This window comes from Natator depressus, chromosome 16 (assembly GCF_965152275.1).
Source record: "Natator depressus isolate rNatDep1 chromosome 16, rNatDep2.hap1, whole genome shotgun sequence".
NCBI lineage: Eukaryota > Metazoa > Chordata > Testudines > Cheloniidae > Natator > Natator depressus.
In genome coordinates, this window is record NC_134249.1 from 14,590,491 (window position 1) to 15,613,087 (window position 1,022,597).

At 47.8% G+C, this 1,022,597-nt stretch overlaps 15 protein-coding genes, 1 long non-coding RNA gene and 2 pseudogenes across 69 annotated transcripts; 11 read left to right on the plus strand and 7 right to left on the minus strand.

Moving 5' to 3' along the window:
* The first annotated feature begins 356 nt into the window (after positions 1–356).
* NTMT1 (N-terminal Xaa-Pro-Lys N-methyltransferase 1) lies at positions 357–124,264 on the plus strand. 6 transcript variants are annotated; one of them, XM_074973791.1, is made up of 5 exons: positions 357–468; positions 112,544–112,684; positions 122,285–122,485; positions 123,173–123,425; positions 123,804–124,264. In XM_074973791.1, exons 3-5 carry the CDS (start codon positions 122,324–122,326, stop codon positions 124,058–124,060), a joined length of 672 nt encoding a protein of 223 aa, XP_074829892.1. In that variant the 5' UTR covers positions 357–468; positions 112,544–112,684; positions 122,285–122,323; the 3' UTR covers positions 124,061–124,264. The 6 variants fall into 6 exon arrangements, with proteins under 6 accessions (XP_074829892.1, XP_074829893.1, XP_074829891.1 ...); XM_074973792.1 differs by lacking the exon at positions 357–468 and adding an exon at positions 111,928–112,065 and having other exon boundaries at positions 122,279–122,485; XM_074973790.1 differs by lacking the exon at positions 357–468 and adding an exon at positions 111,928–112,065.
* A 2,455-nt stretch (positions 124,265–126,719) lies between these two features.
* Positions 126,720–138,300, minus strand: ASB6 (ankyrin repeat and SOCS box containing 6). Of its 3 annotated transcripts, none has more exons than XM_074973787.1 (7): positions 138,202–138,300; positions 135,297–135,483; positions 133,781–133,962; positions 131,829–131,935; positions 131,284–131,392; positions 129,804–129,890; positions 126,720–129,338 (listed from the first exon to the last, which is right to left on the minus strand). In XM_074973787.1, exons 2-7 carry the CDS (start codon positions 135,407–135,409, stop codon positions 128,662–128,664), a joined length of 1,275 nt encoding a protein of 424 aa, XP_074829888.1. In that variant the 5' UTR covers positions 135,410–135,483; positions 138,202–138,300; the 3' UTR covers positions 126,720–128,661. The 3 variants fall into 3 exon arrangements, with proteins under 3 accessions (XP_074829888.1, XP_074829887.1, XP_074829889.1); XM_074973786.1 differs by lacking the exon at positions 138,202–138,300 and adding an exon at positions 137,265–137,817; XM_074973788.1 differs by lacking the exons at positions 133,781–133,962; positions 135,297–135,483; positions 138,202–138,300 and adding an exon at positions 133,490–133,769.
* An 18,726-nt stretch (positions 138,301–157,026) lies between these two features.
* PRRX2 (paired related homeobox 2) lies at positions 157,027–225,867 on the plus strand. The gene is made up of 4 exons (XM_074973470.1): positions 157,027–157,270; positions 218,112–218,296; positions 218,669–218,847; positions 221,939–225,867. Exons 1-4 carry the CDS (start codon positions 157,027–157,029, stop codon positions 222,072–222,074), a joined length of 744 nt encoding a protein of 247 aa, XP_074829571.1. The 3' UTR covers positions 222,075–225,867.
* Positions 225,868–234,196: 8,329 nt separating this feature from the next.
* Positions 234,197–249,639, minus strand: PTGES (prostaglandin E synthase). The gene is made up of 4 exons (XM_074973980.1): positions 249,432–249,639; positions 248,841–249,026; positions 245,604–245,686; positions 234,197–236,468 (listed from the first exon to the last, which is right to left on the minus strand). Exons 2-4 carry the CDS (start codon positions 248,946–248,948, stop codon positions 236,219–236,221), a joined length of 441 nt encoding a protein of 146 aa, XP_074830081.1. The 5' UTR covers positions 248,949–249,026; positions 249,432–249,639; the 3' UTR covers positions 234,197–236,218.
* Positions 238,083–239,641, minus strand: LOC141999748 (large ribosomal subunit protein eL42-like; annotated as a pseudogene).
* Positions 249,640–275,837: 26,198 nt separating the features above from the next.
* Positions 275,838–278,019, minus strand: LOC141999952 (uncharacterized). Its single transcript, XR_012642124.1, has 3 exons — positions 277,849–278,019; positions 277,555–277,706; positions 275,838–275,872 (listed from the first exon to the last, which is right to left on the minus strand). It is a non-coding gene; the product is annotated as an uncharacterized LOC141999952 (long non-coding RNA).
* A 5,908-nt stretch (positions 278,020–283,927) lies between these two features.
* TOR1A (torsin family 1 member A) lies at positions 283,928–314,193 on the minus strand. 7 transcript variants are annotated; one of them, XR_012642121.1, is made up of 7 exons: positions 313,977–314,178; positions 313,060–313,325; positions 311,111–311,286; positions 310,893–311,020; positions 296,466–296,529; positions 293,122–293,234; positions 291,846–292,585 (listed from the first exon to the last, which is right to left on the minus strand). XR_012642121.1 is itself a non-coding variant. In XM_074973865.1 (5 exons), the coding sequence occupies exons 1-5, from the start codon at positions 314,176–314,178 to the stop codon at positions 299,765–299,767; spliced, it is 795 nt and encodes a 264-aa protein (XP_074829966.1). In that variant the 3' UTR covers positions 299,377–299,764. The 7 variants fall into 7 exon arrangements, 2 of the variants coding, with proteins under 2 accessions (XP_074829966.1, XP_074829967.1); XR_012642120.1 differs by having other exon boundaries at positions 293,122–293,431; XR_012642119.1 differs by having other exon boundaries at positions 293,122–293,474.
* LOC141999949 (torsin-1A-like) lies at positions 289,549–293,933 on the plus strand. The gene is made up of 5 exons (XM_074973864.1): positions 289,549–289,735; positions 291,309–291,577; positions 292,415–292,590; positions 293,242–293,369; positions 293,667–293,933. The coding sequence occupies exons 1-5, from the start codon at positions 289,549–289,551 to the stop codon at positions 293,909–293,911; spliced, it is 1,005 nt and encodes a 334-aa protein (XP_074829965.1). The 3' UTR covers positions 293,912–293,933.
* Positions 297,291–304,499, plus strand: LOC141999948 (torsin-1A-like). The gene is made up of 5 exons (XM_074973863.1): positions 297,291–297,539; positions 298,275–298,540; positions 299,468–299,643; positions 300,308–300,435; positions 302,317–304,499. The coding sequence occupies exons 1-5, from the start codon at positions 297,359–297,361 to the stop codon at positions 302,568–302,570; spliced, it is 1,005 nt and encodes a 334-aa protein (XP_074829964.1). The 5' UTR covers positions 297,291–297,358; the 3' UTR covers positions 302,571–304,499.
* A 3,041-nt stretch (positions 314,194–317,234) lies between the features above and the next one.
* On the minus strand, positions 317,235–326,660 carry C16H9orf78 (chromosome 16 C9orf78 homolog). The gene is made up of 9 exons (XM_074973862.1): positions 326,497–326,660; positions 323,463–323,522; positions 321,966–322,017; positions 321,641–321,711; positions 321,349–321,426; positions 320,689–320,886; positions 320,002–320,138; positions 318,889–318,987; positions 317,235–318,230 (listed from the first exon to the last, which is right to left on the minus strand). The coding sequence occupies exons 1-9, from the start codon at positions 326,577–326,579 to the stop codon at positions 318,139–318,141; spliced, it is 870 nt and encodes a 289-aa protein (XP_074829963.1). The 5' UTR covers positions 326,580–326,660; the 3' UTR covers positions 317,235–318,138.
* An 83-nt stretch (positions 326,661–326,743) lies between these two features.
* On the plus strand, positions 326,744–364,667 carry USP20 (ubiquitin specific peptidase 20). 7 transcript variants are annotated; one of them, XR_012642118.1, is made up of 27 exons: positions 326,744–326,880; positions 337,523–337,626; positions 338,617–338,713; positions 339,466–339,519; positions 341,655–341,717; positions 341,950–342,081; positions 342,669–342,765; positions 343,010–343,079; positions 343,708–343,821; positions 345,219–345,297; positions 346,756–347,191; positions 349,413–349,550; positions 350,800–350,939; positions 351,549–351,721; positions 352,601–352,695; positions 354,021–354,054; positions 354,501–354,546; positions 354,862–355,042; positions 355,883–356,009; positions 356,112–356,281; positions 357,098–357,179; positions 357,726–357,834; positions 358,233–358,335; positions 360,506–360,577; positions 362,317–362,501; positions 362,892–362,985; positions 363,117–364,666. XR_012642118.1 is itself a non-coding variant. In XM_074973860.1 (26 exons), the coding sequence occupies exons 3-25, from the start codon at positions 338,633–338,635 to the stop codon at positions 362,475–362,477; spliced, it is 2,757 nt and encodes a 918-aa protein (XP_074829961.1). In that variant the 5' UTR covers positions 326,744–326,880; positions 337,523–337,626; positions 338,617–338,632; the 3' UTR covers positions 362,478–362,501; positions 362,892–364,666. The 7 variants fall into 7 exon arrangements, 5 of the variants coding, with proteins under 5 accessions (XP_074829961.1, XP_074829957.1, XP_074829962.1 ...); XR_012642117.1 differs by having other exon boundaries at positions 362,317–362,985; positions 363,117–364,667; XM_074973860.1 differs by having other exon boundaries at positions 362,892–364,666.
* A 6,135-nt stretch (positions 364,668–370,802) lies between these two features.
* On the minus strand, positions 370,803–519,180 carry FNBP1 (formin binding protein 1). Of its 21 annotated transcripts, XM_074973955.1 has the most exons (19): positions 519,083–519,177; positions 518,876–518,927; positions 469,145–469,260; positions 455,963–456,019; positions 453,016–453,163; positions 436,405–436,467; positions 435,564–435,668; positions 417,108–417,236; positions 412,465–412,611; positions 403,692–403,889; positions 402,119–402,301; positions 396,513–396,596; positions 392,925–392,939; positions 387,791–387,900; positions 383,480–383,612; positions 382,019–382,140; positions 380,623–380,762; positions 379,579–379,737; positions 370,803–374,262 (listed from the first exon to the last, which is right to left on the minus strand). In XM_074973955.1, the coding sequence occupies exons 2-19, from the start codon at positions 518,897–518,899 to the stop codon at positions 374,255–374,257; spliced, it is 1,941 nt and encodes a 646-aa protein (XP_074830056.1). In that variant the 5' UTR covers positions 518,900–518,927; positions 519,083–519,177; the 3' UTR covers positions 370,803–374,254. The 21 variants fall into 21 exon arrangements, with proteins under 21 accessions (XP_074830056.1, XP_074830054.1, XP_074830060.1 ...); XM_074973953.1 differs by lacking the exon at positions 370,803–374,262 and having other exon boundaries at positions 379,559–379,737; positions 519,083–519,178; XM_074973959.1 differs by lacking the exon at positions 370,803–374,262 and having other exon boundaries at positions 379,559–379,737; positions 402,119–402,214.
* Positions 519,181–526,060: 6,880 nt separating this feature from the next.
* On the plus strand, positions 526,061–544,545 carry LOC142000014 (protein GPR107-like; annotated as a pseudogene).
* On the plus strand, positions 544,490–554,280 carry LOC141999997 (protein GPR107-like; the record flags this gene model as incomplete). Its single annotated transcript, XM_074973981.1, is given in 7 exon segments — positions 544,490–544,539; positions 545,399–545,489; positions 546,859–546,992; positions 547,968–547,982; positions 547,984–548,041; positions 552,942–553,016; positions 554,219–554,280. Coding segments are annotated over 6 exon segments (354 nt in total), but the record flags the coding sequence as incomplete, so codon positions are not given.
* Positions 554,281–554,288: 8 nt separating this feature from the next.
* On the plus strand, positions 554,289–709,274 carry NCS1 (neuronal calcium sensor 1). 4 transcript variants are annotated; one of them, XM_074973976.1, is made up of 13 exons: positions 554,289–554,337; positions 557,319–557,362; positions 568,260–568,306; positions 570,805–570,836; positions 598,613–598,703; positions 609,323–610,746; positions 654,838–654,862; positions 693,678–693,816; positions 695,715–695,793; positions 696,739–696,827; positions 697,509–697,586; positions 698,647–698,766; positions 702,231–709,274. In XM_074973976.1, the coding sequence occupies exons 6-12, from the start codon at positions 610,683–610,685 to the stop codon at positions 698,743–698,745; spliced, it is 573 nt and encodes a 190-aa protein (XP_074830077.1). In that variant the 5' UTR covers positions 554,289–554,337; positions 557,319–557,362; positions 568,260–568,306; positions 570,805–570,836; positions 598,613–598,703; positions 609,323–610,682; the 3' UTR covers positions 698,746–698,766; positions 702,231–709,274. The 4 variants fall into 4 exon arrangements, with proteins under 4 accessions (XP_074830077.1, XP_074830079.1, XP_074830076.1 ...); XM_074973978.1 differs by lacking the exons at positions 554,289–554,337; positions 557,319–557,362; positions 568,260–568,306; positions 570,805–570,836 and adding an exon at positions 592,579–592,597; XM_074973975.1 differs by lacking the exons at positions 554,289–554,337; positions 557,319–557,362; positions 568,260–568,306; positions 570,805–570,836; positions 702,231–709,274 and adding an exon at positions 700,034–700,053 and having other exon boundaries at positions 598,607–598,703.
* Positions 709,275–712,904: 3,630 nt separating this feature from the next.
* HMCN2 (hemicentin 2) lies at positions 712,905–832,764 on the plus strand. The gene is made up of 98 exons (XM_074973993.1): positions 712,905–712,926; positions 722,514–722,918; positions 727,328–727,398; positions 729,775–729,933; positions 730,318–730,440; positions 733,477–733,648; positions 734,921–735,027; positions 736,012–736,132; positions 736,687–736,950; positions 737,911–738,055; positions 739,190–739,311; positions 739,551–739,823; positions 741,052–741,193; positions 742,486–742,613; positions 746,242–746,355; positions 746,837–746,986; positions 752,785–752,979; positions 755,015–755,142; positions 755,839–755,983; positions 756,856–756,968; positions 757,438–757,597; positions 758,384–758,549; positions 763,688–763,815; positions 766,675–766,947; positions 767,674–767,757; positions 770,249–770,440; positions 771,547–771,677; positions 771,844–771,991; positions 773,167–773,293; positions 774,065–774,219; positions 775,723–776,001; positions 776,516–776,797; positions 777,271–777,379; positions 778,143–778,312; positions 778,878–779,032; positions 779,690–779,786; positions 780,351–780,446; positions 781,366–781,542; positions 782,318–782,472; positions 782,869–782,992; positions 783,629–783,804; positions 784,264–784,360; positions 785,864–785,983; positions 786,370–786,531; positions 787,126–787,407; positions 788,009–788,176; positions 789,656–789,769; positions 790,084–790,170; positions 791,047–791,238; positions 791,807–791,980; positions 792,505–792,618; positions 794,365–794,507; positions 795,248–795,398; positions 795,916–796,134; positions 796,998–797,111; positions 797,993–798,180; positions 798,342–798,438; positions 799,851–800,012; positions 800,585–800,698; positions 801,502–801,704; positions 801,797–801,878; positions 803,527–803,658; positions 804,634–804,777; positions 804,911–805,070; positions 805,934–806,058; positions 806,163–806,346; positions 806,731–806,828; positions 807,485–807,763; positions 808,103–808,293; positions 808,382–808,463; positions 809,191–809,327; positions 809,735–809,876; positions 810,697–810,844; positions 811,383–811,510; positions 811,820–811,976; positions 812,236–812,357; positions 812,747–812,911; positions 813,034–813,141; positions 813,400–813,534; positions 814,207–814,341; positions 815,193–815,383; positions 816,091–816,304; positions 817,097–817,231; positions 817,441–817,631; positions 817,808–817,889; positions 818,595–818,864; positions 820,795–820,944; positions 822,740–822,877; positions 824,115–824,236; positions 824,426–824,663; positions 824,926–824,988; positions 825,773–825,895; positions 826,539–826,673; positions 827,811–827,939; positions 828,720–829,040; positions 829,732–829,851; positions 830,630–830,756; positions 831,171–832,764. Exons 1-98 carry the CDS (start codon positions 712,905–712,907, stop codon positions 831,505–831,507), a joined length of 15,324 nt encoding a protein of 5,107 aa, XP_074830094.1. The 3' UTR covers positions 831,508–832,764.
* A 5,557-nt stretch (positions 832,765–838,321) lies between these two features.
* Positions 838,322–917,707, plus strand: ASS1 (argininosuccinate synthase 1). Of its 2 annotated transcripts, none has more exons than XM_074974200.1 (16): positions 838,322–838,398; positions 846,932–846,982; positions 848,930–849,042; positions 852,278–852,346; positions 853,445–853,633; positions 859,656–859,712; positions 862,948–863,022; positions 870,359–870,429; positions 871,557–871,587; positions 879,519–879,609; positions 882,208–882,292; positions 886,397–886,461; positions 898,206–898,337; positions 909,455–909,611; positions 915,450–915,515; positions 917,283–917,707. In XM_074974200.1, exons 3-16 carry the CDS (start codon positions 848,935–848,937, stop codon positions 917,335–917,337), a joined length of 1,251 nt encoding a protein of 416 aa, XP_074830301.1. In that variant the 5' UTR covers positions 838,322–838,398; positions 846,932–846,982; positions 848,930–848,934; the 3' UTR covers positions 917,338–917,707. The 2 variants fall into 2 exon arrangements, with proteins under 2 accessions (XP_074830301.1, XP_074830300.1); XM_074974199.1 differs by lacking the exon at positions 838,322–838,398 and adding an exon at positions 839,033–839,179.
* A 31,856-nt stretch (positions 917,708–949,563) lies between these two features.
* On the plus strand, positions 949,564–1,006,066 carry FUBP3 (far upstream element binding protein 3). 11 transcript variants are annotated; one of them, XM_074973343.1, is made up of 20 exons: positions 949,564–949,712; positions 956,949–957,054; positions 970,917–970,967; positions 971,408–971,441; positions 973,350–973,399; positions 975,239–975,310; positions 976,562–976,619; positions 979,286–979,448; positions 980,462–980,560; positions 982,495–982,599; positions 983,058–983,160; positions 984,089–984,189; positions 988,217–988,358; positions 994,533–994,693; positions 995,617–995,690; positions 996,208–996,284; positions 999,211–999,279; positions 1,001,450–1,001,521; positions 1,002,290–1,002,417; positions 1,004,405–1,006,066. In XM_074973343.1, the coding sequence occupies exons 1-20, from the start codon at positions 949,626–949,628 to the stop codon at positions 1,004,411–1,004,413; spliced, it is 1,761 nt and encodes a 586-aa protein (XP_074829444.1). In that variant the 5' UTR covers positions 949,564–949,625; the 3' UTR covers positions 1,004,414–1,006,066. The 11 variants fall into 11 exon arrangements, with proteins under 11 accessions (XP_074829444.1, XP_074829445.1, XP_074829449.1 ...); XM_074973344.1 differs by having other exon boundaries at positions 971,411–971,441; XM_074973348.1 differs by lacking the exon at positions 1,001,450–1,001,521.
* The last annotated feature ends 16,531 nt before the right edge of the window (positions 1,006,067–1,022,597 follow it).

Below are 1,022,597 nucleotides of genomic sequence, written 5' to 3' on the forward strand. Positions count from 1 at the left end.
GCGCTGCCGCCAGCAGCAGCGCAGAAGTAAGGGTAGCAGAACCGCAACCCCCCCTACAATCACCTTGTGTCCCCCCCCCCCCGACACACACACAACTCCGTGTTGGGTCAGGACTCCTACACTTAAAACACTGTGAAATTTCAAATTTAAAGAGCTGAAATCATGACATTTATGATTTTTAAAATCCTATGACTGTGAAATTGACCAAAATGGACCGTGAATTGGGTAGGGCCTTAGATATAAGTGATGGGTATTACATCAGCTTTTGGGGGATTGCTTTATGTGTGGATTGGTATATATCTGAGTGGACAATGTAAATGATGGTATCACTTGAATTTGGGTTTCCCCCTAGGATAAAATGGAGAAGAGAAACCTGCATGTACTCCTGAATCTGGAGAGTAAACTTTCCCCATAGAAGATGGGATAAGGAGGATGACCACAGGCTGCTAGTCTCAGGTATCAGCAGAGGTAAGTGAGTACTCCATCATGTCAATGTAGCTCTTTAAGAAACTAGTGCTGTCTCATACTTTTGATTCGCCTTCTTGGAAGAAATATGGACTTGGGCATTATGGTGGATGAGATGGGTGATGATCGCTAGTGGATCAGGCAGTGATGCTATCACTACCACTGTTATTACTATATGCTACGTACTTTGCAGAACTTAACTGGTCAGACCGTCAGCTGGTGTCTAATTGGCATAGGTCCCCTGATTTCAATAGTCATTTTACACCAGCTGAGGATCTGACCCATAGACAATGCTGCTCCTGTGAGAGGTGAGGCATGACAAATGAACACAAGCAAAACCCAGCGGAGAGGGGACAGCACAAGCAACAGGAACGTGTGGCTGTTTAGAAAGTTTTGCACCCATTGTAGGTTTTTTTATTTTTATATTAACTTTCTTTGTACTAAATGTTGTGCTCTGGTAATAGAGGCAACTTCGCAAACTGCTGACTTTTATTAAGGGTTGAATCCAACGGAGGAAGGTGATGGGCCAACTCCAGCTCATGTTGATTTCAGTGGAACTCCAGCCACTAACCTCCCCACACCTGTTGCACATGCACACAACTGATGCAAGGCTGGATAGAATCAAGGAGGAATGGCTATTGCCATGATGGTACTGGGCCTGAACTGCAAAACCTGGATTGGTACCAAAAAGGCTTTCTGGATCTGGGTTCAGTTCAAAGACCAGGGCCATTTAAATTAAGACCTGGGCTTAGATTTCAAATGCTGCCAAAGCCCAGAGCAAACCTGTAGAGTGTCGGTCTCCTACACCCCAGCTGCCTGGGTATATTGAAGGGGACCTAGAGGGGATGGACTATCTCGGTTTCCAATAGTTTGACTCCTGCACTAATGCTCTGTAAATTGTTCCCCTGCATGGGGACAGAACTCTCTCTTTGCCCCCATGCCCTTCTCTTTTAGAGAAACTTTCCAACCAGTATGGCTCAGAGGAGGCTGTTTATCTCCAGCTTGCCTGTTCCTCCCCTCCTCCCCTGCCCTGTCTCCCCTACTTCCTCATTCCCACCACAGCAGGGTTGAGCAAGAGCCGGATGGAGCCCTCCTCTGGCTCCGGGTGAGGCTGAGGGGGCCTTGGAATCCAAGTTCCGTTTTTCATACACACAAACAGGCTGTGATGAAACTCCTTCTCTGGGGCTGTTTAGTTGCAGCATCCACACGCAGGGCACGCTGGAATTAATCATCCTCGCTGGAGACCTGCTGCAGAAAGCTTTAACTGTGGAAAGGGCTTTTTGAAATGTTTGGTTGAAATCTCAAAGCAGTGAAGATCCCCGTAAGGGCGTGATCCAAAACCCAAGGAAAGATACCTAATGACTTCAGTGGGCTTTGGTTCAGACCCTAGGGCTGGGATTTTTGGGAGGTCCCAGGCCCTGTAAAAAGGGGGCCAGATTTTCTGTAGAGCTCAGTACATAGGGTCATATTTCAAAGGATCTCCGTGTAAGTGGTCTCGGTGCCACTAGATGGGACAGAACACCACGCCCAGGAGGTGTGTGCGTTACATCAGCACCCATCATGCACTGAACGTGCCTCAAAGGGAGCTACTTCGTGCTGAGCAAGTCTGCAGACCTGGCAGTTATTTGGGTTCCTGAATGGGAACATGAACGCTTTTGTAATCCTGGCCAAACGTTTTCTAGCAGCAATAACTAGCTCGTGTCCTGGTGAAATATCTACTAGTAACGTTTCCCATCTTTTTGTTTCAATGGGTAGAAAGCAGAGAAATAGCCTGAAGCAGGAGGGCTGGACCTGGATCCAGATCCTGAAGTTTTAGTGCTTTGATCCAGGATTTTGCTTTGATCCATCAAGAGAAAAGGATCAATTGCAAACTTTGGATTGGGTCCAAAATTCCCCAAAGTTTGGAGAGGTTCAGATCTAGTAATCTGTGACTCCAAGTACTGATGTGGGACCCATCACTGTAGTTATCTGAGTGCTTAGGGGGTCGGTTCTGGCCCATCTCTAACAGAAAGCGGCATGGCAAGAAAAGATCAGCAATTTTCCCAGGTTGCCATAATAAGCGTGTCTCTCCCCTGCTTATATTTTCCCTGGTGGATCTGGTACATCCCTCTAGTGGATGTGGCATATTCCTTAGTTTTCCAAACGGCTTCTCGTTGTTGTTGTGTATTTGCATGGCGGTAGTGCACGAGGTGCTGAACAAACACGGTAATGTTGATGCAGGGCTTTTGAGCTCTAAAACACAAACACTCAATATTATGAGCCAGTTTCTGCTTTCCTTTCTCCCCCGCAAATTTGGAGTGAGCTCACCGGAGCCACGTCCTGTTCCCAACCAAATCCAGGACAAAACTGCCATCATCTTCACTGCCGCCTAGAGGTGGCCTTTTTCTCCAGCTTGCCTGCCAAGTTGGAAGACGCTTACGCAATGTCACTGTTAAGACTGGGTCAACTGTTGTTCTTCAGTCTGAAAACTCCCAGTCCTTACGGACCCCTGTGCTATCATAGTGCTTCTACATCCTCTGATCTCGTTCACTTGCTCTTACGCCTGTTCCAACCTGAGCGCATGCGTGCACACACGCTCGCTCTCTCTCTCCCCCCTGTGCCACCCCCATGTATTATTAACGGTTGTTGAAAGCACGAGGCCAAATTCTGCCTCCAGTTGCACCTGTGCAATCCGTCTGGACTCGGTGAGGTTTCGCAGGGTGAATCTGGAGCCAGAGTTTAGCCCTGGACCCCAGAGTTAGTGCAATTGTTACAATCCATCCCTTGGGGATCATGCAGTGTGTTGCTAGCATGGCATTGTCCCTCCCGTTGGACCTGGTCAAGGGAAGGAAGGGCCAAGGGAAGGAAGAAGGCCTATTTCAGCCAGAGCTGTTCTCCGCTCCCCACCCTGCAAGGGCAGGATGCCATGGTGGTTTCTCTTTCAAAGGATTTTTTTTTTTCCTTTTTTGCTCCTAACTGTGAGCCTGCCCTGGGTACATCTTATAAAAGTGAATCAGTTCTGGGCTGCCTAGTTAGCCAACAGAAATGTGACTGACAGTCTGGGGGGAGTGCTCGAGCCGGTTAGCTAATGTAGCTAGCAGCACAGACACTGTACCCAGACTCCTCAATGGCAGACAGTCATTTGGGATCTGATCCAAAGCCCAATGGGTGTGTTGGTCTTGTTCCCTGTATAGCAGGCCCCATATGGTTTGTGCTCTCTGCCTGGTTGCGGACCCCAGAGGTGGCTGCCTTTCTTTCGGTGTTCTGCGGGCAGAGTTTCTGACGTGCTTTGGGACCTTTCGGGTTATTCTTGAGCTGAGTCCAGAGAGATGCTGAGCGCCACCATTTCCCGTTGAGTTCAGTGGGAGCTGCACGCAGGCAGCAGGTGTGCAGCACCATTCGGGATATGGCTCATTCTTCAATTATTTTGCACTTTCTTTCTGCCTAGTCCGTTTCTCCCTCCCCTTCCTCTCTCTCGGTGTTCCCTGCCCAACGTTCCCTCTTTGCTCCTGTCTCTTTTTGGTGTTTTCTTTTCTCCTCTTTCCCTTGTTTTTCATGTCTTCTCTCTGCTTTATTCTGCTCAGAGCACAATGTAACCCCAGTGTACGTTCGCCCCTTTATCCATTTGTGGAATAGCCACAAACCCATCGCAATTTCCTCAAACTTCCTCGCTGTTCAGAATTATTCAGTACGTTATTTTATTAATCTTTGTAGCTCTCCAGACTGGTCACCCACAGATCTCTGCCATTGGCTCTCTGAGCTGGGTTGGTGAGTTGTGATTGGTCTCAGAAAGGTCACCTGGGACTGTTTGCGTTCCGATTGGGTGGGTGCCCAAGCACTTTTGGCATGTGCATTATAATGAAAAATTCACAGCTCCACTGCATAAGCCTTACTCGGTTGGGGAGCAGCAGTCCCTTTTGACACCAATGGATCTACTCATGTGAGTAAGAGCTGGCTAACATGAGTAAGAGGAGCACAATCTAGACCTCAGTTCCCATGCATAAGCAAGTCTACAACCTTGAAATTTGCTATCTGCAAGTGGTTGTGTCTGCAAAACCTGGATCTCCCGAGCGTTCCTCGGAAGCCTCAATGAACCCGCTAGAAAATTGGAGAGAATATGCACAGGGCGGCACTTGCATTATTTGTTCTGTTCCAGAGAAAGAGCCTGACTCAACCCTGGTGTAACTCTGCTGAGGTCAATAGTTAGAGCTAGAGTCATCCCAGCGAAGTGGGGGGAATTAGGGTCACCGTCCTCCCTGGTGTAACTGAGTCAATGGAGTTAGGGACAGATCCATCCAGGGTGACACATGGTGAGCTCGGGCCAAATCCTGACTCTGGCCCATTGAGTACCAGTTGGGAGGTGGCGGTGGGGGGGGATGATTGAATCCCAGCTCCAGAGCCCCCTGCCTTGGATGGAAATGGCCCCGGCAAGACTTCTTAGGGCTCAGTGGCCGATGGCGTCGTCCCCTCTGTGGCGACCTCTGGCCGCACGTCTAGAAGATTTGAGGTTGGGGGGGGCAGGCTCTCACTAGCTGGCAGGCAAGATTGCATGCGGCTGCTTTTAACGACTCTGGAAACCTTCAGCACCTGTCCTGCCCCACCCCCAGTTCTTGCAAGCCCCCCAAAATGCATTCTTCTTCGCAGTTGCTTTTATTTGTAACCTCCACTCGCCTCGCCTCTCTCCAGCTCCCTCCCTCCCTCCCTCTCTCTGGGGGGAAAAAAGGTCATTGCGCAAATGATTAGTCAGAGCTCAGTTGCTGTAGCAACCAGCTGCTGTAACTGGGACAGGCATGCATCGAGGACAACAGAGAGGTCGACCATCAGCGAGTGCTGGGGAGCTGAAAGCCTTTGTATTTGCTTTCAAGAGCCAGGCAGCGCAGAGCCCCCGCTCCACGCTGTGCGCAGGGATGCTCCTTGGGCCTGGAGCGTCACAGAGAAGCCTTGGCAGCCTGATTAATTTTAAAATAATAATAATTAATAAAATAATTCTCTTTTCTCCCCCCCCCCCCCCTTTGCTTCAGTCTCTGTGTTTCCAAAGGAGCCATTGCGACCCTGATGTTCTCCCACTTCCGTGGGCTCCGCCGGCTTTGTCTTCCCAACCCCGACCTTCACTAGTGGTGCTTTCTCTTTCCCCGTCCTCCTCCTCCTGGATTGGCGCAAGCTGCCTTGTGCCCACAGCTTGTCTTGTCCAGGAGGGAATCTCTTCCCCGTGCAGATCAGTGGACGCGGATGGAATCTGGGACTCCTTCCCCCTCCATGCTCCCTGATGCAGTGTGGGCCTCTGCTTTGGGTGATTGGTTTTTTTCCTTCCTGCAGCTTTCTGAGTTGGTGATCTGCGAACATCTCTCGAAGGAGGGGCGTGGGGAATCAGTGTCCTCTCTCAGCATCTTCCTTATGCAGTGTGAACTCCAGGTCCTCCGGATCTTGGCAGAGTAACGGGTGCTTACCCTCCTGGCCTGGTTAATTTCCATCTCCGGCCTGACACCTTATATGTTCCCCCAGCAGTTTCAGCTTGGATGTGATTCTTCTTTACTTCCTGTCCTAAACCCTTTTGTGGGCGTTGCTGTGCAGCGTGAGCTGCTGCCTGCTACCACAGGGGTGGTGGCTTTACATTGGTGGGTGGTGCAGTGTCTCTTAGTTAAGAAGGGACGAGGGGTGGTTGTAATGGCTGTGGAGGTGGATTCTTTGTCCAGGAGGCTGGTGGATGCAAACCGACCCTGTGGTTCGCTCTAACTGCCCGACTAATCCAGTCTGTGCTGCCTGGCCTCCCGAAGTCAGAGCCGGAACTAAGCAGGCAAGGAAGGCACTACATTACATGGCTAAGTACCAACAGCTCCCACTGGCTTCAAATGGAGCTGTGGGTGCCCCACGTCTCTGAAAATCAGGTCCTGTGTAAAGTGATTCCCTCCCTCACAGGCCCCTGAAGTTACACCGTTAAAGTCAATGAGGGCTTTGCCACTGGCTTTAATGGGCTGTGGGTCAGACCCATGTTGCTCCGGGATCCTTTTGGATGAAAGGAGTTCCATAGACTGCACTGATTTATCGTAGCTATTGGAGGGGTTCTGCCTGGAAAGGCTGCAGCAGGGTTTGTTGATGTGTTTGAAAGATGCCTGCGCCAGCTGGACAGGGTGTCAGGGATCTTGCTCCACTCCAAACCCTGCCATTTGCTGTCTCTCTTCTGCAGTCCCCCAAGGATCCTTCTGCAGTCCCCCAAGGATTGCTGCATGGGGAGATTTTTCCCTAGGAGAGCCAGTCACTAACTCTCTGTGCCATCTCTCCCTGCAGGTTAAACTGCTCCCATCAGACATGCTGTCACAAATGTCTAAGGGTCCCCTGTTGTGTTCAGGCAGCATCAGACTAGCGTCCACCAAAACGTCTGGGCCAGAGGGGCTGTGGGCCCAGTGCTGACCCAGAGCAGTGATATAGGAAGGGTTGAGTAGGGAAAAGGCCAACCTGACGATTGAGTGCCCCACACCCTACAGGATCAGACCCCACGTCAGCCAGCCCTACATTGGGTTGAAGGAGCCAATCCCCAGGGTAAAGATTTAAGAAACCGTTCTCTAAGGGGGAAAGATGTGGTGGGCATTGAAACTGTGGTGTTGGACTGGCATCTGCTGTGGCAGTCCAGAGCGCAGATGCTAAGGTGAGGACAGCCACATGGCCTGCCTCTTACTCTCCATGTACAGCACTTGGCCCAATGCAGCCCTAATGGCATTTGGGGCATCTAGGCCCGTCTGTTATACAAATAATAGTAATACCTAGATGGAGAAATCCTATAATCTTTGGATTGTAAAGGTTTTATCTATGGGACCTAAGCATTCAAGATGATCCTATGGGTCTTAATCCCAGCTTTGCCCCTGATGTGCCACATGTGCCCTTGAACAGGTAACTTAACCCCCCAGAGCCTCAGTTTCCCTATGTGTGTCATGGGGATTATACTTACCTACCTCCAGAGCAGGGTTGGGAGGATGAGTTCACTGATGTTTGCAAAGTGTTGAGATCCTTGGAAGGAGGGTGCTAGAGAAGAGCAAAGTGTTATGTTACCTCAGTATGATGATGCTGTGAATACTGTTAGGGAGAAGGCCAACTGAACATGTGTGGAGTTGGGATAGGTGAGTAGCTTCAGGTTGGGTTTCCCGGGGTCTCGCTGCTCTAGACCGACATCTGAACACTCATCTGGGAAGCTGGAGGCCTAGGTTCCTAGCCACAGGAAATGATTTAACTGGAGCTCTGTGGGAGCAATAAGATCAGACTGTTCTGTTTTGGTGAGAAAATGTCCCAAGTGCCCTGCAAATGGAATATCCCGTAAATGTCAGAAGAAGGGAGAGATCACTATGATATAACAGAAGCATGTTTCGTCCCCGTATTGTAGCCACTAAGGTAGAAGGGAGTGTTTAGTGTGACTGAAAAGTTCTAACTTCTTTATTATGGTAGTTTTATTTGATTTATTATTATATTGATGATCATTACAGTGTTGCCAACTCTTATGATTTATATCGTGAGTCACACAATATTCGATGCTTTTCTTAAAGCCACAGCTCCGGGAGTCATGTGATTAGGTGAAAATCTCAGCTTTCATTTAAAAAAAGATTACATTTCTAGATCTCATGGTTGTGGAGAAAAGCTTGAAAGCATGGCCTGAGTGTCGCCTAAAGGCTTAAAAGCCAGAAGGCAAATGCAAAATAACCCAATATTTATTATTTTTTAAATTCTTATGATTTGGGGTAGTGGGGGCGGGGTTGGCTCATGGTTTCTGAATGCTCAGGGCTGGCCATACCGTTGTTACTTATTTACATTGATTAAAATTGTGTGTTCCTTCATATGCACTCAGGAAAACAAGCCGTTTCAGATTAGGTAGCTGACTAATAATATTTCAGGCTAAAGCAAATGACAAAGCACGAGTGAATATCAGGTCTCCACAAGAGAGAAGAAAACCCACAATGACTCACCCTGAAACAATGTGAAACACAAAATGGTGCTCTCCTCCGAGCTTCGCCCAGCAAACCGAATGACCTCTCCTTTCTGTTACATTGCTTCACACACCACAATGTATGTATTATTCATTCTGCTGTTCTACCTTTCTCTACGCCGCCCCCCACCGGAGAAGGATTCCCCAAGTGCTTTACAAGCTACCAATCGGTACATGTGGGTCCTCTGACATGCAGCCAACTCTGCGGTGGAGCACAGCTATCATAAAATGCATACCAGGCTGCATGAGAGCAACGGGGAGGATTGGAAATTTTGACCAAAGGCACTGGGGCAAACCCTGGCTCTCGTAGGAAGAGTGGTCTGGGAGTTCTGCTCTCCATACAGAGCAGACCGGCATTCTCTTTTTAAGGTCGGAGCTGAAAGGCCCTTCGCTGTCCAGTAAACTGCATGGAAGGTGATGCCTCTAGCTCAGGGACACAAAGAGATGCAGCAGCCATGTTAGGATTTGACCCTGTGGGCTCCAGGGAATGTCATAATTTCAAACCTCAGACCTAGCCCGTGCAGCTATCCCCTCCATCAATGAGATACAGCATATTTCCAGCCAGCCATCTTTCATACGCTGCTCAGCCTTAAGCAGCACTGCTAAATGCCTCGGAGGCCAGGCCCTTGGGAGCGACCATCTCGAAAGTTTGCCTGGCCAGATCCCCTGCAATAGGGTTGCCAATTTTGCATGGGCGTATTCCTGGAGGTTTTATCGCATGACATAATCTTGAATTGAAGATTAATCTTTGATTCCTGGAGACTCGAGGACAATCCTGGAAGGTTGGCAACCCTACCCTGTAAGCACACCTATTGGGCACAGTGAGTAGACACACTTGGAACAGGAAAAATAGATCAGGCCAGCCCCGCAAATCCAGTAAACTCAGCCCATTCCCAGCCCAAGCAGACGTGGTGATGAACAGTTCCGGGGCGAGAGGAGGTTCAGGCAGTGCTAGAAGTGGAGGGTTGGTTTTTATTACAAACCGCAGTCAGTAAAGACTAAGGGGGAGATGAGCCAGCTGTGACAGTCTGGGGGATATGCCCGCATCTGCGCACAAGTTCCATTGTTTAGTGACCACCATGTTGTATTTCATTCTCAGTTTTGAATGTAGCCTATAGTGTGGCTTTGAGCCTTCATTTTATAGCTGGAACTTGACGCTTACTGGAGAGACTAGCTAAGGTGTGTCTTCACTGCGCATTTAACTCAGGCCCTTACCTGGGTGTTAGCCCATCCCCCTACCATCCACAGAGAAAAACCTTTTACCTGGTTCTTGGAGGTGCTTTAAGCTCAGGCTAGCTGGCCTGGCTGAGGGGGTGGGTAAGAGTCCAGGCTGCCCTTTAACTTGGGCTGGAACCTTCTCATGTTGCAGTGAGAACACAGGCTAAATCACGCAAGTGCTGATTTGTCCTCCAGTGACTTCTCACAATTTCCCCCTAAAGAACAGAGAAGTTCTCCCACAATTATCAGGAAAGAATCCTAGAGCATCTCAGCCTAAAGAACCATGGGATTATGTCACCAAACACGCGTGCGTGAGTGCAGAACTGGGGAGGACACAGTAGTGTGGGTATGGCTTTGCAGTAGGACTCCCACACCCAGGTGAGACTGACCGGGGTGCTCAGACCCAAGTACTGATTATCTGTCTAACTCGGCAGGGAAGATCCCATGAGTGATCAAAGGCCATCAGTGTTGAATGGCTGTACCCCAGTAGGCAATGGGTTTGCTACCGGCAGAGCCATTGACTTGGAAGGACTCTGCCCGATGCTGGTTGGAGTCTGGAAATTCCACAGTGGAAGTGCAGGGACAGGAAAGGTGTCAGAGGTTGTTTCAAAGAGGAATGCTCTCTAAGCAAAGGGGAAGCCATTCTGCTGCAGGACTCGGACCAAACCCAGGGTGAGGGCACGGAGGGGAAGGTGTGCTGGAGCCTGCTGTTTTCCTAAGGTCTGTAACTGGTGCTGTTCAAGAGGAAGTGTGTTCACAGGTGCTGGGGGTGCTGCTGCACCCCCTGGCTTGAAGTGGTTTCCATTGTATACAGGATTTACAGTTTTGGTTGAATGGCTCTCACACCTCCACTACAAAAATTGTTCCAGCAGCCTGAGTGTGTTTGTGGTTAAGAAATTGCTTTGTTAGAGTCAGGTGAGATTTAGGGGTTGGATCTGGTCCCAACAGTCTGGGGTCTGCCCAGAGAGTAGGATGAGGGTAGTTTTGGGGACGGTCCATGATTCCGACATACACAGCACACCCAGAAAGGGAACCCGGTTCTCTCCCTCTCTGTTTATTGCATAGTTGAATAGAGCAACATGTTCCCAGCCTAGAGGACTGTAAGTAGAATGTGTTTTGTGCACTGAGCAGACCCTTTGCAATACTAGTGTGCCTGCTTACCTGGCTAAATTTTTCTGCTTCTTCCCAGAGCAGTGGCATCTGAAAGAGTGGGATGCATACCCATCTATCTGTGTGTGCTTACACTTCATGCTTTACTCTTTCCCATCCAGTAATGGTCCAGACTGGATGCTGTCTAGACACAACATGAAGCCTCTTAGCCTTTCCAAAGGCTCTTCATTTCCCAGTGTGGCTCCCCACAGCAGACATGCACTGATTTGATTCCATTCTGGGCGCAATGCAGGATGACACTGTTGATTCAGGAAGCCCTATCCAGTTGGGGTCCTGTGCACCTCTCTCCTTGGCTTTTACCCCAGCCATTGACATGAATTGGGGCCACTAAGGCTTTCAGTCCCGACATCTAAGTGCTGGGGATGGAGTTTTTTCAGTGCTGGCTCTGAAATAACATTTCTTAGTGTGGCCGAGCCTCCCTTTGCCAACCTTCATGGGACACGGAAAAGATTCTCAGGAGTCTGCAGAGGGCGAGAGTTTGTTGGGCACACGGAGATGGTCTTGTCGGACTTTAAAAGAAGTGTTCTCATGCAAGCATCTGGTGCATTAGGTAGATGCGTCATGTAAATTACAGTAAACAAACCACACCAGCCTGAGGCCTTCCTTTTAAAATTCCCCCATTAACTAGTCTGCATTCCCCAGAAGAACCCCACTTGTGAATATCTGACAGTAATTCACATCGAAACCAGAAAGTGAGCTTTCGCCTGGGGGTCTGGTTCCATCCTACAAGGCTTTCCAGCCCGAAGAGAAAAGCATAAGACCTTTCTCTACCCTTTAAAGCCTCCCTTAGCTGGCCCCATCCCGGTGTTTAAAATTTCATCTTGCTGCGCTGGTTCTGCTCTGAACGTCAGTAGGGTTTCTGGCAGGAGCTGGTGGCTGCATCGCTAATGGCTCACGTGGAGCTGGTGTGACACCTTTATAAATGCTATGGTTTTGGAGAACAGGAACTGACCTCCTGCAACCTCTTGCACGTTACAGATTAATTGCCGCATTCGCAGTCATGTGCCACCTCCCTTAGGCTTGGATTGAGGGGCCTTCCGGCTGCTACTTTGCTCTGGCTGGGATCAGATGATTCCCTTAGCTGACGTGCGTCAAGGGAAATCCACCACAGAATGAATGTGGGAGCCAGTCTCAGAATAAGGACTCTTGTTACCGTTGCTAAGGGTTTTGGCTTAGCTCCCATCTTAGCCGTAAGGCTATGAGCATCCGCCCAACAACCAGGGTGAAGTTTATCAAAAACATTCTACCGCCACAGCAAGATGGTGTAAATGGGGGTGATTCCCCCTTAGAAAACGTCTTCGGAGAGCGAAGAAGGAGGGCCATTCAGACATTCCACTGGCCAGAGGCCATAGTCACGCTTATCCGGATGAGTTCCCCATCAGAGACTTTGTGGAAGAAGCCCATGCTTACAGGGGGTCCCAAAGGGAAAGAGTTCACCTTCTCTGCAAACTGGGGATGCCACTGGAAGGCTGGTGGGGACCACTGGAAAACAAGGAAGATGAATCCTTATGGAGACCTGTTTGTGCTTTCCTAATATATTGGTGATTGGGTGCCTAAGTCTTACCAGAAATGCCTGGAGTGAAATCCTGACCCCACTTAAGTCAATGGGCTTTTTGCCACTGACTTCAATAGAGCCAGGATTTCACCCCTGCTGTCTCAGCAGAGAGCGAGCTTGCAGTCCAGTTGGCCCTAAAATGAAGCTGGTGTTACCACAGGGCTTGAGCTTACAAGCCAAATGCTCTCTTGTAGAGGTGTAACCCCATTGTGTTGCTAGGGGTGCACTAACATAACTGAGAACAGAATTTGGCCCTGTCTCGGGGACTAGGGCTATGCTGAGAAGGCTGGTTTCTGGAGAAGTAAGAACATGACCCTGTCCACACTGGACTATATCCTGTCTGCAGTGGAGTTTGTTTGAGTACAAAATTAAAACTAAGTAAATGCTGCATAAGGGCTTCAGGGTTCAGCCATTTCTGTTAGTCTTCTTTAAAGAAAACCTTTCTGTTTTATATGGAGTTTGCCTCTTCCTGGCTTCTCATTTTTTATGATTTTTCCCACTTGTGCCATTTAAAGACTTCTTATTGGGTCTCGGCATGAACTCAGCGGCCAGGCTTGCTTTGGTTAATTTCAAATGTTGCCTACATAAATTGGTGAAGGAACTATTTGTTTTATAGACGTAAGAATGAGAAACCAAGGGAGTGATCTAGCTTTCACAGCCCTTTCTGGGCCTAAACTGTTGCGTAGGGCTCCTTTGTGCCATCAGACAGTTGCCGTGTGATGGTTAAAATAATTTCTGTTGTAAAGCATGTTTGGATCCTTAAGGTTGAAGATGCCATTTGGGATTAGACCAAGTCTCTAGGACACAGGCCATAGTATGGGGTAAGGCGTTGCTGGAAGCATCCCAAGCTGACAGCTGGCGTGGGTAGGTATAACTCCCCTGCGAGGGCTGTACCTGATTACGCGAGTGGTGAATTCGACCCAGATCTCTAACAATAGCAAGGGGGGTGGTGGTGGAATCAAGCATCAAAATGGCATGAGGGGAATGACGCAAGGAAGGTGAAATATCAAAGGGAGAGAGGAAGTGCATAGCAGGAGAAAGGGAAACAGATGAGAGAACAGCAGGAAGTGACCTCACGGAGCCGGGAGGGGGTGGAGAATCCAACAGCGGAGATGAAAGGGAAATAGGAACAGGATACAGATGGGACAGGCAGTGCTGGGGGTGTCGGCTAACGAGTGCTGCTGCCCTCATGTTCCAGCTGTCTAGGCTTGCAACGGCGTTTGGGTCCTGCTGTTATACTCACACGCAGGCTCAGCGCTGTCCTTATATCTTGCAAACAATAGGCTGGATTGAGCCCAGGGCGATGCCCGCTCCTGCCAACGTAACCTCAGGTGCAGGGCTCCCGTCCATGGTAAGGCTGCCTGTTGGGGAGGCCATGGCAGCCGCAAACACCCCTGCTTGGGAATGGACTGATGCAGTTCATCACCTCCGCAATGGGACCCCTGCTGTGGCTCTGCTTCCTCTCCCCTGAAGTTTCTATCTGTCGCCCTCCCTCTGAGTGATTCCGTCCTAGAGGACATGGGGCCAGGTTGGTGCAGGGGCTCCTTGCCCCAGCCAGCAAGAGTGGATCTGACCCTATCGTTTTCCGGCTTCCAGACTCCCTTGGGCTCTTTCTCGGTTCTAACGCTGACTATGGGAGCTAGCTGAGCCTGTGTCCCCTTCTTGCCATCTTCTGGATGAGAACTATCCAGAGCTGACTTTAATGCGTAATGAGCAGAGTTCTAACTGGGACCCCAGGTGATTGTCAGGTGTCAAAGGCATTGGAGAAAATGCATTGGATGGAGCAGAGATGCGTGTGGAACAGGCCATCCTAACCCCCTTGAAAGTGACATCTGGAACAATCACACCTGAGGAGAAGACTGGGCTGCTGCCTCTTTCCTGCCATCAGTTTTCCTTGCCGATCCAATAGCCCATGAGGAACTAAGCCTGATGTGGTTATCGGCAGCTCAGGTTCACTGCAGATCAGACATTTCTGCTGACAATTTGTGCATTATAGAACCATCTTCCCAGCGCCGGGGTGGGGGTGGGGGGGTGTTTAAAGAAAGCTTGGGGGGACGCGGTACTTAAAACCTTCCATTGCACAGAGCAAGGACTAATAGGATTCGTGTCCTGAAAACTGAAGCTTCCTATTGAAAGGAGGCACAACTGAATCCAGCTGGAGATGCTTCCCTGAAGTGCTCTTACCTCAGCCCATGGAAGAGAGACTCCCCTAAGTTGATGGACTTTTATTCCCATGAAGAGGTGTTTTTAGTTGAAAACCAGCCTTTTAAAAAACAAAAACCAACAAAACTTTTCATGAAAAATTCTCAGCAGCATGGAGTTTTTCTACTTTTTCACAAAACAGCCCATGATCTTTTTAAATCAATATATTTTTTTCCAAATTTTATGGGCATTTTTTATTTCCCCAAAAAGCCCCTGCAAAAATAGAAACCACTAGTTTTCAAAATTATTTCCCTGTTTTCCAGCCACCTCAGGTTTGCACTGAGCGTTTGATGCAAGAGAGCTTTGAAAACAGGGGTCTTTCTCTCCAAAGGGAAAGATTTTTCATTTCCAATATTGAGTTCACAAGATCATCTTTCCCATTCGGAGCTCTGAGGTCTCACGAAAATGTTTCCATCCAAAAGCCAATGCCTGCAGGGGCTCCTGGTGCCTTCTCCAGCAATGGACCGGGACTGGGAGAATATTCAGAAATAGTCCCTTAGGCTTCACCTGAACCTGTGCCCAAACAGAGATGAATATAGGCGTGTACAAGCATGGGTGTTGATCCATGTATGGGACACGGTGGTAAGGTTGGCAGTTTTTCTAGTGGTTTGAGCAGGGAACTAGAATTCACTGCTCCTGGATTCTGTTCACAGCTCTACCACAGCCTTGGTGTGTGTCATAGAATATCAGGGTTGGAAGGGACCTCAGGAGGTCATCTAGTCCAACCCCCTGCTCAAAGCAGAACCGATCCCCAGCTAAATCATCCCAGCCAGGGCTTTGTCAAGCCTGACCTTAAAAACTTCTAAGGAAAGAGATTCCACCACCTCCCTAGGTAACGCATTCCAGTGTTTCACCACCCTCCTAGTGAAAAAGTTTTTCCTAATATCCAACCTAAATCTCCCCCACTGCAACTTGAGACTATTACTCCTTGTCCTGTCATCTGCTACCACTGAGAATAGTCTAGATCCATCCTCTTTGGAACCCCCTTTCAGGTAGTTGAAAGCAGCTATCAAATCCCCCCTCATTCTTCTCTTCCGTAGACTAAACATCCCCAGTTCCCTCAACCTCTCCTCATAACTCATGTGTTCCAGTCCCCTAATCATTTTTGTTGCCCTCCGCTGGACTCTTTCCAATTTTTCCACATCCTTCTTGTAGGGTGGGGCCCAAAACTGGACACAGTACTCCAGATGAGGCCTCACCAGTGTCGAATAGAGGGGAACGATCACATCCCTCGATCTGCTGGCAATGCCCCTACATATACATCCCAAAATGCCATGTCCTTGGGTGAGGCATTTAAGATCGTTGTGCCACCATTAGCCCATTGGGATAAAGGGATCATCCTCACCTACCTCTCCAGGCTTAATTAATGAGTGTCTTTAGAGTCCTTGGAGAGCCTCCGTGAAGCTGTGAGGGTATGATTCACCACTGGAAGTCACTTTATCGATCTAAGGGGCAGTTGTTTCCTCTATAAACTAAAAAGACCCCAGTCACTCTGGCCAATGTTTTCAAAAGCGGGCACTGGTTTATAGGTGCTGGGTGCCTACACCAGCTGAAGTCAATGGAAGCTGGGGGTGCTCCGGTCCAGTTAGACGCCGAGTGTCCTAAATTGAGGACCCAAAATCAGGGGCCACTTTTGAAAATGTTGGCCAACCTTTACACTTTTCGCCCTAATGTGCTGCAGGAGCAGAGTCATCCTGTACTGGATTTTCTAATTTTAAGCCCCAGCTTCAGATGCAGCTTTCTCATCCAAAAGCCAGTAGTAGCAGCAAGCCAATAGCTTTTGGTGCCAAAGACGGGCAATCAGTTATGGAGGCGTTAAAACAGAATGATTTCAGGATCGAGGCTGAGAATAGCTCCTTTCATCCTGAAGAACTGCACTCCACTGGGCTTTGCAGATTTTGGCCCCAAACCTGAAAGCCAAGTTATAGTCTTTCCAATGAGCTCCTGTTAGAGTTGATGGGGCTATGCCGCCATTTACAGCCACTCATATTGACTTCGGTGGGAGCTCCTTGCACTGGGAGGCTTGTAGGCCCTGTGTTTGTATGTGTATCTGTAGTTATAGCGCATAGAAGCTACTGTATCGATCCCTCTTCCAAAACCATACTATAAATACCACTGTGTGATATACATTTACTTTGTGCTGCCCATGTGGATGCCTTTCTAGCTCCACCCATACAAATCAGGACAAAGCAGAAAAAGTGAACCAACAATAACAACCCAAAAATGGCCTGAACAAAGTATGTGCTGGAGTGGGGAGTTTATTGTCTCAGCTGTATGGTGTGTTACTTAGCTGTGACTCCACTAGTGAGTAATAAAATCACCCCAGACTCATTGCTCCCCGCCCCCCCCCAAATCTCTGTACCACATCTACCTCCTCTCACACTCGGGCTGAACATACTCTCATGTCATCCGCCACTGAACTGCAGCTACCTCTGGGGTGGGACACAGCAGTTGCCTGACAGTGCACAGCAACAGCTTAAGACTTGGAGTAAAGAACATTCGAAATCCATTTGAAATCACATTTCCAAGCTGGAATTTGGCCAGAGAGCCGTGGTTAGCATCTTTATTTTGCAAACAGTGTCAGGGGGCTTTAAAATACCCGGTGTGATCAGGAGCCCAGGTTGATATTAATCCAAAAGCATGCAGCAGAGTGCCCCCTATTCTGTGCTAGGGGATTGGTTCAGTTCTGAATCCAAGAGAAGAGTGCTACCTATGCTACTTTCCATCTGCTACTGGCCTAGCTTGGCCCTCTGCGGGGGGACAAACAAGACTGTAGCCCATGGCGTTATGATGCTTGTATAAGGTGTGTGGGGTGGAGTGCTTGTGATTATGGAGATTGGATTATGGAGCAAACCCCAGATCCAAGCCCCCCTGGACTTGGGCTGTTTGAAGTCTGTGAGTTGTGCGGCTTGGGGCTCTCTCTGCTCTGACTCATTTGAAGTTCACCTATTGTGTTTTATGTCTGTTTCTTTCCTGCCCGTCCCGTCCTCTGGCTGGGACTGTCCTTCCCCTGGGCCCTGCCTCATCAGTCAGCCCTGCCTTCTCTCCAACTCTTCCTGGGCTCTTGGATTTCAGTGTGGCGAGTTCTGCTTAAGGGACAATACAAAGGGAAGAGGAGGTGCCTAATCTCTGTGATGTTGCAATGAGCCAACTTTACGTGATGACCTCATGATGTAAACCACGTGACTTTATGGGGCCCCCTCTCATAGGACAAATGCTCAAAGGCATCCACTCTAAGCCTCAGCAGCTCCTGCGCTGGTCAGCTCTTTCTTCCCTGTCATGGGTGGCTACCCGGCTTCAACGCCCCGCCTCACCTGTGTCCCAGGCACTTGTATGTGACCACATGAAACTCAGAAGGCCGTGTCTGCTCCCCTGCGCCAAGCTTGACTCAATGGGCTGGATTGAATCCTCCCTCTAGGAGGCTAAATGCCACCAGGGGCTGAAGACACCTCCATTGTACCACACAAAGCCCATACCAAAGCCTGGCATGCCCCGCCTGGCTCTCTGAGTCCATGCTGGCTTGGCTGTTTTCACCCTGTGCACGCCCATGGAGAGGGCTGGGATTTACCCCAGGGACTTACCCCCGGGGGACGAGAGCCGCTCCTGGGGGGGATGGGCCAGCACTTTGTTTTGCTGAACCCATGGCAGGTGTTATGAGAACACGCACTGAGGATTTTAGTTCAGTAGAGTTTGTGCCCCTCCGGCGATGAAGAAACTCAAGAGGCATTTCCCCCCACTACTACTTCTTCTGTGGAGTCAGGGCACTGGTGGTGTGGTCCAGGGAGGAGCCTGCTTCCTGAATTGTCTTTATAAAAGCTTCCTCTGTGACTCAGAGGCCTTCCAGCCCGCTTTCCCCACCCCTTGCCAGCTATGGAGCCTTAAATAATTGATACACTGATAAATAATAGAACTTGTATTTGCTCCTTCTCTTTTCTCTGCCTCTTCCTGTGCTCTGTGTGTGTGTGTGTGTGTGTGTGTGTTTCCAGCCTGACTGTGCTGTGTGTGTGTGTGTGTGTGTGTGTTTCACCAGCTCGGCTGTGCTGTGTGTGTGTTTTACCAGCCTGGGTTTGTGTGTTTCCAGCCCGGCTGTGCTCTGTGTGTGTGTGTGTGTGTGTGTGTGTGTGTGTGTTCCAGCCCGGCTGTGCTCTGTGTGTGTGTGTGTTTCCAGCCCGGCTCTGCTGTGTGTGTGTGTGTGTGTGTGTGTGTGTTTCCAGCCCGGCTCTGCTGTGTGTGTGTGTGTGTGTGTGTGTGTTTCCAGCCCGGCTCTGCTCTGTGTGTGTGTTTCCAGCCCGGTGCTGTGCTGTGCGTGCGTGCGTGTTTCCAGCCCGGCTGTGCTGTGTGTGTGTGTGTGTGTGTGTGTGTTTCCAGCCCGGCTCTGCTGTGCTGTGCGTGCGTGCGTGTTTCCAGCCCGGCTGTGTTGTGTGTGTGTGTGTGTGTGTGTGTGTGTGTGTGTGTGTGTTTCACCAGCTCGGCTGTGCTGTGTGTGTGTTTTACCAGCCTGGGTTTGTGTGTTTCCAGCCCGGCTGTGCTCTGTGTGTGTGTGTGTGTGTGTGTGTGTGTGTGTGTGTTTCCAGCCCGGCTGTGCTCTGTGTGTGTGTGTGTTTCCAGCCCGGCTCTGCTGTGTGTGTGTGTGTGTGTGTGTGTGTTTCCAGCCCGGCTCTGCTGTGTGTGTGTGTGTGTGTGTGTGTGTTTCCAGCCCGGCTCTGCTCTGTGTGTGTGTGTGTGTGTTTCCAGCCCGGCTCTGCTCTATGTGTGTGTGTGTGTGTGTTTCCAGCCCGGCTCTGCTCTGTGTGTGTGTGTGTTTCCAGCCCGGCTGTGCTGTGCTGTGCGTGCGTGCGTGTTTCCAGCCCGGCTGTGCTGTGTGTGTGTGTGTGTGTGTTTCACCAGCTCGGCTGTGCTGTGTGTGTGTTTTACCAGCCTGGGTTTGTGTGTTTCCAGCCCGGCTGTGCTCTGTGTGTGTGTGTGTTTCCAGCCCGGCACTACTCTGTGTGTGTGTGTGTGTGTGTGTGTGTGTGTTTCCAGCCCGGCTCTGCTCTGTGTGTGTGTGCGTGCGTGTGTGTGTTTCCAGCCCGGCTCTGCTGTTTGTGTGTGTGTGTGTGTGTGTGTTTCCAGCCCAGCTGTGCTGTGCTGTGTGTATGTGTGTGTGTTTCCAGCCCGGCTCTGCTGTGTGTGTGTGTGTGTGTGTGTGTGTGTGTGTTTCCAGCCCAGCTGTGCTGTGCTTTGTATGTGTGTGTGTGTGTGTGTTTCCAGCCCGGCTCTGCTCTGTGTGTGTCTGTGTCTGTGTATGTGTGTGTGTGTTTCCAGCCCGGCTCGGCTCTGTGTGTATGTGTGTGTGTGTGTGTTTCCATCCCGGCTCTGCTGTGTGTTTGTGTGTGTGTGTGTGTTTCCAGCCCGGCTCTGCTCTGCTCTGTGTGTGTGTGTGTGTGTGTGTGTTTCCAGCCCGGCTCTGCTCTGTGTGTGTGTGTGTGTGTGTGTGTGTGTGTGTGTTTCCAGCCCGGCTCTGCTGTGCTGTGTGTGTGTGTGTGTGTGTTTCCAGCCCGGCTCTGCTCTGTGTGTGTGTGTGTGTGTGTGTGTGTGTGTTTCCAGCCCGGCTCTGCTCTGTGTGTGTGTGTGTGTGTGTGTGTGTGTGTGTGTTTCCAGCCCGGCTCTGCTGTGTGTGTGTGTGTGTGTGTTTCCAGCCCGGCTGTGCTGTGCTGTGTGTGTGTGTGTGTGTTTCCAGCCCAGCTGTGCTCTGTGTGTGTGAGTCTGTGTGTGTGTGTGTGTGTGTGTGTTTCCAGCCCGGCTCTGCTCTGTGTGTGTGTGTGTGTGTGTGTGTGTGTGTGTTTCCAGCCCGGCTCTGCTGTGCTGTGTGTGTGTGTGTGTGTGTGTTTCCAGCCCGGCTGTGCTCTGTGTGTGTGTGTGTGTGTGTGTGTGTGTGTGTTTCCAGCCCGGCTCTGCTCTGTGTCTGTGTGTGTCTGTGTGTGTGTGTTTCCAGCCCGGCTCTGCTGTGCTGTGTCTGTGTGTGTGTGTGTTTCCAGCCCGGCTCTGCTCTGTGTGTGTGTGTGTGTGTGTGTGTGTGTGTGTGTGTGTTTCCAGCTCGGCTCTGCTGTGCTGTGTGTGTGTGTGTGTGTTTCCAGCCCGGCTGTGCTCTGTGTGTGTGTGTGTGTGTGTGTGTGTTTCCAGCCCGGCTGTGCTCTGTGTGTGTGTGTGTGTGTGTGTGTGTGTGTGTGTGTGTTTCCAGCCCGGCTGTGCTCTGTGTCTGTGTGTGTTTCCAGCCCGGCTGTGCTCTGTGTCTGTGTGTGTCTGTGTGTGTGTGTTTCCAGCCCGGCTCTGCTCTGTGTCTGTGTGTGTCTGTGTGTGTGTGTTTCCAGCCCGGCTCTGCTGTGCTGTGTCTGTGTGTGTGTGTGTTTCCAGCCCGGCTCTGCTGTGCTGTGTGTGTGTGTGTTTCCAGCCCGGCTGTGCTCTATGTGTGTGTGTTTCCAGCCCGGCTGTGCTGCATTAGGGTTAGAGTGATGCTGGCTGGCTGCGTGGAGTGCTGTGTGTCTTTGTGTGTGTGTTTCACCAGCCCGGCTGGGCTCTGTGTGTGTGTGTGTGTGTGTGTGTTTCACCAGCCCGGCTGGGCTCTGTGTGTGTGTGTGTGTGTGTGTGTGTTTCACCAGCCCGGCTGGGCTGGGCTGTGTGTGTGTGTGTGTGTGTGTGTGTTTCCAGCCCGGCTCTGCTCTGCTCTGTGTGTGTGTGTGTGTGTGTGTGTGTGTGTGTGTTTCCAGCCCGGCTCTGCTCTGCTCTGTGTGTGTGTGTGTGTGTGTGTGTGTGTGTGTTTCCAGCCCGGCTCTGCTGTGCTGTGTGTGTGTGTTTCCAGCCCGGCTCTGCTCTGTGTGTGTGTGTGTGTGTGTGTGTGTGTGTGTGTGTGTTTCCAGCCCGGCTCTGCTCTGTGTGTGTGTGTGTGTGTTTCCAGCCCGGCTGTGCTGTGTGTGTGTGTGTGTGTGTGTGTGTGTGTTTCCAGCCCGGCTGGGCTCTGTGTGTGTGTGTGTGTGTGTGTGTGTTTCCAGCCTGGCTGTGCTGTGTGTGTGTGTGTGTGTGTGTGTGTGTGTGTGTGTGTGTTTCCAGCCCGGCTCTGCTCTGTGTGTGTGTGTGTGTGTTTCCAGCCGTGCTGTGCTCTGTGTGTGTGTGTGTGTGTGTGTTTCCAGCCCGGCTGTGCTGTGTGTGTGTGTGTTTCCAGCCCGGCTGGGCTCTGTGTGTGTGTGTGTGTGTTTCCAGCCTGGCTGTGCTGTGTGTGTGTGTGTGTTTCCAGCCCGGCTCTGCTCTGTGTGTGTGTGTGTGTGTGTTTCCAGCCCGGCTCTGCTCTGTGTGTGTGTGTTTCCAACCTGGCTGTGCTGCATTAGGGTTAGAGTGATTCTGGCTGGCTGCGTGGAGTGCTGTGTGTCTTTGTGTGTGTGTTTCCAGCCCGGCTGGGCTCTGTGTGTGTGTGTGTGTGTGTGTGTGTGTTTCCAGCCCGGCTGTGGGGCATCAGGGTGAGAGCGATGCTGGCTGTGTCGGGGGGGGGGGGAGCTGGGGCAGGCAGGGAGGGCAGAGCGCTGCAGAGGCAGAGAGGGAACATTCCGGGGAGATAAAGGGCCGGTTTGATGTGTGTTCATGTGGAGGGGCTGTTTTGCCTCACATGCCTTTCTCTCTTGCTTTATTTTTTTTCCTGGAGTGAAGCCTGGCGCCAGCAGTCTGGAACCAGCCTGACAAGCTTTTGAGTTATGGAAAGGGGGAGGGGGGAGGAGAGAGGCGGAGGGTGAAGCGGGGGGGGGGGGGGGAGAGAGGCAGCTGGGATGTGGATTATTACAGCAGAACAAGAATACACACCAGGGGCTGGGGGGTTCAGGGGCTTGGGGGATGGAACCAGCTTCTAGCAAATGTTTCAAAGGGCATTTTGGTATTGGGAGAGGGGGGGAATTGAGTCATTCTGGGCATCAAGCGCGACACTCGCCACCGTGGGGAACAAGAACATTTTTTTTAAGCTCCAGTTAAAAGGCTTGGAGAGGTTTGGGGTTTTCAGCAGTGCTTGGAGGGGCCCCTGGCTGGTGCTCAGCCTCTGTGCCCCATCAGGTCATTCCTTTCTGCTGAATGCTGCCGCTCCGGTCCCGCTCCTCCTCCTCTTCCAGGCTGCCCTGGAGTCCTTTCCCCCCTCCTGAATGGGAACCATCCTGCATTGCCCCCCTCCCGCCCACAACCCCCCAGCTCCACTGGGCACTTTGATCCCCGGCTGCTGATAGAGAGAGTGAGTAGACAGTGGCGCTTTAGAGCCCAGTTGGCGAGAAGTTGGGTGTCTAGGTGGCCGGAAGGGGGCCTGACGGGCACTGACCTGTTAGAGCTCCCACTGACCAGCCCTGCTGGGTGTGGCCTATGGTGGCTGCTGTTCGAGCCGCCCGGCACCACCAAAGTGTGTCTGAGCTACCTCGCCTTCCCCCTGGGCTTACGCTAGGAGATCGCTCTGGCAAAGGTTGGCTTTGCCAAGGCGACTGCTGTCGGGTGCCGATAGCTGAGATGGACGGGCGCGTTGCCTGGCGGTGTCCCCCTCAGGGATGCATGCATCTCCAAACAAAAGGGTACCAGCGGCCCGAGCAGGTGGGGCTCCAGCAAGTACTTAGCAGCAAGGTGGGCGCTTGGGATGGTGTTTTAGAGGCACCATTGTGGCTGGGGCTGCGTGTGTCAGAAAATGCAACCGCTATGCAGAGTCCATCTGTGCAGGCTGCCTTATGTGGGCTGGTCCCAGGATTTTCCATGGCCCATGAGGATAGGTAGCTAGAGTCCCTGGGGCCATAAACATCCCCGTTAATGAGACACACACCTTTTGAGCATTGCTCTAGCCCCAGTAAGTCTCCTCAGTGCACTCCCTCTACCTCCCAGGTGCGCTCGCTCATGCGCGCACACGCACTCTTTCCTACGCGTGTGCTCTCGCTCTCATGCACACACGTGCTCTCACATTGCTCCAGTGGGAGTCCTTCACTTCAGTCCTCTGTGTCCCAGCGTCCCTGGGAAGGCAGTAGCCGGTGTGACACTAGTGAAATGATGTCACCAGAGTCTAGAGAGTGAAGGTTGAGCACTGGAGGGGAAGGCCATTTTGGTGCAGCTGTTTATTGCTCTTTGGTTTTTGTTTGATTTTCTTAAGGCCTATTTAACTCCAACTCCTGATGAACGCTTTGGAGAAATCTCATCTTTGTTAAAGATTCAACACCCCAGCCCCTTACATGAAGGTGTGCAAGCTGACAATGTATATCCTCCCAGAACCCCCAGAAGACCTCCAGCAAGTCAGGGAAGGCAGGATTTGACATTCCTGTTATTTCTAAGGTAAAAAACAGAAGGAAATATATTTAAAAAAACCCCTAAGACTGTTCAGGTTTTCTTCATCTGTCCCGCAGAGCCAAAAAGGCTCAAGCTCAATTTTTTAAACCTCATTTGTAGGTTATCTGTAAGCTGCAGCTCTCAGCAGAAATGTTTCCAAACCTACTTTCCTCTTTGCTTCCATCCAGCAAAACGATGCCCTGCCATGTTTGTTGCATTTCTGGAATACAGGTCCTGCTGTACTGCAGCAAACTTGGTGGTTCAGCAAGTCCACTATCTTGTCTCTGTCAGTGGCCAATGCTGGGTGATTTAGAAAATGCAGGCTGATAATGCCTAGGTATTGTAGTCGCAGTGCTCTAGAGAGACTTAAGGTAGATACCGTACTGTGCCTAACTGTGCCATGTTGTACAGGGTGTGGGGAAATGTCTTCCAGACCCCAGTTAGTGATCTGCTTAAAGCTTGAACCATGAAGATGAGTGTTAGATCATGTCATTGTATCTTTGTAGCGGGTGTAACTGGGTGTCAGTCTGATTCATGTGGATTTTAAAAGACCTTACTAAGCTAATTGCTTTAAAAAATACTGCAGCACTGAGTTCCACAGCTTAATAGCACATGGTGTTAAAATAATCGTTTGCCCTACTCTATTTTAAATTGGTTGCTGTTCAGATTTTTTTCAGTATTTGTCCAAAACAAATAGGTATAAAAATATGCTCAAGCATTCCAAGGATGGACAAACTGTAAAAACATTAGATTGCTAGACCACATTAATAGGCCCAAGAAAGTGCTTAAGCACATGTTTAACTTTTAATCATAATACCTAACTCTTATCTCAAAGCAGTAGCTTTTCATCCCTATTTTGTAGAGGAGGAAGCAGTAGCTCATAAGGTCTGTCTACACGGCAATCAAATACCCGTAGCTGGCCCATGTTGGCTGAGTTAAGCTCAAGGGATTCAGGCTGCGGGGCTATACAATGTGGGGGGAGATCTCAGAGTCCAGGCTCTAGCCTGAGCCCAGAGGTCTGCATTGCAATTTTATAGCTCCGCAAGCCTGAGTCAGCCGCCATGGGCCGGTCGCGGGTGTTTTGTTGCCGCGTAGGCATCCTCACAGAGGCTTGCCCAAGGTGACAGAATGAGTCAGTGACTGAGCCCGGCCTAGTGCCCAGCTAACGCCACACTGAAACAAACCAGCAGGAGAGAGAGTCAAACGGCACGATCCTCCGGAGCCAGTAGGCGGAAATCAAATGTGGTTCTGGGCTGCTGGGGCGAGAGAGAGGCATCTTGGGGAGGCCCCTCTTCCTGCAGCCAGCCTAGTCACCTTTCATATTCTAATGCCTTCCCTTTGCCTGATTTGTGAGCTCTCCGAGGCTCCTGCTGGGAATTCTCTCTAACAGAGGCACACGCTGCCGTCCGTCCCTCAGTAAATTACACAGAGATATAATGAAGGAGGAGAAATCAGTTACTCTGTGACTGAGACTCCCCGGGGGACCTTAATTCAAATATTTGTGGAGCTTAGCAAGTGGGGCGTTAGGGAGCCTTTGAGTTGGAGCGTCTCCTGACAGGTCTCTCGCAGGTGCGTGGTGGAGGGGAGGAGAAAGGGAGATGTAGCGCTGGCGAGCCGCAGGAGGAACCACAGGCCAGAGTTTTCCCGGCTCTAACCCAGCTGGCCCTGCATGTGGGCAGCACGGAGTGGTCCATGTGTCCAGTTCAGTCCCGCGCTGAGCGTGCTCCTGGACTGGCTGGCTCCTGCCAGTGTGCTGGATGTGGTGATAGAAGGTTGGTATCTTCAGGGCACTTGGTGCTACTTGGCGTGATGTCCTGCATGGAGTGAGTTGGTGCCATTAACCCTGATTGCACAGGATTAGAAGGCCCATCGCTTCGGTGGGGACTCAGTTCTTCCTTGCCCTGTACCTTGTGCAGTCCTGTACCCCAAAGCAACACTGCCACTCCAATTAGTTAGTGTTTACACCCACTTTCCACTGGTGCAGATGGCTACACAAGGTGCTAGGGGATGAAGAATTGGCCCTAGCTATCTGCAGTGGACAGGGCCCAGTGCCTGCAGGGAAGTTCATGGGCGTGCTGCAATCTCTTTGGCTGGGAGTCTATAGTGGCATCCAGAGGGGGAAGAGGAGAAGCAGCAGAGAATCGGAGGATGGCATTAATGTACTGTCTATGTCTTTGTTTCCTCCTTGCTCCTTTCTTACAGCTAGAAAAGAGCTCAGCTGGTTCAGGAGTAGGATCTCCAACTATGAGGGGAGGAGGGGCTCCCTGCCACCATTCCCCTCCCACAGGGATCCTACCTGAGCTGCCCAGTGCCTCAACCAAGGACACTGCAGCACTGGGGACACTGGTAGGAAGTGGCAGAGTAAGACTGGTTGCCTGGAGCGTCGGCCTCTAGGCCCTGGAGTTAAGCAGGGTCCTCGACCTTTGGGACCACAGAGCGCTGGTCTCCAAGAATACCCCACCCTTGGTGCGGAAGCAGCTTCTCACACTATGGATTTAAGCAAACTGGTTGGTGCCAGCTCCTTCTGCCCGAGAACAGGCTCTGGGAGCTATGTGCTGCTCAGCAAGCTCGACATAAAGGGCCAGTGGCATTTCGGAGCCTCCCACCCATGCAGGAGGTTGGAACCTCAGTGGATCCAGGCCCCGTTACGTTGTCATCCACCCTACTGGCAAGGTGGCACCATCTACCCAAGGGCACATTGCCTACACCTGCCTGCAGCAGTGGTTTTGAGCTCGCTCCGGTGCGTGCACTGATCGTTTGATCTTTGCCAAACTGGTCCCCATTTGGAATGGTGGGTGGTGCAGGACCCCCTTGTCCCCAGGTACAGCAGGTCAGAAGACCTAAGGAACAGATAAAGCAGAGGAGAGGGTGTGTTAGCTGGGAGCAGCCTGGGTTTACAGGCACCGAGAAGTCGGTCAGTGCCTGTGAGCCGGCAGGGTCACTGCTCATTTGATTTGTGCTCGTTTGCGGTAGGGTTCCACACTGTTATTTGAGTCCAGGAAAATATAGTAGTTACAGAGAGTTGCACCACAGGCTGCGGACACACGCATCTCGCACACACATGGAACATACACACATCTCACACACTCGCTTTTCACTGTCATGGATGCTAACTCTTGCACACTGGTTTTCTTGCACACTTGCTCCCAGGTACTCACGCCTGGACACGCGCACAGGCATGCATGGCATAAACACACATGTGGGAATCACATTTGCATGCCCGCATACTTGTCCAAGGGGCCAACAAACCAGATCCATGCATTACGTCCATGCACCATGTGCGCCCACATGTATCTGCTGCCACAATCACACCCCCGCCCATCACGCACACAGGCATCATACCTGCAAACACAGATGCATCAGACGCGTGCAGATCACGCACATCTCCCATGCAAACATACACGACTACATACATCGACACAGAGTGCATGCAGCTAAATATGCACACACAGACTCATACAGAATCTGCAGTATGCCAACTGTTTGGAAAGAGAGGGAGGGGAAAAAACCCTCAGATTCAGCCCAGAGAGATGGGGCGGGGAGGGGGTGAAGGGAGAGGAGAGAATGACAGACTGCAATCCCCCTTGAGTGCCTGTCCTCATGAATATTAATAAGGTGGTAATTAAAATGCAGGGACACAGCAGGATGGATGCAGGCACTGCCTTCGGAGCGCTGGGAATGGGGGGAGTGCATCTTTCCAGGCAGGTTTTGATTCCGTTCTCTGATGAAAAGAAGAAAACGGAGCCTTCAACTTTAATCAGTTTAGAGTTTTTTTGACACGACATATCTTTAATTGCTGATATTTCTGCTCTCCCGAAATCCGGCTGTACCGTCTCCAGTCTAACTGGAGATAATGAACCACAACACAGCGCCATGGCTTCGTGCCGTTTTTCTTTCTCTAACTTGTTTGTGAGTTTCCTGGTGTTTCGCTTCTCGGCCTGAGGTCATAGGGCAGGGTCCCACTGTTGACTGACCCTGCCTTTGGGGAATTGGGAAATGGAAGGTGCCTTTGAGCCTCTCTTTACAGCACCTCCCTCCAGTCCCAATGTTAAGGAAACTTGGCTTTTCTGGGTGCTGAGATGACAAACCTTCCCCATCTGTCTTGCCCTGCAGCCATGGAGATCAGAGGGGCCTAAATAAGGACCTAAGCCTTCATGTCATGAGTTTGGCATTCTCAGCTCAGTCCTTTTTGATAGCTCATGTGCACTGTAGAAGGCAATGATTGGGGGCGAACAGACACAAAAAAGGAAGTCACCTCTCCCTCCCAGTACAGAGCGGACTCTTCAGGCCAAGGGGTGGGGGGATCTGTTGGTGGGGCAGGACAGGACTGAGTCAATATGGAGAGGAAATCCTCTTTCATGGCATGGAGGGTGGTTCCTCCAGGGCAGGGATGGGGGTAGCACTACAGGGATAACCCAGGACTAGAGGAATAAAGAGGTTTAAGTCTCGCCTAGCCACTGGGCTTTCTAGGTCATGTTTGGGTTGCCTGGAGAAGTCTAAGGCAAGGATGCTCAGGATTCTTTGAACAAGGAGAATGCTTGCTGACTCTCTCCCTTTGCAAGAGGGTGGTCGGTTTGGATCAGAGGTGGGGTCTGTTAACGGAGAAGCCTAACCGAGGCCAAGACTGGATGGAACATGGAAGTTAAATTCCCCCCTTCACCCACGGGGGCAAGGGCTGGGGTTCCATCATGGAGCTGTGAGGAGAGTTGTAGGAAGACTGAACACCTCAGTCACCCCAGGAGAGGGGGACAATTCTGGGCAAGGGAAGGAGAACAAAGGTTCTTCATCCTGTGCCTTTGAGAGCTTCCATCAGATAAAGAGTTGGGTCCAGAATCTTTCAGGTGGTTCCTGTGCAAAGTGACTGTTGTCCTTTGTTGTCGGCAGCTGTGCTGCTGGGTTGCTGAGTCCTTGAGACCTTCAGTGTAGGTTCCATGGAGCCCCCATGTAAGGGCCTGTTGCAGGCTCCTGAGAAGCTCTGGACCTAGAGTGAAGAGAGACGTCTCGTGTTCTGTTCATCCTCGGGGGAACTGCAACGTTCTTGAGTGATACCCTGTTTGCCAGCGTATGGACCTGCCTTACCTTCATGCCCAGGGAAGGTCTGAGATCTTGCATCCTTACTTCCCATACGGCCCTGGGGGTTTCTTTCCTCCTAATCTGTGCCTGTGGCTTCCTGACCTGAGCAATGTCATCTCCCTGACTGGCAGCGAGAAGCAGAAAAGCATAGCCATCTCCAGCTGGCGCTCACTTGAGTGCTCATCCCTTGGTCCCCATGTCTGTGGGGCTCTGTGCGAGGTGTGTTAGGGCCGCTCTGTCATTTGCTCATGGGGAGAACAAATACTTGAATGAGGGAGCTTGGAGACCCAAAGGCAGGGCCTCTCTGGGCTCCTGTTTGTGGGTAGGTAGGGCCCCTGCCACCAATTCTCTTAGTGTATTTGAAAGGGGTGGCATGCAGCAGGGAGAGCAGGTTGGAGGGGAGGAAGGAGAACTGGGCTTTCCAGCCCCATCTCTCTGCCACTCCTCCATTTTTAGGAGGGGGACACCATTGTATTTATAACCCAAGACTAGGAGGCCTTGGTTCTGTTCCTGGTTCTGCCCCAGACTCACTGTGTGGAGAAGGGCAATTTGCTTTATCCCCGCGTCTCTTCAGTTTTCCCCTTCTGGGAAACCAATGATATACCCGAGATACATCAATGAGATTCATCTTCTGGACAGATGGCTTAAACCCCCTCATACATTTCCACCACAACTTCAACAGCCGCCACCCATCCACTAAACTCTCTCTGGAACACTCCCACACTAACCTCAACTTCCTGAACACCACCGTCAGCTTCAGCAGTGGAATCCCAGAGACAACTATAAAGAAGAAACCCCACGGATCACCATACCTACCTTCATAGATCCAGTAACCACCCCAAACACACCAAGAAATGTTTTATCTACAGCCAGGCACTCAGGTACCACGGAATATGCTCCGAGGCAAAAGTCCAGGATATACACCTTAACACACTTAAAACCGCTTTCACCAAATAAGACACTCCACCAGAGAAGCAGTCATCATGGAACAGGCCACCCAAATACCCTGAGAGAACTTGCTTCAGTACAGAAATAAAACCTTCTCCAACTGCACACCCCTAGCTCTCGCCTAACACCCCGCACTGGAACCCTTACGGGGTATCATTAAATAACTACAACCCATACTCCATGGGGACACCGTCCAGAAAGAAATCTTTCCTGAACCCCCACTTGTGGTCTTCAGACAACCCCCCAACCTCCTCAAGCTATCATCAGAAGCAAGCTCCCTACAGACCAGGACACACCAACTCAAAGCAGCACCAGACCCTGCCAGAACAACAGATGCAAAATCTGCAGACATCTCTCCATTTCTACAGTGATCAACACCCTCCACAGCACACCTTTCAAGATCCCTGGATCCTACACATGCCTATCACAACATGTGGTGTACCTCATCCAATGCACTAAATGTCCCAGGAACAACTATGTGGGTGAAACCAGATAATCACTGTGCTTTTGAATGAACTCCCATAGGGCAATGATAAAACACAAAAACACCCTATCACCTGTGGGTGAACACTCTTCACAAAGCGATCACTCTATATCTGACCTCTCAGTCCTCATCCTCAAAAGAAACCTGCACAACACTTTCAAAAGACGAGCCTGGGAGCTTAAACTCTGCTAGACACTAAAAATCATGGTCTGAACAAAGACACTGGATTTATGGCTTATTACAACAAACACTAGCCCCCTCTCTTTTTGTCCTATGGCTGCAAAGGTATTAATAGGCCACTCTGCCTTGAATGGTCCCTTACAATATGTGCTAACTACTTATGCTAAACAATCTGTTCCACCTTGTGTTTTGCTGTGGTGCTGGGAGTACCTTTCCCAGACCTGAGGAAGAGCTCTGTGTGGCTCGAAAGCTTGTCTCTCTCATCGACGGAAGTTGATCCAATAAAAGATATCACCTCCCACACCTTGTCTCTATAAAATCTTTGGCTGGAGGGTGCTGCAGCTGTGCAAAGTGTTATTACTGTGGTTTACCAAGACCCACCACTAGCCGCCTCTGGTATCAGGAAGGTTCGAAAGGCGCAGATAGCCACAGGCAAGAGAGAGGGCAGAAACAAGAACAAGGCTTGGGGAGGTGAAGCCTTCTTAAGATGTGGCCTAATAAGGATTGACCACAAGAGAACATCAAAGCAATTGGTGCAGAACCCACGGGGAAGCTGCCTGCACTGTCACTCCTTCTCCTCAAGGCACCCAGTCCTGTCTATGGAAAGCCAATTATTCTGCAGACCTACACCCTCCTTCCAACACCCCTGCTCCATAACCGGAGCATCTCCCTCACAGCTACGAGGTGGGCATGATTGTCTGTGCTCCTGATTGCAGGCCTGTGTGTGCCAGCTCCTAGTCCACCGTCACTGGGAAGGAGCTGTTAACCTCCAGTTTGGCGCATGGCAGCTATGTTAGGTTTGGCAGAACGTTGCTTTGCCCTCATAAAGGCCTCTGGGGAGGAACAACGGGGAAGGAGCGGAGAAAAGGCAAGGAATATTTTAAGTGTAACGCTGGTGCATTTGCTATGGAAAGAAAATTCTGTTCAGTGAATGTTTTAAAGCACTTCTCCATCCCACGTTCATCACCACACTGATGAGTGCCTAGATGTGACATTTCTCCTGGATAGGTTGAGCTAGGGTGACTAAATGTCCCGATTTTTATATGCACAGTGCCAATATTCAGGCTTTGTCTTATACAGGTGCCTTTTCCCCCCACCCCGTCCCGATTTTTCACATTTGCTATCTGGTCCCCCTAGGTTGAGCATCCAGCTTTGGATTCGCTGGGCTCTATTAAGAGGCCAGAAACAAGGTACAGAAGTGGAGGAGGAGGAGCTGCGCCCTGTGATTAGCGGCACCTGAAGGCGTTGTAGCTGCATATATTCTAATGCTGCCAAGCACGCTCTGGGGAAGCTCGCTGAGCAGTGGCACTTGCAGGCCTGAGATAACAGCTGTAGCTTGGGCTCATTTGCAAGGGTTGGACGATGACCATTACCATCGTCCTGTCCAGACATGCCCCCTTTGAGGCAGTCAGTACCGCTTGTGCAAACCAAATGGTGCCCTTTAGCGACACTTACGCAACCCCATTGCTTCTAATGATGCCGTATTTGAATGGAACTTAGTAAACAATTCTGTCGGTGGCGCACAAGGTGGAGAAGAGTCCAGCTCCCTCTCCCTGAGCTGGGTTAGCACTGCAGGGCTGACGGGAGTAAAAAGGGCTACATTTATTTTGTCATTTAAGTGATTGGTTGTGACCTTGCATTTACATAGGTCTGTCAAGGCCAGCTCCTAAACTAGTGTAGATTGGCATAGTACCACTGAAATCAATGAAGCTACGCCAGTTTACATCAACTGAGGATCTACCATGTTGCTAAAGCGTTCTGCCTTTTAGCATCACTGGGAGTGTGTTCTCTGAACCTCTCCATTTAATAGACAGGCTCTGAGTTTCCGTTTAGGTTTGGGTCTCTCCACAGAGCATGTATTCCCTCAGCTGAGCCGGTTCTATTTCCGGAGCAGCTTTGATGGGGCCTGTGCTGTGCTATGGAAATGTGGTGAGCTGGCAGGCCTGCATCCCAGTCCTGCAGGGGTGAGGGAGACACAAGTCAGTGCCTGCTATAGTAGCCATGGGACACGTGGAAAATGGGAATTGAGATAGAGCTCGGAAACGGGGAGGAAGCTGCAGCATAAGGCTGCTGGGTGTCTAGACAAAACCAGTGCAGCTGTTTGAAAAGTAAAGTGTGTTGTGAAAACCTTGGAAGTTTTCTGATTTTTGGATGGAAACATGGGTAGGTGTTTAATTTTGTTTTGTTTTTCTTCCTTTCCCCCCCCCCCTCTTTTTAATTTTTTTTTCCCGTTTTGCCGCTGAGAAAGGTGTGCACAGAGCAGGAACGAAGGGAGAGAAAGGAGGAAATAACCAAAACCCGGGGCGGGGAAGGAAGACTTTTATTTTATTTTTAAGATTTTTGGCTTTGTTTCAGAGTAACAGCCGTGTTAGTCTGTATTCGCAAAAAGAAAAGGAGTACTTGTGGCACCTTAGAGACTAACCAATTTATTTGAGCATAAGCTTTCGTGAGCTACAGCTCACTTGAAGTGAGCTGTAGGTCACGAAAGCTTATGCTCAAATAAATTGGTTAGTCTCTAAGGTGCCACAAGTCCTCCTTTTCTTTTGGTTTGTTTGTTTTTTCTGTTGAAAAATCGGAAAAATACCAGCTCTTGCATGGAAAAACGTTAGCTTAAAAAAATGGGCGTTTAGAATAAAAAAAAAATCAACCAGTTCTTAAAACCAGCTATCTAGAGAAGCCTGTTCGGAACCTCACAGTGCTCCTCTATTAGCCTGGTAAATAGTCAGATACTGCAGTGATGGGCTCAGTAGCAACTTGGATGGAACTCGGCAGGAGGAGCACAAGCTACAGGAGGGAAGAGTTTGGAGGAGGCACCAGGGAGTCAGCCTGTGTGCCCGTGGCTGCAATGCTAGCTACAGTTACAAGCATTTCTGTAAATAATTCTCTTAGCAAAGAGCCAGTTCAGTTTTAGAAACACGGAATCATCCTCATATTATTACCCAACTTGTGGTCCATGAAACAGGACCCCGATACCACTGAAACCCTAACATGGATAGCGATGACAGACTCTTAACTGGGAGTTAATTGGTCCAAAATGATGCTATAATAGCCTAGGTTTTGAAATGAAAATGTGACTGTCCATGGCAGCCTTGTGATGTTAATACCTAACGTTCACCCGATGTTTAGTGTGGTCGCTCTCAAATCACCTGATTGCATGTCTTTGGTTGCTTAGGTTGGTGTATAAGAAACTGGTGTGCCTCCTTTTGTACACTCGTACCCGCACACCCGTTCTGGGCCATGCACATTCCAAGAACTGGTGCTTCTAGGTCCCAGTTTTAGCCAAGGATCTGTAACCCTCCTAAGCTATCCGTGTGCTCGTTAATTATGGACACATTTGAAAGTGCCTCGCTCTCTCCTCTGCTGTGGCTGCTTGACTGTTCAGTGAGGTCTTCCTGGGCCGGTGGGTTCCCCTTCTGGAATGTGACCCTTGCAGTGTGAAGCTGCCCCCACCTGCGAATGTGGGAGATGTGAGCAGCGTGTAGAATCAGAATGGAGGGATGTGGATGTGACCATGATTATAGTTTTGGCCGAGTGTGGCAAAGTGCCAGGTGCCTTCCAAGGGCAGACCCACCACTGTCTGTACCATGTTTCGTACACAGTCCTAGAGCCTTTACATTCAATCCGCCTGGCAGGGTGAACACCACTGAACGAACACTGAGTTCCCATGAAGTTCCAGGTCTCTAGATTTCGCAACCCCTATCCCTGTGTCTGTCACTGCCAAAAGCCGAGTCGGGTTCATTTTGTGGCATCGGCCCATGGCATCGGCCTCATCCTTTAGTCACATCCGTCTCCCATGGCAGTCATGTCTCATCCCATTGCCTAGCATTTCCCAATGCCTCTCTTGGCTGCCAGGCAGCTTTGGGTGCTGAGGTTTTTGCTTTAGTAATCAAAGGCCTGATGATTAAGCTTTGGGAGAGATTCATGAGTCCCTTGGAAACTTGGGATCGCCGAGCAAATGCTTTCTAGTAAGACATTTGCTTTAAAGAGAACTTGTTTGTACACCTGTGGATCTCCCTGTATTCATCCCCTCTCCTGGGGGTGCTTTAAACGAGATGCCTTATGATGGTGGTTGTAGCATGATAGGTGCTTTGTAAATAGGAGTGAACACAAGGGCCGTGCCCTGAACAGGTTGTACTGCCAATAAAATACCAATTCTCACATGGCCTCCCATCGCCTTAGTACCTGAGCAGCTCACGCACGCTAGTAAATTCATCCCCAACATTCCTGTGAGATAGGGATGGTTCATCCCCATTTTATAGATGGGAAACTGCGGCATAGACAGACCAAGGGCTTGTTCCAAAACCTACTGGAGTCATTCTGTTCACTTCAGATCAGGATCTGTGTGACTTGTCACAGGAAGCCTGAAGCAGAGGCAAAAATTAAACCCAGCTCTCCTGAGTCCCAGTCCAGTGCGTTAATCACCAGACCATCCTTCTCCTTACATGCTGGGCAGGGAATAAGATGAAATTAGAAGCAAAGGAATTCAGCGGGGAAGTTTCACGTGGATCATGTTCGGGCAATGATTTTTGGTTGGATGGCTTTATTTGTAATGCTCTGGTTTGTGTTCTCTGCTGTGGGAGCATGGGGGGGATGCAGGCATCTTGGAAGGAGAAATTTGAAGAGGGAGACATGGCAGACCGGGTCAGGGAAGGGGGATTCAGACATTAGGCACCTGCAAGGAAGAAGGGCCGGAGATGAAGGTGGGAAGACTACAGGGAGTGGGATACAGCATTGTCAGGGTCTGTCCTTTACAGTGTGTTTGTACAGCAGCGAGCTCAATGGGGCCCTGGCCTGCCTGGCTTCTAGACATTACTGCAGAATAAATGTTTAATAATCGGTGATAACTGGGTTGGGTGGAACTCCCCCATAGCAGCCTGGGTATTTGGAAAGTCGCTTGGTATTAGGAATTCTCATTGTTTCCTTGCTCTCCGCCATGGGTCTGTAGACATCTGTTGTCTCTTGTTTTTTACTTAGACTGCAAGCTCTTTTGGGCAGGGACTATCTTTTTGTTCTGTGTTGTATACTTCACCTAGGACAGAGAGGTCCTGGGCCATGACTGTGGCTTCTAGGTGCTACAGCAACACAAATAATAAATCACATACTATCAACCCCTACAGTACATTTTCCGCACCAGATCAAACCACGGATCCCTACACCCTGGCTTTCACACTGTGTCATCAATGCACACCTTATCCAGAACAGATGCTCTGGGCAGCACAAGTCAAACTGCATTCTGCCCCTTTTCGGAAGCTGACACACTTGCTGAAACAGTGCTGAGCGTGGTTTGCCTTTGTCTATGTCATGTTCATCTGCTCCCACTGCTGACACCCATTGTCAGCAAAGGCTAAGTTTCCTTGTGCAGATAAAATTTCAGAGAGAGCATGCTGGAGTTTGTTCTTTCAGGTGAATCATCAACAGGATCGTTTACTCAATTCCCATCCCATCCACTTACACCTGTGCAAACCCATGTGAGGCAATGGGGTTGTACAGATGTCACTGGGTGCATCATCTGAAGATGATGAGGTTGCAGAGGTGACACTGAGGGCCACATTTGGATTGCAGAACCTGGTGAGATTGTCAAATGGAAGAAGAGCCCAGACTGAGTCTAAAATCCCAGGTTGAGTTTGTAGTTGAGTTGCTCTTGAGTCCTGTAAAGAGAACAAACCCTGATCCCTATGATGCCATTTTCCAGAGCAGAACTGCTCTTTAAGGAGGGATTTGAAGGTGAGAGATCCCTGCAGACTTCAGGTTCCTTTCTGATCTGTCTCTCTTGATCTGTTTACTTCCTAAAGCATGAACGTTATTGTTATTACCTTAGTTACATAGCTACTGATGTTATTTGTGGTCATGACTTTATCCAGACACAGCATTTGTCTTTAAGACCTCCTGCAACAGTGAGTTCCACAGGTTGAGTGTGAAGCAGTGATCTCACAGAACTTCTAGCCCACTGTGTTGCATGCCCTCTTGCATATCCACCAATTGGCTACTTGGAGCACCCCAGGAGGTAAAGAATACTCTCCTGGAAGGACCACTCCTATGCCCCTGTGGACATCTGCTTTGTACCTTTTCATCTTCCATACCCCACTTTACTGCTACTGCCCCTTTGGCTTTGAGAAAGAGAAATTTTCAGTTTGCACTGCTCCCCCAGTTCCCTGGCCAGCATACAAATATGGTCACCACGTACTCCCGTGTCTGCCTAGCGTATGTTGGCAAGTTGTCATGATGGCAATAAGGTCAACTCAATCAGACCACGTGGGTTGGGATGCAAAGAAGTGAAATGCAAAGGACATCCCAGCACAATACAATGGGCCAGTGGGTGCTGCGGGCTGGACATAATGAGCCTGACCCTTGCAGTCCTTTCTTGGGCAAAAGTGCCATCAGTTTCAATGTGAGTTTTGCCAAAGCTTGGCGCAAGGATGGACTAGTGGTTAAGACACTGAATTGGGATGCTGATTTAGGTTTGGTTCCTGGCTCTGCCACAGATCATCTTGGGTGACCTCAACCAAGTCACTTAATCTACTCTGTGCCTCAGTCCTCAGCTTTAAATGGGGGATGATATGTCACTATCTCACAGGGCTGTTGTGAGGATAAATCCAGTAGTGAGGTGCTCAGGTGCTCCAATAGTGGGGGGCCATATAAGTACCTGCTTGGATAGACAGTTGGGCCCAATGACTGGGAACGAGTGGGAGAGGCGTTCTCCTCCCATGTCCCCTGGTGGTTTTACCCAGCCTTGACGTTCGGTGTGCTCCTTGCTTCTTACCCACTGTACTTGAGGAGACTGCTAATTTGCCAGCAACTCAGAAGGCATTCCTGTGCTGTCTCCTGCCAGCACTGCACTGAAGTTCTCTGCCATGTTCTCTGAGCCAGTGGTTCTCCAGCCTTTTTAAAGCTACGGCCCTCTTTGTAAGGGAGTGACCCTCATGTGGGCCCGACAGCTTGGTATTAAAAAAAATATCCTGGTGCAGACACCAGAGAAGAATCTGCGGGGCCCTGATGACAATGGGGCCATAGCTAGGGAACTCTGCTCTCCACTCTCTCTCTGCCAAGGTGATTTGAATTCTCATCAGCCGAGCTGACTGCCTGGCGCTCTAGGTTTCTTTCCCCTTGCTTCCTAATGGAGTTACAGGGATGCTTCTGTGGCTCTGTATTTGCTGGATGGTACAGATGGAGAGACCGCCCATCACCAGGGCAGAGGGGACACTTCCGGGGATGATGAATTCATGCACCCCACCGTCCGTGGGGGTGGGCAGGCGAGCCCATGGAATCCATATGGCTAGAGAGTGAGGCTCAGGTGTGAGATGAGGGGGAGCTCCCAGGGGTGACGGATCTGGCTCTGTGTGAGCGCTGTCCACTCTCAGCCCTAGAGGCAGCTGGAGTCTCCGCTGGAAGAGAGACGAGGCTTTTTGACGTTAGGGAATTTGGGGGTGGCGGGCGGGGGAAGGTTACTCTGCTCCCTCGCTCTCCCACTCATGGGAAGGTCTCTGCTTTCCCTCTCTCCTGGCGTGAAATGGTTAAATTCCTTTCCAGCTGAGCTGGCAAACGGAGCCCAGGCATATTAGTCAGATCACAGTGGGGGGGAGGAGAGAGGAGTGGCTGGGGTTGAGAACTGCAGAGCGCTAGTCTCAGGGGCTCTGAAGTGCAGGGAGGGAGGCTCGGCAGGAGTTGCTGCTTCCCAGAAACTTGATTATTTTTAACCCAGGAAGACGGTGGGGGGGGGGGGTGTAGCATAGCTGGAGGACTGGCAAACACGTTGTTGGGGTTGAAGAAGCTTCGGGGAAGGCAAGGAGGCACCTTTGGAAGGAGAGAGCTGCCCATGATAGGTGCAGTTCTGCTGAAGACCCATGCCAGAGCTGCCTGCCCTGCCCTGCTAACCAGGGGCGCTTCCCTGGCCTGGCAAACGCTTGACTCCCTGGTGGTGGGCAGAGAGTGCTCCAGCAGATCTGGTGGGAAATGCCCCGTGCTCCCCTTCGTGCAGTGGGAGAATTGCTGCTCTCCAGCTCTGGATGGGACTGGGACACAGATTCCCTGATGGACCGAGAGAGACTTCAGGAGGTTCTCCGTCCCCAGCATGTTATACTTTTCCTCCAGACCGGCCTTGGAGAGGAGCCGGGGCAGGGCAGGGCACACCCCCACCAACAAGAAGCTGGCTCTGAACCCTGAAAGCACCTGTCTTTTGTATCCCCCTCACTTGGGAAAGCCTTTCCCAGGGAGCAGCCGCTTTCTGAAAGCCCATGGGGCCTGTGTTTGGAGGCCCAGGCCCCATTTCATGCAAAACACCTGCTGATAATTGGGCTAAAGCAGAGCCTCTTCCCTCTCCCTTTTGGGACATGGAAGCTCCCTTTACACCACATGTGATCTCATGCTGTCCCAGCCCTGTGCATCGTATATCACCAGCCTACTCCCAAATGTGCCCTGGAAGCCAGTGCTTATGTCCTCAGGGAAGAAGCGTGGTGCAGCAGAGTGGATCTCACAGGGTGGTGGAAGTAGGAAGTTTCTTTGTACTGACTAGAAGGAAGAAGGGTGGCAGAGATGCTAGCCAGGGCATATTTGTAAAGAACCTTCCATTCCCACCGGCTGGGGCAGAAGGGCAGCTGTATTCGGTTCTAGATATAAAGTCTTCTAGCCTGAAATTCTCATGAGGTGTGGAGGACCATCATGGAGGCTGCAGGCTCGTAGGGCGTGTCCCTAGGGGACCCCGACTTCATGTTTGCCTGGCCCACGAGCCCCTGAGAGATGAGTTACCAGCTGTACTAAACAGCTGATGGATTTGCCCGCCCCAGAGATTCACATCTGAGTACGTAGGGCCTGATGCAAAGCCCAGTGCAGGGAATGAAGAGATTCCTGTTGACTTCAGTGGGCTTTGGATCAGGCCCTAAGTTTAGAAAGCCACAAACACCTGCCAATTCATTGTCCATCAAACTTGTAACATCAGTTTCGAATGCTACAAGCCGTGACTCCCCTCAAACATCTCTTCCCTTCATCAGAAAACCCCCTATTCACTAAGCTTTCCTGAGCTGTTTTTTCCAGACCTGACCTATTTACAAGACTTGCAGCTGCCGTGGGGGGGAAATCGGGTTGGGAACTGACTCATTCTCCCTGGTCCTGCTGAGCTGCCCCATAAATTGCTGAGTCTGGGGTGGGGCCCCAAGCAGCTACTTGTGCTGCAGGCTGGATCTGCATTCCTCCCCACCGCCCTGCTTGTTGTCTTGATCGCTTTGCACCTGAATGCCCAAGAGGTGACACCGGAGTCATTTACACTAGGAGTCTGGAGTAGTTCTGGGAAAAGTCAGGTCACTGTTTCAGCTGTGATTCAACCCGAGCGCCCATGAGATGGAAATATGGCTAAGGTACTCAAAGTATACGAGGGAAGGTTAAGCCAGCAGTAGGTTGCCATTATCCAAGTGCTCCAGGGCTGCTGGGAATGGGAATCTTGGCTCTTCTGGGTTTTACATTGCAGAGCTCAGTGGACTCCAGCAGGCTCTGTAGTACAATGGATAGCACTTTGGACTTCTAGATCGATGACAGGTGAAGTCATTCAAAGGTTGTGGGTTCGAGTCCTAACAGAGTCATATTTTGGGAGGTTGTGAAATCTCCATCATTGGAGATTTTTAAGAGCGGGTTAGACAAACAACTGTCAGGGATGGTCTAGACAATACTTAGTCCTGCCAGGAGTGCTAGGGACTGGACTAGATGATCTTTCGAGCTCCCTTCCAGTCCTATGATTCTATGAAAGTGGTCTGTTGAGTCAGCGAGTAAGATGCAGGTTTAGGTGGAGAGCAGTCTGGAATAAGAAGCAATGTGCCACTAATCTGGAGAAGATTTTGGGAGTGTCTCAAGATGAGGGCAGGGCTCCCCGCCACCCCCATTGAGTTACACCTTGGGTCTCTGCTTGGGCTAGAAACAAGTATTATTGCCAATGGTGAAGGAAGTTACGTTTACCAGGACAAAAATTTACATGGGCCATAAACTTTCAAGTTTAAGGGCATAAACCAGTCACCAGCTCCCTAGGATTAAGGAGATATTTCCTCCTTGGGTAGATTATTCTTCAAAATCCATTATGGGTTGATTTGCACCTTCCTCTGTATTGGTCGCGATCAGAGCCAGGATTCTGGATTTGATGGGAGCACTGGTCTGACCCAACACAGCAGTTCATTTGTTCCAAAGAAATATTCCCATGTTTGCACAGTTCTCAGGGGGAAAATGCTCTCCATGGGTGTGTCCCTCTGCCCAAGTGAGTGTTACATTGATCACGGACAGAGCTGGTCTAGAAATGGGTTTTTGTTCCTATGAAAGGTTTTGCTGGAAATGTGGGAGGGGAATCTATTCTGTGTCTGAAATATTTTCATTCTGGAAAAAAAAACACCCAATTTTTGACAGAAACCCAGAATTCTTTTTGTCAAAAATGGACATTTCCATTTTGACCCAAAAGCCAATTTTCATAGGAAAACTAAACGATTTCTATCCGCTGTAATCAGGGCCCGTTTTGGAGTCTACATCACTTTTACCTACTGGAGTGCAGTGAGTGACACCAGCTCTTTAAAATGTCCCCAAAATGATCCGTGTGAAGAGGAGGGATAGCTCAGTGGTTTGAGCATTGGCCTGCTAAACCCAGGGTTGTGAGTTTGATCCTTGAGGGGGCCATTTAGGGATCTGAGGCAGAAATTGGGGATTGGTCCTGCTTCAAGCAGGGGGTTGGACTAGATGACCTCCTGAGGTCCCTTCCAATCCTAACCTTCTATGATCAGTTCTATGATAAAGAAGAAGCAAGAGGAAGAGCACCGGGGCGGGGGCTCATCAGTGAGGGGGGGCCAACACTGAACAGCAGGTGGTGAGGGAGAAGCCCCTGAGGGCCGGCTCACATAGGCCCTGCAGAGTGAAACGAGGCCGAGTCTGGGCAGGCTTCACCCCAGTTTGGCCACTTCCTGCTTTACAATATGAGTGGCTGGGCGTCACCGTGGCTGTATCCCTCTCCTGTAGGCAGATGCAGCAGGCAGGCAGGGGAGAATTTCCATTCGGTCCCAGAGCCTCCTGTAGCTGCTTTACCTCCAGCAGAGAACGCTAGGAAATTCAGACCAGGGCAGCACCATCCCCACTAGAGTGTGTCCCCCAGCTGTCAGGTGTCTCCCCTTCTCCGCAAGTCTCAGACACTCTTATCAGAGTGAGTTCACTTTTTGGTCACCAGCCCAGCTGCTCGGAGGAGAAGATGAATTCCCTTTTAGGACTGCACTAGGCAGCTGATGATACTCTGTCCCCATGTGACGCTCAGAGCCATTTCATCCTGTTCTCTGTCTCCTCCCCTTATCTCAGCGGTCTCTGCTTCATTTCCCAACTGCTCATCATGAGTCGCTGGGATCTGAATTCTTAATGGACGTGCAAGCCTGCCTCAAGGTCATAGGAAGGGGTCCACCTTCAGGGATGGCCCCTCCCTCTGTCGCACCAATTGCTTCAACTTGTAGGGCACCTGCCTGATGGTCCCCCAAATGTTTCTACATCATGTTTGGGGAGGCAGGTCCTCTTTCTGCCCCTTTGTCATATTCTCTGCCCCGCCGCGCTTCACAGGATTACTGAAGCTGCTAGTAGCTGCTTGCAGAGGCAGTGGTAGCGATCATGTTTCGCATCCATCTGGGTCGCTTGTGTCTACGGACAGAGACGGACTCCATTGGGAAGCCCCCACGGTGACATCAGTGCAGTAAGGACTGCACAGCAAAAATCTTTTGGCCATCCTCTCTAGGAGGTACTGGCAGTTGGTTCCCACCAGGACAGCTAGACTGGGATTTCTGGTAGAGGGGTGGCATTCCTGTGACTCTCAGCCTGTTCTTTGCTTTAAATCCCTCCCTGGGGCCTTGCACATTCCAGACCTATGGAGAGCAGAGATGGGGTGGGGGGGAAAGGCCCTTGAGGCAGAAGGCCTGAAAGGGGAAGGTCTGAAAACTCTTCTGAGACAAACTAAGAGTGGAAAGGAGGACAGAGAAGAGAAAGGGGAGGTTGGAAGGGAGCAGGGAGGAGAGGTAAGGAGGAGTGGGGGAATGGGGTCTGTCGTCTCCTACTCTCTTTTCCTCCATTCTCTTCTTTCTTAACAACTCTCTCCTCTTTATCTTTGCTCCTTTTGCCCTCCCACTCCTCACGGCTTCCCTTGAGCAGTCTTATTCCTTCCCTTCTCTGGGTGGCTGGTATTTTACAGACAGGATAGCCCCTTCCATCCAGAGCTCAAGAAGGAGGCTGGAGGGGAAGCAGGCTGCCCACAGGAGAAACTTGACCTCTGGGTCAAGTAGGGGAGAGAGGTTCTGGGGCTGACTAGCTGTGTCCCTCAGTATGAAATCCTAAATCTTGCCTGGGGCTGACAGTGGTGCTGCGACTAGTACAGGGTACCTGGTTTGCAGGGAAAAGTGTCTGTTACAGTGTCTAGTTATAGGGGCAGGGGACTGGGCACTATATACCTCGGATTGTGAGTCTTCCTGACTCTGTCACTTATTCCTTATGTGGCCTCAGTTTTTCCATCTGTAAAAAGGGGTTAAAACTACCTACTACCTGTCTGCCAAGAGTGCTGTGAGGCCTTCAGATGAAAGACCACCACAGTGCCCAGTGTCGCTGTTCTTTGTCTCCTTGGTGGGTTGCGTGGAGCCTCAGGTTGCCATAAGGACACCAGGGCTGAGTTTGGCCAGACCACTGGGATTGTCGTTGGGAAGAAGCTGACCTGGCCCTTGTTCTCAGGTGGCCATGGTTCTGAGCCTCCCCTGCTCTCGCCCTGCCCTGTGCCCAATGCAGCACATCAGCATCAGTCCCCTTCTCCACCGCCTCTGCACACCTCCTTCCTTAGCCCCCAGTATTGCCACTGCTCCAACTGGTTCCCCCACTGCTGGGGCTGGCCAGGGGGAATTACAGGGAAGTGGCTGAACACTACCCTGGCAAATGGGGCTTTACCCCACACTCCTGGACAGCCCCCCGCCCCCCTTTTCAGCCCAGCCCAGCAATCACCTTGGTCGGGCTCCAAGCTCTTCTGCATATGCTCTACTGTCTACTGCGTATTTTGCTTGCCCACTCCACGGGGTAAGTTGTGCTGGTATTTGCCTGGAGGGCTGGGGGAGGCAGAGGGCGGCTGAGAGAGACCCTGGCGCTGGCAGGAGACTAGCTCTCTGCTGGTAGGGTATTTTTTTCTTTCGTTTTTTTCTCTTTGTTAAGCTCCCTTTCAGCTGCAATGGCAATGCCTGGGTGTTCTGAGCTGACAATAATTGCTGCAGTCTAGACAGTGTCTGGTATGAGGCACACGGAATCAAAGAGGCCCCTTCTCTCGCTGTGACTTTCACACATGCTCCCTTGGTTGGTCTCCTTCTTTCTCATATGTTTCCTTGGTCTCTCTCGGTCTCTCTCTCTCTCTCTGTTGTTTTTGTTTTTGCCCCCCTCTATCTGCCTCTCACATAGGCAGAGGAGAGAATGCAGCAGTGTCTCTTGCCCTCCCCCCTCTGTCTGTCTCTCCTGTGTTCCCTTCTTTTTGTCCTCTTGCACGCTCTCTCTTTCTCGTATACCCTCCTCTCTCTCTTTCCTCCACCCTTTGCTTCACATTCTTCACTCCCAAACCTAGGTGGAGAAGCTGATTCACTCTGTAGGAGGACAAGAGTGAGCGGGTCAGGCTCTCCCTTTTGGAAGGGATGTAACTCTTTCTTTGCCTGCTCAATTTTCCCTCTCTTTATCCTCCACTGCCTGACTCCCCCGACTTGAGCCTGAGCACAATTTGTTGCTTGGCACAATTGTCCAAAAGCTGCCAGGTCCATTATTTGCAGCAGGCAGAGCCAGCACTCGGTGCACAAGACCTGGCCATTAAGCTCTCCACTCTGCCAGCTCCCACCCGGGCTGGGTTATTCTCTCTTCCTTCAGACCAGTGGTTCCCACCTGGTATTGCTATTGTAATAAGACTGTGGGAGGAGATAGAGCCATCCAGGGACCTTTAGCCCGATGGCAGGGTGCCCAAAAAAGCGGCAAATGGTGCACAAAGCTAATCAGCTGCAGGGGTTTATATCTGTTGAGTTCAAATGACTAGCGGGTTCTGTAGGTCCAGGCAAATCTTAGCACCAGGTGTATTTAACTTTGTTAGAAATACTGATGCCTGTGTAGCTGCATGTTCGGAGTGGCTGTGACACCCTGCCAAGTGGCCAATGAGGACCTCGTCACCACAAATATTGGGCACCCCAAGCTTAATCGGGATGGCCACCCATCCTGTATTTCAAGAGACGTTCCTCATTTGGTGCCTAATGTTCCATGACCCTATTGGACAAACAAAGTATATTCCCAAGCAGCAATCGTACACAGGTCATATGATGTGCCATTGTGGGGCGCTGTCCCTGAGAAATAAACTTTTGCCCTGTCTTTTTCGTATCCTTATTCTTCATCTCCTTGACACATAGGTAGTTACCCTAGGCCTATTGGATACCCATCTGTGGTTCCCAGTACCTGGGATTCTACTCGGATCCCTGCCTGCTCTTCTAAATGAACCTGGAGTTCCCACAGATTGCTACAGGATGGCTTCTGATACGGGTGTTGGGCCATTGGTGTTTTACCTTTCTGACTGCAGTGAGAATATTACAAGCTAAGTAGCAAAGATTAAGAGAGTCTATTTGCTGCCTCCCCTTCAGATGCATGTGACTGCTGCAGGTCGTCTTCTTGACAGAGCCCTTGGTTAAAGAGAATAAACCCTCGTGAACAGTTTGACATCCATTCCCAGACTGCAGCTGGCTCGGGACAGGATCGCCCATGCTCCAGCACGCTTGCCTCATGCCAGCACTTCCCTTCTCCAAGCCCACCCTGCATGGGCCACAGCAATCATTGTGCAGCATCTTTTGGAGCCCAGTGCACAACCCCAGGCAAGCATGCAGCTCCTCTGCTATAAAGCCCGTCATGTGCCTGCTGACGTAATGTTAATCATATACTACAAAAAGCAAATCTCTTTCTGGGGTGTATTTACCGGCGTGTCGTGTGTAGGACACGAGAAGTAATTGCCCCACTCTAGTTGGCGGTGGGAAGGGCTCAACTGAAGCACTCCATCCAGTTCTGGGTGCTGTACTTTGGGAAAGATGTGGACAAATTGGAGACAGTCCAGAGGAGAGCACCAGAAACGATAAACGGTTTAGAAAACCTGACCTATGAGAAGAGGTTAAAGAAACGGGGCATGTTTAGTCAAGATTGAGGGGGGACCTGAGGACAATCTTCCAATATATTAGGGAGTGTTATAAAAAGTCTAGTGATCAATTGCTCTCTGTAGCCATTAAAGGTAGGACAAGAAGTAATGGGCTTAATTTTCAACATGGGAAATTTAGGTTAGATATTAGGAGAAACTTTTGAACTCTAAGGGTAGTTAAGCTCTGGAATAGGTTTCCAAGGGTGGATGTGGAATCTCCCTCATTAAGGGTTTTTAACACCCATCAGGGATGATCTAGGTTTACATGGTCCTGCCTCAGCACAGGAGCTTGGAGAGGTGACCTCTCAAGGTCCCTTCCAGCCCTACAATTTCTATGATTCGATCCCACATTAGGAATTGAATGTGGGGGAAACACCTCCCTAGCATTCATAGAATCCACCCTCTAAAGGCTTCACTCAGGGACTCTGTTCGTCCATTCCAGCTTTCTAGCCAATCAGAGGGATTATAATTCCCTGGCCATCCACCCAGTGACATGTCTGGGCTTTGCGCCAGGGTTCTGTGGCACACGTGACGCTCACGAAAGTGTTAATTTGTATGAGGCAGCTGCTTGCACAAGCAGCCTGCCCTGTGCCCTGGGGGGTAAGATCAGCCAGTTAGAATGTGATCCGATGAAGTAATGCTTGTAACTTGAGATCCTGCTGGGGCGAGTCGGTAGGTGGAGTTACTGTGGAACCCGATAGAACTGGAATTCGCCTTCTGCAGCCTGCTTGGGCAGTTTCAATGAAGCTCAGTGGAATTTGACTCTCTCATTCAATGCAATCAGCTGATGTTTTCCTAGCTTGACAATGGACTTCTAATATCCACTGATCTCTGGCCAAAAGGCCCTTTCCCCATAAGGCTCTAATGATAATTAATAGCTCTTCTATAGCGCGTTTCAGACTGATCAAAATCCCGGTACATCACGGAGATCCGCATTGACAAACAAAACACTCCTGACTCCCAATTTAATAACATTATCTCCTGTAACAGCAGTACTCCTTCTCCTGCTCGGCCCCAGCCACTCCAATCCCTTTCTCGGGTCTCTCTTGCTTTGGATTGGGAGAAATCGATATGTTCTGTGGTCTATGGGTTGGCGTGGTGTGCTAGTCCTGCCCCCAGCAGCAGAGGGCAGGCATGGGCATACATCGGCCCCTGGGGCTCACTCACTCACAAGCTGCTGCGGCCGGGTGGGGGAAGAGGATGTCGACAGACTCCACGGTGGTTCCAGGCATCTCTGTAGCTCTAGGCTGGGAGCGTGGCTGCTGAGCACATCCAGCAGAGACGCCTCAGGGAGGTGGTGGCATGTGCCCCTGACCAACCCCAGAGCTCCCGGAAATGAATTGGAACATGTCGGTAGCTATGGCGCTTTTCACCAGTACATTGCAAAGTGCTTGGCCAAGGGCGTCAGTATCGTTATCCCCGTCATACAGATGAGGGACGCAGAGGCCCAGGGAGGTGAAACGACTTGCCCAAGATCACCCAGCAGGGCCACAGCAGAACTAGGATTAGAACCTAGGTCTTCTGAGTCCCAACCCAGCGCTCTGTCCACTCAACCAGTTTGCTTCCCCCACCCCCCTTGTTTCTAGGGAAACAAGGATTTGAGTGGGGTGTAATGCCCCTGGGGGTTCTCAAACAGGGATCACCCCTTCATACAGCGAGTGTTTCCTGGACGCCTCTCTTTCCATTCATGATCATGCGGAGCATCTCGTGATGCTTCAGCCCACCATGCCATCACATAATGTCCTTTTGGCAACTGTAGCACTGGCTTACACACACTAGTCACGTTAGGAAGGTATGTCATGTATTTTAATTGTCTGTAAGGCAATTTAGCAACTGGAAACAAGGAGGAAAGCCAGCTCTATGTGACCTGCTAGTGCTCCATAGACATGGCTGGGTCCTGGGAATTCTCTTTCTCGAGGGCATGGCTGGCGGGCCTTGCTCATTGCTCCGGGTCTAACTGATTGCCATATACGGGATGAAGAAGGAATCCCCCCACCCCAGTCAGGTTGGCAATGACCCAGGGAGGCGGGGTTCATCTCCCTCTGCAGCATGGAGTGCGGGGTCACTTGCTACGATCACTCAATATCTCCGACCATTTCCTGCCATTGCACTGGCCTCGAGCAGTGGTGCACCTCCATCCCTCCTGTTCTCTGCCTGTGACATGCAGTAGTTTAGTGTCCTCAGGACTGTAACACTTGGTCTAATTCTGGTTGTTGACTTTGTTTGGAGGTGGCTGGGTGGTATTTGGTGGCCTATGATATATAGGAGGTCTGATTAGATGATCTGGTGGCATGGGCAGCAGGTGAACCTTCGCTTTGGAGAGCTGGCCTGCCGGCCCCGTCCCTTCTGCCTGCCGGCCCCATCCCCCAGACGCCGGAGCCCCGAAACCCGGCCCCCATAACAGGAGGAGCCCTGAATCTCCCCCCGCCACAACCAAAGGAGCCCAGGCTCGCCCCCGCAGCTCCCCCCAGGCCAGCCCCCACAGCCCCTGCGCTGGGCTGAGTTGAACCTCCCCCCTGAGCACTGGATCGAGCTACTCTTGCCCAAGTACCCCGCCCGAGCTCTGAGCGGAGCCGCTCCTCCCCGGTTGAGTGCCAGGCAGAGCTGACAGCCCCAGTGCCGGTCAAGCTACCTCACTTCCCCGCCAGACCCCCATGCCCACAGCATCCTTTCTCACTCCCCTGCCCCCGAGGAGAAGTGACGCATCGAGCAGCAGGGACCAGAGCTGGAGATGGAGTGCAGGTAGGCACTGGCAGGCGGCAGCAGCAGGCGGTGGGTGGGTGGGGCCTCAGGGAAGGGGCAGGGCCACCGCAGCCCAGATGTCCCTTGTGGGCGGCTGTGCCAGGGAAGGCTCTGCCCTTCCTGGCCTATTATACCAGCCACCCATTTCTGGTGTCCCTTCTTTGACTCTCTGACTCTGTTATACTGATATGATTAGAGACCTCGAGCTGCGAGAGTGCAGCAAACAGCCTTGTATCCGAGACAGCTTTCTAACAGACGCTGTATGAAGTAAAAGAACAACAGTCCTTGACTGGATCACAGAAATAGGGCTAAAGAACCCAGCAGTGTCAGACATGACAAAATCACCCCCTAAGGCCATTGCATTACTTATACCTGTAAATACCTCTTATGAAAATCTGCCCCCATGTCTACATTTTGAAAGGCGGGCACCTGCTGTGCCTGCAAAGGCCTCGCTCTGCGCACAAAATGGGCAACTGTGCACCTGAGATCTCACTGGCAAGTGCATTTTCCCAGTCTGTGCATTGGAAAATCTGTTTCCACATGTAGCTGCAGGGCGGTGGACGGGATGGATGTGGGTGCAAATTTTGCCAGCCCAAGCAAATGTAGCTGGTAACATTTCACCACAGTGAGAGATGCAACCAGCAGCCCCTCTCTTGAATTTTTCTTGTGCTCCTCAGCCATTTCCAGAGAGCCAATCATTGCTTCTGTTGGAGCCCTTGAAGTTAGAGATTGTCATCATCATGTGCTCATCCCGGATCCTAAGTGCTGAACTGAATCCCTCCTTCTATGAGCCAAGGGTTGAAATGGGTGGCAGAGGACAGAGGGATGCCTAAGATGTGCTAATAGTCACCTGGGATTTCATACCCACCATTCTTATTTAATGCACTTCTGGGAGCTGCTCAGATACTGCAGTGAGTAGAATTCTTGGGCATGTGCTCATCTTGCTGTTAAAGGATCCCTCCTGCAAGACCCTGAATTTGTGGTTCACTGGGAGGGTATTGCAGGTGAAATCACTGGGTATTGTTTCCTTTGTGAGTTGCATGGAGTTCAGCTGGGTTTACCCATGTAAATACCATGTTGTTGGCACTTTACTCCAATAACTGCTTAGCTGGCAATTTGCATCTCCTTACCCAATATGCTTTGCATCCCAGTTCTGCTCTGCATGATTAGTTCTCGAGAACAGCCTGATTTACTGAATATTCTGTGCCAGGATTGTTGCTAACGGGAGAGATCCAAGATGAGAAGTTTCAGGGTGAAAGAAATCCAGTGATCAAAATGTAATAAAAACAGGGTTCTACGTGCTTTGAAAAATTCTCCATTTTGTGGGGGAGCCATACAGTCCAATCAAAGACGTAAGTAAATGTAGATGGTCATAAATGTATTATTCTGCATTTCCCTCTGGTGGCTAGTGCACAAAGAAGGTAACAGCTTACTACTGCTGTCTTGGAATTACTCCTTCAGTTCAAGTGGCAGAGGACTAGTTGGCCATTTGGGCTAAGCCTGACCAAACAAAATAGGTCCTTCCTGGCATGTTAGTGCAATATGTGCTTGTTTCACAGGAGACATTAAACCCAAAGGCTGACAACTTACCATCATTACAGCTCTCATGGTACTTCTCCAGGAGATTAGGGAGTGTTGACCCAGGTGTCTAAATTGCGCTGGGCTGTTCAGGGTTTCTTCTTCACTTGGTGGCCTAACCCACTGTATGGCGCAGCTGCACAGCTCTTAAACAGCTGCCGTGTCTCGCCCCAGAGTTGCCTGTCTTTCAGAGATGGGATGCAATGATCCTTACATCTCCCCTGTCTATTTCACAAGGATTGTTGTGTGGCTTCTATCTTGTAATGTGCTTTGAGATCCTTGGGGGAGGAAGTGGAACTTTTTGCAATTTTGAGTTGTTTTATTTTGGTATTGCCGTGTCGGTGGGGGCAGGAGATCTTAACATTCAGTTTCCGGTAGCATGCCATTAAAATAACCCAGTCCTAATGGGGATTCTTCGCAGTGATCAGGCTGAGCTTGCTAGGAAAGTGGGATTGGGTGGGGGGTTTTCATGCATGCTTAGGACATCTGGAGTAATCTTGGGAAAATCGGCTGCAATCGGGTTTCAGCTCTGTCCCTCCTGTCACTCCACCATGTCCTCTAGGTCTAGGGAAAATTTGAAAAAAAAAATGTCTAATCAGCCCCATCTCAGGGGAAAAACCCTCTGGGGAAAGGTGTCTGAGTTACCTTTTTTTTTTTTTTAACAGCTAAATGTTGGGGCGGGAAGCAGGGCACTGGAGGTTTATATATTCAGCACTTTGTGCACACGCTATGCAAACAGAACAGTGCACCTCTAGTTCCCAGCAGCAGCAGACAGCTCAGCTTCTTGTAAATCAGCTGCTGAGTGAAGCAGCGGTGGTCCTGGAGTTTGTGGGGGGCAAAGAGCAGGACTGGGACCTGGCAGTGCTGTGCTTTCTCTGCAGACACCTATTGAACTGGTTGGATGCTCAGGCTTGCTGTTATTGCCTTCCCTTTCCTGTTTACCTCTCCCCCACACCTCCCCCCATTTTGGGCTGCTGTAGTGCGAACTCCCAACAGAATACGGCCTCCACTGTATTTTGGTGTTTGCTAACTGAGGGGAGCGGCGGGGTTATTGATGTCTCGAGGATGCAGATCTCCCTCTCCCTCTGCAGCCCCGTCAGCTGGTGGAATCACTGCCCCGCGCGCATTGGTGGGACTTGGTTCCAGGTTGCACCAGGTGTTCGCCCAGAGCCATTCCATCCCTGGGGTTAGGCAGGCCAGGCCCCCGAGGCGCTGCTGTGTTTGTGCTTGCATATAAATGAGAATGATGGGGCTGGAGAGCCCAGCGCGCTCACTGCTGCTCTGAGAGCCGTTGCTGCTTTCGTTGCCGAGTCCACTGCTTACTTTCCCTTGTCTTTGTGTGTTCGCATGGCAGTTAAGGCAGACCCTCCCTCCAAATGGGACCTGCCAGACGGCCTGTCTGGCTGGGGTCTGGTGCCGTCCGGTGCTCTGACTACTTGGCAACATGGGGCGGCTGGCTTGGCGAAGGCCAGTCAGCTAAGCTAGTCCTCATTTCCCTAACATACGCCCTGTACATTGCAGATCGTTGGCTAGGTGTGGAATGGCTCCATCCGAGCTCCAGGAAGCAAGGTTTTGAGCTTAGAGCAGGACACCGGGAGCCAGGATTTCTGGTTTCTGTCCCTGGCACTGACTTGCCCTGTGACCTGGTACAAGTCACTTTTAAAAGTATTGCTATTTGGAAAAGGTTGTTTTTAAGACTATAATGGGGCAAAGTCAACCTTGATGTCACCTCGGTGACTCCAGTGGAGTGAGACCAGGGATAAATTTGGCCCAGTATTATACATATTATTATTAATTTGTATGATGGTAGCACCTAGAGGCCCTAAATGAAATCGGGGTCCTGTTGTGTTCGGTGTTGTACAGACACACAGTAAGGGACACAGTGCCTAGCACAATGTGGCCCTAATCTCTAGGTGTTACCACAATACAAATAAATACAAATACTTAATAAAGAGCTAATCTAAATAGACAAGCCAGACAAAGGGTTGGAGGGGAAATGGGCAAAGAGAGGGGACGTGACTTGCCCAAGGTCACGCTGCAGCTCAGTGGCAGAGCCAGGAACAGAACCCAGGTGTCTGGAGTCCTAGTCCAGTGCCCGAGATGCATAGTGATTTCCATCTATTACTAAAAATAGTTGTTCGGTTGCTCTTAATGTATCTTATGTGACCTTCTACAAAACACTGATTTGTCCAGTTCTTTCTGTACATTCCTGATAAACATGGGAAATTACTGAACAAAAGCGCAGCACAAAGGAATACTAGTAACTAAGCCCTGGTCTACACTGGGGAGGGCGGGGGGGGATCAATCTAAGTTACGCAACGTCAGTTACGTGAATAACATAGCCGAAGTCGACGTACTTAGATCGACTTACCGTGGTGTCTTCACCGCGGTGAGTCGACTGCTGCCGCTCCCCCATTGACTCTGCCTGCACCTCTTGCCGAGCTGGAGTACAGGAGTCGACGTGACAGCGCTCGGGGGTCGATTTATCATGTCTAGACTAGATGCGATAAATCGATCCCCACTGGATCGATCGCTGCCTGCCGATCTGGTGGGTAGTGTAGACATACCCTTAGGGACTAGATTTTCTTTGCTGGCTCCACTTCCCTGCCATGGGTTGTGGGTACTGAGTTAATACCTCGCCACATGACAGGAGTCGCTCCCCACTCTATTTGTTATTATTTTATGTGAGCTTCTTTATCACCTAAAATGAAAATCAAAATATCCAAAACTCACAGGCAAATCCTGATGTTTGACTTGGACTTTCCAAGATGCAAGTCTGAGTTCAGCTACCCACTGGTCCTACATACAGGGCCTGGCTTCTCACTCTTCCTCTCTGATTCTATGATCATTGTCCCTGTGGTACCTGAGCGCCTCACAGTCAGTGCTGAATTTATCCTCACAGCTCCCTGCGAGGCAGGGCAGTGCTGATATCCCCACTGTATAGATGGGAACCTGAGGTACTTAATAGATCAAGGGTAACATTTCCAACGCGCCTATTTGATTTGGGGCCTGAAATCCCATAGACTTTAGGCTCCTAAGTCACTTAAGTGCTTTTGAAAACGTTACCCTAATTCCCATTGACAGTTAGTGAAGCAAGTGGAGATACAAGAGTGGGGAAAAAGCCAAAGACAGCAAGTTGATAAATTCGAGTTGGAAGAGGAGAGGGGTCCAGTGGAGGTTTCAAAGAGGGGCTCGGAGCAGCTAACAAAGAAGAAGGTTTTGGTAGCAGGGATCTGGACAGGTTGCAGAGACGCAATATGGGAATCAGGAGAGTTTGCAACGTCTAGAGGAGAGATAGCTGGAGTGTGGGCAAGGGTTATAAGGCAGAAGGACAGAGAGTACAGGAGATTTTGGAGATGTTGTACAGAAAGAAGCGACTGTGTTTGGTAATCGCCTGAATGTGGAAAAGGAGAGATGTCAGAAGTCGGTGGAGCCAGGAACCTTGCAAGGGAAACAAGGAAAGATCTAGAAATAACCCGACATTACTACCACGTCCAGAAAAAAATAAACAATAGAGGAAAAAGCCAGACAAGACTTGAACCTCTGGCTTTAACACTCACAAACAAGTCAATTAAATCGTGAGCTGTCTGGGACAGGGACCGTCGCTCGCCATGTGTCTGTGCCTACCAACCCAGGAGGCTGGCGTCTCTGAACACTGCCACATTGACTGTTAGTGTGATTATAAAAGAGGAAAAGACACAAAGTGGTGACAAGATTTGAACTTTAAAATAAACATCTTAGTATGATGTCTCTTGTCACGTATACGTTGGGTGCTGTCAGTGTGCTTGGGGCTGTACAAAATGTACAGGAAAACACAGTCTCAGTAAACACCCAACCAAATCCTGAAATTCTTGCTCCATTTGTACTAGGACCTTGTTTGGACAGATTTCCCATTGAAGGCCAGCAGGCCAGTTCCAGGGGTCACTCAGCATTTGCTCAACCCTTACTCAAGAAACCATCTCTGAAATATAATGGGAATTTGCTTAAGGGGAGAGTACATAGTGATGGTGTGACTGGGCTACCCTCATTCCTGCTGGTTAGCACTCAGACAAGCAGCTCCATTGACGGTCATGTGAGGAAGTGCCCACTGCGGTGAGGCAGAATTGCACAGTCTAGCCATGAGTAAGGACTTCGGGATTTGACCCTGAGGCAATGGATGAAATTTTCAGTGGTGTTTAAAGGAATTGGGCACCCAACTTCCACTGATTTTCAGTGAGTTGGGCATCTAAATCCCTTAGGTGCTTTGGAACCACCCACTAAGAACAAGGATGACAGAGGTGATCAGTAAGGGGAACCAGACCCAGCATGAAAGAAATTGCTTGGAAACAGAGAGAAGGGAGATACAGAAAAACAACAGTTCCCTGCAGTGCTGGACAACAAGGACAAAGAAATTACTGCCAAGCCAGAGGGCATCATGAAACTCAAGAGCTTTAAGCAAAGCTCTTCTCCAGTGTCAGTTTCATTCTCCAACTTTTATTCACATGACATCTTTTATTCACACCAATGTGATTTTACCTTATGTGGGGAAAAACCGATGATATTTTATCACATAACCGTCTATGACATGACCTACTTGAAGTCATGGTAGCAACAGCTGCATGGGTGTCCTGAGACCAAGGAAAAGCTGGAGGTTCAATAGATGGGATAATAGATGGTGAATAAGGAAGGGACTTCCTGTTTTGTCCACAAGGCCACTGTAGTAAAGGAAGGTGCCATCTAGCTAGCAATATGCCACAGAGCTGGTAACTTCATAATTATTTAATAGCGTATTCATTTTTTTACAATTGTGTGTTGCACTGACTGTTGCCTCCGGGTGCATTTGCAGTAAAAATTAATACACAAAAGATCTCCAGAACAACAGTCTGTTGTCAATGTTATAACATAATCTATTATCGTACTTTGTACTTCTAATCTGGCCTCTCATCTGAGGATTGCAAAACGAAACACAAACATTAATTAATCTTCCCAACCTGCCTGCAAGTTAGGTGATATTATCCTGGACTGGGCAAACTCTGGCACAGAGGAAGCCAGGTAGCTTACAGCGAGACAGGAGGATGGCTGGGTGTAGAACACAAAAACATGACTTTCAGGCTACTGCTCCAAACACTACATCACATGCCCCCAAAGAACGTAGAGAAGAAGAAAATCACGTGCAACTTTGGACTTCAGTCAACCACTGAAATTGAGAGTGTTTTCCATTTGTCTGCTAGGGCTGGCTGGAGAAACTGGATCCTGGATAAGGACTATTGTGTGTGGTATTCATAGACAACGGCACAGCGAGAGGTGGAATAATATGAAATGAATATACGGATGCAGGGGCAAGAATACTGTACATAAGGCCTTGAGTTAAACCATTTCCAGCAAAACTGTGGGGTCAAATCTTGAGGTTCTTCCTTCCTTTTTAATCAGGCATTGCTGAGCCAGATCCCACTGAAGTCAAGGACTGAATAAATAATAACAGAATAAGGAGCTCAGGAGATGGTCCATTGTGAATAAAAATATCCCTTGATCATATGGTTTGACGATCTCTGGTCCATCCCTTCCATTCTCCATGGCGACCGTACAACAGGAGAGCTTTGTGAATTGCGGTGAAGTCAGTATGATAGCAGAGCTGTAGCATGCAGGAGCCATGAGTTAGGGGTAATGCCTTTGCAAGTCGAATGCCTGTAGTACAATCCATGGATGCAGGGAAGGAAAGGAAGGGGGATGGGCCTGATCTGGCAGAGCGCTGAGCCCCTCCAAAGAGGAGCAAGTGCTAGGAACATGCTCTAGCCAGTGGCTCCCACACAGTACAGCTGTATGTCTTTTGCTGTTGAATGCAGACCCCCCCCACCCTCCCCCAGGTTATATCTTGCATCAAAGCTGTGTCCATTGCGATGCATGCAGAGGGGGTCAGCTGGCATTCTCTTCACTCCAGCTCTTCCAGATAATCCACTCTGGGTCTCTCCCCCGTCTGTGAACTCTGAGGGCCTGATTTGAACACATGGCCTTCCTCTTTTGTGGGCACAATTTTGCACCTGCAAATAATGGCACCCACATTTTGCACCGGCTATTCACCGCCAGGGAAAAATGCAGGGGCATTTACCTGCAGCTGCAAAAATGTGCAAGAACAGAGAGTGAGCTGATATCTGGTGCTAAGTCGCCAGCATCGCAGTGGTACATGGAAACCAGCAGCATTGGCTTCCCGTTCCAGAGCAGCATTGCTCTATGGGCACAGAGTTCTGCCACTAAGGATGTGCTATGCATGAGGCTATGACTGTGCACCTGTTCGGGAGGTGGAGGCAGTTCTCCCACGAGCTACTGTTTGGCAGAAAAAACATCTGGGACGATGACGCTTGGTGAGCCAAACGCTGCTTTTGAAACTTTGTTATGGGACAAATTCTGCTGTCAGTCACCCTGGTGTCAACCCAGCGTAAGGCCATTAGCTTTGGAGGAGTTACTCTGGTTTACATGGGACATGAATTATGTTTGGTAACTAATAAATGATTAAGGAGAGGGTTTGCAAAGGAGACTCTGGGAGTTGGGTACCTAAATCATATTATGAGTCAATGGCAGTTGGCCTGCTAAAGCCCATGGTCTCCTTTGGAAAATCCCACTAGCAAATTCCACTAAACTTTATGCCAAGTGTCAGCCAGAGAGAATTTGAAATGGATGGGAAAGTTTATACATCCCGTCTCCCACAAAAATTGGGTTCTTTCTTTATGTGGAAAACAGTCAATGCCCCCAACAGTCCAGCAGGGCTGTCAAGTTGTAACAGTTTTAATGAAGGAGATTTCAAAAACCAGCCAGGTAGATTTGCAGTAGCTTTGCATTGCAAAATCGTTCACTGCAAGGGAAGAGGTACTTTGAAAGATGGCCCAAAGCAGGGTGGTCTCCCTGGCAGTGAATAAAACGTGGTAGGTCTGGGGGTTCTCTTGCAAAGAGCATGCTGCATCACAAACTGCTGCTTCGGTAGCAAATCAGGCCATGACTGCAGGACCCTGCCCTGTTTCTGTGTAAAACCGATGGTGGAAAAAGTGACTGAAGCTCTTTAACTGAAGCAGCGGGGCTGGGCGCTGATATCATGAGCTAGTAGATATTGGAGTAGCTGGACTTTCCTGGCACAGTGTCTTCCACCAGCATTGCAGGCATTGGTGCAAGAAGAGAAAAGGTTTGTTTCTTCAAGATCTTTGTTTAATATTCCCTAACCAAAAATTTACATTCAACTGGGGTTAAGGTGGAGGACGATCTAGCAGTAATTAAGGATAAAAAGCATGGTGGGGTTTTGTAACTATCTCCAAACCAAGCATCATAAACCCAGAAACTTCAGCGAGAAGGTTAAGCTTAATCGAAACCCAGCCATGTCAAGATACAGAAATGCACCCACACACCCTCAACGCTGTCCCTCATGCAGTAGCTGTGTGGTCCTGACTAATGCATCTTAGTGTTTGTGCTCCCAGAAAGGAGGAAACTCAATTTTAAAGATGCAAGTGGAGGGCGGGGTTCATTTTTTTCTGTTGGTGTCACTGCAGGGCAGAGTTAAGGTTGTTTGGGTGCCTCACTTTCTCTCTCTCTCTCCCCTCTCTCATAGAGTCGTAGTCATACAGTGATAGAGTTTGAGGCCAGAAGGGACTTCCAGCTGACCTGGTCTGACCTCCTGTATATCACAGGCCACCAACACCACCCGGCACCTGCTCATCAAACCCAGCCACCGAAATTAGACCAAAGTATTACAACCCACAGCCCATCTCTCTCCCTTTGCCCACTCATCTCCTGCTGTCCCCACTCACTCCCCCTATCTGCCTGTTCCCTCCCTCCCCTTTTTCCTCTGCACCCTCCCACCCCGCCAGCTTGCAGACCCCTGGCACCCCTGGCTGGGCAGCCGCTCTCTCTTCCCGCTCTCTCAGCAGAACCAGCTGCTTGGAAGCGGGCATGGTGCTGGTTGAGTGTAACTTGATATTTTCCTGCGCGTCCCCCCGAGGGTTTTTTCCATTACACAGGCACAGCAGAATGGAGCTGCCTTCTCTCGTGCTCGCTCGCCCTCCCCCGCCCGCAACCCCTGGCACGGCTTTCCAGAGGCACATTGTGCAAATGTAACCTTTCAGCAAGCCCCACCCACGTCAGGAAGCCCGGGGAGGGGGGGGCTTTTTTTGCCAGGAACGCAGCCGGTTTGGAGCTGGAAGGCAGCCTGTTAATCAGAGACGGCTGACAGCAAAGCACACATCCTGGGCAACAGATTTCTGCTCACACTTGCGCTCCTGCTCCCTCGCTCTCCTCTGCTTCCATTTCTTCCTGTCACCATCTCCCTTTCGCTTCTCTCTTTCCATCCCTCGCTCCAGTTCCTCTGCTTCTCTCCCTCCTCCTTTCGCTGTCTGCCTGCCTGGGTTTGCTGCTCGGGCCTTTCCCCAGACACTTTCTCTTTGCAGCATTCCTCGCTGGGTGTTGCAAATTATTACCCTGCTTCCCCGGCTCCACGGGGCCAACATGCCGCGAAACGGCTGCTACGGGGCTTCGCCTGGCTGGAAGGGCACAGCAGCCTGAATCCACTGCAGCACTGGGCCTCCCCACCAGAGAAGTGGTGCAGCACGGCTCGGGGGGAGGGCAGTTGCTATGGCATGGAATCATGGCGATAACGGGCCAGGCATCAAAGCCGATGGGGACGGGGTACTGCAGCATGAGGGGTGCCGTGCCACGGTGCTCCCTGTAGTGGGGAGTCACAGGGCATGAGGGATACTATGCCAAGGGGATACCATGAAGCCACAGCATATAGGCTTATGATGGCGTGGGTGCTCACTGCAGGTTGGAGCCTCAGCTCCTGAGGATCCTGGCCTCACCGAGCTGCTGGAGCTGCAGCACTGTGGTGTTCCCTGCCGTAGGATGGACTCATCACCGTGACATGGGGGCTGCTGCAGAATAACACCCCCTGGGGTCACTGTATTAAGGGGTCCTTGAGTCCCAGCATTTTGCCATCACCTGTCTTTCTCTCTCTCTCTTTTTAATTCCACCCTGTTCGCTAAGAGCGTTATAACAGCAGGTGCATTGGAGTAAACTTGGTCGGGCAATAGACATGTTAGAGAGAATCCCACCCCATGGGTACTCTGTTGTCTTCCACCATGGAGCCATTTGGCCTGATAAGTTTGCTACAGTATCTTGATTCCTGTAGATCCTGTAAAATCCAAACACTGGTAGCTACATTGCTAACCAGGGCATGTACTGCCTTTTTTACACACACAGCACAGGAGCCAGCAGAGGCATCACGTCTCGGGAAGGGAAAACTCCAGCCTGATAATAGCTATTGGAGACTGATTCCTTCCGTCCATTATAGTAATGAAGGCCGCTCACTGAGCCATGCCGTGTCCATGGAAAACCCTTCATTTAGAAAAAATGGGCCAGATTCATCCCTGGTGCAACTCCAGTGGACCCCATGGGGGGCTCAAGGGTGGAGAATCCCCTGAGAATGCAGTGGATCCCTGGGTAGGACTAGGGACCTTTGGTCTCCCATATAGGGAACACCATCATGAGGTTTCCCAGCCTAGGGGCTCTGAGGTGTATTGGGGATGGGAGGTGCTGGTTTGGGATTGAAGCTGCTATTCATCGCCATGTTGGCTAAAGCACATGGATCATACAATTGTCTAGAGGATGTAACTGGGCGGGAGGGAAGAACTGGACTTGCTCCCATAGTTCAAACCGTAAGCTGGCCTGTTTCTGAGGTTCGAAAAAGCCACTGCTGCCTGAAGTAAGGATTGATCTGTATTGGGAAGTTCTGTACTGAGTAAATGTGTTGCACTGGTGTTAGACTGGCTATTACCCTGTGCAAGCCCCATTTTGCATCAGCACAGCATGGGTACATTAGGGGTTGGCACAGATGTAGCTCCTTGTTACACCAGAGACAATTTCCATAGTTTAGACAGGACTTTAAGCACTTAAAGAAGTGGCCTGATTTTTAGGGGTGCTGAGTGGTCCATTGGGGTTGTGGGTGATAAAATTGTTGTTAATGAGGCAGAAAAGCCAAAAAGGTTCGATACATATTTTTGCATTTGGAAAGAAGTAGGATGATGTATTTATATCACATGAGGGTGATGAAGAACTTTCCAGCTCACTAACTACGGAGAATGTTAAAAAACATCTATTACTGATAAACATTTATAAGTCAGCAGGCCTGGATAGCTTGCACCCAAGAGTCCTAAAAGAGTTTGCTGAGGAGATCGCAGGTAAATCTTGGAGTACCAGGGAAATTCCAAAAGAGTAGAAGAGGGTTAATGTTGTGCCAATATTCAAAAAGGGCAAGTGGGAAGACCACACTCACGTACAGGCCAATTACCCTGACATCAGTCCTGGACAAAATAATGGAAAAGCTGGTACAGGATTCAACTGATAAAAAATTAATGGATAGGAATATAATGCTGGTCAACACGGTTTTTAAGGAAAATATCTTCTCAAACGAACTGGATTTCATTCTTTGTTGAGATTACGAGTTTGGTTAATAAAGGTAACTGCATTGGTGTGACATGCGCTGCCTTTTGTAAGGCATTTGACTGAGTACCGCACAACATTCTGCTTTAAAACATTAGCACTATACAGTATCAATACAGCACACGGTAAATTGATTAAAAACCTCTGGCAAATCTCAAAAAGTAGTTGTCAGTGGGGAATCATCATTGAATGGGTGTGTTTCTAGTGGGGTTTCGAGGCGATTGGTACTAGGTCACATGCTATTCAGCATTTTCATCCATGATCTAGCAGTAAATAGAAAATCACTGCTAAAATGTGTGGGTGACACAAAGGATGCTGGAATGCTAAATATTGAGGAACAAGGAGCGCAAGCCATGACTACAGAATGGGGGCAGGGGGCAGTATCCTGGAAAGCAGTGACTCTGCAAAGGATTTCGGGGCCCTAATGGACAAGCTACTGAACATGAGTTCCCAGAGCGATGCCGTGGCAAAAAGGGCTCGTGTGATCCTTGGCTGTATAAACACGGAGGAGGGGGTAGGGAGGGGATTTTACTGCTGTATACAGCGTGTGAGATTGATACTGGAATACTGTGTCCAGCTCTGGGGCTCAAGTTTCAAAAAGGATGTTGAAATACTGGAGAGGGTGCAGACAAGAGCCACAAACTAAGCTTTGAGAGCTGGAGAAAATGCCTGACAGTGAGAGACTTCAAAGGTATGTCTACACAGCCTGTTTCAGCAAGCCTCCCAGCCCAGGGCCGACACGCTTGGGCTGTGTAGACGTTCAAATCAAAGCCAGACAAATCAAAATGAGAAATTAGGCACAGTTTTTTAAAACAGTGAAGGTGATTAACCGGCGGAGCAAACTCCCAGGTGGATTCTCCAGGTCTTAACATCTTCAAATCAAGACTGGATGCCTTTCCTAGAAGATCAGCTTTAGTCAAACACAAGTGATTGGGCGCAACGCAGGGGTAACTGGGGCAAATGTAATGGCTTGTGGTAGACACTAGATCATCTAATATCTCTTCTGGCTTTAAACTCTATGAATTAGTGCTTCTGAAAATGTCTCCTTGGCGTTAGGTGCCCAGATATGGATTTAGGTGCCCATGTTTGAAATTGTTGACCTTAGTTTTTCATTTATGCAGCAGCATCTCTTGGTTTCCTCCTAAGTCTTTGAGCAAGGTGTGCTCAAATGCAAGGTGTGCCCTGTTTTCATGGTGTTTCTAGCTGGAAGCAGGAAGCACCGGAAATCTCACATCTCACAAGAGAGCAAGCCCTATCTAGGGAGGTTTTGTTTTTCTGCCACATTTAGTAGAATTGAGAGGTTTAGAGAGTTTTGAGGAGCAGCTGAGCTTCTGGGTGCTTACCCAAAATATACCTCTAGACTTTGTAAGGTTCGCTCGTCACAGATCATCCTATCCCATTCAAATCACCTCCAAAGCACGGTACAAGCCGTGACGCAGTGCTGAGTGCCAGAGCTGGGCAAATAATGCATTTGTTGAACTTCACCTCTTCCTCTGGTTGCAAATTGTCCTTGAGCAGATGGTGATTTTCTCAAGTGCTCCATTATTCGAAACGACTCACTGAATCAGGAACGGTTCAAACAACTTTGAGGCCCCTTAAAAAGTCGTCAATTGGCCGTTCCAGCTGCCCAGCTCAGTGTTCAATGTATGGTGTACTTCAAACAGCTCCGTGGAGCTAGACGGGGAAGGTTTGGGAACTATAGATTGGGGTCAGTAGGGAATGGGCCCAAAGCTGGTATGAGAACTCTCCCTGGTTTATCTCCACAGAGTGCTCAGTCAGCATAAAGCAGCTTGTGCCCCATGGCAGGAATTATGAGTGGTAAATGTCCCACTCTCCTTTCCACCTGTCCCTTGTGAGTTGGGTCCCCACTGACATGGGAGCCCCTTGCAGGTATGGCAGCACTGAGCTCGCCCTGCTGTGACTCATTCTGGATCCATTCATTGTTCCCGGATAGATCGTTATGAGTATCTGGTATTCAGCATGTGAGGTCTGTTGGTATTTTTTTATTGGTCAGGTAGATCACATGGAATGTTTCTGTGTCCCTGAGTGGTGAACGTAACTCTTGGACTCAGGTTTCCACTGAGGATACTCGCGATCATGAATTAGAAGTTCACTTCCTGTGAACAGTCACCAATGTTTGTTTAAAATTCATGGTGGTCTGTGAACATTCTCATGCATAGGCTGGAATATTCGTGGAAAAGGGATGTGAACACGACATTGGGAATTCGTTTAAATGCCAAACAGATATCCCCAGAAATCTTTTTACATCGTTCATCTGGCTCTACTTACATCAGCGCCTGTGAAATAGGCAACTATTATCCCCATGTTACAGATGGGGAAACTGAGGCACAGAGTTAGGTTTTTTTTTAAATGACATGCCTGGGGTCATGCAGCAAGCCAGGTTTGGACTTGGTCATTCTCTCATGTGAATACAGTGGGCCTGAGTCTCCATTGCCCAGCACTTTGTGCCCTCATTTACGCTAGTGCAAAGTGGGAGCAAAGCACTGCTGTGCTAACTTACACCTCCTTTGCCTCCACTAGTCGTTGGGGTGTGTGACAACATAAGGTGCACGGGACTGGAGAATTAGGCCCTGTAACCTGCTGTATGGCTAACAGATTTCAGGATCTGTGATGTGATCTGTCTGTTCGCTCATCCAGACAGGCAGCCCCTGCCCCGACTATTCAAGTCCTGGATCCCACCTGCAGTCCCTGGGCCCCCCGGGGCACACAGCCCTGGCAATGCACAGCCGCTGTGACCTGTGCTGCCTGCTTCTCTAGCCACGTCCTTTTCAGAAGGCTAACGTTTGGAAATGGATCCAACAAACAGGTTAAAAAAATGAAACCACAATGTTCAAGCCTCGTTCCCCAGGGGAGACAAATACACAGCAGTACGCCGACTCCCTAATGACTCCCTAAAGTTGTGCCGTGAAGTCCTTCCGTACTTTCGCGTTATGGATAAGCCCTGATAACAGAATTAATCTTTTCTCTCTCTCCCTCCTACAGCTAGTGGTTTTCCGTGTCTCTGCCCTGGGAGAGGCCAGCAGTATGGTGGGGGGTGGCAGTGGGGAATTCAGTGTCCCCCCAGGGTGAACTTAGCTTGGAAGGAACAGGCTGCTCTGAGCTTCTTGGAAGGCAGCTCTGTAACAGGAGCCGCTCTTGAAGCCTTGATTCCTCCCTGGCCAGGACCCCCCTGTGAGTCTGTGTATGTGGAATGCATTGGGGGGGGGAGGACTGAGAAGGGTTAACAAAGGGTGAAATACTTTGAAAGTCGGTTTCCTCTCCTCCTCCTCCCTTCCACAGGCTAAACAAATACTCACCCGGCCCTGTTCCCCTGAGATGGCTCCCCCTCCTACCCAGCAGCCCATTGTTCCACGGGCCTTTTGTTGGCGTCAGGACAAGGGGAAGGCCAGGCTCCAGGACTGGTCAGGTGGCTGTTACCGAGCTTGTCCATCCGCCTCCAGCCGCTGCTGCAGCCCTGGGGAGCGCGCCCCTCCAACCGCCTGCTCGAGCTGCCAAGTTGTGGGGTGGGGTGGGTCTCTGTCTCCGCTCCAGGGCCAGCCTCGCCCGTTGGGCCGCCCCATCTGCCAGAGCGGAACTGGGCCGAGAGTGGCTCTGCCTCTGGTCTCACTGCTAGAGGTGAGAGTGGCTGTGGGAGACTGGCTCAGCCTGTGAACCACCCGTGTGCTGGGGACCCAGCCCCAAGCGGTCCCTTGTGGGGGCTCGCGCGTGAGCGATGTGGTGCCTGCGTGGAGATCTCTCTCCGTATTCACCACTCACGTTCTCCAGGCTTCTCTCCCAGGCTGGGATCACTCTGCGCCCAATTCCTCCTCTCCATGGCCTGCTCTGCCGTAGGGACTCATGGCCAGGGGCATGAGGGCAGATGGTAGATGGAAGAGGAGGGTGGGAACTCCCCAGCAAATGAGGTAAGCCCAAGCCAAGAAGTACCGAGGTGACAGATTTGAGGCTCGGGGTCAGGCCCGTCATACACAGAGGCCCTGGCTGTGAAGTTCCAACCTGGATCTGAATTTAGGAAGGCGTTGGGTTTTACAGAGCTGGGATTCTGGTTCCAGCCCCTCTGCTCTGCAGCGTCCCACAGACCTTCCATTATGTATCATGGCCATGCTGGGGCCTCAGGCTCTCCGCATTCATTCCCAGGCCCTGTTTCTCAGCCGTCCCTGACACGACTCCTTCCAGGGCCATTGGGTTGGAATTTGGGTCAAATTCCCAGCATTTCAGTGTGGGCAGATGCGTGTGGCATTCGAACAAAGTGAGACGAGAACTGTCGGGAGTTCCTGGAGCACTGCAGGGGAGGCCTGAGCCGGGGAGCAATTTCTAGCTGACACGTAGGGTATGTCTGACTGAGCTGGAAGTGTAATTCCCAGCACGTGCTTGCTCTGCTCAAGCTAGTGTGCTAAAAATAGCCGTAGGGCTGCGGCGATGTCGGCTGGCCACCTGAACACATCCTCACGGGGATGGTATTGGGCGGCTAGTCTGAGCCACTGCCCGTGGCCATACTGCTATTTTTAGCGTGCTAGCCCAAGCAGAGTAACGCATGTCTGTCTTCCTGGTCAAGTTTGCAGATGACCCACAAATTGGGGGAGTGGTAAATAATGAGGAGGACAGAGTGATCTGGATCCCTTGGTAAACCAGGCGCAAGCAAACAATGTGAGTGTTAATACAGCTAAATGTAAATGTGTACATCTGGGAACAAAGAATGTAGGCCACACTTACAGAATGGGGACACTATCCTGGGAAGCAGTGAATTCTGAAAAAGATTTGGGAGCACAGGCACCAACTTTCCAAAGTGCCAGTGGGGTGCTTGACCCCTGGCTCTGCCCCAGGCCCCACCCCAACTCCACCCCTTCCTCCAAGACCCCACCCTGCCCCGCCTCTTCCTGCCCCCGCTCCACCCCACCCTGCCTCTTCCCGCCAAGTTTCGCTCCCTACCCTGAGCGTATCACATCCTCGCTCCTCCCTCTCCCTCCCAGAGCCTCCAGCAAGCCGCAAAACAGCTGATTGAGGCAGGCGCGGGGAGGGAGGGGGAGACGCTGATCCGTGGGGCCTGCCAGCAGGTGGGAGGCATTGGGGGGTGCTTGGGGAACTGATAGGGGGCTGCTGAGCATCCACCATTTTTTCCCTGTTGGTGCTCCAGCCCCGGAGCACCCACGGAGTCGGTGCCTATGTTTGGGGATCATGGTAGATAATCAGCAAAGCATGTGACGCTGTGGCCAAAAGAGCTAATGTGATTGTGGGATGCATAAATAAGGGAATCCGGAGAAGGAGCAGAATGGTTATTTTCCCTCTCTGGTTGATGCTGGTGCAACTGCTGCTGGAATACTCTGTCCATTTTTGGTGTGCACAGTTCAAGAAGGATGTTGATAAATGGGAGAGGGTACAGAGAAGAGCCAGGAGAATGATTAAAGGATTAGGAAACAAGCCCTATAGTGACAGACTCAAAGAGCTCAATCTATGTAGCATAACAAAGAGAAGGTTAATGGGTGACTGGATTACAGTCTGTAAGTATCTACATGGGTAGGGTGACCAGATGTCCCACTTTTAAAGGGACAGTCCCATTTTTTTGGGACTTTTTCTTATACAGGTGCCTATTACCCCCACCCCCCACCCCCTGTCCTGTTTTTTCACAGTTGCTATCTGGTAACCCTGTACTTGGGGAACAAATATTTAATAATGGGCTCTTCCATCTATCAGAGGAAGGTCTAACGTGATCCAGTGGCTGGAAGTTGAAACACATTCAGATGGGAAATAAGGTGTACATTTTTAAAGGTGAGAGTAATTTAACCATTGGAGCAATTTACTGAGGGTCATGGTGGGTTCTCCATCAGTGGCAATTTTTAAATCAAGATTGGATGTTTCTCCAAAATATCTGCTCAAGGAATTATTTCGGGGAAGTTCTGTGGCCTGTGCGATGAGGAGCTCAGACTAGATGTTCACCATGGTCCCTTCTGGCCTTGAACTCCATGAATATTTGAGCTGAGAATTCTACCTCCCAAGTGCAGTACCATAAAAGAGACTCTGAACCCCTGTAAGTACCCTGTTGGTTTGATATGACCACCAAAGGGAAGTATGTTTTCACCCACATGTTTCCTGTCTCCATGCCAAGGCGGAGAGTTTCAATCCATCGCAGTTTAGTACAAGACCTTGACTGTGTCCAAATGGTTCTGCTACCAAGGCTCTTGGCCATTTCACCCGGGGGACGGATGGATAGCAATATGCAAATTCCCCTCCTTGTAACGTTCCCCCAATCAGTTCTTTCATCCATTCCTCTGTGCTTCTCCACAGAGTTTTACCTTCTCCATGGTGGAGGGAGGAGCTTTTCCTCCCTTGTACCTCCAGGAGTGGGAGATGGTGATGCCCTATTCCCAGCAGGCTCTGAGGAGATTTCAGTCTGCCCAACTGAGTGTGTGAAAGGAAGGGTCCTCGTGAGGTGAGGGAAAAGGTTCCATATTTCTTAGAGGCAAGGAGCCCCTCCCTATGTGAATAGAGCTGGTCAGGAATTTATTGACAAAACGACAGGTTTCAGAGTAGCAGCCGTGTTAGTCTGTATCCGCAAAAAGAAAAGGAGTACTTGTGGCACCTTAGAGACAAACCAATTTATTTGAGCATAAGCTTTCGTGAGCTACAGCATCACTTCATCAGTTGCATCTGATGAAGTGAGCTGTAGCTCACGAAAGCCTATGCTCAAATAAATTGGTTAGTCTCTAAGGTGCCACAAGTACTCCTTTTCTTTTTATTGACAAAACGGTTTTTCATCCGAAAATGCCAGTTTGTCAAAACCAAAACTTTTCAAGGGAACGGTCGGTTTGGACACAAATTCCTGTTTCAACAAATTGTTTAAAAAAAAAAGTTAAAAATGGTTGAAATGTCCCGTGTTGACATTTTCTAAATGAAAACTTTTGTTTTTTTGGTTCAAAACAACTTTTCACTTTGAAATCGATGTTAGCCTTTGGTTAAAAAAACATCAAAAGGTCAACATTGAAACAAATTTTTTTGAAGTTATCGAATCGAAGCATTGCAAATGACACAAACTTAAAAAACATATTTTTTTGCATGTTTGATTTCCAAAGTTTTTTGAGATTTTGACTTTTTGTCCTATTTCAGGCTGGGGAAAATTGTTGGAATCTTGAAAATTTTCTGAGGATAGAAAAACCATTCCCTGCCCAACCCTACCTGTCATCCCCTGTCTTCTGTAATTGTCTCCTTTGGCCTCAGCCGGGCCAGCCCCAGGACTATAAAATCCAGTGTTAAAATCCAGCTCCTTCCCACACGGCTGTTGCTGCTGGGAGAAAACTGACAGTGGGGAGGGGACCCCCCAGCCAGCCTGACCCTGGTGAGCTTGAGGGAGAGTGTTTACATTTCAGGCAGTGAGGAACAAAGCTCCCTTCCCACAGATTCCCCCTGCAGCAGCCCACCCTGTGATGTAAAGAGCCCTTTTCAGGACAACAAAAGGCCCTTAGATTGCCTGATTTCCTGCTGTTATCTGTGCACATACCCTGGGCTCTCCAGGCAGAGCCGGACCATTTATCCAGAGGTGAAAAGAGCCTCAGGAAAGACCCTACTGTGTTCCCACTCCCACAACAGTTTGGAGACCAAACGGTGATGGGCTGTGGAAATGCACGCGTGCACACGAACAAATGGGGGATTTGCGTACACACACACACACACACGCACACACACACAATTTGCTTGTGCATGCAGTACTGCAGCATGATCAGGGCCATATTCACAAGCTGGCCCACAGGGCTCTGGCCGGTTCTGGAGGTAGCCCAGTGAGTGGGTAGAGCAAGTGAGGGATGCTATGTGGGTAGCCGGCTGGCAGACATTAAGCAGCTGTGCTGTGCCAGCCAGCCTAGGGGGTAGCTGCAACCACATGCCAGCCTGTGGGCAGGAGGGAGGGGAGGAGTGGAGAAGGGGGCATTAGACACAACTCGGGGGCGGGGGGACAAAAGCACTCTAGCAGCTTGGGAGTGAGCGCCATATGGGCGCCGATCCTGAGACACGCTGAGCACCTTCCCCACCCGCTGACGTCAGCAGGACTTGAGGGCACAGAATCAGGCCCTCGAGCATTGCTTTGGTGGTGATCTGCTGGGGTGAGCAGTTCGGAATAGGCTGCCGGGGGGAGGCTGCTCCAGCCCTGCTTACGGCACAGGTCTCTTCCAGTGCAGACCTCAGGCCCCAGGCTTGCTCTGGCATAGCCGGATTCTCTGACTGGCTCCTGTTTCTCTTACCTGCCCCCTTCTTCCCCTCTCCTGCACTCACGCAGAGAAGGGTCATGCCTTCCCTAGGACACAGCCTTCCATTTACGGCTGGGCTCCTGATGTGTGTGTGTGGGGGGGGGGTGGTTATCAGGGGCTCCCCAGCCTTGTGTGCTGAACTCCGTTCCCTCCAGGCCTCTCATACCACTGGAAATCTCCAGCTGAATTACAGTGCCCCATGGATCCTGCCCCCACAACGTCGGAGGGGCAGGGAGAGGGAGGCTGGTGGGATTTGGGCTGCTTAGCGTACAGCACCAGAGCAGCGGGGAGGTGCTGCAGTGGCAGCAGCAGAGAGAGGAGAGCGAGCCTCGTCACCCAGACAAGAGATCAATAACTAATTTCACTGCAGCAGCAGCAGAGGGTTCTTTCCAATAATTGTAAGCTAGCAGCTGGGAATGAGGCTCTCGCCACCGCTCCACAGTAACTTGCACCCGATCAATCGACAACGCCACTGGGGCAGCGGGAAAACTCATTTTTCTCCTTTTCTTTCCTCTCCTCCTCCGCCCTGCCTCCTCCTGTGTTTGCTTTTTTCGGAAAGTTCTTCTCTCCTGAGCATACGGTCAGCGAGTCCCAACCCTCAGGTCAGGAGATGGGATAGGAGCTCCCAAACCACCGTCCAGCAGTGCGGAGTCCACCCTACATTTTTGGGGACTGGGGGTTCTTCCTTTAGATACGCTTCTTATTTTGCATCTGTGGTCTGTTATAGGGAATCAGCACTCCTGGGTTTCTCTGAGGGCTGTGCCATTGAATACCTCCGGGTCCTTGGCCCCACTCTGCCTCGGTTTCCCCATTAGTATGTGGATATAATAATTAGAGATGGGTCTGAATCAAAACTCTGGACCTGAGCCTCCCACCTCAAGCCTGGGTCTGAATTTCAGTACCAGTCACCTTAACGTACTGAACCAAAACCTTGGATCCGAACTCTGGCAAACTGTGGCATGCTTGAAATCTGGATCCAAATTTTGCAGGTTTGTCCCACCTCCAGCAACAATATCTCCCTCCTTCCGAGAATGCTCCACTGTCTTTCATAAAACCTGTACTGATAAGAGCGAACGGCAATTTGCCTTCATCTCATGCAACGGGGAGAGGAGAGTCTGAATTCGCTTCCAGCTGGTGCTATGGAACAACCCTCAGGAAGTTCCTGGGGAGCTGTGGATTTGATAACATTTATAGACTTGTTGACTGGATCCTTCTGAGTCGGGTTCTCTGTTGCTTTGGGTTTTTAGCCCTTTTGGCAGCACTCAGCACCGCTGACTGTGTGACCCGTTTGCAGTGTGTTCCTGGGCTGTCACGACAGCTTTGGCTTTGTTTACAACATCGATCAGCAACAGCTCTCATTGGTCCGTTTTTAACTGAGCTTTCAGCTTTGCGCATTGCCCTGCATTAGGGCTCAGTGGTAGGATCCTTTAGCTTGCTCTTCTGGCCATTCATCCCCCAGAGCTACATACCCTGGGCTGTGATTTCTCCTCCAGTTGCTTACTCCACATCCTTACAGGTCACATGATTTAGTTAGATCTTGTCTTCACTGGGTGAGCAGTGCTAACCCCTAGAGCCAGATTTCCCAAGATGCTCAGCACCCACCACCAAAGCCAGATTTCCAGACACACTGGGAGATGACCACTTTTGAAAGTCCGGCTCCAGTTGTGGGTGCCAAGCTGTTGAAAATCAGACCCTGAACACTTTTGAAAATCTGGTCTTTGGTGTGGACACAATTTACACACAGTTTGCACTGGTGCAGTTTACCCCAGTTTCAAAGTGGTGCTGCTATGCTGGTGGCTGGAATCCCAGGGTAGACAAGGTCTTTGCTTAAATCCCACTCATACAGACATCTTGCTAATGGCTCATGTGCTTCTTCAACCAGCTTGGTAATTCCTGTTGATGCTATTTTCCTGCGCCTGTGTGCTGTACAGTAGTGTTTATTGTTCATCTAGCACCATTGATGCACATGGCATTTACAGACATGTAAGAAGACAAGAGCTCTGCTGTATGCATATTCTTGTAGCTGTGTTGGTCGCAGGATGTTAGAGATGAGGTTGGGGAGGTACTATCTTTTATTGGACCAACTTCTGTTGGTGAGAGAGACAAGCTTTCGAGCTTACACAGAGCTGCTCTTCAGGTGTGGGAAAGGTACTAAAAGTGTCACAGCTCCATATGAGGGCAAACGGATAGTTGAACATGAGTAGTTAGCTCATTGAAGTCAATGGACTTTGGATCAAGCCTATAGTTTGGGCATTGTCAATGGATCTGTCATTAGAACACCTTCCATCTCCAGAACATACAGGCTGAGACTGTTGCTTAATAAGAAGGAAGGCTTGGAATCACTGGTCAAAGCTACCATTTCCCCAAGGCTTGGCTACTGGTATTCTTTGTTTGCTGATGCTCCCGATGACCGTCACTGAAGAATGCTGCAGCCCTTGTTGTAAACTTTGTCCCTAATTTAAGATCCCCTTTCACTGGTTTCCCATGAGCTTCCATATTAATTCAACTCCACTCTAACTATGGACTCCTGCATAATTTCTAAGTGTTATTGCTCACCTTTAAGGCACTTAATGACTGTGGTCCTCTACATGTCCTGGACCATCAAAGAAGGTTGGAATCTCAGGCCATTTGGTTTGTCCAAATTACTTCTTAAAATATCTGTGACAAAGGGTCGTTAATAACTGCTCCATGACTGCAGAACTCACTTTAGCTTGCAGTTCTCTTCATAGGAGGCAGTTCTGAACAATAAAAGAGGTCTCATCAGTGCAGGGGTCTTTTCTCTTGATTGGCCTATAAAGTGTTTGTAGTCGCTTTAGATCACTTTTAAACGTTTGATTCTCCATGATTGGCCTAATTTTCACTTGGGCTTTACATTCGCCAAGACTAAGCCAATTTCTCGGGCATCATTTTATACTTGGGCAGAATTTTCCTGGAACGTTTGAGTCAAATGAGGAGAATTCACAAGGTAATTCCACTTCTTGAATCTTTTCTTGAGTCGTCATGGCAGTAGCTCTAAGGTGAATGTAAAGAAATCCCCCCGTTATGGTATGACTTGATTTGACTTTTGACTTGATACAACTCAAAATCAGCTCTACGTCTGGGGCATCTGGTACGCTCACGGGATTTTGTGTTTGCACAAAACCTCCATTGAAGGAGTAGCAGCACATGAATTCATAGGAATCGCACAATTTGGCAGCAGAAAAGGGGACTAAATGTCACAATTTCTGCACTGCAAATAGTCTGTCCAGCTCTAACGAGAACTCAGAAAGAGTTTGGGTTAGGTATCACAAACAGGAAGTTATTTAATGGTTTCTGAGTTTATTGCCAAAGAATGTCCCAGCGTCTGTGTGAAGTGTGAACCCTTTACACTAGTAAGCAGTTCTACTCACTAGTTGTTCTGTTGGAGTCAACAGAACTACTTCCGTGAGTAACTATTCACCAGCATGAGTAAAAAGTTCACAATCCAGCATTTACACACTTACCCTCTAGAACAATTTCTTGCCCTAGGCTAACGGCTTCAGGTTCAACACGCCCAGCTACGTTGGGCCAATACCTGTAGATTGCTGGCTTAACTTCTGCAATAGCTAATTGTTGAAGGAATTGAAATATGAGCTTTCGTGTTTTAGTCCAGAGCACGTGTTTGTATGTTATAATCACAATTAATTACATCCCAAATCTCTCTTCATTACAAAGCTCTTTATAAACTTTGTCCACCACTGAAATGCAGCCACTTCTTGGTTGGGACACAACAGCTGTATAAGAGCATACAGCCAAACTAGACATGAGCTGAAGACAGAAGGTGCTGTCTCCAGTTGAAAGTGCAGGGGGGATTGAGGCTGGCAGTTTGTAATTGCCCAAATTGGCATTTGGCCAGGGCATCAAGACTAATTACACTATACTTGTGAAAAAGGGTGGTGAGGCCTAAAGGCCACAGGTTTTCTGAGTCTCTGAAAGATGGCACCTCCTGCAGCACAGCACCCCCTAGCACTGGGCTGGGTCATTGATTCATGACTACACAGAGGACGGAGAGCCATCTACCTGAATCCCCAGCACACCTCTTTGCTGTTTTGGTCTGGTGTTGTTTGTAGGAGTGTGAAGGTAGGTTAGTTGTGTGTGTGACTGTGCGTACTGAGCTCTGTGCCTTTGCGTGTGTGTGTGAGAACGCACTCTTAGTTTGAGCGTGTGGATATTTGTGTGAACACACTAGCTGCCCTATGAGCATGTTTGTGGCGAGCTGGACGTGCTAGAGGAGGGAGGGGTTTGCACGTTGAGGGGAAGGGAGACTTCTCCCCTCTAGGTGTGGCTGAAGTTCAAAACTATCCAGAAGTTGCCAGTGCCTGCAAGTCTATGATTCGCAGATAAGGCTTGGAAGTGGAATCTTCCTTTGAAGCGAAGGGCCCTGCTCTACCCGTAATCTCTGTGCAGAGCTCCCATTGATGGAGCTGCTGTTGCTCAGGCTGAGTGAATTGTGCTACTTGAATCTGATCACTAGCCCATTAGAAAGCAGATCCCCACCCCGGCCTTCTAGGTCAAAGGCTTTAAAATGTGCAGGACTTAAATGGGGACTGAAGTCCAGTAAAGGGAGGGAGGCGGAGGTGCCAGATAGAGAGGCAAGAAACCACATCCATCTACTGTGCTACCCAGTCTGAAACATAGCAGCCACTGATGGGAATGACCAGTCCATAACTCTGGCAACCAATGCCCATGCTTGGAGCGAGCGCTCTCATTGGCTCGCAGAACTTTCAGCCAGCTGCCCACGTCCTCCCCCATTTGCTGCCAGAGTTGTGTGCCCCCTTGCTAGCCCCCACCCCACCCACAAAGGGTCCTGGCCCAATGGAGCATGGCCCCTTGCTGTGGCTGACAGCAGGAGAACACAAATCGCCCCAGTGACAGCTGACCATGCGGCTCCTTTAAGAAACCCACCACCAGCTCCAGCAATCAGCTCAAGGTCACAGCAGGAAACCTGCAGACTTGGCAGCATGGAAAGGAGGGAGGGAGGGTGAGAAAAGAGAGAGAGTTGGTTTGAGATGAGAAAGAAAGAAGGATAGTGAAAGGGCGAGCTAAGGAAGGATAATAGGGAGGGGGAGGGAACAAAGGGAAGAAAGAGAGAGAGAGGTGGAGGAGCGGGGAAAAAAGGATGGAGATCCTGCAACGTAGGAAGCAGGTTTGGTACCAGCGTGTAACAAATATAGACAATAAACTGTTCATAGTGTCATTCTGTCTGAGCCTTGAGACTGTGCCTGCTTCCCCTTCAGAGCCTGCACCCTTCCAGTTGAGCTGGGGGGCCTGACCCCTAGTATAGCAGTTCTTTAAAACAGAGAAGGAGACCTGCATTGGCATATCTCCACCTTCTCCCCAGGCCAGATTCTGCTTCTAAACCAGGATTTAGCAAAGCACTGAAGCATGTGCCGATGTCCATAAGCACGGGCCCAGATTTTTAAAGGTACGTAGGTGTTGCTGCGTTTGCTCAGCATTGCAACTCCTGACCACTAGGAGTCTAAGTCTCATTTTCAAAAGGGATTTAGGCATTTATGAGCCAAAACCCCATTGACTGTCATGAGATTTTGGCTTCTAAGTTTTAATTTGTAGAACTAAAATGAGTTATTTTTCTCTCTCCCTTCCCTCTCTGTTTTTTTGTGGAATTTGCTCATTTCTCCAAGGAGCTAAAAAAAAAAACCATTAAAATTCACTCCTGACTCTAGTGAGTTGAGGTGCATTATCAATTGCATTTTTGCTTCAGCCCCCAACTAAAACCCCTCCAATGCATTATTAAGGATCTACAACCTATCCTGAAGGATGACCCAACACTCTCACAAATCTTGGGAGACAGGCCAGTCCTTGCCTACAGACAGCCCCCCAACCTGAAGCGAATACTCACCAACAACCACATACCACACAACAAAACCACTAACCCAGGAACCTATCCTTGCAACAAAGCCCGTTGCCAACTGTGCCCACATATCTATTCAGGGGACACCATCACAGGGCCTAATAACATCAGCCACACTATCAGAGGCTCGTTCACCTGCACATCCACCAATGTGATATATGCCATCATGTGCCAGCAATGCCCCTCTGCCATGTACATTGGTCAAACTGGACAGTCTCTACGTAAAAGAATAAATGGACACAAATCAGATGTCAAGAATTATAACATTCATAAACCAGTCGGAGAACACTTCAATCTCTCTGGTCACACAATCAGAGACATGAAGGTCGCTATCTTAGAACAAAAAAACTTCAAATCCAGAGTCCAGCGAGAAACTGCTGAATTGGAATTCATTTGCAAATTGGATACTATTAATTTAGGCTTAAATAGAGACTGGGAGTGGCTAAGTCATTATGCAAGGTAGCCTATTTCCCCTTGTTTTTTCCTACACCCCCCCCCCAGACGTTCTAGTTAAACTTGGATTTATGCTGGAAGTGGCCCACCTTGATTGTCATGCACATTGTGGGGAGAGTGGTCAGTTTGGATGAGCTATTGCCAGCAGGAGAGTGAGTTTGTGTGTGTGTGTGGGGGGGAGGGTGAGAAAACCTGGATTTGTGCTGGAAATGGCCCACCTTGATTTTCATGCAGGTTGTAAGGAGAGTGGTCACTTTGGATAGGCTGTTACCAGCAGGAGAGTGAGTTTGTGTGTGTGGTTTTCGGAGGGGGGTGAGGGGGTGAGAGAACCTGGATTTCTGCAGGAAATGGCCCACCTTGATTATCATACACATTGTGAAGAGAGTGGTCACTTTGGATGGGCTATTACCAGCAAGAGAGTGAGTTTGTCTGTGGGGGGGGCGGAGGGTGAGAAAACCTGGATTTGTGCTGGAAATGGCCCAACTTGATGATCACTTTAGATAAGCTATTACCAGCAGGAGAGTGGGGTGGGAGGAGGTATTGTTTCATGGTGTCTGTGTATATAATGTCTTCTGCAATTTCCACAGTATGCATCCGATGAAGTGAGCTGTAGCTCACGAAAGCTCATGCTCAAATAAATTGGTTAGTCTCTAAGGTGCCACAAGTACTCCTTTTCTTTTTGCGAATACAGACTAACACGGCTGTTACTCTGAAACCTGTCATTTTTGCTATGGGTTCCATTGTGTTGCTTCATAGAATATCAGGGTTGGAAGGGACCTCAGGAGGTCATCTAGTCCAACCCCCTGCTCAAAGCAGGACCAATCCACAACTAAATCATCCCAGCCAGGGCTTTGTCAATCCTGACCTTAAAAATTTCTAAGGAAGGAGATTCCACCACCTCCCTAGGTAACGCATTCCAGTGTTTCACCACCCTCCTAGTGAAAAAGTTTTTCCTAATATCCAACCTAAACCTCCCCCACTGCAACTTGAGACCATTACTCCTTGTTCTGTCATCTGGTACCACTGAGAACAGTCTAGGTCCATCCTCTTTGGAACCCCCTTTCAGGTAGTTGAAAGCAGCTATCAAATCCCCCCTCATTCTTCTCTTTCGCAGACTAAACAATCCCAGTTCCCTCAGCCTCTCCTCATAACTCATGTGTTTCAGTCCCCTAATCATTTTTGTTGCCCTCTGCTGGACGTTTTCCAATTTTTCCACATCCTTCTTGTAGTGCGGGGCCCAAAACTGGACACAGTACTCCAGATGAGGCCTCACCAATGTCGAATAGAGGGGAATGATCACGTCCCTCGATCTGGTGGCAATGCCCCTACTTATACATCCCAAAATGCCACTGGCCTTCTTGGTAACAACGGCACACTGTTGACTCATATCCAGCTTCTCGTCCACTGTAACCCCTAGGTCTTTTTCTGCAGAACTGCTGCCTAGCCATTCGGTCCCTAGTCTGTAGCGGTGCATGGGATTCTTCCGTCCTAAGTGCAGGACTCTGCACTTGTCCTTGTTGAACCTCATCAGATTTCTTTTGGCCCAATCCTCTAATTTGTCTAGGCCCTCTGTATCCTATCCCTACCCTCCAGCCTGTATCCTATCCCTACCCTCCTCCCAGTTTAGTGTCATCTGCAGACTTGCTGAGGGTGCAATCCATACCATCCTCCAGATCATTTATGAAGATATTGAACAAAACCGGCCCCAGGACCGACCCTTGGGGCACTCCACTTGATACCGGCTGCCAACTAGACACGGAGCCATTGATCACTACCTGTTGAGCCTGACAATCTAGCCAACTTTCTATCCACCTTATATTCCATTCATCCAGCCCATACTTCTTTAACTTGCTGGCAAGAATACTGTGGGAGACCGGGTCAAAAGCTTTGCTAAAGTCAAGGAACAACACGTCCACTGCTTTCCCCTCCTCCACAGAGCCAGTTATCTCTTCATAGAGATATGAATGAGGATCCAAGTCACTTTTCAAACAGGGCTTGTGTACAATGGCAGGTGCCCACTGCCATGGCAGTGGGTGCTCGGTGGCCCGCGGGAGGCAACTGATTTGCAAGCAGGCTGACAATATTAAAAACTTGAGCCACTGGCCTCCTAATTGGCGAGCAGTCCATAGTCATCAATACACTGCTGAACTACAGTGGCCATGTGGAAGTATTTTTTAAAGTCACATTTTTTTCTTTCTGTAATCCTAATTTTGACATTTTGGGGGGTGGGGGAGAGAAATTAGGGTTCTTCAGTCTTCCTTTACTTTAATGTCTTGCACGGCATCTAGCAATTGTCAGCACTGAATACATAGGAACAATACTATAAAAAAAATCCCTTCCTTTATGAGCATAGAGTCTATTCTCACTTCCATGGGAATAACTCAGGCAGAGAAGAGGGAAGCCAGTGAGTTGAAAAGTTGCTGAGTTTCCTATTCATTCTTCCATTAGGTACAAGGTTTGCCAAATTCCAAATAGCCTCCTGCAAAAGAAGCCAGGAGTCCCATGCCCTTAACCCAGGGATCCCCTAGATTTTGGGACATCTGTAGAAGACCCATCTGAATGGATGCCCTTTGCCACCACTCTGCTGAACTAGTCCCATGGTCTCCCACTGGACCCTGGATAGCAAGAGCTGATCTTCCAGCCATGTCCCCCTCCTCATGGATTTGCCTTATGCTTTTTGAGTCCTCACGATTCCCATTTTCAAGCTTTTCTCCATAACCAAGAAGACTAGAAGCTTACTTTAAGCTGAGGTTCTCCAGCAATAGCAGGGACTGGTGCTTTAAGAGAACACGGACTATCATGAGGCTTGTGACAAAATCACAAGTGCTGAATGTTGGCAGCACTGGGATTTGTTTGTTATAAATCTGCAGCCTTAACTTTACCATAATGAAACTTTTTGAATTTAATTTCCCACCTTTTTATTTTTTTAATGAAAAGACAACAGTACTGCAGCACGTCGGGATCATGCAGTTTTGCACGGTTTCCCAGGCAAGAGGTTCTTGCTGATATTCATCCTACATGTTCTCTTTCTTAATCTCATCCCTTTATTCCTAGTTCCACCTTTTTTTTTTAAACACCCTAAACATTCCTCCCCCTCACTGGTGTCTGTACTGTTCAAAGACATATAGACAGTAACATCCTGCTGCAAGTTGCACCAAAATAGTTATATTAACAGACCTGATTGCCTTATGGCTTGCTCCCACTGAAGTCAATGGGAGTTTTGCAGCTGACTTCCACACTTACTGGGTCAGGCCCTTAACAGGCATCTGGTGAAAAGGCCTTGGCCACCAAGGAAATATACTGTGGTGAATCTGCTGAGAGGCAGATGCGCTCGTTTTCTATCTCCACCCCAGGGAGTGATAGATCAGCAAGAGAGGGAAGAGCAGAACCGGCCCCTTAATTTTCATCTTGGAACTAGGTAGCAGGGTGAATGAGTAAACTTTGCCTGGCAAAAAGTAACTCGGTGGTTCAATAACTGGTATATCCCCTTATTCATTGTAACTCAACTCTTTTTGAACCATTGTGTGTGAAAGGGATATTGATGCTCTCTGGCATTTCGTGGTTAAGCAAAAGTTGGATAAATACAAATTTTGTTGAAAGATATGTGTCAGATGTATAAACCAGAAGGGATTCAGCTTAACAGATCTGACTTCTATTGGGTCAGTTTTCGCTTTCTTTTGATCGTTACTTGCATGGGGAGTTTATTCCTTCATTCTGGTCCTCATCCAGAGTCCACTGAAATCTATGGGAATCTTGCAGTTGACTTCGTTGGGTTTCGATCAGGCCAAATTTTCAAAAGAGTTTTACACTCAAAATTGGGGCCAGATTTTCAACAGAGCTCAGCATGTTGGGTGCACGTCGGTTGCTAAGCTCCTCGGAAAAACTGGACCTCTGTGTCACCCTGGGAGCTGCAAACTTGAAAATCTGTCCCTAAATTTCCCCAGGGAAGTCCAGCTCTCAGGCTGCTTTGTGCACCTGGTCTAGCAGACCAGATGCTCTTGGATTTAGAGCTCCTGGTTCAGTGTGTGTGATCTTGGATAAGTTAATCTAACCTCTCTGTGCTTCAGTTTAGCCCTCTGTGAAATAGGCCTCATGGTATTTATCCACCTCCCAGGGGGCAGTGAGGCTAATTCATTCGTATTTATGAAGTGCTTTGAGATTATCACCCAAAAGATGTGACATAAGAATGAAGCACGGTGGTAAAAATCTTCAAACTTGGGTGCCTAAAATTAGGTACCATGTTTAGGCACCTAAATAAGCCTCCTGCTTTTCACTGATTTCCCGGGTAGGTGTGGGTGGCGAGACCTATTGAGACATCACCCCCCCAGATACTTTCCCAGCGCTGCAGCAGGAAACAACCCACTCTTTTGGGTCTCCTCCTGTTCCCCAGGACAGGCAATGTCTCTCATGCTGATAAAAACTTTCACACCGGCAGAAACATTTGAAGTCCAACCCACCCTTGTGCCCAGTGCTGTTTCCGCCTAAAGAGGCCAATGATATTTTAGGGTCGATACCAGTAAATCTCTCCTTGCTGAGGTGTTGGTTTCTAGGCGAGCAGAGGAGCTCTCGCTTCCCCTCTGGAGGAGATTTCCCAAGTGGAAAGTGTCTTGCGATAAATCCTGAGTCGCCTCCTGGCCTGCGCTCCCTCTATTGACACAGCTGTATATCTCACAGCTGTATCCATAACCCCCAAGAGGCAGCTTTCTCTCTCTCTCTCTCTCTCTCTCTCTGCAGCGCGGTGCTTACGGATCAGGACTCCTGTCCAAGGTGGCTAATCAATACAGGGGAAGAGGAGGCTGTCGAGATTATGGATAGCAGTGAGAGAGAGAGCGAGCGAGAGCGAGAGGGAGAAGAGCCCAGCCTGCAGTAGGGAAGGTTCAGAGCAGCCTGCGAGGCGTCTGCCCTCCCCTAACAATAAGCAGCAGGCTTGTCAGCAGAGGCTTGGAGAACACAGTCAGCACAATTTTATCTAACCTACCGTGGTGAGCCAAGGAACTCTGCAAGTCCAGGCTCCGGGTTTGGAGTCTTTAAGAAGCAGGTTTCATGGATGCAGTTCCTCAGACAAACAATCGGGGAGCTGGCAAGCTCTTGTGGGAGCTCTGATTGTATCTTTTTTTTTTTTTTTTTTTTTTTGCACACATGCACTGCATAGCTAGAGAGAGATGTCTATCCTCCAGAAAGACGCATAGTCAAGATGATAGAGCTCCTACAGTGGTGTGCCAAGACGAGTCGTTCTTTGCTTATTCGAGTCTTACTGGGGGCTCAGGGTCAATGACATTTAGGAAAAGAACAGAATTAGAACCATTTATCCCTCCCCACTCACAAACGTGTGTGTGTGTGTGTCTGGAGCCCAAACTTCCACAGAGCTCATGATTGGAGCTAAAAGACTTGGGATTAATCTCCTAGTCATTGCCCCGTGGCAGTAGTGGCTGAGATCCCCGTGGTCCTGATATGCTGTGGTTTGCTTCTACCCTCAGACAGGGCCTCATCTAAAGCACATTGAAGTCAGTGGTTGATTTCAGTGGGTTTTGAGCCAGGCCTATAAAGAATAAATGAAAACAGGATTCCCCCTGGGAAAAGACCCCAGCTGATGTAGGGTAATTTCCAATACCTTTTACTCCCCTTCTATGCATTTATCTTCCTCACATCTCCAAGAATAGCTACACACATGCTAACCAAAATGGTGCCCTGAGTAGCAGTCACCGTTTCAATTAAAGGGACGCTTCAGGGTAAAGTAGACCAAAATTTAGGGTTGGAGCAGCAACGGGCTTTCACAGTGACTAATATCACTCAAATGTTTTTGCTAATTTAAACAAAAATTAATAGAAGCATTACACACACACACACACACACACACACACACACACACACACACACACAATTTAAACACATTCCTAGTGGAAATCTAGCACTACTACAGTGCTGCATTGTCTGGGTTTCCAGTGTATGAAAGGAAATTGCTTATAAATGGGAAGTGAAACTAAGTCCAAGCCAAGTGAAAAGCAAAGAAACAATTTAGGTGGTGAAAAACAAATGAGATTTTAAAAATTCTTGCAACTTTGGTAATCCAAAATCATCTCATTCAGAGTGAAATCCATTGCTCTGCACAGAGCCAGCGCATGTGTCCCCTATATGGTGCATAAGTCTTTGCCGGCTCTCTGCACAGGGATAGATTTCAACTTATGGCTGATTCTCATTATACTAAGGCTCCTTTACACCACTCTGGCTGTATAAAGAGGTTTTAGATTTGGTGTAAATATTCTTTACTCCCACTCCAAAGTCCTTTTACATTGCCAGATCAACTTCAAGGTGGTCTCAGTGTAAATGAGAACTGGTCTTTGAATTTTTAGTAAAGTTTTAATGTGTGTTAATAAGACGGTAAATTCTAGTGTCAACACTACACAAATGTGTGTTGCAGGAGACAAATGTTTGTGTCCTGTCTTACAATTGCATTAGTTAACAGGTGTTAAAACGTCTAAAAATACAAGTGTAATCAAACCCTAATAGAACATCAAGTGTCCTCAGTTAAGAACTTTAAAGTTTGGAAATGCTCGCACTCACCTAATTCTGCCCCTGTGCATTGAGATGCAGTCTTTGTTTGACCTTGTACCATCTTCTCAAATAATATGGTGTGACTTCAACTCTCTACCCCCAGCTGTTTCTTCTGCAGAGGCAAGCAAACAAAATTCACAAGATGTTCCTTCCCCATGAAGGAAGCGCTGTTTTGTTTTCCCCTCGCCTTGTTCTCCAAACCGGCTGAATGGTTTAGGCTCCAACTTTCCAGACAAATTCATCTGCAGGCAGAGGCCAAAGCCTGGGAAATTTCAGCCCTCCAAAGTGAACATTTCAGAAGTGACTGAAAACAATCGGTTTTTAAAGCATCAGTTGGGAGTTCAAATGGACCCAGGAGCAAGGAAGCTGCTAACAGTCAGGGGATTAGAATGGAAATTGCAGAAGTAACTTTGGGGAAAGAGCAGTATTGTCAGCTGAGAGGGGAATGGTCTGGGATGTCAAAGTCCTGGCTTCTATTCCTGGCTCTGCCATTCACCTGCTCTGTGACACTGGTCAAGTCACTTTGCCTCTCTTTCCCCTACAAGCTTCTGTCTGCTTATGAATTATTTTCGCTATTTATTTGTATTGGGGTGGCTCCTAGAGCTCCAGGCATGGGCCAGGCCTCTCTTGTGCAGGCCACTGTACAAACACAGAACAAACTGATGGGTGCCCTGCCCCAGAGAGCTTCCAGTCTAAGGATCAGACGAGAGCCAACAAATCGGTAGAGACAGATTAGGGAGCACAATGAAACTATGAGACAATATTGGTTGGCAGGATGGGCTGTGCTCAGTGCCCCAGCTTCCTAGCCAGTGTCAAGTTTTTTTGTAGGCATCGCGGCAAAGGGGAGGTTTAGCTGTATTAATACTTAGAAGGTAAACTCTTCACTGTGTGTATGTCCAGCACCCTGATCTTGGTTGGGATCTCTAGGTGCTAATGTAAAAGTAATAATAACTGGACTATAGCAGTCATGCCTGCTGCCGTTCTAACGAGCAATGCATATAAGGAGTTCTTATTTACATTTATGGGGCTAAATTGTGGTGTTATTTACACCTGTTTAATCTCCAATGGTACACTGGGGATTGTGTGGCTGTAACTGAGAGCAGAATTTGACCCGTAATTTTTATGCTGACTGTGCCCCTTTAACATAATGCAGAAGATTGTTCTGCAGTAAAGGATGGCAGGTGTTGCCCTCCTAAAATAGATATGGGGAAACAACGCCAAGTACCAAGGGAGAAAGGATGGGCTGTAACTCAAATCGTTATCTTGGGTTTGATTATGAAATAACCTTGAGCTACAGGTGTTAGGTCCTGGATTAACAGGGATTATTTGAAGTTGGAAGCTCAGGGCAGAGACATTTTGGCAAATTCATTCTGAATCAGGTTTGCTCCACCAACGTCACCCACCTGGTGATGATTCTGACTATAGAGAGCCTGAAGAAAGGCTAGAAAGTCAATCTCTTACTCACTGCCACTTTACCGTGACAAATGTAACCATAGAGATCCTTTAAGAGAGGCTAGAAAGTAAACAGCCTTGTTGAATTTGGCAGAAGATAGTTTGCTGTTTGAGGGGAGGTGAGTCAAAGAAGAAAAAATGTTCATCTATTTTTTTTTCTTCATGAGACTTTGGTCCTGAATTGCCATATGCAAGTTTCTTCCCAGTGTGGTTATTAGTGGTGTAAGCATAGTCAAGATTTCTGTTCGTAAGACCCATCTCCACTATGGATGACCGTCCCCCTTCCCATATACACAGGCCATGGCAAGCTACTCTTTTCCCCATCAGCAACCCTTGCCTCTGTGTTTGAGCTCATTCACTGCTGTGAAGGCTGTTATAATTATCATCACCCTGGAAAGAAAGGATAACAAGAGAAGGAGGAGAGGAGGGAGAAGAAAGGAAGAGAGCAGAGAACCAAGAACATAAAAAGGAGGAGTAAAGGGGGGGAACTGTGGAGGAGAGAGGGAAGGAAATGAAGTGGGGTTGTGGAGAAGGTGAGACAAGATGGGAAAGGGAGAAGGTGGCAGAAGAGAGGGAAAGGAGGTGTAGAGAGAGAAAGAAGCATGGAGCAGATGGCTGGATTATTACTCTGTTGTTATTACCAGGCACATGTAACCAATACACCACAGGAGACATTTCTGTAGCTAGCAGCTGGGTGGTTTGCAGGAAGGTCTGTGCCCAGCTGGGTACCACTGTCTGTCCTGCTGGACAAGAGCTTTTGGAGTCTTGTGTCCTGAGACGTGCCCACATACCCATTCACACTGCACACCCCTTCTGCACAGATCCTCCCCAGCTCACGTACTTAACCCATTCATGCGTCTCCTTCTCCCTCACTCCACATGGTCAAGTATATGCACATCCCCCATGCACCCAACTCCCCTCTGTCCGGCCTCCTGACAGCTCCCCTCCTTCATGGCCAGCCCACAGAGCAGGAAGCCTCCTGCCCCAGCTTGGAAAGTCACTATCTTCTGAAGGCTCTGTGGGCCCTCTGCAGCATGTGAAATGAGTTTGGTGGGTCTTGATCCAGTTTCCAGTGAAAGAGCACGCACCTCCCTCTCCCCCCGCATCCCCCCCTCCAAACCAAGAAGCATAACCACCACTGGCAATAATTGGCTCCTTGTTGGCAGGTGCTAAAGACAGAAATGGCCCTGGAGGTTGTGGTTTCCTCTCGGCCAGAGTGCCTGTCCCGCCAAGGGAGGGCAGGGGGACGTTGGCCAAGAGGTACAGGGAAGCTGGGACTGTTGTCTCCTTGCGCCCCGCTTGCTCTGTGGACAGAGGACTTCCCTTGCCGGGGCACACTAGCTGGCAGCTTCCAACGGCACTGATGCTCTCGGTCATACTCAGAGCTGGAGAGTGGTGGAGAGCAGAGTGGGGAATGAGCCTGGGGCCTGTTACTAACCAGGGCCAGACTCCTCTCTGGTGTAAGTCCTTTGGCTTTATTTGAATTACACCAAGCTTTACTCTGGCCCTGGGGCTCTCCGGGTCGCTGCAAAGCCGTGGCATGCACGGTGGAGAAGGAAGGTGGCCCACTCCCTGGACAAGAAAGGCCAACTGCTACAGAAGACAGAGGAGAAGTGGGATGCAGACCCCGCCGCACTCCTGCCTCCTATAACGGGAGCCTGCCGCTTGCCCAAAGCAGGAGAAAGTGCCTAGCCCGTACGGGGCTGGGCAGCGTCTGTGGATTACAAAACGACTGGAGCAAGGATTGAGGCTTTGCTTGTGACCTAGAAAAACGAGGCTTCTTGCGCTGACTCAGTCGGGACTTGGGCCGGAGCCAAAGCCTTTCTGGAGCTCAGCTTGAGTCACCAGGTGCTGTCGTAACATTCTGTCCTGCTGCTGCATAGACAGCTGGGGAACGGCCCAGCCCCTCACTGTGTGTGTGTGTGTGTGTATGTTTGTGTGTGTGTGGGGTGCCGGGGTCAGCATTCAAGGGCAGCCACTCACTTCCTGTTTGGCTGAAACGAGTGGAGGGAGACAGTGAGGGTCACCTGCCTCTCCCCCATCCGGGCCAGGGCTAAAGCCAGAGTAGGTGACTTGCCCATGGACACCCACGTCTGCTAAGCTCTCAGCTCTGGCAGAGGACGAATGGCAGCTCATTTCCTCCCATTTAAGCTTGGATAGAGACAGATCTTTTAATCTCACCGCTGACCTAATGGGGCTGCCGGGCTTTTTAAAAGCAATCACCAGTGGGAAGGGTGCCAGCAGAAAACGAGACTCCCCCTCAGCCCTTGACAGCTTCTCCGTAGTGTGTTGACAAAGAGAGATGCTGGACATTTGTCTCCACTCTGGGTGCTGGAGAGTTCAGAGGTTCAGGCTATAATGTTGGGGGCTCAGCTGTGAGATCTCTCAGGAAAAGACTTAGATATTTATAGGGGACTGGATTGCATGCAGAGTGCAGCCCGGCATCACATGGCAGGGCCTGAGCTGTAAACAAGCAGGCTGGAGAGCAAACGAATGGGTTAACCCTTTCCTAGACGGTATGCATGTCTTTTTAATCAGGGAGGTGTAGGCAGTGCAGGAGATTGTGTGTGTGTGTTCTGTCCCTCAATTGCAAATGCCTTATATGCGCAAATGCAAACACTGTATTATAGAGAGATTGATGGTTGACACCACATGACACAACCTACAACAAAGGTCAAAGGTAAACTGCCCCTCTCCCTGGACAGCTGCAGCCCTTCACAGTTGGGGATGAAAGCTGCAAAGTCCAGGGTCAGTGGGTGCTGCCCTAGTTGTGCCAAGGTCTTGCACGTTTAACCCTCAATGGTGAGTTCCCTGGCTCAGACTCTGATGGCTGTGGGGGTCGAATGTTTGCAAGGCAATTCGAGCTATTTGGAAGGGACTGGAGGTGGGAGATTACAGAGTTGAGCCAGAGGGTCTCTTGTTCACTCCAGTGGGCATTGGATCGGTCCCTCATTGGTCCTTTGCAAACGTATGAAATGGGCGGGCGCTGAAATCAAAGGAATTGGCACCTGCGCATCTCAGGGCAGAGCTTGGCCAAGGATCTCTGCCCCAAGGAGCTTCCAGGCTAGCTCACTGGGACCCAGTGAAAATGGCAAGGGTAGGAGAAGTGCCTGGAGAGACAAATGAGAAGATGGGGACTGGAAGAGGGATTGGCACGTACTTTGCCAAGAGCATGCCAGTATTGGGATCTGTATTTTTTGTGATATTCTTTGATTCATTGTTTCCTGCACGTTTTCCTTGGATTGTCATTTCTTGACGTAACTTGCTGTAATTGACCAAACTGTTTGGTGACCCTTGAGAGAAGAATCTGGGAGAAGAACGAAAAGGGGACGATAGTGGCAGAGCACAGCTTTAACATAGCCTTGCAGCCAGATTTACACCTGTTGGCTCAGACGGCCCCTTAATGAGGCATAAATCAATGCAAAATTTGGTCTCTATGTTTCAAGAGTTCTCTGTCCTTTATACTTCTCTGGGGCCTGATCCTGAGTGGCCTCCACTCCTTCATTCGCTGAGAGTCGAGGGTGCTGAGCTGCAAAGAGTTTTGTCAGATTTTTCAGGAAAGGGACAAATCCAGCACTCTGGATCGGAGAGCACGAGAGTCAGCTCCTAAAGCACAGAGCATAAGACAGTGAGAGGGGAGAGTGGGAGAAAGAAGAGTGCATTAGTGTGGGGCGGTTAATCTAGGCTGCAATACGGTTCCATAAACCTGTGGTTTCAAGTAAACTCTGGACTGTTTTGCACAGCACGGTGAGCCTGGACCCTGGGTAGCTGTAGAGTTCTGTCATCTCAAAGACCCAGCATGTCTTCATGTTAATCACCCCCTTTTCCGCTTCTCACCTGCACATACTAATTCAGACAGCCCTCTCTTTCGAGCCCTGTTGAAGAGAGCGGGTGCTAGGACCAAGGGAAGCTTTCAGGACTCATGTTTAAACTTCTCAGCTGAGGCTTTCAGCTGTGTTCCTTCTTGGGAGCCAGGAGTCAGCCAGACTCGATTCCAGTCCAGGTTTTCCTCCCACTTTCTCCTCTAAAATGCAATCCTGAAAGAGTCCTCTACCTGTCTGACTTGAGTGCACTGCAGACTCCTTCTGCAAACCCTGCTCACCTGGGACAGTGGCAGAGAAATCTCAGGCTGGATTCCGTGCCCAGTCTGGAGTGGATTGTGCATACGCCCCTTGCTGGGAACCATGGAAACTGCTTAGCAAACACACTGTAGCCTTGTAAGCCATGTATGAGGGAATAGATGGGGAACTGTCAGAACCGTTAAGCAGCGGACAGGAAAGCAGTTCTCAATTCTCTGTACCAGACAGATTTCCCTTTTAGGAGAGGGCGGGGAGGATTTGGGAGTTGGTGATTTATCGGATATAAAAGGAAGGGATGAGAACACCGCAGAATATAAGAACAAATGAGTGTGTGTTTCTTTCTCTTGCCTGTTACCTGAAATAGGGTGCTCCACTGGGTGAGCACAGGACCGGGAGCCAGGACTCCTGAGTACTAGCCCCCAGTTTTGCCACTGACTTGCTGTGAAGCCAGCAGAGCTATGTTTTCAAACGTGGCTACTCATTTTGAGCGCTCAGGTTTTTGGGGCACTCCGCTTGAGACACCCGGGGCCTAATTTTTAGAAGCTGCCCAGCTGCCCTACCACCAGTTAAAGTCAAGGGGAGCTGAGGTTGCTTTGAAAATCAGTCCCAATGTGCCTCAAGTTGGGCACCTGAAAACAGGGGCATCCAAAATGTAAACGTGTTTGAAAAAGTAAGCCTACCCTTTCTGGGCCTCGGTTTCCCTATCTGAGCTGGCCCCGGAATCCAGAGGATGCAAAAGTGGCTTCAAGTCACCTTCCCTCTCCCTCTTGCCTTCTAACCTAGGTTGCACTTCCTGAAGCACAGCTCAGCATGGGCAGTGAGTGACAGACAAACACACTGAACAGCCATGATAACCACACACACGCACGCATGCACACAGAGCCAACCATGAAACATCCCCCTCAATGGGTCATGCACCAGACAATGAGAAAACAGACACACATACACCAAACAATGAAGCATACCAAACAATCCGTTAACACAGACAGACACCAAACAAAGAGAGACGCAAAACAATGGGAGAACACACACACTAGACAATGGCAGAACACAGACATACCAAACAATGAGACTCGCATAATGCACCGAGCAATCTCAGAACACACCAACACTCCAGACATGAGAGAGAGAGAGAGAGAGAGAAAGACACGCACAAACACACAAACCCCTAACGTTGGGAGAACATGCAGGCTAAGCGATGAGAGAGACACACACTGAGGCCATTGTTGTATTTTTATGTGTTCTGTGCGATAGTCTCATGAGTTGCACATCTCATTAATGGGAGACCTGCAATACACTGGCATCCCCCTTGTCTCCTAGTGCGTGTGCACACGCGCGCGCACACACACACACACACAGGGAAAGACAATGTCATGCTCACTGCTCCCTCTCTCCACGCCCTGGTATTTGCCCCTGGAGGTGGAGAACAGGTTGAGCGAGTCTGACTGAACCTGGGAGCCGAAATGCCAGGTGCAGCTACTCCTCCACCCTCCCTCCCCTGGCCTCTGCCTAGCGGAGAACGAGACTGCTGAGGCCGTAGGGGAGGAGGAATAGCCAGCTCTTAGTTATCACCAGGTTACTCCTTGCTCTGGTATGTTACTGCTTCTGCGGGGAGGAGATTCTTCAGGGAAAAGAAGGAATGAAATCACCCAGGGCCCAATCCGGTGAGGTGCTGAACCTTCCTCAACCTCCGCTGAACTCGGACACAAGGTGCTCAGTAGCTCCTAGAGTTAGGCCTGTGTCATTGTAATCTCTGAGAGCTGGAGCACTCTGAGCAATGGATTGTCTCACAGATATGGTGTGCTTAGAAATAGATATGTCCCTAATAACAGGGCATGGTACTTATGGTAGCGTCTTCCAACCAAGGATCTGTAACTGCTCTGCTAACGTTAATTAATGAAGACTTACAACCCCACTGTGTGTCAGAGAAATATTTATGGTGGGGAAACTGAGGCACGTAGCAGCTAAGACTTATGTTTTCTGAGGGGCCCAGCACTCTCAGTTGCGCCCAGATTTTCAGACGAGTTCAACTCCTATTTAGGCACCTGAATAAATTGCCAGATTTTCAGAAGAGCTTAGTACTTTGTGTCCTGGGCTCTGTTGCCAATCTGGCCCAAGGTCACATAGCAAACCATTGACAGAGCTTTCAATAACATCCTAAAGTTCTTGCTCCAACTTCCCTGCTGTAACCACTAGACAACATGGCCTAACTCTAAGATCGCCTCCCCGTAGCCCTCTCCGTCGCCACTGTGACCAAACCTGCTCTCTTTGCCGTTAAATTTTTGCGATAATCATTTGGAGGGAAAACATGGCCTGAGTTGTTTTAACTGTGTAAAATTTCCCGTGTAACAATCATTGGCTTGGGTTGGTTCCCCAAACGTTGCATTAAGGAGAAGTTGATCTTTAGCGGTTTGGTTAATATCATGGAATTTTAATGTAGTTAGTTGAGTTCTTTTAATAATGTGAACTTGTTAAGTGCTTTGCATAGTTATACTCCTGAGTAACATTTATCAAACAGAAAGCCCAATTAATCAAATATGGAAGCTTTTATAATTCAGAGTATTTTGTATTCTTTCTCCTCTCTCTCTCTCCTATGAACCCTCCTCTGCATTTCTTCCTCCTCCCTCTCTTTCCCATTCAGTCTCTCCACATTCCTCCACCATTCTGATCTCCCTCACTGTATATCGGCTTTGCGCCATTTAAGTCAATGGAGCAATTCAAGTCAATGGAGCTATGCTAATTTACATCAGCTGAGGGTCCGGTCCATAGTTGTTGGCCTTCCAGAGACCAAATGTGGGACGTGCAGGTTGTCAGGTAAAGAGCTAATGTATTTTCTAAGAGTGATTGGGGAGGAAATGGGTTTATCTCTGTTGGTACTGTGGTCACACCCAAAGACCCTAATTTGGGATTCGAGCCCCTTTGCACTCGGGGCTGGCCATCCACTTCCGGTGGGAAAGTGCCTGGGGCAAAAGCAGAATCCTCACTCCACGTTGACTGTATTGCCCTCCAGCAGGCATGAGTCAACCGTAATAAATGGTGGACAGGCTTCAATTTGTGTTTATAGATACTCGGCAGTTGGGGGGGGGGGGGCAACTGCATGGACCCACAAGATGGGTTTGCCTGAGGTTTGCGAAGGTGGTAGGATGGGAGCTTGCTAAGCTTTAGTCTGAAATGGATCCAAGTCGGTCTGTATCCGACATCACTGTGAATTTACTGTGTGACAAGAGGAAATACTTTAGTGCTGCACCACTGTGACTGTTAATATGATGCCTTCCCCTTTAAATATCCGTTTCTTGTAAAGAGACGCGATCAAATTTAAGAATTATGGGACCAACCCTGTGAGGAGGTGCATCTCGTTTAAACCACCGAGGGTACTCAACACCACACAGGGAGGGCACACTGTCTTAAAGGTTTGGGCCACTAGAAGTTAATGGGTTTTTTGTAATTGACTGGTGATAGCAGGATGAGGCCCTATATCTCTGTAGATATATAGATCTATACATACACACTCACACATATGACTCCTCAGATTATTAAAAGTCAGGGAGAAATACAAAAACTAAAATTTCTTTTTACCATGTCACTCAGCATTTTACCACGAGTCTCATGGTGTATGGTAAGTTTGTTAAAGCCCCAGCTCCTGGAGTCATGTGAATACAGCAGAATCTCAGCTTTCAATTAAAAAAACAACCCCAAACAGTAGGTTTCTAGTCCTTGCGATCATGGAAGAAAGCAAAAACACAAACTGTAAAGCCCTCAAAACTAGAAGGCAAATAAAAAGAACCCAACATTTTACTTTTTCAAATCTCATGATTTTTAAGCCTCCACTAGCAAAACTATCCAAGGCTAACAACAAATGTCAGCAGACTCTGTGCTGAATACAGAGCACAGCTTCTACACCAGCACTGAGCAGGGACTGTCCTTGGCTGGGCTTGCCATTAAATCTCACTAAGATGCAAAGGGTTTTACTGTTCTCTCCACAGACAAACAGTGTAACTCTGTGTCAGTCATTGCTGTCAATGGAGCTGTGCCAAACTGCATTAGCTGAGGATCAGTTGCACCCATTGCCACAAAAGTAATGTTCATGGAGACCAGGGAACGGGGAATGATCCCACCGGCTGATTTTGAGGAGCCCCTGATCAGCCTGGTCATGACTGATTAGCAATACAATACAATACAATATTTTGTAAATCAGATGCCCAGTGCATCCCTAGCAGCCATCTAGGAAGAGGAGCAACACTTACACACCTGTCTGGATATTAACCATTACTCTGATAGTCCCTGCTCCAGCTATGTTCCCAGGTTGGAGTATGTATGATTGCTGGTTGCCTTTTCCAGAATTTCTAACAAAGCATTGGGCCAGATGCTCAGTCAATGGCGCTATGCCAGTTTAAACTAGCTGAGTTACTGACCTGTTTGTTAATATAACAAAATCTTCGAATCTTTAAGTATATTAGGAGCAGGAAGCCTGTGAAAGAATCAGGGGGTCCACTGGATCACCAAAGGAATAAAGAGCAGCAGTTAAGGATGATAAGGACATTGCTGAGATGCTAAATGATTTCTCTGTGTAAATCCTCACTGCTAAGGATGTTGAAGAAGTACTTACCCCGGCCCTGCTTTTCCCTGGTAATAACGGTGAGGTACAATAAGAGACTGAGGTGTCAGAAGAAGAATCTGCTGCAGCAAATTGATCATTTAAACTGCAGTAAGTTGCCAGGCTGAGATGGTCCATCCAAGAATTCTCAAGGATCTTAAGTATGAAGGAGCTGAGCTGCTAACAGAATACGCAGTCTCTCATTTAAAAAGTCACTGTTCCAGAGGGTTGGAGGGTAGCAAATGCTGAACCTGTATTTAAAAAAGGCTCAAGGGTGATCCGGACCAGTAAGCCATATATCTGTCCCTGGCAAATTGGTAATGAAGCAGCAATTAAAAAACGGAACACCTAAAACTGAGCACCTATGTATGATAGTGTCGAACCAGCACCGTTTCTGCAAAGGAAAATTGTGTCTTCTTATCTCTTAGAATTCTTTGGAAATGTCCATAAAGTAGTGGATAAAGGAGAACTAGTTGAACTAATGTATTTAGACTTCCAAAAGGCCTTCGACAACGTTCTACACAAGAGGCTCCTCAAGAAGTTAAGTAGGTCTGGAGTGAGAGTCAAAGTATTCTCATGGAGCAAAACTTTGCTAGGATATAGCAATCAAAAAGTAGGATTAAATGATCAATTTTCATAATGGAAAAGGGGTACTGATGGCGTCTCGAGGATCCATATTAGGTTCCATGTTGTTAATATATTGAACTGCAAAGTAGGGTGAGCAGAGAGAGCAAAATTTGCAGATGCGAGGAAGTTATTTAGGTAGGTCAGGACCAGAGAGGAGTGTGAGGAACTTCAGAGAGACCTAAAGAAGCTAAGTAAGTGGGCAACACAGTGGCAAAGGAAATTCAAAGTTGATAAATGCAAAGTAATGCACATTGGAGGGAAAATTTTAAACGACTCCTACACCTTAGAGAGTTCTAAATTAACTGAATCGACCCAGGAAAGGGACCTGGGTATCGCTGTAGACAGCTCCGTGGAGACCTCTGCTCAACGAGCAGCTGCGGTCAGAAAAGCTAACATAAGGAAAGGAATGGTGAATAACACATAGACTATTGTAATGCCTCTCTATAAATCAGTGGTGCAGCCTCCTCTAGGAGACTGCATGCTGCACTGGGCACCCCACCACAGAAAGGATATTGCAGAATTAATGTGGGTTCAGGGAAGGGCTATGAGAATGACTAGAGGCCTGGAAAAGCTCTCCTCTGAAGAGAAATTGAAAAGATTGGGATCGGTACCTTAGAAAGGAGACAAATAAGAGGGGAGATAATCAAAAAATGAATGGTCTAAAGAAGGTAAGTCAGGAGCTTCTGTTCAGCCCGTCTCATAACACCAGAATAAAGGGACATTCAATAAGAACGTAAGAACAGTCATACTGGGTCAGACCAATGTCCATCTAGCCCAGTATCCTGTCTTCTGACAGTGCCAGGTGCTTCAGAAGGAAAGAACAGAACAGCACAATTATCAAGTGAACCATCATCCCCTGTCATCCAGTCCCAGCTTCTGGCAGTCAGAGGTTTAGGGACACCCAGAGCATGGCATTGCATCTCTGACCATCTTGGCTAATAGCCATTGATGGACCTATCCTCCATGAATTTATCTAATTCTTTTTTGAACTCAGTTATACTTTTTGGCCTTCACCACATTCCTTGGCAACTGTGAGTTGTATGACAAAAAATTTCCTTCTGCTTGTTTTCAGCCTGCTGCCTATTGATTTAATTGGGTGGTCCCTGGTTTTTTTGTTATGTGAAGAGGTAAATAACACTTCCCTATTCATCTTCTCCACACCAGTCATGATTTTATAGATCTCTATCATATACCCCCTTAGTCATCTCTTTTCTAAGCTGAACAGTGCCAGACTTTTTAATTTCTCCTCATATGGAAGCTGTTCCATACCCCTAATCATTTTTGTTGCCCTTTTGTATACAGTTTCCAGTTCTAATATATCTTTGTAGAGATGTGGCACCAGAACTGCCCGCAGAATTTGAGGTGTGGGAGTACCATGGATTTATATAGCAGCGTGATATTTTCTGTGTTACTCTCTATCCTTTTCCGAATGGTTCTGAACATTCTGGCAGCTTTTTTGGCTGCTGCTGCACATTCAACAGTTGTTTTTAGAGAACTAGCTGCGATGACCCCAAGATTGCTTTCTTGAGTGGTAACAGCTAATTTAAACCCCATAATTTTGTATGTAGAGTTGGGATTATGTTTCCAATGTGCATTACTTTGCACTTATCAACGTATAATTTCATCTGCCATTTTGTTGCTCAGTCACCCAGTTTAGCGAGATCCCTTTGTAGCTCTTCACAGTCAGCTTTGAAATTAAAAGATGGCAAATTCAAAAGCAATACAAGGAAATACTTTTTCACACAACACATAATTAGAGTGTGGAACTCCCTGCCGCAAGAGGTTGCTGAGACCAAGGACTTAAGATTTAAAAAATGTTTGGACATAATTAATGATAACTAATTTTGTGGAAGGGATATTAAACCTTATGTGTCAGAGCTGTAGCCAGTCTCTGACTGTTAGATACCAGGATGAGACCTAACATGAGGAAAGATTATCCCATGCCTGCTACTGCAGGGTTCTCCCACCATCCTCCGAAACGTTATCTGGTGCTGGCCACTGTCAGAGACAGGTTACTGAGCTAGATGGACTTTGGATATGATCCTGTCTGGCAATCTGTATGTTCCTCTGTCAGTGAGGCTTTGGGTTTTTTTTGGCAGATTTTGTTCCTGCATGAAGATGATATGGCTCAGAAAGAAAATACCAGATTTATTATTTTGCAAATTTGCTGCAGGCTTTTATTAAATCACAAGTGGCAGAACCATGAGTCAGGTCATGGCTAGGGAGTAGAAATATAACAAAAAGCCAGTGGGTTTTTTCACTTGATGAAGGCCCTTTTTCAGCCAAAATGTCAACACTTTTTGCTGTGCTGCCTATGGTTATGTAAGAGAAAGTTAAGTAATGTCTGCATGAGTCTGAACAAGTTGATCTTTCAAGAGGAGGGGTCTGTGTGCTCAGGAATTCAAATAAAACATACATTTTCAGTTACCTTTTGTTGATGGCAAGGATGGCCTTGCGGTTAAGGGACTGGCTGGGGACTCAAAGGCTGGGTTTGGCTCTCCTAAAAGCTTCTTAGGTGAGGTGGGGCAAGCAACTTAGGCTGGGATTTTCCGGAAAGCGTGAGAGAGTTTCAGTGTGAATTGGGCATATTACTACCTTAGTCTCCGAAAATCCCAGCATTCCTCTCTTTGTGCCTAAGTTTCCCATATGCATAATAAGTCTGAGTTGTCTGTTTGGATTGTAAGCTCTGTGGGGCAGGGACTCTTTCTTGCTTTGTTTGTATAGCACCTACCACAATGGAGCCTCTAGGTGCTACTGTGAAAAAAATAACAACAAAGACCAAATTATAAAATCAGTTAATTGTTGTTTATTTAGGTTAACTTGTGCTGGCCTTTCTCTGATTCTTCTAACATATTTAATAACTGTTGGGATGCAATTGTGATGTTTCCAGCCTTAAAAGTAATTCATTTATTTAGAGGGCTGGATAAGCCTTAAGTGACGGAGCCAGATACCGTTGCTGGCTTTAAACAAGGGCGGAGTGACGTTATGACATTTGAATATATTCTAGCTAAACAAGCTAAGGTAACGGGCAATCAGCTCTCCCGGTTCAGGGCACAAGCTGATGGCTTACAGGGGTCAGGTGGTAATGCTGTGTCGTCCCCCCCCCCCCCCCAGCATGTGCAGCATTAGAGAATTAGTAGTCGTCCAAGGGAAGAGTGAGTGCCTCGTTTGAGACATCATGAGATGGGCCATGATGATACTTGATAATCTGATCCATTATGGCAAATCCTGTGTTCCTAGTAAGATGACTGGCAAATATCAAAACATGCAGATAGTTCAGAGGCCTAAGCCTGAGATTGTCATTCGGTGTTTCCCAAGGTCAAACTCCCATTGACTTTGGAGTTTGGCCTGAGTACGTTCTGAGAGACAAATTCCGTTCCCATTTCCCAGTGTAACATCTGGAGTAACTCCGATCAGGATGATCATTCTGTATTTGTATTACTGTAGGACCACTGGGCCAGGCACTGTACAAACCAGAAATATACTGGAGCCTCTGAGAGCAGAGTGTATGAGGAAGCCAAACAAGAGAAACCATTCTTTTCCTTTTCATTCCTGGGAACTATTTTTCCTGGCGTAGTGATATGTAGACCATTTCTATTTCAGAGCAGGGACTGTCTTCCTATCTGTCTGTCCAGAACCCAGCACTTTGGGGCCACTGGATGTTACTGCAGTTTAGATATGAAATAATCATCTGCAGACTACTAACATTTTGGATCAAATTATTTTTATTTCTGTTAATATTAATCTACAATATATTGATGGAATTCCAGGTTTGAAAGCACTGCTGAAGACCATCCATCTCCCCACCATCCCATGCTGAAGGCTAACACACTCCCTGTGTCAGGACCTCACAGGTCAATATTTCTACTCATGGGGCCAGATTTTCAAAAGCTCTAAGCTCCCATTTACGCAAAGAAGGGCCAGACTTTCAAAACTGTTCAGCACCCAATGCTCACAAGGCGTGCCATGCTCTTTGGAGAATCTGGCCCCCAGATGTGTGTGCTAGGACTTTGTCAAAATTCCAGCCATATTGAACCATTCCTTTAGGGCCTAACATCTTGTTACATTTTAATGAAATGGAATCTTGGCCTCTCGGAGGCTCCTGTTACTTGGAATGTCTCATTGTCAGATTCCCAGAATCTCTCCTTCCCCTGAAACTGGGAGCGTAACCCCCTGGGGTCGTGCTTTGCTCCTGTCTGCATCTCTTTCAGTGCCTTGTGTCCTCCAGGGCTGGGTCTGCCTCTTCTACTTCTGTGTAACATGCGTGTGACTGAGTGTGGGGTGTGGCTCTCTAGGGCCTGACCTGCAGAGGGGATAGGAAACCCACTGCTAATGCTAGATAAAGGCCAGCTTGGGAGCTGAAGGAGCAGGATTCTTGTGCTGTCTCTTCTTGTGGCTGTGATTTATATAACAACGATGTCTATTGCCTGCAGCACATCTGGACATACGGCTGCTGATGCCTTGGGGGTGACCTCCAGTCTCCCACATGGGGGGGTTACAGGGAAAGGAGAGGGATGGGTCGGTGGCTCTCCATATTGCCACAACATTAGGTGAAGCAGCAGCTTCTCCTTTGACCCCCCATCACACTTTGATTTCAAGCAGATTGGTGGAGATCTCCTCCACTTAGATCCCCAAAACATCTCTCCCCCATCCCTTTCACCGCCTGCGTTGTTCTTTTCCCTGTTAAGGTTCATTTCTTTCCAGCGCCCTATCAACACCCTCTCCTTCTTCTTCTTGCCTGCAACCTTATCGCCTTCCCACACCGCTCTGCGTCGGACACTGGAAGGAGGTGGGTGTGCTTGGGGTTGAGGAAAGCACAGCTGGGAACCAGAGACCAGAGAGGTGGCTGCAAAGCTCATCCCCAGTTGATGTGCCCAGCACAATAAGCCATTTGGCCTTGTCCCAGTTCTCTGGGTTCAGCTGGTGAGTGGGGGGCGTGGGTGCTTATCCTTTGATGTTTGCCTCATTGTCTCCTTAGCTCCTTTGGAGTGGGGATGAGCAGCCTTTCTCTCCTTTAACATCAAAGGGCTGGTTGCCTTGAGTGAGATCCGGTTGCTGGAAGAGGGAGGTGATGTGATCTGTGAGGGGAGACAAGTTTCAGCAGATTCCCTTTCATCCCGCGATGCTTTGACGTGTCAAATACCTCTGGAGGCCCTGGCAAGTTCAAGCACATTGGCCACTAAGCTTAGCAGTGATAGCCCTGTGGTACATGCTCCGACATTGCCTGCTAGTGACTCTAAGGGTGTCCAGAAAAGCAGAGATGGGGCTATCGTTGTGCAAGTATTTTGGTATGGCACAGTGCTGGCTCTCATGACTGGCCCCTTGCACCATCCCAGAGGCAGAGATGGGCCTGCTCAGAATCCTGCATCCAAACATTCCTTGACTCTGCGGGTGGTCAGATCCGTACTTGGCCCTGGACTCTACCTCTACACAGATTGGATCAAAGGCCGGTATCCAGGTAGCCCTGGGCTTTGGGGAGGTTCAGCTCCACCTCCTTACTACATGACTCAGGCGCATCTGGACTCACACCAATCAGCAGCACCTTACGTAGCCAGTGACTAAGGCTGCATTCACATTGCCTCCCCTTAGGAGTGCTGTAATGGTCCCCCAATGAAACCTGTTGCAGAGGGATGTCACAGCGGTTCCATTAAAGCAAGAGCACTGAGCCTCATTCCTCACATTCAAAGATGCTCCAGAGACAGAGGCTAGAATGCTGATTCCTACTACTAAGTACAGTCATCACCCCTGGTATTGCACGAAGAAAGCAGAGATCTCATCGTCACCCAATCGGTACTGCCACAGGAACCCCATTGGGAAAGATCAGGCTTGGGAAGGGGTAACAGAGCGGTATGGAAGAACCCATGCACCAAATCTGTCTCCAGCCAGGGTGGCACTCCCTCAATTTTCTATGCATCAAATTCACCCCAATTTATCAAAGTTAAGGTTTGTGGATTTCCTGACCCAACAGGAGGTGGCTGCTTAGTTGGGGGATTGGATTGATTGGGGGGATGGAGGAAATAGAGAGCCTTCCAGTAGTTAAAATCTAATCCAGGTTTGCTGTGGCCAAAATGTCCTGTATCTCTTGATATCTCTTCAGGTGTCCATGAGAACAAGCTGGGGACCTCAGTCCAGTTCTTAGCAGACAGGTCTCTACATAATAAAAGCCACCATAGCAGTTGAGACTGGTAAGCTCATTGCTGGCAGTCACAGCAGAGGCTCTGGCTAGGCTGGACCATAAGGAGTCACCTGCTCACTCTTGCCTAGAAGAAGACCCTTGAGAACACATGCCCTGTGCATTTGCAGTAAGCTCAACCTAAGCTCTCTTGGTTTCTGTAGCTGGATGGGAATATTGCCACAGCTTCCAGCTGTTTGTCGTCTGTGTGTGTGTGTGTGTGTGTGTATTTGGAAGGGGGATTGCTGGATTAAATACAGAAGTGAATAGGGCACATTCTTTTTGGGTAATTTATATGGAGATTAAAATCACTTTATTTTACTCTGCTCCTACATTGTCACTTTGCCACATGCTACAAAGTACTGACCAAGCAAAACTGCATCACAGAAGCTGTAGGGGGTGAGCTCAGGTTTGGGCTGTTGGGGATTGAGGGTGACTGGACATTTCTGCTACAAGTACCATCAGTGAAACAGTTAATAGGGCTGACATTTAATCTGTCATCATTAGGTTTCAGAAGCCACAGCCCAGTTTGACAATGGAGCAGGTCATACCTGTCTCAGAACTATTGCTTCAAGCTGTCTTCAAACTCAGGCAGACGTATTGGTCCATGCTCAGGTCACATTGGAAAGGTTTTCTTTGTAACTAGGAAGGCTAGAAGCTTTTTCTTTTTTTTTTAATGAAAGATTTGATTCTGGAGTCATAGGGGTGGATTCTGCAGTTAATTTTGTAGTCAGCATATACAGCCCTCTGTAGGTAAGGTAAGGCGTGCAGGTGTCAGGGGAAGGTAGTACTGTCTTCGCTTGCATAGCACTGGTTATGGCACCTGTTTCTGGCAATTCACCTAGAGATATGATGGCTGCCAACTTCCCCACGGTTGTGTGTATTCCGGAAGATTTAGCTGGATGGCAAATGTTGGGATATGTGCGCTGATGGGAATCTGTGTGTAATTCAAGGGGACAGATGAAGAGAAAGAGGTCCCTTGGTCCCAGTTAAGGAATGGAGACCAAGGGAAATATGGAAACATGATTTTATTTTTAATTTTAAAGCATGTTCTGTTGAGCTAATAATAATCAAAAGGAAGATCAAGGGGGGAATCTGCAAGATAGATTTACTGTCAGTTCAATTAACATCCCCCCCCCCAAATCCACAGTAAAGCAGCATTAAGGGTCTAACTTAAAACCATAGAGCCCAAGGAAATTGAGAATTAAGGAGGTCACTCCATCTGTAAGCTCCCCACTCTTCCTGGGGATCCAAGGACTCTCCAGGCCGTGGGGTTCCTACTGACCCAACCAAGACAGTAGGGGTGGAGCAGCAGCTCTCTTAAAGCTCTTTGCATAAAATTTCCTGGTGTTTGATTTTTAAAAATCTTCCACCAAGAATGGAAAAATGCTTTTAAGCATGGATGGGGTGGATCTGTCCAACTGCTGGGCAGGCAGAATGAGGCAGAAGCTCTCAGGGTCCATCTACGCTGCAATAAAAATCCCACCACACCAAGTCACAGAGCATGGACTTGGACTCATGGGGCTCAGGCTGTGGGGCTAAAAATAGCAATGTTGACATTTGGGCTCAGACTGGAACCTGGGCTCTTAGATCCCTCCCTGTTCCCAGAGTCTCAGAGCCCAGGCTCCTGACTGACCCCAAATGTCTACACTGCAATTTTATACCCCCCGCAGCCCGAGCCCCACATGCTTGAGTCAGCTGACCCGAGGCAGCCATGGCCATGCCATGGATCTTTGATTGCAGTGTAGACATACCCTAATTCAGGGGTAGTCAATAGGCGGACTGTGGGCCCAATCCGGACTGCCAGATGCTTTTGAACAGACTGCGAAATCTTTTTATTTACTTATTATTATCATTTTTAAATTATTTTCTCTGGAATCTGGACCTTGACTATACCTTGGCCAAGAAATTTGGACTTTGACAGAAAATAATTAACTACCCCTGCCTAAGTGTTGGTCTGACTCTGTTCCCATTGAAGTCAACGGGAATTTACCCTTAGGGCCAGTCGAAATATTTTTGTCAAAATAATGTTTTTAAGCAAAATGATGTGGGTTTTGGTTTTCTAGCACTGGGAGAGATTTCCTGCACACCGTTTTCACACCGTTTTCCTCCTTTGGCTTTTCGTTGAAAAGATCCAAACATTTACTTGGGGAAATTTGCGAGGGGGGGGGAAGGGAGGGAGGGAGTTTTGAAATCTCCTGCAAACTAACTGGCCTTTTTCAGCCAGCTCTTTTTACCATTGACACCAGTGAGACAACAGGTAGGCCAGGGCAGAGCACTTTGGAAAACCCCACCTTTACTCCACAGGATCCCAGCAGCAGAGCATGAAGTGTCCAGGGTATTAAGATAACTGAGTGTTGCCAAGATGCACCATGCCGATTCTGCTCCTGTGACCCATGACACACTCCGTGGCCCTGATGCGTGGCCAATCAGCAACATGAACCATTTCCATGTAGTGTGCAACATCTGGTGAGGAGGAGCATGCTGGGAAGCAGGTACTAGGAGTGCCCTCCTCTGGGACTGTATCTTTCATGTCTAAGGGTGCAGCTGCAAACTGAGTCTAAGTGGTTCGGGGTGGGGTGTGGGGGGGTTCCTCACAACAAAAGAGAGATTGTCTGGGAGGATCAGTGAAGAAATTGCAGCACTCCCACCCAGTGGGGGTGTGGTGTAGGGGCTAGATGGTAGCATAGTCCACCAGGCAGACCACGGGACTAGGAGTTAACAGACCTAGATTCTGTTCTTGGCTCTGCCTCTGCCCTTGGGCAAGTCTCTTTTCTACCGATATTTACCCTCCGTTGTAAAGTGAGTTGAGAACTATGGAGCCAAATACTATTATTGGACAGTTTTATTCTCTGCTCTGTCACTGACCCACAATATGTACTTGGGCAGACGACCTGCCTGATTACATCCCTGAACTCCAGCTTCCCCGTCAGGTGAAATGCCATTATTAATATTGACCTACATCATAGGGATGTTGTGACAATTAATTCATGGCTGGCAAATGCTGGGTGCCTGTTAGACCAAAGGCACTGTACAAATGCAAAGCGTTCTCATTATAATAGTGGGAGTCCTGCCTCTGCGTGGGCTTTGGGATCAAGCCCCATAAATAATTTTCTTTGAATGCAGGCCTAACATGGTCGGTGATGTTAATAATGAATAGCGCTGGGCCGGGGCCATGAGTGGGATCTAGAGCTGAGGGGCCAGGTCGCGTGTGCTTCATTTCAAGGTATTCTGGGGTTCGTCCCTTTGCATCCGTGTGATCAGTTTGTGATCTTTTTCAATTGGCTTTGAAACCAGGGATCACAGGGGGGAGGTTTTCAAAAGCACAGTTGGGAGCAGTGCCCAGGTCCCACTGCTCTTTGCATCCGTACAAGTCCCCCCCTGTCTTTATGAACAATGCTGGCCTGCACTGCCAAAGATGAACAAGGCCCCATCCTCAGCAACTCTGGAAAAGGGGGCTCTAGTAATTTGATGGGAGCTGCACACTTCTCCTCCCCTGAGGAGATATGTGGACCACCCCTGACAACCTTAATCCTGCCTCAGTGCAGGAGGCTGGACTACATGACCTCTTAGGGCCCTTCCAGCCCTACCTTCTATGGGTGCGCTCAGTGAGCCAAAGACCCTGCAGTGCGCCAGGCCCCTGAGCAGGGGTTGGAAGGAACGGGAGATCCTTGGACTTTCTCGTCCCCTTCTCTTGTGCCCCTGGCTTGTAGGCGTCTTTTTCCGTCTCAATTGTTATATCAAGTCCATAATAATGATTCTGCCTTACAGTGCCTCTCATCCCAATATACTTCCCAATTAGCACTTTAAAATTTCCCAGTAGAAAGGGAGCATCAGTGGAATTCGACCCACGGGGTAGGAAATACCCTGCACAAGTGGAATTTTAAAGGGCCAGGAAGTTATCCACATGCAGTGCCGCTAAAATGCAGCCACCTCTGGGGAGGAGGTCAGCAGCCAGCCGGCGTGGTGGTGAAGGTGGTGGAAGGAGCTATTGTTGCTTATGGCAAAGCCTTTCTCTTGCAGACAAATCACAGGTCCTCAGCATCTAAGGGTCACCCCAAACACGTCCCCCACACAAAATGAAGTCCATGGATTGCATGCCTGAGGATGATGAAGGGACCTTGCTGTGATTGGAACTTGGGTTTACAGTGAATCTGGGTGTTTAGTGCACTAAGCCACCCCCTCTAGTTAACATGGTTCTTTGCAATAGTTCACAACATTGCTGGGAGCGGCAGGAGCAGAGAGCAAACCAACTGAGCCAGGCAATAAAGAGACCTTTGGACTGGGAATTCTGCTGAATGGGGGCTGGGAATCCACCTCCACCCCAAATTCTCACTGAGATCAGGCTGGCGTTAGAACATAAATGGGAGACCAGAGTTTCCACCCTATCCCCTTTCTGTCCTCCCCCAGAGGTAGGACAGGAGATCAGACAGGTGAGGGATAGCAGTGCTCAGAGGCCTGGCCTGAACTCCCTGCTCTTCCCGCTCTGTCCAACAAGGTACTGAGTGGGGCAGGCAAGGGGTGCCCAGTGGGTCTTCAGCTGCCCTGGAGCTCTGGCTCTCTGCAGCGTTGCCTGCGAGCTGCCTGTAGCCCAGCCGGCGTTCACATCACATTTTCCCATGAAGCCCTCTGAAAGGAGCTTGGCTCCCGTCCAGCCATTAGAAATGGAAATGCACCGTCTCCCGGAAAGAGCTGGCCAGCCGGGCTTTTATGTCTGTCTCTCCCCGCACCATCAGGGGACTCGCTCCAGTGTTCGACAGCAGGTCTTCCAGTGATGCAGAAACCCAGCCCAGTGGGCTCCTCCACCCCATCCTTCTAGCCCATCTGTTCCAGTGGCCACTCCCAGATCCATCCCATTCAGGAGACCTGGAGTCTGCATTCGTCTCCCCAGTGACTGATTGGCTCGGAGGTAGCCACAACCCCAAGGCTGCTGCTCAGCCTGCAGTCTCCTGAGTCACCCGGCCTAGCAATGGGGCAGCCTCTCCGCCGCCTGGCCAGTGACCAAGCCCTGCCTTGCTTCATGTGCAGATGGTTTCGCTGTCCAGGGGAATGAGGAGGAAGACTAGAACCAGTCCATGTGTGAGAAGACTGGGGTGGTAGGGTGGGAAAATGTGGGTGTGGAGTGATTTTATACCACTGAGGATTCCTGTCCTTCACCTGTCTCCTCCCACTGTGACAAAGAAAGGTGGAAAGTGACCTGGGATGAGGGAACCTTGTGGTATTCAAGGCTTGGTGAACCTCAAGCTGGTTAGAGTGTCTACTTCTCAGGAGAGGGAGAATTTGTTCTGTGTTTGTGCAATGCCTAGCACAGTGGAGCCCTGAGCTGCGACTGGGGCTCGTAGGTGCTCCCACAATGTAAATAATTAATCATCTTGCACCTTCCCCATCCTTGTAATTTAAGCTCGAGATGGAGCCGAGCAGCAGGGGGAGACTTGGACTGGGATCCCGACTCTCCTGAGGCTAGGAGTACTCAGTTTACATTCCCATTGAGGCCACTCTAGAGAGAGGCCCGGCATTCGGATCAGGATCCCAACTTCCCCAGGTCTCAGCGGTGGCTGGATCTAGTGCTCTGGGTTTGGTCCTACTGGAAACTCGTTGCTTTTCAAGGGGGGGGTTCCGTTTTTAGAAAACCTACATTTGTTGTAGGTCAAGGGCAGCGGTGATCCCAGGCAGGAACGACTGGACAAGTTCCCCCGAGTTGGAGTGGGGCAAAGGGGCTGTCTTGTATGAACTATGTAGGTGGAAAGTCTGTTTCCAGTGGACTTAATCTCTGCTCTTCTCCTTGCTTCCCAAATCTCTGTGTCTGTTTTTCCACGTGGCTCACAATCTGCCATTTCTCACGCTGTCATTGACATTGGCACCTTCTCTCTGTCCCCTTCTCCACTCCCTCATTTCTCTCTGTAGCGGAAGGGGAACTGAATGGCGCTGGAGTTTGAGACAGAGCTACCGTGTGGGAGTGGATTCAAAATTGGGCAGAACAAATCCTCCTCTCCCTGAAAGTAGTCTAGGGATTGCAGCGGCACCGGGGCATTCTTAGCTCAAGGGAGCAGGTGGCTTTTGGAGCGGGTAGGCAGCATTCATCCAAACTTGGGTATTCTGCTTACCTCTGTGCCCCCCACAGCAGAGCTCAGCAGAAGGTAGCCAGGCAAGGGCAGGCTCCTGGGGGGACAGACCCTGCTGTCCTGTTTGGGTGTTGGGCACAGTCCTTGCACATGCAGCTCAACAAGGAGAGGTTGCCAGTGAGACACCAGCTCCCCCAGCTTCCTTTGCTGGCAGAGGAGCAAGGCAGAGAGGAGGCTGGAGTGTTTGCACAGTGCACCCCCTTGCTGAATGCACCAGAGAGGGGTGCAAAGCACAGTCCCTGGCTAACACATTGGGGAGGGGAGGGAGAATCCTCCCCCCCCCCATCCCACCCCCCGCCAGGGGTCCAAAGCTCAGCAGCTCTTCAGGAGTCAGGTTGCCTTAAGCTTAGGAGCAGGATTCCTGCTTTCCTCTGCGGATTTCGGGCCGGGCTGGCCAGTCCCTTTGACCTCCAGTGCTGCTGTGCAAATGCAGCCTGCAGAGCTGATTGCTATGAGCGTGCTAGTTCTCAGCCCCTCAGCCGCATAAGCCTAGCATGGCTCCCTGCCAGAGCCAGCAGCCTCCGGCTGGAGGGAGACAGGCTGGGAGATGTTGCCTCTGGGATCCGGTGGGACTGGCTACACCGTGACTGACCCGGGCGGGAGATGTAAATGGGGGGGTTTAAATCCCCAGCCCTGTTCCTTCAGCACCCCGGGCAGGGTGAGCGAAGAGTGCATGGGATAAAGCGACGAAGGAGGGGTGGAGGTGCTGAGATGCGGTGGTGGTGGTGATGATGGGGGAGACCCAGCTCTCCAGAGTAGCTCCTGTTTGCAGAGTGCTTTGAGATCCTCTGACTAAAGGCGCTGGAGATTGGCCCTGGGGATTTGCTTAGTGCTGTCCTGTAAACGAAGGGATGGGGTGGGGGGGAGCAGACAGGAGAGAGAGAGAGGCTGGGAACTGGACCCATTCTCCCCGCTGCCCTGTGTCCCAAGGTTCATTCGTGACTCAGTTTCCAGCACTGTTGCAACCCTGGCAGGATTCCTCCACACACACATTTATTTAACTTTTAAAGCCCCTCCTCTTCCCTTGCAGGGGACGTGGAGGTAGAGGGGACAAGAGAGGGGCTAGCCTGGTATTATCACCGGCAGCACTGGGGGTGGGTGAGGCACTTCCCAACCCATTAGCAAGAAGGTGCGAAGTTTAGCCCAGCTTCAATGTAGGGGGGAAAAACCCAAGGCTCATCAAAGGAAAGCCAACACTGCCCCCATGTGCCAGTGCAGGGGTACTGCAGGAGCCAGCGGAGGCTACCTGCGCTCTGGTGGTTCCGTGGCGGGGGTCGGGGTTCTGCTGGAAGTGGCAGTGTCAGGGGGTCCGTCTGAGGGCCCAGCTGTGCAGCTGCTGTCCGGTGGGAAGAGGCAGACCGGCTAACGGGGCTATGCAGTGGTGCTGGGTAGGGCATTAGCCTGTCACCTCTTGGGAGCTCTGCATTCAAATTCTGCCGCTGGTCGCCCTCCTGTTAGTTGGATGGCCTGGTCTCAGGCCCCGTTTGCCTATGTCACTAAAGCACCAGACAGTTCTCCGGATGCTGGAGGGAGTCCAGGGCCGGCAGCAGCAGCAGGGAATGCTGCAGGTCGTGACTGAGGGGCCTTGGCAAAGCTAGTAATCCTCGGTGAAAGGAACGTTGCCGCTGTGACTGGCCTGCAGAGATCCCGCAGAGGAACGGTGTGTCTGGGAGCCCAGGACAGGCGCGGCATGGGGCTGCAGCAGAGCCGGAGCGGGAGGAATTGGCAGAGCTGCAGGGTGGGGGAGTCTAGCTGCTGCTGCGGCTGCGTTAGTCCTTCACTTTGTTATTCCTCTTACCCAGCCCCACCTCACTGTGTGTCCCTGCGATGTCTGGCCAGGAAGGGCCCTTTGGCTCCATGCACTGCAGGGGTAAATGGGTGCAACTGCACCCACGTCGGGGAGAGTCCCCTTTCCATGTCAGTGGGGAACCAGGCTCATTATAGACACTTACGACTCTACTGGGGAGAGCTCTGGACGTGGGCACTTTACTGCCCCCCCCCCACACACACACATTTGCAGGCCTAGTTGGAAGACTCACAAGCCCACCCTCTTTGACTCCCCAGTGCCCAGCAGGTGCCGTTCTGGACTCCCCCTGCAGAGAAAGTCAGGCCCCGTGCCCCTGAATTCGGGACAGAGCTGGCGGGGGTGGCGCTACCGCATGGGTATTAGTGGTAGGAGTCTAGAGATGCCTGTGACTGATAACACCGGGTGCCAGGCCCATGTGTGCTCGGTGCAGTGCAGTCCATGCCAGTCCCCTCATCAGCATGCCAAAGGCAGTGGCCACATCCCCGCTCCCGGTATTCCAAGTGCCGTGCCACCTGCCCTCCTCCCTGTTTGCCTGGTGCAGCAGGGCAGGCCGAGCCCCATGCCCCCGCAGGCTAGGTGCAATGCTTGCATGTCAGCACCCCTATGACCCCATGCACAACAGCCAAATGTCAGCTCCTTGAATACCAGTTGCAGCAGCCATATGCCACCCTCCCTTTCATGAGCAGTAGCCCATGCCAGGCCTCCATATACCAGCCCTAGAATCAAATGACAGCAGCTCTTTTATGATAGATGTGGCAGCTCCATGCCCTCCTCTCGTATGCCAGTTGCAGCAGCTACATGCCAGGCTCTTGAATGCCAGACACAGGGATTGCACAGCAGCACCTCCTTCCTGACAGGTGTGGCAGCGATCCGCCAGTCCTGTTGGTGTGCCAATGCGCAGTTGACCCCCATGCTGCTTGGACGTACTGATGAGCCCCGGAGAAAGGGCACTAGCCATGGGCAGTCAGTCCAGAAACATGGTAGCCTCAAATCCCCATAGAGTTTAGATGACACAGTGAATGTTAATGAAACAGCATCTGACTGTATGGTTTATTTGTAAGGCTCAGCCTTCGTAAATGCAGAGGGTGCGCACAGTCCACTCAGATGCACATGTATACACACCCACTCTCTCTCTCCATGCAAGTGTGTGTGTGTGTACACTCTCACTTATATGCATGGACACACACACACACCTTCCTGATGCATGTACACACACTTGATTTATACATTCACACACACCTTCCTGATGCATGTACACACACTTGATTTATACATTCACCCAGATGTATACCAGGATGTAGACAGAGAGATTCAGGTGTGTGCGCGCGTGCCCGCACACACACACACTCTCTCTCTCTCTCTCCTATGCAGACCGAGGTAAAGAGACACATACACACACACACTCTCTCCTAAGCAGACAGAGGTAAAGACACACACACACACTCTCTCTGTCTCCCCCCCCCAAGCAGACAGAGGTAAAGACACACGCACACTCTCCTAAGCAGACAGAAGTAAAGAGCAGTAGTGGAATCTCTCTGGGTTGTGTTACTCCCCTTGGGTGTGTTTTATCGGTCTCTTTCTAAGCGTCTCACAGTGTCCGTGCCATCCCTCTGGCAAGGGCTGCTCTGCCTGGTGAGCGATTGTTCCTTCCAGTGGGCTGTCTCCAGCCCGGCCCTTTGGTTCCAGGACTGGGTGTTGTGATGTTTCTGTTGCTAGGAAGGCGGTTGTTAGCGGACGGCTGCGGAGTCCTGTCCTGTGCCTGGGCAGGGCTCTGAAGAACTTTCCTAGGCGCTGCCCTTCACCCAGCCCCATGCCCCTTGCCTGCACAGCTGCCTGCCACTCAGGTTGCCTGGTAACTGGAGTCAGCAGTGGAGTTGGAGGCTTAGGCATGGTTGTGTTGGGTGGCTGTGCGGAGCCTGTGCTCTGGAGCCCTGCGGGGTTTGGTTCCCTCCTGTGTCTGCAGAGAAGGGAAGTTGAAAGGTACCAGGACCCACGTACCTCGGGGCTCAGCCCCACCCTGTCACAGCAACCGACTTCTGGCTCTGGCAGATGCAAGGCTGTGCTTCCCCACTGGACCTCGGCAGTGCAGGGCCTGCTCCTGCTCCCTCCAAAGTCTGGGGGTATCTTGCCATTGAGTTTGGTGGTTTTAGCCCAGGGTGTCCTCCCTCTGCCTCATCTCCACAAGAAGAGCTGAAAGGGCTGTTGCTAGGGTTGGAGGGCCTGGTGTCCTGTTTTCAACCAGGAAGTCCGGTTGAAAAGGGGACCTGACGATGTCCAGTCAGGTCTACTGACTGGACACCCAAAGTCTGGTTACTGCGGGTGGGGGAGGAAGGGAGGCACCAGGTCATCACCAGCGGCAGCCCCTACCTGTTTCTGATCACACTCGCATCAGTGTAAACCAAGAATAACTCCACCCTTAAACGCAGGGTAAGATCAGAATCAGGCAGAGCTGCTGTCCCAGGTCTCCATCAGTATCACCCTGCTGCGCTGCCCGTGCTCCGCCAAATCTGGTCGGTCAGACGCACATCCAGGAAGCTTTTCATGCTCCCCAGTGTCACAGTTTCATCCTCTTGGTCTTACACCCCCTCATGGCATCCTAAGCAACCCTCCTCCCCCCACCCCACATGTATGTTTTCACCCTACAGACATTTGCAGGCACTTACCAGACCCCAGGGCAGCCGAGGTTTAGCCAAGCTCTGCATGTTTAATTCTTTGGATCTTTTCTGCACCAGTTTGCCCTGCTCGTCTCTGAAGTTCCTCCAGTTCAGCTGGATCTTAGGTGGCCAGATCTGAGCAGAGCATGCCAGGGGCAACCTTACTCCAGCTCGATAAAGAGACTAACTCCTCCATGCACCATCAGGAGATACCTTGGTGTTAGCAGCCCAGAATGATATTGGCTTTGATTGCGTTGCTGCATCACACTGCAAGTTGTTATCTGTATTGTAGTGGTGCCTATGTGCCCCAGTCCTGGACCCATTGCACGAGGTGCTGTACAAACATAGAACGAAAAGAAAATCCCTGCCCCAGTGAGCTTATAATTAGGCTTGGCAGGGTCAGATTTTGATTGGTAAATGTCGGTAAACGTCGATTTTACCGCATACACACAAACCAACGAAAAAATATATCCATCAATGAAACCGAAATTTACAAATAGGGAAAGTAAGAAAAATGCAGCTTGAGAACTTATAGAAGTTTGATTTAAGGATATTTACTTTGTCTATTTTGACATGTGCCATTGACAATTTGTGTTTTAACCGTTATAGAGCTTCAACTTTGTACAGCTCCGTGTCTACCATCATTACATAATTATTGTCTGACCCTCCCCTTGTCCGACCCCCATAATTTTCCCGCAACTGTGAAAATGTAAAGCGATAAAATCAGAAAAAATGCTTAATTTTGCGCAACTGTGAAAATTTAAAACAATTAAAAATGCTTAAAAATAAATGTTGATATCATCTGCCAAAATTATAAAAAAGTAACTATCAAATTCTGCCAAGCCCACTTAAAATCTTACAAGAGGTAATAGATGGAGACAGACACCCCGACGGGGAGCACAGGGAAATACTCGTTGGACATGATGGGCAGTGATTCCAGCATGCCAGGTGCCTTTCTGTTGTCAAGTTTTTTGTAGGTATCCTGGCAAAGGAAAGTTGTAAGGGGGGATTTGCAGGATAGAGAGGTGGCTTTGCAGATCTTTATAGGGAGCTCCTCCCAAGCGTGAGGGGCAGCTTGGGAGAAATCATGCCGGTGCTTGTTTGACAAGGTAATAAGTGGGTGACAGAGGCTGGTCAGTGGCCGATCAGCAGGAGTTGACATCTTGACAGCGTATGACATTCATACCTAGTTCATTGTCCAGTATGACCCTAATGTTGCTGTCACTGTTACTGCTCTGCAAGGGTCTCCTTCCTATTAAATAGCAGTGATTTTAGCTTCTATTGTCCAGTCTAGCTCTGCCCATATTTCTAACCTCTCTAGCTCCCTTTTTTTTGTGTGTGTGTTGTGGGAAAGGGTAAATAACACTTTTTCCCCACACCAGTTATGATTTTATAGCCCTTGATCATATCACCCCTTAATCGTCTCTTTTCTAAGGTAAACAGCCATAATCTTTTTAGTCTCTCCTTGTATAGAAGCCATTCCATATCCTTGGTCACCTTTGTTACCCTTCTCTGAACCTTTTCCTGTTCCACTATATCCTTTCTGATATGGGACAACCAGATCTGGACACTGTATTCAAGATGTGGGTGCACCATTGATTTATATAGTGGCATTATGATGTTTTCTGTCTTATTTTCTATCCTAACAGTTTCTAACATACCATTAACCTTTTTGACTGCTGCTGTGCATTCAGTGGGAAGTTTTCAGAGAACTATACACGGTGACTCCAAGATCTCTTTCTTGGGTGGTAATAGCTAATTTAGAGCCCATCATTATATATGTATAGTTGGGATGATTTTTCCAATGTGCATTACTTTGCACTTATCTATGTTGAATTTTGTCTGCCATTTTGTTGCCCAGTCCTCACTTTTGAGAGATCCCGCTGTAACTTCTCGCAGTCTGCTTTGGACTACCTTGAATAATTTTGTACAGATTGCAAACTTTGCCACTACACTGTTCACCCCCTCTTCCAGATCATTCATGAATATATTAAACAATGCAGATCGTTGAGGGGGACCCTGCTGTTCTTGTCTCTCCATTGTGAAAACTGATCATTTATTCCTACCTTTGTTTCCTTTCTTTCAACTAGTTACTGATCCATGAGAGGATCTTCCCTCTTATCCCATGGCTACTTAGTTTCCTTAAGAGCCTTTGATGAAGGACCCTGTCAAAGCCTTTCTGAAACTCCAAGTACACTCTATCAACTGGATCACCCTTATCCACATGCTTGTTGACTCCCTCAAAGAATTCTTATAGACTGGTGAGGCATGATTTCCCTTTACCAAAGCTGTGTGACTCTTCCCCAACAAATTATGTTTATCTATGGGTCTGATAATTCCTTTCTTTACTATAGTTTCTACCAGTTTGCCCAGTACTGAAGTTAGGCTTACCAACCTGTAGTTGCCAGGATCTCCTCTGGAGCCCTTTTTAAAAACCAGCATTACATTAGCTACCTTCCAGTCATTTGGTACAGAGGCTGATTTCAGTGATAGGTTACATACCACAGTTAGTAGTTCTGCAATTTCATATTTGAGTTCCTTCAGAACACGGAATATACCTGGCATGATTTGTTCATTAGAAACCCATTTCGTTATCCACTAGATGTGCTTACAGATTTCTTTTCTCTTAATATTTGGTCCCTGAAAGTTTGAAATTAGACTTAAAAGATGATAATTGCCAGAATCATTCTGTTTTCCTATTTTGAAGGTTGGTACCACATTTGTTTTTCTCCAACATCCTGTTATCTCCTCAGTTCCCTGCTTCAGAGAAAAGTGCAAGAATCCAGAGGTGGGAAGTTATGGATTAACCTGTCCATGAAGGAATTTTCTTCCTAATCCTCTCAGTTAGAGGTGTGAAAATGTGCTTACGTGTTTGTGCAACAGTGTGGGGAGTGCAACTGTGTGTGCTTGCGGTAGGGCATGTGAGTATGTTTATATGTATTGAACATATGAACAATTTAAAGCATATTTTCTCATTCCTTAGAGATGAGATCTGAGGTTTCGGCCTAACATTTCCCCCACAAGTCTGGCTCTGAATCCAGATTTTATGGCTCGGGTCCGAACTCTGGATCCCAATACCCCTGAACTTTGGAATCCTGGACCATAACTTAGTGGACGTAGCTTTTCCTGAGTTTACTGAGCCCGTGTCTGAGGTGACTGACTCCACCTTGGTATGTTGTGGGTTGTTGTCCTTATTTTGGGGATCGCAAGCTGTGCTTCTTTTATCAGCAGTGGACCCTGCAGGGAATGGCCCTGGGCCTGCTGGTGTTTCCCCACACCACACTCTGGTTTGCACATGGCCACAAGGGCCTTTCTGTTTTGGTGCAAAACAAGCATTTTTTGGAGTGTAGCCTTGCTGATGAAAAAAGAAAATGATGTACTTTTTTTTTTTTTTTAAAGACACACCCTACGGAACACTGAGGCTGAAGTGCTGCTTTCCTATTGGTTACTGAACCTGCCAGTGATTCCCAGGGAGAAATGAATACTGGTAACAGAACCCTGTATCCACGGTAACATGTGACTGAAACTTTCCAGCAGAAGGTAATTTCTTTGATTTTTTTTTTTTTAATCCTTTGATGTATTTCCCTGGAATGACCCATGGCACAGCCACTCAATGACTGGCAGGGAGGGAGGCTGGTCAGGGCTCAAGCCTGGCACCTGGAAGACCTGAGTTCAATTCCCTGCCCATGTGGGACCTGGGGTGTTGTCTCTTACGTGCCTAAGTCCCAGGTTTAGGCTCCACCGTGATCCACAAAACTGCTGCAGGCACCTGCATTCCTGCCTCTAGACAGGTGCACTGCTGCCTCCTTCTGAGCCTCTGGACACCTGGCTTCGGCCCAAGCTAGGGGACGATAGGCAGGGCCCAGGCTGATAGGCGTGCTCAGAGGCTGCCTGCCAGATCGGGTCCCATTCAAAATCTGAAACCCTTCTCAGTTTCAGCCCAGTGGTTACTGTGCTCATTTCGGATGTGGGAGGTTCAATTCCTCCCCTCTGCCTGAGGGGGAGAAAGGCTTTGAACAGGGATCTCCCCCTTTCAGGAAAGCGCTCTAACCACTGAGCTAGGGGATATTCTGATGTGGGGCTCTCTCTTTCCCGTTGAAGCTGCTTCACTGGGGATAACGAGTGATTGGAGCAGGCGGACTGGACCCTGGGTCTCCCGCCTCCTGGGGGGCTGCCCTCACCACCAGGCTCGAGTCATTCTCTCTGTCGCTCTCTGGCCCAATGACTGTTCTACCGTGGATAAATACGTACATGGTCATGGAAGAGGGGAGAGCTTTAACCACTGGGCACCTCCTGTGTAGAACAAGGCAGGTGCCTAACTCATTCCCACAAGAAACTACTTAGGCTCCTAAACTGCCTGACTCCCGGCGATGGGTTCCCATTCCTGGATCGCTAAGCAGAGATAGGCACCTCCCTGCCACCTCCTCTTGGGAGCCTTCCTCCAGGAGATGGGCAGGGCTTAGTGCACACCCCTCTCGTCAGCATCTCCCCAGGGCTAGTGTAGGCCACCCCCCACCTAGCGAGGGTGACCAGACGTCCCAGTAAAATCGGGACTGTCTCGATTTTTACATCTTTGTCCGATACACGGTCCGGACGCCATTTGTCCCGATATTGCAGCTTTGGCTGCTCCGGTGTGTTTGTTTTTATTTATTTTTATTTTGCTTCGGCAACTCTGGCCGCTTTTTTTTTTCCTTCCCCCATGTGCCCCGATATTTTCTCCATTAAATCTGGTCATCCTACCATTTAGCAGGCTGGCTTTTGTGGATCATGTTCTAAGGCCTCCCTCCCCATACATTATACGGGGCACCGAGGTGCTGAACTCGGGCTTTGTGAATCACAGTTCCTGGGATTTTCTGGGCTCCTCAGCATGGCAACACCTCAAGCCCTTTGTGAATCCGGGCCTTGGTCTCTCTGCCTCAGTTCCCCAACCGTGCAATGACCCTCCCCTACCTCACAGGGACCGTGTGAGCTGCTCAGATACATGGCCCCTATGACCACAGCAAGTACCTGTGATAGAGTGACAGCTCACCCTGGGCCATCGCTCACCTACCTGGTAGAGAAGCATTAAAACCCCCTCCCTACTAGTCAATATTGAAAAAAACAAACACCCCAAGCAGCTTCACAGAATGGCAACATGTGAAAATGACCAGGTGTGGCATTGTGGGGCTCCATTGGAAATGTCAGCCTGGACAGGGAATCCTCCGCCTGTTGACGCCATTACTGAAATGCAGCCACCTCTGGGAATGAAGCTGTCTTTGGTGCTGTCTCCTCTACTTGTCCGTGACCTGGCTCCAGCCCTCCAGCAGGGGCAGGCGCATGCCAGGTGTTAAGCATGTTCTAAGTATACCTGTGGGATCGAGCCCAGCTTGTGAGAAAGGTGTTCCCCTGCCTGGTTTGAGAATCCTGCTTCAGGGCTCTGCAGTTTGGCCTGAGTCCGAGGAGCTCAATTACTGTCAATACTCAATTCTGAAAGTGGAGAAACTTGGCTCAGAGCTGTGACATGAGGTGATGTGACTTGCCAGAGGTCACACAGTCAGTGGCAGAGCTAAGGGCAGAAGCCAGCCCGGCCAGGACCATACCCCCTGCTCCAAGATACCTCCCCTCCTAAGAACAGGAAGTTTGCCCTGATGCCCTTCACCCAAATTTTCCCTTCCTCGCCCTCTTTGTTCATTGATGAGCACCAATTGGCCGCCACTCTCCACCCCATAGGCAGCTGCGTTTCAGCGGTGCCATACAGAGAGAGACCCAGGGGCCAGATGAGCTTTACTAGCTTGGGCAGCACTAGTAAAGCTCACCGCGCCAATCGAACGGTGGCTTGCCCGGGCATGGGCTGCAAACCCCCTTAAGGCGGGGGAGTGAGACAGACCCTGCCAGGCAAAGGGACCCACGTTTCCAGGGGCGCTGAGCCCCCGCACCGGCCTCAGTCTGAGCTGGGCGTGCTCTGACAACAGGCCCTAACTCTCCAGCCATCCTCAAGCTGCCTGGGTTCAAGGGTGCTGTTTCCTAAAAGCCCTCCTGCCCTGGTGGCTCTGCCTTGCTCTCCCGAGGGAGGAGGAGGAGGCCGAGCCCAGCAGGGGAGCTCGAACAGCAGCGAAAGGCCAGAGACTCTCTGACTCCCCTGCCTTTCTCCCTTCCCCTGGTAGGTGGCTCCCTGTTGTAACCTGGAGTAAATCTCTCGCCCTGGCCCTGGTGGGAGGGATTTTCACTCTGAACTATTTAAGGAAATTACGCTCGAGCGGAGGAGGAGCAGGCAGGCCAGCGTGCAGCAGCTGCTGCAGCGGGGGGGGATCCAGGGGGTACGTCGCTGCCGCCGGGACGGGAGGAGACCCCCCCGCTCCTCCCCCACGCAGCGCAGCGTCAGGCGCTGCAGACCCGGGGTGAGTTCGCACCGCGGGTTGGGGGGGGGGGGGGGAAGCGGGGCCTGCCCCAGGCCAGTTCCCCCGGCTCGGCCCGGCCGCGGCCCACGTGGCACGGGAGCGGAGGGGCAGGCCCGCCGGCTCGGATCCCGGGGCTGCTCCAGGGCGGGGTGACCCGGGGGCAGCTCCTCCGCGCCGGGCCTGGAGAGACGAGCCCCGTCCGCTGCAGCAGCCTCCCACCCCAGTGCTCCCTGCCTCTCCCCATCAACCAGGACCCCCGCCCAACCAGGCTCCCGGGCCCAGGTTCCCCCAGATTCCCCATGCACCAGCGGCCCCAGTGCCCCCCAGGCAGCCGGACCTCTGCACGGGCGCCAGCTCCTCCAAGCAGGAGACCCTGGCACGTGGGGAAGGCTTTGGTCCTTGGCTGCTGATGGCAGGGTGATATTCTCAGGGCCCTGGCCACAGATACCGGTTCGCCTTACACGCAGCAGGTTAAAATCTAGGGAGAGAGAGTTCAGTTCCCCTGGTCAACCTTCCGGATTTGGGGGGAACCTCCAGGTGTGTGTGTGTGTGTGTGTCAAGAGGTCTGGCTGAGCTTATTTGTAAGGGGAGGTGGGAATCTGGGAACTGCCCACCCCAAAGCTCAAAACATGGCTTTCCTCCTGGCTCTGTACATGGTCACTAAGGTCACGCCAGGTGTGTGTGTGCACCCCATAGTCACGGGGTGTGTGCACACGCATGCTCGCACATGCGTGCACACCCCCCCCCCCCCGGTGTGGCTTGCATTATGTGTAATCTCATTACTTTGAGCTCCTCAGATGAAAGGTGTTCTGTAGGTGCAAAGTATTATTTCTTAACCATACTGCCATGCCCTGTTTACCTGGGTCTGTGGCTCGTTCCCCTGTCTTTAGAAATCTCACTACTACGTTGCTGAGTTGAGCATTTAGGCCACGTCTGCAGGTACCAGCTTACAATCGCACGGCTGTACCGATACCGAGCTGCGTTATGCCAACGTCGACATGAAACCAGCTCAGTGAGTGGCGGTTGCTATATTGGCTGGAGAGCATCTCCTGCGGACGTAGCGCTGTCCACACGAGCACTTATGCCGGCAAAAATTATATCGCTCAGGAGGGTGGGTTCCCCCCGAGCGACAAAGTTTTGCTGACATAAGTGCAGGTGTAGACGTGGCCTTAGAGTCCATGTTGTGCCCTTCTGCTGAGAAACAGGTGGAGTAGACCAATTCCACTGAGGATTTGCTTTCCCTGAGCCATCTTGCCAGGAGGGTGGGGTGGGGGGTAGGCCTGGTTTGTCCTTCCACAGAGCAGGCAGGAGGTTCAGCCTTCTTAGTCCACTGATACCCCAAGATCTGCAGAGAAATTGCCACCCACCTGGGGCCTCCACACTGCTCCCCATTTCTCCCTCTCCCCTATGGCAGCATGGCTCCCCTGTGCTTGCTGCTGATGCCTGCCTGTGAATGCCTTTGTGAGAAGGGGGCATCACTGCACGGAGGGGGTTGCCGATGGGTTCAGCGTTATCTTGCATGGGGCGGTCCCTGTGCGCTTGCAGGGGATGGGGTTGGAGGGTAAGCGGGGAAGGATGTTGGAAAGCTGCTGTGAATGGGGACTTACTCCTGGGAGGTTTGGATCCCCACTGTGCCTGGAAATAGAGCAGCATTTCCTCCCATCTCTGGAGGAGTTGTCTTGGCCTCTGGCATTTGCTTCGTGAGCTGAGTTGTGCATCTTCTGGTTGTTACTCTCGTGCCCCAGGGGTCTTTAACTGGCAAGGAGAGGGGGTGTTAAATAAACCTCCCAACCATCTACATAGCCACGTCTTTCTGCTCTGTGCGCTGGAGGGGGGGATGAGGGTTGGGCATTGCAGTCGTCTTCTGCTCCCTGCATGAGGGTGCCTGAAGGTGCATGTGGGATTTCTGCCTCTGAGGCATGTTCACTTCTGGCTTCCCCAGCTGGGCAGTGCCAGGCTCTCCTGATGAGCAGCCACACCACATGCTGGGGAATGCTGTGTGCGGCTATTCACCGGGGCCAGTTTTCAGACTCGGTGTGTGAATTTAGGCACCTAAATAAAAGCAGCTGGATTCACACTGCTTTAGTAGGGGCTGTGGGTGCCCAGCACCACTGATAGTTGGGCCGTGTATATAGGGGTCTAAGCATGGACCCAAGTTTGAAAATGTGGGGCCGGATTGAGGAGATGGGGGGGGGGGGGACCGTCACTGAAAAGGCCCAGTTGTCTGCATCGCTGCAGTGCCCTGAACCTGTTCGTTGTTGTCGCAAGGGACGAAAAGCTTGACTAGCCGTAGCTTTGTCCACAGCTTTGGGGCTGGTGTCTCCAGTGCCGTGTAGTGTTCTGGGGTTGCCTTTCCCATGAGGAGGATGTGGTTGGAGCCAGAATTTATTTCCACCTGCTGGGTCTATCGAAGTATGGATCTGTACTTCTCCACCCATGTGGCTCCAGTAATGGGGAACCCAGTGATGGGCCCTGGGCGTGGGTGGCTGTCCTTACCACTGCACCTGGCGGTACAACATCCTGGGTGCTGTTTACTCTATAGCTCCCTCTGCTGGTCCAGCTGCCCTCAGGGAGAGTTACATTTCCCCATGTAGTTGTAGTGTAGCCAAGGCCTCTGACTGCAAGTAAAAGAGTGCCTGAGGCCAACCAACTTACCCTCCAGAAGAGAGTGGTTCAAGGGGGTTCAGTGTAATTGCTCCTGTTTCAATCTGGCTCCAGCCTGACTCTTACTGTGGTAAGAAGGTAAAACAAATCAGACCTGTCCTGAGAAAGTGCAGTGACTCTTCCGACCGGTGATGGGCATGGGCACGTAACAAAACAGCATCATGCAAATGCCTCTGGCATGCCAAGTCAGGCGCTTCTTCGGGTGAAGCCCTACGTGGCTGGCCTTTTTGAGAGCTACGTACTGAAACCTTGAACTCTTGGGCCTTGCCTAGGCTGGGATTTTAGCCAGCAGGGTAGCTGCAAGAGTGCAAGCCCCTAGGGCAGACATGGGTCCACTTGGCCAGACCCTGCCCGGACTTACACCCTGTTGTAGGTAGGATTTTGACCAGTAGCAGGGAAGATGTGGTTCCATGTTCTCTGCCCTGGGATTGCTGGCACCGTCTGGGTATACAGGATACTCGGTGCTCTCCTGCGCTTGTCTGGTTGGAAACATGGAACTATCCTAGCATGCGAAGAGGCAGCAGATGTATATTTAGCTGACTCTGTCATGCTCCTGCATGCTCATGTGACTAGAGTGCTGGCTGCTGGGGTGGATGCAGAGTGCATTCTTCGGCCTGACAGCTGGAGATAGGGGCCCTGGAGATAGGAGCCAGGCTGCAGGACCCAACCTTTGGCTTTGGGCAGCCAGTTTCATATGACAGCACCAGAGCAGCATCCCAGGAGGAAGCTGTTGGCTGCCACAGTTGTTCAGTGTCACCTGCGCCCATGGCGCTCTCAGGTGTCCCACATGCTTGTGAAATGTCTGCGTGGATGCCAAGAGGCGGGGACATCCTTAGGAGGAGGGTTTGTTGTGGGAGCTCACTGGAGACTGGGGCATCTTTCTTCTTTTGGCAGTCAGACACAGGCCTCCAAACACTGACGCTCCCTCTTCCCATCAGCCTGAGCAAGGAGGCACGCAGAGAGGGGCCCCAATCCCTGCAGTGAGTCGGGGGCAGATCTGAGCAGTGGATTCTAAACCCCCCCCCACACACACACACACACATTCTCCTCTTTTTACAGTTTAACACCAGTATCTCTGAGTTGTGCTTAAGTGTCTTTGTTTCCCTACATACCTGATGTATTTAATTTCACCTGGAGCAGGGTAAGGCCCGAACATACCAAGGGCACAATGAACTCCCAGTGCTTCCTCTGTGGACCTGGTACCTTCTCCTAGGCCTGGTCCACGGTACAAAGTTTTGCCAGTGTAGTTATGTTGGCTAGGAGTGTGGGAAAAACGATCATGCCCCCTGCCTGACATAGCTGTGCTGGCAAAAGCCCTAGTGTATGTGCGAGGAGTCCCTTTGTCAGTAGAAGCTGCATCTCCATTAGAGGGCTTTGCTGGCATGAGCTTTTGGTCACTAGCAACCCAAGCTAGATTTGCAGGCGTTACCAGCACAGCCTTTGTAGTGTAGACAAGCCCTTAAAGTGCCGATGTCCCACTGGAATATTGCCGCCCCCTCTGGGAAGGGTTGACACAACCGATTCTTTTCCTGTCCGTAAGAACGCAAGAATGGCTGTAAGGGGGCAGGTCATGGGTCCATCTAGCCCAGTGTCCTGTCTTCCTACAGTGGCTAATGCCAGATGCTTCAGAGGGAATGAACAGAACAGGGCAATTATCAAGTGATCCATCCCCTGTCATCCAGTCCCAGCATCTGGCAGTCAGAGGCTTAGGGACACCTAGAGCGTGGGATTGTGTCCCTGTCCGGGGCAGTGAAATCTGTCACAATTCAAGTCCCCAAAGGAGGGTTTAAATTGTGGCATAGAACCCAGTACTCGTGTGTCCCCCCCCCGTCCCCCCCCCGGTGATCAGGGAACAAGTGTGAGTATTTTGTTGCATTGCATCCTAAGTGTCTGTGAAGGGAATTTACTGCTGATGGAAGGTGCGGGGCTGACGGCTCTATTCTATAGGTTCTTACATTGCCCTCAGCCCCACAGTATGTGAGCCCCTTCCAGTTGTGCCGTGGGGGACATAGCTAACATCTGTCCCGTGTGACTGCCCTGATGACTGACACCCTCTGAGATCCCCACAACAGGAACAGTGCAGGCATCAAGATCCCAAACCTGAAGGTGCCTCAGCATGGCCATGCAGGAGCCCCCTGCAGGTTAGAGAGATTCCAATTCAGCAGTCTCGCGCTGGAGTCTGTTGCATCCGATGAAGTGAGCGGTAGCCCACGAAAGCTTATGCTCCAATAAATTGGTTAGTCTCTAAGGTGCCACAGGTCCTCCTTTTCTTTCAGTCTCTCTGGTCCATTGAGTCCATGGTTCCTTGCTGAGATGGTAGCTAATCGGTTACACTTGCGGTATTGAATTGCGTGTGCGCTATAGCCATTGGACGGGCACCTAGCCATTTATTTCCACACAGGCCATAGAACAGGGATCTGCTTTTCGTCATTAGCAACCCAAGCTGGATTCAAGCTGGTGATCAAGGTGAGACTGCCCATAACCTGTTACCATCTCCCTGAGCTATTAGTCTCTGGGTACTTTTTATTTTGTTCACTCTCTATTGCTCTTTAAAATCATGCCAGGGTATTGGAAGCTCTTAAGGCTTCCCTGGAAAAGATTTTTATATTTCGCAGGAAATTTAGTCCATGAAATCATCTGTTTCTTTCGCTGTAAAGGTGTTTGAAGTCCTTGAATTTACCCTTTGGCCACATTAAATTTAGATTTTAATCCTCAGCACCCTGAATCAAGTCCTCAGTGGTTTGAATTATGAGCTGTCTTTAGGAATTTACAGCTTGTATTCCTGATTATACCTTGACTTTATTATATTGCTAAGCATCCAACTTATGGTCATGACTGAAATTTACAGTCTTTAGGTAGGTGCTTAGAATAACTTTTGGCGACCCTGGATGTAATTGGGGGTGATTGATGGGGTGTCAACCTAGATAAACATGTAATCTATAAAATGGTAACTCTCATAAGGCTTTCAAGCAGTGGTAGGAAGGGAAGGGTGAGTGAAAATGAGTTCAGCCTCCGAAAATGCACATCATGGAGCAAGGTTATGACCGTCTGGTTATGGTGTGACTGCACCTCGGATACTGCGTCCAGTTCTGGGCACATCACTGCCAGATGGATAAAGTGGGTGAAGTCGTCATCCCCGCTCCTGCCTCTTTATGCTGCATAAAAGGGCCAGATTGGCATTGAAAGGTCCTAAAAGTCTGTATCTGGCTGGGGGGAGACATCCGTCAGTGCAGGCCCAGCAGAAATCAGCTTTAAAGGCCTCCTTGCACGGACTCCCTCACAAGCCCTGCAGCTGGGCATGGGAGGGGGCGTGTTGGGGGCTGCAGAGGTTCTGTGCCGTGCTGTGGCTCATTGGACGGCCCTGTGAAAAGCCCAGAATTGGAAGGATGCAAAAGTGGCTTAAAGCCCCAAGATGTTGCCCAGAATCTCACCCTGTCAACGACAGGGAGTTGAGAAGGGCAGGAAGGGTTGACTTGGAGGAAAGGTTAGCAGAGCTCAGTATGTATAGTCTGGCTGCAGTGGATTTGCAAACACTTGTCAAAGCTCCAAGAACAGAGGGCAAACCCATGTATAAATCTGAAGAGAGCAGATGCCAGGAAGGGGGAGAAGTTGTCAGGGCTTGTGGGATGGGAGAAGCTGTTTGCGGGTGGTTCGTCGGAAACCTTCCTTAATGGGGGCGGTGTCCCAGGCATCAACTTTCATTGGCGGGGGGGGGGTAAATCTTGGCCTGATAGCTGCACAGGGGAAGACTGCAGCTTGCAAGCCAGTGCAGCACTTGTATCCGGAGCTTGCAGGTTGCGCCGCTGCTTTTGCCACTGCCCAAAACTTTCTCAAGTATCTGTAAAGTGAAATTAACCAGGCCCTCCTGCCGCTCCTGCAAGTGAGAACACTATGGACAAGATGGTGGTTAAACTGCTATCTAACCCTGTTCGGAATGGGCCCAGGTTGTCTGAACGCTGGTGGCTTGCAGACAGGGCCTGACAATATGTTGCCCTGCTTGGTCTCCATGATTTGTGCTGCTCTTGGTGCAAAGTGACTTTTTTTTGGTTCTGGCAGGTTGACGTACCTTTGTTTTCTTTTCCTCTCTTTGGAGGAGCAGGGTAAGTCCCTAACCCAGGGGGCAATTCCACTCAGCAGCATGACAAGCGAGGTGGTGGAGGATGAGATGGAATTTTATTCCAAGGCTGAGAAATACTGGAAGGACGTGCCGCCCACGGTGGATGGGATGCTGGGTGGGTACGGCCACATCTCCAGCATTGACATCAACAGCTCCAAAAAATTCCTGCTTAAGTTCCTTCGGGTAGGTGGTCTGGATCCATCTGGGGAGGGGCGGAGGCGTCCTACAGCTTGTCCTTTAACTGTGAGTGGATGTCTAAACACCTGCTGAGTGGCTCTCTCCCTCCCCACAGCTTTCCAAAGCGCTCTAGAGACCTGACCGCTGTCTCTTTCCTTTGGCCCCTTGTGTGTGTTGGCTGTCCAGTGCCACGAGGCTGGTTGTCTATGAATGATCTCCTTCAAAGCCTAGCTGGTCATCCACACCCACTGTTAAAGGGGGATTTGTGAGCGGTCCTGATGTCTGGCTAATCGCGCCACATGAAGCCAACCCGACTGGGAAATGATCTCCGTTCAAATCCTGTAGCAACCAGGTGTTCATGCAGCCCAAACAAGTCTCACTGTGAATGTAGGGGGCAGGGAACTCCCTTGTTGGTGTCTCAGCTGAGAGGCCACCGATAGACTAACCCGTGGAGACTGAGCCCCCCACTCCCTATTGGAGTGGATCTCCTCTCTGCCGGGCAACATGAGGGCAGCTTGTAGTGCCCCTGACAGTGCTGTTCTTTGGAGAAAGAGGCCCTCAGGCCCCAGCTGGCATTGCCAAGGTCCAGTTCCCAGCACCAATTGCCACGCCCCTCTGTTATAGCTTGTGAGCTTTAGGTTCCTCTTGGCAGAGTTATGTCTCTCCTGTCCCTCATTTTCACTTTCATTTCAGGATGGTCCTAACAGGACGGGAACCACCTGTGCCCTGGACTGTGGGGCTGGGATCGGCAGGATCACCAAGAGGCTGCTGTTGCCTCTCTTCAAAGCAGTGGACATGGTGGATGTGACTGAGGACTTCCTGACCAAGGCGAGGACCTACCTGGGAGAAGAGGGCAGGCGAGTGAGGAACTACTTCTGCTGCGGCCTGCAGGACTTCAGCCCCGAGCCCAACTCTTATGACGTCATCTGGATCCAGTGGGTAATAGGTGAGAGAACCCCTCCCTCTGCCATATGGAAAAGGCCCCTTCAGTTCTGCTGTCCCCAGCCTACTTCTCTTCCCTTGTACGGAGGATACACACTGGCTGGTGTGGGATTTACCCAAGGAGGGCGGGTAGAACAGCTTGCCTTACTCCATTAGGTGATGCCATGATCTGCAGAACAGACCCACGCACCTGTCTAGGGGTGGATCAACAGAGCACCAGCTGTTCCCCACACAGATACAGCAGTACTCTGCCCGTCTGTGCTGCTCCATTCCACCCCCGCAGTTGGAGTAGGTCAGGGAATCTTGCTGGTCCAGTGCTCATGGCTGGTCTGTGTTTCTACATGCTCCCTGCTAACGCTCGTGTGCTTCTCCCTCTTGCCAGGACACCTGACTGACGACCACCTGTCTGACTTCCTGAAGAGATGCAAGGTTGGCCTGCGCCCCAATGGCATCGTTGTCATCAAGGACAACATGGCCCAGGAGGGAGTCATCATGGACGATGTGGACAGCAGCGTGTGCCGGGACCTGGACGTGGTGCGGATGATCGTCCGGCGTGCAGGCCTCAACCTCCTGGCTGAAGAAAGGCAAGAGAACTTCCCTGACGAAATCTACCACGTCTATACATTTGCCATGAGATGAACCCGGGCTGGGAGAGGCTGTTTACCAAGAGGTACCACTGTGCCAGCTCAGAGCAAAGGACCAGCCCAGCAGGCCCTTTCTGGGGGGACCAGGAGGACACCTATCGTGCAGTCCAGACACTTCACGGTTAAAATTTGGGGTGGGGTGGGGTGTCCTAAATAACCCTGCTGGGGCTGGCTGGAAAGATCGGGGCGGGTCTTCTGCATTGCTGCTATTTGTGAGAAAAGACAGCTGCCAAATACACTCTCCTGCTGTTGCACCTCTGTACACGGACTCTGCTTAAACACCCCCACGCCACCCACCCAGGCTGGCTCTGTAGAGAGGAAAAGCCTTGATGCTGCACCAAGTGGGGGTATGAGAGGCAGAGTAAGAACTCCTGCAACTGCCCTGCCTTGGTGTGTGCCTGCCGCCAGACAACGCTGCGTGCGCGATGCCTGAATGCCGCTCAGTTCAGGGCGTGCGGAGGAGGCTGACGCACTAGCTCTCCCTGCTGCAGGGGGTAGAACTCACTAGCTCCTGCTCCAGCTCCCTACTTCGCTGTTCCTAACCCTCCTCTGAGTGCCTGAACTGGGGTCGGTTCAGCTAGGCGTTTCTTGCTGCCTTCCCGAAACCAGTCTGAGGCAGGAGGTTGTACGTTCCTGGGACGTGAAATCTGTCGCAAAGGCAGAGGGGTAGATATTCGGGCTCTCTCACAGTGATGGAAAAGGGGTGATTTTGTTTGTTTGTCTGAAGATCTCTGCCATTTCCTTGGGATGGAGCAGATCTGTCCAAGGGGAGGAAGAAAAGAGGCCCTGGGGCTGTCATGGGGTTTTATATGGCTGCCCATCACCACTGTATCTTCCACGCAAAATCAGTAGCAATAGCAAAATCGTTAGTGTCTTCATGGAATCTCGGGGAGTTTTTCAATGCAAAAACTTTTTCAAGATTTGATCAAATCCATATTTATCTGTGTGGGGGCAGGTGGCGTAGAGGTTGAGAACTTGTGGGGCCAGTGCTCCCTCCCCAGGGGCACAGCAGAGTTGGGTAATACCCAACCTCAGCCGGGGACAGCTTGCCTGCTGTACCTGTTCGACAGTTGTGAGTCAAAAGGGGGGAGTCAAGCTGCCCACGGCTTGCTGGGGATGTGCTCTCCTGTTCCCTCCCTCCCAGTCCAGGAGAAGGGAAATCTCTCACCCTAAAGGATTTTTAAAATAATGTTGCTGTGGCCAACTACACATTAAGAGAGACTCCAAATAGAGCCCTGGCACCTCGCCCAGAGTGGGGGTTGTGAGGGTAGGCCGGGCCCTTGCTGCTGACACGGGGCAGTGGCTCTGGTGCCATTGTATAATTACGGGCAAGGCAGTATTTGCCACTTCCTGAATGAGCCTGTTCCAAGCAAGCACTGACACCTGCCACCCGCTGCAGAATAAAGAGCCTGGCCCAGGGTAGGGCTAGAACCTGGCTCTGAACTGCTGCGTCCCTCTCCCTCCAGGCAGGCACACCATGGTACATGGCGGTTCCAGCATTTCAGAGAGGGAGCCTGCACCCAGCCTGTCAAACCACCCCCCGCTGTAGCAACTTCCCATCTGTTGCCACTCGTCTCGTGATCACTGAGCAGCAACCCGAAAGGAAACGCTGACTGGTGGGGTGGGTTTAAGGGCTTGTTTGCACAGTGACTTAGTGCAAATCAGGCTGTGACTCCGGCGCTCGCTAGCTTTCGATTCGCGCCTGGGCAGCTCACACTTGGCTCCCGCCATTTAACAAGGGGCAAGCCTGCAGTGATAGCCCCTTGGACCTGATGCTAAGTCGGCCTGTGTTGTAAAGAGCAACCATGTTACTTAGGCAGGAATTAAGATCCAAAGGGGCACCCTCCCTTATTTCAGAGCCCCTCTTGGGCTAATAAAGAGGGCAGCTAATTTCCAAAGAGGGAGAGAGCAGGCCCAGTGGCTGCCCTGTTTGGGGTAGGGCCATGTACCAACAGTCTTTGGCGGCTGACTTCGCTGCTTGACAGTGTCTTACCAGGTATCGTCTAGTACCTTTTTATCCACAACCTTTACTGAGCTGCAAGTCCCCCGCTGGCTGGGAGGAGGGAAATATCCCTCTCGTGCAAACAGCCTGCAGTTAAGTGATTTGATCAAGTGCCCAGTACAGAACTGGGAATAAAATCTTGGCGTCCTGCCTGCAGGACCAGGCTTTGACAATGCGAAGGCTCTTTTCCCCCCTGGCTCTGGATAACTTAGATGTTTTCATTCTCTCCGCCCTGTAAACAAATAGCTGAGCCTGACTTCTGTCAGTCTAGTGTAAATCTGGCATCTCGGTGCTGCTGCTGGCAGTGTAAATCCTGTGAGTTAGCATCATTTTGGGTTATGCCAGTTTTATACTCGTTTCATCAAGATCAAAACTGAGTCCTGCACCTAGTCCCACTGTCAGAGATGCGTGCCGGCAATCACTGCCTCGTTTGTTTAATCTCTCACTGAAAATAAGGAATGAGTCCACGGTGCCTGGCCCATCCGTGTTACCCACTTACTGACAGCGGGGTGACTAGCCTCCCACACACTAAAGAGTGCTGCAGTTAAGTCTTCGTCTCCCTACGGGACAGGTAGGTCCCACCTGCTGAGCCCCTGGGGAACACCCCCTCTGCCCCAAAGGAAACAAACATCCATTTTCTATTACAACAGGTCATGTTTAATGGCTTGATCTCAGCAAGACACTGGCACAGTGTTCCATTTTACACCCATTTGTCAGTCAGCTGCTTCTGTGAAGTGTTGGGGGTAGGGGTGGAGGGGCGAAGACATCGGGTGGATGGATTTTGGCAGGAGAGTGAATTGCATATTCTTGCCCTGCCGTGAGTGTTAACAAATGGGTGGAAGTGATGGCCCGGGAGGAACAGCCTCATGTTGTACCCAGCTGAAACGTTAGCCACAATTACTTCAAGGCTTTTCATGCCTAGCTGGTAATTATAGGCGAATCACAGTGGATTTCCTCACTGGAGCCTTTGCTTTTTCTCCCAGGGGGTGAGAATGGCTTAGCAGCTGTTTGGCTTTGGCACTTAGAGAAATTAACACACTGGAAGGAAACCTGCCCTGAGTGGATGGTGCTGTGACTCAGCCTTTCATCTCTGCAGCCCCAGGGCTGAGATCACACCTAGGGTTTAGCAGGGCACAAACCAAAGAAAACGAGAGCCCTACCCTTTGTCGCCAGGGCTTAAAGTGCTCCTTTGGCCAAGGTGCGTGGCCTCCAGGAGGAGGCACCTCCAGCCCAAGACACGGCCTCACGGGGAGGGTCAGTGGAGCCTCGGCTGGAAACAAGCTTAGAGGCTCCTCTGCTCCAGTAGACTTGGCTACCACACCCAAGACACAGAGTGGAGAGCTGCACTAGAACCCTCCGAACTGTAGGAGCCGGGCAGAACATGCCACTAGACTAAGCCGAAAGGACTGCCTGGCCTGGGAATCCACAACCAGGCCCCGTGTTAGCACTGTTCCTACAGTCTCCTCCTTGCCCCTGAGCACGTCCTTTCACAAGCCCATCATTTCCGGGTGCCACCCTCCACTTGCAATATCAGTAGCTTGCAAAGCCCTGAGCTAGAGAGTCAGATGCTGCCCCCAGCCCTGCCGCTTCCCTCTCCTTTGTAAAGGTTTCGCTGAGCCCAAGGCCCCCCCAGATCACCGGGGCACCGGCCTTCGCCCCCACCGCTTGGCAGATGCCTGGGGAAAAGAGAGCGAACGCTAACCTCTCCCTGCTCTTCGTTTAGTCCCGGCAGGTGGTACAAGTGGACAAGCTGTTGCGAGAGGAGCGTGACTATGGCCCTTGGAAATCCTGGGTGAAGTTAGTTGCTCCTGTGGCCCAGGCTGCCAAGCGCCACGTCTCCTGCTTTCCAAGCGTCGGGAGAGCCGAGCCTGCTCCAGGCTCTGCACAGAGGGATCTGGCAAAAGGCCATCAATCCCTCAGACAGCACCGCCCGCGCTTGGGCCTGGCCCGAGGGGAAACCGCCCGCATAGCTTATCGAGGAGGCACTCGCTGAACAATTTCTCTAGCAGGTCGAGGTTTCTTCCTGCCCCGGGCTGTGCTCCCAGGAGACAGCAGCGTTGGAAGCCGCCGTTCGCCTGAGGCACCACTTCAGCCCTTCCTGCGTGGTGGGCGGAGAAGGGAGAGGAGGAATGTTTGTTCCTCGGCCTTATTCAAACAAGACGGCACACGCAGTCACGCAACCTGTGGGGTGCATCGCCTGAATCTCTGCTCCTCAGACCGGGCCCATGATCCCAAATCCAGGCAGGCATTTCTTGTACGTCCCTGTGAAGCAGCCTTCTTACCAATGCTCATCGCTCGTAAAGGCACAAAGTCCAGATGACCAGCCCAACCCACTTACCCCTCTGCCCTCCCACCCCGAATCACACTTCATGGGGATTCAGGTTAACATGCCGTTGAGGGTATCCCTTCCCAGAGAAGCCAGGCCCCGGTATTTGTGGACAGTGTGGCGTGATCAAACAAAGCACTGGCTGGCAGTGGAGGAAGCTGGTCTGGACCATAAGGAACCTCTTGCTCTTCCAGGTGGGGAAACCAAGTCACCGGAGTGTTTGGGGGAGGGACTGGAGTGAGGATTCCAGGTCTGCCCCCTGCCTGGCTCAGATGTCCTCCTCACCGGCACTGCCGTGGTCTATGAGGAGATACCACTTTAGCCTGTCGGGAAGTGGAAGGGCCTTGATCTTCACATCCACTGGCCACGGTTTGAGGCGCTGCCGGATATACACCCTGCAGAGATGTTTCAGGGCCTGTGGCGCGTGCTGCAGCTGCTTCAGGGAGTAGAAAAGGGCCTTGATCTTCTCCCCATGGAACCTGCAGCTGGTGGAGTTGATGTCAAAGTTGCTGGGCAGTTTGGGGATCTGCGAGCTGGCCACCATGAGCTCTAGGACAGTTTCTGCTTTTTTCAGGAGGTCAGCGGAGAAGCTGTCGTCTTCCGAGCTGCTCAGGTGGGAGCACAGTCTCTCAAAGACCACGTGAAAGCCTGACCAGCATGAGGGGCCATGGAGGGAGCAGTTGTAGGAGGCCCCCGACTCCAGCAGGAAGCGTAGGAGCAGGAAGTGGAGCTTGAAGCTCTTGAGGCAGATGTGCATGAGGGACTCACGGGCTGGGCACTCACTGGGGTCAGCGCCGTGGGCCATCAGCAGCTGGGTGACCCGGAAGCAGAAGCGGTTGATCATTCGCGCCTCCTCTTTGTCCCCGCCCACCGTCTCGGCAAGCAGGAAGATGATGCAGGTGAAGACAGTGTCGCCGTCTTTCGTGGTGGCCTTCACGTCTGCTCCTGAAGCCAGAGAGAAAAGGGGGAGCCATAGTCAGACGCCGCAATGGACACCGACTCCCTGGAACGGGGGGCTGACACCGAAGAGCAGGTGCAGGTATGTGTCGCACCCCAGCACGTGGTACCTCTCCTCTGAACTGCAGCCCCAAGCCCCTGATCGTTGTCACCCACCTCCAGCCCTCTTCTGCCTGCCATTTAGGGAGTAGACGGGGCTTTGATGGAGCGCACAGTAGCGACTGTTTCACCTAGAGAGACAGTATCTCTCTGCACCAACCTGTGCTGCCAGTTAAAACAATCTTCACAGAGGCCAAATGTTATGTTATTTGTTTGTATTGTGGTAGCACCTAGGAACCCCTGGCATAGACCATGGTGCTAGGTGCTGTACAAACACAGAACAGACGGGCCCTGCCAAAAAGAACACTTGGTTTTTACCGGGAAATGAGCTGACAGCTGCTCGGCTGCCCTCACCTCCTTCCAACAGGAGCCGGATGTTTTCGGTGTTGTGGATCTGAACTCCATCGCTGCTGGCCAGTGCATGCAGTAAGGCTGTCTTTCCTGTGGATAAGAGTATAAACCGGGGAGTGGGAGCATTACGTCAGAGTGACTTCTAGGAAGGGTCCCTTTTGTGCCTGCCCCCTCCACGAACCATGACGGTATGGAGGGGACACTCTGCATATAGCTCTGAAAAATAATGAACCCCCTTAATGAGCTATTCAGACCGCACAAGGATGCAGCAGAGGGAGCATACACAGCCTTGGGGATAGGGCTGCCAACTATCTAATCACACAAACCCAAACATCCTTGCCCTGCCCCTTCCCTGAAGCCCCGCCCTGCTCACTCCATCTGCTCTCTCCTATCCTCACTCACTTTCACCGGGCAGGGGCCAAGAGGTTCGGAGTATGGGAGGGGGCTCTGGGCTGAGCCTGGGGTAGGGGTGCAGGTGCAAGCTCTGGGAGGGAGTTGAAGTGCAGGAGGGGGCTCAGGGCTGGGGCAGCGGGTTGGAAGGGGGTGAGGGATGCGGGCTCTGGCCAGGAGGTGCTTACCTCGGGCCACTCCCAGGCAGTGGTGCAGCAGTGCTAAGGCAGGCTCTCTGCCTGTCCCGGCCCCGTGCCGCTTCCGGAAGTGACTGGCACGTCCCTGGGGAGAATGGGAGGGGGTCACTACGTGCTGCCCCCGCCCTCCCCCGGGGGCCACAGGGACATGCCAACCGCTTCCAGGAGCAGCACGGGGCCAGTGCAGGCAGAGAGCCTGCCTTAGCACTGCTGGACTTCTAGCAGCGTAAAATCTCCCAGTTTGGCTTCAGTGGCCTCCAGGAGATAAAGGCCGATTCCAGGAGACGCCCGGTGAAACTGGGAGGCTTGGCAACCCCACTTGGGGCTAGTGCGTGTTAGCACAATACTGCTTTAGAGTCACCAGAGGGAGCACCAGACATTGTGGCTCTTCCATTAGCCCCTGAGCATCCCAGGGCAACTGCAAGCATGTTACAGCATGAGTGTCACAGCACAGAGTGTGATCTCCCCAACTGGTGTGGGCAGGAATTAAGTGTCCTAGCCAGAAGTGCCAGGTAGTCTGAGCACGGCATGTTCGACTGTGGTTAAATCCCTGCCTGTCCTAGAGATACCAATAGCCCTGGGGCAAATGCCCCTGAACCCTGGTCGGGTTTGAAGGTCTTAACCTGGATCTGAATTTCCACAGGTAGTTCCTGCTTCTAAAATGGGCTAAACACTGGGCAACTCAGAAATCCAGAACCAAACTAACAGCCTAGGTAAAAGAACCCAGGTGTCCTGCCTCCCAGTCCCCTGCTCTAACTAGACCGTGCTGTCTGCCCATTCTCTTTGCTACGCATACCAATGGTTGCTTTCTGTGGGAACCAAGTGCCCCAGGAGTTAGGGTGGGGCAGGAGGCCAGAGGGAAATTCACTCCCTGTATGATGGAAAGGGGCACAGACCATTTTTGTCAGCCGCATTGACATCAGCACTGAGTTCCAGGAGACGCTGCAAACATGGCAGCCGCTCGGGCTCCTCACTGGCAAGATCCAGGGGGCTGCTCTCGTGAATCTGTGGGGAGGAAAGGCAACAGCAACTGGAAAAAGCCCATGATCTTCCGCTTTAGCACTTCGCTGTGGAGGCTGATCATACAGAACAATCCACAGTCAGACAATGGGGTGAAAAGCAGGGCTCGTATGGCCGGAAGGGAAGAGTGTAAGTTAGTCCCTTCAGCATTAGCGCTATGGGGCAGGGCAAGCAAAGGACTGACTGCAGCCTGTGCAAACTACAAGTCCCAGCATGCAATGCTCCACCAGGACCTGAGCAGCCCAACACATTAAAGATAAAGGGAGATGAGTTAAGCAGGCATCACTCTGGATCCCTCTCAGCGAGTGCTCTCTGCAAAGGAATTCACAGGCCCAGATCTCCCAGGAGGCGTTATCAGTACTATATATCTAGGAGAGGTCAGATCCTTTAGCCCTGTGTCTAAGGTGGGTGCTTTCCATACCCGATCTCTCCGGTTAATGTCCGCCCCACGGTGCACTAGCAGCTCCACCATGTCCGGCTGGTTTCGGAGAACAGCGATGTGCAGAGCTGTGTAATAGGTGACAGGATCTAGAGCCAGAACCGAATGACAAGTCAGGGAGTTTCAGAACTAAAGACGCCCTCCAAAAATATGAAACGGTCCAAGATAAAGCAGAATAACCCAAACCAGCTGGGTTCAGAGAGTCCAGCTCCCCAGACGGGGCTAAGAGCGTGGGAAGGGGATGGGATCCTGCTTGGCTTGGAGGAATTACAGGGAGGGCTGGCCTGAAGCAAAGCAATTGACTGCCCAGGCTCTGCTGTTGTGGGGGCCTCGTCTCTAGGACAATGAACAAGCTGGCCCTAAGCCCCCAGCAGCCGGATCAGAAGAGCCAACTCCATCCCAGCCCCTTTCTGGCAGGCTGCAGCCCTGCTTTTGTGACAGTGGGGCAGCCCACAGCCCCTACATGCTCTGCGACCCACAGGGGGGCCCCAACCGCCTCCCTGACAGCAATGGACGGACAAGAGACTCACCACTTGTCACTGCTACCCTGCTGCATCTGGGCCTGCAAGGGAAGCAATTCATGGCCCAATACCCCCATCCCCACCCCCTTCCCAACAGCTGGATGCTCCACAGATCACGGGGCCGGCTCCGTTTAAACCCAGCCACCCTGCAGGAGCCCGGCCAGGATTCCAGGTGTGATGTCACAAACGCCCAGCCACTGCCAGAGCGGGAGGGTTTCTCTGACCACGGGCTGAACAGAAGAGTCAGTGTTGGTTTCTGCAGCTTTTTAAACCCTTCACCCTATTAAACAGGCCCATGTGCTGACGCACAAGGCTAATGCAAGGAGCGTTGCTGAGAGAGGCCGGATGTACAGCCCTGAAGTTCTCTAGCCATCCACAGCCCCGGGATAGCGTTGCCATGGTTAGGGCAAGCTAGTCAGCACAGACCTGCCAGCATGCCTCAATCCTGATCTGAAGGGGTGGTTTAATCCCGGGGGCTCGCATCCTTGTGCTCGCTGCTGGGACTGGCAACACGGGTGTCTGCTGTGGCCACTAAACTGGCTTGAACCCCACCTTGCTCTATTCAACAAACAGCCGGCAGTCGGTAACAGCTTTTCGTTGCTGTTGGTGGATTTGAACCGTGAACCTAAAGGCGAGGGGTACAGGGATTGCCAGACAAACCACTGCACTAGCCCGTCGCCTGCCCCACGAGTTGACACCACTTGGATTTTACCATCAGACTCTGGCCTAATATGTTCCTGTTTCCCTGGAACCACGCTGGTGCTTGCGCCCTGGGAAGCCAGCACGTTCCGACTTACGATTTAAACCTAAAGGCACTCACCAGCTTCCTGCGATGCCCAGAACATGAGCACAATGCATTTCCAAGTTGGCTCAGAGAAAAGCACCAAGGAATGGTGGGAGAGACCAGGCCCAGTGCCAGCAATTGCATTTTCATTAACGTTAATTAAAAAAAAAGGCAACACAGCATCCTCTCCCTGGCTTGAGTTCAGAGAAAAGAAAAAAAATCAATCCATTGTGAGGGATAGGGGCATGGAAGGTCTTAGGAGACAGATCGCAAAGGACCGATTTTATTACCCACTGAAGGGGGTTTGGAGGGGAAAGTGGAATATCCTATGATCCTACCCAGCTCACTGATCTTCCCTCTGGTGGAAGGGGGTTGGGCGTTGGCTTCTTCCAAAACCCATAACACATCGAACACTGCTCCACGCATTAGACAGGTTAACTTGGGAATGACCAACCCAATGAGGAAGGGGCAGGGCTTGGGACCTCAGTTCAGATCCAGGACACCTCGTCGTGGCTCCAATCCACCGGCCAGCCCACAAATGGACCTTTCCTCCCTCTCTGCCGCCTGCAAAGCCTGTTTGCATCAGGAACAGGGGTGCGCTTAGAACACATCATCTCCCCCAGATTTACCTTCAAAGATAAGATTGGCCCCATTCTGCAGGAGGATTTCAGCTGCATTCACCAGCCCAAGTTCAGCTACCTTCAGCAAGGAGTAGCTCACTCCTTCTTGGTAGAATGGGGAGTGGGTCTCTCTCTCCAACAGCTTGTTGAGGACCAAGAATTTGCTGCTGTCTTCAGCTGGGCAGCTGGGGCTTGAGACACAGAAAAGTGGCCCATTGTTAGAGCTCCATGCATTTCTCCTGGGATGTGCGTTGGAAAAGGGAATGAGGGAGGCCTAAAATTGACAATGATATTATCTGCACGTAGGGCCTGATCCACGCTGATTGAAATCAACGGAAAGACGCCCACCAGCGTTTGGATCAGGCGCTGAGACAGCACCTTTCCTCAGAGGATCTCCAAGTATGTTGCTAGGGTAGGAAAGTCTCAACTCCACTTTGCAGAGGAGAAAAAAATAATAATAGAGGCACAGAGAGCATGAGGGACTTGCCTATAACCACATGGCACATCTGAGGGCGTGCTAGGAACAGGGCCCCGCACACCAACCTCTCAGACCTGCACTGCAACCGCTAGATGACTCTCCCTTCTCACCAGGGTTGCAAGGAGCACAGCTGCGATCGAGGTGCCCAAGATATTTTGACTTTAGATGGGATTTGGGCACCTGACTCTGTTGGGCTCTTTCACAAAGCCCAGCCCAATAACGGTCTCTGCAGGTATCTTACCCTCCTTCGTTCCAGTCTTGTGTTGTGGGAGCCAGCCGCACCTCGGTGCATTGCACCCTGCTTTCGCTGCTGCTCTCGTTTTAGGGTCTGACTGCCGTGGGATGTTTTATTTTGCTCAGAATTAAGTGTCAGCTGCCTGAGAGAACTCCACTTAGTTCCTATCGCAAGAGTTTGCTCCAGGTCAACAGACTCTAACAGGGAAGGGCTCTCTAAAGGGTTAAACAGCTCCTCTCTGCAGGTTTTGGGGAACACCGTAATCTGCCTTTTAACCCCTGTGTAAACAATTGGCTCCACTATTAAAGGGCTCCCCAAATCTTCTTGGCACCCACATCCATCCAACGTTAGCATCCAGCTTTCCTACAGCAAAGCCCTCTGATTGTACAGTCAGTGATTCAAGGATAGCGCACCAGTTAGCCCACTGGTGGAGACTTAGGACACTTGGGTTCTCGTCCCAGCTCTGCCACTGGACCTGCCAGGTGACCTCGGGCAAGTCATTTCACCTCCCTGCTTCCTCGTCCACTTCTTGTATGTCTTGTCTATTTAGACTGTAAACTCACTGGGGCAGGGACCACCTTTTACAACATGCCTATACAACAGTGGGACCCTGATTTCAGGTGTGACCTCCACATGCTACTGTAATAACAATAACTTAGAGTGTTAATTAGATACCACACAGCTATTCAGAGGAACTTCTGTGGAGAGAAGCTTAGAGTAACCCACAACCACTTATTTAATCCTTCATTCAGTTACTTAAAAAATAAACTAAGTCACAGAGTAAAGGCCACCAGAGTTTTGAAATTTGTTACCTCTCTAGAGTTTCCTGCTTTTCAGGATCCTGTATCCCCAGACATCCCAAGATCTCATCTACCAATGGCTGATACTCAAAAATGATCCTGCGGAAGCCATGCAAGAAAGGCATTGTGCTCTTCTATTCAAAGATCATCCAGAATATCCTTTTGGCTCAAGCACAAGAGATGGATTCTTCTTTTCTCCCTGAAATCAGAGGGACGTTCAAACAGGGATCAGTTACAGGTTTCTGGAAGGGGAGCATCAGATACAGAGCTGGGCAAAAAATGAGGATTTGGTGACACCAAAACATTTAGCAAATTTGTGTTGGTTTCATCCGATTGTTTTGGGTTGGAAAAAAAACATTAAACAATTCTGGAAAAAATCAAAACTTTTGTTTCAATGTTTTTAAAATGTTTTGATTGTTCAGTTTGAAACAACTTTGTGTTTCAAAATGTCCTTTGATTTTATTCAAAACAATGTTTCAGTTTTATCGAAACAAAATGATCTGTTTGTTTCAGGTCAAATTTATTTTACTTTTCAATTTGCTGAAAATGTTTCCAGTTTGACCCAACACAATTTAAAAAAAACAAACTGCCAGTGAACTGAAAAATCCTTTATTCACACAAAACTAGCGAGAAGGTCTCACTAAGGGGAGACTAGGAGAAATAAGGGGAGCTGAGGGTTAACCATGACCACCTAACATGGTTTTAAACACGAGTTGTCCTGTCTACGCTAGGACCACAGCCCTGTTTAAAATTCAAATTAGTTAAAACACATTGACTAACATTTTTCCTAGCTTAGATGTGGCCTAATTTTAAACAATAGGATAGTTAGAAACAATGATGATGGAGTCTTGGTTCTGTTTCTTAAGAAGGGTTCTCAACACCCGCTATAAACAGAAACACTCCATAGGTGTTTTAAAAAACCATTAACTACACTGAACTTAAAAGATCATAATGGTGCAAACAATACACTTTTTGCTGTGTTACTAGTAACACATTAGGTGCTCTGATGTCATAGTGACGAGCAGGATTTTAGAACCTAAACAGAGTAAGATTATTAAAAATGAAAGGATTGTAAGGATCTTATTTCAGTCATCACTATTTAGTTCCTTTGTTTACTTTTTGCATTTCTCCCAGTGTAGACAATGGGAATCAACACAGTCACCTCTACTGTTGTTTAGTCAATTTCACTTTCAGGTTCTCTGTGTGGCAGAGAAATATCTAGTTGTTTAGAAGCACCTGTTTTCACTGGATTTTTTCCCTTTTAATTTGTACAAGCCATGTTGGTCTTAGATTTTTAGAAAAGCTGGAGGGCTTCCCCCACACCTTACACATTTTAAAAATTTGGGCCCCTATCTAGGTCATGCCCCTTTAAATTCAAACAAATTTTTTTAATTAAAAAACATTCCCTGCATTGTTTCATGTGTTAATACAGAAGAACCAAAACATTAAAGCAGCTAGTCCATTTTCACTGTCCAAATACAAAATGTAAAAATAACCAAAACCATAGACAGAAGTAAATTAGATTTTTTTTCGGTTTCAATCATTTTAAGTGTCAGTAGTAACCAGAGGAAAGAACTCCTCGCTCAGTTTCTTCGCAATATGATTTTAGCCTGACAGTGCGTTGCTTTCAGCAAAGATTTAATTTCTGACTCTTCTACTGCTATGGCCCTGACCCTACTAAGACCTAGGCATGTGCTTAACTTTAAGCATTGCAAGTAATTCCATTGACTATTCACAGTGCATAAAGCACAGACAAAAATCTTCAGAGTATTGGGGTGTAATACTGTAAGTTCTTTAGGACAGGGGCTATCTTTTGTGTGTGTGGCTGTGCAAGGCCTGGCACACTGGGGCCCTGATCCTGACTGGAGCCTCTGGTTGCCACCACAATAAAAATAATAAATGAATACCACCACCTGCGGGAATAACAAAACATCAAGCTACCCCAAGGTTACCGCAGCAGTCACACGGTGCTTAATTCACCTGATGCAAATGATGAACTTGTAAGAGCGGAATCAAGCAGTTAACACCTCCCTCCACTTGAAACAGGACCAGGCACAGCCCAAGGCTAAGGGCACGCAGCTGGCTGGGAAATTTCACAAATATACTATAAACAAGCAACGCTGTTTACATGCACGCACGCACACATATGTATGTTTCCCAACCAGCTCAACCAGATCATGAGTCCTCACACAGTGGGTCCCAGGGTACGGGCCAGGTGACTCAGTGACCACTTGCCATTGGTAGGGGCATGTACTTCTTTCTGGAGGCAGGGTGGCTCCCTGTGGGATCTCTCACTGAAAGAAGCAGCTTGCCTTTAAGTGGTCAGGGCCACCAGCAGCACCTGCCACAGTGGCAGCTACCAGGCATTGCAATAGGGGATGTGACCATCACACCACAAAGCTAGTCATGCCCCTGCCAAGTACCCGACACTGCAGTCAGCAACAGCACGCACCTGTATGCCATTGCACCCTGCTGCACCCACACATGCTATGTGCAGACACACCCGCCATTGCACCCTGCTGCACCCACACATGCTATGTGCAGACACACCCGCCATTGCACCCTGCTGCACCCACACATGCTATGTGCGCACACACTCATACCTGCAATTGCACACTGCTGCACCCACACATGCTATGTGCACACACACACACCCACACACGCCCGCCATTGCACAGTGCCGCACCCACACACGCCCGCCATTGCACGCTGCTGCACCAGAGAGGGCCAAGAGTCCTGCCTAAACCCGAAGTAGGGCCTGAGAACCCCCCCCCCGCTCCCCCGGGGGGGGCAGGCAGGGCTCAGTTCCCTTCCCCAGCGCCGCTTCCCCCGTAGTGCCCGGGGCCGGGCAGTCAGCCTCCCCCCGCCCCGTGCTGGGTTCCCCGCGCCAGCCTGGGCCCGTGGCACGCGCTCCTACCTGCCCGGGAGCCTCCTGGCGGGCAGCGCACGGGAAACGGAAACCGCTTCCGCAGGCTGCAGCGCACCGTCCCTCTAGCGGCCGAAGGCGGGTGCTGCAGGGCGGCTGGCTCAGCAGAGGGCAGCCGCCTACAGGGAAAGGGGAGCCAGGCAATGTCTGCACGTTGCAACCTGGGCTGGCCGCAGGGCACGTGCTTTGCAGGGGCTCCTTCTCCCCTGACGGCACCCTCCCCCCACTGTAGCTCGGGGGCTGGGTATGTCACCCCCCCACCCCCAGCCCCAAAGCCTGAAGGCCATCAGCGATGGCAACCGTCCAGGCTTGCGCCCTGCACTGTCAGGCAGGCTAGATGCTCGTCCTCAAACTTGGTCGGGCTCGGGGTTCACGCGAAAGGTTTGCAAATGTAGCCACAACCCTTTGGGCCAAAATTCAGGCCCCTCCTTCCCCCCGCAAGCGTGGCACACAGTGCGAGCGTGCACCTTAAGTCTGTGCACGGCTAACCCATGTGGACAACTCGTCCATCTGCTGTTAACCAGCGTTTAAAGTACCTAACAGGGCCAGCTCGGCTTGCCATGGGCTAGTGCGCAAAAAAGGAAATTACATGGGTGTGTGAGCTTCAGGGCCAGGCATTGCATTTTTAAAAGGACTTTTTTTACCTTTTGGGATCACAGCTCCAGACAAATGGAACACACACTCTGTCCCATTAACAGCGCCAGCCTAACTGATTGCTCAGCTTTTGTTGTACGTGATGGCCCTTATTTGGTGCTTGCTGGCCCATTACTGTATCATGGCCCTAGAGGATGCAAGGTGTTCTATATTTCAGTAACAAAAGGCACACGAAGTCTCATACGCTGTGATACAAATGTTTGATTATTTCTGGACCATCGCTGGCCTGGTCCCATCAATAGAACATTGTGGGGTGCTCTACCTTAGCAAGAAGCTTTGTCTTGCATAGTTCATGTCCTGGTCCTTTGTTTCCTTGGAACGCAGCTCCACCTGGCGTGACTGATATTTTTGACACGTATCTAAGGGAGCCCTTGCCAATGGAAAAAAACCTGAAATGGTGACTGTTTGGTATCGTTTGCTGGCCCATCCAAAGTGTCCTATATCATATTGCTCGTCTATGCTTCTGAATCCTTCCTTGGGGCCTGCCCCTTGACACGGTGGGAAGGCTTATGTGGCCCAATGACCCCCATGAGCTGTAATTTATGGGACTTAACAACATAGAGGACATGCCAGCAGCAACCCAGGCTAGGCAGCAATGTTCCCTCTAATTTTTGACGGGCCGTGTGCACAAAAAATGTCTTCTGTGCAAATGTTTGTGCGTGCGGTATTTCACCATGTGCGTGGGGTTTAGGATCACGCGCACAGCTTAGAGGGAACAGTGCTAGGCAGAGATGGTAGCACCTTTTCGTGCCCTAGGCACCGTCTGATGGTGCAGGAAGGTTTTGGATTCAGAGGCCTCTGAACAACACAGGGGGTTGTCTGTATGCCTGCTTGGCTCCTTGGGCGAGTCATGAAGCAAGGTTTGTTTTTTTGTGAGGTGCTCCTGGAGAGCAAACACTTTAAATAAACACATACTTCACATAAGCTATGTGCCACTTAGAAACTTTGGTGATAGCGGCCTTAGAAATACCCAAGATACCAAGATAAATAAGATAAGAAAACTACTTAAGTTATTGCAACTGCAACAACCATAAACCAAACTAAGGTACTGCTTATTTAGTTTTTACGGCTCACTCAGTTGGACAGTGAAAATAGGCAGTTCATTTTCTTTTTTGTTATGGTCAATAGCTCTTTTGGGTTCTCCAAGGCTAGGACAATATCACCACTTGGATTTACAAAACCCAAAGGATTAGTCACGTTTTAAAAATGGTTTTCAGTGATTTGTTTTTTCATGTGTAACCATTTCTGCTGCTATGAAGTTTTGCAAAACCCCTTTTATTTGACACGGAGAGAAACCTGGTCTAAGCAAAAGAGGGTGAGCCCAGCAGTCCAGCATTCTAATCCCGTCTTTGACACGGGCTTCGTCTGTCACAGAACAAATCTTATCGGGTGAAATTCTGGCATTTTGCCATTGACATCAATGGGGCCAAAATTTCACTCTTAGGCTCTCAGCCTTGCTCTCCCCACTTGTAAGTAGGGGAAAGCGCTTGTAATTACATCATGCCCCTTATAGCACCCACCAAGTGACCCTCACAGAAGCTGCAGCATCCCATTCGGTCCTCGAAGACTGGTGCAGTCTCTTGGGACCTGAGGCAAGGGTGGGCTAAGAAGGGTTAGCTTTTAATCAGTAACCTTTGATTTCACCAGTCCATTAGTCACACTGCTTTAGTCAGAGAGATAATCTGTCTACCAAAAATCAAACTTCACAGCTAGGCAAAGTAAGAAAAAAGCTGCTTGACAACTTCTTATTAGCATTTGAGTTAAGGATTTTTTTCACTTTGTACATTTTGCTGTGATGCTCACAATTTGTGTGCACAATGGTTTAACTTTTTGAATCGAAGCGCGTTTACTGTCATTAAATAATTACTGTCTGACCCTCGTTGTCTGATCCCCGTCCCCATCATTTCATGCAAGTGTGGAAATTTAAATAGCTAAACATAGACAAAAATGCTTAAAATACACATCAATATGATTGATTAAAATTATACCCAACAAACTGGCTTCTGCCACATCTCGATATAGAGCATTGTGCACTCTGCTCTGGGGACACTGAAACCAGAGTTACGGATCTGTTTTTTCACAGGGACTCCAGGCTAGCCCTTTGCCCATGTTAATCCTGTCACCCTCTGCCTTGTATCAGAGTCAGAAGTACAGTACATGTGGCATGGCACATGCAGTCCTAGGGGAGAAACAGAGCAAAGATTCAGAGGCAGAGCTGGGCACTTCCCCCGCCCCAAATAGGGCAGATTCAGTGACATTTTGCAAATTTGTGTCATTTCCACTGAATTGTTTTAGTCAAAACCAACCAAACAAACAAAAAACCCAACCCGAATAGCCTCCCCCCCGCAACATTCCAACAATCAAAACCTTTAGATTTTCCAATTGAAAATGACTTTTTGTTTCAAAAAACCCTTTAATTTTACATTTAAAAAAAATAAGATGTTTTATGATGCTCAAAACGCAACCGGAAATATTTTGTTTTAACTGAGACAATTTTTTTTGACTTTTCAATTCACCAAAAAACATTTTTAAAAGTTGTTTTCCATTCAGTCCAAAACCATTTTGCGCCCCCCCCCACCCCTCAAACGGCCAGCAAACCGAAGAGTCCATTAGTCACACTGCTTTAGTCAGAGGGATAATGTAGGTCCTTCCAGGGCCCACATCGTTGTAGGGCCTGAGCCCCATATGCCAGACACTGATGAAGCAAAAGATTTTTTAACAGGGGCAAGGCCAATGGCTAGTCACCACGACCAGCGGGCTCTTCCTCTCTGCACTGGTGCTGGCCCAATTTTGAAACTGAGGACTTTGAGTACACTCAAAGAAGTTGGATACCCCCGCAGGTCACAATGTCAGGCTCCTGTCTTTAGAAATTCATCTGCCTGTTAACCTTTCTGTTAATAAAAAATGCCTTGTTTACTACCCAGCTCCATCAGCTGCTAGTTAATACCCCGCTTCTCATAGCTTCGGCCTGCTTTATGAGTATGCCTCTCCTCCCTCACCCACCCCGTGTTTTTTCGCCATGGACATTGTATCATCCTGCTGGTCTCTTGATGCATGGTGCAGTTTGGTTTGCAGGCTGGCTTTCCCAGGGCTGTATTACTGCTGGGGGGGGGGGGGGGGGCTGTGTTTCTTAGGGCCGTGATCACAGTGGGGGGCTGGGGGAGTAGTGATGAGGGTCCTTCGTATTTTCTGAGCTATGGCCATACTCGTGAAGGGATGGAGGCACCCAGGGCCCTGCGATTCCTCGGGGCCATGAATCTGACCTGCAGCTGGAAAAAGCCGTGTCTGGTTCCCAGATCTGTACGTGGCCCATGCCCACTGTGGAGGGGTGTGAACAGGAGCGTGTCTGAGTGGGCAATGAAGAGTGAGGTTGTGGCCGCAAGCAGCTCAGCTCTGAGGAGACAGCGTGCCGCGTGCTGAAGCCATCTCTGCAGGGAGCGGAAGGAGGGAGGCCGAGAGTTGGAGAGGAGCAGGGTTGCATGGAGAGTCTGTGAAGACAATCCTGGGGTAGGGAGCAGCCTTTCCTGCACTGTATGGCAGGAACAAATTCTCTACCTTCCATAGCCAAGGATTTTCTCCAGTGCCCTTCACTGTATTGTGTAAACACGATAGGATCCAAGACAGAGTCATTGATTAGAGGGGTGAAGCCTGGGCTTGCTAGTTCTAAGAACTTGATCGTCCTCTCTTGTAGACAAGGAATGAAGCCACAAAAATCCAGGGATTTACACTAGTGCAAGTGAGAGGAGACTCCGGCCTTTAAGTTTTAGCAAAGCCCCCAAGTCAGCTGTGAAGCTGAGACTTTCCCAGCTCCTTCTACCCCTGTATTCTGGCCAGCTGTTAGATGTTTGCCATGGTCTCCTTGTAGGCCGTGCAAAACCAAAGGCAAAGGGAACTCCGGCCAGGTGCCACTCACATGCAGCCAGCACGTCCCAGCCTTTCCGAGTGTCTGCCTTTCCGCTCGTGATCCAGGAGCATGACAGCACTTTGAAACATTTCCTTGAGCCTCGGTTGGGAAGTGCTGAGGGCATCACAGCTGGGTGTTTGCTAGCCCCCTAGGGAGAAAATGAACCCTGACAACTGCCCCACCTTGATGGGTAGGTCAGAACCCTGCGTTCAGAAGGCTGTGAGGCCAAGCCAGTAAGCCACCGGCTGGCTTCCGCTCTGTCACCAATTAATCAGCAGTTTGTAATCTGGGGAAGAGGCGCACTCCCTTGCCACTATTCCTGCCCTGGAATGGGTGTGAAACTCACTCAATCTTTCATCAGAGTTTTCCTGGGAAAACTCTCCAGGCTCTTAGACAGCCAGACCTGTCAGACCTGAGGCCTAGCACCTGGAAGTTGGAGATGCAAACAAGAGGAAAATCTGCTGGCAGAGCAGATCGGTTACAGCTATTTCCAAAGGAGTTCTTCAGATGCAGCTTCCAGCTACTTTCCCTTCTCTGGGCTGATTTCATGTTGGTTTTCCTCCACCCTTTCTTTGGCCTACAGATGCCAAGGCCTGACAGCTCCATTGTGATCATCTCGTCTCACTTTCTTTCTTGCTTTTGCTACTTTAATTTCCCCATATACTGAGATACTGGAAGAAGGACTTGTTCAGAGCCGTCCCCTCCCCCGGACTTTTCCTCACTGTCCGGTTGCTGACTGTCCTGCCGTAGAAGAATCGAGGCAGGCATTTTGGAGACACTGGGAGCTGCAGCCTGTCAGGGTACTCAGAGACTAGTAAAGAGTGCAGCTGGCCTAACCCAATAGCCTAGGATCTTTATATCCATCCAGTTTGCACTGGTGTAAATGGCTACAAAAAGTGCAGGGCATCTGAGAATCAGTCGCACAATCTGCAAAACACTTCACCCCAAGGGAGGGTCAAGATGCTACAGAAATCCAAAAATAGCATCATCCCAGGGTACGGAAATCCCAGTGTGGCGGGACTGTTGCTACCTACCGTCTCCCAAAAAACCCCTCTCCCCCTGTGCCCACTCACAACTGCAGGGCCCAGCACCAGGTCTGTTCCTTCACTCACATGCCTGGCCCAGATTAACAGTACTTTCTGCAGGGAAGAGCTCAGCTGCGTGCGTGCTTGCAAGGCTGATGTTAGCTTTCTCCTCCATCTGCAGCAGGCCCTGGCCTGCTCCCCTCTTGCATTGCAGCCCCGGGAGATGACTTCCTGAGCCCAAGCTCTCCAGCCAAATGAATCCAGTGAGCCTACAGCCAACATCTCCCCTGCCCCTCTCTCAAGGCTGACACAGCTGGGTGGGCTGGAGGGGGAGGGTGGTGTTATCCCAGGATTTTGATTTTGTCTTAGCAATGCTATTAGCATTTCCAGACATTTGGATCTTTGAAAAGTTAACAATAAGTGAAGGAGGGCTGGTGATGGGGTTTTTTTTTAATGGAATCAATCCAAATTTCAACACACAGTTGCATCCCGGGGAGGGACGGGGGGGCCAGAGAAGGCATGCAGCCCAAATAATTTGGCATTTTTCTGACATGTAGTCACGAAATGCTCCCTCCTTTATCCTCCTCTTTGGGTCTCCTGTAGGAGGCAGAGCAAAAGGGTGGGGTTATAGCACTTGCCCGAGAGCCTCTCCCCCACAGAATAAGTATAACAGCCCCTCGCTTGAGCTACCGCTGAGGTTTGCACTTGTGACTGCCAGGGCTAAAAGCATGCACCGCTGCCATTTTAACCAATGGATTAATGCCATTGTCTCGCAGCAGTAGTGGACTCTTATCTTCTGTGTCTCAGCCTCCAGTTCACCTTCTATGGGTTATGACGAGTTCCCTCACCTTGCCCCCTGCCAGTGCGCCTCAGCTCAGCCCAGGCGTTACCTGTCTCCCTCTAGTGGTGAGAAGGGAGATCAGATTCCACAGTCAATTCTTGGCTTCCCTGCTGAGACCACCAAGAAAGTGTGGAGGGGTGGAGGGGGGGTGTAAATGCCAATCTTGGTGAGCGTTACTGGAAGGCAGACAGCTCTCCCTGGGGCCTAGACTGATCTTCTGAACTCAGTTCCTGCAGCCCAGCGTAGTCAGTTAGTTAGTGTTAGTAGCCTAGTGCCTATGAGCCCCAGTTGTGGATGCGCCCCTTCCCCCTCATGTGCTAGGCACTGTACACACAGAACAAAAAGGCAGTCCCTGCCCCAAAGCGCTTATGATTTAAGTGTGACGAGAGCCAACAGCTGGATACAGTCAGACTGGGATGACTGGCTTCCGAGTGCTGTTGACCTGAAGCAGACGTGACTGGCGATGAACGGGACGTAGCCTTGTACCAGTCCTACGTGATTCAATCCCATCCCCCCACCCCAGCAGTTTTAAACTGGAGCCGAGGTGCAACTGTGGGGAGGCACTTTAACTCCACTAGGTTCCTCAGCAGGACACAGCGGTCCCCAGGAACGCAGATTCATAGCAGTGCTGCCATCCTAGCTTGAACCAGAGCCCAAAATGGCCGGGAGTGCATAGGTGTGCAGGGGGCACGTTTGTACAATGGCGCCAATCAGTTGTCCCCCATCAGGGCACAGCACACAAACCTCTGAAGGAGAGGAAGCAATGGAAGCTACCGCTATGCAGAGCCTTACCTCTCCCGCCCATTGAGTGCGCCTGTTCCCAAACCCCGGCGCTGCCGGGCATAAATCCTTCAGGGCTAGTGATCGATGGTACTTAGCAAGTCCCCCTTGCTGGAGTATCTGAGCACCCCATGAGCTATAATAGATTTAGCCTCACCACGCCCTGTGAGGTGGGGCGAGGCTATTAGCCTCATGTTACAGATGGGGAACCGAGCTGCTAAGTGACTTGCCCAAGGGCATACAGGAAGGCTGCGGTGAGGTCCATAAAGAACCATCTGCCCCAGTTCACTCACCACCCAGCTTGCAATTGTTCCTTTCTTTCCCAGAGCACGGGCTTCTGCAGGCTGTCTGGCACTGAACCTGTGGGCCAACAAAGGGCCTGCCCCAAAGCATTGGCTTCAGTGGGCTTTGGCTCCGGAAAGTCTCCTGTTGTCTAAAATGGGCTTTGCCTCATAGACTCTAAGGGCAGAAGGGACCATCGTGATCAGCTACTCTGACCTCCTGCACGCCACAGACTCTCACCCGCTCCTGACATAGACCCCCTAACCTCTGGCTGAGTTACGGCAGGCCTCAAATCATGGTTTCAAGGCACCACAGGCTACCCCATCTCCTACATGAGTGTAGCCCCTGGGCGGCTGAGTCCCTGAGTGTAAGTATTCAGTTGTGGCAGTGGGCTAGCAGGGGCTTCCATCGCTGCTGGGGCTAGCAAGCAGCAGTGGCTGAGACTCCTGGGTTCGTTGCTGCACAGGGACACGTTAACAATAGTTTGCTCCTCAGAAGGGGCGCTCCAAGCACTTTGCAGACATTAGTGCATTCGGGTGGGGGTGGAGGGGGGCATTGTGTGTCATCGCCAGGCGCTGTGGTTTCCTACATGCACCACTCTGGACGGGGGAAATGAACGTGTCTTATAGCCCCATGCAAGGAAAATAGAAAAAAAAAATCCCTCGTGCTACCAAACACATTAATTGTTCGGAAGCGTTTACCAACATTTTCCTCTTCATCTATTAAGGGGCTTAGAAACAGCTTAAAGACTGTACGTGTTCATGAGCTATGTTGTGAAACTGAGGCTAATTCCTCCTACTGCATTTCTACCGCCCTGATCATAGAGCCTAGTTATATCCCCATGCCCCCTGGGGACACGTCCGCCCCTTGGGGTTTGAGCCAGACCATCGAAGTCAATGGACATTTTGCCATTGCCATTAATGAGAGCAGGAGCAAGCACCTGATGCCCGCCTCTGCAGTGTGGGCTACTGGTTAGAGCAGTGAGGCTGGGTTTCAGGACTCCAGGGGTCCATTTCCAGTTCTGCCACTGTCTTGCTGTGCCATCATGTGGAAGTCACTGAACCCCTCTTAGGTCACTGTTTTCCCATCTGTCAATCGAGGGTACTCAGCTGAAAGGCAGTGCTAGATAAGCATGAGGTCTTATCATCATCATCCTTCAGGCCTGGCTCTCACACGCTCCACCACCTTTCCGGGGGAGGGGTGGTACCCAGTGAACAGGATTTTCAGCCCTTTCTCATAAGACCATTAGAAGGGCCAGACTGGGTCAGACCAATGGTCCATCTAGCCCAGTAACCTGTCTTCCAATAGTGACTGGGGCCAGATGCGTCAGAGGGAATGAACAGAACAGGGCAATTATCAAAGGATCCATCTCCTGTTGTCCAGTCCCAGCTTCTGGCAATCAGAGGCTAAGGACACCTAGGGCATGGGGTTGCATCTCTGTCTAATCGCCACTGACGGGCCTATCCTCCAGGAACTTAGCTAAATCTTTTTTTCTCCCATCAAAGGTCGATTGCTGGCCATAAGACAAGCAGAGCCGGCTGCAAAAATGGCCCTGTCAGCCTAGTAGAGTTTCTCATTAACCATATTTAAAGGACTCCGGCCTTTGCCCCATCATGGCCCATTGTAGCCCCGAGCCGTGAAATGCCATTGGCACGGTGCAGGGCTACAGCAGTCTGTGGATCCGGCCAGGCAGGCCCTCCCCCACCTCTGAATAGCCCCTGCTGGTCAGAAATTAGTTTAGAGGGGTCCATGCTCGGTGCCAAAGGCAGATCAAAAACAGCCTTGGGAGGCGTAATGGCCAGAGGGACGCAATGGGTCAAGCCCCGCCTTATTAATGAATATTTATGACTCCCAAAGCATAGGTGAGTGCCTCTTTATTGTCCCTCGTCCCGATGAGGGAGAACGGGGCCAAAGTATCCATGTGTATAACATCCCTCTTCAAATCTCTCCCACTCTAGATATCCAGCTCCAAGCCCTGCAAGCCAAGCCTTCCCAGTGGGGAAGTGACTCTAGATTCCAGAGCTGGAAGAAGTGCATTTTTATGGGAAACAAGCAGCGATTGCCTTGCGAATAAAAGCTTCTCTGGCCACCGCCAGCCACAAGCATTCTGTGCCCTGCTAGAATAACAGAGGTGGGACCTGCCCCCTTTCCAGATCGCTTTGGCTGGGCTGATTGCAGGAAGAATGCAGTTGGCTATCCATCAGGGAGACAGAGCAAGGGAGAGAGAGAGAGAGAGGGCATTTTAGGAGGAGAGCCAGGGAAATTTGATCATTAAGAAACCCTCCTGGCTGTCTGGGGGAATTTAATTAAATTGCTGGAGAGGGCTGTATACAAGGGAGCACATCTGGATCCAATATGTGCAGCTTTGATTTTTTCTTTTTTCCTTTTTTTCTTTTTAGTTCAGTCTTTTCCCATCTCGCTGCTGAGTGGTGGTGGTGGTGGGGGGGAGAACGGGAAATAGCAGAGCCACGGAGCATTGGTTCATCTGGGACCAGAATTCCTGGCACAGAAAGAAAGCGAGAGAGAGAGAGAGAAGAGACAGAAATAGAGGGAATAAGAAATCTGGGAGAAGGGCTTTAACAAGAGCATGGAACAGGGCACTTTGGAACAATGTGGACAAGTAGCTAAATCAAGCTGTGTGTGTGGGTGTGTTGGGTAACCCAAAAGAGACAGGGAGAGGATCTAAATTCCAGTGAATTGCACCTTCTGGAAATTAAGGAGATGGAGGGAGAAATAGGAATGGATCAGTGAATAAAGAAATACCATTAATAATTAGGCAGATAGAAAAGATGGAACCACCTCCTTTGCCAATCCTCTATGTCCTGCCTCCCCCCACAATAGAGTTCCTTTCCGAATAGATTTGCACCGCACTCCACTCAGCCCCACAGCTAAGCCTCTCTCTCTCTCATATAGTATAATCCCTCCTCCACCACACACACACTCGGAGTTTAGATTTCTTCTCAGCTCTCTGCAACCCTCCAGCAGTCTCTCTCCTATCGACCTGTAGTCCTTGCGAAACTGCTAATGTGGAAAACAACCCAACCAGCCCACAGAAGGCCCCATACCACCATTCTTTGGTTGACTTCAGTGGAGTTACTCCTGATTTACACCAATCTAAGCAAGAGGAAGATAAGTTCAGACACTTCAGCAACAGGGTTGAGGAAAAGCCGTCTGCTCAAAAACCTAGCATCCCCCTTTGACATCCAGCTATTGAGAGCTCACTATGCCTAAACATGCTTAGTCAGCAGAATCTGGCTGGAAGAGGGGTCAGACATATGAAAATGGGTATTTTTAGTGACGGGAGGGAATTATTATCACTGCAGTGTAAAGCGTTGCCACTGGCAGGCGAGAATATACCCCTGTTGGTCACCTGTTGACCGGGCAGGAGATTAGATTGTTACTGTTGAACCTCAGACTCCAGCCCAGATGTCCATAAGGGCCCACCACCCAAAAAAGAACTAGAAAAGTTCGTGGAGGATAGATCCATCAATGGCTATTAGCCAGGATGAGCAGGGATGGTGTTCCTAGCCTCTGTTTGCCAGAAGCTGGGAATGGTGACAGGGGATGGATCACTTGATGATAACCTGTCTGTTCATTCCCTTTGGGGCACCTGGCATTGGCCACTGTCAGAGACAGGATACTGGGCTAGATGGACCTTTGGACTGACCCAGTATGGCCGTTTTTATGTTCTTATGTTCCATAGGGTTGAGGACTCCTGGCTTAGAGACATTTTCTTAGGCTCCTGTTCCGGGCCCTCCACCCAAGCCCAAAGCTTGAGGCAACCATCTGGGCTTCCCAGCTTTGCAACCAGGCCCCTGTTGCAGGTACGTGATGGCCATAAGGGCTCGGACCAATGGCCTTCCTAGCCTGTGATGGTGCCACCCGGAGCACAGCAGGGACTGGGAGTCAAGCTGGAAGGAGGAACTGTCTTGCAGGTAGAGGGAGAGCACCAAGGGAAGTAATCCGCAGGGGCAGTGGGTGCAGGGGCAGGGACTCCAAAGTAGGTGGCTTTGAAGCTGGCACGCAGGTGAGTGAGACAAGACATCCTGGCCAGCAGTCAAGCACTTGGTTGAAAACCTGGCCCGGCAAACTCCCACTGATGTCGGTGGGGCAGGATTTCACCTTTGGTGTTTACTGTATCTAACATCACAGGGGAGCTGGAGTTTCCTAACACTCTTGGTTTCCTCATCATGCCCTGTGCCATATGCCGTCACATGCACTTGATTATGACGCGTCAGAGCCCTAGGGCAGCACACTGGGAAAGGGGCTCATTGCAAACAGGCGTTAGGAACACACACACACAGACACATGTGGGCAGAGACATGGCTACATCAGTCCACACTGGAGTCCCAGAGGCAATGTCTAAGCCACCGGGGGGCAAAGCTCAGCAGGTGTGTAGTTGCTAGGACCTCTGATTAGCGACCTTTGAGCAAACCCCACAACAACTCCTGCTTAATTCTGTCTCCTCCCACTCCAGCCCCTGCCGCCCTCCTAAGCCCCTGCAGCCTGGTGCTCACTCCCTCTAAAAAATAAATAAAGAAAAGCTCTTAAGCAGCCAGCAGCACATCTTTGCCCTTGAGCTTCTGTGCCGGCTTGAATCTGGCCATTCGTTTATGTCACTCCTGGGAGCTCCATGGATTTGGTGCTCAGTTTGTGTGTTTAAACCTGCAAACTACATATCATAGAATCACAGAAGATCAGGGTTGGAAGAGACCTCAGGAGGTCATCTAGTCCAACCCCCTGCTCAAAGCAGGACCAACGCCAACATATATGGCCTTGTGATCGCATTCGTATCCGGCTAGTTGCCCAGTGAAAAAACTCCTTCCCTGCTGGATCCGTCGGGGTGCGGAGGATGTCAGGCGAAAGCTTGGGATCTGTAGACGGCCAATCTGGCAGGTCTCCTGGATTTCCTACCAGGCCGGCTGCTTGTTTACTTCGCACAGTTCACCTGAACACCACTCTCCTCCGCACAGCCAGAGAGGGGGCAGAGAGGGTGGTTAGCAATTGCAGGTTTCTGTCAGCTTCCCTCCATTCCATTTCCTTCTGATTTCCTCACAGCTCCCATGAGCTGAGAACAGCGCTGCAGAGGAGGTGGAAACACCACCAAAACCCAGACAATACCACCAACACCCGAAGGCTCTGTAACGTTCTGGGCCCTGCGCTGCAGCGAACCTGCAACGCACAGGGATATACCCCACCAGCAGCCCCTCTGCTATGATATCAGGTGCCTTCTACACTCAGCTAGACCATCTGTAGCTCTTCCATATGGTGGAGATGACAATTCTGGCAGGTGCTCAGGTATCGCGGGTAGGAGTCCAAAAGCTTAGACAGATATTCTAGAGCCTGAAGACTTTAATCCTTACTTAATAATCCTTGTCTGAAGCCAATGGGAGCTGTGTCTGAATAAGAACCAAGGGCAAGGTAAGACTTTGGCTCTTATCCAGCAAAGCATTTAAACACATGAGGTCCCTTGGCTGCAACCGGACCACTCCTGTGCTTAAAGTTAAGCACGTGTCTAAGTGTTTTGCTGGATCAGGTCCTTAACGACACACACATGGAGAATAGCAATATTCTGCTTTTGTTACAAGAGGTGAAACTAGATAAAATTCTCGCTGAGATTCCCTCTCTGGAGTTACTGTTTCGGTGCCTGATGTTTTGAAAGCAGTTGCGAGTCGGGAGACACACGTGTTGTAAATGGCTTCCTAACTTGTAGGGTAAATAAGGAAAATTTATTGGTTTGACCTTTTGGATCATCTCCTCTATGAGCGTAAAGGGGGAGAGAGCCCAGCAAATGAAACAGAAAGGTCAAAAGTGTACATGGCTAGGAATTATCACAGCGTAAAGATTGACTGCAAAGACAGGTTTTGCTGCTCAGGGAGAAGAGGAGCCAGGGTTTGCATGAGAGCTGTTAGAGAGTGCAGGAAGGTTTCAAGGAAGATGCAGATGCAAAAGGTGGAGAAACTCTAATGGGGTAGTCCAGTACTGATGCAACAGTAAACACTACACGAGTAAAAAACTGCCACTTCCACTGAAAACCCCTGTGAACCCAGGTAATTGCCTTCGGCCTATACACTGTAGACTTCCTCTGCAGTTTCAGACAGAAAATATGGGCCACATCTCAGCTGGTGTTAGTTCTAGCGAGATGCTTATGCCATTCTCATCACTGTAGTATGCGAGTGTGTTAGAGAAGCACCAGCCCCATACGTACAAGCTACTTTCCAGACCTAAAGTGTTGTGTAGTGTTGCTGTTGAAGAGCTGCAGCGTTCCACCCCAGAGGCAGCTGTATTTCAGGGATGAGGAAAAGGATTGTGTTTGTAAAACATATGAGGATCCTTTGTGTTGGAAGGCGCTACATAAATGTAAGAGATAATCTGAAAGAAAACCCGAGGACACTCAATGAGATTACGGGGAAAAAAAAAAAAGTGTTTAGGAAAAAAAAACGAAGGAAATAGGACACGGCAATGAAAAGTCCATCCATCAAACTGCAGACTTCGCAAACATTGACTACACGAGGGGCTAGATCCATAGCAGGGGTAAACTGGCATTGCTCCATTGACTTCAATGGAACTGTGCCACATTTACACCACAACTCATTGAATCACATGCTTTAAGCTATTCAGCAAAACACACATGCTTAACTTTAAGCATGCGCTAAAATCCCATTGAGCACGTGCTTAAATGTGTTGCTGAACAAGGATGAGGGATGGATTGCTGAATTGGGGCCCCGCTGAGATCTGGGTTCGGTAATTTAAAACAAATGAAAATTTAAAAAAAACATTAGGATCCCATCCGGAGGAGCCAGCACAGCGAGGAGATAGGTGTTTTTAAATAAATGTCTCTAACTCTAGATGCATCGTATGGCTGGAGGGGGGTGGGGGGGAATGATGCTTTTAAAAAAAAATCACTCCAGCTGAAAAGGAAATTGCATTAATACAGATTGTTTTATTTAAAAAAAGCAAACCCTGACCTCTACTTCAAAAAAGTCATTAGACATTCCCCTTCTGAAAGGCCGACAGGGGATATTATTGAAAGGCCAGTTAATTTCTCAATGACTTACTGTTCTTGCTCTGCTCCTGGAAATGTGTAAAGAGTTGGAGGGTAATTTAAGGCACCCCGCAGAAAGGTGTGTAAATCTTTGCATGTCTAAAGAAACTTTACCAGACCGCTAGGATTGGGAAGAAGAAAACTCTCTGCCTTTTTTTCTTTCCTTTGGAACTCTGATCCCCTTTGATCGTAAAAAAGGCCATATTTCACCCAAAAAAATATCAGCAATCACAGGGGCTGAGGAAGTGCGAGCCCAAGGGGGTTTCCCTGCCGATTAGTCCCTCCATTGAATTATTTAACACCCTGAACTGAGCAAAACTCTCCTCTGAAAGAAACAAGCTGGCCTGGGTTCAAGAATAGGGTCTAAATAATAACAATGATGCTGATGATAATTATAATCCCGATTAAATAGGGTAGGAGCGAGACAAGGCTAAACCATTCAGCTTCCCCCTCCCCCATGGCCTGAAAATGAATAGCCCTTGCAGATCTCCAGCGCTCCGCAACATAATCACAGCAAGATGTTACCCAGCTAAAAGAAGGCCTCTGGGTCTGAGCAATTAGAAGGCTTGTGGGAAGGTCAGGGGCCAGTCCCTAGCCTTCAGGACCTATCCTCTAGCCGCAAACCCTCAATCCCTAACCAGCAGATACCAGCCCTTGGCTGCCAGCACTTGAACCCTGGTTGCCAGTATTAAGCTACTAGCTTTCCGCCAGTCCCACTGTGTTGCCTCTGATGCCCTAAAATAGTTTGTTGTGAGAGGTGCCCAGCAGCGCTGGCCACTGTCCAGCTGTGGGAGGTAGATCTCCATCCACCAAGCAGAAAGGGGCAGCCTGGTTGATCCTTCAGTGTTCACAACTTGGTCTGATACTTATAGGACTTCATTGTAAATTACAGTAACTGCAAGGCATAACTGAGTCATATCGGTCTCACGGCGTTTATGACCTCCCTGGTGTATAATAATGGATGCAGAGAGCAGATTCTTGGGCAAACCCAATCTTCTTTCAAAGATACATTTCTAGCCACAGCTGCCAAAATATCTGCCAGGCAGTTGCTTGATCTACTGTCATGAGAAAAATCAAGTCTGGTGTGCTTCAGGATTAATCCCAGTAATCTCTGTCTTGATCGTCCCCCTGGGAAGAGTTCACCCAAGTTAGGAATTGACAAGAGGGAACAAACACAGCTGGGCAAACCTCTGGTAGCAAAACCTGAAAGCAAGCAAAACTTGGTTCACGTTTGCCAAATGGCAGCATGGCTTAGTGAACTGCGTTTGGAGCCGGGAGCCAGGTGTTCGAGGGCTCCTACCCTGACTATGCCAATGACTCTCAGGGTAACTTTTGGCAACCCTTGGGGCTCAACACTTCATGCACTAAGGACAATGACTAGAGCAGCAGGCCTTTTACTCTGAGCCTCAGTTCCCCCATCTTTAAAATGGGGGTGATAATCCTCACCTACCTCCCAAGAGGGTTGGTTTTGTGTGCAGAGCTGCTTGAAATTTGAACAACATTTTGAAAATTCAATCAATAAAATCTAGGCAGGGGAACATTTTGATGAAACTCCCCCCACCCCCCTCCATTTTTAGCCAGCTATAGAGCTGGTCAAAATAGAATGAATCTCAAACTTCCGTAACTAAAAATAAAAACAGAAACATTTGAAAAAAAGGCACCATGTTTGTTTTCTTATCTGACCTGCTCTGTTGGGAAGTATTAATTCTTACTAAAGTACTTCAGAAATGGAAACTGCTGCATAAATGGTAAGTATTACTGGAAAGTTTGCTGATGAGCCACTCTGCGCCCAGTTTCAGGCCTTCTTTATGGTTCCTGGTGGAAACCAGGCCAAATGTGATGGTTTCACACTGAGATTTTGGATTACGGTAATTCAGACCTGAAATGGAAGGGATGCAATCCATTCCATCTGGAAGCCACCCACCACTGTTTCTCTGGTGCTACCAGGAACACAATCCTTCCCCACACAACACACACCAGCACGAGGCGAAGGACAGAAATGGGTCCAAACCAAAAGCTCAGCTCCAATATCTGCAAACCTTGAGAAAGTTTGAATCCAAATCTGACCCAGGTGACTTTTCATAAGGACAGCATTCCTGGCTCCAGCTGCTGACTCCTCTAGGAAAACTGAAAAATGTTGAAATCCGGACAGTCATTCTGTTTATACCAAGGATGGGCCAGCATAGTCCAAATTTAGATTTGATTTAAGCTCTGATTCATGGACGAGGTCAAGTCAGTATAAGGCTTTCAAGTTCGGATTTGGTGGTGATGCTATCTCACCAGCTGTTCTCATGAGATTTCACCAGCATCAGAACGACAAAACAGGCCCCTCCTGGGTTTGGATAAAAAATGTAACCAAAGGGCTCAGACCAAGAGATTAGATTCCAGACCATCTAAGAATCAAAGGAGGTCTGATTCTAGGGCTTAGCCTAGGCCTGTTTCTCGTTTCTGCATTCTGTCTTGCTCTCTATTTGTTCTTTAGTGCTCTACAGACATTTATATGACAACAAAATCTTTACTCCTTCAGACTCCATCCACTCCTGCTCATTACCCATCCGAGGACATAATTTACTCTTTGTGACATGAGCACCGTGGAGATGAGGATTAGGTCACAGAAGATATTAAATGAGCTAAATTGTTTGAGCAAATCAGATTAAACAAGACCAGAACACACTCAACTCTCATCCATAGACATGGACCCTGCAGCTCAGTTGAGGAGCTGATTGGTGACAGAGCATGATGGGAAACCTGTCATGCTTCTTCCCATGATTTAACTTTCCTTTGGTCAGAGACTCTTGGGTTGACAGCCCATCTCCAAATTCATGCAACGTCATATTTTGAAAAAGGAAAACAGTTTGGATTGGCTTCTGTATCAGACCAAATCGCCTCACTCCAATTCAGTGGGATCCGTGCTCTGATTTCAGGTACACCTATCTAAATCTGGAGTCTCTCTGCTGACTTCAGTGAAGTTACTCCCAGTTCACACCAGGGCTAAGAAGATCAGAATTGGCAACATTTAATTCTAATGAACAAAGCTGGAGTCCTGTTTTGGAAGTTTAAAAAACAGCCTCTGAACCCAGCCACCCTTGCTCTTGTTTTAAAATAGGCAGGTTTGTTGCCGAAAAACAGAATGCACAAGTAAAACTTGCTACAAATTTTAACTTGATTCAGTCAGTGAGCTCCCTAGCTGAGATGTTTTAGGACACGTTAGAGTTCAGGAGTAGATTTTTATGAGCTAGGAGTTTGAATCGCCAATACAGATCCCATAGCTGTACACACACAAAATCACACACATGTGCCTTCAAAAACAAGTGCACACACTGCACTGAGGAAGAATCGTGATAAGCACAGATACATCAAAAGGAAGAAAATCTCTTCTCTTATTGTCCTGACTGCAGCCCCTCACCAGACACTAATAACAAGTCCCTGCCTCACTTTTCAAAGCTTGCTCTTTTTAAAAATATTTTTAAAGAGGAAAAACTCATTTTTCCTCTCTCAGTGGCTGCTTTTCATTAGGGAGGCTCCATAGCAATCCCTAGGGAAGCAGCCTATGAGTTTTTAACTGTGGTGCAGGGCATAATTATCTCGTTAAGGCAGGAGAGCTGGGTTTTTCCCAAGAGAAGTGACCTTGATCTGAGGCTGAGGGAGGCAGTGGGGGGCTATCCAGAGATTTTGACGCGGGGGTGTGTGTGTGTTGTATATATGAAAGGGGGGGGTTACATTTATGTGCGTGTGAGCTTGATTTTATGAGGTCCCTTCTGCGAAACCATGGGTCAGATCTTTCTCCAGTGGAATTTGTACATGTGAAAAAGCCCTTCCCTGTAGAAGCTCTGCTGAGCACATTCACTTTACACTTGTTGATAGAAGCACTTAACTTTCTCAGGCACAGGCGGGGGAACAAACATGCGCGAGGGGTAAGAGAGAAAGCGAAGTGGTTTCTCTCTCTTGCTCTTTTTAGAAAATCTCTGCCGCAGAAAAGAGGGGGCAGAAAAGTCGAGGGAGGGCCGTGGGGGCTGTTCGCGTCAGTTCCAAAGAAGGGGCGTTGTGTGTGGACACGTTTGTCTGAACCACTCCAGAGCGAAGGGGAGAGGAAAGTTTGGGGTTTTTTGTTGGGGTTTTGTTTTTTTCCCTTCCCCTCCCCAGACGTCAGCACACGGCGGAACAGCGCTCGGGACGGGAGAGGGAGACCGAGGGGCTGGCTGGCTGGGGCAGGGGGGCTGCCTGGCCGCTCGGGGCACGGGGGCGTGGGGCGGGCTGGGGGGCACGGGGGGCGCCGGAGCGAGCCATGGACAGCGCGGCAGCCTTCGGCATGGACAAGCAGTTCGGCCCCAGCCCCGGCCGGATCCTGGAGCCGCCTGACAACCCGCAGGGCAGGAAAAACTTCAGTGTCAGCCACCTCCTGGACCTGGAGGAAGTGGCGGCCGGCATGAACGGGGGCAAGGAGCCCGGCCCGGAGGCGAGGGACGGCGCCAAGGGGCTGCAGGAGCCGTCCGGCGGCAGCAGCGGGAGCGAGGCGGCCCCCCAGGACAGTGAGTACCTCCGGCCGGGGGGGCGGGGGGGTCACTGCTGGGGCAGGGGGAGAGGCGCCCCCAGAACCGGCCCGGGAGGGGGTGGGGGGTGGGGGGCAGAATCTGAGCATCCCTGAGAGGCACAAGGCGAGCAGCCGCTGGGGAGGGACACAGCTGAGCATGGGTGAGAAGGGAGGGGGGCAGTGCTTAAGTAGGGCCAGGGGCACCCCTGGGGGCCTGGCCGCCCCTAGCCCCGGCGCCCCTGGGGGCCTGGCCGCCCCTAGCCCCGGCGCCCCTGGGGGCCTGGCCGTCCCTAGCCCTGGCACCGCTGCGCTTGCCACATCAGTTATGAATGTCAAAATATTGCTCGAGCCTGGGCACCTCTTTCACTACAAATTAAGCACTGGGTGGGGGGCACAAATCCAGGGTATCAACAGTGCTTCCGAGCACCTGATTTCATAGGGGCAGACCCTCAGCGTCAGCTGGGATGGGACAAAGGCCCCCAGCTCCGGTTTTAACTTATTTCTCCTGCTAATTTTGAAACTCACCTGAATGGACTCAGCCAAGACATTTGTGCTGCGGGTGGGGATAAGAATGGGACCCCCCCCCACACACACACACACATCCCCAAATGGGCAGCTAGCATCTCTATACTGATTGCGGATGGGACAGGGCCACTGGTTGCCCATTACAAACTGTGACAGAAAGAGAGTTGTCAGTGGGCCACCGGCACCAAATAAAGGCCAGATCAAGTGGGCATAGACATGCGAGATTGGGCTGGTGGCTGGTTGGAGACCCAGGTCTGAGGGCTGGGAGAAGAGGATGGGAGACAGAAAAGTGCCTGGGAGTGAGTGAGGGGGAGAGGGAGAGCATCATCAGTGTTCAAGGAGAGCTGTATTGATGCCCTGGGTTCGGGCAGCGTGATTTGCTGGTTCTATTTGGGAGTTCCATTAACAGGCCTGTGGACAGACCTTGTGTTCTGAATACTGTGACTTTAAATGCACGAACGCAGCAAAGGGATTATCCGATTGAAATAAAATCATTCCACTCAGCCAGGAAATGCTACAGGCCAAATACTCCCCTGACCAAGATGTTCAAAAGTAACTAGGAGTTCTGGGTGTCTTAATTTTGGGTTCCCTAACTCAAGGCATCTGAACGGTGCCCAATTTTCAGAGAGCAAAGGCTCAGCGTTTCTGACAATCAGGCTGCTTTTAGGTGTCTTGAGCTGGATATCCAAAAATCACTAGTCACTCTTGAAAATCTGGACCATTATTTTATTTTCCAGAACAGATAATACTGAACAATTCTGTCTCAAGCGAGTGCCCATCTTTATTTTAAAAAATAAAATAAAACAAGCACATATTTGATTTTTAAAGGGTTAGATTTTGCCCCTCTTCACTCAGATTAAGCAGTCCCTTGCTCCACAAGTCATAGCAATGAGACCTGTTGGACCACTCACACAGCAAGGTACTGCTCAGTGTAAGTCAGAGGGGCAGAATCCGGCCTCTGGTTTAAAATTAACTGAGCGCTGTGTGAGGTTTGCAAGGAAGCTTCTAAAATCACCAAGGTAAAATATTATATTGATATTTTGCTGGGTCTGCTGCAATAATATCACAGGTCTGAACCAAACAAAGCAAACTTCAAAGTGCCAGAAGTATTTTTTAATGCCATAAACACTCAAGTTTGGTTCCTAGCTGTCCAATAACTTGGGTAACCAAAAAAGATCAATTATTTGATCTCTCTTTGGAAAATTCACAATAGGTCTCTACCCATCCTAAATTTATGGATCAAAAATTACTCCCCGTCCCCCCCTTTTTTTTTAAGTAAGGAAAATAATTTGGTTTAGGTTTTTAATCTGAGCTTCAATAGCCACTTTTTCCTCTCAGCCGAAGGCAAACTGGGACGTAGGCATCCCAGCTCCTTCTAAACTCATAAAGAAAATGAAAAGAAACCCCTTGAAGAAGTGGAGCAGAGCACTTGTAAACACCCGTAAGGAGCACACTCCAAAGAGCCGATGCACTAAAACTGAGGCAGAACGAGCATTTTTCTTGTTTTCAGTCTGGTAGCGACGTCTTGTCGAGTGACTAGCATCTATCTGAATGCAACACTGAAGCTGCTTAATCCCATTCCTTATCATTAGAGTCTCCATGTACGGTCTCTTTTTCACATCACCATTCTTGCCAGGAAGTTGGGCTAGCTATTGCATCTATAAAATGACTAATACGTTCGCCAGTCAATGCAAAAACACGGCTGCCTCCTCGCTTCACCAGTCTGGAAAGATTCTTGGGGGGTTTGCAGGATATTGGTTTTTTGCCCCCAAGAAAAAAATATTAGTAAATTTTTTTAAAAGTTCTTCCTACTGATTTCTAGCAAATATTGAGAGAGAAGCTGGAAAGCAAATCGGCTACAGTTCTGCACTGATCTCTCTGAAAAAGGAAAGACCAAAACCACTCAGGTTTCTCTCTGTCTCTCTTTTATTTTTGTGGCTGGTCTTATCTGTTATTGTTACTGAATCAGAGAGGAGGAAAGACACTCTCCTTCAAAGGAGCATATATACACAAACACACCATCTGCAACAGAAAACCTCCAGCACTTAAATTCACAAATCACGGAGAGTGGACACATAACTTTTGAATATAGACTCTGATACGTCTTAATTTTGTATTGTGTTTAAGATACCAGCATAATAGGTGCCTTCAAAGTACGATAGATAGATAGATAGATAGATAGATAGATAGATAGATAGATAGATAGATGCCAAAGGAAAGCAAATACAATGGAGAGAAAGAAAAGAAAACGATTATAGGAAAGCAAACCAAGGAACTTTACTTTGGAACACACATTACAAAACTTTTTCAAAGCACATTTTCTCTGATGAGTAGAGAGTAAAATACTATGGGAAGCTTCTTACACAAAGAAACGTCATCTGCTTTCCAGCAAAACAAAGTAGCAATTGCAAAGTTTCTAAGCGATGAAGTATACACAATGCAATTCTGGTTATAGGTTTCAGAGTAGCAGCCGTGTTAGTCTGTATTCGCAAAAAGAAAAGGAGGACTTGTGGCACCTTAGAGACTAACCAATTTATTTGAGCATTAGAGACTAACCAATTTATTTGAGCATTAGTCTCTAAGGTGCCACAAGTACTCCGTTTCATTCTGGTTATAGTGAACCTCTGCAGAATGAGGGGGGCAAATACTATCAAATCACTTCCTACAAGATTACTTTGTAGGAAAAAAATATCGATCAAATAATAATCCCGTTTTTCCCACCAAATGACACTGGGTTTCGTCGATAAAATATTTGATACACGAGAAAAAAAATGGATACAGGGAAAATAAACACAATTTTAAAAGAGGAAAATTGCTAAATCTCAACAAGTGGAACCCATCTATGTGGTGTTTATATCCAAAATGGTTAGAACATTACAGTCCTCTACACTAGTATTCCCCCACTCTAAACAATGCCCAAGAGACATGGGTTGAGAATTAGGGCTAAATCCTGAAAAACCCTTTTGGAAACAGTCCTTATGGGAGTGGACAACACTGGAACTACTCATGTGAGTAAGGGCTTGCTGCAGTGATCCCTTCATTATCATAATCTTAAATGCTACCCATGTGATGATAACATATAGTGCCCTCAATGGATTGCAGAGCAACAGGAAAAGGGATGCTGGGGAAAATATGTACACAGACAAACTTTGCCACCGATTCAAAGGTGACTCATGTGAGTTGAGCAGTTTTAGCTCCCTATAAAAGTGAGTTTCTGAGGATCCGGCTGGCCTGCATAGGTTCGATACGTTGCTGTATTTGCCTGGAAGGCTAGAAAATGCCAGTTTTGTAAGGCTTAATAGCTGTCTAGGCCCACCAATCAGGCAGGCTAGTTTAAATGACACTAGCCATTTCTACCGATGAGACAGATGGCAACATTTTCAAAAGCACCTAAATGACTTAGGAGCCTTCAGTCCCACTGATTTTTCACTGAGACTCAGGCATCACCGTGACTTTTAAAGGCTCCTAAATCACTTAGGCAAATGGGGGGGGTTGTACTCAGAAAAACTAAGATTCCTCGTTCCACCGCTCAAGACTGGGAGAACTCGGGCAGTGTTATCAGTTTATCAGCTAACGATGTTATCTGAAAAAAGAAAAGGAGGACTTGTGGCACCTTAGAGACTAACCAATTTATTTGAGCATAAGCTTTCGTGAGCTACAGCTCACTTCATCGGATGCATCCGATGAAGTGAGCTGTAGCTCACGAAAGCTTATGCTCAAATAAATTGGTTAGTCTCTAAGGTGCCACTAGTCCTCCTTTTCTTTTTGCGAATACAGACTAACACGGCTGCTACTCTGAAACCTGATGTTATCTGAAGCTCATTCATTAAACCTTTCCACCATGGCACACTGAGCTCAGCTGCAGGGAGCCTGATTCGAGCAGAGAGCACAGGGTTTCGTTTTTAAAACTATTATTCCTTCCTCTTACTTTTTTTGGGGGGGGGGCAGGAGGGGATCAGCTTTTTTGATTTATAAACATGTTCACAGCAACTCTGTTGCTGTCAGCACATTGCTCTGGAGGGTCCTCTAGGAAGAACGGCATCGGCAAGTATCAGGTCTCAAGGCTGATGTAACTGATTGCTAGAGAAAACCAAGGGCCCTTCAAACCCTTTTCGAAGTCACTGCACGTAGGGAAGGGAATTACTGGAAAGTGTTGGTCCCAGACCAGCACCAGGGGAGCTGCAAGTTAAAACTGTCACTGTAGTGAGCCACCCCATGCAGCAGATGGAGAGACCCCAGAGCACCTCCACCTAACTCTAGCCTGCACGTCTGTCCATCAGAGGCCTGCTGGTTTAACCAGTGTCCCCGCTGTGGTCAGGTCAGTGGCAGGCTGCAATACAAAGTCACTCCCAGGCATGGCTCTTAACTGGGACTGATTGCAAAGTTGCTGATTTTATTTCTGACCGCGTCCGTTTCCTCGTGGTCCTGCCCTGAAAGAGGAATGGCTGCTTTGCGAAAACAAGGGCCCAATCCTGCAGCCCTTACTTGGGCGAGAGAGGACCTGACGCATACAAGTTGTCCCACTGAAGTCCCAGGGACAGCTCTACTCGCTCGTGTGCGAAAGGGCTGCAGGATTACCCCTTTCGATAGGAGGACAAGTTTTGTGTATGTTAAAGAAATGAATACCTCCTCACTTCCAGAGGCCTCCTTTGCTGGTTTTCGTCCTGCCATGGAGTTCATTCTGGGTCTGTGTTGCACATGGGAAGCCTGGGAAAGCCGAGAGCAATAGCCTTGTCGATGGCCGCCGCAGTCAGGCCCCCGTGGTCCGATGCCTAGCCGACTTCTTTCTAATATTCGCTGGGTCCACAGCCTTTTAAGCAGGGAGCCCGCTCCTAAAGCCCCCAGACACCTTTGTGAAGCTAATAGATCCACAGCTTCCCAGGCCTGAAGGAACCCTGGTGGATATCTAGCCTGACCTGCCGTAACACGCAGGCCGGACAACTTCCCCAAAATAATTCCTAGAGCAGATCCTTTAGAAACACGTCCGGCCCTTTGTGATGCTCTGGGGCTGTACAGGAGAAAGAGAGAAAAATGTGCCTCCATAGCGCCAATAAATATAGAATAATAGCAACAAATAAAAAATTAGCAGAGGAGTGGTTAGAAGGGACTGAGCTGAAGTCCTGCACTTAACAATCTTTCTGTCACTTTCATGAAACTGCAGAGTCATATGTCCTCAGCTAGCATAACTCGAAGCAGCTCCATTGAGCTATGCTGAGTTACACCAGTTTGTTGTTTGGCCCAGATTGCTCCTTTATTGCCAAGGAACCGTTTCCTAAGTGCTTACTCCAGTTTTGCTCACTCCTTACTTAGGTAAACTGAAGTTTTATGGGAGCAGGAGCTTGCCGGAGTGAGAACAGAGGCAAGACCTTAGGAGATGACCCTTAAAAAAAAAAAAGATTTACAAAGAGAAGACAACATTGCAAAGAGGCTGCCACAAAAAAAGCCGTGCCTTGGTCTCCCTAAGTCAGACTCTGAGGTGTGAATTAGGAGTATTAAAATAAATCAAGCACATGCAGAAATTAGACGTTTGGGCCACATCCTTAGACGGGGTAATTTGGCCTCAGTGGAGCTATGCAGCTGGACACCAGTGAAGCGTTTGGATGCTTCATTTTTAATCCACGGTAAATTACAGCAAAGAAATAAAATCAGTGCTGAAATTTTCTCCCCACTGGATAGAGAAGGAGCTACTAACAGACAGCCACTGCAACTGAAATAAACCTACATAGCAAAGGGACTGGTTAAACTTCCCTGCCATGTGGAATTATTTTATCCTTTCCAATTTTTTCGCTCTGCACGTTCAAAAAAAATAATCTAAATCCCAAGTTTTTGTTTCTTAACGAGCATAAGACAAATTTTTTAAAAAAGCAAATAAATTTCCCCCTTGAATGTAAAACATGTAATTCTTCTCCTGATATGATTACAAGAAATGGACAGGGAGGGTTTGATTTCAGCAGCTATAAATCAGTCGCAGGCTCTCGCAGATCGAGGGCACCACAGAAGGTTTTATTCGGATCCTGTGAGAAGCCAGTGATTAGTTCCCAACCCAACTTCCACCGCACCTCCCTGTTTGCCTGGTGTATAGTGTGTGTGTGTGGTGGGGGAGATAATGGGAAATTGCAAAGAGATATACAGAAATAAATCAGGGTATCTCAGGGGGCTTCACTTGGGGAGACAGCTCAGGGGGATACGGGTAAGAAGGAATAGTTCCCCCCTGAGCTGAGGGGCGTCTGTAATCAATTAGTGCCATGGGGGAGTGAGCTGGATTTCCAAGTTTAATGTTGACCCTTTTTTGTAACTTGCTTGGAAACTTTGCTGCTAGTGAACCCATGTAATGTTACATTTCCTATGTGCTCATATCAGAAAACTAAAGAGGACCAGAGAGACAGAAAAGCCTTTTTAATCAACCAGCCAGTGCAGGACAGAAACAAAAGTAACTTTTCCAGCTGCCTTTGTTTCTTCTGACCAGGATCTCACCATTCAACCTAAGGGATCCCTAAGCCCTAATGTCTAAGTAAAGCTTATGACGGGAAAAACTCTCTCCACTGATATGTTCAGAAGTTCTCCATTACTGTGTGTGATAGGATGTTCATTCGGTGCAATTCTACGTGCCCAAGACACTTACCAGAGCAGGAATGTAAGGGGTTAATCATGGATTTTACCCCAGCAGTCTGTCCCATCTTATCTACAGGGGAGCCCAGAGCAGCATAACGAACTTGTGGGTAGTAGAAGTGCTTTGCAAAGGGAAAGCTAGAAAAACCAGTACGAGATAGAGCGTACTCCCAACAATCCACTGCACACGCAATGTCCACACAGGAGGAAAGCAGGAGGATTTATCGACCACACAGGGAGGGGAATGAAACTGTTCAACAGGGGAAAAGGGAAGATGAAGAGCGGCCGGCTCCTTTGAAGATCTCAGGCACGCTCTCTTAATCTTGGAAAGTCCTGGCTGGGTAACACAGGCCTGGTTTAGCCACATCTGGCTTTCTGATGGGCTGGGGCTAAGAGCACTGCAATAGCCGCTATGTAGCACTTATTAATTGGAGGGCTGGTTGCTGTTTTTCATAGCTCACAGTTCCCGGAGGTGGGGGAAAATCTGGTGTTCACCAAAGTCCTGCTCTTCTACCCGATTTTACAGGTGGGCTGATAGACCAAGGCGGGCAGTGGCCCAGCTCGGATTCGAACCCAGGATAACCCTGGCTTCCAAGCCTGCTGTTAGCACTAGATCATACATCCCTGGTTCCTTACTTGGGGCCAGAGGCTGCTGTGAAAGCGATGCCACACGCCTTTGGTAGCGGCCTGATGGTGGTTATGGGGCTCAGGCTCTGCAAGCCGCGGCAGCGGTCTGCTTGCCAGAATCTTGTTCTGCAGCCTCGACATGTTGTTACCATTCGTAGGTCACCCAAAGTGGGGTGTTGCGGAGCAGGGATTGAATAAAGGGGAAAGTGAAGAGACCAAAAACTGTTGCCCCCATAAAGTACTGGGGAAAATGAAGCTACAGTAGACCCCTCCCATGAGTAACTGGCACTCCATAGGTCCTTTCAATGGAGATGTGGAAATACAAGGAGTGTAGGATAAATAGAGGGAGCTGTATAAACACAGGGAGCATAGGAATTGCCGGATCAGATCAGACCAGTGGCCCATCTACTTGGTATCCTGTTCCCCACAGTGGCCAGTACAAGATACTTCAGAGGAAGGGGCAATAAACCCTGATGAGGGCAGTTCTGGGATAAACTGCCCGTAAGGAAAGTTTCTTCCTAACTCTTATCCCCGTCAGTTACTGGTTGGTTCATGCCCTGCCTAGTGTAGCTGGGGCTGTTCTCATTATCTATGTAAAAGTCTAATCCTTTTTATAATCCTTCTGCATTCTCAGTCCCAATGATATCTTGTGGCAATAAGTTCCACAGGCTAACCGGGTGAAAAAACATTACTTGGTATCGGTTTTGAATGTGCTGCCTTTCAGTTTCATCGTCTGTCCCTTGCTCATGTAAATCACAAGCAGGTGAATAGGAGCATCTAATTATCTTCTCTGTACCTGTCATTACGCTGTACACTTCCCTCGGGTCTCCTCTTCTTCATCCCCCCTAAACGGCCTCACTCTTTTCGATCTCTTGTCCTATGGAAACCCCTCCGGGGTGCTGGTCCTTTTCATCACCCTTCTCTTTCCGCTGTGTCCTTTTTGAGATGGGGTGGCCAGAACTGAACACAGTGTTCCAGATGAGGCTGCGCCATTGATTTATGTAATAGCGTTGGAATATTTTCCGTATTATTTTGTACCCCATTCCCTGTTCCAGCGAACATTTTGTTTGCTTTGTTGATTGCTGTTGTGCCCGGAACAGAGATTTGCACACAATGGCACGCAGGTCTTTTGGCTGAATGGCTCCAGGCTGTAGTCCTGACTTCTATGCACTGTCTAACCGAAGTCACTATGTGAAATCCTGGCCTTATGGAAGTCAGTGGCAAAACTTCTATTGACTTCAGGAGGGCCAGGATTTCACCCAGTATTGACATAAGGGATACAGGATCACAGGGTCCAATTCTGCATTCCTTGTTTGTGCATTGGATTCAATGGGCCCACAATTTTATCACGTATACGACTGCTATTTCAGGGTCCTGACCTTTCACCTGTAGTTAAGGGGTCTGCTGCTATTGATTTCAGCAAGATTAGGATCAGGGCCTTAAAGTTTCCACGTTAACACACAAGTTACTTGTAATGTCGACCTTCCTATTCACTTACCTGGCATTTCCACGTTAGCAGTGGGAATGACAGGAAACATCGAAGCGCAAGTAGAATTTCAGCATCTCTTCCAAACCAAAGCAGAACTCCAAAAGGAATATTGCCTTTAAAAAAGAAGGCAGATGGGATGGGAGGGGTTGTAAATGTTTGCTTTCTAATATTTGGTAGATTGTATTTGTAGCATTTGCTAGACTAAAATTCTTTCCCAAATGCCAGACATTAAACCTTCCCAGCTAAGCACAAGTGGCTGGGGGAAGAGACCAGCATTTTGTTCTGTTTGTACGACCAGCATCTAGCACGGTGGGCTCCTGGGCCACGCAGGGACTCCTAGGTGCTACCACTGCCCAAATAAATACTGATAGTGCCCTGATAGTGCTATGCAAATAGTAATTACAAAACGTAAGGGTCATACCCCACCTTGCCAAATTAACCAAAACCTATTAACACAGGCCCTGATTCAGCAAGGGTCTTAAGCAGCTGCCTAACTTTAAGCATGTGAATAGGCTGACTGACTTCAATTAAACTACTCACATGCTTAAACTTAAGCACATACTTAAGTGCCTTGTTGATCCAGGGCTATGAAGAGTAGCAGCTAGCTCCACATCTGGGGCTAATGATGTGTGGGCCACAGACCATATGTAGGGGGAATGCCAATTTCCTCTGTCCGATCATAAACCTCATCCACCAATGTGGGTCTCTGCGTTGGGAGAGAAGTACATGCTGGCTGAGAGCAGCAAGGCAAGGATTCCTCTCTCCCCTGCCCTCCCCTGTGCTGTATTGAATGGCAGCCATGTAGATCTGAGAGATGGCAACATTTGATCCATAGGGACTAAATCTGATCTCTGCAACGCTGGTGTCAATCTGGAGCAACGTCATTGACTTCAGCAGAGTTACTTCAGGTTTACACCTGTTTTACAAAGAGCAGAATTTGGCCCTTAGTTTCCTGAACTGATATTATTTTCATAAAGGGTGTTTCCTAACTAATTCTCATTGCACGTACTTTAGCACCACATGTCCAAACTGCTAACTGAGGTCTGATCCTGCAAACGCTTACTGCCAGGCATAGTCCTTACTAGCACAAGTAGTCCTCTTGAAGTCAACGAGTCTCCATGCAGGAGTAAGCATCATGCCCCGTAAGTGTCTGCAGGATTGGGCCCTACTGTTTTCTAATGGTTGGACCACAGGTCTGGGATCAGGCCTCCTGGTTTCTATTGCTGGTTCTCCCACTGATTCAGTGTGTGACCTTTGGCAAATAACGTCACCTCTCCCTTCCTCAGTGTCCCTATCTGTAAAATGGGGATAAATTATATTTACACACCTCGGGAAGGTGTTTGAGCTTCTCTGAGGAAAGACACCATGGAAGTGAAGTGTTTCTGATTCCCACCCGCCACCTGAATATCTAGGTAATTCGGTGATGGGAAAATTGGGAGCTAAAACTTACTAATCAGAAGCTGAATAAAAATGGGGCGGACTGGGGGGGGGGGGGGGGAATTGTCCAACCATGTAAGTGTCAAGTGTTGAGCCAATACTCCGCAGAGCTCCCTTTAAACTGAGGACTGGCTTCCTAAGCCATGTCTGAACTCAGAATCCAAATACAGACCAGGTGAACCTACTAGCATGTCCTCCCTTTGCAGCCAGTCTCACCCTCACTGCACATCTGGGATGCTTTCCCTTATGGAGGGGAGACAATGTGATGACAGGAGAGGGGTCGCATGATAACCTTATCTTTTATTGTCATCCTAAACTGAAACAGGCCCTCGACATTATGCCTCATTTCTTTTTATGGCCATCGCTCCTTCTCCTAGATGCAGTTTTGTTGGCTGACAGCACAGACTGTGGCAACAAGTTTATTAACATTAAAAGTAAAATGAAGCATTTCCATGAAGGACCTGAGGCCCAGAGTCCAACATCCTTGTGGCCCCTCCAGGACGCGAGGTCTCTGGAATGGTATCATTCAGTGGGTCCCAAGGGTGGGAATGCCATTCTCGCCATGTGTCCTGAACACAAACACATTGAACGAAGAACTGCATCATGTCTCCACGCCAACTCTTTCCCCCCACCCCCTTATACATACCGAAAGGCCACTGCTGTGAGGAATCAGGGAGGCCCAACACACAGAATAGCTATGGTGACTTCCAGTACCCTGGGTTTTATTCCTGACTCTACTGCCCATCCTCTTTGTGACTTAGGGCAAGTCGCTTCCCCTCTCTGGGTCCCTGTTTTCCTCCCATCCATAAAGACATGTTCCCTACCTTATCGGCTCCTGTGAGGATTAACAGCACTTTGAGATCCTTGCAGAGAGACCCAAAAGATTATTCCCTTGGCCAGCAGAAAGCCCTATGCAGGCATTGCCCCTCTTCCTTGTTCTTGGAATATCAGGACTGCACCTCCCACAGCTAGCATAGCAAATTCATCTTCATTCTTGGCCCCACACACCCTTCATTCTCCAGCAATGGCATCGCAAAGCCACCACCATAGACGTCCATGTACTGACACTGTCTTCTCCTCCAAGTGGCTCTTGGCAAACAGCCATCACCATCTCTTGCTTCTCATCTGCATGGTCATCACCACCCCCTCTTCACATGTAGCATTTGCTTTATGGATAATTTGCTTTCTTCCTTGCTAGAACACAGGTACGGCTAGCCAGTTCAGTCTCCAACTACTACCAAAAGTATCCATCTATTTGTTGATGTTCAGCTGTGCACATGAATACACATTGTGCAGTACTTATTAAATGGGACATTTAACTAGATCAAAAATTACAACGCAGAATGATTGAAAACAACAAAATCAAAGGAAGAAATGCCAAGTGAATTGGCAAGGATCTCTTTTCTCTACCAGAGCAATGCAATAATCTCTCATATAAAACTGTACGCAGAACTTTTGAGGTCTTGAAAGCTTGTTCACCTCCTTTCATTAGACTAACAAATAACGTCTAACGCAAAACATCTGTTAACAACAGCCCTTAATGTTCTCAAGATGATAAAGCAGAAGGATAATTTTAGCCAGCAGGCCTTGACTGATGCCTTTTCAAACAGTACAGTTACTTTTGGTGTTTCTTGGAGATGGGGGGAAATTGTGAAACGCAGAGTTGGTTTGGTTGGTTTGTTTCTCGCTGGCTAAAGCTACAAACCTTTAGGAACTATCCATTTTGTCAGGGTTCCTAGAGATATTTCTGTAAGTTCAGATGTCCATTGCAAGGGCTCGCCGCACCAAAGTTAAATACGGTCACTCAGGAGAAACACTTGCCCGTTGCAGACTTTTCAAAGGCACCTGGAGGTCCCAGCTCCCAGAAAAAAAGAGACAATTCATACAGCATGGCTAGAGAAAGCCTTCTCAGATAGGACCAGTCCATGTGCAACACCCAGTTCATGGGAGAGCCCAGTGATTTACTGAGAATATTTCATCCCCCTCATAGTCTTGGACACCAGAATGGACTGATTTCAAGCCAGTTTGTCATTATTATTATTATTTATATTACCGTAGTGCTTTGGAGCAGTAGTCCTGGAGCAGGACCCCAGTGTGCTAGGTGCTGACTCCTTTTGATAAGGAGTCAGCCCCAAATGTTAAGAGTTAGCCATCAGAATGGGGAAGTTTGCTCTTGTTGTATGTGAAGCAGCTGTAAATGAAGAAAGGAACAGAGACACATACAAGATGGCAGCTGGGACCAGTGATCCTAGAGTGATTTTTTAATGTAAATTAGTGTGAATATAAACAACAACCAGGACAATAAGAGCAATAATATTTCACGTACCTATATGTAGACACAGTATATGGGGTCTTTAACCAGTTGAAAGAATCATAGGTCCCTATGATTCTTCCCTCTTCTAGAGCTAAGTGACTGATTAGATCCCCTCATTGACACAACCCTGCTTCTGGGCGGGACTTAGCCTTTAAGGGAAAACATCCTCTGTTGCATTCAAGACACACACACACACAAAGTTAAATAAAAACAGAAATACTCTTGCTGGGAGGTTGTAACATAACAACATTATTTCTTCGAATTCACCATGTTAACACACAAGAGCCCAAACCAGACAGAGAGAGACAAAGCAGGCTGCTCCCTAAAAGAGAGTGACACAATTCACCCCACCTTACTGTAGGCTAGCTGTCTCTAGACTAATTGGGATCTCTTGCTTTCCTACAGAGCCCCCTAGCCTGCAAGCAGGAACAGCAACCCCCTTACAAATTAAAGTGACAACCTACACAATTCCAACACAGTTTTCAAATGCACCATTTTAATGCTTTTCTCCAGACAAGCCCATCTCCTGGTGCAGGAAAGTAAATAATTTTAAACCAAAGAGAGAAGGTGGGGGGCAGGGAAAGAAAGCATAGAGAAAGGGAAGATTAAGGAGATAAGTGGTGGAGCAGAATGTCCTCTGCCTGAAATTAAAAAGGAAAGTAGGAGAAGAAACAACTCACTTTATTCCTTGGAGCTTTCTGGGTCAAGGGCATTTCAGGCCTTTCCTCTGTCCCAGCAGGAGAACCAAGAAGTGAAACTGATGACAAACAGGAAGTGAAACCAACCAGTCTCAAGCAAAATGCAAATAGTAAACAGCAAAAAGGAGGCAAAATACAGTGATAAAGCTGGTCAGAAAATTGGTGGGGGAGGAGGATCTCATGGAAAAATTACATTTTTTATCAAAAACCTGAAAATCCTTCAGGTTTTTGGTTTATTGACAAAAAGTTGCATTTTTTCCCCACAGAAAGTAGATGCTTTTCATGAAAAAAATTCTTTTAGTCAAAAATTCAATTCTTCATCCTAAAAAGTTTACAGTGGAAACTTTTTGACTAGCTGTGTACATTGGGTTTTAAAAACTCTTTCAGATGTAGTGAGCTGAAGGTGCTGCAAACAGCACAGATAAGAGGAAATATGTAAGAACTGGTCAAAAAATGGTAAAGAGAACATTTCAAAATAAGGTTCACTTTGTGGGTTTTGAAAAGAAACAATTTTTTATTTATTTGAAATTTGTCACAAAAATTTTGGTTTAGATAATTTCCTAGTTTTTTGGGTCTCAGGCCCACCTCCCTTCTTTTCCTTGCCCCCCTTTTCTCTTCTTTTCCCATTTTGCCACTGAAAAACACGGTGGGGGGAAATTAAAAACAACATTTTGGGGGGATTCACTGAAAATATTTTTGCACTAAACTTTCTGATTTTGAAAAAAAAGGCCATTTTCAATGGGGAAAAATGCAGAACATTTCAAGCAGTTCTAAAATATATAAATAGGGTTGGTTTTTATCTTGACAGTGCCCCTTTAATGAGGGGGTTACAGTGCTGGATGGTGAGTTGCATTCTGAGTTTGGGGATTCAATGATTTTTTGTCAGATTTTTCTAGGCCTGCAGTTTTCCACAGCTCTCCATGGGCTGCTACATGAGTTTTTAAATTAATTATTAGTCTTACTATTGACTAACCACAGAGGGCTACATTTTAAGTTTCTATAGAGGCAGAGAGGACACCTGTATAACCTGACTGTCTGTGGCTGTGGCTAGTTTTATAATCTCTGTCAGGTGATGGAATGGTATTTTGGAGGACACATGGATGATGGATTAGCTCCCTCCCTCAAGATCTGTCCCTTCAGAACCTGCCTTGGAAGTTCTGATGAAAAGGACATTGGATCGGGCAAAATTGAATTTTTGTATTTATCATTCCCAGGGTCATTTCTAGGTCTGTCTCGATTCAGCTAATTCAGTTTCTCTCTCTCCTGTCGACCCTTTGTCCTCTCAGTTCACCTCTTGCACAGGACAAGGCAAATTGGGAAGGTGTCATGATTCATTCTCCCCAACCTGATCTCCAGAGTCCAGCTCTCTATCCCAATCATGTACAAACATGCTGGTGTCAACCAAAGGCAAAGAACCAGAAGCCCAGCAGTTCTACCAGCCACTGGATTCTCCTGCTGTGGGATCAGACAATCCAGGTTTCCTCTGAATGGGCCGATCCAAAACCTATCGGGTGATAAATCCTTAATCTCACCCCAGGATGACCCAGCAACCCGCCAAAGGAATCGCAGTCACTCCCAAAACAATATATGGTGTGAGCTCCCGTTAAGAGCCAAATCCTTGCACAGAGCACACAGCCCAAGTAAAAGAGAAGTGCACCTGGGGATGCATGTAACCAGGGCTAAGGGGTGGAATCCCTGGCTCCAAGCTCAACAGCTGGTGTGGAGTCACTCTGCTGGCACTTCTGCAGGCCACAGAGTGGAGGAGAGGATGGAGCCTGCTGCTATCCCCTCTCCCGCCAACCAAAGTCTGGGTCTATGTGCCAGTCACAGGCCCCTTTGCACGCCTCTCTAGGGCAGTCTGCTGCTCAGCAGCGCACAGATGGGGACTGTGAGTGGGCCTGGTGAGCAGTGGAGTTGGGTCTGTACATAGCATGTATGTACTGGCCTGAAATCCTGAGTAGTGGCTAGGGGAACAGTGGGCACAGCCAGACAATGGACCTCTGGGGCAAGATTCACCAAGCTACTGAGGGAATAAGGGATTGGGAACTGGAAGTGAAATCCTGGCTCCATTGAAATGAATGGCAAAACCACCATTGACTTCAGTGGGGCCAGGATTACACCCTGGATGTCTAAATCCCATCGGCAGCATTGAAAAAATGTCACCGTCAATGTCCAGTCTCAATGGGTTCTTGATGACTCTCCAGCCAGGCAATGGGTCCTTAGCTCACTGTTGAGCCGAGGTCCTAATAAAATGAATTTCCTAGTTATAGTGGCCTGGTGGGGCCAGCAGGCAGCTGAGAAACCTCTCCCGACCCTTTCCAATTGCCTTTTGATCACAGGTTTCATAATGCTCAGAATTATTTATTTCTCATGATTTAACAAGCAAGTCCTTCCAATGAGGGGAGAAGTGGATGGCTTTCCCTTCCACAATGGGATAAAAATATACTAAGATGCAGGGGGAAGGAAGTTTGGTCTTATGGTTAGAGCAGGGAAGCAGGAGAGAGGATTCCTGGGCTGTATTCCCAGCTTAACAATTGACTATTCGTTATGGGCCCAATCCATTTAAGGCAATGGAAAGACACCCAATGGGCTGTAGCTCGGAACTTGTGTCATCTTGGGTAAGTTCACTTAACCTAGACATGTGCCTCTGTTTCCCCATGGGTGAAATGAGGCTAATCATGTAGGGCTGATGTGAAGCTTAATCAACATCTGTAAAGCCCTTTGAGCTGCTCAGACGCACGGTGCGATAAATATGCTTCCCCTGCTTCAACTGTCTCAATCAGTCACAGGAGGAATCACAAAGCATAGTTACAATCCAGACGGCATCCCTTTGGCAGAGGTCTGGCACTGGGCTCTCTACCACTGGACACCATCCTTCGCTAGCGCACTTGAGTCCAAGCCTATCTGTTCAGCAGGCCCTTTATTTTCCATAACACATGCGGCGTCCATGCAGCTGCTACGTAATTACATGACAAAGGCAGTCTACATACCCAGGGATTTAGGAGGGGTTTTACTATATTTGAAATTAACAGGGAATTCAGTTCCAAGTTTAATTGCTGTGTCACTTGCAATATTTAGATCCCGGGAGAGAAGGTTTTGTGTTTAGAGCAAAAAAATAATTACAGGTTTACCCTGGGGATAGCCTGGGCAGGAGTTACAATACAGTCCCAGAGTAGAGTCGTTGGTTGGTCCATAAACCAGAGTGATACAAATCTAAGGGCAATATTAACCATTCCAATGCTTCCATGTAAACACTGCACACGGTTTCTATTTGATCCCTGCAAATAAAAGGACAGCTCTTGCTCTCATTTACTCTTGGGCAACCTTTCTCTACACCAGGGCAGTGTTTGGCCCACAAGGTTGAATAAAGGGGACATACTGCAGTTAGGAAAGTGGAGCAGAAGGAACTCGGGGGTAGAGTCTGCATATTCCAGACAGAAGTGGTGCTGGCCTTACTAACAAACATGGCACCTAGATGCTACAGCGTGAGTACATTAGACACATGCAAATAGGTCGATACAGTTTTAATCGCTATTTTTGCCCTTGTGGATGATCTCTGCAGAGACGCCCAGGAATAAACGGGGCAGGGAACCTGAGTTCCTATCTCAGTCCTAGGGAGGATTCCTCTAGGTCAGGGTTAAGATAGGAAGACAGGGTGGGGAAATCTGTCCTCAGGCAGCAAATGCTGTAGAGAAGAAGGCTGGCCCCATGATTAAGTGTCAGGACTGGGACTCAGGGGACCTGGGGGGTTCAGCTCCTGGCTTTGCCATAGACCCCATGTGTGACCCTTGGCCAGTGACTCGGGCGATCTGTGTTTGTATTCCTGCAGCCCTCTGCTCGGAGCACCTCACAACACCCCCCTGAGCTAAGGAACTGCTACCCTCATTGTAAGATGGGAAACTGAGACCCAGAGAAACTAAGTCCCAGCTCACCAAAGGCATTTAGGCGCCTAACTCCTATTGGAGTTAGGAACCTAAATATCTTTGAGGATCTGGGCCCAAGTGACTTTCCCAAGGTCACATAGGAAATTTGCAATTGAGGCAGGAATTGAACAGAGGTCTTTTGAGGACCAGTTGTGTACCCTATCTCCTAGACCACCCTTTCTATTGCAGCTCCCCAGCTGCCCAATGGGGATAATAATGCTCCCATTCTCCCACCCTCCGTCTTGTCTATTTCGATTGTAAACTCTCCAGGGCATGGATTGTTTCCCACCATGTGGTGTACGGCACCTAGCACAAGGAGGCCCAGATCTTGAGTGTAACAATAATACAAATAATTCATAATCATTATCTGCAGTCTAAGGCTGTCCGTCCAGGCCTTTTCAACAGCACTGCCAACATTAAAAAATAGACGTGAATGAACGTTTCGTATTGATGTAGTGCTTGCGATTTGTGAGGAAAGACAAAATGATAGCCATGCTGAGCTGTGACCGCTCAAACCAACCGCGTGAGAATCTGGGGGCGCTGCTGGAAAATCTGCAAAAGCTGCCTCTACTGCCCTGCCACAGTGTGAGTTTTTCCAACCACAAGAAGCAGTCTGAAGAAGGTTAGGAGGCCATTCCCCATCAAGCCAATGGGGTTTGCCAATGCACCTCCTGGAGAGAGTTAGAATCCCCATCTGGTTGCAACACTTGCACTTCATTAGCCGGTTATTACAGCTTTTTGTGCTGACACTGGGAAAAGAATACGATTCATCAGGCACCTTAAATCTTCCAGCCCCATTGCACAGAGACTGTGTATATAGGATGCAGATCGCTGTAGCTGGCAGGGAAGGATTAAAGGCAGAATCCAAGGGACTCCTCAGCTGCAGAGGGCCCATTGCAGCAGTGCAGCCGTGAGCAATCAGTGGCAATGCACACAGCTGACTGCTGCTGACACAGGCCCCAAATAGGAAGAGACACACCCCGGGCCAAAGGTGCCTCTCACCTGACTCCAACTTGAATGGCAGCAGCACATGCTGCCGAGAGAGAGAGAGAGAGAGAGAGAGAGAGAGAGAGTCTGTGTCGGGGGAGGAGGAAGATTTTTGTGGGGAGAGGCCAATATTTGAGAGGTTCTAGTGCCGGTCCATACCCTTGACTTAGCCCCAAAAGCTGGAGATGGAAGAGACCAAGTTCAGCTACAGGCTGAAGTTTTCCCCCCAAGAAGAGACTATATCAGCGATATGCATTATACTTAGCAGCGCAATAACTGTGTGAAAGTGGGCAGACTGCTGTATTGTAACCTATACAGTGCTCTCAGGGAGCCAGGCTTCTTTAGACGTATAGGGTCCACCTAGTCAACTATCCAGTCTCCAACGGTAGCCAGTACTAGATGCTAAGAGGGCAAATGTAAGAAACCCACAGTGGGCAAGTGTAACACGCTCTGGAGCTCCCTGCAGGACCAGGGCCTACAAGGAGACAAGGTCGTTGTGTTAAAGAACGTAGGCCCCCATGGATCCACAAAGGTACTTCAGCGCCTGACTGCCGTTGAAATCAGTGGACATTAGGCGCCTAAATCTTTTTGAGGATCCAGGCCTTCCAGTTTAAACCGATGGGCATGGATGGGGAATGAGATGCAGGGAAGGACGGCGAGTGAGCAGCGATGTACATTATGGGGTTGGTTAGTTCTGTGATTTTATATTTTGGCAGCACGTTTGTTGGTGGGGGAACTAGAGGTTCGGAGCCTCGCGGAAGAAGCACGCTTCAAAGGGTCTACAAGTTATTTTTAAACATCGTAAAAATACCCTCTTGTGAAATTAGCTTAGAAAAATAAGCAGGGAACCGTTACATTTGGTCTGTATGGAGAGCACTTGCTGCGGATCTCAGATCTAACCGCAACAAAACTGATTTATTTGTACAAGTTAGCAGTGGCCCTCCTAACATCAGGAGCTCTGCAGCACAGTTCATGTCATACTCCAGAATAAACACCAGACATGATCTCCCAGGTGTGGGGGAAAAAACAACATTCCCGTCTTCAACCTGAATGGGCCTTCCCACAAGTTACCTGCTCTTCTTCTTTGTGCATATAAACGTCACCTCAGACCCATGTATGCTTTCAAGTGCTCGGAACACAGGCAAGGCGATGGAGTTTTAAGTGAGTTCAGGCACTCAGACACTATGATGAGCAGGCCCAGTGCTACCAGGAAGAGAGGCGGTAAAGGGGACATTTTCCCCCCTCCCCCTCCCCGCCCAATAATCTGCAAAGGGCGGAAAGTTACTGTCAGAAAGCCCACCATATGTACAGGTATCCAGTGCTAAGCAGTGGAAGTGACAATGACAAAATACTGACATCAGCTGAATTTTACTTTTTCAAACCCTTAAAATCTAAGGTTTTCCAGGGGTCTAAGCAGCCCCGGACCCCTGGGTGCTTGTTTGTTTTTAAACAGCATCATCCAGGAGCCCCAAAATGCCCACTTGCCCCTCTGCCCAATAATGGACCCTAGAATCGGTCCTGATGGTGAGTATGGTGTCAGATCCTAGACAGAATAGAATAGGTTAAAGCTTATACTAAGGCTTTGCCTACCCTTGGTTTTGTTGCACCCCTGTAACTACATTGATCTAGTGTAGATGTGCTGCCCTATTGGGTCTTACACCTTAAGCGGAGAAAGGCCGTGCAGGTGCCAGTGACACCATCCACCAGAGTAGTGCACGCACAGCCAGCGTGTGCCGCCGTGGAGCTTGTCCACGCAGGGTGTTTACTACGCACTAACCGGTGTGCAGTACACAGGCCACAGGAATAGTGTCCACACGGACAATGGTGCCCTGTTTCGGTCTGTAGATTGTGGCCACACAACATTACTCACTAACATTCTGGGTGGCTATGCCAAGGTCCTTTGCTTCACTACTGAGCTGTGTGCATTCTGGGATTTTTCTGATTGTACGTGGTGGGATACATAGTGAAAGCCAGGGGAATTCTAGGACTTAGGGTCAAACTCCAAAAGTCCCATGCAACTAGACTAGTGCAAAAAAATTAACCCAGCCTAGGCAAAGCTAACATCACCCAGTTGCAACACGTAGGACTCTAAAAACAGGGCGTGATGCTCCTACATGTTTTGCCCAATACTCAGGGACATTAAAGGGGGAATGAATGATGGAGCACCCTCCAAAAAATTGCATTGGCTTGAACCACATATATTATATACATAATGCAATCTCAGTTCCCCAAATGACCTGATAGAGAAAAGCTAGACATGTGGATAATTGAGGTTTCAGAAAATTGAGGGCATTTGCAATGTCATTAATAGTTTTTTTGTGGTTGAACATATGATCCAGTGTCATATAACAAGATGTTTCAGATCACAGATGTTGGAGTTTATGTTATCTATCTCCCCTCTTCTCTCCCAAACATGGCATCAGTTGGAGACACCTTGGCAGAGGATCTCATGTCTGAACTGATTCCTTCTGGAGCCATTATAACTGTCAAGCTTCAGACAAACCTTTCAAGGATCATTCTAATATTTTTAGGTCTGACGCCCTTTTGTTTCGCACAGAGGGAAGAGCAACAAACGCCAGAAATGGTATGAGGCATTAGAAGGGAATCTCTCCAACGTCCGTTGAGAAATGTGAACCAGGAGCATGTGTTAGATCAGTCTAGTTTGTTTCAGTCCTTGTAAGGCCGCTGCAGCCAGCGCTGGTGGTTAAAACATGCATTAAGGATCCATAACAATACCGAGGGCCATACGATACCCCTTCATAGGAATAAGCCTTGAAGGAGCCAAAATCCGCTGGCAAAAAATATATGAATAATAAGCACTGAGAACATGGCACCGAAGCCATGTGCAAAGCAGTTGGATGCAAACTTCGTGGAGCAGTGGGAAAAACAAGTACAGAGCCAAAATCCATGTTGGAAAACAGGTTTAGGATTGTGTTCAAGCTCACTCGCCTCTCGCTGGCACAGAGGTAGGGCGTTGTAAGTCCATGCTATCCTCACTGGATAGAGGTGGCTCTTGGATGCCTCGGGGCGTGTATTTTTCTTTAGCCATTGAGATGCATTGCCATATGATTGCGAGTTATTTCTGGTAACTCTCAATCCTTTCTACCCATTAATTCACCTTCTTTTACACAGATGGCATGCAGCGTAACTTCCTTTAGCAACAGCAGCGCCTCTGTCAGGTTTTCAAGGCATTGGGCAAACATCAATCAATCAGTAAAGATCTACCAATTAATCAAGCTTGTCTGTTGCCCCTTTGCACCTCCTCCCTCCCAGAACCTTTCTCTATTTGTTTGTACTTAATGGCGGCTGGTGACATCTGAGAATGGATCAGGGAAACAGCCGAGTCGTGGTGTCTGGGAGCTAATTTTCAGCAGCGGGTAAAGATCCGACTCCATCCACGTCAAAAGATTACAGGGAAAGCCTCCTCTCCCTCCCCCCAGCGTGTTCCATGCTGCATTATTCTCACCCCAAGGTGCAGCTGCATAGAATTGTTTCTGAGACTTGGGTGGGCATCACCCCAGGAAGTGTAACTTCCCCGCACAAGCATGCTGCAGCCACTTCCCTAGCGTACTCTGCATTGTCCTCCCCTCCACGCTGGGCCTCACAGGGGGAGCAGAGAGCCCCAAATCCATACTGTAAAAAGCAGCGTGAAGATGCACAACCACCTTTCCAGCATACGTTCCCTGAGCCAGAGGAAGCCATTTCCACCCTTGCTTACAGATCAGTGCAGCTCCATTGAATTCATAGCATTCTCTCCTTACATACCAAATGGGCCTGATCCACAGCATGCAACAATGAATAGCAATGTGTCGTTAAATGCTAGCCGTTTTAAATGCAAAGGGAGGGGGAGCTGCCTTGTATGGGTACCCATCGCACATAACACCTCTGCAGAGAGATGGAGCTCTCCTTGAGCACATGTTAAGGCAAGCAGAGCAGACAAGTCCTACATGGTCTCGTCTCATCCAAAAGACCCCCATGCTGTTCGCTGCATACTTAATTTAGCTGAGCCAGCCCTGCAGGGACCCAGTTCACAGTTCCAAGGAGTCCAGGCTCGTCTAAAACAGCAGTGACATAAACCACTGGATGAGACAGTGTGGTCTACTGGTTAGAACAGAGGGCTGGGAGCCTGGAGAGGGAAGGTTCTTTTCTCACTGACTTGGGCAATTCACTTAGGATTTCTCTATGCAAAGTTGCATCCCTTTAACTTAAATCAGGTTTAAAAGTATGTAATTAAATTGGTGCAAACCTCTGTGTGGACACACTTAGATCAGCTTAAAACTGGTTACACTGGTTTAGTTTGTGCCTGGAAATTTCCTGGTGCAAGCTAAACCAATATAAGCCAGGTTTAAATCCATGTAAACATGTCCATCAGCAAAGTTGCACTGGTTTAATTGAAATTTAAATCAGGCCTTTAGTTAAACTGGTGCAACTCTGTATCTAGAATGGGTTGAGTTAAAGTAAGGAAAGGAAATGGTTTCCAGGTAATCAACATAGATTGGATGTGCATGATGAGGATATGTTGATGTCTTAAAGGCAAAATCTTTCACTCTTAACTAAAACTTAGCTCAAGTCCTCATTCTTCTTGGAGGAATTTTTACTTATGGCTGGCAGAATTTAGCAGTGGCATCTTTAAACAGAGAGGCCAGGTTTATGTAACTTTCTGTGTGTCTCTGCCTCTCTCCATGACTTCCGGAAAACTCAATTTCTTATTAGAAACCTTGTGTGCTTTCAAAGACAAACTGTTCACTTTTAAACTTCACTTTCAGGGAATAGCTTTATTGACAGAGACCTATCTTTTGGGACTCAAGTAACTTTTTGTTTGTTTTGTTTGAGGGGGGTGCTGGGTGGATTGATTTTAAATCAAGGTGATTTCTATAATTATTTAAATCTGCAAGCAGGAAACTTTGATTAAAATAATGGATTTTTAATCTTGTTTTGCATTTGTACTTTTCAGTTCTTTTCCTAAAGAAAAAAAAGTGATTCTTGTTGATTGGTATAACCATTAAAACATGGTGGTTTGCAAAAAACAAAAACAAAAACAAAAACAAAAAAACTCTGTGGGTAGACCAGGCCTGTTGTGGCCTGATCTAAAAGTTATCGACGTCAATGGGGAAACTGCCACTGGCTTCAATGGCCTTTGGTTTGGGCCCTTAATCTCAGCCTCTGCTACCCCACCTTTGGTGCAGCACACTGAGCCCCTTGGCTGAAGGTGCAATAATCGTACAAAATGTTATGAAATGGCCCGTGGCCACAAGCTAGACACTGGATGTCACTAGGGGAGGTGGGTAAAGTCAGAAATCTGTTTTTAAAAAGCCCAGCGCTAAGTGGGGCAGTTCTACCTTTCTCCCTAAGCATTTGATGGGCTCTCTCCTAGTCACACAATTGACATTTACAACATCCATTGTCCAGATGAGGTTCCTTTCCTTCCCCTCCCCTGGACATACTCATTTTGCAACACTGGGGGAATACTCCTCTTCCCTCCTCTGGCTGTAGAAACCATGCAGATCCTACCCTGCCTGAAAAATCAGACCTTTGATTCTCTGCAAACCTCCTGCAAGCTGAGGCAAGGGGAAATGGCATTGAACCCAGGAGCCAGGGAAAACAGAGCCCAGTCTATAAGAATATAACCATAAGGCACGTTTAGAGGGTTTCTTGGTAGGAGAGCGTACTGCAAACTTTGCTCAACCGGGGCCCAATCCAAAGCCTACTGAAGGCATGGAAAGATTTCCACTGACGTCAGTACTCTTTGCATTAGGCCATATTCAGAAGGTCTGAAGCTGTGGTCAATATGGGACCGGATCTCTCTCTTTCTCTCTTGCTGTAATGTGACTGTAAAACACACAGAGGGGGCTGACAGAAAACAGATTTCCAGTGGATTAAAGCTATGATCACGCATTGAGCGTATTTTAGTTGTCAATTGCACAGCCATGGAGAAAAGAGAAAGTGCTTTACAAACAGACAAATGGAAGGAGAAGAAGGAAGCAAGAAGTATTAATTCCTCTGGCTCATTGGCTTCCTAGTTTCCAGGGTTCTGGAGGGAAGAGAGCAAGTTTTGTTCTGGGAAAAATAAACGAGGAAAAAAGTTTCCGTGGTTTTTTTTTTCTCTCCTGCATGGCGGATAGAAATTCCTGCTTCTCCTCTACCAGACTTTCTTTTATTTGCGTCATTCAAGGGCTCACATTTATGCGGCTGCTTTGGGAGCCAGAGTTGTCGTTGCCGTTATTTTGCGGCCAGGCTAAATATATAAACACCTCTACCAAACTCGCAACTTCAGGTGTACAGTTTTGCGTTGAGGTCTTGGCTTTCACCCTCACCAGTGTGCGGCGGAGGTGGGACCGCGTTTGTGTCTCTAGAAACACACAAATACCCAGGCTGCTGGAAGTGTTTGTTTTTTTACCAGTGACAATAATTGGGAAGGGAGACGCTGTAACACAACAAACACACGCCGCCAGATAACACAAGACCCACGCCAAAGGGAATCATTTCTTTCCACCTGAGTCTTAATAAATCCCCCCCGCTCTAGAATTCCAGAACCAAAATGTTTTCAACCTAAACAGATCTGGGTCCAATAACAAATAAATACACACAGCCTAACCCACTGCTCAGCCTTGTTAGGGCAGGTGGGGCGTGTCAGGAAAATCTGGCTGGACTCTGTGCATCTTACCTGTCTGTGGAGCTCAAGGGGAGTTTGCTGCCGGAGTGGTATTTAGAGAGTTTGATTTTCAGACACATGAGCTGGGTGGCACCCACGCTCATCGCTGGGCAGGAACAGACACACGCTGCTCTGTTCTTTTTGTGCCCCTTAAGGTGATTGTGTTGGAAAGAGGAATGGGGTCAGGTGTTTTGCAGGGTCTGGCCTGGTTTCTCAGCGAAGGGGTCCATGCATAGGACTGGGTGCTAGAATCAGCATCCTTGACGCTTTCAAAAGACGCTCCCCGTTCCTGTTTTGAGGGCAGGCTATTCCAAACAGCCTTAAATCAAGGGGCGGGGGGTGGGGGGGAATGTTAAAAGATCATTTTTTCCTACGGTAATCGGTTCTGTTTATTTTCCCCTAAAAACGGATCCAAGGCTTTTTGTTTAAATGAGCCAAATGAAAATTTGCTGGAAAACCCCAAGCTCTTGAAGGGGGGGCTGTTTTATCAGACAAGCTCTGTGCAGAGTTTGTACGGGGGTTATTGTCAAAAAGAAAACAGGACCAAAAGGGTTGGTGTCCCCCTCCCGTCCATCAGGCAGGAAACGCAGCTGTTTTAATTGGACATTTATGTGGGGTCTGATTTCTCTTACCTATCCCCCCTCGTCTCTCCAAACTCGTCCTAGAGACAAATTCATTCTTGCTATAGCGAAAAAAAAAAAGTTCTCTTAGCAAATCTGTCTCTGTTACCAGGTTATTTCTTGCAATGAAACCTCTCGGGCCAGATAGTAAATCGCCCCCCTGCTCTAACGAGACCCCAGCAAGTTCAGCCTTGTCCCTTTACTGGTCAGATTTCGTGGCGTTTCTCCCCGGAGAGAAAATAGTTTTTTCCGCATGAAGCATCATCCTAGCTCTCCTTTGCTTTCTGCATTGCACCCCCCTGCCCTGCACACGGCCCGGGGCTGAGCTCCCACGGCCCCCAGCGAACGAATTATGTTGCAAATCACCCCGCTGGGAGCGGGGGAGGGAATAGGGGGCAAGGTGTGGGTCGCCTTGGAGGGGCTGCACGTTTATTGGCGGGAGGGGTCGAGGGAGCCCCGGGGAGGAAAGACACCCCCCCCTTCCAGGACTGGAGAGAGGAGGAGAAAAGCGCCCAGGAAGGGCTCTTCTGGGCAGGCACCGATCCGCTTTCCGAGCGCCCCGGGGCGGCCGCTGGCTCTAGCCGGGCAGGTGGCTGCAGGTACGTGGTCCGGGCTCCTTTCCGCGTCTCGGCTCTGTCCTGCCCCCGCCGGGGCGCTGGGCTACGCGCGACGGGCTTTGCCGCATCCCCAGGGGCCCGGCGGCGCTCAGCGGCTCCCCTGCCGCTCCTCCTCGGCGAGCAGAGCCGGCCCCGGCGCCCTAGGGGTGCGAAGCGTCTCCCGGCCAGCCCCTCCCTTAAGGGCCAGGCACCCCGCCCTTCATTAGTGATAGTTAGCGGCACGTTTCCAATCGCCCCCACAGATGAGTTCCCCCCTCCCTTCTCCATCCTACCGCCGTGTGAACGGGACTGAGACCGGAGTGACAGGCCGAGCCAGGGGGACATGATTCCTCCAGAGCGACTCTCAGTTTACACTGTAATTTTCAATCACTTTGCGGGGGGGGGGGTGTTGGATTAATCACCTCTCCCTCCCCCCTAAAGCTCGCGGCGTCGAGCTAAATCAGGACCCAAAAGGAGATGCGAGCGGCGCCGTGGAGGATCATTTCGATCTTCCCTGGCGCGGTTCGTGTGGAGAGCGGGTCTGATTCACGGCGAAAACATGAATCGTAAACCCTCGGCAGCCAAGAGGGGCGAATTGCACCGAATCAGCATTTCCAGGGAGACGGGGCGTGTGCCTCCAGACCGCCGGTTGTCGACATGACTGAATCCTGGTTCGAAATCTTCCCTGCCCTGAGTGATATTGACACGAGTCGCGTTATCCCACAAATGCTAAAGCGGTCTGGAGGGCCAAGGGGGCTGTGTGTCAGGGAAGGGTCCTCCAGCCCCCAGTTAGTGCCCTAAAAATATGATCAAATGGATTTTACCACCTAATTCTAGCCATAAACTTCAGAAGGAAAGTCTGGACCGTGTAAAACTTTTATTCAATACCTTTGCCTTTTCACGGAGCGCTTATTAGAAAGACACTTTTTACAGCTTCAGTACTGGAGTATCACAGACCCCCGCGTGTCTGTTTAGAGCCAGGAACATTCACACACGTTTCTGTGTAGACAATGTCCACGTAATTTGCTCTTGGGGAGTGTCACACACCTGTATGTATGCCTTTAGAGTGTGCATATGCCATATAAATATGAATTGTACATTATATATTAATTGATCACATCGAGGTATATTGATTCTATTTGTTTTTATTTTGTAATCCTTTGCTCTATTTTTTGTCAACCATTTAGACTTTGAGAGAGAAGCACTCTATAAATAATAATTATATATAAACAAGCTTCACTCAACAGCTTTACATAAATTGCTTCTAGCTATGAAGAGCTGGCTTTGCCTGCTAAGACTAAGGTCTGGCAAATGAAACTGAAGGCAGGTCCTACAAAGTTTTAACAACAAATAGTAGAGGATTTAAGCAGGGCAGCTGATTAAATCCTAATATCATTTGTCTCCTGGAGACTGACGACTGGGAGTTGAGGTCACAATTAATGGAATCTGATGATCTGAATCGAGTTCTCAGTGGCTCGGATTTGACATCCCCAGATCTCCATAATTTTACATGGTTGACAATCTCTTACGAATAAAAGAGCTGGGTGTCAGGACTAAGATACATTAGCAGAGCGAGGGCAGCATGCAGAAGGCCTGGTTACACCAGTGCAAATCCAGAGTAACAACCCTGACTTCAGGTTTCAGAGTAGCAGCCGTGTTAGTCTGTATTCGCAAAAAGAACAGGAGGACTTGTGGCACCTTAGAGACTAACCAATTTATTTGAGCATAAGCTTTCGTGAGCTACAGCTCCCTTCATCGGATACATTCAGTGGAAATGGTAACACCCATTGTTTCATGTTCTCTATGTATATAAATCTCCCCACTGTATTTTCCACTGAATGCATCCGATGAAGTGAGCTGTAGCTCACGAAAGCTTATGCTCAAATAAATTGGTTAGTCTCTAAGGTGCCACAAGTCCTCCTGTTCTTTTTGCGAACACTGACTTCAGGGGCTTTATTCCTGGGTCACACTTAATCAGAATCTGGCCCATTGTGTTGAAGCACAAAATACTATTGCCAACTGCATTGACATAATGGGTTCCTAGGGGCAGTGATTAAAACCCTCCCCAGGCAATGTTTTCCCATTATAGGTCTGAACTCCAGCCAATATTTTATGCCTTTATACCATCTACACACTACAATGCATCCTTAAACTTGGTGTACTGTAGTAGTCCTTCACCAGCCTTGAAAGCTGTAAATAATTGAGTTGAAAGGGCTGGGTTTGAAGTGGAACTGGGTTTAGTTAACTTCCTGTGGTTAAGCCCCCAGACTGGTTTACACAGGCAATGTTTGGACTTACAAGGGCCAGCACTCCCCCTCCCCTGTGGAGTTTAACAGCCTGCAGCATAAACTCCAATAACGCAGCCCACAGATGGAACAAGTTAACCAGGAAGGAGAAATAAGGCATGGAACTGCATCATTTCGGGCAGGACAGAAATGGAGGCTAAAGGCATCCCAAATACTTAAAGTCTGCAGTGGAAGAGGAGCAAATGGTCAACGGTTTGTCTTTGGGATGGGCAATACGATAGGCCATGCATTGTACAGAGAGGTGATCAGTTCTGTTGAATGGGCAGAGTGGAAGAGAACATGCTTCCTCTCCCTCCCTCCGCTATATAGAGATCTTAGTCCCAAACACCAATGTTTGCTTCCTTTCAGGTTTCCCTCCGGCTAATCTGAGCCATTCTGCAGCCTAGTGATTGTGGTTTTGCTGCTCCTTAGACCCAAGTTTCTGTTTTGGAGACCGATATTGTTCCTGGCTGCAGTATGGAAAGGAGGTGTGGGGGAAATGGAGATAAATTACAAAGCCAAGACAAGGGAATAATTTATCAGTAGCCTTAGTTATAAAAAAAATCTCTTGTAGTTAAAAGTACAATGGAAGGGGTTCCAGAGGAAACTGACAGGAAGACGTTTATGCTAGAGACTTACTTTGTATGACAATCAGTTGGGCTCAGTAGGACAATTTATAGCATTATTCGTAGATGGAGACATCAAAAGCTTTGGTTTAGAAGAAGTGTAGCCCTAGTTTTCCAAATGTGACCAGTGAGTTTGGAGGCACAAATTGGGACATCTTAAAGGGTCCTGATCGTCAAAAGGAGCCAAGCTCCCACCCTTAAAAACCAGGCCATTTTAACTAGTCTTAAATTGGGGCCCCAAAAATCACTAGTTACTTTTGAAAATCTTGGTCTTAAACTTTTGAAGAAACCATATTAGTAACAGAATCCTCAGTTCAGTGCATCTGACGTTGTCTGGTAGGGGATTTGTGTTGGCTAGCTGTAATTTATTATGTAAAATAAGACTTTATGAGGTAAGAAGTCGGCCTATACGGTGGCTTTTAATGTTCACTGATCACAGTGCATTTTCGTATTAAAAATTCAGTTCTTTCACTCCATAAGGGAGGTAAAAGATTGTCTTTTCAAACTTTACACAGTATAATCTAACCCTCCATCATGCAAAACATTTGCCACCAGGGCAACAATTATGGGGCAGACATCAGAAAGGGGGAGCAATGAGGTGAACTCTGTCTCTTTGTTCTTCATCCCTCTTCTCCTCTTATGGGTGTCATGACTAGTTCTTTGCAGGTTTCCTTGCTCCAGTCAATGCTTAACCACTATAACACGTATAAAGTCACTTAGCTCATACGAACTTCCAGGGGCACTATCTCAAGTAGAGACCTGTAGTTTATATCCAGCATTCAGACCCAGAGAGGGAGGTTTTAAATCCTAGCCTGTAAGAGGAGGGTGGTGTGACTTCTATGAGCTGTAAGCTTGATTTCTTTAAGAGGAAAAAATAGGGGAAAATATATTCCTAGAGCACGGGAAGATACTCGGATGTAAGGAAAGGATGAGACACATGGAAATAAGCTTTGGAACCTTTGGAATGGCATACATGTCTAATTGTTTACATAATCCAAGGTACACCACACACTTCCATGCAGCAAAGGGAAAAGTGGGATCTTTCAGGGGCACTTAGACAGCTTCAGCCGCTCTTCAGATTTTATTAGTCTTGTAAGTGAACAGCAACTAGGGGAAATGTCCTTTCCCGGAAGCCACTTCTTCCTTACTTGTTACAAGTGTAATATGGCTGGCATGTCCCTTTTTTCATCTGCAGTCCTTTTAGCAGTGGACTTTAGAATCCAACGTCTTTTCCATCCCTAACTACTAGGACCCTAGATATAATGTTCATGATGTTTTAATTGGTACAAACACTCTACACAGTACCTTCACAAAAAATAAATGTATTTTAAACTTTGGGGGAGGGGGGAAAAATCAGTTCTGCTTTCACTTACCTTCTAAGATATTAACTTGGGATTCCTTGTTTCCCGAGTAGTATCACAGACATTCATGAAACATGTCCCTGATACTTATTTGGGTACCATCAAACACCAAATCCTGAACGCCGGACTGGGCAAGTCTGTGAAGGAAGTGAACAGCTTTTCAAATATATTGCTCTCTTACAAGTGTATTTGCACCTTTGAAGTCTTACTTTATATTATAGTTAATAGTCTGGGACTTCTTTAGAGAAACTGCATTTCAGATTTTGATCTTCAAACTTTAGTAAACTTTACTAGAGGTATTCCTGTGGCCCCCAGAGAAGTTAGGACGCTGGGCCTTAAGTTCACCTGGTGGCTGAACTTTATAGAAATTAAAGAAGCACCCAGACCAAACCCCAGGATTCAGCTTTTCTCTCCAGACTTTGCAGAGTTCAAATCTAGATTTTGCAGCTGGCCCTTTTAGCTTTGCAATGGGCTGAGCCGCAGATGAACACTCCTAAACTTTAAATGAGCTGAATTTCACAGTCATGCCTATTCCTCAGAGAAAGGCCAGGGCAAGGAGGAGGAGGCAGGGACCTCTGGATTCACACCCCTCTCACTGGAGAGGGGAGAGAGTTGCAAATGCAGGCTCTGAACGGCTTTTTCAAGAACTACCATGTTTCCGGGAAGCTCAAAACCAGGGCCTTGTGAGATGCAATGGATTAGCCCAGTTATTAAATGGGGAACCTGCAGCTACAATAAAGGCAGGGGGTAGGCAAGCCACAAATCAGTCTATCTAGGTATTTATACTGTCTAGGGCCTTATGCACCCCCCGCCCTCTTTCCCATGAGTGCCTGGCAGGCATTTAACACAGAAGTAATCACTATGGTATGGAGGCAGACACTGTACTAACAGTTTGCAACCCACAGTTAAGACACTACACTGCACACAGCCCAGCAGAGGGGTGGTTTTTTTTTTTTTTTTAAACACAACAGCTGCATTGGGGGCAGTGAGTCCTACATAGCCCGGGGGTGTGCGGCTCGCTCTCTGCAGGGCCAGGTGTTAATTCAGCAGGGAGTTATCAGTGGTTGGAGGCGCCGGCTCTGGGGACGTGTCTTGCGTGTGGACGCGTGTCTGCACCGCTGGAGCAATACCCATGTTGCCAAGGGCTGCTGATCCCAGGGGGCGTGCGGAGCCTGCCCTGAAGTTAATCCCCAGACCCCGGCTCTCTTCCCTTCTGGTGCGCGGTGCGCGGCTCGGCTTTCCCTGGGGACGGCGGGACCCGGGCGATAACGCCCTTTGCCAGCCCCGAGAGAGAGCCGAGACGGGTGCCCGGCCTGCAGAAATGCCAGCCCGCCCTCCCCTTCGGAGCGCGGCTAATAAAGCAGCTTTTCAGCTGCGGCTGCAGTGACAGATCAGGAAGAATTGCATGAGTCCATTAAAGGCTGTGTGTCTCCGAGTGAAGTCTGTGGCTAAGCCAGGCGCCAGGCTCTCACATTGAACCAGATGTGGAGAGGCGCCATCCCTTCCAGCCACTGAATCCGAGAGGCTGCAGCCCTCACACGCAAGGAAACTGGCGCGCACATGGCAGGGGAGCCAGGGGATTGCTGCGGCGAGCACATGGCGCGGGGCTGCAGCGAGAGGACGCGCAACCCTCCTCCGGGCAAACGAGGAGCTGCCGGGGGCGCCGGGGGGCGCATGCACGATACAAGCCGGGGATGCGCGCGAGGCATTGCATTGCCCTAGCCAGCCAGCCGGCTCCTGGCCAGGCTGCACCGAGCCTGTCTGGCTAGCGGGGTATCCAAACACTGCACGCGCAGCCCTGCCAGGGGGCCAGGCTGCTCCGCTCCAGTCTGCCGCGCCGTGCACGGCGTTGCAAGAGCTGAGGGGGACGGGGGTCCTGCTGCAGGCACTGCGCCGCCTTCCCTAAACCGAGCCCCGCCGCTGGGCATTGCTCGGGTCACTGCTACCCTGGGCAATTCCCCGCGGCCCCCCCCCAGCGTCCGCCTCCTGTCACCCCCGCGGCTGGCCGAGCCGGGGCGGGGGGCGCAGGCGTCTGGCCCTGGGATCAAGGCGGGCCGCGGGGGGCTGGCTGCGCAAAAGCAAGGCGAGGCGCCCAGCTGTGCGGCGAGCAGCCCCCGGGAGAACGAGCCCAGCCCAGCCCCCTTGCCCGGGGCGCGCGGCCACGGCTGGGTCTCACTGCTGATAAATAAGGGGGGAGAACTCAGCCCCTCACCCTGACGGGCAGACCCGCCGCGAGCCCTGTTTTCCTTGCCCGAGATGGAACACCTGGTCCCGGAGACGTCCCTCGCCTACCCCCGCCCTTTGATTTTTGGTACGAACTGCAGCGGCGATCGGCCCGTTTGCAGAACTTGCGTTCAATACCTGGCTCTCGGTCCCTTTCATACCGTTTTTTCCTCCCAAAGAAAGACGGGGGGGAGAAATAAACCACCAGAGCTTCAGTTGCATGTGATGACTTGGCTTAATATTTAAGGAAATGCTCCAGAGAGAGAGAGATGCAGAGGGCCTCTTTTAATTACTTGCAATAATTAAAAAACAAACAAACAGGGACTGAGGGAGTAAAGATGGATCGTTTATAACACACCTGCAAACAGGGTTCACTAGGAATTAGTCTGATCCGTCACTGTTTTGTTACTTACTTCTCTGCAAGCTAAGGATCTTTGTACAGTTCTTAAAAAAAACAACAACTTGGGAGGGTCTTGGAATGCATGATTGCCTCTCCATCTAGGTAGAGAGAAGGAGCTGCATTGGGTTGCTTCCATTTTGCTTTTATTTTCCTGTTTATTCAGCAACCAGAGTGCTCAACAAATCAACCCTAAGCTTTTAAGGTGTCTTCATTGGTATTAAATCTGCAAAAGGTGGAGGAATACATCTTCCAATTATCTTTTTATAGTTCCTTCTCTTTAAAAATACTCTCCAGAGAAGCTCCAAAATACACCCACAACTCACAATAAAAAATACACCTAGCCTTGGGGTCATAACTGTAGAGTTGCGTATTTATGGCTGGAGTTTGCAAAGAATAGAGTTTAGTCCTTTGAATGTCAATAAGCAACATGTAGGCATCATGTGTTATAGATTAGCTTAAAATGACTTGAGCATTGATTTTAAACAGGCAGTTAAGACCATATTAACTACACCAACTTTCTTACAAGCCTTATTAATAAAACCTCAGATTATTAAAAATACAGGAATTAGATAATATATTGTCTTGCTCAGATCCTGGGCCATTTGTTGCCATTTATGTTCTTTGTTTGCATTTCCTGCACTTCCTTCACAGAGTCAGTTTCAGCTTGGTTTCTGGTTATTTTGTTTCTGGTTCTTTATGGGTTAGCTCATGTCCAAGTTTTGGGATTGTAAATACTGCAGGGAAATTTTTTAATTAAAAAAATAACTGTTTCAATTGAAATGGAAAGACACTGAACCATTTATCTGAGTTTTAGGGGGCTTATAAAACATAAAACAAATGTTGAAATTAAACTACCAGACAATGTCCTTTTAATGAAGCAAATAACCACTAAATGTGATCCATTTAGTGAACATTTTTTGACAAGCTTTTTGTCATTGTCATTTTATTTATTTATTTATTTATTTATTTATTTTTAGGAAAAAGCAGCTCATTTATAGTTATAGATCTTGGGCCGATTCCCACAAATCCTTACTCACACACAATCCTGACAAACACAAATAATCCAGTTCAAGTCAATGGGGCTATACACATAAACAAAGCTTCTGCAGACTCAGGCCCATAATCCTGCATTCGACAAGTTTACAATGTTATAACCCTTGGGGCCCAATCCTGCACAGAGCTGAAGGCTCCTTCTGCAAGATGCAGATGGGCACCTATCTGCATCTTTAGACTCCTAAATAGCATTGGAAATCTGGCTCCAAGCACCCTCTGCTCCTGTGAACTTCAATGAGAATTGAAGGTGCTCAGCACCTCACAGAATCGAGCCCTCTGCTAGCAGTCACAACATGTGGGCTGCAAAATGTGCTTATGCCAATTGCATTGTTGGCTCAGGGAGGAGATGGCAAGAGAGAGAACGCAAATGTAACTACAGTTATCTACCACAGTTGTCAAAGCTAGCCTAGGGAATCAAAACCAGGTTGTTGATTAAATTCAACCCTCATTAGACAACTTGTCCCAAGGGTGAAAAATGTTTTAAAACGCTTTGTCTATTTCAGGTAAGCCCCGGCCCCCAACCCTTTTCCTGTGGGGCTACATGCAAAGAGCTTTGGCTCCCTCCCAGTTGCACTCTGACAGTCTGAATGGACACAAACGAAAATTGATACTCCAATAAATGTTTTCATATGGGGCACATCAGAAGAAGGAGGTCACCTTGTGTTTACTTTGTCAGTGGTTTTTCCCTTGCAAGATTTGGTACTTTGGCCTCTTACTTTTCCCTTTGGAGGAAAAAAAAAAGAGAAATTGTAACAATTATCCCAGTTTGATATTAAAAAGCCCTCTTCCATTTGTGTAGGTTATATACACTGATAGGGAATTCTGGCTGCATGTCCTGTCTGTATGGCTTTTTCTTGGGACCCAGGGGTTTCTGTTATACCAGGTGTATATAAAGGAGGAATGTTTCTGGTAAGTGTGTATGGCAAAAAGCTATTTATTTAAATTAACACAATATAAGTTTAACACTCTGCTTCTGGGAGTAAAATGTCCAAGGCTTTGGGACCTTTGGTAGTACAGTGGGAGAGAGAATTAGCACATTCCTTAATGCCTTTCACTCTGGAGAACCAGGTTCAAAGGTGAATTAGGTCACCAAACACAAATAAATTATAGTTGTGAGTCTCCAGTGAATCTTTGGTCTCATCTGCAGACACGGCAGTCTCCCAGGCCTGGCTGAGCAGAAGGTGCTGCAGGTAGCAAAGTAGTGAATAATGAGATGAGGTGGCTGAGTAGCAATGGCCTGCTAATCCAGTGTGCTCTGCACATCTGGGTTTGAATCCCACCTTTGGTGAATCTGGTTCTCAGATAAGATGATCTCATGGTCCCTTCTGGCCTTTTGAAGTCAAGGTGAATTGGCAGAGCTGTGAGGAGGAGCGGGTCTGGAATCGCAGAGGACATTGCAGGTCAGGTCTCAGGGGCTTTGGTAGAGTTGTGCATAGTGGAAATTTGCCAACACTGCTTGTGCCTTTAGCCAGTGTTCCCAGCCCTTCTCTTTCCCGGAGCACTGTGTTCACTCTCTGTTGTCCTGGGGAACAAGTGAATCCTCAGCATCTCTGCAAGTGGTGGACAGGCCATAACTAAGCACAGACACTCAAGAGCAGCCTCTGGGAGCCACATGGGCCTTACAATCACTCCTCTTAGGAGTCCCAGGAACATAGGCTAAAACTGTTGAAGCTTCAGAGGGAAAGCCATTCTCATGGTGCACAGTCCCCAAGGCGGAGCACTCGCTCTGTCCTTCAATCGTATGGAGAAGACACATGAGATGGGTCAATCCTAGGCCCCTTTCTGCTGTTCTCATAGGCCATTCTTGCCTTTTCTCATCTTCCCAACAGTAAAGCAGGGGCCGTGCGAGGAACTTAGGAAGGGAAGGCCAGCCGACTCTTGTTACTTCAGAATCTATTCTGAGAGCTACTCACTGTGTTTCCAGTTCCAGGGGTGGGTTAAGCTGACTCGGTGCTAGGAGGTCAGAACCACCAGAGCCCATGGCAAGATTGGGACCATCTAGTCCCCTGCCTTCATTTTGTGTCCCCATGAGTTGCTTGGACTGCCCCGCGGTCGGTTGGGCTTCCTAAGAGCTTCCCTGTCCACCACGACCGCAATGTCACAGCACCCCTTGCTGCTCAGCTTTTTGCTCACCTGCTGCCTCAGGGAGCGTGAGCAGGGTGGGCCGGAGTCACTCACATGGCCAGCTGCCCCTGCCCACATGAGCCAGACAGACTGAAGGCCAGCAACATGGTTGCTGTTTCATCTTCGCCCAGCAGCCATGCAGCCTGGGGAACATCACGTGTCCTGGTGGGGTAGGAGGGGGTGAGAAGGGCAGGGGCACATTCACTCTTGTCCCCACCACCACCAGCATCTTGTGTCGGTCCCTGACTTTGCCCCATGGCTGTCTACACACCGGCACTTTCTGGGAAATTGCACGTCTATCCTAGCACCAGTGCAATTGACGTAGACCAGCCATTCTCACTGGCACATCAGCTGGACCTGCTCGGTGCCTGAGCGAGTGGCCAATGGTTGCAGAGGGAGCCTGTGTCAATTCCTGGCTCCCAGTCCTCTGCTCATACCTCTAGGCAACACCTCTGGTGGTGGAGTTTCCATCACTGGCCGTTTTTTAAACGAAGAGTAGATGTTTTTTTCTAAAAAAACTGCTCTGGTTCAAACAGGAATTATTGGGGGGACGTCCTGAATTACGCAGGAGGTCAGACTAGGTTACCACAGGGGTCCCTCCTGGCCTTGGAATCTGTGAATTCAATCTCTCTACATCATAGATTTATAATTATCCTGGGAGAAATTCTGCTCCTACTGACCTCAGTGGCAAAAATCCCATTGACTTGAATGGGGCCAGGATGTCCCCTGCATTGAGGGGCCATGTGGCTTCAGGGGGAACGGCGGTATAAACCCCAGTGAACTCCTGCAGTTTGGGGTTGGTCTGAAAAATAACACGGTGCCTGTTTCCTTGCCCCACCCCCATTTGATATAATCTGATGCTCTTCCAGTTTGCAGTAAGCACCAGTGGGTGTGCTGGTGGTCTGCTTTCCAAACACCTGCCCCCTAAAGCGCTGTTTCCCCCTGTAACCACTATCTTCCTTTTGTGGATTCCTTATCGTAAGCTAAACAAGGCTTTGGTTTAACCTAGAAACAGTTAAAGGGGCTGGGTTTTGAAGAGATACGAGCCCACTTATTAAAATGAATGTTTTACAATAAATTTGGCAAGAGGCCACCGACCTCAAATGAAAACCAGATTGAAGGACAGCGACTCCGTGCGCAGAGCGAGGGTTTTCAGAATGCGTGTTTGCGCCCACCGAGTTGTCCTCACAGACCGTGCGGGCCGGATGACTCCCAGGCATGGAAATGTGCTGGCCCCTCCCCCATGGTCTTCTCTACGTCCCCGGCCAAGATTTTCAAAAGCGAGTTCAGGCACCTCCGCTTTTGGGGGGGTGGGGGGGGAGCTTGACTTGAGACACCCAAAAGGGGCCTGAGTCGCAGAGGGTGGGATGCTCAGGACGTTCTGAACGTCAGGGGCCTCTAAGGCGTCTCAGGTTACACGCCAAAAATCCCTGAAAATCTTGGCCTTTAACCGGACAAGCACGGTCATGGCGCTAGGCGGTGAGGCTCACGCTATGCAAACTGCAGTGGCAGTAAGAGACTCCAGGAAACTACCCTAGAAGAAGGGAGTATATGTTAGTACCTGGATGGCAGTTTGTTCTTGGCAGTCTCCCTAATGCAATTAGGTCTCTTCTTTAACCTGGAGGGGCAGTGTTGGATTTCAGTGCCAGATGCCATTCTGGCCTGGTTTGCTGTGGGCTTCTCCCTGTAATGCCTATTAAATTTCAAGAGACCATGTTTTGGGAGGGGTGGGAGCACTGTGCCAGGGGTCCCTGGTTGGAAGCCAGGGCTTTGCATAATAGTCTTACTATGCAACACATACTGGATTTATTTTTGGTATGCAAAATCTCTGCCAACTATTGACATCCTACTGGGGTGAGGGACCCACCGATCTCTATACTGTCAATAGCAATGTGTTCTGGGGTGGCTAGTTATACTGCTCGTCTATTCAAATGTGAAACAAGAAGAAGTTAAATACAAAAAGTGACATTAAAACATACTGTAGCCGATGGCAGTGTGACCTAATGGATAGAGCAGCAGATTGGGACTCAGGAGAGCTGGGTATGCACTGAATTGCATGATCACATGGTCAACAGGTTCAAACCAGGGTGCTTGGCAGTAGGCACCGAGATCTGTATTTAGGTCTCAGTCCTGCAATGGCCTAAGTGTTAGCAGATCCTGGCACCCATGTGGTGTTCCATTAGACAGCAGGTGCAGAATTAGGCCTTCATGGAGCTCATGGCAGTTTGGAGGTGTTGGCCAAGATCTACAAAGGGATTTAGGCTCCTCCAGCATTGAAATCAATGAGAGTTAGGCACCCTTTGAGCACCTGGGCCTTCAGTTACCTACATTTAATTGACTTTGGGGCAGGGGGTATGCGTGCTTGGCCCCTCTAAAAGTCAGACTACTTAGTTAAGGGCCTCAATATGGACGGGGGGGGAGCATAAATGTAGACACCTGAGTTTGTAAACGTTGCCATTGACCAGCGTCTCAGTTCCTCCAGGAAGTACATTTCTTAGCCACTTACGGAAAAGAGCTTTCCAGTAAAATAACCGAAAGATTTCAATGGAGCATGTCCGCAAAACAGCAAAGGCTTCCATTTTCAGTGATTCAGCGGGGGAGATCCTTCTTAACAGTCATTAATGCCTCAGTTCATTCCCCACACACCACAGGTCACCCCTCATGTCAGGGGATCACCAGAAGGATGTTAGTACCTCTGCAGTTTTGCAGGGAGACCCGCAAGGTCACAGGTCAGGCTACAGTGGCCTAGCTCTGAAGCACCCATGCTAATGATCAGACGATAAGGGCAGACTTTGGCTGTGATCCTACGTGCACTGGGATTCTGTACGGGTCGGAATGTTGTCAAGAATGAAAGCAGGCCGACTGGGTCCTATTCCCACTTTGCTCCTTGTCTTATTAGGCAAGTCACTTCTCTTCTTTGTGCCTCGATCTCTCCACCTGTGACGTGGGGACAAGAACACAACACCCACCCCGCGGAGCTGCAGGGCTAATCCAATGCAGAGAGGTTGTGAGGTTGAGCTGTAAAATGTCTTGAGATCCTTGAAATAGTAGCTGCAGGGGTAGTACAACGTACCATGGTTATGTACACACACGCACAGGGTGGCGATGGATAGCATCGGCTCTGAGACAGAGCTGCAACCAGGCCTCCTTTATTAAGAGTCAGAATCGATCATACTTACTCACAGCAGAAGCCATTCGCACATCTGTTAACTATCACCAGCATTGTCATTCTCTCACTCTGCTATTTTTTTCCCTTACTAATTTTAAAACTTAAGAAGCAAGACATAATGCACCGCATAAAATGTGTTAGCAAGACAAGGAGACTAAATTAGACCCAGGTGGGTCAGTGTGGGGCTGTTTCCAGGGGCCCAGTTTTAGCAGCAAGGCATCCCTGTAAGTAACGCACGGAGCTGACAGGGTGCAGGAGAGACCAAGAGTCGGTTCCCTTCTACCATGAGATTGTCTCCTGGCCTGGAGACTAAGGAGAAACACATCAGCAAGTTGCTCTGCGCCCTGTGAGCGTTCATTTTAGAAGGGGTGCGTGGATGCCCTTTTGGTGGTCCAGCGTGCTTTGCAGAGGGGCTGGTAATTACTCTGGACAACTAAACTGAAGTTCCTGACCACATCCACCCACCATTTTGTACTTGGGCTGATCTGACCTTTCACACTGTCCCTCAGTGCCTTGGTCAAGGTGACAGTGGCCAGTGCCGCCCTACAGAAATGGAGGCTCCTTTCGGAGGACTTGTTCCAGTTTGGTCAGCAACAGGCAGTAGCTGTTTTGGGTTTCTTTATTAATCTTCCATCTCCAGCAAGAAGAGCTAAAAAGGGGCACAAAGGCCTAGTGAACATAGGAGGGGTCCGGAGGGCTCGATTCTCTTTCAACCTCTATCACTGACTTCCTCTGTGACCGTGGGCAAGTCAGAGAATCGTAGGACTGGAAGGGACCTTGAGAGGTCACTAGTCCAGTCCCCTGCACTCATGGCAGGACTAAGTATTATCTAGACCATCCCTGACAGGTGATTGTCTAACTTTCTCTTAAAAATCCTCAATGATGGAGATTCCACAACCTCCCTTGGCAATTTATTCCAGTGCTTAACCACCCTGACAGTTAGGAAGTTTTTCCTAATGTCCAACCTAAACCGCCCTTGCTGCAATTTAAGCCCATTGCTTCTTGTCCTATCCTCAGAGGTTAAGGAGAATAATTTTTCTCCTTCCTCCTTGTAACAACCTTTGATATACTTGAAAACTGTTATCATGTCCCCTTTCAGTCTTCTCTTCTCCAGACTAAGCAAACCCAGTTTTTTCAATCTGCCCTTATAGGTCGTGGTTTCTAGAGCTTTAATTATTTTTCTTGCTCTTCTCTGGACTTTCTCCAGTTTGTCCACATCTTTCCTGAAATGTGGCACCCAGAACTGGACACAATATTCCAGTTGACGCCTAATCAGTGCGGAGTAGAGCGGAAGAATTACTTCTCGTGTCTTGCTTACAACACTTCTGCTAATACATTCGAGAATGATGTTGGCTTTTTTTGCAATGGTGTTACACGGTTGACTCACATTTACCTTGTGATCCACTATGACCCCCAGATCCCTTTCCACAGTGCTCCTTCCAAGGCAGTCATTTCCCATTTTTCATGTGTGCAATTGATTGTTCCTTCCTAAGTGGAGTACTTTGCCTTTGTCCTTATTGAATTTCATCCTATTTTCTTCAGACCATTTTTCCATTTTGTCCAGATCATTTTAATTTTAATCCTATTCTCCAAAGCATTTATACCCCTTCCCAGCTTGGTATTGTCCACAAACCTTATAAGTGCACTCTCTATGCCACTGTCTAAATCATTGATGAAGATATTGAACAGAACCGGACCCAGAACTGATCCCTGCAGGACCCCGCTCAATATGCCCTTCCAGCTTGACTGTGAACCACTGATAACTACTCTCTGGGAACAGTTTTCCAACCAGTTGTGCACTCACCTTATAGTAGCTCCATCTAGATTGCATTTTTTTTAGTTTGTTTATGAGAAGGTCATGCGAGACAGTATCAAAAGCCTTACTAAAGTCAAGATATAGCACGTCTACCACTTCCCCCCATCCACAAGGCTTGCTACCCTGGCAAAGAAAGCTATTAGGCTGGTTTGACAGGATTCATTCTTGACAAATCCATGCTGATTGTTACTTATCACCTCATTATCTTCTAGTGTTTGCCAATTGATTGCTTAATTATTTGCTCCATTATCTTTCTGGGTACTGAAGTTAAGCTGATTGGTCTGTAATTCCTCAGGTTGTTCTTATTTTCCTTTTTATAGATAGGCACTATATTTGCCCTTTTCCAGTCCTCTAGAATCTCTTCCATCTTCTGTGACTTTTCGAAGATAATTGCTAATGGCTCAAATACCTCCTCAGTCAGCTCTTTGATGTATTTCATCATGCCCTGGTGACTTGAAGACATCTAACTTGTCTAAATAATCTTTAACTTGTTCTTTCCCTCTTTTAGCCTCTGATCCTAGCTCATTTTCACTGGCATTCACTGTGTTAGACGTCCGATCGCTACTAACCTTTTAGGTGAAAAGTGAAACAAAAAAGTCACTTAACACTTCCGCCATTTCCACATTTTCTGTTATTGCTCTCTCCCCTCCCCCCCCGGCACATTGAGTAATGGGCCTACCCTGTCCTTGGTCTTCCTCTTGCATCTAATGTATTTGTAGGAAGTTTTCTTGCTACCCTTTATGTCTCTACCTCGCTTAATCTTCTTTTGTGCCTTGGCGTTTCTAATTTTGTCCCTACATACCTGTGAATCCTGGGGCTCACCAGAATGAACAGTCAGCCTCCCTCCGATGAGGGAGCGGGCCACAGGCCCAGGAATGAACTAAAGACAGAGGACAACAAATGAAAATACAGGGACAGGAGTGAAGGGAATAGGTACAAAATGATGGACTCAGAAGTGACCACAGAGCTTCTCTCCTGAGGCTGCCAACAAAGGGGCCAAATAATGTCCGCTGCAGTCGTGAGTTAGCGAGGTGCTAGACTGAGATCACCAGGCCATTCATGGAGGAGCTACAGATTGCTATCAGCCTGCACCCGGATTCGAACAGGCAACCTAGTACTGAAAAGCCTTATAGCACATTAACCGCAGTGACCCTCCAAGGGTTCCCCTTTGTAAAATGGGGACGATACCTCCCAGTTTAAGTAGTTAACACTGGGGAAGGGCTTTGAAGATGAGGAGCACGTTAAAATTGCTTTTGTGCTGCTGGCATAACACCACCGCATACAGGATTATTTATTATATATTTCGACTACAGTAGTGTCTAGAGCCCCAACCAAGGCTTGTGTCTTTGTCTTGATTAGTTTATAGTCTAAATAAACAAGCATTCCCCCACCCCTGCTGTTTTACAGATGTGGAGCTGAGGCACTGCAAGCTTAAGTGACTTGCCAAAGTCACACACACAGTGCGTAGCAAAGCCAAGAACTGCATGCAGATCTCCCACGTCCTAGGCCAGTGCCTTAACCGCAAGACCATCACTCCTCCCCTATAAGGAGCATAATAAAAGCACACAAATAACCACCCAGCATTACAGTGCCCTTAAGGTCCCCTGAATGGAGCACATTCAACCAGGAGAGCTAGAGTGAAGATCTCTCTCTCACCCACCCACACCCACACCCCTCCTTCCCTCTCTTGCAATTAATTCACGAAGCTGCCGAGAGGACAGAAATCCCCCTCGGGTGAGCTAAGGACAACTTGAATTTTGACTCTCCCTTCTTGTGTGGGTGAAAGCCAGATCCTCAGTGCAACTTTAACGTCGTTTCTTTTGTGGTTTAATTTCCGCTGTAGCTCCATCTGTCTTAAAACTGTAGGAGCTTCGACACAATAGACCCAAGAGGCTGCTTTAGAGCCATCACCGTCTATTGTGCAAGTGTGTAATTACAGACTCTTTCGCATGCACATGATTCCCTTGGCAGCTTATGAAAGCTCTCCTCGGGGTTGTACTGACCCGCATAGTGCTGGCCGCAGGAGGGAGTTTTAGTTTGCAGATCACTGGCTAAGAGAGCAGACTTTAACTATGGGCAGACAGGCCAAAAGCTAGAAATCTTTATGCAGCAGTCATTGTCACAGATCACGGCTCGTGTGCTCTCGCCTGTTGTTATAAATGCAGTAACAGAGGCCTGGTTTACAATGGGGAGTTGCTCTAGTTCCAGTTAAACCTGCTTGAAAGCTACAATTTGCACCAGTGACTCTTACTCCCACTCTGCTGGTACAAACCGTAGCTTTGTGCCCACGAGGGGTCCGTGCTGGTGCAGCTCCAGCAGTGTCTTAGGATGGACGGCACGTTCCCCGGTGGACAAGGCCTCAGCCTCTCCCAAAGCTCTTTTCAGAGTCCCGAACTCGTTAACATCATGGCCAAGTCACATTCAACCTTTCATTTGGGCAAAACAACAGGTTGCTTCTCGGGCCTCTGTTCAAATCCCGTCCTGATCGGCAGGGACAGGACGTTGCTAGGTGATGACTCTTCAGTGGCTTGCGTGAAATGTGCTTGTCTCAGCTGAGATCCCAGTGAGCAAGTGGCTGCAGCGCACACGCACACGCACGCACACACACACACACACACACACACACTCTCTCTCTCCCTCTCCCTCCCCCCCCCCCCCCCCCCGAACTGGCTTGCTGATTGGCAGTTTCAGCAAGGACTGGATGGGCTGAGAAGATAGAATGATCATCTCGCCCTTGAGAGTCAGCCTGCCCGGGCAGTGTGGGAGAACTTTGCCCTGTGCGATACCTGTCCTGTGGGAGGACTTTTTCCCTCCATAGCTGTCATTCCAGTTCCTTCCCCTCCTGAACACCATGTCCTCCTCCACGGAGGACTCATTGAAGAGGGGCCCAAACCAAAACCCCAGGCCCACATGTCCCCAGGCCAGGTGGGAGGGGCGACCAAACCTTATTTCAATATTCCACCCTCCTTGAACCTTTCCCCACCCACTGAGGCCCTGGCAGCCACTCAAGTTGAGGACCATTCTCCCTTACTATTAATTATGGAAAAAGAACAGGAGGACTTGTGGCACCTTAGAGACTAACCAATTTATTTGAGCATAAGCTTTCGTGAGCTACAGCCACTTTTATGCATCCGATGAAGTGAGCTGTAGCTCACGAAAGCTCATGCTCAAATAAATTGGTTAGTCTCTAAGGTGCCACAAGTACTCCTTTTCTTTTTGCGAATACAGACTAACACGGCTGCTACTCTGAAACCTATTAATTATGGGTTATTTACATTGAGGTAATGCCTAGGAGTGCTTGTCATAGACCAGGAGCCCATTGTGCTAGGTGCCATACGAACACTGAACACAGAGATGGCCCCCGCCCCAGAAAGCTCGGGAACCCTGTTGACTCTACATCCTGTTCACTTGTGGGGTTTGCCCCTGGACAAGGCAGGGCATTCTCTCCCCAGCTCAAAGCATCCAGGGTAACATTTTTTAAAACGTCTAAGGTGCAGGGCTTCAAAGATATTTAGGAATCCAACGCCTCGTGAAAGTCAGACATGGGCTCCTAAGTCTCTTCAACACTTTTGATCCTCCCCACATCTCATTGCCTCCTCCCCAGCTCTCCAAGCCCAGGGCAGCTCCGGGCAGCAGAGAGAAGAGTCCCTCTGGCTATTCAGGGTGCTAACCCTGCAGCTCCATGCCCAGTCCTTGGTATTTATTGATTATCCTCTCCCTTGTTGAGCAGACCCTCCTAGAAACTTGAACAGGAACACATTATTCCCTGTTAACTCGCCTTCCCCATTGTGTAGGCGTGGGAGAGAAATGCAACAACTTCCGCTGACGTACGCGCCTTGCCCCGCCCAAACGCCTTTGTTTGTGCCCTGGCCTCATCTAGATCAACACAGCTCTGGGGCAAGTGTCTTTTTGAGTCTAAGTGCTCCTGTGGAGACAGCTCAAACCCTTGCAATTTTGTCGGTCCTGCCTAGAGTTAATGTTAAAAAGAATATCAGCAGTATTGCAACTTAACAGTTAGGGGCTAGATCCTCACCTGGTGTCAATCAGTGTAGCTCCATTGACTTTGGGAGAGCTACGCTGATTGACACCAGCTGTTGTTCTTTATTATTTATATTGCGATAATGCCTAGGAGCCCAGTCACGGAACAGGGCTCTGCGGTGCAAGGTGCTGTACAAACCCATAACAAAAAGACGGTCCTTTCTCCAAAGGGTTTACAGCCTAAATAATTTCTGTTCTTAGGCCCCAACCCATCTGCCTTTATTCACTCAAGCAGCCCCACTGAATTACTCACATGAATTGGGCTTATTCCCAATTCATGTGAGTAAGGGTGGCAGGTTCAGAGTCTTTTAGTTACACTGGTATAAATCCAAAATAGGTCCATTTAAGTCAGTGGAATTGCTCTGACTTTACACCATGTTACTTACAGCAAGATTTGGTCCCTAGACGCCAGAGCCCATCCTCCAGCTGTGAGCCGGGGCACTCTGCACTGGGTAAGTCCCTCTCGTAGCAGGTTTTCAAGCCCGCTTGCGGGATGAAATAAGAGCTGGGAAGAGACAGCCAGTCCCTTCTCCTGGCTAACGCTGGATCATTCTGGAAATCATAATGTTCCAGACAACGGAGCTTCTGCCGCTGCCCTGGGCTCACACACATCTCCTGACTTTTCAACATACATTGACCCTGCCTTAACTTCTTCCTAAACCGGACACCTCTCGCCACCAGTCCTCTTTGGTGTTTGTGCCCTTCAAATATGTTACCCTGTTACCTATCATCTAGGTGTGGAACCCTACCTACTGCTGCTGCTGTCCCACTTTGGTCTATTAGACCCATCTAGTGCAGACATCTTTGTGGCCAGGATTCGCAGGATGGTGGCACAAATCGCAGGAGAGATGGTCCTTCCCTTCCAGAGTGATTCTGGCCCCTGGCACCCATATAAACATCTGATCTGCCCCACCAGCGCGATGGGCCTGAACCAAACTCCTCGGTGTGAATGTTTTGCCAAAATGGGCAATCGTGCACCACATGCACACGTACGGATCTGCATGAGCATCTTTTGGGGGGCACAGTTCTGGGGGTTCCTTTGAAGCCCATTGATTTGGGGGGATACACATAACATCCAAATATCTACATAGGCTTTTGGGCATCCCCACTGGAGAAGCAGCTCTGGGTAGGGCCCCTGCCTCCCGGCCCACAGAACGGGGTGCTTGCGCATTTCCCCGACACCACAGCAAGGTCTGTGGCAGCGCAGGGCGGGGGCTGGTGGTTTCTGACGGGTGCAGACTGTAGCTTCATACTCTGCTGCTGCCTGTCAGTGACTGGAAGGGAAAGACCCTCATGGGACAGTTTTGGCCTCCTCTTTGGTCCCGGCTTTCGCTGCTCTTTTTAAACAGTCACTTTCCCCCAGCAAAACTGGCAGCCTGTAAAAATGTGTCAGTGTTTCAGTTTTTTCACAGTTAATGAGGTGAAACATCCTCGGAAACATTCGGCTGTAACGTTGCTACAGTAGCGAAGACCTGCTTCCCCCTGCGCGCCCCCCCCCCAATTTTTTTTTTCCATGTACTCTACTTATGCTGGAGAAGTTTCCGTAGGATTCAGCAATTCTTCAGCCTCTCCCCCTTCCACACGCACTTCGCTTGGCTCCATTCTGAGCCTGGGCCCTTCCACAATGAGCTCGTGCGTTGCTCTTTGTTCGAAATCTCACCACAGAGTGGAAAAAGCCAGAGCGGCAAGCGGGCTGGTTATTGATATGGGAGCCAAGTCTCGGGGCTTCTTGCATATTTCCTTCTGTCGGGTGGTTTTGCTTCATTTCTTAACAGTGCCACATGCCTTCAACCCGACGCCACTGTTGATGGCCAAAGCTTCTCCCTAGTAGATGTTGACCGTCAGCGCCAACGGTACACCTATTGGGATGATTATTCCCCCACCCCCATCCCAGGTGATGGCAAGGGGGAGTGACCCGTTGCATCCAGCCGTGGAGCTCCAGAGCCAGTGTTTGTGGCTTGGCAACGCCGCACAGAGCTGTGCACACGTGATCCTGGCAGGATGCAATCAGCCAGAATATTCCACGTATGATTTATGCAACCAGCACAGTGATCACTGCTATGAAAGCTCCCCCCTTAATCCACAAACGCATTTCTGGAGACGGAGTAGCCCATGAGGGACGGGGCTGATTGGGGGTTGGCTTTTGGCAGGTGGGGTGGAAAAGAGGCGAGGATAAGCATTCATTTGATAGCTAAACATTTTTTTCCTGCCCGGCCTCGGGAGAGGTCTAAAGCCAGAACTCTGCAGAAGGAAGGTGTGTGTGTGTGTGTGGGGGGTGCAATTCCTGCGGTCGCATGACGACTCTATCGGCTGAGGGTTTAGCTTTCTCTCCACTTCTTACACATGCCCAGAAGTGAGCTTACTGTATGTCTACACTGGAGCTGCGGTAGACATACCCATCCTACCTGCAATCACTTAGTGTAGCCACGGCTGCATGGGCAGTGAGATGGGCTAGCTGCCCCGTCTGAAGCCCTTGGAACATACTTGGGGCAACCAGCCCACCCTGCCACCCACGCAGCTGTGGCTACATTCACTCGATCGGAGCAAGCAAGGGCACGTGTGCCCAAACTGCAGATTACATCTGCTTGCAGAGAACATCCCTTTCCATGGCAAATGGCTCCTGGGGAATGTGGGATGATTCATTAAAAGAGAGTTCATCGCAATAGGCCTGGGAGAGCCATGTCTTACTTTTGTGAATGTCCCCGGGGGCTTAACTGTGAGAGGCAGGTTCAGTATAGAACTGCACATGCATCCCTGGCACATCCACAAAAACTAAGCTTGGCCCACGGATGCTGGCCAAATGGCACAGCTCAAGGGGTTGGCATCACCCTATATTGCACCTGGCTACATTAGAGGTGGTTCCCTTCTTTGCAACAGCTGAGTTGCTGGTATTCTTTAGTTCTGAGCCTTCATGAGGACTCAAGACAGTGTCAGTAGCAGGTTCTTGCTTTTGGGGATGGCCCACCAGAGCTTTTCTTTCTCAGCCATCAGAGCATTTGGCTCACTGCCCGATGGGTCCAGATTGAACCACTCCCTTCCTTTTCTGGATGGGTAGACGAGGTTTCATATTGCTGATGAAATGCCCTATAACTTATTAAATATGTGTCTAACCATATTTAGAGTTGCCAATTAGGGGCACAGTCCGGCACCACTGAAGTGAATAGGAACTTTGTGTTGGCATCAGGGGGCACAAAAATCAAGCCCTAATTGCCCAGGGCAGCTTGCTTGCGCAAAATGCAAACTCCGTGGTGCACCTGCTCTAGTCCTCACCCAAAGCCATGGAAGTCAGTGGAATGATTCCCATTGACTTGACTGGGCTTTGGGTCAAGACCCATGGCCTTGTCTGAAAACTTGTTGCGTAACTTTGCAGCAGGAGAATACTCAGTGGACCTCAGGGAACACTGCTTGGGTCAGTTCATTTCACGCCAAGAAAGCTTCTTCAATTCCGGGATCAAGAAGTGACTTCAAACCCTGAGGCAAAACAAAAAGTGACAGCTGGGTTCCATAGAAAAGATCATTCTCCTCTTTCTCTTAGGGAAGGCAGCGTGACCTAGTGGATAAAGCACTGGACTGGGCCCCACGAGACGTGTGGTTCTAGTCCCAGCCCTGTCTCTGACCAGCTGTGTGATGCTGAGCACCTGCACCTGTCATGTCTATCTAGATTATAAGGTCTGTGGGCAAGGGCTGTCTCTCACTGTATGTACAGTCCCTGGCACAATGGGGCCCTGATCTCAGCTGGAGCCTCTAGGTGTTACAGCCACACAAATAATTAAAAAAATCTCACTCCCTTGGCCTACTCTTGCTCCCACTGAAGTTAACCAGAGTATTGCTTTGACCTGAATGGGGCAGGTTTGGACCTCATCCTGCAAAGTGCTGAGCAAAGTCAATGGGAGTGGAGGGTGCACAGAACCTTATGGGAAGCACTCAGCACCTTGCAGGATCCAGCCTAGTGTCAGCAAACTGATGCATCTTAATTGTTTCCCACCCCTCACCAAATCCTTCTGTGGCAGACAGTTTTGCATTCCCGGGCTGGGGGTGGCGGGGGCGCAGATATTTCCTCAGTTGAATTTTTCAGTCTAGAAGATGGAAAGCAGGTCCCAGCCCAGATAGCCAGTTTGGTTATACAAATGCAGTCAGCTTTCCAAACTAGCAGACAGCTCAAAGCACAGACACCAGCATAGTCCACAGACGCTGACCTTGGGTGTCAGCCTGCCTATACTTTTGCAATCTTGCATCTGTATTGTGTAACGCAGGCCAAATTCAATAAAAGGAATAATTGAAAACAACATCACAGGGGCAAGCAAACACTTTCAAAAGTCAGGGCTTTCAATTACCTCTCAGGCATAATAGCTTTCATAACATAATTTTTAGAGATTAAATGTTTTTGTAGAGTATTTGGTTCCAACCATTTCCATAACTGTCAAATGGGAAATTCAGTGCAGCCTAGTGGTTAGACCAGGGGACTGAGCATCTGGATGCCTGGGTCCTATTCCCAGACGACTCATGCTGTGACCTTCAGCAAGTCTCTCTCTGCCTCACTTTCCCCCCTTCTGTGGGACCCAATTCAAGAAAGCACATGAGTTAAGTCCGTTCCTATTCAAGAGAGCACCATAGCATGTGTTTGGTTTTAAACACAGCAGGTTTCAAGTTAAACAAGTGCTTCAGCGCTGTCCTGAACAGGAATACTTTCCTGAGCCATAATCTAAAATGGGGATGACACTGTTTAGGAAATTTGGAGTTACCTAGTGGTTAGAGATGGTGACTTGGAGTCAGAACTCCAGATTCTGTTCCCAGCTGATTTGAAATGTGACTTGCAACAAATGACCTTACTTCTTTGTGCTCAGTTCCCCCCTTTACCTCCCTTCTGGGGAGGAATTATGATGAATTAACATCTGTAAAGGGCTTTGAGTTCCTCAGATGAAAAGTGCTGGCAAGAGAGACAATTATTATTGTTCAAGGGTTGGGGCAAAAGGACACAGAAAAACAACTCTCCAGCCCCTGGATCATTTACTCCACAGATTAATCCAAAGGGAAACATTTAAAATAGATTTCATGATTTAAGGAACAAGTTAAACAATTGCACATGAAATCTATGCGGATGTCATTGCTGTAGTTCTTTTGGTTTCCCAGAAGTATATAATGGCAGTCCACATGTGTACTGAGAAAGACCATGGGAGAAATGAAAGACATTGTTTTTCCAAAGGATTTCTTGGCTGTAAACGCCCCCCGCTGCCCTGCGGCTTCCCTGATTAAGGCCCAGTGTTAATTTGTTAAATCCACATCAAATGCCCGGAGAACCAGTTGTTTATTTTTGCTAATTCAGCTGTCTGAGATGAAATTGGGGTTTTATTTGTTAAGGATAAACGTTAATTAATAAAAGCTATTTATTTGGTTAGAGATGGCCGCAGCCTTGGGGTCATATACGCCGTGATCATTATTTCAAACAAAACAAACCCAAAACGTCTCTCAACAGTTTGAAAATGGCACAAACTTAGAGGGTTGAATTTATTTGTCTTAGGAAGAATTTACAGTTAATTCCCTCCAGGCTATTTAAAACCTTAAATTATATGGAATTGGGGGCGGGGGGGGGGGAAGGCTGGGATGGGAGGGAGCGAAGTGGGAGGAAGAAAGGGAGGGGAAGTGACTGTAAAGGAGATTTGATCATTTGGCTGGGTGAAAAAAATAAAACTGAAAAAGGTCTTTGGCAAACTGTCCACAACTAAATGGAATGTGTGAAATAATTGAATGGCAGAAACCTGTGCTCTGCTCGGGGTTCTACATTGCAACGCAACCGGGCGAGATGTAACTTTAGCTTTTAGAGATGTGGGTCTGACATCCCCCCTCCCTCCCAACCAGGCCAGAGATGCAGGAGGAGGAGTGTTGTGTGTTCACCACCAAATCAGAATGGTGTCAGGGTGGAAGCTGCTGTACCGGGAATGGGCTGCACATAGCGAGGAAGGGGACGTGTGGTTAAAGCCGTCTGAGAGCATGTGGCCAGAAGGGACCACCCGACCATCTAAGTCTGACTTCCTGTGTGTCACAGACCACGAGCACCACCCAGCGCCCGCACCCCAAGCGGAACTGAGATTGAAATAGGAACGGAGGGAGCTCTCCCGGCACCAGCCAGTGTCTCTCGCACTGCTCCCCAAAGCCAGGGGACGAGGGGCACCCTCCTGCTCCCCCCACTCTGCCTTATTTTAACCCCCAGGCTCATTTCTACCCCTAGCCCACAGCTGTAGAACCATTCGACAGGCACTACACTAGCACTGGGGCTGACAATTTCGGCCTCCGCCCCCTCCACCCCCGATAGGGGTTCCCAAAACCTTCCCAAAGCAGTCGGGCACCAGGAGCTGAGCTTAGCAGCCTACAGGGATCAGAACCCCTGCATTCAGGGCCTTGCCTGAGTGGCAGGATTAGGCCTTAAATAAACACGGATGGCCTAGATATCCATCCCCTGTTGACTTAAGGTAGCTCAGCCCCTGAGAAATCAGGCCATTCCCCCTTAGATTCATCTCAAAGCAAGAACTAGGGGAGGCAGTTTCCACTTGGAAGGTGCAGAAAAGCACTGAGGGCCGTAAATTCCATTATAAAAATCTCCCCTTTCCACACAAGGTGACGATGGCCAGGTGCCCGGTTTTCAACTGAAAAGTCCGGTCAAAAAGGGGACCTGACAGTGTCCGGTCAGCTCTTCTGACCGGACACCTAAAGTCTGGTTACTGTGGGTGGGGAAGGTGCTGGGTCATTACCCGTGCCAGTCCCTACTCAGCCAGGGCCACCTCCTGCCTGTGTCGGGCGGCTGCAGTTCCCAGCCCCAGCAAAGCAGGTGAGTACCTTCTGACTTGGGCAGGGGAGTTGGAAGGGAAAAGCAGCGAGCTAAGAGGTGTGAATGGGGAAAGGACCTCGGGGGTGAAGAGCAGGACAGGGGAGGTTCCGGCACTCCTGCTGCAGTGTCCGTTTTTTAAATATGACCAAGTTGGCAACCCTAGTGAGGCCTACAGGAATAGTACACTTGCCTGAATGAAAGGGAATTGCCACCTCTCCCCGAATACGGGCACAACTCTCCCATGGAGCAGGGAAAGTCCATGTAGATAAGGCACATGTAGAAATTGAGACATTCCACTCATTGAGTTCCCACATGTAAACGGATGTAATTTTAATGCAAATCTAAATAAATAATAATAATAGATTCAGATTGCCTCTATCATGGCTGCATTGAGTTCATTAATCCCTTGTGAACAGCGGTCATAAATCAAATCTGAAACCGTGGTGGAAATGTAGGGAAAATTCCCTTTCTGATGGTACATAGTGCAACTTTCTACTACTAATAGCCTAGGAGGAGTTCCAGGGTTAAAATCCCTCACTACATATATATTTAACCATGACCCAGATTTGCTATAATACCTGGTTTTCTAGTCTCAACTCAGCAAATAATTATGAAAGAAAACTGCGAGGAGCACAGAGGAGAGGTGCAAACTCAGCAGAGCAGCCTTGAGCTGCTTAGAAAATGAACATCACAATACCGCCTTAGGGCCTGATCCTGCAGGCTCAGTGACTCCAAACTGGCATGTTACCCGGGTAAGGAACGCAGGATCAGGCCTGTATCTTGACAGAGCAGTTTTCCTACAAGCCACAGGTCCGAACCTGCTCTCACTGAAGCTAAACGACAAAACTTGCATAGATGCGGCGGGACAAGGATCGGACTGTCTGACATGCTTTATGGGGTTGCCTGATAGCATAGCAGTGTTAAGTAAAGAACGGCCAGGACGAGGACAAAGGGAGAAGAGGCAAAGGAGAAAAGTGAGGCTATCCAATGGGATGATCAAGATTAATTTAAGAAGAGGACCATAAGGGCTGTGATTTGCAAAGGAGCCTTAGAGGGTTAAGCCCCAAAGTAAAATGTTCAGAAGCGCCTGATGTCTACACAGCATATCGTAGCGTGGGTAGGGCGCAGCCATTCTAGCTTTAATCTAGCTAGTGTGGGTAACAAGAGCCAGGCAGACGTGGTGGCACGGGCTTCAGCACAGTCTCGCACCCAGACCACAAACCTGTCAGGGAGCATGGGGACACACATTGGTTGCTAACCATACTGAAGCCTGTTTCACCATGTCTACGCGGCCACTGTTACCAGTGCAGTGGTACGTCTCCCATGCTACAGTCACACGTTCCCTTGCAGCATAGCTGTACCCTAAGAGACTTAGAAGCCTGCCTGAGGCACTTGGGAAGCTAAGTCCCATTGACTTTCCAATTAAACTTTGGCTCCTAAGTGTCTAAGTCCCTTTTTGAAAAATGGGACTTAGGCTCCTAAATCACTTAGGTGACTTTGAACATTTTATCCCACAAGCTTGAAAATCCCAGCTCAAGTCTTTTGGAATGATTTACTATTTGGATGAGATTTTCAAAACCCTCTAAGTGACTCAGGAATACAAGTTCTACTGAAAGCCAATGTCCATTGGGCACTTTTGGAAATTCCAGCCTTTATTGTTAACACTCCCCCGCGATGAGTGGGCTAGATTTAGTGTTAAACAGAAACAAGTTTCTAGTTTGTGCAATGTCTGAGACACACACACAAACTTGTTACAAAACGACAGCTTAATTCCATGTCTCGTATATTCCATTTAACGCGATTTCCCCTGGGGAATATGGTTTTCATCTCAGCGTTACTGAGCAGTCTCACTTTCCCTTTTTATCCTTGCAATGTCATCTTTCATTATTCGGTAATATTATCCCTCCTTCCCCTCTTTATTTTTTCCCCTCAGAGGAAATTGTAATCAGCAGAAAATAAATACACCATACAAAAAGTGGCCACAGGAAGTGGGAATGTTCACATGTCTCCTCTGACCTCTAGGTTGGACAATCAACCCAGTCAGTATCTCCAAGTGAGCCAGACAGTAACCGAAAAAAGACAAATGCAAACTTGCAAATTCTGTCCATCATTTCAACCCCTCCTTACCCCCTAATACGAGGCCTACGAAGTCCTTCAGGAGGGAAAGAAATCCAGTGCCGAGCTATTTCTGCCATTCCATAATTAACAAGTCTTATTCTTGGAAGAGCGTCAGGATGGGAACACACGTTCTAATTCCTTGGTGAAAATCACAGAGAAGCCAGTTAAATCACTTTTCCTCCTGTGCGTCTAAAGCTCAGAAGCGAATAGGGTTATCTTATGGCACAGCGGCCTTTGGCATGAGAAAGTAATGGCTGGATGGTCAGAGTTAGCTGTGGATTTCATGTAGGATTTGTGACTGCAGATGGAAATAGGATCTAGTAGGTTTATCCCCCTACCCCACCCCGCGAAAGGCACAAAAATGGAATGTTTAATGACATTCATTTTTTAATGTTGATTTCAGCTCTATCTTTTTATAGAACGGGTGATCGCTCCCAACCTTGCACACCATAAACCTGTCAGACACATGCCATCAGCAATTAGAGTGGCATTTATCTGGTCCTACAGCTCTGGAGTATGGGCAGGGCTCCAAAGCATGAGCTAATTGAGAAAAGATGTTGATTCATTATGGAGCAGGAGAACCCTGTCTCTGGGCTAATTAGAGGAATCAGACAGGTACATTTGGACCATGAGCGGCCTCGTGTGCAATCAACGGATGGGATTTTCTTTTTTTAAAGAGGGAAAAACCATCACTTAATGGAGAATTGATCTGGAAGCAGAAGGACCTATGTAGCATTCAGGAACAATCTTTCAAGGGAAGGTTTGATTAGGTGAGGAAAGGCTTTCACCAGCTAACAATAGCTTTTAAGGATTTGCCTGAAATGTGCTGCATGGTTTTGTGGCTCAGGAGAAGATCTCACTTGCACATGGTTTAGGGACACATTTAAACTAGCAGAGGGGCCTGAACATAAAAACTAGACCCGTGCGCCCCCAGACTTTACAGCTCTTTAAAAGCCCCGACACAAAATGGTCCACCCCATTCCAAACACGGAAGGGGGGGAGGGTGTAATCCATATCGGAATCTTGCAGCTTGGGCCCATCTCCGATGCAAATCCTGCAGGGAAATCGTTTTACACAGTGGGTCTGTGGTAGCGCCTGACCCCATTTCCATTGAATTCCATGTGAGGCTTTGTGTTGATTTCAGTGGGAGACAGATCAGGAGTCCTGCTTTGCTAGGAGGGAAAGAGGGCAGACAGGCTGGGTGCTGCTGAGAGCACATTCTCCGCATGCCATTTGAAGAGTTAAATCTATAGGTACTGCTCCCTCAGTCTTTCAGCAGAGCAACCGGGAAGCTATCGCTCATGGGAAAGCCCTACAGGCAGATTTTAATAAGGATCAACCCAGCTGGGTTCTATAGAAATCACCATAAAACCCTATACCATTTAACAGAGAATGAGATCCTCTTTCTATAATTTGTCCATTAAACCCTATCGGGTGGTTGATAAATCCCATAGGGAGCTTATTTCTCCCTATTAAATTCTGTAGGGCTTTTCCATCAGGGATGGTTCCTGCATGCTGGCCCCTGTCAATCCCAGGTTCTGAGAGGAAGCTGGGATGGCAGTGATCTGCCATATTTTTTTAAATTCTGAGGCTCAATAGTTTGCTGTATGAAAACAAAACCAAAAAAGGAGTTAAACTAAAAGGGGCAACTGTAAAATAGAGATTGGCAGCGAATTTGAGGCTCTCGACAGAACCAAGGGCTGGAGGGAATTCTCGGAATTTTATTTGGGATGCAGAGCTCAGTGGAGCCTAGACTGTGGTCTCCTGGGCGGGGCGAAGAGTGTCTTTCTCTCTCCGCTTTTGGACTCAACTTGTGTTTATTTCAGATTGAACCAAACACGTGTCACCTTTCATAACATTCTCCCCTGCCCCCATCCTGGAGCGTCCCAAACACAGCCGTGCTCAGCTTCTACCAGCCCCAGGGTCCCTCTGTCCTCAGAGGGGTTTACAGGGGCAAACAAAGGATGAAACTTACCTGGCATGCAAAGATGTGTGACTTAAATGATCAGAAAGTGGCAGAACATAAGGAACTCCCCCCCCTCTATTCAGACAACTACACCTCAGGCCCATGGTAGCTGAGGTCACCTTTCTTTCTACAGCCCATCAAGGGAGTTCCCATCTCACCATCCAGTCATGGGGAGGGTGGTCTCAATGGACAGCTCCCTTCCACTATCCCCTGGACACCTACTTGTTTTGGCTTTCACAGAGGGATGAGTCTACCCTGACACAACACAAGACCTATTTAGTCACGCGTGTGGTGGAGCTGCACCAATAATAGGCTGGGGAGTAGGGTACGTGCTGGGTTTTGAGCCTGGGCTGTGGACTGTGAGAGGCCATTCCTACAAGGTGCAGAGCGTTCTCACTGCCTGTAATGTGTAGTGGTTCCTAATGATGGACGGCGTCCAGGGGTCTCAAGCCTCAATGTGCATTGGAAAGAAAGCACCAAAGCCTCATCTTACACCAGGCCGTTGTCAGCACCAGCCACAAACCTAACCCCTCATTCTTGGCGATTTCAATTGCCACTTAGAATCATAGAATATCAGGGTTGGAAGGGACCTCAGGAGGTCATCTAGTCCAACCCCCTGCTCAAAGCAGGACCAATCCCCAATTCTTTTTGCCCCAGATCCCTAAATGGCCCCCCTCAAGGATTGAGCTCACAACACCCTGGGTTTAGTAGGCCAATGCTCAAACCACTGAGCTATCCCTCCCCACTTCCCCAGGGTAACCACCGCATGGTTGTCAGGATTCCTGCCTTGAGCCAGGGAGAGCTGCCTCTGGAATTATGAACTAAATTAGGGTTGCCAACCCTCCAGGATAGTCCTGGAGTCCCCAGGGATTAAAAGATTAATCTTTAATTAAAGATTAGGTCATGCAATGAAACCTCTAGGAATACGGCCAACCAGAATTGGGAACCCTGGACCTGATAGCAGTGGCGGCTTCAGTGGAGGTCCATGGCTGCAACTGCACCCACAGAAATCGGGCCCAGATTAACCAGCGTGCAATGGGTGCACTTGCACAGGGGCCCCATCTCAGGTTTGGGCCTGGCCGCCCCTCCAGAGGCAGCTGGGCCAAACCTAAGTGGCAGTGCTGTGGCCCTGTGCACCAAGTCACAATGCCTGGAGAGGGGCAGCTGAGCCCGGCCCCGTGCGAAAGGAGTCACAACCGCTGAGTGAGTCACTCTCCATGCCCCTGGGGCCTCCCCTCCGTGCTCGGCCAGGATTAGGGTTGTGATGCTGGGATGGAGGTGCTGCTGCGGGTGGTCGGTGCCCCCTTGGAGGAGGTGCTCATTGAATGGGGAGGCTACATCCGCGCCGGCTTGATAGCCACAGGCAGAGCAGGGCTGAAGTAGGCTAGGCTTGGTCTATTCATTATTAAAATGGGAATGTCCCCAAAGTCTCTATCCGACCACATCAGTGATCCTCAGTGCTCCAGGCTATGGAGAGAGACTCTCAAATACAAAGGACAGCAAAGAAAGGGTCTACCCAGAAATTAGCAGCACAGATGCCTACTCTCGGTTTCCTTAACTGATAAAGCAGACAGCACAGACCAGTAATTAGGACAAGGGCTCAGGAATCTTAGGACACGTCTACACAGCAGAAGAAACCCCCCAAACCAACCAACCCACTGCAGCGAGTCTCAGAGCCCGGGTCAGCTGGCTTGGGCTTGTGGGGCTAAAAATAGCAGCGTAGATGTTTGGGCTTGGACTGGAGGCTGGACTCTGAAACCTGGCAAAGCAGGGAGGGTCTCAGAGTCCCACACACTGAGCCAGTTGACCCAGGGTCAGACTCACTGCCACATGTCTTTTTCTGCGGTGTAGGCAGACCCTCAGGTTCTAGTCCCAACTTTGTTACAGACTCACTGTGTGACCTTGGTCAACTCACTTCACCTTTGTGTGCTTCACTTGGCCCCTTTGTAACACAGGGGTAATGCCTACCTTTGTAATGTGCTTTGAGATGCTGGAGCACCACAAAGGGTTATAACAGCCATGCACATTTCTACCACCCCACTCACCTGAGATTAGGGTTTTGGGGGGGGGCGTTGATGGTCATCCAAATTATCTTTAGTTTGCCATCAGCATGGTAAAAGTAGGAATCAAATCAAATTGGATTACGTTGCCACATTGGATCATATTCATGGTGCATCTACTCCAGTATCCTCTTACTGACAATGGCCAGCACCCGATGTTTCAGAGAAAGGTGCAAGAAACCTTGCAGTAGCAATGGAGTAAGGCACACAAGTTTCCATCTAGCCCTCAGTAGTTAGAGGGTGGCATGAGGGTTTATATTCCTTCCAGGAGATTTGGTGCCCGGGGTGGTACCATCTCATGACAATTTTGCAAAGCTGCATTAGAAGCCTTTTAGCAAGAGGCAACAATTTCTCACATCATAGGCTCTAACTTTGACATAAAGCAGAGAAATCCAATGCAACTCTGCTGTAAATCCACGGGATGTCATAAAACTAGTAACATTTCAAAACTTTCAAAAATACTTTCCCGCCATTGGTACAAATTGAACCCAGATGCTCTGCTAATGGAAAGAATAACGGAACAATACTCTGCTAAAGAATTAAAAACAACAACATACTTTCCCCACTGGGCCTCTGCAGGCAACTGACTGTGTCCTCCAGGACCTGTCTCCATCAGCTTGCCCCATCTCATGTGATGCTGGCGACAAAGAATGAATGAAAGTTACACTGGATGAAGGCCCAAGATGCGCCATACTCAGGCCTGGATCTGGGCCAAAAAGGCAAACAGACGGACCAGTGGCAGGCTTAAGGTTCAAAATTTCATGAGCCACAAAGATGGAAACAAATGCTGGGTGTGAGTAGAAATCTCAGAGGCTTGGTAACATTTGTTTCTAGCACTGGCTGGCCATGAGATCGTTCACCTTAAAAATCACGTCCTTCTAATTACCCTCCTGTTCCTTCCCACGTCGCAGACAGATGTAGCTGCTGCTATTTGAGGAACTGCTGGCAGGGGAGCTGGAACCATTTTTATAGGGAGAGTGCTGAAAGCCATTGGACAAAATGGTCTAATATATCATTGCTATTATTACTTCAAGCCAGGGAGTGCGGCTGCATCCCCAGCACGACTAGCTCCTGCACCCCTGATGGCTGGTGTTAAGAGACTAAGACCCACATTTGCAGAAGTGGCCACGGATTTTGGGTGCTTCCATTTTTGGGTGCCCAACTTGAGACATCCTGGGGCCTGATTTGCTACTGTGCCGAGCTCCCACAGCTCGCATTGACTTCAGCAGGACTTGCTGGCACTTGTCACCTCTGAAAATCAGGCCCCAAGCATCTGATGTGGGGCTTCCAAAACTTTAAGCATCTGAAATTGGTGGCCACTTTGGGGAATGTTAAGCATCGTACTTACACAGCACTTGGCATTCGTTAACTAGTTAAACCCTTTCCCTATTCATCCCCCACAAGGTAAGTATTACCCCCGTTTCACCCCTGAGAGAAACTGAGGCACAGAGAGGGGATGAGACATGTCCAGTGTGCCATGAGACACAGCCAGTGGCCGAGCTCCGACTGGAACCGAAGAACTGCTTCTCCTTCCCTTCCAGTGGCCCATGCTACTTCCCCTCGAGGTAGGCTTAGCAGGTTAGATTCTTATCGGTAAATGTCGGCAAACATTGATTTCACCACACACTCACAGACTGAAGAAAAAATATTTCCATCAATGATCAGCAAAATTTACAGACAAAGTAAGAAAAATACTGCTTGAGAACTGATTCCAGTTTGATTTCAGGGTATTTACTTTGTATATTTTGACAGGGGATGTTGACAATTTGAATTTTAATAGTTATAAAGCTTTAGCTTTTTGACTCGCAACGTCTGTTGTCAAACAATTACTCTCCCCGTCATCTGACCTCTCCCCCATAATTTCGTATCACTGAACATTTAAACTGGCAACATCAGGAGAAAATGCTTTCAAATAAACACTGATGTTATCCATCAAAATTATAAATGAGTTGAATTCTGCCATGCTTGGCTCTAGGGCTTTCAATGAAGGACAGGTTATGTTCCTCTGCTGAATTACAGACATCTGCACTTAGCAATGTCATCCCCCAGGCCCAGCAATGAAATCCTCTCTAAGAAGGTCAGTCACAGGCTTTGTTCACCCCTTGAAAAGAGACATAGGGCACTGCCCCTGCTGCACCCTGTCTACCACACCCCCCTCACCAGTGTGTGTGTGTGTGTGTGTGTGTGTGTGTGTGTGTGTGTGTGTGTGTGTCTGGCCGGCCGGCCAGGGAGAGGTGGGCTGGTTCCATGGTCACTTGTACCCAGCCCTCCTGGGATTGTCTCCTTTGTGCTCCCCCTAGGTGAGAGTCTGAGTCCGAGCCGGGGGGCTGCCAAGCGGAAGAAGAAGCAGAGGAGGAACCGCACCACATTCAACAGCAGCCAGCTCCAGGCTCTGGAGAGAGTCTTCGAGAGGACGCATTACCCCGATGCTTTTGTGCGAGAGGAGCTAGCGCGGAGGGTGAACCTCAGTGAGGCCAGAGTCCAGGTGAGCAAAGGGGTGGGGAGAAACTAGGTCTCTGCCTCCTGGCTCTAGGCAAGGATGCTGGCTTCCCCGCTCCTGTGGCCAGCTAGAACTCATGCCTCCCTAGAGTTCAGAATGACCAGGGCAGCGCACCCTCCAGACCATCACAGCTCATCCTGGCCCACTGTGCCATGACAGGAAGAGCAGAGGGGTCAGCGCCAGGCTGCCAGCCTGAGATCTGCCAGAATTAAGTAGGCCCCCTGCTCAGTGCAATCAGCCTGCTGCACTCTGCGTTGGGGGAGAGTGGGGCAGCTCTCCCTCTCCCTCCCACCTGCCTTGTCTGTGCCCCGGGTTAAGTGCGGCTCAGGTGACCAGTGCTGCCTCTCCTCCCGCTAGGTGTGGTTCCAGAACCGAAGGGCCAAATTCCGCCGCAATGAGCGGGCGATGCTAGCCAACAGGTCCGCATCGCTCCTCAAATCCTACAGCCAAGATGCCGCCATTGAACAGCCCATGGCCCCCAGGCCGACTGCCTTGAGCCCAGAGTATCTCTCCTGGACCACCACATCCCCATACAGGTAAGTCCAGGCAGCCTCACCATTATCTTTCCCATCAATTCCCAAACTGAGTGATCACTGCTGCCTTTCGGGAGGTGCTGGAGAGCCAGCCAAGGTCACCCGACCAGGCCTGCTCCTAGTGGGCCGAAAAGACTGTGAAGGGCGGGTGGCTGAGAGGCTGATTAGAAAACTGCTCCCCTGTCAAGGGAGAGAATTAAACAAACAGGAAATGGAGAAGGCACAAAGGCCACAGTGAAGTCACAGGGAGTCTTTCCATTGGCTTAAACGGGAGTTGGGATGGGCCCTAAGGCCCCAAGTAGGAAGGAGAAGTTAGAATTGAACAAACTGCAGGCCCATTGGGCAAGATGTTGGCCTGCCGCTAGGACAAACACAGCCAGCATATGGGATGGAGGCAATGATGTGTTGAGTTGAATGCAATGTTGTGGGAGCTGTGTCTGTCCCAGGTTATTAGGAGCCAAGGTGGGTGAGGGAATATCTGTTACTGGACCAACTTCTGTTGGTGAGAGAGACAAGCTTTCAAGCTTACACAGAGCTCTTTCTGAGGTCTGGGAAAGGTACTCCCAGTGCCACAGCTAAATACAAGGTTGAACAGATAGACTATGTGCTAACTCCTTATGCTAGACTAAGGGACCATTCAAGGTGAAGTGGCCCATTAACACCACTGTAGTCATCGGACAAAAAAGGGGGGGTTAGCGGTTGTCTAGTTTCACCACAGGCGCCAACTTTCCAATGTGCCAGGAGGTGCTCGACCCCCAGCTCTATCCCAGGCCCCACGCCCACTCCCCTTTCCCCCAAGTCCCCAACCCCACCCCGCCTCTTCCCACCCCGGCCCCATTCCACCCCTCTCCCGAGCACGCCTCATCCACGCTCCTCCCCCTCCCCCAAAGAGCCTCCTGCACGCCGCAAAACAGCTGATCGCTGCAGGCGGGCAGCATGGGGAGGGAGGGGGAGGCGCTGATCGGTGGGGCCCACCAGTGGGCAGGAGGTGCTGCAGGAGGGAAGGGGGGCTGGGAGGGGGGCTGCCGCTGCATTTTTTCCCTGTGTGCTCTCCAGCCCTGGAGCACCCACAGAGGTGGTGCCTATGGGTTTCACTCACATAGTTGTTGTTAGGTCATTTAGTGCCCTGGATGAGGTACACGACACCACATGTTGCGATAGGCATATGCAGGACCCATGGATCAGACTCCTCCTCAAAGGACACTGGACAACACCACGTTCAAAAGACGAGTCTGGGAGCTGAAATTCATAATTTTGCAAGAGGCTAAAAATCATGGTCTTAATAAAGACACTGGATTTATGGCTTATTACAACAATCTGTAACCCACTAACCCCCCTTTTTGTCCTGTGACTACAGGGGTGACTTCCCCTTGAATGGTCCCTTGGAACACGCGCTAACTACTTATGCTAAACTATCTGTCCCACCTTGTATTTAGCTGCCTTTCCCAGACCTGAAGAAGAGCTGTGTGTGGCTTGAAAACTTGTCTCTCTCACCAACAGAAGTTGATCCAATAACAGAGATTACCTCACTCACCTTCTCTTTTAATGTTGAGTTTAAATATTTATAAGAGTGAAACTTGAGTGAGGACAATTAATATTCTAAGTGTCAGAGGCCCATGGCGCTCCCCATGGGCCACGAGAACCAACAGAGTTTTTTAGCAGCCTGAGCACTAATGACACCCCTCTCCCTCCCGCCTTCCCCCCCCCGCCACGAGGGTAAAAGCAAAGCCCAGAAAGCTTTACAAGAGAGGGTTTTTTCAGTGGTTTAGGAATCCTCTAAACTATGGACAGACAAACTCAACAGGGTCAAATTCCTTTCTGGGGTAACTCCAGCAATTGCACCAGGGATGAATTTGGCCTGTTTTATCTAATCCAAAACCCACTTGGAAATGTAAACTCATGTTCTGCTTGGGAGAGCATCAAAATAAAGGCTGGAGAGGGAGAGGAAGAGGGGAGGAGGGAAGAAATTCTAATGAATAAATAATTACAAGCAAGGGGGTGGGTACAAGATAGACTCTCCCACCACCTTGGTTTCAGGTCAAGGGGCTCTTCTCCCTCAAATACACTGCACAGGCTTTGCTTCAGCTAGGAAGAAGCTTCTTTTCACTTTTAAATAGAATTTCCTTTGGAAAAGCCATTCCAGGGAAGAAAGGGATTGCAAATTCACACCCATTTGTTGAACCCTGTAACCAGAGAGAGTCATAAAAACTGCACTGGGAGTGTCCATCCTTGAAAGCTTGACTCTTCTGTACAGACTGTGGAACTGAGAAATTGTAATGGGTGGGGGAAACATCAGCCATCCCAGTCCTGGGTTCTCTCCTAGACCCAAGGGTGATCTGAATAGAGTCAGCTCGGGATACTTGCAGTAACGAATACCTTTCCCTAAGTGCTTTGAGAGCCTTGGAGGAAGAGCTTTGCAAAAAGGACCTAGAATTTCAGTTTCTAAGAGCCACAAGGGCAGAATATTGGTATGGAGACAGACGTTTGCTCCAGCATAATCCCCACCTGATTTGCTTCTGTATCTAACGTCTGTTTCATTCTTCAGCCCTTGAGTGACAGACATCATTCTCCTCTTGTCATTGAGTGCTCAGATAGTGGGTTTTTCCTGTGCTACAGAGCTTGGAGCCAGATCTGGACTTCAGGACATGTTCCTCTCTGGGTTTTTGACTCAATCCATTGCCAATCCTAGAGATCAAGTGTACAGACTGGAGCGAAATTCCCATATAATGTTCAGAGTGGGTAGGGAAGGGGTCTAGATCCAGGGTTTTGCCCTGGACCCATCTCAAACGTATTCAGTTTAAAAGCTAGAGGCAGGGACTTTAATCTCATTTAAAAGTGATTTGCACAAACTGCCTGCCTTCACTGAGCAGCATAAAACCATCCAGACCCTTACTATTGGCCTCAGCCGATTGTTTCCGAGAAGCTGGTGAAAGGAGCCAACTGCCTGACAACTTAAAACCAAATGAATCAAATAGAGAGGTGCTCTTCCACTAAAGTATTGCAGCGTCAGCGTCTAAGGCTTGCCCTGGGCTGTGCCGGAGTCTCAAACTATTTTCCTTTCCCTTGCTCCCCTCCCCTGCTCCCACCCCTGCAGCACGGTGCCATCCTACAGCTCAAGCGGCACCGCAACGCCTGCCCAGGGGGTGAACATGGCAAACAGTATCGCCAGCTTACGCCTCAAAGCCAAAGAGTTCAGCATGCATCAGAACCAGGTGCCAACTGTGAACTGACTGCCCATCCCCAGAACCGGGACAAAATACCAATGTGCCTGCCCTCGGCGGGAGAGCATCTTCCCCATCACAAGAGGCCAGACTGCCGCTCCTGTCCCAGTCTAAACCCAAACCCTAGTGACTCTCAACCAATGCCGAGTGCATCACCAGCATCCCCTTCTCCTGGTCCCTTTTGAAAGCAGAGCAAGTCACAATCCCCTTTGGAAAGTGGTGTGTAATTGTAGCCACAGACGGAGTGAACTTGGTAAGAAAGTTGCTTTCCCCACACACTCTATAATAAAATATACATACATACATACATACATATATATATATATACACACACACACACACACACACACACACGTCAAGGATAAACAGACTTGCCAAGTTAACATGAATATGATTCCGAACAGGAAAGAATCTTGGACTACAGGATTTGACCAATTTGAATATCTCAGCTGGACAGCCAAAGAGCAACTGAGTATCCTCCTAGGCTGGGGACCCTGGTCTTCGTTGGGAGGATCACTACATTGTATTATGTCCATTATATTGTCCCTTTTTCTTTGGTTGTCACTCAAACGTGACTGGTCAGCCGTTGCGTTTGTAGCCGACTCACATTATACGACAGCATTTCCAAGGCTGACAAATTTGCTCATATATTTTTATGTCACCAGACTGCAATGCTTGAGAGAGAAAGACTTTTGCAAGCGGGACTGCCCACCCCTGCTGTATATATTCATTACCCTAACCCTGCATTGTGCTTTGTACATTTAGAAGTAGCCAGCTGCCCATGCCAATGTAAGATATATGCTACCAACTTTTTTTTTTTAACCATTAGTCAAAGGCGAAGATGATGGTTTGAGTGCCCAGGAGAACTCACTCCAGCTAGCTGATGGGACTTTGCAGCTGTCCAAAAGTTAATGTTTGCTCTGCACTTTGTGGTTAAGTCAATGAATTCACAAGCAAGTCTGAAGGGGCTTGGGTCATTGAACTGTCCTGGGGGAAAAGAAAGTCTGTGGACTTTAGCTGAGTGCATCGTTGTCCAAGCTCTATGCAAATGGCCAGGCAGGCTGCCTCCTTCGGAAACACTGCCTCTCTTACGGAACTGCGTCCCCTGGATGTGGTTGATGGCCTGGGCTTGTAAATTAGATGCCTTCCGCAGCAAGTGGCTGGCTTTCCCCATCACCCCACCTCTTAGCAATCTCTTCCCTGCTGAACAGCTGAAAATCAAAAGCAGGGCTTTCAGTTACAATGCAAGATGTGAACAAGCAGAACCTCAGCTGGAGGCCTCAGGGGTCTTGTTCAGCCAGGGCCTTCTCTGAGCTTTTTATGGTGGGGCTTTAATGAATGGGACTAGAGTAGGGGGCTGGACAGACAGCTCCCCTTAATGTAAGCACAAGTACAGGTATAGCATGGGCAGTACAGGTTTCCCTTGGTACTGCTACACCACTGAGCCTCAACCCTGCTCTCCTGGGGCTCCCAGCCAAGGAGGAGAAGGGAGCTCAGTTTCCAGCCTCCATTCAAGCCTGGCTCTCTGCAGAGCCTGTGAACAATAGGAGCGAACAGTGGCGGGCGTGGTGCTGGTTTTATGATGTGGACAAAGTATCCACTGCAAACTGGGCTGAAACTGTGCCTTAGAAGTAAAAGGGATCCTCTCCCGGTCCCAATCCCCCAGCCCATTCAGTCCCTCTCTCTTTAAGGCCTTTGTCACCTTCCCTCGCAGTAGTCACAGATGCTGACCAGGCTCCAGGACAAAGGCACCTGTGGAGTTTCTGAGGGGATGGCCTAGGTCATCCATAAAGATAACCTACTTCCTCCCCCACTGACTGCTTCCCTTGGGAGCAGCCTTTTCTGGAATGGGTCTTTGGCTGCAGCCTGATATGGTAGCTGGCAGCAGGACTCATGCACGAGACCATCTGCTTCAAAAGACACAAGTCCCCCCAAGCTAGGCAGCCTCACGGTTTGTATCGGCTGTAGCCATGATAGGAGCAGATCCTACTTTCCACCCTGTAGAGCGAAGCAATGCTCTAGCCACTGGGGGACCCTTAGCTGCGGCTATCAAGGTCCGGGAAGACCCAGGCCTCTGGGTGGCACCAGCAGGGCCACACCTGGCCTGGGGAGTCCAGTGTGGAGGATTCTGCCCGATGTACCTTCCCAGCTGCTTCCTGACAGATGAAAGATGTTTCCAAAATCAAGGTGGTGACACCTTGTGCGTGTTTAGCTTAACCGGATAGGGAGTGCAAACTTCTTAAAGAAACCAGCACAGCCAATCCCAAGATCATGGTCAGGCAATAGCACCCACCCCCTTGGAACAGTGCCCGGGCCCGAGATGTTCACAGCCCGGCTTGCTATGGATGTGAATCACAGCACCAGGGGACAGCTCTGAAGCTGTTGCCCTGGCCGCTCCAGCCCCCACCCCTACGCTGGTGATTCTGTACTTAAATCCCAACACTCAATTCATGTGCTGTGGTACCTGAGCCCCTCACAATCTCGACTCCATTTACCCTTCCGACACCCCTGGGAGCTAGGGAAGTGCTATCCTCTCCATTGAAATGATGGGAGCAGAGATACGGGAGGGGGATGGCTTCAGGGGTACCAGTGTAGTTAAAGCAGGAGCTTTTTTGTCTGTAGACAAGCCGGTCACGCAGGAAGTCTGCGGCGCAGCAGTGAAGTGAATCTTGGTCCCCTAAGTCTTCAGGCTGGCACCCTAACCCCTGAACCACCCTCTTTTAAAAAGCAATTCCAGATTTTCCAAACTGGCCAGCATTTTGGGCCCTGAATGCTTTGAAAGTATGGCCCCCGCTGTGGGTGATGGGCATAGACAATCTGGTCCTGATCTCCTAGGAAAAAATCTGTCTCCATGAGACCAAATATACTTGTCAGATCAGGTACCCCACCGATTACCCCCCCGCCCCCCCACACACACATTGCTGTGACTGTAGGGGGCCCTATCTTAAGGGAAGCCTCTTGGCCAGCAAGCACCTGCCAGCATCCTGTTTAACGCAGCATCTTGAAGGTCATCTAACGAGTGCACAGTTTCAAACACTCGGCGAGAGATCATTTCAAGAACATAGAGAACGGTTCTGACACTTCATGCAAAACCGGTGGCAAGTATCATCAAAGCAGGGTTGAGGCTCATTAGCAGGAGCCAAGAGTGCAGAAAACCTTTCCCCAGGAAGGAGCGTGAGCGCAGGCAGAAGGGCCCGAGGCAGGAAAGAGAGACCATGGGCTTGAGCGAAGCTCTGGCTGCACCGATTTCAGTTTAACACCGGGTGGCACTAGCACCGCACCAAACGGCCCGGGATAACCATGCAGGGCAGAAATGTTCTATTTCCCCCAGCGAGAAAAGCCACCAAACAGCGAATTCCACATTTCCAGCCCCAGTGTTTGTTTGGTGCAAAATAAAGCTCTCCAAGCAGCGCGGGATGGAGGTGGCCTTTGAAAGCCAAGACATGCAGCCATGGGTTCACTGAAGACAGAACTCCCACCATGAGAAACTTTGCTTGGGGGTGGGAAGAGGGAAAATCTTGGAGCTTTTATTCCCATGGAAAACATGGGGCTCTTTCCTGTTGTATAAGACAAAACCGCAGAGATATAAATGTCACTCCCTTTTTGAGAGAATTCATGAAAATAAACTGGTTTAATAGTTTGCAGATGCTGTTTCTCTAAAGGTTAAAAAAAAAAGGAATAAATATTTCTTTGCACAATCTCGATTAGAAAACATTTGCTCTTAATTTTACAGCTATCTTGGCAGCCTCCTCCAAATTTGTCAGCTGACATTAAAGCATTACCGAGACAAGATACAAATTGCCCCAGTGGAGTGATATCAAGAACTAGGGATTGTCCTAATCTAAGCTTGCTCTCTTCCTTTTAATTTGTACATTTCAATTACTTGTAACAGGATCTGGGGGGGGGGGGTGTTTGGGTTTGGTTTTGTTTTTTTGCATGTCTGTGTAGGGTTTGGGGTTTTGGTTTGGTTTTTAGGGGGGTTCTTTTTGGGGAGGGGAGTAATTTTTGTAAAAACAACTCATGAAATAACTGAGAAATAAATATTTTACTGAGTAGTTTAGCGTCTAGCTGTATGAATGAGGATTCAGCCTTTCCCTCCTCTGTCACAGCCGATTCTGGGACAATGCCCGACCCACAGCAGGATTGGAGGCTGTACTGCGTTGGAAGATGGCCGGGCAGGGCACTTTGGACTTCTCAGGCCAGGAAGAGTAATGAGATGAAGAACACAAATAGGGCCATTTAGCATCACCCTCTTCCTATTGAGCCGGCGCTCATCTGTTCAAGCCCCACCAAGGGTTTATTTGACTATTGCACCATTATTGTTGAATGCTCGCATAGTTCCTGCCGGTTGAGAATCTCTCCGTGTTTTACAAAAGCGGGGTGGGGAGGGGGGGTGTATTAGTATCTCCAGCTAAGAAGTGGGGAAACAGAGGCTCAGAACAGCAAGTCTGATGCAGCAAGGCTGCAGATCTCGCAAGCCCTGCTCTAACCACTAGATGCGTTGGATTCCTAGTAGGGAATGGTTCCCCTTCCACAGGTGCTTGGTTAATTCCATGCTAGCGCTGCCCCTGGGTCTTTTCCCCAGGGTGCGTGATTCAGGCTGGGGACTGACCCTCTGTATCCCCTCTCAGCCTGGCCTCCAATCCCTTACTGAGTGTGTCAGTTTGGAGGCCTCTGCCACAGCACTGAGGAGACGTCTACATTGCATTGAGGAATGAACCTCCCCGTTGACACCCACAGACATGCGTTGGCGGGCCTTGCACCAGCGCGCTCAAAACAGCCGCGTAGGCATCACAGCCCGAGCCACAGCGGGAAAGCAACGTCTGCGTGGCTATTTTTAGTGCACTTGCATGACATCCCCCCAAGGCTGCAGACGCCAGCTGGAAGGCTTGCTCCGCCTCCCAGATACAGTGTAGACATACTCTGAATGTCTGGTAGGCCCCCCTGTAATAACCAGGCATCGCCGAGCCACGTTTCAAAGGAACGGAAGCATATTGCAGAGACTGGGAGCTGCCCGTGGCCTCCACTAACCCACTGCGGTCTCAGCTACAGTCGAGTGGGCGTGAAAGGAGCCGCAACCGGCCTGCCAATTAGTTTATTGGAATTCTTCAAGCCAGGGTGCTTTCAAGGCCTGGCACAGCGGATGTCCAGAGGGGATGGAAACTTACATCCAGGGGCACAGAAGTGAAGGGCCCAGCATGGCAGGGCTATGCCTAAGCCTAGTGATTTCATTACATTTCATGGGGCAGGAAGTGCTGGTTGGTGGTTGAAGGCCCTGAGTCTTGTCAGAGGGAATAGGATTGGTTCACTGCAGGCAAAGCCATGGCTGCCTTAATACTACGTGAAGGGGGAAACGCCCATAACTATCCCCCATACGGTAATGACTCCTCTCCCCTTGCAAGGGCAACAGCCTCTCACCCCAGCCCTCGGTCTGCCTCAGGAGCTCCTGTTCGGGAGGTCACAGCCGCACTGTGTTCACACGGTTCTAACACGCAGGGAACTGCTCGATGTCTGGCTTCACGCTACTCCGTTGTGCGGGCCCCGGAGACGCAGACCTGACACTTGCTTTCGCCTCACCCCCCCTTTCCCATTTTTTGAGCTATGCCCGGCAGCAGAGAAGGACTCAAGCCACAATTCTCAGGGCCAGATTTTGACTATCCCAGTGCTGGGGGCAGTTTGGATGCAGCGCGGCTGGACTGGGACCATCTCTATCCATGAGGAGGAAACAGGTTTAAAAAATTTCTCTCACCCCTCATGCATTTCACACCTGGCCAAAAAGCTCCTACAGCAGCCGCATGGCTCAGGGAGTCAGTAACAGGCTGTGGACCCTTTTTTCTCTTTACTGCTAAATCACCAGTTCAAATCCTGGCTCCGTCAGGGACTGGGAGAGAGGTTTTGAATAGATGGTGGATACGCCCGGGGCTCAGTGGATGAGTGTCCATGTTACAACTCCACGCGCACAGAACTGGCACTAGCTGGCGATCACCAGCACGGCAGCTCCTGGAGTCTCATCTCACGGTGACCGTCCGTGCTCAGCCGCGGGGAATGTTGGAGGGAGTCACCTGGTTCTGCTGGAGCGGCTCGGGAAACAACCATTCACTCTCGGAGCGAACAGCGTCCATGCGCCACACAGCTTCACGAGTGGGGCGCAGTATCTGTCAAACGTCCCCAGGTAGCTCCAGGGAGGCCGCTGCTGCTGCTCTGCTGAGGTGAAGATTCTGGAATGGCCGCACAGGAACATCAAGTCTGGGTCATACCAACCTCTTCTCAAGTCCTTTCTGGAGAAGCCTGTGCACTGAGGAAAACTTTAGAACAGGAGAGCCAAAGGTCAGGGCCTTTGCACCTTCCAACGGTAAGGTATAACCTAGTTGGCAGGGCAGGGGGACTAGAGAGCACGCACACACACCCCCCACAGGGTGTGGGGTGGAATCTGATGGGGGAAGTGAGCTACATCTACTGCCCACATTCCATTCCTAATAACCCCCAGGTTATACTGTAGCCTGAATTATAAAACTCTGTCCACCATCCCCTGACTTGTGGGTTTGCAGCATTGCTTGACGACATGTCTCCATGAGCTAAGAGGTATGTTGTCCAAAGCAGTCCCTGCCCCATGCCCAGTTTGGCTCTTCCCCAAGGAAGCCAGAGGGTGGCTCATTTGCAGAATCATCCACAGCACTTCATCCCTCTTGGCCTGGAGGACGCAGAGCCTGCCAGACGCTGCCAAACACCCACTGTGCCAATTTCCGTTACCGGTTAGGCACGTATGTACAGATATAGCAGCTGCAGGACAACCTGAATGGCCATGTGTCAGTCAGATCCAACCTTCAATTAACTCACTGGCTATTTCTGCTAAGAGTCTGTGTTGCTTCATTTCTGGGAAACTTTCTGAGAGCACAAACAAGACAATCCCTGCCCAAAGAGCTTGCAATCTAAGCGCAAGACAAGAGACAAACAGGTAGAAACAGACGAGGGGTGTGTGTGTGAGGGGGAGGCTCAAAGAAAGAATGAGACAATTATCAGTCAGCATGACAGGCAGCCGTCTCAGAACACCAGCTGCCTTGTCAAGTTTTTTATAAGTTTCACAGAACCACTTAGTTACTAATCCCTACGTTTAAGGCCAGAAGGACCTGACTTGCCTAACACAAGGCACAGAATTTTGCCCATTAACTCCTGCATCAGGTCCAATAACTTGTGGCTGGATGAGAGCATTGTTTAGAAAGACATCCAGTCTTGACGTGAAGAGATGGAGAATCCAGCACACTCCTGCGCAGACTGTTCCAGCAGGTCACTACTTTCACTGTTAAAAATTTGCACCTTATTTCCAGTTCAAATGTTTCTAGTTTCAGCTTTCGGGCATTGAGTCTGGGGATGCCTTTGTCTGCTAGATGCTACATGGATATTTCTCTAGCAGTGGAATTTTAGTCTGACTGACGGTGACACCTCACCCACCAGGACTGGCCAAACATTTTCTAGTGAAATACTTTTTTTCTGACATTTTTGTTTTTGATAAAACAAAACTTTTCCCAGAAAGTGTCGGCTTTCCCTGGACATGGCTTACTTTCATTAGAAAACGGAATTTTTTCAGGTGAAAATTTAAAGGCTTTCTTTTGTTTGTTTCTGACCAAAAACTGAATTTTGGATATGTAACCGGGGTCCTCGTGGGGAGCCAGCTGTGGTCACTCAATTAGGGTGAACTGCAAAGAATGGGGCAGACAATCCCCATAAAGCTGGTGGCTATTCCAATACCTAGATTCACCAAGCCAGCATAAAACAGCTTCTTTATTACCTTACTGGTTACTCAGAAGTCCAAACAACACAGTTCCCTTGAAGTGATCCCGCCTCAGGCCTCCATCCAGATACCCACATCAAATATGATGAAAATTTCTGTAAATCTTATTTCATCACATAAAAGAAAAGGTTCTACCAATCCCAAAGGACCGGACACGTCACCGCCCAGGTTAGCAAATGTTTCAGATCTTACCCAAAGACACGCTACAGCCAATTCTTATTCACTGAAATCGAAAGGTTTATTTATAAAAAAGAAAGAAAGGTGAGAGTTAAAATTGGTTAAAGGAATCAATTACATGCAGTCATGGCAAAGTTCCTGGTTCAGGCTTGTAGCAGTGATGGAATAAACGGCTGGCTTAAGTCAAGTCTCTGGAGTATATCCACAGCTGGGATGGGTCATTCAGTCCATTGTTCAGAGCTTCAGTTTGTAGCAAAGTTACTCCAGAGGTAAGAAGCAGGACTGAAGACAAAATGGAGAAGATGCAGCTGCCTTTTATAGTCTCTTGCCATGCGGCCTGTGCTTCCTTTGTTTCAAACACAAGCTGCCCAGCACATGGCTTGGAAGCCTTAGAGTTCTCGCCATAGGCATGTCCCTGTCTGCCTTGCTGAGTCATAAGGTGTATCTGCCTTCTCTCAGTGGGTCAGTTGTATAGCTGAGGGTCCTTAATGGGCCATCAAGCAGGCTAGGCTGTGCTGATGCCAAACTCTCTGGGGGTGTCACCCAGAAGCATAGCCCAAGTTTGAAATACAGACATACATACATACCTATAACTCATAATACAAAGGCGATACAAACATATAAACAAGATTATCATATCTGTGAAATTATAACATTTTTGCAGATACCTTACATGACATATCTGGCTGATTATTTCATAGGCGTTACCCCAGGAGCCAACATTTGAAATCCAGGCATAGAGCCAACACTTATAACTTTAAATACAAAAATGATACATGCATACAGATAGCACAATCATAACCTGCCAATCATAACCTTTCTATAGACATCTTACTCGACAACCTTTGTACAATATTGGTTGCAACAATGATCTATATGGTCATATTTCAATCAGATAACATCACAGAGGGGGGTTTTCAGTTTGACCTGCTGACAAGCAGAAATCTTCCACTGAAAATTTGGCTGAAACGAAAGTTTTGTTTTCATCAAAATTTTCTCAGAGGGAATCAACACATCCCAGTTTCCAATCAGCACTGAACAGCAGGGCTGATAGTCTAGCTCAGTGTTTCTCAAATGTGGCCACCGTGGCTGCATGCAGCCATCAGGGGCTTTTCTTGCAGCCATAGCCTCCTGAGTGGTGATCGGGGGGGGGGGGGGGGCAGCAAAGCAGTGGTCGCTCCCCCGGGGCTGCCAGCAGGGGCTGGGCCCTCCCCCCCTCTGGAGCCAGCCGGTATGAGTTCCCCATCTTCCTGAGGGCCGTGGGGCTCAGGTTTCCGGCTTCAACCCTGGGGTAGTGGGTGACAGGCTCCAGCCACATGGCAGCAGACTCCGACCGTGGGGCTTCAGGCTCTGGGCTTTGGCTATGCAGTGGCAGGCTCCGTCCCCCACCCACAGGGCTCACCACCTCTCTTATCATCCCTGGCTCCCGCTGCCTCCTCCGGCTCCTCACCCATCCAGCCCATGACCCTGGGCCCCCACTGCCTCCCTACTCACCTCCCCATCCAAGGCTTAACTTGTCCCCCAGCTTGCGAGGGCTGAGTATGTCTGTTGTGAAAAGTGATATTTTTATGTTTGTTAATATCACTTTTCACTGCCTCCTAGGTAGCTAACAAATCTTCTGCTGTGAAGAGGGATATTAACAAACATACAAATATCACTTTTCACAGAAGCAGACTTATGAGCTAGCAAGTCTAAAAAGAAAACGCAACAACAAAAAGACAAGAACATACAAAGCACCTTATCTGTGTTTCTATTCGGTTTAGTTCCGATGAAGAAATAGAGCCAAGTGTACGTTATTTTTATTATTCAGTCTGTGAAAAACCCCTACAGACATAAATTACTATGATTTGGACATTGCGTGTGCGTGTGTGTGCGTGTCTGGCTGACACCACAGGGGGGTGCTGTACCATCACACAGAGTAAGCCGTCACTAAGGGGTGAGAGTTGACATAGATACGGCAGGGTCTTTGTGAGAAGAAAGAGAAGACACTAAATTCCCATTGATTCCTCCTGGAACAGTCTCCCTACCACCAGGTTACAGTTTCGTGTATCCATGGCTATATTTTGGTCACATTGCTGGGTTGGATTTTCTTCCTCGCCTGGTACCTATTCTAGAGCCCTGCAAGGGACTGTTTTAACCCCACTCTCATCCCTCCCCACAATACCCACTCGGGCATTGTTTCTTGCATTTTTATCCCGTTCCCAACCACAAAAACCTGAGACCCAGCAAATCCCACAAGAGAGAAAGATTCCCCCACGCTACTAGAAAAACCCCAAAACAGTCCGTTAATATATGGATATAACGATATATTATGGATATAAATGGAATTCAGACACAATTTATACCACGAAAGAAATAAAACAAATCTTGCTTAAATCATGTAGAAAAACCACTTTAACTCCAGTTATAATAGATGTCAAATCTCTTTCTGTCCCTTGCTTAAGCAGAAGTATTAAAACCTTTATTTAAAAAGCTATGGTGCCGTCCCACAGATTACTGCTTATTTTTTTGCTACTCTGGTTTTTTTCTTTTCTGGCAGCAGGTTCTGCGATACCCATGGGAGCCCAGTCCCACTGCAGGGCTCTGAGCTGCTCCACCCCTGCATTGGCATTTCCACATTCATCTAGGCAAGGGAACGATCACTGCACTAGACGAAAAACGCCGCAGCGGAAACAAACCCTGTTCTGCCCATGCCAGCACAGCTCCCCTTTTACACTCAACGATCTCAGAGCTAGACTCTAAAGCAAACAGGCAGGTGTTTCTGTGTGGTCACTCCTTATTTGAGGTCAAATTTCCACGATCTCCTTACGTTTACTGACAGAGTAAGAACGGTCTACCAGTAATAATAATGCTATGCCTAGGGAATTTGTGTGTGTGACAAAGAATACTTCACCTTGAAGGGGTCAGGGAGTGGGGGGAAAAATTTTCTTTGCTTTAGCTCATAGTAGAATTTAATTCCTTATGAACCTTCCCCCGTGTCTTTCGTTACATCCCCCCCACCCCCCTTCCTTCCCTGGGGTTTGTTTAAGGAGTCTGCTATAGTGGAGGAAGCAGCAAAGCTACCCATCAGAGTCCTACGCCTTCATCTTGCCCCACCTATATGACTCTCCCTTCAGCGCATGAAGAGGGACCTAGATCTTTCTCTCTCCTTTACACCTGGTAAATCGTTACAGCTCCCACCCCGTGTTTCCTATACCTTGGACGCTCACCAGTCCGGCCCTCTAGCAACCTACGCCCCAACTTCCCCTGGTCGATCCAGGTGTGAAGTGGCAGGAGTTTATACTTATTCCCTGCACAGGGGCATGGTGCACACCTCTGTTTTTAACTATAGCCCCACTTTCCACAGTTCATTCCTAAAGGTAGTCTGGCTTTAGGCCAAGGGGTGTATTTTAGGTATGGCCTTGTGAAGGGACCACAGCTCAGTCCATCTTCCCTCTCCCAGCCCAGCCCTGCCCTAACCCCCTTATTAAAGCCTGCTGTGGAAGAGTCATGCCTAAACCATGGAAGGGAGAGTACAAATATACATGTTCCCTTTGCACTGGGCCAATCCGGGGGGTCCTTAGGATGCTGTTTGCATCTAGCTGGGGTAGAGGACATGGGCAGTGCCATGACTGGCCACAAGCGAGGGCAGCCAGGAGGAAAACAAGAGCTCTGCCTGTTGGTGGAGTGCTTCAGTCAAACAGGTACTGTCTTGGGACAGGTCCAGATAAACCCAAACTCAGCACTGCCAACCCCAAGTCTTTAAAAAAAAAAGTGGGAGTCAGTACCCCCCAAACCCATGATATTTAAAAATCATAATACAAACCTGTTGGGTTTTTTTTAAATTTATTTGCCTTGTGCCCCACCCCCCACCCCCGGGGCCAAGTTTTTACAGTTCACTTTTCCAAGTTTCTCTCTGTAACCCTCATGCCAGGAAATGAACTGTTTGTTTTTTAAAGAAAGCCAAGATTCCTGGAGTCATGTCATCATGATTCCAGGAAAGAGGACTTTATCAGGGACAAACATCACAAGACTCTCAGTGAAAGTCAAGAGCTAGCAGCTCTGCAAACTGGATTTTTCTACCTACCCCCTCCCTCCCCAAAATAGATCCTAGTACCTACTCCCCCCTCTCCCCAAAAGCAACAATGGGTCAGGTCAAGGTCCCATTTTATCCAGCTCTTCCCCTCACGTGCACACACACACACACTTTAAAGACAGAGGCAGGGTTGAAGAGAACAGGAGTCAGATAAATGCATCCAGAGATAGGGCAAAACCCAGGATGGTTTAGAACCTCACCACCTCCCCCTCTTTCTAAAAAAAAAAAAAAGCAGGGGTGGAATAAATACTTTAGCTCATCTTCACTTACAAGGAGGTAACTCCTAACCACAAAATTCAAACTGAACCAGGGAGGCCTGTTGCCACCCCAACCCCCCCATGCAGCGAGTGGAAGCAATCATCCCCTACCTGAACCTCTCTGGCCTTCCAGGCTGCCAACACACCATCTCCAGCTCAGCAGGGGACATAATGGAACATGCGGCAGGGTTCCAGCTCCTGCTCCAATTTGCCCTTCTTGGTCATCTAACATTATTTCCTAGGGTAACATCATCATGCACTTGATGAGAATGACCCATCCTCAGGACCAAGAGAAAACTGAACAGGAGAGGGACTCACCAGCTAGGAAGGAAGGCAGGAGATGCAGCCACTCATCAAACATGGCTGCTTTAGGGCTACAGCTCCTTGGCTCTGCCAAATTTAAAGGGCCAGCTCCAGCAAGGCATGGTGGGAAGAGAGTTCCTTTAAGAAGGCAACCTTGTACCGGGGAAAAGTTAGGAGGGGCCAAGAGGTCACCCAGGAAAGTGCTGATTCTGCAGTGCATGCATCACCTCCGTGTGTTACATGCCTTAATAGCCCTTTTTATCCAAGCACATCAAAGGACTTTGCCTCCAAACAGAGGCATGGGGTGGTATTCTGCCTGGTTCACAGATGTATACACAGAGGCATAAGGAATGGTAGAGAAGAGAAATACATAGTATTTGTTTCACTATGAATATATACTTCATAACGCCAAGGAAGCACAAGAGGGGAACAGCGTAACATACATAGGTTTGCGGTCTTTCATTCAGCCCTACATCTCATATGAAGCTATGTAGAAATGACAGAACATCTAGGTACCTATAGGAAATAGAAAAGGCAAAGATCTGCCAAGTGCTGAGCACCCCGACCTTCTTTTGAGCTCAATGCTCTTTCCAGGATGGAGTCTCAAGATGGCCTGATGTGCCTGGAGCTAACTCCCCCTTCTCACTCCGAAAGCAAATGGAGCTGTCTGCTCTGGAGTTTACAGTCAAGTGAAATCTTGATATCAGGGGCCCAGCGGAGAGCTGCCTCTTTGGAATGATGATGTGATTTGGATTTGGAAGGAGGACCTGCACTAGTTCTGTTTCCCTCTGTGTTTTTATTGCCACCCTCTGAGAGATTTAACCCTTTGGGTTATGCTTCCTAGCAGAGATTTGCCTGGCAGTATCAGATGTTGCACCACCAACTTGTTTCCTTCCTGTCTAGGAGGTTAAAAAACAACAAACAAACAAACGCAAGGAGAGTCAGGTCTCTCTAATCAAAGAGAAAAATGAGGTTTTGGGGGCAGAGGTTTGTTTTCTACAAAGACTCAGTTAGCTTTCTCACTACATCACCGGGTATTCTTGCCGAAGTGAGGAGATGGGACATCATATCTCTTGACAGTACACACTCCCATCAAAGTGAGTTAGGGGGACCAAGTGTCTCCCCCTTTCCTCTCCCCAGAGTGATGGGGCCAGGCTACTTAGAGAGTCTTCACCACTTCCTGGTTTAGTTGTGTTCTTAACTTGGCATCATTCCCTCCCTCCTTCCCTCCCGCAAGAACCCTCCCCGCAGGTCACCAGCGAGAAGACTGGAAGACACCACAGTGCTATTGCTGTGGCACTAATGCTGTGGCAATACTGAGTGCTTAATGCACCAGCACTCAGCTGTGAGGAGCATGTCCTTCCACCTCTGCAGCCTACTCCTGGAAATAGGGCATTGCACACACGCAGAGGAGACTTCCCAGAGCCCTAAGCTCTGGCCAGCTGGGAGATGCCTGCACTAAAGCCACAGCAGAGTGAGTTCTTCTCTTGGGAAAGCAGCAAAGGCGTGTCTTTCTAACCCACGTTGCAGCACTGGTGGGTTATCTTTCATGTCACCAGTGTGTTATGACCGCGAAGAGAATCTGCAGCGCCATGGAGAAGCAAGGCAGCTGTGCCACACTGTAGGCCACCGAGCGTGTGGGAGCTTTCAGCCGCAGGAGGTAGGCCACGGTGTGAACTATCCGCCCCACACAGAAGATCAGGAAGTGGATCCTTGCCACGATGAGATTGGGGTCCAGCAGGGAGTAGATGGCCCCAAGGAAGAGGAAGGGGAAAATGTTCTCCATGTCATTACGATGGGCCCTGGAAATGTGAACAGGACAATTCAGGCTCATGGGGCTGCCTTGGAGTTCATTCCCTCCCACCAATCACTGAGCTGCCCAATTCTTCTTCCCACCCCATCCCCATACACTAGTCAGCCCATATTGCTGCCCCTGCCTTTCTGGACTGGATGGATTCTCCCTTGGCAGCCTATCCGTACAGCGTGAGAATGGGATGGATGGGTTGCTGTTAGGTGGAATGCCACGGACTACTGGTGAGGAGTAAGCAGCAGAAACAAATGAGCGAAGAAATGAAGAGTTGCCAGGATTTTCAAAGGGGCCTGGTACCCAGCTCCAGCTGGATTTCAGTGGGAGTTAGGCACCTAACTTCTTACCCAGGATCTTTTTAAGGCAAGCGTTCTTAGTGATGAAAAACGGGGGGGAGGGGATCTGACTGATTTTAGAGCCTACAGTAAGACGCATTTTTCCCACTAAACTCCCCCTACCCCGCCCCAATGGAAGAGTTTATGAAACAAGGACAAAGCAATGCTTCCCAGAAGCTGGGGAAACCAAAATCCTGGCTGAAACATACTCACTATGTCAGCACACAGACGTGTGTAAATTTTTCCAAATTTCCCATGAGAAGCCAAAAGGAAATTGAAGATCATCCAAGCTTTTACTAATTTTTGGATGCAAGTTTCCCTGGCTCTGCCCATGTACCCCCTCCTTTAGCTGGGGGAGAGTCTAACGGGAAGTGTTGGGCAATCTTAAGTATAGGCAGTGCTACCAGCTATCCCGAATTATACATAAAATAGTTACAGTTAAGATGACGGTCAAATTCATGATGACCTGTCAGGGACCAATCCCACTCCCAGTTGAAGTCCATGGGAGTCTTTCCACTGGACTTAGTGAATACTGGACAGGATCTTTGCACCACATTCTCTCTTTGAGCCCCCCATCCTATAAGGTGCAGAGCGCTCTCAACTCCTATTGAAGTGATAGGAGCTGAGGGTACTCTATACCTGATAGGATTGGGTCTCAAAAAATTAAAATCAGTGCAGGCCCCCTCCCCAAAGCCACTAGAAACGACCCTCCTTCACACTGCAGCTCCCAGCCTAAAGTGTTCGTTCATAGAGACCTTCCCCCACCCCCAACACCCATGCATAGAATAATCTCCACTTCAACTCTGGCTTCTGCTGAATGAATTAGGGCACTCCCCAAGGATGGATCAGCTTTCCCCATGGATCAGCTTTCCCCCTTGTTTTCTGTGTCCTTGTTTATTTAGTCACTCAGTAGGTTCCTCTTTCCAGCCTGCAAAATCCCACTGCATTTGACAGGTAATTCTAACTTAATGCTGCTTTTGTTTGAGCTGAAACTGGTTGTATAAGCAGGGTCAGCAGAAGGAGTGGAGACGGTACAGGAAATAGGAGCAGTTTATTTCTCAAGCCCAGGCTTATACCGCAAGCCACTTACATTTGATACATTCACCTTTAAATGGTTTGTGATAGAGATGACAATGCACTTAGTCACCCACGAGTGGCTCAATATCCATAAGAGACTGGGGCCAGGGGGAAAAAATCCTAACACAAACAGTCACCAGGAATGGAATGCTGGAAATTCAGATGCAGCTCTGAGTTATGAGGCTTGGGCCAGTCTCTACAAAATACCTTGACAGGCAACCTGCAAAAGGAAAGGCTATTGGCTTCTTTGTGATCGGTCTGAGAGGCTGGAGAGGGTTTTGCTTCTATTTTTCTGCTTCCCCTGGTTGTTTTAGCTGGAGGTCTCATTAGGGGACCTAGAGCAATGGGGAGCTTTCTCAGCCCTTATCAGGAGATCATCATCCTTCCTTTCAACGGTCTGGTGGACACAGGTGTTACATCAGTGTTTAAAAGAGGTTTAGGGGTTGTCTATTTTAACAAAAGAGGGGTGTTCTTACTACAGAATAACTAACATGCATTAGCTGTCCTGGTGTAAAAACACAGTGGAGAGCGGGCACTGTGGTTTTACTGAGGATTAAAGTACTGTGGGGGGGTCAGCATGGACAGGGGCTATAGGACTGACCTCACCTAGCCCAGCCAGCCCTACAGCTGGCCTTGTTAGTGAGATAACCCGTGTTTTGTTTTGTTTTTTTCTTTCCAAGTACTTTAATGGATTCCATAACAATGAACAAGGTTGAGTTTAGAACTGGATCACCTGGCCCTTTCTCTTCTTGTCTCCTCCCAGCTCAAAGTGCTTGCACCTCTGAATGGCCAGCACTCTTTTGGACCTGCAGTTGGGCTCCACACACTCAAGCCTCAGCACCATCTTCTTCGTGGTCTTGGCCTTCTTACGGAAGATAGGCTTTGTCTGACCACCATAACCACTCTGCTTCCGATCATATCTCCTCTTTCCCTGAGCATAGAGAGAGTCCTTTCCCTTCTTGTACTGGTCACTTTGTGGGGCTGGTGCTTGCCACATTTCTTGCAGTAAGTCCTGCGGGTTTAGGGGACGTTCATCATCCTGCCAGCACAGCAGCGCCGTGTTAGTTCTCTCCCTGTTAAAACTCTGCCCCCCAAACACCTGCATGTCAATGAGGACAGAGCCTCGAACAGTTTGACCAAAACAAAACCCTTCCTCTCTCAGTCAGGTTTCGCTGGCTTGGTACCTGTGAAGTCAAAAGCCTACTGGGTCTCTAGTTATCCTAGAGTCTTCCAGGAAGGGAGGGTAGACCAGACCCAAATTGCTAGTGTTAAAAATAGTCAGAAAAAAGTTGTCCTTTTTCCCTTCAAAGAAGAAGAGTATAAACCCATTTCCCTGTCCCATTGCATGTCAGCTTTAAAATAACTCCTTCCCCTTATCCCCCAGAGATGACTGGTATTTCAGTGTACAAGCCCTTGTTTAGACTGCAAGCTCTTTGGGGCAGGGACTCTTTTTGTTCTGTGTCTGTATAGCACCTAGCACAATGGGGCCTTGGTCCATGACTGGGACTCCTAGGTGCTACCACGATACAAATGAGCACAGCTGGTCAAATTTGGAGTTTCCATCCCATGGATAATTCCTGGATTTTAAATATGGTTTAATCTCAAATCAGGACAAAAAGTTGAAGTGTGTTGCTTCAGTTTGTATGAGATAGGACATTGTGTCACAATGTAATGGGCTAAAGCATGACATGAGACATGGCACATGGCATATCACCACCACATGGCATGACGGCATCACAGCAGGACCCTGCATCATAGCCTGACATATCACACTCCGACATCATTATGTCACGGTAGGATACGAAGACTCATGATGTTCTGAGCCAAGAGGTGACATTACATCACTACTATAATATTACAACAAAAGTCAAATAAAACATTGATAAATGATCACAAAAACCTACACATTCCCACAAACATTCCGATTCTGTCAAATCAGTATTTTCTAGGGCTCTCAAGCAATTAAAAAAATTAATCGCAATTAATCGTGCGATTAATCACGTTGTTAAACAATAATAGAATACTATTTATATAAATATTTTTGAATGTTTTTCACATTTTCAAATATATTGATTTCAATTACAACACAGAATACAGAGTGTACAGTGCTCACTTTATATTTATTTTTGATTACAAAAATATTTGCACTGTAAAAAAACAAAAGAAATAGTATTTTTCAATTCACCTAATACAAGTACTGTAGTGCAATCTCTTTATCATGAAAGTTGAACTTACAAATGTAGAATTATGTACAAAATATAACTGCGTTCAAAAATAAAACAATGTCAAACTTTAGAGCCTACAAGTCCACTCAGTCCTACTTGTTGTTCAGCCAATCACTCAGACAAACAAGTTTGTTTACATTTGCAGGAGATAATGCTGCCTGCTTCTTGTTTACAATGTCACCTGAAAGTGAGAATATGCATTCGCATGGCACTGTTGTAGCCAGCGTTACAAGACATTTAAGTGCCAGATGTGCTAAAGATTCATATGTCCCTTCATGCTTCAACCACCATTCCAGGGGAAATGCTTACATGCTAATGAGGGGTTCTGCTCGATAACTATCCAAAGCAGTGCGGAGCGACACATGTTCATTTTCATAATTTGAGTCAGGTGCCACCAGCAGAAGATTGATTTTCTTTTTGGGTGGTTTGGGTTCTGTAAAAGAGCATCCGAGTATTGCTCTTTTAAGACTTCTGAAAGCATGTTCCATACCTCGTCCCTCTCAGATTTTGGAAGGCACTTCAGATTCTTTAACCTTGGGTCGAGTGCTGTAGCTACCTTTAGAAATCTCACATTGGTATCTTCTTTGCATTTTGTCAAATCTGCAGTGAAAGAGTTCTTATAACGAACAACATGTGCTGGGTTATCATCAGAAACTGTTATAACATGAAATATATGGCAGAATGCGGGTAAAACACAGAGCAGGAGACATACAATTCTCCCCCAAGGAGTTCAGTCACAAATTTAATTAACGCATTATTATTTTAATACACGTCATCAGCATGGAAGCATGTCCTCTGGAACAGTGGCACGAAGCATGAAGCTGGGCATACAGCTGTTTAGCATATCTGACACGTAAATACCTTGCAACGTCGGCTACAACAGTGCCATGCGAATGCATGTTCTCACTTTCAGGTGACATTGTAAATAAGAAGCGGGCAGCATTATCTCCTGCAAATGTAAACAAACTTGTTTGTCTGAGCGATTGGCTGAACAAGAAGTAGGCATGGGTGGACTTGTAGGCTATAAAGTTTCACATTGATTTGTTTTTGAGTGCAGTTATGTAACAAAACCCCCTACATTTGTAAGTTGTGCTTTCACGATAAAGAGATTGCACTACAGTACTTGTATGAGGTGAACTGAAAAATACTTTCTTTTGTTTATCATTTTACAGTGCAAATATTTGTAATAAAAATAACAGAGTGTATACTGTACTGTATAAAAATAACAGAGAATGTACAGTATTCTGTGTTGTAATTGAAATCAATATATTTGAAAACATAGAAAAACATCCAAAATATTTAACAAATTTCAATTGGTATTCTATTGTTTAACAGTGTGATTAAAACTGCAATGAATCGCGATTAATTTTTTTTGAGTTAATCGCGTGAGTTAACTGCCATTAATCATCAGCCCTAGTATTTTCCCTAACAGAAAACTCTTCTGTTGGAAATTTTTTGACCAGCTCTAGCAATAAGTCTTAAGCAATAAGGCTTTGAAAACCTGGATTTTAGAGGTTTCATCCTAGTCTCTAGTCAATGCTGGCCTTTTCCGTAGCATGGCAAGCCTTAGCAGGAGTGCATCCTACTCATCCGCACCATGCTGCCCTCTGGCCATGTTATTAGCTAACTTGGCATGCCTAGGTCTCCAAGGCAAGGGTGGGGTGAGGACGGACAGTGAGAGCCCGGTACTTTGAGCATCTGCACTGACGCAGAAATGCTGGGAAGAGGGATCTGGATGACAGGCCTCAATGCCTGGCAGCTGCTTCCAATCACCACATCCCCAATTCCGAGGGAGACGGAGCGTGCGCCAAAGCAACCCAGTCACCCTTTCCTGTCTCCCCATCCTCACTCCAGACCCGTAAATGCGGATATTATGTAAACACGGCAACCACAGCCCGTGGCCAACACCTCAATCAAGCCATTTCCTGTCCCGAGCTGTCCAGGCATGGGAAGGCAGCCACTGAGTCTGTTTATTTTTAATGAAGATTTTATCTGCTGACTAAAAGGCCCATCCCTACTCCCCAGTTACCCTCACCTGGGTGACTCTGTGCCAAAATCTCTCGCTTCCTAAGTGCCTTTTGCTCAGTAACTTTCTCCTGGAGCCTGCCTTGGTAGCTGTCAGGGTTCCCTCCCCACTCTGAACTCTGGGGTACAGATGTGGGGACCCACACGAAAGACCCCCTAAGCTTATTTCTACCAGCTTAGGTTAAAAACTTCCCTAAGGCACAAATCCCTTGTCCTTGGATGGACGGTATGCTGCCACCACCAAGTGATTTAGACAAAGATTCAGGGAAAGGCCCACTTGGAGTTCCTATTCCCCCAAAATATCCCCCCAAACCTCTACACCCCTTCCTGGGGAGGCTTGAGAATAATATCCTCACCAATTGGTACAGGTGAGCACAGACCAAACCCCTGGGACACTGAAAATCAATCAAGTTCTTAAAAGAAAAATTTTATTACAAAAAGTAAAAGCATCACCTCTGTAAAATCAAGATGGAAGGCAATTTTACAGGGAAAAATAAAAAGATTTAGGACACAGAGAATTCCCCTCTAGGGTTAGTTTCAAAGTTACAAAAAACAGGAATAAACCTCCCTCTAGCAAAGGGAAAATTCACAAGCTAAAACAAAAGATAACCTAACCCACCTTGCCTGGCTTTACTTACTATTTTTGTAACATTAGGGACTTGTTCAGGATTGTTTGGAGGAAATGGATTTCTGCCTGGCCCTCTCAGTTCCAAGAGAGAACCCCCCTAAACAAAGAGCCCAAACAAAGCTGCCTCCCCCCGACCCCCCGCATTTGAAAGTATCTTCTTTCCCCATTGACTCTTTTGGTCAGGTGCCAACCAGGTTATTTGAGCTTCTTAACCCCTTACAGGTAAGGGGGAATTCTATGCTACTCTTGGCTGTATGGTTCTGACAGTAGCTAAACTCTGTGGGCTAAATTCTTCTCTTGGTTACACCAGTGTAAATCCAGAGCAACACGCCATAGCCTGGGCAGTCAGGCCACGTTGCCACACTGGGTGGTCTCCATGAGAAATGGCAGAGCGGGGGGGCAGTCCTGATTTTTTAAGTGCAGGTACTCCACCCCCACCAGTATGGCTCCACTCCAGAGGCTTGACCCGCCCTGGTGCGTTTCTGTATAAAATGGCATCCTCCATGTGGCATGGCCTTGCATGTTCAGTGTGCGTGAGGTAAAAAGTGTGGTCCCGCCCCATTGTTCCACATGGATGCATACAATTATTCGGTTAAGTCTCTCTTACACACACAAATCTGAAATCACAGACTCCTCAGTGAGCTGGTAGGAATAGCAGGTTTCTTATCCTCCCTGTGGGCAGACACTAGAGGGCAACCTGTTCTCACACAAAAAGCCGCACCATTACGGGGCATTTCCCCACTTCTAGAAGCAACCCATCCCCAGAGCACACAGCTCTGGCTCTGTACTTTTACTGCAGCAGGCCTGAAAGGCAGGCCCCCAAATCCTTTGCTTACAAGTCCTTTCCAGTTCCAGCTGTATATTAGTAAACAACTATAAATCTCCCCACACCCAGCTCACTTCGCCTCTGTTTCTGCGTCATGCAACCAGTTTCTCCTCTGGCATACTGGAGGTCATGGAGAAAGGACGGTTAACAGCACCCAAGCTGCCGAGCCAGCCCTCAGCTCAACAAAAATAAACTCTCAGGCACTAGCCATGCCAGCACATAGCGTCCTCCCAGAGAGACTTCAGCAGGAGAAATGGAAAGAAACAAAGGCAGCTTTTTGGCCAACTCTAATGCCCGGGGCTCCTTATAAGGCTGTGGGATTCCAGACTCTCTGCTTGTTTTCTTTCAGGTCTCGTTGTTGGGCTCTCTCCAGTCCTTTTGTGGTTCACTTTACACAACTCCTAACCACAGCCATCTCCTACTCCCGCGTCATGCTGCTGGGGCTCGAGGGAAAGTCAGGCTTCGTCTTCACTTGGAAAAGAGTTTGTAACATGGGGTTAGTTAACACACAGCAGTTGTCTCGGTAACCCAAGGGAGACTCTAAGCTCTCCTTGGGGTTTACTTTGACCAGCCAGCAAGGGTTAAAATTACTCCTGCCTTGTCTTCACTCGGGCTACGTCTTCACTGCCAACAAAAGGGGATTTTAGCGTTCCCTTCAGTTATCTCACTGAAAATTCCAGTGGAGGCCGTTTCTACTGAGCCTTTTAATGTAGCGAGGTGAAATCAAACCCTGTGCCCCATGGCAGAGCTTGCTTTGACACATCACAATTATAACTACAGAACCTTGTCTGCATTAGCATTTTACAGTGACCTGGCTAACACACACACACACACAAGCTTAGGGCAAGCCTACTCTACAAAATTAAGTTGACCTAAGTTACGTCAACGTACAGCCACTGCAGCAATTAAATCGCATTTGCACGTCCACACTACGCTCCTTGCGTCGGCGGTGCGTGTCCTCACCAAGAGCGCTTGCACCGATTTAAGGTGCGGGGAATTGTGGGACGGCTTCTGAAAGGCAGCCACAGTTGATGTAAGCAACACAGTGTCTGCACTGACACTGCATCCACCTAACTACATCGACTTAAGCTCTTTGCCTCTCGCAGAGGCGGCATTAGTAAGTCGGTGTGACGGGCGAGTTACATCGGTGGGAGCGACATTTTAGTGTAGATGCTTACAGTTAGGTCGCCCATCAGTTATCTCACTGCAAATTCCAGAGGAGGCAACGCTAAGCTGAACCCTAAGCTGCTTTATGTCAACCTAACTCTGTAGCGCAGACTAGGCCTTAGCTATGGTTTCGCTGTCATGTAACACCAAGTTCCTTAATACAGGTTGAAAATTCCTCGTGAAGATACAGCGGCTGTGGGTTAATACACTAGCCTGCCACCTTTTGGAGAGCTGGGTTCAAATCTAGCCAGGAGCACAAGTGAGCTCGGGTTCGGGGTGGGGGGGGTCGGGGTCTCAGCCTCGTTTGTACCCATTAGAGGCAAAACCAACATGCAATGTGACATCACTGACGGTCTCCTCTTAGACCTAGGACTGAAACAGTGACCAAGGTGCACTGGCAGAATTGTGTGGGAGCCCAGAGCATTCCTAGTCATGGACTGAGCTATTGTCAGAGCTGTGCAGGGATTAGTGAAGATTTGAGTCTGGCAGAGCTGGGGCTGTTGGGGGAACCTTAGTGCATTAATTCAAGACATGTCCACAGTCATCTGGGACACTCTGAAAATCTGGACCCTAAGGAACCAGTTATAATGGGACCCTCGGGGTTGATGGATTTAGGACCCCAGGCATAAATCCATCCATGGTTCATGAGCCAGTGCCTCCATTTCATATTTAACTAGCCCCAGCACAAGGAGCTGATGGGATCCCGCTTCAGGCTTCCGTTGATCAATCCATGTAGGTAATTGACAAATTAATGAGCCCTACACTTTGCCTTTCCCATGACACCGAGCAGCTGCTGAGGAGTGTTTCACCGCGTGCTGGCCAATGGAATTCACAGTACAGAACTTGCCTGCGGCATCGCTCCACGTCTGGGTCCTCTCGATAGTACTGCAGCCCTCCGTTCCTCAGGGCGTCCTCTGGATTGGCGAAAGCCTGGAAGAAAGAATTGCCATCTCAGAGGCGTGAGAAGATGCTTCCCACCAAGACTCACGGGAGTCTGAGGTGTAGAGCCCTGCGCAGATACGACATTTGTATCTGCAGCTGATCAGTGGCTAGCCGCGGATTTGCAGGGCTCCAGAGCGAAGACGCTAAGTGCAATCGAGTTTGCTGCACAATGCTAAGGTTGCTCAGCGAAAAGGGAGCCAGGAAACGGGGAGTTAATGTTCCCACGGCAAGGCCAGCTCCCTGTGCTGCGCCTAGCATGTAGGAGGTGATCCCTTTCTGTTCCTCATTAAATGTGCAGCTTTTACGCAGAGTCTTGGGACCCAGTCCTGCCAACTCCCCTGTGCGCGATTAATTCAGTCATATGCTCTGACAAGCGTTCGCAGGATCCGGCTCTTTGGCTGAGACTGTCAAAGCTGCTTAGGGATTTGGAGACCCAGGCCCAGCTCCTCAGAGGTATTTAGGGGCCTCATCTGCCTCTTTGGGCACCACTGACATTTTCAAAACAGCCCTCAGCTGCCACCCAGCCCCATAGGTACCAAGATCCCCATGGTGTTTACGTTTCCACCAATCAGCATTTGAAATGCTGCCTAAGCCGTGATGTTGACCCACAGTGAGCAAGCTGCTCAGAGCCCTTGCTGAAGCCTAAGCCACACAGGGCCAAAACACAGGAATGCCTATCCTGCCAATGGGACCCATCAGCGTGCTCTACCCCCAGACCCGATCCCCGTCAGACCCCATTGCCAGAGGGCTGGATACAGACCGCCAATAGGGATGCGGGGGTGGGGGACAGCACAGCACCCCACAAAGAGACAACTGGGGGCACAGGGAAACTGTGATTTAGTTGAGGATTGATCCCCAACTTGATTTAGTTGGGGATTGGTCCTGCTTTGAGCAGGGGGTTGGACTAGATGACCTCCTGAGGTCGCTTCCAACCCTGATAAGCTATGATTCCATGATTCTACGACAGGAAGAGCATGAGAGAAACACACACGCAGTGTTGGCTTCTAGGGCATGGACTATCTGAGTGGCTAACTTGGCTTTGGAGCCTAGCTCCAGAAGATGGAGGCACCTATCTCTGACCTGTCAGCCAGGGGCACCAGGTCAGCTCTTAAGAGATCTAAGCCCCCTCCTTGGCATTTCACTCCTGTCTAGCTTAGATGAGTTGCGTTAGGCACCTAATGCTCCCCTGCATTGACTGGGGAGCCGAGACACCTTGCTTGGGGCTGAGAATTCCACTGGGCAGCCAGCTGCCTAAGCTCTGCAACGCCGAGCAGAACAATGGTTAAGTACCTTAGTGGGTACTCGTACCGGTACTGGTACTGGGGCCCCGATCTTCAAAAGTCAGTGGGACTTGGGAGAATCTCAGCCCTAGTGTTTATTGCACCCAGCAGAGGCGACAGCTGTTCCTCGGAGTTTCCATTCTCACCCCCTTTTCCAGTTGCTTACAGTATAGTCTGAAGCTTTTGGGGGCTGAAGTTTTCCAGACTTGGGGTGAAATCCTGGCCTCGCTGGAGACAGTGCAAAACTCCCACTGACTCCAGGGAGACCAGGATTTCCCCCTTTTCACTCGTTTGTTCGGCGGTTCAGGGAGGAGGAAGTGATCGTCTCAAAAGGCTGAGCTGTATGCGAGGGTGAGAAGGAACTCACATATTTCTACTGTCAACATATCAACACCACCTTCAAACAGAGCCCAAGCAAGGGAGAGCAAGACAGTTCTGAGCAACCAGGATTGTAATCAAAGTCAAAGGCGACACCTGGGAGGGACAAGAATGATCGGATGCTCCTGGGGGTGGCACATTCAGCAGGGAACCGCAGCGGCAAAAGGAGCAGAACGTGGGGTCGCCCTGCCCCCAGCCCTTCCACGCAGCTACATCTCCTGTCTGGGTCTGTACAGCCCCACCAGAGGACAGGCCTGGAGGCGGCACAGCCCCACCGGAGGACAGAGCTCGGGGCTGGGCTAGGGGTGGGTACAGCCGCACTGGAGGAGTTGCTGGGGGGGAGCCACCTGACAACCCCACATTCTGCTCCTTTCGCTGTTGCGGTTCCCAGGAGAGCCCTGCGGTTCAGGGAAAGGAGCAGAACGTGCCACACCGGCAGCTGTTCCAGCACAGCTGTACCGGTACCAGCCCCAGCCCTGTCCTCCGGCTGCGCTGTACGGACCCCAGACTGGAGATGCAGCTGCGTGGAAGGGCTGCGGGATTTTTGTTTCTTTGTTTTAGAAGTAGAGCTGTAATACAATTTCCTGAACTGGCATTTGGTTAAGTTGCTTGAACTTGCTGTTTGAGCCCAAACCACGTTACATACATCAGAGCTACAGCACAGAAGTGCCAGGTCCTCACCCTAGTTTTCACAGTGAGAAAGAGTCCTAAAAACAGGCCTGTTATTTAACACACACACACACACACCACACACACACACGGCTTGACCAGTTTCCAGTAAAAATTTTACTAACATTTTTGAACTGATTTAAAGCAGACTTCTCTTTGTTGCAGGGCGTTCAGCTGGGATTTTTTTTTTTAAAGGAAAAAGGACAGAATGTCCTAGCAAGAGGAGAAAAAACATGAGCTAATGTTTGATTGACTTCCGTTGACATGTGAGGCCAGCTTTTCTGCATGCACTAGGAGAATATTTCTGTTCTACTTCCCAACCCCAAAACAAGTTCCCTCTAGACTTGTTTACCTCCTAAGAAGTTAGGTCCTCCTGTAGCAAACACAGGTAGGAATCCAGCCTTTAAAATGCCACAAACAGACTCATAGTTCACAGGTTGTTGGGGTTTTTTTTGCTATTCACTTAAACAACTTTTTAAAAATTAGTTTCTTACAGACAAACTGTCAAACTGATAGTTAGCGAATAGGCTGTTTCCAAAAGGAACTCACTTGCATGGCATTTTAGATTTGCAAATTACTGTTTATCTTTTTGAATCCTACTCTAAACATGTTGCAGATGAGAGGGAAATACTCACACACCACCCCAAGCTGATCTACTGCAGCTATAAAATAGTTTCCAACTTGCTTCAAAGCCTCAGTAAAACCAGTCAGCCACTATTTAAAGGAGCAAACTCAATACTAGTAGTTGCAGAAATGCTAACAGAAACCCCAAAGCAGTGCAGGCAGTTCTGGAGCGCAGAAAAGCTGGAACGTACCTTCTTTCTGAGCCTCACTTGTCCTGTAATGATGGCAAGAACATACATTTTTATAATCAAGATCGTGCTGTAGAAAGTAAACGATGCAAAGACTTCGTTTTCCATCATTTTCTGGAAAGGTGGGAGAGGATTTGCGTTTCCTTAAGCAGGCTGCAGCCACTAGCGATCTCAGTTCAGAGATTGATTCTGTGAGAGAGGGGGAAGGATCACTGTTTTACTCAAGTCTAAACATAAACTTGTACACCCACAGACCGCCTCTTGCTTCGTACACCCAGCATTGCAACAGCTATTCAATTCTAAACCACTCAACCATATTTTAATTCCTCAGATCTATAGATACAAAAAATCCACAAGTAACAAAGAAAGACACACACCCCCCGCAAACACACATACTTTGAACCCTAGAACGGACCCATTCCACATTATTTTCACAACATATTGGTGACTCTGTGGATAGTTATAATAGCAAGCCCTAGCTCTTCTTCAGTGCTCCAGCTGGGACATTTTTGACAATATAGGTACATCAATCAGGGGTGTTTGATCCCTGACCCACAGAGTTGTGCGCAGCAGTCTGCTCACATGCTAGCTTACCTGGTGTCGCCCTCTTCCACAGGGGCCCTCTAGGTCCAGTCCTTCAAACCCTGTCAGCAGGGCTTTGCCCTCTCGCTTCCAGCTTCAGGTCAGTGCTTGGATCAAAGTGAGGGTCACTCAGGCAGTTCCTGCTGACCCTTTAGCCACAAAAACTTGTGTAAAAAGAAAAGGAGGACTTGTGGCACCTTAGAGACTAACCAATTTATTTGAGCATAAGCTTTCGTGAGCTACAGCTCACTTCATCGGATGCATACTGTGGAAAGTGTAGAAGATCTTTTTATACACACAAAGCATGAAAAAATACCTCCCCCCACCCCACTCTCCTGCTGGTAATAGCTTATCTAAAGTGACCACTCTCCTTACAATGTGTATGATAATCAAGTTGGGCCATTTCCAACACAAATCCAGGTTTTCTCTCTCCTCCCCCCCCCCAATCCACTCTCCTGTTGGTAATAGCTTATCTAAAGTGACCACTCTCCTTACAATGTGTATGATAATCAAGGTGGGCCATTTCCAGCACAAATCCAGGGTTTAACAAGAACGTCTGGGGGGGGGGGGGGGGGAGGGTAGGAAAAAACAAGGGGAAATAGGTTACCTTGCATAATGACTTAGCCACTCCCAGTCTCTATTCAAGCCTAAATTAATTGTATCCAATTTGCAAATGAATTCCAATTCAGCAGTCTCTCGCTGGAGTCTGGATTTGAAGTTTTTTTGTTGTAATATCGCAACTTTCATGTCTGTAATCGCGTGACCAGAGAGATTGAAGTGTTCTCCGACTGGTTTATGAATGTTATAATTCTTGACATCTGATTTGTGTCCATTTATTCTTTTATGTAGAGACTGTCCAGTTTGACCAATGTACATGGCAGAGGGGCATTGCTGGCACATGATGGCATATATCACATTGGTGGATGTGCAGGTGAACGAGCCTCTGATAGTGTGGCTGATGTTATTAGGCCCTGTGATGGTGTCCCCTGAATAGATATGTGGGCACAGTTGGCAACGGGCTTTGTTGCAAGGATAGGTTCCTGGGTTAGTGGTTCTGTTGTGTGGTATGTGGTTGCTGGTGAGTATTTGCTTCAGGTTGGGGGGGCTGTCTGTAGGCAAGGACTGGCCTGTCTCCCAAGATTTGTGAGAGTGTTGGGTCATCCTTCAGGATAGGTTGTAGATCCTTAATAATGCGTTGGAGGGGTTTTAGTTGGGGGCTGAAGGTGACGGCTAGTGGCGTTCTGTTATTTTCTTTGTTAGGCCTGTCTTGTAGTAGGTGACTTCTGGGAACTCTTCTGGCTCTATCAATCTGTTTCTTCACTTCCGCAGGTAGGTATTGTAGTTGTAAGAATGCTTGATAGAGATCTTGTAGGTGTTTGTCTCTGTCTGAGGGGTTGGAGCAAATGCGGTTGTATCGTAGAGCTTGGCTGTAGACAATGGATCATGTGGTGTGGTCAGGGTAAAAGCTGGAGGCATGTAGGTAGGAGTAGCGGTCAGTAGGTTTCCGGTACAGGGTGATGTTTATGTGACCATCGTTTATTAGCACTGTAGTGTCCAGGAAGTGGATCTCTTGTGTGGACTGGACCAGGCTGAGGTTGATGGTGGGATGGAAATTGTTGAAATCATGGTGGAATTCCTCAAGGGCTTCTTTTCCATGGGTCCAGATGATGAAGATGTCATCAATATAGCGCAAGTAGAGGAGGGGCGCTAGGGGACGAGAGCTGAGGAAGCGTTGTTCTAAGTCAGCCCATAAAAATGTTGGCATACTGTGGGGCCATGCGGATACCCATAGCAGTGCCACTGATTTGAAGGAATACATTGTCCCCAAATGAAGTGAGCTATAGCTCACGAAAGCTTATGCTCAGATAAATTGGTTAGTCTCTAAGGTGCCACAAGTACTCCTTTTCTTTTTGCGAATACAGACTAACACGGCTGTTACCCAAAAACTTGTGTGTCTCCCTGGGCCTCTTGAATCTGCTCTGACCAGTCTGTACAATTCCCCTCAGGGGCTGCCACTTCTCTGGAGTGATTTACCTGTCCTGGGATTTGCAGTAATTAGCCTCCCACTGATATTAATGCCTGGGGGAAACTCAGCTAGAATACAATCCCTCACTCACACAGACACACGGTTTCATAGCAATTCCCTGGGCCCAGGCGTCGGGCACATCTTGCTATAATAGTCTCTTTAAATCTCCACATTTCCAGGGTTTCACCTCTGCCACAAACTTATTTGCTTTTGGAGGGCGGGGGGAGGAGGGGAAGTGGGGGGGTCTCAAATAAGCTATCCTGGTTTTGCTGGTAAACTGTGTCCACAATAAGAGCAGTACGCCAGCATGGTAGACTGGCGTTGCTATCCTGGCGAAGCACGCTTAGTGTACACCTGGCCTGGGCTAGCATTGTAGCTTTAATGTTTTCTTGACATTTTGGGTCCAGTCCTCCCCGTTTGAGGCAATGATAAAACTCCTGTTAAGGTGCATGGTGCAGGATCAGGTGCTATGTTTTCTCACTGTAGCACAGGGGTGGGCAAACTATGGCCTGGGGGCCACATCCTGCCCTTCAGACGTTTTAATCCAGCCCTTGAACTCCCGCCGGGGAGTGGGGTCCGGGGCTTGCCCTGCTCCGCATGGGTCCCGGAAACAGCAGCATGTTCCCTCTCCAGCTCCTATGCATAGGGGCAGGTAGGTGGGTCCACATGCTGCCCCCGCCCCAAGCGCTGCCACCGCAGCTCCCATTGGCCAGGAACCATGGCCAATGGGAGCTGCAGGGGCGGCGCCTGTGGACGGGGCAGCGTGCAGTGCCGCCTGGCCGCTTCTCTGCGTAGGAGCCAGAGGGGGGACATGCCGCTGCTTCTGGGAGCTGCTTGAGGTAAGCACTGCCTGGAGCCTGCACCCCTGACCCCTTCCTGCACCCCAACCCCCTGCCCTAGTCCTGATCCCCCTCCTGCCCTCTGAGCCCCTTGGTCCCAGCTCAGAGCACCCTCCTGCACCCCCAACCCCTCATCCCCAGTCCCACCCCAGAGCCCACACCTCCAGCTGGAGCCCTCACCCCCCCCCCCCCCCCGCACCTCAACCTCCTGCCCCAGTCCGTAGCCCCCTCCCACACCCTGAACTACTCATTTCTGGCCCTACCCCAGAGCCCTCAGCCCCTCCAGCAACCCAGTCCCCAATTTCGTGAGCATTCATGGCCCACCATAAAATTTCCATACCCAGATGTGGCCCGATGGCCAAAAAGTTTGCCCACCCCTGCTGTAGCAAGTACTGATGTGGTCTATAGTAGTACTTGGCTGCATGATGGCTCGGGGCGGGGGAGTGGGAAAGGGCTAAGAAAAGGGCTCCACGGGGCTGGTACCAATCCAAACAGCATCACATTTTTAGAATACACACGCACGACTGCCCTCGTTCGATGAGAAAAAGCAACATGCACCCAACATGCCAGCAAGCAGGAATCAAACCACATCTTGATGGATCTGCAGTGCTTCTCAACCAGGGGTACGCGTACCCCTGGGAGTATGCAGAGGTCTTCCAGTGCATACATCAACTCATCCAGATATTTGCCTAGTTTTACAACAGGCTACATAAAAAACACTAGCAAAGTCAGTTTCCTACAGACAATGACTGGTTTATACTGCTCTATATACTATACACTGAAACGTAAGTACAATATTTATATCCCAGTTGGTGTATTTGATCATCATATAGTAAAAATGAGAAAGTCAGCAATTTTTCAGTAATAGTGTGCAGCGACGCTTTTGTATTTTTATGTCTGATTTTGTAAGCAAGTAGTTTTTAAGTGAGGTGTAACTTGGGGTACACAAGACAAATCAGACTCCTGAAAATAGTCTGGAAAGGCTGAAAGCCACTGATGTATAGTAGCGAAACCAGGTCTGGTCCTGAACCAGAGATTTATTTATGTAGAAATTGGGTAGATTCTTTTCTCTGCTTGGGTCACTAATCCAAGCTTCCTCCCACAGCTGAAGAGTGACCCAAGGACTCTAGCCCATCCCCAGGATATCACCAAGCCTGTTAAAGAGAACAAGGGAAGGGTGGGTTAAGGCAGGATGTCTTGCTTCTCAGCCTCCCATCCCCAAGGAGCCATTAGACCCACAGTCTCACTGAGGTGGGGAAGCGGCCATGTTTGTTCTGTTCCTCAAATGTAACCTTGAAAAACAATGAGTTGCTTAGTGCTTTCCGGCTGAGATTAGAGCTGAGGAAGCCGTTTCTGTCTGAGCAATTCGTCATTCCAGGCCACGCTGCAGCCTTGCACACAAGTTTTATGCTCCGTAGGCCACAGCGAAGCAGAGACTCTTCCCTGCCCCTGTCCAACACGGCCTCCATTGTTGGGGGGTTATCTGTCCTGTGCAGTGCATCTATCTGCTGTCCCCTCCCACGTTCACAGAGTAGGGCTGGATCTATAAAACCCACCAACAGGCCAATCAAGCCCGAGAACGGGAAATTCTCGGCCATTACTTATACATTGGAACTGCAACTGCTCCTCTGGCAGTCAGAACAGCATCACCTCCTGCTGGCTGATCAGTCATTTCAAGGAGGGGCCAAAGGTACCATGCCCAGGGCGGATTTGGTTTTTTTAAGCAATACCTGATACTTGATGCATTTGGAAGGCAAGAAAACCAGGGCTTTTCCCAAGTAGCTTATGGGCCCCAGTTCAAAGATCCCAGGGTGGCAAGCGATCAGGTTGCACACAAAGGGTAGATTTTCAGAAGAGCTCACGGCCAGATTTCCCAGCACCTCCCACTGTGCTGCTTACGGCCAGATTTTCAACAGAGCTCAGCACCCAGCATTCACCAAGCCCATCGAGCTCTGACCCATCTCGTTTGGGAGGGAGGGGGGGCAGGCAGGACACAAGCCAGCAAGGGGCAGCTCGTGAAGAGTGAGTCCCAGCAGCATGTGGTGCTGTGTTTAGTAAAACACCTGCCAGCAGGCCAAGCAACCCATTGGAGGTGGGCAGGAAAGGGGTACATATGTCTCCCAGCCAGCCCCAGAGCCACAGACGTTGGAAGGGTTAATCATTCCCCACTATCACATTTGGGGAGCAGCAGCTTGTCAGCACCCACCCCCAGGTCACAGCCACACTGACTGCAAATGCCAGACTTTCTTTCCCCAGGAGCTCTGCAGCAAGGGGACGGAAAATTCCCTTTGCTGCTGGCCGTTTGCAAGGTGGAGAAACAATCCAGGCCAGGAGCCATAGGCCAGCCTAGGTATCAGCTCCACTTCCCCTGTGCTATTTACAGAAAAGTGGGGGCTAAATGACTTTGACTTCTAATTAGTTGGCAGATCGGAGAAACACACTAGCAAAGCAGAGGAAAGGGGAGCAACAGGAGACGTTCCCTTAGGAGCTCCTAGCCAACACCCACCTGGGATTTTCAAGCCTAGACACAGACGATCAGATCCTCAGATGGTATAAATCAAGGCAACACAGTTAAACTCTGGGGAGTCATGCCAGCTAAGGATCTGACCAGAAATTCTTAGGGACAGTAGCTTCCTAGTCTGTATTCCCATTTCTGCTGCTCCCCCACAGCCCTTCCAAAGTAACCAGGATGTGGCACAAAGCATCAGCAATACCTGTAATCAGGTTCCCACCAGCAGACAAACTAGCTCGTCTCCTTGGCACCAAGGGCGTGGCTAATTTCCTCCTCCTTGGCATTATAAAAGGGTCACCGGGAGGTCACAGGTGCCTTGGCGCCAGGGGCCAATTAACCCAGACAATGCACATAAATCATCCACGTACATTTCAATCAAGTGAAATAAACAGCACACTGAGTTTATTTATGCATGTGTCGATAGGGGTAGATATAGACAGGTGTATATATTTAATGCCACAATCAGGTAGTACACATAACAACCTGTAGTAAGCACATGGTTTTTTCTCTAACGTTACCCCCTATTCCCACCCCATTTTTGATGCTCTCTCACATTGTCTCTTGTCTTCATTTGCTCTCAGTCCAACACTCCTGGAGCTCTGTTGATTTCAATGTGGCTCTGTGCTGGTGCAGAGGGCTGCCTTAGGATCATTATCGGTATTTCACACTTATATTGGAGTAGAGCCCAGAGGCCAAGCAGGTCGGGGCCCAGTTGTGCTAGGGGCTGTGCGAACATACAGAAACAACAGACCCTGCCCCAAAGCACTTACAACTGAAAAGAGCCGCGCCTCTCGTTGCAGGATCACACTCTGCAGGGTCGAGGATTGACCGTGAGCTCTTTGGCCCAGATCCTCAAAGGGTGTGTAGGCTCCTAACTCCCCTGAAAACAATGGAGGTTAAGAACCTAAATACTTTTGAGGACCTGAGCCTTTGGGACTGGGGGCGTCTTCCCAGCTTTCATTTTATTCTCTAAGCTTGCTTACAACTTGCTATTAAAGGAACACTCTGGACACAGCACGTCCCTGTTCCACCTGCCTCCCACCTGGGTGAGGTATGCTGCAGCCTACGGTCCAAGCTCACTCTCAGCAACACTGGTATCAATTCAGAGCAACTCTGCAACTTACATGGAATGACTTTGGACTTACACTGGTGTAACAAAGGGTCTGATCCTGCCATGTTTACTCACATGAGTAGCCCTTACAGGACTAATTCCATTGACATCCAAAGGGCTACTTAAGTGAGTAAAGACTGGTTTCTAAGAACACTATGTAAGAAGTCAGGGACATTTCTTTGTTCTCTGTGTGTGCACAGTGCCTAGCAAAATGGGGTCCATGACTGGGGCTCCTAAGGCTACCTCAATACAGATAACAATAATTCATGCACTGGAACAGGGGCTGTGTCTGATTTACCTGTCCGTAAGGCACTGATACCACAGCCAGAAGTACGCTACAGAAGTAACGATAACGATCCCAGCCGTGCGCGGAAGGAGTTCATGATTAATTCATGAGGTTAGAATGACCCAGAGGATGAGGGGAAGGCGGTTTCAGATAAAAACAAAATAAATGACTGCACTTTGGAAGTGAACTAATTATTCTGGAACACAATCACCTTCGTTCCAGAACACTGTGCACATGGGGAGTTACTTCGCCTGGAGCTATGCTCGGAAATTTCCCCTCCATGCAGACAAGGCTGACAAGAGAGGAGTGACTGGGAAATATATGCCTGGAAACAGAGGTATGCAAGTATGAAATTGAGTGGCATGGCGAAGAGTTAATCTCTCTGCTGCAAAGACCAGCCCAGCAATCAGACATGGAGGAGCTTGCAAGGCAGCTGAGTTTTAATAACCCAGGGTCACCTTAAACCAGCATTTCCGAAACGTTTGGAAAGTAGAGCCCCACTCCAGGAAAACAAAACCCATCTCTCTCTCCTGCAACCCAGCCCTGCATTGTTAACAGCCTCCTCATCTTAATCTATGTTTTTAGGTGTTTGCACCCTGGCCCTTCCACCAGGAAATGGTGGTATAGATCTCCATACAGTCTTTTTCTTACATGTTTTGGTGAGCAGTGAGATAGTTAACAACATTGATAATGAAAGGGTATGTCTACACTACGAAATTACGTTGAATTTATAGAAGTCAATTTTTATAGAAGAGATTTTATACAGTCGATTGTGTGTGTCCCCACTAAGCGCTTTAAGTCGGCGGAGTGCGTCCACAGTACCGTGGCTAGAGTCGACTTTCAGAGCGTTGTACTGTGGGTAGCTAGCCCGCAGTCTCCGCCGCCCATTGGAATTCTGAGTTAAGCTCCCAATGCCTGATGGGGCAAAAACATTGTCGTGTGTGGTTTTGGGTACATATCGTCAGTCGCCCTTCCCTCCATGAAAGCAATGGCAGACAACTGTTTCACGCCTTTTTCCAGTGCGGATGCCACACTGCTTTCAGCAGATGGTGCAGTAGGACTGCAAACCATCGTCATTCACCGCTTCCGCTGCAACTCTGCTCTCCTGCAGACACCATACCACGGCAAGCGTGGAGCCAGGTCAGATCACCGTAGCAGTTATGAGCATTGTAAACACCTTGCGCATTATCCTGCAGTATATGCAGAACCAGAACCTGCAAAAGCAGGCGAGGAGGCGACTGCAGCGCGGTGACGAGAGTGATGAGGACATGGACACAGACTTTAAAATACGGGCTCCGGCAATTTGGACATCCTGGTAGCAATGGGGCAGGCTCAAGCCATGGAACGCCGATTCTGGGCCCAGGAAACAAGCACAGACTGGTGGGACTGCATAGTGGTGCAGGTCTGGGATGATTCCCAATGGCTCCGAAACTTTCGCATGCGTAAGGGCACTTTCATGGAACTTTGTGACTTGCTTTCCCCTGCCCTGAAGCGCAAGAATACCAAGATGAGAGCAGCCCTCACAGTTCACAAGCGAGTGGCGATAGCCCTCTGGAAGCTTGCAACACCAGACAGCTACCGGTCAGTCGGGAATCAATTCAGAGGAGGAAAATCTACTGTGGGGGCTGCTGTGATCCAAGTAGCCAACGCAATCACTGAGCTGCTGCTATCAAGGGTAGTGACTCTGGGAAATGTGCAGGTCATAGTGGATGGCTTTGCTGCAATGGGATTCCCTGTGGTGGGGCGACAGACAGAACGCATATCCCTATCTTGGGACTGGACCACCTTGGCAGCCAGTACATAAACCGCAAGGGGTACTTTTCAATGGTGCTGCAAGCACTGGTGGATCACAACGGAAGTTTCACTGACATCAACGTGGGATGGCTGGGAAAGGTACATGACGCTCACATCTTCATGAACTCTGGTCTGTTTGAACAGCTGCAGGAAGGGACTTACTTCCCAGATCAGAAAATAACCATTGGGGATGTTGAAATGCCTATAGTTATCCTTGGGGACCCAGCCTACCCCTTAATGCCATGGCTCATGAAGCCGTACACAGGCAGCCTGGACAGTAGTAAGGAGCAGTTCAACTACAGGCTGAGCAAGTGCAGAATGGTGGTAGAATGTACATTTGGACGTTTAAAAGTGCGCTGGTGCAGTTTAATGACTCATTTAGACCTCAGTGAAACCAATATTCCCATTGTTATTGCTGCTTGCTGTGTGCTCCACAATATCTGTGAGAGTAAGGGGGAGATGTTTATAGTGGGGTGGGAGGTTGAGGCAAATTGCCTGGCCACTGATTACGTGCAGCCAGACACCAGGGTGGTTAGAAGAGCACAGCAGGGCGCACTGTGCATCAGAGAAGCTTTGAAAACCAGTTTCATGACTGGCCAGGCTACGGTGTGACAGTTCTGTTTGTTTCTCCTTGATGAAACGCCCCCTGCCTTGGTTCACTTTACTCCCCTGTAAGCCAATCGACCTCCCCACTTCAATCACCACTTGCAGAGGGAATAAAATCATTGTTGTTTCAAAATCATGCATTCTTTATTAATTCATCACACAAATAGGGGGATAACTGCCAAGGTAGCCCGGGAGGGGTGGGGAAGGTGGGGAGGAGGGAAGGACAAGGCCACACTGTACTTCAAAACTTACTGAATGCTAGCCTTCTGTTGTTTGGGCAGTCCTCTGGGGTGGAGTGGTTGGGTGCCTGGAGTCCCCCCCCTCCCGTGTTCTTGGGTGTCTGGGTGAGGTGGCTATGGAACTTGGGAAGGAGGGCGGGTGGTTACACAGGGGCTGCAGCGGCAGTCTGTGCTCCTGCTGCCTTTCCTGCAGCTCAACCATACACCGGAGCATATCAGTTTGATCCTCCAGTAGCCTCAGCATTGCATCCTGCCTCCTCTCATCACGCTGCTGCCACCTCTCCTCTTGCTCATCCCTCCTGTCCTCGCGTTAATTTTCTGCTTTCCTGGACTCTGCCATTGTCTGCCTCCACGCATTCTGCTGAGCTCTTTCAGTGCGGGAGGACTGCATGAGCTCAGAGAACATTTCATCTCGAGTGCGTTTTTTTGCCTTCTTATCTGCGCTAGCCTCTGGGACAGAGATGATAGGGGGAGCGTTGAAACATTTGCAGCTGCGGGAGAAAAACAAGGGAGAGTAGTATTTTAAAAGACACATTTTAGAGAACAATGGGTAGACCCTTTCACAGTGAACCAAGCTGTTAACGTTACATAGCACCTTCATAACATGTGGGAATGGTTTCAAACAGCAGCGCCCCCATTTCCCATACCAAGCACCCATTGGGTTGGCCATTTAAAATGGGTTGGCCATTTAAAAGGAGGGGCTGCAGTTTTCGGGTTAACGTGCAGCACAAACCCAACTAACACCTCCCTGCCCCCCACACACCCAATTCTCTGGGATGATCGCTTCACCCCTCCCCCCTCCGCATGGCTAACAGCGGGGATGATTTCTTTTCAGCCACAAGCAAACAGCCCAGCAGGAACGGCCACTTCTGAATGTCCCCTTAATAAAATTCCCCTATTTCAGCCAGGTGACCATGAATGATATCACTCTCCTAAGGATAACACAGAGAGATAAAGAACGGATGTTGCTTGAATGCCAGCAAACACTGGGACCATACGCTGCCATGCTTTGTGCTGCACTGATTCCAGACTACATGCTACTGGCCTGGCGTGGTAAAGTGTCCTGCCATGGAGGACGGAATAAGGCTGCCCTCCCCAGAAACCTTTTGCAAAGGCTTTGGGAGTACCTCCAGGAGAGCTGCATGGAGATGTCCCTGGAGGATTTCTGCTCCATCCCCAGACACATTAACAGACTTTTACAGTAGCTGTACTGGCCACGAATGCATCCCAAGTCTTCAGGGCAAATTAATCATTAAACATGCTTGCTTTGAAACCATGTATTATCTTTACAAAGGTACACTCACCAGAGGTGCCTTCTCTGCCTTCATGGTCCAGGAGTCCGGGTTGGAGAGTATTGGCTCCAGGGTGATAAACAGTTCCTGGCTACCGGGGAGAATGGTTTCATCCTCCGCCTCCTCCTCATCTTCCTCATCCCCAAAATCCTCATCCCTGTTGTGTGAGACTCCCCCCTGGCAGGAGTCCACGTACAGGGTTGGGGCAGTGGTAGGGGCACCCCCTAGAATTGCATGCAGCTCATCATAGAAGCGGCATGTCTGGGGGTCTGACCCGGAGCGGCCATTTGCCTCTTTGGTTTTTTGGTAGGCATGCCTGAGCTCCTTAATTTTCAGGTGGCACTGCTGCGGGTCCCTGTTATAGCCTCTGTCCGTCATGCCCTGGGAGATTTTTTCAAATATTTTGGCATTTTGTCTTTTGGAACAGAGTTTTGATAGCACGGATTCGACTCCCCATACAGCAATCAGATCCAGTGTCTCCCATTCGGTCCATGCTGGAGCTCTTTTGCGATTCTGGGACTGCATGGTCACCTGTGCTGATGAGCTCGTCACGCTGGCCAAACAGGAAATGAAATTCAAAAGTTCCCGGTGCTTTTCCTGTGTGCCTGGCTAGTGCATCTGAGTTGAAAGTGCTGTCCAGAGTGGTCACAGTGGAGCACTCTGGGATAGCTCCCAGAGGCCAATACCGTCAAATTGCGTCCACACTACCCCAAATTCGACCCGGCAATGTCGATTTCAGTGCTAATTCCCTCGTCGGGGAGGAGTACAGAAATCTATTTTAAGAGCCCTTTAAGTCGACAAAAATGGCGTCGTCATGTGGATGGGTGCAGTGTTAAATCGATCTAACGCTGCTAAATTCGACCTAAACTTGTAGTTTAGACCAGGGCTAAGTATCATCATTGGCGCCGGAGTTAGCACCTACTGAAATGAACGGTGCAGTTCACACATGTCAGAGGTCATGTCATGGTGTCAGGTCATGTCAGAGGCTTTCTGAAAACTCAGGCAGACATCAGTTATGCATGGGTCACGTTTTGATGCTTTTCTTTGCAACCATAACACCTAGAGGCTTTTTAAAATGAAAACTTAGACTCCTCATAACATCTGAGAGGTCTGTCCATGTCCCCCAGTTAGTCCTTTGTGCCCCCTGGGCGGCATGCCCCTCACTTGGAGAAACCTGCTTTAACAAGCCAAAATAAACAACCATGTCATTTTCAAGTCTCTGCTCCTCCAGTGTGGCTGGCAGATAGACTGCTAGTTTGCGGAGATGGGGACTATGGAAGGAGCTTCAGTCTCTCTTGTTATGAGCTTCACATGGACTCACTCCACAAACTCTCTCTCAGGGTGAAAGAATTTCTTGGCTAAATCACATGAATGTGTGCCAGGACACAGAACAGCTGCAAAAAATGGGACTGAAGCACGAGGTTTAGTAAAGTCTTATCTCTCCCCTTGCTTTAGCATTTCCTGTAGACACAGCTGGGTTTTAAAACCTGGATCTGAGAGCAAAGCAACACCTGTAATTCTGAGAGAGATATGCACTGGCCCGGGGAGGGAAATCAGGGGACTGCTGGAAGCCAGCCCCCTCCTCTACTTTTACTCGGACATGAATATGGCAACTGCCATCTGGTTCTGTTCCAGAGAACTAGATCACTTCAGGAAATCATTTCTATAACAAATGTAGAATGCATCTCACATCGCTGCCTTGAAAACTGGACTTTTCAGACAAAAATATAACTACCAATGTTTCTAAACTGCTGAAATTTACAAGCATCTCTAATCGTTGACCAGGTAGAACAAACCTCTTCATCTCTGCTTATGCAACCTGAAACTGTCCCCAGGGGGAAAGTACCTTATAGACTGGTGACTATGAGACAATGCCTCCCCCACTATAACAATCTACAAATCTCCTGCCTCTCACTTCATGGCTGATACTGAAGATTCTGCAGTCAGAACTTAGTGGACAACGTTGTACATGATAATAATACCTAGCTCTTATATAGCACTTATCAGTAGATCTCAAAGTGTGTCATGATCTATAATGTATTTATCCTCACAACACTCTTGTGAGGTAGGGCAGTGCTATTACCCTCATGTTACAGATGGGGGACCTGAGGCACTGAGAGGCTAAGTGACTTGCCCACTTAGGTCACACAGAAAACTTGTAGCAGAGCAGGGAATTAGACTCAGGTGTCCCAAATCCTAGGCTATTGACCTAACGATTGGGCTGTCCTTCCCCAGGCAGATCCAGTGTGTTCTCCCATTGTGTAACTGGCTGTGTAGTGCTTGCAGGCAGAAACACTTGTCTTTGTCTGTCAAATCAGCAGCTAGGGACCTGAGACACCCTGATACAAAGGGAAATCAACTGGCGTCTTCCCACTAATTTCAAGCAGCTTTGGATCCGGTCCAGCATCCCTTTCCTTGCCTTCTCGGCCCACACCAGGGAAGAAATAGGTCATGTGGCTTCTTTTCGGACGGGTCAGCAGTGGAACATGCCATGTTGGTATTTCAGGTTTTCAATGGCTGATAGCAAGGTTTTGTGATTACCACAGTCACTTGCCCCATGCAGGAGGAAGAGGAAATCTGATCCCTGGCTCGAATTATAAGCATCGTTCCCGTCTCCCATTCAGTGCCCTCAGTCCTCTCACTTGTTCCCTAAGGGCAGGTCTGCAGTGGCACAGCTACCTCTCTGAGGGGTGTGAAACATCCAGCCCCCGGTGTAGACAGCGCTAGGACAATGGGCAAAACCTACCGTCCCTTGGAGCGGTGATTACCTACGCCAAAGGGAGAACCCCTCCTGTCAGCATCGGTAGTGTCTACACGAACGCGATACAGTGACAGAACTATAGCACTGCAGATGCACTGCTGTATATATATAACTAGCAATGAAGAAGAAAACAAAGAAAGAAGAAGTGGGACCGCTGAACACTGAGGATGGAGTGGAGGTCAAGGATAATCTAGGCATGGCCCAATATCTAAACAAATACTTTGCCTCAGTCTTTAATAAGGCTAAAGAGGATCTTAGGGATAATGGTAGCATGACAAATGGGAATGAGGATATGGAGGTAGATATTACCATATCCGAGGTAGAAGCGAAACTCAAACAGCTTAATGGGACTAAATCGGGGGGCCCAGATAATCTTCATCCAAGAATATTAAAGGAATTGGCACATGAAATTGCAAGCCCATTAGCAAGAATTTTTAATGAATCTGTAAACTCAGGGGTTGTACCGTATGATTGGAGAATTGCTAACATAGTTCCTATTTTTAAGAAAGGGGAAAAAATGTGATCTGGGTAACTATAGGCCTGTTAGTTTGACATCTGTAGTATGCAAGGTCTTGGAAAAAATTTTGAAGGAGAAGGTAGTTAAGGACATTGAAGTCAATGGTAAATGGGACAAAATACAACATGGTTTTACAAAAGGTAGATCGTGCCAAACCAACCTGATCTCCTTCTTTCAGAAAGTAACAGATTTTTTAGACATAGGAAACGCAGTGGATCTAACTTACCTAGATTTCAATAAGGCGTTTGATACCGTGCCACATGGGGAATTATTAGTTAAATTGGAAAAGATGGGGATCAATATGAAAATTGAAAGGTGGATAAGGAATTGGTTAAAAGGGAGACTACAACGGGTCCTACTGAAAGGTGAACTGTCAGGCTGGAGGGAGGTTACTGGTGGAGTTCCTCAAGGATCGGTTTTGGGACCAATCTTATTTAATCTTTTTATTACTGATCTCGGCACAAAAAGTGGGAGTGTGCTAATAAAGTTTGCAGATGATACAAAGCTGGGAGGTATTGCCAATTTAGAGAAGGACAGGGATATCATACAGGAGGATCTGGATGACCTTGTAAACTGGAGTAATAGTAATAGGATGAAATTTAATAGTGAGAAGTGTAAGGTCATGCATTTAGGGATTAATAACAAGAATTTCAGTTACAAGCTGGGGACACATCAATTAGAAGTAACGGAGGAGGAGAAGGACCTTGGAGTATTGATTGATCATAGGATGACTATGAGCCGCCAATGTGATATGGCTGTGAAAAAAGCTAATGCGGTCTTGGGATGCATCAGGAGAGGTATTTCCAGTAGGGATAAGGAGGTTTTAGTACCATTATACAAGGCACTGGTGAGACCTCACCTGGAATACTGTGTGCAGTTCTGGTCTCCCATGTTTAAGAAGGATGAATTCAAACTGGAACAGGTACAGAGAAGGACTACTAGGATGATACGAGGAATGGAAAACTTGTCTTATGACAGGAGACTCAAGGAGCTTCGCTTGTTTAGCCTAACTAAAAGAAGGTTGAGGGGAGATATGATTGCTCTCCATAAATATATCAGAGGGATAAATACTGGAGAGGGAGAGGAATTATTTAAGCTCAGTACCAATGTGGCACAAGAACAAATGGATATAAACTGGCCACCAGGAAGTTTAGACTTGAAATTAGATGAAGGTTTCTAATCATCAGAGGAGTGAAGTTTTGGAATAGCCTTCCAAGGGAAGCAGTGGGGGCAAAAGATCTATCTGGTTTTAAGATTAAACTCGATAAGTTTATGAAGGAGATGGTATGATGGGATAACATGGTTTTGGAAATTAACTATTCATGGTAAATAGGCCGAATGGCCTGTGATGGGCTATTAGATGGGGTGGGATCTGAGTTACCCAGGCAAGAATTTTCTGTAGTATCTGGCTGGTGAGTCTTGCCCATGTGCTCAGGGTTTAGCTGATCGCCATATTTGGTGTCGGGAAGGAATTTTCCTCCACGGCAGATTGGCAGAGGCCCTGGAGGTTTTTCGCCTTCCTCTGTAGCATGGGGCACGGGTCACTTGCTGGAGGATTCTCTGCTCCTTGAAGTCTTTAAACCATGATTTGAGGACTTCAATAGCTCAGACATAGGTGAGAGGTTTTTCGCAGGAGTGGGTGGGTGAAATTCTGTGGCCTGCGTTGTGCAGGAGGTCAGACTAGATGATCATAATGGTCCCTTCTGACCTTAGTATCTATGAATCTATGAAGTGCAGACAAGCCCTGACTCTCAGGCCAGAGTGGTCACGTGCCCCCCCAATTTATGCCAGGGTCTATATTTATTTGCGGGGAGGGGGTTAAAAATATGTGCCCCCCCCATCCCCACTATCAACAGTTACTCGTCACCTTTGTCTGAGCCACCTTCAGATTCTGTTCTCTTCTTCCACTGCAAATGGGGGTTGTTTTAGCTGCATTGTTTGTGGCGCCACCTGCTGGACGCTCCTGTTATAGTTACCACAACTCTTGCTCTTCAAGCCATTTATTCTGGAAAGAAGAAAATTAATACCCTCCTTCTTTTCAAAGCTGGGTTTTACAGGTGCCACCTCTTCAAAACCCAAGAGGTGATGCTGCTGAAATCCTGCCTCCTGCGCAGAGAGACACAGTGGCCCTTCAACCCCACTGTAAATTGCAGTGCCAGCGTACAACTATGGATGTAGTTACAAAGGGCCCAATTCTGATCTCAGTTACACTGGTGTAAATCAGAAGCCAGCACGATTATACAGCCCTCAAGGTAGCACAAGCCAGATCAGAGTCAGGCCCAAAGGCAGCAGAATAGGAGCTAGGCCTGGTCTACACTTAAAAATGAGACTGACATAGCTACAGCGCTGAGGGCTGTGAAACATTTCGCCCCCGGGGCACCGTAGTTAGGTCGAACGAGCCCCTGGTGTCAATGCGGCGAGGTCAACAGAAGGATTCTTCCATCAACCCAGCCACCGCCTCTTGGAGCTACGTTGATGGAAAACCCCCTTGGTCGCCGTAGCGGTACTGCGACAGCTGCTGTAGTGCAGACATGTCCTAAGTGAAAAGAATGAGCATGAAAAGGCTTCTGTCCCCTCCTCGGCTTTCCCTTCCCTTCCCTTCCGGAAAGGTCAGCTATTCAGGGCAGGGTCTGTCTGTGGGCAGGTCTACACTGGGAAAGCCTCAGCTGCACTGCTGTAGCACACTAGCGAGGACGCTACCAGGCCAGTGGAAGAGCGTCTCCCATCAGCATAATGAATCCACCTCTGCGAGAGGCGGTAGCTACGTTGCCAGGAGAAGCTCTCCCGTTGACAGAGCGCTGTCTGCGCTGGTGGATTTCTCCTGAGCGACGTCATTGTACCGACGTACATTTGTAGTGCAGACCTGGCCTCTGTGTCTTGTGCAGCGCCGTGCACGGTGCCTGAGCATAAATAATGTTGAACTACTACATTTTCAAAAACCCTTGGCCAAATGTATCCCCTGGTGTAACTCCAGGGTGTGAATGGGACCCAGATTTGGGGGCTCCCATGTTGAGTGGAGAGACCCCACATTAATGCTTATAGCAAGTAGTAAATCCTTGGACTAGCCATCCCCAGGTCTCTTCTCAATGAGAATGAGCCTGGAGAAAGAATCCTTGCCATTTCTCTTAGAAATCTATGTGGTACCTGTGCAAGGATTACTCTTCTGCTCCTCGGGAGATGCTCGTCTCCATGGCTTGTGCCCAAACATCTCTCACTCCTGAGTGATTATAGAATTTCAGAGCTTGTACCAGGCACTGGGGGTACGCGACTTCTCCAAGATGAAATGTATTCACATCACAAGCGTTAACACAACAACAGAATACCTCTGGTCCAGTCTGACACACGTCTGTTGTTAGTGCAGCCATGTTAGCTGAAGTTAAAAAGAAAATACTGCCCTATTGGTCAGAAGATGTGAATGGAGAGAGAAATGGAAAGGAAGTGTTGGCTAGTGGTCAGAGCTGGGATTCTTGGGTTCAATTACCCGCTTTTCAACCAACCCACTGGGTGACTTTAGGGAATTAACTTAGCTTCTCAGTGCTTCCATTTCCCCATTTATGAAATGTGGATAATAATGCGAATCTGTAACATGCGCTGTTGTGAGGCTCAGTGTGTGTAAAACACTTTAAGCTGCTCAGGTGGCAAGCACGAGAGAAGTGCCAAACATTGTTATCTAGCACCTTTCATGCTCAAGGGATCTCAGAGTGCTTTACGGAGTAATCAGTTAAATAGTAAACTAGTAATTGCCAGATTTGGCTCAGCCCCCAGTGTCCATCTAGCCATGTATCCTGTCTCGGACAGCGGCCAAGACCAGCTGCTTCAGAGGAAGGTGTAAGAACCCCACAATAGCAGATGTGGGACATGAGGTCTCATCTTGATCTCTAATAGTCGGAGATTGGCCTACAGCCTGAAGCAGGAGGTTTGATGAACCTCCCACAAAATCTGTTATGAATTAAAACACTAGATATTCTTGATAGCCATGTAAGTGTCCAAACCATTTTTGAATCTTGTTAAGATCTTGCCCTCAACGACTTCCTGTCACAGTGAGTTCCACAGTCTAATTATATGTGGTGTGAAAAAGTACTTTCTTTTATCAGTTTGATTTTCCCACCTTTCAATTTCACTGCTTGTCCCCTTGTTCATGTGTTACAAGGAGAAGAGAAGCTCCTCATCTACCCTCTCCAGACCCCACATTCTTTGATACACTTGTATCCTGTCCCCTCTTATTCAGCTCTTTTCTTTTCAATCTCTCTCCCCAGAAGAGTTTTTCCAGGCTGTTGATCATTCTCATTACCCTTCTCTGAAATCCCTCTATTTCTGCACTATCCTTTTTGAGATGGGGTGATCAGTACTGCACATGCTATTCCAGATCACTGAGTTCTATAAAAGGTATTATAATATTTTCCATATTGTTCTCCATCCTATTCCTTATGCATCCTAATACCTTTGTTTTTTGACTGCAGCACAATGAGCAGAGGTCTCCACTGAGCTGTCTCCAGTGATGTTTCATTGAGCTGTCTAAATACTCCACAGAAGACGGCTCACTAGATAAAAAAATTCAAACTACATTTCCATTAAGGGAAGCCCATCCCAAGCCTAATTCCACAGCCATTTAGCCACAGATTTGAATATAGTTCACACTGGCTCATAACATCTCGCCTCTTTATTCCTTTGGAACTTTTCCTTATCCATGAATGAGGTCTTCTCCTTGGCTATGAGCACAAGCCTCATAATCTCTCTTTAGAGCAGCTGTAAGCACCTACACCCCTAAATCATTCAGAATTGTCAGCTGCAAAATTCCCATCTCGCTAATGTTCATTTAAAAATAAATGGTGATCAGAACTCTGCACACATCAATCTCTTTGTGATGGGGTAGACTAGTCCCAGAGGCCCCTTGCTCGAGGCCTCAGTGTCCTGCCACACCTGTCCCAAGAAAGGAGTAATAGAGGAGTCGTCCAAGCAGCCTAGGGTGGCTGCAGGGGAAGCAGCCAATCAGAGAGGCTGCAGGAAGCAGCCAACCAGGGCCCAGGAGGGCCACATAAAAGGAGTTGCAGAGCCAAAGACAAGTCAGTTCCTTGCTAGAGCCAGTGGAGTGTAGATGGTGCTCCTGATTGGCTAAAGGGAACTGCAGAACCATGGACAGCTCAGGACTGGCAGGGACTGGGGGAGCGAGGAAGAGCTCCTGGCTGGCTGCTGGGCCTGAACTTGGAAGAGCCCTGAGCTAATAGTGAAGGTTTGCTGAAGTCTGGGGCCACAGGGAAGTGGCCCAGGGAACTGAAGGTGGTTTCATTAAAGGGACACAGTGGCATATGGCTGCTATTCTTAGGGTCCCTGGGCTGGAACCCAGAGTAGTGGGTGGGCCCATGTCCCCCTCATACACTACTGAGGAAGTAGGCCTGCAGTTGAACTGAGATAAACCCCTGGAAGGGGAACTAAACTGCTAAGAGGCCCAGCTGGGGCCAGAACAGACCAGAGAGGGTGAAACCGATACCAAGTGCCGATACCACGGCCGGGACTATTTAAAGACTACAGACACACCCGTACAGAAGGGACACTCAAGAGAGATCAGTGCCACCCCACTCTACTCTTAAAGAGGGACAGAACAATTGCATCTGCCCAGAGAGGCAGTGTTGCATAATGGTGAGATCAAGGGACTGAAAGTCAGAACTCCTGGGTTCTCTTTGGCTCTCTCTCTTCATTGCATGATCTTGGTGAGTCCTTTTCATCTCTCTGTATCTCTCCTTATCCATCTGCACCAGGGGGATAATGATACTCCCCTCGCTGGCAGAGGGGGATGTGAGGCGTAATTAACAGATGCTTGTAAAGCACTTTGAGATACTTGTACAAAAGAAAGGCAATGTTGAAGTGGAACGTATTAATTTTGATTAATACCCTCTGCTCATCTACATACACAGTGAAACAGCTGGACTAACGGAGGAGGTCATATTCAAAACATCACGAACGAAGAAATCTGCATCTCTCCCTCTGTCCCCTAACTAATGAATACATATCACTTGTTTCCAGGGAAGCAGTGCTGGTGCCAGTGGCCCTCCTCCTACACAGATGCTGTCACAATGAAAAGAAAGTGATCAGCTGGGTCTGGAAACTGGACTGATCCAACTCAGAGGAACTTGGAAAGCTTCCTGGGGTGCCATAGGGATGCCTCGGGGCTCAGTTTAAATGGAAGGGGAAGACTGGAGTATGGGAGGTTGCTGAAAAAGTGAATCTGCTCTCAGAAGTTGGAGGGTAAATCAGAATCATGAATCAGCCAATGAGAGTTTGTCCTGATGATGTAATGCTTTTCTTTTGCACCGGATTGCTCGGGTTTGTTTCCATTCAGTGCTCCGCTAGCCAATGGCTGCATCCTCTCCAACTGTGAGGAGGCACCAGCCTTGCTCCTGTACTTGAATTTCACTCTCAATAACAGCAGCTGCTATTTTTCTAACTTGTCTCCAGACTCTTCAATTATTTTACTCCAAACACAGCAAGGACCTGGTGGACATCTAGGGCCTGATTCTGCTCTCACTTACCCCAGTGCAAATCAGGATCAGTCCAGTGAAGTCAATGGAATTACACCTGCGTAAAACCAGTGTGAGATTAGAATCAGGCCCCCACTTGGGCCTGACTTTTCATTGCCCTGGTAGCATTTTACCCTCATTTTGCCCTGATGTAAATAACAGCACACAGTGCAAGGCAGTGGAGAATTAGGCCCGCTCAGAAAGAAGTCTGTGCCAACTGGCTCTGCGGGGGGACCTGTGAATGGAGCACGCTGCCCCAGTCCATGCAAGCCAGTCCCACTGCAGCTTGCTGGCAAGCCCCTTGCGTCTATTTGTCCCCTGCATGAGACTCTTCAGAGACAGCTATTTCTCAGGGCTTCACTCTGTCTCACAACCATTGTCCAGAGTCAGGCTAGCCACGGTGACTTCTTCACAGCTGTCCTCGGCATTGGAGAAGGAAGAAACAGAGTGCAGGGCAGAGATGGGCTGGTAATCCTGGGATTGGGCTTTGGGGAAGACAGAGAGCTCCAGGCAGCTGGTGCCGGGCTGTTTGGTTGTCACATCCCAGATATCCACCAAGGGGGAGCACACAGCACACCCCATGGTCAGCCACTCACGGGGAGAGGAGCTTGGATGGTTTCAAGGCCAAAGTCCGATGCTCTGGGCTGCACAGAAATAGACAGGCTGGTGGTGTTGTTCCACTTCAGTTCAGAGAAGTCTCCATGCTGGGATTCCCCAAAGGGAATGAAATCAAAGCCCTGTGCCTTTCCCAGCCTGGAAGGTATGGCATTCTCCAGGCACAATGCTCTCTACCACTCATGCCCAGGGTTGCTGGCCATTCAGAGCCATTGTGTTCTCTGGTTATCAACCCTTCCAAGGGGCTCTATAACAAAAGCAGCTTTTAGGAGACCATGAACATGGGTTCTTGTCCTCAAGCCTTAGTTCTGATGGGGCAGTGCATCAACGTTCTTCGTTGATCCTTGCTTCTCCCAGGGCCCCTTGCTCAGCTCTCAGCACACAGTCTGCCTCTGAGCAGCCTTCGTTACATTAGGCAGGGAAACAGACTCGGCCTGTCAGAACAAATCAGGGAAACAGTTTCAGGCGGAAGCGCATAGCAGCAGACAGTCACTTCCTCTTGCCTCTTCTGGAAACCCATCTTGCACAGCTAATTAAAACATACAGAGGCATCAACGGCAGTTCTACAAAACTGAGTTCTTAGTGAGCCACATGGACTCTCCCTCGGCAACAAGAGACACACCAAAACCCATGGCATTTAGCCTTGCGCACCCCAAGCCAGGAGCGGTTCTGGTCTGGGGTTCCTCTTTTCAGGTCAAAGGTTCTGGTTCCAAGGTGCTTTAAAAGCATCCATACATTAAATACTGAGGGTGAAATCATGGCCCAATTGAGGTTAATGGCAAAACTCGCATTGACTTCTAGATTTCACCCCATTTCTCTCTCTCTCTCTCTAACAGGACCCTGAGCTATGCAAACAATAAAGCATCTTTATTGAAAGTTATTCTTCTCTTGCTGCTTCTAGGATGGCCAAGAGAATAGAATGTGCCAGGCTTGAGGTCTACCAAAGCCAAATGGAAATGGATTCTCAAGTTTATGATCCTGATCTAGATTTAGAAGCCACAATTTCCAAGCAGGACATAAATTTAGTAGGATCTAAATCCAGTAGTTATCTCCATTTTACAGATAGGAAACCAAGGCATGGACAGCTTAAGTGACTTACCCAAAGTCACTTAGGGTAGTGCACACAAAGCCTGGGCTCTGACTCAGGTTTGCACCCAAGCCCCTCTTATGTCCACAAACAAATCAGTCTGTCTTGGGTCAGCAACCACTCAGGATCCAGGTCCTAGGACCCTGCTAGGGCGGTGGGTCCAAGCCCTATCATTTTGCAGTGTAGACTTAACTCAAGCCACAGACCCAAGTCAGAAGGTCGGCATAGTGCAGTGTGGATGCATTAGCACAGCTGTGAGACCCAGGCCCAGAAACTGTAAACCCAAGTTTACAACACAGCTTGGACGCTCAAGCATCGGCACCGACGCTGTGGGGGGGTCCGGGGCTGGAGCACACACGGGGAAAAAAAAGTGGGTGCTCAGCACCCACCGGTGGGCCCCGCCAATCAGCTTCTCCCCCTATCTCCCAGCGACTCCTGCCTGCCGCGGATCAGCTGTTCAGAGGTGTGCAAGAGGCACTGGAGGTAAGGGGGCAGAGCAAAGGCGGGGCACACTTGGGAGAGGGGACGGAACAGGGTGGGAAGAGGTGGGGCAGGGATGGGGCCATGGGGGACAGAGTGGAGTGGGGGTGGGGTCTGGGGCAGAGTGGAGGTCAAGCACCCTCGGGGAAATGAGAAAGCCGGTGCACATGTGCTCAAGCATGGGCTGGGATACACTGAGTCACAATCCCGGGTCCCAGAGACCCGAGACTACAATGCAGTGTAGACACAGCCTCAGGGAGTGGCAGGAACAGCACAGGAAACAGAGCCCAGGTTTCCAGACTCCCAGCCTCTTTGTCTAACCACTAGACCACAAATGACTTCTGTATCATGGATGCTTAGTTTCCCCGTCCAAACAGAATCTCACTGCTAGCACGGCAGGTGCAACCTGATATTTCATCCTCAAGCTGTGTTGGTTCAGCTTTGAACACCCAGTGCAGAACCTGAAATCACAGCCCAGCTGGAAATTTTGCTGAGGATTATGCATGAGGAAGGAGCAAACCTAGCCGTATTCTGCTGCAACTAGGGGTGAAAGCTCAGGTTGTTAATCCACCACACTCGCTTCCACCTGACCCTGTTGGTGAGTTGGGGTTTTGTTTCAGTTACTGCAGCAGGGGGTATGTTTCATTCAAACACCAGCCAATACAAATGTGCATGGCCTGCCGGTAGCTTCATTATTTATTTGCATCTGGACGCAGATGACACCACTAGATACCTGAGATGCGCCGTATCGCCTTTCCCTGCAATATGAACCACCCTCCTCAGCATCGCACAATTTCTACCTCAACTCATTAACGGGCTCTGCAAAGGCCCCCGAAATGCAAGGGCTGTGGGATGGGTATCCAGGCCAGGCTGGAAGGCATCAATTCCAAAGGAAAGGAAAAGGAATGTGACAGCTTCGCACATGTGGATGGATTCATGCAGCCTCCTTACGCCAACATCTCTCTCACACTGACCCACAAACCCAACCCAGTCATTATTATGATTGGGAGCCGGACAGCCCAATTCCTCCAAGTGGCTTAGAAAATCTCAGACGGTATCTACAACTAATGCCTGTGACAGCAAGGCCCTGCTCTGCCATGGTGTAAACACAATCTGCTGAACAACGTGCTGTAGGCTATTGTGGCAATGTGATCTAGTGGATAGAGCAGCGGCACTTGGAGTCAGTGCTCCTGGTTTCTTTAGCTCTGCCCTACCACTGACTCACTGCATGTGCTTGTGCAAGTTCCCGCCCCCTCTCTGTGCCTTAGTTTCCCTACCTGTCCCGTGGAAGGTCATAATTACTTACCTCCCTCGAAGGGCATTGGGAGGGTGAACTCATTCATGTCTGTAAAGTGCTTTGAGATCCTCAGAAGAAAGGTGATCTAGAAGGGCAAAGCGCTACTGATTTTCATTCATCAAGGAGCTGCACCATGGCTTCCAAAAGCTTCACAAACTTGTGATCAGCAGCAGCTCACTGCGCGTGGCACCACCGTGGGACATACTGAGCCATCTGTGCGCCCACAAATTTCTGCAGGATAAGGGACGCTTTCTGTGGGTGAGGCGTCCATGAAGATAGGCTGGTGTACGGTGGCAGACTGCTGTAAGCTGAGTTGTGTGGCTTGAGCTGCCCTGCGCTTCTCCAGTGATCACATTCCTGCTGACACTGTGGGGTCAAAAGTTGCCAAGCAATAAGGCGCAGAGCCATTTTTCTCCAGTATTTCTTGATGTCAACTCAACAGTTGAGGCAGCTCGTGCCTGGAGTCCTTATCGCAGCCTTTGCAAAGCGGGCTTGGACTCAGCCCTTCCTGAGTCAAGCCCGCCGTGGGAAAGCAAAGAGGAGCATCGGGGAAGGTTCCTGGCTCACAGATGCTTGCTGACGCATGGCTTTGCTTTTATCGCATGTGGCCAGTGGGGCTGGGGATGACAGCCTAAAAAGTAAATTTCCAGGAGCATCTGAGCAGACACAATAACATCCCAGAGCCCAGCTGTGAAGGTAACACAGAGCCTAATTCTGATCCCCCACCGGATTTAAACCTGTCCAACTCCCTTTACTACAGCAGATATTCATGGTGTGCACTGGACTGGGCAAGAGTAACCGGCGGTGTCCCCAGTAATGGAGAGAGGCAGACACCTTTGTGGCTCCAAAAATGGAGGAAGGCTGACCTACCAATGGCCTGAGAGGTGGAGGTTGAGCACCCCCAAAGCCCACTGAAATCCAGAAGGGCTGCAGGAGCTCAGTACCTCCAGAAACCCACCCACAAATCGTTACTCAGCTTGGGCCATTTTTTCCTTTCACTTCTCCCAGTGTCATGCAAATGGGGCTGCGGCACCCATGAGAACTGGGGATGTTTTTTTTAAGAGGCAACAGAGAGCTGGAGTGGCTGAGATTTTGGAGAAATGGTTTCCCCCAGGAACAAAAGAAAAACAGACAATATTTTCCAAGTCACAAAGACCTGGCGTACATGGAGCTGTTCAACAGCCCAGCCTAGAGAAATAACCACACCCAGCCACATAAACACCCCCCACCTCACAGCTACACAAGCACCCCCCACACACAACCACAAATACATATATGCACCCATACCCATCTAGCCACACACACAACCTAGTATCTACAAGTGAACAAAACAACCATACATCTGCATACGCAAAGCCACATGTACACACACATAAACACATAGCCCCACAAACCCACAGATATCAGAATATACGTCACCCACTGACATAGGCAGTCACACGTATACCCCAACATCCAGTCATTGTCCTGCATCCACACATCCCCCAGGCTCAGATACACCGAGTCACATAAACCCACATGCAAATGCACATGCAACCCTCTCTGCGCACACACACACACACACGCACACACACACAACTGCACAAACACCCGCATGCGTGCAGAACTACACAGATATAAGAAAAGGAGGACTTGTGGCACCTTAGAGACTAACAAATTTATTTGAGCATAAGCTTTCGTGAGCTACAGCTCACTTCATCGGATGCACTCAGTGGAAAATACAGATATGCCTCTTTTCTCTTAGGCATAGACATAACAAGTACAGATACATGCATGCATATTTTCCCACACCAACGTATATACCCCTACACTGAACTTCTACTGCTTAGCAGCTGCTTTCCCCTTCCAAATCACACCTGGGGGAAAACAAACTCCCCCTGAACCTCTGGGATTCTGACGTCAAAGACTATGAGAGCCTGGAGATTGTTTATATAGTGGAATTAGGTCTGAGCAAGCAGTGAGCATCCAGCTCCGGATCAAACACTGCTCTCCCTAAAGACAGTCAGAGTCATGGCTCCTGGATTTGAAGACATTTCTTGGATTTCCCCCCACCTCCACCCCCCCCCCCAGCTAAAAAAGCCATTCACCCCTCCTGGAGCTGCAGGTAAAGAACATAGCGGCTGGTGGAAATGACAGACTCCGCGTGACCTAAAATGCCTAGCGGTGTTTGTTCAGCACTTGCAAAATCGCAATGCTGCCTTCTGCACTCATTTCCTGGGTAGGAAGCTCACTGTTTGATGGTGCTGGGTATGGAGATTAAAGGTCAAAACAGGTGCTGTTGGTTGGACTGCTCCAACTAACAGGATTCCACCGAACACAGGGAGCGGAGAAACAAGAAGGGCTGTGACCCCAAGCGCACCCACCCCACCCCTCACCTTGCTCACTTAGCACTCTGCTGCAAAAGGCTTACCTTTCTGGGCTGCTTTGGGAAGAAGCGAGAGGTGCCGGACAGCCGATCCCATTGCCTGTCCAGGTGCTGTTGGAAGGAAATGGCTTCAAACGCACTGAGCCTTCTCTTTCTCATCTTTCACTTCTGCTCACAGCTGAGAAATCCTACCCCAGCTGGAGCAACAGCCTCAGTGATGCTTGGGTGCAGCAGCATGTCTTTCCATCTCAAGACAGCTGGGGAAGGGCTGCATTGCTAGTGGTTAACACCCACAGCCAGAGCCTCCACTGGTGTAAATCAGCTCAGGGGTTTGGAGCTGGGTCATTTACACCAGTTGAGGATCTGGCCCCACCCACCTCCCCCTCTGTAGCTTGTTCGCTCCTGAGGGCAGGGCCTGTCTCTTTGTCCTGCGTTTGCACAGCATCTAGCGCTGGTCTATGACTGTGGCTCCTGGGTGCTACCACAATACAAATAATCGTATTCATTCAGATTGATCCGCAATAACCCATTACGCATTCTGCTAAGCACTCACTCACCTGCGGCTCGTACATTCAAGAGAGCTCCATTTGTCCGGCAGAAGACACGTACATTCCCCCAGACAAACCCCATGCAGCTGTTAATAAAAAGTTGGTGGAAGGGACTGGGTTGCTCAGGGGATTGCTAGCAGGCTGTGGGGACCTATCGCTTCTAGATCACTGGCTAAGATCCAGCCCAGATGGTGGTGGCTGGTGGTCGTCCAGTGACCTGGAATGAGCTAGGCCTAGACAGTATGGTGACTGGTGATCTGTGGGTAAATAGAGATCAGTCCATTTTCTATTATGGAGGTGCCCATGTCACAGAAAACACTGTTGCAGCTGGATGACTTGTTGGCAGCCTCAGCAGGGAGGCCAAAGATGGAACAAGCCATGGAGAATTAGCTCCCCTCCCTGAGAAGTCAGAGTTGAGGCTCATTGGTGAGGGAAGCTAATTAGCTGAACAGCGTGCACGTGAAGTTTGCACTGAGCTGCCTGTCTGGGGCTATAATTAGAGGATTCAGTTTGCAGGACTGCCAGCTCACCAGCATAAAAATTCACTTTAAAAGTAAAGCCAGGAGAAGATCTCCATTGGGTTCACTGGAAAAATTGGGGATTGTTGGCTTGTGCCAAAGATCACAACAATGTGCAGAAAAGGTTTGCCTCATTAGAGAGAGAGAGAGAGAGAGAGAGAGCGCGCGAGCGAGCTGGGTTTGCGAAGCATCCAGGATATCCTGCCTCCAAAAGTGTGGCTGTTCTGGGATCCTCTTTTTATGGCTGGATAATCTGGGGACCTGAGCCTGCCAGTCCAGCTTGTTTCTGACCTGCTGAGTCACTCTGGCCCTGGGGCTTCCAGGCTGCGAAAGTGTAGGGACTACAGTGCCACAGATTGGGTGCCAGCTCCCTTTCAGGTCAGCGCTTTGACAGGTGTTAGGTTGGGTTCACTTTCATATGTTTTGTGACTACAGGAATCCATGTTGGTTCCAAAAGGGAGTTTTATGCCCACGTGAGCTATAGATTAATTTTCCTGCTCTTTTATTTCTCCTGAAGTTGTAAACAACTTCCAGGCAGAACTGGTTTTTCTAAGGGGTTTCCCGGGCAAGTGTATAAAAGACTGCCCCAAACATGGCCTCAGCGCTGTCCGTCTGAGTGGCAGCCAGGGACAGTCACAGGCCATGGGTCTTACCTGCAGGCATTTATCCATCTTAGTGATAAAAGGGCTCGACAAGAGAGAAGGAGAAGATACAGTACAACACTTACCCTTTGTCATCGTCCGCCACTGTTCTCCTGGACGCATCATCTGCTGTATCCCGTGGTCCTGAAGGAACATCAAGGGACTCCTTGGAGCTCCTCTCCAAAGGCTTGCCATTAGCCAGAGGATTGAGGTCCCAAGCACCTGTCATCACTTTGATCTGAGAAAAAGGTTTTTTATATCTGTTTTATAGGGTTGAGTTTGGGGGTAATCACCGTATTGTGCCATTTTGCTGTTTATTCCCCTTCTTATTTGTCCCACTCTTTGTTATAAACCCTTCAATACACTTTATTTGATTTTACCTTACTGATTGACTCCTCATTATTTAGGGTGGGAGGGGTCCTCTTTGCAGGAGAAGGGGCCCTACCAGATGATAGATGCTGGACAGGGAGGCTGAACCTAGGGAGACAGAAAGCATAAGAGTCTCTTGTTTTACCACACACACACTCTCTCTCTCTCTCCTCCTTTGCCTTTCAGTCCTTTCCCCCCTCTAACACAGGCAAGTGGACCATGAAGATGGGCCCAGTTCACGCTACCCTGGAGCCATAGCACAGAGCCATGCTGCCGAGCTCACCGGGAACAAGGGTCTCAGGACACAGCCCCTGCCGAAGGGAAGGGCTGCAGATCAGCATGCCCAATTATTTATTTAACACAAATTCCCCACCCCTTTTTGCTGTTCATCTGTGATCCAGTCCTTATCATTCCTCATCCAGACACTTTCACTGAGTGGGGCAGTTGTGGGACTGCTGTGTATTAGCCCATGAACACAGATGTGTATTAAGAGTCTGACTATTGTGAGTAGCCTGGCCAATACAAGAAAGCCAGTGTAGGATTACTAGGATTTCCTGTATGACTGTATTGATCCAATGTAACAGGGGGCTGTGGGAAGAGCAAACTGGAAAGCAATACAATAGGGAGACCCTAGCACATTCTTGAAAGAAACTGGGGCAAATGGTTAGCTTCCAGGATCCTGTCTCATCTCTCAAGCCTCCTTAAGAGGAGCCTGGTGATCAAAAGAACACGTCAGAGTTTAAAAGTCCTTCTCGGGGGGGAGAAGGGGGTCACTGTCAGAAGCTGTCTAGAGAGACAGGCTGACACAAAGAGAGGGACCCTGTGGAGGGAGTCTAAGCAGTAGGCCCCTCCCAAAGCCAGAGAATAGAAACCCTTTGGAAAAGCGAGCTGTGCCCACAGTCTGTTTTGTTGGTTTTAAGGTCTGTTTTCTCTCAAATACTTTTGTTCTAAATAAATGATGCTTGGCTTGGAGGAAGCTGTTTGGTCACTGATTAGTACAGTCATTGCCCCAGAGGGAACAGACTTGCAGGACATATCACGCTTGCTGTGGTTGTTACTCAGAGGACTTCAACGCTGGGTGATTCTGGCTCGAGACTGATGGCCAGAAGCCTGGAGAGGGTGCACCCGGAGAGATCAGGAGGGAATCGGAGATGCAGTTAGCCTGGTTCCTGGGATAACAGGATTTGATATAACAGATTTCAGCATGCGGGTCAATTGTGAGCCATCCTTTCCGACTTTTCACTCTTCATAACTTGTGGTGAGCGGTCACCTAAGTCACATGGTGTTGTCTCTGCTCCCTGATTGGATGGGTGAAACTTTTGAAACAGCAGAACAACAAATAGCAAACACCAGGGTTGAACGTGAATATGGTGTGGGAGGGAAGTGCAGCCACTTCCCAAACAGTCAGGCAGATGATCTCTTGCCCACACATTAAAGCTGGACCTACAGACCCCCCCATGCTGTGATGGCCCAGAGCCTCCACTGAAACCCTCGCAATGCTCCTCAGCCTTGACCTAAAGCAGCTGAAACTGTCCTAATTCTAGGTTCCCACATAGCTGTGCTGACTCACCCAGTCCTTGGCCTCTCATGCTCAGTGATGCCAGATTATACAGTGGTTTTATGATGCAGATAAATGGTCACTGAGACTAGACTGGAAGCTGCCCAACTCACTCAAAGTTTTTCCCCTTTTGAATTTGAACCCAGGTCTCTAGAGACGATGTGTTGGTGAGTGTACACGAGCCACACTCTTGGTTCCCGGCAGGGATTGAACTGGGGACCTCTGCGGCAAAACACGAGTCACTCCAGCATGAGCTAAAGAGCCGACTTGAGGTGGGCTGTAACAAACTCATATCCTCTCTGGCCTGGGCACACACCACACACAGTGATGTTGCAATAGCACTGCTCCTGCTTCTTATTCCTTCTGATAGGTTGGCCTCTTAGAAACAAATATAAACCCCAGACTGGACCAACGCAGGGCACGCTGCAAAATCTAAAGGCGCCTGTCCTGCTTACAAGGTTAAATGTGACAGCACCTGCTCCCAGGGTGGCCAGAGATATGGGGAGCTCCAGTCACAATGGAGGATAGATAGCCTGGCAGGACAATCAGGATATGAAGCCAATCACTGCTCCTGTCTCAAACATCCAATTACTGTCCGTTCAATTCAGATTTGAAGCCAGCCAGATGGGCTATGGGAGCAGCTTTCACTCCTTCTGCCTGGACTCTGAAAGGCACATTATTCTATTTGTTAAATACTGGAATATGACCGGGGGACAGAGGGGGAGAAAAATGATTGTGTGTGTCATAGACCTGCCCATTCTGCCTATCCATGAGCTCAAGGGGCTCACACAGCCACTAAACAGAAGGGCTGATTCTCAGGTGCACTAAGGAGTCTTTATACCATGCTAGCAGAGTACAGGGTCTTCAAGCAAGTGCAAATGTAATGTACTCATACTTTAAGGCCCCTTTACAGCAGCAGAGCAACGTCAAGCAGCTGTAGTGTAAATAAGAGTCCGGTCCAGAATGTAACAACTAGATAAGAGATCTGGTCCTGCCAACCTTACTCAAGACAGCACGGATGGACCCTAAAATCAGATCCCCTTTCATATTCTTGTATGGTAGGCGGTTCCCCTCACCTGGTTACATTGTCCGGAGACAGCATCTGACCATAAAAACATCCAAGATCTAAAACTTTTCCAGATGTATGAGAAATCACTAGTGACTCCAAAATCCATTCAAAAGTCACACTCGTCCCCCTACAGAGGATTAAGATGTGATCAAAGAAATCACTTGATCCAGGCAGGTTCATCCACAAACCTCTACATTTTTTCCCACCAGGACCCTGTCCCCATCCCTCCCATGCATCACAGGCACATGGACTCCCTCGCTCCTGCCCCCGCGCCCCGCCTGACACAACAAGCAGCACTACACCCGGCAGAGTGGTGTGGGGACTTTGCGGTTCTCATCTACGACCCAGTCCTGCAGTCCTCACCCAGACCAATCTTGGCTGGAGTTTTTGCCTGAGTAAAGGCTGCAGGATTTGGTCTTTGTTGCAAGGAGAGAGAACAGTCTCTCTTCTCCCTGCTATAACTTGGAGATAGAAAAACAGAATAAGGATCTTAGGCAAATCACTTCCCATTTCTGTGCCTCAGTTTCTCCAGCTGTAGCATGGGGATAATGATCCCCACCCCCAACTCACTGGGGTGTTGTGAGGATTAAGCAATGTTTGCACAGTGTTAGGTGTTACTACTACCCACAAATCAGAGAACGGCCAGATATGTCCCAGTGAGTCAGCCCGCCGCACAGTTCCTGATGCATCTGCAAAGCGCAGCCTGGCTCTGTGTTTGGATAAAGCACACTGTTATCCAGCTCCTTCAGAGAGCTGGATGTGCGTCAGAGGTGCAGTCTCTCCCTGCAGCTGCCTCCTCTGTGACTTTAAAGGGGGCTCTAACCTGACCTCCTCTGGGAAGATGCTCTCAAAACAAACAGACATCAGCCTACTCATGAGCTGGCAGGCAAAGAGGGCGGGTGTGTGTGGATGAGTCTGCACGCATGGATGTGTGAGGGGTAACAGTAGAAAGGGGAAACTCTAAACTCCCCTGAAGTCAGGGGCACATTTTAAGGAAAAGGGAGGGGCTGCTTCTGTTTTAACTTGTGGCCAGTTTCATGATGTTGCCAATACATTGTACCAGTGGTGACACAAATAGTGTGCATTTGTCTAGTGCCTCTCACCTCAAAGAAACCGAACATACTTGATAATCTTCAACTAGTGTCCAGCTTTCACAGAGACATCACTTTATCCACCAACTGAAATGCAGCCACTTCTGGGATGAAACACATCAGCTGCTTAATAGCCCACAACACCTCAATGCATTTGGCTGGGAAAAGAATCCTGCTTCAGGCTGAAACTTCATGGGGAGCTGAGGAAGGAAGAGTGCAATTACCAGGCTCTGAATTTGGCCAGGAGAACAGAGGTAAAACACCCACACCCATGAACACCTTTACTTTTGCGAAAAACTCAGGAGTTCTTTAATGAGAACCACAGGACAGTTTAACAGCCAAAAGACAGTCCCTCCAGCACCGTCCTGGGGCACTGGCTCCATGCAGATTAGAAGAAAAGAGTGCCATCATCATTAGTACTGCAATGCCTTGGCGGTTCTTGGGAAGTGTCTCAGACAAGTACTGACCCATCTTGATCCTATTTAGCATGTAAGAGCTAATGGGATAACAGCATAGAACCATTGAGGGGCTGGAAGGCACCTCAAGAGGCCATCCACTCCTTCCCCTCATGCTGAGGCAGGATTGAGTACACCTAGTCCAGCCCTGACAGGTGTTTAACCTGTTCTTAAAAACTTTCAATTACAGAGATTTCACAACCTCCCTTCCAGCACTCAACGATCCTTAGAGTTAGGAAGTTTTTCCTAATATCTAACCTAAATCTCCCTTGCTGCAAACTCAGCTGATTACTTCTTGTCTGGTGGATAGCAGCTGATCACCTTCCTCTTGATAACAACCTTTTACATATTTGAAGACTGTGGTCATTTCCCCCTGCAGCCTTCTCTTCTCTAGACTAAACATGCCCACTTCCTTCAACCTTTCCTCATAGGTCATGTTTTCCAAACCTCTTATCGTTGTTGTTACTCTCCTCTGGACTCTCTCCAATTTGTTCACTTCTCTACTAAAGTGTGATGGCCAAAACTGGGCACAGTACTCCAGAGTACTCCTCACCAGTGCTGAGTGGAGCAGAACTACTATCTTACATATGACACTCCTGTTCACACATCCCAGAATGGCATTTACCTTTTTTTGCAACAGCACCACACTGTTGATTCGGATTCAATTTGTGATCCACTATAAATCCCAGATCGGTTTCTGCAGTACTGCTCCCTAGCCAGTTGTTCCCCATTTTATATTTGTGCATTGGATTTTTCCTTCCTAAGTATAGTACTTTGCATTTGTCTTTATTGAATGTCATCTTATTGATTGCAGACCAATTCTCCAATTTATCAAGATCATTTTGAATTCTAATCCTGTTTTCCACTGTGCTTGCAAGCCCTCCCAGCTTGGTATCATCCACACATTTGATAAGCGCTCTCTCCCCTCTATTATCCAAGTCATTAATGAAAATACTGAGTAGGACCAGACTCAGGACAGACCCCCCACGGGACCCATTAGATGCAACCTCCCTGTTTGACAGTGAGTTATTGATAACTGCTTTTTCAGCATGAAGTATTGCAATTGTGAATCATTTGTACACTCCTCCGGCACATGTTAAGCAGCACACAGCCCAACTCAGTATAGGAAATATATTATTTCCGCCCCCTATGGGAAAGGAGAGTCTATAGACTTTTCCCCCTTTGCGCTCTCCTATGCAAAGCCCAGATGATTCTTCTCCAATGTGCGGTCTATAATATATAGGACTGTATTTCAGGATTATAATTCAATAGTCACAGCCCACTTCAGCCCTGAGGGACCTCAAAGACAGACACAGACTCAGAGAAATGAGTCCTCCACCCGCCTCCCTGCATGTCAAAAACAAGAAGTGGGTTCACACCACTCAGGTCTGGTGGGATGATGAGAAATGTGGATCCCAAACTTTGAGACCTACTCATTTGACAAGAGAGAGCAGCATGCACAACTTTCTACAATGGGGCCATCCAAGACAAACAGTCCACTCCAGAGCCCCTGGGATCCAGCTCAACCTCTACCACAGGAGTGGATAAACCTCACCTGAAGCCTGTGAGCTCTGTAATGGGGCCTCCTTTCTTCTTGAATACAAAGGTTCAGTCCATAGAGTCTACAAGCCCTGGCATAAAATTAGGTTCAAGCTTGCATCTCCATGTGAAAGATGAGAGTGGCTGCAATTCTGTTGCTTTATAACAGTTCTTGGGTTCCTGACACACTGTCCATGTTGCTCGTGGCTTGGCAGCTCCAATGGCTGCACAGCTTGGAATTCCCCTGAATCGTTTCTAACACAAACCAGCAGCTCTGTTTATGTTCACTCCCCTCTTTTCCTTCCATCGTTTGCAAACATGGCATTCATTTTGCAAGGGCTTTTCCACTGCTGTGCCTCCTGGGTCTAGCTCCAAGACCTTGGCTGATGCGCCATCTGGTGTTCATACAAACAAATGCAACGAAGCAGAGGTTAGAGTTGGAGGTACAGTCCTCAGAGTGGCTTAAAACACTCTTCGGCCTATACACAATTTTTGTACAGCTGGAACTATTTTGTATAAGGATGTGATTTTTTTAAACCGATATAATTACACTGGTACAACCCCTGGCGTGGGCAGTTATACCGGTAAGCAGGTGCCTTATACTAGAATCGCTATTCCCCTTCCCATACAGAAATAGCTACACCAGTGTCACAGTTTGATGCAACTGCACCTGTATTTCCCCTCCGTGGGCCAGCAAGGGCACCCACTCTAGGCTCCCAGCTGTTGCTGCTGTTGGGTTGAGGTACACCCCCTTCACCCCCTTGTGAACAGTTCCCTGCTTTCACTGTGTATTTCCCAGCACAAGGACACCTGCTTGCTTCATCTTCAGAGATGGTTAACAGGTTTACTGTAACCTTTGCTACAGATATAACTTACCAGCCAGCACTTTCTATACAAGCCTGCTTTATTCTTAAGGTGAAGAGCACCACAGAGAAAACAGATTGAAAACAATGAAAGAACCTACACGCATGCCCAGAAGCTTACCAGAGATCATCCCAACCCTAACATGGATTCTGACAGGAACTGTCCTTTAAACCCCCACCCAAGGGGGATTCTTTGTGGTTACCAGCTCACCACAGCTTCAACTCAGAACAAGCACCCAGGCTTCTGAGGCCTCAGTAGGTCGATTAGGGCCCTCTGTAGACCAGGGGTCCTGTCTGTTTGCTGGAGCAGGAAGAAGGCCATCAGCCTGTTTAAAACCGGGCTATTTATCCAAAAACCTTTTCTTTGTCTGTTGGCCCCTGGAGAATCCAGTTGGAACCAGTATATGCACATCTCTCCTGGGGAATGGCTTCAAAGGGTTCATAACAGAGGAAGTACATTAGCATCTAGAGAAGGTACATACAATGCCACAATAATACACACTTAATTGCATTTTTAATATAATATACCTCAAAGATATTAACCCTAGTTCAATAAGGTTTAATTTAATTCAATAAAGTTTCTTAATTCCATAAGATTTGTTCAGGATACTACAGGGAATTGTCAGCCTGTCATAACCAGTATAAACGCCTGTATGTCGATATCACTGCCTCCGTGTGTAGACGAGCCCTGAGATGAGCTATAGCCCGATCCTCTCTACTGCCTTGCAACATGTGCACTCATTGACATACCCATGCAAAGTGGGTGTGCAGTGCAACCATCCTGAATTGGTAGCATTTCACAGCCACTTCACACTCACTTTGCACAGGTATAAATTACACCTCCAAGTGCAGGGCAGCAGAGAATGAGGCCTGGGGTGTGAAAAATGATCAGATGGATTTTCTCTCATTGAGCTTTGCCTGCTAATGAGTGGGAAAGTTCCTTTTCGAGCTCTTCTCCTGACAATGATATTAACTATGCCCTTTTGGACCTTAACTTTGTTATTAAGCTAAGGACCATGTGGTGCACTAGTTAAAGCTGGAAATTTGGAAACAGGACTTCTGTGCTAAAAACACTTGTCTACCTCAGAGGTGCACCATGAGGATGAGCTGATAAGTGTTGTGTAAAGCTCTAAGGATGAGAGGCACTCTGAAAGTGGAATCTTGAATCTCTTTTTCATGTCTTATTCCCCCCTGCAAACTGATGTAGAAGCTTGTAGCTGATCTGCAATATAATAAACAATAATACAGAGCTTTTACATAGCACTTTTCATCAGTAGATCTCAAAGCATTTACAAAGGAGGTCAGTATCATTATTTCCATTTTACAGATGGGGAAACTGAGGGCTCATGAACATAAAGTGACCTGTCTGAGGTCATCCAGAAAGCCAGTGGCAGAGCCAGGAACAGAACCCAGGTCTCATGGGTACCAATCCAGGGCTCTGCCAACTAGGCCATGCTGCTTGTCCCATAGTTATGTGTGGATGAATAAAGGCAAAGTAACAAACTTTTGATTGTAAGCTCTTTGGGGTAGAGCTTGTCTCTTACTGTGTATTTGTACAGCACTTAGCCCAATGGAGCCCCAGTCTTGAGTGGGGCCTCCGGCCATTACTGTAATAAAATAAATAATAAAGCACCTCTATTACCTTTTCTCTCCATACAACTTTAATAACTATATGGACCCAGTCTAGCCTCCCTAACTGCTGTCCATTTTCATCTCCAAGCCTGCTTGTAAGTCAGTGGGACTGAGGAGCACATATCAGTTAAACACCAATTACTATATGCTCGTATCATTGATAAAAATATTTTCAGCTTAATCAAATTATACTCCCTTGAGGAGGCAGGGGGCACAGTTTAGAGGCCAGGGCTCTGATTCTTCACAGCCCTGCACCTTGTTTATTCATTTACACCAGCGCAAAGTGAGTGTATCATGCTATTACAGGAGAATGGTAGCACATGCACCGCTTTTGTGACTATACAAGGGAGCACGGTAATGGAGAATTAGACCAAACTAGGCCACGTTCCATTGTATCTAAAACAACTCTTACCTTGTTTCACCAATAGAGCCTAGAGGCCTGTGACTGGGAGAAAGATATATTTCTTAGGAGGTCGAGCACAAAGGAGATGAGGTCTCACCAAATATGTATGTTAAATGCTCACTCTTCCATGGAAGACTAGATGCCACTTTAAACTGTGGGACAGAACACAAGTACAGAGGAGAAGCTTGCTGCAGTCTGAGTCATATGCGTTTGGGTCTCACATTGCTGTGGCTGGAGGTTCTCCTCCCTGGGACAAGATTCTGAACTCCCCTTTCAAATGTGTTAATTGGAAACCCGGAGATGTGCAAAAGAAGGGGAGCTGACCAGGGTGCTGAAGGACAGTATTAATCCAAACCCATCACCCCAAGTGCTGAAAGGTGCTCGTTGGCCAATGGAGTTCCAGCTGAGTGTGGTTGAAAGAAGTGGAGTCTGATAATTATTTGACAATTCAAACATTAACAGATCCAACGCATGGACCCTGGTTTGTACCGGTCAGCAGGAGCACAGATAACAGGGAGTTTGGGCTAAGTTATAAACCAGTTAGGGCACTGGAATACACTAGTTAATCAATATACAAAGCATTCCGGGACTATGAACATTGGGGCTACTCAATAAAAACTTCCAGATAATCAATGAGATTTCTTGGAGAAAATCACAAGCACAAGCCTGAAAGATTCCTGTTGACTCCAGTGCGTTATGGATCTGGTCCTTGGAAAAGAAAGCTTAAAAATCCGGCTTGCTATTTTTTTTTTTCATATCCACCCTTAGTTTTCTGGTTATTTTTTGGTGCCATTACCCTCACACACTCCTGCCTGTTAACTGTTTCTCCAGGACACAGGCACCATGCCTACTTATCCACCCATGTTGCAGTGAACACTCCTCTCCAAGTTCCTGGCAGTGTCTTTTCGGCAATGATGATAACCAGTTCTTATAGAGTGATTTTCATCCAGAGGTCTCAAAGTACTTTACCAAGAGGTCAGCATCATTATCCCCTGAGACAGGCAAAGTGACTTGCCCAAGATCACATAGTAGAGCAGTGGCAGAGCCAGGAACACAAGCTGGATCTTGGGGGCTTGAACCAGGTCTCCACTAGGCCAGCCTGCCCCCCACAGGTTTTTCTGTCTGCCTCTTGTTGCCTTGCTTCTCGGCGCACCTAGCACCCATCACATCAGTACAGGAAATCAAAGGAATGGCTGTACCCATCTTCCCCTTGTTGGCTCAGGTCTCCACTCTGTATGTCTTCCCCTTCCTATCCCCCTCCTCCTTTTTATCCCCTCAACATTTCTATTTCTCCCCTTGGTCTGTTGCATCTCTCTTCCTCTTGCTCTTATCTCTCTTCTCTCCTTTTCTACTGACCTTCTCCCTGACCGTCAGCCCCTACAGGAGAGTAAAAAGGCTATGTCACAGGGTGCACCACTCACTGCTTCTCTGGCAGCTCCTCCTGGTCACTCTGGGGATTAGCTCTCGAGGTCACACCCCTTTCCATGGTTGCACGCTGTCACACCGTCTCAGGTCTGCAGCTCCTCTCTCACTCCAAGAACCATAGCATCCTCTTCATGATTCAGCCCTCTGGCCAGGTCACTCAGCATTCCCCCCTTACAAGATACAGTCCCCCAGAGTCTCTGTCACTCCCCATAGTGACCCAGCCAGTCTTCCAGTTCACTGCCCCTCCAGTGCCACTTCCCCCACGGTGGGTAGGGAAATCCAGGCCTGCCGTCTATTCCAGGTTCCAGTCCAAGGACCCTCCATCTGGCAGTTCTGGGCTCTACTCTTCCAGCCCTCACTGGTCTTTCTCTGGACTGTTTCCTACCTTTCCTGGTTCCCGCCTGCTGGGATATACCAACTCCAAACACTCTTCCCTTTTCCCAGGGAGTGACTGCCCCTTTCCCAGCAGCAGCAGCCCCTGTCTGTTGCCAGTTTCCTGGTCGTATAAGCCCCAACTATTCCTGCACAGCTGAACCTGCTTGCAATCAAGTCCCTGCTCCCTGGCTCTTCCTCCAGGGCAGCCTGTGGAGTTACTAGGCCTGCATGACTAGCTTAGCCCCTTCGAGTCCTGTGTGGGATGGACACCCCATTGCAGGCAACCATCCCCAGCCATCAGCTGGTGAAAGGGAGACACCAAATCTTTAACACAAGTCTTGACTGGTAAATAAAGCTGGCTGGAATTTTTCCAACAAAAAGCTTTTTTAATTGAAAAATCAGATTTAGTCAAAACCAAGAGTAATCACTTCTGTCGGTAACATTGCGGCGGAGGGGTTGTTGAAAAAAAAATCAGCATTTTACAAAACCTGAAATTTTTCCACAGGGGAAAAATCATTTTCCAACCATCTTTACTGGTCATTGCAGAGGAAATGATTTCAAATGTTTGCCCAGAGGATGAATTTGTTTCTGGTTTTCGAGCCTACACACGTCCTGTTCCTGATCTGGGACTTTGCATATCCTCTCCAGTCGACCAAGCCATGCAGGGCATGGAGACTGCAGCTGCTCAGAACGACCCTGAGACACCTTGCCGGGGCCGCGCTGTCAAGGGAACCTGCTCTGTAGAGGGCTTCACTTTAAAAAGGAACAAGATGCTCTCCCCCTGGTATCTGCTGGCGAAAGGTTCAGTCCTGCAAGGTGCTGAGCGCCCTCCACTCCTGCAGAAGTCAGTGGGATTCAAGGAGCTCAGCATCTCATGGGCTCAAGCTGCAAACGTGCAGGGTCTTGAGGGCCTGCTATGCCCAGCAAGGCATGAGCCCACAGTGTGGCAGTAGACACACTAGCAGCTCCCTCTAGAAATCTCGAGGCTGGGATCCTGTTCAGCTGCTGCATGAGAGCATGAAGGAGTGGGCCGAAGAAGCTCGCCACCCCCCCCCCCCCCACACACTCCCCAACAGAGACATAACCCGGCTCAGGATGGGACTTTCCTCTTAGGCTAACACCAAATATAATAATGTGATGATGACTCAACTCTTGTTATTGCATCAGTGGCTTACCCAGGCTAATGGGAACTAGCCTCCAGCTCTCAGAACAGCCTGAGATTGCAGAAACACATCAGGAAGTCACGTTCTGATGCTTTCCCCTTTGCTTTCACTGAGCTGGGCTGGCATTCAACTCCTGCCATGAAGCTTCTGAACGTGGCTGGATTCTTCGCTCTGGTGCCCACTTTGGTGCCAGCTCTGGAGCCCATCACCACCTCACTTGCTTTCTGCGGGGCAGCTGTCATGTGGCAGCTCTTCTCCCCTGCCTCCTGGCTCAAGTGCCGCTTTCTGGAGTGCTGCAACATGAAGGACACCCTGGACATCCCAGGTAATAGCAGCAGAAAGTGATGACTCGGGCGCAGGAATCCGAGGGACCTGCCGACCTCAGGAATGCTATTGCATTCTGGGTGAAGGGATTCTAACGGGGGCAGTGCAGGCTGCCTTCTCATGACCACCCTCCCTCAGTGGCTCTGATGGGAGAGGTCAGCTTTCCTTCCCACCAGAGCTCAAGCTGGCAGAGACTGGCCAGGGAATGGACGACTTCACTGCATGCCCCAGCCGCGTTGGCCATGCCCCTCCTCCCATGCCACAGGTCTTTGCTGGCAGAGAAGAGGTTGCAGACACCTCATGTCACAACAACTTCTCCTTTGATGGACTTTTCCCTTGCCAGGAATCCCCTGCTTTATGCTGGCATAATCCAGGAGTGAATTGAAGGCCGTGAGCTAATTAATCCTCCCAATGCCCCTGCTTCCAGCTGAGCACCCAAACACCTCACAACCAGGAGTGGCAGAAACTTCCTAAAAGTGTGTGTGTGTGGGGGGGGGGGGGAAGGCAGTGGTGCATGAAACGTGGCCCCCCCATGCCACCCTTTTCCCCTGATGCCCCGTCCCTTCCTGCACCGCCTCTCCCCCCAAGACTTCGCCCCCCCGCTTGTTCCTCTCCACCCCCTCGCCCCTGTCACTTGTAAAAAGTGGTGGGGCCATGGCCCCCCTGTGCAGGGCCCAGCATCACTGGTGAGAATGTTGGATGCATGAGTCAGGGCTAGAGGTGGGATTACAGCTCAGGACTGCTAGGTTCAGAGTCCCAGGCTTTCTCCACTAGCCCACCCTGCCTCTGAGCCCTGCAGTCTCTCTGTTTCATTTCTGTGAAGCAAGCAGCCTCCGCAGTGAAAGAGGAAGTTGAACAGCAGCTCTCGCCCTGCCTTCAGGACATTAGTGCCGAGAAGTGGAAACCGAAAGGATCAATAAATGGCCTGTTGGAAACTTTCCATAAACCATGAGCCTCCCAGCCTAGGAAATCCCCTTTCTTGTGTTTTCAGCACCAGTAACACTGGGCCTTTGATTAACCCTTTCCCTGCAGGACTATAATGCAGATTCTGAGCCAGATCCTTTGCTGGTGAAAACTAGCATAGCTCCATTTACTTCAAGGTGCACAGATTTCCTCCAGCCCTCCGCCTATAGGCAGTGTACCTTGAAGTGCTTTTTGCCACTGAAATGTCAGCTCTTCTTTGAGAACGGGGGGAGCAAGGGAGACATGTCTTACCTCACTTATCAGTTACCTTATGTGCCACCAAGATGGTTAAAGAGGATCCAGGAATTTCAACAAACATGTCCCCCTAGAACCACAGGATCACATCCCAGGGCCATGTATGAGGCACCAGCTACAGTGATATTCCTATTGGGAGTCTCCAGGTATCCCGTGCAAGCTGCTTGGCTCCCATGAACAGCCACTGAGGGCCAGATACAGGGTGCAGCTCAGTGCCTACAGCTCCCATTATACAGGGAAATGGCCCCACGATAATACTAACTGGGAATGTTCTCCCCATCTGTGGCTCAGGAGTAGCATGCGGAGGGAGGGTCAATGAAGTGCTTCCTGATGCTGACCTCCCATCATGCCTCCAGCCCTGCAGATGGTTTTGGAACAGAAAGTATTTGGGCAGCACCTAGCCACCCAGGTGGTTCTGAAAGCACTGAGCGTACACTCCAGAGACAAACAGCCCAGGAAGCCCCTGGTGATGTCCTTCCATGGCTGGACTGGCACTGGTAAGTCCTTTGTCAGCAAGATCATTGCACGGAACCTGTACCAGACTCATGAAGCAAGAAGGAGCTTCGTCCATCAGTTTGACGCAGTGTTGCATTTCCCACACGCTGAACATATAAAGCAGTATAAGGTACTTCCTTTGTGACTCTACCTCTTAATGGGGTGGATAGGTCAGGAATCCTGCATGCAGATCACATACGGGGCTGTACGCGAATAACACTGCCCAGGGAATTTCAACATCTCTGCTCCCCATCCTGGACATCACCAGACAGTGCAGAGAGGAGTGAAAAATGATACAAAGTTCGCCAAACTTGTTGAACCTCTCCAAACACTTGGGTTGCTTCAATGTTTGAACTGAGATTCAAGACAGTTCTTGCTTTAGGCACACAGTTTGCCCCAAATTTATTACTGCAGGTCCTACATAAACAGTGCACTCTTTTAGAGGATTTAGACATTCGTCACTAGATAATAACATTTAGGAAGTAGGTCAAATTTGAGACCTATTCTATCCGACTATATCCTGTCAGCGAACAACAGCCCAAGGAATCTATAGGCCTCATATACAGAGACATAGAATTTACCACATCACATCAGATTATTGGTCCATCTTTTCAGTATTTCTGCCTCTCTCCCCCCGGCCCTATTCAACCAAAGCTCCCATTGACTTTAGTGAGTTCAGGATTAGACCCTCTGGCAACGGTTAATACCTAATGTCTCATGGAAGTCAATATCCAGACAAATTCCATGCCGTCACACATGTAGGTACTGAGAGTCTGATCCTGCTCCCATTGAAGTCAATGAGAGACTCTTAACACATGAAATTTGATTACCTTTACGTATCGTTCGCATTACATTAATAGCCCCTCCAAGATAGCGTACCGGTGGAATCCCCCACAAAAAAATAATCCAGCTCCAATCTTGATTTCCAGCTCCCCTTGCTCACCGACCCTCTTGCCCATCCCCACAGGAGCAGCTGCAGAACTGGATTCGAGGGAATGTCAGTGTCTGTCCGAGGTCGCTTTTTATTTTCTCAGAAATGGACCAGATGCCGCATGGTCTGATTGACTCCATCATGCCGTACCTCAGTCATCGCGAGGCTATCAATGGCATCTACTATGGCAAGGCCATCTTCCTCTTCCTGAAGTAAGGAAATCCAATGGTTAGTGAGTAACTGTGACCCGACAGAGTCAGCAAGGGCAAAGGGAGAAGTAGGTACTAATAGGCTTTCACCAGGCTACAGTTTGATTGCACGGGTTCAGGTACCTTGCTGTACACTCTCTCCTTGGTCACCAAGAAGAGACTGTCCATATGTGATAACTGAACCTGTCCTACCCTCATGTCAGCCAGAAGAACTTATGCCTCTACAATTATTCAGAGTGACAGGATCTCCTTCCTTCAGGACTGGTACAAATGTTACTGTTAGCCACTCCGGTACCTTCTCTTTCTCCAATACCATCTTTTATATTTTTCCTAATGCTTTGACAGCACTTGTCCCACCAGATTTTAGCAGCTCAGCTTTATATTGTCTATTCCTGCAGCTTTCCCATTTGTAACTGCTTCACTGCTCTTTCCAGTTCTTCTTCTGATGGATACATATAGAAAGATACATATTGAGAGTCCATAATATTGAACAGAATTCATAAGTTGTGCATAGATTCCCCAAGTCATACTCACCCACTTAGGGTTCCTTCCATGCATGGATCTAGGGGGCACAATCTGGCCCTTTGTGTTGTTCCTGAGATAATACTTTGCTGAGGGTCATTCTGATGATCCAGTTCATTTCTCTCCTAACAGTAACGCAGGAGGGGATAAGATAACAGAGGTGGCGCTCGATCATTGGAGGAGGCAGAAGGGAAGAGAAGAAATTCCCCTGACAGACCTGCAGTCTATGCTATCCGCTGAGATTTTCAATAACAGGAACAGTGAGTACTTCTGAGCTTGTGAGGTCCATGGGATCCCATGTATATTATTCAGCCCCAGTTCTCTGTGGAATGAGCCATGCAGTACTGATATGTAGCAATATATTCCTGCAACATAATTATTTTAAAGAACTCAACTGTAAACCTCCCCACATAGGTAAAATAGTGTTTGTAGGGTGCTTTCAGATCCCCAGATAGCAGGCTTTGTAGAAGAACAAAACATTGTGGTGACATGTGGTTATTCCAGCTATGCATGGACAGACATCTCTCTCTCTTTCCCTCCCACCCCTCCATCCCCAGGTGGTTTTTGGAATAGCAAGCTGATCCAGAAGAACCTGGTGGATTATTTCATCCCTTTCTTGCCCCTGGAATATAAACATGTGAAAGAGTGCATCCAAGAGGAGCTGCGCTACCAAGGGCACCAAGAAGATGAAGACCTCATCATAAAGATTGCCTTAGCAATGTCCGACTATCCCAATGAAGACAGAATCTACTCTAGCAAAGGTTGCAAAACTGTGGCCTCAAAGGTGAACCTGGATACCTAGAAGGACCAAGTGCTCAAGGACAAGGAGGAAAAGAAAGCAAGTCTCTTTTTCCTTCTCCCACCAGTATCTTCTCAAACCGTAAGCTTGTTGGGGCAGGGAACTGCCCTTTAATATATCTAAGCCTGTGGCACACTGTTACTGGAGAGAAAAGATAACTTCCTCATCTCAGCATAATACAGTACATCCTTTCCCTACCTTCAAAACATGCTGCTGTAAGTAAAATAAAATTAATATGGTATTTATTCTTAATTATCTCTCTGGATTCTTGACAAACCTCCCCTATCAAGATCAAAGGGAGGCAGTACAGAGTAGGCAGGGCAGATATGCCTGCCTTGTTTTTCCAGGGATATGAACAAAGGAAAAACAAAAGCAACAGAAGAAAAGGGACCCAATATACAGAACTACTGACTCAGGTTTGCTTGCCCACTTAATTCCTCACCAGTCTCTATTAATGATGATTGTGTGAGCTTTTGATTTTAATAGCAAATCTAGAAAACTCTGGTTATGAACAGAGGTTTGCTAGAGAATAGGCCAGAGGTGCTATGGTTTAGAATGATGCTCTAAAAAGCTTGGAGCTCAAATAAGCCCCCCCCCCCAAGCTTTTTTTAAATCTTCCCTAACATTTTATTACAATATTTTTAAGGATCCTGTTAGGGAGATTCTTGGGGTGGGATAAGGGAGGGGAAGAAGATGAGTTTCTTGATCTCTGCCAAAATACCCATCAACTTAGATCCTTAAACGTACACGCACCAATTATACAGAGTGTTTCCTTGCTGCAATTCACTCTGATGGTATAATGAAGATACCTTAGTCAGTTATGCTTTTGGTGCAAGTCAGTTTAATTTTCTAGCCTCTTCTTGCAATGTTTTGGTTACAAACACACTAGGGGAATGTTTGAATCCCAACAATAAACCCTTTTTTATATTGAGTCAAACAAATCATGAAAGGTTTCTGTCAGTGTCAGGTTTTGAAAAACTACTTTTTACTCCACCTACATTTTTGCCCTGGATTAATACTTGATCATTTCCTTGTAACTCCTCCCTGACAAAGCACCAACGAAGTATTTTTAGCACAAGAAATATGACTCTGATGGAACTGAAAAGAAGGCAAGACAAAAAAGCAAACACCGAGTGTGACGAAGTGGGAATGTTCTTAATGTTTTCTCTGAATACTATGTGGGTGCCTCAGTTTCCCCTATGCATTTCTTAAGTATCTAGGTGGTGAGATAGGGGTGTGTGATTGTTGCAGAGCCTTAGAGGGTCAGTGTGATGCTTTCTGCACATAGAATGGCTGACACCCTGTCTCCTGGCAACTGGTGGCCTGGGGCCCTCCCCTGAAAGTGTCAACTGAAGGTGTTGGAGAACAAAGAGATCAGGTGGCCTCCTGGCCCAGGAAAGAGACAAAGGCCAGAGAAGGGGCTGGAGAGTTTCAGTTTGGAGCTGGTTGGGGAAAGAGAGGGAGGCCCAGACCTGGGATCTGGCCTCCCTGCCCCCAAGATGGACCTGACTTAGGGGTCCTGTTTCTGTACCTACAAGCTCTGTTTCAAACTGTGTTCCTATTATCTAATAAACCTTCTGTTTTACTGGCTGGCTGAGAGTCATGTCTGACTGTGGAATTGGGGTGCAGGGCCCATTGGCTTCCCCAGGAGCCCCGCCTGTGCGGACTTGCTGTGGAAAGTGCACGCTGTGAGAAGGGGATACTGAATGCTCCAACATCAGACCCAGGAAGGTCGAAGCTGTGTAAGCTTCTTGCCCTGGAGACAGTATGCTCACAGAGAGGAGGCATGCTCCCCCAGAGTCCTGACTGGCTTCGTATGGAGTAGTTCCAGAGCATTGCCCGGTGACTCTGTGACACCGAGGTTACTTAAAGACTTGTCTGCTGAGAGGAAATGTACAGCTGAAAAATGCAGAAGCCGCTTAATTTGGACAGTTTGACACCCATTAAAACTTGTAGAAATAAAACTGAGGAAGCAAAAATACAAAATGAAACTTGCTTAGTAAAGGGGAGCAAATGGAAAGCCTGATTCTAATCTCACACCCTTTTACGCTCCACTGATTTAAATGGAGTTACTTGTGATTTACACCAATGTGAATTTCGAAGTAAGCCAAGGGGAGTCTTTTTGCTGATTTCAGTTGGACTTGGATCTAGCTAAATGAGATCAGAATGAGCCCCAGAGTTCTTAAACATACATCAAAGGTGACTGGGGCTAGTGATCTGGGCACAATAGTGACTCAGTTTCACTTCTGCTGAAATCCTCATACATGCTTCCATCTTCACTCGCCTTGTCTATTATAACGCTCTTTTCTATTGTCTTTCAAGCGGTCAGTTCACCAGTTGCTACCTGCTTTCTTAAATGTACAAAGAAACACAATGATGTCACCCCCATCCTCAAACAACTATACTTGCAACTGCTGGAATTTTAAAATGAAATTTTCCCTCAGGCTCTTTTCTCTTGGTGGTTGTAGGATTTAGTGCAGTTTGGAAAGTCCTTTGTGTATTTACCCGTGGCTGGCTCACTGTTTATTCTCTTTTGTAATAGTCTGCAATGATTTACCTCTCCCATCTGTGGGTGTTGGCATGGGACACTCTGCTGCTGCTGCGGATGTGTAGCTTTCAAACTGTAATGGTAAACAAATAAGAGAGAAGCACGGTTCAGACAGGTTCAAACTATTCCAGTGCATGGTGAGGAAAGGTATCCGCGCTGACACTTTACATGAAAAGGAAGGTATCTTCTGGGCTGTGATAGACACATAATGCAGGAGAATGCCTGTGGGATCGGAGAAAGGGTGCGACTCTGCCACCTGCAGAGCTCGTTCCATGGGAGAACGGGGATTGTGGTGAGAACATTTTACTCTGACGTCATCGTGTTGCATCATGATGTGAGAACAGGCTGGCTGGCGTCACAGCCGGGGGGGGGGGGGGGGGACGACACAAGCTTTTCAACTGGTCTCCTGCGCCCCGAGGGGATGCTGCGTCGCAACCTGTGGTGGCACCAGCACCCCCAGAGCTGTGAGGGAAAGAGGCTGTAATACGCACCCCCCTTCCAGGGAGGATGGGAAACAATCAGGGGAAACCAGGCTCCTCAATGGAGCCAGAAGCCAGCGCACCGCCTCACCTAGGCTTGCTCTCGGCAGAACATACGTCCCTATCCCTGTCCCCATCCCTGCCCCCCTCCCTTCCAAGCCGTTGCCTGCATCCGCCCCCTCACAAAGATAGCAGGAGGAAGCGTGTGCGCGCGGGGCGGAAGTAGCTGTCGCCCGAACGCTCCCTCCCGCGCTTTTCCAGCACGGGAATCTACATCACCCCTCACAAAGATGGCGGCGGAGCGCCGTGCGGGGCGGAAGTGCTGGGCGCGGCGCAGGGGCCGCCGGGAGTCGTAGTTTCTACCGGGCCCCGGCGGCGAGCCGCTGCCTCCCTCGCGGACGGGGCCGGCCCGCTGAAGCCGCCATGCAGCTGCTGCTGGGGCTGCTCTGGCTCCTGGCGCCGGGGTCGGCCGCGCTGGAGCCCATCAGCCTGAGCATCGCCATCGGGGCGGCCTCGGTGCTCACCGGCTACCTCTCCTACCCCAGCTTCTACTGCGGCTTCGTGGAGTGCTGCCCCGGGGCGGGGGACCGGCCCAATACCACCGGTACCGGTACCGGGCCAGGGGGGCCGAGCCCTAGCCGGGGGAAGGGGACCGGACCAGGCCGGGGAGCTGGAGCGGGACCGGGGGGAGCCGAGGCGGGGGGCTGGCCCAACGGAACCGGGATCGAACCCCAGGGGACTGGGTCGGTGCTGCCGAGGGCACTAGCTCCAGGCTGGAACCGGGGGGCAGGGACACCAGGGGCAGAGAGCGGGACCCAGCCAGCGAGCCTTGGGGGACCAGCAGCCCCAGGCTGGCGCGGTGGAGGGGACATGGGAGGAGGGAGAGCTGCTTGGGATGGACCCGGGCTTCAAGGGGAAGGAGCCTGGCTTACTGGAAAGGGCGGAGAACTGGGGTCAGCACCCCAGGGTGCTACTCCCAGCCCTGCTACTCATTTGCAATGTGACCTTGAGAAAAGCCCTTGCCTTCTCTGTCTGAAGTTTCCCCATCTGTGAAATGGGGCTGATACTTCAGGTACCCCAGCCGGACATTCTGGGAGCCACATTCATTAGCGTTCTTAAAACACTTCAAGATCCTTGGTGTAAGTGCAAATCAATATCGGGCTCTGTTTTCCTAGCGCAGTTACCGAGGCCCCTCTAATGTTTCCTAGTGTGGGGTAAAGATACCAGACTGCCCAGAGAGAGAAATGGGATTAATGATGCCATTCAATTTGCAAGCCATTTTCTGAAATCTTTGTTCTTCTCAAATGACCTTTTTTCTTTTTCTCCTTGGATTCTTCAGCACTGAAGGAGGATCTGGATAATAAACTCTTTGGACAGCACCTTGCCAAAGACGTGATCCTGAAAGCAGTGACTGGATTCAGAAATAACCCAAATCCCAAAAAGCCACTTGTTCTCTCCCTACACGGCTGGGGAGGCACGGGTAAAAACTTTGTCAGCCAATTCATCGCAAAGAGCATTCACAAAGCGGGACAGAAAAGCAAATTTGTTCATCTCTTTATAGCCACACTACACTTCCCACATGAACATCAGATTCAACTGTATAAGGTAAGAGAGCAAATTTTAACTTCCCCTTGGTGATATTAGTAAATATTAATCATTAAAACGCTACCCTGTGAAATTAGATTGTTCTTGATGTACAAATCCATAGGTGTCTCAAGATCTCAAATAACAAACTCTTGTATCCAGCTAGTGTTTCTGTGTATTTTCAAACATTCACTGATAAGTTTGTGGAGGTGGAATCTAAATATTCCCCTGCAGTGCTAGAAACTGGAACACAACAGCACTGAGTTAAATGCTAAGAAATGGAAAGTGAAACAGACAAGTCTGTTTACTCTTGCTTTTCAGTGTTCCTCAAAGGATTAAAAGTTACTTCCTCGTCTGCCTTCCCCTGGGGTTACCCTTCACGTTTCTTTTTACAGCTTTCGCTGTTGTGAAATGTCCTTTGCTCAAGCTAAATGAGGTGATTGTAAGGAACAGTAATTTCAGAGGCTTATAAGTGACTGATGCTGATCACCTTGTTTATTCCCTGCAATTTCCATGAAAAGGATAGTCACAGACTGAAAGTTACGTACTCAAAGCATCTTTAAATGTTTAAAACTGAACATTTCAGGAATCTATTTTTGATGGTTGTTTGTTTTTTATTATTAGTCAAGTAGATGGTAGAAGTAGTACTGTAGAAGAAATTTCTTCCTTTCCCCTGTATGGTCTTCCATTTGAACCACGATCTTCATGCTTTAACTGTTCAACTGAGCTTGGAAGAAATAATGTGCATTATGGTGACTCTCATCAAATAACTGGAACAGGATTCACATCCTAGCAGCATGTGAAGGTAGTGGTCATATTCCTCCCTTCTGGAAGCTGGATATAATCAGAGCATTGAAAGGATCATTACTCACACCCCCTCCGAGGTGTGTTTTGCGCTTTCTACAAGTGGGACCTAGTTTTTTAATGTGTGTTTCTCGTTTGTTCCAGGATCAATTGCAAACGTGGATTCGGGGTAATGTGAGCGCCTGTGCCAGGTCCGTGTTCATATTTGATGAAATGGATAAACTGCACCCTGGCCTCATTGATGCCATCAAGCCATTCTTAGACTATTATGAGCAGATTGATGGGGTGTCCTACCGGAGAGCCATCTTTATCTTTCTCAGGTTTGTTGTCCGTCTACCATGGCAAATCCAGGGTCACCTGCGCCTTCGCCGTCACTGTGGTATGTGTCTTGGCCACGAAGAACTTCCAAGCATCAGCAGGAATAGAACCCAGATTCTTCTGTCAAAAAGCATGTGCTATCTGAGCTAAAGAAGAATGTCCATTAGCTGTCTGCACGGCAGGGCCTATGATACAGTTGAGCAATTCTGCCTCCATCCAGCAAAGGACTGTAGTGCATAACACCTTAAAGTGGGCCAATCTGATAGTTTAGTCTAGTAATCTAAACAGCAGATTGGAGATCAGATCCTGAATCTGTCCCTCATTCCATGTGCTGGGAGCTTCACTACAGGGTGGTGGAGAGACTACTTTGCATCACTCAGCGGGCCCATCACATGTGCTTAGCTGATGATTTCTTTTGAGAGGGAACTATGTGACCATTTCCTCTGAGCAAGAGGTATTGTGGCTCAGAACCAATGCTGTAGGGACAATGTGGAATTTAGTCCTAAATGACTTTGGCATTGGTTTAAGGTTTTTATTCTGGTGACATAATGCTTGCCATGCAGGCAAACATTAGACCAGACAAGTGTTAAATGTAATCCTGCTAGAGAAGAGATGCTGGACTCTTCCTGTCTTGGGTCTGTACTAAACTCTTTCTCTCATGAACAGTAATGCCGGTGGGGATTTAATTAATAAAGCGGCTCTGGACTTCTGGAGGAGTGGAAAAGACAGGAAGCAGATTCAGCTGAAAGACCTGGAGCCTCTGTTATCTGTAGCAGTCTTCAATAATAAGAATAGTGAGTTACTTTCCCAATGAGTGGGAGGTTCTTTTACTTCATAACTCCACAGAAAATCCTCGCTCGGTGTGTGCTGCTCCAGCTTGCCTCTTTAACTGTGTAATATTGTTGTACTCGCACTCCCACGCACTTAGGCCCAGATACTGCCAGGCTCTGAGCACAACAATTCATTGATTTCACTGGATGCTTGGCACATTTCAGGAGGCACTCTGCAGCTCTCAGGATCGGGTCCTCACCCAACAGAATGTTTGTTTCAGGGAGAAATGATGCCCAATGTTTTTCACCTCTGCGGATTGACCTGAGTTTATAACCTAACTTGGGTCCCAGTGAAAATGATGTTAGATGATCCCAGCCTGGTTCTTAGAAGACAGCTGCCTACCTGATAACTAGGGTCCAACCAAATTCAGGGTTCATTTTGGTCAATTTCATGGTCATGGGATTTTAAAAATCATAAATTTTAATGATTTCAGCTATTTGAATCTGAAATTTCATGGTGTTATAACTGTAAGGGTCCTGACCCAAAAAGGAGTTGTCGGGGGGAGGTTGCAAGGATATCATGGGGAGTGGGTTGAGGTACTGCTACCCTGACTTCTGTGCTGTTGCTCGTGCCAGCGCTGCCTTCAGAGCTGAGCCGCTGGAGAGCGGCGGCTGCTGGCTGGGAGACCAGCTCTGAAGGCAGAGCTGCCGCCAGCAGCAGTGGAAGGAAGGAAGGAAGGATGGCCTGGTATGGTATCGCCACCCTTCCTTCTGCGCTGCTGCCTGCAGAGCTGGGCCCTGAGTAGCAGTAGCAGCTGCCACTGTCCAGTCACCCAGCTCTGAAGGGAGCAGCGCAGAAGTAAGGGTGGCATGGTATGGTATTGCCGCCCTTACTTCTGCGCTGCTGCTGGCAGGGTGCTGCTTTCAGAGCTGGGTGCCTGGTCAACAGCCGCCGCTCTCCAGCCGCCCCGCTCTGAAGGCGGCGCAGAAGGGTGGCAATACCATGACCCTCCCCCCCCCCCCCCAAAATAACCTTGTCCCCCCACGGCAACTCCCTTTTGGGTCAGGACCCCTAATTTGAGAAACACCGGTCTCCCCTGTGAAATCTGTATAGTATAGGGCAGCAGTTCTCAAACTGTGGGTTGGGACCCCAAAGTAGGTTGCAACCCCATTTTAATGGGGTTGCCAGGCCTGGCTTAGACTTTCTGGGACCAAAGCCTGAGCATCTCCATCCAGGGCTTCAGCCCTGGGCATTGGGGCTCGGATTACGGGTCCCCTGCCTGGGACTGAAGCCCTTGGGCTTGACTTTGCCCTCCCCCCAGGTGGCGGAGCTCAGGTGGGCTCAGGCTTCGGTCCCCCCTCCTGGGGTCATGTAGTAATTTTTGTTGTCCGAAGGGGGTCGCAGTGCAATGAAGTTTGAGAACCCCTGGTACAGAGTAAAAGCACACACAAGACCAGATTTCACGGTCTGTGATGCGTTTTTCATGGCTGTGAATTTGGTAGGGCTCCACTGATAACAGTAAAATCAAAGACCTCTGCACAGGGGAAGACCTGTAACTGGACCAGCAGAGGGTACTGCAGATCAGGATTGAAGTGCACTGACAGAGCTGTGTACAGAATATTCCTGCTTTACGCCTGGTGCAAGCTAGTGCCATTATAAGTGACAAATATGAATCAAAGTCTAAATCTTAGATAATGTCCCTAGGGGTGTCAGACCTAGGTGCAGTGCCTGGGCCTTTCATGTTTGGAAGTGGTAGGGGGCTGTTCATCTGTCATTGAGTAAAATCACCTACCTGGAAAACAAGGAGCAAGTATTTATTGACAATGGAGGACAGAACTGTCATTAGGATGTTACAGATGTTCTCCCTGACCATTTAAGCAAACCTCCTGTCTGATGTTTTCTAGGTGGCTTGTGGCACAGCAGCCTGATCGACAGAAACCTCATTGATTACTTTGTCCCCTTCCTGCCCCTGGAGTACAAGCATCTTAAGATGTGCATCAGGGCAGAAATCGAGTCTGGTGGCAAGAAAATCAACGAGGCGATCGTCGATGAGGTGGCCAACGAGATGACATTCTTCCCAAAAGCTGAGAAAATCTACTCTGATAAAGGCTGCAAGCTTGTGCAGCAGAAGCTGTTGTATTACTGGGAGAGGTTATGAGCAATATGGAACTGAGGTGGAACAAGGAACTCTGTGCCCCTTTACCTCGCTGAAGCACTTTTAATGGCATTTTGAAGTCTGTCTTCTTTGCACTTTTAATATTTTGGGACATGTGGCAGGGATCCTAGGAATGACTGATTTTTTTTTTTCTTTTATTTTTTTTAAACCCTAATGCTCTTCCTTAAACATGCAGTACCCAAGTGTTGCCTTTTTAATCTGGGATAGTCTCTAGAAATCTTTGATCGTAGCATTCATCACTGGATACAGCCTTCACTGCATTGTATTTTAACAGCTGAGATTGTTAAAAATTCCATCCTCTCCCTCCAACCCTTGCTACTAGACGACTGGAGTAAAATGAAGGAATCCTTCCATTTGGCCACAGTCCCTTCCTAGCACATGGAAGGTCCACTAGGAGCTTCGGCCTTGACTTCAGCTGGCGTGCCCAGGGTCCATGATAACGGAACTGGTAGAGTCCTTGATGCTTTGCTAATTCAAATGTCACTGTGCTGGAAGGACTCCTTGTGCTCTGCAGAGGGTTGGTAGTGTTGTGCTTAGAGGGTCAGCTCTCCAGGGATGGAAGGGCAGGACCTTGGAGTCATTTCTGACTCCAAACTGTCTTCATGCCTCCTGCTCTGGTGATGTGGAACGTTAAGGTGAACTCAAAGAAATCTGGGGTTGGGGAGAAATTAGTTGCTTCCCTCCATGGTTTCTATCCAAAAGACTCTATTCTTTCTGCTCCTCATATGAAATTTGAATCAAAGGGAGTCCAAGTGGCTGTGTGCTTGGCTGCCAATGGGTATTTCTGCCCCTTTCAGTGTGCGAGGGGAACCGTTCACCAGGGGTTTGACTGCTACAGCACCTCAGGAAAGTGTCTTGTCTTTCGGTGGGGAAACATTCATGAAGGTTTGACTGTTACAACGTGTCAGGTCAATATCTATGCACAGTGGTGGGTGTGAAATCCACAAGGTGTTACATTTCCTCCAAGCCACACCTGTGTAATCCAGCAATACCCCCCTTCCCCTCCCCAGACACACACCTTGCTTGAATGTTACCTTGTAGTAGAAATGATTTTGAATAGTCTATTTTTGATACTATTTTATACTAGATTGTTGAAATGGAAGTACAAAATCTTTTCCTACAGACCTGGGAAGGGAAGGGAAGGGGGGAGTGGGAAATATGGTCAGAGAACAATCTTCCCCCATCGCAGCCTTATTTTTAATAGTTATTAAAGAACCTGTGTCTGGCACAGTCAGTGTGAAACATCTTGTTCCCAGCAGCAAGGTGAAATGGGAACCTGAAGGGTTAGGAAGCTGGGAGAGGATCAACCTTCACTCATCCAGTAAGGGTGGAATTTTCATATTGCAGCTTACTCACCAAAGACTCAACTTTCTAACTCTTTTTCTCCCTCCTACTCTGCCACACATGAGAGCTGGAAGTGCCTTTACATAAATGGAGGATAAGAAAGCTTAACTTACACATTAAGTGAACTATGTAGTATGTGCAGCATAGTATCAGTGCAGCTAAGACTCATGGGAGGAAGTTGATTTTATTATGTAGTTGCTGAATTAACTCCCTCTTATACATTGACACTTGTTTTAAGATGGTTTGGAAAACTGCTTTTTATTAATGTCTCAAATCAAGCCTGTTTTTATTCAAAGTACCAGCAAGAAAGCTTTAAATGTTCACCTTAACCTCTGCAATTGAAGGAGTCAGTTACGCTTTTTTATAACCTTGCAGGCGGTTTTGTCATAACTGTGACAAACTGTTTACTCTGATGCAATCACTTGAAGTGGACACTAGCTATTAACCTTGGGATATTGGACTGTTGCTTTAATGTGCGATGTTTTATCTTTATTGGTAACTCTTCCTCAAAAAGGTTCTAAACACTGCACCCACAAATGTCTAGTAGCTCTGATCTGAATGTAAAGTACTCATGCAGTTTTTAAAACTCTAAAAGGTCATAGCTGCAATAAATGTCTTTTGTCCTTCAGCTGCCTTTTGACTTATTAAAGAACTGCCAGCTGGCAGACACTACCATTCGACTGCTTAACACCTAGGCATTCATCCTGTGGTATCTCAGGTTCCTTCCACTCAAGTCTGGTCTGATGAAGTCGGGCCATCTTTAAGTAACAACTGACTTACAAGGATACCTTGTAGGAAAGAGCAGGTAAGAATAAGCTAGACCTCCCTGTAGCTTTTTGTTGAATACAGCAGAGTGCCCAGTTCAGCCACACCAATGCAATTTGCAAAGGTGCCATTCAGGAGTATAGAGGTGGAAGGCCTTCCTGAGTCAGAGAAGTAATGCTCCTTTCAGGTGATAGACCTGAGGTGGGGATTTAGCTGCATTTTTAGCTGTTTCCACTGGGCAAGAATGGCTGAAAGTTTGCATCATAGAAAAAACTGGCAGGAATGCTGACGTTTTGCTGTGAGAAGAGCAATCTGTAGAACTGTAGCTTGCCACATATCTTCAGCAATAATAGGATGTATTCAAGCAGGATCTCGGTCCTAACTGTCACTCTGACCTGACCAGGTCACTTGATCTCCGTGTCCCAACAAGCAATTTCCCCCACTGTTACAGTGTAAGTACTGTGGTAGTACCCCTGGAGTTCAGCTGCTAGAATTTAAACACTCCATCATCTAGACAGCAGGGTTAAAATGCCAGCAGCCCAGTATAAACATCCTACCATTAGTGGGAAATTAGTGTTCTATGCAAGACAGGGCGAATGCTCTTTCCTCCCTTCCCCACCCAGTGCTCTCATAGATGCTCACAGTAGGAATCTAACAGCATTAAGTGCTTTGAGTTCGCTAATGGATGGAAGTGCAAAGTATTACTTGGCAGAGTTGCGTAATGTTCTTCACTACTGAAATGAGAGGTTCAGGATATTGTGATATAAACAAGAGCAGGATTTCTTGGACAGAAACCACCAGGGACACCAGTGATGGAAGTTTCTTGCTTCCCCTCTCTGCTAATTGCATCATGTCACTATAAGCTTGTAGAATGTAATCCTCATAATTTATTATTTCAGGGAAGCCATCAAATAGTGACTGTTTGGAGCACTACACCCTTATTCCAGCTGGTCTGCCCTGCGAGTTTCAAAAACTCAGGCTCCTGGGGGTTATGAAACCAGCAGGTTAAAGGGAACCTCTGAGAATGAGCTAACAGTTTTAAGTTAATTTACGTTATCCAAATGTAACAAGAACAAACAGGAAAGGCTTGAATCCTGCCGCTTCATTTCTCTACAGAGGTGCAAAAAGCAATGCACACCAAGTGCTGCATTTTAACTGTCCCATGTGGACACTGCTGGAATGAACTAAAAGGTATCTACTTTGCAGAAACATAGTCCTGTTTGAAGAGGACTACATTAATGCAAACTAGGTACAGCATCCACAGCAGTTATAATGCAGCACCCTGGTGCCTGCTGCAATTCACACACCCCTAGTCTGCACTGTGGCACAATGTAGACATAACCACGGCCATCATCACTTACTGTAACTAGTCACCCCCGCTAGTGACATCAATAAGAAGTGGGCATTTTAAGAGGAAGTGGGGTTTTAATCTACTCTAGCAGCTGGACAAATTCAGTCAGTGTTTTAAGCACCTTTAGAATACAGTTGAGACTACAGCATGTGGAAGACTGTTCCTCTTACAAAGAGACAGGAGCCTGGTTTGCACTAGCATAGCTTTAGAAAATTCATGCACAATCCCAAGCAGTCTGCACTAATTACTCGCTTGCTTCACACTGCAAACCATAACAACTTAGCTAATCTTTTTCAGCAATGGCTAAAGAACCATGTCTCTCTCCACTACCTAGCCCCTTTGTAGCCTAGCTGCAAAAAATGAACATGAAAGTTTGTATTCAAGCATAGCAGAATGCCTCTAACCAGAAGGCAGAATAAGCGTAGTAAGATGGTAAATTTACATACAAAGGTAACCATGAGGCAGTCCCTTCAATATATGCAAATAGCAGAGAGGTATCATATACAAATGTTACTGGTGAGAACTTTTATTGAGGGAATTATAAAAATCTTATTTTGAAATTGTAAGATCTAGAAACTGAAATGCAAAAAAAGTTAACAGTGTTGGCAATTATAACTAAAACTGGCAGATGGGCTGCTGTAACTTTAGTTGATGGCATTACAGTTACAATTAAATATTTTCCCAGGTAGTTTTGAAGCTGTCTTCATATCTTTCCACATGGCACTGCCTTGTAAGGCTAGGATCAAAACTAAATCACACAGAGCTTGAAAGGGGTGAAAAATTACCCAGACTGCTACTTTCAGCATTTAGAAAAGTTTGAAACTAAAGAAAATCTTACAGCAGTCACATGGACTGAATAGGATTTAACAGATTCTGCCTTCCAATTACTCTGATTCTATGAAACAAACTCCTAACATTGGATTTTAGTAAACAGCCCTTTTCTTCATTACCACAAAGGAAAAGGAAAGAGACAGTGTCACAGCTACACTTCACAGCAAACAGCCAAAGAAGGAACTAACTCCATTACAGGGATATAGTCAACAACTTTGCTGCAGTTCCTGCTCTTACTCAGCCTTGTTTCACACATTGACCTTCCCTTATCAGAGATGGATTCCACATCACTAATGCAGTCTGGCACCAGAAGGGACAGTTTACACCCTTGTTTTTTATAAGAATGGCACTGCATAATGCTAGGTAAAAGGACATATGGGCTCACTCCCTCACTTTGGTTCCAATAGAGCTGGAAGCACCAAGGCTGGTTGTTTTTAAGAAAAACAAAAACCTGCATATCCACCTCTCAAAGACAGTCTGGGAAATACCCCACCCACAACTCCTAGGAATGGTCTTGCAACTATAAGGGCCTTGATTAAAATATTCTGTATCATCTGGAAACCATTTCTACAAATTAAAACTTAATTAAAACCAGATCAAAACTGCAGGTCTAACATACATATCTGTGTTCCACTGAACAATTGTAACGATCAACCAATCCATGATTTGAGATAAATCATAGGTACTGTTAGACAATGCTCTGGAAGGGGTGACTGCTCCATGCACAGTTCTTCCCTAACTTCATGGCACAGGACTGATGTCTTTTGAAGATATGACTATTACAGGGCTCTCCCAGAATAAAAAGACAAGTGTCTTGCCACTTATTTACATCAGGCAATTAAATGACAATGTTCCTTTTTTTTTAAAAAAGTGCTTGACAAATGAAATGTTTCGGTTTCTCCACTTCGTGATTAGGTTCATTTTTTCCTTTGCAGATCACAGCATCGTAAACATTACAAGTCATAGTAAAAATCCAGCTTGGTGAACACAGTTTTGCATCCTTTATCAGAGTAGATTTTCTCCTCCTTGGGGAAGTAGGTCATCTCATCAGCTACTTTGGTTATGATTTCTTCATCCACCATGTAGCCACGTGATTCAAGTTCAACCCTGACACACATTTTCACGTGTTTGTACTCCAGAGGCAGAAAGGGGACAAAATAATCAATGAGGTTTCTGTCGATCAGGCTGCTGTGCCAAAAGCCGCCTGCAAAAAATACTGTTGGTTAGTGCACCTTTTGTGGAGGCTGACAGCTAGTAGGGAGGGGGATACATTTATCACAACTCCCTGCTACCCACCCTAAAGTTGTTTACTCTTGGTTTGTATTCTTACCACAATCACTTCTTTTTTTATAAGGTCCCACATTGCCATAGTAGGAGAGTGGCTTCACTTTAAGCCAAGCAAGATGGACACAGAAACCTCACATATTGGAGCTGTTGCTGCATGTCAAGGTTTCAAGGCTAGCAGCACCTCTGCCCGCTCTCCAGTCTCAGTGCGGCCCCTCAGGTGTTAGGCTCTAAGCCTTTACCTGGGTCCTGGGGCAGAATCCTACAATTCTCCCACTTTTAGACTGGGACCTGGCCACAGTATCTGGTGGATCAACCTTGCTTACTCTAACAGGTTCAACTGGGTTTGGGTACCTGCAGTTCTTCCCTTCAGGAGCCCATGGCCAGCAGTAAATACAGTGACCAGACAGCCTTTTCAAACCAAAGTATTGTTTAATCTTAGCAGTAGGAATAAAGCATAACAAAGAAGATTTTAAAACAAAGGGCCATGCACATGTCTATCTTACCTATGGCTTACCATCTCCCTGTCTTGGAAGCCTAGGAAGGCCTTTCTGCTTCAGACCCTCCAGCAGGGTCTATGAGTGTTTCAGTTTATTCCCCACAAACAACTACCTGACCTCTTGCCAGACAGTCTTTTAAATTGTCATTTTGATTCCCAGGCTGGGAAAACAAGCTCTGTAATTTGGCTGGAGCCAAGGAAGTAGGTTCCTCACAGCTAATATCCCAGGTATTTTCTCTTAGCCTCCTTCAAGTGTTTACGAGGGCATGTTTTTATTCCCCAACCGCCTGCTGTTAAACTAAAATGCACATAGTAGATATCCCAATATTTAACCCAATGCAGCAGAGTGGGTAGAATTAAATCAAAGTGATTTAAAACCACCAAATTTTAATCAATGCAAATCAGCAAGCAGGAAAACTTGATTAAATAATCAGTTTTAATGGAGTTTTGCATTTATACTTTAGTTACTTTCCTAAAGAAAGGTTGATTCTTATTGGTTGGTAACCATTAAAACAGGTTGGTTGCCAATTGAATAGAGCTTTTACATTAAATTTGGTGCTTTTGTTCGGGGTGGGAGAAGCTAACTAAGAGGATATGCTGTTACCTATACATAGTTAAGCAGTTATATAGCTTGATTTTTATTTTTTATATTTGTTGTTATGCCAGAAATGGTGAATGATAAATTTTTTTTTAGTTAATAAGTATATTTGTGATTTGTATCAAAAAGTTTATCAAAACGTTTTGCATTTAAAACTGATTTCTTAAACAAAGAAAATACTATCTGAGGTTAGTGAATTTAACTGCTTGTTTCACGTCATCATCTCCTTCAGGATTTTAGAACTAGTACACGTCATTCTCTGACGCATAGCTCGGAAGAGGAAAACAAGTTTTCCTGTTTCTTCAACTCCCATTGGTTTCTTTTCGTTGAATGAAAGAGTCATTGAACTGACCTAGCTGAATAAAGTAAAAACCAACCAACCAAAAAAAACCCCAACAACTCTCTCTGCATCTGCTGAAGAGGCTACCGCTGTCAAAAGCTGGTTTAGCGCTTCAACGAACGCTGGTTTGGCCAGTGACTTCCACCAGTTCAGTGGTTTGACTTTCTTTAAAATTTGGCAGCAAACATGTAATGCTTAATATTTTTTATTTAATTTAAATGTTAATAGATTATAGTAAGTTTAGACCTTAGCATAGGTTGTCATAACCAGATGTTTAATTTTAAATAGATTTAAAAAAAAAATGAAAAAATTTAAACAAAGTCAGATTTAAATTTTTTTTAAAAACCATCTATTTATCCATACTTCTCAAGAGCCAGGTCACCTACAATGTTAATAAATTACAGAGCAGTCCCATGTCCTTCACACTGCACCACTCCTCTCCATCTCAAACCAGCAACCAAACAGCATCAGTCTGAATACTTCATGACTATACCATGGCACCTCCCTGCCTGAAAACTGGAGTTCACACGGAGCTGCAACTGCTGCTGCCACACCAGTTCACATCAACTCTAGCCCTGCCATTTTTGTTTCTCTCTCTCTCTCGGTAAATAAACCTGTGTGCACTTTCACCATGGTAAAAGCAGTTTCTCTCTCTCTCTCTCATCCTAAGGCTGCTCAAAAGACCACCACCAACCAACAGATGCAGAATCCATCATTTAACACAACAGTCACTGAGTGCATTTCTTAGTTTGTCATCCTGTAGACTGCTCTGTTGGAGAGCTGTAATAGTCCGGTTCCATTGTTAGAAGGTTTATTTCTAAGCTATTGTTAAAAATAACTTTGTAACTACACAAATATGCCATTATAATTTAAGGAAAACTAACTCAGGCTGGCAATCCATCCACCCTCAATTCTGAAGGGCAAGGAAGGATTGGGGTGTGGCATTTATTGTGGACCTTCCAATTATGAGCCAAATAAAATCTATCTACAGTCTTGGAAAGGGGCATGGAAACCTTCCTCATCAGAGATAGGAGGTCAGTGCCACAGGCAGCAAAAAGATGCATAAAAAAATCTCACTTAAAAATTGCATATAGTCTGTTGAAGAGTCAAACTATGTAAAGAGTGAAATATTATGGCAATCCCATGATTACCACTGGACCATTATAACTGGAACATTTGTTTCTTAGGTGTTCTCCAAAAGGAGAGGCAGTTGACAAATACCAGAAATAGATGCAGAACCACTCTTTCAAAGAGAAAGATTTTTAGCCACGGGAATAACCAATTTTACTCACTATTCTTATTGTTGAAGACAGACAGAGACACTCCAGCTTCCAGGTCTTTGAGTTCCATGGTTTCCCTTTTCTTTCCACTTTTCCAGAAATCTAATGCCACCTCTGTTATCTTTTCAGCCCCCGCATTGCTGTGTGAAGGAGGGAAAGGATTTCAGCTGGATGTGTTTCGCAGAGCATTCAGTTTACAGCATTGCAAATATTTCACAGATGCTCCTTACCTGAGAAAGATGAAGATGGCTCGCCGATAGGACACTCCATCAAGCTGCTCGTAATAATCCAAGAATGGTTTGATGGAATCAATGAGCCCTGCATGCATTTTATCCATTTCATCAAATATAAAGATTGACCTGCCACAGGCGCTCACGTTTCCCCGAATCCATGACTGCAACTGGTCCTATGTTACACAAAATAAAGGAGAACGCAAATTCCCTTTCCATCAATATCACGTTAAAGACATGGGAAATATGTAGATTTTAGATCACCCCTTTCCATTCAAAAGCTGTAACTTCAATTGTGTACCTGTAATTCTGTGAATTTCTTGATCCAAAACTGGTTAAAAGGTCAACAGTAAACAATGATAAAAAGAACAGTAACAGAAATGCATTCTGCTGTTAAAATAACCTTAAGAACTCGGGTGAGTTACCAGAATCTGTCTGCCAGGTATCTATGAAAAAGGACTATACTTCAAGCCAGTGAATGAACATCAATACAAAGCAGTGATCTGGCTTGTAGGACAAAGTGAAGCCCAGTGGGGCAAAACTATTTTCTTTGGTGTTAATACTCTGCAGTCATGTAGCATATTCCATCCTTAGATCTCAAAACATTACCCAACTAATGAATGTTGCACAAACTGAGTCAGCAAGAGATTAAGTGACTTAGCCAAGGTCACATAATAAAATCACAGGAACAGCTAGGAATTGAACCTAGAATCATAACTCCTAGTCCCGTGCTTTAAGCCCTAGTAAATAATCTAACTGGAGGTGATTAAAAACCTTTCAAAAGTGTAGTTTTGTTCAGAAAGGGGGTTAACCTCATTTAAGTATTTTATTGTATGGCACAAGGGTTTACCCACTGTTAAATGTTACGTTTAAGATTAGCAATGAGAAAGAAAAGGAACTGGGACAGTTGATTTAAAACCAACAATGACTCTGCTGATCACCTCCAGTGATCATCATCATTTTACCAGTCTCACTATTATTTGGTTCCTGCACATGGGTGAGGCAGTGCAGGGAAGACAGCACTGCCTGTGCTTTGGATAAAGAGGGCTTTAATTTCTAGCACTGTCCACATGGTAAATTTCACAAGCAGTTTTTCTTTGTAAGTGAACAAAGAGCATAAAGATCCATTTCTCCCACTGCATTTAGGAAAGACTCAGCTGGGGCAGGACAATAGAAAGCTTTACAAGGGGAAATATATAAACTAGAGAAAAAGTAGAATTCTCCATTTTAAAAGCTTATGTATAGACTGTTCCATTCCTTTAAGTCTTCAGTATGCATACATTTTGTGTTTACATGTTCAAAACACTGTACAAACATTCACTAATCAGCACAATACTCCTGTTAGGTAAAAAAGTTTCATCCTCATCTCGCAGACCGCAGAAGAGACTCCCTCACACAACCCAGTGGTAGATTCAGGATTAAAATTCAGGAACACAAACAATGGTATTTCTCTAAACCGTGCTGCCTCACATATCTACCTGCCTGAGGTACTTATATAGCCCCTGTCACTGTGGTATCTCAGCATTTCACAAGCTTTAATGTATCCATGCTCACAACATCCCTGTGAGGGACAAAGTACTACTAGCCCCATTTTTCAATTGGGAAACTGAGGCAGAGAAAGACTAAGTCACATGCCCAAAGTTACACAGGAAGCCTGTGGTGGGATACTTGGGTTCAGTTCTCTGTTCCAAGTCCCATGTTAATGCCCTACCCATGTCCTTTCCCTCTAGATAGAAACATGAGAGGATGCATAAACAATTTTTTTTTACATCCAGGGGAAATCAGTCCCTAAATGTTATGGTTTACACATTTGCACTTCAGACTCGACATACATTGTATTTTACTGTTTCAGATAAAAAGTCTTCACTTGCTAGTACTGCCGATCCCATAACCTTTATAAACTAATACAATCACACTTCCCTATGATGAGCTCCAAAATACACTCTTACCTTGTAGTGGCCAACACTATGTGCATGGGGAAAATGCAGAGTGGACACAAACTGATGGACATAATTGCTGTTCAGGCCTCCTTCATAGATACTCTCGGCAATTATTTTACTGACAAAGTTTTTGCCAGTACCAGTCCATCCATGCAAGGAGAGGGTGAGAGGCTTTTTGGGGTTTGTATTGTTCAAGAAGCCAATCACAGCTTTCACAATCACCTTCTTCACGAGGTGCTGGCCAAACAGTTTCTTGTCCAAATCCTCCTGGAGCGCTGAATGAAGAAGACACCAATCAGACAAGTATAAAAGACGGTGACAAGTTTTAGTGTTTCTAAGCTGCTTCAGTAGAGAGGACCCTTTGATAACATTATCTCAGGGTGCCCAAACTTTGCTCATCCCAGGGCAGCTGCCGGGGGTATCAAAGAGCTCCCCTGACTAGAACAGAGCAACCACTTTTCTCTTTAATATATAGATATGACCAGTGGAGACTACAGACCCTAGCATGTGATGCTCTGGTTCCAGCTGCCAAACACTACGCCATGTTCCTGTGGAGATAATCATACCCCCTTTTACTCCCCCTCCTTCTATCTGGAAGCAGCCACACATCCCTTTAGAAGAAGGCAGAGCCCAGTCCTCCCTTCATCTTCCCTAGAGCCCCCCAAAACAGCCTCCCTGCACCTCCTTGGCATCCAACCTCTAATCGCCTGTCCGTGCTCCTCACCACGTTCCTCTGCCTGCTGCCCCATATCCCTCTCCCCAGCGACCCTGCCCTGACCCCCTTTCTCAGGGTGCATCTTCCTAGGGGCCCCTGATCCTTCCCCCACATAAAGAGCCCTCAAGCTCAACTCCACCCCACCGCGACAACTCTCAAGCCCTCCCCAACCCTGTGCTTACCCCATAACTGTCAACCCCACCCCCCGTACCTGCGCCCGCCCGGGCCCCCTCCCGCTGGAGGCAGCACTCCCTGAAGTAGCAGTAGAGGCGGGGGTAGGAGATGAGGCCGGTGAGCGCTGAGGCGGCGCCAGCCAGCGCCAGCCCGAGGCTGATGGGCTCCACCGTCTGCACCGGGCTCAGCAGCAACACGAGGCCCAGGGCAGCCCCCAGCGGCCCCCGCAGCAGCTTCATACCCCCCTCCGCCAGGCCCCCACAGCCCCGACCCTGCCAGCCGCCACCCCGGCCCAGCCCCGGCGCTTCCGCATCCGGACTAACCGCTTCCGCCGCCGCCGCCATCTTGGTTGTGGGCAGAGGCCTTCGCCAGGGCTGAGGGAGCGGGCGGGAGGAGGCGGCCATTTTGGAAACAGAGGCATTGACTGTCACGTGACCGACCGGTTCCCCTTTGACCCCAGGCCCGCGAGCACGCTGCGCGGCAAGTCACGTGTCACGAGACGCGGTCAAGGCTGCAGTAGCTGCCCGGGCGCAGCAGGCCGAAGCCCCGGGCCGGGCTGCCAGGCAGAGCACCCAGCGCCCTGGGCGGTCCAGCGGCAGATGGCCCCAGAGCCCCTGCTGGAGGGACACCCGGCCCCGGCCCCGGCCCCGGCCCTGCTCTTCACAACCCCCCCGCCAGCCTGAAAGGGAAAGCCCCAAATGTTCTGTTAGAGCTTTGCTGAGAGGCTCCCTGTTCCTCCTGTGTCCTCTGCGGCTAGCAGGGGGGGAGGGACAGCTCAGTGGTTTGAGCATCGGCCTGCTAAACCCAGGGTTGTGAGTTCAATCCTTGAGGGGGCCATTTAGGGATCAGGGCAAAAATCAGGGATTGGTCCTGCTCTGAGCAGGGGGTTGGACTAGATGACCTCCTGAGGTCCCTTCCAGCCCTGATATCCTATGGAAGGAGGTCAGGCCTGGTATACAAACCCTTTAACACGCAGCTCCCTGAAAAGAGTAATTAAGAAAGAATGGTTTTGGTCTGTCTGCTCAGAGTCACTGCTGGTTGATAAAAGCCCATTTCAATCTGCTCCTGCTAAAAAATGAACACAATATTGGCACTGCTTTCAGCCAGACCGTTTCCATTGTGCAGGATCAGGTGTCCCAATTTTATAGGGACAGTCCTGATTTTTGGGTCTTTTTCTTATATAGGCTTCTATTACCCCCCCCAGCCCCGTCCCACTTTTTCACATTTGCTGTCTGGTCACCCTGCATTGTACTTCCTATTATTAACAGTTTTGTCAAGTTGTATAAAATGGTATTTTCATGCTTCCTAAATCAGGTGGTTTTACGTATCAATGCACTGTTGATCCCGAGATTAAAATGGTCTTGAGCATCACTAAAATGAACTGGAAACCTTTGGATTCACACATCTTGTTTATCACATATGATTTACAGCAAATGCAAGAATGTAACTCACTGATAAACCAACTGGTTTTCAGCTATAAATATGAAAAGAGGGTGGTGGCTCTGTAGCCTCACACTTGTGACTGTTAATGAGTTCTGGAGTAATGTTTTTAATTTAACAGTACAACATTTCTTAAGTCATCTTTTGAGGAAAAGATTATTTAAATATTTGAACTCTCCGTGCTGTTTATCCATACTCTAAATGCTAGATGATGCACTTTTGTAATCTCTGTTTATTATAACACCTGTTAAGATATAGACTGGTAGTATTTTTAAATGGTGCAGGAACTAGCCATCTGTGTTGCTTAGGCATAACATTTAGTGCTGTTCTAACAAACAACAATCAACTATTAGATAAAAGGTCAATATACCAAAACACATGACCACAGAACTTTTCACCCCAGGACCAAAATCACTTAAAGAATCATTTTCCCCATTTTACAGATGATGTTAAGCACAGATGAACAGAGACATTAAATAACGTGTTCCAGATTACAGAGAGTATCAGTGGCAGAATCACGAAGCTGGTATCTAGACTCTCAGGGTATGTCTACACCGCAAGTGGCAGCCCTCAGCAGCGAATCTCAGAGCCCAGATTGACAGACTCAGGTTTGCAGAGTTTATGCTACAGCGCTAAACATAGTTGTATAGATGTTTAGGCTCAGGCTGGAGGTTGGGCTCTAAGATCCAGCCTGAGCCCAAACATGTACACAGCTATTTCTATTGCCGTAGTGCAAGCCCGAGTCTGTCAATCCGGGATCTGAGATTTGCTGCCACGGGCTATGTAAATGGACCCTCAGTCAGATGTTCACAGTGCTAGACAATATTGCCTCTTTCAACTATTTTCATAGCTAGCCTTTATGTGTAACAATGTTACAGGAAAAGTCTATTTTTCTCCTCCCATTTTGCATAGATTTTACATTTTTCTTTTTGTGTTAATTTTATTTGAAAGATGTCAGTCCACCAGTAGTGGCAACAGAAATTCTCAGAGGTGAGAAGGCAGTCCAGTCTCAATGCCCCATTCACTCATTGGCTTTTTTTATTGAGATTGTCAATAACCATGCTAACTGTGAGTGGGGGTAATTTCTATGATATGAGCATGTGCCTACTAACAATTGGACCAACACCATCAAACTCATTTGAATGAAGACAAACAGCTATCAGCTAGGAACAACGTTCAAGTACTACTTTGGTTGATGACACCATGAAGATTGGTTTGAGCAGATGAAAGCCTAGATGCCACTATCAAACTCCTGAACCTACCAGTATCTTTAGTATTGTAGACAGGCAGACAAACAAGTCATTTACATTTTCACTGTTGTATATTTCACTCTAAAAATTTGAGTGACTTGATACAGATAGGTTTCAGAGTAGCAGCCGTGTTAGTCTGTATTCGCAAAAAGAAAAGGAGGACTTGTGGCACCTTAGAGAGACTAACAAATTTATCTGAGCATAAGCTTTCGTGAGCTACAGCTCACTTCATCGGATGCATTCAGTGGAATGCATCCGATGAAGTGAGCTGTAGCTCACGAAAGCTTATGCTCAAATAAATTTGTTGATACAGATAATTCATGAACACATCCAACAATGTTGGCTACAATGGGTTACTAAAGCACTGGATGTGAGCTGGCCCATGATCCCAATTCTCACAACAGCTGCTGCTGCTACTTGTTCTGATTTGATAATTTAGTCAATTTCACACAAATTTAGAAATTTTTAGACTAATATTTGTTTAAGTACATCCCGGACTTCATTACAAGCAGCACGGGATGAATCTAGTGTGCACATTACTGAAATAACAGAATCTCACTGATGACAAGTTAAAAGTTTTATTTTTTAAAAGTTCAAACTCCATTTCTCAACTTAAATTTATTTTACAGAGAGTTTCTGGAAATATACAGCTGGTGTTTGCTTCCAATTTGTTTGGCTTTCTGATACAAAATCCTACATCATCCCTATCTCGAAAGGCCTCAAATATTGGAAATGAGATGCCTCCCACTCTCAAAATAGTTACAATCTAATGATTTTTCTCATTCTTGGCGACTGAAATAAAATGAAAAAACCCTCATTGCTATGGAAATAAATCCATAGCGAGGAAAAGATACAAACACAACGGGCACCATTTAAAAATCTCAAAACACCTTCACTGTTCAGGCACCTACAGTAACTGTTGTATTTCCCTACGCCGAAGATAAGAAATCCTGTCCCGCTGCAATCCCTGCAGAGTAGCACGCGTTCAGGATCTTACATGGCACCGACTCTAACTTGGAGAGAAATTGAATACTGCTGTGTGCTGAACAAATTCCTGTATTCTCTCAGACTCACAGACTGTATGCCTTTTTACAAGAAGTGCCTTTTTACGAAGTTGCTTTGGAACCTCAATCTTGCAAACCAGCTTTAAAGCTTCACTACGTTTGCAAGCTGAAAACATTTTTGTCTTTAAAAAGTTTTTTTTAAGGTGAAAATATTTATGAACAAGGTTGACTTTACGCTAAAATAAATGCCAAACAGGAAGCTAACATATTTACAAAAGAAAAAGTTTTATAACAAAATCAGTATATACAAGTCACCACAGGGAAGGGAGATTTCACAATCACTGTGCCCACTGACTCACTACAGGTTTACTGTGAGAAAAATCTTGTGGGTAATACTAAAATCTGTAGGAAGTGATCCCGCCCTCTTCAGGAGTTATTTACACAACATCTTGCACTTAAAAGCTCCAGCAAAATGTTCAGTCCATACTATTCTACTGAGCAGAGTTCAGTATCGTCTGTTCATCTTCTTGAATTTCTCATAGTGGTAGTCATCTGTTGCTTTCTCATTGGGTGGGCGCTTGCGATTCGGAGGGGACCCTTGGAAGGAGAGACAGACATACCTTATTTCCTATTCTTGAATTAATAAAGAGGATAGTGCAGGGAAGCATCCTCCTCCTTCACCTCCTAAAGAGTTAGTCTAATGCCCTTTAAACCACCTGGCCTGCAGCACCCCTGCTATTCTACACTTGGGCCTTCAACAATGCCAATGTTCTTCAGACTTGATTCTTTATTAGTCCAAATCCTTCTCTCACATCCCCCGCATCCAAAACAGGACTGCCCAATGCACTTAAAATCCTGACCTTCAACATCCATCATCACTCCAGCCTTGGGCCTCAGCTGAGCAGAGACTGATAGCAATGGTGTACAGCCAAGCATGGGATGGAGAGCTAAAGTGTGAATGGGTCATTTTCTACATGTAATCCTGACCCTTCACCTATGATGGGAGATAGCGGGAGGCACATTTTCTATCCAGGTTGCTTCATGACTCATCTAGCAGGGAGCACATCAAGAATGGCATAGGCATCACCTTTCCTTTGAAGATCAAAGGCAAACCACTCTACAACACAAGACCTTCCCACCAGCTCAGGACACCATGCCTTAGACGGCTGGAGAAGGTCATATCTGTTCATGGATCTTGGATAATGAAGACTTGATACCTACAACAAGCTGGCCACGCTTTGTGTTTAGTACTCACGCTCGGGTTCTGGCTTCTCCGTATCCCCCACTCTCAGTGGACGGGCTTTTGGTTCTTCTTTATTCCTCCTCACTGGTGCACTCAGCTCCTCATGATAGACTGGAAGAAGAGACACACCAAATGGTGATTTTAGAGAGTAGCATTGTTTAGATGTAGAATCACAGAAATATACAGCTAGAAGGGATCTCAAGAGGTCACCTAGTCCATCTCCCCACACTGAGGCAGGATTAAGTACACCTAGACCATTCCTGGTGGATTGTTTATCACATCTCTCATCTGTTGCGATTAAACTTTAGCAGAAACACAAATGGAAGCCAGGAACAATCACTATGATCAGCCTGTAGCTCTGGATATTGAATGAAAGCAAAGTTATGGGACACTAAAACTTTCAGCAGTTCAGGGGATTTTTTTTTCTGGTTTCTTTCCACCTGTGCATCTGACCTAGCTACTGCTTCGTCATGGTCCTGAGACTCTCCATTGCTTTTGAGTCCCATGGATATTAATCTGAAGGCACCCGTCTGGACATGGTTAGAGACATTAGGAGGTTGCCTTTCCTCCCCGTCCTGTATGAGAGGCAGTCTCCAAAATGAACTCTCTTCTCTTGTTTAGCAATTCTGTCTCACCTGAAACCTGATCTGTTCTAGCATCCCAGAGTGCTCTCTCTAGTCCAGTAAGACAGACTTTGTAACCACAGAATGGTCAGGATTTTCCATTACACATCCAAGGTGTCATTTATGGGCCCCAGTCAACTGGGAGTTCACGAATGGAAAGTATGAGTAACATGCCCTACCTTCAGTCTTGCTGGGGGAAGGGAAAGATTTGCTAGCTCAGATGTTGTCCGTGTGGGAGCCCCAGAAGGAGAAAGTCAAACAGTGCTTGAGGTTGACCATGTGAATTAATAAACTCTGCTTGCATCAGACTTAATTCCACACCTTATTGCCTCTAATTAGTAGAGTAGCCGCCCATATCTGGGACTGGAGAGCTACACAGTTAGACAAACACATGTTAGGGATGGTCCAGGTATACTTGGTCCTGCTTCAGTGCAGGGGCTGGACTAGATGACCTATGAAGGTCCCTTCCAGTCCTACATTTCCATGTGTCCATGATACTCACATCTGTTGTGCTGGACGTAGTTCACAGCCATGTTTGTGGGAACAAAAGAGGTTTCACTGTCTTTCTTTTTGTTTTGCTGCTCTGCCAGCAGCCTTGCCTTGGCGTCCTCAGTAAAGATTATGTTTTTTATTTTTGCGCTGAAGAGAAAAACAAATGAGGAAGAGACTTGTTTAATACGCTGCAGGTAAAAAGAAGCCTGGGTCCCCAAGTACCAAAACACACAGTAGAGCTGTTTTATCTATTAGCTAGTGGATGGACAGTTTCATGTGGGTGTGGCAGCAGTTGCTGTTATCTTTGATTTGCAATCTGTTTATCAGAGAACTGGCAATGCTGTAAAGATGAGTGCTCCCTCCCAAGGATGAAGAGGAACCTCACATCCCTCAACAGCTCACCCTGTGTTAGTGTTTGGCGTGAGCCAATATTACTGGAAGACGCTGCATCACGGACCTGGGGAATGAACTCCTCTATTATTCTGAGTATTACCGCAGTGCTTAAGAGCCTTAGCCATTGACCAGGACCCCACTGTGCTTGGTACAGTACAAACACAGAACAAAGAGAAGGTCACTCCCCTAAGAGCACAGGAAGTGGCAGTATAAGTTACCCTATCAATCAGCTTGCCTCAGCCATGACTTGCGGGGATCACCAGGTTAATTCAAACTATAAATAATTGAACAGTGAACCGCTTACTCTATTCCCAGATCCACTTCAGGAATGCCACTCAGCATCTGATTGGACAACATCTCTTCGGTCTTCTTGGCTGAAGAGACACGGATGCTCTCAGGCAGCTCGTACAGACAGTCCTCAGCATTCTTCAGCTTCACCTTCTGCTCCTCGTTTTCTACAATCCCCTTCCTCTTCTTCAGCTCTGTCTCAATGTACTTCATCCTGAACAGCAGCACAAGAGGACAGCTGGCATTAAGTTCTATTTCTTACACATCCCTCCAATACCACCGCCCACAGCTTGGTCACTATCCCAGCTGGTAGGAGGGAGGAATGAATGATTTCTCTGATGTCACTCAGCCAGCAGGGGGGCACTGAGAAGCACGAGATCTGCTATTTTGTTCAAGAAACTAATCAAATCCTCCCTGCAACAAGCAAGCTCTTTACCAACCCACGGAGCAGGATGCCAATAGCTCACAGTACCAGCAGACCACCTGGCTGGCCAGAAAGTCTAGGCTCTAACCACAAGACACATTGGTTTCTAGAAGGTGAAAGATCAAGCAGAAGTTTCAGTGTAAATTTGGAAGCTATTCTGAAAACTCTTGGTTTTCAGAAAAAGGAGGCCTAGGACACCCAATCCAGCCTCATGAATTGGAGCATACGAACTATAACCAAACAAACACGTACATGTCAGCGTCCTCATCCCGCCTGTTGGTTTCTGCTGAGAAAGAGGTTCCCAGATTGAGGTCCTCCTCTTCGTTAATCCTAAACAGAACAAACATTATTTTAAAGAATTTGACAGCCTAAGGTGTAAGCGACCAGACAGACTGCATTAAATAAAGCCTTCAAAACAACACGAAGCCTGGAACATTTTGCCTGCGTTCTTCAATAATGAAAGCCGCCTTGGTGCTGTTAACTGCTCCAGACTCAGTAACGTTCAAGGGAGTGTTTTTCAGGACTAAGCCTCCTGCACACCCACCTGTCCTTGCCACGTTCTTTCAGCTTCTTCATGTCCACCATCCCACCAGTCTTTATCTTAAAGGGATCATCCTACAAAACAAAAAATAGTTAGAAAGCAGGAAGCTGCTGCCTAGGTTTATGCCATCCTCAGGTTCACTTTCTTGAAAACCCTACACTTCCATCACCTGGGCAAAAATGCCTATGATTTTTCTATAGTAAGAGGCTGCAACCTAACCTGCCTTTTATTAAAGCAAGTCATTTCCTAAAGAGATCTATTGGACTGAGCAGATCCTTTAACACCAATATGAACCAGTAGTGAAGTAATGAAAACATTCAGAACTTACCACCAATGTTGTCTCTTCTTGCAATTTCTCCCCAACAAGCAGGGCTGCAGCACTAGCAAAATACACACAAAATAGGCAAGTTAAATGCATAGAGAATGAGTCCACAACACTGTCAGTGATGATTACCATGCAAGGTAATTTATTAAAAAGAATATAATTCTTCTTTGCCCTTCTCTAACACCTTCTACCTGAGGATCTCAAAGTGCTTTGCTAATACTAAATAATTAATCCTCACATCACCCTTATGCACTATGGAATGATTATCTCCATTTTACAAATGGGGAAACTGAGTCAGAGATCGCTTACCCCAGCTCATGCAGCAAGTCCTCATCAGAGTTAGGAACAGAACGAACCCTGACTCTCAGTCCCCTTTTCTAGTGTTAAGGAAAAGTTAACATATGTGACTCCATTTTGGTTTGGGGCCCACCATTGTCTAAAAGCAAGCACATCATGCACCAAGAGGAGCGTTCCTTAGATAATGCATTCCTGTGAAAACCCTCCCCCTTGTTTCCAGCCTGTCTCGACTCCCGGTTTCTGTTCTTTGTCTGTTCCTAACTCCCTGCCTCCCAGCCTTGATGTGAGCCTCCCATACTGATAAGAAAGGCTATTGATGCATTGCTTTAGGACCATGTAATGTAGCTGAAGTAATGGTCTAGCACGGGGAATATACCTAGCAGGGATAGGTGGTAGATAAGGGAAGGGTTTGTCTATTGGCTAACGTTTCTGATGCACGAGGGCAACATGCTTTGCTAAAAGGTATATAATCTCTGTATAACCTGCATTCGGGGTCCCCTCCTGATTAGCAGGGGGGCACCACACTCAAGCGTAATAAACTTAGTATCTTTGGGAACTCTGCAGTTGTGGACTTTGTTCGTGTGCCTCAGCCTAGACTTGAACTGTGCGTGACCTATCGGGTATAATTCGCAGCAGTTCCTGTGCATGACCTATCGGGTATAATTCGCAGCAGTTCCTGTGCGTGACCTGTCAGGTACAATTCGTAACACTAGCCACTGCACAACACTTCTTTCCATCAAAAAGCTTAAAGGGAGAAAATGAAATTAACAACAGGAGAGACTTGTTTTATAGGTCTCAATTTATAACTATACACCACAACATGGTCTGTAAGATACTGAGTCCTACCCCCACCCCCCAAAACGGTACAACTCTGGGAGATAAAAAAAACTGTCTATGTGGGTGATACGGTTAATTAGCAATATAAGACATATTCATTGTAAAGTATGACCCTTATTCTTATGTTTAGGTTGTAGGTATGCTGGGAACAAGTGCTCCACAATAAAGTCTGTTAAAAATAGCTGCACCTATCCCCAATATCTCCTCTTATCTGTCTTCACATTTTTAATGTACCTGCTCCTCCCCCAGGTCAGATTCTTGTTGCCACTGTGACATATTACCATTTCTGACTGAAGGCGCAAGGGAAGGCAGAAACATGGCCCCTCAAATGAAACACAAACTTGCCTCTTTTACTGCATCACATACCTCACCCCATTGGGCCGTCTTCTGAGACTCTGAACTTCTTTTGCTTCCTCAAGTTTTAATCTGAAGAACGAACATTTAGTTTATTAAGGTTTCAGAGAAACAGCCGTGTTAGTCTGTATTCGCAAAAAGAAAAGGAGTACTTGCGGCACCTTAGAGACTAATCAATTTATTTGAGCATAAGCTTTCGTGAGCTACATCGGATGCATCCGATGAAGTGAGCTGTAGCTCATGAAAGCTTATGCTCAAATAAATTGGTTAGTCTCTAAGGTGCCACAAGTACTCCTTTTCTTTTTAGTTTATTAAGACAGTCTTAATTAAAAAAAAAAAAAAAAGGCAGGCATTTTCTGCACCCATCACTCAACTTTCAGAGCAGACTTTTCACTGACATCTTCAAGCAGGTTTTCTAAGGAGATCTCACTCTTTTTGATAATATCAGACAACTTTCATGTTCTACTTCATGAACCAACAGGGAGAACCTTACAACATCTCTCTGAACACGCCACTTCTGTACAAGCTCCTTCAGCTAAGGAAGGAAGCATCCAAAGATGGCTCCCAAATCCAAGTCTCCCTAGCCGATGGGGCAAAAATGCTGCCTTGGGCAACCAGCCCAACTTCAATTTGTTAAGATGTCCAGCCATGATTGTCTCACAACAAAACAAGGGAGTCCTTGAATCAAATGCATTATCTGTCACTACTTTCTGTCAATAGTTAATGCTATCTAAGAAGATATTTAGGTAAGGCATTTTCATACAAGCGGCAGTGAACTCGTGAAATACCCTACCTAGGCTAGATGTAGCAAGCAATATGGTCAGGTGAACATTATATAACTGAGCTATAATCAAGATATATTGATGCTTGAGTGACAAAGAGAAGAAAATCTTAATATTCATGTAAATAGTAAGTGTGAATATTGAGAGTTATAGACATTCTGAATTTCTTCCAACATTTAGAAATTTCATTACACAATACAAATTGCTTATAATACCTGCCATGAAAAATGCATCTTAAAATAATTTCCAGAGTTAAATTAAAATAAGAGCAGAGAGAGAGAAACTAAAAAGAGTAGTCAAGGGATAAAACATATGATTTAAATGTGGAGATCTGAAAGTAAGATGGCAAGTCAATGAAGTTGGTGGATTTCAAATGACAGGAGTTGTAGACAAGTAAACTGAAAGGACAGAGAGGAGGCTGGTGATAGGCAAACAGAAGGAACTGGGAGGGGAGGGCCTGTGAGAGTCCATGGATAGCAATGAATTTTCCTTTTAAGTAAACAATTTAAAGGTGAGATTACAGGATTAATGGTAAACAGCACAGGTAATACTTTTACTTTGATTATTTATTTGCAACACTGTCATACCAATCCAGTTCTGCAACTGAAATCAATGGCAGTTTTGCCACTGCTGTCAGTGGGAGCATGATCCTGTTTCTTAGTCTCCCATCAACATCAGTGGATTCTGCATGTAAATTTTCTTTTGTGGATAGATGTTCCCTCCTAAAACACATTAATGTTTTGCAATATATTCAGAGGTCAATAAATCCACTCTATCCATGCTGCCTAATCAAGTGGCCAAGATTTTCAAAACTGGGTGTCTAAAATTAGTCCCCTAAATCTATATTTAGGGATTGATTAAACAAACAGTCTGATTTTCAACATGTCAAGCACCCCATAACTCCCAATGACTTCACTAGGAGCTGCTCGGTGCTTAGCACTTTTGAAAATCAAGGCACTACAGACATGAGAAAACAAGGCGCCAGCTCCCATCTTGTTTAACATCCAAAGGGCTGATCCTGCAGTTCTTGTGCACTCAAAATATCCACTGACTTTGTCGAATTTTTGGGCAAACAAGGAATGCGAGAATGGGCCTTAAATTTGCACACACACTGACTGAGCAATTGTTTTTCCATCTTTAGTCATAACAACTTAAATCACGAAGGATCCCAAAGCACTTTGTGAATGTAGCACATTGACATAAGAACCATTCAGGGGTCGCTTCAACCAACCCCAGAAACACTGCCACAATCAAGCTGATGCATGGCAACTGCTTCAACAGTGTTGAATAGCACAGTGCCCATGTCACACACAAAATAATAAGGGGGCACAGTGGGCCCACAGAGGGTTGCCATTCACCCTGGATTTTCCAGGTTCCTCTTCATTTTTTAAGTCAATCCCACAAGCAGGGCTTTAAGGGACAGTCATGGATCTAGAGCAGTGATACTCAGACTGAGGCTCATGAGCTGCAAGTGGCTCTTTAATGTGTCTCCTGTGGCTCTCTGCAGGACATGATAGTGAAACACTGAGTGATTTAATTATTAACCAATCAGGATGCTTTTACTGTGTTGTTAATCAACTGTAGTTGATAAAATAATAACTGGCCAGTCATTTTGCTGTGAGACCACCACACACACATATATATATAAACAGTGAATTCACACTACTGTGGTTCTTCTGGGTAACGTTGATTGCTAATTTTGCTCCTGAACCACTGAGGTCTGAGTATCATTGGCCTAGAACTGTGGTTCTCAACCAGGGGTACGTGTACCTTTGGAGGTATGCAGAGATCTTCCAGGGGGTACATCAACGGATCTAGAGATTTGGCTAGTGTTACAACAGGCTACATAAAAAGCACTAGTGAAGTCAGTACAAACTAAAATTTCAGACAGGGACTGATTTGTTTATACTGCTCTAGGGATGCAGTACACGGACATGCAAGGACGATATTTGTATTCCAATCAATTTACTGTGTAAGTTACGTGGGAACAATGAGAGAGTCAGCCATGTTTCCGTACTAGCGTGGCTGCGACACTGCTGTATTTTACGTCTGTATTTGTAAGCAAGTCGTTTGACAGTGCGGTGAACCTTGCGGGCGCACGGGACAAATCAGACTCCTGAAAGGGGCGCAGCAGCCTGGAAAGGCGGAGAGCGAAGAAGGATCCTGCGCCACGCAGCCCTGTGAGAACCAGGCACAACACTGCCTTGTTCCACGCTGCTCCACGGGACCACGGCCCGTGCTCCCTGGGGGGGTCGCCAACCCACCTGACCTCCTCGGTGACCTGCTCATCCTCCTCCTCTTCCTCGGAGTCCGCTCTCCGCCGGCGGAAAACCTTCCCCGACGGCATCGTCGCCAACCCGAGCGGGCCTCAGTCTCCCTCGACAGCAGCCCAGTCCCGCTTCCGGCGCTCGGTGATAGCGTCACGGCGTCGCGCGGCGCTTACGCGTTCTGCCTCCATTCCAGGGCGGGGGGGCGGGGCTGCGCGGAGCTCGCTCCCGAGGGAGGTGGCTGGGCAAGGGGGCGTGGCTATTACAGGGCTGGGCCAGCTGGGTGTGCACAGCAAGGGGGAAACAGAGAGAGCAAAGCCAGGGGCGTCCATTGCCCAGAGGGAGGAGGAGGAATTTCCTGGCCAGCAGCCTGGGATGGAGGTAGGAACAGGAGTTCATGGTTGGCAAACAGGCTCAGATCAGCTGCATCTCAGGCTTCTGGAAGAATTCAGTCAGCTATTATAGGAAGGGATGTGATCAGCTGCATTCTCTAATTCTAGGAAGGAATCAACTACATTATATATATATAAAATGTATACTGTGTGTGTATATATGTATGTGTGTATATATATATATATATATATACATATACATAGTACAGTAGTGCCTAGGGACCAACTAAGATCAAGACCCCGTCGTGCTTGACAAACGCAAAGTAGTATGTGGTCCCTGTCTCAAAGAGCTTACCTTGTAAATGGACAAGAGAGGCAAAGGGTATGGGAAAGGGCTATAATATACGGACAGGTTTTGGCAAGGATTCAGTTGCATGATACATTTTAGGAAGGGGGGTCATCTGCCGTCTATATTTTAGTAAGGGATGAGTTGCTTTATTGCTAGGGAGAATGTGTTGTATTTGATATTTTAGGAAGAGGTTTTGGTGCTTCAGGAAAGGATTGATTACATTAGGTATATTTTTAGTAATGATTCATACCCATTAGCGATTGGGGGGGGGATATAGTTGATGCTTTTGGGAGGAATCTGTTGCATCTTGTATTTTGGGAAGAGATCAGTTACATTTGATAATTTAGGAAGAAGAAGAGTAAACTCTCATTATATCACTTGGTTGATTCCTCACAGCTAGTCTAGGGTTTCCTCCAGTATATATTTAATGTTTTTGGTCTGCCTAATGTTCTGTGTCCCAAGCAATGGGGGTTTCACTCATTCAATGGGGAGTTTATTTCACAAACTGATAGCTCTCATCATCAGGAATTTTTTCTGGATATGGGCCCTTATTCTGCAATGGGGTCTGCACAGGTGTAAGGGGCTGACTGTGTGGATAACATTGCAGGATTGGGGCAGTGATCCTGAACCATCCTGGTGAATTGGTAAATGACCATCTCAACATACTGTCTCCTGTCAGATTTTATTTGGGGGAGCTGAATTATTTTATTTTTTTTTAAATTAAGAAAAACATTTTTTAGCATTTTTACTGTAATCCTATGAAAATTAAATTTTATGACATTTATCAAAAGATAGACTAGAATAAAATTATACTAAAAAGTGGACTATTTTTACCTGGGTTTAAAAAGAGGTTCAAATTCCTATTGTCCTGTCATAGGGCATGGCTACACTTGCAGATGTAGAGCGCTGGGAGTTAAACCAGCCCTCGGAGAGCATAGGAGGGAAGGTGCTGCAGTGTGTTCACACTGTCAGATTCAAGCGCACTGGTGTGGCCACATTAGCAGCTCTTGCAACGCCACAGAGAGCAGTTCATTGTGGTAGCTATCCCAGGATGCAAGTGGCTGCAACGTGCTTTTCAAATGGGGTGGGATGGAGTGTGACAGGGAGTGTGTTGTGTGTATGTGGGGTGAGAGAGAGTTGGTTTTTGGGGGGCGGAGAGCATGTCAGCATGCTGTCTTGTAAGTTCAGACAGCAGCATACCCCCTTCCCCCCCACCTCTTTCTCTCTCACATACTCACAGCAAGCAACATTCCACACTAATGGTTGCTTTGTCCCGGAGCAGATAAGCAGCCGGATGTCAGAAATGGAGCTTTGAAAGGGCATATCTGCATTCCTGCAGCCGATTCCAAAACAATGACGAGTGGCCACTTGACTTAAGGGGATTATGGGACGTTTCCGGAGGCCGATCAGAGCTCAGTAATGCAACACTGCGTTCACACTGACGCTGGGGCATTTCAGCCGAGGTGCAGCATGCGTTATGCTTCTTGTGGAGGTGGATTACCAGGAGCGCTCCAGCTGCAGAGTCCAGGCGCTCTTGACGGGTCGTGAGTTAGGGTGCCTGGGGCTGCTTTAATGCGCTCTAACTTGCAAGTGTAGCCAAGCCCATAGTCTCTCCAGAGAAGTGATTAAAGTCCCATCACTTGGGGCATTTAAAACTAGACCTGGACACAACAATAGAGAATGCACTGTTGGGAACAATCCTGCATTGGCAGGGAGAGAGACGCTAGCTCACTTAATAGGTCTTTTCTGTCTCTCACTGCTTTGATTCTTCTTATCTTTTAAAATTTAAATTTTACCTCCCAGAAAAAGGAGAGAAAATTACCAACAACTTCTCTTAGATTAATGAGTTAGTGGGGCCTTTCCAAGTCACATGGTTTTTAATGCTGACTATCCAAGCTCCACTCCTCCTTTTACGAAGCAAGTTCAAATCCACCAGGGGTGTCTTGAAGAGATTGCTGCCATGTTTGGCATGATTGTAACTTTCAAGGCTTCTTCCCAGGTTGCAAAATATTTCCCATGGGTACCTCCTGGCTATTAAGAAATGTGGTGGGGCTATTAGAGTATTGAACTGGGAGTCTTGACTCCTGAGTTCTATTCCTAGCTCCTCCACTGGATGATCCTGGCAGTGAGTCTTTCTGTGGCTCAGTTTCATCATTTGTAAAATGGGAATGCAACACATGCAGGAGCTATCACTAAAAGATTTGAGATCCTTAGATGAAAGATCTATACAAGTGCAAGGTCATCTTCCTTTGTGTATTAATCCCATCAAACAAGGGCTGCTCAGTGCAAAGTATTACCAAATCACTCCATTATTTTAAACATATTTTCCCTTGTGCCTGAGTGCTCTAAATTCAGTAAGGGCCAAATTCTGATCTCACTGAAGCCAAAGAAGCTCTGTCACTGATTTCAGTGGGATCAGCATTTCACCCTAAGTGCTGGGAGGCTATGAAGTTGGATGTCGTTGGTGCCCATCCTAGAAGGTACTTTGGGCTACAGTCTCAAACTTCAGCTAAAGAAAAAAAATGTGTACATCATGTTGCTTGCTTCTTGGTGAATTGGCCGTAAGAAAGCAGGATCGTGTATTTTAAAAATATTCCTCATTTAATACCCCTTGAAAGATGGTAACTATCTAGTTTAGGACAGCTTCTTCTTCCCTTTTGGCTTGTGTAGTAGAACTACTGCCTTGGCATTTGATTTTTCAGGGGCAATGATGTTGCAAGCTGTACATTCAGCCACTGGATGGGAGACTCAGCTAACTAGTTGTCTTGTCTGGCTGCTGGTTGGCTGAAACATTTCTGTTTCCGGTATAGATGTATAGAAACTACTTTGATGCAATTGTACCCTGATCCTGTAATGAGATACATACGAGTGGACCCTTGCAAACTTTTTGTTACAAGATCTGGTATTGAGGTAACTTCCTCTGGACCTACGCAATAAACTTGCAATATTAGGTGTATCCAGTTGGTAACAAGGACCCCATGAGTGTGTATGGCTCATTCTGTGAATTAAAATGTTGTGTAAGAGCCGGCCTGGTTAATTTTGATAACATTAATAGTATTCAGCCATTGCAAAGTGACAGCTCAAGAAACCGATTTCCTTCTCCTGGATGGTTTAATGCATAAAGACTATACAGGGTTCTTTCTCTATCTGTGTCCTTTTATACCTGTGATAGAATGCAGTTTTTACTACAGGAGAACAGCCCTGAAGGAGGAAGAGTAAACTAAGGACTATGCAAGGACAAAGAGTCATTGCCTGAAGGGCTGCCAAGTCCTGGAAAAACTCTGCAGCCCTGTCAGAAGTTGGAGCCAAACTGCAGAAATGCTGTACTTGCATTCTGTACCAGGGCATTGACATGCAGCATGCATTCTTCTTCCTTTGCAAGAAACAAAGAGCAAGTAATCTGTTCTTATTGTTATTTGGATTACAGTAGCATCTAGAGCCCTAATTTGGGCCACTTTGTTTTAGATGCTGTATCACAGGTGTAAAGGACACGGGGCTATGTCTACACAGCCCACGGCAGTGAGCCTCCCAGCCCAGGTCAACAGACTTGGGTTGCGGAGCTAGGATTCTAAAAATAGCTGTGTAGACAGTGCTTTGAAGTTGTGGCTCAGGCTGGAGCTTGGGCTCTGAATCCTAAGGATGAGGGTGGTATTTAGACCCACAGCTCCAGCCTGAGCCACCTACGCAGGTTTCAGAGTAGCAGCCGTGTTAGTCTGTATCCGCAAAAAGAACAGGAGGACTTGTGGCACCTTAGAGACTAACCCATTTATTTGAGCAGAAGCTTTTGTGAGCTACAGCTCACTTCATCAGATGCATAGTCTACACAGCTATTTTTAGTGCAGTAGCATGAGCCCAAGTCTGTCAACCTGGCCTGGGAGTGTTGCTTCTGCGGTCTGTGTAGATACACCCAGACAGGGGAAGAAACCGGAATATCTTTACTTTGGAATAAACCTTTCCAGGGGGAAAAAAAAAATCTATACTGTGAGCTGTCATCTGTTTGCTGAATGTGCCATATAACTTCATGGGTTCCCAAGTATTCTGCACTTTATCTTCTAGGGTAGAGTTAGATGGTTTGATGATAACCTGTTCTTGTAAAACCATGTGCTTTCACTATTCCCTATGGATACTGACCTGTCCCTATGGATAATGACCAGTCCATTCCTTATTCTTTTCATGGTATTTCCTCTCACTTATACTAGCTGCTAGTAACCCCTTCGCTGCTTCAATATCTCTATCTTTTGTCTGATCAGCCTGGTATAATGAATTGGCTTGAAAAGCTCAAGAAACTTTTTTTTTGTGGGGGTGGGGGTGATTTCATGCAAAACAGACATTCAGGGTTCTTGTTCTGTGTATGTTCTTTACAAGTGCATTCTGTACATGGTATGTAAGCATGCAATATGTGGCATCTGTATTACTAGCTCTTTGCTATGTGTGTACCACTGTCCTCACCTGGACCTGTTCAGTGTTTCTGTCCCCTCTCCTGGCTGGCTCCTTAACCCTATGCAGGAGAGGTGAGCTGTGGTGTTTCGGTGACAATGTCCTGGGTTCTAATTCCCCATGGTGAGCACGTGTCAGCATATCCATATGACCCCTCTTTATCGGAACTCCTCCCTTACCGGGACTAGCCTGGGATAGTCTCTGCCACCTTTCTGGACCACTCCAGCCCAGTTTCCTCTCCAGGCCACCCCACCCTAATAATCCTCCTCCCCCTTTCACATCAAATGGAGAATCCCCTGCCCTGTGTGGCTCAAAGCCGCTCAGGGTCAGGGGGATCCTGGTGAGTCAGGAGCTTCCCAGATGTTCATCAGCCCAGCATCCAGAGCAGGGTTGGCACCTGTCCAGGCTTTCCTAGGGTCGCCCCTCTTTTGAGGTAGCCGGGTACCCACGGCCAGCTGCCCAGTGCTGTTGGGCCAAGGATCATCCCGGGGTTCTGTCCCTAGGGGGACTCCTGCATTTGGGGAGCCCCCTCCCACTCCTAGCAAACCGGCTCCCTGGAGATCCCGGGGGGAAGGTGACGGAGGACAGAGGGGTCCCCTCTAGCCCAGCCCGTCTGGCCGGGCCTGCCGCCGCCCCTTCTCCCTCCGGGCTCAGCCCGGCCCCCATCCCCTCCTCCCCCGGCCCGGCCCACCGGCCCCTCCCATCCTGCCGGGGTTGTCTGCTGCAGCGCCCGGCCGCTGGCTTCTCCTCCTCCGGCAGCAGGTAACCGGCCTCGCCGCCCCGCCCGGCGCTGGGGTCCCGAGCCCTCTTCCCGGGAGGAGTAGGCGGGTAGGGCCTACCTCGGGGGCCGAAGCACCGGCCTTTCCTAGTCAGGCACGCCGGGAGCGGGGCGCCTCGCCCCGCGTTCCAGAGGCCATGGGGGCGGGGCAGGAAGGGGGTCCCTGTCCGGCTCCCCGGAGCAGCGGCTCCAGACGGGCCGCGGGGTGACTGGGGAAGGCGGCTGTGTAATGCTCCCCCATGCACCCTACCATTAAGTTGGGGTGCCAGAGACTTGACACGTCCCCACCCTGGGAAGAGGGGAGATTCCTTAGACGATGGGGGGATGCGCTCCCTTGTGTCAGTGGGGCCAGGATTGGCCTTCCATTGCCTATGGGACCCCAACAGGCTGGCTCTAGCTTTGTGGGGGCTCTGCGTGAAGTGTGTGGAGCCTTGGGGTGCACAGCGCAGTGGTGGATCCCTGGTGTATCAAGGATGCTTCCCACTGGGGGGGATGTAGGAGAGTTTTAGTATTTGGGGTGTGGGGATTTTGGTGCTTGTCATCACTTGGGGCCAGGGAGGGAGTGGGATCAGCAGGGTTTTATCAGCTAGATGTGGAGGTTAAGGCAGGATTTTAATGAGGATACGTGGGGTTGTTTCTGCACATATGATCTTCACATTGGGATGGGGTGCTGCACAGTGTTAGCAAATAGGGAAGAGTCCGGGGGGTGCTCTGGAAGAGGGTGCTGACAAAACAGCTCTCCCTCCCCAAAATAAAAGTATGGATCCCTGTGTTGTTACTGACTTAGCATGTGCATAGTGCAGGCCCTGGGGTTTCCTTAGTTACTGAAAGTTCCCAAGTTTGCAGATGAGGGAACTGAGATGGCTTGATAATTTCTAGTATATGTAGGATTCCCGCAAAATGCAGGTACCCCCAAATATTGATTGCATTGCTTGTCTTTAAGGTCTTGACACTCATCACTGTGATCTTTGCTGTGAGCTGAGTCCCTTGGCAAGGTAACTGGCATTTATCTTAAAAGAGTATTTTAAGAACCTTGTTTATTATATATTCCTGATCAGTAGGTGGGAGGGGCGACACAGAAGTAGAAAGCTCAGAGACTCAGCCTGTGCAGAAAGGGGATGATGCAGCATTAGCTGTTGGAAAAATGATGCGTAATGCCTTCTGTTCCTCCTAAGAAGGGCAACCCACTGCTTCGTTTGAGCTGCAGTGCTGATACTCTATTATCCCCTGGTCCTTAAAATATTGGTAAGTGTTGCCAAGGCAGCAGTTTGGCTTATTTAGCAGAATTTAAGGAATTTATGTCTTCCCCTAAGCAACAGTGAACACCTGATTCTAAGTATTTGTCCTTTATTAATTATTGCAGAATAATTGTTGAAAAAGGGACCGTGCTGGTATTGGGCTAGTATATTAGCATTAGTTGGGCTGTTTTCTTGTATTTTACCATCTGTTGATTCAGTCTCTTCTCTAGTAGTGGACAGGATCACATTTAACTTTTATTATGATTGAAAATGGTAGCTCACTATTAACAACTACAATGCTGCTGGAAGAGGTAAATGGTTTTCTGGGCCTGTTGTATTTGAAGAGTTGGATTTTTGGAGGCTCTAAATGGCAAATGCTTAAAGATGATAATTTTGCAATCCTAAAACTAAATGTGTGGGCACATCATTTTTAATTACCTCAAATAATAAATGAATATGAAAAATTTTGCTTCCTTTGGTTGTCCTTCAGTAAGGCAAGTAGTACCATCAGGATTTCTAATGTGAGATGTGTTCTGAACTTGGGACTGGGACCAGAAATTTCTGAGTTCTGATTCCATCTCTGACATTGTCTCTCTGTGTTACGCTGGGCAAGTCACTTAATTTTCTGGCCCAATTTCCCCCTGTATAAAATGCAGATAATATTGTATGTATTTATCTTCTGGAGGGGAGAGGGAGGATTAACTAGAAACGTTTGTAAATTATTTTGCAGACGGAAAGCACTAAGTATTTATTACTATTAATAGTCATGTTTACATAGTATGTTGTGTACTAAATGTTTAACTTCTGCAAAAATATTTGCAACTGTCTAGCTTTGGTGTAGGTGCACGTAGTTTCTTTTAGCAAAAGGAGAGAAATATGTTGTTGAGTAGGAAAGCCACCCCTTTTGGCAGCAATTGTCATCTTTTTGTAGGTCAGAGTTACTGTGGAATTGTTCTGACATGTTCATGCTGTTGTTCTGCAGTGCTTGTTGGGAAGGAGACAGACTGGGGAGGACTTGCTTTAAGGTTATTTCCTTTCACTTTAAAACAAAATGTATGAACTTTGATAAATAAAAGGGCGGCTTTAAGAAATGTTTTTATTATTGAATTCCTATTTTCTCAAGCAACAGCAGAGAGAGAACCTGTATGTACGATGTAATTAAGTCGGCCTAAGCCCTAGCGTGGACACTGCTAGATCAACGGAACAATTCTTCTGTTGACTAGGCTACCGCCTCTTGGAGAGGTGGATTTACTACGGCGATGGAAGAACCTCTTCCATCGCTGTAGTGTCTATGCTACAGAAACGCACTGTAGCATTTCTAAGGGCCTGTCTACACGTGAAATGTTACAGCCGCACCACTGTAGAGCTTCACTTCCTAAACTGACAGGAGAGGTTTTCCCATCGACGCAGGTAATCCACCTCCTTAAGAGGTAGTAGCTAGGTCGACAGAAGAATTCTTCTGTTGATTTAGTGCTATCTACACTGGGGGTTAGTTCAGCGTAACTGCATTGCTCAGGGGTGTGGATTTTGTAGTTAAGCCGACTAACCTTTCTAATGAAGACCAGGCCTAGAGTAGATGTACCCTATACTCCAAGAAAATCAAGTTTAACAATGGTTGTTAAACTGACTTACAGCCTAGCTGTGGTCTAATACATTCAACCCGCACTAAGTAGATGGGACTGACCCATTTCCCAGTTGTATTAAAAAAATGAAGTGCTAAGAAGAAGTGGGAAAATCAACTCCCCAATATTGCAAACACTTAACACACATTCAACTTTAAATATGTGAGTAGTCCTTTGGAAATACAGTGGAATCAATGGAATTCAGTGGGACTACTCGACTGTGTAATTTTAAGCATATGTGTAAGTGCTTCTGTGATCAGGACAGGTATTTGTTCATTCAGTTTGTTTTAAAAATAGTTACCATTTAATTTAATGTACATATGTTAAAGATGATAGTGAGATGATAGTTTGTCTTTCCTGCTCCAGGCTGTAAACTGCAGCCCTGTGGGATTGGACAGTTGCTATTTAGCCATCTGCTCCCTGGTTATTAAGCCAAACCTTGAAGTTCCTAGAGCCTCTGGCTACAACCAATGTGTCATTCTCTATTATTTGCAATGAATTTCTTTCCTCCAGGCCTGCAAAATGTTCAGTTCCTAGCTGGTAAAGCCATTTTACAAAATGCCACATTAGGTCTTACTTCTGCCAGGACAGGGCATGGAATTAGGAAGGATTTTCAGCTTTGGGAAAAAACCTTTACTTTAGCTGGAGTGACTTAGCTCTTCATCCTCTTGGGTCCCCCCCCCACCCCCCAAAAAAATGTTTTAGAACCCCTGCTCTAAAACTGGGGGTTGGGACCCATCAGGGGGTCACAAGGTTATTACATGGGGGGGTTGTAAGCTGTCAACCTCCACCCCAAACCCCGCTTTGCCTCCAGCATTTATAATGATGGTAAATATATAAAAAAGTAAAGGAGTACTTGTGGCACCTTAGAGACTAACCAATTTATTTGAGCATGAGCTTTCGTGAGCTACAGCTCACTCCATCGGATGCATACTGTGGAAACTGCAGAAGACATTATGTCTTCTGCAGTTTCCACAGTATGCATCCGATGGAGTGAGCTGTAGCTCACGAAAGCTCATGCTCAAATAAATTGGTTAGTCTCTAAGGTGCCACAAGTACTCCTTTTCTTTTTGCGAATACAGACTAACACGGCTGTTACTCTGAAACATATAAAAAAGTGTTTTAATTTATAAGGGGGTCGCACTCAGAGGCTTGCTATGTGAAAGAGGTCACCAGTAAAAAAAATTTTGAGAGCCACTGTTTTAGAGCATCTTTGAAAATGATGTCTAAGGTGTCAAAGAATGTTAAACTGCAGGAAGCAATGAATATGCTGCTGTATGCGTCATTTAAAACTTTTGGTGAGCTTGAAGCTGACCTTTCTTTACTGGTATAGAGCTTTTACAGCTGGTTGGCCTCTAGCAAGTAGTAATATTATGGAGCAAGTTCTGAACTGTCTGTATTGCTTGCAGAGTTTTTATTTAAGGCCATAGATGCAATTTCCTTAAAATATATTGCTCAGAAGTTGCCTCACTTTGATGCCTTACGTTGTATTCTACGTCTGAGGGCATGTCTGGAGTGTTCCATAGGTAGGCTCCATGATCTCAAATATGGACTACTCCAGAGGGGTTTATTTTGCTTATAAATTATATTGATGTGAAACCCTGGAAATGTTCCTTTATACTGTGTGCGTTTGGATATATTATCCTGAGTGGAACCCCACTTGTCATACTCTGCACAGTGATTTACATATGTTAATGTTGTCGAGCACATAAATATTTAACAGTAAACCCCTCAGAAATGCTGGTGGCTTCCTTGCTTTTGAAGGTGGGTTACTGATATTACAAACCTTCCTACTCTAGTCCCCCCAGCCTCCTTCATTTAAAACAGTGAGTACATTTTTAGTGATTAGGGACTAGCTTCAGCTAGGCCTATAGCATAGGTCCTGTGCCAGCTTCTATACACAACTCTGTTGAAGCAGCTCAAAACTGAGCTGCAGCATCCTTTTGATTTTAGTCTCCGCCTCTGTGAACAAACTGACGAGATTTTATCCTCTCCTGTGGAGCTTTGGTTGTGTTTGACAACAGGAAGTAAGATAAGATAATGAAACTGGTTTTTATTTGTGGCCTGCTGAGCCAGGATGGGAAACTTGGTCTCCTGCAGTAAAAGTCTAGTCCATCAAGCCATCCTTGGCTTAATTAATTAGAATGTATTCATGACATGTAGCTTACATGTTTTTCTAGTTACCTTGTGCGGACTAGGAAGAGGTTGAGTGAAATGATATATGTAAATACATGTATAAAATAATTTTTTTTTTTTAACTGGATTAGTATTCTGTAGCATCCAACGATGCTGTGTGATCCAGATAAGCTGGGACTTTGAGCCTTCAGAAGAGAGTACTCCGTGGTTCATCACATTATCATCTTCCTTTGAGGTATGAACCAAATCAATTTCAGCAAATCCAAATCTTTGGTTAGACCTGTAGTTCTTAACCAGGGGTGTGGGGCCCCCTAGGGGGCCTCCAGCAGGTTTCAGGGAGGCCTCCAAGCAGAGCCAGCATTAGACTTGCTGGGGCCCAGGGCAGAAAGCCAAAGCCCACCGCATGGGGCTGAAGCCCAGGTCCCTGAGCCCCACCACCTGGGGCTGAAGTTGAAGCCTGAGCAATGTAGCTTTGTGGGGGCCTCTGTGGCGTGGGGCCCCAGGCAATTGCCCTGCTTTGCTACCCCCTAATGCCGGCCCTGGCTTTTATATGCAGAAAACCAGTTATTGTGGCACAGGTGGGCCATGGAGTTTTTATAGCCTGTTGTGGGGGGAGAGGGGGCTCAGAAAGAAAAAGGTTGAAAACCTCTGGGTTAGACAGTATAGATAACTGAATTGGCAGTTGTGGCCCTTAAAGTGTGCATGTAGATTTAGTATTTTACTACATTTTTGGAACACAGGTAGCACATTGTACAAATAATAATAATAATTAACTGTGTCTGCTCCCTGCTCCTTTCCATTGCATCGCCCACTTACCTCTGATATCATAATGCCATTACTCAACAATGAGCTCTTCTGTATTAGCACAACGGCAGCATTGAACTGTAGTGTTACCTGACATCAAGATTGGTGCCTTTGGGTGTTGTATCTGGTGCGTGGAGGTTTAATTTAATCTCTGAGATTTACTCATGTAGTCCCCTCATCCTTGCACTGGGACAAATGTACAGTCTGGGAACTGTTTTACCTAATTACAGGGGAGATGTATAATGTCCAATTTAAATTTTTGAGATTATTACCTTATGCTTTTGAGTTGTAAAGATGGATTTTCTTACTCCCTAACATCTTAAAACTGCAGCATATCAGTTTACTTTCCTACTGTCTTTACCATCAAGTCTGACATTTAACCAAATTGAGGAGTCATCCTGCAATTTCTGTACCTCTGTAGGTGAGCTTTAGTGAGAATGGGAGATACAAGAGACGTTTGTCCTCACCTGGATTCCATAGGTGAGGTCACCAAGGATGACCTGCTGCTCAAATCCAAGGTAAAGGAAGCGCTGCTTGCAGTGTGGTTACCTCGTGTGTGTGTGTGGGGGGGGGGCTGCCCTAAGATACAAAGATTGTACAGATCCACAAGTGGGATGTAGAAATTGAACACAAGTGGGATGAACTGAAACTGATATCTTTTTGAGCATGCCTCATAAAATGAGGCATTGTCAGCCATTTGTACTTCAGAAATCCAATTAAATGATGTGAAGAGGCTGTCCTTATGAGATAGCCCAAGGGAAAGCCCATAATTCTGGCATTTACTCTTGAGTGCTGTTGATCTGTCTACCTCGCTCATTAACAAATGAAGTCTTCAAAATCTCTTTCTCTTTGAATGGTTTCATTTGGCAACTAATACATTTTCAAGGCTCATGGGCTTACTTCAGAAAGGGGGTGATGTGAAAGGAAACATCTTAGTGGCTGGAATTTTGGAGTGAGTAGAAGTGGCTGATGGAATTAGATTAAAAACTAACATTTCTGCCATCTGGGCAGTGCTCAAAGCCCTCTTCACTGGTGCATTTCTGAATGACTGTTTACCCTGCTCAAAGATGTCTCTCATCGCAGGTACTTGAAAGTGTAAATTTAGTTTAGGTGGAATTCATAGTACTGGGAAATATGAATTGTGCAGCCAAACAAGGTTTTAATCTCTGCCCCAAAAAGTCAACTCATGCAATAAGCATGGGGTGCTCCCCTCTGAGTCAAGGGCTAGGCTACTAAACTGTAATGACTTTTTCTTTGTGTATGACTGCAGGGAACTTGCCAGTCGTGCAGAGCTGCGGGACCAAACCTCTGGGCTTGCCTGCAGGTAAAAAGAGCCTGCTATCTGTGTGTACTGTATAAAGGGGCTTCCCATTTTTTATTTATACTGTTTCTTAGTACAATGCAGTACTTACTTTCAGGCTGACTTATCGCCTTCAGATATGAAATTAGGTCTGAGATCATAATATCTGGTAAACAAAGAAAGAAGCATTAGAAGAAAGGAAGCCAGTAAAAGTGTCCATCAGCTTTCAATTATATCCCAGAAAAATAGAAGCCAATGATCAAACTCTGATACTGTTTGCCTCACATCTAGGCCTATTTTGTTCACACCTCACAAATGACTTCCTCCTGGAGCCCCAATGGGAATCAACACTGAAGAATGCTACTAACTGCCATCTGTTTTTAAGCACCTGGTGATTGAATGGATCCTTCTGCTTGCAGCTTTTAGGGAGATTTAAAGTCTATGGAGCCAGAGAACTTTAGTGATGTTGTTGAAAGGAGGGGAACAAGGCAGAAGGGAATGAAAAAGAGTTGGCTTAAATATGATCAGAGCTGGAATGGACTCCGGATGTCATCTAATCTGGAACATAGGCCAAATTCAGCCCTGATGTAAGCAGATGCGCCGCAACTGACATTAAAACAAACCAAACTAAAACATTCTATGCAGTGACATCATCATTGACTGGTGGAGCTTCACCCATTTACACCAGCTCTGATCTTGGTCCCTGTCACTTAAAATGATAAATGCTAGGAGTTGTAGAGTAGTGTTTCTCAGTGGGTCACTTCCCCTGGGGGCAGATATCAAAAAGCAATTTGGGCAGGTGGGATGCAAGGCATTGGATATGTTATTACCATCTAAAGCAAGGAAAATCTTGCTTTCCCCACTCTCCCCACACTCTTACTGCTCAAGGTCAAGTATTCTCTGCCAAACCTCTCAAAACACACACACACAAATTTCATAGGCTTTTCATTGTTATCATGGATACATTTACTATAAAAGCAAGAGTGAGTAAAAAAAAAAAAAAAAAGTAAGGAAGTCATGAAAATGTTTGAGTTGAAGTAAGGGCTTGCTTACTTGACAAGGTTGAGAAGTACTGCTCCAGAGAAAGTTGTAAGATTCTCACTGTGCAGCAGTACATCACACCTGTGTGTACCTGTCATACCAATTGTCGATCAGTTGTACTATCAAAAATTATTCCTGGGTAACAAATGCACATGGCATTTTTAAAACACAGGGGAAGTCACAGATCTTGAAGAGCTTATAATGCTTGTCAGTTTCATTCTGTTGCTTTTTCTTGGGAAGTTCTATGCATAGGGGCTGTAGAGGCAGCAGTACTGGTGCTTTGGTAGTGCTGGGACTGCTCTAGGAGGAGCAGAGATAATCTTCTTTTCCATCCATGAACACCCTGAGCAGCAGGCAAGGATTGCCCTGTATTGCCTGGGAATATCAACTTCCATTATGATACTTATGGTTAGTTTGCATCATGGTAGTTCCTAGGCCCTGTTGTGCTGAGCACTGTGTAATCAGAGTAAAAGACAGTCCCTGCCCCGAAGAGCTCTTAGTAGGAGCAATGGAACAAAGCTGAAAAAGATTTTGCCAGATTTTACACTGTTGTTCAGGAAGCTGCAGCATGCCCAGAAGTATCAGACTGATAGATCTTATACCTGTAACTGCAGGGGCAAGTTATTCTTTTTAGATACATTTCTAGTCCTTTCCAAAACATACTTGTAACAGAAGAAAGAAAACAAGGCGTTTGAATGAGGGGACTGATGGGGAAAGACCAAGCAGTGGAAAGAGAAGAGGTGACAGGATGGACATGGACCAACTCTCATCTTAGTATCTGGATTTCATCAGACAAGCAATGTATTTTTACAACAGATTTTCAAATGATCCATCTGTAGATCTATGGACACAGTGTGATCAGAAAAACTAACGCCTGTGATTTGGATTGGAGGTTTCATAGAGTCATGTGAGCAAGGGTGGGCATAGTTTTTTTTCAAGAAGTGCCAAGTCTTTTGTAATGCTGTGACTCAGGTTACAACACATGCTCATGAAGTGCAGAGGGTCAGCGCACATGCGGCTGCTGGCTAGGATGGGGGTCACAAACCCCTTTTTTCATTCTGTTGTGGGTTTATCTTGCCACATCCAAACTGTTCTCCCACTATCTCCTCTCTCTCTAGGTTGCTTGTCCTTATGTTGGGTGTGGGGAATCCTTTGCGGATCATAGCACCCTTCACGCACAGGTGAGCTGTTCTCTATAACCCTCTCTCTCTCGTCAGGACAGACAGAGTTGGATTTCCAAATAAATTAAACTCTGATCCACAAAGCATGGGCGCTTATTGATTATAGCCATTCCCGGCCACCTTTCAAGCCGAGACAACATTTATATAATGACTATGGTGTGTAGGTTCCAAACTCTCTGGCGATTGAGTTACAGTTTGTGGTTCTCAGTATTCTCACTATTTTGGTTTTTAGGCCAAAAAACACAACCTGACAGTGAACCTGACAACATTCCGGGTGTGGTGTTATGCCTGTGAAAAGGAGGTATTCTTGGACCAGAGACTGGCAGCGCATGCTCCATCTCTGTCATCAAAGTTCAGTGAACAGGTGGGTCTTTCACCCCATAAGTCAGGAGGATACTGTTGAATGGGATGGAACGCTTAGCAGGGTTTTTCTTTTTTTTTGTTAGATGACTAGTTTAGGACGCCCCACTATTGGACATGCCATTGTTGCAATGAGAGCTCTCAAACCTGAAGGAAGATGCCTCCCATCAAGATAATCTTGCATTTATTTATCAGCTTTCATCCAGGGGTATTCCTAATGTGCTTTAAAAACTGTGTCCCTCTCTATATAATCGGTCTGTCTTTGGCCGCTTCTGAAGGGTGGCCACGTCTGGGGTGAACTGCAGCAGCATTAACTGCCAAACTAGAAATGTACCCTCTGCAGACACTATTGACTGTTCCTTGGGCCTCTTGTGGTACATCTTGACTTCACTAAGGGTGCTCCTTGGACACCTCGTCATGTTACTGAGGTAATGCCATCAGGAAAGGTAAAGGGGTTAGTGCAGCAGCATATTGCCAGTGCCTGTGTTACTGGGGGACCTTCTTAGTGGGTGGGTGAATAAATGGGTACAGATTGTGTCTCTCTGCAGATCAGACCTGCCACTGATGCTTATTTCTCTGCCTTTAATCTAGGAGTCCCCATTGCCTGCTCACCCCCTGAAGGCAGTTCCAATTGCAGTGGCTGATGAAGGGGAATCGGAATCAGAGGAGGATGATCTGAAACCAAGAGGTAATGCCACATTGAATTATGGGATCAGTTATAACTGCACCTCTGGACTCTAAGGCTTACATTGTGAGGTTCCTGGAGAGCCTTTGTGATTTCAGTAGGACTGGGATGCTGAGCTCGTTTGCGAGGGACGTGCTGGATTCCCTTTCATCTTGTGCGGAATGTAGAAAAGTGGTGCTTCTGAAAAGGAAGGGGTGCTGGAAAGTGACCTTCCTTTCTTGTCTAACGTCTCTTGCATTTTCTCCAGGCCTTACTGGAATGAAAAACCTTGGGAACTCCTGCTACATGAATGCAGCGCTTCAGGCCCTCTCGAACTGGTAGGCGACAGGACCATTCTGCGGTGATGCTCCCTTGAATACTCCCTAAAAATAAACAAGTGCCTGTTCCAATCCGAGACCTCCTTCATGAACGCTGTGTGTGGAAATCAGCTGAGGTGCAGAGTAGGGAGGGAGAAGGGGAAAAAAACAGGATCATGGTGTTTAATGCATAAAAAGCTGCAGAGCAGGAAACTGAGCAAACCAACGGGACACGTACCATTGGGCTGGCGGTGGAAGTACAGGCCTTTAGTTTCCATTGTGATCTTTAAAATAGAGTAAATATAAAATATTTTATAGGTGCATGTGCATGCATTTTCCCTCCCAACTTCTTTTTAATGTTCTCCCTAATGAGGTGGCCTTGAAAACCTCAACCCAAAATAGTTCTCACCATCTGGTCTTGGCAATAAACTCCAGCATCTCTCAGGGGAGGGATCCCAATCATTCAGACCAACGGGAGTGATTTGTGAAGAATCAGAGGGCAGCATTTGCAGCACCATCTCTTTCCCCTTTTTCTAAATGTTAAATTTAAAAAGCAACCTTAGGACATGTCCTCTCTTTCTGTGTGACTTTAAACGTATGCATAGAAGAAATTCCCCTCCACTTATCTCTCCTATCTTTCCTTCTTTAGCCCGCCTCTCACACAGTTTTTTCTGGAGTGTGGCGGGCTGGTACGTACGGACAAGAAGCCCGCATTGTGCAAAAGTTACCAGAAACTGGTCTCTGAGGTTTGGCACAAGAAGCGGTGAGTAATCCCTCCCCAGTCCAAATGGGAAGGTGTATAGCGGTTCATACTTCAGTTACGAACACAGTAAAAATAATGAGAGGTGTGACGCAGTCCCTGAATTCAAGCTTTAGGACTAGCCCTAGAAGATGTGGGGTGTGTTGCTGTGAGCGCCTGGTGTCGTACTCCCGTTCTTCCACCCTGCAGTTAGTGATCAGACAGCCATCTTTTGAGGAACAGGGTCTAGAAACCTCTGAAAATTCATTACACTGAAATCAAAACAGTGAATCAAAGCGTGCATGGTAACGTGAAGTGCTTTAAACAGAGAGCTTAAAAAGGGCTTTTCTTCTCACTGATCTGCTGAAAAGAGAGTGGGGATATATTTGGCTGCTGCAGTGCAAGTGCAGCATTTAGGGGTGTTGCTCTTGATTTACAGAGAAAAAGCAACTCGCATCCGATACTGATATTTACCAATCAGCCTGGAAGGTGTTTTTGATTGTCAGTTGCTGGCTGTTGACTCAGTATGAGAACTAGGAACCCTGGGCCAGATCCTCAGCTGGTGTAAATTGGTGTAGCACCACTGAAATAATTTGGTTTATAGCAGCCGAGGATCTGATTCCCTAACTGCAAATGTAAGTAGTTGCAAGAATCAGATCGGGTATCTAAATTCTGTCCTATGTTTTGTGTTAATTGTTATCATAGTACAAGACAGACAAGGTGGGTGAGGTAATATCTTTTATTGGATCAGTTTTGTTGGTGGAAGAGACAAGCTTTCAAGCTTCACAGAGCTCTTCTTCAGGTCTGGGAAAGGTAATCAGAGTGTCAGCTGTTCTAGCAACAGAAATTGGTCCAGTAAAAGATATTTGCTCACCCACCTTGTCTCTCTCTTATCCTGGGATCAACACAGCTGCAAGAAGACTGCAGACAGAGTATGAGTAAGTTGTGGGTTTGGAATGGATTAAAACTATTTGGAATAAGCGGTGGAGCATGGCAGTAATTTTGAGCAGTGTAATGTAATTTTAATATAACGTAACTCCTGTGAGTTCTGACTGTTTGAGGTGGGCACTGCTCTTTGTCTGTGAAATCAAAATAAATAAGTAGACGAGACCATTCTGGCAATGGAAATGACGGACAGCACCATCACTTGACATTTTAAAAAGTGACACAGCATTGGTGAATGTACAGTAGGGATCAGTCTGTCACTAGTAGGGAAAAGAGATTAAAATACTTGGTAGATAGATACCTGCATCATCTCAAATCTTATGATTTCTAGTTAACAGATACGTTCAGACTTTGTAGCAACATAACTCTTCTTTTTCCCCTTTCCTTTAAACTGACTACCGCTTTTTATTTTGTGCATACTACACAGTTCAGCTCTAGACTCGATATGTGAATTAATGGTCTTTTTTCTTAAACAGCCCAAGCTATGTGGTTCCCAGCAGCTTGTCTCATGGAATTAAACTGGTCAACCCCATGTTCCGGGGCTATGCACAGCAGGTGGGCCATCCAACAAAAACACTAGCCTTTCTAGACCTATGCCTAGGTTGTTCCACATCATGTGATTCTTACTTCTGTAGTGGAGCCCACTTCACGAAGTACCTCATGTAAGAGTAAATGGCCCATATTAACTGGTTGGGTGCTGGGATTGTCCCATTGTTTTGCCTTTGTATTAGAGAATGGCTAGAGCACTTGACTGGGACACAGGAGATCTAGGTTCTATTTCTGGGTCTACGGTGGGACTTTGGGCAAGGCTCGGTACATCTCTGTACCTCAGTTTCCCTGTCTGTAAAACGGGGATAATGATACTGACCTCCTTTGCCAAGCACTTCGAGATCTGATGAAAAATGTCATCTAAGACCTATGTGGTATTATTGTTACTTATATTAAAGAGGAGTCTGGTTACACCTGCACTAAAAGGTTACAAATACCAACTTTTATTACATGCACATCCTTCTCGGCACCCAATTTAAATGAGTCCTTTAAAAAGATCATGTCTTTTGGGGTGGGGGGAAAGAGTACTTCACTGTATTTAAAAAAAAAAAAAGAAAAAAAAATTCACTTATTCTTTAGAATGAAATTTCACCCTCACTGTGTAGTTGGTTAGAAAGCGCACAGCGAGAAGGGACATCCGACAATAGCGTCTTTAAGCCAGGGCACTGGTAGCAAGTGGAAACCGAGATGATGATGATAAAAATACCAGTTGCTGAAATAGAGAGACCAGAGCGGCTATATTTGCCCTTGATGCAAAGCCATTGGATTGGAATTTCAGCTATAAAGAGTTAAAACTGAAGAGATGATGATGTTTTATTATATTTTAAACCAAATCTTCCATAATGTCACAAGTCTTCAAAATGTCACTACCCAGAGCTGTCCCTTATCAGCAATCTCCACTATCTGAGGGGGCCACGTAGGGGGCCTTCACACTGGCTGATTTGTCTTTGATTTCTAGTTCTAATCCCTGGCAGTAAAGGATTTTAATACTATGTTTGCTGTAAGGGATAGGGTTATCATGTGAAGACATCAATGGAGCATGAAGATTGTTTTTGTAGCATAGACTGTACTGTTCTTTGCAGCCCACTGTCTTGATTGTCTTTCTCCTGGTTTCCCACGTTCTTTCAGTGCTGACATCCCAGTAAACAAGATAACTGTCTAAGTTCTGTAGCAGTAGCCCAGTTTGACCATCCTGAGACCTTCCTAAGCGCCTGAGAAAAAGCAGAAATTGAAACAATTAGCTGCAAATTGGGACTGTAATCCCCAGGCGTTAGAGTAGTCAGTGAAATGGGCAGGATCCCTCTGTCCATCTGCTGAATACCATCAACTCCATGTGTTTTCTGAGTGGGACTCCTTGTATTCCCCGAGGGGCTAACTTTTGTGGGCTTTACAGTGGAAACTGGAGTAGCTGTGTTTTGTCCCTAGATGGGCAGTATATAATGTGGGATTGCTCCTGGTTTTCAGGACACCCAAGAGTTTCTGCGATGCTTGATGGACCAGCTTCATGAAGAGCTAAAGGAACCAGTTGTTGCTGAGGCAAGAGACTCTGACTCCAGTGACACGGATGACAAGCGGGAAGGTGACCGTAGCCCCTCAGAGGATGAGTTCCTCTCTTGTGATTCGAGCAGCGACAGGGGTGATATGGATGGGCAAGGCAGGACAGGGGGCATGAGCAGCTCCCTAGCCGAGGCAGAGTTGCTGATCCAGGATGAGGCCGGGAGAGGGATCTCTGAGAAAGAGAGGCTGAAAGACAGGAAATTCTCCTACAGCCACCGGCGGAGCAACTCGGAACAAGTTGATGAGGATGCAGATGTTGATACCACCCTGAGTCCAATTGATGGCAGAGCTTCTCCTGAAACCCTACCTCCTCCCTGCCCTGCCAGCCCATGTAGGACACCAGGTACTAATATAGTGTCCCTATCACACCATACAAGAACCAGTGCCATATTCATGTGTTGGGGCATGCTAATGGGGAGGGGGAAGTCAGACAGATAAGTTGTGTAGACATTCCCACTCCTGGTTTCAGAATGTCTTTGCTTCTAAGACAGGTGACCTGCTTCCTCCAGCTTGCTTCATTTCTACCATAGCAATCCATGGGTAAATCAGCAGAGAAGTACTTCAGTGTGCCCAGATACTGTGGTGATGAACATAGTTTACATGCTGGATAGGCTACTAGTTTGAGCTGCCTCTGCCAAATGTGACCATTAAAAAAACAAAACAAAAAACCTTCTGTTGAGGGAAAGGTGGGTTTTATAATGCCAGACTAGCACTTTAAAGAAGTGAACTGCTGTACGTGCTAATGATAAACCAAATATTAATAATAACACAAGACATACAGGGGGTTGAGCAGGGGGTTGGATTAGATGACCTGCTGAGGTCCCTTCCAACCCTGATATTCTGTGAAACCAAACAACACAGTAACACCTAACAAAGAACAGAGCACAGTTTGAAGGAGCTCCTGGACCTGCACATCTTTTAAAAATTACTTCAGGAAAAATGTGGAATAAGCATGTAAAGCTCTCATTATCCTACAAACTTACCCTGGGAATAGTTGGTTCCGAGAGGTGTAAAGGAAAGGAGGTAATAAGGGGTGTGTGGAAGAGTGGACTCCCAGCCAGTGTCCCACCTCATGGCTAGGTGTGTGGAGTAGCAGCTCTGTCTCTAGCACGCCCTGCCAACTGTCGATCCTGTCCCTTGGTGGTCTGTCTCTTCTCATGACTCAGCCTTCTGGCCAGGTTACATTTAGTCATGTGCCTTTTGGGGTAACAGAAAATCGAACAAATAGTCCAGTGTCCCTACAAAAGGCCTTTGGACCCAGTTCTGGGGCCAACGGTCCAGCTCTCAATCGTTCTTGTCCCCTTCTGAGGGGCCTCATATCACCTTCCCCAGTGGCTGGTAGGGGAACCCAGGCCCTCCCATGACACTGGATTCTATACCCAGCAGCCAAGGTTTGCTCCATCAGACTCCTTGCTGCTGTCTGTCTGGATTTCCTCCTCCTGTAGCCTGTTCAGCTGGCCTCTTCTGCAGTCTCTCTGGGGTCACCTGTCTGTCAGGGCTGGGACTTGCAGGGCTCCCCTGGATTTCCTCAACAAAATCCCAGACTAAAGGTACAAAATGTAAATCCATTTCTGCCCTCTTCAGGCTTGACCTTTCCGTCCCTCTCTGCTCCTCATCCTAGCATCTCCCAGGGCTCTCTCCATGGAAATCCAAATCCCGCCCCATTGTAGCTCCAGAGCCTTCTGCATCCCCAGTGCTGTTGTGTGTAATTCCTGGCCTCCTGCTAGACTTCTCTACTCAGGAGAGGACACCAAGGCCAACTCTCCCCCTAGGCTTCCTCCTCAACCCTCCCAGTCTCTCTGCTCTCTAGTCCCAGAGAGTGACTGCAGAGCTTCTCTCTGCAGCAGACTGTTTATAAAAGCCACCCAGTTCCTCTGGCAGCTGGGACTCATCTTTAATTGGGCATGGCCCAACCTCCAGGTGCGACCAGGTGGGTTGATTGGCCTCCAGGCCCAGATTAACCCTTTCCTTACCTGTGTGGGGCACACACCCCTTCACAGGGAAATAGAGGTATTTGTTAGTGCTGGGCAATGAACATGTAAAAAATATTTTTAAGCCATGGAGAGATGCCATGTGGTTCTGCAGAACAGCTGGCATTTAAAGGCTGTGCTCCAGATGTGACTATTCCTTGTCTTGACCCAAAGATGATGACCCAGCCTACAGCCCTGTGGGCTCCAGAGACAGGAACACTGGCAGATGTTTGTGGGGTGGTTTTGTTTTCTAAGAAACCCAGAGGATTAAACCTCAGCTCTAGGCCTGGGCATTGGGAGCATTTGTCAGTATCCAGTTTATGAGAACAAACTTCTTGATTAGAAACGGACCTAGAGGTGACTTGCATCCTTTTGGTCTGTCTGACAGTGTTTGCCATCTCTCTTGTGGTATCCAATTGAATCCCTCAGGTATCCAGTCCTCAGAGTGGTGGGGCTGGGCTGGGAACTAGATTCCCTGAACATGAAAGACTTTGTTGTGCTAAGATTCAGAGACCAGTATTCTACTGGGGCTGATTTGTGACAGGCTGGGCTGGTACATTTGGTGTTTCACTGGTGGTCTCTCTCCCCACACAGAGCCGGACAACGACGCCTATGTGCGCTGCTCCTCGCGCCCTTGCAGCCCGGTTCACCAGGAGATGCACTCCAAACTGTCTAGCAGCCCCCCTCGCTCCAGTCCTGTGCGCCTGGGACCCTCCTATGTGCTGAAAAAAGGTAGTGTAGACAGGAAGCTCCTGCAGCCAGGAGGCTGAGGGGGGCGTGGAGGCAAAAGGCCACGTCTGCGGGAGGAAGCAGGAGAAGCGGGAGGTACACAAGCCATCATGACCCCATGGCTGATCGTCCTTCAATCTGTTGATGTCTACTAAACCAGTGTTAGGAAACGAATGATAGTGAGTCTCAGCATGGCTGGGCGTTTAGGGCAGAGCGATGCCTGGCTGTCCAAATACAGCCTGAAATCACTTAGAAAGGGTCGTCATTGGCCTTATCTTCTCAGTATCATAATGCTAACTTACTAATCACTGTAAGGAACTCCTGGGCTTCCCTGCACTGAGGGGAGAGTCCAGAACTGGCCTTCAGTCTTACACTTCATAGCATATGTGGGCAAGGGACTGTAGGGCAGCCTTATGGTTAAAGGCCTCCTGACTGTTAAAGGGATGTTGCCATATTTCGTAGGCTCCCCGCAGGATTGAAGTTAAAAGCATTAGTCTAGTGTGGGAGTGTTGCGAGGTTACAAATTGGGCCTCGGTTGCCTGCTGCTTCATCTCAAAGAAATCACAAAACCAAACCCACTCTCCTTCCACAGCCCATAAACACAACAGTTTGTGCCCCCACCCCGGCCCTGCAGCCATTCAATAACAGCATTATTTCCCGAGCTGTGCTGACCTCAGCCAGGAGGGGGTGGGGTGGGCACACAGACGTTCTAGCCTGATAAAAAGCACTCTGTGTAAGTGGGGGTTTTGTTGTTAAACAAAACAACCACGTTCTGCCAGCCGCCACATTCTGTGATGCAAGCCGCAGTGTGAAATGCATGGGGGGAAAACTGGGTGATGGCTAGAAGGAAAAAGACAAAATACCCTGGGGGGGAAAACAATCGGTAAGAGATGAAGACAGTGTTACAGAGATTAAAGCCATCAAGAATGCTATGTGACCCCATCGTGTCCTTCTGAACCAGTTTTGGAGGAGGATGGGGACAAAGACTGTACCGCCAACAGCATTCGGGTGCATTGCATTGGTGCAGATTGTTAGACCCGGCTTCCTGCTGTCACCTGAAACAAGGATGTTCTTAACATAAGCTTAAGTTCAGAACCACTGAAAGCGTCCTGCAGTCTATGTTGAAGCATGTACAAACACACTTGTCTTGTGCTGTACTCTGGGTGAGACGTACCCCTGGCTTGATTGCAGGACTCTGCTGAAGCTATGTAAGAGAGCTTGAAGGTGATGGGGGGTATGTGTGTCTTTTCAGCCCAGGTGCTGGCTTCCGGGAAGAAGAAGAAAGAGCTTCGTTATCGCAGCGTTATTTCTGACATCTTTGATGGCTCCATTCTCAGCCTGGTGCAATGCCTCACCTGCGACAGAGTGCGTCTCCTTACTGCCATTAATCAAGTAATAAAACAGCAGGGCCTGTTTGCTTCAACAAACCTCTCCTTGGGAAACAGAGCTGTTCCCAAATATTCTGGGATGCTAGGGCCCTACTAAAATGATCGCTTGTGTGTGAAGTCTACCAGGCCTAGGAATATTCTGTGTCATTGTTTATGTGCCATACAGAATCTAGATCCTGTGTAGCTCAGTTAGCTTAGCCATTATGCATGTCCTACCATGGAGCTGGTCACAGCAAAGGGGGCATAAGGTGGAGGAGCCAACGAAATAGAGGGCGCTGGACAGGGCTTGGGGGGGCACTCTATGGAGAACTTGGCGCTCTGGCTGTAGGGAACACTAAGCGGTTAGGAAGGGGAGTGATCACACTTCTGTCACCCTGTTTGTGAGTGAGGAATAATCCTAGTGTAGACAAGACAAAACCATTTCAGCGCTGCTTCGGAGAGTGGGGCTGGGGCTGGGCCAGACACTTTTCTGATGGTGCTGAAAATGGCCTATTACTGTCAGCAACGCTTCAGTTTCCTAGTGTAGATGGGCCCAAGTGATGCTAAAAGTTCCGGGCTGAGTATCTGCTCCTTTGCGTACACTAGAAGCCCAGATTTTTTTGCGTGTCCTCAGGTATCCACGACAGTGGAGACGTTCCAGGATCTGTCGCTGCCGATCCCTGGGAAGGAGGACTTGGCCAAGCTGCACTCCGCCATTTACCAAAATGTGCCCGCTAAGACGGGGGCCTGCGGGGACAATTACACCTCGCAAGGCTGGATTGCCTTCATCATGGAGTACATCAGGAGGTGTGTTTCCCTTGCGTCCCCTTATGCAGTTTCTCTCCCTCCTTGGCTTTGCGCTTGTCAGTTACTAGAAGGCAGTTACCCTTAAATGTAACAAGCTGATTGGTTCTTTACCGAAGGGAAATGGAGGAAAGAGAGACAAATATTGGACATACTTGCATAAAAAAATCTCTGTAAAGAATTAAGATCCATAGCCAGGGACCTGTATCTGTAAGATCCATAACCAGGAACAGCTGTGCCAACCTCCTTCCTCGTTTAGTCCAACAAAACATATTTTCAATTGTGTTTAAAAAATAAACCGTGTTCAGTAGTAATGGGCTGACTGTAAAACATCTGTGACTTGAAGGTGCAGGACATTGCAAGTCCTCATTGGTAAATTTCCTTCCAGGTGAGTTGGTTCCTTCAGCCATTTAATAATGTTCCTTTGTGGCTGCATTCTTTCCGGTGGAAGTCTCTGTCCGGGACCTGTCAGTGCCTTTCTTTACTTATCACTCTACAAGAGCGAAGGGTTAAGTCATAGATACTAAGGTCAGAAGGGACCATTATGATCATCTAGTCTGACCTCCTGCACAACGCAGGCCACAGAATTTCACCCACCCACTCCTGCGAAAAACCTCTCACCTATGTCTGAGCTATTGAAGTCCTCTACTCACCCACCACCTTGGCCCTTCTTGGCGTGGGAGGTACCAGTAGCAACTCTAGTTCTGAGAAACAAACAGCACTTCCCATAATGCTGTGGGATGCTGTTACTGTGTTCCTGAGCTGACCTTCCAGGCTCGATTCACATAAAGCAGCACGCCACCGGGGAATTTTAGAAGCCAAAGTGCATAGATCGCCAGTACCATTCACATTTCTTTCTTGCATGACCCCTCCCTTCCGCAGGTTTGTGGTGTCCTGTATCCCCAGCTGGTTTTGGGGTCCCGTGGTCACCCTGGAGGACTGTCTTGCTGCCTTTTTTGCTGCCGATGAGTTGAAAGGTGAGATTGGGGAGGGCTGGCGTATACTGTCTTCTCTGACCGCCCCCAAGGGAAGCTGTCAATAACCGTTCCAGATGCGTTTCTGGAACAAATCCAAGCTTCTGGCTGGGAAGTGCACTCCTTGTTTCAGCTTCCCTTGGGGGCAGGAATGAGCGTTCACCATCTGCTCAGGCAGGGTTTGCAGTTTGGAACCAGGGTGTGGTGGGCTCAGCAAAGAGCAGACGTGATTGTCGTTCTCTTGTGTGTGCAGTGAGAGTCCGTAGCCCAATGTTCGTGCTACACAAGGACCGTCCTGGGCAGGAGGAACAAGTTGGGGTTGCCAGGCTCAGCTGCGCTTGCTTGGGGGTGGGGTTGAGCCACTTGTTTCCTGCATTGCTTGCAGGGTATTGTGGTGTTTTCTAGTAAATCGTCTGGTTGGTTGAATTTGTAACATTTGCCCTGGCTCCTCCTTCTGTTGTATTCAGGAAGGATAAACGGGCCTTTGGCTACTACGCCAGACAGTGAGATGGAGCCAGTCCATATACTGGCTGCAGCACCAGGGAGATCAAAGCAGGGACTGTGCTGTATGCTGGTGCTTTTGGACCCAGTCTGGGTCACATTCATCCTTCCTGCAGGGAGTGCCACTGAACCTGGGCTGGGGACTCCTTAGATGTTTCCCAGGGTCCTGGTCCCAACAGGTTGTTCCCTGGGGGCGCTGCAAGTGGGGGATGAGTTCTACAGGGCAGAAGTGTTCCAAGGAGACTCTCCCACAACTCTGCATGCCCAGCTGAGGAGTCTGGGTAACCTCAGTCCGACCCTTATGCCTAGGAGTGCTAGACTTGCATTTTGTGTTCGTGTAGGAGGTTCCTCACCAAGAGCCCTCACGGAGGGGGCAGAAGGAGGCTGTGTAGTTCTCTCTGCAGAACAGTCTCCTGTGTCATTAGCCTGGGATGGAGAGCAGAGGGACTGAACACATTTTGGCCCTGTCTTAATATGGGGAGTGGAAAGGAGGGTTTTGAGCATGTTTCCTCCCATCCCTGCTTTACCTGGGGAGAAGAGGCTGCTCCAGCCACACACTAACCACTGGTGGGAGGGCTAAGCAGATTCCCTTCCACCTCGGCAGACACCGCCGCGTTGCATGCGTGGTGGCTGGCTGCCGTCTGTGCCATGTCTGTGTTGAGCTGGGGGTGGCAAAGAGAGTCCCGGCTAGGTCTGCTTTACCTCTACTAGGCAGGCACTTTACCCGGCTTCCGCACGTGGGATGAGAGTTTGTTTTCTCATCGGGGCTGGAGCCCCATGGCTCCTGCTGTCAGTAACGTTGCAATGCCTTTCTTTTCCCTCTCCAGGGGACAACATGTACAGCTGTGAACGGTGTAAAAAGTAAGTTTGTGTCCTCTATGTTGTGCTCTTTCCGCTAACCTCTCTCTGCCCAAACTGACTGTCCTCTCCTGCCCCTGGCCGAATGTCCCCTCTGCTACTGGCCTGCTAAACTGGGAGTTGTTGAGTTCTAGGTTTGAAAGTGACCGTGAAAGCCCTGGTTCGGGGCCACTGGAGACCCTGGTGCTAGTGGGAGGAAAAGTGGTGGCTGTGGTAAGGGAAGGGAGTGAATTAGGGGCACTTAGGGGTTACTGAGGAGAATTGTAGGAGAATGGAGAGGTGAGGCCAGTGGCCTACGCTCTGATACGTGGTAGGAGGCTGCTCTCACTAAAGTCCATTCCAGCTTTGCCATGGAGTTCAAAGGATTTGGGCCCAAAACGTGACCTGCCCAGTTAGCCTCGGGTCCCCGTTCTTAGTTCTCATGGGGGACTTGTCTCTTTCTCTCTCAGACTGCGGAATGGCGTGAAATACTGCAAAGTTCTCCGGTTACCTGAGGTGAGTAGAGGCGGCTTGTTTCCCCCGTCTCCTTTGGTTGCCACTGTTAGCTGCGGGGTGGGAAGGGAAGAGTTGCTGAACCAAGAATTGAAAATAGCATTTTTTTGTTTTGCCTTAAGCAAAGTCCTGTTTTATTAGCAGACCAGAAAGGGCCCAGTGACCTTCAATTGATGGGCCATCAACACCTCTGCCGGGTTATAGTGACCACAGCGTGAGGAAATTCATGTAAAGATGAGGGGGTCGAGAGAGGAAACTGTATTTGATTTGGGTATCCATGGAAACATGTTTTTGTGCCCTCTCCCTCTGGTGCTCTAGATCCTGTGCATCCACTTGAAACGGTTCCGACACGAGGTCATGTATTCCTTCAAAATCAACAGCCACGTCTCCTTCCCGCTGGAAGGACTGGACCTTCGCCCCTTCCTGGCCAAGGAATGTGTCTCCCAGATCACCACCTACGATCTCTTGTCTGTCATCTGCCATCAGGGCACAGCAGGCAGTAAGTCCTCCTTTCCTGGCGTGTCTGTCCCTGAAATGTCTGGGAACGAGATGGGTCTGATCCGTGTGTCTGGGAGTAGCCTGGAGCTCTGAGCGCTGTATTCTGCTGCTGGTCTTTGGGCAGGGGCAGGGTATTAGGGTTTCACCGTGACCCTCCTCCCCAGGCGCTGCATGCAACATGCCAAGCCTGTTTTGTAGTGGAGTTGGCTTTGATGCTGTCCAAGCTGCATGTTCCTACAAGGGTTTCCCAGTGAGACTTCGGGATCCTCTTTTTTAAACCTCCTCAGATTTCTTGTTGTCCCAGCCTGGTCCCAATGTCTGCAGTCTCCTCCTCCTTCCCTGTTGCCTACGAAGTAGCCCTTTCCAGGGCAGCCTAGAGCCCCATGCGGGTGCATGCAGCAATATGCAGTAGAAGGCTCACTCCTGCACTGCTAGGCTTCCTCAGGCTCTACCTGTTTCCGGCTGGAGTGGCGGATTTCTCAGCATTCGCAGATCTCCTGTGCCATCATGACAACCCTACTACTGCACTGGTTCAGATCCGTTTCCCAGCGAGGCCCCTGGAAGCATTTCCTCTCATTCAGCAAGGGGAAACCTGTCCAGGAGGGTAGAACTGAATACATGGAAATGGGCGCTGCACCTGCAGCCCCCTTCCAAGCTGACACAGCGCCAGAATCCATCCCTCCTGTCAGGCCTGCCATACTAAAATCTCTGCAACACATGGCTTTTCCCTTTGCTGGGCCAGCAGCCCAGGATTCATCTCCGCTCGGTCGCTGACATCGTTCCAGGCCTGATTCCTCTTTCCGTATTGAGTCCCAGTGCTGTTACATTCCCTCTGTTACAGGTGGGCACTACATCGCGTACTGCCAGAACGTGATCAATGGCCAGTGGTATGAGTTTGACGATCAGTATGTCACTGAGGTCCATGAGACAGTGGTACAGAACGCAGAGGCCTATGTCCTGTTCTACAGGTGAGTGGGTACCCTGGCTGGAGTTGTCTGTCAGTGCTGTTAACATATAAAGGGGTCAGATGCCGGGGATTGCTTCACTTTCTCTCCCCTTTCCTCCTCAAGAAAGAGCAGCGAGGAGGCTGTGCGGGAGAGACAGAAGGTAGTGTCCCTTACCACCATGAAGGAACCCACCTTGCTCCAGTTCTATATCTCTCGAGAGTGGCTCAACAAATTCAACACCTTTGCGGAGCCTGGTCCCATTACTAACCACACGTTCCTGTGCGCACACGGAGGTGAGGGGAAGCGGCCAGGCATTCTGCATTGGGAATAGTAGCATTCACTCAGCAGTGGGAAGTTTCCGGCTGCACCTTTTGCTGGCCCACACATTGACACATCCGGATAAAAGCCCCAGCTCCGTTCCCAGTATAACGTGTACTGCAGTCGAATCTGCCTCATTGGCAGAGTCTTCAGCACGCTCAGGAACGTGACAGTTAGATCACTGTCCCGCTGATCAAGGGCCTGGAGGGATATGCTGTGCTGGGAGACCATCGCTTTCACTTCATCAGTTGTTTTCAAACAAGTATTTGGAAAGCTAATAGGGTGAAGGAGGTGAACTCTTGAGCAATGGGGCAGCTTCCGAAGGGAAGGGAAAGGGTAAATGCAGCTGCGGGAGTGTAACAGGTTACTGGTTCTTTATCTGCACCTACTGCCATTTACTACTGTGTTAGCAGCAAGGCTGGTGTTCAGTGTGTGTTTTGGGAGGGGTGGGGTGGGCTGATACCAGGAACCTTTATAGACTGGTAAAAGCTCACTCTGTCCTTCTCTCTGGGAGCATTTAACCCTCTAGTCAAACCAAGAACTCTCCAAAAGCCAGTGCGGGAGTGGGGCCTGGCCTGAAGGCTTCAGCTGCCTTAGATCAATAATTGAGCTTTCCCCACTGAGAAAGCCCTGCCCCCTCCCCATCGCCTCCTTCCTTTCTTTGCCCCACTCCTCACCCACTGGCGAGAGGAGTGATACCTATCATCAATTTTTGGTCTTCCTCCATTGTTGGGGAAAACACTGCTCCTTACTTAGTACCCAATTTAACTACCCCTCGTTCTGATTTGCAGGGATCCCGCCCAATAAATACCATTACATTGATGACCTGGTGGTGATTCTGCCGCAGACTGTGTGGGAGTATCTGTATAACAGGTGAGGAAAGCTGGCGTACTCCTCATCCCACAGTGCCTTGGAACAACTGAGGCTTTGTCGTGGTTGAGAACAACGTAGACTTGCCAGGCCACATCCATAAGGTGTGGGATCCTGCCTCTGGTATTGGCCAGACATGGTGCTTCCCTCTAATACACCTAAGCAATTGTATATGCTGTTGCAATGCTGTCTATAAGGTGGTGAGGCTATTTCCTGATCTCCAGGGTGATTCTTATGCCCTCAATCCTGAGGGGGGGATTTCCCTTTGGAGAGATGGAGCCTGGTAGTGTGTAATGTGAGAGCCCCTAATCTAGACAGCAAACAAGCTGTATTCTCCATTATCCCAGCAATCACAGAGGTGGGACCGTTCTGATCTACACCATGGAGGGCGGAGGCAAAGGTGTTTATTAAAATAACCAGGCCTAGTCACCTCTGGATATGGAGAGTAGTGTGAGAATCCACCCTATTGACTTGCCGGGCTCAGGGCGGTTAACCTCTTCCTTGCCAACCCAGCTCTCAGTTCCTCTTTCCTTCTCCTCCTGGGCTCAGGTTCGGGGGTGGCCCTGCTGTGAACCATCTGTATGTGTGCTCGGTCTGCCAGGTGGAGATCGAAGCCCTGGCCAAGCGCAGGAGGATTGAGATTGACACCTTCATTAAGGTGCGTGTGGAAAAGAGCTAGAGAAGGGAACCAAGGGCTGGGGTCAGAAGTGGAGACCCCACCACAGATGAGTGGGAGAGATCTCACCCCTCTGACTCCTAGAACAAGAGCTGCACCATGGCAGGGAGATTTAACTCTGGGTTCCCTGTTGCACATGCATCAGTTGGGGCGAGATGCTTTGCATGGGGGCCTGAGGTTTGAGAGCAATCTAAGGACTTCCACATGCTTAGCAAGTGGGAGCAGGTGGATTGCTATGGTAGTGGTGGTGCGATGGGGTGTGTGGTTACAGCTGAGTAATCCTGAAGAGTGGTGAAGTTTTTCCAACCTATACGGGAAAGCCCTATCGCAAACCTCAGCAGTGACGGAATATTTCCCTTCTCCTGTTCCTTGGCCTCCAGCTGAACAAGGCATTCCAGGCAGAGGAGTCTCCAAGTGTCATCTACTGTATCAGCATGCAATGGTTCCGTGAGTGGGAGTCTTTCGTCAAGGGGAAGGACAATGGTAAGGAGCCTGAGGACTCCGGAACCTGTTAGAGGTGGGGTGTATGGTGTACCTAAGCTTGCTTGTTTGTGTGTGTGTCTTCTGTAGGCAACGTACCTACTTAGCCTATAAATGAACCAACCAAAACTAGGCTAGCAAAGACGGGGGAACGGCCTCTTCCCCCCAGCCACATTCAAGCTATTTCCCAGAGAGTCAACAAAAGAGCAATTTACAGGAAAAGAAACTTCAAGGTTGGGGAGTGGGTTGAATCTCAATGAAAATCCAGCCATTGAGATGGTAAGGACGGGACAGGGCATATCGAAATCCCATTTAAGTACAACATGCCACATTATTCAAACGCTTGTGCCTGGTTTCTTAGGGTGGCAAAGTCGAGAGGAAAACAGAGAGGGTATGTCTACACTGCAGTGGGAGCCAAGGTTAGTACAACTTGAGGTAGCAGACCCTGGGGGTTTTAACTTGGGGCTTGAGCGTCCACGCTCCTTTATAACCCCTGGTTAGGAATTGTTGAATCCTGGGTCCCAACCTGGGGCTTCAGTGCCTACACTGCATGATATGGGCCCAAGTCCAACCACTCCTATCCTAGACTTCCTAGTGCCCTCCCAAAATGTGGCCACTCTAGCCCTTTGTTTGTGGTACAGTGCGGGAAAACTTCACAGTCCGGAGGACGAAGGAAGTCTGTGTGAGACTGTGGAATATTTTTGGAAGACTCCTAGAGCATGAGTCCAGTAGGGCTGCTTCTACACTGCAAAGCAACAGGGCTTGAACCCTAGGTCCTGGCTTGACTCAAGCTCAGACCCTCCACCTCTGTTGGGTCCTGGGAACCTGGGTCTGAGCCCTGGGTTAGTGCAATTTGTGTGTAGAAGGAAGGGGGTGAGGTTTGAGCCTGAGTTTGAACCTTGGGGCTTACATTGCAGCGTAGACCTACCCAGTGAGGATCTGGCTTCCTGAAGCTCTTTAAGACTCTTCCAGTCCATGGTTGGAGTTGCATACTGTCACTTGCTGTGAGGGCTAGTGCGATCTTTTGGAGGAATCCAGACTTGAATCTCTCTTTTTGGGGTTAGTAGGGAACACAGCTTGTCTGGGGGAATCCTGTGTTACTCCACAGTTCTAGAATACAGTTCTGCATTTATGATGCTTTTCACCTGAGGCTCAGAAGTGGGCAAGTTACAATCCCCTTTTGATACACAGGGAAATTGAAGCACAGGGAGGATAAGAATTGTCCAAGGCAACACCGGAGTCAGTGGTAGAGTAGAAGAGAATCCAGCAGTTCTGACTCCCAGTCACCGGTTTTGACCATGCTGCCCAAATTCTCACGGTACAATGGCCTCCTTTAGTCCTCAGAGAGCAAGATGTATCAGTGCCACCTCTTAGTCAGCCCGGGGCTCACTGCAAGATGACGTCAAGTGCTGCCTCCCATCCAGGAGTTGACTGTGTTAACTCTGATGCACTGCCTGCCTGGGAGAGCAGGGGTGAGATAGGCCTCAGGAAGGGAACCTGGAAGTCTTGGCCATGGGTTGCGTTTGGCACTGCCATACATCAGATCTCCCTCCATGAACAGCTTGTTACAGCACGTGGGGCCATTTCAGTCTATGTGAGGTAGCTACACTCCACGAGCCCTTCGTCTGTTTTCTCCTGTGGTGAAAGGGCATGTCTCTGTTTTGGGAGGATCTGGAGTGTACCAGCGCAGACCGACCTAGCCCCATGGAGCTGGGGCTTGCCTCTCGTTTCCGACAGCCTTGAGGTCTCCTTGCTTTTCAGAAGTCCAGGCTCCTGCTGCTGAATGAGATGCTGCCTGGGCTGGTGCCAGAATGTTACTGGTCTTTGAGGTTTGGTGTCTCCTAGCTTGTTCTGTGACTAGTGCCTTCTGCAGCAGAGAGCTGAGGAGAAGCTTTGTTTCAGTGCTGTGTATTGGTTGTCAGTGCCCTGCTTTTTAGATCTCTGGAGCTCTCAGACAATCGCTCTCCTGGACGTCAGCTACTGCAGAGTATCTTTGCATTTGATTTCCATCAAACACAACCAAAGCTCTTTGCTATTCTGTTTAGTGTGATCGTTGGGGCAAAATCCTCTTCTCGCTCCTCCCCCAGCCCCAGCTGGGCTTCCAACTGCTCAGACTAGCAGTGGAGGGGGAGAAGCAGGAGTCTGGCTCCCTGATCTACATCCTTTCTTACAGAGCCTCCCGGACCAATTGACAACAGCAGGATTGCACTCACAAAAGGAGGTGGACACGTGCAGGTGAAGCAGGGTAAGGCTCATGCTTGTGTGTGTGTGTGTTGCTGTCCCTTTGGGGGACTGGTCCTGTGGGAAGGGGCTTGGAAACTTCCTTTTTCCATTTGTCATTGATTGTCACTCTGCCTGCGCTCAACACAAAGCCTGATGGTCGGCTGATCTCCTTGTGCTGACTCCCAGATCTGCCTTTCCCTCTCTATTTGGGCTTGCCTCTGCCATCTCCTTCTGTATCTCCCACTGGCTTTTCGGACTCCCTCTTTCCTCTCATTCTCTCTGTCCCCCTAGCCGCCTCCACCATCCTCCCTCGTATCCAGGCTTGCAGCTTCTGTCTCATCTTCCTCATTACTTTCCATTCCCAGCTTCCCTGCCATGGTCCAGGTTCTTGCAAAATCCAGGTGCTTTTCTCCATCTCAGGTGCTAGAAGCTTTGTTCACACCTTGATCATCTCGTGCCTCCACCCTTGCCACTGCCTCTGTCTGCATGTCTTGTCTGGCTCCCTAGTATGTAAAACATATCGCAGCTGAAATCCTCTTCCTCTCTTGCTACCGTGACTGTGTCACCTGCCCCTCTGATTCCCTGCACAGACTCCCCTCGTCTTCTGCATCACCTCCAAGTTTAGAGTTCCTCCACATCTGTGAGCCAGCTTCCATCCCTGCTCTCACTCCTGGGGCCTACATACCTTTACTCAATGTCCTTTTTAGATCCCTGCCTCATCTCTCGGTCTCCTTCCACACTGACCGTGTGCTTAGAACTCCCTTCCTTTCCTGGCTGGCCAAACCTCACTCAATTAACTTCTTCTGACTGCACTTTTCCTCAAGTACAGCTTAAAGTCAGTCTGCACTGAGGGTGGGACCTTCCTCCTGTGCATCAGAGGGGCCTGAATGGGTTTGACTGTGTGTCGTTTCAGACTGATTGCTCATTGGAGTAGGGACCTACCCATTAGCACTGTGCAGACGGACAATGCTCGATACATAACATGATCACTGGTCTGAAAGACAGTCAAAAAGCTCCTGAGGAAGAAATTGTAGCCTGATAAACTTGAAAACCTGCTTAGAGTGCATGGTCCCACTGTCCAGGAAAGCCTAGAGCTGCTGGGGTCAGTGGGTATTTGGTTACCATGTGCTGTGCCCCTTCAGGCCGTCCCTTCCTGGTTGCACATGAGAAAGATGGGCTGATAACGTGGTCCTCTTTGGTGGACATAGATTCAGCGTGAGCCCTGTCACATGTGGGCAGTGCTTTAAGGTGAAGTGGTGAGGTGTGCCCTGCATTGCTTTTCAATTCCTCATGGGAAACAAGAAATGTGGCAACTTCCTGGAGCCACAAAGGGTTTGATGGCTAAGTTCTGTGTCAGGTGAGCTGCCAATGGCTCACTCTTGCCTTCACCAGCAGGTGGCACTACACACCACTGCTCTGGGAGGAGGATATCATGTTGGCTACAAGACACAGAAGTTTATAGCTCCCTCCGTCCATAGTGAACCTTACAGTGAGCGTTCCTTGCCGGGCACTGCCCAGCCATTTGGACAACTGGCCTTCACCCTGGCTTAGTGTATTTGCAAGTACAACTCCTCTCTCACTGAAGGAGTTTTTTAAAGTCACATTTTCACCTGCCTCGCTATCTGAGCAAGGGGAGAGATTCCCTTCCTCGCATAGCTCCCAGCTGCAACACTCTTCCCCACCCCAGCACGGCTTGCTCGGGCTTGAGCAGTAAACGGAGACCCAGTTGCATTTCGTTGTTGCTGCTGCTGTGCTTTTCAGGAGCTGATTATGGGCAGATTTCTGAGGAGACGTGGATTTACTTGAACACGCTGTATGGAGGAGGGCCGGAGATCCCTGTCCGGCAGAACGTCGCGCAGGTGCAGGAACTGGAGAGCCTGCACGGGGAACAGAAGATAGAGGCCGAGACGCGGGCTGTGTGAGCCGCGCTGCACCAAGCGGTAGAGGTATGCGATTGCAGCCCTGTGTGTCTGGAAAAGCGGGGGATCGTTGGACTGAAGAACAAGGGACATAGTCCACCTCAGAGAACTAGAGAGGAGATTTTCCTTCTGGGGGTGGAGGTGCCCCCAGGGGCATAAGCTTGTTCCATTGTCCTTGTATAACAATGTAAAACCTCATGCAGACTCTAGGCTTGGCTATAAGGATGCGGCTGGTCAGAAGAAACGTACCGTAACCCAGCTCCTGCACACCCTCCGTGCATAAGGCTGTGGTGGGGAGACAGTCTCCAAACAAAACTTCCATGGAAAGAAGTTTGGCCTGAACCTCCCGCTGCTTTGGCTGCTCTGAAGAGTAGCCCAAGTCTGCCTTCGGTGAGTTGAATCTCTGCTCCTTTGCAGGTGGCGCTTGGCCCTAACTTGGCTCCTCCGGAGCAGTTCTGAGCACTTTTTTTGGAAGTCAAATGTATAAAGAAGAGACATTGTTTTGTTCACAGTGAGTAACGTTGCGACTAGAGAAACCCAAATTTGTTTGAAGCTGGTTAAAGCCACAAGGGCTTATAGCCTTTGTTTTGTTCTGCTGGTGCACAAGTGACAAGCGTCCTCCACGATTTTCTCTTGTTCTAGTTCTCGCAGCCCCAATTACAGCAGAGAGACCATTTCTCTTCCACTGTCAGCCATGTGTTTGTGACCCCGTGCTGCCTGCATCTGCGTTCAGCTGTTCTGCGTGTTCTTGGTGAACAAGGTGGGAAGACGAGTAGCAGTTCCACACTGGCTTCCCATTGTGCCATTTCCATTTGTGCTAGTTCCCGGTAGCCTTGTAGCTGTGGACAAATACCAGGCCTGCAGGGCTCTGTTACGAGTTGCTTAAAATCAAAGGTGTTAACCAGTCAGACTCCATTCGAGTGGTGGAGGCTGGACAGAGGTCAGTTCTGCAGCAAGTGCCACGGGTCTTGGTTTGGCCTAGATTATGTTCCCCTGCCTCCGTTTCATAGCTACAGAATGTAACATCTCCATATTCTGCTCTCCAAACACCGCTGCCCGGCCCAGCCCTGCACCCATGGGCCTGAGGAGAGGGGAAGGGCCCACTAGGAGTGAGGGAGAACCTCTAAGCCAAGCCATTCACTTGCAAGAAGCCTGGTGTTGACCCACCTGTGCCAAAATGTCCATCTTTTGACTTACACTAAATCTTTTCCAGTCCCACTGGGGAAGGCGCCTGGCTGAACAGTCCCCAGCTGTGGGGGTGGCCTCACTGAACCAAGCTGCCTGCAAACGAGCATCCAGACTCCCACATGCAATGCAGTGCTGAGCTTGCTCTAGCTTTCTAGGGCAGATCTTGTTTGGTATGTACAGTGGCTCATTTAATGAATGGGAATACCTTGCACCCCAACCTCCTGCTGCTAATTCAGCCGCCAAGCAATGGGGTGGGGTGAACAGAGAATGGCAAGCACCATTTTTCATGTCTAAGCTGCTTTTCAAAATGACCGATCTGGATTTAGCAGTTGGCCCCACTGTAAATCAGTCAGGTGGCTGCAAAATCCAGCATGGCTGTGGGAAGGGCTCTGCAAGCCCTTGGGTGAGACACACCGAGTGTAGGGCAGAGCGAGGCTGGCGTGGCTTATCTGGCCAGCTCGAGCGTGCCTGGACCAGCCTCGCAGGGTGTCTCGGAGGAGAGTCACGCTGCATGCTCACAGTGGCGCTGGTGGTGGGAACAGAATGAATTCACCTCATCAGCCCAGGTCCAGCGTGTGACTGTGGCCTTGGGAAGCCCACACGCTCCTAGCATAAAAGATGAACAAAGGTGGAAGGGGGCTGCTGTTTGTCTCACTGCAGGGAAGTGAAACTAGGTGGGGGGGAGGGAGTTCCTGAAATGGGGCCTTCACAGGTTTTTAGACCAAATGTTTGCTGCAAACAGCAAGTTCTTGTTTAAAAATATTTTTTCCTGTAACTGGTTTAATGTGTTTCTTTTACTGTCTTGGTTACCTGGATCCTTGTCTATACCCAGCCAGGCAGCGGGGGGGTCAGAGAATGAGCCACTGTTGGATTCCTCAGTGTTTTAAGCTGTTTTTTGTTAGCTGCTGCAGCCAGCATTGAATCTATTGTGGAGCCTCTAGGGCTGCATGTTGTATCTTGTGTCTGTGTTGTCTAGAGGATGCTGTACAGATTGTAATTACACTCCCGTGCTCAAGTATTACACTTTGTGCTGAGGCTGTGTTACAATAAATACACGTGCATTCAACAAGTTGCATGACTGCTGCCTATGCGTGCGTGAGGCCTGTCTAAGTTGTACACAGCTGATGGTGGTGGTGAGAGTCCAGGTTTCCTGCTGCCAAGGGTCCCTGCCTTGACAAACGCTTCTAAACAGCAGCTGGCTTTAGCAGTGTGATCCACTGAATCGTGATGGCACTTGGATTCTGTCATCTACCAGAATGCTCTTTAGTGGTACTTATTCAAGCAAGGGCACTTGTGTCTTTCAGACTAACTTGGAACTGCTTCTCAGAAAGGCTCTGTGTATTAATGATCTCTCTTTCATGCACCAGTGCACTAAAATAGATCAGGAACACATTCTCAGATACTGGCTTCTTTCTTGGACAGTCTCATTAGCTGGATCTCTGCTGTCCTCTTGGCAGGACAGTGCGTTCCCTGTTCATAATTGCTAAGGGAGTGCTTGCAGAAACTAGCACCACCCCGTGAGTTGATTCCCATTTTGGAGCTAGGGATACAGCTTGGGTGGCTGACCTACCATTGTGACGTGCTTAGAGAGCTATGGCTGAGAAGCAGAATATAAGTGCACCGTGCTCTAAAACACTCCCAGCAGTGTGGGTATAAAGTGAGAGAGAGTGGTCCCAGGACTGCACAGCAGGCCAAGTATTACTCCTTCCAGCCTTTAGACTGAGCACAGAGGGTTCTGTAGAAATGGATCATCTTTTGGAGAAATGCTGTTAACTCTCATTCTGCCCATGTGCTACATCCAGTACAGAGTGGAGCTTTGTCTCCTTGAGCACTACAGAATTCATGTTTAAATTTAAACTCGTAATCCTACAGAACTGCGGAGGGTATTTTCTGGAGTAAAGAGGTGGCGACTGACCCATTGGAGCTGGTGGTATACAGGCTGAGGCTGAAAACACTGTACAGCTGCCTTGCCACTGTGAAAAGTTTGTTTTCAGCTGTGCTCTGCTTGGTATGGCCGCACAGTATTAGAAACAGTTCCAAACAAACTCCAGACTGCCTTAGAGGAAGGCTTAAACTAAGATCCTTCTAGTGCTGGAAAGATCATTACATGAGACTGTACAGGGTAAACTGTAAGTGTCCCAGCAGCAACATTCTGGAAGCCTGCAGACATTGCTTTACTGCTGATAGAAGGGAGCATTTCACAGCCTGAAATATTTAGGAGGAAAATGCTTCTGCAGTTGAAGTAGGCACAAAACTGTAGCTACTTGAAACAAACTGTACAGTACTGGCCAATCCTGGGCTGTAAATGTGACACACAGATAAATGCACTAGGAGTTAATCTTGGCAGATGTGAATGTGAAGTGCACCCCAGTAATGCCAAATAGTCTCATCCTATAGAGAACGGGGCTGTATCTTCTGAGTTAGATTCTTCTTGGCTGGGGCTCACACAGTGCTACAGAGGAGAGGGAGTGCAAGGGTGGCTTTATCATCTTTGTGCTCTTTCAGTCGAGCTTGTTTCCTGGCATCAATTAGAGGAGCCTAAAATTGCACTAAATTTCACCAGCTGCCAGTGGCTCCAAGAATTGATAATGGCAGCTGGGGATTCAGCACCATGAAGAGAAGGCTGGAGCCCATCCCTCCTGCAGATGGTAGCTATAGGGGTTGCACAATTACCGCTCTTTGTGACTGGAGAGCTCTACCCTGGGATAATCCTCCTTCCCACCTCTGTGTTGGTGGCACGGTGCGGCGCAGCCGCCTGGATCTAGTCTACATAAGCATTGTGGTACCGCCAGCCTGTGTCTGCTCGTCTTAGCGGTAAACTTGAATGGCTCAAATATGTTGTTTTCACTTTAGAATAGCACTAATCAAAAGTAAAACTGCTGAACTTGCTTGAGCCAGAAGTGTCCTAATAACTGGATCTAGTGTGTAGCTGGTAAGGAAAAAACACAGCTTTGTGTCTTCTAACTCTCAGCCAGCCTTCCAAAACTCATAACCAGAAAATGAACTTTGTTCTGTAGTTGCTAACATTACTAGACAGTTTGTGACATTCTAAAAGATGTAATCAGGATGTATTTCCCTTTCTCGTGATTAGATTGTTTCTAGACAAACATCTCTATTGTTGCGTGAACAAAACCCTTACACTTCCTACTTATAACAAAACTCAAAGCTACGTTGTGCAGCCATCCTTGACTTTAGACCTGGTGTGTGATCAAAGTTCTGATACTCTTGTAGCAGGTATCTGAAAAATTATTGGGCCAAAGCCGTCACTGCTCCCTGTAGCGGAGCTGTTCTTCAGCGTGACACGCTTTGTCCATATGATCCAAACCACCTCTGACTTTCCTGATGGCCAGTTCCCCCTCTTGCTAGACAGTCTTCCCCGTTTTTTCCTGCCATCCAATTCAGTGCGGCCTGCGCAAGGTGAGGTTAAAGAGAAGGCTCTGTTCATTTACTGTATGGACTAACAGCCCTTCTATTAAAAGCTCTCCAGTGTGCTGATGTGATGTTTCTTCTTTCCTGGCTCTTACCCGCGTGTATTAAACAGGGTAACAAACCCATCCTCTCTGCTGCTAAGTGGCAAGGCTTTCTAGAGGCAGTTTTTAGCCCATCATTAGCAGCTGCAACGCCTCCCCCACACACACGCTCCCTGTCCAATGCCTCCCTGGTGCTATTCAGCCTATGAAAATAAGAGGATCTTTAAATGTGTGACTATTGTTTATTGCTCTGCTTGTAGCTTGGCTTCAGCTCTGTGCCTTTTCAGGTCCTCACTATGACCCTTGCTCCATTTCTCTAATAATGAAGGAGAACAAAGGTGCAGCTCTGACCATTCCTTCCTGCTGCCTTCCACACTCCTGGCTGTAAGAACAGCCGCTGTGGTTTTATGGTCTCTTGTTGACAGCACCTGACCCTATCTACTGGATGATGATAATAAATAAATATCACTGACCTCTGGTTGGCCAGGGCTCCTTGGTGCTGCTGACAAACAGAAACAGCTGAACTTCTAAAAGTAACGGAGGAGTCCAGCTGTAAATAAAGATCTGAACTCTTAAAAAAATAAGTCAACAGCTGGCTGCGTTGGGCAGATGCTATTACTCCCTCCTCCGTTTGCAACGATGAGCCCGATGCTGCTACTCAGCTTCGCTCTGCATGTGAGCTATGTAATAGCAAAGCTCCTTGGCTCCTGGAGGAGGTTGATTTCAGTGCACAGGGGCGAGTGGCAGCGGTAATGGAAAGCCTGCAAGGAGCTACTCAGTTTTATGGTGAATGATGCAGTGAGCAGTAGCAGATTCAAGTTATGAAGAGGAAACAGGAGCAAAGGATGTTTCAGGCTGGTATCCTCAAGCCAAGGAAAATCTTAAAGTAGACAACTTGATCCGGGCTACAGCTGAAAGGCCACTAGCATTGCAAAGTCAGCTGGGGTGGCCTGTATAGCCCAACCTTTAATTCACCAGCAGATGGCAGCATTCACAATTGCCAGAAATACTGCTGCTTTACATCAGGCATAAATATTTGCTACCACATAGTTGTGGGAGATTTCTTCTCTGTCTATTCAGGGGCTAGTCATCCCTGCTCTTACATTCCTTGTACAGAGACCTAGCATGCACTGCCCTGTGTTTTGTACAGTAACAGAGGTTAACATCTTAAATTCAAGGCTGTTTCTCTGAAGCAGTGATAGAGAAACTACTTGCAGAAGGGGGAACCAGCAGTCCAGATGCTAGAAGATCATTTTCTAGTTACCAGCAGCTGAGCTCATCTTCAAAAAGAAGTTAAGAGGGTGGAGTGATCCTACCTTGAACACATTATTGCCGTTTCCACTAGCTCCTTCCATACAAAAGTCATTAAAATGCGAAGTTTGTAAATCAAGAGCTGGTTTGTACTCATGCACCCTTAACTCTGCCCCTGATGTGTATGCATTACAAGACCATTTTCATGTCAGCACAGGCCCCTCTTCCTTATTCAGTGTGACTCATGAATGTGCTCTTAGTGCAGCAGCTTTATTTTAATTTTTTTGGTATTTTTTATCCTCATGTATTGGCCTCCCTTCTCTTCTCTCCTGTGCACCATGCAAGCTCTCAATTCAGTGAGGCAGGGGCCCTGTAGACTCCTGCCACTTAACGCCTCACCTCCATCTCATCCATTATACCCCATTCAAATTCTAGAGTGAATAAGGCAGCACCTTTCTGGACCCAGCTTTATTTACCATCCAACCTGTGCATGGAATGAGGCCAGGGCTTTTATGGGGAAAAATATGCTCTGCTTGTGCAAATGAAGCGTGCACAGCAATGTAGCTGCACAAGTGGGCAGAGTTAAAGATGCACAGGCAGTGTAGAAATATCCAGATTTTTGAGTCACTTTGCAGCCATAACAGGCTTAATGGTTTTTGGATGGAATTTCATTGTTTTTAAAAGGAAAATGATCAAAAATTCCACCATGTGACAGATTGTACCGTACACAAAGAGGCAAGGGCAGCTGGGGCCTGAGATTGGATTCCTGCTTGCGTCCACTTACACCAGTCCAATTTCTATCCCATAAATACTCACATCATAAAACTATTCCACTCACCCTTCTTTCCCACATGTGCAAATTCAGCGCTGAGAGATCCTCCATTCAGTGGCAATGTCCATACAGTTACAGATGCACGGGCTATGGCAGCAGAGCAGTGACAAGTTTAGTTCTGTTGTATATAAACTAGTGTTCATGTGCAAAGTACCTTTTCCAGACCTTCAAAGCAGTTAAATCAACCAGACTTTTCACTGGGCCGCTGAGAGGCACAGCTATGCCTCAGTGCCTATGGGCCAGATTTTTAAAGGTATTCGGGCATGGTCACACCTAACTGCCTCAGGAGTTGAAATTTTGGAAATGAGATGTAGGCTCCTAAATCAGGTAGGTATTGCAAGGCTCAGTGTAGCCACACCTCATACCTTTAAACATCTGTCCCTGTCGAATTTCAAGTATGATGGGATAGCCTAATTTTGCCAATTAATTGATCTTTGACTATTAGCGGTAAATATGCCCAATGACCTGTAATGGGATGCTAGGCTGGGATCTGAGTTACTCCAGAGAATTCTTTCCTGGGTGTCTGGCTGGTGAGTCTTGCCCACATGCTCAGGGTTTAGCTGATCGCCATACTTGGGTCGGGAAGGAATTTTCTTCCAGGGCAGATTGGCAAGAGGCCCTGGGGGTTTTTCGCCTTCCTCTGTAGCGTGGGGCACGGGTCACTTGCTGGAGGATTCTCTGCACCTTGAAGTCTTTAAACCACAATTTGAGGACTTCAGTAGCTCAGACATAGGTCAGGGGTTTGTTACAGGAATGGGTGGGTGAGATTCTGTGGCCTGCATTGTGCAGGAGGTCAGACTAGACGATCATAATGGTCCCTGCTCACCTTAAAGTCTATGAAGTTCTCAGCATCTGCCACTTAAAAAAAAAAAAAAAAAAAAGGAGGTATGCAAACATTTTTCCGACCAGCATAACTGTAGTTTTCCTCTTCTCAAATGACTGAAAGGTTTCTGCAAGCTTCCCAAAATCCCCATTCTAAGACTGATAGCTATACAAATTCCAGCCCAAAAGGTAAAAGTTTGACAAAGTATCAGCTTCTCCAACTGACCCACTGGAGAGAAAACATTTAAGCCATCTTCATCCTAGGCAATGTTCTTCCTGCTATCAGCACAATTAAATGCCAAATGGTGCCTAAAACCCCCCGTGTGATGTAAAAATTCAAGTACCATGAGTAAAAGTGTTCCTTCACCATCCCACGGATTACAGCAACTAGACACAAACATCACACTCAAACAGATTTGTTTCTCCTCATTTGCCAAGACATGTTGCCGTTGAATATAAAAATTAGAAAGCATCCAGCAATTCACTGAGAATGCGGAGGAAGAAGAAATAGGCAGAGTTCCAAGCTTGTGATTTATATTTGGTTACATTGCGAAGTAACACAAAGTGGAGTTCCCATCTGCAGGTGTATGTGGTAATGGCAGATGTGTCACTACAGATAGAATAGCCCGGCCAATTATAGCAGCAGTGAGTGGCCAGGTGGGTATAGATCCTTTTTTGTGAAACAATTAGGACAGCTTTGCTTGCATCCCCTACATGATTAAGAGGGTTAAATGAAATAGCATGTCTGGAATTAAAGGTTTATTTAAATATGTAGATGACTTTTCATTCATGGTTACAAGGTCAATATTCGCTTTCCAATGGAAGCACTTTATTTGCTTGAATTCTGTCTCCAGAAATGAATGGGCAACACCAGAACCTTTTACATTGGCAAGGAAATCACAACACTGAGATGCCACCAAGAGCTAGAATTCAGTGCGCAAACACATACGCACACACACACACACACACAACTTAAAAAAGTGCTCAGCATCATGTTAAAATATACTTTGGCTTCTTTTAAGTCTTTTGACACTTCAAGCAGGAAAAAAAAAGAATCAATATGCATCAAACCAAAAAGAACTTTTGAAAAATACTCAGCATTAAACACAACTTTCAGTATCAGTGGATATGTTTCTTTTCTTCTGTATTTACAGATGTTAAGAAAGGGTATTAGAAACACTTTTGCTGGGGACAACGGTGAGATTCCATTTCACAGAGTGTTCAATCACACTTTTTCTGTGTGAGCTTAGTAAATTCAAGCAAAGTTTTTATAAACCAGTCATGTGTTTAGCAAGACAAGGTGGGTGAGGTAATAGCTTTTATTAGACAGACAAGCTTACATGGAGCTTTTGTTCACCCACCTCTGTCTAATGTCCTGGGACCAACACAGCTACAAGAACACTGTATAAGTCATATGTTTAGTCTGTCTCGTTTGTTTGTTTTTAAAGTTAAACTCTATCCCTTACCTACTTCTAATGCTGAATACACACAGCAGAAGAAAGATCTAAACTATAGTACCTGGCTGGTGGTAATTGTTTCCTTCTCATCAGATCATAGAATATCAGGGTTGGAAGGGACCTCAGGAGGTCATCTAGTCCAACCCCCTGCTCAAAGCAGGACCAATCCCCAATTTTTGCCCCAGATCCCTAAATGGCCCCCTACAAGGATTGAACTCACAACCCTGGGTTTAGCAGTTTTAAGGTCCAGGCTTTCTGAAATGGGGCAGCAGGTTTATAAAAACTCCACAGATGGTCTTCTAATATATCCCTTTCAAAGAAAATCAGTTGGCATGGGCAAAGCTAATGCTCCTTCTAAAGCACTATGTAGCAACACTGACATTGGAATAGTTCAAATGTTCCACAGAGGCTGACAATAATATACTGTCCACCTAGATTAAATATATAAAAGAAAACTCTCATTTTTACATAGATGGCACAAAAAAGGGTGAAAGTCAGCTGATCTAGCTGCTGATTCAACAGTGCATCAGACACAAAGGAATAAATACTGCAGCTAAAAATATTTGTAGATATTTGCACGCCTGTTGGCTGCTTAACCATTTAGATCCCAATAGGAGATATGCTGATCTTGAAAATGCAACAGAATCCTCACACACGTACGTCACAGTTCTGCATATGAAGTTATAAGAGCAAACTGTGTACGTGGTGGATTTTATTCTGGTATCGAAGGCTTGTGGATCTAAAGAACTAAGCGAAGACAGTAACAGCGGTGGTATGGATGGCAGTTTAGCTGATTTTGACCCTTCAGACTGTGATAACAGATTGCAGCTGAAGGACTTCAGAGGTTTCTGAGTTTGTACCATCTGCTTAGACAATGCAGCCTCCTGATCTATGTTAACTTGATTTAAAAAAAAGTGTCTTCTTGCTTGCTGAGGCTTATAGTTATTAAGCATGATGAAGCATTAACAACTGTAGAAGTGAAGGACTCTCTGCTATTAAAAATATAAGTTTTTTTTTATTATTATTTTAAGAGGGACCAAGTTGTGAACACAACATTTAACCTACCTTAAAGACAACGACCTCATCCTAAGATGGGAAGAGCTAGGTGATACCCTACATAAAGAGTGAACAATTCTTGGATGCTATATTTTAATATTGTCCCTGCCCACAAGGACAGGGGACAGCATTACAACACGCACAGGCCTGCCTGCAAACCAAAACCGACAGGCTCATTTTAGAGCCACTAGCCATGATGGCATCCATTTGAATTCTCTCTTATTCTGAGCCTTTTACAAAAAAATCCAGGATATTTCTAAAGAGCTGGGGATTTTCCCCAACTACTCAGACAGGCCTTGGAAAGCTGTTCTTATTACCCACTGGCTGCTGTTAGACAAGGTTTGAGGAGGTATATGATTACTGCACTAGCCTAGTAATGTGAAGATTTTGGGAGGAGGAGCGCGAGAAGCTCATAGTTTTAGGAGCTTAGAAAGCAATCTAACCCCTCTCTAGGGAGTTTAGCTCCAGATCACTTGATATTTGGAAGCAGCATAACTTCCTCTGCACTAGATTGGGGACAAGGTACAGCACCGCCATCAAAATGTTTCTCCTTTAAATAAGATCACAGGACAACAGGATGGTTGATACTTGATGATGGATAAGTCCGAATTCTTGTCTGAAATGCCTGAGCAAAGGTCCAGTCTGTGGCAAGAGGGAGGGGAGGGAAATGCAGGGTTTTTTTTTTTTTTTAAATGCAATTTCTGCTGTTCAAACACACTGATGAGAGTGCACAGGAGCTCATGCAAAAGGAGAAGGCAGGTCTGAAATGCTAAAAAACTGGAAAGAGATTAAGAACAATGAGCTGCAAAGTGATGTGACCGTTAGGAAGGTATGCGCAGGCAAGGCGACAGGGCGAGCATGCAGGCTGAAACAAGATTCAAATGGAGGTCTTGGTGATGGGGGAAAGGTGGCTTCAAACCAAAATGCCTTTGTGTGTGTTTGTGTGTGAAAGTGAGCCGGAAAGCAAGCATACATTCACGAGTTGCTAGGCTGGCAGGACACAGCAAAGCCAATGGGGATTGAACTCTTTGAGGGAGCACCAGCCATTTTTAAAAAGTAAAAAAGCTGATTGACATTTGGGACCTTTTGGGGAAGGTGTAATATTGACTAATGGGTGTGTAAAATTTAACAATCAAATTCAGGGGTCAGTCCAGCTGCTGTCATATTGTTCCTGTAACTGGCTTTCCACTTGTATGTACCTCTTTCCCTAGCTGTCTGATGAGCCTACCTGCAGGATTAGCGCTAAAGGCACCATGTGAAATGCTGATGGACCAGTGCATACAGTCAGATGGACTGAGGGCCACAGGAGGATAGAATCCCAACTGGCACATGCATGGGATTCTCTGGTTACCCTTTGCATCCAAGTGCAGCCAGCCATTTCTGTCTGGTTGTGGGGAAGGTGGTGGTGGTGGGGTGGGTGGGGTTTGTTGTTTATGCTCTACGGAAGAGCAATGCCCAGTTGGCAGAACAATGGGGAACGTCAATAAGTTAGTCTGAGCCACAAGTAACATGCCATAAAAAAGAGCAAGCGGCTGAGTAATGTTGGGATGGAATTTAGATTTCAGTTTTTTCAAGTGCTACCTCCAGACCAGACCAGGAGTCTGTTTATATGGGTGAATTTTAACTGCCTGCGGGGTAAACAGACCATTTGTTTCTCCTTCTGTGACAAGCTCGCCCCAGATTCTTGCACCAGCACAAACACCTTTAGGAATCTAAAACATAAGAGACAAAAAGAAAGAGACTTGGGTTAGAAAGAGGCAGGAGGAAGGGCTCGCCTGAGTGTGGCACTGCTTGGGGGAGGTTAAAGGGGAAAGACAGCACCACGAGCGTTTATCAGACTGCATCATGAAAGGGTTAAGAGCAGTTCTAAGTCAGGGATTCCCTTTGGCCAGAAGCAACCCTCCTTGTTCAGGGTCAGCCACCATGAAGTGTATTTTCTCCTTGAAAATGAAAGTAACTCGGCCCCCGGTGATCCCCACCCTCAGGCAAGAGCTTCACCTTGAGCACAGCTCTCCTCTGGTGACCATGCAGGGTGGAAAATTCAAGAATGGTTCCCCACCAATGGGAATCTGAATTGTTTACACCAGATGAAACAATTAGCTTCTTGTATCTGCAAGGAACCAGTGGGTGGATTTGGTCAGACTACAGCTCCCAGTGACAATGAACTACTGGGGAAGGCTATCAGGGTAAACATTTTTATATCTGGGTAAGGTATTTTGCAGTGATTAGAATACACTCATCCAAAGAAAGCTGATTGTTCATCAAGTAATAAACAATGAAGACCCTTCATCTTGATGGGAAGTCAAGAAAGAAACAGGAGGGATGTAAACATTCCTAGCTCATAAACATATGGGAAGTTACATTCTTGTAAGCACATACTTCTGGCCCAGACCCAAATTGTCCCCAAAGTTCAAGGGTGTTCTGTTCCAGGGTTTTTGGTTTGGCCCATTAGACGGAAGGACAAAGGATGAATTCCCCCATATATGGGAGCACATTTGAATTTGAAATTATGGTTCAGGCCTGTCTCTAATTTTCATAAAGAAAAGGAAAAAGAAGAAGAGAAAGGTAACATATTAACCACACTGCAGTGTGAGCTCTTTCTTAAAATGTAATCACATCCTTACTGTTAATGAAGTGCTTTTCTGAGTCAGCAGTAGACAAAGGGAGGGTTTGGACCATTTGTTTTGCATCAGAGCAGGTAATCCGCTTATGTGAATAATCATTAGAAAACCCCACAAGAATGAGAAAATACGTTTATTAGAGGAAGAGATGATAGTACAGCTAACTACGGGGAGAGACCCTCACCCAGTAGATGAGTTTTCTTTAAAGAATAAGAATAGAAAAGGAACAATCATATTGACCAGATGTAACAAACTTTAACACAGAACAGAAGTTTCTATAAAAGTCCCATCAGAAGCAGGCAGCAGGAAACACACAAAAAAGTTATCGACTTAACAAGATTTTGTCTTACTCAATGGTTATCAAAACAAAGATTGGGTTAAACAATAGAACAGCAAATAAAACCGCTTTTAATATATATATATAAAAATCAAAATTCAAGTACCTTTAGTTATTAAATTACATTATATACAAATTATTCTTTTTATGGGGAGCACTATGGACATATATTTAACAAAAGGAATTAAACTAAAAAAGATGTTATAGTCTGGTTCATAATTACTGTCTCCTAAATATTTTGGCAAGCGTTAAGAAATCATATTGTATAGCCTAGATAAAAAGCGCCTCGGTGTGGTTAAAAAAAAAAAAAAAAAATCAAGAACCTGGGTTACAGTTGTGGTGAACGAACAGCAGAGCTGCAACCAAGCCAGACTCCTAGAGCTGTCGATCGATTTATATACATACAGTGGGGAGAGTGGAACCAACAGTAGCAAGGCGACTGAAATACTAATCAGACTGTGGCCCCAGCATTTGTTTCAAGAAATAAAACCTCTGAAACAGGCTCTGTTCATTGTGCGTCATTCAAACAGCCAATATTTCTAGAGGAAGTGAACAGGGCATGTTTGTTGGGAGCAGCGGGAAATTACTCTAATATTAAGAGGGTAATTTTATGTAACTTCTTTTGATTATCAATCTTTATCTCACAGCATTACTCAGAGAAAGACAGTTTTGCTCCTAAGTGGACTAGGAGGTACAATTTCTAAAAATGCAGGAATTGCCGGACTGGATCAGACCAGAGGTCCTACTAGTCTAGTATCCAATAGTTCCAGATACTTCAGAAGAAGGTGCAAGAAACCGTGCAGCAGGCAGTTACAGGATAACCTTCCAAAAGAGGAATTTTATTCCTGACCCCCCAATAAGAATCCCTGAAACATGGGGGTTTATAGCCAATATATTCAACTCCTAGTTTGCACATCTAAGTATCTAGCATTAACGGAAGCTGCATGTGTGCACCACAAGGAAAATGGATTACTGTGTATCATTCTTTTAAATTATATTACAGAGGGATGGGAATATTGTCTACAACTATTCCACAGAACTGAGCCAAAACCCTCACTGGAAATGATGAGCCTTTAGTTTTAAGGGCTGAATGAACTGCACATAACAAATGGTCATTCATTGACAGGGCACGTGCATTCATCTCTTTTAAAGAAAACCTTCTGAAATACACCTCTTAAAATAACTGAAGAATCAAATCAGCAGAACAAAAGGAGAACAGGCCTATGCAAACCTACTCAGGGATTTTCTGAAGTGGTACACATCTGGAAAAAGCAAACAAGATAAACATGACTGTTCTTTTTGACATAGGGTTTGCTCAACTTTCTTTTGCTGGCTACCATTTTAAACTTAGTAAATAGCCCTTACTCACACAAGCAGTCCCATTGAGTTCAATGGGGCTATTTGTGTAAGGGTCACAGAATTGGGCCTTTTTCAGGTTCCCAGTCTGTTAGCTGTAGGTGTAACAAAATTTACTCATTTGGTGTGAAATCAGCCTAATTTCACTTTGTTTAACTAACATTTAGCGGTATTTGCTACCCATTCGCCTTATGCACAAGAAGAAAAATGCTGCAAAAACTTGTAAGGACTTTAGTTTATGGGTCAGTTGTATTTTTCATTTTAATTCTTCTTCAATGGACAAATGCAAATGCTTCCACTGATATAGTATCAGATCCATATGAGATATTACCCCAAGTCTAGTGGGCCTGCTTTGTTTTTTAAACCTACTGAAAGTTCCTTGAAACACTTAAGTTTGATATCTTAACAACCATTTTTAAGGGAGGTTCTTTTTATAGATTTTAACCAAATCAAGGAAATGAATTAAGCCCAGATCCTCCAAGGTGTTTAGGCTCCTGACTTCCATTGAAACCACTGGATGTTAGAAGCTTAAATGTCTCTGAGGATATGGGCCTTAAATTGTACTTTTACTGCATATTACAGCTTGTTTATCTGCACATGACTTTGTACTGTATTTATTGAAACTGCATGTCTATTTTCTTTACAGAAAACACTCAAAGATCATTAGAAAAAAAAAACAAGGAAACTTAAAAAATTTGAGTCAAACAAATGGCCATGGGATAATTCCTGTGTAGCACACTGCCCACATGATAGGCAAGATGATACAGGGTTATTATTACTATTTGCACAATGCCACCAGTGTACTAGATCCTTTGCTAGGTGCCAACTGTGTCCTAGGACCGGGGGATCCCTTCAATAGCCTCATACATTGGGGTGAGCTAAGGACAAAGTGGCAGCCTTTATTAACAAGGTTCTTCCTTTTGCTGGTTTCAGTCAATATAGGTGTTTCACCCTGTCCTTAGACACATAGTTATGCTCTGAGGCATATCCCACCAAGCCTGCTGCTCTGCTCCTGAGCAGCTGACTTCACAAACTGCTCTGCTGATGTCTACGCATGTCAGAGTATTCAAGGGGAGGGGTGAACAATTGTTATTTCAAGGTGGGTTTTTTAAATGTAGTAACTTATCAGTTTCTGTTGGCCCTGTTGGACAACAGGGAATTTTGCAAAAATTAAGCCTGGACTTGCAACAACCACTGTGCATGGAGCAGGCACTGCTTGCAGGTAGTCTCCATACCAGACAGCACAAGGGTAATGATGGAATATCTGATGCTGAGCTTTCTGCCCTTCCCTATATATGGAATAGGCAGTACTTTCGTTCAGTTGTATACCACTTTACAAGGGTAATGAGAAGATCCAGGATGCTGAGTTTTCCGCACAGACTATCTTGGCGAAGGAAGGGATCCAACTGATCCTATCTTTGCCAGTGCAAACAGAAGACCTCTGGATTATGGCAAGATCAAACAATAATCCAGGCTGTCATTTCAAAAGGACATGCATGGTACTGCATTGCTTAATACTGAACCAAAGAAAAGTGAATTAATAAAGTTGTGTGATTTTGTGCAGGAAGCGTCTCTATTTCTATTGCCTGAAGTCCAGCATGACAGTTACATCTCCCTTTTAAAAGGGACAAAAAGACTTGGTGCACAGAGAATGCTTAGACTCTATGAAAGAAGATGACAACTTACAGGATTAAATGATTGAAAAATCCATGCACTATTTAACAGTGAACTTCAAAATCTTCCTGATTTGAAACAGGATGTCACTCCCGCAGCGATGGAACCTCTTTGTTTGCTCACTGGACTCAATCAACAGGGAGATACTTGCAGGGAGCAGCAGACACATACCCTGATTACATGCACATGCTTTTCACTTACACAACACAGACGCTCAGTCATGAGGGGTAAATAGCAACAAGGGAAACAGAACAACAAAAGGAATGAATCCAGGCTCTGAAATATTCCATTGATTGTACGTGGAGCAGAGGATGAAATAGCTAACTGTGCCGTGCATCGGTAGTAACAACATATGCCTGAAAGAGAATGTTCTGAACTGCAACGATGGAGAGGGGAATTCGAGTGAATACCACCATTCTCTTGATCTACCAAGGATGGTGGGGTATTTTGTGGTTACATTTTCGATAGACACGCTTCTCCTTCCCATAAATACTAACAAACTAAATTATGATCCCTGCCTCCATTTACATGGCCCACAGAGAGTAGATTAGGCTCTGAAAAGCTGCCACATTGAAAGACAAACAGCACCCTAATTATTTTATGTATAACATTTCACAGAGTCAGTTTGCAACAAATAGCATACTCCTGACTATGGCTGAAATGTCACTATGAAGTATCAGCTGGATAGCTAGAGAAGACACACAGTTACTCAGAATGGCCTTATATTCCCCACCTTGAACTGGGTGGTATATCGGCAGGAACTGAGCTCTATCCACGGAAGGCTGGCTCAGCCAGAGAAGGCTGGGTATCCCCCTATTGTAACAGTTTTATCCCACTCAGTATCTTCTTATCGGACCAATCTAAATCACAGTGTATAAAGTCATAGGAGTCTGTTAGTTAAGAGTATGAAATAATGCACTTTGTGGCATTATGTAGTCCTTTAAAAGGCTCCATCTGCATCATAGAACAGTTTCAGGGTGAGATGTCCCTGTGAAAGCAAGCAAAGTAATAAAAAGGATATTAAATGTAAGTCATAGCACCTTTGGCATTTTTGTCCAAATAGACTTCGACATAGGATGTCGGGACATAACCTTCCTCATCTTCATTCCTCCGGATTCGCGTCCACCCATCGCCTTTGTCTTCCTCTATTACATAGAGCATTTCACCTTCTGTTACTGAAATTGTGCCTTCATTCTGACCTGAGATACAGAGTATACAGTAGTTTAGGATTTCCTGTCCACAGGAGAACATACAGACCCGATTGTGGCAAACTCAGCAATGGTACTGAAATATACCCTCCTTTAAGCATGAGCAGCATGAATAAGACAGCAATAATTGGGAGAGAACAGCATGTATTCAAAGAACCAGAAGAATGCGACCCTGACATCAGACCTGTAATAGAAAATTTCAGTACAAATCAACAAGTAGACACAAGTGCGCCATGAAATTGGGCCTCCACTGAATATCTTTTAATTAGTATTGAATATTTAGCCTTTGCTGTTATTGCGCTGAGATGCAGCTGCTAAAGGCCAGTATGTTTATTTACCACACGCAGAGTAAATTTACTAGCCCTTGTGTCTGGCAATGATAGGAGGGTCTGTTCATCTAGTCTACAGCTGAATATGGTACTTGTAAATTAAATAATCCTTGCATAAAATCTATTCCTTGTACGCTGAACAGCTCATTTAATACCACTCTCCCCAACAAACTATCCAGTACTCTGCAAAGAGCTTGGGAAATAATTTGGATCAACTTTTGCAACCATCAAAATTGCTGGAGTCTTAGCTCCAAATCCTAGGACTCTGCTGGAGCCTGCTCACTCCTAGCATTCTCTGCTCCCCCTGAGCATCCCACCTTGCTGCAGCTTCCAGAGGCTCTTTTAGGGGAATCACCTGATCTCTCCAGGCCCTCCAGCTCTGGCAGGACAAGCCACCATGTTACATCCATTTCTGCTCTTCATGACAGGAACTGTCTCTTACTCTATATGTGAACAGTGCATAGCACAACGGGGGCCTCTGGAGGCTACTTGTAATATAAATAAGTAATAGAGAAGAAGTGAAATGGAAGCAGAGGGTTAGTGGTACCTTCAAATGTATAGAGAGCTTTACAGGTTCCTATGGTTGGAAGTGGTTCTTCGTCATCAAACTCGTCATCAAACTCTGTCACTGGCACCTTCATTTCACTCTCCTGACTTTGCTCCTCTGTGTAACTGCCATCTGGGCTGCTCAAGAAAGGAAAATATACGGCAACTATAGCAACCAGCCTCAGGAGCAGCGTGACAAGGAACATGCACCTGCCGGAAATACTCAGCTGCGGAAAGCTGAAGGCCAGTGAGTGGCTGCAGTTAGGGCCAACTTGGTAATTTAGATACATCGTCAGAATGTGCCTTTGTCAGTCACTGCATTTCCAGCACGATAGGGGAAGTCAGTTCAGTCAACTCCTCCTGCCAAGGCCTCTCAAATGCATCTCTCTCACCTACCTTTCACAATGGCCAATGTAGTAGTTCTTTATGCTACTGCAAAAGGGCTTGCTGCATGTTCAGAAGGGCTGTTCCAAAAGAAATACAAGGGGGGTGTATTGCTCAGTATCCTTTGCACACTGGAAGATGGGCCTAGGATTTTGGGCACTCCCAGAGTTTTTGGGCACCTGGATATTTCCCTTTCTAGTTTTCAGGGTTATTTCCATTAGGAGATACCTCTATAGTGGTGTGTAATGTCGAAAACATTATATGCACTGAACAAGTGACATGCAATAGTTCCAGTGCAGCCAGGATTAGAAGTTTCCTGAGACAACCAGCTCACACAAGATTTGCAGTCCAATTTTCCATTCCCAAGAGGTTTGGAGGGGTCTTTACTAGGAAAAGATGGGATTCCATCCAGAGTGTTGCAGCTGGTACCCATCCCACACAATATCTTTGTCTTCTTGCATATAAATCCAGAGGAACCCCATAGAAGTCAGTGGGAGTTCTCTGGATTTGCACTGGCATAACAGTACAGAAAGTGGCCCCAGTCTTCAATCTGCTTTGCAGGGGCGAAATTCACATCTATTCAGAGGGCCAGCATGACACCTACGAATCACTTACATCCCACTTAATGTCCTAAATGAGACATGACTGGTCAACAGGTCTTGTGCTAACTCTGCACAGGAATGAATTTTACCCTGTGTGCATGTTTGCAAGTGACAGAACCAGACAGGGCTTTAGACCTGTTAATATTATTCCTGGAAAACACTCACTCTCTTTGCATTTCCCCAATTTTTGCTGTGGCAAATTAGAATTTTCTGCATCAAAGTAAGGAATTATTTTCTCAGAGTGGCAGCTTGCAGTCTCATCATGGATTAGGCTTGTTGCATGCAAGATTTACACATCTATTGTTGAAGAATGGCAGCACCTTGTAAAGAAGAATTTGCCGCTAATGAAACCAAGGGAGGTGGAACAGTAACTAGCAAGCTAGTCTGGACAGCTCTGTACAGATACTGTACCTCTCCCGGTCCTGTGCACAGTTACTGACGGCTGAAGTGTTCTGGGTGTCATACATTCCACTCTGCCGTCTGGTCTGTTCAGTCCGCACAGGTAGCCTGCCTTCAACTTCAGCCAGCCAACCCTGCAAACAGAAAGCAACGGGTTTCATATGCCTCTTTAATGCACCAGATAGCCAAGGGACAGAGTTTGCTCTTACTTTGCCCCTTGGGAGATATACCTATCACTTGAACCACCAAACTACAGGCAAACTGTCAACTACTATAAACACACTTAAATTTAGCTTCAAACTGCTGTCATCTGAGGTGAAGGGGAGTAGATTCTGCATTCTAAATCTATATTTAAAAATAGTAATGTTGCCAAAAATGTATAGGCTGATTCAAAACACTGCATGAGTCACACCCCTGCTGGCTTAGCAGCAGGAGTTTACTGGAGCTGGGCTGAAGTGCTGCTGGTCTAGGAACAATGAGGTAAACAGAAGGAAGCCATGATAATTTCAGAAACATAGAAGCACCAAAAATAAATCCCTTATTGGCCAAATGGAAAAGCACAATAGTTGGAAGGAAAGGAAAAGCTGTCAGCTTTCAAAGGGGCCTCACAAGCAATGGAGAGTAAGGCAAACAGATGTGACAAGCATCCAGAATTAATTGGCTGTGTGCGTTTAAATCCACAACATAATCTATAGCGCATGGAATGTAGTCCTTCCCTGTCCTTACTTCTGGTGTAATTACAATAGTTTTTGTTTATAATGGGTTCAGTTATTCCAACTATTAGTCATACTTTAGAGTCTTTGTATCTTTAAAATGCTTTCTGTTGACAGCAGAGATTGTTCCTTAAAATGTGCTCATCTCATGGTTTCTGTCCAGCTCTCAGACATTTAGATAGCTCTGTCCATAGATCCTCTTCACATTTACCATAGCAGCTTCTTTAGACAATAATGTGTTTCACAATTGATTTTTTTAATCCTGTTTTGGATTCCCATGAGATCTGGGTGGGGGTTGGCTGGAGATGAAGCTTTTCGTGCCCATCAGTTTTTACCATCAGCAGATATCAGACTGGCAAAACGCACCTTCGGGTGTGAAAAGAATAAAGTGGAGTTTTTCTGAGCTCTCACCTGGTATCTATGTCTTCGGAGAGGCATTTAAAACCTGATATTGTTGCAAATGCAAGAGTACCAGAGCATTTCAGGGCATTCTCCTGCATTCCCCTGATCTACATAAGCCATTTTCTGTGACAAATTACAGAAAAATCTGACAACTGCAGATGAAGGATCCAGGACATATTTATGCTAAAAGGTGGCTGTAAGGCTCCACTTCAACAACATATTTAAATACTGCCTGACTATAGGCACTTACTTAAATCCATCCCTGTTAAGCATGCACTTAAATGTTTTCCTGAATCAGAGCCTATTTATTTAAAGCTACCATCATGAAAGTGCATTAGTACTTAAACCCCTTCCAGACCTCAAATTTCTGGGCCTCTAGTCGCAACTTTTCCATATTTTGTCCCAGTTCAGCTAATTTGTGATCCACACTGGCTGCATCTCCCATCTGCGGGTTCTTGATGTAGACATCTTTCATTTTTGTTAAGGCATCTCTGTGAGAAATAAGGAAAATGCAACACCAGTAAGTCAGGCAGCAGCTGGGTGTGTAAATCCTTCTGGAGAAACCAAAAAGTTCCAGAGCAATCATTCTGTGTTTATGGTTCAAGCACAACGGGCTACAGGTGTAACAAAGTGTGGGGAGAAACTATGCCAGGGCTTTTGTTTTGTTTAGTGCCACCCATTTACTAATTAAAGATCTCTCCTTAATGTATCAAAGTTGTCTGCATGGAAGAGAGTTTATAAACTATCAGGCATTGCAAGACCTGGGAATAGCCTTTAGCAACAATTTGTAAGACTTGAGACATTGCACTGTGTATAAGCGGGATTCTTCCACCCTTAGCCCTGGTCTACCCTAGTGGGGGGGATTGATCTAAGTTACGCAACTTCAGCTACGTGAATAACGTAGCTGAAGTCGACGTACTTAGATCGACTTACCGTGGTGTCTTCACCGTGGTGAGTCGACTGCTACCGCTCCACTGTCGACTCTGCCTGCACCTCTCATGGCGCTGGAGTACAGGAGTCGAAAGGAGAACACTTGGCGGTCGAGTTATCGCGTCTAAGCTAGACCTGATAAATTGATCCCCGCTGGATCGATTGCTGCCCGCCAATCCAGCGGTTAGTGAAGACATACCCGTTGTCATGTTAAGCCTTACTCCACAAATAGCCCATGGGGTTTTTTCAGTGTAACTAAAGTGGCAGAATTAGCTCTACAAGCAAATCATTTCCAAGAGTGGCACAAGAAAGGTACTGAGTCAGTGTAAACAGGCAGGATTAGATTTAGATGAAAATGAATGGGAATTGGGCATCCAACTAATCCGAGGAAAGGTGACTGTATTCTTGGGTTAGGATATAGGGAGAGTCAAGGTGTGGAATTGTCTTTCATTCACACCCACAGCTCTCCACCCCGCTCTCCCCCACAAAGAATGGCCTCTGAACTCGCTAGATTGGGGTGGGCAAACTTTTTGTTCCGAGGGCTACATCTGTGTATGGAAATTGTATGGCGGGCCATGAATGCTCACAAAATTGGGGATTGGGGTGCGGGAGGGGGTAAGGGGTGCAGGCTCTGGGCGGCGCTTACCTCAAGCAGCTCCCGGAAGCAGCAGCAAGTCCCCCCTCTGGCTCCTATGCGGAAGGGCAGCCAGGGGGTGCCGCACGCTGCCCCTGCCTCAAGCGCCGCCCCCGTAGCTCCCATTGGCCCGCAACTGTGGCCAATGGGAGCTGTGGGGGTGGCACTTGGGGTAGGGGCACCATGCAAAGCCCCCTGGCTGCCCCTCCACATAGGAGCCAAAGCGGGGACATGCCACTGCTTCTGGGAGCCGTGCAGAGTAGGGCAAGCCCCTGACCCTGCTCCTCGGCTGGAGTGGGAAAAGTCCTGGACCCCACTGCCCAGTAGGAGCTCAAGGGCCAGATTAGTTTGCCCACCTCGCGCTAGATAAATATCTTCCCAGTCTTATGGACATATTAAAGTGCTTATATCATCTCTCCACATCCTGGGCTGAATGCCATCCTAGAGAATAGGCTAAAGGCTGGGATGTGGGCATTCCAGTACCATAATGGAGTGCTAACCAGAAACTCTCGCTCTGCCTACTGCATTGTGTTCACCTTAAGAATATGCAACATAATTTGCTCCTGATAGCAGGAATCCTTGTTTTCCATGATAAAAACCCCAAAATTCTCTGATAAAAAAAACCCATAAAAATCTGCATTTTTCCACAATTAAAATGAAATCTGTAGCCCAAGCCCTGCCGCCCAAGGCTGGCGGCCCGAGTCCCACTGCCTGGAGCTGAAGCGTCAATTTCCCATATTCCTGCGTGCACGCTGATGGCGTGGGTTTTACTGTATATGTTTTTATTTTTTCCCAAAATGTAAATACTGAAGATTTTTTGTAAAAAGACAACTTCTGCATTTTTTTGCGTTTTTCAGGGGCAAATGGATTTCTAGGATCCCTGCTGATCAGTTTATTTCACATTGCTCCATTGTTCAGACTAAAACTAAATTCAGATCGTTTGGCTTGTTAACAGTGTACAACAGATGGACCTTAGGTCATGATGTGACACTATGTCTAGTTAAGTTATGCCGCATTTTGAGATTGTGTTAAAGGCTACACATTTCATATCAACTCAGGTGCCAAATACCTAGGATCTCAGTGATGGTGCTTTTGAAGCACAATATCAGGAATCTGATCTCACAAAGCCAACATTAACACGCTACACGGCTGTCCTGTGCTCAACTAGAAGGCATGTCCCGCAGAGTCAACTTTCATGGCAATGTGTTGCACCTGACCTGAGGCAGGTTGAGGATGAATTTTAAGAGATTTTCTCTGCAGAACAAGAAACATTTTAGGATTCAGAAATGAGTTGATTTATGAGCCGAGTTCTCATTACTGGTGCGATTCTTCAGCATTGCTTCAGGGATTACTTGAATCAAAGTCCCACGATCCAAGTTATAACTCTTTTTATTTGAGAGGTTCCCACAAAATCTTTGACAATGGCAGCCCTGTGTCTGCTTTTGCTTTGTGCATGGAGAAACTGGGAAAAGGAGTGGGTGGCAAGGAAGTGGGATTGTTCTGTGACTGGAGCCTTAAGGGGCATTATTTCAAATTTTAACTCATGTTTTTTTTATTCATTCTGTGTGTCTCTGACTGTTGCTGTACCTTGCTCACCAATCTTATATCTCTGTCTAATGTAGTCCTCACTCTGCACTGATTTCATGTATGATCTTAATATTAGGTGACACTGAAATCAGTTAAAGAAAATTAAGGGGAAAGGGAAATCTATTCAAGGAGAAAAACTATAGCTACCGTATTATATAAAGGGAACATGTGAAACAAAAGTAAACAGCTACCTATAGGCCTCCTGTCTTATTTCCGATTTCTGATATGAAATAGGAATTAACATCCCCACATAACTTATACAACTAAGATGTGGACTGATTTTTAACAGGGTTATCAGATCAAAGTTAAACACTTTTTTTGTGAAAACAAAAACGACACTGGTTAAAAGGCACAATTAAAGGGCCAATCCTAGCCCAAGATGTGAATGAACATAGGAAGCTGCAAATACAAGCGGCCAGAACCGATCAATATAAATGGAGTCACTTGAAGTGCTTGCTTCTCAAGTAGGATAACAAATGAAGTCTCCTAATAACAAATCTGCAAAAGTGCAAGAATCATTAGCTCTTCTGCTTCCAGGAAATGGACACCGGAGAGCACAGAGACTTTTAAAATGGGCACTGATGAACAATCTCACACTTTTGTCAACACAGCCCTGCGGATAACAGGTTGTGTTATTAGGAATCTCCCTAGTGCATGTGATTCCTAAGCCTAAAAAGTACAAAAGCTTTTGGCTAAGTCTCAAGTGACTATACAGTACTAGGTTAATATTGGATTTTCCCTCTATTGGAGGACTGTATCTTGCATTACAGGGGAACGTGTTTGATAATCTAGGAAGTGTTTTCCATCTCTGTTATAATCCTAAACTCATGAGCAATAACAAGATGCCAGAAATGGAAAGCTTCCAAGGTTGCCGTACACAGGCTTGATAATATTTACAATAAGCCACCTGCTCAGTGCTGAGGGATCTGTGATTTCAGTAGTCCTGAAAGACATGGTGGTTTGGCTAACTGAAGAGAGATGGATCCTGTATTAAAATACTGGGGCTGATTCATAGTCAGAGGCAAATACAAAAGTATCTATGCCTCCAGCCTGGCTCAGAAGTACATGATTGCTCAACTTAAAAAGACTGCCAGAAAGAAAGAAAAACTGTCTGTGGTGGCACCACCTACCCAAGTCACTGAGATTTTTGTGCTTTTGCCTTAGTATCCTGATACAGCAGTGGTGGAATGCACTGCAAAAGTGGGTGGGATAGATAATGAGCAACGCTTCCTTCTGCTCTTTTTGTTTAATTTAGACCTACAGGGAAGGACAATTAACTTCAGAACTTAGACCACAGGGGAATTTTAGCTAGTCTCCTGGCTGTTTTTAGTCATCTAGTGCCCTTTACATCTTCTATTCCAAGAGCATCATATCAAATAGTGATTCACAGGGCATGACTTACTATCTTGTTCTTATTTGTTGCTTGTGAAAGAAACAGCTTACTAGTGATGTTTCAGACACTACTGTTCTGCTAAATGAAAGCCTTTCTCGAATTCTTTATTGTATCGTTAGGCCTACCTTTGATCCATCTCCTTCTGAATGTCTTTGTTTAGCTCATCAACCTTTTGCTGGAGTTTCTTTCTTCTTTGCTCAGGTGGGAGATTGCTGAAGTCCTCTGGTCCTCCCCCCTACACACAGAGTAGGAGGAAAGAAAAAGGCAAATGAGAGACTAAAAAATTCTCGTCCATCCTTCAAAATTCTACTTTGAAAACACCCCACAGGAAAATCTGTGCAAAATCACCATGGTGTGAAGCATTTGCATGCTTTATTTTTAGATCCCTAAAGCCTTGAATAGTTTGGGATGTGGATACTTGAAAAACATCCCAAAACAACAGTTGAAATCAGCTGGGGAACTCTGGTGCCATTGACTAGGGTCAACCTTTCTAGAGCCAGCAGCGGGACACTAAGCACAGAGGTCTTTCTCTCATGAAACTTGCTCCCTTCCTCCTGCTGTTTGCCATGGTCAGAGTTTCACACCCATTAGGACTTCACGCAAGATGCACTTATTCAGCCCAGCCCGTTTCTGACTACAAACGGTCACTGCTGAGCTATTTTTAGCTTGGCAGTTGAGTATCGCTATTGATCTCATGCACGGTGGTTTATTTGGCTGCCACAAGAGGGTAGCTTTTACAGGCCTGTTTAATTTATAGCTCTCTAGTGCCCAGATGCAGTGGGCACTCAGGACATTTTTAAGTGGACAAATAAAAATGAACCTGGAATTTTCCCTAATTAAGATGCAACATAAACATATGTAATTTGCATGAACTTCTTCCATTACTTGTATGTTATTTACATACTAATAGTTTATTGCTTTTATAAGAAAAAAAGATGACTGCACCAATTCTATTAGCTATGTGGAAGTTCACACGGGGCAAAATTTACCCTTCCCAGAGTAACAGTACAAGGCCTTGTCATCACTTAGATCCCTCATGTGCAGCATGGCCCTGGTGCCAGATACTTGCACAGGGTTGAATTTCACCATCAGCGTAAAGCCCTTCTCACCACATGGAATTAGGGGAAATTATCTGAAAAACACCTAACAAGAGTGTCATTCCTGAGCCACAGATGGCACAGCCATAGAAAACAGACAGCAGAAGACTGCCAGCCAAGAAACATGGAAGCCCAGTGCTAGAAGTTGTGAATCTGTTTCCATCCTGATTTAACACCACACTGGATTTTATCTAACAGAGTTCTATTCTCTACGGAGGCCCAATCTTTCCTGCCTTCCCCTGCTGTGCTGCAGATGTCATCCTCACTGGAAGCACTTGCAAGCTTTTACTCTCATGCTGTGGTTCCGTTTCACCTGCGCAACTGTAAACTGCAAACCCACAGCCAGGATATGGCTTCCTCTGGCAACATGGAGATTGTGGGTGCTAGTGCCATAGAAGTAACCTTGATAAAATGGGTAAACCATTTCCCACTCCCTTAGAAGTGCTCTCTGATGTTAAGACTCTCTTGCACTCACTCACACTATAGAAATTTTACCTTTGGGGCTATGCATACAATTTATAACCATACTGTATTCTTTCCAGTGGTTCACGATGGATGCACCATATGTTGAATCCCTGAACCATCCAGCGGGTCTGGTTCTCCTCTCGCTTACACTGGTTTAAATCAGGAGTAATTCCATTAGAGTCACGGAGTTATACTATCAAAAAAACCAGAACAAGAGGGAGGAGAATCAGGCCTCCCATCTCTCATCTGTTTCTGATTTTGTCTGAAACAAAATACCCCGTCTGCCTTCAGACTGCTGCTCCCCTTCCTGGCAGCACAGGATTTATAGAGTAGATAAAACATATGCAGTGAGTTTCCGAGCCTTTATGATTTTTTTTATGGCAGTCCCTGCTTTCTCTGGCAGGGAGATGAGTGGAGGGGTTATGGTGAATGAGGCTGAGGACATCTCAATATTAATAAACTAGCTTTACCCTAATCTAAATTACTAACCTGAATTTATACAGAGGATTTCACAAACGTAATGCCAACAGTTCCTTCATACAAAGGGATATTGGGGTTGGGGGGAGGGAAAGCCGACCATGCAAATGCAAATCCAGACAAAGTTCAGCTGGCCAAGCAGCTTACTGATGGCTTGTGATCGAAGTTGCTAGGTGGATTGTGTTAAAATGCCAAATGCTTTCCTCAGAAGAGTGTGATTCAGCAAATACTTTGCCTCAAAAGCAGCACACGGACCTTTTCAGCTGTGCACTGGCTGGGTTCTCCAAGACAGCCTGCTTTTTCCGAGTTGTAGCGAGTGCTGTGTTCTAGACAGAGCCTGTGTGTGTAGGAAGGGAGCGGAGGGCAGTTATAATGGGTCACCTTGCGCTCCCCCCAGCCCTAGTAGGAGTGGGAGCGTAACATACACTGAACAGGTCATTAAGGAAAACTGGCACAACAGCACTCTCACTTAAAGGGACAATGATCTCCCATATCCCTGGGCTTGGTCTCTTTAGTGGAATTTAAGTCCACTTCAAAAAATATTTCCATTTTATGAAAGGATTAGAAGGCAAAATGAATGTGAATGCAGGAAATAACAATGGTTTTACCAGTTAGCTAAAATATGGTACATTCCAAAATCTCATGCCACACCCTGTAATCCTGGACAGATTTGATTTATTACCTCCACCACATCATTAGACTCTTCATGCTACAGGAGAGGTCTGTTTTCATTTACTCTTGTTCATGCAAATGTCATTTTCTTTAAAATATTCCCCATCCCCGGTACAGGCATTACAAGAGGTCCATGTATTTTGCCAATGGAATAAGATAATTAAAGATGTACATATCTTGGTACATATCAAGCTGAAGAGTCTGGGGTTGTTTGGAGGACGGGAAGGATATGTAGCTACATGAAAGGCTACAAAAACACACTACTTAGAGGATACGCACATGCAACAGACTCCCCCCAATGATACCTTAACTGGAAGTCACAAAAGCACTTAATTGAAAAGGGAAAAGCCCTTTTAACATGGGGGTTTAATTCTGAAACCCTCCTCATCCAGAAACTGAGGCCCACACTTGCAGGATCCAAGCACAGCAGGATTAGCAATACGGTGGGCACTAGTAGACAATATTTCAGACCAATGCATTAATGCGGCATAGAACTGCATCCCTGAGACTCAAAAAGAACCCTCACTGAATTCACTGAGTAACTTCTCATCAAAAAGGAGGCTCCAACTTCTGACCCAAAAGGGTCAAGTCAAGAACCTTTTGCGCAAGTTGGCTATACTTTACAGTACACGCTGCTGCACAGAAAGGTCACACACAATGCATCAGCCGCTTACTAGTAATATGACTAGCAAACAGAATGAGTGGAAGGACTCTGTATAAACATCAATGGCTGCTAGCTCTGTGGCTTGGTGGAGAAACAAGGTGGGTGAGGTCATCTGTTTTCCTGGACCAACTTCTGTTGGTGAGAGAGACAAGCTTTTGAGCTACACAGAGCTAAGGGCAACTGGGTTTGTAAGTAACTGGATCTCTGCCATTTTTCCTTGGGATTGTCATGGGGCTGAAATATTTAGGTTTGGACTGTGTCTGGAAAGATAATGTGTACATTAAGTGATGCTTTGCACTGCATCAGTGGAACAGAAGTGCTTGAAATCCCCATGAAGATGCATAAACCCTGCTGCAGGCATTGCAGTGGAGGTGAGAAACCTTAATGGCATAGGTATTCTTAGAGGAAGCCACCAGTAAGTCTCTCGCCTTGTGACAGAAGTCACCCGTTTTGGGGAGACTTGGCGCAGAATGGTGAACACCAGAATAATGGGATGAAAGAAACTTAAAGACCCTGACTGACCGGAAGAAGGAAACCTCCCAAACTAACATCACTAATGAGCTACTGCAGATCCTTTGAGGCTTCCTAAAACTTAAATCAGTCCTTTGTACCCTCCTACATGTTGGCCTGAAATGATTCAGCAAACTATTTAAATTGAATTCTTCTGGCTGGGATCAGGTGTGGCAAGAAAGCCAAGAGAAGTTATCTAAAACATACCAAGGTTCGGATAACTCTGCCTTAACAGTATGCTGTCTTGGATGTAAAATACAACATCACATCATTTCTTTTCACACGTGCTCTTACCCCTTCCCTTTTCAATTTTGCGATGCATTCTCTTACCGTATTTCAAGCTATCATTCCGGTTGTATCCAAGACTAGATTTACGATTCATATAGACATGCTCATTTGCAAATTTAAATCAATCTGAGTTAACCTTCTTGGTTAAGGTTTATTTCACTTTAATTAATTTCATTGTTAGTTTTTCTGGAGGACTATATAGGGCTGTAAAATGCAGGTAACAATGATTCAGACTTCCAGTGATTATTAGTACCTGAACATGGAAAACATACAATTGATGACCATCTTGCAGTCGGATAAAAGGCTTTTACTTTTCTCTGTATAAAGGGCCACAGCACAGCCACAGTAGAGACACTTATAACATTAATTCTTCCATGTATATTTCAGGTACAGCAATAGAACTGATTGGTGTAATTTTTGCTACACTTTTATAGCCCTAGATCAGCGGTTCTCAAACTGTGGGTTGGGACCCCATTTTAATCGGGTCGCCAGGACTAGCTTAGACTTGCTGGGGCCTGGGGCTGAAGCCCGAGACCCACCGCCCGGGGCCGAAGCTGATGCCCAAGGGCTTCAGCCGTGGTCATTGGGGCTCAGGTTACAGGCCCCCTGCCATGAGCTGAAGCCCTGGGCTTTGGTTTTGCCTCCCCCCTCGCTCCCTGCCCAGGGTGGTGGGGCTCTAGCCTTGGGCTCCCCACCCCACCCAGGGAGGTGGGACTCGGGCGGGCTCAGGCTTTGGTTCCCCCTCCTGAGGTAATGTAGTAATTTTTGTTGTCAGAAGGGGGTCATGGTGTAATGAAGTTTGAGAACCCCTGCCCTAGATTACAAAAAAATAAGGATAAACTACACTATAAATTAGAGTTAATTTTTAGCAGCTTATTAGAAAGATTGAATTCTGATCACCTCTATTAGATTCCAGACCTGCGTATTCAAAGTTATCTGATAAATGTCAAACAAAGCAAACACAAAGAAGAAACAAATTTAAAATTAATTTCAGTCATGTTGTAGGTGTCACAGTGCACACAAAGAAAAACACACACAGAAAACTGTGGTTAAAACACAGGACAAACATGCTATAATTGTGCTTACCAGCTTGAGAGAAAGCTTCATGTAAGAATTGTAGGAGTACAGGAAAAAAGAGAAAAAAAACAAGCGCATCAGTAGAAGAGGAATTTCTTCAGTCCTACTGTTATAATAAAACGACACACGTATTCTCCTCACTGTTGGGATGTGAAAATGGGTAACAGATCTGTGCAAAAGTTCACAAGATGGGCCACACACTACCATTCAGGTGCCATTTCATCAGTGGAAGTGGAAAAGGAAAACATGTTACACCTTTGCATATTTGCTTTGGCAGTGCAGGTGAAAACGTGACCCAGGCTGACTGACTTCAACGCTAAGATAGCAATAGCATATCCCCTTTAAGTTGCACCTTGCACTCAGCAAAACTGGTGCTTTACAGTACTTACATAATTAGGTGGGTTATCACACTCAACGCTGAAGAGGCGCTGAAACACACGTCACCGGTGCCAGCCATGCTATACAACTCTTTAGGGCAGGAAGTGGAAAATAAAAAGGAATTGAAATTCTGCCAGGACATCGGGACTAACCCTTGGACCCCTCCTGTAAAACATGCCATGGGATCTCTAATGATTCCAAGTGGTCAGGGCCTAGATTGCATGTCTCCACCCAAAAGACAGTATTCCCTTACTACCATGCTGGAGCATTAATTAAGAGGGAAGTATCCTCTGTGTAATAACCAACACCACATCTTGCAGCACCTTGTAGGTCTCCCATCCAACTACTAATCAAGCTTGTTTAGATTATAAGGTCTGACAAGATCACAGCAAAGAAAAAAAAATCTCTACCCTTCTTTTTACCCAATTATTTCCATTTAGGATTTTCACTTTTATCTCCATGCCCACGCTATTGACCAATATGCAAGTCCCTTATATGATATATACAATCTCTTTCCTCAAAGGCTGCTATATTTCTTTATGTACAGCCAATACGTTATCATTCAATTAGCCTGGATATTAAGAGCCTGAGTGTTGTGCATTAAAGGCCATATGAGTGTTTTGTCCCTGTCCTACAAAACTTACAAATACAGCTCTCTTAAATGGTGTTGCAGTACCTCGTTACAGTGCTGCAAAGCCACTGTCACAGCTGCAACACAGGGTGCTTTCCAGGAGCTGCACCGAATACGAAGTAGTATTTCAGCACCATTCCATACTGGACTTAGGGGCATGATTTAACTGTAGTTTAATACAAGAAACTGGGTTTTAAAGGTTATTGCTTGGAAGGGAGGGAAGAATCCAACTTTGTTTCCCAAGAGCTCATCCCACCTCATTCTCCGATAACTTGCATTCTGACTGTGTTGCAAGCCTCTCAGGTGTAATGGCTGGGATTCACAAACTATGTAGCAAACCCCTAGAACGTATAAATGCATTGAAATATACTCTGTGCTGAAGCAAAGAAAGTCAGATGGAACGTGGAGGGCAGGCACTCCGCTCACACCATGAGCTAAGCCATCATTTAAGACTTCAGTGCACTTCTGCATTCAAAAGTTGCATGCAATTGAAAACTGGGAAGTTCATTGGTTATTGTGTTCTGATCTTTAATAAGCTAACAGATGTGCCAGTTTTAGGCAAGCACAGTTCTCTAAGACTGGACCTAAAATAATGGTAGGGCAGTGGAAGCACAAGTTAAGCACATCTTTTTTTTGTCATTGCATTTTAACCTTTAGGAAACTCTAAAGGTTATTTACAGTCACTTGGCAGAGTCTAATTTTATATTAAAATAAAAATAAGCCAAGCATTCAAAAAAAATGTGGTCTTAAAACAAATAATGATATATTGCCCATGAATTGATCCATCCTGAATTGCATTTTTGTGATAATGAAACAGGTCAACTAGCTTCCCCTGCAGTTAAGTTAGCCAGTAAATAAAAACATGGCCCTAACCCCAGAGCCTAGAGAAGTCTAACTCAAGAAATGAAGAGGCCTTTGAAATAACCAAACAAAAGTCATCTATTTTTGAAAGAAGAGGAATAATTATACAAATGAAAGGAGGAACTGACTAAATATCTTGCTGAAGAAATTCAAATCTAGGCAGCCCTTATTTTCATAATTGCTTTAGCATTCCTGTGAACTTTAGCATAGACATGATCAGCACAAGTTGAGATCCTTGTACACAAATACACACAACAGTTATGATGCAGAAAAAATATTTACCTACAAAGCACTCTATAATGCACAAATGTTTGCTACATGCGCTACATTGTAAACACTAATCATTCTAAAGACTAAACTATGGCCAAAGAGTCATTAGCATTAAAACTATTCTTTTACTGTAAATTCAGCAAATGTTAAGGAATAATAGACATTGCATGTCTAATTCATATGTTGTTGTTTGTTAAGTATTATGAAAACCAGAAATTTGATAACACCCCCAAAAATGTACAACAGGCATTGTTATGCACAGCATGAATAACAAAGCAGTAGAGATTCTAATAGGTTGTAAATCAAATGAAAACAATGAAATGCTGAATTTAAAAGCAGATTCCAAGTTTTCTGGTTTTGAAAAACATTGACATTATGTGGCAGCAACTCAATTGCTGTACATCTGAGAAGACTGAAAACAAATGTGTATTAAATGTAGTTACTAAATGACTGCTTTTTTGTTTGGCCAATTCTGTTGGGTTTTCACAGTTAGAGATTTGCTCAGTTCATGTGAGAATGGGGACTTTTCTTCAAATGATTAGAGAGTGACATTTCTAGAAAATGTAATGAGCAAATCCCATGCAACTGTTCCTTTAAGACAGGTCTAACTTAGCATTGCAGGGAACAATGAAGAGCCTAAGAGCCACAAGCTTCAATAACACATGAGAGAGCACGAAAGCCAACAAGTCCATGTGTTATTGGACAATCACGGACACTAACCTCACTTACAAAAGACAGGGGATTGAAATAAATCACCGGACATCGGGTTTATCAAAGGCTAAAATGTTTTATCTTTGATCCTGCAACAATCTCCTCTACAGTCTGGCTTCGTGAATCTTGTTTAGAAGTCACAGCTCTCGATCCCATGAACCACAAATGTTACGTGACGTTCAGGGAAGCTGTGGTGGTAGCAGTGCAAGTTAAAGCTCTGTTGAAAAGGTGCAGTATATACCACAGCATGAACGCACTGCCATTCTGCATGGACAGGCTTATATTTACAAAGAACCACAAAAATATTCTTAACAAATAGAGTGGAACCCTCTTAGAATACCTTTACACAGAAAAACCTCACTGTATAGCAGAGGTCAGCCTACAAGTCTAACCAGTCTTGCAATTAGCACACTGCAATGAGTTGAAATAGTCTGGGATTATGCTTTCCTATAGAGGTTTGTGACAGCTAAACTCACTTTAAGCAGGTTCCATTGTGGTCTGAATTTCCCATGTTTAACCATGTTAGTTGTGCCAATTCCAGCTTTTCCAGTACTGACAGCTGCAACCTCTTTCACAGGATCAGTTGTTTCTATCAGTAAGTCATGGCTCTCCTCACAATGAATTTGTAGTTTCCTTATGCCTTCTGCGAACCTCATTTCCACTGAAGCACCCTTTTGCAGTGTTGTAAGTGGGGTTAGTGACTGTGCAGCAACTGTATGGGTTGATCACACCATACACAAACTTACAACATAGTCCCTAGCCTCAACGGCACACGTGGGTTTCCCTAAAGTCCTCTTCATGAGTTCTTTGTGAAAATACAAAGAGTGAGTCTGCCGGTGAGTCAGCAAGAGAAAACACACACTTGTTAAAGAGGAGACTAACAAGGACACCTCAACATTTACTGTTTCTACAGCAAAAAAGACAGCCCTGGGCTTAATTAGCATTTAAGTGTGATGGTGGGAACCTGCAAGATGCCAGATAACTTCTGAGGGATTTTTTCTCTTTTGGTAAATTAACTAAGCATCATATTTTTAAAAACTAGATTAAACATGCCAAATTAGAAACTATTCTTTGTTCAGGCCAGACTAAATTAAGGCTTTTTTAAAAACTGGTCTTGGCACAGGGTATGTATTAAAATAATGAACATTCCCAAGGGCAAGAGATGCAGTTACTTTTCTTGTATGCTGACTCTACATATCACCCAAAATGAAGAAACATTTAGTACAGGCGGACTGATAGTTAAGGTGTCACATTAATGAACAGGATATCACAGAGGCGAGACAAAACAATCAAGGAAACTTATTAACTGGTGCAATGGAAAGAAAAGTTGTAATAAAGTCAACAACTTCCACTAGAAAAGAAACCACAAAATCCCCCTCTCATTTGTACTGGGATGGCCTGGAGAACAGAATGTGGTTGAGCCCAGTAATATATGTAAAATCTGGATTTTTCTGTTTGTTTAAAAGAGTTGCTTTTTAAATGAAAAAACTTGTGTTACTGCCACTCAGCAATTGTAAAATAAAACAACATAAAATTAATATCAAGTAACAAAGAACTGGATTTTTTTATGCTCTTAAAAATGGAATTTGAAAATGTAGAGCAAGCATAAATGAAACTATGACTTATATAAGTGGTTCCTTATTTTCTGCATATGCTTTTTTTGCCCCTCTAACTTCCCTGAAGGGACACAGTCAACTTAAAGACCATAGTTCTGCCTGATTTAAAAAAAAAAACAATATTATTTTTACATATAACATCTAAAATGACTATAATTAAAAGAAAATAGAGAAACACAATCTTTCTCCATTTCTAGTTTGATTACAGCACCTAGTATAAATCAGTTTCACTGTTTCTCCTGTACTATCTGTCAATTTCTTCTATTTGTGTGGGTCTTTCAGAGAAAAAAGGAAGAGAGAAAAATGTTATGGAAAATATTATTCAAAAACCACAGAAATTTGCAGGATGCAGGCACCTGCAACAACTTTTAACTAAATTTTTAAAGACTGACTAGGATTTCAAGTTGCCAGTGACCCTTCATATTGATGCTGACTGAAATCCTTTGAACTAAGCTAATGTCTGCTCTTGATTATTGGATGGACTTCTGCCTCTTCCCAAGGAGAAGGATTCAAGAAATCATCAGTTTGGAGACCTAACTCAAAACAGGTTGAATGTAGGATTGGTATCTCACATAGTTTCTTTGAATATTTGTTAACAGTTTTGTGCTATTTCTTTTTTAAGTTCAGGAATTATTTCTTCACATCCCCGAGCTGCGTAACAACACCCTGTGCTAAATAAAAATTACACATGGAAGTCACTAGAATTTACTAAACAGCCAAATCCATTCTGAATGCCTGGAATTTATGTAGTAATGGTGTGGTTTTCATTTATTTTTGCATAGCAAAGTGCCAATTACCATAGGAATTTCACACCATGTGCAATTTTGCATTTGTTGACCTAAGTTGTTTAGATCCAGATTCTACCAAACTTGCTCAAATTGAATAGTCTCTTACTAAGCAATTACTCCCACTGAAATTAAGGGGAGTATTTATATAGTATGGGTCAGATCCAACTCCCAGTGAAGTCAGTGGTGATCTTTCCACTGATTTTAATGGGAGTTGGATTGGGCCCTAAGGGACCAATATGAGTCAATATGAGTAAAGCTGGCAGAGTACTTGAATACTGTGTGCAGATGTGGTCGCCCCATCTCAAAAAAGATATATTGGAATTGGAAAAGATTCAGAAAAGAGCAACAAAAATTATTAGCGTTATGGAACGGCTGCCATATGAGGAGAGATTAATAAGACTGGGACTTTTCAGCTTGGAAAAGAGACTACTAAGGGGGGGATATGATACAGGTCTATAAAATCATGACTGGTATGGAGAAAGTAAATAAGGAAGCGTTATTTACTCCTTCTCATAACACAAGAACTAGGGGTCACCAAATGAAATTAATAGGCAGCAAGTTTAAAACAAACAAAAGGAAGTATTTCTTCACACAATGCACAGTCAACCTGTGGAACTCCTTGCCAGAGGATGTTGTGAAGGCCAAAACTATAACAGGGTTCAAAAAAGAACTAAATAAGCTCATTGAGGATAGGTCCATCAATGGCTGTTAGCTGGGATGGTGTCCCTAGCCCCTGTTTGCCAGAAGCTGGGAATGGGCGACCGGGAATGGATCGTTTGATGATTACCTGTTCTGTTCATTCCCTCTGGGGCATCTGGCATTGGCCACTGTTGGAAGACAGGATACTGGGCTAGATGGACCTTTGGTCTGACCCAGCAGGGCCGTTCTTATGTTCTTAGAGTCTGTTCCTTATTGATTAGATTAACTAAAGAATCTACAGTAACATTTAGGCATCTATGGAGGCTATTTCTATTGCAAGATATTTTGCTAGGATGGGCATACTGTCTGAGCAAACAGAGGGAGTATATAAACAACAGCAAGTTCTAATGAAACATTTTGGTCAGTTAAACACTTTTGCTTTGCCAAACATCCCCTAAATTGCACTGTCCTATAGGGTTCCTATATTTCTTTTCCACCTGTATTTTCTTTTCTCATCGGTGCAGCAGTAAAAGCTTTCTTCAATATAGGCAGCTTCTCCCAATCTCCTCCTGCCAAATTCCTTCAGTAACACCACTGTCCAATATGTGTAACATCAGAGGTCATCCTCATGTGCCAAATTCAAGTCCTGTTTGATTTGGCAGGAATAGGGGGAGGGCAGGACAGGCATACCTTATAATATCAATACTGTAAAAGCAGCGTTAATCCAGATGCTTACTCTGACATAGCTCTGGCCCCACGCAGATGTTTTTGCCGGGGCTACAATCAACCTGCACTAAACATGAGGGGTTGGGTTAGACCATATCTGCACTAACACATGCCAGCCATATTCCTTTTATATAGATACGATAGGTTCATAGGTTTTTCAGGCCAGAAGGGACCATTATGATTGTCTAGCCTTGACCTCCTGCATAACAATGAGCCATAGAATTTCACCTAGTAACTCTGGCCATCAAAGATCAATGGAACGTGAACTTTATGAGTTTTGTAGACAACCAGAGCAGGCTTCCATAACTTAGTTGCCTCTTTTGCTCTGTACTTGTATATGGAGGAAGTGGCCTCAATTTGCCCCACGGAACAAGGTGTAATGTTCTAAACGTTGGCTTGTGGTATTGGTGAATCAGACAGGGAAAAGTATCTGTTTACACACAAACATCTTGGTAGCTAACGACAAAAGGAAGTGAAATACAGAAAAGCACGTCCAAAGGTTTAACGGGGCTTTAACAAGATATTTTCATTTTTTAAAAAAATGAATGTGTCAGTGGTTAATTAGAGTGATTCTAAAGAAAGCTAGGTGAGCTTTTTACCTTTATAATTTCAGTTTTCCCTCTACTCAGTTAAAAACTATATGGTATACACCATACGCGTGTGAATTTGGCCGAGGGGGCATTAAAGCTTGAATAGAGGCTCTCTTAGTGCTGTCATATGATTAGCGTACAATGAGATTTCATGAACAAAAATGTTTAAAGCGATTAGTCATAATTGCTTAGTTAGCCAAATATTTACTAAATAAGAATATGTACATTGGAAATATACATTTCTGAAGCACCTCAGGGCTTTTGTGTGGTGCAAAATAAAAAAAGACATTTTTACAAGCTAGAAATACCCAACACTGTTTTGGGAACACTGTTCATTGAACCACACTGATGCCTTTCACAAGGCCAGACAGTTATACCCTTGCTCACTCCCATTTAAATCACTTGAGCTAATCCCGGAGGAAGGTGCTACTCAACATGAGCAAGCCTATCAGAATCCAGCTGTCTCAGAGACACCCCTACAAGGAGAGCCTCCAATGTAGAACTGAAAGAATGGGCTTCCCCCTCAGAAGTCATTAGGAAATATTCTTGTGAGGGAAGTTCTGTAATTTTGCACTTATTTTATGACAAACTTTGAAACTTTCAATTTTCCAGTGGCTTTTTGATGAGGAAACTAATTTTTTAGTACTACTTTGAACTGTAAACTTGTCAAGATGGCAGTTCCCAGACAGAGCGTAATGTTGTTTTTTTATATGCTACTTAAGAGAATTTTTTTTAAAACGATTTACTCTTTGTAACCAGATCCAGTGATTAGGATGCGGGTTGCACTGAAGTTCTCCAAACACTTCAACATCATATAATTACAAAGTTCTCTATGCAGATCATTCCCAGTTTTACTGAACTACATCTTCTGGATCAAACTATCAATGGGATTCCCTGTGGAGAGCAGAATTTGGCTCTTTATATCCAGTTTTCTCCTTATTGTGACAGCTCACTTTAAAAAAATTGAAAACTAACAGTTATAGCTGCTTTCCATACTGTTCCATTAGGCTTAAAAAGGAAAATAATCCTTACGAAATTACCAAATAACCAAGGGCTATACTGTGCCATCCACTTCTTAGCATGCTTAAAAATTGATGGCACAACATGGTACAATAACAGACATGTCTTAATTTTCAAAGGAAGAAACATTCTGCCTTAAATGTGAAGTTTTAAAAATTTACAGAAGCTGTGTATACAAAGACTTATAATGAGAATAATTTTTAGCTCAGTATAAGTACCCCAAACATTAATTTACAAATACAGACTCAGGCTCCTGCAAGCAGTCCACTGAAATCATGTGAATAAAGATTACAGACAATGCAACATCTGACACATTCTGTCAGAGCTATTTAAAAGAGATCTTATTTGTGTCCTGTAGCCCCCTGAGTGTAGAAGTATAAAGTTCTTACATACTGCATGGAGTTCTAAATTGTGCACATCGTTTCTCAGTCATGGGGAGCGAAAGTCAGCCCAGAATCCAACAGATTCTGCAGGCTCAATGGGAAACGTCTAGAAGACATACCTAGAAATGCTGTGATACAATTCTTCATGCTCCTGTATCTGCGGGTGTCAGCATGGTCCAACAGAGTGGGAGTCAGGAGAACTGTGTTCTTTCCCAGCTCTTCCACAGGCTGTGAGATCTTGGACAAACTCTCACTTAACTTCTCTATGCCCTAGTGCTACTGGATGAGGTACTTATTTTGTCTCTGTGTGAAGAGTTATTTAATATTACATCTCTCCTTCTACCTTTTGGAAAAGGAAAGTGATCCTCTGTCCAAAAGGAACCGTTCATTTCAAACAGGAATCTGTTTTTGTGGTTTCGTTGTGGGGGTTTTGACTACAAATGACTTTACAGGATTGGATTCCTTGGGTCTGTCTGTATGTTATGGTAAAACACAATGGCTTCATTCACAAAACAAGATTTTACATAACAGAACGTGCAATAAAAGCGCAAGAAAGACAGACAGCAAGCGGTATCCAGAGGAGAACTTACCCCGCGCTTTAGGCTCCTGAAGCAGTGGATTTTGGGTTTGGAGGTCATGAACTCGTTGAAGCGATGGGAGAGGGGTTCCTTTTGCTGCTTGGGAGACTGGGGGCCGTTGGGAACAGCAGAGGGTGAGGCAGAGGCAGGGGGAGGAGGAGGGGGCTGATGGGGGGATGTTAAAAGGGACATAAGCTACGTATAAGAGATGGAGAAGTGATAGAATAAAAAACCAAAATAAAAAGATAAAACACAAAACAAAAATAAGCATCAAAAACAATATTCAAAATCCAGGAAAAGCAATTAAAAACAAATAATTAAATATTTAAAGCCATGGTTCAAAAAAAAAAGGAGGGAGGGAAAATAGTGTTCAAGATTTGTGTTAAAAGAAGAAAGTGATAAAAATGGGAATTGTAGTAAGTAATGCAACAAAAAAAATAAGATGGAATAATTTGACAGAAAGCTCATGCAGACTCTGACATGCAAACTCTATTCCCATAGGTTACTCTTTGCTAGTTCTGTGGGCCGGTCAGAATGATGCACATTAATAGATCTTTCAAACACCTGAATTTACATGAATCGAATTAGGAAGGTACCTTAGTGCCCAGTAGCGTTTCTATTAGCTGGAAGACAACAAGCCTCATTCTTCCTGCTTTCAAGTCACCTTGCTCTATGCACACCACACTTATCTTTTTAAAATTACACTACAAATTTACAAGAGAGAGGTGTTAGGCCAGATTCTGCTGTTGGTTACATGAGTGTAAGCACCAGAGGGCTTGAGTCTCTCTTGCCCTGCGTTTCAGGACATCATTTATATCAGCGACTGTACCATTCTGATTTGTTAGTGCTCTGTACTCACTTTGCAATCGCTGTCAATGGCTAGGGAAGGAGAAGCGCAACAGAGAATGAGGCTACATCAAAGGAGTTCTCTGGTTTTGTGCTGGTGTAACAGAGCAGAATTTGTCTAGTCATCCTGATACACACCGATAATCCCAGATAAATGTTGCCATGCATCATGGTGTAAAATATGACAATGGAGAGAAGAGTTTAATGGATATAAAGGATCATGTGAGTTTAAAAAAAAAAAAAAAAGGTCAGCAACACTGTAGAGGCTCAGTTAGATGTGCTGTGAAAGGGCGAGTTACAGCCATTCCCCACTCCCAGCTTCCCCAACTGCTGTACCCATGGTACAGATCGAAACGATAACGCCAATAAAAAGCTGAGGAGAGTTTGAGAAGTGTCAGAATAGTAACACTGGAGTGACGCTGTTAGTTCGTTAGCATGCACAGCATATGCAATCCCTGATCTGAATTAGAAGCAAATGGACCATGGCAAAGACAACTAAAAGGGTAAATAAACAAAGAGCAACACAATTTAAGAAATTATATAGAAATAAAAATAGCTTAAAAGTAAACAACAAAATAAGACTGTAACAAAACACCATAATAGGACATCAGCTATTAGTTTTCTGAAACTAAAGTTCAGGTTTTTTTTAGTCTTAAATTAATTGCCAGGATTACTAAACAAGAAAGCCATTAAAGGCTACAAACATACGGACACTGAGATGAAGTCTGAAAGTCAGTACCTTATTTTTCTTGATGAATGGCCACAATTTGCCCTTGGATTTGCTGCCAGGCTTGGGCTCAGATTTTCCATCCCATCTGGAATTTGAAAGGCTGGATTCCGAGACAGTGCGTTTCATTGGCTGAGTGAAGTCTTCAAAGTCAATATCTCCTGGTGGTTCAAACCCTGATTTAAAGGCTTCTATTACCAGTTGTGAATCCTGAAATGCCACAAATACAATCTATCTGTAAATATGCTGCAAACCAATAAAAAGAGGGTCTGTAAACGGAACAACAGTGTAAGAGTAGTGGAGGAAAAAGTCTCCTAGTCACAGTGAAGCTTAACAAAACCACCCTAATTGCTATTGGGTTTCTTAGCACCCAGTCCATCATTCCTATGTAAAACATCTGAGTCCAGCATGCAAAGGTCTCATTGAGACCAACTGCTTCTTTAACCACCAATATTTTTAAATGGTCAACGGACTAAGTACCATCTAAAGAAACAAGAAGTATGTAGCACTAACACCAAATGCAATCAGAAATCAAACAGGAAACATGGCTCACTGAGGAAGACATTGAAATGGGAGTCAAGAGATCTGAGTTCTTTTCTCAGATCTCTCACTGAGCTGATATATGACCTTGGGCAAGTCACTTCACTTTTCAGTGCCTCAGTTTCCCAGTTGTAAAATGATGCTTAATCACCTTTATAAAGTGTTTTGAGGTCCATAGATAAAAAGTGCTATGTAAATGCTCATTAGTATTCCTGTTTATTTCCCTTGAAAAAATTAAAACACCAGTGGCTTGAATGGACAGCTTGCATTAGGTGACTCAGAACACCTTTTGCATACACTCAGATTCACTAATGGGCATCCACAAAAAATCTTGTGCAATACAAACCTTCCATTATAGAATTGCTATGCTTCCAATTGCAAGCCAGATATCAAAAGCTCTGATAAATGCTACTGTCTTAAGGAGAACCAACTTAAATGCTAATTGGTCTTCTGCTGCTGTGAAAAGCCATGTACCCTTCTGTCCATATTGAATTTCTGTAGACCAGAGGTTCTCAGACTGTGGGTCGGGACCCCAAAGTGGGTTGCGACCACATTTTAATGGGGTTGCCAGGGCTGGCTTAGACTTGCTAGGGCATGGGGCTGAAGCTGAAGCCCAAGTCCCACCGCCCGGGGCTGAAGCTGACACCCAAGGGCTTCAGCTGTGGGTGTCGGGGCTCAGGTTACAGGCCCCCTGCCTTGGGCTGAAGCCCTGGGGCTTTGGCTTTGCCCACCCCCACCCTGGCCCAGAGGGGCTCGGGCTTTGCCCCCCATACCCCACCTGAGGTGGTGGGACTTGGGCGGGCTTAGGCTTTCATTCCCCCTCCTGGGGTCGTTTAGTAATTTTTGTTTTCAGAAGGGGGTCACGGTGCAATGAAGTTTGAGAACCCCTGCTGTAGACAATTACCTCATTCACAAACTGGCCACATATTGCATGCAATTATTTTACCTATCAGATAATAACTAACCAAAACGGTAATGATAAATAACATTCTTGTGCAGTAGATCTACAAATGCAGCAAATTTTTGGATGCAAACCTTCTAATTGCTAATGTGCGACTCACAGCAATTACAGAAACGCATTTTAATCTAGCGGCTTTTCAAACACACAGGCTGTGATTTTTAAAGGACCCTACTTTTCATAAAGCACATGGGGCCAGATTTTCAAAATTCTCTCAGCACATCCAAATCTGGCCAGAGTGCTCAGCATCCTGTGCGGGACATCCGCTGGCCACTTATTCTGGTGCCTAAATGGAGGCTGAGATGTTCTGTAAATCTGCCCCTACGTCACTTAAACAAAATCTAGCATGTACAAAATATTAATCGCTTGTGCAATGCAAACAAACTTTGGCCGAGACCATCCACCATAATTTTTAAAAAGATGAGCCTCACCCTACGGAATATACGTTTCAAATCTGTAAAGCACAGAAAGAATTTAAAGAATAATAATTTTCTCCTATCATCCTTCCTTAATATATATATAATCTATTAGCTTTTCTAGGGAAGAAGCTCTTCATTTCATACCATATGGATATTTTCTCTCTCTCAGGTCATCAGAGAAATTGCGCCTTAGTCCCTAGAGGGCTCATTAGCCAATGGATATTAAGAATACTGCCATGTCACTGCACTTCCAAGAGAAGGGTGGTGCTTTGATCACCTTTTGTGGCTTTTGTTTGTATTCATTTGAGCATATGGAAGAACCCCAGGATGATATGCACATATCTGACCTGAATTAAGCAAAGACAAGATAAAAGATTTTCATCATCACTTAAGGGGGGTTTAGGAGGAAGGGTCCCATTGAAAGCTAATGAGATCTGTGCTCATAAATCTATTAGGTGCTGTGTAAATCACCCCCATAAACCTTAAAGGCGGTACTGAAGCACTTTCCCTTATTATTCACTAGTTTCACCTTAGCTTGACATTAAAACTCGCCTAATTCTAAAGATGTTTAATTATAAGCATGAAAGCAAGAGCCGGGGGGGTGGCAAGAGATGATAAAAATCAGATTACATTATATACTTGTGCTTTATTCCGTCCTTCTGAACCTTTCATTTCTTCTCTTTTAATTATATAATGTTCCTTCCATGTTGTCAAAACATCCTACCATTACAATGGAGCTAAAAATAACTAGCTCATGCTGCGTATCAGACAGCAAGAATGTCATAACAGGAACTCAGAAGTCCATAACAAATTAATCCCATCTATTGCCAGAGCCTGCAGAGGCAAATTCCACACAGGTTCACTTAACAGTCATTGTGGTTTAGCCTTGCTAATAATGACATCTGCCTTACTAGAGTTACTATGAAAAGGAATGGAAAAAAGCAGCATGCTCCTAATAAGTATATTAAAAATACAGAGACAAATTCTATTCCCAGATAAATCCATGCACCTCCCCATTGATTTTAGCTGGAGTTCTGCAAGCTGAGGAGAAGGCAGAATTTGATTCTTAGCAAGTATACTACTTTTGAACAAGTGGAATAACTAAATAAATTAAGTCTGAAAAACTGGCAGCTTTGGAGGTGGACAAGAGTGTCTTTCAGTTTTCTTTCCAACTAAGGTGTAATGAATATTAAATATATCCAATATATCCTGTCAGTTCTTAACACTGAATAATGAAGTGGAACAAAAATGGTTTTCCAGAACTCTCACAAGGAGAAGTCCCCACATATAAGAAGAGAAATTCATGCACTTTTATTTTATTATGAAGCAGCACCTCTATCACACTTGCTAGAATCCACATGATGAATGGCTTAGCCACTCTGTAACTGAGGTTTCCTTAACGCAAATGTTGATAGCAACATATTTTTAATGTCTCCACTTTGGCAATTCTAGCCCATGATGGCTCTTCATTTTTAATACTTCCCAGTCATCAGTGTGTAGGCAGATGGAAAGGAGATGGGTGTGACATTTTGATGCAGAAAGTAGCATTAGATACAGTAGCATCATTACTGCCACTGTGTGAGCACACACATACCAGAGGAACAGATGGGATCTAACGGAGTATGCACAGAACGGGAAGACTGGGGCTGCCAATCCCCGCTCTCACACAGCTCCCTCAGTGGGCTTCCTCAAGTCATGTCAGGTATGTGCAGACCTCTGAAGATCAAAGGCACAATACAAGCGGTATTACACACCAAGCAATCAAAACTGTGGTGCTTCCTATGGAGTTCACCCAATTATGTTTCCAGCAGAATAAATACATTGCAATGCTGGGTGCCACCTTCTTATTACTACATGTACAGCACAATTTTAGTACTATAAATTGTAGACTTCATAGTTGCTGTATGGAACAGTATTATTTTTATAGATATTTGTAATACTAAATGTACTGAATTAGGTAAAGAGCCAGGAGATCCTCAGATGAAGTTCACCAAAGAAGTACAAAGTATTATTTAATACTCCTAAAATAGCACCAGTCATGGCCTTGCTATCAGCCTTTAACTTTTTAATGCCAAAAAGAGCAAGCATTAAAATCTTAAAGATCCCTACATTATTCAAACGAGAGTTAATTTGAGATACTTTGGTACAAACAGCAGTGTTGATCATGCCTCTGATTTTTTTCATGTGTCTCACAATATTTGGTATTTTACTTAAAGCCCCAATTCCAGGAGTTACGTTATTACACGAGAGTATCAGCTTTCATTTTAAAGAAACAACCACCAAATTTCTAGCCATCAGGGTTATGTAGAAAGCTAAAAGCATGGCTCAAGTGCACCCAGAAGGCTCAAAACCAAAAGCTAAATGAAAAGAACCCCACATTTATTATCTTTAACAATCTCATGATTTTTGAGACCTGTACTTGGGGTTGGGAATACTGTACTAGTGCTTGTGATGAACACAATGCCAAAGTTTCTTGCATCTGAGAACTCCTGTCTAATCTCTGCACTGGTTACATATGAAAGCCCACAGTCTGACTTACACAAAGCAGGGTTGCTCTTTTCTTGCCAGGGCAGGTTTTGAGTCTTGGCTTGTGTTCCTTTAACCACATACTATCAACAGTTCTCCATGCATTCAGCCTTGCCTGAATCTGATCTGTGTTGGCTCATTTTCAAAGCTGAATCCAGCCCAGATCCAGATAGGCTGTCTAACTCCACATTCAGAATTTAGCATTTCCATAATTATGAGAATAATTAAAACAAACAAATTTCTGCAACGTTCAGTATGATTTGTGGTTCTGTTGAAAAGCTAGAGCAAACATTTCTGCCACATAAGGACTGACCACTAAATATCTATCTGTGATAATACCCTTCATCTTCTAATTGATGCTGAAACCTATTTACTAAGGCCTTGTCTACACTAAAGAGTTAAGTTGACGATCATATGCGGCTTTAATTACATCAGTTGTCCACGTCCACAGAACACTCCTTGTGTCAGCGCAGCGCATCCATAGTTGGTGCTCTGGCATTGCATCATGGGTAGCTATCTCACTGTGTAACCAGCCACCCTCTATCACTGGGAGAGCTGGGAACAGATTGCAGTGCATCATGGAGGTATGCTCACCATCTCATGATGCAGTTATTTCCGTCCCATCATTCCATGGGCTTCCGACTTCGTTTCACGCCATTTTTGAATAGCCCCTGTAAACTGTGCCCGTCATCTCTGCCTGAAAGCATGGATCCTGAACTGCTGACTAGTTTGGCGATGAGCATTATGAACACAACGCAGCTGGTCCTGCAGTATTTCATGAGCAGGGATACAAAGTGAATCTGTGGTGCCTACCCTGCTGTGTGCAATGGAAAGAAACAATTCAAGATTACAGCTGGCATTCACGGAGCAGCTGCACAAGGTGGACTATTGGTACTGGGCTTGGGAAACAAGCACTGAGTGATGGTATAGCATCACGATGCATGTATGGGATGACGAGCAGTGGCTTCAGAACTTTCAGATGCGCAGAGCCATCTTCCTGGAACTGTGCGTGGAGCTCGCCCCTGCCCTGTGGCGCAAGGATACCATGAGGAGAGCTGCCCTCACAGCGGAAAAGTGAGTGGCAATCACTGTGTGGATGCTGGCAAATCCAGACTGCTACCAGTCAGTCGCATATCAGTTTGGAGTTGGAATGTTCACCATAGGGGTTGCAGTGGTGCAAGTTGCAGGGCCATTAATTGCCTCCTGCAACAAAGGACTAGACTCTGGGTAACGTGCCAGAAATAACTGATGGCTTTGCAGCAATGGGATTCCTTAACGGCAGTGGGGTGATCGATGGCACGTATATCCTAATTTTGGCCCCAGATCAAACTGACACCAATTTGGGTTGGTCAGGGAAAGTTCATGACATACGCATCTTTAGGAACACTGGACTGTATAGAAATCTGCATACTGGGACTTTCTGTCCAGACCAGAAGATTCCAATGGGGGATGTGCAATGCCCACCCTGCCAACTCCTTGCTCCTGTGGCTCATGAAGCCTTACACGGGGAACCTAGACAGTAGCAAGGAATGCTTCAACAACAGGCTCAGCAGGTGCCAAATGAACACTGAATGTACCTTTGGCAGTTTAAAAGGTTGCTGGTGCTGCCTTTTTGGCAGGTTAGACCTCAATGAGGAAAATATTCCAATGGTCATAGCAGCCTGCTGTGCTCTGCATAACATTTGCAAAACGAAGGGGGAAAACTTTCCCCAAGGGTGGAGTGCTGGGGTGGACTGGCTGGCTGCTGCTTTTGAGCAGTCAGATACCAGGGCAATTAGAGGGGCTCAAGGGGGGGCTATTCGAATCAGGGAGGCTTTGAATGAGCATTTTGACTATGAGGCCCAGTAATGTGTTTTTATCTGATGCATTCAGACAGACAATGTTTACTTGCCGCCTTGAATGACCCCTGTAATGCTTGTTTCCTGAGCTTTAATTGTAGCGAGCAAATGTTCCTGCCTATAGCCACTGTATTTGAATTTTAGCAGCAACTACCATGTGCATGACACAAATAAAGACTCATTTTGTTTCAAAGACTACACTTTAATTAAAGGATAAAACATTATTATTATTTTTTTGGCAAACTGGGGACACGGCAATGAGGAAGTGTCTCTCGGTTAAGCCTCTCCAGTTGTGTGCAACTCCAGCTTTCATCATGAAACCAGGCTCTCGGGGTGGAGTGCAAGGGGTACTGCGACGGAAGGGGAACATACAAGGAATGTGTTGAGGGAGTTTGGGAAGGACATGGAATGGCACTCTGTATTAGCTGCAGAGGGAATCGTGCATGGATGTGCTCAGGCTGCAGCACTATGAGGGACTTGAGCCTCACTATCTGGCCCTCCAGTAGCTTTATAATCCACTCTTGTTCATCTATTATCCGCTCCTGGCCCAGTCTCCTTTCCAGGCTGTCCAGCCTGAGTTTTTCATTAACTGGATGGTTTGTGAAGAGAGAGTCACTACATGCACCTAGGGAGAGTATTCTGAATATTGGCACCTTTTTCCAAAGGCTTGGGTAATCGAACCCGATATCTCACTTCTGAGGGTATCCCAGGCTGCAAGGGTGCATCTCTGCATACGTGCAGTTTCAGACCGGGTCCGTATGCTGCTCACCTATATGCCACTTTGGTCCCTGCAGAAATAATTGCCGGCTGGCACGGCAAAATTTCCTACAGCGGGGGGAGAGACAAGGAAGCTTTGCCAAGGAACCTTCAGCAGAGGATTGCAGAGTACCTACACGAAAGTTTCCTATGGAGGATTCCCAAGACACCCCAGTGTACATTAACAAACTTTTCCGCAGGGCCCCCAATGCATAGCTCCTTAGGCTTTGTTGTTAATTTCTATCCCTTATCCCTTCTCTATCATATAACAAAGTAAATGAGAACTCAATCTCCTATCACTGTGCAGTACCAAAGCAAAAGGTATGCTTACCAAAGCTTGCCTCTCCTGCTTCATGTGAGCCAGAGAGCTGGGTCTGGCTAGACCCCTCCAGAGTCAAAAAATAGATCCTGGCTTGCCATGCCACCGGACAATTCTGTTGCATGTCCCACACACTCCTCCAACTCCACTTCCTCATCCACCACTTCATCTCAGGGTTGACTCCACTGGCTGCTGCCTCCAGCCTGAAGTATCCATAGGGCTCTTGGTGGTGGTGGTGGTGTCGCCACCAAGGATGGCATGCAGCTTCTTGTAGAAGCAGCATGTCTTTGGTGCTGCACCAAAACAACAGCTGGCCTCCCTTGCCTTCTGATATGCCTGCCACAGCTCCTTGATCATAGCATGGCACTGCTGCATGTCCCTTTTGTGTCCCTTGTCCTGCATGCCATGAGCAATCTGCCCATAGATATCAAAGTTCCTATGACTTGAGCAAAACTGCAACTGCACAGCCTCCTCTCCCCACAGATCCAACAGCTCTGGTGTACTCCATGTGGGAGCTCGTCTGTTGCAGAAAACCAGCATGGTCACCTGGGAAGATGCTGTGTGAATAGTCTATGCCATCCAAACAGGAAGTGAAAAGTTCAAAAATTCTCAGGCATTTAAACGGGGGAGCGGCACATGGCTGTGTACCTTCAGGGCAGCGGAGTTCAAACTGCTGACCAGTGCGGTCACGATGTGCATTGTGGGACACTTCCTGGAGGCCAATTAGGGCAACATAAACAAGCGCTGTCTACACTGACGCTGTGTCACTCTAATTATGTTGCAAAAAGCTCTATGCCTCTTATAAAGGTGGTTTTATTTTGTCGGTGTAGCAGGGGAGTTACATCAGTGAGAAGAGCATTTCAGTGTGTACACCTCCACTGCTTTGCTGATGAAAGCTGACTTTTGTCGACAATACTGTCGAGTGTATACAGGCCCTAACAGTCACATCTTTAGAATACAGCATCTTATCTAAATACAGCCAAACCAAACGCTTATGTATAGAATGCATGTTAATGGAGTAAATTTGGTAAAAGAAATGTTTCCTTCTTAAAAGACAAATGACCCTATGGATTAATTTGCTAAACAAATACATCCGTGAGAAGAACAGATTTTTCTCTGTAACAAGACAAAGCAACTATCCTTCATAAAATAAAACATGCACTAAAGCTATCCTTAGTTAACATGTGATAGAGGAACACCTTTTCTGTGCACTAACTGGATTTGGGTGCAAGTTTTGTGTTTCAAATTCTTTCTTAACAGTTTTCAGAGTAAGCAATTTGGGGCAGGGACCATCTTTATGTTCTGTGTCTGTTTAGTGCCTAGCACAATAGGGTTCTAGCTCCTGACTTGCGCTCCTAGGTTTTATTATACAACTAATAAATAATAAAGAACACAGGAGAAAGAAGAAGATACCACATTCAACACTTACATTTTTCTGATCAATTGATTCTGCTGCCTTTGTTATTCCGTCCAGACACTTCCCGATTATGGGGATCACCTGGCGGTCCACTTCTGCATAGGTTTTCATGCATTCGCCTATCCTCACTATCCTCCTTTCCTCCATCTCTTGTATTTTCTGAAACATTACATTTCACTTTGATCAAACATCAAAAGTTATTTCACAGTTTCAATTAATTTCAATTTCTGCAACGAAACAGCTCCTGTTATATCAGTTGTTTAAATAAGACTTTAAACCCAGGCAAATTAAGACAGTTATTCACATGTAATGTATGGTTTAGTGATATCGGCGATCAAAGGACGGCCTCAGAGTAATCTCCATATTACGTAACAATGTTTACATCAGGGCATCTCAATATAGGCGCCTTATTGATCACTGCAGAGAGTGCCAAGGATCTTCAGTTCCATTGACCTCTGGTTTAGGACACAGGAAAACCAGATGTTGCATATTCCTGTTATGATGGATTATAATAGGAGGCACAGTGTGTGTCCAGGTGTCAAAGGTGCATGTTTCATGTTGAAACATAAGACCTGATAGGACACTGACTGCTGAGAACCACCCCCCCAACTCATTTTTTTCCTGTTAAACTGCAACCCAACCACGATCAACAGAAAAATGAAACAATTGCAGGAAAGAACACACTGGTATCATTCTTTTAAAAGTAAAACAGCTCTCTGAATGCTATTTTAACACTTAAAGCAAAGCAAGGGAATTTTCTGGAGCACTGGTAATGCACAAGCACCCAAACTATGCTTAGCCAAGGATGTAAGTTCAATTCAGCGCTTACCAGATCCAAAGTTTTATGGTCTCTAAAGGCCTTGTAAGAAGGGTATACATGGCCTGGGGATGCGGCTTTTTTTTATAACACAAAATACCTTGGAATAATTTATCCTAGACAGTGGCTTGAATGACCATGAATAAAGAGCACAGCAGTTTTAACTTTCTCTCTGCAGTTTTAACTTTCTCTCTGCAATGTCTTTCTTGGCCATCATCTGACATTTTTAGTAAACTTAATCAAACTGTAAGCACTTGCCTCTTTGACATCCATTAAGCTATTGCCCAACATGAACGTGGTATAAATCTAAACATCTTTGAAATCTAGGTATGAAAACAGGTCACAAAGGAGCGTAAGGTTTTATAGATGACAATACTCTCAGTTGATTCGTGCCTCAACAATGCAAGCAATGTTCTCATTCATGGCTAACCTAGTGAGGAGGGCTTTAAACTAGGTTCACCGGGGGAAGGAGACCAAAGCCCTGAGGTAAGTGGGAAAGCGGGATACCGGGAGGAAGCACAGGCAGGAATGTCTGTGAGGAGAGGGCTCCTGCCTCATACTGGGAATGAGGGGCGATCAACAGGTTATCTCAAGTGCTTATATACAAATGCACAAAGCCTTGGAAACAAGCAGGGAGAACTGGAGGTCCTGGTGATGTCAAGGAACTATGACGTGATTGGAATAACAGAGACTTGGTGGGATAACTCACATGACTGGAGTACAGTCATGGATGGTTATAAACTGTTCAGGAAGGACAGGCAGGGCAGAAAAGGTGGGGGAGTAGCACTGTATGTAAGGGAGCAGTATGACTGCTCAGAGCTCCGGTACGAAACTGTGGAAAAACCTGAGTGTCTCTGGATTAAGTTTAGAAGTGTGTGCAACAAGAGTGATGTAGTGGTGGGAGTCTGCTATAGACCACCGGACCAGGGGGATGAGGTGGATTAGGCTTTCTTCTGGCAACTCACGGAAGCTACTAGATCGCATGCCCTGATTCTCATGGGTGACTTTAATTTTCCTGATATCTGCTGGGAGAGCAATACAGCGGTGCATAGACAATCCAGGAAGTTTTTGGAAAGCGTAGGGGACAATTTCCTGGCGCAAGTGCTAGGGGAGCCAACTGGGGGGGCGCTTTTCTTGACCTGCTGCTCACAAACCGGGTAGAATTAGTGGGGGAAGCAAAAGTGGATGGGAATCTGGGAGGCAGTGACCATGAGTTGGTTGAGTTCAGGATCCTGACGCAGGGAAGAAAGGTAAGCAGCAGGATACGGACCCTGGACTTCAGGAAAGCAGACTTCGACTCCCTCAGGGAACAGATGGCCAGGATCCCCTGGGGGACTAACATGAAGGGGAAGGGAGTCCAGGAGAGCTGGCTGTATTTCAAGGAATCCCTGTTGAGGTTACAGGGACAAACCATCCCGATGAGTCGAAAGAATAGTAAATATGGCAGGCGACCAGCTTGGCTTAATGGTGAAATCCTAGCGGATCTTAAACATAAAAAAGAAGCTTACAAGAAGTGGAAGGTTGGACATATGACCAGGGAAGAGTATAAAAATATTGCTCGGGCATGTAGGAAAGATATCAGGAGGGCCAAATCGCACCTGGAGCTGCAGCTAGCAAGAGATGTCAAGAGTAACAAGAAGGGTTTCTTCAGGTATGTTGGCAACAAGAAGAAAGCCAAGGAAAGTGTGGGCCCCTTACTGAATGAGGGAGGCAACCTAGTGACAGAGGATGTGGAAAAAGCTAATGTACTCAATGCTTTTTTTGCCTCTGTTTTCACTAACAAGGTCAGCTCCCAGACTGCTGCGCTGGGCATCACAGAATGGGGAAGAGATGGCCAGCCCTCTGTGGAGATAGAGGTGGTTAGGGACTATTTAGAAAAGCTGGACGTGCACAAGTCCATGGGGCCGGACGAGTTGCATCCGAGAGTGCTGAAGGAATTGGCGGCTGTGATTGCAGAGCCCTTGGCCATTATCTTTGAAAACTCGTGGCGAACGGGGGAAGTCCCGGATGACTAGAAAAAGGCTAATGTAGTGCCAATCTTTAAAAAAGGGAAGAAGGAGGATCCTGGGAACTACAGGCCAGTCAGCCTCACCTCAGTCCCTGGAAAAATCATGGAGCAGGTCCTCAAAGAATCAATCCTGAAGCACTTACATGAGAAGAAAGTGATCAGGAACAGTCAGCATGGATTCACCAAGGGAAGGTCATGCCTGACTAATCTAATCGCCTTTTATGATGAGATTACTGGTTCTGTGGATGAAGGGAAAGCAGTGGATGTATTGTTTCTTGACTTTAGCAAAGCTTTTGACACGGTCTCCCACAGTATTCTTGTCAGCAAGTTAAGGAAGTATGGGCTGGATGAATGCACTATAAGGTGGGTAGAAAGCTGGCTAGATTGTCGGGCTCAACGGGTAGTGGTCAATGGCTCCATGTCTAGTTGGCAGCCGGTGTCAAGTGGAGTGCCCCAGGGGTCGGTCCTGGGGCCGGTTTTGTTCAATATCTTCATAAATGATCTGGAGGATGGTGTGGATTGCACTCTCAGCAAATTTGCGGATGATACTAAACTGGGAGGAGCGGTAGATACGCTGGAGGGGAGGGATAGGATACAGAAGGACCTAGACAAATTGGAGGATTGGGCCAAAAGAAATCTGATGAGGTTCAATAAGGATAAGTGCAGGGTCCTGCACTTAGGATGGAAGAATCCAATGCACCGCTACAGACTAGGGACCGAATGGCTAGGCAGCAGTTCTGCGGAAAAGGACCTAGGGGTGACAGTGGACGAGAAGCTGGATATGAGTCAACAGTGTGCCCTTGTTGCCAAGAAGGCCAATGGCATTTTGGGATGTATAAGTAGGGGCATAGCGAGCAGATCGAGGGACGTGATCGTTCCCCTCTATTCGACACTGGTGAGGCCTCATCTGAAGTACTGTGTCCAGTTTTGGGCCCCACACTACAAGAAGGATGTGGATAAATTGGAGAGAGTCCAGCGAAGGGCAACAAAAATGATTAGGGGTCTAGAGCACATGACTTATGACGAGAGGCTGAGGGAGCTGGGATTGTTTAGTCTGCAGAAGAGAAGAATGAGGGGGGATTTGATAGCTGCTTTCAACTACCTGAAAGGGGGTTCCAAAGAGGATGGCTCTAGACTGTTCTCAATGGTAGCAGATGACAGAACGAGGAGTAATGGTCTCAAGTTGCAATGGGGGAGGTTTAGATTGGATATTAGGAAAAACTTTTTCACTAAGAGGGTGGTGAAACACTGGAATGCGTTACCTAGGGAGGTGGTAGAATCTCCTTCCTTAGAGGTTTTTAAGGTCAGGCTTGACAAAGCCCTGGCTGGGATGATTTAACTGGGAATTGGTCCTGCTTCGAGCAGGGGGTTGGACTAGATGACCTTCTGGGGTCCCTTCCAACCCTGATATTCTATGATTCTATGATTCCCCAGCTGCATGGATGTAGAGTGTAATAAAACAAGACTATGAGTAATGTCATCAGGCATGCCCCTTCCTGCCATAACACCTAGCAGACTCCCACCTCCCACATTATCAATCAGTCTGGTAGCTAGCCCAGAGGTCAGAGGGAGTTTAGTAGACTGAGCTCCATAACATCTCTTTGGATTCATAGGAATTGTTGCTCCCACCAAAGAGAACAACTACTTCTTTTAGAGATCCTGGGTTGCTGCATCATGTCCAGTGTCTGCTAATGTGGTGCTGTGGCTTCTGCAGAGCAGAGAACCGGTATCACAGAATTAAGCTGGCTTACTAAAGCATTGCAATGCATCTAGTCGATGTAGCCACACCAAGAACACAGGCTGCTGTAAGTCAGTACTATGAGATCTCACCTGGAAGATGTTTGGTATGTGTGTGTGATAATGTTCGCGTTGCTCGTGGTTAAATTTCTGAAGAATGGATGAGTATTCTCCTTTGCTGTCTTCTGCCATTTGATGTCGTGTTTGTGCTTGCTGTCTTGCCTGAGGAAAAGCCAAAAGAACATTATAGTTTACACTATTTAGAGGTAAGTTGTACCAGACTAGGACGGTATGGTTTTAGCCACTCCGATTTTATTCCTACTGCATTTACCACTATTCAGCACACACTAAACTTTGGGGGAAACATTAGCAGCTGGATCTTTGCATACTTTCCATTTTTACTGTCTCTCTTTGTTCATTCTCCTCCTCCATTAAATCTTACCTGCTCCAAGTATTTGTTCCAAATTTGCACTGCCAAAACTCATATTCCTTATTTTTCCTTTTCATGTTCTCACTTTTGACGTCCAGGAATTTACTCTGCACTTTGCAGGACCTTGCCTTTTCTAAATACTGTGAATAGTTGGGCCCAATCCCGTGAACCTTCTGTGCTTTGAGATCTCATTGAAATCATGGGAGGTAGGCACTTGGAAAGCTTGCAATACCAGACTCTTTAGAATGGTGTTCTTAGTTTGACTAAGGAGATAATGGTTATTATGGCCTAAACATGCCTTCGGGTCTGACATCTCCACTCATTTTCATTCTTTATTATCTGAGAAAGAAATCTTGTACCATAGCTGTAATTTTACTGCTCAGTTTATTCCTCCAATTCCTATGCTCCAGTTATGTTGGGGCAGCTGATCTCTTCTATTCTCACCAATGTTTCTTTCCATGCACATGTTTGAATTCTGTGATCATCCCCTTATTCCCATAACAAGACTGTCACAGCTGTATCTCATCCAGGACTCTCTTCCTTACCTCTGAACTTCTCTTGACATATATGGCTAGTCTTCCCACTCCACCCCAGGCCTGCTCAGATGTTTTCTGCTCTCCTCTGAACAATCTACTTCCCTGTTGGCCAGCAAAGACTTTTTTGCTTCCCCACCCTAGAACCAATAGCACAATGCTGGAATCCTTTGCGTATGTGATCCCTCCATGCTCTTCCCAGTGCTTCCGCATTCACAGAGATGCACTTCCTTGAGTGACCCCTTCCTTCATATTTGCTGATCTCTCTCTCTCTCTTTTTAGATTCTCCTGCCTGAGGCCTTCTGTCACACTGTCCAATATTATTTTCCTCTCTGTCTACCCCATCTGTTTATTTCAGCTGCCTTTTCCTTCCTCTCTGTTGGCCTTTGCACAGCATCCCTCCCCCTCTCACCCCCCACTCCATATGCCTTTGCCTCCTATCCTGTGTTCACTTGTTCACTCTCCTCCTGGTTTCTATTCTCAGCCAGTGCATTGTTGCCTGTTCTGTTCCGATGTAGCGCACCTCACCTGTATATGCTCCCATCTGTTCCAAAAAGAGTTTCATGTCCCTGGACCAAATGCTGCTCTCAGAAAAGTAGATGGGAGTTTTGTCATCGATTTCAGTGGGATCAGAATTTGGCCATGTACACCTACACCCTCCTGGCTGCACTAGCTCTTCAGGCATCCAGGAGTGCTCCTAATCTGACCCTTTTTATCTAACCCTTGGAGCAGAGCTGAGAATATTTTTGGAGGTTTTGAATTTTAAGATTCATTCCTAAAATACTGCCAGGTTTGATCACTCATTCCCTCCCAAAACAATCCTATTAGAACAGTTCAGAACTGGGTTATCCTGTGAACTGTTCCAGGCAGACAATAGTTTCCTGACAATAAATCCACATAAAATACCAAATCATGAAACATTTTACGCATGATAAATGGAAAGTAACAAATTGTGCCAGAAGGTTTCAGATCTCCTCTTGCAGAGAAATGAACCTGTTCCTCATCTATCTATCCAACTCATAGCTATCACCTAATTATTTATTTCACTCAGTTCTGCAATTTCTTTTGCAAGCACAGTTGATTGTAAAACTTTCCTGGATTCATTTTATCTTAGTTTCATAAAATGATTTAAGAAACCCAGTGAGAACTCATTGGGCATGATGTGCATGCCAAGAGCCAAAACAGTAGCATTTAATGCAAAATACCATAATTAGAAACAGATAAGTGAACTAAATCAAAGAAAACAGCCATATGCGATGCTCCCAAGATTCTTCAACTTTCTGCTAATTATGGTAAGCAAGCATGTATGTCTTCAGGAATTTTATTTATATGCAATGAAATCCCTAGAGGCCAGTTCAGTTGTTTTTCTACACGAGAGCTATATTACTTATTATACACACATATTTGCATTAAATTTGATTAAGGAACAATTATTGCTACATTTTTACACTGAAAAAAATATATAAAAATGAAGTCACCCATACAAAAATCTGCCAGGCTATAACAGTAATGTAAGATTGTCCCTTCCCCTACCTCTTACTCATGGTCCAGCTGCTATAGATCAGTATTCACTTATGAATCCCATTCTGTACAGCCATCTAAGAGCAATCCATTTTTTGAGCTAAGTTCCATGGACAGCCCAGTTCTGTTTACGCAAACTGCCATTATCTCTTGACTTCATCGTTGAAATATAAGACCAGTAATCCATGAATACAGATTTAGGGCCTGATCCTGCAAATCACTCCCAAAAGGAGGCCCATTAGTTTCACATGAATAAAGTATCTCATACCTAAATGTTTGCAGGACAGGACCCATAGTTTTCAACGTGCGTGTAAGTGCCCCAAAATATAAGAACACAGCAGATGAGTAACTAGAACTGGTTACATTCCAAAACAAGAATTCCGATCTGAGAGCCACAATAACGTTATTGTTCCTCTTCACCTTTTTTTTGCATTGGGCAAGCTCAAGACATTTTAAATGTTTTTCCAGTGAGGTATTTTGATCTTAAAATAACATATAAAAATGCCTGGAATTTTTTAAATTATTACTACTAACATCACCACTTTAATATTAACAGAATTATATTTTATAGCTCTGTTCTTGTACTCCGGTGGGAGTTACAGAATAATAAAAATATGAGTTGGGGACATTACATTTCAGATTCAGACTCCTCATGGATGCAGTAGTCTAAAGCTGCAGGCACTGAGTCACACAGGAGAGGGAATCATAGGAGTAATTTAAAGGTGAACTGCACAGGAAATAAAATACAAAACTAATTTTTTTTTTATCCTTTACTGCTCATTTATACATAAAGAAAGCTCCAAAGAGACTGAGTTTTTTCCTCCTCCTTTTTACATTAGAAAGTTCTGGTTTTGGCTTGGCTTTTCCTAGAGGGCAGGCTTTGGAAGACCAGATCCATGACCTCAGAAGTAAGTGTTTGAAACCTGAGCGGCAGCTTTTTCTCCCTTCTCCTTTCAAGTGGGCAGGGTCCATAGAACCAGAGCTCAGGTTTAAACCTCCAGATGTGAAGTCACATTCCAAGTGAAGTCTTCCAAAGACTGACAGAATTCTCCAGAAGAGAAAATATATGTCAAGACTAGATAGTTACAATATAACCAAAGAAGAACAACAAATTAGGTAATCTTTATACATCATAAAGAGCACACGCAGGTTTGTTTTGGTTTTTTTGCTTTGCACCTCACCTGTCATGCTGAAAGCTAATGAGGCCCCCTTCTTCATGGAATCTCTTTTCCAATATTAGTTTATGGGCCCCCAAATAAACATGCATATGAAGCATGCTGCCTACTTCTTAGCTGTCCTTAGTCTGCTTTTGCTAAAGCAATTCTTTCTTAAAGCTCATATGCAACAATAAAACCTAAAGGTCACAGGTGCAGCACTTCTAATTAAGAGAAAATTTCTTAAAAATTGAACTGCAGCCTGATATCTGCTGCATTGTTAGTCTTTTCAGCCCCATATCAGCCAGGACACGATAAAATCCAGATTTCCATCAAAACCACAACTCAGATTTTAGTGTTCATTTATTTCAGAGTCATGCTTTCTATAAATACCTGATTTATGAATGAAGGATGAGGCAGATCTGTAAGTCCAGATCCTCAGCTAGTGTAAACTGCCATAGCTTTATCCGACTTTGACAGAGCTATTCCAATTTACACCAGCCAGGGATTTGGCCCATTAGAACCCTCTCTAGCATAGGAGGTGCACAAAACTACCATTATTTCTGCCTGAATGATGCTTCCTTTCTCAGCTTGCCACACTAGATCTTGATGGTAAGTGGGAAGAACTTAATTGAATGGCATTTCCAGTACTCAGTAAAAAAATACAGCATAAAATGTCCATGTAAGAGGCTGGGTTTATTATGCCATGATGACGCTAAACATTTGTAAAGTTAAAATAAAACAAAGGATTATGTGATGCATTTTAATGGCCTGATTTTTAGAGGTGCTGAATAGCTGCAACCCACATTGACAGCAATTGGAGTTGTGGGTACTCAGCACTTAAAAAAAAAAAAAAAAACAACCAGGCTTACGTACACAGATTTGTCTCTCAAGCTCAAAAACAAACTGAATAGCTGCACAGTTTGGCAATGGTGCTTTTGCCTGTCTCTACCAGCTAGCAGGAAAAAACAAACCCTGTGGTATCAAACTTATTTTTGCCACATTTCCTGCACCAATTTTCTATCTAACCACTGAATTGCATTAACAAGACTTGCACACAGCAGCTACTGGTTGTTCCAGATGCTTGTAATGATCCCAGCAAACCTTTGGAGATGGGAAAAAAGGTGAGCTAAATGGGTGGCATTGGAGCCGAGATCAGTTATGGTCTACAGTCTTTTATGGGTGAAGTACTTCATTCAGAAAAAGATTCCCCCCCACCCCTTTAAATTTAGGAATTAAAAGAATTTCAAACCTGGCAAACATTTTTTTATGATGTAACATGGATTACAGGGCATATCTGAGTCTCACATGAGGCTACTTAGAACAGCTACTTTTAAAAACTATACTCCAAGAATTTTTCAGTTTAGCAACAAAGAGTGCATTCTTGTATTGAATAGACACTGCATATTAGGGCTGGAAAATTTTCCCAGATTTATCAATAATTTTTGCATGCATGCAGTGTAATTTAAGTATCTGACCTCTAACTAAAACATAGTACTTTATAATGGAAGACTCTTTGAATTCCTTTTATTATATCAAGATTTTTTTTCAAATGCTCATGTTGTGAAGGTGAATTGGAAAAGTAAAAAATACTGGTGTAAAGATGTAAATTCCAGGTACTGAGTCTCTTGGAATGAATGCTGAGATGCAACATATGAAATAGGCTAAACTGGAGTTTTTAAACAGGCAGCCAGGGTTTTGTCATACTGTACTTTGTCCAACTCCCATTGAAGACAATGTAACTGACTTCAATGGATTATGGACATAACCCTTTTACTATTAGCATTCAGAAATTCTGTGAGGAACAAGAAGTTATTATTATGTTATCATGCCATTACAATGATGTGTCTTAGAGAAGTTTTTAAAAAATTACATTATTCAGACTATGTCACAACCCCCAATATGGTTCTGTGTTCTAGAAAAACTGTCAATTAGTTTTTTTGAGGAGTGATCAAATTTCTCCTATCCTATTTACTATTTCAGTCTGCAGTAAGGATGAAGAATGAAGCATGTTTTGTTGAGAACAATTCAAGGGAACTTTTCAAAAGACACATTCCAGAAACAGCAAAAGGGTTGATAGATATATTGTCTTTTAGGTTTACACAGGCAAAACATAACTCCCACAGGCTGTCGTCGTAGAAAGCAAATGAATAACTGAAAAAGGAAAAAAAAAAATCTCCCCACAAAAAAAACGGTCTCCAAGGTACAATGAGTGAAACAGTCCAACTTCTCAGCAGTTGGTCTTGTCCAGAAGTGCAGTTTCCAGTTAAAAGTTTGATGGAGTTTTAAAAAAAATTTTGGGCAGACAAGTGCGTAAGATGAAGCAGCGTCAGGTTGCTGCCTGCCAAACAATAGATCTGTCTTTGATAAATATAAGACCAAACTGAAATGCAAATATGAACAAGAAACTTCAAAATAGGTTAATGATACAAGCATGCTAAGAAATACTTCACAATTTCAGGAATGTTTTCAATTGTTCCTATAACATTTCAGACACAGTGCCTGATGCTGCAACGCAAACCATGAGTCACTGCTTATAACTGCAAGTATTCATTACCAGGAAGTGCAATGGGACTTCTTGTGGTAGCAGTATCATCAGTAGAGTTTACAAGACTATAATCCATTTTTAACGTTACAGTTTATGAACAAATAGTCCTATTGACTTCGGTCCCAACTCAACAAGGTGCTTGAGCACATCTCTAAATCAATGGGACCACTCACAACCCTAAAATTAGGCATGCATTTAAGTCCCTTGCGAAAACAATCCATTAAGTGGGACTGAGTGAGTATGAGTTTCATAATTGGGTCCTATGTCACAATACTTTACAAATTATTTTCAAGTAGTATATTATTATCCCATTGTTATTTATTCTTTTTTTTAATTTATGGGACCAATCCTGCAAACACACGAGTATTATTATTATTATTTGTTTTACTGTTGCACCTAGAAGCCCTAGTCATGGCCGAAGACCATCATTCTTAGGCACTATACAAACAAAGAACAAGTTACTTTGCTCACATGATTAGACTCAGCTGGTGAAATCCTGACCTCATTAAAGATAGTGGGCATTTTGCCATTGACTTCAACAGGGCCAGGGTTTCACCCCTTGACTTTCGTGCTGGAAGGATCAGGTCCTATTATTAACTATTATGCCATAAGCATTTTGACCATCTCATCAAGTAAGCAGGAAATTGGTTTTCAACATTTTATTTCCTTGGGGAAAGTAAAAGGAAAACAGATAGTTACTTTCAATCATTAGAAGGAAGAAACCTAACAAGCAGTGAATCCCTGAAAACCCTTGGCTGAATGTAGCCAAATACAAACAAGCAAACAGCTGATAGGGAGGACTAAAGCTTCATTATCAAACCCTAGCAAATGTTATCTAGTGCGTTAGCACTGCATGCAGTTCTGCCAGCTTATCTGAGCACACACTAATGAGAGATATATTAGAACAATAAAATACCAAATAAGGCTCTAATGAGTAAGACAGATCTGATTTATAGAGTTCAGAAAGAACCACCAGCATTACAAAGCTGCAACACAAATCCCAACCCCAGTTCTTTAACTGTTCTGGTCCCAGCTACACTGCAAACAAAAGTTCACGTTCATACACATGCCAGACATGTACAAGCACAGTTAGTCCTAGGACTACCTACCTCCTACTAATTGGGTGGGTAAGTCTGACAATCAGAGAAAGGATGGACTTGTGGTTAAGGCATTGTTCTGGGATTTGGGAGATCTGGTTTCAGTTCCTAGCTCTGCCACAGGCTCCCTTGTGTAACCTTTGGCAAATCTCTCAATGCTTCTATTCCCCACCTACAAATGGGGATAATTATAATTCCTTTCATCCATTTTTTGTCTGTCTTGTCCATTTAGACTGTAAACCCTGCAGGGTAGGTACTGTCTTTCACTAAGTGTCTGTACAGCACTTAGCCCAACAGGACCCCGATATTGTTTGGAACCTGTCAGTGTTACAGTAAAACAAATAATAAAAAACAACAGCAACAACCACCACCCAATGGTAGTAAATATGCACAAAGAAGAGTACCAAGATTCATCCATACTGCTCGGTGGCCTTATTGAGTCAATCACGCCTTGAAACCAGAAGTCCATCTCCTTACAACAGTGGTTCTCAAGCCTCTGTTTATGGAGCATAATAGTCTGCAGAAACATTTCCGGGGGTCTGCAGAGTGAAACACAGGGACAGCTGGGATGTCGAAAGAGAAGTCGATCCAGGCGCATATGAAGTGGCATGCAGCATAAATAATTTGGAGAACCACAGCAACATTATAACACCTATTTGTAGGTCCAATTTATTACAATAAAAACAGGTGTTCCTCTTCCTCATTGTTTGCAAGCATTTGAAGGTTTGGAACTGTGGCTGATAAAACTCAGATATGTGGTGCTCTGTTTAGCTGCAGTAAAATAAGCAAACTAAATTCTGGGCTACATAAATAGAAGTATATAATATAAACAGTGGAAATTATTCCAGCACTGAGGGATGAATTAGATCATATTTGGAGTACTATGCACACTTCTGGTCATCTTACTCTAAGAAGAATTTTACAGACAACATACAACCACAAGGCAGGACCAATGGAAGAAAAGAAATTGCTAGTATGAACTGTTAACCTTGCATTATTTTATATTTATGGCTCAAAATTATTGACTGCAAAATGTTGATTCATAGGCTAGCTTACAAACAATGTGCAAATTCCTGAGCTCTTGACCCCACTTTTATTTAGTCCTTATTCAGGCAAAATACCCACTCAATTCACTCGAAGTGCAACTGAGTAAGAATTATTATTTGTATTAACATAGCTCCTAGGAGCCCAATAAAAATGGAGTAAGATGGTCCCAAGCATCTGACACAAAGTTAATTAGTCTCACATAGTATAATAGTCCATGCCTTATTATTACATCCCTAATGAAAGTTTTTTGCCCCACATTTGATCTTTACTAATTCAGAAGTTTGCAGTTTACATATTTTCCCCCAGTACTGTACTTTGTAATATAAAGTGAGGAAATGTCTAAGGAGGACGCATTTTTATAAGATGCTCAAATGGCCATTTAGTGAAGAACTGTTGTGGTGTACAGCTGCTAACAGAAAGGAGATGACGCCAAATGGATTTGCTGACCTAACATCCAAAAGCATCTGATGTTTCCATTACTTGTTCTCCTCTTAGAAGAGCCAACACAAAATCTGTACACAGTACATGAGGGTATTTACGAAATGCAGCTGCTTCTTCCTGTTAGGGTGACCACATGTCCCGATTTTATACGGACAGTCCCAATATTTGGGGCTTTTTCTTACATAGGTGCCTATTACCGCCCACCCTGTGCTGAGTTTTCACACTTGCTATCTGGTCACCCTACTTCCTGTACTTACCCAGAGACACTGTAGCCATTAACCCTTAGTTGACCAGAAAGCAAAATTCATAAATTAATTATGAGTCAATGTGGAAAAGCAGCTGTTAAAAATCACAAGACTGTCTCTCAGGTAATAAATAAACTGTAAATAGGACTCACCGTTAGAGAACATGCAAAAAACTATCTGGAAAGAATCAATGCTTTCATGTACAGACCTGCCTGTTGGGAAGCAAGCACTCAGAAAGAAGGTGTGTTGGTATAAACTGAGCAATTCACATTAGTCTTAATCCCACAGACCTCATGAAGACATTACCAGGGCAAAATCCCAGTGAAGTCAATGGGAATTTGGCCTGGGTAACAAGTGAGTAAGGATTGCAGAGTTTAGCCCAGCTTCATGTTTAAAGCAAGAAAAAAGCAGCTGCTTATTCACCAAAGGTGAAATTCAGTTTGTACAGAGGACCAGAGGGCAAGCCCAAGTCCTGTGCACCACTTACCTCCCGCATAAGCACTTAAGTGGTGCATAGTCTGTGTGTCTGAGCTGTGTAGGGGTGAATTTCAACCAGATTGTATATTTTGTTTGCATTATTGATTTACTGGTATAAATTCACAGCAGACAAAGGGGTGGGGGGGGGCGAGAAGAGAGAAGCTAGGGGTTTGGGATTATTTAATACAAAGGGTGAAATAATTTTCTCTGTGTTAAACAGATTTTAAATAGTGCAAGATTTTTCCAACTTTTTATAACAATAAAAACAGAACCCTAAATTTTCCAAAGCGACTAGTGATTTTGGTGCTGCATTTCTTAGTGCTCAACTGGAGTTACCTTAAAACAGGCCTGATTTTCAGAGGGCAGATGGCTCAGCATTTTCTGAAAAACAAGGCCCTTTAAAGGTTTGTCTACACTGCTTCTCAAAACCCATCGCAGTGAATCTCAGAGGCTCAGTCTTCAGACTTGGACTCATGTTATGGTGTTCAAAACAGCTGTGTAGACGGTCTGGCTCAGGCTAGAGTGAGGCTCTGGAACCCATTCCCCTCCCCAGCTTCAGAGCCCAAGCTCCAACCTGAGCCCAAATGCACACACAGCTGTTTTTAGTGCCATAGCACGAGCCGGAGTCTGCAGACCCAAGCTCTGAGACTCGCTGCCCTGGGTTTTAAAATGCAATGGAGACATACCCTGAGGAGCCTAAGAACTGGGACACCCAGAATCCCTAGTCACTTTGGAAAATTTAGTCCTGAAGCTCTTGATGGGGCAAAACCTCTGAAATGCACATTACTGCTATTCATCTGCGGCTCTGGAGAAGTTTCCTCTGTGGCTTGTTTGCAAGGTTTTTTTAGCCGGTATACATCTTATCTCACTTTATTATGACTTGACTATTGTTCGGATAATGTGAATTGTAAAATGACAAATGAAGGGAAGCTTTAAACACAGATCAGAAGTCTTTCCATGTCCCTCAGGTCTTCTGTAAAAGCAGCTCTGTATGTACAGGATAATAACAATTTATAAATTCTTAATGAAAAGGGCCCCAGCCCACAGGCTGAGAGAGCAGCTAACACTGCTGGTCCGCCTCCATTTGTAAAGGTAAGAAGAGCTGCTTCTCCCAGGAATCCCTCTAACTGGCAGCCTTTGCAGATCTATGCATAATGGGACTCTGCCAGTGATACACTGACTATTTGATGCAACAATAACGGAGACTCCTCCTCCAAGGAGAAATAACATGGTCAGTTTTAACACAATCAAAAGAGCCTAGGAGCATCTGGAGGGAGCAGGGGGGATGTAAATTTCAGACCCTACTGACAGCATTTTATTGTAATTACTTTTATTGACGAGAAAACAAAATAATATAATGATTTAAATTGTTTTGTGTGCTTTTATCCTTGCAGGCTGACATTAAATCACTCTGAAATATCTTATTTCCCTTGGTTATTTGCAATCAACCCCATTTATTACTGAATAAAAAATGTCAGGGCAATGGCATATAATGACACGTACATATTTGTGCGTATTGGGGCACTGGGCCTGGGGAGGTGGTGGCGGTTGGGAGGATTTATGCAGCTATCCAGCAAAGGATGGATGTGTGGATAAGGCACTGGACTGGGGCTCAGGAGATTTGAATTCTATTTCCAGTTCTATCATGAGTGACTTGGGAAGTCACATAGGGCCTGGTCTGAAATCCACTGAAGTCAATGGAAGTGCTCCCATTGACTTCAGTTAGCTCTGGATCAGGTCCTTACTCTTTCTGTGCCTCAGTGAAATAAGGATAGTAATTCTCAACTTCATATGGTGTTGTGAGGATAAACTCCTCAATGTCTGAGTCACTACAGGGTTAAGGCTATAAAATTAGATCAGTTGTAGGTTTTTATTTAACACTGGGACTGGTGAGGGCAGGAGATGGTAGAAGCATTTTGCACTTTCAGTGGGATTCAATGCAACCCAGGAGCAGACATATAATAAGATCAAGCACCTGCAGGAAGCATCTATAGAGGCAAATGCAAAGAAGAACCCCACAGCACAGAAAGAAAGAGACAGCAGCAGAGCACAGGATGTGAATAAAGCCCTAATGCAAACAAAACCTTTCCGGATGTGGGCTGAAGATTTACGGAAGATGCACTATTTAAAAAAACCCAGAGCTAATTGTGGGGAGTCAGGAACCACTCCTCAATGAAGGTTAAAGTTGAGTTTCCATTATAAGACTCTGACACTTCCCCTCAAATCCTCATAAAAAAAGTCAACTTTCCTGTACAATGTGAACTGTTGAATAGCATTTCTGTAGTCTCTGGATTGAGGAACACGGTGCTGACAGCTCACAAACTCCAGTTTCTCCTGTTAGAAGCTGACGGCGAACATTATCTTATGACGAATTGATCATTATCTAGGATGTAACTATGTGGCTTTCCTGCCTCCCTACTGTGGGCCTTATTCTGCCAGGTGTTGAGCACCTTCTGCAAAGTGCTGATTGCCCTCAGCTGCTATGCAAGTCAGTGAGAGGCAAGGGTGCTCAGCACCTCATGCAACTGGGCCCTAAAGCGCTTCCTCTTTAAAAAGTGATGCTATAAAATGTTACATATAAAAACAGGCCCTTAAGAAAAGCAGGCAGACATTTTTTATTGTACAAAATCTGCAAAGGCACCGCTGGGCACCACACCATCCCATAAAGATGTCAGCTCGTTAGTGATTATAGCACTAAAGAAAAGGAACAAACAACAGAGCGATTCCTTATATGTACGCTGGCTGGACTGCTCATGTGACGACTCATTTCCCCAAATGGTCAAAAAATTAAATGACTGCATGGTGGTTTTTGAAAGAGAGCTACAGCAAACTCCTACATCCCATTGCCATCACAACTCAGCTGCAACCCACAGTGTCACCCACAAGTTTTTCTCAGTGTTAACAGCATCATGTTAGTCCATTTTGAGGATTTCCAAACCAGGTCCCTATAACTGGACTTACTGCAAAGTTTAAGTTTCGTAACCTGAGCTCACTAAGCCAAAAAGCTGAACTGGCAAAACCTTTCATAGGAGAGACACACTTCATGCCAAACTGCAAGTGTGAGTGCACACCGAAATACTGTGTCTGCACACAGCTAATGCTTATAATTTAAAGCCTGATTGTGAATGCAGAAGGGGAGGTAAGTGCAAGGAGCCTAACCCACACTTTGTCTGCATGTGCAGAAGCTGGCCACAACTGCAGATCTCCTGATCACAGGGAGTGGTCCCTGCTACTGCCACCAAAACAGGGGCAGGAAATGAACAAAGCTCTCACCCTGCCACTTGACCCCCGGCACCAGATGCTTCCCCCTCTTAAATGGCACAGTGAGGATGCTTCCCTTGTGCATTGGCAACCACTTGAACCTCTCTGAGGCACAATGCTTCCCAGAGCTCCTCTTGGGTGCATTGAGTAGCTATCATTGTTGTATAAGGATGTAGTTGCAGAGACCAAAGATGATCCTTCTTTTAGAAAGGTGGGGTTCTGGACTCCAGGGGACACACCAGACTGTGGCTCTTACAGAATCTCTCGTAGCTGTATGATGTAGTGTTTAAATAAAAATCATTTAGTTGTAAAGTACAAACTCTCCATGCCTTAATAAAAAGGCTAACACATTGGAATGGTGCATCTCAGCACTACCTCCAAGGGGACCAAGGCATATTGGGTAGAGTCTGTTCTGTAATATTTACACTTTGCAGTCAATTGATCCTGCTTCTTGCCCTTCCTTTAGTTCCTGAGAAGTCTGTCTTTAAACACAACTGAAGCAAAGCAGCCACTTGACACGCTGTTCATCAGAGGGCCTAACATCAGCTGCAAGCTCTGATTGCAGCTCTAGGAAGAGCCTATCTAAAAGGCATGCTCTAGTTCCACCATCACCTGACCCCACTCCCAATAAGGTTTGCAGAGTCCTTTTAGGTGTTGATCACTAGCCACCCGACTGCAGGATTTCCTGCTGCATTTGTCAAAGCTGGTTATTATCTAAGGATTAAGAGGTGGGGGCTGATCAGAGATGCAGAGATTTCCATAGCCTCCTCTTGTTCTCAAATCACAGGATGCATCAGTGAATCACAGCTTAAAAACAAACAACAACTTGCAAATGTAATTGTGATGCACTGCAGAATTTTAATTCCATTTCTCTGCAAAGGCTGATGCAAAAATAGCCTGTACTGTCTCCTCATGTTAGCAGGTATAGGCTAAAGCAACAGAGGCGTTTATCTCAGGCCCCAGAAATGAGGGCAACTAATCACGTTGCTTGGGAGCACCCTTTTCAGCCAGCAGACTGAACATCACTGGCACCAAATGAAGCGAGATTGTCTGCTTTCCTGGCCAGAAAGTTTTTGGGAGTGAAACTGTGGTAGCCAAGTTATGAGAGGCAAACGAAATTAGAGACACTGTAATAAAAGAAGGGCAGAAAATTATCTCATTGCATCACTTGAGACTGAACAGTTTTTGTATCTCTCTGCCACAAGTTAGCTAAAGCTACCCCCAACTGCAGTTCTTGGTTAAACAATATCCTATTTTGCACTTAGGAGTTACGTAAGGGCAGACCCAGTCACACGGGCAGGGTGAAGTAAAGGAAGGCCATTATTCACAGCCTGACATGGATAAATCCAGTTTAACACATGCACTTAGAAAACACTGTCCTCTCTGTTTAGCAATATTATTGCACATTCAATTCGTTTTGATAACCCCTTCCTTCTACATCTACCATGCTGCTGACAGCATAACTGGGGACTTGACAGATGCCTTCTGCAGGGAGCAGTGGACACTCATTGCCATCCCTCCCAATAGATCCTGCCTTTCTATTTATTTATTTATTTATAGCCTTCAAATACATCTGTTTATTGCACTCTGCTTCATTTTGCAATAAGTTTAATTTACAAAATGTGATAATATGGTGGCCAAATTCTAGTTTATAAGTTTAATTTACAAAATGTGATAATATGGTGGCAAATCTCTCCCTCCTTTCTCCCCCATTTCTCTCTTCATTTTACAGGGAAGGAAAATAAAGTTTGCCTTCCAGAAATTGCCTCACATTGTCTTATGCATCATTGATATGTGAATTAGTTATGGTCACAGAGAGGAAATCAGTGTTAGAGCCAGGATTAGAACTCAGGAGTAACTGTTTCCTAACCCCATGCTTAGATAACAAGGTCATGTCTGTGCTTGATCTCAGTCTTGCATAAAATCTTGGGGGTGAAGGGGGGTTCCTAATTTTATAACTAGAAAATGAATTCTATGATTTATTTTTAATAGATAAAGCACAGATAATCTCCTTCTAGCACAGAATATGCATGAAGCATTACATTTTTGACATGCTAGGATATACTGTCACCTGAAAAATACTGTGACAAATCCAGAAAAGTGATAAGGGATTAAATTTGCATGATGAATTTACAATTAATGATAAAATCACAGCGGCCTTTTCTCCTTTGATATGCCAGAATGCTTTGGGGAAATTTTCTGGGCTTATTGTACATTTTGTTGTGCTGCTGCTAACATACGGAGACCGGATGGTATCTACCTACCTCCCAACTTCCATAATGCTGAATGTGCCAGGGATGTTCTAACATCCCATTGATTTCAGTGACATATTAGCGTATGACAGCTTCCCAGCTTCCCAGCATGAAATTAACTGGGAGTGGCATGCAGCAGACTTCCCAATGTGCAAAAACTGCACTGTCAGGGCTTGGCTACACTTGCAAGTTACAGCGCAGTAAAGGAGCCCCGGGCGCACTAGCTCACTACCCGTCCACACTGGCAAGGCACACAGAGCGCTCTGACTCCACGGCTACAGCGTGGCTGGTACTCCACCTCGGCAAGTGGAATAACATTTGCTGCGCCCCTGCTGGAGTGCCGCAGCACTAGTGTAAACGAGGTGTTGCATTACTGCACTCTGATCAGCCTCCAGAAACGTCCCATAATCCCCTTAAGTCAAGTGGCCACACTTGTCATTGTTTTTGAATCGCTACAGGAATGCGGATATGCTCTTTGAAAGCTCCGTTTCTGACAGCTGGCTGCTTATCTGCTCCGAGACAAAGCAAGTCATCAGTTTGGAATGCTGTGTGTGAAAGAGAGAGGCGGGGAGAAGGGGGGTCTGCTGCTGTCTGAACTTACAAGACAGCATGCTGACATGCTCTCAGCACCCCCAAAAACCCACTCTCCCCCCCCACATACACAAAACACACTCCCTGTCACACTCCAGCCCACCTACCCCATTTGAAAAGCACGTTGCAGCCACTTGCATGCTGGGATAGCTGCCCATAATGCACTGCTCCCAATGCTGCTGCAAGTGCTGCAAATGTGGCCACGCCAGTGCGCTTGAAGCTGTCAGTGTGGACAGATTGCAGCGCTTTCCCTACTGCGCTCTCCAAAGGCTGGTTTAACTGAAAGCGCTCTACATCTGCAAGTGTAGCCATGCCTGTATATGTAACTCTTTCGGTATAAATCAATACTCACTTGAAATTTAACAGCTTTAAGAAATCCCCAGAAATTAATTAATTAAGAAATTAATTGCTTGAGGGCTAAGCAGAAAACATGCCTCTAACACTACAGTTTTAACTTCATGCAGGAGGTGACAAACCTTTTCTCCGCTAAGAGTTCAGTGACAATACATCATTTGTGGCATGATTTTCCAGAGGTGCTGACTTCTGTGGGTGCCCTCCACCTCTGGAAGCCAGGGCATTAGATTTTAAATCAATTACATATTGGCTTGCTTCAAAATGCTGGTTATTTTTGGCCCACATGGACTAAACTGTGCCATGCAAGACAAAATTGCCCTTACTAATTTTAGCAATCTAAAAAAAAAAAAAATCTCATACTTCTGCATCTTCCAAACAGATGTACAGTTCCATCAATAATAGAAGTGATTTAGATAAGTCATCTTCCTCCATGTTGCTTTCTTAAATTACAGCAACATCACTGAACTAGATGTATAAACATACTGCATCCTCCTGCATGTACAATTGTGAATGTGGCTAAGGGACGACTTCATATTTCAGGCCCTGATTGCAAAACACTGATACACATTTAAAGTTAAGCATCTGTTTAAGTTCTTTGCTGAATAGGGGCCAACATGCAAAAGCCACAAATAATGTTATAACTTGATGCCAACTGTGATCCAGCAGCACGTTGCTAATCATTGGCATACAACACTGGATTCCAAATTTTATGTGGGGTTTAGACTAAATACATTATAATGTACTCTATGGGATGATAAACCTGATGTTACAGACAGGGTTGGCCCTAAATATTAGCCCAATCCTACAATCCCTACTCACATAAGACATCCCATTGTCTCTAATATGGGTGAGGGTTGAAGGCTCAGGCCCCATCTTAGTACACTGACAACAACGACAAAAGATATCATTTTAGAGCACGCATGTGGCCGATATCATAGAGTCACAATGCTTCTTATTAAGCAAAGTAGCAAATATGGATAACTGCATTAGAACATCATGTATTAAATATCTTTAGTGTATTAATATCATTGATGCATCTAAAAAGAAAAGAAGAAAGAATTCCCTGCATTTGATGGCACTAATAAACCAGAAAAAGACCCCCCAAAATAATACATACTCTGAGGCATCTATCTGGATGAAGTGGTGCTAATCAGTGTCAAGCAAGACCTGCAAGCAGGGCCGGCTCCAGGCACCAGCTTTCCAAGCAGGTGCTTGGGGCGACAATTAGAATGGGGCGGCAGTCCATGTCCTGCAGCGGCAATTCAGCGGCAGCTCCGCTGCTTTTCCCGCCACAGCAGCTTTTGGGCAGCAGCTTCGCCGCTCTTGGCGCGGCGGCAATTCGGCGGCAACTGCTTGGGGCGGCAAAATTGCTAGAGCCGCCCCTACCTGCAAGGATACTTTACAATATGAAAATCTTTTCTGCTATACAGCAAGTCTGTGTGTATCATGAATAACCACCCTGTCTTTGCTGGGATGCAGTCATGCACTAACACTTCATTGTCACCAGTGGGATGTTAGGACATCTCTGCTATATTCAGTAGCATGGAAAGCAGGGAGTTGTGTTCTACCTGCATCACACAGCAACAGTCAACATGTAAATTGTCGTCATCACCAGTCATCCTTGGAAAATTACTATAACCCTGATTCTGCCACCCTTGCTCGTGGTGAGTAGAAAGGATAGCAGAATTGGGCCTTTATTTGTGGATTTCAATGGGCCCACTTGCAGAGTAAGGCACAGAATTTGGCTCTTAATTAATACTGTGCTTTAATAGCCATTCTGCTGATTATTTCTATTTTAAAAAGGGGGGGAAGTCAACAATTATACTGGTTTGCCTTTGAACAAATCATTTAGGTGACCTGAAAAATATTCTGGTCCCTGCCCCTTTGATGCTTACAGTACCGTGCTTTCGGTCCCAAGCACTAGCAGAGTTTGCCCATGCACTTGCCATTGGTAAATCCTCAACACTCAGCCTCTATGGGTTAGATTACTTTTGATGGGCAGCTAAGATTAGCACACAAAGTATCGCCATCCTTGGCTTTGCTGCTGCAAGATCAATATTTAATAATAGTGAAGTCCAAATCTTTCTCCATCTAGTTGTCCTAGAGGTTGAAACCTGGGTGAGCTACGCTGCTGACTGGGAGTTACGAGTTTCTGAGTGGAGCCCAGATCCTCGGCTGCTAGCCAGCGAGGACTGATTTTGAGTTGGGGCAAGATCCTCATCTGATATAAACTGAGTTAACCCCACTGACTTTAATGGAGCCAGGCCCATTTATACCTGCTGAGAATGGAGCCCTCACTTTTTTGGGCAAATGGAGGTGCCCCACTACAGAGAATCCCTTGTTTAGGCCAAGCTATGGACTGACACAGTTAAGATGACACGGTGGATAAAGTAATATCTTTATTGAACCAACTTCTGTTGGTGAACGAGACAAGCTTCCAAACCTTGTTTCTCTAATATCCTGGGACCGATGTGCTGCAACAACACTGCATACAGTTAAGATGGTCAATTCTGGAGTACGTATGTTATTAGTGGGACTGAAGGAGTGACCATTCTAACATATGTATTTACAAATGGAGTGCCTTGCCACCTGGCTTACCTTTTCAACATCTGCTTTCGTAACGTTGATGTCAGCATCCATTTTCTCAAAATACTGCTGTGCTCTATCGGCTTCCTTGCAATCACGTTCAAACCGCCTTTTACTCTGAAAAGGAAAAATGAGCCCATCAGATACTGGAGAGAAACACGATTTGAAATTCAACCTAGTAAGCAACGCTTGCTAACTTCATTTTCTGTAATCACTGTCAAGAGTTTTTGAGAACAGCTCATTTACATCTGCATACATTTCCACACTAAACTGCAAAAGTTATTGGAAAGAAAATATTTGCTCTGATCTTCAGACAGATTGGCTCTGATGGTAACGCCATCTTGATGTCCCATTAGTCTCTCAGCCTCTTTCCATATTCCCCCTACACATGGAACACCACCTTGCTCTGATCTGCCAAATCACTATTCTCTCTGCATTTAAACCCCTCGCTTCTGTGAAGGCCACAATAAATGAGCCAATACTATCTTTGTTATTTTATGTGTGCACATATGACTGAACAACTAAGGTGTGCACATGCATAAGCTGAGTATCCATGGGTAACACTCACCTTTCCTTACACAGTCCCCTCCTGACAGTTTCTCACCTTCCCTCATTGTGTCATATCTATTATTGAGGTCCAGATTCTGCTATACGGATGGCACTTAAAGGGCACTATTTTATGTCTTTATATCTTGACCTTTAGAGTCAAGTTTTCAAATCATGTTCTTTTGGATTTCAGATGTTCTCCTCAAACCATATCATAATCTCTTTTCAAACACAATGTTTAGAAAGATCCCTATGAAGACAGTGTCAATACAGCTATAACATCACTTCTGAAAATGTTTCCACTTACTGCTTCAAGCTGTTTCCAGAAAGTTTCAATGTTTTGTTGTGCCTTTCTGCCATCATGAAAGTGCTGTGGAAAAAAAGCCAAAATATTATAAACAAAAGAAACAACAAACAATTACATTAGAGGAGATATAGAAAAACAAAAAAAATCTTGCATCTATTCTGTGACTCTACCAAGCCACACAGGTGTACGATAGCTATTTTATGTCTCAGCAGGCCACGGATTTACATCGGTAACAATTAAAGAGGTTTCATAGACAAGGTATAATTAATCCCTTTAGCAATTCTACCTCGCATTGTTCACTGTAACCCTTAATTATTGGTTTCCCATTCAACCATCCCCACACTACTCCCATCTGAACAAGATCTCTTTAAATACCAATTGAACACTGCCTCTGAATTAAAATTTTTCTCCATGTGACACTTGCCCAGCCATCTTCACGATACAGAATCATCCTCCTTGATTGGCACATTCTGGTATTGATACTGGTCCTTTATTAACTGATTTTCATTCACATACAATATGAGCATGTTCTTCTTTCCCCCTGTTACAGGCTTAAGACTGTGGGACCAGCTGTCCTCTTCTATTCGGTTTTGAGACGTGTCCAATTACTTTGGATTCCTGCAGAAACCTTATTTTTCATATATTTTCTTGTCTACATTAAGCTGCTATAGAAAATTTGACCTGTGAAATGTCTATTAAGCAGCCATTAAGTAACATATCTTGTTAAAAACAGATTAATCCCCTTACAAGAATAGTAGTGTGAATTTATATTCTTCATATCATACTATAGTCTTAGTAAGAGATGCTTGCTTGAAATTCTCCTTAGAGTCAATTCTAAGCAACAGCTCTCAGCACTTATAGACTGCTCTTCATCAGAGGCTCTAATGTTCTTTACAAAGATGGGTATATCCTCTTTTTACACAGGAGGAAGGTGAAGCACATGGAAGTTAAGTGGCTTGCTCAGAGACACGCACTGACTCAGTGGCACAGCTGTAAATAGAATACAAGAATCCTGACTTGCAGTCCCCTGCTCAACCACTATCGCACAATGCCTCCTGTAATAGCCCCTTGACCAAGAGAAACCCCAACAATAATCCACTAACCGGCACACACATGCCTTTACATTGCATCACTATTTCCATCTGGGAATTAAGCACCATGCAGGGTCAGACCTTATACCTATTTTATGCAAAATGACAACACACACAGTTATGTTAGAAAGGATAAAACCCCATGCTTCACTGTCGGAGCCAGCTACTAATTGGTGGGGTTAGGAAGAAACTACCCCTATAAACAGATTAATCCACAAGTGGCCACTTCAGGGTTTCCTGCACCTTCTTCTGAAGCAGTTGGCCACTGTCTGAGAGACATGATACTGGATTATACGGATCACTGGCTTGATTCAATATGGCACTTCCTATGTGCCTTTCTGATGTCACCAAACAAGCCGGCCATTTCCCATGTGGGGTTTAAAATAAGACTCCAAAGACCATTATCATCACTCCCACAGAACACCTAATAGTATCTAACACAAACTCATTTTAACCTTCAGATGAGGGAAAGAATAAAGACCAGTCTGAGGATTCAAAATACCACAGTATATAATCCCAAATCTCTCCTTTGGCCTGGGTGCTCATCTGCAGCTAAACAAAGCAGTGCTGGACATCATTTCTCTTTAATTTAATTCCCTAGAATTTTCATAGTAGAGAGGAAAAAGAGGGAGACCCAATGTCAGTAACACTTTTAACTACTCTGAAACTTTTAATTATGTAACAATGTCCAAGTCGGATTGTCACAGTCCCATCTATAGAGAACACTTGAACGTGAAGCAGCCAAGCCATAAAAGGCAATGCAGCTGAAAAGCTGGCAATACTACAGCTCTGAAGAACACATCCTTTCCCATTAACTCTGATACTTGTGCTATTCTGACCTTTACCCACCACATTTAACTTCTGTGAAAAAACACACTCACCGCAGTATGACATTACAAAAACATGTCACTGAAAACTCCCTGCTCGAGGGGAAAAAAAACAAACCAAACTCCTCCAAACTGATTTAGAGTTCCTTACCTAGAATCAGATTCACACTAACTCATCCTCTGATGCTCCCTTTAACTCCTCAGGCTACTTTTGAGGCAAGATACAGTTTTCTCCCCAATATGGACTTTGAAATGCTCCTACATTTAACTTAATTTCATAGGTCTGTTCTCCTGAACTCTACTTAAGTAACAACTGCAATTTAACTCTAGTCCTTTTAATTTTCTTTCTGAGCAATATATCTCTGACAAAAAAGATATGGGGAATATTATCTCACTTACACTGAGGCTGCAAACAAGATTGATTTCCTTTCTTCACACTGCATTTCCTGCCTGTAGCTATCCTTCGTAAATGTTTATCGGTTTCCTTGTCTTCTCTACTTGCAGATTTGCTGCCATGCGTGAAGGGAGCTGATTCCTGAGTACTATACCTGCTCAAAGCCCTTAGTGTTACTGTTTAATGTTTCATAAATACATATAGGGGACAGACAGACTCACTCACTCACGAATTAGGATTTAACAGAACATAATTTAGTGGCTGGAGATAATTCTGCAGTCAAAGCAAAACAAGAAGATAAGAGCGAACATGAGATCGTTTATTTTCCACATCTGGTCTCACTGGAATCAACAAAAATGTTTTAAATTTGTACGATCTGTAAATGTTATTTTCAGGTTGATGTTCTCTACAAAACAGAACTCTACAAATTGCTGTAACATACAAGACAGAAGCAGCCAATCACGATCTGAGCAAACAACGGTCTCTTCAGATACTGCTACATGTTAAAAGAAGCTCATTTTATAGAAATGAAGCAATGAGACCATGAAAAGGGTCTTGTCTTATTCTGCAGAGTTAAAGTTTGAATATTTTCTGTATTTCACTGTACAATTGTGTCATCTCAATTTCAAATTCTGCATCTTGGTATTTTTCTTACAGCTATTCTCTAAATTAGTTTGTAAACAAACCAGTTTGGCTTGTAGCATTTATGTCTTTCTCATCAGAGGTATGCCTGAATGTAGTGATAACTGAAAAGCAAGGTGGGTGAGGTACTATCTTTTATTGGGCCAACTTCTGTTGGTGAGAGAGACAAGCTTTCGAGCTTACACAGAGCTCTTCTTCAGATCTAGGAAATGAACTCAGCCCTGGTCTATATTACAAACTTATGTCACTGTAACTATGTCACTCAGAGGTGTGGAAAATCCACTCCCCTGAGCAACACAGTTATGTTAACTTCCGGTGGTTAGTGACAGTGCTAAGTGGACAGGGAGGCTTCTCATATTTCAAGGGACATTCAAGGTGAAGTGGCCCGCTAACACTCCTTCAGTCACAGGAAGGAAAGGGGAGGTGGAAGCAGATGGGAGGGGGCATTGTTAGTGGGTTACAGATTGTTGTAATACACCATAAATCCAGTGTCTCTATTCAGTCCATGATTTTTAGTGTCTAGCAAAGTTACGAGCTCCCAGGCTCGTGTTTTGAAAGTATTCTGCAGGTTTAATTTGAGGGTGAGGATTGATAGGTCAGATATCGCATGATAGCTTTGTGAAGTGTTCACTCACAAGTGATATGGTATTTCTGTCTATCGTTTTCCTGTGAGAGTTCATTTGAGAGCATAGTGATTGTCTGGTTTCACCTACATAGCTGCTATGGGGGCAACAATCTACACAATCTGTTCAAACCTTTAGCAGTGACACTGAGTTAGGCCTTGTCTACACTATCACTTATGATGGCAAAACCTTATGTTGCCCAGGAGTGTGAAAAAGCACCTCCTGGAGCGACATAAGTTTCACCGGCATTAATGGTAGTGTGAACAGGACTATGTCAGAAGGAGAGCTTCTCCTGCCGACATAGCTACCTCTGCTCATTGAAGGTGGTTTAATTATGTTGATGGGAGAGAGTGGCTACATGAGAGATCTTACAGCCGCGCAGCTGCATCAGTACAGCTGTGCCACTGTAAGGTCTCTAGTGTAGACATAACCGTAGTTTCCCAGATCTGAAGAAGAGCTCTCTGTAAGCTTGAAAGTTTGTCTCTCTCTAACCAACAGAAGTTGGTCCAAGAAAAGATATTACCTCACCCACCTTGTCTTGTTAATATTCTGGGACCAACACGGCTACAACAACACTGCATGTAGTGATAAGCGTAAGATACACTAGCAGCGTGAATGATAATACATAGCACTTTTCATCCACAAATCTCAACGCACTTCACCACCCCTGTAAAGTGTGATCATCCCCATTTTACAGATGGGGAAACTGAAGCACTGAGCGATGAAGTGATTTGCCAAATGGCACACAGGAAGTCTGTGGCAGAGCCCAGAACAGAACACAGGTCTCCTGACCTGCATTCCTGTTTTCCATGCACTGCATTAGCCTGACTTCTGCAAATTCTTTTCTTTAACATTATTTTGTAGTCTCTCTCTAAAAGAAAGTATATTTCTTGTTCAATCTTCTGGATTTTGAATTTAAGAAAAAAATAGATTTTAAGACCAGTTTTCCATTCATGAATTTTCAGGGAACATGTTCTAAGATATATATAGTGAGAATGTTTTTAACCAAATCTGATGTCCCCATTAATTAGCTATTCTATCTTTTGCACATACAGCATATGTGAAAATGACAAATAATTCAGGAAACCATGTTGAACATCAGCACTTCTAATTATTCACACAAATGTATGCAGCTGAGTCACAGCAATGTGCTTATTTAAGCAGTTGATCAATAAGGAATATGGCATTCCCTTCGGAGTGTGAATGCTCGAACCCTGACCTGACCAAGCTATTTATTTTAAACATGGAGAGTCAGATGACAGGCAGGATGCAGTTACTGGCATGCCTGGCACGCAATACAGTCAGATATGTGCAGTGGAGTGGCCTGTTGTCTCTGTGCTTCTATTTCCTCTGGACTGTTTCTCTGTCTATACCAACATAACCACACACCCCTAGCGGACACAGTTTCTCTTTCTAGACCAACTCGACCACACAACCTACTTGTCACCTCCCAGCCTACACTGGAGCCCCTATGGGATACCATCAAACAACTACAACCCATGCTGAAAGAAATCTTTCCTGAACCACCTCTTTCAGTCTTTAAACAACCCCCCAACCTCATCATCAGATGCAAGTTCCCCACAGACCAGGAAACACCAACTCAAAGCAGTGCCAGACCCTGCCAGAACAACAGATGAAAATCTGCAGACATATCTTCACTGCTGCAACGAACAACACACTTTTCAAGATACACATGCCGGTGCACCAAATGCCCCAACAACAACTACATGGCTGAAACCAGACAATCACTACACTCTTGAATGAACTAACACAGGAAAATGATAAAAGACAAAAACACCCCATCATCTGCAGGTGAACACTTTTCACAAAGCGATCACTCTACAGCTGACCTATCAGTCCCCCTCTTCAAAGGAAACCTGCATAACACTTTCAAAGGACGAGCCTGGCCGCTTAAATTCATAACTTTGCTAGACACTAAAAAATCATGGACTGAATAGAGATACTGGATTTATGGACTCATACAATTATCTTAACCCACTAACAATGCCCCCACCCCAGCTACTTCCCTCCCCTTTCCTACCTATGACTGGAAGGGTATTAATGGGCTACTTCACCTTGAATGGTCCCTTGAAATATGTGTTAACTACTTATGCTAAACAATCTGCTCCACCTTGTGTTCCGCTGACACACTCTGAGGACAAGTCTACACTACAGATTTACATCAGTATAACTATGGTGCTATGGGGTGTGAAAAATCCACATCCCGGAGCTACACAGTTATAATGACCTAATACTCCCCATCCCCATCCCAGCGTAGACAGCGCTATGTCAGCGTGAGGGCTTCTCCTGTCAACCTAATTAATCCACCTCCAGGAAAGGGGGTACCTTGCTGATGGGAGAAGCTCTCCCGTCAGCGTAGCAACGTCTTCACTGAAGCGCTGCAGCTTCACCACTGCAGCATTTTAAGTATAAACCTGCCCTGAATGAGTTTCCCAGACCTGAAGAAGAGCCCCGGGTAAGCTTGAAAGCTTCTCTCTCTCTCTCACCAACGGAAGTAGGTACTATAAAGTATATACTACACTTTCCCACCTTGTCTCTGTAATATCCTGGGACTGACAGGGCTACTACAACACTGCATATATACTAACACAAAGCATACGTGAAAGAGTAGTACCCAAAACAAGACCATTTAGAGACACTACAGAACTAAGCAAAACAATGCAATGAACTATGGAGAAAAATCCTTTAGCAAAAGAAAATACAGAGAAAACTTACAGGGACAACTTAAAAAGAAAAGTTTCCCTTGTGATGATGTTGGCTATACTATGATACACTGCAGAATTTTCCGATGCTTTGGGTCTTATCTTGCAACTGTTACTCACATGACAAATCAACATGCAGTAACATTGCAGTTAGGCATTTGTATCACAGTAATGTGAATGTTTCCTTCTTAAGTCTCCCCAAACTGCTTTTTAATCTTCACTAAAAGTACTTCACTAATCTCAGTACCCTACTTGGCCAGGTTGCATGCAAAGGTTCCTGCTCTGGGATGAAGTAGCACCCCCAGGGCTTCCTACCTGGAGGCTCTTCGCCTGCCCTTTGGTCCTCGGCTCTCCAGCTGGGTCAATCTCAGTTCTGCCCCCTTCCAAGGGGTGGGGGATAACAGTTCCAAGTACAATCCCTTCCCTGGGCCTGTCTAAACTCCCATCTCCCCTGTGACTTGCAACACATAGGATACAGACTTCAAGAAAAAAAAATTACTATGATCAACAAATACATATCCCTGTTGATGCAAGATTTATTCCCCCTAAGAAAAAATGTTTTAGATATTAAACTGATCGTGTATTTGATCATGGCTGAAAAGTAAAGAAGTGGCTATTCCTGAAAAGCAAAGTAAGATTGGCCTTTATATAGTATTATAAACACAAAACTACATTAAGAGAACATTAAGGTTGCAAAGTCAAGAACTTGAAAGTGAGGGAATGCCACATTTAATGTTCCCAGCGCAACCTTAATTTGCCCCCTTTATCTATAGGCCTTATCAAACAAACAGTCTTTAATTACATCATCACATACTATATTTTCAACAAAAAGAAAAGGAGTACTTGTGGCACCTTAGAGACTAACCAACAGGATCCCTATCTTCATCAGTGCACAGAATGGACAGCACTCACTTAATGAGCAGCTATTTACTATTTTGTTTTCTCTTCATTGTTCAACGTCTGGCCTCGTGCTTTATTTACTCCATACTATTTACAGGCTGCTCTGAAGACAGAATTATTAATTGTCTCATGGGCTTTTCTATGCCATTCATCACTATAGTTTCTGAGTGCTTCACAGACAATTTTATGTGCACAACACAGGGGAAATTTTACCCATAATGCAGAAGATGGGAACAGCAGAAGTGTGTAATATTCTCATACATCTGTATCCAAAAAAAGAGATGGATCTGGTTGGTCTGGTTTTAGACTTACAGGCCTTGACAGTGCCCCTTTAAGTAGTTTATTCTTAATAATCGGAAACCTGAGCCCTTAGGACTCTGTTCCAGCTTTCTTAAACTTAGACATGCATAGCTGCCCATACCCAGAAGGGCATGGGCTGCACTGAATTCTTCTCAAAGAACATCCAAATCATGGGTTTGAGCCTGTTCCAGTTGGAGTATTTCCATTTGGAATTAGGCCCTTTCCTTTTGCACACGAGGTACTGGGCTATGGCATACAGTACTGTATTTTAATTCCTGTGTAAAATATAACGGCTTTTTTTTGGGCACATCACTTTATTTGGGATTCTACCATAAAGGACAAAGAGACTTTCCATCAGTACACAGGAACTTTCACATCACCTCGAATGGATGAGGATTCCAAATATGTATTGCCAAAGCTCCCTCCCTCTCTTCCTTTAAAACAACTTCATCTGTCACTGGAGGTTTCCATAATTAATGGCCACACTCAGCTAGATTGTTCTGTATTATGATTTTTTTGTATTGTGCTTACCGCTACCTTTAAGACTCTAAGCACTTTGGTGCTGAGACCTGTTATTTGTTTGGCACAGTTCACCCAATGTATAGCACTGTGCACACTTGAAGCACAATACAAATAATAAGCACCATGACAAGATTTTTTCTGATGGACCACAGCTATTGACTAACAAATTCAGTTGCTTGGACTTTTAAATATATGGGGAAAGTGCACAAAATCCTAAATGGACACTTTACTTAGGGTTTTACATAAATAAACATAAATAAAATTAAAATAACTATGTTTTAACTAGAAGAGGAAATCAATTTAATTTTTGAAAGGCACACTATCAACTTTTATTCTTTTTTTACATTTAAATTGAATCCTAGGGTAAATGAGCTATTTTAAGCACCATGCTCACTGGAGCTGTATTTGACATGGGGTGAAATTCTGGTCCTATTAGAGTCAATGACAAAATTGCCATTGACTTCTGTGGGGTCAGAAAGCGTAGGACGATGGTTCTCAAACTTTTTTCATTTGTGGTCCCCCTTGGAAATTTCGAATGGAGGTGCGAGCCCCTTTGGAAACCTATTGTCTATATACAGTACACCCTTGCTATAATGCCCTTCAGAATAATGAACCTTTGGCTACGATGAACCCGGTCCCTGGATCCCACCTCCAGGCCCAGAGCTGGAGGAGCTGTCAGCCCCCGCTGCAGAACTCTTTTGCTATGATGAACCCCAATGGCTTGGATCCCAAGGGGTATGTTAAAGTGAGAGTGTACTGTAGAGAGTTGAACCCCAATGGCTTGGATCCCAAAGGGTATATTAAAGCGAGGGTGTACTGTAGAGAGTTGAATTCTGTTCAGTCAGTTTTCAGTCTAAGGCTATGTCTACACTTCCATTTATGTCAGGAAAACGTATGTCGCTGATGGGTGTGAATATTCCACCCCCAAGTGACATAAATTACACCTGCATAAGCACTATTGTGCACAGCACTATGTCAGTGGAAGAGCTTCTCCCACCGACACAGCTACCACTGCTCACTGGGGGTGGATTAATTGTGTCAATGGGAGAGCTCTCCCCCATTGGCATAGAGCAGCTATACTAGAGATCTTACACTGCCGCAAGCTCTCTAGTGTAGACATAGCCTAAGTCTTTCGCGAGCCCCAGACAATAGAACATCAGCAGCAGCCTATTGGCACTACAGCGCTCAGCATTGTTAACGTCAATGCAGCTGAACTGGGGTCAGGGATGGTGGGAAATTTTTGAAAAACTTCCCTAGTGTAGACAAGGCATTACTCTTTCCAGCTGAGCTGGGGTTGCTGGCAGCAGAGCTTGGTGTATGCCATCTCAGTATATCTCACTTAGCCTCTGTATGCCCCTTTGAGGGTGGAAACAAAATGTATTCCAAATTCTCCAAAGGAGAATAATGACATTGTGTGACTGCACTGAGGGAGCCATGGAGGTTTGTGTGTAATTTTAAACTTAAAGGAATCCCTGAGAGACACACAGGACACAAGTTTCAGAGTAGCAGCCATGTTAGTCTGTATTCGCAAAAAGAAAAGGAGGACTTGTGGCACCTTAGAGACTAACCAATTTATTTGAGCATAAGCTTTCGTGAGCTACAGCTCACTTCATCGGATGCATGCAGTAGAAAATACAGTGGGGAGATTTTATATACACAGAGAACATGAACCAATCGGTGTTTATCAGGACACAAGCAAGATCAGATCAGAGCTATCTGTCCGGTATTAAAAATTGCTCATGTGAAACATTTTACTTATGAAAGGTTGTGATGAAACAGCCTTATTTGTCTTGCAGAAACAAACAGTGATTGTCCCCATGGGTTGAGTTTCAGCTTTATGTCACTCTGTTCTATTGATATTGCAGGTACATGGAGAAGTAATATTGCAAAGCAGCACAATTATCTTCGATTAATTTACATGCAGATGGTTCAGCAAAAAGTGTTCTATGCCTGGACATTTCAAAATAGATTGAGTACAAGGGTTTTTCCATTTTCTATCTGACCCCTTTACATAGTCTAACTAAATTATGATATAGTAGAATACATTTTAACCAGCTGCTTTTTTCCTTCTCTGCTTTTCATTGTTTATCGTTCCAAAGGGCATAATATAAGACTGGCACCATAGTGGTTAATATCAAAGAAGCTCTGTCAATTTAACAATTAACCTTTCTATCTAAAAGTTCTCCCTAATATCATTACAAGTTACTCTTAAAATTCTTATTGCTGGAAGAGATTAGAGAAAGTAATAATTTTTCTGTTTACCCACTTTATTTAATTTGTGCCTGTGGCAGCTCTTTGTAGATAGGCCGTTGCAGTTTCTCCCATGTAGGACATAGGAAATATACTGGATCAGATGTGTGATCTATTTAGTCCAGTACTCTGTCTTTGACACTGGCCAGCAAGAGGATTCTCAGAGAGAGGGGAAGATGGGATTTGCCTTACCAAGTGGGGGGGTCAGTATTAATGAGACAATTCAGTTAAAGTGGAAGTGGGCTATTTTCAACAGTAAGGGAACTCCCGTCTTTTCACATACTGTGTATTTATACCTGCCTACTGTATTTTCCACTCCATGCACCTGATGAAGTGGGTTTTAGCCCATGAAAGCTTATGCCCAAATAAATTTGTTAGTCTCTAAGGTACCACAAATACTCCTCGTTGTTTTAGAAGGTGACAGAAGTTGCCTTCCCTCTAGATCAGTTAACCTCAGAGGCAGGAAATGCTGTCTCTTGAGAAGAAATCTTTGCTTCTAAGATCTGGTCTTGAGGTTCTCTCTCTCGTTTGTGACAACAGTCATGTAACCAAAGTTTAGCGCTGTGAACAGTGTCATGAAATACATGAGTATCTTTACATGTGTGTATTTATTTATTTAGTGTTTTTCAGATGTGCAATTTAACCTTGGTCTTTTAGATAATCTTTAAATTCGACAGTTGCGGTGTAACGGAAGGTGCATTGTGGTCCTGGTAGCACGAGAGCTGCTGCAGGAGGAGGAGGTGCAATAGTGATGGCTATAGGGATCCCAGGAGCTTCACTAAGCCCCACAGGTTGGGAAATGCAGAGAAGCTTCATGTGAGTGGATGTGGCCAGAGGGCACTAGTGTGGATGGAGGATGGGCAGTGATGGGGCTTAGAAGTGACAGGAAGATGGGCAGGCGGTAGAAGAGAAGGGAAGCTGAAGCACTTCAGTCCTGCAATTTCAAGAGAAGAACTCCACAGAAGCAAAGCTTCAGGGACCCTGGCGATGCGCTACTCCAGTGGCCCACTCTTTGAGTGGCTCTGCTGAGCCATCTGGCCTTGGGGAAATAGGCGAGGTATCAAATCAGGGGAGTTGGGCATGAAATCTGCTCAGAGATGGGTATGGCAGAGTATGTGGAGAATGTGCATCCTCGCCCTCAAGTCCTTGATATGGGACTACTCAGATACTTAAAAGTTAAGCATGAAGGGTTCGGCTGGATCAGGGCCAAAGTGCTCTGCGCCTTGAATGATCAAGCACACAATCAGGGTTACACTGTATTGTACTGTTGCTCATGAAGCCATGATATTGCATTAACACTACCAAAAAAAAAAAAAAAAAAAAAAAAAGATATTTTGGGCTTTACAAACATTCCTACAACCCTGGAATAAATAATAGGTTAGCTACCCCTAGCTTTTCTGGCTCCTCATAAAACACCCTGCCATCTGGATCTTCTCATTGAACAAGTTCAATTTCTACTGATATTAAACAGAAAGATGCAATAATGGCATAACTGTCCCCATAAAGCTGTCACAAGACATCTGCCTGTGACAAATATGGCAATTCTTCACAAATCCTCCAGTCATTCAAAAAAAAAAACCAAAAAACAAAAAAACCCCAACACCACAACAATAAACCCTAGATTTGTAAATTAAAACCTCAACTCAAACAATTTGCATTATTTTTAAATAATTAATCCTTTTCATCTGATCTTAGTGCACTTTTGCATATAAAAGCGTATGTATGCATCTGCATGTGCGTATTACTACATATCATTTTCCATTAAAAAAAAAATACTTTAGCCTAATTATAAACACCTGCTTCTTCATGGTTACAGAAACCTAAACATGTTCACATTTAGGGTCTGGCTGTGGCCCCAGCTAACCAGCATATCCACCTGCAGCTCTGGTTCTACCACCACTACATCTTTGTTCCTTCATTCACTTACATTAGAGTAGATTTCACAGAGGTCCATTTCAGTGCTACTCTGAATAGATCACAAAGGGAATGCAATTGGATGAGACATGTGCATGGTGTGTGCACTCAACCTCTCCTCCCCTTAGGCCTCGGACTCAATCTTCCTACACAATATTAAAAAAGTGCCACTGGCTACAGAAGACATCCTACTTCATTGCCATGATGAGTTGCTGCTTTGAGAAACACTTCATTATTCATGCTATATCTCAGAATATGTTAACCATATTTGTACTTATTAAAAGATATACTATTTCCTGATCAGAAACCCTCATGCAATAAACTAATGGAGATAATTTTAAGGATTTCATAGCTCAACCTGCACAAAAGTCAGAATAAAACCTCTTAAATTGAAACTCACTCATAGTAAATGGATTTGCTGGGCACACAGCCAGAAAATGACCTTCACTAGGTTTTCCTCATGTGCAGAAATAGCCAAGGGGTATATAAAAAGTATCTCTCAACCCTGTCTAAAATAGGTCTTCCTCTTTCAAACCATTAACCACAATAAGCATTTATTGCCTCCCTAGATTTAGCATTAAACAAGCTGCAGTTAGTAGTCAGTTGGAGGTTTTGCAATGTATTCATAGTTATTTGCAGTGTGGATCTGGAAGTATGAATTTCACAGTGGAAGATTCTAGTTATCAGCGATGGGCAGAGAGTAAAGAGAGGTTTGTTATCTGAATTATTACATTTTTACTAACTTTTCTACAGCTATCTGCCTCACTGATACTCTATCGCTTTCCAAATCTCAGCTTTCAGATGAGACATAAAACTATGTTTCTGAGCACCTGTGGTCATTAAAAATTCCCATGACACTTTTAGTAAGAGAAGGGATATTAACAACAAATTCTAAACCAGTTAACTACATTCTGCCTACCTAAATTAACCCTGTATTTTTCCAGTTGGATATGGTGTTCTTCCTTACTTCCTATCCTAAAACGTTGAGTATCCTTATGTATCAAACTGCTGTCGTGTTTTGCCCCAGAGCTGTCTGCATTTCACAATTGATCGCCTGACCCCTATATAGAATTGTATATGTCACTTTGTTAAGTTTGCAATAAGGTTTGGAAATCTTCAGGAGGAAAAGAGGTAGACAAATAAATGGAATTATCATGATCCTTAAACATATCTTTTCTTTACTGCCTCATCTCTTCATTTCTTTCTCGGCTGTTACTTAACTTTCTAATAGTACTATTTAGTTTTGTAAAGCATTTTGAGCTGTATTTTGCATGAAAGACATGATGACTATAAAACTGTATGATTGTATAATGTCTTCGTTAAGCTTGTTAGAATATTCCATAGTTAATTGGATATTTTCATTACATGAATGAATGACTCCTGTGCAGCTTTTACCTGGCAACATAAACCTTATTTTTAACTTCTATAATTAAAAAGTTGGATTGAGAACATGTGTCCATAGCTCCTATAGAGGCATAATCTAGTGTACAGGTCACAGGACTGGGACTCTAGAGATTGGGTATTCCCAGCTCTGCCATTGACCTGCTGGTGACCTTGGGCAAGTCACTTCATCCCTCTGTGCCTCTGTTTCCCCACCCACTCTGTCTGTCTTGTCTATTTAGACTGCAAGCTCTCTGGGACAGAGGGTCTCTATCTATGTGTCTGTACAACCACCAGCACAATGGCTGAGGCTTCTAGGCCCTACCGTAACATAAATAACGCATGTGAATGTGTGAAAGCCATTAAGCACTCTTCCAGTGCCAGAGTCTGCCAGCCTTTTTCATACTGAGTAGTGCCGTACTCCATGAAAAGTCTCATTGATATTAGTACGACTACTTGAAGAGTAAGATACTATTCAGCGTGAATAAAGGGGACAGAGTTCCTTCGAATGATTTACTCTTCTCCAGCACCAGTACCATGGAGTCCATCAGATGCAAACAAGCGAGTTTACTACCAAAAATAGACTCAAAGTGGAATGCATGATGTGACCAAATTAAAAGCACGGCTTGACCTTTGCTGCCAAACATATTTATGTTTCACAAAAATAATCTTTGCCTGATTTTTCTGACAGCTCCCTTGTGATTGACAGAAGGTCATGCGCCAAAGTATGTGATCTGTTCTATAAAAACATAAGGCAGCCAGGATTCTCACTGAGCTCCAAACCTGGCCAAGACAGAAGCAGCACAAAGTATCTGCCTTTTTATCAGCCGACTGCATGGCCACTGTCAGCCTCCAGCCATATCTGCCATACTGGATCAACAGCCTCTCCCCATACTTTTACTAGTAGCAACTCTCCAGTCTGCAATATATTATCTATGCAGACATTAATTATATCTTTCACAGCCAGAAGAGATCTGTGAAGCTAAAAAGTTTGTCCCGTCCACCAACAGAAGTTGGTCCAATAAAAGATATTACCTCACATACCTCATCATGGTCTAATTATATATTTATACCAAACAGAGGGCAGAGCCCTCCACAGCATATTTCCAGAAATCCTGAACCATTCATGAGTGTGTATCATAAATGTTTTTGCAAGAATATCAAACCTCTGTGATATTTATCACAACAACAGTTTCCCCCCTCCTACAAAGCCCAGTGTGAGTGATGAATTATTTATGTTTTACAGCAAGAAACAACAGAGAGATGTACAACATGTCTGAAAAGAGCCTGAAGGGAAATAGCAGCTTGCTTTTCAAAATTACTCACCAATATGAAAGCTACGCAAATCAGACAAGGACTCAACAGTTCAGGCATTCTACATTCATGAGACAAACACAAACCAACAACGGTGGATCACAGTCTTCTATTTCTACCGGCAAGAGCAAGTAAACTTTATTGTCACATACTGTCTGCTATACCGTCATTGCTATTAGCTACTATCCATAGACCCAATATGCTGTCTGAACTTGGCTTCTGCACTGGCTCTCATTAAACTGACACTAATGACTTACTTTTCACTCACACATCACACATTTACAGTGTATCTACTTCACTTTTACTACATATTAATACCAGTCACTTTATTCACAAGAAAAAGATACCAAATCCCACTTCCTTTTGCTACAAAACACCTACAGAAATGTGTTTCATTTGACACATGTTCCAACTGTCTTGCCTGAGTCAGCTGGCGTGGGCCAGCTACGGGTGTCTAACTGCAGTGTAGACATACCCCACGCTATTAATACTGCTCAGGCACAATGGTCTCAGAAGACTGTTTGACATTCTGCAAATTAAAGGCATGCCAAGATATACGATCACTATAGGCAGACTTCTCGTCCTCCTCGGACTGTACTAAGCAGATGATGCTTTTCAGGGCCACAATCAAGCAAAGCACTTTCTGTGGGACTATCTGCAGGTGCTTAAGTGCTTTGATGGATAAGGGGCCCAATTACTCAATAGGGTTGCCAGTTTTGGTTGGACATTTTCCTGGAGGTTTCATCACATGATAATCTTTAATTAAAGACTAATCTTTAATTCCTGAAGACTCCAGGACAATCCTGGAAGGTTGGCAACCCCCACTGAGTACTTTTCAGGATGGACCACTAGTTTGCTAGCTATCTAGAGTTATTGTTTAAAAATGAAATCTTGGGGCCTGATTCTCCCCTGCTTTGCCCCTTGTGTAGACATTTACCTGTGCAAAGTGGGTGCAAACACTGCCATATGGAGAACTATGATCTTGTAGCATTTTTGCCCACTTTGCACAGGGGTGAATATCTACACAAGGGGTAAAACAGGAGAGAACCAGGCCCTAGCTATCTGCTGTTCTAAATTCCAGGCATTGCAGAAGAAAAGCAGCTATGGACACATCCTGTATAAGGACCATGGATGCATAAGCTACTACCTGGAAACTGATACAAGCATATACCTTTGCTAATTTTAGCAGAGTGGGAGTAAATCTGAGTAAAAAAATGGATCCCCCCCCCCAACCCAATCACAAAAATTTGCATAAAACCCCCCTAAACACCTATTTTTTATTAGCTACAATTTTAGACAACGTTTTGTTAACCAGCTCTAGCGTGGTAAGGGATGGTGGTCCAGTCCACCGATCAGAATTCTTTCAGCTAGTCTCTGAGATGAAGCATTTTTGTTTATTGCATGCTAAACGCTATACTACTGTACAAACCATGTTTTTTTGGCTGAAGGTGCCTCAAGCACATTTGGGTTTTATGACAATATTTAGAGAATGTTCTCCTGCAGGTGTTGCTGTCTGATGCTATAATGTTTGATTCAAACAGTTCAGTGGTTCCGCCTGTGCATGTATCCATTTTTCCCCCCATGCTCAGTTCATTAGCAAACCTTGATTGTGTTTAGTAACTTTGTGTTAACCTCCTGTCAAAAGATTTGCTTACCACTGAACTCTACCACCATTAATCATCTGCTTTAAATAGATAATTAATTGTGAACGAGTAAAAACAAATCCATTACCGATTTCCTTTCCTGTTTCAGCTCTTGCACAAAGCGGGTTAACTCTGCAGTGATCTGAGAAGTCATGTTTTCCGAAACGACTTCATGCTGGCCAGCATAGTCATTCATTTCATTCAGTGTGGCTAGGAAGGCTTTGCATGATGTGTACCTGCAAAAGAGAAAAAATACAGAATACTTTTAGTCCATTTGTTTTCAGGAACACACACTCCAAAGGGAATTTGCATTCCTCCCAGCATTCAGTATTACTGCACAAGATGGGATCTTAGCACAAGTTCATTGGCAGGAGTTTACTGAAAGGGAGCCCCATGCCATGCAGTGGCAGTTCTCAGAAAATAACCATGACATAATTATAGTTTTACAGTGGCCTCTCTTATAAATACCAAAAGCATTTGGGCTTTACCAATCTAAAAACCATTCAGAAAATATTTTCTGGCTTCACTAACCATTATGTCCCTGATCCTGCTGTTTGCTGCACTCAGGCATAGCAGCACACCTATTTCAGTGAATTGCCTAAATGATTAACATTTAGTTAATGTGATACATACATACTAGTAAAAGAAAGGAAGAAATACTTTCTAAGCATTATTTAGGTGTGGATCAATCAGAGTTTATCTAAAACCCTTTCAAGATGATGTTCACTTTTTGCAAGGTGTTTGTCCTCAATACTTTGTGAGGTATTTCCCCCCCACCCCGCTCCCGTGTCTCTCTAGCAGCCTCTAGTGATTGCCACAAAAATTTATTTTCCATGGGTGACAGCATCTGTAACACTGCATTCCATGTATTATTAAAAAAGGGAAAAAATAAGCTTCCATGCATCTGGTTAATTTCAGGAAGGCAGATTATATCATTCGCATGCACAGAACTGAGCCAGCAGAGCAGCATTTAATGCCCCCAGCATAGGCAGGAGTGCTGACCAACTGGAGGAGAGAGCAGCTAAGGAGAGTTGCACTTCTAGATACTAGAATTATCCTATTAGTGTTAGATGCTTATTGCAGCTTCCCGTGCTAGGAGCACATAAATGATAGCAGTACTTAAAGGGACAAAGGTAATGGAAAGGGGTAGGAATAAAGGTGAGAGTAATAAGAGGGGGATGTGGGAAGCAAGTGAAGAGAGGCAACAGTGAGTGAGTGAGTGTACACAAACGTAATGGGGAGCAAAAGAAAAGACTGAAAGAGAGGTAGCTATGCAAGGGGGGGAAAAAACAGCAAGGGAGAGAGACCAAAAAAGGTATCGTTATTGGAATCAGCTACACTTATCAGTCCTGGTCAAGCAGCATTGCATCCAGAAAAGCAGATTGCAGAAGCAGTAGGGGAGGGTCATAGCCCTGACTTATAGTTAGAAAACAACCATCCAACCACTAAAACCAAATAATGACACAAGGGACCATATTCTCAGATAGTGTAAATTGGTCTAGCAGCTGTTTTACAACAGCTGAGTATCTGACCCAAAATCTAGATAAACCTAATTATATAAACTATTGAGTCCACAACTGTACTCACTGAAGTCAACTGAAACATTCCCATTGGCTTGAATGGATGCAGAGGCCAGTCTATTTTCAGCTTCCAGTGGAGAAGAGCTAGTCCCTCATTTATACACTCCTCTACAGTTTGAATCTTTAAAACTTGTGTGTAACTGTAAGAATTTGCAGTTAACTACCTTTGAAAATGCTGGGTGCACTGATATAAGTCAAGAAATGTGAAGTTTAGGTCTGACAGCCTGTCCTTTGGGAGATTCCCATTCTAGGATGCTCAGCTTGAAGAATTACTCTTGATCCAATCAATGTCAGAGATCCTTTAAAACATGTATGTGTTCTATCATCATTTGCATACATTTCCTCAATGTCAGCCATTGGAGGAGCTGTTTGGAAACAGCACTGCCTATCTGGCCAGCACCATTCTAGCTGTCCCTGCCACTAGAGATACCATCTGGGTCCCTGGGTCAAGTGGGGACAGTTGGGGCAACACAACAATCTCTGGCAGCACCGAGTCAGGCACCCAGCTCTGCCCCCGGAGATGGAGAATCCAGCCGAGGAAATCCTCCTCCTTTCACCCTCTTCCCCATGAACTGCCCATTCCTCCACTGATGTCATAACTTTACTCTTCATCCATTTAATAAAATGGACTGGACAACATAATAGCTTGGTGCTTATACCGGATTCTGCATTTTTTAAAGCTCTGCGCTAACATTCTGGGACTGATTCTTCCACTGAAATCAAGGGAGTTTAGCTATTGACTTCAAAGGAATGAAGATTAATCCTCAGTTAATAAGGCTGGGATTTTCCAAGGGGCCTAAAAGAAATTAGGCACCCAATGTCCACTGATGTTCGATGGGAGTTGGGTGCTTAAGGACCAAATTTAAACCCCTTTGAGCTTTACTATTAAGCCATAATTAGCAGATAGGCCTTTTGTACAGCTATGTCTACATTTACAGTGGTGCGTAGAGTACACACACTGCACGCCCGGCTAGCATGGGTATAAACAGCAGACAGTGAGGCACGGCTTAGGCAAGCAGAGTACAGACATACCAGACCCTTAAGTTACACACCGTGCTCAGTTCGCTATACGTCCAAGCAGGGCCTCCCCCTGCTACAATGCTATTTTTAGCAGTGTAGTGTCCGGCTGCCTCCACACCTCAGTGAAAGACTCCTGCAGAGGGGAGGCAGTGAGGAAAAGCACCGGCAGTTCCCCCCTGCTGGTGACTTTCCCCACTGCCTCCCCACTGCCCCGGAGCCTTTCACTGCCATGTATAGCTACACATCACAGCGTGGACACAGCCTGCTTTTCACTGTGGCATGTAGCTACGCAGATCCTATCATTGGCTGCAAGTGTAGACAAGGCCTATTTCTAGGACTTCTATATTCTTTTACCACACTTGCTGCTTGATAATTTACTCCCCTCTCTCCACCCACTAAGACATATCCCCACCCATAGATTGATAATGAACATACTTGTATTCTTCCTCTTCTTTGGAGTTCTTTTTGGGTTGATATTTCTTTGAAAGGTTCCTGAAATTAAAAATAAATAAAAATAAATATATAAATAAGTTGTATCTTACAATTACCAGATAGTCTCCACATCCTTCCACACTCTCATCACCCTAGCATTTAGTTGTAATGCTTTGATACATTATTTATTATTTGTATTGCAGTAGTACCCAAAGGCCAGCCCCCCATTGTGCTAGGCACCTCACAAACATATAACAAAGAGACAGTTCCTGGCCTGAAGATTTTACAATCTAAGTGTAAGACTATATACAACAAGTAGATACATCTCTCTCTCTCTCTCTCTACGTGCTTTTTGTTAGCCTAATGTGCAAACACACTCACAAATCCACGGCCACCACGGCTGTAACTACGCTGCACATTCTGAACATCATGATGGCAATAGTGACTGAACTCATACTGTCCTGCTCCATAAGCACATGCCTTGTCTACTTGAGCAAAAGAAAAACCTCCTGCAGCTATTAGCAGCATTAGGCCTATGACCCACACTTGAGCTGTTCCGATTCCATCCAGGAGAGAGCAGCAGTACATATACACATCAGCCAGCCCATTACAGTATGATTTGCTATACCAGACACCACCAGTGGCCCATTAAGTCTAGTAATCCTCCTCAGGCTGTGGCCTCTGCTTAATGCATAGAAGGAAGGTGAAAAAACACTGGCCAGCTGTTGGATGCTGCACAGATGGGGTAAGGGGGAATTCCTTCTTAACCGTTGTGATCATCTGATGCAGTGAGAAACAGGAAACCTGATTACCCCATTTTATCACATATAATTCTACACATTATTATTGGTCATCAAATTATCCACTCCCTTGTAAAATCCTACTAATGTTATTTGACTGCTCGTGCCAGGGACAGAGAAGCCACAGGTAACAGGGTTCAGCAGTTCTCTTCTAGAAACCAGGCATTACAAATCCCTAGCCAATGGCAAATCTAGAGTTTAACATACTGTATGCCAGCCACTCACTCAGTGGAGCTCATTAGTGCTGACAGCTTCAGAGTTATAATGTTCTCCTTCTCACAGGAATATTTGTCCCCTACTCTCAGTCTGGCACAGCTCAGAGTATCTTTTGAAAATGCAGACTAGATAGGATGATAAATAAACCTGCCATGGTGATTGTTTCAGGGCTTCAATGCAGAACAGTAGGCAACGTACTGAAATCAAACAAAGTTCAGTTTACAGAGGAACCTGCCATTTTGTACTGTCACATGTCAGTTTCACAACACTAAGCAATCATGGTTCCCACAATAAACACCTCTCTATTCCTCACTTTCCGTGTTTATTTCCTTATTTGCTAACGGTCTGCATTTCCCATTTCCTCTTTTGCAAAGACAACTTTATTATTTACCCAAAGCAAACACTCTTCCATCAAACTGTTTTTACTTCTCCATTTTCTTTTCTTCTTTACACTTTAACTGAAGGATAGAGTGGAGATGCAGCTAAGGAAACCAGTCAAAACCTATTCAACATCTGTAAATTTATACTTTTCAAAATATGAGGGGGAAAAAAACACCAAAAAACTCCCCCAGGAAGAAAAGTCTAGAGCAACATTTTATCATCCATACCTAAAAGGTCACTTGATGAAGGATACTAAAGGCTTGTCTACACTTACTGGGGGATTGACGCGTGGCAATCGATGCATCGGCAGTCGATTTAGTGGGTCTAGTGAAGACCCACTAAATCGACCACAGATCGCTCTCCTGTCGACATTGTGTAGTGTGGACCCCACAGTAGGTAGATCTAAGTACGTCAACTTCAGCTACGTTATTCATGCAACTAAAGTTCCATAACTTAGATCGATCTCTCCCCTTAGTGTAGACAAGGCCTAAGAGTGCCCAGAGTACAGTACCGAAACTGGATGAGACACCTTTATTAACAGCAAATCGACTAACTCCTACACAATGGGCCAAACTGTGGGCCATGACACATCATCGTTTTAAGCAGAAATCCCTACTGACTTCAATGGTATGTTCTTCTTAAAACCTGATGGTGTGATAAGGCCCCTTGACTTCAGTAGGTTTGCACTGGTAAAACTAAGAGCAGAATTTGGCCCACTTTATCTCAGTTTTCTTATCTGTTCTGTAACTCTTACATGAGCACAGCGGCTATCAAAGTCAGCAGGGCAAATTCTGCTCTCACGTACATCCTGTCAACCCAGTAAAGACACTGGGGTTATTGACTAAATGAGAGAAGAGTTTGGCCCAGAGTGCTCTGTGTCTGCAAGAACAGCAGGTCTGGGCTAAACGTTCATTTTTTCCCATATTCCCATTCTTTATTTCCTTGCACCCCGCCCTCCCCCCTTCAGACAGAGATCACATCAGCAGTTGCCTCTCTACAGCTGGTTTCAAAGGGCTGCTCCTTGGATGGATGGCTAATCCAGGTCCTCTTTTCCCTCGGGGACTTAGTGCATCACATGTGTGACATTGCCCGACTCCCAGTGAAGGTAACAGGAGTTGTGCCAGAGTAAAAACTGCATCAGGACCTCAGGAGGTGTTCGTGCTCTATACTGTGTCCTGCTCTTCTTTAAACCATACACCCCCACATAACTTCCTTGCCAAATTTTCCTCTCCAAGGTTCCATATCTGACTGACACATTAGCTTTTGCCTTGTCACTGGCAGCAAGATAATGTAGACATATTTATGGCATTGTGTATTAACTAAAGGACACAAATGCAGGAAACATCAAGGTCAGTTGACTAACAGCAACTTCTATACCTTAATGATAAAACACAACCACAGCAAATATAGGTGACAAGATTATTGATCTGACTATGGCAGATTTTCTAAAGAAGGCCTGTCCTGAATTCAGGAATAATTGCAGAGGGGGATTCATAGGGTGAATATCCTTCACGGTGCTAGTTAGTATTATGACATTTAATAGTGTCACATGCAATGTTCAAGTGTCCCCATGGGAAAAGGAGTGAGAGAAAGAGAGAGGCATCATGACCTAGTAAGTGAGCATAGACAATTCCTATGCTGGAGTACCCGGACTTTCCATATTCTAATCCAAGCTCTATCACTGGAGCTCATCGCTATGGGGCCATGGACAATTCCGTTAACATCTCTCTGCCTCTGTTGCCCCAACTGTAAAATGGCCATAATAATATTTTCCAGCTTCATATGGTTGTTGTACGCCATTTTATAACCATTAACACACAAGTAGTATTGGCCAAGTCTTTGCCCTTGGGGCTAAAGGTGCTGCATTCATTGTGCCAGCCAGAATTCCTCCTGAGGACTCCCAGAGTGCATGCACTGGGACAGTAGCTCCGCCACACTTTCAAAAGGTGCAGCCTGCTCCCTGCTCCATGCCAGCTCTACCTGCCAGGGGAGTGGTGAACCTGCCCTCATTCCACCTCTCCCATTCCCTTTTGGCCACCTAACATACATGGAGAACTAGGAGGGAGTAGGGACTGTGCTTCCACATGTGGTTCTGGCCACACCCTGTGCAAGGATGCAAAATGACAGATGGAGAATCTTATGTTCCTCACCACTTGCACAAACACACTGAGGCCAGCCAGAATCCACCTCATTATTAGCATCTCTATTCCCTCCTATGCCTCTTCCAAATAAAGGATGCTCCAGAACAGCAAACTCCTCCCTTGTTAGCCTACACATTAAACATGGCAGTTTAAACCAAAGCATTTTACTGCTGCAGGAATTCGGGAAGCAGTTATGCATGTCCAAGGTACATAGTGCCATTGGGATCCTGTGCGGAATGCCTGCTCTCTGGTTTCTCAGTATGGCTTAATTTCTTCATTCATGGGGCAACAAATGAGGGGGAATAAGAAAAATGCACACAAAAGATTAAATACTCTACTAACACATTTTCACCCGAAGAAAAAGTGCACCATCTCCTAGCTTTTCAAACACCATGTTGCCTAATTAAACCTGATGTGTCCAGTTGTCATCCCTGTGTGAGCCTCTGACTGTGCAGAATCACCTTAAAGCACTATGAAAAGCACCAAGCAGAGCACGTTTTCACATGCAAGGATTAGAAGGTGTATGACAAGGATTAGCAGTTGGATTAAACAAACATGTTTCATTGTTTATCACATATTGTGTCAGCTGGTTTTTTTGTTTGTTTTGTTTTACTAAGAAAAAACTAAAAGTTGGGAACAGTAACCACAGCTCTAATATAGTCAGCGGGAAATGTTTTCTCGTGTAAGGCTTGATCCTTCAAGGTACTGAAGCATACTAGCCTGATGCTGTAGGCAACGTGCCTAAAGTTAAGCATGTGACCAACCCTGCTGAAATCAATGGGATTATTCACATGTTTAAAGTTAGGCATCTGCTTCAACATAGTGCTGGATCAGGGCCAAGAGCGTTCAGTACTTTGCATGACAAGCCCTATAGTATTTGCTCTATAGAAATTCATTTTGCAGTAGGGTGCGAAGCTTTCCTTGACTTGGTAGTACCAATTAATTCTCAAATTTTCATGGTGTTTGAAATGCTCTTTCATACCTATCTTTCTTAGAGCTATCTATACATCTTTGCAGGAAACTAAGCTAGTATCTGTGGTATCTGAGAACCTTGGCCCTTCTGAGCTCATCCTCTATTAAATAAAATCAGATTTGTGTATGTGTGTGTGTGGAATACCCTTTGAACCTCCAGATCAAACCACTAAACATGTCAAGACCCAAATAAGGGTAAAAACACAGTGCAAGAACTACTGATGTTGGATCAGTTTATTTTAGCATTTTTTCCCTAAAGTCTTGGTTTAATGATTCAATATTTATGATATAAATAACTTGTAATCATATAAGTTAGAGAACCATCAGTTTGAGCAAGATGTGAATTTGGGTCTAAAATCAGGAACAGTTAGAAGTAAATCACAGAGTGTGAAATTTTCCCCTGTGCAGAGCACTTATGCATCCCTTAAGTGGGACTTAAACAATGCACAGACCTTGCGCTGTTCATTTGTATTCCTGCTCAAATAAATTTGTTAGTCTCGAAGGTGCCACAAGTACTCCTTTTCTTTTTGTGAATACAGACTAACACGGCTGCTACTCTGAAACCTGTCATTATGCAAGGCACTGAATTTAGCCGTATGGAGTGGAAATCTATCAACTTCATGAAAAAACTCATACAGATACAGACAGACATCATCTTCCTTTCCAAATGCAAACAGATGGACATCGTACCAAAAGGACTGAAGGTAAAAAATCCATTACAATCTACACACCACACAGACTATGCTGACAGCTTGTGCCACAAGCTCTCAAAGAAACTGTGGAACCACCTGATCAACATCCTCTACAGCAAACAGGGAAAGATTGAGAATGAGCTCTCAAAACTGGATACTCTCATAAAAAAACAACCTTCCACACAAACTGCCTCGTGGCTGGACTTTACAAAAACTAGACAAGCCATTTACAACATACACTTTGCTTCTCTACAAAAGAAAAAGGACACTAAACTATCTAAACTACTATATGCCACAAGAGGCCACAACAGTGGTTCCCTTAACCCACCCAGCAATATTGTGGTTCTATCCAACTATACTCTCAGCCCAGCAGAAGAATCTGTCCTATCTCGGGGCCTCTCCTTCTGCCCCTCCACCCCCACGAACAGGATACAGTTCTGTGGTGACCTAGAATCCTATTTTCGACGTCTCTGACTCAAGGAATATTTCCAACACACCTTTGAACAACATACTAACCCACAGAGACCTTGCTACCAAGACTACAAAAAGAAGAATTCTGGGTGGACTCCTCCTGAAAGTTGAAACAACAGACTGGACTTCTACATAGAGTGCTTCCGCTGATGTGCACGGGCTGAAATTGTGGAAAAGCAGCATCACTTGCCCCATAACCTCAGCCGTGCAGAACACAATGCCATCCACAGCCTCAGAAACAACTCTGACATCATAATCAAAAAGGCTGACAAAGAAGGTGCTGTCGTCATCATGAATAGGTTGGAATATGAACAAGAGGCTGCTAGGCAGCTCTCCAACACCACTTTCTACAAGCCATTACCCTCTGATCCCACTGAGGGTTAGCAAAAGGAACTACAGCATTTGCTCAAGAAACTCCCTGAAAAAGCACAAGAACAAATCCGCACAGACACACCCCTGGAACCCTGACCTGGGGTATTCTATCTGCTACCCAAGATCCATAAACCTGGAAATCCTGGACACCCCATCATCTCAGGCATTGGCACCCTGACAGCAGGATTGTCTGGATATGTAGACTCCCTCCTCAGGCCCCACGCTACCAGCACTCCCAGCTATCTTCGAGACACCACTGATTTCCTGAGGAAACTACAATCCATTGGTGATCTTCCGGAAAACACCATCCTGGCCACTATGGATGTAGAAGCCCTCTACACCAATATTCCATACAAAGATGGACTACAAGCCGTCAGGAACACTATCCCCGATAATGTCACGGCAAACCTGGTGGCTGAATTTTGTGATTTTGTCCTCACCTGTAACTATTTCACATTTGGGGACAATGTATACGTTCAAATCAGCGGCACTGCTATGGGCACCCGCATGGCCCCACAGTATGCCAACATTTTTATGGCTGACTTAGAACAAGGCTTCCTCAGCTCTCGTCCCCTAACGCCCCTACTCTACTTGTGCTACGTTGATGACATCTTCATCATCTGGACCCATGGAAAAGAAGCCCTTGAGGAATTCCACCATGATTTCAACAATTTCCATCCCACCATCAACCTCAGCCTGGACCAGTCCACACAAGAGATCCACTTCCTGGACACTACAGTGCTAATAAGCAATGGTCACATAAACACCACCCTATACTGGAAACCTACTGACCGCTATTCCTACTGACATGCCTCCAGTTTTCATCCAGACCACACCATCATGTGCCAACAATGCCCCTCTGCCATGTACATTGGTCAAACTGGACAGTCTCTACGTAAAAGAATAAATGGACACAAATCAGACGTCAAGAATTATAACATTCAAAAACCAGTCGAAGAACACTTCAATCTCTCTGGTCACTCGATTACAGACCTAAAAGTTGCAATTCTTCAACAAAAAAACTTCAAAAACAGACTCCAACGAGAGACTGCTGAATTGGAATTAATTTGCAAACTGGATACAATTAACTTAGGCTTGAATAGAGACTGGGAGTGGATGGGTCATTACACAAAGTAAAACTATTTCCCCATGTTTATTCTCACCCGCCCACCCCCCACTGTTCCTCAGACCTTCTTGTCAACTTCTGGAAATGGCCCACCTTGATTATCACTACAAAAGGTGCCCCACCCCCTACCCCACTCTCCTGCTGGTAATAGCTCACCTTAAGTGATCACTCTGGTTACAGTGTGTATGGTAACACCCATTGTTTCATGTTCTCTATGTATATAAATCTCCCTACTGTATTTTCCACTGAATGCATCCGATGAAGTGAGCTGTAGCTCACGAAAGCTTATGCTCAAATAAATTTATTAGTCTCTAAGGTGCCACAAGTACTCCTTTTCTTTTTGCAAATACAGACTAACACGGCTGCTACTCTGAAACCCCAGATAGAATCTACATCAAGGCTACACAACTTCCTGTGGATGGCCCATCAAGGACACTCAGCTCTCACAATGGGCCATTGAAGAAACTCATCCAGTCCAGATGGCTCTTCCTGAAAATGCTTCAGACAGACAATGAGGGGCCAATGGCCGCCCCCTGTGAGTCAGCAAACCATGTAAAGACATATGATATGCTCATGTCACCCTGGAATCCATCTTGGGTCAGTAACCGATGAAGTGAGCTGTAGCTCATGAAAGCTTATGCTCAAATAAATTTGTTAGTCTTTAAGGTGCTACAAGTACTCCTTTTCTTTTTCCACAAACAGGGGCTGTGAACTTCCATGCATATAGGGTTGCCAGGTGTACAGTTTTCGACTGGAACGCCCGGTCGAAAATGGACCCTGGCGGCTGGGCCATTAAAAGTCCGGTGGGCGGTGCTGTGGGGCTAAGGCCAGCTAGTGCCTACCTGTCCTGGCACCGCGCTGCACCCCGGAAGCAGCCAGCAGGTCCGGCTCCTAGACGGGGAGTTCACGGGGCTCCACGCACTACCCCTGCACCAAGCACTTGCACCACACTCCTATTCATAGAATCATAGACTTTAAGGTCAGAAGGGACCATTATGATCGTCTAGTCTAACCTCCTGCACAACACAGGCCAAGGAATCGGACCCACCAACTCCTGTAACAAGCCCCTAACTTATGTCTGAGCTATTGAAGTCCTCAAATCGTGGTTTAAAGACTTCAAGGTGCAGAGAATCCTCCAGCAAGTGACCCGTGCCCCATGCTGCAGAGGAAGGTGAAAAACCCTCAGGGCGTCTTCCAATCTGCCCTGGAGGATAATTCCTTCCCGACCCCAAATATGGCGATCAGCTAAACCCTGAGCATGTGGGCAAGACTCACCAGCCACACACCCAGGTAAGAATTCTCTGTAGTAACTCAGATCCCACCCCATCTAACATCCCATCACAGGCCATTGGGCCTATTTACCATGAATAGTTAAAGATCAATTAATTGCCAAAATTAGGCTATCCCATCATAACATCTCCTCCATAAACTTATCGAGCTTAGTCTTGAAGCCAGATATGTCTTTTGCCCCCACTGTTTCCCTTGGAAGGCTGTTCCAGAACTTCACTCCTCTGATGGTTAGAAACCATCATCTAATTTCAAGTCTAAACTTCCTGATGGCCAGTTTATATCCATTTGTTCTTGTGCCACATTGGTACTGAGCTTAAATAATTCTTCTCCCTCTCCAGTATTTATCCCTCTGATATATTTATAGATAGCAATCACATCTCCTCTCAGCCTTCTTTTGGTTAGGCTAAACAAGCCAAGCGCCTTGAGTCTCCTGTCATAAGACAGGTTGTCCATTCCTCAGATCATCCTAGCAACCCTTCTCTGTACCTTTTCCAGTTTGAATTCATCCTTCTTAAACATGGGAGACCAGACCTGCACACAATATTCCAGATGAGGTCTCACCAGTGCCTTGTATAACGGTACTAACACCTCCTTATCTCTACTGGAAATACCTCGCCTGATGCATCCCAAGACCGCATTAGCTTTTTTCACGGCCATATCCCATTGGTGGCTCATTGTTATCCTGTGATCAACCAATAGTCCGAGGTCCTTCTCCTCCTCTGTTACTCCAAGTGATGCGTCCCCAGTTTATAACAGAAATTCTTGTTATTAATCCCTAAACGCATGTCCTTGCACTTTTCACTATTAAATTTCATCCTCTTACCATTACTCCAGTTTACAAGATCATCCAGATCTTCCTGTATGATATCCCGGTCCTTCTCTGTATTGGCCCTACCTCCCAACTTTGTGTCACCCGCAAACTTTATTAGCACATTCCCGCTTTTTGTGCCAAGGTCAGTAATAAAAAGATTAAATAAGATGGCCAATGGGACCTGGGGGGCGATGCCTGCGGGTGAGTGCAGAGCGTGGAGCCTCCTGGTCCCTCCACTTAGGAGTTGGACCTGCTGGCCGCTTCCAGGGTGCAGCGCGGTGCCAAGACAGGCAGGGAGCCTGCGTTAGGCCCGCTGCCCGGGAGCTTCCCGAGGTGAGCCCACACCCCAACCCCCTGCCCAGCACTGAGCCCCCCCAAACCCAGAGCCCCTTCCTGCACCCCAAACCCCTCATCCCTGGCCCCAACCCAGAGTCCGTACCCCCTTCTGCATCCCAACCCCCTGCCTCAACCCCTCGGCTTCACCCCCAGCCTGGAGCCCCCCCCTGCACTCCAAACCCCAGCCCCAGCCCCACCCCAGAGCCCACACCCCCAGCTCAGAGCCCTCACCCCCTGCCTCGACCAGCAGCCCCCTCCCACATTCCGAATCCCTTGGCCCCAGCCTGCACCCCAAACCCCTCATCCCTGGTCCCACCCCAGAGCCCGTACCCTGAGCGGGAGCCCTCTCCCTTTCCTGCACCCCAACTCCCTTCCCCAGCCTGGAGCCCCCTCCCACATTCTGAACTTCTCGTTTCTGGCCCCACCCTGGAGCCTGAATCCCCAGTTAGAGCCCTCACCCCCTCCTGCACCCCAACCCCCTGCCTGAGCCCAATGAAAGTGAGTGAGGGTGGGGGAACGCAAGCCACCAAGGGAGGGGGAACGCAGTGAGCGGGGGCTGGGCCGGGCCTGGCCTCGGGGAAAGGGTAGGGTTAGGGTGTTCGGTTTTGTGCAATTAGAAAGTTGGCAACCCTACATGCACATGGCAGAGGATATAAAAAGGCACCTGAGACATCTCCATTTTGTCTTCATTTCCTGCTTCATTTCTCTGGACTGAATTTCTAACAAGGAAGCTTTGATAAAAGGACTGATAACCCCCAATCTGTTTGGGTGATTCCACAAACTTTTGCAAGTTAGCAGTTTATTCCATTACTGCTGTGATCCTGATCTAAGAACAATGAAAATCATTTGTATGTTTTATATGATCCTTTAACCATTCCTCTTCTTTCTTTTTTTAAATATTATTAAACCGTTAGTTTTAGTTACTAAAGGATTGGCATCAGCATGATTATTGGGTAAGATCGGAGTTATATATTCACCTGGCTAAGAGACTGATCCCTTGGGATTGGAAGGACCCTGTATCTGATTAAACTGGTTTTCAGAAACCACTCATCATCAAGTCCAGCGGCTCTGCAGTGAGCCAAGGGATGGAATGCCTAAGGATACTGCATTTTTGACTTCTTGTTAACCAGCGTGGTGATACAGAAGTTCACTTTTGTTACTGGCTTGGTATACTCTAATGATAGAATAACCACTAGTTTGGGGTGAGTCTGCCCTATTTCTTGGCAGTCTTTCCTGAATTTGGCACTCTCAGCAGTGTCATTATTTAAAATTTAAACTATGTTTTAAATATAAATACAGGTTTATTTAAAAAAAAAAAACTATTTAAAACTAAATTTCAAGTTATGACAACCCATGTTAAGGCCTAAACTTATTATATCAAAATTTTAAAATTAAATAAAAAAAAAAACAACACAAAACATTAAGCAGTACATATTTGCTGCAAAGTTTTAAAGAAAATCAAACCACTGAAGTCTTGTGGAAGTCACTGGCTAAGTATCTGGGACCAGAGTTTGCAGAAGTGTTAAACCAGCCTTTGACAGCAGTAACCTCTTCTGCAAGGGCAGAGTGAATATTTTCTTCATTTCAATTTATTCAACTAGTTCAGTTCAATTAATAGTTCATTCAAAGTTATGGAACCTTCTGAGAGTTGAAAAAGCAGGGAAGCTTGTTTTCCTCTTTCAATCTATGAAGAAAAGCTAAGTGTGAGAGGATGAGATCCATCAATTCTAAAATGTTGAAGGACATTATTACTAAAAACAACCAGTTCAATTCACTAACTATAGATAATACTTCCTTTGTTTAATGTCAGTTTTCAGTTTTCAATGCAAAACATTTTTGATCAATTTTTTTCTTATGTATCCAGCACATTTAAAGTAGTTTTAATATAATAAAAAAAAATTGTAAATGGTGCTTTTGTGCATTTTTAATTCATTGGAATTTCCATTCAAATGCAGCTTGACACAAATCACAGATACAACATTAATCATCTAGAAAATAAGCAATGCATCATTCACCATTTTCTAACATAAAAAAAGTAAGAATGTAAATCAAATAAATGTAAGTTAAGCTATATAACTGCTTAAATAAATGTGTATAGACATAGTGTATCCTCCTGGTTGGCAAAAAGAAACACCAAATTTAGTGTAAAGATTACATTTATTTGCAAATCAACCTATTTTAAGGGTTACCAATTAATGAGAATCAGCCTTTCTTTAGGAAAATAACTGAAATATATAAATGCAACACAATTAAAAACTGGTTATTTAAATTGCTTTGATTTAAATTAGTTTGTCCTTGGGGAAACAGTACATTCTTCTTCAGCAGTCAGTAAGTACATGATGGGCTTTATCCAGACACCAGCTCATTATACAATTAAAGGTCCTTGTATATGGCAAGTCACACAGATATGAAAGGTCATTTTTTCTCAAGCACAGGTATTTTGCAAAAACACCACAAATCTCCCAAGCTTTTTATGGGTATTACGCCTTAGTATTAGAGATAGGCCAGAACCTCATACTTGAATCCCTTTGAATTTTGGGGAGCAGGGAAGAGTCTGGATCTAAATCTCCAGGTTCACTGCAGATTGTAAACAGGTAGGATCTTATTTTCTGGTTCCAGTTCAGATACTTCCACTTATTCACCTAGGAGGGCTGTTCTCATGAGATTTTGACCAATAAACTGGAAGTTCTCATGAAATTCCACCATTCAAGCTGCATTCACAATTTTGCTGCCCTTTTAGGCTTAAACTTCACGTGGACTGCTAAGGAGATTTTCAAGCAATTAAATTCAAATCAATGCCTTGATTCAGCCTCAAGGCTGAACTCTCACCCCGTACACCCTTTCCTTAGCCTCTCTTTACTATCATGTACAAAGTTCCATGAACCGCCTTGCACTCAGTCCACAAACCATGAGTAAACTAGAGAGGCTACTCTGTCACATACACAACACATTTACTTTGAGGAGGAATTTGCTCTAACGGTTTCCAAATGTGTGAAATTAACTTGAACTTTATTTTCTACTGTTTAAGCAACCCATTCTGCCTGCTAAACAGGATTTTTATAAGCCAAGCAAATGGAGATCTAAGGAAAGAGGAAAGTAAAGTAGATACAGTAGAACCTCAGTGTTACGAACGGACTGGTCAACTACACACATCATTTGGAACTGGACATATGCAATCAGGCAGCAGCGGAGACCAAAAAAAAGAGCAAATACGGTACAGTACTGTGTTAAATGTAAACTAGTAAAAAACTAAAGTTTAAAAAAAGATTTGACAAAATTAGGAAACTTTCTGTGCTGTTTCATTTAAATTAAGATGGTTAAAAGCAGCATTTTTCTTCTGCGTAGTAAAGTTTCAAAGCTGTATTAAGTCAACGTTCAGTTATAAACTTTTGAAAGAACAACCATAACATTTTGTTCAGAGTTACGAACAACCTATTCCCAAGGCGTTTGTAACGCTGGGGTTCTACTGTATGCACATAGAAGCTAATACGTGCCATTCAAAAACACTTTATTATCGCATGGCTAACTGCACCCCCACATTACTCATGTCCTTCTGAAATGAAGATGATCAACTTACCTAAGTTGTTTTGCATAGCTGATTTCAATTTCCGTTCTCTCTTTTACAAACTTGATGTATTTTTCCAGAACATCAATTCCCCATTGTGTGTGTTTTTCTAAATTGTCAAACTGGTCCTGCAGTGAAACAAATAGATAGTTTAGTCTCGTTGAGTTTGGAGATAACTTAAAAAAACAACAATCCCCAAAAGGACACACCACTGCAGAGAAAGTATTGCTAATATTTTCCACGATTACAGTCAGGCATTTTTTTTGTAGAACAGGTTTTTATCAGCCTAACCACATTCAGTTCGAGAGAGGCCAAGACAGTAACTCTCAAGTGCTGCTTTACATAACATCCTCATTTCCGAAAGTTGGGCTTGTCATGTGACAGTTTCTAAGCATCAAGTAATGCTTCAACAGAAGTGTACGGAGTTGTACCTTTAGGATTGCATTAATCTTATCACTACAGATAACTGCTAAAAGACCCACAAATTCAGAGATGCACTCTTAATTAACACCTCAACTGTTTTTCACAGGTTGATAACACATCAGAGGTATCATCTGAAGCGTTGTGGAGCCATTCCTCAAGATTTTCCTTTCAATAGTTGGCACTTACGGAACATCTTTCTACAGAACAGAGCTGACTTCCCATATGTTTAGTTATATTTACTTATAAAATAGAAAGCACACAAACAACTGATATGCCAAAAAAATGAGTTTAGCTCCATTTACAGTAATCCTTCTTGTAAATCAACATTTACATACAGATGCTATTTTCATCTTTAAATATTGCTGCCCCCAAAATGACTCATGTTTTCAATAAGTCTTCTGCACCAAAAAGCATTCCATACGTCAGTTTGGAGTATCCCAGATGCCAAGAGATTAGACAACAGTACATTCAGATTAATTACCAAATCATAATACGAGTTCTTTCTAGGGTCTAAAGAGCTAATGCAAAAAAGTCTTAGCTTTTCAAATTCTAGCTCTCATTACGTTGTCACTATTTAATTTCATTACACGAACACAGTACACAAGCCTAAGCTTCAGAGATCTAGCCTTCTGAAAATTATGATTTACAACACAAAACCTAACACAGGCCTCATTTCTTCCAGTATATCAGAATGCAGGTGATGATAGGATGAGCATCTCAATTATGTTCCTGGCTGAGAGGTAGGGTGCGATAGAGCCAGCTTGCCAAAAATGGAATAGGTAGGGAAAGAGAGCATAAATGGGAAAAAATAAAAATTAAATCCTTAGTACCTTCCTGGTAAAGTCCTTACTAGTCTGCGACAGGTAACATTTTAGCAGTTCGTGTCTATATAACAACTTGAAAAATGCATCTTACAGATATGACTTTGTTGCATATTTACCTTGCCAGAAGTGCAATACGAACCCATTATTTATCTACCTTGTCTTGCTTACAAGGTCTGCAATTCCCTACATCTTAGTTTCATGTCTTATGAAAGCTATATACATAAATAGGTTTGAGGTCAGATCCTCGGCTAGCATGAACTGATGTTGCTCCACTGAAGTCTATGAAGCTATGCTAATTTACAACAGCTGAAGGTCTGGCACTGTGTGACTTTCGGTTTGTAAAATCATCAGCTAACATCAGTAAAACAGACTGGAAAAAAAAAAAAAACCACCCCACTTCCTTTGATTAGTAGAATATGGAAACAGACAGCACTCCCACAAAGTCTACTGCAGAGCACTAATAAGTTGCTTCTAAGCAGACTACATTTGGTGCAGTGTAACATATGTCAATCAAAATATAAATTCTCTTGACATAAGTACAGATCTCTCTAGCGTATAGTAAGTCAGTCTTGCATAACGGAAGCTGCTAAACTGCTTGCTAATCTTATTGCTCCATTCTTGGCTGGGCCCCCTGACAGAGAGATTTGAATCAGGTCAAAAAAGGGCAATATACAGAATTTTATAAAGTAGCTTGTTAATATACAATACAGGAGCTATCTATTCTTATGCTTAGGTCTTGTCTAATTGCGAAGTTGCACTGGCTTAACTTCAGGTGCAATTTTAAACTGATTTAGTTAAACTAGAGCAATAGGTTTTTCATGGAGGCTTATTTCAGTTTAGTTAAGTTAATTAGGAACAGATTTTAACTAAGTTGAAATAAGGTATACTCAAACCAAAATAAGCCACCCTTAAACCAAAATACCAGTATTTACACTGTGGTTGGAGAGGTGGAAGTTACCTGAATTGGTGCAAATTTGTCTGTAGACAACCCAGGGATTTCCCTAGACACCGCCCCCCCAAAATTTCCCCAATCTCCCACCCCCCCAGTTACATGCAGTGTTGCCAATTTAGTCGTTGGTTGGAAATTTGAATTGAAACATTAGCACGCACTTTAAAAGCATATACAGTGAGCTCCAGCCTATCGCCCTGGGACCTCTGGGCTTGTCACATCAGCTATGAAAGTAACAAATTTGCTTGAGCCCCGGCACCTCTTTCATTACAAATTAAGCACTGGTCACCCTCAACTGAACTGCACTCCCTAAGCAGGAGGTTTGGATGCCAGATCCTAGTGAAGAGAGAGAGAGAGAGAGAGAGAGAGAGAGAGAAGGTGGGGCACACGTGTTTTGCTTGGTGGTGTGGGCTCTGCCTAAGTCACAGGCACTATTTGACCTGCCCCTCTCTCCTGCTTAGAGAGAGAGAGACGATTAGGCTTCATGAGTGAGCACTAGAGCTGAAATCACTGATAATCAGGTCTAAGTGCTTAGACCAGCTGTGAGACAGAGTTTCTGTGGAAGAGACAGCCCAGCCTGCACTAGTAGTGAGGTTCCCCCACTGACAGCTGGGTGGACCCTCAAGAGACTGACTCACAGAGGTCACAGTGGCAGGTAGCAGCAGAAGATGACAGTGCAGGGCCATTGGGGACAGAGTGGTAGAGTGAATGGTGGCACGACAGACAATGGCGGCCAGAGCATTGAACTATGTTTTAGTGACTTCACTCCAGAATAGATTTGTGACTGGGAAACTTATATTAATATATGTTTCCTACTAGGCCAAGATTTTTGAAATGCATTATTTGCCAAGGTCATTATCTCACATCATCGCTATCTCAAGAGGTCATTATCTTGGGGAGTTTCTGTACTAAACTTTATTATATTTTTTTATGTAAGAACAGCTATATTGCGTCAGACCAATGGTCCATCTATCTCAGTATCCTGTCTTCCGACAGTGACTATTCCAGGTGCTTTAGAGGGAATGAACAGAACATGGAATCACTGAGTGATCCATCCCGTCTTCTACTTCCAGCTTCTGGGGAACAGAGGCTAGGGACACTCAGAGCATGGTGTTGCATCCCTGCCCATCCTGGCTCATAGTCATTGATGGACCTAACCTCCATGAACTTACGTAGTTCTTTTTTGAACCCTGTTACAATTTTGGCCTTCACAACATCCCTGGCAAAAAGTTCCACGGGTTGACTGTCCATTGTGTGAAGAAATACTTCATTTTGTTTGTTTTAAACTTGCTGCCTATTAATTTCATTCAGTGACCCCTAGTTCTTGTGTTAAGTGAAGGGGCAAATAACACTGCCTTATTCATTTTCTCCACACCAGTCAAGATTTTATAAATCTCTATCATATCCCCTCTTAGTTGTCTCTTTTCCAAGCTGAAAAGTCCCAGTCTTTTTCCCATTCATGTTCTTTTTAATAACAACAAGGAGTCTGTTGGCAGATTATTTTTTATGCTTATGCCCAAATAAATCTGTTAGTCTTTAAGGTGCCATCAGACTCCTTGTTGTTTTTTTGGATACAGACTAACACGGCTATCCCCTGATACTAGTATTTTTAATCTCTCCTCTTATGGAATCTGTTCCATACCCCTAATAATTTTTGTTGCCCTTCTCTGTACCTTTTCCAATTCCAATATATCTTTTTTGAGATGGGGTGACCAGACCTGCAAGCAGAATTCAAGATGTGGGCATAACATGGATTTATATAGTAAAAAGTGGAGGAGCTTGGTTTGCCAGACTGATCAGCTAAGCCAATACTAACAGCCTACATGAAAAGGCTGCAAAACACCATGCCTCCGGACTGCATCAACATGCAGAAAGCCTTATAAGCCAGCCACTGTCAAAGCCAATTTTAGAAGAACTTAATGAGGCTGTTGAGAATGCTGGAAACACAACTCAGTTTACGTGAACCAACATGGCTGTTGCACCATACTTTCTATTTAAACAAAAGATACCACACACTACAAACTGGAGGCCAACGTTAAGTGCATTGTCATTTGTTAATCCTGAAGTCGGACACTGGTTTCAAACAAGACTGGCAAATGCTCACTATCTTTCTGAAAAAATTCAGCTGACTCTCTAGAAGTATGCGGTGCAACCGTGAAAGACTCAGCAGTTGAAAAAATGAAGAACTCTCTCACCATATTCAAAATATGTGCATACATGGCTGATGAATGCAAATAGGTATCAAGTATTAAGTCATTGCGTATGTGATCTTGATGTCCGTGGTAGGCCAGCAGATGCATTCTAGATGTTCAGGTTATAGAAGACACATCGGCTGCATCTGTGACATGTTAGAAGAGTTAAATGCTTGTAAATTGAACCCCAAACAGATGGCTCCTTGTACATTTGATTGAGCTACAAACTTCTCTTGAAGACATAGTGGAGTACAAGCTTTGCTCAGAGAAAAGTATAACCCTAATCTCTCCTATACACACTGCAGAGGCCATCTACTCCAGCTAGCGCTAGTACAAGCTCCAGAATCTCCAGAAGACATTAAAAAGCCATAAATTTAATGGCTTTTTTATACTCTTTTTTCCAGCAAGAGTCCAAAAGGACCTAACGTCTCGGAAAAAAATAGAAGATACACTGGAATTGAAGTTCAAATTAGTCCAACCTGGGAAAACCTGCTGGCTTTCTCAAGAGCGATTCTTGGCTGTTGTCTTAAAATTACTGCAACCGTTATTACTGGCTTTGGAAAGTATCCACCAAGATAGGACAGATCTAAGTAGTGAGGCTGATGGACTACTTTTGTTACTAAGTTCAGAGAAGACTATAGCCATTCTATCTCTTGTAAGTCTACTGTTGAAACCACTTGGGTCATAAAACAATGTCATCCAGGCATTTGCTACAACAGTAGTAGATCTTTGTCCAGCAATAGAAGCTACTCTTGGATCAGTCAGAGATATCCACTGAAAATATACTGGAAGAAGCAAAGACTTCAGGTCAGAAGTTGACTAATGAAGGTACTTATATTGACTCCTTAAATGAAGAGGACAAGAAGTGTTTGTAAAGCCAGATGAAAAAGTACACAGACTTGATTCTTACAAATCTACAATAGTGATTTCTGGATTCTACTCAAACTCTACATAGCTTTTACAGATGCCTCTCTTATAAAACACCTACAGTTCAGTGGAGTGAAGCACTACCAGCAACGGGGCTGCCATGTGACCAGGACAGAACAGAAAATTTTGAACACAGAGTAGAATATCATAAGACAAACAAATGAAGATTTAACTTCAACTTCTTTATCATTGCTAGTGGCTCGACCAGATCTTTGTGCTATGTCTCCTGGGATGAGAGAACTAGGAATTCATCTCTTGCTACTCCCACTCACAGTTACAGTTGAGCGTTCTTTTTCCTCACTGAATAGAATTTTGTGTTCTGAAAGAAGTCGCCTTCTGCCTGATCATGGGCATATCACAAAGGACTGGAAGTAACAGACACACAAGAAGACACCAAAGAGTGCAAAATTACAACAAGAAAACAAGAAGGAGGAAGATGTACTGCTTCATAGTAGGCTTGACTAGCCAACTTTAATTTTTGTGATGATTTTAAAACACGAATTAAATCTAATAAAATGGTTGTGAAACATTCTTCAGTTTTTACTATGGTAAAACCATACAGCCCATCTTCACCCTCATGGTCTCAACCCTCATCGGCCCTCAGCCCCCCTGAATATTCCGACACTCTCATAATTTCAATTCCTGGGGAAAACACTGAGACAACCCCTTATTTAGGGAGGTTTCAAATCTAGAGACAATACAAAGAGATGGCATGGACAGAACAACAGACCTCTCCATTCCCCAGAGGCAATTCAGGTCAGAAAGAGCAGGGGTGTAATTTCAACACAAAGAGACACCTTTTGCTCACACTTGGAACCATATAACCTCTACCAAAGTCAATGGGATTGCGCAGGTGTACCAGAGAGCAGATCTTGGCTTATTGTTTGTCTTTTAAGGTTTTTGGCAAAAAGCACTGCGAGCTACCACACTCCATTCTGTTCTATGAGATAGACCATTACTAAATAAATCTAAATAGTATGTCTCAGAGGCAGCCAGTCACCCATATATTTACATTCAGTCCCCTCAAACTTTTTGGAGAATTTCAAGCAGGGAGAGCCTCTTTCCAATCCCTTTTTATGCAAGTCACAGCACTCTCATTGGGTATATTATATTAACAGCAAAGCTTAACATTTAACCGTACCCCTTGTACCCTTTTCAAAGAGGAGGAATCCACCCCTCTCCTCCTAGGCACATTTCAAGGAGATATTACCTTTGAAAAATGCAAAACGTGCTGAACGCACTCAAACATACAGCGAGTTCACCTTCGGAAGGTGATCTCCTTTCTCTCTTTGTAGCCTGATCAATTTGTTTAACACCCCATTTTTAGAATACCAAAGAGATCAGAATATGAAAAACCTGATGATAATTCCTTGAGGCCGAATGAGCCTGGTCTGTTGTCCCGTAAGTTAGTCTGCTCTGCTGTTTGACTTTGAGTGGTCTGCCCAGGTCTACTTTAGGAAAAGAGAACTCCATGGTGTACAGCACAAAGGAGGGGCTGAAATGCTGCAGTGCAGGCAGGTGTCTGAAAGTAAAAGAGACTAGAGTTGTTAAGAAAATACTAACTTTATAAATGGAAAGGAAGCGGAGATAATGGTCAGTGGCTGGCGTTGTGACCAACAGGAACAAACAGCTGCAAGAACTGAGCTCCACGAACAAGAATGAAGACAAGATGAACTCTGACTGCTTACTGCAGCCTTTGGGCTAGTCTACACTGGTACTGCTAAAGTGCTGCCGTGGCAGCACTTTAACATGGCTAGCATGGTTGCAGTGCAGCGCTGGGAGAGCTCTCCCAGCACTCTAAAAAAAAGCCACCTCCACGAGAGGTGTAGCTCCCAGCGCTGAGAGCACGGCTCCCAGCACTGGGGCACTGTCTATACTGGCACTTTACAGCACTGAAACTTGCTGCGCTCAGGGTGGTGTTTTTTCACACCCCGAGCGAGAAAGTTGCAGCACTGTAAATTGCCAGTGTAGACAAGCCCTTAGTTACAGATAAGAATTGCAGCCCCCTTGATGTCACTCAAAAGTATTAGGGGTTCCAACTGCAATTGTAATAAAGAGGCATAATCCTGGGCGCAATCCCTTCATACCATGGGCATCTGTGCCACTTTCAGTTGTGTGTTTGTTTGTTTGTTTTCCTTCAGGAGGCAGAAAAATATCAAGGTTAAGGGAAGATAGGCCCAATTGTGCTGCCAGCAACAGAGACGAATGAGGTCTTGAAGGACAAGTGGTACAGTGAGAGGGCTCTAAAAACCTATTCATGCTCATTGTCCCATCTGTCTATTCAACAAGCTTAGGGTAGGAAGTGGCTCTCACTTAAGACTGATGAGGCGCGGAAGCAGAAAAGAACTTTTAGCATAGGGAATTTATTTGATCACAAATTACAGTTTATAAAAATGTGTAATCCTTAAAGCTGTGGTGTTTGCAATGGCCCTAAAAGAATTAAGTTGGAAAGGGCAGATTTCAGAAGCTGTTGGCAACAGTGTCTTACCCTCAATCAGCCAATGAACGTTTGTTAGTGGTTTTCAACCTGTGGTCCGCAGATCCCTGGGGGTCTGCAGGCTATGTCTAAGATTTTCAAAGGGATCTGCACCTCCATTCAAATTTTTTTTAGGGGTTCACAAGTGAAAACAGGTTGAAAACCACTGATTTAGAATTTCTAATGTGAGGTTTCATTAGTGAAGTGTGTTGTCACTACTTAGAATCTGAAAAGTTAGCCAAGATGGTACCTTTCTCTATCGCCGAGACATTTCCGCATTGCTCTCTACTATATGTTTTGTACTGCTTCGCTCAGTCTTGTTTTAAAATATCCCCAGTAATAGAGCTTCCATTACTCTACTTAGGAGAGCATTCCACATGCTAGCAGACCTCAGTTAAAGGCCTTCTGGAGAGCTTTGAGGGAGGAGTTCTTTGAAAGACCACTACTTTCCTATCATACATTTCACTTACTTTTTTTTTTTTTAAATTAAATTTGGTCATCATTTTCTAACTTTCTTCCAGACTCTTAAATACTATTGCTCCAAACAGAACAGTAGCCATCAAGATGATAACGCTAGCAGTTAATTAACAATTACAGTAAAACAGTAAACTTTAAGCACCTATACTGCTGTCTACCTTGTGCACTTTGAAATGTTAAGGATGGAGATTTTTAAATGCACAAAGAGTAGTTAGTGAAAAAGTCTCACTGAAAGCCAATGAAAGCTGGATGCCTAATTCTCATTTGCGTTTTTGAAAATCTTCCCACTCCCTGCCAGAAATGGTGTTAAGAAGAAAGTCTTTCACATTACCTGTACAAATGTAGAGGACCACCATTAGGAAAAAAGGTCACCTCCCCACTTGTTTCTTTGCAATGAAAAGAACACAAACTTGTTTTTCAATAGCATGATCCACTTTCTCTCCCCTGAATCAGAAATTGCTGTACACAGAGAAGCATTTTTCAGCTGGACAGTGCATTGATGAGGATACCTATATTACACCATCTCCAACCACCATCTGCATGTGTTTTTGTACACCTTTTTGTGCTCTGGTCTGAGATCACAAATTTCCCCTCATTCAGATCTCTCCTTCAGACCCACTTCTTCCATGCTGCCCACAAGAAGAGAGAGTCAAAAAATAGCTTAAAAGAAAAAGATAACACTTTTCACTGAATGAACAGGATGTGCACATGCCTAAATTCAGTAACGACCTATTACTACTACTGCAACCTTTGTCCTCACTCATCCCATTCCATTCTGTCCTCTCATTGTCCCTACTTGTCACACCACGCATAACATTAGGCTCCGATTCCTGTAAATGGACTCTTACATCCATATGGAGCCCCTGGGACTTCCCCAGTTCCACTGATTCCTTTCACAAAGAGCTTATGACGTAAGGGCCTGCACCTACAAGATGACCTATGTGGCTCCGTGTGGGTGGAAACTTGCACAACTGGTGCCTTAGGTTGTACAGGGATTGTGTATTTGTGTTTGTTCTGTGAAGTGCCTACCAATGCAGATCCTTATTACGATAAGAAAAGAGCTCAACAGAGGAAAGAGAAGACCTTTAGTCATTAACTTTAATGGGAACTGAGCATCTAAATCCCTTGGGCACCTTTGAAAATCTCAGCCCTATGGCAATGTGTGTTTCTAACAATTTCTGTCTCCATTCATTCTTCTGGAGTATTTTTAATCACAGCCCCAAATCATGTCAAATCCATGCACTTTTCACAGCTCTGCTGCAAGCTTTTTACTCTGGCAATGCTCAGCCTGGAAACAAGTTATGTGTGCTTGTTTTTCCTCATTTTATTCTATCTCCCAGTTGCAAAAGATCAGAAGATAGCAATCTAGGGAATGCCTATACTGCAATCCAAGATGTGACTGCAGCCCAGATAGACACAGGCAAATATTACTAAAAATAGCAGTTTAGGTGTGGTGGCACGGGCTTCAGCTCAGGCTGTTCAAGCACACCGAGGACCCCCTGTTGCCACATCTATCGTGCTATTTTTAAAAATGCTATGTCTACCGGAGTTGCAATCACACCTTGGATTGCAGTACAGACATTCCCGTAGTCACTGCTCCACTGTTAAACAATCAGATTCACTAGCACAGCAAAGCACTGTATGAATAAGGAAAGAAGTCATAAAACATTGTGCTGAGCAAAGCAATGAGGCAAAGAAAACAAAACATACACTGTAGAGTTTCTTTCACAATAAAGGAAAATAAAGATTTTCAACATCAGTCAAGGTTTTGGGACTAACAGTTTATGGGTATTTTAATCCATTTCACCATCCTCTCAAATGAACTCACACAGATAACTGATAAAAGAAAAAACACTTTTTGCAAAATGATCACTCCATATCTGACCTCTCAATCCTCAAAGGAAACCTACACAACGCCTTCAAAAGATGAGCCTGGGAGCTTAAATTCATGACTTTGCTACACACTAAAAATCACAATTAAAGACACTGTAATCCATTAACACACACACACACACACACACACACACACACACCCACTTTGTGTGTGTGTTATGACTTCAGAAATGTTAACTGGCCCACTTTATCTTGAATGGTTCTCCTTCAATATGTGTGATTCCTGCGGAAGAGCTCTATGTAGCTCAAAAGCTTGTCTCTTTTACCAAGAAACAATATTACCTCACCCACCTTGTCTCACCAATATCTTGGGACCAACATGGCTACTACAACACTACAAAGATATCAACTGTCAATCTACCTAATATTAGGCTGATTCAGAAAAATAAACAAACGGTGGTACGCTCCCAAATTCTGGCTATACTCAAAGATCCACTCCTGATACCAAGGGGATACGATGCTCACAGCAGTCTGTGGAGATCAGCATAATGAGATCACCCTTCCTTCAACAGTGCTTTGATCAGCACTGAAAGAGTTAATGTTTGTGCCCATGGAGGGCCAATGCAGGATTGGGGCCTTAATTTGTCATCATTAGGTTTTCAGTCCCCTACCCACTCGGATGAATGGAGCAGATCACATTTCTCTGGCAGTTATTGTTTCCAGGCATCTGAAGACTCAGGTAGACAGCACTACACAGTGCACACTCAGTTCACGCTTGGTAGATTTCTTCACAGATGTAAGGGCGAGAGACTTGGAGTCAAATTCCGTTCTAACTCCACTGAAGGTATTGAATTTATGCCAGGAGACAATATGGCCCCTTACTTTTCAATTAAATATTAAAGTTCTGGAGGAAGGATACCAGTATCTGCTGGAATTCGAACCATTGTGTCATCTATCCAGAACTGCTTGAAGCAGGTTTAGATAGCAGTGGTTCGTCTATACACCATTAGTCCCACTTACTTCCTCTGGTGAAGCTGCACTGGTGGCAGTGCAGTCATGGGACACTTAAGAAAATGCTAGTGTAAACACAGTCAGTGTAGAGAGAGCCTTAGAATTGTGTTGCAAATTGGGTACTAATAAGAGGAAATTAACCAACCAATATTCAGTATTTCTGTTTCACTTTTAGTAACTCAGCAACTGTAAATAGTGAACTGTGAATAGTGAAGGTTAAAAACACTTGCGAAAATTTCTAATTCTCTACTTTTGATTCATTGAGGTTCCACTCCAGATCCCAAAAAAGTCTTGGTTTCCAACCCCAGCAAAACTCAAAGAATTGTTACTGTAAGAGTATTAAGCATTAATTTTCATCTTTGACTCTGAGACTTTTTTATCCCATCGCCATCCTTCCTCATTCCTCAGGGGGGAAAAAAAAAAGAATGAAAGAAGATCACAAAACAACATTACAGTGTTGTTAGAATTTTTTTAATTATGTGTTTTAACAATAGCATATTAAAAAAAGAATTAACAAAACAACGAAAGCCTAAAGTCCCACATGGCAACATAGTGCAAACAAAATACAACAAAATACAAATGCTCAAGGACCTATATTAAAGCTATGTCCAAATGTAACAGGTTTCAAGCAAATAAATAATACACCAAACGTACGATAATATTGCAAGAACCATTCAGAAAGTAGTGGTGAGCAGAAACTACAGAAGCATGTCAGCTTCTGTCTGACTCAGTTGTCACTAAATGAAATAAGACTTTCCACATAAAAATCTGTCAGTTAATTAAGTTAGTCCATTGAACCCAGCAAAACATCCATCTTTATATATTGTTAAGAATGAAATGGGATTAAAGGAGATTCTGTACCTTTTGCTTCATGAAGCACAGATAAGGGTCAAGTAATAGCACCATGGAAGAAATGCCTATCTTTTCCTTTCAAACATTGTTCTTGCTTTAAAGGACATTTCAAAGGGGCAGGAGGAGTGGGGGAAAGATGAGTATATCTACTGCTCACTGTGAGGGTTGTTTGTGATCATATGTATTTTACTTGTAGCTTTTCCATTCAGTCACACATGTCAGTCTATTTTACCATTCAGGTACCTATATATCCTCCCTGATATTTCACCTTGAACATGCAAAATATTTCACCTAGAGTTAGACAATAAATAAAAAACCCACCCAGGAACAAATCTACTATACTACTTTTCCCCACTCTTTATCATCCTCCTCTGAGGTTCTGTTCTGTGCGGGTTAACCGCTGTTTAACTATTTCTGGGTCCTTCCAGATATGCTTGAGGAATTAATCTTGGGCAGGAAAAAAAAAAAAAAAAGATTCTTTGCTGCATTACTGGAAAATCTCAGCATAAAGAACAAAATCTCCCTAATGTCCCAGAAATTAAGGGTAGAAAAAGATTAAGTGCTAAGCACATTGTATGTTCTTGGATGAACTCAACTCTATTTCAGCAGGTGAGTGAATGGAGAAGCAACTACAGTGCCCCCTGCTGAATCTTTGCTCTTTGGGCTTCCCTTACCTTAGGGCCCATGGAGAATGAAACTCCACCTCTCCTGGGGCCAGTCAATATCATTCTCTTCCTCACCCCAGCTCAAATGAGACCAGGCCCAGAGCACGCCTGCTGTGCCACCCTATCTCCAAGCCCAGTCTCCTTCCATTCAGCTTAATTTCATTTGTCCTTTCGCTTATGCTGAAGAGGTGATAGAACGGATTGAAATAGCAATGCAAACGGAGCAGCCAGGAAGAGAGGTGTGGCACCTGCCCCCTGTGGGATGCTAGGGTATGAAACTGCTGTTGAGGCAGAAGAGAGAACTGACAAGCTGAGGGTGAACAGTGTGTGAAAGGAATCGTGACTGTGCCCGGGGGGTACTAAGTAGATAATAAATAGCAAGGCTGTGTGGTTGTCTGCTGTGTGTGAGAGCGTGACTGGTGTGAAGCCTGTGTTTCAGAGAGAGGAGGAGAGAGTTTGGTGTGAAGCATGTAGGGGAGAGTGCATCCAGGGTGCACAAATGGGATTCAGAGTAGCAGCCGTGTTAGTCTGTATTCGCAAAAAGAAAAGGAGTACTTGTGGCACCTTAAAGACTAACCAATTTATTTGAGCATAAGCTTTCGTGAGCTACAGCTCACTTCATTGGATGCATTCATGTAGCTCACGAAAGCTTATGCTCAAATAAATTGGTTAGTCTCTAAGGTGCCACAAGTCCTCCTTTTCCTTTTTACAAATGGGATTGTGCATCTGTCTGCAATATGTATATTGCTGCATGGGTGAGGGAGTTCTGCATGTTGGTGGTTTTGCTATGTGAGGGCAAACCGTTTTTTGCTGGACCTGGTAAAGTTTCTCAAAAAACCTGTATTAAAGGATTAAGGACCTGACCTCACTCCCGTTGAAGTCAAGGGCTGACTTGAGTTCAAAGGGAGTTTGAGCTTGAGCAAGATCCCTTTTATTAATAAGTGCCAACATTAAAAGAGAAGGTAGTACTAATGGGAGTTACTCAGAAGAACACCCACAAATGAAGATGGGAACATAACCCTAAGTAAATATACTCCCTTTGTAATACCTAAGGACATTTTTCATAAAACACAACACTGGAACAGCAGTTAATTTCCCTCAAATACGTTTACATGCACTGAGGTTTTGGGCAGTGCATGACTTTACTACAACGAGAACCATGTGTCATAAGTAGCCTATTCAGAAATAAATATTCCTTTCAAAGCACAAAATTTTGCTTGTAAAATTCACACAAGTCGTCCCAGAATAGGTCTGGTTTTTGTTTTTAAATGTGCTATAATACATAAATTAAAATTCAAAGTGCAGTATATGATATTTTCCTCTTTAAGGGTCTTTAACAAAAAAGGAAAAAGAAAAGAAACCTCTATTAATGCCAGAAGTCAAACAAAAACACCATCTTACCTATTAAATTCAACCTGCATTTAATCTTTTTCTGTATACATTAAGTTATTTATGTTGAGTTAAGAATCATATGCCAGGAATGCTATTACATATGCAGCACCTCATTCTCTCACTGATACCAGTGTAACTCCAGTGGACTTACTCCTGATGCACACTGGGGAAAGCAGAATCTGGACCACAGTATCCAGAGAGATGCACTCAGTTTCAGAAACAAAACAAAGGCTGTTATTGCTGAATCCCAGTGGGGCACAGAGGTATAATTTTTGCATGTCTCTCATTAGTGTTGATAAGAATTGTTTAACTAGTTTAAAAAACAGCACTATGCTCTTCCTTCCCCCCATCCTCAGGGAATAGGAAGAGGACTGAGTGCGTTTCAGCCTCTAAGAACATAAGAGCATCAGAGCGGTCATATTGTGTCAGACCAGTGGTCCATCAAGCCCAGTATCCTGTCTTCTGACAGTGGCTGGTGCAAGATGCTTCAGAGGGAGCAAACAGAACAATTATCCAGTGATCCATCCCTTGTCATCCAGTTCTAGATTCTATCAGTCAGAGGTTTAGGGACACCCAGAGCATGGGGTTGCATCTCTGACCATCTTGGCTAATAGCCACTGACGGACCTATCCTCCATCACATCATTCTGGGATGTGTTAGCAGGACACAGGAAGTAATTCTTCCATTCTAGTCAGCACTGATAAGGCCTTAAGTGGAGTACTATGTCTAGTTCCGGGCACCACACTTTGGGAAAGACGCAGAAGAATTGGAGAAAGTCCAGAGGAGAGCAACAAAAAATGATTAAAGGTCTAGAAAACATGACCTACAAGGAAAGACTGAAAAAAATGGGTTTGTTTAGTCTGGAGAAGAGAAGAAACAGTCTTCAAGTTCACAAAAAGGTAGTTATAAAGAGGAACGTGATAAATTGTTCTCCTTAACCACTGAGGACAGGACAAAAAGTAATGGGCTCAAACTGCAGCAAGGGAGATTTTGGTTAGACATTAGGAAAAACTTCCTGATTCTGAGGGTAAGCACTAGAACAAATTACCTAAGGAGCTTGTGTAGTCTCTGTCATTGGAGGTTTTTAAGAACAGGTTAGAAAGACATCTGTCAAGGACGGTCTAGATAATACTTAGTCCTGCCTCAATGCAGGGGACTGGACCAAATGACCTATCGAGGTCCCTCCTAGTCCTAAATTTCTGTGATTCTATGAACTTACCTAATTCTTTTTTGAACCCAGTTATACTTTGGGCTTTCACAATATCCCCCTGATAATGAGTTCCACAGGTGGACTGTGCATTGTGCAAAGAAGTACTTCCTTATGTTTGTTTTAAACCTGCTACCTATTAATTTCATTGAGTGACCTCTGGTTCTTGTGTTATGTGAAGGATTATATAAAACTTCCTTATTCACTTTTTTCACACCATTCTTGATCTTACAGACCTCTATCACATCCCTCCTCAGTCATCTCTTTAAAAAGACTGAAACGGTTCAGCTCGGAAATCTCTCCTCATATGGAAGCTGTTCCATACTGCTAAAAACATTTTTGTTGCCCTTCTCTGTACTTTTTCCAGTTCTAATGTATCTTTTTTTTAATGTAGGGCAACCAGAACTGCACATAGCATTCAAAGTGTGGGCGTATCATGGATTTATACAGTGGCATTATGATATTTTCTGTTTTATTATCTATCTGTTGCGGAATGGTTCCTAACTTTGTTAGCTTTTTTGACTGCTGCTGCACACTGAGCACATGTTTTTCAGACAACTATTCACCATGCCTCAAAGATCTCTTACTTGACTGGTAACAACTAGTTTAGACCTCAACGTTTTGTATCTATAGTTGGGATGATGATTTCCATATGCATTACTTTGTATTTATCAACACTGATTTCATCTACCATTTTCTTGCCCAGTCACTCAGTTTTTGTGAAATCCCTTTGTAACACTTTGCAGTCTACCTTGGACTTAACTATCCTGAGTGATTTTGTATCATCTGAAAAATGTGCTACCATACTGTTTAACCATTTTTCCAGATCATGTGAATGTTGAACAGCATAGGTCCCAGTACAGACCTTTGGGTTCTTGTCTTGTCTTGTCAGACCACTATTTACCTCTCCAGTGAAAACTGACCACTTATTCCTCCCCTTTGTTTCCTATCTCCAGGTACTGATCCATGAGAGGACCTTCCCTCTTATCCCATGACTGCCTACTTTGCTTTAAAGCCTCTGGTGAGGGACTATCAAAAGCTTTTGAAAGTCCAAGTACACTGCTGACAGTATCCAGAGCAAAAGAATGAAAATTACAAGGGCCTATTGGGATTCACTCCTGCTTGTTCTAAACACTATAGACAAGACCAGTGAAACTGACCAGATTCTGGTATATTTCATTCTGCTGCTGGTGTTGGAGGAGATTCTGAGCTGCACCTCTTAAGAGTTGCAGCCTGGTGTTTAGTAACATTGGTTAAATATATGTTGTTGTTCTGAGAAGATTTTTAACATGAGAGCGTTCTTGTAACTTCTCACTACTTCACTCCCACCCCCACAATTTAATTCATAGGCACTCTTATCCTTTAACGCTTTGAACTAAAGTTAGGTTAGCACTAATTCCCAATAAAATCATATGGTGCATGGCCATATCTTTGGAATTGCTATCAAATACTTCTTCTCTTCACTCTATGAGGCTCTCCCTTCATATGCCAGCTGTTAAAACACAACGATCCACAAAACATCTTTGCGAAACAGTTTCCCTTTGGGCAAATGTGTACTAATTACTAAAAACAAACCAACACTTCTGTTCATGTGGAGGATCTCATTGGAGCAGAAAATTAGCATGTTGACATGTTTTACACTTTTTGAAGAATCTACAGAAAGTATAAAACCTGCAATTTATACCAATATGGCAAATCAACATGAATTGGTACACAGTGTTCTCCAAGAGCAGTGATTCAAATTGTAATTGTTGATGGTAACATTTTGGGGAAATTGGGCTATTACACAAACATTTTCCTTGGTAACCTGCTATTTCAGGTTTGGTAATCCTGTAGACTAAGTGGTTCTGTACATTCTCAGTAGGTAATTCACGCAAAAGTTAGAGTTTTCAAATATGAAACGATGCTCTGAGAACAGAACTTTGTTTTTAGGAACTCCAGAATTGTAATCTCAGCTCTACTATTGACTCCCTTTGTGTTAAGTCGCCTGAGGCCTGATTTTCAGAAATTCTGAGAATCCACAACCTCATTTACAGTTAATGCCAATGGGGCAACTTCTGAAAATAAGGCCATTGTCCTCTGTTCCGAAATTTCCCTATCTTTTAAAATAGAGATAGTAGTTACTTCACAGGAATACCATGAGGGTATGTTAGTTTGTGTTTTTAAAGTATACTGAAAATGAAAACCGTTGTTTATGTTATTCTTAGTAGGAAGAGAATCTCCAAGATTCTTAATACAAGAAAGGATAACAAAACCAAGATGCAGCCTAATTATCAAATTTAAGTAAGAGAGTACAAACAATTAAAGCCTCATCTACACCAAGACGAAGTGCATGTCTACAGAGATGCACAAGTTTAATTTAGTGTGGTTTTAAACCAATTTAGTTAAACTGGTGCAAAAGGCTGCAGATACTCTTACTTTGGTTTAAATATGTTTATTCTGGTTTATTTTGATTATGAACAGATTTAAACTAAACTGAAATAAGCCTCTCTTAGGGGTTTGCACCTGTTTAACTAAAGAGGGACAAAATGTATATATAGAAAGAGATAAACCATAACTTTGCCAGTTACCTAAACCATATGATTCCCTACCACAATTTAATAATGGTCGTGGCCCCCCATCTACACTGCAATTGGGCTAGAAAACAGACTCCCCCCAAACTGAGTCAGACAACAATGTGCTGGCATAGGCTGTTTAATTTTAAATGGGCATGAAGAGCATGATTCAAAACCAAGGAAATTTCAAGAAACAGGGAGGCTTTTGTTGTATATATTTGAAAACTTATCTAAAAATCAGTGAAAACTGCTTTCTAAAGAAAGGAGATTTCTTTAAGAATGTTAAGGATACAATAGGTGACTAAAATGTTAAAATTTAAGTATGAGTTGAAGAGAGCCATTTAAAAGGAAAGGGATAGACTGGTGTTCTAAGACTCGGGTTTCTAATAAGCAAAACACTTGGCCCCAGTATTTCAGATCTTGACAGAGGTGACTCAGCCTTCTAACTTAAATAAATTATGGATACAAGGTAGCTCACTACAGGATAGCGAGTGTAGGTATGCAACGTCTTTCAAATGAGACCTTAAAAATCAAAGATCCTGTTTACTCTACGTAGACATAAAAAAAACCATGAAACTCTGTTTTATTTTTATAAAAAGAATAAGGGATTGCCCTGGTTTCCTGGACTCAGATTGTCCTCCTGCTATTGTTGTGCAATGCACTGGGAATTGGCTGCTGCTCTCTATCCCAGGTATAGTATGTTGGGGTGATGCTTATGCAGTAGTTTTGGATGAAACACACTAAATAAATGTAAGATATTATAATAAAATAAAGCCAGCATGATTTTGCTGAGCACAGCAGTCTGAGAGTTCCCCCTCAAACCATGAAATGCATTTAGGGGAAAGTGTTTCTTATCACTAAACCATATATGAACAGTCAAAGAGATAAGTTTATCTTTATGCATGCCCACAGCCATTTTCTGACATCCAACTCCAAAGTAAACTTTTCTGAAGCTGATCTTTTTTTTCCCCAGGAGCAGGTGGATTCAAGTCTGTTACTAGCTGATATGAAGAGGAGCCAATCCTCCTTATAGAGAAGGAGCTGCAAAAAATTCTCTTAAGGTTAGGTGGTGGTATCTTGAATCCCATCTACATCCCAAATACAGGCCTAGCTTTTATAAGGGCCACATTATTCTGGACCAAACAAGATTCTTTCTATGCCTGAGGTTTTTATATTCCAGTTATTATGTTGGATCATATTAAAGAAGTTCTGTATTAAAATCACAAATGAGTTTGATTCCCCATAGTTTAAATCCCAGGGTATTACTAATTAAGAGGTCTCCTTGTTTTTGGTACTGTTTCTCTCCCTCTATGTGTGAAACTTGCAAGCTGCTAATTGTGTTAGTACATTCTAAGACAGAGTCTGTTCTCAAAGCAATTCTTTGTAACAACAACTACTCACACAGAGAAAGACTCAAAGCAATATTCTGTAACAATAGAAACAGCACCCAGAGACTCCCCGCCCTTTTATTCTATTCATCTCGCTTTGTTAACAATTGTGATTAAAATAGAGATAGAGGATGTATGTGGATGGATGGTTGGTGTGAATAACAACTGAATGATCAGGGAGGTGCCAGCCTAAGAATCCAGTGTCCATCGGCTGAAGAAGGCGTCAAGTGGAAATAACCAGAGGACCCCCAGAGGGCAGACTGGAATCCACCCAACAGCCTCAAGAATGAGAGAACCAAAGAACAAGAGAACATCTGGCAGCACGGGGCCATCAGGAATGTGCCACCTGCTGATTGATTCAGCAACAGCATGATGAAGCAATTCCCATAGACTGGCATAGGAAGAAATTCCTATAAAAATGGACTCTAGAAAGTGAGAACTTTGGGGTTTGATTATGCAAACCAACTTCCAGGAGCATCAGATGAGCATCTGACAAGGCCCTGTTCCCTCCTCATGTCCAGGCCACCTGGCCAGTGGCTTGGCATGAGCAACTCCAAGGCTGGTAACTATGATAACAACCTTGCAGAACCTGTGTGTGTGAGTGTGTGAGTGTGAATAAATATGAGATTGAATGGAATGTTATAGCTATAACTAACTGCTTACTATGATTCTTTCTGTATTCACAATAAATGTGGTATTTTGCCTTTTCCCCTTTAATAAGATCCTGCTGGTTTTTATTTTATTGGTATAACAATAATCCAGTTATTAGACCTGGTGCTCCAGTTTTGACTGTGAGCAAGTGTCTTACCTTAGACTAGAGACATACTTCCAAAACCACTTTAATAAAGATACACATAAGGATCAGACACCTACCCCAACAAGTAGGATTATGGTGTCCTTTTTGACAGAGAGAGTAAATCCATGTGCATAATGTTTTAAGTATCTGCCAGAATAGGCACATTTTCAAGTGAAGTGATAAAACACAAAGGTGTATAATAATTATTTGTTCTATCACAGCATTTAGGAGCCCGAGTCATGGACCAGGACAACATTGTGCTCAGCATTGTACAAACACAGAACAAAAAGACTCTCTCTTCCACAAAGAACTTCCAATTAAAGTAGATTTTTCAAATGCTGATATGAAATTTTGAAACTGCAAGAGTTTCATATTTTGGTGTTATCTGTTCACATGCCTTATTTTTCAGAGCAAAGAAACATTGACAAAATAAATAAATAAAAGACTAATTTTAGTCTACTTCTAAAAAAATTTTTTAATAGGCAAGAGGTTAAACAAAGCAGTAAAAAGGATCGATATTTTCAAAGCTAACTGCAGGATTTTGCCACACAGCTCCTATTAATTTCAATGGGAGTTGTATGGCCAAATTATTTGCACAGCTTTCAAATTTCAACCAACATGTGCGCCTAACATCACTTCAAACACTTTTCTTTTTAATTTCTGTCATTTTTTATCTGCCTTGTCTTTTTTTAAGATTATAAAAACTAATTGCAACAGGGACTATAGAATCATAGAACTGGAAGGAACCTCAAGAGGTCATCTAGTCCAGTCCCCTGCACTCAGGGCAGGACTAAGTATTATCTAGACCATCCCTGACAGGTGTTTGGGGATTTTTAAGAGCAGGTTGGACAATGATGATGGAGAATCCACACCCTCCCTAGGCAATTTATTCCAGTGCTTAACCACCCTGACAGTTAGGAAGTTTTTCCTAATGTCCAACCTAAACTGCCCTTGCTGCAATTTAAGCCCATTGCTTCTTGTCCTATCCTCAGAGGTTAACAATTTTTCTCCTTCCTCCTTGTAACAATCTTTTATGTACTTGAAAACTGCTTTCATGTCCCCTCTCAGTTTTCTCTTTTCCAGACTAAACAAAACCCAATTTTTTCAATCTTCCCTCATAGGCCATGTTTTCTAGACCTTTAATAATTTTTGTTTCTCTTCTCTGGACTTTCTCCAGCTTGTCCACATCTTTCCTGAAATGTGGTGCCCAGAACTGGACACAATACTCCAGTTGAGGCCTAATCAGCGCGGAGTAGAGCGGAAGAATTACTTCTCGTGTCTTGCTTACAATACTCCTGCTAATACGTCCCAGAATGATGTTTGCCTTTTTTGCAACAGTGTTGCAACTCAACTGTTGACTCATATATAGCTTGTGATCTACTATGACCCCCAGATCCTTTTCCACAGTACTCCTTCCTAGGCAGTTGTTTCTCATTTTGTATGTGTGCAACTGATTGTTCCTTCCTAAGTGGAGTACTTCGCATTTGTCCTTATTGAATTTCATCCTATTTACTTCAGACCATTTCTCCAGTTTGTCCAGATCATTTTGAACTTTAATCCTATCCTCCAAAGCACTTGCAACCCCTCCCAGCTTGGTATTGTCCGCAAACTTTATAAGTGTACTCTCTATGCCAGGTGTCTCAAACTCCCGGCTCACGGGCCATCTGTGGCCCGAGAACCTCCCCACTGCGGTCCGCGGAGGAGAGACGCAGGCAGACGCTGCCAGCAATGTCCCCTGTAGGCGCTGCCACCCGTAGCTCCCATTGGCTGGGGTAGAGGGACAGAGATATCATCATTAGTTGCCGGGCAGAGTCAGCCATGGAGGCAGCATCACTTTTTTCCACAATGAACATAAACAAGTCAAAATACTGAACACAACTATCTGATGCTCTCCTCGCTGCAATCCTGAAGGTTTCAACTGCTCAGTCATGGAGGCCAAACATCAACAAACTAACAGAACTGAAGTGTTGCCAGGTGTCTGGCAAACACTAAAAATTCTCTGGCAGACGAAGAATTGCATAAAGTTGTATGACAGCTTTATTATTTCTAAGAAATTCAAAATAAAAAATACAATATAAACGTTTTCTTTTCTGAACACCATCTTCAGTGACGTTATTGGCCTGCTGGGAGGATTTAAGGACTAGCACTGGCCCTTAGGCAAATTGAGTTTGAGACCCCTGCTCTATGCCATTATCTAAATCATTGATGAAGATACTGACCCAGAACCAATCCCTGCGAGACCCCACTCGTTATGCTCTTCCAGCATGACTGTGAACCACTGATGATTACTCTCTGGGAACTATTTTCCAACCACTTATGCACCCACCTTATAGTAGCTCCATCTAGGTTGTATTTCCCTAGTTTGTTTGTGAGAAGGTCATGCAAGACAGTATCAAAAGTCTTACTAAAGTCAAGATATACCACATCTACCGCTTCCCCACTATCCACAAGGCTTGTTACCCTGTCAAAGAAAGCTATCAGGTTGGTTCCACACAATTTGTTCTTGACAAATCCATGCTGACTGTTACTTATCACCTCATTATCTTCTCGATGTTGTATCTTCCACTGTGTTTGTACAGCACCACAAATGAGGCATCAATCCATCCGGGGCTTTTTGACACTAATACAATAAATAAAGTCTGACTGATTTTTATTTGTATATAATATTTACACCATGAAAAATCATTTAATACTTCTCATCTTTTGCAAAGCATCCTAAATCATCTGTAATATAAATGTTACAGAGTGAAATTGAAACTATCAGCAAAATTAAAATATAGTCATGTTCCAGCTAGTGTGTATGTAAAACTGTCCTCTCTTGGATGAAATCAGAACTGTTCAGCTGCATGTCATAGACTCTATACTAGCAGTTAATGGAGAGTCCACTATAACTCAAGTGGCAGGGGCCAGTGCATTTAAAGGAAGAGACTTTGGGTCCTACCCTTGTCATCACTGTGAAGTTCTGAATGGCCACAATGTGCAGTAGGGTGATGATAGCTAAGACGACCCTGTGCAACTGTTCTTTCTGTATTATTATTATTTAAACATTGCATAACTCTAACACAACAGCAAACTGAACCTGGTGTTGACTGCAGCCTGCATCTCCTTGCAGTCCCAAACCCAGCCTTCAAAAAGGGAAGATGACATTCAGACTTTGCAGCTGCACCGAGCACTCATACACAAAATAGCAGCTGTCCCAAACAGACTAGGAGTCCACAGATTTTTCACAATTCACATCTCTCTGTTTTATAAGCAAATGTCAAGTTTGACTCTGTTTCTATAAACCTATGAACGACAGCTTGCCTTTGGCTTGAGTATGAACTCCAGGATCAAGCTCAGTATTTGCTGGCACCACATGTACATAACTTACTTTGGGCCAAACTGTGCCCCCAGTTACAATGGTGCAACTCCGATCGGTTCCAATGGGCACCCATTGCATGAAGGCAGAACTCAGGCCTTCGTCTCTTTTGTTTCCTGCACTGAAAATCTAAATGTGAAGAAGGTAACAACATTCTTCTTAACCAATGAATCTCTGTTTAGACTCTCTCTGAAGCTACAGTAGATTTTCCACAACAGAAGCCTCTGTCAGCTCTCATGAACAAGATTCCAGCAAAAATAAATGAATGCATCAAAGTAGGTGGAAAATAAAGGGAAAATATTTGTGCAAAATGCTGACCCACCAAAAGCACACAAAGCATTTGTTCAGTAGAGCCTATGAATAATATAATCTGAGGCAAATTACCAAGCCTCAATTCAGATGCAAACTACAGTACAATAAAAGGTTCACACACACATATTTCATGTTGGCAGAGGAAGCAGTTTCCAACAAGGATAGCAGGGCTGCAATGCTCTACAGGACTGTCACTCAGCAGTTATCCTATCTACTTGTTCAGTAGTACATGAGATTCTCTTAGAGATATAAGAAATTATGAGCAGCTGAAGAGAAACATTTAGATCTAAACCCATAATGCTTAATTGAACAGCAATAGTCATGCAAGCAGGAATAAGGAGAGGTCACTTGCTATCAGCTTCCACAATGTGAGGACAAGAAACAATTGTTTCCTGTACCCCACACATGGTATCCATGCAAATGATACAGGAAATAGACTTTTACAGTATGATTGTCCACAGCTGTTAAAAGAAAAGGAGTACTTGTGGCACCTTAGAGGCTAACAAATTTATTTGAGCATAAGCTTTCGTGAGCTACAGCTCACTTCTGAGCTGTAGCTCACGAAAGCTTATGCTCAAATAGATTTGTTAGCCTCTAAGGTGCCACAAGTACTCCTTTTCTTTTTGTGGATACAGACTAACATGGCTGCTACCCTGAAACACAGCTGTTAAGTAATCTAAAGGCACAGAGCATTCACTCATTTGACCAATGAGAGGAACTGAACTAAAACACATAGATCATCATCATCATGTGTATCCAGCAAATTGTATTCACAATTTCAATAGACAAGACAGACAAACAGTGTGGAAGTGAGGCACAAAGAGGTTAAGTGACTTGCTCAAGGTCATCCAGGTGACCTGTGGCAGAGCCAGGAATTGACCCCAGATCAACAAAGTTCAAGACCAGTGTGTTAACCATGAGTTAAAACAAAAAATAATTCCATTTAGAAAACAAAGGCAAGAAAGATACTGTTGGGCTTCAGCTGATTCAGCAAACCCTTTACACTTGTAATACTTCTAGCCTCTTAAGAGTAAATAATCAAGGTATTTTATGGGAGCAAATCAACCGTGAAAACTGTCTTTTGACCAATATCGCAAGATTTGGGAATCTCAGTATTACAGATACACAACATCTAATCATATTGAGCAGATAATACATTGAGAAAGACTGTACGAGGTAAGAAGAAAAGGAGTACTTGTGGCACCTTAGAGACTAACCAATTTATTGGATCCTACCCCCAGCCACTTTATACTAGCGCTCTGGATAAGCAAGTTTAGCTGCACAAGAAGGATTATTCAGTTTGCCTGCCATTGCTGGTTTTGCTTTGCAACAAATCTTTGAATCTGGGAGGATTTAAAGAAGGCATGTGAACATTTTGCATTGTAACATATACAGTAATAATAAATAATAATAATAATAAGGAGAACATTTTATGCCTTCAGAATATTTGTACAAAAATACAAATTTGTACAAAATTTGTACAAAAATTAATATCACAAACATCTCCTTGAATCTTACCTTGAACACAAGTTTGTTTGTTTTAAATCTGTTCATGCCTGGGTATTTTTTAGTATTGCCCAATGGAAGAGAAATATTGATTTCAGTTTTTGCTATGGTTCAATGCAGAGATTAAAAGGAAAGTTGCTCTAGTTTAATACCAGACCTGCTCAAGTATCCAAATACCAGTTTATGAACATCAGGTGTCCCTGCTGGAGCAACGGAAGATACACTTTGAAATGGTAGGTTGACTGTATCAGGTCCCATTAAAACCCTGTGGTATTCAGCCTGAACTACACTTATGCTGTGTTAACCTACCTGGCTGAAAAGGGAACTATATACTCAACCTATATGACTTCCTCAGACTGTCTGCTGGGATTGGATATGGTACAGGCATTTTACAAAAAGACTACATAATTGCATATGTTGGTGCTTAGATACCAAGAATAAATGAGTATCAGAAACACCACATTAGATACATAATAAAATAATTATAACAATACAAAGAGCACACTGAGGGCCCAGTCCAAAGCCCTTTAAACTTCCCAGTAGGAAAAACTCTCATTGACTTCACTGTGCAGTGACTATCTAGCACTTTTCATCCATAGGTCTGGAAATGTTTTATAAAGCTGGCCAATAGGCTTTGACTGACAAGAATTTAAAACTCTCTTTAAAAGAGTTTAAAGTGAAAAACATTGCTGGTATTTAACAATACTACAGACTTTGGTAACATTTAAGACACTAAGAAATGCTAGCAAATTAATATGCTACACCAATTCATTTGGTGAACAATCTTATTCAGACCTTAAGCTGCTTGTACTGTGTTCTGAATGTGTTAACAGTCTGACAAAGATCTCAGGCACCAAAGAACTATTCTGAGACGATGCCATAGTTTCTCAAGCATAGAGCAGCTTGCTGTACTTTGGATGGATCGCTGGCACAAAAATTTTCCTTTTAAAAGAACAAATATAGAAGACAACCACATAAAAGAGATGTTATTAGTTAGAAGACTGATAATAACTAGGGTTCATTGTTACAGAGCTTCATAATAAATCTGATGAAGGTGTGGACTGAAGTTTTTAATCAGTAGTTATAGCATATCATGTTATTTCCCCATGTAGTTATCCAACGTATTTTAATGTTATTTGTTGTTTTGCTAGGACTGTTTAGCAGAAACTAGTCTAAATCACAGCATCCCCAATGTGCCTAATGATGTGCGTAATACATATGTGATGCAGGAAATTCTGTTCTTAATGCAGCTTCATGAACAGAACCAGACAGCTATGCATCCCTTGTATCTACTTTTCTAATGTTCAATAAGATCTAATCATAAGCCTTTCACAACACAAAACATGCATTTCATACACAAGAAAGAAACCTGATCCTCAGTGCGTTGCCTTGTGTTCTTCCATTGGCGCAATAGAAAAAAATGCGAAGTACCAAAAACAATGGCAAAGCATATAGTTGCTCTTTTCCAGCTCGTGTTGTGGGAGGAAATCTAACAGACGTTTGCTTCACTTCCAGAAAGTAACAAATTCAAAAGGGCAAATGAATACTCTAAATGTCTGTTTAGCATAAACAGTGCCTGTAAACTAGATTCAAATTCTTTACAATCCACTTTCCAGCAGACTGCTATTCAGAGTAACCAGTTGATAAGCATAATTACAGTGATGGTTAAATATTAAGAGCAAATTAGTTTGTTTAGTAAAGAGGATAATGCAAACATTTTAGGACTAGATTAGCACACTGCAACATACCATGGGTTAGGGGCAGTGGTGTAAAGTGTGATTCATAGCCTCAATCAGTCCATACTTCCATCTCGCTCCACAGAAAAAGTAAGATTTACTAGCCCTTTTCCAGATTACCTTCCCTCCACCCTCCCCTCCCCTTCCCAGCTATGAGGGCGAGTGTGCTGAGGACTGGAGCCAAGACTTTTCCCAACTCTGGCTCACCTGAACAGGAGATGGGAGTAGCAGCCCTAAGGTGTATGTTCTACCCCCATATGGCAACCCACAATGAAAATATCACAGAAAGCAACTCCTTATACCCCTTTATTCTTCTGCATAAGAAAGTAGGTCAGCTCATGACTGAGCCTTTAAGGAGTAAGTAATCAAATCCTTGCATGGAAGGTGCATCTACAAATCCTAATATCTCTTTATCAGAGTTGCAAGCACATCACCCACACGCTAGTTTGGAAGTCTAGCCCTGGAGAGTTTTAGCAGATGCTATTAAATATTGATGCTGTTATATGCTTAGTATTTCATGGCAATTTACTTCATGGGGAATTAATTTGTACATAGGGTAAATAATTATTTGAAGGCAGCTTGTCAAGAATATGGATTTTAACAGCATTAAGCAAAGAGATCCTGTTTCAGTCCCAAAATAGCCTATCACAGTATATTGATTTTAAATTTTAAAATTACAGTAAAATGGATGTCCTTTTGGTGGGATCAATTTTACTAACTGATACTTTGCCTTATCAGAGCCACTATTCATCAGTTTGAGACTGTTTGAATAGTCAGGTCAGGATGTTCATGAGAACAGTATCCACAACAGCACCCTGTTTTTCCAGTGCTGGAGCGGTCATGGAATAGAGGTGAAAAGTATGAAGACTGTGCCAATTTCATCTCATTCAGTAAGTCTGTTTCCCCCATACATGTATTGCATCTACCTGTTGTCTCTTGTCTTTTAGTTCTATTTTAAGCTCTTTGGGGGTAGGGACAGTCATTTTTATTATGTTTGCATTGTGCCTAACAGAATGGGGCTGGGGTCTCTAGGCACTACCAGTATAATAATAATAAAATAATAAAACCAGTAATAGTTATAATAGGTGGCACTTTAGTGGTGCACAGTCCATTTGCGAGCCCTCCAACAGGGGTAAATTTCACCCAAGTTGAGAAGTTTATCTCCTAAAGGTTATGGAATACTATAGCTTACTCCAAATTTGCCAAAGGCCAAAAAATTGGATCTTTCCCCACTTTAACCCCAGAATAAAAATTCCTATTTCAGCAATGCTCTTGTTAAAACTAGCAGAAAGCAGTAGGCACCTAGATACTAAAGGAACTGGTATCTTGTAAATTGCATTGAGAGATTGCTCAAAAGCCTTTGAACTGTAGCTGGATTTACCACTTTTTTGCTTGGATTTAGGATGGGTTGGAGCACTTAGCTTTAGAATAAATGCATCAAAAAGGGAATGTTTTTTATTTTTGTATTAAAGATATTTGACTTTGGAAGTTACAGTGAACCTTACTAAATACAGCACTAGAGACAAAAAATGCAGGCAATATCTTAGCTTTCACGTAATGAAGAGAATAAACAGAGACCGCAATTTGTAATATTCTCCTCCCATACAAAGAAAATCCTGATACCTTTCATTCCCAACTTTATTTCCATTCTCTTGTACCAGTCACTGCTGTTGCACATATCTACACGGCATAGAGCCTGAAAGGCTATATCACATGTCCCTTAAAAATTATAAAACATACAGCTTTTGAGCAATTAAAAAAACCCATTTATTTATTGCTGACATTTGCCTAATGCAGCCCATATGCCTCTTTAGAGCAACACTGCCTGTAGAACCATATTGGTTTAGCTCTTTTTGCTACAATACTCCTACATCAAACGGACCATGATACTGTGTATCTAACAGCAGAGTTGTCCCGTGCTAGAAGCCAGCATCCCTGTGAGTGTTTATAATTTTATTCTGGGTCACAAGTGCCAGCATATTGTTAAGTGTTTGATTCATGGATCTATTCAAATGCACTCTTTGGTTCCTTAGTGCTTCTGAAGAACAAAAGAATAAAAAAAGGTTTAAGAATACTACTACAGTACCAGTGGGTTTTCTATTATTATTATTATTAGCTGGATTCCATCACCTTTACTCACATCAATAATACTTCACAACAAGTAGCACCTTGGAATTAATGAGACTACTTTTAGAGTAAGAGTCTACTCAGTGTGAATATGGATTGCAAAGATCAGGCTTAGGCTCACTTCTCATTAAGGGAGAAAAGGTTAGGGGTTTATTTCCCCCTTTTGAAAGTGCATCTTACACGTAAGGTGAAAAAAATTATTTACGTTGTCGTAATGCCCAACATGTGCTAAGTGCTTTCTAAACATAGTCCCTGTGATGGAGTGTAGTAAAGTTTCTTTCAACTACAAAATCAGGATATGTGAAATCTGTATTAAAAAAAAAAAAGTAACTGCAGATTAAGGTCAAAGTCAACCATCTTACTGTGACAAGAGAGCCATAAGGTACTTTCAGCATTATTTTCCAGCAGTAGTAATGGATGCCGCAAAACAATTCTGCTCGACATAAATAATACAGAATATCCATAACAGTTCACTACTTTCACTGAAAATCATTCAATAAGCTTGATTAGAACTTCAATTTTATTAATGTCAATAATAATACCTTAGTTTAACGGAACATTGATGTTTTTCCTCTGTTTAGTGCTAATGAAATCTAGGAGGACACAATGATTTAACCTGCTATTGTTACATCATTTTATATCACCAATATACAGACAGTGTGTGTTAAAGCTTCTTCCAATTTTCCGTCACATCACACTGTCCCACTTTTCACAAAGTATTTTACCAATGAAGTCACTGTGTTGTTGAAGTGTGGATTCAAATACAAAGAAGCAAATAGAGTTACTGAGTCAGTATCACATGAATGGCTTCTAAAAGTTTTAGTGGAGCTTGAAAGAATTATTTTCATCATTACATTCCTGCAGAAACATCATCAAGGTCACTGGACGACTTGTGAGGAGAGGGGAGACTTCTTGCTCACAGGGATGGAAGAGCTGTTGACATAATTAAACTACCTCCAATGAGCAGCAGTAGGTATGTCGGTTGGAGAGCGTCTCCCGCAGACATAGCAGTGTCCGCACAGGCCCTTCTCTTGGTTTAACTTATGTTGCTCAGAGGGGTGGTTTTTTGACAACCCCTGGGCAACATAAGTTATACTGACAAAAGTCCTGGTGTACACATAACAAGGACCTTTACACTGCTCTGAAAGCATAGAGAGACCTTAAAGTGAAAATAAATTGTTTCTTGGATTACTCAGTTCATCTTTATGAAGCTTTCCACTTTAAGAGGTCATTTGCTGAGAGGGGCCCAATCCTGCAAGTCCTCCTCATGCAGAACTTTGCTGACTTCATGAAACCTACCTTGCAACTTCTGAAAAATACTGGCTTTATGAATTAACCTTTTCAGTAGCATAAACCAACAGTCAAGGTAGAGAAACAGGACATTTCCCCAATATGCAAGAAAGAACATTTCCTTCCTGCACTGGTCTCCTAGAAACAGAAACTGGGGTGGCAGGAGGAATGAAATGAAGATGAGAGAGCACAAAGCCAGCAACTGGTCCTACTACAGAAGCAGAACTTCTGCCAGGAACCCATCAGAAGCAGAGTTTCACCTCTCTGAAGTGGAGGACTGAACACCTTCATCACCTTCCCACATCTCCCCTCCCCTCCCAAGTCATCCAATGATTTTAATGATGGTTCTGCAGGAAGGCAATAATGAAAATATGTACTGCAGTGGTTCTCAAACTTCATTACACCACAACCCTCTTCTGACGACAAAAATTACTACATGACCCCAGGAGGGGTGACTGAAGCCTGAGTCAGCCCAAGCCTCACCACCCGACCTTTTACAATTATGAATATGCTTTGGCTAAAACAGTGGCACAGGAAACAAGGGCAGAATGACAAGTTATCTCCAAAATTAACAGAAACAATAAAGTCATATAAAGAATCGAAACAAAGTAAGGTTTTACAACCTAATTAAAACCACAAATCCTGAACAAGTTAATGCTATTTGGTATTTATCACAAATATATATGTTATTCTACTGCATGTGATAGATATGGCAAGCTAAACTTAACTGTTATCAATTTATCCTTTTTCCATATTAAAGAAAACATCAAAAAAGGTTACAATTTAGCAAAAATAAATGCCTACTAAGATTCTTTCACTGCACCTAAAAACATAAACTGCAAATATATGGAGTATCCAAAGTAGCTTTTCTTCAACATTTTTAATTCTCTTTACTTTGTACTTCTCTTAATTTACACAGCAGAAAATCACGTTTTATGAATATTTAGACCAAATGCTCTAAAATCTCAAGCATTACTTTAAGAAATGGCAGTCTTAAAAAAAATTAGCTTGTTTGCATACATTTGCCTAACAGAGTGCTTAAGATTGTCTTTCCAGAAGAGGATTATCACAAAAGCATTCTTTGTTGTATTATTATTACTGGTAATGTAAATCCCAGAATGTGGAGTCAATCAACATTAACTGCCCAAAACTGGAAGTAAATGACGAATCATCTATTTCTTGCATGTTGCTCAAGGACAGCCACACCAGTCTTACACTAAATGGGTAATTCTTAGATGAAGTGAGATTTTTGCCTCTAAAAAAAAAAAAAATATAGACGTGAAATACGAAAGTGACTAAGTTTCTCAGAAATGATTATGCAGAACCAGATCTCAGCAACATATAAAGAAGTACACGAAGCCTGTCATATGCAAAACAATTGTTTCACTGTTGTAGGCAGATAACCAGCAACAGTCTTACAAAAAAATCAAAGAGTAGATTCAGGTGAAATAATCCTCAAAGGCTACTGGCAAAGAGAAACTCAGTGACCTCCATGGATTTTGCAGCCTTATTTTTTTAAATAGATGCACAGATTTTAACCATTACAGCCATTCAGTCTGACACCTTCTATCACACAGGCCAGTGATCCCAACGACTTGCAGTGAAACTAGAGCATCTCTTTTAGAAGATCATCCAATCTTGATTTAAATATTCCATGTGACCCCTGGTAATCTGTCCCAACAGTTGATTATCCTCACTGCTAAAGATGTGGCCCTTATTTCCAGTTTGAATTTTCCTAATTTCCACTTCCATCCATTGTTTATGCCATTGTCTGCTAGGTTAAAGAGCCCTCTACCTTCGGAAGTTCTTCCCTATTATGAAGGGGAAGTAAATCCTCTTCCATCATCATATTACTAGGTGTGGAATTACTGATCACCACTTTTTGCACTTAGGGAACTTGGGCAAGGCTTCATAGGATACCCAACAAATCCCTCAGTGTTTTAATATGAGGTGGACTATTCCCCAGATGAATAACCGGATCAACCATGAGTAATTTGAAAGGGTACATTGGTTTGAATTTACCAGTTACTCTTCTTTGCTGGCAAGGGAAAGAAAAGAAATGGACCAATGAATCAAACTGAACAGGGGAAGAAAATAAATACATGGGTGTGTACACACATGAACGGGGAAGAGAGAAAAGTGAATTTCACCTACCCAGACCTAAATGTCCAGCCTCCTCTCCCACAACAATGAGGAGGAGGGAAGGAATTTCCCTAGTGCTCTCTAGCAGTCATAGTGAAACTTCCCCCCACCCCCAACAGCAGCATTTTGATTTAAAGTTTTTAGAAACCTCTAAGTCTGGTCCAAAGTCTCACTTGACACTGTTGCTGCTCTCATAAAGGACATGGGAAAGTAAACAGCTTATTTTCAGAAGCTCTAAATGCCACGCCCAGAGAATGGATTTTGTTTCAGTTTTCACATCAGGCTGAGATTTTACCTGGATAAATTGACCTGGCACAGACCAAGTATCCAGGGTAGTGCCACAGAGCCAGTATTCATAATCTTCCAGAGCCTGTAGGACCAAGGATAAGTTGTATTGGACTGGGTTAACAAAGTGTTTCTGGAGATTGCACTCATGGAAGAAAATCCATGTCTCTCTTTATACCTCATAATCATGCTTGCCCATGTCCTTTAATTGCAACTTCATAACCCAATTAATAATAAGTCATTTATAAACATTGCAACTTTTGTAGCAAAGTGCTATGTTTTTGTTATGCAGAGGATCTCAAGCTGCTCCATAAAGGTGGAGAAGTACTGTTATCTCCCTTTAACTAACAGGCAACTTAGACACAAAAGAGCTTAAGAGACTCACGCCTGGTCACACAGCAAGTTCAAGGTAAAGCCATGGAGCCCCATTCCTTTCACTGTATTCTTGTATATAAATGACATTCACAGACACCAGTTCTCAGCAAACATAACTAGGCATTTACATGACACTATCACCATTGTATCTCAGCACCTAATATACAAAATACTGCTCACTAATGGTCAGCTCCAGTTCCCATCCAAGTCAGTGGGCGTCTTTCCATTGACTTCAATGAGAGCTGGATCAGACCATAAGGTCTCAAACCTGCAAAAAACCACCAAAAAACCCACTTACTTATGTGTTTAACTTTATGCACTTCACAGGACTCTACACATATGTAGCAAAGCCTGTTGCAACAATGGTAGGATTTTTAAGAAATTAGTAAAAGATCAACTATCAGTATGCATATGCAGAAGGGTAAGCCTATGTGTGCAACCTTAACTTTGGAATTTCCCGACTCCTAGAAGCTTAATTGTTCAACTTTAAATGTTTTTTGGTCAGTTATTTTTGGATTAAATATGAAATGTATATACAAAGGATAGAAAAAAACATGTTCTTAATGCAGTTCCATGAATGGAACTATGCAGTTCATGCATTTCTTTTCTTCCTCCCTAATAGAATCTGAATGTAAAGTACTGCCCCATACAAAGCAAATGTATTCGTCCCAGTCTGTTAAGGATGATTCTGCCCTTCAGCCATTTTTTTTTTTCCATCTGTGGGTTGATTTTCTGATTATTTTTAAAACTCCTCTTATCTGAGGGAGCCTCTCAAAGTCTATTACAGCTTACACATTAGGCCCAGACTGTTTAATTTAGCCCTAATACCTTGAGGAAGCTTCAGGGTAGAGTGATTCATATAACCCCCTTCTCTGAAGCCAACATGATTAAAGAATCAATCCCATCCCCAGCTGGGAGGTTAGATGAGTGATTTGCCCCCAGAAAGAAATTAATACTGCTCCACTGACCAGCAGGCTTCAAGGACAGCAACTTCCCTACACATCTTGAACACACAAAAATGGTGAGCACTACATTTTGTGACCCTAGTTCTAAAATAGCCTTCTTGATTTTCTCTGCTTCTGTACCTTATGCTAAATAGCCGAGGATGCAAAAAATCTCTTCTTTGGCTTCCCATTTGTCTGTCAACATCTCAGGTGATGGTTTTAAGCCTAACCAAAGACTACTCCATAAACCCACAAGAAAGGCAATATTACATCAAGCCAATGCAAATTTCTGTACCCAATCCGGATGAAAACCCAATAAATCACATGAAAGGGAAGGTCTTGACCTTTGATTTAATTGAGTTCAAACAGTAATTAAGAAAGAACTGCTGTGCTGTTTCTGGTCATTGCATAGCTCAGGTGAACTGTACTGCATAATCAGTCGAAAAATCTCACCGCATAAAGAACAGCTCAGAGAGGACCTATGTTACATTAATCAGAAAGACACAGTATGAACCAATGAACGTTTCTAAAGTGGCAATCACAATGGCATTTCGGTGCCAAGTTCAGGATTAAATATATTGCTAAACATGTTCCAACAATTCTGTAGTTCCAGTCCATGTTACTCAGGAGGTCTTTTGTTGTTTATTCTGTTGGAAACTTTGCTTGCCCTTTCTTCTGTTCTATTGTCTACTAGAGTGAGGGAAGGCTTTTGCTAAATAACAGGTCTTGCGTTGCGTTTTAAAGATTTGGAGACTCATCAGGCTCTCCCATGAGTACGTGTTTCATAGAGGCAGATCTGTTACTGGAAATGCCCTACTCCCAACACCAGAGACTTCCATTTTGCTCTCTGCCAACCAAATTATCCTTGTATAGTATAGCTGGCATTGTGGGTCATGAAGGGAAAGAAAGGTTTTTTTGAAGAGCTAGATCTCAACCCATCAAGGGATTTGAAAATAAGGATCTGGACCCTTCAGCTGGATCCAAATTTAAACAGGGAGCCAGGATTGTGTACACAGGGCTCATGTAATATGCTTTCTTATTGTGTAACAGACAAGCTGTTGCATCTGCCAGCACTTCCATGCAGCCTTCACTTTTATTGCCAGGTAGAGAACACTGCACTGATCTATCTTGTAGGTGATGAATAACTGGATCAGTGTGGCTAGGCTCTCCTCTGAGAAGAACTGACATGATCGTCTGACCTGATGATGATGGAAGCTTTCAGAAAAGAAGCAACTAAACTAGCGTATATTATTTTTCTAGGCTATTAAAATTTTTGTTTAGCTTTATCTTCACCAGAAAACTGAAAACAAGAATTAGCAAAATTTTAACTACAGTTACATACCAAGGTGAGAACGTTTGCCAGAGATTATCTTCTGTGAAACACACAAACAATATGTGTTGTCAAATTTAAACACAGTTATAGGAAAATAAAGGCTATTGGCCTACAAGCACACAGATTTCCCTCTCCGTCTCCTTTCCTTTTATGAGTCTTCTTTGACTATACATAGAGTATTATATCCAGAAGATGAAGGTTGGTATAGTTGAACAGACATTCACATAGTTTGATGTCTGCCATTTTATATACAGCCTGTTTTTCTTCTGCTACAGAAGCAAAGAAAAATCTTGGCAACACATTCCTTAATGAACACAGCTCTTATAAACCTTGCCTGTGACAGAGCAACAGCCCTCATGTGGGCAAGAAATATTTCTCCTTGCTCATTTAACGTTTGTTTAAAAAAAAAAAAAGCATGCTCATTCATTTGCTTGCTGCTGCATGCCAATTTGGTGGGTTTTCTGGTGTTTCTTTAAAATAAAACAAATGTGTTAAAGCAGATGTTAATGTTTTTAATATTTATGAGCTAATATTCACTGAGTAAAAAAATCAAATCTGTTATTTTAAGACTATTTGTTAGATAAGCTACACAAAATGCTGCGTATGAAATAGGTAGACGGCAAACTGAGAATAAACAGTACACACACTTCTGGATACAGTTCTTGTTTTCAGATTTGATAAAATATTCATGAACAGTGAATAAGGAAGTAAACTATAACTGCAGAGGTCTGTGTGTACATTCAAGCTAACAAATCACCCATATATGAATATTACATGCAAAAACCTATGTAAAAAGAAAATAAAGGATAAAGGTTGCAAAATCAAGCCCTTGAATGTTAGAAAATTCCAGAATTTATATTGCTTGTGCAATATTAATTCAGCCCTCATGTGCCGATGCATTATAATTAAGGCAACAGGTGCCCACTTTTCAAAGTGCTGAAGGGTGCTCAATCCCTGGCCCTGCCCCAACTCCATCCCTTCCCCGTAGGTCCCACCCACATCCTGCCTCTTCCCACCCTGCTCCACCCCCTCCCCCGAACACGCCGCATCCTTGCTCCTTCCCCTCCCTCCCAGCCTCCTGCATGCTGCAAAACAGCTCATTGCAGAGGGCAGGAGGCGCGGGGAGGGAGGGGAAGACGCTGATCGGCAAGATCGCTGGTGGGCAGGAGGTGCTGGTGGGGTGGGGGGTGAGCTGATAGGGGGCTGCTGGTGGGTGCTCAGCACCCACCATTTTTCCCCTGTGGGTGCTCCAGCCCCAGAGCACCCATGGAGTTGGTGCCTATGATTAAGGCTACAAGTTTGTCATGGAGGTCACGAATTCCGTGACCTTCCGTGACCTCTGCAGCAATTGGTGCGCCTGGTCTGAGGGCCACCTGAGCAGCTAAAGCAGCCCCTGCATCAGCCGCACTGGCTGCTGCTGGGGCAGTCTCGGGCCACCACCAGCAGCGGGAGTTTGGGTGGGGGGCTCAGGGCGGGGCACTGGAGGGGGTGAGGGCTGTGAGCAGTACTTACCACGGGGAGCTCCCCAGAAGTGGCAACATCCCTCTGCTCCTAAGCGGAGGTGCGGCATGGCCAGAGATTTTTGCACAGTTCCCCCACCTGCAGGCGCCACCCCCCACAGCTCCCATTGGCCTCAGTTCCTGGCCCATGGGAGCTGCAGAGCCAGCACTGGGGGCGGAGGCAGTGCGCAGAGCTGCTTGGCCACACTTCCGCTTAGGAGCAGAGGGATGGGGATGTCACCACTTCCAGGGAGGCACGGAGCCAGGTAGGGAGACTGCCAGCTCCGCCAACCCCCCCAGCACCCACGGCGCTCCCCCAGGCCACTCCCCCCAGCACCCACGGTGCCCCTGGGCCACCCCCACAAGATTTTGTCAGGGGTATATAGGACAAATCATGGCCAGGTCACAGGCTGTGAATTTTTGTTTACTGCCGATGACCTGTCCATGGCTTTTACTAAAAATACATGTGACTAAAATGTAGCCTTAATTATGACACAGTCTTTAAATTACACTTTCTCCACACAATTCATGGTTTTATAGACCTCTATTATATCTCCCTTATTCAGCTTGGAAAAGAGATGACAAGTCCCAGTCTTTTTATTCTCTCCTCATACAGAAGCTGTTCCATACCCCTTATCATTCTTGTTGCCCTTCTCTGTACCTTTTCCATTTTTCATATACCTTTTTTTTAATTGGGGTGACCAGAACTGCACTCATATTCAAGGTGTGGGCATACCAAGGATTTATATAGTGGCATTTATGATATTTTCTGTCTTATTATCTATCCCTTTTCTAATGGGGCCTAACATTCTTGCAGCTTTTTTGACTGCTGCACATTGAGCACATGTTTTCGGAGAACTATCCACAGTGACTCTAAGATCTTTTTCTTGAGTAGTAACAGCTAATATAGATCCCATCATTTTGTATGTATAGTTGAGATGTTTTCCAGTGTATATTACTTTGCATTTATCAACATTGAATTTCATCTGCCATTTTGTTGCCCAGTCACCCAGTTTTGTGAGATCCACTTGTAACTCTTCACAGTCTGCTTTGGACTTATCTATCTTGAGTAATTTTTTTATTGTCTGCAATTTTTGCCACCTCACTGTTTACTCCTTTTTCCAGATCATTTATGATTATGTTGAGCAGTACAGACCCTTTGGGGGCCCCCAGTATTTACTTTTCCCCATTCTGTAAACAGACAATGTATTCCTACTCTTTGTTTCCTGTCTTTTAACCAGTTACTGATCCATGAGAGGACCTTCCTTCTTATCCCATGACTGGTTACTTTGCTTTAGAGCCCTTGGTGAGGGACCTTGTCAAAGGCTTTCTGAAAGTCCAAGTACACTATATCCACTGGATCACCCTTGTCCACATGTTTGTTGACCGCCCTCAAAGAATTCTAGTCGATTGGTGAGGCATAATTTCCATTTACAGAAGCTGTGTTGACTCTTCCTCAACAAATCATGTTCAACTACATGTCTGATAATTCTGTTCTTTGTTATACTTTCAACCAGTTTGCCTGGTACTGAAGTCAGGCTTACCGGCATGTAATTGCCAGGACTGCCTCTAGAGCCTTTTTTAAAAATCGGTGTCACATTAGCAGTCCTCCAGTCATCTGGTACAGAAGCTGATTTAAATGATAGGTTACACACCACAGTTAGTAGTTCTGCAGTTTCATATGTCAGTTCCTTCAGATCTCTTGAGTGAATACCATCTTGTTCTGGTGACTTATTACTGTTTAATTTATCAATTTGTTCCAAAACCTCCTCTATTGATCTCTCAATCTGGAACAGCTCCTCAGAATTGTCACTTACAAAAAGTGGCTCGGGAGTGGGAATCTCCCTCGCATCTTGTGCTGTGAAGCCTCATGCAAAGAATTCATTTAGCTTCTCCACAATGGCCTTATCCCCCTGGAGTACTCCTTTAGCACCTTGATTGTCCAGTGGCACCACTGATTGTTTGGCAGACTTGCTGCTTCTGATGTACTTAAAAATTGTTGCTGTTAGTTTTTGAGTCTTTGGCTAGTTGCTCTTCAAATTCTTTTTTGGCCTGCCTAATTATGCCCCCGTGAGCGGATGGTATTTTACAGATGGGGAACTGAGGCACAGAGAGATTAAAGTTAAAAATTTCCATTAATTTTGGGTGCCCAATCTCAAACTCCTCGGAACTGATTTTTTAAAGAGTACTTAGTATTATAAAGCAATTTATATGTTTAAAGCACAGCTCCCATTGATTTCAGTTGCAACTTCTGGTGCTCAACACTTCTTCAAATCAGACCCCTGAGTGTCAAGTTGGACTCCCAGAAAATGGGAACACACAAACAGTGACCACCTGTGAAAAGTCTGGTTTAAGTAATTTACTTAGCATTACATGGGAAATCTGTGGCAGAATCCAGTTCTCCAGGGCAGCATTCAATTGCCTTAACCTGAGGCCATCCTTTTTCTTTCTGTAATCCCCTGCCCTTTTAACTATACAACTTTCAACTTCTGCAACAAATGAGTTAGGGTCCTACAGACAACAGCCTCTTTCACTGCACAACCCTCTTTATCTACAGAGCAGGTCCATCATGTGTGCTGAATGAGGCAAGGGTCCTATGGAGAAAAAAAAAGTTGTATTTGACCATCTAATTAAAGACTATCATAATGCATCCTTAGTACAAAGGCCACCTGCCCTTCCTCCCCTGTCAAATTTCAAGTCCCTGCTCCAAAGGGGGCACCAGAACTTTTCAAAGCAAAGGTCACCATAATTTAATATGGGCAAAACAATGTACTTTTCCCTAGCTTCTTTCTCAGCAGTGGCTGAACCATTTTGGCTGAAATTTTCCAAACAAATTAAGCCTCAGGCAGACATACAATATGGAAAATTTCAGCCTGAATTCTTACAGGCTGTAAAAGTCATATGCCACTAAAAAGAGGGTATTATGGGAAGTTTCTAGCAACATTAACAGGCAGACCTACAAACCACACCTATAACAAAGGCTGAAATTTTTTCAGATACACCTTTGCAACCATCTTGACTGCTGTGTGGTTGCACAGTGAGAGAGTAAAATTTGACCCTATATCTAAAGAGTACAGGAATATTGGAGAACGCTCTTTCATATGCTGTGTTTCATAACCTCACTTCTTTGCACCTAAAAAGCATTGCCACAAAATAATTACCCACTAACTGAATAAACATGCCCCAAGAACATAGCTGTAGTTAATATAAGAACTGTTTGTTTTTGAAGCAAGAACAATCCATCAGGGTATTTCCTAGGGATTATTGGCTGTCTGGATGAATTGATGGTCCAAGCCATTCATTAATTCCAGAGAGAGAACCTATGCCAAGGTCATTGTTTTTTTAACCTGTGCCTTCCCTCTATAAAGCAAAAACCAAAACAAATAGGTCAAGGTTTTATTTCGGGCCACACTGTGCCATCAACTATATTCATTGATCTCACTGAAGTCCATCGGTGTGGCATATGGGTTTAGAGGACAGCATTTGGCTTCCCTTCATCTTTTTTCTATGGTCTTGAAAAGGATGAGTTTGCAATAGCACTGCTGCCCTACCAAGCCTCTCTAGGAAATCAATGTCTTTTGCGGCAGTCAGTGTGGAATGTTCCATCCGAGTTTTATTTATGTCATTCCATATCACGAGGAACCCAGAACCTGAGCCCAGATTTTGCACAAGGCTTTACATGAAGCACGAAACATCTCTTTTTTTAAAAAAAATAAAAATAAAAATTTGTGTAGCCTTTTAAAAGAATACACAAGAACAAATCTTTCTGAATAAATGGAGTCAAAAGAAGTCAGTGACAAGGAAAATGAGGCTACCCAAACAGCCCAGCAGCAACCTAATCATGCGACAAACCCAGAGGGATCCCCAGTCAACACTACCATGACTGCTTGGAATGCACAGAGCTACATGCTGCTTCAGGGAAAATATATAGAACCTTTAACATTTTGGTATCTCAGTGCTGGTTTAACTAGTTTGTTGCAAAAAATATTTGTTAGACAAAAAGACAAGTTTCTGGGGAGAAAATTTCAACAGAGAGGCAACACTTGTTATGGGCCAGGAGAAAGCTATTTTAAAATATTTGTATGAATTGTAAAGTAATTGATTCTAGAGTGCTTGATTTAGTACATAAACCATGAATTAGCTTTTGGAACCATTTGATGGAGTAGTATTTTGAACAAGTGGAGAACGTTTTGCCAAAGGTTCATAAAGAGGATGGCCACTGACAATGAGAATTACATAGGATGAGGTAAAGCAAGTTGCAAAATATACAGCTGCTCCTTCCCTTAGTAAAGTTATTCATGCAGAGCAGGAATTACGCAACAAAACTTAAAAGGAAAGTTTCACAACATTAATATAAGATGAATGTGTTTTAAAAAAATCCAGAAGACCATCTCATGTTTGATTGCACTCACTGCTTAGGAGGGTGTGAAGATTTTCAGCATCTAACTCAGAGGTTGAAAGATTCTATGACTATGAAAAGGAAAAACAGATTGTGCTCTCCTCCTGACTCATTCCAAAGAACTGTAAACTCCCTGTTCTTTAACAAATAGGTAAAAAATATGAGGACAGGCCAATGAAAGTACCTCATTATTATATAAATCCTCTCTCCTTAAAGACAAAAAGCAGAACAGTAGATGAAATTGCTCAGATATTTTTAAAACACACACACCCCCCAAGAGCCCAACAATTCCTTTTATAGTCAGTACGGATGGAGTCTTTCCACCTATCAAATTGTAAAATAACCACGGGATAGTATACTGAGGGCTAATACTCATAACATGGTTCTTTTATAGACAAACAACTCCAGATAGCAGTGCAAGACTTTTCACAAAACTGATTTTTTTTTTTCCATTTTAAAAAGCAACTTATTTTAACCTGGTCTAAAAGAAGATGACCATGGGAGCTCTGCTTTTAAAAATATGTTTAGTCATTTGCCTCTTTTGGTCCGTAACACCATAATAACTGGGCAAGTAGAAAGAGACATATACAATGCAATGAAGATATTGTAAAATGATTCATAATTTTTATAATCAATGTTTCACCCAGCATATAGACAAATACACATACACTACATCAACAGAATGTGATCCAGTGAGAAAACAGAAAGATGTTAGGATCATGACATTACACACTGCAAAACTGTCCAGATATGTGGTATTTTGCCACTGAATAGAGTATCTTTAAAAAACACACACAGGGAGAAAAGAAAAGTTGCTCATCTCCACCATCTGATACATCTATCTCACAAGGAAATGGAGAGCAAACAAGAAGGGCATTGTTGCTACATATGATCAATTTAATTATGGACCCAATTCTTTTCCACGTCCTTCCTTACTTGGTTTGAGTAGCGCCTTACTCTAAGAGTAGGCTTACCGGGTGAAATCTTGACTCCATTTAAGTCAATGGGAATTTTGCTATTGACTTCAGTGGAGCCAGGATTTCACCCACTTTCTTCAGGACTTTAATTAAGCTACTTGTGGAGGAAGGTATCACTCAATACAAATAAGGAGAAGGTAGTCAAGGGAGCAAAATTGAGACCCATATAAAAGTTAGAATAGCTTCAAATGGTGGCGCTCAACAATTTAGAGCTAGTTTGTGCTAATACTTACTACCTGGCATAGTGTTTACTACTATTTGGTGGGAGATTCTCATAGTAGTAAGCATTATGCTCAGTAGTAAGTGTTTGCAAGATCAGGCCCTTGTCACTATATGTAAAGGGAGTTCTATTACATTTGCTCATGCCCAATAATATATCAACTCATGATTCAGCACATATACTGTTCTAGTTCAGTATTCTTATGCCTCAAGAACGGTCTCCTTCTCTCTTAGCTCAAGGAGAGTAATGGATTAGTGTATCCAACTACAGGGATGCGCTACTTAATTATTCAAAGAATTAATCATTTATATTGGGGAAAACACAGGAACCAAGATTGTGCTTTAAAATATCAATTTCAAATGCAGTGCATAGAATAAACTAGGTGCTGGGGTTAGAAGAGAATCTATACGTCAACCTTAGATCCAACTTTGCAGATCCTCTTAGAGGAAGCAAGCTGACAAGAACACAGCTTTCATTTAACATCACATCTGAACTCAGTGCCCAGATAATAACACTACATAATACCATCAAGGTCAGAAAGAGATATGCACTTCATTTTAAGACAATTTCGGAGTGCAAGGTACCCCATTTGTAACCCCCATATTAAACCCCATTAAAAATAACTCATGACAATATATTCAAGTAATATTCAGGAGTTTTTAATACCTACCAATATTAAAGACTTATTTTAAAATATGGGTGCTGTCAACGAAACAGGGCCATGAGTAATGAAAGAGGAAATGATGCATTAGTTGAAGCTAGGAACTTCAAGTCCTCAGTGTTCCACCAGTATTTTGTTTGTCTTAATTAACATGGTATATGGGAAACCATAGAATATTGTGAACTAAAACCCATTATTTAATTATTAGTGCTAAAATAACTGCACTCTGAACACTTTCCACAGCTTTGAAGCTATTTGTACTTTAAAGGCATATTAACTGTATACAATAGAATGCTCTTACAGTGATTTAGCAACTTTCATAGTGAAGGGTCCCTAGGCGTTACAAATATTAGGTACAATGCTAGGCACAATCCTACAAACTTAACTCATGTGGATAGTCTCACTGCAGTAAATGGGACTATTTGCATGACTAAGTGTTGCAGGATCAAGCCCTTTGTACTGTAATTCAGCTACTGGGCAGCTGCTAGCAATCATCCAGTCGACTACAAAGAACAAAGTGGAAGGGAAAATTTTAAGTGAATAACTTTGAAAAACTTTGACCAACTGCTAACCTATTTTCCACATTCAACATAAAGTTACCACAACATCCACAACTCTGCTACTCATCTCATCAAGATTCATTACTATAATGAGATGAATCTTTCCACATCTAATCATTGCACTTGTAACATATGTGACAGTGCATAGCCAGAGTGGGGTTTCTCCCCAGCAATCACAACAGACCATTTTTTAACCACAATTTATATGTGGCTACCTCAAAACTACACATTCTACCAAAACTTATCATCAAAAAACAGCTATTCTTTTTCATTCCCTTCAATATACTGATTTTGTGGCCGCTGCGCCTTCCATTCAAGAGAAGCTATAGTACAGAGATTAGTTTTTGTTTAATTTGCTATGTAAATCTGACTGCTTGCTATACAAGGGCCTGATCCTGAAATTAAGAAAAAAGTTAGGGGGTTTACTAAAGTGTACTAGTATTCCTCAAGCTAAAATACCATTCAGAACACTTAAATGCAGGCACACAAATACAGATGTTTGTCCTCTTTATTCTGAAGAATAAAATATTGACGGTGATTCCATAGGATTTTTACAGCCCCAGGAACATGCCAAAAGATGGTGAGCTAAAGTTTTGTGCAACAGGATTGTACTGAAATCCTTGTTTGCTGGTTATATTATCTTTCCCAACCCTAACATCAGCATTTAGTTGATGTTGTCAATTTCAAATAGGACATTGGCTAACACCTACCTATTAACATTAGGAACTATAAATATCACAGAAAAACTTGAATATTTAGAGAGAGAACTGATCCTCCAATGCCTACAGCTCAGAAGTAACTACAATTACTCCTGGGGGGAGGGGCAGAACTGAGGGTGCAGGGGAAGTAACTCTTAATCGTTATAAAAAGAACAGGAGTACTTGTGGCACCTTAGAGACTAACAAATTTATTTGAGCATCAGCTTTCGTGGGCTACAGCCCACTTCATTGGATGCATAGAATGGAACATATAGTAAGATATGTATACACATATACATACACATACACACATGCAGATAAGTTGGAAGTTACCCTACAAATGGTCAGGTTTCAGAGTAGCAGCCGTGTTAGTCTGTATTCGCAAAAAGAAAAGGAGTACTTGTGGCACCTTAGAGACTAACAAATTTGTTTGAGCATAAGCTTTCGTGAGCTACAGCTCACTTCATCGGATGCATTCAGTGGAAAATACAGTGGGGAGATTTATATACACAGAGAACATGAAACAATGGATGTTACCATACACACTGTAACCAGAGTGATCACTTAAGGTGAGATATTACCAGCAGGAGAGTGGGGGTGGGGGGAACCTTTTGTAGTGATAATCAAGGTGGGACATTTCCAGCAGTTGACAAGAACGTCTGAGGAACAGTGGGGGGTGGGCGGGTGAGAATAAACATGGGGAAATAGTTTTACTTTGTGTATTGACCCATCCACTCCCAGTCTCTATTCAAGCCTAAGTTAATTGTACCCAGTTTGCAAATTAATTCCAATTCAGCAGTCTCTCGTTGGAGTCTGTTTTTGAAGTTTTTTTGTTGAAGAATTGCAACTTTTAGGTCTGTAATCGAGTGACCAGAGAGATTGAAGTGTTCTCCAATTGGTTTTTGAATGTTATAATTCTTGACATCTGATTTGTGTCCATTTATTCTTTTACGTAGAGAATGTCCAGTTTGACCAATGTACATGGCAGAGGGGCATTGCTGGCACATGATGGCATATATCACATTGGTAGATGTGCAGGTGAACGAGCCTCTGATAGTGTGGCTGATGTTATTAGGCCCTATGATGGTGTCCCCTGAATAGATATGTGGGCACAGCTGGCAACGGGCTTTGTTGCAAGGATAGGTTCCTGGGTTAGTGGTTCTGTTGTGTGGTGTGTGGTTGCTGGTGAGTATTTGCTTCAGGTTGGGGGGCTGTCTATAAGCAAGGACTGGCCTGTCTCACAAGATCTGTGAGAGTGATGGGTCGTCTATTGCAAAATTGCCACCCTTAAATCTTTTACTGAGTGGCCAGAGAGGTTGAAAAGCTTCTAAAACAGAGACTCCAAGGAGAAACTGCTGACTTGAATTAATATGCAAACTAGATACCATTAACTTGGGTTTGAATAGAGACTGGGAGTGGCTGGGTCATTACACATATTGAATCTATTTCCTTAAGTTAAGTATCCTCACACCTTCTTGTCAACTGTCTAAATGGGCCCTCTTGATTATCACTACAAAAGTTTTTTTCTCCTGCTGATAATAGCTCATCTTAATTAGTTAGCCTCTCACAGTTTGTATGGTAACTTCCAATTTATCTGTATGTGTATATATCTATCTTACTATATGTTCCATTCTATGCATCCGATGAAGTGGGCTGTACCCCACGAAAGCTTATGCTCTAATAAAATTGTTAATCTCTAAGGTGCCACAAGTCCTCCTGTTCTTTTTGCGGATACAGACTAACAGGGCTGCTACTCTGAAACCTGTTAATCTCTATGTCGACATAATGAGTTGTGGAGTATCTCAGCTTTGACTTTGACCCACACCACTCCCTCTCTAGCTGTAAGATGCCTCATTTCAGTACTCCACAGACAATAGCAAGCAGAGGATGTTTAGGGGTTAGGCACCTCCTGCAAAGAACAGTGCAGAATGTGGAGCAGTCACTACTATGCTGTATAGCATACTTGCATACCGGAAATGCCGTGCAAGCAGGCTTCTATGGGAGATATTCTGGGTCTTCCTCTACGTGTCCCTGGCTAGACTGGAGGCCCCAGACAATCATTATCCTGAACATCCAACCTGATATTAAATATAATTTCCACATTAACAGTTGCAATGCGTTCTGCTAGTTAAGCATACATTTAAATTCAACAAGACCATATCCTCAGGCAAAACTCACACTAAAGTCAATGGGAGTTTTGAATGAGTAAAATCTCAATAAGAATCTCAGAACTTCAAGAACTCTGTATATAATGCATATAATGCACATGACTAAAAGTGTCTTGGGAATATAATACTTCAAGTCACCAATGACATTTGAAAATTTCTTCTGAAGAATGGTACTTTACAATCAGCCTTCTTTGGAGGAACAAGCGGATACTGTACATAAACATATAAACAAATATTCTGTAGAAGCTAAAAGCTATATTTCACCTCTCCTTTGTTAACTTTGAGGAGTGAACATATGCCCACCGTGCTAGGTCAGTACACATGATAGACTCCGATGTAAGTACAGCAATACTAATTTTTCAGTGGATTTCAAGTCTCTAAACTTCTGTAGGAAAACAGGTTTCAGAGTAGCAGCCGTGTTTGTCTGTATCCGCAAAAAGAAAAGGAGGACTTGTGGCACCTTAGAGCTTATGTGGAAATAAATTTGTTAGTCTCTAAGGTGCCAAAAGTACTCCTTTTCTTTTTGTAGGAAAACATTCACTCCCACCCCCAGTTGTGATTCATCAACTCATGACACCAATACACACAGAATCCTATAGACACTTGTCATATTTACTATTTTTTGTGATTATTACCTGACTTCTTAAAATAGACACCACAATTTAAAAATCACAGAAATTTAATTTTTCAAAAATAATACCACTATCAACTAAAGTCATTGGCATGCACTAAATACAGGTTTGAAACTAAGCGTTTTAGCCTACACACCTAGCAGCAACAGAAACTGATGAATTTTTGAAGCTCTGTTAAATAAATTTAAAATAAGCCAATTCTGACCAATTCCTGTTCTGAATTACTACTGTCCATTACATTCTGAATTTAGCTCTGTTCAGTTTACATACTCAATCCTTTTGCCAGTAACCTGCCACAATTCTCAAAGTAAACGTAAGATACTAAGGGTGAAATCTTAGCTCCATTGAAGTCAATTATATGAAGATTTCACTCACAAGGTTCATTAAAAAAATAAGTTATATGGAAAATGCAACAATTAATTCATTCATATTTATCAGAACTCCTATCCAAAGCTTTTTCATTACAGCAGCCTAGAGTAGGGATGACAGACTATATGCATACCTGCAAAAGGTAACTTTTTAAAAAAAAATTAGAAAATAAAGTAACACAAAAACTACTCAGATCACTTGTTCTTGTGAAAACAGCTTGGTATACTATTCTTCACAGATTTTAATTTTTCAGAAAGTAAAAACAACATTTCAGAATTTTGTTATTTTTTCATTTTTGTTATTTTTTTAAAAAAGTGTTATACTGGATCATTTAGCATATGTCCATTATTTTAATCTTTTTACTCCCCTTAAATTATCATCATCAAAGAAAAAAAACCTGCAGACTTTTCCTGTATATATTCCCATGCAGCAGGGCTGATGAAATTATTAATAATGAATCAACGTAGCATCATCTGCAATTATTTTAATATTATGTACCACATTTACCTTGCCCACATAAAATAACCTCTAAATAAGCATTTGCTTCATAATTTACTGTCTAGACATAAACAGGTATAACTAGAACATAAATATCTCACAACAAGACTGGATGCTTAGTCAAGTGTATGCCATAGCAGGCCTGTAACGTATCTGTGAAAGATAACAGTTAGTACATCTAAAATATTTAATCTACTAAACTGTCTCTTTATTGAACTAGTTATGTTTAAATCTTTACTTGCACTGATTAGCAACCTTAAATATTTGCATGCAAGACTGAAATCCTGCAGCACCTTGCAACTCACACAATCCTCTGCCACTAATTTCTGACTTCCTCAACCGAATCTCAATTTCCTTTTTCCTTCTCACCCCAAAGCACAGTTCTGCCCAAAGAGTTTTAATACCCCATCATTAACTCATTACATGTGTGCACAATCCCAAACCCATTATAACATTTTGCTCCATGCTCCACCATCATACTGCCAAACATGGCTGCATCATGTCCTTCTTGTGTTTGATGTGTATGTATTTTCCTTTTCACCTCTTAGGATTCCTTCCCTTGTCCTACATTTGCATGTGGGCACCAATAAAAAAAAATCACATTATTAAAAACTACCTTTCACTGTGTTTAATAGTTCCACATTTTATCTTAATCTTTCAACATAAGTCAAAATATGTTTTTCCTTCTCACTTTCCAGGATCACTTAAAAAACAATCAGGTAAACTATACAATCAAAATGCTCTGTTTTTATTTTTTGAAGTTTTTTCATATTTTCCCACACCAGAAATCTTTTGTAATCAAAAATATTGTCCCTCCACCAAGTATTGAACAAAAACAATAACAGCAAAAGAAAATTTTATCTGCTTTTCTTCCCTGCAGCTCCCTCTCCTGAAATTGGACCCCTTGTATATAAATTCATCTTAGAACCATTCCACCAATCCCTTACAAAAGAAAAAAAAATCCCAGTCTCTGTTTTGAAAGTCAATTTCTCTCTGCTTTAGAACTCCATTTCTTTTTCTTTGTTTTTGTTTGATTTTTTTAAACACTAATCACTTTCTTCAACAGCAGAAAGAAAAATAAATTCTGGCAAATCTATTAGTTATTTCCCCGTATCTTTCTCACAAAACTTTTAGACACTGAAGACTTTTATAAAAATCTACTAAGGTTTTTTTTAAATTGTAGTCTGTGCGTTAAAATAACCGTACCAATTATACCTATCGTTACACTGCACTTGGGTTTCAGGGTTTCTTTCACTGTTGTACTGATCCTAAGTTTGCAAATAGCCTGCAGACCCTTACTAAGAAGCCGGCTGCTTCATAAAAGGTGCAAGTTTATCAAAATATTATTCGATCTTCTTCCACAGCAGCTGCACGGAGACGGCTCAAGTGGCTGTACGCCTCAGTGCAGAGCCACTGTGTATATCCTGGGCTCACAGACCGTTATGACAATAAATTACAACGGGGGGCTGGGCAGCAGCGCTGCATTTTGGATACTTTTCTTGCAAAATGTTGGAACTTTGTAAACATTTTCTCTGCAGGGTTAGCCTCTGCAGAGGGTTCACACCCACCCGCCCCTATATGTAAAGAATAATAACCCTCCCCCTGCTGCTCAGCCAGGCAGAAATCCCCCCCCCTGCACACACCCACTCACACATTGCAACAGAATGTCTCTGCCCTCCACACTTACCCACAGCTCTGTCCCCCAGCTCATGGCTCCAACAGATCCGAAGAGGAGAGGGTGGGGGGGTGGCACTGGAGAGTGGGGGGATAATTAGCCCGTGGGGTCTTGCCCCTTCTTTTCCCCCCCCGCCCCACAAAAAAAAATCAACCCCCCCACACAAAAATTCCTTTGGCTGCACAAAATACCCCCCCACCCCCCCGCAACTCCTGAGTCTGGGGCTCTCTTCCCCCCTCCTCTGTTGTGGTCACTGCAGCTTCTGCTGCTGCTGCCTCATTTCTCCCTCCACAGCAAAATGGCCAGGGAAGCCAGCAACAGCCCAGCCACACCACACCACACGGGGGGCGGGGGGGAGGAATTGACAGCTCCAGGGCACTGCGCGTGCGCCTCCTCCGAGGAGGCGCGTCAGAGAGGAGGGAGACGCCGGGGAGAGAGCGTGTGAGACTACGCAAGCGTAGGCCGGCGAGCACGTGAGGCGGCTGTTGAGAGAGCGAGAGAGACGCTCGCGCCACAGGCTGGAGCAGCCTCGCTTTGCACGTTCCAGCTGTCGCTGCCTCCTGGGAAGGTGGGCAAAGTGGCCACGTGCTGCTCTGGTGCAAGCCCATTGATTTGCACCTAACGGCAGGATTTATCCCCCCCGTGCCGCAGATTTGTAGTGGTACAACTGAAAGCATGGTTTGTATACATCACTCCCTCCAAAAGCCCGTCCACTTTGCAAGCCACGCGCATGGCACAGCTTTTTGCACGGACGTCACTGAAGGCAGAGTTTGAAACCCACTCTCTGCCTGTCCCCAGCTGCATGGGCAAAATGCCACTAAATTGTAGGGCAAGGCGAGCCGGTTTTGAAGAGCTGTGTGCACCCCTCAATGCTGTACCTGGGCAATCACCCTTTAGTTCGTGTGTAATTGAAGGCAGGATTTCTTCTCACTCACCAAGTACAGCTTCAGGCGTGGATGTGGATAGTTTAATCTACTTGCCTGGGACAATTTTCCAAACCAGTCACCACTCACTAAGATTGCGCATATATCATGGTAAACTTTAGGGCTCTCCTTCCTCTGACCCCTAATCTCTAGTCTTGCCCCTCTTCCTCCCAAGTCTTTCTTACAATTAATTCTCCAGGTCTAGTCTCCCCCATGTCTCCTATTTCTACAGATTTCTGTTCCCTTGGTCTCTTTCCCCATATCTCATCACTCCAGGAGTACCATTTTTACCGTATTTTTTAAAAATAAAGCTCCCAATTATTGTGATTGTGTTGCGGCTATGGGGGGGTGGGGTGGAAGGAGATCAAATGGTTGCAGGAAAAAATGGTATTTGAAGCATGTCCGTTTCATGTTACCTAGTTAATTACTGCAAGTTCAGCTAGAAATTAACGCAGTGATTTCTAACAAAATCAATTGTCAGCCATTTATTTCTTCTAAACTCAACATATGAGCAGGTTTAATCAAACTATAGTTTAATCAAACTATCCCTCAAAGTGAAATATTGACAAAATAATTGTCCAGGGCATTATATCAGCTGTGTGAACCTTCCAGAAAACCATGCTTATTCACTCAACCCCTAGAAACAAGAGATTTGTTTTGGAGTAATTTTGCTTAGCAACAGTGCACATCTTAACCGGATTCAACTGTGCCACTTAATCTGACTTTACAATTCCGTTTTCTAACCACAGGAAACTTGCAAGAGTTTTAGATCACTATGTTTTTAAGTGTTATTGGGCCCATTCCAAAAAAGCTTACAAATACAAAAATCCATGGAACTCACATGAATAACGGCTTATTTGAATAAATAAGGGGTTGTAAAATTGGGATTACCATTATTACATACATTTAAGAAGGTATCTATCACTGCAAAGGTGGACAACTTTTAGCCAATTTATAGCAAGACAATTCCCCCCAAAAAAGGGGACATACACTCTGCATCAAACTGAAATCACCAACCCCCACATTTGTGAAAGGACCAGAAGCAGAGAATTACTAAGGGATTCCAAAACTTACAGCAAAACTGTGCACAAAGTTTCAATTATTTCATTGCATGAATATTTATCCTATCTAGTTCAATAAATTGTTTTAAACATAACAGGACTTTACTACAGCAGTCACCATTATCTCTGAAAGGAATGGGTCTGTGGTTTTGTTCATGCTATATTTTAGCACTGAATTGTAACAAGTTAGATTCACAAGTCACCTGAACTGAGTTCAGTTTGTGTTCACACAGAGCGTTTCTGATATCAAAGCCACATTTATGCGTTTTCACCTACCATGCATTGCTGCCTAACTACAGCCCCAATCTTGCAGTGAGTGCTGCCTGGACAGATCTTTGCACCTGGGCAGGGCCCCATTGACATTAGAGGTCTGCTCAGAGCTTGGTGCAGAATCAGGGCCTGTATTTGTATCAGTGCATGTTGGGAAGTTATCCCATTGTACATCAGCAGGAAAGTCGCACAAACAGCTGGAAAGGGGATAAGCCAAACCTGTTACACAGGCATGGTTAGGGAATCCTGTGCATACTGAAAGGGGGAAAAAATGCTCTGAACCAGTTAAGCAAAGACAATCACATTCCAGTACTCTGGCTGACCACAGTTACAAACTTGAATTTTAACTATGGTGGATGCAGATGTACTACACATTTAGAGCTAACCATGCCAGTAACTGTAAAAACTTATTTAAAAGTTTTGGTGTGGAAAGGGGCTTGCTCTGTCCCACAAAGTGAACTAAATTATAAGGTAAAATCCCAGATATTTGTGGAAAGGAGCTCCAACTTTCTGACTGCAGAAAACCGAACACTCTTGCCCCACCCCTTCTCCAGCACCCCATTCCCACTCATTCCATCACCCCTCCCTCCATCGGTCGCTCTCCCCCATCGTCACTCACTTGCTCATTTTCACTGGGCTGGGGTAGAGAGTGAGGGCTCCAGCTGGGGGTGCAGGCCCTGGGGTGGGGCTAGGGATGAGGAGTTTAGGGTACAGGAGGGGGCTCCGGGCTGGGGCCGAGGGATTCGGAGTGTGGGAAGAGGCTCCGGGCTCGGGCAGGGGGTTAGGGTGTGGGAGGGGGTACGGGCTCTGGGCTGGGGCCAGAAATGAGGGGTTCAGGGTGCAGGAGGGGGCTCTGGCTGGGGGAGGGGGTTGGGGTGCAGGGGGGTGAGGGCTCCAGCTGGGGGTGTGGGATCTGGGGTGCAGGGGGGGCTCAGGGCTGCAGCATGGGAGGGAGTGTGGGGTGCAGGCTCCAGGAGAGAGTTTGGATGCGGGAGGGGGCTCAGGGCTGGGGAAGGGGGTTGGGGTGCAGGAGGGGGTACGGGCTCAGGTAGCTCCTGGGAAGCAGTGACATGTTCCTCTGACTCCTAGGCACAGGGGCAGCCAGGCAACTCTGCGTACTGCCCCCGTCCACAGGCATTGCCCCTGCTCTCATTGGCTGCAGTTCCCGGTTCCTGTGCCATGGGCAGAGGCAGCATGTGGAACCCCCCTGGCTGCACCTACACCTAGGAGCCAGAGGGACATGCCGGCTGCTTCCAGGAGCCATGTGGCACCGGCTGCTGTGAGCAGCTGAGCCACCAGGCTTCCTTTTTGACCTGGCATTTCGGTCAAAAAACGGATGCCTGGCAACCCTAATTCAGCTCCACCAGTAGTAGCAATAGCAGTGTCTACATGGGGGGATTAGGTCGTCTGAATTACATCACACAGGATGTGAACTTTTTCACAGCCCTGAGCGATAGTTAAGCCAACCTAACTATGTAGTGTTCACCAGCCCACTGAAAAATAGTGGAACATGCCATTTGCAGCTTAACCCAGAGTTCATTCTGCTTGTATGTAATATACCTTTCCCCTATCTTTTGTCAGTCTTGTCTATTTAGATTGTAAACTCTTTGGGGCAGGGATTGTCAATAGCTCTGTGTTTGTACATCACCTAACACAATAGGGCTCCCTTCTTGGTTGGTGTCTAGGCACTACCTTAATAACCATAATTAACAACAACAAAAGCAGAAATTCTGGAAACATCTAAAACCAAAGTGTGAAAGCCTAAAGTGCTAACAAGTTGTTAAAACCTCAAAAGAGCGGTTTAGCTGGTACTTAGAAAACACACTTAAGTTGTTTTAATCACATTGGGTCAGACACACTCAGAAAGAAGTTAATGGGAGTTTTGCCTTTAACTTCAAATGGACCAGGCCTACTGTGAAGGTGTCTCAATAAGGTCTGGGCCCAGTCTTGTAAATTCTCCATGTTCAGAACTCCCATTGACTTCAGAGTCCCACATGCAGAGCACTTGCAGGACCATTGCCCTTAGGCCTTCTCTACACTGCCACTTTACAGCGCTGCAACTTTCTCGCTCATGGGTGTGAAAAAACACTCCCAAGCGCCGCAAGTTTCAGCGTTGTAAAGTGGCAGTGTGGACAGTACACCAGTGCTGGCTACTCCCCTCGTGGGTGTGGTGTTTTTTACAGCTCTCCAGCGCTGGTGCCACGACTACACAAGGGAGAGCTCTCCCAGAGCTGGTGCCGCGGCAGCACTTTAACATTGCTAGTGAAGACATACCCTTAGAAAAGGCAAGTGCTGATCCCTTAGGCCAGGTTTACACTACAGGCCTAGGTCAGTATAACTACATTGCTTGTGTGAAAAATCCACATCTCTGACCAAGTAGTTATACTGACCTAATACCCCCACCACCCCTGCGTAGACAGTGCTATGTTGACAGGAGAGCTTCTCCATCGACATAGCCACCGCCTTTCTGGGAGGTGGATTAACTACGCAGATGGGAAACCTCTCCCGCTGGCATAGGAGTGTCTTCACTTAAGCGCTACAGCAGCACAGCTGCATCAATACCGTGTTTTAAGTATAGATCTGCCCCAGTAGTAGATCAGAACTTATTTTGGTAGGCCCTGAGACAGTCTCTTATGCACTCTCACCTCTGAAAGAAACTTCCTGGATCGAATACCCTGTCAGATGGTTGGCATTTATACCAGTCAGGGTCAGGGAAGATTAAATAAAGCCCTGTCCAGGACCCTTTTATTGGGACTGGCTTGATTAACAAACAAACAAAAAAACACACAAGAAAATCAGAACTCTCTTTCACAGCTACCAGTGGCCTTTCCAGTTTTCAGCAAGCTAGGCAAGGAGAGGACATACCTTGCCCCAGGTTACCACCACTGCAGCTGCTTCCTCTGTACTTTTATAGCTCCTCCCAGATCACTCATGTGATAGGCATGGAAGCTGGGTTCTCCTTGTAACCTCTTACACACAGGGGGCTTACGGAGCACCTTTCTATCTTGACACGTGTCCCTACTTTACCTTGTAATGAGAAACTCGAGACCATACCCATCTGCCAGTTCTCCCAATTGCTTCCCAGTAACAAGAGCCTTAACCTTACCGCCCCCATCTCAGCAGCTGAAACTCTCCTGACTGGGTGTAAAGGTAACTATGAAAAGAGAATGGAACATGAAAAAAAAGAAAAAAACCCCACCATAGCTCAGTAAAAACAAGTACTGATGAGAGGAGCTGTACCCACTGGGGATAGCCTATTTAGAGCAAGATAATTCACCTTGTCCAAAAGCTGCAGTAAGATTTATCACAGTAAATATGCCAGTGAGAGACTATGATGTGGCACACTCAACATACACAAGCCAGTTCTGCTTATTGGTAAGATGCAACCTTAATTGTAGACATGGTTTTAAAAGTTATTTAAGGATCTGGCTGTCAAGAGACGGAATGAGACACAGACTTTCATTTCTGGGTCATAGGTCCACATTTGGTCCAGGTCAGCAGGGACTGAAAGTGAAATAATAGCTGTTTGGTGGACTATGTGAAATAAATGGGTGGTCCCCATCTAGTTTTTAGAGCACAACAAAAAGATCACCACCACCACTAGCAGGTTTGTTTGGAGTCAGGGAGAAACAAACGACTGAGCCTACCACAAAGACCATGAAGAATGAACAGCTCCCAGTCATCCATTGATGTAGCATCTCTACAGCAGGACAGTGGTTTATCAATGAGGTGATGTATGGAAACTTCCATTGCAGCTACCATTGTAAGCAATGTTTCACGTAAGACTGCCATTCTGGCACCTTCCATAAGAACTAAACTCACAACAGAAAAATTAAAAATCTAAGTTGCAAGAAAATATGTCAGGTTTCAGAGTAACAGCCGTGCTAGTCTGTATTCGCAAAAAGAAAAGGAGTACTTGTGGCACCTTAGAGACTAACCAATTTATTTGAGCATGAGCTTTCGTGAGCTACAGTATGCATCCGATGAAGTGAGCTGTAGCTCACGAAAGCTCGTGCTCAAATAAATTGGTTAGTCTCTAAGGTGCCACAAGTACTCCTTTTCTTTTTAAGAAGATATGTTTGGGCCATGAATATATTTTAAGAGACAATCTGAACTTTCATAAAAAGAAAAGGAGTACTTGTGGCACCTTAGAGACTCACAAATTTATTTGAGCATAAGCTTTCGTGAGCTACAGCTCACTTCATCGGATGCATGCAGTGGAAAATACAGACTAACACGGCTGCTACTCTGAAACCTGAACTTTCATAGTCATTGACTCTGGGCAACAGATTTTCAATACTAGGTCTGATGCTGAAAGGACATCTAGTGGCCAGTTAAAGTAATTCAATGGGTGAACAGGTTTCAGAGTAAAAAGAAAAGGAGGACTTGTGGCAGAGACTAATAAATTTATTTGAGCATAAGCTTTCGTGAGCTACAGCTCACTTCATCGGATGCATGCAGTGGAAAATACAGTGGGGAGATTTTATATACACAGAGAACATGAAACAATGGGTGTTACCATACACACTGTAATGACAGCGATCAGCTAAGGCGAGCTATTCTGCTCAAATAAATTTGTTAGTCTCTAAGGTGCCACAAGTACTCCTTTTCTTTCAATGGGTGAAATAACCCTACAAGATGACCCAGGGTTTTTTGTTTGTTTGAAAATAGTTTGACGCCAGTCCAGGTTCAATCTGTTTACAATAGCATTTCCATGTTTACATTATCCCCTAGCAATTAATTTGGAAAAAGTGGAAGCAAAAGCATAACAAGTAACAAAAAGTAACATCTGATTAATCAGAATTGACTGTGCATATGACCATCTGGCACGATCACAGTATTATATAGACTGAGATCATATGAAGCTTCTTGTATTTTTTTTTCTATATTCATCCTTCCCCAGCCACTACTCCCCTCTCTAGAGATTGTTCCTCAGGGTCAGTATGGAAAAACTTGCTCAGCTGCTACCTTGTACAGGTGTGTGGATAACAGACTTCAACTTTCCAGAGCTGGCACTACAACACCTAACTTTATTCTTTAAAGAGTCACTCTAAATTTTAAAATAATTGTTGTAAACTATTTTTACCAGTATTACTAGCAATGCTTTAGATTATTAAAAGTGAAAAAGGTAAACATTCGATTTGATTCTCACTATTGATGCTCTTTGTATTATTTTCCATTTGGAAAATGAAAATCAGTGAAGTTAGTTTCATGTTGTTTATAGTCAGTTTCAATTTAAAACATTATAAAAAACCCAAAACTCCTTAACAAAGGAGCAGAAAAACCCTTATGTATTATTTTAAAGGAATTTTTAAAAAATCAATTCCTGAAGGAGCAATTTTAAAATTCCTTTAAAAATAACCCAAGGTGGTTTTCCTTCTCCCTTTTTGTTGCATATAATAGTCTTTTCAGGTTTAGCTTTAGAGACCCAATTACTAATTTAAAAAAATGCAAAACACAGATTCCAAAGCCAGAAGGAACCATTTGATCATCTAGTCTGACCTCCTGTAAACCTACTAAATCTCTAGTCTTGCAATGAGCTCTGTACAGGCTATAGAATCTTCTTATAGAGGGGGAAACAGTGAAACTAACTATACAAAAAGTGATAACAAATGCACAAATTAAAACTGAAAGCAGAGAAAGTAATTTATATCTTTAATCCTATTCATTGACAATCATCCTAGGTGTCACCTATAACTCTGAGAGATACAAACTGATCAGACAGAAAAGTGATTTTCAAGTGACAGTGTCGCTTTAATACTTACTGTCTAAATATCAAGCCTCTCTTGTAATCAATCCTCATAGTGTGACACCTAAAAAAATATGCAAAACTCACAACTAGGTTAAAAGTTTAAAAACAAAACAAAAACTATATATTTACTTCAGATGTTTGATACGCAAAGTCTAAAGAGAGATACGAACATCATCTGAGATCAGAGTTACACTAACACCTATTCTTGAACATAGAGGGATTCTTTTTTCTGGCATCTTTATTGGGTTCTAATCTTTTAGCGTCTGCAAGTGCAGTAGACTGTGCAATACTGTGAGTTTTTTTGTCTCTAGACCTAAAACCATCTGCAGTATCAGTCCAGCTGCAAAGAGGTTAGGCTTAGCAAGATGATCAATTGACCAGTCCAATAATGTCAACTGCCTTGTCAACTGATCACCTGTTATTAGACTAGTCAAATACACCAGCAAGAATGTCCTGATGTAGGCACCAGCCTTTTTTTTTTTTTTTTTTTAAACTGTAGCGTGGTGCCATTCTTTCATTTTTTAGAATTTAATTTCATAGTGTTTTGCATGTATCTGAGATTATAATTGGGAATAAGTATCTGAAGGTTAAGCTTACTGAAGATCATAAAGTCCTACTTTTTAAACAACATAATGCTTTAAAACACTGACCGTTTTTGACATTTGACCAATGCTTGACCAGTCAATTCACCAATTATTTTTGGACTGGTCAAATGCCCAATCCTAAGGGAGGGGAGGGGTAGGGACTGTGTGTTTAAAAAAATAAAGGTAAGAGCAGAAATCCTTAGTAAATGAAGTGTGAAAAGCCAAGAGGTTTGGTGTTAAATTTCTAGAGGAAACAGAGTAGACACCACACCAAGGTCCTGAAAGCTTCTGACAGAGGCAAACACCATGCCACACTGAAGTCAGCATCAGATCATTCAACCCTCCTTAAAATACATTGAGAAGTGGGCAGGAATGTCCCCCCAGGTGGGAAATTATTAATGTAGGAACAATACAGTAACGGTTTGAGAGAGGAAAAAACTCCCCTTTCTCTGGCAGTCCCTCCCTCCTAGCCAGCTTTCTCTCCACCTCACTCCCTCCTTCAGGCTTTCCATACTCTATACATCTGTCCATTCAAGTCTTTCAACCGCACTCCCCCGGCCCCCCCAACCTCACTCCCCCGCTCCCTCGTTCACCCCCAACCCCCCCCAGCCCCACTCCCCCGCCCCCTCGTTCACCCTTCCAGTCCCCCTCAGCCTCACCCCCCCCAACCCCCCTCAGCCTCACGCCCCCGCATTCACCCCCCTCAGCCTCACGCCCCCGCATTCACCCCCAGACCCCCTCCCCCGCCTCGTCGTTCACCGCCCGCCCCCTCGTTCACCCCCAGCCCCTCAACCGCCCCCTCGTCGGCCCCGCGCCCAACCGCTCCCTGGTCCCCCAACCTCACTCCCCCGCCCCCCTTCGCTCTCTCCTCCCCAGCCGCCGGCTCCCCTCCTTGACCTCAGCATGGCCACCCCCGAGCACATGACCTCCCCTTTTGACCTCGGGGCCGGAAGTGACGCCAGGTCGAAGCTGGCCATAGCTGTGCGGTGGGGAAGGCGCTGGCCCTGGGGCGCTGCTGTGGCTGGGAGCGAGCCGCGTGCATCGCCTCGGCCTGCAGGTAAGACCTGGGCGGAGGGGCTGGGCGCGCTCAGCCCCGGCCCTCTTCCCCGCTGGCTCCCTTTGGCGCTGTCGTCTCTGTGTGGGCCCGGCCCTCGTCCTCCCTTTCTCTGGGTCCGGCCCCTTCTTCTGGGCTCTTTCCCTGTTTTCCTCTTGGGCCCCCGCCGGCCTGGGCGCCCTGTTCCCCCGCCCCCCCTGCTGGCGCGTTGGCTTCCCTCCGAAGCTGCCTTGCGCGCCTCTAAAGCAGCTCTTCTCAAAGTGTGGGTCGGGACCCCATTGTAATGGGGTCGCCAGGGCTGGCTTAGACTTGCTGAGGTATGGGGCTGAAGCCCAAGGGTAGCGGGGTTCGGGTAGCAGTCCCCCTACCTAGCGCTGAAGCCCGGGCTTTGCCCCCTCCCTCCCCTCCAGGGCAATGGGGCTTGGCGGGCTCAGGCTTCTGTCCCCCCTCACTGGGGTCGTCAGTTACTGGGAGTGGACTATGTCCACCCTGACTGAATTGGCCTTGTCAACCCTGGATCTCCACTTTTAAGGTAACTCCCTTTTCTTCATGTGCCAATATCTTTATGCCTGCATCTGTAATTTTCACTCCATCCATGTGAAGAAATGGGTTTTTTACTCACCGGAGCTTATGCCCAAATAAATCTGTTAGTCTTTAAGGTGCCACCAGACTCCTCCTTGTTTTTGTGAATACAGACTAACACAGCTACTCCTCTGGTACTTTTTGTTGTCAGAAGTGGGTCTGGGTGCAATGAAGATTGAGAACCCCTGCTCTAAAACGTCTAGCATATTTTTGGGTGCTATATTGATAAGTTTTATTATACTACAAGTCTCTTAAAAACAAAGACTATGGAAAGTCTATAGAACTTTTAGTAAGTTTAGCTGAATCTTCTTGTTTTATGATTGATCAATTTGTGTTGCTACTTTTCTGCTGATGGATCCTTGATATTTTCACTGTCTTCCCCTTGCTGGTGTCCAGCAATGCCTCCTTGTCTGTGAAACCATAATGTAGAAAATGCATATAAGCCTTATGATCCACTGTTTACTTAATGACAGGTTTCAGAGTAGCAGCAGTCTTAGTCTGTATTTGCAAAAAGAAAAGGAGTACTTGTGGCACCTTAGAGACTAATGTGCTTCAAGTGAGAGGTTGCTGCTGCTTATACTCTAGCAAATTGGATGGATGGGAGGAATGTGAAAAAATTCTGTACTGAATTTGTTGATCCTTGAGTTATGAGAGCACATGTCTGTTAAAAATGGTGGTTAAGAATTAAAGGTAAAAAAAACCCGTGAATACACTGCTTCTAAAAAAAAGCTGGGGAGGAGGGGTCAGCTTTCAATCTGAAAATTTTCATCACAGATGACAGTTCCTGATAGTTTAATTCCATAAATTTCTCTAAATAATGTTGAGAACATAAATGTATTATGATCTCTGTAGCCCAGAAAAGTAGCTAATGGATATTTAAGGTTGAGAATTTAATTCTGTAATTATCATATAAGGTGTCGACTCTGTCATTGAATTTTCCAACTTCTGTGTTATAGCTAGGAAGGGTGAACAAAAAAAATCTATACCAAAGCGGTGGTAGTCTTGAACTAATCTTTTTGTGAGGTTCTGGACTGGTTTTAAATCAGTGTGATGGCTCAAGTGGTCTTAAATATATTTAGAATGCCTGAAATCACATATTCAAACTCAGGGTGGTCTTAACCCTTTGCCTTTCATAGGGAGACAAATGGAGTGCTGTGGAGTCTATTTTAAGGACTTGCATGAAAGATGCAAAGACTAACAACCCATCTGAGCATCCGATGAAGTGAGCTGTAGCTCACGAAAGCTTATGCTCAGATAAATTTGTTAGTCTCTAAGGTGCCACAAGTACTCCTTTTCTTTTCACAGAATATATCCTCCCTGGTCTGCTTCTTTCTTCACCTGAGCAGAGTGTGGAGGGGACACCTCTCAAGGCCACCATGCCAGGGGCTGCTGATTAAAACAGACTTACAGTCACCACAGAGAAAAACTCATAAATACCTTTTTAATAAGAAATGCTAATTGCCAGTTTAGCTTTGGAGCACTGCCCTGCAGCTCAAGCCAGGATGAATATAGCCTGTTGAGTGGGATATGGTGGTGGGGGTCTGTTGCATGAAAGGTTTAGAAACCTGGGTGCCCCCAGGCATGAGTATAGGGAAGATGCAGTGAATATTGCCAATGTTTTCACAGGCAGTGGTGGGTTTTGGCTGTTATCTCACTCCTGAGGGTGACAAAGGCACAGAGAACCTGTCTGTTGCTACCATCCTGAAGCCACCTGGGCCTGTAAGCTTCTAGCCAGTTCATAGCTATGATGCCAGTGGAACTCATTGCAGAGTGGCGTGAGACTCGTCGCAGAGCAGTGTGAGAGAGTCTCCTGTTGTTGAGACTGCCATCCCTAGAAATGTTTGGGAGAGGCTGCACAGTATCTGTGTGAAACTCTGATCAAGATTGCACAAGAGGATAAAAAGGACATCTCCACGCTGATAAACAATATACTCTGCATGATTCTGCCTGCCTCACCCACCATGCCAAAAAATGGAAAAGCAGATACTCCCTCTACCTCTGCCTTTTGCCCCTATCCAAGCACAGGACGCTGATGTGATGGGGATTGTGTAATTTGGACCAGAATACTATTCTTTTTAAATTTATTTGCTAACATTGTGCAAGTATCATGAGCAATCAAAAATCAATGTCTTTGTTCTCTTAACTTGTGGAGCCATTTTTTTTTAAATGGGAGTAGGGAAAGGAGGCTTCGGGCAACAAAAAGGTAAGAAATGCTTATAAGGAATAATGCATGTACGCACTTACCCATGCTCCCTTTCCCTTCATCAGTGGGCTCATCTGTGCTCACCTGGCAGGAATGGTTTGACTCCAGTGGAGTTTCAAACAGCTCCTGACTCGCTGCATGGTCTGCCCCTGCCCCTGCCCCTGAGAGAGGGGGTTTCTCCTCCCTGCTGTGCACTGCAGGGGTTTTGGCATGAGGCTCCTGCAGAGTGTCCACAGTAGAATGTAGGGTGCTGTCCACGTCAAGTATGGCTTGCAGTTTGTTGTAGAAGCAACAGATCACTGAGGGTAGCTCCAGGTTTGTTACTGGCCTCCCTCACCTTGTGGCATGCCTGCTGAAGTTCTTTTAGTACGCAGATACCTGAATGTTGTGCTATCCAAAATGCAACTATTGGAGGGCCATCTATCAGTAACCATAACAAATCTCTTACATGAAGGCTTGAAAAACTCACTGGCCCTTGGCAAGTAGGAAGCTTTCCTTAGTGATAAAAGGAAACTAAGTCATAATTTTCTGCAGGGCTTGAACATGAATTTTTAAAAGTTTCTTACAAATGTTTAGCATTTTAAGCTATTGCATTATTGCCTTCCTGAGCATTGTTGCCTGGGCTCATGCTCACAGGCTTCTCAAGCAGCAGTAGAGTTAAACTGACAAGACACTGGTTAGTTGCACTACCCATCTGAAAGCCGTAAATCCAGAAGACTCCTGTCTTCAGAAAGCTGTGAGCAGCAACCAAGCACTAGACCAGTTTCTCCTGGATACTAGTCTGTTGTTCTCTTCCTCATGTCCCAGACTTTCAAACTGACCCCTGGCCAGTAGTTATCCTAATAGCTGTTGGCTGTGCCCCCTCACCTCACTCCAAGCCCAGCATCTCAAAATGCTGGGTGATATGGCATTATGTCCTCAGTAGTGCAATGAAAATAAAGTATTTGCTTCTATAATACAAATGAGCTTATTTCAAATTTTGTGTTATTACACAGGCATCATGTGATCTTTAGAACAGGGAAAACTAATTAAAACTAAGAGTGAGAGTTTACAACCCAAAAGATAGGAAATTCTTAGTTAAATGCACACTAATCACCCTTAAAGTATTTGCAGCAGTAAGAATGTTCTTATATTTAAAGGGGGGCTGGAGGGAGTGAATCACTCCAAAGCCAATCCCCATGCTATCAATTACACTATTATTTTTTAAAAAGGAGTACTTGTGGCACCTTAGAGACTAACACATTTATTTGAGCATAAGCTTTAGTGAGCTACAGCTCACTTCATTGGTTGCATTCTGTGGAAAATACAGTGGGGAGATTTAACGGCTGCTACTCTGAAAACTATTATTTTAAGGCAGCAGGCTTTGTGGGAGGCTGATGTTAAGCGTTATAGTTCTTATCTAAAAAAAAACAGGAGTACTTGTGGCACCTTAGAGACTAACATATTTATTTGAGCATAAGGTTTCGTGGGCTACAGCCCGATGAAGTGAGCTGTAGCCCACGAAAGCTTATGTTCAAATAAATGTTAGTCGCTAAGGTGCCACAAGTACTCCTGTTCTTTTTGTAGATACAGACTAACACGGCTGCTACTCTGAAAACAGTTCTTACCTAGGCACTGACTCGCTGTCTCTGGGTAAGTCACTTATCCTCTCTGCCTGTTTCCCGAACAGTAAAATGGAGTACTGATATAACCTCGCAGGAATGTTGTGAGAACTGACAATGACTTCCCATTGAAGGAAAAGAAAGGTGCTTAAAAATCAAGCTTACAATGTTTATATAGGGATTTGACAAAATGCATGCTGGAAGTGCAGCATCTCCACTTTTACATTGTGGCTTCCAACTTTTAATCAAACACCTAGCTCATACGTTAACTGTATCACGAGAAATCCCTTGTAAAATGTTTCTGCTACTGGCTCTTCACTTGTAACTAACTACACCAGATCTGTTTGCCAAATTAAAGGCCACACCTCGTGAGTGAATATTTGACATTATGCTTCCTGAAACAAACTGCTGACAACAGAGTTGGTTAAAAGAACCCACATACTTGTGATGGCACAATAGTTAACACACTGGAGCAAAGAGTGTTCCTTCTGTTATAACTTTTTGTTTGCTTTTAGAGAGAGATTATTTTGTTTCTCATCCTTCAGTAAGAGGGTCATTTTTATAAGTTTATTTATGAAGTATCTTTTCTCTTTGAAGATACAAAGAAATGTTTTGCCATTTAAAGGGTAGTCCATACAAGTAAGATTCACTTGGGGAAACTCTCTCCTTGGGAGTGCATGCTGTCTGCGATTTTAATATTTTGTGCAGAATGTTTCAGAGAAGGTTAGAAACTTGGCGAGGGGTGGGTGGGGGGAGTGGGAGTCTGAACTTAAAACAACAACACGCATATGGAAAGGATTTTCAAAGCTGTCCCAGAATAACTTTTTCAGCATTTCCTTTAATTAAAAAGATGGTGATGTCTTCATGGAGCTCCCCTCAGGCCTTATCTGCACTTCTGATCTTCCTGTACTATGAAACACTTCTCATTATTAGCTTTTAAACTACTTCAGCTTGTATAGTGGTATTGCCCTGTGTGGACAAGCCATCACTTTTTTAATTTATTTTTTTTAACATGACAGAAAAATCCACTAGCTTTTGACAAGTCCTTAAAACTGTGTTTTAGGTGTCTGGCACAACATTGGGACCTTAAATTTGTTCAAATTGTTTCATGGTATGGGAAAAACCTGTTGTAAAGGTCCCATCTACATACTTGTCAGCAAGTGATCAACTTTGATGAAGAGTAAGGCTAAAATAATTAGTCTCCCCTCTGAAATCACTGGAAGCTTTCCTGCTAACAAAATTGTACAGAAATTCTATATTGCTGTATTAAGAGTTTTTCTTAAATAGTCGTTAAATGAACAAATATATCTTACCTTACAGCAACTCTTCAATTTACTAACTCCCAAGAGAGAAAATATTCTGTTCTGTTTTACATCATGTTGTCTGGTTAGTAGCTTCCTGTTTAATTAGTTTTAAGATGCTAAAATTTTAATAAATTATTATTATATTGGAGACTTTCTCTAAACAATCTCAGATTTCCATTACTCATGTGGGATAACCTTCCAAAATCCATTATACAGCTTTTCTGCAAGTACTTCATGTATGAGTTACAATTATGGATGTTTGGTGATACCTCATTTGTCCATATCCCTTGTCACAGGTCAACATAACTTCTTATTTTGTCTGGAATTAAACAGTCTGCAACGTACAAGTCGCCTCCTTTATTGCAAATATAAGGACCAAATTCTGCTCTTGTTTATACTTCTGCAACCCCACTTTTGAAATGAAAGCAAAATTTGTTTGAGTCTTAAGAATCTTACTAGTGGGAGGCAAGATAAGTATTAACAACTTATAATCTTTAAACTGCTGATCTGGTATGTTCATGGGTGTTCTCCAAGCATATAATTTTTCTTATTAGAAATTAATGACCAAATGTGCCGTCTCTTCAAAAGATGAAAATCTGTCTCATGGATCTATAAACTGTGCAATTATCTAAAGCTGGGTAAAAGTCGGAGCAAAAAATATTTTGGCTGTAATGTATTAAACTTTTTTGACCATCTTTTTGTGAGGGGGTATGCATGTTAATGAAACATTGCTGATTAAGTATAGTTTAAGTTAAATTTATTTTCCAAACATCATTCATTCTTGGGCTACAAGCAAATGATTCTGTTTGCAAGTTAAATTATACATACTCTGTACAAGATAGAAGATTAAATATCACTGAAGTGTCCTGTCTCTTCTCCACATTCATTCCCCCCTTATCCAGACTGGTGCTTATACCAAGCGTGGGTAAACCATATCTGGCTGTATATTATCTAAACAGTATAGGTTTCCTGTTTGGATTAATAATCATTATATGGAGAGTAGTAGCAAATGAACCAGATAGATTCTTGTTTAAAGTGCAGAAGTATGACCCAGAAGCTAAAGAGAAAACACACTAAAATAATCTGTTAAAGAATGAACTGTGAAAATGTGCCATTAGTATCTTTCCTTCAGAGCACTGAAGGGGACCATCTTGTTATTCACAAAGTTAGCCTAATAATGGGGTTACCTCTTATTAGAACTAGTGTGCATATATGTATGTGATAATTATGCATAAGGGAGTATTTTAAATTGGGATCTCAAACAAGTTTAATAGAAATCAGAGATGGGGTCAGAGAAGAGAACCTGTTAGTGTGCTTTTTGGATCCCCTGCTCAGTTCTCCAATGCCTTGTCCAGGCTAGCTTTAGTTTGCCTGAGCAATGAGGGTTTCAGGAGTATTCTACTATCTAATACACCTTCGCTGTTAAACTGATGGAATTCAGCCTACATTTTTTTCTTTGCTCCTTTTCAACCCGTTATTCTTGGGGGTGGAGGCGAATATCTTCATCTTTAATCCTCATGCCCTTCATACACCTTTCAATTTCTTATTTAAAAATTGGACAAACAATACATGCTTCAAATTTTCCTCTTAAATTAGTCTTAGTTCTTGTTTCTCTGCTCTGACTGCCCTCCAGTTGTTGATTTTTCAAGGAGGGAGATGCCCCAGACTATGCAGAATTCTAGGTGTACCAATGCAAAATAATAGGGTTCTGACCTTCCTACTCCATGCTGTGGCATCCCTGAGTATAACACTTTAATGTTAATTGCCTTTCATCTGAATATCATGGTGTGCTTTAAAAGCCTTACCTGATTAAGCCTTCTTACCTTCGTTAGATCAGCAAGGGAAAAAGCGGATCACTTCCTCCACTGCTGAAACAGTTACTCTTGTAATTTAAGTCAGGAGGTGGAGAACACCACAACTAAAATTCCAAGGGGATTTTGTGTACACAGAATGTAATTACTGGAGGTGGAACTATGCTATTGGTGGAATTAATACAAATGTTCTTGAAGTGCAATGGAAATCTTCATGACCACAGATACCAAGCATCTCATTTTGTCTCACCGAAAAGATGGTATTCTCAGATGAGTGTCCATTAGCTATAAGATGAGGCCTTCATTGAGTTCTAGAAGGGAAAATGGCCACCTATTGAACTACCTACTCCACTCCTCCAGCACCTTAGGTTTTTGTCGGATCATCTAAGCATTGATCCAGCTTGACCTTGCTTAACATGTGAGATTTGACAGGATCACAGTATAATGTGGTATTTATAACACACCCAAATGAGAGCTGGGCTTGGGCCAGGGAAATGTATTTCAATCAGCTAAGTCCTTTCTAGTTCGCCACAACAGCTGCTTTCTAGAAAAGCAACCAGTATTGAAACAGTGACTGACTGTCTTGATCCCCCTACAACTTTATTTTGTGTTGCGATATTACACTAGGTAGTGGAGCCAAGGCAATAGCCTTCATTTGCATCTTTATCATGAATACAGCAGGGAAATACTGAAGAGAAATTCTTTAATATATTTGAAAAATATCGTGGCATTCAGATGATTTGAGAAGTTGTATTTGACCAGCTCTCATGAAGCAGTTGGTTGTATTCTGAAGGATGCCCAAAACTGACTTACATTTGGTTCATTGCAGTTTACCCAGAGTCTGTTTTCAATAACAACTTCCCTAAAGTGAAATGTCACTGTCTTCCCTCTCTTCTCCCCCCCACGCCCAATTCTTTAATTGGCAGACACCTGCCTTTGTAACTGTTATAACAATTGTCTGTTAAATCTCTTCCAGGATGATGTGAGGCAGAAAGTTCACCTTGGCACCTTTTGGCTGCTTCAAGAATGAGTTCATGATGGTCAATGTCAGCAACCTTTCAATGAAGGGACCTTGGAGCCTTGATGACAAGAGCAGCTCAGCAGTAAGTGACTTTGTATACTCATTGAGATCTTCCATGAACAGTCATGGAACGTAACAAGTATTGAGAGAAAGGAAGCTCCTGCCCTTCTTATCCTATTATAAAATAATCTCTCACTATATACAGCAGTACAGGAGCAGAGAAAGACACACTTTCTTTAGGAAAAGAGAATGGTCAGACTACTGGTGCCTTATCGAGCTCTGTGTGAAAGCCTATATTCACGCTTCCTGTAAAATTCTTTGAGCTGAATACTGTGACCCTTTGAGCGGGAGTTGCTTCTTAAGTTGTACAGCTATTAGCTTTTTTCCCCACTGCTGGCAGTTACAGTTCTCTTGCGGTTTAGGTGCCTCCAGTGTTGTTTTGCATGGATCTGGGTAAGCTACTGTAGCATCCTCTCTCCTTATGGAGAATCTCTAAATTGTCTGCTCTGCAATGATTATGTTGGGAAGTGGTGATCTCAGATTGCTTCCTAAACAGTCCTCCACTATGGATTTTGTAATGGTCCTCTGCACTGTTACTGTTCCTCTCAAGCACATTACAAAGCATAATTATTTGCTGCACTAGGCTGATAGGTTCACAATGGAAACAGTGGCTGCATCTGCATTCTGTAGTGACTCGTATGCCGTGTAGATTAATATCTAGGGAACTGTCACATTTTTTAAAATGACAGTGGACAAAATATGGTATAACTTTGTTAAAGGTGAAATGCTGGTTATAAAACACTATTTTTTTCCGCCTTTATTAGACTTATATGTTTCTTTAAATATGATGTTGACATCTGTTTACTGTAGAAGCAGTGAGTAATGAGGTCACAATAGACTGAAACCTGACTAGCATCAGTCTAGAACTTATTTGAGGCAGCTGAAAAAGAGTTGTTGGCTCACTTGGTTTAGGACTTGCTGTAGTTGAGTGTGTCTCCTTTAAAACCTATTGGTCTGAATTGAAGGCTAGTTTAAAGTTATAAAACACTGACTCAACATCCTTTTTTTTTTTTGTCTTTTCTTTCCTTTTTTCAGTTGAGAGAGATGAAGTATGAAGTTTCAAATTGGTATGGCTGAAAAATAACCATATCAATTTATATAACTTGGCAAATACTTTGGTATTGCTATAAAATTAATTAAGTTAGATGTGTATAATATCTGATTGCCTGGGTGGCTACTTGATATTTGGGGTTGGAGTATCTGTAGTTTGCATTAGAGCGACAGTGACTTCTTAATGTGTTTTCCTTAGGTGGGATTTGGTTTAGACCGAACAAAGAATGATGGACACTCCACTTGGCTGGTAAGATTGAAAGGATTGGATGTTCTCTGCCAGAGAAAACAGATCAGCCCCCACACAACTGATCTCATTGTCTGCAGTATTCCAAGAATTAATGGAGTAGAATGATCTATTAGCACAAAATATCCTGGATGGGAGTAGTTTGACACTAGAGCACCCCCCTGGGAATAGGGAGTGTCCCAGTTTTTTCAGCTCAAGAGCTCATTACACACCTGCTTTCCTAATATTGTAACTTGTGACATTTTGCCCTTGCATTATCAGGATGAAGAAGTGGGTTACTGTATCTTGAAAAAGAAATCGGAGCAGTATGTTTCTGTTGTTCTTCTACGCCTGGACTTTAGAAACAATGCCTGAGTGAACCTCAGAGAGCCTTCAACCCTGCCTTTTTTCTTTAGGTTATTCCCCCTGGTTATAATTCAGTCTAGCAAAATCTGTACAAGTTTTTTGAGTAGGGACGATTCATAGATTCCAAGGCTAGGAGGGACCATTGTGGTGGTGTTTATGTACTTTTGTGTCCCCGTGGATGCTCTGAAACTTGGTGCGTGTGTTTCACACACACAGAAAAGTCGATAAGTAAAAGTGGAATTGATCATGAACTCCGTGATCTAGAATCATAGAAATGCAGGACTGGAAGGGACTTCAAGAGGTCATCTAATCCAGTCCCCTGCGCTCAAGGCAGGACTACGTAATAGGTAATCCACCTCTGTCCCACTGCCAAAAGACCACTTAAAATTCTCTTCTCTGTCCTGGGCAGGAAGTAGTTTTGCTTAATGACTAGAGATGTAGAGACAGAATCAGGACTCTTGAGTTGCATTCTCAGCTCTGTCACTTGCTTAATGAATAAGCATGGTTATTTAAATTCTCTGTGCTCAATTTATCCCTTTTACAGATGAATAAATTATGTGCCTAATTCTGAGTGTTGTGGCTTAATTAATCAATGTTTGTAGTGCCCATTGAGATTAAATGCACTGTACCGTGTAAGCAATATTGGTCTCCCCTTTTCCCCAACCCCAAGTTCCCAGGCTATTGTCCTGCCCTTTAAAAGGACACTAACTTAAATCATATTATTACTTATTCCTGAGTGAAAACTTTTACCTATTCTAGTTGCAAGTAACACATGTGACTACTAAAACTGAAAAAGTTAGTGGAAGGGATTATCTCTGTTTCTGTTTCACTTTGTGTGTTTGACACAGTCTTTTAGGATCACTTTCACTGTGGTGTTGGTCACTTCCTGTGTCATGCACTAGCAGTTAGGTCATGGTCTTGGGCCTGTCCACTCCAAACAGTGGAGGAGCAGAAATCCCCTAATGGTGGGTTTCAGAGTAACAGCCGTGTTAGTCTGTATTCGCAAAAAGAAAAGGAGTACTTGTGGCACCTTAGAGACTAACCAATTTATTTGAGCATGAGCTTTCGTGAGCTACAGCTCACTTCATCGGATGCATACTGTGGAAATTGCAGAAGACATTATTATATACACAGACACCATGAACCAATACCTCCTCCCACCCCACTCTCCTGCTGGTAATAGCTTATCTAAAGTGATCATCAAGATGGGCCATTTCCAGCACAAATCCAGGTTTTCTCACCCTCCGCCCCCCCACAGACAAACTCACTCTCTTGCTGGTAATAGCCCATCCAAAGTGACCACTCTCTTCACAATGTGTATGATAATCAAGGTGGGCCATTTCCTGCAGAAATCCAGGTTCTCTCACCCCCCTCCAAAAGCCACACACACAAACTCACTCTCCTGCTGGTAATAGCCTATCAAAAGTGACCACTCTCCTTACAACGTGCATGAAAATCAAGGTGGGCCATTTCCAGCACAAATCCAGGTTTTCTCACCCCCACCCCCACCCCCACACAAACTCACTCTCCTGCTGGCAATAGCTCATCCAAACTGACCACTCTCCCCACAATGTGCATGACAATCAAGGTGGGCCATTTCCAGCACAAATCCAGGTTTAACCAGAAGGCTGGGGGGGGAGGAAAAAACAAGGGGAAATAGGCTACCTTGCATAATGACTTAGCCACTCCCAGTCTCTATTTAAGCCTAAATTAATAGTATCCAATTTGCAAATGAATTCCAATTCAGCAGTTTCTCGCTGGACTCTGGATTTGAAGTTTTTTTGTTGTAAGATAGCGACCTTCATGTCTCTGATTGCGTGACCAGAGAGATTGAAGTGTTCTCTGACTGGCTTATGGTTTTTTAAAAAGGGAATTCAGGGCCTACTATTCTTAAAGGGTGCTTACTAGAAACTTTTTTCTCTTTTCTTTGACTAAAAAACGTGAAGTAATTCAAAATGACAGTGTCTCTTTCTCTCATACCTTTTGGTGAACAATTTGTCTTCAATACATTTTAGTGGATAGTTCCCTCAGAACTGTCTATATTGAGTTGAATATTCTCTAGCCCAGTGGTTCTCAACTCTGGTCCACCGCTTGTTCAGGGAAAGCCCCTGGCACGCCGGGCCGGTTTGTTTGCCGGCCACGTCCGCAGGTTTGGCCGATCGCGGCTCCCACTGGCCACGGTTCGCTGCTCCAGGCCAATGGGGGCTGCGGGAAGGGCGGCCAGCACATCCCTTGGCCCGCGCCACTTTCTGCAGCCCCCATTGGCCTGGAGCGGCGAACCGCGGCCAGTGGGAGCCGCGATCGGCCGAACCTGCGGACGTGGCAGGTAAACGAGCCGGCCTGGTGTGCCAGAGGCTTTCCCTGAACAAGCGGTGGACCAGAGTTGAGAACCACTGCTCTAGCCCAAATAGTCTTTAAATGAATTTCAGTTCTTCTCTCTAGTTTTAGTTTAGCTGCTAGCCAGTTCCCTCATCTAGGGCCATCCTTTTTAGTGTGTAAAGAAGACTGTTCTCCTTATCCGACTCTACACAATATATGCTTATCAGCCTGCTTGTGAATGCTCCACTTGCCTTTATTGTGTAACAGAACCCTTTCATCTGTCTAGTGGGAATGTAGAGCCCTCTTCAGAAGCTGCTCCCTAGTTGCCTAAAATTTTCTTCATGACTGACAAGCCATTGTGTTGGCTACCAAGACTTCAGAACAAACCCGTGAGTCTCAGCGCACGTATGTGGGGAGCAACCAAAGTCCTAGCAGCCAAGGTAAGCCTGCCAAACCCAGTCAGACTGTACTGCTGCTGCCAGGATTTCTGGTCCAAGTGTGTGCAACAGTTTGTCATGGCTAGACTCCTTGAGCCATATGGGAAAAAACTCTTACTTTAACCTATTCATGATCTCTTTTTGGATACCTGTAACTTCCTGCATAGAAACATTACCAGCTGGTGTGTCATGTGACAGTTTGCATACTATTGTGGATAGAGCCCAGCACGGATAGAAAATTTGTATCCACATCCAATCCGCGATCCACAAAAATGGTCCATGGATATAAAATAGATATCCGTGGATTTGCAGGGCTTTTGTTCAGAGAGTTGGGACTCCACAACTAACGGTTTGCGACTCCCGACTATCTAGCTGTATTTGTTTTTACTTATGTCATTCTGATTATCTGGATTCTACTTTGACTACTACAATGTTTGGCATCCCTTCGGCAGCTACTTACCACTCCGGGGGTAGTTGGTAACACTTTGCAGATGGACACCAGTGTAGAAGTGAGAAACTTTCTTGGTATCTTAGTTTTCAATTATTTAAAGTTCTTTGCGATTTTGGACTCTGCTTTCAGGATTGGTCCACAGGACCAAGTGTCTGCTAGAAGTCCTGTCAGAGTGTTGTTGAGGAGCCAGTGTTGAGGCAGAAGGCCACTGTGTCTATAGCCTGGTCTATAATCTGGAGGTGTGACAACACTAGCCATGTGTGGCTATCCAACACCTTTCCCCCCAAACAGAAGAATTCAAAAGAAATTCCACGTGGAAACCCTCAGTCTGTGCGGTTTTCTATGAGTGTATGTTCTGGAGCTGAATGTGTGTGTTTGAAACTCATGGAGCCAAATTGTGTTCTGAATTATCCATGGTGTAGTTTTACTAAGCCAAAACCTGGAACGTTGTCTTAATGTGCTAAATTCACCTAGGCTCAACATCGCCCTTTAGGCTCAAGTCTCTGACTCTTGCTCATCTCAACACAGTGGCAGTGATATCTTCTGCTACAGCAGCCTTTCCTGGAGTCTGTGTGGTTTATTGTCTGGGTTCTTTACCGGCAGGGATGCCAATATCTGACAATCTCTACTCTGATGAGATTACCTGTAAACAGTTTGTTATCCTGTCACTGAGAAAGGGGTAGGAAGAAATGTACGAGGCTCATTTTAAATGGCTCGAGGTGGCTGTCTTGCAATAACACTTTCACAATTTCCAGTGTAGCTTTAGGTGAAAATTGACTGCCTGCTCTTCATGTTTGTACTTAGGTTACTAGGTTTATAGTTGCGAAAACAATACTGGCACTAAATAGATACAAATAATCAAATCTGCAAATCTATTGAGAGCTCTGCTGCACGAGTGTGCCTGCTCTTGCTTGGTCTTGCATTAAGAAATGCAGCATGTGTGTTGGTACAACATGCTGACATCCAAGGGTCATTGGCGGAGCTTGAGTCTTGAACTTTCACTTCCTGATGGCTTCTGGGAGGCTTCTATCTCCAGCCAATGTGCATAGAGTCTATTGAAGTGGGACTGTGAACATGTGCTGTTCCATCACAGCCTGCCCATTAACTCTAGAAAAACTTAGATTGAGGACAGGATCTCAACCTTAAACTGGTAGATAACACATGATCACTTACTGTTACATTATTGCTGGAGGGCTAGACCAGTGACTTCTTTAGTACTAGTACTCCTTGGGAGGTACATGAGTCTGGGAAATCCAATGCTGTGTTGATCTTCAGTTGGTGATGGTGTGTGTGGTCAAAGATTTGCCTTTGGGATTTTAAATCTGCTAGAAAGCTGGTAAGCAGACAAGATTAAAACTGGGTAGTATAATGGCGAGGCACAAAACAAAAGGAAATACAGCATGTTTGCAAATTTCTGAATTCGAAGTGTCTGAATTTGCTCTGAACGCTCTAGTCTCTAGGTGACAAGTCCAAAAGAAGCATAACAGCATCTCAGGTAAGACTGAAACTAGTTGTTTTCAGGATTAGCAATAGGAAGGGGTGGGGAGGATCTTTCAGACACAAGCTGGAGTGGAAAGTGGGTGTATTGATCAGTGTGGGGTATAAGTAAGCCCCTTTGTTTTAGTTTAAACCGATTTTTTTTACTCAAAATTCCTGGATTTTACAAAAAGTGTTCATTTTTTTTCTGTTTCACCTTTTGTATCATTCAAATATATAAAAATAACTTGTTTTATTAGGAAAATATAATACATTGCATGAGATATATGTATTGCGATAATACATTAGTCTGTGTGTATATGCAAAGCTGCCTTTTGAAGTAAGGCTATGTATTAGTCTAGAAAATACACACAAACAGGCACGCACGCAAGCTCTGAAGTATACTGATGAATTTCATGCTTACCACATACATTTATCTGTTAACAGCTTGAAAGGTTTAAAAATTTGACACCCTAAAACAAGAAGAAAACAAAAAATCTGTCAGAATACGTTTCAGAACACAAAGTATTTGAAAATTTAAAAAAAACAGGAGAAAAGGATGAAGTTGAGTGTATGTGCTGCAAATGGTGTGGCCCAATTATTAAATGTAAATATTTTTAGGCTAATAGTTCTAAGTCTATAACAGTAAACTGTTTTTTCTGATGAAAAGTTTTATTTAGGGATTAGAGGTGTATTGTTTTATTAAACTCAGAGCTGGCAATGTGTTGAGTTCTGTTTTAGTTCTGCAGCATACCACATTTGAGTGGAATTCAAAGCATTAATCTACTGAATACGTTCCTGCCCTGTCTTTCTGTCCACCAGAATGAACCCTAATATTTACCCAGTAAAAATAATAGTTTTTTGCACTGATTTTTCACCTGTTTTTGTTGTTGTGGTAATAAATGATGATCAATTCCTCGGAAAAATTAAATAAAATAAAAACTGAAAATGAAGGGCCCTACATGTAAGTCATGTAAAGTACATCATGTATTTCTGATTTCATGACACAACTGCAGTATTTACTTGTTAGAAGCCACTTCTAGCATTTTTTTTACTCTTCTTCCCCAGAATGTAATGGAGCAAGTGCACCGTTTTCGTAAAGATAAAGGAACTGTTTCATTCCAGGTAAGATTTCTGTCAGTAGCTCTTCCATAAACTTTTTCCCTTCACTGTGGCACGCGCTGAAAAATATAAATCCACTGCCCCCTTTCATAATCTCCCATTCTGTTAATAAAGATGCCTCTTGATAGCACATACCATTTTTTAGATGGATTCTTCTTTTGGGGAGTAAGCTGTAAAAGATTTGTTCCTTATAAGATGCAGAAGCATGTCTTGTAAACCACTCATTCACATGGTGCTCCTTACAGTGTACTAGTTTGAATGTAATAAATGTTGCTTTCTGTAATGAGGGATACAAAAATATAGAAAAAACTTTGATTAATGGTAGGTTGGCAGTGTGACACCAATACTCAAAGTTGTAGATTTTCTGGGTCAGACCAGATTAGCAAACTCTCACTTCAGTGCTCTTACTTGCTTTGTCTAAAACTTAACTGCTGGCTACTGCTGATAAAACAGATTTTGTGGCATGTGACTGAGTTTGTGGTTTAGCCTTAAAAGTTGTTCACATCGTGTTCAGTTCTAATCTTCTGGCTCTGCCTGTCATTCGTAGGACATTGTACAATGTCACACAAAATAATCCATTGAAATGCTATTATTCCTGTATCTAATAGCGCTGGATTTACCAGAATGCATAGTCACGGAATTAAGTGTAGGGATGCAGTTTATTTGAGCTTCTTTAAGACTTACAAACATTGGCATCTTGCTAACTTTCACTGTACAGGTATGGAAAAGGGGCAGTACGATCCTAAATGTCAAGGACTTTTCATATTCCCATGGAGATTGTTTTACAGCAGAGCAGTGCTTTTCTAAGGTATAAATATGCTGACTTTCCTTGTTCTTATTTTTTGCTTTATTTTAATATCAGCTCTGAAAACGAAGGTCTATACAGACTTTGCTTCCACAAACGTGTTGGCAGTGATGTGCAGACCAGTGATCAGCTCCTGTTTAGCCTTGATGTGAGTATCATGTGTAAAACATAACTTAGAGCTGTTGCATTTGCTTAGTCAGTAGTGTGAAATGATGCATGAGACTTCACCATAGGAGCACCAACTCATGTGCTCTGCACAGATTGCTGGGGGAGGCAGGGTGGAAGTTGGGGTGGAGAGACACAGCTGTATCCAACATATCCTTCTAATGTCTTGTTGCATAGCAGTGGCATCCTCTAAGGAAGTAGTTTTAGTATCAACTGTGGTGTAATAGGAAGAATTTAAGGAATAAAACATAGTGCCAGAAAGAAGTGGATGAAGATGTAAAGACTCCATCAGGGAGAGCCAACGCAGTGGTGTGTGCTTCTCCTCTCTCATCAAATCCCTTTTCTTTACAAAATGGCAGACGTTAAGGGCACTGTCTCAATCTTAGTTATCAGCCTTCTTGAATTTCTACGTGTTCTTTCTTTCTAGCTTAACACAGGCTACATCTTTACTACACATCACTGAAGGGAGCATCTGAATAGCAGAGTATTAGAGTAGGTCTTCCAGAAAATAGAAGAACTTGGCAGCCTAAAGCTTCCCTGAGCTGCACCTTTATAATCTGCAAGAATGAGATCTGGTTGCTTTCACTGAGGGGGTGGGTAGGAGAGGAAATGACTCAAGTTGAAGGTGGTAGTGAGTGGGGTTATGTGAAGATCCAAGTTGATTTAACTGGTGTTTTGCTTTTTTATGTCTGTTAGCACTAGCCTCAGTAGGGCTTTTTAAACACAATCTGAACAAATTCCAGCTTTTTAAAAAGCACTTGAGTTACTGACTTGAAGAGTTCAGTTGATGTGAAAACTTGGTTTCACTTGCTGTAGAAGTGATCTCTGTAGTAGAATTGCAGTAGGAAAGTGCTTCCTTCCCCCTGACAGGAGAAGAAATCTATTGTAACACTTGTAAGAGATTTTAAGTGTTGGTTATGAATCTTTGTGAAGGCTCGTACACATTAGAATCTGAGCTATGCTCCTTATTTAAACAAGGCTCTGGCTAGTGTGTCAGATTCAAGTATGGACAGACCCTACAATTCACTGCTTGTAATAAGTTGTTCTTGAAGGGAGTTACATTCTGCCTCCCTGAATTACCCTGTAGAATTCAAGCAGCAGAAGGCATCTTCAGTTCCTGTCCTCTTATTGTATAATGTTACTGTTCATGATTAAGCAGCAGCGGCATTTCAAAAAAGTGATTCCTGTGTGTTTAGTGTGCAGTATTCTGGGACACCTTGGGTGGAAAGCACTATTACTTTAGGAATATGGATTCTAAGCTTGTGCATCTGTGATTGTGAATTGCAATAATTAAGCAAATAGCAATAGTCAAAGGTCTCTCTCAGCTACACATGTGACACTTCTCTTATCAGATAGAGATCAAGGAAAAGAACCCTGAAAGTTACCTCTCGGCAGGTGAGATCCCACTTCCAAAACTCTACATTTCTATGGCTTTCCTTCTCTTTCTTTCTGGGACCGTGTGGATCCACATCCTTCGTAAATGCAGGTAAACTGATTTTCTACAGCATAATGACAAGTGTGAACCTGGCTTGTGTTGGTCTCTGCTGGGGAACAGTTTTGTCTGTTCTCCTCCTCTTGCCTTCCCGTCTCCCAATAGAACTTGATTAATCCATTTTTTTGTTACAGTAAGACAGTCTTGCATGCTTAAAAAGCTTCTAAATATAAAGCTTACCAAAATTTTGTTTTTATTCCTGAAGGTCATTTGATTTGCTGAGAGCGCTTAATTGGAAATGGTAACTGTAGGAACTGCTTTTACTGACAGCTATTGGATACTCTTGTAGCTCAATGGGCACTCTAGAGCAGTGATGTCCAATATGTTCACCACTAGCCAATGTGACTAATAGGCTATTGAATTGTGGCTAATGCATGTGGCTTTTTTATAATGTGGCTAATAAGAAAAACTCAAAACCAGCTAGCAGTGTGGCTAGCATTGAATTTCTATTGGACACTGCTGCTCTAGAGGTACCAGTTCAGGATACGAAGTCCCAAAAGAAACAAAATGACTTCAAAATGCAAAGAACTATGAATTTGTTAGCTGAGTGAACTGAGCTGCATGTAAACTAACGTGAATTTCTAAGGTTGTATGTAGTGGTGGTGTAGCCGTGTCAGTCCCAGACAATACCTTTTATTGGACCAAGTTCTGTTCGTTCTCTCTCTCTCTCTCACCAACAGAGGTTGATCTAATAAAAGATTCTCACCCACCTTGTCTCTTGAATTTCTAAAGTCAGTTATGATCCTTATGCAAAATATAGTCTTACAGCATTCCCATTTTAAATACACACATTCATCTTTACTTCAGATGGAAGCATTTATTGAAGAGAATGGTGCCTTAACAGGAAGCTTGGTTTATAAGCCCAAGACAGAATGTGTCCGTATATGATGCGGTATCTCGGGGCATTTTTTTTAATGTGCCTACATGGAACTCTTGGCTTATGCTACTTCTGCCTCCTTGTGTTTACAGGAATGATGTGTTTGAGTCACTGGCTAATGGCAGCCCTCCCTGTCACAAAGTCTCTGTCCTTGATGTTCTGTGTGGTAAATAGAAAATATTTTATATTTGTTTCTCCCATATGGGGGAAGTGGAACAAGTGGAAAGCAGGGCAAGGTATATCTGGGAAATGGCGTATTCCCTGCTGAGATTCCAAAACACTTTCCAAATTATCTATATATGGATCATTTCTCCCATTACTGAAATGCAGCTTCCTCTGGGGTGGAACATGTCAAGAATTCTGTGCCAACAATTTTGTGCAGTATTTCTTAAGAGGAGAAGCATGGTATATGTTAATCATTAAAACTACAGGGAATACTCAGCAGCCACAGAGCAAAACTTTACATTGAAATTTGATTAGGAGAGAGAACTAGCCTTCCTGTTCTCAGAAGCACTACCATGAGAATGCTAAAGACTACAGTTGGCCAAGATATTAATGTTGTGTGTTGGTGCAAAGGTGGGTGTTCCTTTTCTTATAGGCATCAAGCAAAGATTGCTGCCTAATGACTCAACACCACTGCTGCAGAAGTTTTGGGTTTCCTTCCAGTTCTAAAGTTTGACTTAGCCTAGTAGAGCTGATGAAGTCACAGTCCTAAGTGATGTAGCTGCAGTCAGGTATATCAGGATGGGGTGGTCGTGCACATCTTCACTTTGACTCCTTTTCCTGTTTACAAGGGGTCAGAACTGCCCATGATTCTTTGCCTCTCCATCTGGTCCATAGCATGGGTTCATAGGTCTTGGAGTTCCACTTCTTTTCTCTGCAAACTTCTCTTGACAGTCTTTCCATTGTGTCCTCTGTCTTCCACATCCTTTCTTGCTGTCCTCTTCCTCCCATGCTTTCTTTGTTGATTATTCTTCTCTAACGCTTCCCGAAGGTACCTAGAGTTGCAAGGCACCTCGCTACCAGCCTGCCCTCACATGAGGAAGCCTTGTCTGTGCCTGTTGTGGGTCAGCTCCCCAATTCCACTGCCCACAGGCAACACAAGCCCTCCCCTCTAGGCCTTGTAGGCCCCGCTGTCTCTCTACAGGTTAGCGACAGGCACACTCCAACCCTGAGCCCTCTAAACTTCTCCCTGGAGTGTCCAGCTCCTGATCCACTGGACCATCTCAGGACCTGCAGGTTTACTGCTTCCAAAGAAACAGTATACCCCAGCTTACCAGTTTCACCTCAGTTCACTGCTGTGCCTAACTCACAGCACTTAGATATGTTTATACTGAAATGAAGTGTAAGTTTATATAACAAAGCATAGAGATTCAAATAGAAGTATTGGAAACAAATGGTTACATATGAAATAAAATCATAACATGCATTCTTGAGCCTGGACTTAATTAACCAGATACTCTAAGTATTGCTCACCCCAAATCCCTGCAGCACTTTACAGTAACAGAGGCGGTGGCCCTTCTTTCATGAGACATGCACACTCCTTGATGGAGGAGTCCGTATGTCTCTTTGCACTCCTACATATACCAGACTAATCCTTCGTCTTTATTCATAAACAGGATGGACACACCCCGGCAATTAGTTGATTCCTATAGATTTTGTCTCTTGTAGATTTCGCAGTCTCTCAGTTTGCACTTACATGCACAGTATGTCAATAGACATACATTGTCAGGCATACAATACGCAAATGGTCAGACAGGGAGATAAATGTCACTAGCCTCCTGCCTAAAGGGAACAGCTCCGAGGTATGTAACCTCCAGGTGACCTGCCTTAACTCCAAAACCTTCATAACTTTCAGTATATGTACATAACTCCTTAAATATTATTTCTGCATACATTTGAGTGATTTTGATGACCAGGGATCTACTGGCCGCCTCAGCTTCCACTGACAATGAACTCCCCAGATTCATTATGCATTGTGTAAAGAAGTACTTTCTTATGTGTGTTTTAAGCCTGCTGCCTATTAATTTAATTGGGTGGTTCCTAGGTCTTGTATTATGTGAAGGGATAAATAACACGTCCCTATGCGTTTTTCCACACTATTCATGATTTTTTAGACCTCTGTCATGCCCCCCGTCCCTTAGCCACCTCTTTTCTAAGCTGAAAAGTCCCAGTCTTTTTAACCTCTCCTTGTATGAAAGGTGTTCCATACCCCTAATCGGGGTGGTGTTCTTTTGTTTTTCCCCCTTCTCAGTACTTTTTCTGATTCTAATATCTTTTTTTGAGTTGGGGCAACCATAACTGGACACAGTAGTCGAGGTGTGGATACCATAGTGGCATTATGATGTTTTCTGTCTTATTATCTAACCCTTTCCTAATGGGGCCTAACATTCTGGCAGCTTTTTTGACTGCTGCTACACATTGAGCACATGTTTCCAGAGAACAATCCACAGTGACTCTAAGATCTTTGAGTAGTGTGATGGGGTTAGGACTCACCACCGCTGGCACCTCCCGCTGGTTGCTCCAGGAATTAGCTCCGTCCAGTCATGGAGCACCTTTTTCGCATGGTGCCTTGCCCTTCGTCTGCTCTGCTGCTTTGGGGACCCTCGTTGCTTCCCGCTCAGCAGCGTCCTCTTCAGGACACTGCCCTCCAACAGTGCCCACTGCTCCGGTCTCACCCCCTTCCGAGGGTTTGGTGTTACGAGCAGTCCACTATCTGCACCTGTTGTAGTGGCCAGCTGCAGCCTCTAAGTCTCTAGCCCCTTATTGCAGGGACCAGCCATTGCCTGGATCAGGCCACGCTTCTCTTCAGCCAGGTGTAGCACAAGGGGAATGGGGGGGGACCTAGGCTGCTACACCTGGCTGAACCCTCTAGCGGCAGCCTCTCTGCCCTCCTTCTCTCCCCTTGCCCTGCTATTGTCCCTGGGCCGCTTCCCCTTCGGCGCTGTGCACCTGCCCAGCCCTTGGTAGCTAGGCTGGCAGCCTGGGGTTTTCCTTGGCCGGAGCTCCTCAGCTCCTTCTGCCCTTCTCCAGCACTGCTCTGTCCAAGGTGCTACCTTTCAGCCCAGGAGCCAGTCCTCCTCCCTTGACCACCAGGGAGAGACTGCCCGCTCCCTTCCTAGGCAGCCTTTATATATGGCTGAGTCTGGCTCTGATTGGCTGTCTCTAACTCAGCCTCTGATTGGCTGCCCACCTGCACCACCTCCCTGGCCTGCTGAAGCCCCATCTAGGATAGGAGTGGGGCAGCCACCCCACTACAAGTAGTAACAGCTAATATAGATCCCACTGTTTTGTATGTATAGGTGCTGTCAGCCAAAAGGGCCAAATCTTCAGCACACGTTTGTTTTCTGTGTCTCTACAGGTTTGGTTCTCTTACTAATTAACTCTGTAAGTAAGGTGAAGAGTAGTGCTCAGCACATTGCCTTGTCTCAATTCCACCAACATCTCAAAACTCTCCAGACTTCCATGTATTGTTACCCCCACATACATAACTACCAGTGCAATTTCATCTCTTCTGTTTTCTTAGGTTGCAGTTGGATTTTAGCTGTTCATACCATATCGTATTCTGCCACACAGTCACTCGCTATAACCTTTCCATCTTTTACCATTTTCATATGTTCTTTTTATCAAACTGTAGACCATCTAGGCTTTACTTTTTCCCACTGTAATATGTCACCCTGTGAGAGTCTTTTTCTAACCCATTGAATACCACTCAACTCACTTCTCTCCTTCAGCATTTCTTTTACAAAAGCCGAATTACACACCACTCCTACTGTGTTCCCTTCACGAATATGGAAATTTAAATCCCCACCAACCACTACAAAGATGTTACACTCGACCATAACCGTCAACTCTGCTAGCTCATTTCTAAAGCTCTCCTTCTCTTCCAAAGGTCTACCTTGTTGCGGAGCATATGCTGACATCACACATATAACCTTACAGTCTGTCCTCAGTCACACTATCAGTTGGTCTCCTCTTCTTTCTACCCTCATGACACCCTTACCAGTCTATGGGCTTACGATGACAGCTACCCCATTCATTTTCTTTTTCCTCCAGACCCAAAAATTTAAAATCTGTCAAGATTTTACTCCTTCCTCCACACCACATAGTATACAGATTTTCCTTCTAGCCATTGCCTCAACTATCTCTCATGACTTACCTGTAAGTGAACTTACATTCCACGTTGCAGGTGCTTGCCAGTTTGTTGCCATTGCCCACAAGATGTTATCCTGAATGCAGTAGTGTGTTTTAAAAGCACATGCTAGGTAAATCTTAAAAACGTTTAGCCATCTGGATCCGCCTTGGACTCTTAGGTCATAGTTTCTTCAGCTTCATGGGAATGAAATGAATAAATACCCTGAATGTCCATAAAGCAAGGTAATTTGGGGGCCGCTACACTAGAAATCAGTGTTTATATCTAGCCATGCCATAACTCTTCTAACATTAGAAGCATTAACACAAAGACTATCTAACGTCACCTGGTAATAAACTATATTTAGACTTTGCCTTCCCATTGGAAGGGTCTCTTCAGTGAGGGTAGTGGTGGGGATTTAATCCTCCTATGCTGATGCCTACCGCAATGTCCACTTTCAGTTGCATGCTGGGATAATCACTCTAAGCTTGCCAATTACTGTCTTTGGAGTCTAACAACTTTGAACCTGGCTGCTGGTGAAGGTAAAAATAGAAAAGGATAGTCGTTTAACACAGCCTAACTGGAACAATAGAAAAACTGATATTTAATCCTGAATATAAGTGATTATCTTTAAATATAAGCGAAGTTGGGGGGATGAAAAGGGGTACTCTCGTAAGAGTAATTGTTAATGCTTGTATACTTCTGTACATTCTGGTAACACTTAGGTGGAGATCTGCTAAGACATCATTATAAATGGAAAATGGCAAGTTTGTTCTAGCCTAGTAAAAATTAATCTAAAACTACTGAGAGTTGATGGTAGGTGCTCTCTGGGATACAGAAGAGTTGAAAAGGCCATCACAGGGTGGATCTAACAGGGTTTGCAGTGTTGGTGAAGGAGTTTTATGACATGACTTCTTGTATTCTCTGCTTCCAGATTTGACTACCACTACGTTTCCTGTCAAGGATTTTCCATTGAAGGCTGGGCTGTTGTCTATTACATCACTTACCTGTAAGTATACTAGAGAGTGCCTGCATACTCCTGTTCTGAGATTGTTCATTGAGTCAGAATTCTCTTGAACAGTCACTGTAACACCTCCAATAAAGCCTTGCTTGAATTTGTATTCTAGGTATATTCCATGTGTGTTGCTACTGCCTTTAACCACACCAGAGATATTGCTGATTTTTCCCAGTCCTCCTGGAGGACACTTAAGCCACTTAAATCTAAAATGGCTTAGCTTCTTAGCTTCAGCCACCATACTTGCCAGTGGCGATCGGTTTCTACAGAAGTTATACTCAAAAAAGAGTATCAGAGGGGAAGCCGTGTTAGTCTGTATCCACAAAAACAACGAGGAGTCCGGTGGCACCTTAAAGACTAACAAATTTATTTGGGCATAAGCTTTCATGGGTAAAAAACCCACTTCTTAGTTGAAGTGGGTTATTTAACCATGAAAGCTTATGCCCAAATAAATTTGTTAGTCTTTAAGGTGCCACCGGACTCCTCGTTGTTTTTCTCAAAAGAGAGACCCTGTAAGGGCTAAAAATCTAAGCTAAGACAACATTGCACATGTAAACTGATGGTGTATGGTCTGCCTGTGTCTTCAGATAAATGGCTCCAATTTCTGCTCCTGCTATAGCTTTTTCCAAGCAGCAGCAACAGAGTGAAACTAACAAGATGCTGGTTGGTTTCACTGCAGCTGTATAGAACTCGATGGGGAGCAGTAAAACTGATACATGTTAGGTGTTTTTTATTCTGTTCCTTTGGAAAAGTGAGGAGCAATAACAGAGGCCTAGGAGCTGTTTGCTATTTCTTATTCCTATTGGTCCTATAGATCAGCACAAGTAAAGAGTAACAAGGATTCTATTTATTCTTATATATCAGCAGAAATTATGTTCAATCAATTACACCTGTGAAAATCCTTAGAAGGTGTCACTGAGCATATGATTTTTAGACAAAAGGGTGCAGTGGAGTTGCTGAGTGTAATTACAGGTGTTGATTCATGAGTGTCCATGTGGGCTCTTTCTGTGAGGACAGGCTGAGTTTGCAGAGCTAGCAGCCAAAAAAACCCAACCAACCACAACTTTTCCCATGTAAAATGGGTGCACTTGATCTGGAGTCGCTGAGAGACGAAAGTGGAGCCCCATGATGCCACTTCTAGTCTTTTTGTAGAGTGGTCCTGTGAAGCAGTGTTAATATCTTGTTGTGTCCTGTAGGTCCTGGCAAATGTGGCATACATCATCGAAGAGGCAACAACTGACCATGGGCTGTGGAAACAAATTCTATTCCTGGTAGACCTACTGTGTTATGGAGTGATCCTATTTCCAGTAGTATGGTGAGTCATGGTATACAATATGTGGCTTCTGGGGTCCTGATGGTTTAGGGCAGTGATTTTTTTTTTTTTTTTTTTTTTTTTCCACCGATGGGTTTCAACCTACAGGGGGTCACACAAGGTAATTGGGGTAGGGGTGACAAGGTGTTGCTTTTATTATAAATTAAAGCCAAGAAAATCACTCTGAGGCCTTTCAGAAGTGCTGAAGTTATTAGATACAGAAGCAGTTTTTTGTTTTAGTGATCTAGGTTTGAAAGTCGGGCAACCAGAGGTTAAATCAGTGGTGCTGGCTATGTCCAGGGGAAGAGGCTATTTCCAGCCAGTCTCTGTGTATTTATTTACCTCACTTTCCAAGGAATGATCCTATAAGGAACACTTCCCTGCCCTTCCTTCTACTCTACTTGGCAAGGAAATGTTGACTAAACAAAAGCATTTAGCTTAATTATTTCTATCTTTGGTCCTTAAAAGAGGCATTTAGCCAGAATATTTGTCTGCTGAAGTCCATTTTAGTCTTAATCAGACAAGCTGCTGGGCTTAAATGAGGAGACAAAGGAGCTTCTGGCTCCTTTGATTAGTAAAAGAAGAATGGCTCCCATATTTTGATCCTTAGTCCTCTTGATGTTTTTTTTGTAACAGAGAAAGGAACATAAACCTCTTGTATAATGAACTTCACAAGCCCATCATTTTAAAAATGCACACCTCTTGTGCAGATATTCCATGCCATACTCTAGAAGACTGCTGGCTGCTCAGCTATGGAGTTAAGCTTCATCTCCAGCTTGGCTAGTTGTGTGGTTAAATTGGGTTGTCTTTGTGCAGTTCTAGTCCTTTCACAGAGGGCTATTTAAATTCTCAGTGACATTTCCCCTGACGCTGTAGAATGTCCTCCAGGAACTCCTAAATTCCTATCTTCCCCATACCTTACCTCCCTCCTACCCCCCCCAAAAAATTAAACCAAACCAAACTTCAGGGTTTACGCTAACAATGTTGTAAATAAAATAATGTAAATAGTATGGGAGTGTTAACTTGCATGATAAAGCTATTCTTGTTTTTCTATAGTAAACATGTATAAATACTTACTGTGACAATTCTTTCCAAGTCCCTAACATCAGAAACTGTTCTCATGGCTGCTCTCGTTTCACCAACTTCTTTTGGTGAAAGAGACAGAAATGTACTCCCGTGACTAACCTTGTGCCTGCAATTTCTTGGAAGCAAAATCTTAGGGCAAGTTTACACTACAAAATTAAGTTGACCTCAGTTACCTCGACTAACAGCCGCCACTGTAATTACCTACTCCTTGTGCTGGCAGTGTGTGTCCTTACCAGGAATGCTTGCACCTGTTTAACTGTCAGGGTGGAGCGTTGTGGGACGGCTTCTGAAAGACAGCCACAGTCGATGTAAGCAATGCTGTGTCTGCACTGACACCACGTTGACCTAACTACATGGACTTAAGCACTACGCCTCTCACAGGGTTGGAGTGAGGCTATGTCTACACTAGCACTTTTGTCAGTATAACTTATGTCGCTCAGGGGTGTGAAAAAAACATTGGAGATGGTTTAATTATGTCGGTGGGAAAGCTCTTTCCCGTCGGCATAGAGCAGCTACTCGAGCGCTCTTATAGCGGTACAGCTGCATCGGTACAGCTGTGCTGCTGTAAGCTTGCTAGTGTAGACGTGGCCTTATTAATTTGGTGCTGTGGGCAAGTTACATTGGTGGGAGCTGCATTGTAGTGTAGACGCTTACTGAGTTAGATCCACGTAAGCTACCTTACATCGACCTATCTCTGTAGTGTAGACCGGGGCTTACTTCCAGAAAGTTGTTGTTTCTAATGAGTTAACCCATTTTAATGAAGTATTCTGTGGTGTTTTATCACAAATGCGGTGTCCCTATGTTGCCAAGATGTTGACATAAATTGGCATTGAAATCTTGGTTTGAAATCCAGATCCACCTCTGTGTGGATAGTTTCATTTAAACCAATAGGATGACTCATGTGAGCAAGAGACAAGTTGGGTGAGGTAGTATCTTTTATTGACCAACTTCTTTTGGTGAAAGAGACGAACTTTTGAGCTACACAGAGCTCTTCTTCAGGTCTGGGAAAAATACGCCAGTCACAGCAAAATGCAAGGTGGGACAGATTGCTGATGGGGGAAGTATTGTTTAGCATAAGTAGTTAGCACATATTGTCAGGGACCATACAAGGTAGAGTAGCTCATTAGCACCTCCTCAGTCATAGGACAAAAAGAGGGGGTTAGTGGGTTACAGATTATTGTAATAAGCCATAAATCTAGTGTCTCTGTTCAATTCATGATTTTTTTTAGTGTCTGCAGACTAATGAATTTAAGCTCCCAGGCTCACCTTTTGAAAATGTTTGTGCTGGTTTCCTTTGAGGATGAGGATTGATAAATCAGATAAAGAGTGATCACTTTGTGTAACTTGTTCACCCACAGGTGATAGGGTGTTTTTATCTTTTATCATGTGAGCAGGTGAATAGGACTGGGTCCTTGAGATGCCATTCCTGCAGAGTGGCTTCCATTGCTGCATCATAACGCCTGCTTGGAGCCATAAGCGGAGATCACCCTCTTCAGTGAAAAGGGTTTAAAAGAGCAATAATATGCCAACCTCTTGACATTACTTTGAGTAGTAGCAAAAGAGCTTTCTCCTACCAGTGGAGAATTATATTAAATGGACAATATCCCAGTGTCTGTCTCATCCCTGCCCCTTCCATGTAGCTTTCATGGGGTAATGCAGAACTTAGATGTCACTTTTCCAATTCAGCAGAGGGCACTCTGGTACAGGAAACCCTAAAATATCTGTCTTGAGGAGGTGGTGGTGAAGTGCATGCAGTGTAAAACCTGCTGTAGACACTTAACCAAGAAGATACTGTCCATACTACAAGGCTCGCTGGACTCTGACAGTGTTTATTTGTAGGGTTATAAGTCAAAGTAATGAAGTGCTAACTTTATAACTAAACCTACACCTTTTTTTAGGTCAATAAGACACTTCAGCGAGATCTCAGCCACTGGTGGGAAAGGCAAGTAATCACATTCATATTTTTATTTTATTTTTTCCTGCCTCATGCTAAATGTTCTAAATTGCTCCTGCCCGGGTTTCCCTGGGTTTCCAAAGGCTTGAGGTTTTAAAGATCTTAAATTGAGAAATGTCTGTCCTTGAATAAGGATTGAGAGAAACTGCTAATCTTAAAAATAATAAAAGAAGACACATCTCTTTAGATGATACTGGGTGCCTGTTCATGCAGCAAAGGGGCGAACACCCTTCCCTGATGCAGTGTCTGGCTTTCCTGAGCTGTTCTGGTGTTCCTTCTCACTCAGTCTATCCCTAGCTAACATGCCTGCTGATCTGTCCCATTTAAGCTTAACACTGAATTCCTTTGGAACAGTGAATACTTTCAGATGTTCCTGTCACTTCTTCTCAATTCTTGAATCTGCTTTGCTAGAGGCAGTACTTCTGGTAGGATGAGTAGACAGCACAACTTCGCTATTCTAACTCATTCACCTTCTTGTAATATTTTCCTTTCATCTCTCCATCCTCGTGTTCTCTTAATCCTTGAACTTTATCCTTCTCACCATCTCGTGGCTTCCAGCATGGGATACTGGAATTCCCTTTAATCTTGAATGCCAGGGACATCTGTGATCTAGTGGACCAAGCATAGGGCTATTCATCCCAGCTCTGCAACTGTGTGATCTTCAGCAAGTGAATTAATCTGTCTGTTTCCTCATCTGTAAAATAGGGATAATATTACAAACATGGGTGCTGACTCCATGGGTGCTCCAGGGCTGATGCTTAGCACCCACTGGCAGCGAAGGTCCCCCAGTCCCCTCCCCCCCGCGCCTCCTGTCTGCTGGCAGCCCCGCCAGTCAGCTCCTCCCCCTCCCTCCCAGTGCCTCCCACCCACTGCAATCCGTTGTTTTGCGGAGAGCAGGAGGCTCTGGGAGGAAGGGGGAGGAGCAGGGATGGGGCACGCTATGGGGAAGAGGCGGGGTGAGGGCAGGGCCTGGGGGTAGAGGCGGGGCTTGAGCCAGGGGTTGGGCAGGCCCAGAGGAAGCCGGTGCCTATGATTGCAAAGATGGGGTACAGTGCTTTGAGATTTAAGGATACAAAGCACCACAGAAGTGTTAAAATTACTACTAGAAATGGATCTAAGAGCTGCTACCGTAAATTATCTAACACAACTATCACTATTAACGATTTATAATGGGACAACCTACCATGCTGCCCCAGAGGATAAGACATACTTAAAAATGAATTCAGTGTACTTTTCCCCCTTCTCTCTGAATCTGGTTTGGTTTGCGTCCACCTTTTGTCTCAACGTATGCTTAGATTGTAAGATCCTTGGGTCAGGGTCACTTTGTGCATTTGAATGCACGCAGTGCTTATTCTTAGTTGTGGCCTCTAGGTGCTACTGCAATACAAATAACTGGGGGGCGGGGTGGGGTGTGTGTGCATGAGCGTGCCCAAGGTAGAATCACTGTTTGCTTTTAATGAGCTATGTGAATACAGAGATGCTGACAATTCAGTAACTGGGGCCTGGCTGCAAGCAGTTGATGGGATGTTCAAAGCCCTGGATTTGTGTGGCCTGAGGTAATGCTGGTGGACCCCGCCACAGCTTGCAGTTGAGTATTTTTCACAAGATGGTGCTATGGAGTTTGCTCAGTGTCCAAATGCACTGACTAAAACAAAGGTGAAACAGCTGACATCACGGGTGCTCAACGTGAGGAGCTTAAGAGTTGCCAACAGTAAAATGTGGGGCACAGAATCAAGATTTAAATAAAACCTGAACGCTGCTACCCATCTTTTTTCCAAGTACTTATTTGTATGACTCCAACCACTGTGTCACAGTGAGCAAAAGAATCCTGCAAACACAGGGATTCCTGTCATTGCAAAATCTCTGGATAATATTAGGAACTACTAAGGAAATGTTTTGCTTTTTGTTCTTTCTCTGCCACCCCTTTGTCTCCCCTGCTATAGTGTATCTCTCCCTCGATAGTCAAATGGCCAACCAGCTGCTGCTAATAAAAAAGAGCAGCTAAAGAAATAGTGTGCCAGAAAAAAATATTGCTTAGTCTTAGTTCGTGGCAGGAGCAGCTGCCACTGTGATGGGATGATGTGGCCTCACTTGCCAGATCCAAATGTTTTTAATTAAAGGCAGAGTAATTATACTGCTGTTGATAGGATTCTTGGGCTCCAAATTAGAATCTCCAGTTAAGTAATTAACAGGAAAGTGGGGCCAGAGGCAGAATTTTGCTGATAGGTCCCACCCTGGGTAACTCTTTCAGAAGATGAAGGATAATTTGGTCTGCCTTATAATCAAAATGAAATGAGTTTGTGCTTGTTTTGCACACGTATATAGTTGGCTGAGATAATCATGTGCCTTTTCATTTGTGATCACCATGTAGATGCTGTCCTGTGGAGGATGCTTATCTGTCATGGTACAGGAAAAATGTGACTGGCTTTTAAATGGCAAATGTTGACTGTAAATTCATTAGCATTTCTTTCATGAATTAAAAGTAGTGAAAGCTTCTAGATCCTTCCATCACGCAGCCTAGCTGCTGTGCTGCATACTCAGTGATTAGAATTGATTGAATTTTGCACAGGCAGACACAGTCCTGGTTGGAGTTTCTATTGCCTGCCAGGATTTAATGTCTGTTATTACCTCTGAAGTTGCTTCCCCTATTTCTCTCTCCACTACTTTGTAGGGCATTTGGGAATTCACACCATAAATTCAATAGCCATTTCCCCTGGCATTTGGTCCTTTTGGCAACCTTCCCACTGATGAAGAAGACTTAGCCTCTTTAAGGAAATATTTTAAAAATCTTGGTCACAGAGAAGCCTTCAGAACTACCAAACCTGGTAGCCCAGGCACTCTGACTTAGTATCCTGGCAATTTTGCCTGCCCACATAGCTACTAAGCTGTAAGTCTGACCCTTTTCCAGCCACAGCTCAATATGTTGATTAGGTAGTAACCCCAGGAGCCTGGCACAGTCATGACTGGAATAGAAAACGATGTAAAAGGCTGTCTGACAAATAATTCTATTTGCTACAGTCACCGTTGTGCTTAGAAGCCCAATGGGTTCACTTGTCCATAACTCTTTAAAAAGCCCACTAAATGCTGAGGTGACTGAGCTAATTAATGAGAATTTATTGCAGCCTGCATGAATCTCTGGAAGAAGTAATAACAATGGCCATGTGGCTTTTGTCTTATGCTCATTGTTGTCCCAGGACAATTTAGATGGCTGGGCAGTGAGAACTGTTTGCTGGGGGTGGTTCAGATATAAAGTGTCTCCCATTGGGAGCATTATTCTGCCTTGTCTGATGTGCTCCTTCCACGCTCTTAAAGCAAAATGGCTGGCTTCTGCCCAGGTTACTAGTTGGCCTGCAGAGCAGTGGGATACAAACATCCATCTGGGCTAGGGTTGGTTTCTCTCTTCCTATCATTTGACAAATAACTCTAGTGCATTTTAGAGCTTTCTTGCCTCCGCTTCTTTAAATTTAAGTAAAAGCATCACTGCATCTCCTCTAGTCCGTTTCCCCCACCTGCACGACCTCCTCCAAAGCCTTGCTTTCCAGATAGGAACTACTGGGCTGTCTTTTATTCTGCAGCTATTGAAGATTGCAAATGTCTCGTTTACAAATCTGAAGATGCGAGCATAGGATAATCCGCAAAGGATTAAGGGGAGCAATCCTGACAGGTCTAGTGGAATCATTTATTTGGTTTGTGGATCACTTATCTGCAATCTCATTCTAGTCTCCATCCCTCACAACTAGAACTGTGAGGGGAGAGGAAGGAGATAGCAATACAGTTTTGTAGATTACCTACCCTTCCTACATTGCGACTGTCATTTAAATTCTCAATAGCTATACGTGGCCCTCTGTTTCTGCTGTAGGGTGACTGGGCTTAAAGCCCTCTCTGTCTTTCCAGGGGCAGAAGAAAATACAGCTGCAGTCTTTGTTCTGCCCCTCTCCTGTGTATGTGAGGAGGGATCTGGAACTTGGTGCAGTCTGGTCACGAACTGTTAGCAATGTTGCGGAAGCACTGCAGCATGCCATAGTTGGCAGCAGTATTAGAGGAAATATGTTGCAGCTAATAGCTGCCGGGCACTGTTCCCTTTCTGCTGTGCAGTGGGCAATAAGTTCCCGCACACTTGCCCACCCCCGCCCCATGGAAAAAAAAACTAGATCACCCTCCACATTCAGACTCTACTCCTGTTGCCGCAATACATAGAAACACTGCAAACCGATGGGCCCGATCCTGCAAGCTGCTGAATGCCCTCTACTCCTAACAAATTCAGTGGGTGTTGGGAGCTTTGCAAGATCTGGCCCTAAGACACCTCTGTAGGTCTTTGTAAAAAAGAAACCACACTCATGGATGTACACTAACTAACATCTAAAATCTTGAGAAGAAACAGCCTGGTGCTAATGAAGCATCTAGACCATAACTGTTATCGGCACTGGAGGATATGAGTTAACATTAATAAGGGGAGTTGGGCTGTATTGATCCACTGTGGTCTCCAATACTGCAAATACAGGTGTCAAATACCAGTCTAGGCTGTAGGTTGTATGACTACCTTATGTTTGAGATGATAAAATTGTTTATCCTATACTTTGGGCTTGCTTTCTCATGAGTGTGCACCTCTTAGATTAGGTGTTTGGGATAAAAGCTCCTTTTGTTGTTGTTTTCCCTTAGCAGAGGTTAAGGGAATTAATCTATGATCTGTCTGTTGCTTATGCGTGGTGCCAGAGACAATTGTAATACTCATTTCCAATCTACTTGTTGAATTGATTTCCTTTCTGGCATAGGAATGTACTGTATCTTCAGTGACTATTGGCTCCTGCTTTCCTGAGTTATTCTTTGATTAGACCAGGGGTGGCCAGCTTGAACCCGAGAAGGAGCCAGAATTTACCAGAGTGCGTTGCCAAAGAGTCACAGTAGTACACCCCCCTCCCAGCGCCTCCCACCTACCGTCAGCACCTCCCCTTCCCTCCCAATCAGCTGTTTTGTGGTGTGCAGGAAGCTGGGGCGGGGGAGGAGCTAGGGCACTGCAGGCTCAGGGGAGGGGACAGGAAGGGGTGGAGTGGGGATAGGGCCTGTGGCAGAGCCAGGGGTTGAGCAGTGAGAACCCCCCGGCACATTGGAAAGTTGGCATCTGTAGCTCCAGCCCCAGAGTTGATGCCTATACAAGGAGCCGCATATTAACTTCTGAAGAGCCGCATGTGGCTCCGGAGCAAATGTGTGTTCATTCTTGAAAATGGAAAATAGTTCAGGAAACTTCCAGTGTATTCTTTGGTATTGGCACAGGGAATTAAATGTCTCTAATGTATCAGGACTGGCACAGCATGCATTGCTTTCTAGTAGTGTTCTTTAGCTCCCTTACTACTGTATTCAGTGTTGTTGTAGCCGTGTTGGTCCCAGGATATTAGAGAGGCCAGTGGGTGAAGTAATATCTCTTTTTATTCCCAGGCCTGAAGAAGAGCTCTGTGTAAGCTCAAAAGCTTCTCTCTCTCCTCTCACCAGCAGAAGTGGTCCAATAAAAGATATTACCTCACCCATGTTGCCTTATACTGTTAATTCTAGGTGCTTTATGGCTTGTCCTTGCCTATTGTATAGTTGTCTGGAGTTGATCTGCTTGTACCCTAAGTTCTTCTATTGCTATTACATAAATATTCTGAAAAGGTCAGACTGATTCATCAAAAAACTATTGTCTACCAACTTGCTTGTCTGTGATGGACAGTCTGACCTTTTTCCGTCTTGTAGCCTGTTACAGCATTTGAAATTAGCATAGTAGGCACTCAGAATGAGACAGAGCTTTGTGTTGTCAGTTTTGATCAATGCAGCTCAGAATATATATAGCAGGTGCAAGCTGTAAAATGGAAAGGAGATGGAGAGGGAAACTTAGAGGCAAGATGTGCAAGGGGTTTGTACAGAGCCATGACACAACTTAGTCAGCATTCGTTGTCTTGCTGTTAAATTTTAGAATCTCTACTCTTGTTCTCACAGTCACAAGGCTTGCTCAATGGTAGGTTCATTAGAATGCTCTGGGGATCAGAAGTTGAGACCCTAATTGGGGTTTGAAGTGTAGAAGTGTCCTTTACTTAGTGTTCATCCTCCATGGAACTTGAAGCCAGTGCTGCTCTGAGAATCCATACAGATGGCACAAAGAGTGTCCTTGATTAGTCTCTCTACTCCAGAAGCCAAGTGAGTTGTATTTGTGAAACATCCAATCTCAGACCTACTAACAGGGATTCAAATGTGGATCTTGCCTGCTGACTTCTTGATTGCTGTAGCCATGTGGAGGCAGTCAGTAGACTCAAAGACTAGGACTTGATGGTTTTCCACAAAGGTGGCTTTTTCTTGAGCTCCGTGGCTCTGGTTTTCTATAGCTCAGTTGTTGACAAGTCAGGTACTTTTTTGTTAAAGAAAAAACATGTTGGATGTTTATTAATGGGAAAGATGCAGAAAGCGCTAGCTCTTCCTAAATCAAGGCCACTCATAGCTTGCTTACAATTTTATGAACCATCCATCCATACACCCACATTTGCTCCCTGGAAACTTTCTATTTAACAAGTTAGATGAGTGTTGGTGAATCTTGAGTGTCATGCGGACTAGAAGAGTGTAACTACAATCTGCTTAGGCTGTGGAGTTCTTGGTCACTAGATTTTGATACTAGTCTGTCACTTTAAATCCAGTTGACATGGTCTTAGCTGTGCTCAGTGTAGTGGGAACTTAGAACACAGCTCTGTGTCCAGGGAGATGGCCAAAGGTGACACATTTGACTTGGAGGCCTTTCCCATTAAAAGGTACACTTCTTGTCACAGCTGTGACAACATTGCTGCCCTAATGATTCTGCATTGCTTCCCTGTTAAGACACAGACTTTGTCAGATGCATAATGCTGGACAGTGCACTCTGGAAGATGTTACATAATGTGTGTGTCGGGCTAGTAGATCCCAATCTCCCTAGATGTGTCTGCCTCTTATGGTTAATGGTTTGTGGGCAGTCACAGTGTGTGCACAGACTTATATGCACCACGACACACTTGTACATTTGACAGGGGTAAAAGGAGAGATCATAGGGAACCACTAGCATTAGTTCTGTGTATTTTTGGTGCAGGGAGAGAACATGGTTTTGAGCATGTATTGGGGAGCTCTCCTTCCTATATATAAAAATCATAAATCCACACCACCTGCAACATAGCACTGGTGTGCCCTGCATATCAGGTTGCTTTGTCTGTTTCTTGATTCATCTCTCTTGCACTGTAATCTGGAAACTCTTTGCTATTAATAGGGAAGGCCTTAGAAATGTGGGTTTTATAACATTGGATGCTTCAGCTTAGACAACACTCTTACCCAACCCCAGCCACCTTCATGATATTATACATAGACTACAGTAGGTAGGTTGGTTCATCTGAGGAAGTGAATTTGTGTTGTTGTAGGTTGCAATCTCGTTTTTTTAAGAGGAGTTCTTCCTGTATTTTCACTTGATGGTGGCCATCTTGCTGACAATGATAGGTGTCATCATTTATGACCTTATTGGTGAAGGGGAATGAATACTCACGGAGAGCAGTGTATCAGCAGAACTTACCTGTCAGAAACTTAAAACCACTGAGTTCTAGACTTAGACCTATGTAAATAACTTGGTTGGAATCTCTGATATTAAAGGTTGCTGACAGGAGATGTCACAAATGTCACTTCAGGTTGATTTAAGGATGCCACGTCTGGTTAAACTTAAAATCCAGTTAAGTTTAGCCATTGCAAAAAGCGTTTCTTGCCATGTAAACCTTTAAGATGCTGTCTGAACTGACCAAGTGTAGCTTTCTTGGTAGACACTAAACACGTGTTCTGTAAGCTGGACAGATTTGCCCTCTTCTTTGAAGCCTGCCTGGAGTCCTGACTGGCAACCTACATTATTCATTTGCTTTGAAAGCAAATTATATCTGTGTACACTGCCAATGTATGTTATAGCGCTTGGGACCCTTTGCCATTCACTAAAGCACCAGGAGCCCACGTGCATCATTCCTGCACCACCTGTAAGAGCCTGAATCTTAAACCAAGTTTGACAGTTGCTCCGTCTGTTGCTGATCTCCATTCCGATTCACATCAGTATGTGCTGCATTCAGTCAGAACCTATATAACTTTTCCAATCAACAAGCCGTTTAGCTCCAGGGCCTTAGCTTATACAGTTTGTGACTAAAATGCAGAGATCTATCATGAGTGCTCTGTGGCTGCTTATTGCTACAAATACCACTCTTAAATTATGGTTGGAGCATGACTGATTGGTACAGGAAAAAGCTTCACTACTGTAATTTTTTTACCCCTCTTGCCTGACATGGTGAACCCTGAAGCATTTCTCAGAGAAACCCAGATTAACCATTCTAAGACTTTGCCATTTTACATTCCACGCATCCTGAACTGGCAGAGCTGGGCTCAGTGACTTCAGCTGACACCGTGGATAAAGTGTTCTGATGTGCTTTTGATCCATCTAGCTTCACAGGGTTTGTGGTGTCTTGCTATGCAGAGTACCAGCGCATATCCCTAAGTTAGTAAAAATCCTCCTTCGTATACCCCATCTTGTCTGAATGGACCCAGTGGTGATCAGTCACTGGTACATGTGACCGCTTTCAGAGTAGCAGCTGTGTTAGTCTGTATCCGCAAAAAGAAAAGGAGTACTTGTGGCACCTTAGAGACTAACAAATTTATTTGAGCATAAGCTTTTGTGAGCTACAGCTCACTTTATCGGATGTATGCAGTATTTTCTACTGCATGCATCCGATGAAGTGAGCTGTAGCTCACGAAAGCTTATGCTCAGATAAATTTGTTCGTCTCATATGTACCATAGAGACTTTCTTTTGATGGTGCTGGTTGGAGTTGGGGAGAAAAGAGGAGGTGTGAGGGACTAGGTTTGCCATGTGTTCATGGCACATGAGAAATCTTAACATGCGCCAGCATGAGCAGACCATCTTGCCCCTGGGGCTTATAGGAATGCAGTGGAGACAACACAGTCTACCCTTAAGGAGTGGGAAAAGTGCAGCCATAACAGGTGTGGGAGACTGAAACAAAAGTAATCAGGAACTGGTGCAGATGTGCTAGCTGTCTCATGACAGCAGTCTAACAATCGGGTAGACAGGGAATTTGGGGGGTGGGGGAGGGAGGAAGGAGGATTTGGGATATCTAACTAAAACTTGTTACATTAAAAGTTTCTGGTTTCTAGATTCATGCTGTTTCTGAGTTCTAATCCTAGCTCTGATCCAGACATTTTTTGTGGCATTGGGCACACCTCTCTGCTTCAATTTTTTGTCCATAAAATGGCAATATTAATTTACTGATCTGCCTGCTGTTGGAGGATTAAAATGTTTGAAATGCTATAAGGTCTAGGTAATGTGTAAAGCAACAGCTTTAGAAATGGAGATTTCTTTTCTAACAACAAAAAATGTGCTTTTGGTCAGTGGAGAAAACAAACCTGCATCTTTTGGCAAATCAAGAGGCTCCTCATATTTGAAGAAGAGACTCATTGCTCTGTACAGGCTGAAAGAACAGAAAAGAGAATACATGTTAAACTGCAAAACTGTGCTGTTTTGCTGTACAGAATGCCAAGGGAGACGTGCCTTTGCAGTGGAGTAGGGATGTAGATGATAGCCAGCTGCAATGTCGTAAAACATGACCCTTGGGCCATGAAGTACACTCTGCCCTTTCTGGGGGAAAAATGTTTGTGGTCCAATCAACAGATCAATCACTTGTATTATGTCTTAAAGGATCTTGTCTCCTTTAGGAAAATTATTTGATCAAGCAAAAATTCCTGGAATCTGGAGTGCTCCGTACTAATTGTCAGCCCTCTCCTTTTCCTGTTCTCTGCCCCTTTTTTCAACAACCACAGTAATGTGTGAGTGCTACTGCATGAACTGGAGAATGATTCTACTCTGTAGACTTGTGTGAGCTGGGAGGGAGGCAGGCTGCCCTCTGCAGCCGTCCATATTTCATACAAAGGAGACTCAGGTTGCTTCCCTGACTCTGCTGACCTTGGACAGATGCATCTCTCTGAGAAGTGAGCATGAGGTGGGGTCAGTTCTTAGATTGGTTACGTTCAAGGCACGCCTAACCTGATTTTGAAAGCTGCATCAATAAGATGTTCAGAAGATGTATTAGACCTTGCGGGTTCAGCTGGTGAGACAACTTCACCCCATGGGAGTTGGCCTATGACCAGAGTGGTCTAAACCAAGTACTAAATGGCACTGCCCTTAGTATTTCACCCTACAGGACACCTGCCTAAGAATAATGGGACCCACAATAATGAAGACAAGTTTAGATCATGGATTGTAAACCCTCTGATAAAGTTCCTGCTGTCTTTCAGCTTATTCCAAGCTATTTCCTCTGGCTATAAATGTGTATTTCCCCACTACAGTACTCTCTCATTCCTCACCCCTCTGAGCGATTTTTTCCTTTTCTCTGTTGCTTGCTAAGGACACCCAGGAGCGCAAGCATTGCTTGCCATTTATTGTCACTGAACTGCTTCCATGAGATCCAGACTTTGCTCTGCTCTGAAAACCACTACACATTGTCTCTTGTTTAGTAGTGGCCAGCTCCATTTAAAAGCCTAATCAGATCCTCCAGAAAATGTGGCAGAAAATCTGGTTTATAATTGACACTGTTAACCTGTCCAGGGTCTGCATTTTTTTAAAATGCTCAGCTCTCCCTTGAGGGCTTGTCTACCTGGGGAAATGTACTGCTGTAGTTACACTTATGGAATACCCTGTGTAGATACTTATTTCAGAACAAGTGGCTTTTTTCTGGTTTAGCTTACGTTACTGTGCATAATTATACTGGTATATTTCCCTGTGTAGACAAGCCCTGAGAGGCCTGTTATTTAGGTGGCTAGTACTAACATGTTTCCTAATGGCCTTCTGTGTTCTTTCCACATCAGCTATTATCCTAGCAAAGCTGAAGCTGTTCAGACATTACTACTTTATGGTGAGTAAGAAACTAATATATATATGTGTGTCTGTGAGCAGGGCTTGAAGTGAGTAAAAATGGGTCAGAAAGCCATTCTGGACCTACTTCGGTGGATTATTATTTAGATTATTTCAAGAACATCTAGAGGCTCCAAACGAAATGGAGGACATATTGTGCTAGTTATTGTAGAGAGACAGTAAGAATGGTCCCTGTCCTGAAGAAATCAGTTTATTGAAATTCTTTGCTTTCAAAAAAAAATTCATATTTTCACCTGTCTTCCTACAACTGCACAAAGTTCTGAACCAATAGCTATAAGAGGTGTGACTCACCTACAGAATGTTGTTGTTGAAGCTTGAGGACAACTTATATATTTGCACTAAGGGCTGGTCTACACCTTAAAATGTAGACACACATAGCAACGTTGCATAGCACTGTACCTAACCACCCCTGTAGATGAAACTAGGTCCCCAGAAGAATGCTGGTTGATCAAGCTACCTCCACTTGGGTAGGCGAATTACCTTCAGTGACAGGAAAAACCCCTTCTATAGCTGTAGGAAACATCTACGCTATGGGCGCCACAGCAGCATAGCTGCGGCGCCTGTAGTGTAGACATGGTCTAAATTTTGTTGCTGATTATTTGAATGGAAATAGCCTCCTAATGTTCTTAACCAGATGTCTGAATAGCCATAGAAGTCAGAGATGGAAAAGACCCCTTAGGCCACTGTATCCACTTCCCGGTGCCATGCAGAACTGTTCCCTACAGTCTCTTTCACCAGGGTGGTGTTCAGTCTAATTTGTAATGTCCTTAGCAATAGGGTTGGGAAAGAGTGTGTAAGTACCTTAGGGTAAAGGCAAGTTGAGAACAGTCAGATACTTTCAGGTTCATGGTGATGCCATGCTCTGGCACCTTGGCAGGCTGTTAAAACTCTCCTCTCACTTTTTCAGCTGAAAAATAACTTGCCTTCTTTCCCTAGTGGCAGTATCCCCCTGGCTGTCTTTAAATTGGATCTGACTATTTGTAATATTTACTAACTTTCCTCCGGAGACAGACTGTGCTTTGCTGACTGAACTGTTGGGCTTAGAACAACATAGTATAAACATACTCAACATTGAGCTTGGGGCCAAATTGTGCCTTGGGATGCATGCATGCAGTTCCTGCTGAAGTCAGCGGAAGCTGCGCGCACACATCCCAAAAGAGAACTGACCTCTAAGTAGTTTTCACTTGCCTGCTTTCAAACATTTTTCATAACCCATAGGGGTAATAGACTATGCTCTTGATTTTGATACTCTATGGAAACTCTTGTATGTTCCCACTGAAATGTAAGGGACTCTATTTTATATGTTAGTAATAGGTTGAGTCATTTAGATTTCAAGTCACAGAATTGTTGTGTGTTAAATAGTGTCATAACCCTAATGAGACATATTTCCCAGATAACTCTTTGTTTGAAATATTTCTCCATGAAATAAGAGGTTATAAAAAGATGATGCCATCATTCTCACTCTTGCTCTTGTCCCCTCTCCTCCTTCCATAGATAGTATGTTATGTTTACTTCACACTGGTCATTCCAATTCTCATCAAGTTTGCTGTTCCATTCCAGTGAAATTGGCTCTACCAGGTATCTTACTGCCAAGGGAAAATTTTATACACTCTCTCTGAATCTCTCTTTCACATTCATTTTTAATTGTAAGTAAATAAAAAATCAGAGGTGCTTTTCCACATTGTAGTATAACTTCTCAAAGCCTGCTGCTGAGGTCTGATTTCTGCCAGTCTTGAGCACTGGTAACTCCTAAGGGCGTGGGGGAAGGGAAGAAGCTGGAGTTTTTAAGTTTCATGCTTGTCCTGCGAGGCTGCTGGATTACACATGAGACATCTGACAGTAACTGTATTATTGAATTTTTGTTTTTCGATTTTTAAAATGTCTGAAGGAAATTAATCAGGAGTGTACAAAGGGAAAAAAGTTAGGCCCTGGATTGCCCTGTGGTAATTGAGACCCCAGGGAGCCAGTCAAATGAGCTTTCACGTCTCCATCTACAGTTTTTATTTGCTTAGTGACTTTAAAATGCATGGTTTCTTAAAGTATAATCCAAGCCACCATGCAGGGATCTTTGGAATACATTAACTGTTGGTGGTGCCAAACAACTTAGGGAGCATCTCTTTCCCTTAAGCAAAGTCTTGCTCTAGTTTAAAAGCACTGAAATGACATTTGGAATTCTAACTATATTTAAAATTACAGGGAACGCAGTAAAATCAGAGGGTAAACATTCTTTGTCCAGGGATTAACAGCAGTAAGGCAGGAGGGACACTTTGTTGCATCTCATTCATAGGATACAGTATTTAGTGACCAAGAAGCCTTTATTAGGTTAACGTGTCATAACAATATGGGGTCATGAGAACAATCTTCAGTTTCCTGTTTTACGTGCAGCTGTTGGATGAAATGGCAATGTTTGTGTTCTTTGTTCTTATGGGGTACAAGTTCTGTCCGGCATCAGATAACCCTTACCTCCCTCTCTCTTAGGATTATGAAGATGACCTGAAGGTGGCAGCTGTGTAAGTACGTTTTTTCCTCTTCCTCATTGGCTTTGACAACTTAGTGTTAGAAGGACAAGCTGCTTGCACTTTTCTTCTGAGGAGGTTTGTTCTCCCGCCCAATATTTGAGGTCAGCCTGTGTGTGTAAAAATACACTTAAACTCATATTCAGTAGCTGTCTAAACCACTGAAGAAGCTTATGGTACGCCTATGCACCTCAGAACTGGATATTATAGTAGTTTGCAACAAGTTAGTAGGATACTTAATAGTGTAAAAAATGACATGCATACCGAAGTCTTGCACTAAACATTCAGATTTATGGACTCCTAAAGTTAGCAGCCTTAAGGGCATGTCTACACTGCAGACTGAGGTGTGCTGCTCTTCTGATAGACATACTTACACTAGCTTTCCATGCATTATCATGGGTAAAAATTGCCAGGTAGGCATTGTGGTACAGGCTTCAGCACGGGCTAGCCACAAGAGTACATACCTGGGGTCCCTGCTGTGCTTGTGAAGCCTGTACTGCCACATCTACACTGCTGTTTTTAGCAGTGCTAGACATGCCCTAATTTTGAGGTGCTAAGCAACTGAAGATCTATGAACTTCCACTGGAGCTGAATGCTCAGCACTTCTGAAAATCAAGCCCTAGATGAAAAAGGTCATCTCTTCCCTCCCCACACACATAATGTGTTTTTGGCCAAATGCTCCTGTGTTCTAAAACAGTGCTTTTAGATGTGCACGCCATACCAGGATGAAGTATCAGCTTGGTTTATCGCTGTGGGTTCATAGCCGTATAAAGGTGACTGAAAAGGCTAATGGCTTTCACGTTCTATAAACGATAGCCCAAATTCAACCCTTCTGCTTCAAGATGTCTGATTTTCCTGGACATCTCTCTAAAATCTTGCCAACATAGCCACAGCCAATGGCAATGCTGGCCTTCCTCATGTCCCCTGCATGCTCTAGCAAACACGGGCATGTCGGCAGTATGGCTACTATATGTCCCCTTCATATTTTGGGCTTGTTTGAGACTTACTGTGCTGACAAGGCTTCAGTGCATCCAAAGCTGCACCTGATTCTCAAGTGGCTGCATGGTTACATGCTTACATAGGGCTGGGCTGCCTGGGCTGAGCAGTGTTTTTGGGAATTAAACCCCTGGCTCCAGCTGTCATGCCACGTCCCATTGATGGCAGTAGAATTAACTTGGGCCAATCCTTAGGAAATCCCTAAGTCAGCCATCAGAGTGGAGGAGTTGTTAATTGACCTCCAGCTCAAAGATCAGAGATTGCAAGATCCCGATCAGCTCACCTTACTAGAGTTTTATAGTGTATAACTAGTGCTATGTTCTTCCAGGGGTTCCTGTCAGCCCCTTGCCCTGAGAATTCCACACAGACATACTTTCCATGGGGCCACTAGGTGCTATTTTCTTCATCCACTGGAGAGTTGCTAGAGCATGTGATGTGTGAACCTTCCTCCCTCCCTTGAGGTTGAGCATGTGGTTTTGATAGTGCAGCCTTGAGCAAGTGTCTGGTCTGGGGAGCTGGACTCCTCTCCTCACCCCAGCCAGAGTATTGTGCTCCCACTAAACTGCCAGGCTCAAAGGCAGTTGCAAATGAGATTAGAATTCTCCCTGTGAGAGTTGTAGTCTGGAATAATCATAAATAAAGCTGGATCTCAGCCTAAGCTGCCTTCCCCCTCCAGTGTGACAGTCTCAGGGCTAAGGTTCAGAAATGCTTCTACTTTTCTGTAATGGAATATGCCATAAATTCATCAAGTTGAAAAGTACTGAATGTAATTTTAATTGGCACAAACTCAGTGGCCTTTAATTCAGTGCTGCATATTATCCTTCTCTGAATTATTTCTCATAAATTGGGTGCAGGTCTGCGGTGCGGAGGGTAGCAAGGAATGCTTTCATATATTGGGAATGAGGGGAAAGGGGAAGAGCAGGGATAGTGAAGTACAGTTTCTGTAGATGTTTGATTCTATCATGAAAGTGTCAAGGTTGTCACTAACCTTAGATCTGTCCCAGTCCATCTAAGTGAAGGACAGAATCTGGTCCTTTCCTACAGGCTTGTACAATAGAGTGGTCTCCCTAAAGGGACAGCAGCTTCCATCACCTATGTCTGTTTCTTTTTTTTACCTGCTCTTTGTAACAAAGTGATCCCGGATATGACTGAGATCTGAGAAATAATTTTTCCTTGTGATTTGTTCTCTGCATTTGACAGCATGGGTCATGTACCCCCACTTTCCCATGTATATCAGTTTCTCTTGTTTGACTGTCCTTCAGGCCACATGAGTTTAAAACCTTTTCAATTATTTAAAAGAAACAACAACACAACACCACCAGAATTGGTAAGAAGATTTAGGGGCAGGTGTGATATTTGAAACCACTACTTAAATCACTCTTTGAAACTGACTAGACTGCATCCCTTCAAGGGTAGGATGTTCACAGTGGTCAAAACTTCAGTGGAAAAATGTGACTAGCTTGTCCGGTGTCAAAGCACAATTCTGGCTTATGCTTTTTCAATAGGTTCATCCTATAAACTGGTCCATTTCATAGGTTTTGGCTATTGTATAAATGAAATTGTTCCCCACTTGGAAGGAGCAGGGAGGAGAGACATAAAGTCAAGAGTACAGTCAGGCCTGGTTTAACAGGAATAAGAACAACTGGGTGACTAGATATAGGTAAAGTGGGGATATGGACAAGTTCTGATTAGGCTGGTCTCCAGCGTAACTAGACGATCTGGAGCCATTACTGAACTGTCTCAATAACTTAAACAAGTTTAATAAAACATTCAAGAAGTATCAGCTTAGGTGCTTGCAGTGTTCACAGTCTAGTTGGAAGGGCCCGCAGGGATCAGTTTTGGTTCTGGTCAATATCTTCATCAGTTATTTAGATAATGGCAGAGAGTACACTTATAAAGTTTGCAGACAATACCAAGGTTGGGGGGATTGCAAGTGCTTTGGAGGATAGGATTAAAATTCAAAAGGAGCTGGACACACTGGAGAAGTGGTCTGAAGTAAATAGGATGAAATTCAATAAGGACAAAGGCAAAGTATTCCACTTAGGAAGAAATGATCAGTTGCACACATACAAAATGGGAAATGACTGCCTAGGAAGGAGTACTGGGGTCATAGTGGATCGCAAGCTAAATATGAGTCAACAGTGTAACTTCCCCCACCCCCACCAAAAAAAAACAAACATTCTGGGATGTATTAGCGGGCGTGTTGTAAGCAAAATACAAGAAGTAATTCTTCCACTCTAGTCTGCACTGATAAGGCCTCAACTGGAATAATATGTCCATTACTGGACACCACATTTCAGGAAAGATGTGGACAAATTGGACAAAGTCCAGGGAAAAGCAGCAAATATGATTAAAGGGCTTGAAAAAAAGACCTATGAGGGAAGATTGAAAAAAAGTGTTTAGTCTGGAGAAGAGAAGACTGAGAGGGGATGTGATAACAGTTTTCAAGTACATAAAAGGTTGTTACAAGGAGGAGAGGGAGAAATTGTTCTCATTAACCCCTGTGGATAGGACAAGAAGCAGTGGGCTTAAATTGCAGAAAGAGAGGTTTAGATTTTCTTCCCTTCTTGGATGGTAGAAAGGAGCAGTTTATAATTATAAACGAGCAGTTCCAATTAATGTTTTCAGTAGTTAGGCATTTTGTACACTCTGTTTGTTTTTTATAATCTTACAAGCTTAGGAATCTTCCTATCAATTAATTTCTCTCCAATTTGTCAAGCACTTTTCCTCATCCAGTTTTGAATGGAACTGAAATTAGTATAAAACGCCTTTGCATGTCAAAACACACATTTTTGTGTTATCACCAACCTCACTGATGTCTGCACAGCTCTGGAAATGATGTTTATTGCGGGAACTGCTGAACAAGGCAGCCTAATTTTTAAAGTTCTCAGAAATAATGGACTTCAAAATAATTCGAGACCATTCCCTATTGTATTACAACAGTTCTAGGTCTATAAATTGACCAGATTTAAAATGCATTTGATAGTGCTCCTTTTTGAGCATCAAGGGGAAAACTTCATGTAGAATGTCTTGCATCTACCCAATAAATCATAGCTGTGAGGAACAATAGTGTGTATAATGTCTTGCACACCTGTCTTCTTCATCATGGTATAACACTGAAGGGAATTTATTTATCATTGTAACTTCTTTCTTCAGCTGTTAGGTCCGAGTCATTCTTAAGAGAAATCAAAGTTCAACAGATATTTAAAGAGTAACACTGAAACAGGTGTAAGTACCTCCCGTGTAACTGATGTGAATTACTCGGGAGTCAATTCTGCAATGCCATTCCCCTTTCTGAAGCTGGGTCTATAGTAGGGATGTAAAAGGTCAAACGGTTAACCGGTAAGCATTAGGCTTACCGTTAACTGGACTTTAACCATTAACCCCAGTGGCCGCACCGGGCCAATGGGCCAGAGCGGCCCCTGACCCCAGTCAGGCAGCGGGACCCTGACCGCAGTGGACCGGGTGGGCTGGAGCAGCCCCAACCCTGGCTGCATCAGGCTGGAGCAGCCCCGTCTGCAGCGGGCAGGCAGGACCCCGGCAGCCCGCCGAGCCGGCAGGACCCAGGCCGGGCAGGCTGGAGCACCCCTGGCCACACCAGGCCGGTGGGACCCCAGCCCTGCCCACTCTGCACCAGCCCACCGGAACGACCTCGGTTAACGGTTAAATTATCTAATTTTAATCATTTAACCGGTTAACTTTTTAACCAATATTTACATCCCTAGTCTATATCTTCATGCTATGCAAAGTCCATAAAGTCATCTTAATCCAGTGCTTGCCCACTAGGACAGCAGTTCTCAAACTGAGGTCCACGAGGGTACTCCAGGGGGTCTGAGAGTCATGTCTGGCTCCAGGGGGTCCGTAAGTCATGTCTGGGGCCGCTAGCCCCACTGATCAACTTCTCCCCCTCCCTCCCAGCACCTCCTGCACGCTGCGGAACAGCTGTACAGTAGTGTGAAGGAGGTGCTGGGAGGGACGGGGAGGAGCAGGGACGGGGAGTGCTCGGTGGAGGGGGCGGGAAGAGGAGGGGCAGGGGTGGTGTTGGGGCCTTGGGGGAAGTGGGTGCGGGGCCTGGGGCTGAGCGGGGGTTGAGCTCCCCTGGGGAAAATTAGAAGCCAGCTTGGGGGTTTGCTAAAATTTTTAAATCAAAGTGGGGGTTCTTGGGTTGCTAAAGGTTGAGGACCGCTGCTCTAGGAGTTACAATGAGATCTTGTCTCTGGTCAGCTGCTTAGAGTAAATCGGTGTTCATGGAACTGGTAATGGGCCACAGGAACAAAAAAACACTAGATCACTAATTTTAGTCACAGCCAAGTAGCTGGATTCAAAGCCATTATAATTTAATGGTGGTTAATGGCCTGTATGTAAGAAAATGGTCTCAGTCTGGGTCCCAGTGAACAAATGTCAACATCAGAATACTGCTTCCCTAATTGGAAGACTTGCCAGAGGAGCCCAGGATTAAAAAAGCACGAAGACTTGGCTAATTTCTTCTCGGTGGGGCACATTCAGGTTGGGCTTGAGCAGTGTGGTGAAATCCTGCACTGACACTGCACCAGTTGCATCTGTTTGGAAGTCTTTGCTCGTCCACAGCTTCTAGGGCTGGTAATCAGACCCCTTCCACAAGTACTAAATTTGCAAATCTTAAAGAATCCGTTTCAAGACATAAAAGGACAGATCTGCTAGGGATAAGTTTGAGCAAGCCTAGCAGAGTGACTCAAGTGTCTTAAGCCTCTGCATCTGGGCAACAGGAAAGCCGGTAGAGCATTGGAAACCTGACAATCGGAGAACTTTTCTTGTGAGCTTTTGTTAGATTAAGGGACTCCAGTGTTTGCTCTGGGACTTTCCATTATTACATCATTGTGAGTAGCTTCCCTGCAGCTCTGCTGGAATTCTCTTCCTCTGACTCATGGGTCTGTTCCATTCCCTTGGCCATCTGGCAGAGGATCTCTAGGAGATTCTCATTCTTCATTCTCCAGCTACATCAGGAGTGAAAGGTTATGCATTTTTGAAAAGCATAGTGGGTGTTTTTTTGATAGGTGAAACATAACAGTAAATTTGCCCTTGCATGTCCTATTTTTGTGTTCATAAATATTAAACAAATATTGTTTCTGGTGGAAAATATCAAGGTTTACATGAGCACATGGGGCCATTTGGTTGTCAGTATCCTGACTCTACCAGCTGTGTGCCTGTGATGGCTTTTGCATGTGATAGATGCTCCTTATTTTTCTGAAGCTATGGCAGATGATAGAAGGCTGTAAACTGATCTCATAGGGTGTACTTCACCATGTTTTGTTGTTTCCAGTTTGATTTTACAGGTGCAAAGCAAAAACGTATTCCCCCCCCCTTTTTTTTATGGTGTATGAAAACTGCCTGGCTTTCCTATTTTTTAAAACAAATTTTGCTTGCTTTTTATCCTTACTTGCTGCAGAAATGTCCTCATATGTAGATTCAACATCCCCTTTACTCCCGAACCGAGGGAGAGCTGCAGCTTGGGTTTAACGCACTATGAGGTCACCTTGCCAGTCCTCCGTGCGTTGCTCAAATATTCCAGGAAAAAATCAGAGTTGTGACCTAATACTGTAGCACAGATACTTTACCTTCTGCTTTTTGGCCCACACATGTTTTCAGTGATAGCTTTATGAGCTCTGGCTGTCTGTAAACATAAATGCACATATGCTGTTGGTGATAACGCAAAAAATTAATATACGTGAAATAACTCAGCAGTATTTCAAATGGGCCAGTATTAGGCAGAAGAAACAAACCAGAAGACCCTTTTTACACCATAAAAAGACAGCATAGGGCACGCATTTCCTACACATGTAAACTCTTGTAATGCAACTCTTAAATCAAGAGTATAAGTTAGGAAATCTTGGCTGTAGGAAATATCAAGGGATTTACTTTTAGTAGCTTTACAAGGAGTTACTTAACCAGAGGACATCTCAGTTCAAGTGTTTATAGAAGAAAGTAGCCTTAAAGATTATAGGTCTTGTTTTCTGCTCAGATACACCAAAATTAATAAGAATTGCACTGGTGTAGGAGAGGGTATAACTGAGAGACCAATCTAGAGACCAGTCTGTTTCTTCCAGACAGGGTCAGCAGCCAGTCTCCAACAGTGAAAAGTGACTTTTGTCACTCTGCTCTATGCTACTTCTAAAGTGAGTTCTGTCAGTTTGTGGGCACTTAGCTGGCACTTTGTTAGACGAAAGCATGCTGCAGACACACTTGGCTAAATCCTAAAATGTAAACAATACAGTAGTTTGGGGTGGAGGGGAAGAAGCTTGCTGCTCTCTCTCCCCTGCAATGAATTATTTCTTTAGCTAAACAGACCTTGCTTGTAAATGTCAGATGCTTGAGTGCTGTTTTACAGGTCTGAGTTGAAGTAGAGTGCGGGTGGTGGTGGGGAGCAACCCCACTGAAGTAGGATCAGAGTGGGAGGAAAAGCACTTGTAAACCCTAAGTCTGCTTTATTAAATGGAACTAATGTCTTATGAAGGTGGTATCCTCTATTTCCTCCTTCCTCCCAGCTGTCCACAATGGCCCTACTAAAATCACCTCTATTTGTGATAACACATTGACACCTTTGCTTTATTTTGTGGTATCCTGAGTTGGTTCTCTTTGCGTAATGGGATGAGCAGCTCTCTGGGGTAGGAGGAAATTGCAGAATCCATAGGTTCCTATCATTCTGCCTCTGCACATTCTCCCAAGTCCCTGCTTCAGAACAGACTAATCCATTATGTTCTCCATTAAGTAAAGAAAACAGCTATAAAGCTTTTTCTCATGCTGAGTTCAGCTTCCTTGCTTGATGGCAGATCAACTTTCATTCCAGTTTGCAATATCAAAGACTGGACTCATGGAGGTCAGCTGCTACTATCCTTGTCATTTTTCCTTGGGTAGGACTATAAAACAAAAGACCAGGCAAAAAAGAGGGTCATGAAACAGAGCTGTGAAAGGTGGAAGAACTTCTGCATACTTAGCAATTCTTGCTTGATAAATCTGGATTAACTAAGGTAGAGAGAAACAAACTATTCCATAATTTTTGACCACGTATTACAAATGTATAGGGCAGTGGGGCCAACCCTATTACACAGGAGGGCCACATAAACCTAAGCACAACCTTGTGGAGGCCAAACAAATTATACGTATTTTGATAAGATTTAAAGTCCCCTGTATTGATTTATAGTTTAAGTTCAGCTTGTTTCATATGTATTAGGTTGTTTCTTTGTACAGTATTGTCTATTTACAGACTTGTGTAAACTAAAATGATATAAACATGACAACAAAGTGCTAATGAATTGACTCTTAGTATATTGTGCTGAAGCAAGCCACAAGCCTTATGAAATGCTCTGGTGGGACGTGGATGGCCCTCGGACCATAGTTTGGGCACTGCTGGTATAAGGCATCACTTCCTCCTCCTGCTTGTGATTGTTACTTATTAGCTCTGTGGCAACTCCAGGAATTGCTCACTTGGGAAAAATTAAGAAGGAAATGATTTAATATATTTTAGCTGCCATTCAATGTAATTTGTTGCCTAGAGACAGATCAGTGCTCTATGGACTGCAGTTTGAGAGTCTTTGACCTAGGGCCTTGCAGAGCAGGACTGAAGTTCTGTGGCAGCTCAGAGACCTAGTCTGAATTGCAGAGTGCCTGGCTTTAGTCAATGTTATTAATCCCTAGCTTTTGTGGACCCTAATAAGAATTTTTCTGAACTGTTTTTTGGGAAGAGGGAAATCTCTCGCTGTATACTGGGGTTGTAATGGCGGAAGCAATAATGCAGACAAGACCTGGGCATTCTTATCCCCATGTCCTGTAGACTTGCTCTGTGCCCAGTCCTGCCACCAGTGGAACTACACTGGTAGAAAAGCATTTTTATTTTGGGGGGGGGGGGCAGGGAAATTACCTGCTGTAGCTTGTGTAAACAGAAGATTATTCACCTATTATCTCTGTGGTGGTGAAGTTAAACAGGCATTATCTTACGAGCCTTTTGAAAAAAGAACTCTTCTTTCCTCTTTTTTTTTGGGGGGGGGGGAGAGGAGAGATTGCACTGAGCATAGAGACGATAAACACATTTTTGTTTAATCAAACTGTATGGGAAGCAACAGCAGGTTATGGGCACATCAGCGGGTCAAGGTTGCGACTCCAAGCAAGATTGTTGCAACTTCCTTCAGGAGCCCCGTGTGTGTGCGCATTGTGTATGGACAGGAGAGGGAGGCTAACCGCATTTTTACCTGGCTCTCCTTATGCTAAATAGGGAACTTTATGCATATTAATGTGTCAGAAGATACCAATAAATAAAATGGGAGAGAGTACATTATTCTGCAATAGAATAAAAAGATAACATTGAATATACATCAAATTACCGTGTAGGAGGCAGATTATTGTCTCTCTCCTTTACAATGGAGAAGGCCTCATATCGATACCCTGAAGAATTTGTCTGATACTCAAGGTAATCATCTGACACTGGTGGCATTACTGATGCACCAGATGGGCCTGCATAATATTTGCAGAGTATAAAAAGGTTTTATGGTCCCATTGTCAAATTGTACTGATAGTCCCAGGTTGATATAGGGGATGACTTCTGGTTTTTATCGTTATCCTGATTCTCCCTGAATAATTTTAATCGTACTCAGTATGCTTTAATCCAGTATGTTGGATTCTGGACTATAGCCATTGGCATGATCTGTAGTATAGTTTTTTTTTTTCCTTTTTATTTTGGTTAAAATCCTCAAGAGAATGCAGAAGGGAAAATATTTAACACAAAAAGAGTTAATCAAAACATTAAGAACGTTCAGCTGCATAAGCTTACTGTTTTTTTGGTTTTGTTTTATTTTTTTAAATCAACCACTTTGCTTGGAACTTCAGTAAAAGCCAGTAGCCTCTGGCGTGTCAATTGTGTAGCTGAGAAACGCGCACTGTATTGCTGTTCTCTTCAGTATAAACAAAGATTAAAATACATTCAGTAGCAGCATGTCTAAACTTTTGGTCTTGTCCTTGGTTAGTTAGCAATGTACTCTTCTTTGCAAGAAAAAAGATTCTATCAGAAAACTTTCAATAAGCAGTTTTACTAACAAGCTACCTAAATATCCTTTCCTCCACCCCAGAAAAAAGACTGCAACCAAAGAGCTGTGCAGCTAAGAATGTTTGGAATAGAAGGAGATTTTTTTAGAAGCATTTGTAATTGTGATGGTGCAGTCTTCTCTCTTTAGTCTTGAGCCTTCACTGCAATCTGCCACTTTTGTTTTCTCACATCAGTTGGGGTGGCTTGTGGGTGGTTCCTTCTTGAGACAGCTGGAACCAGAAACACTTGAGGGTAGGAAGTTGGCATTGTTGCTCTGGCTCCTGCTTACAGATCTGTTTGTCCAAAGCCTTTTTAAGCATACTTTTTTTTAAAATGAAGCTTGAAAAACCCAAATGGATTAGCAATAGTCTTTGTCACAGCTTCTTGCCAAATCTCAGTGTAACCATCTATGTTTAGAAACTCTGGCGAAAGAACATGCTGAAAGAGAAGCAGCTGCCGTTGGTGCCATAGTGGAAGGATGGTCTTCTGGTTAATGGACTGCATTGGGACTCTGGGTTCAGTTCCTAGATCTGCCACTGATCAAGTTACTTTATCTCCCTGTGCCTCAGTTCCCCGTCTGTAAAATGGGGATAATTCTTCTTTTGCTCTCATTATTTCTTCTGTTTGTAAGCTCTTTGGGGCCAGGACTGGCTATTGTCTGTCAAATCTTTGCGCGATGGGATCTCATCCTGATCTAATTTTTGGCGCCTCTGGGAAGTACTGTAGCACAAATAGAACTAGCTCAGTGCTGACTAGTATTAGAGCAGTTTGAAGTCTAGCTTAAAATGGTTCCAGTCCCATATTCTTTGTTTCCTTATAACTTGGAATTAGATCATTTCCCAAGGCATCCTTTCCTATATGGGTACTTCTTTTAGATAAATGACTGGGCTTTAATCACTTGCCTTGTGTTTGAACCTTTGACTCTTTGTCAGTGCTTCTGTGACTCCTGCAGGTATGCTGGTTCTTATGAGCCAAAATCCTCAGGACTTCTGCCACACACTCTACTGGGTTAAGATGACCGGTGACGGTAAAGACCATGAACGTGCACTGTAGCAACGGTTCTCAACTACTTCTTCTCTACCAGTACACCATATCCTGTCACCCTGCTCCTTCCAGGACCTCCCTCACACTTAGCAATATGGGCATGGCAGGGTGTTTGTGATACCCTGCTCCCCCCAGCACCTGTTAGTACCTGCCTGGCTGAGAGCCAACGATGTATAGGCTTGGGCTGTGGCTCAACGGATTAGAGAATCAGATGCTAGAGAGGATATCAAAGGCAATGGATTTTCAGTGAATTCCTGCCCTTGTTGGTTGGTTTCAACCACAGAAGCATTGTCTCCAGAGAAGACACATGTCTTGCAAAACAGTAGGCAATACAAAAAGTGGCGGAAAATTGGGGAAGGCAACATAGGTAATGTTGAGAGATTCCTGTGCAAATCTAAAGGTGCCAGTCGGTGTATATGTTGAGAGCTATGCTTGGGCTGTTAGTGAGAATTGCTGGTGTAGCTCTCAGGGGCCCGAAGCTTTAGTTTCTTCTGAAACCCTTTTTTTCCCTTCTCCAGGGTGGCTACTGCAGGGGTGATGAAAAGCATGGAGACGGTCAAGAAGGCGGTAAATGGTTCAGCGGAGCTCCGGCACAAATGGAAGAACACAGCACAAGGGGCCGATTCCTCCGGACCAAGGCGGCACTTTCCAAGAAAACGTTGCTGCATTAATACTACTCCGCGAAAAGGGAGCAACCTGAGCTTCCCAACCCTGGGACTGCAGCCTGGGGTGTGTGGAGGGGAGCAAAACATTGCAGAAAGCGAATCATTCCTCTTTTAAGGATATGGGCTTATTATGGGATATTGTTACACACAAGGAATCTGGAGCTTTCTTAGGGATGCTGGGTGGCTTATTTGCTTCACCCCTCCTTTCTGGAGCTATTAGGACTTCTGAATTGTTTGCAGTTGTGAACTCTGGAATGGGTAATATCAATGTGAAGAGAGACCTATAGTGTGTGTGGGGGTAAAGTAAATATTTATATAATGCATATACACACATGCGGTGAGACACCTGTGCTGGAAATTATGAAGTGTCATGAAAGATGGGGAAGTGGGAGGGTCCAGCAGAGGAGCTTGTTCTTGTGGAATGAAAAGGTGGGAGAACCCCTGAAAGAATTCTGTGACTAGCCTCTACTGCAGCACGAGTCTCCCCTCTTTTTATACTGAGCCATATTGCCTTTGTTGGTGGCCTCTTGCTTGTGGCTAGGATGTGTAGCATCCATAGGCTGCTGCCTGAGCAGCTGAATCAGTCAGGAAGCCATATAAACTGCAGCTACCAGATACTAGGCCTTAATCTTCATGAAGAGATCTGGACATTCAGTGTTAACTACGCTTCTACAGAAGAATGGCAGTGTGGGGTTCCATCATGGGGTTCCATGTAAATGTGCTAACATTTCTCCGATGACAAACCCACTAGGGATCGGATTTGGTGAATGACAGTTGCAGAACTCAAGTTTCCAGGGACTGGAAAATTGGAACCACAGGGAGCTTTGTCCTTTCAATAAAGACTGGAACAGGATGCAGTGGAGTTTGGTTTTAGAATGTAGATTCATTTCTCTTTTGGACTGGAGCTGAGATCGCAGAGCTTTTAATAAATGAGTTTTAAAGAATTGATTGAAGATCACTTGGTTTTTCCTCCCCCAACAATCTCTGCCGTTGATAACTGTGAAAATCTTGGAAGTGGGGGGTAAAAAGAGCTACCTGCTTTGATGTCTGGGACTGGTTTCCTTTCAAAGAGAACATGAAAACATCGTATCCTTCTTCCACCAATACCAAATCCTCCTCTCTAACATTCCTTTCCTACCCTTCTTGCTACATACCCAAAGCAGTAATGATCTGCCTCTACTGTTAGTGGCAGGCATCTTGCAAGCCTAGAGCTCCAGCCAGTGGAAATGGAAATGCACTGCCAATGGGATAATCCATGTTGTATGATCTATGGTTTTAGCACGTCAGAAAATAATTTCTACCTCCACATGTTAAATGGCAGAGAACTGAGGAACCATGGCAATCATGTTCTCAACAGTTAATTCTCTCATGGGTGGGAGAACCAGCTCACTGTACATATTGCATTACAAATGTGATTAAAAACTGGTCTGCCTAAAGAATTTAGGGAGCCACCCTGTCCCTTCAGAAATGGCCCATCCGACACAGACTCACCCACAAATTCCGTTCAGAAGAATACACTGGGGGCTCAAGTATTCTACTGCAAATACACATGGATGAGTAAGTGGACAGGTTTTCCAGTTAGGAATAAATGTGCAGTAATGTATTCTTAATCTAAACCAGGTGCTGTTATGGGGTCTGTTAATGCATTTTTGGATTAAATTAAATCTTAACTTTTTTTAAGGGTATGGCTTTTTTCACCCCAAACATAGATCTTTTAGGAGCCACATCAGCCCTGATTATGGAGATCCTAACATTTGACTACTACATATTGTGGCTTCAGTGAAGCTGCTGAGATAGCCAGTGCTTATACTTCAGTCTCAGGTTTCTCTTTTTATATGCACTTTTGCTAATAATATAGGCAATATAGCTTTATATGCAGAGCCCATAGCACTTTGGAGAACTCTGGAAAGCCGAGCAATAACCAGGAGTAGCATCCTCCCAGGGATTGTGAAGCTGAGGGGAAAAGCTTTGAAAGTGTTTCTAAAAGGATGACTCAATTCAAAGCATGAGCTAAAGACGAGTGGACAATTATCTGACTAGCTGGCATGTGGTGTCAGCAGGGATGTTGAATGCTAACCAGCGGTGTTATCATGTTGCAGCTAAGCTATTGAAAATAAAACCCATGATGAAAATAAAACCCGTTACAACATTGTGGGCAAAGAACTGAAGAAACTGGTCAAAGTTTTTATACAGCATCCATTTTTAAAGTGAGCCTCCATTTCCTTTTCTTCTGTCCTCTTCCTCCGTAATGGCATTTTGGCTTTTTGATCTTCTGTCTAGCACAGTGACTTGTGAACACACGTGGTTGGTAAGTGCTTGACCATTTCTATTGCTGCTGAGAAACTGGCCCAGTAGTTCACTAGGTAGCATAATCACCACACTTGGCTTTCAAGTGCTGACATAGTGTGTATCTGGTAAATTGGCTTCACCTTTTGCAGAGGAGAGTGTCACAAGTACTGCATGGGGTTGAATTCAATGTTCTGGGACCCCAGTGGCTTGTAACCTTCCTGCTTCTGCCTATAATAACCCAGGTTAGCAAAAGGATTAAATACATTATAGGGGCATTAGAACTATCGATGACTAGTCTTGGAAAGCCCAGGCTTCTGAGAGTCTGTGAGTGCATCAGTGTGGAGGGTTGTGTGTGTGTGTGTGTGTTGCCACTATAGAACTCTCAACTCCAGACTGTACAAACTGTGAAATGTCACACAGGCATCCGTTTGCTCTTCAGTAGTAATGCATTGAGTAAATCAATATAAAAGATGACTTGGAAATGCCACTGGTACACGTTCACCACAGTAGCGGTGACTGCTGCAGTATGGTTCTGCAGCAGTTCATCGAGCTGTCTTTCCACAGCAAACTTGCTTGCCGTGTATTTGGCAAATTCCTGTGACCTGCAGGCTTTGGGAATGTTCCTCTCAATAGTTTAACAAGGGTGGTTTTTTTTTTTTTTTTATCAAATCATGACATAGGCAACATTCCTGATGACACTTCTTTTCCTCAAGGGCAGTAGTTCCAGTTAGGACAGCATGTGGCTTCCCAGTTAGGATTTCCTCTTTCTTGTTACTATCTGAATCCAGCATGTCATGATCTGTAGAGTACACCGTCTGCAGTGTTTCTCTCCGACTGATTGCCCTGTTCCTGGATTTCCATGCTGGCATACCCTGGGAGCATGTTGTAAAGATTTGGTGCATTGCAGCATTTTGTCTCAGATCTAGTATGTGGAAGATGCATTTTTTTCTAAGCTAAATTAACTGTGTACAGAGTGCACAGTGCACATGCACTGTATAATCTTAGCTATGTAATGTTCTTCCCAAATATTAAAGGATATAGACTTCCCTGCTTTCCAATATGCCCAAGTATTGAACAAGAACTGTGATTCCTGAGAGAAGGGTTTAAATACAGGCACTAATTTATCTTTTCTTAAATTGCTCTTTAGGGAAGGGAGATTTACAATCCAGCCAGTTACATCCTATTAGACTCTTGGAAAAATAAATTCAGTTGTCAATTCACTAATTATAGACTGCTGAATTTTTTCAAAGTTGCTGAGCTCCTGCAATTCCCATTGAGTTCAGTGGGAGATGGGGCTGCTCAGCGCTTCTGAAAATCAGACCATGAAAGCAGGAACATTGAGGAAGAAACTTGTTTTCCAATATACATCTCTTATCCTTTGTCGCATGACAGACTAAAATGGGTTTCAGAGTAGCAGCCGTGTTAGTCTGTATTCGCAAAAAAAGGAGTACTTGTGGCACCTTAGAGACTAACCAATTTATTTGAGCATAAGCTTTCGTGAGCTACAGCTCACTTCATCGGATGCATTCAGTGGAAAATACAGTGTATATAAATCTCCCCACTGTATTTTCCACTGAATGCATCCAATGTATGCATTGTATGCTGTAGCTCACGAAAGCTTATGCTCAAATTTGTTAGTCTCTAGACTAAAATGGATTCAGAATAATAATTTGAATATGGCTGCCTCCATCCCAGCCATCAAAACTCTTGTTTCTCCCCCTTTGAGAGAACGTGGAGACCCAACCTACAGTAGAGGGAAGTAACTGGGTGACATGGGAGACTGTACAGAAGCAAAAATGTACTTTTCCTCTGAATTGTTTTTCATGCATAAGCTGGATACATTCGATATGTGTTTGAAATATGATATGGTGCACATATGAGACTTGACAACCCACTTTTTATTGTAATTCATGGTGAAAATATCATCCCTCTCTAAAACAGATTAATCTTAGCTTTCCTAGTAGCCTCCTTGTTCACTGCTCTTGGCCCACTTGTCATTTTTACTAGTGATACTGAAAGTTCTGTATGTTTCCCCAGTGGTCTCTTGCTTAGTAATAGCAAGGATTCCTTAAGATCTCTGCATGGTTTATACATGAAAGAGGCTGTTTGCTGGAAGGCTGCTGCTGCGTTTGATGAGAAAATGTTCTCTTGCGGTAGTAAAGTATATGTAAAGAGAAGACACTAGAAGAAAGTGGTGGAGGAAATAGCACATTCCTTGTGAGCTGACTGGCTCAAGAACCTGTGTAAGTTTTGATTAGTGATCCTGTAGCGTGAGCAGTTTTAAAAAATGTCCCTGTAGAAACTTCACTCAGCTTTCTGATCTCCATATAATAAAGTGGAGTTAATGACAGCCCTGTTGCTAGATAAGTCACCCTTAGCTACAAAAGAAAAAAGTGAATGTCTCCATGTGGAGCAGGGGGTGTGATTCCCAACTTGAGGAGACATACTTGCGCTAGTACTGAGTATGTAGCCGCGGTGGGATGGGCTAGTCACACCGTGTTGGTACCAGGATTCTCAGATGGGCATGTACTCAGGGTAGCTAACAGCTGGGTGACTGAAGCAGTGACATGATAACCATTCTGTTAATGCGAGTGACAGATTTGAAAGTAGCCTCCCATTAATGATTATAGATCGTTTTGTATCTTAAAGCAGCTTTAGGATACCTTGAACAATAGAGGTTTGTTCACTAGTCATTTGACCTCTGAAAGACTCAAAGATTTCAGTCCACATACAGGTTTTTTTTTTGCGGGTGCTTGTAGATATGTAAATATTCTACTGTTCAGTTCAGATTGGGGTGCAAAATAGATTTATTTTTTTAGCTGTTAAAAGAGCAGTGGACAGTATTTATGTAAAGATAAGCCATCAGGAGATACAAATCAGGACACTAACTCTTCCTGCTGCGATGCAGATATGTATAATCAAGATTGTAAAACTGGAATGAGAATTTCTATTGCATTTTCTCTTCTCTCTCCTCATTTTGGGTCTGAATGGAATTTTTGTTTGACCAAATATGCCCAATGGCTTGAGAAACCTATCCTCCAACTAACTACTACCCACTGGATAAAGCACTCCTGACCAACTGAATTTCTAGCTGCTGGTATTGGCTGGCAAACCTCTCTCAACTGTAGCTGATGTTTTATATATATTTAGAACTCGATTAGAAATATGAAATTATTTGGCTTCTGCCACTTAGGAAAATATACCAGTATGATTGAGGAGTTTGGTATCTATTCATTAGTGGAAAATTGCTCAGTATTGTAGCTAGCTGCCATTTGGCCATTCTCTAGGTTGCCCTGAGAAGAGTCTGATTTCATTATTTTTCACATGCAGTAGGATATTACAAGCCTTTGCACTATTTTCACAGTGCAACTCGTAAGGCTGATTCTCCCCTTGATGTCCATATGACCGTAATTAACACTAATGGAGAAATTATGTACATGCATTACACCGTCTCTATGGTGGCCTCTTACAGGAAATGCTGGTCATTGGGAAGGCAGGTCCTTGAGCTCTTACTTCTCAGACCAGCCCAAAGCAAAGCAGAACAGTGGCACCAGCTGCCTTCCTGCCATGTTATTATCTAACCCTTGTTTCAATGCCACTTTCAGAAGCCAGTTGGATATTATCAGTGACTGACTGATGGGCTGATTGTGTGTTCCCAACTTCATCTTCCTAACGCACACCACTTATTACTAAAACTACATCTTCTTAATCTGGATGTTAGTTGACTCAGTTTACAGTTGTGCCACTGCTAACTTCACTAGGGTGATTTTAACAATATAGGCGAATCTATCTACCCTGCCAAACTTAAATGGCCAGGTCTGCATCTCTCAAAGGTGTTGGGAGTTTTGCCATGGACTTCAGTGAGAGCAGTACTACTAGGGGAATTGTGTGCCAAAATATTAAATTCTGTGCACAATATTTAAAAATTCTGCATATTTTGTTTGTTAAAATAGTGTAATATAATCATGCTGGTTTCAATTATTTTGGTAATTTATTTAAACTACAGTACAATGGATGGAGAATTGGAGTAGGGAGCACTGGAGGAAATCCCCAGACCCCCTCTGTCTAATAGTAATGGAGCTAGTATTGACCCTTTACTTCTACTTATTAGTCAACAAATATATGCAGCCATGTGCCCAGTGTTACATCATAGGCAACTAAAGAGCAAGTGAGGGCAAGGGACTCAAACTCATGATTTATACTGGCTACTGACCATCTCCAGAAAGGTCAGTAGCAAACTGACATGGAGCACATTTTGATAGGAAATTTTTTCAGTTCAAAAATTTAGATCAGTTCTAATCACTGAAGCACTATAAGCATTTATAAGGCCATACTGTCCTTTACAGTAAGGCTCCTTTACACCACTCTGGCAATGTAAAGGAGCTTTAAAATGTTTACACCTGTTTTATACTTCTGGGGGAATTCACTACACAGGTAGGCTGCTACATTCTGCTCTGCCTGAAGGGACAGAGCCTGCCCCACGCCTACCTTCTGAGAAACGCCTCGACACCCTGCCCCTCCACGGTGAGCGTGCCGCAATAGTGAGCGAGAAGGATAGTCTCTCTCTCCCTTTCCCATGCATGACTGTCCAGCCCTCCTCTTTCCCCTCCCCTCAGCTCTGGTGGTGATTTACATCTCTACTGGGTGCTCCAGGTGCCCAAACCTGCCTGCCTGCACTGCTGGGGAGAAGCGCATGACCACTGCTGATGGGAATTAAAGGGAAGCTGCAAAGTCATTTTTCTGTGGCGAAGCAAAGAATCTGCGGAGGGCATGAATTCTGCACATGTGCAGTGATGCAGAATTTCCCCAGGAGTAGAGCAGGATTGCATCCTCAGTAGGCAGTACATGACTTCTAGAGTTAGTAGCCTACAACATCTTGTACTAGGAATAAAATTTGCCTCATGCAGTGTGTTACTGAAGTAACGGAACATAAGAGTAATCTATGTCTTTCTCATTCAGTCAGCTTTGACTATATAGCTTGTTAAAATAGAATGCTTACTGTCTTGTTTTTATTGTGTAGTCAGCATTAAAATAAACCAGTTTAGAGTGATGTTGCTAAACTGCAAGCTTGCAGTAATCAATGGAGTTATACCAGAGCTGAATTTTACCTATTGCAGCTAATGGAGGGGAGACTACGGGATTCTAAAGGGAGACCATGATGACAGAGGGGCTAAGCAATGGGAAGGGCTATCTCAGGCTCAAAACTGGTGCAGGTTAGGTGGGAAAGATGAATTTTAGTTTCCTTGCCTTCTTTGGACCAATGGAAAGAGAATACCAGCCCCTCTGCAACACCTACTCAAGCACCTCCTCCCACCGCTGCCCAAGGAGTTGACTCTACCATTACAGGGAGGTTTTTTTGGTTCTGGTGTAAAGTCTTTGCCCCCACCCCAGGCCTTGTCAGCCATCTTTCCCTCCCCCCCCCCCCCCCCCCAGATTTGGGCTCTTTGTTTTTAAAACTCACTGTGGCCTCTCTACCCTCTTCCCCGCAGTTTGCTTCTGCTCCTCTGTGGCCCTCCCTAATGTTCTCCATAGCTGTTGATTCAGTTGCCTGTATTGCTCCAGTGAGATCATCTCCATGACAGCAGGGAATTGCTTCTCTTTAAATCTGACTGTAACCTTCCATTTTTCTCCTTAGCTCATGATTGACCATTTCTCCAGCGTGTTGTGACGCTGTGTATGAAGGATGCGCTATAAAAACAAATTACATTACCTTTTTCATAAAATCGATAGGCTCTGTTATGAATACACAAAAGCTGCAGGAGGGGTTTTTTAGTTATAAGCTGGAGCCTGCCCCAAGCTTAGGCTATCACAAATGCATACGAGCCCCCTCTATGGAAACAAGTTCTCTAAGGTGGTGCTAGTATGATTTGATTTCTCAGCCCCCTTAAATGAACACATGTTATCAATACCTTTTTCAGAAGGGCGGGGGGGGAAGTCTCCAGTAATTAGCAGTACTCTGGAAAAACTAAATTCTCTCCCCCACTTCCCATGATAGCTAATTGCTGCCTTGCTGGAGGTGACCGTTCAGACTATAGAGTCTACAGCAGGGGTGACCAACCTGGGGCTCCGGAGCCACATGTGGCTCTTCAGAAGTTAATATGCGGCTCCTGGTATAGGCATCGGCTCTGGGGCTGGACCTACAGGTGCCCCAACTTTCCAGTGTGCCGGGGGCTGCTCACTGCACAACCCCAGCTCTGCCCCAGGCCCGGCTCCCACTCCACCCCTTCCCGCTCCCTCCCCTGAGCCTGCAGTGCCCTCGCTCCTCCCCCCACAGCCTCCTGCATGCCGTGAAACAGCTGATTGGGAGGTGCAGGAAGGGAGGGAAAGGTGCTGGTGGGCAGGAGTGCGAGGAGCGGTGTGCGGGGCGAGGGGAGCTGATCGGGGGCTACTGATGTCTTACTGTGGCTCTTTGGCAATGTACATTGGTAAATTCTGGCTCATTCTCAGGCTCAGGTTGGCTACCCCTGGCCTACAGCAATGTGGCTCTATCCTGCAGAGACACGGAACCTCCCTAGTGAGACAGCTGAAGAATAGCATAACAGAACAGGAGATGACTGTCCTACTGATGGAAAGGCAAAGAGGGGCGTGGGATTATTGCAGGCCGACCAGATGGGAGGGTGGGGAAATAAAATGGAGTGTTAGCTTAACACCTACCATCTTGCTCCCTCTTGATGATGCTAAAATTAGTTTCCTGCCTAGCTCAATGCAAAGAGTCAGTTAAACAATACATGGGAACGGCCACAAGACCAAGAGGTTTATTTGAACAGAAATGGGGTCTCTGCGTGCAAGATCAGACCCATAATGAGCTCCTGGCCTTGCTCTAATGTCCTCATTTTAAACCAATTTTGTAGTTTGACTCAATTTCCCATTTCCAGGGTAGGTTAAAAAACCCTCACTGTTAGCTATGGACTGGCCAATCTCTTGCAAAGCCTGGAAGTGACTCAGCCATAGTACAGTTTAAAAGCTAACCCTCACACTCTCACTCACTCACTCAGCCTAGCTTCCGCTCTGCAGGAAGAAATCTGCAAGCTAAAAAAACTCTCACAACTTCATGGCATAGCTATGCAAAGTATTGGCCTTTTCATCCCTTGGGAAAAGCCAAACAAAGAGGCCTCCCATAGCATGAAGCTGTAGCCAAATTGGAGGGAGTACAGAGAACAGCAGCGGCGAGAGGGAATTGGCCTCTGATGGAAGATTAAAAGAATTAAAGCTGTGGAGGCCTGGGTAAGTAATGACGAAAGGGAGCCGAGGAGGAGATGTTATGCTCTACCACGTGCTTGGCTGGCATAAACAGCAAGCAGCAAGGGCAATTAATTGGGGTGGTCCAAGGCCCTAGAATGCAGAATAATGGGATGAAATAGAGAAAAGGAAAAAGGAAATGTTAGAAGCTTTCTACCAATGAGATCTGCCAGTCTGCAAAAGAGTCTCCCTGGTGAAACAGAAAGCTCCCTTGCTTCGGGTAATTAGTACTTGACTGGACAACTTGCTACTAAGTATACTGTAGGGAGCAATCCCATACTGGCCGTGGGCTGGACCAGATGCCTGATTCAGTCATTCCCATAGCTAATTACTGTGTCTCTTAAAAATATCAAATCCACTATTGTACCATCAAACCCTATTTCTCTCTCTCATGCAAACGGCCTAGAAAGAAGACAGTTCAAGGAAGGAAAGTGCTGCTTGCCGCATGTGTTCTCGAATCCGTATTCCTGGTAAGTAAGGGACTTTAACTGTTGCTGCAAAAGCTAAACAGAAATAGCTGCTGGGACTTAATGATTCTAGAATGCCTGCCTATTGTCGTGAACACAGCAGCCTTATGGGAGGATACAACCGAGCTTGGCATGGTCCTACAGCAATCTGGAAAATAGGTGCAGATTTTTTTTATTCCGTCTTTTACATGAGGATGGAAAGTTCTAAGATGGGCAGAGACCTCCTGCGGAAAATGGATTTGTTCATAAGGCTTAGGTGTGTTTTCAATATAAGGCTTGGGAAAGAGTCCTTTATGTCTATGCTGTTCTTTTAAAATCACACCGGATCAGTGGTGACTAAAACTTATTACGACTTGCCAATGGTTAGCCTGTTTTATTTGCAGCGCTGACAGCATGTGGAGTGTGTGAAGTAGACAAGCTCCGGGGAGCTGAAATGTGAATGTGACTCATAAGTAATCCATTGAAATCGACTGGTTTCAATCTAGTTCACAGCATGAAAACTGCCAGCACAATTGTGCTTGAGGGCCAGACCCTTTTTTAGGAGCACCCTTGACTAAGGACTGAACGGGACGCAGGGACTAAGCTATCATTCTCATATCTTAGTTATTGGACCTGAGATATTTTGGTTGGAAAGCTTAGATGCTGCATAAGCTGAGATAAGCTGAGGGTATATCCACCCAGGGCTGGCAACCTGGTACCTTTCACTTGCCCTAGAGTCTCACATTAAAAAACATGATGTTTCTCTGCTGTTAACCTACATGCCACTGCCGTTGCGTCATACCAAGGGCCACTTTCTTGCTCAAACCACCTTTCTTTCATTGAAAGATTTTCCTTCCAACCTGCCATTAGTGGCCCTGCGTCCCTTGGAGGGTTCTTCATGGTAATGACTTCAACACAGCATCTTACCGCTGCACTGAGACTTTTAGAAGAAAAGAGAAATCAATTTCTCCAACTCTTCCATCGATCCTGAATGGCCCAGTGACCTGAGCGTAATGGCTGTGCTATAACAAACGACTGCTTGTTGCATAGCTAACAGCCCTAACCCAGTTAGTGCAGACACAACCCTGCACAATTCAATCTTTGGGGCCGCTGTTGTAACAAATGTGCTGTCCAGTTAGAAATGACGTCTAGCTTGAAACCCACTTGGGAGGCTCAGTGCAGCTGGAATAAGCTGAGGATCCTCTGCTTCAAGAAGAACCCACGAGGGGCACAGAGGAGAGCAGTTTCTCAGTTGTGATCCCAGAAGATTTAAAATCCTATGAAGGGCATTACCTCCCCTTTGCTTTGCTGTGCCTTAGCTACAGTGTTTAATACACAAACAAGTAAACAGGAGAGGGGCTGATTAATTCACAACAGCCAGCCTTCTCAAGGTTTACATATTAGCATAATAATTAGTGCCCCAGAGGCCCTGGAGAGGATACGGTCTTTAAAAAATATACTGGAATTTAACAAGAGAAATTAATAGTGTATTGAATAGTAGCACTTACCACACCATCTGCACATCTGCTTTTAGACTACCACTGTGTTCAGCCTTATAAAGTCATGTTCACTTCCACCACTGCTCTTGCCCACGGTTTAATGCTTGTAGTCCCACAGCCTGGGGAAAGAAAGTCAGGACCCTCGGCCTCGCTGCCGGTCTGTGATATGCCATCACTCCTAACCTGAAGCCACTCTGCACATATAGGTGGAAACTCCATGTTACATAGTATTCATTTATAAGAGTAACACCCAGCAGGCCTGATGGAGTTCAGAATGTCTCTGGGTTTTAAGTTCTAAATCCTGATTTCCGAGGGCTTTGTGACTCGGTTATAGCTCAGCCATCAAAACAATTACAAGGCCAATCTTCTGCCAGGGCCAACTTTGCATCAATGTGACCTGTTCTGACATTGGAGGAAAGGAACAGCAATTCCGTTCACATCTCATCCAGTCTGAAATGGCTTCATGTGTCTGCCTTATGATAGCCAAAAAAGCACTAGCATCAGAGTTACGGCTGCCAGTGCTATCCTTAACCAACCCTGTTCTGCCTCTGAATCACAGCCCCTCTCTGAGATCCCAGAATGCTTAGAGATCCCTGAATGGCAAGCTAGAGGAGAACAGGTGGTCACACACATGGGATTGACCAAATTCACCCCTGGGATAACTCCACTGATGCCTGTTACATCAAGGATTAATTTGGCTCACAGCAGTAGAATTTTTCTGGCCTCCTAAATGTTATGATTTCTGTGAAGGTGGCAGGATTTTCACAACTTCTGTAAGAGGATTTGAACTTACGACATGCACACAAGCACAATTCATTCACTGCTCCAGCAAGTTCCTTCTGGGTAGGTGCTAGAGCAGTGGTTCTCAACCTATTTACCATTGTGGGCCGCACTTGCAGCCCGCAATGTGTTATTTGGGCCACATACAATGCTACCTGTATGGCCCTGAGGATATCACATGGGCCACAACTCTGTGCTGATTGGGCCGTAAGTGGCCCGTGGGCTGCAGCTTGAGAACTCATGTGCTAGAGCGACAGCCATGCAGAGTGGAGGCCTTTATTCATCCACCGAACTGATGTCACAGGAGCAGTGCATTTACGATGTTCCTCGTGGTGCCCTGACCCGGAAGGGCCTCTTCCGAGGACAGCAGGGGCATTTGCTCTGCCTGGCACTGCCAAGCTTAGCTTCTCCTCTAAGGGTGCCAAGAATTTCCTCGGCTTTTGTCAGCTTGAGTCAGATCATTACTATCTTAAAATAGCCACTTTTTTTTTTTAGTCAGTGAATTAATTTGGCTGTGACAGGGAGGCCCATTTGTGCCAGCTGGCAAAAGGTTCACTGTTCTTTGCAAGCAAGTCCTGTCTCAGAGCTGACACACTCACAATGCCTGATATGCCGCTTTCATGGTGTTTATCCGTAAAGGGTGAGGTCTGTACTGAAAGCTTGTAACTTATCAGTACTCCTCATCATTGCAAGATGTGTGTATGGGTAATATTTAAGGAATAATGTAACTATATTGAAAATTATGTCCTTATGGTCTCGGAGTGAAAGTGCGTCATCGGAGAATAATTGTCTCGGTGATGCCCCATTTACGAAGAAGGAGATGTCACCCGTCTCAGGCTAGCCAATTACATAACGTCCACAGTTGTCCACCTTTGCACCCACCCAGAACAGTCAATGGAAAACCATCAAAGACAAACTGTAAACACTGAAACTACCTGGAAGTGTAAAGGATGATACGGCAGTGAGGGGATCACTTGGTCTGTGAATAAAGACAAAAGACTGATTCAGTAGTGGAGAAAGACACCCTGGATCCATTCACTAAGAAGGTGGTGAGTGGGGCTGCTTCATGAAAGATTGATCCTAACTCCTTAGGGCTAGCAAATGCTGCGAACGACTGAACTTTGGGGTAAGAATCTACTCTCTTAGACAGGAAAGGTGCCTATTAAGTGTAGGTCCTAGTTCATGTTTTTGTTTGGTATTTAGCCATTTGTTTCCACCACTCTCACTTGTTTCTATTTAAATCTCTATTTTTTCTTCAGTAAATTTTTCCTTTTGTTTTATTGTAATCAAACTCAAGTGCTGTGTGTGATACAGGAGTGGTGGGCTACTGTAAAACTGGGAACTTGGGGGGGTCAGCTGTTACTTTGGGAATGGTGGATCTGGGATTTCTATGGGTATTCAGTGATCAGGGCTTGACGTCCCAGGGGGACACTTTGAAGGGACTTAGGGCCTAAGGCAGGGCTGGTGTAGCCAAGAGGAGAGTGCTTGAGCAACTGACAGGCTGGTTGTATTAGGGAGGTAAGACCCAGCTGGCACAGGCAAGACCCCCCTTCCACTGGAGGCAGGTGCCAACAAGCTAACGCACAGCCCTGGGTGCCCTGAGGAGCATCACATTCACACACATGGTTCCCCTGGCCAGACACCTACCCTGGTGGCAGCTGCCTGTATGCTGTTGGGAAGCAAGAAAACTCTTGCAGAGATGATTTTCTCCAGGACAGGCAAATGGCAGAAACGCTGTATGTGCCCCACTGTGTGGATTCCCTACAAGGAAAGAGGAGATGTTCCGTTTTCTAGCTAGGGAAGTCTCCAAGACCCAGATTCTGACACTCATTACTCCTTGAGCAGGTGCACTGGAGGTGAAAGGAGTCTATGGCTGAAGTATGATGCTCTTCATGGGCAGTAGGGGTATTTAATGAGTGGAGGTTGCAGAATCTGTCTCTGCAAAAGCTATACAACACACAAGCACCCCTGCTATGTACACAATGGCACAAATATTAGGGCTGTCGATTAATCACAGTTAATTCACGCAATTAACTACAAAAAAAATAATCGCAATACAAAAATTAATTGTGATTAATCACAGTTTTAATTGCACTGTTAAACAATAGAATACCAATTGACATTTATTAAATATTTTGGATGTTTTTCAACATTTTCATATTTATTGTATTGTGTTGTAAATGAAATCTAAGTGTGTATTATTTTTTGTTACAAATATTTGTACTATACAAATGACAAACAAAAGAAATAGTATTTTTCAATTCACCTCATACAAGTCCTGTAGAGCAATCTCTTTATTGTGAAAGTGCAACTTACAAATGCAGATTTTTTTTTTTGTGTTACATAACTGCACTCCACAACAAAACAATGTACAACTTCAGAGCCTACAAGTCCACCCGGTCCTATTTTTTGTTCAGCCAATCGCTAAGGCAAACAAGTTTGTTTATATTTGCAGGAGATACTGCTGCCCTCTACTTATTTACAATGTCACCTGAAAGTGAAAACAGGCATTTACATGACACTTTTGTAGCCTGCATTGCAAGGTATTTGTGTGCCAGACATGCTAACATTCGTATGCCCCCTTCATGTTTCAGCCACCATTCCAGAAGACATGCTTCCATGCTGATGATGCTCGTTACAAAAATAATGTGTTTAATTAAATTTGTGACTGAAGTTTCTCTCCTTGGGGGAGAATTGTATGGCCCCTGCTCTGTTTTACCCACGTTCTGCCATATATTTCATGTTATAGCAGTCTCTGGTGATGACCCAGCACATATTCATTTTAAGAACACTTTCACTGCAGATTTGACAAACGCAAAGAAGATACCAATGTGAGATTTCTAAAGATAGCTACAGCACTCGACCCAAGGTTTAAGAATCTCAAGTGCCTTCCAAAATCTGATAGGGATGAAGTGTGGAGCATGCTTTCAGAAGTCTTAAAAGAGCAACACTCCGATGCGGAAACTACAGAACCTGAAATACAAAGAAAAACAAAAAAAAAAACCCTTTTGCTGCGTGGCATCTGATTCAAATAATGAAAATGAACACGCGTCAAGTCCGCTCTGCTTTGGATTGTTATCGAGCAGAACCCATCGTCAGCATGGATGCATATCCCCTGGAATGGTGGTTGAAGCACAAAGGGACATGTGAATCTTTAACGCATCTGGCATGTAAATATCTTGCGACGCCAGCTACAACAGTGCCATGAGAATGCCTGTTCTCACTTTCAGGTGACATTGTAAACAAGAAGCAGGCAGCATTATCTCCTGCAAATGTAAAGAAGTTTGTTTGTCTGAGCTGTTGGCTGAACAAGAAGTAGGACCGAGTGGACTTGTAGGCTCTGAAGTTTTACATTGTTTTGTTTTTGAGTGCAGTTATGTAACAACAAAAAAAATCTACATTTTTAAGTTGCACTTTCACGATAAAGAGATTGCACTACCATACTTATATGAGGTGAACTAAAAAATACTATATCTTTTGTTTTTTTACAGTGCAAATAATTATCAAGCATAAATATAAAGTGAGCACTGTGCACTTTGTATTCAGTGTTGTAATTGGAATCAAAATGGTATTCTATTGTTTAACAGTGCAATTAATCATTTTTAATCACTTGACACCCCTAATAAATAGTATTCTATTATTGTTTAACAGCACGATTAATTGTGCATTGAATTTTTTTAATCGCGCGATTAATCACAATTAATTTTTTTAATCTCTTGACAGCCCTAAAACTTATATATATTTTTGTCTCCACTTACAGCTCGGAGAAACTAATTCATGCTTCCCTGGGCTGCTACAGGAGATGGTGGAAACTGGAAAAATCAGCCGTGCAGTGCCACAGAATAATGATGGTAAGAAGATGGGCAGGCAGATCTGGCAACATATACTGAGCCTGATGCCTTTTGGCCTCTGTTATCTCTGCCACAAGGAACACTCTCTCTACGTATGTATGCAGAGTGATCATTGAGTGATGTCCGTGTGCTTGGTACCACACTGAGAGAGAAGGAGGCAAGACCTCTGCTCCTGCTTGCCAGGAGAATTTTCTTACTCACTTGCCTGTTCGGTGCTGTGCAAATCAGGAAGACACAGGACACAGTCTCTGTCCTAGTGTGTCTACAATCTGAATTAGGCTAGTGAGGATCATACCCACTCTAACCATCCATGCCTGAACCAGGGCAGGCCACTACACTGCAAGTGAGGAAGTCACTGTACAGGAAGGGCCAACAGTCTATCGTGTTCAATGTCCCGCCTTCTGGAGCAGCCTCAAGACCTAGATCACTTGCTTCAGCATAAGATATCTGCATACCCTGCCCAATGCTCAGTCTGCTGAAGTGGAATATTATGGGAGAATGTACTCCCTGAACTCAGATGGGCAGTAGCATCTGTCCTACAGCCTGAAGTGGAAAGATGGTGCAGTGGTTAGAGCAGTAATCTGGGAACCTACATTCAGTGCTGTGCACTACCCCAGCCTCCCTGGGTATTGGGCTCTCTGTTCCCTAACTCCCCTTCGGTCAATGGGGATAACAGTAATGCCAAGGCAACTCCAGCAGCTCTGCTGACTATGGCTATAGGGCATGGAAAAAGGTAGTCTCTGAAACAGTCAGTCCACAAGCCATGTATGGCATTACAGGTAAAAACCAACCCCTTGAACTCCACCCAGAAACCAACAGGGAATGAATAGAGATTACAGTGCTGAGAGATGCCCTGGGTGTCAAACTGGCTGCTGCATAAGATATTTCTCTCACCCAGGGGTCAATCTTTACAGCACTACATTAGTCCAGTTCAGAGAGCTGGACTCTATCTTTGAAGAGACATCCCTGCTGGCAGCTTCTCCTCAGTCATGGGTAACAACTTGTGTCACTTCTTCTGCTCTTACACTGTTACAGACTCTTGTCTCTCAGTTCAAGGGGCCCCCTCTTCAGAAAGCAATTCTGGGGTTCATTTGTCTTAGTTCAGGGGCTAGACCAGCCACTTACAAAGTGCTGTGGATTGTTCTCAATGCTGATTGAGTTAGCCCTGAAACCCCATCTCACCTCAGGTGACCAGGCTGCTTCAACTGGTTCGCACCCTAATATTCTACATTTTGCAGATCTTACACTAGTTCCCATACAAACCTCTCACAATAACCGTGGCACTCAGCCAGTGCTTAGCTTTCAGCAGAAGCCATGCACAACCCCCTCCGGTCCAACACTGAGAGGAGGGCTGGACACAGGTAACAAACCTGCCTGGGTATGTCTGGGTCAGGGGTTCTCCTTTTCTTTCTGACACCCACGTGCCCCCAACGTGCTATAAAAACTCCACGGCCCACCTGTGCCCCAACAACTGTTTTTCTGTATTTAAAAGTCAGGGCTGGCATTAAGGGGGAGCAAGCAGGGCAGCTGCCTGGGGCCCCTTGCCACAGGGGGCACCGTGAAGCAAAGCTGCTCAGGCTTCGGCTTCAGCCGGGTGGTGGGGCTCGGGGCTCCAGGCTGCAGTCCTGTGCAGTGAGGCTTTGGCTTTCTGGCCTGGCCTGTACTGAGTCTAACACCGGCCATGCTTGGCACCCCCCCGCCCCAAAACCTGCCTGTGGCCCCCCACCAGGCCCCTGGTTGGGAAGCACTGATCTGGGTCACAGTCACCACATTCAGCCCCTGGGTGACAGGGGCTTGACGGTCAGTGTAGGTGGCCCCCCTCTTCCCAACCGGGCCTTGACAGTCACCACATGCGCCCCCAACGGGGACTCGACAGTCATCGCATAGGGTGACCCGATGTCCCAATTTTACCGGGACAGCCCTGATTTTTGGAGCTTTTTCTTACATAGGCATCTATTACCCCCCAGCCCCGGTCCCGCTTTTTCACACTTGCTGTCTGGTCACCCTGTCGCAGGCACCCTCCCGCCGCCCCCGGCCTCATGCTCCCCACCTGCGACCCCCTGAGGGTCACGCGTGTCCGGGAGCGGCAGGCGCCGGCCGGCCCCCGGCCCCACGCGTGTCCCTGACCCCGCCGCCCGCTGAGCGGCCCCCGGGCGCCGCGTCCCTGCGGCAGGAGGCGGAGAGACGCGCCGGCCGGAGCGGGGCTGGGCCGAGGCGCGGCCGGGGAGCGCGGCGAGCCCGGCGGAGCGGAGCCGGCCCGTGAGTAGGGGAGCGGGGGAGCGGCCGGGCCGGGGGCGGCTCAGCGCGGGCGCCGCGTGGCACCGTCCCCTCCCCGGCGTGGCCTGCGGGGCTGGAGCCGGGCCTCGGCCCCAGCGCGGGGGGCTTTGCCCGGCACATCCCGCCCGGGGCCCCCAGCGGGTGCAATTCCCCCCCCCCCGCGCTGCCCCCTCGCCCCTGCGCCGCGGGACCAGCCTCCCGGGAGCGGCCCGGGGCCGCGATCCGCTCTGACGGCGCTGGGGCAGGCTGGGGGCAGGCAGGCGCCCTCCCCTGGGGCGCAGTGAGGTGCCCAGATAAGTCCCCGCGCGTCGCCCCAGTCTCTGCAGATGCCTGGGGAAGAGGGAGACTTGAGGTTGCCTGGGGGGCGGGGGAGTTGCCTTTAAATGGGAGGTTTCAGAGGAGCAGCCCTGTTAGTCTGTATCCGCAAGAAGAACAGGAGGACTCGTGGCACCTTGGAGACGAACGCATTTATTTGAGCATAAGCTTTCGTGAGCTACAGCTCACTTCATCGGATGCATAAAGTGGAAAATACAGTGGGGAGATTTATATACACTGTGTTTTCCACTGAATGCATCCGATGAAGTGAGCTCTAGCTCACGAAAGCTTATGCTCAAATAAATTTGTTCGTCTCTAAGGTGCCACAAGTACTCCTTTTCTTTTTTCTTTAAATGGGAGAAACTCCTCCAGCGGGATGCTTCGAAGGCTGCGGCTGTCACCCAGGAGAAGACAGGAGCCAGGCTCTCCGGGGTTTGCCACCTCTGCTTCCTTAATAGGGACAGCCCCAATTCCTGTGTCGAAATTCCTACCATGTTGTACCCTCTGGCTGTCTGAAAAGCTCCTCCAGTGCCAAGGATTTCCGTGGCGTTAAAAACAAAAAACCGGGTGTGTGCCTGTGGCCCTTTCCTCCTGCTGTTTGTGCCTTGCAAATATTGGTAGCTTTTTTGCAATGTCTGTCTGAGGGGAAGGATGGTTTTGTGCTTAAGAAACCGGATCGGGACAAAGTGGGACCTGGGATTTATTCCAAGCAGGGATTGTCTCTTATTCTATGTATGTACAGATCCTAGCACAATGCGGCCCTGATCTCAGCTGCGCCCTTTAGGCTCTGCTGCAAACAACAATATTAAAAACAACTTGGGACATATGGGATATTTACATGTTACAAAGCATCACGTTATTGTGGATGCTGGCCATGCACAGAACGTATCCGGTTGTCATTTGATTAGGAGAACACTGCTGCTAACAGAGGCTGGAACAGTGTCAGGCTTCTTTGGGTTTATATTTTCCACTCTCTTTTGTTTAAATATATAGGTACATACACAACGAAAGGGGAAGAGGAGAACATTGGCCTTGCCAAGCACAGTGACCGGAATGTACAAAGGGTGGATAATCAAATGTTGCCACATAGATCCAACAATATTTTGATGAAGTGACTATAATCATAATAATAAAATGAGAATGAAGTCTTAAATTTAAAAAAAAAACTCATGAAGGCAAATAAAGGTGGTTATTAAATCATCTTTGACTGCAGAGTGGTTATCCCACCTGTAACAAAGAATGCGTTTCTGAAGTTAATAGACTTGCTGGGTACCCATTAAAGAGAATTCAGTAATTCTGTTAAACCCATTAAAATAAATACCCATGGGGAGGGGGGGAGTGCTTGTTATAGAAACAGATTTTACTGTCCACCAGATCTACACATTTCACAGTTCTTCCAGTAATAAAATAGAGCATACTCTAAACCCCTTCAGTGCTTTTTATTTATGCATGAACTTTCTCCCTGCCAGCCTTGTTTGATCACGAGGATGATAGAATAATGAATGTAGTTGAATGAATGATCATTTCCATGGCAGCAGATTGCAGTATGGTGAACAGAAGGTATATAAACTCCGGACACAAGCAGTTGGTTAATGGAAAAGCGAGTTCTGAGTCTTGAGACTTAATATCCTTTGTGGCATGCTGTGTCTGTTCTTACCCTGCTGCAAGAGTACCCAAGCTTGTTGCTGATTACACTGCAGTAGCTAGTGATGTGTTAAAGAGAGCTGCCCAGAAAGGTAATGTATATCTCAGAAGGGAAACATAGGGGAGTTCATGAAGCAAAGCTGCATTCAAGTGCTGGTCCAGCATTCAGTTTCCTCTCTAAGGAAATTACCTCAATATTTCATGTACAGATACTCTCCACGTGCTTCATGTTTAGTTAGAATTCTTTTGCCCCATTCTGATTTTAAGCCAGCTTGCCCAAAGCAACTTGTGTCTCTGTATCTTTGGAAATAACATTCCATCCTTGCCAACACCCAACACCTTCTTACTTACCAAGGAAGGAATAAAGCCAAAGTCAGTAATTAGGGCGAGAAATTGACTAGCTTGCACAGTTTCTGATTGCTTTTAGCCTTTCACCAAGTGATGTCAACTTCTTTATAGTGTTTTCTGTGGCATAGGCAGGGTAGGGTTTTAAATTTAATTGAATCCTGTTAACAGTGTCTCAGCAGCAGACCTTTGTGCTAAAATGATTAGGCTGGGATGTTATTGCTTATTACAGTAGCTGCTTGAGGCCTCACCTGAGAGGGGGGACACTTGTGCTAGGTCAGGGGTTCTCAAACGTTTGTACTGGTGACCCCTTTCACACAGCAAGCCTCTGAATGTGACCCCCCCCCAATATAAATTAAAAATACTTCTTTATATATTTAACACTATTATAAATGCTGGAGGCAAAGGGGGGTTTGGGGTGGAGGCTGACAGCTCGCAACCTCCCCATGTAATAAACTCGTGACCCCCTGAGGGGTCCCGACCACCAGTTTGAGAACCCCTGTGCTAGGTGGTGCTGTACATAAACAGCAATAGACAGTCTCTGCTCCAAAGAGCTTACAGTGTAAATAGGCAAAGTGGAAGTATTGCTATTTGCATCTTGCAGGTGGGAAACTGAGGCACAAAGAAATTGCCTTGGCCAAGGTCCCACAGGGGATTGTGTGGAAGAGCTAGGAATTGAACCCAGGTCTCCAGAGTCCCATGCAGTGCCTTCCCCCCAGGCTTCCTCTCACTATTGTAGGGGCCTATGAGGCTAGCGTGCCTCACTACCACCCTATTATTATTTTATTATTACTTGTCCTACCATAGTGCCGAGGTGCCCTAGGCATAGCCAGGGACCCATTGTGGTAGGTGCTGTACAAACTCAGAACAAAAAGATGGCCCCTGCCCCAAGGGGATTACAATCCAAGTAGCATCTAGAAGAGAACAGACTCTTGCCACGTTCTGCTCTCGGATATGCTGGATTCTCTGTACCATGAAGTCTTTAAATCAAGATTTGAGGACTTCAGTCCCCCTTTCATACTTACACCAGTAACTCAGCCAGAGGTTATGGGCCAGTTACCGGAGTGGGTGGGTGAGGTTTTGTGGCTTGTGATGTGCAGGAGGTCAAACTAGATGAGCATGATGGTCCCTTCTGGCCTTAAAGTCTATGAGTCTCTGATGTAAATCCCTAGTAACTCACTGGAAGTCAGTGGGCTTATTCCTGTTGACACTAGTGCATAAGAGAGAAGAATTTGTGCCTCCTTTCTTTTGTCTCATACCAGTATATTACCGTCAGCGTGTTGTTGCCCAGGCTGGGTTGCTGCTGTGTTGATAAAGGTTGCTGATGTGTTTTTAAACTTTGCTGCCTTAATGAGCTTGTTTGTGGAAGGTTTGCTAATAGAAGATTATGTATTTTAGAAATGTCTACTGTAGGGAATATGTCCCTGGACAATTGACTGCGGCAGTCTTCACCAGTGAAGAAACATACCATGTGTGTACTGTAATCCACGCCTGCCCACCTCTACCCAGCCTATTCCTTTCAACACACACACAATTTGCATTATACTCTTTGCAGGGTTACAGAACAGCCTTTCCATTATTATTTACAGTGTCTATTATTTCCCTGAGCAGTTGCTGATATTTGAGGAGTAAAGGCATGTCCGGACAGCTCAGACAGGATTTAAAATACAAGGTAGGAGAGAAGATAAGAAGTGGTGCAGCAATACAGATAATTAGCACATACACAGAGCTTTCATATACTGTGAGACTGTATGACCAATTCTCCTTTGGCCCTCACCAAGCCTGGGTAACCTCCTCACACCCAGTGCTAGCTCCACAAATCCTAGCACCCAGGATCAGCCATGTGTTTTGGTTTGTTTTTTTCCCTGGCTACAGTCTCATAGAATCACAGAAGTGTAGGAACAGAAGGGACCTCAAGAGGTCATCTAGTCCTGTCCCCTGCACTCAAGGCAGGACTACGCAATAACGAGACCATTCCTGACAGGTATTTGTCTAACCTGCTCTTAAAAACTGCCAATGATGGAGATTCCACAACCTCCCTAGGCAGTTTGTTCCAGTGTTTAACTACCCTGACAGGAAACTTTTCCTAAAGTCCAGCCTAAACCTCCCTTGCTGCAATTTAAGACCATTGGTTCTTGTCCTATCCTCAGAAATTAACAAGAATAATTTTTCTCCCTTCTCCTTTTATGTACTTGAGAACTGTTATCATGTCCCCTCTCAGTCTTCTCTTCTCCAGACTAAACAAACCCAGTTCTTTCAGTCTTTCCTCATAGATCATGTTTTGTAGAACTTCAATAATTTTTGTTAGGTTTCAGAGTAGCAGCCGTGTTAGTCTGTATCCACAAAAAGAAAAGGAGTACTTGTGGCACCTTAGAGACTAACAAATTCTGGACTTTCTCCAGTTTGTCCACATCTTTCCTGAAATGTGGCACCCAGAACGGGACACGATACTCCAGTTCAGGCCTTATCAGCGCAGACTAGAGCGGAAGAATTACTTTTTGGTCTTGCTTACAACTCTCCTGCTAATACATCCCAGAATGATGTTTGCTTTTTTTGCAACAGTGTTACACTGTTGACTCATATATAGCTTGTGAGCCACTATGACCCCCCGATCCTTTTCCACAGTACTCCTTCCTAGGCAGTCATTTCCCATTTTGTATGTGTGCAATTGATTGTTCCTTCTTAAGTGGAGTACTTTGCATTTGTTCTGATTGAATTTCATCCTGTTTACTTCAGGCCATTTCTCCAGTTTGTCTAGATCATTTTTAATTTTAATCCTATCCTCCACTTACAACGCTTCCTAGATTGGTATCATCTGCAAATTTTATAAGTATACTCTCTATGCCATTATCTAAATCATTGATGAAGTTATTGAACAGAACTGGATCCAGGACTGACCCCTTCAGGACCCTACTGGATATGTCCTTCCAGCTTGACTGTGAACCACTGATAACTACTCTCTGGGAATGATTTTGCAACCAGTTATGCACCCACCTTATAGTAGCTCCATCTACGCTGTATTTATCTAGTTTGTTTATGAGACGGTCATGCAAGACAGTATCAAAAGCCTTACTGAAGTCAAGATATACCACATCTACCGCTTCCCCCCTATCCACAAGGCTTGTTACCCTGTCAAAGAAAGCCATTAGGTTGACTTGACACAATTGGCTCTTGACAAATCCATGCTGACTGCTATCACCTTATTATCTTCTAGATATTTGCAAATTGATTGCTTGGTTCTTTGCTCCTTTATCTTTCCGGGTACTGAAATTAAGTTGACTGGTCTGTAATTCCCCTTTTTATAGATGGGCACTATATTTGTCATCTTCCAGTCCTCTATAATCTCTCCTGTCTTCCATGAGTTTTCAAAGATAATGGCTAATGGCTCAGTGGTCTCCTCAGTCAGCGTCTTGAGTATCCTAGGAGGTATTTCATCAGGCCTTTGCCACTTGAAGACATCTAACTTGCCTAAGTAATTTTTAACTTGTTCTTTCCCTGTTTTAGCCTCTGAACCCACCTCATTTTCACTGGTATTCCCTATATTAGACGTCTAATCGTTACTAAACTTTTTGGTGAAAAATGAAACAAAAACGTCATTTAGCTCTTCTGCCATTTTCTGTTATTGTCTTTCACGCCTCATTGAATAAAGGATCTTGGTCTTCCTCTTGGTTCTAATGTATGTGTGGAAAGTTTTATTGTTACCTTTTATGTCACTAGCTAGTTTAATCTCATTTTGTGCCTTGGCCTTTCTAATTTTGTCCCTACATACTTGTGTTATTTGTTTATATTCATCCTTTTGTAATTTGTCCTAGTTTTCACTTTATGTAAGACTCTTTTTTTGAGTTTCAGATCACTGAAGATTTCCTAGGTAAGCCAGGGTGGTCTCTTGGCATACTTCCTATCTTTCCTACACAGTGGGATAGTTTGCCCTTGTGCCCTTAATAGGGTCTTTGAAAAGCTCCAAATTCACTTGAACTGTTTTTTCCCTTAGACTTGCTATCCATGGGGATCTTTCCGACCAAGCTCCTGAGTTTGCTAAGTCTTCCTTCTTGAAATCCATTGTCTTTATTGTGCTGTTTTCCTTCCTACCATTCCTTAGAATCATGAACTCTGCCATTTCATGATCACGTTCACCCAAACTGCCTTCAGCTTTCAAATTCTCCGCAAGTTCCTCCCTGTTTGTCAAAATCAAATCTAGAACAGCATCTCCCCTCATCGCTTTTTCCACTTTCTGAAATAAAACCTTGTCTCCCATACATTCCAAGAACTTGTTGGATAATCTGTGCCTTGCTGTGTTATTTTCCCAACAGCTGTCCGGGTGGTTGAACTCCCCCATCACCACCAAGTCCTGTGCTTTGGATGATTTTGGTAGCTGTTTAAAAAAAGCCTCACCCAGGTTAGGTGGTCTGCAGTAGATCCTTACCGTGACATCACCCTTGTTTTTAAACCCCTTTTATCCTCACCCAGAGATAAGTCAACAAGTCTGTCTCCTATTTCCATCTCAGCCTCAGTCCAAGTATAGACATCTTTGATACACAAGGCAACACCTCCTCCTTTTCCCCTTTCCTGTCCTTCCTGAGCAAGTTGTACCCTTCTATATCAATATTCCAGTCATGCGTATTATCCCACCAAGTCTCTGTGATGCCAACTATGTCATAGTTGTGTTTATTTACTCACATTTCTAGTTCTTCCTGTTGATTTCCCATACTTCTTGCATTAGTGTACAGACCTCTAAGATACTGATTTGATTTCCCCTCTGTGTTCCCTCTTGTCTCTCCCTTGCCCCTGCTCTAATGGCCCATGCTCCCCGCAGATTCCGACCCTCCTCCCAGGTCTCCATGTTTTTGACTTACCTGTGGGCTTTTGTCTCCTGCCCCCATCAAACCTAAAGCCCTCCTCACTATGTTAGCCAGATCTGTATCCAAAGATACTCTTCCCCTTCCTGGCTACAAAGGATTGTGTGGTTGGGTGGGTTGTGGCAAAAAAACATGGATGGTTTTTAACTGCCAGGTGGAATAGGGTTGAAAGTCACTGGCCTAGGCTAAGCTATGAGCTCTTGGGCTGTATTTCCACGTCTGTCAGTGACTGTCTGTATGGTCCATGGGTAGGTTGATTGGGGTCAGATTTTCAAAGAGTCTCAACACGGTCTCCATTTGCACTTTACAAACATGAATTAATTAATCCTCACAAGAGCCCTGTGAGGGTGCTGAGCAATACCTGTGAAACCTCCAAGCTGGGGATGCCAAAAATTGGAGCAGACCAAAAAAATAAATAAATAAATCAGAGGCCACTTCTCCAAATGCTGGTCCCTCTGACTTACCTACAGTCATAGAACAAGTCAGAGGCAGAGCAAGCACTGGGAATTGGCAGGACGGGGCACGACTTCACTAGATTTCTTCTCCCTTGGCAGGTTTAACCCCGTCAATGCTCTTCTTCCTTCACCACCTGCTCTCCTGAATCTGAGCAAGCAGAGCTCCTAAAGAAATGGAACTGCCTGCAGGGAGGTGGCTTTGCTGCTGAGGTTACTGGCTGGGTGGTCAGAATCTTCGCCTGCTATGGGTTATAATATTAGTGTGGTGTCTGGTGCATAGAGGTCACTCTTGATGTGTTTGATGCATAAGGGGTGGTGATGTTCCCACCTCTGTGATAAGGTGGTTGATGTGTGCTGGCTCAGTATGTTGTCTTAATAAGTCCTAATTTTAACATCAAAGAACCCACATGGCTCTTTGAGGGAAGGGGCCAGCACCTAGGTTTCTGACTGGCTCCAGAGGGGAAAAAGTCCCTTTCACTGATAAAAATGACTGTAGCAAGACTCATAGATTGCAGTACATTATTTGATCTCTTTGGAGATAAATAGCATAAGTAGAAAACTGAGTAGAGACATGTTGTCAGATGGGATGTTAATCACCTACACAACAGTCAGCTTGGTAGGCCGGGTGTTTCCACCCATCTGGGCACCCTCTATCTCTGAGATAAGGAAACTATTGATTTACAAAGACCCACCTGTCAGTGATGAAAATCTATTTTGTTTCTTGCAGGTTTCTGCTACCCTGGCTGCACACTCACTATAAAATTCCCCCAAGGGAGAGAAAGCAAGCAAACGCCTTAGCGTTATCTACAAAATTCACAAAAAGTCACTTCTTTGTAAATTATTACGTGCCAGGAAAACATCAAGAGAAACAGAGTCTCAAGAACGCAGGCAAGGGAATCGGGGAGAAGGAATATGTGTCTTCAAAACAAAAAAACGCTATGGTTATATAGGCAGTAAATCTCATTCAGGAGACTTTGCATTAAGGCAGAAACCAGTATAGTGACAATAATAATCCCATTTATTTACATTGCACCTATCTCCGAATGCATCATTGCCACTTCCCGATAAAACAAAGGCAGATTCCTCATTGGCAGAGGGCGGATCCAAGGACCCAATCGGTCTCTGCCATCCCTAACTTCTGTGAATCTCAGATAAATGCATGACTTCGGAGAGAGGGGAGTGGGGGAATCTCCAATCTCCATTAGACACTCAGCTCCAAGTTAGAGACAACAAGCGTTTTCTCTTCAGGCCCCAGAGGAAGGAAGTCAATGCATCTGCAGAGAAAGAAGCCATTGAGTTGTTTTGAATGAAAATGTTATTGGGTTGTGGGTTTTTTTAGAGGACTGATCTAAAAGGAAAGTGAGGAGAGAAGAAAGGGAGACGTAAGACAAGTGGCCTGCTGCTGTCTGACTGGCAGATTCCAGTTAACACCTTATCACCAGAGCAGCAGGCAGAGGCAAATCCTCTCCTGCCTGCCGAAGCTACACAGCTAAAGAAAGAGGGGAGGGTGTTCTGTAACCAGGGACGACAACAGCAACACTCCACAGAGCTACCGGGAGGACGGAGAGAGAGACACACACACAGATCCTGCACAATAACCTTCCTTTCCAGGCGGTGCAAGCAAGGGGAGGGGAGGAAAAACAAATCAACCTGCAGTGTTTAATTTTTCATTAAGAGAAACCATGACTGAAATGTAACCACAGCTCTGGTCGCTGCAGAAAAACAAGCAAACCCCAAAGCCCTCTCCCCAAGTGGAGTGTAGCAATTCTGTTTACGATCGTCATTCTTCAATTGAAGAGTGGGGTAAAATCCTCCAGGACTGAAATCCTGTCTGCCGGTAAGGTTGGAGCACCACTAAAACAAAAGCAATTCTCCCCTCTACCCCTTACCCCATTGCTGCTGGTGCTTGTTAGAGAAACATTGTTCTAGGAAGGAGAGGAGATTGGAAGAAGAACCCGAGGTGGTTTTGAATTTTTTTTAAAGTGAAGGCAAGCTTTCTGATGACCCCTCAGTGAAAGAAGGGGAGTTACAAGGCAATATAGAGATTGATGTACTGAGTGATCTGGAGGAAGAGCTTTTGGGCAATAATGGGGAAATCCAACAGCAAGTTGAAGCCTGAAGTTGTGGAAGAGCTGACCAGGAAGACCTATTGTAAGTATTCTAACCCCCTTACAATCAGGCAACTTTCCGGTTGCTCTTGTACTAGGGGTAGGGATGGAGTAGGAGCTGGTCATGATCAAAAGATGCTGTTGGTTTTCCATATGGGGCCCTGCTGCTTGCATTTGGGGGCTGCACGTGTGCTGTTTGTGTCACAGGAATGCGTGCACCTGCAAATGTTGAGGGGAGGGATGTGTAAGTGTGTCATGGTTTGTAGCATTTGCACAATCTGCTGCACTAATAAAGAAAGCAAAAGAAAAAGCAGGTGTTTGAGGGGGTCATCACAGAAGGGCAAACCCCGCTATGGTACTGTTATTCAGGGATTAGCCTGCCACTGCCATGAGAAGCACCAGACAAGCAAGTATTTCTTTCTAGGGAAGCTCAGCCTGGTGATTCAGACATCACGATGCACTGAAGTGTTGGCGAGGAGAGCAGAACACCCTCTTCTCCCCCAAATGTCTCCCGTGGGGGTGTGTGAAAGGGAGGGGGCGGGGGGGACAGAAAAAACTGTTCAGTGGTAGGTTTCAGAGTAGCAGCCCGTGTTAGTCTGTATCCGCAAAAAGAAAAGGAGGACTTGTGGCACCTTAGAGACTAACACATTTATTTGAGCATAAGCTTTCATGAGCTACAGCTCACTTCATCAGTGGTAAACATTGCTGCAATCTTTGCGGGAGAATTTGGACCGAGTTCTGAAATTCTTTCCCTTCCCTCCCACCCCTGGTGTTTTGGTTTATTTTTAGTTCAGAGCATTGGGTTTTGTAGAACATTGACAGTTTCTTAATCATTCCCCTAATGGAGTGCTCGAGTGCTGCTGTTCTCGGCTGCAAGAATTCAGAGGAGGTTAGCCTGGAAAGAGAGGAATATAGACAGCGATTTATGGGTAGGGGGGCAGGGAGCCAGGGGAACACCCCATCCCATTAAAAAACTTTTCCCCCTAGCAACCAATAACTCACAGGCAAGGAATGCCCCCCTCCCCCATATGACATCACTTGCTAACTCGATGTGTACTTTACCTGGATCCAGTTTCCAGATCTTTATGGGGCTTCCTGACTCAAATCTGGAATGTCATCAAAACATTGGTGCGCAGAGAAAACCCCATTTCAATTCTCCTCTCCTTGCTGCCTTCACTTCAGAACCAAGAAGCATTTTTTAATCTCTACCATTTGTAGCTTTCAAAGTTTGGGTTCATTAGACAGAGGGATCTTCTCTGTATTATGGAGAACAGTGAGGGGTCAGACACCTGAAAGCTCCTTCTTTTTCTCCAGGAATCTTAAATATCAGCCTAATAATCTGCTCTGTCAAATAGGTGGATTTTTCATTTGAATCACTGATGTAATCTTATTAACACTGCAAGCTGCTGGATTGTTTTGCTTATTGAGATCAATTCTAAGGGTGTGTTAAAGAAAAGCAGGAAGGTACAACCAAGGCTGCTGGGTTCAAGTCTGCTTCTCTGTGCACAGGTTGGAGGTATTATTGTTGTATAGCTGGAGAGCAGTTGAAAGCTAACAGACCCAGGAGCTCTCTCTCCACTGTCAGTGCTGCAGTCCCACGGCAGCACTTACCCAAAAAGGCAATAGATTAGGATGCAGCAGGTTCTCCCAAAGGGAACAGAGCCACTCTGGTGCATTGCACAACTCCATCATTCAGTGCTGCTCTATACAGCCACTGGGCAGCCTGGTGCAGAGAGCATTAGAGCAAGTCATTAAAGGCTTCCAAGCCTGCATGCTGCCTTTTGTCTGCTGTGATAGATTCCATCTCCATTTCTGTCCTTCAAAACAAATGGGGATGGTTCCAAGATGATCCGGCACCATCACAAACTTCCGGGCTGAGTGGTACCAGACACCGGGCTACTTTGACATCCTTTTTGGTCTCCTCTGTAGTTTCTCTTTACCCAGCAGTGGATCCCTCTGGGGAGAAATATGTGGCAAACAAAGGATCATGATATCCTATGTCTTGCCATCAAGAGATGCTGAACAAGTATAATAGTATTGTGAAATTGTCATTCATACAGGGATGTTTCCATTACTAGATGAGGCCAATGAGGGGTCATTTGTTTTAAATCAGTCATTGTGTCACCACTATTCTTCTCTCTTCTGCGTGCCCAGCTCCTCCTCCCCTATCAAAAAAAATCCCTCTACCTCTTGGTTTTGGTCAGTCTGCCCAGTGACAAGCACTATCAAAAACTATGGGCCACATTTTCAGCTAGCTGCAAGCTGGCCTCTGATTTTTCACATCTGCTCATTCACATACAACTCACTGCACCTTTTTTTGTAGGCACTAAACTCACATTTGCACAAGCAGATTGGACAGCAAGGCGCACGCAGCCACCAACTGGATGTGTGCCGATGAAATCCGGTTGTGTGTACAGGAATGGGTAAATAAAACATGCAGGCCTAACTGTCCAGATTCAGAATTTGATACCATGGACCAAAGTCTCCTCTGGTAAATGAATACGACCTCCTTGATTTCAGCAGAACTGCACCCGTGTAATTAGAATTTGACTCTGTTTGTCTAGTTCTCATCATTCCAGGCCTCATCTCTGGTGATAATCACTTTAGCTTAAGTGTTCCCGCATCTTTGCCACAGTTGTCAAGAAGAGGGAGCACTTTCCTGTCTGTCTAGGTCCTTACATGGCCCTCATCTCCGTCGTATTTGAGTGCCTCCGATTTTATCCTCCGACCCTTGGGAGTTAGAGAAGTGCTGTTATCCCCATTTACAGATCGAGAACGGAGGCACAGGGATGATAAAATGACTTTCCCAAGTCATTTTATCATAAACATAGTCTCTGGCTGAAGTGGGGATTGAACCCTGATCTCCCGAGTTCAATGCCCTGTCTACTAGACCCCCTTTCTTACCCTACAGAAGTAACACTGGATTCCTAGATTAGTCAGATGGTAAGCAGCTCCTCAAAGAGACTAAAACCCTCCCTTCCACACTGGGCTCAGCGTTACCTGGCCTAATTCCCTGCACCTTATCATTCCGTCTTACGCTGCTGCTCATCATCATCGTATCGGAGCACCTCCCATGTAAAATCAATAGCAAAAAGCAGCCTTGGTGGGATGTGAACCCACAACCTTTGCCTGAGCTCCTTGGTCATTACTGGAGAGGACTACTGGGCTAGCTATTATACTGCAGAGCCCATCAGCTTTAGGGTTGCTCTGTTGAGAAATTGGAAAGTGTTCAGAGAAGAGCCCTGAGACTGATTAAAGCATACCTTATAGAGAGAGACTCAAGGAGTTTAACTTACTCAGCTTAATAAAGAGAAGGTTAAGGGGTGACTTTACATGGGGTACAAATATTTGATAATGAGCTCTTTAATCTAGCTGACAAAGGTATAACAAAATCCAGTGGCTGGACGTTGAAGCTAAACAAATTCCGCCTGGAAATAAGGTGTAAATTTTTAACAGGGAGGGTAATTAATCATTGGAACAATTTACCAAAGGTCATGGTGGATTCTCTCACTGGCGATTTTTAAATCAAGATTGGATGTTTTTCTAACAGTCATGCTGTATTTCGAACAGGAATTATTTCGGGGAAGTTCTGTGGCCTGTGTGATACAGGAGGTCAGAACAGATGATCACAATGGTCCTTCTGACCTTTGAATCTATGAAGCGTAGTACGTGGGCCAAGTTATATTGTGAATTGAGATGCACAGATAGATAGATATCCCCTGGGTGTATCTGTAACAGGCGTCTGATAATAGATAACCTGTCTTGTCCTGTGAGGTTATGATTCCATTGTGTAGTTCCCATGACATTGTGAACCATATATATGTAGTCTGAGTGCTATAGCACCAGATCCCAAGATGGAATTTCCTTCTGTTACATCATCATGTATTTGTGGGGATTTTAAAAATAACCTTTTTGTTTTTGTTAATTTGAGCGACTGCTGGATAGAGCCCACCCTCCATTGCTCTACGGTACAAGGTTATCAGTACATACACGTTCTATAGATGCACAGAACAATGTAAAGCTTGGCTGTGTCTCAGAAACCTTATGCTGCACTTTCCCTATTAAGAAAAAGATGTATTGGGATATATTGTTAGGAAGGCATATGGGGCAGTGCTATATAGCCATCAGAACAGAGGACTAGGAACCAGGACTCCCGGGTTCTATTTCCAATTCTACTAATGACTTATGGTATTAGAAGTCAGATTTTAAAGGTATTTAGGTACCTACAGCCATAGGCGCTGACTTCTACTCACGCCAGGGGGTGCTTGACCCCCCTCTGCCCCTGGCCCCGCCTCGACTCCACCCCTGCCCTGCCCCCATTCCAACCCCTTCCCCAAAGTCTCTGCCCCAACTCCGCCCCCTCCCTACCCCTATTCTGACTCCTTCCCCAAATCCCTGCCCTGGCCCCACCTCTTCCCCACCTCATCCCCTGAACACTCCACGTTCCCTCTTCTTCCCCATCCCTTCCGGAGCTTGCTACGCCTCCAAACAGCTGTTTGGCTCCAGCAAGCGCTGGGAGTTAGGCGGAAGAGCAAGATGCAGCGCACTCAGGGGAGGAGGCAGAGGAGGAGGTGAGGTGGAGCGGGGAGGGGAGCTTGGCTGCCGGTGGGTGCAGAGCACCCACTAATTTTTCCCTGTGGGTGCTCCAGCCCCGGAGCACCTACGGAGTCGGCACCTATGCCTACAGCTGCAGATAGACGTCTAGTGAGATTTTCAACAGTAACAAGTGCCCATATCCTGAAAGATATTTGTGCACCTAGTTTCCATTGAAATCAGTGGAAAGTAGGTGCCTAATCCTTTGAGGATCTAGGTCTAGCTACTTCTCTGCATCTTTAAGCACCTGAATACCTTTAAAAAATCTGGCCCTGAGGCTCATTGCCTCCCTGAGAAGTGTCAGAATGAAACCAGCCTGACTGGAGCCTAGATGAAATGTAAAGAGAGATCTAACCTTTCTTGGGAGGCCAGGCTGTTGCCCCATAGGGGAATACAGCAGAAGTCAACAGTAAATTATAATAATAATTAATAATAAATAATGTAAATCTTTGCACTTCCATAGCGTGTTTCCCAGCTCCTTAAAGTGCTTTATAATCATTAATTGATTAAGCCTCTCAATGCTCTGTTGAGGTAGCTTAGAAGGACAATTTTCACTGCTGTGTGTTTTGTCCCATGAGGAAATAAGTGCCTGAGTTACAAAGTAAGTGCTTTCTGCTCTTTAGCCTCGCAAGGGCCCTGAGTCAGCATAGAACTTAATCATGTGCTTAACTTTAAGCATGTGGTTAAGTCTCACTGGCTGCAATGGGAGCTAAGCATATGCTTAAGTGCTTTGCAGAACTGGGGCCGAAGTACCTTAAGTCGTGTCTCTGTTCTGTGGTGTTGTGGGGGCTCTTGGGGTATTTCTGTTCCTCGTGGCTGAGCTATTGCTTGTAATCAGAACCATGTCACGTGAGCCCAGGTGCTGTGATGATAGGCACAGTAAATATGCCTGTAAATATGACATGGGCTCCTGTCAGAATAACACCACAGCACCGGGGAGCCTCATTTGTAAACCACAGTCCCAGTCCTGCAGTCACAGCATTGTCACTCCCAAATGTTGAAAAATCATGAGTCAGGGCCCTAAAATCTTGAGATTTTTTTAAAAGATGGATTTGAGGGCGATTTTTATGTGTTTTATGGTTTTTGATGCTTTAGGCTTCATGTTTTCAAGCTTTTTTCTGCAACCAGAAGGGCTAGAACCATTATTTTAATGAAAGCTGAGAGTCTCTCCTAATCACATGACCCCAGCAGCTGGGGCTTTAAGACAAAAACACTAAATATCTTGGGAATTGGCAAGGCTGCCCTTGGATCCATGCTGGTATAAGAGTCCTCCTGGGCGGATCTGACTGCAGGATTGCAGGCCAAGTCCCCGTTTTAGCAGCTGCATTTTTTGGGTCTCCAATGAATTTCCAGAAAAGAACCTGGAAGGGGCCATGCAGGGTGGGCACAGTTCTTTGTGAATACAGAATGATGCCTGCAGAAATGGAGGTCCAGGTTGAAAAACTGGGCCCAGAAAGAATAAGATGCTCTTTTCCTAAGAACTGTATCCTATTCCATATTATGTACTTTGTGAATTTTAAACTCATTCTAGTATCATTATTTGTTACTCTTTTACAATACAGCCACAAAATTGACTTTATTGCTCAACAGTAATGCACTGAATTAATGGACGTTAATTTAAGAGCAAACTGTGACTATTGATTTATATTTACTGTGGAATCTAGAGGCTGGTTGAATTCTGTGGGAAAATAAAGTTAAAATGCAGCAGTGATAAGCTAGTAACTTCTGCATGTTTTTCTGAACGAGGGGCTACAGAATTGGGGCTTGGTTATGTCTTATTTTGCTGGCATTGGGCAAACCCCCTGGTGTGAGAGACCATTCCTTTAGTGGAAATCATTGTATCCCTAGAGGCAGAATGGTGCAGTGAATAGATCTCACGGTTCTGTTCACTTTTCTGCCAGTGGCTCTCTGCCTAGAACACCAAACTCATTCCACTGCAGACGTTAGTGTGGAGCCAGGGCCAAACAACTGAGCCAAAGGACAAGCAAGACATTTTGGAGGCAAGCTGGATCAGCACTCTGTACACTGCCGTGCACAAGACCCTAGTGGGTCATAAGATTTTTGCCCAGAGTAATAGACTCCAAGTACATCACAGATTTTCGGAGAGAAAAAGGGCAGGGACAGGTGCTCTCTTCAGTGCTATTCTCTTCAACCCCCCGCTAATTAATGGCTGGCTGGCAAAGATAATATTAAGAGAGGGAGGATTTAAGGAGAAAATACGGGACAGAAAAGACACTTGAACTGTGGAGAGGGATGAAACCCCCAGAAATTGGATGGCAGCAGGAGCCAGAGGGTCACCCATTTAGACAGTGGATTGTTCGGCCCCAGAATAAGGTTTATTAGCCAGGCTGATTACTTTCAAAATGCTCCCATTGCTTATCAGATAAAACAGAGATGAGATTGTAAAGAGGAAGCAGAGTGTTTAGCACCTGTTGCACTCTGCGGCTGTAGATCTCAGAGCACTGCATGTAGACAGGCAGATGTTATTAGGCACGTTTTATAGACGGGAAAAGCAAGCACAGATGAAGTGTTTTTCCCAAGGTCATCTGGAGAGTCAGTGACACAGAGTCAGGAGTAAAATCCAGGTCCCTTTCCGAATCCAGGTCCCTCTCCAAATCCAGCTGCTTTCTGCACAGCAGACTTTACTGTTATACTGCCAGGTAGCCCAGGTCTGCTTAGCAACTAGCCTTTTCTGCCTTCTCTCTAGGGTCTTGTCTACACTAGACTTAGTTCCCTTATAATTGCCTGCTGTTACTGCTGCCAATACAGCCCCCAGCTGGAGTGCCACCAGCATCTTAATCATTGTGTCAGGCTGGTACAACCAGCCCCTGGGAGCAGATGGGTATGCAATTCCTTAGGCAGCCTCCTCTATAGCTGGGGAACTCCAGAGCTACCTGCCCTGTGGGTAACTGTCTTCCCAGCATTCCTAGGCAAACCCCAAACACAGGCACCTCTTCCCATTGCAAGGCAGTGCATGGCCTCTGTGTTGCAATTTGCCCTTGCATTGGGCTCGAGGTTACAGTATTTAGGAGGGACTCTGCCCCCTGTGTTCCTGAAAGCAGACCTTGACCCTGGTTTTCAGTGGTGCTTAACGCTGCAGCCCTCACTAGCTTCAGCTGTAGTTGTAGGTTCTCGGCACCTCTGCAAACCAGGCCCATGCTGAACAAGGGAAAATAGAGGCCCTCTTTTAGGAGCTGAACCCAGGTATGTTTGCCACGTGCATTTCGTGTCTGACCATTTCCAGAGCTGTTCTTTAGCTGAGTGCTGTCACTGAACAAGGCTGTCTGTCTTATGCATCTTTAACACAGTCGTTGTGGCATCTCAGCGTTTTTAGTGGTGTGTGTCCTGAGGAGTGATTTTCCAGTAATCTCTGATCCTGCACTAAACTCTTGTATAGCATTAAGGTGCAGAGTTAAACAGATGTTATGTTCCACCCCAGAGGTGGCTGTATTTTGGTGGTGGGGGCGGTGATCCCTGGATGTCTAGTTTAGAGCACTCTGGGATCCTGGATGAATGTAAGATCTGATTGTGTCAGACTAGAAATTAAGAGGCTGAACTGCAGTTTCCCTTCACTCCTGAAGTAAACCAGTCAGTTCTCCTCTCCAGAACATCCTGCTGAGGTTCATGCACTTGCTTTACTTGGACAAGCGGAGTCCAGAGCCGTGTGCCAGCTGAGAAAGGCTGTTTCTCGCGCTGGCTCACTTGTTGCCATGCTTCTTGTCAGTGGCAATTAATATTTACAAGAATGTGAAAGGGAGGCTTAGCTGGAGGAAGGAGAGCATCCATCCAGCCTGCATGCATTCAGAGCAGGACAGAGGCAGACAGCTGGGCTGAGGGCAGGCAGCTTGGGGGCCAGCCATTGCATGATCACCTCGCGTTCTCCCACTTGTAGAGAGGCTGGTATGATTCTTGGGGATAGCTCTTCGAGCAGGTGGGCAACGCCACGCGAGCGTTTATCTTCTGTCCCAGGAGGTGGGATCAGGAGATATGAAGGGGGAAATGAGGGACCCGATGGTTTGAGAGATACACAGAGACATTTGCTCCAGCTGTGCCTGCTCTGTGCAGGGTGAGATGACACCTTGGTAAAAGCATCTGAGCCCTGTTTATGCTGAAGCCAGTAGGGAAGGACAGCGGTGAGGTTTGCTTCTCTGCCCAGGTCACCAGTTCCAAGCCAGCTGGGTTGGTGGGGACCCCAAGTTAGTATCAGGTGATGGCCTAAGACAGCGATATTCAACCTTTGCCGAACCGGGACCACACAGCATCCCCCCACCTCCATGTAACCAGATCTAGTCAGCACTTCCCCCCACCACGTTTAGCAGTATGGGAAAGGCAGGGTGAGTGTGACACCCAGATGCTTGTCTTAGAACCCCTGGTCTACATGGAGCGAGATGTTGGGTTTCAGTCTCCTTCCTCCTGGGCAGATGTCCACACGTGAGCCGTCACCACGACTGGCATTGACTGGTCAGTCTCAGCAGGGAGGGCAGGGACTGAACTCCCCTCTCATCCCTACAGATGGCTTCTCTAGGTCAGGCGCAAGGCCTGTTGCCAGGGCAGCACGGGGGGACCTGCTCTACTGGTAGAGGGTGTCATTTGGTAGGGCTGGCTAATCTAATTCACTCCCAAGGAAATAGAGGGGAAATGGTGCCGTAGGAGTGAAGGAAGCATGGGGACGCTGGTCCAGGTCGAGGATCTCTTGGTGGTGGACGCAGCCTCCTGTGTCTAGAGACAGCATGGTCCAGTGGACTGGGCTGTGACTCAGGAAGCTTGGGTTCTAGTCCTGGCTCTGCCAAGTGACCATTGCCCTTCTCCTCCTTTGTCTATTTAGACCGGAAGCTCTTTGGTGCAGGGACGGTGTATGTACAGCATCTAGCACAGTGGGGCCCTGATCTTGGCTGGAGCCAAGGCGCTACCTTAGTAGAGGTGCCTCTCAATGACATTCCCTGGAAAAGCAGCATGAGTGCATTCTCCACAGAGAGGGCAGAGCCGTCATTTGACGTCCCTTCACATTCTACCGCAGGGGAGCAGCTGCAACTTGAGGACGCCCTGCCCAGTGGGAAGAGAAGTTCCCCGGCGTTGTTGGGCTGGGATTTTGAGAGGAAGAGCTCACAGCATGGCCCCAGCGCTGGGTGTGGCTTTTTCTCCTACACCGTAAGCCCAGTCTCTCACCCAGTACTTCCTGGGCATTTTGGAAAGCTCCCTTTCTGTAAGGGGCAGTGGGGATGCTTAACTGGTGCTTGCTTCATCTCCTCCTCCTCCTGACTAACCCAGAGGGAGCTGAGCTCTGAAGGGAGGGAGAGGACAGAGGGTTCATAAGGCATGCTGGGAGGGTAGCGGGGGGGGATAGGATGGGGGAGGGAGACAACTGCATTGTCGTATCCCTCTATGGAAGGAGCGACAGAGAGCAGCGAAATCCTACTCTGTCCCCTTGCAGGCCGCAGAGAGAACCTGCCTAATGCTGCGGCGGCATCAAAAGAGTCGTATTTCATTTATCCACTGACATGTTAGCTTATCTGCAGCGCGTTCTCCCGACCCTGGCTGGCTGGTGCTGTAATTAAGGTTGTGAAACAAGAACCTCTGAAGCCATCAAAGGTGCCGATTCCAAGAACAAGTCCACGTGACTAGCTTCTGTCTCTGGGGGTGACATTGCCTCTCTCGTTCCTTCTTACTTTATTTCTTTCTCATTCTTTTTTCTCTCTTTCTCCTTCTTTCTGTACTTCTGCTTGTGGTCGTGGCACTTCTGGGGCCCCAGCCTCTTGGTTCGCACCAAGAGCACCAACATAACAATCGAACGCACAGGGAAATGCACTGAAAGCCATATGTGCTACAGGCTTGCTGTCCCCCACTGCCCAGAGGTGCAAAAGCAAGGATGAGGCCAGCTCCATGGTGGGAGAGTTGTGGGGTACTCAGACAGTGCAGTGCTGAGTCCATGCAGGGCTATATATACGAGTCTCTCGCAAGCTGGGATTACTAGACAATGCTGCTTCTCCGAGAATTATGATTATTGTCTGAGCAATTGCCTGTGTGAGGGCTGCTGCGAGCTTTTTTGTCCTAGAGATACAAATTATGCAGATGGGCGAGGTTGTTCTATATGCTAATGAAAGATTAGGGCTTGTTTCCTGAACCTTCCTCAAATTATCCTGCCTCTGAGGCATATCTTAGACTTCTAAATGGAATAATGTTTGTCGGCTTCTTTTCTTTTCTGAGCTGAATGTGTGTTTCTTTCGGGCCCTTTTGGCTGGCTCTTTGTAAGTAATAAATGTTATTCTGAAGAGATTCTCCAGTTCTGATCCTTCCTCCCTGATACGAAAATATTGACTGCCCTTGGTGATGCCACAGCAGTTCCCCCCACCATTTTATTGGCTATCTAGGTACTTATACGAGCTTCACCACTATGGTATATGAGCATCTCCCCATCACAAATGGGTTTTAGGCTCCCTAGGAGGTAGGGTCTCCCATTTCTACACAAGGCTAAAACTTGCCCAGACTCACACAATGGTAGAGCCAGGACTTGATCCCAATGCTCTTGAGTCCCAGTTTCGTGCCCTATCCATGAGATTATCCTTCCCAGTCTAGCATGCATATGGGATTTAAGTCTATTGGGGGCCTTCTGTTGGTCTGAGGAGCAATCTCCTGCCTTTAAATTTCTCCCCCACACATGCTGTGGATAAGAAGACAGGGTTTCCCTTCAGTGCCTTTGGAGTAACTGTCCATTTCAGAGCTGTTCCATGAATGTGGCAGTGGTGAAAATCCAGTGGGAGCAAGGAGAATTACCCAAGCAATGAGCCAAGTTTTATTTAAAACTAGGGCTGTCAAACGATTAAAAAAATGAATCAAGATTAATCGCTCGATTAATCGCAGTTAAACAACAATAGAATACCATTTATTTAAATATTTTTGGATGTTTTCTACATTACAACACACAGTACAAAGTGTACAGTGCTCACCTTGTATTTATTTTTATTACAAATATTTGCACGGTAAAAAAGAAAAAAGAAATAGTATTTTTCACTTCACCTAATACAAGTACTGTAGTGCAATCTCTATTATGAAAGTTGAACTTACAAATGTAGAATTATATACAAAAAAACCCCTGCATTCAAAAATAAAACAAGGTCACACTTTAGAGCCTACAAGTCCACTCAGTCCTACTTCTTGTTCAGACAATTGCTCAGACAAACAAGTTTCTTTACATTTTCAGGAGATAATGCTGCCCGCTTCTTGTTTCCAGTGTCACCTGAAAGTGAGAACAGGCGTTCACATGGCACTATTGTAGTCAGCGTCACAAGATATTTACATGCCAGATGCAGTAAATTTTCATATGTCCCTTCACACTTCGCCTACCATTCCAGAGGACATGCTTCCATGCTGATGACGGGTTCTGCTCAATAATAATCCAAAGCAGTGCGGACTGATGCACGTTCATTTTCATCATCTGAGTCAGATGCTGCCATCTTTGGTGGTTTGGGTTCCGTAGTTTCCTCATCGGAGTGTTGCTCTTTTAAGACTTCTGAAAACATGCTCCACACCTCATCCCTCTCAGATTTTGGAAGGCACTTCAGATTCTTAAACCTTGGTTCGAGTGCTGTGGCTATCTTTAGAAATCTCACATTGGTACCTTCTTTGCATTTTGTCAGATCTGCAGTGAAAGTGTTCTTAAATCGAACATGTGCTGGGTTGTCATCCCAGACTGCCATAACACGAAATATATGGCAGAATGTAGATAAAATAGAGCAGGAGACATACGATTCTCCCCCAAGGGGTTTAGTCACAAATTTAATTAATACATTTTTTTTTAACGAGGATCATCGTCATGGAAGCATGTCCTCTGGAACAATGGTTGAAGCATGAAGGGACATATGAATCTTTAGCGCATCTGGCGGGTAAATATCTTGCAATGCCGGCTACAAAAGTGCCATGCGAACACCTGTTCTCACTTTCTGGTAACATTGTAAATAAAAACAGGGCAGCATTATCTCCCGTAAATGTAAACAAACTTGTTTGTCTTAGCAATTGGCTGAACAAGAAGTAGGACTGAGTGGACTTGTAGGCTCTGAAGTTTTACATTGTTTTGTTTTTGAGTGCATTATGTAACAAAAAAAAATCTACATTTGTAAATTTCACTTTCACGATAGAGATTGTACTACCATACTTATATGAGGTGAATCAAAGATGCTGTTTCTTTTTGTTTTTCATTTTTACAGTGCAAATATTTGTAATAAGAATAATAATATAAAGTGGGCAATGTACACTGTGTATTCTGTGTTGTAAATTGAAATCAAATATTTCAAAATGTAGAAAAACATCCAAAATATTTAATAAATTTCAATTGTTTAATTCTATTCTAGTAAACATTCTATTGTTTAAGAGTGGGATTAAAACTGCGATTAATCGCGATTCATTTTTTAATCGCGATTCATTTTTTGGAGTTAATCACGTGAGTTAACTGGGATTAATTGAGAGCCCTGTTTAAAACCATTGTGGAAGAACATGTTTTTCACAGGGCAGCTGATCTCTTCGCAGACAATGGACCTGGGCCCTGCTGGATGGACTGAAAGATGTATTTGGTCATTTCCATCTCTGATTTCCAGGCTGCACCAACAGGCAGCTTGGGAGGGAATCCCATCAACTCTTGGGAAAGCCACAGCTAAATGCTACATGGAATGAAATTAATGCAACTTCCAGATACTGCTGCTGAGTGTGTTTTTCCCATACAATTATTTGATTCCCAAAGAGAGTCATTCTCCCCTGCTCTTCCCCTACTGTATTTGTTGCAAACAGTGAATTTGTGTTTTTTGTTTTTTGTTTTGTTTTTTTTCCTGAACCCAATTTCCAAAACCTTGTGTTAGGCCCGTAAATATTTAATAGTGTCTGGAGAGGATTTTAATTAGTGTACTTGTTGATCCCAACCCCATGGGAAATGGGAACGGATTGGCTTTTGGATTTGTTTGTTCAGTGTAGTAGCTAGACAAGCCACAAATGGCACCCATTAAAGAGAAGATTGCTCTGCTTATTGTATAATACTTTAACAGTAACTGTCACAGGGTGGCAGGGCTCCTTAAGGGGAGCTGGGCACAGCCCCATATGCGAGGCAATTAATTCCCTTCCCCAGAGGGAGTGATGAGCCCAGGAGGGGCTGAAGGGAGAAGGGAGGCTGCCAGAAGGACGCCCTGGATGTTGCTGCTCAGTAGAGAGCTGGGAGCAACCCAAAAGAACCCCAGAGGGGCTGAAGGGAGAAGGGAGGCTGCCAGAAGGAGGCCCTGGAAGTTGCTGCTCAACAGAGAGCTGGGAGCAACCCGCTGAAGGGAGAGACTGAAAACCCAGGAAGGGCTGAAAGCAGAGGCCAGGCTGAAAAGTGCCTAAACCATGCGGCAAGAAGACAGACCCCCAGGCAGGAGGGGCTGAGCACCGCTGGAGACAGGGCTGAAGACTCTGTCTTGTTTGTTGTGGACTTGGATGTCCTGGAAGGGCTGGACTTGTTTTCTTCAATTAATTAGCCAGAGAGTCACTGTGGCATCCAAGCCAGGCTGTGAGATCCAGCCTGAGTGAGGGGAGGCTCAGGCAGCAGCGAGCTGAGCCAGGTCCCAGGAAGGTGGAAGGTCACCCTATGACACTAACAAATCATGGTAATAAAGCTTTGTCCTCCCATAGCACCTTTACTGTGAGCATCTCAGAGCGCTTTGCACACGCTTATCAGTTTGGCTTCATGGCCCGCTGTGATGTAGGCACTGTTATCCCTGTTTGACATATGGGGAAACTGAGGCACAGAGCAGTGAGGTGACTCGCTCAAAGTCATACAGGTAGTCAGTGGCCAAGCTGGGGGTAGAACGCAGGATTCCTGGGTTCTTATTTCCTGCCTTAACAAGTAGGCAGTGTGTCCACTAGGGACGGTTTCCACAAATTCTCCGCTGTTGCTAACACTGGGTCAGCTCCACCAGTGCTAGCCGCATGGAGAGCCCAAGCATACATGGGCACCAATATCATTAACCCGGCTTGGAACAGGGCTAGGTGACATGGTGGTAAAGACGCTGGTGGTCAGTGTACAGAATTCAGAGTAACAGCCGTGTTAGTCTGTATTCGCAAAAAGAAAAGGAGGACTTGTGGCACCTTAGAGACTAACCAATTTATTTGAGCATGAGCTTTCGTGAGCTACAGCTCACTTCATCGGATGCATACTGTGGAAATTGTAGAAGACATTATATACACAGACACCATGAAACACAATACCAATACCAATACCAGCAGGAGAGTGGGGTGGGAGGAGGTATTGTTTCATGGTGTCTGTGTATATAATGTCTTCTGCAATTTCCACAGTATGCATCCGATGAAGTGAGCTGTAGCTCACGAAAGCTCATGCTCAAATAAATTGGTTAGTCTCTAAGGTGCCACAAGTCCTCCTTTTCTTTTAGTGTACAGAATGACTCCTACTGTGAAGGCAATGTGGTCCTGTGCTGGGGGACTGGACTGCAAGATGGAAGAGATGTGTGCTGTTCCCAGTTCTGGCTTGCGGGATGACCGTCGGTAGGTCACTTCAGCAACGGTGCCTCATTTTCTACCTCCATAATACAGGCATAATGATACTTACCCCCTGTGTAAAGCACTTAGTGCTTTTCATCTGTAGAGCTCTATATCAGTGATAGCTAGGTGTTGGGGGAACTTGACCAGTGTTGGTGGAATTTGGCAAAGATGTCAATGTTGAAACAGCTGAAGTGTAGCTGAAATCCAGATTTACTCATGGTTCTCTCAAGCTTTTAAGGGCTAGCTTGGAAATATATTCTTATTAACAAAAGAAAGTATTTTGATAGGCCAGGGAGCAGTCTAGCGTTGAAACCATTTCTGACCAATGAGTCTCACCTGGTTTTCTCTGTCTATACTGGTTGACCAAACTCTGCTAGAACCTGGTTTAGTGGAAGTAATGTTTCAAAAGCAGTTTCCTTGCAAATGTCAATAGGATCTAGGGACCAGATCCTCAAAGGTATTTAGGTGCCTCACTCCTATTGATTTCAATGGATCGGAGCGTAACACAGCATCGTGTATGGTAGAACTTTGGACAACATGACTGTTGCAGAGCAAGGCAGACAACGAAGCAGGTTTGCTGATCCTAGGTGTTGCTGAGGATGCTGGTTGTTGGCTACATAAGGAGGAAGTGGGAATAAGGATATAAGAATAAATCAAAATTATTTTAATGTGTGCAAATGGCTCCCTTCCCTGTGTGCTGGCCCAGTCACAAGCAGCTACTGGTGAGACGCCAGTAGCAAATCTGGCTTTGAACTAGTCTCTGAATCCAGACAGGCATGCTGAGCCCCGGGGGGTTAGGAATGTGGTGTGTATTTAATGTTTAACCAGAGACACAGTTTACATTTTTAAACTTGAATTTTTGTGAGGGGGAAATGGGTAGACCAAAAAACATCAGATGTCAAACTATCAATGCTCAGGATCCTTCTATTTCAAAATAATGGGCTTAAAGTTATTATAATTTATATTACAGTAGAGTATGCAGATCCCAGCTGAGATCAGGGCCTCTTTGTGCTATGTGCAGTACAAATACAGAATAAGAGACAGTACCTGCCCCAAAGAGTCTTCAGTCTCGAAACAGGCAAGGGAGTGAGGGGAAACTGAGGCATGAAGAAATAAAGTGACTTGTTTAAGCTCCCTTGTAGAGCCAGGAATAGAATCCAGACTCCTAGCCCATAGTCTGCTATACTAGACCAATGGGTCTCAACCTTTCCAGACTACTGTACCCCTTTCAGGGGATTTGTGGATTTGTCTTGCGTATCCCAGGTTTCACCTCTCTTAAAAACTCCTTGCTTACAAAATCAGACATAAAAATGCAAAAGTGTCACAGCTGCACTATTACTGAACAATTTCTTTCTTTCTCATTTTTACCATATAATTGTAAAATATTGTACTTACATTTCAGTTTATAGTATATAGATAAGGCCCTTTGTTTTCGGTTTTTATTTTATTTAATTTTTCCTGGGAATTTATCGGTGTTTATTACTACAACAACAAAAACAGGTCAAAATTGGTAGAAAAGGTATTAATAATTTTTCTGGGTAAATATCAGGGTTGGATGGAAGGACAGGGCGAAAAAGTATTCAGTAGATCAATCCTTTGGTGAATGGAATTCAAGGTGGTTTGCTGGAGAACTAAAACAGAACTCAAAACACATTGCCAGCTCTGAGTTTAATAAAACAATACATCTCTGATCCCCAAATAAAACTTTTCATTAGAAAAAACAGTTTACTGTTGTAGACTCAGAACTATTAGCCTATAAATATTTACGTTTAAGAAATGGGCCACACCATTTGCAGCACATACACTCAACTTCATCCTTTTCTCCTGTTTTTGTTTTTTTAAAACTTTTGAATACTTCCGGTATTCTCAAACGTATTCTGATACAGATCTTCATTTTCTTCCCATTTTAGTGAAACCGTTCTCTGCTAACAGCTTGAAATGTGTATGTGGTGAGCGTGAGATTCATCAGTACGTTCAGATGCGCACGCACTTCAGAGCTTGCATGCGTGCCTGTTTATTGTGTGTATTTTCTAGACTAATACATAGCCTTCCTTCAACAGGCAGCTTTGCATATGCACACAGACTAATGTGTGCATAATTATTGTAATACATAGATCTCATGCAATGGATTGTGTTTTCCTAATAAAACAAGTTTTTTTTTTATATATATATTTGAATGATACAAAAGTAGGGTGAAAATCGGAAAAAAACAAATAATACTTTTTGTAAAACCCAGGATTTTTTGGTAAATATTGGTTTAAACTGAAAACCACAGGGTTCTTATAGAGAACAGTATAAACAAGTCATTGTATGAAATTTTAATTTGTACTGATTTTGCTCATGCTTTTTATGTAGCCTATTGTAAAACTAGGCAAATATCTAGATGAGTTGATGTATCCCCTAGACCTCTGCGTACCCCTAGGGGTACATGTACCCCTGATTGAGAGCCATTGTACTAGACCACTGCGAATACTACTAAAGGCTTATCTTGGGTAACTGAGTCAGGCATTCCTGGATGGAGATTCCAGCCATATTTATCTAACTAGCAAATACAGCTTCTCAAGTAAGACGTTTCCAGCCACTTTACGTCCTCTTCTCTTCAAGAACCAGCGTTTCTCTTGAGGTCTCTGGGTTGCATCAGGAAAGTCCCACTGAAGATGAGACAGTCTCTTCCCCTGGTCGAAGGAGTCTCTCTGGCAGTCCTGTAACTAATCACTCATAGGCAGTGTAGTCCACATGCTGATCCCAGACTGCTAGCTCGAGCCAGGCTTTAGGCACCAAGACAGATTAATCTAGGAGCCAGAAAGAACCATAGCAATCTCCCTGTGTCCGGCAGCCCCAGTAAAGAATCCCCTTCAGATGACCGCAACCAAGTCCTACCTCTGCCGTGAGAGGCAGGACGCTGTGTTGCAGTGGGCAGTGTACGTCCTGTCTTATAAAACCCAAGGAACTGGTACGAAATATACGGTATGAAAGTGGCTTTTGTAGGCTCTGTGCAGTCACATGGTGTGTTTTTGGTTGCTCATGTTTATGAAGAAGCTGGCATAAAGCTGGGCTGCTGGGCTGGCTCCTAAAAAAACGAGTGCTAATCCCTCAGGGGGCCTGATCCTGCTTGGGCCATTTGGGTGTTACTGTAACATAAATAACGAGGATGATTAGTAATCTAAGGGCCCAGGCCTGCAGGTTGCTGAGTGCCTGTAACTGCAACATTCCCTTGGGCTATACAGTAACTAATTCTGATCATCTTGAAAATCCTTTGTCCCTGAGGGTAGTGTGCAGTGCACATTATGTGATGCAAACAGGGCCAGAGTCTGCACTCAGTGTCTGCACATCCAGCCAGGCCCACTGCAGACTCAACAGTCTGTTATGCTCTGAAGTGCGTACACATGTAGCGATTTCCATGCTTAAGAAAGGGCTCGAGAAGAACCCGAGAGAGGCAGCTGACTTCCCTGGCGGGTGAGAGAAATTGAGGGGATAGTGTGATTCTTCTTCCGAGGGGGTGCCTGGTGGGTGTCTCTTGGCAGGAGAGTCTCGGGATATGTCTGTACTGCAGCAGGGAGGGAGCCTCCCAGCCAGGGTAGACAGACTTGTGCTAGAGGGGCTTGCACCATTGCAGCACCAGTGCAGGCTCACGCTGGCCACGTGAGCTTGGCCTGTCCCTGCCCCGGGTCCGAGCTCGGGTGACTAGCCCAAGCCTCCGCTGGTGCCGTTACAGCCACACGGCCATTTTTAGTGTGCTCGCGTGAGCCCTGCCAGTGCAAGTCTGGCTACCCAGGCTGGGAGGCTGGCTTCCAGCTGCAGTGTGGATGTACCCGTAGGGGCTGGCTGCTGTCCTAGCTGGCCTGATAGAGGATGCCAGTGTCAGGGATAGGATCACACGGGGTATGTCTATACTGCAAAAAACAAGGTGTGTCCTTAACTCAGGTTAAAACAGCAGTGAAGACATAGTAACTCGGTGTTTAACGTGGGTTAGCAGCTCAAGTTCAACCCCAGACTCCCCTGTGGGCTTTAACACGAACGGCTAACCTGAGTTAAGAGCCAAGTAGCTCTGTCTTCTCTGCTTTTTTTAACCCAAGTTAGCTAACTCGTGTTAAGACCCCGCCTTTTTTACATGGCAGACACACCCACAGACACTGGCTGCATGGGAGACAATGGTGCTGCCATCTAACTGTGGGCATGTCAATGCAGGCCCATTGCTCTGTGGATGCTGTCACTGTCACTTTGAGGCTGGCCTGCCCTGTATTGCGCCACCGTTAATTCATTTTTGCCTAAGCATGCTCATAGTTAGATGTTCCAAATCCATGATGGAAGCCGCATTGGGTAGCGGCAGTGCAGTGCAGTGGTTACAGCACAGGGCTGGGATACTGGAGATGGAGACAATAGTCCCAGCTCTGCCATGGGCCACTGCTCAAGTTGCGTGGCCTCCCTGTGCTGTGGTTATCCCAGTGGTGAAGCAGGGATAATAATGCTAACTGACCTTTGTAAGGTGCTTGGCAATTGTTGGGTGAAAAGTGCCGTATAGCAGCAAATAAACTAGGTCTGTTGCTCCCAATATCTCATTTCGGTGTCTGCAGAGCCCCCATTGCTGCACTCAGTGCTACTGTCCATTCCAGAGCAAGAGGCCAGGAATCAGGAGTTCTCAGGTCTCGTCTCAACTCTGCCAATGACTCACTGTGTGACTTGGGCCAGTCACTTCACCATCTGTTGCCCCATCTGTAGTGTGAGGCTCACACCTCACAGAGTGGATGATGTTTGTCAAGGGCTTTAAGATGCTCAGCTTAACGGTGCTGTAGAAGGGAAAATTTTAAGGCACCACCGTCATTCATGATGGTACAATATAATGTGACCCACTGGTTGCTGTGTGTTATGGCCCCCCTCTGTGCCTAACCCACAGAGGCCACGAGTTACAGCCGCAGCTACAGAGCCTTGTGGGGACTCGAGTGTTTAGCTCCAGAAGTCCCTGCTTCAGTCCCTGCTGGTGGCTGCCATAGTAACCTGGGAGACAGTTGTGTGTGAGGAGATGGCTGCCCCGTGTGAACATTCGGGGGGGGGGGGGCCAGCATGTTCATCTAGGGAGCTTTACAGACAGACCCTGCTGGTCTAGAACGTGGCCCAGGGAGCCTCCCTGACATGTTTCCTATTTGTCACTTGGTACACACAGGGAGCTCCCTCCACTTCTGAGCCGGCCTGCCCTGCTTTAAAAGCTCTGCACTGAGCTGTGGTCCTGATTTCACGGCGAGGCCAGCAAACTCCTCTCACCCCTGACGTCAGCACCCACCTCTAGTCCTGAGCATCCCTAGGCAACGGGCCTTCAGCCGTGATGGACTCTCCCTTCCCAGCCCCTCCCTGCGAGTGTGCATGTGAGACAATAAGTGTTGCACACCTGGGTCAGTGGTGTGAAATCTCATTTTTCCTGCATCTTAAGCCTTGTTGGCTCATTGGAGCAGCAAGTCCCCGTTTTGGGAGGTGGGTAGGAGGCCAATGGCCTGGAAGGCCCATGAAGCTACTGAACAGGGCGATGGTTGCACACACTCCAGTCCTCACCCCCCGTTGTTCCAGCCATGCCATGTGACTGTCTGTGAAGGGGAAGCAGCCCCTTTCTACTCCCCCCCGCTCTTCTCTCATTTCGATCAAGTTTCTCCTCTCCAGGCAGTAATGAATTTGCCGTCCCCGCTATCTGCTCTTCTCGCTGCCTGGCAAACACCAATTAACGAGCTTAATCAATGCTTAACAAGAGCGGCTTCTGGTGGCCTCGGGGGATGGGGGGTGTGGGCAGGGGGATTAAGAGGGGACGGTGGCAGAGCAGCCTCAGGCGGTGTGTTCCTCACAAGAGTGCCACTCAGCATTTACTCCACCCCTAAGCCAAAAGGTTGGGGTGGGAGGGAGCAGGCAGGTCTCTGGACTCCTGTTCAACCCTCCACAAGGAGGGGCATGGGGACAGCTCTGGGCTGGGGAGGAGGTGAAGGGGGTGCTTATTATGATTAACTAGTGAGACTGTGGTAGCCCCCAAAGCACCCGTTGGGGTGGGGGCCCCATTATGCTGGGCATTGGGATGCCCAGTGAACGCTGGCACTGCGCCAGCTTATCGGAAAAGCCGCGGTGTCATTGGCCTTCCTTTGGGTTGACTTCTGCTTCGGCACAGCCCCCCAGCTCTTGAGATCCCTGTATCCAGGGCTGCCGCTGCCAGAAATCCTTGGCACAGACGTGCCAGGGCAGGGGCCTGAGGATCACTGCCCACGGTCTAGTCTAGTGTCACATGCTATGCTCCACGTCAGCTGGTAACTCTGCACTGCTGAGAACGTGGTGTCTCTCCATTCATCATGGCTCTGGGTGGGGCACAGCACTGGCTCCTCCCTCCCACCCCTCCCCATTCAGTCGCCCTCCTCACTCATACCACAGATGCCCACATCTGTTCCTAATCTCCCCGTTTTGGACTCACTCTGTGCCCCAAGCAGGCCTGGCACAGGAATTTGGAGTGAGGGTGGGGGAGTGGAAGGTGGCACACTGAATCGTGGGCCTTGTGCGGGGATAGGAGGCACTTGGATTTCCTAACGCTTTCCCTTCCCATATCCAGGGCTGGTGTAATAGTAACACTTGGCATCCCTGCAACTATTTCTGTCCATTCTACAACTGGGGAAGTTGAGGCACGGAGAGAGAATGGGACCCCAAGTGGCACTGTTACCGGTGGGAGACGTCTCCAGAGTCCCCGTGCAGTAGCTGATCCATTGGCTTACACAACCTCTCTCTTCACCGTCCCCTGAGAATCTGCCCAGAGCATGATGCTGAACTCACTGTGCCTGGGCCATGCCAGTGCTTGCCCCTGTTGCCAGCCCTGCAGCTGCACCCTTGCTGGAAATCTGTCACAGTAGCATCTCGTACAGACAAAACTTCCATTAGCTTTAAAAGGTATCTGATTAAATATGTTAAAACTAACTCCCTCTGGAAGCAAACACCCTGGCAGCCAGCTCTGGCATTGATCTCATTTCATGTTCTGCTTTCGCAGTGGTCCCCAGGCTCCTTCGGGACCTGTCTATGGCAGGGAGGCTGGATTAGCGCTTTCCTAGTGAGCTGTGGTGCAGCCCTTTTCCTTGCTAGGAAGCTGTCAGTGTGGGTTCTGGGATCAGCATGGTGTGAAATTACAATGGATCCAGCTCATCAGACCGCGGGTGTGATTTTCCTAGGAGACTAAAGGATCTGGAGGCCCCCAACTCAACAGGAATTTGGTGCCCAACTCTTGGCTCCTTCAAAAAGCATCAAGGATTCCATCCAGGGGGTTTGTCTGCTTGTCTCCCAGACACCCTGTGCAAATGACCACAGCTGGGCTCAGAAGTCGACTTACCTCGTTAGAAAAGGTTGATGGAGGAGATGAGGGGGGTGGTTTGCACCCTAGCAGTGGCTTTTTCTCTGGCAGTGAGACGTCAGCTGGTTGATTCCTAAACCCAGCGAGGCCCAACTCAGGCCCTGCATGGCTCTCCCTGAGATCGATGGGAGGCTGGTGTGCAGGACATGAGGGCAGGGCCTCCCCTGAAGAATAGAAAACCCAGGGGAGTCGAATAAAATCTGTTGAAATCTAGGGGCCCAGTTCAGCCCCTGGGTACATCTGTCCAGCCCCTGTGAGTTCAGTTGCAGGAGTGTAACTGGCTGCAGGATCCAGTTTTATGGTGTCAGTGGATTTATAATAACAAATGACACTTGCTTTCCATGTGGTAATCTCAAAGCACCTGACAAATACATAATGAATGAACTCTCACACTGCCCCTGGGAGGTAGACAGCTATTATTTTCCCCATTGTATTGATGGAGAAACTGAGATCCGTCGTGTGTCTCAGCCAGAAAGCCCATCCTCTGAGCTGTGTGCACACAAAGGACCATTAATACCAAGAAATAGGTTTACAGCAGAACCTTGAATCACTCAAGAATGGCTGAACAGGTTTGGCTCAGAATTTCCAGATCACTTTGCTTTTGGGGCTTAGCCCAGAGTTGGAAAATGTCATCCGAAAAGAATGATCTTTCAGAAAGCTGCAGAGGTGGGAGTGAGTGCTAGTGGGAGTCCCAAGGGCGGTTCCCAGTTCCCAGAGCGCAGCTGTTTGTTGGGAGGAAGATTGGTCTTTGGGTAAAGGCACGGCTCTGGTACTCAGGAGAAAGAGGTTGAATTCTCTGCTCTGACAGAAACTCACAAGGGTAAACTACTTAATGTCTGTGTGCCCTGTTTTCCCATTCTGTAAACCACGAATAAGGCTGTGTGTCTGTCACGGAGATCACGGAAGTCATGGATTCTGTGATTTTCTGCGACCTCTGTGACTTCTGCAGCCGGGCAGCCCCTAAGCCAGCAGCAGCAGTTTGGGTATGGGAGGGGTCTCAGGGCTGGGGCAAGGTGTTGGGGTGCGGGGCGGCGCTTACCTGGTGGGAGAGAGCTCTCTGGCTCCCACTGGCATGTTCCTGCAGCTCCTAGGCGGAGGGGCCAGGGGGCTCCGCGCACTGCCCATGCCCGCAAGCACCGCCCCTGCAGCTCCCATTGGCTGCGGTTCCTGGCCAGTGGAAGCTGTGGAACTGACGCTTGTGGCAGGAGCAGCACACGGAACCCCCTGGCTGCCTCTCCCCCTGGAAGCTTCAGGGACATGCTGGTCGGAGGTGGGTAGGAAGCCGGCCAGCCCCGTCAATCCTCTCCTCCCCCCCCAGCACCAGCGGGGGTCCCAGGCCATGCACCGCTGCCTGGCCCCCTCCCCTCCAGCACGAGTGGGGATCCTGGGCTGCACACCGCCACTCATCTCCCGCCCCAGCACCAGCAGGGGTTCTGGGCCACCCCTGCACAGCATCTGCGGCCCCCCCGGCCCAAGTTTTAGTTAGGGGTATGTAGTAAAAGTCATGGACAGGTCATGGGTTGTGAGTTTTTGTTTTTCTGCCGTGACCTATCCATGACTTTTACTAAAAATACCCGTGACTAAAACATAGCCTTCACCATGAATAATATTTGTGGATCAAGATTGTAAGCTCTTTGGGACACCTTTCACTATGTGTTTGTACAGGGCCTAGCACAAAGGAGCCCTGATCTCATTAGAGGGCTCTCAGTGTTACTGGGGTGTAAATGCACCTCTCCTTGTGTGCACATCCATGGAGTTGTGCAAGCACATGCCTGTTCCCAGAGGCGGATATATTTGGACACATTCACACCCTTTGCGTATGATAATAGATAACAATGTGATCTTATATAATACACATACTTTTCTAGAGCTAATGCTGTTTGCAGAGAGGCACGTTTGCACACAAAATACCCGGTGTTGGGGAAAATGAAGGTGGAACTGGATTCTGCAGAGAGTGCAGCCCCGGATGAAATAATTATCCCCGTTGTCAGCCCTTCAGCACGGACACAATGGCTGCAGCCGGGCTGCCACTGCTGCGGGAGGAACCCGCCGTCATTCACTCCACGACAATCCATCTTTTCATGAATGCTCCCCTTGCCTTCCCTTTCCTGTGGGTGTCGCCTGTCTCCTGCCAGGGTGCTGGGCTTCCATTTCTAAGGCGATTGCCACCTTGATTACAGCACTTGTCTCTGCTTTTGTTTGCAGTGAGGGATAAATATTGATTCATTTCAGGCTGGTAAATGTCTCTGCCACTTGTGATTGCTGCTGAGGGATTTCTAGAGAGCCCATTTTTACATTGCCCGTGGGATTTTTGGGGGTGTGTGTGTGTGTCTCCCTTTAAGTCACTGTACCCTCTCCTTCCACTGGCCCCCACCTCCTACACATCCACCCTCACTGGTGCCGGGGATTGCAATCTGCAATCCCCTCTCACCTCCCTGCAGTACTAGGAGTTACACACAGGCACAGCTGGCCTCTCTCTGCATATGGGCCTGCCCTGCAGAGAGCAGCTGCTGGGAGCACCTTCTGCAGCGTCGAGGAGAATGGAGCGAGTGGTGACCCCGCTGCTTGCCAGGAGGCGTGGTGTGACTGCAACATCTATCAGTGCCCTGGGACAGGATGCTGAGACGGTACCAGAGCCCTGGTAAACAAGGGGATAAGTACGGGGGGGGAGGGATAGCTCAGTGGTTTGAGCATTGGCCTGCTAAACCCAGGGTTGTGAGTTCAATCCTTGAGGGGGCCATTTAGGGATCTGGGGCAAAAATTGGGGATTGGCCCTGCTTTGAGCAGGGGGTGGGACTAGATGACCTCCTGAGGTCCCTTCCAGCCCTGATAGTCTATGATTCTACACATTTGCCTTCCCTCTCCTGATGCACTAGTGCCCAGGAGTTATAAGAACACCTGGAGCAACAAGCAGCTGAGTGTGCGGGGACCCTGGAGAGTCCCAGGCTTTGTGTGTGAGCTTGGGTGAATTGCCTCATCTCTGTGGGCCTTGATTCCCCATCTGTTAAAGGGGGATAATGATAATTCCTTTGGTCAGCTCAGTTTGCAGGCTCTTTGGGGTAAGGGCTGTATCTTACTCTGCTCATGTACAGTGCCTAGCCTGGCCCCACAGAGCCCTGATCTGGGATGGGCCCCTAGTGCTGCTGCAATAGAAATATTGATAGTGGGCGAGCAGGGATCTGCCCTGCTGTGTGGGTTAGGCCCCAGGTGTGTGTGTATGGGGTGCTGCTTTTTGATTCTTTGCTTTCTCCTCTGCCCCTTGGAAGACTTTGCTGATCACTGCTGGATCTTATTTCTGCTGGGTCATCATTCCCCCCGGGTTACACATCCTGATGTGTGCACAGCCCTCTCTTGTAATGCAGCCCCTCTGAGCCCAGTCCTGCCTTTGTGGACACCCCTGTGAACCCATAGCTTTCAGCCAGGGCTGTGCCTGATCCGGGCCCCATGGCATTGCTGCTGGGATATCGAGCCGTGAGTGAGTGAAATCTCAAAGGGTACGTGTACACTGTAATTAAGCATTCGCCGCTGGCCTGTGTCAGTGGGCTTGGGCTGCGAGGCTGTAAGACTGTGGTGTAGATCTTTGGGCCTGGGCTGGAGCTTTGGCTCTGAGACTCCCCCCCACCCCGACTGCAAATTTACAGCCCAAGTCTTGGCAGCTCTGTTGCTGGTGGTTGAGGATCCAAGGGGTATGTCTATACTGCAGTTAAAAACCAGTGGCTGGCCTATGCCAGCTGACTTGGGCTAAGGGGCTGTTTAATTGCTGTATAGCATATGGGGACCCTCCCGGAGTCCCACCTCACAGGGTCCTAGAGCCTGAGCTCCAGCGTGAGCCTGAACATCTGCAATGCAGTTAAACAGCCTCTTAGCCCAAGCCCCACGAGCCAGAGTCAGCGGCTACAGGCCAGCCGTGGGTTTTTGCTTGCAGTATAGTCATACCCAAAGGGAGTGGTAGGAAGGCAGCATTACCAGCTTCCGACGGTTTTATTACTCAGCAGGATAAGCACTTGGGGGAGGGTGTGGGGAATGGTGAGTCTAGGAAAGACTTGCTTTGAATGTGGAGGAAGCACTGTCGAATTTGAACCAAGGGACTGGAAGTTAGGAGGTCTGAGTTCCATTCCTGACTCTCACTGTGACCTTGGGGACCGCTCTGGGCCTCCATTTCTCCATCTGTGCCATGGGGATAGCCTTTGCCCAGTGGAGACGTGAAAGTCTCTAGCCGATCTATTTCCTTGTGTGGTCCCCTCACACCAGTGCAAAGTGGGTGTTGAACCCCACTGTTCTGAGTCAGCAGTGCCTGTCACTGGTGTAAATGACTATACACGGTGCAGGATAATGGAGAACCAAAGCCCAAAGTTTGCAAGTGCTTTGAGATCCTCTCAAAGGTGCTGCGTTAATGCTGATTCTGGTGAGAGTTCCCTACAGCAGTAAAAATAGATGATACAAGCCCCTGAGGGGCACGAGTGTCTCTCATTGAAAAGGAATGAGTGACTGGATGGAGGCCAGCTTGGAGGTGGCCCCCTCGACCCCTCCGTCTGGTTCACCACGGTGGTAGTTACTGAGGCACAGTGGCCTGGGATTTCTCCCTGGCAGGCTAGGCAGCATCTCTGCTCTGGGACACCTGCGAGATTCGCTCTTGCCCTGCACCTGAGGTTCAGAGCTAGGATTTGTGTGGCTGGTTCTGTGCCACTTGTGATGGGAAGGGAGGCTGGGGGAAGCGGCTTGAAGGGTTGAGTGCTCCTGTCAGATGGAGAGAGAGGTCGCTGTGCCTGTGGGCTAGGAAGAGAGAGCAAAGGGAGTGAGGAAAGGGAGCAGGGAGCCATTATTTTTCCTGTATAATTTCTGCTGCTTTCTGTGCAGTGTAATAATAATCCTCGGGCAGTGGCCGGGCTTCCCCCCTAACCTCCCCACTCCGTGACGCGAGCTGTGTTCGTCCTCTGCCTGCTCCGGCACACGGATCCCTTTTCATCCTCCACCTCGCTTCCACGCAGCCCCCCGGCAGTCCCTGTCTGATCTGTGCTGCAGCTCAGGAGCCCTTCCGGGCACAGGCAGTGTCTAGTTACGCCCCAAGAGAACTGTTGACAGTCAACAGCAACTAAACTCGGCAGGGGGGACCCTGGCTCTGGTTGACCCTGACAAGGCTCGGATGCAGACCGACTGGGTCTGTCCGCCTGCCTGGCAGGCTTAAACTCTGGCTTGGGGACGCTAGCTCTGCTCTTTGTTTCCGGACTGAGGTTGGCAGCGATGTTGATGTCAGGGCCCTGATTGGGCCGCATGCTCAAGGGGCTCGTGTGAGCTGGGCAGGAGGGGATGAGAGGCTAGGGCTTCCCATGGACAGGATGCAGCCTGCAGAGCAGGAGGAACAGCCGAGTGGCTGACAGCTGCTAACAACCCTGCCTGGGGCAAGGCTGGGGAAGAATAGAGGGGACTGCGTGCAAACCCCTCTGTGCTACAGCTAGCACAAGTAGCGCCGGCTTTGGGAAGCTGTGCCGAGCTGGGAAGCCGGCGTGGCCCAGTGGCCCCGGGGGGGCGGAGACGGAGCATTCGACCCGCAGGCTGCACTGCAGACAGTGTATGAATCATGAGCTGCAGCTGGGGCCAGTCATCACTTTGGAACCCAATCCGTGAACCCGGAGTCCTTGCTCCCCTTAGCTGGGACGTCCTTAACCGACACTTCACTTCAGCTCTTCCTGGAAGCGGAGCTGATGGGAAGTGATGGGACCAGCCCTAGCTGGAGAGAGCCAGTAACTTGCAGGCACTCTGCAGGCTTTATCAGAAATGACTGAGGCTGCTGCTCAAAGGGAAATGCAGCCTGGATTTTTTTTTTTTTAAAGTTTCCAGAAATCCAGATATTATATTTGTCTTCTACTTTCTGTGACTCCCTCCCCCTGCCACACCAGCTGGCAAGAGATCTAGTCTGAGATTCTTTAAATACTTATGTGAATCTATTGCTCATGGAAGGTGCTGGATGAAAAGCCCTGGAAGCCAAACCCCTTTGTTTATCTCCAGAGCCTCCTCAATGATGCCCTGCTGACATCCCTCTTCCTTGGAGGGACCAGTTCTGTATGGCCCCACAGCCCTCTGTCACTGGCCTCTCGGCTCCTTCTGTCTATTAGTGGGGTTCTGTGCTGTGGACACTTGTCTGCTGTAGACCCCTGTTTGACACAAGCTACTAAAGGACCATCTGGGTTGGCTCCCAATCTGGGTTGGAGTCGAACCACTAACCTACAGGTGAAAACGTCTATGTCCTATTGCCCAGGCCTGAGTCATCCTTTCCCTGCTGCCCTGGTGTTATTTTAATAAGAGTAAGAGAAAACAAAGACACAGAAGCCACTAGACTGCCCACTGTATTATAGATATAGGAGGCCGTCTTCAGAGCATAGCATGGGGCTTCGGCTCAGTGATGCCTATCGGGGTAATAATGAAAAATAATCTTACATTTACTCAATGCTTTTCCTCCCAAAGGTTCCCAGTGTGCTCTGCACACTTAACAAACTGATACGCTGGCCCTTTACAGGGATCGCTACGTCCACACCTAGAATGCACATCCCTGGGGGGCTGCACAAGGCAGCTGTTTTACAGTGCTCAGCAACAATTCTCAGGTTGAGAGAGCGGAATGTGTGTGCACAGTGGTACTAGTGAGAGAGAAAACAAGAACCTCGTTAGATTGGACCAGAGCTTAATTTGTAATAAAAGAGGTGCTGGGGCTCAAGCAATTTTTTTACATTCTTAACAAATGCAGCAAGCCCAGAGGTGCCGGGTCTATGGACGGCCAAGCCTAGAGGTGTCGAGGCTCAGCTCTGGCACAAATTAAGCACTGGGATGGACACGTTGATCTGGAACTTTTGGGTCAGATCCTTAGCTAGTGTCCAGCGGCACCACTCCATTGAAGCCAGTTAAAACCAGCAGAGGATCTGGCTGGCAGTTGTGTACAATGTCACATGAGCAAGAACTCTGACAGTAGTAGGTAAGAAATTTCAGGGCAGGTTTAATTCCTGCTGTAACTTCATAGTCTTTGTTACAGCAGGGATGAATTTGAGCCATTGACCGGATATGAAGCAGTACCAGGAAAGCTAAAACCTGAGTCACTCTGGATTTACACTGGTGTAACTCCATAGCCTTCAGTGGAGACACTCTGGATTCACATGGGTGTAACTGAGGCAGAGTCTGTCTGTTGGTTAACAAGAATAGGGATGGGGAAAGAGACCAAGGAAGTCTAGATAGAACTAGGGAAGGGTAGTTTCCTTTTAGGTGGCCTAATACCTTTACTAGTCTTCCCACACTAAATGAAAGCCTGGAGCCTTGGCACTTGGACGGCTCTCGGTGCTATATAGAACATGTAGGACCTCATGGAGCTGGGCTCAGGAGGGGCGGCTTCAGACCCTGGTTCATGTTAGGCCAGATCAGGGCTCTGGCTTGGGTATGAGACCACAACAGTCTGCTGAGCGGTTGACATGAGCCGAGGTCCTGCCCCTGAAATGGAAATCATGTTACATCAGCAGATCCCTTGCACATTGCGATCCAAACCCCCATAGTGGCTGATTCAGATCTGTGGGTTCAAATATGAATGGGAGGGTTTGGGTCTTATTCTCTGGTCTGAGTCCATCTGTTGTCCCTAGTAGCTCAGGGTCAGATCCCCAGCTGGGGTAAATCAGTGGAGCTATGGCAGTTTACACCTCAGCTGAGGATCTAGCTAATAATTGATTTTTGGGGAGGGAGGGGAAAATAAGCACAGCAACAAATGCCAGCTAAGCTTACGGGAACTGCATGTCTCTGAAAACTGACATAGAAGCAGGTTGGAATGTGCTGAGTAATGCAGATCAGCATAGAGAGTGAGTGAAAGGAGAGAATCGGGGGTTCCAGGGGGTTGTGGGTGATAGTTGTCTCCGTTTCCCCCAAGGGCATAGCAGACCTTTAAGGTGCTTCCCCCTCCCACAATCCTTTCCCCTCCCCCTCCGCCCCCGGAATATCTTTCCAGCATTGTCAATCACATCCTGGGGCTGAGAACCGATATTATCTCCGGTTTCAGAGTAACAGCCATGTTAGTCTGTATTCGCAAAAAGAAAAGGAGTACTTGTGGCACCTTAGAGACTAACCCATTTATTTGAGCATAAGCTTTTGTGAGCTACAGCTCACTTCATCGGATGCATTCTTTTCTTTTTGCGATATTTTCTCAGGGGTTTACAGGTTTGCTAGCTGCAGCTCTTTGCCGCAGCAAGGTCGTTTATTAGCATCACTGATCAGTGTGAGTCAGAGTGGCACACAGTTGACCAGGTTCCGGGGGCTGGAAAAAGGCAGCTCAGATACTTTAATCTGTATCAGGATCTGTAATTGCAGATACATTCAGTCTCTTACAGGCTGGCCGTATAAATCTTAGCGGAGAGTTTATCCTGCAGCAGGGAAACAGGTGCAGGCGCTGCAGGAGTTTCCTTCTCAGAGCTCGGTCTGTGAGGGGAGAAGGAGGTGGGAGGGTGAATGGCATCTTGCTCTAGGGAAGCGCTCGGCAGAAGCTGGGTTTACAAGATGCTCGGGGCGTTATCTTGTCCTTACTGCCCTGGCTAGCACCAGCTGCTTGAGGGCAGAAGTGGGAATGATGAGACAACCCAAAAGCAAGCTGACTGGGGAAATTAAGGTCGACAAGGAGCTGAAGTCAATGCCTGCCTGCTTTAAACCCCCTCTAGGTTAGACAGTGATTGGCTCAACAGTCATCTCCTCTTCTGTAATTAGAGATTCAGGCCCCAAATGTGATGTGTCGCCTGGCGGGGGATGCAGTCGGTGCTTTCTGCCAAGGGGAAAGGACTTGCTGGTTAGGGGAAGGCTTGTTATAGGAGAGAGTGTTAAACGACGATGAGATTAACAAGGAACGCACCATCTTTCAAATGTGTGTTTCCCTTTAATGAAAGCAGTTCTTCTGCGCTGTGTGTGCCTTTTCACTCTGGGTGTATATGTGATCAGGTGGTCCAGCCCTCTGCTCTATTGCCCAGAGGGCCATTAGTCACCTTTTCACTGTGCTCAGAGTTAGGAGCCAGGGCCTGCTCACCCACACTGCTGGTGCTTGGTAATATAGCAGTGTGGAACTGAGGTAGCACCTCTGCTCTGATGTATGTCCCCCAGGGGTTCTGTGTCACCTCCATTCCCAATTGTCCCATAAGCAGGGAACAGAGAAGCATTGAAAGGAGACCAGGTCACCTGCCCACCCATCTACCTACCTACCTCTCTAGCTCCTGTTTCACAAATGAAATGTAGAGGTGGGGTGAATTGGATGGGTTGGTGGGCCACGAATAGACTGCAGGCTCATGCCTGTAAGTCCCTGGTTTAGCTCTAGCTCAGGTAGGTGCTTTCCGAAAGCTGTTACCCTCTGGTTGCTTTTAGGTGGGTGCTTGAAATAGCAGGGGATAGACTTGGGTGGTGGGTGGTTACAGGCCTGGGAGTCAGGGGATCTGGGTGGTGTTCCCAGTGCTACTAGGGAGTCCCTATGTGATTTTAAGCAAGCTACTTAAGCTTTCTGTTCTTTAATTTCCTTATATCTGAAAAATCATGGAAGTGTAGAACTGGAAGGCTCATGGGGCTAATAATTCTTTCCCCACCTTTGTACAGTGCGTCTGGAGGTACGGATGAAAAACGTTATGTGGATGTGCATTTATTATTGTGGAGATCTTTTGAAGTGGGAGAGAAAATGTCAAGGTGATGATCAGAATAACACAATGCAAAGGTTCAATACCTTGCAACTATGCCGGAAGCACTGTGTGTTCCTGGAAAACTCTGCTGGGATCCCCAGCTCTCCTCCCCCTGCGTGATATACAGTATTTATTTCTGTCCCTGGTAGCTCACCAGAGACCGGACCATAAAACTGTTACTGGTCTCTTCGTCAAGCTGTACTTTGTTGGGCATTTGCTCCAGGCTGCATATTAACAAATCCTGCCTCTGGAGACCATCGTCAATTTCAGTCCAGGCTGTCAAGGCAGGGTCACTACAAACCTTCAGGAAAAGGTTTGATCACTATTAGAGAATCATCCTGCAAAGGGCAGGGGGTCACAGAGCCTGCCCCACGCCACCCGTTGTGGTGTTACAGTTGGACTCGAAAGGATTCATTGGCCAGGAGGCTGGGTCACAAACCGAGCTGGGCCTGGGCTGTCAGGAACTTGCACAATGTGGGTTAATGTCCGAAGAGGCGGTTCTGGCTGCTGCAGCGTCCTTTCCTAGCTGTGCAGCAATTGCAGATGCATCTGGCCAATGCCTCTGTTCTCGACTGTACACGCTGGGCTTCTCTCGCGGCTGCTCCTCTTAAGTACAATGAAAGAAAGGGGCTGGGCAGGGGATCTGTGCGAGGGTAGCACTCCATCAGGGCAAGTGGTGCAAAGCAGCACTTTCCATAGGGGCAGAAGTCACAGCCAGGACCCTCCTCTGGCCTGCACGCCCTGCTCCTCCCTCATCAAGAGCATGCACCGTCCGCCAGGCACGTCCTCATAGTCGCACATGCGTACACAAGCTGGCACGCATACGTTAGGGGGCTCGGTTCCGTATTGTGATGGAGGCTGCGACGCATCCCAGGATCTGCTTCATGTGGTTTTAGGCAGTTTCTCATCTGCACGCCTCCAGAAGAGAGGGACCGTCCCCGTGAAACCAGAGGCGAGGCTGTCGTCTTCTGATTTATTGTGTAAGCGAGGGGGAAGGGAGAGGACACGCATGTCCTTGTGGTTACAGCAGGGGACTAGGGCTGTACCAGAAAACACGCAGGGTGTGTGGCAAGGCACACAAGTGCCAACAGAATGTGCCAGCCAGTCACAGAAATGCTCCCGGGGCAGGATGCGGGGGCAGATGTCATCTGCTCTGAGTTGTGTTCGGGCAGGCTTCCAACAGCCTCCCCTCCCTGACCCCTCTCACCTTCCTTACAGGCAGTGAACGGGGTGCTGGGCTTGCTTTCACCCGACAAAGGTGTGAAGCATCCTCCAGTTTCTTACCATACCTGAATTTGCAGGCACGTGTGCAATGCCTCTGCCATTCCCTGTGCGATGCGGGGAATCAGGGATCAGAGGGGCACAGCAGGGGACTCCTCCACATGGCTGAACTTCACGACTGGCTGGCTCAAGACCAGTGGGTTCACTGGGATTAATGGACACCCCCTGGGACAATGGTCTTGTGGCTCATTGAGTTAACCCACTTACTTTCCCACTGTTATAATGTATGAAGGATTCAGTGTCTGCAGAGCTCTGGTTGGAATTGGAAGGTCTCCTATGGTGTGTCTACACTGCAGTGGAAGCTGGGACTCAGACTCAGGCTTGAGCCCAAACCCCCCTTCTGTCTACACACAAATATCTCGAACTCGGACCTGGGGTCCTAGTTCGCTGCGGATATGGAGGGTTCAAACCCAAGTCAAGCTAGGACCTAGAGTTCAAGCCAGTTGTTTTGCAGTGTAGATGCAGGTGCCCCCCCCAACTTGGGTCCTGGGAGTCTGTAAAAAGTATCCCACAATCTATGGGCCAACTTCCTTTATCCTGTCTGTTCTCCTGCTTTATGAGAAAGACCTGGGTTCGGGGGTGAAGCAGCGTGGAAATGAAGCTCTTTTGCAGTAGGAGAGCATAGGCAGCGACATCTCTCAGTGCTGCTCAGAGGGAAAGGTTTAAGATTATACACCCAGATTTGCACTGTCTCCAGTTGCTCAGATAAACTGGGGGGAGGAACTATCTCTGCTGGCTTAATGTTCCATGCCCTGTAATTTACCAGGCCTGGGCTCACATTTCTGACTCTCTCACTGATTTCTCTAAGGCTTTGTTGACACACAGAAGTTGCAATTGACTTAGTTAAAGTGATGCAACTTTTGTGTGTGTAGACCTTGTATCCGTTTTAAACTGGTTTTGTCAGTTGAGTTTCTTCCTGTAAATTTACTGGCACAAGGTTAAGTGACACAAGCCAGGTTGAAATAGTGTCCACACACCCAGTTGCTCCAGTTTAACTGAACCAGTATAAAATCACCCCATTAGTTAAATTGTGCAGGATAATGCATAGACCAGGCCTGGAACTCTCCCTGCCTTCCTCTTCATGGAGGGGTCTTAACCATAGGGAGTGAAATCCTCTGTTGTATTCCATATATATATATAGGTTCTTCTCCTTCCCTCATCACTGTAGTATTTTCCAGATGTGGATTAAGTGCCTAACATCTGTCACTTCTGGCTTGTTCTCTCTCGTCCTCACCCCAGGGGGAGACTTGTATGTGCAGTGAAGTGTTTTGTTTTGGTAGGGTTTTGTTTTTAAATGTCCATGCTGCTCTGTGTGTGTTGGAGAAGTTGGGTAGAGAGGCATCTGGCACTTGGCGTGGAAGGTGAGGGGGTGGTTGTGATGGTTCTTCATCCCGGCAGGAATTTGTCCCACAGTTACAAACAGGCCCCCAAGCTCTGTCTCATGCACTGATGAGAGTTTTCTCACTGGCCCCAGTGGAGTCAGGATTTCATCCTTAACCACACAGAGCTGCAACCCAGCTCCCTCCTGCAAAGTGTGTTAACGTAATCAGTACTCCGGGGTTCTGTCCTCTGCTTTGTCACTGACTCTCTGTGTGACCTCCGGCGGCATTGCAGGGAAGTGCATTAGGCTCCTCTTTCCTGTGCATGTTGACCAGAGAGCCAGCTCTTTTTCGTGGAGCTCAGCACCGGGGACTGGAACCTGTGTTCCCCGTAGCCCTGACTCGCCGTGACTGATGCTTTGTGATATCATTACCAGGGCTCCCCTGCCTGTGCTCTTGGGCCAGGGCGACTTGCTGTGTTTCCTTTCATCTTGGCCATGGGAGATGAATGGGGAGCAGTGCAGACAGTGCTCTGGGAGCCTGATCTTGCCCTGAGAAAGCTTCCTAGGAGCAAAGAGAGACGGGGGTGGGCGGGAGCCCTTAGCAATACACAGAAGGCCGAATGTTATTCAGTGCTCAGACCTAGCTCCATGGGAGTGGGAGAGCTCAGGGCTCACCCCCGAGATAAATGGTTCTCAGTGAGGGGTACGTGTACCCCTGGGGGTACGCAGAGGTCTTCCAGGGTGCACATCAACTCATCTAGATATTTGCCAGGTTTGACAACAGGCTACATAAAAGGCACTAGTGCAGTCAGCGCAAACTCAGATTTCCGACAGATAATGACTTGCTTATGCTGCTCTCTATACTATACGCTGAAATGCACTCACAATATTTATATTCCAGTTGATTTATTTGATAATTATATGGTAACAATGAGAAAGTCAGCCATGTTTCAGTAGTAGTGTGGCTGTGACACTTTTGTATTTTTATGTCTGATTTTGTAAGCAAGGAGTTTTTAAGTGAGGTGAAACTTGGGGGTACTCAAGACAAATCTGACTGCTGAAAGGGGGACAGTCGTCTGGAAGGGTGAGAGCTACTGCCCGAGAGCACAGCTCCCCTTGCTCTGTGTGTCACCAGACTGGCCTTCCTTAGGAACATGCTCCCATGAAATCGCTGTTCTTTAGATTTCAAAGCCAGTTCAGGCTGCGTGAGAGAGGACGTGTGAGCCCCTCCACTGGGATCAGACGAGGCATGGGGTTTTGAAGGAGGCCAGCGAGGAAAGGCCACTCCTCTCCTTGAGCCCTTTGGCTGTTAAACTTCCCTCTCCCCACTCAAGAGCCCAGAAGAAACCTTCAGGTCCACAGGTTCCTAAAGGTTAATTAGCTGCTTAAAAGAGGCAGCACATTCCTCCCTGTGGTTTACAGCCTGCTGTTACACGCCGCCGGCCCTAGGCTGCTGTCCCCAGCCTAGGGGCCGCCCACGGTACCTCTGCGTATGCAGCAGCCATGCAGGAGGCCTCACTGGCAGCAGGAGAGACAGCGCTGCAGGGGACATGGCAGAATGGGCTGGCTCAACAGTATTCTACTCCAGCTCGCATTTCAGCCTCCCTGCCTAATATGAGACTGTCAGTGACTAGATTCGGAGCTGTGCAAAGTCTGGAGTGAGTCCTGGAGCTCATTTTCACCGGATGGCCAGGAATTTGTTTACACCAGGTGCGATCTGGAGTAAGTCCACTAACTTCCAGTGATAATCCTTCAGGTTTTCGCCCCTGTAACTGAGATCAGAATGCGGCCCAAGCAAACACAGAGGTAGAAGAAGCCGCAAGCCATAACCTATCACCCTTTTCTGTTAGGTTCTCCCTAAGAGCTTTTCTTTCTCTGGGTCTCCCAGTGTGTTATATATTGTCCATCTACATAAGCTATGGATCCCCAGTGCAGGGACCATATCTGTACAGTACTTACCATATAATAGCAGGGCACACTCTGGTTTCTAGTAGAGTTGATGTTGTAGGCTGAGATTTTTCAAAGCCACCCTAGGGTATTTAGAGGCTCCATTCCTACAGAACTTAGGAGATTTAGATGCACAACTCCAAGTAGGTAAGCACTGACAGTCCCACCACCCGGAGCACCCAACCTGTCAGCATCATACACTCACGAGAGCCTCTCCCACTGGCTGTGCTCAGTGCGTTTTGGGAGGCTGCTGCTTGCATCCCAGAGTGAGAGCCGTGCTCCAGATGACAGGGATTCCGTTCCATCCCTTCCTCCCTGCCCACCCAATGGGAGTGTGTAGTTAGAGGCATTTTTCCCTTACTAAAAAAAGTGCAAGTTTCGTAATTGTTTCCTGCTGGAGTTGAAACACTGATGCTGAGACTGAAATAGAACCTGAGAGGAAATGCAATTGGAGAGAGAGGCTAGAGAGCAATTAGTATGGGTGGTCTGAGCTGACCCCCCATCTCCATCCCCATCCTGTGCTCTGCTCCCTGGCTCACGCCTCCCTGGCACCATTACAGAAGACCCCCTGTTGTTGGGGTTATTTTATTATTTATTCCTACGTCATCCCCTGAATATACTCCCATCCCCTCGTAGGAGGAAGAGGGGAGGCGTCATTAGTGGCTGTGGACCACTCAGGGAGCGCAGTAACGAAGGCTGTATAAGTAGCTAGATAGATGGAGAAAATGGTTCGTATTCCCCTCTATGGCAGCTATGGATGTACTGGGGGAGCGTCTTTCCTCTTGAGTTAACCCCACACCGCAGCATTTGAAGCATTAAATGCCTTTAACCTCTTTCCTGCCACCAAATGACACTGGTGCCTTCAGGCAGCTTTTCAGACCTGTCCTTTCAGATGAGTCCCTGTTTGGGTTGCACTGGGGATTCATGATCCTCCGTGAGAGGATCAGGCCGATGTTTTCAAACTAGGGTTCCTAAATCTACATGAAGGCATCTAAACAAGCAATCTGTGCTCCTGAGGTGCTGATCACCTGCAGCGCCCACTGAAGCCAGCAAAGGAAACGATAGAGGTGTCTGAAACTGCAGCTGCGGCAGAGGGCCCCCGCAGCATTAAATCTAACGGGCATTGGGCGCGGGGGGTGCTTCATTGGGGTGTAAGTCAGGGCCGACTTTGGCTTACTTGTTACCTCCACACATCAATGTTTGGAGGCTCTTCTTAGCCCAACAGCTCCGCTCATCCCATCCTTACAGCTAGATCCAAGAGGCAGAGGTTGTCCACCCAGGGAAATTGTCCAGCATAGCTATTCGGGAGTAGCTCGCTGTGTTCTGGAAGAGCGCCCACGTAGGGGAGTCATTCCAGAATAGTGATGCAGGTCAATTTCTCCCATGTAGACAAGGCCTCTCTCTCTGACGGATGTGTCATTTTTGGCTTCATTAAGCCCAGGCCTCTCTGTCCTCTACAATGGGGTTGTTTCTTGACCATCCTGCTAGACAGTGCTGCCAAAGCAGAGCGCCCACCCAGGTGCCAATATTCCCTCCCCGGCGTCTGCATTTGAATCTCCCACATGGCTGCCAGACTTCCAAGTCTAGACAAGCTTCTTCAGTGAAAATAGACATTGTTTTTTCCCTGCTGTCCCTGGTCCCTGTGCTCTGGGAGCCTCCATTCTGGCCCACGCCCCTCCACTGGCTCAGAGTGCATCTGATCTCTGAAGACAGATGGGGTGAAATCCTGGCGCTATTGAAGTCAGTGGGAGTTTTACCATTAACTGCAGAATGTCACCCAGTGATTGGCACCCGTGTGTGGCCGCTGGAGCTGGCCTCGCCTGGGTGAGAGCGCCACACTGCAAAGCTGATACTGGAGTTGCTGCATCCCACACGGGTGCTGCGCGCCCGTGTGGCGGGCTCGGACTTCTAGGGGCCTATCATAGGGCTCTTGGTGCTGCACTAAGCTGCAGCGTATTGTGGGAGAACTTGTCTGGTCACCTGCGGGAAAGTGGTCTTCACCCAGCAACTCGGTAAGCTGGTTCCAGCTTGGCATGCTCTCCCAGCTGGCAGCCCGCCGAGAAGACGATCTCCTGGATGCCAGCTTTCTGTTTCTGTAGCCGCACAGCAGGAATGTTGCTGGCACAGCAAGCTGCGTGCAGTATGGGGCTTAAAGGCCTCACCGGTGAGTAAGGACTGGTAGGTGACTTCCCATGCAGAAGCAGGGAGTCGGTAAATGGCAAGGAAGTGGAGGAATTGTGGGAAAGCATAGGAGGAGGAGTGCCGTCCAAGTTGCTTAGCCTGCATCCACACTGCTGAGTGGTGACATTAGCAGCTCGAATGTTGGCAGCACCGGGCGTTAGCCTATCCCGCTGACCGGCCCCCTAGCCCAGGTGTGAAGCACTTGAGCAAGAGGCTTGTGGGTGTGGATGGGATTTGGATTCGGGACAACACTCAAGTAAGTGTAGTGAAGACAAGCACTTAGATTGTAAGCCTTGTGGGGCAGGGCCCATCTCTTCACTGGGTGTGTGTTCAGTGACTGATGGCATGGAGCCCTAATCCCGAATGGGGCTTCTGTGCACCACCACAAAGTCACCGAGCCAGATCCTCAGCCGGCGCAAATCAGCGTCACTCTCCTGAAGCCAATAGAGCTGTGTGATTTATACCAGAGGGGGGTCTGGCCCACTTTTCCTTTGGCAGCTGGTAGCAGGGGCTTCTGGAACCACCTTGCCAACAGCATCCCACTGGAGCCAGGTCTTGTATGTGCTGTCTCTATTGCCCCGATGTTGTGTTTACGCCAGCCCCTACCTTCTCCAGTCTATGCTTCTTGCCAAGCACATTATAAATCTTTCTGATGGAAAATTGCTTTCTTTTATTGCGCGCCTCACCATTCAAGGTAATTGGCATCTGTTCATGTGTCTTGGAGTTTCTATTTTTATCAGCTGCTCACATATCCACATGTAGCCACTCTGCCTCATTATCCTTGTCAATTTCAGACCTGGTGCTTTTGTTGTTGTTGTTGTTAGTATGTAGATGGGAGATGTGGAGGCAATGACGAACAAGGCTATTCCCTCTTCAGCCAGCCTCCTGGCACCAGTCTTCCTGCTGGTGCCTTGAACTAGCCACAATCCCTTGGCTCCCTGCGTCACCAGCAGAAGAGAGGGTGAGTGTGCAAACAGGTCCCAGCACCAGTAACGTTCCTCAGCCACCTGGTCCATGACGTTGCTTACTTGAGTAACCACGTCCTTCCCCTCAAGACATGAATTTACGTAACTCTAGATCTGTTACGAGACAACCAAAGAATATTGTCCCAGGCTTAGTACGCAGGGAACCATTCCGTCTTCTCCTTGCCAAAATGCATAATCACACGTGTTGTATCCTCTCCACTCCCGAGAGGGGGGCTGCGGGGAGAGCTGAGAGGGCACTGTCACGGCTCTGGCCTGATGACCATGGGCCTAGTTGCCTAGTATCTGCATATTCAGTTTAATGCAGGGGTTCTCAACCTTTTCCTTTCTTAGGCCCCCCAACAGGCTATAAATCTCCACGGCCCCCCTGTGCCACAACAACTGGTTTGCTGCAGATAAAAGCCAGGGCTGGCATTAGCGGGTGGCAAGCAGGGCAATTGCCTGGGGCCCCACGCCACAGGGGCCCCCGCAAAGCTAAGTTCGGCTTCAGCCTCGGATGGTGGGGATCAGGGCCCCGGACTTCAGCCCCATGTGGTGGGGCTTCGGCTTTCTGCCCTGGGCCCCAACAAGTCTAACACGGGCCCTGCTTGGCAGAGCCCCAGAAACTTGTTTGCGGCCCGCCCCCCGGGCCCATAGTTGAGAGCCACCGGTTTAATAGATGCTTGCAGGAGACAGGGGATGGGGAAAGAAGAGAGAATATGAAAAGGTGAAATGCAGCTTATTCTCTGCTAAACAGACCTTGGTGTGCATGATTGTTTTTTCCAGGTTTGGGATAGAAACATATGGGCACCTCTGAGATTTAGACAGCTGTCTCCCAGCCCATCCATAATAGCTCCAAACAGATGTTCCTTAAGAGATGCTTAGATCCTACTCCATCAGCGGTGCCAACTCTCGCCACTTTATTTCTAATGTTACTTGGTGTTTTTTTCTTAAACCCCCAGCTCCTGGAGTCACGTGATTGTGAGTCTCAACTTCCAATTAAAAAACTGTTTCTAGCCAATCTCTTGAGCCCTCAGGGTGGGCAATACAGCTGCACCTACAATCAAAACTCCATGTCACTATGTAAAGCCTCAGCTGGTAGGGGGCCTATGTGCCTGAGAATCGCCCTTTTGATGAACTTCCACTTTCTGGATGTCTTGTTTAGGGGGAAATTGAAAAATACATTTTTAAATTCCTGTTAGTTTTATCAAGTGGCCAAACGCTGGGTGTTTTCTTTTTTTAAGAGTTAATATCAGCTAACAGAATTTTCTCTCCAGGCTTCTGTGTTTAAATGGTCATACTTAGCAAATCGACAAGAAATAAGCCGAACTTTGTCAATATCATTAAGTTACGCATGCCCAGGATGTGTTAATAATAGAGTTTTCATGCAGCTGCTTTGCTGGAAATCTCTTTGCTAATGTGAGGTACTGTGGAAGTAAATAGGCTCCCCATTGGAATGAATTCAGCATGTGTATAACATTTCACGTTGCAGAGAGATGCCCTGTTTATCCACCGAATGGGTACAGCATAGACAGCAGCAGCATCAACGTCCCTCACGCAGCTTTGCCATTGTGTCTCAGTGCTGTTAGTGGGAGGACTGACTAGGTAGTTCAGCCTATCAGTCCCTTTCAGTCATTGCTGGGAAGGATGCTGGCTGAGCGCGACCATTAACTCATTCAGTCACTGAACAGCCACGCAGAGGTTCTGACGTCAGCCGGGCTTGAACTGGTGACAAGGGAAAGTTCTTGTCATGGGGAGGGGCTCGACCAGGCCTTCTGGACCACTCCCCAGACTGTTGCCAGGGGATCCAGGTGCTGGATCCTGTGTGCTGTAAGTCTCCGGAGCCAGAATAGGCACAATGCCTGGGCGCCATCTTAGCACCGCTGGGCCCACTCGAGAGCGCAGCCCATGTGGCCGCTGCCCAGGCCTTGGCTTCTCAAGTTCCCCCATAGCTTAAACCCACCCTCTCCTTGAGCTCCAGCCAATGGTGTGAGCCTGCTGGGTTACAGTTTAACACATACAGACTTTGCACGGGACTAGAACCCAGCATTGCTCTTTCTTTAATAGCACGAGAAACTCACAGATCTATTCACAAGTAATCAACCCTACACCTATTTCCCTGCCTCAGTTTCCTCACCACTCCAGTGCCTTCTTTGGGTAGGGGTCAGGGTCATCCGAGGCTATCCAGGTCTGTCTGCTCCATGTTGTGAATTCTGAGACATGGGATCTTCTTGGCAGCATGGAGATCCGCTGACCTGGTCCAATCCGTCCTTTCCCCTCTCCTGCCTGAAATTCCTGTGTGTCATTGTGCGTCTTCCCCCGACCCACCTAGTCTCTTTGGGTTTTAAGGGCTGGCATTGACACCTTGGTGTTTGTCTTCTGCTTGGTGACTTTCCACTCTCCAAACCTGGGACTCTTGTTGAGGAAAGATGGATAAAACTTATACCCCACCCTCCTTAGCATACCTATTGTTTGGTTAGAGCCCAGTCATTAAGGGTGACAACTCTCCATTGTCCCTGGCCTGGGGAAGATGAGATGCAGACCTTGCCAGCCCCTGGTGGGTTCCACGCTCACACAGAAGCATTTAGCCATATGGCAGTTTTCCGAGTAACACCTTCATCATGTCAACCAGCATTTGTGACTTTTACAGACAGATCCTCCAAATCATCACCGCTCTGAACATCATTTCCAGACCTCAGAGCCAGCCCGCGCCTGGGAACTGTGGCCTGGGAATCGTTTCCTATTGGAATTTGAAGGTTGATGCTAAAAACCCCATGAATGTTTTATATAAATTGCAGCAAGGGCAGGTATTGTCTTGTTCTGAGAGTGTACAGAGCCTGGCACGATGACCCTTGATCCCTGACTGGGGCCTCTCGGTGCTGCCGCAATAGAAAATAATGTTCTTCTTTAGTCCAAGGAACTCAAAGCACTTTAGAAGCATTTGTGCATTAGGCCTCGCACAGTCTGGTAAGGGAAGTATTAATTCCATGTTTCACATGGGCTAACACAGAGGCACAGCTTGGCTAAGTGACTTGTCTAGGGTCACACAAGAACCAGGAATTGAACCCTTCTGTCCACAAGCCCCTCCTTCCTCTCTGCCCCTGTGCTGTGGTAGAAGCCATATCGTTAAGTGTATTTGCCTGCAGTGAGAGAGCTGCGGAAGGCTGTGCACAGCTGAAGAGGACCGCATGACAATTGAGCAACAAAAATAGGACTTGGGGGGGAGGAAGGCAAGAAAAGGAATGGGATCTTCACACGCGCTGCTCATCAAAACCCAGAGGGAGTCAGCTCTGAAGCTTCAGATTAAGAGAAAAAGAGGTATGACAAGCAAAGGCATCAAAAGATCTCGAAACCATCAGTGAGCACTTTCTTTGGAGATTTAGCTAGTCAGCAGGGAAGAAATGTGACAATGGCATTTAAGACAACGGGTATGAAGGAACCTGGCACAGACAGACAGCTCTTAAAGTCAGCATGTTGGCAGATGGGGTAGCGCTGAACAGGGAGGGAGGCCATTTATCTGTCTGTTGCGGGGGGGGTGTGTTTAATGTGTTGAGATTGAAGAAGAAGCAGGTACTTTTTAACTTGCCGTGTCATGGCACAAGATGCACTGGAAAGAAATTCCTGTTTGTTTAGTGGCCTCCTCTATGTCAGCCTTCACCTTATGCTGCAAGAGGGGGAGACACAGGGCCAGATCCTCAGCTGGCATAAACTGGTGATGCACAATGTAAACCTGTGGAACTCCTGGTTTGCATTAGCTGAGTATTTGGCCCAGAAAGTTTTGCTAACTGACATGATGTAATAAGCCTTAAAGTAGCAAAAGTACTCATAGATTCAAAGATTTTAAGACCAGAAGGGACCATTAGATCATCTCATCTGACATCCTGTATATCACAGGCCACTGACTTCCATCCAGGTACCCCAGTTTCGAGCACAGTACCTTCTAGTTGGCTAAAGCATCTTCCAGAAAAGCGTCCATTCTTGATTTGAAGACAAGAGATGGAGAATCCTCCCACTTCCCTTGGTAGTTTGTTCCAATGGTTAATCACCCTCACTGCTAAAAATTTGTGCCTTATTGAATTTGAAGTTGTCTAGCGTTAACATCCAGCCATTGGTTCTTGTGATGACTTTCTGCAGTAGATTAAAGAGCCCCTTAGCAGCTGGCATTTTCTCCCCAGGAAGGTCCTTGTGCACTGCAATCAAGTCACCTATGCTATAGAAACCAGTCAGCTTAAAATGAAAAAAACTCAGAGGAAAAGACTCCAAATGGCTTAACCCTTGTCTTTCTTGTTTTCTCTTTCAGTTACAGAGAAGGAGGTGCAGCAGTGGTGAGTTTCCAGCCCCGTGTTTCTGATTCTTGTGAGCTCCTGAGTGGTGTGTGCATGCGGCCGTTGAGTGACAAGTCAGATCTCTCTGCTGCGTTGAGTGTGTGCATCTTGTGTCACCGTATGCGCGTGTTTGCCTCCGTTTCTTTTCAGAGTTGTATTGCTCGGGAAGCTAGCTAAACTGAGATGCAAAGGCAGGCGTCATGAGACAAAGGACTCATACACAAGTCATTTCAGGGTGTGGCTCCTGTTCCCAACAGTCTTTCCCATAATCCATTTCTGCCTCGTTCAGGCACCAGGCTCTGTGTGCAGCTACTTAGATGCCTGGTTCTTCTGTACTGGGTATTAGTTCCTAACCTGCTCTTTGAACTCCACTGGACAGGAAGTGTTTTCATGACTCAGGACCACCCTTGGGGTTCAGCTGCACTGCAATCCAAAGTGTGTTTGCAGCTCAGGAGGACACAACACTGATAAAAATAAAAGTGTAGATGTGATGATGCTGGCTTCAGCAATCAAATATGTACCCAGAGGGTCAAGCTGTCCTGCAGTGGTTCAACACCAACCTCAGGGCAGACCGTTAAGAAGCAGAGCACAAACCCAAAATTGGCTGCGAGTTCTCTACTTAGATTTCACCAACCAAGCGTCAAGTGTAAACTCCTCAGGCCCTCTAACAGCCTAACCATGGAGTCACAGACAGTTCTCTTGGGTACTCCGGTCTATCTTGTCACCTAGGCAAGCTTGCCTTTGTGATAGATGGTCCCTTACACCAAAAATCACAACATTCAGGTTACTCCCAGTCCCAAGAACCAGTCACTTACCTCAGGTCAATTGCACCTTTGATCTCACACTAAAGACAAGATTTGTAGCCAGTCCTGTAACAAATTATTTAAAGGTTTACTAACTAGGAAAAGGAAATGAATGTTATTTACAAGAATAAGGCTGGTAAACATATATATGCACAAATTAGGATAAGCAAGCTCTACGTGTCCTTTAGGGCTAATGCAGGCCAAACACTGGGGATCTTCTGTTTATGCTTAGTAATCCTTGCCCCTCAGAGTCCAAGCAGCATAAAAGATACAGTTTCTCTTGTTAGGGCTTATTATTCCTTCCCCGCTTCTGCTTCCAGTTGCTAATTCTGTTGGGAAGAATTCACTTGCATGTCTTCTCTTCGTGGGGTTGGGGAGAGTCTTTTGTCCTCTGACATTCCACAGAAGTTCATCTGGTGTTGATGGGCCTTCCTTTGTTGGGCAGGAGATAACACCTCCTGGTGGAGACTAGTACTTCATGTGGATTAATGTCTCTTTCCTCTCTGGTAGTATGCATCGTTACAGAGGGTTACAATGCACATGTTTCAATATTTCCTTACAATATGGGAGACAGGTGTTGTAAGGGAGATTATTGCCTGCAGCAACTTACACTAAGCACATTTTTGTAGCTCTGATACCTGTTCTAACAATACTAACATGCAGGTGAGCCAGACTAATTCCAGCTCTGTGTTTGTCGGTATCCAAGTGAGGCATGGGCACCTTGGCATAAGGTGACACCTGGTTTGCCAGCATCACACTGGATTCTACAGCCCACGCTGAGCTCCATGCCACTGCACCTACAGTGCCATTTTTATCGGCGGTAACTAGCACGGGTACGTCTGACCGAGCTGCAGTCACGTTGGATTGCAATATAGGCCTACCTCTGGCCGCAGCAGGCAGACACCATGGGGCAGGCTGCCCGGCACAATGATCTTTTGCTCCGCTGCAGAACCAAATGTGATGGCAACGTTAGCCAGGGTTGGTAGCAGAAGGGGGGGGTCTCAGTTTGCAGAGCCCCACTCACCCTCTCCTCCCCTCCCTGTCAGGTTGCGTGCAATGCATTGTGACATAAAGCCCTGAAGATCTTGGGGCTCGGGGAGATTCAGAGTCTTCCTAAGAACGATCTACATGGCTTAATAGCTGGATAATGCTGCATGTTAGGCAGCTTCAAAACTCTCAGAGAGCGGCATAACTAATGGAGTGGCTTAAAAAAAAGCGACAACCCGTGTTTGCAGGTTTTCTCTGCTGCGGTTTTCCGGATAAATGAGCTTTGCCTCCAAAGTAACTGCTGACATTGATGCTGTTACACGCTCACCTCTGCATTCGAACAAGTGCTGAAACCTTTCTGAGCCTGCCCGAGCATGAGAGACAGTGACAAATGTGAAGGGAGAGCGAGCGGTTCTTAACACCGCTGAAGGGCTCCCCTGTGGTGCAGCCATAAATCCCATGCCCGCTGTGCTCGTTCTGCACACCGTGTTCCAGCGCACGTGGTGGGCGGCAATGCTCGTGCCTTTCCACCTCCACTCGCAGCACGTGCAAGAGCCCATCGCTCTTGGCTCTGGGTAAAGGTGAAAAATCAAATTCCATCTGCTCCCAGCAGAAGGAAGAAATGGAACGAAGTGATCAGCGAAAAACTCAGCTTGCCAAGCCCTGTCTTAGCACCGTCTCTAGCTTTGATGGGTTAGCTCCTGCGTGGAATAAATACACAGGCACTGAGTCTCCAGCAGCAATCAGAAACTATCCCATCAAAGCCAGAGATGGTGTAGATGGGTGTAAAAGCAGAGCAAGCCAGAACAGAATCAGGTCCATTGCCTTGGCATTTCTTTAAATGCCTGTAACATGTTGGTTATGGCAGCTGGCTCATCAGTAGACTATCTTGAAAACCCACCTAAATTACGCAATGCAGCCTGACTGGTGTGTGCGGCATGCTGAATTTGGTCCAGCAAGGAAAAGAGCTTTTCTTGTCCTCTTAAAGACAGCGCCGTGTGCAGATATCCCACCCTCTTCATTTTGCGGGTTGTCATGGTAAATGAAGCCTAATGTGGGTGAGAATCAAGGTTCACGAGCCTCAGCTGGAGAGTGAGTGTGGTGGTGTGTCTCTTTAATGAAGGTGACATGTGCACCCCTGGGAAACTGTCTTGGTTTTTGTAAGGCCTCTCAGCATCAGAAGCCACGAGAGGTTCTGCTTTGCATGGGGCAACCAGATATCCTGGTTAGCAGGATACCAGCCCCCTTTCTGTAGCATTTGGCTTGAAAGGATTATGACCATAACCCAGGGGGCAACATCTGAATATTCCTTTGAGAGTGGGCCTCAATCCTCTAGCCCTTACTCGTGCAAGCAAGGGGGGACTCTTCTTGTGGATAAGGGTAACAGGATCTGGACCTTGGTGCAGCCCTTCCACTGTGGCAATTATTCTAGGTTGGGGATGTGGGAGAAAAGATGATGAGACCTAATTTTCAGGAGTGCTGAGCACCTGCAGCTCCCACAGACGTGAAGTGAAGTTGAGAGTGCTCAGCGGCTCTGGACAGCAGGCCCTATGGGTGTAGTGAAGGGCACACTGGCGGAAAGGGCCTTGTTTTTCCTTTTTTAAAAACTCTTGCATCCTGCTGGCTTAAAACTCAGCAGCTATTTCGGCATGTATAGCAGGAAGAATTCTGTCCCAGTGTCACACCAGCCAAACTGGATTATGGTAATTCTGTTCTCAGTAGCATTCAGCAACCCACTGTGCTTCCAGGGCTGGGGAGAATTCCTTTTCTGAGATTTCCTTTGGACTGGGATAATGGGATTTTCATTTCATGCATGGGGCAGATTAAGGACAAGGCATCTGGACACTAAACAAAAGACATCCTGATGTGATGTTTCTCAACAAGGCGATTATCCATTGTGTGCCCATTACATCTAGGGAGCCCTGCGTGCCCCATATCTGACTGTAAATAATAACATTTGTAATCTCGGTGGAGAGCAGAGAAACACAATTAAAGTGCACTTCAGTTTCCAGCATGGTGTGTTATCTTTAGTGAAGCGCTCTTGTATCGTGAGAGAGATGATAAGCAGGAGCTGATGCTTTGTAGACTAATGGTCCAGCTTGTTGATTCCGCTCCAGAGAGCACTAGTTAAGGCTTTTCTACATGGGAAGAATTCTTCCAGAATGAGGTAGAGGGTGAATGTAAAGGGCTATAGCTATTCCAAAATAACCATTGTGTAACTGCTGGTTCTGCAGTAGCTGTTCTGGTCAGTTTCCCAGTGTAGACACATCCTTCGATTCAGTGTGCTCTTAGCCAAGCGAGAACTCTTCTTGCCCTGCAACATGGTGAAATGTCTCCTCCCCAAAATAATCAATAAAAGAAAGAGCTGGAAAAAAGGAAGTTCGTGGGGTTCTGCCATCTAGATCCATGTTCATTACGTTGATGGCTCCTGAACAGAAGTACTCATCTGGGGCCCCGGTTCTGCCGTTCCTATTCACAACGGGGAGAACGAGAGCTGGTCAAAAAACCGGGGAAGTTTTCCATGACAACTTTTGGTGTAAAATACATCCTCTGGGGGTTTTTTTTGTAGAAATTTGAACTTTTGGTGACAAATTGAAAGTCAGAAAATGTTGACAAGCTTTAGGTGATACCTCCAGCAGGGCTGCCCATTGGTACCGCTGGATGTGAAGCGAGGCTGGCAGGATCAGATTCCTTATCAGTAAAATGTTGGCTTCTCTCAAACTCAGCCTGGCCTCTGAGCGTCAAGATGGCTTCTTTCTAAATTACACATAACCTCCAGCAATTCCCCACACCTGCATGATGCTTTCGTCTTCAGATTACATCTCCCAGAATACCTTCACAGGCTCATTCCCTTCCAGCTTCTACAGCCCTGCACAAGAGTAACTGAGGGCAGAATTTGGCTTCCTTAGCAATCCTGTTCAGGATGCTTGAGAAGAGATGGCATCCCGATCCCTGTCCTGTGGCTGTGTTAGTTCTGCAGGGCTACTCAAAGTAAAAAGGAGCAAGAAACTTATTTTTGTCACAGAAGTAACTACCTGTGAGCCCATACGCAGGGATCTGCTGAGTAAGTAAGTGTCATTTTTGCGTAGGCACTTTCCAGAGTAGAAAAGGGCTATAAAGCTCCTTAACAAACAGATGCCTTTAAAGGCATCATGACTGAGTTAAGCAGCAGGAATCCTTCTCTCTGTGCACTCAATGGGGCAGTCAGTGGAGGCTTTGGAGGACGCGGGGAGAACTCAATAAGCCAGAAAGCTATAAAGCAACACTGTAAAAGAGTCTCCCGGTGCACAGCACCTGCACTGGATCCGCTGTCACTGGAAGTCTTGCAGAATGACTGTCTGTTTTAGAGGTTGCTGACACCCTCGGGGAGGTGCAGGAATGCACTGCCTCTGAAAGTCAAACCTTGAATACTTTACAGTCAGGCACACAAATCAAGTCACCTCAACCAAAGGGACCTGACTTTCGGAGGTGCTGAGCATTTGCAGCTCCCGCTGGAATCCGTAGGAGCTGTGAGGGTTCACTGTCTCTGAAAATTAAGAGAGTAGGTGCCTAGGCCAGGCTTTAGGTGCTTGATGTTCAGAGCCCCTGTGTTTGAGCTAGTGGCCTGGCTGACCTGTATTTTACAGCTCATGCTGTACATGAATGGAACGGGACGCTGCCTTTCAAATGCTATACCGAGTGTTGTACTCCGTGGGCCTCGCTCCCAGTCCGTACAAACCTGCTGATGCCGATAAGGCTGCAGGGGGGTGTATATCAGGGCAGAATTTGTCCCCACGCCACATCAGTAGGAAGGGGAAGATCAAGGCAATGGCAGCAGCATTCAGAGCCAAGGTTCATTGTCTCTGCAGGCTGGATGTGAAGTAGGCAGCAATGCTCTGGGGATTCACATGCTCTAACACCGCTTCTCGGAGAGTTGACCATTTCTTCTCTTTGTCAGCACAAAACGGGCCTTCTGCTGAGCTGGTCAGGCCCACTGGCAGGGAGGATAGACCTCTGTAGGCTAGGAGTTGTCACAGATCAGCTGGTTCTTAGCTCCCTGATGCTTTGGCTTCTTCCTCATGTAAACACCCCTGTCCTTATTGCTCCCCTGCCTAAGGGTTTGATCCGGCTCCCATGCAAGCGAATGGAAGAACTCCCATTGACCTCAGTAGTGCAGGGTTATAGTGCTTGCCAAGAGCTGGCAGTGTCTGTTGCAGTTCTGGAAGCTTTTCCTCTTTTTTTTGGAAAACAGTTGTGACAGGTTGGACCCCTTGGGAAGCCACCTGATATGCTGAGAACCACCACTGAGTCTACCTGTTCTGCCAGCATGGGCCCCCTTTAACCTGTCTTGCTGAGCCAGGTTATTAAAGCCTTCTCTAACACACACACAGGCAGGGCCACACCCAGCTGCAGATCAGCTCTAAGACTCAGTTTAAGGAACTTTCTCCAGCACTCAGATGTCTGCTTCCCTTGGAGTGCAGACCCAAAGGTCTATTATGAAATTCACCCTCCTCCCTCAATGTGGAGACAGGTGTGCACACTTCTTAGCCCCCCGTTAGAAATTACAGAACCTGGGTTTAATAATAAACAAAGCAAATGTTATTAACTATGAAAGGCAGATTTTAAGTGGTAAAAGGGGTAACAAACAGAACAAAGCAGATTACTAAGCAAACGAAATCAAACACTCAAATTAAGCTGGTTTCACTAAAGAAATTGGTTACAAATAGTATTTCTCACCCTAGATATTGTTGCAGGCAGTTATATTCCTTTTCAGACTGGATCCCTGTCTCAATCTGGACTCCTCCCTTGCCTTCCCTTTTGCAGTCTTTTTTCTTGGGCTGACAAGCCATGGAGAGGAGGAGTCCTGTTTGCCTTCCTCCCCAGCCGTAAATAGGATTTACATAAGGTGGGAATCCTTTGTTTCCCAAACTTAACCCCTCTTCCCTTACAGGGGAAAGTTACAAGAAGTCCCAGGTAATGTTTTAGTATCAGGTGACAAGACCACCTGACCCTGTTGTATCACAGTGTCCATGAGTCAGTGGCAGTATGGAGCGTCCACAGGAAGGCCAAGCTTTTCACAGTCCATTGTCCTCACTGTCTGGCTGTCTGCCCTGTCTGGCTTTTCCATTGTTGTACCTGAAGTGTCAGCTGTGGGCGTCACCCAGAGTAGCATAGCTGAAATACAAATACATCGTCAATATTCCTAACTTCAGATACAGAAATGATACAGGCACAGAAACAGGATAATCACATTCAGTAAATCAGAACCTTTCCAGTGATATCTCACATGAGCCATCTTGCGTAAAGTCTGTCTCAGTTATGTCATATTCATATCATAAGCATATTTTCATGAAGAATATTGACTGACACGTCACACCAGTGTCCAAAGTAGTTGGGCTTTAAGGCAGGATGGGCCTTGTGCTCATGCTCTGAATGGAATGTCGTGTTTAATTCTTGACTGCACAAGACTTAATAGCTGTTTGATAGAGTACCCCAGACTATCAGTGATTCCTTTGTCCATGAAAGAGGAGTGGTTAGGAAGGCAGAGGTTGCTTGGGGGTTCTGCTCTGAAGTGACTTTGCAGGTGTATAGCCCTCCATGTGTTCAAGGTGCTGTGCTAAACGTTAACCTGCGGGCAGTGAGTGAGCCTCATTCCCATTTTACAGATGGGGAAACTGAGGCACAGGGCTGAAATGGCTTGTCCAAGTGAGTCATTGGCAGGGCCAGGGATTAGAATCTGGGAGTCCAAATCCTGTGTTCCTTCCTGTAGAGCACCTGCCTCCCAAATACAACTGATCCAGATGCATTTTGTTCTTAAAGGACCCTCTTCACCCAAGCTTCCAGCTCTGGTACACAGGAACATAAGAACGGCCATACTGGGTCTCACCAATGGTCCATCTATCTCAGTATCCTGTCTTCTGACAGCGGCCAGTGCCAGATGTTTCAGAGGGAATGAACAGAGCAATGGCAATTTATCAAGTGATCTATCCCTTGTCATCCAATCCCAACTTCTGGCAGTCAGAGATTTAGGGATACTCAGAGCATGGGGTTGCATCCCTGACCGTCTGGCTAATAGCCATTGATGGACCTGTCCTCCATGAACTTGCCTAATTCTTTTTTGAACCCAGTTATACTTTTGGCCTTCACCACATTCCTTGGCAACAAGTTCCACAGGCTGACTGTGCGCTGTGTGAAGAAATACTTCCTTATGTTAGCTTTGAACCTGCTGCCTATTCATTTCATTGGGTGACCCCTGGTTCTTGTGTATGTGAAGGGATAAATAACACTTCCATACTCACTCTCTCCTACACCAGTCATGATTTTATTGCTCTCTATCATATCCCCCCTTGGTCATCTTTTCCAAGCTGAACAGTCTCAGTCTTTCATTTCTCCTCATGTGGAAGCTGTTCCATACCCCTCATCATTTTTGTTGCCCTTCTCTGCACCTTTTCCTATTCTAATGTATCTTTTTAGAGATGGGGCGACCAGAACTGCACTCTGCATTCAAGGTGTAGGCGTACCATGGATTTATATAGTGTGATTATGATATTTTCTGTCTTATTATCTATCCCCTTCCTAATGGTTCCTAACATTCTGTTCACTTTTTTGACTGCCATTGTACATTAAGCAGATGTTTACAGAGAATTATCCACAATGACCTCAAGATCTCTTTCTTGAGAGGTAACAGCTAATATAGACCCCATCATTTTGTAAGACTGTGTTTTCCAATATGCATTACTTTGCGCTTATCAACATTGAATTTCATCTGCCATTTTGTCACCCAGTCACCCAGTTTTGTGAGATCCCTTTGTAACTCTTCACAGTCTGCTTTGGACTTAACTTGAGTAATTTTGTATCAGCTACAAATTTTGCCATCTCACTTTTCACCCCCTTTTCCAGATCATTTATGAATATGTTGATCAGCGCAGGTCCCAGGACAGATCTTTGGGGGACCCTACTATTTATCTCTCTCTCTCCATTGTGAAAACTGACCATTTATTCCTACTCTTTGTTTCCTATCTTTCAACCAGTTGCTGATCCATTAGAGGACTTCTCTCTTATCCCGTGACTGCTTACTTTGCTTAAGAGCCTTTGGTGTTAGACCTTGTCAAAGGCTTTCTGAAAGTCCAAGTACACTATATTGACTGATTCACCCTTGTCAATATGCTTGTTGACACCCTCAAAGAATTCTAATAGATTGGTGAGGCATGATTTCCCTTAACAAAAGCCATACTGAGTCTTCCCCAACATATCATGTTCATCTACGTGTCTGAGAATTCTGTTCTTTACTATAGTTTCAACCCATTTGCCTGGTACTGAAGTTAGCCTGACCAGCATGTAATTGCCAGGATCGCCTCTGGAATCTTTTTAAAAAATCAGTTTTCTTTGGATCAGAGCCCAGCATGCTGCGGAGGGAGATGGGGAGAGAAACAGCACAGATATGCTTTAGGCTTTTGAAGGAAAATCCCTGAAGACACTTTTCTTCATTCCCAGGAGGTGCCTAGTCTCCTTGGTGACAATTAAGGCTAATATTTTGTTGCAGTTATTTTTAGTAAAAGTTACAAACAAGTCATGGGCAATAACCAAAAATTCATGGAAACCTGTGACCTGTCCCTGGCTTTTATTAAAAATAACTATGGCAAAATGGGGAAGGAGGAAGGTCCAGCACCCAGCGCTGCAGGGGCTCCAGGGTTCCCCCCCTCAAGCATGGCTGAGAGCATGGGATCCCCCCTGCTGCCAGCAGCAGCTTGAAGCTGTGGGGTCTGCCCTGGGCAACTGGGATCTGCAGGGTTCCCCCCCGCACTCCCACAGGACTGGAATCTCTGGGGTCCCCCTGCCACCTGTGCTGGCTGGGAGCTGTGGGATCCCCCCGCCTCCCACAGTTTGGAGCTGTGGGGGTCCCTGCTGCCCGCGGTGGCAGCTTGGGGCTACAGGGGTCCCTGTCGCCCCTGGCGGCTGGGAGCTGTGGGGTGTGGGGGAGGTGCCGGCTGACAGCTCCTGCTCCACCACCCAGGGCTGAAGCAAAAATGTCACAGAGGTCTCTGAACTCATGGATTCTGTGACTTCCATGACCTCCATGACAAAATCTTAGCTTTAGTGACACTCTATCCCAGACTGTATTGCTGTGGGCTTGATCCGCAGCTCACAGGTGAGTCAGGTGAGGGTTAAGTAGGCTCCCCAGCGCTCTCCAATGTAGACACACAAAGCATGAAAGAGTGGGACAGGGAACTTTATCTGAGGAGTTTCAAATGAACTAGCTTCTTTTGTGCATAGGATAGAGATCCAGGCTCTGTCCGAAGCAGCGAGTCGGCACTCATCGGGACATCACGCTGTCGTACTTCGTGCAGGGCGGTTAATCAGAATTCAGAGCACTCAGCCGCCACAGAACAAAGGGGACTGCAGTGCAGTGGGAAGCACTGAGAATTTCAGGGGCTTGCCTTACAGGAGAGCTGTCACTATCTGGTACATGGCGGAGCTGGGGCCGTACAGTCCAAGGCACCGCTGTTTAGTGTCAGCCTGTTCTCTTTCATGTGTCCCAGTGAGCTGTAAGTCACGTTGTCGTGCAACATCTTCGTGGACAAGATTGAACCCCTCACTCCAGTTCTCCCAGGGCTAGTAAGGGGGTTGCCTCACAAAGAATGAGGTGGAACAAATGAAACAGCTCTGAGAATTGACACGCCAAGAGCGAGATGAGAAATGAACTGCAGTTTATTCAGCTAGGTACAAAGGCCTCCTGTCTCCGCAGGAGCCACGCGTGAGCTATAAAATCCCTCCATTAGCATCTTGCGCCATTTGTAACCTGCTCTAGGCAGCAGGGCATGCCAAGGCGTGAGTGAAGAGGGGGCTGGGCAAGGAGAAACCACAGGCCTTTAGGTTCCTCACTGCATTTTCCACTTTTATGCATCCGATGAAGTGAGCTGTAGCTCACGAAAGCTCATGCTCAAATAAATTGGTTAGTCGCTAAGGTGCCACAAGTACTCCTTTTCTTTTTGCGAATACAGACTAACACAGCTGCTACTCTGAAACCAGGCTTTTATTGAGCCCTGAAAGTGAGTAACAGCCACACTTTCCAATTTTGTGCCCACTCTGACCCCACCCTGCACCTGCGGCCTGGGTTTCAGAGGGGTTGAGTGCCCACGGCTCCCATTGACTTCAGTTGGAGTGGTGGGTGCTCAGCACCTCTAAGTAGCAGACCCCAATGTGCGTCTGGCAAATAATTTTGACCTAAAGAATTCGAGCTACTTAAAACTGGCTTAGTGGGTTTGCAGTAAGTCAGTCCCCTTTTCTTTGGTTGTGGAACAATTGTGAAATTCAATATTGTTCAGCCAGTTCGTGAGACTGCAAGAGGCTGCAGTGTCAGAGGAATAATATACTGCAACTCTGCAATATCCGAGAAAAATGATTACTGGAACATGATAGAATTTATTGTTAAATAAGACTGTCCTCTCCTTGGGACAGGGACTGTCTTTTCTGTGTTCGCACTGCACCTGGCACAAGAAGGTCCTGGTGTGTGACCAGGGCTCCTACATGCTACAGTAATATGAATAATAATTGTGGTACCTTTTTAGTGTTGTGTTTAAAATACTTTGTATTAGTACCCAGAGCTGGGAATAACCAAATATAAGAGGAAAATATTTGCAGGTCTATAGTACCTTCCATATGAGGACCCTAAAGCATATTACAGATGTGAGTGAATTAGGAGAGCATTGTTCCCAATTTACAGATGGGTAAACTGAGGCACGGACAGACTAAGGGCTTGTTTCCATAGTGGGGTAATGTGCACTACAAGAATGTGGTTTCTGAAGCAGACTAACATGGGGTGCATTAATTGGTCCGTGTGTACCTTGCTGGTGCACACGAAGAAGTGCTGTTTGAAACCCCACTATGTTATAGTGCACTAGAGAACTTTTAATGCACCCCCAGCCAAGTCTACACGGACCAATTAATGCAGCACACATGAGTGTGCTTTACACGTCACACTCCCGTAGTGCTCATGGATGCTCCATGTAGCCGTACCCCAAGTGACTTACCAATACTCACACCTCAAGTCCAGGGTCCGCCAACTTTCTCCCTCTGCAGTCCGGTGGGCACTAGGCCAGGCTCCTGCTCCCACTGGCCCCTGGCTCCTGGCTATTACTGAAGAGCTAAAGCAAATAGTACAAAGAGCTTACGGGGAGCAGAGGGACCTGCAGAAGCACTCGGTGTAGGCTAACTCCGCTCCCGCTGCAATCAGTAGGAAAGCTCCCCTGTGCTCCAACCAGAGCAGAGATTGGCCACCACTGAGCGCTTTTGAGAGTCCAACCCTTAAAGTGGTCTAAGCCCTACCAGGTTTTTATATTGGTGTCCATCACTGTGGTGTCTGAGCCTTAACCTGGCCTGCTAATAGGTGTAATAATCAGTGTGATAGGTGCTCTTTGCGGTCTTGACTCATAAACTCTTAGTGAGCAAGTGGGGTGGGGTAGATGGGAGAGGGGCACCCTTAGGTTAGAAATCTTGTCCACTGAGATGTTGCATGACAACGTGACTTACAGCTCACTGGGACACATGAAGGAGAAAAGTCTGACACTAAACAGCGGTGCCTTGGACTGTACGGCCCCAGCTCCACCATGTATCGGATAGTGACAGCTCCCTGTAAGGCAAGCCCCTGAAATTCTCAGTGCTGGCGGTCGCTGCAGTGTCATTGGGTTGTTGCAACAGCTCAACCTGCTGGGGTAGAATGTCAAAATAATCAGGGGTGGGGTGCGGAAGATTCCCCCCCCCCACCAAAGTAAAAAATTCCAGAGAGCCCAGCTTCCTAGTCTGCTTCTCACCAACAAGAGGGCTCCGCCTGTAGCATTGCCCGGGAGCGGCCAGGTTGCTGTGCACGTCCGTGTAGCATTGAGAGCAGAGAGTCTGACACCTCGGCCATACCCCGGAGCCGGAGGGCTGCACCTCATTTGCATCGAAATGAGTGGTTTTTGTCGTTGGAACTGAATGCACCCAGCCCTGTTAGCTTGTGCTGCACTGGGCTCTCCCTTGCCTTGGCCGGAGAAGGGAAATTGCCTGTGTTTGCCAGCAGGAAAAAAAAAATGCAGCTGATTATCTTTGCCTTCCTCCCCAGCTATCTGAAGTGTGTGGCCATGATCACATTTTTAGGGCGGAGTGCGGGTTCCATGTGGCTCTTGGGCTATGTAGAGCCCCACCCTGCTGAGGGGTCCGTGTACTATTCAGTAGCAGGGATCTGAGTGCATTGTTCATTTCCAGCTTTAATAATGCAGGTTCACGCCTATTTAGAGGGGGAGGGGGCTTAGAATAGCGCAATGGCTTGCTCTTCTAAAGTCCCATTCAACCAAATGGCTCAAAAATCCTTTACAACCATTAGTCCTCCCCACCCCCTGCTTTGAAACCAGGAACTATGAACACCCCCATTTTACAGATGGGGAAACTGAGGCACAGTTCACTGAAGCAGTAAATTCATTGACATGGAAAGGAGTCCTGAGAAGCCATGAGTCCTGATTGGCAGTTCCTGCTGTTCCAGCCACTAGAGCTTCCCCCTCTTTGCGCTTCATTGAAGAGGATAGGCAGAGCCCACTGACATGGCAGGTGCAGAGCACCAAACCTCATTGCAAATCACGTGTGTGCTCAGCCTGGTTGAACCTTTCTGCACATCCAGATTGGCCAGTGAGAGAACTGGCCAGGATCAAGAAGAACTAAGGGCTGGGAACTTCTCCCAGGGGAGAGCAGAGATCATTTACACAGAGGATTATTTTGGTTGGACATATTCCTGGAGGTTTCATCACATGACACTCTTTAATTAAAGATTCATCTTTAATTCCTGGAGACTCCAGGACAGTCCTGGAGGGTTGGCAATTCTATAATAGGCTATTTCTGTGGCATACTCTGTGGCGCTTGGATCGTGCTCCAAACTCTGGGCTCCTTGGACCGGGGCCAGTGGCTGGAACGAAGAGACCGCGCGATGCGCATCGCTATGACAACATGGCTCAAGTGACCAGTCATCTAAAATAAAACTGGATTTTGCACTTAGGAGCTTCCTGCATCGAATTGCAGAGGAAGGTCTTCCCGGTTCCTCTCCCCTGCAATCCTTCTAGTTATCTGTGAGTTGTACTGATGAGAAATGGCAGATCTTCCCGCCCTTTCCCCCAGGGAAATTGCTCTCTTTCCCATTGTAATCTGAACCCTTGTGGTATGTGACTGCCTTGTTATTTCAGACTCTGCTGCTGAGGTTGTGAATGGAGCAGGAGTGTCCGTGCACATGGCTGGCAATGAAGTGTGTTCAGCCAGCCTGCCAGCCAGACAAGGCTGTGTTTTGCCTAAAGTCAGAGATTTGATTCCAACACTTTACAGAGATAATATTACAACACCTGCAGCCACAGCCTTGCATCCCTTCATTCTCTCTCTTTCTCTCTCTCTCTCTCTCCCCCTCCCAGGTGTGGTTATTCTCACCTGACTCTGTCCACATAGGACCCTGTGAGGTGGGAGGGTCCCTGATCTTAGGCTGCAGCCCGAGCCTGAATATCTACACTGCAATTGAACAGCCCCTTAGCCCGAGCCCTGTGAACCCAAGTCAGCTGGCACCGGCCAGCAGCGGGCTTTTAATTGCAGTGTAGACATACCCACGGTGGTCAGCACCAGATGCTTCTGAAGTTGCAAGAACCCCCAGAGTAGGCAGATGTGGGATAATTTGCCCCCTCCATGAAAGTCTCATCTTAACCCTAATGGTTAGAAATTGGCCTAAATCGTGAAGCATGAGGATTTCTGTCCCTTTCAATGCTTTGTCTGAGCATTCATCATTATTATAATTGGATATTCTTATTATCCATAGAAATGTCCGGTTCCTCTTTGAATCTTGCTGCGTTCTAGTCCTCAGTTACATCAGGTGGCAATGAGTTCCACAGTCTCGTGGTGCATTCTGGGAATGCGTTTTACCTTTAATCAGGTTTGAATTTGTCACCTTTCGTTTTCATTGAATGTCCCCTTGTTGTTGCATTGTGAGACGGAATAAGGGAGCTCGTGATCTTCTTCATATGACCTTCTTCATATCAGGGGTAGTAGTGTCATGCTGTTCTCCCCTATTATACAGAAAGCTGGTGACTATGTATATTGGAACTAGAGAGGCAGTACATGTCATGCTCAGAGCAGAGGTCCGGGAGTCAGGACCTCAGTGGCATGATTTTTCTGAGCTTGAGAAGCCTTCGCAACTCCCATTAAACCCAGTCGGGGCTGCAGCTGTTTGGTACCTCTGGAAACTGGGCCATAGAGCTCCATTTCCATGAGCTCACTGAGTGTTTGTGGGCAAGTCACTTCACCTCTCTTTTTGTGCCCCAATTTCCGTGTCTGTAAAATGGGGACAGCCCTCCCATGAGGTTAGGCTTACTTCACATCTGTAAAGGGCTCTGCATTCCTCTGAGGATGTGCCCTGTCGGATTGCCAAGGGCTACTATTATAATAATAAATCTTATGAATATTACCAAGAAAACTGCGCATAAAGATCCACTCGACTTGCCTCCGAGGAGAGGGTCAGAACTTTCAAGCTTGGAAGCAACCTTTTCTCTCCCTGGAATCTCTAAATAAACCAGGTTCACTGGAGGTGCCAGCGAACAAATTAAGAACTTTGGTGATTATTCTTAGCCGTCCCTCGGGTACGTCGCTGGGTTGCATGGAAGGCAGGAGGTAGACTGTCTATTTAAAACTAACCTTTTCCTAAAGCGGCTAATTCTAACATCTCGATGTGTGCATATGCATCCAGGCTGCCACTGGAGGCTGTGACTAAGGGGACAGCTAATGAGCCAGTTTTTCGCCTGGATTTTACAGATATATAATTTGCCAGGCGCATGAATGAATGGTTTGCTTCTCCCCAGTGTTACACACGTTCCCTCTTTCCCTCCTTTTGGAGCTGGGGTCCTCTTCCCATTCTGAGCTCATAGGTGTTTGGGAGGCAGGGGATGGTGGGGGGAGTGGGAATGGGAGGAGCCAAACATTGGAAGCAGTGTAGTTGAACGTTGTCTCTGTAAGATCTGCACGACTCTCTGGGTCTTTCTGCCCAAATGTCTGAGCAAATCTAAGCAAAAGGCTCCCGGCGCCGGCTCAGGAAAGGGAAACCCAAACTCGACATGCAAGACAGAGGCGTGGGCTACACTACCGACCTAACCGCCGGTGCTAACAGCGCTATGTCCATGGGAGGGCTTCTCCCACCGACACAGCTACTGCCTCTTGGGGAGGTGGATTACTTACGCCGAAGGGTGAAGCTCTCTCCCATCGGCATAGGGAGCATCTTCCCTAAACACTACAGCAGCGCAGCCGCACCAGTACAGCGTGTAGACCAAGCCCCGAGACCGTCAGCATTCCCTGCTGTCCCCTGGAACTGGGGAGGAGGGTACCGCTTCTGGCACTCCTCCACCAGCAGAAAGCAGCCACGTCGCGGGCTTAGCTGGCTTCCCAGAGATTCTCTGGCCACAGGGGAATCCCCATAGAGGGCAGGACCGGCATAGCTCGGTCTGTGCCACCCCCGCCTAGCTGCCGCCCCGACAGAAAAGATGTAGTCAGGGGAATGGGGGCATGGCTGGAATGCTGCTCTGCACAGATCATCTCCAGCTGCCGGAACAGCCCCGAGGGGACTAGCATCCCTCCTGCTGCTCAGGCTCAAACCAGCTCCCAGCCGGCCATAGGCGATCGGGAGGACATTAAGGCCTTGAATCCAGTGGGGTGTGGGGAGTGGTCACACCCATGGGTCTCACCCCAGCATTTTGTAGCCTTGCACACGCCTCAGCGCTGAAGAAGTCCTGGGCTTGCACGCTGCTCCCATGCTAAAGTCTTTCCCGCTGGTGGCTTAGAGTCACTGTGTGCTGTGGAATATAGGGGTTGCTGCCCTGGACCGGACCTTTGTCCCTGAGCCAAGGCCAGTGCTCTGCTTCAGAGGATGGGGAATTGTCCCCCCCCGCTCCCCTGGCCGAGTGTGCTGTGCTGAGCCTAGTGGAAAATTCCTCCCCAATCTCTCTGGCTATCAGTTCAGGCTGACACAGGAGACTTGATGGCAGGACTTCACTAACTCCAGTAACTATAAATGGCATTAGTCATGAAATCGACCAGTCCCTTCTCCTCCGCCTCCTCCTTTCTTTGTTTTAAATCCACCCTCAGCACTTTCACGCCATAGCCATAAGTAGCTTTCTGGGAGGTCTGGAGATTCCGTTCTTATATCTTCCCTTTGGAGGATGGGGCTGCTGCCGGTGTGACCCTGAGCTGGGCTCGGCCACGCAGGGGAGTGCTGGGCCGTCCCCGCTAGGATCCCTGGCAGCAGAGTCCCAATGCACGGCACCTGTCTGCAACCCGTTCAGCTGTGCGCAGCCTCTGCATGGTGCCCCAGGCATTGCTGAACGGCATCATCAGGGCCTGAAATGAAGCACTCCTGGGGGGGAGGGAGAGGCGTTCTTCTCCTGCCATCCCATCTGCCACCCCAAATGGGAAGCCCCAGAAATGCCATTGCTTCCCCTTTATCCTCTTTCCAAACTAGTCAGGGATTTTTTTTTTAAATCTTTGATGAGTCAAAGCTGCAGCAATGTGAAAAAGATGTAACTGGCACTTCAGCTTCCCACCTCACCACCTCCTTCCTCTCCTTCCACCCCCCATCACCACGCGAGCTATTCAGTGCTGACAGATCCGGGCGACTGTGTTGCATAATGCTCATGTAATCCCTGAGCTGCTTCTCTGCTTATTCCACATCTTCTCCCCCCTTTCTCTCTGCAAAAAGTTTGCATCCGCGCTTGTCACTATGGTGTCTCTTGTATGGCCTGGTGGCTTTGTTCCCTGGGCCCCTCCCCCCCCCCACCGATCGGGGTTAACTCCAAGAGTGGCGGGTTTGTGGTTGCAGCCAGTGCTGGGCTGGGGGGTTGATCCGTGCATGCCAGAATCTGCTCACTAAAATGGCCCACCATGGAGGAGAGGGGTTTGTAGGAGAGAACAGAGCAGACCAGCTGGCTTCGGCTCTGTTTACACTGCAGTCAGGAGGTGGAATTGCAGCACATGCTGGCACACCTGAGCTAGCTTGGATCAAGCCGGCTCGCTATAAATAGCAGCATGGCCAGAGCGGTGCACGTGGCGGCACACCTGAGTACGGTCCTGCCCAGGCCCCGGGTGATGTACTCAGGTGGCTCGCCCATGCTGCTGCAGCTACACCATTGTTTTTAGTGAGCTGGCTTGATCCAAGCCGGCTCGGGTACGCCTGCATGTCCTCCTGCTCACAGTGCAGACAGGCCCCTAGAGGCAGTGCAGTCTAGTGGGCTGTGTCTGTGGCAGGAGGTTTTTGCTGAAATTACCCTTGCAATTCAGGGATATCACTGGGCCACGCTCTGCTCTTGGATGCACGTCACGTGTCACCCCTAGAATCTCAGTCAAGGGGGCTGCATGAGTTGATCTAAGAGCTGAGGGTGATCCATGGCAAACAGGTGCAGGACAGCTGCTGCTGTTGCAGACTCTGTTATGGTCTCTTGGGTACCACCCTCCCCTTATGCTACCCCCAGGAAACATGTTACCATTGAAATGGGTGTGTGGGGGGGAACGTGGTGTAGGTGACATCTTTCCTTCCAGCCTAGAACCCTGCGGTGCTGGGCCGCTCCACCTTTCCATGGGATTCACGCAGGCCTCTCCTCTGTGAGCATTATCGAGTGTGCTCCCCTTTCCTAAGCAGCTCATCCATCTTAACCAGGCAGGATTCAGTCCTCAACCCAATGTGCAAGGTGGTGGCTGGGCTCCTCTCCGGCCTGCCTCCCCCGGCTCCACCTCCGTCAGTTCCCGCCATCTGTTCCAGCTGGTTTGGCAGAACTTTTGCTGCTCCATACTCGTATCTGTGCTTTCCCCTGGGTCCAGCTCTGAGGTGCTTCTCCCTAGGCTGTTGGCTCCCTCGATCAGGGACCCTGCTTTTCTAGGACACATTAGCCAGATGGCACATTGTTCCTTCGGGCTGTTGTTCTCTGCAGCCGCCAGTCACCAAATGTTTAGCCTGCGTGGAATGCTGGAGTTCAGAGAGGGACATCAAAGAGGGGGAGGAGGGTTTTGCAGTTAAAGCACAGGGCTGGATCAATTCCAGACTCTGCTACTGACTTAGCGTGCAGCCCCAGGGCAAGTCACTTCACCTCTCCATGCCGCCATTTCCCCCTCACTGAAATGGAGGGCACAAGGGCCATGTGAGACTCAATGCATTAATTTATCAAGCACTGTGGGTGGAAGGAACTAGACTAGAGGAGGGCATTATCATGCTGTTCCTCCCAGACGCCTTCCCCAAGATGACACCCTCAGACTTACCGTCCAGACTCACAGGCTACAGTTCTGCTTCTGTTGGCCAGCCAGCGGCTCTGCTCCTCAAAGGACCCAAACCCGCAGGGCTCCAGGAGCCTGTATTCCCCTGCTCTCTCCTCTTTGGCAGGCCAAGCTTCCAAAGCAGATGGGATATCCTCTTTGGAAGGTTTGCAATCCAGGATCTTCCCCAATCCCCCCCGCAGTTTTACAGGTGCCATGTGCAGTGTGGATGACACTGGAAATCACCAGTCAGCCCCCCCCATAATCATGAGACTGGCTTAAAAATCAGGAGATTTTATGAAAATAATCCATTTTGTTTGCCTTCTGGTTTTGCTTTCGGTTGGAAGCACTTTCCAAGCTTTTCTCTGCAAACACGAGGGCTGGACATTTCCTTATTTAGAAAAAGGAAAGCTGAGATTCTCATGCATGTACACGGCCCCTGGAGCTGGGGATTTCAGCAAACCACATGAACCTCAGGTGCCGGACATGGTAACCACAAAAAACCAAATTCCCGGGCTCCTTGAAGCCGGCCAGAAGCTTGCTCTTCCCATAGCACTCCAGTGACAGAAGAGGTGTTCTGCTGAATGCTGAGATCGCAAGGCAGGACTCTGAGGTTGTGTTTTTGCTCTGCGACTCTGGGCAAGTTACTTAACCTATCTGTAAAATAGACATACCTCCCTGCCTCGTAGGGATGGGTTGCATCTCTCTGAGGCAAGGCATTGTATAGGTACCAGCTAGTATTGTTTATTACTATGGTTTCACTGTAGCATGTGTTTTCAGAGCAGTGGGTTGTAAAATGACTGAGAGGTTCCAGCTAATTGAGATTTCCTCCTCGGCATCTGCGCAGTGATTCTTTTGGGAGCTTTCATGTGATCTGGTTACACGGAGCGTCACTTCCTGGTGTGCTAATGAGCCATTAGGAGGCGTTGGGCATCATGTGACCACTTTGCAGCAGCAGTGGTAAATAAGAACTCAGCCCTTACATCACGCTTTCCATCCGCAGCCCTCAAAGTGATGGGCAAGACGGGGTGAGTATCCTGAGCCCATTTTACAGAAGTGCTTAGCATCCAGCAGTTCCCACTGGGGCTGTTCTGGAAGGGAACTGAGCACAGGCTTCTCTCTGACTTTGGGCAAATCATGTCCCTGCTCTGTGCCTCAGTTTCCCCATCTGTAAAATGGGGATAATGGTTATCCACCTGCTGGACTAATGTCTATAGAGTGCTTTGAAGATTAAAAACATTCTACAGATACTATTATCGCTTGCCACATGCTCCCTGAGACGGCCATGTGTCGTTAGGCTCACTTGCACTCGATCAGTTCCTCACCCTATACTTGCACAGATTTGAATATGCAATTGATACATTTACAGAGCAAAGTGGACATGCCAGTTGGAGGTCACTTTTCACTGATTCTGTTTTTAAAGGCTTATATCCCCCCAAAACCAGTTGCTGTGGGAACTGCTCTGCAACTTGAGTGCCTGGTAACCGGGGAGGCTACTGAAATGCTAAAACACTCTCTGCAGCAATCCCACCGGTCAGTCCGTTGGCTTTCCGCAGCAGCTGGGGAGTCCCTGCAGCAGCCATATTTCCCAGGTTTCCATATTTCCTAAACCACTGGCCACTTGACGTGGACATCTTTGTTCCAGTCCGAGCTGAAGTTGTGCAGGCCGTTCCGCCCAAGGGGTTATTTTCCTTCACAGGGGCCTGCTCCTGTGTTTTTGTCTCTCACTAGCTTGATGCACCTGCTTGATTAGCAGCAGCTGATGGTTGCACCCCTCCCTCACGGGGTCTCAGCGCTAGAATACAAAGGCTGGCTCTGTGGTGGGCATTAGCTGGGAGCTACTGAGGCAGCGTTTCTGACTACAGTTCCGGATCCTGCGCCAGAATGTAATACAGGGGTTCCCAGCCCCTCTCATAGAGTGAGACACCTTTGAATAGAGAGCTTCTCCTAGGACCCTCCTTCCCTAGCTGGGTTGTTGTGGGCTACCTTCCTTCCCACTCAGGATCACAGCCTACGCCGGGGTCCATGACAGCAGTCGCTTCCATGGAGAAGTAACGATAGGAACGTAATGTATTTTTAGCTCCTTTTCATGCAGTTTAGCAGCTGGATATGAGGAGGAGGAGCCAATATCACGAGACCAGCCAGCTCTTCCCCAGCCCACCAGCAAGGGCTCCTTGGATCACAGTTTGGGCACCTTGGCATTAATGCTTTACAGCAGAACTGAGATGCGTTGGCAGATCTGCTGGGGACCCGGGCCTGGAAATAGCAAGGCTGTTGCAGGTCAGGTTTGGGGTGTCTTGGCAGACTTTGGGAGGGGGAAGCTTGATCAGCACTTGCAAAAATCATTCCTGTCTCCTCTGATGTGTGTGGGTGTCTCTCTTTCATGAGCTGTGAAATTCACTGGCCAGCGTTACAGAAGAAGTGAGAGCAAATGCAATGCAATGGGGGCAACAAATGTATGCACCGATCTGATGAATATTCACACACATGCCAACACACCTCCACACTGGCCCGCCCCAGCAGGAAAAAAGAAACCAGGGAGGGAACGGCCTGATGAAATTTGGTGGGGGGGTGGGGGGAATCTCTGCCAAGACACTGATCAAAAGCCTCAGCACCAAGGAAAATGCACGGTAAGTATGAGCTGCTTGAAAAGATCATGGAAAGCCTCGGCACCACTTTAGCAGGCTGCAGCCACCTCCCTGTGTTTCCTGACTGCCCCCGAGGTTACTGTTATCTTTCCCCTCCATTAGCTGTGTGGAACCCGACTTGGCAGCGCTCGGCCTGGGAGAAGGATTCCAAGTGGTGTAACTGGAGCCGGATTGTATGTCTAGGTGGTGGTTGGTGGCATTAGCTGGTCTTTTGTTAATCCACAGGCGGCCCTCCCAGGCTGTCAGTTGCCTTCAGCAACCAATTTACATCCCTCGCAAACCTTTTCCGCTTTACCCTGAGGCCCCCTGTCCTTTCTGCTAACAATCCAGAGCTTTGAAAATGCCACAGCTTCTCTCCCTGTTTCCAAAGGGCTTGGACAAGCGGAATCCAGCATCGTCATTAAAAATCCCGACATTTTTGGAACCGCCCCAAAATGGGTTGCTTGGAGTTTGGTGCTAGAAGTGGGTGAAAGTTCAGGGGAGGCAGCAAGGTCAAGAGGAAAGAGCTCCTAAAATCTGACCTACAGTTGAATCCTGACCCTGCCACTGCCTCCCTGGGTCCGCTGGGCAGGTCACTGGGAGGGGGAGGTTCAAAGGAGTTAGGGCCCCCATCCTCAAAAATATTTAGGCACCTAATTCCCTTTGAAACTTAATGGGAGCTGGGCACATAACTCCTGTAGGCACTTTTGATAACCCCAGACTTCGCCTCTCTGTGCCTCAGTTTCCCTGTCAGTAGAAGAGGCTAATTGATTCTCATCTTCCTTGCTAGGGAGCTATGACAAATGATGGTTAATGGTCAGGACCTGATTCAGCAAAGCACCTAAACACGTGCTGAACTTCCAGTCAATGTCACTGAAGTCGAGGGCACCAAAGCAGGTGGTGGAAGTTGAGGACTTGGTTAAAGTGTTCTTCGGAATTGGGCCTCTGTTCTTTGACTGTGTTGTTGCATGCCAAGAATTTTAATAGTAATTTGTAATAATTACTTATTAACGGATCCAGGCTGATTCACACGTCACTAAGGAGACAAGAGGCTACCTTCCTGTTACTGAACCTGCCCCCTGGGCTGGGCAAAATGTTTGCAACCAACTTCAAAGACCTTGAAACATGAGGCTTTCACATCTCACTCGGACTTCACAAAATCTGTCTAATTTAATGAGAGCTCCCATCAGCCTCTAACTCGCCCCTTCCAATTCACCCCCGCCCTCAGTCTGGCAGGGCGGATGCACCCTGCACTAGCAGGATAATAATAGTGATTCCTAGCTCTGAAAAAGCATGTGTCATCAGTAGATCTCAGAGTGCCTGACAAAGGAGGACAGTATCATTATCCACATTGAATAGGGGAGAAACTGAAGCAGAGAGAGGGGACGTGCCTTGCCCAAGGCCACCCAGCAGGCCAGGGGAACAGCTGAGAATAGAAGCCAGATCGCCTGCTCCCCAGGCTAGTGCTCTATCCACTAGCCAACACTGCCTCCCATATGTGGCACAGCAGTGTCCCCGGTGCATTACTGATGGGCAGGATTGAGAAATGGCTCCACCCACTCACCCACCCAGATGCTTGCAGGGCGGAGCAAAGAACGCAGCAGCTGCAGGGAGGCTGATCTCCCCCTCTGGGCGCAGGGGCAGTTGGACTGGCGTGGTGCATGTCTGCCGAGCTATATCCCAGCAGACGTCTCTCGGAGCTGACCGTCCGTACCCCCTCGTGGCCAATGGTGTGCGTGTAGGAGGGGAGAAGGGTGCTGTGTCCTCCCATCTTCGGGCTGACTTCACAGCGCAGGGGGGAATCGATGACAGAGGCCACGTCCTGTCTGAGTACGTGGAATGGAGACCGCTGTGTCCCTGCAGCCACACCCTTGTCCTGAAGGAACCCTGGCTCTTTTCCCCCCCATATTTCTACGTTTTCCATGGGATTGTTAAATATCAGTGAGTCAGCTAATCTGATTTTTAACCTTGCTTCAGACACCTTCCACAGGCCCTTTCGTGTTTCTCCTGGGTGGAGGAGACAGGATGGAGGGTTTTAATATTCCAGGCCAAAGATAACCGTGTCGTCCCCCCCCCGCCCCCCGTGGTCCTGGGTGCTCCATTCTTCTGTAGATCCTGCAAATTTCCTTCTGACTGCAAAGGGATAAGAGAGGCTGCTCTCTACAGCCGCTGAAACCTTAGCCACTTGCCTTTGTCGGAGAGGTATTCGAGGCTGCGCTGTAGAGATGATTTGAGGGAATTTATTAAAGTGGCAAAGGCAAGCAGCATCTGGAGATGAGGTGTCAGGGTTCCCTCCCCACTCTGAACTCTAGGGTACAGATGTGGGGACCTGCATGAAAGACCCCCTCAGCTTATTCTTACCAGTTTAGGTTAAAAACTTCCCCAAGGCACAAACTTTGCCTTGTCCTTGAACCGTATGCCGCCACCACCAAGTGATTTAGAACAGGGAAAGGCCCACTTGGAGTTCCTATTTCCACAAAATATCCCCCCAAGCCCTTACACCCCCTTTCCTGGGGAGGCTTGAGAATAAACAAGATGAGCACAAACCAGCCTTGGATTTTTAAGACCCAAAAAACCCAATCAGATTCTTAAAAATCAGAACTTTATTAGAAGAACAAAAAAAAAGATAAGAGAAGAACTCTGTGAGATCAGAATGGAAGATAATCTTACAGGGTAATCAGATTCAAAACATAGAGAATCCCTCTAGGCAAAACCTTAAGTTACAAAAAGACACAAAAACAGGAATACACATTTCCTCCAGCACAGCGAATTTACAAGCCAAAACAAAGAAAACCTAACGCATTTTCTAGCTAGATTACTTACTAACTTTACAGGAGTTGGAGGGCTTGCATCCTTGATCTGTTCCTGGCAAAGGTATCACATAGACAGACAAAAGCCTTTCCCCCAGCTCCAGATTTGAAAGTATCTTGTCCCCTCGTTGGTCATTTGGGGTCAGGTGCCAGCAAGGTTACCTTAGCTTCTTAACCCTTTACAGGTGAAAGGATTTTGCCTCTGGCCAGGAGGGATTTTATAGCACTGTATACAAAAAGGTGGTTACCCTTCCCTTTATATTTATGACATGAGGTCATGGGTGTTTTGCCTGCAAAGGGAGTCTATTCAAACCCATTCCCCGTAACTCCACAACCAGCAGACAACTTTGATCTTATTAAGCGGTTCAAACCCCGCAGCTCGCCGATGTAATCAGCTGGGTTCTTTTCGGCTCTGCTTCTTTTTCATGTTGCCATATCTCCGGCTGTCGGCTCATCCGAGCAGCAGGGCTTTGCTAGGAGCTTTGGTCCCTCTCTCCTTGGTGATAAGAGAAATGAATGCGTCTATGACAGATTAACCCTTTCCTTTGCCACAGGCTAAGCCTTAAAATGTTGGTCCCTGGTCCTGCACTTTCTTCTTCTTATTCATTTGTATGACAGTAGCATCTAGAGGTCCCAGCTGAGATTGGGGCCCCATTGTGCCAGATGCTGTGCAGACACAGAGTGGGAAACACTTTCTGCCCCAAAGAGCTTACAATCACAGAGGGGGAAACTGAGGCACAGGGAGGGGAAGTGACTTGTCCAAGGCCACCCATCAGGTCAGTGGCAAAGCCAGGACTGGAACCCAGGTCTCCTGAGTCCCAGGCCCTGCCCACAGGGCCACACTGCCTCTCCCACCTGAGGGCAGGAAGTAAACAAAGTTGCCTGCCCCCCTATCTAGGGAACTAGTTCTGTGTTGAGCAAACCTTGGAGCGAATGCATGAAGGCACAGGTTCCAAGCGATCACAGAATCGACTGCTGGGATCCACAGAGAAACATGGCACTGTAGCAATGGTATCATTTTACGGATCAGCATCTCTGCATCTCTTCTTTGGCTGCAGCACCTTGCTCCTTGCTGGCCATAGTTCCAAGCCTTGGTCCAGCCAGCTCATAGAGCAGTAGTTCCCTGGGTATTTCGGGCGCCTTCACTGTTCTCGTTAGAGCAGAGGTGGGCAAACTATGGCCCGTGAGCCACATCCGGCCTACGGGACTGTCCTGCCTGGCCCCTGAGCTCCTGGCCGGGGAGGCTAGCCTCCACCCCTCCCCTGCTGTCCCCCCTCCCCCGCAGCCACGCCGCTGGGCGGGCAGTGCTCTGGGCCGCGGGGCTGCGTGCTCCTGCAGTGTGTCTAGCTCTGGCCGGGCGGCTGCCAGACACGCTGCTCTGAGCAGCATGGTAAGGGGGTCGGGGGTTGGGTAAGGGGCAGGGAGTCCCGGGGGGCAGTCAGGGGACAGGGAGCAGTTGGATGGGCCAGAGGTTCTGTGGGGTGGGGGGGCAGGGGACAGGGAACTGGGGGGTTAGATGGGGGGATCCCTGGGGGTGGTTATGGGTGGGGGTCCTGGGAGGGGGCGGTCAGGGGACAAGGAGCCGGGGTTGGATGGGTGGCGGGTTCTGAGGGGGGCAGTCAGGGGGCGGGAAGTGGGAGGGGGTGGATAGGGGGCGGAGGCCAGGCTGTTTGGGGAGGCACAGCTTTCCCTACCCGGCCCTCCATACAGTTTTGCACCCCGATGTGGCCCTTGGGCCAAAAAGTTTGCCCACCCCTGCCTTAGAGCAAGGACATGGAGTTGAAGAAAATTCTGCCTGCTCCTGACCTGCTGTGAGACACCAGGCCACGGGGCAGGTCACTTCACATTTCTGTGCCAACGTTTCCCCTCCTAGCCTGTGTCCAGCTATTTGGATTGCAAGCGCTTTGAGACAGGGGCTGTCTCTTACTCTGTGTATGTGCGGTACCTGCCTCAATGGGATCTCTAGGTGCTACTATGCTAGAAATGCTAATGGAGCGATGATTGGTTGGCACTAGCGTGCCTTAGCAAAGGGCAGTCCAACTGGCAGAAGCCCCAGTTAGCTCTATGCGAACAGAAGGGTCCCATCCATTCCAGCTGATGCTAGGAGGTTAGTGATGGTGTCTCTTGCCTCTATTTCCTTGTAAATTGCCAACCAGATTGCAGAAGACTCCCTGCACCCAGGACTCTGGGAACGTCCCTGTGGATTCTAATGTGTTCCCTGCCTTTGCCAGCCGGGCGATGCTCTGGATTGCCAGACATGCCGACTTTGCTAAGCATGTTGTCTCATGTTGTTCTTGGAAATGTGGAAAACGCTGAATGGTTACATTCCTCCGGGGAAGAGGAGAGCCCTGTCTAGAACTGCCTCGCTTTGAGCGTTTGCTGTAGTACGCAAACCACAATGAAATGATGAGGAACAGCTTGTGTGCAGCCTGCAAAACACGAAGGTGATGCCTAGCGCTTTGCTTCATATCCCCGGTGGGGAGCCCCTTTGGGTGTCTCTACACCGCATTATAAACCCAGGTCTGTGGGACCCGGACTTGTGACTCAGTGTTTCCAAGCCCGTGCTCGAGCGTCCACGCTGCATTTTAAACCAGGGTTTACAGTTGCTGGACCTGGGTGTCTCAGCTGTGCTGTCACATCCATACCACAGTACACAGAGCTTCTGGCTCAGGTTTGCGGCTTGAACTGCATCCACACTGCGAAATGACAGGGCTTGGACCCGAGTCACAGCGGGACTCGGGCTCTGACCCATCCCCCGTACAGTGTCCTAGGACCTGGGTACTGAGTGGTTGCTGGCCTGAGTCAGACTGATTTGTGTGTGCATGGAAGAGGGGGTGTGGACTCCAACCTGAGTCAGAGCCCGGGCTTAGTGTGCAGTGTTGACACATCCTTTGTGCCCTCACATTCATCCCCAATGACCTTGCTCTTGTAAAAAATTAGTAATTGACCCTTATCTTTGATGTACTCAACAAACATTAACTAGATCCTCACAATATCCTCTGGCGCACCCAAGAGGAACTTTTGGAGGTGGGTAAACTGAGGCAAAGATAAGTGGTGACCTTCCCCAAGACCACACCGCAAACCAGAACTGGAACACAGGCGTGCCTGGCCATTAGTCCCGTGCCCTGAGCACTGAGAACATGCTTCCTTCTCACAGCCCATTGCACTGAGGGCATGTCTGCATTACAGAGGCTACAGCTACCTACAACCACAGAAGGGTAGGTGGAGGTAACCAACCTTCCCAAGCGGTGGTAGCTAGGTCAGGGGGCCAACTCTTCCCTTGACCTAGCCACATCTACACCGGGATTAGGTCAGTTTAAGTACTGTGCTCAGGGGTGTGAATTTTTCACCCTTCCTCAAGTAACGTAGCTAGGTCAACCTACATTTTAAGTGTAGCCCAGGGCTGAGTCCTTTCCTCCTCGGAGAGAGGGTTGGGTTATGTTTTCATATGAATACAAAACAAGCCCTTCCCCAGCAGGGAAATACGCTAGATTCTGGGCAGTGTTGTGTATATTTGGGAGCTGAGCCCTGGCAGAACTCATTTCACTTACATAATTGTGTGTGTGTGTGTGCTGGGATTGCTTCCAGGGACTTCTTTCTAGCACAGACAGTGGGGAAGGCCTCTAAGGCAGCTCCTGCATAGGGCATCCCCAGTTAGATTATAATCCAGTTACACATTTATTACATCCAGTGTGGCCTGTTAATAGGAAGTGGCACCGGAGTGTATGGTCCATGTGGTGTTGGTAATTATGATGATGATTGTGCTGGTCGCATTCCGAAATCCAGAACTTAGTGATGAAATACTCTAACTGCAGACTAGAGATGCTAATAACACATTAATATTAATTCATATAATTTTTCTCATTTTATTTCCGCCCTACCCAAATAACTAAGTAGCCTCACATGATTGGGGATTGGTCCTGCTTTGAGCAGGGGGTTGGACTAGATGACCTCCTGAGGTCCCTTCCAACCCTGGTATTCTATGATTCTATGATTCTATGTAAGCCTTAAAATGACCAAATAGAAGAGAAATAACTTGATATTTTCCATTAATATCATCACAGGAAGGACATGAGTTAAATCCTTGTTCTTCCGAGCATGGATGGGGAAGGATGGGTCAGTGGTTAGGTCTCTAGCATAGACTGGGTTCAAGTCCCTGCTCCATTACAGACTGCTGGTGTGACCTTGGGTGAGTCACTCAGCCTCCCTGTGCCTCAGTTTCCCATCTGTAACCTGGGGATAATAGCGCTGCCCTACCGCCCGGGGGTGTTGTGAGGATAAATACGGTCCAGATGGGGAGGTGCTCGGATACTGTGGTGATTGGGGCTAGGTAGGTACCATAGATCATGTCCAGTTCAAATGCTCCTGCTGCTAAGGCCCTGGGGTGCTGAGTGAACGGAGTTCTGTGGGAGTGGAGGCCATTCAGCAGCATGGGGGAAGATTGGTGGGTTCTGATGTGCAGACGAATGTGGCGAAGGGATCTTGTTAACCACTCAGGAGGTCAAGAAACTAGCACGGCTATTGTGTGGGAGGAAAAAGGGCTGGGAAGGAAGAGATCCTGAGGGTTTGGATGCGCAAAAGGCCTGCAGGCTGTTTGCATGTGGGTGGATGGTATGAGAAGGGCCTATACAAATCCCCAGGCTGAGAGTCCCCGGTCTCTGCAGTTTGTGCATGCACCAGGCCAGGGCATGGAGCAATCTGCAAATACATCTAATCAGTTGTGGTGTGAGGCTGTTGTGGAGGGCTCAGTTACTGTCTGCTCCAGCAGATGCAGGTTGTGGTGATTTAACAAGGAGGCTAACGGGCCACGCTCAGATGGTCTGGCTGAGTGCAGGAAGGACTGCACCTGCAGAGTTAACCCAGTCTCCTCCCATTTTGGCCCTCATGCCCCATGGCAATCCTTCTTAATCCAAAGAAGGCAAGATTCTGGCACTGGTTCCTGGGGGTCGATGGTTTCAGAAAACGGGCAGAACTTTGCTTAGCAGAGATGAGCACAGTGCAGAAGACACATGGGAGTTTGGACAGAAAAAGATCTTCCATTATTCACAAAAAATCGCCCCATTGTTTTGATGTTTCTGTATTTATGGTAATGCACAGAGTGAAATCACGGTAATGCTCAAAATGACCAATGAACAGCTTGACTGCATGTAATCAATACCTGGATTCAAGTGAGTAGTGGCTGAGATGGGGAAGGGAGCTCCCAAATTGTTCTGATTTTCTGTGACCTTGAGAGGGTCATGTCACCCGTGTGTGCCTCAGTTTCCCCATTGGTGGCATTTTCAGGCTGTATGCTCTTGTCATTGCAGTGGAGGAATTTTCCAGCATGAGCATCAAGGGTTTTGATCATTATTGTTCTACACATGATTATTTGTATTATGGTATCACCACCTGAGCCCCATTGTGCTAGGCTGTTCATGCGCATAGTGAGCGATATCCCTGCCCCAAAGAGCTTACAATGTAAACAGCCTAGACAGACAAAGAATGGGAGGAAGGAAGTGCTGTTATCCCATTTTTGTGATGGGGAAACTGAGTCATCAAGAGATCAAGTGACTTGCCCAAGATCACATTGGAAGTGGCAGTGCTGGGAATTGAACCCCCATCCCTTGGGACCCAGTTCAGTGCACTAAACACAAGATCAGGCTTCCCCCCAAAGAGTCCCACCTTGCAATCCCTTTTAGGATTCCCCCCGATCCCAGATTTTTCAGCAATGTCTTGTTTTTTCCTGGCCGTGTCTGTGGTGACATGACATTTTGAGCAGCTTCCAATTGCACTGGGAGATGTTACCCTTGCCGGCAGTCTCTCAGCACTCCTGCTGAGTGTGTCCTGCAGGACAAAACCAGGATGGTGACAACCTACAGACCCCAGCAGCAGAACTCCCCTCTCTTCGGTCTTCCCTGGTGCAGACACTGGGTTTGTCTTTCTTTCCTAACTGCTGGCCATGGCTCTGAGGCCCGCCTGCTGTGGGTAAAGCTGCACCTAGAGGATCTGCACGAAAGAGCCTAAAAAATGAGACTTCTATACATCACCTGGGCCTTTCGGAACCTCCCATCTTCCTCCTCGTGTGCTCTCTGCCTTACACTCGGTTGCACAATAATTTCCCCAGGGAAGCGGTGGAAGCTGCAATGCTTGGCATTTCCAACTAGACTGGACAAGATCCACTCGAAACATTCTGCAGGGGATAATCCCACACTGGCCGGGAGACAGCTGGTTATTCTCCTGCCGCAGGGTCCTTTCCATCCCTGACTCTGCATTTGTAGTTAGATGCTTCCTGGCACCTGCCATTTGGCCTCAAGGCTCAACAGTTAGCAGGTGGGCTGGACTTTTGTTTTCTTTGCGTTGCTCTGGGGAGCAATGAGCAGGTATTTGTCCCTACCTGTCATTGTGTTATCTCCCTATCGGTGGCCCCATAGAGTCTCGGGACCTCTTTGTCAACCTCCTCCTAGCCCTGGCCAAAATGGCCATCTACAAAACTAGGGAGAGGAGGCTGGCCGACGGGTCTCCTGAGACTGTGGGGCCTGTTTCCGCTCCTCAGTCCATTCACGCATCCAGGCGGAGTTCCCCTGGGCGGCGTTCGCTGGTTCCCTTAACGCTTTCAAGGAGCAGTGGGCGTTGTCCAGGGTTCTCTGCTCGGTGTCCCCATCAGGTTCCCTTCGTTTAGCCCTGTGACCTCACTCCTGTTCCTGTTATCTCTTTAGTTGTCCCACACAATTATTTGGCATCCCAGACCTGTGGATCCTCCCCTTAGGCTAGTGGGAGGTCCCTTCCTGGATCCCAACAGGACTGTGCTATCTGGCCCTTCGGAAGCCTCATGCAGTCTGAGGTGTTACAACCTCTCGTTAAAGCAGTGCTGTTTTTACAGAGAGCAACAGTGTCCTTTTAGCTGTAGGGAAGTATGTGCCTGTGTATTAAAGTCAGAAAAACCTCCAGAGAGCTAGACGGGCTCAAGGTGGTGCTCTCCAGGTGATGCATATTGTAACAAATCCATACTCATCTAGGATATTATGCTGTGCGCCGTGGATGCTGATAACCTCACCACAACAGAAGGGATGGAGTTCAGACTCTTCTGCTCCAAAACCACATCCTTCTGTCACTTGAACTAAAAGAGAATCTCCATTAGGTGCTAGCAGTATAAGGCCTACTATGACACACAACTAAGCAGTTCTGATTCCATCCAGTAGAGGGCAGTATGCACATGCACATTAGCCAGTCTCCTTACAATATGCTTTACTTTTTCATTTTTTAATTAGATTGAACTCACTCCATGCTCTGCCCCATTCTGTCCTAAGCAGAATGCAAACCCCAGTAATATTCGAGTTGAACTTTCAAACCAGTGATATTCAGAACAGGTTTGCCCATCCCTTAGACCCCATCCTGCGAGCTGTCTGTGTGCTGATCCGTGGATGATCAGGGCTGGGATGACACATACAAGAGGAAAACACACTGCCTTTAACTCATGATCGATCATCAGGGCCAGGAACCCCATTTTTGTCACCCTGCTGCAACCAGTGAAAATGTTAAACAGACCCTGATGATGTCTTGTAAGATTCCTTTTCCCCACCCTTCCACCACCTGTACGGGGGAGTTAGCAGGAATGGGAAGGAGGTTATCTAGGGTAATCTCTGAAATGGACAGGAGTTTACAGAGCCACTCAGGCAATGAAAAGGAAACCCAGCATGCTTCAGTGATGGCTGCAGTGTTCATCTGCGCTTCCTTTCCTGTAAATATTATTCTAATGCTGGCTGCCGCACTACCTAAATCAGAAAGAACTGCCGGCAAAAAGCAAGAATGAATAAACATTTCTGTCCTTTTTCCCCACTGCCCCTTTTGCAGGTTAAGGTGTAAAATTTATAGCTGCCTTGGTTTGTCTCCATCTGGACAGGGGGCCTCATGGGGCAATCATTCAAGCCCGGATGGTGACAGGCAGCTTACAATGTTAACCCCATTCGAGTTGTGGACCAGGGCAGTAGTTCTGAGCTATTGACTGCTTCAGGAGGGTGCTGCATGGCTGTATCCAGTTCTAATGATCGGGGGGTGGGGGTGTTAATTTAGGGATCCGTCTTATCCATTTCTCTCCAGCATCTTTGCTCACTCTGTTCTCATGGTACTTTACCTACACATGGTGTAAGACACGGTGAGACTACTAGCTAGCACATCACAAAACGTTCTCCTGGCACCGCTCCTTGAGTTCAATGAAGCCAGGGTGGATTTCACCCAAAGTCTCACAAACCCCCTGTTACGGATTTGGTCAGGCTCCCCTTTACTGGCCACCCCCAGACTGCTGTGAGGGACATCTATGGCTCTGGGTCCCTGGAGTCCCCCAATGGTTTAAGCTTCTGGGTCTTGAAATAAGTCCAGGCACTGCCCCACTCTTGGAATCCCTAGGCACATTCTTGGGGTGCAGCCCTTTGTCTAGTGCCTCATCCTGAGAACTAGAACCCGCTGCCAATCCCCTGGGGGTGCAGAGCTGACCTTCCAGTTCCCCCAGATTTACACACCTGGTCCCAGAAGGGTTTGCTGGGTAACCCGCTCAGGAGGTGCACAGCCATGGAGCATGCTACACACTCAGAGCCCAGAGCCCAACACATCATTGCTCTTTTATGTAACGCACAATGCACAAGAGAGCTCAGATCATTTAGAAAGCTACAAACCTCCTAACCACAATGCCCCCCACTTAGTGCACCCTGCCCTCGGTGACACTCTGGGCTCCAGACAGCTGGCAGGGCCCCCCTGCTTCATATAGGCCTCTACATGTTGGGGTGCTTCTCCTGCATGAAGTCTTCTGCCCACTGCTTCTGATACCTTCCTCTCTCCTGCAGTCTGCCCCCAACCCCCCATTGCTGTGTGACTCTCTGTTTAAACCTCTGCCTGGTCACCTGGCCTCTTTTGTTCTGCTCCTGGTAAATTTCCACTGCTCCTACTTCCCCCGCCTCCCTCCCGAGGGGTCAGATAAAACTGGTGTTCCCAAGGATGCAGCTGCTCTCTGGCATAATATTGTGAACAAATTACCCTCGTTTACAGCGAAGTACCTTCTCTTTGGCCTCAGTCTGGAGTGCATCTGCTGTGTGTCCTGTCAGCCATGGTGGGTCCACAGACCTGTAGGCTTTCCATGGTGCAGTAATTTCATGATACAATTTCATAGTATCAACCTGAATTCACAAATGGTGCAGACAGATTCCCAGCTACCCACTCCCCTCCACAGAGGTAGGCCTGTATTGTGAGCCCCGTTTTACAGAGGTTTGTCCGGCATCATTTCATGAGTCTGTAGTGTCCAGGAGAGAACTGAAAAGCCCCTCGCATCTCCACACCCCCTCAGTTCTGTAACTTAGTCTATTTGCCGAGATGCGGATGTTGGCCAGTGTGTTTATTCCTCTTCCATTCTTTTCACTTCTCCCTCAGTGAGAGCCATGGGGGGGTGAAATTGAATGATTCGTTGCTGTAAATGTAATGAAAGGAAAAGCTCACTGAACTGTTCTGAGGGATTTTCACGGTTTTGAAAGGAAATTCTAATGGGATGTGACTGAGAACAGTAACGAGGCTAGAACTGTTTAATGGCTGTCGCTGTTAGGAAATGCAGAGCAAACGATCCTGGGAAAGTTCTGCTTCCCAGGGGCAGCCTCATGTGATGTACAAGTGCATGGGGGTCCCGGGGAACCCATCCACATGAAGGGGGCTATATGTACACCGGGGAACACAGCTAAGAGTTGGGCTCTGGACACTTTGCCTGGTGGTCACACCCAGTATCCAAGCATATGTAATACATGGACCCAGGGACAGTTTCTGCTCCCAGTCACACTGATGTACATTCAGCGATAACCCCATTGACTTTGATGGAGTTGCACCAGAGATCTATCTGTGACCTGGGTGCCTAGATGACACCTGCGGGGATGCTAGGTGTTACCATTGTCCTAGGTGGTAAAACGACCTGAGCTCTGTCTACGTGAGTGCTCCCGCTGCTGGAGCTGCACCAGTGGAAGATAGCCTAATGCAAGCCATTCCCTGCCTTCCCCCTTCTTGGCTTGACCCAGGACAGGGGCTGCTGTTCTCAACCTGCGCGGTCCTGGCAGAATGGCCAGGGCGCGTTCTAGGGACACTGTTAAAGCCGCATCAAGGCTGCCCAGAGGACTGGGAAATGCACAAGTTAACGGAGCCGTGGCGTGTCTGGGGTGTTTCCTATTCCTGATCTGCTAGTTTGATGGTTACTGTTTTCACTTGGACACAAGTGTATCCAGGGTGGGCCCTTTAATGTCTCTCTTATAACCTTAGCTACGTTCAATTCCCGATGGGCAGAGATTGTAACTGTGCACCGTAACCTATCCTTAACCTTATGGTTGTTATTAGTTTGAATTTTGGTCGCACCGAGAGGCCTCAGCCGAGATCAGGGCCCCATTGTGGTAGGTGCTGAACATATGTACAGCGAGAGACAGCCTCTGCCCAGAGGAGCTCACAGTCTAAGCACAGGGTCTGGATCATGCCCGAGTGTAACGCAGATGTGCAAAGCAGTAATTATTGCCCTCTCCACCCTCTTGCAGAGCCCATGTCAAAGCACAGCCCCACCCTGGGAGCATGGGGGCAAGGCTCTTCTCCCCACCACCACCCAGGAACAACCCAGGATGGAGAGGGAGCAGGCAGCAGGAAGACTTATGGCTCCCCTTCTCCCCCTGTACCACCCAGTAGTGGAACACGCCCGACTCCATAAAAAGATGGTGCAAATTATTTTTGGAGCAGGGAGCCCTGGGAAGACTATGGCCTCTCAGAGGCACAGCACCTCCTGGTGTCCCTCGCCTATGCACCGCCCCTTCCTACGGTCTGTCTGCTAACAGCACAATCCAGCCCAGAGCATTAGTCTGTGTGCAGCTCGCTAAGCATCCTGCCAGCACCCATCAGCGAGTGCCACCAGCCACAGGCAGGAGTTTCAGTTCCATTAACACCGCCGTTGAGAATAATGCCTTGCTCATTCTGGAGCCAGCCCGCTGGGCATCCCAGATCACCTTGGTAAGGTGGCAGTATTCTTCATTGTGCCTTGTAGCGCCGAAGGGGCGTAGCTGGGAAACTAACATGTTTCAGTGGTAGAGAAGCACAGATTTTTTTCTGTAGGAGCTCAGCTGTGTACATAGAAATGCAGGAGGGCCTTCTGCACTCTGCCTTCTGCTCAGAAATGCCTTCGGGGGGGGGAGAGAAAGAGGGGGCGCTCAGTGGGGATACACAAGCACCCTGGTTCACTGGGATTGGTGCTGAGCAAAGTATTCCCAGGAGACGATTGATGGGGTGGACTTGGACCCGTTTCCCCATCACAAATTACCCAAAAGCACACTTTGATCTCAGCTTTTCCCATGACTGGATTCCAGCCTGCAGATTGCCCCTGAACCATTCAGGTATTTGCTGTCCCTCAAACGTCAGTTCTGCTCCCACATTGGTTGGCACCCAAACCCAAGGCCGTGCCAGCCTCTCTGCCGCTGTTGCACCAGCATTTGCACATTTGCCCAGCTATCCAGGAGGCTTTCCCTTTCCGTGGGCATTCTTGCAAACACGTTTTTCCTTGCATGGCTCTTTGCGGAAAGCAAATGAAAGGGACTGCAAATACCATCAGTCACTGGACTGATATTTGTCACCTATATTTGTCCAGTTGTGGCTGGATCTGTAGGAGGGGAGGGAAGATGTTCTGTCAAACCAGCTGCATTAACAGGACCGCTGCTCAGCTCTGCCATAGCACTTCCCAGCCGCAGGGTTTAACTCCCTTGCCAGGCACTCGTTAAAGCCTCACGCCATTGCTGCATAGGAGATATTCTCCCCCTTTTACAGATGGGAAACCTGAGGCACAGAGCATTGACGGGACTTGCCCGAGGTGTCACAGCAAGGCAATGGCAGAGCCCAGAATAGACCCCAGATCTCCTGACTCAAGGCCCCTGCGCTTGCTGGAGCTCAGCAGAAAGAGAACTGAGCTGCGTCACTCTGCTGAAGTTGTTGCAAGGACCGTAGGGGAGGGCACGTTTTGGGGAGCCCTTTCAGTCATCGACCTCAGCCCACAAGCACCCTTTGGTATTGCAGGGAATCAGAATGTTTCACCTCCTGTTATAACACGGAAGAGTTAGTCAATATGATGTCTTCTTAGGAGGATGAAGTCTTTCATCCTTGTCGGGAGAGCGGAGTGGTCCAGTAGCTGGGGCATAGTGTTGTGAATCAGCCGACCCAGGGTCTGGTCTTAAACGCTGCCAAGGACTGCTGTGATGCTCTGTGCCTCAGTTTCCCCAGTGCACAGACGTGCCTCAGTTTCCCCATCTTGAAAATTTGCCTCGGCTTCCCTATCTTGAAAATGTGCCTCAGTTTCCCATCTTTAAAAGGGGATAATGATCCTGACCTCCTCTGTAGAGTGCCTTGAGAGGCATGGATGGAAAGCACTATTTGTCAAACCTTAATCACTATGATTATTTTATGTATACACTAAGGAATCCTCAACCAAAATGGCCTGGAGCAGCCGTTCTGAAGATACCTGGCCTTTTCATTCCACTCGCAGCGCTCCTGTTAATGTCAGTGGAGTTCTGTGTGGAGACCGCAGGAAGTCTTTGGCCTGTTTATATTCCGGTGCGGGTACAGAGACTTAAGGTAACTGTGGTGCTGTTGTGTTAGGCTGTGGCTGCATTAGAAGCGCTGCAGGGGCACGACTGTACTGCACCGACGTAGCACTGCAGTGTAGACACTTATTTCAGTGCGAGAAGAATTGTTCTGCTACCCTAGGGGCGACTACACTGGGGCTTAGGTTGGTTAAACTACACCTCTCAGGAGCGTGAATTTTTCATACCCCTGAACAACACAGCTGGGGCAACCTCCTTTCTTGTACTTGTGGCACCTTACTCCTGTTCTTTTTTGCGGATACAGACTAACACGGCTGCTACTCTGAAACCTCCTTTCTTGTGCAGACCAGCTCTTAGACTGTTGCCTTGAGACTTTCCTGGTAACTGCCATGAAATGAGTATATAGAGCAGCAGCGGATACCGGGCACTAGCATTTCAGGGCCTAATCTGAGCAGATAGATAATTACATGATGTACCCCAATGCCAGGGCTGTGTGCATGTAGCTTTAATTACTTACAGCGTTACCGTAATGCGCGTATTCTGCTCTGTGAGGTCTCTGGACTAAGGCTTTCAGCGCTTTTCATCTTGCAAAGCACTTTACAGATGTTAACTTAGCTTCGCAAACTCTGCTGTGCTCCAGGAAAACCTGGCTGTAACCCGTCAGTATCAAAGCAAGGATTAGCGCTCCGGCATTGCCGGTCCCCAGCCCTACGTTTCAGATCACTAGATCGGTGGGCTGCAACCCCAGCACTAAACACTAATAAAAATACTCCTTCGTCAAGCAGAAGATTTGGTCGCTGGGCTAGAACTGCTTGTGATAAGAATTAATACCTAGCTTTTGTATAGCACTTTCTAGCTGTAGCGCTCATTGATCCACAGATTATAGGTGGGGAAACTGAGGCACAGAGCAGGCACGTGAATTGCTAGTAGGTCCAGAAATAGAATCCAGGCCTCCTGACTCCCACACCCTGACCACTAGACTAGACTCTCTCCGTTAGACACACATGTCTGGACTGGAGGTGGGCTTGTGACACTCTGTAGCATGCAGAGATGGAGCAGGAGACTAGTAAAGTGTGAAATACATTGCCAGTGTGGTAGGATTGTAGCATCGAGGAAGGGGATTGGCCAACTAGGAACAGCTCCCCTTTGTACCCACTGTATTGTGCTGTGTGCCAAGTGCCCCCCAGTGACTGCATGCGCAGAGGAGGAAATGGCAAGTGAGGTTTCTGTTGGGACGAGCCCACCAGCTGGAAATCCTCACGGGAGAGAATTGGAAACCTCAAGAGATCGCCAGCTACTCCCTGCTTCTCTTTGGTTCTTCTGGCTGCTTGCTGAGTTCAGCGCTGTGGAGAGTCAAGATTCAGCCTGGCGCCAGCCTCCAAGGGGCGCGTGGCTGAGATCCGAACGCAGCACCGCATCTCTGCACCAACTGCTGATACCAGATGGGCGCCTCCTACAAAACACCAGTTGTCTTGTCACTGAACCGCGCAGGCTACGGAGCTGCTCAGGAAACACACACACCGTTTTAAAAGAGGGGGGGAGGACACTGGCCTTCAGGAATTTCTCACTCTCTGGATGGGCTGGTTGTAATGGCAGAGAAAGCTCAGCCCTGGGGGAAAGGAATGGGGCTGTAAAGATAAGCGCTAGCACAGCAGAAATGGCCTTAGCTGGGTCAGTGGAGGGGAAGGTGGGTGTGATGTGCCCAATCTACCAGTTACTAACTCTTCTTCCTTCCTTTCTTTCTTTCACAGGTACAAGGGCTTCATCAAGGACTGCCCCAGCGGACAGCTGGACGCAGCTGGCTTTCAGAAGATCTATAAGCAGTTCTTTCCCTTCGGCGACCCAACGAAATTTGCCACCTTCGTTTTTAACGTCTTTGATGAAAACAAAGTAAGTGGTGAATGACAGAAGCTGAGCCCCCCTGGCCCTCCGTGCACACCCCTCTCACGCACCGGGAGTTGTGTGGTTTAGGGTGCCATGAAATGTCTTATACAGTGACAGCCGCTCACTGGTCAGTTCTTGAGTGCGAAAATCCAAGCGGTCGCTTCCCGGGGTAGGAAATTTCAAGCGGAGAAGCTTTAGCAGCAAGTCCCCACGCTCGCTCTACTTTGTGATTCTCAAGGGCGAGGCAGATAGTCCGCGAAGTGCAGAAGAGGAAAAGGAGACATTTGGTGCTGCTAACAGAGGCCCATCAGGCAGGCCATCCCTTACCCACTAAAGCTGCCAGAATTACCCAGAGCTGCAGGTCTGACATTGCTGGCCAGATCAGGCTTTTTACAGACAAGCTGCAGCGGAGAGAAATGTTTGTAATTCCCTCCTCCTTTCTCTCTCCCCTCTGTCCTGGTGGCTACGACCCTCTTCCCTGTTCCGAGGGCGAGCTCCTGGATTGTGTCAGACTCCGTGGTCGCCTGGCCACCAGCGGTTCTCTTTGCGCAGACAGAGTTGCTGAGGAGACAACCCTGGAGTCCTGCTCTGCTGTGGCCAGTCAGCAGCAGCCTTTGCCAGGAGCCCTCCCGCCATTTTGCGTGCAGAAGGGTTCTTGCTCCCGTCCAGTAATTCCCCCGTTTGTTTTTCTTCTGCAGACAATTTCACGGGAGAGAGAGAGAGACCCTTTCCTAGGCCCAAGGCACCTCACCGCCCCATCCCTCAGCTGCAGTTCGTTCTGCCAGGACTTGTTAAAGTTGTTGGAGGGGGGAGAGGATGCTCACTCTGTACATGTTCCCCTCCCCTCCCCCCCCCGCCCGACATCCCTCTCCTCTGGTCACAAAGGGGATGTCTCCATTGCACACTGAGCCTGGGTCGGCGGGACCTGGGCTTGTGGACTCAGTGTTTCCCTGCCCACACTTGCGTGTCCCACTGCATTGTAAGCCTGGGTTTATGATTGTCAGCCCCGGGTCCATATGGCACTATGCCAACCTTCTCACTTGGGTCTGTGGCTTGAGCGCCGTCCACACTGCAAAAGGACAGGGCTTGGACATGAGTCACAGCAGGACACAGGCTCTGACCTCCCCCTGCCCCTCCAGCAGGGTCCTGGGCACTTGCCGAGTCAGACTGATTTGTGTGTGGACAGAAGTGGGGCTTGGGCTCAAACCTGAGTCAGAGCCTGGCCTTGGTGCACAGTGGAAACATTCCCTAAGTTACACCAAATGTAGACTGCCTGGGCCTGTTCCCCACTGCCTTGTGCACCGTGTCTTCTTTTACAGATGCGCAAAGCAAGGGGAAAATGCTATCAGATCAGAATGGCACAAGGCAATAGCTGTTGAGACTCTGTTACATGCCCACTGATGGCAACGTAACTTGCACCATGTCTCTTCTGGATTTGGCCCTGGGATTCGAACTCACAGCAGAGAAGGGACCAGTGAAACTCTGCTCAGAGAAATGGAATTGCTCCACCAGTCAGGATACCAGGGAGCTGCTCCCCTTCCACAGAATCAGGTGCCTGCCAGTGGAATCTGGTGCCCAGCATCCTGCCCTCTCTCTTACCAGCTGATTAGTCCCAAAGCACCAAGAGTAACTTGAACTGTTACTCTACTGGACCATAGCTATGGTCAGGGGTCACCTGAACACGATCTAGTGATGGAGCCCCACGAGCAGGAATGCAATTAACCCTGCTTACGTCACCACAGCGAATCAGCAGCGCAGCGTCTGTATGGAACAGGCCTGTTTGGGACTCCACATGTGTTTGCATGCATGATTCATAGGTGCGGGCACACACGTGTAACAATACAAACCTCGGCCCCTGTGCTCTTGATGTCTGTGTCACTCTAGAGCTCTCTTTCCCTTCTCAGGATGGGAGGATCGAGTTTTCGGAGTTCATCCAGGCGCTGTCGGTCACGTCCCGAGGGACCCTGGATGAGAAACTGCGGTGTAAGTACTCAGCTCAGTTTGAAGCAAGGAACGGCCTCTCTCTCTGTCCCCCCACTTCTGCTCTTGAGCCCAGAACGGGTGCAGAATAGCAAGAGGCAGCCATGCAGTGAGCATCTGCCCAAGCAGGGAAGAGCACTAGAGAGGGGTCTCACTGGGTGTGTCTAACCTGCACCCGGGAGCGAGGCTCCCAGCCAGGGCCCACAGACTGGGGCTAGCGGTGCTCCCACTCGCCTGCTAAGAATAGCGGCGTGGGCGTTGCTTGAACGCTGGGGCTCAGGCTGGAGCTGGGGCTCTCAAGCCCCGGCACCGCTCTGCAGCGTCCGAGGCGGAACGTCAAACAGCGCCCCCACAGCTCATTTCCGTGTGCGAGGGTGAGCTCCCCTGGCACAGACCTGTGGGCTCCGGCGGGGAAGCTCGCGCCCAGTTGCAGGGCAGAGCCTTGTTGCGCCAGGGCTCTGTCTTAGGGTCTCAGTGCAGGCGTTCGCATCGCACAGCCCGAACTGAAATGGGGGGACGCTCGCTGGGGTGCAGGAAGGGAGGATCCCAGAGGAGAGAGCTGGGCGTTAACTTACTCCGCGTGCGTTAAGGTACTTAGGAAACCTGGCGGACTGACAACCGGCAGAACAGAGCCTCTCTTTATCCGCAGGTCCAATGCGGGCATTAGCAAGGCAGGGCTCCCCCTCGCCACCTCTCTGCCTGCAACTTGAGGGACCTCGCCTGGGGCGTGGGGCTCATCTGGGCCTCTTAGCTGAGACTGGCCAGGGAGTGCCAGTGATGTCTGTGCCCTGGGAAGTGGCCCCCAGGAGATGGCTTGTTCCTGGCACAGACAGGCCACTAAGGGCTGACAGACTCTCACTGCCAGCCCAAGCTACGTTCACACTGGGTGCTGCCTGCCCTCTGGCGCCTGGTGCTTCCTCAGCTATTCAGCGTCACTCTTGGTTTCAGGGGCGTTTAAACTGTACGACTTGGACAACGATGGGTACATCACGAGGAACGAGATGCTGGACATCGTAGATGCTATTTATCAGATGGTGGTGAGTGTCAGGGGGAGGGGGAGAGGACGCTGGGGTAGAGCGCGCTGCGGTCCCCCTCGCATTCAGATCCATTCCCCTGAGTGCAGCAGGCCTGTCTGGGAGTCAAATTAGCATGGCTCCAATGGGCAGAGTGGGGCAGGATGTGGGCGGCCCCTGCAGCAGGTCACCCCCCCTGCTTTTGTGGATATGGTGGAGGGGGTTGAGGTGGGGAAGAGCAGGGCAGCCTGCTGGCTAACTCGTCCCCCTAGAGAGCAGAGGTGGCTTCCGACGTGAGGCTCCTGCCGTGGGCATGTGACCCCCATCAGCATCACTTGGCTGCCAGCTGGCTGCGGGAGGCTTGTGTTCCCACCCTGCCTTCCCAGACTGCTGCAGCCCCAGGTCCCAGTGCTGGAATCATTTGCTCCAAGTGGGGGCAGGGATCGGATGTGGCCCTTCGCTAGGAGTCTCTTGTGACTGGGATGCACGTGAGGTTGGTTGAAAGGTGCCTGCAGTGGAGAGAGCAGGCTTTCCGCAGAGCGGACGGAGCCGCCCAGAACTGTCCTGAAGAGGCTCAGCTCTAGACCGGGGCATTCTTCCCCTAATGCACAGAGAGAGAGTGAGACCCAGACACCTAGCACTGAGGATGCAGCCCAGCCACAAACAGTAAATGTGTGTAAGTTACACTCTCTCCTGTTCCTACAGGGAAACACGGTAGAGCTTCCAGAAGAGGAAAACACACCTGAGAAGAGAGTGGATCGGATTTTCGCTATGATGGACAAGGTGAGACTCGATGGTGACTCTTGTGTGTTTTCTCCTCACCTCTAGGGGGTGGCGGCTGTCACAAGCCCCGCTATTCCATCTCCCAGACTGGGTCCCGCTCTCCCCACAGGTGCTATGTACCATGAAACCCACCGACCTGTAGTCGTCTCCTCTCACTGTGGACACAAAATCTCACCTATGCAGCCTGCTCAAAGCTTCTGCATGGGCTGGTGGGAGCCCCAGCTACTCAGGGCCTCTCATCATTGGGTGTGACATGGCGCCACATTTGTCAGTGAACCGTTAGTCCCTGATCTAGACTGGGCCCAATGGAGGGGAGGTTTGCCTTACAGTTCCTTCCTGCTTCCAGCTTCCCCTTTGCCTGTGAGCGTGGATTCTTGCCCCCAGGCTGGCCTGACTAGGTGTGGATGTGTTGGGTGATCTCATTCCAATGCAGGGCTGAATCAGCAGAGTGCTTAAACCCCAGTGGAGACTTCAAGCAAAGCCTGGGCTTGAGCGCTTGGCTGAATCAGCGTCTCTGGCAGGCTGGCACTTTGGGCTGGACTCAGCCCTGCTGGACTAGAGAGGTGTCATGCCCAGGGGTGAAGTGGGATTTGCCCAGGTGCGTTTCCATCACCGCCTGCCCTGGGGGAAGGGCAGCCTTTGTTTCTACTGCAGGGCCAGAGGAGGCTGCTGAGTGGACCAGCGTATCTATCCCCTTAGCCGTAACCCCACCCCAGCCATCGTGGCCAACTCTCCAGGCCTACTCTTGCCCACTTGGCCCAGTTAGGGCTGCAAAGGCCAGTGGGGTGGCTCCAGAGGAATACGGTGCCCTTCGAATCCACTCCTCAACGTGCACGTGAGGCAGTAGAGAATTGGGGTAGATATCAGGGATGGGACAGAGTCAAGGGGGGCCGGGTCCAAATCTGAATTTCCGTGGAGTTTGGGGCAAGGGATGTTTGGCTCAAAGCTGTCTCTCTTTAATACCAAGCACAGATTGTTCCTCTGGGTCCAGGGCATTTCAATAAAACAATTAGTTGCGACATATTGGCCATCGCCAGCTCTCACGGCCGTTGCCTTTCAGAATGCCGACGGGAAGCTAACGCTGCAGGAGTTCCAGGAAGGCTCCAAAGCCGATCCCTCCATCGTACAGGCACTGTCCCTCTATGACGGACTCGTATAGGCCCCGGGATCCCAAGCTGAGGTAAGCCGAGCAAGGTGGTAGTACTGGGGATCTCTGTTTTTTGTAAGCAGAACTGGCGGTGCTGCCTAGACCGAAGGTTGCCTGACTGCCTATTTTCAATTGCTTATAACTTTGCCAAACGTGAACTGTTTGAGCTGAAATTTTCTGTGCTGCGTGTTTGCCTCAGGCTGAACTTTTTAGGGGGTGGGGGTAGGAAGGGGTTTCAGCTGAAACAGTTCAGCCATTTCCTAGAATGATGCTAGGAAAAAATTAGGTTATATTGCCCATATTAAAAATAGTCTTCTAACTGTTTAATTGAAAAGGCCTAGCACCCCCATGCTTTGGAGAAAGAGCTTGAAATTTGGCAGGTGGGTGGCCTTTATATCAGGAAAGTGCCTTGGCCACCCCTGTTAAAATCCGCCCAAATATGGTCACATTATAAACCTTTGAAAAAAATCTCCATTTCCACATGCACAGTAGAGACTTGTTAGAGTTCGGCAGCAAAAGTCTCCAAAGATTCCATCTTTACTGAGCATGCTCCAGCCTCTCACAGCTCTTACGTGGTGACTAGACTGCGCAGGTGCCATCCCTTAAGGTTGCCTGACACTGCCCATTTTCAGTTGCTTATAACTTTGCCAGGAATTGATCAGGGGCTGCAGGGACTGAGCAGGACTTTCCCTACATAAGAGCGGCCATATTGGGTCAGACCAATGGTCCATCTAGAGCAGTATCCTGTCTTCCGACAGTGGCCAATGCCAGGTGCTTCCAAGGGAATGAACAGAACAGGGCGATCGTTAAGTGATTGGACTGTCATCCAGTCCCAGCATCTGGGACAATTGCTCCTCATGGTGCTGGGGTCTGTTGTGGTGCCAGGCACAGGAACTGAGAGTGGGCAGACAGTGTCTTCTGTGCTGTCAATGCTAGAACATAAGAATGGCCATACTGGGTCAGACCAATGGTCCATCTAGCCAGTGTCCTGTATTCTGACAGTGACTGGTGCCAGATGCTTCAGCGGGAATGGATAGAACAGGGCAATTTCAAGTGATCCATCTCCTGTCATCCAGTCCTAGCCTCTGGTAACTGGAGGTTTGGGGACACCCTGAGCATGGGGTTGCGTCCCTACCCATCTTGGCTAAGAGCCATTGCTAAGCCAAGCTATCCTCCATGAACTTACTAATTCTTTTGTGAACCTAGTTATACTTTTGCGCTTCACAACATCCCCTGGCAATGAGTTCCACAGGTTGACTGTACATGGTGTGGAGAAGTACTTTGCTATGTTTGGGCCCAGGTAACATGGAGCAGCAGGAGGAAGCAGCCACATTAGAATGCAGAGGGGTGAAGAACAGGGAGGAGGGAGAAGAGGAGGGCACAGGAGCCAGGAGGTAAGGGAAAGCGGAGGAAGAAGTGGACAGTGCAGTCTGGGCTATTCCTCAAGCAATGTGAGGTGCCCCAGGGATGAGTCGTCTCTGTCAGGGAAAGTGTGGCAGCATCCAGAGCGTGGAATGAGCTGGACCAAAGCCAAGGAGATCACCCCATTGTCCCTGTCAGGATGGTGCTGGGATTCCAGCCCAGGGCTCAGAGGAACTTCCTACAGCACATCTCAGGTTTGAGCATCCTAGCACAAAGAGACCACGCTAATAGCCCTAGAAAAACCCAAGACATCACGTGGGACTGTGAAACGAGGCTAGAGCAAAGCCTGGGGAATGCACTGGAAGGAGCAGTCCTGCAGTGCCAGGAGGATGGGGCAGATATGAGATCCAAGGTCTCCTCCGTCTCTGACCCTCACAATTCCATAAGTCAAGCCACACACAGATGCAGTGTGAGGGCCGAGAAAAACCCGTGATGGGTTCATTTTATTTTTGTACCACTTTACCAGGCTGGTTCTTATTTTGCCACATCTGGGGTGGGTGGGGAGAGGGCTCAGACCCAGGGCTAGTCCTACACCCAGATTTGGGGAGGGGTCTCCAAGAAATGATGCTGAATTCAGCCCATCTCTGCATGTTATTGGAATGGGGTGACTGGCACTAATTAGATTAATTAGACTGATTCGCTGCAGATGCTGCATTCCCTGTGCATTATGTTCTCCCCTGAGCCCTAACTCTGCCTCCTTCTGCATGTGCTTGGCTGTTTTTAAGGCAATATGTAGCAAACTCTAGTGGTGAATGCACAAAGGGAAATGCCATTTTGTCAGAAGGGAGCTAGTCAGGAACGCAGGACAAGCTCCTATAGGGGGCCCGATGAGGCCCTGAGCTCAGCAGCAGCCACCTGGCCTGGGGAAAGCTGCTCTTCAGGGCTGTGTGTGCAGTGGTGCAAAGAATAAACTAAGCTGGAGAAGCCAGAGGCTGGGAGGGAGGAGACGACAAACTCTTTAGTGAGTTACTGGGGGATGAGCGGTTGTTAGACTTGGATCTATTTGGCTCCAAACTCCCCTCTTGGGAGCTTTATAATTCCTACCACCCGACGGGGGAATCGATTCCTTCCTACAATCTTGGGGGACAATCGCAAACACGCTTTCTGATTTTCAGGCATCTACAAGGACTATTGTAGACGACGATACAGTAAAACCTGCCTCGCTGTAAAGGATTTTAAACCAGCGGGGTCCGTGGGGTGACTCACACGGTAGCCGCGATGGAAGAGCCCCAGAGGCAGTTGCAAAGTCTGGGGATTGGGGAAGGTGCTTGTGTACTAAGCATCAGTAACACAGCTGGCAGGGTATGATACTGAATAGCCCCTGCACATCAATATTCTGCAGCATTAATCATATGGATGATTATTGAATTGTATCTGTGTATTGTGGGAGCACACAGGTGCTGCACAGATGCAGTCCTTGCCCCAAAAACCTGTCATTAAGAAATGTCTCCAAAATTTTGAATTATGACAGAAAAGGGGGGGTGGGAACCATCAACATTTTCACCCCGACATTCCTCCTTCTCCCCCTTGGAGTTCTTCAGATTTCATAACTTGGATGCTGTTTCCCATTTTTGAAAATTTAAGCCCCGAGAAATGGGGAGGGGGGGGGAAGGAATTTCAGAAGGAGGCAGCGAATTTTTCCCTGTTTACCCAGCCAGCTCAACACTGCCAACAGCAAGCTTTGAGAAACTGGTGCGGTCCTAACAAATCATGAGACTGGCTAATAAACCAAGAGATTTAAAAAAAGAATAAACCTTAGGTTCTGGAGTTGGCGCCTCGGATGTGTGTGGGGGAGTGTCATATTTCCAAACTTTTCTCCACAGACAGGATGATGAGAAACATCCATTCTATTTTCAGGGAAAGCATAGAGTCTCGCAAGAATCACCTGACTCCAGGAGCTGGGTCCTTAAGAAGAAAAAAAAAAGATGGCAGGACTTGCAATAAAATGACACAAGTTGGCAGCACCGACTTACCAATACATTTCTTCTTGTCTCTAGTTTCGCTGACTTAAACACAGGTTGACTTGCTTTCTCCTCTTCTCCCCCTTTCCCCCCACTCCCCAACTTCTCTTTCAGTTGCCTGGAGGAAGATTCTTTCTGTGCCATCAGACCACCTCAGTAAAGAAGCTTGCCTGTCCCTCTCCAGCCTTCCTCTATGTTACACGAACAAGGGAGGCGCTTGAAGTGTGAGGTCATCCCCCCCCCACTCTGCACTCTGAATTAACCGTGTCCATTTGCCAACTTCTGCTTTCTCAACAACAACAACAAAAGGGGGAAAAAAGAAGAAAAAAGAAAGGAAAAAATAGAAAAAGCAGCGATTTTTTCAGCTTCTGGGGGTGGAAGGGATCATGCATCGCTGTGTGGAGACCCCTCCTGCCTCTCGCTTTTACTTAGTACATTTTTTTTTTGGAACGGACTAAAAACACCGACAAATATTTTACATTATTTTCATAGAAAAGCGCAGCATGAAGAAGGAACCAAAAGGTACTGCTGAGGTCTTGGAGCGGGCGGCTGCCGCATGCCGTCCGAGTGCTTGATCACAATCGGCTTCTGCTTTATCGGGGGGGGAGGACGAGGGGATGGACGATACAAGGCAACTGGAAATGAAAGTTCCACCTCCCCTGCGTTTCCAGCAGCCGCCCAGCCCGTGTCGCTAGGGGGATATGTATATTTTTTGTGATACAGTATTGTGCTTTTTTTTTTTTCGGATGGAAAAAGTGAGGCTTTTGTTACTATGCCTATCTATGTTATCGATATCTTTATTTATTTGTTGTGACCGTTGCTGCTGTGTTTAGTCTTTCGTGTGTTGAAACACCTAGGTGATAAAAGTTGCAAGGTTTAGACACTATGGCAGGGGGAGATAGCCTGCGATAGCAATTAAGCCAAAAATATCCCCCCCTCACTATACTGTGCTTTGTCAGCTGGTTGATGTTTTATGGGGGATAATCTAACCCCCTTCTCCTTATTCCCATGCCTCTGGTCCCTGCACCCTGCCCTCCCTCCTTCTCTTCAGAAACTCAGATAGTACCTCTGACAAATCCCAAGGCGGGGACTGAATGCTGTCCTCCTCTCAACAAATTGTATTTCTGTTGCCCTTACGCAGTCATTTTGCCATCTTGCCTTTATGTAAAGCAGAATGATGAAATATACCGTATCCAGACATTTCTCTGCATGAAAAGTATTAATGGGGCCAATATTGTTTGAGCTTTAAAATGACCCTGCTTTTTGGAAAATCCCAGGACTGTCGTGTACCTATCTTGCGGGGCGGATGGGAAGTTAATAAAATGGAACCGAATTAACTCCTTGCTAAGCCTCCAGGAGGTTGGGAGCCCGGAGTGCCTGTGGGCTGAGAACAGAGATGGTTGGTTGATTGTACAGTGTAATGTTTTTGAAAAGAACCAGCCGGTCAGTGGAGCTTAGGAGGGTTGTCTAAGCAAACTACAGTTCACAGCTGTTTAAGGCAAAACCCAAAGCCTTGACGCTGTCCAGAGCTACACAGTGCTGCTTAGTGTCCTGGAGAAGGAAGACTGGCTATAGCTTCTTAGTGTTTTGCCACGTTTGCTCTCGTTTGGCAGTTTTAAAGTGCTCTTGAGTTTTGCTCTTTGGGCCATGCATTGAGAGGGAGCTAGAAACACCTTGTTCAGTGGGTCACATCTATTCCTACGGTGCCCAGTTTGGGTCACAAAGATGGACCTGAGCTTTGATGAACAGGAAAACAATCAACGAAACAAATCCGGCCTTGCCCCCTGCCTCATTTCTGCTTGGTCTATCTCCACCTTTGGACGAAATGGAATAGCACAATAGAAGCACAGTAGCAAACGCACCCAAGACGAGGGCAGGCACGAGCCATGGTTCCTTTGTATGGCTGGGCTGGAACGGAAAACCTCCTGAAGCTTTCCCCAGGAAGGTTTGTGTGGTGCCTGTACACAGAGCAATGGTCAAGTGCCCCATAAACTTTGGAGGCCTTCGCCTTTCCACCCGCGTTTTTGGTCATGCACCCAGAGGTTGGTGCATTCCCCTGTTTTGCTCGCTAGCCACAGTATTTCTAAGGCTCCGATCATCTTGGGATTCAAACACCAAGCATTGTTCTTCTTCCGACTGTGTATCAAGAACAGCTGCAGAGTAATGGATCGGGAGGCAGAAGGAAGAATCTGCTCTTGGGTTCTCCCAGGCAGTACTTGAAACCTCTCGCGGGAAACCTGTGAAAAGGGCACTGACTCCATCTTTCAGAGCCGAAATCGCTTTTCCCGTGTATAAATCCCAGTCACTGTGCCAAGCACTGCTTCCCCTTCCTTCTTTCCTCTCCCACCATATCCCTGCAGTGTAACCAGAGCCAGCTGTGCTTTGCCAGAGATGATATACAGCCCAGGTGACCCAGATTTGGCACTCGAATGCCTGCAGGGTGGTGAATGTGGGTGCCTCTTTGCACAGGGGCAGATATCCTTAGGAGGGGTGTCTCCTGTCTCCGTAATCGGGCAGACTTCGAGATTGTCCACACTCTAGGGCTACATAGATTTGAAACGTGAACTCCGGCTCCAAAAACAGCTAACTTCAGTCACTGGAACTAAAGAAGAAATGTCCATTAGCTGTCACCAGCATTAGGGCTTCTCTTCTGCGTAGGCTGCACTAGGGGTGATAGGGGGACACACAGGAGAGTAAGGTCTGATTCCATCCAGCCGTGACACATTTGCACTCGCGTGTACATAACACTGGCTTTCTTCCAGTGCTTTGCATTCCATGTTCAGTCCTCCATGTGTCACAGAGCACAGATGTTTTAGGATGGCAGCTGCCCCTCAATCTCAGCTCGCTATTGCAGGTTATGGCGGTACCCTGGTCGTGGAAGCACAAGAGTTTTTGGCCTATCACAAGCTTTGGAAACCAGGCAGGCTTTTCTCCACAGTCTGCATCCTCTCTTTACCACCGCCCAGTTACATTGGAAGTTCTCCCATTCCTGTTCCAGAAGAAAGACGAGTCAGCTGGTATTGTAACTTTCTAGAGCGCGGCCTGATTTCTTTTTGTTTGTTTGTTTCTGGCGTGAAACAAGAGGGGAGTGCTATACCCCCACGCTCATCAGTGTAAGCAACTGCATCTGCCCTGCATTTTGCATTTAATACCACAGTACCTTTTCTTTGGGTGGGGCTGGAAGTTATTTCTCATTGTGTAGTTGTAATGATGTCCTTCATCCTTCCCAGCGAGGTCACCCACGCTTTCCAGAGCAATATTTTCAGCTACTGGGTCACAAATGCAGCTGGTATAAATCATTCCCTTGAGTTCCATGGAGCAACTCTGATGGACAGCAGCTTGAGGACTGGTCCCTGATGCGTGGGCAGCATTGGGTGGGAGGCCTCCTGGCCCACAGAACACCAAGCCTGAAGGCATGGGCTGTGATCAGCACATCGGAGCTGTCTGCAGTAGCCTCAGCCAGCCCAAGGTCCAACCAGCAAATCAAGGACCAAACAGCAGAGGTGGCAGGGGCAGAGAATTAACTCCAGGTGAACTGTACATGTCAATTTTGGCTCCAAGGCTGGAATTTTCAAATGAGGGAGGTAGGCACTCAAATCCCAGTAGCACCTAACCCCTAAATCCCAGCCCTAGTGCAGAGTGGCCATCTATGTAAGGTGGCTATTTATTCCCCATGCCCTGACCCAGCACTAGTAAAGAGCTCTTGTCTTGTCCTATGGCTACCTTCCATTTGTAACAATCATACAGAGCACCCAGACATCCCGTCTATACCGTTCTTAAAGGCCATCCCTTTCCACACGTTTCTCTCACTGGTATCAGAAAAGCACAAAGTGTTGGAAGTAGCATGGTCTGTTTCGTTGCTTGTTAAGCTGGGCTTCCGGGGCTTGATTTGTGTGCACGTCCGGCTTGCGTACGTCCAGACAGAACTGAAGGCTTTGTAAAGACCTTGGTCAGTATGCCACGCAACAGACCTGGCTCCAAATCTAGCTTTAGGGCTCGGGGATGACTCATGCGTTAGCAGGTCAAGAGAGAGAGAGATTTGGGGGGAGGACCACAAAACTGCGTGTTTTGGTTCCCCTCCAAGGCATCAGTCATGCAGTGAGGCCAGAGACCGTCCACTGATGGGTTGCAAATCCCATGGAGTGCTTAGCTTGACTTGAAAATGTGGTCGGAACGTCAGTTTCCTCTCTTGTTCTATTCGCCAGGTAGGCTGGATATTCTGGATCGGCTCTACTGTAACTGATTCCTCCAGGTAGAGGCCTCAAGCCAGAGAAGCACATGCTTAGGTCCACCTTTATTCAGGAAATCACTTAAGCAGGTGCTTAATTTTCATTCCTAAATAAAGATGAGTCCCTGGATTGGGGCTTGAATCATTTCTGACATTGCTTAAAATAATATCCAGCCTCTTCAATGACTCCTGATCCAGAAAGCCCCATCGGTGGAATGTTCTGAAACCAACATGGTTCCACTAGGAAATGATCCTGTATGAGGCGATAGATATTGTACAGAAATAGCATCAAGACACTGCAGCTCTGTATGCTGAGAGGTTTTGTCTTGGGGTTTGACTATGGGCTCTGTAGTATTGTTTTGTAAGGCGGGACCCATTGACTGTGGCACTTCTTGAGGAGACTTGCTCAACCTTAGGAAAACTCACCAAACAACTGCTGCGTTTTATTGCAGGACAAATTCTGACCGCATAGGGCCTGATCCTGATCCCACTAAAATCAATGGACCAGATCTTCAGCTGGTATAGAGTCAGTGGCTCCATTGATTTTGATGGAGCTACGCCAGTTTATACCAGCTGAGGATCTGGCCCAGTGTGACTTTTGCCATTGACTTCAAGGGGAGCAGGACCATCGTATGAATCTCTATTGAGCCATTGGGATGAGATAAAGGATTTGAAGGTGTCGGAGGGTCCTGAGCTTTTCCTGGGTGTTGCGGGCTCTTTTGGAAAGCCTTGCCTGAAATAAAGGAAGCGAGACAAGGAATTGAACATTTACCATGTTCTCTTTAAGGGCACACAAGTTGTTTTTACACCCAAGAGCAAGGCCTCTCTCCCTTTGGAGCTGGGAGTTGGCTGGCTCCTGCTTTTCCCTTCAATCTGATATGTTACAGGGATGGATGGGTGAAGAATGGAACATACCGCCCTGGTCGTTCCAAGGGACACTCAATTCCCCTGCTGCTTTGTGGCCAGAATGCTCTCATTTTTGGTAGCTCTCTGCGGTGCCGCCCGACTCACCATTTCTTCCCCCCAGGCTGATCACTTTCTGATACCGACTGGCGTTTAAGGTGAATGTGACACTTCTGTAACTTCCCCTGCTGATAACTAACTAACCGCACAAAGTTTATAACAATATCCAGGCAAGTGTGAATGTATTTGTTCTGGCACTTTCCTCGGAAAGGCTTTTAAGTTTGGCAGAGGGTTTTCACCTTCCAGTTCATTGTATGAAGGAGCCACCGTACTTCAAGGGACACTCTATAATTGGTCCAGCTCACACAGACCTATTTTTTAACAAATAGATTGTCTTTGCCAGATTTTCAGTAGCAGCAGCTGTCTGTAGCTCAGCAACAAACAACCCCTGGTCTGGGAGCTGCAGAGACCCCTGATGATTAGCACTCTCGAGTAAGCAAGAAATTTCATGTTTCAGCAAACCGCTTTTATTCAACAGTCGCATCCGCAACATGGGGGATGCTACTGGATTCAGTGTCTTACTCGGAGAAGCCCCAAGCTCTGTCCATTGCCAGGTCTCTCTCTCTAACTTACTTCCTGTGAGCTACTAAAAGGCCCAAAAGATGGTGGTGGGTCCCACTGACACACACAGCTAAGGGAGTAAGCGGAATGGAGCCTTTGGCCTCCCTGCCCCCTTAGAAAGGATAGGAAAGAAAGCTGTGTTTGTCAGGGCGAGCGGATCCAGATGGGGCGGGAAAGAAGTGTTGGGTTTGAGCTCACGAGGGCTTCAACTGGTAGGGAGCGCGGAAGAGAAACGTACCGCACAGTGACACCCAAGCTATGGCTGGTTCCAGTCCAGCCCACCTCTCCTAGAGCTGTACCTGAGGTTTTCGCCACAGCCCTGCCTCACCGGCAATGAAAGATGATTTCTGCTTGGCAATTTTTGCTGACCCTCGCCAACTGCCACCTTCAGGACAGTGCAGTCCCCTAGCTCAGAGTCACTGTCATACCCCTCTATTCTTTTAATATTTGCAAATTAAAAAGCAGAACAGGTTTTGAGTGAATAAAAAGCTTTGGTTGATTAATAAAGAGCCTGTTTCATCTTTTTTTTTGTGACCATGTAAGTTTTCCCTTGTGGACAGGCAAGCCTGTTGCTGGAGCCAGACGTTACCTGCAGGGCTGTTTGAGAACTCAGCAATGGCGTATTTTCTCCTCGAGGGGCAGCATGTTCCAATGGGGAGGGTACGGGACTGGAACTGATGAGACCTGGGTGCTAGTCGTGCCTCAGCGCTTGACTCACTGAGTGGCTTTGGGCAAATCACTTAGCCAAACTTTTCAAACGTGGCCAATGATTTTGGGAGCCTGACTTTGAGATGCCTTCAGCCTTGTTTTCAGAAGTGCTGAGCATCCACCCCTCCAGCAGAAAGCCACGGGAACTGCAGCTTCTCAGCACCCCTGAAAATAAGACAGAAGGCATCTCACCTGAGAAAACGTTGGCCTTAACCTCTCTGTGCCTCAGTTTTCCCATCTGTAAAATGGGGTTGACACCTACCCAGTCTTGTAAAGTGCTTTGAGATCTACATATAAAAATGCTGTCTGAGTGCTAAGTATTATGTGACTATTATTTATTATTAGTGAACCGATTTTGCACAGTCTCTGGAAAATGAAACACAAAGGAACCATGAGTAATGGGGAAATCTCTTCCTCCTGGTTTTGGAATATTCAGTTTATTTCACCAAGTCATTAGCTTTTTAAAAAAAATCTGGGTCATTATTAAAAAACAACAACGGCAACTGATGTGTTTGTTTTTGTGATATTTTCTGCACATTTCCCGAGATGTTCCTGGACTAAAGAGAGAAGAGTGTTGCAGCTGTGACATTTGAAGAAACAACCAGTAACAGAGTTAAAGGTGCATGGCCAGCCTCTGATAACTTGCTTTCTGGCACTAGATGTTATCTGTCACTGTCAGTGTTGCATAGATTAAAATGCGGGATCTGTACTTTCCTTTTCTTTTGTTTAATTTTTCTGTTCGTGTGATAACTGTTGCCGTTTTATATCACCTTTCGCTGTAGTTCTGGATCTTGTCTGGGCTTAGCTGTTTCCTCAAGAAGAAAAAAGATTTGCGATATTTGGAGGGAAGTCAGACTGGTGGGTCCCCTGACTTATAATAATAAGTTTCCATTGTACAAGACAGAAGGAGAGGGAGATGTGAAGGTTTTTTCCTCTTGACTAGTCATTTAATTATAATGATCTGTAGCACAGGCAAAAGTAGCTATCTACAGCTATTCCCTTGTGAGGAATTTCGTTTTCAATTGCCTTTGAGATGTGTTTTAGCGCTGGGCCACTATTCCACAAACCTCCCATGGGCCACACTCTGAGCAGGGCTCAGTACTTGCATTGATCTTCATTGGACGGTGCAGCTACTCAGGGTCTAGCCCTGCCTTTTCGACAGGTAGAATCGACTTCCACGTGTGCTGATCTCGAGGGCATGGCATCCTGCAGCTTGTTAATCAGTCGAAGAAGCAGAGGACAAAGAAATGGGCCCAATACTCTGCTGATTTAAATGGGTGAAACTGCATAGGCGTTAGTGGAATTGCACCCATTTACACCAGAGGAGAATTCGGTCCAGTGCAGAAAACTAGTAAAGCTCCCATTCCATGGAACAGGCGTAGTCAGGTGAAATGTTTCAACGTGAGAGCAGGGCGAGGAGAGTTGGCTGGTTGCCCATTGCATTCAGCATGTTGAGTTCACCCTTGAATGTCTGTGAGCAAATCTGCACTGACACAAGCTGTGTTTTTCCCTGCATGTCACCTGGGTGGAGAGTAATACGATGTAGCTTAGATCCTAGACCCTGGGAAAACTGCCTTTCCAATGGTGTGGGATGCAGCCTTCAACTCCCAATAGTCCACGAGACATTCAAAGCTGCCATCTACACATAGATTCAGAATCCCCAAATTCTGTCGGTGCCACCATAGATACACATGGGTCATTGTGATAGCATCCGGGACTGGCTGTACCAGCTAGCCAGCCACTGGGTAAGGAGTAAATCAACATGTGGATTGCAAAGCAGAACAGACAGTGGTAGCCTGGGGTGAGGCCTGAGTTGTGGGAGGATAATTGTCTCTTAAAGAGATCCACAGAAGGCAAACAGGGGAGAACCACTTGGTTTAGTTAGGGTTCAAAGTAGCAGCCATGTTAGTCTGTATCTGCAAAAAGAACAGGAGGACTTGTGGCACCTTAGAGACTAACAAATTTATTTGAGCATAAGCTTTCGTGAGCTACAGCTCACTTCATCGGATGCATGCAGTGGAAAATACAGTCGGGAGATTTTATATACACAGAGAACATGAAACAATGGGTGTTACCATGCACACTGTAACGAGAGTGATCAGGTAAGGTGAGCTATTACCAGCAGGAGAGAAAACAAAAACAAAACCTTTTGTAGTGATAATCAAGGTGGGCCATTTCCAGCAGTTGACAATAACATCTGAGGAACAGTATGCGGTGGGGGGGGGGGGGGAATAAGCATGGGGAAATAGTTTTACTTTGTGTAAAATGACACATCCACTCCCAGTAGTTAGGAAAGGTCGAATCTGGGTGAGGCGCAATTAGCAGGTAAAAGCAGAGTGACCAGGAGGGTGAAGAAGGATTGATTCGCGTCTGCTTCCTTACTGCACAGATGTCTGCCCCTATTCTGATCTGCAGGAATTGTCCATTCTCTCCCTCCCTCCCTGCTGCTAAGGAAATCAAACGTCCCAAGTCCTTTTGAGTCCCTGTTTTTCAAAGTCGGTTTTAGCAATGGGGCAGGGAATTAGTTTTCGCACTTAGATCCTTCTCTCGCTCTCTTTCTGTTCCTAAGAACGTTTGTCCACCCCTCGCTCTGTGTCCTCACCAGCAATCAGCTGAGCCCTGGGCTAAGAAACAGCAGGTTCTGCAAAGATCCCCATCTGTAAAGCCCAGGCCCTGTCTGTGTGTCTGCGCTGGTGTCACTCCCTTTGGTTTGGATTGCATGCCCCTTATTGCCTTGTCTTTTAAGTCTTGAGATGAATTCAAGAGCAAAACAAAACAACAGAACAACAACAAAAACCCCACAAAACCCCAGAACTTTGTGACAGTTGAAATAAAAGCTTAATGACAGGAACAAAGTGCACGTGGTCTGTGGTGCACTGCAAAGCCAGGTCCGTGAAATACAGAGAGATTCTCTACCTAGGAACATACGTGCTGTACACATACAAACAACAGACTAAAGAGGAAGGGGGAACTGGCCCCACTGAAGTCAATGGCAAAATTCCCTTTGGCTCCAATGGGGCCAGGATTTCACCCAAAAAGAGGAGCCCTTGTATTTTCCAGGCTTCTTGTTCTGTAACCGTTGCCACTAGCTGTATAGTTAGGTTGATCCATGCCCTGGGAATCTCAGTTTGTCCCTCAAGTTTATTGGTTTGGGGCAGGATTCTTCTACCTCCGCTTTGGACCCCTAAGTATGATTCCTGTAGACACTCAAGCAGCCCCTTATGCCACACACCACTGCTGGTAGGGCTATCCGTGCAGCCAGGTGTTCTCCATAACAAGTAAAGGCATCAAAATCTGGCCCCGGGGAGACGTACCTTACTCCACGAATATCCTCCTGAATTCAGTTTGGCTCAGAAGCATGGTCTGCATTTGAGTTTGTCTCTTAATGAGCTCCATGAAAGGCCAGCATCTCCATCAACTTCCTACCATGCTGGGAAATCCCTGGGACGCCCCCTGGAGTAAGGCTGTACTTGGCCTGAGGAGGGGTGGCAGAATCCGGCCTTTTAAAAGGTTTTGTTGCCCAACATTTCTTTGAAATCTTGGCTGCGACGAGCATTTGCTTGCCTTCCAAGCAGCCTGCTTCACCCAGCCCCATCATCAGGGCTGGCAGTCGGGAAGAGGGAGCTCCTGCCAGGGTTGTCTGGTTCCCAGGGGCGATTCAGGGGAGCGGTGCGGCCTCGTGGGGTGGAAGATGCTATGTTGCTGAAGGACCCTGGAAGAATGCTGGGAACTGGACTGGACATCGCCAGGGAGGGACGTTCCAGCTCTTTACACAGTGAGGTGAAGGATGGAACGTAGAGAGAGGACCTGGTTTGCAACACCCGCTTTGAGGAAACCCCTTTGGGACGTGAAAGGACAGGTAAAGGCAATCCCAGAAACCTCCCAAAGGGCAAGCAAGGGGTGGTTTGTGTAGCACAAACCCCACAGGTGCCGACTTTTCATTGTGCCTGGGGGGGCTCGACTCCTACACTCCACACCTTCCGTCAATGCTACACCCCTGCCCCTGCTCCACCCCCCCTGTGCCTCTTCCCACCCCGTTCCGCTCCCTCCCCCGAGCATGCCACGTCCTCACTCCTCCCCCATCTCCTCCCCAGCCTCCTCCATGCCGCAAAACAGCTGATTGCAGCAGGCAGGAGGCACGAGGAGGGCGGGGCGGGCGGGCGGGAAGCACTGGGGGGGAAGGGAAGGGGCTGGGAGGGGGGCTGCCATTTTTCCCCTGAGGGTGCTCCAGCCCTGGAGCACCCACAGAGTCGGCGCCTATGGCAAGCCCAACACAAGGGTTTCCAGGACAATGAGCTAAACAAGGACTGCTGAGGATCAGGCCATAGATGGCGCCAGATGTCCGAGGAAGTGAGCCTCTCCAAATGAGAAATACGCCACTGCTTATATATGGCAGGCCATTGATCTCTCCAGGCTGGGGACTTGACCATGTGCTTTGTAATACATTTGAGTGTGGGCTGCCATATTAAGTCCATAGAAAGGCCCTAAAATAATGAGTTCCTGTAAATTCTTCCCATTCATACATTAATCAGTCTGGGGGCTCATCCAGCTGCATCTGTTTCTTTATGTACCTTGTGCTCAAACTCCTTTGACATCACCTGGCTCCTGGGTTGCCAACTCTCTATTTGCAGAAAACCGAACACCCTTGCCCCGCCCCTTTTCTGTGGCCACGCTCCACTCATTCCATCCCCCTCCCTCTGTCACTCACTCTTCCCCACCCTCACTCACTCATTTTCACCCGGCTGGGGCAGGGGGTTGAGGTGTGGGGGGGAGGGTGGCGGTAAGGCTCCATCTGCGGGTATGGGCTCTGAGGTGGGGCTGGGTTTTGGGGTGCAGGAGGGGGCTCCGGGGTGGGGGTGCAGGAGGAGGTGCAGGCTGTGGGCGGCACTTACCTCAGGCAGCTCCCAGAAAGCTGCTGGCATCTCCCTCCGGCTCCTAAGCAGAGGTGCGACCACGTGGCTCTGCACACTGCAGGTGCCTGCAGGCACCGCCCCTCAGCTCCCATTGGCCACAGTTCCTGGCCAATGGGAGCAGCTGAGCTGGCGCTGGGAATGGGGGCAGTGCGCAGAGGCCCCGTGGCCGTCCCTCTGCCTAGGAGCCAGAGGGAGATGCCGACAGCTTCCCGGGAGTCGCGCGGAGCCGGGTAGGGAGCCTGCCTGTACTGCCGACCAGACTTTTAATGGCCCGGTCAGTGGTGCTGACCGAAGCCACCAAGGTCCCTTTCCTACCGGAATTTATGGTCGAAAACTGGACACCTGGCAACGCTAGGCTCCTCCCATTCCTTTGGTCTGATTGCGCGGCACCATAACCTTTAATCTCCAGTGGGTTCTTTTGCTGGTTTCCTCACCACAACAGCTGGGGAAAGGCTGTAACCCGAAGGCTTAGTGTTCCCTCCGGGGTTCCCCTCCAGCCTTTACCTCTCGAGGCCTGCACGCAGGGGCCGGGGCCACACGTTTGACTCCCAGGCTGGAAATGTGGGGGTAACAAGCATGGGGGCTCCTTGCTGATCCTTCGCTGCCCACCAATGGCTGCTAACCGCTCTGGCTCAGTGCAGCACCACGAACGAACAAGGCTGCTGGGAGTTGGCAGTTAGAAGGAGCAAGTTAGTTCATGTCTCTAAAAAGAGCAGGGTAGGACTGCGGGGGGGTGGGGCGTACAGGTGCGGGGGGGCGGCACAAGCTCATTGCAGGCCGGAATGTGGCATCCATTCTCAGCCTGGAGAAAAATGAGGCTGGATTGAGGCTGGGGGTGGGGAGGGGGTGGGGGGGTTGCTGTGGTTTTTATTTTATTTTAATCCTGTTATTCTCTTCTGCTTTTCATATAGTCCTGTGAGATTAATGCTGGGGCCCCCTCTCTTCACCCGCCGAGCATACCCTGCCCACATGCTGGGGGTTACACTCTGCGCCCCTTTCCCCCTCTGTGGATGGAGAGGGAGACACGATGGCTTTAGCCCACCAGGCTCCTTTGGTTTCACTGGTGACCCTGAAGGGGCATCACACTGGGGCAATGCTTTGTCTTTAGGCTGGACTCAAACAGGCCTAGAAGAGAAAGGAGCTAGAGTCTGTCTCCAGCCCCCTGAGCCGCCCACCCCCTAATAATTTTGGGTGGCACATCGCTGTATCCATAGCCCCACCAGCTCCATTCGTGGTGTGCGGCGTGATTCAGTGTCAGGACGGGTCTCACTGTCTGGCCCTTTAGTTGCTCTTCTCTGAGCTTCCTCCCATTTAGCCCACAAACCAATGCAGCTCCTCAGGGGCAGGCTCTCCTAAAACTGGCTTTTGTCCATATTCAGATTGACCCTGTGCTGCCGTGTATCTGTCCTGTGAACTCCCCCTGGGGGAGGGAGCGGGGATGCGGGGTGCTAGACAGACACAATTCTTTCAGTTAGGGCCATGCTTTACTCCTGCTGAGTAACCTGCGGAGCTGAGAGTCCCTGTGTATTTGTTAATACAACTGACCATCATGTCGCTGCAGATTTGATATCCCAGCAGTGACAAAAAGCATCTCCCTGCCAGTATTTTTCCAACCACCCCGAAGTATGCAGCAGTGCCCTTACAAGGGTGAACCCTACCCTGCAGCCATCCCCCCAACCTGCCAAAGCGTAATCCCCTGGGCACCTTAAGGCCACCAACTAATACACCTGCTTGCAGAATTCAGTTCGTCTCCACTTACAACCTGGCAGGGCCACAAGCTGGGGAGGACTGGTGAGATCCAAGCTTAAGAAATGGACTGAGACAGATGCTCTTGTTTGGTGAGGGCAGCGGAGTACAGATGTTCTCCCTGGGAGTTATGCCGTCATCTTTCATGGGTGGATTAGGCACATTCGCAGGCCGCGTATGCCGGGCACTGCTCTTGCATGTGGCAGGCCAAGGGGGGCTGTGGCCTGGCCTGGCCTCCCTTCTGACCTGAGACCAATCACAGACGTGTCCTTTGGCAGACTGATAGACTGTGTTTAGTTTAGAAGGCCCTTTGGCAGGGCCCCTTGGCAGGCTTTATAGCTGATCCGAACGGCTGCCGTTTTCCTGTGTGCTTCCATTGTTCACGGTCTGGTGGTTAAAGCGCGGGGCTGGCAATTCTACCACGGCCCTAATGCAGGCTGCCCGTGTGTCCGAAGGCAAATTGTTGAGCCTTTCTGTGCCCCCATACGCCCAGGACAGTGGTGTCATTCACCAATGTTTGCAGAAGTGCTGGGGATGGAGGACACAGTGGGACTGCCCGGGGCCTGCCTGCCTGTAGCACGCTGATGATTGTTTATGTTCTTTCATGCTGGTGCTCTTAGCTTCTGCTCCATGTTCCTGGTGTCCAGCCCAAGATCCTGCTGCATGTCCTGAACCTTCCACACATCCTCCCCCAAGCCCAATGCTTCTCTTCCAGCTACTCTTCCTGGGACGAGCAGGTAATGGTCGACCCCGTCTTAGCCATTCTTTTCCCATGGTAGCTGTTCTTTGCCAAGATAGCTTCTAATCTGCCCCATATGCTCTGGCCTTTTATTATTTCCCATTGCACTGCCCATGAGTGCAGCCTTTTCACTCCATACTCCTTCCCCATCTTGTTCCGCTCTCCAGCCATTGTTTCCTGTAGTCCCTGTGCTTAGCATGTGCAGTAAAGTGCTGGCATTCTCGGTTTGGCTGCAACTGATGATGGTGTTTGATTTTAATGTCTTGTAATTGTATCTTCCAGAATCTAATTGCGCTTCCCCTGTCCCTCCTCTTCTCCCTCCCCGACCATTATGTCTGTTTGAGCAATTTGGATAGATAGAGAAGGGGCCACTGAGCTGCATGCATGGATTATGCTTTTAACATCCTCTAAAACTGCTTTTGCAATTTGGATAGACAGAGAAGGGGCCACTGAGCTGCATGCATGGATTATGCTTTTAACATCCTCTAAAACTGCTTTTGCAATTTCAGTCTGCCAAGTCTTCTGGAAATAAGCCCTGAAAGTCTTGTGCAAATCCTTTGGCACAGCACATCTCGATTTCTTTTCTATCTTAACAATGTGACTAATTATTGTTGGGAGTCCAGAGAAGATGGCTTAGAGGTGCAGGCTTCAGGCTTTAAGCAACTAGGCTGTCTACACTGAAACCTCGCACCATTCCAGCTCCATTTCTGGGATCCCCAGTGTAGACTGGCCACTGGCATTTCTACCGCATTGTCCAACGCTATTCAAAGCAATACCAGGTGTGGAAGTGTCAGAGAAGGCAGCACGATCAGTGGATAAAGCACTCAATTATGGGACAGGAGACAGGGGTCTTATCCCTCCATTACTGACTCGCTATGTCACCGTGGGCAAGTCACTACCTCTCTCTGCCCCTCCAACCGTTGTCATGTCTAGTCAGATTGTAAATTCCGTCTCTCACTAAGTATATTGTCACCCCTCTGCTCTGCAGAGTGGTAGCAGATGACTGGGCATTTCAGAAGAAGAAATTAGTGTAAGCTGTTTTCTTTATTCTCTATACACCAGTCCTGGAACAGAGGTGGTCACAAACGGGATGCAGCCAATTCTCTCATTCAGTAAGCTCAGCCCATCCAACAACACCCTGTTCCTCAGAAGAACTCTGCCCCAACAACAAACTCTACTTCGATTAAGGGAGAGAACAGACTTCCCTGCTGCCTGCCGCAGCTCTCCCACAGAATTTGCATCACAAAACTGACAGAAATGGAGCTCTTCTTCAGTCTGAACAGTGCTTGCATGCTAAGAAAAACGGCTTGTAAGACTATGTGTAACAGGTCCATCTGCCAACTCCTGCCATTCCAGGATTGCAATGCCTAGCGCAAGGGGGCACAGACTGCATCTCTGGGTGCTCTTGTAATATACACAACGAATAATAAGAAAACGCCAGTGCCCTATCTACATGAGCAATGGGGGATTTGCACTGCGATGCAGCACTCACGGGAGGTTTCCTGCCAATGGATCATGTAGCTAAAAGCACAGAACTCCTGCAAGCACAGGGTCAAATCCCAAAGGAGTTGACTGCATTCTTCCCAGGTACATAAACAGAGTTCCCTGCAGTGTGCCGGGGGCTGCAGGGGACCTTTCTGATGAGAGCTGGACAATAGAGGTTCTTTATGGACACAGAGGAGGGATTTTTCAAAAGCGCTGAGCCCTGGCCTAACTTTGCTCCCGCTGGAAGCACTGGTAAAGCTCTCATTGATGTCAAGGGGAACAGAGTTACGCCAACACCGAGCACTTTGGAAAAACTCACCCTGCGGATCCTACAGCACTTCTAACCTGAGCAGGGGTTTGCCCTGGTGTCCTCAGCCAAGAAAGCCCCAACCCTGACTTGTGCAACGTGCACTGGTTGGAGGAGATGCAGACCTGACTGCATTTTGGGGATGCAGTGAGTTTGTCAAGCATTTTGACAGGGGACACAGGCACGGACCTGATTCCTGCTGAAGAAAGAGTTAAATCTTTCCCTCTTCCCCTCCCATTGCTCAGGGGGAGAGCTAGAAGAGAGGCTGCTGGGATGGCAGAGAAGGGTGGAAAAAACTGGCTTACTCCTATTTCCTAATGGAGCTGGGCTTGCTTTCTGCTTACTAATAATATCCCTCATGGGCAAGTCCTTAGTGACTGCCCCTGTGTCTCCTTTCTGCTGTGTCCTCCTCCCAGCTGATAAGCACTGGGGGTTCCCTTGGCAGAGAAGGTGCCATATCTATATAAATAGATTAGAAAACATCTCCAGCCCTTGTGAGAGTGCCACACTGCCCAGCAGGAGACCTGTGATTGAGTGCTGGTCCTGGTTGGGGTGGTGTCTGTAGCAAGAGCGGCTTTAAAGCCGGCCTGTCTCCTTAGAGATCTAGTGGAGGGAAAAGGGCCAAAAGTCTGTGCATAGAAACGTCTGTGTGCAAATCAGCATGTATGTGCAAGCCTGACTCCTAACCACTCCCAAAAGTACGGGCTGAAGCCTCTAAACCAGTAATTCTCAACCAGGAGTCCAGAGCCCCCTAGGGGGCCTCGAGCAGGTTTCAGGGGGGCCTCCAAGCAGGGCCAGCATCGGCCTCGCGGGGGTCCAGGGCAGAAAGCCAAAGTCCCACCGCATGGGGCTGAAGCCCCGGGCCCTGAGCCCCGCCACCGGGGGCTGACGCTGAAGCCTGAGCAATGTAGCTTTGTGGGGGCCCCTGTGGCGAGGGGCCCCAGGCAATTGCCCTGCTTGCTACCCCCTAACGCCGGCCCTGGCTTTTATATGCAGAAAACCAGTTATTGTGACACAGGTCACATGGAGTTTTTATAGCATGTGGGGCAGGGGGGCTCAGAAAGGAAAAGGTTGAGAACCTCTCTGTTCTAAACCACTTCCCTGAGGCTGATCGTCCTCTAACCTCATTTTAGTTACACTGTGCCAGAAGCAGCCCCTTACTCAGGAGCACGGCGGGGAGCAAGCGTGCAGGGAGGTGATCAGCATGCATGCGCTGCAGATGGCTCCGGAAGATCTCCCCTTGCTGGCATTCGTAGGTCCCTTATCCTGCCTGTGGACCCAGACACTAGAGGGCAGCATTGCTCGCAAAAGCCGGTAGGTAACAAAGTGAGCTGTAGCTCACGAAAACTTATGCTCTAATAAATTTGTTAGTCTCTAAGGTGCCACGAGTCCTCCTGTTCTTTTTGCGGATACAGACTAACACGGCTGCTACTCTGAAAAGTGAGCACAGACAGCATGGAAGTAGGTTCTCTGTGCACCCCTTTCCTCCTGAGAGAGTGGGAGCCCCTCCTGGGCACAGCCCAAAGCTGGGGCTCTGCTGAAAAGAAGCAGTCATGAGTTGAACCCGCTCCCAACTGGGAGGGAGGTGAACAAGCAAAGGGTGTGTGACCCAGGGGCCTGCATTTCCCTCACATCCCTGGCTAATGTGGATTTTACATGCCCTGTGCAGCCACCATCCCCGGGAGGAAGCTGTGGCTACAAACCAGTTTACTTTCCAAGTAAGTAAAAGTGCCCTGGGAAGGCAACGAACGACTGGGCTTCAGGCCCTGCCACCTCCCGTCGGTGTTTCCAGCAGAACTGGAAACGCTTGCACGCTGCTAGGACCCATGTTCTCTCTCCTCCTCCCAGGGCTTTTTCAGCCGATGAAAAGATGGCTACATGCTTGGAGAGGGTCATATCATGCACAGTGACGCTCCCCTTACGTGAATCCCCTCGCCTGGCTATGTCTGCTCTTGGACCACCCCTCAGTAGGGGGCCTGAGTGCAGAACAATCCTGCTCGGTTAAAAAAGATGTTTATTAATAAAAGGGGAAAAGAGCCAGGGTCAGGTGTGGCTGGAATTGCTCTCCTGATGGGCTCCAGTGGGGCTAGGAAGTAAAGAGTTGCTCAGGAGCAATAGATAAGGTAATTACAGGGAATTAGCCACCCAAGCATTTTTGGAAGGTGACTGATAGAAAACAACCAGCGAAATACCAGGGAGCCTCTTAAGGCACCAGACCAGCCAGCTTCCCCACATGCAGCAGGTTCAGACACAAGTGTTTCTGTGACTACGCCGTCTAGAGTGAAAAAATTAAATTGGATGGAGTCTGTTGTCACTGGAAAAAGAAAAGGAGTACTTGTGGCACCTTAGAGACTAACCAATTTATTTGAGCATAAGCTTTCGTGAGCTACAGCTCACTTCATCGGTCACCTTCACATTCCTCCAGCGTCCATCTGGGAAGTGTGACCCCTGCAATGCATCAGATGTTCACCTGCTGGTGTGGTTACAGCCTCCTGCCTTAGAGGCTGTTCATCGAGTCCACACCCCCCAGCTCATTCTCCTGGCTCTGCTAACTGAAGAGGGGACCACGCGCCCAGCTGCTGTATCCCAGTGCAGGAGGGCAACACCTCTTGCTGTTGCTTTGCAGACAATATTGTGTTCTGTGAAGTGGGTGGATGAAGGCAGGTTGGAGCTGGTTTGTGGGTGGAGCAGTAAATTAGACAGAAGCACACAGCTGATTGCTGCTGGCTGACTTGAGGAGGAGGGTGGGGGGATACCGAGTGGAAAGAACAAAGGAATGGTTCCCACCTGGAAGCGTCCATCCGTGAGGCTGCCATACACCAGATTCGGTGTATCTGGGACCTTTATCAAGCCCTGCCTGTGAACATTAACACTGGCACGGTCCCAGTGCTCCTATTTGTTTCTTTAAAGACTCTCTTTCCAAGATTGACATTACCATACATCTCTCCCTTCTTGTTTTCTTCCGTGTTTCCTTGGTACGATGTGCTGCGTCAGGAACTAGTGACAGGGAAGTTAAACGTCTCCTCTAAGTAAACCAAAAGGAGGGGGGCCTCCCTGCTGCACTAAGGTCTTTTCTACATACACAGTTGCATGGGTTTAACTTGTGATTTGAAAGCTGTTTAGTTAAACCTGCACAAAAGGCTGTGTGGACACTCTTGCTTTGGTTTAAATCAGGTTTATTCTGGTTTATCTTAAATTGATTAGGGAGGATTAAGCTAAAGATTAAATCTGCTACTTTTAAACCGAAATGAGTGTGCACTGAGGGGTTTGCACCAGTTTAACTGAGCGGTTGCAGGCTTGTGTGTAGACAAGGCCTATGATTCTGATCTGACATTGCTCTGTTACTCGTAGGCCACTCCATGCGAGTCTGGTGGGTTGCACTGATAGAACTCGGATCAGAATTTGGCCCAGAGAATGAGAAAATGGAGAGAGGGTTCCATGAGTCTGGCTGCAAAGCACGGAGAGAGGCACTGAGTGCACTGCTTGGGGGCTCTTTCCTCCCTGCCTTGCCTTTTCGCCTACTGACCTTAGCAAATGATTAATCCCTGAATCCCCTTTCTTAAGGAACTGATTGAGCAACAGCTAGGAGTCCTTGCCGCACCTTAGAGACTAACAAATTGGACTCCTCCTTGTTTTTGCTGATACAGACTAACAGGGCTACCACTCTGAAACCTGAGCAACAGCTGAGTGTCTTACTCAGATGGCCCAGATAAGGTCCGAAGAGCTCAGTGGCTTATCTTTAAGGGGACTAGAAATCTTGCCCACAGGGTCCTTCATCTTCCCCCCTCTGCCCCACCCCCAATTATTTGTTCCCTGGCTTTAAATGATCCATAACTTCACAGACAAGGAATGCATTTCCCACCCCACCCCTTGTTCTACATTTCTCTGTGTTTGCATTACCATTTGCAAGCTATTACTGTGGGCTGCAGCTTGGAGGCTGGTGGTGTGGCTTTCTCCTGCACCCCCCTTCCCAGGCCATGCACATCTAAGTCATCCTACGGGCCTTTCTAGCTGTGGGGCTGTGTCTGCCATTTGTGCTGAGAATCCAGCCAGCCTCCTCAAGCTGCACCAGAGATCTGCCCAGTTCTGTGTTTTCAGGGGAATACACCTGGCATGCTTGGAGTGGCCTCATCGGCTGCTCCCTTTACATCTCAGCGAACATCCAGCTGTCCTCTCATCCTGTACATCTTCCCTTCTTGGCCTGTCTCCCCACATCCATTCAGCTGCTTGCCCCGTGTCCTCCTCTGACCCCCTGTATCATTCAGCCTGTGGCTGCTGGCTTGAGAGAGGAGTGTTTGAGTCGGGGTGTGGGGGAGACGAACAGGCTAGCATTTCAGTGAATAATGTGGGCTTTAGGACCTGCTTCCAATCGCCCCTTCCTCCAGCTCCCACCCACCGCCTCACCAGGGGAGTTGCTCAGAAAGCGCTTTTCTTCTCCCTTGCAAAAGTTGAACTTTGGAGGATTTTCCTTCATGCAGCTGTTGGTGGCTGCACTTCTTCCAAGGGCTGGCCTTGTCTTGTCTCCCCACCCCCAAGGAGGGCACCTTCTAGCAAAGGGACACTAGCCCAGCAGCACTGGAAGCTGGTTAACTTGTTTCAGTGCATGTCTGGGAGCAGCCAGGAACGAATGGGAAGGCTGGGGGGGAGCTGTGCCTGCAGCTGGGGGCTCTCCTCTGCCCCTCTAGAAGTAGTTAAGGAAAAGGCAGCCTGATTTCTCTGCACGGGATTGTTCTTGCCCTGGGGGTAGAGAGAGTTGTGGGGAGATTCTCAGCTCTTCTGGGGACAAACTGGAGAAGGAGCATTTTGCACGAAGGAAGCCGAGCAAGGAATCTCGCAAAGGCTTGGGGGGCCACGTCTCCAGGCAGGAGCAGGAGCAGAGGGGTTACCTGTCTCTGTGCGTTGGAAGACTCCCAAGCCATGCATCACAGAGCAGGGCTCCTCCTGGGGCTTTGGCTGCTACTGGCCTCTAGCCTTGGAGAGCCCACTTCTGATTCTGGAGGGGTCACCTTGGCCTTTGTTTTTGATGTCACTGGCTCCATGTACGACGACCTGGTGCAGGTGATGGATGGAGCATCCCGGATCTTGGAGCGGACACTCAGCAGGAGTACAAAAGTCATTAGCAACTATGCTCTGATCCCCTTTCATGACCCAGGTAAGGCGGTTCCGGTTCACGCTAATCCTGCTGAGAACAATGCATTGCGCTGACCCAGGACCCATGGTTCTGGTCCAGGGCAATGCAGTGCAATAAACCAGGATCCATGGTTCTGGTCCAGACAAAGTACTGTGTTGCATTAAGCCAGAATCAATTATTCTGGTCCACTATGAAAAATGCTACAAAATATGGGACCCATTTGCACAAGACATTGCGTTGCACTAATTTAGGGCCATTGGTTCCAGTCATACTGAGACCATTTCACTCTGGGGACTGGGTTCTGGTCCCGTAAAAGGCCTGGTACGGAGGATCTGGGACTCTGATCCAATAGGAAACACTGGTGACATGTGCAGTATCATGTGGTTCCCTTAACCCTGGCTCAGTATGAAAACTGACAGAGCTGCGTTTAGTAAGGATCAAAGTCCCCCACCCTTTCAAGGCAACTTTGTCCTGCCCTGTTGTCCCCCTTCTGATCCTCAGCTTTTCAGCCTTGTTAGGCACAGGGAAAGCTGGGAGGTAAATGCTCCAAACACAGCCAGAGCAGGGTTGGGCTAATATGGCTAGAATCATTGGGACCTGACTCACTGGCTAGAAAGTATCAGTTTAAATTTGAAAAGCATCAGTCTGACCCAGACAGCCAGGGCCTAAGATGGAAGCTGCCAATTTCCTGAAGTAATTCTAACAAGCCTCCCCAGATCCTGGGGGATTCCTGCCACAGCTAATTCTCCTCACCTTACCATCCCATTTAGATTGCTTTAGCCTCAGGTCCTTGCTTAGTTCACAGCCATGCAGCTTGGACTGCAATTTCCTCCAGTCCCGTACCTGGAGCAGGGTTGGGCCAGCTCTGTCCTTGGAAGGAAGACCTCAGAGAGGCTGGGTGCTGCAGGGCGGGGGGGGGGGGGGGGTATTGGTGACGCAGTCAAGGCTGTGTCTGCACTGCCAAAAGCGTGTCCTTAACTTGTCCGCTAACGCAGGTTAAAATAGCAGTGAAGACAAGGCTACTTGGCTTTTATCTTGGGCCAGCAGCTTGAATTCGACCCCAGGCTTCCTTGTAGGCTTCTCCAGCCAGCACAGAACCAGCGAGATGGTAAGGGCCCTAGAGTAGTGCAAGTGGTGTATACTGGCTGTGATGTGAACCTTGATCCTTGTGGGCATTAATGAGGACAGGTCACTTTTCACAAGGATTAATTATGGTGTTAATTCTGAGGACCCTGGCCATATTCTAATTTGGTTAATTACATCCTGCTTCCCTAAAAATCCTCTTTTGCATTTTCTGCTGGATGATACGCTTCACATCATGTCCCAAACTACTGTTGCTATGCGTGGTTACAGTTACTGTGATCCACCCCAGAGTTGGCTGCATTTTAGTGGGTGGGTGAAGAGAGGCCTTATAGCTGTATAGTTTGTAGAGCAGCTTGAGGTCTTTCTATCTGAAGAACACTACTGGGATAGAAGTCGTAATTGTTTATTTGAACTCTGATAATAAACAAGGAAGCAGTGCTCTAAGTTAAATAAAGATGAAAGTTTCTCCTCTTACTGGTCCTTGCTTTTATACACATCCATGAGGTGCTAATCATTCATACCAAATAAGAACAAGCTCTCTGCCAAAAATTCATACAGAAAATAGCAATTCTGAAGAAAGGAACATTTGAATTAAAAATACTGAAGACAGCAGGAGAAGCTGTCAGAAGCACTAAATGGATTTTTAGAATGAACCGGCATCTATCTGTTGTGTACATTCCTTAAAATAGAAACAGGGCCCCTCTTTACAGCCTAACATCCACTTGATCTGTGGGGATGCATCTGTCTTTTGTAACAGAGAGAACAGGTGGCTTGTCCATTAAATCCAGGCAGCTCGTGTTTCTGCACTGGTTACCATTGGAGACGGCGCCCCAAGGAACTCTAGGCCAGGTGATTTAAGTGGACTCCATTTAATATGGTCCTGTGTATGGAATGTCTCATGGTACCGGATGTGACTCTTCCTTGTGGGATGGACCCAGATAAATTAATTGACTCTGTGGCTCATCCAGATGGGGATACTTGGGGACTGAGCAAGTTCCCGTTCCTCCATTCTCTGTCCCATGCTGCTCCACACTGGGAAGTTTCATACCGACAGCGTCTGCTCAGCACGTGCTGTGCATTGTTGCTATCACACCATAGCCAAGGTCCTGCCCTCACAGTAATAACTACCCAAAAGGACTCGGTCTTGTCGTCTAGGCCAGACTAAGCTGCGTGTTAGCTATGTCCTGGAGCCAGGCTACAGTCCAAGGCTGTAGCCCAGTCTGGTAACCTAGTTTCCGTGCTGATCGGCCTTGTCTATGTTGCAAGGCCAACCATCTTTTAAAAGCATGGAGGGATTCTGGGGCTGCACCTGTGTCCTCTGGTATGGTAGTGGTTACAGTGTAGACCGGACCTAGAGCTGCCCTCCTTGGGCTTTGTAAGGGTGATTACCTCTCATTGCCATCACAAAGGGCACCTGTAAAGCAGAGGGTCTCTGTCAATCCAGGAAAGAGCTGAAATGGCTTGGGAGGCGTGGGAGGATGGGGCATGGTGGACGGGGCTGGGGGAAGTCCTCAGCTCCTGTGGTACCTCTGTCCTGCTATAGCTATTTGTTTGCATGGAAACAGATGGGGTTACCTCTTGCCAGGACTCGTCTGGCTGCAAGGTCCCTCGTCAGGCCAGGCGTCTGGTTTGCTGTAACTGGAGCACCCTGGCCGGGTAAATTGGCTGTCTCTCCCGTTAAGCTGAAGGAAAAGTCTTCCAGTCTCTGTGGAAGTCAGTCAGAGCACTGACATTATTTCAGAGGCCTCTGAGCCTGTCTCATGTCCAGAGAGAACCAGTCTAGGGAAGGGGTGCCTTTGGCCAGCTCATTGGTGCCGAGCCAGAGTTCGGTGTGCTGATGACTCTTTGCACCTAAACGTGGCATCATTCATCTGAGGATCTCTTCTATTAAAACTCACGGCCCTCCTATGAGGCAGGTAGGTTCTCTTAACCCCCAGAGAGCAGTGGGGAAACTGAGGCACAGTAGACCTGTGGAAGTGCATTGTGTTAACTAACTTGTTTTAGCTAACTTGATGCAAAATGTGATTTTTGCCTTTAACGAGGACAAGGGCAGTCATGTTTTAATAACGTGTGAGGAGCTGGTCGTGGTTAACTCTAGGGCAGAGTTGAGTTTAGTGCCACATTAGTTAAAATGTGTCAGCGTGATGCGTTTTCTCATTGTAGACAAGGCTGCAGTGACATGCCCAGGGACACAGCCAGGAAGTAGAATCCGGGAGCTTGTGCATCCACCTGCCCTGCTCTAGCCACTAGCAGAATAGTAGGCTTTAAAGGTATCCCCCATCTCACCCAAAGCTGCAAGGCCCGGAGTGGAGGAGTGTTAACAGTGTAAGGGCATCGCACACATGGGGAGATGCCTGCTGCATCAGTGAGGGTATGTCTACACTGCAGTTAAAAACCCATGGCTGGGCCTGTGCCTGCTGACTCAGGCTGCGGGGCTGTTTAATTGCAATGAAGACATCTGGTCTCGGGCTGGAGCCCGGGCTATAGGACCCTGTGAAGTGGGAGAGTCCCAGAGCTGCATGGGCCAGCTGCGGGTGTCTCCCTGCAGTGTAGACATACCCTAAGTGTGATGGAATCTGCTCTTGTGGCGTGAGCCAGCAGCTCCTGAATTCCAACCCTCTGTCAACAAAGGGTCTGTCTCCGCTGCCGTCGCGGGGTGTGCTCCGCCCGAGCCGGCTTTAACTTCCTTAGCTCTGGTACCAGAGCAGCAAAGCTGCAGACTGGCCTTCAGCGCTGGCTTGGTGCCTGAGTGCCTGGCTTGGTCCCCTTTGCAAGACCAAGCCGCATGGGGGCATAACACAGTCCTGCTTCAATGTGGATGAGACCTAAATAGCCTGTAATCTAGAAAGTGTCCCACTACAGGGCTGCTCTTTTGGGACTCTGGAGGGGAGATTACCTCTCAATCCCACCCGGGATGGTGGCCACCGTGGAAAAGCACAGACTGGCCGAGCCATCATCCACCAGCCCAGTAAAGGAGACCCAGCGTTCGTCCAATGGGAAGGGAGTGTTCTTTGAAAGAAAGCTACAGTTTCTGATGCAGGTTTCTGAGGACAGGCAGGAACTAACACAGGCCTTTTGGTATTTGCGGTGGTGTTGTAGCCATGCTGGGCCCAGGATACTAGAGAGACAAGGCGGGTGAAGAGCTCTGTGTAGCTTGGAAGTTTGTCTCTTTCACCAGCAGAGGTTGGTTCAGTAAAAGATATTACCTCGCCCACCTTGTCTCTTTCATAGGCCTAGTGAGGCTGATATAGGGAAACTTAATATGAGGGAGAGAGAGAAGGAAGATTGCAGACTTGTGCCCAGAGAGGAGGAAGCACTGATATCTGCTGTCTCGATATCTTTGGCAGAGGTTGGACCAGCGACCCTCACAGCAGATCCCGAGGAATTCCAGAGAGAGCTCAGAGGTCTCTACGTTCAGGTACAGTTGACTGCCCCATCTTAATATCTGTACATTGTTGGCTAGTGGCCTATGGCAACTGGTATTTGAAACCCAAGTGTGGCCAGTTCGGAAACCCAGCTTGTTTGGTTGGAATGTAACCCTTAGCGGGTGGCAAAGAAGCCCCAGATGCCAAGGAGCATAACTCCTAAGCCAAGCAACCATGGAGCCACCTTGCCTCCCTTTGTAAGAGAGGCACTGTGTTCCTGTGCGACAGCTGGCATTTTAAAGCATCAGGTTTTAGTGTTATCACAAAGCTACAAGCGCAATGCACTCTCTCTCGGAACCAACCTTTAATTAAGGGAGGTATTCACAACCAAAGTGCAAGCAGAGGAAAGAATTCGGCTTTGTCATTACCTTTAAAAATAACTAGGAGCATCCTCCAACAGCGCTACCTGGATCCTCCCTGCCACGTGCGACTGGGTGCAGCCGGGAATTCTGGTGACACTTGTCACTCTTAAGGGAGATGCATTTCTACGCCCCGGGCAGGGAAAGAGAGGGGCTAATGCTGGTGCTACTGGGGACAAGTTCAACTCCCAGCACAGATGTGGAGCAGCCTCAGGGTGTGCCCAGCTGCCCCTTATTGGAGAATAGCTGAGGTGTGGGAATGTCCTGGCGATGCCCCCGACGTGCTCCCAATGCGCATGCTGTGCCTTAGGCTCCTGAGGGGTGGGGGAGAGCAGAGAGCAGCTCTGCGCTGGTCAGGAGAGACCCTGGGGAGCGGTGAGGGGGCCTGGTGTGGTCAGTGCCCCAGCAAGATGTCGGGGGCGGGGGGGGGGCTCTGTTGCTGCAGGTACCATCTTTGGATGAGACTTAGACCTGAGGCCTTGCCCGCCCCTGGTTATTCTAGATCCTGGCTGGGAGCTCTTTGCGTGAGCAGGGGTCCTGCCTAGGGTCCGGCTTGGGGAGCTACTGGAGTTGTTCCAGACATGATTTTTCTCCCTCCCACATAAAGTTTAGCTGAAAACAATTTTTGTTTGTTTGTTTTTTCATTGAATATTTCCCCCAGATATGTTCAAGTTTTTACTGCAAACCCCCAAACTAAAAACGTTCAGGTTTGGATTGAAAAACCAAAACCAATAAATATCAGAGGGGCAGCCTTGTTAGTCTGTATCCACAAAAGCAAGGAGGAGTCTGGTGGCACCTTAGAGACTAGCAGATTTATTTGGGCATAAGCTTTCGTGGGTAAAAACCCCACTTCTTCAGATGCAATAAATTGAACATTTCTGTCAGAAACGGAAAGTTATACACCCACTGCGTTCCACTGCAGAGAGAGCTGCATTTTGGCGACAGAGGAAGTGACTCGTGCGTAGATATTCATAACCTTGAATGATGCATTTATCTCTGTCCTCTGAGAGCAGGACGTGATCTTTAGGGTCCTTCGAGGTGCAAAGTGCTATACAAGATATTCTGTATTATTATTGTGTAAGTAATAACTGGCTGCCTGGCATGGCTTGGTTATAGCTGAGCGGTCTGTTGAACTCCCCTCTCTATGGTCTACGTCAGCTGGAGGCCCCTAAATGAGCGTCTCTTCCCAGGCCCGTAGGAAAGCTGGCAATTAGATTCTGTTTTCCTCTGTGTGTGAGGTGAAACTGTCACACTGGAGGGAAGGCTGGGAAGCCCTGGGAGGTTAGATGACTCTGTTGCTGAGCTGCCTTGGAGGCCACCAGGAGCTGGCATCTCTAGTCACCATGTGTTTGCACTGCGCATGCTTTGCATGAAGGGTCCATTTGTGAATGATTCATCGGGGTTGCAAGCGGGTTACAGGCAGGAGTAGTGTGTGTTATCCGAGGTCACCAGCACGTCGGTCGAAGGTGTTAAAGATGGTTACCAGCAACCTGTTGGTCTCTGTGACGGTCTATAATTAACTGTTGATTACAACATCGATTGATCATTTATTAACCCTTTATAAGCGACTCAGAAGTGGAATTTTGGTGTCTGAAAAAGGCACGAGTCTGCTGGGATCCCCTAGCGTTTCTGAAGTGCAGGGTGGGACACCGAGTGCGGCTCCTGCCTTTAGCTTCATTCCAGCAGCCTGTGACGTGGCACCTGTGCAGCCAGGTGGCGCTGCTGTTTGCACCTGTGGTGCCTACCTGTGTCCAAGCACTGCCAGTCAAATGGCAACTGTGCCTGTCCGCACTAGGGGCTTTCCGGGCTCAGGATATATGCCCAGGGCAGAGCAGGCATTGCTCACTGAACTCTTGGAAGGTGAGGCAGTGATCATGGTGGGGCACGTGGTCTCAGCAAGTTTTCCCCTCCCTAATGGAAATGGCGTCCCACCCCAGGTTGATTCCTGTGGCCCTCACTTTGGGCTCCGTTAGGATTACTCGGGTTTCCTAATGGGCTCTTTGGCTGCAGGGCGGAGGGGATTGCCCGGAGATGAGCGTCGGAGCCATCCAGCTGGCTGTGGAGGTCTCGCACCCGGGATCGTTCATCTATGTGTTCTCGGACGCTCGGGCCAAAGACTACAAGCGCAAGCAGGAGTTGCTGCAGCTCCTGCAGCACAAACAGTCCCAGGTGAGAGTCCGGCTACTGGCTTGCAGCTGCGTTCCCAGGAGATGTCCCTTCTCTGTGACCCAGGAGCCACTGAACATCCGCTCCCTGAGCCCACAAGGTGGCGAAGAGCCATGCAAAGGAAGCCTTTTGCAAAGCACAACAGTACCCAACTGTACTGGTCCTATAAAACCTATAAACAATGCCATGTATTCTTTACCTCCGTCTGCTGGTACGTTTTCTGTTGGCTAGCTCTTGACATATATATATAGACCCGGAGCACGCTCGTAACTGTTTGTTCACCTTGTGGTTGGCACATGCCAACCTGCTGCCAGTGGGGGAGGTGTGCGGATGGCTGGTTGGAGTCTCTTCTGACTTGGTTTGCTGTCGTGCATTTCTCTGTGGCAGGTTGTGTTCGTGCTAACGGGGGATTGCGGGGACAGAAGCCACCCTGGGTATCGAGTGTACGAAGAAATTGCGGCTACCAGCTCTGGGCAGATATTCCATCTGGATAAACAACAGGTGAAGGAGGTGAGTGGAAAAGACCTGAATTTTGTTACTTGTGAGCATCTGTGCTCTCAAATGAACTCACGCAGAGAAACGCTAAAAGACAAAAACGCCCTGTCACCTGTGGGTGAACACTTTTCACAGAGTGATCGCTCCCTATCTGACCTCTCAGTCCTCGTCCGCAAAGGAAACCTGCCCAATGCCTTCAAAAGATGAGCCTGGGAGTTTAAATTCATAACTTCGCTAGATACTAAAAATCATGGGCTGTACAGAGACACGTGATTTATGGCTCATTACAACAATCTATAACCCAGCCCCCAGCCTTTACACCCCTCCCCGCCCCGATTACTGGAGGGGTATTAATGGCCCACTTCACCTTGCATGGTCCCTTGAAATATGTGTTAACTTATGCTAAACAATCTGTTCCACCCTGTATTTAGCTGTGACACTCCGAGTACCTTTCCCAGGTCCGAAGAAGAGCTCTGTGTAGCTTAAAAGCTTGTTTGTCTCAGCAATAGAAGCTGGTCCAATAAAAGCTAGTATCTCCCACACCTTGTCTCTCTAGTATCCTGGGACCAGCGCGGCTACAATGACCCTGCCTGCGAGAATGGAAGACTTGGATGGTTTTCACAGTCTCCTTTATGTTTTGGGTGGCTGGGATGGCATGATAAGATCATGATGATCAGAGGCCTCTCTCCTTCGCTGGTTTGATGCTGTCGATCCCCTTTAGTTCAGGTGGCCTCATCAAGTTAGCAATGCAAGGCTCTTTTGTCTTTACTTGTCATCACATTAGTGGCTTAGATTGACATGCCATGGATTGTTATCCCTTAGGGACTTCCTGGAGGTTTGGGCATTCAGGAGCAAAGCCTCAGTGCCCATCTAATCCGCTGTCCCCGCTCCGGGGGACTGAAGAAGATGGTTGTCTCAGGGCTAACGCAGGAGCCTGGGAGTCTGTAGACCTGGGGTCTGTTTCTGGTTGCCTCGCAGGCTAGCTGCGTGATCCTGGGTTAAGTGCTTCCACTTCTTTGGGCCTCCATTTCCCCGTCTGTAGCATGAAGACGATACCACCCCTGGGGTGTGGAGGAGTAAGGCCAAGACCTTAAACCCAGGACCGCGGTGGGAGCTGTTGGGGGCTCCACACCTTTGAAAATCAGACAGGTCCCTAACTATGGAGCCTGACTTTAGACTCCTGCCTTTGACGGTCTTGACCCGGCTGGTCTGTGAAGCGCTTGGAGAGCAGGAGCCCAGCGTCCGTCTAACTATTAACAGCAACAGGTTTGGAGCGGTGAGGTCTCCTTCTGCCTCCCTTCCTCCCCCTTCCTGGCGGCTGGCTCTTGCACAGTATTCCCGTGGGCAAGGGGCGGGCTAATCACTCATCTGCTCCGAGCGGCTGAGTGGGAGCCATCTGGCAATAACAATTACGCCAGAATCTTTAATTCCTCTAACATCAGCAAGTGTGTGTGTTTGCTTTGTAACTGGAAAGGATCAGCCCTTGCTGCTGTCTCCTTTTCCTGCACCCTGCCTCCCTCCCTGCTCCAGCACCTGGAAAACAGCATGTTCGGGATAAACAGTTAAGGCTGGATCCTCAGATGCCGTGTCAATCACTGGAGCCCTGTCAGGTTGAGGATTTGGCCCTTAATTCTGTGCAAAGACTGGTTTCCTTGTTCCCATTCTCTGGACCCAGCTGCAGGGACCGATGGGACCAGTAAATGCCGTTGTATCTTGCATTTGTGTATGAGGTGTGACATGCTATCTATGGTACTCAGGCGGGTCCCTGTTACCAAAGTAATGGTACCCCAGTCCCTGAGCATCCCGCAGCTTGTAGTGTATTTATCGTCACCACCCCCTGTGAGGTAGGGCAGGACTATTGGCCCCATTGCATAGGTGGCAAAGCGCAGCACAGAGACTAGTCGCTTGCCCAAGGTCACACTCAAGCCTGTGACAGAGCGTGGAGTTGAATCCAGGTCTCCTGAGTGCCAGGAGCTGGGACTGCAATCACCCGAAGTCCTGCACCGTCCTTCTGGCTAGGAGCAGGCTGGGGTCAGCACTGGTAGCCAGTCAGGAGTTTCCTGTTGCCAGCTGAGCTCCGCTCTGGAGATCGAGGGGCTCCCTTAGACTGGTTCTTCCCTTGGGCAAGGGGAGGAACCGGAGCTGGATTTCTGTGTCCATATCTAACCTCCCCCCGGTCCTGTCACTTCTCTGGGCGCAGGGCCCACAGGGAGCAGGGGCTGGGCTCCGGCACTCGATCCCCTGCAGGACTTTCCCAAGCAGGTTGTTTTTCTTTTTTTACGGGAACAAAGAAAACGGTGCAAGGAGTGAAACTGAAGGGGAAAGGGAGGGTCAGGTGTGAGCAAGGGGGGGAGGGGCAGGTGTGAGCAAGGGTGGGGAGGAGCAAAGAACATGCTAAGGAGCCTGGCTCTGTCCTGTGCTGTCTGCTCTGGCTGTCCCATCTCCCCTGCACACCACCCCCCTGCTCAGCCCCACCCTGCAGCGTCCCAGGAGCTCCCCACGTTGCATATACTGGGCTGTCCAAATGCGTTTGTCTTGGCCCTTGGGCGTGGTGCAGGTTCTGATACAGGTCTGTGCGCTTCCTAGCCTGCTTTCCTCCCCGTGGGAGAGCGCACGATGTGCACCTCATGGCACCAGGATGGCTGGGGAGGGGTGCGGTGCCCATTAAAGGCTTTCCCATGGGGCTGGAGGAGCCAGGCCTTGCCCTCCAGTTGAGTTGTTGCTCAAGATCTTGGTGGTGAATCTCGAGAAGGCTCGGTCCCTCCTGTTCACGTGACTGAACTAATCTCTGTATACGTACAGTGTGTATCCCCCCGCCTAGTTTGTGCCTGGACTCTTACCACCTCTGCACCTTCGGGGGAGAGGTAACCAGGAGCAACAGCCCTGACAGCAGGCCCCCTCCCAATATCTCAATGTCTGTGCATCCCGGCACACCAGAGAGCATCCTGGGTTTACGGTGGGGTGGCCTATGATAGGAGGGGACCATGTTTTGCATTTGAGGCGCCTTCCAGTCCTATGTCCCTGCTCCATGTCACCCTCTCTGCCCCGTAGGTGCTGAAATGGGTAGAAGAGGCTATCCAGGCCTCCAAAGTCCACCTGCTGTCCACAGACCACGAGCAGGGGGGAGAGCACACCTGGCTGGTTCCCTTTGACCCCAGCCTGAAGGAAGTCACCATCTCCGTGAGCGGCCCCGCTCCAGAGATCGAAGTCAGGGATCCGGCAGGTATGTCCCAGGGCGTTGTCAGCAAGCGGGTCCCAACCTCGGGCAGGGGGAGGACAGTTCCGGCTATGGTGAGAGCCTAGTGAGCAGCCTATGTCAGCTGCGGGTCCACTGGCCCAAGCAGCAGAGAGCTGAGGTTTAGAGCTAAAAAGGTCCTGAGTTCAGTCCCTTTTGGGGACCCGACCAGGGGCTCGTTTGATGAGCGAATGGGAGACTGAGGCCAGGAAATAACCAAGCTGAGCTGCACTGAGGGAGACGAGCCACAGGGCAAAAATCTGTTCAGCAAAAAGTAATGAGCTGCAAAGACCTCGTTAAGCTCCCAAGTGTGTCCCTTCCCCTCTGCCATGTTAAATTCATACTTTAATTTTGTAAGAGCTGCTTTTCCCCTATCCCTTCCGGGCCTTTCTTCCCAGCTGTCAGTTGACAACTGCTGATTGACAGTAACTGCTCCTCAGCCACTGAAATTACCCCACGTGGCTGGCTTTCCCCAAGCATTGTCAACGCACGGTGTGAGCAAACGACCTGCAGAGAGCGCTGAGGACACGAGGGAGACCAGGAGGATGAGGGTTAAAGAGAAGTGATATGGGGGCTCGGAGCTGGGAAGGGAGCGGTGCAGATAGATAGGCAGCATGGGTGAACGAGAGACCCTCCCAGCTGACCGGGTCCCGTGGAAGGGACCGAGAGGCCGTGAATACTGAGGGTTTAGAATGAGCAGAGGGAAATGTGGGTAGGTGGATGTGTGGTCATACGCAGGAGGAGGAAGGGCAGCGGGCTGGATGGGTGTCTCTCCTTAGAGAAGAGGGTGAGGGAAAGATGAGCAACCTCCAGCAAAAATGGAAAAGGAGCGGCTAGCTAGCGTGGCAGGGCTTGGGTTGGAGAGAGCTGGGATCCCGGGCTGCTTTCTCCAGGGGCACAGGGTCTGTGGAGGGAGCCGTAATGTCGGAAGTGGCGCTAAAACCTGGTGGGAGGAGAAAGCTTTGTAGGCTTGTCAGGTGTGGGAATACAATGCTGAGCCCACTGCTAGCCATTCGGGGCTATGGGCAGAAGGCGGCCCTGGAGGCTGTGATGCAAACAGACTCCTGCCGAGAACGGGCAACTCGAAGACTGGGCTTCTGCCTTCCTCTGTCCTGGGCAGGCCGTAATGGGCAGATGCGTCGGGCATGGCTTGTTGGAAAGCCACCAACTATTGGATGTAGCGGGGGTGGGCCGTCCTTCCTGGGACGGGTGAGCGGGAAGCAGGAGGCGCTAACCCAAGGATTCCGCTTGCCGGTGCAGGGAAGATCCTTCAGAAAGGCTGGGGCCTGGAGGAACACCTCAACATCCCGAACTCCGCCAAGGTGCTGACCGTCAAGCCTCACTGGCCGGGCGTGTGGTCAGTCAAGGTAGGATGGAAGCGAAAGGAATTGCTGGGCCAGGGGCCTATCTAGGCCAGATCCTTCCTTAGAGGTTTTTAAGGTCAGGCTTGACAAAGCCCTGGCTGGGATGATTTAACTGGGAATTGGTCCTGCTTCAAGCAGGGGGTTGGACTAGATGACCTTCTGGGGTCCCTTCCAACCCTGATATTCTATGATTCTATGATCCTAGAGCAGGCAAACCCCTTTGCCTGAGAGGTTCTCCACGTGCCAAGAGACGTGGAGAAATGTATAGAACGCAACTTTGGTGTCTCGTCCCCAGCTTGCTCCCCAGGGCCTATCCCCTCTCTAGGGTGGAGACGCTGCAGCTGCCTCATTGACTGGTTCCAGCCTGAGCACCCTTCCCTGTAGCACCCAAGTGTTGCCTCCCTAGTCCCCTGCCCCCTCTGGGAGCTGGGTCCCTTGTGATAACTTCAGCCCTGATGCAGGAAGGGAGGCTGACCCAGGGGCTGGGTTTTCCCCTTCCACCACCAGCTCCACTCTGGAAGGCAATGGGCTGGCCACCGGGAATATTTCATGGGGTTCTAAGGAAAGCCAAGTGCCCTGAATAAATAGGGGCATGGGACTTCTCAGGAAGGTGTCAATTGGTTAAGGGCACTTTGAAGTCAACTCTAAAAGTCCGAGGGCCAGCTTCTCTACAGGTGTCGGGGTGAAACTCCATTGAAGTAATGGAAATGCTCCCATTTGCAACAGAGAATTTGGCTTCACTGAACATAAAGATTCCCCCCACGGTTCCACTCGTTCTGTCACTCCGATCCCATTGTGGCTCTCCAGGGCTGCAGAAGGAAGTGTGTGCCTGCCCAGAATGCAGGCTACTAAAAAGGTCTGTCTGCAGCTTACTGCAGCCTCTCCCTTCTCCCCTACCCCTTGATCCTGCATGGTGGGCAGCTTCAGGAGTCAGAGCTACCCCCTTTCTACACTTGATGACGTGACCTCTCTGTTTGCTGCTTTCAGATCCAGAGCAGCGGCCGCCACTCAGTGAGAATCACGGGCGTCAGTGCCATCCGTTTCCGAGCCAGCTTTTCCCACCAACCTACGTTCGACCTAAACCACCCCAGAGAGCGGCCTGTGCATGGTACCTCCTGCTCTTCCCATGGTGTGCGTGCGTGTGTGTGGAGGGGGCAGTGGGGTCCGTAAGACGCGGCGTGCTAGAGAGCGAATGGAGCCGAAGATAAGTGGGCTCCCGCTGCTTTGCTGGGCTCCAGGGCAAGCTGCTCTGTTCCACGTTTGCTGAAGCTTCGAGTGGCCTTCGGAGCAGCTCCGAGTGGAGTGTGTTGCAGCAATCCAGCCTGGAGCCAGCAGGCGCTATTGTTTATACGGCGGCAGTGCCTAGGGGTCCCAACCATAGAGCAGGGCCTCATTGTGCTAGGCACTGTACAAACGTAGAACAAACGCAGTCCCTGCCCCAAGGAGCCTGCAGTCGAAGTATAAAATGAGACAGCAGGTGGCTGCAGACAGGCAGGGGAGCCCAAGGTAACGATGAGATGAGCATGGAAAGCAGTGATCCCAGCTGCTGAATAATAGGGGTGATGTTTGCAGCAGAGAGGAAAGGTAACAGTGCTTTACAATGACTGTCCTGGATGCAGTCCCATTCCTTGCTCTCCCCGCTGCCTTCCCCTGTCTCTGCAGGGCTTCCTGTCTCTGTGCTGATTAACTGCACTGGCTTGGAGCCTCCAGGGCACCTGAAGGGCGTGGAGCTGTATGACAGCTCTGGCCGGCCCCTCGTCTCCCTGCCGACGCGGCCTTTCTCCAATGACTCCTCCAGCCAGCTCTGGGTGGGACCCCAATTCCAGGCACCCATGGGAAGCTTCTTGCTGAAAGTGACAGGGGAAGACCCAGATGGACACCCATTGCAGCGTGTATCGGGAGTCGCCTACACCAGTGTGGTCCCAGGTGAGCAACTCTGGCTTGTACGGTCCCAGCGGGAAGAGGTTTGGAGCTGCTGGCTTGATGCCTTTCTGTAGCTCGTAGAGTAGCATCGGGAATAGGCCAACCAGCTTTTATTCCTCTTACAAGCAGGTACCTGAAATCACCCAGGAAAGGGCTGGAGGTAGGTGTAATGTCCCAGGTTCTGAACGGACATTTCTCTAATACTCCCTCCATGGTAGAACCCCACCTACCTTGCGGGGTTCATCTGTCCAACTTCTTTCCAGGAGCACAAAACCTAGCCCTCTTCTGGGAGAAGGGTTTGTAGCTGCCTGCTCTGTTTTGAGGAGGCATAGCCAGTTACACGTTTAGTATAAATGTACAGACAAGGTTAGGGAGAAGCTTGTCCTATGTGGCTCAAGGAGTGAGGCTGCTATTTGAAAGCAGAGGTGAAGCAGGTATTGCAGTGATATGTATGATATAACTGCCCAGAGAGGGAGGAGTAGCCAGTGTCATAATAGACTATGGAATCACAGCCTTTCGCAGACAGGAGGTATTTATTAAACCCAAACAGCTGCAATTAGAACCATGAACAAACAGGTTTCTACACAGCTTTGAGATCCAGCTTCGTCTCCATTGTTTACCAGAACCACACCCTCTCTAGTACTCTATAGAGCACACAGAGATCTAATGTCTGCAGAATATACTGCAAGTAAACATCATTACAGCAGGACCTGTGCCTTACCGAATGAGGCCCTAACTTTAGCTTCTTATAGTGAGTTATTAGGAGAAAGCCAGTCAGGGGCTGCTCATTCTTTAAAGGAAAGACCGTTCCATTTCAACACAGGGGTCCAGTTTGGTTTTTTTCATGGTTATTTTTTTTTCCTCTCCCTAATCAAATTTTCAATGTTCTGTTTCTGAGAATTAGGGAGTCTCTCTCTTTCTCTTTCTCTTTCTTTTTACCCCATGCCTGTCCCCACCACCCAGGTCTACCCAAAGTGAACATGCCCAGTAAAATCCAGGCTTATCACAATCAGTCACTGCTGATCAGCTGCTCTGCCCAGAGCGAGATCCCCTTCCAACTGAAGCTCAGCCGTGGTGGGGAGATGCTTGGAAAGGATCAACTTTTCACGTAAGTCTCAGGCTCTACTGCAGTAAGTCCGTTACTTGGTAAATTTCCCCAAACCCACATTAGTCACATGCAAATATAGGTAGCTCTGGCTAGGATGTTAATTACAAGGGCTAGCAATCCTCATGCTCCAGGGCACAAAATGATGTCCAGCTTGGGGGACAGGAAGGTATTTGTTCCATGGCATAACATTACACCATACGTTCTTGCCTGTTCTTTGGACGTACCTTCAATAGCTGAGATCAGAGATAGGTTCCCCCCACCAGGATGGACCAATGGCTCTGTCCCGGCATGACAGCCACTGTGTTACTCTTTGCTGTCTGTCTCCATAGAGTGGATCTGGCTTGCTCTCTGGGGGAGTGGGCATGGCTGACCTCCACTATCCAATCTGGACACTTGGAGTTACTGGAATGCTGCTTCCTTTGAGGTTGTGGTGGTGAAGTCCATGTATTAGCAATAGGGTGAAGAATACACGTGGCTCAGGGGACCAAGTGGGAAATTTCCCTTCCAATTGGAATTCCCACTGAGGCCCTGAAGACCTCATGGACTGCTTGTTCCCTGCTGTCGCTGCGGTCATGCTGACTCAGACAGCGGCTTCTCTTGGTACTCCGTGACACAGCACAGTGGGTTTTCAGTGTGCTAGCAGTGGGTTCCTCATTCCTTCCGCAGCAAAATGCAAGATAAAAGTCTTTACACGTGAGCCCCCAAACCTCCAGCCTGCGTGCAGGCTAAGGACACACACTTGGGATGCAGGGGTAAAAGGAACTGCGTGTGAATTGTGATCTCCCACTGCGGCAGTGGAGAGAGTGGGGGCCTCCGTGCCATGTAACGCAGCTCTAAGCAGGTCTAGACAGCACGGAGATAAACCCCCAAGCACCCTGTCTATGCTAGTGCCCCTGTCATTGCTGCACGGGGGAGAGATTTTAGGAAAAATCCCAGCGTCGGTCCAGTTGTCAAAAACCCCGGAGATTCTGCTTTCAGCCAATCTGGCCCCTTGAAGGTGCCTTCAGTGGGGCTCCCCACAATTAAGGCGCCGTAAATGGTGAGTTGCTTGTGAAAATCTCAGCCAGTGCCAAAAGAGGAGAGCCGGGTGTCTTCCTCTCCAGTCTCAGGGGGGTTCTTTGGTTTTTTCCCCAGGGATTCTGGGACCAGCAGCTGGGAGATCCCTGTGGTTTCCGGAAGCGATGAAGGTTTTTATGAGTGCACAGCTGTTAGCAAAGCTGGGGCAGCGCGAGCTCGCGGCTACCTCTCTGTCACAGGTCAGTACTGAGGATGGCGGGGGGCAACTCGGGCAGGTGACAGCCTCAGCCCAGTCTCCCACAGAGCATGCTGCAATGAGGACTCCGCCCCTGGGCTTTGCTTCCAATATTTAATGGTCAAGCTCAGCACTTCAGTGTTAGAGACCTCTGAATGACAGAATTTGGGACTGACTCCAGTGGGGTGAATGGGGGTCAGCAGCCTGGATAATTGGACCCCACTGTTTGCTTCCCCCATGCAGAGCCGCCTCCGTACCTGGTGCCCCCTAGGAACATCACTGCATTGCCAGGACAAGGAGTGATCATGTCTTGCCCAGTGTCAGGAGACGTTGCTTATAATCTGACCTGGAGCCGGGATGGGAAGGTGCTGCAGCCGGACGAGGGATGGGTGAGGGTCCTGCGGAACCTCTCGCTGGAGATTGTCAGTGTTCAGTTGGATGATGGTGGCCGGTACGAATGCACTGCAAGCAACAGCCATGGGACAGCTAATGCTTCCATCTGGCTCTTTGTTCAGGGTAAGCTGTCCTGTCTCCATGCAGTATCTGAGCCCTATGTTGAGGCGATTACCTGTCCTTGGCTGGGCCTGAAATCCCTTAGAGTCTGAGCTGAACTGGGGGGAACACACCGGTTGCTTCTCCAGGGCATGCCACAGATCCAAGAGTCTTACAAAGGGTCTGTTTGGAAGGATCTGTGTCATCCTGTATGGGTTTATATGAGCAGAAGCAGTGCAGGAGGTGGCATCCCCAGTGCTTTGTGAAAGTCACTTGTCACCAAGATCAGAGCTGGCCTGATGGATCAGCAAAGCAAGTCTCTGCTCTTTGAGTCTCTGCTCTTCTGGGACCCCTGCTTCCTTGCAAGCTCCCCAAGCCATAGATCAGCCTAGTGGCAGGACTGCAGGCTGGGAACTTGCTGCTTTATTTGACTGCATCCCAAGAGAGTTATGGGGGGAATATTCCCACTGACTGAACAGGACGTAAGGGAAGGGTGGAGCATGGCTGCACCCCCTACTGCGCTGAGTAACCCAGTTAACCCTATAATGACCGCTTCACCACACTGCTCCCCTCATTCAATTGTGAGGCTGGAGGGAGCAACAACATATGGCCTGTAGCCCCAACAATGGCAAGGCTGGACCTGAGGAACATTGCCATTCCAGAAGCCCAGTGTGGAAGTAGGAAGTGAGAGAAAGAGATTTAAGTGTAGCCACCTTGGTTCTGTTAGAAACAGGGCAAAAGTTAGGCTAACTTTAACCCTAATAACACGAGACTTGCAAAGCAGGACTGGGGAAAGCGTATGGAAAATTGCTAAGCTGTCTGACCTTGTTTTTAGACAAAATAGAATGTAGTGGTAGCAGAAAATCATTAATAATAATAAGACATCAGGACTGAAAATGTGTAAACAAAGTGCAATTGCTATTCGTCAATGCATGTAACGAAAACTATAAATATTTGTGATAAACCACTTGTTGTTCGGAGTCTTGTCTAAGGCCAGGGTAACTCCTGACTTGCAGTCTCCCCAGCAATTGCTTGAAATAAAAATTGTCTCTGACTTACTGCATCCGAACAGAGGAAGAGGATTTGATTTCTTCCACACCAGTTTCACTGCTCTCGGCCACTGTTCCTTTACCGCCTTCCGCTAGCTCTGTGCTCCCTCTCTGCGGTAGGAGGGGGAGAGCCAGGAATTGGGCCTCTGGAGCTGGGAGCAGGTGACTGGTGTCTGACCCGCGTTGTGTTTCTCTGTGTGTAGAGGCGCCTCGAGTAAGGGTGGCCGCAAGCTCGCAGTCGTTCACCAGGGGCGGGGAGGTGAGGCTCAACTGCACGGCGCTGGGCCACCCTGTGCCCCGAATCTCCTGGAAACGGTGGGACCGAGCCCTGGAAAAGGACGGCAGGTAACGTTAGCTAATCAGAGCCTCGGCCGCTTTGCTCCTGGGCTTCGATGCAAACTGCCGCGGGTCAGCCCCGCTCAGCAGAGCAGCCTCAGACTCATGAGGGTGGGCGGCGGGGGATGAGGAGGAAAAGGGGGCACCTTTTCCACCCCGTGCACACCAAAGGGTATTGAGTACAAGGCTTTTATTGCTGTTTCCAGACCTCCTGCAGGTGGAGGCCGGCTTGGTCAGACCAAAGCTTTTAGGCAGGTTACAAAACATGGCTGCAGCCCCAGGCTATGCTACAAATCCGCCTCGTGCTGGTAAAGGGGCTGGGGCAGCGGTGGTGTGGCCAGTTCCGTGATAGAGGTTTGATGCGTTAGTGTTTAGTCTAGGCTGGGCCTTGACCTCATGAAATGGAGGAGTTTGTCTCTTGGGGACTGTTGCAATGCTGGAGGGGCAGAGCTGCACCCCCTTGCCGTCTGCTCCTGGGCTTAAGGGGGATCTCCACTCTCGGAGGCGTTGGCTGAGTCATGTTTGTTCTCTTCGGCCTGCTCACTGCGTCGGGCTGTTTTTTGTTTTTTTTTTTTTTTTTTGGGGTGGGGGCTATTAAATGAGTCCCCACAGGCAACCGGAGAAGGTTTCTGGTGGTTCATGTGCCTGGAGAGGGCTGATAAAGGGAAAAGGGGGAAACGGCAGGAAATGATATGAACTGCACATCAGAGATTAGAAGGGCTCGGTCTAGTTAAAATGAATATATTTTAAAAAACCATGCTTCCTTATCTCTGCTGCTAATAACACTGGAGGTTGCGGACGCTGTGAAAGCGTGTTAAAATCAAAGTGACTTTTCACGCTCTGTAGCATGCAAGGAGGGGAGGAACAATGGAAATAAACTTACTTTTGACCTTTATTTATTGTCAGTTTCTGATAAATTTCACTTTCAGGCTCCCCGACTAGCGCCATGTTGCAAAGATTTAGGCTACGAACACAGTACTGGACATTTTTTTTGGTGTGTTTTTTTACTTAAATTGCAGAAACCCAAAAAAAGTAAAAAACGTTCTGATTTTTTTTTCTTATTCATGGAAACATTTGCTTTAGTTGTTAGGCCTCGTTTCTGCTGTAGCTGATCCTACTGTTACTTTTTTTTTTTTGTTAAGGGCCAAACTTGACCTATGAATTCCCCTTTTAACTTTTTCTTTGGGAAAAGTGCAAGGAGATTTTTTTAGGGCAAGTCATGCTCTATTTTCTTCTTTTTCTGAGCTTTGTTTTCATGGTGACCTTTCCCCCCACCCCTGCTCTTTTCTTTCTTGTTCTAGGTTTCTCATAGATGCTCTGGGCACCCTGATAATCAAGGAGGCTGTCCCTGAGGATGCTGGGAATTATAGCTGCTTTGCTGCCAGTCGGATTGGATGGGATGAGCAGACAGTAATCCTACAGTACACAGGTACCAGCTCCTGTAGCTTGTCCTAAGGCAGAATCTCCATTGGGAAGACTCCATTGACTTTGGATCAGGCTCTTAGCCAGGAGGGGCATTATTAATATTGTTTGTATTGTGGTCATGCGCAGGAGGTCCATTCGTGGACAGGACCCTTCTGTGCCAGGCACTGTACAAACCCATAAGAAAAGGCGCTAGAGAATAGGGCCTCTGAAGAGGACTGTGGTAAGACCACTGGCTTTGGGATCACTTTGCTATAGACAGATGCTTGCAATACTCCTCTAGGGCCTGATCCATTGAAGTGAATGGGCTTTGGATCGTGGCCGTCGTCAACAAAGTCCCAAGGGAGGCCTGCAATGGTGGATTCCCTTACCTGGGGTTACTCATTCTCCCAGGGACTTGTTGGGAGAACTGGAGGGTCTTACTGAAAATTAAAGTCATCACCTTCAGGAGCAACGCGGTGTGAGCAGAGAGCTGCCCAGCAAAACGCTGCTGATGTTTTCTGGTTTCAGGGTCTAGTTAAGATTAACCTATCTATTGTGTCTTATGGTTCCTTCATCCCTGTCCTCGCCCCTCCTCTGTGCTGTTCTCGTTCCTTGAGCCTCTGTGTAGACAGGACACAGCTGGTTTGAATGCCTGGTGTTTTCCTTAGGTGGATGCATGCTCGGACTCCTGAACTTTTGTGTCAAGTCCCTTGTTAAAGAGGTTATGCTCCACCCTCCTCATCAGGCTCCCTGTTCAGAACCTCCCCTGATTTATAACGCGCCTCATTACCTTCCATGTTACCTTCATTCTCACTTCAGGCATTGTGTTGGCTCAAGAAACTGGTGCCCTGAGGATGATCAATAACAGTGTGTTACAATAATAACTCAACACTACTGCTCTCTCCGCAGCATTTCCAACGCACCCCGCTTTTTCCTGGGATAGTTCAAAGCAAATCATTTTCCCAGGAAAATTTCGGACACATCTTTATCTATTACGGAAAGATAAGATCAGATACACACGTTTCCAGAACACCTCCCTAATAACAATCCTGAAGCACCGTTATGGCTGGCCCAGTGTCGCACTGGCTAGGAAATACCAACCAAAAAACAAGTAACCAGATTACAACATCAGGATGTAACACGAGGATATTGGAAGAGAACAAGTAAAAACATTAGTCTTCATCTTGAACATTCAAAATATAAAATAACCAGGCAATGGACATATATAAAAAAGAGAGGGGAAAATATACATCCAAAGAGTCAATAGTTAATTACAGTCCCTTCTCAAGGAAGTTGCTCTGTCTTTATAAAGAGCCACTGTTCATTTCACATTCAGAATTGTCATCTCTCCAGTAAGATATTCAGTCAGGAAAGAAGGATGAGCTTGCAGATAAGGCACTTGGCTGGGATTCAGGAGATCTGGATTCAGTTCTCAGACTCTCTGTGTGAGCTTTGGCAAGTCACTTAACCTCTCCCTGCCTCAGTTTCCCATCTCTAAAATATGGATAATAATTGGGGATGTCAGGCGATTAAAAAAATTAATCGCAATTAATCACGCGATTTAAAAAATTAATTGCGATTAATCATGCTATTAATCGTGCTGTTAAACAATAATAGAATACCATTTATTTAAATATTTTTGGGTGTTTTCTAACTTTTCAAATATATTGATTGCATTTACAACACAGAATACCAAGTGTACAGTGCTCACTTTATAATTATTTTTTATTACAAATATTTGCACTGCAAAAAACCAAAAGAAATAGTATTTTTCAGTTCACCTAATACAAGTACTGTAGTGCAATCTCTTTATCATGAAAGTTGAACTTACAAATGTAGAATTATGTACAAAAAATAACTGCATTCAAAAATAAAATAATGCAAAACTTCAGAGCCTACAAGTCCACTCAGTCCTACTTCTTGTTCAGCCAATTGCTCAGACAAACAAGTTTGGTTACAATTTTCAGGATATAATGCTGTCCGCTTCTTGTTTACAATGTCACCTGAAAGTGAGAAGATGCATTTGCATGGCACTGTTGTAGCCGGCATTGCAAGAGATTTACATGCCAGATGTGCTAAAGATTCATATGTCCCTTCATGGTTCAACCACCATTCCAGGGGACATGCATCCATGCTGGTGACGGGTTCTGCTTGATAATGATCCAAAGCAGAGCGGACCAATGCATGTTTATTTTCATCACCTGAGTCAGATGCCACCAGCAGAAGGTTGATTTTCTTCTTTGGTGGTTCAGATTCTGTAGTTTCCATAATGGAGTGTTGCTCTTTTAAGACTTCTGAAAGCATGCTCCACACCTCGTCCCTCTCAGATTGTGGGTGGCACTTCAGATTCTTAAACCTTGGGTCGAGTGCTGTAGCTAGTTTTAGAAATCTCACATTGGTACCTTCTTTGGGTTTTGTCAAATCACCAGTGAAAGTGTTTTAAAAGGAACATGTGCTGGGTTATCATCCGAGACTGCTACAACATGAAATATAGGGCAGAATGCAGGTAAAACAGAACAGGAGATGTACAATTCTCCCCCAAGGAGTTCAGTCGCAAATTTAATTAACGCATTATTTTTTAATGAGCGTCATCAGCATGGAAGCATGTCCTCTGGAATGGTGGCCAAAGCATGAAGGGGCATATGAATGTTTAGCATATCTGGCACATAGATACCGTGCAACGCCGGCTACAAAAGTGCCATGCGAATGTCTGTTCTCACTTTCAGGTGACGTTGTATCTCAGCAGTATCTCCCGTAAATGTAAACAAAATAACAAAAAAATCTACATTTGTAAGTTACCCTTTCATGATAAAGAGATCGCACTACAGTACTTGTATGAGGTGAATTGAAAAATGCTATTTCTTTTGTTTATCATTTTTACAATGCAAATATTTGTAATAAAATTAATAATATAAAGGAGCACTGTACACTTTGTATTCTGTGTTGTAATAGAAATCAAGATGTGAAAATATAGAAAACATCCAAAATGTTTAATAAATTTCAATTGGTATCCCATTGTTTAACAGTATGATTAATCACGATTAATTTTTTTTTAGTTAATCGCTTGAGTTAACTGCGATTAATCAACAGCCCTAATAATAATCCTTCCTTTCTCCCATCCTTTGTCTTGCCTATTTAGACTATAGGCTTTCTGGGACAGGGGCTGCCTCTCACCATGTATTGTACAGCGCCTGGCACAATGGGGCCTCAATTGGACCCTGAGCACTCCTGTAATATTAATAATGCATGTCTGTGTGACCTTCAAGACCTTGTCTTCAAATCCACCTGTGAAGTGGCTAGCATGCCGTGGGCACCCTGTCAATAGTGTCTGGCAAAATGAATCAGTGGCATAAACCAGAGCTGGGGCAGCTTGGGGGAATCGTATGTTAAACAGACAGGCAAGGGAAAAGAAAGATTCGTTGTAGCATCAAGAATGAGTTCTCATTGTTCGAAAGTCGATTGGTGTGTGGTATCCTCTGGTTATGTGAGACGGGGAGCTGCGGTCTGTTGCCAAGCTCTGCAGTGCGTCTCTGCAGAACAGTTTGCCAGAGGCCTTTGCCTTTGGAGTGCTGGGGTATCTTGTGCGTACTCGTGAAGTGCTCTCCAGCGTGGAATAAATTTGGAGCCTTTTTCTTTTTGTGTCCTGGATATAGAATCTCCCCACGTCTCTGCGGTGACCCCTGTTGTGCAGGCCCTGCTGGGAGAAGATGCGATGCTGGAGTGCCACGTTTCCGGGGTACCCCCTCCCCAGATCATATGGTACAAAGGTAGGGCTGGAATTGACTCAAGTGAGCTGTGCGACAGTTTGTGGGGGGGGGGCCTAGGGGCATATTAACTACCCCCCTACTCTTAACACAGACAGATTGCTCCTCCCAGTCCATTATCCCTTTCCTGCAGATGGACTCCACTCCACAGACTCCTGAGACCCCGAACCTCTCTCCACCCTGCCAGCCAGCAGCAGTCCATTCTGCACTGCATTGCACCGGCTGCTTGGACCATTCTGTGTTTGGGATGCCCCATGTTAGCCTGCCCTGGCAGTGAATACAGGAAATCCCCTGAGCGGGAGGAAGAACCTTCCTGAGATATTTCCAGCTCAATTTTGCAGGCTCAAGTTCTGTATCCAAACAAACTAACTCTCCATCCCTTTGAAGATTTGCCCATTGACGGCACGAGAAGGCAGGAAGGGGCTTTGCGGCGCTAAGGCAGTGAGGAATAAAGGTTTGACGTTCAGGATCTTTCCATGTCCAGGGGAACAAGAAGTGGCATCTTCTCCACTTGGTGCCCATCTGGCGGTCCTGCAGCTCCAGGCGGTGCAGGAGGAGGATTCAGGAGAGTACATCTGCGAGGCCATCAGTGAGGCGGGGGTCTCCTTTGATGGCATCCTGCTGGAAGTTGGCTGTAAGTCTTGACTCATAAAGCTTTGGGCTCCTTCAGGTTATTAAAAAAAACCCCAGCTAACAGTGGCAAATGACCTGCTCTGCTGGGATGTATGCAGTGTAGCGGTAGCCGTGTCGTTCACAGGATATTAGAGAGACCAGCTGAGTGAGGTAATATCTTTTATTGGCCCGACAGAAGTTGGTGTAATAAAAGATAGATTTTACCTCACTCACCTTGTCTCTCTATACCCCTTTGAGAGAATTCACAGGAGTTTAGACTGGAATGGCCCAGTTCTGCACTCTGAGTTATTCACTGATATCTCCACTCTCTGCCCCGTTACAGGTGAGTCTCTGTCACTGGGCTTCCCCCTCCTCTGCTCCCGTCAGTAATAACTGAGGTTTATGGCAGCCAGCCTAGTTCTTTCCAGTCTCTGGATTTCATCCTGCCCTTGAGCTCTGCACCCACACTGAAGTCTGTGGGGCTTTCCAAGGCGTAAGTGAGGACAGGATTTAGTTCTGGATGTTCAACACAAACAAGATCCCTTCACTCACTGCACCACTGGACTGCAGCCCCTTCTAGGGTGGAAACGCTGCAACCAGCACTCTGCTATCTGGCAGGAGTTCTAGGTACAGGAGGCAAAGAGTCTACCCATGAAACTATAGGGGGATTTCTACTGATGCCTGTCACCTTGGGGCAGGAATTGAAGAAGGCGGCTGCGTCCATTTGAATTTGCAGGGCAGATTTGGGCAGGTAAAGTAAATGCTCAAGTTGAGAGTGGGCCAGGATATGGGACACCTCTGGTGTCATGCAGAGTGTAAAGGGATCGCGTCCTCTTACGCTCAGGGACTGCACTTCACATCTCTTCCAAACCTGTGTTTCCAAACAGAATTGTCTTGTTGCATAGCACCGGGAGGCCCCATTATGCCAGGCACTGTACAGAACTCCCTGCCCTGGAGAGCGCTCAGTGTAACCAGGGGCAAGGCAGACAGCCCAGTAGCACAGAGAGGTGAAATGGCTTCCCTAAGGTCGTACAGCCGGTCTGTAAGAGAGCTAGGAATAGAATCCAGGTGCCCAGTGCTGAAGCCAGAAGACTTCACTCCCAGTTATCTCCAGCCCTTGCAATGGATGTAGGTAAATCTCTCTCCCCATTTAGCTGTATCCAGCACTGGCTTTCTTGACTTCTGCTGCAGTGCCGTTGTGCGTTGCTCTCACAGAACAGGGATGTCTCAGCCCAGCCAGGCCTGGAGATAGGAGTTTTGTGTCTTTCTGTGGAGCTCTAGGACCTTCCCTGCCCTACAGCACCACTGTATTCTTCTGGGCTGGCTCCAGCCCTCCTATACAACACTCTGCAGCCAAGCACTGTGCTGCTAAATATGGTTTTGTGTGTCCACACCTGCAAACTGCCAGTGTCTGAGTGGGGTTGATGGGACTGAGCCCTGCATGATGGTGAGCAGAATTGTACTGGAGCATCTGCCTTGGGTTCAGCGTGGGGAGGGGAGGCAGAGGAGATGCCCTGCCTGGTGGAGCAGAGGAGATGGGCTGGTTACTAGGTCTGGGAGTGAGAGCAGCACCAGCCCTGTAGCAATCCTTGGTGGTGGGTTCACGTCATTAGGCGAGTGACCTGCTCCAGGTCACGCAGACCCACTTGGGCTCAGAGACTCGTTTAGGGGCCAAGCCAAGATGAAAAATTGGGACTTCTCAGCTGCAAACTCTGTGCTTGTCCCTTCAGCCGCCAGCTTGCTGGACAGAGCAGGTGGGGCCCGACGAGCATGAATGACTGAACCCCTCGGTCCCCTTCTCAGGGGGAACTCCTCACTGAGCCAACGGTGGTGTGGGCTGAGCTGGCTCCAGGCCCCATGGCTTTTCTCAGGGGGATGCAGAGCCTGAGCCGTTTTGAAACGAGATGACCCTCTGCACAGCCCATTCCCCTAGGTCAAGTGCAGAGCAGCTGCGGTTCCCATTGGTACAGACTGCAGAGCTGTTGCCAGCAGCAGAGGGGGATTTCCTCAGGCAGTGGGTCCCAGCCAACACCCCCCACGCACCCGGCCCTGGGGTCCAGTTGCTCTTCTGTCGGCAAGCTGGCTCAGGCTGCTGAAACACAGCTGGCTCTCTACCATTCTCACAGTGCAGCCGGAGCGGAGGGGAGCTAGAGAAAGGGGGAGAAGCACCGTGAGGCAGAGGAGAGCGCTAAGGTGTGAAAGCAGCTTCCCCAGCCTGGTGGCTGTGTCTCTGTCTGGGCTGCAGTGGGGAATGCCAGCTTCTGGCTCTTATGAGGGGACATGTTGCCACCTCCAGGGGAGAGGAGGTTAAATGCCTAGCCAGGCAGGTATGGCACTTCTGTTTACTCATCAGGGAGCCTCTCCTACCCTGCGTCAGGGTGACCCTGCTCAGTCCCGCGCCCCTTGGGTCTGAGCAGGGCGGTGTCACCACGCAATGGGGCACAGAGCAGTTCGTAACAAAACCCCGGCCACATTGTGTTTCCTAGTGGTGGGCAGGTGCTCTCCCGGGAATCCGTGGGGAGGGAGAGGGTCGGAAAGCCCCCACCCTCTGAGTTCTTGGACCCACTGCTTCGCTGGGAGGGTGACTCTCACTCCTTTTGTTGTGATACTTTCCAGAGGAATTTCCCAATTCTGTCCCCGCTTCTGCGGGGTAGGAGCTCTGGGAAGTCTCGAAGGAGTCTCCTCCCACTCACCACCCATTCACTGTTCGTCCTTGAACGCTCTTCGGCCATGAGGTCTTGGACTGCGACCTCCCTCCATCACAGCTGAGGCCTGGATGGGGGCCACTCTGGATCCTGTTGTTAATGCTCTTAGATCAGCCAGAGGGATCCTGGCCAACTACTCCCTAACTCCAGAGACTTAAGCCATGTCTTTGCTATGACTGTAGCCCAATCAGACCTGGTTACAACATGGTTGTCTCCTGAGTCCATTACAGCATGGGTAACGCGTGTAATGAGAACGGGACCTGACCGGGTCCAGTCTTGGCTCTGGCTCTAGCTCTCTGAGCAGACTGTCTCCGCAGCCTGCCTGCCTGGCCCCGGCCGGCCTGGGGAGGGAAAGATGGGGACTTGGCAGGGAAAAATTTGCCAGTTAGGCCTCCCCTCATGTTGACAGTGAAAAAAGCTGCCTCCCACTCTCTGGGGCACACTAAGAATTGGGGGTGTGGGTAGCCTAGCAGCTGCTGTTGTGGTTTGGAGAAGACAGGATGTGCTGGGGGGGTTTCAGAAACGTGTGTGTGTGTGTGTGTGTGTTCACGCGGACACACAAGAATAGAACAAAGACAAGATGCAGCTAGGCATTGCTTAGCGAGGACCAGGAGCTAAAAGATTACATGAGACAAGGAATGAAGCTCCTCTTCTGAACAGACTGGCCCCTGCTATCTTTTCTGATGTGGCCGGGGCTCAAAGCCAAGGGTACAGTGTTTGGTGGGGTGTAGGCCTCCTTCAGACACCCTCCTGAGCCAGCTGCTGCTTCCCACATGCTAATATAATCAAGAGCAAAGCTCCTGCCAGGACCATGGAGTGAGCCCAGGTTTCCCCAGGCCGGAAGAAGGAAGGGGAAGGGACGGGGCCGTCTGCCTGGCTTCTGGTGCTGGGGAAAACTGGTGGGCCTGCAATGATGTCAGAAAGGCAGCCAGCTCCGGGGTGTGTGTGTGTGTTGTGTACACTGTCCTGACTGCAGGCTCCCCCACTCAGTGCTCAGTTCCTGGATCTGGCTCCATCCTGCATGGGGCTAGCAAGGCAGCTGCTAGACTCATTATAAAGGGAGGCAGTGGGGTGAATTCTGTAACGTTAGCTGTTTAACCAGCGTGGTTCCAGGGGGCTGGGGGAATTGCCTAGATTAGCTGTTGAGACTGTTCTGTGCTGGTGGAGAAGCCAAGGGGAACAAGAGGGGATCGCTTTCCCAGCAGCAAGACCTGAGCGCATTGCAGCGCCGGACTCCGCCCTTGTGCTGGGCAGAAGTGGAGGTAAAGGGGAAGGGTTTGCAGTTCTCAGACCTAGGCACCTGTAACAGGATGAGCAAGCTCCATCTAGGGATGCTCAAACCGGTGTGTGGAACCCAAACACCAGCCAGCTAACGTGCCCATCTGAGTGACTGCCTCAGGGGGCCAGCCTGGAAAGCAGGCCCGCAGGGAGAGACGGAGGCGAACAGTGAGCGATGTGTCTCTGGCTGGCCTTTGAAGAGCATCTATGTCCCCATAGAACCTAGGCCTGGGTCTACTGGGGGGAGACCCCAGTGACTCCAAAGGACTTTGGATCAGGCCCCTAATGCCCCAGATTAACTTTGGGGCAGCCCTTTTTTTCTGTCCCTCGGGCTGACTGGTGCAAGCTGCTTGATTCTCGTGCTGTCTTAGTTACCCTGTGACCTGCTGTATCTAGCCAAGTTGCGAGGTGAGCTTGGAATGACTCTGGGCTGAGGGGAAATGAAGGGTCCCTTTCCCTCAAACTAGCCCTCGTCCGTCCCCCCCCACAGTCCCATCCCAGTAAAGTAATGAGCGAAGGGCTGAGAAACGGAGAGAGTGGTGCCGATATGGGAGGGTCTCCCCATGGGGGTGATGGGAGCCTGTCACTTGGGCCATCTGTGAGCTGGGAAAACCGGTGAGAAATACCCCCAGGCACAGCTCCACGTGGGGCCTTGCGAGGTGGATTCAGGACCAACCAGGTCTTTTTCCCTCTGGCTTCTGTGATTCGCTCCCCGCTCTGTTTGTCTCAAGCTATTTAGATATTCTTAGCTGAGCTCCGACCTAGATCTGCTAACTCCCATAAAGAGCAGGCACCGTGGTGTGATATGCTGCAGCTAAATGCCTTTCTCCAAGTTCCTGGAAATGGACAATCTGAAAACAGCCTATGGGTCCTGAGCTCTTAATTGTTTTTTTTTTAATGGCAGCTATTAAGAGCCATGTGGAATTGCATCATGTGCCTTGGGGATTTCAATTCTTGGTTTATTTTATAAGAAAAATGAAGCCCCGGAAAGGGAAGATCACATTTGCCAGAGTGTCCCTGGCAAAGCTCCTGCCTCTTTTCATGTCCACCATGAATGCAAAACCATCGTACAAGTTAAAACACAACCTGCATCTGGCAACTAATAGGTCTGAAGGGGCTGGCACTGGTTAAATCACTGGCTTTCAGATCCTGGCAGGTAGGTCCCAGGTGACCAGGAGTTTAGTACTTGATGGACATTTATTTGCATTCCTCTGCCAACCACTGGCAATGGAGATGGAGAAGATCCATGTTGTCTATAGATAGGACCATTCATGTCTACAGATATCTCCATCTCAATAGAGATCCTCAGCATGGAAGGCAGCAGAGAGGGATGTACTGACCTGGAACTAAAAGACAAGAGGATGAAATACCCACGTCCCAGATATTTTCTCTCCTGTCCACCATGATTGAGTTGGACCTGTTCGTGTCATTGTGTTAATTGTTAAGATCACATATTAGAGACAACAGGACTTATTAGGTCATCCTGTCCATATGCCAAGTACTGTACCTTTTACCCTTTGACTTGAGTCTGTCGCACACCCTAGAGCAGAGCATCTTGGCATTGTGAGTCCTGCTGGATGTTGTACGCTCATGTGAAATACATTATAGCTACACCTGCTGGAAACTTCTTTTAATGTCAATAACTTATTTAAAATGGAATGGGGTACAGATCGTCTTCAGGGGCTGGGATGTGGAATGGATATGATCCAAAAGGGAAACTTCCAGCACAGAGAAGACCTGCGTGCCCTTTAGAATGAAACTGATTGTCCCATTTAGAGATTGCGCTAAATTGGTGTCAAGGCTGGGATCTGAGACTCTTCTCTGCTGTCTCCTTCAGCTGCCCCTCGGTTTGTAGAACTCCCGCAAGACGTGTCTATGGAGATGGGGAAGAACATCAGTCTGGCACGTCACGTTAAGGGACATCCCCCTCCACGGATTTCATGGTCCAGACAGGACGGCAAAGCTTTCACTGCCCAGCCTGGTCTGCTCAGCAATTCCAGCCTTTTGGAGTCTGATGAACTCTTTGTGGAAAGTAAGAGAACCGGGACTGTTTGTGCACGCATGTACGGGTGTATGCGAGGCATGAACACTTAGTGCACATCTGGATGTGTGTACCCATTTCACACATCTGGGTGTGCGGAGTATTTCTGTGTATTATCTGCCAAAAGATGTGTGTACTGTTCTCTTATGCAGTGGTGCATGTGTGTCGTCACTTTGTGTATACACATAAGCATTTGGGGGGGGGGGGAAATTGGACTAGATCTTATGCCTGCTTTGTTGTATGAAGAAGCTGATGGGTTTGGCATATTCCTTGCATTTGCATCCTTTAGTAACTGCACTCTGAGGTGCGCCGGTGCGTACGCTTTCATAACTAGCTTTGCACGGGCTTGTTGCCTCTTATGTTTGCTAACCAGGGGCCCTGCTTCTCCACTGCCTGGCACATCGTTTGCAAAGGGAGTGTGAGGTGCTACTGTTCTGATGTGGTAGCACAGTACACCTTGTACCAGGATGAAAGTCTCCACCCTTTGGACTACCACAAGCCAGCTGGATGCTTTCCAGGTTTATAAGCATCCGTGTGTTATTAGGTCTCCTCCACCAATTCATCAGTACAGGCTCGTGTGGTGACATACAAGTGGACATAAACTTGATTATTCTCATTTGCTCATCAGCCTCCTGCCTAATTAAGCCACTGAGCACTGATCTCCCAGTGAAGTCCTCTCTGGGGGGTGCGGGCGAATAGCTAGTACCTTAGTGACCAGAGTGCTGGGTCAGACCCCCAGCACTCTGTCACACGCCCACTTTCCACTCACCTTGGACAGGTGTAAGTGACAATACTAGGCGGTGCGGGATTGTTTTTAAGGTGGTGCTACCATTTGCTGGCGTGGGCTCTTCCCCCTACCAGAGCTCAGAGATACGGCGGAGCCCCGCCGTATTGCCTTGCTCAGACCTTTCCTCTCCCTCTGCCCCAGGCGTGTCACTGGATGACCAAGCCGTCTGTGTCTGCGAAGCACAGAATGTGTTTGGGAAGAGCCAGGCTGAGGCCAAGCTCACGGCCACCGGACACGGTTTACAGTCTTTCTTTTGGGCGTATTTGTTATTAGTTTCATGTCCTTGCTAAAGCAAATTAAAGCCTAGGGCGCAGACGCTGACTGTCCCTGTCCGTGTCTGTAACGATGGTGACGACTCTTGTTCCACACTGGTCTCCTTTGGAATATGCAGCTTGGGAATTCCAGTGCCCACTGGCTGGGGCTAAATGTAATGCCCTTTGACATTTAGGTTTATGATACTGTATCTAGAGATGAACCTTTACCCAAATCATGCTGCCAACCCCCCCTGCACCCTTGGGCAAGGTGGATAGGCTTTAGGCTGAACCAAATTCCCAGATCTGAACTTTGGGGGGAAATGAGATCCTGATAGAGACATTGTGGCTCTGGCCATTTCTAGCGGTGATGAGTTGCAATGAGCCCCCTCTGCCTACATGGATGTCATCAGCAGGGACTGAACTGGGACCTTCACAGCACCAAGAATACAGGGCTCTGCCACTTGAGCTAAAGGAGTAATTCCTTTTGCTGTATATAATTGGGCTGTTAGTCACTCGGCCAGCCACTAGACGGGGACATGATCACAGATGAAGCCAGCTTATTTGAACTTGCATAGTAGTGTTAGATCTGATAGACTGTAGGATGCAGCTCTAGCGGGTGCAACCATTCACAATTGAGATGTCCACAGAGTAGCTTAGGGGATGGCCCAACCGTTTATACACACGCAGATCCAAAGTTCCCCCCAGCAGAGGGCAGTGAGGAACCTGCATGAGGACAGAATAGATGCACTAACCTATGGCCAAACCCTGGGTGTGAGTCTTGGTCCCAGTAGATCCAGCCAGCACGGTGAACCTCGTGCAGTGGTGTGACCAAGAACTCTTTTGCTTTTCAGAGGCTGGATAAGGCTCATATTAATGATTTTTCATCCTGGAAGCTAATTTTTATAAAACACCAAGAAGCAGAACCGTTGTCCTGGCTTCTTAAAGCCAGCTTGTCCCCACTTAATGTAGCCTTTTCCTTCTCCAGTTGCCCCAGAGATAGCTGTCGGGGCCCCTGTGATCCGTGCCCATGAGGGTCAGCCCGTCTCACTGCCATGCATAATCCTGGCTGGGAAACCTCTTCCAGACCGACGATGGCTAAAGGACGGGCAGCCGGTGAGGTCTTGGTCCTCTGTCTGTTTAATTTGCTGCGCCGGGGGTGGGGGGGCGAAGGGGGCAGAGAGTGGTGAGTCACAGAGTGCTGCTGGAGCACTGTAGGTAAATCTGATTGTTATTGACAGCAGCACAGCATTTGTTGTGCGGTGTCATGTCACTGTGATCGTGTTATTCAACGGGATGAGGGTACAATCAAAGCAAGAGATAGGAAAGACTTCGGAGAATATCCAGGCCACCCCCAGATGTTACCACTCAGACCCCTTCCCTTGGGAGACTGTCACACAGATCTCGCTGTCAGGAAGCTTTGCCCTGACATTCAGCCTAAATTTTTCTCTTTCTTAATTTCCCCCTTTACTACGGGTTACACTAAATAACTCCTCTTCTTCCATGGTTACTCCCTTCAGAGACTGGGTGCGATTGTAATATCTCCCCTATGTCATCACGGAGCCGTGAGCTCCTTTCATTTCCCCCCCCCCGGTGATTGTCTCTCTTCTCTGAGCTCCCTCCGGTTTGTCATGAGGGGCCAGATCCTTGGCTGGTGCAAATTGCCATAGCTCTCTTTAAGTCAACGGAGCGATGCCAGTTTATACTAGCTGGGGATCTGACCTTAGATATTTTCTAAAGGCAGAGGGACAAGCGTGTGATGCTCGTTGAATTGACCATCAGTCCTGACTCATGGTTTCTTTCCGTTCCCAGGTCACGCTGGGCAGCCACCATTCCGTACGCACAGATGGAAGTTTCCATATAGACCAGGCCTTCCAGGAAGATGCTGGGAAATACACCTGCGTGGTCACGAACGCCATTGGCTCTCGCAGGCAGAACGTGACTCTTGCCATCCACGGTGAGCGGTTTAGATCCGGGCTTTGCGTGTTGCTCATCTGTCTGCTGGCTTCGCACACTGTCGTGTTGCAGCGTGTGGAGGCAGCTGCCGGGGTGGATGTCGAGTGCGCACCTCCTCTGCCAGCTTCCTGCAGAGCACCTATGAAACCATGGTGCCTTTTGGAAGAGACCTGACTCTTGCCACTGAGCGAAAGCAGCAATGATGCTATCTCAAGGCGAGAAAATCTTGCGCTGTTAGAGCCGGTTTCCTTAGCAAGCGTCGGTCCCCAGGGCAGCACGTTGTTGACAAAGTAATTTAGGAAAATTCCTATGATCTAGCAGCGCTGGGACATCTGAGTGGCCTGCACAAGTGCAATTCGATTCTGGACAAATAGACTTCAGCTGCATACTAAAACTCCTGGGCGAGCTGACTGAAAGGCACGGACATGGGGGGACACGTAGTGGGGGCTTCTGAGGCTGGTGGAGCTGCCTCGGGGACAGTGACTGTCAGGCTGGAATTCTCAGAAGGGCCCAGCACTCCCAACTGGGGCTAGATTTTTTCTAAAGCACTCGGCTCCCATTTGGTCACTTCTGGCCAGGAGAGCTGAGCTGTTTTCAGAAGCTGGCCCTCGACTAAGTAGCCAGCTTTTCCGAAGGGCTTGGCACGGCCTTTTCAAAAGGACCTGGGCTCCCTTGAAAACCAGGCCATTGGGGTCGCCACAGGTTGCTGAGCGCGCTTGCAGATTTGGCCCATAATTAGATGGCTGAGTGGGAGCTGAGACCTCTTGCAGCTGTGGGTGCCAAGCACTTGGAAATCGAGCCCTGAGCTCTGGCCCTCCCTCGCTGTTCTCAATCAGTAGTAAGCAATAAGGGGGATGCTTCTCTCGCTTACAGTTCCACCCAGCATTCAGCCTGGTCCTGCCCTCTATAGCACCAACGAGGGAGTGGCTGTCACCCTGCCGTGTAATGCCAGTGGAGTTCCCTTCCCCACTGTGACCTGGACAAAGGTAGGGTGGAGGCTCTAATGCTTGGTCAAGGTGGGAGGGGGGCAGAAAGATGACTCTTCCTTAGCAGCATATTGGCAAAGGAATCCCAGCCAGGGGTGTGTTAGAACGCGTCAACCGGCTCACTGCCCGCTGCAGACAGGGACTGGCCTGTGTCAGGTTGTCTCAGCTGGTTGTGGTGAACCCTGAGGTCCCCACTGACTGCTGAGTTGTGGTTAATGCAGTGCCATTTCCCAGTGTAGACAGGGCCAGAGAGATTGGCCTTAAGGCTGCCCCGTGTATCTGGAATGGGGAGAGGGGTTAGATCCCAGAGCATCCAGGAGTTTAGATGGATGCTCCCGAGGGAATCCAGTGGGAGAAGGGTTAAAAGCACCAGCCTAGCTCCTCTTTCCCATGTTTACCCCCACCCCCACCCCTGGCTGGTGACTCAGTTAATATCCAAGCCGCTGCTGTTTGTTCTTTTCCTTTAAAGGAACTGGAGCCCCTTTCCTCCTGGAGCCCCCACTACCACATCCCCAGCGACGGGAGCCTCCTGATCCCCCTGCCCTCTGCTGGAGATTCGGGTGTCTACGTCTGCACGGCCACCAACCTGGGGGGCTCCGCCAGCCGGGAAATCCAGCTCTTTGTCAACAGTGAGTCCGCTTGTCCGCTTGCTTGGGGAAGACCCAGCCAAGGATGCGGCCTGTTAAAATGGCCCCCTCTACCGGCCAGCCTTGGGCTGACTGCAGAAGGGAGCTCAGCACCTTCCACGTGCATTAATAGGAACCTCGGGACTCGCTGAGCCTGTTCCTGGCTCTCTCCCCCTTCCGAAGCCCTCTCAGCCCCGATAGAAAGACAGACACTCTCTTCTTCCAGTGAACATTTCCTTCCCTTCCCTGTTTGCGACTGAGCCTCCAGCTCTCTCTAGGAGTCGTGAATAAGCCCGGCCTAGCCCATGGGAGCCTCACTGTTGCCCGGAGTTCATACTGCCCCATGCAGGGGGCTTCTAGGGAACGTGCAGGGGCAGCGTGGTGCAGTGGTTAGGGCACTGCTCTAGGAATCAGAAGACCTGGATTATATTCCTAGCTCTGCAGTTGACTTGTCTGTATGGTCTTGGGCAAGTCACTTCACTTCTCTGTGCCTCCTTCTCCTCACTTGGCCCTTTGTCTGCAAGCATAAGCTGTTTGGGGCAGGGGCTGTCTCTTACTGCTAATACCCTGGGGCACTGGTCTTGCGTAGGGCAGTAATACAGCTGGCATTTGTCCTGAGCGGCTATGGATGTGCATAGTGAAGGACTGCAATGACGTAGCCCCATGGAAGCCCATCTCCCTGCACCTTTGCCGGGCGCTAAATTCACTGAGTTGGGAAAGGCCTTTAAAACCCGAGAGCTCTTCAGCCTGGATGCCAGCCTCACTTTCCTCTTTGTCCCACCAACCTAGCTAAACCCAGGATTAGCAGGAACAGATCACGTGAGTCAACGGGACCAATAAGAATCTTCGCCGTGGTTGGGCAGGAAATGACACTGCCCTGTGAAGTTCAGGGATCGCCGTCCCCACTGGTCGTATGGACTCAGGAAACCCGGCCGCTGCCTCTCACCACAGCAAGGTAAGGAACGGGCTAGAAGGCATAAAGCTGGGGGAGCCCAATGGGCTCATTGTTAGGAGCCCCTCAGCTTTATTTATTTCCTTCTTAAGCTCTTGGGACTCTGCACACAGAATAGATGAGCAGCTACGGACTAAACTAACCCCTGCCTGCTGTTGTTCCAGCAGCTTCACCGGAGTTATGGTGGGAGATTGAAGTAGAACGGCCCCTTTCTGCAAGTCTGTTGGATGCACGTGATGCCCGCTCGGCCCCGGAGGCGATCTGATGGGGCTGAGCGGTCTGATATGTTTCATGGGAAGGGGACGTTGTCTAGTGGTTAGAACTGGGGAAGTGGAAGGCAGGAGATCTGGGTTCCACTCCTCGCTTTTACTGTTGGCTCAGCCTGTGGCCTTGGCACATTGCCTCAGTTTCCCTGTCTGGAACAGTGGTCCCCTGGTGCACAAGGATGTGCAGTTGGCATTGTTTAATTCATAGTAACAGAGCATTTGACATCCGTGGGTGATGGTGAAAGCATTGCACGTAATGTGGTTTAAGTCCCATAACTACCCAGCCAAAGCCATGAGCCCTGTTAACATTCATGGTAGTGCTTTGTGACTGGGTGCGGTGCTGGTCCCAGCCGATGGAGCAGGGACCCAGAGCTGGCGTGTCTCACCAGCTCAGTGTTGTTGCAGGAGGGACGCTTTCCTTGCTGGTTGCTATGAGCGGCGATTAGACTATGCCTGGCTGGAGAAATCTGTGACCCCACAGGCTCAAACGCCTTGGGATGATATCAGCAGTTGGCACAGCCCTTGAAAGGAATCAGAGCGAGTTCTTGGATTCATCCCTACCAGCCCTTTATCTGAACATCTGTCTGGATGAAACATCTGCTTTCAACCCGCGTTAAGCTGCAGTGCACACATTGGTTGTGGTGGGGGAGGGGGCTGCTTTTCATGTCCTGTTCTCCCATCCCCGTCTGTCAGCACAGCTGGGTTTTTGTGCATTCTTGGCTGGTGCCGTCACGGTTACTGCTTAAGGTAGTGGAGCAAGGGAGTGAGGTTAGCAAAGCAAAGAAAGCCAAGAATGTTTCTGGAATAAGGCAGGACCTGGAAAGGTTGAGTGATGTGATCTGAATGTGGTTAACTCTATCTCGGCTAAAGCGGGGATCGGTGCCAAGTGCCTGTTGAAGTGTATTTTATTGAGGGGTACTCGAGACAGATCTACTGCACAGCTAATCCCTGCTAAATGTGTTTTATGGCTGTTAGCTGGGATTTAATTGATATACAATCATCCCTGGCCAAATGGCAGTGAAAAGCCTCCTTCACACACGCCATGTGTCACTCCAGCTCCTCGGTGCTGTAGCTCTGTTCTTTCAGTGGTTGGCTCTGTACGAAACGCAGAGGAAGAGGCGTTCTCTGAAGACTAAAGACACCGACACCAAAGGCACTGGGTTGCCTGCAAAGTACTTCAATCTTAGGGCCCGATCGGGGGAGCTGAGCACCAATCTGGAGCTCCCATTGACCCCCATGAGGGGTTGAGGGTGCTCAGGAGACTACAAGCTAATGCATCCCCTGCTCACATGAGGAGCCTTTCCTTGTGCATGGATCTGGCCCTAAGCCTTACGAGCCTCTGAAAGCAAACCCAGCGAATGCTTCAGAGGAGGGGGCTCCCCGTGCCTGCAAAAGTGCAAGGGTTGCGCAGTCCTGGTACCAGGATCTTGCATGGAACGTACAAGAGAGTCCCGACCTGGGCATGGTCCTTGCTTTAAACCTTGAATAACTGATGCTCTTGGGCCATCCATGCATGATCCCTGCGCGTCTGCTGCACTGGAGGTTGCCCGGGGTCTGTTTCTGCGAGTACAAGGTGATCTGAGGCACTAAAATGACAGGATGGAAATATTGGGGCCTTTAAGTGAAAAATAGACAACTTTTCTTTTTCCCTCCCAGCAACAGCTTGGGGCCCAGTTCAGGTCTGGTCTAAATGGGCTCAGCTCCATGGAAATCAGTGAAGTATAATCCCGGCTCCAGTGTGGAGTAGGGCCTTTCATTTAAGGGAAAAAAGTCTGATTGAGGCTGGCTAGCTGCAGGGAATCCCAGGGGATTGGGAGGCCCCAGCAACAGCCTGGGGATCAAAGGAGAAGTCACAGAGTGATGTGCATAGAGGAGAGAAGGCTGCAGAGTAACTGGCCACCCACAGTCTCCTCGATTTATCTGCGGTGCTTGTAGAAACCCCTCTGAGTCCCTCACGATCTTCAGTGTATTTATCCTCTCGGCACTCCTGTTCTATTATCCCCATAGGGTAGATGGGAAACTGAGGCCCAGAGAGGGGAAGTGCCTTGCCTGAGGCACCCAGGGAATCTGGCAGAACAGGGATTTGAACCCTAGTGCCCTAACCACTGGATCATCCTTCCTCTCCTGACTCCATCCAGTGGCTGTCTCCGATGAGTGGTGTAGCAGTTCAGTCCCTTACGTATGGTATCCTTACGTAAACGAGCAGTGGGTCCTGGACCAAACCCTTGCATTCCAAACCCTCCCCTACATCCCCCCAACTCCTCCACTGTCTGACCTGGATCCCGATCCCCTGTTCACGGGCCAAACCAAAGTCCTGACTCCGAACGTCATAACTTGGGCGCCTTGCTACAGACACGCAGCTGATTCCATTTATCAGCGGACATTTATCATGGCGTTGGTGTTGGGGAATCTTTGCGTAGGCCAGTGCCTCCCTCCAGGGGTAGGAGCGATGGCTGTGTGCGTGGGAGGGGATGCTGAAGTGCGGGTTAGTGTCAGCGGGAGAGAATCTGCATATGAGGAAAACAAATCCAGTGGTGGGGACTTCAGTGAGGAAACTTCCCACCAAACTCTCCTCTCGCCAGCTTGTGGTCTTGGGAGCTGCCAGCTTGACTGGTTCTTCGGGGGCTGGAATAGTCACATACCCCTCACACTGAAATATTTCCCTGGTAGTCAGGTATCTGGAGCACTGCCACCACCACAAACATTTCATTCTGAATCCTGCATGAGGGGGTGGGCAGACCTCCCGTCTCCCTCTCCCACTCTCCCCGGCTCAAAACACTGGGTAGTATCTTGAGTCTTGGGAAGTGATCTTCCCAGGAAGGAATTCCTTGGAGTTATATTGGTGATGACTTACAGAACTTGGCCTGACTGTGATAACATACTGGAAGTAGGAGGTAAATTGCTTTTCTTTTCATTGCTCCATAGCAAACACTAACGGTTTATTGTTTTCCACCTTCCATTGGTTTTTTCCTTTAAGTTAATATGAGTGGACTAAATTCATCCCTATTGTATTTCATTTACTTCAGTGGAGCAATGTCCGGGATGAATTTGGTGCAAGAGCTTACACACTGTGTCCGCTGACACTGAAATGCAGTCACCTCTGGGGTGGAAAGCAGCAGCTGTTTAACAGCGCACAACAACGCCATGCAGCGATTGGGCTTTACATCATTTTTCTCATATGCAGAGTGCTTTGCAAAACTAGGAATTAAGTGCAGCAGATGTGTAGGGAGAGCAGCAGTTCGGGGCCCAGTAATAGCTTTTATCTGTGGCAGGATGTGGGTTTAGAGGCAATTTCTGTTAACGTGGGTTAACGTTGGAGGGCCAAATTCATCCTTCAGTGAAGTCCATGAAGCTGACTCAGGTCACAGCAGCGAGCCAAGGTTTGTTTTTTTTACCACCAGTGTGGGGAAGAGCCGGTCTGAAGAGAGACTGGAACTTGCTGTCCAGCATGAGTCACTTTCCTAGGTTCATACTGACCAAGCAAATCATGTTTAGCCCTCACGAGCAGGAACCTCTGTTAAAACTGTCTTCGCCTCCTTACCGGATGAGGGCTCCTTAAACGTCCGGTCATTGGCCCGTGGTCCTGGGGTTAATAACAGGGAACGTGACTCCCTGCCTTACAGCTTGTTAAAATTCCCCTTGATCTTTATCCCCCTCCTAAACAGCCACCATTTCTGCGTGGAAGGAACCTGGATTTAACATCTCCCAGTGGAGCTTTCCTCCTCCCCATTCTTGCCTGTCTAAGCTCCTTTGACTGCTTCCAGTCCTCCCCCTCCCCCATGACCCTTTCCCCTTGGCTCTGCTTGCTGCCTGGGGACAGCCGCCTCTCATCGCTCGCTGGGTTGATCGATGGGAGCACACAGCAGGGAGTCTGCGGACGTGGGCTGTGGTGATGTCACGTCTGCAGGGTCCCCGACAAAGGCAGGGTTGCAGCTGGAGGGGAGCACGCGGTCAGCTCCAGCTGCACTAGCCGATCTCCGGGGCAGCTCAGCCACCCTCAAGAACGACCTCCCGGCCACAGGCAGCTCTGTGTGACGCTGTCTCATTCTTCTACCTCAGTGTGAGCGCTCCTCCTTCGTCTGGAGGAGCTGAGCAAAGGGATTTAGCATGTTGAGCCATGCGTGGAAGCAGCTCACCAGGGATGAGAGCTCCATGGGCCTCCCATCACCACGGAGAACATTCCCCAGTCTTTGATCATTTGGTGCATTGTGTGTCTGGATTGTGGTGTCTGTCTGGCTATGGCAGGTTCAAGGACTTCTCTTGTGTCCCCTGCGTAAGGATTCAGGGTAACTATAGCTGAGTCATGGTGGCAGGCTCTGATCAGGAGATCACTGGGTTAGAGAATGACTCTGGGGCAGAAGGAGCTAGGGTGAGGCAGAGGAAGATCCTCCAGGGATGCCGTAGGAAGAGCCATGTTTGGAGGGCAAGCTGAGGCTGAGGGTGGGGATTTGGCGTTGGCCCCAGGCCGGGGGGGTACAGATGGCCTCTGGAGGCGGGCTGTCTTCGGAGCAGGGAGGGACCTCCCCTCCTCACACCATCAGAGACTGCAAGTTCCTCAGGGCAGGGCCTGTCTGTCCAGTGCTAATCACGCTGACAAGGCGCAGGGAATAGTGTCCTTTCCTTGTTTCCCTTCCAAACAACAGGAATCCTTCTTAGATGCTGACTGTACACAGAGGGCTTCTCTGCTTCTCCCTGACAACTGATGCATGCTATTCCCTGTCATTATGCGGGCATCTCCCGCTGATGTACAGCATCTGGCTGCTAAGAGAGCTTTAGGGAGACCCAGGCAGAGACGGGGCCATGTGCTGTTCTCTCAGCTCTTGCGGGTTTTCCTTTAGGGTATCACCCTAGTTGATCTGTTCTCTTCTGACCTAGGTACAGCATCCTCCCGTCAGGCTCCCTCCGATTGGCTGAGCCCAGGGTGACTGACAACGGCCTTTATACCTGCACGGCAGTGAACCCCGCCGGGAACTCCTCGCTGAGCTACCGCCTGGAAGTCCAAGGTGCCTGTTCCAGCAGAGCTCTGTCTGGCATGTCCCCGGGGCAGAGAAGCCTTGTAATGGGGGGAGGGGGCGGGACAGTCCTGCCATGGAGCGCTGAGGTTGTTAAGTATGGAGTGGAGGGGTGGGGGGTTGCATGGGAACAGTGGGGTTCCGTCCTACGTACCCTTTGCCTGCTGTGCTCTAGGGACTGGATATGCCCGGCAAGGAGCAGGAGCCCGTTGCAGGGTGATGGTGCTCTACTACGGGCAGTGCTTGGGTCTGTCGATTTCATCTCTCAGCTTACAAGGGAGTTGGTGTGGTGCCCATCACCGTAGCATTTGGGCATTAAGGGGAATAGGCGGCAACATTCTGGGATGAAAGGAGGGGACTCAGTTTATGCTGGGCCAGTGATTCGGGGTCTGGGGGAGCCTCCTAGGGCGGCTTCTCTTGCTATCTAGTTCACATCCCAGGAAGCGTCACTGGCACCCAGTCACCAGGCTGCCCCATTGCCCCTTGTTATGCCCCAGGCTGGATCCTCTGCATGAGTCCTGATGTGTTTGCTGTTGGGTCTTTCCCATCTGGGTATTTTGTGACCACCCCCAGGCCACAGCATTGCTCACACTGACTACAGGGGCCTGAGCATCCAGGTCCCCTCTGCTCAAAGAATAACATCCTGGTCCCTAGGACTCTTGGTTGGAGCAAGGAGTGAAAAAGGGGCGTTGGTCTCTGGCTGAGCTGGGAAATCGACTGCTCGGGAGACAGTTTCCTCGGATAAGGTTTGGGTGGCAACACTTCAGGGCCAGCTAGAGCGGGCTGAGCGTGGCTTGTTGAAAGCCATTCAGGAGCCTGTGTCTGGATGTGGGGTGTCTGGTAGCAGGACAGGGCATGTCCCAGCCACACTGCCGGCCCCAGCTGTGTCACTTGACATTGGTCATAAGGTCGCATGTTCAGAGAGATTCCAGGACGTGACCAACTAATTTCCCAGTGTAAACGGACCCTAGTGTCCTAAGAGAGCAACCCACCCAGGGCCCGAGCCAACACCCGTTGAGACCAGCAGCAGCCTTTCCTTACCTTGTGCTTAGCATTGGATCACTGCTCAAATTGCTACCATGTGTCCGTACATCCTCGAGCCAGCAGACGGGATGTAGACTCCTGACCAGACCAGCATGGTATTGAACTTCATACCCGGCGGGGCTATGTGAGGCTCGGACAGGATCCTGTATACAGACAGCTGCTAACATAATTATCCAGCTGCTGGCCCGGAAGCATTGCAGGCATTTAACCTAAAGGGATGACTGTGCTACCGAGTTAGAAATGCAGGAGACGCTGAAGTCATTAAGGAGCCGACATCTGCTGTTCCAGCACTGTCCTGGCTGGCTTTACATGTTCATTTCAACGTGGTCATCAGATTTCTTTCTCTTCCCTGGGCCCGATCAGAGTCCATAAACTGGGCTCCCCCCAATGGTGCCCATGGCTTGAACCGACCTCACCTACATGGGGCCGATGGATAGCTCTCCTGCTCTGCCAGACAGGGTGGGAGTTGGCACCACATGCCCTATGTTGATGTGAAGCCCTCCTGTAGTATGATTGAGGGTCCCCTTGTCCGCTTGCGCAGGAGAGCAGTCCAAGATGCTTCAAGTAGAGGAGGCGAAGCTCTGAGTTGGGTTTCTACGGACTGTTCATCCGTTTCAGCGCGGGGCTGATAAGGCTGGTGAGAGCCGGGTTTAATGCAGGCGTGGTGCCCTGTGTTACGGTCTGCTTTAAAAATAGCTCAAGGCTGAATGGTTTATGAATGTGCCTAAACACGCTGCATGCTCAGCCAAACGTCTCGACTGGGGACGTGTGATCCGCACTGCTGCAGTGGTGTGGAGTGGGCCGAGATGGTGGGGTGGCTGTGTTTGTAAAGGAGAGGTGGTTCCGATGGGCACATACAATGATATACACGGTCTGTGGCCGCTGGGCTGCGGGGATCTAGTGCAGGAGGATTCACTGCTCTGCGCGGGTTTTAGTGGACATTAACGGATGGAGCCTTGCAATCCCATTGTGAAGTGGGTCCCTGGAAATCCCACATTTTACAAAGGGGGAAACTGAGGCATGCACCAGTTAACCGCTCTTGCCCAAAGTCCCACAGCGAGACTAGAACCCCGGCCAGCTGGTTCTCCCTCTCACCAGTAAACCATACTTTTCACCTGCAATCGCTGTTTCGTTGGCACCTCACAAAGTGGTGAGGCCATCTGAGTCGATGTGCTGATTTCGTCCATTGCCTGTAAAGCCAGCTGTAACTGCTCACGTGGCCAGGGGCCCACTTTTCATCGAGTAACGTCCTTGGGGGCCATTAGACCCAGCGATTAAGACAGGGAAGCCCTGCCCTCTCTGTTTCAGCACAGTAGATGCCTTTGTCATTGTGAGAGAGCAAACCCACATTCTCTCTCCCCACTCCAGTACATGTCCCCAACCTGGAATGGCTCTGTCTTCATGGCAAAAGCTTTGCTCAAAAGGGAGCTAATTTTGCCAAGAATCTCAACTCTGAAGCACTATCAAGCAGCCCCATGTGGAATGAAAAAATACATAGCTAGGGCTGCCACGAAGCGGGCACTGGGCTGTGACTCCTCCTCTCATGACAGAACAGTTTAGCGATGTTCAGAGCAGAGAACAAGGGCTCAGGACTCCTGGGTTCTATCCCTGGCTCTGCCACTGAATCCCCAAGAGGCCTTGGGCATGTCACTTCACCCTGCCTCAGTTTCACCCTCTGTGCAATGGGGCTAATGACACTAACCCCCCCCCGAGTCTGAGGATCCTTGGCTCAGAGGAAATTCCAAGAGCCATTTATGCCGCCTCCCAGTTTGGTGCTGTCCTTCCTGTACGTTCGCTTTATTTTAGTGCCTCCTCGAGTTCAGCCGGGCCCCAAGGTTCTGAAGGTGCTAGTGGGTCACACGCTGGACCTGCCGTGCGTGGCTCATGGGGATCCAGTCCCCAAGCTCAGATGGTCCAAGGACGGCAGCCCGCTGAGGGTGGGCGACCAGGATTTCCTGGAGGGGCCCGATGGGACGATCAACATCCTGGACATGCGGGTCTCTGATTCAGGGCAGTACCGGTGCCTTGCAGCCAGCAGCGCTGGAGAAGACACCATTGAGTTTGTGGTGGAGGTGCTGGGTGAGTGCTGAATCCCTCGTGCGGGATGCGGCTCTTTCTCTTTTACTGCGCTCCCTGTGGTAAGGTGCTGCTAGGTGACAACTGCCGTTCTGGCCGCCGGTAAGGCGTGAACGGGGGACCTCCACAGTTAAGGGAAGGAGGCGCTAGGGCTTGAGCTGTAGAGCCCGACTCTGGAGCTGGGGCTGTAGCAGACTCGTGTTCTCTGGATCAGGCCCAGAGCAGGACTGGCAGCACGCACTGGCCAGGAATTTACTCAGGAGCAATCTGCAGCTTGGGGTTAAAGGGCCTGGCCTGGGAGGAGAGTGAGGTGTCTCCTCCAGACACAGATTAGGGTTCAATGGGGCCTAGATCCTTCCAAATTCCAAGGTTCCCTTCCTCTCCCTTGCCATGTGGGTGGAAGGTCCGATGCTGCCACATGCCACGAGCAGGTCTTTGTGCTGAACCCTCTTCTGTGACGGAGTGAGCAGAGTGCCTGTCTCAGCCCAGCAGGGTGGGAGCGTCCTTGGAGCCCCCTCCAGAACCTGGTGCCCCATGGATCCTGCCTTGATCCTGGCTCCCGCTCTAGCTCGTTCCAACGTCCGTTAGTTCATACCTCGGCTCCTCTTTCCCCGAGACGAGTCTCCACAGGGGCAAGACATTGGGGGCCAAACTCTCCCCTAGGGGATTAGGCCGGAGAGTCACAAATGGGACCAAATGAACCATCGGTGCAACTTCTGTCCCCTCCAGAGCCACCCTACCTGGATGACAGTGCAGATGTCCTGCTAGAACGAGTGCTCCATGAGAACGTCACCCTGCCCTGCCCCGCCAAAGGTAAGAGACTGACTCCTGGAGCTGGGGATTCTTGTGTCAGACAGGCATCATGGACTGGTGGTTAGAGTGCTGGGCTAAGAGTCAAGAGACCTGGGTTCTAATCCTGACTCTGCTACTGAGTTCCTGGGAAGCTTTGGGCAAGTCACCCCCCCTCACTGTGCCTCAGTTTCCTTATGTGTAAAATATAATATTTACCCACAGTGTAATTCTCTACCCACAGCCCTTTCCCTGTGTCTCAGTTCCCTGCCTGGTGCGTGTGTGATGTTAATAGGGGCTGGGAGGGACTTCCATTCGGAACTGGGCGTTACCAGGTCCATATTTGGGGTGCAGCCATGTTCTCAGCAATCCCCACCATCCTGGAAACCATCCTACCAGGGCTGGCTTTCTGGGCCCTGCGGACGGACAGCTGACTCTTCCATCCCTAGAGCTCCAAGGTGTGTAGATATCGCAATACCCATTTACAGATGGAAACGAGTTGCCCAGGTTCAACCAGCAGGTCAGTGGCAGAGCTGGGAATAGAGCCCAGGTCTCCTGAGTGCCACTCCTGTGTCCTTTACCTGCCAGCCCATGCGGCCTCTGACCTCAGATGTTCCAAGGAGTCAGTGAATCAGCTCCTGGCTGCTCAGGGCCCTCCCTGGTGCTGGCGCAGTTCCTGCTCGACGTGGAAGATGCCGCTCTCCACACTTAGAGAGGTCTAAGTGCAGGGCCTGACTCAGTCTGAGAGCACGCGAGGGGATGGCGAGGCACCTGAATGGCTGGCGTTGAAGTTCGTGCGGGTTCTTCGTGGCACAGCTGGCCTGGTCCTCACCTCTAGTCCCTGAGCTCAAAGATGGAGCAGCCGCGGGTCAGTTCCACAGCCAGGAGTACCCAGGGAAACGCAAGAAGCGGGGTTATTCTTACTGCCTCCCCATCCCGCCCTGCCTTCTCCCCAGCTAGCTCTTTCCAGATCTGCCCTGAGTCGGTTTTCTCCACCTGCTCCCTGAAAAGTATAAATAACCTGCAGCCATTCTGGGTCTCATTGGGCCTGAAATCTCAGATGAAAACTCCTGCAGTAGCTACAGCTTCCTGACGTCTGGAGTGGGAGCGGAGGGGGCAGTGCCCTGATCTCCCGGGATGCACAGGGTCTTGGATGCAGACTGGTGGGTGTTTGTCCCAGGTGGAGCAGCCTCAGGGAACATCCCCAGTCCTGGGATAGGAAGATGGGCAGAAATTGCCCTGGCTTTTCTTTCTTTTACTCCTTCCATCCTTGCTCCTTGCCTTCCGTCTCTCCTTCTGCTGGCTCAGGAGTGAGCTGGGAATCCAGACTCTCGCGCCAGGCATGGCGCTGCCCCTAACTCACCCATTGGGGCAGCCTTAGCTGGAGAGGGCAGAGAAGTCGCCAGTCACAGCAGACAGGATTTATAGTAGCAGGAAGGAGCAGACATTACGGCACAACAGCACAATGTGCCTGGTGTCCGGGGCACGTTTGGTGGTGGTTGGTGGAGTGCTGGCAGGCCACATGGTACAGGCTCCTTTCCCTCGTCTCCAGTGGCTTCGATAGGAATCTGGGCACTTCCTTGCCCAGAACGGCCCGTTTGCCTGTCGGAGCAACTGGAAAGGAGCCAGGCTTGGTGCCTGCTGGGTAGCTCTGCATGGGGACGGTACCGTACCGTGCTGCCTGTGGGGGAGGTGCCACGATTCGCTCTTGCTAGGAAGATGTGGTCAGTGCAGTGCGAATGTGCAACATCCCCTGTAAGTCGAGGGGCGTCCCTTGTAACTGGGTGATAACAGTGCCTCTGGCCTCAGCCAGCCCAGGGTGCAGTCATCACCTCATGGCCAAGGACCGCCCTGGGGGTGGCATGTCAGTCAATGCCCTCTGGGTGGGGTGGGTGTGAGGGGATGCAGCCCCTGGCTGACTTTTCCCTCGGGGAGATTGGTGCTGTTAATTTTCCCTTAGCTGAGCCTGGCACTGCAGGGGAGGGATGGAGCTGGGATGTAAAACTGTACCTGGAGCGCCTCCTTGTGGCTGTCAGCGTGCTGCGCACCGATGCTGATTTGAGACCACTGTTCCGACAGTGCTCTGGGAGCAGATCAACTTCTTGGTGTGCGAAGCATTTCATGTGTGGGGTGGGCCGTCCACCAAAGGCAGCGCTGAAAGGGGGCACCAGACAGGCACTCGGGAACTGGACCTTGAGCAGGGTATGGCAGGCAGGGTAGCCCCATCCAGGAGCTAGCTACCGCCCGAGATAGGACTCAGACTAGACCCCTTGCTCTGAGCACCACCCTACGTTTTAGGGGTGTGTATTGAAATCCAAATTTTGCAGGCAGCACCTATTCCTCTAACAGGTGGTACCCACCCTGCAGCTTCTACTTCCCCAAATGTTGGGGTGTGGGGCTGCGGCAGGGGCATCAAGGAGTGGGGTAAAACGGGGCGTCTGCGCGAGTCGCTCTTGCCTAGAGAGAGCTGCAGCTGTCTGGCTGATCCACCCTCCCCTCCTTGGCTATCACACAGGCGTGCCGAAGCCAGCCGTCCTCTGGCTAAAGAACTCTGCCGAGCTCCTGGGCAGCTTGCCGGGCTCCTCAGTGCTGGACGAGGGCTCTTTGGTGATCGGCTCTGTGCTGCCCAGTGACAGCGGAGACTACATGTGCCTGGCGACCAACGAGGCGGGCTCTGTGCAGAGGAGAACCAAGCTCGTGGTTTACGGTAAGAGGGGGCCGCGTGGGTGGAGCAGATCCTGGTGCTGGGAGGGTGCTCGGGTGCAGCAGATTGGGCTCCATACCCAGTCCTGGTGTGCACTCTCTGTTGCCAACAAGGGCAATCCCCCCCGTGGGAGGTGAAGGCTGAGTCTGAGCCTGGGAGCAGAGTGTGGACTCCGGTGGGCTGTCCAGAGCTGAGCTGGTGGAGCCGTATGGGGGGAGGGGTGTTGGGGCAAAGTCCTAATATTTCTGATCTCCTGGCATCCTGGGGAACATTGGGGTCAGTTCCCTAGAGAAGGCCGCTTGCCTCCCACCCCTGTGCCATGTGCGGGGATGGGAGGACAGGCAGAGTGGTGTCAGGGACAAATGAATTGGGAAGCTTCAGGCTTCACTTTAAAGCCTCATCGCCGTGAGCCCCCGGTGCTGGAGCTAAAAGGGGCTCATGGAGAGCTCCTCCTACAGGTGAGAAGGGAGGACGCAGGCAAGGCTCCAGAGCCGGGAGATACAGAAACAAACCAGTCTCCTAACTGGGAATGTCTCACTGACTCCTACAGATTCTCACCACATTGGACCCCGGAGGCTGCTCAGCCCCTGAGCTCCCCCACGACCTGCTTTCTGGGCATGCTCAGATCAGGGTGCTAGGATGTGGGTCAGCAAAGAGTCTCTCCTCAACCCCAGCCCCTCACCTCCATCAGTATGTCCTGTCCAGTTGCCAGAATGTGGCAAGGAACTTTTAGCCAGCTCCCCAGGCACTTTGGATGCCCTCTCTGTTCCAGCCAAGGTCACTTCGCCCTCTTTGCTAGCTGGCTGCAGGCAGCTTTCTGATAGGCCCAGACCCGTCGTTCGTCACCTGGAGAGTCCATTCCCGGACGTGCATGGAACGTGTGGGCAAGCCCTCTCCCACTGTGCTGGAGAGGCAGGTGGGCCCCTGGACTGGTGGACGAATTGGTCTCTGCATGCCTGGTGTCTGCCGATGCAGCCGTTTGAGTGGCCATGTATGTCATGCTTTGCTTGGTGTGTGTTCATTTGAAAGGTGTGCTCTAGCCCGGTGAGCCAGCTCTGCATTCCTCTGCTTGTTCCTCGCCCGACATGGCTGTTCCTTTCCTTTCACAGCACCCCCTGAGCTGAGAGGTGACGGCCCCAGGAGGAATGTCTCCATCCTGGCTGGCCAGCCCCTGACTCTGGATTGTGATGTTTCTGGCATCCCAGCCCCTACAGTCACCTGGTATAAGGATGGGCAGTTGGTAAGTTTCAGAAGAGAGCTAGTGGACACCTTTGGTGTGAGAGGGTGCTGCTGTCCCAGCCCTTGATTGGAGAATGGCAGCAGAAGTCAGGTGCTCTGAGCTGGACCTGGGTGGCAGTGGGTAAGGTGCTTCCCACCTTGTCCTACTTCTAGCTATTTCCCCATAGCTCACGGGGAGTGGCAGTCTCCGTTTCCTCAGTGGAGCACAGTCCATCCAGGTCCACAAGGTGCGGAAGGAGGACGCGGGGTCCTACACGTGCAAAGCTGTGAACAGGGTTGGTGAGGCGCAAAGACACTTCCACGTCCTTGTTCTAGGTGAGTCACGGTTCTTAGCCTCCTTCTGTCTAAGGCAAAAGTATCCCTCGTCGTGCCAGCGAAATCTGTTCAGGGACTGATGGGAAAGATACTAATCCCAGTGTCCCAGTCCTCCCACCAGGGCTAACCTGCCAGCCTGCTGACAGTCCCTCTGGGGAAGGGCTTAACTTCCTTGACAGCCGCTAGTCCTCCACCTCCCCAAAGCCAACAGGGGTGCCAGGCCACAGGTTGAATCCACGGGGCCAAATTCGGAGCTTGGAGTAAGCAAGTACAACTCCATTGACTTCCTGAGAGTTGCACCCTCTTACACCAGGTCTGAGTTTGGCCAGGTGCGTAGTGTTCATAAGAACGGCAATACTGAGTCAGACCAAAGGTCCATCTTAGCCCAGTGTCCTGTCTTCTGACAGTGGTGAATGCCAGATGCCCCAGAGGGAATGAACAGAACAGGTAATCATCAAGTGATCCTTTCCCTGTCGCACATTCCTGGCTTCTGGCAAACAGAGGCTAGGAACACCATCCCTGCCCATCCTGGCGAATAGCCATTGATGGACCTGTCCTCCTTGAATTTATCTAGTTCTTTTTTGAACCCTTTTATAATCTTGGCCTTCACAACATCCTCTGCCAAGGAGTTCCACAGGTTGACTGTGCGTTGTGTGAAGAAATACTTCCTTTTGTTTGTTTTAAACCTGCTGCCTCTTAATTTCGTTTGGTGACCCCTAGCTCTTGTCTTATGAGAAGGAGTAAATAACACTTCCTTATCTACTTTCTCAGAGAGAGAGGGTGTTGAATGAATGAGGAGTTAAGGGGGAGAAGCTCTTCTGAGCCTCCGCCTCCTGAGAAGCCTGGGAGTGGCTGCACTGCAATAAGGAAGTGCAGCAGTTTTCCACGGTCACCTGCCTTTGTTTTGCTAACCACCCCCACCCCCATAGGACGCCAGGGCCTGGTTGTTCTCCTTCCTCTCTCTGGGCTGCATTTGGAAGGTGGCTGGGAGGAGGACGGTGAAACCGACATGCATCTTGAATGCACCTTATAAACTGTAATAAAGCTGTTAATCCCCTTACAGTGCAACGATCAAACAACCCCTCCCGGCCCCCAGGTCTTCCCCTCACCGCCCGTATCCTTGGCCATTGTCATTTTGGCTCTCCCAGGATCTCCTCCTTCCTTTCCTCCCCTAGTCTCGCCTGTGGTGTACGGCGTGGGGTCGCCCCACGACATGTCGGTGCTGGTGGGCTCTGAGGTGGAACTGCAGTGTCGGACCACGGGAGTGCCGCCTCCCCAGGTGGAGTGGATGAAGGACGGACAGTAAGTGCCAGGGGACACAGCCAGCTCAGGTCAGCTTGAGGCTGCAGAAAGCTTGGGTTTAACAGGGAGGCAGGAGTGAGGCCCCGGGTAGGGAGTAAGCTCGGGCAGGCACTAGGGACCCCACACTACATGCAGTTAGAGATTGGGGTCCAGGAGCAGAGAAAGTGCTTTTGGAAACCCGGTGACCTCTCCATCCACTTCTAATGCCACTTCCTCAAAACGTCCGTCGCTGAGACCCTCCTTGGCAGTCTTGGCACGGAGGCCAAGGACAGAGCTCTCGCCTCTCCTCCCTGGGGAGGGTTCCTCCTGCTCACAGGCCTGTCAGAGCACACACGATGGGATCCGTGCAAGCTGCGTGCCGTCCTGCAGGCCAGGCTGCCACCAGGGAATAGCTCTGCCGTCACTACGTGACACTGCAGCACATGGTGATGGGGCAGCTTCAAGGTGCAAGGGCTCTGCCCTGTGAGCTGCCGTGCTCTGGAGTTGATCTCGTCCACAAAGCCTCATGATCAGACACCCCCTCGGAACTTGCGAGGGGAATGTCAGGGTGGAGACGGATGTGGGGGAGTTTTTGCAACGGCTGCCCCATGTCTGTGGGCAAACAGAGGGTCTCGGTCTCCAGGACGGTCTATCCAGGGCCTTTTGCTGGCACTGCATTTACTGACCAAGGATGAAACCTCCCAGGAGTCACTAGCACCGTTGCCCTAAATGCAGCCGGCTCTACCCTCTGGCTGAGGTCTTATGCCTCGTTCTGATCTTCTGTATCCTCAGGCCTCTTGCCCTGATGAACACCCGGATCCAGCTCTTGGAGCAGAGACAGGTGTTGAGGATCCAGGGCAGCCAGCTGAGAGACCAAGGGAAGTACCAGTGCTTGGCCTTCAACCAGGCTGGCCAGCAAACCAAGACTTTCCAACTGCATGTTTACAGTAAGTTCCCAAAGTGGAATTTCCTCTGCGACCTGCTTTGAGAACTGCAAATAGAAGTAGTGTGAGTGTGGCAATAGGTACGTCTACACTGCAGGTTGGAGTGAGCCTCCCAGACCAAATAGACGGGCTCGAGCCAGTGCGCTAAAAGTAGCAGTGTGGACATGGTGGCTCAGATGGCAGCTGGGGCTCTCAAGCCCTCCCGACCCCCAGGGTCTGAGCTCAGGTGGTCTTGGTGTGCTAGCTCAGAGGTGGGCAAACTTTTTGGCCTGAGGGACATGTCTGGGTGTGGAAATTGTATGGTGGGCCATGAATGCCTGGGGGAGGGAGGGGGACTCTGTGGGGTGCAGCATGGGGGGCCCTCTAAGGATGTTACCAAGGATTCATGGGGTGTGGCGCAGGGGGAGGGGGGCTCTATGGGGCGGTACTGGGGACTCCTAGGGGCCCTGCCGGCAGTGACACCAAGGCTGCTGGACCAGGCCCCGCTATGAACGGAGGCACCGTGGCTGGGATGGGTGCGGCCACTGGGCGGTTTCGAGGCTCTCCAGGGTGGGGCTGTAGGAGACGGGCAGGGGATTGGGCATGCTGCCACGTGGCGGGGAGGTGTTCCGATCCCGGAAACAGCGCCATGTGGCTCTGCATGCCGGAAGATGGTGCTCATCAAGGAAATTGTGAGTCGGGGGCTGGGGAGCACCAGGCAGGCGGAGCAGGGCAAGCCCCCGACACACCCAGAGAGAAATTATCTCCCCCAGTCTCTTCCTCCATGGTCCTTGAGGCCAAGTCTAGTTGAAGTAATTGACGATACAGTTATGCATTGCTCCTTCGGGCTAACAGTGGTGGCAGTGGGCCATGTGCCTGTTGTCTGCAGATGCTCATTGCTCTTCATCTGTGTGCTGATCGGTACATTCAAGGTGGGTGAGAAGCCTTTATGGTGTTACCCAGTGGGTGACAGCTGCACCATGCCACTGTGCTGCCTTTAATGTAAGTCTCCTTTACTCCCCTGTTTCCTCACCACCAACCCTCAATCCCTGAGCCTCCATCCTTCCCTAACTGCTTCTGGGGCCAGAAAAGAGCCCTCTTCTGCCAGGTGTGTTACGGGGGCTCACCTGCTCTAGCATCAGGCATGACCACAGAGTACATAGGGGTTTGGGTACCCAGGCCACTGCTGCAGGCAGAATGCAGTGGCCCATTGGTCCAACCTAACTGTGTGTGAGCTTCCTTGCCATGCTGCCCTGCCCCCTTCCAGTGGTAAGAGTCCTTCTTTCATCAGACCAGCGTTACTTCTGTAGGAGTTGCTTGGCATAGTCGACCCTGAAAAGACCAGGTGTGAACGTGCCACGGCTTCCAGCTGACAGTGCCCTCGTGGGCCGCTCTGCCCCAGGAGCTGGAGGCAAGGACACTGTGGAACCTCCTCTGCCCAGCCCCTCCGGTGGGAGCCATGCAGCCGCCTCTCGGGGTGTTCATTCTCCCCCGTGTTTCACTCTCCGAATTCATTCACATTTTCAGCTCCACCCACCATCCTGGGGTCCAGTGAAAGGGCGGAAGTCGTGGGCCTGTTCAACCGCCCTGTTGGGCTCCGGTGCGAGGCTCGGGGCTCGCCAGCTCCCAGCATCACCTGGTTCAAAGACAAGCGCCCCATCGTCTCCAGCGCCCGGGCAGCCTACACCGACGGGGGGAGGGGCCTCCAGCTGAGCCAGGCCCAGGTGTCCGACGCTGGGCTCTATGCCTGCCGGGCCACCAACGTTGCAGGGGTGGCAGAGAAGGCTGTGAGGCTGGAGGTGTATGGTAAGGCTTCCCGAGCCGCGCGGCCCCCGGCCTGACATGCTTGGAGAGGGGTAAGGGGGATGGGGATGCGCCACTCGTTCTCCCCAGCAGCTTGGACTGTACGGCAATTGTTCCCCGCTGGCTCACTAGGCAGCACCGGCTGAAGGGCCGGGGCTCCGTCAGTCAGAGGCCCATGATTGCCATGGCCAAGGGGAGCGGCGGGTGCCTCTCCCGTCGTGCTCGCCGGCTCCTCCTACAGCTCGCCCCGAGTCCTGCAGTGACACGTGTGCTGCTGTCTTCCTGGGCCTCTCCCCTCATCGATCCCTCGGACCACCTCGGGCACTTGAGCCGAGCTGTACCATGTGTGGTCTCAGGCCCATCCGGTCCCTCTGCTTCCCCAGCGCAGAATCCCACCATTCCCAGATCATCTCTCCCCCCCCCCCCCCCGCAGAGGTAGCATGCTGGTAATGCAGCACCATGTCTCCATTCCACGTACCCGGTGCTAATGCCAGCTGTGTCCTCCCTGCCCCTGCAGTGCCACCTGATATTGATGGCAACAGCCCAGGAGGCCGGACGGTGGAAGCAGTGATGGGCCAGCCATTGGCCTTGGAGTGCTCAGCCAGCGGCCAGCCCCCGCCTGCCCTCTCCTGGCTCAAAGATGGCCTGCCGCTGGCCAGAAGCAATGGGACGCAGATCCTAGGAGGCGGCACGGTGCTGAGGATTGAGAGGGTCTTGGAAGGCTCAGGGGGGACCTACACCTGCTTAGCTAGCAGCCCAGCAGGGGAGAGGGCAATCCAGTATTCGGTGGTCATTCGGGGTAAGCCGCTGGGTGACCAGGAGGGATGTCAGTGATGCTGCAGGACTGGGGGAGCTGCACAGCGTTCTTAGGGGGCGGTGACCTGCTATACCATGATAGGGCCACGGCCAGGGGCAACATGCGCTGCCTGGTAGCCACCGTGGGCAGGGCACGGGGAAGGGCTGCACCGAAAAGTTTTTAATGGATTTGCCATTTTGTCATGTGTTTCACTGAGGCCCCCTGGCTGGTCCTAGATCCCCGGGGATGCTGACTGTGCCCTCCGGGCCCCCCAGCTGCTCCTGGATCCTCAGGGATGCTGACTGTGCCCCCTGGATCCCCGGGGATACTGACTGAGCCCTCTGGGCCCCCCGGCTGCTCCCGGATCCCCGCGCATGCATTCTCCACTATGTCAGGGCCCCAGTCTGGGTTGAGGGTGAGCAGGATGCCTGTTACTCTCTGCTGACTTTTCTTTTGTGCTTTCTTCTTCCAATCAGCTCCTCCTCAGCTGATAATTGGCGAGGGGGAAGGTCATGTGATAGCAATTGTGAATGACTCCCTGAGGATTCCCTGCCATGCCACAGGCTTCCCTGCCCCCAGGGTCCAGTGAGTACAGAGATGGAGGGTGCAAGGAAACCCCTTTCTGGGGTCTGGCACGGGTCTTCCTGAGGCTTCTTTCTGGGCCTCTTAACCCTTTGAGCACTGGGCTGTAGAGCAGGCTCTCAAAGGAATGCAGGATGTGCGGCATCTGCTCTCCATATTTGGGGGTGTCTCTTTGTGGTTAATAGTATTGGGGAGCTGGTGGGAAAACCCCACGGGGGATGGAGGAGCAAAAGCTCTGAGCTGTTACCCCTGGATTTTCCTTCTATTCAGTGGCTCCCCTCCCCATCCACTGCCCCACTCCTCTCTAGTTTGGGGAATAAACTGCCCCTGCTCGCACCACAACCCCATGGCAGTTCTACCTTAGCGCCATCCCCCCGGGTGGCAGGAGTTGTGCTGAATACACCAGTCATCTGCCAGCTGGGGAAGCTGAGGGAAACTGCTCGTGCATAATACGGGGAGTTGTGCTGATTCACCCCAGTTGCGCTGATTCACCTCTCCCCCAGTAATTCCCTCTTTCCTGGGCCCAGCAGCCAGCGGTTTGCAATGCAAGGCTCTACGCTGAAATATCCGAGGGGATGTGAGGATGCTTCACCTGTAGCAAACTCTGCTGGCTGCTCCATGATCCCAGCCCCTGATGCCACTTCCGCTCCCTGTTCCTCTGCTGATTGCCTTGCCTGGTGGGCGACAGGCCTCCTTCTAGGCGGCGGGTGGGAGAGCTGCTGTTCTTCACCTGGTAAGAACTCGCCTGTCATTCCCTCTGTCCCAGGTGGCTGAAGAATGGCCAGCCACTCGGAGAGCTGGACGGGGTGGTGATGCCAGAGGACGGAAGGATGCTTTGGATTCCCCGTGCGAGGCTCCGCGACGGTGGGCTCTATGCCTGCGAAGCTGGCAGCGAGGCGGGAGGAGCCAGAGCAGAGGTGCGGGTGTCAGTGCAAGGTGAGCAGGACTCTCCCGAGCCGCCTGTCGGAGAAGCACGTCCCAGGCTTCGTGCTGGGAAAGAGATGGGAGCATCTGGCTGGGAAGCAAGGTCTCAGCCAGCCTCCTTGGGGTGCTGCATCTCCAGGGTCACAGGTTCAGCAATGAGCTTGGCTCCTGCCCCAGCCATTCGGCTTGGTGCTCCTGAAGGAGGTGGCACTGGTTGGCTCTAGACAAATAGTGCCTGTGGGCAGGTCACTGGGTGCACCAGGGTCTCCTGCTGGAGGACTGGGGTGGCATTATCACCTGCCCCCCGGGAGGCCAGGAATAAGCACTGCTTCAGACACAGGCCCCCAGGAGGTGGAGGGCGGCGGGAACAATCACCAGGGTAAAGGCAGGGGGATCTGGTGAGTTCCATCGGATCCATCCTCATATATGAAGGAGGCTGCAGGCAAAGGTTCAAGTGGCTGAAGGGGGGCTATGACAGACCCACTAACACCACATCTCTGCACATACACCTCCCCCTGGGTGTGATTGGTATGTGCCCACGTGGCGCCACGCCCCCCTCTCCCCCTTCTCTTGCCAGAGCGCCCGTCGGTCCGCGTTGTGGGTGGAGAGGATCTCAGCGTTGCCTTTCGTCACTCGGTGGCTGTTCAGTGCCTGGCCACCGGAGTCCCCGCACCCAGCCTCAGCTGGTGGAAGGATGGAATTGCTCTGCAGGCAACGGGCAGCCTTCTGCGGGTAGGGTGGGTGCAGCTGTGGCCCAGACCAGGGGGACGGATGTGAGCAAGAGGCAGATGTGGTGCTGCAAAGATCACATGTGAATGTGCGAGTCCAAAGTAGGCATGTTGCAATGGGAGTGTGTGTTTGTGTGAGCGCGCGTGTGCGGAAGGGCTGCTGCTGTGATGGTGCGCTGGGTGAAGCTGTTGGGGTGTGGGTGTCTCATTACACTAGTGCAAGACTTCAACAAGCCCTGAGGGTATTTCCTCGGTCAAGCGAATGGAGCGCTGCCGGGAGCTGTGTCTAGTGGGGCTGTACCAATTGCTTTGCATGCTCTGTAGTGTCCTGTCACCTCTGGGACCAAACTGGGCTTCGGACAGCTGAAAACAAGCATGGTCTCAGCCTAGTGCATGTTGGGCAAATGCCAGGTCTGTCTCCAGAGCTGGACTAGCAGGGGGTTGGAGTCAGGCTGGGGGTGCTAGAGTAGAGCTGTGGAGGAGCTCAGGGCTGGCACAGCAGGGAGCTGTGCGTTCGATTGGAGGCAGGGCGGTGGGGGAAGGAGAGCCGGCTGAACAGCCGTGGCACAGAGTTGCTGCCCTGAGTGTGACCACGCTCGCGGAAAGTGTGTTTGTGTGTGGCATGACTCTAACCATGGACTCCCTCCTGTCCTCCCCGTAGATCGAGAAGGTGGACGTGGTGGACGAAGGGGTTTACTCGTGTGTGGCCACGAACCCTGCAGGGGAAGGGAGGCGAGACGTGAGGCTGAAGGTGCTGGGTGAGGAGCCAAAGATGGGATGGGCTGCACCCAGCGTTCTAGCCACCGGCTCCGTCCTGGCAATTGGCTCGCTGAGCTACAACCTGCCCAAAGAGCTACCCCCAGGCCTGAGGACAAACCAAACCAGATCAGTCTCTTCCCTTCCCCCATCCTCTCTCTTTCTTATGTGAAAATGACTCAGCAATTGCAGTGTTTGCTGTTTTCCATCCTGCAACCTCTGTGTGTTACCAATAATCATTAACCCTGCTAGGGCCCTGGCGAGGGGGATGGTGTTACCTCCCGTTTCACAAAAGTCAGAGTGACCTGTCCAATCAGTGGCTGTGCTGGGTGTAGAACCCAGGAGTCCTGGGACTACCAGCCTCTGGTTCTAACCACTAGATGGCATTCCCTCCCAGAGCTGGTTATGGAACCCAAGAGGCCTGACTCCCAGCCCCTTGCTCTGTCACAGCACAGCTGTGTGCATAAAATCTCACCCTCCCAACCTCCTCCCTCCCCGTGCTGCCTCTGGCAACGCCCGCGTGGGGCTGCGCAGAGCCGCCGGACTGACGTGATGTTTCTTTGCAGTGCCCCCAAACATTGAACCCGGAGAGGTGAACCAGACCATCCCTGAGAACTTCCCAGCATCCTTTGAGTGCCTGGCCTCTGGAATGCCCACTCCTAGTAAGGCAACTCCGCTCCCTCTGGCTCGTCTTCTTTCCAGCGTTCGTCCATTTGCCTGGCCTGGTTTCCCACCCCATCTCAGCCCCCTCTGCTCAAATCTAGACCGGTCGCATGGGACTCCTCCTCCCTGTTGTGGTTCTGTCTTAGAGCCCACAGCTAAAGGGGCTCCATTTTATTGTTTGTAGTAGGGCACTGCCCATACCCCAGCTCACCTGGGGTCCCTGCTGTACAAATGTGCAGTCAGACTCTCCCTGCCCCAAAGAACCTAAAGCGAAAATGGGCAAGACAGACAAAGGATTGTTGTGGGGAACTGAGGCACAGAGAGACCAAGGCTGGATTTTCAAAGGAGCCAAAGGGAATTAGGCACCCAAACCCCTTTGAATTACAGTGGATTTGAGAGTTTCCCTCGGGCATGCCCTTGACTATCACCGCCTAAGTGGCTTCCCCAAGGTCACACAGAGGAGTCGGTGCCAGAGCTGGGGACTGACTGCAGATCTGCCATGTCCCAGCGCACTGCCTGACCTACGCGACCATCCTCCCTTCAGGGGTTGCCTGCCTCGAGGCTTGTGGCACTGCAGTTGGACTGCCAAGCTCCCCAGAATCAAATGCAAAGCCCTCTCTTCAGACAGACCTGAGACAAGCAGCCCAGATTGGCTTGCGCAGCCCCTGGTTATCGCAGACACCTTCCTGCTGGAGAGGCAGTGTCTCTTCCATCACGGGCCCTCCTCCTTGCCCTGCTTGGGACTTTTCGCTGCTGTTATCTTAGTAAAACAAACAAATACAAAGACTATAATGGGGAATACAAAGCCAATATAACGGAGGTGGCAAACGGTTTAAACCACAGACAAGGCAGGTCCATGGGGTGGTGAAGGTGGCAGGGCCACTAACTCAGCCCACGTCTTCCTGCTTCCCTTTTCAGACGTGTCCTGGTACAAGGGGCCCCAGCTTCTCTCGTCCAGTCCAGGCCTTGTCCTGTCGGGCGATGGGAGGCGCCTGCAGATCAAGCGGGCTCAGGTCTCGGACGCGGGGGGCTATCGCTGCGTGGCATCCAGTGTGGTGGGCAGCAGCGAACTCCATTACAGCCTGCAGGTGACTGGTGAGTGATCTGGTGGGCAGGGAAGGCACCAGCGGCCTCTGTGTCTCTGGTCTTGGGGTCTCCCATCACTCGACGGACTCCCTGGTCCATGTCCGCCATCCCTCCCTGGCACTCAGTGGCACGTTCCTTTACCCGTGTAACAAAATCTCAGTGAGCAGAACTGGGGTCAGAGCCGAAGCAAGAGGGTTTGTCTAGACTGCTGGGCAATTCAGAGCTTGGCCGTTCTAGGCCATGTGATTAAACCCCTCCATGTCCATCCCAGCAGTGACTGTGTGCTGTCCCAGAATGTCTTGCCACCCAGCAACTTCAGATAATCCCACACAACACTCCAGTACCATCTAATGCATACTAATGTAAGGCATGGCAGTCTTGCCACATGACCCCAGAGCAGGGCCTGTCACCTCGCCGGGCCCCACAGAACCCCCAGCTCATTCAAAGTCTTCGAGCTCTAGCTGGAGACTTTGGCCTGGGATCCTCCGTGGCTCTTGCTCCGCTAGGAGGCTTTCACTCTGGAGGAAGCACAATCCAGCCTTTCCCTTGCTCCAGCCTGGACGCTGAACACCTCCCCCTTCAGGGCCGGAGTCTCCCCTTTCTCCCCTCCACAGCCCAGTACCAGTGATGGGATTTTGTTCACCCCACTGGGAAGTCCCAGTGGAAAGGATCATGCCAACAAACCACGTTATTCTGGGTGGTTCTGCCCACCCCACCTTTCCTTTGCCCATGCTCATGTCCTGGTGTTTCTGTGAGGCTCAGCGCATGACTTTGGCCTCCCCAGTGCCTCCCCAAATCACCTACGGCCCCAGCCTTGTCACTGCGTTGCTGAGCGAGCAGGTGGAGCTGGCTTGCGAGGCTGCAGGGATCCCTGCCCCGACACTGGTGTGGCTGAAAGATGGCAATCCTGTTTCCAGCACGGTGCCTGGGGGACTACAGGTCAGTGTGGACGGCTAGCTTAGAACCAGCAGAAGGGACTGTCTGGGTCCTTCCTGGCACCAGGCCTGTGCTCCGAGGCCCCTGCCACCCAGAGCACATCAGTCTGTTGGAATTTCCTGCTCTAGCGGGGCTGGGCAAAGGGCCACGGGACTGCCTCCCCTGCTGCTCCCATCCCTCCATGGTGCGGAAACTTGGGAGCTGATGGTGGGGGAAGTGGAGTTCTCTCTCCAGGGCCTGGGTGCCAGCTGGTGAGGACAGGCCTAGTGCAAGCTCCCGGCTCGCGCAGCTCTGTGGTTTCCCATCCCAGTGCTTGGGGAGGCAGGATGTTGAGCAGCAGGCTGGAAGCTCCCCTCTGCTCACTGATCCCTTTTTGGTTTGTTTCTGGGGACGGCGCAGATCCTGTCCGGGGGACGCGTCCTCTCCCTGGCCAGCGCGCACCTCTCGGACGCGGGGACGTATTCCTGTGTGGCCATCAGTGCCGTGGGAGAGGATAGGTGGGATGCTGTGCTGCGGGTGCAAGGTAAGTACAGGCCTCTCTGACCCCCCACCCAGGCTGAGGAATCTGTCTCAGACCGCGATTCCCCCCTCCCCGCAGCTCACCTCCTAGTGACTCCTGTGTTTGCTACAGCAGATGCTGCTTTGCAGCTTACGCAGATTAGGGGAGCCAGTCTGTCTGTTTGCTAAAGCCCTGTAAATATAAGGTATCGTCAAACCCCATGTATGGTGACTGCAGGGCCACCCGCTTCTCAGGGGCTCTGTCACAGGCTGGTCCTCAGCCCTGCATGGGGGCTTTTCCCAGGGCTCAATTTGTGCCAGGGCTGAGCCCCTGCGCCCCTGGGGCCTGGCCGTTCCGAGCCCCGGCACCCCTGGGGCCTGGCCGTTCCGAGCCCCAGCGCCCCTGGGGCCTGGCCATGTCAGTTATGGGTCATCTTGAGCTTGAGCTTGAGCTCCAGTCCCTAATTGCTTGACCCCCGCCCCTCTTTCATTACCGATTAAGCACTGGCCTTTCCGCGTTACGGGTCAGGGTATGGGGAGGAGGCGGGAGCGGAGGTTTGGAATCTACTGGTGTGGTCATTCAGTTGCCCTGCTCCTGCGTGTTGGCCTCAGGAAGAAGCCATTTCCCCGTTGATTTTACCCCAGGGTTGTTTCCTTTCAGTGCCCCCAAATGACCTTGGTGAGGAGCTAAATATCTCAGTCATCATTAACCGGTCTGTGACCCTGGAATGCCAGCACCACGCGGCCCCCTCTCCCGTGCTCCGCTGGCTGAAGGACGGGCACCCTCTCCCGCAGGACCCCAGAGCCCGACTCTCTGCAGACGGGGCCGTGCTCCAGGTGACTATTCTGGCCGGTGCTGAGTCGGGAGGGGATGCAGAGAACTTGGCCCTGCAGTAAATGTCTCTGTCCCCTGTATGCCTGGCTATGGCTCGTTGGCTCTCCCCTGCCTGGCCTTGGCAGGGAATTCCACTGCTCGTGAGAGGTGTGGCTCGGAGTCACGGAGAAATGGGCCTACCCCCGTCTCGCCCAGGCTGTGTTCCTCAGGCGTGAGAGTCCTTGTGCCGACTCAGCGCTTTCCTTGCCCCTTGAGTCCGCTGGGCCCAGCTTGAATGGCTGCAGCACTGCACCAGAACGGAGGGGCTTGTTGCCAGGAACAACCTGGACGATGGGCCTGGGCTGCGAGCGGCCTTTGGCCCTGCTGCCGGGCTGGGCGTGCTTTTCTGGTGCTGCTGCTGGGCGAGTGGCGCGCTGCTTGCCCGTCTCTCGATCCCACCCCGGCTCTGCTTGCTTTGACAGATTGAGCACGCTCAGGCGCGAGATGCAGGGAGATACACGTGTGAGGTGTCGAGCCGCTTGGGCCGGGCGGAGAAGCGCTACAACCTCCATGTCTGGGGTAAGCCAAGTGTTGGCCAAACATGGGAGGGGGACAAAGATCCCCTGGAGGGGCTTGAATATTGCCTGGCCCCATGGCCTAATGTCACTCTCTGTGAGAGTTCCTCCATCTTAACCACACGGCATAATACAGCCACCTCTTACAAGGGTCAGGAAAATAGCAGCAACTGGGTTGGATTTTAAGAGCCTACAGGCAGCTTTTGTTATCTTAAGTAGGAGCCGTGGGTGCTCAGCTGCCTAGAAATTCAAGCCCCACGCCTGTAAGTTTGGGTCTCAGAACTTGCTGAGAAGGAGAAATCCCTTTGTCCCTCCCCACTCCAGCTGTCCCAGCATGAATGCTATTAGTGAGGGCAGGGTGTGTGCATCTTGGATCCACTTTATTAGGTTATGTCCATTCTGTGAAGGCAGTTCAGTCTGTAACACACACACCCCATTCCCAAAGGTGGGGAATGATACCTATTTTCCACCTAACGGCCGGTGAAACCTTGTGTAAAACCATTCCAGTGTCCTGTCAATCCGGGTGCGCTCGCTGTGCAAGGAGACTGCATCCCTTTGAGATCTGCCCTGGCAATGATAAAATCCTTCTCTTACACACGAGCACACCCTCTCCCAAAATACAGCCCTCCACAGTGCTCATGTGCAGTTCCTCAAACACACTTGCTTGCATAACCTCACGCTAAGCTTTCTGAAGCTGGATTATCTCTCTAACACATGGTTTAGTTGCTTCTTTGTTTTTTTAATTTTAGAAGTCTGTGGTCCGTTATTACTACTTAAAATAGATATTTCACACGCACCAAACTACTCCGAAAGAAACTTATTAAAATTGCAAAGTCAAGCACCCAAAAGTTAGGAAATGCCAGAATTGAGGCTGTCTGTGCAACATTTTTCCATAGCTTTGTCCTTGAGGACAGCTAAGCCATTCTGGCTAAAATTACCAATAATAATAATTAATAATAATCAGCTGGAGGCAAACACCTGGCATGGAAAATTTCAGCCCAAATGATTGAAGATTGGGAAAGTTTTAAGCAACTGGAAACAGGGAAGTGTCAGGCTACCTTAGTACTAGGCAACGCTGCCTGCCCTATCTATAATAGTGTGGCTGGCCAGTCTGAATGTTCTTTAACCCCATGGCTGGCACAGTACGCTTTCTATACTGTCGTATGCTGTAGGAGAGTTGTATAATTGAGAATACTGCTGGTTTTTAATAGCTGGAAAGTTGAAATTATTCTTTCCATATGGATCAAAATTGCAAGTCTGTGTGACTGACAGTGGCACTTGCGATTAAATGTGTGTGATGCTTGGCAGGTTGGTTTCCCGTCGGGGCAACGGGCAGGGGTCACGTGTTTCTCGTTGTTCTCCTTTGGCCAAACCCACCTCCTGTAAGCCAGAGAGTAGCAAACAGAGTGAAGTCCCCTGGGAAGCTAGCTAGCATCACATACCACTGCTTCTGTAGCATGTCTGATGCCCCCTGCACTCAGTTATACCCTTCTTTTGTCCCATGCAGTTCCCCCCTCGTTCTCCTCGGAAGAGCCTGCTGCCCTCTCTGTGATGGAGGGACAGTCTGTCAGCCTGTCCTGCGAGTGCAGCGGGATCCCCTTCCCCACCCTCACCTGGGAGAAAGACGGTAGGGTTGTGTTCATATCTTCGCTCCTCCCCAAGAAGATGTCACCTAGCAGGGCTACCAGCTCTGCAGTGTTAGTCCAGCCAGCTAGACAGCATGGTTCTGAGCCACTGGGCTAGAAGGTCCCAGGCTGGATTTCAAAGCCGAGGATACACATTGATTTAAACCTACTTAGACTTGTGTTGGCATCTCCTTCTTGTCTACAAGGAGAAGCTGCCCCTTTTGGGAAGGCTGCATCTGCCTGAGAGGCAATCGCGGGTTTGTCTCCTTGGAGAGAAGCAGGCAATTCCAACACCATCCGACCCTCTGTAGGACAGTGTGCCTCGGAGCTAGTGCTGCCAGGAGTCTCAGGGGAGACTTTTGTTTTCTTCCCCCACCCCACCTTTCAGGTACGCCCCTTGCCATGGAGCCTGGACGCCCCGAGCGTATCTCCGCAGGAGGCAGGCTGCTGTACATCGGGAAGGTGCAGACAGCAGATGAGGGATCTTACACCTGTGAGTGCAGCAATGCGGCTGGCAGCAGCAGAAGGGAGCACCGGCTGGAGGTGGACGGTGAGTCGGAGAGGTGCTGGGGGAGGAGTGAGGTTTTATACTACAGGGAGCCGAATCTCTGCGTGGAGAATAACAATAAGAGTTCCAGTGTAAGTCAGTCGTTGTTAGTGGTTTAGGGGGAACATGAGTGGCTGAATGGAGCATAGAGCTTCTCTCATTTCTCCTGCCCAGGTGTGGCCCTTGGAGACTCCATGTCCCAGCATGCCATGCTCCATTGTGATCCACACTTTGTATGCTGGACCTATGGTCTCTGCAATCTACACCTCCCTGGTGAGGAGGGCAGCTATGGTCTGCAAAACTAGGTGCTACCCTTGGGTTCCTGGCAAGCAGCCAGTGTGGGCTCAGCTGGGCAATCTTTGGGAGCCACTGGTCCAAAGTAGCTGTGTGATTTTGAGTATTTCAAGACATCTGGTGGTCAGTGAACCCTACCCCAGAGTCTGGATTGCCTTAGTATTCAGCATGGCTCATAGCTGTCCTTTGCTGGTCCAGACCAATCGCTTGCTGCCGTTAATATCCTCTTGCAGAAAACCCAGGAGGAGTTGAATCCCAACAGGTCGGTGCAGTGTCTCTGCCTTGTGCTCTTCTCACCTGCAGTTCTGCCAGTGATCAAAGGCAGCGGCGAAGCCCCAAAGAAGATTTCCGTGGCCAAGGCTGGTGAGATTACACTAGAATGTGAAGCCGGGGGATCACCGCAGCCAACAGTCACATGGATGAAAGATGGGCAGCCTGTGGTGAATGGGGAAGCGCTTCTTCTTAAGGACCAGGGGTGGAAGCTGCATATTCAGAGGGCGCAGGTCACCCATGCAGGCCGCTACACCTGCCTAGCGGCCAATGCAGTTGGACAGGTGGAGAGGACGTTTGATCTTGCTGTGCATGGTAAGGATGCGGGCAGCAGCTTTGCTCTTGTTTCTGGGACCTTGGGGGAGAGGGGTCTGAGAGCGGGGATCAGGAGAATTGTGATGCACTGGGAAGTTCCACCGTACACATGATAGAGCTTTAGGTGTGAGGATGAGATAATATTATCAGGGTGAAAAGTTCTGTGTAAGCTTTAGGTACTGTTACTGCAATGGCCACCCCAGCAACTAGTGGCAGGGGGTTTAAATGATGGGGTGAACAACAAGGAGACAAAGTCATCTGCTTTCCCTGGACTGTGTGAACCAAGCTTTCAAACAGTCAAGTTCCTCCGGGGAGCTGGGTCACCTGCCTGGCTGCATGTGCACTTGTCACCCCTGTAAACTCACATTTGGATTGGCAGCTACATTCACAGTGAGCTGCTCTGTGGCACAGATCTGGGTCCTGAAGGCACCATGGAGGCAGGCTTATTTTTTGGGCATACCTCCTTGTGCCCCTGTTTTGAACGTGGGTCCGTAGTTTGAAGGCAGGGATAAGCTGGATTTCCTAGGGCCCCCATTTGCTTATTTTCTTGCTTCCATGGAGACTGCTTTGTAAATGAAAGATCATCCCTTTGTCTCTCTAGTTCCCCCTGAGCTTGTTAGGGGAGCAGGGTCAGTGACCAATGTCACTGTCTCTTTGCATGGCGCCCTAACTCTGATCTGCGAGGCCTCAGGCGTCCCGCCCCCATCGGTCAGCTGGTCCTGGGAGAACTCTCCCATCATCCCCGGCGAGCACACACGCCTGTTGTCAGGTGAGGCATTAATGAGTAATCATTGCTGGGAGGTTTATTCTGGCTGGCTAGCAACCTTGGAACTCAGGGTTTCGCTATGGGGAAATTGACCAGAATTGCTACGGTGCAATGGTTGCTCCGGGATAGCTCATGGAATAACACAGGGAGCTACCCTGGAATAGCTATTGCTGAATAGCTTATTCCTCCATAGTGATTTTGGTCAATTTCCCTACATAGACAAGCCCTTAGACAATCACACTCCAGAGCTGGGAGCCTGTAGGTCACTGCCAGGCTGGGGGTTCTTGGCTCACTCAGCCGGCGTCTCTTGGAGTCACTTGGGGTTGGGCAGGATCCCACTGAAAATGTCTTTAATAAATAAAAGCAAATATGTGGTTTGTGAATGGAAGTGACAGGGGCCTCTGTGGATGCTCTTAATGCTTCCAAGCATCCTCTGACATCTCTGCCAGCGTGTTAGCAACTTTTCCCTGGAAAGCACCAGAGATACCAGGGGTGGAGGGAGAGGGTGGGGAGGGCGGGAGGGAAGCAGGTCTAATTACCACTCAGCGTTCAAACTGGTGCACAGGGTTTTAGCTGCCTGACTCATTCAGCAATGACAGGATTTTCTGCTAATTTAACCCCTGGGAGCGAGATTGTCTGACTTGTCCAATGAAAAGTTGTCCTCATGAAGGCTATGTCCCCACGAGGAGCGAAGGGTGCGTTCTTTATGAGAAGACAGCTACCCTAGTGGAGATCTGGCAAGTGCTAGCTTTGTCTCAGTGTGGCCGGTTGGAATAAACCCTAGCCGCCCACACACACACTCAGGTTTACCTCAGCCAGCTCCACTAAGGCTTCCTGCTGCGATTGCGCTCTCGTTGTAAATGCTGCTTGTTCCCCAGTGAAGACAAACCCTAAGGAGCAGCGTGTTGGCATGCTGCCCTGGGAGTAGCTTGAGGAGGGAATTGTGACTTGGAGAGAGACAATCTCGTCCCTACTCCCTTCTTACTCCCAGAGGGTGGTAATCTATTACTGGCCTTCACTGGTAGCAGTGCGCCACTCCGCCTGCCCTGCCCTGCCATCCCAGCCCAGTATTCAGTGCCTAGTTGCTATGGAGACTGAAGCTATACGGAGAGAGACCCTGGGTTGTATTGTAGGGTAGACCCGCCCTCTGTGTGGTCTGAGGAGCTACTTGTGAGGAAAGAGCACTCGAGGGGATGCCATGTTTGGTTGGACTCCCTGCTGGGGTTAGTGGACACTCCTAGTTGGCTGTACTCTGATAGAGGGGCAGGAGAGAGCACTGTGTAGACCCCTCACGTGTCCTTGTAGACCTGAGGAGGGTGCCCTGATGCTGTGGTGATGAGTGAATGAGAGAGCTGTGACAGGCCAGCTCAGGCGATGTTGGAGACTTGCTAGGACAGGGCAGAAGCCCTGGACCAGGATGTAGTCACTGGTAATGCAGTTTCTTTGTTCTTTGCCACCGTGGCTTTTCCCCTTTATTTCTAGGTGGATGGATTCTGAGGCTAACACGCATGCGAGCCCAAGACGGAGGCCTCTATTCCTGCATAGCTAGCAATGCGGCTGGGGAAGCTAGGAAGGATTTCAGTGTGGAGGTCCTAGGTAAGGATGAAGCACAGGGTCAGAAACACTGTAGATACCTGAGTTATTGCTCGGGGACCTGTCACCATTTCCTCTGTCCCCTTGGTTTTTAATGCTCTGCCTGCTACAAGGTTTCCAGTGGGGATTCTCTGACGTAGACGAGAAGCTAAGTGCTAAGCTCACACAAGCCCTTGGGATATGCCCTTCATGTACAACAATCCCCAAATCCTTTGCTCTAAGTGGCTAGAAAGTGGTTTCTTGTCTCTCTTGGTGCGGTTGGACTCCTGGCGAAAGAATCATCCTGTCTTCCCCTCTCTTTCTCTTTGGCCTTCTAGTTCCTCCCAGCATCGAGAACGCGGGCGAGGAAGACAGAGTTCAAGTCCCTGAGGGTCAGTCGGTCAGCTGGTCCTGCATAGCCACAGGTGAGTGTCGCAAGGCCCGGCTGGGAAAAAGCAAGAGGTGGTTTTAACTCTAGGGCTCTGGGTGGGTAATTATCATTTTGCTGCCCAGCATCTAAGCGAGGAGTAGGCTCTTTTTAGCGACTTAGCCAACCATGTGCATTTGAGTCCTTTTTCCCGTTAGGGAAAATAACTTGCCTATGTCCCGGGCTCCCATGTACTGCAGAGCTGGCTGCATTGGAAATGCCTGGATAGAACCACCATCCTGCTGCCACACTTTTTTCTTCTTTCCTCTGGTAACAAACAGGGGAAGATGCATGTTCCATAACTCTTCAGGGAGCTGATCCCTCTATTCCAGGGAAAGAGACAGAATATGGCACGTGGGTACCATTTATCAGGGTGAAACTTTGATACCAGGGTAAGGTAGAGATGGGAGATCCTGCCTCATCACAGTGAAACCTTTTGGCCATATGTAGGCCTGGAAGAGACCTCCTGGATCACTGAGTCCAATATCAGCTATCTGTGTCATACAATCCCCTTCGTACACTTATCAAGCTCCATCTCAAAATAGCTCAGCTGTTTGTTCCCACTGCTCCTATTGGGAGGCTGTCCCAGAATTTCACTGCTCCAATGGTTGGAAACCTCCCACCCTGAATTTACACAGGGCCAGTTTGTCCCCATTGCTCTTGTGGCTCATCCAACACTCTCTGCCAGCTACTGAGGCTCTCTTCTTAAATCCGAGCGTGGATGGAGAGAAAATTTTCCAGAACTGGACTCTGGGTTCCAGAGCACTGGTCTGGCTCACTCCAGCACAGCTGAGTGTACGTGAGACAAACGCCAGCGAAGGCTAAGTCGTGCTTTTTTTTTTTTTTTTAACCTCTTTTACCTTTCACCATACAGGCAATCCCAAGCCGGAGATCACTTGGTTAAAAGATGGCAGCCCTTTGCTTAGCAGAGACGCCTATCACATATCCCCAGACGGATTTGTCTTGCAGATAAACCAAACCACCCTTTCCAGCGCTGGCCACTACTCCTGCGTGGCCTCCAATGCCTTGGCTGATAAAACCAAACACTATCTGTTAAGTGTTCTAGGTAAGTACAGAGCCGTGAGGGTTCTCAGATTTGACCGGGGGAATGGAATTCAAAACCACTAAGATGTTCCTTCGTATGACTTCAGGGTCTGATCCAGGGCAGTGCTGAGCTCTCTCAGCTCCTACTGAGTTCAGTGTGCAGTGAGGGCACCTGTCTTTTAGCAAGAAGGGCCCAGCACCCTGCAGGGGCCAGGCCTTTGAGCAATTTGTTGAGCCAGGGGAGTAGTCATATCCATGTTTCCAATGAAGCCATGTTAGCAATGAGTGCATTTAACCGTGGCCATTGGTATGGTTTCCTTGGCCATTGTGGTCTAGGCATTATTTCACTTCCACTGATGTTGGGCGGAGTTGAACTGGCCCCAGAGTTTCTTTAGACATCAGCACTTGAGGTTCTGTTTGCACCAGATATTTTAGTCCCCACTCGGCCAGCTGTCAGCCGGAGGAGCTGAGTGCTACACACTCTCTGGTGGGCGGAGTAAAGTGGTGGAAAGTTTCAGCTGTGACAGAAAGTCTCAGAAATTAGATACATTATCTCTCTCCATTCAAAACCAATCTCTGTTTCCCAATAGTTAGTCCCACGTTTCCTGGGGCGAGCCACGAGGGTGCCACGGACGATGTTACTGTAGTGATCAATAACCCAGTATCCCTGCCCTGTGAGGCCCTGGCCTACCCTTCCCCCACCATCACCTGGCGGAAGGATGAGGTTCCTTTCCAAGCATCCACAAACGTTCGGTTGCTCCCTGGTAACGTATCAATTTCAGTGAATGTGGTTGCTCAGAATCATCCTTGACTTCATGTAACTGCTTCCTGATTGGTCTCACAGACTAGGGACTGGATCTGGAGCCTTTCGCATCTGTGTCCAGTCCAGGGCGATCGTGTGACCAGGGTTCTCTGGCCTGGGGGCGGGATGAGGTCTTGGACCGTGTTCTTACTGGATGGGTGCTGACATTCCCAAACCCATCATCTCAGCTGAAGCCTGCTGGAGCTGTGCCCGCGGGACACCAGTGATCTTATAGGCTGTGCTGCAGATGTGACTTTTGCAGCTCAGACTTGAGGCATGTCAGCAGGGAACCCTTTGAGGAAGGTGCTTTGCTGTGTGTGGACAGGCAGCCACAATTCCTAGGGAATATCTGCTCTTTTCATGCCCTGCGCTGTGTTGTGTTATAACCAGGAATTGTTAGTTGGGATGATTCACCTGCTTATTTCTTAACTAAGTGACTAAGGGCTGCCATAGGCTCCATCATGGAGAGTCCTTTTCCCTGACCAGGTGGCCGGGGGCTTCAGATTCTGAATGCCCAGGAAGAGGATGCTGGCAGGTACACCTGCATCGTCACCAATGAACTCGGGGAGGCTGTGAAGAGCTATGAAGTGAGGGTCCTTGGTATGTACGAAGCCCCCCTCTAAGGCGCTTTGCCAAGGCCCCATGTTTCCGTTATTACGGCCGACTTCTGCTCAGACCTGTCTCATGGCTGCTTCTTTTCCTTCTGTCACATGAGTGTTCCATGTGCCTGACGGAGCCGTGGCTTTTATGATATGAACATTTTGGCCCAAGAAGGGATTCTGCCCTAGAGGCCCTTTGCTCAAGCTCTCTGTGTGTCCTTCTCCTGCCGCTCTTGGGGGTATGTCCTACCTGAGCTGAATCAGCTGAGAGAGGGCTGTTTATGTCCAGGAGCAACACCCACCCTTCCCTCCTAGTCGCTCCCTTTGTCTCCTGCTCCCACTCAAGGTATCGGCCACCCGGTGTGCTGCAGCAGGCCCTATCTCAGCTCACGTTAAACATCTGCCTTCCAATCCCTTCTGAAGAGCCCTCCCTCCCGGCAGCGGAGCTGTGGATTTGTTTTGCACTGACTTGCATGTGCTTTGCCTTGTGCTCCTTGAGTCACAGTTCTCCCTGGCACTCTTCCCTGGCTGCCTGTTGCTGTGCACACCTACAGCACAGGAATGTGCCTGTCAAGCTGTCGAGAGTAGGTCACAAACATGAGTACCAACCTCCGGGCAGACTGATGCAAGATAGGGCACAAACCATAGACCGGTTGTGTGTTCTATAATTAGATTTCACCAACCAAGCATCAAATGTAAATTCCTCAAGCACTAAAACAGCCTAACCATGGAGTCACAGACAATCCCCTTGGGTACTTTGATTTATCTTGTCACCTAGGCAAGCTTCCCTTTGTGATAGACTAAAAATCACAACAATATTTAGGTTACTCCCAGTCCCAAGGACCCGTTGCTTACCCCAGGTTGAGTGCACCCTAGATCTCCTGCCAAAGACAATGCTTGTAGTCAATCCTATAATAAACTAACTAAAGGTTTATTAACTAGGAAAAAGAAATGAGCTATTTACAAGGTTAAAGCAGGTAAATATACACCCACAAATCAGTTAGTCTTAGAAGCTGCTGTAATGTGCAAGCTCTATATGTCCTTTAGGGCTAACCCAAGCAAGAGATCCCCGGCTGTTTAGCTTATGCTTAGAAGTCTTGCCCTCTCCCTGAAGTCCAAGCAGCATAGGGATAACAATTTCTTCTTGACAGGGATTTGTATTCCCTTCCCCCCAGAGCTCAAGCGGATGGGATGAGTGTTTTGTCTCCTCTTCATGGGTGTGGGGGGAACAATCAACAAAGTCTTTTATCCCCTGATGTTTCACAATAGCTTGTCTGGTGTCTATGGACCTTTTTTTGTTGGAGAGGAGATGACAGCTCTTCTGGTAACTAGTGTTTCACACTGGGTGATGTTTCTCTTCTGACTGGGGGTGGCGGGGGGAAAGGGGGGTTACCGTTTTAGAGCAAACACTTCTATAGTCACAGAGTAAACATGTAAATATCACCTTAGAACATGGGGTACAGATGTTCTAAGTCAGATTAATACACGCAGCATCCTACAATCATTTCATGAAATCTGAACTGACATTCTCATAACGCTCATATCTATTTAAACAATACTAGCACCCAGGTGAGCCAGACTGGTTTCCAGCTATGCATTTGTCAGTGCTCAGTGAGGCCTAGGGGCCTCGGTGTTAGCTGTCAGCTGATGTCCCAGCATCGCATTGCCCATGTGGCTAGACCAAAGGGCATGTGTGGTGGGAGATGGTTCTCTTGTCCTGATTGTATTCATGTGTCGTGGCTCCTAGTTCCTCCTTGGATTGCCAAAGATCATGCTTTGGGGGAATTTGCCGTGAAGGAGGTGAAAACCAAGGTCAACAGCACCCTGACGCTGGAGTGTGAGTCCTGGGCTGTGCCCAAGCCGACCATACAGTGGTACAAGGATGGGCAGGTGAGGTTGCTAAAGAAAAGGCAGGAAGCAGCCAATGTTGCTAGTGAAAACTCATAACCATTTCTAATGGGCCTGGAGCCTTCCAAAGGCAGAGCCAAGGGGAGGGGACCAGTGGGCTTCAGTGGGCCAGGATCAATGGGTCTGCAGTGGGGAAGGCTGGAGAGTTCCCCTGTAGACTGTCATGACGGGCCGTTTTCATCCTGGGCAGCTATTCTCATTTGATCAGGCTTCTGGAGTCCAAAGGAGACAGCAGACATGTGACAACCTGGCCAGCCCCTGTTCGAGCAGGGAGCTGCACAGCAGTTGGGCATGGTCAGTTGCCTAATGATGCCTAGAAATACAACCGAAAAAGCCCCCTTATTGGTCCCTGAGGGGGTGTGCTCTCCAGGTCTGCCTCCCAGCAATTTCTGCCATGAGGGCAGGCAGGGAAGGGTAATTCTTTACTCTGTGTTCTGTTTTCATTTAGATTCATGATCTTTACACTGATTCTCATGAAATAATGTGCTTGTTTAAGGCAATGAAACCCTCTGATGATTAATAGTCAGGTATCTATTGGTGAATGAAGAGCAGTTTCCAGCTGGCTGGGCAGGGAAGGCACCATTTGTAAGGCTTGGGGTCTGGATTCTGTATTTTCCTGTAGCTGTTTTCAAGACTTTGATCCTGGCATTTAATCGCCATGAGAAAGGTTTAACTCCACCTTCTCCTCCCCCACATCCTTGTTCTGGGTATCTCCTCGCCAGCTCTTGGAGGGTGATGGTCATCTCCAGGTTCTCAGTGAGGGGCAACTTCTTCAGATCAGACCCACCCGTGTCTTGGATTCGGGGCTCTACACCTGCATTGCCACCAACCCAGTGGGTGAAGACAATAAGGACTTCAGCGTGCATATTCAAGGCGAGTCTCTCTCATGGGGTCGTGGGTCGCAGAGCTGCAAATGAGAGTCTGGGAACAAAAGGAATAAGGGGACTAAGCCCCTAGAATGCAGGAAGTGGAGCACTAGAAGAGGGGGACGGGGAATGGTCACTGTGGAAGGGTTGTATTTCACCCACAATGCAGTGAGATTCCATGTTCAAGTGGAGCCCAAAGGGCCCAAATATCCAGGTTCATCTGGGGCCAGATTCTGACCTCTGTTGGGAGAGACACAAAGGGAGCGGAAATGGGTTGAGAATCCCAGGCAACAGGCAGCTCCTACCTCTTCCCCATGTGCAGCCACCCACACAGCAGCGTGGCAGGAGGGGACATGTCCAGAGAGTGCTTTTCGGGGGACTGGGCGAGGAATGCTTCCCACGGCTAAGCTGTCAGTTTGGCTAATCCCTCCTCCTTGGAGCCGCTTGCCCCTGCTGGCTGCCCACACACTCTGTTGGGTCTTGTCCCCAGCATGGATTGATTGCTGATGCTTGCTTTCTTTCAGTGCCCCCCCTGTTCCAGAGGCAGGGAAATCCCAGCACAGCCTTCCAGCTCCACCACCAAGAGGAAGACCAGTACGGAAAGGTGACAGAGCACCTGGCGGTGACGGTCAACAGCCCAGCTTCCCTGTACTGTGACACGAATGCCATCCCGCCCCCGAAGCTCACCTGGTACAAGGATGGAGAGCCCCTCCCCACTGCGGAGGGGGTTTTAGTATTGCTAGGTAACAAGCTTATCGATGCAAACTTCAGTGTGGTCAGATAACTCCAAAAGCTTCATTTAGCTATTAGACAACTGCTGCGCATTCCAGGTAGAGAGCACCTGCCAGGCTCCCGGGCAGGCCAGGCCTGGCCAGCTAGAGTATGTCAGATGTGCCCAGGTGATACACATCTGCTGTGCTAACGGACATTCCAGGTATGGGAGCGCACCGCCCTGGCTGCCAGATGTTTCAGGTGTGCTCAGCTAAAATACTCCAATGTCAGCGTTGCCAGATCTTCCAGCGTGCCCAGGTGATGTAAGTCTGCTGTACTATGGGACGTGCCAGGTGCACTGGGGGGATGCCCCTGCTGTACTGCTGGATGTGCTGAATGGCGCACACCTGCTGTGCTGCCAGATGTTCAGGAAGCCTCCTACGGCTCTGTTAATGTCCCGGAAATGTACGGTGCAGGGACAAGCAATGGAAATGTGACTGTCTCCCCAGTGGGGATCTCTCTGGCCATCTGCCTGCCCTGCTTCCTATCTCACTGTGTTGCCCTTTTTAAGTGGCTGCCTCCTCCTCCCTCGTTACGGCACCGTTCTGAGTGCTCCAAAGGGGATGGATACATGAGGGTGCCCCTAGCAGGTTCTAATGCCCTTGGGCCCAGACCCGTTAACTTTGTCAGCGAGGATGTTGGGGGAGGGCACGGCACATTCCGCTGCCGGAATGAGTTGTGGCGGAGGCAGCCTTGAGAGCATGTCTATCGATGGAGGTTCGCTGACCCCGTCCCGCACGCAAAGCAGCTCACAGCTCTAGTTCTCTCGCTAGTTGAACAGTGGTTTCCTAGGAGCCATTCCTGTCCCCCTCTCTAACTCTCTGTTGCCTGGCAGGGGGACGAATCCTGCAGATCCCTGCGGTCAGAGCTAACGATGCGGGGAGGTACACGTGCCAGGCAGCCAATGAGGCAGGAGAGGACTGGCTGCACTACGAGCTACTGGTGCTGTGTGAGTATCCAGGGGAAGACGTCATGGGGCCAAGGGGACGTAAAAGTGACAGGTCGTCGCTTCTGGGTCCTGGCAGAAAGCCGGAGCCACACAGGACCCTGAATGATCTTGAGGAGCTGCCTTCCTCCCCCAGGTCTTCATGGTCCTCCCTGCAGCTGGGCTGAGCTGAGCTGTTGAGGCGACTCCCTTCAGGAGCTGGCAAGCCCTTGCGGGTGGCGTCCGTGACGTTGTATTCTTTGGTGTGTGGACGGCGAAATCTGGCCCCGTCCCCAAGCTCTTGATACTCGGGTTCTCTCGGAAGAGCATCAGTCTGGGTCATCGGCTCAGTCGTCCGCAGAAGGGAGGTGACCTGATGTGAATGCCATTGGCTGGCTCAGAGATCGCTCCCTGGGACTCCTCCCAAGGGAGGGGAGAGGCCGGTGGGGAACACATAATAAATAATAATTTGTATTGCTAGGGGCTGGACAGACCTAAAACAGAGACGTTCCCTGCATGTGAGAGTAGCCTTCAGTTCTTGTCACACTTGCATATCCGAGACAGTGGTGCCCACTAGCTAGAGCAGGGTATTGAGAGCCAGGACTCCTGGGTTCATTTCCCAGCTCTGAAGCTAACTCACAGTGGCACCGTGCTGTCCCTGACAACAGAGCGGGGAGGAGACTGAACTGCAGAAGCTTAGGATAACAGCAAGGAGCAAAGTTAAGATCATGGGAAGTGAGGGGGAGAGTAGGGGAATAAAGGGGCACTGAAGGATGAAGGCTATTGAGACCCTGCCCTGGTGCTCCATCCCCTTGAGAGGAAGGCCTGGGTCAGACTTCTCCTCCCTATCTAGGAGGGCTGAGAGATGAGCAGCCCATAACTGACCAGTTCTCTCCTGTCCCCAGCTGCCCCCGTTATCCAGGGGAACACGGAGGAGTTGGTAGAAGAGGTGACAGTGATTGCAAACAGCACAGCCCACATGAAGTGTGATGTCACTGGGGACCCAGCGCCTGCAATTACCTGGCTCCACAATGACTTGCCCTTCACCACCAGCCCCCGGCACCAGGTCCTGGAGGACGGCAGGCTCCTGCAGGTCGGTGTCGTACCCAGCAGGCTTTGCAGTGGGTGGAAAGTGGCAGAAAACGCACCGTTGGAGGTGTTAGTGCAGCTTCTCTGGCTGCTGCTCTGAATCCGCCGGCCAGTGCCTGTGATGACTCCTAGCCATCTCAGCAGGGATCTGCTTTCCCTTTGCAGGTGGCTTCGGTCCAGGTGACAGACACTGGCAGCTATGTGTGTGTGGCAGAGAATCAGGAGGGCTCTACAGAGAAGCGCTTTGCTCTCACAGTTCTGGGTGAGTAATTCAAGTGGACCCTTCTCTAGATTGGTCCCTTATCCGATTCCTTCTTGGTCAGCCCCTTGGGTCCTCTAATAGTTTATCTACCCAGGCACCCAGTTGCTCATCGCTCTCTTGATGAGTTTATCCCAAACCTTTTCTTTCTCCATCCATCCCATTTTTCTCCCTTATCTCCGTAGCAAGTGCTTAAAGCACCACACAGGGAGGCAGACCGAAGGATCCTGGAGAATGCCACATGTCAGGCACACGCAGTAGTATGGGGTTTGAAAGGACTGAGCCTCGATCCTATAGCCTAGGAAAACCTAAGCTAGGAGGACAGCGGTAGCTATAACCAGCAGATATATTTATCGAGATACATTGCAGCACGTTTTCACAAATGGAGGCTCAAAGTCTGTTTGCAAAAAATGTGGGTGCCAAATCGCCCACTTACAGTTGCACACACAAACCGGGTGAATGCGTGTGCAAATGTCTGGGCAGGTCCCCGGGGAGCCCGTTGAACGTGTGCTGCTGCACCTGCGGGTTTGCTGGTGCGGCTTTTGCAGGCAGGCTTGGACCCCTCTGCTTTTCGAACCCTTGTTCCCTATAGTTCCGGATGGTCTGCGAGCCTTGGGGGCCAGGGCTTGTTTCTTTTCATAAGGTATGTCGACACGGGGCGTGACTGTGGCTTGTGTAGACATACATGAGTTGGCTTTGATCTAGCTAGCTCAGGTACCAGAGCAGTGAAGCCGAAGCAGTGCATTCTTCAGCACGGACTAGCCTGCAAGTCATTACCTAGGATTAGGGGTGGGTTTGTACAACCTGTGCTGAAGCGAACACTGCCACAGCCCCAGTGCTAAAAGTAGCCCAGGTATATCTACGCGAGCTGCAATCCCACCCCGTGACTGCAGTGTAGACCTACCCTTAGACTGTGTGTCCACCGCACCTAACATGCTGAGGCCTGACCCGGTTGGAACCTCTAGGTGCTAGGGTAATCGTAACGACTTCCCATCCATTCAGAATGCAGTTCTGTGCTTGCTTTTCTCCCCGGGCCATGCATCTTCCAAGTCGTGCCACTTTCCAAGCAGTTCCGGTAGCCAGTGTCTTAGACTGAGGATAACGTCCGCACGTAGCGTTGGTATTTCACACTGGCTCCTCCTTGGGCAGCTTTTTACTCCTATGTTCATGGTTCAGTAGCCTGCTGTTTACACTGAGTGCAATGTCCAGACAGGGCTCCCGTCTCTCTGGCCTTCCACACTCTGCTACCTCCAGGGCTGCTGCTTAATATGTCCAAGCTCCAATCCTTTCTCCTCCCTTGCTCTTTTTGCTGCTTGTTGCTGTATCTGTGGGGTTGGTTAGCACTCGGCATGTACAGCACCTGGATAAATGGGGGGAGATTTCTAATCAACACGTTTTGATTTTGGGAGGAGCAGTTCCACCAAGGATAGTGGGAGCAAACCCCGAAAGCATCACTGCTGTCGTCAATAGCAGCCTCTCCCTGACATGTCATGTCCAATCACATCCCACTGCCGAGATCACATGGTACAAGGATGGCCAAACCCTGCCGCTCAGCGAGGAGCTTATCCTCATCCCAGGTGTGTATGGCTGTGCAGGTGAAAACCCAGACTGGTTAATAAGCCAGTGACTTTCCTACCAGAGCTGGCTGGCTGCTTCCTGATGTGAGGGTACATTTCTTATGGGGCCAGTAACACACTTAATAAACTGATACCTAATACAGAAAGTGTAAGGTTAGAATTTTCAAAGGAGTCTAAGGGGTGTAGACACGCAACTCCTATTGAGATGAATCCCATAGGTTATTTTGAGAATCCCAGCCTGGAGTTCCCAGAGTGGATGATCCCCTCTGTGACACTCTCTGATGGATGAGGCTGGAAAAGTTCTCTCGTCACTCCCTGTAATCAACATGGAAAAATAACCCTGACCTGGCAGCTGAACTGCTGTTATGATGGTTTAGAGGCTGTATCCTGCAACCTCTCTGTGTCTGGGTCTCCCACTGAGCTCAACGGGGCCATGAGAGAGATTCGCATGACTATCCAGATGCAGTGTGGGGAGCAAGCTGGTGGGTGGATATGGCCAGGTGCTAACTTGGAGCCATGTGGACAGAGCTGGGCAATGAGCCCCAGCCTTTCCTGGCCTTTCCTTGTTCCAGGTTCTCAGATCCTACAGATCCCGCGAGTGCGGATTTCCACTGGGGGGAAGTACACATGTGTGGCGCTGAATGCAGCCGGCAGAGATGAGAAGCTGTTTCTTCTCCGTGTTTATGGTGAGCAAAGGCTTCCGAGCCTTGTCTGCCTCATGCACTGTGGGCCAACATCTTCCCTCTCAGCCTTTCTGGTTCCATCAGATCAATGGTACCGAAGCTGCAGTTTAGCAGCAGAGCACGTGATGCCACACATGGGCCTTCAGCTCCGGCCCAGGCTCCTGTGGAGACCCATCTGTCTGTGCTTGATGCAGGCCAGCTCTGTTCTAGAAGTAGCCTCTGTTCTGGTGCGGCTCCTGGACAGCACCTTCCCTGGCCAGGCATTCACAAAGTACTATGATTGCACACACAGCTACAGCTAGTACCTAGTTTGGAAGCTTGGTGCTTTGGCAGCTGCCCGCAATGCGAGGATCTCTAAAAGCAAGTGTGCTTTGGGAGTTATACCTATGCGTGAAAGGAGGCTGTATCCCTATGGGCCAGATTTTCACAGGGCTTGCTTAGTTGCCCTGACAACATTTGTGCATGCAACAGCCTGCAAGGGGTTAAGTGCACAATTTGCACTTGCATGCATTTGTGCAGCTGCCGCCTGCATCTGCCCTCCTTTGGAAAGTTGGCCCTGCACATGTGTTTCATGAATAGCCTCTGTGTGGTATGGGGAGGCATGCACACATGGAAGTGTGTGTCCTAAATATGCATGCGTGGGGAGGGGTGTAGTATCTTTGAATCCGCGGTGGTAAGGATAGCTCCTTAGAGATCTTTGAATTTATCTGTGGGCAGGCTGTTCCCCTCTGTAGGAAATATACTGCCCCATCATCCAGCAATACTAGAGTCTCTTGTCTCTCTCTCTCTCTCTCTCACTGGTAAAGTTCCCCCCACCATCACACAGCCCCTTGGAGGCCAGAAGGAGGGCGTGATGGTGCGTGCCGGAGAGACTGCTGTTTTTCAATGTGAGGCTGATGCTCTGCCAGAGCCAGTGGTCACCTGGTACAAGAATGGGCACCAGCTGGCACTAGGGAACGGTGCTCGGACCCTGCTGAGAGGGCAGAGGCTGGAGATTGAAAACGCCCAGGTAAGGTTAGGTTGTACCTAGGGAAACTGTTCCACCTGTTCAGCCTTCCGTGCCCTGTGTGCGAGATTTCGACGGCTCCCTCCTTCTTGCAGGTGTCGGATAAAGGGCTCTACAGCTGCAAAGTCACCACTGTGGCTGGGGAGGCAGAACAAACCTTCACGCTCACCGTCCAAGGTAAGAGAAGAGGGTTTAAACCACGTGCCTCCATCCGTTCTCTCCGGATTGTCTGTCTCAGGAGACCTGGGACTGGGGTCGTGCGAGGGTGCAGGTCAGGGCTGAGGTTAATTGGCAGATCTGGAAGTGAGACCAGTAACACCAGGCCTGTCTCCACTGCCCTACTCCCTGCGCACTGAGTAGGGGAAGTTAATCTGCATCGAGCTTTTCGATAGAGGAAAGGTCAGAAGTCGGGCTGGCCATTGCCTGTTTAAACTGCTTTGGACGGAAAGTTGGGTTTTTAACTTAGTGAACATTTGTGTGAAAAGTGTCTGCTTTCTGTGGAGCATTTATATATATGTGGGTCAAAAACCAGAATGCCCCCAAACTATTTGCATGCTGAAATGCTGCCGCAGTGCCTCCTGGGAGTTGTAGTTCTGGTGCCTCATGCTTCTCTTCTCTATGGGGCGGGCTCCCCAGCTAGACTTTGGGCTTCTCGGTGCTGCACTGCAGTGCAGACTGTCAGGGTGTGAATGCCAGGGCACACCAAAATGTGTCATTCTAATTGCCCTGTGTGGATGCTCCTGGCCCAAACTAAAAGGTACCTTGGTGGCATTAACACAGTCCTCTCTGAAACAGGACTACGCTACTTTAAACTACTTTTCATTTGCCCAGCAGCATCCACACGGGGCAGTTAGAACGTAACATTTTGGTGCACTCTGCACTTCGCACCCCTGTAGTCCACACTGAGGTGCAGTGTAGACATAGCCTTCATCTGCCACTCACCCCCACTCACCAAGACGGGAGACCACGGGAGATGTAATTCAACCAGAGAACCTGGCTTATGGGGGAGATGGGAAGCAGGAGGCAGCGCAGTGGCCATCCATTTCTGATTTTGATTGTTCTCTGAAACGCAAAGTTTTTTTTCCAGAGGAAGAATCCCCATTTTTGTGACCAGTTCTAGTTCGATGCTAGGTCAGTGCTGCAGAGCTGTGACCATGGACATGGTTAGTGCTGGGGAGAGGACCGACTGGGGCAGATGGTCCCCTGGGCTCTGCAATCCAGATCTCGATTTCAAACTCCACTCCTAAAACTTGAGGGCTCTCAGCTCTGGGGTTTTAACTTCAGAGGCCGGGCAGCTGGGAAATGCAGGTCAGGGATGAGAGTGAGCGCAGTCCCCAAGGAGGAGGAGGAGGATGGTAACAGCCCTTCACAGAGCCCAGTGGGGACTTGGGGCCAGTGTGCAGCTCCAGACACTCCTCTCTCACTGACACCCACTGAAGATGGGAGTCACTTTTTATTTTAGCGTTTTGTGCTGTGCCTGCAGGTACAGCCCCTGCAAGAGGAGTGCTGAGTAGGGAAACAGAATGGGGCAGCACATAGGGGACCCAGGTTCTGTTCCTAGCTCTGCTGCCTTGAGCAGGCTGCTGCCTGACTGTGTGCCTCAGTTTCCCCACCTGTACAATGGGAACAATGGCACTCCCCCTGGCTTTGGGAACTCTGGGTGAAAGCGCTTAGTGGTGTTTACTGTGTGTCTGAGCGGGGGAAAGAGCTGCTCTGTGGCTGTGCTTTATGAATGTGATCTCAGCAAATGCAGAGGGGTCCTGATGTCCCACAGCTCCAGTGGCAGTGACTAAGCCTCCCTGTGTGTTCTGCTTCTCTCCCAAAGCCCCCCCGACCATCGAGAATCCACACCAGGAGACGGTCTACAGAGCCGTGGGGAGCCTCCTCATTCTGACCTGCAAGGCGGCCGGTGTTCCCCCTCCTGCCATCAGCTGGCTGAAAGATGGGGCACTGCTGGGTAAGGAGGCCGCATCACCGCATCAGCTGGCTTGATGGGCTGCTGGGAGAGCAGGGCTGGTTGTTAGCTGAACATAGCGTACACAGCTAGAGCGTCTAGCAGGGAGGGGTGGTTTCTGGGTTTAGAATACAGGACTGCGGATGCAGGGTTCTGGGTTCTGTTCCCAGTTCTCATGCCAACTTGCTTTGCGAGTGGAACTGCTCTGTACCTCAGTGTCCCTCCTCTAAAGTGGGGATTCACCATGTGTGGGGATGAGGCCTGGGTCATTCGTGTGTGTGAAGTGCTTTGAGATCTAAGGCAGTGACAGAAGGGCATATTATAATTCATGAAATAAACACCACGGGGTATGCGAGGCCATCTTTGGGTGGGTTCATGGTCTTGTGTGCTTTTCATGAACTCTTGTAAAGCCTTGGGGGTCTATTTACGGAGCCAAAATCATGGGAACTCTGGTTCCCTTGTGGTGTTTCAGTTCTGGGGTAGTGGAAATCGCTGCCCGACATGGTATTTAGATCCCTGCAGAATTAAAGTCTCCGGATAATATAAATGCAAGTACCAGGATATCTGGCTTTATTTGGGTTTACCCCAATCCTACTGTGTTCGACTTGAACCAGGTTCCGCTAGGAAATGTGCAGTATGCAGCCAGGGAAATGCGTGGGCGTCTAAGGAGCCTGATCTTGATTTTGTGTGGTGAAGTTTTCATGACCCCGATGATACATTGAAGTGGGGTCCTGGTGTTTCATGCCCATGAGCAGAAAGTTCCCAGCGCTGCGTAGGGCAGCGCTGCTGAGTCACCCCAGGAAGAGCGAGAGGAGAATGGGGTCCCAAGGTCCCGCTGGGGGGAATTCCAGTGGGAAAGGTGGGAAGCCTCCTTGCCAGAGGTGGGTTGTGGACGAGCAAGCCCGAGGGAACCTCCGCTAAGGAGAAGTCGAGTTCTCTGTACTGGTTTTGGAACGATGCGCTCTCTTTCCCCCTCAGAGAGCAGTGTGGAGCAGGGAGCGGTGTCCCGAGGTGGGCAGCTGCAGATCAGCCGCTTGCAGCCTTTCCACGCGGGCCGGTACACCTGCCTGGCACAAAGCCTTGAAGCAGAGGCCCGCAAAGAGTTCGTCGTCTCGGTGCAAGGTGTGTGTGGCATTGCAGGGGATGGAGGGGGATTGTCGTGGGAGCATTCGGGCCTCTTGAGGATGTGGTTTGCGCTATAAAGGGGTCAGGTAATTCCTCTGCCCTCCAGTCACATTCTCCTCTCTCCGCTCAGCGGTGCCCAGGATCCTGAGCGCAGGCATCCCCAGTGAGCACAGCGTCCTGGAGGGCACCGGGGTGAAGCTGGAGTGTGAAGCGGAAGGACAGCCGGCTCCAGAAGTCACTTGGTTGAAGGATGGGAGACCACTGGAACTGCATGCTGCCCCTCGCCGCCGGTATGCCTCTTGCTAGGGCTCTGGTGCTGCAGAGGGGCACCATGGCTCAGTGTGCAGCGGCTCTCAAAAAAGCGAAGAGAATCTTGGGAATAATTAGGAAAAGAAGAGATAATATGACAGGAAATATCGTATTGCCTCTGTATAAATCCAGGGTACGCCCACACCTTGAATATTGCGTGCAGATCTGGTCGCCCCATCTCAAAAAAGATATTGGAATTGGAAAAGGTTCAGAAAAGGGCAACAAAAATGATTGGGGTATGGAATGGCTGCCATAAGAGGAGAAATTAATAAAACTGGGACTTTTCAGCTTGGAAAAGAGACGACTAAGGGGCGATATGATAGAGGTCTATAAAATCATGACTGGTATGGAGAAAGTAAATAAGGATGTGTTATTTACTCCTTCTCATAACTCAAGAACTAGGGGTCACCAAATGAAATTAATAGGCAGCAGATTTAAAAGAAACAAAAGGAAGTATTTCTTCACACAACACACCATCAACCTGTGGAACTCCTTGCCAGGGGATGTTGTGAAGGCCAAGACTATAACAGGGTTAAAAAGAGAACTAGCTAAGTTCATGGAGGATAGGTCCATCAATGGCTATTAGTCTGGAGGGCAAGGATGCTTTGCGTTGAGTGTAATGCTCGGCTTAGTGCATATAGCTTGAGTGGCTGGTTCTGGCAAGGATGATGCCTGCTACTTAGGGCTCAATGAATTAATCCTTTAGCTCGAGTCAGGGGGGACTTTTGCTTTTGGCACAGAAGGTCACAGGTTTGATACCCAGGCAAGGCCATGGTGTCTGTGTATGTGTGTGGTCCTAGTGGGTTCTGCTGACCTACTGAGTCTCCTCTCTCTGTGTGTGCAGGCTGTCTCCTGATGGCAGCTCCTTGCTGCTCAAGGGGCTGCGGGTGTCTGACTCGGGGGCATACACCTGCCTGGCTCAAAACAGGGCCGGAGAGGACACCAAGCTCCACATGCTGAATGTCCTAGGTGAGTGATGCATGCCAGGTGGTGCTGGGCACAGGTGGGGTTTGCTGCTGGGCAGGGGGCAAAGATTAACCCCCTCAATGTCAACCCCTTCTCCTCCCCCTCAGCTCCCCCTACTATCGAGCAAGGGGCCAACGACTCTGCAGTCATCACCAGCGCCCCCTTGGGGCTGGTTACCATGGAGTGCCAAGCACGGGGCTCCCCTCCCTTACAGATCAGCTGGCTGAGGGACGGACTACCCCTCCCTCTCTCCCACCGGATGAGGCTGCTTTCCGCAGGACGCACCCTCAGGTAAGAGAGGAGGTTCCCGAGTGCTTTCCACTCTGGCCAAAATCCTCCCCCTGTACTCATGCACTGTTGTGCCTGGCTGCCACTGCCCACTCCAGAGGTGGCTGCATTTCAGTGGAGTGTTGAACATCAAGGAGCCTGAGTTTCAGAGGTGCTGAGCACTCACCGCTCCCACTGGAGATACAGCAGGAGCTGCAGGTTCAGCCCGCTGGGTGCTCTGGAAGGCTGGGTGCTTTGGAAAGGCGGCCGTACGCCATGCGGTGTGCGCTCAGCTGTCCCGTGGCAGTGGCACTGCAAGCAGTGGGGAGCAGAAGCCACAAGCTGGCCTTCATGTGCTCTGAATTGATTCATCATCATCTTACCCCACTCCCTACCCCTGGGAGTTAGGATCTCTCCGGTGCAGGACTCGGACACTGGAATCTACACCTGCGTTGCGTCCAGCCGGGCGGGAGTAGCGGAGCGAGGCTTCATCCTGCAGATCCAGGGTAGGAGGGGAATGTCACCTGTGTAACCGAGGGGTCTGCTGAGGAGGGCAGAGCCTGGAGTGTGGGGGGGAAAGGGGCGATTGGGGCTGAGACAAGAAGAAAGCATGGAGAGGGGTTGGGGAAATGCGGGCGGTGGGGAAGGGGTGTATGGGAGAAAGGGGCTGGGAAGTGGGGGGAGGAGAAACTGGCTAAATGCAGATTTGGGGGATGGGGTCACTGGCTAGTTGACTGGAGGGGATCACTGGAGAAGAAATGAGCAAGGGGCAATGCAGGGTGTGATGGGGAATCACCGTGACACTGATCATGGAGGGAGAGATTGACAGAGATGAGGGGCCCCATCTGTTACTGTCCAGAGGATGGAGGAGAGGCAGGATGGACAGCAGGAGCAGACCCAAGCCAGGCTGCCAGTGCGTCAGAGGCTGTATGAGGGTGTCTCCGCTCACTGCGAATGGTGCTTTGCAGAGTCACCTTCTGTTCGGCTGCCTTGGGCAGCGTCTTTCCACTGTAGGCCCCTGAACTGGGTGTCCACAGCCACGCCTCTCAGGATACAGAAGGTGCAGCCTTGGGTGAGGGGGACAAAGGTGTCATCTGAAAATGACAGGTGAGGCCTCCTCTGGCCCCAGTAACAGACGCCTGCTGCTTCTGCCTCCCCGCAGTGCCTCCAGCCCTAGAGCCCTCGGAGAGCAGCGAGACCGTGACCGCAGTGACCAACTCTGCCGTGACCTTCACTTGTGCAGCCAGCGGGTCGCCGCTGCCCACTCTGACCTGGCTGAAGGATGGCGAGCCCCTGATTCTGCAAAACAACCTGGTGCTCAACGGCCCGGGCACAAGGCTGTACCTGGAGTCAGTGCAGCCGGCCGATTCGGGCATTTACTCCTGTGTTGCTGGGAACGAGGCCGGGGAAGTGAGCAAACACTTCCACCTCTCCGTCATGGGTACGTGCCTGGGCGGCCTCTCTGCAGTCTGTCGGCAGGGAGGCTGGAAGGGGGTGAGGGTGGGGGGCATCAGGAGGGATGGGTGAGGGGCAAGCAGGCTGGGCTGATGGGGCTGAGCTGGGGGGCATGAGGAGGGGGATGGGCGGTGCCCAGTCTGTTCTCTTGGATTCAGCTCTCTAGTTTCTGGGCGCTAAGGGCCAGACTCTCCCAGGGGCATTCCTTTGGACTAGCGAATCTCTGCGCTCAGTCCCAAGGAGGACCTTCCCCCTCTGCCCGCCTGCTCTCCCAGGCCCCTGTCCGGAGGAGGGGCGGTGAAATCAGCCCTGCCGTGCCTTGCAGAGCCCCCGCGCATTGAGGATTTGGCCCAGCCCACGGAGGTGGCTGCCGCCATCGGGGCTCCCTTAGAATTGCTGTGCACCACAGTTGGCGTCCCCGCCCCCAGCGTCACCTGGGAGAAGGATGGCCGGCTGCTAGCCAGGCCCGGGATCGTGGCCAGGAACGGGAGCTCCCTGCGGATAGAGAGCGTGCAGGTGGGGACTTCTCCCCCGCCCTCCCCCCTTCCCTCCCTCCATCCCTGAGTTTTCACCTGAGCTTCCCCTCCCTTCTGGCCTTTCTCAGGTGGACGATGCTGGCTTGTACACCTGCCTGGCTGCCAACCCTGCTGGGGAGGATGGCAAGAGCTTCTGGGTCAAGACACAAGGTACCATTGCACAGCGGGGCACCTGTGGCCAGAAAGCAGGCAGGTTGCATAGCGGCAGCAGCCAGCCTCATGTCTGCGCTGCCATCAGAAGTGACTCCTGGCCCCTGGGAGAGTGGCAGGGTGGGGGTGGGGCAGAGCTGGCCACATCAGCCTCTAGCTGATGGTGGGTGAGTGAGCTCACCCTGCTGGCTTCCCTTTGCCCAGCGAGGGGAACGGATAGTGCCCCCGGAGGGAATGGGTTGGGTTGAATGGCATGAAATGCAGGGTTGGCATCAATCTCCACCATGCAGCAACCTTGGTAGGTCCTGGTTTAGTGCCACTAGAAGGCAGCTGTGTTCCAGCAGGACCAGGCTGGGTCTGCGTGTGGGGACAGGGGCCTAGACGTCTCCTATAACTGGGGTGTTGGGGGATGTACCGCACTCTCCCCTGGTGGGAGCCTTTCAGGATCATGGCTGGGCCCGCAGGTCCTGGTCCTCTCATGTGCCCATCCTTCTGGATCAGCGAGGTGGAAGGGGGATGTAAGTGCCTTGCTTGTGAGCCTGGGGCTGGGTGACAGAACAAGCAGGGTTAGCACAAAGCGGAGCAGCGAGGGCTGGGGCATTTCTTGGGCGGTGGTTGGTAGGTGGGTGTTACCATTCGGGGACGGTGCCCTCTCTCCGGCGCTCCCAGTTGCTCATGCGATTCCCCTTCCGCACATGCCTGACCCGCTTGGCTTGCATCCCTGCAGCGCCTGCGAACGTTCGGGGCTCCAGTGAGACGCGCTCTGTGACCGCGCTGGCCGGCGGGCAGCTCTCCCTGGAGTGCCCTGCCGCCACTGACCCGCCACCCCGCATCGAGTGGCACCGAGGGGGCTCCCTGCTGCAGGTGTGTAGTTGGGGCGTTTGCCAGCTGCTGTACGTACCAGGCTGGGCGTGCATGGCAAGGAGGTTGGAGGGAGGGGCTGACGTCTCAGCGAGGTGGCGCTGACTCCCCATATCATCTTCCTGGCTGTGTCAGGGCCCAAGAGATTCCCTCCCACTCTCTGGGGTGCAGCCAATGCACAAGATGGCTTCCCATCACTGCATGGCAGGGGACTGGAGCCCCTGCCCTGGGGATCCCTCCCCGGTGCGTGTCCCTTTGATCAGCCGCCCCCCGCCTGGCTCGGCTCTGGCCGCTAAGCGGTGCGGATGCTGCCTCTGGGATATTGAACCAAGGCCACCAGACTCATTGCCCGTGAAGCCTGCAGTCTGGGCGGTGCTGCTGATGGGGTGTTTGTCTCTGGGTGCTGGCAGGAGGATGCCCACGTGCGGTTTCTGGCCCAGGGGCGCTTCCTTCAGATCCAGCCCATGGGAGTGCCTGACGGCGGAGAATACAGCTGCACAGCGAGCCACGCGCTGGGGAGAACCAGCCTGCGCTTCCACGTGGAAATCCAGAGTGAGCAGAACTCGGGGGGCCTGTGGGGAGGTGTGAGCCCCCGGCTCAGATCCCGCGGCGCCGTCAGTTGCTGGGGCTCCACGGCAGATATCAGAACTGGGCTGATTCAGACGCTCTGGCCCTCGCTTTCCTTCCCGGAGTTGGGTTGGTGGGATACGCCGTGTGATGGGATCCCATTTATCAATGAGCCATCTCCCAATCAGCAGAGGAGTGGGCAGGCTCTTGGGAGTCCCTCCATTTGCACATCTCATTGCATTGGCTTGGTTAATTGGCAGGAGCCAATCCCTGTGCAGCATGTTCTGTCCACAGGCTGTCCGCCTTCGACCTGCTCGTTACCTCATCTTTCCAATGGATTTACCCTGTCCATTGTTGTTATCTTGTTCTTGGCCAGTGGTTCCCTGGATGTTCCCTCCCCTGGCCTTGGCCAGCTCAGAGAGCCCGTCTCTCCACTCGCTGGCCCATTTCCCTATCTTCGCTAGCACAAACGTTCTCGTTTCAGCCTCCTCATCTCTGCGCCTCTCTAATCCTGTCTTCCAAGAAATGAGGCCTCCCCTGGGTTTAATTACTCATCTCAAGCCAGGCCTATGTGGGAGTGAGTGAAAGAGGGAGGGGTTTCAGACCCCCCCATCCCCAAAACATTGGGACCCCTCCAAACTTCTTCCTACCCTGCTCCAGCACCAGGCTCACAGGAGCAGAAGCGGGCTCTGCGCTGCCCCTGGACAGAGGGGGCTCAAGGGCAGAGCAGCTAAGCACAAACTCCACAGTTTCTCTTACTGTTATTTTCCAATGCCTCGCGCCCCCCGTGATTTTTTTGTTGCAGCTGCCCCTGTGATAAAGCCGGGCCCCTTGGCTGTGAGCGCCACTGTGAACGAGTCCGCTCTGCTGCCCTGTGAGTCGGAGGGGCGGCCCACGCCCCAGCTCACGTGGAGGAAGGATGGCCTGCTCCTGCTGCCTGCTGGGAACCCCAGGTACGCTAGCCCGCTGTACTGGGGGCAAGCCCAGGGCCGTTCCGCAGCCGGGCTCTCCCATCAGTTTGAAACCGGCGGTGGGAAAGCAGCCGCTTCCCGTCTGTTTTCTCTGTGGTGCCTCAGCACGGCCAGTGGGCCCAGGTTTGTAACTGGGCTGCTGCGTGGGCCCGGCCCCTTGCAAACAGCGAGGAACGGAGCCTCGCAGGCACCCACGTGAGGCAGGGGCATTTATTACCTCCACTCTAGGCTGGGGGAGCTGCGGCAAGGGGAGATGAGGCGACTTGCCCAAGGTCCCATGGCCAGTCAGGGGCCAAGTTGTGAACAGAGCCCGGGTGCTTTGACACCTAGCCCTGTGCTTGGACCACTCCTCTGTGCTGGTGGTGGCCACCTCTGGCCTGCCATACAATGGCTCTGGTCTGCTGGCAAGTGTTCTCCTCTCCCTCAGTGGCTGTTTTCCTATTTGTCAGCTGCTTTCCGTCAATGAGGCATTAAACCAAACTGGCCGGTGGCCTGATGGACTCACCTTCCCTCCCCTCAGGTTGGAGCTCCTGTCAGATGGCTCCCTGAGAATAGACCCAGTTCAGGTCCAGGACATGGGACATTACCTCTGCGTGGCATCTAGCCCTGCTGGGTCTGACCGACGAGGCCTGGACCTCCGAGTCTTAGGTAAGGGGAGCGTGAGGCGGGAAGGGACTGACCTGGGAATGAGGCAGGCCCCTAGGAGCCTGGCGTGCAGGGTTCGCATCCAGCCATGCTGCATGGATCTCAGACAGCCTCTGCTCTGGATACCACCATCTCCTTTTTCCTCACATGCCGGCTTCCCCTCTCCTTTGTTCCAAGGGGTCCCTCTGCCTCCTGCTGGACTGGCCCAAGCCAATGCGCTCCCCCCTCATTAATGCCGCCTCCCTCCAGCAATGCCTCGAGCTGGTTGGAATCCGCTCCTGAACGGATTGCGTCTGTCTCTGCTCCTCACAGTCCTTCCTGCCATTGCTCCGGGGCCCTCCAACCTCACCCTGACGGCCCACAGCCCGGCCTCGCTTGCTTGCGAAGCTACTGGCCTCCCCAAACCCCACGTGACCTGGAAGAAAAATGGGCACCTCCTGAACGTGGACCTTCCACAGAGCCCATACAGGTACCGGCGCCTTCCTTGCCATGCATGTTGCCGGCGGGGTGGGACGCTCGGGGAAATGTGCAGAGCGAGTCAGGTCTGGTGGCTGGTTCTGCTGCCATTTGGTTCGTTTGCTATGCTGCTTCTGCCATTGTACCCTAGCTCCGCCCTGTACACAGCTGGCCCGGGCCCTCTTTGTCCTGGGGGCCACTGCTGACCTTAGTGGGGCAGGATCTGGTCCTACGTTTGTGACTCCCCCTCATCCATGCACTCTGTGTCTCAGGTTACTGTCCTCTGGCTCCCTGCTGCTTGCCAGCCCCAGCCTCCAGGACACGGCGCAGTTTGAGTGCATCGTAACGAACCCCGCAGGAGAGGCTCGCAGGCTCCTTGCTGTTGCTGTGCATAGTGAGTGGCTCTCTGGCATGCAGTGGTCTCCCCTTGGGACGGCCTTTCTGAGCTCTTTCCATTTCCCGGCGCGCAAATCGCTGACTGAGCTCCGGCCAGTGCTTTCCTGGCACTGGTGTCCGGGCGAGAAGCCTGGGTGAGCCTGCGGAATCCACTGGGGTGGGGGGTACACGCACGCATGTGTGTGCGCGCGCCTTGGTTCTGCAGCTCAAGCTGCAGCAGCTCATGTGTTTAGCTCTGGAGGTCCCCAGTTCAATCCCTGGTGTGTCGGCCAAGATGATGGCTGTCATGCATGCTTCCCGGAGTCTTGCATCCATGCCCAGAGGGGAGAGTCTGGCTCCTGCTCTTCGCTGCACAGCCCCTCTCACCTTGACTCTCCCCATTTGCAGTCCCTCCCACGATTGCCGACGATCACACAGACTTCACAGCCACCAGGATGTTCCCAGCAGTTCTGACCTGCTATGCCTCTGGGGTGCCAGCACCAGCTGTGTCCTGGAGCAAGGATGGAGCCCAGCTGGGAAACCGAGGCAGTGGCTACCGCGTCTTGCCGACAGGTATCAGCAGCACCACCCCGTACATGTGTGTGTCAGAGCGGGGGCAGGGCAGCACGCTCACCTCCCAAGAGGGGGCACTATTCACCTCCAGCCTCCATTATTTACTGCTGCTGTGTTCCCAGGTGCTTTGGAGATCAGCCGTGCTCTGCCGATTCATGCCGGGCGCTACACTTGCACGGCGAGGAACGCCGCTGGCATGGCACACAAGCATCTCCTCCTGACAGTGCAAGGTACCCGGAGCTGCCAAGGCCACTACAGGCTGGGGGGAAGGAGGCGAGCCCCAGCCCCAGAGAGGGAGGGTGGGAGGGGGAGAGGCCTGCGAGAGAGCGCTCCATCTGCTGGGACCGTGAAGGGGCATTAGGAAGTAGCCTGGCTTCTTGGACCTCTCCTGGTTACGACTGACCATAGAGCCCTGGAGGCTGGGAAAGCAGCCAGGTTGTACACTCTGAAGGAGCCAGCTCAGGCACCGTTCCCCGTCTTCACTGCAGAGTCCCCGGTGGTGAAGCCCCTGCCCAGCATGGTGCAGGTGAGGGTCAATGCTGGTGTGATCTTGCCCTGCAAGGCGTCTGGGATCCCCCGCCCGGTGGTCACGTGGCAGAAGGAAGGGATCAGTATCCCAGCAGGTGAGCTGGGGTGCAGCTAAACCAGCCGAGTCCAGAACTGCCCTGCTGGTCACTGCAGCAGCCGGTCCGTGCCTTCACCACAGCAAAGCCCCTGGGAGGGGTTGGTGATGCTACTGGAACTTAGCACCCCGGGCGCTGCTGGGGGTGGCAGTGGCTTGGGCGACAAACTATCTGAGGACCTTCCAAATCCCCCATCCCCTCCTGCCCTAGATCCCCAGTTCTCACGGAACCTCTCCTGGCTGCAGCGCCGGAAGGCACTCCACTTGGTAGCCCTGTGCATCCCAGCACAGTGTCAGAGGGCAGCAGGGGGCACCGTGAGTCAGTTCAGTGGGAAATCAGGATAGCTGGTGATCCTAAAATACCCCTTGGCACATCTAAGGAGACATTAACCTGGGTATCCTTGCTAAAAGCCACCAAGAGTCATTAGACTCTGCCTCCACCTGCTGATTCAGAGGGTCTGATGGGTTCTTCACTTCCTAAGCTAAGCTGTTGTGTGCTACCTGGGAGGAGGCTGCATGTGATGCGCAGAGGAAGCGGTCCCTGTGTATAGTCTGTCTGTCAGTCACTAGTGTGCTTGGGCCAGGGTTGTCTGACCAGTGGCCGGCCTTCCTGCTCTTGCTCTTCATTTCTGTCACATCCCTTTTCTCTCTGATCTTTGTTTCCTGGTGGCAGGAGCCGGTTTCAAGGTGCTCCCCAATGGGCATCTGCATCTGTCCCGGGCCTCTGAGGAGGATGCTGGGGTTTACCTGTGTGTGGCTCAGAACCCCTCGGGCACAGCGCTGGGGAAAACCAGACTGATTGTGCAAGGTAGGAGCATGAACGGGGACCCACGCCTCGGAGCAAACCCAGAGCCACATGTGAAACCCAGGGGGCTGTGCGTTATCCCGCAGCATGTGCTCTCCTGTTCCCCTGGGCCTGGCTGGAATGTCCTGTCTGACCTGGGGAGGTGGCGAGTATCTGTTACTAAAACCTCCATAGGGGACCCAGGACCCAGTGTGTTTCCCAGCTTGATGTGGGATGCAGGGGTGGGCAGCAGAGGTCGGTCACCATTCTGGTCCCTTACAGGTGTTGGACAAGGAACGCTTTCTAGCTTTACAGTGCTCGGAGAAGAGGGCAGGGTGGCTGGATTGCGCTGTCTCTAAACCTGCGCCTGAGGGCCAAGTGTCACCACGCGCTGTTACTAGAGATGGGCTGAGCTGCAGCATTTGGGAGCTGGATCCACATTTCCCCCAAGCACCCAGGGTGTTCAAGTCTGGGTCTGAGGTAGCACAGGGGCCTGCTGGAAACGTAGAGCCTGGATCTGGGTGCAAAGCCAGGTGGTGTTTGGATCCGACGTTCTGGCTTGTGCCCCCTCCACTCTTGTGCTGCATTCGTCTCTGTGCACCATGAGGGAGAGCAGGGGGAGGTGGGAGGGGTTTGGCAGCACGCAGGGGCAGAGGGTAACAGAGGAGCACCATGCAGAGCGGCGAGGCTGGGGTGGGGTGGAGTTCATTTACCAGGGGCTGGCATCTCACTGCAGGGCACTTCTGCAAACTCAGTTATTCATTCAAAGCTGGATCACGCCTGGCATTCACTGGGAAGTAGCTGTGGGAGGGGGAACCCCGTCCGCTGAAATCGGATGAGGGATCCTTTGTCTCCCATTCTCTGTTTTTTCCCAGTGCCCCCAGTCATTGAGGCCAGCCGGCCGGAGCTCTCCATCCTGGAGGGCTTGCAAGTTCTCCTGCCCTGTGCAGCTCGGGGAGTCCCTGAGCCCAGACTCACCTGGTCCAAAGACGGGGTCCCGCTGCCAGGGACAGAGGGAAAATTCACCTTGCTGCCGTCTGGGGAGCTGATGGTGAAGGACTCCCAGGTAAGCAACCCAAGGGGGCAGTGTGTTTTCTGGTTTATCTGGGGCACATCCCATTTACTTCTCCCAGGTCTGCAGGCCCGTGATAGTAAAGGGATCTTGGGAAGAAGTGGCCTTGCAGTGTCATCCTGGGCTGACTGATGACATGTCCAGTGCCTCTTGTACTCTCAGGGGCTGGGAGGGCTGCAGGGGAGGGAGGGGAGAGCCTGGTCCCGGTTAATAGTGACTCCCACTGGCTGATTTCAGGACCTGCAGTCAATGGCTTTTGAGCTTTCTCCCCCGTCCCCTTTGGCACCAGGTGGAGCTGCCTGGGGCTGCATGTGTGTCTGGGGGGATGTTGATCACACAGGTCCCGCAAAGAGAAAAATTAACTTTTAAAACCAAGCACTGAATCAATCTGTGCACGAACACCACTCGAGGAGGAGCCTAGCAGAGCTCTGCCCTGTCCCTGGCATGGCCCCCACACCGAGGCAGGGAGAGTGGGAACTGGCTGGACCCCTGACATGCACACATACCCCCAGGGAAATCTCAGCCGGCTGGGTATTCTCGGGATCCTGAGGAGTACAAAGGACCCAGCTCAGAGTGGAGGATCAGCCCGTTGGCCGGAATGGAAAAGCGCTCAGAATCCTTTGGGCTCGGTTCATTTGTGGGGTGCAGCGCCTCGCCCAAGGGGTGTCCCACTGACTTACTCGAACCTTCCCCCTTTGCAGAGTGGGGATGCCGGGACCTACACCTGCACTGCAGAAAACTCTGCTGGGAAAGCCACACTGCAGCTCCAGCTCTCCGTCCACGTCCCTCCCGCCTTCACAGAGCAGCCAAGGGACCGGACGCTGAACAGGGGCGAGAGGCTGACACTTGGCTGTGTGGCAAAGGGGAACCCGATGCCCCACCTCACCTGGACGGTCAACAACAAACCGGTCAGAGGTAAGCTGGGCAAACTCTGCCACAGGAGTGGTGGGGGCTGGCATGGAATGAGGGGGGATTAGATCGGGGGAGGCAGAGAAAGAAGGCATGAGACCCCCATGTGGTGGGAGGGGTAAGAGAGCAGGTGAACGAAAGGAGAGTGACCTGGGGGCGGCACTGGTGTCTCTTAGAAAAGGCCCCAGAGATCCTGGTAGCAGGGTGCAGACCTAGCTGTAGGTTATTGTGCAGAGCTGTGTGCAGGAGGGAGTGCAGTCGAGTGGTTAGAGCAGGGAGTCGGGGCTCCTGGGTTTTGGTCCGGGTTGTGACACTAGCTCTGTCTGAGTCACATGACTTCTCTGTGCCTCGGTCTCCCCACCTGTAACACGGAGCTAAGAAAACCCACTTCACAGGGGGGCAGGTTGCGAGACTTGCACTGTGAGCTCGCTGAGCTAGAGGCGGTGGAGAGGGACGTGCTGCTATTTTCATCATCCCGGGTGGGCCTGCCCTCAGAAGAAGGCTCTGAAGAAGTGGAAAGGGTGGCCATTTTGTCCAGGTCCTGCCGTTCCTTCTGGGAAGTGAGGGCATCAGCCCTGGTCTGTGTCGCTCACTTTCCCCCAGGAACAGAAGGAAGAGCTGGACTCCAGGGCCTTCCAGCCCCTTCCCCATTCACCCTAACTCTCAGGCACCAAGGGCTCCAGCATGCTGGTGGCGTGGCTGAGTTGGCAGGCACCTGCTTGCTCCATGGTACCATGCATTGGGGAGCTGTCTCCACTGTCTGCCTGCCAAACCGTCCCGTGTGGCTTCCCTTGGCAGCGGGCATCTGGGAGCAGAGCGGGCAGAGCACCCTGCAGAGGGAGGCCATCACCAAAGAGGACAGTGGCACCTACACCTGTGTGGCCAAGAACAGCGTGGGCAGCGTCAAGGCCATCGCGTTCGTCTATGTGAAAGGTACCTTGGCAGGTGGGGGCGGCTCGCTCGTGGAGTGCTGAGAGGAGGGGGTCTGGTCTCGGCCTGGAATAGCACCTCTGTGGTCAGCAGACCCTCCTGCATCCACGGAGACCAGAGCATGGCCTGGTGTCTGAAGGCCCTGGCTGTTCCGGGAGCGCATAGCCCAGACCAAGCAAGATTTTTGTCTCTAACCCATTTTCCTTCCCCAGAGGCTCCGGTCCTACGTGGCGAAGTCAGTGCCTACCAGGTGGAGCCCCTTGGGGGCAACGCCCTCCTGAACTGCGAAGCCCACAGCGACCCTGCCCCAGTTATCCACTGGAATAAAAACGGGCTCCCGCTGCTGGGCAGCCCCCACCTACGCCAGCTGCAGAACGGCTCGTTGGCCATCTATGGGACGGTGGTGAGTCCCAGTCCCAGCACTGGCTCCCTGTAGACGGGGGCTGAGGGCTGCAGGGGTGTGTGAGAAGGGGCTTGGGTTTCCTCCCTTTTCTCTCTATTTGTTTGTGCTGCCAGAAGTCGTCAGTGCAGCCCTGCCTTGGGCAAGGTGGGTGATGCACCTGCTTTCCCTCCTCCCAGAGCGACGACGCGGGGCGTTACAAGTGCGTGGCAGAGAACGAGGTGGGCACGGTGGAGAAGGTGGTCACCCTCGCCCTGCGGAGTGAGTGTCCGTCCACATTGGCTGCCTCGGCAGTTTAGTCTCACGGACGGTGTCGCCCTCATGCCTGTGGGGCGGGGGTTGGCAGTTGGTTTGCAGGGGAAATGGCCGAACTGGGTGTATCCTGCTTGATCAGGTCCCTGCCATTGCTCCAGGCCTTGGGCACTGGTGCTCCTCGGTCCCTCCAGTTCTCTCCCTCTGGCACACAGTGACATAGTCTGCTGAGGCCTGACATGCTTTGGCCCAATTGGGTTAAGTGCACAGGTGCTTGGTGGTGTGGGGGCCGGGGATATACGGGAGGTCAGACAAGGTGATCAGGTGTCCCTTCTGGCCTTAGACTCTCTGACTCTGTAACTGTCCTCAGGATGTGGGCAGAGGACTGAGATCAAGAAGAAAAAATGACAGAGGTGTCTAGTAACCCCACTGACGGAGAGGATCAGCCTCATAAAATCCCCCGGGGCCTCAGAAATCCAAAGTGACTGTGTGTGAACATCTCTCTTGGAAGAGTCCGGGTTACATCTGAGAGTGACTGACCAGAAGCCCCTCAAAATAAGTATGGGTGGAGCTATCCCACCCCCTCTGAACTCTGGGGCAATTCAGAGCTGGATGTCAGAACGCCTATACTGGTCTCAGCTCCACTGAGCACACACGGACTCGGCCGGGCGTAGGGTGCTGCACTGACCAGGTGGTTTCCCCCCTGTGTTCTAGGTGCCCCTGTGTTTAGTGTGAAACCTCAAGATGTGGCTGTGAGTGCTGGGGAGAGAGCAATGCTGCACTGCCAGGCTACTGCAGAGCCAGCCCCCACAGTGGAGTGGACCCGGGAAGAGAAACCCCTCCAGGAGAACCACCGAGTCCAGATCCTAGCCAACTCCACGCTGCTGATCAGCGCCGTGGAGGAGAGAGACGTAGGGCTGTACGAATGTGTTGCACGCAATCTGATGGGATCCTCGGTCGTCCAGGCCTTCCTGACGATGCAAGGTATGTGCCCCATGGGCTGGAGATCCTGCGTGAAACGGGGGAGCCTGTTAGTGCCCTCTACCCTCTCCGCACACCACAGGGGAGGACTGGTCGCTGGGAGGGCAGCATGGCTGCGGGGATTAAGCAAATAGAACCATATTGGCTGTAAGTTCTATTTCCCCCGCCCGCCCTAATGGACGGGCACTGGGCAAGCTGGGGCAGTTGGTCCAGATGCTCTCTGCCCTGTGGAGGGGGCTGTGGCCAGCACACCTACTCCTGTGTCCACTTGCCCCCTCAGTCCGGCGGCAAGGCCTGCGCAGGGGAGGATGTGGCGGTGGAGCTATGCTCGCCCCATCAGCGCCCTGGTACGAAGCACAGCTCTGAGAGGTGCCTCTCCCGCTGTGCATGCTGGGGGCAGGCTCTGGCCTGAGGGACATTGGCCAGTGGGAAGGGAGGATCCCTGCAAAGCTGGGAGCTCCCCGACCTGGTTTCTCTTGGCCTGTCTGGGGGTTTTACAGCAGGATTTCAGTCAGCAGGGAGCTGTAATGTGTGTATAGCGTCCAAGTGGAGTTTGCAGATGTGTATGGAGGGCCCTGTGCCCCACTGAGCGCTCCCATGAGAATACGGATGCTAATAGCCGGGGCCTTCGTCTATCAAGTGGGTTTGCCGTTTCCCAGACTGGGGCAATGGGCCATCGAGGCTGGTCTCTTGTCTCCAGCAGTGGCCAATCCTGGATGCATAAGACGGAAGGAATATTCCACCCCTCCTCCTTTGCAAACACAATAAAGCAGCTGGGGTGAGGAGGAAGTTCCTGGTTCCACCTGCTGACAGGTGAAGCGTTAGGACTCACAGTTGTGCTGCTGCACCAGCCCTTACCCTGGATACCCTGTCTGGTGTAATGCAGGCATTATGCTTATTCCTATAAATATCTAATTTGCTCCCTCTGTAGCATCCTGCAGCACTGTGTCAATATGTACTTCCCTAGTTATCTGTTTTAAACCATGTTGCCTTTTAATTTCATTGGTTCTTCCCCCCGTTGTCCTGTACTGAGTGGAATGGCACCGAGAGGTGGGGCAACGGACCTCTATGCCCCTCTTTGTTTGATATCCTGCCGCCTCTCCCCGTACCCTTCTCCTTTGCAAGCGAATAGCCCTGGGGTGGAGCTGGGGAAATCTTGAAGCTGCATTTAAGCCCCTGAGCCACGAAGCCGCAATGAAGGCTTGCATACCCGGCTCCTCCACCCCACAGCAGGCTGGTCTTCCCCATTTGAGTTTTACTGGATCTATCCTCAGTGATTTGATTCTTTTGTCTCGGGAGACCTGCTAAATGCCCAGGCCTGGTGATGTCGGCTTTTTCTCGGTGAACAGATTGAAGAGCCAGACGAGACAGTCATGCGATTAGGCAGAGGAAGTATGCGGCAGTGCCCGGTGCATCCGTCTGATTAGCAGTAATAGGGGTGCCGTGGCACTGCCCAGATGCTTTACAGGAAGAGCAAATGAAACACACTGCAGAGAGAAACCCAGGCCAGAGATGGTCGTGTGCAGCACAGAGAGCAGCCTGAATGTGTGAGATCATGCGTGTGGCTGTGCATGTGTATTAGCCTGTGGGAGGTGCAAGGATGTGGCTTGTATAGAGATCATCCAGATTAGTCCTGTGGAGCTGTGAACCCCAGCTGCCCTAGGAGATGACTCCCTCTGCTCCAACCGTGGCAAACCAACGCTGGCCTGACCTGTGCCCAGCGGCTGGTGCAGCAGTGTATTGCAGCAGAGGGCTCCTGCAGGCCAGGCTCAGGCTGCCCATGGTAGCTGGGCACCGGAAATGAAGCGGTGCAGGAGGGGAGATGGGGATTAATGGCTCGCTGGCCAAGTGGGCCCTCTGCCCACAGCTTGGGTCTTGCTGTGCCAAAGTGTGGGTCTCCCCCACTCATTCCGCCCTGTTCCCCTTCCCTCAGGAGAGCCCCTCAGAGTCCGGGGCAGTCTGATCGGCATCATTAATGACCAAGAATTTGGCATTGCCTCTCTGAATGCCAGCGTGATGGAGGATCCCCGCTCTGGCACGGCCACCATATGGAGCAGCATCAGGAATATCCCACCAGCTGTCGGTGCGTGACGCCCCGGGGAGACATCTTGCGTCCGTTACACCTACTACTTGGCAAGAAGCCGGATGTAAATCTGGGTGAAATACCCACTGCACAGTACGCTTGCCTGTAGAGTGAGGGGCATGGAGCGACTTAGCCGTGCGGTATTTTTTTACCAGCTCTAGTGGGATGTAGTGGATAAATGCTGCTGTTCCCACTCGTACACGTATGTAACCCGTTGTCTGTTCCCTGGCTAGGTAACCCATCCCAGGATTTAGGGAGACCTCTAGTAGCACAAGCTGCGTCTAGTCTGGGAGCTGGAGACCCGGGAGAACCACAGGACCGGTCTATCCCCCTTTACATTCACATACCTGAGTCCTGTCTGCCCCCCCGCCCCCCAGCCCCGGCCTGGGACAATGCAGTACCTGCAGCGCCCCGTGGTATGCTAACCTAACCGCGACTGTGCCTGCCAGGCACCTATCGGGGTGTGGTTCTTCAATGCCCCTCTGGCACTTGACACCCAAAGCTCGTTTTGGGCCTCGCTCAGCGCAGGGCTGAGTGGGTGCGGTACAGACTGGGGAACGCTGTTGGGAGCTGAGGAAGGAGTCTGGAGGATGAGGCACAAGGTGGGTTTGCTTGAATTGAGGAGCTGGTCCGATCTTCCTGCCTGCCTGCTCGCCGCACTCCAAACGCAGCAGGCACCGCAGCTCTCTGTGCTTTCCCTCTGTATTGGGCACTGGTGCGCCCGCCGCTGGAATCGTGCTTCCGGTTCTGGGGCCCACAAGTCAAGGAGGATGTTGATCAGTTGGAGAGGAGTCAGAGAAGAGCCATGAGAATGATTAAAGGATTAGAAAACCTGCGTTCTAGTGATAGACTCCAGGAGCTCAATCTATTTAGCTTACCAAAGAGAGGGTCCAGGGGAGTGACTTGATGACAGTCTGTAAGTATCTACATGGGGAACAAATATTTAATAGTGGGCTTCTCAGTTTAGCAGAGGAAAGTATCACATGAGCCAATGGCTGGAAGTTGAAGCTAGACAAATTCAGGCTGGAAATAAGATGTAAATTGTGAACAGTGAGAGTAATTAACCATTGGAACAATTTCCCAGGGCTCGTGGTGGATTCTCCATCGTTGCCCATTTTTAAATCAAGACAGGATAGTTCTCTGAAAGATCTCCTCTAGGAGCTATTTTGGGGCTTTCTCTGGTCTAGGTCAGGCTAGATGATCACAATGGTCCCTTCTGGCCTAGGGATCTAAGCTTGCGACTCCCTTGGTGGGTTCCTCGGGTGCTGTTGGGGAGGGAGCTGCTCCTAACAGGGTTTTCATGGAAGGGATCTGGGGGCTGAGTTATGGGGGAGCCTGACCCATCACCAAGAGGCCCCTTGCCTTGGTATGAGAAGGTCTGAGTGCCCTCTTCGGTGACTAGTGGGAGCAGTAGGTGCTTAGCACCTCTGAGAGCCAGGCCATACTCCTGTCCCCTGGAGCACAGGGCTAGCAGGCAGGAACTCCTGAATGCTCACCCAGATACAGACGGGAGTCTCCCATGTGAGCAGAACAGGCTTAGTACCTCCCTGGGATGAATGGCTCCAGACTGTTTGGTGCTGGGAGTGCCATGCTGGAGCAGGATCATGATTCTGATTCTGCTGCCCCAATAAGGACCTTTGACCACAATTTAATTGCTAAGGCTAGTGTGACCGATGCACTGGGTGGGGAGCTGGCTGGAATTCCGGGGCGCCTCTCCCCAGAACACACAGCTACTCCTCAGGAGAGCCCTGACTGAGATGGAACTGACCCTCGTGCCCTTCCCTGAACCTCCCAGGGCCGCTGATGAGAGTCCTGGTCACCATCATTGCTCCGATCTATTGGTCCTTTGCACATCAGAGTGGCAGCACCAGGAACGGCTTCTCGCTGACCAGTGGTGTCTTCAGGCAGGAGTCGCAGGTGGAGTTTGCCACAGGTGAGGAGGCAGGCGTGTGTGTCCTGCTGAGAGCCAAGGGAGGGTGGCAGAGATCATGGTGCAGGAGTCCGTGGGGGAGCCTTGTTGTTAGGGAGGTTTCCTTAGGGCTGGGTGGGAGGTTTGGCATCAGTTGGAACAGACGGCCTGGGACGATGATCAGGGTGACATCCGTGGCATGTCTCAGTCAGCAGAAACGTTCCATCAGCCACCCAGAGAGCTAGGTATCACCTATAGCTCATAAGGAGGGTGGATTGGGGAAGGAAACCCTGCACTGCTCATTTCTCATCCGAGGGGGTCAGATAATAATAATAAATACCTGCCTCTTACACAGGGCTTGGCATCAGTAGATCTCAAAGGCAGGCAGTATCATTATCCCCATTTTACAGCTGAGGAAACTGAGGCACAGAGGGGCAGTGGCTTGCCAAGGTCACCCAGCAGGCCAGTGGCAAAACTGGGCATTGAATCCAGGGATCCTGAGTCCTATCCTTTAGGTTGCTTTGCAGGGAGTTCCTGGAGACAGGCTGGTGACCACTGCATGCTGAGGTTGTGCAAAACGTTCACAGCAAAACCCAAGCCCCCAAGGAGTGCCGCCTGGGTTCTGGTTTTGTTCTGTGCTAGCCATCTCCACCGCGGTGCCTGAGGCATCTGGGGTGGCTCGTGAGCCTTTGGAGCAGGGCTGTGTCCCAGCCTGAGTGACCCACCTCTGCTTTAGGGGACCAACTTTGGCACAAAACCCAGTGAAATTTGTGGCTTCAACCCCACACTAGTGAAAATTGACCCCTTGGCCTGAATTCCAGATGGGGGCTCCAGGTTCACTGGAACCCCAAGGGAAACAGGGCGTTTGGTGTCTAGGGATCTGGAGGGAATGGAATGAAGAGCTGTTTGCAGGGCTCCCAGCCAGGCAGGGCAGCTCATTTCAGTGCCAGCCTTACCGAACCCTTCCTAAGAGCCAGCGATGGGGCTTGGTGTTTTGCTGGGGTGGCCTGCGGTGCTCTGCAGGGAGCCTTGTGTCTGCACAGCGAGTTGCTGGGGTCAGAGACAAGCCTGCAGATGCAAATACACCCAGGTTTAAAAGTTGGCTTCGAAATCTTGAAATTTGCTGTTGGCCCCATCCAGAGCCCAGATCTGGGCCCTTTGCAGCCTGGCTGAGCCCCGGGACTGTCTGAAATCATCGTGGGCTGGATCGTTAACTGGTGCGGAGTTGCTGACCCCTGCTTGCCGCCCCTTGTTGCTGCAGGGGAGCTTCTCCGGATCACGCATGTCGCCCGAGGCCTGGACGCCGGTAGGGCTCTTCTCTTCGACGCCGTGGTCAACGGGTTTGTGCCGGAGAGCATCGCGGAGGCTGCTGTGCTTTTCCAGGTCAGTAGGAGCTCCAGGACACTGCCCTCGCCACCTTCTCTGCCCAGTAGCCCCCGCCAGCACCTTGGCAGTGCCTGTTCCTGCCCACAGTGACAGCCAATGGCACAACAGGAGATCCCCGCTGCCATGGTCCCTCGTCCCGGTGAGCCCCGGTCCCTGAGTGTCCCATCTCCCTCTTCCCCCCCCCAGGATTTCAGCGAGCGCTACGTGCAGACAGGGGCCGGGCAGCTGCAGGTGGAGTCTGTGCAGAGCTACTTGCAGGACGAGCTCCCAGTTCAGATCCGCCGCAACCACAGCATAGAGTACAATGCTGCCCTGGGTCGGCAGCCCGCCCTGGTGCAGCACGTCCAGGCCAGGGCCGTCACATCCTCCTTCAACCCGGCCTCTGAGGAGCTCCTCTTCCAGCTCAGCTCCTCCCTCCGCGCAGGTAACAGGAGAGCAGCCGTCTTCTCCGGGTGAGTGTGGCCCGCTGACAGCCCTGGAGTCAGAGTCCACGGGCCGGACGGTGGCAGGACAAGCTTCTCCCAGCCTGCCCTGCTCCCCAGGATGAGAGAGGGAGGCCGTTCCCCGTTGGCATGCCTGGGAGCTGGGTGACGCTGTGCCGAGGGCTCCTGTCCCCCATGCTCCCCACGAGCCCTGCCTCACTGAGGTGCTGACGGGGCTCTCTTGCCTTCTTGTCTTTGTCACAGAGGCGAGTGGAGAGCAGTGCCCGCAGGGGTTTGCACTGGGCCCGCAGCAGCTGTACTGCATAGGTAAGCGCCATTCCTGAGGGGTGGGCCATGTGCTTCCCTCAGGCTGGGGCCCGTTCTCCATCCCTGCTCAACGCCAGGGCGTCCTCAGTGTCTGGTGTCCCCGGGGGTGCCGCGGCCCTGTTAATTCCCAGTGTGGCTAGATGTCAGCATGCTGCCTTTCATTGAGCTACCGTGCTAACAACAGCAGTGTCGGTGCAGGTGGCAGGCTGGGCTGGCCACCCCAGTTCAGTCCTGCCCCAGGGCCGTACTGGGGGTGGCTGGCCCTGCCTGCACCCGGGCTGCTATTTTTAGCAGACTAGCTGGCGCTTGTACATCTACCCAGCACCGGCTGCAGTTGACCTCCAGCTCCAGTGCGGCCATCCCCTCCCCCGGCTGCTGGAGGCCCTGTGTGCACTGGCTGGGGGAGGCTCTGGCACCCTGTGGCTGGCAGAGGCCATTACTAGATGTGCATACCTGGGAGCCGTCCCAGCCAGGCGAGGAGAGGTGCTGCATGGGGGCAGGAGGGGAGGTTGGAGCGCATGCTGCAGTCTGTGCGTGCAGCCTCTGTGCTCTCCCCCCGGCAATGGCAGCTCTCCAGAGGCAGTTACCCAGGGCCTGGTTTCTGCTTCCCCGCTGCCCTGGGGTGACCTCCGGGTCAGTAACCTCTGCTGAGGTGCCTCTTCCCCGGCAGTCGTGGCTTCGCCTGGCTCGGTGCTGAGGGTGGGGGCAGCAGAGGCGTACCTGGCCCATGCTACCCCAGGCTCTTGCTGGGAAGGGACAGTAACTCCTTTTCCCTGCATCCCAGATCGGAATGAGTGTGCAGCTGCGAAGAGCCCTTGTTCCCATGCCTGCCACAACTCCGTGGGCAGCTTCTCCTGCGCCTGTCCCGCCGGATACGCCCTGGCGCCGGATGGCAGGGAGTGCAGAGGTAAGGAAGGGGCTATCCTCCAGCTTCCCTCCCCCCCCCCGCAACATTGGCCTGACCTCCCGGGGAAGCTGCAGGCCCAGGACAGGACAGCCTCTGGGTGTGAGCACAAGCAATTCGCCCTGTGCCCTCGCTGCATGGGGGCAAGCGATCCCAGGCGGAAGGATCTCCAGAGCCTCCTTAGGTGAGGGAGGGGATGCCCCCTCTGCCTTCTCCCCAGAGCGAGGAAGGCTCCTTTTCCTGGGGGTGGTGGGTGCCCGTGGGAATATCAGGAGACAGGAACACGTGCAGGTCTGGCCCTGGGAGCTCCCTTGGGGAACATAGCAGGGGGCTGCTCCATAGACCAGTCCATCCTTCTTCTCTGGACGTCTCAGGGGGAAAGACCCCCCCCTACCCAGCGCTGGAATGTCTGTGCACCCTGCTGGGCCAGAGGTTGAAGGGCGCGGTGGTTGGGGGTCCGACGATACTGTGAAGCAGCCATTGGCAGTTTCACCGATGCTGCCCAACGGGAAGGAGACCGGCAGGAGGCCTCCCTGCAGAGAGGAGGGCAGAGGGTTTCTTTTGGAGGTGGCCTGGGCCCAGAAGCCCCCCTGCTGCCAGGCTCCATGGGCGAGGCAGCTACACTGACGGTCGGCTCTCTCTGCAGATGTGGACGAGTGTGTGCAGGGCACCCACGCCTGCCGCCCGGAGCAGCAGTGTGCGAACCTGGCGGGGGCCTATCAGTGTCTGACGCACTGCAGGGCTGGCTTCCGGCCGGCCGTGGATGGAGTGGGGTGTGAAGGTAACGGCCCCTGGGTTCTCCTGCCCGGCCCATGGGGAGGGATGTCGCCTGGCTCGCACTCCTTCCCTAAGGCTCTCCAGCGGGGCATTCCAGCCTGTGCCGGGGGCTGGATGAACAGCCCAGGGATGAGTCCTTTGCCTTGTGGGATGGGGCAGCTGCAGGGCCAGCTCCTCCCATCCTGCCCCACCTGGGGTCCCCCTTAGCGGAAAGGGGAGTTAGTCTCAGTGAGCCCAGCCAGGGAGCCTTCGATCAGCCCCGTGCTCAGTACAGGCCAAAGCGGATCAGGAGGCTAGACACAAGAGGGGTCCCAGGCAGTGACAAGGGGTCAGTGGTCTCCTGGCATCTCAGCCCATGATGCACGAGGAGGGGCCATGGCTTTAGCTCAGGGGTGGGCAAACTTTTTGGCCTGAGGGCCACATCGGGATTGCGAAACTGTACGGAGGGCCGGGTAGGGAAGGCTGTGCCTCCGCAAACAGCCTGGCCCCCGCCCCCTCCCACTTTCCACCCCCTAACTGCTCCCCTCAGAACCCTCTACCCATCCAACCCCCCTGCTCCTTGTCTCCTGACCGCCCCCTCCTGGGCCCCCCCGCCCCTAACTGCCCCCCTGGGACCCCACCCCCTATCCAATGCTCCCTGTCCCCTGAGTGCCCCCCTGACCCCTATCCACACCCCTGCCCCCTGACAGGCCCCCCAGGACTCCCACGCCTATCCAACTGCCCCTGCTCCCCATCCCCTGACCGCCCCCCCCCCCGAACCTCGGCCCCATCCAACCGCCCCCTGCTCCCTGTCCCCTGACTGCCTTCCAGGACCCCCTGCCCCTTCCAGGACCCCCTGCCCCTTACCCAACCCCCCCGCTCCTCGCCCCCCTACCATGCTGCTCAGAGCAGCAGGAGCTCGCAGCCCCACCGGAGCCAGCCACGCCGCCCGCACTGCCTGGCAGGAGCGGCAGGCCAGAGCGCTGGTGGTGTCGCTGCAGGGGAGGGGCCGGGGGCTAGCCTCCCCGGCCAGGAGCTCAGGGGCTGGGCAGGATGGTCCCGCAGGCTGGATGTGGCCCGCGGGCCATATTGCCCACCTCTGCTTTAGCTGCTGCGTGGGGACTTTCTCGCCGGGGGACCTCTCCTCTCGTTCTCCCCACAGATCTGGACGAGTGTGCAGAGGGATCCCACGCCTGTCGCTACAACCAGATCTGTGAGAACACCATCAGCGGGCACCGGTGCACATGTCCCCACGGTTACAGGACCCAGGGCACCGGCCGACCCTGCTTGGGTAACACAGACCTGCCAGCCTTTGCCATGCAATGAGAAAAGCAGGGGGAGGTAGCATTTCTGCTGGTTCGAGCAGGAGAGTGGGGGTGGGCCTCAGGACTCCTGGGTTCAATTCCAGACTCCGATACTGACTCGCTCTGTGACAAGTCCGGAGATGGGTCTCGACCCCCCCAGGTGGCTGCTGGAGTAACGCAGCTAGTTCTCTCCCGACAGAGCTCTCCTCTGCCCAGTCCCTTTCACACCGTCACCTGTAGAGGGAGCCGCCTGCTCTCCCGCTGCCCAGCGAGAGCACCCCCTGGTGACCACAGGGGGGAAGGAGAGTCGCTGGGCATGGATCTGGGGGAAGCTGCCAGTGAAGCTTCAAACCTTGCAGGAGGCGGGTGTTTGGGTGCAAGGGGTGGTGGGTGTGAATGCTTTGCGCTGGGCCTTGTCCCCTGCCCTTCGCCTCAGGATCATTCATTAACCCTTACAAGCTTTCTGTGGTGGTGGGAATCAAGAAGTGTTATCTTCACTTCGTAGGTGGGGATACTAAGCTGTAGCTGGTGCAGTGACTTGTTCAGGGTCACACAGCATGTTAGTGGCAGAGCCAGGAATAGAAACCCAGGCATCCTGACTCCCAGTTCCCCCCACTCTAACCAGGAGACAACTCTGCTTCCCAGAGCCAGGGAACAGAGCCCAGGAATCCTGGGTTCCTATTTCCTGCTCTAGCCACTAGCCACCGTGGCTTCTGCCCCAGAAAGCTGGGCTCTGGTACTCACACTGGCTTTTCTCTCTGTATCAGACATAAACGAATGCCAGCGGGTACCTCCGCCATGTGCTTTCCAGTGCCGCAACCTCCAGGGCAGTTACAGATGCCTGTGCCCACCTGGGGAGGCCTTACGTGGGGATGGCAAGTCTTGTGCTGGGCCGGAGAAGGCAGGAGGGAACGTGACGCGTGTCAGCAACAGAGGGACCCGTCTGCAGTGGCTCAGACCAAGTGGCCGATCGCCCGGGGGAGGCTATTACACCTGGTTCTCCTTCGGCCAGTCTGGTAGCGCCCTGAGCCCCGGCAGCCAGGCCCAGTGCCCGTCGGGATTCACCAGGCGCAACGGACTTTGCACTGGTAAGGCCACGTGCTGCTGACCCTTGTCGCTCCAGAAGGGGGAGCCTTGGAGCGATGCAGCTGGAACAGGCCCAACTCCAGCCTAGCTGGGGGGGCAAGTGAAAGCTTGCGGCACCTGCTGGCTGCCTCGGGGGGCAGGGGTTGGTGCCATCAATCCAGTTCCCGATGAACAAGTGTCCATGTTGCAAAAGCCACTGGTGCAAGCAGGCGCTCTGCGTGCCAGCATCAGCAGAGAGGTTGTGGGCTGACAGAAGGGTCATGCAGGATCTGGGTGCCCACCAGGGCCTAAAGGGAATAGCCCGTCTTATAACCCACTATCCTCACTCCTGCTTCCCTTCTTCCTCCCCACTGCGCCAGCCATTCTGTGGCTCTACCTGCTCCCCCATACAATTGGTCTCTCTGGGGCCGAGGCCTTTGGTCCCCTCTGGGGCTGGAGTGGGGCTTCCCTGGGCCAGATCTCCCCTGGAGGGGGGGTAAATGGGAGCATTTGCCAGGGCCTTACGCCTTTGCAGGGTTGTTTCGGTGGCACTGTGCACCATGGTGGCTGTGCATTGAAGGCATAGGGGGCAGTGTCATGCTGCATGTGGGGCTGGGGTTGCCCCTCGGGGTGGGGGGTGGGGGGCACAGCAGTGCATTGCAGTGTGCCAGACTCGGAATCTCTCCTCTCTTCCCCTCCCTTCTCTTTACACAGATCTTGACGAATGTCAGGTGCGGAACCTGTGCCAACACGAGTGCAGGAACACGGAGGGCAGCTACCAATGCTTGTGCCCGGCCGGCTACCGGCTGCTGCCCAATGGGGAAACCTGCCGGGGTCAGTGCGTGCTGTTCAGGAGTCGGTTACATAGCGTGTGTGTCCGTCCATCCCTCCCTGCCACTTCGATACTGTAAGCCCTAATCTCCCTTTCTAAAGCCTGGATTTCACATCTGTCTCTGGCTGCGCCAGCAAAATCCCCACCCAGCTGCCAGGCTCCCCACAGTGCCTGCATTGGTGCTGCACTTTTCATCTCCCAAGCAAAGGGGCATCATTGTAGGGAAGTCAACAGAGCTAAGCCAGGGCCGGATCTGGCCCATTAAATTCCTACACCTCACAAATGGCGCTCGCAGCTTAGTATCACTGCCACCAATCCATGGAGCAGGAAACAGAGGTGATGTGACTTGCCCAAGGGACACACTGCATGGCAGTGGCAGAGCCAGACTTAGAACTTGGGACCTCCTGGTGCCTATGCCTGGCCTCAGGCCACTAGCCCACAGTGCCATGGTCCTCCTGCCCCCTCTGCCAAGCCATTGCTCAGGAATTGCTGTGGCGCCCCTGTGTGGCTCTGTGGCTTCCTGGACCCAAGTGCAGTATGGTCATGCACAGTCTGCTCTGGGGGCATGTTAGTAACTGGGTGGGTGCCCTGGGCGGGTGCCTGCTGCCAGCAGACTCTGCAGCTCACCCAGCAGGTAAAATGGAGGAGCTCTCCAGGGCGCAGCTGCTCACCTGAATGCACAGAGGGGTGTGATACAATGAGCAGGGTCCCCCAGCAGCAGAGCCTGGGCCCCGTTGAGCACCTGTCTGTGCTCACTCCCCCCTCCTTTCTCCTCTGCAGACATAGATGAATGTGCAGAGGGGAGGATTCACTGCAACCCGAGCCAGGTGTGTTTTAACACGCGGGGAGGCTCCCAGTGCCTGGATACACCCTGCCCCACAGGCTATAGGAGAGGCTCCAGGCCAGGGTAAGGTGGGGAGGGGGGGAGAAGTTCTTTTGGGAGGGGGGGTGTACCCAAGCGGGGCAGCTGTTCCTCTTCTCCTGGCGTGACCAACCTGCCAATGCTCTTCTCAGCTCTGCTGTCAGGTTGTGGGGGTGGTCAGGTCCTGGGTGTAACACCAGTGGGCCTGGACTGGCACATGCCCATTTCAGTACATTAATGATATTTAGCACTTTGAAGAGGTAAAGTGCTGAGAATTGCCAAGTCTGACCCTCCCCCCGCCCTTTCCCTGGTGGGGGAACTGAGGCACAGACTGGCTCAGTGACTTGTCCAAGGCTGTCCAGGCTTAGAACCCAGGAGTCCTGGCTGCTAGCCCGAGGCTCAGATCGTGCTGCCGCTCCTCTCCGCTCTCACCCACGTCCTTTGCCTGTTCTCGTGCAGAGTGTGCTTCCGCCGCAGCCCTGGAGGCCCCTTCACCCTGCAGTACGAGCTTCTCACGCTGCCCTTTGGCATCCCGGCTGGCCACGACGTTGTCCAGCTCACTGCCTCTTCCCAGGGGAGCCTCCTGCAGAACCGCACTGTCTTCACTCTGCTGGAACAGGGCCCGGACAGCCCCTTCGCCCTCCGGGATGAGAGAGGCCGGGGGGTCCTCTCCACACTGCGCCCACTCCACGCTGCCGGCGTCTATCGGCTGAAGGTGCAGGCCCTGGCTCACGGCGAGCAGCGGGCACGGAGCGTCTTCCTCATCCTCATTTCCGTCTCACCCTACCCCTACTAATGGCAGCCAGAGGACGGGGGAAGATGCTGATCCCACGCCCCAAACCCCACCAGACATTGTCTCCTTCTCCTTCTGTTCCTGATTCCATCTCCCGTACGTGGCATCAGCTCAGTCTGACATGCGCTTCTGCCTTTGTCCCCTGTGTGTCTCCCTAGTATCCCCAAGCCCCATTGCCTGCCATCAGCTCAGTGCCCTGCAAGAGGTTCCCCATGATCCTGTAAAACTCCCCTCCCTTGGCTCCCAGCTAGGGTGGCCAACCCTCCTGGATTGTCCCGGAGTCTCCAGGAATTAAAGATTAATCTTTAATTTAAAGATGGTGTCACGTGATGAAACCTCCAGCAATATGCCCAACCAATATTTGGCAACCCTACTCCCAGCCCTATGGCTCAATCCCTTGGTGAGCGAAATTGCCTTGACCCCGTGGGATGGTGCCAAGGCAGTTTGGAGGCCTGCAAATGCTGACCTCTCGTTGTCTGGACATTGTACCCATCGCCTCACCTACTAGCTCAGCAGAGGAGAATGGGCTTGAGGCCCTGGTTCATCCAGTGTTCAGCAGTGGTGGAGGGGTGAGGGGTGTAAACATCAGGTGCTGTTAGTCTCTTGCAACATGGGGCTGTCCTTGGGTCTGCTATCACATGCAGCTTTTAAGCAAACAGAGCTGCCTACATGGCCTTGAGGGCAATCAGAGCTGAGATACCGAGAACCTGGGAAGGGAAACCCTCCAGCGGCTGTTAGTCTCCTTGGCTTTTGGCTCTCAGGTGGAATCACGGAGCCTGTAACTCACCTGAGACAGACGCTGGAGACATCAGGCCATTACTGTTCTTTTCCATTTGTATCGGGGTAGCACCTAGAGACCCCATCTGAGATCACAGCCCCATTGCTCAAGGGTGGGAGAGGAAATGGAGGCCCAGAGAGGTCACCAGCAGGTCAGTGCCCATATCAGGGACAGAACCGCAGGTCTCCTGAGTCCCCATCCCGTGCCCTGTCCACGCATTGAGTGCTCAGGTGCATACTGCTCGGAGAGCTGAGATGCACATTGCAGCTCTGGCAGTGGTGCAGAGGTTTGCTAGCGTTGCACAGGTCCTGTAGCCATCCCGAGGCCAAGCATGCACTGCGTAGTGCTGGGTGAGGCAGATGTTTAAAAAGCCACCAAGCTGATGTGGGAGGGCTGGGAAGGGAGTTCCAGGGCTGAAGGGTTTGTTGCTAACCACATATTAAAAGGTTAGTTCCCTCGTGGTCAGTCTTTGTTATAATCAAACTGGTTTCTCAGCACACTTATTTATTTCTGGTTTTGTACCAAATAAAGATGATTTTGTGAGTAAAACAGTCATGTTGTTTGAGGGCATCGTCCTTCTGCACTGCATGACGGCGCTTCAGATTTCGGACTGGAGCTTGGGGGCCTGACTCTGCTCTCAGTCCCAGCAGCCAGCTGTTGCTGAACTCAGGGGGGCAGGATCTGACCCATTTTCTCATTCGTATCCTCCATTCCAGGCATCCCCATTGGCTTTGGAGATTACAATGGTAATAACACCACCTAGTGCCTCTACAGTGCTTTTCATCTGTAGATCTCAAAGCGCTTTACAATGGAGGGCAATGTCATCTGTCTCCATTTTATAGATGGGGAAACTGAGGCACAGGGAGGTGAGTGACTTGCAGTTCTTAAATTGTAATGATAGCGGTGCCGGGGCTCAAGCAATTTTTATTTTTTATGTTCATAACTGATGCAGCAGGCCTAGAGGTGCTGGGGCTGTGAACTGCCAAGCCTAGAGGTGCCAAGGCTCAGCCCTGGCATGAATTAAGCCCTGATGACTTGCCCAAAGTTATTCACCTGTGGCAGTGACAGGGCACCAGTCATCGCGTATCTCACAGCTTGATCCTGTACTACTGAAACCAATGAGAGCTGTGTCAGTGACCGCGGTAGATGCAGGATCAGGCCCTAGGTGCAGTTATGACCTCAGGGTGGGAATAAGCTGCAGGAACAGATGGGATCTGGAGATACAAAGATCCTCTCTCCTTTCAGTGATCTTTAGCTCCGTTTCTGGAGAGGGCCCCCACGTCAGGTCAGAGGGCGCAGGGCTGTTTGCTCACAGTGCTGGTGGCACTGACTTCTGCAGTAGCTGTGTGCTCAGCACCAGCGAGGGGGTGCTGGGTCCTGTGTAGAGGTGACCTGCAATGGTTATTCGAAATAACTGGGTTTGTGTGATGGAGCAAGGATGTGGAAAGAGTATCCTCCCCACTTCTTGTTTGTTACCTTAGCAATATCAGGAGCACACAGACAGTTCAGCAGAAGGAGCTCCTGTTCTGTGGACCTCTTAGGATCATCAAGGGGTCAAGTTGGGACCATCTGAATGAGGGAGCTCCCCATAAAGAGAAGGTGTTTGGACATCTCATACCTACCCAGAGAGCACGCTCATTGTGGGCCTGATCCCCACTCATTTGAGTCAATGGAAAAATGCCTGTTGGCTGCGGCAGTATCGGCTCAGGCTCCATAAGAGACAGGATGCCTGGAAATTGCACACAGGACGAGAGAGCGTCCATGGAGGTTTGCTGGGCCAAGCCCTGGGGTGAAGGGGCTGCAGGGAAAGACCAAGCCCTGCAATGGCTCTGCTGGAGCTGGTAGTGTGCAGAGCTGCCCTGCAAACGCAAAGGCCCTTTGCCCGCTTTGTGCCTGGTGCTTTGCGTTGACCTACCTGGTGCTCGGTCTGCTCAGGCCAGGCCCCCTTTTAGAGCGTGACCTGAGCTCCGATACCCTGAACCTGTCCCCAGAGGGTGGCATTATTTTCAGACCTGACCCAGACCTGCGTAAGCAGCACCACACCCACTGCATCGTCCTTGGGGCTTTGTCTGGGGAGTGCTGCCAGTTCCCTGTGCCTGCAAACAGTCTCTGTCCGCCTCGTGCCTGCAGGGGCTGAGCGCAGTGGTGGCAGCTGCGTGCCCAGCTCCTGCCAGCTACACTGTGTCGGCTGCAGAGGGAGAGGCTGCAGTGACTTGCCAGCTCTCTCCCTCTGCAGCTGCAGGAGCTGGGCACCAGCCGACCCCCCGGGCCCTGGGCAGGAGGTGATCTGGGACGACCCAAGCCCAAGAGGGTCGCTCAGGTTGTTTTCAGCCCCCAACCAAAGCTGACACTTGGGATCAGTTCCCAGCAGGTTCGGGGGCTTGCAAGGCTCTACACAGTTGTGCTGCTGGCCCTGGCCTGGGCTTTGCGATGTGCTGAGACTCACACAGCGCTGGCTCCCAGTTCCCCAACGCCCCTGCTAAGCAGGGAGGAGGCTGTGTTCTTTGAAGTCAAGCGACCCAGTCATGAGAGGGCTGTTTGGATTTCAAAACGCCCCCTTGTGATGTGTCCCTGGCCCTGTGCAGCTGTCCGGCTTGGTGGGAGCTGGGAAGTTTGGAGCTTACATGGAACAGGCTTGATCCTGCGTCAGCTGGAGCCATTTGAATGAAACCAGTCGCTTTGCTGCTGCAAATGCCTCCCTTTTTCCCATTCACCTGACCCACCTACCCCCCCTCCGCAAAACCACCACCAAGACCCCCGTGTGATGCATTGTGCCTGATAACCTCATCTGACCCCCTAATCTCGCAGCCCTCAAGGGCAGGGATTCAATGTGACGGCAATCATTTGTAGTGTGGGGAGGGTTTCTCTCATTCACCACTCCCTCTTCTAGACCTTGCTGATGGTGTGTGGCTGGGACAACAGAGGCTGCCATGTTCCAGAGGTGGCTGCATTCAGCTGTGGCGAAAGCCCTCTGTCTCGGGGAACCCAAGCTTTCCAATGTGCTGGGAACATGGGTGCCACATACCTAATTTTGCCTAAAACAGAACAAGGTGAAGTTGCTCTCCTCTCCAATAATCTGCAGAGCCTGCAGATCCCAGCATGCACTGTACCATCTTGGGTCTAAGGGATTGGCCAAATGGATCAAACAGATGTTCCTAGGGGTGATTGAAGGCTAAATTCTTAACCTGGGAATTTCCTGCTTTATTTTCAAAAGGGAACTGGGCATTTCCCTCAACCTCCCCATGGCAGCGTGAGTCCTGGACCTGGTGTTGCCTAGAGGATTGTGCACTGGACTGGGACTCAGGAGAGTTGGGTTCTCCCACTTGTGCCACTGGACTGCTGCGTGACCATGGGCAAGTCACTGTACCTCAATTTCTCCATCTGTTAAATGGGGGTAATGGGCTTTGCAGTGTGCTTTGAGATCTACTGGTGATAAGAGCTAGGTGGTATTATTAGTACTGGTACAGAAGAGGCCTCGTTTCCTGATGTGTCTGGGGCACCAGATTGTGGTTAAGTGGAAAACTAAGAGCGTGGGAAATTAACTGCACTGTCTGGGGCTCATCAGTCAGGCATCAAGATGCCATCTCCCTAAAGACTTCCCAATTATGTTAGCTGGTTGTCCTGGAAGATAGCTGAAGACATAGTCTGCAAGGCCCTTTGCTGGCAGAGAGTGGCAGGAAGCTGGGCTTGTCCCTAGGGACATTCTTGTCAATATTTCATGCCACAAAGGGACATTGCTTTTGCTCCATGGACATTTGATTTAGTTCCTTGTTTGATTTGAAAGATACTACAGTGCAGTCAGTGCCGGTGAAAGGTGCCTGATTGACGTCCCTGGAGGCTGGAGTTGTCTGGGGAAGAGGGACATCATAGCCAGGGCAAAGCAAACTTCCAATGTGTAGCCTCATGTTCTCTCCTGGCCACTGACCTAGAAGGCGTCACCTATAAGGTGAGAACTTAGAGCTCAATTTCAGAGGCCCATTCAGTCCCTTGGCCTCTCTGCTTAGCTAGGGGCAGGGGCCAAAACCACAACCAAAGTACCCCACGTGTGCTACCCTGTCACTGCAAGTACCTGGGCCCCAACTCACTACTGTGGTTGCAGCCCATGCCGTGATGTTGGGCAGCACAGACTGCCAGGCAGGAACCATTGGTCTCCAGCACTCAGTATCACTGCACCTACCCCCCGACCCCCTCCCTACCTAAGTGCAGACAAGGGCAAACCAGGGTTTGCACGCTGGAGCTAGTCAGGGTTTACCCCAACGGGAAGGTATTTCCTTGTTGTCATCAGCAATGTCCTGTGTCATTGCAGAATAGCCCGGTGCTGCTGCCTTCTCATGGAGAAGTCCCTAGCCTGCAGGCCCTTACACCAGCATCCCAGCAATTGTGCTGTGCTGGGTGACAATGACCAACGGTAACAGCAGTTTACCAGGGCTAATGGGAGCGGGTGCAGGGCTGCCACGTTCCTTGCAGCAGAGAACAAGAAGAGCTGGGTTGTCAGTTGCATTTATCTTCATGAGGATTCTGTAATGAGGAAAGCAGTCGCTAGTGACACTTTGTACACAGGGGGAATAAACAACCCGGCGGGCTGTCAGCTGTTTAATAACTGGTGAGTTATGTTCTCCGTCAAAGGATGCCTCTAGGGCGCAGACAGGTGCATATTCAGCTAGGAGAAAGGGGAAGAATCTGTGGGCTTGGATAGCCAAGGAAGAGTGGGTTTGAGGTTGATAATAAAACCTAGCACTTTTCCTCCATAGATCTCAGTGTCTTAATGATGGTATTCCCATTTTACAGATATTTAAGTAATACGTAAATAGCACATGTGATGCATAGCTATCAAAGTGCTTTACAGAGATATTCTCATTTTACCAGCGGGAAACTGAGGCATAGAGAGATTGTGACTTGCCCAAAGCAGAGGAGTGGGACTCAGAAAATCTGGTCTTTATTCCCAAGTCTGCCACAGATCCACTGTGCAACCATGGACAAGTCACTGAAGGCTAACATTTTCAAAAGTAGACACTAATTTTGAGGGTCTCTGTTTTGACCAACTTAAGACATCTAAGGCCTGGTGCTGAGCACCAACAACTCAGGGGTTAAATTGGCCTGACTCCTGGTACCTCTTCCTGGTGACTGTATCTTGTGGTCCAGAATCTAAGCTTTCTGCAGTGTTCTGTGGCCATGAAGCATGCCTCCAAACTGTGAATTGGGTGTAAACACTTGCAGTGATGTCTGCAGAGAGAGCCTAAAACGGCAAGGCTGACATCTGAAACAGCACCTATTCACTTTACTTGATGTGTTAACTCCAAAGACTAATGATGGCAAATTACACGTCCATGTTGTTAACTATTACACTGGTGATCTCCGCATGCACGGAAGAGGAGGGATGAGCAGATACCACAGTGGTGGGCAAGGTATAAACATCTTGCCTGGTGGTACTGTGAGGAGCTGCACAATCTACAATCTCATTTTAGACGTGGGTGGAGCCTGGATTGTGAGCAGAGGTTGGGGGAGCAGCTGTTTGACACCGGCCCACCGCTCCAGTGGGGGCTGGTAGTGCCTGGCATCGCAGGAAGTCAAGCCCTATCTAATGTTGGCCATCCAAAATGAATGGCCTCTAGAAAATTTAGGCCTTAAACTTTCTGTCAGGCTAATAATGCTTGTCCCCTGTGACAATCCATGTGAAAGGACAACAATTCATGAATCTCCGGGACTCTCAGCAGGAAACTGCTCTATGAGTAGGGAGTGTTACTATTTCCATGGCAATTAGCAATGCATTTGGGTTAAAAACGATTGTGCCAGTCCATGGAGAATAATGAGGGCGCATACACTTAGTGATATGCACACACACCATGATACACCCCCCCCCCCCCAGTTCTGTTCGCCAGAGAGCTGGCATGGGGGTGTATGTCAAAATCTCCATTTTCCTGTGTCCGAGGTGGATGGTCTGTAAGTATTTTCCCATTGCTAGAGCCGCTGCTGGTCATTATGTACATTACGCCCTCAGTCGGGAATCGGGGCCCTGTCGTGCTGTCCCCGGACATAAGGTGGGAGCTGCCCCCAGAGCCAGCCATCACCAGATGAGAGACAAAGGGGTGGCTACAAGGCCGGCGGAGGAGCACAAGGTACCAGAGACGGTTCTGTTCGGGGGAATACGCGGCGGTCACCCCGGCTAGAAGGGTCCCAAAATAGGCCCAGTAATAATAGCCCCTGACCTTTGGATCCCAGAGCAAACAGATCAGCGCCCAAGCAAAGGAGCTGGTCTTTGGTAGGAGTCTGTCACCTTCACCGGTTTGAGCACGGAGGCCGGGCAGCTGCTGCCCATGTGCTGAGCGGTCTTCCCCGTGCGTCCCTGCCCGGCCGCTGGGGCGCTGAGCCGGCCAGGCGTGAGCAGGGCTTGGCAGCGGGCACAGACTCCGTGCTGCCCTTCTCCCGTGCCCTGCGGCCCAGCTTCCGAAAGGAGGGGGGCGGCTTGGCCCCTTTTCCCCGAGGACGAGCCGGAGCGCGGGGCGGGGGCCTGGCTCTACTCGCCGGGCCTTTGTGCCGCTGGGGCTGGGGGGGCTCCTGCCAGAGGGCTCTGGGTCCGGTTCGTGCCTGGGCTCTGCCGCCAGCGGGCCGGGGGCGCGGGTGGCTGGTCGATCCGGGGGCACCGGAGCTTTCCGCGCCGGCCGGGTCCCGGTGCCTCCCCGCGGGGCGCAGGCGGGCGGCCCCGGCCCCGGCCCACCTGCGGGAAGGGGAGTCGCTCCCCACCGGGTGCCACCCACGGCAGGGAGACGCCCCCTCCTGGCCCCGCCCCGCCGCGCTTCATAACAGGGATGCCCCGGCGGCGCTTCTGCCCGGTGCCCCCATCGCCTGATCGCCTCCCCGCGTCCGGAGCGCGGAGCGGAGCCGGCGGCGCCTGTCGGGGTAATTCGCGGGCACGGGATCAGCGGAGGGAAGCTGGAGATCCGTGGGGGGAGGGAGGCTAGAGGGATCAGGGGTGGAGATCTGTGGGGACTAGTGTGTGTGGGGGGGAGGCCAGAGGGATCAGTGGAGGGGTGCTGGGGGGTGGAGATCCATGGGGACCAGTATGGGAAGGGAGGCTAGAGGGATCACTGGAAGGATGCTGGGGGTGGAGATCCGTGGGGGGGAGGCTGGCAGGAGCTGGGGACCAGTGTGGGGAGGCTGGGGGGGAGTGGGGACCAGTGGGGAGTGAGGGTCAGTGGGGATGGGGGGGAGGGAGGCTAGGGGATCAGGGGTGGAGATCTGTGGGGATCAGTGGGGGGAGTGAGGGTCAAGTGGGGACCAGTGCAGGGGAGGCTGGCAGGGAGGGTCACTGGGGGGAGGGAGGCTAGAGGGATCCGCGGAGGGATGCTGGGGGGTGGAGATCCATGGGGACCGGTGGGGGGAGGTTGATGGGGGTAGGGTCAGTGGGGGGAAGGAGGCTAGAGGGATCACTGGAGGGATGCTGGGGGGTGGAGATCCCTGGGGGGAGGCTGGTGGGAGCTGGGGACAGCTGTAGGGGAGTGAGGGTCAGTGGGGGCCAGGGGGAGGGAGGCTAGGGGGATCGGGGTGGAGATCCATGGGGACCAGTGGGGGGAGGCTGGTGGGGAGGATCAGTGGTGGGAGGGAGGCTAGAGGGATCACCGGAGGGATGCTGCAGGGTGGAGATCCACGGGGACCAGCTGCGGGAGGCTGGCGGGAGCTGGGGACCAGTGGGGGGAGGCTGGGGGGAGGTGCCATGGTGTTGAAGCAATGTGGGGGGCAGGTTCTGGTGAAGGGGACCCCCTTGCTCATCAGGCAGCAACACCCTGCTCCCTCCATCCCCGGCACTGACTCCCCAGCACAGCCCCCCCCACCCCGCCCCGCCCCGCCTGGCTGCTGCTCTGTCCATTTCCTCCTGAAATGGACACAGTGGCAGGCAGTGAATTAAATAGTCAGACTCCAGTAACTCCACTTGGGCCAGCCCTGCTCATTTAGCAGCTTCTCACCTTGTTGTTGGGCCTGGGTCTCTGCCAGGTCCTGGGGGTTGAGCTGCAGGATCCAGGGCTGGGGAGGGACAGTCCCTCCCCACTGACCTGGGACAACATTTCAGAGGAGCAAAAACTGCCTAGAAATGAGACTGAAGTGGGGAGAGGAGGGAGATCTGGCAGAGCGCTTCGGCTGGCTGAGGCAGGGTCAGGGAATGCACGTGCCCCAGGCCTCTGCAGAAACGGTCCTAACAAACCCAGCTTCCGTCATCACCCCAGTCGATGGCTTGTGGCCCTGGAACAGCACTGTCCCCAGCAACAGTGACGCCTGTTATTCTGTTTTGCTGCAGCACTTAGGAGCTCCAGTCGTGAGTCAGGGCCCCATTGTGCTAGGCACTGTATGCCAGTAAGCTGCCTTGTCTTCCCTGGGAAACCAGGGTGTGTGTGTGTGTGGGGGGGGGCCTTTCTTTTTAAGGTGTTAAAATCCTAGGGTGCAATTGTGGCCCTTGACTTCAATGGCGTCAGGATTTTCCGCCCCTAGTGGAGATGATGGGATATTTGTAGGGTTAGCTTGTGATCATTGGTCCAGGTAAACCCCAGGGACTAGCTAGTGGGTTAAAACACAAACCTTATTCCTGGTATAGATGTGGCCTTAAACTGTAATTTCTCTGGGGCAGGGGCTGCCTCTTTGTTCTGTGTTTGTACAGCATCTAGCGCCATGCAGTCCTGTGATGGGTGCATAGAATGCTGCCACAACACAAATAATAACACTAGGAAAGGATGGTTCTTTCTAAAACACCTGCCTACCCCGCCTCTCCCCTCCCTCCTTACTCTCCATGCCAAGAGCAGTTAGCCTGGCATAGTGCGGGGTGGGCAGGTGTGTCTGGAAGCAAACTCACATCTGCCTTTGCCCAGGGCTGGTTGTTGAAATCAACAGCTATTTGATCTCACCCGACACCCTCCGTCAAATGCAGGAAATACCTCTCCCTTCCTGGCCAGGCTCGGCCTTTCTTGGCATGATCCCCAGGTGCAAGAAGCTTTGAGTCACTGCCTCCTTGCAGGAACCTGTGGTGATCCAGACTGCGTAGAGAACAACCCTGCTCCAAATCTCCCCAATGCCCTGCATTTCCCTCACCCTTCATTGAGGAGGACAGGTGCTTGAAAATCATCCCTGTGTTTCTCGCAGTGACTTATGCAGCCTATGAACACCAAGGTGGGACCCAGAACTCCTGGGTTCTCATCCCAACTGTAACACACGCGTCCTCTCTCTGGTTTGTCTTTGCAAGTCCCTGAGGGCCAGGTTTTCAAAACCTCACAGCTTGGTTATTAAGAGCCCAGCACCCACAGTATTCTGACCTTCATTTCTCTGGCTCGGTCTCCCCATCCATTGGGGATAATAGTATCTACCTGTAACGTTCCCCTCTGGTGTTGTTTGGACCAGTGATCTGCTAGGCCACTCCAATCCTTGACTCTGGGAGCCAGCCTTACCCTGCTCTGCTGTGAGAACCCCCACTCTGGGCTGTTCACGCACAGCCTCTGGCATGTCAGCTGCTCCCAGAATGACAGTAGCCAATATCTCCGATCCCAGAAACAACCCTCGGAACCTCCGTCTTGCAGTGTCCAGTTATGCCCATCGGACCCTGCAAGCTTATATAAGTTTGTCAATTAAACAAAGAAATGGGTATGTACCAGGCTTGTTATACCAAGGGGAGTTTCTGACACACTGCAAACCAAATGCACTGCTTCAGGTAGAATAAACAAACAGATTTATTAACTATAAAGGTAGATTTAAGTGATTATAAGTCAAAGCATAACAAGTCAGATTTGGTCAAATGAAATAAAAGCAAAATGCATTCTAAGCTGATCTTAACACTTTCACTGTCCTTACAAACTTCGATGCTTTTCACCACAGGCTGGCTCTTCAGCCAGGCTCTCCCCTTTGATCAGTGGTTCAGTTGCTTGATGGTGGTGGTGTCTGAAGATGTAGGTGGAAGAGAGAGAGCATGGCAAAATGTCTCTCCCTTTTATCATGTCCTTTCTTTCCTCTTGGCTTTGCCCCCCTGCCCCTTCAGAGTCAGGTGAGCATTACCTCATTGCAGTCCCAAACTGCCCAAAGGAAGGGGGTGACTCCCTCGAGCGTTTAACAGATTCTTTTGTTGCTGCCTAAGCCAGTGTCCATTGTTCCTGTGAGGCTGGGCTGGGTTTGTCCCATCCATGCCCTGATGAGGTGTGAACTGCCTCTCTGTTCTTGGAGAGTTTTTGCATGGGCTTACTTTAAGCCATGAGGGTACATTTTCAGCCTCATAACTATATACATGAAATTATAACCTATAACCTTAATATAACATTACTGTAACAATTACTATAACATCACTGTAACGACCATGCTCAGTGCATCGTGAGCCTTCCAAAGACACCCGACGTGACAATCTTTGCATTGGATACCACAGAATCATTTTATAAAGATGAACATGGGGGGTCTGGGGTATCCCCCTGAGGTACAGAGCGTCACACTACCTCACAGGGATAGTTGTGAATTTATTCTGATGTGTAAATGCCGGAGGTGATGCAAAGAACTAAGTACTGTTATTACTAAGGGGCTTGCCTGCTCCACCTGTTTATTCTGACGCTGAGATCATTGTCTGGGAGGTTACAGTGGGCTGCAGTGGAAAAGATTGTGTGACTATTAGTAGGGAAGTCACACCAGGAACTGGTGAAACTTTTGAAAGAGGCACTTGAGTTTGAAGGCCCCAGAATGTGGCCCCTCCATCTCACAGATGTGTTCTGTTGGAAAATGGTTCTTTGATAGTAAAATCATCTCTCTCAACAGAGACTGCAACAAGTGTGAGCATCCCGGATGGGAGACCCTTATCCTCACGCCCCAGGAAGCGGGGTTTGTTGAGACTGCAAACATGTGACTATCCCTGTCCCCTTTGCTCATCCTGACAGCTCTCTCCTGGAGATGGTGGAACTGAAATTTACGAGTTTCCTGCTCTTTCAATAAGCAGGAGCCTTGTCCATTTCAATGCTGGCATGTTCCCCAGTAGAGATCTGGGTGGAGACCCCAGAGGACTGTGGTCAGTGACAGGCGTATATTTGGTAATCTCCTGGGCTTGGTGGCATTTAGACTCCAAGATGGGTCAATAAGAGGAAGTTAATGAAGGCTCAGGGGACTGTTAATGGGTGCTGGCGTTTTAAACCCATAGCTTGCCAATTCATACCCCCGCACATCAGTATTCACTAAACGCTGTTTCAATTGGCTGGCTCCTTTGTCTGTGACACAGTGAGCTGGTGGTGTCAGTTTAGTTTCCAGTGACAATGACCTGAGCCAGGTATTGTCCTTTGGCTGGCAGAGCTATTCGTTATACTGCTGTCCCTTCTCATGGGACCAGGATGGCTCAGGTTGCTGGTAATAGCGTATGCATCTCTGCGTCCTCTGTTTAAATCTAGAATAAGTCATTAGTGGCCAAATAAACATCCTGATGGCTGATTAGTGGCCTGTGTTGACTGAGTTTGGGAGTGTACTTTGTGGGGGCATGTGTGTCTCAGGTCAGATCTTATAAGACAAGTGCCCGGCACTGTTACATTCACTTTATGCAGGAGGTACGCTCCCAAAGTGACACATTCCAACTGGTGGTATTTATATGGTAGTTTATATGAGTTATGCATCCCTTTACATGTCACAAAAATCCAACCCATATGTCCCAGTTCCCTAACTTGTTCTGTTTCTTCCTTAACTTTGTTTTGGAAACTAAGGTTTCAGGTACTGGTCTGTGAAGGTATTTCCCTAGCTTATACTAAGAGACAGAACAAATGTGTCTTGATTTTGACAAGTTCCCTATCTGCTTATGCCAAAGCTTACTTCAGCTAATGCAAGGTGTTATGGGATACGTAGTATAAGAGAACAGGATTATAGTCAAGGTATAGGCCAATTTAGGCTATACTGCTGTATTATTTGTGCTTAATGCATACTAACGTGTCTATGGTGTGGCAAATACATATTATTAATATGAGATATATCTGCTAGCCAGCATATGTTGATCAGCCTCATAAACACCACAGCTGGTACTAACTGGCAATTTCAGAAGAGAAAGCAAAGACTAGACCACAGAGGCTAAACTCCCTCGTCATTCCTAGCAGTGGTTGTTCTGGGTCCCGTCCCTTTTCTGTAGATAAAGGCAGGGCTGTGTTCTCCAGGGCACTTTTTCCCAGCACTAAATTCACTCAAAGGACACAAGGAGCTATTGTATGACAGAGAAACATTGTCTGCATGGAGATTATCATCATTGTTGACCTAGTCCATTAAGAAACAAAACTCCTGCCCTGGTGTAAACGTCCTGTCTCATCAAAAGGGACAGAGGGTACACCCAGAATTACTGTGAAATAAAACATTTCTCTGAAAATGCTCCGTGAGATGCCAGCTGATGTTTTAGTTTCTTCTGAAAATTCCCCTCTTAATCCCAGCCTGCCCCACCTGCTCTGGGAGTGGCTGGCTAATGATGAAATCAGGAAGGGCTGAAGGGAAGGTTCGGGGAAGCTGAGTCATTGCTGGGCATGTGGGATGTACTGGTTACTAAATCTGCCTGTTTTTCATTTAGAAACTGACAGCACTGAGCCAGACTCACTACGGGTATAGAGTGGCAAGGCCCCATGGGCTTTAATGGAGCTCTGCCGACTTTACCTCAGCAATACATTTGACCCCTTGCCTCTAGGCAGAAGTGAAAGTGACTTTGCACTGGGATTGTCCACATTTCGGGCACTCAGACAGGGCTGGGCAATTTCCTGTTTAGCCTGAACCAGCGTGCACACGCCCCTCTCATCCAAGTCACTGCACGGAACCATGAATGAAATGCTGATTCCGGGCATTGGCAGCAGGGACTGCAGGCAGTGGCAGGTTCCCGGCCCCATTGTGTGCCTGACCTGTTCCTGTCAGAGCACCAAGCCCCGACAGCACACTAATTGACAGTGAGGTCAGCAGCCTTGGGCTGAACCTAGACTGTCTGCTAAGGCAGAATTGGATCTTACACCAGAGAACGTAGGTTTGAGAGTAGCGGGTCACCTTGTGGAAATCGGCGGAGGGTTTGTCACCAGCATGAACATTGTTTAAGGAGCATCTCCACCAGCTCTGCTGCTAAGAGACTCTGGGAAAGGGTCGGCTAGCACGCGTGTGCACTGGCTTTCGTTCCCCTGAGCTCAGGTGAGGCGCGCCAGAACCAGGGGGTTCCATGGCAGTCATGCTCCAGATGAGTAAGTCCTTGGGATGTCTGTGCTTGAGTGTGATTCCTGGCCCAATGAGATACGCTTGTGCTAGCTCTCCGCGCACTAAAATCAGAATGTAGCCGTGGCAGCGCGAGCAGTGGGACGGGCCAGCTGCCCAAGTATGTGCCTAGGGGCTCGGATGGGCGCACGCTCGGGGGCAGCTAGCCTGTCCCGCTGCTCACGCCGCCGCGGCTGCACTCTGATGTTAGCGCACTTGCTCGCTGACAGCTAGCAGGGAGTATGTCTCCTCCAGCTGGGAATCAAACCCAGCTCTAAGTGTAGACGCATTCCTCTAAAGAGTGCCATTTTCCGACAGCCTCCGAAGTAGCACTTGGCTTCCCTTCCACACTCTGACGGTTTATCCCGATCACCACGCCCAGCGTGCCCCCTGCTGCCCGGTGTCAAAGTCAGATTCAGGACTCACGTAATTTGTCAGACCACTCTGTTTATTAGCAAAGCGCTTTGCTAATGCACCCAGATGTGAGCCCCTCTCTGAGGCTCAAGATAACTTATTTATACAGCTAAGTCAAAGCCAATTTAACATAAGAGACAAAAGAAAGCAGAAGCTGACAAATATACATACATATCTTATTTGCATACTAACGTTTACCAATCTCCTAGCTCAGTAGGAGCTCTAAGTTAATTAGTTTGAGGACCCATTGTCTCACACTCCTTAATGTTTCTCTTCCTGACAACTGTATTTCAACAAACCCTTCAAGTAGCATTTCTTTAATGAATTATAATTTCAATATAATTCATTCTACTTTCACACCGGTCATTGTGGAATTAGGGACTTCCTGTTAGCAGGTTGGTAGTTAATCCTGGGATCTACTAGGACAAGCTAGCATGTTTTTAAATACAGCTTGTCTTTTGTGTGGACAAATGGTGGCTAGCATTGTGCAAGTTTTCTAACATGGTGCTTTTTCCCAGTATAAATGAGGCCCAGGTCCCCTTGGTCAAGTCCCTGCCCCTCTCAGCCCCTGCCTCAGTTTCCCTATTTGGAGTCTTTCCCTCTTTGGAATTGTGGTGTGTGTGTGTGTGTGTGTAAGTAATAGGAAGACAATGCTTGGGAATGTCTCTGTGGATTCTGTTTACGCTGCCACCACAGGCATGTGTCCTGTCCTTCTCCCCCCACCCAGCCCTCCACCCGCAGCATTTCACGCTTGGCTGGGTGCATGAAGTTATGAAGGGTGACGGCTGCTGGGGGAAGCAGGATCAACATTCTGTCCTAGTGGTGCAGATCCTCCAATCCTGACTACCACGTGTGAGATCAGGGTCATGTACCATCCTGCCAATGCAAAATGTTCAGATCTGCTTTAGCCCTGCCATGTCCCCGAGCAGGCAGCTGGCGTGCCTGGTCATGATTAGGATTCCATCTAAATTGTTCTTCCTTGTGGCCTTTTCGTGTACAGTTGGATATATTGGTCTCATTTGCTTACCTCTTTTTCAGGACATTTGCTGACTGCTTGAGGAAGGATTTCTGCTCGTCCATCAAAGAAAGGTAATGGGCCAAGCTGCTTTTTGCACTTCTTGTTTCTTTTGTGGTCTCTGTGCCTGGCTGCAGTTTTCGTGTAAACCAGGTAGCTAGGTGGAGTCGTGGGACGCTCGGTGATCTCTCTGCTTCTGTGCAGCTACCCAACCATCAAACTGATCAGGAGAAATGCTTTAGTTAGGAATGGAAAAAACAGTGGTGAAGGAACCCCCCCACCCCATCCCCCGGAGCCTGTCAGCTAGGATCTAAGGCCCTGGGGACATTAGAGAAATTTGCATCATCTGACCTCCATGGAGGTCATGACATTGTGCAACTCCCTGGAGATGGGCTTTCTGCACTGAAGCAGGGTGGGGTTTATGCCTATGCAGCTGAATGCCGTACTGCATCCAGTGTAAATCCTGCCTTGTGTTGGAGCAGTGCAGTTGCAGTGTGTGTTGGCACTTATGTAACTTGCCCGGTTTGAGAAAGTGGCAGCAAATAAAGGGCAAAAGTTAAACCACTGTCTGGGTAATGAAAACCCGGTTACGTTATGTAACTTAGTGACTTGCTGAGCACCCTACAGGGAGGTTAGTTATAACATCCTGTCATTGGACTCCATGCTGTACTAGTTTAAGTGGCATGGCTGGTCCTAGCTGGGGGGAGAGCTGCTCAGAAATGTGGCTGGCTCACTTGCTGGCTTGTTTAAAATTGGCTTTCTGTGCATCTCAGCCTCGGTGGAGTTTGAAACTTGCTTTGCAGCCACTTTCAAGTGAATAAAACGTGATCACCATAAACCAGCATGCTAAGGCCAAAGGACGCAGAGCAGTATTTAAACTGGAGTGAGTCTGCACCAAGCGCTAACAAGTCCACAGTTACCTGGGACCTCACGGGTGTTACTGTGCTGCCAGGTTCAGCTTTATGGCAACCCCAGGGACAACCTCCACTTGACCTCCGGGAGAATCTCCACTAGCAGTATGAGGCCTTTGACACTGGTGGACAGTTCTGATTTTATCCAGTGGGGGGCAGTGGTGCACATGCCAGGTTCATTGCAGCACTTACCTAGGTTCATGGGAGGTTTGGCTATATTCTAGAGCCCTCTTCCCAGCACATACCCTGCCATTAACATTTCTGTTGCCCACAGAGACTCTAGCTCGCTGCACCCCATTTGTCTCTGCCATTTAAGGAGTGTTTAATCTACAAGGGGACTTTGCTCCTCACAGGCTGGTTACTCATTCCCCAGATCTCTTTTGAAGGACCCACTGAAAGCTCTTTGAAAATCTAAATATGTTTCATCCCCTGGGTCCCCTGTCTGCTGCTGGATGAATGTCTCCTGTTCCCCTGGCAGGCTCACTCTGCCCTCCTACTTGAGAAATAAACCAGGCTGTTGTATGCAACCCCAGCAGGGGGCTGAAGAGTTTCTGTCTCTGACTATGCATCCGATGAAGTGAGCTGTAGCTCACGAAAGCTCATGCTCAAATAAACTGGTTAGTCTCTAAGGTGCCACAAGTCCTCCTTTTCTTTTTTCTTTTTATGAATACAGACTAACACGGCTGTTACTCTGAAACCTGTCTCTGACTGATACTGTTGTCTCCCTTCCCAGGCAAAATGGTGCTCTGGCTCTGAATGAGGGTTTCTAGTCAAAGAGTCTGTAGTTTTTAATTAGCGGGCGAATCCCAGAGTTGGAATCACAGCTCTGGGAGAGAGCAGCCTAGAGAACAGCGCGTGGAACCAGGACTCCTGGGTTCCTAGATTCAGCTCTGCTACTTACTGGCTGGATTACCTTGGGCTTAGTCACAGCCCTGCTTGGTGCCTCAGTTTCCCCTCTGTGTAAAGTGGGAATAACAATAGTGGCCTCAGGGTTAACTAGACAAGCTCCCTTCTGTGCTGAGCTGAGGGGCTGAGGACTTGTCTGTGGTGGAGCACTGGTGGGTCCCTCACAGCAGCAAGTAAATGACTGGGTCTCCCTGCTTTCCCCAGACGCGATGTCTCAGTCCAAGGGCACAGTGGTTCTTGCCTACAGCGGTGGCCTGGACACCTCCTGCATCCTGGTGTGGCTGAAGGAGCAAGGCTATGATGTCATCGCTTATCTGGTGAGGAGCTCATGTTGCCTCATGCTTCCTCTCTCTGCCGCCCCCCCGCCTGCCCCCCCATCTTTTCCTGACACTCTCTAGCCCGTCTCTTGCAGGCTCTAGAAAAGCGACGGACTCTAAAAAGCAGTGGCTGGGCCCCCCTGGGGTGGGGTTTTCCGTGTTCTGCTAAACGGCGGGAGCTGTCAGAAAATAGCCATTTTTGCCAGCTCCAGGGCTGCTGTGAGCATCTGCCCCGATGGTGCCGGGTCTAACCGCAGCAGCCAGGGGGTGACACGCTTGCAGGGCCTTGGGCTCCTGGAGTGACAGAATCGTGATCTTATTTAAAAAAAATAACCCTCTGCTCTTTTCTCTGTCCAAAGTGTCCCAGGGGTGAATGTGATTCGGAGGGCCCCGCTTCCCTGCCTGGGGCCTGTCAGGTGTCAGGGGGTCAAGGCGATCGTGGTGAGGGGGAACCAGCTAGAGCGGGTCTGAAATGTTGTTTCAGTGGAAAAGCCCATTTTCATCAAAATGGAAACCTTAGAAGATGCTGATGAAACTTTGCTCAGGAAAAAAGGAAGTGGAGCGGTTTGGCCATTGGTGGATGGAATGTTTTGACTTTTCATTTCGAAACAATTTTTCAGACTGAAATTCCCTTTTTTTTTTTTTTTTAATCAAACATCTTTTAAACCAGGGGTTCTCAAATTGGGGGTCGGGACCCCTCAGGGGGTCGCAAGGTTATTATACGGGGGTCGTGAGCTGTCAGCCTGCACCCCAAACCCTGCTTTGCATCCAGCATTTATAATGGTGTCAAATATATAAAGAAGTGTTTTTAATTTATAAGGGGGGGTCGCACTCAGAGGCTTGCTGTGTGAAAGGGGTCACCAGTACAAACGTTTGAGAACCACTGGTTTAAACAGTCGAAATGGGACCAGACGGCTTCCATTGACCCGCAATGAATAGTTTTCAAAATTTTGTTTTTGCAGGGAAATTTCCATTTTCTTTTCTTTCTTTCTTTTTTTAAAATTTCATTCCGTTGTGGAATAGAAAACATTTCAGTATCTTGGAATTTCCCCGACAGAAAAACGCTGCTTCCCACCCAGCGATAGCCCCTTCTGGGGCGTGAGAGGGTTAGTGGGGTGGAGGCAGGGTGAGGGTGGCAGTGGGGTCCTAGCTCCAGATAATATGGGGAAACACACAGTGCTCTTCCTATTGCGTTAATCTCTGCATGCAGGAGCCGAGGCAGCAGCTGTGACCCTGCTGCCGTAGCTGGTTAAATATTGACTAGTACGTTCCCGTCCCGGGTCAGTGACCTGGGAGGTTCTGCTCAGCTGGCACATTCGGTGGCCAAGTGGGAGATGGCCCCTCTCGAGCCATTGTTCCCAATTGAATAAAATGGGACCACTGAGAAGCCTGGACATCAGCCTTGCAGTGCTGGAGTGAGACCTGCCATGCCAGCCTTACTGAGCAGAGACTCTGCCTGGCTGGGGGTGGATGGCTAGACTCCCAGTGTCCCCAAGGTGAAAGGACTTAGCCAAGGGCTCTGTCTCCTTTAGATGGCCAGGAAGGAGGCCTTTGTCAAAAGGGGATCTGAGTCTATGGAGCAGGTACAACAGTGACTGCAAACAAACAGATTCCCCCTAGTGCACTGGAGAGGTAAAGAGCAGCTGTCCATGAGCCAGGGGCACAGGCACGAAATCAGCAGGCAAGGGGGTCCCATGCCACTCTAACTCTGGGCTGGGGGTTGCTGTTGGGTACACCTGGTGGCTGAGGGGCAGGAGCAGAGGGGCGCTAGAGAGGTGATGTGGCTGCACCTAGGCTGGGGGTGTTGGTCAGTGTCAATAGAAATGAGCATTGTTAATGCTGGGTGATGAGCAAGATTCAATAGTGCAGCCGTAAATGGTCCTGCTGGGACCGGTCTAGTAGAGGGGACTGAAATCTCCAAGACAGTGCGTTGGCTTTTCCTGCCATGCAAGCGACTCAATCCAGACAGTCTTAGTGACGCTTAGTGATTATGGAAAACATAATCCTAACAATACATATACAATGATGGGGTCAAAATGAGCTGTTACCACTCAAGAAAGAGATCTTGGAGTCGTTGTGGATAGTTCTCTGAAAACATCCACTCAATGTGCAGCGGCAGTCAAAAAAGCAAACAATGTTAGGAATCATTAAGAAAGGGATAAACAATAAGACAGAAAATATCATATTGCCTCTATATAAATCCATGGTACGCCCACATCTTGAATACTGCCTGCAGATGTGGTCGCCCCATCTCAAAAAAGATCTATTGGAATTGGAAAAGTTTCGGAAAAGGGCAACAAAAATGATTAGGGGTATGGAACGGCTTCCGTATGAGGAGAGATTAATAAGCCTGGGATTTTGCAGCTTGGGAAAGAGGCGACTAAGAGGGGGATATGATTGAGGTCTATAAAATCATGAGTGTTGTAGAGAAAGTAAATAAGGAAGTGTTATTTACTCCTTCTCATAATACAAGAACAAGGGGCCACCAAATGAAATTAAGAGGTAGCAGGTTTAAAACAACAGAAGAAAGTATTTTTTCACACAACGCACTGTCAACCTCTGGAACTCCTTGCCAGAGGGTGTTGTGAAGGCAAATACTATAACGGGGTTCAAAAGGGAGCTAGATAGATTCATGGAGGATAGGTCCCTCAATGGCTATTAGCCAGGATGGGCAGGAATAGTGTCCCTAGCCTCTGTTTGCCAGAAGCTGGGATTAGGTGACAGGGTATGGATCGCTTGATGATAACCTGTCTGTTCATTCCCTTTGGGGCACCTGGCATTGGCCACTGTCAGAGGACAAGATACTGGGCCTGATGGACCTTTGGTCTGGCCCAGTATGGCTGTTCTTATGTTCCCCACTGGGCGCCTGGTGACCTAGGGGTCTCCCGAGTAGGGCAGCCTCCAGGGCTCATCTTGTGGCACCTCTGGGGGGCCTGGTCTCCCCTCCAGTACAGCTTGCTAGGAATGACCAGGGAAAGCACAGCTTGAAAGGCTGGGTCGATCTGTGTTCTAACCTCTGGCTCAGATAAATCGCCACAGCCTGGAGCCTTCTGTTCCTAAGGGGATTCCTCCCCCATCCTCTTACGGCAAGAAGCCAAATGACTGTGTGTTCCTTCATGCCTTGGAGTACTTGAGACTTGTCAGTAGGAGCCCGGTGGGGCCAAGCTGATGGGCTAGGGGCTGCCATCCTGGCTGGGGCCAAGCTGCTCAATCTCTTTCTCATTTTTACTTCCAGGCCAACATTGGGCAAAATGAGAACTTTGAAGAGGCGAGAAAGAAGGCGCTAGCTCTGGGAGCCAGAAAGGTAACACAAACCCTGTTGCCTCTTGCGGGCGTAGCTCTGTTCTCAGTTCTGTCATCATGCCATCCCTGCAGCTCACGGACAGGTGTGCTATGTAAATCATGCACACGCCTGGGGAGTTAGGACCAGAGTTCTGGCTGCTTCAGCTCCATAAGTACAGGGCTTTGCCACTGGGCCAATGAGAGCTGCGTATCTGCTGGCTTTTCAGAATTTTGGGGGCATCTCCAGACTCTGGATGGGGTTGGCGGGGTGTCCTCCCTCCTCTTTGCCCAAGGTCAGAAACGTTTTCGGAGATTTCCCTCTATAAATGGCCAAACCACCAATAAATCCTACATGCAAAGAGACGTTGCACATAGCCACATCCGTAACTCGATGTGTCTCTCTTGTTTCCTTAATCATTTATAATCCTCTATAATCCTCTCTACAGCCAAATTTCGATATTTCTTCTCTGTTTCTCACTTCCCTCTTTTCCCTCTATCCCTTTTCTTTTTCTTCTTCTGCTCCTCCCCAGCATTTCTGGTTTATTTTCCCTCTCAAACCTTTCTTTGTGTCCTTACAAACGAGGAGCAGTCATTTCAAGGCTGGTGGGTTCAAGGGTTGGTTGACCAGCTACAAAGCCTTTCTGTCTGTGTCACTGGTTCACATCCAGACTAGGACTTAGAGTCATTCCCACCTGTTTGGTGGTCTCAGACCATCTCCCAGCGGAGGGAGGGAACCATGTGCTACTGCCATGATGTATCTGTTCTAGGACTAGAAAAGGGCCTTTGGTTTCTACAGTTGTTGATCCAGAACCTTTCACCCGCACCTGGAAAAGGGGAGATGCTTATATGAGTCATTGGTGACACTGGGCTGGTTTCATGCTCCACTGAAATCAATAACGCTTCTCCAGGGATAAATTTGGCCCTTTGTCTCCAGGAAGTTAGTCAGATCTATAGGTGCAGTTTATGGAAGACCTCAAACGCAGGTGGTTGGAGCAGGGTTCCAGCCCCTAGGGGATATTTTGTCTATCGAATAAATGGATCTTCACCCCCCAGCAGCACCCTATCCCAGCAGGAGCCCTGGGCCACCCTCATTGCTTGGGGCTCTCTCTTTATTGTGCAGGTTTACATTGAAGATGTCAGCAGGGAGTTCGTGGAGGAGTTCATCTGGCTGGCGGTTCAAGCCAATGCCCTGTATGAGGACAGGTATCTCCTGGGCACCTCGCTGGCTAGGCCTTGCATCGCACGGAAGCAGGTGGAAATTGCCCAGAAGGAGGGAGCCCAGTTTGTTTCCCACGGAGCCACCGGGAAGGTAAAGGAAGGGCAGGCCATTGCCTGGCAGCGGGACTGGGCTTTGGGTGCCTAGGAATGCGAGGCTGGTAGATAGGAGTTCCCCCACCCCCACCACTTTATAGATGGGGAAACTGAGGCACAGAAATATGATTTGCTGACTATCACAGAGCAAGTCCCTGCTTTCGGGCTCTTGGCTGGAAGCTCTCCTGCAACTTCCGTTAGAGTTAGCACTGGCTGGGGAACTTTCCTTTAAAAAAACAACAACAAAAAACGGATCAAATGTCCTGGCTTATTGAATGGAACTGACATGTTTTGAGTCAGCTCAATCTGTGGCTGCCCGAGGTGCCATGGTGCCTCATGGCAATTTCATCCCTTTGTTGATATTTCAACCTTTCATCCTCCTTTGGGTCTAAAACAACCCTGGAAATAACAGGCTTTCCACCGGGATGGCAATTCTGATTTTCACCCAGCTCTGGTTAGAAACTTAAAAAACTTGTGTTTGCACGGAAGGGGGTGAAGAATCCTGGCTCCCTGGGCCTCGCCAGGCAACTGACAGCACAAATCCTGGATCAGGAGGAGTTTTATTTTAAAGGGTAGTGATGATGGGGGAGGGAAACGAGCGGTGTTCCAGCTGCAGCACTGGGGCCGTTGTGGCTGTGGGAGGCCCCCTGGGGAAGCAATCCCCGGTTTTGGTGCTGAGTGTGGTGTGCTGGGCCAAAGGGGGAGGGGGAGAACTGCTCATCCCCCTCCCCCTGCTGGTCAAGGAACCTGTGGTGCTGGGGTGAGGCTCAGAAATGGAGGGTTAACGCACGCCCTGCGCTCTACAGGTGTGAGAGCACAGTCGCATTCTTGGGGAACTCCAGTAATGGGTTAGTAGGGAGCCCAAAGGTTTGTTTTGACCCAAAGAGTGGCCTAGTGGACAGATCACAGGACTGGGACCCAGGAGACCTGTTTCTGGCTCTGCCACTGATCTGCTGTGTAGCTGTGGGCAAGTCACTTCCCGCTCTGTGCCTCAGTTTCCCCAACTGTAGAATGGGGTTAATGACACTGACATCCATTGTACTGCACTCTGAGATTGCCTGATGAAAGGTGCTAGGCATTATTTTTTATTGTGCATGGGTTTGCTGTCCCATTGAGCTCTGTGTTGCAAAGCCCCTGGCTTCAGTCAGGGCTGTGGCTGATCTGTCAGTCCTCAGCAGTAGGAGAAGCCTGAGGAACCTGGGTACCCTGGTTCGGATCCAGGGGGAAGGCGTTTTAAAAAAACAATCTCTCTCTCTCATCCATCTGCAAACACGGATTGCTGGAGTGATCTCAGAGCCACGGAGCTGGCTCCCCTTGGCTGGATTGTTCTGTAGAGAGGGGGCAGAGATGTTGATACCAGATCGGAAAGTTTTTTGCCAGCATTTAGCACTAGAGGGGGCTAGCAATCCGCATTGAAAGGCAGTAGTCAGGTGTAGCTAGCTGACTGACCCACAGAGCGGGAGGTTACATGCAGAGATTCCCCGCTAGAGGCAGACAGAGACCACAGGACGGGTGCAGCTCAGCGAGGGAAGCGGCCCATATAAACCAGATGAGGGATGTCACTTTATTTCCTATGGAAAACGAGCTGGAGCTTTCTCATAGGGCTGGTCAGTTTCCATTTTCCTTTCAGCTAGGAGTTGCTTGTCCTCCATAGCCCCAACAAACCCCTGAAGGTGAATTGCAACAGGGGAAACATTGCACAAATGGGGTACACCCCCTGCCCTGCCTCCTTGCTAAAATCCACAAGTCTCTAAACCTGCGTACACTATCACCACTTGTCGTTGGCCAGGTTAGAGCCTCTGTGGAAAGTGTTCATGCAACGTACGGCGAGAAGAGGCCTGGAGACAGAGTGGGTTGGAGGCTGCTCCTCCGTAGTTACCATTATAAAACTTCTGTGCTTCCAAGCTGGATGCATGTCGGAGTTCTCCAGGTGATGATGTAGCCTGGGAGAGTCAGATGGGGTATCAGACCTCCAGGGTCCACAGAGAAGCAAAGGGATTCTGAAAAGCATCCTAGGATCCTAGATGTGTAGGGCTGGAAGGGACCTGAACTGAGGCAGGACCAAGTAAACCTACCTTTATGGTTAGATATTAGGAAAAACTTTCTAACTTAAATCTCCCTCGCTGCAGATTAAGCCAGTTACTTTTGTCCTACCTGCAGCAGCCTGCAAGAACTATTGATCCCCGTCTTTTTCATAACAACCCTTAACGCACTTGATGTCTGTGACCGGGCCCCCCCTCAGTCTTCGTTTCTCAAGAGTAAGCGCGCCCAGTTTTTGTAACCTTTCTTCATAGGTCAGGTTTTAAAAACTTTTTATCGTTTGTGTTGCTCTCCTTTGGAATCGCTCCAATTGTCCACATCCTTCCTACAGCGGGGGGCCCGGAATTGGACCCCGTACTCCAGTGGAGGCCTCGCCAGTGCTGAGTAGAGTGGGACAATTACCTCCCGTGCCTTACACTTGACACTCCTCTTGATATACCCTAGAATGAGCTTAGTTTTTTTTCACAATTGCACCACATCGTTGCCTCATTTCAATGTGTGATCCACTCGGAGCCCAGATCCTCTTCAGCAGTGCTGCCACCTGGCCAGCTGTGAGCGGGGAATACTTAAACTGACTCCTGGGCGCAGTAGCAATCGTCAGCCCGCGTATCTTGTTGCTGCAGGACATTTTGGAGGCAAATAAGCTGAAGAAGACTCAGAGGAGCTAGCAATATCCCCTGCAATTATACGGGCTCAGGTAGCATTTTAGGGCTCTCAAATCACTACTTCTCGTAAGCTGGTCACGAGCGGGAGACAGGGAGAAGCTTCCTGCCTCGTGCAGTGCCGTGTGTGTGGGGGATGGGTTATTTTTTTTTATGGCATTTTGAAGCATCTGGTACTAGCCAGTGCTGGAGACAGGCCTGAATGAGCCATTGCTTCTGCTGGGGCATTTCCCATATCCCCTCTTGCGCAGCCCCTTGTGGGTGTGTCCCAGTCACTCTGTTTGGAGACTCAGCCGCCTCTCACCTCTTCCAACCATCCACCAGAGGGCGCTCTTGAGTGATGTGGCACCTAGGGAAAAATCCCTCCTCTCTGCACTGAGCTCAGCTCCCCACTTCCCAGTTAAAATGTCACCTCCATTATTGGGTATTGCACAAACCAACCCTCCTCCCCCTCTTCCAGCGTCCACGAGCAGCAAGGAAGCTGCACCCTAAGCTGCTGCCAAGTCTCTAACTTCCCCCCCCATCCATTAAGCCGGGTCGGAGGGAGCGTGTGCTGGTAACTCGACCCGGGAGCGTGCTATCCCCGGCTGAGGCAGCAGCAGGGGCTCCAGCATCTTAAATGCGCACCATCTGCAGCGCCCTGTCTTGGGAGCAGATGGACTTGTTTGGGGCCTGTAAGGGAAATGAGTGCCCTGGAATATGTGCGTGTGTGTAATAGTCCCGGGGGGGCCTCCTTGGCCCAGCAGCAAATGTAACCAGCCTGATCTAGAGAAGAGGGGGTGCCCCATTTGCCCGCGATGTTGGTGGAAATTGGGCCTTTGTCATCTTTCTTCCCCTAGAAGCTCCCAGAGCTGCTCAAACCCTCCCTCTCCAAGGTACCTGGCCTCATTGGGAAGCCCTTTCCAGGGAGCTTGTTGGCAACGTCTGATAATGAATGGGTGTCCAGATCCACCAGATCATCAGCCATCTCTCCTGCCTGGACTCTCACGAATCACCCCTGCTCCTAGGGGGCAGGGCCCTCAGCGAGAGTAGCTCTGGTTTAAAGCCAAGCAGCTGCACTAGGCTGGGTGTGGGACTGTAGCTGCGTGCGATGGCCCGTGGCACCAAAGGGCCAGGTTGGCAAAAGAGTTTGGCCCTTTGGGTGCATGTGGGGAGAGGAGCTCAGCTAGTTGGGAAAATCTGGCCCTTTAAAGTGACATTTAAAAACTAGACCTTTGGTGGAATACACCCATGGTGCTACGGGCACTGCTTGATGTATGTGGAAGCTATTTCTCTCTCCCCTCCCTCCCGCCCTAGCAAACACTGGTGAGAACGTCTTGGTGCTGTTCTGCCATCCTGCCCATGGCACAGTTCTGTCCCCGGTGCTGGCGCCAATCGACTGTTCAGCCTTCACCATGGGACGTAGATGCATCCGGGTGAATTCAAGATACGTAGACCACAAGTTAAAGGTGGAGTCTCTGTCTCGGGGCTTGTCTACATGGGGAAGTTTACTAGCATTACTCTACCAGTATAACTGTTTGGAAGTGACCTAAGCTAAACCGAAAAAAAGATCATTCTTATTCCATATAAAGAGTGTGCCCAGCAGGAATTATACCAGTGTAGTAGTGCTGGTAAATTTCCCCACGTAGACAAGTCCTCCGTTTCAAATGTCTTTCCCACCTGGGATTGTCTCAATCTAGCTACTTGTGCAATATCCAGGATCTTTATGACTGAAAGCCCTGAGTGGTCTAGTAGCTGGAGGTCCCTTCAGGACAGTTCAGATTGGCTGCATTCCCCTTGTAATGATTTGCTGCCCAAGAGCACTGTTCTCAAATGAAGGGCCCTCATCTGCCTGTGCCCAAGCCTGGTGCGCTTCTGGGGGCAATGCAAGGGAAACATGCATGGCATCAGTTAACTAGCATCATGAATAAGCATCATTCCACCTCACTACCCTCTTGTGGATGGAGCCAGAACTGCTCAGCTGTGTGCCATAGGCCCTATATTGCTAGCAGCTAATGGATATTCTCCTTTTGCTTTTGGTAGAGGAGGATCTGGGTTCCATCCCTGTTTTGTTGTGAAGTTCTGAATGGCAGCATAGCACGAATCGGAGTCCTGAGCAGCCACAGATTTGTTAGTGGATTGTGGCAGACCCTTGGGTTTATTCATTCGAACTAGATGGCACCTCCTGTTGAGAGACTGCTTGTTATGGTTCCTGGGTGCTAGGGCAGGGGATGATTAATACAGGTATCTCAAGCTTGGAATGGACTTACACATCCCTGTGCAAACACACATGTTCTGCCAAAGACTTGGCCTCAACAGTGCATTGCAAGGCCATCGCTGACTTTCCCAGCTCTGCGTAGCGCCTGGCTAGGAGCTGAGGCGGAGACCACGGAGCGCTATGGCTGTGACATGGCACTGAGCCAGCATTCGTCTTCTCCAGGCATTTTCAAACAGATGGGTTAGTGCTTGCAGCGAGAGGAGGTTAATTAGAGACAGATACTGTCTGGGTCTCTCTGGCTCTCATGCTCTTACAGTGGTGTACTTAGGGGCTACTTGCCCATTAGCCGCTGTCCCAGGAAATATGGCAAATGCGGGGCGTGGACAGACCAACCCTCACTTCTTTCCCTAATTCAGGTTTTTTCCTTCTTTCCAATAACTGCACATTTCCTAGGCCTGGTTGAAATATTGATGATTTTGTAGTTTCTCTTCTTCAATCCAAAGCTGCAGAGTTTTCCTCCTTGTTTTATTTGCCAACAGTGGGGCAGAAGATTGAGTAACTGGGCCAGAACCTCGTCTTGTTGAAGCTGGGGAAGCTTTATGAGCTAGGCTAGCTGAGGATCTGATCTGCTGAGACTTTCACAGTCCCTCCCCCAAACCTTCCCCACCCTTTGGGTCCCACTGGGCTTTGGCCTTCAAGGGCCTGTCCAGGGAAAGGCCGTTGGGACTGGGTGGGGACATGATTGCCTGCATGCTGGCTTGTCCCTCGCTTGCTCTCACAGTGGGTTGGGAAATCCACAAGGCATCACTGGTTTTGATAGACTCATGTTCTCGCATCTCATCTGCTCTCCCAAAGACCTCTCCACCTAAGCCTGAGCCCCTGGAGATGGCGTGCATAGCCCCAGACCTTGGCCCTGGCAGGGGCACCCGGCGAGGGGCCAGAGACCGAGCCTCAACTCTGCGTGGGGACAACAGGCTTGCTTCATGTAGGCCGGCTCTGGGATGTTGTCTCCTTCATACATTGGTGGTGGCGTGGACCAAGATCACAGCCTTTGCCACTAAGTCTGAACTCATGGGATGGGGCTCAGGGCCATTCCTAAACTCCCCTCTGTTCTGTTTCAGGGGAATGACCAGGTTCGATTTGAGCTCACCTGTTACGCCCTGTGCCCTCAGATCAAGGTAAGGCGTTTGGACTACTGCTCCCATTAAGCATGGCCGTGTCACAGGCTCCCTTCGGGACGTCTGACTGGTGTGGGGAAGGGTCTCGAGTATCTGGCTGTCAGGTTTGCCCTCTACACAAGGGTCTATTCGTGTATTCTGGTATGACTCCCACATTGCAGATGCTGGAACAGCATTCCCCACCCTTGCCCTCAGATGGCTCGATGCCCCCGTTTCACTTTGTGTTGGCCAGCTTCAGTGCTTTGACATGAGTGCCCATGGCTAGGTTCCCTCTGCCAGCTCAGCCACCTGCGGGGTGTTAAAGTCGCCGCTAGTCGGAACATTTTACTTCAAAAACACTTTTCATGGGGGAAAAACCTGCCCCCCGCCCATGAAAACGTTTGTTTGTTTCTTCTGAAAGTTTCTGTTTTCAACAAAAAAACGAAAAACCCAAAGATGTTTCCCTTCCTCCCCCATTCTGTTTCATTTCCCCATTTGGAAAGTGCGGGAGGGGGAGGAAGTGGGGAAAATGGGGGAAAAAATAACTTTTTTTTTAAATTAGTTGTTGAAAATTGATTAAAATTCAGTTTTTGGATTTGGTTTTTCAATGAAAAATGGAAAAAATTTCACCCCCCCCCCCGCCCATTTAAAATCTTTGTTGAAACACATGTATAATTTGGCGCAGCTCTGGTGAGTGTATTGTTCAGAATTGCTTAGGTGGCCCATAAAGCCTGGAAACCTTTAATTTTGGGGGGGTGGGGAGCACCAATTAGCCCTCAGCTTTGGGGTTTTCGAGGACCCCAAGAAATCTAATAACGGAGCGAGCACCGTTTTGCTTTCATCATGCTTAGTCAGCTGACCAGAAATGGGCAAATCAGATTGGATAGAATCTAAGCCCTGCCCCCATCCAGAACCTTGGACCACACCTCGGGTCTCCAGCCTTTTCTGAGCTTGAAATAAGTTGGCTTAAGTCGCTGTAGCATTCCTGGCTGTCTCTGCTCATCCAAGTTCTGGATGGGACGAGAAGCATCATGATATCACAAGACATTCTTCTGGTAGCATCATGGACCTCCTGCAAGAGCCCCAGGATTTGGTCTTTGGGCCCGTTTGGGCCCAGATTTCAGTTTAGCATCTTGGGCTTCTCTCTCATTTTTCCCGTCCCAACTCTGCAGACCCAAGAAAGCATCTGTACTTGGGATCTGTTCCTTTGATCGGACCCAACCAGCCAGCCCGTTAGGGATCTCCTCGTGACACCTCTTTGCTGCCAGCATCACACTCAAGTCAGATGTTACTGAATACCCCCAGAGACTCCACTGAGTGACTGCTCACAAATCCCCTCGCTCAGGGCCTGAGCCAAAGCCTGGGGGAAGACCCCATTGTCTTGAGTGGTCTTTGGATCACTGAATGCCACATGCATGAAGACATCTGAATGTGGCATTGTCACCAGGCCCCTTCATCCTACTAGTGCTTCCCAATGTGCAGACGGGGCCCAGGATCTGTCAGCTTGTTCACTAGCCCTGCAGAGAGAAAGGAAAGGCGCAGGGTCTCTGGATAAGCTGCTGTTGGGAGCTTTATTTTTTAACACAGACGCAAGCGACTCAGTTTCTCTTTAACAAGCTGCCAGCTGCTCAAGGTGACGTTTTGGCATTTGAGGGGGCTGTAATGATCTTTAATTGACCTATTTTTACCCCAAACACCACAGTGCTGTGAAACAAACAGTAACAAGGCAGCCGCCTTGAGCGGCTGGTGGGATAATGGACACGTCCCCCTCCCCGCAAGCATATTCTGCTGCTTGTTAGGGTTACAGTGGCAGCTTGGAAGGGTCTCAGGTTACTCAACCTTTGTGTGGGGAGATTAAATCTCTGCCGATGGATGTGGTGTGTGCTTCAGGCAATGAGAATCACTTTGCCGCACTCCCTGCTCTGTGAAACTTGCAAAACTAGTCCCCAGTGTCTTTTGCTGGCGGCGAGGCTGTTCTGATTGATTCTCTCAATGCTGTTTGGGATTCGGATGTACTGATGAGGAAAAGGATCGTAGTGACTCGTCTGCGGAAGGGTGTGGAGGGAAAATGGACTGGTGTTGGGGGGATTATTATTACTGGGGAAGAATCAAAAGGGAACAGGCTTCGGTTGTGGTCTCGTTAAACCTCCAAAGATTGACTTGGTTCCTTTTTATCTGAACCGGGGAAGCTCCTGCAATGGGTGGGGTGGAGACAGGTCCATATACACTATTCCTATTCCCAAAACCTTCCTCATCTCGGCATTTCCCGGCTCGCAGTAAAATTCCTCTCAATACCCTGTCCCGTCCCCCTGATCTCGCTCTTCTAGGGCAAGGCGGGAGGTGTCCTGTCAGCCGGTGGCATTACCAAGGTTAGTTAGAGTAGAATCGGCCCTCTGTCATGAAGGTCCTGAGGAGACATGAAGCCATGCCGCACAGATGAGGGAGGATGAGGGGGGCGATCGCTCAGTCCATCCGCTCTGTCCACCGTCGTGCCCAGCAGCTGTGGTGGTGGGATGAAGGCCTGACTGGGCCATAGAGCCTGAACTCCTCTCTCGCTGCTGGACGCAGCCTCTGCCTCCGGGTTGAGGTGCTTGGGCAGAGGGAAGCTCGTGTGGCTGCTCCCTGGTCTGTGGCTGACAGCAGCCTTGGCGTTCCCGGACCTAGAGTCCAGTGCCTTCCCCAGCACAGCAAGGAGGGGAAGGTGGCAAGTTTGCCTGCTCACTGGGCAGGCCTGGCTTTACCACGGTGCTTTGCTTCTGGAGAAAAACCAGAACAGCTGAACCCTTGCCTGGGGGTGGAGGGTGATCAGGCCAGGGGCTTTGCACTCGCTTTCACGGCCGCGGCAGGTGCTGGGGCGGGTCTGAACCCTGTGCCCCTGCACCAGGGGGACTCAGCAGGGCAAAGGCCCCTTCAGAACTGGCAGGCCCCTTGGCCAGGGGAGTGCCACTCTCCACCACGTAGGTTTCCTCTCACTGACTGACTGCATAGCTGAGCTTTAGCCTGCAGGGGAGAGTCCCCTGGCTCAGAGCGGCTCTTTCCGACTTGGGGCTGTTGGGTGTGAGCTTGCCTGGGGCTTTGTGGGTCAGGATCTCTGCATGGCTGGGCTGGCCCACGCGTGCGAGCAGGGGTCTCAGAAAGGACCCGCTGCCGCTGAGGGACATGGAGGAATTGGCCTCCTCCCTCTGGCGGCTTGTATTTGAAATGCTGCAGAAGCAACCTCGCTCAACCCGCTGTCTGTCTCTGCCCCGTCTCTCAGATCATCGCTCCCTGGAGGATGCCGGAGTTCTACAATCGCTTCCGCGGACGCAACGACCTGATGGACTATGCCAAGGTACGATCTCCCCTCCGTGGTGTCAGCTGCGCCCCTCATCCTCATGGCACTTGCCCTTTGCCCCGACGTGGAGGCCTTTTCTTGCCTCTGTTGTCCCCCAATCCGTCCCACCCTCTGGGCCATGGTCACAGTTCTCGCTCTGCCCGGGGGATGGAGACGACATTAGATTCACTTAGCTGTTCCTTAACTGGCCCGGAGGTGACCCGACTGGGGAATGCCCAGGTGCTCCCGGCACGTTGCCTGCAAAACCTCCCCTGAACTGACCCCAAGTCTCCTGCGTGGCAGCTCACGGTGGTTCCACTGGGCTGCCCCACTCCAAATCTATCACTCTTCGTTGCACTGGGGGGTAGCATTAAGAGGCACCGGCCAAGGTCAGGGCCCCATCGTGCTGGGTTCTGCGTAGACGCGTAGGAAGAAACAATTCCTGCCGCCTAAAATCTCCCAGTCCTAAACTAGACAAGGCGGAGGTATGGAGGAAGGAAGGATAATTCTCCCCATTTTACAGATGTGGAGCTGAGGCCCAGATGGCCCGGCGCTCTGTTGCCCTGCGTGATGTGCAGCCATTGACACCAATGCAGAGCGGAATCAGAGCGGTAGCGTTTTACACCCACTGTACACTGGGGTGAATGACGGCACGTGGTGCAGGGCAGTGGACAGTCAGGCTCAGAGAGATTAAGGGTGAAATCTTGGCCCAATGGGAGTTTTACCATTGACTTTAGGATTTCACCCTGAATTAACTGCTCAAGGTCACCCATGGGTCTGTGGCAGAGAAATGAATCCTGTGTTCCGAGTCCCCATCCTGTAACTTAAAGCACACCCCCATCCTTAGTCTCCCTTTAATCCTCATGATGCAGTGTGGCTTAGTGGATCGAGCACAGGACTGGGGCTTGGGAAAATCTGGGTTCTGTTACTGGCTCTGCCACTGGCCTGCTCGGTGACCTTGGTCAAGTCACTGAACCGCCGTGCCGCAGTTTCCCCATCTGTAAAATGTGGATAATGACACTGCCCTCCTTTTGTAAAACACTTGGCGGTCTACTGTTGAAAAGCACCATGAAAGAGTTGGGTTCTGTTGCTGTTCATTATTATTATTGTCTTGATTCCTTCTTGTTTTCCAATGCAAAGGTGCTCTGGATTTAGCTGAGCACCATCTCTCATGTCTATTGTGGGAATTAAGACTGGCTCTGTGTGAGATTTCTGCTGCTGTTCCTGGATGCAAGGGTGTGTGTGAGTGTGTGGTGTTTTAATGGCCCGTAATTACCTGGATGTTAATTGTAATCCATTTGCCAAGGAAACTGGTCCCAGCTCAATGGCTTGCGTAATAGACAAAGCAAATACATTTTCCCTTTTGTCGTCCCTTCCTTTTTGAAGTACAAGTTGCAATAAAACATATTAGAAGTTTTTCATCAGGTTCTTTAAGCGCCCACCAGGGTACCTTTCTTTTTTAGCGACTTCATGGAAATGCTTGACAACTGGGCTCAATCAATCAAAAGGGAAAAAGCAGCTCTGTGCATAAACCAGAAAATTGCTTCAGTTTTTAAATAGCTGCCATCTAGGCTGGCTGGATAATATCTGTGACGCCAAGGTGCTGAGTTGGAGGGGATGCGCTGCATGGAGCGCTAACAGCGGTGACCGAGGCCTCAGCATCCCATTAAACCCCAGAGTGCTGTGTTGAGGATTGTGTTTGCCATCTGTTGTTTTATTATTAAGAAGGCAGTTTACAAGGGCTTCCCATATGTTGCCAAACAAATTGTCAAACAGCAGAGTTAGGAAGAGAGCTGTGTTTTTATTATATGGAAAATAGTATGTGTCTCTTTATAAAAGCAAAAAAACTCACAAAAACCCCAAAACAAAACCCCACCAACACAGTTTGGGAGCTCTATTTAAAAGGACAGGGTTGCAAAAACAGCTTTCAGAGATACTTGAGCTCCAGGCCTCTCTTTAACGTACAGACAAAAGGAGTTTTCTATTCTTTCATGATCCATGATCTGAAGAAATCAGCTGTTCTCTTCTTGCAGGGCCCAATCCTGCACCTGTTTAATCTTACACACCTGGGTTCCATTGGGGTCTCAACAAGATGAAAATCAGGCCCAAATTGCCTTTGATAATTTTACTGCTCATGTGAGTAAAGTGAAGCACCTGGGTAAAGAGTTGCGGGATCAGGGCCTGGCACATGTGTGTAGCTTTACTCACGTGAGCACTGGCATCCCAAGGGTGTTGGCCAGATCAGGCCCTTGAATTAGTTTTATGTTTGTAATCTGATGGTGTCCACTTAGTTTAGTTCTGGAAGTAGGTGATCAAATGGGTGCTTTAGGAAACCTAACGCAAATAGAAATAGTGGCACTTGTGTCTTAAATTTCACAGAACTCAGGTATCGGGTGTGAGGGTTTTTAAAATCTGTCTTTGAACATTGCCAGAAATCCAAATACAGGAACATTAGGCTGGTGCCAGAGGAAAAGTAAGTGAAACTGACGATAAACAGAAGTAAAACAGATAAGTCTAGTTTCAGTGAAGTTGGTCCAATATGAGAACATTAACCATTTGCTGACTAATGATGGCTTTCATCAAATAATGTACCTGGATAACATTCACTCAGATCTACCTTGCAATGCCCAAGCTCAGTGAAATGCAAAAAGTAAACAAACTTTATTGTGAATCTCGGGTTATTTGGGGGAGGGGGGGTCTTCAAGCCTTAGCTCCTGGAGTCATGTGATGTGAGAATCTCCGCTTCCATTTTTAAAATCATGTTTCTAGCACTCCTGGCGTGGAGGAAAACTTGACCCTTAAAGGCTCAAAAATCAGAAGGCAAATTAAAGTAACTCAAACTGTAGTATTTTTAAAAATCTCAGGATTTTTTGAATGCCTGCAGGCTCACAGTACTGAAAGGGCATAAATGGTGAAAGGTCTATTACATCATTTCTCTGTCAATGATCTATGGCTTAGTAACCCGGAAAAGGATATTTTAAAAATATGCAGGGCCCAGTCTTCTGCTAGTATAAATCATTGCCATCAGTGGAGCTAGACTGACCTATACCAGCTGAGCCTCTGGCCCGGAGAGCCTCCCTCTCCTCTCCGTTACAATCTCATACGGCCCAGTTTTAGCCTTGTGGGACTATTCATGCACTTTGAGCATGTGCATAAATGTTTGTCTGCAGGCTTGGGTCTAAATCCGGAGTAACTTGGTTGAGGCCAGTGGTGTGACACCAGCCTAAAACTGGTGTGAGATCAGAATCGGACTCCTGAATCGATCCTGGTCTCAGGCTAAGCAGCCCAAGGCAAACGCAACTTTGAAGTGACAACTGTTGTGACCATTTTGTAAAAAACACATATAACACCAGGGAACTGGAAATCGGTCTGGATTTCAGATTGAAATGCTTGTTTTTTAAACTCTAATTGGAAACCCAATTAATTTTTCCATTCAAGTCCTGTTAACCTGTGAAAACTCAGGGTCTGAAGGAAAAGGATGCGATGCTGGCGGATGATTGGAGGGAGGCAGGGGCGTGTGTGTGAGGACAGTTGTGAAACAAGTGTGCGAGCGTTCGAGCTCTTCTGCGCACAGGCTCCAGGGGAGTGGGCTGGAGGAAGGGAGCTGTTAGCAGACAGCATTACCTCAGGGCCACCCTGTGCTGGTGATTATGGCTCATTAAGAATAAACAAAGAAGAGCATTAATTGACTAACAAGCTCTTGAAAGCTAATGGAGGGATCAGCAGGCTGCTGGAGTGTGAACAGGGTCCCCTCTGTCAGGTTGTGGAGCTTGGACGTGTTTCATGGACCCTGCTCTGAGGGTGAGGGAGGAGGTCTTCCGGGTAGGGAGGGGGGGTTCCCACTGGGCAGAGTCTGCTTGGAGATCCTGATCGGGGATAGGCAGGCCTGTGCATGCCCAGGCATGGTTATAGACAGACACACATGTAGCGTTTTGTCCTGTTTTGTGCTGTTTCCTTGGCGTTTGAATTTGATCCTGGACTCAGGATGGGGTGTGTGTGTGTGTGCGGGGGGATTTCTCAGTCTGTTTGAAGTTTGCTGTCCCTTTCTGGTCTCCAATGTCATGTGGCCGTCCAGCTCTATGGCTGGCCCATGTGCCCCAAGGCCAGCAGGCTTTATACCCACCTCTGATGGGCCTGGGGAAATTGTCATTGGTCTAGGGTTCCCCAGGAGCAAACAGAACGGATACAGCCCCTGGTGAGGAGCTAGTTGGCTCCTCCTTCATCCATTAAAGTGCCTGGGTGGACGCTCCGGGGTTTCTCAAACACCTGGCAGCAGTTCAGTCATTCGTATTTGGCTGCAGGTTTGCGCAGCATGAGGACACGAAGGGAAGGCATTGGGTCGGGCCATGCCGATATACCCTGGCTGCTGGGGGAGCTATTGCTTTGTTGGTCACTGGTGGAACAAGGGTCTGTTTGCATTTTGTTTTCCTCCGGGGTGTTCTGGGTTGGGGGGACCTTTATAAGAGAAGGTTTTACTCATCCCCACTGTGTCCAAGCACCTTCCAGGTGTGTATTAAACAACGGGAGCAGCAGCTGTCACGTGATTGGTGTGCTTTCTCGCCCCGGGCGGGGGGAGCTGGGCTTGCAGTGCAGTGAGTGAGTTTTGGTAGGGGTTTGGTTTGGTTTTTTCAGCGTGCATGCTGCTGTGTGTGTGTGTGTGTGTGTGTGTGTGTGTGTGTGTGTGTGTGTGTGTGTGTTAAAGAAGGCAGGTCAAAGTGCACCAGGCACTGGGAGCAGAAGGTGGGAGGTTTGCAACGGGATTGATTTTTGGCTGTATTCTAAACCCATGAAAGCCAGGATGACAATGCGAAGTGCTGGCCCAGTCCTGGCTCCAGCAGCCCACATGGCTCCTCTCTTAATCCGAGCTCTGCCTCTTGTTTGTTGCATTGCAACTGCATCTCTGCGGCCTCCCCTGCTAATTCCCTGCGCTGCCCGTTCGCCTCGCGTTCAAAGCCGTCTCATCAAGTGAATGGTCATCCGATAATTGAGTGAGCTGGTGACCTTATGAGGGAGCTGGGTGTTGTGCCTGTAGGGGGTGGGCAGCTGAATCTGGGTGGGCGCGTGACTCCTAGGGGCACCGCATATCCATGCAGCCATGTACGTCTGTGTGCCAGGGAAACGCACGTGAGGCGGGGAGGGGGAAACGGGCGAGCTCTGCAGAGTTCGTGGTGACGTGTCTGTGTGAGGAGGGGTGTCTGTCTATCTGTCTGTCTGTCTGTCTGTCTGGTGCTGCAATACAGCTGTGGCCATTCCCTCATCGACCGCTCGGTGCTGTTAACTGCTGCTGAATTTCGCCGTAGGATCAGCAGGGATACTTCCCCAGCAGCTAGAGAGGTGCCTGGGCCAGGCCTGCAGCTCCATGCGGGAGACACCGGACCAGGCCCTCGGTAGATGCAGATCAGCGTAGCTCCTGGTGCAGTGGGTGGCATGCTGTTGATTGACACCTGTTCCTCTTGTCCGTGCCCCGATGCTGGGGCCACAGAGGGGCCTGTTGAGATGCAGGGTCCTTTCCTCACGCCACTGCCTTTCACACCTGCTAACTGGGATTAGACCCCGGGCCCTGCAAGGACCATGGATGCAGCGTGGCAAACAGTGGCCTTAGTCTGGGCTAGGGTTTGATCCAGCCCCTGGATAGGGGAAGTGCAAGCCCTTTGGCCCTACCCTGCAGCCCAGCGCTTTCCAGGAGTGGCCGGGGGCATGGCCGGGGCTACCCGAAGAGTGGGAGAGCTCTGAGCAGGGCCCCAAGGGTTTTGCAGACCCCAGTGTAAAAGTGCAAGAGACCTGCTGCTGTACATGCAGAGCAAGAGGGAGAGGTGGCTGAGGGGGAGAAGTGGGCAGATGGGTAGGCTGTGGTGGGTGAGTGGGGATGGGACTGCGGCAGGCACTGCTGATGGGCTGGGGTGAGGGTGAGACCCACACTAGCTTGAATCTTGCTAGCCCCACTCAAACTGGCAATGGAGATGCAGCAGCACCAGCTTCGGCGTGGGCTGTACGAGCTGCCCAGGACCCTGGGTCCGGACGTGCACTGTTAGCCTGTGCCAGGGTCCGTGCCAGCACATGGTCGCTGCTGTTCTCAGCCGGGCTGGCCGGGTTCAGGTTAGCGTGGGTGTGCCTAGCCGCGCTGCAGTGCAGGCTGACCCTGAGAGCGGAGGGTTGGGTGGAGGTGGGGCGTGGGTAGGTGAACAGGTGGGGAGGGGTGTGAAGGGGGAGCACGCGTGGGAAGGGCAAGTGAATGGTGTCAGGGTCCTGCCGGGGGCAGGGCTCAGGCAGGCCGAGGTCCGTGCCAGAGGTCAGGACCGGTGTCGGGGTTCCGGGCCCAGAGCGAGGGTCGGAAGCCGAGTGAGAGCTGAAGGATGCTGGGAATTCAGGAGCAGGGAAGCACGCTCCGTCATGGCGGCTCACTGGGGATCCCCGCCGTGGCCTGGACCCTTCCAGGTACACCCAGAGGGCATATACAGGGGCAGGGGACAATCAGAAGCCTCCCAGGTGGCTGCCGATAGGATCTCTCAGGCGGGACTTCCTGTAGAGTGTGTCTGCTGCAGGTTGCGGGGAGCGGCCAGGTCATGGCTGCCGCCAAGCGGCCACATGGCAGTGTCCACTGCCTGATGGTTCTGCTGACCTGGGTGCGACTCCTGCCAATCCTTAGCAATGGGAGGGTAGCTGGGGCTCTCTGCATGCGTGCGCCCGGGCGAGCGAGCCATTTTAGAGGGGATGAGCAGCCTCATTGACTTAGAACAAAGGAGGGATGTCCCCCTTCACTCTCTGACCTCTCCATTCATTTGGCTTCCCTCTGCGGGTAAAAGATGTTGCCTTAGGGCTGAATGGAGCGATGGCACTGCAAAGCCTGCGTGCTAGCCGTTAACCCGCAGTCTCTGCTCACGTCGTGGGTTGAGGATGCTTCGGGGCAAGGAACCAGTCTTTCTGCCCTGTGAAGCGCCATGCATGGATATGGCATGGTATCCGTAGTACGAAGAACACAGGTGTGCAAGATCTGCCAGTCCCTCGGCGTGTGAGTGAATGTGGTTCTGAATGTGGCCCCAGGAATGCAGTGCTTGTGTTCACTTCATGCTGCCTTTGCAGCGGGGCAGTAGCTTGGATCTCCTGGAACCTGCTTTGGCGAGAGATGGCGATTGGCCTTGCCAGTGGGGTTGTGCCCTAGTCTCTTGGAAAAGCTCCAGGGGATCTTTCATTGACACTGCTGCCAGGTCCCCCATTTACTTGCCCGTGTCTTGATGGTAACAGCAGCACTGGGTGATGCGCAGGGTTTTCAGACCCGTGCCCTGGGCAGTAATGAACCAGTCTGCCTTTCTCACCCAGCTGGAGTTCTGAGCCTGTTTTCCCTTCTCTCCCACAGAAACACGGCATCCCGGTTCCGGTCACTCCCAAGAGCCCCTGGAGCATGGACGAGAACCTCATGCACATCAGGTGAGCCTGGGCGGATGAAGGAGCTTCCCAAGGCTGAGGTGTGATCAGCACACTGGCCTGATTCTCTGTCCTGCGCCTTGTGCAGTCCTTTCAAAGCAGGGCAATGGAGCATCGGGCCCAGCATCTTAGGTATCAGACAAGGGCTGTCTTCCCCGGGTGCGCTGGGTTCTGACCCAAAGCTGGTCTGTGAAAGCTTCAACCCCTTCTCTGTGGAGCTCAGCATCTCTCCCAATGCCCCATTTCCCAAGTAGACAACGGCCGTTACTTTGCTTGTCTTCCACACCTGGAGTGCCGTCAGTGGTAAGAGCCCTCTGATGAAGAACCCCCTTGACACGTACTTTCCTCCAAGTGCATCATTTCCCTGCATTACAGACAGAGACACACACACACACTACTCAACATCCCTGTTTGTGTGCCTAAGGATTAGTAATAGGAGGGACAGAGACTCCTCCACCGCCTATCCCTTCACCGGTGAAGCTGCTCTTCTGTCTAGGTTCTACTGGTGCCCATTGCCAGTCTCTGAGCAGCTCTCTGTAGAGCTGGCCCTTGTGAGTCTCCCCTGGTGTAAGGTTGCGACCTCTTCCCTCTGACGTTCTCCTTGCAGTCTTGCATGAGTGATGGCGAATGAGCATGTCTTGCTCTCAACTAGTCCCAGCTGGAGAGGATCATGGGGACGTAGTAAGAAACTTTCCCTGGGAGACAGGTTACTCCATAACTACCCACTGCAGGGTTTCTTGCATCTTCCCCCAAAGCAGCTGGTACTGGCCACATAAGAACAGCCTTACTGGGTCAGACCAAAGGTCCATCTAGCCCAATGTCCTGTCTTCTGACAGTGACTAATGCCAGGTGCCCCAGAGGGAATGAACAGAACAGGTAATCATCAAGTGATCCATCCCCTGTCTCCCATTCCTAGCTTCTGGCAAACAGACGCTAGGGACACACTTCTGGAGGCAGGATACTGGACTAGATGGACCCAGGTCTGATGCAGTCTGGCAGTTCGTATTCTCAACCCTATGGTCCCAGTGCTACTCTGTGAGATCTTCCTGTCTTTGCTGGGTTTGCATGGGCAGATCTTGGCCCTATCTGTAGATTTTGTTAATTTCTTTTTCTCTCTCTCCCCTCTGAAGCTACGAGGCCGGGATCCTGGAGAACCCCAAGGTAATCGATCATCTCCTTTACGTCTCTTGTCTTACATGGCAGTGACTAGGGCCGAGGGCGTGTGATGTATTTGCAGCCTAATTTGAAATTTCACGGCAGGCCGTGTGTGGCGGGGAGGCCAAGCCCTGCCATTCTCCTCCCCCACCCCCACCCCCGCCTTCCCCCTGCTGGTACGTTAATTGCTGCTGGGATGAATAGGGGAAGGAGCTGTTTCAGGGTGACACTGAAGGAGAAAATGTCATTGGGAAACAATGAAGAAGCAATTAGCCAGATGAGGCACTTGACTGAGGGAAGAGGGAGCAGGGCTGGGTGCTGAATGCACCCCAGCTTCCAGAGTGCCGCTCTTGTCCCCATCTGGTGCTAGAGAGGGGAGGTGGGGGTGGCGGGTGCAACCTCAGACTGTTGGAGCGGTTTTGGTCATTCCCCTGCCCATGTGCCACTCAGGAGCCACGTCCCCTCCAGCGTGGCCCAGTTCCGTAGCCCGGGCATGCCTCTTGCTCGCTTGTCTCTGTTGTGAAGTGAAGGGTTAAGAGCCCCCTGGAGGGATTCCTCTCCAGGGGAGGAGTGGGAGCTCTGTAGTGGGATTAGAAAATCCCTTTGTGTGGGGATGTTGCATGGGTACCTTCTCCGGGGCTCAGATCGCCTTGGGGAGCTGCTGCTCAGAGGCTGTCCAGCTGAGAAGTAGCCTGAGAGAGCCCTGGCTGGGAGTGCCCTGCAGAGGCAGAGAAGGGGCTCTCCTCCTTGGCTGTTGCTGTTTGTGAACCTGGCTTTGCATGCCAGGGGGTGAGGGGAGAGAGCAGCCAGGTGCTGTGGGACAGAGGGAGATGTTAGGCACAGCTTGTGCAGTGGGTCCCCGGCAGGGTTGAGAGTGCGGGATGTGTGGGGAGGAGATCTGCAGACCAGTACTGCTGTATTGGCCTGGAGTGAGGCTGGGCTGTCTGGGGAGGGATGGGAGAATAGAGCAGGGCAGTGGCTGGAGCCTAGCTCCTGATGTGGAGTCATGGGCGGTTGGAGGCTGCAGGACAACCTTCAGGAGGAAACGCCCATCCAGGATGGAAAGTGGTTCTTCCATCCAGAGAAGCCTGGATCCCAGACTCCTCTCTCCCTGTCAGCAAGGATTCTTCTTCCTTATTGCTACCTCAAGGCTGGGCTTTGCATTGGAGCCAGCTGGGGACAGGCTGGGTGCAGTGGAGGAATGGCGGGGAGAACATTCCCTGCACCACCCGGGCTGCAGATTCTTCTGCCAGTCGAGGGGCCTGGTCCTGTGAGGTGTTAGCTCCCGGGGTAGGGAGGGGCCTCCAGACACCAGGCGAATGTGCTGGTCTGGGTTCGTGTTTCCCTGATGTTTATGGGCCAAGGCCCCATAGTTGCTTGGCCAGGGGGAGCTCCCAGGCAGTTGCTGAACCCCCACGAATTGTGGCTTCCCCAGTTGGAAAGGGATGCAGATCTCAGCCTCCCTAATGCAGCCTCCTCGTGACTTCTGCACAGAATGCTGACGTCCCCTCTAAAGAGCCGGTCCCAGCCTCCTGCCCACTCACCCCACTTTCCAGCCACTGGTCCCTACATTAACTGACTCTCATCCCCTGAGGCCCTGTGCCCTGGGTGAGCGGACAGCCCTCCCCGCCCAGCCCAGAGGCTTTCCTTGTTCCGGTGCAGCGCCTGTCACCCAGGTAAGCGTGGCTCCTGCTCTGACTGTTCTAATAGGGCTTGCTGGGTGCTGCGTTTCCAGTTCATGCTCCACGGGCCTTGCCACACTTAGAGAACTACTTAAACTATCCATCAGCACCAATTAGACAAGCAGTGGGGGGAGGGGGGAGGATGAAGAGAGAGAGATGCAAAGGAATCCTCCTCGCACCCGTGGTGCACTCATGGCCACATAGCCTGTGGCCAGGCTGGTGCGTCCACTCGCGAGGCAGTGGGGTCAGAGGGGATAGCCCCGGGGAAGAGGGAGTCTCCAGTTTTGGACACAGAGATGGTGATGGCTGTGTGGGCTTACGGGGCTGACAGCGACTTCAATCTGGAACCTGTCACCACTAGGTTGTGGGCTTCCATCTAGCCCAGGCCAGTCGTGATTATTCCCATCGGATGCATCTGTTCAGGGGCCTGTGTGAAATGAGCTTGCAGGGTCTCGCTCTAGCTTCTGGCAGACCGGTGTGTGCGTCGCATAAACCACTGCCTCAGAGGGCACCCAATGGGCATCTGCGTTAGCAGCCTCAGACCCGGGCTGAAGTCCCCTCTTGCCCCAGATGAGGTCTTTCCAGGTCAGGCTCTGAGGCACCATGGGGAAGGTTGCCCTGGGCTGTACCTGTTCTCAGGGGGTGAATGGAGGGCCTCGCTCCCCAGGGCCCCCCACCCTGCGGCTTTGCCAGTGCACTCCCAGTCCTGTCCTGTAGCAAGTCTTGCTGTTCCAGCCTCTGGGCCCTTCCCTCCCAGATCTGCCAGTGCATCTCGCACCTGGCCTGCAGCTCCCTGGGCCTGGGGCCTTGTGACTGTCGCTGTACCTCCGTCCCCTTCCATTCCAGCACTGAGCCACTCCAGACTGGAGGCTGAGACCACACCAAGCCCTGCTGTGCTCCCGCGCTGAGCCCAGCTGTCCATGTGAGACCAGCCTGAGGCCATCCCACTTGTGTCACTTGTGACCAAAGCCAGATCAGAAAACTCAGTTTTCTAGTTTAGCACAGTCAGGGAATAAAGGCATTTGCCTTTCTACCTTAACCCTTTCCCAGGTCCCCTTTTAACCTCTCGGGCACCAGCCATTTCCAGCAATGGAATTCACAAGGAGACACTTGCAAGGGATTAAACTTCAGCACAGTCTCTTCCCCTTTCTGAAGGGGTAGTGACTTCACTGGCCTCCACCTCTGCCCCAACCTGCTTCCTGAGCCCAGGAAGAAAACCTGGGGCCTGGGGCAAAGATCGAATTGCTGTGGAGAAGGCCTTTGAAGAAAAGAGGGGTGCCACACCACTGCGAGGCTCCCCCCCCAAAACCTCTCAGACCTGCCAAATGGAGGGATTTGAAAGCAGATGGTTGAGCTATTTTCTGCCTCTGTGAGGCCCGATTGAAGGGCAATGAGGCAGCTAATGCGGAGAAAGATAGAAATTTACTTGCTTTAACTTCATATGGCACTCTGAAAGAGTTCATTCAGTCCCAAGCACAACAATATCCGCCGGATGAATAAACCATTTGCGGCATCGATAGCTCTACATCATGGGTTAGTTCATGGACCATTTGCTTCCAATTTCTTCTCTTCTTGCCCCGTTTTTCTTGCTTCTTTCTTCTCTCCCCCCCTTCATACACACACTCTTCCTTTCTCTCTCTCTCCCTCTCTCTCCCCCCCCCCCTTCCCTTTAAAGATGACATTGCAGGACTAGCCCCCCTGCGGGGATGGATAAATAGAAGGCATTGATACACTGCAACAAACTATTTGTCATTTGAACTGTGCTTTTAGGAGAGAGAATAAAAAGAAGGCAGCCACGCACGGTAATGATGGAATGCAAGCCAAATGTCACTTTTATTTCTATTTAGTTATTTTATTTAATAGGGGTTTCCATAGTTGGCTTAGAAAATTGGAAACTATATGACTTTGACTTCCAATGTTTAGTAAAGAGATTTTAATACTTTTCTTCCTCCCTCCCGCTCCTGTCTTTCCTTTTGAACTCAAAGTTTTTCATCATCTCGAACGGGTTGGTCTAGTTAATAAGTATGATCAGGGCTAGAAAAGGCCAGACGATGTAAGATTGAAATCTGCGGCCCGTGTAATCTGTGTGTGGGGACTGGGGGTGGGGTGTGTGTGCATATATCTTGTTTAAATAAAGAAAAAGAGGCATGAAAATCCGAGACAGTTTTTGGTAAAATATCTCTATCTCTCTATATATATTTAAAAATAAGTGCATTGCTTTCTGTCTGGTTTTAAAGAAAACGCAATGTCTGTTCCCTTTGAGGATTGTTCATATGTGTGTGTGTGTCGTAGATGTGCCAGATCTTCAGCTGGTGTAAATCAGCAAAGTGCCGCTGACTTTGGTGGCTCTATGCCAGTTTTAAACCAGCTGAGCATCTGGCTTCTGTGTGCCCACAGTTTGCTGGGGGTGTAAATAGGCACAACTCCTTTGAAGAGGATGAAGTTACACGCATTTACACCAGCAGAGAACGTCCCACAATAGTTAAACTAGAAGGCCTCAAGGTTGTGATGTATTGAGCGCCCTCGGTTCGCAGCAGTTAAAAGTACTCTGTGCCTCTCAGCACTGGGGTTTCCCATATAGCTGGGCAAGTCACTGTAAAGATGACAATTTTCTTCTTTCCCAGCATGCGCCAGCTACACGAGACCCTGTGCTCCTCCTGGTGCAGTCACCCATTGCCCCTGCACTCCACAGATTCCCATTTAGTCGGAGCTGTCCTCTGGGATAATGGATGGCGTAGGGCTTGAGCCAGAGCCGTTAGTTGGGTGTTGGATTTGGCCTCTTGTGAGGGTGAGTCATGCTAGTGACTGGCGCTCTGGGATACTCCATCATGCCTAACAAGGTCAGCTGGTGGTTTGTTGGCTGTCCCTTGAAACAGGTCTGTGGGATGGAGGTGGGAACTGTGGAGAGGCCTCCTCATGGAAGGCTTGTCTACACGGACACATTTACCAGCATACTTATACCATGTTGTGTTGGGGAAATCCTGCACTCCTTTGCCCCCGGTACCAGTGGCCATGTGGGGTAGCACCAGTGCACATTGACTGTGCAGTGTGGTAGGGGTAAAGAAGCCAAGATTGTAATGCAGGAGACAATGGGGCTGCATAGACCAACTGATGTATGTGAGATGAGTCTAATCCCCTTAACGTGGCTCTTTCGGGGACTCTATTTGCCATCTGAACAGACTCCCAGCTTCACGTACTGAATGGATGAAACGTGTGTTGAAACTCCAGGCAGAACTTTGTCCTCTCGATTGGCACGAATGTGGCAGGGGTTGAGTTTCATGATGTAACCTTTGTGTCAGCACATTGAGTGGTGGGAGGAAAGCTTCCGCTAGAACTCGAGAGAGAGGGATGGAGACAGAACTTGCCTGTGTTCTTCTGACATTTCTGCTTTGCCTTGTGGGGTTAGAGAGAGAGGTGCAGGGAAAAGACATGCAGGGAACTGGAGTGAATGGAGAACGCTGTGAAAATAAACTGGGACTGGTGGCAAGCTCTTCTGATTTTTAAAAAAAATGTTTTTAAGGGGGAGGGAGTTAGAATTAAATGGAAATTTGTGTCAAAAAGTTAATTTTTCTCCCCAAAAATCTTTAGATGGAATAAACTCAAAACAAAACAAATTTTCATTTCACATGGAAATGTTTCATTTCCCTTCACCCCCCTGCCCCTAATGTGGGTTTGTTTGGGGGTTTTCCAACTTTTCCCTTTTTTTAAAAAAACTCCCAACCCCCATTTTTTCCCTCAGTGAGAATCAAGTGAAAAGGGAGAAAAGTTTATTTTTAAAAAAGCCAGATCCCCCTGTTCCTCCCCCATCCCTAGATCAATGCATGAAACAGCTTTTAAGGATCTGATCCTCCAATGCACTGAGCATCCTCAATTCCCCTTGAAGTGCTGCTTGGAGTCTGGCTGGACAGAGCCTTTAGGAAGGATGATCTGAGGGTTAAAACACTAGGCAGGGAATTGGGAGACTCTGGTTTTGTTCCTGTCTTTACCTCTGATTTGCCATGCGCCCTTTGGCAAATCGCTTGCCTCTCTGTGCCTCAGTTTCCCCATTTGTACAATAATAATACTCCCCAATCCCACAGGGGTTTAATTAGTTTAACATTTGTAAACCATGTTGAGATTCTCCGAGATGGTGGTAAGAGAGCTCTGAGGGTTGATATGTACCTAACTGCAACCCTGACAGTTAACAGGTGCATAAGTTCCATTCAAACTAAGTCACATTTAAAACAACAACAAAATAAATCTTAGGAGGAAGCTATTGCTGTGTCCCCCATGCAAAGGGCTCTCATTCAAATGGCTGGCTGCTTTGAGAGAATGTGTCTGTTACGACAAGTGGAGGATGCCACCAAACGGCACTTCATTAGCCCCCGAAAAAGAAAAAGTCCGGGGGTGGGGGGGGCGTGTCAATGGAATGATTCTCCAGGTGGCCTGTAACTTCAGACACAAGATGAGCCCAGCTATCCTGAGATGAAGAGCTGTCTAGAGTGGGCAGTACAAGTCAGAAGACCCCAAGGGCTGTCTGTGAAATAGGAAAACCTCCCCTTGGTTGTCACAGGAAAAGCAGTGTTAGGAAGTTGTGACAAGCCTGGGCATAGAAGGATTCGAGACCAACATTTTCAAAGTGGGGTGCCTAAAGTTTGGCATCTAAATCCATATTTAGGAACCTAAATCAGTAGCCTGAGTTGATAATGGGAGCTGCTGAGTGCTCAGAATTTGAAGTCAATAGGAGCTGTGGGTGCTCAGCACCTCGGAAAATCAGGGCCAGTTTTTAGTGGGGTGTCTGCCACTAGGCACGTGAGTTTGCAAATGGTCTGAAAGCATTTCGAGGGCCATTACATCCAGTCCTGTTCGTGTGTGTGTGTGTGGGGGTGACGAGTGCAGGAGGGAGGCACAAAATTGCAAAGCTTAAAAGAGGCAGCTACATTCACATTCCAGGAGGCGAGAGAGTCTCCCCCCCCCCCAACCTTTTCTGGTACGTGCTTCAAATGTGGCAATTCATTGGAGTCACCCGAGTCCTGAGCCATAAACTAATTGTGAGAGCCATTTCCACTGGGCCAGCTTTAAAAGAGAGAAGATGCCTCTTTACTATAAATCTGGAAAAAATATACATAAAGGTTGATGTGTTTTGAAATGGGTTTTTGCTTTGTTCCTCTATTTTCCCTCTGGGCATATTAACCTCGGGGACACTGTAAAAAAGCACATGCAGCAGGAGCACCTGCTGGGGTCAGGGCTAGTCATTAGTTTTTTCGGTCAGTGCAGCATAAACCCCAATTCTCCGCGTCTGCGTCGCTCTCTGGAAGTGTGCGCTCTGCCGCTCGCTCTCTGCCAAAGTCCCACTTTTTCCTGCCTGACTTGTTCCTCCACAGCTATTCCATCTCCAGCTGTGCGGGCATCAAAGAAAAAGATGAGATCAAGTTGAGGGGAAAAATTGTCTGATTTCTCTAGCCCTTTGTTCCCAGACCCCTAGTAAGCTCCAGCACTCTCCTTTGTGACGACATCAAAACTCCGTGCTAGGCAGGATTTGCTGCCTGTGATAACCCAGGCTTCCGCTTTTGAGATGGTGTTGGTGAGCGCCCCTGGACTTACGTACAAATAAGCACCAGGAGGGAGCTGAAGTGAAGAGCCCTGGGCAGGGGGGATCCAGATGTTCCATCCAAACTAGTTGCATTGGCCTTCTCTCTCATCTTCGTTGTAGCCACCAAAGGCCTAGATGGCTGTAGCTTGGTAAGCCAGGGACGAGGAATGAGTTGCGGTCCCAGTGGGAGGTCATCATTTTCACGGGAGCTGGAAGACAGCTATGAAAGCATGGCTGCCCAGAGTTGGGTAAGAGGCGAGCCTAGAACAGGGAGAGAGAAGTGAAACCCTGAGTGGGTCATCTACTGCAGGGATCAAACCTGGGACCTCTGGCTCTTAAAACATTAAGTCTCTCCTGCCTGAGCTAAGGGACCCAACTCTGTGAGCTGCGCCTGTTGAAGATTCCTCAGCCTCTGTCTGTAGCTCAGTCATGCTAAAGTGGGACAGTGCTAGTGTTACCTAGATTGGGTGTGAATTACACATGGGATGAGAGAGATTGTGGAGATGGAGAGAGGCGTGACGGAGGAAGTCAGGGGTGTCTGGATGCGTTAAACCCTGAGTATAAGCAGGGGGTTTCAGGGGCATGGTACATTCACAGTGTGTCATCTGGGAGCGCGAAGCGCTGCCTTCGGGCATGCACAGTTATAGCTGGCAGTAGCTCTCACCTTTCCCTCTTCCCTTCAGAATCAGGCACCTCCTGGCCTCTATACCAAGACCAAAGATCCTGCCACCTCTCCAGATACTCCAGACATCCTAGAGATTGAATTCCGGAAGGGTAAGTGCTTTGGGTTCCTAGTTTTATTTTCCAGATTACCTCTTTTGGGGCCAGAGTTTGGTCTCTCCCTCCCCTCAAAGTCCTTGTGGTGGGGATTAGCCATGGACTTCAACAAGACCAAGATTTGGGCTTTTTGCCTTTCATTGGATGTGGGATATTTTGAACAAGGAAGTATAGGAGAATTTGGATCCAGGCTGTTTTTAGCTAGAAGGGGGCATCAGTTTCCAGGCCTGGCTATGGAGCTGAATCCAAACTTCCACCCCCATCTCTGCTCATGCCCCTTTCTGGGTAGTGAGATGGGCCAGTGGTCTCACCCTGATCGCTTTTGGTCAGAGGATACCTCTCCTGACTTCCATCTTACTTGGCTTGGTGCAGCTCTCCATACTAATGGCTGCTGGCTTGCTGGAGTGCCTCATGCCAGCGTGTAAGCAGCTGCCTGAGCGCAGAGATGGGCCTGCCTGCTCCCCTGTGTGCCGGGGCAGCACGTAGGTGTGAGGTCAGCGACACGTCCCTATGTGGGTGTGTGCCGAACCATGGAAGATGTGGGTGTGCATATGTGCTCCTCTGCCCCGGGAAATGAGCCTGCATATGCATGGCTGAGATGTCCGTCCGTTCTGTCACGTGCAGCACAGAGACACCGAGCACGGTTTGAAGCAAGAGAAGGAAAACCTGCAGGTACTTCGATCTCCGCTCTCTCCTCAGCAATGTCCACCCGACTCCCACTGGGATCTGGGCTGGGAGTCGAGGGCGGAATGTGCCCTGGGAGGTCTCTCCTCAAACTCCCATGGAGTCGCTCCAGACAGAAACACGAGCGGAGTGTGCTCTGCTGCCAAAGGCCATAGGTGCATGCTGGGTGCCCAATGTCCGTAGGCTGATGCATTCCTGAGGCCACAGCACGATGCATGAGCACAGGGGCATGGTGTCTTATACAGGGCAGTTGTGTGTGGAGAGAGAAGCAAGTGGGCTCTGACCTACAGGAAGGGGGTATTGCCCAGGGGCCTGAGAATCAGGATGCTGGGTTCTCTTTCTGCTCCTCCCACCGCCTCACCATGTGGATTGTAGGCTCGTGCCTTCCCCTCTCTGTGATTTGAAAGAGGGATGAGAAGATGTGGGCGAGGTTTGTCACAGCCCTTGCTCAGAGAGCCTCCAACACGGGTAGCTAGAGAAGGTGCAAAGTCTTCTCACAGAACGAGGCCAGCAGAGCACGCAACTCGGTGGGGAACACCTCACGTTCTCATCGTCTCAAGCTCTTAGGAACTTCTCAGGCCAGTATGTCTGCATGCAGCCCCCCTGCAGACAGGCCAGAGAGTCCTGCTCCATTTTAATGATCCTCCCCGAGCATTAGGAATCCCTCCCTTGCAGCCCTCCCCTCCCGCCAGCTCCCCATTCAGCCGCTAGTTAATTTATTTGAAGTTTTAATCTAATTATTAACTATTTTAAAGGCTAAGCAGCTTTCTCCAACAACAGGGCTGACAACTGGCAGCTCTCCGTTGGGTGGACTGCATCCAATACCCCGGCCCAAGACGATAATAGAAAGGGGGGGCAAGGGAAGGGTGTGCGGGGAGGGCTGAGTGAGAAGGGGCTTAAGGTTCATTATTGCCGAGACTTACATTTAATAGCAATTTACAACCGAGTTTATAAACCCCTGGAAAATCGGGGGTTTAGAATGGGGAAAGCTGACAGGGCCCTTCACTCGACAGCGGCTCTTGCGGGCGCCTTCGTAATAAAGACTAGAAAGGAAGCCATTGAGGCCTGATTGGCAACTGATAGTGCGCTAAATGGTAATGAGAAGGGCAGATGGAGGGGAGATTAGCCTCCGACTCTCAAGAGCTTTCCTTTGTGGGCCCCGCAGCCCCCTTGTCAGCTTCCTAATACATTTATTGCTCATTTCACACTGCTGAAGAAACTGCCTCTTTCTATTCAGAGGTCCCCCCCACCCCCCACCCAGCGCCTTTAAAAAAAAAAGTGTAATAATTAATTCATGGAGCCCTCGGCCCTCACCGCGGCCTGCCAGGGACTGGCCTGAGATGGGCTCCCAGTCACTCCTGTCAGGCGGATCACTGGAAGCATGTGTTGCATTTGTCTGCAGAACAGACACTACAGAGGGTGTGTGTGTGTACGTGTGTGTGTGTGTACACCCGCACCGCCATCACTCCTCCCCCCCCAACCCACACACATCCACACACACACACAAACCCCTTTCTTTGGCTGTTGGGTCGTTTGTCAGGCCCTGCCTCAGCGGCTGGTGGGACAGAAGGTGCTGTGGCATAAGACAATGGCAGAGCGTGAAATTCAATTAGTTAAGGGCCTGGTTGCAATTTCACGGCCCTAAAAAAAGAGGGAGGACAGAAGCCGGGGGGGAGGGGGGGCATTTTATGGCCTTTTTTTATTTATTTCTCTTTTCTCCTGAGGGCTTTCCCCCCTGAGTGCGGCGGCTTGGACATGCCTTTTTAAGAAGTTATTTAGAGTTCATATCTGTCACATCTATTTAACGTACTCTGGATGATGTTAAGAGGTGTTCTTGACGTTAAAAAGCTGATTCAGCTCCCTCTCCCACCCACCCCCATCCCCTCTCTGCATCTCTCGCTTGCTCTGCAGGTGTCCCGGTGAAGGTCACAAACACCAAAGACGGGGCAACTCGCCAGTCCTCCCTGGAGCTGTTTGTTTACCTGAATGAAATTGCGTAAGTGTCGTACGCTCGTGCCATCTCTTGCACTCTCATCTTCGGGGAAGAGTCCCCATTGACGTGGGTGCACACGCTCAGAGGGCTTTGCAAGGACACCCACCCACCTCATAGGCTCGGATCTGGGCAAGGCATCTAAAGCAGCACTTGTCGTCCTGCAAGATGTACCAGAGATTGATAATGGGATACATAGTAGAGCGATCCAACAAATAACACATGGTGCGCATGTTTTTGGGCCAGTTGTGGGCTATTCTAGGTTCTGATTGTTTACACAAAGAACAGAGTTTATATAAGTTCACCAGGAAGGGAGCTAGGATTGCCAGGTGTCCGGTTTTCGGGCCATTAAAAGTCTGGTCAGCAGCACAGCGGGACTAAGGCAGGGTCCTTGACTGTCCTGGCGCCGCGCAGCTCTCGGAAGTGGCCGGCATGTCCTTGCGGCCCCTAGGTGCAGGGGCGATCAGGGAAGCTCCGTGTGTTGTCCCAGCACCAGCTGCGGGGGTGGCACCTGCAGGCGCGGGTAGCGTGCACCGTGCAGAGCCGCCTGGCCACGCCTCCACCTAGGGGCCGGACATGCCGGCCACTTCTGGGAGCAGCGTGGAGCCAGGGCAGGCAGGGAGCCTGCCTTAGCCCCTCTCCACCGCCAACCGGGAGCCACCTGAGGTAAGCACCACCTGGCCAGAGCCCGCACCCCAAAACCCTGCCTGCACCCCAACCCTCTGCTCCAGGTCAGAACCCCCTCTCACGCCCTAACTCCCTCCCGGATCCTGCACCCCTTCCTCCACTCCAACCCTCTGTCCCAGCCTGGAGCCCCCTCCTGCACCCTGAACACCTAATTTCTGGCTCCCCCCAGAGCCCTCACCCCCTCCCGCACCCCAGCCTCCTACCTCAGCCCTGAGCCCCCTCTCGCACCCAAACTCCCTCCCGGAGCCTGCATCCCGCACCACTTCCTGCACCCCAACCCTCTGCCCCAGCCTTGAGCCCCTTCCCACACCCTGAAGCCCTCATTTCTGGCCCCATCCCAGAGCCTGCACCCTCAGCTGGAGCCTGCACCCCAACCTCCAGCCCCACCCAGTGAAAGTGAGTGAGGGTTGGGGGGAGAGAGAGCAACAGAGGGAGGGGGACTGGAGTGAGTGGGGGTGGGGTCTCAGAGAAGGGACAGGCCAGGGGGTGTGGCGAGGATGTTCGGTTTTGTGCAAATAGAAAGTTGGCAACCCTAAAGGGAGCATTGTCTAATGGTTAGAGAACACGACCTGCGGTTCTAGCCCCAGCTATGCTCCTGACTCCTTGGCGCAGGGGTGATCACAGGGAACCAGTGGCCCAGCTGAGCCCAGAGCCCAGAATCCTCCCTCCCATGGTAACGCTCAGTTCCCTTGGCGTGTGTTTTGACTGGGAAGAACTGGGTTTCTCGTAATTGTGTCAGCACTGGGCCATAAGTCCCTGTATTCTAGGTCACCCTCCCCAAAGGTCCAATTGCCCCAGTGGCCCCTGGGTAAGTACCTGCCATCCAGCTGGACTGACTCATAGCTACTCATGTGCTAGGTGCTGAGGACCCCACCCTGTATCTACTGTGTAAATGTCGTCCCCTTCCCACCTCCTCCCCCCACCACCAGTTTTTCAGGTAGGTCCCTTCCCTTCAGCCATCCCTGTCCTCCTCTCTCACTGTGAGGGATGATTCTGCTTTTACAGGGCTACTAGAGACAGAAGATTTGGTCACCTGTCTGCCTTCCCTGTCTCTTTTCTGTCTCCCTCTCTTTGTTGGAAAGTGGGTGCTTAAGGTTTCCTTCTCTTACAGATAACTTTGTGGTGGTGGATTTCCTCCACCACCACCAAGTCCCCGAGACACAGACCCATTCATCCGGCCCTGGAGAACAGGACCACGTTCCACCTTAACAGGGCCTCCAGGGCCATTTCTAAACTGAGTAGTCAGGTGACTGCGGAGTGCCATCCGCCTCTGATTCTTTCCTCACTTATTCCACTGATGCCAGTAAAGCTGCCTCTGACTGAGCCCCGCGGGTGTGAGCGGGGAGTCGTCTTCACTGCAGCCCCAGGGTCAGGAATCCAAGCTTGGTTCAAACTAAGAACCTTTCAGCTGGGCACGATGCTTTCATGTACACCTTGGAAAATGTCCCTATGCCCCTTCCCTCTGGTACCTTCCACACGGCTCTGTGTTCCACCGCTTCTCAAAGGGCTGTGGTCCCGTCTTTGGCTCAGAAGTAGGCAGGCCCCAGGGGAACCATTCATCCGTCCCTTTGCCAAGTGCCACGCAGACGCCCCGTCCCGCTCCTCCTTTGTGCCCCTGCCTTTATCCCCCTGCAGTTGAATGCGAATGAACTTTTCCATGTACTTCTCTTTTTAAATGTTAATTAAGTGGTTTTAAAATGACTTCACCAAGGGCGAATGCAGCTGCAGCGGCTCCCCCTCGCCCCTTCTCTCGCCCGTGTATTTGTCTCGTGGCCTGCTGGGCCACGTTTACTCGGGGATCTACTGGCCCAAGGGGTAAGCGAGGAGATGAAAGGAGGATTTGCATTGGCAACGAGGCTCGGCTTTTTTGGGGGGGGGTCTTCCACATTCCCTTCTCTGTCCAAGCTGCAAAAAGGGATATTTTTTGGTGGCGTGGTGGGGGGCGGACTCCTGATAATGGATCATATTCCAGCTGTCCCCAGCCTACTGTGAGGCAGTGTGACTGCTGACAGACCCTGTTTGATGGCTTTGCACACACGCTACGCACACATGTACTGGCCTGACACCTCAAAGGTATTTAGGTGCCTAACTCTCAAGTACCTCAACACTTTTGAGGATCTGGACCAACATGTGTCCGTGGTGGCGCTGGGCTCTGCTCAGTGGGGCAGGGAGGGGAGAGAAATGCCATCACCCACTTTCCTCACCTCTGATTCGGGCTGGCACCGTCGGGCCTGGTGCTCCCCTGAGCCACCTGCCCATCGTGATGCTGTCTGGTGGTGCACAGCATCCTGATGTGGGGCGCTGTGCAGCAAAGTCCAAGCTAAATCCAAGGCTCCGTACCTGCCCCCCTGAGCCATGCTCTCAGGGCCTGGAGGGAGGCTGCGGGAACAGGGACCGTCCCATGAATTTAAAAATGGCTGTTGTAATTTCCCTTTGGTGGCAGAGAAGAAACAGGGCGGTAATGATTAGAAAGGGGATTCTTTACTGAAGCTGCTGGCAGACAAGAGCCTGGTGGTTCTCTCAGGCTCTCCGGTTCCCAGGCTGACTAACCCAGTCTGTGCTGCCTCCTGTCTCCACACTAGGTCTGCCTAAGCCCTGGCCTGGGGTAGGCAGCCCTGGTGCAGGCTGCTGACTGCAGTCCAGGTGCTGACCCGAACTGTGGGCATGTCGTGGTTAATGGCATATGTTGGCTGAGGGCGTGAGAAACCCCTGAGGAAGCAGAGGGGAAGGTGAGGCTATGGGTGAGGGGGCTGTCCTTTTTCAAGCCCCCTCAGGGGTTAATCTGGAAAGCCTCCAGATTGTCCTTGCAAGCCCTCCTATGTTGGTATCCTCTGCAAATATTATAAACACATTCTCCACTCCACTATCCAAGTCATCAGTGAAAATATTGACTAGTACCAGACCCAGGACTGACCCCGTGCTGGACCCCACTAGATACGGCCTACCAATTTGACAGCAAACCATTGATAACTACTCTTTGAGCGTGGTCTTTCAACCAGCTGGGCACCCATCTTATAGTGATTTCACCTAGACCACATTTCCCTGCTTTGCTTATGAGAATCTCAGGTGGGACTATGTCAAAAGTCATGCTAAAATCATGATATATCACATCTTCTGCTTCCTCCTATCCGCTAGGCCAGTAGCCCTGTCTCTGGGGCCAGATTGGAGGGGCTCAGGTATCACAGTGCTGGCCACAGCATAAGAGCCTAGCCAGAACTTCCCATAAAGCCAGTAGATTCCCAGTGACCTCAATGGGAGTTGGACTGAGCCCTTCTAGTGCAGAGTGCCAGAAAGGGCTGACTCTTCCCAGCTGGCATCCCGTAAGCTCCTTTCACCGAGCTGCTCAGCTGCTTCCCAGTGGCTTATTCATCCCCTGGCAACATGTGACACCTGTCCCCCCCCTCCTCTCCTTTCTCTCCATAGAGGCAAGCACGGTGTGGGGCGCATTGACATTGTGGAGAATCGGTTCATCGGCATGAAGTCCCGAGGTGAGAGCCCCTTCCCTGTGCAACTTCCTCCCACTCCCCAGTCCCAGGCAGCTCTAAGGACCTCAGTCTCAAAAAAAGAGCTGGCTACTCTCCACTACTCAGCAGTGCTTGGGCAGAGGGCAGGATCCAGAGCTATGAAGCCCTGGAAGTGAAATCCTGGCCCCGCTGATTGAAGTGAAAGGGAGTTTTGTCATTGATTCAACAGAGCCAGGATTCTACCCTATGAGTGCGCTTATCCAGCCTCTCTTACCATTGTAGGTGAGCATCTGGTCATCAACAATTGCCCTTGATATCTAACCAGCAGCCTCTTTTAATAGTAACTAATGCTCATTGGATTAAGGGGCCCTGTTCCTCTCCTCGTTTGGGGCGCAGTGTGCACAGGTTTGGGGCCTGGGATTGTAAGTTTTTTTTGGGCAGGGACTTTGTTTGTGCATGTGAGAGAGATCCCTGATTGTGATCTCAAGGTGTTACTGCAACACAATAAATAATAATAACCAGATGTATGTCCTCCCACCTAAAAAAGCATATTTCTAAAATCTCCCTTTCTTTGCCTCTGAACCTCTGAGTCTAGAATCAATTTTTCATTTTTAAGGACTTTTAACTTTCCTCTTCAGTGAAAAATGTTGCAAACTCCAAGGAACTTCCTTCTAGTATCCTGAGCTAAATGAACCAAAAGGGGAAACAGCATATATCTAAGCCATTATTTGTTACCAGTGGACAAATGTCAAGGTTTAGTCAGGGAGGGGGATTCAGTGTTACCAACTCTCATGATTTTGTCACAAGCTCTCACAATATTTAGTGTTTTCCAAGCCCCAGCTCCTGGAGTCAGGGGATTATGTTAGACTCTTGGCTTTCATTGAAAAATATGAGTTTCTAGCCCTGAAGATTGCAGGGATAATCTTGGGAACATGATCCCCTAAAGGTTAGTAACTCAGAAGGCAAATAAAAAGAACCCAAAATGTTTTTAAAATCTCATGATTTGTAAGCCAATTTCTTAATATTTTCATTTATTTATTTATTTATTTATTTATTTTGGATGGCCTGACTCTTAAACTCTTGGGGTTGTCATTTGTCGATGAGAAACAGCTTAGTTGAAAATCTCAGGGGACAAGAGCTGCCGCCTTCCGAGGTGAATATCAATACAGCTAGTTAGCGTCTCCATTTCATCTTCCCCCCTCCCCCTTTTAACTCTCGTTAATATCTATTTATGCACTCCCTTTATTTAAACCTGCTCTAGGTGGCAGGGCAGAAGCTAATATTATGATAGCATTTCACAGCAAAATACAACCCACCTCAGTCTTCCTTCAGATCAAGACAGGAGGGAATTATTTACAAGTGTGTTAGCAAGTCCAGCAGCCAAAGGCCCAAACCCCCTGTTTGATTTTAGTTAGCGCAATTGAATAAAAAAAACCATCAGCCCTCTAAACCTTTGTATGTGATTCTCAGGACACTGAGTCATTTGTCAAGATCTTTTTTTGTTTGTTTTACTTTAAAGAGTCTCTGATGTGCTCCAGTGACCCTTGCAGCATTCAATAATTGCCCTAAACCCCATTTAACCATCATGTATGTTTTCCGCATGTCATTGTTGAGTGATAGCCAGCGTGTTTGGGTGTAAACAGGAGATTTCTCCTTTACTGTCAGCCTCCTCCATGCTAGGGCAACAATCCAAGCATTACAACGTTAGACATTGCCGTGATGCTGCAAGCCCCTGCACTATGGCATTGCTGACCACATAAAACATTTAACATTGTGCTTATTACTCTTCATTATTTGTATTGCTATAGCACTTAGGATCTCTACGTATGGACCAGGACCCCATTCTGTGTTCATCTTTCTTTAGCAAAGCATTTAAGTGCATGCTTAACTTTAAGCATGTGCTTAGTCGCTTAGGGTGAGTCTACGCTACAAAATTAAGTTGACCTAAGTTACATTGACTTGCAGCCACCGCATTAGTTAAATCACTTTTGCACGTCCACGCTACGCTTCTTATGTCGGCAGTGCGTGTCCTCACCAGGAGCGCTTCTATTGATGGTATTGTGAGTGTGGGGCACTGTGGGATAGCTACTGAAAGGCAGCCACAGTCAATGTAAGCAGCACAGTGTTTGCTCTGACACTGCATCAACCTAACTACATCAACTTAAGCACTACGCCTCTCGCGGAGGTGGAGTTAGTAAGTCCGTGTCGTGGGTGAGTTACATCAGTGGGAGCAACATTTTAGTGTAGACGCTTACAGAGTTAGGTCGACATAAGCTGCCTTACATCAGCCTAACTCTGTAGTGTAGACCAGGCTTAAGTTTATGCCTAGTTTTGCTAAATTAGGCCTGGTTTATACATAGTTTTTGTACTGGTATAATCTCATCAGCTAGGGATATGCATTTTTTCCCCCAATATAGTTATACCAGTAACACCTAACATGGTATAAAGGTGCCTTACCCCTGTAAGCTTATTCCCCTTCCTATTCAGGAATAAGCTCTACCCATCTCGGCTCCTTTATTCTGGTATAACTGCATCCCCACTAGGCGGTTCGTACAGCTTTAACTACACCAGTATAGGCAAAGTCATACAGGATTTGTGAATAGACCATGTTTTAGGGCCGGGATACATGAGAGAGGTAATTGCTGGATGGGGAGGTGAGGGACTGATTGTACGTAGAAAAGGGACCTCGAGGTCATCAAGTCCAGCCCCCCTGAGCTGAGGCAGCACCACATAAACCTAGACCACATGCTCATCTCTTGGTATCAGCAATGGTATGAAAGGTCTTACATAAAAAATATGTTTACGTTTGTTAAACTTCACAGCCCGTATGATAGCGATCACAGTGGAGTGTGCCAGAGGAATTCTCTTGGGCTAGGTCTACATGCATAAACGGTACTGTTTTAACTATATACCAGTGTAGAGAAAGTCGTACAACTAGAGCAAGGCAAAAAATTTTGGATGAATACTTTATTTGCTGGAAAATGCATTTTCGGGTCAGCCTAAATGATTCATGAACTTGGGCTGAATTTGGCAAATGGTCTTGGCCGAAAACTTTTGTTGTCTTTTTTTAAGTTTGGAAATGTAACAAGGTTTTTTTGTGTTTTTGTTTTTAGGGGTAAAAATCAGGGGAAAAAGTTGTTTTGGTTTGAATGAAACTAGGGCTGTCAAGCAATTAAAAAAATGAATTGCGGTTAATCGCGCGATTAAAAAAATGAAATGTGATTCATTGTGAGATTAAACAATAATGGAATACCATTTATTTAAATATTTTTGGATGTTTTCTACATTTTCAAATATATTGATTTCAATTAGAACACAGAATGCCAAGTGTACAGTGCTCATTTTTATATTTATTTTTATTACAACCTAATACAAGTACTGTTGTGCAATCGCTTTATCATGAAAGTTGAATTTACAAATGTAGAATTATGTACAAAAAATAACTGCATTCAAAAACAAAACAATGTAAAACTTTAGAACCTACAAGTCCACTCAGTCCTACTTCAGCCAATCGCTCAGACAAACAAGTTTGGTTACAATTTGCAGGAGATAATGCTGCCCACGTCTTGTTTACAATGTCACTTGAAAGTGAGAACAGGTTTTTGCATGGCACTGTTGTAGCCGGCATTGCAAGATATTTACGTGCCAGATGGGTTAAAGATTCACATGTCCCTTCATGCTTCAACCACCATTCCAGAAGACATGTGTCCATGCTGATGACGGTTCTGCTCAATAACGATCCAAAGCACTGCGGACCGACGCATGATCATTTTAATCATCTGAGTCAGATGCCACCAGCAGAAGGTTGATTTTCTTTTTCTGGTGGTTCTGGTTCTGTAGTTTCCACATCGGAGTGTTGCACTTTTAAGACATCTCAAAGCATTCTTCACACCTCGTCCCTCTCAGATTTTGGAAGGCACTTCAGATTCTTAAACACTGGGTCGAGTGCTGTATCTATCCTTAGAAATCTCACATTGGTACCTTCTTTGCGTTTTGTCAAATCTGCAGTGAAAGTGTTCTTAAAACAAACATGTGCTGGGTCGTATCCGAGACTGCTAGAACAGGAAGTATAGGACAGAATGCGGGTAAAACAGGACAGAGGACGTACAATTCTCCCCCAAGGAGTTCAGTCGCAAATTTAATTAACGCATTATTTTTTTAACGTGCATCATCAGCATGGAATGGTGTCCTCTGAAATGGTGGCTTAAGCATGAAGGGGCGTATGAATGTTTAGCATATCTGGCACATAAATACCTTGCAACACTGGCTACAAAAATCCCATGTGAACGCCTGTTCTCACTTTCAGGTGACATTGTGAATAAGAAGCAATCAGCAATATCTCCCGTAAATGTAAACAAACTTGTTTGTCTGAGCGATTGGCCGAACAAGAAGTAGGACTGAGTGGACTTGTAGGCTCTAAAATTGTACATTGTTTTGTTCCTGAGTGCAATTATGTAACAAAAAAAAAATCTGCATTTGTAAGTTGCACTTTCACGATAAAGAGATTGCTCTACAGTACTTGTATGAGGTGAACTGAAAAATGCTATTTCTTTTGTTTATCATTTTTACAGTGCAAATATTTGGAATAAAAATAAGATAAAGTGAGCAGTGTACACTTTGTATTCTGTGTTGTAATTGAAATCAATATATTTGAAAATGTAGAAAAACATCCAAAATATTTAATAAATTTCAATTGGTATTCTATTGTTAATCAGTGCAATTAATCGCAATTGATTTTTTTAATCACAGTTAATTTTTTTTGAGTTAATCACATGAGTTAATTGTGATTAATCGACAGCCCTAAATGAAACATTTTGATTTTTTTTCTCCAAATATTCATTCAGCTCCCGGTACGACCCACCCCTTTTGGATGCAGTTTTATTGGTATAGCTATTCCCAGAAGGGCTGGGGAATAAGCATTACCAGTAAAAAAAAAACCTTTATAGTGATATAATTAAGAAACTCTATGGATTGCACTGTGTATCTCTTTTTTATTAGACAATCACACCACTAACTGAAACAGTCGAATGACTACAAAAATGGTGTGTAGACCAGGCATCGGAGATCTTGGGACGCAGCCTCTGGGCCTCATCTCAGGAATACTCCTCTAGGACAATGGCCGGGAGAGAATTAGTGAAGCTGGTTGAAATTTTGATGGGGAAAAAAACAGGAAAAGCTGTTTGATGAATTCCCCCTCTCCCATTCATGTGACAAACTCTCCAGAGCTGGTTGGGAATTTTGAAACGTCAATTTCAAGTTTTGATGGGGGGGAAAAATTTGAATTGCCATTTTCCCCTGTTCTTTTCCACGCTGCTTTTATTACTAATTAGAAAACAGTTCATTGTTGGTTGGTTATTGTAGCGCTTGTGATGGGGTAGATGCTTTCCAAGCTTTCAAGAAGGAATGGTCCCAGTTCCAAAGAGCTCCTGGCCTAAGGACAGACAGACACAGGGGTTAGGGAAGGGACAACAAATGGGATTCGTTTTATACAAGTCAGCACAGAAGAAGTGGGATGAGTTTTGGAGGAAGTAGGTGCCAGGAATCTGTGAGCCTAGGCCAGAGTGGTGCCTATTCTATAATTAAGCTTAGGGCCCTTCAAGCCACGCAGATCTCTGGTATGATCAGGAGAATGCAGAACAGGCTTTACCAAGCTGGTTCTTTGACAGCTCCTTGATTAAACTTTTCTGGGCTTCTGTGCAGAGAAGTCGTGGTCCAGGCTTTGTGACACAGACCCTCCAAGAGTGCCAGATTGTGATACCAGGGCCCCTAGATCTGTACCATTAATGAGGGCCCGGGGGACAGAAGGCTGTGGGTGACTGAAAGAGAGTTTCTCTTTAGACTCCAGTGTCTTGGTGATTGATAATGGTGGGGGAAGGAACCAGAGAGAAGGGAACAAGCATTTGAGCCACTCTGAAAAAGTATTTTAATCAGAAACCAGGGAACGCAACTTGTGCCCTAGCGAGAGCAATGCTGGCAGCTTCCTATCTGCCCCGGGAGTGAAATCCTGGCTCCACGGAGCCCATGGCAAAACTCCCATTGGTTTCAGTGGGGCTAGGCTTTCACCTCAGGGCTGCACTTTGCTTTCTGCGGGAAGCGACTGCCCTCCTCTTTTAATATGTAGGGGCAATTCTATTGGGGGGAGGGATAGCTATCTATTGTGGGGAGGGATAGCTCAGTGGTTTGAGCATTGGCCTGCTAAACCCAGGGTTGTGAGTTAAATCCTTGAGGGGGCCATTTAGGGATCTGGGGTAAAATTGGGGATTGGTCCTGCTTTGAGCAGGGGGTTGGGCTAGATGATCTCCTGAGGTCCCTTCCAACCCTGATATTCTATGAACTGGCCCATGGGAGCTACAAGTCCCAATAGTCATTTCTCCTTCCTGATGCAAGTGGAGCCGGGCTAGCTCGCTACTGGTTTAGACCTTGGTTCAGCAAAGAGGGATGTGGCTGGACCCCATAACTTCACTGGGGCTCCACATGGGCATGTGGATCCAGGGCCTTGCTGCGGGGACTGGGGCAAGTCGAGCTCAGATGGAGAACTGTGTTGTGTGCCATAGTCTCCATGGCTGTATTAAAGACGAGGCCAGTGAGGGCTGCATTGTGGAATTCATCCCACAGACCGGTTGCAGGCCAGTGCCTTAACCAGAAGACTTGCTGCCTTCCCCCATCAGCGCTGCATAGTCACCCCTTACATTAAGGGGAGATGGAATGGGGGGACATGGCCGTGGGAATTCTAATGTCCACCCATGACGAGCAAAGCGGGGGGAGGTGGGAAGGGAAAAATTCAATTGTATTGATTTTTACAAAGCCTCTCACTGAAATTCGTTAAGGACTACCAGGGCGAGCAGGGAAGCTTGGTACCAGCCTTGTAAGCCCTGTTATCCAGGTTTGGTTGTCTGTGTTTTCGTGGGAGGCCAGTGGCTAATTCAGAGTGCTCCGGGCAGCCACACTTGCAGCCCAGCTCCCGCCTGCCGGTGACAATGGGGCTGAGCCAGCTAGGCACCGCCACGGCTTGAGAGGGCAGGCTGCAAATGGGAGTCGTTTTCCTGCCTCATGCGGCTTTTCATGGCCTCATTATCAAATTATCTTTTTAACTCTGAAGGGGGGCTAATTAGGGAAGTAAATGAAATCGGTGGGGAGGAAGCGGGAAGGGAGGGGACAGTTGGGCTTCTGGCTCTGCCAAAAGAGCCGGGTGCTTTGTTTCCTCCTTGCCTGGATACAGGCCTGTCCAAGCACCTAGGTCCGTGTGCAGGGAAGCTAGCCCTTCCCACCATTTGCACCCCGAGCCGCCCCTGCGGTCCAAGCTATTGTGAGTCCATCAACCTAGGCTGGGAATTGTCCCTCCAGCCGCAGCGTAGCTGTACCTGAAGGCGTCTTCGTCTACCGGGGCAGCCTGGCATTGCCGGAGTCTGCTACCCGCACGACAGGGTCCTTTGCCCCCGGCTGATGATGGTGCTTTGGGAATAGAGCCAGGCGTGGACTGTCCCCCACCCCGGAACGTGATGCCCAAGAAATCTGAAGGGGTTGCACAGTCAGGGATGAACTTAGTTGCTTGGCCCCTTGGGAAGTGCTTGGCCAGCAGGATCCTGGAGTGTAGCCGTTCAGTCCTCTCCCTTGTCGTACCCCAACCGTGGTATCCTCCTTGCTATGAGCTAGGCGCCGGGCCCTGTTGTGCCAGGCACTGTACAGACTCTTAGTAAATGGCATTCCCTGCCCTAAAGCGCTTACTGTCAAACCTCCGGGGCCCTCCAGGTCTGCCGTCCGGGTGAGCTTGTGCATCACGCAGGGGGCTGGGGTGGGGGTGTTCTCACTTTCAATCCTGTGTTCCCCTCATTTTCCCTTTTCGACCCTGTTTGGCAGGAGCCGGCGCAGAATGTCCGCATATTGATCCCTGTTGAAATTGACAGATCACAGTCAATACGGCTAAACAGTTCAGTTCACGGAAAACTGGCAGTAGAGGTTACAAATCAGAAAATTTTAAGCAGTAGCTGTCTCCATTCCTCTCCCCTTCTTCCCGTCCACTTTCCCTCCCCCCGCATCCCCTTTCTTAGCAGTAATTATGGTGTGATTGAAGCGCCGCCAGGCTGCAGCGCTGATACCTCTGTCTTTTCCCTGTAAACACGGGGAGATGGAAATAGACACTTGGAGACGCTGAGAGTGTCACTTTGAAGGTGTCTCTTGTCTCCTCCATTGCAATGCTGGGAGCTCGGCTGTCACTTCTCTCCCCTCCTGCGTAGTGGTTCATACGCCGACTGTCAAAGGCGCCCGGAACCGCAGTCTTTTAGCATCAGGTTTCTGTCACAAATCAAATAAAAATAATAAAGAAACAGACAGACAGCGTTCGTCTGCTCTGCGTCCCCTGCCGCGAGCGGAGAGGAAATGTGGGTGGGGGAGGGAAAGAGGCACAAAAAACAAGCTTTTGATCAGTCCAAATTAACTTTAACACCTTCTAAGGGAAGGTGCAGGAATATTGATTGCATTATTGGCGTTACGTGCTGCTTTTCAGTTGCTTTGCTGCCGCAGTCTGTCTGAGCCCAATATGTCCCCCGCTCCAGAGGGTCTAATGTACCAGGAAGTGCCCCCAGGGCATTATTTTATTATGTGCCTTACGCCAACTCCTTGCCAGGGGATGTTGTGAAGGCCAAGTCTATAACAGGGTTCAAAGACGAACTGGATAAATTCACGGAGGATAGGTCCATCAATGGCTATTAGCCAGGATGGGCAGGGATGGTGTCCCTCGCCTCTGTCTGCCAGAAGCTGAATGGGCTACAGGGGATGGATCACTTGATGATTACCTGCTCTGTTCATTCCCTGTGGGGCACCTGGCATTGGCCACTGTCTGAAGACAGGACACTGGGCTAGATGGACCTTTGGCCTGACCCAGTATGGCCATTCTTATTGTTCTAGGTACTGTACGCTTGTCTAGTGAGCAATTCAGTTCAGAGGCAGTCTTGTCATCATCTAAATAGGCAAGACAGACTAATCATGAGAGGAGAGGAGTAGTACAGGTGGAGAAACTGAGTCAGTGAGAGTTCCACTTGACTTGCCTGAAGGCAGCTACCTATTCCCCCTGGTTGGGTCACCTGCAGAGAGGTGTAACTGAATGACACCTCCTCTTGCCATTGAGCGTGACTCCGGCTCCAGTCTGGTCCCGTTGATAGAAGTATGTTTTAGCTGTGGCTTTTCGGTGGTCAGTGGGATTTCTTCCTCTCTTTTTCCCTTTAATAGGCAGGGCTGGATAATTCAATGCCTGGTTGCTCTGTGAGCAAGGGTAAGGGCAATCCCCGCTCAGGTGTCAAGGCCTTACCTGATGGTAATGCCCACACCCTGGCTGGGCTGGCAGCAGGGCGCTTGAGCCAGGGATCTTTGGCTCTTAATGCATGAGCTGCTACTGTCTGAGCTAAAAGACCCATCTCTCTTACCCAAGGCTGTAGCAGACTCCTCAATTGCGAGTTGTCCTGGTCACCTGGGCCCTACCAAGTAGGCAGAGTGTACGTGATCTCCACAGGGGTCAGAAAGGAATCACCTCTCCTCCCCTCTCCCATCAGTCAGGCACATGATGGAGGTGGTTGCTCCTAACTCTGAAGCCTCGAGTATTATCCGCTGCTGGAACCCCGATATTATTATGATTATTAATTATGTGTTACTGGAGCACCTAGGAGCACTCCTGGACCAGGGCCCCATTGTGCTGGGCACTGTGCAAAAATCAGAACAAGAAGACAGTCCCTGATGGGATGTTCTGGACCAATGATCCAGTCTGGCATGATAAATCCGTTGTGTCTAAAATTGTTCCTTGACCCCTTAGCCCTCGTGGATCTACTGAGCCGCAAACATTCTCAGGTACCCGAACTTGGACAAAGGCATTTTCCTTCTTTGGTTCATTTCATGTTTCTGTGCCCTTTTTGCAGGGAGTTAGATTCTCCCATTATTTTGTGCTGAATTTTCCAGTTAGATGAATACTTTGCCACATTTTTCTTTACTGAAACTGAAAGCAGCCCTGTGTGGTATTGGATTGACCTGCAAAGCTGTTAAAGCCTGCAGCATGCCCACTTGATTTTAAATACTTCTCTAGTTCGCAGCATTAGTCCGAGGCACTCCTTGAGATGTATTGTACGTTCAAGTATATTTTGGAGCCACAACGGTTTGACACTGTTACTGCTGTCTTTTTTTTTTAAGGCATCTATTTTTGTAGTGTGATACAACAAAACACAATGTGTGAGCTCCTCCTGCTGGTTGTGCAGCAGTATTTTAGCTGTGTTGCCAGGATCAAAAATGTTAAACAATGTGTGTGTGCAAGGCAGCTGTTTTCACTTGTGTATTAGAAATATGGGGACGGAGAGGAGAGACGGCAGGTGGTATTCTTTGTGAGTATGTGTACAGTCCTGGGATATGGGGGTGTGTGTGTATATGTGTTTTGAGGGTATGCATACTGTATGGATGTGTTCTGTAGCTGAGCCTACTTTGTGTGCATTCTGCATATTTATTGGGCACGCATTTTGTGTGTGTGTGTGTGTGTGTGTGTGTGTGTGTGTGTGTGTGTGTGTGTGTGTGTACTTCATGAACATGCGTGCTGCGTGTGACCTGCTGATTGTGTGTGCGTGCATGCATATACTTCCCAACAGTCCTGGGTTTTGTGGGACTCTCCCGCTTTGACGCTCCGAGCCCCTGTCCTGCAAAAGGGGCATTTTGACCTGGGCCCACTGTTGGAGCAGGCCCTGAAACGGAATGGTGGTGTGACCTGGTGCATGGGGTCACAGCACCACGGAGAACTTGGCTCATCCTCCCCCACACCCCGTCTCTGTCAATGGAGGGGTGGATGGGCCAAATCTGAGTGGCGCTGCGGCCCCATGTCGCATCGCCCATCCCACTTGAGCCACCTGAAACATTAAGAGGCGTGTGTGTGTGTGTGTGTGTCACTTGACCATGCAGGCGTGTGTACCTGTGGAATATGTCTGGGTGCCTACCTGCTGTGTCTGGCACATGGCGATGGATGCATGCTTCATCCGCAGGCATGGTGTATGCGCGATGTGGAGGTGAAGGAGGATAGTGGTATGGTTCAAAATTAACCAAAAATAAATCTATGTAAACCAAGCCGAGAGAGGCTGGAACAAAGGAAGCTGGCTTTTCTGCCTCTGCCTCCAGAGAAGCCCAACCGGCTCGGCCCCACAGCGCTCAGTCATCAAAATAATTAAACTTCTCTTGTGGTGGCTGTTTTCCGAAGCTCTGCCACGATTCAGAATTGGGGTGGGGAGGGGAAGAGGAGGGAGAGGAGCGGGGGGGTCGACAGCCCCAAATGAGGTTGCACTCCGGTACCCCAGGTAGCCTCATTTCTTCACAGCTGACATGTGGTTCTCATTGTGTTGTTTTTTTTTTTTGCCACTGGAGGGGAGCGGAGGGTATTTCTGGCCCCCGTCTCCCCGTGCCTGTGCCCCGCGTCGCTCATTTAATTACAGGTTTTCAGCCACAGACCGGTGGGCATGCATCGGCAGGGGGATCGGCTCCTAAACCCTGTCATTTCGCCTCGTCAGAGTGCCTCTTCAAAGAGGGGAATCTAGACATTTTCTCCACAAGGCGCGGAGTGGACTGTCTCGGCCCCAGCATGAATATAATGACAGATGCATTTTACAGCAAGCTGGGACTGAATGGGCTCAAGCACGGCTCCTTCTGTCAGCCAAGTCATTATTTTTTGTCATTTGCTGACAGTTTTGGTCTCATTCGTTTTTCTCTCTCTCTCTCTTTTTTTTTTTCCCCCTGCCTGGAAAAATGGCTAGGTATCTACGAGACCCCAGCAGGGACCATCCTGTACCATGCTCATTTAGATATTGAGGCCTTCACCATGGACCGGGAGGTGCGGAAAATCAAGCAGGGGCTCGCCTTGAAATTCTCAGAATTGGTGTACAATGGTATGTACCACCCCCCTCCCCCGACCTACCTCCCACAATACCATATTCCCCCCCCGCACCCCTCCCCCCATAATGGTGAAAACCCCATTACTACTAAAGGCAGCCGGCCCTGCGTGTTTGTTACATGGCTCTGGCTTTAACAGAGATGGGCCCAAGCTGGGAAATTTTAGGTCTGGATTTGAGGCCCCTTGTAGAGATGGGGAAAAAGACCTGTTCTGTCACCCACTCCATCTCCCTGCCTAGGATTGGTCCCTAGGGCACAGCATTCTGTCCAGTTTAACTTTAAAGGGTCCAACCTGTGGGGTGGCCACAACTGCCCGTGGGAGACTGTGCCGGCTTCCAGTAGCGCTCACAGTTAGGAAGACATCTCTGTTTTCCAGCCTCGCTCCAGTTCCACGGTTTGACCCACCCCAAATAATTCCTCCTTGGTGCTAACACACACGGCAGATAGCTAGAGACTGTCCCCTCCTCCCTCTCCGCCCCACACAGGGTGCCTCTTTAGTCATTGTGCAGCCGAGCTATCCAGAGTAGCCCTTGTAATAGTCCCTCTTAAATTGGTCCCTCCAGCCACTTGATCACTTCAGTTGCTCCTCTCTGAACTTCCTCCAATTGGCCGATATCATTGCGGTAACATGGCACCCCGAGAGGAATGTTCTCCAGCCACAGTTGCACCCAGAGTCAGCTGAGGATGTGCCTTGGCTTGATGCCTCTGCCTGTGTGGCAGTTTTCAGACTGGGAGTTTTTGGTCCAGCCTGTTATAAGGCCAGGAGACCAGGCTCAATCCTCAGATCCACTGGTGTGAATCTGGAGTGACTCCATTGAACTCTAGGGTGGTTGATATGGTGGGAATGGTTTTGTAGTCTTATGACCACAGCATCTGCCACCCACGAATACCACCAGGATAGCACGGAGTAATGCATGCATATTAAGGAAAACTGCAGATCTGAACCCCCCCAAATTTTAGGGAAGCTCGAACCCAGCACTGAATCTTGCAGCTCAGGTCATCTCTAGTTCTTCTGGCTTCTCAGTGACCACAAGGGTGATGCTCTAGATTAATCACGGCTGCAGGAGGCCAGCAAGTGGCTGAGTGTTTAAAAGAGTTGGTTAATTTCATGACCATTTGTCCACATACTAGCTAGGATAATAAGGGGAATCAGATCTAATACCCCGGGGTGTACACTGATCTCACTGCAGGCGTCATGAAGAGCTTCACCAGTTGCCCTCTGCCTCACCATGTTCATCACTGTGCAATTGACCGGGTGCATTATGGGAGTTTTGTGCCTTCCTCTAAAGCATCGGGTGTTGACCACTGCTGGAGGCAGGATCCAGGCCTTGTGGGACCAATGAGCTGATCCAGCAAACCTTCCATGGTTAAGTGTGATGTGCTTGTGTGAAGGTGTTCCCGCGGTTTGTGGTTCATGTTTTGCAGGGGTGTCTGCTGGAATTGGGCCCAGCGCGAAAGCAGCTCCAGTCCCAAACAACCCCCAAACTCTAGGGTGTTCGCATTCCAGAACTGAATTTTGCAGCGTTTCTGCACGAGCAGATTTTAAAAAGGAAAATGTGCATGTCATAACCTTCTCCCAACCCTTCAGCATTTTGCGTGTGCTTCTTCCTGATTGCAGGAATGTGCTATGCAGCGTGTAGCCCACAATGGGGCACTGTGCATTTTTACGTGATCTAGGATTTGGTTTGGTAGAAGCAACACAGCAAAAGAGGAGACAAAGTTTCTGGCTTTTAGGCAGCTCTGAACAGCTGCTTGTTGGGGAGAGAGGGATTTCAAAATCTGAGCTAACTCAGCCGATCGGTCATGCAGCCAGTCGTGCTGTTCACTGCGGTTTATGTGTGTGGTGCCGTTGATCAGAACACTGAAAGGGGCAGCAGGAGTGGGGGGAATAGGACATGAAGCCCCTCACTTCTAGCTCACTGGTTCAGCTCCAGCCCAGGTCGGTAATGACCGAAGCTTGATACCATCTGATGTCTGCTCTGCACCCTACATGAAATGAGCTTGATGGGTCTCAGTTCAGTTCCTAGCAGACTCACACACACCACCAGAGTGGGCCCCAAGTGGAACAGACATCAGACGGTAGCAAGCTTCAGTCATTACCAACCTGGGCTGGAGCTGATGAGGCCAATGGCCCATTCAGTCATACCCTTGGAGCATGCCTCTCATACAGTGGAGATGGTCGCTTTAGAGGAGACTGGAGTGGCCAAGGGGGCGTTGCCACTGATGCTCTGCTTATTCTGTGGATAAACTCAGAGCCAGTTGCTAGGACTAAATTAAGGAGCCCAAGTTTTGATTTTTAAATCTTGTGAAACTGGAATGCGTTACCTAGGGAGGTGGTGGAATCCCCTTCCTTAGAAGCTTTTAAGGTCAGGCTTGACAAAGCCCTGGCTGGGATGATTTAGTTGGGATTGGTCCTGCTCTGGGCAGGGGGTTGGACTAGATGGCCTCCAGAGGTCCCTTCCAACTCTGTTATTCTATGATTCTATGATTCTATGATGTTGATTTGGGTTTTTTCCCCACGCTTGAAAAATCCACATTTGGCTACGGTAAGCTGGCAGCTGGGACATGTACCCTTTTGCAAAGCCCCAGCTGGGGGACTATATGTTGCACACCTGTGGATATATTGTATTAATTAAAAAAAAAAGACAGTTGCCTGTAGGCTTGCTGTTCATGATCCACTGTGCTTCATTTTGTACTTTCCTGGCACATCCAACCTCCAGCTAAGGATTCAGGTAGCAAAGCCCACCTGGCAGTTCCTTTGCTAAGTAGTACTATACCTAACATAACCACTAGAGGGCACAGTCAAAACACCATGCACAAACCACTACTTTTACAGTAGCTATGAGCTTGGCCCATCTTGTTATGTAGCGCTCAAGAATAGTGCATTAGTGGGACTGTGAAAGACCCTGCAGCAGCCCTGGGCCATTTTTTGTTTCTAAGCCCATCCTCAGAGGGGGACTTTGACTCTCTCTTTCCCAGGTGGCCAACCCCAACATTCAAACCAGGAGTCAGGCCCCCAAAAATCATTGGATATTTTTTTATATATATAATACACATTGGGTGCTTTTTATTTGTCGTCTAGTTTCTGAGCCTATAGGTCACGTTCCAAACTTTTCTCTATAATCGTGAGATTCCCATGAAATAAGATGTCTCCAGGAGCTGGGGCTTTAAGAAAGCAAGACTTGGCAAGGCTGGTTTCCCTCTGTCCACTATCCACAGAGAGATGCCCAAGCCTGCCTTGTGTTCCTGTGTTCTTGTCCCGTTCCTCTGTCCTCCCTCCTCTTCCTTGAGATATCCAGTCTGTTTCCTCATCTCCAGAAATGCATACAATCACGGGGTGAAATTCACCCCTGGGCAGAGGCCTACAGGCTGCTTAACCCCTATTTTGAAGGCTTTAGTGGTTCATCGGCCTCATGCTGCTGGCCCTCTGCGGTGTGAATTTCACCCACAGCAAAGATGTTTTACATGGGGAGGAGGGAACTAAGCAGACAGTAGAGAGTAGCAACAACTACTCTGCGTTGGCATGAGAGGGTGCAGTGTGTCACTGGATCTCCCTGTACCCTTCAGAAGGAAAGAAACTCTTGAAATCTTCCCCACTGCCATTCTTTTAATTTTCTTTCTGCTGCAGCATCTCTCCCTGGTTATTTTGATTTCACTTTCCTTATGTTTGAAAAAAGAAAAGGGCGAGAGAGTTGTTTATTTCTAACAACCCTAATTATTTGGAAGCCATGGGATTAAAAAGCTGCTTGGAGAATTCTGGGGTGGTGGTTCCCCCCCACCCCGTAAGTGGAAGGGGCTTTTGTGTAGTTCATCTGACATGCTGTCAGGCCAGAAAATAAAATGCTATGGTTCTTGTCAGTGTAGAACCTGTTGGCTTTTCTGCAGAAATGAACTTTCCTTACTGTGCATCAGACAGCCAGGCTTTCTCCAACCCAGCTGTTAGAAAAGAAAATTGAAACGAATAATTACCTTTTTAGCTAGTAACCTTTCCATAACGGTTGAGATATTCACCAAGCTGCTTTATCCGGAGGCAGCAACCTGCTCCGGCATGGAGAGATTTTGACATGAACACTGGTGGGTTTATTAGTTACCTTTCCATATGTGCTAGCGTCAACCAGGCAAGGGTCTAGTCATGGTTTTCCTTACCACAGATGGGGAGGGATCTGACCCTCCGCTGGTGTCAATCAGTAAGAGTCCATTGATCCTACCCCAGTTTACACCAGCTGAGGATCTGTTCAAACTCTTTTTTCCAAGAACCATGCTAGCTAAATGTGCTAGAAACCAATAGTGGTATTTTAGATTTATGCTAGCAGAGGGGCCAGAGCAACAATGTTGAAAGCATGATTGTGGAAAGTCTGAATGGTGTGAATAAAGTTATAGCGAATCCTTCATGGCATGGAAGGAACAAATCAGGGAAGATTTTCGGTTGGTGGCGCTCCGGGGCAGAGTTAAGGTTATTTGCAAGTTGCATTTTGATGGTGGTTGCACATGTGTAAAACGTAGAGCTGGCTGGAAAAAGTCCCAAAACCTTTTTTGTTTGGCATTTGCCAATGGGTTGAAATTGAAACGTTTGAAAACAGATCCGTTTCGATGATGTTCCAATGGAGCCTGCCTCCCTGTCAGCTTGCCCACCCAGTTTCCTGGCAGCCGGGGCTTCCTTGGCCTGCAGTTCTGAGGCAGCCTGCCAGGTAGACAGCCCTGACCTGGGGCTCCATTCCATTTCATGGGCAACTTTGAAATCTGAGGGGTTTTGTTCTGAGTTGTAACAAACCCAAATTCTGAAATATGGAATCCCTCTGTGAAATGGAACGGCCTTTCTCTGCCCAGGTGTGGCCGTGTGGCTTGGCTAAAGTCTGTCTGTTGTTGGGGAATGGTTGTTGCATTGGGTGCTCAGAATTAGCTGTCTTCCTAGATTTTGGTTTTGTTTTATTTTTAATAGTTGTGTGGCTGCTTATGGACATCCTTAACTGATAAACAGCACAGAGGTTTGTGTACGAATGATGAGAATGCTTCTGGAGTGCTCTAAGCACTTTACAGGGGTACAGACCTGTGTGAACCATATTGGACCAGTAGCAAAACGGAGCCACAGAGAAGTTAAAGGTCAGATTTTCAAAAGGGGCTTCTAACTCTGGGTTCCTAAGTCTAAACCCCACAGCCTGGTTTAAGGCGCTGAGCCCCCTGGCCTGCCATGGATTTCACTGGGAGTTGTGGGGGCTCAGCATGTCTGAAAATCCGCTCTAAAGTTGGGCACTTAAAAACTGGAGCATTCAGAATGATTGGCACTGCTGAAAATGTTAACCCGTGCAACTTAGTCTTGCCCAAGGTCTCCCAATGGTGGTCAGGAATAAATCCCAGTTTTCCTGACAGCTACCTCTGTATTCTAGCCCCTAGACCATGCTGCTGAAACAGAGGTGAGCCACAAAGTTTGGATCCAGTTTCGATCTTCCTCAAAATTTGGCGGGGGGTTTCTCCCCGAGGTTTTGTTACAGCCTTTTCTCTGGTCCCCCAAGCACTTCACAACATCCCTGGTGGAGCACGGTGATATGTGTATACACAGGCTCCCCTGGGGGATGTGCACCACCGCATTATAGCACTGATCTCTTGCAGAGTAGGGATAGAACCTCTTGTCCACTAGATCAGGACGAGTTTGCTAGAAACCCTTTTAAAGGCATATGCTGCTCGCCATAGTGTGGACAGGGCTTTTAGAGCAGTAGTGCTCAACCAGGAGTCCAGGGCTCCCTAGGGGGCCTCGAGCAGGTTTCAGGGGGGCCTCCAAGCAGGGCCAGCATTAGACTCTCTGGAGCCCAGGGCAGAAAGTTGAAGCCCCACCGCATGGGGCTGAAGCCAGGGGTCCTGAGCCCTGCCACCCGGGGCTGACGCTGAAGGCTGAGCAATGTAGCTTTGTGGGGGGCCCCTGTGGTGTGGGGCCCCAGGCAACTGCCCTGCTTGCTACCCCCTAACGCCGGCCCTGGCTTTTCTATGCAGAAAACCAGCTCTTGTGGCACAGGTTGGCCGTGGAGTGTTTATAACATGCTGCGGGGGCCTCCGAAAGAAAAAAGTTGAGAACCCCCGCTTTAGAGCCCATTTTTGGTCTGCGTTAAATCAGGCCTATGTGAACTCAGACCAGCCAGGGCACAGTCGGGGAGGCTAAACCTAGACTAGCAGAGCATGAAAAGGATAAATAATTCAGCCTGGAATAAAGGGCATGAAAGCAGCATTACCGTATTGCACATCTGAGGTCCCCCCCAGCTGAGGGAGGGCGCTGGAGGCCTGGCTTTCATGCTCTCCCGTCTTTCTTTAACACCTAATTATTGTAACTAGGCTCTGAATTTAAGAGAATTAGTGTTTATCTCTTCCCCCCCCCTCGCCCCGATTGATTCCATTGTGGGAAGGTGACTTTGCAACAGACTTCACCAGCTTTCAGCTCCCCGCTCCCTGCCAGGTACGGCCAGGTGTTTAAATGCCATTGTCTCCCACAGACCTTGTTTGCGCCATCAGATTGAAATGATTAGAGCTGGAGTGCAGTTACAAAGTGAGAAGGCTATTAAGACGGATCACTTCCACTAGGGAATTTGTTTGCAGTAGGGGGTGGGGGGGAGGGGAGAGGGAGGTGGGGGAGTACCTTACACCTGGAGATGTCAGATTCAGTATTTAAGTAGCTGGTTATTATTTTAATGTGTCTTGGATTTAATGTTTTTCTCCATTGCCATGGAAGAACAAACACCCTAAACTGTCCTTACATTTCAGGAGCTTTAACTGTATTTGTCAAAAGAAAAAGTTTATTTTCTTGCAGCCTCACTTCCAGCCTTATTGTGCTGCTTGGTATCCGTGCAGTGGCCCCTTTCAGCTGGTTAATGGCTCACAGCAACACTGCTGAACCATCTAAGACAAGAAATGACGAAGAACCCTGCACTTCATTGAAACTGCAAGGGGAACTTAGGAAGGCAGAATGTAACTATCCAAGTTGGAAAGACTTTGCCCAAGCATCAAGATTTGTATTCTCTCTTAGGAAGGGTGTATGGCATCATTACCAACAAGACATGGTCAGAACCTTGCTTTCACAGCTCATCCAAAGATGGTATCTTCAGAAGCCCAGTAGTGTGGGTATTGGTTCCGGACTGACCCAGAGAGAAGAGAGCCACCTATCAGATTATCAGTACCAACTCCTACAGCACTTGGGATGTCTCCATTTCATCCAAGTACTCAGCCCTGCTTAGCTTGTGAGATCTGTCAGAGTCTTACCCCAGAGGGGTGGCTGCAGGTCTGTCCATGTATTTGTAGACCAAAATACTGTCGCACAAGGAAACTGGGTGGAGGAACAAAGCTGTTCCTGGAATGCTCATCACTGGGGTGCCGCAAGGGGTGCTGGTGCAGTACGGACGGTCATTCAGTTAGCAAGCCGTGAGACCAAGCTATATCACTGGGCCACGGCAACGCTGCAAATCCAGCAAAATTTGGGATTCCTGCTCCTTGAGACTAAGCATGTCAGACAGCAGGCAGGAGAAGGGGGAATAGCCATATCAGAGCATGCATGTCCCCACTGCAGGATAACTAATGGAGATGTATTAACATCAGCCTGTCCCAGAGACACGCACTCCACCCTTGTGATGACTGGCCAATAACAGATCAAGAGGAATATCTCCATCTCCCAGCCCTTTCTTAAATCCATATCTCAGAAATCTGAAAAATACTGCCAGGAGACAAACATCTGAGCGGTGTCCGTGGAGTCTCGGTGCAGGTGGGATGGACGGTACCCTGACTCATGGAGTTTACAGAGTGGCCACTGCTCTGGCTGCATTGATCCAACCTAATTCTGAGGCCAAGAAGGAGGGGGGGAAATACTTTTTGTTTCCTGAATGGCTTCCACCCTGAGTCCCCAAAGACCAGCTGGGAAAAGAAAGCTGAGAGGGCACCTGTGTGGTAGCACAGAGAAAGATTAAAGAGATAAAACTTCTGGATCACTGAAGATGCTTAAATAGAACCTTTCTTTCTCCCACTATCTCTCTCCCCATCTCCCTGTCTTTATTCTAGGTCTCAGGGGGCTTAATGGGCTAATTAGCTCACTTAGTGACAGGACAGCGCACAGGAATGGCAGGCAGGCAGGACCTGAGGCTCTCGCCATCGGTAGGAGAGAGGAGAGCAGAGAGGCACACAGGTGCCAGGCTCTGAGTTGTGGGCACCATCTCCATTTGGGGAGCCCCCGTGCCCACTTGCCAGCCAGCCACAGAGCAGCCCAGCACCTGGGAGAGGAGACAGAGCAGGAGCACGTGTTCATTCTCCATCGAGAGTTGGCCTGTGGAGTAGCAGCCGGACCGGAGTGCTCTCTTCTCTGCAGTATTTGGATTCCATCCAGACCTCGCCATGCCATGCCAAGCCATGCAGCACCCAATGCTGCTGGGTCACACTGTGCCATGCCAAGCTGCCCCATGCCAACCCCCGCAATGCCATGCTGTACCAAACCCCGCCATGCTAAGCCACATGGCACTAACCCTCCCCATATCATACTGTGCCACTCGCCGCTCCCAAGCCAGGCCGGCTACAACCTGTCCTTACCATGCGTTTCCGTTCTGTGCCATGTCCGGTAAAGCATGCCACAGCGTCTCATTCCCAGGTCACCTTATTGCACGGTGCCCTTCAGAATGCCCCTGACAAGCGGTGGGGCAGGGCATGAGGAGACTCCTAGTGGTGGTTTCTTCCTGCTGCTGTCTCCTCTTCCTGAACTGGCCACATGTTCACAAAGGCCACTCTACTGGTTGCCAGGTTGTGATCACGAGCCACCCAAAAATCAAGGCTTGGTTCAGACCTAGGCTTAAAGTCTTGCAGTTTGCTGGATGCTGCCCTGAGCTGCAGCCTTGGAGATGAGACTGAAAGAGGGAAAACTGTTTTCTTTAGCAAGCTGAGAAGTGATGGACTCATCCAAAGCTTCACCCCGCATACCAGGGTTCAGTACCGGAAGCTCCTGTAACCAGTTGCCTGGCATCCCAGCCCTGTATCTAATCCTTGACAGAAAATCTTCTAGTGAGGAGCTGGAAATGTTTCATTTCAGTTCTCTGTGAATTGGAGTCAAGGCCAAAGGACGTGGTGACCGACCTTCCCTCCAGTCAAGTAGGCTTTGATGGGATGTCCTTCTGAGCTCCTACGTGGCCCTGTGTGCTATGTACCCTCTTCTTTGCCCCCAAAAGCCTGCATATTTTCACAGTCTCTGGGAGCAAAAGCCTGGGTCCAGCAATCAAACCCAGGACTCCTGCATGAAAATAGAGCTGACTGATGATACCGCCCTAGGAGCTGGTGGCCATCATGACTGGTAGTAAAGAGACCTGCCTAGACTTTCATCTCCAGGTTGCCTGTTCAAATCCGGCCCAAGTCAGTTGCGGCCAAAAGCATTCCCGTTTGACAGCTGGCTGGTGGCTCCTGGAAAATGAGTTTGGTAGGTCTGAGCCCAATTTATAGCGGAGTCATGTCCAAAGCCGACAGGGCAGCCCCAAGAGAGGCCAATAACTGAATGGCCCCGGAGACTGGATCTCCTCCTTAGTCCTGGAGGCATCCCTCTGGCTCAGGATTGAGGGAGGCTGACCAGACAGGACGGAGGAGTTCACGCTACAGCAGATAAGACAGAGAACAGGAGGGCGCCTGAGTTTTCAGCCACGCAATGTGAACAGTGTGGAGAGAGAGAACACAACACCCCGGCCTAGCCCATTTCAATTCATTCCTGGGAAATCTGCTAAGAGGAAAGAATAAAACTCCCCTGGCAGCTTTCAAGGGACTGCAGAGAATGATGCGAGTCCCCCGGAGAGGGGCTAGAGTGCCTTTGACAATCAAGTCTCAGACAGATGTGCCTTTAGCATCGCTCCACGGACAGCAGAGGAAAGGAGAGATGCCTGCGCCCTGCGAGTGACAGGCAGCTGTTACTCTAGAAAGGGCCGGGGGAGCTGAGCCTACCTGAGAGCGGGCACAGGACATATGGGCCCGGATCCTCCTGCCTGATAAAGCCCCTGAGGTCAGGCCCTGCCTGTGTTATCTTACTGGAGATGTCTGGTCTGCCAGGATCCCTGCTGGGCTCAGAGATAAAGGGGATGGGAGCTGGCCAGGCTTGGTGGGGCAGGCTTTGAAGTCACCTCTCCACCTGTCCATTGTCGAGGGGTATCTGTTCCAGAGCAGAAAGGTTGTTCTACGTGGGGGTGATCAGCCATCCGTGGAGGGGGACGAGGGGAGGGCAGAGTTACCACTGGAAATGGCTGTGGGCTCCTGTCTATGCACAGAGACGTATCGTGCCCCTTCTCGGATTAACCCTTTGAAGCATTGCTCCCCAATCCACCATCCCCCATGCCCCCCCAACCCACCACAGCCCTCCCAAATCACCCACCCCTCCCTTCTCTCCCCACTCCAAGGAACTCGCCTGGCTTCCCACAACCCTCCCCGTTTCGATTCCCTGCCCGACCTGTCCTATCTGCTGGGTCCCAGTAAACCTAGCTGACAAATAGCGGCTCCTCCCTGTCTGGGGGGAATGGTGTGCCTGGCGGCTGCAAGGGAACTCTGGTGCTTTGGGTTGGTCACGGGAAAGCATTTACCATCTGCTGCAAGAAGAGTGTCTGTCTGTCTGTCTGTCTGTCTGTCTCTCGCCAGGTGACCCTCCCCCGTTGCTCCTTTATGGGTGCATTTAATAAGGATACTTTACCCTGCCAGGCACCTTCCAGACAAGGACCCTGATGCATTTTAGAGGCGTTAATAAGGAATCTTCATAGCCCCCTTTATGGCATAGATTTTATGAGTCTCATTGTGCAGAGGGGGGAAACTGAGGCACAGAGCGGTGAAGCGACGTGCTCCTGGACTCAGTGAGTCAGTGGCACCCCCTAAAGTAGAACCCAGGAGTCCCAGCTCCCAATCCCCTGTTCTAGCTACTAGACTGCGTTTCCTCCACAGAAGGAGTGACTAGCATAGAGTTCTCCTACCCGGATTTACAGTGTCGGAGCCCCATAGGCTGGTGTCCGGAGAGTCTTGGCATTGCCACTCAAACTAGCTCTCTGCATTTTTCTTCTGAGACACCGAGGAAGGAAGGTGAGTGCTGGCTGCAGCACTGACTGGCCCCGGTTCTCCATTCTCCCTCTTTCCACAGGTTTCTGGTACAGCCCGGAGTGCGACTACGTCCGCCATTGCATCAGCAAATCCCAGGAGATGGTGGAAGGGAAGGTGTGTGTGTCTGCCTTCAAGGGCCAGGTCTACATCCTGGGCAGAGAGTCCCCACGGTCCCTGTACAATGAGGAGCTTGTGAGGTAAGCGGCCAGCTGGTGAACCTCGCCCGCAGTGCATGTATCAGAAGGAGCTGGGGCTCCAGGGGACGCAGCTCTGCCAAGGTGTGTGGGGGGGTCTCTCCTCCGTCCTTTCCTGTCCTGCTGGCTCTTGGCAGGCCTGGATGTTAGTGATGGTGGAGCTGGGTCCTAGCTACAGACTTGAGACCCAGATTCTGAGCTCCCAGGGTGTAGGGATAGTGGGTCCTGGTGTTGTAACGGGCCCGTCTCTGAGATAACAGCAGCCAGTGGGGCTGTGGGTGCCGGGCAGGGGAAAGAAGGATGGGGAAACGCACACTAGCTGCAGCCACACAGGATTGGTGATGGGGCTCCTGTCTTCATGCCCTGCTCTAACTGATGTCCAGGCTTGCTGTTTGGATGGGTCGGGGTGACAATCTGTGCCTGGAGCCTCCCAGTGCAGTCTTGGTGCCTCCAGGGCACCGTGTTACCCAAAGCAGGCTCATACCCCCATAGGCAATTCCCTCCGTTACCCAGAGCCGATCAGCACCTGATGCCTCGGCCATTGAGGTGTCCTTTCCAGGATGCCGCCTGGATCTGCAGGCTGGCACCATGCCCCCCGGGTGGCTGCTCCCTCACTAATGACCGAGCCAGTGTGTTCCTGTAGACACTGTGCTGAGCTCTCCAATGGACCATGCACCCACTCGGCTTCAGTGGGTCACAGGTGGGCAGGGGGTAATATTAATGCCTGTCTCTGAGGAGACACAGGGCGGGGCCTGGGCAATATTGATGCCAGGCTCTGAGGAGACACAGGGCGGGGCCTGGGCAATATTGATGCCAGGCTCTGAGGAGACACAGGGCGGGGCCTGGGCAATATTGATGCCAGGCTCTGAGGAGAAACAGGGTGGGGCCTGGGCAATATTGATGCCAGGCTCTGAGGAGAAACAGGGCGGGGCACGGGCGATATTGATGCCAGTCTCTCCGGGGACGCAGGGCCCCAGGGGCGCTATTGATGCCAGTCTCTGAGGGGGCACACAGGGGTAGGATGGGGTATTCTTGACAGTTGGATACTGTGGCAACGGGCATGTTAGAAACCAGTGGCAGATGGGGAGCTCTTAGCTTTGGTAACAGACCTGCCTGAGTCAGGTGCCTGCATTACAAATCCCTTTAGTCAGCCAGCCTGGCATAGCCCCATGGAGTGCAGAGGCCAGGAGCGAAGCTGGAGGGGCCTTTCCTTTGTGTCCCCCATTTCCCCAGCCCCATCCACTGTTCCCGGGAGGGCGACACTCATTGCACGGCCTTGTTGGCCATGCCATGAGCAAACAAAAGCACTGCGCCAAGGCCTGCAGCTCCCTGAGAGCTCAGCTGGGAAGCTCTTGCCCAATTCCTGCCACCCAGGGCTGCCTCGAGGATAGCTGGGGATCCAGGCTGTGTGGCAGAGGGAGGGGGGACGGGATTGGGGATTTAAAACAAGGCATTTGGGTGGCATATATGGGGCCCCAGGGCCCCCTAGGATGCCATCCGAGTTGGGACTAACATATGCAGCTGCGAGAGGCCCGGCTTTAACTCCCCAGCCATCGTTTCCTCTGTGCCAAGTATAAAATTAAAGCACGAGTTTTGTTTTGAAGTCGATTTTTTTTTTACACTTTTCCTTTGCTTTATGTTGCCGTCTCTCTCTCCCTTCTCCCCCCCCCCCAGCTCCTTTCAATCTCTCTAAACACTTTATAAGCCATAAATACACCCGCATCAGTTTAGAACAGTCAGAGTAAATGTCAAATTATCTTCTCTCTTTCTCTTCTCTGGCATTTTTCCTTCCCTCCCCCTCAAAATCAACAGCTCCTAATAATCCATCCCAACCCTTCATTATGCCTTGCGTTCTCAGTTGTAGAGATTAAATGAATAAAGTAAATTTAAAAAAAAAAAAAGAGGGAAGAGAAAAATAGCGGCTGGAGAGGGGTGGGGCTGAGGGAAAGAGAGAGGGAGAGAAAAGCAGGGGCACTTATTCTCACTGCGTCGTCAAGCGTTTTCCTTTTCTTTTTGATTTCTACATGGCTGGTTTGAAAGCCTTTGAGTGACGGCGTCACAGGAACCCGAGAGAAAGCTGTGAGAGGTAGAACCGCGTGGAAATGCCTCTGCACAGTAGGTAGAAAGTAACGTAATTATAGAGCAGGTCAGAACCACTCGAATGAGCAAAAATAAAAGCACAGAGGTTTTTCTGTAGCCCGTCAGGGGAGGTAAAATCATTGTAAACTCTTTTTTTCTTTAAGGTTTGCAGTTTCTGGAAAATGAGCCGGGTTTTTTGGAGGGGGTGGCAGGAAACAGGAAGCTAGTGGGGTTGGGATTTGTTTTCTTCTTTTCTGCTGTGATTGGAGGTGCTTGGCGGATTTTTAAATTTAATATTGTGGCATAAAGGGGCAAGGATAAAAAAAAATGGGCCAGATCCTGAGCTGGGGTAAGTCAGCGGTGGCCCCATGGGAGCCGATGGGCCAGATCCCCAGCTGGTTTACGTGGACATTGATTCATTGCCTTCATTCGGAGCTTCACCCCTTTGCACCAGGCGAGGGTATGACTGTGTGTCTCCCGAGCCCAGTTTTCAGCCCCAGCTCGGCCAGTCCTTGTGCTGAAATCAACAGGCATTATGGCCGAGTTAGGGCACGAGGGTCAGGTCCCTGTGCTAGGTTGGCACTAGTGAGTTCTGGCGGATACGCAGTTGCACCAGCACCGATGCCGCTGTGCCAGGGAGCGCACTGGTGCACGCGGGGCTGTGGCATCTTTACCACGGTTAGCGAACCCTGCTCGGGGCAGGGCTGGGGGTACAGGGTGGAACCCCCTCTTGCTAGTGCAAGTGCGGCTGATTTCCCAGGGATCCCTGCTGCGGACAAGGCCTTGGGGATGTGCCTGGGGCACGGGGGACCCCAGCCTGGACAAATCTCAGGCTTTGAACCCTGCTGTCATGCTGTCCTACCTCTAGTTTGTAGTGCTGCCCGGTGGGGGTGAGGTGAGGACGCTCTTTGGAAGCTGCCAGTCCCTTCAGCATGAAACCTCCCTGAGTAGCGGTGGGACGGGAATGCCGAGGACTGGATGGGGAGACTGGAACCTGCCAGGCTTGGCTTGCGTTAGAAAGGAAAACAGGAGCACGGTGGGGTGTGTGAGTGTGTGAGAGAGAAGATTGATGGGGAGAGAAAGACTGACGGGGTGGTGGCAGAGGAGAGAGACAGACAGACGGGGCGGAGGAGAGAGACAGACAGACAGGCGGGGCGGTGGCAGAGGAGAGAGACGGGAGAGAGACAGACAGACGGGGTGGAGGAGAGAGACAGACAGACAGGCGGGGCGGTGGCGGAGGAGAGAGACGGGAGAGAGACAGACAGGCGGGGCGGAGGAGAGAGACAGACAGACAGGCGGGGCGGTGGCGGAGGAAAGAGACGGGAGAGAGACAGACAGACGGGGCGGAGGAGAGAGACAGACAGACAGGCAGGGCGGTGGTGGAGGAGAGAGACGGGAGAGAGACAGACAGACGGGGTGGAGGAGAGAGACAGACAGACAGGCGGGGCGGTGGTGGAGGAGACAGACAGGGCAGTGGAGAGGGGAGGGACGGTGGGAAGAGAAGCGGGGGAGAGGGGGCTACAGATCAAGCTGCGGGGATGCAGTCTGGGCAGAGGGGAGGAGTGGTTGGCATTTAGGGCCATGTTGGTAGACAATGAGGATGCTGTTTCTGGTGGTGGGGGACATGGCTCATGGCCGGAGCGTGTAGAGAGGAGACTTCAGAGGAGGAAAAGGCCCCCTACTGTGCCCCCCCACCCTGTTTGGTTAAAAGGGTTGCGTTAGGTAAGGGGCCTCCTGCCAGTCACGTGGCAGAGTAAATTACACCTGTTTTTCAAGAGATGGGGAAGAAAGTTATCAGGGAGGGAGAAGGGAAAGGTTGAGTCGGAGACCTTGGGGCAGCAAACTTTGTGGGGGGTTCCCCCCCCTTTCCCCCTGCTCTATAATTAATTTGAATGTACTCAGCCCAACAAAGGGCCGTATCCTAAGACACCATGATGGGAGGTGCTTTTCGGTGAGCACCCGCCGGAGGGGCAGCACAAGGCAGAGCTCTTTACTCAATTGGATTTGAATTCCCGGGGGGCTGAAGCTGTTCTCTCTTTGGAGCCTCTGTTCCTGGGGATGGATCGTGGAGCACATGGCGGTTGCATTGGTAAATGGTTCAGGGAGCTGCTGCCTCAGAAGGAGGCTCAGGCCTGGACTGGTTTTCCATGGGAGGCTAGGAAGGAGCCAGGGATTACTTGCAGTTCCATTTTACTAATTCCAGAAGACTCCAGAGTTTCCACCTCCAGCAAGACCGTCCAGCAACTCCAGACAGTGCAGGAAAAGTCAGTTTTCAGAGTAGCAGCCGTATTAGCCTGTATTCGCAAAAAGAAAAGAAGGACTTGTGGCACCTTAGAGACTAACAAAGTCAGTGTCCGGGAGGAAGGGGAAGGATTCCCCTCCAGAGGGCTTTCAGAATAACGAGACCTGCTGTATTCTACTGGGTGAGGCCCAGACTAAGGGCCCAGGTTTTCTGCTCACTTGTGCATTGCACGTGCATGGTTACACTCTCGTGCATTGCACGTGCATATAGACATGCTTGGGAGGTGCAAACTTGCATTTACTGTAGGTGTGCTTGTGTATGTCTCTTTCAAGAACAAATCATGTCAAACCAGCCTAAGAGCCTTCTTTAACAGGGTGACCAGCCTTGCGGATGGTGGGGGGAGCAGTAGCTGTGATATATCTCTACTTTAGTAAGGCTTTTAAGACTTTCTCACATGACCTTCTCCTAAGCTGTCACACTCGGGTGCAATCCAGACCAGCGAGCAGTTGTGTCACCGCCTGCCCTGCAACCATGGGTGCCTCGCAGTGCTTTGCTGTGCTAGCTTGCAATTTGGGCTGCTCACAACAGCCTTCCAGCATGCAGGTCACACCTTAAGTGTCTGGACAGCCATAGTCCTTGTCCAGCAGCTCTGACCCCAGGAGCCTGTCAGCAAATGGCTGACCAAATTCTCAGGTCAAATGGCTGATTCCTTTGTCTTAGGTGTGTGAGAGAGAGAGAGAGAGATGCCCTGCTGTCTCGATGATCCTGTTTACTACTTATATGTACATTGAGGGAAACACACATTTCTTCATTTGGGATACGTCTGCCTCAGTTTCCCTGTCTGTCAAGCAGGGCCAATAACATTTCCCCTATCCCACCAGGATGAGGTGATGTTGAACCTGAGCCCTGCGCAGGGCTCACTCCGGAGGGGAATGTTGCCGAGTATCCTTGTTCCAAAGGGGTTCTGTAGTCACCCGGTGGAAGGTGTGTAAAAAACCTGAATCTCAATGGAAGGCCCTTGAATCAGCGAGTTGGTTGCTTTCGCCGTGCTCCATACTCACCGTTCCCCTTGGCACTGCCAGCAAGCCGGGGCGCCTGGCACAGGCGGAAGAGGCCAGGGGTTAAGTCATTAGCTGAAGACCTGGGCTCAATTCCCTGCTCTGCCATAGTCTGTCTCTGTGACCTGGAGGAAGTTGCTCAGCCTCTCGGGGCCTGCACGGTGGGGATGCTAGATTTGCCCTGCAGCCCCGGGGCAGCCGAGCGGGGAACTACATTACAAGTGTGTGAGTTGCGTGTGCTGCGCTGACGGGGACCAGATAAGAACAGCAGATTGAAAATCAGGTCACTTATTTAGGTGTCGACCCTGGCGTTTGGCAGTTTACATCGCTCCCCGGGCGGAGGAGATAAAAGGCAGCCTCGTGAGGTTTGCAGCTCCTCTCTCCGGTTGCATTTGCTGAGCCAGGGGTGTCCTGATGTTTAATGGTCTGTTTTTCTCTCCCCCTCCCCCCTGCTTTTTGCAGTATGAACGTACAAGGTGACTATGAGCCCTCCGATGCTACTGGCTTCATCAACATCAACTCCCTTAGGTTCGTATAGCCCCAGCATGAACATCCCATTTCCAGGTGGGCCCAGCGTGCGGTGAGCTGCTGGAGCAGGCTTGATAGTGTGCTGGAGATCCCTGCAAACGCTGGTGCATGGAGAGCTTCTCTCGCCCATTCCCAGCCAAGAACCTTCCCAGGGAGGCAGGAGAGACATTGGGAGCATAGGTCAAAGATCAGCCAGGGTTTCCCTGGCAGTGGGGTGGCGGTATGTGGCTTGTTCCAGCAAGGTCTATGATCACTCTCCCCGCATGAGCTCCTGGCATATCTGCTCCCCACTAGCTGTCCCCTGAGAGCCCGAGAACAGCCAGTTCCAAAGCCTTAGCCATGTGGGAACTAGTCAGTTCTTGGAGCGCAGGAATGAAAACTGGCTTGTTTCCTCCTTGATCAGGCGCTGGAGAAAGAGCAGCAGCTTGGCTGTGTCACTTTCTGGGCCCCACTCGGCCTCACGTTCACCCTTCCTAGGAGCTGCCCCCCATGTCTCCAATTTTAGGTTTGCAGGAGGCATTTCCTGTGTGGGACTTGCACGTCCTGAGGCCTTGTGCCTGGTGCGCTCACGGCCTTTGGGCTAGCTGTACCAGTGCAAACCCCTCCTGCAGGTACCATTTACCCTGGCACAAGTCACGGCTCTGCCCAGGCAAGCTAATCGGGGCCTGCCCTGGTTTGTATTTGGGGTTAAACCCCCATTAGCTCAACTGGTGCAAACCCTGGTTTGCCCTTGTCTACCTGCAAGGGTTAGCACTGGAACAGACAGACCAACGACTGCTGATGGCCAAGTCAGCCAACACCTTAGAGTCCACTCCGCTCACCACTAGCCAGCGGGGACTGAGGTTGTCTACACTGCCCTTGGCGGCATGACTGCAGCTCAGGTGCGCATACCTGCGCTCGCTTTAATCTAGCTAGCACAGATGAAAATAGCGGGGAAGACGCAGCAGCAGGGGCCGTACAAGCCCGCCTGGTCCCCCTGGGTGTGTATTCAGGTTGCTAGCCCAGGCTGGAGTCTGGGCCACCTCATGTTCACTGGTAGCCTTAGCTCTGCTAGCTACAGCAAAGCTCGCACAGGTAAGCTAAGCCGTGTTGCAATCACCTGTCCAACTGCAGTGCAGACACAGGCTGCTAGAGGTGAGTGAAATGGTCCAATTGCAGTGTAGACAGGGCTTGAGACACACCAGGTGGTGTATGACACCAACCCCCACATCTAATGCCGAGTTAAAAGGGGGTTGGGGCCTGACTTCCTTGGAAGCTGAGCTGCCCTGGCAATCTGTCCCAAGGCAGTAGATGAGACGATGGGCAGGAAGAAAACCACCCGCTCATCGCTACCCCCTCAGTGGTCACTCAAGTGCCTCCAGCCCAATCTGGACCGCATGGCCTGCATGAGCAATTACAGAACATCTCAGGAACAGGAGCCTTGGCTAATTACAGCTTCCTACAGAACCTCCAGTCTCTGTATTTTACTTATCTCCCAGGCCCTGTGAATCCCCTTGAATGCTGTGAAACACACCGTATTTACATAATGGACTCTTTCTTTTTCCATTGCCTGTTAACTGCTTTGTTCTCCACAATAATGCACAATTCCCCCCCCCCCCCCGCCCCGATCAATTAATTACACTAGCGGGCAGGAAAAAAAAATCAAACTGTACAGGCCTTAACAAACGTTTGCTCCGACATCCCCTCATTCCGCCTAAATTAATTGAATCGAAATGCGTGTTATTCCTGTTAATTTACAATTAATTTTTTTTTTAATCTGGTTTACAGGCTAAAGGAATATCATCGTCTTCAGAGCAAGGTCGCCGCAAAGCAGAATGAATAACAATCAATAGCGCACGGGGCTCTCACTCCCCTTTCTAATTTTTCGAAGCGCTCGCACTAATTGTGTTGGTAATTTATAATTGTAACTCGTCTCCCGGAGTCGGCTTGGAGGTGATGGCTTTGTTACAAGGCTTCCGCAGCAAGCGAAATGTAATAAATAAAAAGGGGTCAACCAGGAGAGGAGCGAGAAAAGAAATTAAAACAACCCAGCTTTTTGTTTCTTTACGCCGAGTAGGGTTTTATTATTTGATTGTTGCTGTTTGTTCTTCGTGCACTTAGATGGCCAAACTGTTCCTTGAGCCAGTCTTTGTGAGGTTTGCAGTGGATTAAGTGCCTCTGAAGGACACGCGGTTTTGTCCCAGTGTGTACCTTTTTATTGGAGTGGGAAGGGGGAGAGGGAATGTACCCAAACAATCCACTTACCTGCTTCTTCCTTGGTTGAATGCTAAAAGGCCACCAAGGATGGGGAAGCAAAACTCCCATCACTGCTTCTGATGTTTAAGTCATTAAGGGGATGTCATTGTTTCTCTCTTATCCTCTTGAGTGCCAAAGGGTCAGAATTAGGGTTTGTTTAATTAAAAAAAAAACAAAAAAACTTTTCCTCAATCTGAGCCCAGAAGGAATGTTCTGTTCCGTATGATGATTATTTTTATTTAAATTCCAATTTAAAAGGGAGGTTTTATCTTCCTGGGGGCTGGCGGGTGGTGGTGATGGGGGGGGGGAGGTTGAGATACAATCATTCCCGGGTGCAGCCTTGACATGGCAGCATTGTGCCAGAGCATGAACACCGCTCTCTGGAAGGGGCTGGGGAGAGGGAGGTGAAGCTGAACGAGCCTGCTCTGAAGTGCAAGATAGAAACAAAGACGGGCTTAGATCCAAGGTCCAGCTCATCCACTGCCCTGTCTCTGACAGTGGCCAGGACCAGATGCTTCAGAGGAAGATGTCTGAACCCCACAATAGCAGATGTGGGCCAATCTGCCACCAGCTCATCTTGGGCTCTCATAGTTAGAGTCTGGCTTAAGCTCTGCTGCAGGAGGTTTACTATCCTTGCCAGAATTTTTCATTCACTCTGGCTAGTCTCGGGCTCCATAGAAATGCCCAATCCTTGGCTGAATCTTGTGAAATTCTTGGTGTGCGGGAGGAAGGGACTGTGTGTTGGGCTCCAGCCCAGCTCTCACCATGACCTTCTGGGTGGCTGGATCATAGTAAGTTGCTAGGTAGCTACAGATTTGTCACCATACTGCTGATGTTCACCCAGCTGGGCTGGGCTCACTTGGGTTCTGCCACTCTACACTCTGCCTTGCTGACAGCTCTCTCTCCCTGCGCCTGTATGCGCTACTCTCCTCCAAATCTCCTCCCTGAATGCCTCTGCCATCCCCCTACCATGCCATGCCCCCTGTCAGGAAAAAAAAAAACCTACCATGGCCAGGGCTCCAGGAACAAGCCCTCTTCTTTCCAAGATCCCTCCTTAGAGACCATTCCTTTCATGTGGGCTCCTCCAGAGCTCTCGCTGATCTCACTGGCACCCATTTTCAGCTGCAGTACCTCCTGTTGTGCTGTATGGGCCGGTCAGAGTGAGAATGCAAGGGCTTGATCCTGCCAGGTGCTAAGCACCCTTAGCTCCCCGTGGCATAGGCTTGGAGGCCATGCTACAAGAATGAGATGCTGCAGCGTATGCACGGGTGTTCTCCTACGGATGTGGTTTCCTACAGATGTGGTCTGATACCTCATCACCCACCAGCATTAGAAAAAATCATCGTGCATTGTGGGAAAGCTGGAGCCACCAGCTTTCCAGTGTTGTATAACGTTATTTGCGCAGGTGGATGAATCTTGGACTGTCCTCTCTGGAAATGGTCACTGATCCCTTAAGAGCTTGTTACCAAACAGACTTGGGATGCTGTGAGTAGCCAAAGCACAATGGGACAGTCCAACCCTATTACTCTGGCTTGTATCCTTACAATAAAACACCTCTCCTCCCCCCACACGCCCCATACACACACAATCTGAAAACAATCTGATTTGGTTGTCGGAGCAAAATATGGCTCCAACTTTTGCAGTTCAGGAACATCACCAATGCCCAGTGGACCATCTGAGAATGCATGAAAGAACTCCACAGATTGGTCTTGTCGACGATGGAGAAATGCCCCCATGTTAGAACACACTGAACTACCGGGACGTTAAACATGGCAGTCCTTCTCGCCCCAGACCACTACGTCGTGTTTAACACCGTGTGTGCTACTCCAGGATGTAATTTCCCGGTGTAGCGGACACAGCGAGAGGCAGCCCCAGACTTTAGGGGCACGTTGGGAGCTGATCTCTTTAGAGCAATCTGACCATAAGTGGCACAATGGCAGCTGCTGGGTGCTGAGTGCTTTGGAAAATCTGACCCATGTTGCATTCGAGTTCCATTCAGAGCAGAGCTCTAGAAAGCCTTATTAGCATTGCTATGGCAAATGCTGGCCTGTCCCCTTCAGATGCCTATGTTATCGTCTGACAGCCACACTTAAATCCAAGGCCCCTAACCCCTCAGCACAATGGTGCTCTCCGTGGCTTTGGGGGCTTCAGATAGTGCCGCAGCAGCCTTGATTCCATGCAATTTGGGTGCTAACTGGTTTATGCCACGACACTAGGGTGGGATTAATTTAAGTTGAGAATGGGACACATTGCATAAAACAGCTGTAGATCTTGATCTGAACTCGTGGGAGGGGGAACCAGCTTGGTTCAGACAAAGTCTTGGCTGTTTTCTTTGCTGTTGAAGCCGATCGTATGCTCTGTTGCATTCATTTTGTCACCTTTGGAAGGTCTATGTCGGTGACAGCTTCCTGTTGCAGTTCCCAGCCAGTGGGGCGGTGTGAGGTCGATGCTGTTTAAATGGAGCTTGTGGGGGACTGAGAATCCAAATGTATAACAATAACAATACCCAGCTCTTCTCTGGTGCTTTTCATCACTAGAGCTCAAAGCACTTCACAGTGGAGGTCAGTCTCATTAGCCCCATGAGCCCTTTGCAAGTCCCGTAGGGAAAAAAAAATTCTTCTCCAAGAAGAATTATCTTACAAGTGTAGAACCTAGAGATGGAAAAGACCCAGGAGATGATCTACCCTTCTTCCCCACTAACCAGTGCAGTATTATGCCGTATACAGCATGTCTTCTTGTGCTCTGGTCAGGTAAGTTTACATGTCTCAAGCAAAGGAGCTTCCAGTGTTTCCAATTGGAGACTATCACACCACCGTCTCCATCATCTCCCTGTTGGGAGGCGTTCCTCCTGACAATCCACCCATGACACCTTGATCCACTCTAATTCCTTTACATCCTTGGTGCGTCTGCACATCATGTGGCTGTAAGTAGGCTTCATGTCACAGCAGGTTAGCCAGGCTCTACATACTATCTAGCTCCTTTCATCTTTCTTCCAAAACCCATCCTTCCAGCTGCTGGGATCATTATAGTGCTTGGCTCTGAACTCCCTCCAGTTTGCCAATATCTCTCTGATTTTAGCCAGCCAAGAACTGAGTCTAATAACTCACCAGACCTATATAGAGGAGGACTTGAGCTCCTTGCTCAGTGACTGGATACCTGTGCGTAGGGAGCCCCAACATTTGCACTGGCCTTTGTTTAAGTGCATTGAGATATTTAGGCTGGGTTGGGATTTTTGGATGGAACATGCTAGGTGAGTGCGTAACGTTGTATCTTTCCTTGTTACTATGCTATCACAACATAACTTTGCCCTACCCAGGAGCCCAGGCTGGGAGCACTCACTGAACTGGACCCCATAGAGATCTTTAATGGAGGCCGTTTGGGTTGCTGAGTGTGGTTCAGGGCACAAACATTCAAGGTGGTCCCTTGTGCAAACATCTGCTGGCTTTGTCCCTCCCTCTCTGCCGCACCCCTCCAAGCTCCTAACTACGGGAAAGCCACAGTGCAGGCAGTGGGCCAAATGTGGCTCGTAGGGCTGGCCAGTGCAGCGGTGTGGCTGGGAGGAGTACACAGCTGAGTGTGCAATACTCCGGCTTGAGCTGGGCGGTCTTCAATCCCGTTGAGCCTTGCTCGGGCAGATCTGCAAACTCCATGGCCAGCCGCTCTGCGTTAAAGACAACTGCCGTGGAAAGCTGCTCCCTTTGTCTCCCCGCTGCATGGCTAGTGCTGTCCTCAGCTGGAGAACATTTGGACGCCCTTTACCATAACCTTGCTCTTTTCAGCGCCCTGCCCTGCTTGGAGGGAGCCAGTTAACTCACCCGTCTCTCGTCCGTCCATGTACCTGGAATGGTGGGTGGAGGCCAGCTTCTGAATCCAGGGAGCAGCTCTCTCTCTCCCACCAGTCCAGGGTTTGAGCCTTACAGCTCCTCCAGCCCCCTCCGTCCTGTGAGAGGGGCTTTGGCAGATAGTCCTGCACACGGAAGCCTGAAGAGCTGTGGGTAATTGGCAGCTGACCGGCCTCCCTGTTGGCTCTAAACTCAGGCTGGCCAGGCTGATCTGCACGCATCTCAGGCTAGAGAGAAGGGGTCACCTCAATCGATATCTCATCTGCAGGCTCTCCTAGCGGAAGTGATAGTATATTGGAACATGGTAATGGGTCTCGTCTAGTGGAAAAGGCTAATCTTCCCCAGCTGTACAGGATCTCTGCAGGTGTCCTCCAGCTTTCTCCCTCCCGGCTGCCCCGGGGCCTTGTCGCTCACAGAAGAACAGACATTCTTCTTTAAAGCTGCAGCCGTCCAATTTATTGCCGGCTCCTTCCAGCCGGTGCAGAATGAACCCCCTTGCACCCCTTGTCAGATATGCTGGGCCATCTCCAAGCCACGGCCTGTGGCTGGGGGGCTATTCTGCTTTGGGGGTGCTGCCCCACTAACAGGAGTAAGAAGCTACTATCAGAGAGAAAGCAACCAACCCGTGGGCCTTGCACAGCCAGGAACTGAACGACGCCCAGTTCCCAGGTGGAGGATCCAGGCAGGCGCAGCTGATCCAATGCCCCAGAGCATTACAGTGCAGCCCCCATAGCAGCAATGGGGCTTTGCTGGACAGCCCATCAGCCACCGCAGAGGCCCGAGCGTCTCCTTCAGAAGAATCCCACCAACACTCTTGATTAAGGACCAGCACTGGCCATGGAGCAGCCGAGCGGCTGACGGTGCCACTCCCCACTGGTTATCGGTTAATGCAGACTCGGAGCTAAAGAATGAGGATGATTTTTGTCTGGCCAGTCTAGGTGCACCGTGTCCAGTGGCATAGACCGGGACTGCCTCTCCCAGTACACTGCTGCCCCTAGGGCTACACCTGCTCCTGGCATTGGGAGGAGAATGGGGTTGCTGCCGTGCTCCTGAGCTGACGCGGCTTCTCAGCATCCTCCCCCTCAGCAGCTGGCTGACCCGGAGCCTGTCATCTGCAGAGGGTCCTGTTGTGCGACTGCTGGTGACCAGAAGCATGGTGTTCGCCTTCCTGTGCGCGGCCGGCCTGCTTCGTTTTTTTACCGTGTAAGCAAGTGACACTAACCCGGGACCATAAGAGCCTTCTAAGAGTTCTTGAGCTCCAGCAAATTTCTCAACATGATTGAGTTTTGTTGGAGTAACGTTTTGGCCCAGCTAGAGCTGGCTAGTCTAGTGGTAAGAGCACAGACCTAGGAGTCAGGAGGGTCGGGCTCTGCTTGGGATGCCTTGTGTAACCTTGGCCATGTCACTTTCCCGCTCTGTGCCTCAGTTTCCCCAGCTGTAAAAGAGGGACGGTGATTCTCCCCTGCTTTTCTAAAGTGCTTTGAGATCATGGGATAAAAAAGCCTGCATGAGTGCTGTTAGGTAGAATTGTTATTTAATTGTGACTACCTACTGCAGAACTGACAGAAGTCAGGCAACATCTGTAGAATCTCGACTCGATTGTAAGTAAGCTCTTCAGGGCAGGGACCATGTCATTGTAGGTGTTCCCATAGTGCCTAGCACAGTGACCTCCAGCACTGAGACGGGGCTACCGTAATACAGATCATAATAGCAACCAGTAGTTTTTGGCAAACTTTTTAAAAGTACCTAAGGGGCTTAGGAGCCATTTTTAAAAGTGACTTAGAACATAGGCGCCTAAATCCCATTGACTCTCAGGAGTCCCTTTTGAAAATGGGACTGAGGCACCTACGTCCTTTTGAAATGTTACCCTCCGTCTACTGCACATTGGTTGCATCTGCACTGGGCAACCTGAACGGTTAAGAGGAGACCACGAGACACCCCTGAGCCTTGCGCACAGTTCACGGACCCGCCGCCCGGTGTGGTGATTAAATGTGCTTCCACGAGAGCAAAATTCCCCAGTGGGGTTGGGTGCATTTAGCCAACGGCTTCGCAGGCGATGGGCGTCTTTGTAAACCCCTTAACAAGGTGCCTTTGTCTAAACATTTAACAAGGCTCCCTCTTGCTTCTCCCTGGGAGTTTCCCAAGGCTGGGGCTGGGAGGCCTGAAAGGGACCATTATGCTCTTCCCTGGGACACGCTGCCATGGGCGGCAGAGGGAGAAGGCTGGCTGGGATCAGAAAGACACCAGGGCAGATCTGCACACCCATTACAAAAGGCTGCCCCGAGGGGACAGACAGTCAAAGCTCAGCCGCAGCAAAGAAAGAAACAAGAGGCCTACACAGGAGGCTGGAACGGCAGAGCGGGAAAGTCCATCTGGTCACTCAATAGCAGTGGTCAGTGACCTACTGGTGCTTTGTGAGGGCTTCCTTCTGGCCTGCCCCTCCCCCCACCCCCCAGAAGGGGGAATGAGAGACGTGGTTATGTGCGGGAGGCTGCAGAAGGGACAGGTATGTTTTGTTGGCCTCTGGTAACCGGAGAGTCAGACCCCTGCTGTTACCAGCGCTTCCACCCTCTCAGCTCGCTTACTCTCCGCAGCTCCCATTCTCAGGGCAAATGGGTGCAAGAGGAGGTTGTAGCCCGTGACCTTTGTGGTCACATGAGCTGCCTCCAAGGGGGTTGCTCTCACCTGGCCCGCTTTCCCCCCGCCCTTCTGGCTCCAACCCACATGATTATGGGAAAACCTATAGTGTGGTTTCTTTACGGGTCACTTCAGTGGGGCGGGAAGGGGAGGGGGTGATGAAAACGGGACCAAGCCAGGGCAGGGCAGCTCGCAATGTGTTTGGGGAGGGTGAGCAACCATATGGCCGACATCCCTAATTATAGAACTGTCCGCCCAAAGATCCCAAAGCACCCAGCAAGCTGGATTACGTCGATTGCAACCGAGAACTATCCAGAGCTTCACCCAGAGGCATGGTGGTAAAAAAAGAAGTGGGTGAACTAACCTAACCTAAACTCCCGAGTCCCCAAATGAGAAGGGGGCTTATCTGAGTTTACCCTCAACTACCCCACTAGCTTCCCCCCAGTTCTAGGATGCAACCCCAGCTAGGGTGGCAGGCGTGTAACATTCTGCAGCAACACACCCACTCCATGGACATGAAGAAGCAGATCATGCCCAGCTGAATCTGCAAAGTGAATGTAATTACCTGAGCGGGGCTGCGGCTTGAATACAAGGGGTAGCACCCCTCCTCTGGGGGAAAAGCCCTGGCATCTGGAATGCCCTTGAGTGCTCTGGAGGAGGGGTGGGGGATAGGTATTTCTTTTTACTCCACTGCCACTTAAATAAAATGGACCTTTCTCTGGCTATTCTGGGTGTTTGTTTTGTGTCCAGCGAGGCCAAGGCCATGACATTCATGCTGTTCATCTCCAGGTGCTTTCCTAAACACTCTCCAGAGGGGTCCCACGTCCTGAATGGTTCATGGGGGCGGCCTCGAGAGCCTGGCGTGGCTGGTGAGCTGCAGAAGGAAGCACTGTGAGACCCAAGCACCAGTGGCTTCGAGGGCATTTAGAGAGATGACTCTTTGTCACATTTGTAAACGCACCCAAATGAGCTGGGGGCAGTGGTTGGGGGCTAGCCTAGGACTTGGGAGACCTGGATTTAATTCGCGACAGGCTTCCTGTGTGAGCTTGGGCACGTCACTGAGTCTGTCGGTGCCTCAGTTTCCCAACTGTGCAATGGGGATAACAGCACTGCCCTACCTCCCAGGGATGTTCTGAGGGTAAATACAGTCATGACCGTGAAGTGCTTTGAGATCTACTGATGAAAAGCACCATAGAACAGGTATTATATTCATATTTTCAAAAGTGCTGTAGGCAATTAGGCACCCTCCTCCCTGAAAATCAGTGGGGCCGAGGCTCCTAAGTCATTGGGCGCGTTTGAGAAATTTCCTCTTTGTCTTCCAGTGAATTAGAGTAGGAGCAGCCCTGCCCTGCTGCACCATCCGCCTCACGCCCTGGCTCAGCGGGCCTGTCCCCGTGCTTTACCAGTGCAGCTGGCTGTGTTACCTGGGCATCCGCTGACGGACTGGGAGCCCACGTGCTTGCACGGCAGCATGTAGTGGTGCAAATAAGGGACGTAACCGCAGGATACAACGTTCGTGCTTTTGTTTGGGGGGAATTCTGTGTGTGCCTGCAGCCACGGCTGAGCCAGCCGGGATGACTTTGCCAGATAGGCCAGAATCATCCAGATCCCAGAAACTGGGCATGCTCATTAACTGTTTGGAGCTACCTGGGTGGGACACACCCGGACTCACTCTCCAAGGGTGCAACCAATGGGAACGCCAGGGAAGAAGGAGGAGCATGTAAATAGGAGAGGAGTGGGACCCATTCTCAGCAGTGGTTTGGAGTAATGCAAGGCCTAGAGGGGTTGCTGTAGAGAAAGTGTTCTAGGGGCTTTGGCCGTTGTGTTGGATTGAGACTGCAGGCCCCCTTCCCCGCCCCGGAGAAGGAGATGAGGCCTAGAATTGCTGCTGTCTGATTGCAGACTGATACTGCAAAGACAAAAGGAAAGTTTGAAGGACATTGTGGGACTATTGCTTGTTTTCCCAACTTTAAAGTGCTGCCATGTCCTGCAGAGGGCTTGGACACCATTCACAGAGACTGAGAAGGGGAAATCCCATCCTCCCCAGAGAAGACCCCTAGAGGACTCAGGTATGTGCGGCTGCCTAATTGCATGTTGCCTTGAGATTCCCAGCTGGCCTGTTAAGCTCTCCTATGGCACAAAGGGGATGGGGTAGCAGTCCAGGATCTTGCCCTACATCTGTAAGGTCCTATATCACAAATCACTGCCCATTTCCTGCACGGGCGCAATGCAGCGCCACCCCCTGCTGACACCGAGCTGGTCTCATGTAGCCGCATGGGCCTGCGCATTCATGCCCCAATACAGTATCCCCGTGACCGATTGTGTGCCCTCCTCCTCGTCTCCAAGGAGCTGTTCATCCTCGCTCAGGGTTTCAGACTCCCCTGCAGCTACCCTGGTGGAGAGAGGTTGGAACTCAAGGAAGGATGGTCCTTTCTCCAGGCAGTTGGGTTGGAGAGCCCCTCACACCATGGCTTGCACCTGCTAATGTTAGCTAACGCCGTGCCTTGACACCAGTGCAAGTAACAGGTCTGCAGTAGGAGCTCCCTCCCAGCAGGGAGCTACCTAGGCCAGGTCATCTCCCACACCCCCACCCAGCAACGTTCCTCTAAGAAGACTGTCTACTCCAGTGGTCTCACCAGCCTGGAGGCCTTCCATCCCCCCACGCCTGCAGGAGCCCTCCAGCCTTGCCTCGCTCCCCTGAGCTGGGCTCGCTGCTGACTGTGTTTAGTTAAGAGTGTTTCTTATTTTTTATGAATCAAGCTGAAATGTCAATGTCCCAGGCCTCCCTGCCCCCGACACCATCTGCCTCTCCACCATGCACTAGCACAGCTTCCAACTCCCCTCGCCCCGTCCCCACGGCTGGTCCCTCCCCTGCAGAGGGACCGCAACACAGATTTACTGTCACACGTTAAAACCATGTTTTAGCAGCAGGGTCAGCGTGTCACGGTAGCCCCGCATCGATTTCTTTTTAGCTCCCTTTGGCGAAAGCACTTTGGCCCCAGCCCCTAGGAGTCGTATCCAGCTTCCCAAGCCCTCTCCGCCTTCTATTCCCCATCCTGAGCTCTCCGGGGGCCGCGGGGAGACGGCGAAGGGGAAACCGCCACCAGATATAACTGCTGCTGGCCAGGGTTGAGAAGGTCTAAACCGTGGCTGCTGGGTGAGCTGCCAGCTGTGCTGCTGAACTCCTGACCTCGGCAGGAGATGTGATGCGGCTCCCTGGTTTATCTCAATCAATATTCCCATAAAAAAAAAAAAAGCGGCATGAGGGCAGGTTGAGGGGCTCTCAGAAATCCCACCCTGACCTCTGCTTGTTTGCAAGACGGAACCATAAACTTCTCGATTGTTTTTTTGGTTTTTTTTGGTGCTTGGTTTAGACCGTGTTTCTTTGCAGGGCTCGGCCATGGGAGGCTATGGTGGGGGTGGGGAGGCCCTGATAAGGTCTGCAAGCTTTTGTAGGAGTCTGGAGCACACAGGCCATCAGGTTCTGGACTGGGAAAGCCCTTGAGCTCTGTGGGCTTCAGAGCTCGACTGTCTGCTGTAGACAAAGCTTGGCTCCCACCACCAGCCTGAGATGCCAAGGTGCTGGGTGTCGGCTACGCTCCCTCGCTTTGAAAGTCTAAATACTTTCATGACGCTTATTCGCCACCTGGGGCTGACCTATGCTGGGCTTTCCAATCAGCCTTTGGAGTAAACAGAATGATGTCTGCCTCTGGTGAGGTGCTTCCCCATCACAAAACCCTTAAGTCCTGGTCCCTTATGGAAACGTCTTCTAGAATTTAATAGAACACGGAATCCTTTCTGTAGGTTCTTCGGATCATCCCACAGAATTTAATAGAGACTTCTGTCCAGGGTTTAAATTCTCATAAAGTATTTCCCGGAGTCCCCCGTGGGAGGAGCCAGGCACCAGGACTTCAGCCCTTCGAGGGATGCTGGGACTTCAGCCCCATGAGTTTGAAAATATTTACAGGAGGCTAGCTCCGCTCCGGGCAGTTCTGCCTAGGTTTAAACCCTGCTTCTGTCCCTTCCCCAGAATGCTGTGGGCTGATTCAAAAGCCTGGACAGGAAGAATCTCAAATCTCTATTAAATTCCTTAGGTTTTTAGAGATGATTATGATGACTATTATTAGGTCTGTGTTTGTCCAGCATCTAGCACAATGGAGCTCTAGTCCAGAGGTGGGCCTCCTAGACACTACTCCAATAAATAACTATATCCATTATTTGTCATGTGATTGTACAGTGCGGGTACATTGGGGCCTTTAGGCTCTAAGATATAACAAAAAGTGTCCTTGCCCCAAAGAGCTGCTTCTGACATTCCAATTCTTTTAACTTCTGTGGTTGTTGGGCTCAATGGAGGAATTACTGAATGGAATTCTCTGACCAGGATTATACAGGAGATCAGCCTCGATAATTATAATGGTCCCTTCCAGCCTTAAAATCTAGGAATCCCTGTTCAGTTCTAGAGAGCTTTTTCCATCTAAGCACCAGAATGGATCCAACACCAACTGAAGATTCCTTCACATACTGCAGTGACTAGCCCCTGTGGGCAGATGAAGTTCCCAGCAGAATGTAGCATTGCCAACTCCTGAGATTTCCTGCCTCCCCCAAAGTGTCACTATATTTGGTGACACTCTTAAAGCCCCAGTTCCTGGAGACATGTGACTATGTAAGAATCTCAGTTTTCGTTTTTGAAAAAGCAAGCTTCTTGCCCTCCCGGTTGCAGAGAGAAGCTGAAAAACAAGAGCTGCGTGCGGCCGAAAGGCCCAGAAACCAGGCTGTAAAGAAAAAGAACCATGCCTTTTTTTTTTAATTTCATGATTTTTAAGCCATGTTTTGGGGGGCCTGATGCATGCATTTTTTAAATGCTTGGGGATGTCAACGCTGGAAGCCAAGTAGCTCAGGGCTTTGCAGCAGCCACTGCAGCCCTGTCCCATCTATTTAAGGGGCTGGCCCCCTCCTTACCCTTTCTCCGCCATATCTGTTCTAACCAAGCTGGGGAGTGTAGGTGCCACATGGCACAGTAGTAGTAGCGGGGTCCTGTCTGTTATTGCTGGAGCACATCAGACATCAGGACCCGTCGGCTGGGTCATTAGGGCACAGTAGCCGGGCTAGGCTGCCTTCTGGGTGCAGCATGGGGGTGCAGTATCCCTTTAAGGGTTAAAAAGCTGCTGCTCTGCTCTCTCCTTGGCTCAGCCATCCACTACCTTGATTTATTTCCTCGACGTATGTTTTCTATAGTGGCTTTTGGACTCCTGCAAAGAAAACCCCAACCAAACAAAAAACCCCCCTAAAACCTTATGATCTGGTCCTGGAAGAGTTAACGTGCTGGTGTTCCTATTTTTAAAATCTATTCCGCACTGCTCCCCCACGCCCCCGGTAAATCCTTCCCTTCCCCCACATCCCCTGCAGCCACTGTGGGGAGCCTGCCCAATCCTGCAAGCACGCATGCACAGGCCTTCACTCGCGTACGTGACTTGAACAGGATTCTTGCGTGAGTGACATTCTGTATGCTGGCGTGACCAGGGACCGGGGGTGTTCCTGTCCCGAATGCCCCTCCCAACTGGCTGAGCCACCGCGGGGCTTTCACCTCGCTTTCGTTCACTGTGCAAAGAGCTGCAGGAAGAAGTCCCTGCCTTAGTTTCCCTGTGGTGCTTGGCCATAATGTGACTGAGTGAGTCGGACCCTGAGCCGAAGGAAGGGGGGGAAGAACCCTCCCCACTGTGTTAACCATTGTTTCATGAAAGTGGCAATTCTTCTGTTGTGTGTGTTGAATAGGGAGGAAGCTGTAATACCCTATGTCCCGGCCGTTTTAGTGCTCGCAGAGTGGGAAATCAATAGACCAAAGGCCCTAAGTGCAGCTTCAGGCGCATCGTTTTAGCCAGGATCGAACAGCGGGATGGGTAAGGGACTGAAGAAATGGGGGTGGAAGAACTCCCTTGATATTGGGTTGGGGATGCTGGAGGACATGAAATTACTTCACTTCCCTCTCCTTCTCTCGGGCCAGCTGTGCAGCTCGCTGTCGTCTGGACACAGCTGGGAGGGAGGAGTTGAGTACCCACAAGAACCCTCATGTTTTGAATCCTGCTTTATTTTGTGAAGTGTTAATACTGCCGGGGACGTCCTCCATGAACACATTCAGGTGATGATTATTTAGTGGTGGCGTGGTGGTGCCTGGTGCCTCTGCTGGGATTGGGGCCACCTTGTGCTGGGCACCAGGCACACACAGGCTAGGCAATCTAATGTACAGATCTGATGCACCCCGTTATGCCAGGCTTTGTCTGACTGCAGTAACCCAGGCCAGCTGCCTTCCTGCAAGAGGGCCGGGTCAGTGGGCTACCTGCTAATACAGAGCACTATGGAGGCCATGACACAGAGCACTCTGTAATGGAGATTGTCAGGGCTGTAAACTGGGAGCTGATGGGAAGCTGCCCATAATACGATGCAGGGCAATGGTAATGTCCAGAGAGTCCTGCCTTTGCTATGGAATGGAGCTGGCACACCACCAGGGCCATGACACCAGCCTAACCAGTCCTGAGCGGGATGAGGGCCCCAGGTTGCCAATTCTCCTCTCACATCCTGGGCCACGGCAGCCGGATTTCTCTCCCCTGTCACCATAGTGCCTTCTCCCAATTCTTGTTTCTGAGGGGCACCAAGCCTTCGCCAGCCATAAATTGCACCCTGTCCATAGTTCAGAACGGCACCAGGGAAGAGGGCAGATGACCAATGGCTTTGACAATATGGCAGGGCAGGAATATTAGCTCTCTGGCATCCTCAGACTAGCTGGCCCAGCAAAGCTCTGTCTGGAGGCCTCTCGCCTGTCTCCTCGCTGATCGTGCTCCTCTCACTTGGCTACAGGAAAGTGTGAGGTGACAGCTTAGGGAAGAGGCTGATTGACTTGTGTCTTGCCAGGGTTCAGGACTGGTGAGGCAAGAAGGCAGAAATTAACCTTGATTCAGGTCCTGCCCTCACCCTCCGCCCATATTTCTACCCTGGCTGGTGATGTTAGGTCTGGAAATGTGGGGGCCTGACTCAGCAAACGGGAAGTCAGTGCTAATCTTTCCATTGACCTCAACACGCACCGCATTGCGCCCTGAGTAAGTAACGTTCCTCCAGCCCTGTTTCTTTCCCCAAGAGGCCCCCAGCCTTTGCTAAATCCTTCCCAGCTAGTCTGGCACCATCTGGTCCCAGAGGAGGCCACTGCCTTTTGGGATGCCTCCAACCAGTTGGAAGATGCGACCAAAGCAGCCGACTGGGTTCCAGTGGAGAAAGCAACAGGCGCAAGTGTCCCCAGGTAATATCAGCAAAGGTGGGAGGGTGCTGGGGGTCAGGCGAAGGGGTTAAGCGTGGTCAGGAGGCCTGGCTTCGGGGTTTTCGCCCACTCTGTGAGCCAACCTGAGACTGACTGCGTGGGTAGAAACTAGCTGGAAGCTGTACCAGCAACTCTGCCTTCCACTTTTCAGTCTTTCTCGCTATTTACCAGTGATTTTTGTCCTTGGCCGACTTAACGACTGAAAGAGATTGTATTTTACCACATATAGGCAGCTCTCAAAGGGAGAGTGGCACACATTCTGCTGGGAACAATGCACGAGTTTGCTACTTCTGTTATATTTTATTGGCGCTCAGGTCCCATCTGGTAGCCACAGTTTGCTCCAATGTCTCCTGCCATTATGCTACCACTTGCCTGTCTGAAATATTCTCTTTCTTTTTCTCCCTCCTCTTCTAGCTTTTTTTTCTTTCTTCATTTTCCCAAAAGCCGAGCAGAACTTGCTCAATAGCGTGATGTCAGATGTGTTCAAAACAGACCAATAAAGCCTAATGCATTTCCCCTCTTTGTCTGTCAAGCTCTCTAGTGCCTGGCATTTTCCTCTCAGAAAGCCACTTAACACACATCAGCAACAATCCTACACAAAACAGCCACTTGTTGGCTAATTGTGCCGTGTACCTATCCACTCTTGCGCTCTCTTTCTTGGGCTGATTTTGGGAGGCCCGATCCTGCGTGGAGCTGGCAGGTTCTAAGAGCCCTCAGCTCCGAGCAGGAGGAAATGGGAGCTGAGGGTGCTCAGCAGCTTGCAGAATGGGACCCTTCATCTCAGCCCATGTAGATGCTGATATGGAAGGATGTGCTGTGGCGATGTAGGTTCTAATCCCAGCTAAGCCACTGACTCACCCTGTGACCTGGCATTTAGCGTCATGGCCTGAGCTTTTGCTTCTTTGTACCCTGGAAAGGTATGTTTGTTTGTAGAATCTTCTCTGCTTGCTTTTTATCCGGGACCGGCCCACCCTCTTTTCTAGGAAGACTCTGTGGACAACAGGAGACCTGGGAGGATTGTGACATCACAAGCGCCCAGCCAGTGGAGCCTAATGAATTCTGAGGGGTGGGGATTTTTATCCAGATTGCTTCCATAACGTTTGTGGCTTTTTTACTAAAACACCTGATGGACAGTTGGGAGACAAGATCTCTCTGTGTCAAGGCCCCCGTACCTCTGCAGAGATGACTGAAATCCGGGTTCCATGGACATCAGTGGAAGCTTTGCCATTGACATCACTGGATCCAGGACATCACCCCAGGTCTCCAGCAAAACAACAAGATCCAAGACTTGATATTGCTAAGAACACTTTCCTGTGTTTAAAAGGGCACTGTGATGGGGCCTACGCAGTGGCCAGGGAAGGATTAATGGGCTGCTGTGGGCTCAGTCGTCCCTGCCCCTGACACCTGTGGTAGGTGACAGGCTTGGAGGGAAGTGTGACAAGGGGAGAGCACAGCTCAGTTGGGAGCAGACCAGGAAGGTGAGCTCATCTCCAGCTCTGGCTCGGAGACAGAGGCCTGGCTAAGACATTGTTACCTACCAGCGCCTTGCTCAAGGAAGGCGGGTCTGACCCAAGGTCCTACCTGGGATGTCCCTGGGAGATGGCTGCCTGTCAAGTCCTGAGCCCAGGAGTGACCAGGTCAGAAGCACAGATCTCTGCGGGTGAACTTTAACCCCAGACTGTTACACCTCTCTGATGCCATCGTGCCGGGAGGGGGAGACCAGCCCCTGGGTGGAAAGCGCCTCAAGGTCACGAAAGGAATGCTGGCCTCTCCTGGTCCATTGCAGCCATCTGCCCTTCACTTCTGAAGGTAGCACATGGCCTCTGGGTCCTCCTGGACTCGTCGCTGCTCCACAGCTCCCCACCGGCAGCATCAGCTAGAAATGCTGCTGTCTATCTTCAGCTTGCTAGGGGGCCGACTCCTTTCTCATCAGCGAGGTGATCAATGCATTCACAATCCCCAGGTTAGACTTTCATAGCCCGCTCTACCTGGGGATGGAGGTGAAAGCCATCTGGAAGCTCCAGCTGAACCATTATGCAGAAGCCCACCCAAGAGGCAATAAGGACAAACAGGAGCATGTCCCACTGGTACCCTGCAGTCTACACGGTCTCCCCATCTGATAACACATAGGTCAAGGTCCTGGTGCTCAAAGGCCATCTGTCTCTCCAAGATCTGCCTCTGTATCCACAATCAACAGAGACAGTAATGTTCTGGGAGCTAGTGGCATGCCCTGGACTGTGGAACTCCTTGCCACTGGAGGTCAGGGTGAGACCAAGGTGCTTTATCCATAGATGGATCATATAGATTCACCCAAGGCTCTCTTTAATAACCGTGAGAACCTTCCCCAAGAAAGAGTCAGAGAGACGAACCCCACAAATTCAGCAAAAGGATGGCTTGTCTCGTCCTCTCAGGTGGTTGTTTTTTAATCTGTGTGTACGACGATACCATGGTGATAGGCACATTGCATAGCCTAGGTATAATGAGATGGTGTAGGGGTGCTGGTTGGTTCAGGTGGTAGGTGGAAAGGAAATATTTCCTCTCTTGTTGCTGTAAATCAAGAGGAAGTCACCACTGTAAAACGGGTGTGTGGGAGAAGAGAGTCAGGCCCAGCCTTGTGTCACAGGTGTGGATGCCGTGCAGGTGAGAGACAGATGTTAGCAGCTGTTCGGTTGTTTGGTGGCCTGTGTTTGAAGTGAGTTGGTCGGTGTCAGACCTGTTCTTAATGGACAACTGTCCAAACTACAGAACCCGCCCCCCGCATCCCTGCTGGGTCCCTTGGGCAGACTCAGTGGAGAGGCCAAAGGCTGAAGCAGCTGGGTCCTCTCTCGCCTGGAGAGGTGGCCCTTCCGAACGTCACAGTCAGGGTTGAGGCATGTTGGCTGGGGGAAGGTCCGTGCTGTTACTGCTGCTCACGCTCTACCTGTTCTGTGGCTAAGGAGAGGATTTCAGCTTCCAGGGCTGTTAATCCGGCAGCAAATCTCACTGCTGGGTTCATTGTAAGACGAAAAACGTGCTTATGGGGTGCACTGATTACTTTATTCCCAGGAGAGAATTTTGTCCCCTCATTGGGATTCACTGTAGTTGAGGGAGTCTCTCCAGACCATGCCAAAAACCCTCAGCTGAGAGCTCTGGCTGTCTTCCAAACACAAACGGTGCCACTAGGGGGCGAGAGACTGGAATTGCATGCGGTCAAGGCCGTCCAGGTCTTTGTGGAAGAAACAAACCAGTGTGGACTCTTTCAAAAGGAGAAACGCTAACAGCCCAGCCCGACTTGTTAATGTCATAGCGAAATGCACCACGGATCTGCAAAGACAAATAAAAACTAAAGCTGGTGGGGCCAATGTGAAAGCCGCTGAGCTAAGCTGCCAGGCACTGCAGCACTCAAACCTCAGCCAGCTGGCTACCGCTCAGCAGATGGGAATGCAGCCCAGAAATCCCCCACGAGGGAGCATCTCCGCTGGTGGAATACACACCTGGCTTGTAGCTCACATGCCCTGGGAAGGTGTTTTAACGTCACATAAATGCGGCGAGGAGAGGGTTTAAACCCCCACACCACTTCCCGTTTGTGGTATTCTCTTAAGAAAATCAGGTGGCAGTTTGGTTTTGTAATTCTGCCACGTGTCAGCTGCTGTAGCCTAAATTGGAGCCCTCTTACATTCAGCAGCATGTAGCCTGCTCACGCCTCTTTCCCCCCCCCCCATGAGTGTGGTGAGCGGAGGAAAATCAGGTCCTAATCCCACTTCTGACAGTGACTCACCAGGGAATCATGGGCAAGTCACTTCGGGACAAATTCGCTAGCAATGTTCGATGTCTCCTTCACTGGGTGCCCAACAGAAGACACCTAAGGCCCGATTTTCACCCAACGTGCTGAGCTCGTCTGAAAATCAAGCTGCTTCGTTGGATGCCTAAATGGGAGCTGAGCTCTTCTGCAAAACTTGGCCTTAGAGCTTGATGATCATCGGTGCTGAACACCTGCGGCTCCTCCTGACTGCATGTGGGCTCGGGCGTGATCAGCACCAGTGAAGATCAGCCTCAGCCTGGACACCCGAAACCTGGGGTGTGTTTAAAAATGTTGGCCATAGTCTCTCAGTGCCGTGGTTTCCGTCCGTGGGGGGTCTTGTGAGGCTTTCTTCAATAATAGAGGTGAAGTGCTTTGAGATCACGGAGGGCGCTTGGGACAGGGCAGCGTGTCAGAGACTTCTTCATTTCAGACACGGAGTATAAAAGACGCGGGCAGTATTTCTGAAGGCATTCATCTTAAAGGGTGTCAACCCCCTTTAATGGCTTCGGACAATTTTTCTTAGCTTTGATTGTCAGAAAACAACCCCCTGCCATGCACTAATAGTATTAGGAGTGGGGCCAGTGAGCCACCCGTGGGTGGGGAATGGAGAAACGGAGCTGAGGGTGGGAGGAACAGGGGGGACATGGGGCAGAGATGGAGGGAGGGGACGTTGTGGCGATGGAGTGGTGGGGCAGTGAGGTACAAGTGGGGAGGAAACAATGGGGGGAGTGGAGGGAGAGGGCATGAGAAGGAAGCACCCAGAGAGGGGGTGGGCGGGAGCTGGGCTGTGAAATGGAGGGAGAGGACACTGGAAGGAAACATAACAGGAGTGGGGAGGATGAGGGGAGAACGGAGTGGGAGTGGAGAAGGGGGCATGGGGCTTTGCTTTCTAGGTTGCCTGACACCTTGATGCCAGCCACAGCCGGCTTGGTGACAACTCCACAACGACACCCTCTCTGCACTCCAGCCGCACTCCAGCACAGCATCTGCAGAGTCTGCTACAGAGCCCAGCTCGGTCGGGCCAGGTCCACGTTTACGGCGGGTAAAATCTCCACTCTGGTGATGGTCTGGCAAAGCAGCTACGTTCATCCCCTTCATGGGCCTCCTCCCCCCACGCAACTGGCTGAGGTTGAGGGAGCTGGTCGCCGCCCCGCTCAGAGAGGAAGAGGTTAAGTACAGCCAGCACCAGCAGAAATGAAAGGATTACAGGTTTGTTGCGGGACGGTCCCATCTGTCACACACACAAAGACGCACCCCCATATCTCTGGCCTCGACTGTCAGTGAAGAGCCCACTACATTAGAACTCCATTAGGAGAGAGACTAGCCACAGCAGCAGCAAATGGCAGCTGTCAGGGCACTATCAGCTATCTTCTAATTCCTTATACGCGCTTCTCAACAGCATTTAAATAGCAGTTCTACTGACTGGGCCAATTTTGCATCCTCCTGCTGCTGCTCTCCTGTCTTTAAAGATACAGCGCTCTCCTTCCCTGCTTTGCTGCCTCCTCCAGCCGGCAGCCCAGCTCCGTTCCTGCTGGCCTTGGGTGACATTCTCCAGTCAAACCCTTGTCCTCTGCCAGAGCTCCTGCTGGCAGCCTTCTCCACGAGGAATGTATGTCTGTGCACCCATGCTCGCGCCGAGAGCCACGCATTAATACACACGATACCGGCAGACCTGCCCTCCCCACGTTCACATGCCCCCTCACACAGATGCACAGTTGCAGAGGCACTCACGCACATCTCTCGCACACGCTGCAAAACACACATTCACACTCGCTCAGCTATTCGTCCAGCTGCACACGCAGGGCTGCAGTCACACAGTCATACACACTGTGGTAGACACGTACCCTTGGAGATGGCCAGTCACACACATTTGCAGCTGCGCAATCTCATGTCCCCACACATGAACCCTCACTGCAATGAATGTGAAGATTCATCGATTCCAAGGCCAGAAGGGTCTACTGTGATCATCTAGTCTGACCTCCTGTATAATACAGGCCCTAGGACATCCCTGTAATAACTCCTCCTCCAAGTGCAAAAGCTGTGGTTGAACAAGCGCATGTCTCTTAGAAAAAGATCTGACTTTGATTTTAAAATGTCCAGAGACGGAGACTCCACCACAATCACTGTTGAGTTGTTCCAATGATTAATCACCCACCCTGTTAAAAATGTGCACCTTATTTCTAGTCTGAATTTGTCAAGCTTCAGCTTCCAAACACTGGATCTTATCATACCTTTGTCTGCTAGACTGAAGAGCCCTCTACTATAAAGCTCCGGTTCCCCACATAAGAGAGTCCAGGGGGGCGAGGGAATATCTTTTATTGGACCAACTTCTGTTGGCGAAAAGGACAACTTTCGCGCTACGCGGAGTTTATACACTGTGATCCAGTCATCCCCTTGAGGTTCTCTTTGTAAAGCTAAGCAGACTGAGGTCCTTGAGCCTTTCACTATATAAGGCCTGTTTTTCAGTCCTTTAATCATTCTCGTGGCTCTTCTTGAATAGTGGGTACCAGAATAGAACACAATATTCCAGTAAAAATAATTGGCAATAACATAGCCCTTCATCAGTCTTGGACCCAAGCCCGATGTTGGCTAGTGGCTGAGGTAGATGAGGATTGCTGACTTCCTGTCTCAAGTATGGAGGGGAGGGGCAGGCAGGAAGAAGGGGACGCTGAGAATAATTTATTAAGCTCCCCCTACTCAGCACCTTAGGTTATACAACATTCCTGTGTAGACGCGGTCCTAGCAAAGGACTCCTTGTAAACATTGTTTTAAAGGCAGGGGAAGGAAGGGCAACAGCAGATGTTACAGGCAGATGGATGCTCAAGGATGGATCATGGTGGAAAGGGCTCTGCTGCTAAAGCCAGCAAAGTGGGTGTTGCTAGAACGCAGGTACAGTCCAGAACAGGGAAGTCACTTGCTCAGGGTCACAGCTTCTCCCAAAGGAGTTGAGCTGTTAAGAGGGAAACCAGCAGGGAAGATGAAAGCAAAAGGTTAAGCCTGAGGACTTGAGCTGGCTATTTGGGTTTTATTTTGTTTTTTAACAAACTCAACAATGGAATCCCTACATTTTCCAGATCTCCTCACCCCTGACGGAGCCAGCCTGGCTGGCTGCTTTGGGAACCCTCCTTCTGCACATCCCTACCTCTATGTCCAGGGGCCTGGGCGACTTCTTTTCCCTGAGATAATAGTGCTGGGCCATTGGCCTTGGCTGGTCTGTACTACAGCTAGATATCTGATGCTAGGAGCACAGGTGCTGGAGCTAGGGGTGCTGCGGGGGCTGCCGCACCCCCTGGCTTGAAGTGGTTTCCCTCACATCCAGGGTTTACAGTTTGGTTCAACGGCTCTGAGCACCCTCAGTATACAAATTGTTCCAGCACCCCTGGCGAGCAGCTGTATGGACTGCGCTGTAGCTGCCTTTCCCTGCAGCTGACACCCCTTGATGGTGGCCCTTTGTGGAAGAGACGGTAATGAGATGGTGTCAACAGGCCATCCCTACAAAGACTGGGAGAGCCTGGGCGCAGAGGACTTGGGAGCTCTCCTGCAAGCACTGCTCCTGAGTTGTTCCTCACCGGCAGGGAAAGAAGCGAGGCTAAGTACGAGTGCCTTCGCAGCCCGTGTTCCTATAGCATGCCTGGTAAGGGAAGCTAGGCCGGGGTAGTCACCACTTTCCTAGGCTTTTGCCTATGCTGCCTCCTGCTGGGACTGGAGTAGCCACACGGTCGCCCACAGCCACCATCCTTGCCACAGTCCTCCCTGTGCCTCCCACGGAGGGAAGCGGGGGCTGGACTAGCCACGAGATTGCTGCCGTCGGCACTGCCCACCGAGACGCCTTGGCGGACAGGTAATCAAAACAAACACTTCTGCGGATAAATGGATGGCCGTGGTGCTCGCAATACATAACTAATTTCTCCCCTCATGATCTCAAGGAGCAGGAGCGGTGTGAAGAGCGGGGCCCGGTGGTGGTCTGACTGGACTCCCTGGAGTGGTAATTCTGAGGATGACAAACACAAGCCAAAGAAAAAGGTTGAAAAATAAGCACTTCCCGCAGCCCTCAGCAAAGGAGCTATTGCAGGGTTTGGAAATAACCACGGCAAAAAGAGGGAGAGGGAGGGGTATTTTCTCATTGAGAACACGTGAAGTGCCAAACAAGCTGCTATTACAGTGGCTTGAAGAGGCCCGGGGGGGGGGGGTGTACAGGAGGAGAGAGAGTGGGGAAGAGGGCAGAAGTGGTGGGAAGGGATGGGGAAAGGAGATGAAGGAAAGTGGGTGAGTGGAAGAGGGTTAAGAAAGAGAGTGTGAACGGAAAGGGGAGCGAGCGTGTGAGCGTGGGCATAGCACAAGACAGAGAAAATGGAAGGCGAGAAAGAGCAGAGCGCAAGAACCGGTGTGAAACTGCTACTGGCAGAACTGCCCCCCACAAGGCCCGGCTTTCGTTTCAAAAGGGCCACTTGCCCCTGCTTTCCCCTGTTCTCTCACCACCTTCCCCTCCTCCCCCGCCTATAACCACCGCGGGGAGAAAGAAAGAAAGAAGGAAAACAAAATATCTACAGTTGTCGAGAAAAATAGAGGCAAACATCCATAATTTTCTCTGTGGGGCTTTGCAGTAATTGAGCCATTTGGATAAAAATAAAGGCAGCAGGCCCTTTAGGTAAGAGGAGCTTTTGCAATCCAAGAAGCCTGAATTATGCGTCTTGTATCACTTTAAATCCCCCGCGCCCTTACCCCCCTCCGCCTCCTCCACCTGACACCAAACCACTTTTCCTTTTCTTCTTCGTTTTTTTAAGTACCCTGTCAAATGTCCTCCGATGAGCAGAGAATTTCAGCTGTCACAACTAATTCTGTGTGTGTGTGTGTGTGTTGGGGAAGGGGTGTGTTTTGGGGTGGATGGTGGGAGTGGGGGAGAGGGACGGAGGAGGAAGGAGACGCATCTTTGAATCACTCATGTCTGGCTTTTTTTGTTGTTGTGATTATTACAAAGGGAAGATTTATATCAGAAATTTGTTTCTGGAAGTGTTTAAGGGCTGTAATTTCCTCCTTTTCAATTGCTGCCTGATGTTTTCTTATTGCCTCACCTTGCTTTCCCCCTCCAGCGCTGAGCTGTCAGCCTCCTATGGGATCTGTTCACACATGGCAGACCCTGGGGCTGCCACCACTGCAGCTGTCCTGACCACACGAGGAGCCTGTGGCGCTCGGCTGGCCCATGGGCCCAGGGCCTGGGCTGGTTCTCATCTCCGTGAAAGCCGATGGGTATGAGTGGGGGTGCAAACCAGCAAAGAATTTGGCCCACTGTCTCAACAGTGTCTGTCTGCCCCATGTTTTCTCCTGCTCCTCCTTCTCCCTCTGTCCCACCCCCCCTTTTTCTGGCCTATGTGATCCCTTCCCCGTGGTGGGAGCCGAACAATCCCTCCGCACCATGGCTTTAGAAGGGTGGCTGTCTGGCTGCCTTTGTCCATTCTCAGTTTATACAGCACCTAGTGTGCTGGGGGCCTAGTCCGTGACTGAGACTCCTCCTTGTCCTCCTCATCCCCAAACAGCCAGTGCAGGACGACGGAGGATGTGGATGGAGCTACCCACAAAAAACAAACAGAGCCTCAGCAGTACACCAGAAATGCCAGCTTCCCCCCTGTGGCTCTCCAACCGGGCTCGGAAGAGCCCGGGGAGGGTGGAGTAGTTTAACACTGCTTTGAACTGTGTCCACCAATCCCTGTTCCCCCCTTGTGGAATTTCTTCTGTGGCAGTGGGCATGGTGCTTAGAGAAAGCTCCTCTCCCTGGCCACCTCCCTTTTCCTTGGGACTGATCTGGAGTCTGTGTGAAGGGAGAAGAGTGGTGGCTCCATTAAGTTGGAGAACGTGGTGTGTAACAGCCATCCCACTCCCTCGGGACTTCTGCATCTTTGCTCCTCTTGGCACCAAACCCCAGGTGCCCAGGACCTCTTTATCCTAGTGCAGGAAGGCAGAACAAGAACCAAAGCCCAGAAGTTAAAAGCCAGAGAAATTCAAATGAGCAATAAAGCCCAAATTTTTAGCAGGGAGGGTGATTAACCCTTGGAACAAACTATCGGAAGTGGTGGAGTCTCTGTCTCCTGAAGTCTTCAAGTCAAGACCGGAGGCCTTTTTGGAAGATGTACTTCAGTCAAACACAAGTTATGGGGCTGGATGACGTTCTACGGCCTGTGCAACACAGGAGGTCAGACTAGAGCAGCGTTTTTCAAAGTTCGGGTCGTGACATGTCAGGCACTGGGTCGCAGCAGCTCTGGTCAGCACTGCTGACCGGGACATTAAAAGTCCCATAGCAGTGTGCCAGTCGATGGTGCTGCCTGGCTAAGGCAGGCTAGTGCCTGGCTAAGGCAGGCTAGTGCCTACCTGTTCCAACACCGCGCTGCACCCCGGAAGCAGCCAGCAGCGGGTCCAGCTTTGAGGCAGGGGGACCAGGGGGTTCCGCACACTGTCCCCGCCCCGAGCACTGGCTCCGCACACAGCCAATGGGACCTCGAGGGGGCGGTGCCTGCGAGCGAGGGAAGTGTGCAAGCAGCTCCGCACGGCTACCTAGGAGCCGGACCTGCTGCTGGCCACTTCTGGGGCGCAGCATGGTCCGCGGTGCCAGGACAGGCGGGAAGCCTGCCTTAGCACCTCCGCTGCACCGCCAGAGGTAAGTCCATGCCCCACCCAAACCCGGATCCCCTCCTGCACCCCAAACCCCTCATCCCCAGAACCCTGAGCCCCCTCCTGCACCCTAACCCCCTGCCCCAGCCCTGAGCCCCCCCTAAACCTGGAGCCCCTCCTGCACCTCAAACCCCTCATTCCTGGCCCCACCCTGCAGCCCTCACCCCCACACCCCCAACTTTCTGCCTGAGCCCCTCCCACATCCCAAACCCCTCATCCCTAGCTCCGTTGGGTCGCGGGCATCAACAATTTTCCTCAACTGGGTCCCCAGAAAAAAAGTTTGAAAACCATTGGACTAGATGATCACTATGAATCATGGCAAGGAAGAGAGCAGAGGAGCCTTTGAGTCCCACATATTCTCCTTCCATTTGGTTTACATTCATATCCTCATTTTGTCATTGTACCTTAGCTCTTCAGAGGGTTGTTTATGCTCTTTTCCTTCTCCGCTGGGTCATGTTCTTTAAATGCAGCCCTTAATACCGTCCAGCAGAAGGTGGACTTGGGCCCACATGCAAGAAAGGGACTCAGAATAGCGCAGATCAAGTATCCTCAGGGCCGGATGTACCCTCTGGGGAGAAGTAACTCCAGGGCTAGCACATGGCACATGCACCGCTCTACAGTATCGCCAAATCTGAGCATTCAAAAAGCATGAGTCAGGCTCCCAAAATTCTCTTTGGCTTAAGAAGTCATGGGAAATTGAACAATAATCAACATGAGGGTTCTTTTTATGTGTCTTCTGGTGCTGAAGACTTGGCTTCATATTTTCAAGCTTTTCTCTAACGTCATAAGGGCTAGAAACTTCCTCTATTAAAAAAATGAAAGCTGAGATTCTCAGGTAATAACATGATTCCAGCAGTTGGGGGATTTTAGAGACCACCACCCCCCCCATCACAAGCCTTGCAGTGAAATCATGAGCACTGACGACACTGATTTTATTAGCAGACAAGGTTAGGCTCCTTATGTTACAGCGGCATGGTGGGCTTAAGGGGACACACCGTTGCAGCCCCATTCTACCTTTATGCCAGAGGAAAGGTCAGGATCCTACAGCACTTTCTGAAAAGAGCAGAGAATTGGCCACTAGCTTGCTCAACATCTCGCTCGCTCTCACTCAAACAGAATAGGCTCTAAGGCAAGTCTGGGGAGCTGTGCAGCGGCCCGGCTGGCACACGATGAGCGAGACCGTGCGGGAGATGAGCAGCTGTCCGGGAGGCATGCGATGGTAGCGTGCAGCTGTAGGGGAGGCAAGTGACAAGAGGGCAGAGGAGGCTGCGTGGGCGGCATGTGGCTGTAGTTGGTGTCGGGCTGTAGCAGAGGCATGTGACTGGCACTGGCCTGCGGCAGTATTGGAGGCAGGTGGCGGTACAGTAGTTCGTGTGTGGCTGTGCAGGAGGCAAGTGACGACAGGTTGTGGGAGATGGCGTAGGCGGTGGGAGGCAGTTCTGTGTGGAAGAGCGGCTGCAGAGGCTTGCAGAGCGATTCAATCTCACTGCACTGAGGAGGGTCGCTGTCTGGATCATTGTCCCCAGGGCTGGAGTCTAGTGATGGGGCTAAAGAACCCAGGACAGTGTCAAGCCAGTGCCCGCCTCGGGAAGGCAAGATATAATGGGAAGGAGGGACATAAGGGGAGGGGTGATGCCATGAGAACAGCTGCCAAAGGCCACCCTGGGAGCAGAGTGCCTCTAACTTGGCTCAGGTGTTGGGTCACTCCCTGTAGCTGAAGAGTGCTTGTCATAGGTCAAGCCCAGGGGGTTATTCTCCATGGGAGACTGCCTTCCAACTCCAGGCCTGGGACATTAACTCCATGGCTGATACCTGTTTCCTGCTTGCCCCTTACTTCCTGCTTCACAGAGGACTTTTGTTCCAGCCGGCTATGTTAATTAAAGGTGGGCTCAGGTAAACATCCTGCTTCACCGGAGACTAGCAGAGACCAAAGAAGAACTGCCATGCTACATAGTCAAATCCGACTGTAGCCTCCCTCCCCGGGTCAGAATTCACACGTGGTAACTAGGGATGGGCTCAGACCAAAACCAAAGATCCAAACAGCTACTAACGCTGGCGGCATTTGGCTCCAGATTTTTGTTACTATTATTATGATGATGATTTAATATGTATTACATATTAATTACTGTAAGTATTCATTAGTTTCCGATAGCTAATATTTATATTGCAGTAGCACCTAAAGACCACAATCCGGTCTGTTCCCGTTGTACTAGGCCCTGTAAAAGCGTGATAAATGACAATCCCTGCCCCTAAGAGCTTACAACCTAAAAGATATGTATAATTGTAATGGGGCAAAAAGAACGGCACAGAATCTTGGTCTTTAATTGCTGAGTGCTGTATGCTGGCCTCGTTCTCAGGGTGTTTTCTGCATGACGGTAGTAGGGTAACTGTACAGGAGTCTGTCTGGAACAACAGCAGGAAGGGCAAGAGTGGCTAAAGACAGTCGCCTCTCAGCAAACACTGAATGTTCAGGGACAATGGCAGAACTATTAGCTTTGATTATTTGGCCGCCTCTCCAGCTAGCCTATGCTGGAGTGGCCCCAGCTGTTTAGCTGGTTCGGGTGGAAAACATTTTTGGCACCCCCGTTCCCATGGCTGAGCACAAATAAATAAATAGCCAGCTGGAGTGAGCCAAAAAAAAAAAAAGCAGAGGGAATATAAGGAAAGGTTCCCACTAATTTCATAGTCATTGGATCAGGGCAGGCCCTGTGAGTATGGTACAGGGTATCCATGCAATGCAGAGGAAATCAATAAAGTTCATAGTTTATGCACCTCTGTTCTGAGGGTCAGTGCCTTGATGTAGACCTTGATCCTGCAAACACTTACGCATTTGCTTAACTTTACTATTGTGAGGAGTCAAGGAATCAAAGCTGTAACGAGTTCCCCAATAACTTGGGGGTATCCGTGGAATCTTAGAAATCTTTATAATAATAATAATAATTAATAATTAACAATAGTAATTCTTAAAGCTCCATAGTGAGCATGAAGGAACCGTACCCATGGAAACCTGGAAAAAGAAAATTAAAATCTATTGAGCACTTACAGGGAGCTTCATAGCATCTAGGCATTTAGAAACCTCATTATTTGTGAAGTGACTGTGTGTGAGAGACAGAAGAACACATGGTCCCTCCTCCAACGAACAAACACCTCTGCATAAAACCCCTTGCAAGGTTAGATCAAGAAGAAGAGTCAGCGCCGGTCAAAATGCAAGGATCATTCATGCATGATGTAATGGTTGTGTGTGGAATATGCTCGAATGTCCTGGTCTAGGAACGATCCTTGCATGTTCTTTGCTTTTATCCTTGACTGACTCGGCCTTGCATCATCTGTGTGTGATCCTTGCACTTTTGCTGGCATGTGGTCAAAACCTGATGTCCTTATTCACTCCTTACTCCAGCAAATTTCTCATTTATGCCAATGGGCCTGTTGTCTGACTAAGGATTGAGTAAGAACTTCTGGATTTGGCCTGGAGCCATGGGTGGGACCAGACCATATCCCAGCCGCGGGTGGGACCTGACTGAGCTACTCTTGGAGTCCTCATATAATCCAGGGTTCTTGATAGACAGGATACTCAGGCTTTCAGAGCGCATCCCTTGACTGAGACAACAGTTGATGTGTAAACCATAATCATGCCAGTATAATACAAATCCCTGAACACCTAGAGCAGAGCCACCTCTGAGGTCTGTCAGCCACTGTTGTACCCAAGTGTAGAGGACAAAAATCTCTGATATGATGTCAGTATGACTGATGTGTCTCTCAACATGCCATGGTGCTGCATGTTCACACATTTCACGCTTTAATCTTTAGTCTGGTTTTAACGCACATTAACAAATGCGACTGGGAAAGTCGAGTGCAGATATGATGCAAGCATTCCTTGCTAGCATGAAACCGACTTGCAACAAATGTTTGTTCCCTGTTGTGATGGGTTGTCTGCCCCACACAGAACTGGAAGGGGTTCAGGTGGCCAGGTAGGCCTATTAACTCCACAGGTGGCACCTGGAGGAGAAGCCAGGGAGGACTGGGACCTAACTGCTGATAGTGCCCAGCTGAGGAGGAACAGGAGGGGCCTATATAAAGCCCAGGAGCTGCAAGCAGAAGGGGGTTGCAGGGAAGTAGGCTGCAGTTGCTCTCTGGGAGGTGGGTGGTGCATTAGGGACTAGAGCAGTGGGTCTTAACTCATGGACCACTTGCAGCCCAATCAGTACACAGCTGTGGCCCCTGTGCCATCCTCAAGGGGATACAGGTAGTATATATATTGTGAGGATCTGGTCCACGTAACACACACAGAGAGCTGCATATGTGGCCCACAATGGTAAATAGGTTAAGAACCACTGGACTAGAGCAGAGGTGGGCAAACTATGGCCCGCAGGCCACATCTGGCCCATGAGACCGTCCTGCCTGGCCCCTGAGCTCCTGGCTGGGTAGGCTTGCCCCCGGCCCCTCCCCTGCTGTCCCCCATCCCCTGCAGCCACTCTGCCGTGTGGGCAGTGCTCTGGGTGATGGGGCTGCGTGCTCCTGCAGTGCAGAGCGGCAGTGTGTCTAGCTCTGGCCGGGCGGCGCAGCTGCAGGACATGCTGCTCTGAGCAGCATGGTAAGGGGGTTGGGTAAGGGGCAGCGGGTCCTGGGGGCAGTCAGGGGACAGGGAGCGGTTGGATGGGGCAGAAGTTCTGGGTGGGGATGGGGGAGTTAGATTGGGAGGATCCTGGGGGGTGGTCCTGGGGGGGGCAGTCAGGGGATGGGAAGTGGGAGGGGGCGGATAGGGGGCAGGGGCCAGGCTGTTTGGGGAGGCACAGCCTTCCCTACCCGGCCCTCCATACAGTTTTGCACTCTGATGTGGCCCTTGGGCCAAAACGTTTGCCCACCCCTGGGCTAGAGGGTAGTCTACAGTTACTCCCTGAGGAGAGGGAGTTGGGAGGCTGATGGACCCAGAGAGGGAGGAAGGTAGGAAAAGGCTCAGGGAAAAGCAGTTATGGAAGACAGTGCAGGCCTGGGTTCCCCTACCAGTTACAGGGGACATGGCACATACCAGGCAGAAGAAAGTGGACCGCCTGGGATGATTTGGTCCGGGAAAGACTTTGTTACACTCCCCCTGGAATGTGGAACCATGTTGTGATGACCTGGCTGAGTCACAAAAAGGAGGCTACAGTTCCAGGAGCGAGAGGGGCTGCAGGGTGAGAGGACGGTGGGAGAGACACTGCGAGAGGAGGGGTGCAATGCCTGGCAGAGCTAATTCCCAGGATGGCCAGGAGGAGGTGCCACCAGTGGTGAGTGGACCCCATGACACCTGTCTAGACTGGAATGTACAATCATGTTAATTAACACCTGTAAAAAGACGACTACAAATTCTAGCGTTGACATCTCTTTTCACAACACAGATTCTGACCGGATTATTTTAGTGTCTCTGAATCCACAACTGCAACCTATTTTAGAATTCAACCAACTTTTAAGAGGCTTGGAATAGTTCAACCTATTTTAGTTCAACCTATTTTAGTGTCTCTGAATCCATAACTGCAACCTATTTTAGAATTCAACCAACTTTTAGTGCCTTGGAAGCTAGATTCTCAGGATACATGCCTGAGAGGAGACAAGGAAACTGGAGCACTGGAAAAAGGAGGAAAACATATTTATTTTCATCGGAAAGCCCAGAGACACACATTGGTAATTGCTCCACTGGGATAGCTTGGAATGGGGATGTTTAGGTGGGTATTACTAGCCAGTGCCATGTCAGGAGTGAGTGGGAATGCTGGAGAAACAGCTGGGGGCAGAGCAAAGTGACCTGACATTCTTAGGCATCTTGCATGAGCAGAAATCGTAATTTAGGCCCATCCCTAGCAGCCTCTGACAGCATCCACAGAGGAAAAATGCTCTTTTTCTGGGAAATAGTTCTGTGCTCATAGGCCCTGCCATCCAGAGATGGTGACTTGCACTGCAGTGCACTAATGCTAGGGCTCTCAACCTTTCCAGACTATTGTACCCCTTTCAGGAGTCTGATTTGTCTTACGTACCCCCAAGTTTCACCTCACTTAAAAACTACTGGTTTACAAAATCAGCCCTAAAAATACAGAAGTGTCCCACCACACTATTACTGAACTCATTTTTACCATATAATTATAAAAAATCAATTGGAATATAAATATTGTATTTACATTTCAGTGTATAGTATATAGAGCAGTATAAACAAGTCATTGTCTGTATGAAACTTTAGTTTGTACTGACTTCGCTGGTGCTTTTTATGTAGCCTGTTGTAAAATGAGGCAAATATCTAGATGAGTTGATGTACCCCTTGGAAGACCTTTGTGTACCTGACTGAGAAACACTGGTCTAGGGTTGTTTGTTTTTTTTTAAATAAGGGAACAGCAGTAATAATCGTGTTGCGTCATTGTGTCACATTATGATGCCTTGGGGACCCAGCCATAATTTAGGGGCCTTGTGTGGGGGAGCTAGGGGTCGCACAGACAAAACTGTAGCAAGCTGGGAAACTTCCTGGGCAACCCTCCCTGCTGGTTTGGTATAAGTGCGTGTGATATTGATTACTCATAGTACTGGAATGGACCTCCAGAGGTCATCTAGTCCAGTTGTACCATCGGTATTGTGGGCACTCATGGCAGGGCTAGATTATCTAGGACTAGCATCATTAATTAAAAAGAAAAAAGAAAAGGAGTACTTGTGGCACCTTAGAGACTAACCAGTTTATTTGAGCATGAGCTTTCGTGAGCTACAGCTCACTTCATCGGATGCATAGCATATCGTGGAAACTGCAGAAGACATTATATACACACAGAGACCATGAAACAAAACTTCCTCCCACCCCACTGTCCTGCTGCTAACAGCTTATCTAAAGTGATCATCAAGTGATCATCAAGGAAGGCCATTTCCAGCACAAATCAAGGTTTTCTCACTCTTCCCCCCCCCCCCCCAACACACACAGACACACATACAAACTCACTCTCCTGCTGGTAATAGCCCATCCCTCTTTGAAACCTCTCTTTATAATGCGCATGATAATCAAGGTGGGTCATTTCCAGCACTAATCCAGGTTTTCTCACCACACACCCCCCCTCCAAAAACCACACACACAAACTCACTCTCCTGCTGGCAATAGCTCATCTTACAATGTGCACAGCAATAATCCAAGTTTAACCAGAACGTCTTGCGGGGGGGGGGGGTTTGTAGGAAAAAAACTAGGGGAGATAGGCTACCTTGCATAATGACTTAGCCACTCCCAGTCTCTATTCTTTTTTTCTTTTTACGATCATTAATTAAGATGCTAATGAGCGATGCTATAAATAGGGAAGGGCAATGAGCGGAGTGGCTCTCCAGAGGATGGGGTTAGTGCGGGGCTCGGTCCACGCCTCCCCACCCCTCTCCCCCTAGGGAGCCATGTGGAGCCAGCCAGCCACCAGCACACGAGAAGCACCGCCCCTGAGCAAGGCCTGCACGCGCCGGAAGCAGCCTCTTTCTGGCGGGTTGCTGACGTCATTGTGAAAGCCCCCTATCTGCTGGGCTTGAGGTCCCCTTCCCCCTCTGCTTCCGGCGGAAGTCTGGGGCCTTTCCTTTTCCGGGTACGGGTGCCCAGGCGGCGGAAAGAGGCAGGCAGGACGGAGCGGCGGCGGTGGCGGTAGTGGTGGGGGTGGCTGGCGCGTGTAATGGCGGAGCTGGCGCAGGGGCAGAGCGCGGCTCCAGTGGGGATTAAATCCGAGGGCTTCGCCGACGCTTTGCACCGGGTCCGCCAGGTAACGGAGCCCGGGCACAGGAGCAGGCCTCGGAGCCGCTGCTAGGCCTCGGGGCGCGAGAGGGAGCGGGGCGGCCCGGCCAGGTGGCGAGTGGGGCAGAGGGTGGAGCGGCCTGCGCGTGGGGCGCAGGGGCCTGCGCCTCCTTCTGGGGAAGGGCCCCGGGGGGCTGGAGCGAGGCCTGCGAGGGGCGGGGTGGGAAGGGGGATGGCATGGGCCGGCGCCCTAGGCGCACCCTGGATGGGCGGGGAGCGCTGGGGCAGAGGTTGTGGGGACCTGGGGAGACCAGTCCCGTGGCTCTCCCAGGCCTTGTTCACCACCTGCCCAACTTTCTGTCTGAAAAATAACGCCCGGACCTTGTGTCTGTGCAGCGCCTTTCATCACCCAGGAGGCCAGAGTGCTTCTGAAAACACCTCCCCGCTGTAAGATTTAGGAAGTGTTGGGTGCGGGGGGGGGGGGGGGGAATAGACCCCTAAGGCGTTTATAGGGATGCAAGGTTGAAGGAGGTCAGACAGCTGGAGGTGCAGGTTCTGTGGGCTTTTGGGAGATATGGTTACTTTGCAGTTCAGTGGTTGGGCTTCTGACACAGAAAAAGTGGCTGTTTCGTAAAGAAATACTAACCTGCAACATTTTCCTTGGCAAAGTTAATAGAAATAAGCTTTCACCCGTTTTTTGTTTTTTAAAAAAGGATACTTAAGACTAGTCTAGATAAGTCAATTTAAACTATAATATAGGGAAAATACTGTATTTATCATTAGGGGTTAGCATCCATCCCAGAAGAGGTGGAAAAGTGTAACTTCTGTGATTCTAAAACAAAAATATTCAAAGATGGGTGGAGAGGGTTAGGGAAATCCAAACAACTTTTCTGCATAAAATCTAGGATGTCTGAGAAATGGAGCTCACGAAAGCTTTTGCTCAAATAAATTTGTTAGTCTCTAAGGTGCCACAAGTACTCCTTTTCTTTTTGCGAATACAGACTAACACGGCTGCTACTCTAAAACCTGAGAAATTATGGTGCTCCTTAGCAATGTGCAAGTTTATGAAAAGTGATCTCAGAGACAAGAGGCCACTGCCTTGTTGGTTTTGCTAGTTGTGCAAAATTCATTCCTGTGTATTCATCATTTTTCTTGTTCCATATTTATCGCAGGTGTTAAATGGAACTTGTTCATTGTGGTTATTTACATTCCAACAGGACATAACGTGGCTAACTACTAGAAGCAAGTCTTGAAGATTCTGTATGGTCTTACTGTCCCTTTCCAGTATTGCTGGGGTGGTGGGGGAAAAGATCTCTGTTGCCCAGATACTTGTATTCTGTTCTTTAACTGAGAAGCTCCTGGAGAAATAAGTTGGATCATGAAACCTTTTGAGCTATTGTTCTAACGAAGCGAAAGGGCTCACCACTTTGTACAGCTCCGTCATAAACCAATATGATAGCGAATACTGATTTTTACCTAGTCTTCAGAGACTTGTGCAAAGACACTGGCTGTTCTAGGTAGCACATCATCTACTTTTTTCGGAAAGACACACATTATCTGCGACTTACTGCTTTTCAGCTATTGATCCAAAGCATCACATCTTAGTAATGTTTTACAATATGCAATAGGTAACTCTCTTCTGCAGTGACCCAGACAAGGCAAATCAGATTTTTTCAGTGGCTACTACAGCTGTGTTGACTTGACTGCATGTTGATGTCTGAGTCTTCCTGTTAGCATCAGATCGTTAACCTTTAGAGGCTGTTGTACTGGGAAATATCGTAGACACGTGTCATAATCTGGACCCCTTACTGAAGGCCTCCAGCTGCAGAAATTCATTTTGAGTATTTGAGAATGTTTTCTGCCTTTTCTTAAGTTATGGATGGACTTTATCTTGGACAGCCTGCTCAGGTAGAAGAAAAGTTTCCATTATTTGCTGATCATTTGTGGCTTTTTGAAAGGAAACGGAGTACTGCATTGGAAACATACTGAACTCATACTTAAATGCACCATTCACTGGATCAGTAATGAGTTAAACGTGAAGGAGGAATTTCTGTGACTGTATTGACCTGTGTATATTAGTGAAAGTTGATCGCTTATCTATCCTAATATGGCTGCTCTGTCAGATTTGTGGGTTATGGTAGGATTGTTCCACACGCTCATACACAGAGAAAATGGAGCATTAAACTGTACCATAATCGGGGCCCTCTTTAATTGTAAATTGGCTTTTCTTTACGTTTAATAGGGGAATGAATAAATTGATATCCCTAGGCCCAGAATGTACTGAGTTACTCTAGTGAAAGCTTTGAAAGTCTTCAAAGCCATCTGCTTCCAATGAAGTGGTCTAGGAACAGGACGCTTTACAGGCCTTTATCAATGAAAATAAATGTGTCTGATAAATGTGGGCTCCCCCAAGATTTGGTAGTTGAGTCACTGATCTGCTATTCTGTAAGATGGTTGTACGCTGCCTGGCTTGACAGCTTTGTTCAGTATTCTTTGGGGGAGGGAGAGTTGTTGATTCTGGGCAAAAAATAGAACTTAAGATCAAGCTCACTATCTTAATAGCTGTGAAGGGAGTTCATTAACTGAGTACAAGTAGTTTGGCTCATGCCTTGCTGTGATGTAACTAAATCCTTGTCACAGTGACCAATATGAAATGAGGTGGTCTTGGTTCACTTCCTAGTGGGCATTGTGTGCCTTACAGATCCAACTATCACCTCTTCACACCTCTGGCATTCTTGTTGAATGGGGTGTAGAGACTGATTCTGCTGTCTTGTCCCTAGAGATGGTGACCAAGATTTTGGCTAAAATTAGGAAAGTTTGCACTGTACTTGTCCATGGCATACCTCTTCTGTAGGTAGATGTCATTGGGGGGAGGGGGGATTTCAGCAATATGGTACCTTTTTATGAACTCTGTTCACTTTAAAAAAAAAAAATCATGCAAACCCTAGAACTGCTACAGCTCTGCTTTGGCCCCTGGGTTATTGATGTAAATACCCCCTCTTGTTGTTTTGAATCAATTTTGAGCTAAAGCTGCGTATAGGACTGTTAATCTAAATGTGCTGGAGGTCCACTTTCACTTCTCATATGGGTTATAGTATTGTAAATCTGGGTTGAACCATCAGTATTGTGGGCAACTAAATATTCAGGTCAGTAGACCTACAGGATGATCAGACACAGTAACTGCATGCTTAGACATTGTGAAATGAGCTGGCAACCACAGAAGTCTGTAGGACCTTTCAAAGAAATGAGTTATGTCTTGTTTTATTTGATTGTCCTAGGTGAACCCTTTTTTTATAGTAATAGTGTCAAATTTCTGATACAAACCTACAAAACAAAAAAATCTCTAAATGTATGCTGACGCTTTGAGACACATGTTCTCCCCGCCTTCCATAGGGAATCTCAGATTCGTGGATTAGCTGACATATGCAGTAGCCAGCCTACATAGTGAGGCTGCTGATACTATAATTTGGAATTCAATTGCTTTTGAGAGTTAGAACATTTGTATTACTCCTTTAAGGAATGTAACTTGTATTAACAAATTTTCCTGGTGATTCATTCCCCTCCCCTCCTTAACAGTCTCACCATGTAATAAATCATTTTTCTTTGTATGGTGCTAGTCCCCTCTCCACATGCACACGGCACTCTTGCAGTGAAGTTATTTGCATCATAAGATTTCATCATAAAAATCTAAATTTGAGAAATTAGCCGGATTACTTACTAGCCGGAGGTTTAAATTGATTATCTAGAGGAAGATACAAAAGACAAAATTAGCGGCCCCGTCGTTGATGTGATGTGATGGGTAATGGCCTGGTAAGCCCTTGTTCTGCCAACCTTAGGTGCTGGGATTTTTATCATGGTCCCATCAGGGCCCTATGTGTAAACTCCATCTTTCATATCAGGCTCTACCTTGTTGGTCTCCTTTTTTAATTAAAAAAAAAAGGGGGGGGGGGGGACAGGAAGAACACTCCAACCACTCCTTTGGAAGGGAGATACTTCTCTGCCTCTTTGTGCCTTTTCTGGATTCCTAGGGGTGGGGAAGGGGGAGGAAGGTATCAGCTACTGTACATCTCCCTGGCCTTTTTCCCCCCGTCCCCCTCATCTCTTAGATTTTCTTCAAATAAATTAATGGCTGGTCTTTGCTGCTGCAGCTGGTTTTCCCAGTTAAGGCAAAACAAAATTTACATGGTTCTGGACAGTTTCGCCACTCCTCACAGGGTTCTAGATAGCAGTTGAGAAAATGACGCAAGTCACGTTACCCTCAGTATTCTACTTGACAGACATGAGCAGCAGCGGAGGCACTGGAGCTGTTTGAAGACTCAGGGCGATAATACTTCATTGAGTTATATTGTATTAAGATCTGAAAGATTCTTTTTGTAGCCATAGTCTAGAAACTTAGACTAAATTCTGTAGAAGTTGATGGTTTAGGTCCTATCACACTTGCCTTCGAAACTTTCATCTTCCGCACGTGAATGGATTTTAAATCCTTAAACAATATTGTAAAAGAAGGATGCACCAGAGGTATAAATGGACAGAAGTCTAAAAGGTACCAGGTCACATGCCTCCCGAACTACTAGGAATACTTCAATTTAAAGAAATTAGTTTTATTTTTTATCTTCATTGTAAATAGTAAAGCACATACAATTATCACTTTTTTCCATGACTGTACCTCTGCAAATGTGTAGCTCAGGTTTTGAATGGCCAGCCAAATCCCAGAAGTGGGACAATCACAGAAATAATTTCTGCTTTAGTGATGTTTCTACAACACACTTTAGAATTAAACTGAATAAAGGCTTTTATATAGGGGGAATGGAGAATGACGTCTAGAGGGGTGAAAGCAGTAGCTAGCAGTACATTACTCAAGGTCATCCAGTCAGATAAGGGCTAGGGCTGCATGCTTTTGTTAATTTCCTAGCTTCAGAATGCCTCATTTATCTTCCTGCAGAACCTGTAGTAATAAATGAGGCTCCTATTGTAACTTAAACAAGAGACATTAAAACATAATGTAACTGCTGCATCTATTCTAAATGTTTGCTAACTTTACATTGTAGTTTTTGATTATTTTTTTTTTCCTCCTGTGGTAAGGAATTGGTCAGTGGTCCCTGTATAATCCAACAGCGGTCTTTAAAAATATATCTTTAAAATATTCATAAGCCTTGACCAGCTTGAAATAATTGTGCATTGTGAAAATGCTGACTTTGAATTTTAGTCTAGTTTCTGTGGGCCAAATTCTGTCCTAATTGTTTATTTTTGACTCTTAGCAGGGTAGTTGGGAAACAGCACAGGTGTAGTCAAGGGCAGGATTTGGACCAAATGAACTATTTAAAGTATAAATTCAGTTGTGGAAATTGGGGGGGAGGACTTTTTTAACAAAATAACTGTTAAAATGGGAGACTATTCTCAATGAACCTGTTAAAGCATATGATCAGTAACCTGTCACAATATGTTAGGGCTGGCAGACCCAGTCTATTGCAGATCTGTGGATTATAAATTATTACATAGGAGCTGTTAGTAGATTCCAAAAACGGCTGTTAATCTTTATTTTTCAGTATTGAAGTGGTATTTGAAATGTAAATAGCTTTAATAAAGCAACCAAGCGAGGGATAGCAGATGGGAGGAGGGCCAGAAACATGTCATGGTATGGAATATGACAATTTACATAAGCAGGCACCTGAGACACTGCATGTGTTTGGGGAGGTGGACAGTACATATTAATGTGAGCCCTAAAATTGTATTTACATGAAGCAGTGGTTTTGGGTGACACAAATGAACCACACCTGAGTTGTTCTGTAATTGCAGCATTTTGTGGAGCTGCATTATTCCATATATTAAAAAGAAAATAGATCGCCTCAGACTGACCACCCCTTCCTCTTCAGTGGGTTCTAGAAAAGATGCAACTTGGGTTTCAGCTGCCCCTGTTAATTTCCAGTTGTACATGCAAGTGCACCCTGTCGAGATTACAAAAATATGATAGGGAAAAGAGGGAAATCAAGAACTTCTTTTGGAACCTGCATACTGATACTGTTTTTATATTTATATGTCTTCATATATCTATATAATTTTTTTAAAGGAAGGGGGCAGACTGAAGACAACCGAAGGCCATTTTTATTCACTATAAGTAGCACAAACAGTGTTTTTTACTCTTTTAAAAAAAAATAAATAAATAAAAAGAGTGAAGTGAAAAGCAGTGTCCTAGTGTAATAGAAATCCATGTTACAAAGAGCTTTCTACTTTACTTACTGCAGGTCCTGAATTTTGGACAGCCGGCTTTTCCTCTGCGGCAGTTGGTAGCGTCAGCAACTTGAACCCTTGTAGATATGTGTCAGTTGTTGCAAGGAAAGCTACATTTTAGAAACACCTTTGGTTATATATTTCCATCTCTTTTCCCTTCATTATGAAGAACATCTGTGTAAAAAGATATTATTTTGTTCCTATTGCTTATTCTCTACTGAAATCCCAATTAGTAGTAATCTGATATCAGAACTGATTGTGTGGAAATGATTTTCTGCTACTTTTATTCTTCTGAACTAAATCCTCCATCAAACTCCTAATACAGAGCCTGTCGAAATATTTTTCCTTGGAAAAGAACGAGGGGAACAATATAGAATAAGACACTTTTCTGAACATTCATCAGGTTTTGCATGAAGCATTATTTCATGTACTTTATGCTGCTCTTATTAACAAAAAATCCCCTTTAAAAAAATGAGGGTAGTCTCTTGGTGTCCCTACGTTTATTTTAGTTACTTATCTGGCCTCCATTGCTATGGTAGCTGCACACCTCACAGTCTTTAGTGTAGTTATCCTTGCAACACCCCTGTGAATTAAGAAGTGCTACTATCCCCATTTTACAGACGAGGAAATGAGGAAGAGAGACAAGTGACTTACTTGACATCACACAGGGAGTCTGTTGCAGAGCAGGGAATTGGGCTGCTGAATCCCAGGCTAGCACCCTAATTATTGGACTGTCCTTCCTCTACTAATAACATCTGATATTTAAATAAATGCCTATGACATGGTACAGGAAACAAAGCTGGGCAAAGGAGAATGTATTGAAATAGGAATATCAGAAGTAAGCAGAAACAGTTAACTTGTGAAGTAAATTACAGTTTTTTCATCTTTGCGCCATGAAAGCCCTGATTTTAGTAGCTAAAAAGGACAAAACAGTAACAGGAGAAAGTGCTCTAGTAGACAGCAAGGACCAAAGAATTTAGTTGCTATGGCTGACATTTCACATACGCTAATTTTTAAACAAAATCTGCTTCAACAGATTGCTGCTAAAATTGGAGATATTCCTCACTTGAATAATACTGCGCCGCTGGTGGACCCCTCTGTCTATGGTTATGGAGTACAAAAAAGGCCCCTGGATGATGGAGGTAAGCTGGCTATTTTTTGACAATAGGTATTTCAGATATAGCATTCAGGAATGTTTATTTGTGGACATGGAAATAGAGGATCAGTTTCGCATTTGTAGTAGGAATAGCCGAGATGACTTAGTGGATAATTTTGTGTGTCAAGATTGTACACAAGAATTCCTGTGCTGTTTAGTCTTGCTCAGATAGTACAACACTCATGTTTTCAACTGTATTGACAAAACTATACATTCTACAAGGAATATTATCAACTTACTAGTTTTTAGAGAGATTTAGCTAAGTAATATAATTATTTCACATTTGAATTGTAAATGAGGTATCATTATGTTAGGGACTATGTACACATAACAAAAAGACAGTTCCTGCCTGAAATTGCTTACAGTCTACATATAAAACTGTAAACGGCAGGTAGGTGATAGCACACGGTAGCTGTGAGATGATTATAACAAGTGTAACAAGCAGCAGTCACAGCACGACAGCTGGTTATGTAGGCATCTCAGCACAAGTTTTATAGAGAGACTTGAGAGGAAACTGATGGGGCTATTTCTTATTTCCTAGTGGGAAGGTTATTCCATATTTATCCATCACAGTATTTCTTAACCCTTTCTCCAATGCATCTGGTGGTGGCCATGGTTTGAGTCAAAATACTAGACTAGATAGACCACCTTGTCTGATCCCTATTTTATATTAATATTCCATTATTTAAAATATCCTTGTGAATGGCTAAAAATGTTTTCCTGGCTGGTAGTTTGACTTTTGTAAATTTTTGCTGCGTTTCTGGTGCTACAGAAGTCAGAATGGATGTGTGTGTCCATACGAATCTGTGTCATCAGTTGTGCACTGCTCTTGGAACAGTGTGTTTTATTACCTGCTGCTTTACAGCACCAAAAAGCTCTCACTTCCTTGGTGCAGCGGTTGTATCAAAGGGGCTTTGGTCTCCTTTTCCTCACCAGATTAGAAAACTACTACTTATAGTTCCGGTTTTTTGCCTGACAAAGGTACCCTTGCCGGGTGATTCTTTTCCACAAATGTACTGTTCAGACTTTGAAATTTTGCATATAACCTTAACTTTCTCTCTTTAAATGTAGATGAACTTTCAGTCACTGGATTTTTTTGTGATTGGGGTAATGCTCTAATGTAGGGCAGCACCAGAGCAGCACAGGGGAGGCAGGCAAACAGTCTCATCTTAAGGTTTCACCTGTTGAAGGAAAAATACCCCTCCTCTCTGCTAATTCTCAATTGCTTTGGGAAATGGAGGTGACAAGGTGCTGATAAGATGGGTGGACTGTCTCTTCCTTCTGAGGAATCATTCTGGGGCATGGGAGAGAAGTTCCCGGCCTGCTGTCGTCTCAGCTGTCAGAAGATACTCCTTCCTCCAATATCAGCCCTCAGTGTCCAAAAGGAGACCTACCATTTGCTTCCTATTCAGTTCAGTGGGATATTTCCTCTTGTGCACCTGTATATCCCCTCCCCCCCCCCCCCACACACAGAGTTGTTGGAGGAAGGAGCGTGTTCCTGTGAGACCAGCCACCTGCCATCTGGGCTAAAGCATCATTTTTTCAGTGCTTCCAATGCCCTGCTCTGAGAGCGAGAAGCCTGTTCTAATTCTCCGTCTTCTGAATGGCAAAACTGTGTTACCAACTTAACCAGTGAACTGTTCAAACCTGATGCTCTTTCGTAACCAAAATGGGCCTCTTCAGAGTGTTACTAGTTGCCTTACTAGACTAACCAAAACTTTTGTGTTTGACTAGATCATAAGTGCTTAGCACATTCATTTTGATCCAGTTAGAGTTGTAATAGCCCCTCTTTCCTTTCCAATGGTTCCATGCTTATTTCCTCTGAAATTCAACAAAAACAAATGTCTGATTATGGGCATACATCTCTAATGAGGGTGTTCCTGGAGTTTTCCTCCATTCCAGAATTATGCTCACTACAGTGCTCAGTGATAGGGCCTAACACTTCTTCCAGTGAGAGTTGAAAAATATTTTACTGACTGCAGTGAACGTAAGAACAGCCATACTGGGTCAGACCAATGGTCCATCTAGCCCAATATCTTGTCTTCCGACAGTGGCCACTTCCAGATGCTTGAGAGGGAATGAATAGATGCAGTGATCCATCCCATGTTGTCCAGTCCCAGCTTCTGGCAGTCAGAGGCTTAGGAATATACGGTTATGAAATTGCATCCCTGACCATCTTGGCTAATAGCCATTAATGGACCTGTTCACCATGAACTTATATATTTCTTTTTTGAACCCAGTTATACTTTTGGCCTTCAAAACATCACCTGATTGACTGTGTTGTGTGAAGTAGTACTTTCTTATGTTTGGTTCTGGTGTTATGTGAAAGGGTAAATAACACTTCTCTATTCACTTTCTCCACAGCATTCACAATTTTATAGGCCTGTATCGTATTACCCCTTAGTCTTTTCTAAAATGAGCAATCCCGGTCTTTTTAATCTCTCCTCGGATGGAAGCTGTTCTATCCTCCTAATCATTTTTGTTGCCCTTCTCTGCACCTTTTCCAATTCTAAACTTTTTAGAGATGGGCAACCAGAACTGCATGCAGAATTCAAGATGTGTCATACCATGGATTTATATAGTGGCATTGTGATATTTTCTGTCTTATTTATCACTTTCCTAATGGATTCTAACATTGGTAGCTTTTTTGACTGCCACTCCACATTAAGTAGATGTTTTCAGAGAAATATCCAAGAACTTTCTGGAGTCGTAACAACTAATTTAGAACCCATCATTTTGTATGTATGTTTGGGTTTATTTTTTATGCATTGCTTTGCACTTATCAGCCTTGAATTTCATCTGCCATTTTGTTGTCCAGTCATGCAGTTTTGTGAGAACCCTTTAACTTTTCGCTCTCAGCTTGGATTTAACTATCTTGAGTAATTCTGAATTGTGCAAATTTTGCCACCTCACTGTTCACCCTCATTTCCAGCTCACTTATGAATATGTTGAACAGAACAGGTCTCAGTACAGATCCTTGGGGGACCCCACTATTTTCGTCTCTCCATTGTGAAAACTGACCATTGATTCCTACCCTTTGTTTCCTATCTCTTATCCAGTTACTGATCCATGAGAGGACTTTCCCTCTTATCCCATGACTACTTACTTTGCTTAAGAGCCTTTGGTGTGGGAGCTTGTCAAAGGCTTTCTGAAAGTTCAAGTACACTATATAAACTGAATCACCCTTGTCCATATACTTGTTGACCACCTCAAATAATTCTAATAGATTGATCAGGTATGATTTCCCTTTACAAAAGCTGTTGACTCTTTGCCAACATATTGTGTTATTGTGTCAACCAATTTGTCTAGTTCTGAAGTTACTTACCTGCTCGTAGTTGCTCGGATCGCCTATGGAGCCTTTTAAAAAAAAAAAAAAAAATAGGCATTATATTAGGTATCCGCTAGTCGTCGGATACAAAGGCTGATTTTAAGCAATAGGTTACATGCCCCAGTTCTGCAGTTTCACGTTTGAGTTCCTTCAGAACTCTTGGGTGAATACCATCTGGTCCTGGTGACTTATTGTTTAGTTTATCAATGTGTTCCAAAACCACCTCAATCTTGGACAGTTCCTTAGATTTGTCACCTACAAAGAATGGCTTAAGTGTGGGAGTCTCCCTCACATCCTCTACAGTGAAGACCAATGCACAAAATTCATTTAGCTTCTCTACAACAGCATTGTCCTCCTTGCATTTAGCTTCTCTGAATTGGAAATGGCAATGAATTGTCAAGCTTGCTACATTTAAGTGTGAGGGATGATTGTATAAAAAAGCTTATGTGAAAACAAACCTGACTTTAATCTTCTTACCCTTAAGTAAATATCAATTGTATAGTAGTAATAAATTCTGCATGTTTACTTGCTTCACTAATCTGCCAAAATAAGATTGTGGCATGTATTTATGCCCTTAGAATGAAGAAATTAACAGACCAGTTGCATTGGGGAGGGGAAAAGAGAAGAATGAATCCCTCTCTACCATGGGGCACACACTTTATCAGTCTCTGGACTGGAAATTCCTGCATGTTGCACAATCACCTAGTCTGTATTTGGCAAGTAAGAAATTTCCCTCTGGCACTTTTTTGCCATGCCTTTTATTAAAGTATCCTACCTTTGATTTTAACTTGTTGTTGCATGCATTGTTAAATAACAAGATATTATGCAAAACTGAGCTCAATTATGTCAGGTTCAGATGAAATATTTTTAATTCATACTTTTCATGTAACTAGATCAAAACTGATAGTCACTTCAATAATTATGAAGCAGGAACAGTTCCCCAACAACATGGCAGTGTCTACTTGAGTAAGGATGTTTCTGATAGGCTTCTGAAAACAAATTTCAGTCTAGTAGAAAAGCCTGGAGCCTGTCCATAATTCAAGCAAAATAATACTTGCCACTTAACATCTTTTAAGCATAGCAGTAATCGAATGCTTCAAAATGGTAGATTGGGGCGCTGGCTGTTCCATTTCCAGCATCTGGTGATGGTCTCGGCTGAAGCAATCTTTCATTAGTGGTGGGTGCTTCAGAAGTGGAAAAGATGGTCTCTTGTGAGTGTAGGAGGTAAAGCCTCAGATATTCCTCCCTCACTTCTTAACATCCCAGTAGTCCTGATCATGATGGAGGTGAGATCTATGAAAGTGCTCCATTTTAGAAAGAAAGCAAACCAGATAGCAGTTGGGTAGGAGTGAGGGAGTTTTTCATTGGAACTTGTTATCCCAGAACTATAAACTAATGAAAGAGCATCTTGAAAAATTTCCATACTTGTTTAAGTGTGCAAAGTATTGCACATTGGAAGGAATAATTTTAATTACTCGTACGTCTGATTCGGTTCTAAATCAACTGTAACAACTGAGGAAAAGCTGGGCATCCTTATGGACAGCTCAGTGAAGACCTCTGCTTAGTGTGCAGCAATGGTCAAAAAAGAAAACAGTGTTAGGATGTCTAAGGAGTGGGATGGAGAATAATACTAAACATTATCATATTCTATAAACCAATAATGTGGCCACCCTGGAATACTGTGTTCATATATGAGCCCATAGAATTCACTGCCAAAAACTTCAGTATGGATAGCAAGAACATCTAGCTTTAGTAAAGATTTAAAGGGAAAACTTTAGGTATACCTTCTCACTTCAGGACCTAAGCTGACCTCTGACTACTGAGGGTTAGAAAGAAACTTTTCATGGGACAGATTGTTGAAAACTGCCTATTACGTTATTATGTATTTGTATAATACATAGCACCTAGGAGCCCCAGTCATGGACCAAGACCCCATTGTGTTTGGTGCTGTACGGATACAGAACAAAGACAGTCCCTACCCCAAAGAGTTTATAGTCTAACTGTAGAACAAGAGACAACAGATGGATACAGACAGGAGAGTACAATGAGCCAATACAGGTATGGTGGGCAGTGGTCTCATCACACCAGCAACCTAACCATTGCCAAGATTTTGTTGGGGTTCTTGTACCTCCTTTCAGCATCTTGAAGTGGCTACTGTCAGACTGGATACTTGACTAGATGGCTCACTGATTTGGTCCCGTATGGCAGTTTTTGCATTTATTAAAATCTAAATCTGAATTGAAAAGTGCAAAACAGCATCTGATACAGATGTATTTGGTTCTATATGAATTCTTAATACACAAATGACCAAAGCACTTTTAGAATGTCATCTATATTAGGGCTGTGGATTAATCGCAGTTAACGCATGCGATGAAGTAAAAAAGTGAATTTCATTTTTAAACCATAAATACCAATTGACATTTATTAAATATTTTTGGATGTTCTTCTACATTTTCAAATATATTGATTTCACTTACAACACAAAATACAAAGTGTACAGTGCTCACTTTATTTTTGATTACATATTTACATTGTAAAACAAGAAATAGTATTTTTCAATTCACATAGTATAAGTACTGTAGTGCGATCTCTTTAGCATGAAAGTTAAACTTACAAATGTAGAATTGTGTACAAAAAATAACTGCATTCAAAAATAAAACGTCAAACTTTAGAGCCTACAAGTCTACTCAGTCCTACTTCTTGTTCAGCTAATTGCTCGGACAAACAAGTTTATTTACATTTATGGGAGATAATGTTGCCCTCTTCTTATTTACAAGGTCACCTGAAAGTGAGAACAGGTGTTCGCAAGGCACTTGTGTAGCCGGCATTGCAAGGTATTTATGTGCCAGATGTGCTAAACATCCGTATGTCCCTTCATGCTTCAGCCACCATTCCGGAGGACATGCTTCCATGCTGATGACTCTCATTAAAAAAAATCAGTTAATTAAATTTGTGACTGAATTGCTTGGGGAGAGTTGAATCCTGCTCAGTTTTACCCACATTCTGCCATATTTCATGTTATAACAGTCTCTGATGATGACCCAGCACATGTTGTTCCTTATAAGAAATCTTTCACTGCAGATTTGACAAAAATGCAAAGAAGGTACCAATGCAAAACTTCTAAAGATAGCTACAGTACTTGACCCAAAGTTCAGGAATCTGAAGTGCCTTACAAAATCTGAGAGGGACAAGGTGTGGAGCATGCTTTCCGAAGTCTTAAAAGATCAGTGCTCGGATACAGAAACTATAGAACCCAAACCACCAAAAAAGAAAATCAATCTTCTGCTGGTGGCACCCATTCAGATGATGGAAATGAACATGGGTCTGTCCGCACTGCTTTGGATAGTTATCAAGCAGAACCCATCAGCATGGACACGTGTCCTCCGGAATGGTGGCTGAAGCATGAAGGGACATACGGATGTTTAGCATATCTGGCACATAAATACCTTGCCATACCTGTTACACAAGTGCCTTGCGAACACCTGTTCTCACTAAATAAGAAGCTGGCAGCATTATCTCCCATAAATGTAAACAAACTTGTTTGTCTGAGCAGTTGGCTGAACAAGAAGTAGGACTGAGTGGACTTTGTTTTATTTTTGAATGCAGTTACTTTTTGTACATAATTCTACATTTGTAAGTTTAACTTTCATGATAAAGAAATTGTACTACAGTACTTGTACTATGTGAATTGAAAAATATTTCTTTTGTTTTTTACAGTGTTAATATTTGTAATCAAAAATTTAGTGAGCACTGTACACTTTGTATTCTGTCATAACTGAAATGGATATATTTGAAAATGTAGAAAACACCCCAAAATATTTAAATAATGGTATTCTGTTATTGGTTAACAGTGCGATTAATCGCGATTAATTTTTTTAATCGCATGACAGCCCTTTAGTACATATATACAAATATAATTTTATGTAGTCAGACCTTGTACTTGTAAATTTAAGCCCACAGTGAAGTTTTACTGGCAAATCATGAACGTCTCCAAAATTTGGTTAAGTGCTGTTAAATAACCTCGGCAGCATAAATTCAGCTTCTGTAATGAGCTTGCTAATTCCTTACAGTTCCTTTCAATTTCATTGTAAGTTCCTCATTCAAATAGATGCTTCCCTATAGCAGGCATTGTTTGGTTTCCAAGCAGAACCTTTTAGAGGCGCTGTACTCTCTCTGGTGGATTTTGTACACATAGACTTTGTCTACATACAGTGGATAGAAATACTGATATTACTCTGTAGTTTATTGGGATGCTGTACTCGAAATCTGGTCTCTAGCTTTCATAAAGTTGCATGTACTTTACTTGTCCTTGACCCCTTGTATATCTTTGTGATTTTTACAGTCAAAATGTCCTTTTTAAAAAAAATTCTGCTGTGTAAGACCATGCAAACAAAAGGAAAATTGACTAACAGTACAGGGATAAAAAATAAGTGACCACATGCAAAAGCTGTGAAATTCACTAAGTCATCAAACTTGTAGGGATGGAAGGGGGAGAGGAAATATATTTATTCTTTCAGCGTTAGTAATCTTAGATTTTACTTGTACTAGTAAGTAAATCTTAAACAGAAATATGATTATCCCAGTGAATACCCTCTTTAAGTGTAGGATGAAAAGACTGTATTACTGCAGCAAACTAGGGTCCCAGTCTAGTAAGCCTCTTCACAGAACTCCCCCTGAATTTTAAATAGAGACATCTAAGGCAGAGGTTCTCAGTTTTTTGGTAGCCCATGATTTACAGATGTTTATAAATGGCCCAGCTCGCTCCCTACTATGACACCTCATCCCTTCCCATCTACAACTGCATAATATCCCTGAGATCTCTTCAGTGATCATGTCTATGGAAAAGTAATATTGGGAAAGTATGTTATATTTTTAATAATCAGTAGCTGGAAACAGGGACAGCTTGTACTATGTGACCAGCCAGTACAGCACCAGTGGTCCATGGACCACAGTTTGGAAACATCACCACAAAGGGGCTTTTCAGATCACTTCCATAAACGTGTTGGATTTTGGGAAGGTTGGTTAAACCCCGCTGGTAAGTGTCAAAACAAATCCAGTAGTAAAAAATAGCCTGGCTCAGACATTGTTCTCTTTTCTTCTTTCTTAATACTCTTGCATATTCTGTGAATCCAATTTTCCAATAGCGGAATGTGGGAATGAACTGCCAGGGTCTAGGAAATCTTAACTCATACCTGTACAGTTCTGTAAATGGCTGCCAGCACTGCTGAGTGATGTAAGATTATGAAATTGTCTCTGAGACAAATGGTGGCAGTGCATTGGTCATAAGTTCTGTTGCTTTTATAGCCTTTCCTGGGAGAAGAGATTTGTCATAGTATTGGAAAACAGTGCATAAATCCCCCCCCCCCCTTTTTTTTAAAATAACCTTAATCTACAATTTAGAGCTACTAAAATTGGCTGCACTGACCTAGGCTGTGGGTCTGAAATGGAGCCTGAAACAGAGGATTTTCAGTTTCATTATTTCCTTTCTCTGGGAAGTACTCTAAAATGTGCATGCTTTTCTTCACACACAGGGCTTGGACAGAGTGGGGGTCTAACTGAGAACTGGTAGCACAGTTTGGCAAAACTGGCTTTATTGGCACAAACACTCACTCTAACTTCTGTTTAATTTTATGTGGCACTTATATAGCACCCGTGTTCATAGATCTTGAAGCGCTTTGCAAAGGTGGGTTATCCCCTTTTTAGTGATGAGGAAAGTGCACAGGAGGGGGTATAAATCGTAGAGTGCTCTAAAATGTAGACCCTGCTGACATGCGCTAAAAGATTCTTCATGCATGTTAACATATAGTGCTGTGTCAAACAGGACTACATCAAGGTGCATTAGGTGCCTTTTAGAGCATATCAGTGGGGCCTATACAGGGTAGTTAGAGTGCAACACTTCAAGTGCTCTACAGTTTACACTCCTCTTTTGTGTGTTGCCACACTGTGTAGACAGGGCCTGAGTTGCTTAGATATAATGTCTTGCTCTTGTTTGCATGCAGTTGAAAATAGAATCCAGCTCTCATGACTCAGACCCCATATTCTATTGGCTGCTACTGTTGTACTGCCAGAATATTTTTAACTAATGGCGCAATTTAACCATTTTACAGCACCAAACAATTTAAAAAAAAAAAAGTTGCTTTTTCAAAGGAAGAGGGGAGCTTGTCTAGTAGCTGCAGCATATTGAGTCTCAGAAAGTGAAGATCAGACCCTGAACTTTGTCATGTCCATTTTAAGTCCAGTCAGGCCTTTGAGGAATTGTCTTGTATTCTTTAGTGACATAGGATTTAGAATCTGTGCTCAGCCTTCAGATAGAGGACTGCTGTTGTTCTGGGGCAAAGAGCGTTGGCAGGAGATAAGGAAGAATCCTAGAGACATCTCCCCACCCCCAAAATGTTTATAGTGATTTCAAGTGGCAAAGCAAATCTAATGTTTCACATTATTTGTGTTAGAGTAGTGCCTATAGGTCTCAACCAAGATCATGGCCCCATTTAAGTGCTGTACATACACATAATAGGAGAAGATCCTTGTCTCAGAACTTCCAATCAAAATAGACTAGAACAATGGGTGAAAGAGAGGACGTATTATCCCTGTATTGCAGATGGGGAACTGAGACCAAGAGTCAGAAGGTTCTGTGGCAGAATCGGAACCCAAACCCAATCTTCTCTCCCCTCATTTCAATGATCCCTTAAAGATGCAAATGTTTCATTTGTAGTAATGAGCACTTCAAAGGAATTGTAACAAAGCTTAAGGAGTGGAAGAACGGTAGACCTCCCCTCCGGTTGAAGTTCTTTAAGGCTTCATTAGGGAGAAAACTAGTGACAAACTTGAGGAGGGAGAAGTATTTGAGGGAAAAATACACTTTAACCACCCCATCCCCCAAACACTCCTGACCCTCTTCAATAAGTGTGTACTTCTCAAAATCCTAAAGTATAGTTTGCAACCTTCTATGCCTCAGCTTCTGCATGTGATGCATTGCTGTGGTTTTATTCTTGTGAGGGATATTTTCTTCCATAAGATTGTATATTCCCACCATGCACATTAATTTGGTGGGAGGCACTGCACTGTTTTATAGGGTGGAAAATAAAAAATAAAAATCTGCATTTGTGTTGAGTATCTGTTAGGCAGAATTCAGTTATCAACCAGCAGGTGCCATTAACAGGAAATTGGGCTGATTTTATTCAGTCTTTTTCCTTATTTGCAGTAAAATGACTGCACTTACAGTTAAATTGTACTCAATAGATGTGACGAGGGGGAGGGGGAACACATACATGGCCTATCAGTGTTCAACCCCTTCCTTGCCATTAAGCGGAAGATGGTGCCCTCTGCGTAGAATATATCATCAGTTTTTGGTATTTCAGTACATGCATTCTGTCCCAGACTTGCCTCTCTATTAGTCTGTCTTTCAGAGCAAAATGGGCGTCTTTGAGAGAGAATGAAACTTCAGATTGTTGGAACCATGGGCTAATCATTTTCTCATGGGGGGGTAATTTTTGGGGGGGGAGCCATGGAGTTTCTCAGCATTTTATGTTCTTGGGTAGGGGACAGGGAGAGTGCATGTACGTGGAAGATGCAGGCAAGTCTTGTGCTTAAGTCATATAGGACTAGGAGGCAAGAAATCTGGGTTCTACTCCTCTGTTACAGACTTTATGTAGGTGCCTTAACCTTTGTGCCCCCCATTTCCCCTTAAGTAAAATGAGGCTATCTACTTTACCTGCATGTTGAAAGGGTTAATTTGTTTGTAATGCGCTCAAAATCTTTGGATGGGAGGCTCTCCAGATGTGCAGTACATTATTTTCATGACTTAAATGAGCTCTTCTGCTTGTCAACAAAACAGTATCTCCCCAACCAGTACTTGTTACAAAATGGAAGCTATGCCTAATTATCAGTGTAAAATTTAGGACAGGTGGAAGGGTTTATTGGGGTACAGCTCTGTGTCTTAATCTGTTGGTGATTTTTAATAGTCCTATCCAGTTTGCTAAGAGAGATGCTGAAACGGATTGTGTTAGGGAAAATGCTAAAAGGAAATGTGAAACAGCCCTGGCAATAATGGGACTGCTCTTTCTGTGACCTTGTTGGAATAATGTGAAATTATGATCCATGGCTAGGGCCCCTAGTGCTGTGGTAAAACAAATAATGTCTCTTGCCCTATTATTGTTGTAAGAGTATTTTTAAACCAGCTTGGGAACAGGATGATATGTTTCCGAATTTACTGAATAAGCTTGTATCTTATTTGCTCAGCCCTTCTGGGTAGTAGTATCTTTATCAATAAGAGCAAATATTCCCCATTACATCACCCAACTTTTCTACTGCAGTATTGATAACTATTAAATTAGGACATTCTATATTCAGTGTGAGCGTATGCAAAGGCAAATCTAAAGGGGTCAATAACACAGCAGTTGTCTTACCTCTGAGCTGAACAGCATAATAAAAATATATATATTCTGTCAATATCTTGTCCAGGACCATTATCAAGATATTGACACACAACAGAAATAAGGTATTGACTCTGCCTATTTTATTTATCTAAAAAGTGTGTTTGGTCACAGATTTTATGCATTTTTCTATTAGAGAGACAAGGTGGGTGAGGTAATCTCTTATTGGACCAGCTTCTATGGGTGAAAGACAAGCTTTTAAGCTTACACAGAGCTAGTCTTCCGGTCTGGGAAAGGTACTCAGTGTCTCGGCTAAATCCAAGGAGGAACATGTTACAAAAGATCATTTTAAGGGGAGGTGGGCAGTTAACACCCCTGCAGTCAGGACAAAGGAGGGTTAGCAGGTCACAGATTGTTGTAATGAGCTATAAATCCAGGATCTTTGAGTCCATGACTTGTAGTGTCTAGCAAAGTTATGAATTTAAGCTCCCAGGCTAGTCTTCTGAAGGTGTTGTGCAGGTTTCCTTTGAGAATGAGGCCTGAGAGATCAGATACGGAGTGATCATTCTGTGAAAAGTGTTTGCCTGCTGATTATATGGTGGTCTTGTCTTGTTGTATTTTTTTCCTGAGAGTTCATTGGAGAGCGTAGTGATTGTTTGTTTTCACCCAGGTATTTGCTGTTGGGGCATTTAGTGCACTGGCAGAGGTATATCACGTTATGATAGGCATGTGAAGGACCTATGGATCTTGAAATGTATGTTGTGGGAGTATTGGTCGTCATAAGGGTGGAAATATGTCTGCAACTTTTGCATCTGTTATGACAGGGTGTTGCTTCAAACAACCCTCCAACCTCACAGTGCTCATCAGAAGCAAGGTCTTCACAGTCCAAGTCATACCAACTCAAAGCAGCATCAGACTCTGCCATAACAGATGCAAAATCTGCACTTCTCTCTGCTCCTGTGATGACGAATACCCCTCACAACCAATGTAATCAAAATGGTCCTTCTAGTTGTTAGGAGCAAATGGCCCATTTCTTAGTGTGTTTGACACACGTGAAGTTTTGTAGTGCACTTTGCAGGATGTTTTTCCTACTTTGCAGTGGGACCCTGTTAGGGATGTAAAATATTTAATTGGTTAGCATTAGTCTAAATGGTTAACCCTGGGCTGGCCAGCCCGCCAACCCCAGGAACCCCGTGCTGGCTGGCCAGATGTTGGCTGGCTGGCTGGAGCAGCTCCCAAGCCCCTCTCCCTTTAATCGGGTAACCATTTAAACAATATAATTTTAAACATTTAAATGGATAACTTTTAAAACAATATTTACATCCCTAGACCCTGTCAGAACCTCCCACCAACATAGCTACACCCTCTCGCGGAGGTGGAGTTATGAAGCCTGTGGGAGAGCTCTCTTCCATTGGCTTAGAGTGCCTTCTACAGACGTACTATAGCGGCACAGCTGCACCGATGTAAATTTGTAGTGTAGACCTGCCTTGAGCACCTTTCCCGGCCCTGAAGAGCCCTGTGTAAGCTCAAAGCTAGTCTCTTTTCACCAACAGAAGCTGGTCCAATAAGATTACCTCACCCTCGTTGTCTCTCTAATATCCTGGGACCAATATGGCTGCAGCACTGCAAAACAATACTCTTATTATATTTGAAGAACGTGAGGTGCATCAGTTTTCTTCTTCTCATCAGCTGAGTCACAACTTATTTCAGATCAAAGAATGTGAAAGTTATCACTAAAAAGTTTGGAACAAAATATTTATTATCACAGTTCAGATAATCAAAATGGTCTTCTAGTTGTTAGGAGCAAATGGCCCATTTCTTAGTATGTTTCCTACAGGTGAAGTCCTGTAGGAAGCTTTGCAGGGTGTTTTCCTACTTTGCAGTGGGCCCCTGTTTGTAATTGCACCATATTTTTACGATAACTTCTGGAGGAAAAATTAATCTGGGGCGGGGGGGGGGGGGCTTGAAACGAATAGCAAAAACATTGTCTGGTTGGGGGAGGTTAGTTGAGGAGGTGAGGGGTAATCCTAGATGAGCCACCAGCTGACAATGTAAGTGTGGCTGAAATGTGTGTATTCAGTAGAAATGTGATAAAAGGATACAATGTGGGTGCCACAAGGTTACTTAACAGACCTATTCCTTTAACAGGTCTCCGTTTAAGTGGGCTCCATGGAGCACAGATAAGAGATACAGAGAGAAGTATGTGCAAGTGATCTCTAATGCTTCTGATTAAACTAAATCTCAAAATCTGCTTTGGCTTTTTGATTTTTTTTTTTAAATTTAATATGTACCAAAATCTGCTTGATCTTTACATTTGGGTTTAATTTGGGAAGCGGGGGAGGTAAGTTACAGGGATTTGGGCTGGCAGGATTTTCTCCCATGACTCTCAGCATGGGGAGATCCAGATCAATTTCGTATCCTGTGTTCAGCTGGACACTGGATTGTAGACTGCGTTGATCAAGAAATCCCCTCCTGTTTCTTACCACATAACACACTCATTTCAGCCATTGAACCTAAATTACCGTTTTGCTTTTCTTTTTTTTTGATGAAATGGTAAGAACTCTTTTTATAGGGATGAAGTTAGTTTATCCGTACTAATGCTTTGATTTTTTTTTTTCCCTTTTTCCTCTCTGCCACAGTAGGTAACCAGTTAGGGGCCCTGGTACATCAAAGGTAAGCAGTGGGTTATGTTTTATTATTTATTGATCAGTTCTAATTGTTTATTGATCCACCATCTGTACTAGAGTGCTAGGAAGTCAGAGGTTGAGAACGTGGAAAACTATTGGCTCTGTTTTTCTCCAGACTGCAGTTTTTGCCTACCCTTTGAGACACTGCACACTTGAAAAAAAGAGCTCACATTTTTGTAAGGAAGGCTTGGATTTGGCTTCATCTACCTTTGTAGCACTGAGCATAAGAAAATGACGTGCTTTTTTGGCAGTGGAAGAGGAATCAGAAGTATTAAGCTGGCAATTGAGGTTTTTCTCATTTTGCTGGCAAAATATGACCCCTCGGATGACTTCTTACCCGGCATGGCATAGTGTGGCTCTAAAGGATGCTGTCTTAAGTCTTAGAGTAGCAGCCGTGTTAGTCTGTATCCGCAAAAACAAAAGAAGTACTTGTGGCATCTTAGAGACTAACCAATTTATTTGAGCATAAGCTTTCGTGTCTTAAGTTGTGCTTGGTTTTTAGGATCTTGTATTTCTGTAGCGAGTGGTGGTGATTTCACTTCAGAAGTTGCCTCTTGCTCAAAGCCCTTAAATTCCAGATATGTTGGTGGCAGCACGCTACTATCATAACCAATCCCCCTGTTAAGGGCTCAGCAGAAAGGGCAAGGAATGGCTATGGATACTTTCAAGCTCCCAGTGTTTAGAAGTGGTACTATTACACCCAGGTTGAAGTGTGATAGAACAGTTGGTAGACCCTTGCTGTGCCTGTTCCCTTTCCAAACAGAGGAACTCATTCTTTAAGCTGTCAGCTAGCACTCTTTCACCACCACTAATTTACTCGGGGACCCTTTTCTAATACAGGATCGAACCATAGCATCATGCTGCTGTCTGACAGTAAGGGCGACCCATATTCTAACTCTGGTAAGGGGGGGACAATATAATGCTGCAGTAGGTAATCATATTATGGATTAGGTCCTCAGTCATAAGTACTTATCTATGGCGCAGCTGGGGAAAAGTTTAGAAATTCATATTTTTATTCTTCCCATGGCTGTTATAATACAAACTGTGTCATAAGATCTCACAAGAGGCCTCATTAGAAACCTATGCTGAGCTTCCTCCAAAGATATTTAATTGCTTTCAGGGGTGTCAAACAAATTGGATATTGTGCATTTTCCAATGTATGAAGAGTTGGGAAGTGTCTATCAAGATTCACTTGAATCAAGTGCTAATAAAAATGGCAAATGCCATATTCATTGGGCTGTGTTTAAGAGGAGTATCGTGTGGAAAACAAGCGAGGTAATTATTCTGCTTTACTCAACGCTGATTAGGCCTCAGATGGAAAACTTTAGTTTTTGGCATCACATTTTAAGATAGGGAAATTGGAGTGTCCAGAGAGCAATAAAAATGATAAAACATTTTGTGAAAATTTAAGACCTATGAGGAACAGTTGAGAACTGCTTCTGTTAATTCCAGAGACAATCTAGCCAAGGGGAGGTATAATTGTCTACAAATACATGAAGGGATATTAGAGGTCGGGGGCCAGTTAGTCTCATGCAATAAGGACAGACCAAGAAGTAATGGTCTTAAGCTGCATCATGGAAAATTGAGGTTCCATTTTAGAAAAAGATTTACAAGAACAGACAAAGGAGGTATGGAATCCACTTAAGTGGAGCTGATCAAGGGTAAACTTAAAATCTATCAGAGTTTAGGAATAACTAAACCAATTCTTCCACAAAGACGGGTGTAAAATAGATGACCCTCAAGGGGTCACTTCCAACCCAAATGGTTTCGATTATGGCTGAAGTGTTTACTTTTCTGTACAAAACTTTGTACTCTGTGGCTGACTTTTGTGGGAGGACAAAGGTGGTCTACTAAACTGTTCTTTGCAGTGACTATTTGAATCTCTATTTTTTAGGACAGTAATAACAGAAGAATTCAAAGTGCCTGATAAAATGGTTGGATTTAGTAAGTATCCTGGATGTTTTTGTTCTAAATTCAGTTTCTAAATGTATGTTCTGTTCAGGAACAGTGCTTATTGTGGTGGGTGAGGAATAAGACTCACAGCTTCAATCAATGCCGCTGTGAAAAATCGTGCCTATTAATAACATCCCCCCAGTAAGGGCAAATTAAACAGGGTCTGCCACAATGCCCTGCACTTAAAAACCCAGATATAAACTACCTGTTTGCTGGTAAGGGTTTTATAGTGATGAATATGGAATAGGGTTTTTTGGGGTGTGGGGAGACAGATTTCTGAAGATGTACTGTTCTGGCAACTCTGGCTGTAACCACAGACTCCCCAGACCAAATTACATAATGGTTTACCAAGAATGAGTCCATTTGCCAGTCACCAGAACCAGTTACGGCATTTAAGTACGCTATTGTCAGTGGGGATGGGGGAAGAGGGAGGAGAGAAATAGAGTTTAAACACTTAAAATGAAAGTTGAATTTTTACAGATCCCTAGTACACTCAGTGCAGAGAGAAATAACTGGGGTGCACTTTCCTGCACGGATGGGTTTCTCTCTCCTTTTTCTTCCTGATTGTTGTTTCTTCTTCTTCTCCTTCACCTCACTCTTGCACCCTTGACGATGTTCTCACACACTTCACCCTGATCCCTGTGTTCCTCCAGCTGTTCACTGTTTCTCCTTTCAAGGGAATCCTACTGCTGTCATGACTAGAGTCATGCCACGGCATGTTCCATAAACTTGGGATTCCAGCATGTCATCTCTTCTGGTAAAGGAGCATCACCCCAAATGCTCTGCTTAGTGTGTGAAAAGGGAAATAACCATCCATGTTTACTGCCGTTACACATAGATCGATGGACCAGGATGTCCAACCTGAAGCTGAAATTGAAAACACTCTTCCTGGCTCAATTCTTTATTCATTTGTTGGTTTCTTATAAAGGAGCGGCACTCTTTCTCTCCCCCCCCCCCCATGCCCTCCCACCCCAATCTCTTTTAGGGGGCCAGGTGCTGGCCATTCCGAAGGTAGTTCTGTAGTTCCATGAGGAGAAGGTCTGAGCAAAAAAGTTAGTATGTGGCATGAAGCAAAGAGGGTGATAAAGATTCAAGCTCAGACAGGAACTAGCAGAAGCAAGTTCCACAGTTGAGGGCCCTCTGCTGAGAGAATGTTGACCCAATCATGCCTGTTAGACTTGGCTGACTTGCAGCTGTGCTCCGTGTTACTCTTTGGGAAGAGTACGTATGACTGGCCGTGCATGTTCTCTCCCTGCTATACAGTGTGAAACACAGTCGTCATTCAGTGATGCGGGGGATCTAAGGGAGGCCAGTTTTCACTTTCAGCTTGAGGTCTGATATGGCACTTCAGTATAAAACCCAGGTGTATTCAAGTGTAGCTCAAACCAGCGACATGCTCTTGAAGGAGAGGTAGTGAATTCTTTTAATAAAAAAAAAAGCAACAACCCAAATACCTTTGCTTATGGCTGTCCTGATAATTTTGCAGCCAGTTTTTTTTATCCGACCTGAGATTCAGGTTGTCATAGGACAATAACCTTAAAACACCTTTCCTGACTTGGCTCAGTTTAGTGACTTATTTTTACCTACTGTGTATTCCCACTTCAGTGTAAGACTTGTATGTACAAGGAAATACAATTACTAGAATTCAGCAAAAAATGTAAGGATTCTACCCTAACAGTGGCTTTCTGTGTACCAGAGTATGGGGAGGCCTGTTTTACAGTTTTGGAATACAATCTCCCCTTTACTGCCAGTTGCAGTGGAGTAAAGGGAGCAGATACTCTGCTCTTGGCTAGGACAACAGTAAATTGACACTTGTTGAACTTGTTTCAGTAATCGGCAGGGGCGGTGAACAGATCTCACGGATCCAGGCAGAGTCTGGCTGCAAAATTCAGATTGCTCCAGGTAAGAGCTTCTGTGTGTAGTGGACAAGTAGCAGGGCATGGCACTGAAATATGGCATGTCCAATAGATGTGGAGACCTGGCTGTGCATCACATTCATGTGGTGTGTTATCGCTGGTTACCTAATGATGCACAAGGGAATTCTGTTCTGGGACTGACCTCCATACTAACACAGAAAACAGACCTGTTAGCTACTTCTGGGAGCAAAGTGAGGGGACCACCTCTAATCAAGAAGCAGATGCAACTTAAGTGTTAAAGGATGGTCCATGTTGTTCCCTACAGAGATGGGAAATGCTGGCTGTCTTCCAGTGGCACTTCTTTGGAGAGATCAGATGTGGATTGTATTTAATTGTATAGTCTTGTCAGTTTTTGGAAACTGAAATTTCAAGAGGTCGGGAGTTGCTCCTGATCGGATCCATCTCAAACTAAAAAGGAGACCGTACCAATCTGTTGTGGTATGCTGCGTATTCTTGCTTTATACTATTTTTCCGAAGGGAAAACGGAAGTATGTTACTACATGGGGAGGAATATAGTTACTGCAAAATATTATCTTCTGGGTTCTTAATCTTAATTGGCAGGGGGAGATTTAAAAATAAAGGAGACATCCATTTTGTCTTTGAAATATGTTGATCCTGGATATCTCTGAATTCTCATTAACATGTTTTATGTGCAAAGGGAACATTTTAGTGCTGCCCTTTGGTCACTGAAGCAGCTGTCCAGTTTTTTTAATCCAATTGAATTGCATGTAACAACTTGTTTACTAGGAGTGTGACACTTAAAAGAAAGCTAACATGGAATATATAGTTGTACTAAGTGTAGGAAAACACCATGATCATATCAGTCTAAGATGCCACAGGCGCAAGACTGAATACTCAAGCAGGAGTGAGTGTGCAGGGTGATTGAAGGATAAATAAGATACTTAGCAACTATTTGCTTTATTTCCAGATACATAATTATAATGAATTGCAGCCAAGAGTTCAGATCAGGTATAGAATCTGATTGCTTCATGCAAGTACTGTGTGTACTTTGAGGCTGCACTTTGTTCTTGAGACTGGCTGTCTCTTAACCATCCTCTTATAACGTGCAATCCATAATGGATCATGTAGATTTTACTGCCTCTTTTAAACATGAAAGAGCTAGTTGTGTAGGCTGTGTCTAGACTGCTTGTATCTGCCTGCTTGGCTGCCTACTGTTGGCCATTCAAGAGTTGTGAAATATCCAATCCCTGTTATCATGTTCTTGTTCCCTTCACAGACAGCGGCGGGATGCCCGAGAGGCCCTGTGTGCTCACCGGAACACCAGAGAGCATTGAGTGAGTCTTGTTTTGTTCTTTCTCTATCTCTCTTTCCTTTTCCTCTTCCTTACCACTGTGTTCTATCAGTGCTGCTATTTGGTTAGCCACAATCAGCAAATGTTGGCCTATAGAAGCTTTAGGGTCACCAGACTCTAGAGCCACTTGGTCTAACACTGAGATGTTTACTCATCAAAGGTTTCCAGTTAGTCGTCTGAACCCACTGCAGAAGTCCCGTGGAATTTCACTTCACAGAGTTGCTCTTAGGGCACTTAGGATGCAGTTGACTAACTGCAAGTTTCTAGGATACTAAATTAAGCCATTAAAGATCACTCTTCTCCCCTCCACCTTCCCGCTGCTACTGAGATGGCCATCCTTCCAGCTGAAGAGGGGCTGCACAAGGCCCCCAGAGCCTGTCAGTTGCATTCCTGAATAAACGGGAGGTATTGCTCCAGAGCAGCATGAGGTCCATCAGGGTGCCTCCTCCATATTGCTGCCAGCCAGAAGCGAAGGACTGAACTGAATATTTGAACTCTGGTCCCTGCATGGTAGACACACATTTGGCAATCCAGCAGGGGTTTCTATTCTTTAGGCCTATAGAAAATTTAGGGACAGTGTTTCCTCCCTCCCCCTTCCTAGGAGCTGAGTTTGAGACTCTCACAAACCAGTTGAGGACCTCCTGCTGGGACTGGATCCAGGATCCTCAGGCTTACAGGAACACACTTAACATATGGAGCTGCTCTTTCTCTCCCCAACCTTTGGGTAGGTGGGTTTTTTAAAATCCATCTGGAAATCTTTGAGTTGCATTTTGATTAGTAAAAATACATCGGCACAAAGACTCTCTCTCTCAAGAGAAGACTTTGACTATTCTGTTCCTATGAGATCTAAGATGCTTGAGGCCCCTCACTGTACCATAACTCTGCAAGCATTGAACCAGAATAACTGTAATTGGCAAGCACGCATTATAGGGCAAACAATATGATTTTTTTCCTCTAGCAAAGGATATTTCAGAACAAGAGCAAAATACTAAAAAGCTGTAATGCCTGATGAGACACTTGGGGAAAATGGGTAAGAGCAGATCTTCTTAACACCTAAAAGTTCTGAAATACACAGCTAGACACACTCATATCCAGGGCTGTCGCAGGTGATCCCACTTCTTTAGACTTGTGAAGCTGAATGAGGAAGAAGGCTCAATAACGGGAACATTCCTAACAGTCGGGTGGGTGGTTGTTTTAAAAAGAATGAATGATTATCTTAAGTATTCATAAAGCCCTTAAATTTTGAATAAATTTTTTTTAATGGAAAGAGGAAGGAAGACAATTAAAACAGAAGGCAGTTGATGCTCTGTTTTTCAATGTGCCCTCTGTTTTAATCTTTCTTACTTTTTCCATCAAAAAAATTAACTTAAGGGCTTTATGAATACTTAAGATTGGTTTTGTGATTTTTTTTTTTTTTTTAAACAACCAAGAGTCCAACTGTTAGTTTCAAATCTGAAATCTATTCCTGGAAATTCCAGCTCCTGCCTCGCTTCCTGATTGAGGTCCAAGGTTGGGGTGATGCTCTGCTGTTGGACGCAGGCCATCAGACCCTCACCCCCTGAGTTGACACTCCCAGGGGAATGTGTCCTAAGGGGACAATTCCCTCTGCAGCGTGAGATGGTTGGCTGCTAAGTGGAGGAGAGAGGAAGAACACCACCCAAGTGCAAATGCGTGGCTGCTGGCCTGGCTCCATCCTCTTCAGTGAGGAGAAAGGGGCAGGTAGGTGGCAGCAATTAACATGAAGATGGAAAGCCACTGCCAGTCAGCTCAGCCATTATAAAGCTGCCAGGGAGCAGTCTCCTGGCCTTGTCATCTGCCTGCTTTCACAAGCAGCACTTAGTCTCTTGCCCTAGCTCAGGGGTTCTCAAACTGGGGGTCGGGACCCCTTGTGGGGTCGCAAGGTTATTACATGGGGGGTTGCAAACTGTCAGCCTCCATCCCAAACCCCGCTTTGCATCCAGCATTTATAATGATGTTAAATATATTAAGTGTTTTTAATTTATAAGGGGGGTCGCTCTCAGAGGCTTGCTATGTGACGGGGTCACCAGTACAAAAGTTTGAGAACCCCTGCCCTAGCTGCTACGCGGCTCCTGCCCCATTTTCTGTACAGCCTTAGCAGCCCCAGCTAGGATGGGAGGCTGCAAGCAAACCCGGCCAGTGTTGCTGCGGGAGAGCAGGCCGAGAAGAAGGGATTCACCTGTGACTCAATGTCAGATCAGAGGTGGTGGTCTAACCTGCTGTGTTACTGTGTCAGAGCAGCGCTCCTTGCCTGCCTCAGTCAGGAAGTGAGGTTGTGGTTACGATTTACAAAGATTGATTGGGAGTTTAGGCATTAGAGATTCTTCTTGACTCCACTTAAAATGTGGTACACCCAAGCTGTGGTGAAGCCAATGATTTAAAAATGTGTAAGCATCAAAGGTGTCAAGATGCACTGCTTCCTCCCTTTTCCACTTTTTAGAAATCGAAGTGCTGAGAAGTGTTGTGAAGGGGAATTGGTGTTCCAAAGCTTAAAAGCCATTGTGCTAACCATGGTTTTCTTCTCATCTGTTCACTTCTCCTCTCCCCAAATGTCTCTCATTCCAGTGGTTCTTAGTTTCTTGGGCAGATGAAACGTTGTCAAATGGTTGTTTTCCTTGCTTCTTTTCAAAGACAAGCGAAGAGGCTACTGGGGCAGATAGTGGATCGCTGTCGGAATGGACCTGGCTTTCACAACGATGTTGATGGCAACAGTACGATCCAGGAGATTCTGATCCCGGCATCCAAAGTGGGTCTAGTCATTGGCAAAGGAGGCGAAACAATAAAACAGTTGCAGGTGTGCGAGATGTTTTTACTTCAAGGAACTTCCCCCCCAGCAAAGTTCCTCTCGATGAGGGGTTCCCAAACTCTAGGACGTGTACCGCTGGTAGTATGTGAGCTTGGTGTTCCGTCCATTCACTTCACAACAACTTAAGAAGGTGGTGTGTGACCCAGTAGAGATCAAGGAAGAGTGCTTTAAAATAAAGAGCCTCTCGCGCCTGCTGCAGGAGGTTAACATGTTTGTATTTCACCTTTGGCGACTTGGGTTCAAATCCAGCCCTGAGTTACAAAAGGAATGAGCTTGTCCTCAGTTGAGCTCCTAGTGGATATTTGTCTGCATTATAAGAGAAGCACCCAGCTGTGGCAAGATGTATGCCCTGTTTAGGAGGGGCCCTCATCTGGCAGAGCAAAGGGTGTCCCAGGTCAGGATTCAGGTGCCCTAGTGAAGCTGCTTAATGCCTGCTGTGCTGTTCCCCAGGATACCTTTCATCAAATTCATCACTCCTGTTGAAGTTGGTATTTAATCTCCTCTGCTCTCCCTCCACCCCCCATGAAAACATCTGGGTGTAAATCAGTGTTCCTGGGTGTATTTTTTTTTCTCTCTTTATCTTGGTATACTTTACAAATCTTTAAAGGCTATAAAGGGCTTCAGTAATACATTTATGCCAAGATAATAATTGTGATTTTTGTTGAGAGCTTTAATTTTGGCTGTAACATCCAAAGGTATCTGACGCGCTGTATAACTGTGTGTTTAGAGAGGTTCTTATTTCACTGTTACACCTGGCTAGAAAGACAGAAGTTGGATTCTCTGTTTGCAGTTGTCTCTGCACTAAAATGTGGTGTGAGAAACGCACCTCCTTGCAGTCCTGGGCTTAGGCTGTAGAACAGTTGTGGTCTTTGCTTTAAAAACAGCGTGCTGGAAGGCTGCTCATCTGACCCATATAAATGTTTAGTGACCAAAGTGTGGACACCTACTGTTCACTCTTGTTTAGGGACCATGCTTATTAAAGTGTTGTGTGGCTTTTGCAGGAGCGAACAGGCGTGAAAATGGTTATGATCCAAGATGGTCCGTTGCCAACGGGAGCAGATAAACCTCTCCGTATTACTGGAGATGCTTTTAAAGTACAGGTATGGAGTAAAAACACTTCATGTGATTCTGCATAATTGCACTAAGAGACCCTTTAGACAGTGGAATTGTTGATGGTGCTTGTGGGCATGGCGTGGGGTTAAATAAAGCTGTGGATGCGTTCTTCATTCTAAATATCTGCTGATGAAGGTAGGTGCTGGCACCCGTGCTCCAGATAAGACTCCAGTGTAACCAGAAGGTTTAATACTTCAGGCAGCCAGGTAGCACTTGTAATCTGAAAGCAGAACAACTCCTGGCACCAAAGGTTAAGCGTATTCGATATTTATATTGCAGTTGCATCCAGGGCCTCTCTTGTGTTAGGTGCTCTACTTAAAACGTAGAGTCATGACTTCAGAGCTTAATCCCACGATCCCACCGGAGGTGGCTGGATGCTTCATAGTGGATGTTTAGAACTACTAGTTATGGCAGTTTGTGCTTATCAAGTGTCTCTGTGAAACTGACGCATTTTACTAGAGGCTGGCATGGTAATCTAAATTTAGACCACTCTCAAGACATTAAAAGGCTGGTACAGCAGTTTGTTGCACCAGATAGCACCCAACAGCTAAAGTTAGATTTTCAGTTCCTGCCCAAGCATAGAAACAATGGGTGAGATCTTTCAGAAGCATTAGGCACCCAGCCCCTCTTGATTTTCTTTGGGAGCTGAGTGTCTGGTTGCCTTTAGAAACACCTACAATGATAGGGTGTTCCAGGTCTTTCCTGAAGAACACTAATATCCTTTCCTCCGCTCCTAGATGTATCTAGCTAGTAATACAGCTTTGAAATTTTACGAATGATTCACAAACTACTTAAACTTGTCTTACAGATCTACACTTTTGTAACGCTAAGTTTAAAAGCACTCTTACATTTTCAACCAAACTGTATTTCACTTGTCACTTATACTCTGTCGACTGCCCCTCAGTCTGCCTTGCTGGATGTGCTTCAGCATATTTTCCATGTTCTTCCTGAGCAGTAAATCCCAAGCAAATCAGAATTAAGGGATCTTAGACTGTAAACCCTTCAGGGCAGGGATTGTACATTTGCACAGCACCTAACAAACTCTATAGATCCTTAAGCATCTAACAAACTCTGGATGCTACAATAGTTGCACTTGGCAGATAATTCTGAGAATGGCAGATTTGTATTAAATCATGCCAATAACTTTATTTCTTTCCATGGCAACCTTTTTTGTGATAGCTACTTCAGAGAAAGGTTGAGGGGACAATCTTCCCTATATCCTATTACCACAATCACCAAATATCGGCAGTGCTGCTTTAGCTAATGCCTGGAGCCTAAAGTTTGATATGTAGCTTTAATAAGTAACTTCTATAAATGGTGGCTACTATAGGTTTGTTAGCAATGTACACTTTCACTAGCTGGGCTATATAGTAGCTTGTGAAGGGCCTTCAGAAACAAACAAAGATTATTCACTCGTGTAGGAAAACCTTCACAGATTACCAGGGTTGTTTTCCGGTGATTACTTTTCACCGTGTTTGGTAGCTAGTATTTCTTCTTTCCTTTCCTGTCTCCTCCTCCCCATCTTCTAGTGGCCTTGCAGTTTAATGTGCCATCATGGCTTCTGCCATAGCATGTGTGGGTTTGAGTTCTGTTCAGCAGCAAGGGTCTTGAATTTCCTTAAATCCTAACTAAGATTGTATTTTAGAAACAAATGTCCATGTTTTTTTAAAGACATTTTAAACAATTGCACATGGGGATCTTCTTCCTAAAAAGCTATCAAATTGTTAATGAGGAAGGGAGGATGCAATACCAAACAGAATTCCATTAAAATGGTGAAAGAAATCCCAAGTGAAGGAATTTCAGTCTGCTTAATATAGGAAGCAATTCTGCTTGATGCTGCCTAATCATTGAGGCCCTGAGCACCAAGATGGGAAGTGGGATAGACATGAGTTAAAAGGTAACCATAATTTTTTCCCCGCAGCAAGCAAGGGAAATGGTACTGGAGATCATCCGAGAGAAAGATCAGGCAGATTTCCGAGGCGTACGAAGTGATTTCAGCTCTAGAATGGGAGGAGGCAGCATAGAGGTATGTTGTTTTCACAAGTGCTGTGGTCACCTCCCTAGGGTGAGGGATGGAGACCATTTAACTTCAAACCTTGCCAGTGAGATTTATTTCCTTCACGATACTCTCTGCCTTTAAATATATCGCACCCATCCACCAGAAGAGGCTCACCAGCTTTCCAGAGAGGGCATTTGTTTGGGCTTGCGGATGGCACTTCCATCTCTTCCAAAAAATTTTTTTGAAAGTGCCATTCTTGTAATGCAGAGGGCTAATTTTTATAGGGAAAGGGATTTATGGCCAGTGGAAATATTAAGGATTGAAAATTGCCCATACACTTGTGCTTAAGAGGGATAAGACCTTACAGCCTGGAGCTGCTTCATTTGGCCTGACATTGTATGTAAGCGGGATGAATACACCTCTTGTAAAACAAGTATGATATATTCCAGTTCTGAGTTTTCACACTGCTTTGCTTTTCCCATCAGGTCTCTGTGCCCAGGTTTGCTGTTGGAATTGTAATAGGAAGAAATGGAGAAATGATCAAAAAGATTCAGAATGATGCTGGCGTTAGGATTCAGTTTAAACCAGGTTTGTGTGAGAACAAAGGTCTGTTGCTTTCTGATCACTGTGCGAAGAAGGGACTGCCCAGTTTTATTGCTTAGTGCTAATCAACAGCAGCTAGTTTTCTGTCTGCTTGTAGTTACTTAGGCTGTGTCTACACTGCACTTTGATCGGTAAAACTTTTGTCAGTCAGGGGGTGTGAATAAAACACGCCCCAGCCAACAAAAGTTTTACCAACAAAAAGCGCCGGTATGGACAGCACTTTTTTTGTGTGTGGTTTTATTTTGCTGGCAGGAGAGCTCTCTCTTGCCCGCAAAAGAGCAACTACACTGGAGACCTTACAGCGGCACAAAACTGTGCCACTGTAAGGTACGCAGTGTAGATATAGCTTTAGTGTCCCTTTCTAACACCAATTTTAGAATGACATACCACCTCCTTGGTTCCTCATGCAGTTTCTACAGGGATTTTCTGCTTGTTGCCTGAGAGACTGGAAAGAAATTGTATACACCTCATTTTCAAAACATTAGACACTATGGCAGCAATGTCTTGGTCTTGTAGCTAATTGATCCAAAGAATTGGATTATGGAGAACCCTTGTTTCCTGGTTTTAAAGTACTCCAGGATATTCCTGGCCGTTAGGACCTGACGAATTCAAATGTCCTCTGGGTCACTTGGCTACCTTTATCCTATTAAGAATATAGCAATCTCTTTCAAGGTTTATCATGTTGCATGTGAAAGTGTTACCTTTCCACTATTAGACCCTTCTCAGATGATCAACATGGGTTTGTAGGTGGGTTGGGGGAAGGGCTGAAGGTGTGGAGAAAGATGGCAGGTCTGACACAACAGATCTACCTGCGGGGAAACCACTGGCTATGGCCATACGGGAGGGAAGCTTCATTTGGTGGGTGGGCCTTTTTCCCTTTTTAATTAAGTCTTTGTCACCTCTCCCTCCACAGATGATGGGATTAGTCCTGAAAGAGTCGCGCAGGTCATGGGGCTTCCTGATCGGTGTCAGCACGCAGCCCATATCATCAATGAGCTTATTCTCACAGCACAGGTGGGTTCTGTAGACTCCCATGAGGCAAACACCTATATTAATAGAGAATGGGAAAGGTAGTTATGGGACGTACATAGTAAACATGGTGGCATGACTATAGGCCACCGTCTAAGAAGGAATAGAGGGTATTGAGTAGGCAACTATGTTCTCTTTTCAGCAGGCCATTTGTGCTGCTACCCTTTAGAGTACAGTAGTGTCACTTAAACACAAAGTTTTTTGCTATCCTTGATGCCACTTAACCATGTGCTGGTTCAACTATGAAAGGTCTCTCAAGCACATCCATTTAGTTCTCGGATAGCTTAATATTGTCAGATGCTGAACTGTAAATTTTTAGTATAAGAAGAAAATGGTGAATAATATACTGCTTATTTACTTAGCTAATTAACGTTTTGCTCATGATTTGCATCAAGCTGCGTTAGGATGGTAACTGGAATTTAAATAAAAATAGAAAACAACATCATTATAACATTTATATTTGTTAAAGAAAATAACCTTAAATGTTTTGAATACATATGCTTCTCTTATCAAAACATGTTTCACATTTACACCTAAATGATCAGCAATCTTTCTGTGGTTTGTCCAAGGCTGTGGAAATAGGCTTCTCTATATTCAGCGAATCTTCTACATTTCTCTTTAGTCTGAGTGCTTTGGCTGTGATAGTTCCATCTATTTTGTCACTATTTTCTTCACAAATTGTTATTAGAAGAGGCCAGTTCTTACTAAATAGATCAAAACGATCAACCGCTGAATTCCATCGTTTCATCACTGGGGGAGACTTTGTTTGGATCCTCCTGTTCTCATCCGTGAAACTGAAGCAAGGTGGTTGTTAAAGAAATATTTTGCAATTTCAACAAGATTTTTCTTTATTCCTGGAGTTGTACTTAAGTCTTCAAATGAGCGCTGCATCCAAACAGGTACTGCGCCCATATGTTACAAGTTTCAGGTTCCCTTCGTTATCCTTTAGATTTCTTCTCATTTTGCCTATATTTGCAGCATTGTCTCTGACAGTGCTAAGCATTTGACGCTTGAATTTTTGTTTAGTGGGTTGTAGCTTGCTGCTACTTTTATGTATTCAGCTGCATGGGCATTTCCTGGTGCATCAATAGTTTCTGTAGGATAGACAACCCCATCTTCTTTTGTCTCACAAGCGCATATTACTGGATCATTGTATACATTGCTCCACCCATCAAGACTCAGATTAACAAATGTTCCATCAATATTTTTTTGCAAACTCTTCAATTTACTTCTCATATACTCTATCCAGCAATGTCTGCTCTGCTGGGTGGAGTGTAGCCTGGTCGTAATGATATGAACCAAGTCAACGAAATGTTTGTTCTGAACAAGTGGAAAAGGAGAATTTGTTGCATAAATGAATCAAGACATTTTTTTATCTGTGGAGTCTTGCTAGAATTTACAGGGCCTGATTATGAACTCAGCTGTAGTTTTACTGGATGAGGAAAAAAGACTGTAAATGAAAGATTCCTTCCTCCTGCGTCTGTTTGTACCACCTCTTTAAAAGATATAAAACTGGGTTTAAAATAAATTTATAGAGAAAATAAATCATAAGATTGTCGAAACTATTTTTAAACCCTTATCTCTAGCAACATACTGAACCTGGGGCGGGGGGGGGGGGGAGGATTTTTTAAATGTTGAAGTTAATACCTGAAATCTTTACTTTTAAATAGAAAATCTTCACCTGGGATGTTTTTTGATTATATTGAGTAATAAAGTCAGAAGTCCAGCAATAACAGTAAAAAAGTAATTGATAAATACTCCCACAACAAACTAACATGCCAATTATCTTCTGAATACACATTTTGAAATTCACAAGTAATCTCTCCCCAAAAAACACATTTATGTCAGTAATCTAAGTTATCGTTTACTAGCATAGTAAGACAGGGTAGGCTGTCCATTAGAATGGTGCAAAAAGTAGTCCGATGGTTCTGACACATCCACCACATCTTCAAAGACTTTGCCTTTTGAGGAGCACTTTTCATATTGTTTCATTCTGACCACCAGGCCTTGCATCTCTTTGTTGCACTGTTTAAATTTGGTATGTTTCTTTTTTTACCCAGAGGTCCAAGAATTTCTTGAAAATATTCCCAAATAGGGTCTTTTGTACAAGCTGCAGCCATGACAGGCTTTTTCTCCAGTTCCCTAGGGGTGAAATCAACACTAGCGGCTGCACTCCGATTCCCCCAGTGTCCTGCTTTGACATCAGTCTTGCTCCTTTCTGGTTGGACACTCTGCTCCTTCTCCCTTGTTACATAACTTCTCCCACCAGTACCTCCAGAAAACAAAAGTAGTAACCACGGTCTGAGCCTTCTGCTTGTGTAACCCACGTGCCTTTTAGATTTTATTTGTTTAGCAGCAGAGGGAAGCAGCTGAGAAATTAATGGATTTCTGTTTTTTGTATCTCTGTGTATACATGCAAGGAGACAGAGCAAGGCCATTTACTTGAAGTACCCAAAACCATCCAGAAGCAAGGCCTGATAGTTACTGGACAGATCAGTATTTTTCCATGAGCTGGTGAGCAAGTTTCCATGTTGGGTGGAGTCATAAATATTTTTAATTTGAGATTTGAACTTACCAGAGCTCAGGTAGGGAGAAGCTATAAAATAGGAGTATGAGACCACCCAGGTGGGCTCAGTGGATGAGCCTGATATACATGATGGTGTCTTCTGGAGGAAGAGGTAGGGTCCCAATGCCTGTGGTGACTGTGCCAGTCTCTTGCACCCAGTAGCATAGCCTCTGGGCCCCCTACATGATCAGGCATTAATATAGCACATGGCCTGCTGTGCTATATTTATATAAACCTTGACCTCAAACATTAGATGTTTTCCCCGCATTGTTTTTATATAGAAAAGCAGCCTTGAACTCAGTTTTTGACACAAGCTCATGGATTCAGCATTTTATTTTATATTTAAATATTTTAAGAAATTATAATAAATTTAGGCCTTAATATTTTGTTTACGTTCAGATTTGATTTTAAATTTAGAAAAATCAAATTTTAACTTAAAAAAAAAAATTTTTTTTTATCTGTCCTCATTGTGTGGGGGGGGAAGCCTGGAATTGAGGGTTGGGGTTAGCATGGAAAACCTTGCTTCTACCACAATGCTTGATAAGGGTGAGAAGTGCTCAGAATGGCTGAGCATGAACTGAGTGCACAAAGAGCTCTTTTCTTCCTGGATCTTTTCTGCAGGTTCTAGCTAATGGATCTGTACTCTGGATACCCATCCTTGTGCTGTTCTGAAAAGGCTCTAGGGCTGGAAAGCTCCACTACTCTTTGTGGAAGGCAGTGGGGGACAAAACAGCCTTTTGTGGCTCTTCCCAGTGCTGTTACTCATGATTTGAAAACCTCTTTACACACTAGGGCAAATCCTTTCCTCAGCCACTTCATCTTTGGACCCTCTGTGACATTGGCCTGTGACAGCAGAGGGCCTTTACTTTGCAGATACATGCATTTGGATTCTTTTACACTTCTTTGAATTTGGACAACGTTGTTTGGAGGTTCAAGATGATTTGAAGCAATGTGTATTTCAGCTGAGGGATTCCAGTAGTTCTCAAGGTAATTGGCATCTGAAAGGGTTAACTTTTGGCTTCTGTGAAGTCTTTGGTGCCAAACAGTGTACATTAATGCTAGGGTTTCTGGTTTGCTCTAAGGAAAGCTAGGCAACTAGCCCTGCTCAGATTGGAGCCCAGCAACTAAAAGGACTTTGAGTTTATGCATAGCTGCCAGTTATAAAAGGATATTCTGTTTGAAGGCATGCATTTATATCTACTTGCTGAAATAAACCTACGGAATCAGGAAGGCAGCTGTGACCTACGTTAACAGCACTTCTTTGAACTGCTTCAGAATCTCACGGATATAAAGGCCAGGAATTCCCTAGTTTAGTGATATTAGTGGTATTGATTATATCATGCAGTTTAAACTCTACTTTGCCTTTTTTTAATGTGGTGAATTAGAAGTACAGGTACTGGGGTCAGGAAAAATACTGATGGAAATGCTGTTTTTTTTCCCTTCAAGGAACGAGATGGCTTTGGAAGTCTGGCAGTACCCCGGGGAAGAGGTCGTGGTCGTGGGGACTGGAGCGTTGGCACACCTGGAGGGATGCAGGAAATAACCTACACGGTGCCAGCTGATAAGTGTGGCCTTGTTATAGGCAAAGGTAGGTAATGCTGACATGACGCTCGGAGATGTAATCTCCATCTCAGATGGGGGTTCCTAAACGTTACTGGAGTGGCTGTGGTATTTTCAGTATGGAAAATGGTGGTTCAGTGGCCATGATCATACAACACAGGAGAAACCGAGTAAGCATAACCACCCAGTAAGGCAAATGCTTTCTGTACGCTTCCTTCTGATGCCTCATCTCTCACAAGTGTACATTCTAGGCATTTTTGCATGCAGAAAAGTCATACTCTGAGTTATCAGGCCAGGTGTACATATCGTGCAAAGCAGCTATCTCATGAAAAGATTTAGGTCCTTTTAAGGACCCTTTCTAGCAGAGTGGTTTAAAGAGCAAGTTTACCAGGGGACAGACAAAACCGATGCATTTCTATAGTGGTACCCTTTGTCTTGTATTTAGTTTGCACTCCATCACACGGTACTTCTTGTTGGAGCGAATGTTGTATCTCCTTGTACATGGAGATCAGCAAGTGACTACCTGTAGCCAAGCTTATGTAGTCACCTGTAAGTTAAGTCTGTCTGGAAACAGCAAGATCTAACCTACTCGCTGAATTTCATCTCCTGGTGCATAATAGACTGGGCAGGTGCCCTATGAGTGCCTAGGACTCCAGACTCCAGGCAAGCTCTGTAGTTCTCTGTAGTTGGCGTCGCACTGCTGCCTAGTCATTGAACTCAAGTGTACCAAAGTAATGGAAACATTTGTGTTCCCTTTTTAGAACAGTTGTGTCCCAGTCAAACAATACCAAATGCAAAGGCGAAGGCTCCAACAGCAATTGTAACTTGGCTGTGTGTGTCTTCATGTTCATAAAGTGTGCACCATAACTACACTATATTAACTGGAAACAGGAATAGAAATACTGTACTGGTACAATGCACCTGAGATAATGTTGGAATCTAGACTTAGTGTTGTAGTTTAAAAAAAAAAAAAAAATCACCAACACATGAAAGTAGTTCGTATTTGATTTCTCCCTACTCTTTAGAAAAGAATGATCTGTGTGCTTAATGTTAGCATTTAAATAGTCACAATTCGGCTTTTAGCGTCCCCGGAGTTGAGGTAAATCAAGTAGGAGTGGGTTCCCTCTTTGCTGCTGGCAAAGACAATTTTCTGCCAGGCTGGATTGCTGCTTCCCTGTTTCAGGCATCACTATGCCACAAATGTATCTTTGGAAATAAAAGCTTGGAATTTTCAGAATGCAGCCAGAAGTGTGGCGGGTCTCTTAAATTCAAGAGAAGAGGCACTGTTTTGTTTTTCTCCTTTCTTACTATTTTCTTCTGCACTTGGTGTTAGTGTGGTTTTGAGGGGATTTTGTCATGTGCCAGTGATATTTAGCTTCTCTCGTGAAGTGTACCAGCACTCCATACCAATTATCAGTGGGCAAGATGCATGTGCTGTGAAAATCGTAAAGGAACTGGCCTTCATTAAGACTTTTCAGATGCTGCTGTGAACGTGCTGACTGCTTTAAGAAAGTTCAGTTTTTGAAATTAATTCCCTTCAAACCTCCCCATTCCCAATCTCTTCCCCTTCTTCTCTTCCTCCCCCCCCCCCACCCCCAATAAAACCCTTGAGAGAGTTTCCTTAAGGCTTTCTAAACAGTTTCAGACTTAGTTTTTGCTGTAACCCTATTCACAAGTGTAGTGAAAATGTATTAGCAATTCAAAAAGTGCTTTTGTTCCCTCATAATTCAGAAAAAGCTGAAGATACTGTGCTCAGTCTTGCAACAAAAAATCCTGTCAGGACAGAGACCAAGCAAAGGAAAGTTATTCTCAAAAGCAAAAGTGGTAAAATATAATAATGGAAACTACCATTGCTATTTTAACTATTGCAGTAGCTACCAGTAACCAATAGAAAGTACAGAAAAGTAACTTGGGTTTCCACAATGTATAGAAATGTTGTCTCTTTAACATAAGCACTGTGATCTGGGGGAGTGAACACGGGGTTAGGTGTAAGAAGCTCCTGAATTCTAATGCTGGCCCTGCCAGAGTCTTGCTGTGTGATTGTGGGTGTAAGCCATTGTACTTTTGTTTCCCCATCAGTAAAATGGGACCGCTTACCAGAGGCTTTCAGAGGATTGATTGTTAATGATTGTACAGTGCTTTGAACATTGGAAGTTGTGTAATATTTACTTACAATCAGTACTACTGGGGTATTTACACTTGTATTGTTAGTTAGTTTTTATCTGTTTGTTGAGAGTGATGGCTGTAGCTTCATCTCCTGGGAGTCTTGGATAAGAAATGTATGACACATTTTCAGAGCCTTCTGTGTCAGTCAGTTCTCTTCCGACATGCCCACTATTTCTGCATTTGTTGCTCTTTTGTCACCTGTATGTCAGTGGGAAGAAGAGGGGATCTTATTGCTAAGGTTAATACTCTTTCCTATGGATGGCCAAATAGGAATCCTCTATTCTAAAACACCTAGGCCTGGCCAGGGATAAGGGGTTTAGCCCTGTGGCACTTGGCGTATTGAAGCTAAATTTTCAGATGGGTCAGCCAGTGAAACCCTAGGGGCTGCGTCTACAGAGAAATTAAGAGCAGAGTCCCAAGTTGGCTCTTTAATGGAAAATTTCCATGTGAATGGGATTCTATACTGTATCTGACCGAGAAGAAATCACTTAATCTTATTATATTTTAACCATTTTCTGCAGTCGTTCGCTACAGTCATGAGGCTGATGTGAAGGAAGACTCTGGGAAATGCAGCTCTGAGCAGGGACTTGGCTTGCTTCTTACTAACCCCAATTTAAAAAAAAAGAAAAAATGTAATGGAAACCGATGTATCAATACAGCAGGGGTCACTAGAGCAATGTCTGTAAATTCTGTTGGTGGTTCATACAGCTGTAAAGTAACCCTTAAAATCCGGGGGGCACAGTGTGTTTAGGATTAAAGAAGTTGGAATAAAGTTATTTATTTTGACTGGAAAAAAAGTATAAGTAACTTAATGAATCTAAAAATAGGCTGTTTTAGAATTGGGTCGTTCATGGTGGAGACTGAATTTCATGTAACCTAGACTATTTTAGGTACTTATCTGGCCTCACTATGTTTACTGTGTTTGTCCTCACAAACATCCTGTGAGGCAGGGCAATGCTGTTAACTCCATTGTCGTGTTGGGAATCTGAGGTACAGAGAGACTAAGTGGCTTGCCCAAGGTCACGCAGAAGGTCTGTGGCAGAGCAAGGACCTGAATTCAGGTTCCAGGCTAGTCCCTCACCTTCGGACCATCCTTCCTCTACAGGATCCGAAGCTGACACATGCATAAGCATCATGTCAACAAAAGAGTAGATGTTAGTAACTGCAGTATTCCTTGTTACCTTACAAACTGTCCTTGAGGGGGTCAGAGGTGGAAGAGGAATTCGGGCCGCATTGTTACAAGCTTTGTATCTGCAGTGCATACAGTAACTGACCCTGGTGCCTTTTCCACATGGGCATGGTGAGCATTTTATGGCTTAATAAGGAAAAGCGAAGGCTCACTGAAAGTTGTTTGGATTTTTTTCCTCTAGGGGTGGGTAGGTGCAGCTTTTCTTGTCTGAAAGACTTGGTGAAGGGTGGAGTGGAGAGCCATACAAATGTCAAGTGCTTTTTCTGTGTGCTGGTGCCTGGAAACAAACTGCAGCCTCTCAGGGGCCCCGCTGGATTTCCATGATAAATACAGCAATATTGACAGATAACGTGGCTGGCCCGGCTCTTGTCAGCTCTGCCTTTTAGCAGGTTTGATTAATTGCTTTACAATTTCACATCCAGCTGGGGGGCCACTCCTGGATCATTTCTACCCCCCGTCAGGTAGAAGAATGGAGCAAGCTGCCAAATAAGTCTATAGACAGCCACCATGCGCCGAGCGGGTGACTTCATTATGAAGGAAGGTGAACTCCTTCTGACACTGCAGCATCATGTTGGCTGCTTCATCTTATTTGTATGCTCCAAAGGCATAGTGAGAAGAGATCTCAAATGGGAGGAGAGTAACTTTTGGTGTGTCAGAGGGTGGGGGGCAGGAAGAAGAATTCTGATACCCAAGAATGTGCAGTGTTTAGAGGAACAAACATAAAACCTTTTGTTGACAAGCCTAGAGATAACTGCCTTCACTTGGTGCAGAATGGTAAAAGAAGAAGCTGATGGGAACCAGACCAACAATTAATAGCTTCTACTAAACATTTCTGCTCTTGGTAACTTGCATAATGAAATGTGAAATGCTAATTATGGAAACAATTTGAAACTAAATACACTGTGGTCATTTACATCTGGGCAAGGATACCAAGTCAGAAGGGAAGATATTTAGAGCTCAGGAGAGGTTACACATAGCTTTGCTTTGATGATCACATTAGCATCTGTCACTGAGACCAAGTTCTCTTCCTTTCTATGCGCTCAAAAGTAGGCAGGCTAAAAGTATGTAAAACTTTCTTCCATTCCATATGGCAGCTTAGTGAGCACACAAGCAGGCCCAAGCTTCTCAGTTGATTTTGCACACATCCTAATGTTAAATGAAACAAAATTCTTGTTTCAAAACTCTCATAACTTTCCAAATCACAGCTGAAATGGATGATTTCCTATTTGGCTGCACAGGGTAATCTGCAGGCAAAACAGAAGGATGTGGCATAAAAACTTGTCTCTAATTCCCCAAAATGCATCTAGAAAGAGTTAATTGCCTAGGGGTGACCCTTCCTCCCACAAAAGGAGGTATAGAATGTTGAAAAGGTCACAAGTTTTACAATGAAATGAACAAATGTACTCAATGTCTGCACTTTGTCTTGAAGTTGTGTTCAGGGCTGGTTTCAGGAACACCAGCAAAAACAGGGAAGCTACTTATGGATACACTTTAATCAACTTTTTTGCTCAATTGCTCATTAGTTTCCTTTTCTCCCCCTTGTAGTGTATGTTTCAGCTAGTGGCCTTATCTAGGTCTGTAGGAATCAGAGCTGTAAAACTTCCCCCCCACCCCTTTTTCTCCAGTTGAGTGGCGCTGATCTGTAAGTTCTGTGAAATTCCAAAAGAAGAATTGAACCATTGTAACATCGGCTGAAGCTTTTGTTAAGCAAATTTCATTAAGAGACTGAGACCTTGCAAGTTTTTTCACGAAGTCAAACCAGATTTCATTAGCTCCACCGTGCCTAAGAGTACTCTTGTGCACTCACTTATCTGAGAGAGCTGGTTCACTGTTCATATATGTTCACCAAAGATGCACCTAAAGGACATGTCTACACTTGAAAGTTATTTCAGATTAAGGTAGGCTGTGAATTTAAAGCCTGAATAATTCCCCATGTGGACACTCTCTTATTCTGTGATAAGTGTCCACATGGGGAGCTGGTTTGAGTAGCTATTGTGATTAATTTCCTCATGTATACAAGCCTGAACTCTCTAGCTGTGAAGTGACAGGCTGGCAACTGTGAACCTTGCATTGTTCCAGAAGTGTGTGTAGCCATTTGTGCTGCATTGCAAGTGGGAAGTGGCTGCAGGAGCTGGTAGGATTTTAAGGAAAGCACCTCTTGAACGTTGCATAACTATAGGAAAACGATCAGGCTTTGTCCTCACTGCTAAAAAAAAAAAAAAAAAAAAGATGTTTCACAGGGAGATAGGTAATGCGCATTAGCTGTCCTGCTGTCAAACAAACCAATCACCTGTTTCGGCAGTGAACATGTAGCCTTAAGTCAGTAAGAATAACAGTGTATCAGTCTCCATTACTTTTTTTGCAAAATAATTTCTGCATTTGTACTGATTAGCTGGCCCTAAGGGTAAGAGATGATAGTAAATTAGCAGGAAGAGTCCTTGTCGTTGGTCTCTATTATTCACAAGATATGTGCCCGTAATACTGAATTTGGTTAGCAGCCCAGCAAAGTGTGCAAAGGCACTATGGCACATACCCTTTTTCAGATGTTAAGTGCCATTGGCTGACCCAGTAAGAGGCAGAAGTCTGACAAGTAGCAGCAAAGACTCAGTCTCTGGGTGCACCCATAAATAAATGGAGAGGGGTGTTGTGGGGATGTGAGCCAAAGTATTACGACTATATTCACTATAGTGTTTCCTTCACTACTTAAGGCAGGCACAAGGGTATGGGGAAATTCTATTCCAGCTGTAGGACGTAGCTTTTGAAATCGTGATAATCCTCTCTCTATATAAATGAAATAATGAGTTTTATGTTTATCTCTTCTCATGCCTTGATTTCTCTTTTCTGTAGGTGGAGAGAACATCAAGAGCATAAACCAGCAGTCAGGAGCCCACGTGGAGCTTCAAAGAAATCCACCTCCCAACACGGACCCTAGCGTACGGATATTCACCATCAGAGGAGTTCCCCAACAGATTGAGCTCGCTAGACATCTCATCGATGAGAAAGTTGGTGTAAGTGTCATGTGGTATTGCTTCTGAATTGGTTTTAATTGGCGTTGACTACTTTTACCAATAAAGGTTCGGGTAGGCAGGGGCACAAACTTCTGTATTCTGTGCTGTGTGTCTGTGGTGTTGATAGTCTGGCTTCAGAACAACTTGCTTGTAAACAGACAGCCTGAAAAGTCCGAACTGGCCCTCCGGTAGACCTGGATTAATATGGATGGATTTACTGTAGCCTGGAATGTTTCTCCCAGAAGCCTGCTTCAGTAATCCAGTCTGGTCTGCTGCTCTGTAATGGATGGAAGAGCTAATGCTTTGCCAGAAGAGATCTTGTGGGATACCAAAAGGGTGTCTAAAATCAGATTTGGGGGAGAAGGCTGAGTTATGTTGCTCCTTGGGGATTACAGAAGTGCACAAAGGGGATGGCAGGATCTCTGTGGCATTACAGACTGCTGTTACAGTGGTGGTTCTGTGATGCTCTTAACCTGCCTGTTAACAAAGCCATGGGTGTTGCAGTGTAATGGAACCAGGCCAAAGAACCTAGTCAGGTGAGACTTGGGTAAAAGGAGGTGAGAAAATACTGAAGTGGGACCTTGTAAAACTGAGAAAGCAGCCTTTATCCTGAATCCCTTGACGAGAGAGTTTTTGATCTTGGAGTACATATAGTGAAACACTTTCATACATTCCTAAGTCCCATTGGCTTTCAGTGAGACACTTAGGCGCCTAAGTGGTTTTCAAAAATGGGCTCCCAATTCACTTAAGCACTTTTGGAAATTTTACACTTTCCAAATTGGTGCCATGAGTTCTGTGGTATGTCTGTGCTGTCTAGTCCTTTTTCTTACTATTGTTCGACACATAGTGGCTGGGTTTTTGTTTTTGTTTTTTAAAATGGTGGAAGGGATTATAACATTAAGTGTTCGTGGATTCTGTGACAGGGTACCAGCATGGGTGGACCTGGCGGTTTTGGTCAAAATCCTTTCAGCCAAGCACCTGCTACACCTCATCAAAAGTAAGTTTCCACAAGTCCTTTGGACTCTAACGTAGAGAGCGTGAATGTGAACATTTTAGATTGAGACGTGAAGGTTTAAGAATAAGTGAAAACTTGTAGAAAGTCAGACTGAAGACTCCAGAATCCAAGGATGAGTGAGATGAAGCTTTGAAGCCCAATTCTAGAAAGCTCCTAATTGGAGGTGCCGGTTCCTGCCACATCTAAGAACGCCAACTATCAATGCGGCAAGGGTGTGGAAAGAAATTTAAATTAGCAACAGATACTGTTGGCCTCAAGTTTGAGTGAGGTTTGATGTGCCCTCCTTTCAGCTCTACTAATAGTAACTTAAGGAAGGCCTTCATGCTCTCTTCTCCAGTATTGGACCGGTCAGGAGTTCCCCCTATTTTTGCATTAATTCTTGCCTTAGCAGCTGCTGACTCCTAATAATCATTTTGATGCTGTTACTGTTTTTGTACATATGATCTATTAAGAAAATGTCCTGTCCATCTCCTTCAGTGTATGGTATTATAATCCACAGTGGTCCTCAGGCATTCATGACACAGGGTTGGGGCAGCACCTACCAGACGTGGCAACAGCCTGGACAGCAAGTCCCAAGTAAGTGGTTAGCATTTTGGTTTGAGAAAAGTCAAAAGTTAATCTGCACTCCACACGGGTACACAGCTGCGTGTCTCGTGAGACCACTCTTATGGAAGATGGTAGAAGAAGTTACACAATTAAAGAAGTGCATGCAGGTGCACCCTGGAGTAAGGGATCAATGCTCCCGATTATAGTAGTGTAACATAAATCGAAGGCGCGCAGAAAGCCTGTTATAAATCACTCTGTGCTGTTAGCTGCTTGTTTTAAGCATCCACCCCCCTTTCCTGCAGGAGCTTGGACGGACTCCCTCCCTGCTCCCCCCTAACAAGACCCTTCCCACCTCTCTAGACTCTCTCTCTCTTCCTGCCTTCCCCAGTTGAGCACTGGACAGCACCATTCCCTCCCACTAGCCACAGCCTGTCATTAGCAGCCCACCTCCTTTCTGCTCCTGACTGCCCTGATTCTCTTTGCTACTCACCTGCTCTCCTGATGTGAGCTGCCCTTACCACTTGTTTCGCAGCCTGAAGGAAAGATTGGGATTTTGGTAGGAATGAATGAATGGAGAGGAGAGGGGGTTGGATGGTGAAGGGGGAAGACAGTAGGATTAGCTCCTGTCCTAGTTCCACCTCCCTGTGACAAAGAACACCCCCCCCTTACTGGAATAAAATGTCCCTGAAAGGTTGTAAGTACAGACCAGCACCCAAGCTGTTAAACGCTGGGAATTAGTCAGTGCCTTACCGATTAAACAAGACAAGTAGGTCACATGGCTAAAAGTAAACTACATAAAGTTGTACAAATTCATTGTTGGTCAGAGTTCAAAAACTTCTGTCCTTCACTCCAGTCAGCAGGCCAGAAAAGCAGATCTGCAGCTGTTTGTGTCCTGGACCTAGTGTGCTGCCGAGGTGCCTGTTTCGAGTGGCTATTGCTCCGAGCCAGGCGTTTGACCTCCTGATTGTTTAAACCCCCAACCCGTTCAGATTGGGAGAACAACAGACTCTCCTTAGTTTAGGTGGCTCCAGCAGTGCCATTGTGCTGCGTGTCACTCTAATACATGGAGCAGTCGTTTCATGCAAATACCAACTTCAATTTGTCAGCAAACCCAACGTTAATATTTTCCTCTTCTGGTAGAGATGTTTTCACTTTAACTCTCAACAGAGGCCTAAACTTTCAGACCAAGAGGCGGCTACTTTCAGAAACTCCTTATGCCTTCCCTCAGCCAAAAGGTGAATCGGTTCAGAAACTCAGTACAGTTCTCCACCTGTGTTGGAATGATGTGGGGTATTTCAGGTGTTAAGAGAACTTTCTGTACGTTTTTAAATACTTGAATAACTTAAGTTTTAAAAATAAGCCTTTCAGACTTCTCAGGAATGGCCAGCGTCTTTTTACGTGTTAGGTTTGGTTTAGAAATAAGAATCTGAAAACTGGCTGCTGCCTGTAGCATACAGTTTCCCACTAGCAGACCACCTCAAAATGTAGCACTCCAGCTATACATACCACCTGGAGAGCTGCACAGTGATTATAGGTACAGCTGTATCCATATTTCGAAGATCAGAGACTAAAATTTGGTGCCATGGAAACCATAACTCCGAATATTCTGCATCTTGTTCATGGAAATCCCCTGCCATGGTGCATCATTAACTTAACATTTCTAATACATATGCTACAATAGCATAAAGGGGCCCCACTTGGGAACAGGGGCCCATTGTCCTAACCTCTGTACAGACACTTTCAAAGACAGTCTATGCCCCAAGGAACATACAGTCTAGGAAGCATTGAACTGTAGATAATTACAGTGGATATAAAATAGTAAAGCTTAAAATAGTAAAGTGATGCAAGCACCCAAATGTACTCCTTCACCAGGTAGCATTATAGTAAAGTACTAATGGTAACTAATGTTTTCTTGCTATCTTTACTTTGTAACACCAGAAATATGTTGCTTGCAATTATTTTCAGTTTGCTTTGGGTCCAGGAGCCTGTCCTGGGTTTTAGAATCACAGTCAAACTTTGACTGAAAGATCAAACGCCATGTCCACAATACACTCTTTTCTGCATGGGGAAAGCAGTTAATACAACTCTGCTAACCTGCTAACATTAGTTGCATGACGCAGGGAGGGGTACCATTAATATCTTAGCTCAGATACCAGGACGGGGGAGTCATCGGGCAGGCTTCTTCACCATTCTTGTATGCTGGAGGCTCTTATCTTTGCCTTCATGTAAAAAGGCTTTGGGTGTGCTTCCTTTTACATTTATGAAACATGCTGTACTTGCCTGAGGGTGTGTACGTTTACCCCTCCCTCCCCCCCGATTAACTTATTATTTTGCATGAGAACAAGGGGAGTCCTTCCCCACCAAAAAAAAAATCTGTACCAACTTTGCTCTCCAAGAGCAATTATTTACAAAGGAAGAATCCTCTCCTAAAATAACCCTCCAGTACGTCTCCCACCCTTCCTCAAGCAAAGGTTTGAGAAGAGAGATGGGTTTTGCACCGGCCTTGAAGGTCAGCAGACTTGGGCTATGAGCCGATGGGATAAGTGAAGGCTGTTCGTTGGCCACCCTGCCACCAGCCCCTGATGTTCAGATTTGGGGCCTGTTTGCATGCCGAAGTCACAATGGCACAAACACCAAGCCAGACACAGATGGAAAAAGCACGCATCCTCCCCCACCCCCCAAATGCCTTCTGAGGTGTCCAAACTGTAAACCCTTGGACAAACCCTTTACCAGCTGGGGTCCGTACCACCCCTGCCATGCTCTGGGTCAGATGTCTTGCATCACTGTTCTTAAACCTGGTGGGAATGTTGGCTGTTCCGTTCCATATCCACTTAGAACCCTCCATGTTCCTGTTTATAGCCAGGCACACTCTGAAGGCAGTCTTGGTAAAGAGAGAGGACAGACAAGATAATGCTGTGCTTTAAGCAGACCTCACTGCTTTCTTCTCCTGCTGCAGATCACAATGGTACCCAGTCAGGCCAGGTGGAGTTCACCAAGGCGTGGGAGGATTATTATAAGAAACTAGGTAAATACCTGTCTCCTACATCTTCTTGTTTTTACACATAGTTTTATCTAAAATCAGCTTCTGACCATTTCCTTCCCAGTCTGTTCTAAAGCAAGTGTCACAGCCTGGTTTCCATGGTCTCAGCATTGTCAAAGAGCCAGATGAATCACTCTTCAGAACAGACCTCCTATGAGCAAATTCTAGAATGTCCCCCCTCTTCCCTTTCACCAGCACAGCCCCCCTTGTGAGAGGAGGGGCAGACCCCCCAACCCTACACATGTATTTAGATTTTAATTACTTCTCCCCCATCTTAAATAAATTAACTGGTCGGGTAAAACATTTTGCCGTGAAATGTATTTAGTGGCGTGTCCTTTCAGCCCACTGCGGACTGTAATTCTCCTAGAAGAAAAGGCATTGAAGGAGGTCCTTTGTTGGCATTAGCAGGTGGACAGTCAAGGCAGCCCTGACCTCTGCAAGAAAAGGTCTTGACTTGTAGCTTTGGTCAAGTCTTTTAACCCGCTTTTATGCCCCTGGACAGGACATTGCTGCCCTGTTTCCTCCACCCAATTCACACTTTCAGTGTATTATGTTCCCCCTTCCCCCAACCCCTGCCACTTCAAAGCGCTCTCCAGCCTGTGTTGCAGTGCAGGGCAGCACCCAGAATTGTGTATGGAGAGTGAAGGCAGTTAGATGGCCAGGAAGAGCATGCTTCCATTTTTTTTCTTTGTGCCTCCCATCCTCACCCACCAGTCTAATGCATGCAGTGGCTTTCGTGTAGCGCTTGTGCATTTTAGTCCACCTGGCTTTCCTTGCTCTCTAACTAGCACATTGTCTGTATTGCTCTTTAGTTAGTCCGCCGCATGATTCTCCAGGTCCTGTGCATTAACCATAATGGTATGGGTAAGGGGGGGGGGGGGGGTGCCCTGGGCCCAGGTGGCTGGCCTCTCCCCTAGTTGAAGCTTAGACATGCTGAGCCCATTAATTGGATTGTTTGACTTTTTTTTTCCAGAGGGTTCATATGTTCTCACTAAAGAAGTGGCTGCAGAAATGTTTTATGAAATGATTGGCTCTCTTGTGAGAGACCAGGCAGGGGTGAGGTAAAATCTTCTATTGGCCTGGCTTCTGTTGGCCAGAGACACAAGCTTTCGTGTCTTCACAGTTTTCAAAAACAGTCTGCATCCATTGCCAGCATATGCCTTACAACGGGGTAGCGCCAGTGTGTTCTGGGACGTCTAGAATAACTTGTTCCACAGTGTGCATCACTGTTGCTGGAAGTAGGTCTTTTGGATAGCTTCCAAATGCAAGGCACAGAATTGTGGGATGTCATTGGCCATGCTACAGAGCTTGCGGCTCCCTTGCCACACTTCGACAAAACCGGGATAGGCTGCACAGGCTCAGTTAACACTGAACTAAAGACTGCGTCCCAAGTACTGCAACCAGCTGCCGTGCCAAGCACCTGTAAGGTGCATGGGATAGCTGTTGTGTGTGGATGCAGGGTGTCAACAGACCCTGCAAACTAGGTATTCTAAGTGATGGCTCTTTGCAGTGTGCTTTCACCGAACGAGCAGGGGCTAATCTAGCCCGTCAGAATCTGTTCTGAGACGAACACAAAGAACAGCATAGTGATCTCAAGCTGGTTCCTTGGAAGCTCTGTCATCGGAGCTTGGCTTGGCAGAAACTGGGTTGTCAACATTTTTTTCCCATCCCAGGTCCCCCTTTTTTGAATGTGAATTTAACTGCCAAGGACACAGGCAGTCTTGCTCACTGGCGCAAGCCAGTGCTGTTCAGTCGTCGTCCTCCATCATGGTTCTGCCAGTGCCCTTCAGTTCTCCTGTAGTACCAGGTAGTAAACATTCTCCAGAGGTTGCCGGTTATGTCATAGGATGGCTTGCAATGCTGGCTATTTGTTCAGCAAAGTCAATTTTGGCTTCAGCTGGTCACCACAGGTAGGAGACTAGTGTGTTGGTCCCTGAGGAAAGGATTTAAATGGAGACAACGCAGGCATCCTTACTCTTTAAAATAGCTCTTCCCAAGCGAAGAATCCCACCTGTTGTAGCAAGGTGTGAAGAGGAGTGTTGAGGGCATGGGCAGTAGACTTAAAGCCAGGAGCTGTCTGTTGGGGAGATCTCACTAGCTAGAGACTTGTCATCTGTTCCTTATTGACATGCCCGTTGTTGTCCTCTTTGCACAGGCCAACAGAGCCAGCAGCAGAACAGCCAGCCTGATTACAGCAAGGCGTGGGAGGAGTATTACAAAAAACAGAGTGAGTGAAACAGGGCTGCTGGAGATGAATCCACTCTTGTTATAAACAGAGTTAGCTCTAATCCATTAACTTCTCTCCACCCCCTTGCATTACAAGGTCCCATTCCCTTACAAATCCCTTTTTGTGCCCTCCTGTTGGCGAGGGTGCATGTAGTTCTCCCACAGAAAGCTTTAAGTCTCGCTCGTTACTGCACCATCTCAGGGCAAGGTGAGGCCAATGAACTACAGTCCACAGTGGACTGTTTGTTCCCTTTCAGGTGCACCTCAAGAAGTTGGACTGTATTAGGAACATGTTTGCACATGTACCCGTGCCTGAACGTAAGAACTGACCGAGGGCCTGAAGTGGGGTGGGGCTTGCTCTCCGAGATACAAGAAAAGCTCTACACTTTGGTGACTGAGTTGGGGGGGTGGGGTGTCTTCTCGTTGACATTTCAGAGGAATGCCACTCTGGCATCTTTCATGCCCTAGCTTCTGGAGCTATTGGATGTTCCTCAGCTGGAGGACTCAAAGGATGAACAAAGCACAATTTCAAAGCCAAGTATCCCTGAACAATGGGAATAATTGTTATGCTTTCAAAGTGCCGCACCAACTAATAACCTGCAAGTCTACTTAAAACGTGTCCTGTTCTGTCCAAATGGCAGGTGGTTGCTGCTGCTGTATTTTCAGATGTCTGCTGTATTTAAACATCATAAAACAATATCCTAAGTGTGTGTGTGTTTGCTTGCTCTTGCTGGTGCTCGACTACCTGTGTTTCCTTTTCGTCATTCAGGTCACGCTGCCAGTGCTGCTTCTCAGGCAAGTTCCCAGCCGGACTACACAATGGCGTGGGCAGAGTATTACAGACAGCAGGCTGCCTACTATGGGCAGACACTAGGGCAAGCTCAGGCCCACAGCCAGGTCTGTATTTGTGTCATCTGCTGCTGCTGCTCTTCGGAGGGGTTAGTGTAGTTTAGCATTACCCCAGGGTGGTGAAGGCCCCATCATGGATATAGGCAATAAAGCTGCCTTGATGTCTGAGACACAACCAAAGAGGGCAATCAGCTAACTGCAACCCACTGTGCCTCTTTATGGGAAGCTTAGTACCTAACTGAGGGCTTTCGTGGGCACTTGCATCACAATCCACATGCTACTATGATCTCTGCATTTCAGAGCTAATGGATGTACCAGCCTTGCACCAGGGTGCACATCTAATTCGCAGGGTCACGTCCACATGCAGACTTTGACTTTCATGAATGTTGGGTATCCTTGTGCGTGGGTTAGGTGTTTGCAAAAATACACACATGCTTTAGAAAAGCTGGCCTGCAGTTCTAGTGTTCGAACGGGAAAACACATCGTTGGAAAAGTGATTGTACTGCACATATATGGTCACTAATTCCATATCGACCTTATCTGTCACTCAAGCCCTGCAGTTCAGTTGCCATCTTTCCCGTTGAAGTTTGAGTAGGATTCATTTTGGATCTCCCCATCAAAGTTTCTTTGGTCAGGAGTAGCTGTTGCCTGCAAAGTTAGCCTGGCTAAGGTGAACGTCTCTGGCGTTTGGCAAGATCTGTATATGAACCTCACACATACAAGTTATGAAGATAGCTGATCCTTTTAAAAACAGCACTCCCTATTAAAATCCAAGTCTAAGAGCTAGATTACTTACTGGCTTGGTAATGGGTTGCAGAGCTCTTCACCACTGAGTCACTGGTTTTAATAGAGCCCAGCAGAGCCCAAAAGTTATTACTAGTTTGTGAAAATTGTTGTTTTTCAACTAATACTTCATCCTTTCTTTCTTGGGATTTCATAATTTTTCTACCAGCTCTGTGGCCAGCTGAAAAATCCAACAAAACTTTCATGAAGATTTTCATCAAACTTCAACTCACTTTTTGTCAATCTGAATTAAATTAAAGTGGGAATTGCTCCCTTGGAAGTCTTTTACCAGCCGTCGTTTATTAGCATATGATGGGTGTATGGTAATGAGTGTGAAATGACTTGCTGGTCTGTTAATTTGCTAGTGGGCAGATACCTCTCTCGGTGCTTCTGTTTGCACTATTTGCAGGGAAAGAAAGATGTTAAGGCCCAGACGTTATGCTCCCACACCCCAGGTCTGGGTAGAAGCACACTCATAGGCAGTATGGAAAAGCTTGCACTGCCATTGTCTGTGGATAATTCGTGGGTATGGCTGTCCGGCACCTTTCATCAGCACTGAAACTCAGATTCTTAGAGAGACAAATGTTTGGCCATAAAATTACTGATGGTGCAGTGCACTGTTCTGCAGGAACGTGCATACTCACTCTGGTCCCCGACTTGCTGGAAATGCCGTGGGAGGGAATATTTAGTGTAATTAAATTACCTTCTGGCTGATCTAGATGTAGTACTAAGGGGAGTCCCCTTCCAGGCTTCTCTGGGAAAGTCTGGGCCTGTGGAGAAAGAAATAGAAAGTTCCTTGAGGGGCATGGACTCCCAGGAAGAAAGCTCAGGGATAACAGGTATTATGGCTGAGTTCTTGCAGATACTTATTTCTCAGATATCCCTGTGTGGTACATATCCTCATTTGTTAGAACAGGAAATGTGGTGGGCAGGCGTTTTCTGGAGATCACTTTAGAATTTGCTGCTGAGTAAGGCTGGGTCTATGCTACAGAGCCTAGGCTGGCGTAAACCCCCAGTGTAGACTGAGTATGCTGTCAGGACTTTTTCTGTCAGTGGTAGGACCACCTCCCTGAACAACAGTAGCTATGCCAACAGAAGCACTTGTCTATAGGCCTAGCTGCATCTATGCTCAGATTTTGCTGACCTAGCTGTGTTGGTCAAGAGGGGCAGGGGGTTAGCCTTGCCTTATTGTGTCAATATAAGTTTTAAGTGTAGACCTAAACTGACTTTGTTTCTTTCTCTTTCTATGCAGGAGCAGTAGAACAATGTCCTTGTGGCAATTTTTTTTCTTGGAATCATTGTGGAAGAAAACCTTTTTGTAACAGAGGTTTCTAGATTTGCAACATTTTGATGAAGACTTTTGTTTGTTTGTGAAACACTAGTTGTAGGATAATCTAAACTGAACTTTTCTAAGAATCAGGAACAATTAGTAATGTACTAAACTTATGGACATGCTGGTAATTTTTTGTTTCCAAATTTATAAAAACTCCGGGATTCTTTTTGGAAAGAAGCCAGAGAATTACAGGCACCAAAACGCACCCCAGAGCTGTGACATTTCAACATGTGGTTTTTTGTGTGTTTTTTTTTTCTTTTTAGTTTTCAATCTTTTCTGTTGCAACAGAAAGAGTGGCTTGGAAGTCTTAGGTGGTATGTAACAAATCCTAAAAAAAAAAAAAATTTTAAACAGTATTTAAATATTCTTAAATATGTAAATTCATTAAATGTTTTACTTCTAATTTCTTGTATCTTGGCTGTCTTTTTGATTTTATTGCATTTTTTAAAAAACTGAACTATGGTATGTATTGTAATTAATGAATTATGTGAATTCTGTATTGAGACACTTACTGTTTTGCTGTCAGGCAAGTGTGGGGGGGAGGTGTTTTGTAGGGTTTGTATAATTTCTAGAGTTCTAAAGGGTAATATAAAAATGTGTTAATTTTTTTAGCAATCCATTTTTTCATGTCTCCATTGCTGGTTGCATTTATGTATCTAAGACCTCCAAGCTTGTTTAAAAAAAAAAAAACAAAAAAAACCCTTCCTCTATGCTCTCAGAAATATAAATACTGTTATTTTTAATATTAAAATGAATCTGCTATTCGTACCTTTAACAAACACTGTGGAACATTAAACCATATAAAAAGTAGTAACTATTTTTTAATTCCAAGGTGTTTTTTGCTTTTTTCAGTTTTCTTTTTAAATATTTTCTTATCTAATATTTGTCAAATTACCTAGAGAAATAAATGAATCTAGTATTAACCACGGTATGCGCTAAATAGTTTTGATTTAATAAAAGGGATACTATGATTTCCAATGTTTACTGTAGTGTTTCTTGTACAGATAACAGTGTATTTTTAAAGGAAAAAACGGAATTGAAGCTATTTTTTCTTGCATTTTTAATTGACCTGCGGGACATTCCGTTTTGAAATGTACTGAAGTTACTGTTCTTGGGTTCTTTCCTTATTTTTTCCTTATAATGCTTGAAATGTCTAACTATAAAGAAACGCCATTGGATAATGTTGAGCATGATGTTAAAAACGTGTTCCTTTTATTTGACTGACAGTTGCATTTTACACTCTATATAATAAAATTTCCACAAGATGTCTTGTGGGTGAAGTATTTTTAGTCTGCTTTACTCAGTTTGCTCACTCTCCTCTGAAACTAGTGAGCATGGGCTAACTGCTTTTACCTCAAGAGCTCCATCTCAGCCCGCATACCTGGCGCGGATCACATCAACTTAGCTCCAATGATTTCATGTTAATGGTTTTGGATAACTCCATTACGTTGACTTGAGAGCTTTAATTCCAGTCAAACTCTTAATGTCACAGGGATGTGTCTTTTGAAATCATGGGACACGAAGGAGTTCCAATATACAGTACTCTAAATGTAAATGTCTATGGCCACAGAGATCTATTTAATAAAGGGAAGTTTTCTATAAACAGGAATGATACAGAAGGTTTGTCTACACCTGCGTAAACACGTTTATTGCTTGTTAGTGCATTAGCAGAGCATGGTTTTATAATCTCCTGAACCTGTTCTTCTCCCAAAACTTTGTCCTTCGTGCTAGGAAGTAGCTTACACTTCCTAGCACACTGGCTTACACTTGCGATCCTGGAAGTGTCGTTCCTCGGCACCCGGTCGTTGGAGCAAGGCAGCCCTCCCTTACAAAAAGGTGGAAAGGAGTTTGAGTCCCTGGGCATTAATGTATATTATGGGATAGCAATGTACATTAACCATTGAACGACCTCTCCTTCCCCCTCAGGAATCTCGTGGGAAGGGAAACTTTCTCTAGCTGCAACCAACTCAGACTGGGCTGAATCACTTGAGAGAAATCCATTTTTTATATGAGGTTCATGCCCCACAACTTAAATAAAACTTTGTCCACCCAATTGCCCTCTCAAGCACCCAGGCATCTGTAGCAGAGCTGGCAAGGATTTGGGGGAGTAGAAAGAGATCCCATCTGTAAAGCAGTGACGCAGAGGCGTGTTGAGAGCCGGAAGAAAAGAGAATATAGCATCTTTAAATACACCTCCAGAGAATCAAGAGAGACATTGAAAGATGGAATAGTAAAAGCCACTTGGAAAGGAGGGGGGGAGACTGCAGGAGGAGGGCATAAACACTGATGATGGGAATGGGAATTGGGGAGAGGGCATTACCGAGAAGACTTCCTTCTAATTCATCTTCCAAGCTCTGTGCCAAAACAGCATTTGGCATGGTTCACAGGGAGCAATTGTGTGATAATGAACCCTAAGGTGTCCATTAATTGAAGACTGAGTATTGCGGATTGTGCCAAGAGCCATAAATGGCGCAGGATTGTGGGAGGATGCATTTTCTTAAATGTATCTGTAAGTACAGATTAGCAAGTCTCCCCAGTGAAATGCCCATACTATAAATTATGGAAAAATATCCTTCTGATGCAACCTTTTATTGAGGGGGTGGGGCAGCAAAAGAGAGAGTTTGCAAGCCTTTGAAATTCGGCCTGTCATTAAGATGGCGCCTGCAAAGCTGGTTTTTCATCAGCAGTCTGGTGTCCTGGAAGGCTAAAGTGCTTGAAATGTTACCAAGTTCAGCAGTTGTCTTCCATTATTGTTGCATGGTCATCAGTGAGAGGGACACTTAGTGCAGGAGCAATTTAACGTGTTGGGTTATAAATTGGAGGTTCTCCTTCTCTGTATCAGCCCTCCACAGGCAGGCAGCTGGGTAGAGCAGCCAGAAAAGTCTAGAGTTTAGTTCTCAGTGGGAATTGGGGGTGCTCAGCACCCTTGCAAATCAGACCCAGGAGTCTAGAAGAGGCACACGCTTTGCCTAGGGCAGCAAAAACCCTACCACAAAGGCTTCTCCAATGCTTCGTCCAATTCTTTTCTCAAGGCTCAATCTTTGTATATGGCGCAGGGTTCTGTGGTTGTGGAATCTGCTGTAAGGTGCTTCACAATTGAGCCTCTGTCTTTAACTTTAAACGTCTTCTCATGCTTGCAAAGAACTTGGAAACCACAGGTGTGAACTGAGGGAGTTCTTTCTTCGTGACTCTCCAGCCTTTGAGCTTTAGAGCACGTGCGTGAATTGCCCCCTTCATCTCAGTGGAAGTTAACTTGGAAACCGAAAGAAGATCTAAAGGTCCAAGTTAACTGTCTTGCTGCTGCTGCGTTTAGCAGAATGAATTTCCCCCATGACCCCCTATGGCGCTGGGCGAGGCGTGGAAGGCCAAGTCTCAAATATCCTTCTGTCGTCTTCCAGGCATTCAGGCCTTTTTGCTACAAAACCTCATGAGAATGAAACAGACCAGTGTGAAACCAAATGCAGAGCTGATTGGCACAGGACCCGCAGTAACTTCCATGTGCTTTCATGTTGCATTAGATCACGCTTCTTCAAATGTCCGTGCAGTTGGTGCCACCTTTGCCTACCACCTCGGTGGAGTGCCCATGCACCCTGTGACTCGGCTGCAGAAGGAAGGGCTCGCGAGTGGGGCCTCCCATGACCTCTCATGGGTGTTTCACCCTGTGTAACCACCTTTCCGGCTGGGACGGGCAGCTTAAAGCCTGTGGGATGCTGACTCCATGGAACTTTAGTCTGGCCCAACCGGTGCTCCCTCTGGGTTGCTCTGTGCCAGAAGGGGTGTTTAAGGTGACTGCTGTGGATCGAAGGGCTTGGTGGCTGAAGGATATTGCGCTTGGCATGAGGAGTTGATGAAATGGGTGTTGGGCTTTGGCTTGTTCTTTAGGATCTTTTTCTAGGCTGTGGAGATGGAACCAATAGTGGTTTGAGGGGATCCTACATAATCTGCCCTTCCAAACCGGGAGAGCTGCAACTGCTTTGCAGGCGAGCCCTAAACAACCCAGCTAGGCCTGTGTGGGTTAAACACCTTGGCTAAGGATGGGGCGAGAGCTAGAACCTGGGTTTTATCCCCAAGGTGGTGCTCTGGCCATGAGACTGCTTCCTTTCACACGTCCCCCCTTTCCCGTCCTCTGTAAGAGATGCCTGGTTAAACTGTGACCCACAAGTGGCTCCATCCTTCCTCTTTATTCCCCCTTTCTTTAACTCCCAGGAACAAAGGGCTGTGACGGGTGAAAAATGCAAGATGCCTTCCAGACTGGAATTGGCCACTGTAGTTCACTAGCCATTGGCTGCCCTTGAGCGTTACATGTGTGTGTATGCACCCACCGGGTGCCAGAGACTGTCCTTGCCCGACAGTCTACAACGTGGAGAGTGACAAAAGAGAAGGGGGGGAGGCTGGCGCAAGTCGGGGGGGGGGGTGGGACTGATCAGAAGAGCTGAGCACCTACAACTTCATTCAAAGTCTCTGGGAGCTGCAGTCGCTCACATCTCTGGCAAGCAGGCCCTGGGTTTGTAAACCTTCTTCATATTAAAGGTTTACCAGGTGGCCGGAGGGGTGGGATTGTTTGGGGTTTTTTCTTCGCAGAGGCAGGCGGCTGTTGGTGCTGAACAGGTTGGGGGTCTAGTTGGACTAAAGGTGGGGAAATGGAAGACAGTAAAGAGATAAGGAAACTAAGGCAGTTGAGGAGTTCGGGGCTGGGGGCGAGGGGAAGTGTTCCAGGCAAACGATACATTAATGCAAAGTTAGAGACAGCTTTCACTTGAAAATCACTTCTCTGAAAACTCTGCCTGCTTCAGTTACACGCAACATCTGAGCTAGCTCGAACGGAAAAATTAGGGGGGAGGGTCATGCTGCTTTTTCAGTGGGTTTGTGCATTTTTCAGCACTCTAGGTAGAATCGGCTTCCCCCGTGGTCAGTCATTTTTCTCCATGGCCGAAAAGACTCTGCCAGAAAGAGCAGAAAAACCTTTATGAAAACACTTAATATTTTTAATTTCAGAAAATACTATGTTGAAGGTCCTGCATCGGGAGCTGGGATTTCAAATAGCCACAACTTCAATTTCTTTCTTAAAACTTTCTGAGGTGACACCATTAGGACCTGAAAATTCAGGCCGCAAAGTTTAACTTGAACTTTACTTCTGCCTTTTTGTGCTCATGGCCTTACAATCAGTCTTTAAATGCTCTCAGACCTCCTCTCAAACACACTTTCCTACAACCTTGGATACAGACAGATGTGGAGCATCTCTTAATGTGTATTTTCACTCTTCCACTAAATCAACTCCCATAATAATATAGCTTTAGTGACAGACCTTTTCATTGGTTAGTCCCTTACGTGCCACAAGTACTCCTTTTCTTTTTGAGAATACAGGGAACACGGCTGCTACTCTGAAACCTTTCATTGGTTCAGTTTACTCTCCAGTCCTAATTTGCAAACTATGTGTATTAAGTTGTATGTATCTTATTTTACTTTTTCTCCAAGTACCAGTACATTTGTAAAAGAAAATTTCTTATTGCAATCTTTCTGCAAACTCTTAGAGAAATAATCTTGTATAACTTTGCTAAAATGTCTTGCTAGGTTAATGATTACCCAATTGGTCTTCTGGACTGTGTTCTATATACAGAGTATTTTACCATGCAAATCTATTTGGGTGTACTTTCAGATATTTTAAAATAGGTTTCATTTTCAAGTCATGCAAAATTAAAGAAACTATTTCTAACATTGCAAGTTAAAATGAAAAGATGATTGTCTTTTTCCATAAGCATGTATGTTTTATCTCCCAAATACTAAATATTTAATTGCATTAGAATAACAGTATCAGTGAAGCATAAGTGGGTTGATGAACTCTTTCAATAACTGCATGTTTATGACAACACAAGTTCACTGGCCCTCTCTTACTGCACTGCTTCTCTAGTGTGGTGCTAAAATGTTTGTGTAGACGTTCCATAGCAATGGTTTATATGTACTGAAATGAAAATACTACACAGTGCTAGGTGTGTATCTAGGGCTGTAGAAAACAGACTGTCTGATCACTCCAGCTTGTATGGTTGTTCCTGCATGTGAGGAGATTATGGAATTGAGTGAAACATCAACTTTCATATTTCCTGATTTGAATGATTTAACTAGACTGATCACAGGTTTGGTTTTGCATGGAATTTTTTTTAATGATGAGCCTAGTTTTCAGAGGCTTAGCCAACCTGATCATGTCATATGGTAAAGCCCAGCTGTTCTCGAGATTTGTGTGCAAGAAAAGGCTTCCTATGCTTTTCCTTTAGCCTCTATATTTTCCATGCTGAAAGCAGGTGCCTACAAATATTCAAACCGGATCAGGTGCAGAGAAGGGCGATTAGGATGATCTGCGGAATGCAAAACCTACCTTAGGAGAGGAGACTCAAAAGAGCTTGGCTCATTTAGCCTAACCAAATGAAGGCCAAGGAGAACAAGGATTGCTGTCTCTAAATACATCACAGGGATAAATACCAGGGACAGGAGGAGTTATATAAGTTAGGCATCAGTGTGGACACAAGAACAAATGGATGTAAACTGGCCATCAAGTTTAGGCTTAAAATTAGACGTAGGTTTCTAACCGTCCGAGAAGTGAAGTTCTGGGGAGTTGCTTCCCTGGGGAGCAATGGGGGCAAAAAACCTAACTGGCTTCAAGACTGAGCGTGATAAGCTTATGGAGGGGATAATGAGGAGATTGCCTATGCCACCGGCCGCAGCCAGGACACTAGCTGGGGAGGGATCTGAGTTACTTCACCAAATTCTTTCCCGGGTGTCTGGCTGGTGAGTCTTGCCCACATGCTCAGGGTCTAACTGATCAACATATTTGGGGTTGGGAAGGAATTTTCCCCCAGGTCAGATTGGCAGAGACCTGGGGCGGGAGGTTCACCTTCCTCTGCAGTATGGGGCACGGGTCACTTGCAGGTTTAAACTAGTGTAAATGGTGGATTCTCTGTAACTTTGAAGTCTTTAACCCATGATTTGAAGACTTCAGTAACTCAGCCAGAGGTTAGGGTCTGTTACGGGGTGCAGGGTGAGGTTTTGTGGCCTGCAATGTGCAGGAGGTCAGACTAGGTGATCCCAATGGTCACCTTTGGGAGCTAAAGTCCTATGAATCTATAACTCTGTTAATTCTTAGGTGCCGCAAAACGTCAGCTCCCATCTGTAGTAACCCAGCCCTGGCCTCCAGCTGCTGATGGGCTCGAAGAGCAAAGAAATGCCAAATCTATGAAGGATGCCGCTTCATATTAAGCAATTGCAATTCTCTGGTCTCTCTCTCTCTCTCTCGGGAATATTTAAGGTACGCCAGAAGGCGACAGGTACTGTATGAATTTGTCCGGCTAGTAACGGTTCCCCCACTAGATTATCTTTCCACCCCTGCCCTTATCATTTTAAGAAAATCCTATTTCAAGGCCATTTGAAAGAAGCCTCTGATCTTTTGATTGTCTGCCTTGCTCGCTCTTTAATCCTGGCCTGGCTGGAGTGCAGGTGCCTCAGGCCCCAGGGGATTAGTCAGTCCCTTCCTATTGTCCCACCTGCCACTCACTTGTCTGCCTTGCCCCGCAGAATTCACGCGGAGCTGCAGGAATCCTTGTATGTGCTATTCACGGGGGAATATTAAACTTCTCCGCAGCAGAGTCATTACAACAGGCTGGCAGAGGCAGTCACTCTATTTGTTTTATAGAGAAAGGGGGGTAACAATGGGGAGGGAGCGGCAGGAGGGCTCATAATGGCTTCTTTTACTCGGCATCATTAGGAGGTCACCTGTCAGCAGATAAGGCTGAAAGGTCCAGCCTCTCCCCAGCCCTGCGGGCTCTCCCCAGGGCTCTGTCTCAAGTCAGTTTGGCAGGGAGGGGTTGGGACGTACAAGGCAATGTCAGCCAGTCTGCATAGCTGAGCAGGCACTCTGGATGTGGGCGCTCGTGGACTCGAGCCCCTTTGATCCGGGGTAGCAGAACAGTCTCCTGGGGGTGGTTATTGAGGGCTGGCGGCTGGCCGAGCTGCCAGTCTTGCTGTGGCTCACCATTTGGTGCCCTCTGGAAGCTACTTCAGTGCACGACTGCTGAAAACTCTGTGCAGTTAGGGGCAGCACCATCTCGTTAACGCCCGTCGACGGGGTCCTCTGCAGTCGGTCTCTTTGGGCCTGGGGAAGGGTGATTCCATTCAGTGCATTTCCTGTTTCCTAGAGTGTGGTCAGATCACTGTCTCCAGGGTTGGGCTTTCCCCCGGGAGACGGTAACATCCCAAGTGACGGCCAGGCTCTTCGTCACTGAAGACCTGGGACTCGGACACCGAACTGCGTGTTCTTTCTCCATTGCCACGTTAGAAACTTGAATTCTGCAGCCGTGACCATTTCTCCAAAGCCAGCCTGTCTCACACACACGGTTCTAACTCTCCCTTCATCCCTGCTCACGTCCTTTATTTCTAATCTCCCCTTCAACTCACTTCCCAGCCTAGTTTTCTCACTGACCAGGTTTCACATGGAGAATCTCTGCTCAGAGGAGGTTTTTAAACTTCTCTCCTCCAGTTTCTAGCTGGAGTCCCATAGTTTTTCCCCCTCTGGGAGCATTTAACTGCGGGGTATGGAGAGAGCTATTCATTCAAGCAAACCGAGCTCTTCAAACTCTCTCCCCATTTAAGGCCCAGAAAGGAATGAGGGGGACAATCCCTCTAGACCCACCAGGAAAGTGAGGTTCCATCTCATCCTATTGGCCATTTACTTCCATGGGTTCAATCCATCTCTGGTGGAATTCCAGTGGCTTCAGTGTTACACCAGGGATGTATCTGGGTCCCACTGGCAGCAAAATGAACTGACTGGCTCTCTACCTTTTTGTCCAGAGACCGTGGCTGTTTATAGAATCGTAGCTCCTATGGCCAGAAGGGACCACTGTGATCATCTAGTCTGAGCCGCATCGCCGGCCATTGGACTTCCCTGAATTAACCCCTCCTTGAACTAGAGCGCCTCCCTTAGAAAAACTGCCAGTGATGGAGCTCACCACAACCCTCTGTATGTGGTTTCCACCCTCTGAGGTGGTTTGCTCTAACATGGCCCCCAGGTGTTCGGTTCCCAGCCCTGTGTGGGTAAAGACTCTCGTTGCATTAGATCATGTTTTCCCTTTGTACAGTGTCACATGAGATGGATGGAGATGAAGCCAACATGTGGGAGACTGTAGTAAGGACGTCAGGATTTGGCCCTGAATGTCTCCACAGCCTCCACTCTGGAGATGAGAGATTTTCCTTGCCATCAAAAGGATTTCAAAAAATATTAGAGATCATAGAATATCAATGTTGGAAGGGACCTCAAGAGGTCATCTAGTACAACCCCCTGCTCAAAGCAGGACCAATCCCCAACTAAATCATCCCAGCCAGGGATGGTCCCTCCTGCCTTCAAGATGGTAGGCGTCAGTCCCCTGACCCACTGGATACCCCCTACCTGTCCCAAGGTCTGCACGGTGGTAAGGATCCATCCTTTGATTTAATGCTGGCTGGTTTGTGCCCCATTTCACCCATGTGCATTTCACACATGTGGCTGAAAGAGTGTGTGTTTGAGCACTGGTGAAATAGGCCAGATGGATGGAGTTGGAGAGTGCACAGGGTGGGGCAGGGGCATGCCAGGCTTCCCCTCCTCCCATCTTATACAAGGCGCTTCCCCTGAAGGGGAGTCCAGTCTCCATGGCCCATCCAGTCCTGGCCTTTTCTGATATTACCAACAAGCGGGCCAATTAGTTCTACTTGGGTCTCCCCAACCCTGAGCATCCAAAAACCATGAGAGGCCCCATGAAACTGGCTTAAAAACCACAAGATTGGTGGTTGTTGTTTTTTTAAATGACAGATGTCAGGTTCTCGTTTTGTCTCCTAGTTTCTGAAAGAATTGCTCAGGCCCCACTCTCACGCTTTTCTCCACTCCAGGAGCTGGAGTTTTAAGAAAAACTCCAACTATCACAAGAATTGACAACCGTAGTCCCTGGAGAGTGGGGCGCAGGCCCCCAAATTCCTCTCACGCAGGCCCCGGAAGAGCCATTGGATCGGAGTGACTTTTGATGGCTGGCCAGCGTCCTGAGCTGGATTAAATGTGGCTAGGTGTTTCTCGTTAAATCTGTTTGATGTTGGCCTTCTCTTCGCAGCACTATTCAGGTAACAGCTGTGGTATTTAATGACTGATGGTCTGGTACTTATACACGCGCTTTCCGTCTTATTGGTCTCTTCCTTACAGAGCTCTGTTGGGTGCAGTCACTCAGCTGCATGCACTGGTTTGTCCCTCTGGAGTGCTGTGGAGTTGCAGTGATTGGCTCCAACTTTTTACCAAGAATGGACAATCCCGTGTCTTAGAGGCACCCAAGCCCGGAGACTCCTCTTGCTCGGTGTACCGTGACCCTGGGGAGGGAGGGGGACAGGAGAAAGGGCCCCTCCTCTATCCTCCCAGGCTTCAGGACACCCAGCGGTCTGATTGCAAAGCCATTGAGGGACAGCGTTCCGCTCAGTTGTTCGTAACAAGCGAGGCTGTGTGATTGCCGCTGCATCAAAGCTGATGGGAAAAGTTGCTCCCCGCTACACAGGGTGTGCAGGCATGGAAAGCCCTCCCTCTGCTTCCTCCCCTCGGGGCCAGGCTGCGGGCCCATTTGCCATTGAGGCCCAAGAATTCTTGTATGCTTATGCAGCCCTAAGGAGGCTTGCAAACCTACCCACCTGATCGACAAATTAGGTCACCTGTCCCCAAGGAGCACCACAGCCGCATAGCAGTTTAGGACAGGAAGTGAAGAATTCCTTTCCTAGGAGGGAGTTAGGGCAGCAGAAGGCAATTCCCAAGGCTAGGATTTCCCCAGGCGTTCACATATTCCACCCCTGCTCAAGTGAAAACTGCCCCATACATGACCACAGGTGGCCGGGAGCTCAGCTTTCCGTATGGCCCCAAAAGATAGCAGCTCCAGAAGCACAGTGCCCCGAGCATCGCACATGGGCCGGGAGGTCAGCGCTGGCCCAGAGAGAAGGAACCCCACCCCCACCCCTTTGAATCTCCCACACTGCTCCCTAGACCACATCTGTTCTAACAGTCCGCTGGGGCTTTGGGGTCCGTACCCACTCGGAGAGAAGAGTGCTCCCTTGAGAGGCACCCACGCTGCTCCCCTCAGCCACGGTACCCCCCAGGACCACGCCGGAACCAGCACGGATTGAGATCAGAGAGCGCCACTGACGGACCCTCACCTGCGCTTGCCCCAGGCAAGCACTAACCAGGCTTGAGCTGATGGGATCGCAGTATGTCAAGCTGGTGTAGAGCTATTTCTGGGCTGGATTCTGCACTTAGTTACAGCCGTGCAAATCCAGAATCATTCGACTGCAGTCCGTGGAGTCACTCTGGATTTACGCCGATATAACTGAGAGCAGGATCGGCCCACTCGGTTTTATTACCATGTGGCTGCCTGCACCCAGGGAGTGTCCTCGGGGAGCTGCTCAGCTGGGGTGGCAGGGTTTCCAGGCCTTTCCAGATCTCTCGCCGTAATCCCTGGGAGGCTGAATTTGGCTCTAGACAAAGTCACGTGTCAGTTGCAAAAGGCAAAATCAGGGTAATTTGCACCATTTTGGCATCCAGCTGGGTGTGCAAAGGGATTGTAGGGCAGGTGGGGGAAGGGGCAGAAGGAGCAAGAACGCAGGTAATAGGAGGGTATAAGATAAAGCAGATTCTCCTCCCCATTCCCCAAAGCACACTTTTTTCTTTCTCCTACTTCCTCTAGGGAACAAACTCTGCTCATCTGCCTCCGTACACCCTCACTGTCTTCGGTCAATTTGTGCTGGCATCACTGGTCTGAGTTTGGCCTCCCCTATGGGTTTAGCTGGGAGAAGAATTCGTCGCTTCCTGTCCTAAACTACAGTACAGCAGCGGAGCTAGTGGATGCAGGCACACACTCCTTGGGGACGGGGGACGTGTGCATAATTGGTATAACTGGCCGCTACGTCTGCAAACCCACAGCAGGATCCTTTTGGGCGGATGGTTTGGCTGCCTTTTGCATGTCTGCTGCCTGCTGAACTGGTGCAAGTTACACCACTTTCCCATTTACACCGGCTTTCGAACCTGCTCACATCTGGTGTGTCACGTACCTCGCAGATGACCCTGGCCCAGAGACCCTGGTGCGGGCACCCATTGCTCCAGCTCTGAACGTAGCCTGCTGCATGGGGCCTGTTTTCCGCAGGAGATTCTGGAGGATGGCAATGGATTGGCCACCACGTGTCCAAATTTCCCACTGCTATCTGCACCCTTTGATCTGTCCTGTTCCTGTTTGGTCTATAATCACTGTGAGCAACTGGGCCCTCCAGGATCTCCCCTGGGATAAAAGCACATGATGACAAGAGCGAGTAAGTGGGTTTTAAGATTGAACCCCAGCATACTGGCCTGGGGCTCTCATTAGCTCCCTGGTCATTCAAGTGCCAGTCAAGCTGTTGTATTCATGTCGCTGAATGTTTTCGTTGTCTAAACCCCTACGAGTCACTCCCTATTCCGAACCCTCTGCTTCTTCCCAACCTTGCTTTTGATTTCATATGCCCTGGTTTAGCCCTTTTCCAGGCCAACGTAAGGGGCTTGAAAGGGTCTTTTTATGGTAGTCACTCCACAGCAAGCCCTGCAGGAATGTATTCTTAGGACCATGCATTAAATGTGTCTCACCTGCTCCCTGAAATCCACCTGCCTTGAAACAGCATAGAGTGTGGGCCACAAAGACAGCCCACCGGGTTGTAGGCAATTGCCTTAGTCATTCCAGGCCGCATGCACAATCTCGGCTCGCTGTTCCTTGCAATTCGTCATTGCGGCTGCTGTGCAGAGAGAGTCATCCAAGCCAGAACAGGCTTCAGCCCCAGAAAAACAACCGCCGGGCAGCAAAGAAGTTACCTTTCCAATCTAACACAATCACGTTTCATTTCAAAACTGACGGAGCTTTGAAAAGCAAGGCCAGGAAATAGACACAGGCTTTTTTACCCTCCTTTTGCCTTTGTGTGCTCCCTGACCCTTTTGCCAAAAGAACCCTGGAAACACAACTTGAAAAGAGAGCTCCAGCATCAATTTGGCTACGCGGACCCCTGCAGAGAGAACTGGAGGCAGATAATGCCTGCGGCTCCCTTCGGAAATGGTGCAGTCGGGCTGGTTGGGCATGGAGGTGCCCACATGTGTTTATAGCCAAGAGGGTCAAGACTTCAAAAACAAAACAGCTGCTTTAAATATCTAAGCTGCTCCTGTATCAGAGGATGGGGAGGCTGGCACTATGCAGGTGCCATCTCAAAGCCCCTTTTGTGTCGGCTTTCTAAACTTCCGAGGCAAGAACGGTCACACAAAAACAAACCGTTGGTTTGGATTTTTTTTTTTTTAAATTTTACTTGAATTGGTTCCAAAAGGCAACACTTTGGCCCTTTTTTCCCCAGACTTATTTCTTTTGAGGTCACAAAAGGTCCTTGGGAGTGGAAGGGATCGCTCTCGGGCTGGGCCACGTGGCAGACCAAGAAGGGGAGAGGCAGCAGGTTTGGGAGTGGGAAGGTGGCACAAGGAGCAGACCTCTTGTTTATTCCTATACGCTGGCAGCAATGAATGCCAGTGGAGTAGTCTTGACCCGGGCGTGCCCCGAAGGAGGCCAGAGAGCTAGGCAGTATGGCAGAGAGAGAGAGAGAGAGAGGGTAAGAAGCTGGCATAGGAGAGGATGCCTGGAAATGTGCTTATTATTAGTTGTATTATAGCCCCATCTAGAGCCCCTGGCCAAGGCCCTATTGTGCTAGGTGCTGTACATGCATATAAGAGACCTCTCGTGGCCTGTCTGTAGTCGAGTGGTGAACAATGAGCTGGGCGCACACAGAGCTTGCACTAGGGTGGGGGTGTCGGCTCTTTGGGGCAGCCCCCATCACAATGAGTCCCCCATTTTAGCCATTGCCTAGGCAGTCCTGTGATGAGCTTAATAGGGAGAAGGAGGCTGCATAGTAAACGGAGGGGTAGCGAAAGGGTGTGTGTTAGCCAGGGGTATCGACGGGGGGCGTGGTAGACGACGGGCTGAGTTAGCAGCGGAGAAGCATACAGTAGATTTGGCTGCACGGTACACACAGAGGGTGGGATACACTGGGGAAAGGTGACCAGGGGGTAGGGGTGCAGGAAGGAGGGATATTAAAGCTGAGCCTATGTAAGTGATAAGCATTATTGCTTTCCATTAATCCAGGAGGCTGGGGAAGAAGACAGGGCGCTGGGCATTAATAATCAGGACAGAAAAGCTGCAAGAGGGCTTTTTTTCCCCCTCTGAATATTCGGGGTGAAATCCTGGCCCCATTGACTTCAAGGAGGCCAGACTTTCACCCTTGATCTCTTCTGTTTATCTCTTGGATGGCTGTTGCTGACTATAATCTATGATCTATTTCTTTCTTCATTTGCAGCCCAAAACTCACTTGCGGCAAACAAAATCCTGACCCGAGTCCCGAGGTGAGCCATACTCCCACGGTGTGTTGGTTAAACCAATGATTTATATGGTTCGGGGAGCCCAGTTTTTTTTTATTGGGGGGGGCAGTACAGATCCTGCCCATCTATACAGGAGTTCTTCATTGCCCTATGTTCCTATCAGGAGTTTCCTGCCATCTCTGTGCCCTCTGAAGCCATTGATTTCTGCTCTTCAGCTGTTACTGCCCTCACAGGTGGGACCCTCATGCTGTGCTCTTTTGCAGCCCCTTTTGGCTAACAAGGGAAGTTGGGGTGATGTGAGGGACACCTGCTCTGTCCCTCTGGCTAAAGCCAGGATTCAGCACACATCATTTCCCTCCCCTCCCACCTGCTGGGCTTGTATTCCAGTCACCAGGCCTGTGGCCATATCCCCTGAACAGCCCTGGATGTCCAACAAAACCTGCAATGACATTGGTTTCCCCTGGCCCTGCAGCTGATGGCCAAACTCCACCCTGTCACTCTTTGATCCCCATGGTGGTTAGCTTTGCCAGGCAGCGGCCAACGCACTTGGGGCTGACAGGTGGAAGAGAGTCCCTGTGCTGAGCAATAACCAGCTTGGAAACAGGCTGGAATTCTAACTTCCTTGGGGTGGTAGTTCTCATCTGCCTGGCTAAGAATTTGTGACCCATAGTGATTTATCACCTTGCCACTGACAAAATATTGCACTTTGGGGGTGGGCAAAGGAGAGGCAAAACTATCCATTAGCCTTTCCAGCACCTGCTGGAGCCTTTGACAAGTTTAGTAGGAGTTAGTTCCTTTTTCTTTCTCTTCTGCCTCTTGGCCTCGTCCATAAGATCCCTTAAAAGTTCATGGAAGGGGTTTAAGCAACATGAGAACAGTCCCTAATGAACTCTTGGTACTATCCCCAGAAGCCATACAATATCAGATTGGAAGGGACCTCAGGAGGTCATCTAGTCCAACCCCCTGCTCAAAGCGGGACCAGTCCCCAATGTTTGCCCCAGATCCCTAAATAGCCCCCTCAAGGATTGAACTCACAACCCTGGGTTTAGCAGGCCAATGTTCAAACCACTGAGCTATCCCTCCCCTCCCCAAAGTCCATTCACTTTGTACATCTAGCCCCTGTCTGATCTGTTTTGCTTCAAACACGGGGGAGTGGCTATATCTCAAAGGGTCCAGCTTGTTGTCCTTTCACATACTAGTGATCTTACTGGCTAGTGGATTCTCATGCTTACCAGGGCTGCATTTTACCCCACAGCCTTACAATCTCTTAAGCACTTTCCTACCATCTTCCAGTCAAGCTTTTGCCACACACCAGCATGTCATTTAAACTGGGAAGCAGATCAGCCTGGAGGCCCTTGGGCCCTTTGTCCATATGGTGTTGGAAAGCGACTGGTGCATTTGTCAACTCAGAGGGAATGAGGATCCCCACCCATGTTCCATGGGGTTCAAATATGGCCAGCTTCCTAGCGTCCTGGCTCAGGAACCCCTTTGTTTTTATCAAGTACCCTCAGCTATTCGTTTCCCTGTGAGCCATTAACTTTTACATGGATCTTGGATAGCAAATGTCGGTCTGGGAACATTTTGTGATTTCATGCTCTGTTACCAATACAGTCTCTCTTCCATGTTCCAGCTGCTGGCAATGGGCCCCTACTGGTTTTCTCCGCCCTTTCAGTAAGAGATCATACCTATAGCTTTTGAAGGGGTCGAAGAGTGAGGGACAGGTGCTTGTCAAAGGAGCTTAAGGAAGTTAGGTGCTACACTTCCATTGACTTTCCATGGGATTTGGGCACCTAATTCCCCTAGGCCCCTTTGAAAGCACCACTCCTAGATAACATTTTATGCCTGGTCCCAAACTGAGGGTCTCCATCTGCCTCCTCCCCAGCAAACTTTGTGCAAGCTTCTTGGGGCAGTTTGCAGCCCTTTCCCTGCCCCTCCAAGGGCTAGCGGTGGGGAGGGAGGGCTTTCCTATTATCCTTCGGCCGGGTGAGCAGCTGGCCCAGCGCCCCGGCTCTCAGCCCCTGGCTAGCGCGTCCCCTTTGCTCCCGTGGCTGCAGGGGGAGGCTGGGCAGGCCCCTGCGCACCCGGGCATCCCTGCCCCCGACTCCCCGGCGCGGCGGACCTGGGCGCGTTCCCTGAGCAGCCGGCTCATCTGCCCGGGACGCACGGGTTTCACCCACCCTCGCCGGGCTTTCCTCACCCATCGGGCTTCTGAGCCCGGCTAGACAATGGTGTGTGTGTGGGGGGGTCCCCCTGTCCCGTCCCTTTCTCGCCGCTGTCGTGTCGGCCTGTTAGAGCAGGTAACATTTGGGCGCATTCCCATAACCAACCCCCCTGCTGTCTCCAAAGCCACAAAACTGCCTCTCCATCGCTTCTGGTTGCTTTAGAGCCTCCCCCCGCTTCCTCCCCATTCAGCCCTTTCAGCCTCGGCCCCTCCGAGATGTGAAGTAGGTAAAATCTGAGCAGAGTCTATTTTCCTCGCCCCCTTTTGAATCCTGCCTTGTGCCCAAAAGGCTCCCTTGTTTTACGCGTGCCAGTCACCTGCCTCGCCCCCAAAGGCTCGCTCTCTTCTTCGAGCTTTGCTTCCTTTCTCCTTTTCTCTTTTGACTTTTCCAGGAGCTCCGCTTCCCAAATGAGCTTCAGACTGGATACATATTGAGGCCGCTTTGTCTTTCAAGGGTTGTACTAAGCTAATTAAATTTGATCCCAACAAATAAACCCATATCTCCCCATTAAATTCAGCCCTGCCTTTCAGCCACAACACTGGGCATTCACCGTTTCTCCCTTTCTCCCCCCCCCCTTTTTTTTTTCTTTCCTTGCTTTGCAAAATGTACTCCTCATTGAGTTAAAGCTATTGAAAACATTTGCAGGATTCCTTTTGTTCTAGGGGTCTCCGAGCCCTTTTTCCATCAGAAAAGCCCCCAAAACAGCAGCTTGCCCCTTTGTGAGCTTGAAGCGAACGCCAAAGAAAAGCCCCATGAATGCTTAATAAATGACACATGTAGGACTTTCCAGGGCGGGGGGGGGGAAGGAATGTAACACTTGGGCCCGTTCGACTTTTTGCAACAGGGACCGTTTCTCCCCCCCCCCCGTTTAAGATTTTATTTTAAAGGACGAGGAGGGGGGGAATCAAAGGCAGCTGAAAGCTGCTCGGAATCAAACCGGTTTTCAAGTAGATCGGCTTCTATCCTGCCTTTTGCGCGTGAACTAAAACCAAAATACAGGGACCCCACTCGGAGCCAGATGCTGGGGGTCCAGGAGAGACAGCGCCCTACCCGGTGAGCTCGCTTCAGCGCACCCAGCCCCCAAAGAAACCTGAATTTGGAAGAAGGGCGGGGTGGGGGTTTCCCGAGGAAAGCTGCGTTAATGATCTGCCGCATAAAGACTTCATTTGAACTAAATGCACACCGAGCATTTGGTTATCGGGAGCCTCCTCCCTCCCCCAGCCAGCCATGATTAGTTCTGGCAAATCCCAAATCTTTTTTAATTATTTCCCCCTCCTGATCAATAACGGTGCTGGACTTTTCACAGTTGAGCTAATATCTTCTTAATGACTTTGGAAGGGGTTTAGGGATCGGCTCTGCCCTAGAGCCTGGATTTCTCCAAACAGATGTTTAAGGGAGAAAAAAAAAATCTTCTTTCCATGCGAGAGACTTTCTTCTAACGTTCAAAAGAGAAAGGAGCTTTCAATCACTAGTAAAA

Coding starts and splice junctions, on each gene's coding strand:
- NTMT1 (XM_074973791.1), top strand. CDS start 122,324: ATGACAAGCGAGGTGGTGGAGGATGAGATGGAATTTTATTCCAAGGCT. Junction 122,486..123,172: donor TCCTGCTTAAGTTCCTTCGG/GTAGGTGGTCTG, acceptor CTTTCATTTCAG/GATGGTCCTAACAGGACGGG. Junction 123,426..123,803: donor CTGGATCCAGTGGGTAATAG/GTGAGAGAACCC, acceptor CCCTCTTGCCAG/GACACCTGACTGACGACCAC.
- ASB6 (XM_074973787.1), bottom strand. CDS start 135,409: ATGCCTTTCTTGCATGGCTTCCGCAGGATCATTTTTGAGTATCAGCCA. Junction 129,891..131,283: donor CAATGCGGCTGACAAAAATG/GTCTGTGCCCCT, acceptor TCTTATCCACAG/GAAAGACAGCCTTACTGCAT. Junction 129,339..129,803: donor CCGGCTCCTGTTGGAAGGAG/GTGAGGGCAGCC, acceptor CTCTGGCTTCAG/GAGCAGACGTGAAGGCCACC.
- PRRX2 (XM_074973470.1), top strand. CDS start 157,027: ATGGACAGCGCGGCAGCCTTCGGCATGGACAAGCAGTTCGGCCCCAGC. Junction 218,297..218,668: donor TCAGTGAGGCCAGAGTCCAG/GTGAGCAAAGGG, acceptor TCCTCCCGCTAG/GTGTGGTTCCAGAACCGAAG. Junction 218,848..221,938: donor ACCACCACATCCCCATACAG/GTAAGTCCAGGC, acceptor CCACCCCTGCAG/CACGGTGCCATCCTACAGCT.
- PTGES (XM_074973980.1), bottom strand. CDS start 248,948: ATGATGGAAAACGAAGTCTTTGCATCGTTTACTTTCTACAGCACGATC. Junction 245,687..248,840: donor AAGTGAGGCTCAGAAAGAAG/GTACGTTCCAGC, acceptor TCTTTCTTCCAG/GCTTTCGCCAATCCAGAGGA. Junction 236,469..245,603: donor GACGTGGAGCGATGCCGCAG/GCAAGTTCTGTA, acceptor TCACATTTCCAG/GGCCCATCGTAATGACATGG.
- LOC141999949 (XM_074973864.1), top strand. CDS start 289,549: ATGAAGCTTCTGAACGTGGCTGGATTCTTCGCTCTGGTGCCCACTTTG. Junction 289,736..291,308: donor GGACACCCTGGACATCCCAG/GTAATAGCAGCA, acceptor TCATGCCTCCAG/CCCTGCAGATGGTTTTGGAA. Junction 291,578..292,414: donor AACATATAAAGCAGTATAAG/GTACTTCCTTTG, acceptor CCATCCCCACAG/GAGCAGCTGCAGAACTGGAT.
- LOC141999948 (XM_074973863.1), top strand. CDS start 297,359: ATGCAGCTGCTGCTGGGGCTGCTCTGGCTCCTGGCGCCGGGGTCGGCC. Junction 298,541..299,467: donor ATCAGATTCAACTGTATAAG/GTAAGAGAGCAA, acceptor CGTTTGTTCCAG/GATCAATTGCAAACGTGGAT. Junction 300,436..302,316: donor AGTCTTCAATAATAAGAATA/GTGAGTTACTTT, acceptor GATGTTTTCTAG/GTGGCTTGTGGCACAGCAGC.
- TOR1A (XM_074973866.1), bottom strand. CDS start 314,178: ATGAAGCTGCTGCGGGGGCCGCTGGGGGCTGCCCTGGGCCTCGTGTTG. Junction 313,326..313,976: donor GGGGGCCCGGGCGGGCGCAG/GTACGGGGGGTG, acceptor TTCTTCATTCAG/CGCTCCAGGAGGATTTGGAC. Junction 308,084..310,892: donor TGTCTTCAACAATAAGAATA/GTGAGTAAAATT, acceptor TATTTTTTGCAG/GCGGCTTTTGGCACAGCAGC.
- C16H9orf78 (XM_074973862.1), bottom strand. CDS start 326,579: ATGCCGTCGGGGAAGGTTTTCCGCCGGCGGAGAGCGGACTCCGAGGAA. Junction 323,523..326,496: donor CAGGTCACCGAGGAGGTCAG/GTGGGTTGGCGA, acceptor TTCGTTCTTCAG/ATTAAAACTTGAGGAAGCAA. Junction 320,887..321,348: donor CGGGATGAGGACGCTGACAT/GTACGTGTTTGT, acceptor GCTGCTGTTCAG/GATGAAGTACATTGAGACAG.
- USP20 (XM_074973856.1), top strand. CDS start 338,633: ATGGGAGATACAAGAGACGTTTGTCCTCACCTGGATTCCATAGGTGAG. Junction 341,718..341,949: donor ATAGCACCCTTCACGCACAG/GTGAGCTGTTCT, acceptor TTTGGTTTTTAG/GCCAAAAAACACAACCTGAC. Junction 352,696..354,020: donor TGCTGCCGATGAGTTGAAAG/GTGAGATTGGGG, acceptor TTCCCTCTCCAG/GGGACAACATGTACAGCTGT.
- FNBP1 (XM_074973953.1), bottom strand. CDS start 518,899: ATGAGCTGGGGGACAGAGCTGTGG. Junction 435,669..436,404: donor TCTGGAAACAGCTTGAAGCA/GTAAGTGGAAAC, acceptor TTTCCTTTTCAG/AGTAAAAGGCGGTTTGAACG. Junction 380,763..382,018: donor TGTGCACAGGACCGGGAGAG/GTACAGTATCTG, acceptor TCCTTTCTTGAG/CAGCCCAGATGGCAGTTACA.
- NCS1 (XM_074973976.1), top strand. CDS start 610,683: ATGGGGAAATCCAACAGCAAGTTGAAGCCTGAAGTTGTGGAAGAGCTG. Junction 654,863..693,677: donor GAGAAGGAGGTGCAGCAGTG/GTGAGTTTCCAG, acceptor TTTCTTTCACAG/GTACAAGGGCTTCATCAAGG. Junction 696,828..697,508: donor ATGCTATTTATCAGATGGTG/GTGAGTGTCAGG, acceptor CTGTTCCTACAG/GGAAACACGGTAGAGCTTCC.
- HMCN2 (XM_074973993.1), top strand. CDS start 712,905: ATGGCGCCAGATGTCCGAGGAA. Junction 811,511..811,819: donor CCTGGACCTCCGAGTCTTAG/GTAAGGGGAGCG, acceptor TGCTCCTCACAG/TCCTTCCTGCCATTGCTCCG. Junction 814,342..815,192: donor AACCAGACTGATTGTGCAAG/GTAGGAGCATGA, acceptor GTTTTTTCCCAG/TGCCCCCAGTCATTGAGGCC.
- ASS1 (XM_074974200.1), top strand. CDS start 848,935: ATGTCTCAGTCCAAGGGCACAGTGGTTCTTGCCTACAGCGGTGGCCTG. Junction 863,023..870,358: donor ACCTGATGGACTATGCCAAG/GTACGATCTCCC, acceptor TCTCTCCCACAG/AAACACGGCATCCCGGTTCC. Junction 882,293..886,396: donor GTTTACCTGAATGAAATTGC/GTAAGTGTCGTA, acceptor TTCTCTCCATAG/AGGCAAGCACGGTGTGGGGC.
- FUBP3 (XM_074973343.1), top strand. CDS start 949,626: ATGGCGGAGCTGGCGCAGGGGCAGAGCGCGGCTCCAGTGGGGATTAAA. Junction 980,561..982,494: donor GAGATGCTTTTAAAGTACAG/GTATGGAGTAAA, acceptor TTTTCCCCGCAG/CAAGCAAGGGAAATGGTACT. Junction 1,001,522..1,002,289: donor GGAGTATTACAAAAAACAGA/GTGAGTGAAACA, acceptor TTCGTCATTCAG/GTCACGCTGCCAGTGCTGCT.